General features: G+C 45.7%; 1 protein-coding gene across 4 annotated transcripts; it reads right to left on the reverse strand.

Moving 5' to 3' along the window:
* Positions 1-25,427: 25,427 nt before the first annotated feature.
* Positions 25,428-911,185, reverse strand: STK32A (serine/threonine kinase 32A). Of its 4 annotated transcripts, none has more exons than XM_069652434.1 (13): positions 910,835-911,185; positions 836,983-837,137; positions 703,999-704,054; positions 696,869-697,020; positions 559,936-560,109; positions 350,026-350,063; positions 127,125-127,214; positions 120,210-120,307; positions 96,792-96,908; positions 72,357-72,482; positions 66,051-66,182; positions 41,926-41,990; positions 25,428-33,812 (listed from the first exon to the last, which is right to left on the reverse strand). In XM_069652434.1, the coding sequence occupies exons 2-13, from the start codon at positions 837,032-837,034 to the stop codon at positions 33,710-33,712; spliced, it is 1,203 nt and encodes a 400-aa protein (XP_069508535.1). In that variant the 5' UTR covers positions 837,035-837,137; positions 910,835-911,185; the 3' UTR covers positions 25,428-33,709. The 4 variants fall into 4 exon arrangements, with proteins under 4 accessions (XP_069508535.1, XP_069508533.1, XP_069508534.1 ...); XM_069652432.1 differs by having other exon boundaries at positions 41,926-41,993; positions 910,835-911,184; XM_069652433.1 differs by having other exon boundaries at positions 41,926-41,993; positions 910,729-911,184.
* Positions 911,186-1,153,433: the final 242,248 nt, after the last annotated feature.

Raw genomic sequence — 1,153,433 nt, forward strand, 5'->3', positions numbered from 1 at the left:
GGATGCTTGATTTGTGCTAGGACTTGGGGGTCACTTGCTTATCATAGAATGCAGAGGTGTGGGGGTCGGGTGAGTTGTGTGGGGTTGGCTTTGGGCTGGCTGGGGGTGGGGGTTAGAGGCTTAATGGCAGCTTAGTGGTGATGAATGGACGCAGCGCGGAGTCTGGTGCTTCTCACGCTCTTGCAGGAGCTCATTCCTCTGAGCAATAGTAAATGTTTCTAACAGTGAATGGGCATGGGGGGAGTGGACTTCCATCAGAACTGGCAGCATGGATTCATCCTGCCTTAATGATGTTGAGCCTAGTGAAATCTTTCCATGAGCTCAGCTGGTGCAGCAGGGTTATGCAAGCCTGTGTTTTCGTCATAAATACAAAATGGCCTTTCTTTCTATGTGTCACCTAATGCCATGCATCTACTGTTCATGCTATATTGCTTTTTGCAGCAAGTTTGAGAGTGCAGTTTTCTCCCCACTTATACACTACACTATCTCATGTGGGTTTTGCCTTACCTGAAAGCACTTAGGGGGTGGGATATAGTCATTTCCACCCCAACAGCCTTGAAGATGACCTATGGTAGAAACACGTGTTGGCTGCAAGAAGGCATTGGCTGCAAGCAGGCATTGCCTCCTGACTTCTGATAAATCATGATAACGATAATCTGCATTACCATTTGATGAATTCACAACACTACCCAACTGTGACTAGTGGACGATATCAAGATAATGATTACTGAACAATGGAAACTTTGCTGATCTAGCGCAATTCGCCAACCCAATCCAGATACAACAAGTCTGAGGGAGAGAAAATGGCAGGAGGAAGGCTCGGCCCCCACATGTGCTCTTCGAAATCAGGGAACTTTGAAGAATGTCTTAGAAGCCAAACGGAGGGACCTTTTTGGAGAGAAAGGAATACGTTTGGCCTGCGAATCCTCAGCTCCAAGGTGATAAAAAGCCTGGTGAGTGATGCAGATGATCTTAAATTCAATGCTCAACGGGAGCCAGTGAAGTTGCCGAAGGAAAGCCTATGAATGTGACAATGGACCATCTCCAAGTGCCAGCTGAGCTGCAGCATTTTGAAGAAGCTGCAGTCTTTGTATACAAATGGCTGGTTGGCCCAGATAAATTCCATTATAATAATCAATGGACAAAGAGCCGATGCAGCTACCACCTTCGCTCGCAACTCGGAAGGCAAAAATGGCAGTGTCTTCATCAGAATCTTCAACTTCATATAACCAGAATTGTATACTGATGACATTTGTATCTCCCGAGAGCTATAAGACAAGATTTTAACCCCTTAACTGCCATGGGTCCCCCCCAGTGCCAAGGCCTTTTTTGGTGATTTTGGTATGTCACCATTCAATGCTGTGTAACTTTTTTGTTACATTTTGGCCCCTTTTTTTCCCACATGTAGGTGGCTGTAACGCCACCAAGGTATCCTAGATTGCTGAAGGGGGTGAGATAAAATAACCAAAGAGGGAGAACATATTGGGTTTTTTCAGTACAAAGAAGCCTGTGTTTTTTTACTTGTAAGTGCTATGAACAAATGGTTTGCTGTGCTAAATTCCCCATTTTCACACCTTCAAGAACAGGTTGAGTGGAAACCAAAAAATATATTTTGATATGGTTACCAACCGTTTTGTGAGAGGTAGGTGATTTTGGCCTTTTTTTCCAATTTGACACGCGTAGATGGAATGAAGAAAAGGGTAAGAAAACTGAAAGGGAGGATAGACAGACATACATTTCTGAAAAGTAGACAACATTCCAAGTTTAGGAAGGGTGATATGCGCAGGTCAGACAACTACTATGTAGGGAAAAATTCCATAGTTTGGGGAAAAATCGGGAAAATGACAGAAAAAAAGGTATGTGATGGACATGATTGGCCCAGTAAGGCAATGGCTTCTGTGGATTTTGAGAAAAACAATGCTCCGCTACATTCCCTTGACTCTTAGTTAGGAATTCACATATTTTTTGTAATGTTTCACAAAACAAGCAATACCACAAGCCAAAAACCGAGGCATGGTATACAGGAGTTTTCTGCTTACGGCCTCAACAGACATACTTAGCATGTGTAAATAAGGAAAACAATTGTGGTGATGAAGGGCAAGCATACATTTTCTGAAAGAGCACAGGCAGACCTTTTGAAGGGTAGGTGACTTGTGCAGGTTACAAAAGTGTGTAGTGCCTAAAGCAGCGGCTAAATGTAGGTCACATTTGGTAATGAAAGGGTTGTGTGACAAAGGGCATGAGAGAAGCGAGTCCCCTTTCCTAGCACGCCAAATATCATGGAGTGCCATTGCCTCCAAGGCTTTCTTCAAAACCTTCAAAGGGGCATTTGTGCCCGACAGTATTTTGGAGCTTCTGTCTAGTCTGGGGTCCTATGCTATATTGAGATCACCCCCCATGATAATGTCCCCTGTAGCGAATTCCTCTAATGCAACAAGGGTCCCTCGCAGGAATCCATCTTGCCTTGTGTTGGGTGCATATATTGATGCTAGAGTGATATGTCTGCCTTCTATTTTTACATTTAAAAAGTGGTAGCAGCCCTCTTTGTCAACAAAGAGTCCTGGACATGTGCCTTAAGTCTGTCTTGTATGGCTATTAGGACTCCCGCCCTCTTACCTTCCGCCTTGGCTTGGTAAGTTTGAGAGGCCCCCCTTATCTTGACCTGTGTTTTGTCACCTTTCTTTACATGGGTTTCCTGGTACATAATAATGTCTGCTCTTATCCTCCAGGCCTGTCGTTCTCATTTTTTCCTTTTAATCATGGTGTTCCTCCCCCTGACATTATGTGTCAGGATCTTTATCTGTCTCAAGGTCCCGCTATCCATGATCCTCTATTTCCTGGCCTTCACCCCTCTTGTTCCTCTCTTGTCTGCAGAGTTTTCCTGCTTGTTCCTCCCCTGCCATCCCGACAACCATTGGTACTGTACCCTTTCCCCCTGCCCAATTCCCTTCCCCAGCCCCCCAACTTCCCTTCCCCCCTGAGTGGGGCTAGGTTCCTATGAGCGTCCAGACAAAGTGTCCCACGCACCTCACCCCCTATCCACCTCAGGTTCGAGTTGTGGGGAGTCCTAAACCCCACTTCGGATTCCATACATGCCCTTCCTCCTTCACTCTTGGCCCTGTGCTTAGGATTTCCAGTCGAGACATCGCCCCTTGGCTTGTCCGAATGTTCTGTTCTTTTTATGCCCTTCTTCATACTTCATCAGAGATTCGATTTGCCTCATCTTCTCCTCCCTCCCATGCTATTCCTCATTACTGTTTTCCATCCTTCTTGCTTGTTGGGGCCTTTTTGTCTTCCCTCTGCCTGGCCATCCCCGTCATCCTGTTGTATTCCTAGGATCTGTTCCCCTTTTTTGCATGATGTTATTCGAGCTGGTTCCCTTCCCAGATGAAGAGAAAGAAAAACGGGACGGTCCATTTGTATTTCACTTGGTTGTCCATTAGATGTTGAACCACAGGGCTCATTTTCCTTCTCTTCATTAATGTTGATAGTGCTAGATCTTGGTACAGCTGTACTTCTTGACCATTTATCTGCACCGGGCCTACATATCTTGCTTTTCGTAGTATTTGTTCTTTCTATGTGTAGGAGGATATGGCTGCTAGCACGTCTCTTGGCCTGGTCCCGGGTTCCGTTAATCTTCTTGGTCCCACACGGTACAATCTGTCCACCTTTATCTGGGTTTCCGCTTCCTACGGCAGGACTTCCACGAAGAGGATGACTGTTCCCTGGAGGTCTTTGTCCTCGACTGATTCTGGCAAGTTTTTGATTCTGATGTTTGATCTTCTCAATCTGTTTTCCAAATCTTCACATTGGAGTTTGAGATTATTGGAGATGCGTACTAGTTGTTCGACTATTTCATCTGATTTCTATGTGTCTTCTTTCACCTGTTTAACTACTTTTTCCAGTGTGTTGTCCTTTCTTCCAGCTTTGCAATGTCCATCTTCACCTCTTGGATTGATTGTTTCATGTCTTCTGTTAGCATCTGGAAATGTTCTTGAATGGAAAGCAAACATGCACTCTGTAGTTTTGCATGTCCGCTTTGGTCATTGAGTTGTCCCCCATGTCTTACAGCTCTGTGTCGTGTGTATCTCTTGTGGGTTCCCATTTTCTTGTCGTGGTCATCTCGACAGCACTTCAGAGTTGTTTCAAGCTTCTATTCTGTTTTATGTAGGGGCTGGGGGGCAGGGAACTGAGCTGGGGTTGTGGTATATCCTCTAGATTTGTACATCAACGCTGGTGTGATGGTCTTCTCTCTGTTCTTTTCTAATTGAGCTCGGTCCCCTATTTAAATATTTACTCGTGTGTGATTATGTGTTCGGTAGGGCACCATCTCTCTGTTTCCCCTGCGCCTGATGAGACCTTGCTGGGATGGTGTTCCTTTACCCTCCTGTTGTCGTGATTTGGGCTTGTCTCATAAGGTTAGGGTTGACACCCGTTCATTTTGGTTAGGGGGGTGATTTCCCTTCTAGATTCTATTTTGTCAGGCGTTTGCGCTGATGCCACATATTGTCTCAAGGTGCAGAGGGCCCGGTTGCAGGTTTATTGGTCATTCCATGCCTGGTTCTCCCTTCACTGGAGCTTTATGTGCTGCTAGATTGATATTGCACGTGCCATTGCCTATGTCCGCACCAGTGTTTTGTTTCTTCGTAATCCTGTTGGTGCCCTTCTGGTTGGGCACTGGTTGCTTGTGTTGATGGCCCTGTGGGTGTGCCTATGCTTTGTCTGCCTCTATGTTGAGGGGTTCGCCACAGGGATGATAGTGGGTGAGTAGGCCCGCGTTACATACTGTCTTTACTGCCCCTGCCCTTAAGTGGTCTTTCCCCACTTTATTTTTCCATTTGTCTTATTTTCCTTGTGGTTACAGCATCATTTGGGGCCCACTGGTATCTGATGCAGGCCCAAATTGCTGCAGTGGGAGTATGGAAGGTTGCTTGGTGCGCAATGTACTCACTGCAATGTTATAGTGACTGATGGCCGCCATGTCTAGTTTTTTTTTGTCTTCTTTCCCAACGCAGCTTGCTCCTCGTTTCTTTGCCCTCCAGGGCTTCGTGCTGACTCTGGTTTCTATTTCGTGGGGGGACAAGTGGTGGTCCCTACTGGGTTGTGTGTGCAGATGAAACAATTCTAAGGACAAGCAGTACACCCAGTTATTTTTTAGGGTGTTACATAGTTTGGAGAGCCTGCTTTTAAGGAGGCCGTTGATAATTTCTATCCCCCCATTCGCTTGTGGATAGTAAATTGAACACATCCGACGTTTGATTCCTGACAGGGTAGTTATTTCCTGGAAGAGCACATTGTAAAAATGGGTGCCGTTATCTGATCTTAAAACATCACACACTCCCCAGCAGGGGAAGACCTCTCTGACGAGGAATTATGCGGCACACTTGGCATCTGAGTGGGCACATGGGCCAGCCTCAAACCTCCTGGGGAATGGACACACCAGCACAATCAAATATCATGCCCCATTATATCGTTCGGCCCATGTCTGTGTAATGAATATGCAGTTCACAGAATGGGCTGACAGGGTGGGGCAGAGTCCCTCGCAGCGTTCTGAGCATCATTTCTGTACTGAACACTTGGCATGGGGTACATTGAATGACCGTAGTCGAGAGGTGTTCCCGCAAGTTGGGGATTTACAGATCTTTTTGGATGTCTGCTGCAATGTGTTGTGTAGTGGGTTATTGCATGCACCCACGTTGGAGCCATATATCCTGTTCATCGGGGGGTGCTCTATGCTGCAACTCAATTATCTCTGCGATAGGGAGAGCTGTGTTTGCTTCTGTATCTGTTCTGGTGCTTACTATAGTTACAGCGTATCCAGCAGATGTGGACACGGGGAGATACGCTGCAGCTTTCACTGCCGCATCTGCGGCTGCATTTCTCAATGAGATTTTGTCTGTATTGTGTGTATGTACTGCGCATTTAATGACTGCCACCACAGAGGGTTCTGCGAGGGCAGAAATCAGTGTTTTGAGCAGGGCAGCATGCTGTACTGGTGAGCCATCTGCTCTCCTGAACCCCCTTCCTTTGCAGCGTGACAGACCTTCATGTGCTCCTACATAGGCAGAATCTGAATAGATGGTGTCATAACACCCTTTAGAGGCCCACATGGCTTCTATTAATGAATACTTTGTGGATAGTCTCCTCATTACAAGTGTTTCATATTCTCACTCTGCTAGGCATACCACTGCTGCCCCAACATGTCTCTCACGTGTCTCTTAATCAATTGATGCTGACCCACCAACAAAGAAGGTTTCTCCTTCTTTTAAGAGGTTATCTTTTGCTTTGTGGTTATCATCGTCTTCGCCTTCATAAGATGCACAGTCATGCTGTTGCAATACTTTGGAGGTGCATGGTTGTGTGAGAAAAGTGGCTGGGTTCACTGTATTGCACCTTAGAACATGGATGTGGGGGCTTGACAATATTATTTCATAAGCTGATGCTCTCTGTGTGGTGTGTGTGGACTTTGAACGAACCAGAATCGCGAACAGTGAGTGTCCCACATGCAGCATTACTGAGCATCCCATCACAATTGTAGAGCTCTTTTCAATTGCAAAGGCCGCGGCTGCAAGCGCTTGTTCACACACAAACTGCCCCTGCATCACAGAGTTGAGTGTGCCACTGTAATAAGCCAGTGGTGTACGGCCCATTGTGCTTTTCTGGGTAAATACTGCTGTCATGAGTGTACAATTTGAGTGTGAATAAATATAAAACTCCTGCATGTAATCTGAGGAGGCAAGGCAGGCGCTCTCGAAATCACTTCTTTTAAGTCATTGAAGCTTGTTATCATCTCTGGTGTCCAATCTATTCAGTTTCTCACTTTTTGTGCTTCCTTGAGGCCCTGTAAGAGCGACCTTGTGTTTGCTGTATAATCTAGATAATCTAGAATCCATGCCCTGCAATACTTACACAATCCTAAACATTTTTGCATGTCTTTTACTGTGACTGGTTTGGGAGTGGCACGCACTGTTGCTGCTCTGTCGGGGATTATTCTTTTTCCATTTTTGGAAATGAGTTGCCCCAGGTAAAGTACTTATAATTGGCATAACTGCTGAACCCATATGCATGCATTAGTATTGGCCGAACCCCAAACCCTCTCCCGTAATGATAGGCTCACAACTTGTGTCAAGTGTTGGCAATAAAAGGCCGTAGGATTTTATTGTACAGATATGAGTTATGGCAATAACAATATCACATATCATGATGGTATCATACTTTTGGGCACCGGGTCCTGAGGTTACCCCCTCTGACCTGTGCCACCTTCGTGTATCCCACGACTTGTTGTGGGCACCGTACAGTGCCTTGTACTTCTTTTTGTTCTTCTCCCCTTTTTGTAGGGTGGGCGGGTTCTGTGGTAAAGAAGCAAGAAGATTTGGAACACACTGAGTAAACAGTGAACCTCCTGTTTGCTTGGGTCCCCGTTCAGGGTCCACAAACAGATTGTGTTTACTCTGAGCATGCTGCTCATATTTATTGGACCCAGGGAGGCCCTCGGTCTTTGTTGTGTATGTGGTGGGGGCTGCTGTTGTCGCAGCCCCCGGCTGGATAGCCGACTGTCTGGCCCCCTGGTGGGGGCAGATCTTTTGAACCTGGGCCCTGCCTGACAGTTGTTTTCCTTATGGCGCTTAGCACCTTGCTGTTTGGAGGAAGGGTGAGATGACTGTTCGCACCTCACCCTTCCATGGCTTTGTGCTGCCGAGACTGCGTGTCTCTGTAGCTGGGGGGAGGAGAGGTGCAGGCACGGGGAGGTTGGGGCTGCCCCTCTCCCAGCTGCCGATGGTAACAGCAGTTACCCTGCCTCGCTTGTGGGATGCCCATGCAGCATTGCCCAGTACTGGGGTTTTGTCCACTTTGTACCCCTTCCTTGCTATCAACTATAGTAATGCAATAGAGTCCCTTTGACAGCCTTGCTCACTGTCGCTGCAGACCAGTAGGACATCTACAAATTGACCTATCATGCTGGGTACTTGGATGTTCCCTAAGTCTTAATGTAATAGCCTGTTCAAAATGATAGGGCTCTCACAATACCTTTGGGGTCAAACAAGTGCGTTCATAGTGCTTTCCGCCCAGGGTAAAAGCTGTGAGGTACTGTGACTCTGGGTGAAGAGGTACTGAGAAGAATGCGTTCTTCAAGTTGACCACAGTGAAATGGGTTGCTTCCTTGGGGATGCTGCACAAAACGGACACTGGGTTAGGGAAAATTGGGAACTCATTCTGTACTATGTCATTGAGGGGACAGAGATCTTGGCTCATTCTCCAACTGCCCCTGTTACCTTTTTAATGGGGTATATGGCCGTATTGCATGGTGAGGTAGAGGGTTCCATAACCCGTTGGTGCAACAGGGCCTGCAGTATTTCTCGAATCCCTTCCTCCACTTCTCTGGACAGTGGGTATAGTTTTACCTATGGAAGTACAACACCTGGTTTTAAGTGTGATTTTTACAGGAGTCACCTCTTTCAGCATCCCTATATCATGGGGGTTTGTGGTCCATAAATGTGTGGGGACGTATTGCAAATCGATCTGGCTGAATGTGGGTGGTGTAACAACTGCCATCAGGGTGCTCTGCACCTTCCTATATTGCACCATGATTTCACATGGTATACAAATCTCATGGATAATTTTTCCATCATTATTGTCATTCCCTGAGGAGGAGACCGATCCTCTCCCAGACCTCCTATGCACTGAAGCCATAGATGGATCAGTTGAAGGTGTCAACCTTGCAACGGACCTGTGAGAAAAGCAACTGACAGACTGTCCCCATTTACTGGGACAGTTTGCTGGTCAGTTTTCGCTGCCTCCAGTTCGCGCAGATTGGTGCACCCATGATATGGACACTGGAGACAGTAAACTGGTGAAGAGCAGGATTCACTGGATCTCTAATAAGGTCAGGGACTCCATCAAGGATGACGTTTTCAATATGTTGTCCCTAGGAGTGATAGAGCCTCCCCACAACCTCTGAGCTAGCACAGTGGTACAAGACTGAAATGTGCATTTGTGTGGACTAGAAGGGGCTCAATTCTGTCATGAAGACAGATGCTCACCCCATTCATCGGGCAGATGAGCTCATTGATAAGCTTGGCACTGCCAAGTACATGAGTACCTTTGACCTCACGGCAGGGTACTGGCAGGCCGGCTTGACAGAGAGACAGAGAGATGTCACCATTTTCATCCCCAGAATGACATTATCTGCTCACACTGATACACATTGGATTGAAGAAACCCTGACACTTTTCAGCAGATGGTTAATCAGGTTTTGTCTGGGCCGGAAAACTTCAGTGTCACCTATTTAGTTATCATTGCTGTGTTCAGCCACACAGGGAAGGTCACTTATCCCACCTGAAATAAGTGCTTCAGGAGCTGCAGAATGCAGGTCTCACTAAAAAAGGTCATGAATTACCAGATAGCACAGGGCACAGTGACTTGCCTAGTCCACCTGGTTGGAGAGGTAAGAAGCAACCTGTTGAAGCAAAGGTAGAGGCTGTGAAGTATTGGAACATCCTCATCACACAGACACAGATGAGAGCCTTCCAAGGTCTCACTGGGTACTACTGGTCGGTCAGCAAGGGGCACAGGACCATTGCCATGCCCCTGAATGATGTGACTTCCAACAAGATGCCAAAGTAGGTAACTTGGACAGCAGCCTGTTAAACCTCCTTTCAAGATTTGAAGGACGGATTGTGCAGAGCACCGGTTCAGAAAGTAACAGACTATGGTCAGGAGTTCATTATCCATGATTTAAAGCAGACAGGAATGTAACTCTGAAAAAAGATCATTTGTGTAGTACAACAACCTTGAAAGTGGGCTTGTTGAACACACAATCACTAAACAAACATGCACATAATGTAGATGACCTTGTCAGGGACAAGGATTTAGACCTCATGTGCATTACGGAAACATGGTTGAAGGACCCCATCGGTCCAACAGGTATAAATGTAGTGCCAGAAGGTTATGTGTTGTATAACAAAAATAGAGAAAATATAGTGGGGGTGGAGTAGCTGTAATAGATAGAGAGGCACTAAAACTCTTTAAAGCTACTTTTGAATGCATGGTCTGTGAGTCCATCCAATTAAAGTTGACCCACACACCAAATGACTGCCTAAATATTATTGTGGTATACAGACCACCTTCCTTAGTTTCTGACATTAATAACAAAGTCTCATCGCAAATAAGCAAGCTTGTTTCCAACAACACGTCTACCTTTCTAGTGGGGGATATGAATCGATGGAAGGGGAATCCAGCTGACAAAGAAGCCACAGTACTGGAAAATACTATAATAAACTTGGGTTTCCAAGTAATAAACAATTAACCCACTACCCTGCAGGGGGACCAGCTGGACTGGGTGTGTACTAACAATTTACTATCCCCAAGGGTTAAAACAGAGCCTTGCATCTGCTCTGACGATAGCTTGGTCACTTTCGAGATGCAGCTCGACCCTTCCATCAAACAACAAGAGAATCTGCATGTGAAAGTGTGGAGCAGAAACCTTAAAACAATAGGTTCAGAGCAATTGAAACCATGTCTAAAGCAGATCATTGAGTCATTTACTGTTAACGATGACTGTGAAAACATGTTATCGAAATACACCAAACATATACAAGACATGGTGGAAAAGTATGCTCCATTAAAAGGTAGGTTAGTCAGGAAAAATGACAACCAAGCTAAATGGTATGACGGGGAAATTAACAAACTTAAACATGCAAAACATGGCGCCAGAATCCTACTCAGGAAAACAGGGAGGACTGGAAACGCTCTGATCAATCCTATAGGAAGGGAGTTAAGGAAGCTAAGAAGAACTATTATAATAAAGACATTTAAGAGGTTCCTAACTCAACCAGCAAATTATTTGAGATTCCCGCACCGCCACAAAATCCCATCAAGTAAGACTGTGATAGGGTGCAAGAAGCTTTTGCAGCCAAAAGCTTAAAAGCCAGAAATAATATCATATCAGCTAGGGCAGCTGCTAGTTTAGAAATGTCCCCCTTTGGGAGACATTCTTACACAGGAAAATAAAGATACATTTATTTTCTCTATGGTCTCAGAGGAGGAATTATCTTTGGTAATGTCTAAAATGAAGCCTACATCATTTGCGGAAAACATTTTACCTACCAAGATCATCCTGGAGCATAAAGAACTTTTTGTGCCCACACTGATTAGGCTATTTAACTCATCCTTCAGTGAGGGATTCGTTTCCAAAGCTATCAAGAAGGTCACGATAACTACATTGGTTAAAAAGGCGAGCTTAGATCCTAAAGAACCTAGCAATTTATGTTGTATCATCAATTCCAACTTCATTCTGAAGATCTTGGACAAAATTGCAACTAATCAACTGCAAAAACATGTGAAATCCCTGGAGATACTACACGAGCAACAATCGGGTTTCGGGCAGCCCACAGTACTGAGTCAGCCATGCTTGACCTGCAGACCCATATGTTGGAAATGATCGATAAAGGCAAATCCGGGATACTTATGCTGTTCGACCTTAGCACAGCTTTTGACCTGGTAGACCATCAGATACTTCAGTCAGCGCTTGACAAAATATCCGGCTGTACCACTACAGCGCTGGAATGGTTTACCTCTTTTCTAAAGGATAGGAAAGCAAGAATACATTGGGGTGAAAAATTCTCTGAGGTAGCTCTGATTATGTTTGGAGTTCCTCAGGGAGCCAGCTTATCCCCATTGCTTTTCAATCTATACATGAGAAGTGTCTGTGACCTGCTGGAAATCATTGGTGTATTTTTCACCAATTACGCCAATGACACTCAGTTTATCTTCGAATTGAGTGGAGACCATGGCATCCATAGCGCCAAAATAGCAGAGGTCTACAATGTTATTGACATCTGGATGCAAAAACATTGGATGTGCCTAAATAACACAAAGACAGAACTCATGATTTTCGGGTCTCGCCGTGCAAGATCCAAACTTGGAGCCGAGTACAAAGCCTTCTCCATTAAAGAAGCCATCATTCCAGTGATGTCTCAATTATAAATGCTGGGGATGATGGTAGAAGCGTTTGTTGGCTCGGAAGCACAGGTCAACTACCTGCACAAAAATAACGCGTACTACCTGCATCTATTAAGAGCCATAAAACCCTTCATAAATGAAGAAAACACTGCAACGATTGCGAGAGCAATTATAATGTCATGCTTGGATTATGGTAATGGCTAGCTGTTGGGAGCCACCAAGAGAGAGCTTCAAAGGTGCCAAGTAATACAAAATGACGCAGTTCACGTTGTAAGGTAAAAAAAATAGAGACCATATATCGGCAGGTAGAAAGGAGCTTCAGTGGCTCAGAATAGAAGACAGAGTCATGTTTAAGGCCATGACGATAGTCCATAGATGCCTCTTTGGAGAAGCACCAAGTTACTTAGTTAATTAGTGTCAGGACGAGGCAGATCGTTCCCAGTACAGGCCACAATAGGTTGGAATAAATTACCAGCTACCCTGAGACAAGAGGCGAACTATCCCAGTTTCAGGAAAGCACTGAAAACTTTGCTATTCCAATAAACTGTAAAATTCCTCTGGAATACACGCAGCTTTGTCAGGTTAGTGAGTTTCCTGGGTGTAATCTGTAATTTATGCTTTATCGGTCTGCCGCGCCCTAATGCACGCGGGCTTTTGGCGCATTACAAATATATAGACATAGACATAGACATAAACATCCAGACAGACAACTGTGATTTTGGGATTGGAGCAGTGTTAGCGCAGCTGAACGCTCAAAGGTCAGAGCAACCTCTTGCCTACATTAGCAGGCGATTGACAAAAGGGAAAGGAACTGGGCCATTGCTGAAAACCTGGGCAGTAAAGAAGCTGAAACCCTACGTATTTGAGTCGCATTTACTATCCAATCAGACTAGTGGCATCTTCAATGGTTAATGGCCATGCAAGGGGAGAACCCTATGTTTTTGCGTTGGGCCATTTCCCTACAGGAATTAAATAGGAACATACAGCACAAGCCAGGAAATGCAGATGGCCTCAGCTGGTACGTCCATCTTGATATCGAACCAGACCCTCAGTAGGGTGGTCGTTCACATGCTGAGGCTGGGGGGCATGTGAGTAATTTGACCATTTGAATGGTGGGTGTGTAGTCGCCTGGCCTTTTTTTGAAATGTGTAATTAAATGGTATAATGGTAAACCAACCTCAGGAAAATGTGTGGAGCTAATCCAGACACATTTTCCTATGCTCACACCATGACAAATACATAGACCGGTGTACTCTGGGTGGATACAGCCGACAGGCACAGTCCACCCTGTCATACTTAGTTGGATGTGACAGCCAGGAGTACACTAGGTCATCTCGTCTCCAGGAAGGGGAAGGACCAAGCTTCTGCCTGTCATGGGCAGCTTGATTAATTAACAAAGGCTCCATGGATCTGCCATGCTCATTTGTTAGGCCCTGCATCTGTTGGCAGTGATTAACATACCGATTAGGGGATATTTCAAACAGGCTCACATGGGTCCTGGTTGCAGAGGTTAACAAAGGAGACAGGAAACACAACAACCTTTCATGTGTAACCATGTCAACCTGAGCCATGTCCCTCCCTCAGTATCGAGGACAGGGAGCTGTCATGTCTGGGACAGTGTGTTTACAGTAGGTCACCCTGGTAAGGGGACCTCATTCATAAGGCACAAGATTGTGGTTTGCAGGAGCCGGAGAGTCTGGTCTTGCCAGAGCTTCAAGGGAGAACTGCTACTTTAATCATAAACTACAGAAAGATCCATCAATCAGAGAGACTCTTTGATGAACAACAGACAGGAAGATGGGTGAGAATTAGTATCACACGTTTTCAACCCCCTCACCTTTCCTATTGCAAACAATTGTGGCTATTACCTCATGCATACAGGAGGTTGTTGGTGGGGACCCCAGGATTGGTTCATTTAGGTAGGCTAAGCCTACACTAATCACTGTGGCACATTTGGCTTTTAGAGAGGGCTGAGTCACTCTTTTGGCAGATTATATGAAGACTTCACTTGAAGTAACATAGAAGAACTCAACCTTGGAAACTGGCTGAAGGTACAGTCTGCCTTGTATCTCCCACAGGTGAAGGAAGGCCAGGATTTCAAAAGAGGGAAGCAAGATCCCTCCCCTAAATATCTCCCAGGGAACAGAGGGAGCTACAGATTTGAGAGGACCGTCAAGCCGCTCCAGAACTGGTACCCAGCCAGCATAAAGCATCCCCTGCTAGGCTCTGCAGCATGCATCCTAGGTAGGAAGTGCCAGAAGGTCTCTCAACCTAAAACCAAGAAAAGGACAAGGCAGCTGCCTGCAACACACTCCACAACTGTGGGCCGTCCACCTTAAAGGACAACACAAACCCATTGAAGAAGCTGGGAGAAGTGCCTAAACGAGAAACTATCAATATCTGCCTTAAAGGATATTCTCGAGCCAGTCGAGTTCCTCGAGAGGCAACCGACTGCAACGCTGACCGTTGTCAGGCCGCAGTCGCTTAAAGACATCCAAGACATCTCGACCAGTGCTTCAGAACCACTGATCAGCGCTGAGACAACAATTCTTGACCCCAAGCCACTGAGAAGGCCAGCGTGCAGCCGTTCATCCAGCTTTGCTCCCTGAACAGTCTTGCCACCTGATCCCCGCAGGTGATTCCCATCTTGAACTCTGTCACCGAAGCCTGCAAAGTGTCCAAAGCCGACTCGACTCTGCCAAGTTCTGAGAACACCTACAACACAACGGACATTTTTGTTCTGTCCCTCTGGTCATTGCCAGAAGGCCACTAAAGACATTTTAAGACTCATTGCTTCCTGTGTGCCGAAGCCAAGAAACCATAAACTGGTCATTAACCATATCAACTACCCTCCGGTCAGTACCCAGAGTGCACCCCTTTTCCTTCTTTGAAACTCTGTGTCCTCTGTATTCCTTTACAGCTTGGGTTGTATTTCATAGTGTGCTAGAACTGTATATTGTGATAATACTGAAGTCGATATTTGTATACAACCATGACTGGGCAGCCCCTTTTATCATTGGGTAATAATTGTGTTTTTCCTGTGTTGAAACTAACCAACAATCCACCACCTTTCGGAGATAAGCCTGCCGTTCCGTCCATGTTACCAAAGTTGGACAAGGAGGTTTATAAATTGCTTGTTATTCCAATCTTTTTGGATCCCTTTTGGTGTACTAGAGACCGATATTTACCCCTAGACCACTGGTGTCCCAGAAGTTGATTTGTCACAGAGTCTTACACCAAACAGGTCCAGGTGCCACCAAAGCATAGAATGGGAACACCAACCTTCAGCCCTGGGTGGTGGGTAATTGACCTTTCTGGTTCTGGTGCAGGGGCTCCTGTCCAACCCTACCTACACTCCCAGCAACAGGTAACCCTTTTACCTTTGTTCCCTTTTCCAGTTCCTTCTCTCCTGGGTCCAGATCAGAAGACCAACTCGTCGCCATCTGTAATGAAGTGAGACTCCTGGAGGCAGCAGGTACGTTCTCAAGAGGTTGCTTTATTAAGATGCAGGTTACATGAGGTCAGGAACAAGACAGGTTCATATCAGGGAAAGAGGGTACAGGACAGGAGTGCACTGGCTCCCAAGACGTAGGCTCACATCTCCAATTACCTGCGTGCAAACATTCTCAGCACTCACGCAACCTTCTTCCAGTGACATCACTGGCTCAGGCATCCAGGAAGGACAAGACACCAGATATCATCCAAATGATTGAGGCTATGAAACTTTTTTTTTTTTACAAAAACCATGTTAGGTAATGGTGCAAAATATATGCATTTTTTGGGGTTCAAACCGAGGAAGTCTTGAGGAAGATTTGGCCATTGCTAATTGCCAGCCAACGATGGAAATGGAGCTGCCATGATTTCAGAGACCGTGCACAGTAATACGGGAATGTGCTGCCCACACACTGTTAACAGCACCAATTTAAGACATTGTTTTGGTGGTACGCTACTCCAGTAAGCTTAAATAACGAGCGCCCTAACAAACAGTGCTGTTGCTTGAGGTGCTGATACATCATATGTCTGGCCTATGTGTTTGTGAAGAGCGCCACTATACATGTTTACTGAATCCCTTTGTTCGAGAATGGGGTTGTAACACAGCACGGTATATCCCCACACTCATAGGCATTGTATGTGGTAAGGATTCCAGCTGGGAGTATAAGACATTGAACTCTGGCCTTGATGCAGCCTTAAAGGGCATATCATTAGCGCATCTGGAGAAGGCTAGCATCTGGGAGGCTAGTGCTCCCCAGTCGCGAGAGCACTGGTAGAGCGAGATTTTGAAATTACTCTGTCCACACAAAACAATTCTGGTTTTAGTGTGCACAGTAGGCACTTAAAATGACAAGTAAGTGTTTGTGAGCGGTTGTGAGTGATAGTGGAGGATGCACTTCATGCTGTGCGATTGACTTTATGGTAGCACTTTTGCAATGCACTTTAAACATATCATTGGTTCACACAAGAAGAGAGTTATTTTGTTAAACTTTCCAACATAAAGCAAATAACTTAGAGGCAACTAAGAGATGGCACATGTTAATAATCCCAACAATGTGTCAGGCTAGACAGCAGAAGCTACCAGCCTTTTTTATATGTATATATATTTATGTTTGCTAAAATGGAATCATATACTTTTTCTCCATCTCATTTTGTGAAACGGTATTTATTCTATCATGCATTGAAAGAAACAATTAAAAGGGAAAAAAGGAGATCCAGGTTTCCTCCAAATTAGTGCTTCCTCGTCAGAAGCCCATGTATGTTATCACATGTCTTCTCTTCAGACACACTGGTGAAGTGGAATGCAGTCTTTAAGAACAATTTGCAGCTGTTTTCTCCTCTTTACACAGGCAGAAACTGTGAATGCAAGCTCTAACTACTGGTAGAGGCCTAGATGCCATGCCTCTCCTTTGTACTTCTCCCTGTTTCCATCTCTATGGCCAATCAGGAGGTTTGGAATGGAGGCTCGTAGTCATTGGCCAAAGACACATGGGCAAGCCCGGTCAACGTGAAGCCACAGGTGAGGCTTGCCTTTTTTCCCTCCTGCTTGAGCTCTAGAAGCATTAGAATCCTATTGGTTGGGCTGTAGTGTGCTTTAGGTAAGCCTCACCACTAACCTGGGTGGGTCACCTACTACATGATGCACCAATGCCTCAATAGTTGATGGGCACGTGGGTTTCCTCTTCAGTCAGAAATGCAATAGTTTATAGACATTTTGCAATCATGCATAAAATGTAGCTCCTTGATAGCCAGCTTCTCACATTATTTCTCATTTATGAACTTCTTCATTAAAGTGCCATTGCATTTAGCGGAAAGAAGAGAACAGCTCAGATTTGAATCTCTGCACACGAGGGCACAGGGGCGTGCAGGGCTTTTCACGTGACCAAAAAGAGAAAGAATATACACATTAGAAGTGGCAAAGGCTTGTGGAAACCATAGAAAATAGAGATAGCGTAGGAATCGTGAAAAAGCTCACTGCAGCATGCAACAGCGATAGCAATATTATACAAGCAAGTATCCCACCAGGGACATGGCGAAATCATTTCAAGAAGGCATATACCAACTTAGATGACCAACTAAGGATCAGGGATTATAGAACGGTTATCGAGAAGTCACAAATTAAACTGGCCGGCCAGCTGACCCTCAAATTCAATCTGAGCGTTGTGAAAAATTAATTAGAGCATCAAACAGGTGGAAAGGGTCCAGGCCCTGATAGGATACCAATTGATGTCTTAAATCAGAACCAGACATTTGGGCCCCCGCGTTCCTTCGGCTTCTCAAAGCAGCACTGGAGATTGGTTCAGTTGCAAAATCCTGGACAACAGCAGAAATTGTTCCTTTGTATAAGAAAGGAAAATCTCTAGGTCTGTTTCTTTTGTTGACGCAGCAGGTAAAACATTTGCGAGGGCTGCGCTAACGCACCTAGCGAGCTGGGCGAATGATAACCAGGTAATTAGCCATCTCCAGGCTGGCCTTCAGCCAGGTGTAAGCACCATCAACCAGTCCTTCAGGTTATACTTGTTAATACAAAAATATGTAACATTTAAAAAGATATATCTAAATGTAGCACTCATTGGGGGTCGTTACAAGGTTGGAGGTAGCCATGGCACTACGAGCGCCATGGCTACCCCTTACCGCATACCAGGTCCGGGTTCCCTGGATGGGGAATAACCAGGCCATTCCAACCTTGGAGAACCCGGTATTTCCCCATTCAGGGAACCCATCCCCATTCCCATTCGGGCCCCCATAGGGCTCAATGGGAATGGGGACCGTGCTAACAACGGGCCTGTTAATAATGGGCCCGTTGTTAGCATGCTGGTCCTTTAGCGGCTCCCACGAAGGGCGCTTGGTAAAACCAGCCACCCTTAGCGGGACCCGCTAAAGGACCTCGTAATGCGGCGGTAAAGGGTTAACGGCACCGGCACCTTTATCGGCGCTGTTAACCCTTTACCACCAACCTTGTAATGACCGCCTTAAAAGTTGCATTTTATGGGGAGCTCCCGTTAAAACTCTGGGGAGCATTAGCCAAAATAAAAATTCCCACCCAATTATATAATTCAATGCTCTGCCTCTACAATAATAACACAGCGACTGTAGGATGGAGTCTCACAGGTGAGACCACTGAATCATTTCACATCGAGAGGGGGGTAAGACAAGGGCGCGTCTTGGCTGCCACAGTCTTTTCTATATTCATTAATAGGTTTATTGGCGCCCTCACTACTTCTCAGCTACAGGCCTCTACTCTAGCCTTTCACAAAATTCCTATTTTATTGCTTGGAGATGAAACTCAAATACGTTTTATGAAAGGTGTAAACTTAATGGTCTTACAATCAGTTTCAGTAAATCTAAGTGTACGATTTTTCATTGAACATTTAAAAAAACACAACCATTAATTTTACTAGATAGGCAAATAATTCAACAAGTCGGCAATTATGACTATCTGGGCATAGGGTTTATGGGCAAAGGGAGTTGGGTGGAACAGATTGATAATTCAACACTTACCCTACAGCAGACAGGTAACACCATTAATACATTTGCTGACGCTCATGGAAATGGTGCACTCACACCAGCACTCACAATATGGGTGCTTTCAAACACAACTAGATTGTCTGTAATAGAGAATGGACTCTTGAAAAAAGTGTTGAGCCTACCAGGATATATATCAAATAAGATCTTGTATATTTAATTACATTTTGAAAACATTGCTGAAACTATCGCACTAACAACACTAATAATGTATTGGGGTTCATCTGTGGGCATCCCCCTACCTGAGGAAGTATAAAACAGCATTGATTGACCTACTAACTCAGGATGGTGGAAATCACTACCGCGATGCAAATGAGGCGGTGCCGGGTATTGTGGCAGTGACCCTGACCTCACAGCACCATGCAGTGGCATCTGTTATCGTGGCAGCCCAGACTTCACACACTATCAAACACCAACTGTGATCTTGTTTCTCTAAAGCACCATTCACTCGCACCTTCTAACACACTTTCCATGTCCATACGCCACACCGAGGACTACCTTTCCTTCAAAAGTCCTCAAACCTTAGCTTTTCCCCACAATATCCTGAAACACATCCTTAAACTGCCCAATTCCCAATCCGGGCATTCAACCATTGAGCACCATGGGGCGCAGGCCGCTATCACGGCGGCCCTGACCTCACAGCACCAGGTGGCGCTGAACATTATCACGGCGGCCTGGACCTCACACAGTAGCAAACACCAATCATGACCTTGGCTCTCACAAGATCCACTAGATGGACACAGGCCATCATCTCATCTTCACACCATGAAATGTCACAGGATTGATTAGTCACAGCACCTGTCATGTACAGGGAGAATAGGCAAATCACAGTCAAAAATGTTGAGATAGAATGACAGCACCATTACACTTGAACAGATTCTGATGTCTGGCCAAGCATTGTCCTGGGAGGACTTATGTGCCATGGCCATGTCTCGCGCCTGATGGGTAGGTGGGGGTGTCTTGTATATTGCCCAGAACGCAATCAAGAACTTGCCCAGAAACACACTGGAAGGACATGCGGGGTGGCTGGTTATCTCGCCTGGATGAACTATAGGGTTGGCCTCTCATGGTAAAGGTTTACTGCATGCACACTATCTGGGAAGATTTGCCATGCTCTCCACTTGAAAGAGCATTTCAGTATAGCCCATGCTCCACTAGTGGCAGTTTGAGAAGCATAGCCTTTTGCTGTCCCTAACCATTTTGTCACATCTGCAAGAATCGATAGAGGATGAGACTACCTGATCTGGTGCACATACAACAAATCTCCATCTGAGCTGTCGGGTACATATAACGCACCACTCCGGTGTACACTGGTCGCAGGTATGGCTACCCGCACACATCAGAATACAGCAACGACTATGACCAATTTGATCTCTCGCTGGTCACATAATTGTTCCCCCTAGTTACACCTGACTAGGCCTCAACACTTCTGACATCAGTATGCAGAGACGACCTATGACAAATTCGGACCAGCTGGACACATAGCGAGTTTCTAGCACTCACGCCACATCCTGACCACTGCTTTCTACCAGAGCATGGCCGGCCATGCCAAGCCTTATCGTGGCCAAATGCACACATGCATTCTAATCCTACTCCATGATCTCCAACACTCTGGATTTCGGTTACTGAGGGCGTTCCTACCACTTGCGCATTGAGACTATAATAATGTTAAAATAACTACAATACAATACAATATCATGTTAAGTCAAAATTGTCAGAGTTAGGCCTAGAAAAGATCTGGTGCAACAGAGCAAGCGTTGTAAATAACAAAACATTGAAGATCAAAAAGGCACACCCTACACTAAAAAAAGAACAGATTTAAGTGGATATTACCCACTCAAGGCAAATGGCAGCATATGTGCCGACATGAGAAATACCTAGAGCAGATAAGCCTATACTATGCACGCTTACCATACATGAGATTTCGTTTCAGCATCCTATCATTGACAGAGCTGGAATAGTCTTGGAGAATAAGAGACAAGGAAATATGCCAAGGAGAGTGTGGGGCATTTTTATTGTCCCTCTGCCCAAAGTATGGGCACCTAAGGTGAGCACATATAAAACTCATCTTGCGACAATCAGGTGTACGACTATTATCAGAGGCAACTGAGTTTTTTAAAACAACTAACAGTGATGTAATGACCTTTGCAGTGTCTAAGTTTATATATAGAGCCTGGCTAATCAGGAAGAAAATTATTGCAAACAAAATTACAAGTATTAATGCATCCCAAGGGAACATATTGCAAGATACGACTAGCTGATTCATCATTCACTATTTGCAGCAGAAATGTTATTAAAAATAAACTAAAAGTGCTTGCGTAACGCTCAGGCAATGACGAATCACGTGATCACAATCACTGAAAACATCTAAGATTTATGTTGAGACATATAATGCGGATAGACTATCGAAATATATATCTATTTAAATGTTTTTATATACATTGGACTGGACAGCTTTTTATTTGTGTATGTTTTTCTTGGGAGGGTAGTTAAGGGGCAAAGCGCTGGCCTTGGAAGCAAGACAGCGTGGAGCAACCCAGGTTCAATCCCCGGGTCCGCCCTCTGGGTATTAAGCGTGTTATGAAAAACCAATTATATTATATATTATAATTATTATATAACTCAAGTTTGTAAAAATCCATGAATTATTTGCTGTAGGTTGATTTTAAAGATAAGGCACAATCCGATGATTAGCAATTAAACTGTATTGGACACAGCATGTTGTCTTTTTTTGTTGCTAATATTATAATGCATTGATGTTATATATTGCTATGAGACTAATCAGTCGAATACAGCTAAATAAAGAAAGCTTTCCATAACTGGGGGATTTTACCATAGGCTACAAGACACATTGAAGGATACATTATCCATGTCTTGAGTGCGTAGACATGGAGCATTAAGAGAAGATGGTACTGACTTTCAATGAGTACCAGTGGACGTAGTCAGGGATGGCCATCTGCAAAATGTTCACTTATGCAAAGATAGAGGGGCAGAAGGAAGGATCCTGTGTCAAATGACTCTGGTGCACCATCTAGGAAAAAGAGGTGTCTTTTCAGGGCAGTCTTGAAAGGTGATGCAACAGGGATAGATTTGGTGTTAGGGGGTGGGATGTCCTAATGGTGTGCGGCATGCAGGGCGAATGAGTGAAAGTGAAAATAGCACAGGGAGGATTTGGAACAGAGACAGTTAAGAACGGCGAGTAGAGCAAACTGGGGTTAGCCATGGGGGGTTGTGAGGTTGGCCTATGAATTCATCTGAAGACAAGAGGAAGGCATTTAAACAGGAGGTGTTTCCACAATGGCATGCACCCCACATGAAGACTGGGAATGGAGGTGGGAGTGGATCCATGGAGGATGACGAGGCAGAGAGATTCAAAGTTCAGTACCTTTTCTAGCAGTGTAAAGGAGTACAGAGAGAGAGGTTCATAAAGTGGCTGGAACGTTGGTCCAGTCTATTGCAGACTAGGGTAGGGAAGGGCATTTTAGGGCAATGAGATGGGGGCATACCTTGCACATGTGTGGAGGGTAAGCCTGGCAACATTGCACAAAGGATAATGGGCAGTTGCAGTTCCAGGTTAATATCAAAGAGAATGTCCAGGTTGTGAGCGTTGTGGTGTGGGGTGATACTATCCAGAGGAAAAGGGGATGGGTGAGGCGTCAGAAGCCTGGAAGTAGACCAGACCACGTTTGGACGAGTTAAGCGTCATGCATCGTAACACCATCGAGTGGTGCATAGGGAAGATAACTGTGGTGTGAAAGATGGAAAGGAGATCATCTGTGCACCATCAGCTAAGAGGTGATACAAGAATCCATAACATGGGAAGAGCTTGCCAAGGGTCGAGGTGTAGAGTGTGAATGTGAGAGGACCAAGTGCAGACCCTTTATTGTCACCTTTTGGAAGATTACTGACAAAGGAAGCACCTGCGTGCCATGGAATAGAGAAGAAGCAGCCAGACAGGTGGCAGGCAATCCAGGCCAGCCAACACAGGAGAGGGAGCAGAGTGATCCAGTAGGTGGCATGCAATCCAGGCCAGCCAACACGGGAGAGGGAGCAGAGTGATCCAGGCAGGTGGCAGGCAATCCAGGCCAGCCAACACGGGAGAGGGAGCAGAGTGATCCAGTAGGTGGCAGGCAATCCAGGCCAGCCAACACAGGAGAGGAGCAGAGTGATCCAGTAGGTGGCAGGCAATCCAGGCCAACCAACACCAGAGAGGGAGCAGAGTGATCCAGTATGTGGCATGCAAGCCAGGCCAGCCAACACGGGATAGGGAGCAGAGTGATCCAGCAGGTGGCAGGCAATCCAGGCCAGCCAACACGGGAGAGGGAGCAGAGTGATCCAGGCAGGTGGCAGGCAATCCAGGCCAGCCAACATGGGAGAGGGAGTGATCCAGTGGGTTGAAGATTGGGAAAAGATGGGAGTCAAACAGTTTCAAGGAAGTTGGAGACACGAGTAAGTGCTTTTTACATGCAGTGATGACTGTCAGAACAAGACTAGAGGGGATCGCAGTGTTCATGCGATTCCAGGTAGGTAGTGATATCGTTGAACACCAGATGATCTAATATTTCGGAATTGCGTGGGAGAAGGGAAACAGTGATAATTAGCAGGGATGTATGGATCAGCCATTTCATTAAGTTAGCCAGTCAGATAGCATAGCAGCTATGCTCCTGCCCTTGATATCTGTGTGCAGCCTGTTGTGGCAGGTTGGAATCCTGGCTGGGTCAACTTAGCCTTCCATCTTCCAAGGTTGATAAAATGAGTACCACTCTGTGTGATAATAATTTCTTTTGTTATTTGAGTGCTGTGAGACCTATTGGTGTGTAGCACTATATAAGAAATACATTATTATTAATGTGGCTTTCTTAAAGCAGACGGGAAAGATGATTGGGAGAGGCTGAAGAGTGCAAGTAAGACATGATCGTTCCTTAATGGTTTCTAACGTGAAAGGGTCAGTGGGCGGGCTGGAGTAGGATGGGTTAGCAGACCGGGGGACAGGTTCCAGTTTAGTAGGAGCAGCAAGGGTGATATCAGAGAGAATGTGCTATGCGGATGATACACAGCTCATTTTCAGGCTACACTCGGCCTCTTTCTCTCCTTCCCTCATCTCTGACTGTCTGTCTGCTATCCAGGATTGGTGTGCCGCCAATGACCTCTGCCTTAATGCCAGTAGGACTGGGATTCTACTCATCGGCACACCCACTCCCTCCTTCCCTGCAGCTTTCTGGCTGGCCTCTCTTGGCCCACTTCCTGTTCCCACTTGCAAGGCTAAAAACCTTGGGGTTATCTTCGACTCCACACTATCCTTCTCAGCTCACATCTCTGACGTCTCTAAAAGTCACACTACCAGCTGCACCTCCTCAGAGGTATTCTTCCTTTCCTCTCCTTCCCCCAGAAACAAACTGTCTCCAGAGCCCTGGTTCTTTCTAGACTGGACTGTTGTAACAGCCTCTTTCTAAATCTACCTGCCTCTACTCTCTGCCCTCTGCAACTTATCCAGGACAGGACTGCAAGACTTGTCCTTGGCCTCAAGCCCAGGGATCGTATCTCTCCAGGACTGAAATCTTTGCACTGGCTCCCAGTGGCTGCGAGGATTAAGTTCAAAACCCTCTGCATTGTCCACAAGGCCTACTCGGGCCTGGGGCCGAAATACCTTCAACTCTCTCTTCCCAAATATCTTCCTTCTCAAGCTCTTCACTCATCCGCCTCCAACTCCCTCAGGGTCAGTCGCTTTTCTAAGCAATGAGTTGGTGGTAGATCTCTCTCTTCGGCAGGGGCCTCCCTCTGGAACAGCCTTCCTGCCTCCCTGAAACTTTAGGAGAACCATCTCCGGTTCCGTAAGCACCTCAAAACCTTCCTCTTTGCTTCTGCTTTCTCTCCCTCTCTCCCCTGCTGAATTCCTGGCTGAAACTGCACTGGTCAAAACTACCTGGCCATCCTGTCTGATTTTGGGTGCAGGCACTGCCAGTTGCACACCTGCACTGCCTCCATGGCAACCCTTGCACCTAGGGACTGTTTCTGTCTCCCTACAGTCCCCCTACCAGCACTTATGTCTGCACTTACTTTGCACTTGCCACCATCTGGCTGTTTTATTATCTTATTTATTTCACTACCCCTTGTACTGCACTTTCCCCTCCCCCTGCCCCCTCGCACTATTCCCCTTTTCCCCCTTCCCATGCACTTGTGCGATCTGAATGACACCAGGCCTAGTAAGATCACTGTCTGTCGTCCCTTTTGCTCCCCCTCCCTTGCCTCGTCGCGCCTTGAAACACTTTTGTATAGGCGCGTTATAAATGCCATATCATATCATATCATAATGGGGCTGAGGCTGTTGATTTGTCAATCCCTGGTCTTCAATTTCATATATGGACTTGGACACAATAAGTTAGGGCTCTCTGGCATGAGAGAAAAGCACATCTTTCATATTGGTTAAAAATAAATCAACAATTTGGGAATATTCTGATATAAATAAAGTTTAATATATATATTTGCTTCTAAAAAAAATGATACATGGTGCTCTTTACATGAATAAAAACAGACACATAAATGAAACAGAATACATTTTGTACATCAATGGCATACTAAACTGGCCTCGGCCAATGGACATCTCATTAAACACATCTTCTCCTTCAGCGTTTCCCATGACAAGATCATAGCCCTTTGCAAAGATGAGAATATTATACTTGCATACAACGTATTTGATATTCAGTCCATTTCAGATATCGCGTGCAAGTTTTCACCACAGTCAATGATGTTGGACAACCAGCAGATATTAGCCTGGATACAGCTCAGAACCAAGCATGCGAGTCCACACACTGAGAGGAGATTGGTTTTGGAAGGAGAAAAACATTTCATGCCAATGTTTCCATTTGAACACAAGCAGTTTCAATGTCTCAATTTTATAATCTGGTTTTGGTGGGAATTGAACTTCCCACAAGCACATTTACTGCTAAATGTATCACATCCTTCTTTAGATGATTCTCTAAGGAACTTTGCTGGGTGGCTTATTTAGCCATCGCAAACGATTGCTCCACCGATCAAAACCACATGGAAAGGGTCCTCATTTCAGACAAATGGATGGTTACATGGGGTCACTACGCCGTGGGAAGCTACATTCCCTGCCTCTAAAACCAAGGCTACATGGTGTCTAGCTTACACCCTCACAACTAAGTACTCATACAGCTCGCCCTCCCAAAAACGAAATATCTACCAGACTTTCGGGGAAGCCGATGGACCTTCCATTATAGAAGGATATCTTTGGGAAGCTCACCTTTGCTCATTCCAAAAACCGGACTAGGACCTGATGCAAGGGGGCTTAAGTCCTCCATCTGCATATTGGGACAATCAGAACAGACAGAGAGAGAACTTGGAACATAAGTTAATAGAAGTGCAGCCTTCAGGGAAACCCCATCCCCTCTCTTTGGAAACCTAAGCAGCCAAAGGTGGGCCAGCTATGTGTATAATACGATGGCGGTGGGTTAACCTTGAACCTATCAGCAAACACAACTGGTGAGCTATGTGCCAGGCCAGGCTGGAGTTCTCCACACATCCAAGTAGCACTTCGGAATGTGAATGGTTCTGCAAAACAGTAACCTATTTTCTCTTCCTTGTATGATTTATTAAGTGAGGCCAAACAGGGAGGGGCACTGGATGATGACTTTCAGATGCTATTCAGGTTGAGAGAGGACACTAAGGCAGGCAGACCCTTGTCACAGGTTTGGCAGCTTATTTCACCCCATTTCCAGATGTTGTAATTACCTAGAGTGCATGTGCAAATCTAAGGTATCTGGACCATTATAAATGTATAGCTGCACCAACATTAGAACATACAGCTATTGGACAATACTGAAAGCACTATTTCTGAAAATCAGCAAGTTCATTGTTTGTATGATCCACATTTTCCAGAGCATTCCTGTTTAGGGGATAATGATGAATTGGCTGAAGTAGAGGCTCAGGTCTCCACTGAATTGTGTACGGTAATGGGTTGAGGGTTCCATATTGGCATTTCTGAGATAAAGATGACAAAGGGGGTAAGCCTTCTTTTTCACACTTATAGGGGGTCTAAACTGCTGAAATCTTCCCCTTATGTGGAGGGATGCATAGCGAGTCTCTTTACACGAGGAGGAAAACGCGTTTACAAATGTTGGTTGCTTTTCAAAATTCTCATGTGCAACTTTTAGCGAGTCGTCAAAATTGGCCGATTTGTTAGATCACAAATAACCTCCTTAGAATGTGGCATTTACTGGATGCTGCATTCCCAAGGAATATTGCATGAGGAAAAATGTCTCCTGGAAAATAATTGTACCACTACCACCAGACTAACATTAGCCAATGAGAGCTATTTTTCCTTGACAGAGTTATCTACATACTAAGGGATTCTAGTCAACTCTGCTCTGAAATGTGGTTGTTCATGAAAAAAGATTATGTTTAAACAGAGGTTAGACACTGGAGTGTTTTCTGCTCAGTGTCCAGTGTTTATTTATATTCAGATGCACCACACCGTCAGCATCTTCTGCACCCAGGTGCTCCTGCGACACTCAGGTGAAGATATACCTATTTAGGTGACTTTCCGCGCTGACTGCATCCCGATGTAAGGTGCCTCAGAAGACGTCTGCATTCCAAGGCCGCATTCAAAGAGAAGCCAACATAGATGCATGCATATAGTCCAGATGACTGCAACCTATCACCCTTCTTATATACACATTGCCTAGTGGCGGACCTTGAACCCAGGCACCAATGGGCGTTTTAATGAGTATATGTCGATTTATATCATCATCAAGTTTGGCAATGAGTTGACTGAGTATCTTAATGATGGCTACCGACACTGATCTGGTGGATGACAGAAGTGTACCACTATCATCATCAGGCAGCGACAGGGGGCTTGAGTTCTCAGTGCCATTAACACAAATCAGGTACTCAAATTACTAGAATGAGCTACCTCCTTTGGCAAACCAGCCAACAATGTATACCACAAAGGTAAGTGGAAGAGTTCAGGGCGTTCACAACTCATGTTTTTGCTGTAGTAAGCGTTCACATCAAAAGATGCATTACTTAGGAAATAAATGTCTATGTCATTGCAGCTGGGTTGTTTCCACCCAATAAAAAAAAATCTACCGAGACCACATAATGTCCAAATAAATTCAACATTATTCAACAAAGGCAGGCTGTCAAAAGCAAGAGGAAACAACACCTCTATTCAAAATGTACTCATGAGAAATCATGCTATATATGACCAAATGAGAATTAACTCTGGACAACAGCAAGACTGGCCTTTGTTTTATCACTTGCCCTAATGCATTCTGGGAACCGTAAATGCCTGCTTTATTGTCACTGGCAACAAGGCCATTTGTTTAATGGTAAGAGCTAATGGCACCTTTACTTGGAAATTTGTAGTCATTAGGTGTGCCTAGGCAAGATTAGGAAGCTTCATCCACTCTCCAAGTCGCATGTCTTTGGTCTGCAGGGAGCTGTGAAACAAAGGAGCATGGCCAATCACTGACCTTAAGACAAAGGAAAAGATCATTCCAAAACTCAACCATCTGCGTTGCCTCCCTACCAGACCTGCTTCAAGTTGAAAACCTTAACTTTGGCAACATTTGCAAAGCAATCCACCAAACTTATACTCGAGTCGTCCTGTAGCATAGATTCTAATGGCGGGTCAGGGCCGCGAGGACCACCTGATCAGTTTGTTTCCTGCACGCTCTTTACTCACACACCCTGCGTGGGCATTGTGTCTCCTTGGTTTGTGTTAAAGGCAAGGCGGTTATGCAATGATTCTCAAAAGAATCCAGCTAAGGCTGGGCAACTGGCTCTCTCTGGATGCAACCCCTTGATCTGAAATGATGCAGTGATCCACCAGCATCCCTTTGATCTGTGGGTGTCTTACATCACTACTCTCCCAAAGGAAAGTGAAAACATTTCTGTTCCTGGCCGCAAATGAGATGAAGTCCCTGGAATGAGGATGTTGATCGCACGTTTAGTTGAATTTACTGTGGTCCTTCCACCCCCGCACCTCTATCATCAACGCTCCAACATTTGTTATCCACATCCCTTCAAGGGATAGCCTGATTTGTTTTTTAGAGTAAAATATAAAGTAGAGGAATACAATAAATAAATAACTAAATATACACCCTACTCCTTGAAATGGCCCGTCTTGTTGAAAATGATGCACCCATGCATTGAGTAAATCAAGAATAGGAAACTACTATCTATCCAAAACAGATGTGCAGATCTCATTGGTTACCACGTCTGACCTTGATGGAGCCGCTTCCCATCTCGGTTGGCAGTGTTTCGAGGCTGGCATCAGTGCTTCCAGAGGACATGGGTCTATGCAATGAGTTCTGCTTAAGCAACAGCCGCAGCAGCAACAGTTCAGGTTCTTTAGAGAACATCACATCATTGCTCGGCTAATCTAAACGCCAATCATTCTCAAGGAACAGGGGCTGGCATGCCAATTCCAGAGCCCTTATTGAATATGGATGTGTGCCACATTACTGAGATGCCATATACTGGGGTGCATGGCACTTAGGTCGCATGCACACTAGGGAGAGCTGGGCGTGGCCAGGGCCTTTGCAGAGGGACTGGCTGAAACTGGCATCTCTAAAGTTTGGAACAGGCACGGAAGTAGGTTCTGGGCCGAGTCACTAGCCTTTCAGAAATGAAACAGGCATTCGATAGGGCTCTGGCTTGCCGGCGCATGGCACAAACAGTGAAATGTCACATTCTCAGCATTCCAGGTGGAGAGAGAAGGACAGGTAGCGTCATCAATTTGCCAATTGGGCAACAGGTGTGCAGGAGTGCCAGATCTCTCCCCCATATAAGTCTTTTGCAAAATGATAGGCCTGAATCGCAAAAGCAGAACGCTAAACCCGGAAGAAACCAAAACAGGACAACACTCATTGCAATGCTGCAAGAGAAACTAAAAAAGGACAACAGTCATTGCAATGCAGCAAGAGACGCTGGATAGAAAAGAACACGAAGGGCACATCAGGTAATACGAACGCGCTTGTCTCCTGTTGTCGGTCTGATGTGTATCTGCACTTGATTGGTTTTCCTTTCTCTTTGTTTTCGTAAAGGTTCACGCATTGCTAATTCTGGGTATTTTTATTTGTACAGTACCAATGATATGAGCCGTCATATAAGCAGGGGCAGACAGAGAAGCAGAGGGTGAGGACATTAGTAGATGAGGGTTTTCGCTCGTCGCCTGTAGGTCATCAGATGGCCAATGTGCCAGAGGTCTCCTGGCAGGAACGTCCACATTTTGGCGTCTCTGGCTTGAAATGAGATCCCTGGGGCGCTGGACCACTTAAATCAACGGAATGAAGAGTATGAGATAAAGACATGTTCTTGGAAGGTGCAATTGTGTTCGGTTGCGACCAGAAAAGTGCTATGTAAACACAGGAGCCACTATTACCCAACTCACTACGACTCAGGAAGAAATTGAAAACTTATCCTTTCATATAAATTTGCAATATCCCACTATATGGTTATGCTATCCTGATTTGATATACGCACTATAAATTCCTAATACTCATGTTATCATCTGGAAAGGATTAAAGGCTTGGCTGTCACTACCTGATTGTGCTCCTATGACCGAAAGACGCAAGCTTTTCAGCAGCAGATGCATTGAACCCCTCAATGCCAGGATTGAAGCGGCCACATGTAAAGTGTCCTTTCCGACCCCACGTCCAATGAGGCAAGATTTTGTGTTTCTAGGGCCACCATCCCCTGCCCCCTTCGGTCCTTCTGCAAGTGGCCCCCCAGGCCATTGCTGGCACCCAGTGTGGCGTGTAGATGTGCATTGTTGTTTGTATGCGTTTCCCCGAGCTGCCTCTTTCTTCCCGTGCGCGATGAAGGGGGCCTGCGTCAGCCATCTTTGTATTGTTCATCCTCCCTGGCTGCCTAACAGATGGCTTCGGTGTCGCTGCCAGCTACCTGGAGCTGCCGCCTCTCTTTCATTGTGGGCGTCTTCAAAATATTGCTACTCCTGAACGCGACCAAAATGCCACTAAATTATTTACAACGCCGCTGCTGTCGCGCAGGGGGAGGGCTCATGAACAGTTTGCTTCGGGGTCCCGCGCGTTCCCTCCACGGTTTCTGCTCAGGGTTGTTGTCTGGAAGTAGGGGTGGTGCAAGGATTCGTGCCACCTTGTTCTGTTTTGGTGCCCAACTCCATGACGATGCCAGATGTGTTGATCGTAGGGTAATTCTTTCACACTTAGAGCACCCCCTGCTGGTGGCATTGTAAGCAACGGCGTAATATCACCTTGCTTTAGAAGCACCCCTCTGGGCGGCAGGCAGTTATTTGGTGAGCTCTCTAAACTTCCCCAACCATGCCCCTGGAAGAAGCACTGCCTATAGCGCCTCGACAGCAGAGGATAATGGCAAGATAAAACCTGCCCCCAGCAATGGCATTTCTCTTGCATAGGAGGGTAAGCAGACTTTTAAATACCTGTGCACTTTGCAAGTGCCAGTCAGACATGTTAATATACCTACCCTGAAGTTGTTGGGGTTGATAGGCCCCTTTTCTCAGTAAAATGGGGTGAACTTCGCTTCCAGGAGTGCCGCACACTACACAATGGCTACAGAAGCGCATAGGAGGGTGTGAGCATCCAGAGAGGAGAGAAAGTAGGCCGCAGAGAATGGGACATTCCGATTCGAATGATAGTCTGGTAGTGAAGGCATCTTTCTTTGAAAGGAACACCAAAGATCATTTTTATCCAGGTTCTATTAAGTCCTGTTATTTTTTATTGAAAAGGGTCAGGGTATACTGTATCCAGTTACGCAGAGACAACTTTTTTAAAGGCAGGCCAGCCGCGTGGCTAGCAGTCTGTGGTATACCCTAAAACCATAGAACTTGATATAGTGTATAATTGCCAAAAGCACTTCACGCTTATCCCCTATTAGAGAAACACATCTCGAACCAACAAAAGTTGCAAATATATTTGAATTCGGCACCAGCGAACCTGTTATGCAGAATTAGATGACCCCTCAAGCCCACCTACTATGGTTACAACATTTCAACTTTCTAGCCTTGAAAAAGACGGAGAGTCGAAACGCGTGTTGGCTGTTTCAATGCACGATATAAGTGAATACACTCACAAATCAAGACCTTTAAGAATCTGGAACACTTCTTTCAAGGAATTACCTTGCAACCACATTCCTGCACCCAACGTGTAACCGTTTGAGGTATAACACTGTTTCTCTAATAGAGGCTAAGCGCGAAGTGCTAGTGGCAATTACACACTGTTATTTTTTTTATCTATATACAGGACTATTTAGGAAGCCATTTTGACTCAAATCTGAGTATATCCATTGTTTGAGGGGCTGGGGTTATAAATACGATTCTACTTGTTCTTGCACAATGTTTGGAGGTTGGTCATTTGTGTCTAGGTTTCCCCAAAAGTAATCAACTCATTTGAAGACCATAGTATCTGCAACTCCATCTCAAAAACTTGGAACACCCACCAATACGTCCCAAACACGGCGTGGACACTTTTCCAATATTCTGCGGACAGTTTTCTTCTCTGCCATTGACAGTGTAGACATGTTGTTTAGTATTAACTAGACTTGACACATCGAGGATGACTGAGAGGGGTTCTCTGGCAGCAAGAACTCTTTGGGAATGAAGCCTTGCACTTCATGCTGATGCCCTGATGCTGAATCTAATGTTTCCACATGCCACGAAAGTCTATGGCACAAATAATCCACCCAGGGCCATTTAGAAAATAATTGGTCTTCAAGTCCCAACAAACAATTATCGGAAAGACGAGGGAGTGCACAGTGCTCGATACCAGGGAGCAGTACCGGAAAGACATCGGGCTTCTCCGGAGACACATTGAGATGTTGGGACTGCCAGAAGATCCACAGACCCTGTGTGTAGGAGCAAGCCTAAATGTATTGCCAGATTTGCCTTCCATGAAGCCATATGTACGGTGTGCTCATGGGACAAGCCATGTTGCCTGGAGAGGTATCCAGGGATTGATTTAAGAGCAGAGCAAAAAGATTTACATTATTAAACAGCAGATTTCCACTAGCCCATGCTGTCCTGAAATATCTAAAGGGGTCCTACAGCATCTGCAGCAAGACCACCACATGTGGAATTATTAGAATCTAAAATAGGATTTACCCGGCAGCCCCCAGAACTGCTGGAAGAACATTTGACAGGTCATGCTGCAAAGCTACCAATTCTGTGAAATATATGGCAGAGGATACTGGCGGTTCAAAGAAGGATAGGTTTGTATAAAGCATGTACTCCATGCCTACATAAAACGATGCAGGGGCAAAAATGATCCCACAGATCATATGGAGCATGGAGAACTGGCTTTGCATGTCAATTCACTAGTGAGCGACAGCGGATCACTACCCTCCAAGACTGAATCTCCACCTGATTAGACAGATCACAGACCAATTAAAACGTACAGTATCTACAGGGGGGTGACTACATCAACAAATCACATTTTCAGAGTCTACGACTACTTTCAACCTGATCGGTCAATGTCATGAGGGATAAGGCATCTTGACTTGTGACTCTGTATCTTCTGGCATTAACCAGAAATTGCCTCACAATGCTTAAGCTCAGGGCCATGCCGCAGCCTGTATTAACTTGGGACGAACTTGCTCAGGCCGGCTTTCGGTGCTTGTGCACAGACTCACAGAGATGCAGTCAGTGAAAACATAACGCTTAGTCCTTATATAAAAAAGTGACAAAACATACTCATTATAAAAGAATCGTTAATCACAGACAACTTGAAAGATTATTGTTTTTTCCGTCTTCCTCCTCATCTTTGGTTTGGGAGACGGTGAGACTCTCCTGGATTTCATTATATTGCGTCCTTGCCCTGGGGAAACAAAAATAAAATGTAAAAAAGGAAACATCCGTAGAGAGCTGACGTTAAAATATACTCTCGTATTAAGTTGTAGACTATCCCAGACCTGGATTGTTGTGTTAATTCCGCAATCACATAACAACAATGATGTGTGGGGTAATTACAGTCTCAGACGTATAAATAAAACCAGCAGTATTTGCAAAATACCACCGATTTTACCTCCCGCACCATTATGGGCATAGGTAATGGTGAAAAACAAACAATCTGAGCATGTCGACGTGTGAGATCATGAGTACCTGTACGCGTAGGATAGGGATAGTGTTACAGTTGCACCCCTGTCGACGTCCACTTTTATAATTAGAAAAAACATATGTAATACCCTCCACCAACCACTAGATGACGGCCTATGAAAAATATGTGATTTTAAGCAGATTCACAAGCCACTGAAATATACATACGATTACTGCTTGGATTTTTCACCCTAAAAATATGCCAATTTTTACCACAATCCCAGAAGTGGAGGTAAACATTTAAAAATATCTCCAGAATTCCAAAATTGTTACACAAAATGTTTCAATTGCACTGAAGAGAAGTGCAGACGCTCTGCTTTAACACAGAAAGAAATTGCCGTCATTGGGACACTGGAAGGTGGTGAAAAAATTGGCACTTTTGATGACCAACCTCACACCACCTTTCACATGAAATGCATAAAAAGTTCAGATTTGAACCTTTAGTGAATTGAAAAAAAATGCATAGTAGAGGTATGAACATTATTCTTTGCCACCATGATACGAGAATAGAAATGGGTACACAAAAAAAACAACTAAAACAAGTAGCATTACTGCAATACCACTGGGAGACTTTATAAGTATTTATTTATTTGAATTTTTGTTTAGCGCTGGCCCTAACCAGAGGGGCTTGGAGCACCTTACATGGTTCAAATATTGAAAAGGAGGGAGTTGAAAAAAAAAGTTACAAAATGTTTTCAGGAAAGGATAGACAAGGGATAGCAGTGAAGGAGGACAGGTTTATGTGTGGGGAAAAAGGTATGTTTTGAGGCTCTTTCTGAAAGTGGTGATGGAGGAAGCAGTGCATGGGTGGAGAGGTAGGGTGCTCCAGGACCTGGGTGCCCACTGGGTAAATGCTTGTTTTGTGTGCATGTACGTTTGCAGAGTGGAATGTGCATAAGGTGTTGACTTGCTTGTCTGGTGTTTGTGTGGGTCATGGGTTTGAGTTTGTCATGAAGGTTAGATGGAGTTTTGATGTGTATGGCTTTGAATACACTGCAGAGTCCTTTCAAAGCAATTCTCTGGGGCATGGGGAGCCAGTGGAGCTGGGATAGAGCAGGGGTGATGCGTGAATGTTTGTGTAGGTGGAGGATGAGTGTGTCTGCTGCTTTTTGTATGGCTTGCAGTGGGGCAAGGGTGTTGTTGGGGAGACCAATGAGGAGGGCATTTCCAAAGTCCAGCTTAGAGAGAACCGGTGCTTGGACTGCGGTGCAGAAGTCGTTAGGAGGAAGGCTAGGTCTGATGTGCATAGGAGGTGTAGTTGTAGATGACATGTTTTGGTGACAGTGGCTATGTGGTGCGTGAAGGAAAGTTGCAGGTCGATGGTGAAGCCAAGGGATTTAACAGGTGGGAGAGGGATATGTGTGGGTTGTCAGTGGCACGGTTTGGGATCCACGAGGGTGAGGTCAGGGTTTGTGCCTTGGGGAAAGATGAGGAGGTATTCTGTTTTAGAAGGATTGAGCTTCAGGAAGTGGGCGCCCATCCAGTTGGTGATGGTGGAGAGACAGGTTTTGAGGGTGTGGAGTTGTGAGGGGGACGAAACCTGGTAGTATATGTGTGTGTCATCTGCGTATTGGTGGAAGTGTACATTGTGTTTGCTAAGGGTCTGTCCAAGGGATTCAACATATAGGGTTAAGAGGAGTGGAGCTAGAAAGGAGCCTTGCAGGACCCCATTATTGACAGGGGTGGGGTCTGATCGATAAGGAGGCATGGAGACAAAGTGTGTCCTGTCAGTGAGAAAGGAGGTGAACCAGTCAAGCATGGTGCCAGAGATATTCATACTGTGGACTAGGATATCAATTTGAATGGTATGTTGTATTGTGTTGAAGGCTGCAGGGAGGTCGAGGAGTATGAGTAGTGCTGTGTTTCCTTTGTCTGTGATGCTGTGGAGTTCATTGAGGATGTGAAGAGTAGCGGCCTCAGTGCTGTGTCCTAGCTGAAAGCCAGATTGGAAGGGGCTAAGTAGGTTGTTTGTGGTGATGCGTTATTGCAGTTGGGTAGTTACAAAGCATTCCATGTTTCTGGCAAGGTATGGTAGGATAGTAATGTGGCAGTAGTTTTCGGGGAGCGTGGGGTCAAGAGATTTCTTTTTGAGGAGGGGTGAGATTTGTCCCATCTTGATTGCTGCAGAGATAGCACCATGTCAGAGGGATGCGTTCATTATGTTGAGCCAGTGGGGAGCTAGGGTGGTGATGCAATTGGATGCAGATTTGCTCAGATAACACTACCATTGGAATAGGGCCAGTGAAATGTATGTAAATGAGTGGGGTTTTGGACATACCTCAGAAGGTGGTGGCAATTACCACTGGCAGTATTTCACCATTACAATCTGCCTAGACTGCCCTGAGACACTTGGTGTTCTCTGGTTAATGTGGGTTGATAGATATTCTTTACTTAAGGTGACAAAGGCACTTGCTTGTTATCCATCAAATAACTACACATGCACAATCACAATGCATAACATTAGCAGCGATCCAACCCATTACCACTTATCCCTTCTTTCTATAACTGACAGCAGGATAGATTCACCCTATGCCCATCACCCCCCTCAACTCCTGCCTTAGTCTATGCAAACCATACCACAGGCTCTCTGCACTGCGCACAGTGTGACGCATCTCAAAATGTCCCTTCTCCCCTAGGGTGAGACCTTTCCCATAGAGCCAGGGAGGTGCATCTAAAGAACAACAGTCCCCTGGGGGTGGAGCACTGAGGAACAATCACATGGGGAAGGAATCCCTCTATGGGATTAGGGACGACCATTATCAGAGAATGTGGTATGACCTCGCTTCAATACACTCAACTGCTTCTCCAACCTTAAATCCTCCTTTCCCCTCTCTAGATAGAGCCAATGCATTTTGTTGTCAAGTCAGTCAATCCAACATACCTGACAAGACTGAAAGACCAGAAAGTACAAAGTATCATCCATATGGTTTTGAAAATGGTACTGTGAAGAACAAGATGACCAGGAGTCCAAGCCAAGGATCACATAGACAAATTGGATCAACCCCTATGTCAAGAGCTAACAACAGTTTAACAACATGGGTTAGATCTGTCACAGAATCAGGATATTTTAAAAATAGCTGCCCCAACCCTCTGGATAAGGTCTCCAGTGACCAGTTTGGAGGTCCTTTCCGAAACCTCTCGTAAGAGGAATTCAGAGAGTGAAGGGCAACCTCCAAAGATAATGATAAATCCACTAAAGGCCTTGCTTGAAGACCTGGTGAATCACCAAATACAGGCAGATTTGAGACACTGAGAGGGGTTGGATAGAATAGCCATCCACCAACAAAGACATGTTCTCCCACATGGTGTTTTACAACCATACTGTGAGGGAGAAGATTTAGGAAGTTTCTTCCTACATTTTGAGAGGCTGGGCCACCAGTTCCAGTGGAGTTAAGATCTGAAAGTGTGCATTTTAGCACCTCTATTAAAAGAGGAATTCCAGGCATGATATCAAAGACTAAGCCCACAAGGTACAACTGCTTTTGAAGAAATTAAAAAGGGACTTTTACATCGGGCTGAGCAGAAAGAGCATTTCTACTAGCAGAAATTCAGGGAAATCAGGCTGAGCCCAATTGAATCCCAGGTAGAACTGGGGCTCATGTGTTCAAAATATCTTGTCCCTCAGGTTAGGGAGAATATCCTTCCAGAGGTAATGAAAGCCCTTTGCCTAAAACAGCTAATTAATGGGTTGTCACCCTCCCTGCAGAGGGCAGTCTCACAATTAAATTGGCCATCATTTCAGAAGCAGTGGACACTGCCCAAACCTATGCCGAAGCCGCCAAAGATTTAAGGGCCTTACCTATGAGGGATAATAGAAAGAGGGAAACACAACCTAATCCCTAAATGGTGCCCAGTAAGGATTACATAACAACAGATAGAGAAACCTCTATGGGAAAATATAAAACAATTGAGAGAGGAATTCCCGGAGAAGTATGGCGGAAAGTAGAACAAAAACCCTTCCCGATAAGACATACAATCTGACCTTTCTCTTTAGAGAAACCCCCCGTAATTCCAACAGTAACCTGTTTTTCATGTGGAGAAAGAGGTCATTTGGCTAGAATTTGTTTAAAAAATCAGAGGCAGGAACCTATGAAAATTGGCTGGATGACAGGTGAGGGATATACATTTCTTCCTGACAATGAAGATGGGATTGAGACCATTGATATTTGTCTTTGTATCCCTGAGACATTCAAAATATATGAACCTGACAGAAGAAATGGCCACCCTATTTACGCATTAGTCGACTCTGGGAGAAAACAAACTGCCACTCGACCCGGCCTTGTACAACCCAAAGTCATGGAAAGGGGGAAGCTAATTATAGCGGCCTATGTTCATGGCGACCAAGGAATGTACTGGAGAACTCCGGTGTCAATTTCCAGACAAGATAAAGAGGTCCTCATGAATTTGGCCATCATGCCTGATCTTCTCGAAGAAGTTACTATAACAGATTTTCCCAATTCTGGGCAAATTATAGCTGACCTTAACCCCCTGCCAAAAAATATTCTCCCATAGATTCATGGGAGGAAATAGAAATAGCTGAGTCCCTATGCATCTGGGATTGGGAAACTCAGGGTAAAAGGAAATTTCAGGGCAATCATTTCCTTCCACAAAACAGTAGGCCAATCCATTTAGCAGGAGGCTGAAGGAAAGGGTAAATGTATGTGAGGAATCCAAGGATGTCGTCCCTTCTCCCCTAGGAGTATATCTTTCCCATGGGGTCAGGACTGTGCACCAATAGAACAATAGTCCCCCTGGGGGTGCTGCACCAAGGGAGGATCACAGTGGGATGGAATTCCTCTATTTATTAAGGGGCGGCCATTATAAGAGAATGTGGTATGACCTCACTTCAATACACTCAAACCCTTCTTCAACCTTAAATCCTCCTCCTCCCTCTCTAGATAGAGCCAATTAGTTTTGTTGTCAAGTCAGTCAATCCAATATACATGACAAGACAAAGACGAGAAAGTACAAAGTATCATTCTTATGATTTTAAAACTGGTTCTGTGAAGAAGAAGAAGATGACCGGGAGTCCAAGGATCACTCTTGTGAACCACAGCGTGTTGTCTACCTTCTCAAGGCCAATGATTGGCCCAAAGAAGTACAACAATCTCACACAGCTGTTTGAAAGAGGCTCAGATGGGATGCTAAATAGAGACGGAGATCCTCTGAAGAGGAACAGATGGAGCCGTGAACTGGAGCAGCAGATGCAAGCCAAAAGAAAAGCTGTGGCCGGAGGAACAGGAGAACCCAAGCATGGTGCAGGACAAGAGGACTACTCGGGCTGCTGCTGAATGAATCCGCTGGGCACCCCAGGACCTGGCAAAGCATGAGAAGAGAATGCGCAGCCGGGAAGGGTCTGAAGTCTGCAGACCCTGCTGTTACCCATACGCTACCAAAGCCTCAAGAAGGGGCACAGCTACACAGGAAACACTGGTACTTGTGTGAAAGATACAAACAGGTATGCAGGTTACCAGGGAGGTCTGAGGGAGCAACGGGGTGGGTGCAGAAACTAAAAGGAGAGGGTGGGGCCCTGAATGTGAAAATAAGAAACTAGGAACAGTTGTATGTTTGGCAGGAGAGTGAACCAAGGAGATACAACACTACAGTGTGAGTCTGGTACCCACACCCAAATAAGAAGTCAAGAATAAGAGGGTCTGGGACCCTTATTGTAACATAAGTAAACCAGGAAAAGTTGTATGCTTGGCAGGAGAGTGAACCAAGTAGCTACAATGCTACAGTGGGAGTCTGGGACCTGCACCCAAATAAGAAGTCATGAATTAGAGGGTCTGGAACCCTGATTGCAAAGGAAGTAAACCAGGATATGCTTGGCAGGAGAGTGAACCAAGCAGATACAAAGCTATATAGTGCGAATCTGGGACCCAAACCCAAATGAGAAGTCAAGAATAAAAGGGTCTGGAACCCTAAGGATAAAAGAAGTGAACAAGGAAGAATTGGATGCTTTGCAGGGAAGTAAACCAAGCAGACATTGTGCTACATTCCAAGTCCGGGACCCGGACCCATATGAGAAACGAACATTTAAAGTGACAAATAAGGTCTGCCACCCTGTGAGATAAGAAGAGACAGTCCATCAGAGGACACTTACTTGGCAGTAGGGTTGTCCAAGGCATTTAAAGTGCTGTGAGTGTAGGACCCACACCCACATCAAAGGTTGAGAATAAGAGGGTCAGGAACACTGAAATTTCTAAAAGGAGAGCCCTGGAACTGATAAAAGGAATCCTATGCTTGGTAGACGAGTGTACCAAGTTAGTGGGGTAGGGAAGTGCAAATCCATGTTAAAAGGAATCCTATGCTTGGTAGCGGAGTGTGCCATTTTGGTGGGGTAAGGACGTGTGAATTAATGATAAAAGGAATCCAATGCTTGGTAGCGGAGTGTGCCAAGTTGGTGGGGTAAGGAAGTGCAAATCCATGTTAAAAGGAATTCTACACTTGGTAGCGGAGTGTGCCAAGTTGGTGGGGTAAGGAAGTGCAAATCCATGTTAAAAGGAATCCTATGCTTGGTAGCGGAGTGTGCCATTTTGGTGGGGTAAGACGCGTGAATTCATGATAAAAGGAATCCAGTGCTTGGTGGCGGAGTGTGCCACTTTGGTGGGATAAGGTACTGTGAATCCATGTTAAAAGGAATCCTATGCTTGGCAGTAGAGTGGACCAAGATGGTGGGATAAAGAACTGTGAACTCAAGAAATATATACTTGTAAGTGACCTAGTGATATTTGACCAAAAAGGGATAAAGTGGCTGAAAATAAGACACAAAGTGGGAAAGGAGCACAGCCCTAGAAGTAGAATCTTGTGTTTTGGAACATTGTTTATTTTTCATCTTTTTTTTATTACCAGAGAGACTGGGAACATTGATGTTGGTTGAAACCACAACAAACACATTTACTTTGAGAAGAGAACATCCTTGCACAGTTGTCTTAAGTTATTAGTGTTAGGGACAGAGAGGTAGGTTTTGAGACATGACAGTGACAGGCTTTTTAGTCTTGGACATCATGACAATAGCACTAGTTTTCTTTGAGGCAGGGAAACCCTTCTTAGATTTAGGGATAGAGAGGCATTTTCCCAACCCTTTCTTGATTAATAAAAGTCTAGACCCAAAATATATACCACTATTGTGTCCGAGCTTTACTTCTGGCACCTTTACAATGTCCACATCTGAAGTTATTCCTTTGGAATGTATTGTTTTATGTCTGTGAGTATTTATTTGTGAATTTCCAGCCAGATAATAGTGGTCTACAGATGCTAGACTGCGGAATGTTCTGTTCTACACAGAAAAACAGGAATGAACAAACAAAGACTCGTCAAATGTTCCTATTGGCATCCAAATTGCACCAGGAAGCCACAGAAATTAGCCATCTATTGTTGACCTGCTATAAAGGTCCATCTTTACAGAAAAAGGTTGCATGGACGCTGATCCTGTTCCACTAACACCCACACCAAGTGGCACAACACCCTGTTATAATATCACTGAAAAAATTGTGTTTTTGAAACAATATTTATTCCTAATTCCACCCTGATCACCATGCAGTAGTTTCCACCAATATTCGAAGACTGCAGTTAGATTAGTAAATTAATCCAGTCATTGAACATGTGAAAATGCCTTTTGGCTTCAGGAAATAAATACTGTTTACAAAAACTGAATATGTCGACCAGCAGTTTTGGGACTGGTTAAGTATTCTCTTCTAGATACCGGAAAGCATGTGGTGTACCTACAGGTGTTATTTAATGACCAGCCCCCCAAAAGGCCAACTATCTACCTATTGACGTCCATTAAAAAGTGGCCAGAGTATAATTGCGTATGCAGGAATTGGGACACTTACTTTTCCCTGTTGAAAACGACGAATTCCTTTTCAACTGAGTCCAGGTGCTGCTGGAGAGGAGCATTCTTCTAGGTAAATATCAAAGGGAGACAGCAACACACAACAATAAATACACAACAATTGTGAGAAACAAACGTGACACTGATCCACATTCTCTCAACATAGGACGAGATGTGATGAAAGCTTGTGGTATTAATAACCTACCATGCCCTAAAATGTGGCAGTGACCTGAGTGAGTCCATAACTGATCATTAAGCTCATATTATCCCAAGCATTCAAAATGTGTGTACAATGCATGTCTCTGTCATGCATGTCTATGGAACTGTGTTGGCATGTGCCATTGTTGCAGTGGAGAAAGACAGAAGGAAAGAGGAAGGTAGAGAAAGAGAGAAAAGTAATACAGGAATGTGCTGTGTGGATGGCAGTCCAACAGAAGCACCTGGAATGAGGCTATGCAGTATGGCCCTGACCTTGCTGATCAGAGGTAAAGCTGCTTATTCATTTCAGTACCTCACCCCCTCCTGGTGGGTTCCCAAAGTAGAAGGTAAAAGGGACCACATATCTTTTGCCCCACCCCCAATGCCCCCAAAAATAGGATGCACAATGCACCCCCATCTTTTTTGGATATATACATAGGTACAGAAGTGCATAATGGAGAGATGAACATATTTTAATGAAATACACATCTCAGTGATATCAGTGCTAATAAACATTGCCTGCATAAACATGGCTATCCTTCTCCATAATGTTGTCTGCCACATGTAAGGGAGGCATGGTATCTCAAGTGAAGGCAGACACACGAGATATACTGTTCAATGGTGTTTATTAAATAAAAAGGATTGGATACATTCCTGTCTGGCCCTATCTCTAAAGATGGGAGCATGGTCTATCAACCAATAATAAATAAAACAGTCCTAGTTGTGTCAGTCAAAACAAAATGGCCTATGCTAAATAACCTATTGCCTGCTCTTATACTATTGCAATACATGGGTGCATGGGAAAATGTCTATGTAAAGGAAGAACAGTGTTCTTACATCAAGTCAGCTCTCCTCCCCATGTTGGACAGCATAGGGTAAGGCAGTTCCCGTAGACAGGATGACACACTCTGGCTCAGGTTCTCAAAAGAAAGGCAGTTCAAAACGTGGATCGAGGGCCGCCTGGCCTTCCACGTTAAAGTCTCTTTTTCCAGCTTTCAAACACAGTTCAACAAAAAGTTAACGCTGGTCTCCCTCAATCGGGCTCGGACCTCTCGAAGCAAAAGTTCACCAAAAAGTTCATGTTGGTCTATCTCGGTTGGGCTCAGATCTTTCAAAGCAAAAGTTCACCAAAATAATCACGTTTGTCTCCCTCATTCAGGCTCGGACCTTTCAAACAGCAAGTTCACATAGGTCTCCCTCAGTCAGGCTCGGACCTTTCAAACACAGCACCTACAGGGTCTCCCTTCCCCAACATCAATTCACATCCTTTAGGGGTTCCCTTCCCTTAACTTTTCACACTTCTGGTCTCCCTCAGTTGGGCTCAGACCTTTTCTTGATGTCACTCATGTAGCATTATAAAAAAAGCATTTCACCTCTCACAGAGACATTTGAATGGGCTACTTCCTTTCACTGGACCACTCTGCTACTCAGTATCGCTGTTTTCACAGCTATCAGTACTTCAAATTCACCACAGGCCTTCCTTTCTTCATGTCTCATCCACACGCGTGCAGCCTTCAATTGAGCGATATACTTTTGCAACTTCATTTTTTGCTTAACACACACCGGTCTTGCATGTTGCTCGCCAACTCACCGGCTGTGTGCATTCCATTCTTGTCCTCTCCAGGGGTCTCCCTCAGTCAGGTTCCAACCCCCTCCTTAAAGTTCACAGATGCATCTCCCTCAGTCGGGCTCAGACCCCTCTTGAAGTTCACAGATGGGTCTCCCTCAGTCAGACTCAGACCCCTCTTAAAGTTCACACATAGGTCTCCCTCAGTCAGGCTCGGACCCCTCTCAAAGTTCACAGATGGGTCTCTCGCAGTCTGGCTCAGACCCCTCTTAAAGTTCATAAATGGCTGTCCCTCATTCTGGCTCGGAACCCACTCAAAGTTCACAGATGGGTCTCCCTCAGTCGGGCTTGGGCCCCTCTTAAAGTTCACAAAATAAATGTCTTTGAACTTCCAGTCCCAGAATGCATTCTTTCTTTTTTTGCTCCCACTTCTCTAGCTCCTCAAAAATGGCTTTCTCACGTTTTGGGAGCAGCAAGAGCATAAGGAGATGTTTGATGAGTTCAGGGTCCCACCACTTGGCCCTCAAAGGCCTGGGCTTCCATGTTTGGCCCAGGGGAGGAGCTCTGGTGTGAGCACTGTGAGGAAACCCTCAAGCTGCCCCTGCTTTTGGCTCCCTGGAGTTGGCACTCCCTCACCACACTGCAACCTCCCCTGTACTCACAGGCTCAGCAATTAGGCGGTCTTTGGTCCTCCAGGTCTTCCAGGGTTTATCCAGCTCGACTGGCCTCTGTGCTCGATCCAGCATCCCCAGCTCACTCAGAGTGTGCTTGTGTGCTCAGTCTTTTATACTGTCTGGGAGGCTCAACAGGTTTTAGGTGGGAATGAATTTTAAAGGAAGATGTCGACTGACCATAGGAATGCCCAATGCATTGGTTCTTATGGGTAATCGTCATTGCTCCCTTTTCCCTCTTGTTTTTAGTGTTTTGGTATTTTAGTATAGAAATGGGATTTCTAGAGTGGAAGAAGGAATTGTGGGACTTGTAGTCTTTTTGAGTGGTGTTAGAAAAAGTAAGAGGAATATTGTCAGAAGAAGGGAAACAATTTTGTTGGTGTGAAATATAGGCTGTTGTATTTATTCTCCTATGCCTCCCCTTATTGTGGGTACCTGTTGGAATTGGGAAAGGGGCAACGGTACAGGACTTACAACAACCTATAAAGGTGGAGGAGGTGTCGGGTAGGGGTGTGTCATAAAAGGAGGAATACCGCTTCTCTCCCGAGGGCATTCCTCCAGCAGTCCTCAAGGACCCCCTGCTCAGGTGACCCTCCCGCATTGGTCCACCACCAGAGTATGGTTCCAAAGGTGATGGCATTGCCCTGAACACCTGGACAAAGAAACCCTGGGGTCTGAAAGTGAGAATGCCCTCAGGTTTCTCACACATACCTAAAGGTGACAATGCAGCAGTGGGAAGGTTAACACTTTGAAGTATTTTTGGGCGCAAGGAGCAGAGTGATTCACAAAGGGCATCTGGTTGAATGCATTTTAAATGTGCTCAATCAGATGCCATTGTTCTCCCGTCTTCACATTTGCGCCAATTCAGGGGTGCATTTCTGCACTTTTAAAACCACACCCCAAATTCACAAATGGGGTGCACTTTTAACTGCACAGAAATGAGGATCATACCCCTGCGCAAATCATGACCAGGTCACTTCTGGGGAGGGAAATGCTTTATTATTTTTCGAGCATTTCACAAAGACGGCCCCTTTAAGGCTGGCTGCTGGGAGCCTGTCATACGTTAGTGCCCCCGACAGTAATGTATGCAAGGGGGCTGGCCATCATATCTTTGTGCTACTTTCCAGCCCCTCCTGTATTGTGCAGTTCATCATTGAGAATAAGGTAGCCTGCGCATGGAAAAAGCACAGCATGTCGGCCCGATTCATGGAATTTTTGCCCGGTTCAAAGTGACTTTGCCCTGCTGACACAAACCGTGATTCATGGACCCGTGCAAAGTGTATTTGTGCCATGGAAAGTCCCGGCACAGTCATTTTGTTCTGCAAAAATGACTATGCGATGAATTTGCTCGGACTTTGCACTGCCAAAATACACTTTGCACCTATCCATGAATTAGGGTTTGTGTCGGCAATGCAAAGTCACTTTTCAGCAGTGCAAATTCACTTGGAACTGGGCAAATATTCCATGAATCAGGCCCTGTGTTTTTTTTTTTTCATTTGCGCTCATTTTTGAGAATCTGCCCCACGGTGTTTAATGATAATGATGAGGTGTTATTTTATATAGCGCCTTAATCCAAAGCGGTGTTTAAGGTTTGTATTCAGATTTCTTAAGTTCTGGGGTGACATAATGCTGGCTTCAAGCTACTCAGCACAGTTGGCTCTCCCATATATATCATAAGGCAACAGGAAATGCTCAATTCTGATTAGATTTTAATATTCCGTAGGTTGGTAATCCCAGCTACGGTCTCTGATGACTTGCCAAACCCAAGAAAAAGGTTAATGGAAACGCATCATATTTGCGCCTGCAGCCAACTGCATCGGGTGGCCACATCCTGTGGCGCAAAGAGTGCATCTTTAGTTGCAAGTCCCTAGAATAAAAAAAATTATTGGGCGAGTAAAATCGAGAAAAAATACATTTTATCCCTTAAAGTGTCGTCAAAAATGTATAAAAATAAAAATAAATGCTGGCCACATTTGCACATGTTTTACTCATGCTAGCTGGGAAAAAATGCAACTTGCTACTGGAGCAAGTTATCTTTTTTTGTAATTTAAGGTTTTCCATTTACTACGCTGCCAGAGTCACACTTTCTATGTCCAAAGGAGGTGTGTCTGGTGGCACATCCGCTTCCTTCCCAAAGCAGGTATTTTGTATTGTGGATGTTGCCTGCAAATGACCATTTTCCTGTTTCCCTGAATCAGCCTAAATTTGCCAGGACAATGTTACAGGAATTGTGCCCAATACTTTTTTGACTTAAGTTAAAGTTAGCATTATCTGTGTGCATGCATGTTTGTAGGTAGGTGATTTATAAAGCTGAAGCCCAGATAAAAAGCAATGGGGCCCTGTATAAAAAAGGCAGCTGAACATAGTGAAGGGTGAGTTCTCTTGTTGGTCTAGAGTCCCATATTCTCTGTGAAGTGTTGCTTAAAGTGCAGGATCTTCAGCTCTTTCCCGCATCTCAGGAGGGGGGGGGGCAAGCCTGACGTTAGCAGAAAGGTTGGTCCAGAAGGTAGGAGCGTGCAAGCCTGACGTTAGCAAAAAACGTTTGGTCCATAGGGTAGGAGTGTGCAAGCCTGACGTTAGCAAAAAGGTTGGTCCATAGGGTAGGAGCGTGCAAGCCTGACGTTAGCAGAAAGGTTGGTCCAGAGGGTAGAAGCGTGCAAGCCTGACGTTAACAGAAAGGTTGGTCCGAGAGTAAGAGTGTGCCAGCCTGACGTTAGCAGAAAGTTTGGTCTAGAGGGTAGGATGTGCAAGCCTGACTTTAGCAGAAAGGTTGGTTTAGAGGGTAGGAGTGTGCAAGCCTGACGTTAGCAGAAAGGCTGGTCCAGAGGGTAGGAGCGTGCAAGCCTGATGTTAGCAGAAAGCTTGGTGCAGAGGGTAGGAGCGTGCAAGCCTGACGTTAGGAGAAAGGTTGGTCCAAAGGGTAGGAGCATGCAAGCCTGATGTTTGCAGGAAGGATGGTCCAGTGGGTAGGAGAGTGTAAACCTGATGTTAGCAGAAAGGTTGGCCCAGAGGGTGGGAGCGGGCAAGCCTGACGTTAGCAGAAAGGTTGGTGCAGAGGGTAGGAGAGTGCAAACCTGATGTTAGCAGAAAGGTTGGCCCAGAGGGTAGGAGCGTGCAAGCCTGACGTTAGAAGGAAGGATGGTCCAGTGGGTAGAAGAGTGCATATGAGGATTAGGTTGTGGGTAGGATAAAGTGTATAAAGATTGAAGCACATGGTGGGTAGGATTCTCTGGTGTTACACAAGGGTTCTGAACCTTTGACTTTTCATGGACCACACTGGACTAAACAGGTGTTGTATTGGTTGAAGGCCCTGTCTCCATCAGCCCTGTGCTCAGGATGACCGGCGAGGGATGCCCTTTTGAGGACGTTTTTAAAGAGAGAAACATGGGCACACAGAGGGAGGGCAGGGAAGCGGGAAGCAGTCACGGTAGATGGGAAAAAGATCTGGGGGAAAAAAGAGGTGAAAGGAGGGAAAAAAATCCAGAGACAAAATGCAGACACACAAGCACAAAACACTGTGGGAGAGAGGGGAGGCAGAAAGTAGGGAACAAAAGAAAAAAGCAGCGAAAGATGAGACGAAATGTAGACAACCACACAACATAGGATTTAAAGGCAGTGAAGGGAAGCACCCAACAGAGGGATGGAACAGAGGCAGAACGCACTCACAGGAGCAGGGAAAAAAGAGGGAGAGTAGACAAAATGCAGACAGAAAAGTAAAGCATAACACATGCGGTTTTAAAAGAAGGGAGGTGGGGAGCCACAAAAGGTGAGAGAGTAGTCAAGAATCAGTCACAGGATCAGGAAACAAAGAGCACTGGAAAAATGAGGGCTAAGAGACAGCTAAAAATTGAGACAAAATGCAAACAAAGAAGAACAAATCATGGGGTTTCAAAGCAGGGATGGCCAGAAGCCACAGAGGGTGGGGAGGGAGACAGGACGCCATCAAAAGAATAGGGGGGCGGGGAGGTGCAAAAGGGAGCAGCAAATAAAAAAACAGATAGATAAAGCACAACACAAGGAGTTTCAAAGGTAGGGAGGAGGAGGAGGCGCAGAGGCAGGAAACAGTCACAAATGCACGGAAAAAACGGCAAGGGAAAAAAGAAGCAGTAACACATGGAGACAAAACGCAGACACAAAACCACAAATGAGCTTTGCTGCCAAATGTACTCTAGTGTTTTTTTTTTTTTTATTGAGAAGGCTAACCTAAGAAACTGAACATAACATTAATAGTGCCCATGCCGATGTTGAACCCTATCTCTCTGCTCACTGGTAACATGGAAGCATGATTCCTTTACAATAGTGGAAATAATCAATAGTAGCAAGCGTTCAGCATAAGACACACACGCATACCAGACATGGATGCCATTAAGTAACAGCATTTGTGCAACGGTAGCTGTACATATTGTTTGTTTGCCTCATGCTTTTGTGAATTGATTTATGGCCTCTGCAACATAATGTGTCCTTCATGAATAAGTTATCAGCACATACAATAACACCTGCTACAAATCCATTGCCACCCGCACAATTAACTGCAGATAATCCTTCAACAGCAACACAAGCTGCAACACACATTTTATAGAGAAAATGCTAAGCTCTGTAATTACACTTCTCGTTTTGTGTCCGAATTCCTCTTTATCCAAGACTTACGCCCACTGTAAATCTTAATTCCTGAAGCATTTATTTAATTTATTTATTACAATTTTTGATAACGCGCCAACTCCCCCAGAGCACATGCTGTCAAGAGAGCACACTACAGAATAGGGGATACGTTGCTTGCCACCGCCTTCTCAAAATATACAAACAAGACAAAGCAACTGGTTAGAAAATACTGGCCTCTGGTCATTAGTACTGGCTGTGTTTCACAGATGCCGTTATTTCCATTGAAGAGGGATAAGAATTTAAGAGATAGGGTGGTCCACTCGCGGTTCCCCTTGGAACGCGGAGGACTGATGCAAAATACCTACCATAGAAGCTACGTGGGACCCCCAGAGAGTAGCAGTGGTAGGTCATCACCCGTGTGGCAGTTGTAGTGTTTGTGCCGTTACCACTAGAAATACAGAGTTCATTCATGGTTCATTATGGTGGACTCTCAAGATATTTTCAAATTGCAATTTTTCAAATTTGGTTTATTTGATTATTTGCCTGATTCATGGATTATTTGCGCCCAAAAAAAAAAAAGGGGTTTGTTCGCTATTCTGCCTGCAAATCCCCATTAGTTAAACAGGGATTTGCGGGCAGAATGGCGCACAAATCCCGTTTAGTTTTGGCGCAAATAATCAATGAATCAGGAGTGTTTTCTGCTGTATATCGGCATGGCCACCAGAAAAGTGTCCATCAGGATTAATGAACATCGCAGTAGGTTTTAGAATGGCACTGTAACAGTGATCCCCTAGTTCAGCATTTTTTAGAAAAAGATCATGGTGGAGATGACTTTTTCTATGGTTTCCTGTTTTTTTTCAAAGTGGAACAAATGTGGATTCACTGAATCGGAACACATGAGTAGGGCCTGAATGAAGGTTTAGAATGGGCTGCTCTAGTTAATTAAATGTGAATCCAGACTGACATTTGCACTTATTCAGTGTTACTTTGTCTGTGCACAACCATCTTGTAGGTGATCTTCTATGTCACTTTTCTCTGATACCAGATGTGTCTTTGATATTTTTGAAAATAAACGTTTGTTTTGATCTGCTATTAATTAAAGAGTGCTTAAATACACTGGCCGATAAGGGACAGCATTTTCATAGAACTAGGTGTGCTGCTTAAAGTTGGCATTGTATTATTTAGGATTTGAAATGCAATAAATATGATCATTGATGTATAGAGTGACTGCATGTGTACTACATTTAGTGAGATTTCCACAGGCAGGCCAGCTTGTATTTCTATGAATCAGTTACAAATGTAGCTGTAGTCCATTGTGGTGACTCCCCCAGCATAAAGCTAGAAGACCACTTGTCAAGGGTTTTGATTTAAATAAAATAAAGTTTTGACTCATAATACACCCTGTTTATTGTCCCTGAATTGTGGGGTGGGATTATATATCGGGGGCATTAAATTAGGGATACCCACTTATTGATTAATACATATAGTACACAAACTATCTTGACACCTTTTACCAATTTTCCATTACCAGTCCTCTGAATCTTTTATTCTCTAGACTTGACACCTTGAGACTTAAAAGCACCTGAGGGGTGCTTCAGTTGCATTCCATGGAACAGAAAACATCACCGGAAGACATTGTACTGCCTATAAATCCTTCTTTAATATCTAACCGGCCTACTGATAATCGAGTAAAGGTAGTTACCAGCACAGAAGAAATGGAAGCTCTACGAACCTCAACTTTATTTCCACCCCAAAGTTCAGAAGAAATTGTCGTAGAGTCCAGGTCCTTACAGTATTTGGGTTTTGAAGCAGGAACAGTCTACCAATGGCAATTGGTAGGGAATCTGATCACAAAAGGTTAAAGATACGCCAAGCAGTCGCTATTGGAGTGCGCTTTTGAGACTTGACCGTAAACACCTCCACAGCATGTAGGATCTGTGACCTTTATGAACAACACTAGATGTCTCTTTGAATGAATTACAAATATGTTGTTGCCCTTGCATTGTGACTGATTCTATGTCTGTTCTACAATTTACCTTCATCGTCTGTCCATAAACCACATTCTGAAGTGACTTGCTTCTGCGGTTGTAGCAGGCAAGAAAACCTAAAACTTTAAATACAAATAAAATACAATATTTTGTGCCAGATTATGACTGCTGTAAAAGATCTTTGAAACTTTGCAACACCTCACTGCTGCAGAATCACTCGCTGCACTGGAGGTCTGATGCCTGAAGTCTTAGTAAGACTATGGCAAATCAGGTCATCAGTAGCAAAGCAAATACCAGGTTGATGCCAGTTTTCGAGTGCAGTAATGGATGCATGTCATTTTCTTCAACCAGGCCTTAACTGAACAATGCAACACAAGGCAGCGTTCAATTGGAAGCAGAGCATATGTGTGACCTTGCCGCATCTCAAGGCTGCATGACTCAATTTAGAAAAAGGTTCCCAAGTGGTGTGGCCTGCAGGTTGGAATCTCCCTGTCAGAAAAGCTTGGCAGCTAAGTCCTAGAGGAGGTAGTCCCGCTTCCTGTATCTCAAAAGGAATCATCTGACCTGCTCTGCATGCATATCTGGGTACCCTGATTGCCAGAGCGAACCCCATGGAGTGGGGCAGGAGGGAACTACTAACCCTAATATGGCTCTAGCAAAAGGACTGCTAACGTCGCAACTCTCATCAAGGCACCTCTCATTCGAACATCATTTCTAACACTCCATTTAGAGGGAGGGTGTATGGATCGAGGCGTGTAGGGGCTATGGTGTGTTCTTGTGAGGCTTCTACCAGCGATGCTGGTGGAAGAGGCTTTCTCCCTAAATTGGGCTATGCCTGAGAGCGTAAGGGCAAACGGAGTAGCCTTGTTCCACCACATTGTGAATCAAGGCCTTTGTCTCTTATTATTCTGTAGCCATGGGGAAATCGTTTCTTTCCCTGCCTTGCTTTCCTAATTGGGAGTTTTAAGGGGGGCGCATACGCACCACCTATAAGCCAAAACGATTGCATTTGTACAGTTAGGTGGGAGATGGCACGTGAGGAGGGACACATAGATTGTGGGTGTGATTTTGTTATTTACCCATCCATTGACTGCCAATGGCCACGCCAATCCTACGGCCATTCCCACCAATTACCTACTCCTCCCCACCCAAAACTCCTATCCCTTGGGATCTCTTTGAGCTAGGTCTATCAAGCAGTAAAATCAAACTTTGGAGAGAGTGTTTTTTTCTTAGCAGCCTGCTGAGAGTTATTGACTTAACTGCAGCTGTTAATGGCTACGGGTTTAATACACATTTCTCAACCAAGTGTGCTTTGGCCATTTGACGATGCATCTCTTCCATGCACTGAAGTCCTGTTAAAAAGAAGCAATGACAGGGACAATAGATTTGGCTTGATTTATTAGATAGGCATTTTCCAGGTGCAGCCATCATATGCCCAGGTAATCACTCCATTTTCCAGCTGTCACAATCTTATGGCCACCTCGTGCCCTTCTATCAGTGCCTAGCAAATGCCTATCCCATACCTGCACAAAAGCCCAAGCTGTTGGCTTTGCCCATGCTTGTTTTTTAAAATATATTTTTATGTTTTATGCACAGTCTCATGCTAATGTCCCTGCCAGTGGGTTAGTGTGGGTCATTTAAGAATAACAAATACAAAGGAAAGAAAAACTGTGGAACAACAGAAACAGGACACATTTTGAATCAATGCCAAGAAGCAAAAAGTAGCCAGAAACTGCCGAATAATCTCCCTTTGCCTATCAAAAGCCATATCTACCCAGGGAAGGTTAATGCGACTGGGCAGGTGTGGGCGCTGCTGTACAGACGGCAGCATCCCCGATCCCACCGACGCTTGATGCTAAGGCCTGGATGTGCCCGAGGCTGGGATTATTGTCACAGCTTCACCTACTCCCTCACGTACCATCGTCGACAGACGTGGACGCACGCCCGGAGGACAATTAAACATTTAAGAGCTAACTCCCCCTTCACAAAACATCTCCGCGGCTAAGCCTTCACACAAGCAACTTCATTCACCTGGCAGATGCAGCTTGATCTAGCCACAGCAACCGCCTTTCTCTACGGCTACCGCCAGGCAATGAAATCAAACGTGACAGGTACTTCCCATCAACCACTGCTGGGAGCGGGAAAGCTGACAGTAGAATTTCCAAGGAGGAAACTGCAGGTCAATTTCACTGTCACCAGCACCTTGCCCATTCACCTCCAGCTCATCCACTTGTCACTGCGCGCGTGTGTGCAGCAACTATGCAACAGGCTCACTCATTTTAGGTGAACATCAAGGCCCTCCCTTAAAGTGGCAGACCAGCTTCTAGACAATTCCAGAGATCTGACAGGTGGGTCTGTCTGAAAAGCCAGCAGGTTAGTGAAATAACCAGTCGCAAGCGGTCCAAACTCAAACTGCCCTCTACAGCAATAGGCAAAGGCCCGAATAACTGCCCTGAATGCTTTTATCATTGGTTTTGTGGTTCAATGAATGGCAGTTTTATAACCCAGTGCAATGTTCAGAAGCACTTTGATGCAGTAGTATCTAATGATGTTTAAAATACTTTTCCCAAGGTACTGAGGGTTCAAAAAGCTTGTCATAATTTGTCACACGTAGAAAGTTGCAAATGTACATCACGTTTTTTGATGGCCAAACCTGTTTGACCCCAGGGCCTAACTTAAGCATTATTCATAACAGTAGTCTGACTATGAATGGCCGAAACAATGGGAATGCATAGACTCAACCAAGAGAATTTTAAGGAGTGGAGCTTCCAGTAGTTTCTGTGGGGGGCTAACACCTATGGCAATGTCAAGTTTCGCAAGTCTCTTGTACTTTGACATATTTGTCAATGTCATCAGCCAGGCCACCAAGCACAATTGAGCAACATTTCTCTTACTCTCAATAATCCTGCAAATGTTTTTCTGCACTGAAGAGTGAAGTGTGGGTCACACGCTAAGTGTTCCTCTCGTCTTGTAATTGAACGCAAGGTCACACCTCTGTTGCTCATATTTGATCACGGCCAGTGTTGTTGCCAAAGATTATGATGGCAAAATTGGACTCTAGAGATTCTGGCTCTTCAATTCTTACTGTTTATGGAGCTCAATTCTAGAAACGTTGCTTCATTATTAGCACCCGGAGCGTGGAAAAGTAACTAATCAGGTTGCTCAGAATGTGGGCTGAAACTACCGATCTAAGTCTGTATTCCGAGCAATCTGATAACTACACCCCCCGCCTAACAACAGAAAAATGATAGGTCAACTACCCCCTCCTTCAGTCCCTGTGACACTTACAGGCTAAGTCCAAGCTAATCCTGATAAATCAAAGATTAGTCATACCAAAATTTGATCAGCAAAGACGTAAAAAGGACTATCATAAAGTCCAACACATTAATGACTAAAACTACCAAAATCTGTGCTAACCACTTACAATCTAAATGGTGTGGTGCGTTGCTTGTGTGTGCGGCAGTGGCAGCGATTATTCGTGAGCGAAACGCTATGGAAGCAGCTGGTGTATTGTGCCACCAATAGCTGAAACCTGAGATGTGCCCAGTTCACTCAAGCCGACTAACTAAGGGCCTCTTGTGGAGACAGCAAATAAACAACTGCCCCCTGACAGGCATCTAAGGCTTGGTGAATGTATACACCTGGTCAAGTGAGCATCTGTCAAGGAGCCAGAGGTGTTTAGAATTATTCCACTGACATTCCTGAGGCAACTGCAGATCGCAATAGAAGTACCTTGGAAAGTATTTGTTACATTGTTCGAACAACTTTGTCATTTTGTCCTGAAGACGGCCAATATCAACACAATCAACAGCACTGAGAGAGTGCATTGTATGAGCTAAACGGCCGAAACATATGTCTACTCAATATTAGGAAATCTGTATTTTATTTTTCCTATCTCTCAGTTTCATAACAAGTTCCCAACGAAGGGCAGTGTGTAGAATACACCTTCAGATACCTTTGATTGGTCTCTAGACTAAATATCGAGTGGTTGAAAATAGGCATACTGAATCACTATCTCACAACCGCCCCAAGACAACTCTGAGACATGTATGTATGCATAAGGGATCAGTGATATGGATCCCTAATTTGGTCATTTACAAACTTGTTTGATTAGTTTTTTCACTTTTTCCCGTTTGTATGAATTTTTTTCTGTTTATTTTGTTCTTGTTTTTATTTATCATGAAAGGCTCGGTGTCACCACACCGTTTAGATTGAAAGTGGTTAGCACAGACTTTGGTAGTTTTAGTCATTAATGTGTTGGACCTTGTGATAGTCCTTTTTACGTCTTTGCATAAGATGCAGATAAATAAATTAATATGTTTTTTATATAACTGATCAAATTGTGGTATGACTAATATTTGATTTATCAGGATTAGCTTGGATTTAGCCTGTAAGTGTCACAGGGACTAAAGGAGGGGGTAGCTGACCTATCATTTTTCTGTTGTTATATTAGTCTCCCACTTGATAGTGTCGACCCCCCCCCGATATAAAAAAACTGGGAGTTCCCATTCTTTAGAAGACTTGCATCCCCCGCCTGCCATCTTCCCTCCACTGTCACAACTCTTTAGTCCACCGTCCCACTTACCTGATTTCTGCAGCGGCGGCAGGTGCCACTGCTGCTGCTACTTCCTCCCGTTGTCCGCTCAGACCACCGTGTAAATGGAAGAGGGGCTCTGTATGGAGCCCCGTCACCCTGCTCTGTGGCGGCCATCTTGCTAAAGTATTTTCTTTGAATGAGACGTCCTGTTCATTCAATAAAAATACAATGCTCTCAGATCTCCAGGTTACTGAATTGGCGACCCGGGGTGCTAATAGCATGAAGACCCTCTGTGACATGCCAGATCGGGTATTATCGGCCCCGGGACCCTCGTTAAATGTCCTCGCTATGCTCAGGCCTTTAACTCGGGCCACGGGCCTATAACACCAATTATACACGGTGGTATCAGGGGTTGAGAAGGGCTGTAATTAGGTGGAATGCCTAGCACTGTCTATAGTCCCCTTTTCTGAGAGTGACATGTTGGCTGTGTGCTACTGTTTCTGTTTCCCTTTCAGTAGTATGCAAAGTGTGGGTCCCATCTTTGCTGCTATGCTACATGCAAGTCATGGAAGTGAGGGAATCCACTTTGTGTCTTTACTTTCTCCCATCAAAGAAGCAGGTATTTGTGCAAAAAATGCCTCCAGGTAGCCAGCAGTGCCTCTCCTCGATAGCAATATTGAGAGAGGGATGGAACAGTGGGCTTCCGGGACCCCAAAGCATCCCTCCTACTATAGCTTCCAGCCACGGACGGCCCTAACTTCTGGAACTGGGAGCGGGGATGGGAGCCCACCTTAGAGTCTCTATAGAACGTGAGTACAGCATTCCTGTTTCAGAGAGAGCCACAATGACAACATTTCATAAGGCAAAGTCTGAACTTTTTCCCTGATTGGGTGGTGGCCGAGAGCTTCCTCAAGAGTGGGCGACTTAGTAGCACACAGCATATTTGTTTGTTGATCTAGTAAAAGGTGCCTGTATGTCTGCCCGGGAAAAGATTTCTGTTTGCACATTAGCAAATCGATATGCCGGGTTCTAGCTTTGTTAAAATGTCCCCAGAGACTCTTAACAGGTGTGCAGACTGTGCTGTAATTGTCCGACCGACTATAGGGCCTGCAGAGGCTTATCATGCACTCTACAGTTCCTACATTGGTAAACAGGCAGGTGCAGAAAAGTGCCAGTGTTAATATAGGGTAACAGGAATACGGAGGACTAAATGAGAAACAATGAATTATGCTCCCAAAATTCTCACCACCTGTGGAGCAGAATCCTAGAATTCGGATCCATTGATGGCTATTGTTCATATTGTCCTCCTTTATGTTTAATCAGCGGGAGGGCATGTGGGGGACCAGGAGGAGCTCCAATGTTCAGGAACCATGTGGGTGAAGAGTTCCGGACACCTGATTGGCTGGGGCACAAGTCATTCTGGCCAATCCGGATGCACCGAACATTATATCCCTGTGATTTGCTGAAGTTCTTGCACGCCCCTTTTCCAGCCCTGTCTTCTTTGATTGTCCGGATTGTGCACGTTCAGAAACGTAGGGGCAAAGCCACCTACATTTTCTTGTCATGGAAGACCAAAAAGTCTCCTATTTGCCACCCCCCTCCAGGATATTGGTGTGGGTATTTCACCCACCCTTAAATAAAAGCTCTTGCTTATTCCTTCCACGGGTCCTACTCTAGCACACTAAGTGCAAGTGGGCTAACGCAAGGATAAGTGCATTTTCTCTCTCAGCATTTCTGCTGGCATGCAGTGCCCAGTGCAATGCAGTTAATCCGGTTAGGCATCTGCTTTAGGACACTGCAAGTTACGGCCAGGAATCACTACTTCTGCCTCAGTGGACTGAGAGATATAAACCCACTCGTCCCTGCAGCTATTGCTGTCTCACACACAGGGGACTCCAGGTATGCAGGTGTTCTGGTGCACGGGCAGCCACCGAAAAAGGAGTTTGGGGCCCAGCAACTCCCTACACTAAAGACATTAAAACAGTATTACAAAAGGGATAATAACACCAGCAGCAGCAGCAGCAGCACCACCACTGTGCAACACAAAGCGTGCATTTAGACCATTTAAATGGCAAGCAAGACCATGGCCCTCATTCCGAGTAGGGCGGTAAGTATAGGCGATTACCGGCATGGCGTAAAGAGCGTGTCTGTGCTGGCACAAGACCGTAAAAATCGGCCTATTCCGACTCCGCGTGCACGCGCTTTGCGCCATGCCAGTAACGCACCTTAGCGCCATGCCGTAAAAGGGCACCAAACGCCCTTACCGGCAACAAGCGCACCGTACATAACACTACCGACATAGAGAATTTAGCGGTAACCGTAAATAGCGGTCACCACTATTTACGGTCACCGTTAAAAAACGGAACCGGAAAAAACGTCATCTCATAGAAACGGGAAGGAGCACGGCGGCCATCTTTAAAATCACAATCCATTGCCATCCTCTCCATACAGGACCCCTAGCCATACATTGATCAGAGAAATAGGCTTTGGAGACCAGCATCATGCCCAAAGCATTAAAAAAGGGTGCTGCACGCATAAGAAAGGAGCGCTTTACCCAGGATGAGCTCCAGTTACTGGTCGACACTCTGCACGAACATGCAGACACTGTATTCAGCAGTGATATGCGGAGGCCCACTGTCGTCAGGAAGAAAGAGATCTGGGCCTTGGTGGCACAGAGGGTGAGTGCCGTAGTAAACACCCCCCGCACCACCAAGGACTGCAGGAAACGTTGGGATGACCTCCGTCTCAGGGTGCGGGCCATCCTCTCGGCAAACCGAAGTCAGGCTCTGGAGACAGGAGGAGGGCCAGGTTCCCCCATCAAAATGATTCCGTGGGAGGAGACGTGTGCGGCCATGATGGGCACAGAAGCCATAGAAGGTGTTGGAGAAATGGAGTGCGGTGCAGCGTCATCCGCTGATGGAGGTGAGTGTCATGAGTCAAGACAGAACACGCATTCCTAACGTAAGTCACTGCCAAGGGCTGGGCAAGGTGTCAAGTAATGTTTGTGCAACCCACCCCCCAATGAAATCATGCTGTAACAAGTGGGACCCAGGCCGATTTCAGGTACAAGGCTGTAACCCATATGGGCCATACCACACAAAGAGGCTGAATCTGTGAGGCACACGGGGCAGTGATTGTAAACATTGTGAATGTGAGTCATCACAGTACTCCGCCAACATGAGTGACCCAGACATCTGCATGCATTGACCATGCAAGCCCAGATCACTGTCCCACTCACCACCCAAATGTCAACAAACCGCTGCAATCCCATTGTGATACCATAGGCATGTAGAAATGCTGAGCCCCAAATTATTGCTCATGCCGTCTCTCTCTCCCCCCCCCACAGGCAGCGAGCATGACAGCGAGGACCAGGAAAGCACCGGGGCCAGTACCTCCAGGGGCAGAGTCAGGGGCCGCCGCATACCTGCAAGCAGGAAGACAACACAGGCAACACCACCTGTTCCAGCAACCCCCATGGAGGGTGCACAACCCTCACCCGCACCCCTACCCATGCCTGCAGTGCCGCTGGACACATGTCCCATGCTGCACTCTGAGGAGTCCAGTGTGGCTGGTGAGAATGCAGCCATGTGCCTCATTGATGTGCCATACAGCCCCCCATCATTATCGGGAGCCAACGTGGAGGACACCATTGACATTGGCCATACCCCTGACACACCATCATATAGCCAGGTGGCACACAGCGACTCCGGGGAGAGTGAAACCCCAGGGCTCACACGGCAAGGAGTACAACCTGCATGTCCTGTATCTACTTCCCCTGCAGAATCTCTGCGAAGGCCTGCAGGCCCAATACCAAGCCTGCCAAGCACGTCGGCCACATCGGCCATGGATGTAGTGCGCTCCCAGCATCTCACAGGCCTCATTGGGGCGTTCATCAGGGACAATCGCGAATCAAGGGTGGAGTGGCGCAATGACCTTCAGGCTCTGGGCGAGGTGATCACAGCGAACACAAACCGGCTCTGCGACGTCCTTGGCCGGATCGCAGATACCCTGGAAGCAGCACACCCCACACCACAGCCCCAGCGGGAGGAGCCACCTTCACAAAGCTCCTCCACCCAGACCAGCCCGGTCCGTCGTTCACTGCGTACATTGCGCCGCCACAACATGGATCCTCCTGGCTCTGGGAGTGCACATTGACCATCCCGGCACACATATGTGGCCTATGTTGCCCCAATTGAAATATTGTGGGGTTGTTGTGGGGGAAGGTCGAGGGGGGTGAGGGTGTGTGTGGGAGTTGTGGGGGAGGGGGAGGGGTGAGGGTGTGTGTGGGAGTTGGGGGGAAGGCGGAGGGGGGGTGAGGGTGTGTGTGGGAGTTGTGGGGGAGGGAGGTGAGGGTGTGTGTGGGAGTTGGGGGGAGGGGGAGGTGGGTGGTGGTGTAGATTTTGTTGTACACGTTTGAACTTTATCATTCAATACACCGGTTGATCATCCAAAAAAAGTTGACATTGATCATTGTGCATGCGTCTTTTAATGTTCCACAGTGCATGGTGTACATGTATCCCCACACCCAGTGCCTGATATCCTGTCATCCTCACACCCTCAGCTGACTAGTGAGTCAGAAATATTGTCCGATCAATGATTGCCGCACGGCACGTCCCTCCTGTGCATCGGCACTGTGATGCTGTCCTGCCATTCCTTCATCCTCCCCCTCATCATCATCTGGTGGTAGCAGTTCCACGTCAGGGGGCAGTGGCACATTCCGACGGATGCACATGTTGTGCATCATTACACATGACATGGTGATCTTGGACACCTTCTCGTGGCTGTAGATGAGTGCCCCACCCGACCGGCTGAGGCAGCGAAATCGTGCCTCCAACAGGCCGAAAGTCTGATCTATCATCACCCGTGTACGGTTATGGGATCTATTGTAGTCCTCCTCGTGCCTGTTCTGTGGGTTGCGGACCGGGGTTATGAGCCACGGCTTCAAAGGGTAGCCAGCATCACCTGCATAAGGGTGGAATGAAGGTAAGTGTTTGTAAATTCATGGTGGAGAACTGTACTAGTCTTACATGGCAGCAGGTGATTACTGGCCAAACACACATGTCCCAGGATGCATTCACCCCATTACTGGCCCGGCTATGTGTCCTGTGCAATGGAATGATGGAGGGGGTAGTTTCTTCCTGATGGGTTATGGTGTGCACTCACGTTTTGTTGCACGTGCATCGTATATGCATGCAGCTGTGTTGGACTGCATTCATTGATGTGTTGTGTGAGTTTTGGTGACGGGGGGGGTTGACTGTAGTTGCCTGTAGTTAGTAGCATACTCATCATTCTGCACTGATCTGTGCCATGGTGACTTGCAGCAATCCTATGGTTGTGCAGGACCAGTCACACGCTGTGGGATCCCTGTTGAACTCACTTCTATGCACTCCCAGGGATGACTGTCCTGTGTGGTGAGATGCAGGAGTCTGCGACATGGTGCTATTGCACTGCATGGTGCAGGATGCCCTTACGGTGTGTAAAGGCCGCCGATGAGTGGGGCATGTGTTGTGGTATTTGGGCAGGTTTCCTGTTAGTCATGTTCTGTTAGGTGTCGGCTCTAAATCATCACTGTGTGGTTAGGTAGCCATGTGCTGTGTCACTTGCCTTGGGGCACAGTGTTCTGTGAGGTGCACATCGTGCACTGGCGTGAACATTCCCACCCAGGTGAAGTAGGCATCTCCCCCCCCTTTCCCAGCCAGGTGAAGTAGGCATCTTCCCCCCCCCCTTTCCACCCAGGTGAAGTAGGCATCTCCCCTCCTCTTTCCCACCCAGGTGAAGTAGGCATCTCCCCCCCTTTCCCACCCAGGTGAAGTAGGCATCTCCCCCCCCCCCTTTCCCAGCCAGGTGAAGTAGGCATCTCCCCCCCCTTTCCCAGCCAGGTGAAGTAGGCATCTTCTCCCCCTTTTCCCAGCCAGGTGAAGTAGGCATCCCCCCCCTTTCCCACCCAGGTGAAGTAGGCACCCCCCCCTTTCCCAGCCAGGTGAAGTAGGCATCTCCTCCACCCTTTCCCAGCCAGGTGAAGTAGGCATCTCCCCCCCCACCTTCCCACCCAGGTGAAGTAGGCATCTCCCCCCCTTTCCCAGCCAGGTGAAGTAGGCATCCCCCCCCTTTCCCAGCCAGGTGAAGTAGGCATCCCCCCCCTTCCCACCCAGGTGAAGTAGGCAGCCAACATACTCACAGCCCCAATGCACTGCCATGGCCAATTCGGGTTACTCACCAAGCAGCCAGGCACGTCGTCCGGCATGTCGCTCCATGTAGCGTGGTAGTGTGGAGTTCCGCAGGACCAAGGAATCATGAGTTGATCCGGGGTATTGGGCATTGCAATGTGTGATGGCTTTACTGGCATTACACACCATCTGTACGTTGATGGAGTGGCATTGCTTGCGGTTGCGATACGGCACCTCCATGGCATGCGGGACCACCAATTCAACGTGGGTGCAGTCGAGGGCACCTATGCAATTTGGCATGCCTGCCAGTGCATGGAAGGCAACTTTTGTATCATATATCTCCTGGGGAGTCCGGGGTAGGGATATGTAGTACCTTGTGTGGTTGAGGAGGGCATCCAGCACTTGGTTGAGTATCCGGGAAAATATGGGCTGTGAAATGCCATGCATGTGTCCGACTGTATGCTGGTAGGTGCCTGTGGCAAGGAAGTGGAGTACAGACACTACCTTCAGTAGAGGGGGGATGGCAGTGCTGATTTCTATGAGGCTCACTATATCGTCATGTATCAGGTCCACTATGGTGGTAATGGTGTCCCAGTCAAGCCGGTACAGGGTGTGGATCTGCTCTGGTGTGAGGTTGAAGGGGGTGGCTCTGATGCAGGGGATTGGGGGCTGGCGGCGCGATAATGGTGGCTGCACCGGTAGGGCATGCTGGGCCTGTCTCACCCTCCTTCTCCTCCTGTGTATCCTCTGTGGTGGAGTCTGTGGTTGTTGTTGTTGCTGTTGTTGTAGTTGCTGCCTTGCAAGCAGGGCCTCCAGCTCCAGGAATGCTGCTACAATTTTTTATCATCTTGGTGTGGGAGGGGGTGTGGTGTGTGGGTGTGCTCTTTTTGTGCTGTGCCAGACTCCATTGCCTCCACCTGTGCTGATTGAGTGCACCTGTGCCTCTTGGAAACACTGCTCATGGTTCTTAACACCGTCTCGGCGATGTCGTTATTTACTCTATGCCGGTAAGATACTTTGCGGCCTTGTGGAGGCCGTTTTTTGCATGTCCGCATTACTTGGGATCAGCTCCGGTTTACGCCATGCCGCTAATTTCGGCATGGAGTGTCGGGCGCGCGCCACTAGACCGCTATTTACGACCTCGTACTTTACGGCACCGTAAATAACGGTCTGGTAGGACAGAATAGTCCGTAACGGGAAACAATGACGGTAATCCTTTTCCGACATCGTTTTCCCCTTAACTCCTAACTCGGAATGACCCCCACATTTCTCTGTTAAAGCAGAGCTCTAATTTTTCATGTGACCGTGCCTGACAGGGCCATTAAGTAGTATTATTGCTTGGAATTCTGGGGCTTGCATTTTTCCTGAATTTCAAATGGTAGAGACCAACCTACACGTCATAGAAGGCAAAAGGGTTAAAAAAAAATTTGAAAAAAAACAGAACTGGATTGCCTTCTCACTCATGGCCACGGCAAACTTGATAGCTCTATTGAAGTTGTCTTTTAGTGAAAACGATGTTAGACATCATTGCATAGGCTCACATTCAACTTCCCTTAAATCACAAGAGTACTGATGGCCTATGCCGCAAACAGCTGCCCACGCACATTGGAATGCGTGCCCTATTTGGTTGAATCAGGTAAGCTGTCAGGGCTTCTTACCAGTGGTGGAAATGGAAAAAAAATTAGTGGGGGATCCCACAAGGGCGGGGGCGGAGTTTGGGGGGCGGTGCTCGAGGAGGTGGGGTTTTGAGGGCGGAGCTGGCAGTTGACCTCCAATCAAAGGAAATGTCCAATATAATAGTTTTAAACTGTGCTATTTCTTTCATGCTGCTTCTTTTCCAAACTATATATCAATTCCACTTTAAACCACTTCCATTGCACTGGTGATGAGTTACTTCACTGTGCAGATAATACTTTTTACCAGTGTTGCTGAGTAAATATTCTTTAAAATGCACAATTTACATTCAATTTTATAAAAAAAAAAACCTTGGGTACTATTCAAACAGGTGATTTCTGTTCGCCATAAGCAACGTTTTCTTTTACTTGAACCACACCCGGCACAGCTCCTGCAGCTCCCTTCTGAAAGCAGGTGGGTGGATGCATTGTGTGTGATAGTTTAAATGTTAATAGGGGTATTTATTTAGTCATGCAATGTTTGTCGGGTACTTGTATATTTATTTATTTATGCAATTTTTGTCAGATACAGGTATCAGACAAACATTGCATGAATAAATAAATAATGTGGGTCCATGTATCCGACAAACATTGCATACCTAAATAAATAAACTGGGTCGTGGCTGAGGACCGGGTTGTGGGTGAGGACTGTAACTTCCTCTCCTGACACTTTGCACTGGTTCACAAGAGGAAGTTACAGTTTGCTTTCCTGCAGCTGTGAGTGACCTGTATCAAAGTCCTGCTGTGTACACGTAGGGGGGCGGAGCCAGCAGAGCGCTCATTTCGGCAATGAGCTGCCCCGCCCCCCTACTGCGTGCCATTGCAGGTGTTTTTCTTTTTTTTTCAAATTCTTTTTTTTTTTCAAAGTAACCAAGCACAGAGCATAGGTTTGGGGTTTCCGGCGGTTGACTGTGGCCGGGTCCAGAGATCCGGCCACACATCTAGTGCCGGATCTCAGATCCGGCAAGAGCCCTCCCATTTACCAGCGCTGCTTTTTACAGACAGCACTGTGTGCATCCGTCTCCTGGATAACCAGCAGCACATGGTGACCCAGGAAGGAAGGAGGGAAGGATCAGTGCTGTTCGGGTTGGCATACTGTTCTGCATGTGAAATTCTAGATTACATTGGTTCCTCCTTGCAGACTCCAAAGCATGATTGGACTGTAGCTCTTCTGGGGAGCCATGCATAAGTCCTTAATGGATGACAACGAAGGGTGATCCTGAAATTCTGCTACACCCGCTATCTTTGCCTGAAGAATCATGTCTCACAGACATCTATCCTATTCACATTTGTTATAGTGAGTGGAAGGGAGGTGACACCGGGTTTGTGGTCTATATGCAATAAGAGTGTTAATCGAGGCAGAGAGAAAAAGAGGTCTTATCACCTTTGCTGATTCCCAAATGTTAACATTCTAGATGCAGATTCTAGAGCAAGGAGTCCCAATAATGGGCACCAAGAGCTTGGATGGATATCCCTGGGCAGCGTTTGTATTCTGTTTGGTGGGAACCCATTTCAGTGTGGAAGGAAGAGTAGCGATTCTTGACTGGCTAATCTCGCTGGAAGAGTAGTGCCTGACAGATCAATTCAGTTCCTTGATCACCAGGCGCTGTGTCTTCAATTTAGTACACTTGCTCTCCAGGGCAGGAATTATAGTCTTGGAGGCTCTGAAATGTCTGGTCGGAGCCCTAGGCAGATCAAATTGAAGTACTCTAACCTTGGGGGGCTGTCCACTAGAAGAGGGGGGGGGGGAGAAAGATCCAAGGCATCATGAACATGGCTTTGGAACTGTTTGGGTGTAGAAAACCCGGGTATGAGTTGGGAGAGCAGCATATTAAGGAACATGATTTTGGGATATGCTTCCGACTTCCTTTCTTAGCAGCTTTCTTAATTGTTTTTATAACCCATTTAAAAACATCATTTCTTCAAGATGTTTTCTGGGTTGACTTTGTTGAGAAAGGAGTAATTGAGAAAGGTGATTTTCAGAGGTATTCCACACTTTTGCTAAATGGCAATCTCATAAAATTCATTTTCCCCGAATTTGTTTCCACTTTTTTTTACTACAAACTTGCAGATGGTAAGTTTGGGTAAGGTATATAGTACATAGAACAGAAGTGGGGGTGGAGGGGAATGCGCGGGTCTCCCGCCACTATGGTAAAAAAGCAGCTAATTCAGCAAATAAATTAGATGGAAATGCCAGTTCAGCAAAAGAAAAATGGCAAACGTACATAGAATATTTTCAGACAGGGTATTACCAGTATATGGAATTTTAATTGCATGAACATGTATATCTCCTGCACTAAGGCTTTGTACTGAGCTTTTGCAGGTAAGGTATCTTTCTGTATTAATGTTTTTATTGCATACAAGTCTATTTAATGGTTTCATTGTTTCATAATGGGAACCGCCGAAATGATAAAAGAAGGGAACTAGGAGGTGAATGGCCGACGAACAGAAAATTGAATGAACGGTAACAGTTCACAGAACCTGAACACGGTGTCAACCCTTGTGTCACTGTGCCAATGTGTAACGTGTGTTTGTGTGAAATGACTTCTAGTATTGCCCTAGCCCACTCTTGCTAAGGTTGTCACGCGCTCAATCACGCAGGATATCTTCCCATTTGATCTTCGTCCTTGCCCAGCATGTGTGATCATCCCTGATCAGTAGTGAAACTGCAGCAAATGGTGCGCGTGCGTGGTAATCGGAAGGCACCGAGCGGGCGGGGCACTTACCTGTGCATGGGAGCGGCTCTTGCTCGTGTCCTTCATTTTCTTGGCCAGGCGCTTCTTCTTCTTGTGCAGAGGTTTGGACTCCAAGATCATCTCTTCCAGCTCAAAGGTTGGGTCGCAGTTCAGACGGCCTTTCTGGGGTGAGAAGGTCAGAGCGTGAGGAAGAGGCTGTTCCATAGTCTGGCATTGCTTCACAATGGAGTCAGCAATGTGACACAGTTATGTCTCATTCTCAGACACTAAATCGCAGTTATGTTTCAACATCCTCAATACTTCTCTCATCGCGCACACATGCATGCCGGTTGTAGCTCTTTTCAATTGTACAATATGCCAATGATTTGGTCGTTTTCTTGACCCACTATTCACGTACCATGCTGTTTTTCAGGTGGGTGCTTTATTATAATGAATACTAAGTCTTTTCATATCTACATTATATAAAGGCATTTTTTGGAAGAATTGCAAGCATGCATTTTTCACTCCCAGAAAACACTTCAGACTACCTGCCCTTACACTTACTTATTGCATTCGATGCACAGATCAGGGCCAAATCCTTTACTGATAAAGAAGTGGCATTTATTTTGTTATTTGGGAGTCAGTGGCTGCTTTATGTGCGGATATGTCCCTGGAGATAACCTATTAGCACAAAGGTTCTAGACAGCAGCAGTGAACAGAAGAGACTCTGGGCCTATAGGTCCGCAGCTGTCTGGTGGTTACCAAGTTGTGCATTCTAGCTGTGAGAGGACATGAAAGGTAGGTGGAGGTCCATCTTGCCGGAACACACACACACAGAACATGATGGGCAGCACAGTTAATGTGGATCACACTATGCCTGTGGTGCAGTAGAGTACAGAAAAGATGGTGGAGGCATGGTACAAAAAAGCTGTGACCTCCATGCTGGTGGCTTACTTGCTCTCACCACACTCCTCCCCTTGCATGTTTGAGATCCTCGGTGCAACTAGTGCAATGAAAGCAAGAAATGCCCAATTTGACGTTCATTTCTAAACATCATGACACAATAACACGTTCTCATTGCATAGAGGAGTTTCTTAAACGGAGCACTGATGTACCATTTTAAAACATTTGGAGAGGATGCATTCTAATTTCAATCCAAGGAACAACGCGGACACAATGTAGGAAGTGGGTGCTAGTTATGAGGTGGGCGTTCTATGACTCTCCTACAGTATCCATTGGTTCCTTGTTGCCCTGTTTTGTGTCGAATTTATGGAACTTCATCTTTCCACACGTTTTAAAATTTACTGGAAAACGTTGCAAAGTTCTGCAGAAAAACATAATTATAACAATGTTATGCAGAGTTATGCTTTATGTACTAATGTAATAGTATATGGTGCTATTTAATTATGTATTCATTATGTTATTGCATTATATAGTCTATTTAATATTCACCTAATATAATGAATAAAAATACTACATATTACACATTGTATATAATAGGACATACATTTTTCATTTCTGTTATGCTTTAATTATTATTTAATTATTTTATTATGCTATATGATAGTTTACTATTTTATTGAACATGTATTAAGATTATATTTGTTTTATTATGCCTAATATATTTATGGTTGATGAACTATTACAGTACACATAAAAATGCATATAATATAATACATAATGTTGGCCTAAACTATTTATCATATAGCATGCATATTTATATAATCATTATATTTATCCTTTATTTATAAATTTTTTGTGTAATAAATTAAATACAAACAAAATATACGTACATACAAAAAATGCATGCTGTATGATAGTTTACTATTTTATTGAACATATATTATAAGATAATATATGTTAGTAATTTATTAAGATTATATTTGTTTTTATTATGCCTAATATATTTATGATTGATGTACTATATTTTATATTATAGTATGCATACAAATATATATAATATAATACATAGAAAATGCATATAATTCAAATCATAATGTTGCCCTAAACTATTTATCATATAGCATGCATATTTATAAAATCATTTTATTTTGTTATATTTTATTAATTACATTTACATGTGTAATAAATGAAATACCAACACTATACTTATATACAAACATGCATGCTATATGATAAATAGTTTACTATTTACTATTATATTGAACATGTATTATAATACATGTTAGTAATATATTGAGATTACATTTTTTATTATGCCTAATATTATATTTATGATTGATGTACTATATTGTATATTATAGTACACATAAACATTACATATAATAAAATACATTAAAATGCATATCATTCAAAACATAAGTATATACATATACACAAAGGTTTATTGTTTAGTATCTGTATGTCTTGCATATGTATTATACATTATTTTATTTGTGCTTTATTATGCCATGTATGGTATTGATTTCTAATGATTTATTATATAATGTATGTTTATAAATAAAACAATATGTACACCAGATAGATAGATAGATAGATAGATAGATAGATAGATAGGCATAGATGGGATGAGATATAGAAATTAAACAGCCTTTGAAAATAAGAGTTATGTTTAATCTAAGAAAAAGTAAAGTCTACAAAGAGGTGTAATAACAAAGTTAAAGTACAAACACTCATTGTATACCACTACAAATTCAACCATGAAACTGCAAATATAAACACTCACTCAATAGCTCTACAAATCCAAACAGAACACTCACTTCAACTATGGATTGATGTAACCTGCCTAATACTTGACGTGAGTGTTAAGGCTGGATTTGTTGTTGTCTGGAGAAAAATGTTTATACTTCTAGTTTAATGGTTTAATTTGTAGTGCTATACAGTGAGTGTTTATACCTTAATTTTCTTATTACCACTCTTTGTAGACTTTACTATTTGTTAGATTAGCCTTAGCTCTTATTTATAAAGTTTTTTTTAATAACTAATGTCATTGTTGTTTTGTGTGAGGTGTGTGGCACAGCCTATGCATGTATGTCATACAAGTGTATGCATTTCGAGTGTTTACTGTATGAATATCAGCATATGAGCATATGGTGTATGAGCCTTACAGTTTACATGTCATACATGTACGCAATTTACATTTCGTATAGGTCTTATATACATATGAACATTTGCATAAAAGTTAGTTATGACTTTGATGTGAGTTTTCATATGTATCAGAGTGTACATGAACATGATACACATTTCATAAAGGAACATGTGCAGTTCATGTGCAAGATGCCCATTTATTTAGCGGATGCCTTCTAACCCTTCTATATGTTGGCGACTTGGTGGCTTAAGCATTTGTAGTAAGAGTGTGTGTATCATATGAGTGTGTGATATAAGGCATATGAGTGTTTGATGTGTACATATTTGGAAAGTTTGTACTGCATATATGTAGCGTATGTGTGTTTGGTGTGCAGTCATATGAAATACACTTGTCGTATACACCTCCTATTTGTATGAAAACCCGTTGTAAAAGAAGTTTTCATATTGATGCAAGTTTTATACATTTAGGAGGCATATACACATTCTGCAGTGTGTACACACATGCGATTTACATATTCTATGCTTTTCATATGCATATGAACGAAAGATATGTTTGTGTAGATTTCATACACAAGATGCACATTGATTCTGAGTGTGTGACATAATAAGGTGTGCTGTAAGGGGATGTGGAGTACAGGGACGTCATTTCATCAAAATGTCAGGGGTAGCGGAAGTGACAGCACATGACCTTTGACCTCTGATGACATCACATGAAGTGATTTCATGTGACCCACCCATCTCGAAGTAAAATCACGAGAAGCAATGGAACACAACCTTTCACCCCGTGCCAAAACAGGAAGGGACATCACATATTGTTCCTAAGTACACTATGAGAAATATGGTTGCGCTATCACTATAATGTTATGTACATTTCCTAGAAGAATGGATCACCATATGTATCGTTAATATCTGTGTGTATACGACCATATTACCAAAATACGGTGAATGCAAGCAGACGTTCAAGGCCAAATGATAATGATGTGTTATTATATAGCACTTACGCTTAAGCGCTTATACATACAATATCACCCAACCTGTGTTGGTTCTCATTTATCGACCTCAGAATGGTGAAAGGCTGAGTTGAGGTGTTTACGAACAGGCTAAATCAGTGACTCACCACCTGAAGTGTGCCTGGACAAAAACCTTAATGAGTCTGGCAACTATTGGATAGAATTCCAGAAAGACAAATTATGTGTTATCCCAATTCTTTCTTATTTAGCGTCTCTGCTCAAAGTGATACATTTGTGGAACCCTGTTTTTTTTGAGAGGCCTGAACAAGAAAGTCAGCTAATCCAAAAATAAAGAGCTATGTGCCACTGGCCACAACCCATGAGCTTACATAAAAAAAGAAAAGTGAAACAAAACAGGGAATAGCAAGGGACACCACAGGGGTAGCAAGGGAGACCTCAATGACCCTGGCAACCCCCAAATGACGTCCCTGGTGGAGTAGGTGTGTGTCGCGTAAGAGCATGTGGTGTAAGTGTGTGTGTAATAATAGTTCAGGTCATTAGAAGGTGTGTCGTGCGTATCTTTGTTGCAAGTGTGTTTCATAAGTGTGTTATAAGTGTGTATCATTTGTGTGTGTCATATGTGTGTCACATATGTGCATCTGCCATAACAGTGTATGTGGTAAGAGTGTGCGATGTCACAACGTGTGTTCCAAGTGTGTGTCTCATAAGTGTGTGGTATATCGCATATGAGTGATTGGTGACAACAAACACAAGTGGAGGGTCCTTGTGCATTTTTAGACTTAATCAGGAAGGAAATAAAACACGTTTTTCAAATTTAGAGAATGTATAGATGTGTTCTAAAAATAACAAAAACACATCATTGCACAGGGAGTGTGTCTTGCTTGAGAATTAATAAAAGTAAAACAATATCTGAATGTGGCCCCTGCTGAGACATAATGAACTACCTAAACAGGATCATCTCAAAACACAAAGAAAACCGAAAGGGCCACCATCACCAAAAAGCCAGTGACATATAGGACACAGGATAAGCCAGTGACATATAGGACACAGGATACAAAACAAATTCCAAGACAAGTAACTAAACCTTAAGGCCCAATAGGTCGTACAATTAGGACTGCATAGACATGTCAGTCCTTTCTACGATACAGATACTTGATGTTAGACAGGGTTAAAAAGGGTAGATAGTGCAACTCAATCTGCTCCTATCCCTGGACTGTATGTAGCATGTAGCCAATGATCAACCATTACTAATCCTCTCCTCAAGTTTTGGCTTTAATTCATAGCGAGATGGTCATTTTGAGGGACTATTAAAAACAATATGAGAAAACCTTGATTGCATCACGACTGGTGTAGACAGTTCTGGTGGGTCTGAAGGAAGTTGGTTTGGTGAAACACTCTAAGAGGTATTGGGGGCAGTGTTATTGATACAGCAGTGGACCGAGGTAAAAATTCTGAAGGAGATAAGTCCTTCACTGGCAACCAGTCAGTGTCTCTCCTGGCTTGAGAGATGTGGTCTGATTTGTTTAGGCTCAGGGCAGTGTGGAGGGTGTTTATAGAACAATTTGCAGTTTTAGCAGGTTACATTTGGAAGTACCAGCGAGGAGAGAGTTGCAATAATCCAACTTGGAGCAGATGGTGGCTTGTGCGATGTTGGATGCAATTGTCGGTGGTGGGTTAAGGACAGAAGCCGTTGATGAGTTTGGCGGTATATGCTGATGAGGAGGTGATGGAACTCACATGCTTGGAGAGGGAGAGAGCGGAGTCCATGTGGACGCCCAGGGTTTTAACTACCAACAGGAATGTGTTATTGTCAATGGTGAAATGGGAGTATTCAGGTTCTAGGTCTGCTAGGTGGACTGCCGGTAAATCAATCCTAACTGAGAATGCTTGGGTGAATAGAGACCGCAAAGGAGTCTTTCCGTGGAAAGTGTCCTCACATATTAGAACATCAAACTTCCATCTTGGAAGCCTCGAAACCTTCGTCCATTATAACAGTATTCAATTTATTCTCAACCACTGACACACTTTTTTTTACCTGTACATCTATATAATTGCTCAAAGAAATTAAGTATTTCAGAAAGGAATAGATCAAAGGATCGCAGGATAGATACATTCAGTGTGATTAAATAAAATGAATGTGGGCAATGATTCTCTCCTCTAAACCAGCCCCTCAAATCAATTTAATAAAGTTTGGGCGACTTTTTAAATAGGGAATCCAATTTTTCAGAAACTGGTGCATCTGCTATTTTATGAAGCTTGGCATCTACCAAAAAACGTGTTTCAAGAAATGTTAATGTAATGGATGTTTGCTATTTCCTCTGCTGAACATTTGACTTACTGTTGGGGTGAAAGCCGGCACTATCCTCTTCTGTAAAACGGCGTCCCAGTTAACATCAGCTAAGTAGGGAAATACCTGGATGTCCGTCAGCTTGGAGAACCGCTCTCCTGGATTGGGGTCCAGCAGCTGGCAAAGGGGGATGCAGAAGAACATGTTACCATGCGAAAGCTTGCAACTGGAAATCTCTCAAAGCATTACAACATTGCACAAAGGGCCTGATCACGAGTTGGGTGTTTGCCCTTAAATGCGGTGGTAACAGTGTTATCGCCGCATTTAAGGGCTGGCCCTATCACGAGTCTGGCATGTTTACCCCCATCTCATAGATGGGGGTAAACACACCAAGAAAATGCCATTTTCGGTGCAATTACCGCCAGCGGTATTACCACACAGTAATTGGGTCCCATGGGGAATGGGGACTTACAGTTAGCGCCCAAACCGTGATCCGGCGGTAATACCAGCAGATGGGTGGGCGCTAATGCCTACAAAGTTGGGCGGTATCCCAGCTGGGATACCGCCCAACTCGTGATCAGGCCCAAGGTGTCTTAAATCAGCCCCACACATGTTTTCACCATCATACAAACCATATAGAGGCTTTGCTGTAAATGCAGTTTTATAGAAAAGACATGATACCATTGTCTATTATTATCAATATTATCATAGCTTTTATATAATTGCATTTACTGCAAAGTCTTCATTTCGAATTGTGCTTCACTCCGAATTGTTCCTGTTCATAAGCACTACAATAATCGGTATTAACATTACTCGATTTACTGACTCACAGCTTATCAGCCTGCAGGCATATGACTGCAGGTGGCACACAGAATTATGAGGCATGTGTTGAACTTGTAGGACTATCATTCTGGCCCGCACCAATCGCTTTGCTTATCTCACTGTTTTCTGCATTTGGAAAATTAGATAAAAACTTTCAGATTTGGGCAGAGAGTGTGTGGCTCTGTTGTGTGTGTTGCATTCCAGGGAGGGGGTCTGACTTTGGATTTTTCATTGTTGCATAAGGCCCTGCCCTGGCCTGCTGTGGCCTCTGGAGAGAGTCACACAAACACAAGAAACAGAGAAAACATGTTCATGACCCAGTTCTGACAAATGTCCATACCGACCTTGCACGCCTATGGTCGCTATTGAAAAGTAAGAACACATAGGAAAACACAGGGAACACATACAAATAAATGGAGGGAAAAGGGAACAGGGCGCTGACAGGGAAGGGGGGCCAGGGAAACAAGGTGGGAGTTCAAACCCCTCAGTAGGAATAAACAAAAACAAATAATCCAACAATCATCACTTTTGTTTATATTCGGGGAGTCGTGGAACTGACCAGGTCTCAACAATGACATGCAACTGGAGCAGTCAATCATTCCTGCATCAGTGGCACACTCTGGGCAGTAAGAGTGCGGCATTGGCTGAAGCCTGTCACGGTCTTGCAATGCCACAGACCACACACATTGCCAATATAAACAGCTCAACACCTTTACTGTTACCAAGGGAGAGGGTGGGAGAATGCCTGTGGGGAAAGCAGGGAGCAAAACAGGACAGAATGGACCTCTCAGCCTAACTATTCAAACAGTGAGTAGGAAGGGATGAAAACAAAGACTCGTGTGGGAAATAACATTCCTAGTCATGACCTTTCATGGGTATAATCTCTAATCCTTGTCCTCAGGATCCCCTCGGCATCCAAGGAGTTACCCCAGGAAATGTGGGCGTGGCAAACATTTAAAGGCCCTAGTGTACAGGCTAAAACATACGAAGGAAAAGCTAAAAAGGTACAGAAAAACACGGTGGGTATGTGCAAAACGAAAAGCGTGAATGGGAACCTAATTTAATGAGACCTGCGTTCAGAGTCAAAGTCCTGATCACTTGTCTACATACATCAAGTTCAGGACTTCAATGCCCTATGTTCACAAAACGAGTCACTCACATTTAAGGGGTACATAACGCACCCCAACACTTTTTTCTCCTTACTCTATGGTGCAGATGTTGCATCCCTGTGCTGTGGTCCTCCCTTCTGGTCTTGAATCACTGAGCCCATAACAGGGTTACATTCTGCTTTTCAAGGGGGCCCTCAACAGGCTTACATTATCTTTAGCAAGCTCTGAGATTCTTCTCCAGCATCTGTGTAACCCCCAGGCCCCACAGGCTGGCACCACTACACCCCCATAAATGATCTCTGGCACAGGCTAACATATGGGTTGCGACTCCCGGCAGATGTATTGGTTTCTTTCTGGGGCTCTGAATGAGCCTTTTGCTCTCTCTGGGCCCCATTACGAGTATGGAGGCAGCCATGCCCTTAATAAGGGCATGGCTGCCTCCATACCGGGCTCCATTACTGGGTTCCTCCAATGAGGACTTACCGGGCTATTCCAACCATGGAGGACCTGGTAGGTCCTCATTGGAAAAACCCTTCCCCATTCCCATTTGAGGCCCCATAAGGCTCAATGGGGATGGAGCTAATAACGGGCTGCAAATAGCGGGCCCGTTATTAGCTCCTTGGTCCCCTCGTGGGACCCGGAAAGAACATCTGGTTTTACCAGACGTCTGTTCCAGTACCCGCAAGGAAACCTCGTAATAGGCGCTCCCGTAATGAAGGGTGCCGGTCCCGTACCGGCACCCTTCATTACGAGAGTGCATGGGTTATAATGAGGCCCTCTCTCTTTATTTATTTCTTTCTCATATTACAGTTGTCTCCTTCGCCTTACAGGACCATGGGAAGTTCGTTATGGGAATGCTCATGTTTGGATGTATCCCACATCGTGTTCCAGAGAACCTGAAGTAGGCTTTCCACTTAGTTTCTGGACTTTTGAAAATGATCTAATATTTCCGAATTGGAAATTTTGTCCAGTGAATAAAAGTACATCGGTTAACTGGCACACACAGCGTGGTGGCATTCATTTTTACTCAGTACAATAAGTGTGCAGTGGGATAACTCTTTTGCCCGCACGCGCTGCGAAAGACAGCAAAGACTACACAAAAGTCATATTTCAACACAATAATCTTGTCGCACTAAGATCCCTTTAAACCATCCCACAACCGTTTATTCCATTTCCACTGAAGGCAATGGTTTGGGATTGTGCAGAATGTTGTTGTTTTGGCAGATGGGCACTCATGTAAGCTGTATGGGTCTGCGGAAGCTTGGACGGACTCTGAGACAGCCTTCGTTTACTGGTTCAGATGCCACACCAGGCTTGCCTCCTCGTTCTTAAACTCTGGGGTTCCTCCCCAGGCTCAGTGCATCTCACTGTGGCAGATTGGCACGACTTCACCCTCCTCAATGGCCTCTGTCTCTAAACAGGGTCTGGGCTATAGCCCACAGCAGATTCTTTGGTTACTTTCTGGCAGGTCTCCTTGGACTATCGCCCTTGCAAGACCTTGACCTCTCCATGGTGAAGGCTCCTTATCAAGGTCTGACTCTGTCCCTCAGGTGGTTCTCTCCCAGCGCTGGGCACTTTGCCAAGGAACTCACCCTGTAATGGAAAGATTGACTTTCTCACCCTATGATGGGGATGTCACCATAGCCTTTGCAGTTACACAAGGCCCTTAGCCCTTATGGCACCTCTCAGCTCGCCTGTACCTTCACTGGGCTTTGTTCACACTGCTCCGTTAGGGATATCTGCACTCATAGTTCCTCCCAACAAGACTGGGCAATCAGAGCTTCTTTTACATTGCATAGACCACGTGTCTCCTCTGTAATTGACTGGGATTGCCAGGAGGTTCACTCCCACCATTTGATTGGAAGTGAGTATGTATAACTCAGAGCTCTGGGAAGGGCTTCAAAAGGTCTGGGTTGCCATCTATGAACATAGCAATGCTTTTGGCACATTTGTTTGGGGAGGAACTGATATTTCACCTTTCTCATGTTTTTTTCTGTAGTACGAGGCAACACAGTTTATGCCTGGGAAATATAGAACAACTGGGGCCTGCATATTTTCATTTTCGTCGGGAATTATACATTGGAGTTTCATATGTAGTGTTAATAGTAAATAATCTTTTGCATGAGCAGGTTTTGGTGCTGAATGGGGAAAAGGAGGTTGTCCACTGCACTGTTCTGGCTCACTAAGGAGACAAAACCATGTGTGCATGAAGGAGGAGGGTTGAGGTGCATTATCTGTCTGGGGGTTGGTCTACCATGACCTTGTTTTCTGAGGAGCTGGTATGTTACTCAAGGGTAACTCATAAATCTGTGCCAACTCCTTGCAGGATAGTGCAGTTCTGAGGATCGTGCTTCTCGTTCCGCCTGATGGGGCCGTGGGAAGTCCAGCAGGTGAAGGTCCTGAATTCAGACTCCCTGCCTGGGAGTATCTTGTCCTTTGCTCCCCAGAACCAGAAGTGAGGATACCATTGAAAGAAGTCGAGCTGGCCTTTGTCGGATATTGGAGTTATCATGGAATGACTCTCCTATTACCTGTCTGGGACTTGGGAAGTGTAGCACTCTGGGGGAACACACATCTTCCATCTCCAGTTGTCACCTTGCATAGTGGGTGGCATCCACTGGCTTCCAGGGTCTCCTTCTCTCTCAAATGGGTCCCTGAAAGTGACTTTGTCAATGGCTCCAATGGTGACCTGCATCAAGTGTGCCTTTATTTTCACCTCTCATCCATGATTGCGTTTCTCCCTTATCCTCACAGCCTAATTCTCCCCTTCTAGATTGTGTTCCTCTGGCACTTTTGGTTTCTCTTCCTCATCTCTGAACATTCATTCTAGTATACATTCCTAATCAAAATCCCCTCCCCCTGATTCCATACAAGCATCCCTTCAGATCTCCAGATCCTCTGTTGCCCTCTGAAGCTTTAGTTTTGTCTCATTACTTCTAATAGAAAGTTTTGTTTGTCTTTAAAATCATTCCGCATTGGTCCATTGTCTTGTATCTAGAGTTTCATCAATTTGATTGCTTACATTTCACATCCTGGTACAAATTTTCCATCAACAACTATCTCCTTTTCAAAAGACCAATAAATGATTTTCACCTGCACATTTGGGATTCTGCCCCATTCTCTTAACAACAACTATTGTGCCTTTGTTATCATTATTTTGTGTTGAAATGTGTTGATCATGTTAATTTATCTTGTGTTCTCTCAGTTTGCTGATTTCATGCACAGTTTTGCATTGGTACCAATATTAACTAAATTGTCATATGCTCATTTTGCCTTGCAAAGCATCTTTATCTCCTCACTCATCATTTTTTTTTACAGGGTCCATTTTATATTGGAAGGATCATCTCTCAGCCACATTCCTATTTCTTCATACACAAACCCACTCTGAGATAACTCCATCTGGGAATTACACTATGAATTACTTAATTTTCTTTCATTTTCCTTAATTCTACCCCCACTCTCTGTTTAGAGAAATGTCTTGCCTGCATAGAGTTTGAACTAGAGGACCAGAGGACTCTAGCAGGGAGGTTTTTAGGGTGAGAAAGTTGGATGTAGCATTGTCTCAAGGTCCAGAAAGGCTTGTGGTTGATGCAGAGGGTCTCAATTCTGATCCTTGCAGCCACCTGGAGCCAGTGGAGAGATTTTAGGGCTGGAGAGAGGCAGTCCCTGGGCTTGAGGCCAAGGATGTGTCTTGAAGTCCTATTCTGGATTAGATGAAGAGGGCGGAGGGAAGAGAGAGCCAGGTTGAGGACGAGGCTGTTGCATTAGCCCAACCTGCAGAGAACCAGAGCTCTAGAGACATTGGGTCTCATTACAAGTATGGCGGCACAGTAACAACGATGCCAGTAAGCTATCGGCACCATTGCAACCGTACCGCCATACTATGAGCTGTGCTCGCGGTTGCCTGTCAGCCCGCCAGGTCTGACCTGGCGGGCAGAGTGGCACCCCCGAGCACAGCAAGTTGGATGCACCCGACGTCCCCATTCCCATTGAGCCCTATGGAGGAATTACCAGGTCCGGCAGAGTCAGAATACCCCGGTAATTCCTCATTGCTGGGTGCCAGATTTTTTCAGAAGTTTGGCTGCAGCCTGCCGGTTTTACCGGCAAGGCTACCGCCAAACTCCTAATGAGATCCATTGACTTTCTGGGGGAAGATGTGGAAGGGGATAATGCCCCTGAAGAGGTGAAGTTGAAAGTGAGCCTTCTTGCCAAGGTCAGCAATGTGAGGAGAGAAGGCGAGAGAGCAGTCAAAGATGAAACTCAGGTTATTAACCTCACAAGAGGGCGAGGGAGGGAACTGAAGGAGGGGAGCCAGAGAGTAGGGGGAATGAAGGGGGGGTTAAAATGAGAAGGATCTCTGTCTTACTGGCGTTAAGACAGAGATCGTTAGTAACGCACCATGCCTGAATAGCAGTCCGGCAATCAGGAATGAGAGAGGACGGAGATGAGGTAGAGAAGGGGAGCTTAAATGAGTGCTGAGTATCATCCACACATGCTGGTAGTGAGGAGAGAATGTGGAGATCATTTGGGCAAGGTAGATGTTAAAAAGCCACAGCAATAGGATAGAGCCCTGAAGCACGCTGCAATTAGTGGGAGGTAGAGGAGAGAAAAGGGCCCATTTGGACCTGCCAGTGCCAATTAGAGAGGAAAGAGGTCAGTCAGGCCAGTGCCCTATTTGTGTTGCCCAGAGTATCATAGAGTCGATTTAAGGGGGTGACATGATTGACAGTGTCAAAGGCAGAGGACAGATCAATGAGGATGAGAACAGAAGGGGAGTTGAAGTTGTGGTTTGAGAGCAAGTCTTTGTGTGAGTTCGAGAGAGCAGTTTATGTGCCTGTGGCTGCTCTGAAGTCAGACTGGTGGTCGTGGAGACAGCCAACAGATTCAGTGTGGTGGGTAAGTTGGGAGATGACCAGCTTTTCCAAATGTTTGCCCAAGAAGAGATAGGGTGGTAGTAAGCCGGGAAGGAAGGGTCCACATATGTTTTGTTTAGGAGAGAATGAGTATGGTGAACATTTTAAACAGAAAGCATGGTGCAAGACAAATGGGTACTGCATAACAGCTTGCTGGCACAAGTGGGCATAGGATCTGCCACCCACACAAATACCACGGTCTTGCAGGGGAAAGACTGAATCTGGATTTCTCCCTGGTGGGCCTCTTCTCCTGGCTGAGAGGAGATCCCATTCCCTCTTGACAATGTCAATGTACTGGCCTTGACAGACTTGTTATTTTGAGTTTGTAATACAAAATATTGCAGTGCATGTTACTTCAGAGTGTGAGGAAATGGAATGATGGGAAGTAAACAGGGTACAATGATGAATCATGGGTATTTGTCCCTTCTTCCCCATGGGGAGCCACCCCCTTTGAGGCTAGGGAGGGGAGCGTTCTCTGCAAGTGCCTCCCTAGGGGAAGGGGCAAGTTGGACCTCAATGGGAGTGACGTCCCTTACAGGACAAGGAATCCCATTCCATTCCATTGAGGATTTCCCTAAATGCAATACCATATCTGCTTATATGGGACTACCTGTTATGAAGAATAATCTGTCGTCCTTATGTTTGGCTTCAGGCAATGTTGTAACAAAACAGCCATACCAAGGAAAATGGGATGTCTCTTTAAAATGAGATGTGACTATAACTGGGATGAGCAGTTCTTGTGAAGAAAGTGTGGTACACAGCGGAAGCCCCTTTATGTGACTACATCTTTGAGAGGATGAGCAAAGCGAAGTCACAGAGCCCATAGCTTTTGGAAGGGCGTAGAACGCCAGAGTGAGATGCTGGAGAGCCGACAAATCCTGCAACGGGAGAACCGTTGATTGAATGGGGATTGAAGACCTGTGCAAGGTGGTAGTGCTACCAACTTGCATGGGACTTCAAGCCCTGTACGGTTAATGGCTGCTACGTGGTGGGCGAGATACCCAACAAATGATGCTGAGACCAACAGAGAAGGAGGTACTGCAACTACCGGCAAATTGACTGAGAGAATCCCAAGATAGAGAAAGATCTTCGAAATGTATTAGCACATAAGATGCTTTCAATCTGCTAGACACCCTGACGGCACAATTATATTTACTAGATATGGTTTCTAATGATTTCCCATGTAGAATTGGTCAACCATATGAAAGAATTTTGCTTTGTGGGCAAGAATAGGAAGAAACAATTAACTGAAGGATGGGCCATCCTCTATATGAAGTGAGGACAATATTGATTTTGAGTATAGGAAACATCAATAAGCAGCAGTACAAAAGACTGACATTTTATATTTTAATCACTAAGGACTGGTGAGTTTCCAGATCTTTAAGGAAGTCCCAGCATCTTGCTGAATATAGTACACACAGCTTGGACTGTTTTTCACGTGACTATCACCAGGTGAATATTAAAGAAAAACCATGATAGATCTTGACTTCTTGATGTAAACAGAGTATCGTTTAATATGGATTATTTCACTTAAATAAGTATATAGTCTCAATTTTTTCAAAGTTGTGAAAAGTGGTGTGCACTTTGATATTAAGAAATTATAGCCCCTGAAGAAGGAAAGGAATTTCCCGAAACACATAGGGCATGTGATTTATGTATCGTGGATTCTTTGAATTAAAATTTCATTTGAAGTTTCTTGTTCTGTTAAATATTTACTGAAAATATAATTTTATCCAAAAAAATAAATTAGTTATATGTCACTAATATAAACATTTAAGACTCTTGATATATGGCAAGTGTTTACTAAAAAGGATTATGACTAATTTTGGTTATTCAAACTATTTTACATGTTGATTGAATTACATTAACACATTTTGTGTGCAGGGGACAGGAGTGTTCCACCAGTGGGTGGACAGCTGTTTCTTTAACTACCTGCAACCCACTTCTGTAGATGGCATCCTACGCCACACAGCCAAGAATGCTACGCTGAAAAGCCAGTCACAGAGAACGAGAAGCAGAATACCCAAGTGCGTGCCAAGCCCTGTAAGGTTCCTGAACATCAGAAAACGTATCTGGGAGAACGGGAGAGGCGGGATGTCGCCGGGGCAATGCATTGGGAGAAAAAACTCTCAAAGTAACAAACATGAAAGTTGAATAACAAGTGAGCAGGATTGGAGATATCTAGAATCATTAAAGAGAGTGATGAGCAATGCTATTTGGCAAATGGATAGACAGTTGAAGCAAATACCATGGGAGGAATGGAGAGTCCACCAGGTACTGAGGCTTGAAGAGAGGAAAGAGCCCACCGCAAAGAAGTATAACCAATATTCTGAAATCAGACTTTTAAGGGATCAGAATAATAAAATAGAAAATCGAATACTAAGAACCCAGGAGAGGGGGACTGATAATTTGGATAAGGTCATGCAAAACCTAGGGGTTGTGAACCCTAAGGAATATAAGCGACATACAAGTAAAGGCCAGAGTGTGAGAAACTATTTCAAGGAGAATTGTTGTAAAGCAAGCATTAAAAAGAATACAAGGGCCACAAGTATATGGGAAGAGCAACATGAGCTCATGAAGGGAACATCAAGAGACTATCAGGGAAGATAACTTAAAAAGTCCTATATTCTAAACAGAGACATTTATGAAGCAATACCACAGGAGATAAGACACAGCTTTAACAAGAAAGCTGTTGGGAAGAAAACAAGAGAAACAACTAGGAGAAGGGAGACCTTCTCTTGCCCTTTTTTGAGTTAATCCTTTTAGTGGTAGGGTCAGGCAGAGTTAGGTTTGGGACTGAGGACAGAATATACATTTTGACTTCCTGATATCCGAAGAGCACCTTTATTTAATTTAGTTAGGCAGGGCAATCCCTTTAGTAATAGGGAAAGATAGGCCTGTGTTACGTATTTTCATTAAAGAAAGGTAACATGTAAAAAATGTTGATATTTGTTAAAAACACACCGCCCATATTGTGAAGAGCTAAAGTGCTTCATTATTTAGCTGTACACATATACACATACAAACTCAAAAACAGATACCCGAAGACGCACAACATATATTTTAACCATGTGAATGTGTCCCCGAATTGATCAGTGAATGGCTCATTCACTGAACAATTGTGTTAAGAAAATATTTTTAAAAAGTAACTGCCATAAAATGAAAGTATGGTTTGAAAAAGTCAATAGTGAATTATTTTCTTGAACGAAAGACTGTTTGGGATGATGAGACATTAAATGTTACTTGTGAAGTGATGTTTCCCGAAAATTGCATATGAATCTTTATTCTAGGCCAATTTCTGTGTTATGTACATTTCTTCCCCAGGTCCTAACAGTAGATGTATCCCTCCCATTAATCTCATTGAATGAGTCAGCACCTTGCTGACTGATCACTGAAACAATGAACCAGGCCCTGATGTAGTTTACTGTTATATTCAAATAAAGTAAAAGCAAAAAGTAAGACTAAGGGCCTCATTATACGGAATGCAGTAAGGGTTTACTGGTACCGGTAAGGCCACCGGTACCGGTAAACCCTTACCGCCTTACTACGAGGTCCCTTTGCAGGACCCGACCTCAACGGCTGGTTTTACCAGCCGTTAAGGAACGGGCCCGCAAAGGGACCTTGGTGCTAATTACGGTACCGTAATTAGCTCCTTCCCCATTCCCATTGAGCCCTATGGGGGCAAAAATGGGGAAGTGCCTTGGTGAATAGGGAATTACCGCCACACTCACCATGGAGTAGGGCGGTAATTCCGCCATCCACCAAGGTGGACACGGTAAAATACCGGCGGCAACCATGGCGCTAATAGCGCCATGGTTACCGCATACCATGTAATGAGGCCCTAAATAATACTTTCTTAGAGTAAAATAATTTCAACTACAAAATGAAGTGGCATTTTTCAAATAAATTCAGATTTGTAGAAATGTTAACTTTGGATGAAGAACACAAGGCCCAGAGGGCTGTCTCTGCTATCCTGAAACAGAATGGCTGAAGGCAGCCAATGATGGGACTATTGCATAATTTCCTAAGCCAACCCTATCCCAGAATTTGGTCGCAGCATAGAGTTTTATTGGAGCTGAGCCGAGCCATGAAATACTCACACCATTATAAGCGTTTACAATATTGGCTCAAAAAGCCAGGCCATTTCAAGCTCCGGATCCAAATGGCTCGGATCTTTTGAGCCGAGAAGAGCCACCCGTTGAATCGATGTGCTCGAATCTGATGGAAGACGGCTCGCCCATCCCTAATTTTGACATAACACCTACTGCACCTTCACTTCTATTTTTCTTCCATATATGTCATGTATTGATGTTTCTATCTATGGCCATACTCAGTTTCACTGAACACTCCCTTCTGTTGTCTGTACTGTTTATAGTGTAATTTCATTCCCCCATCTGTCTTGAGTGTCAATCTATCTCTTAACATATTTAGCATATGTATGGTTTGTTTTTAGATATCTCTTGGAGCTCTTCTCAAGGACAGAAACATCTCGGTATATCAACATACTAATGGCACATAGTTATACTGAAAGTACAGCCACAATGAAGATATCTCACAGCTGAAGTGATGTCTTGTGCCATTCAATCTTCGATGATGAGCACATATTTAAAACTCACCTGCACTAAAACTCGGTTTGTGATCCTGGAAAACACTGCTAGACCTACACTGATCCAATCATGGCCATCTGGCATACATCTCAAATGATTCATGCCCAAACTAGCTATGTGTCTCAAATCATGTGATTTAATTATCAACAGCATCCTCTTGTTCAAGCTGCATATCATAAAAAAGACCCACATGGCCAGGTATCAATTAGCACTCCTCCTGTTTGCCTCAGCCGCTGATTTCAGGACCACCACCAAATACATTGTACTTTGAGACCTCACTGGGTAGCCGGGGAGGGGGCTCCCCTCTATGACATTCCTGCCTCAGTCCACTAGCTCCTAAAAGCAGTACCACATGCCACAGCAAGAATAATCACAGGCAGCAGAAGATCTGACCCCCACAACCCCAATTGTCGGGCAGCTGCAATGCCTGTCCATACAAGTCCGAATCATCTTCAAAACAGCCTGTGTACCATTGAAGGTGCTGTCCTGTCAACCAGCAAACCTAGATGAAGCATTTCAGGATGTCAGCAACATTCAAAAAGCTGGAGCATTCCAAGGCTGGAAACCAAACATTGCTTCAAAAAGAAGACGAGGAAGATGACCTTCCGTTATGCATGTCACTGCAAAATGAATACCCACCAGACATCTGCATGGCTCCAGTGTTCCTACTATTCACGCATGAACCCAAGACCATAGTGTTCAATAAACTCTGAGTCGTGCATTTTAATTGATAGGGTGTCCAGTTAGTTGTATCTTCGCTTCCCACCCATTGGATCCAACTCACACTTGCCCGACTACCATAGGAACTCCTTCTACCTCTGCCTAGGGTTTGTGCTTTATAAATCCCTTAAACACATACAAATTCATTCAATGTCTCGCCTCCCCCACACCTCTTGCCCTTTGTCTGTTCTGCAATGCCAAAATACTCTCCCACAAAATCACTCTTTCTCGTTGTTTGACTCCAAATTTGTGAATGTTCTGCCCCCTCATTTAATATCTATTTTTCCAATTACATCTGTTTAAGACTATCTGAAATCTTAGAAATCAAAAATTGGACACCCCTCTGCTCCCTTTCGCGTGCCGCTAGTCATGCGATAGGGGGTGAGGAGGAGCGCCACATTTTTCAATAGACATGGCAGGCACCCTATTGTTATTAAATGCGTTCCACTCCCAAGAGCGGAGCACATTTAATTTCAATTGTGCACCTGCCTTGCCTTCTCCCACCACGCCAGCTCGCTCGGGGGAGACCTTGAAAGGCTTCCACCGAGCTGGCGTGGGGGGGGCTGTAATGGCAGGGCACCCTGGGCGGCTGCCCGGCCATCCATGCCCTAAGGCCGGCTCTGCACATAAGTATGTGTGAGTGAAAGGCCTGCGAGAAAGACTTTCTGAAATGGCATTAGGGTGACACCTCTTTTTCATGATTGATTCACCAAACAACCCCCTTCAGATCTCTCTGAGCCCAGTGCACGTGCTGACTCAACACGATGCAGATGGGAATTGAGTGGCAACAAGGAAGACCAGACAAAAACAAGGAATGAACTGCTCATTAGCCAAACAAAACTTTCTGGAAACTTTAAGAAGATGGATCATTGGCTGACAGTCCACTTTAAATTCTGAACCAATTGCCTCTTCTGAAATGCACCCAGCGGTTATCACTATTAGGTCGTGATCTGCATATGCTCTCGGATGTCAGAGGAGGCGTGCCTTGAGCCTGGGGAGGATTGGTGACAGACAGATTTTAGAATTTGACAGCGCAATTGGTCCCTGTACATCGATCTGACTGTCCAAACACACCTACGGTTGCATGCACGATCATTCAAATGAGGTTCCGTGCCGTCAAAGTATGTTTCGTGACGCGGAGAATTCTGCGCACTTGAGCATAAGCGGCCGCTATTTGAAAAATTATCTCATCATCAGAAAATCCGCCTGACAGTAATTGCTGCATTCGGAAATGTGGTTTCCCTGTGACTTGGAGTCCTTCTGAATGGGCTTCATCGTATGTAAATGCACTTGCACACATGCAACTGACTGTGGAGGCTCGCATTATGCCAGTCTATGATGCTTTGGCCTCTGGACTCCTTCAGTAATCCAACAAAGTACACTATGGGCCTCATTACACGGAAGGCGGTAAGGGTTAACGGTCACCGGTAAGGGTACTGGTGACCGTTAATCCTTACCGCCTTACTACGAGGTCCCTTTGCGGGACCCGACCTTAACGGCTGGTGTAGACCAGCCGTTAAAGTTGGGACCCGCAAAGGGACCTTGGTGCTAATTACGATACCGCAATTTGCGGTACCGTAATTAGCTCCATGCCTATTCCCATTATGCCCTATGGGGCAAAAATGGGAATGGGGAAGGGCCATGGAGAAAGGGGGAATTACCGCCCCGCCAACCTTGGAATGGGGTGGTAATTCCCCTTTCCTCCATGGTGGTACCGGTATGGTCCTGGCGGCAACCATGGTGCTAATAGCACCATGGTTTACTGCCTACCGTGTAATGAGGCCCTATAGCTGGAAAGTGCAAACTTCCTGTGTGCTCATATATTGCCCCGCCCTATAGTTCAGCGTTACAGGACATGTGTTCTTAATATGTGGTTATGATAGAAACAGAAACAAAAGACTGGCATGCATCTGTCCATCGCATTCTGAGGATCAAGGGAGAAGGCACGTGAAGCTTTTGACATCTGCTGTGATGAGTGTGGTAAGCCCAACATTCATGCTGGTTTAGAATAATGCGACAGATGTGTGCCGACAGTGACAGAATGATAGTCACACACCTCACTGATAATGCATAACTAGGCAGAAATGCATGCCAGCTGCTGCTGGTGCAACCAGGCTGCCAGCCAAATAGATATTTCTCCTTTGGCGGGTCATGATAAGTTAAGATGTGATTGTTGACTTTCCTGAGTTGGCACTAACCAATAGAACAGGTGATTACTCCCAGTAAATTCGCTTTAGAGCATTTACTTCAAACTCCTGGAATATCTATTCTACCGACTACAAAGAGTCAAAACGCGGAAGCCAGATTGCTCCTAAAGCTGAAAGGATAGGAACACGTTTCCCCAGCGCTACACACGGTCCACTTAGTCCTGATAAATCTCTTTGCCACGACTCAACGACTCAACGTGGATTTCACAAATTATTTCACACACTGTCTATCATCGACAACACTTTGATCCAGAAATGGTGCAGTAGCAATGGTGCCATGCGTCAACAGTGAGCAAAAAGGGGGATCTTCTGTCTCCCTTCTAGAAACCAAACACTGAAACTCGATGCCAAAACAGTAGGAAACAGCTAAAATCCTAGCCATTCAACTAACACTCAGATGAGACTAGCACCAGCGTCGATTCAAGTGGCACACGTATAAGACCAGCACTGAAGCCTGAAACAGATACACCCTAAGTGCGGCATTATCAAGCCAAAGGATGGAAACCCTCAAATTAGATGAGCATTTCATGAATGCAAGCATCCCACACTGACTGAGACTAATGTCTCAGTGAGCTAACTAATGAGCCTTACCCACTCCTCTGAGAGCAGACCAACCCTTCTATATATATTCAGGCGCAACATTATAAACTACCTCATCACCAACGACACCCATGGCTAGCCCTAGTCCTGCATATATCAGAACATACTAGAATCTAGACTACCCCGCTGTCTGTTCTGATCCATGGGCTGACTATGAAGTCTCTTATCTCATTTTGTATATATGTATATTCATTCTTGCATACGTGTTTATTGTATTTCCTACCTTACTCTTTGCAATAATACTGTCATTCCATTCTATGTAAATGCTGTAACTAAGTTGAAAGTATTCCTGCAACTCACCATGTAAAGGTGCCAAGATACCTCCGGATCGGGTGCATCATTCAAATAAATAAACAAACAAACAATGTAAAAATGAACACATTATATCAGACTCCACGAAACCAAACGAGACTTGATCACATTCTACCACAAGCTTCCATGAAGCCACCCTCCTGATCTCTGGAGGGCACCAGTCATTTCAATTACAAATGGCGCTCAGTGCCTCGCACATTCTGCATGTACCCCACTCCCCCCCAACCCGCCCCCCTTCTCTACCTCTTCTCCAGGACCTTTTAAAATCTCCTTCCACCTTAAACTACCCAAAAGGATCCCCACACACAGACAACCAGTGTTCACAAGCCTATGATTTACCCCATCATCATGAATTGTGCTATGAATAAGCACACTCCTTTAGACCTATCAAACACCACCACAAAGGTCACTTAACCAGATTCAAAACACTTTAACCTTTCAGATCCGAGATTTCCCTTCCATTATAATATTCCCAAGAGTCACTACCAAATCCATAGAAGCAGAACGGGACTCAGGACCCTGGTACATCAAATCTGAACACAGCACCACACATTCCGCATCTGGCTCGTCCATCCCACGAACAATCGCATTACCTCTTTTCCAACCGAGCGATGCCCAGCGAGGCCAAACGTGTGTATATGAGACCACTTTACATGACAATACGTGGCAAGGACCAACACATGTCTCTTTATTAAAGGCTGGGGTGGGTGCAATATGCGTGGCCATCCCCCATTGGTTGCCTCTATTTCTACTTCACTTGTGTGCCTCGCTGAATGTTCCTTAAGTGACAGGTGGCTGGCTATATGTTGCGTAGCTTACGCCTATGGGAAGTAGCGTGCTGGATAAGGTGGTGGGCGCTGGCAACATTATGGAGCCTATCGACTTGGAATCTTAGAGCCAAAGATAAAAACAATGCTCCTTTCTCCAGCATTCCATTCCCAATTATTCTAAATAATGGGAAACAGCTGGCAAGCATTAAGGACCGGGAGGTTGTGAGAAGATATGATCAAGCAAACTGGCTACAATGAACAGCTTGGACAAAAATAGTGTTGGGACTGGAGCTGGCATACATAGCGTTGTTCATATAGCTTGTAAATCAAGCAGTTCAAGCGTGTTTGCTGCAGATAGCTCTGATCGCACACATTCTGTTTTAATAAATATGCAGTCTCTGCTCTCTAATAGACAGCACGGTCAGCCCCCCCCTCCCCTGCCCCCCCGTGAGAGCGGCCCATTAGATGTTTGAGCAGTAAAGCATTTCAATGAGCAGGGAATACAGGCACACAACACCCCAATATAGGCGGCAAGCATCCTTGGGCTCAGACCCAACTCTTTATTTAGTGTGGGCAATTCAGGCCTTCAAGGCGCTTTCAACATTCAGATTCCTAGGCATGTTTTGTAGCATGAGACCTTGTGGAAAGTGTTAGGAGATGCCTTATCCACGTGACTAAGATGTGCATGTGGGATCCTGCACGGCGGCTTCAATGAGTGCAGTTCAGGGCGATGAACCATGCTAGCAGAAATATGGTTCTCATGCAAAGGTGTTGCATTCGATAACATGCAGCTAACTCTGACATAGTGGTGGGTTAACATAGCGGAGGGGCCACGGGAAATCTTGGGGAAGTTCGGACCACCCCTACATGGGATGACTTGGTCAAAGATTGCTTTCAGCTTGCTGGGGGACTAGTGGCCTCAGACACATGTCGGGGTGTTGAGTGTGGACACTTGGATGCAGTCAGCTTGGTTGGCTCCTGCCACACTGTTTGTCCATGTGCACCTATCTTTTCCAATTAGAGGGAAGACAGTGTTACGCCAAGGATTTGGTGCGCCCTGTAATGGTACCCACCCCTCGCAGGGTACTGGGAGGGCCCTCGGGTCTGACCATAACACTTTCTAAAGGACAGCCTGTGAAAGCTCATTTAATGTCCACCACGTGCTGCATGGAGGACATACATTGCACACCTCCAACGCCTCTGTGCATGTGTGCATGTTTCAGTAATACAAACCACTCCCCAGGTAAAGGTTGCGTGTGGGGGAATATCCACATTTCAAACAGCAACAGTGGGTGCACATATAGGATTACACAAGGGACCCTGTGGACATTTAGGCAATTCCAAAGCGGGAGCCATGTTGAGCAAATGGCAGGCAAGGAACGTTAGTTTATAAGGCATATGATATGACTGATAGTAAAATCTGAGGAAAATCCTTAGGAAAGGGTCCAAGGTAGCTTTCATACATGCTTACAATTGTCTTTCTTTTGAAATGAAAGAAGAAGCCTGTGTCACTATGTGACTGGGTGTGTCCAGAAGCGTTGTAAGACCAAACAAGGCCATTGGAGGTGCTCAGCCGATGGTTAGCCATGGTGTGCAGGTAGGTACCTTTCCTCTGGACGCACACATTGGCTGCAAACAACTGATATTGTTTGGTTCCAATATTCAGGTACAAATTGGATCTTAGAGTGACAACGCTGGGTGACCCGTAGATGTCTACAAAAAACAGGACACAATATTCACTGTGAAATTGAAAAATTTGTGTTTTGGTGTTTTGAGACGGGAGACACTGCGCTTAAAAATGCTTCCATTGACTCGATTGACTCTGCCAGGAGCCTTGCCAGGAGTCTTTCTTCCCTTTCCTTGTCCCTGCCTGGAGGTGGGGTTTAAAACCTGCCACACACGAGGAGTGTGCTGTGTGTGCAGTGTGTTTTGGTGTTTGGGGGTGAAGGGCAGAGGGCGAGCCCTGCAAAGACAGACACCTGAGGACACAAAGACCGTCAGCAACCCTGATTCCAGCATAATTCTGGTAAGAGCAATTGCTGCACAATAGCCGTTGCCGTTTGTACACCACGTGTTAATCACCTCTGATAATCATCCTTGGTGTCGGGTGCCCGGACAACCATTAAACTTTGATCTATATTACATTGATAAGGTGCCTCAAAAGATAATCTAGGCAGTACAGTGTTGCATTGTTTCATCCAACCTGAAGTGCAGCGCAACCACCACCATTGTCACGCGAGCCGCCAAACGGGCTGCGTTGACCACACAAGGTGACATGACCGCCACTGAGCAGACCAGTGCAGGAATGGATGTCATCTCAATCGAAGAATCTGTCTCTGCTAATGCAAAAGAAAAAAAAAACCTAGTGCCCCCTGACTTTAATCAATCTACACCTCCCACTGCACAGGAAAAAAGCATGAGAGGATCTAGGCGAGCATGCCCACAATGAACAGTGAAGAACATTGATAAGGTGTCGAAAAAGAAACCCTCTGTAAAGCTGCTGCCCATAAAAGACTACTAATTGGAACAGGGCACACAAGAGCAGAAAGAGAATGAGAAGGAGGAGCTATTTGAGGCGATTGATCTCTACTCTGATCGTTGCCCCAACTTGGCTGAGGCGTTTACAGAGGAACTTGTGGCTGCAACACCATGTCTTAGCTCAAAGACCATTGAGACAGTCGTCAGAGCACTGATTGTCCCTCACCAGGTGGCGCATTTAGCCTTGGCCATTGACTCTGACACATCTCTCTTTTCCACCCCTGTTGCTGGTGTCCATTCCATCCTCCTCTCCACTCCAACAAAGCAGCTTCAGGAAGAGCAAGATGAACATCTTAAAGAATACCTTGATCGAAATATCCAATCATCACATCAATCAAGGCAGGAGGATCCTGCCAACTCCTTAAATACACCAAGCGATAGAATAACTCCCCTGTACCTGCCTCTCCTTGACATACCAAGAGACCAATCTCCAGAGGGAGATACTAGACCTTACCATGAGAATGGCGTCGTGGCTAACCATGAGGCTAGACAAGAGGACCTCAGCATATGTTCTCAGGATGTAAATGATAGCAGTTGCCCAGCTACTGTCCTCTCAGCATTGGAGTCTATGCTGGGGCTATTATCGAACAAAAGTGGCACTGCTGACATCAAGCTGAACTTGCTGTGCTCTAACCTCGAAAGGGTCACAAATTCTCTAAACAGCTTAGATAAATTATTTTTTTATTTATTATTCATGTGTTATAGCTTAGTATAAGCTTTTCACATGATATAAAAAATTACATTTACAAAACAATTGCACATTAAAAATAGAAAATAGTAACATAATGACTTAATAAAGGAAATAGTAGAATAAGAGAAAGAATAAGAAGAAGAGAAAGAAAGAAGAATAAAAGCAAGAAAAAGAAAAAATTAAAAAATAAATCTTAACTTAAAGAGTTCAAAATTCAAAGTTAAAAATGTACATGTCTAGGAAAGTGTGTAAATAAGTCCTTAAGATCAATGATTAATGAGTGGTAGTTCTTTTGCATGATCAAAACTTCAAGTCCAAAAAGCGATTACTAATGGTAGATAGGTATACTATTTTTTCCTACGTATAACATTCCCAAAGTTGGCATCTGTAGGTTGGCAGATTGCTATATGTTTATGCCCAATGATTTCTCAACCTTCGTCCAGACATTATACATTGCAATGTATAGTTTCATTCCTTTTGCATTAACGGCTCTTTGCCAAAATTTGTTGCTGCTAACATGTTCCAAGTTATGGACAAAGCCTACATAAAATATTGTGTAGACCTTTATCATAGCAGCACATCTGTAAGGACATGTTTGCCCGTTTCAGATTCCGTTCTGTCCTTGCACAGCCTGCAACAGCGTTCGGATAAGGTGAGATTGTTCTTGATCCCACTTATGGCCAGTACAGGTAGCTGATCAATCCTTAGCAGAAGAATGAATCGTCTTAGGCGTGGTGAAGGGCATAGATTCAAATATGGTAAAGGTTTCTTGAAAGTGTAGTTCATGAATTGCACAAATTTATAGCGCTTTAGGTCTTCCAAATGCGCAAAATTGCTGATCCAATCATGTAGTTCAGTTTTCTTGGCTAGCGCTCTAAGCAAAAAAGTTGAGACCACTTGTTGTTTTTGGGTCCAGCCAATCGCTTCAAGATAGTTATTCATGTTCTTTTTCATAAGAGAATATGAAGAAGCTTTGTTGATTTCACAGTGAATCGCTGCTAACAATAAATTGTCTGTGTCAGATGTTACTTTTAGATATAATTCTGCTCTTTTTCTGAGTAGGGACTTCCAGGAGATAAGGCCCATTTCTAATCTAAGGATGGCCATTGGAATACAACCCGGGAGACCGAGTATTTTTTTCCAGAATTTTCCTTCGAGGATTTGGAGCCAGTCAAGGTCCATCAGTTGCAGTGCCTCAAGGCCATAGGTTATCATTGGCGTTAAGACCTGTAGGTAGAGTTGGCGTGCTGCCCAGATGGTATAACCACAGTGGGATGTAGAGAAACGAAAGATAAGTGCTGTGACTTGGGCCGCTCTCGTAGTTCTAGTTTGTTTACAGGTAGTGTATTGCCCCTTGGGCTCAACCTCAACACCCAAGTATCTGTAATATGGGGTATAGTTAATTACAGTCCCATATATGTTTAAGCTGACTCGTGATGTCTTCTTGGAACTAAACATCACCATCTGAGTTTTGTTCAGATTAATAGCCAGTCCATTTGTTTGTGTATAGGACCATAGTGCCTCTGCTGATCTTCGAATGCCGCTAATAGTGTGGTCCATGATGACTAAGTCATCAGCATATGCTAATACCACACAATGAGCAGATCCAATCTTGGGGGGGCAATTATTTTCCAATGATAGTACTTTGGGTATATCATGGACAAACAGGTTGTACAGTATTGGTGCCGTAACACATCCTTGTTTCACGCCACAATTTTGATTGATCTTGTTGGTCATTTTCCCTTTAGCATCTAACTTCAGGGAAACTGTGGTGTTGGGGATGTAATAACTTGAGATAGTGTAGTATTCCTTTAGGACATCCCAAGTTTTCAAGTTTGGCCCACAGTAGTTCCCTGGGAACTAGATCAAAAGCGGACTTGAAATCTATGAACAGGGTGTATAAGGGTGGATTGCCTGGTGGTGGACAGCTTACATAAGCGTCTGAACACCTTCATTGGCCTAACAAACAAGATGAGCAATGGCATCAATAGCTTGGTCAACAGTCCCAAGATGCAATCAGATCCACTCGTATCCCCTGTCAACACATCTGCTCCCATTCCCTCGCGAGTAACAAAGGGACCAGATATGGACCAGATTGCATGGTACCAACGAAAAAAGAAAAAAGTGGTGAGGCAAGCAACAATGTGCGAACTTCTCTCTGACAAGACCAAAAGAATCAACAAAAAGATGTCCCGACTATCTCCAGTGTAGCATGGAAACACTGTCCCAACATCTGATAGATTCAACTCTGATCTAGAGCCAAACTCTAACAAAATGCTTCCCAATCCACCCTAAAACGGGCAATCCTCGGCTCCATTTAATTGTGTGTCTCATTCATTACCAACAGTTGAAGATGGTTCCGTCCTAACTATCACCGAAGGCACAAAGGGACACCCACAGCAAGCTAAGTTAGAAGAATCATCGGCAGCACTCCAGCAAGCAAACTGACTACCACAGCCCACCACAGAGAAGGAGGGCACTCCCAGGGTAGTAACAACCCTGGGGAAAGACACCTCCGATGCACATGTTGCTCCAAGGCTGCAACAGGGGCAAAGCACTAGGGAGAAACTCAACCATAATGGTCTCAAGCCCTTGGACATTGCAGGCACAGCCAAAGCCATGAGGATTGAGAGTGTCTTCAGTCACGGCCAGAACTTCTATCTGAACCGGACATGATTAAAGGATCTTCTACACAACGTTATACCTCTACGCTTTGTCAACATTAGAGACATAACGCTTGTTGACCTACGCGAGGACATCAGTAAGGCCACTCTTGGACCATTGCTACCCTATTTACAAACTCGGGTATGAATGCTCAATGGTCACTACAAGAGATCCTTTCTTGCTCGGACCTACTGCATCAGCAAACAGAGTTCTCACTGCTCCCGTTTTACCTACTGCACCAATTCATCTTGACTTAGGCCGACACTCCAACATAACTACCCCTGCCATCCAATCGGACATGACTGTACTCCCTGTGACATGCAATATGTACATAAAGGAAAGTAGCCACAAAGGCGAAACTAGTCTAGAAGCGTTGCATTGGTCGTGGTTGCCAACATAGTAGACAGCCGGGCCGACCTGCGATCTTTACCCTGGGTCCATACCGCAGTTTCTCCTGTTAATCTGGAACACATGTGGCTCATCGCATCTGTTCAATGGTGATGGTTTATTAGACCAAATAGATCGATAAGCATAATATCCTTGCAGGAAACCTAGCTGATAAATACCTTAGTAGTGGACGGATGGCACCTGATAACCCATCTTGCGGTCTAGGGCACAAGAGGTCATCCTGAAGGGGGTCTGATACTGGGAGTAAGAAGATAATAGCACTGAAAAAGGGTAAAAAATTTAGAGTTTTAGGTAAAACTCAAATTTTTCACCCAACTCAAGATTGGGCGGAGTGGTAAATGGAGTGGTAATAGCGTTACCAACACATTTTGCCACTCCACCCAACTTGTGATGAGGCCCATATCAGGGATGTAGGAGGTTTGTGTAACCAAGTTGGCAGTGCTAAGTTTATGTTCGAGCATGGCCACAGAGCTGGACACTTGTGTAGGGTGCCCGCTGTGCGTTAGGGTGGTGAGAATAACTGGGAACTAGTCTCCGGTCCTTACTGCAATATGAGTGGGCTGCAAAATGTAAAGCCTCGTTGTGCACTATGTCACATTGCTGCACACCCACAATGTCATTCTATGGCTGCCTGTACCCTGGGCGCCGTCAGGTGAAGCTCTGGATAACCCAACTTTGACTCTTGATGGCAGTGTAGTGCAGGTATCACAACTTCGGATTTCGCACCAAGACCATCCCCATTGCATTTTGAGACTCTAAGACCTCATTTTACTTAGAAAAGTTTTGAGTAGGTTTGCTGTAGGCTTTCACTATTTGTGGGAGTTTGGATCCACTGAGAAAGAGATTAATCCCACTCTGGTTTACCTGAGACGCTCCTTTGTAGACATTTTGAGTTGTGCACGTGTATTAGTTGTGTGGAGAGCAGTTAGCACCTGCATCTATTCTCTCTTTCATCAGCTCCAGACCCCTACTTCTGTAGGAGGGTGTCCTCCATCGTGGTAAACATTGGGGTTCTGCATCAGTGCATTGGTTTCCCATCAGCTTCCTCATGTACAAGCCTAGCAGCTATTCGTGGTCACTTCCTGCAGGGGGCACTGCGTGGTCACTTCCTGCAGGGGGCACTGCGTTGACATTAGTCAGTCACACAGTTGGATGGAGAGTGCATTTCCCCCAGTGAGAGCCATCGATTCTGATTGAAACCACCTTTCCATCCGGGTCAGACATTACACCTGACCAAGACCTCTAAAGAGCAAGGGTTACTGTTGGTATGTGGGTCTGTCCTTTTGGCATGCGACTCGCTGCATGTGAGTGGGAATGTCTTTCTATGCACTCGAGTCACTGCTTCTCTTCTGGGTGTGACTGTATTCCTATGCGAGACCGTGGCCCTGTGACTGAGACTGCCATGTTATGCATGCAGCAAGTCACTGCATATGAAATGAAATTATATCCTATTTATATCGCGCTCATACACAGGTGTTTCAGAGCTCGACCAGGCAAAGGGAGGGGAACAGGGGAGAACAAAAACCACAATCTTACTAGGCCAAGTGACATTAAGAGCGCACAAGTGGATCTTTCATCATGTGAGACATATTCTGTGAGTGAAAATGCCTTTCTATGCATTAGTCACAGCGTGTGAGTGGGACTGTATTTCTATTAGAGAAAGCTGTCCTGTGAGTGGGTTTGCTAGGGGGGATGAGAGGGCTATAGCCCTGGGTCTTTTGATTGTAACCCTGGATAGAAGCTCAGGGGCTATAACCAAAGGACTAGCTAGCCCCGAGTCCTGACAGTCCCGACATTAGCGTAGCCCCAGATCTTTTCCAGACCTAGCAATACCCCTGAGTGGGACTGCCATTCTATGCATGCAAGTCTACAGCAAGTGTGTGGGACTGTGTTCCTATCATCGAAAGTCCCTCTGCGAGTGAGGCTGCCTTTCTATACATCAAAGTCACTCCTTATGCGTCGGAATGCCTTGCCCGAGACACTCTTCCCGATTCATACTTTGTGAAGGATTCCGGCTTCTCATTAATGAATCATTCCTGCCTCCCCAGGTGTACAGATGGATCCCCTTTAGCGATACACGAAAGGTCTGCTAGGGAGGACCAGGGGCGTCCTCCTATGCACGTACCTTGTGAAGCAGAGCGACCATGTCCAGAGACCACGTGGCAGGGTATGTAACTGTGGCTGTGTGGAACACCTGCACGATGTCATTGGCTGCCGTGCTGGAATGGATGTGATACGGCCTCTGTCAAAAAGGAACAGGGGTAAAAAACAAACAGACAACATGGTTAGCCTGCGAAAACAACAACGTTAAATGAAAGTAGCAAACAATCTGACATCTGCAAGCCCCAAACAAAGCTTCCAAAGGGACTGTCAGCAGGTATCATCCAATGGACACATGACGGTGGAGGCAGCATGATTGAGGAGTTGCAGTGCACCGCTCTGCGGCGAATCCACAGTTTTTTCGATCAACTCTGAATGTAGTAACTCAGTAGGTCTCATTACGGGTCTGGCGGTAACCATGTCGGTAGAAATGGTAGGTTGCCGCCGGACCTGTAATGAATTACCGGCGCCTGGCTTCCCGGTAACACCAGGGTATTCGACCTCGGCGGCCAGGAAGTCAGGCACTGGTAATTTAGTAAAGCCCCATTCCCATGGAGTCCCAACGGTGCCGGTGCTTCAGTGAAACTCTCCGGGCGGGTGCCGTTCCGCCCGCCTGGTCTGACTCTGGCGGGCAGAATGGCACCCGCCTGCAGAGTCGTACTGTGCCGGTCCGGAAACACTGGTGTCGGTAGACCTAGCGGCACCAGTGTTTCCAGACCGGCACAGTCGTAATGATGCCCAATGTGTTTAAAGTGTCACCTGGGGGGCAAGGTGATATATTATGCTAAACGTATCCATACTTAGAAAGCTTCTTCAAGCTACATAACATCCTTACATTGGGTTAAGCCAGCCAGCCAACATTTCTCCATGGTTTGTGGGGCACATGGCAGCTGCCATTACAACTTCTGCCTCTTGAAAGGAAATGTGCCATGATCAGAAGTAGATGTGGTGGGTGACAGGTCCTCTGTGACCACAGGAGAGCCAAAAAAAGAGGCAGAAGAGGTCACTTTTGGACTATTTTCCTCTTTTAAATGTTTGCCACTTGCTGCTCAGAGGCAGTGAACATTTTGCTCAAAGTAATTAACCACAATTTCATAATGCTGGATCATTGTAATTTGTAAAACCCTTTTGATATGCTGTGATCTAACTTTGTACCATTGCTATCTAGGCATCACAAGGCCGGTTCATAGACACAAGCAATGTTGTTAAATCTGTCTCATAGGAGACATGAGAAGAAGAGTGCATGTGAACTAAAAGAGCACAGCACATGATGAAAGAAATGAAAGTGAAAATATTAAAGAAGGATCTTTCAGTGTAGTCAGGTAGGTGTGTATAATGTGGCACGTATCCTTTCAACGTGACATCACCTGCCATGGGCAATTGTCAAAAGTCACAGCAATTGTAGTAGGTGACCGCATCCAGCCCCACAGATAAGGGGTGTATCTGCCACTTGTTCTCTCTAAAAATAGGAAATACTCCCAGAAAATAAAACGTAGGAGTAAAAAACATCCCCAACAGAAAAATGGGAAGAAACATGTGACCTTGTGCCCCTATTTCACTAACACAGCTGCATGGATAGGTTTGGAACAGCAGTGCACGTAGTACCACAGGAAGAAACTGCTATTATTACTGCCTGATCGGACGGAATAATCATGCATCTTCTAACGTGCATGCATTACTTGGTGCAAATACATAATTATAACAAGAAGATTTCCGTTCCCCAGATAAAACATATTTTGACTGGCTTATAAAAGCTTATAAAATACTCCCATTGGGAACTGGACTTACATTTTGACTTTAAAAAATAGCGAGTAAAATACTCCCATTTCAAAATCTTATCTGGAGCACTGGCCGCATCAATACAACTTCATGCCAGAGGAGGAAGTCCACATTTACGCAGCGGGATATTACACTTTAAGTGCCTGATTCATGGAGCGTTTTGCTACGGGATTGCACCATTATAAAACACTTCCATGAATCAGGCCCAGCGTTTGTGTTACTGAGAAATGTTAGAATAAATATAAATGAATTAGGCAGAGACGCTCAAACCAAAACTCGATCTCCTGAACTTCAGTAAGCTCAATCAGCTGCAATTTCTGAAATTTCTAAAGGTGTTCACGGAAAAAAAGGTTTTAGCTATTACAAAAGTTAAAAACAAGGGGTGAAAGGTTCATGGGAGCACAGACAAAACAAACCGTGTCAATTTCTAGCATAATTACAAGCAGGAGTTGAGTTTGGCAGTTGAATTAAGTAGTGACAGACATTAACCCTTCATGCAGTGTTGGACCAGCTCACCTGCAGAACATCTGCTCACAATTTATCTTAAAATCAACACTTTTATTTCGCAGAATTTATACATTTGGCTGTGGCAGACCAACTCTCGCTCCTGAATTCAGCAAGGATGTTCATGTCACGCCCTTTGCAAGGAAACGTAGTGCTAAACATATGACATATATCCATAATAGGAATTGGTGAAAAGTGGGTGGCAGAAGTTGGAAGAGCCACATTTCTTCTCTGAAACCTTTGCCAAAGACATTTTGGAAAGACCGTCTTTCCAACGTATGAATCCCCCGTGGCACAAGCCAGAGCCTGGGATGCAAACATTCCAGTCATTCATGTGGACGGAATGTCCAGCATGCTCTGATAGGCTAAACATGTACAAACCTCACGTTTGCACAATCGGAGCATGGCAACCATTATAACCTCCTTATTGGCTAAAAGCTTTGCACACTGGACCCACCACCCACTTCTGTGATTGAGAGGATTCCACCCAATCGGGCAAGTGTCCTTGTTTCGCTTGGAAAGTTGTATTATGTAAGTGGATGGCCGATTGTATGCCCATTACGCCATTCACTTTTGAAATGTGCAATGAGCTGGATTTCTTCCCATCCCTAGTCATTAGCACCTGGGGAACCAAGTCAATATCCTGCTTAGATAATAGTAAACAGATGTGCTCAGTGGACAACTCCAAAGCTACATTACAAAACGTTTGCACTGCGCTCTGGGCAGTGCCACGGAGGGCCTCAGAAATCCACAGAGGAAAGATAGCTGACTGAAGGTGTTTAATTAAAGTTTTAAAGAACTGGTCTGGGAAAACTGAGGTAGTCGAAACTGTGGAAGTCTGTGTGGCTCTCTTGACCTCCCCGTGGGCTCCATCCACCCTAGCCCTGGCGTCACTAACCCCCAGAATCTCTGTAACGTACTCTAAAACAAGGTAACCCATACTGTCTATGTTGTTCTTATCTTGATGGGGAAACCTAAAGGCCATGGTCTTTTCGGTCTATCTCTCTCCCAGACTTTCTAAGGGACACCTCTGGTCTTTTGGACTGTCCAATGTCCCCAGGGTTTTCTCTTCCAGTCTCTCCTCATCTCTCTGTTTCTTACTCTCTCAGTCTCTCCCTCTTTATCTTTCTTCACTCTCCTCCTGCTTTGATTTGCCTAATCTCCCTCTCTCTCTGCCTGTACCTCTTTCTTTCTCCTCACACTTCTCACTCTTACCCATCTCCTTCCTTCTTCTACCCTTTCCTTCTACGCACCCCTCACTTCCACCACCCTCCACTACATTCAACTGTATCCTCCCTCCTCTCACTTTCATCTCTCTGTCTCTCTACCTGCACCCCTGTTCTCTCTCAACTACTTTAATCCTTCTTCTTTCCATCCTCCCCACTACACCTCCTGCTGCCTCTTTCACTCTCTCCTGTCACATACCCTCTGTCACTTACTCTCATGTCCTCTCTAAATCCCACTACACATGCCCCCTCTCTAGCTCTCACCTTCCTTTCATTCATCCTTTACAACCCCCACAGATACTAACTGAAACCACTCTCTACTACACACAATACATTACCTGCACTCTCTCAGAACACTGCCACATTCTCCTAAGCACTCCACTCCACGTCCTCCCTCTACCTGCTCTCTTGAGCAGACTGAGGGGATGATAGACTAGGGCTTCCCTAATTTATTTAGCCCACCTCTACGGAAGGATCAGCTGTGGTTTCTGAAGGATGATTTTATCGGGCAAGACCTAGTTCTGCCAATTTTCAACCAACCCAAATCACGCGTGCACAATTGTATTTATTTAACAACGTTCTTGTTATGAGCCTGGAACATGCCAGTTTATTAGTATATAATCCACAGAGCCTCCCTTTCCTTTTGGGACAAGAAATGTGCAGGGTTTCACAATGGTCTATGTATTAAAAATAGAAATAATCAAACCTATTCCAAAAAGTTTTAAAAATGATACATCTTTATCATTCCCTACGAAATCCCAATATCAATCGTTACTACAATGATGAATGACCAATATTCTGGCCAATTTAATTGTCAAAGCTGTATTTTATTTGAATATACACCTTTCAAAAAGCACACCTGCCGCCATGGGTACATTTGGTTTATCCTGAGTGTGCATTTACCATGGGTTTAATGGTGAATGAGGGTTCAGGACAAAACTTTTATTTTAAAGAAAATAAAATTAAAATCATAAAATCCCTGCCTACCCAAATCTCGCTGCTTTCATTTACTAAAAATAAGTACCTCTTTTTTTTTCTTTGGATATATCAGTGTTTCAAAACACACTTTAGAAAACTCAATTTAAAGACAAGTTACTTGACATTCCTGCATGTAAATCACTTGCTATATAACATGCATGTTTGCTAGAATCCCTTCAATGGTGTTTCTATTGCATTGATGTGTAGGAATTGCACATTTGTCAGTTTTCAATAGGTATTTTTTAAGTGGGAAACACTGATAGTAGTTAGAAACAGTTTCCATTTCTCTTTTAGTGGTTCATAGCCAACAACACGACTCTGCTTCGTGACATAACCAGGGAATTGCTTAAATTACATTATTTTCCTAGGCATATGCAAAGTCAGATATTATGTGGCACCAGTCTTTAATTAGCCCTTGCACAGAAAATGAGTCAGGGATCTCCCAATATACACACCATTTGGGTCTATTTAATCAAATCCAAAGTATCCAGAAGGACTTACACTTCTTAAATATTTACTAATTCCCACGGATGTACATCCACTTAATGTACCTCCTTCATTACACAAATAAGAGGGACTGGGATTTAATCTATTCCCCTTTAGAGTATACCCCTCAAAATTATATTACCCGTTGGCATTATACTCACATAGGAATGTGTTTTGGCTGTCTAACTTTCAGGACTCACTCAATTATCCCCCTGTAGTAGCAGGTGGCCATCAGTCAACTAGATGGTTCAGCTGCTTCCCTCCATCATCTGGTTTGTCTCCTTCTGTGTTGGGCCTGTCAGCTTTCTTTTCCACTGAGAAAAGCCTGGTTTTGAACTCCATATAAGTCTATCTCACAGTGGTCTGCCAACAATTCAAAATGAGTCGAAAGGAAAGAAAACTATTCTATTCTCCTTTCTGTTGTTGTCAATTCTTCATTCAATATCCTTTGTCCAGTCTGTCTTGCCTACACTCAGACAGTCAGTCTGTTCCCTGAAATCTGGGGTTTGGACCTTTGTAGGTAAGACACCACTCCCTTTAGAGTTGTGTATCATTTCTCTATTTTAATTGGTGTTTCTATGTAATATGACAGTGTTCCATCACACTAAACCACCCATGGGTACTCATCGGGTATACTAATGAAGAGGGCAGTCCAATTGGAGCAACCTTCTAAACCCAGTTTCCCTCCCATTTGAAGTTATGTCATCTGGGATATTTTATATTAAACAATTGTAGTTTTCTAAAACATTTTGTTACACACATGTGATTATGTTACAAATGAGTCTGACAGATTGGTGTCACTCAGGTTGAACAAATGATCCTAGTCTCATCTCGGCATGACATGCGATGTATGTGTGGCAGTTTTCTGCTTTTTATTCACTGAAACCTTCACTCAAAGATTCTTTCCCCATCTCAGACTATTGGCCTCCCTGGCATGAGCGGTAAGATATATGCCTCACTGACAAATATCTATTCTGTGCAAAATATCTACATTTGTATAATTTGCATAATTAAAAGTATACCCAAAAGAATATAATTTGAGATTCAGCTACCAGAGTTTGTCACCCAGAATATTTATCTTTATAAAGGTAATTTACTACAACACACCGATCAAAAGGTACTCAGGCAATGTGATCCCATAAGTCAAATTTAAAGGGACACTTATGTTCCTGTCCATGTAATGGATTTAACACATTATTAAATAGTATGTCCATTACCTGGCCTGGCATCTGGCCATATGGTGACAGACCTTTGCGGCTGAGAGCTGGTCCATTTATAACTCATAAGAAGGCTGGTTGTCATAGCAGTATTGTAAGATGTTTCTTTAAAATTATGCTGCTCAGAGCGAAAATGCTGGTTCTGAGCCGCATAATTGGCATAGTCCTCCATCTCTTAAGTGATTGTATTAACTTTCTTTCACAAATGCCAGACTCAATTACCTCTGCAAGCGTGAATGTCAACCTTAATCGGAGGCCTGTCTGATGAACGTTACTGATAATTTGTGCCAGTCCACTGCTTGATAGGTTAATGGGAATCATTAGTTTTATTACCAAGGCTTGCATCTCAAAACAAAGACCATTTGATTCTTTGGTGGAAGAACAGAACTCTGTCATAAAATGTATAGCCTGCTTCCAGTCCTTGGTTTCAGTTCTTTTGGGAAAACCTCTCCCCAGCACTGTTGGTGGTGTCAGCAAAAATGCCATTTTGCTTTTTTGCCACTGTTGTTGTTTTTATATATAAATATAACATATGAAGTCACTTTCTTTTCAACATTATATTTTTTTCTTCAAACAGTGGCATTATAACATTTTTGCAATGAAGCTCTTGTCTGTAACAATTTACACTTCAAACCTCTGTAGGTTTCTTACATAAGGGTGACTCTCAGTCCGGTAAAGAAGAAAGCAGAAATAATGTAGGCCTGAATTTGATGTTCTATTTTCTATCAAATCTGTGCTTTCTCCACTCAGATTAATTATTCTCCCTGAAATACAGATTTCTGTACGCTGCCATGTACCTTAACATATTTATATTGGCCTTGTCATTTATAATGGACAAATACACTTTTGTTGTAGCTGATCTGATGACATCGGAACATGTTCTTGCATGTGTTTTGAATGCTTGGTGGAGAATGCAGTTTACATATTTATCTTTAAAGGAGAATTTTAATTTTCTCTGCTTCTTTTGTATAGATTTCCGTACGTAAGTCATCCACCAAAGGTGGGGAGGGGTCCCTACTGCCTTCTGACAGGGTCATCACACTGACCCTCTCACAGCAGAGCATATCTTCCTCCACTCTTGTGCTAGTACCAGCGCAGCCCTAAATACTGATGACAATGTTTTCTTGACTGAAGTGGTTATAGCTTTTCAATAAATGAATATTAAATAATAATGTGTGATTCATATAGTGCTAGATTCTTTCAGGTCTAATGGCCGTAACAATCATCAAAATATTTTTACCCACTAGGGGGACTAAAATTATTATCGGGGATGAACGGCTGAAATAGCTCTGCCAGGGTATCAAAACCATGGTGCAAAGGATTGTTTCAGTTCCCCAGATGGGTATGCTTTGCTTAAGCTATCCACAGAGCCAAGCAGGGTGCTGCTCAGAGCAAAACACACATCTTCTGTAATTTAGCACAGTTGCACTTACACCGGTGCAAAGATTCTGTAATTGTGCAACACTTTTCTAATGTGCAGGGTATTCTTTACTTTTCAGAATGTTCCAGCCATTAGCGTTGTCCATCACTTATTATTTTCTGCATGCTGATGCTGGCCTTGTTTTACTGCTTTAGAACCGCCTTGACTACCATCATGCACGTTTGTTTTGTGCTTGAATTCTCTGATCTTCAATTGTGTTGCACTTTTATTTCTTGGCACACGCAATCAGTACCTTCATGCTGCTGTGTTACTGAGTTCGCGAGGGAACATGAGTATATGCCAGCCACTGTTAATGAAGAAATGGCATTTATATTGAAGGCAAGAGGCATTTGCAGTGTACTGAGAGACAGTATTTCCAGCCACAGACAGCAGGTTCTCATTTCATGAGTAGCATATTTGTTGGCTTATCGCACTGTCTGGACATCACTTTAAACCCCATCTAGCCAGTAGTGGGCCTCATTCCGAGTCTGGCGGTAACCATGGAGTAAATAGCTCCATGGTTGGCAACCATGGAGCTATTTACTTCATGGAAATCCGGCATGGTGAATGGAGTAATTACTGGTCCATTCCAAGGTTGAAGGGACCGGTAATTCCCCATTCACCATAGCCCATCCCCATTCCCATTTTCGCCCCCATAGGGCTCAATGGGAATGGGGATGTCGGTAATTACGGCACCGTAAATTACGGTGCCGCAATTTACTCCAAGGTCCCTTTGCGGGTTGGTTTTTTAACGCCTGCTGAAAGCAGGCGTTAAATGCCAACCCGCAAAGGGAACTTGGAATATGGCGGTAAGGGTTAACGGTCGCCGTTACCATTAACAGTGACCGTTAACCCTTACCGCCAGACTCGGAATGAGGCGTGTCTTTGTAAGCCTTTGCTCCTGTCCAGCAGATTTCTTATTTCATGAAAGTGTTGCCAGTCATCCACTCGCCGTCAACACTTTTATTACATAAGAAAGATGGCGGTCTAACACTGAGACCAAGAAATGACCTTTAACTAATTTGGTGGTTGTTTTTGCACCATGAAATGCGCGACACTTTTCCACCACACTTTGTGTCACCTCAGAATATAGGCTGGCAGTTGTGTGCCAATCTTGCTGCCTAAATAGACCAGTTTTCTTTATATGCTTCTGGAACTCAGACCCAGACCCAAGTGGTGGCCATGCAGGGCGAGCATGTATTAATTTCCCGCCAGTTTCCAGGTGAGTGCAGGGCTGGACTTGGCACCAGAGGACCTCTTGCTATTCCATGGTGGGGTGCAATCATCCGTGGCACTCAGGGTTGTCCAACTCCAGGCCTCGAGAGCTGGAACCATGTCAGATTGTCAGCATACCCCTCATTAATATGCATGAGATAAAATTGCACATATTGATTCTCAATGCATGCACATTTCTTCTCATGAATATTAATGCAGGATATCCTGAAAAACCCATCAGGTTTCCGGCCCTGGAGGTATGGAGTTGGACAACCCTGAAAGCAACTACCATTGAGATGGTCAAGACCATTGATGACATGCTCCGATCACTAGTGCCGACGTCTCGAGCATGCACAATCCATAGGTGGGTCATTTCTGGCTTTCCCCGGTGCCTGCCATGAACTGGCAAGATGGAAAGGTTGAAAGGTGCTCACATTAAGGAAGTGAAAACATTTTTAAAATTCATATTTAAGCTAACTAGTGGTGTATAACAGTGTTTGTTTTGCTTTCAGATTGTCTCTGTCTTCCTCTACTGTGTTACCATTTAGTGGGTACTGTGATGTTGATCCTGCTGGCTCTTCACAGCATTTGACAACCTGGACCATTGTATTTTATGAACACGACTGAACGAGGTTGCTTTAGTCTCAGACTCAGCGTGCAGCTGGTTTGAAACCTTTCTAACAAGCAGGTCCTCCGGGGCGAAGAAGAGTTCTGCTCACATCCTGTGACCTTGTCCTGTGGTTTGACACAGGTGTCGTGCGTTTCTCCGCTTTTATTCAACACCTGTGTCAAACCTTTGATTGACCGCCTGGTGGATTTACGTGTGAATTTTCAAAAATCAGACAACGACGCCCAGATAGTACTTCATCTGAAAGGCTAAACCCAGGACAGTGCACGTTTGATTCAATCAAGCTTTCAGAGGATCTCTACCTGGATGGCTGGTACATGGTGAGGCTTAAATCGGGAAAACAAAGTAGCTCGTCATTATTCCAGCAGCATCCGCGAGATGGAAAGAAATTTCACTCCCTTTGGAAATATCCTTGTCCAATTGCTGCATCAAGATTACAGATTAGGTGAAATCGCTTTACACGGCCCCGGATGTGCCCGTGGACATGACTTGCCAAATCAGCAGTTTCATGGGTTCCTCCAATTATAATGTTTATAATTGGTTATTTATAACGCACTTAATACCGAAGAGGGAATGAGGTTGTACAAACTTTATACCATCTCTTGATTGTAAGCAGGGGCACAATAGAACTTCGTGTAAGGCATCTGGGTATCTTTGCAGACAATTTAGAGTGCCTCTGGGCATCCCTTTTGGGAGAGACTAATTGCGAGACTTGAGAGATGGCTTACAACAGAAGTTGTAAAGGTGCACTGGTTGCTACATTGGATTAACTTCAAGTAATTTGTGTTCCATTCTGTTTTAACTCTAATATATGTTTTGTAATGTATTAATGTTCTAAAATACACAGATTCGATTAACAGCCCTGTTTCTTTTAATATGTAAATTGAATGAATTGTTTTGCGTCTTTGTGAAAAGCCGTACATTTCGGCTAAATCACAGTAAATATCAAAGAACTAAAAAAAAGACAAGGGGCCTCATTCCGAGGCTGGCGCTATCCATGGAGTAAATAGCACCATGGTAAGCAACCATGGAGCTATTTACTCCATGGAAATCCGGCATGGTGAATGGAGTAATTACCGGTCCATTCCAAGGTTGGAGGGACCGGTAATTCCCCATTCACCATACCGGTTCCCCATCCCCATTCCTGCCCCCATAGGGCTCAATGGGAATGGGGAAGGAGTAAATTACGGCACCGTAAATTACGGTGCCGTAATTTACTCCAAGGTCCCTTTGCGGGTTGGATTTTTAACGCCTGCTAAAAGCAGGCGTTAAATGCCAACCCGCAAAAGGGAACTCGGAATATGGTGGTAAGTGTTAACGGTCACCGTTGCCATTAACGGTGACCGTTAACCCTTACCGCCAGCCTCGGAATGAGGCCCAAGGTTTCTAAGCCGGGAGCCGGGATTCAAACCTGTGTTGCTTCCAAGACGAGCGCATTGCCACTGAGCTATACTACCCGTGGTAATTTAATGATCATTTATTGGTCATTTAATGGTCCTTACACAGTTAAGACCATTAGTGTCAGAAAAGACACTGCGCCACTCTAGCCCGGGCATCGCTGGGTCCAGGATTGACCATTCTAATACTCTATATCCCAGTTCAATGAAACATTCAATCCAACGCTTACAGCTGCTTCCGAATTCAGCGGCTCGGATTGTCTCAAATGTGGTTATACTGCCCCAGTGTTGAGGTGACTCCATAGGCTTCTGGTCAGAGCTAGGATTGAGTGAAACCACGTAGTGCTGATTCATAATACTCTACATGGCTCAGCTCCAGAATGTTTTGTAAAAGGATGCTTTGTTCACTATGAGCCCTGCGGAGCCCTGTGGTCTTCTAGCAAATGAAAGTTGCTTATTCCTAGATTCCGGAGAGCTAAATCCTTTGGCAGGTCAAGTATTGTTTTGGGGGCTAGAACCTGGTACAGTCTTCCTTCAGCTATTAGAGAAATTCCTGATCTTCTGCCCTTTAGAAAAAGCATAACCTGTCTTTTTGATCCGTAGTTTTAACACCTTTCTCTCTTACTGGCCTCTGCTAAATTGCAGATGGAACGCTGAGCGCTTAGAAACTCTCCATGCCTCCATAAAAATGTAGGAATACAGAAAGAATGGAATAGTGTCAGTTATACATTGACTTGCGTGTATATTATTGGCTGGTTCTATGCAGTGTTCTGAAGCTTTTTGTACTATCCTGGTCAACTATTGCAGTGAATATCTTCGTTTTCCTCATTGAAGGGATTCCTAAACTAAATGATTTGTGCTAATAAATCCTGATTGGGATTTATGAAAAGTGCTCACAAGGAAACATCCCCTTTCATTCTAGCTCTGCAGAAATGTGAAATGGCAGTTGAGGTTCCACCTGGTGCTTACATCTATATTTGTACTATAAATGTAAATGGGGGTCATTACGACCCAGGCGCTAATTGCGCCAACTTTACCACCATGGTGTAAACTACGTTTACACCATGGTGGATGGCGGATTTACCGCCCCATTCCAAGGTGAGTGGGGCGGTAAATCCCCATTTCCCATTTTCCCTTCCCCATTCCCATTTTTGCCCCATAGGGCATAATGGGAGTGGAGAAGGCGCTAATTACGCTAAGAGCAGCCGTTAAAATCAGAATAGGCGTTAAGGGTTAACCCTTAACGCCTGGGTCGTAATGAGGCCCAATGTGTGGAGTCAGGCGATGGACAATGCAACATACACTGAGTCTATTTTACAGAGCGTGTTTTGGACCAAGTGTGGGAAAGCACCTTCCTTTTACGAATTTCACCGATGCTATTGTCTCGCCCATTTAGGACCAGGACGGACGACTTGCTCATTACATTGCAGCCCTCTTTGGGCGCTTGTATAAACCATGGGAGCAATTTGGCCTTTGAAGGTTTATTACACCTACAAACCCAACAACACATTTTCGGTTGGAATAAAGGACAGCACGCAGCTTTGTGGAGGGCTAATGAAGCACACACGGTCAAACACTTTCTTATGGTTAGAATACAAAGTGACATGATTGAGGTATGATGTCTAAAATAAAAGACAGCAGACGATGCCTATAAATGATCTAGTTCATCAAAAAAATCAGAAACTGCACACGAGCGTGCACAGGTCGCATTCTGCTTTACCATACAAAATAAGCTCGACATTCAATTGTACAATAAAAAGTTGAAAGTTTTATTCTAAAACAATTTAAAAACCCTCCAAAAAATAAAGGAGACAAAAACGCGTAACACGTTTCACGTCCTATCGAGGGCCTGTTTACACATTTCTTTGTTGAATTAACTGAACTATATATGTGGGTTACCTTTTTGTACTTACTTAACAGACATTCAGTCTGCAGTAAACTTTCAGTAAAAAAAATCAGTCAGACAGGCCCTTGAAGCGGAATAGCGCTTTGTGGCATCGTGAATGTGTGATGCCCTGGCAAGTGATGGAAGCATGAGGTGGAAAGGTGTGATGCATGGGACACTATGGGCGTGATTCATGGAATTGTTTTATAATGGCGCAATCCCGTAGGAAAACGTTCCATGAATCAGGCCCTAGATGTGTGAGCGGAGTGTATGTTTCACTACTGCATGTAACCAGTTGATCTGCAGTACTTATGAAGAAGAAACTACTGTCCTACCCTAGGCCTCCCCCAGGGTCATCACTCCATACTTCTCTTCATACAAAACCTGAAGAGGAGGTGAACTAAGCTGCAGTGGAAGGCGGCCAAGTAAGTACATCCAGGGATCCTAGGAAGGCCGTCTGGAATACCTGGCCACCTTGACAGCTGTTACGTGAAATTTGAGGAGCACAGAGCCGCTGAGCCTCCATGCCGCCCAAACAAGTACCCAGTGTATCCATTGAGCTCAATATTGAGACAGCCGCTCCGTGGAAACATCGGCCCCCAGGTTAGAAGACCACGTGGAGCTGCCGCCGGTGACTGCAGAGCTGTTGAGCCAACTGTGGCCACGATGAAGGTCTCACCGCCACGGCAATTGCACTCTCCTGCCCTGCTGCACCACCATGCAGATACACTGTCTGTGCTGGGGGTGCTATCAGCGAGCAGAGTGCTGCAAGGAGCGTTTGCTCAGTTGAGGCACTTCCTGGAAAGACGGAGCCCAGGCAGTAAGAGTGCTCAACTGTTTTTGCTGGAGGTCTGAATGTAGCACATGAGTTTCACAAAGTGGGCGGGCCTGTCCATGAGGATCAGCGGAAGGCGGGGAGCAGGTGGTGTCGCTGTCAGAATTGAAATAAAATAAATAGTAAACCATGGGTTTTGAGGTATGCTTGGTATTTATTGCTCTATTGTATAACTGTAACCTGTCTGATGCACTGCCTTCCAAAGGCCCTGCCACTTTGATGTATTTGCCGTATGAGACTACAATCATGTTTTTGAATAGAAGGAAAATAGCACCTATCAGGATGCAAAGACAAAAACTGGACCACAGAGGCTTCATACACCTGACATGACAGTGAGAACGCGAACAAGTTAGAGCGAGTAAGAGACAGAAAAAGAAAGACTGACTTTAGGTCCGGCCATGCTGTATCAAAAAACGAATGTGACTTGAAGGCTCATAAATAATGGGCCTAAGGGCTGCATCCGGCCTGCGGGCCATATGGTGTGCCTCACTGCCACGCTGTAGACCCATGCCCTCCATAATGCATGGTGTGGTGTGCCCCACTGCCACGCTGTAGACCTATGCCCTCCATAATGCATGGTGTGGTGTGCCTCACGGCCACGCTGTAGACCTATGCCCTCCATAATGCATGGTGTGGTGTGCCCCACTGCCACGCTGTAGACCCATGCCCTCCATAATGCATGGTGTGGTGTGCCTCACTGCCACGCTGTAGACCTATGCCCTCCATAATGCATGGTGTGGTGTGCCCCACTGCCACGCTGTAGACCCATGCCCTCCATAATGCATGGTGTGGTGTGCCTCACTGCCACGCTGTAGACCTATGCCCTCCATAATGCATGGTGTGGTGTGCCCCACTGCCACGCAGTAGACCTATGCCCTCCATAATGCATGGCTGGAAAATCCCAAGCTATCTCTTGACTTCTGGGCACTTCCCAGCCATTAAGGCTTAAGAAAGCACATGCAGAGTTTTTCACCTTCAGTATGAGGGCGCCTTTCTACCAGTGGTCTTGGTTTGCAGAAGGCCTTCTCCAGACAGCCATCACCTAAAAGGTTCCTCAGTGATGGCTAAGAGAAGGTTATTTCTCCCGTTCTAAAGCCTATATGTTCACCACTATGACAGAGGTGACGACATTGGACTTTAAAGAAGACTGTAGCCCCAATAAAGTCCCAGATGATTCAGCAGTGGTGTGGTCTCGCCCCCATACATAGGCAAGCTTCTGCACCAGACTGGTTCCCTTCTAGCCTTCTGTAGGAGGGAAATCCTGGGTGCTGTTTTACTGTCTTCTGCCAGGTGATGCTATACCCAGAGTGCTTTGTCTACGAGAAATGGGTGAAGTAGGTTTGGGAACCAAGGGGGGGCTCAAGTTGGTTGGACCCTACTGTGCATTGACCCTTCTCTCTTGGCTACTGTGACTCCATCTGCCATCAAAGAGTCTCTGTTAATAACCAGCCTGGCATGATCCTTTTGCCTGGCAGGGCCTGTCCTTTGAAGTAGTAGACCGCTTCATGCCTCCTGCATGCAATTCATGTCTTCCTGGAAGGTAAAAGACCTTTCCCAAGGAAGATACAGGATTTTGCTGGAGCAGCGGCCAAACGGTGTGTTTTTGGTGGAACCCAGAAAGTCACAGAAAGTGAACATTCATGAGGCCCTGACAGGAAGGTTACTAGAAACCAAGCCTGAACCAAAACAACACCAATCAGTTTTGGTCAGTATAATTGTTGACTATCGAAGCCCAAAATGGCATAAACAGACATGGCTTATAATTAGATTTGTCATCTGCCATCATGTTCTGAGAGCACACAATTCTATGATTTAATGTAGGATCAGGATGTCCCACTGTTAAAGGCATATCCCGGCTGTTGGAGATTTCCATCAGTCCGTTGGCAGGAATGCACATGTCTATCTACACTGCCATGTTGCCAAACTGCAAGGCAGCTACTGAGAGGTGTCAGTAGACAGGCATAGAAGAGGTACATGCGTCCATTATGCTTTTCAGCATGGAGCACTATCAACAAGGGATCTGATTAGCAGACCTCCCTTTAAGAGACAGATCTAGCCACATTATTGTATTCATACAAATCTAAAAAGCTAAGGCTATTCCACCCTCAAGGATAGCATTCTTTCACACATCCAACATACCTGTCCTCTCCATTAAGGCCGTCAGAGTGTGCGTTTAAGTAGTTTTGCGCACAGGTGCATCCCCATTCCTTCACTATCTAATTACTGCATCATTATTTTGCTGCTCCTGGATCCAAGGGTCTGCATTTGTCCTTGTATCTGAAGCTGTGAAGCCTATGGTTCCCCGGGCGTGTATTGTGTTAACTACGCCATGACAACTGGCTGCAAGGGATGTATCGGTAACAGTCTGTGGCTGGATTTATTATGCTCAAGTGCACCAATGGCCTTCAACGAGGATCTCTGGGCTCTGATGTCCCAGTACAGCATTGAAAAGAGGTATCATTGCTTCTAGGAAAAAATATCGGAAGGCTAAGAGAACTGTTTTTGTGTAAAATAACGGGAAAAAAAGAACACGCAAGAAAATACACCTAAAATGGCTGCCATGGAAATAGAGGGAGGGCCTTGGTGTGGATACCCTTTCCCAATTTTCATGGCTGGCCATGTCATGGAGCCAGAAGCCAAAGCAGAGCCACATGAAGTAGTATTTAACCAGATCCTGAGCCCTTTGCGGTAGTGGCAGTGGGAGGCACAGGGAAGATGGAGGCCCAGAGGGATTTGAGGAAGAGGGCAGGTGGGCAGCGGGATATGCAGGAGGAAGCAGGTGAGTCATTCACAGCTTGCTCAGAACTCGGGCTTGTATCACTGGATTGCCGCTAGAGCTGAGTTGAGAGGGTGGGTAGATTACTAAATTTAATCTGATCAAAATGAAGAATAAACAAGGCCTGCCTCCAGAGACATAATTGCTTGCATCTTTGAATACAAACTAGTTGAAAGTACCCACCTGGACACTGGAAGACTTTGAATACCTTAGCGTTGGGTACACACACGCGCCCAACACTAAGGTATGCATCAGCACTAACCGGTGCATCAGTTCTCCTGATGCACCCTCACCACACACATGCGCCAAACACTAAGGTATGCATGGGAGCTAATCAGTGCATCAGTTGTCCTGATGCACCCTCACCACACACATGCGCCCAAAGCTAAGGTATGCATGGGAGCTAACCGGTGCATCAGTTCTCCTGATGCACCCTCACCACACACACGCGCCCAACACTAAGGTATGCATCGGAGCTAACCGGTGCATCAGTTCTACTGATGCACCCTCACCACACACACACGCCCAACACTAAGGTATGCAGCGGAGCTAACCGGTGCATCAGTTCTACTGATGCACCCTCACCACACACACACGCGTCCAACACTAAGGTATGCATCGGAGCTAACTGGTGCATCAGTTCTACTGATGCACCCTCACCACACACACGCGCCCAACACTAAGGTATGCATGGGAGCTAACCACTGCATCAGTTCTACTGATGCACCCTCACCAGAAAATATATAGGTCACACAACTGTTCATTCAGTGACCTGCACATGTCACTGAATTGGTATCAGAAAAAAAAGTGAATACTCTGAGCTCTCTGTTATCCCGATTGTGAATCCGGCTCCCTGGGGGCTGTTGATGAGAAATCCCTACTGTCTTTATGACAGAGCGTGACATGTACTTCCAGCCACTGCTGCAGATGAGAGAGTAGAGACATGTTCCCCCAGGCAGCTGCAGGACGTTTGGTAAATTATAGATCAGGGTGACTTCAGCTGAGACCTTAGGGAGAAGGTTACATTTCCATCGGATAGATGCCGGGTGGCTAGCAGTTGTTCTTTAGGATATCATTTATAAAGGATCTCATTTTGAATAGTTAACAATGGCAAATGTTTCTTCCGTGTGTAAATGCAAGGGCAGAGAGGGATTTCACATGTAATCTCACTCTGTCATATCGAGCATACAGAGAATGCAGGAGAGCAGAGTGTCTTTCAGCCCCGTTGGACACTTCTGCTTGGTGCGCCTGGGCAGTGCTGGAAATTGACAAAATATACTGCAGGAACCCTCACACCCCCACCCACCACATCGAGAGGGGATCAGGGGGTTGGGTTACGAGGGGCTTGGACGGATTTTCAGAGTGGTGTGGGTGGGCTTGAGGGGTGGAGCTTGATGCTAAAAAATGTGGGTTCCCTGAATGTCAGATGCTGGCTGCTTTGCATACAAACGAAGTGCATTTTGGGAACATAAGTATGACAGCCAATTTATCGAACATGCATCTGACATTAATTCAACCATGCTGTCCTTCTGAGCATGCAGTGCAAACTGGATATGGTGCTCATTTGACCAATCAGGAAACTCACCATAATACAAGAGATATATCCAGCTTTGGACCGTCTTACCATTTGGCCCGGGAATGTTGGGTGAGCATAGGGCGACTGTCAGATGCAGCTTGTAACTCGGATGCATATTGCTGCATTACTTGAGATTTGAAATTCAGGATATTGGGGACAATCGAGGGCAGAGAGCTTCCCCAATTTAGGGGGTTTGGGCCTCATGTCTCCACGGAACGGCACTCCGGCAAGACAATTTGTCTTGTTCCCACCCAATTTCTTCCCTGGTCCGGGAGGCGTTCTGGAGGAAATGCCTTAGATGCGTTGAGGGGCCCCCATGTTAAGGGTCAACCTGGCCCACGCCTCAACTGTTTCACTCCCATGAGGTCAGTGATTTTCCCTAGAATCACTGTCGCGCAAATGCTATGGGCAAAGGTGGTTTTACCTGTGTGTAAAAGATATGCAGGCCTCCTAACCTGCATATCTTTTTTTTAAATAGTGTACCCTATGAACTGAATCATGTCTAGGTATTCCAATTTTGGCCAATAAGGCACAGTGACATAATGATTTTAACTGGATCACACACTTTATTTAAATAGTGAAGCCGAGATTGGGACCAGTCTGTGATTTAGACACTTGACCACATGCATTCTGAGCTCTAGTGGGTACATGTAATGCTTGGCTTACAAAAGCTAAAACAATTTCACATTTTAAAGAGATAGCATTAAAATAAAAAGAAAAAACTTTTAATATATCGACCTGCCAAATATATAAACCCTTTAGAAATATGTTAAGGAAACATATTATGGTTCTAGCTTTATTTTTCTGGATGGAAGATGGCAGGGACCAAAGTTCAAAGTAACGTGCGACTAATAAATGTCCAACGTCATTTTGAGATGTAGAGACAACAGCAAAATGTACTGTGCGATAAGGTACTCTGCTCGCGGTCAATGTTTGGCACGACTTGGAGCTCGTTTAAAGCATGATTTATTAAAAATTCGTTTTTTAAAAAAAAACGTTGTGCATGTTACAAGACATGTCATGGAAATAAACTAGACAGTTTAAAAGCGGTTGGGGTCATATTTTGATACAGTTTAATTGTATTGAGAGAAGGCATATACATTGGTTTAGTAATTACTGAGAATGAAAGATCCAATTCCAAACTGTTGTTAACGTTCATAGTTTAAGACATGTTAGAAGACTTGCCCCAAACAATGGCAACACCAGTGACAATGCTCTGCTGTGTTTTCTCCCATTCCCCACTGAACAAGAGTATTTTATTTAGATATGCTTCTGATAATGTAGAGACAAGTACACTAAGGTATTTGCAAGGCCCCAATGTTAGAAGATGGAGGATCGGTAGTAGGGCTACACCCTCTAGGCCCGCAGGAGCTCACTGGCATTGGCTGCTGCCTGCTGGATAGGGGTCCATGCTTTGTGCCAACCCTAGTCTGAGATCCCTGTGAGATTTACGAGAATAATCCAACTTTATACTAGCTAGAAGCTGAGTCAAATATGGCCGTTTTTGACCTGACTCTGACAGCCCTTGAATATCGATTTGATATGAGGAGCTGGCAGAGCTTTGTTGGGGGGGGGGCACACCTCCATTCCAGTACAATTCCACCGACTAGTTGTTCAACGACCATTGAGCAAACCCGTGCTTTATAACCCGCACCCCCACCCCTCCCCCCGCACCCCAACCATGACATTTTAGTTTATGTTGACGTGACCTAGCTGAACTAGAGAGGCATGGCAGGACAGGACACCGACAATAAACAGTGCTTGGGTATGCATTGTTAAGAAAAGCCTGGCAATTACTAGTGTAAAGTGTGTCATGGTTAGCACCTGCATTCGTATGCATGCATTTTTAGGCAAATTAAATTGTGATGGGGTGTTAGTACTTGTATGTCAGGGGAGTGAGCAGGGCACTGGGGACAGGAGACAGTTAATTCTCACACCAGTACTTAAGTGCGTGGTTCAGGCACAGAGAGAGTTAACAGCTTGCAAAATGTAAGCTGCACTAGAATAATCTCATTAGAATGCTTAATAAAATTAAATGCGCCCCCACACAAATTCACCCCCTCGCAAAATCTAACGCTAGCCCCTCACAACATTTGAAGGGTTAGCCTCTTCCCAAAACGTTCACCTAGTTTCGCACCTGGGTGGCACCGACAAACAGTTTCCATTTGGTGATATACAACTGCTTATGCCGCCTGTGATTTTCCCACTCCCGGGAGCACCTGCCCATCGCTGCCAGGATTCTGCGATGGAGGTCCCTCTCACACGGATGGCAGTAGGAACTGCTCACTTTTGCGATCAGGCCCGTAGCCACTGTTACTATATCAGAACTGTCTGCAACAGCTGGGAGCCTGTGAAAGGGAACTGTGCGGGATGTTTGCACTGAAAGGGGGTGATGGAGTACAACGGACACTACTTGAGGTACCCCTGCCTGGGCAGCTTAGTAGCTGACCCAGCTGGATCGCTTGGTACAAAGTCTGGCAGCAGTAGTAGCTGGCTAGTAAGGTTAGTGTTCTGATCTGGGTGCTGAAATAAGATCTCGGACGGTTCCCAGTCAACTGGTCGACACCATTTGGTCGAATGCCAAATGGTCGAATTTTTTTTTTTTCTTACCCCTTTTTTGGTTTTTTTTGGGGGGGTCCTCCCCCCCCCCAACCCCCTTTTTTTTCTTTTTTTTTTTTTCCCCACACGAAAACCCACAAAACACATATTAAAAAAAAAAAAAAATTCGACCATTTGGCATTCGACCAAATGGTGTCGACCAAATTGCAGTCGACCAGTTTGCAGTCGACCAATTGACTGGACACCATCTCGGACAGCATCAGGAGCGCCTCGCTCACCTGCATGGACCCTAATCGTGGGACTTTGTTACATAACTCAATGAAGGCACAATGGGTGTTTGCCCTTGGTTTTACAATATCTAAAGAGGTAGATAAAAGGGGGACTAAGAGGGGAGTTTGGCAACTGAGCAACATTATTATGGACCTCTGTTGTTCAGAAATAGATTTAGTGAGTACAAAATGAAAGGCAATCCCCGCACAGACTTAAGGGTGCATCCTGTGGCAAAATAATTAAAGTAACTGTGAGGGGGAAGGCGAAGGGTGGAAGAGATCCATAACATGGGTAAGGAAAGAGGCGAGAACAACAGAGGTGCAGGTTGGATGGAACGGAAGGAAAGGGGCACACACCCAACAGGTTCTACACCAGTTGCTAGTTCAAGTTAATATTAATCGAGACGAAGGAAGCAAACAAGTTGAGTGGACTGCACAGAGTAAATCAGGAGAAAATTAGAGGAGAGTTTTGTAAAAGAGGCGTATGAAAGATGTGGTTGCGCGGAGGCAGGGCCAGTTACTCCCCACCCATAACAACATTTTTGTGTGTAATGACGAGTGTCAAACCGCAGATGCTGAAGGTGGTGGGTATGTGGCAAAGATCAGCTAACAAAGTGATGAGCCTGAAGGAGGCCAGAGTGTCCCTTTACCAGACTGAGAGCAGTGTGTGCTTGTAGGACCCAGGAGGATCATTATCGATGAAGGGGTGGCACTAGTCTCTTGTCACCCCTGTGATCAGCCCTCTCTGATAGAACTGTTTGCTGAAGGATGGAAAAGGCCATGGCAAAGATAAGCCATGGTTCGGATTCCATGATGGCTAGACATCTGAGCTGTTTCAGGGACACATCTGTGGCAGTTCACATGGGTTTGAAATTGGATGGTAACTGCCTTGTCTTAATGCAGGTGGGGGATGAAATAGAAGGCTAGGGCCAAGAAAGGGGTTCATGAATAAGGAGGGATACACATGTTTTGCTTAGTCAGTCGCTTGCAATGGGGTAGAAGTCAAATGAGAACGAAGAGCTGGTATCCTTTGATCTTTGATGTTTTTCCTCAGGCTTTTTTCACCACATTCTCTTTTCCCGAGCCTGGCATTGGCACTGTGTGAAAAATCTCTCCCCGCACCCCCTCCTAGTCCTCCTCCAATGTGGGTGGGAAAGGGTGAGACCGGCAACAGACCACCGAGTGCAAAACAGTATCCTTTATGGTCTATTGGAGAATAAAAGAATTTAGGGGTGTGTGAGTTGAGGTTTGTGGCAAATCACTGTGGTGTTGTGATTTCATGAGGTATTTATTGTGTATCTTGGATCACGGATTGGAGGAAAGGGCTGGATAAGAGCATGGACGTGTGGCAACTGATATACAAGCAAAGGGATGCCTGATGAAACAATGGCAAACATTGAGCAAAAGGCAATGGCCATCGGGTGATGACATTTCCCTAAAAATGCACCCTCCAGACAATCAAACGCTTTCCTCAAATATTCTGGTATTGGGGTAATAACATATAATTGTACCCCTCCTAGAATATTTGGGGAAGGAATTTTTGTGACCAGGAAAAAAAAGTCACCTACCAAATGGAACCATCTAATTAATGTTCAGCTGTAATGGGATATTTTAATTGTAATTGTTGTTAATAAAATCACCAAAGTGCGCCTATTGAAAAGCATCTACATTTGAGCACTATGCATCGGAAACATCGCTGCTGAGGTAAACGGATTGAGTAAATTCCATTCTTGCTGAGGAACAGGAATGCCTTCTTGCTTCTGGAGTTGGCATTGGTCATGTTGCTGTGTGGGATTTCTTTTAAGATAGTATAATGGTTGCGTCATTAGCTTTAACCATTTCTTGACAGTGAAGGTGTACAGATCAGTTATGAATGAGATTCTCCTGCTTTCTTTTCCACTCCACCGGGACCAGCTGTTAACTAGGAGTATCATAAGAGCACAGTAAGAACCAATGGGAATCGGCAATGGGAATCGGCATAAGCACGAGAAAGAGCATCGGCCTATGCCCTGAGGCCTTGCAATGCAACAAATACAACGTCAAATGAACATCAGCATGATAGATAACTCTTCGGTAGCCAATCATAGAAGAAGGTATGGTATGTGTCTGGCCATATGGCGGAATATGGCCAGTTAGAACACATTTCCAAAAAACAAAAAACGATAAAAAACCCGGACAGAAATGAGATGGGCAAAAGGATAATGATAATGATTCAATTTCTTCCAAATATCTTTTAAACGGATACTTAAGATCATTCCTTATACAAGATAACCACTGAAAATCCTCCATGGATTAGAAGGCGACCAATGCCACTGGTTGCTGAAATGATAATTATCAAAGGCATCAATTTATCGAAAATGAAGATTAAAATGAAAATGGACCATCAGACAACATGGGAATACCACCATAGTTTGGAAGCATCATAATATGGTCATCAGTTTATTGAATTTGGTGTGCCAATATTAAAGTTACACTGGTCATTAAGACGAAGAGTAGACATCCATGCAACACGTGCTGATTAGCATAGGCCTAGGAAGAATAGATTTTACCATGAACTTATGATGTGAAGCAGTGGGCTCATAACTATGGCAACAGCCTTCTCTAGCAGACATTTTAACTTTATTAGCCTTTCAATGGGATCGACAGTTCTGGCGTGATAACATTTGTACAGGTAAATATCGGTTTTACTTTACCCGGCCCCGAAGCAGCTCATATGCCGTGATTCCTAAAGACCACCAGTCCACTGCGAAGGAGTAGCAGATCTGTCCTCTGGGGTAAAACATCTCTGGGGCTGAAATAAAAAAGAGATGAGAACGAAATAAGCCTATGTATCGTTATCTAAATCCCTGCCTGTGCAAAGATGTCTTGCTTTAGCAAGGCCCAATCCAATGGCCCTTTCTCCTCAAAGCACTCTTTAAATTAGTTAAATGACTGAGTGTGTCTAATTTACACCGGTTCTATGTTCATTTCTCGACATTCATTTTTCCAATGGGATTTTTGCCGAATTGTTCCCCATGAAAAAAACCCATTGAAACATTTATTTTTTCTTTTTGGGGGGGTTACCCCCTCTATTAATTTAACACTATTCCTGACCTCCCCAACCCTTACATACCCTTTCTGACAGCCCCCTATTTTTTTTGATGGGTTTAAAAAAATAATTGTCAAAAAACCCATCACAAAAATGCATGTCGATGAATGGACGTCGTACCACTTACACCATGGCCGTTCTCTCCAAGCACCTCCATATTAGTCAGGCATCTTCGGCAGTGAGTTATTGTATTTCCCACCCTTTCCAAATTCATAAGCACTCGGGTTCTACTTTTGAATTTAAGAAATAAGTCCCTAACTCAATTCGAAGAACGGAAAAATAAACTAAAACATGCAGTCTTCTCAACCAGACATAGATTTGACTTGGAAATTCTTCAACATAAAAGAGCCTTATGTCGTGACTTAAGAAATGCCCACGGACAAAATCACCCAAATATTAACAACGTAAAAAGAGCAGTGAGACAAGCATACAAGAGCTGGCTCAAATCTCATAAAGCGATTATGGTACAAAACGATGCAGAGCTGATGCTGTCCAAAATGACGAGTAACAATGGAAGAGACTATTGGAGACTAATAAACACCACTTTAGCTCCACAGCACGCCCTCCAAGCAAATTTGGTCTCAGAAGTTGAGTGGACGTCCTTCTATACTGAGCTTTTCTGCAAAGATGCGACAACTTCAGAATGGGTCGGTCCCTCTCTTACTCATTGGGATATCGTATTCCCTAGAGACGACATCCTTCAAGTCATTAAAAAGCTGCACGATTCCAGAGCTCCGGGCCCGGATGGTCTGACCAATTTCTCTATCAAACAACATCCAGATGCATGGTCAGACTTCTGTACAATACTATTTCAAAGGATTGTGCAAGGTTGTAGTACACCTAAATCGTGGAAATCTGAGGTGATTGTTCCAATTTTTAAGAAGGGTGACAGACGTAATCCCAAAAACTACAGACCAATTGCACTGCTGGACGTGTTGGGAAAAATCTATGCCACCCTCCTGCAACAAAAACTACTAAAGTGGTCCACTAACTCCAACCGGGTGGATCCGAGACAAACTGGGTTTGTGAAGGGGGTCGGTTGTGGAGTGAACCTGCTGCTGATAAACCTGCTGAAGATGGAAGCTCATCGTTCGACATCCAAAGTATATTTGGCTTTAATTGATTTATCCCACGCGTTCGACAGTATCAACAGAGATTTGCTTTGGGGAAAACTGGGTGCCTGGAACTGTCCTCCTAGCCTATTGGCGGCTATACATGAGCTGCACACTAATACCACAATCAAAATCAGATTAGATCTCAAAGGCTCACTATCGGCTCCTATCAATACACACAGAGGAGTGAAACAAGGGTGTCCTCTTGCAGCCTCCATTTTTAATCTGTTCATATCGGATATTAAGGAGATCTTTACCGATATAGCAACCTTTCCACCAAAAATCAATGGTACACATATTGACTATCTTGTGTACGCTGACGACCTTATTCTTATGGACTCTACACCGATAGGATTGCAGCGTAAACTCACCACTTTTGAAAAATATCTAGTGGCCAGTGGTTTGTTAATAAATAAACAAAAATGTGAGATCTTGGTCCTTGAAAAACTAGCGGGCAATAATGGGAAGGTGAAAAAATTTAACTGGTTTCATGATAAAGAACCAATTAGGATTGTGAAGAACACTTCGTACCTAGGCATGAAAATTAACGCCAACCGAAATGATGCTCCTTGGGTTGAAGCGACCAAAAACAAATGCCGCCAGTTGGTGTGTCAGGCCTCCCTGATTAACAGAAAATTTGGGAAGTTCTCTTTGAAACCTACTGTAACCTTTTTTCAACAAAAAGTGGTGCCTGCACTTATATATGGTGGTGAAAATGCCTTTGGCTGTGATTACGAGTTGTGGAACACATTAGAAAACATCTTTTGGTCCAAAGTGTTATGTTTACCAAAGGGTACACCCACAATTTGTATAAGATTCGAACTTTCCTATATCTCGATACAAGCTCGTGTTGCTTGGAACCTACTAAGTTTGTTTAGGAAAACGAGGCAAAAAGATCCGTTGCCACAAATCTGCATAATACAGCCACTGGGAAACGATACATCTGAAACAATGCTATCCCAATGGAACAGATTATGCCTCGAAGTCCTAGTAATGTACGACATTTCTATACAGACCCTGATGGACAATCCAGACCAGGCCAAAAAGAAGATGTGGAGAGTGGACTGGATCAGAACATGTACTTCAAGATCGGAATCGAAAACAATGAAGGATGTCCCAGTGGAAACTAGAGTATATCGGCAGCTGCAAAATTACCTTACTTGTTTTCCCGACCAACATAGCAGGGCTTTGTATATGCACTTTAAGCTGAACATTCTGGCAACCAAGGAATGTTTAAATTTTTGGGCACAACATGCCGACCTGGATTCAAAGTGCCGCTTCTGCCAGTCTGAAATCGAGACTTTAAAACACTTGACGATGTCATGTTCTGGGTTTGTTCAGCAAAGATCTATCATTTTTAGTTCAATAACCGCTAAATACCAAACCTTGACAAAGGACGATTGGTGGAGAGCCTTATTCGACGGCTCTAATCGACCTTTCTTATACGCTCTAGTGCCATTTATTCGTGTGATAAAGGACGCGCTGAATGATGTGCCTATAAAATCAAAGCCTAATGAAAGTTAAACTCCAAAGTGATGTAATTTATGCATGTGTGATTTCGAACCTGTGTACCTAAACGAAATTGAACTGATCGGAGGGCGAAGACTGGGAATATATGGATTGTGGAAAATGTTTTATATGTGTTGTATTTGTCTTCTTTTTAAAGGTTTGTATAAACCAATAAAAATATTTAAAAAAAAAAAAGAAATAAGTCCCAGAGAGAACATCACAACTTGGAAATCAGTGACTTCTTATTTTTAATCAGACCAATGCAAATCTTTGTTCTCGTTACATTAATATGTAGAAAGTAACTAAACATATAACACGCGGATATATGCAGAAATAGCAGACAATGTGGCAGAAAGAACCTCAGTGGTTGGATGGTGGTGCATCGTCTTTGATGACCATAATAGCCTCACCAATATCAAAAGCAATCCACCTCTGTTATAGGCAGTGTGCATAACAAGAAGAAAGGGCGGGCTAATAGGCTTGATAAACTTAGATTTCTTAACATCGTGAGATAAAAATCCGTGTACAGATGGAACGGCCAGTATCATTGTGTTGACCTCTAGAGATGGAGAGCTGCTTATTTATGAACTTGATTGACACTTAGACCCATGGACTAGAAGAGGTTGTGATGAAGGGCCGAGGGATCAGTTGGTACACACTACAGCAGCAATCGGACAATGCAGAACTGCAACACTACTCAATTTCTATCAGACTCAAGTGAGTGGTAAGAAGGGGAGATCTGTACGCAGTCTGCAAAGCTTGATAATTAGAAATTGCGACTTAAAAGTTGAACGTTTTTGAAATCATCTGATTTTTTATTTTTTATTTTATTTGGGATTTGGTTTGAAAAATGGAACCCTTTGCACAACAAAGACATAAAAGAAGAAAAATCATATAGAAAATATTTGGCAATTACAGAAATGTATACGCAAATATATACATATAATATAATCTAAATATCCATAAACTAACAAGAGATCCAATTGTACAATCAAATGCAGCAATATAAACAGATCTAAAATCTCAGTTATCACATAAATAAGATATTAAAACATATACAACATATTCCGTTAAGGTTGCATGATACATAGTAACACTAGACCAATTCCATCTTTCATATCTAGATTCCTTTCCCTTAAAAAAAAAAGTTGTTGATTTAAATGTGTGTCTTTATACTAAATACTGTCATTAAAAATCTATAAAGGTCTAGCAATCGGGTTACACTATTACCCTCCATCTAGCTAGACCACAATAATTCATTTGTATTTTCAGAACAGTACTCATTAAACAATCTAAAGTGCTTATGCTTGAGTAGTGCAGTCCCTTCACAGAAAAAAGGACTAGATGTGTGATTGTTTCACACTCTCTATATTCTGATCATGAAGCGTCACCTCTAGGTCCCACACTTTCCAGTGTAGAGAGCTGATTCAGCTTAAACCTTACATAGATATTGCGAGCCTTGGTACATGGAAGCAAGTACATGTATTTTGGCAGATCTAGTCTCTTTCTAACGAACTACCGATATTCCATGTATAAAGTGGGAGTAGCCAGTACATCCACCGTATCACACCGGTCTTGATGAAAACTTTTTGGGGAATTTTCTTTTTTTTTACCTTAGATGGATTATTGATCAAATCACTCAGATCAGACCCTATCCTGGTCAAAGTTAAACGGACACTTGTGCTAAAATTGATGAGCGAGATAATTGATTTTTCTAACCGTGCTTCGTTCAGATCCACAAACAATGATTTAGCAGGAGGAACTACTGTCTTAAGATACAGTTTGTTTTCCAAAACACAAGGTTAGCCAATGAAATGAATCCAAACTCGAGCCCAATGACACAATTCGCAATTGAGAGTGAAAGGCCCAACACTCGCTTTCAGATTGTACCTCGTAAGGAGTTCATATGCTATCCCACATCTGCCAAGATAATATCACCACCATAGGCTGGCGTGGGCACTGTGCTACCGAATGCCATTGTGTACCATAAAAGATGCTAGCGGTCCACTGTCGGAATCCTCCGCATGCCCCAGTACAGGGCTACGGGTGCCTAGCAGAGGCCAAGAAAGAGTCACTTTGTGGGTCTGTCTGTCTAGAGGTTCATTGTAAGAGCTCTTCACCTGCTTTAGTATTGGCACGGCGGTGTATGGAGCAGGGCAGGATAGAGGGTAATTGCGACAGTCCTAAATTCAAAAATAGTAACATAATAGCACTATTGTTTTATGCGGGACATAAGCATGTTGGAAAAACATTGTATACATGACGTAAACGATTTTAAGACCCAGGCGTGTGATTGTGAAATAGAGGCGTGTGAGTATTATTCTGCACTGAGAGAGCGTGAACCGAGAAAACACTTTGTTGTAACTCCACCCACTCCTTGTCACAGTCTTTCTTTGGGCTGGCTCCCATCCCACTGCGCTCACCACTCCAACCCAGAGGCATGGGAGTGTTGCAAGGAGTTCAGGGAAGAAGAACTTCACTGTAAACAGGTGCTAATGTATGGGTCGTGTTAAGCCCGCCCAACTTACTGATCTGGAAATGCCTTTGCTGTGTGAGGTGGCGCTGACATTACGAGGATGGCAAGCTTTTGCCTACTTTGAAGCTGCATCCGGGACACATTTATCATCTGTCACTGCTACACCCCCATTCCCTTCTGAGCCCTGGGCTGTCGTCTGCTTCGCCTGCCCTAGAAAGGGCCCTGCCTACTATTAAACACGTTAGAGTGTCCCAGGAGTGGACTGGGAAGCAAAAGAGGTCCTGGAAATAATTACTGGAAACCAAAAGAGGCCCTGGAAATAATGTTTAAAGTGGCTGTATATTACACAGTTTCTGCAAGCCCAAGCACTTTTCCTATGAGAACATGTGGAAATAACGCACAAAAGAGGCCCAGGGTGCATAGGCCCACTGGGAAATCTCCAGAGTTCCCTATAGGCCATTCCACCCCTGGGTTGCAGGGACGTCATTTGGGGGTCGCCAGGGGTCGCAACTGCGACCTCTGTGGTGTCCCTTGCGACCTCTGTGGTGTCCCTTGCGACCTCTACTAAAAAAAAAAAATACATTTTTTTTTTTTTTTTTTTTTTTTTTTTAAAGTTATGCAAGCTCCTGGGCTGTGGCTCTTTACTTCTGGGGTGGCTGGTTTTCTTGTTCAGGCCCCTTTAAAAAAAAGACTTGAGGCACTTGTTCTTATTTTTCTTCTAACACTTTCAGCACTGACCCTAAATAAGAAAGAATCGGAATACCAAATAATGTGTCTTTCTGGAATTCTTTACAGTAATTGCTGGCCTCATTAAATGTTTATTTCAGGCACACTTCAGGGGGTGAGTCACTGATTTAGTCTGTTCTTAAACGCCTCACTAAGCCTAAGCCGTTCATCCTTCTGAGGTCGATAAATGAGTACCAACACAGGTTGGGTGATATTGGGTGTATATTTTTTCTATATAAAGCGCTTAATGATGTGTTATTATATAGCACTTACGCTTATCATTTGGTCATGGACGTCTGCTTGCATACACAGTCATTTGGTAATACGGGCCAATAAACACTGAACTTAATGATACATATGGCGATCCATTCTTGTATGAATGTACATCATATAGTGATATCATAACTATATTTTTCATATGTGTACAATGCTATGTGATGCCACTTCTTGTTTTGTCAACGGGTGAAATGTCGTGTTCCATCGCTACCCGCTATATCACTTTGGGGCGGGGTCTAATGACATCACTTCCTGTGATGTCATCAGAGGGTCAAGGGTCGGGTGATGTCACTTCCGCTACCCCTGGCATTTTGGTGAAATGACGTCCCTGCTGGGTTGCCCTCTGGGATCTATGGGAAGTGACTATCACCCTGTCGGCCATCTTCCCCCAGGCCCCTGGAAGGTCCTTAAAGGTACATACCCATGTAAGGCTTGGTTCCAGCCACTGAGGTGATCTTCATTTCTTTGTTTACCAGTGTAGCAATGTTGAAGTCTGTGATGTGAACGTGTCCTGCGGGACAAAAAAAGAGCACACCATTACACTTAGTTCTCATCAAGTTTGGGATGACACTTTCGGAGCAAAAAGAGTACGTTTTTTTTGCTTTCCCCAAATAAATGATTTCGGCAGCAGTTCATTTTTAACTCCTTCGATAGTCCAATCATGACAGTAATGCTCCTTTCCTTTACTAAGTAATGCCCACAGAGATCCAATAAAACACAAAGCTGAGGTCTGAAGGCATAGCAGTGTGTTGCAGCCCCCACGTCCCCCTCTCATTTCTCTCCTGGTGCAGCATCCCCTCCGCTTCCTTCCTGTTTGCGACCAGCGCCGCCTGCTCATGCGCACAGAGTTGAAGAAGAGTACTTCAGAAAGGAGGACATCCCGTGAGTAGTGCTGCGATACTGCACTCCTCGCCGTGATTGCCGGTGTTGTACCGAGCTTCTGGCTCGGTTTCCCTCTCATATTAATAACGTTGTGTTTACTTGTTTCTCCTGGCCCCCATTCTCCATATTTGCTAGCCCCATGCTCTCACTTCACGTATTACAATGTATAATTTAAAGGGCATTGCAGTGGAGGCCGGCTCTTCAAAGAGAGGGTAGGAGTTGCATTTCTAAGACCTTGTCCTCCTATTATGAGCGTGTTTGGTCCTACTGCTCATAGGCTCACCCTCCAAGCTCCCACTCAGAAGATGGGGCCAAGACTGGGGGCATCGAGGACACGGAGCAACACAGGTTCGAGCCCCGGGTCAGTGCTTAGAAACCTCTGGGTATTAAGTGCGTTATAAATAACCATCATATCATATAATTTCATGGCACCGTTTGTAAATAATTTACGTTCTCACTCAAAATATAATTAAATCAATCAGTTAGTGAATAATCTCCTTCTGTAAATAAATCATTCAGGCCTGGCATCAAGGGCAGCTTAATAGTTCTTCTTAAGTGGTCCTTAGGGTTTCAGCGTCCCTCTGGCTGTCTTTCTTTGTTCTAATGTGCAGAGACCAATGCACCAGTCAAGAGATCATCTGTCACCACTTGCCCCACGTCCATTGTTGATGGTATGTGTACATTTATTGACTAAAGAGGCATCAGTGTTCACAAACTGAAGGCTGCACATTTGCTGTCCAAAGACCACTTTAAACAAGTGTTGACTTATCACTGGCATCTTTAACCCTCCTTTCAGCTCTTTGGGGTGAGTAGGGAGTATGCTTGGAAAATAATTAAGTTCAAGATGGGGTGCATGTTATGCACCCTCGATGATAAATCCAATCAAATCACCCATTGGAGTTTGCATTTGGAGACTTTGCCACCATAATCTATGCACCACGCAGCTACCTCAATGTGGTAAGGGTAGGGGCACCACACATCATTTGCATATATGCGCCCAGGCATTTTCAGCTAGCCCTGATAACACCTATGAATAACTCGGAGGGTACACATGCCCCAATGTAATCTACTGGCTTCTTTACAAACAATATAAGAGCATTTTGGGAACTTAAAAATGACCACAAGTTATTATGTTTGACAACAAGTCTATGACAGATATTGGAGTGTTTTGTATAGTGCTACATGGCTTGTTGTAGCTGCTTCAAAGCCCTGGTTTCCCATGTGGGTGCTGTCATGTTGGTTGTTTGGAACTTATGTTGATACCTCATTGTGACTGTCTAATGAACGATCAAAGGGTTAATTGTACTGGCGTAGAAGGAGAGCGAGTGCTGGGGTGTCCTCCGATTGGTGGTGGCCAAGGGCAGAAATGAGATAGCGTGGGGATAGCAACTGTGTAGACATAGCAGCATGACATAATAAGACATAGCATACTTTAAAAAATAACAACAGCATAACATATCTTGCAACTTGGTATAACACAGTATAACATACTTTGGCATGCCAAAGAATATCAACGGTCTTCAAAGCAATGCATTGCATAATAAGCATAACATAAGGTAGCATAGCCCAATCACAGAGCAAACATAGCACGTAAAACATAGCTCAACTAACATAACCTAACATAACATAACCGCAGAGTACAAGAGGCCTTTCCCAAATAACATACAAGAGATAGAAGCCACAGAGGCCGCAAAGTGGATATTAAAAACGTGAAAAAGCTTTTTCATGCCAAACACTGTTTAAAGCTTCCAATCCCCCCACCCCTCTGCGTTCATCAGGTCGATGGAAGTTATTGAGCTAACATGGAAAGATTCTAAGAGATTCTATGTTCAATTATCACTTTTTTCACATGGTTAGCTTTTCATGCGCACAGATTTGGTTTGGAAATCACGTTATTCTCTGTTGATAGAAGGTTTTCTCGCTGGTGAAGTCAGCCGGTACTCACTCAATATTTAAGGACTTATTTGAAAGACAGCAAGGGTTATTTTGAGCAGAACTACAGCAGATATGACCCATACACTGAAAGTGGGTGGTAGACATGAAGTATCTTGCTTAGACTTCACTTGCTGTGAGGATTGTGGTGGCTAGTTCCATCTCAGAAAGGGTAGTCTGCTGATCACATTCCCCTTAAGCCAACTCCATGCCAAAGCACAGTCTGTATATGTGTCTGGCTGCATCAGTATCTGGCCATGGCACCAAGCAGGTTCAGAGGTCACAGATGCCCATGTGACAGCAAGCGTGGCAGAGAAATCGCTGCCGCGCATTGGTGGTATTTAAGATGTGCACCCCTATACCCAAACACTGATGACCATAAGTAGCTCATGATTATTGCAGGATAATTTTTAAAATGAATCCATGCTTACACTTAGGCATAGTGCATGGTATAACTTATGATGACTCTGACACATTCCGATTGATGTCACACATGTGTCATCTGCTGTGAGTCAGCTCTGCGGTGGAAGGTAATGTGTATTCTGGTCAGCTGGGTGTAGCCCACCAAATGGCAGAATAAGAACCTGGAGTGCTGGGCCTGCTCTTTGATCTCATTGTGAGGGTAGGTAACACCCTCCACCCGAGACAGCCACATAGCAGGCAGCAGTCATGGGCCCGGGCATCAAGAGAGCACACAGATACAAAAGGAGTAGCCTCTCACCAGTGCGATGCATCTCTAAAGGTCTTTTTATTTGTCAATGAGAAGGGAAGGGCAGGATTATGATAGACAGGAGGGATCAGGTCAATGGAGGGAGATTTCCACCATCTTGATTCTCATTGTCCTTATCTTTCTTTTCTGTCCCCTCCACTTCCTTTGGAACAAGCACTTTGGGTGTGACATCAGAAGGGCAAAGTCCACTCTGTCCAAGAGCAGGGATTGCACTACTACAGCAGGCTAGCTTTAGTCCAATCAACTGAGGACGTTTTTCTTTAAAAGAAGGGGTCTCCCACCTCTTCTTCAGATTCAGTCAGATGCTCTTACATCCTTTAAGGCTGCAGATTTGTTCTGAAGATCTCACTGGACTTCCTTTGGGAAAGTTGTATGTTCCAAAGCCCCCAGCCTGAGGTGAAGAAGGAATAACCTAATACAGAAGAAAAATCTGTTCCCTTCCACGCCCAGGGCACATTGAGATTACCCCCTGTTGTGGATCAGGACCTACCACTCTGCACTGGAATCACCTGAGCTGGGAGAGCAGACCCTGAACCATCCTATCCTCGAGTCCCCCTGAGCGGGCCTCAAAGCCACCGCAGGACCAGACCAGCCAAAACCCCCTGTTCTACTGAAATGAGCCTCTCGCTCCATGTTCATGGCACCTGGAACAAACGGGAGTTTACTGGTGCTGGTTGCTGCGTTCCTCCACTGTGAGGAATTCAACCATCTGCATAGTGGGTGTGCGCTCGCCTGGGCTTTTTGAAAATGTTAATTACATGGAATCATTGCAGACCAACCTCAAGAAAATGAGTGGGTCTAATCCAAACATATTTTTCATATGCTCATAACACGATAAACACATAGACCTGTGTATTCTGGGTGGACACCGGCCTACAAGCAAAGTCCCCCGGTCATATTTAGATGGGGTATGACAGCCAGGGGTACACAATGCATCTCCAGCCAGAGGTGGACCAAATCCTACCCCTTCCATGGTCAGCCTGATTAACTAACAAAGGCTCCATGATTTCGCCCTGCTGTTTTGTTGGGCCCTGCAGTTGGTGGCAGCAGTTTTCATACTGATTAGAGGGTAATTCAAACAGACGCACATGGGAACTGGCTGCAGAGGTTAACAAAGGAGAAGGGAAACCCCAACAACCTTTCATATGTAATTGTGTCAACTTGAAACCAGCTCCCGCTCTCAGTATCTATGGAAGTGAGCTGTCTGTCTGGGACTGCATGTTTACAGTACTTCACCCCACAGGGGGACCCCATTCATAAGGTATGAGAATGTGGTTTGCAGGAGCCAGAGAGTCTGGTCTTGATGCAGCTTCAAGGGAGACCTGCTGCTTTAATCCGGAACCACAGAGAGAGCCACTAACCAGAGAGACTCTTTGATGGGTGGGACTTAGTATCACATGTTTTACCCCTTTACCTATCCTGTTGTAACGCATTCTAGTTATGACCTCATGCGTACAGGATTTTGTTGATGGGGACCCCAGGATTGGTTGATCAAGGTGGCTTAGTCTACACCAATCCTTGTTGCCCACTTAGCTTTAAAAGAGGGCATAGTACCTCATTTGGCAGATCACCTGAAGACTTCCCAAGGAGTAGCAAGAATAACTCATCATTGGACCCTGGTTGAAGATACAGTCTGCCTTACATCTTCCGCCAGTGAAGGAAAGCCAGGACCTCCAAGAGGGAAGCAAGATCCCTCCACTAAACTGCTCCCCTCGATCAGGGGGAGACACCAAATCCAGTGTACCCCCATCCGCTCCAGAACAGGTACCCAGCCAGCACACAGCATGCCCTACTAGGCTCTGAAGCATGCTTCCTGGGTAGGACATGCCAGAAGGTCTCTGAACCCGAAACCAAGGATAAAGCAGATGCCTGCAACACACTCCACAGCTTTGGGCTGTCCGGCTTAAAGGACGACACAAGCCCACTGAAGAAGCGGGGAGACGTGCCGGGAGGAGCATCTACTGATGTCCTCCTTAAAGGACATTTTTGAGTCAGTCGAGATCCTCGAGCTGCAACTGACTGAAACGCTGACCGTTGTCAAGCTTTGTTAAAGGGACGTTATGGTAAAGTTGCACTAATAAAAACCTATGAAATTCAGTAAAAAAACGTTGTTAAAAGGACGTTATGGTTAAGTAAAATCGAAAAAAAACTGAAATTCGCCCGTTATTGTAAGTTAAACAACCACAACTCGCGCAACCACTGTGCACTGCTAAGACTAACACCCAGGACATCAAAGATAACATCACAAATATCATTGATGACATCACCGATGACATCACATGTCTAGCCCCTTCTTTTTTGTGCACTACCATATCTAGGCCAGGTGGGTTTATTTACTGACCGTCAGAAACGTAACTTTCTAAAGGTATTGCATTTATAGATATTGCTATTCTCACATGTTCTTACACTACTTTCGTTAGAATTTAATCACATCTTATGATGTACATATATAGGTGTAGAAGCAGGCCTGAAACACAGCAATCATTTTTGTGTGTGAATACAATCATGTAGATTATACTCAATTGCTAATGGTACTGCATCTTGTTTGCTTACTTTACTCTCCATATATAAGCCCCATATTTGTATGCATTGTTGTCTATTTATGTTTTGTGTGTATTAGTAGAAACACGTAGTAAGTGATGCATTATTAGCTTTCACAGTACGGAAAAGTCTGATACAGAAGCATCCACCGTTTTATTATATAACTTTGGAAAATTACAAATATAGCACCTCTGTGGTGTATGCTGCAGCCAATACCTACATTTCTGTATGAGTAGGTTCCTGTACTAGAAAGAACACTGCAATGGAATGTTCTTTAGAACGCTACATTGCGTGATGAAGTATGTAATTTATTACACATCTCCCGATAATCCCTGATACTTTTTTGCCAACATTACATTCACAACCCCTTGTATGAAAAGTAAATGCACATGTGATGTCATCAGGGATGTCATCAATAATATTTGTGATGTCATCTTTGATGTCCTGGGTGTTAGTCTTAGCAGTGCACAGTGGTGGCGGGAGTTATGGTTGCTTAGCTAACCATAACTGGCAAATTTCAGGGGTTTTTCGATTTTACTTGTAACCATAACGTTCTTTTAACAATGTTTTTTTACTGAATTTCATAGGTTTGTATTAGTGTAACTTAACCATAACGTCCCTTTAACAAAGTTTTTCATTGAATTTATTAGGTTTTTATATGTCAACTTAACCATAACGTCCCTTTAACAACATTTTTTCAGTGAATTTCATGGGTTTTTACCAGTGCATGCTATTTTCCTACAACCTACTAATATCATGCTTACCAAATATAACAATATTTGTGTCCAATTTACAAAGTGTCACGTTAAAACTCTGCCATTTCCCACCTTCTAGCATCATTGTTGACACTTCGATACACTTTTTGCATCTATTTCAACTAGTTTTGGGTCCGTAGATACCTACGAACATCTGACTTCATTGCAGACCTTCCGGACAGTGCCACATGACCATACACTGGCGTGTGGCATGATGACATGTCCGAGAACCCGTCTGCACTTCACGATAAGATCCATCCTTTGCGGACAGTTCGGGACTGCATTTTCTACTGATCTAGGAACTTTCAACTTCAAAATTTCCCTTGCACACCTCCGACACCTTTTCATACTCATTATCCATTACCAATTTAGTACACAGTACATACTTAGAAGAATTTTATCAAAACTGCTATTTATCTTAAAAATGGCATCAGTTATTGCCATCCCTCATCCCCAAGAGCCACCACCACCACCAGCTGGAGGACCTTCACAACAAAAAAGCACAGTACTTTCAAAGACAATGAAGAAGACCAAGAAGATGAGGTAGAGGAAGTGCGTACTTCTAGCACCAAGATCGAATCATGGGTGTACCAGTTCTTTGCTACTGTTGGGAGTGTACCAAAGGCTAAAGTTACCAAAGTGAAATGCATTGAGTGCAATTTTGTACTCAGTCGCAGACTACCTGGACAGTACTCCTACGGGACCACCTCCATGCGCCGCCACACCAAATCCAATGACCGCAATGCTCTCAGAAAGGTTATTCCTTTCTCAGCAAGTAGTAAGCTGTCTTCCTCCACCTCATCTTCCTCAACAAATACTGTAACCACACAGTCTGATGTCTGCGGGCATTGGTGCGTAATAAATAAATAAATAAATGAGGAGGGCTACGGACCATTATCGTCCATTGCAGCCCCTGAAATGGGGGATAAAGGCCATTAGCACCCCTGGTTCCCAAAGCACGAAACCAGGGTGCTAAAACATAGATTTTTCTTCCTGTAGCGGGACGCCTGTGGCGTCCCGCTGTAAGAAGGAAGGATTATTCTTCCTACAGTGGGACGTAGGAAGGAAAATCCTTTTGCAAGATAGCCAACATGGAAAGAGAATGCGGGGCTCCATACACAGCCCCTCTTCCCTTGCCATGGCAGCCCGCAAAACCCTATGAACATATTACCACAACCACTTTTTTCCCTTTCAAACCTATCCGACCTTCGACTATCTTTACCACATAGCCGGTCCCAGGTAGACATAGCCACTTTACCACAATTTTTCGTCCCTAGCGATCATGGCCAGTAGCCAGATTGTCCGTGCAATAACCTTAAACCATGACCCAGACAATCTGGCTACTGCCCACGGCCACAGGCTATACCTCAGTCACCAAAGGTATACGACTATTTTTTCTACCTACATTATTACACTTGTCAAAAAATAAAAGACGGGCGCATTTGCAAAACCATGCTTTAATGTCCTTGCCAATGCTCCTCACGAGTTTGCTCGAAATCCGCCCATTTTTTATTTTTTTAAAGTGTCAAAATGTATGTACATACAATAGTCAAATAACTTAGCACACACTCGACAAAATCCATTCAGTCTTTACACAAACATTGAAGGTTTGGTCTATAATCTTTCTCAAAACTTTTGTCCACATCCGTCAAATAGCAACAAAGTTATAAGCCATCAGAAAATGTTGAGACCCCCCTCTAATTTCGCCCTCTCTTGAGAAAATCCCACCAAACTTTAGAAAACCATTTATATCCAGATCCAAAATCGTTTTGCCAAATTTTGTGCAGATTCGTCAAATGACACCACATTTATATGCCTTTACAATATTTTGGGACCCCCCGCTCTAATTTTGCCCCCTCTTTACAGAATCCCAAATAAATTTGCAAAACCATTTATGATTAGGTCTAGAATAAAATTGCAAAATTACATGCAGTTTCATTGAGTGACGCAAAAGTTATAAGCCATGCAAAAACTGCTTTTCCCCAACCCTGTAATGCAGAAATAGGTACAGATGTCCTAGGACATCCGAAGTGTCCGCGAACACCACAGGACTGTCCCAGGACATCCAGAGTGTTTGCGGACCTTCGGGGGGTGAAACAACCAATTTGTTCGCTTCTTATGGCCATATCCAATCGAATCCTCATCCCCCCCACCTCCCCGAGATTGTTTGTCGAGTTTGACAAGTGAAATGCTGCTTTTTTAAAAAAGGTTTTCACCGCGCTGTTCGCGGACCCCAAAAAAGTCCACGAATCCAAGATGGCTGGCGTTTCAAGAAAACAGACGCATTTCACGTTTTCTCACCATCCAATCAGCGGACGCGTCCCGGTGTTCGCGGACTATGCAAAAGTCTGCAAATTTTATGGCCAATCAGAGGCAAATTCGCGGACAGCACAGCCAATCAGAGGCCAGTCCGCGGACCGAACAGGTAAGTGAGTCTGCGGAGCGGACATAGATATCACTATTTTTTTTGCTTTACCTTTTGGTCATTTAAAAAGAAACTACTGTACGGATTTACACCAAATAAAAAAAAGCACGCTTTCGGGACCAAGCCGCCGCTCCTGCCGCAAATTGGTGTAAATCCGTCCATCGGATTGGCTGTAGGCGTGAGCAAAATTTTTTCCCATTATGTCTATGGGAAAAAAAATACATTTTGGGACCCCCCTATAACTTTGCACCCCCTGGAACAAACCTCAGCAAACTTTGCACAAAAATTCAGAGTGGGCCATATACATTTTTTGCAAAGTTTGGTGAGGATTCGTCCAGGGAGAACAAAGTTATAAGCCGCCCAAAAAGTGCTCTTCCTATGGAAACAACCACTTAACCATAAATACAGAGCCACTACCATGGCTGTGTAATATTTATTAAAACTTATGTGTGATTTGAATTTTCAATAAATAAATATTTACCTTTACAAACTAGCCTGATTCCTGGTCCACTGGACCTCGGGGGTATTTTGAAATGGATGTGATATGAGTGGTATATCACTCAGAATTTTGAACCTATAGACACAATAAATAAGTATTTCATCTGTGCTTTACATGCTAGGTGAGACCCGGTTGTATTGCCTGATTAAAATCCTTAACACACCCTAAAGTTAAGGGAACACAGAATTACATATGACATTGAAAAAATGAATGGGTAATAACTTTTGACTCACGTGTCAGATTTGGCTGAAAGTTTGCAAAAAGAAAATGTGTTCCTGTCCACCCTCGATCTCCCCAAAACAGCTGCTGGACTGGAACATTTTGGAAAAATTCTTTGAAAAATATAAAAGTTATTAAGATTATTTAAAAAACACAGTTTTGGTCTGATCCCCATTAATTTTTCCATCTACAAAAAAGGTACATTTTTGCTGGACCGCACAGCACAAAACACTTGACAGATTTGGACCAGGTCTGAAACAACTTGAGCACGAAGTGGTGACTCGTGATCCTTTTGTGGTTTGGGGTTATCCCGTCCAGTACTTTTAAAAATATCTGACGAAGAGGGAAGTGCCCGGAATTACAGAGAAACAGGGTGTTTATAAATGAAACAGCTGCGTCTTTTGTTTTCTCAATGCGAGAGATAAACGTGGTTATAACCTTGGTTAGCCGAAAACAAAAAAGCAGGAAAATGCAATTTCCAGATGAAAATCAGTGAAATGCCTTTAGGGAAGAGGTGGGGGCAAGGAGGTAATTAGACACCAAGTTAAATTTGGGAATTGGAGTAGGTGTAGGGAATGAGTTTGCAACACAAAGCTTTTCTGTAACCTTGTCTATCGGACAGAATAGCCACGAATAGCCCACATGTTATAGCAAACTGCATCACAGAAACAGCGTGTGATGTAGGGGAATAGGCGAAAGCTAGGGAGGTGAGGAGGCTATCAGGGGTTTTGGGGGGAGCAGGCACACATGAGGACGGCACCTTTTGAGGCACTGGGAGGGCAGGGAAGTATTTTTGGGTTTCACTGTTTCTCCCTGATATTCCCAGTTATAAAGACTCCAAAATGATAACCAAGTGTGTGACCGAGGGAATGTATTTTTCATATCCGCGGTTATAAAAAAAGTGAAAAAAAATATATATGTGAGCTTTGAGGCCTGCAGGCGATTTGGAGCTATACCAAGAATGAAAATAAATAAATAAATATACATATATATATATACATATATATATATATATATATATATATATATATATATATATATATATATATATATATATATGACTCTGCTTACCTTGAAAGCTTTGAAGCTAAGCAGCGTCAGTCCAGGTTACTACATGGATGCGAAACAGTCCAGAGTCCTGGATGATGTCTGTTTTCTTAGTTTGAAATATCTCATAACATACTTAGAAAACAAATGGCGTCGGCATTATTTAAAAAATAAAGTGCTACAGTCAGTCCTTGAAAGAATTGCACTCTAAAGTGCAAGCTGCAATGAGGCTCACATGAAAAGAACAGTAATCTCTGGGCAGGGAGCTGCTAAAACATGGAGAATTGAAGATCCAGCGTGCACATGCGAGGCAAACTAGAAAAACCTTTTGTTTTATTTATCTATATATATTATGCCTTAATATGGTTTAAAGATCTTCTATGTTCTGTGAGAAACCTGAAGGTATTCTCACTCCTACTCCCCCTGGATCCTCTTCTCGGGTGGCCATGGAAAGGCCATTGTTCTTGAATCCCGACCGTGGGGTGGAGGAGCAAGGGAGGATCACCTGGGTGAGAGTCCTTGGGGATTGGGAGTGGGATGCCCACAGGAGAGCCATGGTATCCCCCTTGCTCTGTTGAGGACCAACCTAACTCTCCGCCAACCTTTATAGGTTACTATAAAGCTGTTCCCCTCATTTTCCCACATGTGAAACCTGACAGTGCTGGGACCATGAAGAGGCGACTAAGTGTAATGAACACTACAACATTTCACCTCTTTAGTATTGGGATGAGGAAGAGGTGACTAGAGGAATGAACACTATACCATTTCACCAATTTGGTACTGGGATGAAGAAGATGCCTGCTTAGTGCTGTGAGGGTCAGGCATGTACCTTTAATTATGGTCAGGCAAGTCTAATTAGACACCTACACCTACAGCCTGTCAAGGGACTGCAGGTGTATAAAGGGAGACCAGTGGAGCAGAGAGAAAAGCAACAGAAAGACCTGTGTGGGAAAGACCAGCAGGGAACCAGATTGAGAGGAGGCAGCCTTGGTGGTGCCGGAGAAGGAGCCAGGATGCCAGTGAATACCCCAGAAGACTTGTGGGCACAAGACAAGTGGGTCGTGCCCTTGTCACATGTGGGGGAGACTCCACGACAGAGAGCCAGCAGCAGGAGATTCTAGTAAGGAGAGGATGTGGTCCGGTCCAGAGAAAAGCCTTTAAAGTTGCTGGCGTGCAAAGGAGGATACCCAGCATGCGAGCGGGGCTCGCAAAGTTTGGCCTGCTGGCCTCTCAAGCAGAGAAGGAGCAACAGGAGCCAACTGAAGGAGATGCCGAAAGCCGGTGTGTGTCAGGGAGAGCACTTGGGCACGGGGGCATCCTAGTGGACCGTAGATAAGTTTCGGTCAATGAAAATAAAAACAATGAATGCATATTGAATATCGAACTGAACAGAAACCTGAAATTCAGCATAACAAATTCATCTTAAATGCTGAACCAAATGGAAACTTTAAATAAAGCATAACAAATAGATCTTAAATACCGAATTAAGGCAAAATATAAAATGTATCATAATAAATCCACATTGAGTACCGAACTGGATGGAAACCTGAAATTAAACATGTTGAATATATATTGAACACTGACTTGCTGCAAGGCCAAAGACTGGCAAGAGGTGTGTGGCACTTGATGGTAAAACCTAGAAGCTGTCAAGGAAAAGTCAGAGGTGTGTTAATCTGCACATAAAAGCCAAGAGGCCGATAAAGAGGAAATGGGTGACGGTGTCTTTGTTCACAGGGGCAAAGACTGAAGAACCTGTGTGGGCTAGAGAGCCCAGGGATCCTGGTTGCGTGACCTGTGACAGTCTTACAACTGCCCTTAGACGAGTGAGCCCTGAATGCTGAAAAACAAGGACATTGTGATATAAACTACTAAAGAGCATTGTAAGTGAACTAGTGAGGCAGACCAGAAAGAGGGTCAGGTTGACTCTGAGTTGTACTAAACTTTTTGAAAAGACTGAAACAAGCATAGGTGGCGAAGCTAAAGTATTGGGGATGGGAACCCTGTCACTTGAGGAATTACATGTGTTGTCTTGAGGAAGGAGCCTCAAGATCCTTTTGCTTTTTAACTGTGTTGCTTGGAACTTAGCAAGGGGAACCCCGAGGATTATTTGGAACTGTACCAATGTGAACTTGCGAAAGGTAATCATGAGACTTTTCTGAAACTTTCTTACACTTGGGTAAGGAAAGCGGAAAGGGAGCTGCGAGCTGGAAGAAGCTCAGAACTTTGAGTTGGACACTATTTCTTTTATTATTGACATCCCTACAAAAGGTTTAGATTTAATTGTGAGGGCAAGTATAGGTTTTGGACACAGACACACTTTTAAGTTGAACTCTTTGACTCAGACTTTCCTTGGTTTTGTTCAGGTAGGGAAATCCCACCTTAGCATAGGGCAAGTTAGGCCTTCTTCCATCTTGACATTTGATTTAATAAAGTATGTTATTTTGATCTTTAAGTCTTTTGTCTATGTCTTGCTTCATGCTGCCTTCAAATTTCCCGGTGCTCTTTGAGAGCTCAGAGAAACCATATTTAGCCTTTTGATTCATTGTATTTTGGTATTTATAGTCTCCCAATCAAGATGTAGGGAAAAATACCACAATTGTACACTTTTAGGTTAACATAGTTCTACAAGGCTTTATATATTTGAGTGACACAATGGTATGCATATTTTTCAAGTTATCTTTATAAAGAAGAGTTCTGCTACGAGACAGACATGGGGGTAAGGAAGGGAAACAATGAGAGCGCAAGTAAGTCATGAGTATTTACCCAGGGTGTGGCAAGTGGGGTTGCCATCCTGGACTCTGGTGCAGTAATTTGCCCCTGATTGTGGCTGCCTTTCAGGGTCCAAATAAAGGACTTATGGGTGGACAGATGCAACCTCTTCTTTTTTTTGTTTGTTGAGGTTAGCAAGCTTACTCAAGTATTTGGGTAACAGGAGTTTACTCAGGTTGTTATGTTCCCACTGCAGACACTGACCCACAAGACCACAGACACTTGTTTCGTATTGGGATTTTGTTTTCCAGGGAATATTTCACGACAGATTGCTTGGTTTAAAAGGTGAGCACCTTTTATAAATTGCCAGCATATTTATTGGTACATTTCCTCTCTCAGGTTATTTTTCTTGTGATCAATACTTTTTTTAAAGTCCAATGATATTTTACCTTGTGCACTTTCTTCTAAGGGGAAGATCAATTGAACTACATTTGCATATTTACCTCTAAGATATATGTTCACTTACTGTGCATATATTCATGGGTGCCAGATTTTTGCCTTGGGGGGAAAACAACCTGGGCATATGTTATTCTTACAGCCGATCATTTTTCCCCCTTTTTCTGTGCTGTTGAAATGCAGTTAATTGTAGATGTATCACAACAGTCACCCAGAGACGGACCATAAAACAAGGAAATTACATCATGTTGCTTAACCAAAGTGTGGGATCCATGGCAATAATTTAATCTCATTTAGCACTGCCTAAAAAGCCTGCAATCTTTTATACACACCAATACCACTGTCAAAACAGGTCAAAATCAGTTTGTGACTGATGAATGTCTTTGAGTGATCGGTTGCAAGTGTTTCAGTATTGTAAGGGAGGCATAGTATCACAAGTATGACACTGACACAAGAGCTACAAGTTTCAAAACCTTCATTTCATGTTCCAGGTCTCCATCAGTCGGGCTCGGACCTTTCACTGATGTTGAAGAATTTTGAATGTGCAAAGAATTTTCCATAGACCTCCGCAGGACCACTTTGATGGAAACAAGAGTTTGAACTTGGAGTTCCAGACACAATAGTGAGTGTCCTCACTCCTGTGCATTCCCAGGATGAGAATACTCTGCAAGGCCAAGTACAAAGACAAATTCATGGCAAAAGACATGGGTGGTGAGAGATGTTGGGTTAATTGGATGGTGAGGTAGCTTCATGTCCTATCACCCTGCACCTGGATCTTGGCTTACGTGCTTCTAAATGAACCAAATGTTCCAGACATGGAACAAGAGATCTAACCAATTGCTTTAGTCCATATAACAAAGGATCCTATAGCTTAGAAGACCAATGAAACACAGTGTAACTATTCCTTCTTAAATTACATGTTTGAAGAGGTTGGCATACGTTGTCCACCTTATTAAGGACAGCCAATAACAATCCTAGCTCCTATATGATTGTATATCGAGTTGTTTCCCTTAACCAATCCCAACCCTTGATAGGTTTTTCACTATTGCCACGTAGTATGACATCACTCTGACACATAATGGAGTATATGAAGTCTATTTTTTGTGGAAATCATTGTGAGACTAAGTGTACGTAAGATTATGTTCGTTGTAACCTCCCTGTTTTAGATAATTGTTAAAAAAACAGTACTTTGCCATCCTCTTGAGTTTGTCTGGTTATTTGTACTCAGACTTATTCTGGTGTAATCCCATCCATTAACAAATGCACGTTCCAAGGGCCATAAGATCAAACCCCTTGCAAGACTGGGCATATACTCAAAATTGCTGCTGCTCAAATAAGGGTCCCTTAGTCAAGACTAACTTAGTTGGACACAATGGAATCTCAGATGAAGGCAATAGGGGGTGACACCACAGATCTTTCTTTTGTCAGCAAAGTGTGTGTGTGGGAGTGATGGTGATGGCTATTACTTTGGAAATAAACAGAGGAGGGCCAATAGAGTTTGAGGTCCCACCCAATCGTTCTGTGGAAAAAATGGCACAGAAGTGGCATTATTTACTTGTCTATTAGACTGTTCCTGTTTTATTCCCTGGCCATTCATTCATTTCATTGTGGTATCTGAGACATAGACCTGGACCAGGGATCTGCAACCTTTGGCTCTCCATATGTTTTGGACTACAACTCGCATCAAGTGTAGCCAACATATTCAATGGTGTGGGTTCCTGGTAGTGGAAGTCCAAAACATCTGGAGGGGCATTGGTTGCTAACCCCTGACCTAGACAGTGTGACCTCAAAGCTTTCCCACTTCAACTGGGAAAAGATCTTCATAATAGCCTTGACATACCTAATAAGGTGCATGAGGACAGGTACCTCCATATATGAGGCCATCAGCGTGCATATATTATTTGAGTCAAGAGGCAGGTACCAGTGGTGTCGTAGTGTAGGTTGCTCTACTGAAGAGACAGAATACATGGGCGTTCTACCTGATGATGAATGATAATTCAGCCCTATTCCCTGACTACTCAAAAGCAAGTATAATGTCAATCAACCCATCAGAAACATCTTCCACATATTCTTCTTATTCCCCATATTCAGACCATACAAACTGGTATGGGAATCATTGCTACTGAGAGCAAGATCTAAACAAAGGTGGACCCCATTGTGGCACCTATGTATTATTGAAACCCTTTATGAAATAATTTTTTCTTGCACCCAACCTGAAGACGAGTATGCCCGCCGTCGCGTAATGAACATGTATTGATATACTCGGGCTTTGATGAGAACTTGACTAGGTAGCCTAGGCCTAGAAACATCATCTTACAGAGGGATGTTTAGATTCTATACTAAAGTCAATAGACTGGACTAAGGCATCCACCTACTCAAGAATGCTGTTGATACTAAACTGGTTTGTGTCCTTAAACCTTGTGTTAGTGTCACATCCCGGTTAAATTGGAGACTACCATGGCGTTTGTCCAAGCGCTACCCGACATGCAGAACCCTTTGAGACTACAATTCCCACAACTCCCGCTACTTGTAGTCACGTGACACGTGCAGTACGTTGTTGTGTTTCCTTCATTGTGGACTGTATTTAAATGCCGGCTATTCGGAGATCGGGTGCTCCTAAACTGTTGTTAGTTACGAGCTTCTGTTCCCGGACTCCTGTTTAATCCTTGACTACCCGGCGCTCGAATCAAGTTGTTGTCTCTGCCTTGTCCTTGTCTGCCTCCCGACGCCTGCCTCCCTCGATTGTCCCCCTTGGATTATATGAACCCGGCTTACTCATTATTGACCTCCCATTTCTGAATCCTTAAGTTTTGGTGACCTGATAACCCGAACATTTCCGTAAGGGAACTAGCGTGAGGTGAACGCTCGCTTCCCTGGTCATTTCATTTCTTTTCCTTGTCCGCTCCTGTTACTTTGAACACCTTTGGAACGCTTTGCTGCCTCGCACAAAACACTTTTGGAACACTTTGCTGCCTTAACACAGGATTGCTTTGAACACGTTTTGGGATGCTCTGCTGTTTAAAACTCTGGATTGCTTTGAACACTTTTTGGGACGCTCTGCTGTTTAAAACTCTGGATTGCTTTGAACACTTTTTGGGACGCTCTGCTGCTTTAACTCTGGATTGCTTTGAACACCTTTTGGACGCTTTGCTGCTTTCACCGTGGTGTTCCTAGTATACTGGCACACCTTCCCTTCACCATACATCCTCTTTGTCTCTGCATTTCGATACTAGTAGGTTACTGGTATATTGTTTCTACGGAGCAGGTAAGAGTGGGTAATTGTGGGCGGTGTTGGCTGTTTGTTTTCCGGCACTACTTGGCTGCATTTCCTGAACAATTGTTTTGTTCTTTGTCCCTCTAGCTCTGACGATTCTGCTCCTGCCTTTTCACTCAAGCCCCCGGCCTGCCAGGTGTATTGATCCCTGTAGGCTGAGCTCTTGGGAGGGAAGTCTTTGGCACATCACCATAAAGATTTCATATTCCTTGAGTGAAGGTAACTTCCCCAAAGAGTGGGGAGGTATTATCTGCAACGACCAGAAAACAATCCCTGAGTTGTGACAGATTTAGGAGCCTTACAAAAACGCCTATTGGTTATGGGGGCTGCATCAGACCCAATGGCAGCTCTCATGCAGGCTTTTTCTGCTTTACGTACCGATATGGCATCCGCACATGTGACCTTACATCAACGCATGGATGTATTACAGAGCTTCGTGCAGCCACTACCCCATGATGAGGAATTTGGTGATGCCGCTGCAGCGGCACCTCCTCCTGTACCCCCTCCGGCTCCAGCTCCAGTTGTCCTTCCTGGGCCCTTTCCTTGGCGTATCGGACTTTTGTGAACCAATGTCGCCTTCACTTTCTTTGTCGTCCCTTGGCGTTTTCAGACGCTACCACTAAGGCGGCCTTCGTTCTCTCCCATCTAGGTGGCACTGCCGCAGCATGGGCTAATCCTTTGCTGGAAGCTAATGATCCGGCTCTATATGACTTTGATAGGTTAATCCAAGTCATGAATAGCGTTTTTGATATGCGATACAAAGCACAAACTTTGGATTTGGAGTTCTTGGCTATTAGTCAAGGCAAGACAGATCTCTTGACTTACCTGGCTCGTTCCAACCAATCAGCGGCTGAGACCACGTGGCCAGAACAGAAGAAAGCGGCTGTTTTCTATAAAGGTTTGTCGGATGACCTAAAAGACGCCCTATCAGTGGTACCCGCCCTTCCGCCTGGTTTTCCCGAATTGCTCGACCTAGTCCTGCAAGTCGATGCTCGGCTTCGGCAAAGGCGTGGCGAACATCGGTACCCCGATATTCGCACCTCTTCCCGACCAGATGGAACTCCTTCTGTTTCCCATGGCGAGGCCAAACCCATGTAAATCGGGGCCATCAGGGGTCCGTTATCCAAAACTGAACGAGAAAGACGGGCAGTGAATAACCTGTGTTTCTATTGTGGCCAGTCAGGTCATTATATTCGTTTGTGTCCTAAAAGACCTGCCAAGTTGGTGGGAAACGCCAAGACTCGTCCTTAAACCGGGCCTTCCGGACGAGTCGAATGAACCCGGGCTCTGATAACTGTTTTCCGTCTTCCCATGTTTACCTTGCTATGCATTTCAAGGCTCCTGGCATTAAAACCTTTTCCAATCCTGTAATGATAGACTCAGGGGCTAGTGGGAATTATATGGATCTCAAGTTGGCCGAACATTACGGACTACCCGTATTTCCGAAAACACGACCTGAGGACATTCATGCAGTAGATGGTTCCTGCTTGGTATCTGGACAAGTAACGGAGCAAACTGCTTTACTACAAATGTCCACCGCACAAGGTCATTCGGAATCCATTACCTTTGACCTTATTACGGCCCCTCAATTTGGCATAATTCTGGGTCTTTCTTGGCTACAGATTCACAATCCTGTAATTGATTGGGTTGAACAAACAGTGCGGTTCTCCTCCTCTTTTTGCATACAGAAATGCCTTGGATCCAATGATGTAGCAGCATTTTCTCCTTGCCTAGCGATGGTGACTAGCGTCCCTTCCGTCAGCGCCATGTCATCTAATCCAGTCCCTGCACTTCCATTGGAATACCAGGAGTTCTCGGATGTGTTTGATAAAGGACTGTCAGAAAAACTGCCCCCACACAGATGTTATGACTGCCCCATTGAACTGATACCTGGGGCAGTAATTCCACATGGTCGTATTTACTCGCTCACTCAGAAGGAAGAGGAACATCTACGGGATTATGTGGACAATGCTGTGCGCTTAGGACACATACGTCCGTCCTGTTCACAGGCGGCCTCCCCAATCTTTTTCGTGCCGAAGAAGGAAGGGGACTTACGCCCCTGTGTGGATTATCGGGCCCTCAACAAAGTCACGATTAAAAACCAATATCCACTGCCGCTCATCACGGAACTCCTCGATAAAATGACCTCCTCTACTATCTTCACCAAGTTGGACTTGCGGGGAGCATACAACTTGGTGAGGATACGAAAGGGGGACGAATGGAAAACTGAATTTAAGACGAAATTTGGGCTCTATGAATATTGTGTAATGCCCTTTGGGCTTTGCAATGCCCCTGCGACATTCCAACATTTTGTAAACGATATCTTCAGAGACTTGCTGGATTGCTACGTCGTAATATATTTGGACGACATCCTGATATATTCAGAATCCTTGTCTCAACATGTACAACATGTGCGCTCTGTCCTACTTCGTCTAAGGGAGCATTCCCTCTTTGCAAAACTAGAGAAATGTGTGTTCCATGCATCCTCTGTGGAGTTCCTGGGGTTTCAAATTTCCCAAAAGGGAGTACTCATGTGCACCTCCAAGGTCCAGGCAGTATTGGATTGGCCTGTCCCGACCTCAGTAAAAGCTCTCCAATCCTTCTTGGGCTTTTCTAATTTCTATAGGCGTTTCATCGCCTCCTTTTCCGAGATAGTAGCCCCACTAACCCGGTTAACCAGTCCGAACGTCCCTTTCCTTTGGGATGACAAAGCGCAATCCGCATTTCAGACATTGAAAGAAGCTTTTACCACCGCTCCGGTATTGCAGCACCCTGATCCATCTCTCCCGTTTATTGTGGAAGCTGATGCCTCCGCTGTTGCAGTAGGGGCCATCCTATCACAGATCTGCCCCGCTACTCAACGCTTACATCCAGTGGCCTTCCATTCTCGGAAACTTACGTCGGCCGAACGTAATTATACGATCATGGAAAGAGAACTGCTGGCAATAAAGGTGGCATTTAAGGAGTGGAGACACCATCTCTTAGGTGACAGGCACACGATTACTGTGTACATGGACCATCAAACTCTCCAGGCCTTATCCCATGGGAAATGTACCAATGCCAGGCAGATATGTTGGCATTTGTTTTTCACCATGTTTGATTTCATAGTGACATATCGCCCTGGTCCATTACATGGAAAGGCAGACGCTTTATCCCGCATTGGTACGGATATGGAAACTGTGAAGCAGACTACCCCGGTATTACCCTCAGGGGCTGTTGTATGTGTTTGTTCGGTCTCTCCATCCATCCTAGATGGATTAAGGAGGTGGGCTAGGGATCATGTTCCTGTTCTTGAGGAGATGGGCGCCAAACTTATCACTGGCCTTCCGTATATTAAGGGTCTACTGTACCTGCCTGACAACCAAACCAGACGGAAGGCTCTCGAATGGTCCCACGATGCTTTACATGCTAGGTGAGACCCGGTTGTATTGCCTGATTAAAATCCTTAACACACCCTAAAGTTAAGGGAACACAGAATTACATATGACATATGACATTGAAAAAATGAATGGGTAATAACTTTTGACTCACGTGTCAGATTTGGCTGAAAGTTTGCAAAAAGAAAATGTGTTCCTGTCCACCCTCGATCTCCCCAAAACAGCTGCTGGACTGGAACATTTTGGAAAAATTCTTTGAAAAATATAAAAGTTATTAAGATTATTTAAAAAACACAGTTTTGGTCTGATCCCCATTAATTTTTCCATCTACAAAAAAGGTACATTTTTGCTGGACCGCACAGCACAAAACACTTGACAGATTTGGACCAGGTCTGAAACAACTTGAGCACGAAGTGGTGACTCGTGATCCTTTTGTGGTTTGGGGTTATCCCGTCCAGTACTTTTAAAAATATCTGACGAAGAGGGAAGTGCCCGGAATTACAGAGAAACAGGGTGTTTATAAATGAAACAGCTGCGTCTTTTGTTTTCTCAATGCGAGAGATAAACATGGTTATAACCTTGGTTAGCCGAAAACAAAAAAGCAGGAAAATGCAATTTCCAGATGAAAATCAGTGAAATGCCTTTAGGGAAGAGGTGGGGGCAAGGAGGTAATTAGACACCAAGTTAAATTTGGGAATTGGAGTAGGTGTAGGGAATGAGTTTGCAACACAAAGCTTTTCTGTAACCTTGTCTATCGGACAGAATAGCCACGAATAGCCCACATGTTATAGCAAACTGCATCACAGAAACAGCGTGTGATGTAGGGGAATAGGCGAAAGCTAGGGAGGTGAGGAGGCTATCAGGGGTTTTGGGGGGAGCAGGCACACATGAGGACGGCACCTTTTGAGGCACTGGGAGGGCAGGGAAGTATTTTTGGGTTTCACTGTTTCTCCCTGATATTCCCAGTTATAAAGACTCCAAAATGATAACCAAGTGTGTGACCGAGGGAATGTATTTTTCATATCCGCGGTTATAAAAAAAGTGAAAAAAAATATATATGTGAGCTTTGAGGCCTGCAGGCGATTTGGAGCTATACCAAGAATGAAAATAAATAAATAAATATACATATATATATATACATATATATATATATATATATATATATATATATATATATATATACATATATATATATATATATATATATGACTCTGCTTACCTTGAAAGCTTTGAAGCTAAGCAGCGTCAGTCCAGGTTACTACATGGATGCGAAACAGTCCAGAGTCCTGGATGATGTCTGTTTTCTTAGTTTGAAATATCTCATAACATACTTAGAAAACAAATGGCGTCGGCATTATTTAAAAAATAAAGTGCTACAGTCAGTCCTTGAAAGAATTGCACTCTAAAGTGCAAGCTGCAATGAGGCTCACATGAAAAGAACAGTAATCTCTGGGCAGGGAGCTGCTAAAACATGGAGAATTGAAGATCCAGCGTGCACATGCGAGGCAAACTAGAAAAACCTTTTGTTTTATTTATCTATATATATTATGCCTTAATATGGTTTAAAGATCTTCTATGTTCTGTGAGAAACCTGAAGGTATTCTCACTCCTACTCCCCCTGGATCCTCTTCTCGGGTGGCCATGGAAAGGCCATTGTTCTTGAATCCCGACCGTGGGGTGGAGGAGCAAGGGAGGATCACCTGGGTGAGAGTCCTTGGGGATTGGGAGTGGGATGCCCACAGGAGAGCCATGGTATCCCCCTTGCTCTGTTGAGGACCAACCTAACTCTCCGCCAACCTTTATAGGTTACTATAAAGCTGTTCCCCTCATTTTCCCACATGTGAAACCTGACAGTGCTGGGACCATGAAGAGGCGACTAAGTGTAATGAACACTACAACATTTCACCTCTTTAGTATTGGGATGAGGAAGAGGTGACTAGAGGAATGAACACTATACCATTTCACCAATTTGGTACTGGGATGAAGAAGATGCCTGCTTAGTGCTGTGAGGGTCAGGCATGTACCTTTAATTATGGTCAGGCAAGTCTAATTAGACACCTACACCTACAGCCTGTCAAGGGACTGCAGGTGTATAAAGGGAGACCAGTGGAGCAGAGAGAAAAGCAACAGAAAGACCTGTGTGGGAAAGACCAGCAGGGAACCAGATTGAGAGGAGGCAGCCTTGGTGGTGCCGGAGAAGGAGCCAGGATGCCAGTGAATACCCCAGAAGACTTGTGGGCACAAGACAAGTGGGTCGTGCCCTTGTCACATGTGGGGGAGACTCCACGACAGAGAGCCAGCAGCAGGAGATTCTAGTAAGGAGAGGATGTGGTCCGGTCCAGAGAAAAGCCTTTAAAGTTGCTGGCGTGCAAAGGAGGATACCCAGCATGCGAGCGGGGCTCGCAAAGTTTGGCCTGCTGGCCTCTCAAGCAGAGAAGGAGCAACAGGAGCCAACTGAAGGAGATGCCGAAAGCCGGTGTGTGTCAGGGAGAGCACTTGGGCACGGGGGCATCCTAGTGGACCGTAGATAAGTATCGGTCAATGAAAATAAAAACAATGAATGCATATTGAATATCGAACTGAACAGAAACCTGAAATTCAGCATAACAAATTCATCTTAAATGCTGAACCAAATGGAAACTTTAAATAAAGCATAACAAATAGATCTTAAATACCGAATTAAGGCAAAATATAAAATGTATCATAATAAATCCACATTGAGTACCGAACTGGATGGAAACCTGAAATTAAACATGTTGAATATATATTGAACACTGACTTGCTGCAAGGCCAAAGACTGGCAAGAGGTGTGTGGCACTTGATGGTAAAACCTAGAAGCTGTCAAGGAAAAGTCAGAGGTGTGTTAATCTGCACATAAAAGCCAAGAGGCCGATAAAGAGGAAATGGGTGACGGTGTCTTTGTTCACAGGGGCAAAGACTGAAGAACCTGTGTGGGCTAGAGAGCCCAGGGATCCTGGTTGCGTGACCTGTGACAGTCTTACAACTGCCCTTAGACGAGTGAGCCCTGAATGCTGAAAAACAAGGACATTGTGATATAAACTACTAAAGAGCATTGTAAGTGAACTAGTGAGGCAGACCAGAAAGAGGGTCAGGTTGACTCTGAGTTGTACTAAACTTTTTGAAAAGACTGAAACAAGCATAGGTGGCGAAGCTAAAGTATTGGGGATGGGAACCCTGTCACTTGAGGAATTACATGTGTTGTCTTGAGGAAGGAGCCTCAAGATCCTTTTGCTTTTTAACTGTGTTGCTTGGAACTTAGCAAGGGGAACCCCGAGGATTATTTGGAACTGTACCAATGTGAACTTGCGAAAGGTAATCATGAGACTTTTCTGAAACTTTCTTACACTTGGGTAAGGAAAGCTGAAAGGGAGCTGCGAGCTGGAAGAAGCTCAGAACTTTGAGTTGGACACTATTTCTTTTATTATTGACATCCCTACAAAAGGTTTAGATTTAATTGTGAGGGCAAGTATAGGTTTTGGACACAGACACACTTTTAAGTTGAACTCTTTGACTCAGACTTTCCTTGGTTTTGTTCAGGTAGGGAAATCCCACCTTAGCATAGGGCAAGTTAGGCCTTCTTCCATCTTGACATTTGATTTAATAAAGTATGTTATTTTGATCTTTAAGTCTTTTGTCTATGTCTTGCTTCATGCTGCCTTCAAATTTCCCGGTGCTCTTTGAGAGCTCAGAGAGACCATATTTAGCCTTTTGATTAATTGTATTTTGGTATTTATAGTCTCCCAATCAAGATGTAGGGAAAAATACCACAATTGTACACTTTTAGGTTAACATAGTTCTACAAGGCTTTATATATTTGAGTGACACAATGGTATGCATATTTTTCAAGTTATCTTTATAAAGAAGAGTTCTGCTACGAGCCAGACATGGGGGTAAGGAAGGGAAACAATGAGAGCGCAAGTAAGTCATGAGTATTTACCCAGGGTGTGGCAAGTGGGGTTGCCATCCTGGACTCTGGTGCAGTAATTTGCCCCTGATTGTGGCTGCCTTTCAGGGTCCAAATAAAGGACTTATGGGTGGACAGATGCAACCTCTTCTTTTTTTTGTTTGTTGAGGTTAGCAAGCTTACTCAAGTATTTGGGTAACAGGAGTTTACTCAGGTTGTTATGTTCCCACTGCAGACACTGACCCACAAGACCACAGACACTTGTTTCGTATTGGGATTTTGTTTTCCAGGGAATATTTCACGACAGATTGCTTGGTTTAAAAGGTGAGCACCTTTTATAAATTGCCAGCATATTTATTGGTACATTTCCTCTCTCAGGTTATTTTTCTTGTGATCAATACTTTTTTTAAAGTCCAATGATATTTTACCTTGTGCACTTTCTTCTAAGGGAAAGATCAATTGAACTACATTTGCATATTTACCTCTAAGATATATGTTCACTTACTGTGCATATATTCATGGGTGCCAGATTTTTGCCTTGGGGGAAAACAACCTGGGCATATGTTATTCTTACAGCCGATCATTTTTCCCCCTTTTTCTGTGCTGTTGAAATGCAGTTAATTGTAGATGTATCACAACAGTCACCCAGAGACGGACCATAAAACAAGGAAATTACATCATGTTGCTTAACCAAAGTGTGGGATCCATGGCAATAATTTAATCTCATTTAGCACTGCCTAAAAAGCCTGCAATCTTTTATACACACCAATACCACTGTCAAAACAGGTCAAAATCAGTTTGTGACTGATGAATGTCTTTGAGTGATCGGTTGCAAGTGTTTCAGTATTGTAAGGGAGGCATAGTATCACAAGTATGACACTGACACAAGAGCTACAAGTTTCAAAACCTTCATTTCATGTTCCAGGTCTCCATCAGTCGGGCTCGGACCTTTCACTGATGTTGAAGAATTTTGAATGTGCAAAGAATTTTCCATAGACCTCCGCAGGACCACTTTGATGGAAACAAGAGTTTGAACTTGGAGTTCCAGACACAATAGTGAGTGTCCTCACTCCTGTGCATTCCCAGGATGAGAATACTCTGCAAGGCCAAGTACAAAGACAAATTCATGGCAAAAGACATGGGTGGTGAGAGATGTTGGGTTAATTGGATGGTGAGGTAGCTTCATGTCCTATCACCCTGCACCTGGATCTTGGCTTACGTGCTTCTAAATGAACCAAATGTTCCAGACATGGAACAAGAGATCTAACCAATTGCTTTAGTCCATATAACAAAGGATCCTATAGCTTAGAAGACCAATGAAACACAGTGTAACTATTCCTTCTTAAATTACATGTTTGAAGAGGTTGGCATACGTTGTCCACCTTATTAAGGACAGCCAATAACAATCCTAGCTCCTATATGATTGTATATCGAGTTGTTTCCCTTAACCAATCCCAACCCTTGATAGGTTTTTCACTATTGCCACGTAGTATGACATCACTCTGACACATAATGGAGTATATGAAGTCTATTTTTTGTGGAAATCATTGTGAGACTAAGTGTACGTAAGATTATGTTCGTTGTAACCTCCCTGTTTTAGATAATTGTTAAAAAAACAGTACTTTGCCATCCTCTTGAGTTTGTCTGGTTATTTGTACTCAGACTTATTCTGGTGTAATCCCATCCATTAACAAATGCACGTTCCAAGGGCCATAAGATCAAACCCCTTGCAAGACTGGGCATATACTCAAAATTGCTGCTGCTCAAATAAGGGTCCCTTAGTCAAGACTAACTTAGTTGGACACAATCGAATCTCAGATGAAGGCAATAGGGGGTGACACCACAGATCTTTCTTTTGTCAGCAAAGTGTGTGTGTGGGAGTGATGGTGATGGCTATTACTTTGGAAATAAACAGAGGAGGGCCAATAGAGTTTGAGGTCCCACCCAATCCTTCTGTGGAAAAAATGGCACAGAAGTGGCATTATTTACTTGTCTATTAGACTGTTCCTGTTTTATTCCCTGGCCATTCATTCATTTCATTGTGGTATCTGAGACATAGACCTGGACCAGGGATCTGCAACCTTTGGCTCTCCATATGTTTTGGACTACAACTCGCATCAAGTGTAGCCAACATATTCAATGGTGTGGGTTCCTGGTAGTGGAAGTCCAAAACATCTGGAGGGGCATTGGTTGCTAACCCCTGACCTAGACAGTGTGACCTCAAAGCTTTCCCACTTCAACTGGGAAAAGATCTTCATAATAGCCTTGACATACCTAATAAGGTGCATGAGGACAGGTACCTCCATATATGAGGCCATCAGCGTGCATATATTATTTGAGTCAAGAGGCAGGTACCAGTGGTGTCGTAGTGTAGGTTGCTCTACTGAAGAGACAGAATACATGGGCGTTCTACCTGATGATGAATGATAATTCAGCCCTATTCCCTGACTACTCAAAAGCAAGTATAATGTCAATCAACCCATCAGAAACATCTTCCACATATTCTTCTTATTCCCCATATTCAGACCATACAAACTGGTATGGGAATCATTGCTACTGAGAGCAAGATCTGAACAAAGGTGGACCCCATTGTGGCACCTATGTATTATAGAAACCCTTTATGAAATAATTTTTTCTTGCACCCAACCTGAAGACGAGTATGCCCGCCGTCGCACAATGAACATGTATTGATATATTCGGGCTTTGATGAGAACTTGACTAGGTAGCCTAGGCCTAGAAACATCATCTTACAGAGGGATGTTTAGATTCTATACTAAAGTCAATAGACTGGACTAAGGCATCCACCTACTCAAGAATGCTGTTGATACTAAACTGGTTTGTGTCCTTAAACCTTGTGTTAGTGTCACATCCCGGTTAAATTGAAGACTACCATGGCGTTTGTCCAAGCGCTACCCGACATGCAGAACCCTTTGAGACTACAATTCCCACAACTCCCGCTACTTGTAGTCACGTGACACGTGCAGTACGTTGTGTTTCCTTCATTGTGGACTGTATTTAAATGCCGGCTATTCGGAGATCGGGTGCTCCTAAACTGTTGTTAGTTACGAGCTTCTGTTCCCGGACTCCTGTATAATCCTTGACTACCCGGCGCTCGAATCAAGTTGTTGTCTCTGCCTTGTCCTTGTCTGCCTCCCGACGCCTGCCTCCCTCGATTGTCCCCCTTGGATTATATGAACCCGGCTTACTCATTATTGACCTCCCATTTCTGAATCCTTAAGTTTTGGTGACCTGATAACCCGAACATTTCCGTAAGGGAACTAGCGTGAGGTGAACGCTCGCTTCCCTGGTCATTTCATTTCTTTTCCTTGTCCGCTCCTGTTACTTTGAACACCTTTGGAACGCTTTGCTGCCTCGCACAAAACACTTTTGGAACACTTTGCTGCCTTAACACAGGATTGCTTTGAACACGTTTTGGGATGCTCTGCTGTTTAAAACTCTGGATTGCTTTGAACACTTTGCTGCTTTAACTCTGGATTGCTTTGAACACCTTTTGGACGCTTTGCTGCTTTCACCGTGGTGTTCCTAGTATACTGGCACACCTTCCCTTCACCATACATCCTCTTTGTCTCTGCATTTCGATACTAGTAGGTTACTGGTATATTGTTTCTACGGAGCAGGTAAGAGTGGGTAATTGTGGGCGGTGTTGGCTGTTTGTTTTCCGGCACTACTTGGCTGCATTTCCTGAACAATTGTTTTGTTCTTTGTCCCTCTAGCTCTGACGATTCTGCTCCTGCCTTTTCACTCAAGCCCCCGGCCTGCCAGGTGTATTGATCCCTGTAGGCAGAGCTCTTGGAAGGGAAGTCTTTGGCACATCACCATAAAGATTTCATATTCCTTGAGTGAAGGTAACTTCCCCAAAGAGTGGGGAGGTATTATCTGCAACGACCAGAAAACAATCCCTGAGTTGTGACAGATTTAGGAGCCTTACAAAAACGCCTATTGGTTATGGGGGCTGCATCAGACCCAATGGCAGCTCTCATGCAGGCTTTTTCTGCTTTACGTACCGATATGGCATCCGCACATGTGACCTTACATCAACGCATGGATGTATTACAGAGCTTCGTGCAGCCACTACCCCATGATGAGGAATTTGGTGATGCCGCTGCAGCGGCACCTCCTCCTGTACCCCCTCCGGCTCCAGCTCCAGTTGTCCTTCCTGGGCCCTTTCCTTGGCGTATCGGACTTTTGTGAACCAATGTCGCCTTCACTTTCTTTGTCGTCCCTTGGCGTTTTCAGACGCTACCACTAAGGCGGCCTTCGTTCTCTCCCATCTAGGTGGCACTGCCGCAGCATGGGCTAATCCTTTGCTGGAAGCTAATGATCCGGCTCTATATGACTTTGATAGGTTAATCCAAGCCATGAATAGCGTTTTTGATATGCGATACAAAGCACAAACTTTGGATTTGGAGTTCTTGGCTATTAGTCAAGGCAAGACAGATCTCTTGACTTACCTGGCTCGTTCCAACCAATTAGCGGCTGAGACCACGTGGCCAGAACAGAAGAAAGCGGCTGTTTTCTATAAAGGTTTGTCGGATGACCTAAAAGACGCCCTATCAGTGGTACCCGCCCTTCCGCCTGGTTTTCCCGAATTGCTCGACCTAGTCCTGCAAGTCGATGCTCGGCTTCGGCAAAGGCGTGGCGAACATCGGTACCCCGATATTCGCACCTCTTCCCGACCAGATGGAACTCCTTCTGTTTCCCATGGCGAGGCCAAACCCATGCAAATCGGGGCCATCAGGGGTCCGTTATCCAAAACTGAACGAGAAAGACGGGCAGTGAATAACCTGTGTTTCTATTGTGGCCAGTCAGGTCATTATATTCGTTTGTGTCCTAAAAGACCTGCCAAGTTGGTGGGAAACGCCAAGACTCGTCCTTAAACCGGGCCTTCCGGACGAGTCGAATGAACCCGGGCTCGGATAACTGTTTTCCGTCTTCCCATGTTTACCTTGCTATGCATTTCAAGGCTCCTGGCATTAAAACCTTTTCCAATCCTGTAATGATAGACTCAGGGGCTAGTGGGAATTATATGGATCTCAAGTTGGCCGAACATTACGGACTACCCGTATTTCCGAAAACACGACCTGAGGACATTCATGCAGTAGATGGTTCCTGCTTGGTATCTGGACAAGTAACGGAGCAAACTGCTTTACTACAAATGTCCACCGCACAAGGTCATTCGGAATCCATTACCTTTGACCTTATTACGGCCCCTCAATTTGGCATAATTCTGGGTCTTTCTTGGCTACAGATTCACAATCCTGTAATTGATTGGGTTGAACAAACAGTGCGGTTCTCCTCCTCTTTTTGCATACAGAAATGCCTTGGATCCAATGATGTAGCAGCATTTTCTCCTTGCCTAGCGATGGTGACTAGCGTCCCTTCCGTCAGCGCCATGTCATCTAATCCAGTTCCTGCACTTCCATTGGAATACCAGGAGTTCTCGGATGTGTTTGATAAAGGACTGTCAGAAAAACTGCCCCCACACAGATGTTATGACTGCCCCATTGAACTGATACCTGGGGCAGTAATTCCACATGGTCGTATTTACTCGCTCACTCAGAAGGAAGAGGAACATCTACGGGATTATGTGGACAATGCTGTGCGCTTAGGACACATACGTCCGTCCTGTTCACAGGCGGCCTCCCCAATCTTTTTCGTGCCGAAGAAGGAAGGGGACTTACGCCCCTGTGTGGATTATCGGGCCCTCAACAAAGTCACGATTAAAAACCAATATCCACTGCCGCTCATCACGGAACTCCTCGATAAAATGACCTCCTCTACTATCTTCACCAAGTTGGACTTGCGGGGAGCATACAACTTGGTGAGGATACGAAAGGGGGACGAATGGAAAACTGAATTTAAGACGAAATTTGGGCTCTATGAATATTGTGTAATGCCCTTTGGGCTTTGCAATGCCCCTGCGACATTCCAACATTTTGTAAACGATATCTTCAGAGACTTGCTGGATTGCTACGTCGTAATATATTTGGACGACATCCTGATATATTCAGAATCCTTGTCTCAACATGTACAACATGTGCGCTCTGTCCTACTTCGTCTAAGGGAGCATTCCCTCTTTGCAAAACTAGAGAAATGTGTGTTCCATGCATCCTCTGTGGTGTTCCTGGGTTTTTCAAATTTCCCAAAAGGGAGTACTCATGTGCACCTCCAAGGTCCAGGCAGTATTGGATTGGCCTGTCCCGACCTCAGTAAAAGCTCTCCAATCCTTCTTGGGCTTTTCTAATTTCTATAGGCGTTTCATCGCCTCCTTTTCCGAGATAGTAGCCCCACTAACCCGGTTAACCAGTCCGAACGTCCCTTTCCTTTGGGATGACAAAGCGCAATCCGCATTTCAGACATTGAAAGAAGCTTTTACCACCGCTCCGGTATTGCAGCACCCTGATCCATCTCTCCCGTTTATTGTGGAAGCTGATGCCTCCGCTGTTGCAGTAGGGGCCATCCTATCACAGATCTGCCCCGCTACTCAACGCTTACATCCAGTGGCCTTCCATTCTCGGAAACTTACGTCGGCCGAACGTAATTATACGATCATGGAAAGAGAACTGCTGGCAATAAAGGTGGCATTTAAGGAGTGGAGACACCATCTCTTAGGTGACAGGCACACGATTACTGTGTACATGGACCATCAAACTCTCCAGGCCTTATCCCATGGGAAATGTACCAATGCCAGGCAGATACGTTGGCATTTGTTTTTCACCATGTTTGATTTCATAGTGACATATCGCCCTGGTCCATTACATGGAAAGGCAGACGCTTTATCCCGCATTGGTACGGATATGGAAACTGTGAAGCAGACTACCCCGGTATTACCCTCAGGGGCTGTTGTATGTGTTTGTTCGGTCTCTCCATCCATCCTAGATGGATTAAGGAGGTGGGCTAGGGATCATGTTCCTGTTCTTGAGGAGATGGGCGCCAAACTTATCACTGGCCTTCCGTATATTAAGGGTCTACTGTACCTGCCTGACAACCAAACCAGACGGAAGGCTCTCGAATGGTCCCACGATCTCCCGTTGACCGCTCACCCTGGCCAGGCCAAAACCTATGATCTTCTACACCGATGGTGCTGGTGGCCGGGTATGAAGAAGGACGCCGAACAATACGTCTCTAAGTGTGCCATATGTACACAGTGAAAGAGACAGCCGGGTAAACCCGTAGGTCTTCTAATGAGCATGCCATTACCACCGCATCCATGGCATACGTTTACCCTTGATTTTGTGGTGGAACTCCCTTGTGTCAAGGGAATGTCCACCATTCTGGTGGTAGTGGACGTCTTTACCAAGATGGCTCGGTTTATACCATGCTCAGGATTACCTACTGCTTCTACATTAGCCAGCTTGTTTTTTGACCATGTGATACGCTTTTTTGGATTGCCTATGGTCCTGATTTCCGACCGAGGGTCTCAGTTTACCTCACGTTTCTGGCGTTCTCTCACTTCCTCCTTGGGTATTGATGCCCGCTTGTCTTCGGCCTACCATCCTCAGACAGACGGCCAGACCGAACGTACCAATGGTACCATGGAACAGTTTCTTCGCTGTCTGTGTCTACAGCATCAATCAAACTGGCTCTCGCTTCTAGGTGCAGCCGAATTTGCCTACAACAATTCCAGGCACTCGTCGACTGGTTGTTCTCAGTTTTATGCCCTATATGGACTACATCCTAGAATTCTGCCGCCTGTCTTGCCTTCCCTAAAACAATTCCCCGCAGCTGATGCTGTGAGGGATTCTCTGCTCGCCATCCGTAAATCGGTCTTAACGCATCTGCAAGCTGTGCAACGTCGCACCAAAATGCAAGCTGACAGGCGGCGCTCGCCAGCTCCTTCGTGTTCTTGTGGCGACCGTGTATGGCTCTCTACAAAGCACCTGGCCATTCGGGGCAAAAGGAAACTTTTGCCATGTTTTGTGGGACCTTATACCATCCTACGGTGCCTCAACCCTGTCACTGTTTGTCTAAACATTCCATCTCATTGGCGGGTGCACCCTGTGTTTCATGTCTCCTTGCTTCGCCCTTTTGTTCCCGGCACACGGTTGCCTGCTGTCCCAGCCCCAGTCAATGTCAAAGGACAGGATGAGTATGAGGTACGTGCGATTTTGGACACTCGCCTCTGTCGAGGGGTTCGAACTTACCTGATTGACTGGGTGGGGTACGGTCCAGAGGACAGGTCCTGGTAACCGGCCTCTAATTTGAATGCACCCCGTTTGTTGCATGCCTTTTGGTTGCAACGCTTACAGAAGCACAGAAGATGTCGTCCTTTGTGGAGGGGTACTGTCACATCCCGGTTAAATTGGAGACTACCGTGGCATTTGTCCGAGCACTACCCGACACGCAGAACCCTTTGAGACTACAATTCCCACAACTCCCGCTACTTGTAGTCACGTGACACGTGCACTACGTTGTTGTGTTTCCTTCATTGTGGACCGTATTTAAATGCCGGCTATTCGGAGATCGGGTGCTCCTAAACTGTTGTTAGTTACGAGCTTCTGTTCCCGGACTCCTGTTTAATCCTTCACTACCCGGCGCTCGAATCAAGTTGTTGTCTCTGCCTTGTCCTTGTCTGCCTCCCGACGCCTGCCTCCCTCGATTGTCCCCCTTGGATTATATGAACCCGGCTTACTCATTATTGACCTCCCATTTCTGAATCCTTAAGTTTTGGTGACCTGATAACCCGAACATTTCCGTAAGGGAACTAGCGTGAGGTGAACGCTCGCTTCCCTGTCATTTCATTTCTTTTCCTTGTCCGCTCCTGTTACTTTGAACACCTTTGGAACGCTTTGCTGCCTCGCACGAAACACTTTTGGAACACTTTGCTGCCTTAACACAGGATTGCTTTGAACACGTTTTGGGACGCTCTGCTGTTTAAAACTCTGGATTGCTTTCAACACTTTTTGGGACGCTCTGCTGTTTAAAACTCTGGATTGCTTTGAACACTTTTTGGGACGCTCTGCTGTTTAAACTCTGGATTTCTTTGAACACTTTTTGGTACACTCTGCTGCTTTAACTCTGGATTGCTTTGAACACCTTTCGGTCGCTTTGCTGCTTTCACCGTGGTGTTCCTAGTATACTGGCACACCTTCCCTTCACCATACATCCTCCTTGTCTCTGCATTTCGATACTAGTAGGTTACTGGTATATTGTTTCTACGGAGCAGGTAAGAGTGGGTAATTGTGGGCGGTGTTGGCTGTTTGTTTTCCGGCACTACTTGGCTGCATTTCCTGAACAATTGTTTTGTTCTTTGTCCCTCTAGCTCTGACGATTCTGCTCCTGCCTTTTCACTCAAGCCCCCGGCCTGCCAGGTGTATTGATCCCTGTAGGCTGAGCTCTTGGGAGGGAAGTCTTTGGCACATCACCATAAAGATTTCATATTCCTTGAGTGAAGGTAACTTCCCCAAAGAGTGGGGAGGTATTATCTGCAACGACCAGAAAACAATCCCTGAGTTGTGACAGTTAGGGATACGAACATGCTTGCAATGATAGTATCTGTTCTGTATCGACCCAATACTGTTGATTATGTTCACTTCATTAAGCAGAACATGTAGCTTTCACTGAAGAGACCGAGGCAGACATTGATCGGGCTGATGTCGGATCCTTCTTTGGTGATTAGGGGAAATCGTTTGAAGTGGACTTTGAGGGCCTTTGCCTTTGTAATGTTGTATAGGATGGTTCTGGGCTGTTACATATACAATTTAAAGATTTGGCATATTTGAAGAAAATCTTGTCTAGTATGGATTGTCGGAGCAAGGGTCATTGTGAACATTCTAATACTTAATTCCCTTTTTTAGCTAGTGTCTGAGTGAGCTGAAAGAGCCAATACAAAATGTATACTGGTATTGTAAGGCAGTATGTTGTGAATGCAATTTGGTATTTCAGGTTTAGCAGAACAACCAAAATGCTTATAATTTAGCAATAGACAAATGCATCTGTCCAAAATATACTAGTGTTGTTTGCTTTTTTAAATAGATTAATGTCTATTGGGTGTGTTTGGTATCATTAAGGTAAATGGCAGTGTTTTGAGACTGCAGACCCAATATCTCCCCTCGGCGTTCCCTAAAGAAATAAACACATTTTTCTTCCATTAAATTGAGAATAGTTTGCCCATTTCTAAGCTACCCCTTATTCTGCAGAAGGAACATGTGTAATTTATACCTTTGCTAGAGGCTGAATTTAAAATGATTCTTCGTTTGAGCTTGCAGTGATCGATGAGGTCTTGTTTGAATTGGTTGACAGAAGAAAAAAATGTTTTCCTGACGCCTCAACTAACCACACCAGTCAATGCAAAACATCTAATTTCGAGCTACTCTGACAGCGCAGAGGCGGGCATGAACCTAACTGGGAGTGCTTGGATCCTTACCATACAATCCATCAGAAATCTAATCAACACAGCTTGTGTGTCCTACTGTGTCAATCTCATTGGTGCACTCTGAAAATGGAATGCATATTCTGGATCTGAGAGGAAATTCTTATGCGGACACATTAATGTTTCATGGCGAGAGATGTGTCTGGACCACTATGGAGGCAATATACAGGTTGTCTGTTTGCAGGTCTCCGCGCAATGACATTCTGTCACCTCCAACCCTGTGGACTTGGGCCGGGACGATAGCTCAGGGGCAACGTGTCGGCTTGGAAGCAAAACACCGCAGCACAACACAGATCATATTCCAGCACTTAGGTTTCCGGCGTTAAGCGCATTATAAAAGATTAATTCATTGAAAGGGAAATTCTCCTACACCAAGGTTTCCCACAAACTTCATCTGTTTCTCCTGGAGGTCATTATGGACTAAGGGCAGATGGACTTGAACCATTTCTGCTGTTTGAGGCAGGATGTCTGTCGTAACCCAGAAAGATGCAGCAGTGGACTCAGCAAGCTTTATTCAGAATAAATCCAAAAATGCACAATATATAAAAACACAATCTCAAGATAAACATATTTTTTACCCTAATTAATTATGTAAGCTCTGCATCATCCCCACATTAAAATCACAAGATGACCGAATCATCATCGAGCACATTCAAGCTATTAGGGAAGAATCCTTACAATACATAATTACGATTTTTGTACTTGGCATTTTCTCATTAAATTGACAATACATCTTCAAAAGCCTCCCTGTGATCCTCGCCTTATTCTCACGCCCACCAAATAGAGATAGCAACCACAAATGTCACCTCTGGGCAGATGGTGCTTGAACCCCTTAACAGCACCTCCTGTAGTTGTCCAACTCTAGCTCCCATGAACAGCCATCATAGCCATATTACCCTCAAAGAGGTATATGCTGGGCATAAAATCAAAATGCGTGACAGTTTCTATGGACGTGTACTTCTACGGGGTGCAAGAACTTGTGAGTCTCAAGTCTATGCAATTTGCTAACTCAACCTTCAAGGGGGGAATGATACAAAGGACGTATTAGGGCCTGTGCGAGCCATTAAAGAACTATGGGTGCCTGGTGCATCATACAACATTGGCCACTGTCCATGTTGCCAAAAATAGGCAAAAGGACTGCATCAAATAGGTTTAAAGCCTTTGGCCATGGCCACTCAGCCAGGCCTTCAGACCACACCCAATCACCAGGCCTACCCATCCATTGGTGCTGTTTCTATAGCACTTGTTGCATCCGGGCTGACAATGTCTCTTGGTTTCACTCTGTACTTTTTTATTGTGTCGTAGTATCATTATAAACCTTTCACAAATTATTCATACACAAATCACATCAAATGATGTAACATACCAAACCATACAGTTAGTTTAAAAATGTTAACGTATGCCCATTTAAAACATTACTACACAGATACTTCCATTTTTTAACTAATTGAAATAAAAGTTTAATCTGATTTCAAACTAAGGATACTTCATGCTCTACTATAATACTAATCCAAAGATGTTATTTCGCTAAATCAGTATCAGAATCAGTCTTTAATTTCAAATCTGTTTTTGTGAGTGTTTGCAGCTGAAACAGGGGATGCAGCAGCACTGAAGTACGGATGGTGGTGGTCTTGTGCATGCAATTAACCATTTTTGCCAAATGAACCATTTGGTGTTTTAGCAGACATTTTTAAAAGGTTTTTTAAGAACCTCCATTTCTTCCTATGCAAATTTACAATTACATAACTGCGATTTGACTGCAATACAAAATCAAGATGTTGTTTTATCATTTCTGAAAAGCCTCATGTGCTTTAATGCATCATGGGGGAAATGTAACAGTGTATTTGGACTGGAGACACCCTCTTCTCTGTCAAACCTTGTAAAAGATGCCACACAGATTTACACCAAACTAAAAAGGCACATCTGTGACCAACTTGTTTCTTATTTGGTGCAAATCCATCGAGCAGTTTTACACGGTATGGGTGTTCAATAGAAGCACCTTTCTCTGTATGGGAAAATGAATGGGAATAGACTAAAAACATTTTTTTTTCTTTTCTTAATAACTTTTGAACCATTAAATACATTTTAACCAACATTTCTCGATTTGAGGCACCCATGGCAAACAAATCTTGATTGAAAATTTTAACCAAAACTGTCCAGCGAGTCAAAGTTTATTAGCAATAGTGTTTTGAGAAAAGTCACTGCAATTTATCTCAACGGTAGTGACCATTGCCCTAGAAAACACACAGACATATATTACACAGCCTGCTGTAGCGGCCGTGTAGTTATGGTTAAGTTGCTCAACTCACAGAGACAGCACTTTTTGGGTGGCTTATAACTTCGCTGCCCCTCGACGAATCCTTACCAAACTTGGCGAGAATGTAAATGGCCCGCTCAGAATTTTCTTGGTAAGTTTGGTGAGGTTTCATCAAGGGGGGGCAAAGTTATAGGGGATCCCAATATTTTTTTTTCCATAGACACAATGGAAAAGGAATTTTGCTCACACCTACAGCCTAAACTGCTGGACTGATGTTTTACCAAATTTGCTGCAGGAGCGGCGGCTTGGTGCCGAATGCATGCGTTTGTAAAGTTGGTGTAAGTCTGTCCAGTAGTTTTCTTAAAAATTAGCTAAAAGCAGGTTAAAAAAATTAGTGATATCTGGGTTCGCTCCGCAGACCCACTTCCCTGTTCGATCCGCGGACGAGCATATGAATGGCCTAGAGGGCAGCGTGGTGTCCGCTGACATGGGATGCGCCCACTGATTGGATGGTGAAAAGCATGAAGTGCGTCAGATTTTGGAAACACCCACCATGTTGGATTTGCCGACAGCGACCAGTGTCCATGGACATCGCGGTAAAAACATATTATAAAACACAACATTGTACTCGTCAAACTTATCAAACAATATCTGGGGAGGTGAGGGTATGGCCGTAAGAAGCCAAAGAAACTAGTGGTTTTCGCATCCTGAAGTCCGCGAACAGTATAGATGTTTGGGGCAGGCCTGTGATGTTCATGAACACTTCAGATGTTCAGGGACATCTATGCCTATTTCTGCTTTACAGGGTTGGTGAAAAGCAGTTTTTGGATGGCTAATACCTTTGGCGCCACTCAATGAAAGTGCACATTTTGGAATTCTATTCTAGACCTGATTCCGAATGGTTTTGCAAAGTTTGGTGGGATTCTGGCAAGAGGGGCATAATTAGAGGGGGGGTCCCAAAATATTGTAAATGCTTATAAATGTGGTGCCATTTGACAAATCTACATAAAGGTTTGCAAAAAGATTTCAGATTTAGATATAAAATGTGTTTGTAAAGTTTGGTAGAATTTTGTCAAGAGGGAGCTAAATTAGAAGGCGGCTCTCAACATTTTTAAATGGCTTATAACTTTGTTGTCATTTGATGAATGTGCACAAACGTTTCCAGAAAGATTATAGACCCAACCTTGAATGTTTGTGTAAAGTCTGAAGGGGTTTTGTCAAGTGGGGGCTAAGTTATATGACTATTGTATGTACATACATTTTGACACTTTTGAACAAATAAAACATGCGTGGATTTCCAGCAAACACATGTGAGGAGCAAGGACCTTAAAGCATGGTTTTGCCAATGTGCCCGTGTTTTATTTTTTGACAAGTGTCATAATGTAGGTACAAAAAATAGTGAAACACTTTGGGTGACTGAGGTACAGCCCGTGGCCATGGGCTGTGACCAGATTGTCCGGGTCATGGCATAAGGTCATGACCTGGACAATCTGGCTACTGTCTATGACCACGAGGGACGACAAATGGGGTTAAAGTGGCCCTGTCCACCTGGGACCGGCTATGTGACAAGGTTTTTCAAAAGTGGGATAGGTTTCAAAGGGAAAATAAATTGTGCTCCTAGTAATATGGTCATAGGGTTCTCTCTTCGCCTTCTGCAGACTGCCAATGAAAAAGGAAGAGTGGCTCTATACAGAGCCGTGCCTTCACTTTTGGCCATCTTGGAAAAGGATTTTCCTTCCTACAGCGGGACGCTGAAGTGTCCTGGTGCAGGAAGACAAATCCTTTCTTTTTTAGCACCCAGGTTACCTCTTTGGGAACCAGGGGTGCTAATCGTCTTCATCAACCATTGCAGGGGCTGGAAAGGGGGATAACGATCCGGAGCCTTCATTATCTGCCCTCACTTTGCTTGGGCCGATAATATGGGCTGCCAGGCCGTTATCCCCCGTTCCAGTTCCTGGAACGGGGGATGAACACCACATTATTTCCATTAGCATAAGACAAAATGGCTATGTACTTTACTGAGAAATGTAAAGTAGATGGAGTCTGTAAGATTCTTTTTTTAGTTCTATTTTTTTACTGTGAAAGGTGGTTCCTAAAGGAACCTTCCTTTTGTTGTTGTTTGATGTATTTTCTTTTTTGCAGCAGAGGTTAGAATGTAAGGTGGGGGGGGGGGAATGGGGAAGAGGCACCAAGCACTAATATGTAGGGCCAGGTGGGCAGGGGAAGAAGTTGTGCGTGTGTTACTTCTATGGTCGTGGCAGTGTTTCTCAAGCTCCTTGATTACAGCTGCCAAAGCACTTCAAAACTGCTTCACTTTGCAGAGTGGTGTGTTGCAGGGTTAATAGTGACTTTTTCAGCAGTCAAAGTTTTGAAATACAAAAGTTTCGACAACAAAGCATCGAGAAAAAAAAAATTGATTCCATTTTTTTTAATGGGGGGCCCCCCAAAACCCTGTTTTTATTTTACTATACGAAATTGAACTAAACCCTTTAACATTAAACAAATGAATTCAACATTTTTTTTTTTAAACTTTGTATTTGAAAGTTTTGTGTTTAGAAACTTTTTTTTCAAAATTATAACTGGATAGGGTGTTGCATAATATACAGAGGACTATTGTCTTGGAAAGATATGGATCAACAGCCTCTTGTATTGCTTGCAAGGTAGCTGCTGGGATTTTGTGTCCCACAGAAGTATGCTGTCTGGTTACAATATTGGTTGAGGAAGATGAGGTGCAGGAAGACAGGCCACTATTTGCTAAGAAAGGAACAACCTTTCTAAGAGCATTGCAGTGGTTGGATGTGGTGTGGTGGTACATGGAGGTGGTCCCGTAGGAGTGCTGTCCAGGTAGTCCTCGACTGAGTACAAAGTTGCACTCAGTGCAGTTCACTTTGGTAGCTTTAGCATTTGGTACATTCCGAACAGTGGTAAAGAACTGCCACACCCATGATTCTCTTTGGGTGCTAGAGGTAGACACTTCCTATACCTCATGCTCTTGGTCATCTTCGTAGTCTTTGGAAGTACTGGCCTGTTTTTGCAGTGTAGGTCCTCCAGCTGGTGGTGGTGGTGGTGGTGGTGGCTCTTGGGGAGGAGGGATGGCAATAGCTGATGCCATTTTTAAGATAAATAGCAGTTTTGCCAATATTCTTTCAAGTATGTGCTTTGTACTAGATTGTTAATGGATAATGAGGAGGCTTAGGTGTAGGAGCTATGCAAGGGTACATATTGAGCTTGAAAGTGCCTAGATAGATAGAAAACGTGGCACTGCCCGGAAGGTCTGCGATGACGTCAAATGTTTGCGAACGTCAACAGATGCAAAAACAGTGGGAAAAGTTGCAAACAGTGAACAGAAGTGTTAAGAATTATGCTAGAAGGTGAGAAATGGCAGAGTGTAAGGTGAAACTTTGTACATTGGACAAAAATGTTTCTATATTGGGGTAAGTATGATAATAGTAAGTTGTAGGAAAATAGCATGCACTGGTAAAAACCCATGAAATTCAATGAAAAAAACATTATTAAAGGGATGTTATGGTTACAAGTAAAACTAAAAAACCTCAGAAATTCACCAGTTATGGTAAGCTAAGCAACCATAACTCGCGCCACCACCATGCACTGCTAAGACTAACGGCCAGTACATCAAAGATGAAATCACAAAATGTCATTGATGACATCACTGATGACATCACATGTGGAATTAATTTTCATGAAAAGTCCCTGCAAGAGTTTGTGTTTATAATGTTGGTAACAAGATGTCAGTGGTGATCGGGAGACCTATCATGAACTACTTAATCTATTAAAGAATGCACTCAACTAAACAACATTGTATTGGAGTGTTGTTGTTAATACAGGAGCCTAATCATACATACACATAGGCAATGGCTGCTACATGCACCATAGAAGTACAACACTTACAATATTGTAATTTTAGATAGTACAATAATGAATGAATGCTACCTTATCCGAGTTTTGAGTAATGTTAAACTTGTAATAACTAGCTAACAATTCGAAACTTACTACACACTTGTGCTAGTACACACCATACATATGAAGGCCCACAATGCATACATATCAGAGGCACATACAGGGAAACTAAAGTAAGGAAGAAAGAAACAGCATCATCAGAAAATGTTATTAACATTCAAGTTTATCTTCATGTATCCAGATTGTGTGTTTGAGGCCTGCTTATTGCCCCATGTATGTGCACCATCAGCTGAGACCAAACCCTAAGGAAAGTACTTTAAGAACATATGACGAGGTTAACTTCTAGATATATAACACCTTTTGAATGTTAATACTCTGTAAGTGAACAAAAACAAGTGGCCAAGATATGCAATGTCATCAGTGATGTCATCAAAGACATTTGTGATGTCATCTTTGATGTCCTGGGTGTTAGTCTTAGCAGTGCACGGTGGTGGCGCGAGTTATGGTTGCTTAGCTTACCATAACTGTCAAATTTCTGAGGTTTTTCAGTTTTACCTGTAACCATAACGTCCCTTTAACAATGTTTTTTCATTGAATTTCATAGGTTTTTATTAGTGCAACTATATATATATATATATATATATATATATATATATATATTGATGCAATATAGTTAAGGTGTGTCGTGAGTTACATAGGAAAACAAAAAAATGAATTGCTATTTCCATTTTACTCGTACATTGAATTTGATTGAAATTTTGCAGACAATTTTGTACATGCGTCCCACACCCACACCCACCTCCACCCCCACCGCCCCTCCAGACTGGAAATTTGGGGAAAGATTCTTTAAAAAATTAAAATGTTATTAAGAAAATAAAAAATAAAAACTTTTGGGCTAGTCCCCATTAATTTTCCCATAGACAAAAAAGGTCAATTTGTGCCAGACTGCAAAAACTGCTGTAAAGAATTGGGTCAGGTCCAGATAGCCGTGGCTGTACCCACGAGTATCAGAAAAAGAAATGCAAAATGTCCTATTTGGAAGTGGAACAACAGTTTAATGGCTTCAGGCTAAAGGCAGGGGTGGGAAGAATGCACAATGCTACATCTTGGAGTTGGAGGGGGCAAGAGCCCGAGTTTGCAGAACAAATGTTTTCTCGTATCCACAGTTATACGGTCCGATAAACGCAGTTACCGGATAAAACAGGATCGGGAAAGCAAAGCGCATCACACAGAACAACAAGTGTTTGAGGGGATATGAAAGAGGGCTGGGGAGGCAAATGTGGGAGTGGAGGGACCTTGCCATGAGCAGAGGAGCCCCTGGTGAGTGAGCAGGGTCCAAGGGAATATATAACCATTGAATATTATGAACTTATAAGTGGTAGAAATCCAGCACGAAGATCTGTTCAGTGACAAACTGTACTCAAGGGACAGTTAAGGTAAATAAGGTCAGTGGAAAAACAACTCTTGAAAATCTGTGAAAAACACATTAGCTGAAGTGACGTTAAGGTGCCGATTTAATGAAATAAAACCCCAGAAATGTGTTAGGTGTAAGAAGCTACACCACCTTGATTATGAGGCCCCCATTATGCAGGCCCCTAAGCAAACTATTACATCGCAAATGGCTAGACCGATTACATCAGATATGACATAATTCATGGCATCATCAGTGACATCACTTTTACAGCAGATAAAATATACAAATGAGAGTTTCAACATTTAAAAGGTGTGCTTCTGCATATCAGTATGGGTTCAAGTGCAACGCTTGATTGGAGTTTACATTTAAAGAGTCTGTCTATTTACAACCAGGGTATTCTTACACATCCTAGTTACTCTAGCATTGAATGAGCATTTACCATGATATGACACTCTAGTACTTGTATCACTCTGTTGTACAATTTCGACTTTGCACCAGCCCAATGGAAAACGCTGTTCCAAAATGAATGTATCTGCACATGAGAGACAACTCACTGTCAGTATAACAAATCAAAAGGTTGGCCTTGTCCATGTCGCATGGTAAAGGTTAGGGCAGGTGGCCTGCAATATTCATCCATTTTGAAAAACACTTTAATATTTTTTCAACACAGGGTTATTAGTACTAGATTACCTAATCTACTAAAAAGAGGGAAGTTGTAATAGTTTTAGTACCAGGGTTTGAAGCCAGCATCCTGTTAGATGTTTTGTTGGTTTGTCATGATCGCTCACCATTGCCTATGCTGGATAGGGCGAGTGGATGTTGTAATGTAAAACCTCTGGAGATCCAAAGCTTGCAGAGTGCTGCTGTATTGCATCTGAAATTCTAGATTGCTATGTGAAAGATTAACTTTCTGAAGTGATCCCACCATTATTTACAATGCTTTCCAAATGTTTTTGGACCTTCACAAAAGACAGGCTATCTTATATCTGTGCTTGAATGCATTCTATATCTTTAAATACATTAAATAAATAATGTGTTTAATTGTTTTTTTATAACGCTCCTAATACCGTACCTGAGTTTGGTTGCTAAGCGCGGATCCAGGATTTGAACCTCTGTTGCTCTGCGTGGTCTTGCTTCTAAGACCAGCAGACTGCCCTGTGTGATCCTCCTTCCTCCATGGGTGGAACTTACCATTAAGGTCATAGAAGAGGTCATAGGTGGTGTCATAACTGATTTCCCATATGATATAGTCACTGATGGCATCTGACATGTCCTCAGTGATGTCATATGTGATACCATCAGTGTTGTCAAATGAGATGTCATCAGTGTGCTTAGGGGCTATTCAGTGGGGGCCTCATAGTTAAGGTGGCGTAGCTTCCAACAGCTGCCAAATTTCATGGTTTTTGTTGCATAAAACCTGTACTTAATGTCGCTGAAATTAATGTTTTTTCCACTACATTTCTAGGGATTTGTTGCACTGAACTTAGTCATTTGAACGGTCCCTTAACTAAAGTCTTTTCACTGAATTTCAAGGTTTTGTTATTCTGTATCTCCCACCACTTGTAATTATGTCTTTTATTTCTTCAGATAGCATAACCGATGTCATATCCTTTGTAATCAATATGTGATCCTCAGGTACACAACATAGGGGTTGTGACATATTTAATCTTTTTATTGTCTGCTAGATAAGAAGGGATTGCCAATTGTGTACTGGGATGAGGAAATGGGAACTGGGGTAAAGCAACAGATTACTAATGGTGTATTGGGCCAAGAAAAAGTGAGGTGCGGTAATAGGAAATGGGACGAGGAAGAGAGAGGCAGGGTAATGGGGTGCTGAGACAAGGAAGATGAGTTGTGGGCAATGAGACAGATTACTGTTGAGGAATATGGGATGAGGAAGAGGTAAGTAGCAGTAATGAAATGGATTACTGATGGTAGACTGTGAAGAGGAAGAGAGAGGCGGATAAATGGAGAACTGGGACTGGGAAGGTTGGGGCAATGGAGTACTGGTACGAGGAAGATGATGGTAATGTTATGGATTACCAATGGGGTAATGAGAAAAGGAGGAGGGGCATGGGGGTAATGCAAAATATTACTATTGGGGTACTGGGACAAGGAAGAGGGAGGTGGCAGTAATCCAACAGATTACTAATGTAGTACTGAGAAGATGGGATATTGTGGGCAATGCAATGGGTCATGAATGGGCATTGTGACGTGGAAGAGGGAGGTGCGGTAATGTAATAGACTTTTAATAGGGCACTGGTCTGAGGAAGAGGGATGTGGGGGTAACAACATGGATTACTATTGGGGTACTGGGACAATGAAGAGGAATGTGTGGGCAATGACATAGATTACTGTTGGGGTACTGGGACGTGGAAGAGGGATGTGGGGGTAATGACATGGATTACTATTGGGGTACCGGGACGATGTGGCGGTAATGAAGAAACCTTCATGGCTGACCTGCATTCATTGTTAAGTCATGTGGAAACCTTGCCTAATCAAACCTCAGCTATTGAAAACATGCATGAGCACCACCCAATCTTTTGTTGTGCACTGTTTTATTTAATGTCATGCACCAAATATAATATTTTAAACCAAATGCAACACGCCCAACAAATGATACCCCCAATGCCTCCCGTTGAGCACATTTCAGGTTAATTTAGGAAGTAATCCCTGTATTTTCTTTTTTTTTTAAAACTATATTTAAATAGGTTCATGGTTACAACAACATAAAACAGGGGCACTGTAATACTAACACATAGAGTTAAGTCCTTGCAATACATTCCACTTTCTAGCATTTAAGCAATAAGCAAAGGCTCTCCTGTACCCCCCACCTCCCAAACAATAAACAAACGCTTACCCCTGCAACACCAGGGCCACCACAGAGATTTAGTATACATTTCTGAACATTGCACTCCTAGCGTGATTCACTCTATTCAGACAGAAGCCTCCTTCAATCCTTCAAAGAAAGCCTAGCTCGTACAGGGTCCCAGATGTCTGAGGGTCCGGGACCCAAAGGTATTGTCCTACAATACTCCTGCTCCGCATCGCACCACCAAGTTAGGTCTCTTAACTATTTAGACAGTTTTTTAACTGTGGGGCTCGACCAAAGCATTAATATATAACGTTTTGCCAACAACATAGAAATAGACAGCAGTTTCTTCCTGCTCTTCGAAATATCCGGCATCCACCCAAACATGCAGCATTGAATATTTATTTAATGGGACCCTGCAATTGATCATACTCTCTGTTAATCCTGCAACCTGGCTCCAAAAAGTGACTAAATACGGACAGTTCCATAGAACATGTATGAAATTGGCCTTATTGCTTTTGCATCTAGGACATTTTCCATCACAGTTACTATTAAACTTTGGGCTAGGTATGCCTGATGAAGGATTTTAAGCTAGGTCAGCTTGAAGCGAGAGTTAATTGCCACTTTCTTAGTATGTGCACACATAGATTTCCACCTTGTATCCCCCAATTATTCGCCTATATCAGTTTCCCATTTCGATCTGCTAGTCATTTCTTCCCTGTGGATGGTATTTAAGGCCATGCCATAGATCGTACCTACTATTCATTTGCAATTCGCAGAGTTTGCTAAAAATGTCGACACTGGGACTGTGCAGGGCTCTTCCGGGAATGATGGCGCCCACACCCTGAATGCTTAACCTTTCCCGTGCATGCACTGAGCAACCTGCTGGATCAAAGGGGCATCTATTGTTTATCTTAAATGAGAGTAGGGAGCTTTGTAGAGAGTACAAAATGACGACCTCCTTTCCAGCTTAACATGCAGGAATTGTCCAGAGTTTGGCATCCAGTAGTAGAGAAAAGACACCTGCGCCGCCAGATAATACAACTTGAAATCCGGCAAGCGGACTCCAACCTTTTCCCAAGGTCTGATAAGATACTGCCACCTTATTCTAGGCGATTTTGGGCTCGACACCAACTTGACCATTAACAACTTTTATTCTACAAAGAATTGGGAACCCGGCCATATTGGAATATTAAGAAATAGATACAGCAGTTTCGATAGGATAATCATTTTAATAATCACTGCTTTCCCAAGAAGGGAAATCGAGAGGCATGTCCATCAGTCAACTCAGCTTCTTAGCTCCTCCATATAGACCCCATAGTTATCCTGAAAGAGTTGCATTCTGGGCCTGCCAATATGTATTCCCAAGTATTTTGCAGACACTTGCTCCCATCGGAACCTTTCCGCCCCAGCGGGGCGCCTCGTATTCTCATTTTAAGGAAAAAGGATGGATTTGTACTGGTGCACGGTTAGCCCTGATATGTCCCCAAATGCTTCACTTTCCTGGGAAAGGGGGGTCGGGTTACTACTGGGGTTTCTGATATACAAAATGATGTGTTCCACATAAAGCAAGATCAGTTCACGAGTGCCCCCCAATCCCACCATCCCTGTATTTTCTTTATAATTACAACAGGGATTCCTTCCTAAATTAGCTTAAAATACTCCAGTGCTCTTAATCGGCATAAAGGGGGTAATTCATAGGATTCGGCGTACAAGTGGTGCACGCGGCTGGCGCACAGTGTGCGCGTGCAGCAGTCTGCGCCAGCCGCGTGCGCCAAACCCATTTCAGCGCACAGCGTATTCATGGATTCCAACATCCATAACGAGCCGTGGCGCAGGGTGGCGCAGCGACCCTGCAGCAACGCTAGTTACACCCCAACCCCACCCCGTGTGCCATGAACAGTGCACATATCCAGTACATGGCGCAAAGGCCAGTGGACCAGCAGACAGCCCCCAAACCACGAAAACGCATGTAAAACTTCCTGTGCATGCCCCAGAACACATGTACCCCGCTCGCGCTAGGCCAATAGCGTGTAAGACTCCCCGCGCACGCCCCAGAACACACGTACCCTGCTCGCGCTAGGCCAATAGTGTGTAAAACTCCCCGCGCACGCCCTAGAACACACATATGCCGCTCGCGTTAGGCCAATATCGTGTAAAACTACCCGCGCACGCCCCACAATACACATACCCCGCTCGCGCCAGCGAAATCGCGTGTAAAACATGGGAAAAGTCCCCCCTGTGGAGTGGGCTGCCTCCGGGGCATGCCCAGTGTGGATGGGCTGCCTGCATTGCATGCCCAGGGGTGAAGGGCTGCCTGCGGGGTATGGGGAGGGTGGATGTGCTGCCTGCGGGGCATGCCCGGGGTGGATGGGCTGCCTGCGGTGCATGCCAGGGTGGATGGTCTGCCTGAGGGATATGTGGAGGGTGTATGGGCTGCCTGTGGGGCATGTCCAGGGGTGAAGGGCTGCCTGCGGGGAATGGGGAGGGTGGATGGGCTGCCTGCGCGTATTCTGGGGTGCGAGGGGAGATTCACATGCGATAGGCCTTGTGCAAGCGGGGTACATGTATTCTAGGGGTGCGTGGGAAGCTCCACACGTGATAGGCCTTGGCCGAGCGGGGTACGTGTATTCTAAGGGGTGCGTGGGGAGTTTCACACGTGAAAGGCCTTGGCCAAGCGGGGTACGTGTATTACTGGGGTGCACCGGGAGTTTCACACGCGATAGGCCTTGTGCGAGCGGGGTACATGTATTACTGGGGTGCACGGGGAGTTTCACATGCGATAGTCCTTGGCCGAGCGGGGTACGTGTTTTACTGGGGTGCGCAGGGACTTTCACACGCGATAGGCCTTGGCCGAGCGGGGTACGTGTATTACTGGGGTGCGCGGGGAGTTTCACACGTGATAGGCCTTGTGCAAGCAAGGTACGTGTATTCTGAGGGGTGCACAGGGACAATCACACGCAATAGGCCTTGGGCAGCGGGATACATGTATTTCGAGGGGTGCGCGGGGAGAATCACACACGATAGGCCTTGGGCAGCGGGGTACGTGTATTCCGAGGGGTGCGTGGGGACAATCACATGCAATAGGCCTTGGGGAGCGGGGTACGTGTATTCCGAGGGGTGCGCGGCGAGAATCACACATGATAGGCCATGGGGAGTGGGATACATGTATTTCGGGGGTGCGTGGGGAGGTTTACATGCGTTTTCGCTGCCACGGGGGGGGGTACATGTACTCCTGGTGTGCCCCAACGCGAATTGGCAGTGTGTGTCCTCCCAGGTGTGCCCTCTCACCCCTCCCCAGGCCCTACAGGCAGCCCACAACACAGGGGACTACCCTGCCCCCCTGGCCATGCCCCGCAGGCAGCCCATCCACCCTGGCCATGCCCCTCAGCCACCCCACATGTCACCATGCACAAGTGAGCACCAACACATGTCCCCCTGCGCCCCCACCAACCCAGCAGTGACAGGCACTTACCAGCAGGCCCTGATTCATGTCCCCCTGCACCCCCACCCACCCAGCAGTGACAGCCACCTGCCAGCAGGCCCCGACTCATGTCCCCCTGAACCCCCTCACCCAACCAGCAGTGGCAGGCACCTGCCAGCAGGCCCTGACTCATGTCCCTCTCCACCCCCTCACCCGCCCAGCAGTGACAGGCACCTGCCAGCAGGCCCTGACTCATGTCCCCCTGCACCCTCTCACCCACCCTGCACTGACAGGCATCTGCCAGCAGGCCCCGACTCATGTCCCCCTGCACCCCCACCCACCCTGCAGTGACAGGCACCTGCCAGCAGGCCCCGACTCATGTCCCCCCAACACCTCATGACGATCCACAATCATGGGCCTTATGGCCACCCAAATCACACCCCACGCCACCCCAGTCCAAACACACAACCAGATAAGACATCCATCCCACAATGAAATCCCCATCACATGATACATCCCAAATGGCAAGTATGCACATCAACATGTTTCCGTCACACCCACACAATGGGTGCATGTGATTGAGAAAACACACATTGTGACATGCATGAAAACAAAGAGAGAATACCACACATTGAAGTCGGAAATAAAAATGTATTAAACACAAAAGCAAGGGAAATAAATGAAACACACAAAAATGGAAATAAATAATGAATAGCTGCATGTCCAAAATATAAACCAAAAATGCATGATAGCAAAATCCAAAGCAATCCAAAAGCATGTGTCCAAAGTGTCAGTCTGGCAAAACAAAACCAAAGTGCAAAAACAAAAAACCATTGATCCATGAAAAAAAAATAATAAGAAGCCAAATCCATTGTTGAACTATTTACAAAGTACAAATCCAGGGTCCATGTGCCCAATCATTGAAATGAAACCTATAAAAAAAAACTACCTAATGAAGAACTATATACAAAAACGTGGGGCATTGTCCAAGCGCCCCAAAATAAATAAAAACAGAAAGGAAACCTAACACTAACTAACTATATACAATAGTGGCGGGCAAGTCCTACGGCTCACTCTGTGATGTCCCGGGCCAGGGCATCATCGAACTCCATGTCAATGTCCCGGAGGCGGGCCTCTGCCCTGGCCCCGAGGTCTCAGAGGGATGCAGTCATGGCCTGTTCCAACTCCCTGCGAGTTGCCTCGAGGCACTCAGCCTGCCTCAACGCCCGGCACATGGAAAACTCCACCCTGACCATGGTGAGCCGCGCCTCCTCCGCCCACCGCCGCTCTGCATCTATCCGCTGGCCCAACCGCTGCCACATGGAAGACACTCCCATTCCAGGGTCCTCCTGCCCTCTGGCCGATGCCTGCCCCTCTGATGTTGATGGCCCCGAGCCATCATCGCTCCCATCTTGAGCTTGCTGCTGCTGCTGTCCATGTGCCCTGTCCGATGATGCCTGCAAATCCTCCATCTGCTGGTCTCCAGTTGGTGGGGTGTCCACCCCTGCTGGACCTCCGACTCCCGACTCTGGCAGGGATGGGATCTCCACCAAGCTGGCTGTGTTGGTCGGGCCAGGTCTACAAGGGGCCCTGGTGGAATCTGGGCTTGAAGACGGCAGGGAGAACGACTGGCGCATAGTCTCCACAGCAGAGGAGCGGGCCGCCAGAGTGCTCGACACATGTAGGAACCCTCTGACCATGGCCCCTCCCAACTGTGCCACGTTGCCACGCAGCTCTTCGTGATGGCGTGCGTGGTCCCCCCAAGAAGCACGCCAATCATCACGAATGAAACGCATGCGCAACACGACACCAATCAGGACGGACCCCAAACGGTCATGGGACTCCTCGTCGGCAGGTAGTGGAGTGCCAGATGACGTGGGCCTCCTCCCTACCTGCGGACGGGCCTGGGATGGGGCATCCCTGCTGGTGCATGGTGGTGTAGTCACAGGGTCAGGGACAGCGACATGCACAGGCCCCTCCGCAGTGACCTGTGCAGCCTCCTGCCCCTGGCCCTGGACTGCACCACTTGCACCAGTGGAACTACCCCCACCAGGCCCCATGTGCGGCTCAGTAGCGGCCTCCTCCTCCTCTGTGGAGACCACCAACCTGGATGTCTGAGCACCGTCTTCCGCCATTGCAAGCCCCTGTGGGGGTTCACCCGGCCCTTCCGCTACAGCCGTAGTGGCAGACGCGGCACCAGTCCCCTCGCTCCCGGATGATGGCAATTCCTGGGAGGGTGGCTGGGCCTTGCGTTGCTGTCCGGAGGAGGGATACCCGCCGCTTTGCCCCACAGCGCCGTCTCCGCCCTCTTCTCCACTCGACACTGCGTAGAGGGAGACATAGAACACAAGCATCAGGGTACAGTACAATAGTCCCCTAGACAGGAAGCAATAATACATGAGTGGCACTGTCAAACGTCACTTCCATCCTGTCCCTCCACAACAAATGGGTCAATGCAGGCAACACACATGCAGAAACAGGCACGGTGCATGCAATCAACATCAGCATCCATGTACAAGGGCCTCTATTGACATAAATGTTGGCTTCAAACTCACATGCATCATGGCTCATACTGATCCCATGCACACACATCACCGGAGGGTCATGCATCAGGGCTCGTACACCACAGACACAGTGGATACAAGGGTGACTAGACTGCATAAGTGAATCAATACATCGTCACGGACATGTGTCATGCATCCATGGCATTTCAAAGACACACACACGCTTCTCAGACACACAGACATGTACACCATACATGTACATGAGAGCAGCACCCATCTCTCACCCCCATCTATGTCCAAGAACAGAGACAGGCATGCATTCATGTGTGCATTCCGCATGCTGCTCCCCATGTTGCATTGGAACACATGCACTATCCATGTGGTTCACGCATTACTGGTCTCACATGCATTACCATGATGTCCCTGCACACACACATCCATACATGGCCTATGTAACACATACAGGCAATTAGATGACTACGAGCACACTGCAACATGCCCTGTTTCACACAGCAATGCATGGTCACTTACCGCTCAACTCCAGTCGGGCCTGCATCCTGAGGATCTGGTGGCGAAGCACTGGGCGAATGCGCTCCAGGACCCTCATCTGCTGGTTGGTAAGCTGGCCCCGGCACCCCACTGCATCCTCTGCCTCCAAGAGGCGCCGGGCCTTCGTGAGGGTCCTGGACTTGTAGTCCTCCCAGCGCTTCTGGATGTGTCTCAGGTCTAGGGGTGCCAACCCCCTCCGTGTTGATGGCACCCACGATGTCCGTCCGGATTCTCCTCCATCCTTCCTTGTCGGCGCGCAATGGTGTGAAGAGGGCATCATAATGCCCCAGAACTTGCTCCACCAGGATACCAACTTCCTTATCACTGAAGCTGGTAGCCCTCTGCCTCTCTGGCTGGGGGTCGCCAGTGGTCTTGGATGGTGTTTGCCCCGACATGGCGACCCCTGAGGCAGGTGTGGGTGGGCAACTGGGTCCTGGGGCTGGGCTGTGGAGCGATGGTACCTCAGTCGGGAGTCTTCTGTTCCAGCGGGGGTGGATACAGCAACTAGACCCCTGCAGATGGCTGACGTGCAGGCACCAAATAGCAGGGAATGTGGGCAGCAGGCAGGCAGGCAGCAGCAGATGGCATGTGGGAGCATGCTCGGGGATCTGGGGGGCAGGAAAATGGCCTTTTGGGCAGGAGCGTGGTCTTCCGTGTGCTGTCGTGTGGCCAGCTTGATATGGAGTGATTTGGCATGTGAAAAAAGTGCACGTCAGCATGTAATTCGAGGAAAGGCCCTTAGCGCGTAAGCACGTCTGTGATATAACGCACACAGGTGTTTCCCTCAACACAATTGCATAGTGGATCAGCACGTGAAAAAAACCACACGTCCGTGTGTGAATGCGTGCAATCCGAGGAAAGGGCCTAAGTGCGTAAGTGATGTGATGCACGCAGGCGTCACCCTCAGCACGGGTAAAAGGTGAGCGTGGCCAGCAGTTTGCTGTACATGCCTTTCATGGAGACCGACATGTGTGTTGCTACTTTATGTTGTTTCGCGTGCCATCACAACTTCACAGCGGATCAAGGACATATCTCTTCTTTTGGCGGTGGTATTGGCTACGCGTGTTTTTCATCATCACGCTAGTCTGGCAGTGAGTCGCGCATGCTATTTTTCCCACTGCGGGTGCCCCTGTGTATCGCGTACCCGTTTTCGAGGTCATAGTAGCCTGCGTGTCCCATACGTACGCATTTTTAGTGTTCCTGGGTGCCACAGCATACTGCGGGAGGTTAATTCCATGCACTTAGGCTGCAGGGGTTGCGTGCATGGTTTTACTGCAGTTTTGGGGTGCCTGAGCGTTGCGTGATCCGTCACTTAATCACCGGGGTCACATACAGCCTTGCAGGTACAGGGGTGCTGTTAACATCTTGCATCCCACCCCCTTCATACCAATTGCCCATGACAATTGTCGTGTACACCTCCCATTGGCACTTCTCCATCTGTGCCGGCACTACTCCATCTGTGCCATGGTTGGGAGGCCACCAAAGGTGAGGGGCGCATCAGCTGGGCGTACTCCTCGTGGCGGGCATGGTCAGGGATGTGGCCGGGGTGACCAGGGAGTAGGGGAACTCCAGGGTGTCCAGGGTGGCCGCAGAGGGGGAAGAGGCAGGGGTGCGCCACTTCAGCATGATGTTGTGCCATGTGTCGGTGCAGTCATGCCACCACCCCCTGTGGTTCCGGGAGAAGCAGCTTCTGCATCTGGCACTGGTGCCCATGTGACCTGGCAGTCCGTTTCATCGACTGCCACGGGCCCAAGGGTAGTGGTAGCTGCAGGTTCAGCTGTGGACACCACCACCCAGGCTCATGGTCTGCCAATGCAGGCTGCGTTGGCACTTGAAGAGTCCATGGAAGATTTCCAACAGGTCAGGAGGAACACCGTAGGTGCACGCAGGGCTGCCCTGACTGAGACACGTGTCCCTGGGGCAGTAATGTCATCTGCAGCCTCACCAGCCGGGTGTTGGCAAGTGCAGGGGCAAATGCAGCCAACAACACCCTGGTTGTGAGTCTACCAACCAGGACAGTCGTGGTCAATGACCCTGCCACAGTGGATGTTGCAGCACAGGGTCCATTCCAGGGCACCCAGCAGCCACTGAAGCAAGTCAGGCCTTCGGTCGTCCTTCCACCTGCCACTCCCTTGGCTCAATCCACCGGTGCCACTGGCCATACTGATCAGGGCGGCATTTACCAGCCAGGGTCTGCGCCACTATCCAAGAGGAGGAAGGTTGCACCTGCAGCACAGGCTGGGACCCCACACACAGCCACGACCTCCTGCACGTCGAGGAAGAAGCCTTTCTGTGTGCAGGAACTGGACTTCCTCGTGGACTACGTGCGAGACCACAACCGTGACATCCTAGTGGGGCCTAATTGTCAAACTACGGCTGCCCATCGTGATACCCACTGGAAGCAAGTTGCGGAACATCTGAGTGCATTCGGCCATGAAGTGCGCACAGCGCAAGAGTGCAAAAAGCATTGGAATGACCTCAAACGCAGCGCTAAGGCAAAGCGTGCCTCAAATTACAACATGACTCTGGTGACTGGCAGTGGGCTGGCACCAGAGAAGGAAGACCTCACTCCGCACGAGTCACTCATTGCCGAGTTCATACCACCTGAATTGGTCGAAGGAGTGGGAGAGATGCAGGACTGTGATGCCCAGTCCAGTGAGTGTTGCTGCGTGTTTGTCGAGGCCATGTATGTTTTACTTCTGTGATGTGCTGTGCATGACTGCCACTACATGTCATGTGTACATGGTTCAGATGTGCAAGTCATGCAATGCTTCACTGATGCATGGTTGCTCTGCAGGATGGTGGACATGTGGAGCAGACGGGAACTGTCCATCACCACACTTGCACCCTACTCACATGCTGGTCACCTCGATGCCCCTCTGGTCCATGTACCAGCTCACTGACCCTTCTGCATGTAGCCTGGGGTGTCCTTCCTCTCTGCACTGGGACTATGTCATGGCATAACTGAGGTGCATGTGTCCTCTGCCTGCATGCTAGTACTCCACGTAGGCATGGTCCCTTGCCCCTCCACCCCCCGCACCTCAATTTGACCTTTGCACTGGTGTGCATAATTTTGCTGTAATGCAATGGCCTGTTCATGCCTCCTGTGTACATGCTAACTTCCACCAGCCAATCTGCAAGACACATGCAATGGGGTACATCCTTTGTCCTTGATGCAGGGTGTCTCACTTGGACTGTGCAGATGGCAGATGCTCTGCAGGGACATGAGTGCCCATTCATGCTCCATGTGCATTCCATGCATGCCCCTATGTGTCATTGAGTGCATGATCAATGTAGTACATATCCAGGCTGACCCACATTTCATGGCATTTCATCAGCCTTCCCATGCCCACTGTGGCTCAGACCTGCGCCCCACACATGTTTAGGGTGTGGCAGTCTGTGTGGCTCACAGGCCTCACCCTGTTTATGGCCCACTGATTCTGTCCAACTGATGTAGTGTCTACTGCACAGATGGGTGTATTACTGAGGGTTCATCATGTGTCCTGCTTACTGTCCCATCATCATCTGCTGTGTTGTCAGTTGACTAAGATGATGCAATTGATGCTAGTCAACACTGTCTGCCAATATTCAGGTCTCTGGTCATCCTTTTGATACCATGCAAGGCTTCCATGCATTTCCACTTAGGGGGAGGGGTGGTTTGCTTGTAGCCATGCAACCCATTGCATGCCCACTGCATGTGATGCCTGAACTTCACCTTGCACTGCCTTCACTTTTTCTGATACACATCATGAAGTACTTGTACATGCAGATAGTGAGTAACGTACAAATGTTCTGCACTGCATCGACCCACTTCTGAGCCATATAACACCGTTCTACATGCCTAATCACTGAAGCAATGTCAAGTTGACCCGGCATGCATGGCAGGTTCTCTTTTGTGTGTGACATGTCTGCTTCATGTGTTGGCTGTCTGTGTGATGTCTATGTATGTGTGTGTTGTGTGCTTCTAACATGTGTAGTGATCTTTTTTTCTCTCTACTTTTCAGATGATGACACAATGGAGCCAGAGGATGGTGTTGTCATGCCAGGCACAGGGTTGTTATCACTACAGCAACCCGGCACAAGTGGGGGTCGTGGGGTGGTAGACCACGAAAACACACATGTGCCACAGACCATCTTGTCTTTGGCTGGCAATGAGTCCAGCCCAGATGACCACTTTGACGTCAATGTCAAGTTGGATGTGCATCAGGTCCATACGTCAGGGGTGAGTGATTCTGATGTGGACACTCCTCTGTCCGCGACACCTGCACTGAGGGGTCAGACAGTGGTGGGACCTCCGCCTGTGGTGGATCGGGAACAGGGTCACCCTCCACACCAGTCACTGATGGGCCTGGGCCATCACGTCGACGGGGGCATGTAGTCGTGCAGCTGCGGGTGGTGCCAACCCAACGAGGATGGCCGGTCCTGGGTCCCGCAGGTGTCAAGCCCAGCAACGCGGTGGCCGCGCGCCACCGAGGTATACTGAGTGGGAGCAAGACATGACTGCCAATTCAGAACGCCAGGGGGCAGCAATGGAAAACATCGCTGTGAGCATGGAGCGTGTGGCCAAATCCATGCTCCCCCCTGCTAGGCAGGTGATTCTCCAGCAGTGGGCAGCACAGTCCACGGGGTGCTCGCTCAGGCTGGGCATGGCAGCCTCAGACAGGGCATGCCAGACTGAAATGTTGTCTTTGCGTCAAGCAATTGCTGCTCATTCAGAGGCACACATGGAGGGCCTGAGGGCTGAGTATGAGTCCCTCAGATCCACTCTGGGTGTCCTCTTGATGTCCCAGAGGGCACGGTCAGAGGAGAGGTTTGAGCAGCTTGAGTGTACCATCTCGGCTGAGCTACGTGCTTGCCGGGAGGGCCATCAGTTGTCCAGCCAGGCCTTGCAGGAAGAACTCTGTGTTACACATGTTACCTTGCAAGAGGAAGCACGCGTATCACGGGAGGTTCTGCATGCAGACCTACGTGTCATTGCCGCACAGAACCAGACTCACCCGTCCGGCAGACAAGGGGCAAGCTGCGGCTAGGCGTGGTCAGGCTCCTGTGCCACGTCCTCCTTTTCAGGATGAGCCAGACTCGGATGACAAGGTATCTCCCACGCAGGTCGGGCTGTGCGGGTGTTGAGCCCATGGAGGTTTTTTTTTCCTCAACATCATCGCATGTGGGTGTTGAGCTGCACCCTGTACCTTCCCCCTCCTGTGTGCCCCCCCCGGGTCGTATGTGGCCATTTTTGATTTTTCTTTTTAGTTTAGTTAGTTAACATTCAATTTGATAGTTAGTTTAATTAGGTAATGTAGGTTTTTTATAGTTAGTGTAATTAGTTAATGTAGTTTAAAATTGCTTGTCTATTGTGCTTTCATGTGACGGTGTGGTGCTTTGTGGCTTTTGAAAGCATCCACTGTCTGTTCCAGCTGGGCCCTTCAAGCTTGTCTCGTGTATGTGTTTGCAGCTTGGGGTCCTGACTCACATAGGCCACTCCTGCTTCCCTTATCCATGGGCCCCCAAGGATGGTTCGGTGTTACAGTCTATTTCACAAGGGCTTTGGACTGTCATATCTGTGGCCTGTCTGCTGTTGTACTACTTGTGTTAACACCCCTAGTGGGGATTGTAGGGGTCTTATTGACGGCATTTCACCATTAGAAATGGGTGGTTTCAGGAATCAGGTGTCCATTAATTGCTATACATTGTGTTGTATGTTTATTTTCTTTACTGGACATGTGCTTGATGCACTTCATGCTGTAGAGAGTGTCTGCCACCCTTTGCCTGTCAAAGTCACACTGATGGTGGGATGGAATCTGATGTACGTCTCTGACATGGTCCAGTCACAACCAGCATGAAGAGACACACACAGGGGACTTTCCTGCATTAACTTTGTGTTGTGTGCCCTTTCTGCTGGAGAATGAGCCTCCAGACCACCTTTGCCGGCAGACATGGGCCAGTGTACGTCTGGCAGCTGGCCACATTTGGTGGAGCAGACATGCGCATGTGAGTGCTAGCAGTGTTCTAGCAGTGCCACCGGGCTTGTGCTCATACATCCAACAGAAGCAGACGTGGTTCCAGGAACTCCATGCAAGGTGAGCAGCACAAGGGGCACACACCACAGCGAACCTTCTACCAGGCCTGTTGCACACTACTTCTTCAAGTCATCTACTGGAGACTCTTCAAGTGTTTTTTGCTGCCTACAGGTTTTTTGGCTAGCTTGTGTGTTTGGCTCCTTTGAGTTCTCTTTGATTTGGTATTTTTGCCAGTCAAGGTGGCCTCTGAGGGTGCTGCACACTATTTACACGCAAGGTGGAAGATGGAGACAAAGGGGTAGGGTGATCCTGTGGCCAGCTAGACTTCAAGGAAGAAGGCTACATACCCCAGACACAGTTGTTCAGTAAGTCATGGTGATATGTGAATGATGGAGGGTGTTTGGTTGTTGGACAGTTGTCTTGGCCTCCAGTGTGATGGACACCCTGACATTGTTATTGTGGTGTCCTATGTACATGATGTGTTCTGCTGGTCAATGCCTGTTTCTGTGTTGTGTTTACCTTTCAGGTGTGGGGGTTTTGGTGTGGTTTTACATGTGATGTGTAGAGGACACTGATGGTCACTTGATTGGACATGCATGTATTGAGTGCATGTCCCTACTGACACACACAGTCGCACTATGATCCACCACACGTACATCCACCCTTCCATGTCCAAATGTGCACACAGTTTCCCTTCTGGGGACCACTGTGTCCCTGCAGCACATGATCTATGACCATTTGTGGATCCTGTACATGCATCAATTGTTTATTTATTTATTTATTTTGTTATTTTCATGTGATGCTCAAGGTGTGTCTCTGATACAATGGCTGGTCACTATGCTGTGTGCTGAGCAGTGTGTTGGAGGAGATGCACACAGCACACATATTCAGGATTAGGGATTTTGCCTTGCCCAATGTGCATGTGAACAGGCATTGATTGTTATGTTCATGCTACAACTGTTGGAATGCATTTGGGTATGACTTGTTTTGTGTGGGAGGTTGTTGGTTAGTCATTTCATCAGATTCCATGACAGGCGTCATTGTGTGGAGCCAATTTCCATTTATCACATGTCACTTCGTATATTATTGGTAATGTGTTGGCCTTTTGCTATTGCTTGCCATGTCATAGTGTGTCAAACAAGGGTGATGTGGTTTAGGAGGGTTTGGATGACATACCAGGGATTGTGATGGCCTGTTTTGCAGGGGTGTGTGATACACACCTTGCATGTGTTACTTTTGGTCACACACGATTGTTCATGTTTTAGTAGCTAGGGATGCACACAATGTAGCACTTCCATGCAACATTCTCAGGGTGGTAAGGTTGTGACAATTGACTGTCTCTTTGTCATCATCGATTGCCACCTGGTATGTGCCAGGCCTGTGTGCACTCCGCAGGGGTGGGAGTTTAGGTGAAAAATGTAGCCACAAGCTGGATCCGGGCTGCCTCACCACGTGCCCTATCCCCTCCCATGGGCAGCGCCTGTGCCTCTGGTTGGGGATGTGGGGGCACCACCATGTTCACCGTTACACCCTGCCATGTAGCAACATTGTGCAGGACACATGCTGCCACAATTATCCTGCACACTACTGGGGGTGCATAGAGTAGCTGCCCACCAGAGCGGTCAAGGGAGCGGAAGCGTGACTTTAGCACTCCGAATGTGCGCTCCACTATGCCCCTGGTTGCAATATGGGCAGCATTGTATCTTACCTGGGGTCGTGTAATGGGGTTCCGGATTGGCATCATCATGTGGTTGCTCAGAGGGTAGGCACTGTCCCCTGGGGAGGTGATAATGGTTGTGATTATTGGGGTTTGTGTATTTGTCTGTTTGTGACATGCATGCATGTGCACGGGCATTTGTACTCACCTAGGAGCCATGTGTTGCCATGCTGCCCAGCTTCCAGGGCCCTGCTCAGGGTGGACATTCTGTATATGAAACTGTCATGGGTGGAGCCTGGGTAGTTTGCATAGACAGAGGTGATGATTCCCTTTGCATCGCATACCACCTGCACGTTGATGGAATGCCAGTGCTTGCTGTTTCGATAGATGTGCTCAGTGGCCCTAGGTGGATGTAGGGCCACATGGGTCCGATCTATGGCACCGAGCACTTTGGGGAAGTGTGCCACCCTGTAAAAGTCCTGGACTACGGCCTGCCTTTCTGCGGGTGTTCTGGGCATGTATATGTGCCTGCGGACTGAGGGGCGCGCAGTCATGATTGCCAACACCTGGTGTAGGCAGCGTGACTGCATGGCCTGTGAGACCCCCCCCCCACTATGGCAGTAGTCCGCTGAAATGACCCAGTGGCCAAAAAATGCAGGACATTGAGCACCTTCTCCAAGGGGCTCAATGCTTGGGAGCAGAGGGTGGGGGGATGTAAGTTCATCTTCCCACTCCCTGACCAGGTCTAGAATGATACGAGGTGGAAACCTATACCTGCCATGGACCTGGTCGTCAGGCATCCCAAAAAGGCTAGTCCAGGAGGGAAACAATGCGGGCCCTGGCTATTCTCCTCCTCCTGCAGTGTCCCACGATCAGTGCTGCGACAAATGGGGCATTCATCGTAGCTGTATATACGTGCTTGCTTTTTCACGCTTGCACCAACTTGCGCCAGCTTGCGCTGAGATTTTCGGCGCACATTTGTTCCATGAATCGGCCCCAAAATGTGCTTGCCACATCCCAATGTTTTATATTTCTGAAGTATTTCCTCTTTTCTTTTGCCACTTGAAACAAATTGAGATTCAGATTTGGATCTCGGCAAAATGCTTGAAAAAACAAAAACAAAACAACAGTATCCTCAGGCACCAAACCTCACAAATAGTGCTCTCTTACCCTGCCCACGTGCTCCCCAAACTCAAAACTACCCTACTCACACTCCTCAAATTATTTTAGGGTACTGGGATGAGGAAGAGGGATTTGGTAGTAATGGCATTGATTGCTATTGGAGTACTGGGATGAGGAAGAGGGGCGGTGTTAAGGCTAACCCTTTCATGTGGCTACAGCTCTATGGAAGTCATGAATTCTACTTTCTTTTAGTATATTGAGGTTTGGAATGTCTTATCTAGTTCACTGTAGAAGAGAGCACTATGCTTCTCTGTGCCAGACTAGTCACCAAGTGGGAGAAGGGTGCTGGTTCCCCATGACTTAGGGGTGTAGGAAGTGTCTATCTCTGTGGGGCACTCAGTTCCCATAGTTTTCCTCCTCTTAAATTTGCATCTGTATGTATGCAGTCCGTTCCTTCAAAGAAAGAGGGGGATTATGAGAAATGTAGTTTTTTACTGTTTGGTGTGTCAGCTGGGTTTGGTGATTGGGACATGTAATTCAACCTTCTTCCTGTCTTTAGGCCTCCGACGAGGTTCTCTGTAGAGTTCACCTTCCACGTAAGCCACTGATGACTCTCCCAGATAGGGCCCAGGGTTTCCCTCTGTCAGAGGGGGATTCAGGGAGTTGCAGTTTTTGTACATTGTGTTTCCCCAATTGATCCAGATGACTTGGCTAGGGAATGGTATAGCTCAGCAGAAGTATTCAATCAACTGGTATGGTTGTCTTCAAGGGAATTGTGGTTCACACACTTCCCAGGTACTCCTTAGGCTGTTAGGTGAGTGTGAGTGCTTCTGTGATTGCCTCCTGCCTTGGTGGGCTGGTGCCAGTCAGGGTGGTCTGGGGATCGCCAATATACTTCCTAATAGTTCAGCATCCGCTACATCTTGTGGCACCCGGCCCCACTGCCAATCCCCAAGGTTAGGCAGGTTGCGTTATGAGAACCTTTAACATGTTATAACATACCGACAAGTAAATGTGCTAGTTTGTGAAGTACACTTATTTTGGTTTATGCGCCCTTAATGCAGGGGTTCCAGGACAAGGTTCTGGGATTGCTCAGGGAGGCTGGTTGTTTGTAAACTGAAGTGTGCTGCAATTAAAAGACATTTCCTAAGAGGAAACCCACTAGAAAGCTGTTGGAAAGTCTTAAAACGCAGCTGCAGGATAGATGCCTCTACTCTGCTTCTGGCAGCTATAAACTGTTGCCTTTAGCTAGTCCTCCCATTGAGGCGGGTGGGTGGCTGCATGCCTTGCAGACATGTCCTGCATCTCTTTAGGTAGTGGCAAGAAGAACAGGCAGGCTCAGGTGAGGTGATTTTAGCAGTTCTTTCAACTTAAGTGAACTTCCGCTGGCCCCCACCATCATTACCTCCACCACTCCTGACAAATAGCAGCCTGGGCCCAGTACTATAAAGGGCTTCTCTAGAATGTGGCATGAGTCTACTTTTAGTAGCCTTCATGTCTGAGCAACATAATTGCGGTCCTTACTGCTATGGCAATCAGAACACATTGCTGTTGCTTCTTCTCTTGCCGTCATGCAATTAGTGGGTACATGTGTACCAAACACACGGATCTAAAAAGAATTCAATACAAAAATACAGAATTTTTTCTGCACATATCCCCGCAATTATATTAAGTGGAAGATACCATACAGCCCCCCTCCCCTCCCGCGCACCCGCATACTCCCCGTGCAATGTGTATTACCCTATAGCACCTCGGTACGGTAGTACAGCTCAGCGGCAACGCTCTGTCTTGGAAACAAGCGCCCATAGCACAAGACAGGTTCGAATCCCGGATCCGCACTTAAGCACGATGTAAATAACCAGTCATAATAATAACTCCACAAATTTCATTACGTGAAAATTTGCTTTTCGAAATTCGGTACTTTCGTCTTCGAAATGCTCTTCATCTCAGTAATTGACTGATGCCAAGCACACTGCCGATATCATCGCCTCATCGTGTCTTTGAAAGGTGAGGTGCTTGTGAAACGTGGGGTCAAAGGCATTATTGAATGAAATCCAGCACAGTAGTTCACGCTCCCTACCCCCTTCGCCCGCCAGTGTGTCTCACACTACAGGCTCAATGCATTCATTGATCTCTGCATTGAGGTTGACAGTACGAGAACACATTAGAGGCTTTTACCATTTAGAACAAGCGTGTATCGATCAGCGTCTTTCGAAAAGGCCACTGAACGAGCTGTCAGAACGGCCATGAACTGTTATAGCGAAAGACCAAGGTCAGTGTCGAATTAGTGATCAATAAACACATGAATCTTTCCGGTAAAGCCTGTGTGGCTTGCGTCCTGGGTGCCAACGTTTGATTGTAACTATGGGGAAAGACAGATAACCCCCCCACCAGCAGAATTTGAGCCAGCAGAACCTCGCCGGGTCACAACGTCGCATTTTACAGCACATTTCTAAGACCGAATTAGAAACGACCGATTTACAGGCATCTGTGAATTCATAATATCGCAGCATATGGTTATTCCACCTGCTGTGTTACCTCTGAATATGCTTGAGGACTCATCAGTCATCTTTCAAGGAATTTGACATCAGATGTGAATTGGTGTTAGTGCTCCAGATCACTGCATTACCAGCAGTACCGTTCACGTGCATGACTAAAATAGCCAATAGGGTTTCATCTCCAGGAACATTGACACTTTGACTTGCTTCATTTAGGATGCACTTTCTGGTTTGTTAGCGCATATTCTGTATCTTTGTTCAGTACTTGTAACGTTATTTACCCAGCATTAATGCAGAACTGCATGAACCAAAATGCAATATGAAGCCTGGCCGATTATATCACATTCACCATGGGCCAACTGATCTTACATCTCGTACATGGGTTACACATGTGTAATACATGTATGGCAACACATCTGATAACATATAGGATAACATCACTTGTTCTTAGTTATTGTTTATCTCAGACATGCATCTTACTGTTAAGTGTGATGTGAATACAGGTTGCACAAAAAACACCAGCCATGCAGTTAGCTATGGAAATCAATTGGGGGATCTCATTTTAGGAATATGGTTTTACTTTGTAACTGAGTAGCCTGATTTACAAATAGATTTTCAATGTGACTTTCCCATTGAAAAACGGTTTGGTAAATCAGGCCCTCTATGTTATGCTATTGTTATGCATACCATGTGCGGATGCCATTTGCATGGTCTCCAGATTCTCGTGCTGATCGGAAAGTAGGTGTAATGAGTTGGGTTAGTGGGAAGAGAGTACAGGCAAGATGTCTTTGCTGGTGCGCTGATGCAAGCAGAGAGTACCTTGAGCTTTACATGTGGTCTGCGTTGCTAGCTGTTCTGTGTCAGGAGTATAAAGACCTGCTGGTACTGAGGGGAGCATTGTGGGCCTATGGTTTGATTGATTGATTTGTTATTTGTTATTTATTATGCACCTAGACACAAGTGTTTCAAGGTGCAACAAGGCAAGGGCGGGGGAACAGAAGGAGGACAAGACAACGATCTTACTAGACCTTGTGTCATTGAGATCGTGCAAGTGTGCAAACAAGAAGTGCAGGGAAAGAGTAACAGTGAGAAATGCACCCAGAGCAGCAGAGCCCTGAGTTAAGTACTGGAAGGCTGGGACTACAAGGGCAATCCCAGGTGGGTAGTGCAAGGTTAGCCAAGAGGCAGTGCAAGTAGAGCCTGGTGGCAAGTGCTGGGGGGGCTTGTCAGGGGGACCTGGTGTCCTGTAAGACTCAGAGGACAGCCAGACAGCCAGTCAGCAGATGGAGCAGGAGCAAGGGAAAGGTTCGCAGGGTAGAGGGAGGGAGAGAGAAAGAAGAGGAGAAAAGGTAGTTCTTGAGGAGTTTCTGGAACTTAAGGAGCTCCGGCTCAAGGCAGAGAGAGGCAGGGAGGCCATTCCAGAGGGAGGCACCAGCAGAGGAGGGAGTTCTATCCCCCAATCGCTGCTTTGAAAAGTGACTCTCCCACAGAGAGTTAGAGGTAGGTGAGCGAAGGGCTCTAGGAGGAAGGTACTTAGGGAGAGAGAGTTGAAGGTAGTGAGGGCCACTGCCCCAAAAGGCCTTGTGGACGATGTAGAGGGTCTTAAACTTGATCATTGCAGCCACTGGAAGCCAATGGAGGGATTTCAGGGCTGGAGAGATGCAGTCCCTCGGCTTGAGGCAAAGGATAAGTCTCACGGTTCTGTTCTGGATGAGTTGAAGAGGGCGAAGTGTAGATGTAGGGAGATTGAGAAAGAGGCTGTTGCAGTAGTCCAGCCTACAGAGAACCAGAGCTCTGGAGTCAGTGAGCTTCTTGGGGAAGGTGAGAAAAGGTAGAATACCTTTGAGGAGGTACAGCTGGAAGTGGGTCTTCTTGGCAAGATCTATGATGTGTGGAGAGAAGGAGAGTGTGGAGTCTAAGATCACTGCAAGGTTTTTTGCCTCACCAGGGGGTGAGGGCACCAGGCCCAATGAGGGTGGCCAGAGTGAGAGAGGGAAAGCGGGAGCAGGGGTCCCAATGAGAAGGTTCTCTGTCTTGCTGGCATTGAGGCAGAGCTTGTTAGAGGCCCACCATGACTGAATAGCAGATAGACAGCCAAGGATGAGCAAAAAGGAGGAGGAAACAGAGGGTAGTCTGACAGAGAGCTGTGTTTATCCGCATAACACTGCAAGTTAGAGGTGAAGATAGAGCTCAGGAGGGCCAAAGGTGCCAGATAGATGTTGAAAAGCCAAGGGGAGAGGATAGAGCCCTGGGGAACAACACATGAAGAGAGAGCGGTGGTGGAGAGAAACGAACCAAGCTGTACCTGGGAGGGTCGGTGCAGGAGGAAGGAGGTCAAGCAAGCCAGAGCCTGATCCGAGAAACCAAGGGCTCACATAGCTGGGTAATCAGGATGCTGTGTTTGACCATGTCAAAAGCAGAGGAAAGATCGAGGAGAATGAGGACAGAGGAGAGATAGAGTCAAGATTAGATCTTCATGGCTGCTCAGGAGTGTAGTTTCCATGCCTATGGCTGCTCTGAAGCCAGACTGATGGTCATGGAGACAACCAACAGATTCAGAGTGGAGGGTTAGCTGGGATATAGCCAACTTCTCCAGGAGTTTGTCCAGGAAAGGAGTGCTAGAGATCGGGCGATAGTTTGCAGGAATGGAGGGGTCGGCAGAAGGGTTTTTTAGTAGGGTGTGCACAAGGGAGTGCTAGAGAAGAGAGGGGGAAATTGCCACTGGCGAAGGAGCCATTACAGAAATCGGCAAAGGCTGGAGGGAGACAACAAATGTTGTCCTTAATGGTTCTGGAGGAGCAGAGGGTCACCTCTTTAGATGAGACTTTCATTGGCCAGACTTGTCTGGAAGCATCTTCAGGTGTTACAGGAGAGAAGGAGGAGAAAATGAGAGGACGGGGCTCCAAGGCAGGCCTGAGAGGGGTTGGGGGAGAGCGAGTGGAAGTGGGGGAGATTGCGGACAGGATGTCCTGGGTTTTACTGGTGAAATGAGAAGCCAGAGCCATGCAGAGGGCCTCAGTGGGTGCAGAGAAGGAAGATACTGCAGTGGGACTGCCCAGCTCTTTGCAGGTTTTTAAAGGTTTGTCCATGTTGTAAGAGGCTGCATAGATGTGGGCTTGAATGTAGACCCTCTTCCTAGAGAAGATGGAGAGACTGTATTGGCTTTGCAGCAGGCGACAGAGGGTGCACCCGAAGCTCTCAACCTCCGCTGAGCTACTCTGCACTTGCGTTTCAGAGCAGCCAAATAGGAGTCGTACCAGGAGTTGCACTTTGTGGCAGTCTTGAGGCGAATCCTCATGACAGGGTGTTAGAGATGGAGAGGTGAAAGTTGGTAAGGGCTGTGTCAGAATGGCACTCAGCTGCAGGAGTAGGTGAAGGGGAGAAGGTGGAGGCAAAGGCGGCCGCTGACACTCGCTTCATAGGTCGAATGACAACAAAGGAAGGTGGCACTGCAGCGAGGGCCTTTGCCAAAGGGACAGGAAGTTTCAAGTGAGAAGAGACAAGAAAGTGGTCAGTCCATGAGAGAGGAGAAGTGAGAGGATTAGAGAGGCGGATGCCTGAAGAGATGAGAGCATACAAGGTGTGGCCGGCTGAATGGGTCAGACCAAAGAGTAGAATGGAGAAGGAAAGAGAGTCGCTTAGGTTGCGAAAGAGCCCAGAGGAGTCTGGGGAGTCCAGGTGGATGTTGTGATCCCCAAGGAGGAGAAACTGGGAGGTGGAAGAAGGAGAGAGCAGGACATATCAGCCCATTTACATAGGAAGAGGGTGACCGGGCCATGTGGCCTGTACATGGTGGCCAAGGTCAGAGAGAGGCCAGGAGAGAAAGAGAGCCTGCAGACCAGGCATTCAAAGGAGGAGTAGGTCTGAGTGGGGATGCTGGAAGCAGAGATCCACTCAGGAAAGATCAGGGCCACTCTGCCTCCGGGCCTGGGCTCAGAGAGGATCTTGTAGCCCTTAGGGAGGAGTGTGTCAAAACTCGTGACAGAGCTGGCCTTGAATCATGGTGTGCAGTCATAATGTCGACATCAATAATGTCGACAGTCAAAATGTCGACAAATTAATGTCGAAAAACAATAATGTCGACAAACAAAAATGTCGACATTTTTCGATATTTTTTCGAAATTTAATTTAGTGTATGCATAAATAAATAAATAAATATATATATGATGTGTTGAGTATGAGGGGTGGTTGGGGGGGTGTGGGGGGGTGGCAGGGGGGTGTTGGGTGAGGGGGGGTTGGGGGGGGGAGGGTTGGGGGGGACCCCCCCATAGTAAATACAATTTTTATTTATTTAATTATTGAATAAATAAATAAATAAATAATTGGTATGTGTTGAGTATGAGGGGTGAAAGGGTGGTTGGGGGGGTGGCAGGGGGGTGTTGGGTGAGGGGGGGGTTTGGGGGGGGACCCCCCCATAGTAAATGATCCTTTTTTAGGTTATTTATTTATTGAATAAATAAATAAATAAATAAATAAATAAATAAATAATTGGTATGTGTTGAGTATGAGGGGTGAAAGGGTGGTTGGGGGGTGTGGGGGGGTGTGGGGGGGATGGCAGGGGGGTGTTGGGTGAGGTGTTGATAGTTTTAAGGGTTTATAGTCATAATGTCACAAAAAAAAATGTCGACATTTTTTTTTCGAAAAAATGACTTTTTACATTATAAGTATAGGATGTCGACATTATTATTTTCGACATTTTTTTTCGACATTTTTGTCTGTCGACATTTTTTTTTCGACATTATGACTATAAACCTTGAATCATGTCTCGTTAAGAGAGCAAACATCCAGGTCCAGGAGTTCTAGGAGGTGGCAGAGGTCAGAGGAGTGTTTGACAACAGAGCAAGAGTTGAGAGTAGCCAATGGAAGTGGCAGAGGAGCCATAGAGGTGGAAGGCATAGGCGGCAAAGCGGCTAGAGAGTTAGTGGAGGGCAAGCGGGCCTGAGAGGAGGAAGGCAGAGGTTGCCGAGGAGCCAGGGATGTAGTGGATGGCAAGGGAGCCTGAGCGGTAGTAGGAGGAGAAGGGAGATAAGCCTGGAAAGTGGTTGAAGGAATAGCAGGACAAGGAAGGCAGTTGATGAGGCAGGGGGAACACCTATCAAACAGAAGAAGATCGGGCTGAGGGCCATGGACTATGATGGTGCCATTTAGATATACATTAATGATTACTCTAGAAGTTAGGTGCTAGGATGTATTGGCTGGGGTTGGTATGCAAACTGTTTGTAGAGCTGAAGTGACCAGTCTGACATGTGTTAGGTGAGGTATTAATGTGATAGGTGTGAGTGATTTGATTGTGCTCTGTGTAGTGTGTTTGAGTTTAGTAGTCAAAGTGTAACTGGGTAGGAATAGAACAGATAACACTAGGACACCAGGAGGCAGAATGGTCTCACAGCACATACAGCTGACATCCACGGGCAATTCACAGTGTAGCACAAAATACAATCAAACAATTCATCAAGAGGGCAGAGATATAATTTGCCGACAATTAATCTAGTTTTAAGGTTGAAGGTCCAATTCATTCATGGCAGTAATTGATGCAACGAATAACCTAGGCAGCAGAAATACAGTTATACGGCAGTTGAGGAAGGGTAGTCTCATAATGGGGAGGAAACCCCTATGTGAATGCAGCAGATGGCCAGGGGGAATCCCACGCCCCCAAAAACAGAAGAGTCCAGCAATGCAGCAAAATATTGTTTTATTCAATAGAAACCAGATAAAACATTGATAACAATGGATATCACAGCGATTTCCAAATCTCTCTCAGATCGGTACAGGCTTGCCACTGGATTTTAAGCAAATATGACATCACAAACAAAAGATACATTACACAAACCTAAGGTGGAATGGGATTGGGTGAGTAGTTTGGCTAGGTGTAGATCCTATATGGGGATAGTAATATAATTGTTCAGGCCGTATCTGTTAGCTCCACCTGAGACCACCTACAAAAAGATAGATGGGGGACACATGTCATCAGGGTGCTTTGTGAGTGGTGTCTGCAACACAGATGAGGTGAGCAATAAAGGTGAATAGGGCTTGGTAGGGAATAGCTTTCTCAGCCTTGGCCTCCTGGACGGTTACCAACACATGAGCAACCATTGAAGGTAATGAGAATGGCCACAAGGTGCTGCTTGCCCAATAAGGTTACCATTCTCTGATTCCTTAGGCCGCAAGCCAGGACATTTAGCTTTCAACTTCATTGTGTATCGTATCTTTTGTCCCAAAGAGCTGAATGGGAACGAAGGTCTCTGTCTACCCATATCTGGCTCTAATGAATAGGCATTCTCTGCCATCTGTAAGTCACACGGGAAGGGACAGCAATTTGAAATGTTCTGCTCAGTAATTTATGAGGATTTTAGTCCTTTTACTATGGGTTTCCTTACCTCCCTGGCCTCTAGACACTTGTTCAAGCTGCCTCCTTCTCAATGTCAGGTCTGTATTGGTAGGAATCTGACCTTCCAGCAACATTTGTTTCTTTGCTTCTCCTGTGAGAACTATGTCCATTGTCTGGGACCTGTTTATCGTCTGTACTTTTTGAATACTGTTCCAAACTTGCCTTTCCCTGATAACCTTGGGAAACTGTACACTTTCTGTCTGAGCTGTTCAGGCTTGGCTCTTCTGCTGTCTCAGCAAGACATGGTCTCTCTGCAGTCTCACGGCTCCTCAATGTCTTCCATTTTGGATGACATGTCCACTCACTTAAGTTGCATTCTGCATTAAGCAAGATTTATGTGTGCTCTTGTGTGTCTTGTGTTTCAGCATAGAAAAGAGAGTATACATTATCTAACCTAGTGGACACAAGCATGTTCTTCATATCTAAATGCAATTTGACCTAGTGTTCGTGTATCTTCGTGTTGGGTGTGTATGTGCTTTGTGTCTAATGCATCTATGTGTGTTGGCCTCCGCCATGACGTCATTTGTCTCTTTCGTGATTACAGCTTATTCAATTCCTCCATCATCTTCGGATTTATTGCCTCAGTGACATTGTCTGGCTATAGGGCTGCCTCGGGGAGTAACGTTTCTCTCATCGGTGATACAATGGTGGTGAGGGAGTAGATGCCATAAGCGAGGTGCACTGTTCATGTCTGTAACATCGAATTGTGGGATAGGTCGATGCAATGATGGACATGTTCATCTGCCTCTCTTCATTCCCTCCTATGGTCGAGTCACCAATCACACTTACTGGATGACCTTCCCCACTAATGGGAGTCTATGGGGTCCACACCTTTGCTACCCCACCCAGATTATCATGATTCTTCACATGTTCGTTCACACTCCAGGTCATGTAGCAGCACTCCCTGTCTGGCTTGCACCAGACTCGGCTTCCCACACAAATGCGGGCATCCCAGGGATAAAAGAATTTTGTACCTGGAGGAAAAAGGGGACTTTGTTTCAGGTGTGACTGCAGCATTTCAAAGGTTTGTGTGTGCTCATTTGTCTTAGTATCCACCTCTACTCATATTTCCATACCTATTGTTTTCTGGGTCATCTTCTTGCATTATGTTATTGCTATTCTAATGGTACAGAATCCAAACAATACTAACACTGCTGCAGCTATCAGTACTTTTAGGCTGTTTGTCATCCAGGAGGGGATCCAGGAAAAGATGCACGCCAGCCAATCATCATTTTGTCCCACTGAGTTTGGTTCTTCCATCATTGTAGCATGCAGGTCTGACAGCAACATTACTGCTTCTGTGAGGTTCCCATTTTGCTCATCGCAGGCAGGTAGGTAAGTACAGCAGGATGGCCCGTGTTTTATGCAGACATCATCCTGCATTGCTTTAATAAGGTCAAAGACATACCTTTCTTGAAGAGTCATGAGTCTTACGGCTCTGAGCTCTTCCTTTATGGCATTGAACCCATTTACCGTTGAGTTAATTGTCTTTAACAGCTGCCAACGTGTAATATGCAACCACTAGACATTCACGTTGGTCTGTATTGCAGGAACAACAGAGGCAAAGAACATCTCTGTTCCGCTGAACAGCATGTACTCCTCTAGTATTGTGTCAAGCACCTTTTCCATGTTTTTCAGATTTAATTTCCTCTATTTACTCCGTTCAGTTCCAGGGACCTTTTCTTCCACTGGTGTGCATCCATTTTGGGGAACCCATCTAACGTTATGTCTTACTGGGGCACTCCCAAGGCAGGTGTGTTCAGTAGCACCAATAAACATATTCCTCCCCAATTTGGGGGCATCTGCATGTAGGCTTTGGAACTACAGGCCCAATATTGCTCCATATGTACTGCTGTGCATACTCTCATGTCAGGTATCTTCGAAATGTGTTTGCATCCTCTGTTTTCCCCAACGTTCACCGGTACATAATTCTGATAACATAGTGATGCATTCTTGAGGGGAATTATGAGTAGAGGGCCTGCTTTGTTTTCAACCCATGTGAGCAACTCTGAATACTGTGCCCAATCCTTGAGGCACTCATTTTCTTTCTGCACTGCTTCCACTGGAACTGTCAGGAGCGCTTGTGCTATGCATCCCATCAGCCCTTTGTGCCATTCTTCTCCTGTGAATACCTATCCCTATACTAGTAGTTGGGGTCTCCCCCAACCCTACCTCTCTTCTTCTGGTTTTAGGGCATTGCAACTCCTTTTGTGTTACTAATATAGCTTCTCCTCTGTTTGGGCCATCCAGAATACATTGTACCATGTTGTCTGCTCTCTAATAATCCTGTATCAAAGTCTGTGTTTTTATATAGCTATTCCCATATGGAAACATCTTTTATGAAATCCATCTCAGTCTAGCCCACATCCATTGGAACTGGCCCCTAGTTGTGCAAAACGCCAAGTGCATTAGGCACTGTGTTCTGGTTGCGGGAAGTTCAGTGGCTACAAAAGTCCTGGAGGAGCTCATGACATAGTGAATGAGAGAATAAACATAGCAGATCTCTTCTGAAGCCTCTCTCCCCACACAGGTCATGTGCTGGTAACACATATTATTGGTGACATGGGCTGAATAAGTCATGTAGGTATTTACGTGTTCGAAGTTGTTGGTGATGCTCCGTTTGAGCCTCTTTACCTCTTGGGTGGCACTCATAAGGGGTGTGGTCATTACTTCAGTTAGTAAAGGGTCAGGTGTCACATTAGCGTATACTGGTTTAGGTGCATAATTCATTGCTGTTTTTCATAATACTAGGAGGATAAAGAGATATAGACAGCAGAATGCAACAAATCTAACCACAATTGCCTTAGTAGTATAATTCCTGTGTTGCAGGTGTGCATGTCCATTTCTTTGTCTGTACGCTAGAGCTCTATGTTTCGCAAAATCTACAGTATTGTGTATCGTCATCATTTTTTCTTCTTTTTTTTTCTTTACGTTTTCACCCTTATTTTCTGAATACTAAAACTTCTACAAAAAGAACTGGATCAAAATCGCTAGCAAAATGCGCTCGATGATGAACTGTATTTTGGGATTGCTAAGTAAGGCAGCAATGGGCACCTTGCTTTTCTTCAGTGCTTGATAACTATCTGCTACATATGTGAGAAAAGCATAGATGAAAAGCTGAAAGGGAAACATTTGATATTTGTGCTGTAGTTTTGTCAAAACAGTTCCCCTCTTCTAAAAAGGTAGTTCGTGCATGTACGTTGGTTGGTTATCTAAAGAAAGACAGTGTGCTTGCAATAATTCTCTGTTATTGCTAATCTACTTCTTGTTTTGGACTAGGTCTACACTCTTCGTTCTTCATCTTCTTATTGCGCTGTTTCATCTGGGACGTGGGGCAGGGAGGCCTCACCCGTACAGCGTTTGACATCTCCTATATGGAACCAGAATGTCTTCCCTATCAGGTTAACAGCTATGGGAGAAACATTGTCAACTACAAAGGGGCCATCAAAAAGTGGCCTGTACCACACCCTGCTGCCATTTCTCAGTAAGACTGTGTCGCCAGGATATAAGGGAGGGAGCTTAAGTAGTTTGTGTTTATTTGATCATTCATTGTCTTCCTCGTTCTTCTTTGACCTCTCCAGCCACGCGCAAAGCTGTTGAGAAATAAAAGAAACACTCGCCATCATAGCTGCTAGATATTCATGCATTTCAGTACCCAAAATAACAACAGCATTCTGGGCATCAGTTAGCGCTCTAGTGGACGGAGCAGGTGAGATGCGTAAGGTATCCCATCACAAAATCATGAGGAATTAAGTGGTAGTCAGAGCTGGGCTGATCCCATAATGAAAGAAATGCTAGTGGTAGGCAATGGAGCTATCCCTTTTTCAATGTCAACCTCAGTTTGGCAATTTTCTCTTATAGCAGGCCACTGAGGCGTTCACAAATCCCATTCACTTGGAGGTGACAAGTGCACGTAAATGCATGCTTAATCCCCAATAGAGTTGTGATATGCTCAAAGACTTCATTTATGAAGTGCAGCCGATTGGCGATCCGGAGGACTTCGCAAACACCCCTTCATGGGAATACCTCTCGTACTAGAAATGTGCAGGCACAGGTGGAACTGGGAAGGTTGCTCGGACCGGCTTTGATCCAGCATGAGAAAGGGTATACGATTGCCAAAATGAACCCATAGCCAGTTGTGAATCCAATCAACACGATCTGTGTGCAAATGTTGAAAGTGCACAGTGTATCAGGGTATTGCTCCTCTCACTACTTGTGACGTATGTCCTGCTGTATATCGTTGGAACACCAAACAATGAAAAACAAAGGCAGCAACATGCTCAGCCAAATTGAAAGTGTACCAGTCTTCAGCAATCTGTGCTGCAAGACTCTCTTTACTGTATGGGTCGGGTGAAGGAGCTGCTCCAATGCTGTCTGCAAGAATGCAAGGGGCATAACGGGTTAACTGGTGCTTTTCTGCCATCACAAGGCATTTGTGGAGATACTGAATGCCCACTCCTTCCCCAAACCTCTTGCTCTTCTGGCGGGGCTCTTCTTCGCAATTTTATTGTCTGGTAATAGGCAGTGAGTTAAAGCCTTCCTTTAATGCCATGTTGCCTGCGTGCATGCGTTTATTGGGTGGGGTGTCAAAAATCAGTAATTTCAGAAAAATGTGCTGCTCATTTGGTCTCTGCAACTGCAGCTTCATTGTCGTGGGAGATTATGCCAGAATACACTGTGATTTCCTCATCCTCATGTGATTCAAGAGATACAAAAAGCGCCACTAGCCCTGCTGCTTGTGCCAAAACATGTGAGGGCAATCTCGTGCTTGCCACTACTTCAAAAACCCCACTCCGTCTCACCTTCACTGCTGCCATCCCAGTGTGTCTTTCCTCCGAAGTCTGGTCAATTGTTGAGGACCTGTCAATAAAGAGTACCCCCCCTCCAAAGTCATTTTCTCTAACGTGGGATATGTCGTCATAATATTCAGTGTATTTGGTGCAATCGTGTACATAATCTCCTTCCATAACTGCTTCTGCTATGAATGTTGCTGGAGTCACTACTTTGCACCTCACCACTTTGACTGCTGGATTTGAAATGATCAATTCATACCCAGACACTCTTTGTGTTGTGAACATACTCTTGGGTTTCTCAAGAATGGCAAAAAGGGCATGCTCCACATACAGTGTTATTCCGCAGCCCATTGTAAAATTTGCTGACTTCTCCAGTGCAAAGGCTGCTGCAGCCAATGATTGTTCCCCGGCGTAAGGTCCCTTCATTATTGTATCTAAGAATCTGCTGTAATAATCCAAAGGTTTGTGTCCCAGGGTAGTCTTCTGAGTGGGTACTGTTGTCATAACCACACCAATGGAGTATGAGAATAGATAACATTCTTCATTGTAGTTGGGGATCCCTAAAACTGGTGCAATGCATATTGCTTTTTTCAGTTAGTCAAAGGCTTCTATCCTTTGATTTGTCCAGGCTATTTTTCTGTCTCTCTGGGCCTCTTTGAGTCCTGCTAGGCGGAATCTAACATATGTGCTTTAATCAAATACCCATGCCCAGCAATAATTGCATAGACACAAGAACTGCTGCATTTGCTTCACCGTCTTTGGCTGTGGTGTTTTGGTGATTGCTTCTGCTCTTTCTGGGGTCACTTTTCTGCCTTCCTGTGAGATTAACTGCCCAATGTATAAAGCCTCCTTCTGACAATACTGTAATTTTGCCTTGTCCACCTTGTATCCCTTGTCTGCCAAGACTGTTATCACTTGTAATGAGTCTCTGCGACACTGTTCTTCTGTCTCACTGCACACCAAAATATTGTCCACATACTGATTTGCTGCACTATCCATGTGTACATTCCCCAAGACCTCTGGTGAACATAGAATTGAACTCACACTACCCCTGTGGTAATCTTGCGTGTTTCCACTTTTGATTTATATATGACAACAAGGTTAAATCTTGTGATTCCTCATAAAGGGATATTGAGAACAATTCATTTTTCAGGTCAATCATGGTGAAGTGTGTGGCTTTGGATGGGATTTTGAATACTATGGTTGCTGGGTTGGGAACCTATGGAAACTCTGCCTCCACAATATTGTTTAAGGGGTGTAAATCCTGAATAAATCTCCATGACCTTCCCATTGCTTTCTTCACTGGGTACACAGCCGTGTTACATGGGAATTCAGATGGCACTGGGCTTCCCTGTTGAACTAGTGCTGACATTGTTTAAGAGATGCCCTGGTCTGCTTCTCTGGACATAGGATATTTTGTTTACGCTAGGTAAAATTGGTGCTGGCTTCAATTTGATCTTGACTGCCCCTATCCCTTCAACAGACCTACATCATTAGGACTGTTGGCCCATAAAACAACTGGGCCAAGTCGCCTTCAAGAAATGATGGTGTCTTTTTGTTGAGGGCCATCATTTGTGGTACTTACCTGTTCTCAATCCTCATCCAATAAGTAATGCTTATAGAGAACACCACTTCACTGTGGTCAATAGTCATGTCGAAACAACTCTTTATCTGTCAAATCAGTCAATCTGTGTCCTTCGTCTAGGGTGATTACTGTCCGCCATGCTTTCCCCTCATCATCCGTCCCATGGATGAATTACTCTCTCATCCCTTATTATGACCATTTCCAATTCTAATGCGAAGACATGTCCCTCCTCCTCATCCATGGGAATCTCTGGTCTAAACAGAATCCCTGTGGATAGTCGCAAAATATTTTGCCTGGTATCCCAGGGAGCCATTCTAGTATTCTAGTATAAGATTCAATTCATACTGCAACACCTCTGGATCTAGGGGCACCCCCCCACTCTGTATTTGTCTGGCCACAGAATGCCAGAATACATTCTCATGCATTCATATCGTGGATCCCTGGAATGGAACACACTATCCCCTGCTTAGTGAAGGATATGGTCATATTGAGTTTACTCATCATGTCACTTCCCGTTATGTTAACTGGGGTCCGTTGGGAATATTGTAGTGGCATGGTAAGATTGTGTTTCCCAATAGCGAGGGGCAATTCGTCAGTAAATGGAACCAAATGTGTGGCCCCAGAAAAGCATTGTGCATTCATGGAAATGCTGGACAGTGGGTATCTCTGTTCCCTAACACAGTATGTGGTGGCCCCCTATCTTCAAGAAAAGAGAACATTTTGTCCCCTATGGCTCCTCTTGCGGGTCAGGTGTGACAGATAGGATGGAACACATCAAGTCAGTCTGTGGGTTGTCCTATTGTGGGCATAGATTCATCCCTGTCCTGGAAAAATGATTCCTTCCCACTACCGTCATGTTCCCTATCCTGGCTGCAGGAGTATGTACTGCAGTGTTTGGGCTCCATGTGGCTATGGTATTCTGTTGCATTGGTGCTTGGGGTTGTTGCTACAGTTGTTGCGTCTGCATGTGTGTGTTGCTGTGGTTGCGTCTGCACGTGTGCCTGCTGTGGTTGCATCTGCATGTGTGCTTGCTGTGGTTGTACTGGTGCTTGAGGGGCTTGTTTCATTTGCAGCACATGCCTCTGGTACTGTGTGTGATATTGGGCATAATAGTCTTGTGGCCCTGCAGTGTATGCCAGTGGGTATGTCGCTCCCCTCTTGGGTCTTGCTAGTTCTGTTGCATCCCTCCCCTGCTCTACACACTTGGGCTATGTGGCCAACCTTCCCTCATGTCCAACATAGTGGTGGGCATCCCCTGGGCCTTGGCTGTCCCCTGTTAAACCCTCCTCCTTGTGGGGTTTTAAATCCAACCCCTCTCCCTCTGAGCACAACCCCTCTTCCCTGGAGCAAATGGTTATACTCTTCCCCTTCCTGCAAAATTCCCTCCTGCCATTTGCTAGTTGTGCTGTGGATCCAGTATAAACACTCAATATCCACTCTTCACCCTCGCATCTTCCACTGAATATTTTGACAATTCTTTCTTAGCTATCTGTTTCATCCAGCTTTCTTTCCTCATGTTTCTTCCTAGAATTCTCTTGCATTAACTGACAGTAGTGTACTATAGTCAACTGAATTTCTGGCCATGGTCTTGCCTCCATACCAAATCATTTCTTCAATTGTTTTTGTACATGGGTAGTCCCTGGCTTAATATGTGATCAAATAAATTCACTATCTTGTCCCATGGCTCATGAGTCTCAATACGCCAAAGCTCTTGGTTCTCCTAAATGTATGCGATGGGGTCTTCATATTCACACATTTTACATGTCATAATCATGCATATGTCTGACGTGTCGGGATACTGTATTCTGCATGCCTGCCATACAGCTGCCCTGCAGTTATTGCATGGTGCTCTGTCAGGTGACGTGTTCTGTGCGGTGACCCCAGGATATCCTGCCCATTTCAAATTACATCAGCCCGCTCCCCAAGAATGGAGGAGAGCAAGTTCATAGTGTTGCCCACTGCTAAGGTCATCCCTGCTTAAATTTCTCTATCTCATAGATCCAGACGCGATGCTAGGTCAGTAAAAGATATGGGTATATGATAATGTTGGGACTGTTGGGACTCAGGGCTAGCTAGCCCTTTGGTTGTAGCCCCTGAGCTTCTATCCAGGGCTACAACCAAAAGCCCCAGGGCTATAGCCCACTCAGCCCACCATAGCAACATTTCTGCATAGATCCATTTCCCCGCCCCTGCTGTTAACTATAGCAATTTATATCTCAGATTATCCTTGTCCATTTGGGGCCATGGTATATATATTGTGGCCTCCCTCCCCTCATCTCTAACAGTGGGTATTGGGTTATCTCTGTGTTACTCTTGGGTGCATCTAAACCTTTTGTTACTGTAAATGCTCCAGTCATGTTCACCTTCTTCCGTCTTGGTAACGCCCTCAACCTCTGGGCATATGGGGTAACTTTGTCTAGGCTGCCCGAGCGGCCCTTTGGGTGCTTCATGACCGTCTGAAGCACTGATCATTCTCCTTATACTTCTCCCCCGTCAGACCATGCTGCCTGCAGTTCTAGGCTTGCCCCCTTGAAAGGGCCATGAATGCTCCTTACTTCTTCCTCATCTTCGCTTTCCCCCATTCTTCATCCGATCCTAGTGTCCCACATCTGTCATCACTCTTCCTCTTCATTTTAAAAAATCATCCGTTTTCGTATGCTTTTTCCCCCAACGCCCCTTCATAGCTCTGTCTAACAATCCTATTTCCTCCCTTTACGGATACCCAGGTGTGCTCCTCGCTAATCTTAGGGTAGCCCTGCTATCCCATCTGCTTCCGTATAATGTTCCAATCCTCCTTTGCATCCCCTCTCCCTCATCCTCATTGGGAAGCGTATGATTTTTCATTATTTCTTCCATTTCCTTAACTCGTCTTTCCCAGTTCCTCTCTCTTTCCAGCTCCTGCTCCTTACTGTCCTCCTCACTCTTACATATATACTCTCAGACAAGCCTTTCAACCTCCATCTCTTCCTTTCTTTCCTCAATTGTACCTGTGTCTCCTTTTCTTCCTCTGCTTCCCATGCTTCCTTCTCTTCTGCCTCCTTCTATTTTCCCTTTCCTTTTCCCTCTCTTCTTCTGCTAATTCCCTCCTCCTTTTCTCCTGCTGCTTTCTTTCTTTACTTTCCTTTTCCTCCACTACTTCTTTGCTTTTTCCCATTCTCTTTCTTCCTCCTCTACCTTCCTTCACTGTCATGATTCTGGTTTTGCTTTGTCCCATTTATCTTTAGCTCCTCTTTCTTTGGGGTTTCCATCTAGCTTAAGCAACATCTGTCCTCCCACCCACTTGCTCTTGCCTGCTGTCACCCCTTCCCTATCATTCTCTGTTAACATCGCCTGCAACTTGCAGCACTCCTTATACTCATTGGGCATGGGTAGTGACTTTGAATTATTTAGCTTGGCTCCATTTATTGGATCTTCACTTTTATATGCAGGGGGTGCGTATACGTGGTTAGTGTAACCTGCCACTGCCTTCAATTCTTTCAATGGGTAAATTCCATGTCCCTCACTCCGTATGCCGGTGGTCTGGATAGCAGGATCCTTTAGCTGAATCCAAATTCACAGTCAGAAGCTTGTTCTGTGTCCAGTGAGAAGAGCAAAGGATCCCCTCCATTCTCCCTTGCCAGTTGCATTGAATTCAGGGTTTTCCTCAGCGTATCCGATGCTTGCCACCAGGGATGAGACCTACTTGAGCCTGATGGATCCACTTCGGCATTAAGCTCTTGAACCTAGAGCACCAAGTACCTTGTGAAAATGTTTTCAGTCACGTTCATCAACTAAATGGGCCAGAGGAGGAACATTTAGACTGGTCCCTGCCCTCCTTGGTTAGCAGCGAGGTCTAAGCATGCCTAAAGGAGAGGGGGGCGTGCCCAGTGTTGACTACATAATTGAAATTGAATAGTTTAGTTGAATAAGGCAGCAATTCACCTGTATACCTCTTATAAAAACATATCGCGAACACAACTTCCAAGGGGCTTTCCCCATAGGCAAGTATCCAATACCATGGCTAATCTCCTCCGGAGTCACAGGAGCCTTCAGTTGCAGCGCCTCTCCCCTAGACAGAGCCAGTAAAACTAGATTGTCAAACAATCATTCATTTCATGGGCTTGTGTGTCACTTCCTTCCCGTAGAGTTCCCTATAAAACTTGGCAAAGCAGTCAGTGATCCCTCCATAATCTTCCTCACCCATTTCTCTGCCCTCTTTGACCATAACCTTGCTGCAAGCATTGAACCCGCCTTATGTCACTGTCGTAGAATTTCTATTTTAGAAAAAATAGCTTTCTTATCATTTCTCCCGTTCCTAATGCTGTCAGGTATTGCCTTTTTCATTTGAGCGAATCAAGATTAATTTCCCTGTCTCGGGAGAATAGCTCATGGGCAACGTGCACGCTTTGGAAGGAAGATTACTCGGATCCCTGGGTCCGCGCTCAGAAACCTCTGGGTATTAAGCACGTTATAAATAACCTATAATATCATATTACACCCATCAATTGTTCTTCCAAGGCTCTGATCTACATGCGGAGAGACTCCTCTATTAAGGCCCTCTCCTTTTGGTTGTGTGCCCCTTCACTGATTGGTATGCCCCTTCAAGTTGCCTTCCCTGCATCCCACACTGGGCCCATGTCCATCTCCCTCGATTCATTCCATTTAAAGAGTTCCCCAATTTCCTTCTCCTAACTTTCTCCAAAAACCTTATCCCGCCAGAGGGTATCATTACACCTCCACATGCAGTCCCTTTCATTGAGCCAGTTTATGACCACCTCCATAATGGTTGCGTCATGGTCTGTCAAGCCCACAAGTTGTATCTCACACAACCTTAGACCACCCTTCATTCTCCTTTCAAGAAGCAGATAGTCAATCCTGGTGTACATAATATGGAGGGTTGTATACAAATTTATCGTATTACAATTGACCGAATCACAATTGACGTTCTGCACAATTAACCGAATTTAAAAGGTCAAGTAGGATATATATGCGGGGGGAAACCACCCGCAACCCCCCACCCAATCCAAACACCCCTGCAATCCGCCACCCTATACCCTTATATTATTATAAACTCAAACCAACCCACTATATATATAATAAAAATCAAACGGTCAATTGTACAGAGGTCAATTAGAACCACTGTAATTCGGTCAATTGTGTCAAAGGGTCAATTACGATCTGTCAATTTGGGTAATACCATTATGGAGAGGGAAGAAGAAAGTGAAATCTTTCTTACCCAAGTACCACCAAACACTGTCAAACCCTAAGGGCCTCATTACGACCCAGGCGGTAAGTTACCGCCTGGGTCGTACCTTTACCACCATGGCGTAAACTACGTTTACGCCATGGTGGTTGGCGGACTTACCGCCCCATTCCGAGGTGAGTGGGGCGGTAAGTCCCCATTAACCCATTTACCCTTCCCCATTCCCATTTTTGCCCCATAGGGCATAATAGGAGTGGGGAAGGCGTTAATTACGCCACCGTAAATTACGGTGGCGTAATTAACAACAAGGTCCCTTAGCGCCATGGATTTTAACACCTGCTAAAAGCAGGTGTTAAAACCTCCATGGCGCTAAGGGACCTCGGAATCAGGCGGTAAGGGTCGGCGCTGTTTACGCCGCCGTAAACCCCTTACCGCCTGGGTCCTAATGAGGCCTTAGTCTCGAGGATATGCCAAAAACCCTCAGTCCCCTGTGCATTCCCAACACCTCCATCCCTCTGAAGAAGAGTCTATCCATATACGGGTTCGCTCACATATTGAAATCTCCATCCAGGATGATCAGTTCTGAGTCGGATCCAGTAACGTGATCAAACACCTGCCTACAGAAGGCGGCCTGCTGCTGATTCGGATGATAAACTGATGCCAAAATATTTCGCTTTCCCCCAGCATTCCCAGCACCACATGTAACTGGCCTTCTATGGCCCTAACCACCTCTGTCATGTCAAGAGTCTGTGCTCTATGAAAAATTATTCCTCCTCCCCCTTCTTGCACTTTCCTGATGACCACAATGATTGCCTCATCTGTCCTCTTGGAATGTCATGTTCTTCCCCCACTTTCCACTTAGTCTCCTGCAAAAGCAGAATATCCAGCCATGTTCTGTGAAATTCCCTAGCAAGCAGCGGCCTTTCTGTGCACAATGCCCAACCGATAGCATCTCCACATTGTCTAAGATGACCATAGTAGTATTAAAACTAGTGATTGCCTTCCCTCACCATTCTGCCTCCCTGTGTCCCCCCAATGAACCATCCCTCGGAACAAACAATCACAAACCCCTCCTGCCTACTCGAAAAACCCATATCAAAATGGGCCGCCAATGTAAAGATTCCCTTCCCCTCCGAATTTATGAATGTGTTCTGATTTGTACTTAGCCCCATCCCACAACAACAGTAAGGCACAGACTGCCACCCATATTTCAAGTGTTCTAGGCAATGTCAATTCCATCCACCAACGACATGCCCACAAAGGTCACTTCACTGGGGAGAGAGTTCCCGGTCTCGTACATTCTCTACAACCTGGAATCTTCTTTTACTGGGCCAGTCTCATTGGTAGCTCACGTGTGCCTTTGAAGCACCTTTCGGCTGGCCGGTTCACACTCATCCATGACACTTGACAGATATTGCAAAGTCTGATTCACCTCCATTCCCATGATGATCATGTAATCAACTCTGTTTTATTCGAAGATCAATGCAAAGGGATAAGCCCATCAGTATCGAATGTCCTTCCTTGACAGCCAGAGAGGACACTGTCAGAAGTCTCTCCTCCTAGACAGCGTAATGCTGGAATATCCTTGCGTTCTCTCCTACATATTGGATCTCATTCATCCAACTCGCTCTGTCCAGAATCTCTGCCTTCTCTCCATAACGGTGGAACCACACCAACACTGACCGCGGTTCTCTGCTGTCACCCCTGCCACCTCTGTGTACCCATTCGATCTTCATGTCTCGCCCTCCATCCGATTTTAATAGGACATTGACAATGTCTGTCACTTTCAACTCAACATCCTTTGGCGTCTCACCTTTATGCTCGTTCATGCCAAAGATCCTCAGATTGTTCCTGTTCTCTCTGTTTTCATGTTCACCCATTTTCAACCGGGTTTCTCCCTCCCTTGTTTTGAGGTCTAGAAGGCGTGCATCGTATCTCATCTCCAGCATATGGCCACTATATTGATTGTTCTCAAAGCCTTCCACTTTACTTTCGAAGGAATCCACCCTCCCCTCAAATTCGCTATAGAGGCTGGATATCTCCTCAGAGCACTGCAATTTCCTGGAGCATGTCAACTATATCTTTCTTCGTGGGGAGGTGGGTGTTGCCAGGTATGTTCGATTTCTCCCTGCTCTTCTGGGGTACTCCTGTCGCCATTTTGCCTTCTAGCTTAAACCTTTGCAATCCGAGGACCCCATGTGTGGAACCCACGGTAGCTCCAAGATTCAGTGTCTGAGTGAGACCTTTGCAGGTTTAACTCACCACCCAGAGGTCCAAGCTAGGCGCTAGCACTTGTCACCACTGGCTACCCGGCAGTAATCCACTTCCCTTGTTGCTGGTTCTTCCTGTGGTCCCCGCTGAGGGGATACTCCCTACAAGTGCCCCATAATGCCAGCAGTCCTCCCGTTCTACGTGGAGCACCACTGGCCTCCCTCAGCTGCCAAAACCCATCAACTTGGCTTTGGCTTTGCGACCCTGTTCATGATGACTCACTGTAAAGCACCCCCACAAGGCAGAGTCAAGCTGGGGCACCTGGTAGCACCCAATGGGGCCCACTTGATAGGAGTGGTCCAGACTGCACCTCAACAGCTCACAAGGAGGGGAGCGCTTTGCAGAACGTCTCCATAAAGTCACTCGGGAGGCCTTCCGACCTCCACCTTGGCCTGGCTCTGCACATTCTGTGTCCTCTAACAAGCCTGCCATCTGCCCATCACTCTGATTGGGTCTCGTATATATGTACTGGCCACAAAGTAGTTTTAAGCAACGGTTGCAGGGATCACCTTCGGCAGATCTTGCCTTACACCTTTCCTCCACAGCGTCCCTACTATACTGCCCTGGGGTCTCGCTTTTCAAAGAATCTCATGTTCGTCAGGCGGCCATCTTGGTCTGAGCCCCCAAGTGGTCTCCTGCTGCACCAATTTTAACTGTTTCCTTCTCATTGCTTCTCCCTGTTTATTTTGTATTTATTTGCACACAATTACTTCATGGACCTTTTTAGAGGTGGGTGGCTGAGAGTAGGCTTTGTCTTTTTAGTGGCACTTAGCAATGGGGCTAGGTGTCCTTTCGCAAATGGGCTTTCATGCCTCTTCCCAAATTAGGAGTCACAATGGACTCACTCTCACAGTACCCTCCAGTCAATTCTAATGCCATTTCAGCTTCAACATTTTCGACTGCAGGATCACCGAGGATAGTAGCACGTCATACACAGTCCCTTTTATTTAAAGGAACACCACGGCTGTCCTCTGAGTGTAAGGACAAAAACCAATTGTAATACTCGGGTCCCACCTCTAGATGTCAGACTATATACAACATAGGATTCGAAAACAGATTCAATGTTGCTGGAGTGGGCGTTGCCCCGGGGAGAAGATATTGGTTGATGGTGGGATTGGGGATGGGGGGTCTGAACTCGGAGCTTGAACTTAAAATAGTCCTAGTTCATTGTGAACCTGAGAAATGTGTGGCGTGGGGCCACATTTCAATATGCAAGCAAGCTTCCTAAAGACTGATTGCATAACCCAATCACCTATCGCCGGAGCCCTCAGGATCTGAGCAAGCACTTTGAAAATCCCCTGGGAAGTAGGTGCTGAACTCCATGAGATCTGGGCTTGTGCACCATTCCTCCTTGGTCTTTGGGATCACAAACCATCTGGAATATGAACGCACTTGCATCCCTGCTCTAGGCTCTCACTCTCTGGCCTGCGCATCGAGAGCGAGAATGACCGTCCTTTTTGCATAGACTTGCATCATTGTCTGGAACTTAAGGGGTTAAGGTGTTTGCTGCACAGTTGCCTATGATATTGTGAAGGTTGAACTGGCGCAGATTTAAGATTTTCTTTTCCAATGTGATCTCTATACAATGCACCGCCGATTTGTAGATAATTTGAGGAGGCGTTAATTGGCACATGTTCACCTATCCATCCTAATGACAGGCCTGGACAAAGTATGGTTTATTCCATTTCTTTTAACCTGAGATTAGGAGGGGGACCAATGTTCTCCTTCACGCAGGCAGCATAAGCAGGGTGCTGTTGAAAGTGAGGCAGCAGGCCTTTTCTGGATCTCTGATACCTGTTTCTCATCCTGACCCCAACATCCCCTTCTGATTGGCTATCCTAGTCAGTGCAGACCTCTGCAGCAGTGTCTACATGTTAAGTTATAGTATGTCACTGGGGTTGATACCATGCACGCTGCTCTTTCGCGGTCTCCGGGTGCTCTGGAAGATCTAGAAGAGCAGATGGGTTATGCTAGCAGGCAGACAGGGAATACACAAGATGGAGCTGGGCTTTGTCGGTGAGCGCACACACGTCCTGCTGTGTCCCCTAACATGACCAAGGAAAGTACCTTGCCAAAAAGAATGCCCATTTAACAAAATGAGAGCCCCAATGGCTTTCTAATCAGATCAAACCTTCCCAACAAGTTACAAGTTAAAGGATCCTTTTCAACACTCAATCATGTTAAAGTGGACACAGTCATTAATGATAGCACAGTCTGTTTATGGCTCATGAACTCATGGCTCATGGTATACTTAGGAGAAAAAGCAAATAAGTTAAAAAGAATGTTACCAATGTATTTAGTAAAAACACTTTTCACATAACAGCACAAGATCAATGCACAGAATTTAATCTGTCAACAGTTCTTCTTAGGACACAGATCCAAATCATTATAGATTGGGCCTCATTACGAGGTGGCCGGTAAGGGATTACCGGCACTGGTAAGGGCTCCGGTGCCGGAAATCCCTTACCGCGCTACGACGAGTTCCCTTTGCGGGTCCTCCCTTAATGCCTGGTTTTTCCAGGCATTAAGGACGGGACCCGCAAAGGGACTCCGGAGCTAATAACAGTACGGCAATTTGCGGTACCGTTATTAGCGCCTTCCACATTCCCATTGAGCCCTACGGGGGCTCAATGGGAATGGGGAAGGGCCCTGGTGAATGGGGAATTACCGGTCCCGCCAACCTTGGAATGGGGCGGTAATTGCTCCATTCACCAGGGCGGAGTCGGTAGGGTTTTGGAGGCAGCCATTGTCTAGCCTTTCAGATCCAACACAGTTCGGAGAAATTTTATCCTTCTTCAGGGAAAGTGAGAACTTGTCTTACATTTTCTCCTAGAATCTCTAAAACATATAGGGCCGAATTCACAGGAGTGTTTTATAATGGCAAACACCGATTGGAGAAAGCTCTGTGAATTAGGCCCATACAGATCATGTGGTGACGAATATCCTAATCGTTGGGAGTCTTGTAACTCAAGGGTATCAGTAAAACTTTGTCAGCTGTTGATTAATAACCTTCTCGTCCCCCAGTCGAGGCTAAGCAGGATCGATTCCTCATATGACCGTAATAATGAGCCACGAGGCACAACATGCTAGGAAGTACTTTGCCTTACGCACTTCTAGCTAGCTGTCTTTTCCATGCTCATGTGTCTTCTAGAAAATCAATGGATTTTCACCATCCTTTTAACTGCTTTTTATTCTATCCATCTGCTACTGCCCTTAAGTCAGGCGTCTGCAACCTTTAGGCGCTCCAGATATTTTGTACTACAACTACCATCATCCCTAACCAGCATAGTTGATAGACAGATATAATGGGAATTGTTGTGCAAAACATCTGGAGAGCCAAAGGTTACAGATGCCTGCCTTAACCAAACTGTCTGCTGCAGGAACGTTGGAATATCACTTTGAAGTGTAAATGCTCCTTCCCCCTCCACCACAAACCCTGAATTGACTACTAACGATTGGAGCTTTGTATACTGGTTTGGTTTATTATTTGTAATGCGCCGGAATACCCTAGGGTAACAGGGCGCAGCAGATACAAGAATTTGCGAAGCTTAGTTACAGACAGTAAAATATATACATGGCATGTACACAGTAGTAATATAGGAGAGCAAACAATATATACATATATACAGTTAACAATTGTGTGTCTGGATAAGGAAGGAAAGGAGTCCTGGCTCAGTATGTTTAGATAGCGGCTGTCTTCAGCCAGGATATCATCTTGCCGAAATAAATTACTGACCAGAGCAAATGAAAGGTAACCCTCTAAGCACTCACAGTGCAGCCCTTCTCGTGTCCTTTATTGATCCAATTTGATGAGGGGGTCTTGAGAACTCCCTCCCCCTCACAATTGGTGCAACTATCGACAGGGGGCAAAGTGAGTTTCCTTTCCCAGTTGCTAATGAACTAAATGGTCTGGTGCCCCTTTGCCCCCTGTCCTTTGGGCCTATTTTTCACAGATTTGTTTTTCTATTAAGCCAAACTCAGTTCAATAGCTCTGTTTGAGCTTCACAACTTGTGGACAATGGCAGTCTTCACTTGTGTAAGTTGTCAGGCCTGCTTGAGTTACACTGTGAATACACGCAGTCCCATCCTTGGAGGACTACCGGGAGGCAAAGGATGACATGCGGTGCCCTTCCTGAAAGCCAGGCACCACTGAAGTGTGATGGAAGAAAGCTCAGCCAGGTGAAGGAAGCCCCCTTCTTCCTGCCCGACATCAGCCCCCTCCAGCGCATGAACACGAACGCTCTGTCAAAACCCATCCATCAGGCGCTGGCTGCCGAGCAGATGGCACCTAGGCTCCCTTTCCCCACTTCAGAAAAAACGCAGAACACACAGACATCAAAAAGCCACAGAAGCAACTCCCGCGAGAGCAGTGCACTGCGCCAGCAGCAGAGATGTGAGAATGGCGTCCTCTTTCATGCGCAGTTGGCGACTTCCCCTTCTCTCGCGCGGTCCGCTCTCCTCCTGGGAGATGGCATTAATAAGTCAGGATCCTGCCGGGCGCAGGGCCTTATCTGCCCAGGGCGGGTATATGTCTCATTTAACCCGGCTATTGGGAAGCCCTGCAGTCCTGTGCAGCCGGGGGTGGGGGATCTCTCTGCCTGCATCTTCCAGGTATTTCCTGTGGTTGGGCAATTGACTCCAACCCACGGCCCCTTTAGGCTCTTGTTGGCGGGGTCTAGAACTGGGAGTGCCAGGGAATGTATGGGCAGGGCTGCACTTGGGGGTCTGGCATGGCTTTGAGTCAAGTCTGGGCAATAGCCACGTGAACGGAGGAGGGGTCTGTGTTGGGAACTGGGGGGTGGCTAAATGGACCGGGGTAACAAAATGGGCTAAAGGGATGCCAGCAACAAAAAAGGTTAAAGGGGACTTGGGACACAACAAAAGGGGCCTAAAAGTCGAGGGGCATCAAAATGGGCGAAACTACCCGGGATAGAAGGGACTGGTGGTAAAAAAAAAAGGGCTAAAAGGATGAGGGGCAACAAAACGGGACTGATGCTAAAGTTGATTGATGCACTGGGTGAAAGCATAAGGATAGCAGCAGTGGGCGTGTAGGGGGTGAAGTGTGGGGACTAGCCTGGTGTTTGGCGGATAGCATGCTGGAAGGGGTGGGGGGTGAAAGAAGAGATTGAGTTTGCTCGCATCGTGAAAAAGCGCAAGTGCCTTTTTTATTTTAATGTTTTTATATGCAGAGGGGAAGGGTAAAAAGAGGCAGTAAGCAATGCTTACCACCTCTTTTGTGTGAAATTAGCCATGCCTGCCAGCTGTTGCAGTCACCGCAGCAGAAAGGGCCCCTGTCCTTCTTGTCCCAGGCAATCAAATCGAGGCTGTATCCTTCCAGGAATGTTTATTTTCCCTTGTTCAACTGCTCTGTGAGGTTCCACAGGGATCGGCCTTGTCCCCTCTTTTATTCAATCTTTATGTGCGGTTGCTGGCCAACCTTATTTCTGACTGTGGTGTGCTCTTTTATTCCTATGCAGATGATAACCAGCTGATGTTTTGGCTGGACTCCTCTGTGAGCGCGCCTGCCAGTCAGCTGCGCAATTGCCTGGAGAGAGTGGGTTCTTGAATGGCAACTAACTGGCTCCAGTTGAATGGCAGATGGACTGAGGTGCTGTTGGTGGGACCAAAGGGCAGTGATCACCTCTGGAATGGGCAACATTGGCCAGAATCCCTAGGCTCTTGTCCAGCACCCTGTGCCGCTGTTAAAAGCCTGGCTGTGAAACTTCTACCTGGAGGGTAGTGTGAAGCCCAAATTTCCAGCATCTGTGGGGTGGGGTTTGGAAAAATGAAATCCCTGTGAAAAATCATGCATCTGCTTCTTCTGGAAACCGTACCACACTTGTAACTGCTTCAATAATGGGCTCTGTAGATTACTATAACAGTATCTACTTATGGCAACCAAACTATCAAATCCAGAGACTAAAATTTCTTCAAAATGCAGCAGCCCCACTTGCTCTTCAAGCTCTGCGCCTGATCTCTTCTACTGCTTTACTTCTCCAGCTTCACTGGCTGCCGGTGGGAGCCAGTTCAAGATCTTGAGCATTGTACATCGCACTCTCCACAATGTGGGGCCTCATTAGTGGAGGGAAAAACTGGTGAGGTATCATCCTGCCAGAAACCTTTGGTCGGAAACTCTAATTCTGCTGAAAAATCCTAAATTCCATTGTAAGCGCCTGGGTGGTCGATCCTTTTCAGTACTGGCTCCACCTCTATGGAATTCTTTGCCATTACATTTAAAAGCCCAGACTGCATATCTTCATTTTAGGAAGCTTTTAAAGACCCACCTTTTTGGTTCCCTTACTGCTCACTAGGCTGTGTTTTCTTGTCTCGTTAAACTGCTCCCCCTTTTCAATCGCCTTGATGCTTTCGGCCATAGTTTGCGCTATATACATAATAAATAAATAAATACATACATAAAGGCTGGGGTGGGACAGGATTCAGGAGGGCATGTTCCTTCAGGAGCACTTTTTTTCTTACTGTATTTTAATTCTTCCAGGCGATGGGAGGGCAGTCGGTGGGGCTTGTGGCCAGCCCCTGCTTTTGGCACACTCTGACCAGAGAGGACAGCCAGGCCACAACCTTAGCTTTGCCCCCAGCCGGCCCGAGCTCCACAGGCTCGCCCAGCTCTGGGGCGGTGCCTTTTTAACAGTACTCCATTTAATTATGTATTTTGTGCAAGTCATGCAGTCATCAACCTTTAAGAATCAGTGAACTATCATTTCTCACATCATACCACAAATTTGTTTCATTGAGAAATTCAAGGAACAGCAGTGGTAGGTATTTTATTAATTAAGTGCTTTTATTAAATAGTTACCTCAAGTTCCTTCAAGGAAAAGGAATTACTCAGATAAAGCAAACACATAACCTACCCCTATACAGAAAGCTTTCAATGCATTGCAATATTTCGATTAACGTAGCATGAGCTGAGAGGCACATTTGGGTCAGATATAGATAAAACAATGGCTACTCTGCAGCTAAGCAACTTTTTCTGTTATTTTCCCAATTTACGTTCTCCACCCCTAAAGCAGGTGAATATCTTAACTCAAATTATATGTGAACAGGAGGCCCTCAGTTACTTTGAGTGGTGGGCTATGAAGAAGACCTAGAAAAGAAGTGGGGAGGCTTTTGTGCTGGTGGGTTGATGCCCGCCTGCGTTATTTGCAGTTTTATTTATTTATTTTAAATGATAACAAAAAGAAAAGAAAAATAGAAGTGCCAGTTGCATACACTTAACAGTTCTATTCTTCTTTTAAAATCTTCAGTTCTAAATTGGATCTTTGTAGATAATATGTATTAGCACCCAGCACGGGGGAACCAGTCAATCAGGTGGCTAGAAACATGGGCTGAAACCTACAATCCCACCCCGCGTTCCAAGCCACCTAACAGCACGTTCCCCCAGCCGCCATCTTCCCCCCTCCTTCCCCATAAATATATATGGGATATTTTCCAAATGCTTCATTTCATCTCTGCCTGAGGATGTGTATACATTCCACGAAAGCTTGCAAATATGCAAAATGAATGACTTTGTTAGCCAAATTAAGGTAGTGACTTGTTGTTTTCTTCTGGATCAATATATATATATATATATATATATATTTATTTATTTTCTTTTTTTAACCACTTACCACCACCCTCCCCAACGCCACTTACCTGTTTGTTGCGGCGGGGCAGGCCGCCACGCAACTTCCCAGCTTCTCCGACTGCTATGTAAAGGGAAGAAGGGCTCCGCATGGAGCCTGCCTTCCCTTGCCATGGCGGCCATTTTAGCACAGTATTTTCAGTCATTGAAGGGGAGGAGCGAGGTGTCCCTTTCCTTGACTGAAAATATTACTTTTTAGCACCCGGGTTTACTGCTTTGGTAACCCAGGTTGCTAATAGCATGAAGCTCCTGTTCCAAAGGCTGGAACGTATGTAACGGCCCGGCAGTCCAAATTAACACCCCAAGCGAGTGTGGGTCACCTGGTCTAGAGTGAGTGTGGGCGTTGCATTGCATCACAGGAAGCAGTAGGTCATAAACAGGTTGAATTGGAATATTGTTGTCCAAGTGGTTAATGGCCTCTGTGAGTCATTGAGCTTCTTCACTTGAGAGGTCTCAGGATAACCTTAGCTCAGGGTTTAATAGGAATAATGGGATGAAGTCTGGTGCAGGGATAGTTAGGTCAGGATCAGTTTGGTCCAGGCATCTGGGTGCCAGGCTGCTCTGCACGTATTGTTCACTGGCCATGAAATCTACCTCCTGAGGGTGTAAAGAACACTTATGGGCCAGATTGCCTACATCTTGAAAGTTTTAAGGAGGTATATGGTGCTCAAACTTAAACAAGGCCACATGGATGCTTGGTTGGTTGAATAAGTAGTGATATGGGGGGAAACAATCTGCAGAATAGGATTAATCCTAAAACGTAGGCAGATATCAGCCATCAGTTCATCATATAAGGAGAACAACATAGTCAGACATTGCTATCCCGCAAAGCTTATCTAACAAGCACTAAATAAATAACATACATTCCCCCAAATGTTAGGATTTTACTGTTTGAATGGACTCTGCATGATTCTTCATATATCATCAAACACATAAATACCAATAATGGTGTTCTTTTTTTATTTATTTTCTTACACTTCCACACTTTTAATCTCCCTACTTTCAAAGAACCCCATAAATGGTCTCCCTGTCACTAATACAGGAATGCCCAACTATTGCCATTGTTTCTTGAAAGGCTGACCCCACTATAGTATGTGCACATGCAGTCCCATGCCAGGGCAGAAGCATGTAATCCTCGAGAATTACCTAAATATATCTATACATTGCCTAACTTGGGATTTGCATCGGCTGCACCTGGAATCGAAATCATAAAAACTTGGTTTTATTTTTTTATTTTAAGAGTTTTATTACTGAAATAGTCAATAATCCTCATCCAGTTGGCGACAATAGAAATCCTATCCGGCTGATCTCTTGCAACTCAAGCGTCTGCCCGTCAATGTATAATATCCTGACTTCCTAAATGACATCATGATCCAACCTGAGGCATATTTTAGAGATGGTTCCATTTTGGTTTCTAATTGGCAATATATGTAACATGAAATTGCTCATTGTAACTTTGGAGTATTGGCAACCTTTGTCAAAAATTATACTTTGCATGCAATCTTAAGTGTATAGTATCAAGTGATATATTTCTCCTGCAATGCATTGTGGTGTTTATCATCTATGTTGAGACTACTGTCTCCTGTGCACTCACATAACCTGAAGTGGTTAGAGGGCATACGCATGGCAGTTTGGCACTATGTAAACATCACACAACGTAGCATAACAGAGCACTGCTTTCAGTGTTGTGTTTCCAATTTTTTTGTATAAAACTTTTCAACTATGACATTTGGTCCCATTACACCCCTATCTTCCCATCACCCTCCCTAATATCTTCTTTGGTGCATACTGCCTTTACATTACTAATATGCGTGATTAGGTTATTGGTTGTATGTAATGCCACACTATGCCGTGTCTTTTCTATGTGCTTGTGCTATGTTACCGTATGCAGTCTGTGCTTTGTTCTGCCCGGATTTTAAATACCATTCTTCATAGTCTGTAATTGTAATTGTTTATTCATACACCGATTATAGTGCAAGTGCATGAAGTGTTTCAGGCGCAATCAAACTGGGGAGGGGAGACACTGGGGGATAGAACAGAACTTACTAGCCTAGTAAATTCAGGTCAGGCAAGAGTATTGACGGAAGTGCAGGGGTGGGGGACCAGTGCGCCCAGTCCAGCAGGACCCGGGGTTAAGTACAGAGAGGGTACCCTTCTCATAGAGCATATGCTGAAAGTGCAGTAGTGCTGAGCATAGTGCAGAGGCCCAGAGGCAAGTGCAAAAGACTGGGGGGGAATGTGGGACGAGTGAGGCTCTGGAGGTGAACAAGGCGACCAGTCAGCAAAAACTGAACAGAGTTAGGGAAGAGAAGGAGAAAGTCAGGCAGGAGAAAAAGAGAGGAGGTTAGCAGGGCAGAGGGAGCGAGAAAGAGGAAGAGAAGAGGAAGGTCTTAAGGAGTTAAGAAGCAGCATGTTTTCCGCCAAAGGTGAACGGGCAACATCTAAGTTGGGCGATTTATGCTGACGACATTCTGTTAGTGGACCGCACACACATTGGCCTACAAAGGCTCCTGGTTAAATTTGAAGAATACTGCGATGTCAATGAGTTAACAATTAATGAAAAAAAAACTAAGATTCTGTTTGTCGGCAAGGTACAAACCAATAAAGATCGATTATTTAAGTGGACAATTGCCCAGGAGAATATCGAAATAGTGTCATCGATACGTTATTTAGGAATTCTCTTTAATAACTCTATAAGAGAATGCGATTGGTGGTGTGACCTAAGAAATCGTATGGATGGTTTTGGAGCTCAGGGAGCTCGGATACATGCTGAATATGGAAAATTCTCATTAACTCCAGTGTTGACGTTTTTTAAACAGAAAGTTGTACCAGCAATTACTTTTGGGTCAGAAGCTGGGTGGAACCTGAATGCGCATTGTTGGGACATTCTTGAGGGAAAATTTTGGAGACGTGTACTAAAGCTTCCCACATATGTCTCAATTAAAGCCATCAGACATGAACTTGGCCTTGATTCCTTGTATACAACGGTTTTATGGAAGTCAATTACATCGGCAAGGAAAATGCATCTGAAGGATCCAGCACCGGCTTACAGAATCCTGTCAGCAACCACGCAACGACAGTATGGAGGTTTACTAAAGTGTTGGGTCGCGAAAATTAAAACCATTGTTGACTCTGCAAACATCAAGTGGGATTTGGTGATGGCGACACCACAACTAGCTAAAAAAAAACTACGTCAATGGAGTTGGATACAGAATGTAGCTGACCGTGGGATGATGAAGACGTCACTAGTTCTAGGAACCGCGGAAAATAGCTTGGATAAGTTACCTAAATATCTAAAGCAATTTCCATCCAGATACCACCGGAATAAGTTCCTAAGACTTCGTCTAAATGTCTATCATACCAAGGAAGTGCTTTGGACAAGACACGACGTAAACACAATAGATAACATCTGTAGATTTTGCAAAACATCTGATGAAACGTTGAAACACTTAATCACGGAATGTGAAGCACTAGTAGGTGCACGCTCAATAATGTTAGGAAAATATGCGCCTCTCAATGGAAACGCGGAAGAATGGTGGTTTAGAATGTTAACCAGTAATAATGTTCAGTTAACTTGTGCGGTGATACATTTTCTAGAAAAAACTCTACCGAGCAATGAATCGTTGTGATAAGGTCATGGTAAAAAGAATGGTTCCAGAGAATCCTGGGGTGCACTCCTGAAGTCTATCAACGAGGACATTTTTGTAGCGCTGCATCTGATTCGCTTGGTTGTGTGGTGTAATAATACAAAGTTGATAATAAACAACTACAATATTACAAAAAAAAAAAAAAAAAAAAATTAAGGAGTTTTCTGAAGTTAAGGATCTCCGGCTCAAGGCATAGAGAGGCAGGGAGGCTGTTCCAGATGGAGGCACCTGCAGAGGATAAAGATCTACCCCCAAATCTCTGCTTAGAAAAAAGGCTAATCCGCATAGAGTTGGAGGAGGACAAGCAGAGGGCTATAGGAGGAGGAGGGTATTTAGGGTGCAAGTATTTTAGATAGAGTGGGCCCTGGCCCCAGAAAGCCTTGTGGACTATGCAGAGGGTCTTGAACTTGATCCTAGCAGCCACAGGGAGCCAGTGGAAGGATTTCAGTGCCAGAGAGATGTGGTCTCTGGGCTTGAAGCCAAGCATAAGTCTTGCGGTTCTCTTCTGGATGATTTGTAGAGGACGGAGAGTAGAAGTAGGAAGTTTGAGAAAGAGGCTGTTGCAGTAGTCTAGCCTGGAGAGAACCAGGGCACTGGCGATGGTGAGCCTTTGGGGAAACGTGAGAAAAGGTGAAATACCTCTTGTGAAAATGGGAGCAGGGTTTCCAAAGAGGACGATCTCTGTCTTACTGGCATTGAGGCAGAGATCATTAGCAGCACACAAAGACTGAATTGCGGAAATACAGTCAGGAATGAGCAAGGAGGAGGAAGAGGCCGAGGGTAGCCTGAAAGAGAGCTGCCTGTCATCCACATAGCACTGAAAGTTAGAGGTGAAGGTAGATCTCCTGTGGGCCAGAGGGGCCATGTAGACATTGAAGAACCGAGGTGATAGGTTAGATCCTGGGAAGGACGGTCAGAGAGAAAGGAGGCAAACCATGCCAGGGCCAGATCTATGATGCCTAGGGTATCACAGAGATGGGAGATCAGGATTTTGTAGTTTCACTTTTTGATGGCAGAAGAGATATCGAGACGAATGAGGACAGAAGGAGAGTTAGAGTCAATATTAGAGTAGGTATCCACAGGTGTTCAGAGGAGCAGTTTCCATGCCTCTGGATGCTCTAAACCCAGACTGATGGTCATGGAGACAACCAACAGATTCAATGTGGAGGGTAAGCTGAGAGATAGCTAATTTCTCCAAGAGTTTGTCCAGGAAAGGAGTGATAGAGATTGGGCAATAGTTTGCCGGGGAAGGGTCAGCAGAGGGTATTTTGAGCATAGGGTGCACAAGAGAGCACTTGAGAGAAGTGGGGAAAACTCCAGTGGTGAAAGAGAGGGTGCAGAGGTCGTCCACGGCTGGAGCAAGAGAATCAATGTTGTCCTTAATGGTTTTATGAGGGCATGAGCCCACCTGTTTGGAGGAGGCTTTCATGGACAGGACTTGTCTAGAGACCTCCTTAGGTGTGACAGGGAGAAGGAGGAGAGAAAAGGGGGGGTTCAAGAGATGTGAGTGTAGGCAAATGTACGGGGGAGAGAGAGGACAGGATGTCCTGTGTTTTGGTAGTGAAATGTGCAGCCAGGGCCGAGCAAAGGGCCCGGGTGGATGCGGTAGAGTATGGGCTGAAGTAGGATTGACCTGTTCCTTGCAGACTTTGAAGAGTTCAGCCATGTTGATAGATGCCGCTGAGATGCAGGCTTGAATATAGACTCTTTTTCTTGGAGCGGATGCAGAGTCTATATTGCCTTTGAATACGGCGGAAGGCCACTTTGTGAGATGGTGCACCTGAAGATCCCCATTTCCATTCCGCTGCTCTGCACTTTTGTTTAAGGGCAGCCAGCTCGGAGTCGCACCAAGAGTTTCACTTTTATGAAGGCTTCCATTTGCTGTGCTAGGCTTTGCTTTGCTATTCCATGTTATGTTAAGCTACTGAAGCTTTTGTATAGCCGGCTACATCGTGTGGCAATGTCTATGGTGACTGCCATTTGAGAAATCGAGGAAGCACAGGCACCTTGTGTTGTGAATCTCCCCCCGTCTCACATGAGATCGCTTCTTGCAGGGATCCGCGGGAAGATTCTTCTTGCGGGCGGATCGGGTTTTGTACAGGCCAGCACGAGTCTCTTCCGACTCCAGCGTGCGTTCAGCGTTCCAGGATACTCGCGGGTTCAGGAAGGAAGAAGTGGTTGCAAGGATACATGGATTCCAGGAACAGGGTGGAAAGGAGAGGGTGGAAGGAGTGGGAATAAGGGTCCAGGAACTTGGATAACGGAAGGGTTTGCCAAGCTGCGAAGTATACGTCTAGTCACTACCTGTTGATAGCGTTGAGACGCGCGGGGCCGCAGGGGCGTGGCATATTTATGGGACGTACTACGTCCGCCATGAAGGCTGGTGTGAGGTGTGTCACGTGATACGGCCATGTTGGGAGAAACAATGAATGCAAGCCCCGCCGCGATAAAGACCAGGAAGTCCAGAAGGGGCGCGTTCTGTGGGTCATGACAGCATGTCTCCTCCGAAAACCTGTTCTACCAGGTTTGCCCGGGTGTATGAGATGATATCTTCGGAGCAATCAGGGGGGGGGGGGTGTTCAGGTTAGAAAGTGGTTCCCAGGTTCTTTCACTAGGAGGATATCCTTTCCATTCAACCAGGTACTGAAGTTGACCCCGTTTATACCTGGAATAGCATATTCTGGATACTTCATATTCCAGTTGGTCGTCCACAACCATGGGACTGGGTCTGCAGGATTTCCGGGAGGATCGGATGTAGGGTTTCAATAAAGAAGTGTGAAAAACTGGGTGAATTTTCTTCCCATAGTACCGGGGGGCCAATTTGTTTGGTCGTAAATGTTGTGATAGTAGTTTCGAGGACAACCAGACTTGATCACCGACTGAATAAGAAGGCCCTGGTCTTCTTTTGGAATCAGCATAACGCTTAGTGTGTGTTTGGGCCTTTTCTAAATGTTCTTTGGCTTCCTTGTGTATGTTGATGAGAGTTTCAATCCAGGAGTCGATGGTAGGTACTGGTGTAGGATGTGGAAGAACAGAAGGAAAAACTGACGGGTGGAATCCTTGACTGCAATAGAAGGGGCTGGTCTTGACTGCTGAGTGATCGGAATTGTTGTAGGTGAATTCAGCCACAGGGATAAGTAGCGACCAATCATCCTGTACCTTGGTGGCGAAACAACAAAGGTATTGTTCTAGGGTCTGATTTACACGTTCCGTAGCTACGTTAGTTTGTGGGTGATAACCAGATGAAAGAGCACGTTGGATTCCTAGAATGCGATAAAGATGTTTCCAGAACTGTGAGACGTATTGAGGTCCTAGTCTCATATGATTTTTGAAGGAAGTCCATGAAGGCGGAAAATGTGTTCCCAGAAGATTCCAACGAGTTCTGATGAGGATGGTAGTTTGTACAGGGGTGTAAAATGAGCCATATGAGTGAACAAGTCAATGGTGACCATGATAGTCGTGTATCCCCTGGAAGGTGGTAATTCCACAATGAAGTCTTTAGCGATGAATTCCCATGGCCTTGTCGGTAGTGTAGGTTGCAGTAGGAGACCCGCCGGTCTCTTGTTATCGTGTTTGTTTTAACTGCAGATAGAGCAGGCTCGGATGTACAGTTGTACGTCAGTCTTCATTCTAGGCCACCAAAATTGTCTTTGTATAAAACGGAGAGTGTTGGTGATGCCACAATGTCCTTATGAAGCCCACCTTTGTCCTGGAATTTGAAAAATAATAGGGCTTAAAGGTAAAATGCACCAAACAGGAGTCCAGGAATACACAAAGGGATTTTGCAGACCCATCATACTTGTCTATGACACCACCCAGTAACACACTCTCTTTTGTGGCGTAATCGTGAGACAAAACAAGTTGCTTTAATGCAGCATTCTCCGCTTTTAAGTTCTGCACCTCGGTTGTTAGTTCTTGCATGCCACGCATGAGATCCTGGATGGCCTTTTTCCATATCGGTTTCAATATCGGTCGTTCGGCGTCTCAAACTGTCGTGAATCTCCCCCCGTCTCACATGAGATCGCTTCTTGCAGGGATCCGCGGGAAGATTCTTCTTGCGGGCGGATCGGGTTTTGTACAGGCCGGCACAAGTCTCTTCCGTCTCCAGCGTGCGTTCAGTGTTCCAGGATACTCGCGGGTTCAGGACGTCCAGGAAGGAAGAAGCAGTCGCAAGGATACGTGGATTCCAGGAACAGGGTGGAAAGGAGAGGGTAGAAGGAGTGGGAATAAGGGTCCAGGAACTTGAATAACAGAAGGGTTCGCCAAGCTGTGAAGTACACGTATAGTCACTACCTGTTGATAGCGCTGAGATGTGCGGGGCCGTGGGGGAGTGGCATATTTATGGGACATACTACGTCCGCCGTGAAGGCTGGTGCGAGGCGTGTCATGTGATCCCGCCATGTTGGCAGAAACAATGAATGCAAGCCCCGCCGCGATAAGGACCAGGAAGTCCAGAAGGGGCGCGTTCTGTGGGTCATTACACCTTGCATAAGAAGACCGCATCCGGTTGAGCAGCTCAAGGGTCACAAAATATTGATTCACCAGCGACTTTTCTTGGAATGGACCTTGGGATTGGTTTAGTCTTCCCAGGCTCAGGTTGTGTGTGGCCTGCACCCCAGGTGGACCCCATGTGAAATTACCAACAATAAGGAGTAACTGGGCCTCCCTCAAGCACCACTGAGACACAGAGAAGTTACGCCACCCATTAAAGATAGACCTTCAGTACAGAACACTGCCCAATTAACATTTTTAGGAATACAAAGAGAAAATAACAAAGAACTTAATGAAAAAAAAACATGTTCTCAAACACCAATGTGATCTAAAATTAAGAGTGTGATTTTTTTGTCCTGGTGAGGGCTTTGGCAGGAGACTTTTCTCAAGCCTGGCCCGAAACTCGAGTCGACATGACAGTTTAAAACACATTCAGGAAAAAGAATGTGTTTTTTTATCTTGTAACATACAAAGATGTGACAACTTAGTATATTAGAATGATTGCAGTATATGAAATATATGCCAACAGTACATTAAACAACTGATGTATTTTAGAGGGCGACGAACAACGACTAATATCAAGGGTCCAAAGATTAGGCCAATCGGTTGTTTTTAACCAAACGGTTATTACTGTGTTTTTGCACATGTATGAATGGGTCTTTTTGAATGAGAATGGAAGCGATTGAAATGAATGGGTTTACATGAGATCACAGCATGGTGTGGTGTTTTTAGACAATGAAATCAAACAAAATGAGATTTTAGGTTTATTTGTTTTTCACTTTTTTAATGTAATGTCAATAAGTAATTGTCATTTGTGTATTTGTGTATTATTGTTTTTGTGACAATGATGTTTACACAAGAAAAAAGGAAACACTAAAACTAAATAATTAATAAATACACATGCTATGAAAAAATTACATTTTTGAAAATCAATCTTTTCAGAAGGAATTGTATCCAATTTACATATAAATAATACAAATGCAAAGAGAGTCCGTACATGTCCAGTGACAAGTGTACCTTTTTTTATTATGTTGAGCTGCTGAGACATAGGAATCAATGTTGGCCTGTTAGGATCTATGTATTTTCTTCCCAAATCCATCTTTGCTGAAAATGCTAATATGACATCTTGTTTTTTAATGCACATTTTCCTATTTTTTTTATCATATGGGTGTAAACGAAATATATGCATGCTGCACTGAGTTCATGACAAAGGACATGTAGACCAAAGTAGACTCCAAATATAAGCTGGGAGAAAGACTCCATCAGTGTCCAAGCCCTTTCTCCCATCCCTCGCTGTTGCACGATCTGAATGAAGATTGTTTGTCTTATCCTCCCTCTGTCTTCCCTCCCTTGTCTTGTCGCACCTAGAAACACCTGTGTATAGGCGCGTTATAAATGGCACATATCGTATCACCCTAATACCTCATTGCTGCCCTCTTGTAACAGGTCAATGTAACTGCAGCCCAGGCCAAGAAGGGCAGACAAAGCTGGATTATGTAAATTAGCTCATGGGAGAGACCAGCCACAGCCCAAGAGAAGTCCAGTATACCACATCACTGCAGCCATCCCTGATGAGTTACTAACAGGCCTCAGGATCTTCCTGGCTGCCTCTCTATGACACTGCTCTCAGAGGAGCCACTGTTAAAACCTCCACTTAGCGTTGAGAGTGCCCATAGTCACGAGTGCCAAACTTTGATTTTCGCTATGCCGGCAGAAATTCCCACACCAGGCGAAGTGAGGGAGCTGTTTGATCTCCAGGTCGAAACAAGTCATTTTAGAACAGATTTTGAAGCACGAAATGGATAAAAACAAAGTATTCATAGGAAGATCTAAAACACAACTTTTCAGCAACAGTCACCTAACCTGCTGAGCTGTCCTTGCTCGGCATTCTGCTTTTGGATCTCCACTTTCCCCCTACTTCTAGGCCTGCCAAACCGCTTTGGCTTTTCCACCGTTTTCATTCCCCCTTCACCCTGGTATTAAGATTTAAGTGGTCCATTGATGAGGCGGCCTCCCTACTTCAAAGTGTGCATCACTTGCTAATTTTGCAAGATGGCTCCTAACACTTCACTGAGCCTATGCCCAACAAGAGAGGAACCAGAACTCCTGTCACGTCAAGAGTGGCATTCATTCCTCTTTTTGTTTTCCTTTTTGTTCGCTCCATACATATACAAGCAGAATATCCACATGGGCAAAATTACACTCCTGCCCCCATGGTTCAAGGAGTACGGAGTCAGCTACCCCCATGTACTCTGTGCCTATACCCACAGTTCCCCTAAGCTTTCCTGCCTGGAGAATATAGCCTGTAAAGGGCATTTTGGGCCGGGATAATAAACAGAAGGGCGATTGCTGGCCTGTCCTCATGTGCATTAACACAACGTGCAAACCAAGACACACAGGAAAAACCAAGACACACAGGAATGAAAGAAAGCTTGAAAGGCTGGCCACCCTTGAGTCCAAGGCATGCTCACAACACGGGAACATTTTACAGAAATGGGTGCCAGGCGTTATCTGACCCACTCTTCTCTCTTGAACAGTCATACAGCATAATATTGACTTGGCTTTTGCACGCCTATAGTCTTGGCAGTCCCAACAGTACAATTCTGGAGTGTGCGTAAGTGGAAGATACTCGTGAGCAATATGTATGTATTTATTTATTTTATTTATATACAGGAATAACAATTTTTTTATCGGAAAAGGATGTACAATAGATAAGAAATCACACTTGACGGGAAATGGGGTGAGTTTCGGGGACATTCTGACCATGTTGTGGAGGGGAGTAAATGGAACATAAGTGGACATAGATAAAGTACAATAAACGTTTGACATTTCTAAGTGCAATTGTGCTCGGGATTTCAACATGATGGTTGAAGTGCTATAGTGTAGGCAGAGAAAGTGAGGGACAGAGGCAGGTAGGCAGGTTAGAGGTGAAGGAAAAATGTTAGCTAGAGGCAGATGAGAGGTAGGTTAAGAGGGTACATCAGAGGCGAGGAGGTAGGCTTTTAGTTGGGTTTTGAACTAATCTGTGTGGACTGTTTCTCGGATGTCCAGGGGAAGAGAATGCCATGCCAGTGGAGCAAGAAGAGAGAAGGAGCGGAAGTGATAGGATGCACAGGGAGGCTGAGGAGCGGATAGTCGAGGAGGCAGAGCAGAGATTACGCAAAGGCTTGTAGAGTTGGATGGAGGAGGATAGATACGGTGGTGCCTTACCGTGGATAGATTTTTGAACCAGGAGAAGAAATGTGCATCTGGTCCTGTCTTTCATCGTCAGACCTCCAGCCCGGGGATGACGGTACGAGGAAGTAGGTGTGTAGTGAGGGAGTTCAAAGGGAGTCCTAGTAGCGAAGGTAATTATCTTGTTGAGAGAACAGAAAGCATAGTTGGGGAGACATATTCTATGGGCCATTAGAGCACTTCTGGAACTCACACAATCCTGCACTACTTGCAGTAATATCTATTCATCTCTGCGCAGCTGCCCTCATGTAAACATTCCCTTCTTCAGACTGATGTGAATGTATCCTCCTCCTTTCTGCAGTCCTGATCGTTGATCTATTTTAGCAGGACTCTCTGTCTTCCTTTAATCTTCCCCATCCCATTGGAACACTCATGTTTTTTTATCTGCACCCTCTTTCCCCTGCTGCTTCACACCCTTTCCATGTGCCTGTCCTTGGCGTGGAGACCCGGGGCAGGGGCACAATACACCAACTTCCAGACACGTTCCTGCCCTTTGAAACCACTATTGGGGAGATTTCATGCAATATAATCGATATCTAACATATCATAACCTGGAGAAACTTGGGGAGCATCCCTAATTAGGGCACTAACTCCTTTATGGTAGTAACAGATGCAGATTTTGTGAAATACCTCCTTGCAGTGTTTCGGAAGAACTGCATTTTAGGCATTTTTTTCTTTTAAAAAAAAAAACATTTACATCACAGCTTGGAGAATGTTATGTTGTGTTATCTGGCATTTGTACTGCGCCCTTCACCAGCGTAGTGGTTTTACGACACCTAAACCGTGTCTGATCATTCGGCATATTGTGACCGCGCCCGGGTGCTGTGAGACTCTGAACTCTCGGAAGGGCAAGAATGGAGTTAGAGATGGAACTGGTAGCAGGACGATAGACATGGAGTGGGAGAATGAGACAAGAGGGGAGGGACACATGGAAAGCATGTACAAAAGGGAATCAAGGGAATGGGAATGGACTGTGTTCAATAGCGGACAATGCAGCGTGGGTGCATTGTTAAATAATGAGCAGAAGGGTCATTATGGACCCTTCTCTGCATTGTATTGCAACGGGAGTGAGAAGGCTGGCATCTGAGATATCCTTATACCTATTTACCTTTATACCTACATACCTTGTACACCCTTCTTAGGGTCCTCATCAAAGTGGTGTCCCTTACCTGTAAGGGATACGCGTGTTTGTCACATAAAGGACAATCACATGTTTTACTGCCAGTCTTTACTTGCACTATTGACAGCAATACTGCATGTAGTAAATAATGCATGGCTTATCATTTGACAGGTGGTAAAACAAGCAGTACTTTAAATACTGCCTGTTTTTATTGTTGCAAAATTCATTGTCTCGGGAGGATAGCTCAGGGGCAACGTGCTCGCCTTGGAAGCAAGACGACACAGAGCATCACCGTGTCCGCGCTTAGAAACCTCCGGGTATTAAGCGTGTTATAAATTACCCATCATATCATATGAACGATGGCTGTGAGTGGGGCACCGAAGCCTTCCACATTAAACAGGATGTTGCAGTCACATGAACCAGGTATACAATAAGTGGCAGTTTTCATCTTCTTGGTGCTTGGGTATTTGTAAGGGGGGCATTATAAATATTTTCCTGTGATACAAGATGTAAACTCTCCTCATCCTTTAACGAAAAAAGCCAATGTGGGTATTTTTTCAAGCATGTCTTCTAAACCCCCAGTATTTGCCGGAGCTTGCAGTCGCATATCACCCGCCACAGATGAGACCAGTTAAAGCACAACAATAGACACTGCTCACAAATGTAGGACAACTATTCAGGGAAGATAAGCACGATTTTTCCGTCCCACTGGGGCTTGTGTAACACAATTCCGCTGCAATCGGATTCCGCATCCAATCACTGAGAACCGAAAGCCTTCAGAAGAAAAAGATATGCCATCTTGAAAACGACAATGGAAACACATTCAGCGATTATTCTCCATGAAACGTCTTTGATGGAGTTGACAACGGATTTCCTTAAAAGCTGGATAAGTTGCCACCTAAGCGGAATGTCTGGCCCACTTTTCCATGGTCTTTACAGCACGCGTGGCACGTTAGGTAGGATGAGGCATGGACGTGATAATCGAGGGTAAACTCGATGAGGGAGTAGCCGCTGGTCACAACACCAGATTCTCACTCGTTCCATAGGGTGACATAGAATGCCAGACCCATGATGCATCGCTCCCAATCCCAGAGACACACATAATAATGTAGCCAGGAGAGAATGGGGTCTGCGTTGTTATCCTGAAACAGTTTGAGAGTAACACTGCTGATAAGCCAATTCATATTTTCAGTGTGCAAAGCAGAACAGATAGCGGTTGCTGGGAGCGATCAGGGATTTCAAGTTGTGGGTCGTTTCTGGAGAGCAGCGAGTCCACCTGAGAAGACTCGGCCAGGGGTATTTCATCGCTTGCGTTTTGGTTTCTTGACTATGAACAGAAGTACACCTTTGTGGTGTTTTGGAATGCCTATTTTGCAGGCATGCATTTTGGGATTTTACATCATGGAAGAGAGGCAAGAATAGGCTTTCGCCTCTACCTTGTCATTAAAGCATCAGCAGACAGGCTCCAAGAGCACAACATTAGAAATAGATCACAGGAATCGTGTCAATAAAGGGCCACAGACCAGGTCTGCTGCATTTTTTGTTTCTCTCGAGGTAATAGAACTTGCACTCAGTGCTCATCTCTTCTTTTGACTTCCTTCTTCCTTCCGCTCCTCCTTCCTCCGTAGCAGGGGTCTGCAACCTGCGTTTCTCCAGATATTTTGGCCTAAAGGTCCCATGGTCCCCTAGCATTCACCAGGTTGGCTAGGGCTCACAGGGATTGTAGTCCAAAGCATCTGTAAAGGCAAAGGTTGCAGACCCCTGTTATAGGCTTCTCTTAGTCCTTTGATACAGTATGACCCCAGGCTGCATGTGTCTTGTTACACTAACTCTTAACTTTCCTCCTTACCTTGTGTGCCTTCGCAGATGGGACGCAGTGCTTCTTACCACCCTGGGTGCAGCCCCATATGTGTGTCATATTTTTGGAGTTGAATGACCATCAATTTAACGCTCTTGGACTGGGCCGCAAATTATTACTGCAAAGCTACACTCTGACCACCTTGGTCTACCAGGGTTGTCCAACTCCAGGCTTCGAGGGCCAGAATACTGATGGGTTTTCAGAATATCCCTCATTAATCTTCATGAGGAAACATTTGCATACATGTAGAATCATTGTATGCAAATGTTTCTCATGAATATTAATGAGGGGTAACTTGAAAACCCAGCATGGATCTGGCCTTTGAGGACTGGAGTTGGACAACCCCGGAGACTGCAACGTGGACCTCCCCAGTTACACTGAAGCCATCTTGGTTTGAGAATTGAACTCATGGCATCTTGGCAACTGTGAAGCAGGGAGAATTTCGCAGCAGCTACTCCTGGCTATCATTTCATTCCTGGGTCCAAGTGCTCCCCATTTGCGTCTCGTCGTGGGATCTGTTGGGCCTTTAGGTCAGTGGTTTTCTGGATAGAGTGGGATAGGTAAGAGCGAGTTGTGAAGGGGAATAAAGGCTTTCATTCATAGGGTGGGGTCTTTCTCATGTAAGACCATATTTGTTTTGTTAGAATTTCACATTGTGATACCCCTTAGAGGGTGTAGGAAGGGGAGGGGCCTGCTGTGCCAGGCGTTTTCTTAAGCCATACCAAACTGCTACATAAAAGAAGTCTGTCCAGAGGATTGCACATGGAAGTGGCCACCTCTGATCACTCACTCATTGCTGGACTTGATCTGATCATCTCTAGACCTTCACATGGTGTCCTAAGAATGCTGCGCCAGCACTGGGGCGCCATGTGGCTGATTTCAGGCATATAATCCAGAACTAAAGTTCCCTCCTAGGGAACTCACGTCCCCTGCACACTGTCTATGTCCTTAGGGTGATAGCCAAATTCTTCAAGTACACAATGCACATGTAGGCTATCCTGAAACCAGGGCAACTACTTGGCTCGTTATTATTTAAATGCAAATTCCAGACACTTAAGTATGTTTAAACAATCAATAATTTCTGTAATAACTGTAATAATTCAAATGACCATTCAATAATTCACATAATACAAATATTTATTGTACAGATAGCCCAACACGTTTCGAGTGTAACGCTTCATCAGGGGCAATTGTTTTCAATTTAGTTCTACAAAGAAAGTAAACAAATAAACTTGATAAGTCCCATGTTTGTATTTATACAAGATTCAAAGCATGATGAATACACTTATAATTTGGAAAAACATTTCTCGTGCTAACGTGATGCCCACACTTTGTTGAAAAAGTCCCTTCTATTCAGGGTACACATATAAGTGAAAATAATTCACAATAATCATCTATTTGCATGATGTAAATTGGTAATTAGCCTGCTTTATTATGACAGTTCTGGTGATAGCACAATGCCTATACTTTGTTGAAAAAGTCAATTTTATTCATGGTCCACATATAGGTGAAAAGAATTCTCACTAATCACCCATTTGCATAATGTAAATTGGCTTGCTTTTTTATGACTAGCTGCTCCTGGGTAAAAAGGACACGCATAGAGAGTAGGAACTTAACCTGTTAGTGAATACAAATGTTTGTCACTGGTCACTGCTTTAAACTAGTGTATGATATAGTATAGTCACTCTTTGCATTTTGGTTGTAGAGGTAAAAAAAAGAGTCATTTAAAAGATTGATGCTGACCTTAGAATGGTTCTTTAAAAGTGCTGATTTTGGGCAGTGGTTCTACTTTCAGGTTGTAGCTGAAATGAGGTCCTTCTATTTTAGGCAAAGATTGTATAAAAAAAAAAAATGCGCTTAGTCTTGGATAATTAAAATCCAAATCTCCATGTTAAAAAAGTCAAACGTAATCTTACCGAACAAAGACTCCTAAACGGATACAAGAAGGTCCAAAGTGGAAGGACTAGTACAGTCAAATTGGATTAAATCCATTAAGGAGTGGTGGTGCTTCTAGGATTTTCCAGGATAAGTCTAAAAAGTAAAGAGGCAGCAATTTATATGTTGCTAAGGGGGGAACAAGTTTAAAGAGAGAAGAGGGAACAATGACTCCCTCTGGACTTACGTCAAATTCAGGTTCAACCGGAGAAATGGTGGACTCCAGCAGGTCGGATCTCGACAAGCTGCTTGTGATGTGCTTCTTGTGATGTGCTTGACGAGATGGCTGCTATTTTTATGAACGGTTGCCAATGACGTCATCACGTGTATGTGCGTGTGATGTCACTTCAGAGCCCTGATGTTTAAGTAAATGTAGAGGGTATTGTTATCTGTGTAACCAAAGTAATGGGTATCTGAGTTTATGATGGTAGATATTCAATCCCATAGACGGAATACGTTTAAAGGGAACCGCACTGTAACCACGGGTATCTTCCGCTGTATACATCTTAACGTGACGTCATCACGCACTTATGCATGTGACGTCATCGGTAAACATATAAAAATTAGTCGAACATTGAGTGTTGTTCAATCTATGTAGCCAAAGTAGTAGGTTATCTCAGTATATGATGGTTGATATTCTATGAGTAGAAACACATTTAATTTGAAAAGTTATTGCAGAGAAATGGCCTGTGAGAGAGGATATCTTCCGCTGTGAACGTCCGAATTTGACATCATCACGTATGTATGTGTGTGACGTTACAAATGAATATGTCACGTTAAATGAACATTTTGGATGTAAAAACATATATCGGGATATGAGGGGTCATATTAACCAAACACTTCCCCATATAAGAATCACGCTAAGTGCTACTTGTCATACCATATTTTTAAGGGAAGACGGACCCCACGCTTAGTGTATTTCACATGTATTGCGATTCATACTGATGAAGATAGTCTGCCATCATTCATCTGAGTAAAAATGCTAAAGTAGGTGAATTGGTATAAAACCTCACCAAAAGAAGCTGGTGAATATTAGTGCATAGCCCATGTAACTTGATTATTACAAATATGGGTTAGCTGTCGTCCTTCTGACTGCGAAGTCTGACAAGTGTATTGGTGAGAATGTAAATCACCAGTGAAGGTGTATATGGGTATTAATTAACCAATGTTGCAAGAACAACACATTGTTAAACTAGCTCTATAATCTCTTGTGGCAGCGGCCCTTGGTCATGTGGCAACTTCCTGACACAGTATTCAAAGAATCTTGAGATTTCAGCTTAAGTGTATGATTATTCAGTGCTGACAGGCATATATACATGGCCTCTAAATTCTAACCTTAGTGATGCCCCTGCAGCTCAGCTAATCTTGGCCTTCCTGCCCCGCTGGGTTCTGGTTCATGGGGCACCATTCCTCTGAGCAGCAGAGACGTGTGAAAGGTGCAAATTATGCCTATGCCAGTCTGTCACTCCTGCCCTGATTGGCCACTTTGTGACCCCGAGAAGGTGCACTCTCACACCCAGGGCTTATGGAAGCCCCAAAAGAGGGTCTATGTTGTGCTCCCTATGTTAACGGTAAGCATGCAGTCACGTGATTGCTTTGAAATTGAGGAAGTTATGAATCACAGTTGCCATTCCTTTTTTGATACAGGCCAAAATATGGAGGTCCCAATTCTCCCTCTGACTTGAGTGTCAGTCGGGCATCTCCCCAAAGATAGCACAAGTGCATCCACAACAATATTTGGGCATTCTATGTCCAGGCCAATGTTCATGGAGTGGTACATGGCTCCTCGTGTAGAGGGTTGGTACACACACTTAAATTCAGAATGCTTAGGCTTGGCCCTGACCTCTACAATCCTGGCAACAGTGTTGCTGGGCTCAAAGGACCCGTCCTTTGTCACTTCATGAGAAAGAGAAATGGGTCTGGATAAGAGTGTGAACTCATACCAGGATAGTCAATTTCACATAACTGGTCTGCTAGTCAAGACCTTTAAAGGAGAGTTCCGGGACTTTTTTTTTATTGTCCCTACGGGTCGGCCATGTGTTTGTAAGCATAAATCGGTAGATCGTAGGAAACTTTCCTATGGACCTTACCCGACTTTTCGCCCCTTATCGCACTCGAAATCAGCCTCCATTTTGTGATAATCCTATCATTCCGCCGCATCGACCTGGCTCACCTGCCTTTGCGGCACTAAATCAAATCCCCCGCCCCTGAAACAGACTTTATCAAAACATTCATATTCCCCGCCTCTATCCGTGACGTGACTGTGCTGCGTAGGCAAACGCGCCCAGGCGTCTTCTACGCGACTCCACACAGACCCCGGAAATCAACACAGATCAGCTCACAATACAGCGCACCACAATTCGGAATATGAAACTGTACTTTGAAATCAAACCGCAAGATTGTAAATGTGGTAAAGTACATTTATTTGACATCAAATGTTTAGAGAATATTCAGCGATTTGCATTTTTATTTGCTCATGTTCCAAAAAGTTCGTATTGAGGAACGCGATGGTCCTTTGCTGTACACAGGGTCTTAGAGCATCTCACAATACAGCACCACAATTCGGAATGTGAAACCGTGGTTTAAAAGCAAACGGCAAGATTGTACATTTGGCAAAGTACGTTTATTGGACATCAAATGTTTAGAGAATATTCAGCGATTTGCATTTTTCTTTGCTCTCGATCCAAATTAGTTCGTCTTGAGGGAAGCGATGTTCGTGTGCAGTACACAGGGTGTTGGTTTACGATAAAAATAAGCTCTTCTGTCGCACTGATAATCGCATGGCTGTTCCAACAACGAGGCGCTAGGCCACCACAATGGTAGGTATGTTGCATCTAACCGTTAGTACCGCGTAAGGGCATACTTGTACTTGGCGATCGTCCCATAAAATGGTCAGGGTGGTAACGTTGTTCACGCGGAGAAGCAACTGGCGGCTGTAGAAGCCGTCCGCCGGTGTCTGGTACTCGTGACACAGACAGTAGTGAATGATGTACCTAAAAACATAAAAAATGAAATTAGTCTCACCATCAGATCCTTATTAAAATTATTCATTTCATAGCGAGGACAGCGCTACTGGGTGTACACAAGTGTTTAAAGGCGTGGCGAGGCATGGAGGGGGGGGGGAGTGCAGGTGGAGAGTGGAAGGGCCCAGGACTGAGGTCGCAGACAGTGGACCAGTTGTAGCAGGGGAGAGGGAGAGAGAAAGCAGAAGCAAAGAGGAAGGTTTTGAGGTGCTTCAGTAAAAGCAGATGTTTCTCCTCAAGATAGTGCGCGGTAGAAAACAATATGCCACATAGAACGAACAAGTACAACTGAACCCGTCTTTAAAGCCACTGTATAGTAATGAAATTGCGGTATAAACTCATCAAAAGTTACTTACATTATATTTGCATTTTCCATTGTGTCTCTGTGTAGGGCAGACCCGAAACACCACTCCTTCTTTGCCGACGTTACTTCTTCTAATGAACGTGGCTCATCGTTTCGTTTCTGAAATTTTATTCATTATCTTTTCTTAGTCTTTCAGGATGGTCCCGGCCTGTCAAGGTCAAATCACAATAGAACCTTATATTGGGTCGTGGGCCGTTCCGCCACCCGAGCAAAACATCAAAGCAGCTGACCTTCACTTTGAGCGAGCACACATTTCTAGTTAGCTGCAGTTAGTTTTAGGGACATCTTGTCTGCGTGCCTTTTTTTTTATTGTCCCTATGGGTCGGCCATGTTTTTGCAATACGGAAACATTCTATAATTTTTGTAAAAATGATTTATATTACTGTTTGGTTTAATTGCAATGGGCCTGCAACATGAGGAGACTCGAGAGAACAGACAATCAAATTACAATCATTTAAACCGTGATGTGTATTTCTCAATGAGCTCTGCTTTAGGTGGACATGGAACAGAGGCAATGTTGGGTGGCAATGCAGTTGTCCCCTGCATAGGTTCGTTCACCACTCCATGTATGTGCCTATCGAGGACATCTACGATAAGTCTCTCAATAAACTCATATTGCATATCCTCAAACACTGGTTTGATCACCCATTGTTTACTTCTTTTAGTGAAGGCCTTATTGTAGCGAAGCGTCCCTAAAGTTCCGGTCGTCCTACTTTGTTGACGGCCAACATTATGGTTATGTGCCAAGACCGCTAAAAGAGTCCGATTTATCATGCCTTCCATGCCAAAATGCAATCTTTTGGGCCTGTACTTGAGGCACATATTGTGGAACACCTCCAAATCTCCTGTGTGGCAGAATTCCGTGAGTCCCCTCAAAGCTTTTGTTATAGTTTTATCAAATACAATCTTTTCAATGGCTTTGTGAGTGGGTGATGAAGGAATCAACCACTTCTTCTTCCGTGCCTCCTCTGTGGACAAATGGCCATGTTCACATTTGTGGAAATGCTCATTTGTCGACCATCGATGTACGTTGCTACAGTGCAACATTACTGACCGCCATTTTTCCAGTAGAATTTCCAACGACCCTTCACATGTTTTTGAGCTCCACCAAAGATGGTTGCTGATTGACTTGGACCACTGTGAAATACCTTGCAATTCTTTTTTTTTACCTGCAGCAGACAATTTTTTATTGATTGATTTTGCAAGATGCCAAACGTCAAATTGGTGATTTATATTTTTGTACTGTTCTCTCATTGTCTTGGCAATTGAAACGTGTCTGTCCGTGGCTATCAGGTCGATCACCATTCCCCGCGATTGTAGTTCTTGCAATGATGCTACAAAGCCAACTTTCTCCATGGCCACTGAGGATGTACTTTGTGACACCTGCACGACCACCGAACTCACAATTTTCTTACTTTCCATGTCCTGAAAGTGGTAGGTGCAGTACTTGGCTGAAAATCCTGGGCTATCGCACTGTCCATCACCGGCTAGCCTGAAGCGTTTGCCCGCGAATGTACTTTCCATTGACATTTTTTCCATTCTCCAAGCTTCGCTGATGGCTGGAAATAGATAATCGGTTTGGTATTTGTAGAACTGACTTTTCGCAATGAAATGGATTCCCACAAACTGAAAGAAATACTGTAACTTTTTAAAACTTGAACCACTAAAAAGTGCGGCCGCTGCACAAAGTAGATTGCCTGCTGGCAGTTGCCCCAGCATGGGTTGTGCAGACCATGCGAACGGATGATATTGTGTACAGGTGGCATGTATTTTAAGGTTAGTGCCTCGAATTGCACGAGTCACATTAATCAATGGCTCCCCACATACTTCCCCACCAACCGAATGCCCACATTTCATCATCATAATAATATCCATCAAACAGCTATCGAATACAATGAATTTGGCCTCTTTCCTTATACTTTCACTCTGCATCCCAGCTGGTTCGGCCTGTAACGTTGAGGACATGTCACTCGCATGAAAGGTACAATCTCTGATATCGTCTTCCGCTATGCTGAGTGATATTGATGGTGTTTCATTGTCGTCCACGTCATTCTCTTCCATTGCAACATCTGTTCCTTGTCCGGAGATGGGAGAAAAAAACAATGTCTTCAACTTTCGCGCGCTCTTATTTTTTGCGGGTGTGGATTCTGTGAATTGATCTCCGACTGCATCCAAACTACCAGGAGGACATTCACTATCAATGGCTGGTGGTGGTATAGCTCCGTTGTCAATCACTTCATATTCTTCCCATTGGCACGATGCATCTCCAGTCTCAAGTCCCTGCCAAAAGGTTTGACAAGCAACATCTCTCGTTCGCTTCACTGTCTGTGTAGATTTAGTTCTTACACCCACTCGCAACTAGAGGACAGATTAGAAAAGGGATGTTCAGTTTAAACACAACTTACAGTATTGAACTATTGACAGTGAAAGACAACATAATATAGTGAACAGGACACTAACCTTCTTTTGCTTTCTTTTCTTTGAAACTTTCTTGCCTCGAACTTCAACATCTGGACGCTGTTGCTCCGACTCGTGTGTGCATGTCTCCACTTCCTCTCGCGCTGCAACGACTATATTTTCATGATAAGCACATCCATCACTCACTGAGGCTCCATCGACTCCCTGAAACATAGAACTTTCATTAGTATGTATAATAATATTGAAAACACAAAATGTACTTGGGGACCAATACCCATACGTACATCTCAATAGCAAAACACGAATGAACGCATTGTGTAGAACATTCAAACGACAATAGTTCACGCATTGTTGATCTAGTTAGATTGAACTGTCAAGATCCATACCTCGGGCTCCGCATAGACTTCCATTGATGATATTATTGAAGATGACGCTTCAGCAACTCCCTGAAACACAGTAATTGCATTAGTATGCTTTTCTATTTTGTTAAAAAGAACATAAACTTTGAGCAGGCGTCAACGGCTCATCTAAATAGACCTGCACAAATGATCAGTTGTCTAAAATAAATAATGGATATGTAAATATGATTCGATTTGCTCGATCGTTGGAAGTGTCACCACCCAGAGATCTGCATCAACTACTAGGGGTGATGTTCTTGTAGAAGAAGCTCCGTCATCTCCCTGAAACATAGTACTTGCGTTAATAAAGAAGGAAGTATAGCGGATGTAATCACGTCATATGATTTCGCTTGATCGAACTGTCAGTATCCATACCTCGAAATGCATAAGAACATCAAGGGACGATGTAACTGCGGTGCACACTTCTGCAAGCTGTTGCGCCGACCCGTAACTGCATGCTCCCCCTTCTACTTGGACTAATGCTCCATCGACTCCCTGAAACATAGGACTTTCATTAGTAATGAACACAATATTGAAAAAAGAAGACAAATAGGAGGGCGACGACAGAAGGACATATCAATGGCTAAAAACGAAAGAAACGTACCTCGAGCATCTGAGTGACATCTACGGTTGTCGTCAATGCGTTGGACTCCTCAGCATCTCCCTGAAAGACAGTACTTGCATTATTTTGGATAACAATAATTATAACTGAAAACAAAGACTAGAGGACGAGTACAAGGGTGTACCATTAGGTAAAATAATTACACGATCAATTAAAACTATTGATTTACATGCCTAAAACAAGTCAGTGTCAGAATAGCTAAGTAAGATTACCCGATAGGCGCTTGAAGTGGCTGATGACTGCAATAACGACACGGATGGAGAATCTTCCGCCTTCATATTGAGTGGATACATAAATGGGGAAATTATTGTTAGCTACTGCTACACACTACCGCAAGGCCGAGAACTAGATCCGTAAACTTGACTCACCAGTGGAGGCATGTGGACGAATAGAGTGGGAATAGCGGTTGAGAGCAATTTTCGCCTCGCTCGCGGTGTTTTCTTCTTTATTAGCAATGATGTGGAGTACATGTCTGGGCTAAAGTGCCTGCTGCAGATGCGGTATCGATCACCCCTCTTGTCCGCAAAGACTTCTAGGACTCTACTTTCTAGCTCAGAGGCTGGATATCCGCAATATCGGACCCATCCTCTTATCTGATCTATTGTCTTAGGGAAAACATGCATTATAGTACCTTCAGATTTGTTATGGGTCTTCGAAGGGCAACCGCCAATGGAACAGGCAGGCATTATGGAAAGTTCTGAAAAGTAAAGATCAACAATTCTCTATGAATACCAATGTGTTAAAACAGTAAATGACACATAAAAGGTTCAATGCAAGGTCCGTTTTGGTTCTTGGAACTATACACGTTATTCACATGCGGATAAGTATTTCAATAACTTTCAAAAAATAGAAAAAGTAATTTGACTAAACTCAGAACATGTGACTAGTTCCTTGCATGTACTGTCGTGAACGAAAAGAAAACATGGATGCAATTTGATGACTACTAGCAAATAGATATAAATTAAAAAATTGGACGCAAAATGATTATGGTACATGGACTTACCTTGACGAACAAACAGTTAGATGCAGGGATCAGAGTAGTTTCTTGTCGTAGAACAGGGAGCAGTTCACAGGTTGCAAACTGACGAGTTTGCTCAAAGTGGTCACGGAAGTTCACAGAGACGAAGAGCAGATAACCAGCACCTTCACGGGTTGACTAGCAAAGCGCAAAGAAGTTCTCATTAGAAATATGAGGTGGGTTATAAAGAATTCGAACCAGGGGTGTGTTTGTGAATGAATGACGTGTATATGTCGTGGCATTATGTGGATTGCAGGGGGCCGTCCAGCGTGAGGGGGATGCTTGGCAGGAGACACGGGGTCTGGAGGTAGACATGGGAACAACAAACCCATGCTCTATAGACCACTTTGAAGTGTACATGGTCTTTGGCACCTCTTGGCCTTTATCGCTCCCTGACAGCTCCACTTGCCAGCAGCTCAAGTACCCCGGTGCGAACTGCCTTTGATAGGGCGGGGGGTGGATCGGGGCGGTGGTCGTGCAGACAAGACACAGGAAGACTCGTGAATGGAGACACACTTATGTGGATTGCAGGGGGCCGTCCAGCGTGAGGGGGATGCTTGGCAGGAGACACGGGGTCTGGAGGTAGACATGGGAACAACAAACCCATGCTCTATAGACCACTTTGAAGTGTACATGGTCTTTGGCACCTCTTGGCCTTTATCGCTCCCTGACAGCTCCACTTGCCAGCAGCTCAAGTACCCCGGTGCGAACTGCCTTTGATAGGGCGGGGGGTGGATCGGGGCGGTGGTCGTGCAGACAAGACACAGGAAGACTCGTGAATGGAGACACACTTATGTGGATTGCAGGGGGCCGTCCAGCGTGAGGGGGATGCTTGGCAGGAGACACGGGGTCTGGAGGTAGACATGGGAACAACAAACCCATGCTCTATAGACCACTTTGAAGTGTACATGGTCTTTGGCACCTCTTGGCCTTTATCGCTCCCTGACAGCTCCACTTGCCAGCAGCTCAAGTACCCCGGTGCGAACTGCCTTTGATAGGGCGGGGGGTGGATCGGGGCGGTGGTCGTGCAGACAAGACCCGTTTGCCGCAGGGCCTCACCAAGGAGAGGCCATCTAACTGAATGTAAGAGGATGGCTGCAGGATCTACTACATGGAAGGCAGGGGGGTGAGTTTATAAATACCTCACCCTCCCAGGAGAATATACACTAGATTCATTTAAAAAATCAAAACAACCATTGTTAAAATATATGTTGGGCTTTATTTTAGATTTTAATTAAACATAAATAATAAACATTACACATTGTAAAGTTGAGGTTGCAGCACATCGAGGGAAAATCCGCGGTATTGTCCACTGTCACTGGGGAAATGTTGTCTAATGGCAAGTACCGCACAGGCAGGTATTACTCTCCGAACGCGGTGTCCGAGCCTCCCGTGAAGCCACCAAGTGAAGCAACGATAGGCCACCAGCCTGTACCACCTGTGAAAAAAAAAGATGCAAACTGTATTAAACTGACCAAACTTTCTTATCAATGTCGATTCAGGTAACACATGTCATTTTTCTTAGAAAAAAATTATATCTAGAAAATGCACTATATGGAACCAATTTACATGCGTTCCAATGATATGTAAATGTAATTTTATATGTGGGAGACGACCATGAAATAGTGGTGGCATCACTGACATCACAAACAGAGTATACTTACTCGTTACTCGGATTACGCGGACGAACAGTGCCACGAAGTTCGTGCATAAGCACCATCATCATCCTCAACACTGTCCGTGAGAGGCAGGCTTCCCTGAACTCTGGCAGCTCGGTGATGCATTGCGGACTTTGCTCGCCTTCCTGCTGACTTTGCTCGCTTTCCGAAATGTAGGCCAAGCACCCGGAATTTTCACGGCAGCAGCAGTTCTCCTCCTCAGTTGGCATTAGCTCGCACCGATTGCACGTGCACCAGGTGGAGACGCCGTCCATGCGACATGGTCCAGGCTCTTCATCCGTTGACTGGTCCTCCCAACTGCCGTCCGAATCCCCATCGTTTTCGCGTGCTTGCCTTTCCAGTAGTTCTTCCTCGGTGTACTCGGGCTCGTACATATACGGCATTATTGTGGCCATTGTGCGGTAAAGATAGTAAAATAATTTATAGCGGTGGTACTGGTATCTGTTCACACGGGCTACAAGCGGCGAAGGTAGCTGACCAGAGCACTGAAACGAGTCACAGAATACTCAAAGTAACACAGAGAGAGGAATGGAATCGAAAATCTGCTGCTGTATGTTGTGAAACGGTCTGTTTATACTTATTGGGGAAAGAGGCGTCCTGCCATTTCCATGGCAACACGTCAATAGCTGAGGCGCAGCGATTGTTGACACGAGACGTGCTTGAAATGGGCAGTACGCGTCTGCTGATGTCAGGCTCAGGGGCGGGGGATTTGATTTAGTGCCGCAAAGGCAGGTGAGCCAGGTCGATGCGGCGGAATGATAGGATTATCACAAAATGGAGGCTGATTTCGAGTGCGATAAGGGGCGAAAAGTCGGGTAAGGTCCATAGGAAAGTTTCCTACGATCTACCGATTTATGCTTACAAACACATGGCCGACCCGTAGGGACAATAAAAAAAAAGTCCCGGAACTCTCCTTTAAACTTTAAAGAGGACATCTATGTTAATGACCTAACTTTGCTCCTGCCATCATCAGCATGTGGCTCAAAAAGGGCCTTTGCCTGTTTGTCAATGCAGTGGAGGCCAAGGCAGTGGAGCACCCCCAAGGACACCCCTAAGTAGTACTTAAAATGGGTCACCTTTTAACTGCATGTCTATTTCCGGATTCCTAGGTGAAGGAGGGACACAGGTACGTTGCTTCCCTCTGAAATATTTAGAAACATCAAGAGGGCAAACCAGGACATTAGTAAACCTTTTAGTGGCATAGATTGAATTGAAGATGGCTAGGAATCCGAGGGGTCAGCTTACAGCGTGTGTTCAGAGGAGAAAAAGGTCAGGCGTGCACTCTAGTTCCCAGTCATTTAATCCTGATGTGAGTAATGACAGGGTTAAATCCCAACAAAGATAAACAAATAATAGGGTTGAATCCTAGATGCAAATAGTCCCAACAATGTTAAAAAATTACCAGGATTAAATCCCAACTGCTGCACTTCAAATGCACAATAGTTCTACTCCTCCAAGTACTTTCAAGTCTCAAACTCTCTTCAGGGAGGCTGTGTTGGTGGTGTTCCTTTTCAGGTGTTGCTAATTACTTTTTCAATTTCAGTCTCAAGGGATTCTGGTTATTGTAGTGATGGCACAAGTGTTTCATTCAGGAGACCAGGAACCAACTCCAAACACACACATCTTACCCAAAATTGGGAGAGGGGGAAAAACCCATGACTATGGCTCTCCAAAGTGGGGCATAATAACCCCGGTGCTGCTGCCTCTGTAGCCCGGGTCTCCTGCAACATTATGTAGAAAAAGTAGGTCAGGCGCGCACTCTAGTTCCCAGTCATTTAATCCTGATGTGAGTAATAACAGGGGGAAATCCCAACAAAGTAAAAAAAATAACAGGGTTGAATCCCAGATGCAAATAGTCCCAAAAATGTTCAAAAGTTACCAGTGTTAAATCCCAACTACTGCAGTGTGTTCAGTGTGTTCAGAGGAGTGCCCATGAATGTGTCAGGCAGGCATTCCAGGACAACAGGCCCAGGGGCACACAGGGTTATTCCACCTGCTATGCCAAACTCAGGGGTGTCTAGACCCTTCTTCCTCTATGAATGGAGGCATAATATTATCTCTCTTTGTTACATCAAGCAAACAGGTAACCTTGGTTCCCTGAGCCATGGCTGCAGTGCTGGGCAGTGTTATAGATTCAGGATTTTCCTGTTTGGCTGTTTCCACACTTCCTGCCACACATGCCCCAGGATCAAATGCGTCTGGTGGACGAGGAGGTCTATGCACTGAACTGCTGGCAACTGGGTCTATTGAAGAAGTTACAGAGCAGGCTATGGGTTTCAGACGTTCCATTTGTCTAGTGTAGAAGAAAAGCAGAAGAAAAGCAATGAGGGTATGGGATTTGTGATAATCCACAAAGCATTAAATCCTGGTTGGTCAATCGTTAGCTCAAAATGGTGGCTTTCCCTCTTGTAGGATACTCTTCACCCAGTGTAATGGCCATTGCATCTTATCTGATGGTGCTGATCGTGTTCCACCATAAGGGATTCTCTGCATTTTCAATGGGGAATTGTTATGTGGTTCTTCTTCAGCTTCCCCTTAGGTTGCTCCTCAGTCCCTGATGTGTCACATGATCCTTTGTATCATTAATCGTTGGCTGATTCGCAGGGGGTGTCTGAATGATGAAATACCTGGGAGATCTCTACATGATGCCCAGAGCGGGGAGGCGACATGACCCACACACATATGGTCACAGTCCTCTGCAATCCAGAGGGATTTCAATTAACTAAGGAAGAGTCTTCTTTGGTTCTGGTGCAGATAGCCCACTTCCTGGGTTGCCTGCTCCACATGTGTTTTGATTTATTGGGACACAGAATCCTTTGAGTGGCACAGAAGTTGTAGAGGGTTTTGTCGTTCCACTCTCTCACCTACTGAGTTTGATTGAATACTTATAAACCATCTAGCTCATCTTTCTTGGCTCACTTTACTATCATTCTCTGCACCATCAAGGTCTTTTTCAAAAGAGAAAATGTCCATACTGGTGTCAAATTACATTGCCACAGGGGGTGACGAATGAACTTCCGGGGCATCAGTGGTCCAGAGATGAATATCGGTTTCTAAACCATCAATCAGCCCCACACCTCTAGTACACCAGAAGGGATGCAAACAGATTGGAAACACAAACAAATTATAAACCGTGTTGTCCAATTTTGGTAACATGGATGGAACGGCAGGCTTATCTATGCACGGTCGTGCATCGTTGGTTAGTTGCAACACAGCAAAAATACTATTATTACCCTATAATACAAGGGACTGTCCATTCAAGGCTGCATACAAATACCTACTCTATTATTATCACACCAGACTATTCTAGCACACTACAAAATTCAACCCTCCCTGTAATGGAATGCAGAGGACAGACAGTTTCGAGAAGGAAAAGGGATTCACTCTGGATACTGACAGGAGGGTAGTTGGTAAAGTAATTAATTGCAATAGTTCAAGATACTTGGTTTCAACACAAAGGGAGCAATGGGTCGTACAACGTCACTAGGGCCCTTCGGAGAAGGACCAGGGGAAAAGAACCACAATGTACCTTATATTTGTAGAAGTTCTTGGTGCTCGACAGTGTAGAATTGGATTCAGGGAGCTTGGCAGCTTCTGCAACAGAGTTCAAGATGGAAGACAGCTGCATGTATCCGGTGGCAGGCAGTTTGGCAAGCTGTGAAGTCGTTTGCAGCTTGAGGGGCTCGGCTGGCTCAAAAAAGTCCTTTAAGGTGGATGCTGGTTGATGTTTGTTGATGCACTCCGCCTAGCCTCTTCACTGGACCTGTGTCATTCTTTAAGGCAAATGGCCCAAAGCTGAGGAGAGTGCTGCAGGCAACAGCCTTGTCCTTGGTATGGTTCAGAGACTATCTGGCACTAGGAAGCCTGCTTGCAGAATCTAGCAGGGCACTTTTTGTGTTGGCTGGATTCTGGTTCTGGAGCTGCTGGAAGGTCCTCTGGATTCATATCTCCCTCTGTTTCCTGGGATATGTTTAGAGGAGGGATCTTGCTTCCCTCTTTGGAAATCCTGGTCTTCCTTCCCTGACGGAAGCTGTAAGGCAGACTGTACCTCCAGCCAGGGTCCAAATGAGTATTTCTTGTTACTCTTTGCAAAGTCTTCAGATGATCTGCCCAAAAGAGGGGCTCTGCCCTTTTTTAAAGCCACATTGGTCACAGTGATTCGTGTAGGCTAAGAGTACATTAATGAAACAATCCTTTGTCCCCACCAACAATCTCATGTATGCATGAGGTCAAAACCAGAGAGCTTTGCAATAGAAAAGGTAAAGTGGGTGAAACATGTAATACTAAGTCCCACCCATCTGCCTGTCTTTTGCAGATCAAAGGGTCTCTCTAGTTAATGGAGCTCTCTATGGTTCCAGATTAAAGCAGTAGGTCTCCGGAAGCTGCGACAAGAGCAGACTTTATGTCTCCATCAATCCACATATTCGTTTCCACGGAATGGGGTCCCCCTGCGGGGATTGCATCCTGTAAACATATAGCCCAGACATGACAGGTCACTTCCCTTGATACTGAGAGGCAGGACTGGCTACAGCGTGACACTGTGCATATCATAGGTTGTTGGTGTTTTCCTGTCTTTTTTAGTCTTGAAGCCAGTCCACCCTAACTCTGATTAGAATGCAAACTGCCACCAGCAGCTAACAAAGGGCAGGGCAGATCCATGGAGCCTATGGTAGTTAATTAGGCTGGCCATGGCAGGAGGAAGGTTTGCCCTACCCCTTCTGAGATGCCTTGATGTACTCTTGGCTGTCATATTCCAACTAAATATGACAGGGAGACAGTGCCTGTAGGATGTGTCCACCCAGAGTACACAGGTCATTGTGTATGTGGTGGGGTAAGCATTGGAAAATGTGTGCGGATTAGTCCCCACATTTTTCGGAGGTTGATTTACCATCATTCAATTTAATTTAAAATGTTAAAAAAGCTCCTCACACAGGGCCAAAGGTAGAGGCAAGCAGGCAAGCTTATGGCTTTACAGTATGAGTACATTAAAAAGGTTATATCATTTTTCATGAACCACCACCTGAGTCCTGAACTTCACGTCTTACGTCTGATGCCTGTTGGCGGACCTGAAGGGGTTATCTGTCTACTTGCACCATTAGGAGTCCCTTGGCGAGAGAGAGAGAGAGAGAGAGAGGATGGTGGGGGGAGAGAGAAAGAAAGAGAGAGAGTAAGAGAGAGAGAGAGAAAGAGAGAGAGAAAGAGAGGGAGAGAGAGAGAGAGAGAGAGAGAGAGAGAGAGAGAGAGAGAACTCCACAACAATAACATGGAACTAAAGTGGACTTCTTTGTCATCAAAGGTCCTGTCATTAAAGATTCAGGTAATACAATGCTTCAGAGAATGGATAAGGATTTAGTAGTTTCTCATGTGAACCACTTTTGATGACTACTTTTGTATGCCTTAGTCAAACTGACCTTGCATTTTTGTTCCAATTTCTTGAATATTTCAATGAGCGCTGAGATATATTTTCCTGGGCAGGTGGTATCATCTTGGCTTGAAGACCTCCATTGCAGATGGGTCCATAACATAATACTCGTATATGTAAGAAACAGGTTAAACCACCCAGTAATGCCTGATGACAGCATCAGGCATTACTGCGTGGTTCAACCTGGTTGTGCATTTACGAGTATTTGAGGATCCCTGTGCCGCAGGATCGGCTAAAGCCTGGTAGCTCCTATAAACTGAATGTAACATTGTGTAAACAAAAATATATTATAATTTAACAGACTGTGGTGCCCGCGCTTCTTCCTCCTACATAACATAATACAACATATATTCAGAATTTCCTTGAGTTGAGTGGCTGTAGGTTAGAGAATTGGGTCTCCCATTCAGTGGATCACCATCTGTTGCCGAAGGCTAGGGTGATTGCATGGAATCTATTTGGTCGTAGGAGAACTGGTTGATTTCTTTTTTTGACAAATTAATTTTGCTGCATATATATGTGGGGGCAGAACCCTGCAACCCCAAATTAAGACCCCACAATAATTACTTCCCTAAACCCACCCCCACATATATATGCAGCAAAATGTGTCAAAATATCCGACAAATTCTCCTGTGACCCAATAGGGTGCGCAGTAATCTGCCCTGGGTTTTAGCCTTTTACATTGAATCTATTTCCCCCTCAGGCAGGCTTTGGCAGTTTCAGCTTTGCCCTGACACTACCCACTTGGCATACTTAGTGCTGGCGCCTTTGCCCATCTGGTGCTTTCGGCAGTTATTCCTCTCGTTCTCCTTTCCCAACCGCAATGTCTCTTGTGTCTCTTGGATGTACCACACCATCTCTACCTCCCGGGCCATCTCCAGTTGATAGTGTGGAGAATTTTGTGATGGTGTTGCTTTAAGAGACATCCCCACATCACGTGGCGAGGGACAAGATGCAACGGGAAGGGGAGGTACGGGCAGAGGAAAGTTAGTTCACATGTTACGAGTTGAGGATAAAGACATACTTTACTCTCCTCCTGTCTCCTCCTCCTAATTGCGGTATGCATGCATGAGCTCGTGTGGGAAAGCATCCAGAGAAGACCTCTGGACATGACAGATTTCGATGCCTGTTTGGCTATACCAAGCCTTTCTTATTAGGCTCATAACCTTTTAGTAGCTTGAGGTCTAGGGGTGTGATGAACGCAGCCGAGCTTCGCAATATGCTTGGCAAAGCTGCTGTGTGGGGTGGGTGTCCATCCATTTTAGCTCCTGTGGTGGGACTTGTGAACTTCCTATCAAGTCTCCTTTCTTCAAGCATTATTCATGGGACACTCAATGTCTGTGGGTGGGCTGTTTCAAGGGGCATTCCTGGCTGAATGGTGTGCACTTTGTGTAGAACGCCTTGATATTTTGACTTCTCAGAAGTATTCACAGTTCCATCACCCCACACTCTAATTTTAACCCACTTTGTGATGTAAATGTGATTTGCTTTCAGGCTGGCCAGCTAACTTCTGGCTTAGTCTCTGTATATTGCAGCTAATCTCACTGTGTTGCTTTGTAGCTGTGTTTTACAGATGGACCCCGGATATCAGCTGGATCTGCGTGTTTGTATGTATACATATGTATAATAACAACCATTATTAGAGTGCTTAGAAACAGGGAACTCTGAAATCAATCGCTATATGATGACGTGATATTGTAGTGAGCTCTATTAGGTCTACCTCTTATTGAGCCTTTTTAGATGGGCCATTGTTGTGTGTGCCACACGCCTTCTTCTGTGCCGCGTGCCCCTGTAGTTTGGCCTCCTGTGTGCACTGCTGTGCAGCTCCCTTCCGCTGCTATCTCACTGGCTTAGTTCTGACTACCCTCCCTCTTTGCTGACGACTATTGGCAGACCCTGTACCACGTGAACCTGTCCCATGGATGGAGCAATAGAGTGATGAAGCGTTTATAACGCAGTTTCACCTTTCTTCCATCACTCTACCGACCCTATGCCATCTGTGCAGTATGCACCATTAGCTGGGCCATGTGGGCATCCTTATGCAAATCTCACCTTCCCGGTCTGCCCTATACAGCCTTGGCCCAACCCACCCACTTAGGCGATTCCTATAATCCAAAGAGTACTATAGCTTGTATTTGTAGGCTCTATGCCAAAGGACGATTTACTGGCCATCCATTTAAGTCTTCGCAGGGATCTCTAACAACATGAGGGTTCCCTACCTGTTCAACCCTCTCTCATTCCCAGTTTAAATATAAAGTACCCATTAGATCCTTCAAAAATGTGTCACCAGAAATATTGCCACAAAACATCAGAGTTATCGCCCCACAAGACAATGTTATTCAGAGGCTTTGCACGTACAAACAATCTGGGTTATCTCTTTGAGTTGTAAACATTGAAACTCACACAAAATAAGCTTTGCTGCGGGAATGGGAAAGGCACCTGCATGGTACTGCCATAGTGGTATTAACTGGCCCTAGATGGCAACAGGTGAAAGACAGTGTGGGTACCCGGGCATCTAATAGCAGTGCCTGGCAAATGCGTAGTACGTATACACAAGGCAAAATAGTTGGCATTGCCAATGCTTGTTATTAACTGGACGTTAGTGTTTATTAATCGAGTTGCTGAAGGCAGACCTGTTAAAGTAATGTTTATTAAGTCTGTGGTTAAAGGTTGTCAATTTGTATAACCATATATAACCAATAAAAAAAGAATTAAAAAGTAAATAAATAAGAAATGTGTAGTACCTAGTGTCAGGTTTACAACTCAAATTAGATCATTAACTCCAGGGACATCATTTCATCAAAATGCCATGGGTAGAGTAAGTGACATCACATGTCCATTGACCCCCCTGATGACATCACAGACAGTGATGTCATTTGACCCCACCCCCACGTGATATCGCAGGAAGTGATGGCAAACGACCTTCAGATTTCTCAGATGCGTCTAGCACCCGTGTTCCCAGGCGCTCTCATTTCAGCCAGATATAAGAATCGAGGCACAGAGGGAAGCATGATTTGTCCATCATCACAAATTTGGGGAATGCCATTTTCCAGATTCGGCATGGGATCTATATGAAAAACATACATAATGTAGTATTTGTAACAGCGTAACTGAAATCTGTAACGCAGGCTACAGTTAGTGTATGAAACATCTATAGACCAATGGACATAGAAGTATGCGTCATCTGTGGCATAGTGTTAAACAAGCCAAAAAAGCACTGACCTGGGGAGGTGTGCGCTGCTGTTTGCCCAGGTGAAAAATGCTGCACGAGCAAGGCCGGAAAAGGAAATCATTGACCTGGATTTAGTATCGACAAAATTCCTTGGTTATAAATGTATCTATGAGTCAGCTACCGCTACGATAGAAGAAACTTTTTAGACTGGTCTGCGTGCACAGACGGGAGTGCACCTGATCATGTTATCTTTGTCTGGAGTATAATACCTGGGAAAGGTTCTTTCAATATACCCAAGAACCCCCATTGTTTTTATTATCTAAGCGTAATACTGCTAGCCAGAGGACTTTAAACAAAAACACGATTTACTGTAATATCATTGCTGCACACATAAATTCATAGCACCACATGGTTATTTTAAATTGAAAACCCCCACGAGTAGCTTCTCACCCGGGGACTCACTGGCAGACTTCGAGGCATGCACTGCACAGCACCCCTTTGTCAGACCCAGTGGTGCCCAGTGGCGTGGCACAACATTTGGCAGCTCCCCTGCAAACCACGCTGTGGGGTCCCCCCTAGCTCCTTAACAAAGCACAGGGCACGCCACACCCGGGGCCGATCCGCACCACCACGTGTGTGCAATGTCCATGATGATTTTGCTGCTGCAGGGGCATGCACTGCTGCAAGTGAAAGAAGCAAATACGTTTTTTAATCAAAGCTTAAATGTTTAATGTAACATAGAAAGAAGGGGCCGGGCCAACAAATAGAGTTTTCGAGGGTGTAAATATTTACCACAAGTATGTGATTTCGACCGAGCGTAGCGAGGCAACCCGAACTAATGAGAATGGGTTTGGGTTGGATCAGGGGGGATACTTCTGCATCCCCTGAGAACATGTTTTGAATAACGGTGCATTACACAGCACACTGTCTGTGAAAATGTGGGTGAAAGGCAAACAATCAGTTTTGTAGAGTGTAGGGTAAATCATGAAAAAAAGTACAATAGGTGGGAGTCACCAAAAGTGCAAAGGGCATTTCCCAATGCATTATCATACCGGTCCCAGCGATATATATACCCGTATAAAAAACATTTTCATGCTGGCTGTGCCCATACATTTCCATGCTGGCTCCAGTAACATATGCTAGTATTCCCAGTATTCCCATTTAAGACCATACTCATCATGTTCACTTTAAGATTTATTTTTATAGTATCAATTCAGGGCACAAAACTGGCTCTGCCCAAATACCAGTACTCCTATGCAAGAACATACTCCCATTGGTTTGGCCATTAAAAGTGACATGTCACAATACAAAAACCTGTCCAAACTGTTTCCAGCGTAAATCAGTCTATACCCATATGAACATTTATCATGCTTCATTAATCATATTTGGTCAGTTAATAGAAAGTCATGCTACAGTAACAAATATACAGACCGCTACATCAAAACATCAGTCTAGCGAGGTAACACTACTTATCATGCTTGCTTTTTTAAAGATACCGAGAAAAAAATGTCAACCAACAGTAAGCAATGGCTAGACTAACTTCATAAAAATGCCAGTCTATCCATGTAATGGCACACATAAACTTGGCTGTGCCCGAAAAATACCAGTAAAACATACAAAGTCAATAAAGGATGTGGCAAAAATGCTCCAGTGATCCCCAGTCTCCCAGGGCCTTACACACACATGCATCCCCTTTCACCCTGTGGTCACTCACCCATACATCGCCTCTCACATTCACTCACACTGGATTCACCACACAGGTACACACCAAACCCCACACAGAACATTCAAAACACACCATCACATTCATACTCATTCACCCACCAGTCACTCACTCACACACCTTCTTCTACCTCCACCCATTGCATTCTCTACACAGGCACACATACACCCACCCACCCAGAACATTACATTAAAAAACACACCATCACATTCATATTCATTGACCCATCAGTCACTCACACCTTCTCTCACCCACTCATTGCATTATCCACCCACACAGAACATTCAAAAACACATATCACATCACTTCGCATTCACCCACCCACCAGTCACTCACACCTTCTCTTACATCCACACATTGCATTCTCTACACAGGCACACACCCACCCACCAAGAACATTCAAAAACACATATCACTTCTCATTCACCCACCACTCACATACATACATCTGACATGCACTTCACACATGCAAAATGCAAATAATATTTAAAAATAAAAATAAAAACTTTTTAACTTTTTCTTGCAGCTTTGGTCTGTCCTTCCAGGTCAGCCTTGGCTCTTCCATGCTGCTCATAAACAGGAAAAAGGAAGCAAAGTTGGGGCCCCAAGGGGTTGCAACTTCAGGCCCCAGAGGTTTCAGTTGTGACCCTGGTGAACCCTAATGACATCCCTGATTAACTCTTGGAAGACTGCTTTGAAAAAATACTGGCAGGCACTTGGAGTGCAAAGTTTGATGGTATGTGTTGTGAAGTGCTTGTTGGTGAGTGTCAGGTGTTGGAGTGTTATTGGAAAGGGAGGAGATGTGTTTTGAAGTGCTTCTCTGTGTATGGCAGAGCCTGTGATGTCATTTGGAATGTTTGGGGATGAATGCTGGATGAAGGTTCTAACCTGTGTCAGTTGAGCCTGAGTGATGGGACGCAGTGTTTATCCTTATGTGTTAGCTTAATGTAACCTGTAATAAAGTATATGTTGAGAAGTGAGAAGCTACAGAAGACCCAGAGTCACATTATTACAGTAAGTCTTGATTAAAGTGGGCCCAAAGAGTTCCCCTAAGGAGGTGTTTTGAGTGGGGATGAGCAAGAACTGGGTGGGAATGGCCATTGGGATTATCATGGCCATGGGCAATCAATGGGTGAGCAAATAACCGAGCAATACCTACAACCTGTGTGTCCCTTCTCATATGCCATTTCCCCCTATCTGCACTCTAACACAATAGGTTTGCTTATCGGTGGCGCAAGCGCCACCTAGTAGCAAAGACTAAAAAGTGCATAATATGTAACATGACCACCTTCCTTCAGAGTGGAGAAACACTGTCCCCCCTTTCCCAGATATCCGCTGTCACTTCATCTCTGTCTGCTCTACCTCTGCCACTTTGTTAGTTTCTACTATACCTGCAGACAAACAACCCTAAGATTGGGCATTCTGTAAATGATCGCTACGCTAACAACATGGCAAACACTGGGTAAAAGCCATGTTGGAGGTCGACCAAGGGTAGCCATTTAAAAAAAGACTGCATGGGGTGTAGGTTTGGTGTTTATACTGGAAAATATGAAAAGGAATTGTTTCTGCAACCTGTGACTGGGTGACATCTATCAAGAACTATGTTAGTGTCACCACTTGGATTGGTGGTGAAATAAGGGGTGAACAAATAGACAAGGAATGAGAGTGATAGAGTGAGCGAACTATAGAGTGTGTGAGGGTGTTGGAGAAAATGAGTGTATGTGTGTTTGTGTATGTGTGTGTGTTTAACCCCTTAAGTGCCACCGACGAGCCGGCTCGTCGGTGGCATGCGCTCCAGGTTGCCACCGACGAGCCGGCTCGTCGGTTTACGCACTCTGTTTTGCTCGATCCCTGCGTTGCAGGGATCGAGCAAAACTGTAATACAACCCCCGGGCTATGTGAGGGGGAGGTCCCCCCTCACTGCCAGGGGGCTGGATTACCTTCAGTTTCACGTCGGCATGCGTATCGCACGTCGACGTGAAACTGAAAGTAAATCCACCGCAGCAGCCATTTTCGGCTGCTGCGGTGGATAAAGAAGGTGAGTGCCCTTCTTTGTCAGCCTCGATCTGCGGCTGTATTTCAAGTCGGAGATCGAGGCAGGTATCGTTGGGGACCCCCAATAGATGGGGCAGTAGGGTTTGGGCACCCTGGGGGCAGATAGCCACACTAATGTGGCCATCTGCACCAAGCAAAGTAGGGTAAACAAAAAACAAAATACAAATTCATAGGCTGCTTTTTAGGGGGGGCTGAGGGCCACCCTAAATTGGCAGCGAATTATGTACCGCAACGGGGGGTGGCCCTCAACCCCCCCCCCACCTCAAATGGAGGGCCCCACCTCATGCAACCCACCCTGGGGGCAGATAGGGGGGGCCCCACCTCATGCATCCCTCCCTGGGGTCAGATGCCCCTTCCTAGGAGCAGATATCAGCCCCCAGGGAGGGTTGCATGAGGTGGGGCCCTCCATTTGGGGTGGGGGGGGCTGAGGGCCACCCCCCGTTGCAGTACATCATTTGCTGCCAATTATAGGGTGCCCCTCAGCCCCCCCTAAAAAGCAGCCTATGAATTTGTATTATTTTTTTTGTTTACCCAACTTCGCTTGGTGCAGATGGCCACATTAGTGTGGCAATCTGCCCCCAGGGTGCCCAAACCCCACTGCCCCATCTATTGGGGGTCCTGCCCCACCTTTTGTGGTGGCCCTCTCCCCCCCACCCCAAATGGAGGTGGGCTGTACCTCACGCAGCTGTTTGTAGGAAGCCCGGGGAGGCCTGCATGAGGTGCCCCCGCCAGCAATTTGGGGTGAGGGGGGAGAGGGCACCCAAAAATGGTGGGACAGGCCCCCCCAGTGGGTGGGGCAGTAAGGTTTGGGCACCCCGGCGCCATATTGGCACACCAATGTGACCCTCTGCACCAAGGGGAGTTGGGTTACCAAAGGAAAACAATGAAAATTGTGGAACGCTTTTTAGGGGGGGGGCAGTGGGGCACCCCAAAGGGTCAGGGAATTTTCTAATGGGATGGGGCGTTGACCCCCTCCCCCCCACCCGCAATGGAGTGGGTGCCAAGTCATGCAGCCCTCCCTGGGACCAGATATCTGCTCCTAGGAACGGACGCCTGAGCCCACGGAGGAGTGCAGGACAGCCCCCCTCCTTATCTGCCCACAGGGAGGGCTACATTTTGCTGGTGTGACCGTAGGTAACACATGTTCTTTGTTTTGTTTACAGCTTTTTCTACCCGAGCAGCTGCAACGTTATGTGAGTACTGTTTTTTATTATTCTATGGTTAGGGCCCACTGTCAGTGGGGTGGGTGAGACTGGGGCTGGATTGTTGGTGGTGTGGGTGGGAATGGCCCGTCTGGGCAGATCACCTCCAACTGTCCTGGAATTGCGGCTGGGCTGCATTACAGCTTTTCCCTTCGGGGAGGTATTGGCACACTGCCGAGACTCCTTGGTGGGGAGAAGCTGTAACGCAGGGCAGCCAGGGCTCCAGCAAAGTCGGCGGTAATATCCCTGGCCTTGGGCACCCTTCTCCCATGTGGGTCTTTGCTGGTGGTTCTGGGTATTACATTCTGGGCCGATTTGCGTAAGTCAGACCTCTGTGGATTCCCACGGGTGTCCTCTTTTGGGAAATGCATGGGGTTCCCTGTTTCCCTTGCTGGCTTCGACACCCTAGGCCCAAATCTGTAGGTTGCCCACATGAACAAAATGGGCAGTGGCGAATGGCTTGGGGTTCCCAGTCGGTTACCCTTTTCCTTTTGCGCCCCCGGTAGGTGCACCCACACATGTGAGGTACCGTTTTCATCGGGACACCTGTGGAGACGCGGGAAGGTAGGCCACGTGTTGTTGGCGGTGTGTTTCGGTGGGTGGCCAGAGCGAAATGTCTGAGAATTGTCTTCATTTCCGGCCAATTTCAGAGACATTTCCCTGTGGACACTCACCGAAACACGTCGCCAACAGCAGATGTCATACCTTCTCGTGTTCCCACATGTGTCCGACGAAAAAGGTACCTCGCATGTGTGGGTGCACCTACCGGGGGCGCAAAAGGAAAAGGGTAACCCGCTGGTAACCCCAAGCCTTTCGCCACTGCCCATTTTGTTCATGTGGGCAACCTACAGATTTGGGCCTAGGGTGTCGAAGCCAGCAAGGAAAACAGGGAACCCCATACATTTCCCAAAAGAGGACACCCGTGGGAATGCACAGAGGTCTGACTTGCGCGAAGCGGCCCAGAATTTATTACCCAGAACCCCAGACAAAGTGAACATTGTGTTTTTTCCCCACCAAATATCACACTTTGTCCGGGATTGTGGCTAATAAAAACTGGGGCAATTTGCGCAAGGCAGACCTCTGTGGATTCCCACGGGTGTCCTCTTTTGGGAAATGCATGGGGTTCCCCGTTTCCCTTGCTGGCTTCGACACCCTAGGCCCAAATCTGTAGGTTGCCCACATGAACAAAATGGGCAGTGGCGAAAGGCTTGGGGTTACCAGCGGGTTACCCTTTTCCTTTTCCGCCCCCGGTAGGTGCACCCACACATGCGAGGTACCTTTTTCGTCGGACACCTGTGGGAACACGAGAAGGTATGACATCTGCTGTTGGCGACGTGTTTCGGTGAGTGTCCACAGGGGACGCGTGACGGTAGGCCATGTGTTGTTGGGGGGCGTGTTTTGATGGGTGCGTCGAGCGAAATGTGCAGAAAAAGTGTTTTTTTCCGACATTTCGGACTTTGCGGGGCTTTCTGGGTAAAAAATTCTGGGACGATGTGCGCAAATCATACCTCTGCGGATTCCCACGGGTGTCCTCTTTTCGAAAATGCATGGGGTTCCCTGTTTTCCTTGGTGGCTTGGACACCCGAGACCCATATCTGTACGTTGTGCCGGTCGGCAGAATGTCTGAGATTTCCCTCTGAAAACAGACTTGGGGTTACTTGTGTTTTAGGCTTTCCCCTTGGCGGCCAGGTAGGTGCACCCACACATGTGAGGTACTGTTTTCATCGGGACACCTGTGGGAATGCGTGACGGTAGGCCATGTGTTGTTGGGGGCGTTTCGATGGGTGCGTCAAGCGAAATGTGCGGAAAATGCGTTTTTTTCCCCAAATTTCGGACTTTGCAGGGGTGTCTGGGTAATAAAATCTGGGCCGATGTGCGCAAATCATACCTCTGCCGATTCCCACGGGTGTCCTCTTTTCGGAAATGCACGGGGTTCCCTGTTTTCCTCGGTGGCTTGGACACCCGAGGCCCATATCTGTACGTTGTGCCGGTCGGCAGAATGTCTGAGATTTCGCTCTGAAAACAGACTTGGGGTTACTTGTGTTTTAGGCTTTCCCCTTGGTGGCCAGGTAGGTGCACCCACACATGTGAGGTACTGTTTTCATCGGGACACCTGTGGGAACGTGTGACGGTAGGCCATGTGTTGTTGGGGGCGTGTTTCGATGGGTGCGTCAAGCGAAATGTGCGGAAAATGCGTTTTTTCCCCAAATTTCGGACTTTGCAGGGGTGTCTGGGTAATAAAATCTGGGCCGATGTGCGCAAATCATACCTCTGCGGATTGCCACGGGTGTCCTCTTTTCGAAAATGCATGGGGTTCCCCGTTTTCCTTGGTGGCTTGGACACCCGAGGCCCATATCTGTACATTGTGCCGGTCGGCAGAATGTCTGAGATTTCGCTCTGAAAACAGACTTGGGGTTACTTGTGTTTTAGGATTTCCCCTTGGCGGCCAGGCAGGTGCACCCACACATGTGAGGTACCGTTTTCATCGGGACACCTGTAGGCCATGTGTTGTTGGGGGCGTGTTTTGATGGGTGCGTCGAGCGAAATGTGCAGAAAAAGTGTTTTTTTCTGACATTTCGGACTTTGCAGGGCTGTCTGGGTAAAAAATTCTGGGGCGATGTGCGCAAATCATACCTCTGCGGATTCCCACGGGTGTCCTCTTTTCGAAAATGCATGGGGTTCCCCGTTTTCCTTGGTGGCTTGGACACCCGAGGCCCATATCTGTACGTTGTGCCGGCCGGCAGAATGTCTGTGATTTCGCTCTGAAAACAGACTTGGGGTTACTTGTGTTTTAGGCTTTCCCCTTGGCGGCCAGGTAGGTGCACCCACACATGTGGGGTACCGTTTTCATCGGGACACCTGTGGGAACGCGGGACGGTAGGCCATGTGTTGTGTTTGTGTGGTTTTCATAACGTTTTGACCCATTTGCTGGTGCCCTTTGTCTCACAACCCTTTCTTTTCCCAAATGTGACCTACATTTAGTCGCTGCTTTAGCCACTATACACTTTTGTAACCTGCACAAGTCACCTACCCTTGAAAAGGTCTGCCTGTGCTCTTTCAAAAAATGTATGGCTGCCGTTCCTCACCACATTGGTTTTCCCAATTTACACATGCTAAATGCGTCTGGTCAGGCCGTGAGCATAAAACTCCTGTGTACCATGGCTCAGTGTTTGGCTTGTGGTATTGCTTGTTTTGTAAAAACACTACAAAAATGGTATGCTCTCCTAACTGCAAGAGTTGGGGGAATGTAGCGGAGCATTGCTTTTCTCAAAATTCATAGAAGCCATTGCCGTACCAAGCCAACCATGTCCAACACATACCTTTTTTTTCAGTCATTTTCCCGCTTTTCCCCATTCGATGGCAGTTTCCCCAACCTAGTTGTTGCCTGACCTATGCAAATCACCCCTTCCTAAACTTGGAATTGTGTCTACTTTTCAGAAATATATGCCTTTCTGTCCTCCAATTTGGCTTTCCTGCCCTTTTCTTCCATTCCGTCCATGCATGTCCAATTGGCAAAAAAGGCAAAAATCGCCTACCTCTCACAAAACGGTTGATAACCACATCAAAATATTTTTTTTCCATTTCCACTCAACCTGTTCCTGAAAGCCAACACATTGGGGAACTCAGCACAGCAAACCATTTGTTCCTAGCTCTTACAAGGAAAAAACCACAGGCTTCTTTGTACATCATTTTATTGGCATTTTTTGAAAACATTTTCACACTTTTTCCTTATTTTCTCTCACCCCCCTACAGCAACCTGGGATTCCTGGATGGCATTACGACCGCCTACATGTGGGAAAAAAAGGAGCCAAATTTGGCCGAGATATCTCATGTAACAAAAAAGTTACAAGCCATTGAATGGCCACATACAAAAATCACCAAAAAAGGCCCTGGCACTGGGTAGAAATTCCCATGGCACTTAAGGGTTAAATATGTGTAAATGTTATGTTATGTTGATTTATACTGCACACCGCTGCCAGTTTCATGGTCTCCATGTGCATCTGTGGATCTAAAACTCAAGGTGGGGATACAATGGTTAGGGGGAAAGTTAGAAAAGTCATGGTGTTGTGCTTGACTGTTGGTGTGTGTAGAACCAGGAGTAACTGGCGTCTGTGCGGGTGTGTTTTTCAGTTGGATTGTGGCGTGTACAGTGCAGCGTATTGTTTTCAAATAGGAGACAACCGGTCTTTGACTTGTTAGGGTGTTTGAGTTAATTGGTGTGATTTGTAAGATGGTTAAAGAGATGCAGTGTTTTGGAGTGTTTTATGGAGGGTGTTTTCTCTAGCCATTTGAAGCATGGTTGGTCAATATGGGGTGAGTGAGGGCGGGTTAGTAGGGTGTTGCTAGTGGGCTTTTTGGGATGCTTAGTTGTGAAAGCCACAGGGTGCGGTGCAACAATACCAATATCCTTCGCAGGGATACCCATATTCATGCGAGCATGGAAAGTGCAGAGCTTTAAACATGATGCAGAATTATTAAGCATTTAGGCATACCTAGATATGAGCAGCAAGATGCAGAATACAGACATTGCCAGGCATTTTGTTTGGGATATCTTGATGTGAACTCTGTACATATCAGTATAGTAACCTTATGACAGTTTCTTTTGGTTGAGAACAAAAATGAATTTGGCCTTGTTTAGAATACTAGAGTGGAGAAGTATTCGTAGAGTCTGTGTTACTATTGAGCCCTGAATTAAATGAAAGAGCTAAATTAAGAATAGCTCGCTTACATTGCCTTGATGCTATATTGCCTGTTGTAGTGACGCCTGTACATTTATGTCATGTTGTGTTTTGTTTTAACATTGGTATTGTGATTACGTTGACACGTATACTTTGTAATGTTTTTAATGTTTGTTTGTATTTTCTTGAACCCATGTAATGAACGAGGCCTGTAACTTATATGTGGTATGTGTTTTATATATTTCTTGTAGAAAAGTGGTCATGCTGATCAACTCTGGGGTATATAGTCTTTGTTGACCTTTTGAAGGAATCGTGTCCTGAAGATGGCCTGAGAAAAGAGAGATCTAAGACACTAGAGATAGTGTCTGAAACAAAAAAATGGCCGAAACATGTCGACATCTATCTGAAATACCCGTATGATTTAACTGTGGGATTCCTATACAAACAAAGCATTATTGTGTTGTTTCCAGCCCCCTGTACCATGAGTGCTTGTATGTAGGGCTTTTGTCGCCCCTTTTTTTATCCACAATATTAAAATGTGAATTTATTTTTTCTAAGTCTGTGCCTGTACTGGGTTCATGATGTCCCTTAATAGCAAGATGGGATGTGTCTAGTTTGTAACTGAGCGTCCTGGTGACACATTAGAGCAACGGAAAGAGGGGTAATCAGACTCACCTTCTGTTTTTTTTACTTTGAATGAATTCCTTTTGAGTTCTGATCCCCCGAGGAAAAAAGCTTGGGAATTTACCTGATTTAGGTTACACACATATCAGTATAGGGCAACACATTCACCAAGAGGCATCCAGGCAGAACACTTGAGAAAGTATCTATTTGGGGCAGTTCAACCCACCACCCTGGGCATGTAGGTTTGAAATGTCTCGGCAACTGGTTGGGGCACTGTATAGAAATCTTTCGATACGTTCACAAAGGTCACTCCGGTGTGATGCACAATTAGGGTGCAGTATCAGGACAATGTGATGCACCTAGATGTGTGGGAGCAGTAATAGCGCACCGTAAAGGACACATGCAGTTTGTTTTTAATGTGATACCCAGGTGGGGGCAGGAGCATAAGGCACAGAAAACATTATCCTTTTGGCCCAGATGTTGTGTTAAGTTATGTCAATGGAGATTGTATCATGCACTGCCGGCCCTTTTTCACAGGCGAGCATGTCTAACTGTGAGGCTGGTTTATAGGAGAACATGGGTATGCCGGTATGAGTCCAAATGGAAATCACATTAACTGAGAAAACATAACAGGTGTTTTTGTAGAGTTCAGTTTAGAGGAGGAGCTACGCTCAGTCGCCCCCACTATTTCAGAAAAATATCAACACATACAAACTGGACGAAATCACAAGAAACTAGCCTTTGATCACTGCCCCAGACACCAAAAGCTATCTTTGGGACTGCATGGCTATCACTGCCTGTTATGCTATTGTGTCAAAGGTCACACACCATTGCTTTTTAATATACTGCTTTAGCTGAGGTTGTTGACTTTTAGCTCGCCGGCCCACCGGGTGACAAAAAGTGAATGCTTTGGCCCCACATTCAAACAGGTTGGACAAGCCTGGCCTACAGGTGCAGCACATTCACCCCGAAGGGGCATCTTGGCACTAATCATGGAGGTTTATTTTTACCCATCTTAATGGTACTCCTTTTATTGACCTCTAAAGGATGAAGAGCTGAGTGGTTCTGCTGGGATTTGAATCTCTGGCCATTAGGTTAAACACAGGCCCCTGTAGTGGATGCATTAGTCCACTGAGCCACAGACCCAGCAGAAAGAACTCCAATCAAAGAAAAATGCCTGTCTTTAGGACACAGGTGTCAGAGAGACTTGTTTTCATATGGGATGGCCCGTCTGTAAGACATCTGAGCAGCAAGTGCTGGAATCCTGTTCAGAATGTGTGCTCTTTGTAAAGAGGAGGTGATGAGAGGTGTTGGTGTTTGTACTTTCATTGCATTTACATGCTCAGCACAGTTTTGTACAGCACAGTTCATTTCGCTAGACTGTGTTCCAAATATGTATTGTTGGGAAGCATGTGACCTGAAGGTTATGTAATTAAATATGTAACATTATTTGGGATGGCAAAATAGGGTCACAGCTGAACGGGCACTCATGTTGGCGCAAACTTACGTGAGGTCTAGAGGAATACAGAAAGATTGATGTGAGCGGCACATACAAGAGGATCTCATGTTTAACAGCTGTGTGGATAGGATGTATCAGCCCCTCGTGGAAACCAATCATGTTCTAGACCCCAACGATGTGCATGTCACTGTATGGTGGACACAGAATCAATCCCAGTCAGGGAACACGACACTCGTTTTGTCCCTGCCCGACTTGCCTTTATAAGGCAATCACCAGTGGAGAAAACCTCTTGTCTCCTGACAGGACGGCCCAGTTCTGTGTGCTAGTAAGGCTACTACTATTGAACTCCTTCTACTCAGCAGTCTCTAAGAATACTTTGACACTGTAAACCATTTCTTCTGTTATCCATGTCCTGTTCTGTTATTTGATATTTGTATTGCACCTGCTGCCATTGTTTTGGCTTCAAAACGCTGTGAGGTGGAAGGCCCATCGGAGGACCGCAGTCTGTGCAAGCATGGAAATAAAAAGAGCATTGCATTTCAAGCGAATAGTAAACAGGATTAGGTGACTATTCAACTGCTAGCCGAGATGGCTAGTTTAAAACACTACACACATCATGCAGATCATTGTGTTCAGGTGAAGAGATGGCCAGTGATTATGTGGTTGCTGTACTGATTTTTTGTGGGACTCAACTGTATTCTATGGGTTGCAGTGAAAGAGGGAGAATGGGTATTATAGTCTTTTATCCCCTAGGGCAACTGTCTACAGTTGAGGGTTCTGCTATACTTTACATGCAGAACACATGCACACTGAATAGCATGCAGTCAAGGCAGAATAACCTGCACCCCTGCATTCAGACTACTGGCCTATTGCGTACAGGTCCTATTTCACTAACTCACACTGCACCTGACAATCCCCTCTCTCTATCTCTCTCTCTATCGCTCACTATCTCTCTCTCTCTCTCTCTCTCTCTCTCTCTCTCTCTCTCCCACATCGATACATTGAATGCCATGTGCAGCAAAGCAGCATCTCTTAGTTGGCATTTGAGGGGGAAGTATTGTGCAGTTTGCAAACTCCAGTCAATTACCTTATGCAATAGTTAAGTGATCCATTTGATATGAGTGTACTTATTACATATTCTGTTAAAAACCCATTCCTTTATTCATATGACAATTGTCCTCACACTTCCCTTTTTAACTAAATACACTTTTTACATCCCTCATTCCACTTTTTAACACCCCTAGTTGACATTTTAAACACACCTTATACTATCTTTTATTTACACAGGTTAATTCGTCAGTGAGAAAGACCATTTCCATACTTTATTTAACCCTTGCAATATTAATTTAGCGTATCCGTTGGACAATCTGCAGGCTACACAAATCGCTACATTCCACAGTTTGTTCAGAATGCCGCATTCCAAGCCTATCTGCAGCAGGAAGTATGCCCAGCGCCAATTTCCTGCAACCACCCAGACAGATTTGTATACAATATATACAGTATATAATAGGCCTGTGCATACGTGCCTGTAGCCAATTCCCCACAATTGGCCATGCAGAGTTAAATACCATCAACAGACCACATGTTAATGTAAATCCCAAAATCAGAGTAGGAACTACCCATAGGGAGAAGAGAACACCAACCCGCCATATAAAGTAGTTACTTACAACCACCATTTATGCCATTTTGACTATTTTTTCTTATGAAAGAGCGAGGGGGGTTATAATAGCTTTATGAACATCAAGCTCTTGCCTCACCCATCAATAAGGGCTCGTTAACTGTATTAAATGCCCTTCCTGTGCTCAGCTCTCACCATTGTCTCGGGAGGATAGCTTAGGGGCAATGTGCTTGCCTTGGAAGCAAGACGACACGGAGCAACACAGGTTCGATCCCCGGGTCTGCACTTAAAAACCTCTGGGTATTAAGCGCATTATAAATTACCAATCATATCATAATGCTTGCTACAGCCCTGGGCCTCATCACGAGTTGGGCGCTGGCGCTATTAGTGCTGGCGTTAATAGCCCTTCTGCCAAACCCCCCGGCGCTATTAGTGCCAGATCACAGGTTTGGCAGAACGGGTATTGCCTTTCCCCATTGGGCCCATTCAGGAATTCCTCATTCCCCATTGGGCCCAATGGGGAAATTTCACGCAGGGTAATCTAAAAGTGATATATATGGTGAGAAATCAGTTTTGGAGGTATTTGGAATAAGGGTAAGAAAATCCAATTTACAGTGAGGTGCCATTAGGAATGTGGTGAAATGTACACTCATACTTGAGGTACATAAGTAATGGGTACGCTCAAACTTGAGGTACAGGGGTTAAAACTTTGGCCAGCCAAAAAGGGTTGGGTCACACAGAAATAAATACATATTAAAGTATAGAGGAATTTTAGACAATGTAAATGGTCAACCATAAAAAGGTTGTTATATTGTGAGGCATAATGTATTCTTTTAAGTCAAACTTTGGAAGTAAAGTAGATCAACCAAAGAGGGTTGGCTTGTCGAATGGATGTATTTAAAATGTATTTAAAGTGCACTCTAATTAATAGGTATAGGTTATATTAATGTATCTATGGTTACCATTAGCTTAAAGTTGAAAGATATTAAATGTATCCAGTGCTACCAGGAGCACATTATTTGCCATATGTTGTTTTTTGTGCTTGATTGAGTCCTGGATTGTATGATGTATGCATGGGAGTATGGGTTTAAGGATGCCCGTGGCGCGGGTGGGAATGTATGTGTCCACTTGTTGTGAGAGGACTGGCTTCTGAGTGTATGTTGCCTCATTCCACCATCCCCCGTATGTGTATGTGAGCACTGACTGCATGTTGTGGATGATGTGCATGTGCTGGTTTGGAGTTTCGGTTGAAGGTTGATATACATTGTTTATTGGTTGTGATTCCGTGGGATATTTGTAGGGTGATAAGTGGGAGTGGTTTGTAGTTGTGTGGGAAGTGAATGTGAGAGTGGAAGAGTGTGGACAGATTGCCCCTCCGTATGTTGTTCTGGTTGTAGGCGGCAATACTTTCCCTGTGTGTCAGTTTGTGGGACTTTCACAGACAATGTTTCCTGTTGGGTTCTGCTTCACGGTTGTGGTAGTTCCTGGGTCCGCTGTGGGGCAATCTGTGGTCCCCCCCTCATGTTCACCACCTGCATGTATGATTGTTGTTCCAATGGTTTTTTGGTTGTGTGCCAGAGTGTGGCATGCTCTGTTTCTGGATGTGGCGGGTCCAGAAGGAAGGTTGTTAGTTGTGGTTGGAAGGTTTTGGTGTGAAAGGGAGATGTTGTGGCTGTGTCTCGGTATGAAAGCGAGATGTTGTATTGTAAGTCTTGAGCTGTCACTGGTCTGGAGTGCTTGCTTTTCAGAATGTTGATGTATGGATGAGCAGCTCAGGAGAAGGTTGAGTGGATCTGTGTGTGAATGTTCCAAGAGTGTCAGTTGGGGCCTGAGTTGGGGCCTGAGCTGGGTATGAAAGGATGGACGGTGGGTCTATGTACATCTGTACATATGTATAGCAAAGCTACCACCTGGACAATACAATGGCCCCACAGCTGGTCTGTGTCTGTATGCTGAGCCATATGAGTGGCAACGGTGAGAGTTCACAACAGCCGTCTTACCCGTCATTCAGAAATAAGATAAAAACTCACCTCTTCCCCTAACCATTCTCCTACTGTCTTAAATTACTTTTCTCTGTATGTAACTAGCACCGAGATGCCCACAGGCTTTGCACACTACTATAAATAAATAAATAAATAAGTATATAAATAATCCTAAACACACAATTAGCAGTTTGGGCAGGGGTGCCGGACAATCAGGGAGCTCAGAACACGGGCTGAATCATTTGGTATAAGCCTGCATTCTGAGCTCCCCTGCGACTGTGCCCCCCTCAGCCTGGCCTACCTTGTTCCCTACCACCTCCCCCATACCACCTTTAGCACCACCCAGGAGTAACTACATGCGGGTGCTAAAGGCAAGGTTAAACTTAAGAAAGAAAGGAAAAAAGCACCTTTATTCCGTCATGCGCCTCGTGTCTGCAACAGGGGTCCGTCACCAGTGTTGATTCAGCAGGACAGAATAAAGGTACGTTTTTCCTTTTATTTTATTTCAGCATCGCCTTTAGCACCCGCGTGCAGTTACTTGCGGGTGCTAAAAGCGACATTCGCCTCGGCGGCGTGTCGACCCTGTGATCAACAGCAACCGCCGCCAGCGTTAAGCGACCCTTCATTATTGGGCCCTTAACTACTTGGGCAGTGGGAATTTACCAACATGGTTGGCCCGCTGCCTCGGCGCAAATCGCCTCAATAATGCATGTTCTATTTGCCTGTGTCCAACCCATCATCTTGGCCACATTCCGTAGCGAAACTGCCATTCTCCCTTCTAGAACCTTTTTTATTTGAGATGCAATGCCACCTGCCTACTGTTCTCCATTCTACATCACACCTCCATATACTATATACTATACTTATTCTTTCAGCTCTCTGACCTTACAGAAGCAGTGATGACGCACTTAGGGATAGCCAGCATTCCCTATAGTGTGGGCTACCTCCGTAGAGCAGGGCCTCTGTGTCGTCAATCAAAACGTATGTAACATCTGTACTTGTAAATTTCAATGTATTAATATACATAGAGGACTAGAGGTGACATTCATCAAAGCATTGATTGCAACAATGTTGGGTTGACTAAAAGGTAGGTCATGGATTAATACCCACCCACCCGTTTTCTCACAACATAAACCCATGGCACAGCAATACTCCCAATTATATGATCTAAAGCTTTGTAAATACAACAGTTAAAAACATCACAATTACAAAACATATGCAATCCATAAAAAGTAGACTATACATATTTCAATTATTATATGCACTGGTAAAGAAAAACAGCACACAGGCGATGCACACATGCAAAAAGTATATATTGTTCAGCGCTGTCCATTCGAGGCGTTAGAATGTCCCCAAACCCATGGGAGAAGAACGTGTCGGAGACGACCGACATTTCTCGGGGGCAACCCCCAGCTTTTACATCCTGTGACTACGAGGCAGTCTTGCCCTGCTCTGCCCTGTCAAGAGGAAAACGGCTCTCCAGAGGCAGAACGAACAGAGCGCTCGCAATTTACTGCACAGATGTGTGCTTGGCTAGCAAACTGAATTAAGCTGACTCCATGCCTGGAGCAAAACAGATGGTAGGCTGTGCCCTCCAGAATATGGCATTCTGCAGAAAGGGGCCCGCGCATGCGTAAGCTTAAAGACTGGAATCCAACCCCCCCCCTCCAATGCCCCACCCCTCACCCGCTCCCACTCACAAGCATTCTGAGTTTTCAATAAAAGGACAGAAGCATCTGTGAAGATGGTTGCAAAGCGATGCCATCCTTGGCCACTGGGCTTTGGAGGTTAGGCCTGTGTCAGTTTACATTCAGTTCTCATTTTAGTTTTGTCTATTAGGTGGCACTAAAGTGACACCTATAAGCCGAAACTACTGCATTAGTGTACATCGAGGTAGAAATGGCATATGAGGAGGGACGCAGAGCTTGAAGGTGTTTTTTTTTTTTTTTTACCCACACATTGACTGCCAATGGCCACGCTAATCTTTGTGACCATTCCCACCCACTTCCTACCCTCCCCGCCCAGAGCACATCCTCCTGGGATCTCTTTGAGCTAACTTTATCAAGCCTCACCCTTACAATTTGTACTCGAAGTGCTTGCCAGTTTTTTCTCAAAGCAGTCTTCTGAGTTAATGACTTAATTGGAGCTGTAAACGGCTACTGGTGTAATACAAATTTCTCAATCAGGTCTGCCTTCAGCCACTCGATTTATAAACACTACGCGTGCCCTTCCCTGAAGTCATGTTAAAAACAAGAATTGGCAAAGCCAACAGTTTTCGCATGTGTATTATTAGGTATTTGTCAGGCACTGCTATCATATGCCCAGGTACTCACACCATTTGGCAGATGCTACCATTGATAGCCAGTTAATACCGCTTCAAGTGTGCCTGGCAAAAGCATTTCCTATGCCCACACAAAAGCCCAAAATATTGGCATCGCTAATGTTTTATAAATTATTATGGCTGCCACGAGGGGCTCAGCCAGCCTCTGAAGGCAGCTAGATCATGGAGATGACCTGAGAGTAGATGGGAGCCAGTGCCTGGCAGAGTGAGAGGTGAGTGAGCTACAGTGGAGGAAAGAAAAGCAGGCGGGCTGGTCTGACAGGCAACAACATTGAAAGGGTGCAAAGAGCTGAGGTGGGCTGGAAAAACAAATGCTGGGGGGCGGGAGACCACACAAGCTGGCGGTGCAGAGTGTTTGGAGCACGTCATCAGGAGGACTGCCTACCTGCACAGGGAGGCCTACTCACTGGCAGACAGTCATTGGCATGGGAGTAATGCTGACGGACTGGAGAAGTGCGTAATGGGGGTGAGATGGGAGCCAAAACGGATGGCACTGTGACAGGTAAGGCCAGCCATTAAGCAGATTCAAACCACGCTGGGCAAGAAGCATGCCAATGGAGCTAATTGTGCTACTGTTGGCATTTAAAATGATCCCAAATGCTCCCATTTCTGGAAAAAAGGCTAAAACAGATGCCATGTCCATGATATCAAGCGAGGAGAACTATTGCCTCCTGGTACTATAATGAACAATGCAATTTCTCCACTAACACCAAATCTTGTTTCTGTGTAAAATCTTGCATTAATTGCAGGCAAACAAGCAAACTGTTTAATATTATTTTTATAAATGATTCTCTCATAGCCAATTTAAAATAAAAAATGGCCCGATTACCAAAAAAGAGAGGGTGAGTAAATTCATTTAGCTGATTGGAAAGACTGTGTTGTGCATGCAAAATTGCATTAGTGGCAGTGCAAATTAAGTTTTCAGTTGCTCTAATGCAATTGTGCATGCACACACACACAATTTCTGCACTTGTCCAAGGCATTTGGCATCAGTATTCACGTAATCCAGCCCCAGATTGTCCATGGGTTGAAAAAAAGTTAATATTTGATAATCAAACCCCATCACATCTATACAAGGATATGGCAAAGCTGTGTTCACTCCTAGTTGCCATTAAAGCTTGAAGTCAAATTCGAGGGATTTCAGCTGTGCCTGGTCTTTGCCTCACACTTCCAGATGTAGGGCCTCTTGCCACTGCTTGAAATGGCATTATAACAACAAAAGCCCCTCGTAAACCACGGGATGGCCCTCTGCAGCACTTTGAAACAAACTCCCATGATCCTCTAGGGAGATTTTCACTGTCATTGCATGTAGCACGTGTCATGTGTGCCCTAGTGGAGGACAGTGTTTTTCAAAATGTTACGTACAACTCGTAGACTTTATACTCGACTCGGCTGTGTGATGATTTGCTAGGTATTGTCTCTTCTCCCCAAGAAGGAGCCCTTTCTCATGAGTCTACGGAGGTGTGTCTGCTACCCAATAGTCACCCTAGCATTGATTTAATGCGGGAGAACCTCATGGGGAAGGACTCCCTGTGACGAATCAACTTCTGGGGCACCAGTGGTCATGGGATGAATATCGGTTTCTAAACCATCAATCAGCCCCACACCTCTAGTACACCAGATGGGATCCAAACAGATCGGAAACACAAGCACATTATAAACCTCCTTGTCCAATGTTGGTAATGTGGACGGAACGACAGGCTTATCTCTGCAAGGTTGTGGAGCATTGGTTAGTTGCAACACAGCGAAAATACAATTATTACCTAATGATAAAAGGGACTGTCCAGTCAAGGTTGTATTACAAAGATCTACTTTATTAATCGCAAAAGACAGTTCAACCAAACTACGAACTAAAACCCACCTTGTAAATGATTGCAGAGGACAGACAATTTCAAAGAAGGAAAATGGATGCACTCTGGATACTGACAAGAGGGTAGTCGGTATAGTAAATAATCGCAACAGTTCAAGGATAATTGGTTTCACACAAGGGAGCAATGGGTCGTAAAATGTCACTAGAGGCCTTCGGAGAAGGACCAGGGGTACAGAGCCACAATGTAGCTTGTGCTAGTAGAAGTTCTTGGTGCTTGACAGGGTCAAGTCGGTTTCAAGGTGCTTTGCAGCTCCTGCAACAGAGTTCAAGAGGGGTGACAGCTGCAGGAATCAGGCGGCAGGCAGTTCGACGAACAAGGCTGGACAGATAGCTGCAGACAGGCCTACATGGTGGCTTGCGGTCAGGAATCATTGTCTCAGTGCTGGTTGGTGGGTCTGAAGCACTGGTCAAGGCTTCTCAGATGGCGTGAGTGACTGCAACATAATAACAGTCAGCAGTGCAGTCGGTTGCAGCTTGAGGCACTCGACTGGCTCGAAAATGTCCTTAAAGGCAGACGCTGATTGATGCTTGTCGATGCACTCCTCCTAGCTTTTTCACTGGGCTTGTGTCGACCTTTAAGGCAGACGGCCCAAAGCGGAGGAGAGTGTTGCAGGCAACGGACTTGTCTTTAGTTTGGTTCAGAGACTCTCTGGCACTTCCCAGCTAGGAAGCTTGCTTTCAGAGCCTAGCAGGGCACGCTGTGTGCTGGCTGGGTACTGTTTTTGGAGCTGCTGGAGGGTCCTCTAGATCCAGTATCTCCATCTGTACCCTGGGAGATGTTTAGGGGAGGGATATTTACTTTTTACTTTACATTTATATCATGCACCAGGTACCCAAAGGCTTAAGAACGCACACAACACAAAGAATAAACACAACATAGACAAGAATGGTTGAGTACATCTGTACTCGGAAGAGAGCCCATTGCACAGTGGCTAGTCAGTGACCTAACAGATAATAGCATTTTTAATTTATTTTTAAAGACGTTGGTGGACTTGACCTCTCTTAGGTCCAGTGGAAGAGAGTTCCACGCTACAGGGGCGGCTATACCAAATGCTCCCTTAAGTGCTTTGCTGGTTTTGCAGCAGAGTGTTCTCAATTTGTTGATGTTATTGGATCTAAGAGACCTCAGACACTGTTTCTCCACTACACATTCCTTTAGGTAGGATGGCATGCGACCCATGCAACATTTGTGGGTGATCAATAACATTCTAAATCAAACTCTTGCCTTCACTGGGAGCCAGTGCAGACTCTGCCTGGCATCAGACACATTGTCTCGCCACTTAAGGCCCTTTACCACCCTGACTGCACCATTCTGAATAACCTGCAGACGGTTATTCACTGATTGTGAAATGACAATGAGAAGACTGCAGCAATAATCAATCTTTGAACCAACTATGGCTCTGGCTATCGTCTCAGCATTATTTTGCGAGATGAACGGCTGGAGATGAATGAGTAGTTTTATATAGTAGGTTGATGAGGATACCAAATTGCTAACCTGTAATTTCATATTCAGGTTCTGATCTAAGATTATACCTAAGGTTTTCATTTTCTTTTTCACCTCAATCTTGCACTTTTTGATAGTGAAGCAAATGAATAGTGGACCTAACTTGGCCAATTTATTGTCTGTTCCCACCACCATAAATTAGGTCTTTTCATTATTGAGGGTTAGGCCATTCTGTACCATCCAGATTTGGATGATATCATAGATCTTGTTGATATTGCTTTCATCTGTACTGTGTGACCCTGTTAGCGGGATGACACATTGAGTGTCAACTGCATAGTTAGCAAATGTAATGCCATTGTGCACTAATAAGTCAAAAAACTGGACCATGAAGATGTTATAAAGAGCCGGGAAACACATGCACCCTGAGGCACCCCAAAAACTAAAGATACTGGTTGGGCCTCAGCTTCCGCACTGGCTACTCTGCACCGTCTTTCACTCAAGAATGAAGAGATCCGTTGGGCGGCCTTATCTGAGAATGAGGCAACCTGCTTTAACCCGGTGATCAAGATGGAATTATCCACCAAGTTGAAGGAGGCAGAGAGATCTAAGATCATAAGAAGAGAGGCTTGACCAATATACGTATATTCCAGTAGCTTAGATTTAAAATCAAGGAGAGCGGCCTCGGTCCTGTGGTTTTGTCTAAAACCTGATTGAAACTTGTTCAAAATCGTATAGCTATTAAGATGTAAGGAGATTTGATTGTATGCCACCCTATCCAGAATCTTTCAAATAAAAGGTGTATTTGTGATCGGCCTATAGTTTGTTGGTGGCAGTGGATAGAGATCTGGCTTTTTTAAAGGGGGGGGGTAATCCATGCTTTTGTTAACCCTTCAGGGACGTGGCTTTCTGAGAATGAAGTGTTCATAAATTTGGTAAGGGTATTAACACAGACAAACACTCTTGGATGATCATAGACAAGCAGGGGTCCCCCTTACATCTAGTGGTTTTTAACTGCATGATGACCTTCGACAGCTCTACTTCTGAAATAGGCACAAAATCAAATATCTGTTGAGCACCGCAGACTTGCCTAAAGTCTCAACATAGTCTATCTCTGGCTGCTTATTTAAGACATGTTTTTCAGCCTAAATACCTTTTAAAATTTTCTCTAGTTGGCCCATCATAGCATCCTGGATTGAGGCATACCATGCCTCATCTTTCAGCAGAGGTTCCTTGCTCGGTTCATTAGAAGTTGTCTGCTCTCTTAGAATTGTAAATAATGTCTTACTAGCTGATTTCGAATTTGCAATTCTGTCATTAAGCATTTCTTTTTTTGGCCAGCAAAATTGTGGTTTTATAAGTCTTAGCCGCTTTTTAATACGTTTCCAAGCCTGGGTTATCCAGACTCTTTCTCCGAGCATAGAAATGTTTTATTTTTTTGCTTTAAGCTCTTGAAGATCGGCATTAAACCACTTATTATGTTTTTGTCCATCAGAGCAATATTTTTTCTTTAATGGTGCTAGAGCCTCTGAGATTTCGTCAAAGGAATGAAGAAAATAATTAATCATCTCTTGCTAAGTCTCAGATTCAAGAACCTCTGAGGTCAGGGGATAACCCACGGTTTTAATATCTCTGATGTTAGTTTCTTGCAGTTTCCTACTAGCGTCAGGACCTTACCATAACCTATTTTTCTTGCGAAACATACATTGTTGATCTGGAAATGAATAAATGAGTGATCCGACCACAGACATGGATATTAATAATTTGGTATTAGGTTTAAGCAGCGGTAATAAGCGATTGCTCAGCTGATCGGGGACATCAGGCCCAGCTACAGGTGCTCTATATAGCAATATAAGGCTGAGGGTCGTTTCAGCACTAATGCCAATTTTCACCAGTTTCAATTCGGAGCCTGGTATGTCTTCATCCTTGGCCTCTTCAAGTCTGCTTTAAAAATCAGTGCTACTCTCCCTTGCCCTCCCGTCTGTCTGGGCGCAAAATACTATAACCCTCAGGAATAGCCAGCCCTAAAGAGGAGCCAGCTGCATCATGGCTCCAAGTTTCAGTGAGTGTCTGATATCAATATTGCACTCCTGAATATGTGTTGCCACATCCAGAGCATACTTGATAAGCAATCTAGTATTTATCAACATGATTTTTAGTGTGCAGGAGGACAGATTAACTTTCCCCCTGGTGTTGGTCCTAGGGGCAACCGGATTGGACTCCCCGCTAGAGCAATGCTTGTGGTTCCATCGTTGTTATGTAGAACTGATTGTTGTATGTAATGAGGCTCTGCCCTCCCACAGTGGAGTGCATCTCACGAGGCTCCCAGGTCTCGCCTTCCCAAACTCTCAACTCGCACTCATTATGGGCCTTCGAAGCAACCTCATAAGAGAGATAAGAGTTAGGAGGCATGGGTGGTGACAGGTGCTAGCACTGTTAGAAATAGCGCTGATTGTATGAAATCCCAACAAAGGTGTAACAACACTTTGCGGACTCATTGTGGTAATCCCACCTCGCAATGAAATTAATAGCTTCCAGAACCTCCAATATACCCATGTATAAACTGTACAATACAGGGAGAGAGAAGTAAAAATAACGTATCTCCTTCACTACCCTTCATAGACCACCACAGACCGGCTGGTCCCTCTCGCACCAGTGCCCTTGCGCCTGGTTTGTGTTTAAGTAGGCTGAGAAACTACAATACAGATGGGATTTGTAGTTCCCGGGTATACAGCAGATGTAATTTTCTGGTGTGGGAGCGCGGCTGTTTCAGAGCAAATAGTTGCAACAGAATCGAACAGATTTCCTCCTCCTCAATAACTGAAGAAATGGTATCTAATTCATACTTTTTAAGTAAGAAGTTCCTCAACAGATCAAATTTAGACAATGCAATATTAAAATAGGTAGACCTATTAACATGCAATTTTACGAAATAAAATCTGGCTAAAAGTCACTAAAATCGCTATAAAATAAGGTGCACGTGCAACTGGCTGAATGACTGGAGATACATGTAAGCACAAAGAGCGGAAGCCAAATACAGTAAGGGACTTCCTTTTAAAGGGACCACCACAGACCTGCTGGTCCCTCTCGCGCCAGCTTTCTCGCACCTGGTTTGCGTTCAAGTAGGCTGAGAAACTGCAATACCGACAGGATTTTTATTTCCCGGCTATACAGCAGATGTAATTGTCAGATGTGGGAGCGCAGTTGTTTCAGAGCAAATAGTCGCAACAGAATCAAACAGATTCCCTACTCCTCAATAACTGAACAAAGGGTATCCAATTCGCACTTTTTAAGTAAGACGTTCCTCAACACATCAAATTTAGACAATGCAATATTGAAACTGGTAGACCTAATAACATGCAATTTTACGAAATAAAATCTGGATAAAAGTCACTAAAATCAATATAAAATAAGTTGAGCGTGCCAACTGCCTGACTGACTAGAAATACATGTAAGCACAAAGACCGGAAGCTGAATACAGTAAGGTACTTCCTTTTAAAGGGACCGCCACAGACCAGCGGCTGCCTCTCCCGCCGGTGCTCTCACGCCTGGTTTGCATTAAAGTAGGCTGAGAAACTACAATACCGATGGAATTTGTAGTTTCCGGGTATACAGCATACGTAATTGTCAGGTGTGGGAGTGCGGCTGTTTCAGAGTAAATAGTCGCAACAGAATGGAACGGATTCCCTCCTCTTCAATAACTGAAAAAAGGGTATCTAATTCACACTTTTAAAGTAAGACGTTCTTCAACACATCAAATCAATGCAATTCTCTCTTTGGAAATCCTGGCCTTCCTTCACTGGTGAAAGCTGTAAGGCAGAATGTTCCTTCATCCAGGGTCCAAATTAGTTCTTCTTGTTACTCCTCGCGAAGTCTTCAGATGATCTGCCCAAAAGAGGGGCTCAGCCCTCTTTTTAAGCCAAATGGACCACAGTGATTGGTGTAGGCTAGGCCTACCTTAATGAACCAATCCTGGGTCCCCACCAACAATCTCCTGTATGCATGAGGTCATAACCAGAATGCTTTGTAACAGAAAAGGTAAAGGAGTGAAAACATGTAATACTAAGTCCCACCCATCTTCCTGTCTGTTGTGGATCAAAGGGTCTCTCAGATTAATTGAGCGCTCTGTCATACCTGATTAAAGCAGAAGGTCTCCCTTGAAGCTGCGGTGGGACCAGGCTTTTGGTCTCCGCCAAACCACATACTTGTACCTTCTGAATGGGATCCCCCTGCGGGGATGAATGCTGTAAATACATAGTTCCAGACATAACAGGTCACTGCCCTTGATACTGAGAGGCGGAAGCTGGCTGCAGGTTGACACAGTGCATATGAAAGGGGTGTTGGGGCGTCCTGTCTCCTTTGTTTATCATCTGCAACTAGGCCCCATATGGGCCTGTTGAATTAAACTTTGATTAGTATGCAAGGCTGCCACTAGGAGCAGAGCTTAGACAAAGGGAAAGGGAAGATACACTGAGCCTTTGTTAGTTATTTAGGCTGGCCATTGAAGGAGGAAGGTTTTGGCCCTCCCCTTCTAAGATGCATCATGTGTTCCACCTGTCAGATCCCAACTAAATATGACAGGGATGACTACACCTGTAGGGTGTGTCCACCCAGGGTACACAGGTCTATGTGTATGGTATGAAGTGAGCATAGGAAAATGTGTGTGGGTTAGCCCCATACATTTTCCAGAGGTTGATCTACTGTCATTCAATTTCATTTAAAATTTCAAAAAAGCACAGGTGAGCACAAACCCACCATGCAGATGTTTCGAATTCCTCACACTCCCCCTCCTGGTGTAAGGATGATCACCTGGAGTACAGCCCATTGCCCAACATCACAATCCAACCTACCCAAAATGCCCCCTCCATTCCAAACTACTTCCTTGAGTGTAGAGCCATGTATTTTTGTAGTTTGGGAGAAACAGCCAAAACATAAAGTACCAGGACAAGGAAGAGCAGAAAAGACATGAAGATTATTGACTCTGCTAGTACTGGTACGAGGTGGCCCCGTGGATGCATGAAGATCAACCTATCAAGTACAAAATAGGACTTTGACAATCTGCCAGGGTGGGACTGGCAACAATGTGTAAGAAGAGAAGAAGGACTGAAGATGTGGTCAAGCCCATTCGGGAGAGGCAGCCGGTGTGGAAAGCATCCAGAGCAGAATTTTCAAATCCTGTCGGCTGATCAGGTATCCTGAAGAGCAGAAGACACCTGCGAATCACTGAGGGAGTTCTCCTTGTGTCCAGCTGAAGCAGACCCGAACATGAAGCAGGAAGAGAGAGCCAAGCAGTCCAGTAGAGCACAGAGCTGCTGCAGAGCTGCAGAAGCATAGAAGAGTAGCCCGAAGAACCAGAAAGACGCACCCCAGTCCCAGGAAGCCCCAGCGGCATATCAAAGTATCAAATTAGGTAACAGGAGGTATGAGAGAACTGTATGGGATACAGGGTGGAATAAAGAGAGGCTTGAGCAGTTTTCCACCTGCCCAGTAGTAACAGTCAAACTATTGGGAAGGGTGGATCAAGCATCTGAGGAGAACTTTCTTGTTGCAGTGGAGGCAACAAGCCCACTGACCACCAGAGAAACGCCTGGGACCCCAACGCAAGTTCATTGAGCATCAGAGGAGAACTTCTTTATCATAGTGGAGGCAACAAGCCCACTGACCACCAGATATGGGTCTGGGACCCTGACACAAGAGATCTGAGCATCAGAGGAGAACTTCCTCATTGCAGTGAAGGCAATAAACCCACTGACCACTAGAGAAGGGTGGGGACCCCAACCTAAGTATCCTAAGCATCCGTACAAAGTATCCCCATTGCATTGGCAAATAAATGTTCACTAGGACCCTGAGAAGGATTTGCTAAATTCACGAGAAGGGGGTGAAAGATATATCAAGTTGAGAGATACGGAAGATAACTCTCAAACACCAGGAGAAGGGGGTCATTCTCCTGGTGAAAAGACTGAAAGCCCCTTGGATACACTGAAGAGGCATCAGGAGAAGGGAGTCCTTCCCCCGGGTTTCAATGAAAATTATATTACAGTGTGCTGACCAATACCAGGAGAAGGGAGTCATTCTCCTGGTCCTGAAAGTTGAAGAACTGAAAGGCCATTGATAAAGAGACACAAGGGAAGGGGAATCATTCGCCCTAGCTGTGGTGTAAACTAAATTGGAGTGAGTGAACCAATACCAGGAGAAGGGAATCATTCTCCTGGTTTTGTAGTTAGAATGGTGCAAAGGTTTGTTGGAACTACACGCCTGGGGAAGAGAGTCATTCCCCCTGGCATCCCTTTTGACAAAGAACATTTATGGAAATACCAGCCAAATACCATGAGAAGGGAGTCATTCTCCTAAAGAAGGAACTTTCTGTTGGCTTATTCTTTAGTTGTAGTGTAAGGTATAGAATGATGTTATGACACAGGAAGGTGGACTTTGATTTCAACTGACATGCTGACAGATCCTTTAGTATTAGTTTGAGGAACGGAACCCCCTCTTATAAAATAGGGATAGTGAAGGTGTCTACTTTTTCATAAATAAAAGTTTATACCAATCAAAATGCCACCCTTGTGTTAGCATCCTTCTTCGACACCCTTACAGCTGTTACACTTTATTGATTTACCAAGTACTATAAGAATTAACGATATGGGTTCCCTCATTAAAGTGGATAAGTAGTTTCTATTAACTGTGCATTTCAGGATCCAAGGCGACAGAATCAAATGTTGTGTATTGATCTTGATGCCAGGTAAAATAAGAAAGACACACAGGGCTGATTCACCAAATATTTTTTTGCCCAGGGGAAGGGTCTTGCCATCACATCAATTTAGCATGCATGGAAAGAAGCTATGTTGATTCACAAAGAGCACGTGTATGCCACATTAGATGCACACATTCAGGAGGAAGCTTTAGGTCCTATCCCCACCACACTGCCTGATGGCTCTCCCACAGCACCACAACAAAGAGAGAAAACGTGTATATGCCGCAGTGCCCTGTTTGGCACCCGGGTCTCTATGTGCACAAGCCTGATAAATGAGAATATAAACTGAATCCCATTGTAAATTCCGCAAAATGTGTCATTTTGCTTTCTGCAAAAATATCTTCCAAAGCATCATCCACAATGGTCCTTGATATATCATTTCCTGCGAAAGAATACATAGTAGGAAATTGTATGCGACATAACTGTCATTTCCGAAATATGTTGCTTGTCCAGTCTTGGATGTAAGCTGTGAGGAATTTGACCATCCGCACGGGGAGTGTGCGCTCGCCTGGGCTTTTTGATTTTTAAAAAATTAAACTAAATCATGGGAGATCAACCTCCGAAAATGTTTGAGGCCATTCTGTACACATTTTCCCTGCTCACCACACAAAATGCATAGTAACATGTACTGTTGGAGGACACAGACTACAGGCGCCGTCCTCCCCTGTCATGTTCAGAAGGAATGTGACAGCCACAGGTACATCAAAGCATCTCAAGAAGGGGAAATGCGCACCTTCCTCCAGCCATGGGCAGCATAATTAAAATATCAAAGGCCCCATGGATCTGCCTCCCTATTCTAGTTCGTCTGGTGGCAGAGCATACTAATGAAAAATAATGAAGGCAAGCCTGCAAAGGGGCTTGGTCACAGGACAGGCAACAGGAAAGAGGGGCTAACACCTATTTGATATGCAATGTGTCAACTTGAACTAGTTCCCTCCCCTCTGTATGAAGGACAGTGAATGGCATGTCTGGGTACACTAGTACCGCAGGCAACCCCTGCACAGTGGACCCCTTTCAGATGGAGAAGTATGTGGTTTAAGGGAGACAGGAAGTCTGCCCTCATCACAAACTTCAAGGGAGACCCGCTCTTTGATAAAGAGGTACAGAGGGCTCAGTTAACCAGAGAGACACTTTGATCTACAACAGACAGGAAGATGGGTTGGACGTAGGAGTATATGTTGTCACCCCTTACCTTTTCTGTTGCAGAGCACTCTGGTTCTGACCTCATGCATAACAGACGATTGTTGGTGGGGTTCCAGGATTGGTTCATTAAGGTATGCTTAACCTGCATCAATAACTGGGGCCCATTTGGCTTTAAAAGAGGGCTGAATCCCTCACTTAGCAGATCATCCGGACGACTTTGAAAGCAGTAAGAAGGAGGACTCATTTGGCCCCTGGCTGAAGTTACAGTCCACCTTACATCTTCCGCCAGTGAAGGAAGGCCAGGACTTCCAAGAGGGAAGCAAGATCCCTCCACTAAGCATTTCCCAGGGAACAGAGGGAGATACCGGACTCAGAGGACCGATCCAGCAGCACCAGAACTGGTTCCCAGCCAGCACACAGCATGCCCTGCTAGGTTCTGCCAGTAAGCTACCTCGGTGGGAAGTGCCAGAGAGTCTCTGAACAAAGGACAACCAGCACAGAGGCATCAATTCTTGAACCCGAGCTGCCGTGTAGGCCAGCTTGCAGCCGTCTGTTCAGCCGCGCTTGCCGAACTGTCTGCCACCTAATACCCGCAGCTGTCTCCCATCTTGAACTCTGTCGCAGGAGCTGCAAAGCGTCCTGCAGCCGACTCAACGCTGTCGAGCATTAAGAACATCTCCAGCACCAGGTACATTGTGGTTCTGTCCCCCTGGTCCTTCTCTGAAGGCCCGTAGTGACATTTACGACCCCTTGCTCCCTTGGTGCTGAAACCAAATATCCTTGAACAGTTAAGACTGATTGATTTACTGACTACTCTCCTGTAAGTATCCAGAGTGCTTCCCTTTCCTTTGTGAAACTGTCTTTTCTCTGTGTTCCTTTACAGGGTGGGTTGTATTTTGAAGTGTGTTAGAACTGTCTGTTGTAATAACAATAAAGTCAATATTTATATACAACCTTGACTGGACAGTCCCTTTTATCATTGGGTAATACTTGTATTTTCGCTGTGTTGAAACTAACCAACAATCCACGACCTTGCGGAGATAAGCCTGCTGTTCTGTCCATGTTAGCAAAAATTGGCCATCGAGGTTTATAATTTACTTGTGTTCCAATCTGTTTGGATCCCTTCTGGTGCACTAGAGGTGTGGAGCTGATTGGTGGTTTAGAAACCGATATTCATCCATGGACCACTGGTGCCCCGGGTAGTTGATTCATCACATAAGCAGCTTTGTATTTTATTGTGCCAATGGTCCACATCTGTCTTGTAAACAGTGACATATTATCAATCTCTCTTTGATTCAATTTATATATAATTCTGGAAAGCAAATATTGTAACAAAATATATAGTTTCCTGTCCCTGGGTGTGCGGTGTGTGTGTTAGGCTTTAGAGCCATTATACTTGGGTTGTCTTGATCTTTTCAACAATTGGAAACTTGTAATTGTGTGGTTCTAGTTTTGGGGTGGGTTTGTCAGTGCCATCCAAAAAAGTATCTTGTCTGTGGATTGCTCAGGAATGTTCTTGTTACCCATCTCACCATCATATGATGTCTGGAATGGGCTAATATTTGAATTGCTGCTGATCAGACAAAGTTGTATTTCATGGGTGGTCTAGCTGCCTAAAAACACTCGTGTGCCATACCCTGAGTGTGAACTTGTGAAGCTGTAATTGTGCAATAGTTTCTCGTGATTTGCACACGTTTCTTTTCAGTAACCTTGAATTAAATGCTAAACACAGAATACCTTATTTGCATTTATTTTGTAAATGGCATGAGAACTGTATGTTTTTATAAAGGAAGCTGCTGCACTTTAGGGGCAATTGATTCTGAAATGTTTTAAGGAGTTGGTGGCATAATGTAGGAAGGTAAGGAATCTCCTGCAATGTAATGATGTAATATGGCATTTGTATAGCACCTATTCCCAATGGTATGGCCTCAAAGCGCTGTAGGTGAATTTCATCAGGGCACCATAGTCCGCAGTTTGGGAGATTCATTAGAGGAGTTTAGAATGTGTATGTGCCTTTCAGCCAATACAAAGGTAGGTAGGGCTGGCCAAGTCCCTGCTAGCGACCTATATCATGCTGGCTTGTGGATGAATGCTGTGAGGTTATAGGGTGAGTATGTGAGTCAAGCAGGCTGATTATGTGTCCAGCTAGACTGAACATTTGCTGTGGCATGTAGCTGCATTCTGAGGGCAGTTGTGTTGTTTGATCTGTTTTCATGTAGCGTGTGATTGCAAATGATTGCACTGGGTGTCCCAGCCTACAGCTATCTTCCATTGACAATGGGTGCCATACGTAGGTCCATTGGTATAGCTGCAAGGCGCTGAAGGAGAACTCCCTTGGTTGACCGAAGTCCGAGGTATGAGAGATTCATCAGAGGAGTTTAGAATGCGTGTGTGCATTATAGCCAATAGTAAGGTCAGTAGGGTTGGCCAAGTCCCTGCTAGCTTCCCATAACGAGCTGACATGAGGATGGGTGATGTGAGTCTCTAGATAAGAGTATGCTAGTCCAGGAGACTGATTATGTGTCCAGCTAGACTGAATTTTTGTCATGGGGCTTGGCTGCATTTTTATGGCAGAGGTGTTTTGTGTTTGGTTTTCAAGTAGAGTGTGATTGCAAATGATTGCGGGTGGGTGGCCGAGCCTGCGGCTATCTTCCATTGACATGGAGTGTGATACACACCCAAGTATCCTGTCCTGCGGTCTGCCAAAGTCCTTTCTCTGCATTGGTCAGTACATTCTTTGAGGGTCTTAGTGCTTCCCCAGCCTAATTGACAGGGGGTTAAATTAGCACGGGAGGGGGGAAGTGCGTTGGGACTCTGGGGGCAAGAGCCAGGTGTTGAGGGCATTCCTAAAGGCGAGGTTAGACTAAGAGCAGCAGATGCTGAGGTGAATCATGTTCCGTATTGTGGAAGCCTGGATAGAAACGAGGACCCCTGCCTATTCTGCTGGATTTGAAGGGTGGAATGACTAGCAGGAGTGTGGAACCTTATCTCAGGTTTCTGTGTGGTATGTAAGTAGTGAGCATGTAATGTAGGTATTCTGGTCCTGTCTTGTGCAGAGCATGGTGGGTGATGCACATAGCTTTGAAGGTGGACCTTCGTCCGACAGGGAGCCAGTGGAGGACACAGAGGACGGGTGTGATGTGTTCTCTGGGAACAAGGACTAGGAAGAGATAGGCTGTAGTGCTTTGGACCCTTTGGAGTTTTCTGCGGTGGGATGCAGGGGTGCCCAAATAAAGGGAGTTTGTGTAGTCTATGTGGTAGACGGTGATAGTCGTGATCGAGGATTACAACTGCGCCCGCAGCGCTCTGGTGGCCCTCTCACCTTGCAGCATTCTTTCCGGCCCCTTCAGCCCTAGCCCTAGCCCCCAGTCGCCCAGCCTCCCAGTCCCGCAGTCCCTTGCTGCAATTGTCCTGCTACAGCGTTTTGGTGGCAGATGGCTGCTTTTTGGACTAGAGTGAGCACAGTGACCATTTTTCCCACCTGCACGCTCAGTGCTCGGTACAGGCGGACTCGGCGGGTAAGTGGCTTACAGCTGCTTGTTACTAGAACCTAATCCTGTCAAGGTTTGCGCCCATAACGGGTTGTCTGACTTGTGTTGACCGCACCAAAACGGGGTTTATTAACTTTTTGCACAGCGCTTCAGCAGTAACGAGATTACATACATCGGCAGGCATGAATATGGAAATAGACTCATCCATGGAAGCTAAAACTGCCTCCAGCCCGGGGTCGGGACCATTTAGCACCAAGCACGCATCTCGAGCAGGGTGGAACTTTCTCCACATTCAACATCTTTTGCCTCACATAGGAGTGGGAATAGGCTATCAGAAGTTTTGAAACTATGTGCCAAAAGGAGACGGAAACTTCAGGAAGAACAACTCTCTTTCTCTAAACTTCTGCTTATTAGCAAAGACCTCAAGAATGACTTGTAAAATTATGATAAATTTGCATGTCCCCTCTTACCTATGCTTAAGATCATAAAGTTAAAGATTGTTAAACCTCATGATTTAGAAGTGAGGGATAGGACGCACCCCACGAATTCGTACTCTGATAACTGAATGTGTCATCCCAATGGGCGCCCAGTCTGGGCTAATTCCACAAATTTTAAAAGGGGCACTTATTGGGGAAAATTATCCAGCTCAGACAGGGGGCCGACTGACCCCAAGACACCAGCAACCTGACGACTCTTGAGGGATCAGATGATGCAGGAACTAGCGGCCTGGTCTATCATCGAAGACTTTCAGAGATGGGTAGCATCAGTAAGCTCAAACACGCTCACCCCACCTTTGCTACACCCTCAAAAGCCTATTCAACCAGAACCTGAACTTGAAGTAATTGAAACATTATCACAAACTCCTCGCCACCAATACAGCGTCCCTTAGGGTTGCCAAACAGATCTTACAGAATCCCCCATCCCAGTCCTGCCTTTGCAGATGAAGGCTGTTCCGCACGCTTCCTACCCTGCGGGCGAGTTACCACTAGAGGCTCCCCCTTTGCCCGACCTTAAACATTGTCAACTCCATGCTAAACAAAATGCAGTGGCGAATGCCAAATCTAAGCAGAGTTTGTATCTAAGGAAGACTTAAATGCCTAACATTGATAACTTGTGTACTAAAACCTTTGTCATGGATCAAAGGAACTTTGTGATCACCAAGAAGGTGGATGAAAAATAGCCTAGAGAAGCTTTGCGAAACAAGGTGTTCGCTTGGCTACGTCAACAAACCGGACCTGCAGTTGTCAGGATGTCGGACCTGAAGGTCCTATGCAGGATCAAACTGAATGACTGGTGCTCACAGCAATCAAGTAACTGCGTCCCAGTGGGCTGTGGGTGTAGAAGCTTACCCTCATAGCTTAGATCATGTAGTTACCCCCCCTTGGGCTTCTCGAATTGTAAAATAATACTCTGATGCTGATTGGACATACCTTAATTAATGCTGATCTGACCCCACTACATTTCTGGGGTTTCAGACTTCTCACTCTTTCTTGGACAACTGTGCTGATCTTTTATTTTGTTTTTGCTCCTCCCTTTTATGTTTGATGTTTTGTTTTTTTGGGTTGTTTCTGTATGCGCCATCATGCCTCCTGGTCCATTGTGCGCAATATAAATAAATTAAAGTTAACGTTAAAGTGATTGCAGTGTCTCTGTGAGGATAGGAAATGTTTGGGAAGATTGTCAGAGAATGTAAAAGAGCTGATAGCACAATTGAGACACAGAGTTGATGTGGTGTGAAAGAGTAAGATCTGCGTCCATGGTGCATCCCAGGTTCTTTACTGAGTTTGATGTAGCAGAGGGAGGGCCTATGGAGGCTGGCAATGGCGGGGTTGGTTGGGGGAAGAGGGCACAATCTTCCCACAGATTATGATTTCAGTTTTTCCAAGGTTGATGAGGAGGTGGTTAGCTGTCATTTTCGATTTCTGTGAGTCTTGTGGAGAGATTGGGATGGTGGTTGGCAGAGGTCTTTGGGATCTTGTAGAGGTTAAAGAGCAGGGGGTAGAGGTACTCTATTGGTGAAAGGGCTGGGGGCGAGGAGAAGGCAGGAATGTGGGTAATTTGTTATCAGTTATGGAGGAAAGAGGAAATCCATCTGAATGCTGTATCCCTGAAATCGGGTGAATGAAGTCTGTCCGTGAGGGTGCAGTGGTCGATAGTGTCGAAGGCTGCTGAGAGGTCGAGGAGAATAAGTGTGGCACATTCTTCCGAGTCTGCAGTTGTTTTGAGGTCATCCCAGATGGAGACTTGGGATGATTCAGTTCCTCATAGGGGCCTGAAGCCGTGCTGGGCAGGGTTGAGCAGATCATGATTTCAGTATTTTCGGGGTTGAGGAGGAGGTGGTTAGCTGTCATCCCATGGTCGATTTCTTTGAGTCATCTGGAGAGGTTGGGATTGAGGTTGACAGAGATCTTGGGGATCTTGAAGATGATCTTGGTGTCAACTGCATAGTTGTAGCAGGATAGATCATGAGAGTGAACAAATGCAGGGTGGGGGCTCATGTAGAGGTTAAAGTGCCGGGGGTAGAGGTACTCCGATGGTGAAAGGCCGGGGGGCGAGGATAAGGGAGGAACGTGGGTCCTTTGTGATCAGTTATGGAGAAAGGAGGAAATCCACCTCAATGCTGTGTCCCTGAAATCGAGCGAATGAAGTCTGTCCGTGAGGGTGCGATGGTCTTTTAGGAGAGAGGGATGGCATAGGTCTCCCAGGGATCCGGAAGGACAGCTGCAAGCAGGTAGCTTCAGGAATTCAGGTTTTGAGATGGGAGAGAAGGGGGAGCAGGAGAAGATAGGGAGGGTGGTAGGAGGATTTCTGGGGTTGGACGAGGATGCAAGAGTTTGGGGCAGGAGTGCTGCTAGTTTAGCACCAATGGTGCAGTTTATTTCCACTGCTATGTTTTGGAAGTGGTCTGAGAGGGTGTCATAGAGTGAATGGCAGTGGAGAGGAATAGAGGAAATGCAGTGAGTGGCCTTCAATTATTAGATGATCTTGTGTAGTTCTTTGCTGGTGTTACAGGCGTTAGAGATTCTGTTCCAGTGGAAGCATTTTTTGGCCTTCTGGATTTCTGTCTTATCTGTCTTCTGTCTTGTAGGGTGACTGGTGTATGCAGCTCTGTTCTGGGGACATAGGTCACCCCACCATCTGTGATCCAGGGTGTGGATATGTGTTTTTAGGGATTTGAGAGTAGGAATTAATAATCTGGAGGACGGGCATAATCTGTGGGATCTGGTGGGGTAAAAGGTTTGAGGGTATTGGAGAGCCATAGGTCAAATTGGCTGATGGAGGGGAGGGAACATGGAAGGGAGGTAAGCAGGAAGTCAGCTAAGTCTGGAGTAGCTATGACCATGTTCCACGGCGGAAAACAGGTGGACGGTCCAGGTTCAGTTAAGCAGGGAGGAGGGGTTGCTGTTGATAGCAAGAAGAGGGCTGCGTGGTCGATGCCGATTAGTGGTTGGGGGGAGCGTGGAGATCAGATTGGAGCATCTGAAGATGACATCAAGGGTATGCCCTGCAGAGTGTGTGGCACCTGATATCAGTTGAGTCATGTAGAGGGCTTCCAGGATGTCCAGGAGTGGTTGTGTCATGGGGTTGTGCGGGACATCGAACCATACGCTGAGATCGCCTAGCATAGTGAGTGAGGGGGTGGGCAACCAGGATGCCTGCTAGTGAGTCGCTTAGGGCAACAGCAAAGGTTCACCAGGAGGGATTTGCAGTGTGCATTCCAGGCTTGTTCCTCAGAGTGTGAGATGGTAAGGTGTGATTTGTGGATGATGGCAAATCTGCCTGTTCTGCTGGTTCTCTTGTGCCCAATTAGTGTGTAGCCTGGGGGAAATGCCTCATGTGCAATGGGTCGGAAGTCCTCAGGGAAGCAGGTTTCTGTGATGAAAAAGATGTCAGGGTCTTGAGAGGAAATTAAGTTGTATATGTTGTGTCGATTCTTGACGACCGATCTGGCGTTAATTAGGATTCATGGAAGATGATTAGTTGGATGGTGGTTGATGACCCCTGGTGAGGGGATCCCCGCAGCAAGGGTCAGTGTGTGTCAGAGGGAGGATGGGGGTGGAGAGAGGAGGGGTGTGGAGGGTGATAGGAGAGTTTGGTTGTTAGTGGTAGGCCAGGAGTCTCTTGAGTTGATGGAGGAGGGGGTATGCTAGGATCATTTCTTTAAGTGTTTGAAAAGAGTGTTTATGAGGTGCGGTTCCTTAGGTGGTGGTCAGGTGTGGTGGTGGTGGGTGGAGGGTGTGTGTGAGAGAGGATTGCAGAGTAGTCCCTCATCCGAGGTGTTGATTCCGTGGTGGAAGGAGGGATAATATGATATGATATTATAAGTTATTTATAATGCTCCTGTACAAAAGTGTTTCTAGGCGCGGACACAGTGGGTGTAGGGCGGTGGCAGGGGTTGTTGAGTGGGATTGATAATGAAGGGAGGCAGACAGGAAGACGGGGTGTAAGGATGGAGAAGGGATTGAGTTGCTCATTTCTATGGAAAGTGCAGAGAATGCTGAATGAAGTCTGTGCCAGGGGAGTTGAAAGATAGGTTGAAGAAAGATTTCACTGGGTTGGGTGGAATGGGGTGTGGGTCGTAAGGGTGTGAGAGGTGCAGGCAAGCATCTGGGGGAGGGTTAGGTGTGCAGGGATGAGAGAGTCCGGGTGGTGTGGATTCATTAGCTATGCTGATTGGTCAAACGATTCTAAATCTAGATTAAAGAATGTTGTGAGGTATAAGTGAACATGTTAATTCTGATCAGAATGGTTTCATTCCTAGTTGATCTATATTGAATAATTTGACATATTATGTTGAAATAGCATGCAGAGGATCAGCTGCAGCTTTAGAGGAATCCTAAATATAACAAAGTTTGGTACATAGTTCAGTTCCCTACACTAGGATATTATATGGTTAATATGGGAGTCCTTTGGTTTTCATAAATGCCTCATTAAAATTATTTAGTTACTTACTGTGGCAGTGCTGACCTTATTGGGCAAAACCACCATCTGTATGTTGTTCTTACAGAGGAAATGCTGGCACATATTGTGAGCACCAACATTCTGAGAATGTGTTGGAAAATGCTCCTGTGTAGTGTTGGGGACCTGGCATCTTCTGGATTTTGTCATGTGTTATCCTACTAAACCATGTGTATATCATGTGGTGTTTGGGCCATTTTTCCATAGAAATTGTACTGGAAGTGGATTATTATTTTTTTAAACACAATTAAAACAATGCTCTTGAGGAAGAACTCACTTTAGTTGTTTTGTTGTCTCTCACTACGTTTGTTCCCTCACGCTCATTACTTGAAAATATTTAGGCCATCCTATCAATACAAATCACCATCCACCACTGTGGTGTAGGTCTCTAAAGGCAAGCCTATTTTTTAAATGGGCTTACACATTGTTACTTCACTAAGATGGATGAAGTACAGTGAATAGTGGCGTTCTTTAATGAAAACCCAAATACTCTAGACCTTTGCATTCATTCAAACGTGCTTACCTGTCTGAGGTAATGTCAGATTGCGTTACTGAGAGTTCAAAATATCTCATCACCATAGTCCATTTTCAGATTGGCAAACAAGGGCATGTCATTCAAGGCTTCATCATGTACAAGGGTACGTGAGCATTGTACCTTGGTGCCCTTCATGAAGGTGGGGCCCCCATTGTGCAAGACAGACACCATATGAAGGTCTTTAGTTGGATTCCACGGTATACATTGATTTAAACAAATCCAAAATAACCAATGATTTCATAAGGAATCAAAAACAACAAAAAATAACACGTTTTGGTAAAAATATGTATGGGTGAGGGTTAAGGGGTTAAAACGGGTGGGAGGGGATTAGGGTGACCTTTCAAACATAGGGAAACGGGGAGGGCTCCCAAAATTCAAAAAATAAATAAATACAACATTTGTCCTTGTTATAGGTTTGTTATTAATTAATTCTCTGTTATTTGATTTGTTTAAATCACATAGAACCCGGGTTCCATACTGTGACAATATGGCTACTGCTATGAATGAGTACAGAGAGGAATAACGGATAAACATCTTCTATGCTCTACACTATTGCTAAACCGGCAGTGACCCCAATGATAAAGGTGAAACAGGCCCAGACTGACAGGTGTATCACCTTCACCTCTTTAAGTTAGTATGGGCTGAGGGCAGGCTGTACTTTTTTAGGAGGGATGTGAGCTAGAACAGAAACAGTCCAGACAACAATAGGACTGTAGCAGCAAAATAAATGAATGTCCAACCAAGGTGTTTTTAAAAAAAATAGGATACTTGAATTAAACAAAAAATACCAACACATTAATCAAAACAGTATAGCTCACAACTATAAGAGAAACACAGAGAATGAAGACTTTGAAATGTATTTATGTATTTATTTATTCATTAATTCATTCGTATAGCGCTCCAAACCCGAGGGTATCTGGGCGCCTTGCATAGTTTACATTTCAGGAAGTTGACATTACGTTTCAGGTAGTTAGGTACGATTCACATAATTATAATTATTTCCAGCATTATATCCAGCATTACATTTCATAACATTAGGCATGTACAGAGTCAGTTATATGCATTTCTTTACAGAAATAGCTTAGACCTCTTGAGCGAAGAACCTGGTTTTTAACTTTTTTTAAAGGGTAAGAAATAAATGAGTTTGTAAGACAGGGTTCACAGGCAATAAATTCAGCAAAAATGTCGAAGTTACTAAAAATGCATAAAAAAATGTAGAGAGTTACTAGGACCCTTTAATGCATGCCAGGGAGCCATATCAGTACCTTTCTCGCTTTGCAGACCTTTCATTGTCGGGAGTCTGGCACTTTTTTTGCGCCAAACCAGAGTTGAGTCAAGGATCCAACGCTGCGGTGCCTTTCGACAGCAGCAATGGCTTTCAGCCCCAAGATGCTGGGAACGTAGGTGGTTTCAGGTCAGCAGTGCTGAAAGACTCAGCGACCTTGGGATCTGAGCGATAAATCCTTGCCTTTGGCAGTGAACAGGCTCATCTGGCTCCACATGTTGTGGTACTGCAGCAGTGATGGCTTGGAGCTTGATGAAGCTGGGAGTCAAGCCGGGCATGTAGAGTTCAAGAAGCTAGAAGACTCTACGGGTCTCAGATGTAGAGACAGCAGAGCTTCAATATCAGCATAGGGCAGGACTCGGAGGTGTAGCATTAGTTTGTACGTGGAAGTCTAATATGACTCTGGCAATTTACTTTCAGCAGCTTGGACGGATTCCAAGTGCCCAAACAAGGGGCAGTCCTTGTGCTGCCCGTTCCAACCAGGTAGGTTCCAGAGAACACTTCCAAGGGCTGCTCACTCCACTGATCAGGAACCTTGGCACCAGTTTTCTGGGCGAGCCTTGTCCAACAGCTGGTCATCCGCAATGTTCCCTTGGTCTGGTTAGGGGGAAGAGCTTGCCCCTTCCATGGAGATTATGTTTTTTGCTGTTCAGGCTGAAGACTTTGGAGCAGAGTGTACTGCTACTTCAGTTATCCAAATAAGGCCACATTGGATTGGTTCCCTTATAGCATTCTGCAAGTGATCCAATCCTTGCAGCTGTTTTCAGAATCATCTGCCTGGTGATGTCATATCCAGAGTGCTTATTGTGCAGGAAGTTAAGGAGCGCTAGGAACGTCCAAGGTGGGGGTTCCCTCCTTTAACTGAAAAGTACTCTCCTGGGTTACTCTACTCCGCCCCTTTCATTTGTCTATCTACATCGGTTAATTATCACTATAGTTTGGTTTGATTTCAACTGGCACAGCCTGTACATTGACTCACTTGACCCCTCCCTGCCCTCTCAGGGCAGTTTATGGCTTCCTGGAAGATGACAAGCATTTCTCAGGGGCGCCATTTTTTTTTTACTGGGACTGAGTCCCTACAGTTTGTTTTGCGTGAGGCTCAGCCTCACACAGTGCATACATATGAGCCCCTGAACAGGAAGGTCACACCTACCTAATATGATAATAATATGACATCAATAGATTTTTCCTAACATAATTGTGGCGTTCCAGAGACCGTTATTTGAAAAAATAAGACACAGCTTAAATTTAGATTTGCAATTGCCACTAATTTAACCGAGCACAAAATGATATAATTTTAATTGTATTTATTAAGTGTCTTGAAACCTAAGTGAAAAGGCCGTAACACAATGTACTAAATAATTTCAATTAGTACAAGTTCAAAACAATTTTAAAACAATCTATAAAAAACCCAAAATTATATAAAATAAAATATAATATAACATATGGTTCAGGCTCTAGATTGCCCATGATTAAAGGCAGATCCTGACTGTTGGATTTCTGTTCCAACAGTTATTAGCAGGAAAGCACATGACACTATGTTACCACCATAATGCATCCTTTTATGTATAAAAAAACCGAACAGGCTCAGGCTTTTCCACCGTCACAGATGCCGTTCTGTCACACACACACTGAGATTTCAGGTCAGCTAACTCTTCTACACGACAAGAAGTAACTAGAACATACACTACAAAGTTATGGAAATTCATGGTAATGGTAAAAGCTCCCATCTCCAATCACAGGTCGGCATCAGTAGTGCTCACTGCATTTCAACATTGTGGGATTTCTAGAGGGGAAAGGCCCGGATCGCGAGTTCACTCTGACTTCCGGTCATAATGGTCAGAGTTTTTCTAGGCTCGCCATTCCTCTGGAAATCTGAAGGGATTGAACCATTACCATGTATGTCCACATACATTTCAGACACAACGTTTCACTGGAATCCAGGTGCAAGTTCTTGCTACTGAATATTTAAAGAACATCCAATATGAGCACCCACAGGATAAAGCTCACTGGACCACAACCATATTTGGGTGGCAGGGAATCAATCTGCCACTCATTATTGTTGGCCAAACTGGCCAAGTGAAAAACTGAGTGCTTCCTCCGACTGCAGCTCTGCATGCTCATTGAACCTCAGAAGGCTGGGGTTTTTTTTTTGCTTCCACAGGTTTTCATGGCCCATGGGTCTTCCTGGCTGGGGTATTGCTGTGTAAAAAAAGGGGCATCCCTGCACATATTAGGAGTCAGGATTTAGGGAGAAGTGTTTCATTGACATATCCCCCTGCTTCCTGGTTTCTACCTGCAGGGTGCAAGGGGTGTCCCCCCAGAGGAACCACAGCATGAGCAGAGTCTGGGCAATGCCGCAGGGCCGCCCAAGGCGAGGCAGGGTAACTGATGTTACCATTCGGCAGGCCAGGAGAGGGGCAGCTCCCATCCCAATGCCTGCTCCTCTCCCCCACAAGCCACAGAGACATGCAGTCTCTGTCACACAAAGCCGAGGAAGGGTGAGTGTGAACAAGTGCCTCACACTTCCTCCAAGCAACCAGGTGCTAAGCACCGAAGGAAAACCAACAGGCACGCAGGGCCCTGGTTCAAAGACCTGCCCCCTCCTTGGGGGGCCCAGACATGTCGGTTATCTGGCCACGGGCTGGCACACAGCCCCCACTACTAAACACATCAAAGACCCAGGGAATAAATAAGAGCAGAATGCTCTAAGAACACACAATCTGTTTGTGGACCCTGAACGGTTCGCTGTTCACTCAGCGTCTTCCACACTTTGCTTCTTTAGCAGTCTTTAAAAGTTCACTGCTTATGCAGCATCCCCTCTTTGAACATTGCACTGTTCAGAAACTTTAACTGCAGGCGAGCGGCAAAAACCTCGCTGAAACAGAAGAAACCCTGGGGAGTATGCGTGTAGAAGCAAGATCCAAGGCCGCCACGAGTGAGTGTGGAGGAAAAACAAACAAAGTGCCCAGACGCAGGCGGCCGTGTCATTTTCAGCTTTACAGACCTAAAAATCATGGGTCCCAAGCGAAAATCACGGGAACCTCCAAGACCTTCACAGAAACCGAAATCACCCCACTTGCTAGCAGCCATGGAGGCAGCAGAGCACTATGGCTGGCCCTGGGTCAGAGAAAATATGTACGGCTTACCAAAAGAAGGGGTCCCCATATCAACCAGTCAAGAGGACGAGACAACACCATCAAAGAGAAGGAAGTCTACAGAAGGCATGGGAAAAGGTAACAAAAAACTGTCTAAATTATACGAGAACATGAGTGAGATGCAGCAATTATTGCTAGAAATTAGGGGCAAACAAGCAATTCCCACAGCCGAGTCCAGGCATGCAAACTCCACCATACCACTAGTACCAGACATCACGGTTACCAACCCCCCACCAGCAACAGATGCAGCAGCATCAGTCCCAGCAACACCAATAATACAGGTGCCAACAACATCAACAGCAGCTGTCACTGTTTTACCTATGCCAACAACGGGAGCTCATGACACAACAGGTTATTTAAAAGCATGGTCAGTCCCCAATACAAATACCCCAGGACAGTCAGGAGCGAGCAACAACAACCCACCAGACAAGGTAATGATTAGTAGTACCCAATTAGACCTAAAACTTAAATCTTTTCAAACAGAAATATTGAACAGATACAAAAGGTGTTTAGCATGGAACCTTGACATTACAATCAAAGAAGCCATATGGGCGAAAGAGTTCATTGAAATCTTTTTACTTATAGAAGCCCAGAGCAAAGGGAAGGATGTTTTTAGGGATCCAAAAAAGATAGAGGAGAAAGCCATAGCCGGAAACGCCCAGGTAGAACAGAATTGGGACAACTTGCTACAGGCTTTCGCCATCTTGGCAACTATGTATGAAGAAAAATTCCCCAATGATGGCAGAAAATTATGGGCATACATGGATAAAATCAGAGAAGTAAAAATCACTCAAAAAAGGGAAGACCTGGCTAGCATATGATATTAGATTCAGGAGATGCATGTCAGAGAGGCCAGCCATAGAATGGGACGAGGTCCAGAACGACTTATACATGTTAAACGCAGAGCCTCCTTCAGAAGAAGAGACCGCGCAGACAACCCCAAAAAATAGCAAAAACTCACAGGGCCCCAGATCCTCTCAGAATGAAAACCACAAAAAAGAGGAGCAGCACTTTCAGAAGAATCAGCCATGGGCGGCTAAGTCTAATACCATCAGGCAGAACAAAAACCACTCTCCAAAAGCCAACATCCCATGCAGGAACCTGTGCACCTGGGGGAAGGAATGCTGGTACAAACACACTTGCACAAACTGCAATGGTGACCACGCAGCAAGCAACTGCACCAGACTGCCAACCAAAAATACAAAAGAATAGCATCAAATGCACCCCGCCAACCCTATGTTTGTCATTGGGCTGCACCCCCATCAATCCAGACAATTTTAGAGAGGCTCTCATGAATTACCCAGACAGAGAAACCAGCGAAGAAATCTGGCAGGGTTTCACCAGGGGCTTTGTCATCCCGTTCAAGGACATCGGGTCTCAGAATGTTCCAAATAACCTGAAGTCAGCCAGGGACAACCCGCAAATGGTGGAAAGCAAAATTAAGAAGGAATTACTACTAGGCAGGATTGCGGGACCTTGGGACCTCATGTCACCCAAAGAGTACATAATATCGCCCCTAGGACTGGTCTCCAAAAAAGAACCTGGGAAAATGAGGCTAATTCATCACCTATCCTATCCCAAAGGCCAATCGCTAAACGACGGCATTACACACACGGAATCTGCGGTATCATACACACACTTTCAAGAGGCGATAAGACTCATACAGGAATGTGGCATGAACGCCCTGATGGCCAAACTGGACATTGAATCCACCTTCAGATTATTACCAGTGCACCCAGACTCCCAACAATGGCTAGGTTTTACTTTTAAAAACAAATTCTATGTAGACAGATGCCTCCCCATGGGATGCGTAGTATCTTGCGCCCTATATTGAACAATTCAGCTCCTTTTTTCAATGGGCTTTCTAAAGACAGAGACCAGGGGCCTGGATAGTACACTACCTCGATGATTTCATGGTAATGGGGCCAACAAATTCTGAAGAATGCAGCAGAGCCCTGGCGACGCTAGAAGAAATGGCCGCACAGTGGGGCATCACCCTGGCAACAGAGAAGATGACCAAACCAACCACCACCATAATTTTTCTGGGTATCGAATAGACTCCTCAAGGGGCCTATGCAAAATTCTGAAAACAAAAATAGCAGAACTCCTGGAGAAAATACAAAGCCAGACAACAAAAGACAAAGGCACAGTCATAGAAATTCAGTCATTAGCTGGAAGTTTCAACTTCGCAGCCAGAATTATCCCTCAGGGGAGGGTATTCTCCAGAAGTCTGGAACTAAAAATCAAATCTTACACCAAGCCCCGCCTGCACATCCGACTAGGCACAGAGGTGAAACAAGATCTGGAAATTTGGGGGAATTTCCTTAAAGATTTTAACGTGACATCACTTTGGCGTACGCCTTTGAACACATCGACAAAAAGGGTCCTTTTCACTGATGCAGCCGGGAGCATGGGAGTTTGGAGCCATACTAGACTCAGAATGGGTGGCAGGACACTGGCCCATAACATGGAAATCTGCAGGGTGGACAAAAAATATCACCCTCCTAGAAATATTTCCCATCTGGCTTACTTTACACATCTGGGGCAGGCAGCTAGCTAACATGGAACTCTTGGTCTGGTGCGACAATATGGCCGTAGTAGGCTCCATAAACAGAAGATCCACTAAATGCCCTTTAGTGCTGAAAGTCCTACGAGCCATTACAGCAGTCACACTGCAAGAAAACATTGTGGTCAAAGCAAAGCACATCGCTGGAGCAGACAATAATATTGCAGATGCTTTATCTCGCTTTCAGTGGCCAAGATTCCAGAGCTAGCGCCGCACGCCCAGGAACAGATCACGCCAATACCAGCGGAATGCTGGGCAATAATGGGAATACAAAAATAACGGCATCAATGCCTGCGCCAGAGAGCCCGGGCTGTGATGACCAACAAGAACCAGGCACCTCAAAAACGGCTGCCAACAAAATACTGACATCAACGCCAGCGCCAGAGAGCCCAGACCAGGATGTCCAACATGATAAGGCACCTTTAAAACGGGTGCCAACAACTCGCTGCCCATAGAAAATACAAACCCTGGCTCATGGTTTTTAATAGAGATGGCAGAGAAAGCCCTGTCAAGCACTACAGCAGCTCAGTACAGTAAGTGCTTGCAAACAGTATTTAGAGCCACAGGTTTAAACCGGTTTATAGTCATAATATCGAAAAAATAATTTCGAATTACAAAAATGTCGAATGCAAAAATGTCGAGTGCAAAAATGTCGAAAACACATACATATAATAGAAAAAGTCATTAATTCGAAAATAAAATGTTGAAAAAAAAATCGAAAAACCAATGTTAAAATAACTATGTAAAATGTCACACATACTAATGTTTTTTATTGGGGGGGGTCCCCCCCCAAACCCCCCATCCCAAACCCCTACCCCAACCCCCCCCTCCTCCCCATCCCCCCAACATCCCCCATGGATATACCTTTAATTTTTAAAAAAAAATATTTAATTAAACATTAATTAAATAATTAATTATTTTAAAAAAACCATCCCAAACCCCTACCCCAACCCCCCCTCTTCCACATCCCCCCCACCCACCATGGATATACCTTTAACCATTTAAAAAAATTATGTTTTAAAAACTATAATTAATTAATTATTTATTTAAACATTAATTCAAAAAATAATCGAAAAAAATTCGACATTTTTGTAATTCGACATTTTTATTTTCGATTAAATATTTTCGACATTTTGACTTTCGAAATTATTGTATTCGACATTATGACTGGACACCGTTTAAACCATGTCGAGTTAATAACGATTAAAAACATTCTTAAAATGGGCGCATGAGCGGGGCTTTAAGAGAGACTGGGCAAAAAGACACCTAGTAGCAATCTCATATTTCTCAAAAATACGGGGTCACTCAGATCCCAATCAGAACACCCTCATTTCCCACGCTATGAAAGGATGGGCCAGAGTGGAAGGGCCCCAGGTAGACACCCGCCGCCCCCTTGATTTCAGCAAACCGGTAAAAATAGCAGACGAGTTAGAAGCCATATGCTGGCACCCATATGAGATCATATTATTCAAAACAGCATTTTTTCTGGCCTACTTCGGGGCTTTCCGGGTGGGAGAGCACAACGCCTCCAGCACCAAGGCCACAAACGGTTTAGGCGTTATGGAGGTCAGGGTCAGACAAGACAGCGTCAACATAGAAATCCAACGGTCAAAAATTGGGGCCAAAAGAACCATTAACATTTGTTGTATTGATGAGGTAACAAACTGCCCAGTATGTATTACCAACCTTTATTACGCACAAAGGCCCAAGGTCGGGGGGAGGTTTTTAATCCACAAGAACGCCTCGGCACTAAGCCGCTACCAATTTAAAGGGGTGCTGATGAAAGCAATCAGCAACACAGGGTGGGACCCCAAGGGTTTTGGCACCCACTCCTTTAGAATAGGTGCTGCCACCTCAGCATGGCAAGGAGGCCTGGCACCACTACAGCTAAAAAACATAGGGGGGATGGAAGTCAGATTGCTACAAAAGATACATCAGACCACAGCTAATATAGCCATCCCCGTTTTTTCTTCCTCCCCTGCCCCCCGCAGAACCAACAGGCGAAGGGAAGACCTCACTCAAACAAGCATGGATTTTCGGCCACTCATTTGTCTTCAGGACAGGCCGATGGGCGGAACAAACCAAAGAAGGTCCGCCTTTTAGAAACACCATCACCTCATGGTGGGGTTTCAGGGGCCTTCGGTGGGCCGACATCCATGAAACATTAGCAGATTTGGTTGCATACAGAGACCCGCCTGAATTTCTGATAATACATCTAGGGGGCAATGATCTGGTTAACACAGGAAGGAGAAATTTATTCGAGGAAATCTGCCCCTCCCTTGCAGGCATTTCCCACAACTGGAGGGAAACAGAAATATATTTCTCGGCCATCCTACCCAGAAAGAAATGGCTGGGGGCCCACTGTTACAAATCAGTAGACATTGCCAGAAGAGAACTCAACAGGGGACTAGAGAAATTCTGTACAGCAAGAGGGCTGGGTTTCATAAAACAACCGGCTATTACCCTGGGTGACCTGGATCTTTTTCACAAAGACGACACTCACTTATCAAATCAAGGCATGCAGCATTTCTTTCGGGAAATTTCGTCAACTCTCGCCTCCAGGGGCTGCTCATAGGAGATACTTTCGGGGGAACACGGTCAGCCGGTAACCTGCCCGTGTGTGGCGGCCCGGACCATAGGGGGTAACCCAGAGGGGACCTGAGGGGGTAACCTCAGGACCCGGTGCCCAAAAGTATGTGATTATTGTTATCTGCATAACCATATCTGTAAAATAAAATCCTACAGCCTTTTATTGCCAACACTTGACAAAATGTTGTGAGACAAATTATTTGGGGTGAGGGTCGGCCAACAATGATGCATGCATATGGGTTCATCAGTTATGGAGCTAAGGCAAGCTGAGCAGTGGTGATGTTCAGGTAAGCAAATAAAAACAGTGTGTGTGAGTGTAGGCATCAATGCATGCAAGCAAGCTATTGTGTGGTTCTTTAAATGTGAGCATATGAATGTGTGTGTCTGAGCACTGTTTATTTGCATGTAGGTGTATATGTAGAGTATGCAGGCTAGGTCAATGAGGGCTGGTGAATGCAAATGAGTGAATGAATGAAGTTGAGTGAATTAAGTGAGTAAATACATCCGGTTCGGGATGGGCAGGGTTGTGATTAATAATCAAGCTGCTGGCAGTCAGTTTCAATGGTGGTACATGGACATTTTACTTACTATGGCATTGCTGCCTTGCGTGGGATACTGACGTATATCGGCACTGCCAGCATGGGCATTTTTTCTTAAAATGGAATTAGCAACTGTTGGTATGTGGCGGTAATTACCAATACTGGCACAGTCAGCATGAACATGTGTTCTCACAATGACATGAAAGGTATGTTGCAAACCAAACAAAAGTGTATTGTTACTGGCACATATTGTTTCATCCAGCAAGGACATCTTTTCTTACAATGGAATTACTAGCTGCATAGGCAGAGCAAAATGAGTGTGTTGTTACATGGACCCACTGGCATATACTGGCGCAGCCCGCATTGACATATTTTCTTACATTGGCATCAATGGCTATGTATATGGGCAAAACAAACATAAGGGTGTTCTTAAATGGGGATATTGGCACATCCGGCCTGGACATGCTTTTCCCGTGGACATACACCCACAGAAACTAAGGGAATATGTCACTTTTCCCTCCATCCAGCGCTCAGGCAAAGAATCTTCGAATTATCCCCATTCTGGCTCCCATTTAACTGCAGACTTTCCTTTTCTGACAATGGGCCTCATTACACTGATGGCGGAGAACCATGGTGCTATTAGCGTCATGGTTCTTGCTGGTAAAATACCGGCACCGCCTTGGTGGAAAGGGGAATTACCGCCCCATTCCAAGGCTGGCGGGCGGTAATTCCCCCTTCCACCATTGCCCTTCCCCATTCCCATTTTTTCCCCATAGGGCTCAATGGGAATGGCGAAGGCGCTAATTACGGTACCGCAAATTGCGGTACCGTAATTAGCTCCCTGGGTCCCTTTGCGGGCTGGTTTTTAACGCCTGCAATAAGCAGGCGTTAAATCCCCCAACCCGCAAAGGGACCTGCTGTATCATGGTCTGAGGATTGACCCAATCGAATCCCTTGGACCAAAATTTTAGAAATACCTACATGTTCCTCCTCTCTTGAGACATATGTGAATCATTGTGCAGCTAGCTCTGTTTCTTTTCCCCCATCTATTCCTGCATGCCAACCCTGGTACTCCGTACAGTGCCAAGGTGCCTTCTGAGGCTAGATCTGTGTTGCACGGACACTGGGCCTCGTTCTAAGTCGGCCGGTGCGGTACAGAAGTGCAGGTATTCAAGGATATTAGAACTTTACAGCGCCAGAAGACCACAGGTTTGCCGGTGGGTCACCCGGGTTACCTGCAGCTAAATACTGGCGGTAAGCCAGGGGCCCTACCAGCAAAAAGGAGCCGTCATTACCAGCACCGGCGTCCGCAAATCCCCTCATGGAGTCCTGTAGGACTCCATGAATGAAGATTAACACCATCCCTCCGATACCCGTAATCCAGTGGCAATGCTGCCGGACCGGGTGCCGGAAATGGTAACTACATTTTCTGGAATCCTTGCGTCTCTACTGCCAGGATACCAGCAAAGGTAGAATGAGGCAACTGTAAGGAGACAATTCAGACATTTAACTCAAGAAAAGTCGTTTTTCTACTTATAGAAAACTGCCTTAATAGTCTTTTATCGTTTACCTACTCAAACCAAATTCCTTTCTAACAAGAGGATCTGACCACATGGACTGGGGTTTGCTGATTTGTTTGAGGCGTGCCTTTATTTATTTTATTTGTTCAACATTTGTATGGCACCTATACAGCAGAAAGTGTTTTCAGGAGGTGCCCCAAGAAAAGATTGGTGGGGTGGGACATGGGAGAAACAAAAATAACGGTCCTACTAGGCCTTGTGACATTCAAATCGTGCAAGTGCAGTATCAAGAAGTGCAGGTGGTAAGGGGGAAGGCCAGGGAGAGGATGGGAAGCGGGCGGGAGAAGAGGGAAAAGTGCTGGAGGAAGGGGGCCCAGAGGGCTAGGCAAGTGCTTAGGGGTGCCCAGAAGGGCTAGTGCCAGAGGAAGCCAGGGGCAGGGTAAAGTGCAGGGTGGTAGGCTAGCCTCGGAAGACTGGTCAGGTAAGGGTGCCCAAGGGCAAGTGCTGGTAGGAAGGGGTGAGAAGGGTCAAAACTGGATGAATGTGGGCCTGTACCCAGGAAGACTCATAAGGGATGCAGGCATCCAGTTGTAGCACCAGGAGGAGACTAGCAGGGGAGGGGTAGAGAGAAGGAGGAGGAGAAAAGGAAAATCTTGAGTAGCTTCCGGAACTTAAGGAGATCAGGCTCAAGTTGCAGAGGATCAGGGAGGCTGTTCCAGAGGCTCCAGCAAAAGAGAGAGATCTACTTCCACTCTGCTTGAGAAACGTCTGACCTGCAGAGAGTTGGAGCTAGAGGACCAAAGGACTCTAGCAGAGAGGTATTTAGAGAGAGAGTTGTATATAGTGAGGTCACAGGCACAAGAAAGCCTTGTGGATGATGTAGAGAGTCTTGAATTTGATCCTTGCAACCACTGGGAGCCAATGGAGAGATTTTAGGGCTGGAGAGATGCGGTCCCTAGGCTTGAGCCCAAAGATAAATCTTGCAGTCCTATTCTGGATTAATTGAAGAGGGCAGAGCGAGGAGAGAGGCAGATTAAGGACGAGGATGTTGCAATAATCAAGCCTTGAAAGAACCAAGCTCTGAAGACGTTGAGTTTCTAGAGGAATTTGAGGAAAGGGAGAATGCCTCGGAGGAGGTGAAGCTTTTAGTGGGCCTTCTTGGCTAGATCAGCGATATGAGGTGAGAAGGAGAGAGAGGAGTCAAAGATGATGCCCACATTTTTAGCTTCACACAAGGGTGAAGGGAGGGAGTCCAACGAGGCCGGACAGAGTGTAGGTGGGAAGGAGTAAGTAGAGGTCTCAATGAGAAGGATCTCAGTCTTACTGGTATTAAAGCAGAGATCACTAGCAGCACACCATGCCTGAATAATAGTCAGCGAGAGATGAAGGAGAGGAGGAAGAGGAGGGACACTTAAAGGAATGCTGTGTGTCATCACCATAACACTGGAAATGAGGAGAGAAGGTGTTTGACTTGTGTTTTTAAAAGTCAAATTTGGGTGTGTTTTTGAAAGTCAAATTTGGGTGTGTTTTTAAAAGTCATATTTGGGTACGTTTTTGAAAGTCAAATTTGGGTGTGTTTTTAAAAGTCAAATTTGGGTGTGTTTTTAGAAAGTCAAATTTGGTTGTGTTTTTGAAAGTCAAATTTGGGTGTGTTTTTCATTGCATTCAGCCCAGTGACGCTCACCTGCCTCTGTCTCTCAACACCCCCTATCTCTACCTACCATGGCGCTATCGGTTTCTTACATCCACTCTAACTGCTTTACTATCAACTATCCCTCCCTTCTCACAAAATCTGGCAAGAAGAAATTCAAAAAGACATCTTGACTTCCAACCCTGGTCTCCCCATCGCTGATACCTACTCTAGCGCTTCAGCCAGACAAACCCTCACTGACATCCTCTTTGCCGTTCCGTCACCTGACCTTTGGTCCCCTCATATGGTCTCTACGCTCTGTCCTCTATCTTCCTCTCCCATTAATGGCGGCACCCGCTGAGAAGTCCATAGAGATTCCTTTGACTCCTCCAGAGTCTTCATTAATGTCTACCTAAATGACACTGTCATGGTGCAAGGCCCTCAGGCCAACCTACGTCTCTTTGACAGGCGGCTCCCCCGCTCATTAATTTCCTCCCTTCTCCTGCTGTCCACCCCTCACCTCCCTCGGCTACCTTGTCTTCTTCCACTTCCTCCCCTGCCCCTTCTCCTACTCCCTCTACACCTTCGCAGGACGTACCTCAGCCTTGTACCCCTCCCCGGAAGGTCTTCAAGGCTGGCAACACTCTTCATCTTGCCACTCTCAACCCTCGCTCTGCTGTCAAACACTCCTCTGACATCTGCCACCTCCTGGAAGAACTTGACCTTGATGTCCTCGGTCTTACCGAGACCTGGTTCACCACCAGCTCTGTCACGAGTTTTGACACTCTCCTCCCTGATGGTTACAAGATCCTCTCAGCACCTAGATCTACCCGGCCCAGAGGGGGTGTTGCTCTGATTTTCCCTGAGTGGATTGCTACTTCTATCATCCCCACTCAGACCTATTCCTCTTTCGAATGCCTCGTCTGTAGGCTTTCTCTCTCTCTCCCAGCCACTCCCTTACTATTGCTACTGTCTATCGGCCAAGTCACCTCTTTTCTCTCTGAGTGGGCTAACCTCTCCTCAGCCCACTTGGCCTCTTCCTCTCAACTCGTCCTCCTTGGGGACCTCAACATCCATCTTGATTCTCCCTTTTCTCTATCTACACTCTTTCATGACCTCTTCAATTCACTCTCACCCTCCCCGTCCTTCCCTCCGGCCCTACTCACTCTGCTGGCCACACACTTGATGTCTTGATCTCCCCTGGCCTCCCCCTGTCTACCCCTCATCACTCCTCTCTCCTGGAGCGATCACTCCCTTCTATCCTCTTTTCTTCCCATCTCCTCCCCTCCAGCCAAGCCTGCCCCAAGAGTGCCACCCACCTTATCAGACATCCGACCCATGAAGCGCGTGTCAGTCGAGGCTTTTGCTGCCTTCTTCTCACCCCCTCCTCCACTTCAGGCTGACACTCACCCTCACTCAGCCCTTTCCCTGCTCTACTCCTCTATTACTGCTACCCTTGATACTCTTGCCCCTGTCATGAGGATCCGCCTTCAGCCCAAAGCTAAGTTCAACACTTGGTTTGACTCTGACCTATCTTCACTGAAACGCAAGTGTATGGCGGCTGAGAGGAAATGGAGGGCCTCTTGCTCATCCCCTGACAAACTGGCCTGTCGCCTTCTCCAAAGGCAATATCGCCTCTCTGTACTAACGAAGAAGCAAGCTCATATTCAAGCCCGTGTTTCTGCAGCATCTAACAACTCGTCTGAACTCTTTAAAATATGCAAGGAGCTGGCCAACCCTGCCAAAGTATCCACCTCTCCTATCGCCTCTCAGGCCCTTTGCAATGACCTTGCCTCACACTGTATCTGTAAAACTAAGGACATCCTGTCCACACTCTCCTCCTCTCTGTCTCCCCTCCCCTTCCCTCCTCTGCCTGCTGATCCTCCCTCAGATTCTCCTACTCCCTCTTTCTCTGCCTTTCCTCTTTTCTCCCCTGATGAGGTTGCCAGACAAGTCCGATCTATGAAAGCCTCATCAAAACAGGTTCATCCCTGTTCCTCCAAAACCATTAAGGACCACATTGACACCATTGCACCTGCCCTTGCAGACTTCTGCAACCTCTCCTTTGCCTCTGGTTCTTTCCCCTCCCCCCTGAAACACTCCATTGTGCATCCTCTACTCAAGAAACCCTCAGATGATCCCTCCTGTCCAGCTAACTCTCGCCCCATTTCCATCACCTCTTTCTGGGTAAGCTTCTTGAAAAGCTTGCAATCTCTCATCTCAACCTTCATTCTGACTTTGTCGGCTCACTCCATGACCACCAATCTGGCTTCAGAGCCTCCAGAAGTACAGAAACTGCTCTCCTGAACATCCGTGAAGATCTGCTCTCCAACCTTGACTCTAACATTCCCTCCGTCCTTATCCTACTTGATCTCTCCTCCGCTTTTGATACGGTCAACCACACCATCCTGCTCAATCGTCTCCGTGACAACCTTGGCATCACTGATCAGGCTCTGGCTTGGCTTACCTCCTTTCTCTCTGATCGACCTTCCCAGGTACAACTTGGGTCCTTCCTCTCCTCTATCTCCCTTTCTACCTGTGGTGTTCCTCAGGGGTCTAATCTCTCGCCCTGGCTTTTCAACCAATACTTGGCAACCCTTGCCTACTGCATCTCCATCTTCTGCTCCAACTTCCAATGCTATGCTGACGACACACAACTCATTTTCAGGCTTCCCTTTGCCACCTCCCCTTCTTCCCTCATCTCTGACTATCTAATTGCCATTCAACATTGGTGTGCCGCCAACGATTTCTGTTTAAATGCTAATAAAACTGAGATCCTCCTCATCGGCACACCTTCTCCTTCCTTCCCCCTTACTCTCTGGCCTGCCTCCCTCAGCCCTCCTCCTGCACCTACCTGTGATGCAAAGTACCTTGGGGTCATCTTTGATTCCACACTCCTTCTCCTCACACATCTCCGAAGTCTCAAAAAAATCTAACTTCTTACTACACCTGCTCAGAGGTACCTTTCCCTTCCTCTCCTTCCCACAGAAGCTCACTGTCTCCCAAGCTCTGATTCTCTCTAAACTGGACTACTGCAACAGCCTCTTTCTAAAGCTACCTGCCTCCACCCTCTACAGCTAATCCAGAACAGAACTGCGAGACTTGTCCTTGGCCTCAAGCCCTGGGATCGTATCTCTCCAGCACTGAAATCCCTCCATTGGCTCCCAGTGGATGCAATTAATTAAATTTTAAACCCTTTGCATTGTCCGCAAGGCTTTCTGGGGCCTGCGTCCTAAATACCTTCAACTATGCCTCCTTAAATACCTCCCTTCTCGAGCCCTTCGCTCCTCTACTTCCAACTCCCTTAGGGTCAGCCGCTTTTCTAAGAAACGTGCAGGGGGCAGATCTTTGTCCTCGGCCGGAGCCTCCCTTTGGAACAGCCTCCATGCCACCCTGAAACTGGAGGAAAACCATCTACGATTCCGTAAGCTCCTTAAGACCTTCCTCTTTGCATCTGCCTTTGCCACTCTCCTCCCCTGTTGATCTGCCTTCTTTTCTCAGCACTGCCTCACCTGCCAACAGTGACCCCTTGGCTCAGTTACCTGCCCTCCTGGACTTCCTCCGGCACTGCCTCCCGGCCACCCCTGCACCTGGGCCTGTTATCCGTACCCTCACAGGTCCCCCCACTCCTCTCCTGCACTTATCAGATGTTACCCTATCTGACTTGCCCTGCACTGCACCCTTCACTGGCTGCACAAATCACTGCTCTTATCACCTTATTTATTTACTTATGTATCCACTAACTTATTATTTATCCTATGCCTGCACTTCTTTGCCCCCTCCCTTTTTCTGTTGCACTTCCCCCTTTCCCTTTCCCATGCACTTGCATGTTCTCAATATCACTGGGCCTAGTAAGATTGTTTGTTTTTGTTTTCTCCCCTGCTCCCCCTCCCTTTGCCTGGTCGTGCTCTGAAACACCTGTGTATGGCGCAATATAAATAAAATATATCATATCATAAGGTGGCGATCAGGTGGGCAAGGGAGGAAAGGTACATTCTGAAAAGACACAGTGAGAGGCTAGATCCCTGAGGGATGCCGCAGGTCGAGAGTGAGGTAGAGGGGAGAAAGGGGCTGAGTTGAACTTGTGAGCGCCAATTTGGGGGGAAAGAGGTTAACCAATCCAGTGCCCGGTCCATGATGCCAAGGGTATCACAGAGTTTATTTATGAGGATGGAATGATTCTTGCAGAGTCTAAAGACAGACATCACCAGTTGAGAACATTATGGACTGATTCTATGCAGCAGACTCCAGAAAGTAGAGAGAGAGAAAGAGTGCTTTACCACCAGAACATCTTCCTTGCTTTCATGGGAAAGCACCAGGAATGAATATGTTGTATGTTAAGTGGCACCGACAGGAGTGCAACCGCCTATTCAAAATCCGGAAATCTGGGAGCAAGAGCCCCATTTCAGACGGCAACCTACCAGCCATGAATTTCAGGGGCTAAGCGGTGAGCAGTGATCTGGAATATTTTCAGTGCCTGCACTGGCTGAATTGGCCAGAGCTGATAAGCAGGGTGGCCAACTCGGGTATGGGGGACCATTAACACATCAGAGTGTAATTCATACCACTTGTGACATGTTGTTTGCTTAGGCAAAAGGCTTACAAGTGTATATGATAAGATCTAACAACCCTGTGTTGTTTTTTGCTACACAGCTGTCACACTGAAGTGCCCACGCTACCTCACTGAGAAGGTCAGCATCACTGGAGGCCTAAGTCTCCACCATTAGTAAGGACTCATGCACACTTGAACTATGCAGGAAGGAAAAATCCAGACAACAGGCCTTCTATGTCTACTATGTCTACTCCCTAAGGCTCTGGGACCTCCTCTCTGTGAACATCAGACTTGCCCCCCGCTTCTACAGTTCAGGAAGGAGCTCAAGACCTTCCTCTTCAGTGAATGGCTCCACCCTAAAACCCAGGTCCACACACCCTCCTCTCTCCACGGTTTCCTCCCCTGGTTGCTTGTAGATTCCTTGCGCACACATTGCCCACATTTCCCCTTATCTGTTAGCTCCCCAAAACCTTGTTGTTCTATTCCACTCACCATGTTGTTCACCCCATGATGGTAAAGCGCTGCGTTGCTTCTCAGAGCTAGATCTGGCTAGTGATCTTTGTCCTGAAGGTTTCCCCACGCTTGGTGATCAGAAAAAAGTACACAAATAAAACCCAGTTTCTCTTCCGTCTGCAGTCTACAATAACATATTTAAGTGGCAGACCTATACAGGAAAATGCCGGTTTGAGTTGCAAGAATTCATTAACAATTGAGTGAGAGGAAAAAAAGAATATCATAATGGTTAAGTACAACAAGCAGAATGGAACATGAATAAGAAGGGCTTTTAAATGATGATGTCTTCATCAATATTCTCCTTCCTCTTCCATTCTGTAATCTTCTCACCAGGCCTATCTCCCTTCTCAGTCCACCAGCTCCTCTCTAGATGGGGTCTTCTGCTCTGAGTCAGTAACACAGTCCATGTCCCCTTTCTTTGTTCTAATTTTCTATCATTTACTTTTTTCTGTTGGCTACTCTTTTGCACCTATGAGCAGCTTGTACGCCATCCTAGTCCGTCCCCTGACCAAAGGACACTATTTCCATCAGATTATCCCCGCTCTCTACTCTTAACCATGCATTGTGTTTGCCATTTCCCACCAACTTCTATCTCCTCCCTTACTCTTATCCTTTCATCCTTTCATCCTCACTGCCCTGGGGCTTTGCTAATCCCCTCCCCCCTTGAGCACCACTGCTCTCTCTCCTACCTCACGCCCCTCTACTGCTCCTTCTCATGTCTACAGTCAGCCAGTTACTGATCCCCTACTCCAAAACAGGTCTCGGTGGCATGTCTTTATTTATTTATTTATTTATTTATTCATAATGTATGTGTTTATTTATTTATTGACATGTATAAATGTATTTACTTCCAGGAATTTCTTCCAGTAGACAGTTATCAATGTGAATGAAAGTAGATAGGAAAGCGGGCAGGATAACAGTAAGAGGGAAGGAAATGTGTGACATTAAGCAAAGAATGTAGATATGTGTTGCTGAAAAGTCAAACTTACAAAATAGGATGGATGACAACACATGCACCACACTCTCATCCATCAACCCCCTACTGCGGTTCCATGTAATAATGTCCCCCCAAAAATGTCTCCTGACAAAAAAGTCAGAGACATTATTATGTGAAAACAAAAAGAAGATATCGAGGCTGAGTACCCCAAGAGGAAATACACCGAACACGGGTTACAAAGGAACATACAAAGATCTTTATTTTATACTGAACAGTTTCAAAGGACAAAACAACAGATAGCTATTGGCCCTCTGTACAACACAACGAACTCCAGCGTGTTTCGGTGTGCTCAGTGAGTGGGACTATACATTAGAATAGTCACATCTTATATACCTTTAGAAACATGGTGTCCAACCCTAGTGTGGGTTAATACTGGTTAATACATTACGGATCTAGGGTTCGTGCCGAGTTCACACATCTGTACACTTAGGGTTTGCCTTTAATACATTCGCCAACAAGCCTTAATGGCAACAGTGTATTTTAGGATGTTCTCGTTCAAACCTTCTCAAACATCTATACAATGTAGTTTAAACAAGTGTTCTCAGTTCAGTATTTGGATACATTGTTCTTAACATATGCTCACGGATTAGCTTCATTGTCACAAGTAATCCTTTACACACAGGTCAACGAAGGACAAGGTCTCAGTTCATGACCCTAACAGGTAGCCTGCAGGCAAGTTACACATTAGTTTGTACACAGAGGTCAAGGCGGCCATGTTGCATTCGGAATGACATTGTCCACCATCTTAGAACACAGGGTGACTTTAGGAGAGAGAACCTAAAATGGCGGATAGATCTAAAATGGCGGCTTACACTGATCTAAGGTCAAGACCTTGCAACACGGATTTCTTCACAAGTGGCTTACAAGCAGCTTGGCGTAGGCCAATATACATATATTCTTACAGTATAGGAGACACAATATAATTTCCCGTTCGACAATTACATTGAACATGCGGCGGACATCCCAGCAACCCCTGAATTTTTGTTTTTTTACAAGTGGAGCAGGGGATATCCCTGCAACCTGTCCTCATACATAATGTCATCATATATAATGTCGCCAATGGCTTTTCCCAGCGACAGTTTGTACGGGGACATGATTACCTGATACCCCTACTGCTGGCATATCCCTCCTTCTCAGCTCGGATTTTGAAGAAATCCTACAAAAACACAAGTGCCATCGGCCTCCAAAAAAACATTGACCGGTCCATCCCTCATATCGAATTTTCATCCTATTTACCCCTTTTTTCTCTCAGAACGGCAATAGATTGAGGTACAACTCCCTTCGAGAAGCTCATTATTTTCATCACTGAGGGTAGTGTGGAGTTCACCCTGCCCACTCTACTGAAAGTGTGCTCCTGGTACTAACTCTCTTTCTCCAATCCTCTTCACTCTCAATTTAGCTCTATCCTAATTCTCCTGGACCTTTCCCGGCTTTTCAATGATGTTGGTTACCCTCTTCTTCTTGACTCACTCGCTGCACTAAGTGTCTCTGGCCTGGCTCTCTGGTTCTAAATCCTATCTTTCCCAGCAGCGCAATGCTGTGGGGTAGAAAGTGAATTGGGCTCATACCATAACTACCTTTAAGGTGTAATTGTAGTTGTTTATTTGTAAAGCGCTTATACACAAGTGAAGTGCTTCAAAGCACTTCAAGCTGGGAAGGGATAAAGGGATTACAGTCATCATTCTTAGACCTTGAAGATTCCGAATGATCAAACAACAATAACTAGCATACTAGGCCTGAGGCATATCTACTAGTGTAAGTGCGTGACAGAGAGAGAGGAGAGACGGGGGAGAGGGAAAGGAACTTACAGTACAATAAACTACAGTACTAGGGAGGGGAGAAAGAGGGAGGACTGGACAGACAGACTTGCTAGGCCTAGTACATTCATGGTCATGCAAGTGTGCAGAGACAGGAAGTTCGAGAGAAGGGGAGGGGGACAAGTGCGCCCAGTCCAGCAGGGGCTAGAATTAAGTGCAGACTAGTTGCTCCTCTCAAGGAGCATAATGCAGTCGTGCCAAGCAAAGTGCAGAGGCCCGTAGGCAAGTGCAAGACTGGCAGTGGAGCCTGGGGCCTATAGGGCTCTGGAGGTGCACCAGAGAGCAGTCAGCGAGCTCCACACGTTCCACAAGGCACCACACTATTCTCTTATCCATCTGCATGGCAGCCCTCGCAGCATGTATTTGCTCTTTCAGTCTCCCATGACATTTTTCTGCTAATGAATCTCAAATGTGTCTCTAGAGTCCCACCTTAGCTAATTCTTTACATGACTGTCTCTCTAGCTCTCTCTCTCTCCTCCCTCTGTCTCTCTCTCTCTTTAGCTCCCTCTCCCTCTCTCTCTCTCTCTGCCTCTCTCTCTCTCTCCCTTTTCCTCTCCCTCTCTTCCTCCCTCTCTCTAGCTCTCTCTCCCTCATTGCATGCCGACTGTGTTAATTTATTGAGGCCATCCCTTGGCCATCCATTGGGATGAAAGGAGTGGGATGAGTGAGCGTTAGCTCACTCATCCCACTCCTTTCATCAGGATCCCATTAAAATCATGGCTGCACTTGTACCCAAGGCCTATCTTTTCCTGTCCTCCATCTTCTTCAACCCCTTCCCATTTGTCTTCCCCCCTTCCCCCCTGCCAGCAACCTCTGGATCACCTGGATTCTTGCCTTTCCCTTTCCCTTTCACTTGCTTCAACTCTTTGCCGTTAATAAAACGGGCTCCTTTCTCACCTTTCAGGCCCTATGCCTCGCTCTCATCTTCTATTTTTCACTACTGCTCTTCCCTTCTTGTATCCTTTTCTTCCTACTTTCTCTCGCCCCTTTAGTATATGTTCACTAGTGCTGCTCATTGACTAAGTTTCTTCCTCAGATAAAATCTCAACGTTACTGATCAGTCTTCACTGACCTCCGCAAACGCCCACACTCTCCATTTTTTCTTTCTATGTCTGATCTTTAATTGTCTTCATAAGCCGCCACATCCTTCATGCCTTATGCTCTTGTATACCTGCTCTGACCTGCCTCTCAATATTGTCTGACTGTTCCTGGACCCCCACGCGTTCCTCGTTTAATGCACTTTTAAGCTGAGTGCTCCCAAACCTTGGAATGATATGATATGATATGGCATTTATAATGCGCATATACACAAGTGTTTCAAGGTGGAAAGAGGCAAGCGGGGGGACAAAGGGAGAACAGACAACGATCCTACTATGCCAGGTGTCATTCAGAAAGCACAAGGGTATGGGAAGTGGGGAAAGGAAAGTGTGCAGGGCGAAGGGAGAGGGGAAGTGCAGTACATGGGAAAGTGGAATAAATAAGATAAATAAAACAAATAAAACAGCCAGCTAGTGGCAAGTGCAAGGAAGTGCAGACATAAGTGCTGGTAGGGGGACTGTAGGGATACAGAAAAACGGTCCCCAGGTGCAGGGGTTGCCAGGGAGGCAGTGAAGGTGGGCAATTGACGGGGCCTGGGCCAGAGAAAAGAAGGGTGGCCAGGTAATAGTGCAATTTCAGTCAGGAATTCAGCAGGGGAGGGGAGGAGAGAAAGCAGAAGCAAAGAGGAAGGTTTTGAGGTGCTTCCGGAACCGGAGATGGTTCTCCTCGAGTTTCAGGGAGGCAGGAAGGCTGTTCCAGAGAGAGGCCCCTGCCAAAGAGGGTGATCTGCCACCAACTCGTTGCTTGGAGAAGCAACTGACCCTGAGGGAGTTGGAGGCAGATGAGCGAAGTGCTCGAGAAGGAAGATATTTAGGAAGAGAGAGTTGAAGGTATTGCGGTCCCAGACCCCAGAAGGCCTTGTGTACAATGCAGAGGGATTTGAACTTAATCCTCGCAGCCACTGGGATCCAGTGCAGAGATTTCAGTCCTGGAGAGATACGATCCCTGGGCTTGTGGCCAAGGACAAGTCTTGCAGTCCTGTTCTGGATGTGTTGCAGAGGGCGGGGAATGCTCTTCTTCTCTCTGCCTGTTGCATTCCATTTCCTCAGTTCTCTATTGCGCTCGGCCCCTTTGATCATACCACATGCATACACCGACGATACCAGATCAATTTACTAAAATGGTTAAACATTGTACTATTATTGGCAGCCTGGTTCAGTACACTTACAACATCACTAGGTAAATAAATACAAATAATAATGCAAATACATGTTATAGTTCGATGTCAATATAGCAGAGCAATATCAGGTATGCATTAAAAAAATTGCGGCAAAAATGTCACTGTTACAAAAAACCGCAGCAAAAATGCTGTGGTTTGACCTGGGAAAGGTGTACCCCATTATACCATTTAAGGGGATCGGGGGTTGCGGGGGTGTCCCCCTTCCCCCTTAAATGGTATAATGGGTCTCGGGGTTGCGGGTGTTTCCCCCGCATCCTTTAACTGGATTGCGGCAGCAAAACCACCACCTTATTGCCATAATTTTTGGTGTAAACAGCCATTTTTTGCTGCGATTTAAACACATGGAACCCAATATCAGTTAGGACCTGCAATTTAAGAGGAGTGTCCGGTCATGTGAAAACTAAAATCTACCATCAATGGCCAGCCATTGTGGTAAAAAACCTCATGAAGAGCTTGAGTGTTTTTCACCTAATCCCAGTAGTTGCCAAAGACTTGAAATAGATCCCCTATATAAAGGCAAGCACATGGGTAATATGCTCTGTTATGTTATGTCATGTTATCCCATATTCATACTGTGCCTAGAACCATCATAATGGCCTTATGGTGCCTTGACTTGTCCAAATGTTGGCATATTTTGAGCCTGCCACGGTGTCAGCATCCCATAGTCTGAGGGAGGGTTTAGGAGGATGTGATAGGAAAGAGAAAATAGACACTAGAATGACCAAATTCAGGGGGTAAAAGCAATTGGGATGAGTTGGAGGGGACGCGGTTGGAGAAGTAGGGATGTGTGTTTCTTAAATGTGATTAGGTATTGGTAAGCATGAGTGAAGGTCTAAGTAGAGCAGTTTAGTCCTTTGTTGAACATTTAGTTCACTACCTAATAATACACATATGTAAACCTCAAAGAAAGGTTAATCCTAGGGACTATATGTAGATGAAATGCGACGGATGCCTGTTATTTACTTGCCCTTCTTCTGGGTCGTGGCTGCCACAAGATTTTTAAATTGCTGCTGATATTTTTATTTACAGAGAAGAGGAAATGGTTTCTATTATTATCATCTGCGACCGCAATTAACATTCGTCTCTGACTCTAATGGACCTCCGTAACCCGTTTTGCGCTGTGTTTACGTGCCTTTCTTGGTTAATGGTGAAAATCAATTGCAATGAGGTAGGATGCGAAGCGTACAGGATTTAGACAAGCGTAATGTAGCAGAGATGCCCGGGCCGCAGCATCGGAAATCAGGAGGTGCTCATTGACCTGATGCCGCGAAGCACAAGATGATACCACCCATGTCAAGTGCTCCACTTCATCCGGCTCCGTCAACGCCATTAGAAAGATTGGATTTGGAAATGAATTCCATTCATCCATGTTGACTAAAATTCCCCATCAAACTAGTATCCTGTCACACCATAGTTCCGAAAATAATATAACGGTAAGACGTTTGCAGGATGGTCTATTGCATCGATCAATGTATATGAAAAATAGCCAAATCATTCACGTGGGTTGCTGCCATAGTACCTTGATTCATTCTCAAGGCAAATTATGTAAATCCCAAATAAATTAGAGAACAATTTGTGATCCGCGGGAAAATGATATTGCTACATTGTGACTGCCTGAAACCCTCTCAGCAAAAAGCAAATACACACATCATTATTCACTCACTTATTTTGTATATTGCACTGTTACAAATTAGCAGTGATAGGGAGCCTGAGAATAGGTAGAGATTTGCCATAGATGTGCCAGTTGGTCTGGCGGTGACCGCCCCTTTCCTTCACTAGAAAAACATCTTTAACTCTTTCTTCTTCCACATTGACTTCTTCATGCCTTGACTTCTACTTACCTTTGATTCCGCCCCATTTGGTGGGAATGGATATGGTAAGGTTAGTTGTAGGGTAGCTCTAAGGTTAGGGTTGGGGACAAGGAGGTTTTAGGGGGAAGAATATGGCTTAGAAAAGAAGGGGGCTGCAGGAGTTCTCCCCAGTTCATATGGGATTCCAGTACATATGGGAGTACTGGAGCCACGCACATATTATACGTAGAGGAACAGAGGCTGTGGGGATTGGCGGTTAACCAGCCCATACTTAGTTGCATTAATGTTCACTGCCTTTAACGTAGCCAACACACATCGGGTGGAAGGCACCATTATTTATGCATGCCTAGTTGCCACTCTCCAACCATGGGTGTGCCACAAACCGCTTCTTCAAGCAGCTCTGGTAGCAGTCGCTCACCCAGTGGGCCACTCTGAGCCTGGCATGGCTAGCCGCCTGTCACCCAGTGGGCCACTCTGAACCTGGCATGGCTAGCCGTCTGTCACCCAGTGGGCCACTCTGAGCCTAGTGGGCCACTCTGAGCCTGGCATGGCTAGCCGCCTGTCACCCAGTGGGCCACTCTGAACCTGGCATGGCTAGCCGTCTGTCACCCAGTGGGCCACTCTGAGCCTAGTGGGCCACTCTGAGCCTGGCATGGCTAGCCGCCTGTCACCCAGTGGGCCACTCTGAACCTGGCATGGCTAGCCGTCTGTCACCCAGTGGGCCACTCTGAGCCTAGTGGGCCAATCTGAGCCTGGCATGGCTAGCCGCCTGTCACACAGTGGGCCACTCTGAGCCTGGCATGGCTAGCCGTCTGTCACTCAGTGGGCCACTCTGAGCCTGGCATGGCTAGCCGCTTGTCACCCAGTGGGCCACTCTGAGCCTGGCATGGCTAGCCACCTGTCACCCAGTGGGCCACTCTGACCCTGGCATGGCTAGCCGTCTGTCACTCAGTGGGCCACTCTGAGCCTGGCATGGCTAGCCGTTTGTCACCCAGTGGGCCACTCTGAGCCTGGCATGGCTAGCCGTCTGTCACTCAGTGGGCCAATCTGAGCCTGGCATGGCTAGTGCCAATCATGCTATGAAGCAGTGTAGTTCTAGTAGCAGCCAGTCAGCTGTGAGAGACGGATTGTGCACTCGGCAGATCAATGAATGGCGACGGGGCCCCTATGCCCTGCCCCGCCCCTTGCCAGTCTCGCTATCAGAGACAGGAACGCCCTCCAGCTCCTATGCTGACGGTGATTCACTCCACCTGTTCAATATCTCCATTCTTGGGCCAGCGGAGAGCAGGTACTGCAGACGTTTTTACATCACCTGCTACATGCCCCCCAGGAGGAAGAAGCAAGGAGCCGCCATGGCTATATTTAGCAGGGAGTGGGTGACCACGATCTGCACTCTATTCCTGAACTTTCAAGGTCCTTCCAAGGTCGATTAAACAGTTCAAACTTTCTATGGGTGACAATGGTATGTGAATATGTTCTATGTATATTGCTTTGGCGAAAGCACTATTTAAATAAAAACATAATTTATCAGTAACTCTATAGTTTAGTGACCCTTCAGAGCGGACTTTATTTCATAGCGAAAGTTGCAAACTGAATTGGTTCTATGGGCTTTCTATGTTGGGAGATCAGACATGATGACATGACATGATTTGCCCAGGATCACACACTGTGTTAAAGTAGTGAAATCAGGAAATGAGCCCAGGCAGAGATGTAAGCACTTGCCCACAGATCTTTCCTGTTCATATCAGTACTTGTTAAGGTTTTGGAATCAAAAGGTTACATTCTTTTTTTTTTCTAGTAATTCCTCACAAAGTACACAAATCACCTAATCATATAAACTGACAGAATATACATTGTTATAAAAACAGATCAAGCAAAAGAATGTGAATAGACATGTATTGTCCCCATCCTGGATGCAAGGTTTTCATGCATAAGCCAAAATAATTTTGTAGTGTGAAATATATGCATGGACACTAAATTATTAATATGTAACAACTCTATAGTTTGGGCACACTCGTTTAATTACATCTGTGATGTTTAATGATATTTCAAGTATGTGGGGTAAAGATACCAGGGCCATGCATGCAATGGATCTGCATGCTGTAGGAATTATTATGTGATGTCACTTACTGTGACGTCTCTTCCCATTGTCCATGTTAAGGCCCCCCCCATTTATCTTTGTTTTTTTTAAGACTTGTCCTGTCACGGCCCCATGCGTCTCAGTCATCAGCTACAAAACAAGTCAGGATGTAGCTTGTCCAAGAACTATTCAAGGTATGAAAGAAAGATTTGGTGAGGGGGTTGCTGGGATGTTTTTTTTAATATTTTGCACCAAAGTAAATATGATTATTTTACTCTAAACCAATGTGTATGGCTCTTACTTTATCATCCTTCAAAGAAGTATTAAGTCAACCCTGCTAGGAATTTGCACCTGTGGCTGCAGGCTTGATGTAGAAGACTGCATGCAGCAAGTGCTTAACTCCTTGAGTTATAAGGCCACATTTTAAATTTTGAAACAAATATACATTCTTATCTTTTTTACAACTGAAAGAGGATAACCTATGGAATGTTTTTCTCTAATGAGGAACCACACTGAGGTTTCATGCCTTTTGAAATGTGTGTGTTAGTGTCATGTGTTTGCAATGCTTATTGGTGTACCTGGCAAGTGAGTGAGCACATTCTGCCTGTAAAACTAATGATAATGGACTTTGTTTCTAAAGCATAGAGACGCATGACTTCAATACCTATAGTAAAGGTTTGTATGTGCACAGCCTTCCTTATGATCTGCGTTACTAAATTAACCTAACAATCTTGTCTCTATCCATTGAATATTTGACCAGAATGTAAAGGGAACAAAGAACACTTTCATGTAGGTGATATCTGTAACATAGTACTGTAACTGGGTTGTAGTAATCTTTGAAAAATCATCCTTAGTGAGTCTATTATTCATGCTTTAATCTGGAGCATTGCATCCCAGATCTGAGTAACATTCTGTGACTGTGTCAAAAATTCCCTTTCTACAGTACCTACTATGTACATATTTGTCACATGTGTAGTAGGACAGCAGACACAGCTTCAAATGTCATGGACACCAACTACAAGCACAAGTCTGGTGCGTTCAAAACAAAAGTGAAGGAAGTTGAATTCTGCAGCAAGCGATCTTAAACAGAGGAGATTATGTTCGTTCCAGTAGAGATTGTCAGAAGAGCTTGAGTACAGAAAGAGGGGGGCAAAAGTCTATTGGTACCTCAGCTGATCTGCAAATTAGTGAACCTTGTGTGGCATTTCCATTGTCTGTGTGCCCCTCAGCAGCCTTTTGAAGGTGCACCGGCAGCTAAGGTTACTACAGCAGCTAACCTCAACCAAAATGTTCACCATGTTGATGTGATAACAAACGTCAGCCCACAAAAAGAACTCCATAATCCGTCCGTATCTGATTTCAAAGTAGGAAGTGCCCGCAATAGTAATACAGAGAATGAATGTTTTACTGAGATGGAATCACCTGGTGATACAGAATTAAGATCTGTTTGTTTTGTAACAGATGAAGCGCAATACAAACACGTTACTCAAGCTGAACTGTGTGCTTTTGTTTCTCATGGGTGCATGACAACCATTCGAAAAGACTTTCCAGATGGCCAATATCCAAGAAATGCCAGTGTGCAACACCTCTCTTCATCATATTTCACAAAGCGTAAGAGTGAAATGGCTGCAATACTCAGACAAAGAAGACTATGCACACTGCCATTATTGCTGGCTTTGAGTGATCATGAATCCAAAAATGTAAAGTGGGCTAAAGGCCTCAATGATTGGCAGCATCTTCCACAATCAATGATGCTACATGCAAAAAGCAAATCGCACATGAGATCTACTTTGGCTTTCTTAGTTTACGACGATGACCAAAGCATTGGAACAATCATTAACAGACACATTTCTAAAGAAGCTAAGAAGTGGCATGAAGTGTTAACTATTCTTTGAGACATAGGGCCTCATTACACGGTAGGCGGTAACCATGGCGCTATTAGCTCCATGGTTGCCACCGGTATTTTACTGTGTCCGCCTTGGTGGATGGCAGAATTACTACTCCAAGGTGAGCGGGGGCGCTAATTCCCCATTTACCAAGGCACTTCCCCATTCCCATTTTTGCCCCCATAGGGCTCAATGGGAATGGGGAAGGCGCTAATTACGGTACCGCAAATTGTGGTAGCCTAATTAGCACCAAGGTCCGTTAGCGGGCCCATTCCTTAACGGCTGGTAAAACCAGCCGTTAAGGTTGGGTCCCGCAAGGGACCTCGTAGTAAGGCAGTAAGGGTTTACCGGTACCGGTGCCCTTACCGGTACCGGTAAACCCTTACCGCCTACTGTGTAATGAGGCCCATAGTTCGAAGTTTGCAAATTTTAGGTGTGCCTTTTTGGGGTCATCGGGAAAACATAGATTGTCTCAACTGTGGACTTTATGGAGACGGTTGTTAAGTTGATTGGCAAATACAACCCTACATTTAATGCTCATCTCAAATAAAGCCATATAAATGATGCCCGCTAAACAAAGACTTATGAGCTCATTGGCAGGATTGGTTGGAGACTAGGAATTCAATCCTAGATTTGGGCAAAGTGGCAAAACTCTTAACACTGATTCAATGACTGATCTATCACATGCAGACCAAATGGCCATATTGGTAAGATATATTCATATCAAGAGAGGAAAAACAATGTGACCATCAACAAGAGCTTTCATTCTTTCATTGACAACAAGCAGATGCAGCTGCATTGTGTTACCACATTATGAATGTTGTTTTTGAGGAATATGGCTAAATCGCAATTATCTATGTGGGCAGGGATATGATGGAGCGAGCGTGATGTCTGGGGCATGGGGAGGATTGCAGGCAGAAATTCAAGATTAGTTGGGAGACAACATCTACGCCTTTTACATACACTGTTCTGCTCATCAAATTAACTTGGTTCTGGTACATGCAACAGAGAATAGGGTCAACCCAACCACCAAATGTTCCTTTGCCGTCAAACAATCCGCATACACTTACTTAGCATTTTACAATCGCCAATGGGCTCTTTTATTGAAAAAAGCACAACATAATGCACCCCTTATTTCTCTCGCCTGTGAATGTGACTCAATAGCTGGGAAAGCCCAACTGGATCACATTTTTAAAATGGATGCTGCACAAGACTGCAGTGGAATTCCACACAAAAAATCGTCCAGACAAGTAGAAAATGAAAAAAGAACGTTATGAAGCTACACCTAGTTCATCAAGCCAAGCACTTTGTGAAGCCCGTTGGTTTGCTTGTTTGAAGGCAGTTGATGCTATGAAAGGAAACTTTTAAAATATAATGAAATGCCTTGAGGATGAAACCCATGCCCAAAGAAGTAATGGAGAGGATGTAATGAAGGCAATAATACTCCTCATCAATAGATTGGGTGTTTTATCTGAGCTTGTTGTGGCAGCAGAAAGTCCTGGCTGTTATGGATGCTGTGGCACGCATATTACAGCCTGAGTCAACTGACTTATTTTTGGTTGCCGAAAAATTCAAGAGGACTATAGAGAAGCTTTACACTTTATGGTCAGATGATGCATACTTTGAATTTATTAAATGTGCCAGAGAAGATTGGGAAGCAATGGGGATTAAACGGAATGATTTCCCTGTCCAACGTGAAAGGCGTGTACGAAGGCATGATGGCGAAACCTTAAGGGATGTGGCACTTTCACCTTTGAAAAAACACAATCTAGGGTACTGTGAAGTGTTGGATAACATGCTTGGTGAAAGGAGAGATAGATGCAATAGATTCCAAGAAGCGAGAACACTGTTTGGCTTCCTACAGCCTCAAAGATTATCAGGCTTGAGCAGAGATGAGCTAGGGAAACCAGTTGAAGTCCTCCTAAAAACATGTTCTGTCTTCACTCAGGAGCTACTGGGCAACGTGGCCTTATTACAGACCCTTTGGGGTTCAAACACGTGTCAAAACTGGAGGTTCAGGCCCCAGGATTGCAGTGCTAGAGTATCTGCAGTTTATAGTCTCTTCACTGGAAGAGGTCTTAGCAGATATGTTCCTGCTGAGAAGGTTATGTTTGACACTGTCAATCGGCATTGCAAGTGCAGAGAGGAGCATGAATAAATTAAGGCACTTGAAAGACTACATGCACTGTACCATGATGCAGAACCGTCTAACAGACCTGGCGCTTCTGGCAATTGAAAAAGATACTCCATATCATTAAAACTTATCGAAACTGATAGAAACATTTGCAAAGGCACAAAGATGTCATGTATTCCTGTAAAATCTGAAGATCTTTGTTTGGCACGGGCAATTTTTTCCTTCTAACATTGCACTTTATATTTCTATTAATGCGTTGGGCATTATTTTATAAAGCTTACGTGGCAATTGTGTGTTTACTTCCCTTATTGCACACATGTGTATATCAAGGAACTTATTTTCCCAATACTGAATTTATTGTACTATGAAATGTGTACTTATTAAAGACATATTTCCACAAGGTTTTGTACTTTTGTGAGAAATGTCCACATTTGTAATTACAGACGTTGGATCCAAATAGCCTTCGTAAAGCCATTTTTCCAGGGAATTGTGTGATCTTGAAAAGATGTAAGGAATTCTCTACTGTTCTAAGGCCTGAAAGATATTCATTTCCAACATTAGTTTCAGGTTTGAGCATCCAACATTACCATTGCTTGCAAAATCTGCCTAGGAGGCCCAGACACCTAACCACAGATAACTGCAATAAAGACAACTTTCATAAAATATCTTTTTTCCCTAAAGTTTGCCATTGTGTTCCCGTGACCACAATTAACTCTGCCAAACCTAAGTTCCACCTCCATGACCCACCTACCTGCAGCCCTGTGTTAGGTGCCGCCCACAGGGCCCTTTGCCTTAAATCTGCAACTGGGGATGGGGGCGGTGGAGCTGTACAAAGCAGATACCCAGCAGGACACCCTGGCAGGATAGTTCATCGAGATGGGGGGTGCTGATCTTGGAGCCATGAAATCCCACATCATTCTAGTCTGGGTCATTGATTGGCCAGGATGAAGACAATGAGACTAGGCTGCTCCAACTGTGCCGAAGCAGGAGAGCAGTCGCAGGAGCAGATATGATGTAAACGGCAAGATCATGGGGCTTGTCACAGTTACCTGGGAGTGAAGGGTGAACAGAGGCAGTGATGCTACCGTGTGTACTGCTTTTGCACCGAAGTCAGTAACACTGTGATCTTTGCAGCATTTTAACATAAATATGTATACTCAGAAAATCACATAAAATAGAGGTGCCTCCTATACCAGCCAAATGGCACAACGATTTCTTTTTTTTATAACTCATTAACATTTTTCTCACCAGACGAAGTTCAGCCTGATCTTGTTAGTTATGCCCTGGCTCGAAACTGGAGTTGAGCTAGCCTGGCATGGCTCAAGCTTTACCAATTTGTGGTGCCACTGCATTGTACAGAGTGATGGAGTGCAAGTAATCAAGTTGACTTTTCAGCTGTCAAAGCTGCTGCTACAAATGTAGCATTTTGTTGTGAGCACATTATGGAGTTGTGGCGAGTATGCCATGAGGGATGGAGGTTGTGGCTTCAGGCAAACTCTCATTTAGACCATAGGTGTTTTTAGCGCTAGGCCTGCATCAAACCCCGTGTACCTCATGGAGTTTATTTTATTTTCTATCTCAGCTGGAACCTCTTGTACATCACAGGCGTTGGTCAAGTAGACTCAGATAGTGTCTCACTGACCTCATGAGTATCAGGTGTTGGAGAGTCTAATAGTACCTGTGTACAGCATGACTTTTGATCATTTTAGCCTCTGAAGGTGTTTCTTATTCAGCATGACATCTGGGTGTGGTGGCCTCAACCAGGTCCCATACATTGATTGCAACCGCTGCAGAACTTAATCTCTGTGTCTAAAGTGGTGACGTTCAGCGTTTTGGGGAGGAAAAATAGTAATACACTTCTATACATCTAATCTTGCTGGTCTAGTTTGTGGAAAAAAGAACCTTTTAAGATGTTTGGGCTATGATGTACATGACCTTGATGACTATTCCCAATTATCGAAAAATTGCACTAAAAGACTTGCTACTGAAACACTGAAAGAGGATTTCACTAACCTAATAATTAGAAAGGACATCACATCAGATGGAGGTAGACAAGTAGTAAATCCAAGGACAATTTTACAAGACTCAGAAAATCTAAATGATTGGTTTTGTGCTTCATCCACTCTTGCAAAAACCTTGAGGTCCTTTATCTTGATTAGACCCCTTGTGCCTTAATACCTTACATTTTTTAACATGGAATGTGTGTGGATACACAAATTCATTAAGTGCAACATTCTCATTACAACCTTATATTGATTATGACTTTTAAAAGCTGCAAGAAATTATGATGGTCAAAACTTTGCTAATCGAGAGTTATCAAGTTATCTCCAAAGATGCAAAAAAAGGAAAACAAAGCCCTATGCAAGGCTTGGATATAGCAGTGGATTCCAAATTGGGCCTCATTGTGAAAAGGGTTCCATGTAATTTCATCGACAGTAATTACTTTGTGGTAATGTAGTACAAAGTAATTACTTTGAGATGATAGTTCAAATATTTTTTTTATTTTAGGGCATCTCCCCCATACCTCCTCCGAGCGCTACATCACTACCCCTCCCCAAAACCCTCCCCGCCGCTTTTTTTCCCCTCATCCCTTAAATACCCATATTTGGTGAAGTAATTTCAAAGTAATGACTTCGTAGTAAATTACCACAAAGTAATTACTGTCGATGAATGAACAGGATCCCATAAAATGGATAGAGGTCACCAGTGATACGTTTCTAGCCATCAGTCTAGAAACAAATAATGTAATTGCCAAGCAGGAGTTCCTTCTGATAAATATATATCGTAACCCCATAACTGCAAACATAGCTACCACCCTAAATGAGATGGACAAAATACTCTCTGTTTGGCTATGTAACGGCCATGAAAAAAAAATATGATTTCGGGTGATTTTGATTCATTTTACAAATTTAGTTATTATTTTAATCATGAGGAGGAACACAAGCCTCCCTATTTTGGCCTGACACTCGCCAAGACTAGGGGAAAATGTTGGATTCAATTTATGAATTCCTCGGGCTTATATCTATGAACTCCTCGACCTTACCTTTCCTTATCTCACACAATAATGTGGAAAAGAGGGGAGTCTTCATCTTGGATAGTTCCTACCTTTGTTTATAAAACCTTTGTCCACAAAACGTTCGTTATTAGAGAATAAATTCAACAGATTTGGTGATCATCTCATGATCTCATATACTATGGAAATTAATAACCCTGGCCCAGAAATAGAACCTCTCTTAGCTTTTTGCACAATGTTTAGGAAGGGCTTGAGTGTATGCTGGAATTCCAACCTTTTAAATAAATTCACTAACTCCTTGCCACTTGTAATAGAAGATCCTTCTGTCAACTCTAATCTATTATTTAGTCTGGACAGGTTCTCCGAGACTATCCATGAATGTTTGACAACATTTATAGAAAAGGGTTTATGTCTTCCAAGTAATAACATTAAGCATGCCTGTATGACAAAACTAGCTGTATCGAGGGAGGATAGAAAGGAATTTAGACATATTACACTACTGTATATCCACAATGACTATGGATATAGAGCAAATAAAAAAGGATATCTCAGAATTATCAGAACCTTACTAAACCGATGAAATATGAGCTGTAATAGCAGACAGTCCACAAATCGTATATCTTTAGGAGGCAAGGATATTGCCTTTTTTTGGGATACAATAAATAATTTGACAAATAATAATAATGAAGCCCAGGTTAATTTGATCGATGAAATGACATTCGTTTTACAACCACAAACACCCCGAATAAAGATTGGCATCTTAATATCAATGTTCTCAATATGGAAAAGAGAATGATACTTTTCGATGGACGGTAACTGATATGTTATCTCTAATTCGAAAGCATTGAGAGCCCTGTGCATGATTGTTTGGCCCCCATCATGATCAAATGTAATCCAGATCTATGTGCTAAAGTTTTGAGTAGGCTATTTGGTGGTTAGTTTCATTAAGAGTTGTGTTTCATGGAGCTGGCATTTCTCTTACATTATTCCTATATTTTAAAAAAGTAGATAGATTAATACAGCCAACAACCACCCCATTTTGCTCAAGATGGCCACCCGCATTCCTTGTCGCAGTGTTGCTATGGTGACCACATAGCATGCTCTGGATTGGCTGCTTCCGAGGATTTTCTGGCCTACCAGGAGCCGGCAGGCGAGAGCCGGCCGTTTAGCACCAAAGCTCTCACAAAGGCCCCTGTCTGGCACCCTTTCTTTCATCTTCACCTCATCTGGGTAGTGGTGGATGGCCTGCCCTCGCTCCCCCCGCCTCCTACAACATCATGCTACATTCTTCTGTGGATCCTGAGTGATTCTCAGGGTAAGCCCTCTGGGCCTCCACGTGTGGAATCTTGTGGCCTAAAAAAGTCTTCATCCACTGGCAAAATATGCTAGGTGTTTCTGGTGAATTCCTGCTTCTGGCCGTATTTCACCCCAAAAAGTTTCACGAGAGACTGCATCCTTGTGGAGCAATGGGACTTCCATACCCCAAGATGGCCACCTGCACTCCTTGTCGGAGCATTGTTATGGTGACCACATACCACGCTCCGGATTGGCTGCCTCTAGGGATTTTCTGTCTGGCCACTAGCACCATGGCATTCACAAAAGCCCCTGTCTGGAAATATCTGGAGATGGAGGAAGCCGCCTGCATGCCGCCGCCACTGCAACTTTCCCTCAGTCCACGCTGCACACAAATCAGGCTTACCCTATCTCTGCACATCGGACCATGTAAATGTGCCACCACTGTGCACCGGTATGCACACTGGATCACCTGTGTCTGATCCACAACCCTCTACCTGGTTGCCTGTTGAGTCCTGCCTCCCTTGCCTCACAGCCTGACTGCAAACTATATCTTCTTCCCACTTGACATGGGTATCTGCTATACATTCCATATATAGCCTGCCTTCTGCTGCCTGCTAGTACCAAATGCATATTTCTTCCTTAAAAACACCTCAAACATCTTTACCCTCTATTCTGTGTTGTTCAGTGCTCTTTGGCAAAATCAAATCTAGGTGTGCTTTTTAAATTGTTGCATAATGTTGTGCTGTATTAGAGCTCTTTGGTAAAATCAAGTCTATGTTTTGAAATTGTTGCATCCTCCATTTTGTGCTGTATTAGTGCTCTTTGGCAAAATCAAACCTAGTTGTGCTTTTTAAATTGTTGCATCCTCCATTCTGTGCTGTATTAGTGCTCTTTGGCAAAATCAAATCTAGTTGTGCTTTTTAAATTGTTGCATCCTCTATTGTGTGCTGTATTTGTGCCTTTTGAAGAAATTCAAATCTAGGTTTTATTTTTTTTTTCAATCTGTGCACTGACTGTCTTACCTGGCACACCCCTCCACTGTGCCTGCCTGGCTGCAAGGCCACTTGGTGAGTTCCTGTGCACTGTGCAGCTCCGTTGCTTATCTCTCTCTCCCCCATTTTTTTCCATGGCACTCTCCATCTCTCCTATCTATACCAACTGCTATTATATCACTTATTCTCTCTCTCATGAAGTCTGGAAGAAAAAAACTGAAAAAAATCCCTCCTGGACTCTAACCCAGGCCATCCTATCGCTGACACTTACGTCAAGGCCACTTCCAGACAGACTTTAACTGACATGCTCTTCACCGTCCCCTCTCCTGACCTATGGACCCCCATCTGGTATCCGCCCTTTCTCCTTTCTCCTCCTCACAAATTAATGGTGGCACTAGGTCGGAAGTTCTCTTTGCATACTTCTCGGCCTCTAGGAATATCATTAATGTCTATCCCAATGGCACTTTTATGGCCGAAGGTTCTCAACCTGCTCTTCTCCTCGACCAGCATCTGCCTTCTATCATAAACTTCCTCACATCTCCTGCCACCCCCTCTTCAACTCCCATCACTTCTCCACCACCACCGATGGAAATACCATGCCCCTATACACCCCCACGGAAAACCTACAAAGGTGGCAATCAGCTTCACTTAGCTACCTTGAATGCTCGTTCTGCTGTCAAACACTCCTCGGACATCTGTCTCCTTCTCGAAGACCTTGACTTGGACAACCTCACTCTTACTGAGATGTGGTTCAATGCCAGTTCTGTCACTGCTCTCAACACTCTCCTTCCTGAGGGCTACAAAATCATCTCCAAACCCACACCCAACAGGAATGGAGGTTGAGTGGCCCTGATCTTCCCTGAGTGGGTTCCCTTCTTCCATCTTTCCTACTAAATCCTACTCCTCTTTTGAATGCCTCGTCTTGGGCTAGGGGTCTCTCCCACTTTCTCTCTCACACTCAGCACTATCTGCAGATCCCCTGATCCAATCTTCCTCTTCCTCTCTGAATGGGCCAACCTTGTCTCATCCCTGTCAAACTCTTCTTCCAAACTCTTCCTCCTTGGTGACTTCAATATCCACCTCTACTCTCCTGGATCATTCATCTCTCAGTTCTGTATCCTCTGTGACTCCTTCGCTCTCACTATTCTTTTTACCGGCCCGACTCACTCTGCTGGCCATACACTTGATGCTCTCATCTCTGGTGAAATCCCTATCTCTAATCCAGTCACCACCCCCTTCTCCTGGTCTGACCACTCTCTTCTTTCCTCCTGTCTGGGGCAATTTGGCCCTCTATCTGAGCCACCCCCTGCACTGCCTGCCTCCTTAACTGTCATTTGACCAAGGAAGCGAGTGTCAGATTCTGCTTTTGCTGCCACCTTCATCTTTGCTCCAACCCCGGCTCTTGACTCTCCTTCTGACTCTGGCCTTGCTAATCTGCATCTTGCCATCTCCAACATGCTCGACATCCTTGCCCCTGCCATGTAGATCTGTCTAAAACCTGCCACCAAGAAATACAGCTAGTAAGACTTTGATCTAGCATTACTGAAACGTAAGTGCAGAGATGCTGAACATGGCAGACCTTGGTCTCATCAGCTGACAAACTGTCCTGCCGTCTGCTTCAAAGGTAATATTGCTTCTCTATCTGCTCCAAAAAGGGAGCACACATCCAAGACCGCATCACTGGAGCCTCTAACAACATGGCCACACTTTTTAAAATCTACAAGGAACTTGCCAATCCACTTGCGTCTCTACATTGCTCTTTCTTTTTCAGGGCCTCTGCACTGCCTTGGCCTCCCACTTCACATCCACAACTCATGTCATCCTGTCCTCACTCTCCTCCACCACCATACCCTCTCTCACTCCTACTCCCCTGCCTCTCTTGGCCCCCTCCAATCTCCCATACCCTCACTCTCCTCCCTCCTTCCATTAAGACCAGATCAGGTCTCTAAAGTGATCCACTCTATGAAGGCCTCCTCCAAACAAGTGCTCCCCTGCTCCTTCAGAACCATTACGGACAACATCTCTTCTCTCGCCCCGGCCATTGCAGACTTCTGTAATCACTCCTTCACCTATGGCTCTTTTCCTCTATCCCTCAAGCACTCCCTTGTGCACCCTCTCTTAAAAAATCTGTCTGCTGACCCCTCCTGCCTGGCTAACTATCGCCCTATCTATATTAGCCCCTTCCTGGGTAAAGTCTTGGAAATGTTGGGCCTCTCCCAACTGACCCTCCATGCTGATATGTTGGCTGCCTTCATGAACACCAATCTGGATTCCGTGTATCCAGAGGCACAGAAAATGTTCTCCTGAACACCAGTGAAATCATGCTTGCAAATCCCGACTCCAACTCTCCTTCTGTTCTCATTCTCCTGGATCTCTTCTCTGCCTTTGACACGGTCAACTATTCCATCCTCATAAAGTGACTATGTGACACTCTCGGCATCACTGGTGGGCACTGGACTGGCTGACCTCTTTCCTCACTAACTGCCCTTTCCAGCTGCTTTTGGGTCCTTTCTCCTTCTCTACCACCCTCTCTACCTGTGGTGTCCCCGAGGGATTTATACTATCACCTTGGCTCTTCAATATCTATCTCGCCCCTCTTGCTCAACAGATCTCCTCTTGTTTATCCTCATTTCCAGTGTTATGCTGATGACACACAGCTTTCCTTTTACTTCCCCCGATATGCTCCTCTGTCATACCAGACTGTCTGTCCGCCATTCAAGTATGGTATTCAGCGAACAATCTCTGTCTCAATTCCAGTAATACAGAGATCCTCTGCATCAGGGCACCTGTGCCCTCTTTTCCTCCTACCCTTTGGCCACACTCTGTGGGCCCTCTACCCCCACCATACTGTAAGGCCAAACCCTCGGGTCATCTTTGACTCCTCTTTCTCCTTCACCCCTCCCATCATGGACTTTAAGAAAAATTCCCACTTCCAGCTGCCCCTCCTCAGAGGCATTCTTCCTTTTCTCACCTTCCCCAAGAAGCTCAATGTGTCCAGATCTCTGGTCCTTTCCAGGCTGGACTTTTGCAACAGCCTATTCATCAATTTCCCTCTTTCCTCTCTTTGCCCCCTCCAGCTAATCCTGAATTAGGCTACAAGACTTATCCTTGGCTTCAAGCCAGGGACTGTATCTCTCCAGCCCTAAAATATCTCCACTGGCCCGCAGTGGCTGCAAGGATCAAATTCATAGCTCACAAGGCCTTCTGGGGCCTGGGACCATGCTATCTTTAGCCCTATGCTGCTCTAATTCCAACATTCTTGCTGTCAAACGTTTCTCTAAGCAGCGAGTGAGGGGCAGATCTCTCTCTACGCCTGGTACATCCCTATGGAACAGCCTCACACCCCCTCCCAGATTTGAGCCGGACCCACATAAATTCTGGAAACTGCTCAGAACTCTGCTTTTCTCTACCTCTTTCCCTATTCCCCACCCTTGCTAATCACCCCACTGCCGCTGTTACTGGTGGCCTGATCCTCATGGACCCCACAGGCTCCCAGGCCCTTCGTCCCAGTCATTACCAGCACCCCCTCCCTGTTTTTCCCTGCAGGCCCCTGCCTGGTAGCTCCAGATACCACCTTTGAGAGCTGCCTGTACTAGCACTTAGCCTGAGGTTCTCCTCCTAGCTCCCCTTAGGTTGGTGATTGCTCAGTGCCACAGCAAATTCCTTTTGGATTTGGCTCACCCAATTACTTCAGCAGTTCACTTGGGAGTGACTAAGACATCAGACCGGTTTTCTGCACAATTTTACTGGCCACAGTTCAGCGTAAATGTTAAGCAATTTGACTGGTCCTACCCGACTTGTCAAGCTTCTGGCAAGTCAGGTGTTGCCACAAAGGCCCCCTTATTCACTACCCATGGTTGGGTGGCCTTTCGAGAGAAAAGGCATGGATATTGCGGATCCTTTGGATCCTCAAACCAGTTCAGGGAACAGATACATCTTGGTGGTGGTAGACCACGCTACAAAGTACCCTGAGGCTGTACCGGTAAGGAGCATCAAAACCCCTGTGGTTGCAAAGACTTTGATGGGATATTCTCCTATGTTGGAATCCTCAAGGAAGTGATTTTTGACAGGGGATCAAACTTTATATCATCATATATGAAGGCCATGTGGGAGAGTGTGGAGTCACCTATCAGTTCTCTACATCCTTCCATCCACAACCAAGTGGGCTTGTTGAGCGGTCCAACAAAACCCTGAAAGGCATGATAGGTGGCTTGGAAGAGCACCTGAGGAGAACATGGGATATTCTCCTACCATGCCTGCTGTGCAGAGTAGGGTTTAGCCCCATTGAGGTTCTGTTTGGACACCCTGTACAAGGTATCCTCAGTATAGTGAATGAGGGATGAAAGGGCAACACCTCGTCCCCTACACGAGATGTGGTGGACTATGTACTTGGTCTTTGGTCTAGATTGGCAAGAACATGGAACAGTCAATGAGAAACCTAAAGGTCAGACAGGAGCTGATGAAGCAATGGCACTACCAGAAGGCCACAGTGACAGTCTATTCTCCAGGCCAGTGGGTGTGGATTATGGAGCCTGTCAAACCCATTGCCCTTCAGGACAAGTGGATTGGGCCTTACTGTGTGCTTGACAAATTAACTGAAATGAATTACCTCATTGACGTGAAAGGACCTAAACAGATGTGCAGGGTCTTTCACGTCAACCGACTAAAACCCCATTATAGCCGGTATGACTTGGTCATGACATTAGTAACAGATGGAGAGATTGAGGAGGAGAACGATCCCCTCCCAGACCTCCTGCACACTGAAGCCACTGATGGGTCAGTTGAAGGTGTCAACCTTGCAATGGGCCTATCAGAACAACAACTGACAGACTGTCGCTGTTTACTGGGACAGTTTGCTGGTCTGTTTTCACTGACTCCAGGTCATACAGATTGGTGAACCCATGATGTGGACACTGGAGACAGTAAACTGGTGAAGAGTAGTATTCACTGAATGTCCGTTAAGGTCAGGGACACCATCAAGGAGGAAGTTCCTAAAAGGACCGGTTGTGGGAAGATTGAAGTTTGCTTTTTTTTTTCTGTGAACTACAGGGGGCTCAATTCTGTCATGAAAACAGATGCTCACCCCATTCCTCGAGCAGATGAGCTCTTTGACAAGCTTGGAGCTGCCAAGTACATGAGTTCCTTCGACCTCATGGCAGGGTATTGGCAGGGCGGCTTGCCAGATGGAGCGAGAGAGAGGTCAGCATTCTCCACCCCAGAAGAACATTATCAGTTCACTGTGATGCCCTTCGGATTGAAGAAGGCCCCTGCCACTTTTCAGCGGATGGTTAACCAGGTTGTGTCTGGTCCCGAAAACTTCAGTGTTGCCTATTTAGACGACATTGCTGTCTTCAGCCACACCTGGGAGGACAACTTATCCAGGGACGTCATTTCACCAAAATGCCTGGGGTAGCAGAAGTGACATCACATGACCCTTGACCTCTGATGACATCACAGGAAGTGATGTAATTTGACCCCACCCAGATGTGACATCAGGGGAAGCGATGAAACAGGAACTTTCACCCCTTCACAAAACAGGAAGTGGCATCAAATAGCATTGTTCCTAAGTACACTACGGAAAATATGGTTATGATATCACTATAGTTTGATATTCATTTCATACAAGAATGGATTACCATATGTATCACTGATATCTGTGTGTATAGGCCCATATTACCAGGTTACTGTGAATGCAAGCAGATGTCCAAGGCCAAATAATAATGTTGTGCTATTATACAGCACTTACTCTTAAGTAAGCACTTTATATAGATCAAATACACACCCAGCCTAGGTTGGTACTCATTTATTGACCTCAGAAGGATGAAAGGCTGAGTTGAGGTGTTTAAGAACAGACTAAATCATTGACTCACCCCCTGAAGTGTGCCTGAAATAAACCTTTAATGCATCCTGCAATTATTGTATGGAATTCCAGAAAGACAAATAATTTGTTATTACTATTCTTTCTTATTTTGGTTCACTGCTCAAGGTGTTACACTTGTGGAACCCCATGTTTTTTTAAGAACCTGAACAAAAAAGCCAGACACTCCAGAAACAAATAGCCAAATGGTGCTGGCCATAGAAAAAATAATTTAAAAAATACACTTTTTTTTTATTTATTTTTTTGGGGTTGCAAGGCAAACCATAAGGGTAGCAAGGGAGACCGCAGGGGTCACAGCAGCGACCCTTGGTGACCCACAAATGATGTCCCTGCACTTTTATCACCTGAAACAAGTGCTTCAGACACTGCAGAATGCTGGTCTGACTATCAAGGCCACAAAATTGCCAAATAGCGCAGAGCGTTGTGACTTACCTAGGCCACCTGATCTGTGGAGGTAAGAAACAACATCTCAAAGCGAAGGTACAAGCTGTGATGGATTGGGACATCCCCACCACACAGACGCAGATGAGAGCTTTACTAGGTCTCACCAGGTACTACCGTGCATTCATCAAGGGGTACGGGACCACTGCCTTCCAAGAAGATGCCGAAGAAGGTAACTTGGCACCCCCGCCTGTCAAACCTCCTTTCAGGATTTAAAGGATGGATTGTGCAGTGCCCCAGTTCTGAAATTGCCAGACTATGGTCAGGAGTTCGTTATCCAGACAGACGCCTGTGATTTTGGGATTGGAGCAGTGTTAGGACTGCTGAACTCTGAAGGGGCAGAGCAACCTGTTGCCTTCATTAGCAGGCAAATGACAAAAAGGGAAAGCAACTGGGCCGTCATTGAAACAGAGGCTTGCACGGTTGTGTGGGCCATGAATAAGCTGAAACCCTACATCTTGTGGTGGCACTTTACGATCCAGGCAGACCACCAGCCTCTTTGTTGGTTAATGGACATGCAAGGGGGGAAACCTAAGCTTTTGCACGGGGCCATATCCCACAGGGATTAGATTTGGACATCCATATACAAATGCTGGTCTTGCCACAGCTTCAAGGTAAACCTGCCGCTTTAATCAGGAACCACAGAGAGCTCAATTAACCAGAGAGAACCTTTGATGCACTACAGACAGGAAGTTGGGTAGGACTTAGTATTACATGTTTCCACCCCTTTACCTTTTCTGTTGCTACGCACTCTGGTTATGTTCTCACGCACACCGGAGATTTTTGATGGGGACACATGATTAGTTCATTAAGGTAGGCTTAGCATACACCAATCACTATGGCCCATTTGGCTTTAAAAGAGGGCTGAGGCCCTCTTTTGGGCAGATCATCTGAAGACATCACAAGTAGTAACAAGAAAAACTAATTTGGACCCTGGCTGAATGAACAGTCTGCCTTTCAGCTTCTGCCCGTGAAGGAAGGCCAGGATTTCCAAAGAGGGAAGCAATATCCCTCCCCTAAACATCTCCCAGGGAACAGAGGGAGATACTGAATCCAGGGGACCCTCCAGAAGCTCCAGAACCAGTACCCAGCCAGCACACAGTGTGCCCTGCTAGGCTCTGTAAGCAAGCTTCCTAGGTGGGACGTTCCTGTAGGTCTCCAAACCAAACCAAGGAAAAGGCTGTTGCCTGCAACACTCTCCTCAACTTTGGGCCGTCCACCTTAAAGGACGACATGAGCCCAGTGAAGAAGCTAGGAGTGCATCGGCAAGCATCAACTGGTGCCTGCGTTAAAGGACATTTTCGAGCCAGCTGCAGCCCTCGAACTGCCACCGACAGCACTGCTGACGCCTCGACCAGTGCTTCAAACCCGCAAACCAGCATTGAGACAATGATTCCTGACCCCAGGCCGCTGTGAAGGTCAGCATGCAGCTGTCCGTCCAGCCTTGTTCGCCGAAAAGCCTGTGGCCTGATACCCACAGGTGTCTCCCGTCTTGAACTCTGTTGCAGGAGCTGCAAAGCGCCCTGAAAGTGATTCGACCCTGTCGAGCACCAAGAACTTCTACAAGCACAGGGTACATTGTGGTTCTGTCCCCCTGGTCCTTCTCTGAAGGCCCCTAGTGACATTTTACAACCCATTGCTCCTCTTGTGTTGAAACGAAGTATCCTTGAACTATTGAGATTAATTACTTTACCAGCTGCCCTCCTGTCTGTATCCAGAGTGCATCCCTTTTCCTTCTTGAAACTGTCTTTCCTCTGCATTCCTTTACAGGGTGGGTTGTATTTTGTAGTGTGCTAGATATTTTTATACAACCTTGAGTGGACAGTCCCTTTTATCATTGGGTAATAATTGCATTTTCAGTGTGTTGCAACTAACCAACAATCCATGATCTTGCGGACATAAGCCTGCCCTTCCGTCAACGTTAGCAAAATTGGACAAGGAGTTTTATAATTTGCTGTGTTTCCAATCTATTCGGATCCCTTCTGGAGTTCTAGAGGTGTGGGGCGGATTGATGCTTTACATTCATCCCTGTACCGCTGGTGCCCTGAAAGTTGATTTGTCACAGCCCCTGAGTGAAAATCTTACTGAAAACCTATAGACAACTTCAAATGAACACAGCTCCATCTTTGCTATTCTTATCAAATTCACATGCCAACATCATACTTCCGTTCCTATCTCCGGATGGTACGATAGTAAAATACTACCTTTTTACACTGTGGTGCATTGCAAACCTGTCTTCTTTTAAGGCAGGAGTTACCAAACTTTGTTAATGTGTGCCCTGCTTCGCCCATCACATTTCACTCACCGCTGGCGGGCACCACCAAATTCTGGAACAGCTTCTATTTTCTAATAAAACTAGTCAGTATCTTCCCTATTAAAAGAGCCTTGCACCTCTGGTCCCTACGCCCTCAGCATACGCTACGAACCCTAGCGGGGCAGTCCCACAATATAAAGACCACTGCTTTAAGGGACCATCTGTTGCTGAAGTATGAGAGCGACCTGAAGAAGGGCTGAGAGTGGTGTTGCTAGGTCTGGAAAAGATCTTGGGCTTCGCTAATGTCGGGACTGTGGGGACTCGGGGCTAGCTAGCCTTTTGGCTGTAGCCCCTGAGTTTCTATCCGGGGTTACAACCAAAAGACCCCGGGCTATAGCCCTCCCAGCCCCCACTAGCAACGCCTCTGGCTCAGTGACTGAGAGCTTGCAATCCAAAATGTGTCACCTGTAGTAGACATCAGCATTCCAAGATTGCATTGAGCGATCAAACAGCACAGCTCTGAAAGCAGACGAAACGGGATAAATGGAAATACGTGGCCTTTTAAAATAATCATCTCTGAAAGGGGGGCGCGGAATCGTTCTGACAGTTCCTAAATTAATGACGCTTGCGAATTAGAGGGCATATGCAGAATGCAAGCGGGCTCAGGTGGCATCGGGCGCAGCTCGCGGTTCTGAGGGAGGCCGACAGCAGAAAAAGAGCAGTTCCCTGGGGAGTTGAGAGCAGATTCTAAAAGCAGCACGCGCAGGCCCAAGAGCTGGCATGGACTTTCACAAGGAGGAGCTCGGGTACCGCCAGGCAAGCAGGCAGGGGACGGGACTAGAAACCAGATCTTTCTGCGGCCATGTCAACATGAGGGAAACTGTAATCCCACATGACCATTTAAAATGGCGTGGATGTACATGGCGCACTGTTATAGAGACAGAGGACAAACACAGGTACCAGCCCTCTACATGTCTCAAAGAGAGCACCCAATGCAGAGGTAGGAAAATAACCCCAATAACAAAGCTCAGGGGCGTGGGCGCACATTGCAGGGTTGTGTATCCATCGCTTGGGACCGGGCTCAAATCCCAGCGTTGTTACGCTGGTTGATAGTAACTAAGAATGTACGAAATCTGTCAATTTTGCTTCTTCCATTTTCCTGAAATATCAATATGAGTGGCTTTCAAATCCTATAACATTTCTGAAAAGGCAGTCAGGAAAGGGACTGTTGCGGGAGATTTAAATAGCACACTAAGGGAAGGTTTCAATTTTGCTGAGAACATGACATTAAAAATCCATCTGGTAAGAACATTTTTGTAAACTATTCTACTTACCATGGGACCCGGCCTCGCTGCTCAGACTTTCGTTGAAGGGAGATCACAAATAGCGACAACAGCCACCCACATTGGACAAAGAAAGAGAACACTGCAGTCGAACTCCATCCAAGCATAGGGTACGTATACCTTACAACACTTCTGTGGACACAGGCCACAGGCACAGCCACCCATCAACGCACCATAGAATGGAGCCATGGCTTTGCTATTCCGGCCTAGCAGCGCACATAGCCGGCCACACTGAAACCCCTGACGTTCCTCAACACCTCTGCTACTAGTATACAGCAACAACCAACAAAAATAAAATTAGGTCTATCTGGACACACATTGAATCTTCAGCAATCGCACTGTATCCTAAACCACCAACAGCGCCCACCCATGAGCCTGACCTTAGGCTGCTTATTAGAGCCTAGCCAGTCACCTATATCCTAATCCGGCACAAACGCACACAAGCATCTCTTAATCTAAACTCTTAGAACCTCCTACACACGGATTGCGGTCACTGAGGGTGTTCCAACCACAAAGCGCATTGATGCCATACAAATGGGGAAAGAACGAATACAACACAATACAATATGATACAATGATGGCGGAAATGGAGTTAAACGTGCTGCAGCGTTTCTCAGCAAACTAAGTGAAAACTCAAAAACTTTCATTCAGCGGGTACAAAAAAGCCTGCAAACTCCTGCAATTTCAACAGCAGTACACAAGGGAACCTTGACCTGAATTTTAAACTGATATGTTAGGACTTACAGGCACCCTGTTCATTCTCGAGAAAAGTACACAACTGCAACTACACCAACAAATTGAGGCCACAAGTTGCTGGGCCCAGAAATGCCAATAGGCCTCCCTACCAGTCACCCAGACTGTGCATGCTTCCATAAAATAGGCCACCAGTAGCAAATAAAGCACAGAACCTACTGTATTAGGACTCGTACATTTATTAAACATAGAACAAGAAACACATATGCTATTTCTTAGGAGCCTGATGCAAAGAGAGGTTAAGGTTGAAGTGTAATGGTGCACAACTGTACTGTGCATCGTTATTTTTCTTTTTCCTAAGAAACATTCCATTCTTTTTTAATTAGCACCCCCAGGCGGGGGAGCCAGCCTATCAGATGGTTCGGAACGCAGGCTTGAACTGCCGGTACAAGCCCACATTCCAAGCCACCTGATGGCCAGCTCTCCCCACCGCCATCTTCCCCCCACACTCCGTCCCCATTTTTTTTCTTTATTAACCCCCCAATAATGTAATGGAGCCCCGCCTTCCCTTTCCATGGTGGCCAAATTGGCAAAGGATTTTCCTTCCTATATCAGGATTTGCACGGCGTCCCGTTGTAGGAAGGAAAATACTTTTTTTTAGCACCCCAGTGCCACTTTTTTTTGCCACTTTAGTAACCAGGGGTGCTAATGGCCTGATGAAGCCGTTCCACGGCAACACCAGGGGGTAACGGTCATGGGTGCACGTTAATGGCCCTTGCTTCACTCGGGCAGTTAACTGGGGCTGTTACACCCCCGGTGTTGCCCGTGGAACAGGTGCATAACGCCACATAAGAACGTGTGCCAGGTTGGCGTCTTTCATCTGCTTCGTGATAGGATGCCATGCCTTGGTCTCTACCAATGTGTGTTCTTGCGTTCCAGCAATTATTTTATTAGTTTGGGAAACTGCTTTTCTTTGGGAAGTCCGTTTGTTTTGGGGAGCCACTATGTTTTTTTCTTAATTAAAACTTTTGGTAGAGGAAACATCTGTTGGAGAAAAAAATCGAATCTTTTTGTTGTGTCTAGGGAAAGCTTCACTTTTTTCATTTTTGTTGAGCTAGGTGAAACTATGTTTATTGTTTTATTTTTTAGGTTGAGTGACTTTTATTTCTTTTAGTAAGCATTCCTTTTTTTCTGTAGCTTGTTATTAGTGAAATAAATTGATCTTAATGTTGCACTTTTTTGTTGTTTTGTTGTTTTTATTCTCAAAAAATGGTCGATGGCGAGGAGAAAGATGCACTTGTGTCCATCGGCGAGCACAGCCATTTTACTATGGGGAAGCAGGAGGTTCCGGAACTACTGTCCTCCAGATGGGGAGGCAGAGTTATTCAACATGTCTTCTCTGGTGAGGCACACAGAGAATCTAACCCCTGCAATACATGCAGCTACCACTGGGGACAACAATGGGATTGGTGTCAGCACTGGTGGTGATGGGGCTGGAATGTGATGGTGGAAATGATGGCCAGGAGGAGACTGAGGGGCCGGAAGAAGAGGACGAAGAGCATGAAAGACAGGAGCTGTTGGATGGGATGGCAGGTGAGGAGGTGGTTTCGTGCACACAGAGAGTGGGTGATGGGGAGTCTCAGAGTGGCAGAGGAGTCTGAGAGTGTGGCCAATATTGCAGGAGTCAGGAGAAGCTGGCAGCATCATTTATTTATTTATTATTAGATTTTTAAAGCGCGCATCAGCCCTAAGACATCGAGGCTTGGCATAGTGCCCAATGTGGGTGCTAAGCAAGTCCCTGTGTTTGTCCAATAGAACGCGCAGGGCAAGAGGAGTGCCCCTCTTCGTCACCATATTCTTGTGGTGGCAGAGGCTGAAACATGTGTGCATGTTCTGCCCTATGAGCATCAGGAGGGGTAAGATGCCGCCCATTACGTCCCCCCGAACCACCTGCAGTGCGGATAACGGTAAGTGTGCAGCATTTTCTGCCCACTAGCTCCATACCAGTGAGGATGACGAGGCTGCTGCTACATCAGGCATCTCACATGAAGCACAGGCACAGCGTCAACGTTAAATGGAGCTGACGACGGAAAAACGTCCTCAAAGATGAAGGAGGCAGCAGGGTAACCCCTGCGGGGTCATGCCGCCGGGAGCTGGGACCCTCACCCGGAAGGGCAAAGGACAAAGGGGCGGAACGGCGCCAAGAGCCGAATGGCCCAAAAGCCCGCAAAGGGGAAACAAAAGGAAAAGGGGCGGGGCTGGCAGGATATAAGCAGGCGGGACCAGGGACCAGGCATCTCGCTCTTGCACTGGGACCCGGTCGCCGCCACCTGACAAGTGCAAGGAATTTCGTTTTCCACCCACCCACCCACGAAATACAAGGAGGAGGACACCTGGGCATCGCTGTCGCAGGGCACCCAGGTCAGAGGATGACAAGTTGGCGGTGTTTGGGCAACCAAGCACAAATGATAGACTCCGGACGAGCCAGAAGGAAACGGAATGGGTCTTCGCTCTTCTGGACCAGCGCCTCTTGGGGGCCTAAACGGCGGGGGCGTCTGGTAGGAACAAATAAGGCTCAGCTTCCCCCCCAAAACAAACAGCGCTCTCCCCACCCACGGACCCCTGCACGGGCAGGATAGGAACAGGTACAATGGGTCGGGGGAGTTGGGGGCCTACTATACCAAGTATAGGAGGAAGCAAAGGAAATCCGGCAAGCAAGCGCCACACGTACAGAATGAGGTCACTATTGTGTACAAATACTTCTATTGTCATGGAAATAAAACTGCGGCCAATTTTGCCAATTGAAATCTTGTGTCATGCCAATTCATGGGGGATAAAAACATTGTATGCATGCGCAAAGATAATTGGGAGTAAAGGCAAATGGACGGCTGCAGGGGTTAAGGTTTGGGCGTGTCCCTGCAGTGACCAGGTTCTACTACTGACGCAGTGACAGCGGCACGCCCACATGCGGAAGTCACAGACCGATTGCAGGAATCATTCCAAGGTGCGTAGTTCAAGGGTCAACGTCACAGAGGCCCTAGACACTGAAAGCATTGCTCGGTAGCTCCGGAAACCCTACACCACAGATTTAAGAATGCTGACAGGATTATTGTGGTGGCTCTGGCAGTAAAGGGAATGAACAATACCTTTCAGTTTATTAGTGGAGGAGGCTGTCTTTATTATTTCTTCGTACCTTTCTAAATATGAAATGAGCATACACCTTTCAAAGCATAACAATAAAACAATTAAAAATAAAAATAACCCTCGCCCCCCGCAAAAAAACATTTTAAACGTTGTACAATATAGTTTGGTGTAATGTGTTGAGCGTTCACGATTAACAATTCAAGTGTGCATAAACCTTTGATTAGCAACCCCCTTCTCCAGGATTGAGGAAGCCTTCTGTGCAGGAATGCATTATATGGCACCCACTTATACCTGTACGAGTCAGACTATATTAATTTAGAGAGACAGTGCATTATTTGCTTTTTTACCGAGATATGTCTCTTTTCAAGCTCAATGACCACTCATATGAAATCACTATCTGTTACTGTGTAATGTATGCGTATCCAGTGCCCTCTGTCTCTCTCTGTGCTTTTGCTAGACTCTCTTTCTCTCTCGTTATCTCTGCCTCGGTCTATGCCTCTTTCTCTCTGTGGGCCAGAGAGTCACGTTGTCAGATGTGTGTTTGCTGCAGCCACACCTGCCATTGCTGAAAGCAGCGTGACCAAATAAAACACAGATCTCTTAAAGATGGGCTATGGGGGCTGTTTGTTATGGTTGACAGTAGAGTGGGAGCAGCAGCAGCACAAGTTCCCCCTTGGATGGAGACTGGCTGACATCCTCATTCTATGTGTCCTGCGAGAATGGCGCCATCACACTGAGGGCTCATTGTACTGGAAGGTCAGGGGACGTAGTTAGGCTCTGTGGGGGTGCTGTGTTGCTGAATGTGGTGGAGATGGATGGTAGAGAGCGAGATATAGAGACAGAGAGAGCTAGAGAGAGGGAGACAGAGAGAGGGTGAGAGAGTAGGGTAGAGAAAACATGTTAGCCATTTTTAGTCATGTATCATCTCTAGTGATTGCCAATACCCTCCATTATCAGAACACAGTACCCTTCCTTGAGTGTATATGGAATCAAGGTCTAGCAGTATTGTTCCTATCCTTCAACCAAAATATACAGCATAATTTCATGCCCATATGTAGATTGAGGTCCTTGAGAGCCACGTTAGGTCCAGGTTTTCAGGATAACCACTGACTATGTTAAGTATTCCTTTTTGTTTGCAGTGATAGCATCCAGGGATGATATGGACCGAGGGACTGAGAGGGGAGCAGACTATAGCTATACAGAGACTTGCTGTGGTTTTAGTAATCACTTATGCTGTGGGATACAAGGTAAATACCTCACTCGCTTTTAGATAGAAGGGTCTGAGAAGAGGAGCTGGGGCTGGATGTATAAGATGACCACATTTTTAAAATCGAAAACTGGGATAGGCCAGTCACATTAAAAGTAGGGTTCAAATTTGGCAGTGGCAAACACAAATATTGGATGACACCTCAGTACGTTGGGGTGTGGGGTCAGTGACGTCACTAACATTGTAAAATGGATCTTTTTCTAAATCTCAACATGTTCATTTCTAATGCCGCTTCTGCAATATATTTTAATCACAATAAGAACATTACATTTGTCTTATTTATAAAAACATACTATCAAAAGCTGCAATAACCGAGAAAATCGATCCTATACTCGTATACACTTATGAGAAAGCAAAAGGGAACACATTGTACCAATGAGGGACCCTGACTGATTTGCAAAATATCAAAGAGCATTTTGGGAACATAGAAATAACCACAGATTTTTGTATTTGACAAATAGTTCTGTGATAAAAGGGTTGTATGCTTTAATCACCAAGTGCATAATGCACACTGGCTTAGTGGCTAATGTTTTTCAAGGTGCCCGGAATATAATGTTTTTGTAACTACGCACCATATAGTCTCATTCAGACAGCCTCAGGATTCGGGTGCAAGAATAAAATGAAAATGGCTCTGACATCCGTCACTCCTTTGGAGACCAGGGGCCATTCTCCTTTTCATTTGTTATGTTATGATGATTTATACTGCTCACTGTTGTCATTTGCATGGTCTCCAGGTGCTCACGTGACTCAGTTAGAAATGTGGGTGGGGTTGGTTAGTAAGGGATAGGATAGAAATTGTGCTCTTCTGTTGATGTGTGCAGAACCAGGAGAAAATGGCAGCTGTGCATGTCAGCTTTCTGGGTGTGGTTTGTGGTGTGCACTGGGCTTGTTGTGTCTGGAGGGTTAGCGATCAGTGTCTGGGTTTTTTGTTGCTTGCAACAGTTTGGTGTTGTGGCATGATTAGAGGTGGGTGTGTGGTTTGTGTGTTCTTTGTGTGTAGTTTTGTTGGCTCGTTTGGGCATGAGTTGTAAATGAGAGGTATGTGGGTGTGGAAAGAGGAGGGTGGTTAGTTGGTTTATGTTTGGCTCTGGGTCTGTGGTAATTTTACTGTTGGTTCGTCAATCCATATTGTCTCATGTTTGCTTTGGTCCCATAGTATGGTTTTTGGGGGTGCACATTTCTTTGCTTGTCTCTGTGAGTTGAGCAAAAAAACAAGGAGGTCATGGGAGTCCCTCTGCCGGACATTAGACTTGGTTATGACAGCCAGGTTTTCAGTCGTTTTCTGAACATTAGGTGGTCTTCCGTTCTTATTTGCTTCAGTACCAAGTTCCACAGTTTGGCTATCAAATAGGAGAATACGGTTCCTCCAAATTTCTTTTTCTCATAGTGTTTTTGTTTCTATTTGGATGTCGTTGCTCGATTTTAGGTGTCTACCTGGTTGGTAGCAGTTGATTTTATCTGGGAGAAACTTCGGCTCCTTGTCCGTGTAGTGATTTTTGGACAATGCAGAGGACTTTAAAGTTAATGTGATTTTTTACTGGTAGCCAGTGTAGACTTAACAGGGCTAGTGTGATGTGGTCACTTCTATTTATTCTCAGGAGTAGTCTTGCTGCAGTATTTTGGATGTGCTGTAGTATATTTTCTGTGAGGCGTTCTGGCATTCCAAGTTAGAGGGTGCTTGCATAGTCTAGTCTCGATAGTACCAAGGAGATGATTGTGAGGGTTCTATTTGAGAACATGAGATAGGGGAGTATCCCTCTTATTATTCACAGCAGATAAAAGCATTTTTTGGGGTATTGGGTTGACTTTGATTCTATAGAGAGTCAGTTGTCTGTGGAGATTCCCAATTTTTTTTTTAAATCACTGACAATGTCTTCAGTTTGGTTCCCATACACGGTGTCCAGATCAGGTATGTCTGTGTTGTGTTGTCCTCTGGAGGGGAGATCATTATTTCTGTTTTGGTTGTATTTAGCTTGAGATTGTTGTTTGTCATCCAGGTGTATATTTCCCTGAGGCATTTGTTGAAGGTGCTGTTTGGGTCTTGGGCTGAGGTTATCTTAAGGATGAGTTGGGCATTGGCTGCATAATTGTAGGCGGTCAGTTCATGGGTTTGAATGAGTTTCATTAGGAGGGACATGTAGATGTTGAAGAGGAGCGGGGTGAGGCTTGATCCTTGTGGTACACCACAGGTGATGTTTTTACTGTTAGATGTAAATGGCGGTAACGTAAGTGTGTTATTTTGTCCGGCTGGTGAGGAAAGATTTCAGCCATTGTAGTGCAGAGTTTTTTATGCCAATTTCCTCCAGTCTCTGTACTAGTGTTGTGTTTCTAATTGTGTCATAGGTGTCTGATATGTCTATTATGAGGGCAGATTGGGTACTTTTGTCTTCATTTATTTTTAGGTCATCCCATATGGCGGGAAGTGCTGATTTAGTTCCTATCATGGGTCTGAAGCTGACTTGGAAGTGGTAGATTATTCCATTGCTTACTACTTGATTGAGAAGTGCTTTGTAGATGTGGTTCTCAAGGATGTTTGCTGGGTAAGGTAGATTTAATATAGGCCTGTAGTTGCTAGGGTCTTCTGCATTTTCTGTTTCATTTTTTTGGAGGGGGTTGATGTGTGCTGATTTGAAAGTTTTAGATACTATTCCCATGTTTGGGGATAGATTCATTAGTAGTAAGAAGTATGAGGCTGGCATTCTGTGGTTGAGGAGTTTTGTGAAGATGGCCAGTGGGCATGATACACTGGTGGATCCATCAAGGTTGGTGTCTTATATTAGTGTGTTGAAAGTTTCTTCACGTATAGGTTCAAAACTATTGAGTGTTGTGATGGTGGTACGCTACTTTTTAGTGGTTCTTGTGGCGTGTTTTTGGTAGGGCAGCTTGCATCGATGGTCTTTTGTATTGTTTTTGTCCTATTGGTTGTAGAGATTTCTCCGTTGTTTTTCCAGTTTGCATTTTTTTGTAGTTCTCTCAGATCTTCTGTGAACCATCTTTCTGAAATTTTCTTCGGGTGAGTTTGAAGAGTTTTGCAGGTGCTAATTGGTCTAGGGCATCTGTGATCCGGGTGTAAAGTTTCACTTCCGCTGCTTCCAGAGTCATTCTATTTAGCTGCCATGTGTTTGGTTTGGTTGGTTCCAGTAGCTCTGTTAGCATTTGCATTTCAAGACTCTTCCAATTTCTTTTGTTTGTTGTATGGTGTTTTATGTTTGTGGGCATTGTGCAGTTTGGAATTTTTACAGTGAATGGGATCATATGGTGATCAATCCATATGATTGGTACCAGTGGGGCAGCGGTCGAGAGTCTATATTTGCAGAAGATTGTGTCTAAGGTGTGTCCAGCACTTTGGGTGGGACCGTTTCATATTTGTTTGAAGTGGGGGTTTCCGGTAAGGTGCTGAGGGAGAGTGCTATGTTTTTATTTTCTCTTTTAAACCAGATGTTGAAGTCCCCCAGAACAATTATGTTGTCATGATAAGTGGAGAGGTTGGCAATGGCGTCTGTGAGATTCGGGTCATAGTTGGGGTTGTAGGATGGCTGTCAGTAGAGCAGGAGGAACAGTAGGCTGGATTGGCCATTGAGCTTGATGTTGATTAGGAGTGATTCGTAATCTTCTATTTCGGTGGATCGGAGTGGTGCAGTGCATATGTGGTTTTTGTGCACCTGTGCAATTCATCCTCCTTGTGAGTTTTCTCTGTTAGAATGTATTAGTTTGAAGTTATCTGTATGGCTTAGTGGGTGATTGTTTTGTAATTGTCCAATAGCCATGTTTCTGTGAGGAAGAGTGTGTAAGTGCTGCCTTCGCTTTTGTGGTCAGACATTTCTGTTTTGTGCTGAGCCATAGATCTTACACTGAGTAGACAGCAGTGTAGAGTGTGTGTTTTTCTTTGTTGTTTATTGCGTATCATTTCTCACATTTCGGCTGGTGTGGTGCCTGTCAGATTTTCAGTTTTCTCATGGGTAAGTCTGCTATTTGCGGGTTGTGTAGAGGAGTTCAATTAAGTTGAGTGATGGGTTTCTTTGTTCTGGTTCATGGTAGTCAGGTGTTTGGTTGTCTGTGTGGTCTATTTTCCAGTATCTGGTTATGCAAGTGGTGTGGCGGGTTAGGGATTCTAGCTTGACTCTGATTCTTGTTGGTGTTTTTTTGAAAATGCCAGAGTTGCTGTGTTCTCTGTGTTGTGGTGTGTGGTTTGGTAGTCTTGTAGGGTCAACTTCAGGATTCATTGGATCCTTAGTTGTAGGTGGAAAGCTAGCAGAGATGTGTGCTATTTTTGTTCTTGTCTTGGTCCATATCTTTAGTACGCTTAGTAGTGGTTGGTGGTCATTTTGAGGTGTCATGAATTCAGGTAGGTAGTTCCAGTTCAACGGAGGTTCAATTTCATTCCTCATTCTTATTCTGTTTTCCATTCTTGTTTCTTTGTCCTTCTTCGATGGTGGCCTGTTTGTGGTCTTGATGTGTGGGGCTATTGTGGCTTGATGTTTGTACAGCGAGTTTGGTTGTGAGATTATGTTTTTGTTCGGTTTTAGGCTTCCTGCTTGCACAGTTTCCTAATGTTGCTTGATTCTCTGTTGGTTTTGATCTCACTAGATGAGTTGTGATGTTGAATGGTTTTTGGTTGGGAAGATTGAAGTGGGTTTAGATGTAATAGTAGGTACCTGATTGTGGTTCTAGGTTTGTGGTGACTTGCTTTATCCCAGGTGTTTTGCAGATTTTTCCTTTGTTCTGGGAGCGAGGTCCTCCTGGGACAACTTATTTTTTTCTCTCAGTGGTAGGTCGATGTGCTGTAACCCACAATGGTGCGTGCCTCGCTGTGGTTGAAGGATTGTGGTGTCTTGCTTTTTCATCTTGGTCTTGGATTCAGGTTGGTAATATATTTGTGGAAATGATGTTTCCTCTTCCCCAAACTGGGGGCCTTGCTAATTTCAGGAGGGCTAGAGAGCGGAAGCTGGGCCTTAGGATACTCTGCACTTTGAATTAAAAGTAATGTTCTATTGAAACCTTCGCCTTGGGGTTGTTCTTAGAGTGCTGCCCGCCTCATGTTGGTGTGTGACCTAAATTGAACATCATTTTCGAGATAGTTCAATGGGTCTAGCTACTGCCATATAGGAAAAGAGGATGAGTCTTAGCTACCCCACAGTTAGTGCGCTATGGTAAATGTTGACACATACCAACAGGAATGGTTAATGTAGCATAATTAGACTACACTAATATAGGCACACATGGAATTAAAACAAAGTTTATTCTAAAACAGAGAAAGCCTCCTAAGTAGAGTATCTTATGTAGAATATCAAGTGCACCAAGAGTAAGCTAAGTATGCACTGGTAATGCGGGCAGTAGCTTGTCGGGCTTGTCACGGGAGACCGGGCATAGTAGTGACGGTTTTCTGCGCATGCCCGTTCGTCCGGGGTGTTGTTCTTGGAAAGCGGTGTCGCCGCTGGAGAAATCAGGAGAGATGACTGTTCCGCACACATGCGTGTTGGATTGCGCAGAGACAACAGTGTTGCTATGGCAATGGACATGTTAAATGAAGTAATACTTCGCTTACTCTTGATGCACTTGATACTCTACATAAGATACTCTACTTAGGAGGCTTTCTCGAACTACACTGCGCCTCTCCACAGAAGCCCCCTTGAACCCATGATCCTTGTGGATACGTAACTACAGGTCTGAAATCAGAAAATTACACTGAATCACCCCACGACGTGACCTACCCGGCACCATCGTTGTGTGCAGCCCAAAGGCGCCCTTCACGTACTATCTCTTGATTAATGGTTGATTGGTGAAGCATTCGTCTCATGTTTCCATACCTCGATATCAATCTACTGTAACAAGTCCTGATGACAGTTCAGAACTTCTGGGTGACTCATGACATTAACTGACTACATCCTAGACCAGAAACCTTTCCGGACTAGAAAAACATAAAGTGTCGACAGTTCTCCTTGCGAGATGGGCTATGCTACTAATTCATGGTTCATAATCTATGTTCTGTATTAAATATGTGACTGAAAATATGAACTGTAAATGCTTATGCATGCACTATTTTGTTGGTACTATGCTTTCTGTCACCATTTTCTACTTTCTGTTTTAGAATAAACTTTGTTTTAATTCCATGTGTGCCTATATTAGTGTAGTCTAATTATGCTACATTAACTCTTCCTGTTGGTGTGTGTCAACATTTACCATAGCGCCCTAAGGGTGGGGTAGCTTGGACTCATCCTCTTTTCCTATATCTCAGTTCTACCCTCATGAGCCAGGCCCCCCATTACCAAAAAAGAGGGTTCTCAGCCTTTTCTTGTTGCCTAGCTACTGCCATGCACCAGTCTACCTTAGATGGACTGGTCCTTCCCCAAAAAGGAGGCTACCATCTTCAGGCTTGTTAATATGTTGTTGATGCACCTAACAAGGCCCTCTCTCGGCCAGGACATGTACCCATCACAGTGCATGTTATTGTGCCTGGGCCAAAGCCCCAAAACTATGGTGGAGGGAACACGAGCAATTCCAAGACCCTTTTTTATAAGCAAGGTCTCCAACTCTCTGAACCCTTGTTATTGGCATCTGGCAAGGATCTAACCCAAACTATTGTTTAACTGACACTTGCATTCTGCTCGCATCATGTTGGACCGTCTGCTGTTTATGGGGTCTGTTCCAAACAATGGGTCCTAGAAGTATGTGCACCACTTGTAGAGAACGAGACCCAGGTGCTCAGCATGAAATCCCATCTTTGTCCTGCACTGCCAGGGTCTGGCATCCCTGGTGTCTGGCATCCTTGGTGTACCGCACACCTGATGTCCTGCCTCCCTGGTATCCTGCATCCTTGGTGTCCTGCATCCATGGGGTCCTGCATCCCTGGTGTCCTGCACTGCCAGGGTCTGGCATCCCTGGTGTCGGGCATCCTTGGTGTACCGCACACCTGATGTCCTGCCTCACTGGTATCCTGCCTCCCTGGTGTCCTGCCTCCCTGGTATCCTGCATCCCTGGTGTCCTGCATCCCTGGTGTCCTGCATCCCTGGTGTCCTGCACCACCATGGTCTGGCATCCCTGGTGTCTGGCATCCTTGGTGTACTGCACACCTGCTGTCCTACATCACTGGTGTCCTACATTCCTGGTGTCCTGCACCCCCGGGGTCTGGCATCCCTGGTGTCCGGCATCCTTGGTGTGCCGCACACCTGGTGTCCTGCAGCCATGGTGTTCTCTGCCACTGAGAACCAGGGTGAACTTCTGTTCCCCTCTTAGACTCAGGATTTGATGAGAGCCAACTCAGGGCACCCCTCCAATCATAGCCCTGGAATATCTGTTTCCTGATACGTATCAGCCTCTTGACTGGGCAAAATGCAACCTATTTAGTAAGTTGGCTCTGCCACATTCAACCTAAACAATGAGTGGTAACCCTCGCCACCTGACAAATAAGGAAAGAGTGAAATGAAATGTATACCTTCATTTGTACATGAACAATAATGGCATGCCACTTGTAGAATGATCAACTATGTTGAGACATTCTCAATACCTTAAAATGTATGAAACGTGAGAGCGTGAACATATGCCTTGAAGTGTAACTATTAAACTCAGAAAATACAAAACAAACAGCAAATGAGATGGTGTATATTGGTCTTACACATTCCCATGCTGAGAGAGAACCCGCGGGCAGCCATTCAGACTGCAAGAATGGACACTCACTCACGGACACAAGGATGATCTTAGAATGAGAACCGTTACAATATCGAATAGTAACTGCCGGGATTTAAAAAATAATGACCTAATATGCCACATCTTTTGCATTGCCCAGTGTCAGGATTAGCTGTGCATCAGTAGGATGACTAAGGGCTCCTTTTTTAGAATGTCTTAATGTCATTCACAAGAAAGTTGGTATAATGGTATGCATCGTTTGTTGTAAACTCTGCACTTCATGCAGACTTGAGATGGCCAGCCTCTATGTTGCATGATCAAAGAAGACCTTAGTTTCAGGTGTTCGATTTGATGGGAAACATGGATAGGTTCGAGGTTGTCAAAGCGCCTGCGCGCCCTTAAGCGTCCACAACAAGCGTCTGCAGCTTCCAGTGCTCTGAAGCTTTTTTTTAGAGCACGTGCTGTATGCAAGCAGAAACGGAGAGTGACGAAGTCAAAGACAAACAAGATGGCGATTTCCCAGCTGCTGTACATCACCAGGCAGGATTGGCCGCTTACCTTGCTCATCCAGTAACACATTGTCAGGCTTGATATCCCTGAATGGAAAAGAAAGGAAGAAATGCAAAGAATCAGTACACAATCCACCAATGAAAAAATGCACACAGTGAGGGCATGGTTCGAGCAAAAAGACAGAAACAAGACTGTTTGCAAGGAGATATCGACTGGCAACGAACCCCAGTAAATGATTTCAAATCTCATTGATCTACCAGATATGCATAGGAGTGGTTCAGATACTGTGCTTGCTATTGAATTGTAATTGTAATTTTCATTTATATAGCGCTGTTTACCATTGCTATGGTCTCTAGGCGCATCCAGGAACACATATTTAGCCCCGATTGCGGACAATATCTGAAATGCATTGGTTTGAGTTGTATCTATTTCCTCTCCACTTGGAAAGGATTTATTTACATTAAAGATCTGACCACATAAGGACTTGATGCACATGAGGACATTTATTGACGGACATGTTCTATGTTGACTCCTGACGAAGTAGCATTTTAGCACATTGGTGTGAGCACACAGTCACTTGAAAAACTTCCACTGTCACCAGTCATTACTGCAGACAGCTTTTTCTTCTGCTTCGGGGTACCAATCTCACAACTGAGTGCCTTCAACCTCATCTACACCAGTCCCATGCATTCATTTTCTCACCTTCTGGCCTTACCGTGCTGCCCATCCCTCACTTGAGCCTGTGTTGAGCCATTGGGCCTCATTACAAGTTTGCAGGTCCGGAAACAAGGGTGCTGGTAAGCTCACTGTGCCGACAGTTCTGACCCTGCCGGGCACAACAGGCAGGGTAGGCAGACCGTTCACGGAAGCGCCGGTACCGTTAACAATGGTGCCAGCGCTTCCGAGTCCCAACTCCCACAGAGTCCTTTGCAACTCTATGAGAATAGGGACTTACATTTTACCGGAACCTGATTTCCTGGGCCGTTGGACTTGTAATCTCCCGGTGGCACCAGGAAGTCAGGCACCAGTAAAATATTACGAGTCCCGGTGGCAACCCGCCAGAAGCATCAGGAACAGGCTAATTCATTTTAATTATGTGATGGGTTTTTGTTGTATGATGGATGTCTTTAAGGCAGCTGTGAGGGCATGCCATCTGTAAGGGTTTACATTTTTTTTAAATATAAAATGTTGCTGGAAATTCCATCCCTAAAAGTGAGGGTTGCTACTCAGACCACACTTTTAAAAATCTCCATGCTGAAAATTATAGTGGAAACATGTAACTCTGCTGAGCCTGTCTAGTGACGTACCTCAGCAGCCTCATTGTAGTTTGGCAACATGCCTATTAGAGAGGGACGCATGCATTCCTGCAAACATTCCCTAATCTTGGGCAGGCCTGATTCAAATTATATAATTGTGTACTCCCGGGGTTTGGTGGCAGATTACAAACTAAATAAAGCTAATCTCTAACCATGACACAGTGGCAAGAACCTTTTTGTCAGCTTTATTGTCAGCTTGTTTGATTGAGACTCATTTTAGACATGGCTTTTGTGTATTAGCTGCTTCGGGCTGGATTTTACCCAAAACAAACCATTTGGCCCTGCCCAGGAGCACATCCCTTTTCATCACTCTGGGAAAGCTTGTCACCTTCCAGAGAGAAATCTCCGCAGAGGGGTAGCTTGGAATCAGTGCTTGCGTGCCTTGCCAGGACAATGGGGAGCTCACACCAGGGTAGAAATTGCAAGAGAATCTTTAAAGGAGGGCAGACAGTAGAGAGGGTAAAGTTAGAGAAGCCAGGAAAGAAGTACTATTCTTCAAAAGGGTCCCACCATACTTGGAAATGCTGTCAGCTCCCACAGTTCCTGTGCCCCTTCCCCACATACCTCAGGCAAAGCCCTCTGGGACTGACATCACCAGACAAAAGGCCTCTTTAAGAGGAGGAGACAGCTGCTGTCTGTTGAGTCATCTTGAGAACACAGAAGACGGATTTCACCTTGAACTTTATTGGGGATACAGAATGGACCAAAATCCTCTTCCTTAGATGTACAGATAAAGGCTCCAAGAATGAAGAAATACACTTGCCTCCCTTTGGGGTGACGTGCCTTATGGACAAGGTCTGCCAGCTGCTGATACCTAGGGTCTTGCTCAATGCAAGTGACCTCCCTGGTAAATGCGCCCCAGGAACTTTCCTAGCTGGGAAGTGCAGAGCAAAGACTCACCTTGCCACTGGAGACCCTAGATTGGTATCCTCCGTCAACCAAAAGTCAAGGAACAGCTTTTGTCCTTGTTTTCCATCTTTGATCATATTTTGAATGTACTGAACTGCTTCAGATAATTCTTCGAGCCACTGAAACCCACTGCTGCTGCATTTGACACTTACCGCTTTCTGATACGATTTCGAGCCATTGAGTCGCTGACTGGACCATAGCCTGGTTGCACATCAGTCGTATGAGCCTATCACCATTAAATAACTGGACTGCATCACTGGACATCATCTTTCTAACTTCATTGCTTCAGGACAATGACCCTCCCGTTCTTCTCCCGATTGAACCCAATCACTGCCTCAGGACTGCAACGCATCGCTGAACTACTTCAAACAGACTTGACCATCTCAACACGCTCAGCCCATTGAGAATAACCGGCTTGAACTTCTCAATGCTAACTCGAGCTATTGTAAAGTGCCTAGAAGTCTGGCTTGACACTCTGAAGCCACAAGAACAACCATAAACGATATTTGAAGTGGTTCTGTCCATTTGGCCTGCTTTAAAGGACCCTAATCACTATTAATTCCCCACTCCCTATCTTTTTAAAAGACATCTTCAGTAAACTTGACTTTTCTGCTGAAATTATTGCCTCTGACCCCTGTCTTCAGCCCCAGAGTGCCCCTGTCCATTACACAGTCTGAATATTCTGTGTCGTCTCTTATGTTGGTGAGCTATGAGTGTTTCTATTAGTAGTGGATTTTTAATTTAAGTAAAGACTCAATTTTTGTAGAACTTTGGTTGGGCATTCTTTTATGTTGGTACCTCATAACTATTGCCGTTTTGCTGTTTGTGCTTGCTCACATCCCTCCTGAAGTGCATAGTCTGACATCCCTTCAAGTTATCACAAGAGACTGTGCCTGTTTCACTTTTATGATTGGGATCACTGCTGATATAATCATAATTTCATCCTCCACTCTTCCTTGTACACCCTATAGAGCAGTAGTCATTTCATCACAGCAAGCTCAAGGAAAGGCAAGATGTTAAAATGGTAGGGTTTTTAAGATTACATAAGATGGTTTGTAATTATGGTTAGGCGAAAAAGGAAGCAAACAGGTCCAACTGGTCTAGGAGTGGGAAAGTATGCCAAAAAGGGGCAGGAAAGGAAACAAATAGGAAAGGCCAAGAAGGAAAGAGATTTCAGGTGGAAGGTGTTGGAACCTCTGTCCAGATTTACAGATTTTTTCCTTCAACCCCTAGTGCGCAAAATGAAATCTTATGTGCAGGATACGATCCAGATGATTAATGAGGTTGAAGGAATGACATTTGACCGAAATGTCGAATTGTTGGTGGGGTTCGATGTTGTTGCCTTATATACCAGTATGCCGCAAAGGGCCTCTCTTGACATGCTCCAAGAGCGTTTACTTCTCTAATATCCAGACTCCACAACTTCCATGTCATTTGTACTTTGGTATGCCGAAAGGGCACTCACAGAGAGCTATTTCCACTTTAATGGTGAGTATTACAACCAATACAGGGTACCGCGATGGGTGCTACTCTAGCACCCAGTGTGGCTATCCTTTACATGGAGCAATTCGAAGTCAACAAAATCTTATCGGTACACAATCCATTCAAACATAACATCCGTACAAGGAAACGATATATCGATGATTTTTGTCATATGGTCCGGCAACTTACAAGAACTTCACCTATTCTTTGAATGGTTGAACCGAAAAAATCAGTATCTCAAGTTCACCTTCACTCAGAGTAATCTGGAATTGAATTTTCTAGACATTACGATCATGTCAAGTAGTATTGATAACGTGCTTAGTGTGAAGCCGTTTCATAAAAGCACTAACAAAAACTCTCTTTTACATTATGAGAGCTTTCATCCTCGTCATGTTGGAGATAATTTACTGTTAGGCCAATTTTTACGCCTGAAGAGAAACAGCACCACGACACAGGACTTTAAGAAAGAGGCTTCACGTAATGATGTTAGCTCGAGACCCAGCAAACAGAGCACACTGCCTGAGAAGTGGGGAATCCCAAAATTGACTGGCCATTCTGCATGTGGACAATGCTTGTGCTGTAATTCCACCTCTAGAAGCACAGAATTGAATCTGTGTGTGAAAACAATGTGGCGCCAACATCAATTCAGCAATTGCAATTCCAACATGCTGATTTATGTAATTTGGTGTCCCTGCGGCCGAATGTATGTCGGCAAAACGGAACGTAGGATCAAAATAAGGATTGGGGAACATAAGAGTTGTATCCGGAATAGGACTCTGAATGCCCCCTTGTTTGAGCACTGGATTGAATTTGTTCACAAAGTGGAAGATCTGCACTGGAATGTGATCCTGAGAATTGTGGGATGTATTTACCCATGCATCCGAGCCCTACCTCAAAACTGTGCAGTACTGACATGAAAACATCATGATGGCCAGAGCTTCCCAGAAAATGCCCAGGGAAGTGCATGAAGAATAGGCGGCCACCCATTTTTGCCGATGTTATGGGCACAGAAGGACACTGCCTAAAACCACCTTTGGACTACCCACACAGTAGTCTGAAACCATTGGGAATGGCAATGCTGATTGCCAAAAGCAAACCCATAACTGTGGAGAATTCATTTTCTTAAATCCCAAAAAGGGGTGCAGTACCAGTACTCACCACTATCAGAAAGCCGGCGTTTTAAAACCACCAGATTTTGTTTAAAACTGAATAAATGAACCCAAAGCAAGCCAAAGAAAGACTTACTGAGAGGTGGATCCAATGTAAAGTTATATTCTGAAGTGACTTGAAGGTTTATAACAAGACTGGCTGAGCTGTGGATTTCAGCAGTTTAAGTAAATGTGGACTGAAAGACACTAAAAAATCTAAGTGTTTAAATTGACTGAGTGACCTACTTCTGAGTGTCACATAGGTTGCAATTGTTTAAATGTCATAGTTTTAAACTTAGAATCAGCATTCTAGCTGCATATGTAAACATTGTCTTGACTTAAACTGGGTAACAAAAAGTGACATTTTATCTGAAACCTGGCTTAAGGAACTGAATTCTGCCCACCAGCCACCCCCATCAGGAGTGAAACTTGAGTCACAGCTGTGTTCCCAGGCCTATCTGCCTTTTGCTGGCCACACTAAGGATATGCCATCTCTCTGATAATTGAATTAAGGGGAGCCCCCACAGAATACAGGAGCTCTGAACAAAGCCCTGTCCTGACCCAGGCAGATGGTTTATTGCAGATGTCGTAAAAGTAGCTTCCTCCTGAAGCAAAGGGGAGGAGCACTGCCTGTGAGAGCAAGCTGGCTTGGCAGAACTGGAAAAACCAGAAATTCAACCTTGTGCTGGGGGAAAACCACACCCCTTTGGGGCCAGAACATAACTCTAAAAAGATGGATCATTCATAGAGCGGACATGTGAAAATTTTATAAATGATACCATAATTCTTGTGATTTTTCTGCCCACATTTTAAGAGGTTTTTAGAACCGGTGGCATGTTCAGGGGGGTTTTAGCGTAAAAGAGGATATTACTCAAAATGTGTGCATGTGAAAAATCTGACACTTCATCAACTAAGGTCCATACTCCTTGCGCACATGTGTGTAAATTTGGGGTAATGTCCGGTATTGCAAACCAGTTAAAAAGTGCAAAATATTGCCATTTCTGAATGCAAGCTCCCAGGAAGAGCAGAGTTTGAACAGGGTATACCTCCTGTAATGCATGATGGGTGCATATGATTTTAAAACAATATGTACCTCTGCAAATATGTATTTGGTTCAAATCTAGATTTGTGTGCAAGTTGACAGGAGGAGTGGACTTTCTGCAGGCTGTAAAATGACATCACTCTGACAAAACTTAGCTCCCCCAATCAGGGGAGAAATGAAAGCTTGGCCAATGATAATTGGAGAGGGGTAGGGTCTAGTGATGCTGCACACACCCATTTTAAAAAAACACATAAAAGCAGACAGACAGGACAGATAGGGACCTTCAAATCCATTTGCAGCTGGAAGCTCTGCCGGAAAATCCATACTTTACCTCCCTCAACCTTCAGAGAGCAGACATAGAGACTTCAAATCTATCAAATATCCAGAACCAGAAACCTAGACCAGACCAGCAGAGCAGAGCTGATCCAGACCACTGTTAGCAGAACCAGAGAGAGCTGATACAGACCACTGTTAGCAGAACCAGAGAGAGCTGATCCAGACCACTGTTAGCAGAACCAGAGAGAGCTGACCCAGATCACTGTGAAGTGCAGAGACCAGAGTCCAGTCTAAAACCTGACCAGATCCGTGGCGAGGCTCATTTAACTTAAGAATATAGTGTGAGTACCTAGAAAACTGTGCAGAACCAATCTCTTAGTTAAAATAATATAATCCAAGCTATTTTAATCTAAGTAGAACTGCCTCCTAACGGTCACTTGTCATTTTCTAGTTGCAAGCTGCACTTGTCTTTTTGAACTTTAAAATTTCAATCTGAAAAACGACCTTTATTTAATCGCTCATATCTCCGTGACCGTTTGTGCTAGAGACTTGCAGTAACTTTCATCTGGAAGCTGAGATCCTAGGCTTTCTTAGGACCCCAGAACGATAGTGATAGTCCTTGTAGTTCCTCTGTAATCGCGCTCGGCGCATTCGCAAATTTAGCCGCGATTTGACATTTTACTGCGATTTGCAAATTTCTTCACGTGTAAAAATCTGCTGCTGCTTGCCTTCCATTTGCCAGAAATTCGTTTAACCTGCTAGTTACTCCTAGATACTTGCTAAAGTGAGCCTGGACTAATATTAACTTGATTTCACTCACCCTGAACCTCCTAGAGGGAATTAAAAGCATTTTAGCATATTTTTTTCTTCATTTCCAGCACATTTAAAAGCATTTGGGCCTGTGTTTCCAACTTCTGTAGTCTAAGCTTGCTGGGGTGAACTGAATTACATTTGATTGCATTTCTGAGAACTGTGTGCTTTCCTTCCATTTCCTTGCATTGCATAAAGGGGGGAGGGGATTGCCAGAGAAAAGTGATTACATTGTTTTGTTGAAATCATATTGAGTATTTTCTGTACTGCATTTCATTCAACATTGCATCCATTTGAACTCTATAAAGCATTCTCTATCACATTATTCTTCTGTCCCTATTTACCAGTGTGCTACCTTATCCATTTCATGTCAACTCCTTAGTGATTATAAAGAAGTGTGCTAGTGCCAGATTCTCCGTTGTTAATCTTTATCATATCAGATTAAGTGTGATATCCAATTATTAATTTATTCTAAAGTGTGATATATATGTCTATTGTTTAAATTATCAAATAAACCTTTTAACTTGCAAAACAGAACTACTTCTTGGCTCAGTGGGGTCAGGAGGATTCCAAGAGAGGGGTGTTATATAGGGGTAGTCATCCAGAACGCATGAACTGGACATAAAGATATATCAATAAGGGTTTTCATTCAGTATTATAGACTAGGCGTTGACTTAGCTGTAGTGTTGAATTGAATCCTCTTACAAATTGGGGGCTCGTGCCGGACGTTTGGGTTAGATCTACCATTTGTGCAGATTAATACAGCGTGGCAGCTGACCAGATACACATATCCGGTCGGATCACCACGCTGTGTTACGCTGTAAAGCACTCCTCAAAGGAACGCTCTTAGGAAAAGGTCTGTTTTGCAAAAATAAAACACAAACTTCTGTAAGTCAGGACAGAGACCAATCTCTAGAATGACGACCTTAGTAGACATGAAAATAGCCAGAGAGCACCTCTTACATAAACTATTTGTGAGAGGTGAATGGACTGAACAGGGCCAGGATGCCTGGTTGCAGGCCATCACGCGACAGGTCACTGAAACAGGGTCAGACCTATGGAGAGATCAGGGTCCATTACATGTGGCCCTGAGTGAACTATATATGGCTCCTAAAGCCAAAGATGAACACAATAAGATTGCCAGGATAGCAGCATACCTGTACCTATATATGGGAGACATGCAGGATAAATGTACGGAAAGCCAAGATCTGGCGAACAAGCGACAGATGGCGTTAGAGAAGGCCCAATCTGATCTGGCCTCTTCTGAGCAGAGGCTGCAGAGGAGCCAGGAGTCAGAAAATGATAGTAGGCAATATATCATTAAAATAAAAGAGGATATGGGCATCCTACAACAGGAAAAGACAGACCAGGATACCAGATTTCTGGCCCTGCAGAAGGAGCACCAAGACAGTTTGGGCTCCTTACTGCAGAACCAGAAAAAGTTGGAGCAACAGATCAATTTCAACAGGGCATGCGCGGAGCAGGTAGTCACCCTGCAAAGCCAGTTAGATAGAGAGAAAGAGGAGAGCAATAAACTGATTCTGAAAGACCTGGATACCCAGGCAGAGTTTGATGAGGAGCGCCAAAAAGCTGGTGCCTTTCAACGACAGAGGGACGACCTGGCAGCACAGATGCAGGCTCTCAGTCAGGAAAGAGACACTTTAGGCCAGGAAGTCTGCCACTTAAAAAAGGAAATTGAAGAAAATCACCTGGCCCTCCAGGGGCTGGGTGACCTCCAAAAAGAAAACCAGAACTTGGTAGAGCACACCAGAAGGGTGGAAGATGCTCTGGCAAGAAAGGAGCAGGTCAGTAGGGATGGGACTCAGGAGGTAAACCTCCTGCAGCAAAGACTGGCCCAATTCTCCAGGACCAACCAGGAAGCACAGAGGGAAAATGAGGCCCTCTGTCAACACAATGATAGGCTCCAGCAACAGGTAGCGATGCAGGAGAGACTGATAGAGTCTAGTAAGGCCTTAACTGAGGAACTGAAGGCACAAATGCAGGCTCTTGCATTGCAACAGGGAGCAGGGGCGGATAGAGATGAGATTCGCTGGGAATGGGAAGCTCCGGAGCATAACCTCAGGAGCCCTAGTACCAGAGGCCCTCATACTTCTCAGTCCCTGGACTCTGCCACCCCCATGTTCCCTGGCGCACATGAGCACCGGGCCACAGGGATGGCAGACTACTATCCAGACAAAAGTATGGGGCTCATAGGCCAGTACCACCCAGGTATGGAGGGGCGGGCATCCGGGTATGGGCACCCAAGCACAGTGCAATTTAATGGGGAACCCCAGGAGAGTAGGCCCATTAAGGGCATTCTGAAAACCTCTGCCCAGTTAGGTCAGTGGGGGGGGTACCCAGCAAATCCTGGCAGCAAGGAGGGATCTGAAGACTCCTCTGAGCGGTACAGGACACAGGTGACCAGGTACCCACATTCTGCCAGCCATTCCCAGGCTCGCAGAATCCGGGAAAACCTGGAAGAACAGACAGGAACCTCTGGGAGCAGTGCCTCTGAGTCAGAGGATGAATGGACAAGGGTTACCCGAACCAAAAAGGCCAATAAGGCAAAAAGGGCCTTGCTTAAGGACCCCTTAAAGCAGATTAAGGCGATCAGGAGCGTCATCACGCCTCACCATAAGAACGCTAAGTATTCTGTTTGGGAGCACTTAGAGTTGTTTGAGCAAATGATGGAGACTTTCCATTTGAAGGACAGCCACAGCTGTATTCAATATGTAAAGTGGACCTTCTCCCCGGAATACTCCAGTTTCTTTGCGGGGCTGGAGGACCAAAATCATTTAAGATGGTCCACCTATAAGGCGGCCATCTTGAAACATTTTTCCATTCATAGAAATCCTCAAGAGGCTCGCAAGGCAGCCTACAATTTGCAATGTGGGGAGGATCAGGCCCCACAAGAATTTGTGCAAGAACTGAAACATGCTTTTGCGCAGACCACCAGAAGGGTGCGCACAGACAGTAGAGAATTCATTAATACATTTTTTCATGCCTTGCCCAAATACATAATGACCCAGCTCGTGAGGGATTTTCACGAGAAAAGATCTTTAGACTGGGTCATTGAACAGGCTACCCGGATCTATGAGGTGCAGAAACCGGTAGATAGCAAAAGTAATGCCCAGAAAAATTGCAAAGCCAACAGCCCCCCTGCTGCTGCTGCTGCCAAGGTGGCAGAAGTAAAGGTCACCCCCGTTTTAGATTTGGAGATGGGGGGGCCTAAAAACCTACCTGCACCTAATAATGCTAGGCCCAGAAGGTCCTAGGGCCAGTCACAGACAGGGAGCCAGGGAGGCAGCCCCACAAATGGGGTCCCTCGCCCTCCTGATTATGTAAGTCCCCGTTACAAGGGAAATCGACCCATCCTGGGTTATGTGTGGACTCCTCCAGCCCAAGGGGGAGGATCCAGCCAAGCACCTAACCCAGGGAACTTCCATCCTAACTTCCCACCGGAGGGCAGAAATTCTCCAAATCCTGGGCAGAACTTTTTCCCCAGGTATCCACCCAACTTCCAACCCCAAAATCATCCATCCTTCTTTCCCCAATTCCCTGAGCCCAGACAACCTAATCCGGGAGAGGGGAGGCCAAGGGTGGAGGGGTACCCAAATCTTCCCAACCCGGGGTATTACCAGAGGAGGGACAGCTACCCTTCCCGGGATCAGCCCAGGGGAGAAAACAGGGCCCCGTATCAGCCTGAGCGGGTTTCCCAGTTAGAGCGCCAGGTTCAAAACATGGCGCGGGATCTGGGTCACATACTGAGGGCTCAGCAGAACCCTCAGATCGGCATGCCGGTGCAGAACGCACCCAACTCTGGACCTGGTGCCCCAGAACAATGACGGGGGCAGCACCCCGATAACTCACCGGTTCCCAGGGAGGAGGCACAAGGGGAAGGGGGGTGTAAAGCCTTGGAGGAAGCTTCCTTCCTCACTTGTAAACAGCCCCTGGAAACCCAGGAACCGGAAACAAAATCTCTTGCCCCTGAAAGTCTGCCTCCTAAGGAGCAGAGGGGTGGTAGGAGAAACAAAAGACCCAAACAGACACAGTTTGAGGAGGAGGTACAGATCTTCCAATTTGAGGGAGAGGGATCCTCAGAGGATCCTGGGAAAAGGATCTTCTCCTTCAGAGAGGGGGCAACTCCTCCCAAAGAAAAATGGGTCCCTAGGGATGCAAATCCAGACTGGGGAGATGTGGAGACTGAGCTACCGCCGCCCACCATCTCATCCCAGAACCAACAGCAAGAAAATCCCCTGGTTCAAACCCATCCTGGTGACTGCCTCCAAAAAGGGGGGGGGCAGCCCGGAACCAGAGCCAGGGGAACCCACACTGGCTCTGATCTCCAGTTGCCAAATTTTTCTTTCAGATTCCCAAGGCTCTCCACAGAATTCTGCCCAAATTTCTTCTCTTGCAATGTCCAAAACCAGAAAGCTAGCCCACCAGTTGTCCAAAAATGTGCATTATCTGTGCCCCCTTGAGGAGAAGGAGGGAAGATATTATGCCCCGGTACAAGTACAGGGGCAGGGTACAATTTTGGCACTGGTGGACACTGGATCTCAAGCTACCCTTCTGTCCAGAAGGGCCTTTGATGAATTGAATGCAGGAAGGGGAGGGAATTACCAAATTCCTCTCACCTCACTTCCTGGAAAACTCCAGAACTTTGACGGGAAGGAAATTCCCGTCGAGGGGACGGCAGATTTGGACATTAAAATTGGGCGACACAAGTTGAAACACCCGGTCATAGTTGTGACTCCAGAGGGCACCCCTTGTTTACTAGGGAATGACCTCCTGAGAAGGTTGTCACCCCTAATAGATTGTGTAAACAAGGTCCTCTGGACCCAGACTAGCCGACCAATAATATTAAAACAGAGTGTCAACCATGTTAGTTTAAACGGCACCTGCCACATGGTTGAACAAAAATCTGACCAAGTAGAATTTCACTTCCAGAATAGCCAAATTCCAGACTTGACAGTAATAGCAGTAGGGCAACAGACTGGTGATGGGGGGGTCCTCTCTATTTCTGAAAATCAACCTTCCTTCCAGTCTAAAGTGGTACTCCACGCTGGAAGGAAACACTCTGAGATTCTATACTAATCCACAATCCGAAACTCCCACTCCTATAGTCCAGAAAGATGTGAAATCAGCTCAGAGCCTGGCTGATATTCAGCAAATTGGAGAGCAGCTGTTCATCCCTGTCCAATTAAATGATGGGAAGGACTCTGTTCTCGCTCGAGTGTGCGTGAACAATGGTAAGAGCTTCATCAGTGAAGCCATGTTTCGCCAACTCCCAAAAGATCCAGCCATTCCCACCTTCAAACTGATAGACAAATGGGAAATGGACCTGGAAGCACCTAATTCCAAACATCTCCTGCCAAGCAGGTGTATGCTCAAAATCTCCATTGGCAACAAGAGCATAGTCCATAATTGTTGGGTCGTGCGAGACGTCACTGCCGCCTTTTACTTAGGCAGTGACATTCTCAATCGCTTTGCCATTAGTTTGGACCTAATAAACTTCAAATCTTGGTCCCGATTAGCGGATAATCCCATGGGCTTTGATGATCCAGAAAAAGCATTTAGGTCAGCTCAATTGCTACCTTATGCAGTTGAAATTCAGGTTAAAGAGGAAGTCACCATCCAAGAAAGGACCCGACAATTCTCCCTGGAAGTGAAAGTTAAAAGGGGACAACATTTGAAAAACCCTGATGCTTACATACATCTAAATGCTTCTCTCCAACAGCAAGGGTTGGGGGTAAACCCAACTCCATTAGTCAACATAGAACATGACACCATTCCAATAGAGGTGGATAACAGCGACTTAAAGAGTATTACTCTAGCCCCAGGCACCATTATTGGAATGGCGGTTGATGACCGACATTTCTCCATTGATCTTGGAAATGAACTGTTAGGACCAATCCCCAAGGACTGTTTTGACAGTGACAGGGATGACAATACAACACCAGACAGGATTTTTACCCGGCATGGGGGGAACTTCCTGGTGTACACTTCCTGCCCTTATGGTAAGGAAGATGTGACTTGTGACTTCAGGAGGGATGAGGTGATTTTCCAGGTCCATGAGGGCTGCCTTTCCCACCTGAAGCCTCCGGTCCAAATCAGCACTCTGACCAGGGACTTCTCCACCCAGCTGGAGGAGGCCGCGGAGATAGCCAAACCAGAAGTCTTTCCAGGCTTCAGGCAGATGGTGGAAGAGAGAGTCAACCTAGCTGATGCCTGTGTGACTCTGGAAAAAAAGCAAAAGTTGAAACAAGTTTTCTTGGATTTCCAAGATCTCTTTGCGGTAGACTCATATGACTGTGGTCGCACCGACATCCACACAACAACAATCCCCACTGACCCTGGCATGACTCCAGTGTTTGTGAAGCAATATCGCTTGCCTCTCGCATCAATGGAGTCCCTTACTGAAATAATTGAGAACCTTGAGTCCCGGGGAATAATCCGTCCAGTCCACAGCACCTTCAATAATCCGGTGCTGGGAATATTGAAGCCAAACGGCCAGTGGAGACTCTGTGCTGACCTTAGGGAGCTCAACAAACGGGTCCATACTTCCCGATGGCCTCTTCCCTACATTGACCAAGGCCTGGCCCAGATTCAGGGGTCACAGGTATTCACTGCAATAGACCTGACCAATGGATACTGGACTGTGCCTGTCAGTAGGGAGGACCAATACAAACTGGCTTTCACCTTTGGGGGCCAGCAGTACACATGGACCCGGACTCCCTTCGGATACCTCAACTCCGGCAATGAATTCAACATTTTCCTACATAAGGCCATGCCCGACCTGGGTGCAAGGGGTAACCTGGCTTATGTAGATGATGTCCTCATTAAAAGTTCATCTGTAGAGGAACACATAGCGGAGATCCGTTATGTTCTGACACAGTTGAGGGCCGCCGGAGCAAAACTTTCCTTTCAAAAAGCACAGTGGTGCAGAACCCGTGTTAATTTCTTGGGGCATGAGATTACTCCTCAGGGTCTCTGTCCCCAGGAAAAGAAAGTGGAAGCACTTCAAAAACTGAAAGACCCCACAACTCTGCGGGAACTAAGGAGCCTCCTTGGACTGACTAATTACAGCAGAAAGTTCATTGAGGGCTACGCAGAGATCACCGGACCCCTGATTCATCTCCTGAAGGGGGGGAGTCAAGTGGGAATGGGGTCCAGAACAAGCCGAGGCAGTAAAACAACTCAAAAGAAGCCTCTCACAAGCGCCTTGCCTAGCTTACCCTGTCAGAAACAAGGAGTTCTTCCTGGAGACGGGGTTCTCTAATACGTGCTTGACGGCAGTATTATACCAAAAGCATGACAAGGTCAATAAAGTAATCTCCTATGCGAGCAAAACTTTATCCTCTGTGGAGGAAAAATTCAACGATTGTGAGAAGGCACTCCTGGCAACGGTGTGGGCATTGAAGAATTACCGCCTGTTCATCCAGGGGGAACACATCATAGTGGAGACTCCAAACCAGCCTCTGCAATATCTCCAAAGTGACAGAATCCGGGCCGGAAATGTGAGTAATTCCCGAATTACTTCCTGGATTCTATCAATGCAAGGCTTTCCTGTGGAGGTCCGATATGGCCAAAACAAGAAGAGTCCCCTTGCGCAAGGTCTGGCTGACTTGCATGATTGTGCCAGAGAAAACTGTCTCGAGGACGAAAGTCTAAAAATCAAGGACAACACGGAGGCATACCTTAATTCCCCACACAAAGTCTTTGAAGAAGACAAGTGTGAGGGAATGCCCACTGTCTATGTGGATGGATGCTCTTACCATGTTGACAACGACGGGGAAAAAGAACTGGTGGCCGGCGTAGGGAATGCATGGGTGAAGGAGTTCCCAGAACCCTCCGCTGGGTACAAAATTGGTCCCCGAAGTAGTCAGGTGGCAGAATTGATGGCTGTGCATCAGGCCATCCTCACTGCTGTCCAGCATCAACTCCACGAACTGGTCATAATCACAGATTCGGATTATGTACGGAACGGGTTCGTGGAGCACCTGGTTAATTGGAAAACCAGAGGCATGTTATGTGCTAACAACAAACCCTTGAAACATGGGAAGTTGATCCAAAACATTGATGATCTGGTCACCTCGAATGAGATGACCATCTATTGGAAAAAGATCAAGGGTCATTCCAAAGTAGAGGGACCAGACAAAACTGAAAATGACTTAGCTGATCAGCTGGCCAAAACTGGGGCCATCCAAGGGGCTCTAATTGAGATTGAGTCCTTGTTGGGGGAAATCCAGGTCACTGCTATCACTAGGTCCCAGACAAATGCTCACAACGACCTTTCAATTGCACAATGGAGTAAGGAGACCCCTGATGCTGATTTGATTACAGCTCAGAAGGGGGATCCAGTTATTGGTAAATTTAACCAACACCTTGAGGACCCTGAGAACTTTCCCCTGACGGATACCGATTACATTGGGAAAGAGGACCTAAGAGTGCTGATGAAATGTCCAAAAATGTTCAGAATCCAAGACGGTTTACTGGTAAGGAAATCCAAAGCTGGCCACGATCAGTGGGTGGTTCCTACCTCATTCCAAAGCCTGATGTTAAGTCACGCCCATGATGCGGACACCGCCGGTCATAGGGGGTTTCACACAACATTGGAAATCTTAAGAGAGGTTGCATACTGGCCACACATGGGGCAGGACCTCGACCAATATTTGAAGGGGTGTCTTGTGTGTGCACAATTTCAGCCATCATCCCTCACGCATCGTGCACCTCTCCAAAAGAGGGGGATGACACTGCCATGGTCAGATTTACAAATCGACTTTGTAGGCCCCGTGATTCGCTCTGCTAGGGGGAATAAGTACATGTTGACTGTGACATGCTTGTTTACCAAGTGGGTGGAATGTCTCCCAGCCCCAAACTGCAAGGCAGAAACGGCAGCTGCCTTGATGATTAACCACATCTTTTCCCGTTTTGGTCTACCTCAAAGGATTGAGTCAGACAGGGGTAGCCACTTCACCAGTGAAGTAATGACAAAGATGTGGGAGATACTGGGGGTCAAAAGGAAGTTGCATATTGCTTATAGACTAGCTTCTTCTGGGGCAGTAGAGAGATATAACCGGACAATTGTGAGCATATTAAAGAAGTTTGTGGCAGATTCTGGGCCAAGTTGGGATATCCGATTACCTCTGGTCCTAATGGCCATCAGATCTACCCCTTCATCTGCAACCAAAATGTCACCATTTGAGTTGATGACTGGACGCAAGATGGTGCTTCCTCAGCATTTGCTCTACAGGACCCAAGAGCAGACACTGATATATGCCTCCACTACTCATGAGTATGTGGAGAATTTAAGGAAACACCTCCAACATGCTTTTGCTTACGCTCAGCGGAATCTAGAAAGATCGGCTGATAGCATGAAGACCCACTATGACCTGAAGACTTCCAGGAAGGAATATCAGGTGGGGGACCGGGTCTATCTATACAACTTCCAAAGAAACCAGGCAAAACAGTGGAAATTCTTGCCTACATGGAAGGGACCCTTTGAGATCATCGACAAGATCTCCCCTGTGGCCTACAAGATCCGCATCCCCAAAGGCGGTTCGGCAGCGGGGGAAGACAAGTGGGTCCACATAAACCAGTTGAAATGTTGCCATCCCAGGCACACTCTGCAACAACTGGAGGAACCCTCTGGAATCCTAGCGGGTACTGTCTCAGACTAATTCAGTGCCAACCATAAAACATACCACATCTAGTCTCTAAAATATTGTGATTTGCATCAAACTGTCTCTTAGTTATACTGTTTTTTTTCAAAATAAGAATGTAATGTTTCGTTATGATGAAATGCATATGCTGCCCCACTATCTCAACAGTGGTGGAAAAACGTCTATGAATAGGTATTGCCGCTCTTCCTTTGTCGTCCTAGAAGAAAGAAAACCTGGAGACGGGCCAAGGACGACGATCCGGAGACCGGGAGCAGAGACGTGACGGGCCCAGAGTACCGCCCAATATTCCCATCAGGACCGGCGAGGAGAACCGATTGATCAATACCGGATGGAGGAAAAGATGCTGAACTGTGCCATCTATTGGAAGAAGATGAGGAAACATCCCAGGTCTTGCGAGTCCCATCAGTGAAACCGAATGGCCATCGCAAGAGGGGGGCTTGTGGGATGTATTTACCTATGCATCCGAGCCCTACCTCAAAACTGTGCAGTACTGACATGAAAACATCATGATGGCCAGAGCTTCCCAGAAAATGCCCAGGGAAGTGCATGAAGAATAGGCGGCCACCCATTTTTGCCGATGTTATGGGCACAGAAGGACACTGCCTAAAACCACCATTGGACTACCCACACAGTAGTCTGAAACCATTGGGAATGGCAATGCTGATTGCCAAAAGCAAACCCATAACTGTGGAGAATTCATTTTCTTAAATCCCAAAAAGGGGTGCAGTACCAGTACTCACCACTATCAGAAAGCCGGCGTTTTAAAACCACCAGATTTTGTTTAAAACTGAATAAATGAACCCAAAGCAAGCCAAAGAAAGACTTACTGAGAGGTGGATCCAATGTAAAGTTATATTCTGAAGTGACTTGAAGGTTTATAACAAGACTGGCTGAGCTGTGGATTTCAGCAGTTTAAGTAAATGTGGACTGAAAGACACTAAAAAATCTAAGTGTTTAAATTGACTGAGTGACCTACTTCTGAGTGTCACATAGGTTGCAATTGTTTAAATGTCATAGTTTTAAACTTAGAATCAGCATTCTAGCTGCATATGTAAACATTGTCTTGACTTAAACTGGGTAACAAAAAGTGACATTTTATCTGAAACCTGGCTTAAGGAACTGAATTCTGCCCACCAGCCACCCCCATCAGGAGTGAAACTTGAGTCACAGCTGTGTTCCCAGGCCTATCTGCCTTTTGCTGGCCACACTAAGGATATGCCATCTCTCTGATAATTGAATTAAGGGGAGCCCCCACAGAATACAGGAGCTCTGAACAAAGCCCTGTCCTGACCCAGGCAGATGGTTTATTGCAGATGTCGTAAAAGTAGCTTCCTCCTGAAGCAAAGGGGAGGAGCACTGCCTGTGAGAGCAAGCTGGCTTGGCAGAACTGGAAAAACCAGAAATTCAACCTTGTGCTGGGGGAAAACCACACCCCTTTGGGGCCAGAACATAACTCTAAAAAGATGGATCATTCATAGAGCGGACATGTGAACATTTTATAAATGATACCATAATTCTTGTGATGTTTCTGCCCACATTTTAAGAGGTTTTTAGAACCGGTGGCATGTTCAGGGGGGTTTTAGCGGAAAAGAGGATATTACTCAAAATGTGTGCATGTGAAAAATCTGACACTTCATCAACTAAGGTCCATACTCCTTGCGCACATGTGTGTAAATTTGGGGTAATGTCCGGTATTGCAAACCAGTTAAAAAGTGCAAATGATTGCCATTTCTGAATGCAAGCTCCCAGGAAGAGCAGAGTTTGAACAGGGTATACCTCCTGTAATGCATGATGGGTGCATATGATTTTAAAACAATATGTACCTCTGCAAATATGTATTTGGTTCAAATCTAGATTTGTGTGCAAGTTGACAGGAGGAGTGGACTTTCTGCAGGCTGTAAAATGACATCACTCTGACACAACTTAGCTCCCCCAATCAGGGGAGAAATGAAAGCTTGGCCAATGATAAGTGGAGAGGGGTAGGGTCTAGTGATGCTGCACACACACCCATTTAAAAAAAACACATAAAAGCAGACAGACAGGACAGATAGGGACCTTCAAATCCATTTGCAGCTGGAAGCTCTGCCGGAAAATCCATACTTTACCTCCCTCAACCTTCAGAGAGCAGACATAGAGACTTCAAATCTATCAAATATCCAGAACCAGAAACCTAGACCAGACCAGCAGAGCAGAGCTGATCCAGACCACTGTTAGCAGAACCAGAGAGAGCTGACCCAGATCACTGTGAAGTGCAGAGACCAGAGTCCAGTCTAAAACCTGACCAGATCCGTGGCGAGGCCCATTTAACTCAAGAATATAGTGTGAGTACCTAGAAAACTGTGCAGAACCAATCTCTTAGTTAAAATAATATAATCCAAGCTATTTTAATCTAAGTAGAACTGCCTCCTAACTGTCACTTGTCATTTTCTAGTTGCAAGCTGCACTTGTCTTTTTGAACTTTAAAATTTCAATCTGAAAAACGACCTTTATTTAATCGCTCATATCTCCGTGACCCCAAAACGATAGTGATAGTCCTTGTAGTTCCTCTGTAATCGCGCTCGGCGCATTCGCAAATTTAGCCGCGATTTGACATTTTACCGCGATTTGCAAATTTCTTCACGTGTAAAAATCTGCTGCTGCTTGCCTTCCATTTGCCAGAAATTCGTTTAACCTGCTAGTTACTCCTAGATACTTGCTAAAGTGAGCCTGGACTAATATTAACTTGATTTCACTCACCCTGAACCTCCTAGAGGGAATTAAAAGCATTTTAGCATATTTTCTTCTTCATTTCCAGCACATTTAAAAGCATTTGGGCCTGTGTTTCCAACTTCTGTAGTCTAAGCTTGCTGGGGTGAACTGAATTACATTTGATTGCATTTCTGAGAACTGTGTGCTTTCCTTCCATTTCCTTGCATTGCATAAAGGGGGGAGGGGATTGCCAGAGAAAAGTGATTACATTGTTTTGTTGAAATCATATTGAGTATTTTCTGTACTGCATTTCATTCAACATTGCATCCATTTGAACTCTATAAAGCATTCTCTATCACATTATTCTTCTGTCCCTATTTACCAGTGTGCTACCTTATCCATTTCATGTCAACTCCTTAGTGATTATAAAGAAGTGTGCTAGTGCCAGATTCTCCGTTGTTAATCTTTATCATATCAGATTAAGTGTGATATCCAATTATTAATTTATTCTAAAGTGTGATATATATGTCTATTGTTTAAATTATCAAATAAACCTTTTAACTTGCAAAACAGAACTACTTCTTGGCTCAGTGGGGTCAGGAGGATTCCAAGAGAGGGGTGTTATATAGGGGTAGTCATCCAGAACGCATGAACTGGACATAAAGATATATCAATAAGGGTTTTCATTCAGTATTATAGACTAGGCGTTGACTTAGCTGTAGTGTTGAATTGAATCCTCTTACAGAATCATTCCCACAGTGGACAGTAATCGTGATAAGATAAAGTTACTCCAGAAGGAACAACATATGATATTTCTAACTCGCAGTGCTGAGATTGGATAAAATGACAAAATCGAGTGGGGGGGTATGAAGACAATATGGAACTAGTCCCATTGCTCGCCCAGCTCGTTAAGTAGTGATGTTTTATACTTCACTTTAAATCTGTAGTTGCTGGGTCTTTAGACTTGCACTTCTAACTCCAGTGTGTTTTTGTCTACGGTCTTGAGAGGGTTTCGTGTAATTATACCATCTTAGATCCTACGTTAGGAGGTTTCAGTAGTTCCCATTTTTTTTAGAGTCTTTTGACTTGCCTAATGGGACTCGAAGATTAACCCATGTGCAGGGACTTTTGATAATTTTGGTATTGCATGAGGATCTGTAGCTGTTTTTGTTAAACTCGACCGATGGGGCATATCATCTTTAATAGTTATCTCTGCGTGTGATGTTAGACAGCACAAGGTTATTTCCCATTATGCACAAGACTTTCAGCACACGTCGATAGTCCTGGATGACATCCGTGATTCTTTCTCCCCGCCTTTGCATGGATAGGCATTATACCAGCAAGTGATGAGTCAGCGGTCCCTGTTCCATCTTGGACCCTCACATTTCTCAGGCGTCAAACCATGCGAGCATAGTATGTTCGAGTCCTTGATTGAGACTTTTTGTATTTGGACTCAAGATACCATAACCACCAGCGTGAAAGCGCACACCTGCAGTGCGTCAGCCTGCCTCTTACAATGGCGGGCGGTTCCTTGCGCAGCTGCGTTAGGTAGTTTCAGTACCTATATTAGCATCCCAATAGCAAGTGAAATTTAGGTTTCCTTGCTTGTCCCTGGGATTTCCTCGGAGGCGCCGACTGATTTCCACCTATGCAGAGGAGTTACTTTGAACCTCCGATTGAACTTTTATATCGGCTGCAGTTAGGTGAGTTGATTCCCCGCCCTCGGATTTATCTTTGGCCCAGAATTTTTAAAGTCTTAATATTGAGTGGCGTGTTTCCATTTGTAAAATCGGGGGTAGTGTAGGGCAGTGAGAACGATCTATGGCTATTATACTAATAATAAGGGAATATGATGGCAGGCTTAAAGTAATGAAGGGTGTCCCTTTGGGGTACCGACTTGCGGTAGACATGTAATTTTAACTTTAATGCCTTTTTACTTTGGATAGGCTTCCTGACCCTAAGTTGCTTGCATCAGCCGCCCCGATTTCTCCGCCAATTTACGATGACGCGCGGATGAACGGTCGCCGCCCGAGGTCGTAGCGTGTTTGATCACAGGCTTGATTAGGCTGATATTACAGGTACCTTACTGTGACCGCACTATACTCCACACACTGCATGGCCGTGAGGTTCACCGGCACGAGGCTGAATTACTTCCGTTTTCATCTTTACAGTGTAATTCCGAGCCTGTGTGGAACTACTTGTGTAACCAAAGACTGAAGCTGTCTCTCCACAGTCAATGCGCTTCAACATACGTCTGATTAACCTAAGTAAGGTATGGTTTTCTAACTCAATAAGATGAGCCGTTGTGAGTAGTGGGCATGTGTTGAGGTCCACTTTAGACCAGACCCCAGTGTTTAACCCGTCTGGTGCTACGAACACCTAGTGACTGCTAGGATATTATTTTTATGAACATGGGCAGGACGTCTCAGTGCCTTATAGTTGCTGTTCGGCAAACTGGTAATGTCGAGGTCCCCTAGTGTGCATTATTGACCTTTCGTTTTTCATGATAGAGGGACTGTTGCAGTTGTTAGAGTTTTGCCACAGGTGCAATATTCGGAGGGTGTTGGCTAGATGAAAGTTTAAGTAGTTGTACCATCTAACCCTTTTTCTGCTTTTCTTGGGTTTTAAATTTAAATATGTGTCTGAGCATGAGAATTCCACTGTGTTATGGGGATTTGGAGACACTTTACAAATGCAACTGTGTACTCCTCAGAATTGTAATTAACATTCTGTCGATTTAGAGGTACTATTGATTAGCCTTCTTACCAATATCCCGCTCTTCTATTATCCACAGGTGTACAGCATCGACGTCCGACAGAATCAGAGATCAAGTTGATGGTGAAGGCAGCAATCTAGCTGCGTTTACCAACTTTTTTCCACTGTTTAATCGTGACATCACATTGATAGTGTGTATTACTGGTTAGCCCTGGCATTGACCAGGAAACTCTGCAGTTATTAAGACCGCCCTTTACTGTGTGTGATGTGGTTGTATGAGGAATGAAACATGTTGGGTTTATTGGGTATGATGCAGTGTGAGTATTTTTGTGTAATTGAGTTTCGAGTTTAATGTAGATGATTTTTTTTTTAGCTGTGTGTGTGTCTCTTTGAATAGTGAATTTTCCTCTATTCTGATTGTGGAACATGATTTCAGGGGGTTCCCATCACTGTCACTGTTCCTGTATATATTTTGCTTGAGTTTTTTCCTTGTTCACTTTTCACATTTTATATTGTATTGTGTTGCTATACATTAATAGCCTTTTGAAGGTGTTTTTCTAACTATTGTTAATTAATCTAATGAAATATATATTTTTCGTAAATCCATTGTTCTGAATGTATATTGTGCAGTGTTAACATGATTGGCTGTTCCCTTACTTTAGGGTGGTGATATATCAATTCTCCCCCCTTCAGTTTGGAAGACTGATCCAGTAAGAGGTTGATGCTTCACCTGTGTTACTTCACTGTCCAACAAACCCTTGTATGAGATGTGAAGGTTTTCCTTAGTTAGGTGGCAAGTTTGCTGGAGCAGTATAAATACCCTGTTCCCCCCACCTCTTCTTGTGTTAATTTGGAAGGTGTGTAGAAACCACAGGGACAGCGTGGAATATAAAATGGAAATGTTGAATGTACAATGGGTGAAGGTGAAAAAGGGGTCTCAAGACATCAGTACAGCATGTTGGCATCAAAGAAAGAAGGAAACAATCTTAGGAGACAAAGTTGCCTTCCAGAAAACAGCCTTTTGTCAAATCTGAGCATCTCTGGTCATTTGGCACCACAGTGATGGTGATGATGATGATGTTTAGACTTGTCACATGCATATCACATAGAAACAGGCAGAACCGGCATCTAGGAGTCAATGGAACGTAAATTAATAGAGCTGGAAAGTCTCATAGGTCAATATTCAAATAGGACAGTTTTTTAACCTCTTCCTAAACAATGGCAAGGAATCAATCTCACGAAAATCATTTGGTAACAAATTCCAGGCCCATGTGCCCGCAATAGAGAAACATTTCTCAGCCGTATTGACAAATGTAAATGGAGGAACCACCAGAACATTTCCATATGAAATATCGAAGTGGGCGGTTTTGATGGTATGCCACAATTTTTGGATATAGATAGGAGGGTGCCATGCCATGGAGGCACTTGAAGATCAGACAAAGAGTCTTAATAAATATTCTCTTCTGTATTTGGCAGTCAAGAATGAGTCCTTAGGAAGGGAGAAAAGGAGCCTGACTGCCACATTCTGTGCAACCTAAAGACGCTGAATTTGGGTTGTGGGGATGTCGATAAGAAGGGCATTACAATAATCTTGCCTAGAATTGACCAGAGCCATGGCTATCATTGGACAATCTCTCTCTGAAATAAGAGTAAGCAGAGGCTTCAAAAGTTTAACTTGGAAATAGACGGCTTTTACTTTTTCTTTCACTAACCTGTAAATTACAGTTTAAATTTGCCTGCAAAATAAAGTCGAGATTCTTCACTTTTGAAGAAAACACAGTCAGAATATCAAAAAGTGCTGGGGAGGAGATACAGTGTTGCATATTAGCTAGTTTCTTCTTGGGTCTGAATACAATAATCTCGTTTTTTGTTATATTTAATTGAAGCTTGTTCACCACCATCCAATTTTATATTTTACATGCGCAGGATAATACTCGATCAGCTGCTTCAGAGTGTCTCATTTTGAAGTTGGCAGTTAATAGCATGGAACGTAAAAAAACAAAAAAAAACAGGCAGGTACAGAATTCCAAATGGGCACCAGACCTCCTTAATAATTGCTGCTGTAGGGTTTTATTATGTGTGTTTTAGAATCACTTTAAGTTGTATGATTTAGGGACTATGAAGATTAATAACTGTGTGACTCCTTTGGATTCTAGATGAACTATATGGAACGTTTTGGTGCATTTTCTTTTTTTGTAATTATTATTATTATTATTATTATTATTTTGTATTAAAGTGTTTGTGGTTAAAACAACACAGTAAAAACCTTAAACACTACAGAAAATAATAAAAAACACGCTAATATCAAATCGTTCACATCTTCACCAATAGATTAACATTTAAATTCATAGTAATTCATAATTCATATAAGTCTATTAAAATAGTAAAAAAGATAAAAGATCACAGTTCCACATTTCCAATTCTCTTAATGATCAATTTCCACATATAGGATAGGATTACAATTTAAATGTGTATTTTAGCCTGAATAAATTTATGTCGATATTTGATCTTCCCTTATATTATCTGTACGCTTAAAGACTCCATAACCCTTAGATAAATGTCAGTTAAAATAGGACAGCCTGTTAACTAATGTCTGGAATTCTCTATGTCCCAATGACATAAACAACAAAGTCTTTCCTGTCTCTTTGATGGCAAGCCAGGCAGCCAGGTGTGACCAGGTATGGTGCTGCTCTACTTGTAGCTGTGATATAAATCTTCTCACATTGGGATATCTTATATTCACAATGTACTTAGCTGGCCTGTCAATAGTAAAATTTTGTTTTACAAAAACCATAAAAGACAATTTCATTTCTAGTTCACACAGGTTATTATCTCTGTCCAAAATTCCCACCTTCTTTTTCATTTGCCACCCCAACCTTTATAGGATAATCAATTTCGAAATCAATCATGTCAAAAAGACACAGTGTCCATGATCCATTTCTTTAGAGTCTTGTGCTCAGAGTTTAAGGATATTAGATTGTCAAAAAAGCTATATATCATGGTATGACGGTGACACTTCTCCAACAACTTTAGAAAGAAAATACTCGTAGCAGTTTTTTTTATACTGACTATGGAGTTAAGACCTAACTCACATCAAATTGCTTCGATTGGAGTCGAGGAAGAGAGGCCCAAGGTAACTCGCCAAATTCTGCTTTCTAATTGCGTGAGCCACTTGATCTCTGAATTACAGAACACCACCATCCCATATGTCCAATTCTTCATGTGAGAAAGGGGCAGGAAGCTGCACTAGAAGCACTTGAGAGAAGGAGGATGAATGACAGTACTGTGAAATAAATACACAGAGCCAGAGGAGGTTTCAACATCCCTTTATTCTTTCGTGCTGGCAAATGCCTAACGCAGGCTTTCCCCATCGCGCATGAGCGATTCTCCGCCATTCCCATTTGAGGGTGCCTCTCATGACGAGCTCAGCTGCTCCGTTAACTCTGTCCTCTCCAGGACATAACTTCATAGAGAGCAGTAATTATTGTGCAACTGTTGTTAATCTTGACCGTACCTTCCATTGAAATGTTGCCCCTATGGTCAGCAAATCTTATAACACTGACTTTTTAAACTATTTTGCTGATGTTGCTCCCCCCTCCATTGTACCTCCGCCTGTACTCTTTCATGACCTAAATGTTTTAGTCCTAATAAGCTCAGTCTTGTCCCCCTGCGTCTCCCCTCCCTAATATGGTTGAGCCTGTTACACTTCATGTACTTGCACTAGGTAAAATGCCTAGTATTCTATTTACCTTTTCTTAGATCATTCGGAAACTTCAAGGCCTAAGAATGACAACTGTTTTTCACTTGCTCCCTTCCCACCTTGAAGCTCTTTGTAGCACTAAATTTGTGTATAAGCGCTGTACAAATAAACAATTAGAATTACAATTAGAATTACAATGTCAGAGGTCAATTTCTTGACAATAAGTGAATCAGAGAGGGGAATACCCAGGTGCATGTATTTATCAAGTATATCAATAGGTTCTTCCTTGATTTTTCCACCTGAAACTACTATATATATATATTTTTTAAATGAATGACCATAATTTTGGTCTTTTTGCGATTAGTGGCTAGATTATGCACTGCATGATTTTTTATAGTTGAGATACTCCTTTGAAGTCCTACAGGAGTCATATGAAATAGAACCAAGTAATCTGCGTAGACTAACCATGGAATGGCTTTGGTATTAATGCGTGGAGGAAATATCTACATTCAGCCAATGCACTTCGGGTTCTGAGATGTACAAATTAAAAAGCATGGGTGCTAAAGTGCACCCCTGCTTATTGTTTTATAACAATTGTTAATTGTGTCTTGTCTATCATTCATCACAGTGTATACTGTACTTTTGCATGATTATTGTATTTTATCGCTCATGTGTGAAAGGTTTCTTGTAAACTAAATCGCACAACGAAAAATAAAAAAATTGAAAAGCAGGCAGCCTCAAGGGCCCCTCCTATTTGTTTTCATTCCGTGCCATTTTGTATTCATTTCTTGAATAGTGTGTGAGATCTGATCCACCTGTTGCTCGGGCTCAGTGCATGCAAATAGCATCTCATTTATATGAGGGCAGAGGGGCTTCCAATCCCCAAGGAGTTCACCTGCTTTTCCCACTAGAAAAACGCTGATGGAATCCATAGGGATTCATGGTAGTGCTGGGCGGCATCGTATACACATATATGGCAGCTGGCATCACTGCTCTTCTGGGCGGGGTGTACAAAAAGGTAAAAAGGGAATTCACAAACCTCGAGTTCCCAGACCTGCTGTAAATCCCGTCCAGAAAAGGATCACAATTCCCCGTGGAAGGCCAGGTAAGCGTTAGAGCACGTGCTCCTTTTAGAGTAATGGACCTTTCACTCATGAAGAGCTCAAAAGCTGGGACACAACTGACCACAGACCAGGTCCAGAGAAATTCGTCTGAGAAAATTGCAACAATGACTTTTGAGTAAACAAAGGTTTTTCGATCATTAAATAATATTGTGTCGATGTGTGCTCAAATCAATGTGACCATGTACCGAGCCCTGTTGACCTCGGTTTGGTGCGTCATGGAGGAGATGTGAAACTACCCCTCTTCCTCCAACTACGACTTGAGGCAGAACTACCGCGAAATCTGCAGCTCTCCAGGCAACAGGCCTGGGGCAGAGTGATGTACACGCCAGGCCAGCGCCTGGCAAGCTCACCTTTCCTGGCTTTCGAAAGTCACTGCTTTACCTGCAGTCATGTTTGCTGCTGGTCAGCAGTGCTTGCCTCATTCACTGCCAGAATTTCAATGTGGAGAATGCAGTGTCCCGCAGACCGCTCTCCATGTGTACGGTATTGCTGCCCCGCAAATGCCTTTTTGACATGTTTCTGTGTTATCAGCAGCACATTTTCGCGGAAAGCTCTTTATTGGTAGTGGGTGCCAGCAGAAACAGCAGTGCTTCTTTTTTGGAGTAACGGTTGTCATCTAATGCTGGTAAATGTTAAGGCGCTAAGAACTGATCCTCTAATCTTCATCTGGGAGCACACGCACAGTAAGATAACCAAATATGTACCTTTTCATTAAGATCAATTGTGTCACAAAATAACACTCGGTGGATCTCTTTTTAAACTGTCTCATGTGTTTCTTTGATCTCTGCTCATTGCTATGCACTAATATGGATTTCACTTTTTTAGGAACTTGAAATGTTCTTCTCACCATGCTGCCAAAAAATGACTACAAGCAGGTGAACTTGCCACCCATTTTCATGTCTTCTGTGTTTAAGTATTCAAAGTGTAGTTGCAAAATCTCCAGGAGATTTTTAGGGCTGAAATAACTTTGCATTCTGGTACTTGCAGGCTTTGATTAGGAATGGGGAAATGATGCTACAATCATACCCTTAATGCTTAACACATTCTGTTAGGATGTATATATTTGTCAAGTCTTTTTATTACGTGGTGTGCCCCTTTCAAGTAATCACAATTAAAGCGGCTTTATTTTGTCACTTGAAAGCAAAACATGAACCAACTGGAGCAGCAAAGATAGGTTGGCAAGTGTCTAAATTGCTCACTTGCCTCAAATCCTATAGTAAACCTCAAAACATGGTTTATTAGTCTGTAATGTTGATCAATTCAACATTTTACCCCCCCTCCACCCCATCCCCACCCGGGGCAGGCGCCCCAGCCAATCCGCTAGGATTGCCAGAGCACAATCTCGGGCCCAACACGCACCCAAGACTACTCGAGCTCAAACCTACAATTCCTTCAAAGCTACCTTGGAACCAGGGGTGTTGCTAGGTCTGGAAAAGACCAGGGACTGAGCTAATGTCGGGACTGGCGGGACTCGGGGCTAGCTTTACCTTTTGGGAGTTTCTATCTGGGGCTACAATCAAAAGACCCGGAGCTCTACAGCCCCCTCAGCCCCCTCACCCCCCCCCCCAGCAACGCCTCTGCTTGGAACCCTAGTATGGGTATATAAACCTAACACATACTCCTATGGGTCCCATCTCTCTAGAGGCCGCCCACATATAGTGGACTAACAGCCATCCACACTAACACAGAGCATTTCCCCCGTGCCTGCCTCCATCCCTGAATCTGCCACCTCCGCGCCTGCTTCCCCCACACTCAGGCATCACTCTGCTTGCTCTCCTTTCCAGCGGACTAAGGACTGGCTTCCCCAAGTAGCAGCACATTGCCCCACAGAGAAGAATCAGCGCATTGAAACTACTGTTTTGGGGATTTGGCGCAGTATAACAACATAACCACACGGCAGAACTCTCAGCAAACTTGTCACGATTCAGGTTTTGATGGGACAATCAATCAATCAAATAACTCCCTTACCTACCCGCCCCCTCAAGCCTGCATTGGCTCATTCTTTGCCAGCAAGTGCAAGGTTCATTCACATGGGTTTTAAGATCAAACATTATCATAACCAATCTCCCGATTAATTGCCCTATTTTTCAAGGGGAATTGCCTTTTTGGCCACATAATGAAACAAGGAAAAATGCAACCGATTTATTTATATTTCTATATTTTCTTTTTGAGGCAACATATCTTTGGCCACTAACTACAGGTAAAAAAAAGGAGCAAATAAATTGTTTTACTGCACCTTTGCAATTCAGGTGAAGTCACAGAAATGAAGCCAGCGTACAACCTGCTGTAACCTACCAATAATGCCCAAAAGTGAACATCCTTTGCAAGTCAACTTTGAACATTGGCACAGGGGTCAGATATCACAGTGAGTTAAAGACTCACTTCAGAGTTCTGCATGCAGCCTGCAGTCATAGGTTCGAATCCCTGCAGGACTGCCGCAGTCCTTTCCTCTGAATATAAATACCAATAGATCACGTGATAGTGCGCCTATTATCACATCACTTTGAATCAGGACAAATCAGAGGTTAAGCACTGTATGAAAACCTGATACCTGATACTGTCATCACCGTAAGCTCACTATCTACAGCACAGAAACAACTTGTTGAATAGTAAAGAGATATGTGGTGTGAACATTTTAAATTCGAACGAGATTTGGTTTGTAACCCTGTTTTGGACCCTGGCGCAGGAAGTGGTGTATACCAATACGTATTTTTAGTGCTCCGTTCTCAGTCTTGAATGATGAGGGACACCCTTGTGTGCTTGTGATAGGTTGACTTTAATATTCTATAGGTTGAATTTCAGACATATTGGGGGTCATTCCGACCCTGGCGGTAGGAGGTTAACGGCGCCGGTAGAGCTGCCGGTGCCGTTAACCCCCTACCGCCTCATTACGAGGTCTGCTCGTGGGACCTGCTCTGGACGTCTGGTCCTGTGAGGGGACCAGCATGCTAACAACGGGCCTGTCATTAACGGACCCGTTGTTAGCATGCTCCCCATTCCCATTGAGCCCAATGGGGGCTCGAATGGGAATGGGGATGAACAGGGTCTGGTTTCCCTGAATGGGGAAATACCGGGCCCTCCAAGATCGGAATGCCCAGTATTTCCCCATTCAGGGAACCCGGACCCATTACCCGGTATGGGGGTAGCCATGCCGCTAAAAACAAGCGGCATGGCTACCGCCATACTCAGAATGACCCCCATTGTGCCGTTTTGTTGGCAAACATCTGAAATGCAGTTAGATATATGCGTAATGCTGATTGCATTTGAAGGAGTGCCGACATGTCTCAACCATAGGTCTTTCTCGAGGCTGTGGAATTCTGTGGTGGTGATGGGATAATGCAATGGTGGTGACAAAATAAAGTAATAAAACAGTATGTGTCCCTCATCATTCAGGACTGAGAATGGAGTACTAAAAATACGTATTGGTATGCACCACTTCCAGCGCCAGGCAGGGTCCAAAACATGGGCACAAACCAAGTCTCGCTCATGTTTAACTTGGGGCTGCAGGAGCTCTGTCCCTTTGTAACCCTAACTGCCAGCAGCAGGAGAGATAACCTCATACGGAGACATTTAACTATGCTAGCGCAGAGTTCCACAGTTCCCGTAAGCTCCAACCTTTGAACCTACATTTTAAATTCACATTGTCGCTCTTCGGTACTTCAAAGTGCTTATGCAGCATTCCCAAAGAAAACGAAGCAACCCAATTATTCATAATTGAAACAAGAACAGGCATGAGGTAAAAGGGAAATTCGAAAAACATCAAGATGGTGGAAGTGTTGTGAGAAGGCAAGAACAAATGGCTAGGAAGGCTGTGATGTGAAGAGCTCCCAGGAGGTGGTATTTCACAGGGAAGTGAACGAGCCCTCCCTGGCATGCCACATGTCTGTCAGAATGGTCATTGACAGCCATCAGTTAGAAAAGAGGGTTGATATGGCTGCTCCAGAAACATCCCCGTAATCAGCTGATCGCCTGTTTTTCACGATTAAGCAAATCACCAGTTTGCCAGGCCACTTCCTCTTCTGACTGCGTATCCACTTAGTGGTGAGAACATCGACGAATGGCCCGCCTATGTAACTAGCAGAGTCATTTGTGAGTTGTGTTTCTGCCTCCTATATATTGCAGCACCTCGATGCCCGCCGGCTGTGTGAGCGCTTTAAAAATGCAAATAAATAAAATATTGCCATTGCTCTGGCTTTGCCACATGCAAATGAAACAAGTAAGCTACTGTGCCAGGCTTCTGCTCTCAAGATGTAGAGCTACATATTCATATATTACAAGTAGGTATAAGTAGATGTCATAAAACCTCTCACAGACTTGGACATATCTTCAAACTATATCTGAGCAAATCAAAATGTCAGATGAAATGAGTCTTCGAGTTCATGCAAAAATGAGCATTGTCTGCTACTGTGTTCTGTGTCATTACCCAATCCCTGAGTGGCATGGGAAAGTGTCTAGATAACAGGGGTGGGCTGGGAACCAAAAGAGGCACTAGAAATAATGTTCAAAGTGGCCCCATATTGCACATTTTCAGCAATCTCAACTCTTTTCCTATGAGAACATCTGAAAATAAAATAGCTACCACACAAAACAGGCCGCGGGTGCGGAGGCTTACTGATAAATCACCAGAGTGCCCTATAGGCCGGTCCAGCCCTGCAAAATAAGTAGTGAAGTATTGGGCGAAACAGGAAGCTGTTTTCTTTGCTGCAATAATAGCGTGAATTTTGAGTACCAGGACATGGCAACTCCAAATAGCCATGAAACTTCTGTTTATTGAAATGTTGACATTTGCTACCCGCACCCCATGATTTCTTTACAGTGGACCCCCGCCCCTCCCCCCCATGATGATCCGTACAGACAGGCATTGCATGCGGAAGTGATGCGGGCACGGCGACATTGTGATGTCCCATCCATTATTCAGAGCCTGGCTATTGTTTGTCTGTCTAGTTTTTGTTTAGATAAAACAATAGGTTGTGTTTTTGGAAAAAAAATATTTGTGAACACAGGAAAAGAGTGAACACGTGTCGGTCATTTGGGGAGTCAAGTTCTGCATTGTATGCTATTTTATGCAGAGGCAGCTTTGAATAAGTTTCATATTACATATTTACCTAAATTAAAACAGTTGTAAAACTTGTAAGAATTTCAAAACATTTAAAATTCTGTCTGATTGTCTGCTACGGGTTGCTGGCAAATTGAGTCTCGTGACAAACAACTCCCCTAACCTAGAAACTATGGAAGTGATAGTTGGTTTAGGATGAGCAATTTAATATTTCGAAATCACCCCCAAATTAAGCCTTTGAACTATAATATATTTTGATGAATAATACGGTAGAAATCACCCCTGCTCAGGCGGTGCACAACGCAGGTAACGGCCCACCACCTCGAGCAGGTTTGGGTGTGTTTGCCCGAATTTTTTTGATGGCAGCAAACTGACGTCAATTCATCTGCTTGGGCCCAATTTAAACACACATTCATTTTTTTTTTGTCCCCGGCCTCCAATTTTAAGGACGCAGGGGACATCCCTGCACCCCCGAAATTGCAAAATATCAAACATGGGGAGTGAGGGACACCCCTGCAGCCCCCGCTCTCAATGTTGGTATTTTTCAATATATGCAACCAAATTGCCCCGAATGACAAATCACCCATACAAAATTCAATCAAATTGGTCATTAGGCCAATTGTTTTAGGTCAAATAGGCTAATACCCCCAAGCCTAGGTAGGCCCAAGCAATGCGAGTGCTTTGACGAGGGCTCAGGGCTGTTACTGGCGAGCCCAATCTGCATTAAGAAAACAAAAACCAGGATGGCCACCGCCACGGGAAAAGGGACTTTTCTGTTTCCATGGCGGCTGACATGGGTGGGAGGAGCGTCGGGGCTGGAGCACAAAGCTAGGGTCCAGCAGTTAAGTGTAGTGTAAGGGAGGGGATAGGGAAAGGGTGCAGGGTGTCTTTGGGGGTGTGATAGAGGGTGGGGATGTGGGGAGGTGACAGGGAGCTACAAACAAGATGGCACCACCCTGGGAAGGACCTCCGGTGGCTAGAAAATGCGGGCGGAACACAGAGGTTTTTTTTGCCCGCTTTAGCTGCCACCTAATTGGCTGAGCACCTTTCCCCGGGTGCACATTGTATTTATGTTATTGCAAGTTTTGTAAAGCTCTCTTTTCCACAGGTCTGCTTCAAAGCCATAGGGGCCAGTATGCAATGGGAAGGATGGGAGCATAGAGCACCTGGTTATCATCTTAGGTTATGTGCCACTCCACGCAAGTGCCATGAATGGATGAAAGAATGAAGGAATGGGTCAATCATTGTCAGTGGGGGTAGGGCTGTCTGAATAGGGACCCAAGGCTCACCAAAACACGACTTTAGGAATCTCCTGATCTTCAGAAGGTCATGGTTGATGCCCAGCTGGAGATGATACATTTAACAGCAATATGGCTTCCTAGTGCAGGGACCTAGCACCATATCTAAATCTAGAGGCTAACATCTGGAGATGAACTAGAGGCCGCCCTGGAAGCTCAATGCATGCATTGCCAAGTTCCAAAATAGGTGTCAGGAGACCCACTGAGTTATTAGGTAATACGTCCCCACATAATATAGATCTATATTATAGGGCGGAAGTTGCAGATGTCAGATTCACTTATCTGTGTTACTGTGACAGTGGGGCACAATAATCCAAGTTGCCCAGTGGTTTGCAAGGGGAAGGGTATACTTCTTACTAATAAACAGTTGCAGTTAAATTATTATAGGCACGCTACACTTAGATACATTATAATATACTTTAACGTTCTGATTTAATTTGTACAGGCTTTAATGATAGCAGATATGCCAAGAACGAATAATAATAACCTTAAATAGTTTCAGATTGGTGCCAATTGACTAAGAATCCCTTTTTGTTTGAATTTACTACAGGTGTACTAATGTAGGAAAATGTGTCTAGCCTGAACCCGATTCGGAAAAGAAGGACCACTCAGATCAAATATTGGTGGGCATTTGTGTGGAGTAGCTTGCTGCAGGTTCGACACATACCAAATAATCACGTTCCACACTTTACTTGCAAAAAGAATTATGGAAACAATCAGGTCTAACTCATGAGTCTTCACAAATGTTTCAAAGTCAGCATTGATGTTTTTTGAATACATGTTAAGTTACACTTTAGAAGAAGCTGGTTTTTTCCTCATCCGAACACTCCCTAACACTCCCCTGAGAACTCTGAATTCTGAGAGTTACTCATGAATACCAGGCGGCTTTTTCCAGGAGCAAGTGAAACATGTTATCTCTTACGGAGGACTTTACCTTTACTCTTACATAGTCTTTCTTCTCTTTACAGTTAGAGCTTGGATCTAAAACTGTATTGCTAGCCTAAGTGCCTATACTCATGCTACAGCTAAGGAAACATGTGTTAATATGTAGATATTGAGTAAGTGCAGGCATGGGTGTGACAAATTGAATTTTGCTCCACAGGACTGTAAGGATGAATGGGGCTCTTCAAATACCTCTTTTGTCTTTTGTGGTAGCGTGGGACGACCAAAGGCTATACTTTTAAGAGGGGTGTGAAAGGGAACCAGTAGTGACCCAAACAATACAGTCCAAAATAAAGGGAATGTACAATCAAGTTTCTATGAAAATATGAACATTTTAACTAAAAACACCATCTGCACATAGAACGAATAGAAAATACTGTACACAAAACCACCCCAAAGGAACAACAGGGAAGATGTGACAGACTGGAAAAAGACTCTGAGCCTAGTTCCAGGGGTCGTAGGTAATGTTTTGACCACAGAGAAGGCATCTTGTTAGAAAACCAGGGCAAACATGACCTAACCAGTCTCTAGGGTCCAAGCGGGCAGATGGGCCAGCTCAGATTCAACAGTACCTGGTTTTAGGTTTTGGTGAACTGACACCGTCAGACTCAATGTTGAACTTAAGTGCGAGCTGATCAGGCTCAGTTCGGGCATGTAGAATTGTGAAGGCCTCAGCAGTAAGGGGACGGTGAGAGGGGTGAAGATGGGTGCTCTGCGTAGCAGAAGAGCGGCTTTCAAAGATACAGGTTGGGGCGGTCCCAGAAAAGCTTTGCAGTTGGCCAGGCTTTAGCCATTGCGAGGGGTAGATGAGTGACGCTCCAGCAGTTCAAGTCATCGGGTGACGGTCATCGAAGTGATGATCTTGGATGTGTAGATGTGCAATCAATGAGGTGGCAGTTCAAGGGCTGGCTGGGTTGCAACCCCTGGTTAGAGAACAATGTGTGACCCACCAGTAATTCAGTTTGGGTACCAACATTGAGCAGTCAATTCAGGCCTGCCAGGTGACGAGCTTTGAATGGGAAAAAATGCAATGTTGAGCTGGTCGAAGATGCAAGCAATGTTCGATGCGGTAGATGAGTGCAGCAACTAGTGCCGGCGACTTCACTCTTGTTCTTGGTACGGTGAACATGGAGTGGCTGTTTCCCTTCTGTGAACAGGGAGCTCAGCTGGTCTGGTCCTCCGGTTGTTGTGAGGCCCACTCAGGGGATTCATGGATAGGGTGGTTCTGTTCAGAGTCTGTGCTCCCAGCTCTGGAGAGTCCAGTGCAGAGTGGTAGGTCCTTATACTTAGCAGAGGTTAGTCTCAGGGTGCCCTGGGAGTGGTAGGCGACAGATCTTGCTTCTGTCTTGGATGAAAGCTTCTTCACCTCAAGCTGAGGACTTTGGACAGTGCAACTCTCCCAAAGGAAGTCCAGTGAGATCTTCAGAACAAATCTGCGACCTTAAAGGATCCAAGAGGAACTCAACGAATCCATTGAAGGAATGGAAGACCATTTCTATTAAGAGCAAAAGTCGTCAAATGATTGGACTAAAGCTAGTCTGCCTCAGTGGTTCAATCACCACTCTGGAACACTCTGAAACTCATTTATTTATGTAATTATTTTTACATTTAGAGCAGCGAACAAAGGCCTGGGGCATCTAAGCGCTAGTTACAGTATGTGCAGTAATATAGTCCACATGGTGCAGGACCACACAAAGGGTTACAAACATAAGGGTTTATTTTGAAAACACACTCAGTAAAGCACTGCCTGGTGGTACGGGGGGCTACTTCAGGTATGTAAGCAAACAAGAATGATAAAATAAGCATAAGTGCACAATTAGGCAAAGCCCAGCCTTATGGTACGGGGGGCTACTTCAGGTTTGGAAGAAAGCAGGAGTGGTAGAGCAAAGAGCAAAATTAGGTTGTTGCAGGTAAGTTGCAGGATTAGCATTAGACTGAGAGACAAAGATAAGGGGAGTTACAGACATATTACAAGTATAGCAATAGGTAGAATGTCAAAATTAGTGAGTTTCCAGAATAGGTTTAGCACTGGGCTACAAAAGTCAAGATCGTGTGTTGTGGACATTTTACTGGATTAGTAGTATCATAACAGTCAAAATCGTTGTGTTTCAGGGTATATTAGTGGTTTAGTTTTAGGCAACGAGTTAAAGTTGGGGGCATTGCAGACGTGTTCGCGGGTCGACTCAGATGGGGAGGAGAGGGGGTACTGTCTGGATGTCGAGGGGATGCGGCTCTGGAGGCACCTAATGCTGCTGCTTGATGGGTAGTCATTGCTGGTGAGAAGTGTAGCGGGCATTCGCATGAACGGGACGACCTGGGCGGATGCAGTGCCGGAGCAGGCAGGTATGAGTGGGTAAGAGGGATGACATAGGTACAGACAAGTTATGCAATAGCGCAAACCTCATGTAGATAGAAGAAGATACAGCCTTCTTCTTACCATTGCGAACGGCAGTTAATCCAGAGGGCGTGAGCACCAGGCAGACGGAACTGAATGTAGATTTCAGGCATGGAAGACGGAACAGTAGACAACGGAGTCCGTCTATGAGACACAGGCATTGCAATAGACACAGACCTGCATAGACAGGCAAAGACAGGCTCAGTGAGCCTTGGACAGGGGCCTTTAATACGGTAAATGGCAGCAGAGTGATGGATGTAGAATTGGGTAGCCAAAAAGGCCACCTGTTCTGTGCCGAAGGAATGGGCCGGGCCTCGATAGTCTTGAGCTGATGGGTTGGGTGGTAAATCATGAAGACGGGAGGATAAGGCAAAACATTTATTTTTCGCTTTCTCTCAGGAGCCAGTGCCCAAACCTTCTACCTACCCTTGGCCTCCGAGACAGCTCGCTCACACCTAGGTGCATGCTTGTCTGCCATACCATTAGTCAAACAGCATGGAGGACCACCTTGGGAATTTTACAGGCTGCCCTGAAGGGCATAAGATTACTGGTGACAGTGGTTCCATGATCATGCAGGTGAGTTCCTTGTTCTACAAATGTTGTGGGAATTGTTGGTGGTTGGCAGGCCCGGAATCAAAATCCCTCAGACGGAGTGAAAATTCAGTCAACCATCATGGCAATACAGCCTTTTAATTATTGTGCAATAACCAGATTTATTACATGGTTTCTATGCTTAGTTTGGTGAGATGTACATCAAGAAGTTTAAAGGTATATCCTGAAAAAAGCCACACATAATCCTGCCTTCATTTTCATGTTGCCCGTGACATAGGTACTTGTATATTTCTAAAACGTGTTTTCCGTCTGTCGGTTTCCACAATCCTCTTTAGGTTTTGAAGATGGGTCTAATCGATCGGTCTTGAGGTATGTCTTGAGAACCGCTTTGCTGTTTTTCCTCCTGCAGCTAAATAGGTAAAACATTCCAGCAAGATGGAGCCAGGTGCAGATAAGAACGGCCACTAGGGGGCGCTTTTGAGAAATGTTAAATCTTCTGGAGACTGTAGGAGTTGAAGTTCAGATTGATTTTGGATTTGCAAATACTTCAAATCTACACCTAAAGTTCTATTCCTATAACATGGCAACTGCACACAAGCTTGGGCCATCAGTAGCCCACCGAACGATGCTGTATAAGGGGCATGTCCCTTAGTGCCCTTTTCAAAATCAGGGCACAGGATTAGGGAGGCAAGAATACGCATGTACTGGTTAGGAAAACAAGGTGGCAGCGGGACACAAACCAACATGTCCTATGGAGAGAAAAGAAAGACTCCACCAACAAGTCAACATGATAATTCACGTGGTGGCAATCTGCCAATAGTAGTTGTGATTTTTTTTGTTTGCAAATAGCAAAAAGCGCATTAGAAAAATACTCGGTTATGTTTACATTTGTTAACAATCACGGTAATTTACTTATGCGTAACCAACATTTTAAAGGACGTTTCTACTTACGACAGGAGTTTTCTTAAATGTTTTTCAGTGAGATTTGCTCAGCCTTCTCACTGTGCGTTGATAGGCATGTTAGAATATATCCAAATGATCCGATCGACCAGCCTAACTTTGCATTTATATGAAACCCTGAACCCCCCAAACACCTCGTTTTCATGACACTGAACCCTCTTCCAAGTTCCAAATAACTATGGGCGCTAGCTCTGCAAACATACATCCCAGCATCTTGATGTCAGCCTGCTGGCTTCCCATAGAGGCATTTATTACGTCAGAGTGTAGTGCAGCAATTGTTGTAGCTGCTCAGCAAGGCAGCGTTCTACATGAAGGAGCGCCAGGTACACCTGATATGGCTGCCGCGTGTGCACCTCGATGACTTTACAAGACATTACCTGGGTTTAATGGCCTAATTACATCACTCGTCAGCAGCTGCCAGGAGGCGGTAATCTCCCCTGTGCGATCGGATAGGAGGCAGCAGACTGGCGCAGCGACGGGGCGGGGGAGTGAGGGGAGCAGCAGGTGCGCAGCGTTCAAAAACAGAGCCATGCCAACGCTCCGACGAAACGTGTGCACAGCACCCGGGCCGCGAAGACAAAATGTCCACCGCGGGCCTGCTTTTTGCCATATAAAACATTGCATCATTTGGAATTGGTAGGGGTGGCATTATTAGAGAGCTTGAGACAACACACCTGCTGAACCCCAACCGTCTTCTCTGCTAAAGCGACAGCATCTTAGAAATGCAAGTACTGCCCTCTCGGAGTGAGAGCACGAGCAAACACATTAACCTGTGTCTACAGTACAGATGTATACTAGTGAGGTGATTGCATGCATATAAACAAATATGAATTAGGAAGGGAAAAGCTAGTCTAACAGCAAGCCAGTCTACCAGAGCCCCGCATCCGTCATACAATGTCCCATTATTAGCACAACTCTCTGGCTTATTCAGTTCCCTGCTGTATTTCCCATCAGAGGCCTCGCTCAGACACCTGGACAGCGCAAGGTTATCAAATAAGAGGCATCACCTGGGTGCTGGCACCCTCAGTAATGATGTTTAATGAGCCCAAAACATGTCTGGGGTTTCTTGTGGTCTCATGTAGAATAGGGTGACCAGATTTTAAAAGTCAAAAATCGGGATAGGGCAACTAACATACAAGTAGGACTAACTCGTGAAAGTGGCTGACAAGGCACTACACTTCAGTAGTGTTTGGAGGAGAAGGGGGTTTACGTTTTACGGTTCAAAGAAACACACATTATCATTAATTTATCACAAACCAACATTATCTTAAATTGTAAAATGCAGCATTTCTTCTGTGCGTGATTGTTCATGCCTGCCTGCCAGCTATAAAGACCTACTACCAAAAACCGGGACCAATGCAGTTTCCAATGGGAAAATAATCTTGAGAAAGGGGGTCAGAGCAGCAAATACCGGGACAGTCCCAGAAAAAAAACAGGACGTCTGGTCACCCTAATGTAGAAGCTATTTGCTCTAGGAAATTAAGGCTAAGCCGCCTCTTGTGGTGGGATGAAGCCTGACTTGCACATGGTCTTTCCCCTTCTGTAATGGGTTGGCAGGCTGAAAAACGGAAGTCTGGACGGTTGCCCAAAACTATGCTAGAGGTTGTGATTCATTCAAAACCTTCCAACAATCACCTTTTGGTTGTGATTCCCTCAGGTTTGGGCAGAGGAGATCTAATTAGGAAATTAGAACCTGCCCATTTGTAGACATCAGGCTCCTAAGGATTGAGAAGGTCATATCTGCTCTTATTTCTGCTAGATACTGGCTGAATCCAGCACAGCTCTTTCTCTCCCGACTGCACTGGCGTAATGCTTGTGGCTATGCACGTTGGGGTACGGAGAGCTCAAACATTGGCTCTGTGTTATTGATCCAGCAACGGTTCTGTGTCTCAGTGCTCCTAGTTTTTCAGGCGAGAGATTCGAATCACAGCTGTCACCAACCACCTTCCCACACCCCCATCCACTCGCTAAAGGACTGGGCCCTGCCATTAGGAAAATAATCCCCTAGCTTGCTCTCTTTCAAACTCAAGCCCAATTAACCCATTAGCTGATCAGATAATTGGCAATTTGTCACATCTTCAAATTGAGTCCAGACTTTACACAATTTACAAGTCAAACAGCACTTTCAAGAGGCCACCAGGAGACTGGTAGCCGTAGTTTGCTAACAGCGAGAAAAGGCATTAATCAAACCCATACAATCCTTCATTAGCCCACATTGCACCCCATTAACTGTGCAACACAAAGCAAACTCCATACACACAACCATCACACAAAACCCAAATTCACAAGCACTGAATAACCCATTAATCACAACACTACCACAAATAAACCTATTCAACTTCACAAAAACCCACTTACACAAGCACCAACTCCACAACAAAAACAACCTGGAGCACATAATCCATACAAAACCAGTCACGCTCTTCACCCCCACACAATAAAGGGCCACTAAGTCATATAACCACATTGCCACTACCAATTGTTTCAGCACACCTACACTAACACTGACACTCAGTTGTTGATGGAATACAGCTGATGCCCCTGGGAAACTTTTTCCTGGGAGAAATGCCCCCGCCCTCCCTATTGTAAACAATGCCTCACCTCTGGGCCAGCCATCAGTGCCAAGAAGCTGTGGAAATGGTGAACATTGTGTTGGGAAGCAGGGGCGAAGGTCCCTGGACCTGTGGCGATTCAGGATGAGATGATTGTAGAAGGAAACGTTGCAGGAGAGTTAGGAGACCCATGGGGCGGTGGGCCTATTCATAGAAGCTAGATTGTGATGGAAAATGTAGTGAACTGGGAGATTAGAATCACGTGTGTATTGAAACTTCATTTTAAAAGGTAGATGCCATTTTGAAATTGAGGCCTATTGCCATAGCTGTGTGAGTATGCTTACAGTTAGTCCAGAGAGTTAAAAAGTTGTGTGTGCGTTCTTCACTCGCAGCCCTGACAGCTTCGCAGAAGGCTAATTTCTTGAACACACACACACAGTCCTTTATTGTATCTTATCAGTAGTGCATGTATCCCAGAAAGAATGGCGCCCAGCAAGGCCAAGAGAGGGCCGAATGAATACTTGAAGAGTAATCCCACAAGAAGAGGGGCAAGGGCTTCAGGCCCTCGCCAGTCCAGATCTCTAAGTTACAGTGACCTGCGGCCCCCACGTTCTAGACATAAACATTCACAAACACTGATTAGACCTAAGACCCCTGGCCATAAAACTGTAAAGTGACCAATCGATCAGGAAGATCAGAGAACAGGGACTGGCTTCCCCCACCATCAGTTCATGTGATTTGTGCTGCGAGTTGCCAGGGGAGAAGGAAACACATGTATGCCTCGGGTGTAAAAGTTGGGCAGGGGCCAGCGTGTCTGGGGAAGGGCGGCGATTCAAGTAGTTTTGAGGAGTTATCACAGCCTCCAAAGTAGCCTCCTCGCTCATTTCCTTGGTACCAGGTGCACTGTAGAACTGTGAAATAATGAGTTGTGTGGGTAACTAAATTGACAATTAAAGCTTTTTATTTCGCTGACGAAAAAAGACCCCCACGTGGAAGAAGATGGACAAAAGTTGTTGGGTCCAATTGCCTGGCATCCCATATGAAGCAGGCTATATGTCTATAGGGTCAAACCAACCAGCTATATGGATTTGTACCCTATGTAATGTATGTCACTCGTGACGCTGTGTTTCATTAAAAGCTATTGCTCATGCTGTTTTTGTCTGAGCACTCCGTGGCAGTTCTCTATTGGCACGTGCGTGTATTATTGTGAGATTAAAGTGTGTTCTCCTTGCAAGAGGAGTGCTGGGCCTTTTTCCCTGGAGGTGTGTTTTTTTCCTGGTGTGAGCATTGAGGGGTTAGTATGAAAAAAATCACATAACATAACGTAAATATATAGACAGCGAGACCTCATATTAGTATTGTTCAAATTGTGCAATAATACAAAAAGCGTCATTCTGCAAGGATTTGTTTTTAATTGTCCGTAAATTTTCATTCTATAAAGAATGATTCAGAATTTGCAAGTTTTCCAGAAACCTCCAGCAAAAACCTTGAATATTCTGCGTGGAGAGAGAGGTCAGTCTTCTTTAGAACTTTACAACCACTCGTTCCAGGATAGTTGCTTAAAGGAAGTGGGCATTTTTTTAAGTACTCATGCTCTTTTAAAACCATGTGTACACAATGCTGTATTCATTTTTGTTTTAAATATAACATGCATTTTTTTCAAGTTACTAAATACCCTTTAATGAAATTGACATTACGTCCGTTCTTCCGACTGATAGGAAGTGCACACTCGCAAAGAAACTAAAATAAAATGTATTAAAAAAATAATGCTTGTAAACTTGAATCGACTGTTCCAAGCAACAGAGCTCGCTTCTCGCCGGCTGCCACTCTTTAATTAAATATGTTCTGAGCTACTTCAGAAAAGACAGAGAGTACATTAAGGTGACACTTCCCAGGCAAGAAGAGAGGAAACACAGGAAGGTTCTGAGCTGAGCTATAAACGCACTTGCTGACTGAAGGCCGGAGCCATGCCAAGACAAGCCCAAGGAATATTGCCATCTCTCGGTTCCCATTGACTGCGAAGTATCGCGGGGAGTTCACTGACAGTGTTTCATTATCTTTGGGCATTGGGCTTGTTTCCCCCATCTTTCAATCTTGCTGCAATACATCCGTGTGATTCCAGAATTCACCCGCGTCACAGCTATCAAAGCTAGACTTGCCAAAATTCTCATCGTAGAAGAAGTTGTTTTAATAAAAAATAATATTTGCGTGCTTCCGTTTCATGTCAATGCAAAAAAGTGGCAGCCCCAGAACTGCGTGTTTTTAAGAAACAAGAATCTCACTGTTGCCATGTATTACACACTCAATTCGGAGTGCCCTCTTAGGGTAGGAACAACTCTAACCATTTCCTTGTCTGTTTGTTTGACAAGTCATTTAGGACTTCACCCATGCAGACAGTTTTTGGGTCTCGACAGTGGGAAGAATGCTGTTGCAACAATTGAACTCACATCCGTGTGTACATTTGTTTCCGGGTCATGCCATGGTCATCCATACTCTGACATGAGTCTGATTTCCTGTCCTCATAAGCAGAGCACACTGTTGCCTGGGATTCAGGCAAAAAGAATACACACATGCACGGAGGGTTAGAACATGAACCTGCTTTATTCAAGGTTCCAACCGTTACTGGCGCGTAGCGCGCCTTCCCTCAGAAAACACCCCTCTAACATGTACGTCATCAAAGCCCGCCCCTTTGTGTGCAGGGCACTTCTTAACACTAGAGTGGCCGGTAACACCACCCCCAGACAAATGTCCAAACTTCAGCTTACCATTCTTTGACCAGTCGTGCTGGTCTCTTAATTGCTCGCTGTGGTCTCTCATGACGGGCTTCTGCCTCTTCCTCGTTTCGGCCATCCTTGCCGTGTTCTGTTCTGCTAGCATCATGCTCAGGCGGGACCAACAAGTCGTCTCGTGGGGCCCGTGGCTTTGGGGTGATGGGTCTCCGTGGAGACTCACTCTCCTCTCTTTTGAGGTAATGTTTGAATTGCTGACAGTTTCTCGTGATGGCTTTGTTGTGGTCTTGGGCTGTCACCATTGTCCCTTTTACCGCTGTGACTCTCATGGGGCTCGGGGCAAATCGTAGATCTGTCTTTCGTATCATAGGTTGTTGTACCAGAACTTGATCTCAGATCTGAAAGTCTTTTGGCGTTGCCTTGCGCCTTGTGTCGGTGTCTTGCTTTGCTCTTTCTTTCCCTATGGCATCTTGCTGAAGTATTTCAGCATCTGGGGTCTCTGTGACTGACGGGTTTTGTGGGATGCGGGTGTGTACCTCATAACGGATCATGAGTTCGGCGGGTGTTTTGTTCGTAGCTTTCTGTGGTATATTTCAGTAGTCTCTGAGGAGTCGACACAGTGCTTGATGCGAGTTGACTGCTTCGATGCAGGCTCTCTGGATTGTTTTTTTTATTGATTCCATAAATCGTTCCACCATCCCATTTGCTTGCGGGTGTCAAGGTGTGATTTTCATGTGTTTGAAGCCTAGGTGTTTTGCCAGCGCTGCAAATTCATATCCGCAGAAGGGTGGTCCGTTGTCGGACTTGATCACTCTGGGGATTCCCCATTCGCTGAGTATTTCATCCAGTACTGTAGCCACTTAGGGAAAGCCTGTGGTGGCTAGCTTTTTTACTATAGGGAATCGTGAGTGCTCATCGATCAGAAGTAGGAGATAGTCACCTGACTCTGTGGGACCACAAAAGTCCATGGGCACTCTTTCTGGTATTTTCGTATGATGTAGAGGAGCAGGGGGTTCTGCTGGCGATGTTCACTGGCAGGCATGGCAGTTCTTTACCCATTCATCCACTGCAGCATCCAGGAATGGAAACCAGACGTGTCATCTCAGTTGTTTTTTTTGTGTTTTCACCCCCCTTGTGTCCTTCATGTGCGGTGCGGACAACCTCATTTCTTAGAGCAGCTGGGATTACAATGCGGCAGCCTCTGAGTAGAATGTTGTGATCTTTTACAGCCAATTCGTTGTGCTCTAGCTAGTCTCTCAATTTCTTGTCTGCTCATCCCCGGGTGGGCCAACGTTACTCTTTGGTGGTCTCTCCATTTGTTGGTCAACGTAAGACTAATGGCATGTGAGGTCCTGGGGTCCGCAGCTGATGCAGCAGCGACCATGTCCAACGACAGTGCGGGAGGTAATGAGTTTGTCACTACATAGTGAACGTATGCGACATCCACTCTCCGTGTCATTGGGGCCCCCACTGGATGTCGCGACAGGTAGTCAGCGGGGTTTACGTCGCCTCCGGGTCGATGAATGATGTCATAATCATATTCTTGAAGGCAAATGCCCCATCGCTCTATTCTCTGAAGCATCTTGGTGTGTGGGTTGCCGAATAGTGAGAGCAATGCCTGGTGGTCTGTTATCAGGGTGAATCTTTTTCCAATTAGAAAGTTGTGAAAGTGTTTGCATGCCCAGACCGCGGCTAGGCTTTCTTTTTCCACCTGGGAGTAGGCTGTTTCTGGGGTGGACAGTGCTCTGCTTGCGTAAGCTACCACATGCCTGGGGTTAACATCTGCACCACTTGTCTGAGCTAGAATAGCTCCTAGGCCAACTGGACTTGCGTCCACTATCACTTCTGTGTGCCAGGTTGGGTTGAAATAGGCAAGGCAGTGGGCTTCCGTGAGGGCTTGCCTAATGTTTGTGAATGCGCGTTGACACGCTAATGTCCAATCGAATGTCACTTCTTTATGAAGAAGTTTCCTGAGTGGTTCTGTTAGTGAAGCGTAGTGTGTGATGTACCAACGAAATAACCAGCCATTCCTAGGAAGGAGCGGACGTCTGCGGCCTGTTGTGGTTCTTTGATTTTTGTGATCGTGTCAACTTTTTCAGGGTCAGGCATCATCACTTCACTTGAAAAAATATGGCTGAAAAATTTGAGCTTTGCCTTGCTGAAGCAGCATTATTCAATGTTGAGCGTGAGGCCAGCAGCTTGTAATGCCTGACAGGTGGCAAAGAGGGAGGCGTCGTGAGCTTCCTTTGACGAGCCAAAAATGAGGATGTCATCACTGTAGTTTAAGGCTCCTCGTATCAGCCTGATGATTTGACGCACCGCCTCCAGGAAGATTTTAGCTGCGGAAGAAATGCCAAAGTTTAATCACCGGTATCTGAACAAACCGTCCTGAGTTGTGAAGGTCGGAATTGCTCTGTAGTCAGGGTGCAATTCCAGTTGGTGGTAACCCTGGATTAGATCGAGTTTGGAGAACATGCAGGCATTGATTAATTGCACTATCATATCTTCGATGCATGAACCTGGATGTCTCTCGCGTTGGATGGCAGTGTTAGCTACCCTCATGTCGACACACAGGCATAGCCTGCCCCCTTCTTTGGGTACAATGACAAGGGGGGAAACCCATGGTGTTGGTCCTGTCACTGGCTCGATGATGCCATCAAAGAGTAGTTGTTGAAGTTCTCGTGACACTGCTTTCTGGAGGTGAAATCCGACTCTCCTTGGGTGTGTGGCACAGGTCTCATATTAGGGTCTATGTGTAGTTTGATTGGGGGACCTTTGAGTTTTCCCAGGCCAGAGCATATGTTCAGAAATGTTTGCGCAATGTCCGCTTGTGTGATGAAGTTTTGGGATTGTCTGCAGAGAATTGTCCCGATCTGTTCCATCGATTCCTGTCGGCTTGTAGTTGTGGTGATGGTGTCTCCAGCTCTCACGTGAATTTCGATCAGGCCTAGGCGAGAGGCGGTATGAAAACTGAGGAGGCATCGCCCTCTGGTGAGCGATCGACTAAAGTGGAAGGTGGTGTCCACTTGTCATCCATTTAGGAGGAAACGACGCGTGAAATGTCCAATAGTCTGTTAGGGTGTGGCTGCACCCCACTGGAAAATTCTCGAGTGTGACGGCTAGAGCGCTGGTGGATTTGGAATTCTCAAGTAGTCTTGTTCGCCAATAATGCTCACGGTGGCGCCTCAGTCTACCATGAAGTGAAACAGGCAGTTTTCCATTTTGATTGGTATTTTGGGGGCTTCTCTGGATTCTTCGTTGTCGAGTACGAGGTTGACATACTCATCTTGATTTTGTGGGTCATAATACATATTATACGCGGTAGCTCCAGGATCATGGTAGTATGCATCCTCCCCATATCCTTGTGGTGGGTTGTCATATTCGTCCGTTAGGTATTGTGGTTGATCTGTGTAGTCAGGCGTTTGTTGGTATTCATGATCTTGATATTCATCAACGCCTCTCACGTACCGTTGTTGATTCTGTTGATAGTGCCTTTGCAGTCCATATTGTGGAAACGGTGGGCGGAGCGGCATCCTGACCAGTGCTTGGGGTCGTATCGTGGGTGAAGGTTTCCCTTCTCCACATACTGACTGAAAATGTCCTTCTCTCCCGCAGTTCATGCACCTTTGTGATAGTGCTGGGCAGGATCATGAGTGTGGAAATGACATTCCACAGTGGTAGCATTGCCTCTGTTGACTTGGAACTTTTGGGGCTTGTGGTCTGTATGGTATGGACCTTTATCGCCCTGGCGAGGTAGCTGGACAGAGGCTATGAGTTCGGTAGGGTTTTGTTCTGGGTTGTTGGTGCCGGTCATGGATGCAGCTTGGGCGTCAACCCTCTCAAAAATGCAAGCAAGCTCGCTTACTTCGGGGATAGTGAGGGGCTTCAACAACTGCTTCTTGAGTGAGGGCAATAGGCAGCCTTCTATGACTCTGAGGCGTATTGCCTCCTCAAGGGAAAACACATCAAATTGGCAGTGAGCCCCTTTTACTCTTAAGCGGGTTATGAATTCATCCACCATCTCTTGTAGTTTCTGCGAACATTGGTTGAAACGGTATCTTTCATAATCGTGATTTGGTTCGATTATGAGAAGTTTGTCAAGGGCTTTGATTAATGCTGCAAAGTCATTTTGTCCAGCTGCTGGGATGGTCTTGACAATGGTCTTAATCTCTCCCCCCACCAGATTGAGGAAAATGTCTCTTATATGGGGAGAGTCGTCGTCTCCTGACCCTCTCACAAAGTGCTGGAAATCCTCCATCCACTCAGTCCACCTAGGCCCTTCCATGGCTTGCGGTGTCGTGGTGAACGGTGGTGGCATCCGCAGCTGTATAGATTTAGCCGCACGGACTGGCTGGGACGAAGCTGGATTGCTCATCTTGTGGAGATCTTATCTTCTTTATTGTTAGGATCTGGGTGTCACCCTTGGGCGTAGCAGGGTCCTAATATCAAAATATTGATTGTGTGTGGATGGGCAACAATAGCGGGTGACTAGGAGGTAAGGTGCAGGGGGCACCGTGTGTCTGTTGGGTGGAACCATGAGGGCCAAATGTATCCCGGGGTATTGGGCCTTGTTTTCCTTAGCAGGACAAATGGTCACTCTGATGTATTGGTGGAGAGCACAGCACGTGTCACTGAGGGTGGTTTGGGTCCACTCACCGGTAGGTGCGCACGTGTCTGGAGCCGGGTGCTTCAAATCTTGTGAGGGGCCGGCCGTACTTTCAGCCGTGTTGTGTGTTGTCGGATCTTGCAGGGCTGCGTGGGTGGCACAGGCTGCTGGAGCTCCAAATCAGGATTTGAGGCATGGCGTTGCTTCAGGGAACTGGTAGGCTGCCAACAGTCGGAGGGCGTGCACAGCGGGATCACCAGCACTGTCAGGAGGAAGAGACCTGGCAGGCTGCCTGGGCTGGAGTGCACGCAGTGGGATCGCTAGTGCTTGCAGGAGGAGGAGACCTGGCAGACTGCCAGGGCAGGGGCGTGCACACAGCGGGATCGCTGGCGCTTGTAGGAGGAAGAGGAGATCTGGCAGACTGTCTAGGCCAGAGCTTCTGCGTAGTGGGATCGCCGGCAACAACATCAGGAGGAGGAGGCGTGACAGATGCCAGAGGCCAAGGAGCCCAGCGGACTGCCGGCAAGGAGGACTCCGTCTTGTGTGGGACGGTCCTCATCGCCAGTGTTGCCTGGGATTAAGGCAGAAAGATTACACACACGCACAGAGGGTTAGAGCATGAACCTGCTTTATTCAGGGTTCCAATCGTTACTGGCGCGTAGCGCGCCTTCCCTCAGAAAACCCCCCTCTAACATGTATGTCATCAAATCCCGCCCCTTTGTGGGCGGGGCACTTCTTAACACTACGGTGGCCGGTAACGCACACCTACATCTTTTCATAATACTTTAAAGTTAAAACCTGAAGAACGTAATTACCAGAGATTAGTTCCAGTATTTGTTTTGGAGAGCCCATCATAATGCCAGGCCCCATGTTCAGCACAGTTAGTCTGTACCATTTGATGCCCACAAGGACTTGCAGTGATGTTGTTTGCCGGTTACTGCTGTTATGGAGTCATGCTTTAATCTCCTGCAAATTGTACAATTCTGCATTGAGTTTGTGTGGCCACTAGCCTCCTGCACAGTGTGTATTTTCACTTGTGAGATGGGTAACTTCGTTTTACCATGATACAAAGGCCAAATCACCATGATTACTGAGGCAGTCAGCATTGATCGCTGTGCTAGAATTTGCGCTTAATGAAATAAGCTAACTCCAGACCTTGGAGTCCCTTGTTACCCCCTCCTCCTACCGCATTAGGCCTTTATAGGAACTTTTTGAAGACCACTTTTCCTTTTTACATCACTCACAAGTAACTTAACCCTGCTGTACTCTTTAGTTTTCTGCTGCTTCACATTGGCAAAAAAAAGCCTTTTCCAGAGATTGGGGCCAAGATGAAGGAGCTTTTTGCCGCTGGGTACATCATTAGACAAATATAGAAAGGCTCTCCACTCTCAGAATTGCCCTCGAAGGGTTTACCATCTACTGCCACAATGGGTGGAAGTGCACCCAAAGAAGACAATAATTAAGTATTCAAATGAGTGCTGTGATGTGATCAAGAAGGGAACTGGGGACTGTACCGTCTTGTATGTAGGAAATTGAAGGACTTGCAACATTCTGACCACCAACATTCCCTTTCACTGTGCTTTATTGTACCTTAGACACTGGGCTGAGATCATTGACTTCCTTTTTTAGGAAGATGAGTGAAGAAATTCGTCACAGCCAACATTTCTGTCATCATCAATTCACAGGACATTACAAACTGAGTATTGTACTGTGATTGGTGAGATCTCGGATGGAAATGGAAGATTGTGAAAAAGAAAGAGAGAGAGGGAAAGAGAGAAGGTAAGAATGAAAGAAAAAAATGAAGGAGGAAGAACATGTATTTGTTTTTTTATTTTTTTATTGATATAGTTGAAAAATCAACTTTTCAATACATTATTACAAGGTTAAAAGGTATAGAATACAAGACAAACAAGTTAATATTCTCATAAAAACAAATCAAATCCAATCAGTTCAAATCAGATCAAATTACAAAACAAATTACTGAGTTTAAAGAAAAATTAATACATTTCACATTTATCACATTCTGAATTAGAAAAAGAAGAAAAAGAAAAGAAGAGAAAAAAGAAGGATAAAAGAAGAGAAAGAAAAAAAAAGAAAAAAGCAAAGAGAAGAAAGAAAAAAAACAAGAAGAAAAAAAAAGAAAGAGACACATTAATCAGCCTCATTATTAGTGATTGCACTTAAAATAGTTGTTAAAAACTTGATCCCTGGCCTTCCTTTAAATTTAACATTGTCAGAAAATTAACAACTGTTAGTCTTACTTTTGTTAACTGAGTATTCTACACGAGGTACCAAAACTTTTCAATCGATAATGCAGTAAAAGCTTCAAAGTGAATTTTGAAATATTCAACTCTTTCGTCTAACAGCATCGGACATTCCGCAATTAGATGATCCATGGTTTCAGAAGTTCCACAATCTTTACAAAAACGACAGAAGTCATCTTAAAGAATCTTAAAAAAGAATCTCTGGCTCTATTGCTGGGACAGTTTAACACATAGCTTTCTGGAGTTCTTATTTTTTTCGCCATTATTTTATATATCTTGGCATGATTGGTTTTTTGACATTGCTCATATGTGTTAATCCAGTCCCATAGCAATATTTTCTCCTTAGCTCTGTCGGGATTTGTTAATAGTAATTCCTCGGACACCTATGCATCTTGTAGGAAACACACTACACTTTGTCGCCACAAAACCATGGCCTTATGATCAGTTGTCTTCATATACATTGATAAGATATGCAGGAGTGTGTTTTGTTGTTGGCTCAAAATACATTTGCGGTACAGGCTGCATAATTTCCACATATACATGCAATATAAGGAAGATAAACCCATTTCATACCGTATTAGGCACATTTGTACAGCTTTGGGCACATGCAATATATTTTTCCAAAACTGTCCTTCCAATCTGACCCAGGACATCTCATTTTTCCATGATCTAGACTCGGCACCATGTAGCACCGTAGGTACTACCTTTTGACAATAATACATAATTATTGGTTTCAGAGAGAAGGTGCCGTATTTCCGATTAAGTATAGAAGCTTGTGAGGTAACGGTTCTAATTTTTTGTTTCAATTGTTTGAGATAGGGAATGTCAGAAGTAGATACATTAACATTCAATCCCAGGTATTTATATTGTGCTACATTTTCTAATGACTGAGACATGAGAGACCATACATAATATGATGTCCTGGGCTTAATATTGGGTACAATCTTCATGGTTTTGGTTTTTGAAATATTTATGATCAATTAATTTCTTTCTACATATTTTCCTAGCTAATCAAGTAAAGCTTGCAAGCCCCTTGGTGTTTTAGCCAGAAGCACCAAGTCTTCAGCATAAAACAACCCAGGGACTGCATGCATTCCTAGACGTGGAGCATCCGATATTACTGCTCTAAAATCCTTCACCACATCCGCTATAAAGTAGTTGAATAGATTGGAGGCCAGGAGAAAACCCTGTTTTAGGCCCTTATAAGTATTGATCGATTTAGACAAGGCTCCGTCCATTGTCAGACGTATTTGGATAGATGTTTTAGAGTGGAATTCTATTATCCAGTGTTGCAAGTACTCTGGACATGAATTTTTGGAGTCTCCTCGATACCAAATCAAAAGCAGTTTCGAAATCGATGAAGGCCATAAAGACCGATTGTCTGACTTGCAGCTCATGCAATTTAATGGCATGCAGGACCTGTAAATTAACCATGGTGCCTATACCCATTACAAATCCCGTTGGAAAGGGATCATTAATACCAGCTTCTCTGGTCCATTTATTGAAGTCCTTTAGGACCAATCGCGCAAAAATCTTCCTCGGGGCATCAAGTAGTACTGTGTAAACAAAATCAAAATATCGAGGCTGAGTACCCCAAAAGGAAACACACCGAGCACGGGTTACAAAGGAACATACAAAGTACTTTATTTTATACTAAATCCATTTACAAAAGCAGAGCAAAATCAGATAGTTATCGGCCCTCAGTACAACACAACGAACTCCAGCGTGGTTCAGTGTGTTCACTGAGAGACGTTGTACATTAGAATGCATTTGCTTTTTATACACTAGGTGGGCACGATGTCCAGCCCCACTTCGGGTTAATATTCCATGTAATACATCACCGATCTAGGGTTCGTGCCAAGTCTCAAACAACCGCATATAACTGGTTTGCCTTTAATACATGTATCAACAAGCCTATGCAATAACTGTGTATTCTAAGATTTTCCATGAAGGCCTCCTCAAACATTAATACAATGTAGTTAAACAAGTGTTCTACGTTCAGTATTTGAATATATTGTTTCAACATATGCTTGTGGTTTAGTTTCATTGCACGAGTAATCCTTTTATACACAGGTCAACAAAGGACAATGTCTCAGTTCACGACCTCAACAGGGGGCCTGCAGGCAAGTTACATATTAGCTATGTACAGAGGTCAAGACGGCCATGTTGTATTTTTGGAATGACATCGTCCACCGTTTTAACTCACAGGGTGCCTTTTACAAAGCGAATCCTAAAATGGCGGATTGGCCTAAAGTGGCGGCTTACATTGATTTAAGGTCAGGACCTTGCAACACGGATTCTTTCGCAAGCGACTTTCGAGCAACTTGTCGTATGCCAATATACATATATTTATTGCAATAGGAGGCACAATATAATTTCTCTTTTGACAGTGCGATTGGCCTATAATTTCCTGGCTCCAGTCTGTCCCCTTTCTTATAAATGGGGACTATAATAGACTTCTGCCAGGAATGAGTATGTTTTTTTACTGTGAATGACCTGGTTGAATATTGCATATAGTATAGCTGCCCATGCTTCAGGATTATTTCTCAGCATGACGTTGCATAAGCAGTCTGGTCCCGGCACTCTCGATTTGCTTCGTTTTTTAATAAGAATTGTAATATCCAATTCATGGAACACTAGCTGATCGTATTCTTTGTGATTCATATTCACATGAGGATTCGGTATATGGATTTCAGCATACAAAGAATTGTAATACTGAATCCATACTTCCTCTGGCACTGCATTGATTTCTTTTATCGATTGTTTCCCTCCACATATAGGGCCTCATTACACGGATGGCGGTAAGGATTTACCGGTACTGGTAAAATACCGGTACCGGTTAATCCTTACCGCCTTACTACGAGGTCCCTTGGCGGGTTGGGGGATTTAACGCCTGCTTTTTGCAGGTGTTAAAAACCAACCCGCAAAGGGACCCAGGGAGCTAATTACGGTACCGCAATTTGCGGTACCGTAATTAGAGCCTTCCCCATTCCCATTAAGCCCTATGGGGCAAAAATGGGAATGGGGAAGGGCAATGGGGGAAGGGGGAATTACCACCCAACCAACCTTGGAATGGGGCGGTAATTCCCCTTTCCGCCAAGGCGGTGCCGGTATTTTACCAGCATGAACCATGGCGCTAATAGCGCCATGGTTCTCCGCCATCCGTGTAATGAGGCCCATAGTCTTTATTAGGCCCCATACTAACACAGAGTTCTTCGAGGCTATAGTGTGCAACATAGTTTTAGCGTCTTTTAGCATCATAGTTGCTTTTCGTTGTTTTATCCAATTGTTATAAGTGTTTTTATATTTGGATATCAATAGTGCTTTATTCGGACAGTTTTGCTGCATCGTGAACCGCAAATCCTTCCTAAGTTTGGTTTTTCTGTTTCGAATCTCTTCATCATACACATGTTCGCGTTGTTCCTGTTTCCTAGTTGAGGATTGACCTGGTTTCTTAAATAGCTGTAAAATACCCACATAATCCCCGTCTAAATAATGAAGATTAGGATCCAAGATGTCTTTTGGGTACGATACCGCAGCAAGAAGATCAGTTAAGGTATGAGGAGTCCATCTAAATCGATTGTCCTTGGCTGAGAGCACCAAACCCGTCGTGTATTTTTGCTGGTCATCTTTTTGACATTATTGGGCCATGTCCATGATGGAAGAAGAATGTTATGGTCACTGTTTGACTGATCCAGAACTTTAAATAAGGTGACATTACTGAATAACTTGGAGTTAGTATATACAAAATCTATTATAGAAGTATGATTACCTTGACGCCAAGTTACATGAGTGGGTACATCACCATGCACCGCGCCATTTGCCATGTAAAACCCTCTCTCACTCATTATGCACTTCCAATTTTCCATAGTCTCCTTCAACTTCCCACTTTTTTCATTCATGCAATTCATATTCAAATCGCCAGCTATAACAGTGTATTTTACATTAGCATCTTTATCAATCAAGTTTCGACAGTGTATTAAATCTCTGAAAAACCGATTATCCGTGATACTCAGATGATTCCAGTACAAGTTGAGACAAGCAGTGGTGTTATTATTCGAGAATACCCATACCAACTGCATGTAGCTATTAGGTGACGCCCATGCTTCCATTTTCAAGCCGCTAGATGATTTAACGGCGGTTAACAGACCACCCATACGGCGACCTCTGGCGTGTTTAATCGCTGGTTCTAGTATGACATGATGGTTTTCCCACACAGGGGTAGATGTAAGCCACACTTCTTGCAGCATGATGATGTCATACTGAGCCAGGATAGAGGTTGAGGTTGGAGTCAGGTGAGCATGGCCTCGAGTATTCCAGGAAGCTAAATGAATAGACTGAAAGCTTTCATTGTTGGTAAGATAACATCTCTCCAACCCATTTCCTTCAGAAGAGCATGTTACCATTCTTGTTTGGTTATCACTGCCTGAAAAGCATTTTACAGTCAAGGGATTGTTGCATCCAGTCGACACCTGTACCTTTCTTTGATGTATATTTGGATAGGTATTAGCTACATTCGATGGGTAGGAGTTAGCTACCTTCGGTGTAGCAGCTGAATTTAGAAGAAGGAAGCCTAGTTGATATATTTTGTCCTTTGCTTGCCAGATTGTGTATTTGACTAAGGCCGACATCATCCAAATCTTGACAACTGATCTGTCATAGTCGTGTATAAACTCAATTTGTGATATGTCGTCCGATTTGGGATATTTTGTAGTATGTTCAGGACAGACGAACGATTCAAATCATACAGGCCGAAATCTCCACCCTGACATTGTAGAATCAAGCTCACATGTGTAAAATCAATACATTTATTATGTCTATTCTTCGTGGGAATTTTCATTTAGTTTTTCTTAGTTGTTCAGTAAAGTTAGAACCTGCAGGGATAGTGCCAGTACCACAGAAGATGTTATTTTGACTTGGCTTCAAGTGATTAGTATTGGGGTTATTTCTCCCTACTTGGTAGGGTTTGATATCAGAATAACCAGCGACATTTGATTTACCTCCCTGCTGCAGTCGTGAAAAGAAGATGCCCATTGATTTCATGATTTCTTTCCGCCTATTTTCCAGAGTCAGAAAAGAAAGATCTTCGGTCTTTTTCTCTATAAACCCTTCTGACTCTTTCTTCTGTGTCACCTGTGGGGGAGGATATCTTCTTAATGCGGCATCAACTTGTTCATTCTTTGCTACTTCTTCCAGCAGGTTATCTAAAGGATCATACCTAAGGTTCTCGTCTGATGAAATTTTATTTTCATTTGTTATCAACTTTTCCATTGGAGTGGCAGTTTTATTTCTGTTAATAGCAGTATATTTGCATACAATAGCTGCACCCTTCTCTTGACTTCTTTTGTCAGGTAAGGACAACAATTTAACAAATTGCATGGAGTTTTTGTTCTTTTGCATTTTCGTGATTTTCTGGTTTTTAATTTATTTTTGTCAATGGGGGTTCAGCAGTGGATTTTTTACCTCTGTTCGTAACACTAAAAATATTATATGTCGTCTTGTTAGACAGAGGAGGTGCACTCGTTTCTTCTCCCGTCATTTCTTCTACTGTTTTCCCCGTTCTCTCTTGTTCAATTACATCGTCATCTAGCATCACACATCCTGAGCCAGCTTTTTTTTCATTCTCACATGGTGTTTTTACATCTTCTTCATGTTGGCCATTCCTAACAGCAGCCTTGTCATTGTCAACATTCTTTGCTTCTTTTAGTTTGTCTGACTTCAGCTCATGAACACCTAAGCTATTGATGGCAATGTTTTCCTTTGCGGATGCAAATAAAGTTTTGCTTTCCAACAGTTCTCTTAACAGAAAGTTTTGATCTGTTATACGTGCATCCAGAGGTTCATATAGTTTGGCTAAGGAAAATAGTGCCGTGTTCATGGCCTGTAACATTATTTCTGTAGGAATCATGGGTTGTATGTTTTGCGAATTGAGAGGTTTAAAATGACCATGTTTCGGTTGCTTTGGAGAGTGCTGTGTAAAGGATATAGATAATACAGATGATTCTAACGAGCACACTGGAAACATAACTGGCCATTGCGACAAGTGTTCAGTATCCGCTGGTTCATTGGGAAGTTCAATTATGATGCTGCTCGCCGGTGGAGGAGTGTCACTTATTATAGGGGGAGCAGCATCATTCTTTTCTGCGTCATCACTCATTAAAGGATCTGTATCATCAGAAAGTTGTGTAGGTTCGAAGTGTACGATGACATGAGTTGTTGATTTGGAGTTTACAGGCAAAGCATAACCACCTAGCAGATTGGGTTCGGTGAAAGCAGCTAATAAGGAATCAGACGCGGTGCATAGATTGACTGCAGATGTTCCCGATTTGATGTTAACAGGGATCACTGCAGGTGCTTGCAACTCGTTGCATACTATTTCCACTTTTTTTCCTTCCCCCTCATGAGTTCACGATTTGTTATGGGCAGACCATCAGAATAGAACTTTCGAATATCGCTAGCATGCGATAATGATCTACCACGAGCGGACATGCATAGGGGAGCACTTTGCACAATTCATTTTGGTGTTGTATGGAAATCATACGGTCGATCGATTAATGGTTCCACTGAGGGCATATTGGTGTGCAAGGTGTATAATTTAACCATGGATGTTATTTTCTCAATAAAACACTCAATTATTTCAAAGTTATTTCACGAACATGTAAATTAAAAGCTAGACTGAACATACAATATTGTAGGTCACCCTCGCCACCCTCCGCACGATCAGCACAATCAGCCCTTACGGAAAGCCCTTGCTCGGAAAGCACGCGCGCGGAAAGCATGTCAACCGGGCTGAAGTAGGGATTGCTGGGATGCGGAGGCGGGGCTCAGCAGGCACTACAGAGAAAATTAATACAATAGAGATCAGGGAAATGCCCTGAAGCGCTGAAGCGCTAAGTCTTTGGGCCTCATTACACGGTAGGCGGTAAGGGTTTACCGGTACTGGTATTTTACTGGTACCGGTAAACCCTTACCTCCTTACTACGAGGTCCCTTTGCGGGTTGGAGAATTTAACGCCTGCTTTTTGCAGGCGTTAAAAACCAACCCGCAAAGGGACCAGGGAGCTAATTACGGTACAGCAATTTCCGGTGCCGTAATTAGCACCTTCCCCATTCCCATTATGCCCTATGGGGAAAAAATGGGAATGGGGAAGGGCAATGGGGGAAGGGGGAATTATCGCCCCAACAACCTTGGAATAGGGCGGTAATTCCCCTTTCCACCAAGGCGTTGCTGGTATTTTACCGGCATGGACCAAGGTGCTAATAGCACTTTGGTCCACCGCCGTCCGTGTAATGAGGCCCTTTGTTTGTTATATGCTCCCACACTCGCACTGGTACTGTGATTCCTGTGGTTGTAGCAGGAGAAATAAAAACGCCAAATCCAAGTCACGAAGTGTCACACAGGTGAACAGGGGCTCCTCAGCACAATCAATCCTTATGGAAAGCCCTTGCTCGGAAAGCGCGCGCGCAGAAAGCGGGTGCACCGGGCTGAAGTAGGGATGGCTGGGATGCGGAGGTGGGGCTCAGCAGTCACGTGATTCCTGTGGTTGTAGCAGGAGAAAGACAAACACCAGATCCAAGTCACGAAGTGTCACACAGGTGAACAGGGTTTCCTCAGCACAATCAGCCCTTACGGAAAGCCCTTGCTCGGAAATGCTCCTCTCCCCCTATTCCTGGGCATGACTGCTGCTTGACTAAACTCCGTGCCAAACTCTTGCACTGGCGCTTCGCACCCAGGGGCGTATTTATCCAATGCTTCTTTGAATTAAAGGAGCCACAGTCCGATTAGAGTAGACAGTCCTAGTCTCTCCCGGCTTCACGGGGTCTCTTATTTCTCAGCTCGAAACACGCTGCTTTCCACTGCTGGACTGAACTCCGCGCTGAACTCTTACCTAAAGATGTTAGCAAATGATAAAACGCTGCAAGAAATCCCTATACAGCATTAGACCACACTGAAAACATACCGTCTGTTGCAAGGACCCCTTAAGACTCTCTGCACAGCATATTGCTTCAGAAAAAAGTTCCAGCAAAATGTCTATACCTGAAACAATTGAGGTGTTATTGCAAACAGTACACATCTGATCAACATGACCAACACAGTGTTCATACAGGGGATAGTTCAGACTTTTCAGTCTTGATGGTGTAAAGTAGTCTCTGTTATATAGCATAAACAATGTGTGGGTAGTGGAGGCTGCCACAGAGGCGTGTCACACTTTGCTCCATTTGATTGGCCAGAGTGATTCCAGAGCGGATCCATAATCTTCAGACCACTGCTTTTCAGTCTTTGTGTTGGGGTGTGGCCACTTGGAGGCTGGTAAAAGTTTATAAACAGCCAATGTTGATGACGGAATCTTTTTGAACCCTTAGAGAATGTATATGTTTCTCTTATCTAGTCTGAACTCAATGTGCACGAGTTAAGTTCACCCACCTGGAGTTTACCTATTGATTGTAAAGAAGTAAGGGAGACAATACTTGTGGGAGCCCAGATCTGCTTGAGATATGGTGTCCCCAAGTTCTGCAAAGTTGTCCAATGGATACACTTTCCAGCCGCCTTGAGCTTTTCATTGAACCTTTAAGGTTCAGAGTTTATTGGGCCATCCTTCCATCCAGTAACTATTTTCCAGTTGAGCAAGATTGTGCAAGTATGTGATTAAATTCTAATCCCTTGGAGGGAAGGTTTAAACTTAACATTTGGAGCATCCCAGCCATGTACTGGGAGGCAAGGTTTTCCTCCAGGTCTAGCCGTGTGGAAGAAGAAGAAGAAGGTTGTGCCTCAGAGGCCCACCTTAGACATTGGTTAGGCATAAAAGCGGTGAGATATATGTAAAGTGGGGGGAATCTATTCCTCCCTGAGCTGAGACAAGTGCAATATGCACATACACATTCAGGGGTTCTTCCCTTGCCACAAGACTTTAGATGCAACTTTGTTGACATAGTTAGAGAATGATTTCAGCCATTCCAGCGTTAGACTGGAGAGGGGGAATAGTAATACAGGACTCATACTCATTTTGACAGTTTCTGCATGGCCCCAACAGAAGAGACGTAGCAGGGATCATTTATTCACTGGATCCTTTATCTTTCTTTTCAATGTGACAAATCAACTTCCGGGGCACCAGTGGTCCAGGGATGAATATCGGTTTCTAAACCATCAATCAGCCCCACGCCTTTAGCACACCAGAAGGAATGTGAACAGATTGGAATAACAAGCACATTATAAACAACCTTGTCCAATTTTGGTAACCTGGACGGAACAGCAGGTTTATCTCCGAAAGGTTGTGGACCATTGGTTAGATGCAACACAGCAAATATACAATTATTACCCAATGATGAAAGGGACTGTCCAGTAAAGGTTGTATACAAATATCAACTTTATTATTATCACAACAGACAATTTAATAACACTATATACCCCCCACCCCCGCGCCCCGTGAAGGAATGCATAGGATAGACCGTTTTGAAGAAGGAAAAGGGATACACTCTGGATGCTGACAGGAGGGTAGTTGGTATGGTTAATAAACACAACAGTTTAAGGCTTTTTGGCTTCTGCAGAAAGGATGAACAGGGTCTTAAAATGTAAAATCTCTCCAGGGGCATTCTGGGAAGGACCAGAGGGATAGAACCAAAATGTACCTATTTCTGTAGATGTTCTTGGCACTCAACAGGGGCGAGTCATCTTCAGGGTGCATTGCAGGCTTCTTTGACAGAGTTTGAGATGGGAGTGAGCGGCGGGTATCAGGCGGCAAGATGGTTCAGTGAGTGAGGCTAGGCGAACGGCTGCTGGCTGGCCTTCATGTCTACTCAGGCTCAGAAATCATTGTCTCATTGATGATCAGTGGTTCTGAAACATCAGTCGAGACGTCGCTGGTTCTTTCAGCGACTGCGGCTTGACAGCAGTCTGCATTGCAGACATTTGCAGATGAAGGAACTCGACTGGCTCGATAATGTGCTTTAAGGCGGACGGCGGTAGATGCTTGTCATTGCACTTCTAACAGCTTCTTCAATGGGCTTGTGTTGTCCTTTAAGGAGGATGGCACCGAGCCAGGGAGTGCGTTGCAGGCAGCTGCTTTGCCCTTGTTTTCGGGTTTAGAGACCTTCTGGCACTAGCGATCCAGGTAGCTTGCTGCAGAGCCTATCAGGGCACGCTGTGGGCTGGCTGGTACCTGCTCTGAAGTGGCTGGAGGGTCCTCTGAGTTCTTTTCTCCCTCTGTTCCCTGGGAGAAGTTAAGGACGGGGGGATCTTGCTTCCCTCATTGGATGTTCCTGGCCTTACTTCACTAGCAGAAGCTGTAAGGCAAAATGTACCTTCAGCCAGGATCCAAGGATGAGTTCTTCTTTCTGCTTCTTGTGAAGTCTTCAGATGATTAAAGAGGGGCTCCAGCCCTCTTTTAAAGCAAATCGGACCACAGTGATTGGTGTAGGCTAAGCCTACCTTAAGGAACCAATCCTGTGGTAATTATCAATAATTCTCTATGTGCTTGAGATCATAACCAGAGCGCTTTGCAACAGGAGAAGGTAAAGGGGTGAAGCAAGAACCAAGATGGCAGAAACCTCCTCTCAACAGAAAGAGTTCTGGGCTCACTCCCTTCTGCTGCTAGGTACCACCCATCTGAATGTCTGCTGTGATCAAAGAGTCTCTCTGGTTAATGGGTCGCCCTATGTGGTCCCTGATTAATGCACCAGATCTTCCTTGAGGATGCTGAGAGACCAGACTCTCTGGCTTCCCGGAATCCACATTCTGGTATCTTATGAATAAGGTGCCCCTAGAGGGGGTGGCATCCTGCAACAAAAGACCCAGACATCTCAGTTCACTGACATTGATACTGAGGGCGGGAGCTGGCTTTAGGTTGACACAGTTACATATGATAGGTTGTAGGGTTTCCTGTCTGCTTTGTTATCCTCTGCAGCCAGGCCCCCAGGGTGCTGTTTTGAAGTACCCTCTGTTTGTATGTTAATCACTGCCACCAGCCGCAGGGCCTAACAAAAGGGCATGGTGGTTCCATAGATCCTTTGTCAGGTAATCATACTGACCATGACAAGGGGAAGTTGGTCCTCCCCTTTCTTCGGATGGCATTGTGCCCACCTCTGCTGTCACATTCCAAATAAATATGACAGGGCAGACTGTGTTTATTCCAGAGTACACAGATCTATGCTTTTGTTGTGGTATGATCATTGGAAAATGGGTGTGGATTTGCCCCACACATTTTTCTGATGTCTGTCTACCATCATTCTATTTATAATTTTCTTTTTTTAAAAGGCCAGGCGAGAGTACGCCCAACACGCGGGTGGTCAAATTCCTCACAGTGACCTAGCGCTTTGAAGAGGAATCTATTTGGCAAATTAAGTGCTTAATACACTTTTTTAAACTACTAGTATTACTCCTGCATATCAGCCATAATGGGTTCACATAAGTCAAAACTATTGGCCTTGTCAATTCTTGTTTAATTTTCACTGAGTGTGCTAAAGTATAGCACCTGTGATTCTGGCACCATTTTCTGCCCGCAGCAGGTTTGTGGGGTTTGTGTCTGTGAACACTGATGTAAGGTTCTCTGTGTTGGCTTCCTCTATTTTTTCTCTCTATCAGTGCCATCTTCTTATCTATTAACCCATCAGCTTTTTATATAATGTGTACAGTGCTTTGGCAAAACAAAGAACTGCCCTAAAACATGTGTTCTATTTGCAACAGAAGAGTTAGACATAGAAAACCAGTTTAACATGCCTGACTGCCTTGTGAGGGGGTTCGAGTCCGCAACAGGGAATTGTGGCATTTTGGAGGGCCCTGTTGGGGGCGGCAGTAGCCTGCCCACACTCTTAGAGAAACTCCTGTGTGAACCAAAACTCCCCCAGTCGAACCTCAGGGAAAGTTCTACAGGTTTGTGGGACTCGAGAGAGAAGACACAATTCGGATGCTTTGAACTTGACCTCCTCGCATCAACCTTATGTCTGTGGTCTTATCACATCCTGCCAGAATGGGTCTGCCCAGTGTAGTACATCACCATTTCTAGTTTATGTTTTTACATCAACCACATCCTAAATTGTGGTGACGTAAAAAAAAACGCTTTAGCAGTGACACACCTTTGACGGCCATTCACTGCAAATGTGCCCTGGTAGTACCACATGTGGGCAGGTATATGATCCTGTAGCTCACCAATATGGGGTGCTCCCATATGATCCAATACGTGCTCAACTGTCGGGCACCCTGCCATAAACCTAATATTCACGGTAGCGCTGTGCTAGAAGTCTACCTGTCCTTCACCCCACAATTCCACGTCATAAATCACTGACTTGAAAAGAAAGATCTGTGGGTGCAGAGGTGCATGAGAAGAGTCACTTTGCATCACTGCACCCATAGATATCAGTGACTCAATTACATTCTCTACGAGTCATAAGGTCAGCAACTTAGACAAGGGACCACATCTACACGTGAACATTACGAACGAAACAACTTCCACACGGTTGTCAGAGAGTAATTTGACTCTGTAAAATGCAATTTCACCATAAATACAGGGCCACAAGGCAACTGTACAACATAACTGCAATCACAAGGTAAGCCCCGAATATGGAACCTGTGCGCCTATGACATGCAGTAACGCAGCACAGACACAGTGGGCCCGATTCATGGAAATTTGCGCAGAAATCCTGCTTGGGCCGCGCGCCGACACGGACACTGCCATAGCCTGTGCCCAGATTAAAAAATCTATGCTCTGTGTTTACATCGTCATCAAGCAGACCTTCATTTCGGGGACCCTGTTTTGGGCACCCTGACAACATGCGTATGAAAAATCGTAACTCGGTTGAAATCTCAGAAAAACTGCGTGCAAACCCCGTAAATGTTCCCTGCACCCTTGCACGCGCACCCCTAAGTTGAATCATAACCCCAGTTGCGTACACGCATCCTGAAATCCGACATGCAAACCCACCCCCGTCCTGCCGTACCTATGCGCAATTGTACTTATTTCTGCCTTCGGGTGACGGATAGTATTAATGACTTGCGTGGACATTTTCTGGGCTAGAAGTTGCACAATCAAATCCATGAATACGTCTTGTGCCACGCAGTTGTGGGTGTGCAAGGGACTGCCTGCAGGCTGTCGCTCGGAACACCCACTTATATGCAAGTTCCTCCCCATTTCTGGTGTTCGGCACCCTTTCCAACCCTCGGCGCAAGCCACACCCACATTCTCCATGGAGTCTCGCACACAGCCCTTGACGGCTCACAGAGACGTGCCGAGCCTGCGCGAACTCCTCGCAAGTCCAGGAAAAGTACTACGCAAACAAACACGGATTTGTACGTAGTTTGGCATGCAAGTACACTTTTTTCCAAGCAAATAATTCCATGAATCGGGCCCATTATGTTTAGGGGTATGTGCAAGGGCACACATCTGTCATTGCAAAAAAGGTGACAGTGCAAGGTTATGTAGTTCTATCCCCAGAGATTACGCTGATTCTTTGAGGTAGATTCCAGCAAGGAAATGACTTGCACCGGCAATATCGATTTGGCAACATGTTTCTATACATTAATTTACTACAGTTCAAGATTAAATCTAGTATTGGTGACTGCGTTGAATTTCTTCATGTATAACATCATTCTAATATAACACCAATGGCATCTGGAGCCTAATAATCTATGAAATTGGAGAAAATTAACAATGGCAAACATAATGTTGCTGGAACTTGAAGCCTAAAATGCTCCTGGGTTTTTTGTGAAAGTAAGTATAATTCGGCTCAACGTGTGCATTCATTTTAATCGTCAATGTGTTATGGAAAGTTAGTAAAAATAATTGGACAAAAGCTAAAACGTCCACTGGAAAATTTACAATCACCGCCCAAAAATAAATAAAAAAATGTTTAAAGAAAGATGTGAACAATGATGCACCTCTATCAAGAAAATAAGGTTGAAATTAGTCAAATATTGCTATAGTTTTTTTCCAAGCATAGGATGTTATCTCTCCAAAATATCTGGTCTAATGATCATTTTAAATGATGCACCGATTAGGTGCAAGACATTCTTGTATGTGAAAATTAGTGAAAATTAGTGCAGCCGATTTTGGAAAAACACGCCCTAATGCAAATACACACACGCGCACACACACACACTTGAAGTGTTCTATATGGCTACCAGACCTCCGCTGGTAATTACCATCTAGGAAGAGGTTGCATCATGCCAGTTGTTCCATGCCCGGCAGCGATGCAGGCGATGGAGAGTTTACTATTTTCACACCCAAGGTGTTTTCCAGTGATAATTCTTTCCGTCCCAGCAGGCTGCAGTATTCTCTTTAATTCACCGACAGGATAAAGAGCAACAACTTCAGTTTCCTTCAAAACAATACTCTGATTGGTATACCGTCATCATCAGACGCACTGCTAGCCACCTGCTGCGCTCAACACTTCGTGCAGACTTTCCACCTGGAAGTCACTTCACTGCCTCAACCTTACTAGAATGCTGGAGTTAGTTTCTGGCTGGCTTACCCGATTACTGTTTTCAGGGCAATCAGGAGATGGCCAATCCTTTTGTCAATGTAACTGTCAGCTCTGGGCAGACAGCTTGTGTAGAGCTTGCCTGGCAATCTACCAGCAAATAAGAACATTTCTTTTAAATTTCAGGTATGATGTCGCACCAGTGGGATAAGCGGAGTGCCGGATTAAACCCTGTGGTGGCCCTTAGGCAGTCAAAATTTCTTGGCCCCCTGGCAAATTACTTTAACTCGAGCGCTGACATTATGGGTCTACAAAAGAGCCACGGCAAACAATATTTATGCTTTGTTCAAGAGAGTGAAAGAATTCTTAAGTCTCAGCCAAAAATGAGTAAAAGTGCCTGAACAAGATAGATTTGTTCTGTTAAATTAGACGGTGAAGTTAATCAAACTTCATTATAACTCAGAAAAGCTAACTTACAGGTACACAGACGTCGGGTATACGTACTCGTCTGTGTTCTCAAAGCTTCTACCCGCGAATATTCTACTAGCGTCTTGAATGTGCTGGAACTCTCATGACACACTAACTCACAGATAGCTTCATTTCAGGAGGTTTCTTGTGCATGTGCAGCACCCTAGTGGGTTAACATTGAACTAAGTAGTATGTGCATCGGCCACTAGATGGAGATAACCATCACTACTGTACATTACACGTATGTAGTTTGCAACAAATTTGTTTACAACTGACAGCTGCTAGAAGATGAGCTTTTAAGAGACAAAGGGCTTCATTACAACCCAGGCGGTAGAGGGTTAATGGCGCCGATAGAGCTGCCGGCACCGTTAACCCTCTACCGCCTCATTACGAGATCTGCTAGCGGGTCCCGCTAAAGACGTCTGGTAAAATCAGGCGTCCTTAGCGGGACCCGCTTGCAGACCAGGATGCTAACAACTGGCCCGTCATTAACGGGCCCATTGTTAGCATCCTCCCCATTCCCATTGAGCCCTAAGGGTGCTCAAATGGGAATGGGGATGTACCGGGTCTGGGTCCCGGGAAAGGGAATTACCGGCCCCTCCAAGGTCAGAATGGCCGGAATTTCCCTATTCCAGGAACCCGGACCCGGTATGGGGGTAGCCCTGCCGTTAAAAGCGGCAGGGCTACCTCCATACTCGTAATGAGGCCCAAACTTTTATGTGAATCCGATGTCTCTGGATTATGTACTTTAAGTTGTTATTGGGTACATTACATTAATATCATATTTTCTCTAGAGTCTTTAATGTAAAGTTTTCGTTTCTTTGAGTTGATTTATTTTTTCTATCTTCTGGAAACAATTTAAGAAAGCTTGATTGTAATTTTCTTTCAAGATCAAATCAAAATTATTTTGATCCATTGTCACGGGTCCCTATAAGGAGTGTTGCCCATAGGCTGGTGTCTATGTTGCCTATTTGGGAATCTGGGACTGGCTATGTGACAGTACATGAGAGGAATATTGCATTTACTTTGCCTTCAATGGGTCTCCCCAGTGTTGCATATACTCCCCTCATGCTTTAGCCCTCCATTCTCTCCACTCTCAGTCCATAGGGACAGCTCCGAGGGTAGGAAGTAGGTGCACCCGGGCCATATACAACGTAACATTGTAGACAGGCAACTGTGAGCAAAGGGATGCATTTTGCCTCCAGCAGCCACGACTCATCAAAGGCAACTTAAGTTGTGCTCTTTGTTCATCAAATAGGAATCCGAACTCCCCCTGTAATATATCCCCAGTGTTCACTATAACAAGCCCAAAATTCTATACGTTTTCATTTGGTCCTTTTTTGTGTACTTACAGTGACAGACATGCACACTAGGGCATCTAGTTTGTCTAATGCAGCCTGTTTACAGAATAGTGACCATACAAGTATGTACGTCTGGTATGTATGCAGCCAGAGAATAGCATAGAAGTAACAGTGTGCTGTACAAAGGGGTAAGACTGGGCATATAAATGATGACCAAAACCCTGAATTACCTGCATTTTCAATGTATTCCGTTTCTGATGAACATTAAGAAGTTCAGGTCACTGTTAAGCCCAAGACAAATGGGGTCATTACAAGGTCATTACTGCTGCCAGACTTTAACACCCTTTCCGCCGCCTGAGATCCCGGTGCCCCGGGACGTGCAATGCCCCGGCGGCACCGGGATCTAAGGCAGCGGAAAATGTTAGTCCAATAGGACTCCATGTGATTGGGGACTCGGAAGCACGGGCACCATTAGTAATGGTGCTTCCATGACATCTGTGCGTACGGTGGCCAATGAGCCCAGCAGGTCAGACCTGCCACATGCAAGGGCGCCTGTAGGTGCAGTTGTAGCACGGCGGTCCGGAAAGGGTGCTTGTACATTGTTACTGGCACCCTTATTTCCAGACCGCCGTACATGTGATGACCCCCAATATTATGCTGATGAATTGTTGATACAAATAATGGTTTTAAATGGTCAGCCCTTGCCCTATCAGCACATGTTCAAAGCTAAAAAAAAATAAAAGAATGAAGTTAATGGAACAGGTCTGAACCTTCCCTGCAAGGAATGCTCATATAAAGCAAATTGTTATGGCTTGCAGCTGGATGTTTCTTTATTATAGAAACCACAATTAACTTGTTTGACAGCTGACCAAAACAATAGCAATCCTTCTCTCATGAAACGCAGCAGGTGCCAAATTCACCGAAAGCAATGTAAATAAAAAGTGCACAGAAGATACATTTTACTTGCTTTACTTTGGGAAATGAACAGGTCACTTTATTCACACAGGTGGCCTGCACATTTCCAGGGAGATGTGCTGCGGCAGAAATACTGCATTGGCCAGCTCCCTGGCTTGCATTATTGTTTGGAGCATGTATGGGGCACCTGCACCCCCTGCATTGGCCAGCTCACTGGCATGCATTATTGTTTGGAGCATGTATGGGGCACCTGCACCCCCTGCATTGGCCAGCTCACTGGCATGCATTATTCTTTGGAACATGTGTGCGGCACCTGCACCCCCTGCATTGGCCAGCTCACTGGCATGCATTATTGTTTGGAACATGTGTGCGGCACCTGCACCCTCTGCATTGGCCAGCTCCCTGGCTTGCATTATTGTTTGGAGCATGTATGGGGCACCTGCACCCTCTGCATTGGCCAGCTCCCTGGCTTGCATTATTGTTTGGAGCATGTATGGGGCACCTGCACCCCCTGCATTGGCCAGCTCCCTGGCTTGCATTATTGTTTGGAGCATGTATGGGGCACCTGCACCCCCTGCATTGGCCAGCTCCCTAGCTTGCATTATTGTTTGGAGCATGTATGGGGCACCTGCACCCCCTGCATTGGCCAGCTCACTGGCATGCATTATTGTTTGGAGCATGTATGGGGCACCTGCACCCCCTGCATTGGCCAGCTCACTGGCATGCATTATTGTTTGGAGCATGTATGGGGCACCTGCACCCCCTGCATTGGCCAGCTCACTGGCATGCATTATTGTTTGGAGCATGTATGGGGCACCTGCACCCACATGGATGATGGGGTCAATTTCATCAGAATGGAACCTTAAAAGTCCTGTTATTGTAAAATGTGTAAAAAAAAGAAAAAGAAAAGAACATGCACCTCCATGTTTGATGGATAGTAACATAAGGGGAACAGAAGTGGTGCATGTCTCTCCTGCTAGAACACTTGAAGAAATACATGCACATGTAAGACATGACACTGTCCTCTAATGCACTTTTCTTGTTCCATAAATGCACAGCAGAATGAGATTTATTTCTTCACATTTCAATGTGCATCCTTTTTCTGAATTCGGGATGGACTTTAACATGTGCAGAAATGCCCCCTTATTGGTGCAAATCTGCAAAGGGGACGAAACAGGGAATCTGAAGGCGCACATCTATGATGCACACATTTTACGGAACGTTGCCAACATGGCATATATTTTTTGGGCCCATTGATGCACCGGCACATCTCATCACTTGCACCCAAAAATATTTTCAGAATAGACATTTTAGGGAAGATATAGGTTATGTGTTTTTCCCACATTGAGAGCTCATTACATTGCAATCCTATCTGACTAATGGTATTCTTTAAAGGAATGCCAGAATTTACATCATGAATCCTTGACATGTGGCTGGCTCTGCCTCAGCCCGCCTGGCCTTTCCGAGAGCACTGACCAGCAGCCATGGATTCTGCCTGTTATTAAATAAATAACCTATGTGTTCCTCATGGAAGCAATCTCTGCAGGATCTAAATTCATCCACCTCTAATGCATGACTGACTCATCCCAGACTGATTGGGGTTTCAGAGGTCCATGTTTGTTATGAATTCCCTATATTATAATATTATGAACCACAATAATACTCAATGTGTTGACTTTTGAATGATGAAAATCAGGTTCAGGCGTGCCTGACAGGTGTCTGAGATGTGTCAGACTCTGCTGGTCTGACATGTAATCTTACAATTCCACACTGCACTTCAACTTTACAAATTCGATCAACTTGAGAAGGATGAAAGGCTGGATAAGTCCTACCCAGATTCAATCTTGGGGTCAAAACAGGTCAGACATAATTATACGATGTAAGTACATTGATTTACTGAACTATCTTACTTTCTGCAGATTTAAAGGTGCTGTCCTACTTGGACAATAACATTTACAGATGCACAGGACACCATCTCTTGGCATCACCCAACCCCTCCCTTTCACTAAACCTTTCCCTCCCTTCTGAAAACTTTGAAGTTATTTTGTTATGTGTTTTCCCCAAGAATCAGTCCAAACCTGCCCGAACCTCTCCTGAAATTCCCTGGAGACTTACAGATTTTAAAAGAGATTCAGGCCGACTGGGGTGGAAATAAAATCTGCGTGAACCTGCAAGCCTACCCGAATCTCACTAATAGTTACACAAGAGCCTGTGGATTGTATTTGAGAAGGCTTGCCTATGCTTACACAGGAAACACGCCTGGATGCACAAAGATAGCACTGAGATGTAGCAGAGGCAGCTAGAGTTGGTAAGGGGAGCTGGAGAGGCAAGCCATGAATAGTGTATCAATTAGCAATTGACGAGGTGTTCTTTGAAGAGCAGATACTTCTTGCCTTTCTTAAAGTGTAGGATATAGAGGGGACATGATATAATCAGGAGAAAATATCCACCCAGAAAAGACTTAATTACTGTACTGGGAGATTCCACCACATAACAAATAGGTGCCCTGTTGTTAGGCTAAAATGGTAGCTTGCAGCCTGACAGGGCTGGGTCGGATGCCTAACACTGAAGTAGGAAGGTTATTACAAGGACGGGAATGAAGACACGATGGGTAAATAAAATGATGTCCGGTTGACCTGGTGAATGACTCCTGGAATGTCCAATGTGACAGCAAAATGGACAGGCCTTTGAGCCTCATGATATGCGGTTCACTTCAGCAGAGGACTCAACAGTTAAGTTGTATCCAGTACATACAGCAAAATAAATTAAATACGCAGCCAGGATTGCCCCTCTAGACAGACCTTACAATATGAGGGGAGATCCCCTAGACCGGGCCACTACAGCCAAACACAGGGCCCACATTCTAATGCAGCAAATACAGCAGAATACAGTCAAACACACACACACACCTGCTTGCTGAGGTCCACTAGGGAAGTCACAGAGAAATGTTGCAAACATTACAGCAAATCACAGGGGTAGCAGGATATCACAAACATCATAAAACTTTACATACATTGCATTAAATTGCAGACACAGCCATGGAGCAGAGCATGGCACAGGGAAGCAACACCCTGAAGTTCCATGTGCCAAGGCACCCTCGCTCCGCCTCTCCCTCTGGAGTAGGTACATTTGTCAAAATATGCAACACACACTGAGGACTGGCAGGTGAAGAGGGTGGTGGGACACCTCACAACGTCCATCCTTTATCTAAGTGTCTGACTGAAGGTTCTGGGAGCCATGGACCTTTAGGGGGAGAGAAAAGGTTCCAATGAACATGAACCTCACTCCCCGCCCCCTACCCCACCCATTTCTCCTTTCTTAGTGTGCAACGGGGAGCAAAGTGCAGTCTGGTGGCTCACACTAACTTGAACAGGTGCTTCATCTGGGGGACCTCCTTGGTCTTTGTAAATCGAGATGAAGTATTGATTTGTCAGGGCTGGGAACCATGTCATGGCTTTTTGGTCATTAAGTCTGCCCCTGTGGGTTCAGCAAGCTGTGGGGGGGAGTGATGGGGGGTGTAGCTAATGGGCCCGAAGAGTATTACTGGATAGCTGGAAGGTGACAGAGACTTTGTCTGATTCAGACATTCTGCCTGGGTTGACAACGCGTGGGAGATGAATGCACAGATGGTATCCTTCCTACATAAAATAAGCCACATATGCACCAAAAAACAGACACATCCAATGCCAGGTGCCAAACTACCGCTCTTCTGTGCCTAGTCTGTGGTTCCCAGACTCATCAGTGGTTGATTTGTCTCCTCAGAGGTCACATTACATCTGATGAACTTTCAGTTTTCTTCAAGGCGGGAGGTTAAGATGGCAAGGAAAGGGTGCATGTGGGCATGTACGTAGTTCCATAGAGAGCAAAGCCAACAGAGAAGCAACAGGGCACTATCAATGGTGGCCTGGGATCTATTGCGAGTTTGCACAGTGAGTGGAGTGCTCAGACCCTGAGAGGAAATCAGAACCACCGTGTCAGGCCATCATGTGCCAGCATGACTTGCCACATCAGGGATTCCGTTGGCTGCCAGGATGTAGGCGGCCTGTTGTGGTACCCCCCCCTACTCCCCTACATCTTCACTTACCTTTCTTATCTTCACTGATCCTTCACTGCTAATAAAACAGATTCCTCCCTGGGCCCCAATCTCTCCCTAAATTCATTCTTGCAAATTGAAAGGGTACCGTGCAACCATGGCCACTCAGGATCATGTGCTCGTCAACCAGCTTGGAATTTAAATATTTTAGTTTTGACCGTCATTTTTCGCCTTCCATATTGAACCCTTTGCACTTGGTTCGCCTACGAGAACATTGGGGGTTAAAACTCGAAACCCAGCTCCACTGCCTTATTATAACAGCGTTAATGCCCCAGCCAAGCCAAATCAGCAGTTATGGCCCCCGTCTTTCGCAAGTGTCAGATCTCCAACATTCAAATCTTGAATTCAGATAACAGTTTATGGGGACGGGGGCTGACCTTTTATAGCGGAGAGATCTATTAGCACATTTCACAGGTTCACTGGTGATATCAGATATTTTGTTGGCAGAATCTCAGGCACTCGTCCTTCCTGTGTGGATCACACTGGATAATGGAATGTTAGGATTGTATAACCTTCCCTCTGCCCCCAAAATAAATAATCTGAAGGGGTCAGTTTTGCACCAAAAAGATCACACCTAAGTTGATCCGAATGAGGAAAGTATGAAGAAAAGACAACAGCGGGAACACCTGCTTGTGCCAATATTTCACTAAAACCGATAGGCTAGAAAAAGTGGCATGACATCCCCTTTGACTCTCCAGTGACCTCACAGAAAGTACCACCAAATGACATTTGACCAGATGTAGGTGCAATTGTACATTTGTATAAGTAATATGTCTTGCAAACATAAGGTTGCACGATGATATTAAATCGTGATTTGCATACGGTAAAAACCAACCAGTTGGAAAGAAAAAAGAAGGCTTTATGCAAACGTGCATTTGAAAGGTCCACTGGCACACATCAAAACGTTTGGAAAGCATCCCTGGGGGAGCAGGGATGGCCGTTCTTAGCTACCTTTAATAGAATATTCACACAGGAAATAGCAAGGTATGGGCCTGGGGCTATTTCCTGGCAGAGGTGTTGCTGGTGGTGGGTGGCTGGGGGGCTATAGCCCCATGTTTTTTGGTTATAGCCCCAGATAGAAGCTCGTGGCTACAATCAATAGGCCAGCTAGCCCTGAGGATCATCAGTACCAACATTAGAGTAGCCCCAGATCTTTTCTAGACCTAGCAGCACCCCTGCAGACCGGCCTGTAGGGAAATCTGAAGGTAAACTGCATACTGCGCGCTTATGCTTCATGACGCCTAGATCAAAAACATGGCCTGCTGCAATTCTTCAGGCGCCACAATCCTTCGCCTGGCAAGAGGTGGTCAGGAATATGAAGCCGGCAATGCTTTATCACAACTCTAACACTCGCCGCCAGTGCTGCTCTGTGACATCCAAAGGTTTGCACACTCTCATCTGTAAGTAACATAGCTAGAAAGGGCTTTTGAGAGGGTCCCAGAAGTAAACTGCCGTGTTTCTATTTTTAACTGAAAGTAGGCAAAGCCAACTTTGCCAAAGCATTCCTGTATGTATGGGCCTGGAAGGATACATGGTCATTTGGTTTCATTCTTGGTGTGCATTCATCCAAGCTTATTGTATGCCTCTTACTTGCTGTTTCTGGTCAATATATTGCTGCAAATAAGGGAGAGACGAGGACGCGTGTTGAGAAGCAGTCCTCCACCACACTCCACTTCCATCAGTCCTTTATCATAGTTCTTAATCACATTCTTACTTTTTTTTAACAGTCTTTCTCTTTTGTCACAGCCAATTTTGTCTACTTCATTATAGTTCTACATCGACATAGTCCTTCTCCTGCATCATTTTCCTTAATCATAGTGAAACTCCTTGATTAGAATCCTTCTCTTTCATCACAGTCCTTCATAAGAGACCCCTGTCTCTAACCTTCACATTTATCACAGTTCATCCTCACAGACGTCCTTAGTTACAGCACTTCACCACAGTCCTCCCTTCTCCTTAGTCACAAGTCTTCTCAGTCATCCCAGTACTTTTCCTTCGTCAAAGCTCTCCTCCTTCACCAGCCCTTCTTCTTCGTCACACTTCTTATTCTGCATAGGTACTCAAGACACAGTTCTTATCCTTTGACACAATCCTTGCCCTTTGTCAGTCGTTCATCACAGTCATTCTTTTTCATCTCAGTCCTTCTCCTTCATCACACTCCTCCTTCACCAAAGTCCTATTCTGAGGAGTACAAATCCTTCATCATAATCGTACTCCATCAAAATCCTTCATCATAATCCTGCTTCTTCGCGATAATCCTTCTCTGTTGTCATAGTCCCCTCCATTATTCTAGCCTTGCTGTCTCGAGCCCAGTCAACCTTTCGCCCCTCTTGTATCACTTCATCTTTCCTTTCCTTTCATCTTCATTTTCCTTTTCTTTACTCCCTCCATATGTCCCTCTGTGTCTCACTCTTTCCCACTTGCTATTTTTCTCTCTCAATATACACATTAATTTATTGCACAGCAAAGGAAATTACAATATAACACAATACAATACCAGCATAGAAATATAACACTTACAATATCATGGTTAGAAAACGAGGCTTTAAACAAGAAATAAACATACTTAGACACAAGCAAGAAAAGATATATATTCCACCAAACAACCCCCACTCTCTTTTCTCACAGCCCTCCCTAAATCTGTGTGACAAATCAACTTCCAGGGCACCAGTGGTCCAGGGATGAATATCGGTTTCCAAACCATCAATCAACCCACACCACTAGTACACCAGAAGGGATGCAAACAGATTGGAAATACAATCAAATTATAAATGTCCTTGTCCAATTCGGGTAATGTGGACGTCAGGCAGGCTTGTCTCCGCAACTCGTGGATGGTTGGTTTGTTGCAACACAGCGAAAATACAATTATTACCCAATGATAAAAGGGACTGTCCAGTCAAGGTTGTATAAAGAATATCTACTTTATTATTATCCCAACAGACAGTTCTACCACACTACAAAATACAACCCACCATGTAAAGGAATGAAGAGGACAGACAGTTTCAAGAAGGAAAAAGGATGATCTGGATACTGACATGAGGGTAGTCAGTAAAGAAATGAATCACAATGGTTCATGGATACTTGGTTTCAACACAAGGGGAGCAATGGGTCATAGAATGTCACTAGGGGCCTTCAGAGAAGGACCAGGGGGAAAGAACCACAATGTACCTTGTGCTTGTAGAAGTTCTTGGTGCTTGACAGTTTTTATTTGGATTTAGGGCGCTTTGCAGTTTCTGTGACAGAGTTCAAGACAGGAGACAGCTGCTTGTATCAGGCGGCAGGCAGTTCAGCGAACAAGGCTGGATGGACAGCTGTAGGCTGGCCTACACAACGGTTCAGGGTCAGGAATCATTGTCTTAGTGCTGGTTGGCGGGTCTGAATCACTAGTTGAGGCATCTCGAATAGCGTGAGCGATTGAGGCATAACAATAGTCAGCGATGCAGTCGGTTGCAGTACAAGGGGCTCATCTGGCTTGAAAATGTCCTTTAAGGTGAATATTGGTGGATACTTGTTGATGCACTCCTCCTATCTTCTTCACTGGGCTTGTGTCATCCTTTAAGGCGGATGGCCCAAATCTGAGGAGAGGTTTGCAGGAAACTGCCTTGTCCTTGGTTTGGTTCAGAGACTCTCTGGCACTTCCGACCTTGGAAGCTCGCTTGCAGAGCCTAGCAGGGAATACTGTGTGCTGGCTGGGTACTGGCTCTGGAGCTGCTTGAGGGGTCCTCTGGATTCAGTATCTCCCTCTGTTCCCTGGGAGATGTTTAGGGGAGGGATCTTGCTTCCCTCTTGGAAATTATGGCCTTCCTTCACTGACGGAAGATGTAAGGCAGACTGTACCTTCAGCCAGGGTCCATTTAGCTATTCTTGTTACTCCTTGCAAAGTCTTCAAATGATCTGCCAAAAGAGGGACTCAACCCTCTTTTAAAGGCAAATGGGATCCAGCGATTGGTGTACGCTAAGCCTACCTTAATGAACCAATCTTGGGTCCACACCAACAATCTTTTGTTTTGCGTGAGGTCATAACCAGAGGGCTTTGCAAGAGGAATGGTAAAGGGGTGAAAACATGCACTCCTAAATCCCACCCATCTTGCTGTCTGTTGTGAATCAAAGGGTCTCTCCGGTTAATTGAGCTCTCTGTGGTTCCTGATTAAAGGCAGGTCTCCCTTGAAGTTGTGGCGAGAACAGACTTTCTGTCTCCATCAAATCACAAACTGCTATGCTCTGAATGGGGACCCACTGCAGGGGTTGCTTACTGCAAACACATGTATCAGACATGACAGCTCACTTCCATTGATACTACGAGGCGGGAGCTGGCTTCAGGTTGACACAGATGCATATCAAAGGTGTTTGGGTTTCCTGTCTTTTGTTAGCCCTGCAACCAGGCCTCTCATGGGCCTGCTTAAATTAACTCTCATCATTATGCATCACTGCCACCAGCAGGGCCAACAAAGGATAGGTGGATCCACATGGCCTTTAATCTTTAATTAGGCTGGTAATGGCAGGAGGAAGGTTTTGTCCTCTCCCCCTTTTGAGATGCCTTAATGTACTCCTGCGTGTCATATTCAAACTAAATGTGATAGGGAGGACTGCGCCTGTAAGCTGTGTCACCCAGAAAACACAGGTCTATGTGTATGTTGTGCCCCGAGCAGCACATTTTACAGAGGTTGATGTACCATCATTCAATTTAACCCTTTAACTATCATGGGTCCCCCCCCGTGCCAAGGCCTTTTTTAGTTATTTTGGTATGTCGCCATTCAATACGTTCTAACGATTTCTCTTTCATTAACCCCTTAAGTGCCAAGGACGAGGTATCTCGTCCTTGGCAACAGTGAGGTAATCCCAAGGATGAGATACCTCGCCCTTGGCACTTAAAGGGTTAATATAACATTTAAAAAAAAGCCCAGGTGAGAGCACACCCACTGTGCAGATGGTACTGTGCTCAGTAGCCTGCTGGAATTCATCAGAGGAGTGTCGGAGGCAGTGGTAATGCTTCTGTTTCCGTGCGGCCTGACGCTCGCTAGCGGCTTAGGTCCTTTCCTCTAACCCGCTTTGCCTCGCTGGCGTGTCGGCTGCAGTCGTCCTCAGCCCACAGCTCTGCGGATGGAGCGGCTTGCAGCATAGCGGTTCTGCAGGATGTTTCTGCCTCCTCGGCTGAGAAGGGATGCAGATGCCGGAGCCTCACTGCCCCTTGGGTCTCTCAACTGCCTCCTAATGCTTGGGGCTGATGAGCTCCTGAGTGGCACGGTGCTCACGGCGGATCTTTCAATGCAATAAGTGCCCTTTTCCTGCTGTGAATGCGGCCCTTTTCCTTTGTGGTCAATGAAGTGACAGCCCAGTCACTGCTCTCTCTCTACCTTCAATTGTGTTTTTAGTGACCATTAGTCATTTTCAGTCATCATCAGCGACCTTCATTTCAGGATCTTGACTATGTCCACAACTAGGGCTGCAAGTAGAAAGGGAGGGGCCTATGGATTACGATCAAGGGACCAGGAGTATATATTTGATACGCCTGGGCCACTTGACAAGTCTTTTGTAAGTCAGTTGAAGGTGGGATCAGCAGGACTAGTGACCTCTGCTGTTTCACCCACCAGAGACCACATCCTAGAGGTCTTGACTCGCAGTTCCCATAGGAGACGGAGACTGCAGGGTGATATTTCTGAGCTGGAACTGCAGAGAGCTGAGTATGATGCCTCTCCGCTCACATGTCCTTCTCAAGAACTTGATGATTCTCATGATAATTCTCTTTTGCCTTCTTCTGCAGTACCCATATCCTTGGGGGATACTCCAAGAAATGATAATACTAATATTATAGAGTTGGTCCCTACTCCAGATGTTTCCCTAGCCTTGGAAGGATCCAAGGATCATACAGACATCATTAGGGTTTCCCCTATGCCATCTAATGCTGCTTTGCAAGAGGGAGTTATGCCTAACCTTTGTCAACCAGAACAATCAGTTCTTGATCAATGGCCAGATTTTATGGCCAGTATAGCCAAAGAGCTACTTTTATGTTCCACTCCATTTGACCTTGGACAATTGGTGGACTCTTTAAATGATTGGGTAGCGGAACTACGCTCCCCGAGAGATAGCATCACTCCTCAAACCAAAGAACCTCCTAGTCCTATTGATGGGATTCATTCATCCAAACGGGGCAAGGCTTGTCAATCTAACTTTCAAAACGAGATGCTGGAGAAAGCATCACAAACTTACACTCCCAGTAGGGAGATTGTGGTGGTTATTAGTCCCATTATAACAGTCAACAAAAGGATTGAAATTTCTAATACGGACATGATCCACTCTGTACCGGAATTACCTTCCTCTTCCCCGACTTCCGCTCAGGACATGGGTCAGAAAATGCCTAAACAACCTCCAACGGTGAATGCCTTCTGCAAGTCGGGATCCTCACAGAACCTGAGTCTTAGAAAGTGCCAAATGCCTAAAATAGCAGACACTTGTACACATGATTTTGTTATGGACCCAAGAAACTTTGTCATCACCAACATTCGCAAGACAGAAGGGCCAGAATCCAGAGAAGCTTTGCGATTTAAGGTCCTAGCATGGTTAAGACAAAGGACAAGGCCTTGGGTGGTCCGATTATCAGACCTAAAGATTGTCCGCAGGGTTGACCTTAAAGAATGGTGTTCGCACCACAATAACGACTGTGTTCTAGTGGGCTGTGGGTCGAGAACTTTACCCATGTGCCTTAGGCTCTGTAAATATCTCCTCAAAGGGTCGTCTAGGTGTAATTTAATCATATGATGTACATCTATGTTATGGGAATCACTCATCTATGTAGCCTTCATTTTGTTCTTTTTATCAAGTCCTTGATGCGTACCATCCTTTGGGATGTTGGTTTATATTTCCCCGTAGGTTGTTTATAGATGGTGTTGTTTGTTTTTTGTTACTCTGTGCAATCTGTCTTATCAATGGTGTTTTGTTTTGTTGCGCCGTCAGTCTTCGGGTACATTGGTGCGCATTATACATTATTAAACATATACATAAATGATTAAACATAAACATGGTTGAATTCCTCACACTCTGTCTTTAATGGAGGAGCATGCCTCCTTACACATTTTAATACTGTGTGCTGTAAAGAGGGATAGGAACCCATTCTGTCTCCTTCTATGGTAATGGGGGCATAAGAGTGAGAAGTGCACCATGGACTCAACTATCTTATTATCACATTCACAGCTCTGACCCTAGGTTCCCTGTGCCAATAATCAGTTAGATTGCCCAAATGAAAACATCCCAAATTAACCACATAAATAGTTCCCTGGACTCCTTTTGTATACTTAAATCCACATAACCTCCATCCCTAATATGCCCTTAAATTTCAAATACCGGGATAGCATGGGACATTTGCTAGGTTAATTGAACATCGTCTCCTTCTCACATCCCAAAATCTCTCCCCCACTTCCCCTAAGGGAATTCCTAGTATTCCTCCCATGGGGTCCCAAAGCATAGAAAGCTTTCTTCACCCAGGACAGACATGTCCTGGGTCTTCATACAAGCATCTAAACCTAAAATATCCTTCAACGTGGTTTGACCTTGGGATTACCCTACAGCCTAATCCAATATGCAAATGGTAAGAGGGGGATATAATCATGGAAACACCCCTTTTCTAGATATAGAGGCCCAGTTGCTGTTACCTTCGACAATGAGAAGCGGCTTCTATGAAAAGAAAAATCAGATTCAGTCCCATTGTCACACGGTCTATAGCCCCAGATCTTGCTGCAAGGACAGTCTTCCTTTGGTAGACATCAAGTCTTTGTGCAGGGGAACCCCCCAAACATACTATTGAACCTCAGAACCCCGCCTGGGAGATTTAAACAAATTGTTTACCTTATTTTCCACCTGCAGCACCCACTCTGTGTTATTATTAAAGCTGATGCCCAGTTAGTCAAGATGACATACTATAAAAAGAGATTCACAGAGCCTTTGAATTCCTGGAATTGCACCTAGCATCATCATCAGTATGGGCTGAATGACTGATTATCATAGGTTCTGGTCTAAAAGAATAAGTGGACTTATATTCCACACATTTATTGAAAGCATTATCTAACATTGATCATAATCTTTCTCTTAGGCCATTACATGTTTCATCGCTCTTCTTCAGGGCATATCATTTTTGTGGTGTCCGTAATAGTGAGTTCAGCAGAAATCAAATGCAACCAGTTCTAATTGCACACCAATATTCAAATAAGCAAATTAAGCATGCATATTACAAGACATAGGAAGGAAGTTCTATTAATATCAGTGACAGATTTATTTCCTCTTATTGTTTACAGTTGATCATCACGAGCAGTATTGATTATTCATTCCTTGACTGCAGGCTATATACCCACTGGGCTTATTAAATAGAGTCACTGTGCTGGGGGCATGGACAAAAGCCATGTCCCAAGTGCAGGGTACCAGGGCATGTCTACTGATCGCATGCTGTGGGCAGAGTTTCTACACACCAAATTACCCACACTCAACACATTAACCACAGGGTATGGTGAGGCATTACACAATGCGGCATAACCGGCAGAGTCCCTGAGCCTGGGGCATGGTTAAAACAAATGTTGTAAACTTTCTAAAGGAAAGTTATGGTTTTGTAGTATACTAGACAAAAAACGTAGACATTCTGAGAAAATTCTTCATTTCAAGTTCCATCATGTTTACATAATGAAACCAACAAACATTGGAATGTGTCTGCTATAGTTGCCAACACATTCACACATTCCCCAACATCCACTGCCCATGACATCACAGATACATCATAAAGTAAATATCTGATAACTTCCCCAATGTGATCATCAAATAGTATGAAGATGTGATAGAGGCATTGGTGGAATTGTTCAGGGATCTAAGGTTCGATACACATGAGACATAGGCACAAGCAATACTCTGTAGGTATATTAGGTGGGGTACTGTGTCGGAGTCTTACCTGCAGGCCTTGCCCCAGGAGCACTACTCACAATTTATGGCCAAATGTGATGACCAGGCGTGTTGCTAGGTCTGGAAAAGATCTGGGGATATGCTAATTTTGGGACTCATTGCTAGCCAGCCTTTTTGTTGTAGCCCCTGAGCTTCTATCCTTGGCTACAACCAAAAGACCCAAGTCTATAGCCCCCCCCCAGGTACTCCCCCTAGAAACGCCTCTGGTGATGACCTGTGGGTCCTCTAGGATGCAGAAGAGCATCTGGGTGCAGTCGCAGCCCTTTGCCCAGGTGCAGGAATGAGCAGACTTGACCATAGGCTGTGGATATTCTGGGAACGGTTAGTTTACTTACAGCATGGGCACAGGCCAATCCCCAAGTTTTGAACCCACATGCCCTGGCCGTGTGGGAAGGGGTGGTTCCTCTGGGACCCAGTCATACTATTGGCAGTCACGGCCACAGCCAATTCCTTTTGAAACAACAATGAGGGGTGGTGTGCACAACCCATGGGCTATGCCGTCTCGGCCCAGAGGTATGGGATATTGTGCCTGAGACATAGCCACATATAACACCAATGACATCATCACTGTTATCAATGAGTTCTTATCACATGGGTGTTAAGCATGGTCATACCTGTACCCACAGATCCTGCAGGTCATGGTGCAGATGCCATTGCCTGTGAGTATTATGGGTAGCGGCACTGTGCCCAAGACGTGGCTGTGGAAGGCCATGACCAAGTTACATCACTGATAGGGCATAACCATAAGGCATGCCATGTGAGTACAGTGCTGAGGGTTAGCAGGGCCAGCACAAGGTTATCCGCCTCCCTAGGCAAAAGGCAATGTTACCACCACCTCAACGCCATGCACCCCTCCCTGACAGTAACATACCCTGCCATCTTCACTCACTAAGAGGTGCCAAAATAACATAGGGAGAGTGAGTGCATGCGTTCCTCAAGTCTGGCACGGGTTGGACAGGGGCCGTGCAAGCTTCTTGATTGGTATAGACAGGGCAGGTTTGGGATAGGCAGGTCAAGTTCATGCTTTCTTTGCACATGGGTACATGCATAGTGTGGCAAAGCAAGGGCAAAGTTCTCTCACACATGGGTACATGTGCATCATGGGCAGAGACATGGCAAGTTCCCTATGAGTTACACGTACAGAATAGACAAGGCCAGTGCAAGGTTCCCTTAAACATTGTCAAAGATGGAGCGTGGGCGGGGCCAGTGCATGTTTCCCCCATCAAACGTGTACATGAACTGCATGGGTAGGGCAAGTGCAAGACTCTCTAACAAATGCTGCGATTGGGACATTCATTACAAGCTTTTCTCACAGAGAGTACACAGACAGACAGCTTGGCCTGGGCCCTGCAAACTTTCCACACTGACACAACTGGCACGCATTGGGCAGGATCAATGAAAGTTCATTTTGCAAAGAAGAATAGATACAACACAGCAGAAGGGGAACGCTGGGTACAGGGGGGCACACTGCTCAAAAGTAGCAGACTCCTCCACTCAGTCTTGGCAATCCCTCACCAACGGCCCTTGCTTAGGAATCGGTGTTGGGAGGTGGGGGTGGCGGCCAGGTGAAATAGGGAGGGATGGAGTTGTCAGTGCAGCTGTTGCTTTGCCTGCATGTGCCCTTGGTTTTTTCTGGCATGCTCACATGATGAAAGTCAGAGGCAGGGCCATGTCTTAATACAGCAAATCTCCACAGCAATGCTGCTCTCAGGCGACCCACATTTTGAGGATCACTTTTAAATATCAATTTATCAGTGCCAACTTTGATCATGCAGAGCCTATGAGCAGTGTTGCTGTACAGCACTGACTGGAAGGGTAGCACTGATAAACAGAGCAGCTTTTTACATAAACACTATTTAGGAAGGCATTCCATTGCCAACTTTTCTAGGAATGCCATACCATGCATACAAAGAGGAATTCATCCAAATACGTATATTGTTCTGCAACATGCAGTTAGCGTGCAGATAGAGAGCACAAAAAAGTCGTTTTATTTATGGTGTAGTTTTAAAATTCGATGAGTAAATGCTTTTTCTTGAGATCAGACAGTGAAACAAATCAAACAAATCAATAATGGGGCTAATATTTTAGAGGTAGCCGTGACCCGTGGCAAATGTCCAATGTTGGTTGTCCTTAATCAATGGATGCCAACTTATGTATTGTCCCTGGTGACTGTTCCATTTATTTCCCTCCACACACTGGTCAGAATGTCCCTCAAACTAATCCCATTGTGAGAAGTTGACTGCTTCCTGTCAAATCTTTTTTCTTTTCTGTTCCTCCTCTCTATATAAATAATACAAATATAAAAAAGATACAAATATAGCATAGCATTAAGTATGCATGTTTATGCTAATAAAAAGCTTAGAGCACATGTGCGTACACATCTCTCTAATACTTTGTGACAGTGGGTTTGTAAACAGCCATTGTTGACTGTTTGTCAGCTACACCTACCTGACACCAAAGCTATCACCCCCTCCCAGCTAAACCCCACACCTTGTGTCTGTGGCCTCCCTAGTTTGGTCACCTGTCCTTAGCTTGATGTTAAATTTAACAAAAAAAACACTCCTCTTGCTAGGCCTCAGTGTTGACACAGTAAAACCATTTTATGCTGAACCCCCAAAACAGGCCAGGAGTTTGGCTTCTTCCACCGTGGACTGGAGTGGGGTAGAGGGTTTATTCTACCTGGAATCTCTGTGCTTTGCAAGAGATTGACCCCCTGTTAATGGGGGAGTCTCTTGTAGCACATAATCTCCGATCAATATTATTCTATTTTACAATTCATAACAGCAGAGAGGAAAACACTCAATGTGAAGCCCCCTGCTTGCCAATATCCCAGGCAGCTACCTAGTTTGTCTAGTACTTGTACCGGCCCTAGGGGATCAACCTGAACAGGGCATGCCCAGAGACTGTGCTCCCTGTCCTTTTGGCTACTATTTTGAGGGGTAAAGAACTTAAGACGTGGGCATCGATGTTAATAGGTAATGAGGTTGACACTGTGGTTAGGATCATTGCACACTTTGCACAGGACCCTACAGGCTTAACCATGTCGACTGGTCAATCTTTGCTCACATGTTTCACACAATTCTCTTAGAATTCTGGAGCGTTTAGCACATCAATGGGAGATGTAATGGAATTACATGTACCAGAATATAAAGTGATGTGCCTTTAAACGTCAAGACTTGAAAACTGGGCTTAAGTCGAGGGTAAACGCGGTTGGACGGAGTCCTCCCACATTTTTCAGAGAGTGGAATAATAATCATTGAATTTATGAATTAAAGCCCACTTGGGGAATCGAACCACAGTCGTCAGGTTTGCAGGCTGGACACTTCAATATTGCACTATGAAATCTGATGAAAAACAACTAAAGGTGAAATGTCCCATTTCGGGACTGCAAGTTCCAGGGAAAACATTTGTATTGGTTCTTTCTAGGAGTTTAAAACATGCACACCTTTTAACGTTTTCAAAAACACTATTAGAAGAAAATATCCTCTCTTGGTTTTGTGTGTGTGTTGATTTTATGAAAGGCAAATGCCATTCGTCCTGTGCAACATGGGTGTTTATGCAAAGCCAATTTAATGAAATGTGCCTATTTCACCTTGATATGCTAATTCCGGTGACATCGCATCCCATTGCGTTTGCTGATGAGTCCCCTCACTTTTATTTTTAGGACTTGACCCCTGCTTGAACATCTCACACTGAAGGGGATAAAACTTGAAAGTCCAACACATGGCCAAGCCCTACCGAAGTACTGGTTGAGTTCCCTGTTCGGGTCCAGGTTCACCTGACACCTACCCCATAGTGCTCTCTTTCTTGCTGTGTGTTATGCACACTCATTAAATATTTGTGGCTTGGGAGCAGGTGCAGGGCAGAGAGCCAGCGCCAACTCAATACCCTCATTAGCACTGGACGATTTGTCTCCACGAAAGGCAAGCACTTGACTAAGTGACTCCGAAAGGGACAGCCGATTCAAGACATATTCCTCGTCATACATCTGAAGGCGGCGCACGTATATTTCACACTCTGTTTACACTGTGTGCGACATACAAATAATCTCCTCTCTGTACAACAGAGTTCTGTACGAATAGTCGCTCCCTAGCCTGCAGTGTCCTCTTTCTTTATCCACCACGTTAAGGGAGAGCTCAGTCCTCTGTCCATGACGAGCGCTTAGGCTCGGCATGGGAAGGCGGGGCTACCGCCAAATGTTCAGCAGTTACCGCCTGTGAAATAAAGAAGTAACACACCACGTACAACGGCTCCGTGTATAGCCCTTCACCGTCTAGCCTCCCATGCCCACCTGTGCACCCTGGGGTAATATGAAAGTTTGCACTGGTGCAGGTTCCATTTTGTATATCATTGGCACGAGAGCAACAATTTCCCCAATGCAAAATGTAAATATATATATTTTCACTTAATTTCCTCACTGGGGCAACATTTGGCTTGCTGTGCTAATACCATTCTGTATTATTAGTATTATTATTATTATTGTGAACTTTATGGTAAACTTTGCCCTAAAAAGCTACCAAGTGACCCATGCCCCTTGTGACACATTTAGCAAGCACTTTACTTTTGTTGTCAGCAGGGCTTTAAGTGGGGTAAGAAATTGAGGGGGGCCCTGATTTGGGGGCGTGGCTTGTGAGAGGGGCGTGGCCTAAAAGTACGCAAATCGTAGGGTATACACACAAATATATATAAATGTTATATATCTGTGTGCGTACCTTACTATGGTTTGTGTACTATGCAAGCCATCTTTTATAAACGTAGAAATATGTAACATATTTCTACGTTTATAAAAGATGGCTTGCAAAGTACACAAACCATAGTAAGGTACGCACACAAATATATAGCATTTATATATATTTGTGTGCATACCCTAGGGTTTGACTAGTTTTCTGGCCAGCCTTTTAAACATTTCGGGTTTATAAAAGATGGCTTTGAAAGTACACAATTCAAGCCATTTTTTATAAAGCTTTGACTACGGACAAAATTGTCCGTCGGCAAAGCTTTATAAAAGATGGCTTGAAATGTGTACTTTCAAAGCCATCTTTCATAAACCTCGAAAAATGTCGAGGAATCCCCAGGTTCGCCGAGGGTTAAAGGCGACCTGGGGAAACAAAGGGACAGTAACTGCCTCTGGTGACCTCTCGCGCGAGGGGTCACCAGATGCAGTTACTATGACTGAAGGAAGTAGGCGCGACGGGATAATGCATCCAGCGATTCCTGCCAATGTTGCGGTAGGACAGGGGCCCCGGCTCAGTCCCACTTTTTGGAGACTGCCGGGACCTGGCCCCGGCAGGCCCCGGCCCACTTTAAGCACTGGTTGTCAGATTAAATGTGTACACAATTGTGCATGACAAAATGTACCATGTAGACGCATAGTGGGAGAGGACTACTTTTGTTGAGGCGCAAAGCCTTTTTGGAATATAAGAGCGTTCTTTGAAATGTACTCTCCTCTTACGTGAATGAAACTACCAACATAATTAATAGCAATGTGCACAATGTTTTTTTTTTTTTTAATGTACATTATTTATTTAAGCCACATGCAAAAGCAAAGTACATAAGTAAATATCATGAAACGCTGATAGGGTTTGTTATTACGTGGCAACCCACAGTGTCCATTCTGCCCAACCAGCAAGCTTCTGGGAGCCCATCTGACAGGTATGACGACAGGGAAGGTAATTGATCTGGGCATGGGTTTTCGGTTTGTGTTAAGTATAATGAATAATCCATCTAGAGTGATATTTGTATTTTCTTTCTATAAATGGATTATGTTATTGTCAGTACTGAAACATTTTTATAAAAAAGTTATGGCACCAAAATACGGAATGCATTCACCATCTCCCTCCTTTATGCAGGGACCTTTTTGAATATTTAACTATTTAGTTACTCTTTAAATACACACCATTTACTAATGATGCACACCCGGAACAGCAGCTAGCTCATAATATCAGACATTTCTCTCAAAACGACTTACTCTAGGATACAGGTTTGCATTCCATTTGGCTAATTCTTTAAATTGTCTGAGAATGTCACTGTTAATGTTGATTATGCTTACTACGTTATATTAATTAGGAGCAGAACAAAACCATTTCAAGAGGAAAACAAGCATAGGCTCCAGGTCAAAGGCTATATTACTCTGAACATCCTCACCATCACTTACAGGTGCATCAACAAAACCGCTCCAGCATACCTTTCTGAAGCAATATCAAGGACCACATCTACTCGCCCCACCAGAGCTCAGTACACCAACTAGCTACACATACCACGCATAAAGAGAGCCACAGCGGGAGGTCTAGGCTTCTCCTATAGTGCATCGAAACTCTGGAACTCACTCCCTGCCACCCTTAGAGCTAAAACTTCCATCTCTGTCTTCCTCAACAACCTCAAGGCCACTCTCCTCAACTAGAAAGTGGAGGACTGCCTCCTCCACTTCTGCCATGTATAGTGTAATATCACACAAATGTAATATAACTATATTGTAACCTGTATATATACTGCTAATGACTATGTTACTATATTGCAACCTGTATATATATTGCTAACGACCATGTAACTAAGTAACTAAGCTTTGAACTGTAACAAGTGCCACAATGTCCTCGGGCTGTTTTGCGCTATATAAATACGAATAAAACAAAACAAACAAATATCATCTTTTGGCTGGGAGTGCCAAGTTGCTCATCTTATGCAGCATCACAGGAAACACTCCCAAGGTGGCATCCACCATCTTGTAAACCCTTTGACAATAAGGAGCAGAACAACATTTGGAAAAGGCATCTTCTCGTTTTTTTCTCCATCTAAACAAAGCTCTTTTTTTGGTTTTAACCGATCTTTTTACATGTATTGCTGTGTGTACCTGAAGGTTCAGCCATCCTCCTGACTTATTGCTTGCCTTTAGCGTTCTCTTCCAGTTTCACTTTATAACCGTCCTACGGCTTATTACAAAGATTAATGTCTTATGGATGTCATGTGTTGACGATTCTTACCTTTAGTTGGGGAATGAATACTACTGCCAGTGGATTTTCTGAACAGTATATACCGTCTATAAAATTCTTAGATATTCAAATATTTCCTAACACTTTATGTGAGTCCTTAAAAGATTTGAGCATATGGGTTTGAAATTTGACTAGTGCACTAATGACCACTATTGTTCTTTTATATGTTGGCAGGCTGCGTCACCAACTCCACAGAGGCCACCCAAAAAGGGCTTTGAAAATGTATAGCATAAATTAAGCTGGATTCGAGAGAATCGTGCTCTGCCTTCCCAATGTAAATATGTTAGGTAAGGATGAACAAATATTTCAAAGTCCTCCAGATAGGTCTTCCAATAATTGATTTATTCTTAGTATGGTCATCCGACACGTTTTTCGACCTTAGTCATTCTCAAGGACTTTCTTCTCCTAGGTCATGAATAATCCATAAGATGTCTGAAGTCGCTGAATCTGGACTTGATAGTTTTGTTGGATATAAACAAAGTTTTTGGTAGAACCCTGTTAGGGTGTGACTTAAGTAGACACATATATGTGCATCAGTGAATTAGGAAGCTTTAGGTAATGACTCCGGCACAATTTGAATGGCAGTATCTCCGCCTTAAATACGTTGAGCGCTGTCGTGGGGTTGAAGCGCTGTCCTGCCCACTCTGCATGACACACACATGACTTTTATCGCCATTGACTTCATTAGGGTGTGGAGAGAAAATCACAAAAGTAGTTGTGGGCCAGCAAGTGATTAAACACAGTGGTTTAATTGAGTGTGCAATCTTTTTGTGACAAGAAAAAATAGTAGTTACAAAGAAAAAAGCGTACAAATGTTTCGCAGCAAGAGAGTATATTCATGGATTGTTGTCATTGCGCATAAAATTACTGATGGATGAGAGAAAAGGTAGTTGTGAAGAAAACATCTAATACATGGATGCAGGCAAACACATTCAGTGGTTGCCCAAAGTGTACTAACTTTTTGAATGAATGAGAGAAATTAGCAGAAGTAAAGATTGGTGATGGAACAATGTAGTGTTTGGGAAGATAATGTTTTAACTTGTTTCGATGTATTTGTGTACATTCAGTAACCCTAATTGAGCGCACCAACTTTTTGTGACAGGAAAAAATACTAGTTTCGAAGAAAATGTGTTGAATTGTTTGTAGTCAGATGAGTACATTCAATGGTTGAACTGGGTGTCCCAAACATTTGTGATGGTTAGAGAAAATATAGTTGCAAAGATTTGTGATTAATCAAAATATACATATAATAGTTGTGAAAAGAGATTCTTAGAATTTGTTATCAGTAGGAGAGGACATTCATTGTCTAAATTAATGTGTCTTCTTTTGGGGATAGTAACAAGATCAAGTGCATAAACCAATGCAACTGCGCATAGCCACATAACACATGTCACACACTTCTAGTGTACAGATAGCAACTGTTTAATTGCAGTGTTAGAACAGTTTATACGCCAAAACTACAGAGCCTAAACCAACATGTTTCAACCAATCCTGGTCTTTTTCAAGGCTGTCTATTGGCAGTAAATCAGTTCACAATCTTTGCTCAGATAATGAAATCATATGTATGATACATTTTGATAATAAGGGAGTCATTAAACATATACATCATACTGTGAGGGCAAAGAAAGGTTCTAAGGGCCTCATTACACGGATGGCGGTGAACCATGGCACTATTAGCGCCATGTTTCATGCCGGTAACATACCAGCACCGCCTTGGCGGAAAGCGGAATTACCTCCCCATTCCAAGGTTGGCGGGCCGGTAATTCCCCCTTCCACCATTGCCCTTCCCCATTCCCATTTTTGGCCCATAGGGCTCAATGGGAATGGGGAAGGCGCTAATTACGGTACCGCAAATTGCGGTACGTAATTAGCTCCCTGGTTCCCTTTGCGGGTTGGTTTTTAACGCCTGCAAAAAGCAGGCATTAAATCCCCCAACCCGCAAAGGGACCTCGTAGTAAGGCGGTAAGGATTTGCCGCTACCAGTATTTTACCGGTAAATCCTTACCGCCATCCGTGTAATGAGGCCCTAAGTATTGTTTGGGGGCAGGAGAGTAGATTTGTGGGTGTTGCTGATTGTGCAAAAAACGTGCCATCATCTAGTGACAACTAGTGAAAGAAAGAGTAAATCCCAGTACCACATTTTATGACATGCATGACATGCTATTTCTTGTCAATGGGAGGTGAAATATCAATCTTGTGTGCCTTCATGGCTACAACAGCTAAATGTGACAAGGGATAGAAAGACATTTACACTAACAGCAACACCTGCTGTGTACATGGGGAGGCCGAAATTGTGTGTGTTTAATTGAAGTCCTTGATGCTTTATTTTACTACAGCTGTGGTGCGAGAGATAGCAGTGCATACTCAGGTATTGGAGTTGGAGTACTTTTCTCTGGAGTGGAAGGGTGGGTGCAGGTTTAATATAGCGATCAGCTGATATGTAGGGGAACATGACTTGTCAAGATAAGCCCAAAGAATTTTCTAGCATCACACACCTCAAGTGAGTAGGAGAATACTGGGAAAATGAGGAGTTAGGAAAAGCTGATGACCTATCCAAGTCCAGGCCACAGCCATTATCCTGGGGCCACTGATGCCGAGGAGTAGGTCAATGACACAGTTACAGAGGAAAATACAAATATATTCCTCCACCTTTGGACAGCATCTTTCAAACACAACCTGTTAGATCTGAAGCGAAAAAAAGGCAATGTGACCAATCCAGACCCCCAACTCCAACACCACAACCACCTTTAAAGTCAGATGAGTGTAGAAGGCCATGCTCTCTTTGAGTGCCACTTCTTTACATTTCCCATATGATGTGGCACAATGCACATTAACAGGATGGACATACAAGACCCCCAACTGCAACCCTCCCACCACCAGCCAAACACCATACCACCCCAGTCTATAGTCATCACCCTGGAAACATTGGTACCTGCCAATATCATTACAGATATTGAACCCCTGTTCCACTTTCTGCAGTGATACAAGGTCAGCGTAATGGAGTCATTTGAGTGTGACTGTAGAGGAAGAGGTGCATACCTCTGCAGGAGATCCCACCTGCTTCCTCCCATATGTTGGAGACATGAGACTGTGCCATTTTTGACACCAGCCATTGTGCCAATACCGCAGCGTTTGGTCGAAAGAGGATACCCGTTGAGACAACCCGACCGCATGCATGCCCGAAGTGATGACAACCTAAGGGACAAACTCCCTGAAGGAGTATGAGAAAGAGCAAAGAAAGGCGCTAGTGACGTCACAAACAGTATGCACGATGTACCGAGATACTGAATGAAGAGAATGTATAGATTCTAAAGAAATTAATGATAAAGTAAAGAATCAAGTGAGCCTTTAAGTATGAAAAGAAGATTACACTTGCACAAAGTACTGCAAAAAATCAACCACTCAATAAATGTACAGATGCTGGAATGCAAGGTAGACTAAGTCATCAATAGAAGCTGGCTATACGTAGTGAATAGAACGCAGGCGAAGCCACCTTTATATAGAAGCTGGACATTGGTATCATGAATTTATTAAGCCACGACCCATGAAGCGGGAATGGAATACTGTGTTGCAGCAAGAATAAGCAGAATCGTTGAGCCTCAAGATGAGGTTGTCTGGCCTGGAGTCAAGACTGAAGCAGCCAAGGTCAGCTATCTTTTCTGGAAATTAGCGAACGTGCAGAGGATGAATTATCCCTTGTTAAGAGTGCCAAGTTTTATTCATTTAGAGCATTGAAAACCTGCAGAATGGACCAAATTGTGGTCCCCTGTCATGTGAGCCAAGGATGAAAATAGAGTTCGAACTTGGAGACCCAGAACACGATAGTGAGTGCTCTCACTCCCGTGTATTTTAAAGACATGAATACTTTATAAGGCCAAGTTCAAAGACAATCTTCATGGCAAAGGCATGGGCGATGAGAGATGCTGTGCTAATTGAGTGGGGAGGTAGCAGCATGCCCCATCTCCTTGAATCTGGTTCTGGGCTTACATGCTGCTAAGTGAACTGAATGTTCCAGACCTGCCTCACGCGTGCCAACTAACTGTAGTAGTCCATATACTGAAGGACCTTATAGTTTGAAGACCAATTAGAAACTGTGTAGCTAATGTTTCTGAAAATTAGATGTTTTAGAGGTAGGCATATGTTGTCCACCTGATAGTGGGCAGACAATCACAATCCTAGTTCCTTTAGAAAGTATACTTAGATGTTCCCCTTAAGCCAATCTCAACCCTTGATAGGTTTTCCATTATTGCCAGGTAGTATGACTTCACCTTTGACATATTATTGGTATAAAAGGTATTGTTTGTGTAAGTATTGCTGAGAGAAATTGAGCATACGTCTGTTGATGTTCGTTGTAAACTCTGTGTTAGATAAATGTCAATAAAACAGTACTTTGCCATCTTCCTGAGTTGGTTCGGTTATTTGAACTCAGGGTTATTCTGTATGATCCCATCCATTACATATGCATGTTCCTAAAGAGCCATAAACTCATGACCAAAACTATACAGGCCACATGACATTAGCGTGCTCATTGTTACTTTGTTGATAGTGTTGTGTGTGGACCTCTTGGCCCATTCTTTTGTAGGAGCCCCGGATGTCCATCAGATCCTGGGTAAAGTCGATTCATGTTGGGAAATTCCCAGTCATCATTACATTTCATGCAAGATTGTACCACAGTTGTATTATTAGCTACTTCTCAAAGGTGGGAAGGCACTAGACCAGTCCGATGACCAGAAAGGGCACTTCTCCATGGACACGTACTCCATTGAACAGAGCAAAGACTAATGGCTGTGATCACACACTGCGTGACCTTATCCCCTGCGAGCAAAGAGCCTGATCCGAAAGTCAACCTAGGGAGAAGCAGGTTCAGGCAACTTGGCACTTTGATACTTTGCGTATGCAAGGATTTGAAGGCAGATGACACATTTAAATTAGGGAGTATAACTGCAGCTGTGAATTTTCGCTGCTAACAACATGTTTGCTGCCCTATAAATTGGCAAGCGAAAAACAAAAGAGTGAGGTCTGCAGGGTCTCTGATTTAATGATAAGCTCTGCACTGCTCTCAGCAATCCTCCAAGCCATTGTTTTGCAGTCATCCATGTGATGTATTATACAAGTGGAAATGCATCATGCAAATCACACTTGGTGCAAACACAAAAAGAGTCATCCAACCCAATCTGCTAGAACACATCCCTTCTGCATGAGACCACTAGCAACGCCAGACATATTTTGACCTCATTTGGCATCAAAAGTGACATGTAACTTGGGTCTCCAATCTCAAAAGGCATGAGACCCATGTTTTGGCACGACCATGCATGTTCTTTGCGTTGAGCATGCCCTTCATGTTTCATCAACAGTTGCCAGCCTGTGAACAACATGGTTACTGTGGAGTAGAAGATCAGCAAATGTTTAGCTGGGAGTACAGCGCAAGACATGTGCTGCACATGATTGCAAGTGTGCCACATGTTGCCACAGCAAAACTGGAAGACTGCAATTGCTCTTTCCCCCCTCAATGGAGCACTACTTTTCAGACGTTGGGCAACGCAAGGCCTTCACTAATAATGGCAGCACTATCACATGAGCATCGTTTTGGACATTCTTTTCACACATACATTGGTGCCTGTGGTCTCTTGTGTGCTACAGCCTTTTGAGGATACCACTAAGCATGTTAGACGGCACAGTGCATCTAATGTGCCCGGAAGGTCAAGGAGCCATGATGTGTGTGTCAATGTGGATCTTTCGTGAGAGCCATCCATGGCTAAATGAAGGGAAGAATGGCTTATCTCCTTGTATGCTTTCATCCCTCATATTTCAAGAAGGTGTCTGCTTTCCAGCAGCAAGAGAACTCTGAGAAACCATTAGAATGGGCCCTAGTTAAAATTGAAAAGAGGCAATTATGCAGCAGGTGCAAATTAAATTATGTGACGAGAGAGGCAGTAAAGATAAACCAATCCGGCTGCTGCTCAACACACCCCTAGAACAATCAAGAACCGTGTATTGATATCCACGATGAAGTACATTGCGCTTTTTGCCTATGCAACCGGATTATTCTTCTGGTGACATGCCTGGTGAGAGGAAAGGAGACTGGAATCCTTGCGATACACCCCTCATTCAATTGTGAATCATAATTAAGGCTCCCAGTTTTATGGTATTTATTTCTACACAGTTTCCATCTGTGTTTATCCATATTTATGTTTCCGTCATTTTGACTGTAATTATTCATATTTATTGTTTGCTATGTAAAAAAAAAATAGGTTTTGACTAGTATTTTTTCCACATGTATTCACATGAACAAAACATATTAGCACTTGGATGGCTGTAATGGGAAGCTGCTAGAGCTGCATTCTTGGACAACAACTCAAGGGCTACATATCTGCAACCATGTAAACACTTCAGCTGCTTTTCCAACGTTTCTGTTCTGTTACTTTGCACAGCCATTCACCTGCTATGCATATTTGACAACTTAAAAACACATCCAAGAGACACGCATTTCTGTTTTTATCAATTTTTTGCAACTAAATAATGAAAGGAAAAAGAGTGATTTCCATCTGTATTCATGTGTAAACATCATTGACAATCATATCACAGAGGCATGTAGACTGTACTTGTTATCAATGCAGAAATTGCTCTTCTTCTAAGGTCCCAACCTGGTTTACAAGAGGCTTCCCAGTGATGCACATGCAGCAGTACAAGCAAAAGCGTCCATACTATGGCAAAGGGCATCCTAGGACTGGATGCCAGGGGTGGGCATTCGATGGCCAGTGGCTGCTGCTCTCTGCTACAGCGGCATAGGAAGAGGGAAAGGTGAGAGTGTGTGGGAAGGAGTCTCCCTGGGAATGTGGTGGTGATGATACAGGGTCATGAAGAAGGATGGGGAACACTGCCCGGCTTGCGAAAGCCAGCAAGAGACAGCAGGTGTTTTTCAGAGGCGTAGACTGGGTAGGGCCTGAGCGGGCAAGGCCCACCCACAATCTGTAAATGCCCACTCAGCTGCAACTTCTGCTTCTTAATACATAAGAACTGGCAAATAATGTTCCTCAGGTTACTTAACATCAAGACAGATCCTGGAGCCTTGTGTAGCAACACTCCTGCTCTATCACTGGAGCCTTCGAGGTTAAAGTTGACTGTGGGCGAAGAGATGTTGGAGTCAGCTGGGTCACTGCTCGAAATCTACATAACTTTGTTACCCAGTTTAATGCAAATGCACACATCGCCAAATGTGTTTTTACACTTGCATATCTTATGACAGAAATTGATATGTATGGATTATCACTATGATACGGATTTGGCAAAAATGAAAGTATTCAGTGTATCGGAATGTGTAGAAGGATTGAGGATTTGGCCATACTGAGGGAAGGAATGGGCATGTATTATTTAATCGTATGTTAAAAATTGAAGTTTTTGACGACATGTAAAATATTTGATTCTAAATATATTTTGTTTTGATTTTATGGAATAAATCGTTGCTAAAATAATACTATATATAGTATAACCATTTATATCAAATGTTATCTTGTGTCTTTAGGCATGGCAAGCTCTGGACCCACGCCCGGGCCCATTCATCTCAATTGGGGTATCTTTTGAAAAACAGAAGAGTGATAGCTGGAAGGGTTTGACTGAATTTTAACCTGCCTGCATTGCTATTATGGAAAGTGAAAGTCCACAGGTAAATCAGGCTTGTTCACTCTCCAAAAAGGGTCATCCAGCTAAAACTGCTTGTCCGCATCCCTTTTGCATGAGACCACAAGCAACTCTAAATGTGTCCCAGCCTCATTGGGCATCATCAGTGAGGTGTATTGTGGGTCTCTAGTCATGGCAAGCTCAGGACCAATGTCTCTGTCAGTAATACCATTTCAGTCAAACTCCCTAATCAGAAGCGGCAAAGCTCTCTGAGGCAATGTTCAATCCAACACTGAGGCTTTTTAGGAAGACAGGTAAATACAGCTTTGGGGTACCACTAGTTACAAGTTGAGAGGGACTCTGCCTCATTCTGCAACGAGGGAGTCTCCCGATTTTAGGAATGAAAGATTTCTAGTCCAGGGACATAGACGATGACTCTTTGCAAATACATGCTGCCTCGGCCCTCTCCTCTCCTCTCTACCTTGGAGAGCAGAATACTGTCAGATAAACTGTCAAAAGTACCTAACTCTAAAAGGTTATTTATTACATCTGCCTGCAACCCTCCCAGAATACCTAATATCAAGTTAGAGCTCCGACCCGTACAGGGAAAAATGCTACATAAAAGGCACCTCAGATGACCTGTTGAATTGACCACTGGGAGTGATGTCAGTAAAGCATAAGTTACCTATGTATAGCGCCAACATACTCATGTAGCGATGAGTGTGTTGGGTTGTGTTGGGTTGTGCTGTGTTGTCTTGCTGCCAGACAGGAGAATGGAAACGATTAACCCTTTGAATAATAGCAACCGTATCTCCAAAGAAAAAGCAATAACAACAAATAGGCACTACATTGGAAAAGGGGCAAGACAGTGATGACTTCAGTTTCAGTTACACTAAGATCAATGCTTATGTACTGGCTGCACAAAGTTAGATCACATGACATATTGGGTGACTTTATAAAGAGTCTCTAGAGAATTTCATTTGAGGAGAGGAGCATAATCCTTTAAAATTGGAAGAGGCACCGGGCATGGTTGTCCATTATAACCCTTAGTATTCACGCGGATGGATGAACCCCTTCATTGCAGATGGAGGTCCTCCTTCATGGATCATGATTTGCAACATGTAGTTGAAGTAAGGAGCCCGGAAACAGATGGGTAAGTTTAAGTCTTTATTCATACAGACCCCGCAGCAACAGGAGCCACTGCTCTCACTCCCAACGCTGCATCAACTGTCGCCCTCCCCCAACATTCCAACACTGAACCTAAGGCTGCCTACCCACGAGCCCGCTACCACACATCCCCCGCCGCTTATAAAACAACGAAGGAAAGGAGAACCTGGTTTAGGATAAAGAAAGAAGAAAAGGAAAAAGAAACAAAAATAAGAAACGAATAAACACAACAAGCATTTAACATGGGTAAAACCTGTAAGTGAACATAGTGCACCAGCTTAAATAGCGCAATACTCTTGATTAGCACAAGCTCCAAGTGAATTATTAAATGTAATCCTTCAGCCACACCGGCTCTGTCCTCCTCCTCCCTTTCATGCCTTCACTCGAATTAACCACACCTCTGGCCCCACGCGCTGTAGCTGCACCACCACCATCTCCATCTCCTCTCCCCCAATTGTTTTTCTAACCACACCATCACCACCTCTCACCTCTTCCCTTCCTCGAGCCCAAACATCATTCCAATCCCCACAGCAATCTCTCAACACCAGATAAGACATTCCTTTCCCTACACCATCTGTCTCAACCGCAACCACTCTGTGCAAATTACAAATAGACCCATTTTCACCCATACCGCATGGTTAAGAAGTTCAATCACCATCCTAGGACTCAAAAACTTGCATCGCTATTTAGCCACATGTACACCACTCCTGATTCTCACCCATGACTCCACCTCTACTTCCACATGAGCCTTGGTCCTCTTACCCAACCTTGCATCATGGTTTTTAAAAAAATATTTATCTTGCGCCATTTTGTTCCTTTTCCTGAGAGTCTCTACCACCTCCTCATTGCTTTTTACCACCCCAGTCATGTCATTCACCCAAACTGGAATGAGACGTGTGTTTTCCGCTCTACCTCTCATTACGCTGAAAAGCGTTACACCAGTAGCTCCATTGGGCGATACCAGCACATTCCAAATTAGTTTCTTGACTGCATCCACCAAATCAGCACCGTTCCTCACCACTTGCTCTATGACACCCACAAGCACTCTGTTAAAACATTCCACTAGTCCATTCGACTGTGGCTGATACAAAGATGTAAACTTCCATTATACTTCTCTCTTCTCCGCATAGCTAGCCTAAATTGAGGCCCATTGTCACTTACCACCTCTGCAGGATAACCTCTCTCCAAAACACTTTAATCTGTAATATCAGTTTTGACCGGCAAACCTGACCTCCTCCACACCTCTCTTCCAATCTTCTTTCTTGACAACAGCATATTCATCAACAACAAAGAGCTCCTCTAGAAAAGCCACCATCTCTTCTTCAATCGACGCCAGATTACCAGCGTCCTCTACCTCTTAGGCGCCCTTGACAAAAAATCAGCAACCCGGTTATGTACTCCATGTACATACTCTACTTTGAAGCTATACTCATGCACCCTCAAACACAAGCAAGCAATCCTGGGAGTAGCTCTCAACATGCCTTTAACCGCGAGCACTTCCACCAATGGCTTATAATCATCAACAGTAGATTATGAATTTGGTGTATTCACATAGCCTAATACATAATCAATAACAAATTGTGCTAAAAGGTACTAACATACTATGGAAAATAGGTTCAAATCCCCTTGCAAAGAGTTCTCTTGATCTACAGGTTGTGGCAGCAGGCCCGCTCTCTAAGACCAAGCATTCCTCAGAAAGCTTGTCCGGGCAATGCCACTTTCACCTCAGAACACTGCAGTAGATAAATGAAAGCTGGTTTATAATGCCTGAGCCACTTCCTCTTAAACCCCCCCACTAACAGAGTTTGCCTTATGTCTGCATAAAGGGGGCAAAACATAACTAAGTGAACCAATGTCTCACTTTCCCCACAAAGGCAGAGAGAGAAATCTCTAGATGTTGAATCGTGACTCCATCTGGCCATCACGGCCCACAGTGATAATGCATTAAGCCTAGCCTTAGGAAAAAAATCCTTTGCTGCAAGTCCGTAACCATTTACAAATACCCAGCAGCCCCCTCGCTCTGAGAGAGAGGGAGATGTAATCCCACTTGGTATTTTTGCAACATGTCTTCCTCCTGGACCCCAGCAAAGTATTGCATAATCTTACATTTCAATAAGTGCTTAGGCACCTAAGTTACCAAGGCAGTATTATCAAAGCACATCCCCATACCTAGCTCTGGAGCTGAAGTCTAAAGGCAAGGAGCCAACCTTATACGGTTCCATGTGATATAATCGCGGCAAAAATTGCTGTGATAACAAAATATCGCGGCAAAAATGCCGCCGTTTTTGCGCAGCAGTCAATGTAAAACATGCGGGGGACCCCCGCAACTGCCGGACCCATTATACCATTTAAGGGAAGCGGGGGACACCCCCGCAACCCCCGCTCCCCTTAAATGGTATAATGGGGCACACTTTTACCGGGTCAAACGGCGGAATTTTTTTACCGTGACATTTTTGCCGCGATTATATTACCTGATACCCCTTATACCAACCAGCTTGTGTGCAAGATACCATTTGTAATGATCACCTTTGTCATATTCGCATCGCTGTTTGTCCAAAGGATGTGCTCAAAAAGAACAGGTCTGGAGTGCAACAAGTCAACCAAATAGGATGAGGCAGTCTCAAGATGGGTTGTGTAAACCGAGTTGAATTGTGGAACTGAGAGTAATTATGTCATAAAAGAGTTTTCTGCTCTCTGTGGTTAATTCAGTTTATCATAAACACACATTTCGCACACGCAAGATCCTTCTGAGCGTTGCCCCTATATATCGCCAGGATGTGATCAGGAGATTGATGCTGAATGGTTTGTGCAAACCTAAGAATTCCCCCTGATACCTTCCTGATTTTAAAAGATATATTTTTTTTCTTTATGGTTACCCCACATTAGCCTGAAGTGAAATCTAAGACCAAGATAGCCAAAATGGTTGCAGGTCTGTGGCCATCCATTGTCACTGGAGCAAATAGCTTTTTAGTAGTCAACACACACATTACAAAACATTTACTACCACTGACCAGAGACCACTGGCTGAGATATAACGTTTATATTCATTGACTAGGAGTTGGAGTGACCTTGGTGTTGTCGCCAAGATCACTTCATCCTCCGTGTAGCTCAACACCGGGATCCTCATTTGGCACATCTACATTAACAACCTCCAGGCTGGCAAATTGACATTCATGTTAAAAAGAAGTGGGGCCAGCACTCACCCTTGCTGGATCCCTTATCTTACATCGACGAGCTTGGTTAATTCACCCCCTGTGCCATGACAGACAGATACACTAGAGTTTGTAGGCAAAGCCTCTATCATAGAGAGCGGTGGTTTTAGGAAAGCCCATGCTGCTCGGGGGAAGCCAATAGAGACTCCTGTCCATGTGGTTGAAAGCAAAACTCAAGTCCATAAAGGCCACGTAGACAAGACTCACCAAAATGTTCACATATTTAGCCAGCATGACATACAGATTAAGACCTTGGTAAATGGTACTAGGGCCTGCCCTAAAGGCAAGCTGGGTATCCGATAAAATAATATGTTCTTGTACCAACTCTTCTAGTCTATTAAAAATAATTCCTGCAAAAACTTTGAAGGTTCCATCCAGTAAGGTCACTGGGAGATATGCTGATGAAACGGATCTGTCCCCATTTTTGTATATTTGGACTATCTCTGTTTTCCAACTACACGGGATAGTATTGACTATAATCAGTGTGTTAAACACCTGGAACAAAACTGGAACTCACAAATTGGTCTGCTAGGGAATCATTTCATTTGTCAATGAGTCAAGCCCTGGTGATTTGTGGGCCCTATACCCTGACTTAGCATATGACATTTCCTTGATGGAGATAGGACTTGGTTTTTCCTCCACAGAAGGTTGAAAAGCATACAAAGATGATCTGGTCAAGCCATTGCCAGAAGAACAAGCCTGAAAGTAATCGATCCACTCTTTCTCCGAGATGTGGATATCCGGAACATCAGGGTGACCAATGTCGAGCTCAAAAGAGATCTCCATCACTACTTGCCAGAACGCTCTGCCATCCCTTCTACTGTCAGCATCACATAGTTTATCACAATTGCCAGAAGCTATATCTGCTCTTCATTTAGAAAACTCTCTATTATATTCATCACGCCTTGTCTTAATCGTCTGAATATCTGACAGAGGGTTCTTTAATGCATGTAATAGTCTAATGCAAAATTGGAATGATTCTAGCTTTGCTTTCTTCATCATCAAGAGGAATATATAAGTACCAATATACTAATTGAGGCAATGGCTGAGGCCACTAGTAGTGGTCTTCTAAGTCCTCAAATCTGGCCCTGGATCCCCCATTAGCCGGACCTCTAGGCTTCTACAGCACACCAAGTGGGTTCCTGGGCAGTTCACTATGATGCTACTATGTGAGTGAAATGTTGGGGGTCACATGGAACCCCCTTTGGTAAGCAGTCTAGTGCAAGCAGGAAGGCAGACCTTCCCAGCCCTGGCAGTCTCGGGGCCTCTTGTTAGGAGAGGCCAGTCGCCCAGGAGAATCCAGTTGCAGTTCCAGAACAGGGGTCTGCAACCTTTGGCTCTCCAGATCTCTTGGACTATAACTCCCATCAGCATTAACCATGATAGGCAATGCTGAGAAGGGTGAGGGATAATCAAAAATATTTTGAGAGTCAACGGTTGCAGACCACTGCTCTAGAATATTAGAGGGAGTGGTTGCACATCGGCTTACTTATACTAGAAATTCAGAGCAGGTACCGTAATGTCTTGCTAGTCCATCCCTAGCTAAAGAGGTCACTCACCTCCATTCAGTAAAGCAGAGTTTTCCTTCGGACCTGGGAACACTAGTGCCATGATTTACTACAGTAGTTGCTATTTCAGTCCCAGCACAAGGAGGGGACACTGAGTCTGCTTTCCACAAAGAACGATGACCCCTACCACCCAGGTCGCTATCGTGCCTATTACCACTTCTAACCAACAACACATCCCCTTCAACCCCAGCCATGACAATTCTGGCCATAGAAATAAGCCATCAGGAGGTGTACATCAAAGTGATTAGAGCCTCCAACTAACCAAGTCAATTATATGTACGATATATACATATCTAGCAAGAGGCCCAGTGTGTTGTAACCGTAAGGGCAGAACACAGTGCCTCAGATGTGTGATACTGTTTGCGTTGGGCGTATGTGTCGTTTGATGTTACAGTGGGGTTTATGGTTATACGCACTGGTTAGATGTTTCCATAAACTGTCCAGAGTCGAGGGTGGCTGTTAGGCGTTGAATGTATAATAGTGTGCAGCTTTGTAGAGTTGATGGATTTATGACTACGTGCAAGGGTGTTCCCTCAGGTGTTGTTTCCACAATCTCAGTGGTATGTTAGGGTGTGAGCATTAGATTAATTCTCAGAGTCTTTATGCGTAGTGTGGCTAGTCCCTAGTCATGTGTAGTGGCATTGGTTGTGTCTGAGGAGCAGGAAGTCGGAAATGGGTTTGTAAGTCAGTCGGTTTGACAATGCCTCTGGTCTGAGTCTTTGTTTGCCACTCAATGGGATCTACCACTGTTCTTGGTTGTGGTTCGTCGAGCTATCTTCTCTCCTCTTCATGCCTTGGAGGCTGACTTTCTCTGCGTGTTTGGTGGCTGACTTCCTCTGCTGGTTGGTGCAGAGGTTTGGTTGTCCCTAGTGTCTTTCCGGTTACTAGTTTGGCTTGATCTTGGCAGTTCGATGTGGGCCTGTAGTGCAGTCTAGGGGAGTTGCTAGGTCTGGAAAAAATCTGGGGCTACGCTAATGTCAGGATTTTCGAGACTCGGGCTAGCTAGCCTTTTGAATGTAGCTCCTGAGCATCTATCTGGGGCTAAAACCAAAAGACCAGGGGCTATAACCCCTTAATCCCCCATATACCCTAGTGATGGCTCTGGCACGGTCGTCCGCTGAAAGGTTGCACAGTTGGCGTTAAATAGTAGACTAAGTGGTGCTCAACCAGGTACCCTTAGTTGTGCGGTTGGGCAAGTTCGGTTGATGCTTATGTTTTATGTTTTTTTGCTTTACCTGTTCGGGTTTCTTCGGTGCTTTACAACTCGCCCCAATATCACAGTCATATACACTCCCCTTCTAACCTCTTGTTCCCTTCCATTTGCCCTATCCTATTCCCTTTCCTCCTATCTTCTCACCCTTTTCTCCCACAGACCCCTTTCAGCTTTAATCCGGGTGGGAGTAGAATATACCACAATTCAAACATGTCTCTGCACTGCAAGAGCACTATAGTGGTGACTGGTGCACTATAAAAGCAGAGTAGCATTAGATAACATGAAATGAGCCTTCGTGTACTCACTGTACAGGTGTGTAAAGCCATGAATTTTCTTATTTTGCAGAACTAGAAAATGCTGTGGTCAATCCCGTGAGTCCTAAAATATCTCATAAGTCTGCCGGCATTCTAACTGGTCTATCAGTGGAGTGTGGAGAGGGAGTTCTAGTTATTCTTGATCAGCAGATCTCAGTAGAAGTACAAACTGACCATTTTGACCTAAACCTCTGGACCAGCGGCACTAATTCATCTCACCCGAGACCTACGGTACAGTTTTTTGGAACAGTCATCTGCTCTATTAAAGAGTAGAGCCAGCCACTCTCACAATTCACCTTCTTGAACATCAACTCCAAAGTCTCCAGAAAGCAAACAAACCAGCCATTTCACTAATATGTGCATTAAAACAGAGAACACTCTGGGAGTTATTACGCGTTTGGAGGTAGCCATGGCGTTATTAGCGCCATGGCTACCTCCAAATTTGTGTCCGGGTTCTCGGAATGGGGACTTACCGGGTCATTCCAACCTTGGAGGACCCGGTAAGTCCCCATTCTGGAAACCATTCCTCATTCCCATTCGAGCCCCCATAGGGCTCAATGGGAATGGGGAAGGAGCTAATAACGGGACCGCTATTTGTTATTAGCTCCCTGGTAAAACCAGCCAGCGTTAGTGGGACCCGCTAAGGGACCTTGGAGTGCGGCGGTAGCGGGTTAACGGCACCGGCATCCTTACCGGTGCCATTAACCACCTACCGCCGTACTTGTAATGACCCCATCTGTCTTCAATCATCTCAGCTCATATGTTCGTTAGCTACAGGATCCGTTTCAAAAAGCATTGGGCCTCATTCTGAGTTGGGCGGTAATGGTTAACGGTCAACGGTAAGAAGACCGGTGCAGTTAAACCCTTACCGCCCAATTCCGAGGTCCCTTAGCGGGAGCTGCAAAGGACGTGTGGTCTGACCACACGTTCTTTACGGGACCCGTTAAGGGACCTTGGAGCTAATAACCGGCCCACAATTTGTGGGTCTGTTATTAGCTCCTTCCCATTGAGCCCTATGGAGGCTCAAATGGAAATGGGGAATGGCATTTGGAATGGGGATTTGCCAGGTCCGCCTAGGTCAGAATGTCCCGGTAAATCCCATTTCACCAGACCCGTGTTTGGAGGCAGCCATGGCACTAATAGCACCATGGCTACCTCCAAACTCGGAATGAGGCCCATTGTCTAGCATACAAGAGTCTCAATGGCACAGTGCAAAGATGCTTACAGAAGACAATAGCCTGATCCTACCCCCTCAATCTCTAACAACCTATTGCAGGAGTGGGAAAGACAGAAGTTTCTTTTGGACCTTACGCATGGAAGGTGCCAATGCAGCTAGTGTGATAGCTCAGCAGGTTGGGCACTTGCTTGCTGCGATCTCAGTGTAAACTGCAGATCGCCGTTTCGAATCCTTTGAAAGCCAGGTCGACGTCTCAACCTTCCGAGGTCCATAAATAATTACCAATTTCGATTGGGTGATAATTGTATGAAAATATGTACTCTGTACAGAACTTTGACAAAAGCAGTATGTGAATAACCAATCATAATCATTAGAGCAGTTGGGAACCTTTCAGACTTGTGCAATGTAGGGGCTCCTGAAGAAACATCTTTACTAATCAACGGGTCCCTTTGGAAGGGTTACTGCCTTATGCAGTTTCTCTATGCGTTCCCTCGCCCACCCCCCCTTTGCTCTTGCCTTATCTCTTTCTCTTCACTCTTCCTCGTGTAGTTCCCTGTTATTTCTGATGGTGTCTTGTTGCCTGAGAGCACTCTGGAAAGTATCACCTAGAGGCAATAGGGTTTGGGAATTTTCGCTGTACAAATGAATGAACAACCTCCATCAGTATCATCAGCTTCTTTAAGGTTCAGGGTTTTGGTTATTGTTAGCCTACTGAGGGATGACAGAATGCAACCTGTACACATCCAAGGGGGTGGCACGGACTCACCACTAGACAGTGGGGGAGTTTAGAGAGAAGCTCCCACCACTGTTGGAACATGTGTATGGCTTGCTGGAGAAATGGGGTCCCACAGGTCATTAATGATCAAATGCGACCCTTCTTCACAAAGAGCAGAACCTGGACTGCGAATAAGAAAAACCTCAGCCTCGCTTCATTGGCCGGTTCACTCTCTGAGCTGTGACAATGAGGGAGGACATCAGTGGTTCTTCATTTCATCGATGCCGACGCATGTTGAGCAGTGGCCAGAAGGTTGGCACTATGACAGAGGACACAAGCTACCATGATTTTGGAAAGCAACAGTGGGGCGCTAACTGGCACTGGCATTTTAGTACCTGGTAGGTTGGGGGGGCAAAGGGGGTGGCAATCTCCCAGCTAATGAGGAGGCTCAGAATGTGGGCATTAACAAGTGTTAATCCCGCCACTCTGAGCCTTCTCAGAGCTGGAGGCTGTCATCTTCCCCTGCCGGGTAAAATTAAGCTAAAAGCTCACGTCACCCCACTCCCAACACATCCACAGATTCCGCCCCCCCACTTACCTTCTTTTTGGTTCCTTTTCGGGAGCGATGCGCTGGGAACACTTCTGTCCCCAGAACGTCAGCTCCCGATCTACGACACACCACTGTGGAAAGGAAATTAGAAAAACAAATGGCCGCCAATGAAGGGGAAACGAAGTCCCTTCTCTCCATTCCGTGGCAGCCATTTTTGTTGTTGACTTTACTTTTGTTCCTTTTTTTAAATGCTGCCATGGAAAGGGAGAATGGACTTTGTTTCCCCATCATTGGCGGCCATTTGTTTTTCTATTTTGTTTTTTTCGGTTGCATAACACTGAAGCATTTCGCAAATGAAAAAAAAAATGCTTTCTGTACCCCGGTGTTACGGTTCAGGGTAATAACAGCAATAAGCCCCTCTCAGGAGCGGCATTACCACTTCAGGTAATGCCCCAGGGTGTGTATTAAGGTAACTATGGGTCCCAGGGAATTACCTGAAGTGGTAATGCCCCCCTGCTCTGGACATATTGCTCAAATAGGTGTTAATGTTAAAGGATATTTGTACCGCGGGCTGTCAACACTGGAGTGGTCCCCTGGCGCTCTGGAAAAATGCCCTGTGGCATATTCATGTCAGAGACTAAAACAGCACTGTTTGTGTCCATATAAACAGCGTAGCATGTCACTTAACGATTTTCGGCTGTGTCTTTTGCATGGAACTCGTGCAGGCGTCTCGAAATGAGGCAGGAGTGGTGTTCCCTGTGACAAAGCAGCATCTCCTGGATAGTCGCAATTATGTGTTGCGGAAAGCGTCTCCCTCTTCCGATTATGCAGGCTGTGAGCTCGAGGACGCAATTACGCGAGGTTTCTCTCTCTCAGCGCGCGCCAGTCCCATGGATGGCAGCAGCCCAGTCATAACCGGGATAAGGCGAGGATCCAGACTGGCGCTTCAGGTAATGCTGATTTCACTCAATTGGCAGGGACGGGGGAAGAAAGGAGGGCCAGGAGTTAAGCGAACAAGGAGAGTGAGACCAACCAAACAAGCCTTGGCAAAGCCAATAGTTTTGGCGTTTGAAGTTGTTTAGTGCATTTTACAGGTATAAGAATACAGTAAATACTTGGGCTCTACTTAAACTCCTTTAATCAATTTCTATGACTAATGTTATGTGTCAGCAAATACTACCTTGCAGACATGGGTGGAACCTTTAAAGTAAGGATGGTTATTTCCAGGGTTTGCTTTATCAGTGGAGCAAGAGTGAGCTACGTTGGGTGGGGGCAGGGCCACAATGGATGAGGGCAGAGATGGGCATGAAGCATGCATGAGCTAGGGTTGGTAGGTTGGTGGGGGTTGGTAGGGCTGAAGTCAAAAGAGTTGGTTGTAGAGAGGGAGGGTGTGGGCACAGATGGTGAGGGTGAGTGAGTGGTCAGGGTGTATGGGAATGTGAGCTCGGGTGAGGGCAGAGAGGGAAATGCGGAGGGTGAGTGCAGGGAGGGCAAGGGTGGTTATGAATGGCGTGAGTTAGGCGAGCACATATGGCGGGGTGGGCAGACAGGGGATGGGTGGGTTTCGGGCAGAGAAGGAGTGAGGGGTTGGAGTGATAGGGGGTGGAAGCAAAAGGAGGTGGGGGATGCAGCAGAGAGTGGGTGGGCACAAATAATTGTCCGGAGTTGACCATAAAAGAGGGTAAATGAGTGGAGGGTAGCACAAGAGGGTCGGGCGGTGGGGCGCACAAACGAGGGTCGGTTTGCTGGCAGAGCACAAACAAGTGTTGGTGTTCTGGGGGGCAATAAAGAGGATTGGGTGCTGGAAGAGCACAAAAAAGGTCAGGGTGCTGGCGGAGCACAAAAGAGGGTTGGGAATAAGCACAAGAGGGTTATGGTGCAGGGAGACGAGGGGTGCTCTGCTGCCAAATCACGTGGCATGCAAATAGCTGCCGACGGGTGCTACTATGGATATGTTCTGCTGGTATTTCCTGTTGATTTGTTAGATGGCAAGCGGTGCACTTGATAGTGAAGTACGGTGTTTTATCAAGTAAATTGTGTATTCCGTTTATTCATTCTGAATGGGGAGATGAATACATGTAAATCTGTTTACGGGTGCAATTAACCTATTCAGCAGTTACATTCAAATAAGCAATGCCACGATCTCAGGATAAGTCCTGATAAAAAAGAATGGCCTACCAAAGACACCCATGGCTGTTCGCCAAATAAGGACAAACGCACTGTGATATACGAGACGCAAGAGCCTCTCAGGGACAGCGTTGGCATCTGTCAGGCATTTCGAATGGAAATGGGCCCTGAGCAGCTGCTAGAATGTTTGCAGTTTTATGAGAAGAGAACATACTTTCAGAATTCAGAGCATTCTCATTAAATACACTTTGCTGCCTGCACATTACAGGCTAAATGGCTGGTGCTTCCAGGCCCTCACCTCCTTCAGGCTTTGCAGTATCCAGCAACGTTATCAGCTACTTGTCTTTTTACTTTGGTTTGTTTCGACTACATTGACAAACTGAGATTAATAGCTTTTCAGCTGACATGTAGCATTTCTGCTCTCCACTAGCTAGCCGTCCCGTGGTGAGCTACAGCTACTAACCCAATTGCTGCATTCCTTTTTGTCTCTACTATAATCTAAGCACCCCACTGCAGCCTTACAATTGTTCCTGGCTGTAGGCAACAGAGCCAACACGCATATTGAAATGCCCCCCACCCCCTCCCACAACTCCTGAAATATCCTCTGCCTATTCTGGAGGTTCTATAGCATGTGTGGCATGTGTGGTGTTCAAAAAGCAAACCTATCACATGCTTTCAAATTCATTAGCCCCAGCTGGGAAAGATGGTCCCTGTGTGCCCCTTGCATTGTCACTCACTCATATGTCCTTATGGATTAAGTGGCTAGTGATGGCGTCTATTTGGCACTGTGGAAGAGATAATGAAGCCACCAAATGGGCAGAAGTTGTGTTATACAACACCATTTTACATTCCCAGCCACTTGAAAATGTCAGCACAAAATCTAATACGCGCTATATTTTTCCCTTTCCTCAGGTTATTACTTGACTGTGTCTACCAGTTTTCCCAGGAACCACACCCAAATCACAGAAAACATTAACAATGCCTCTGGGCCACCCTTTGCACTGGGGTCTGTATCTGTACCCATACAGCCCCCCACCACATTCTTCTGCACCTATCAGACACACCCTGTCTTCTACCTTAAACCCAGCACTTGCCACTTGCTGGCTGCACTACCACTGTTTGTTGCCTTTATTAATTATTTATTTATTTTTATGCATCTGTTTTTTCTCCCTTGATCGGCACTTTCCACTTTTTACCCCGCTCCCATGCACCTTTCCCCTCTCCCTCTCCCATGCACCTGCGTGTTCTCAATGTCACAGGTCCCAGTAAGATTGTTGTTTTGTTCTCCCTTGCCTTGCTCCCCTCCTTCACCTTATACCGTCATGCTCTGAAACGCTTGTGTATGAGCGCAATATAAATATCATATCATAACTTGCAACAGCCCTCATGGAGATGGACACTCTCTTATTCACAACGGATCTGTTCACCTGTTAGGTGAACAGTACCTCTGTACTATGCCTCTTCGGCAAAAGACATATAATTGGCCGTCCAACTCTGCACATCTCTTTCGTGGCTACATTCCTAAACATCCCAGCCAGGCGATCTTCCCTTAAATTAGGGCATTCACCATTTATTATGCAAGAAGAAAACATGAGGCAAAAGCCACTGTTTTATTTCTCAAATGAAATCCCACTAGAACCGCAGCACCAATAATTGTCAATAAAGAGAACTATAATGGGGCTCATTATAAGTTAGCCAGTCCGTTAATAAGGTGCTGGTATTAACATATACCGGTACATTACTGCTCCAGACAACTTCAAGTTTGCCGGTGGTGCACCTGATTTACCTTGAGCTACAAGCTGGTGGTAAGTCACGTGTGTTACCGGCAACAATCGCTGAGTTTACGGATGCCGGTAATACCGGAAAATCCCCCCATGCAATCCGAGACTCCATGGAATGTTGATTTACATCCGTCACCAGCACGTGTAATACAGAGGTAATACCGCCAGACTGAGTGCTGGTAACGGTTACACAGGACCTCATTACGAGTAGGGCAGTAAGGGATACCGGGCACCGTTAAGGAGACCGGTGCTGGTAATTCCTTACCGCGCACAAGTTCCCTTAGTGGGTCCCTCCTTCAACGCCTGGTTTTACCAGGCGTTATGGACAGGACCCGCTAAGGGACTTCAGAGCTAATAACGGTACCGCAAATTGCGGTACCGTTATTAGCTACTTCCCCATTCCCATTGAGCCCTATGGGGGCTCAATGGGAATGGGGAATGTTTTTTTCAATGGGGATTTACCGGTCCCGCAAAGGTCGGACTACACCAGTAAGTCCCCATTGAACGAGACCGGTGCCTGTACCGTTATTGGAGGCAGTCATGAGGCAAATAGCGCCATGACTACCTCCAATCTCGGAATGAGGCCCACAGTCTGCCTGTCTCCTGGTGTATTTACCTCCAGGATACCAGGAAACTTGTAATGAGACCCAATGTCTGGTAGCAGTCAAATGTGAGGTCAGTCTGCATTGTGAAGACAAGTAAGTTTACATTTAAGACCCTAGGATTAAAACCCACTGTGCTCCCAAAAGTGCATTTTTATTTTAATAACAAGCATATGTCTCACAATGGCAGCACAGGCACTAAAGCATGTCTGACTGCAGAAAGATCGGCAGTAAGACTGTCAATAAAAAACAAAAATATATATATATATATAGGATTTCATTGTACCTGTTTCTCCAAAGACCTTCTCGCAGCTAAACCGAAGAAGAGCGTGGATTGGCACTACCAGCGGCTGCCTTTGTCCAACTGCAGAAATGCCATGGCATGCGCGTTTGATTTCCTTGAGTTCAAACATGAGTTCTAAGAAGCAGGGCCTTGATGTTTTCTTTTGCTGGCCCGACTGGAGAGCTTCACAGCGCTTTGTTCAATGCTTTCAGCATGTCTGCCTGACAAGGAAGCTCTGATGCACCCTGACCAGCGCTGGACCCAGCATGCTGGAGGTGGGGCACAAGCACCGTTTGGGCTTCATTACATTTTACAAAAAGCAATTGGACATAGACCCTCTTTTCCAAGGTCTACGCCCTGTGCGTAGTTGTAAAATGCAACGCAAGTCACACATGTCCAGTGCTTGCTTGCAATTTAAGTTTAGCATTAGTTTAAACAAATTCGGAAAAGTAGGTGGGGGAGGCTCATAGGGACATGGAGTGTGGTCTGAGGTGGGTGGATGCCCCTTCAGCCCTCCTCTAACTCCACCGTTGATTACCCACCTAACTTTCCACTGAAAAGCTATTAATAGCTCTTTGATAGGAGGGTGCTAATGTAGACCAATCGGAAGTAACAAAGGAAACTAGGTGATAATGCGCCGCTGCGTTTCAATAATATTAATAATAATAAACAATTTGGGGAAAATGTGTATCTCCGGACTGCGATTGTTGTATGAGCGCCCTTCACAATCAATCCAACAGTTCTCCCATGGTCTCAATGATGATAAAGGACATCCAGGGCCATGGAGTGGGAGGGAGAAACGGGCAGAGCATGGAGCCACTGCAGAGCCTATTTATACACACACACCCCTTGCACGCATGCATGCACTGGGCCCGATTCATGGAATCATTTGCGTGGAAAATAGTGAACTTGCATGCCAAACTACGTGCGTAATCCCGCTCGTTGATTCATGGAATCGAATGTGCAGGACTTTCCTTGGACTTGTGTGGATTTTGCAGTGGCCGTGCATGCGGCTGAGTGCCTTGCCCGAGATACCACGCAGATCATGGGCGTGGCTTGTGCAGACGGCGGGGAAGTGGGTGGAAAATAGAAAAAGGCAAAGAACATAAAGAAAATGGTATTATGAGGGACAGCACACAGGAAGTCCATCGCATGCCCACTATTGCGTGGTAACAATACATATCAAGGGATCCGGCTGTGCAACCTCCTGGCAGGGAAATGACCACGCAAAGCCCTCATGCTATCCGGGTGTCAGATTTAGGGGTGTGTCCATGCAGCCGGGTGCTGATCTAACTTAGGAGTGCTCGTACGCAGTGCAGTAGGGTGCAGGAATGATAAATTGTCGACCCCACAAACTGTTATATGATATGAAATGGCATTTATAACGCACCTGTACACAAGTATTTCTAGGCGTTTCTAAGTGTTTTGAAGGTGCACGTATTCATGCCCGGAGAGCACACAAAGGTGGTTGTTTCTGGCTGTTTTTGATTTGTGTGGGGGTGGGTCAGGGCCGCTGGCCGCGACTTGCATAGACCGTTACTTTGCACAAATAATTCCATGAATACGTGGAGCGTGCAGAAAAACCTCTGCATGCAGGCTTGCGCAGTGATGTTTTTGGCACGCGGGCATTCCAGGATTTCTGTGCACTTTTCCGTGAACCGGGCCCACAGTTTCTTTCTACAATTACCCAGACCTTGATTGTCGTCTCCTTGCCGCAAGAAATTGGATGTCTTTGGCAATGAAAGGGTGGCAAGCGGCATGGACATGATATATATCAGAGAGAGCTACTGAAGTGTGGGTATGGGGTAGGGGAAAGAGGTCTGGAAAAAAAAGCACCTCAGCACACGGAAGGGCCGAGCAGTTGTAAAAGGACTGATCAATGTATACAGCCCAAGAAAACATGAAAGCACACGTGCTTTCCAACAAAACTAATGATTTGCAGAATGATTCTTAAACACACGCTCATTTGTTTAAATGCTGCAATAAACAACAAATCGTAGTTTACCCATTTCATTCCTAGCGTTTCTAGTTACCATGCCAACCAGATATCTGCTTCTCAATGCTACTTTTCTATTTGCTATTAACGTTTTCGGAACAAAGGTGGCATTAGCATCACCAAATGACTCAAAACCAAAAATAGTACAGCACTGAAAAACAGACTTAATGTATGGCCAAACTTGTCAAAAAGCATCATTTTAAAGCACACAGGGACAGTAACATTGCTTTAAATTAGAGCTACTTAGCGTGCTATGTTATTAAACTAGCTGGGGTTTTTAGGTGGGCTGGGGCAGAGCCCCTGTAGTCTCCAAAAGCTGTCCTTAAGGTGGGGGTACTGTTGTTCACACACTTAGAAGGAAAGCATATAGAAGGTGCATTATTATTGAGTCCTGATCACCCAAGCCTTTCACCTAGCAGTGTCCTCTCATTCATTCCTTCCCATTATTGTGCCCCCCCTCCCCAAGTGATGCACTAATTTCATGTATGTTACTTCAAATTTCAATTACAGTCTTAGATCATACTGGTAGCTTATGTCAAAGAGTCTGCCCAAACGAAGAAAAAGTTGTATGATAACCACTCATAGCTGGTCTCTATGTGTTTTCAATGCAGTATTTAAGAGACTTAAATTTGTCTTACCTAATTTATAGACGAAACACATTAGAAGCACATCTTTATATATATAAAGCGGAATGTATGTATGTGTGCGTGTTTGTCCGGCTATACAAACCCACACCGTTGAACCCCCTGCTATCGAATTGTGCATGGATTCCTCATTTATCTGGGGCAAGATTGTAGTCTATGTTTGAATGAAGTAATTCACTCCGTAGACACCCTCATTTACTGATGCTCTCCCCAATTCACTGCAGTAAGTACTAGAAGGAGGCACAATTTGTTAGTGTCTGAAGCAAAATATTCAATGTGTTGGTTATTCCTTTGAAATCTATTACTACTATATACAGTTTGAAAGTGTTTATTAAAGCATTTTTAAAGGGAATTAAATTACATTTTTTTATCACAGCACTACAAATATGGAAAATGGCAAGGTTAGAGTTTACTTAAGTTTGTTCACAAGAGGAAAGCACAATCAATCTTTCTTGGACACTTTCTCAAATGGGCTGAAGCCATTGAGTGACTGAAAAATGCAGCACAAAAAAATGAACATCACTTAGAAAAGCTCAATCTGATGCAAAGCGAAAATCAATATCAAGAGCTTCTGAAACACAACAACAAACAACAGCACGACTTGCTGACCAGAGGACAAGAGCAACTTTCTCCAGGGCAAAAGAGTTGCCAGAGCAAACTGAAGCAAGACTTGTTGACAAGAGGACAAGAGCAACATCCTTCAGGGCAAAAGAGATGCCAGAGCAAACTGAAGCAAGACTTGCTGACATGAGGACAAGAGCAACATCCTCCAGGGCACATGAGACACCACTCGATCAGGACACGGGCAACGCTGAGTACCCCAGCTGGTTTCTTACAAGCCAGGGCCTGAAAACAGAATTTGGGTGAATATTATTCAATCCCATTTATAAATGTGACTTATGCTATTGGGAACAACATGGCACTAGTGGCCCTCACAGGTAGAGCTTAGGCAAGATCCTCATTGCATTTTACTTTCATTGATTTTGCTGCAGACTTTGACAAGGTAAAAATGCATGAGAACTGGAGAAAAATGAGTGCTTGGATATGCGCCCGCTTGCAAGTTATGATCTCAGGGTTATAGCTGGGTTCTTGTGTCATGGTTAGACGTGCCTTACTTTGGTATTGAAACACACATGTACTCAGGTGATTGTTGGAGATGTTATCTTCCTAGCTCAGTGTGTTCTGCCTGTGACAGGAGCTTACATTTCTGATAATTAGTTGTTATTTTTTTCCTTGGAATCACGCTTATCAGAACTCACAGTTTCAGAGTGGCTGTCTAATTAGATCTGCGTTCCTATGCTTCCTAGCATACTGTTTCACATTCAGAGGCTTGATCCAGTTTTTTGGTACTACCTTGCCCAAAATGCACAGTTTCAAATTCAGTATTTATGTAGTTCTCTTACCAGTCACATAGTGCCTTTAGGTTTTACAGCATAGATTCATTTTCTTTTGTATCACAGAACATGGTCACTTGTAAATTTTAATTCTCACTTTCTACTCATCAAGCATTCCTAGCCTTACACTTAACACCAGGCTATTTGTCAAATTTGTTCTCATTTTGTAGTCTAAAGTACATCTGAGTGCACTCTCAGACAATTGTTTTGTAAAAGGGCATCAGAACTTGCACTGGTTATTCAAAATCTTTTGTTATCAATGCATGTTACCTCCCCTCTGTTGTTACGGTTGTCACCATTCATCTGCTCTCGAGGTAGCTCTTGTCAATCGTATCTCTCACTCAGCTCACTATCCCACTCCTGGCTTTCACGCTCATACCTTGGACTTTAGGTCTTTTGTGCCTGCGTTCTACTCTGGCTAAGAGTCCTAGAATGGACCATCTTTGGTTTGCTCCTTCTCTTCATTGTTTGGCTTGCACGTGGATGGTAAGAGTCCCCTACACAAGGTCTCACCCATTGTCTTTGATTGCCATTGTAAAAACACTTTTGACAGAGGACCTGGTAGAAACCCTGGCCACCCTCAAAGACACATCGTATACAGACGACTTCCTCCGAGCATCCATCCTCATGACACTCCCCGCAGAAGCTCTGCTTCCCTACCTGGAGATCATCAACAGCTCCCTAACTAAAGGCACCTTCCCATCAACCCTAAAAACAGGACAAATCCACCCTCTACTAAAAAAAACGACTCTGGATCCTGACAAACTAGGTAAATATTGCCCCATCACCCATCTTCCCTTCCTAGGTAAGATCATTGGCAAAGTGGTAGCTGCACAACTGTAGCAACACATCGAGACCAACAATCTCCTCCAAACCTACCAATACGGGTTCAGACCCAGAGGCAGCATAGAAACAGCAACCATACAGGTGGTCGACAATGCCCTCAACATCCTTGACGACGGCAACCCCTGCCTCCTGATTATACTTGCACTCTCAGTCACTTTCAACACAGTAGACCACTATGCACTTACGGACACCCTCCATGGCGCATGGGGATCAGCAGCCTTATCCGACACTGGTTCAAGTCCCACCTCGCCAGCAGTTTGTTCAGATGGATTCCTCTAGATCGCCAATGCTATCTGTCAACTGCAGAGTCCTGCAGGGTTCCATCATATCCCCAGTGATCCTCAATCTATACATGGAGCCGTTGGGAGCCCTCATAGCCACACACAACATCCACATCCACAAATATGCCAACAGCACACAGCTATACTTCGAGATCGACTCCATCAAGGACATCCACAGGCTCAAAACGAGCCGCTCACTGATCCATTCGTGGATGTCCAGTGCATACTTGAAGCTCAACCCCTCCAAGACCATATTCATACTGCTCACCAACAAAACCGAACAGCCAGACCTACAGATCTGGCTATCAATCATGAACTCTGAGGGCTTCAAACCTGAGCCCAATTCCTGTGCCAAGTCCCTCGAGTTCCACATCGAGAAAAACCTCTCCTTGAAGACACACAAAGCAGAGAAAACTCAAACAGATTAGTATCAGCCCTCCCTCCTGCGGAAAGTCAGGCCATTTCTCCCTTGGGACAGTTTTAGATCCACTGTTCAAGCACTTGTCCTATCCCATCTGGATGGGGCAATGCACTCCTCGAAAATGTTCCATCGCTCTTCCTTGTGCCCTTGAGAAGTGTCCTACACATGGCTGCATGTCTCATCAAGGGTCTATGCAGATATGACCACATCACCCCGGCCCTCATTGATCTTCACTGGCTCCCAATGCACGAACAAATCACCTTCAAGTCTTGTTGCATCATCTATAAGGCAGTCGCCTTCAAGTGACCCAGCTACCTCACGGAGAAACTCAGCATCTCCGGCAGACAGTGCACCACAAGAAGCCAGGGCACTTGCAGATTTGAAATCTGCTGCTGCGAAAAGGAAAGGACCAGAAAACAAGATTGTCTCTGCTTATGCCCCAAGACCATGGAACCTCCTCCCCGTCAGCATCAGACTCATCCCCACGTTCCTACAATTCAGAAAAAAACTCAAGACCCAACTTTTCAAGGAGTCTCTCCTCCTCAACCATCACGCCACCCCTCGTCCCACATGACTTGCTAGATGCCACGCACCCTTCTCCTCACCACCCAGTATAGCTGTATCCCTCCTCTGTGCCTCATTGTATCCTACCCCGGTTTATAGTGAAAATGTCGACTGCAAAAATGTCGAAAAAAAGAATGCAGAAATTTCTTTTTCCAATATGTTTTTTTTACATTTTTTTTTTTAATGGTTTATAGTGAAAATGTCTGTTTGGGTTCTGTTCCCTTTCCTGCCACGTCCGTTTCTGGCAAACAAGGCACTCTGGGCGTGCAGTCATAAGTCAAAGGGCACTTGCTACAAAAATGATTGGCAGCCTTATTGTAGGATTGCTTTGGACCAAACCTGTGTGGGATTTTGCTTATACAAGGAGAGGGGAACCCCTCATTCTTTGATTCATACATGGACTCTAAGGTGAATAAGACAAATACACATTTGGACCTCTTTTGGGAGAGCAGTCCATTCCAAAGTCCTCTGCCAGGGAGGTGAAGACAGAAGACACCCAAAGAAAATCTCTGTCCTCTTATCATCCCTAGGAACCCTTGGGAGTGACTGCCATTGGCCCATGGCCTCACTGTGGCTGCACTGAAACCAGGACCCTGTCACTGGAGGTGAAGGAAATCCTGAATCGCTGCTGGATAAACATGACACGTCCGAATCTCAACACTGGCTCACCCACACAAAAATACTTAGAAGCCTGGCTCGATGCTGTCGGGCACCCAAGACACAGAAATAAGGTATTGTGAAGAGAGCCTTTTCTGCACGTCCACTTTTGGCACCATAGTGACTTTTAATTCCCCCTTCTCTGTCTTTTTTGTATAAAACATTTGCTTGTACACTTATATTGTGCCAAGTGAGTCTCTGAGCAACCACTTCCATCCACCTAAAGTGCTATCCTATAACAGCTTGCGATTCATGTGTTTCTTTACAGGGGTGGGTTTTGCTGGTGTTTTTATTTAGTTCTTTGTATTCTCATTACTTAATAAAAAAATACTATATTTTCATAAAACATTGATTGTACATTCTTTTTTTTGGTGTCAGTGTACTGTCGCTCTTTGAGTTGTTAATTTCATCACCTCACACCTCTTCTGATGAGTATAGCCTGACATCATCCCACGTTATCAGAAAAGGTGAAGGAGGTGTACACGTTGGGGATGTGTTTTATTTACCTTTATAATTGGGATAGCTGCTGGTCTAGAGTAGGGTGGGGCTGATTAGGGGTTTTAGCGCTACTCATCCTTGTATTCCTGCAGAGCCACAGTCATTTTGTCATAGAAACAAGAATAGGTATAGCTGAGGATATGATATTACATGCAACGTGTGTGTGTGATGTGATAATGCTCTCAAGAACACATTGAGCCTCATTACGAATTTGCTGGTCTGGTAACAACAGTACCGGTAAGCTTGCCCGTACCATTGTTACCAGAGCGGCAAACTACGAGTTTTGCTCGCGGATGCCTTCAAGCCTGCCAGGTCTGACCTGGCGGGCATACCGGCAACCGCGAGCAGAGCATGTCGGAGGCTACAGCACCATTCACGAAGGGTGCTGGTGCATCCGACATCCCCATTCCCATTGAGCCCTATGGGGCTCAAATGCGAATGGGGACCATTTTTAGTCCAGCGCCCGGGAATGGGCAATTACTGGGTCCGGCGGGGCCGGAATGCCCTGGTAATTGCCCATTCCCAGGTGCCAGTAAAATTTGCAAGTTCGGCGGCAGCCTGCCAGTTTTACCGGCTAGGTACCGCCAAACTTGTAATGAGGCCCATTAAGTTACTTATGATGAAACTTGGACCTCTATTTTTGTTCAATGATCATGCCACATTCCTTGGCCACACAGCTGTAGGCCATCAATAATGTTTTGCCACACTTAGCTTGTTTTGATAATGAAGTTATGTTTGATCATAAATAATCAAAAATGATGCAATTTGCTTTTATACATTGGGCCTGATCAGGAGTATCCCGGCTGGGATACCGTCCAACTTTATTAGCGTTAGCGCCCACCTGTCCAGCGGTATTACTGCCAGATCACGGGTCGGGCACTAACTGCTAGTCCCCATTCCCCATTGGGTCATTGTACCCAATGGGGAATTTTCAGTACAATTACTACACGGTAATACCGCAGGTGGTAATTGCACCAAAAATTGGCATTCTTCCAGCATGTTTACCCCCCCATTCTTAGCGGGGGGTAAACACGCCAGACTCGAGATTGGGCAGACCCTTAAATGCGGCGATAACACAGTTACCGCCACATTTAAGGGCTACTGCCCAACTCATGATCAGACCCATAGTATGCTATATAAAAGATTTTGAAGTAAGGGAGATGAACTGCGCCACTGGCTCTGCAATTTTCGTTTTCTTGTCCCGTCACTTGTGAGATGTACCATGTTTTATTTTACTTTCTCAATAAATACAGTTGGAAGTATTGCATATTGCTTGACTTGTTCTCCTTGCAACTTCTCCCTTCACTTGACTGTTTATTAATCCGGAATTTGTATGATGCGTTGTTCGACTTCCAGATTCTCTGCATGCTCTAGTGATCATTGTGTCTATGAAGCCTGTGGCTCTCTTTCAGTAGGAACTACTGGAATATATATATTTGTCAGTTTATTTTCATGTGTACTAATAAGAATCTTCACCGTGGAAAAAGAGTGAAGTCCTTAACACAAGAGAAGGGAAGGGGAGGGACATGCAATGCTGTCAGTTCTGTGGAAGGGCTCAGGGAATCTTCACTCTTTCATTACTCCATCTTTTCTGAATTCCATGTGTGCTAATAATTTGTAGATTGGCAAGCTGACCTTTGCCTACATTTATGAATTATTGTGCGTGAATAGCACAACAAAGGCTACATTCTCTTATCCCTGAATCTTATCACAACATTGTTTTTTTAAAAAAAAAATCATTATTATTTTTTCTAACATTTAGAAATCTTTGTTTCAGGTAATAAACAGATTATCTTTTATGTTTAGGTAATTCATGATTCAAGTTCAGATGTTTAACAAAATAATTGGAATACACAATACTAGTTTTAAAAAAAGCCAGATGAATCCGACATGTGTTTGTTTCCAAACTTTGTGGGGTCTGCACTGGTTTGTTGCAAAATCTCTCAATTTACCAATGGGGAAGAGGGGCATGGAATTCAGATGCCACTGGGGCCAAGCCAGTATCCCTTGCTTTTCGATTGATCCCCCACGGCCCCTTTAAGATTGTTGCTTCTAAACGACTGGAAGGGCTGAGGCAGAGTCAGAGGCACAAGCCTCATATGCCTCTGGCAGGAAATCTCTTAAAATAATCCTTCATTAGTGTGGTTTGATTATAACTTTGAGGAAATGCATGCAGCTTTCAGTCTCTGGATATGTTTTCTTGCAATGTGTGTACAACTGTAGCTGTTGATTACTCCATATTCTCGCCCCCTATGGGTAGGGTTCGAGCTTTGTGAAATTCTGAAACCCAGCCGATAATGGCCCTGATGCTAGCTGGCACTTAGGGGACGCAGCGGAGCACTTAGCTCAATTCCTTCTGCCCAGTTGCATTTCTCAAGGTGACCCGCCTGGCTACATCTCGGGCAGATGCTGCGTCCACAGTGATAGCACCCCCCCCCCCCACAACCCCTCTCCCCACCCTCCCCCTCCTCCCTGGACTGAAAAGCTTGAAGCGGTCTGTATCAGAGAGAAATTGGCCGAGCAATTTTCTCATATCAAAATCAGAAATTGCCTTGCCTGCCCACAGCAGGCACCCAATTTCCTTGATATTTTGCCGGCCTTGCGCCACATGAAGGCGCGATCTGGGGTCAACAACTCCACTAAATACAGGATACTAATCATAGCAGACTGACCCCCTTTTTTTCTAGCGATCTCATTGGCGAAAAGAAAAAAGTTTTCTTTCTTCCCGGCGAAAACCTTCGTCAGCATGTCAAGCAAAACGAAAATAGGCATTTGGTGTCTCTTAAATGTGTGTTGCATAATCCAGACCCGGATATTTGGTGAACCTCTGTGCTTGTGGGGATTTTTTGTGTGAATTCTGTATTGAATGAATGGTGCAAGATTTGAACCATCCCCAGTGGGCTGTTTATACACCAGGGTCATACAGGGTCAGACTACCACAAAAATGTGGATTTGAAACCAAGCAAATGTGGCCCACGTGTAAAGCAAACCAATCTGTGTTAGTTTACACAAAAACTTGTTTGATTAGTTCACAGGGAGCAATTTGGGGAAAATGTGTGTAAGATGGTGCAAATCGAAGCACATTGGGCCAGGGACATTGGTGATCCAATTAGCCCTTGTTTGCCTGCACAACTGATCCACCTTGGCCTGCCAGACCAGCACGTTGAGTATTGCCCTATTGCCCCCTGGGCCAGTCCGAGCCTAGTGTCAGAGGCGTTTTGAAAAGGTAACAATATGGTCCTTGAAACACCTATAACTTCTCAGCCTTGTGGAACACCCATCCAAAACAAATGTGTTTACTGTATACAGGGCTAATTATTGATAAATACTCAGGCCACACCAATTCTCCCCTGGACCTTCTTCCTCCCACCCCTTGCCGCACTCCTAGACACCGGGATGGTGCGTCCCTTGGGTCAGATGATCCTGGGGCAAGCCATCTTTCTGTGCAGCGGGAATCTCACCCCGTTCTTCATCTGTGGGCTCTGAGAACACTATGTCTCAAGGATTCCTGTAAGTATCCTTAGGATACTCCTGAGCAGGGCCTTGGGCCTATATCCCACCCTCCACCATCCCCACTTGCTGAGCTCTGTTGCCTTGGCTCCAGTAGCCAGGCCATTCCTCCTCTGCCTAGACCTCCTTCCTCCCACCCCCTGTCCACCCTCCTCCACAGCACCCTTTATTTGGGTTTGGTTTCATTTTGAGTCCTGCTGATATTGTGTTCCACCACAGTGAATTATCTTTCCACAGTGCCCCTAATTTGGGTTTGGTCTCATTTGATTCTTGTCATTATTTTGTTCCACCACATTGAATTTTCCTTCCACGGCACCACTAATTTGGGTCTGGGTTCATTTGAATCCTGCCAGTATCGGGTTCCACCACATTGCATTTTCCTTCCACAGTGCACCTAATTTGGGTTTAGTTCATTTCATTCATGCTAATTCTGTGTTATACCGCACTGCATGATTTGGGGTTGGTCTCATTTTGAATTGTGCTAGTATTGTGTTCCCCCGCATTACATTTTCCTTCCACAGCACTCCTAATTTGGGTTTGGTTTCATTTTGAGAACTGCTAGTATTGGGTTCAGTCGCATTGCATTTTCATTCCACAGAACACCTATTTTGGGTTTGGATCATTTGATTCTAATACGGTGTCCCACCACACTGTATAATTTGGTTTTGGCCTCATTCTGTTTCTTGCCAATATTTTGTTTCACCACATTGCATTTCCCTTTCACAGCACCACTAATTTAGGTTTGGTTTAATTTGATTCTTGCTAACACTGTGTTCCACCATATTGCATTTTCCTCCAAACTGCCCCTAATTTATGGTTGGTTCCATTTGACTCTTGCTAACACTGTGTTCCACCGCATTGCATTTTTCTTGCACGGCACCCCTAATTTGGGTTTGGTTTCATTAGATTCTTGCTAATGCTGTGTTCCACCACATTGCATTTCCTTCCACAGCGCCCCTAATTCCGGTTTCGTTCCATTTGATTTTTGCTAATACTGTGTTCCACTGCATTGCATGTTCCTTCCACAGCACCCCTAATTTGGGTTTGGTCTTCATTTGTTTTCACTCAGTGCTTCTGGGATAGGTCTGCATTTTAATCTTGCTATTGTTTAATTCCTCTGTGTTGCATTTCTTCCCGCAGTGTCGCCCAACAAACAGTATGTGCTACTGCCTTTTCCTGCCACAGGTGTTTCTCTCCTTAGGGTCCAGGGCCTGGGAGTCACAACTATATCGTGCTACTGCCTTTCCACACAGCCATGCTTGCCCTTCTTCCCTCAGGGTCCAAAGTGTGGGTTTTGAAACTGTATCTTACTACTGTTTTGCCTCTGCCACACAGTCTTCTCCAGTTAGGGACCCAGGTTGTAGGTTTTACCATTGTGAATAGTGCTTCAGGTACTTCACACCTACTCCAGCTATCTCTATCAGCTCCAAGATCAGAGATGCCACCGGTCAGACCGTATCCTTACTTGCCTCCACCTCCCACACATCCTCAAACCATCGTGAAGACTCCTCCCACACCCCCTTATTACAGAGAACCTCCTCCCACAACACCCCTCTGAGTATCCTCCCCCTATCTACAGAGCACTCTCGCGTCCTCTAAAACCCTCCTCTTGGAATCCCTCCAGCCCATGGCCCCAGGCACCTTCCAACTCTGCACTCACCTCTCCCTCAAACACATCTCGAACCTGCCTCCAATTCCCACCCTCCAATTCTTCCACATTACAACCATGAGCCATCCACCTGACCTCCCCAACAGACCCCCCTTTCACTACAGTTCTCACCATTTTAGCTTTCACCCTCCCTTACATCTACATCCTCTCAGCGCCCCCACCTCGAGGTTTGGGTTTGGTTTTATTTGATTCTTGCTAATGCTGTGTTCCACCACATTGCATTTCCTTCCAGAGCGCCCCTAATTCCGGGTTGGTTTCATTTGACTCATGCTCCCCTCCCCCATTTCCCTCTCAGAATGTGCACCTCCCTGACTCAAACAAACAATCAATTGGCATCCTAAAGTACATTCTGACCATGCCAGATCTGTTGCAAAAAAACGCCACAACATTTACGACTGCATCACCTCGGAGGACCCCGAGATCCTGTTCATCACTGAAAGTTGGTTCTCCCAAAACCTCTGTCCTATTGCTCATGAAGCCTTCCCTCCAGACTGCAATTTAATGGTACATAACAGGACAAACTGGGTAGGTGGCATCGCCATCCGCCACAAATCCCTCCTCTCTATCTTGCACTTGGAGGAACATGCCTGCAATACAGACTGCAAATCGCTCCTGGTAAAACTTCAGGTCACCCCATTGCACACCTATGGCTTCATGCTCAGATATAGACCCCTGCGATGCAATAGACGCTTGGCAGAATCTCTTAGCGTCTCCTTTCCTGCCATAATGGCCTCCCATCCCCTACTCATAATACTTTGGGACTTCAATATCTGGTTCAACATCCCACACACCCCTATGAAACGATCCCTACTAGACAACCTGGAAAGCCTACATCTAACACAGCTATGGTCAGTCCCTACACACTCTGCAGGTCACACCCATGACTCAATATTTAGCTCACCAGGCCACATCACATCATTGCCGTCCAGCCACACATCTGGACTGAACATGCAGCCATCTTCTTCAATGTTTCTACCGTAAACTCCCCCCTCCAGAAGCCACGGTGACACCTACTCATGCCTGTGGAAGAAAGTCAAAGTAATTCCTGATCTTGCAGCATCCCTTCTGGTCTCCCTGACCTCCTCACCCCTCCACTCCGATCAGTGGAGGGGTGAGGAGCTCTGCCCCTTTCAGATCCTTCTCTAATGGACAAAGCCTCTCCCCAAATGTTTCACCACCACCCTTAAAAAACTAAAATGTTAGAAGCACACACTAGAACACAGATGGCGTGCAGACCCTTTACTCTCAGACTAGCATACACCACCCAGCTTAGGTCTTACCGGGCAGAAATGCGCAAAGCCCCAAAAAGATATTACTGGAATAAAATCAACAACACACCTAACCCCTCCAGGGAACTTCACAGGCTCATATCTGAATTCTATTCACCAGGCTTGCACCGCCTCCACTCCCATCGACACACAAAAATCTGCAACTCCCTCTCAGATCACTTCCACAACATAGCCCTCGAAAGAAACAACATAATTGCCTCGAAAATGGCTTTCCTCATGACTCCGGCACCCCAACCTCAATTGGGACATCAGTACTACCTGCCACCCCACCACCACTCTTCTCAACCTTCACTTCTCTCTCCCACCCTGAATTTAACAAGCTACCAACAGCTTTTCCTCAGGATCCCCAGAGACCTCTGCCCGCCTCTCTACTTAAAGAAATCCTGACATCCACCTGTGCAACCGAAACTTGGCAAAAAGCATCGTCAACACATCTCTCATCTCTGCCCTTTTCCCAGCAGAATTAAAAACTTCCTACATGAATCCTCTCCTCAAGAAGCCCGCACTTGACCCCCACACCCCGACCAATTACAGACCCATCTCAAACAACCAATTCATAGCTAAACTAGCTGACCGGGCAGCATATTCACATCTACGCCAGTTCACAGAATCAAACCAGATTCTCGACCCCGCCAATCTGGCTTCACACCCCAATGAGGAATGATATCTTACCAAGTTTCCATCTGGGATGATCTTAAGACACTCGGACTAGGAAGTATGCGCCGCCCTATTCATACTCAACCTCTCAGCAGCCTTTGACACCATTGACCACCCCATCTTCACTGACAAATTTCACTCTCTCGACATCAGAGACTCAGCTCTGAAGTGGATTTCCTCCTCCCTCTGCAACAGATCACAATTACTACACCAGCCTCCTTTCTCCTTTAGCCCCCAACCAGTCGCCCACAGTGTGCCACAGAGGGCCTCTTTCTACCCACTGCTCTTTAACCTCTGCCTGGGCACCCTTCCTCACTCATTGGATGCCATGGCCTAAGCTGCTACAATGACGCAGATGACACCCAAATCATCTTCAAAATCCCTAAGGACCCCTCTGCCCCATCCCCCAATCTTGCAACATCCCTCTCAGAAATTCAGCATTAGATGACTGTCAACCACCTCACAATCAACACAGGCAAAACTGAAATCATGCTCTATGGGAAGACCGCCCTCTTTCCCCAACCCACCCTGTGGCCATTCTCTCTAGACCCTCCCCACACCTCCCCCAACACAATAGAAAACCTTGGATGCTGACATGACTCTCTCACATCACATCAACTCTGTGATAGAAAGCTGCTACTTACACATTCTCATTCTCCGCCGCTCATTTCCCTACCTGACCTTCCCTCACAGAGTCTCTGCAACAATGGCTATCATCCTTTCATGCGTAGACTATGCCAGCGCCCTACACTTGAGAGCCACTGCATCACAGCTAAATAAACTCCAAGGGGTACAAAACACTGCAGCTAGGCTCCTCCTAGCCCTAGGCCCTAGATATCTCACCAGCTCCTTGCATCCTAAACTGGCTCTACATTGGGCAATGATTAACCTTAAAGGCAATGTGCATCACCCTCCGGGCACTCCACAACACAGAACTGGAATACCTGCAGCACAAACTGACAAAATACAGGCCTAACAGAAACCTCTGATCAGGCGCAGAACTTCCCCTTGACATACCTATTACAAAATCAATGAGAATAGGGTGCACATCTTTCTCAGTGCAAGCACCCACCATTTGGAACTCGATCCCTTTAACCATCCATAACATAGAAAATCACCCAGTCTATAGAAAGGCTCTCAAAACCTGGCTCTTCCCTTCAACAGCCTGACAGACTCAGCCCAACTCCTGCAAGAATCAATCTCACACCTTAAAGGGAAGGCCAGGAAACCTGAGGAGTCAACTAGGGGGGAACACGTCACCCCCGAGCGTCCTGAAGGAATCCCAGTCAATCCTTTATGACATGCTCAGTAAGATCTTCTCCAAACAGATATCAGTGTCTCCACTATGGAGCAGCAAGCATGCATCCACAAGCAATATAACCAAACATGCAAAGGTTCAGCCTACTCACCTGCATACCTATCAATACACTCTTGTCGATTACACACCCTTTGGTAGGTCAGAAAAAGGAGTCAGACTAAGGTTTGCCATTTCAAGAAGTATTTATCATAAATAATAAGAAAATTGCCTTAATTTCCCCAATCTAAGGGGTTCCCTACCTAACACAACTGAACTAGGGTGCTCGTCATCCTTTCAAAAGACAAAGGCAAAAGTCTGCCCACGTCCAAAAACTAGTCTATGCTGACCCTACCCCTTATACTAATTAACTAAAGACCTGGAGAATGGCTCCCTTGTCCCGGGATGTTTTCCAGCAAGTCCTTGTTAGTACAGGATCTTCAAACAGCTATGCCTTTTATCAGTTCATTCAATTCTCTTATGAGTCTTTTCTACTTTCTTTCTTTGTTTTCCCTTGGATTCTCAAAGTCCTTGCTCTAGTTGTCTTGGCACCTGAATAGTCATTCACTCTATTCTTCCCAATGTTAGTGGGTAATCTTGTTTCTTCTGATGTCAGTTTCACCCAGTGTTAATCTCCTAATTTCACGTATTATTTATCTTCAGTTTACCTTTCTCCTCACTGGAATCTGGGTAATGTACCCAGTGACCAGTTCACTCTTCTTTTAATTTAGGTATTCACTGGGTTGAGTAGGCTGAGAGCCTGAATAATGTTCACACTTTGTAGTATATGGTCCTTCACTGGGACAAGTCAGTTGATTGCCTGAATGTCTTTCACTCTTCTTATGGTTTTGCCCTTCACTGGGACGAGTAGGCTGGTTGCCTGTATGTTTCTCACTCTTCTTATGGGTTTGCCCGTCACTGAGATGAGTAGGCTGTTTGTCTGAGTGTCTCCCACATGTCGTATGGTTTCACCCTTCACTTGGATGAGTAGGCTAGTTTCCTCTATGTCTCCCTCTCTTCTTATGGGTTTGCCCTGCATTGGGATGAGTGGGCTTGTTGCCTGAGTGTCTCTCACGTTTACTATGGTTTTGCCCTTCACTGGGAAGAGTAGGCTGGCTGCCTGTATGTTTCTCCATCTTCTTATGGGTTTGCCCTTCACTGGGACCAGTATGCTGATTGCCTGAATTGTTAAATATGTTTTCTGTACAGAAATGAGTGTAGTCAGGCCACCCGTTATGATCCACGTTACCCAGGTCTTCCGATTTCCCTATTACCTTCACCGTAATAGGGTTATGTCAATGGGTGGGGTTTGCTGGTAAGCCACGTGTATTACCAGTGGGTTACCAGCAAACCTACCTTACTGTTACCGGCGCCCGATATCCTGGTGTTACCCGGATATATTACGGGTGTCGGCAACAGTGGTAAGTTCCCATTCCATGGAGTCCTGCAATACTCCATGGAGTGGGATTGCTGCAATCCCCGGCACTGATTTTTCTCTTGGAGATGCATACTCATATGCGTTGGTTCGGAAGAGGGACCTCATGATTTTGAGGATACGCTGTTAGGCAGGATGACTGCCGTGTGTTACATCGTGTTTGTCATTGTGTTTTTTGGTGATCAAAGTGGACATATAGTGGAGTGTCAAGTAGTAAGGGCATTTTCCTCTAGGTAATTGGTGACATCACCTGTGAGATTGTTGAATAGGATCTGAGGTGTACAAAAGGTGGTGGCTTTCATCTGTAAAACCGTTGCTTGAATTGATGAAAAGTGTTATGCCATTTGGGCGGCGCTTCAGGAGCCATGAATAGAATTGAGGTTTTGGCCTTAAGGGTGGAAAACACAGTTTGAGCGGGGCACAGAGCACACTCTTGTGGACAATGGTGAGCTGGAGAGGCTGGTGAAAAGAGTCTTTGTATTGCCATAGTCTGTAGAAAAGTGATTAAGACTTGGCGTTAATTATGTAAATTGTGAATTGACAAGGTAAATTGGATGTGTCGAAATCCTGATTTGAGGTCAAGTAAGTATTTTACGAGTACTGAATAATGTGACAAAATTAGAGATATACCCATTCAACATTTTGCAAGTCCTTCCCGCGATATCAAGACAAAACATGTAAGTATAGCGCTGAATGGACTCGCGATAAAGAGGGCAAATAGGCAAAGCCATGGTCCAAAGACGGAATCTTTTCCAAATGTGTGCAGCAACATATGACCACGTATTTACATGCAGCTTACAAGGGGAAGAAATGAAGTAACCGGTTGGCTATATTAGAGTTATGGAAAATGTTTCAGGTCGTGGAAAGGGACTCGATGCAAAAGCAATGGATGCTGAGTCAACACAACATGATATGGAAGGCCAACTGCCCTCAGCTCCCCCTCCTCCTCCTTAAACCATGGATGCTGATGCAACTGCAGAGAGTCAGGGATTTTACCACTTAACGGAATTGAAAGCAGCAGCAGGATACACTAATCCTACTTTTGCACCTCCAGCGTATAGTAGCGAAGTGGCTCAAAGCAAGCAAAAAAAGCACAGGATAAGAGCAGCAAATGCAAGGAGCTCAGCAAATTCCAAACGAGACTGAAGGAAAAGTACTTGGGAAAGACAGGACATAGCAGAGGTCATGAGGCGATAGTCCTGAAAGATGAGTGGGTAGGTGGGCAGATATTGTTTAAACTGAACAGGAATTCCACAGGACAGGAAGCTCCAAATTGTAAAGATACAGAAGAGGAAGCCACAGAATGGGCAGAAATCATGGAGGTAGGGAAGAGAAGGAGGAATATGACTGGTTGAGAAGAGAATGAGAGTGAGCAGAAGAGAGGGAGAAAGAGGAAAGAGAGAAGAAAATACAGAAAGCTAGAAGAATCAGCAAGGAGGAAGGCTGAAGAAGAGCGGGAAAGACAGTTACAAATAAAGAGGGAGAAAAGAAGCTTGGCAGTTGAGCGACTCATTAAAGAGCACCAATGCTGAGAATAAGAGGAGGATAGGAGACGTGAGTGGAAAAGAGATGAAAGTAGGGCGAGATGTCTTAAGAAAGCGGTGGACATTAAGATGGATTTGACACGTCTGAATGACAAGGAAGGGACATGAAGAATACTAGGTAAACTATACAGGAGAAGGAGAGATAGTTTGGCTGCCCTACAAACAATTAGGGGTACCAGAGGGCCCTCTCTGAGGGGGGAATGCAGTTCTACAGATCAGGCAAAGGGAAAACAATGGGAGAAGCTGATGTTAAGAGGCAAAGTTTCAAGGACGAGAGTGAGGAGGACAGTGATGAGAGTATTGGGACTATGGGGTCAGATGAAGACCAATGGGAAAACAACAAGGATGAGGGGGGAGGCCTCTAGGTAGACATGCCCTGACAGAGACACAGTGTGCGGAGAAGGGAAAACACAGGAAGAGAAGAAAGAGAACCAGAGGAACAACTGGAGCCCCTTAGAGACAGGTCACACAGTGCAGATGAAATTATCCCATTTGCGCAGAGCCTTAGAGCCCTGCCAGGATGGAAATGGACAGAGATCACAAGGGCATTCACAGCCACTAAAGACATGAGAAGACGTGATGGAGGGATGGCACTGACACAGTTTCCATTATTAGAGAAGTTTGGGGGATGACCCCAGTACATACAGTGGAAATAGATGAACGAGATGTCAGCTACTTTCGTTGACGGCAGGTGTGGGGAAATGGATTTACAAACTCGAAAGACTGACAGCAGGGACAACACTAGTAGTAGGCAACATGAAGAGCCTACTTTCAGCCATTTTCAGGGAGTAGCGGACGATGTCTGGAAAAGAGCAGGTTACCCCGGAGTGACAGCACAAAACGCGGTGCACGATGGCGCACTACGTAATAACTGCAGAGCAGCTGCATGGCAAGCTCTAAGAGTACAGTGCCCCGGGAGAGGATTTGGTATCCAATGCTGCAGGAACAGATGGATTCAATGGGGGACAGCCAAGACTGATGTGGGGTCCCATACACTGTTGGCTATGTGGAAGGATAAGCCACATAGCTCAAATATGCAGAAGTAGAGGCAGAATGCAGCAGAATGGTGACATACAGCACCAACAGACAAATCAAACAGAGCAAAACAACTATTATGCCAAGGCACAAGAAAGCGCTGGCATATGCGCCACAATCAGCACACACATAAAAAGTGCAAATGCAGCCATATCAGCCCATGAACCATGCACCACAAGCACAGGAACACCTGCAGCCATCTCAACCAGCACAGTAAGCACCAACACAACAGAACATTGTTGCAACGACACACACAGACTCCACGATGCAGACTCCCACATCAAAGATGGGGGGAGTGATTGTAGTGGGGGCAATCCATTCACAATGACAGGAATGCCATAATATCTGCAATAGGACAGCCCACATACAAACCTGATGTGTTCGATCATATCCATTACACCCAACCCAAATGAGGAACCACGGATAGGGGTGACAATAGGTGACAATACATCCTCCTTTCTCATTGATATGATCCTGTAAAAGGGACAGAAGATACCCGATGTCAGGCAGTGTCATAAATGTGCAGGTCTAGAGAAGAAGCCAAGTACCCCCACCACAACCACTTCGGCCATATTGCCGATATGTTGGGAACCAGAGTGTGAGACACATGCAGTACCAGTGAAAATACTGATACCGAGAAGAATCCTGGAGGCAAGGTTCCCATTGAGAAAGCCATACCTGCATACGAGACAGTATGATGGGCATTTTAATGAAATCCCAGAAGAAGCAGGACCAATGAATTGAAGGGCAGATTGGTGCAGTAACACATGAAGCAAGCTGACGTACATGGAAGAGATTCAGAGACAAGAGAATTAAGATATTCTATAAGGCATCAAGAAAGCATCAAAGATAAGTGACATCTTGGGATCACGATGAAGAGGCGTATGTTACAGAAATGATGAAGACATCAAGTTATTTTACACGTGTACAGATGCAAAGAAACGCAAGCAGACAAAGTATTCTTGATGCTAGCTTTATAGTGAATAGATTGCGGCATGCACCAACATATAAATATATATATACATTGAAGTGCGTAAAGAATGGATGTTTCCACTATGTATTATAGCAGAGCTGGCCAGAGAAGGACAGCCTAATTTTCAGTGTGTCGCAGTTAAAAACAATTGAACAAATAAACAGGACTGAAACTCAGAAAGGCAAGGCTGGGCGACCCCCAAGAAGCCAAGGTTTTATCAGGCTGGGGTGAGCAGACATTGGATACAAATCGTGTGAAAGAACGAAACTCCTGTTATGAAGACATGGACAAAAACAAGGAATACATCAGAGGTCTATTAGAAAATAGTATTTTAAATGCACAAGGGCTTGATTTCGTGGTCTTCAGTCATGTGCAAGGATGAAGTTGGACGAACATGACGACCACACCTACGCATTTACTCCCCTGAATTCTCCTGAGCAAAAGAACACTCCCAAGGACAAGTTCAAAGCCTTAATTGACAGCAGACCACTCAGGTGATGATAGATGAATAAGCTAATTGGAGGGAAGCTATGGGTAAGACTAGCTCACCAGCACCTGGAAGACCAGCCTGCATCCTACTAACGTAGGTGGAAAAGTACTGACAGAAGTTAGAGTGCCAAACAATTGTAGGGGGCTCCGTGAATAAGGGTCCTATAGTTTGTGTAACGAATGGGACGTTGTGTATTTAATGACATTCATAGTGACTAGTTTAAGAGGAGGGCTTAGTTGCCCCACCTAATGTTAAGAAACCTATCACTTTTCTTCACTCTCTCAGTCTCGTATGGATCATATGCTTAGATGTTACTTAAGGACCTATCACAATAGCCACTAGGTTTTTGAAGTTTTCCACGTAGGAGGACGTTAGTAAATACATAGGTTGAAGTCATCAATGATGATTTTTTGCTATAAAAGAATGCTTTATTTTAGATGCATTGAGAAAACCTTACACTGAGACGTCGGTTGATGTCCGTTGTACTCCCTGTTTTAGATGATTGATATTAAAACAGTTACCTTTTTGCCAGCTACCTGAGTCATTTCAATTATTGATGTTTGAGTAACTTCTGCATCCCCAACCATCTCAAGGGTATTACTACCTCGTCTTAAAGGGCTAGGGTCCACCAGTTCACAGCGATTCTGTGGGGCTACAGATTTGGGTCCTTTTACTGACAAGCTCCCATTTTCTATGGGAAAACACAACCTGACTATGTCAATTTTATATTCCCGACAGACGCCAGTAAACATAATGCGTAGAGACAGGATGAGCCGACGTAAAATGAACATTTCATTCACAGACCTAGGGATAGTGTGCTCGACAACAGGGATTCACCATATGAACGTGAGGGAACTCATTCAGGCATATTGCGGGCAGACTGCACAGAGCGGGTGCCAGCAGACCTTGAGCTGTTCCAATATGAGGTGGAAGTCCTGATAGCGTGGCTTCCAGGGAAACAAGGCAGACAAATACTTATACCGAAATAGTTCTTGTTCGGACCAGAGATTCCCCTAGATGACAAGGAAGGGCAAGTAATACTGATAGAATTGGAAGCGGTTATAGAGAAAGAAGAGAGAATAGTATTGCATGGGATGGTAAAGGAGGACAGTAATCGCAGTAGGGGAAGAGCAGAGGCTGACTCGCGTGAGGGATGAGGAATTGTTTTAAGACAATCGTTCAGATCACGAGACAGTGTTCTTCATGAGCATTACACACTGGGTGAGGATACATTACAGAGAAGTGTCACAGAGAATGTTTCTGTTGACGAAGGCACCACCACCATTTTGCAAGGAAGACTTGGGGCGAGTGCCCAGTATTCTATGGACCAACAGTCCATATAATGTGGGCATGTTAAAAGTGATAGGAGCTGTCGAAATAAACATCAAGCCAAGGGCTATATTTCTGAGGGCAAGATAATGGGCCTCATTGTAACTATGCCAGTACCCTGGCGGTAGAGCCACCAGGATACCGGCATATGTAGATTCTGTTTCTGGCACTCGGTCCGGCGGCATTGCTGCCAGATTCTGAGTGCCGGAGTGACGGTGTAAATCCCCATTCATGGAGTCCCAAAGGACTCCGTGAGGGGATTTCCCATAATTACTGGTGCCGGTAACTAGGGCTTTTTTTGCCGGTAGGGTGCCTGGATTACCTCCAGTTTTTAGTGAGTACGAAGTGCCGGTATCCACAAATACCAGTGTTTTTTTTTTACCAGACCTGCCAGCTCAGAATGAGTACCAATATCCCCTATCAAAAGAAGCAGACAAGGGTATTTATGACATGATCACTGCATTAGTAAAACAAGGTATTCTGGTACCTTGGCAGTCACAGTGTAACAAAGTTGTGTAGCTGGTAAAGAAGGCGACAGGGGTAGCAGGGCGTTTTATTCAGGATTTGCATCTGTTGAATCAGATTGCTTAGGCAGAATTTCTGCTAGTCCCCAATTCAGCAGAAATTCTATGTAACATCCCACCAGAAGCTACCCATTTCATAGTAATCGATTTGAAGATTGCCTTCTTTTCTATACCACTTCATGAAGAATCACAGGACATGACCTCCATTTCTATATAGAAACGGGAAGTGGAAACACACGAGATTACCAGAGGTGAGTCAACATCTATCTTTAATAGAGTCCTCCAAATGGACCTCAGCAACATACAAATGGAGAGTACTGCCATCCAGTATGTAGACAACATTTTGATCTGCAGCACGTCTGAAGAGCAGCTTCGAAATGACTCAGTATACTTGACAGTAGTTAGCAGAAAAGTGTTACAAGGTACCCAAGGCAACATTACAATATTGGCAGAAGGAGGGGTTGTACATGGGACAACTGATATCGCAGGAAGCTGAAATGTAACTCCACAAAGGGCAGAGGCAATCTACAGGACGCTGAGCCAAAGACAGTGAGAGAATTGCAGCAATCCTTGGGCCTTTGTAACTACTGCAGAGGCTGGGTATTTGACTACCGCACATACCCAAGACCCCTATTAAGTGGGCTCTGTGAGGCACAGAGAGGGGTCGCTAACTTATTATGGACACACAAAATGACTGAAGCATTCAAAGAGCTGAAGAAGGCAATATGAACAGCTCCAGTGTTAGGGATTCCTGATTGCCATGAAAAATGTATTTGTTCTCACACTCCAATGGAGTATTGATGACTGCGGTACTCAAGCAGAAGACAATCTTATGACACAAACCAATGGCTTACTATAGTGGGCGTTTAGACTCTGTTATGAGGGGACATTACCCTTGCGAGCATGCTTTGGCTGCTGCTGTATTTGCAGTAGACATGTCGGTGTGTATCGCAATGGGGTGCAGCACCACACTCTACATTGAGCATGCCCTCTTTCTGACCTTGAAAAACCCAAAAGCACATTGTCTACTCAGTGAGCATCTGGATACAAGGTAATTATCTTGAATCCGGCAATAAAGGCAGTAGGGTGCAGAATTGTAAATCCAGGAAAATGTTTAGCTGAACCAGTAGCAGAGGGAGACTATTTACACAACTGTACCATGTACATGGAATAATATTATGACATTCCCAAAGTGGGGGAGAAGGCCCTTGGAGGGTGGAAAAGTACTTTATATTGACGGGACGTCATCGATAGACCAGGCAACAGGGGAAAGACAAACCCAGACGGCAGTAGTGAAAATTAAATCAGATGGGATGACTGAGGTAGTAGCAAGCACAAGGTTGCCTTCACAATTCTCAGCACAAGCGGCAGAATTAGTGGCTCTCATAATGGCAATAGAAGCATGCAGGAACCAGGAAGTCACAGTGTATTTGAATTCAGCCTACGTGACATCTAGAGTACATGCTGGACTGTCACGATGGTAGAGGAGGGGCTTGCAACATTCTGACAGCACGCGCCCCTATTGGGCAGGCTTACAGAAGCACTACAACTCCCACCAGCTATAGCAGTCATGATGTGCCAAGCACACACGAAGGGGGAGGACTTAATCTCACGTGGCAAAGAATCCTCAGATGTGGAAGCAAAGCACACAGCATATTTTACAGAAATAAACAAATTCAATACCCCATCGAACACGCATATCCACGTGGCAAACATGCTCCTGAAGGAAGGAAATATTGCATTACCAGCCACATAAATAATGTAGTTACAAGGGAAAGCACCAGTAATCCCAGTAGCAGTATTGCAGATTGCACTCACACAATTGCATCATCCCGCTCATCTAGGTAGGGACATACTTGCCAAACACATTGGGAAGGATTGGTTCTGTACAAATATGGTGGCGCATATAGCCGTATATATGGAAAACTGTATTGTTTGCAAGAAATGTAATGCAGGCCATACTTTACGCATAGTGTGAGGAGCAATACCCTGTCCAATCTGGCCTTTCCAACACCTCCAGATAGACTATGTTGACATGATCCAAGTATGCCAAGTCTACTGCTATATTATAGTGGTTGTATGCCCATTTTCCCAATGAATCGAAGCCGGTCCCTGCTCCCCTCTGAGGTTCTCAGAGCAGCATAATTTATCATTAAAGAGGTATTCCCACGGTGGGGGTGTGCGACGCCCTGCGGTCTGACAATGGAACTCACTTTATCTCTCAACAGCTCCAGTACCAGCAGGAGAGGTCGAAAAAGACTGAGGAAGACAACACCCCAGAAACGAATCAAGAACTTTTAAAACCTCCACTACTTTACCCAAGGGACACAGTTCTTTTGCAGAATTTTGTTCATGCTTGGTTCAAACCAAGGTTCAAGGGACACTATCTTGTCGAGCAAGCCACTGACTGTGCAGTTAAGATAAGTGGCAAAAAAGCCTGGAACTATATCGGAGACGTCAAGCCCTGCCAAGTTGAGACCTATTACAGCCAGAACAATGACGATTTGATGGAATAAGAAGAGCTAGACAAAGGCGAAACTCCACAAAAAAGACTCACTCGTTCTATGATTAGAGCTAGAGAAGGACAAAACACACCATTAGATTAGGCACATTATCTTTTCTTTACAGTAGGTATTCATTGTGAAAGTAGAGGACTTTTTCAAATACATGATTCCATACCTGAAAACAAACTTTCAGGAGCACTTTCTTAGATTTGTAATTGAATCGTCGACTAAATGGATGAGCCCGCATCGATTGTTCTTTCCTGCTTTTCCGATTTACATGGCACAAACCTGCCCACAATTGATCCACAAAGACCCATCCATTAGAACACTGCTCAGTAATATCTGAATCCGGTTAGTCTGGGTTTGGTTGTTCTCTGCAGCACTCTCACAGCATTTTAGATGACGAGATTAACCTAACACACTAAAACCTTAATCAGACATTTTTAAGGCTTTGGAGCAATGCCTCTTTACCCTACTTGCATTACAAATAATTCTATGTTCAGATGCACATACTTTGACCCCTATTAATGTGACCTATATCCATGCATTAACAGAGGCCATATCTGGACAGAGGACAAGCACTGCCAAAGAGGTAAAAGACTTAAACACAGTGCAGATGTAGACTTTGACCAGGTAAATTCATACCTAAGTGATTCGCCCATATTCCTAATAACATGTAGTAAAAGCACATGACCAAGGGAGGGAAAGAAACCGTGAAGGAGAGCTGTTATGTATGCTCTCTCATCCCCTATGCCATGAGTACATCCAGGACATTCATAGTAAAAGTCATTCTGCACCACCAGAGGCCGACTTCAAGGGAGTCGGGCCTCATTAAGTTGGATGTTGGATGTTGCGCCCAAACATTCCCGTACGTAGATAGTTACATCAAGACTCAAGACATGATAGATGACTTCTGGAGTACAGACAAAACAAAATAATTCATCTGTGATGGTACACAAAGGAAAAGGAAAGATAGTGACACAAAAAGAATTGCAATGCCCCCAAGACAGGTCAAAGGGAAATAGGAGGGATGCCAGGTTGCTGGGAAAGACCACAGCTATTAGTATAGGGACACATCTACACAGCGGAAAGTTGGAAAGAAGGAGTGGTTGGGAGCAAAGCACACACACCCTTAACAGTTCCAGTAGAGAGTGTGCAAAAGGAGAATTTGCCTAAAGGAATGGGAAGCAAGTAAAACAGTGCTCACATGGGTTGAAAATTAAGCTGGTCCCATGACAATTCTACCACTCGAGAGTGCTTCATTGTGTTTCCAGAATGATTGTCCAGTGAAGGCTGGAGAGAATAAAAGATGCAAGCAAATCTCAAAGACATGATATGATAGGTTATTTATCACCTGCTTAATACCCAGAGGTTTCTAAGCGCAGACCCCGGGATTGAACCTGTGGTGCTCCGTGTCGTCTTGCTTCCAAGGCGAGCATGTTGCCCCTGACTTATCCTCCCGAGACTATCAGTCATCAGACTATATCAGACATGAAGGTTGGTACTGCAGTGCTCATGGACCACTACTGGACCTGCAGATCGAAGGTGTACATGCAATTGCCACCTAATTGGGGAGGGATATGTTCTCTCATACAGCTGAACACAGCAGCATTAGTAGTGGCCCGGAAAAAAAATAAAGTAGATGGATTTCCCAAGATGGATGCTCATTAAAGGAAGAAGAGATCTGCAGAGCCGACTAGAGTGCAGGGAGGGAAATAGGCATCCTCAAAAATGGAAGATGCATTAGGTGCAATACTGCCAGAACACAGGCTGTTCAGCAGGACCAAGATGTTTTTTGCATCCATTGTTCCAGCAGTTCAAGCAAACATGAATGCTAAATGGCTCCAGATTACGTGTTGGGAGATGATGGAGATGATAAATTTGACATTGAAGGGGCTCAATGCCATCAAAGAAGAGTGGAGAGCTGTTTGCTTAAATGCCCTCCAGAACTGATACGTTATAGACCTTCTTACAGCCATAGAAGGAGGCGTTTGTGCCAAGATCGTGCCTTCTTGCTGTACATTCATACCGGCTCATGATGAAGGGAATGGAATCCTGACATAAGCCATAACTGAACTATCAGAGCTACATGTTAAAATGGAAGCAGACATGAACGCCATAGGGAAGGACGGCCGCTGGTTGTCATACATCTTCATATGGATACCGTCATGGATGTCCAACAGACTGAAAATGTACTGATAGCAGCATTGCTACTAGTACTTTTTGCCTTCTGTGTCATCAGAGTAGCAATACCACAGTGCAGGAAAACCACTGAAAAGACTATAGGGATGAAGGTACTACTACACTTATAGAACGAAGAAGACAGAGTGACAAAGACTCGTAATGCACTGAAATCAGAGTTGACAGTGTCCGCTGTTCCCGTTTCCCTTCAACACACATGACTATTGGGGGAAATGGGTCTGGTGCAGCCCTAGTGGAGACTGCAGTCACCTGACCTGGAGTTTGGATGACCATACAAAATATCATGGAGATCTCAGAGGAATAACAACGGTCTGGCTCCCAAAATTGTACATGAACAGAGAGAGTCATCTAGCAAGTGTGGTCGACTCGTGGACCACAGAGATTCTAGACGGAGATCCAAGTGTGGCCTTTTGTGACCCCTACCCGACTTGCAGCTCAAAGACAGAGAAATGACAGATGCACATGACTCTTAGGCCCTTCATCACCTGAAACTTTATTCCTTTAGACAGCCATTCAAACCATACCCGACTGACAATATGGAGGAAGTGGAGTTATCTTCAATCAAACAGGTCATCACTGACATCACAACATAGGAGCACGTAACATGAAGTACATAGGCATCCACACATTAAGCTACACGAACATACATTAGATTATTGCAGATAGACATGAAACAAATGCTTATGACTCACGCAGGTAGATGACGGACAAATATATATATCCTTTGCCAAAGCAGAAACCACGAGATGCCAATAATACATGTATCGGGCTTGCACATGCTTAATTGCAAACTAACATGGAAAGCTATCAGAACAAAGATGGAGCAATAGGTAAACTGAAGCAAATATGGAATGGGATACCGACTTGAATAAGTGGAAAGACTGACAGTCCGATTCAGCTAATGGCAGGCAGACAGAGCTTCCAACAAAGACACAGTGTACACCCAAGCCAAGGACGAGCAGCGATGGAAGATTTCCAAGTCCACCAAGGCAACCAGACGCCTGCAAGGAATATAGTCTAAAATCCTCAGAATTACGAACAGCAGAGCTCCATTTTGTGGTCTCTACACATGTGACCAGGAAAAGCAGGACAATGGCTACTCACTCAAGGCAGATGGAGAGAAGCTGTTCCCATCGAACCAGAGCAGGAAACGTTATAGTGTTGCTCAAAGTTAACTGCTGAATGCCCTCTCTCAGACTTAGGTGATCAGATATGGCAATAGGATGGAACAAACAGCACATCCGTGTTCGTTCCCATCACCTTGAAAAGGCCCACCCAGCCCGGTAGCTGTCCAGGATCCCAAGGCTGTCCAATCCTCAGCTATCTTTCATGTTAAAACATATAATGTTGCAGAGGTCAATAGCGTCTTTATTTCCCTGCAACTTTGTATTTGTTGTAGGCAGAGGTGGTGCTAGGAGGAGCCACCCGATATGGCGATCGAATAATCATGCTAACACCTATACATCGCACATCTAACTTCCTAAACTGACCAATCGACAGCCCTGAGAGGGTTTGGGGTACATAACTTGTTTTTGTGACTTCACTCATGAGCAAAACAGTGTGACACATGTTTGGAGGATGAGAGATCTAAAAAAAAAAGCTATGCTATTCTAGTGTGATCCCTGTCATTTCTGTTGGATAATGTTGTTCTTGCGGAAGGGATTTTTTGTTGGGGCCTGAGAATCCTTTTGCAGGTAATTGGGATGACTGCTAGAGAGCCCCTGCTGCTCCTTTACAACAGTTTCACAGTTTGGCAGTTTTCAGCCCTTTCATTTCCATTGGAGAAAAAGTGCAGTTTTTCCACTATAATGTTACACCAATAGGTTTCTTTGCGGCCCTCTATTCATGGCATTTTTACCATGGCCACTGTACATGTTCCACCAATAGGTTTCTTTGGGGGCCACTAGCCATGCCCTTGGGCACAAAGATCCATTACCCCCTTCCTAGGAGATGTGATCACGGCAGGTGTAAAAATTACTTGTTTTTGGCAACAGACTACATGTACACGGGATTCCCCGTATTCCCAAGATAATGATTGAAAATGCAAAACTCTTCCTTGTCCTCACCGGCACTCACCAAGTACCTCCTTCCTCTTTCCATGGTCCGCCCACTCCCCTCAATTGCTTTTTTCTCCCTGGCAGCTATCCCATATCACTGTTCATCTGACACATTTTCTTCTCCGAATTGGACTTGATTGAAATGCAATTGCTGAATTTCAAGGGTTTTGGTGCATTGAATCTGATCACCTTAACTCTTTCTTGACAAATGGGTTTTCACTGAATTTCAAGTCTTTTACCATACCTTAGTTTCCTCAGGCCCAACTAGCCATGGCCTTTGACCGTTGCCACTGCACATGTACAAATAGTTTTCTTTTGGGCCCACTAACCATGGCCTTCAGCCATGGCTAGTGGCCATGGCCGATCATGTTGCATAGTTTCTTGAGCTCTCACAAGCCATGGCCTATGTTTGTGTTCGTGTTGCACCAATATCTTTCTTTTTGGACCCAGTACCCATTAATTTGTTTCCAAACACTGATTAGTCCCTGCCCAATGGATGGAGGCACTGCAGATATTAACACTTTGTTTTCGTAGACCTTATTCCCAAGATAATTAACTTTAAATTTGTTGGCAGAATTTCAGCCAAATCAGTCGCACGAGTCAAGAGTTATTAGCAATTAGTTTTTCGGGTTTCCTATGGAACTTGATACTCAGCTTAACTATAGTGCGGCAACTGCTGCACTATAATATATACATATATGTATATATATATATATATATAATCACTGAAAAAAACTTTGTTAAAGGGACGTTATGGTTAATTTGCACTAATAAAAACCCATGAAATTCAGTGAAAAAACGTTGTTAAAAGGAAGTTATGGTTACAAGTAAAACCGAAAACCACCAGAAATTCGGCAGTTGTGGTAAACTAAGCAACCATAAGTCACACCACCTGTCTGCACTGCTAAGACTAACACCCAGGACATCAAAGATGACCTCACAAATGTCATTGATGGCATCACTGATGACATCAAAAGCGTAATTAAGAAATTCATTTTAATTAAAAGATCCTACAAGGGGTTGTTTTTACAATGTTGGTAACAAGATGTCAGGGGTGATAGGGAGATCTATAATGAACTGCTTAGTGTATTAAATAATGTACTCATCTAAAGAAAACATTATATTGGAGTGTTGTTAAGAAAAGAACCATTTCATTACATAAACATAGGCAATGGATGCAGCATGCACCATAGAAGTACCATATATTTATTCTTCACATTTTAGCTAGTAAAATAATGAATGTTACCTTATCAGAGTTTTAAGTAATGTTAAACATGGAATAAATAGCTAATAATTCAAGACTTACAACATTCTAGTGTTAGTATAAACAATACATAGGAAGACCCACAAAGCATAACAATAAGAGGCACATACAGGGAAACTAAAGTAAGGAAGAACGAAATAGCATCACCAGAAAATGTAAATAAAATTTAAATATATCAACATGTATACAAATGAATAGTGTGTTTGAGGCCTGCTTATTGCCCATGTATATGCACCATGAGCTGAAACTAAACTCTAAAGAAAGTACTTCAAGAACATACAACAACGTTAATGTCTAGATATATAACAACCTTTAAATGTGCATATTTTGATTGTCAGTGAACAAAAGCACCTGCCTTAGATATGTCAGTGGACAAAAACAAGTGACCTAGATATGTGATGTCATCAATGGCATTTGTGAGGTCATCTTTGATGTCATGGGTGTTAGATTTAGCCATGCACTGTGGTGGCGCAAGTTATGGTTGCTTAGCTTACCATAACTTGTGCATTTCTGGGTTTTTCGGTTTTACTTGTAACCATAACGTCGCTTTAACAAAGTTTTTTCACTGAATATACATATGTATAGATATATTCAAGGAAAGAACTTTAGTTACAGGGACGTTAAGGTGAGCAATACATTGTTACAAAACCTTTTATATTCAAGGAAAAAACTTTAGTTTCAGGGACATTAAGGTGAGAACTTTATGCAATAAAACCCCTGAAATTTAGCTTAAGCCAGCTTAACTTTGTGCGCCCTGTTGCGCAGCCTATGACCACAATAATGACATGGGTGATGCGAGATGTTGGGCTAATGGGGCTAATTGGGTTAATTGGATGGAGAGGTGGAGTTTGTAAGAGACTTCAATGCAGCACTATAACTAAGTCAATGCCTAGTCTGGGATGCCCAATGGAAGCCCTTATTATATATTTTTATGTCAAAGTTCTTTAAATCTGGATGATGAACCCTTCTATAACGCCCCTCTCTTTGACTCCCCTTGACCTCACTGAGTCAAGAAGTAGGTTTGTTTTGAAAATTAAAAGGTTTATTTGAAGAATTAAACAATATATATATCACACATTTATGAACAAAATAATATCTGAATAGCACACTTATGAATATGGACGTAATCAACAAGGGGTAATATTACAAAATCAACATTCTCTTTAATCACTTAGGAGTATGAATATGGAGGATACGGTAGCAGAGAATACTTTATGTGATTCCAGGAAATGCAATAATGGGAAAGAATGCAACACAGACATAGACTCGATATGATTTCAATCAAAAGATAATATGGTCACTTTTTCCCCTATGACTACTCACTCCCCCCCCCCTACGCAATATGAAGAGATGGAAATGAGGGCACACAGGTTTCAGGAATACAATCAAGAAGGCAGTTCAATTCCAGTTCCATCAGCAAGCTTAGAGAAACAGGTATGATTTTAAAACAGGCAAAAATACTTTTGAATGTGTTTGCAAAGGTAGCGGGTGCCCCTCTCTCGACAGAACAAGGCCTGATAACCTGTTCAGTGGTTATTAACCACTTGAGAGTTCGCAGCCACTGCTTTTACTCACTGTGCCTTTCACAGATGGGAAATATCCATTTGCATATCAGTCTTTTGAATGTGATTGCAGTGAAAGTGAAAATATGCTAAATTGATTTTAATTCACTAAAGGAGATTCAGCACTAGTGAGAATTACTTTAGATTGGTTCAGGTCAACACTACCAATGATTCACGAATAATTGTCAAATTGAAAACAAAATTCAACAGTTGCAAACAAGAAACAGCTATTCTGACATGTGTTGAAATTGAGCTAAATTGCAATTCGCGGCACTTTTTCCGTGTGCGTGAAACGCAATTACAGAAAAACTATAAGTAAATGGAATGTTTTGGGTTTGTTGTGTTTCCAAAGTGGGTGGGAAGGCTGATTCCACATGCCTAACCCTCTAAGGATTTCATAGGTTAGAGGATTTCCTGTCCCCTGACTGGAGAAAAGATCAGTGTGTCATAATGAGTCAGAGTGATGCTGTGTTTATGGCTTAGCTATTGGCTTAGGATCTTAGCTTAGAAATGACAGTTACATTTTGCTTCTAGGACGTGCGGTTCAAAGGTTACAAAGGTTTTTGTGGAGGTAGATTTTCAGAAATAAAGTCAAGATTTCAAAATGACAGATCGCGCTTTACAGATTTGGAATCAACAGGATGGACACTAGATTCTATAATGCAGTTCTGGACAGGTTAAAATGGATTGAAGAAGATTCCTTTAAACTAAGATATTGGCTGAGGACAGTTCCAGACTAGATACTCACTCCTAGGCTTTGGAATGGAATGCGCCTTGTCAAAGATCTGATAAAGGATTTGACTTCACTCGCCACCGGACAGGTCCTCAGTCACTGGGTTCTGCTCACAGCACGGCCTCTGGTCCCCTTGGTTCCTCGGACTGGATCTGATGGGTTCCCGATACAGCTCTGCTTTCTGGGTCTGGATCTGGGTTCTAGCACAGGGTTCTTAGCTAGAAGCAAACAGCACAGCCCAGCTGTTGAAGGTGAGAATCAGGTTGCTAGATTCTGCAGGCCTGCTGAGAAGAGTTCAGCTTTTGGTATTGGGCCTTTCTGCTTCAAAGTTCTGGAGTCTGGATTCTAAGTTCTGGTCTCTGGATCTAGATCTGGAGTCTGGAATCTCTGTCTGGATATTGTTTGGATCTTCGCAGGAATCGGTAAGTAGTGGAAAAGAGTGTGTTTTTCATCTGTCCTAGCAGTCCTTATTTATGTGTTTCCAAAGTGGTTGGGAAGGCTGATTCTACATGCCCAACCCTCTAAGGATGTGATAGGTTAGAGGATTCCATGTCCCCTGACTGGAGAAAAGATCAGCGTGTCAGAATGAGTCAGAGTGATGCTGTGTTTATGGCTTAGCTGAAATCCCTCCACTCTGCTTTTACATAGAAAATCAATTTTACCCAAGAAACATATTTCCCAGATACACAAGTTGTTTATAATACATATACACATCACACATTAATTAAGGCATGTCTCTGTTCAAGCCCCATGTTCCTACGAGCTTGGGTTCAGAAATGACCACTTATTCACACTTTTGGTGGGTTTCCCAATATTGTTTCTGCACCAAATTTTACACAGGCATACACACCCTCCCTGAGCATATTACTGTAAGAGTTTATGTTTCTAGCATAAACACTGTATCTACAATATGAATACATTCCGGGGTTTAGTCTCAGAACATCACACAGCGTCCAGCTTAGTCTTACATTGTGAGTGAATTTTTCATTTTAACCGTCTCAAAGTTTTACATTTTTGTCAGCTTGGTACACTTTGTTATAAGCAGTTTTATAAAACATATATTTGCTGGGCTATCTGAATCCACAATGGTTTGTCTCCGCCTCCCGGATCTGGCCTCCTCAGAGGTCACATGTCCTGTCTCTCTCAGAGCAGTTGTTGACCAGTTACACCCAAATCAGCATATTCCTATTCATCCCAAAGCCCCCATTGTTCCTTCCTCCGGGCTGCAGAGAAAATCTCCTCCTCTCCTGATTTACATGTCAATGTGATATCCTCTCCCGTTGGTGGGAAGGCCCAAGGTGTGAAGGGTTCTCATGAAAAGAAGGCCTCTTGAAGTTTTAACTAAATCAGATTACCTTCTGGTCAATTGCAACATAGTTCCTTGTAAAAAAAAAAATACATTTATAACTTACAATAAGCAACATATCTTTAAATCAAGTCTTTTTCAACAACGAAATCCATGTGTGGCACTCTATATGGCATTTTGATGGAATTCTCTTCTTTTGCATAGTTTGGGGTTCCATGTTCAACTTTACCCAAAATAGTTTTAAAACGCTGGCTTTCTAGTAGAGGTGAGCAACGGTACTAAACCCATTTTTGACAGCTGTCTTTCCATCAGTATCCTTAAAATAGGATTTTGTTCTGAGAACATATGATTTTTTCTGACATTGTATTGATGTGGATTCTTGCAGTAAAGTAATGTGGAACACCCAGCAAGAAGGTTGGATCTTTTCGGTGGTTTTGTGAGCCATGATTTTAGCAATTTTTGACAATCAACAAAACTGATTTCTTTGAAGCTATCTCTGTTTCTTTTTCATTCAGCATTGCTATTTCCAAGTGGTTTCAGGCTGCATTGTGGGTAGCCCAATGGTGGTTTTAGGCAGTGATCATCTGGGCTCACTAAGATAGGCAAAAGTGGATGGTGGCCTGTTTTTCAGGTTTTCACTGCGCATCTTCTGGTGATTCTGAGCGAGCAGCATGCTTCCCAGTGGCCATTCTGATGTTTCTGCTGCCAGCAATGCACAGTGATGTTGCAGGGCTTGGATGAGTGGGTTGATACATCCCAAAAGTTAGACCCACCTCTTTGCAACTGGGTCTGGGCTTACATGCTGCTAAGTGAACCAAATTTTGCAGACATGGCACAAGTGTGCCAACCAATTGTAGAGGCCACATAACAAGGGACATTATAGTTTGAGAAACCAATAAGAAATTGTATACCTAATGTTTTTGAAGATTACATGTTTTAGAGGTAGGCATATGTAGTCCACCTGACAGTGGGCAGCCAATTACAATCCCAGTTCCTACAGAGAGTATACTTAGATGTTTGTTGTATCTCCCTGTTTTGGATAATTGTTGATAAAACAGTACTTTGCCATCTTCCTGAGTTGGTTTGGTTATTTGGACTCAGAGTTAATCTGTGGGATCCCATCCATTGCATGCACGTTCCTAAAGTGCCCTAAGCTCAGAGGCCTCCACCAAAGGCACATACAATGAAAACTGTCAAGCACTCCATTAAGCTGCTGAAGGATCCCCTTACGATTGTTGCCCACTTGCAAAACAAAAGCGAATGCATCAACAAAAAAATATCTGTGGAAAAATATTAAAGATTCATGACCATATCAGCAATTCCAGCCAGAGTACAAATACATCAGTCACTCATCTCTTCCGGCAGCTTTATCAGCATGACTTTTGTCTGGCCATCATGTAACAGGGAGCTTGCCGACATTCGCAACCTACGCGTAACCTCATAGAAAGATATGAAATATCCTCACGTATCACCAAAGCCGCGCTCAGTAGAGAACTCTCAAATGATAACTCAACATTGTCGATGAATTACTCATCAACATCATTTACATAAATGATCTAAAGGTCTGATGAATCCTCCACCTATTAAAATGTCCTTAAAGAACACAGTTGACCCAGACGATATCAGCAAGTACTGCACTTCACCCACCCATGCTTCCTGGGCACAAGATTAAGCAGCCACCATATAACTGCAAGGACAAACTCCTCTATGATCATCAATCTGATATTAGATCATTGTGCAGAACTGAGACAGCCACTATCCAAGTCATCAACAGCACACTCAACAGGGACTCATGACACTGAGTCAGTATTTCCATGGCCTTCAACGCTATAGACCACCAAGCCCTGATGAACGCTCTCAAATCCAGTACGAAGTTCGACAACACCATTCCCTGATGGTATACCAATCTCTGTAATAGGCAACAACTCGTGCGGATGGCTTCATCCAAATCAGAAGGACTCAGTAACGTGCAGAGTCCCAACAACCCATTCCCACTCCCTTCAGTCTAAACATGGAACCCTTTGGAGTTCTACTCTCCCAGCGTGGCATCCAGCTACACCACCATGCGGATAGCACACAACACTCCACAAAAGGCTGCTCCCTCACTCACATGCAGAGGCTCAGTGGCTTCTTTTCACACATCAATCCTGGATGTCTGTCGAACACCACAAGTTGATCTCCACAAAGATGGGTTTTGCCCTTAACACCAACTATTCCCAACATGCCCACATACAGAAAACCATCAACGATCATGAAAGTGATGGATTCAGCTTCCAATCTCAACACAAGCCATTTTTCTTGCCTTCCTCATGAACCATGTTGGCTATATGCCATCATATACACAAAACATACATGGCATCAGCTCTCCCTTCAGCGGAACATAAAACCCTTCCTCCCCAACCTAGATGGAGGCAATGCCATGCCTGCTGAAACCAATGACTTCCACACTAACCAATTCTCTCCCCCAGGAAGGTGTACTACATGCCACTAACAGACTGGTGAAGTGATTCAGAAAGATGGACCATATCAACCTGCACTAAAATGCACTATTCCAAACAGAGCTGAAGATTAAAGTTTTTTAATAACAAACTTAATACTGAAGAGGTTTCCAAGTGCTGACCCGGGATTCGAACCTGGGTTGCTCTGTGACGACGAGCGTGTTGCCACTGAACTATACTGCCCAATCTTCATCTTTTTTCAGAGAACACATGCTCAGTACCCCTGAAACATGGGTCCAGATACTGCACCATTTTTACTCATACCCCAACTTTCCCTGCCCCACCTGGACCCTACCACTTACCTCTCCCTTCACCTGTACTTATCACATATCAAAGCATCACGCAACCATGGAAAAGGCAGCAGTATGCCACATAACTCACTAACATATGTACCAGAGGCGTAAAGGAATCATTTGCTGGTTTCAAGCTACTTCTTCGAAACTCCAGGCAAGCTGCACATCATTTCACTTTAGTGCAAAGGAGGTCGCAGCATCGCCATCGGGGGGCAGCTTAAAGGAACACTAGCCCACGCGAGATAAAACAGGAAAGGCGCCGCTGTTAAAAAAAATGGTACCATTATAATGAATTTTGACAAGTAGCTTACGAAGCCTGGTTTAAACCACCAAACTACGGTTAACAGGCCTGGCAACCCGCCCACCATCCACGGGGCTGTTGTGTTGCCCAAGTGGTAGACATTTTGTGAAGTGCTCAAGACACACACCAAACTGGGTTAACATATTAAATGCCTTTACAAAGTGTAAAACACTTTCTACTTGAACAACATACCCTGTCTCAATACACGTTTCTGTTACAAACACTTTGCTAATCGTGGTCTTAATGTCACATTTGGAGATTGTCTGCAAGCCAATATGGAGGCATAAGCAGGTCCTAAAGTGGGACTTGATAAGCGCCCTGCTGCCCCATGACAGAGAACCCTTAAAGTCATAGAATGCGTTCACATAAAGGCCTACTTCACCTTTTGGTAGCGGGGTTAAACGTCCAGTCTGAAAGTAGATGGGCGGGCATGGATTGCAGCATACACCTAGAAGAATCTCAGTAATGCATATGGGTTTATCAGATTATTATAAATATGTCAACCTGTATTCACAAAACTGTGATTTAGTAGAACTGTGTGAATGACAAAAATATAGCAGAAGTGAAAAGCTGTTAGCCCTGCTAAAAACAATTATAAAAACTGACATGGAGTATTAAGTAAAGGGCTATCTCACTGTAGCTTTTCAACCACTTTTCCAAACTTCTGATCTCTTCTGGACTTTCTAGGCATCGGCAAGCCTCCAGCAGGTCTCGAAGAAAGGTACTACAGTGGAGACTCAGATTCTGGCAGCCCAGGATGCAGATACCCACACATGGAGCCAGCTGTACTCAGACCACATGCTCTCAATCCCGAGGCAGTGAATGAATGAATGAATGAATGAATGAATGAATGAATGCACAGCTGCTCAATTATGGACTCACACATTCTTTAATGAATTTCTCAGAGATTCAGCAGCATATTTGTCAATGGATCCATTGTAATGTAGACAATGAGAGCTACTGGACACGGTCTGTCCTCAATCCTTCAGCGTCCACCGGGGATGGGGAGAGTTTTCTTGTCAAATGGGGGTGCATTTCAGTTCTTCATTTGCAGGCAGCTATATTGCACCGAACCGTCCTCTGTTGGCCAGTTTCAAGACAACTTGGAAGCCATCTCGACAGGGGCAGTGTGCAGATGCAGCTGGATCCCTCAGTGCTGAAGACGGAGGTCCAAGTGTGGCCTTTGTGACCCCCACCCGACTTGCAGCCCAAAGAAAGAGAAATGATATGTGTACATCACTCCTAGGCACTTCATCTAACCATCGTCAATGTATCGCAGATATGAGAAACGTTACTCGCTCAGACAGCCATTCAAACCATACCCAACTGACATAGGCTCACATAGACCTGAAGCACATAGCATCCATGCACCAATCTAGACTAACACTCATTAGTTTATTATGGCTAGACATGAAACACATGCTTATGACTCACACAGATAGAGGACTGACACACATACACACACATATCCTTTGCTAAGCAGAAAGAGCAAGATGTCAATAATACATATATCCAGCTTGCACATGCTTAACTGTAACTAACACAGACAGCTATAAGATCACACATGGAAGGCATAGGTGCACTGAAGTGAATGGGAAGGTGAGACAGACTTCAGGTACATAAAGAAGCTGCCAGCCTGATTCAGCTAAAGGCAGACAGACAGTGCTTCCAGTACAGACAAGATGCATATCCTAGCCAAGGGCGAGCAGAAACATATCATCTTTCGTTTACCACAGGGATAAGAAACCTGCAAGGAATATTGCTTAAAATCTTCATAATTACAAGCACGAGTGATCCACTCTGTGATCCCTACACATGTGACCTGGAAGAACTGGCCAATGCCTGTGCACTTGAGGTGGATGGAAGAAAGCTGTTCCCATTGAACCAGAGGCGGAAAGATACAACCACTACACAGGTTCAAAGCTAGATGTACTCTCTCGGGGCTTAGGCGATCAGAGATGACAACATGATGGGAACATACAACACCTTTGTGATCGTTCAATTGCCTTGAAAAGGTTTACTCAGCCTGGTATCTGTCCAAGGTCCTAAGGCTGACAAGACACGTTCTGTCCAATTGTTAGCCACCTTTCACATTAAGGCACACTATGTTGTAGGGGCCACTCATTTCCCTGTTAACCTGCAACTTTGTATTAGTTACATTTAAATGTGTTCCTAGGTGGAGTCATCAGATATGGCGATGCAATAACCAAACTAACCCCTATTTATTACATATATATATAGTTTTCCTAAACTGACCAATCCCCTTCCCTGATAGGTTTTGGGCGATTCAACTCATTTGTGTGACATTATGAATGGTTGAACTGGGGTGAAACATGTTTGGAGGATGAGAGCTCTGGAAACAACATGCTGTTCTAGTGTAATCCCTGTCATTTTGCTTGATAATAAAGACAGTAATCCTTGCCCTATGGTTAAGTCTTCCGTTCCTGCGATGGAATTTTGTTGGGGCCCAACTATACTCTTGCTGGCAATAGGGGTAGCTGCTAATAGTGCCCCTGCCATTCCTTTACAGCGCCACATGTTGGCAACAGCCAGTGTGACAGAGGCTCTCCTCAAGGTACTGTAAATATACAACTAGCCACCTACACATGAAGCGGTGGGCACTCCACAGTTTATGTCTGTGCACAAAGGGGAGGTTTGTGGGATCACAGTTCTTGAATGGAACGCTCACAAAAAAACACTTTGCGAAGTGAGATGAGACAGCACATCTATTCCAAATTCGACCACACTTGCATTCGCACACAGAACGGCTTCTGAATAGAATATACCATGCTTTGACAGGAGAGACTCATTGTGTAATATAACGAGTATGCATGCAGCACGATATCGTCAGGAGTAGATGGAGTACAGAAGAGAAACATCATTTTACATTCATCATGTTGTGAGATCAATACAGGAGGGTGAACTTAGGCCTTCATGACCCCAAAGACCCTCAGTCCATCTCAATGGCCAACTCCCTAGAAATCTTAGGCTTCAAGAACGGCATCACCAACCGCATGCTCACAAGGGAAAACATCATGCCCTTGCTGGGCATTCCGTGCCTCAAACCCCCATTTCCCACCAACCCCAAGTCACTAGTGGACATGCACACCTCTACCTTATCAAAAGCTGTGAAGACCATTGTCCCCCCAAAACCTTGCAAATCTAAACCCGTCAGACATTCCAACTCATGGTTCACCCCCTCCCCCCCCAACCTCCTTGAACTATGTAACAAAAACACCAGGCACAACTAATGGGGGCACAAAATCCCAGCATTAACCTGAAAGATGACTTCACTAATGTCTCAAAGCAATACAAATCAGCAGTAATATCCGCAAAATCCACCTCCTTCAATGCCAGAATATGCAATGCCAAATCAGACACCAGAGAGATCTTTATCATCTTTAGGGAACTGGAAACTCCAGCATCACCTCCCCTCACATTCATCAAGGATGAAACCTGGAGTTCCAACATCCAAATGGAAATGCTCAATAAAATTGACACCCTGAACAACACATTTCTTAATCACCAAGCAAAATACCCTATGCACCCTCACAACCCAGCCACACTATCCCCACCTGACTGCCCTAACCACACCATCCTCCTATGTGTCTTCAAGGAAAAATCAGAAATTCAAGCCCTGAAAATTATCCATAGTCTAAATCCTTCAAAATGCAAAGGAGATATATGCCCAGCACCCTGCATCAAAGACTGTGCAGAAATCCTTGTTGCAATCAGCTCAGCGTTCATGAATGCCTCCTTCTCCACAAGCACAGTACTAGCCAGCCTCAAGGACACCTGGATCCTCCCACTTCTAAAAAAACATCTCTAGTCCCTGCAATTCCCACCAACTACAGTCCAATCACTACTGGCCCCTTCCTATTAAGCATTTTGACAGGACAGCTTACCTGAAAGTTCTGCACTTGATTGAATCTAACCATATCCTAGGAATGCAGCAATCTGGCTTCCACTCCAGCCATGGCACTGAATCAGCCCTGCTTGACCTAAAAAATCAACTGCACGAGTTATGGGATCAGAGAAAGCCAGGACTTCGCCTCCTCCTAGATCTATTTGCTGCTTCAACCCGGTCAACCACAACATCTTATGTCACCTCCATTTTACCACTGTGAACTTCTCTGCCAAGGAACACTTGTGTACAGGAGCAATATATATGCATATCATATCATAATACCATGGCTACAGCCTGGATTGCTTCCTTTCTGGAAGGGTCATGAGAGTCTTCTCGGAGGGTGCCAATGCATCACCATTCCCATCCCGTGTGGGATACCACAAGGGTAATGCATACCCCCGACCCTTTACAACATCTTCACTCAAGACCCTCTTTGACATCCATGACTCCCTCAGAATAGCCTACACCAGCTATTCTGATGATTCCCAAAACCTGCTCCCACTTACAGGCATTTATGCAGATGATTCCTATACCCTCAACAATACTAGTTCCCTTATACAGTCACGGATGGCAGCCAACCACCTATGTCTAAATAGTGACAAAACTGAAATCCTTCTAGTCGGTTAACCTAAAGCACTAAATAGTCTTACTGAACAATACACTGCCTTCCAAATTGGCATCGCTATCCCCATCTCCTCTTCAGTAAAAACTCTAGGGTTGTTCCTTGATGCCTCCCTTACCAAATCCTGCCAAGTGAACGCCATCTCATCATCAGCAGCCTACACGACCAAGGTATTGAAGGCCGCTAGACCTTTCCTCTCTAATAACAGCTGCTTCACTATTGCCATCTCCGCCAAAAACATCCATAAACTTCAAATTATTCAAAATAATGCCTTCTGGGCAGCCCATAACATGCCCAAAAGAGAACACATCTCAGAAGCCAGAAGATACGTCCACTGGCTGCCCGCCCAAGACTGCATAACATTTAAAACCTTGTCCGTCACCCACAAGTGCCTTTCCAACACAGCCCCCACCTCTCCCAGAAAATAACCAAAGCTCACTCAACCAGACCCACCAGGAGACCCCATACTGACCACCTACAAACGATCCAAAGCCGGTGGCTCCAGCTTCCACTACATCGCTGCTAAACAGTGGAACTCCCTTTCCCCCTCACTCAGAGCAAAAAACATCCTACTGGGTATTCCGTAAATCACTAACACACAGCTGTTCTCCTAAGTTCAGAACAAGTCTTGTGCCTTCTCCCTGTACCTAATGTATTGTATGTCATAACCAATTGTCATAACTATTGCAATTTGCTCACCTGTAAAATCCATCCTATGTAAAAACGAATGTGAACAACCTACTGCATGTCATAACCAATGCTAATTCCTATACTTGTAACAGCGTTCTTATGCCAAACCTAATGCAAATAACCTCTTGTACCTGTACCAGTGCCTCGATGCCTCTGGACTGTTTGTGCACTTTACAAATGAGGTAAATTAAAAATCACAATGAACAGACTGACACTTCTAGTGAGGCAGAGGAAAGTTCTTTGCTACTGCTGTAGTCATTAATGTCTAGCCTTGGTTGTTATGTTTAGTGCTAATGGTCATAATGGTCAAATGCAGGTCAACATCCAATAACCTTAGTTGCTCTGACAGGAAACATGCATCATTTAAGGCATTTCGGTGCTGGACTGCCCTTGTGGGCGGGACAAAGACTAATATGCAAATGGTTATTCCTCCTTTGTGAAGAGTACAGTGAGCAAAAAGCAATGATTGCGGATTCTCAAAGTGGGAAATAAACCACAGAACAGGTTATCATGCCATGTTCTTTTTAGAGAGGGGCGCCTGCTACCTTTTTTTGTATACACCATCTAAGATGCTTTGAAATTGAGAGTTTCCCAAATGCACTTTCCCCTTTTCTAATTGTTTGGCAGGTGTACAAGGATGGTCCGGAGGGTTTACCAGAGCAATGCCAGAGGTTAAGATTAATTCAAACCCTTCCAGCCATCACCTTTTGTTTTGTCTAAGTCACTCCGAATGAAACGGGTATGCCCAGACGTTGGTACTGTGCTTACTCTGCCTAGAAAACCAAGCTACTCCTCACTTATGAGTCCCAACAAGGCCGAAACATGTGTGGGCCTGCTTCTTCTCCTGCCAAAGAGATGTGACCAAGGAGTTTGGGCTGGAATGTCTTGTTTGGGGTGGTACCAGACCTGATTTGCACATGGTCTTTCCTCTTTTGTAATGGCTTGGCAGACGAAGAACGATGGTCTGGAGGGTTGCCCAGAACAATGACAGAGGTTAAGATTAATTCCAAACCTTCCAGCCATCACCTCTTTTGTTTTGCTACAGTGTTTCTTCTGAACATTGCCCAAACCCAGTGTCAAAACAGCCCTTTGGCGTCTCTGTGTCGCAACACACGATGATCCTAATAACATATTAATGTTTTTGCAGCAGTTGCTTACATTTAACCGAACCACATGCTTCTTTGGTCTTTTTGCTACTTGCATTGCAGCTGTTTTCCTCGCAGAAGCACCTTTCTCGTGTTCATATGCTTTCCTGATACACAGAGATGCCAAAAGTGTTTCCCATACGTTTTGCATGGGGCTTATCATGCACTCGCACTGACTGCAGACTACTGTTGTGACCCATTGCATAACGTGTGATGAACTCATATCAGGGTTTAGGAGATCACTGCCACTAATACTAAACTTTCCAAGCACCGCAAAAAATATCCGAGCAGCACTTCTGTTTTTTCAAAGTATACCTCATCGCAATTGAGCCATCTGTACTGACTATGGAATCAGATAAACTGTTGCTAGTCCTACCGTTGAGTCGCTTTATGTATTCTGATGTCTCTGTAACCCAGACAACTTTGTAACACAATTTTCATTGTAATAGCCACTGTTTATTTTACCTGTCTATTCGCCCTACGTAAGCAGATAAGCCTTCCGTTTAACCATGTAACCTACGCTGTGAAACCCCAGGGTTTGGGCGTATAATCAAATGCAATAAATAAATAAATAAATACATAAATAAATAAGTACATTCTAAAGATTTCAAAAAGGCAAATGTATAAACTCAGGACAGAACATGATATTGATATTTGAACCATATTATCGATAGGAATACATGCCAGTCCTCAACATGAGTGTACACGGATTAATAAGTCAATTACTGTTAGTGCTGTGGCAAAACGTCATCCAAACCACACGAAAGAATTCTAAACAAACACAACAGACTATAAATCCGGCCTGAGCAATCCATGGTCCATCCACAACGCTCCTTCTGATTGACTTTGAAGATGGGAAGCTTCGTGCACGGTTGTGATTTGGTTTATTGCATAAAGATTAACAGGCCGATTCATGGAATAATTAGCGCGGCGCAAGTGGGCAAAAACGTGCGAATCACAGTGGAATAGCGAAAATCGCAGTGCAAGTGCGAAAATCGCACGAAAAGCAGCGCACGTCGATTCATGGAAGTCCGTGCGCGAGAAAACCAGCGGATGTGCGATAAAAAGTGCGCCGCGCAAGTTGGCGCACAGGCCATTTAACAGCGTGCGCCAGGTCACAGCGAAAATCGCACAGGCCACAGCGAAATTCGCACATAGCGCGGCGCACGCAACAAAAGTAGGCGGAACACGGGCGTAACACTCGGAATGGGGAACAACTTGCAAAAACGTGGGCGTCACGGGGGAAGTACAGGGCACAAGTGCGCGGAACGCCCACACGCTCGCCTACAACACGTATTCATGGAATAGAATAGGGCAAAAAAGCGCACGCTCAAACCAGCGCACAGGTACAAACACGACCGCCACAAGAAAGCAGGCGGTAGCGTCTCTGCGGCTGTAAGAAATGTGCGCCAAAAGGTGCGCCAACAAATAGCACCCATATACTGCCATGATGAATGTCCTATACTGTGGCCCACCAGGACAAATGACGTGCAAAGGGGTACCCACAAACACGGACACGCTGACAAAAAATACGTGTGCGTGCATACCGGGGTGCGCGGGAAGTCTCACACGCGATTTGGCCGGGTAGGTGTATTTCAGGGGTGCGCGGGAAGTTCCACACGCGATTCCATCAGGGTACGTGTATTTCAGGGGTGCGCGGGAAGTCCCACACGCGATTCCATCAGGGTACGTGTATTTCAGGGGTGCGCGGGAAGTCCCACACGCGATTACAGCAGGGCGCGTGTATTTCAGGGGTGCGCGGAAGTTCCACATGCGAATAGCCTGGGCGCGTGTATTTCAGGGGTGCGCGGGAATTCCCACACGCGATTACAGCAGGGTACGTGTATTTCAGGGGTGCGCGGGAAGTTCCACACGCGAATCGCCTGGGCGCGTGTATTTCAGGGGTGCGCGGAAGTTCCACACGCGATTACAGCAGGGTACGTGTATTTCATGGGTGCCGGGAAGTTCCACACGCGAATAGCCTGGGCGCGTGTATTTCAGGGGTGTGCGGGAAGTTCCACACGCGAATAGCCTGGGCGCGTGTATTTCAGGGGTGCGCGGGAAGTCCCACACGCGATTACAGCAGGGTACGTGTATTTCAGGGGTGCGCGGGAAGTTCCACACGCGAATAGCCTGGGCGCGTGTATTTCAGGGGTGCGCGGGAAGTTCCACACGCGAATAGCCTGGGCGCGTGTATTTCAGGGGTGCGCGGGAAGTTCCACACGCGAATAGCCTGTGCGCGTGTATTTCAGGGGTGCGCGGGAAGTTCCACACGCGAATAGCCTGGGTGCGTGTATTTCAGGGGTGCGCGGGAAGTTTAACACGCGATTTCAGCAGGGTACGTGTATTTCAGGGGTGCGCGGGAATTTCCACACGCGAATAGCCTGGGCGCGTGTATTTCAGGGGTGCGCGGGAATTATCACACGCGATTTGGCTTGGTACGTGTATTACAGGGGTGCGTGGGAAGTTACATACGCGATTAGGCTGGGTGGGTCCTCACAGGTGTTCCCTGTACACCCTCGACGGCCCCTGCAGGCAGCCCACAAAACAGGGGACTACCCTGCACACCTGCTCATGTCTCCCACCACTCCCACCCCCCACCATCCAGGGGCACCCTCCACCAGGGCCCCACCCATGTCTCCCACCACCCCCACCCCCTAGCCACCAGGGGCATCCTCCACCAGGCCCCCATCCATGTCTCCCACCACCCCCACCCCCCAGCCACCAGGGGCACCCTCCACCAGGCCCCCATCCATGTCTCCCACCACCCCCACCCCCCCAGTCACCAGGGGCACCCTCCACCAGGCCCCCACTCATGTCTCCCACCACCCCCACCCCCCTGCCACCATGGGCACCCTCCACCAGGCCCCCACTCATGTCTCCCACCACCCCCACAGTCACCAGGGGCACCCTCCACCAGGCCCCCACACATGTCTCCCACCACCCCCACCCCCCACCATCCAGGGGCACCCTCCACCAGGCCCCCACTCATGTCTCCCACCACCCCCACCCCCCTGCCACCAGGGGCACCCTCCACCAGGCCCCCACTCATGTCTCCCACCACCCCCACCCCCCCCCAGGCACCAGGGGCACCCTCCACCAGGCCCCCACTCATGTCTCCCACCACCCCCACCCCCCCAGTCACCAGGGGCACCCTCCACCAGGCCCCCACTCATGTCTCCCACCACCCCCACCCCCCAGCAGTGCAGGGGCAGCCCCCACCAGGCCCCCACTCATGTCTCCCACCACCCCCACCCCCTGCCACCATGGGCACCCTCCACCAGGCCCCCACTCATGTCTCCCACCACCCCCACCCCCCACCATCCAGGGGCACCCTCCACCAGGCCCCCACTCATGTCTCCCACCACCCCCACCCCCCTGCCACCATGGGCACCCTCCACCAGGCCCCCACTCATGTCTCCCACCACCCCCACCCCCCCAGTCACCAGCGGCACCCTCCACCAGGCCCCCACTCATGTCTCCCACCACCCCCACCCCCCAGCAGTGCAGGGGCACCCTCCACCAGGCCCCCACTCATGTCTCCCACCACCCCCACCCCCCCAGTCACCAGGGGCACCCTCCACCAGGCCCCCATTCATGTCTCCCACCACCCCCACCCCCCACCATCCAGGGGCACCCTCCACCAGGCCCCCACTCATGTCTCCCACCACCCCCACCCCCCTGCCACCATGGGCACCCTCCACCAGGCCCCCACTCATGTCTCCCACCACCCCCACCCCCCCAGTCACCAGGGGCACCCTCCACCAGGCCCCCACCCATGTCTCCCACCACCCCCACCCCCCAGCCACCAGGGGCATCCTCCACCAGGCCCCCATCCATGTCTCCGACCACCCCCACCCCCCAGCCACCAGGGGCACCCTCCACCAGGCCCCCATCCATGTCTCCCACCACCCCCACCCCCCCAGTCACCAGGGGCACCCTCCACCAGGCCCCCACTCATGTCTCCCACCACCCCCACCCCCCTGCCACCATGGGCACCCTCCACCAGGCCCCCACTCATGTCTCCCACCACCCCCACCCCCCCAGTCACCAGGGGCACCCTCCACCAGGCCCCCACCCATGTCTCCCACCACCCCCACCCCCCAGCCACCAGGGGCATCCTCCACCAGGCCCCCATCCATGTCTCCCACCACCCCCACCCCCCAGCCACCAGGGGCACCCTCCACCAGGCCCCCATCCATGTCTCCCACCACCCCCACCCCCCCAGTCACCAGGGGCACCCTCCACCAGGCCCCCACTCATGTCTCCCACCACCCCCACCCCCTGCCACCATGGGCACCCTCCACCAGGCCCCCACTCATGTCTCCCACCACCCCCACCCCACCAGTCACCAGGGGCACCCTCCACCAGGCCCCCACTCATGTCTCCCACCACCCCCACCCCCCCAGTCACCAGGGGCACCCTCCACCAGGCCCCCACTCATGTCTCCCACAACCCCCACCCCCCAGTCACCAGGGGCACCCTCCACAAGGCCCCCACTCATGTCTCCCACCACCCCCACCCCCCTGCCACCATGGGCACCCTCCACCAGGCCCCCACTCATGTCTCCCACCACCCCCACCCCCCCAGTCACCAGGGGCACCCTCCACCAGGCCCCCACTCATGTCTCCCACCACCCCCACCCCCCCCTGCCACCAGGGGCACCCTCCACCAGGCCCCCACTCATGTCTCCCACCACCCCCATCCCCCCCAGTCACCAGGGGCACCCTCCACCAGGCCCCCACTCATGTCTCCCACCACCCCCACCCCCCTGCCACCATGGGCACCCTCAACCAGGCCCCCACTCATGTCTCCCACCACCCCCACCCCCCCAGTCACCAGGGGCACCCTCCACCAGGCCCCCACTCATGTCTCCCACCACCCCCACCCCCAGCAGTGCAGGGGCACCCTCCACCAGGCCCCCACTCATGTCTCCCACCACCCCCACCCCCCCAGTCACCAGGGGCACCCTCCACCAGGCCCCCATTCATGTCTCCCACCACCCCCACCCCCCACCATCCAGGGGCACCCTCCACCAGGCCCCCACTCATGTCTCCCACCACCCCCACCCCCCTGCCACCATGGGCACCCTCCACCAGGCCCCCACTCATGTCTCCCACCACCCCCACCCCCCCAGTCACCAGGGGCACCCTCCACCAGGCCCCCACTCATGTCTCCCACCACCCCCACCCCCAGCAGTGCAGGGGCACCCTCCACCAGGCCCCCACTCATGTCTCCCACCACCCCCACCCCCCCAGTTACCAGGGGCACCCTCCACCAGGCCCCCATTCATGTCTCCCACCACCCCCACCCCCCACCATCCAGGGGCACCCTCCACCAGGCCCCCACTCATGTCTCCCACCACCCCCACCCCCCTGCCACCATGGGCACCCTCCACCAGGCCCCCACTCATGTCTCCCACCACCCCCACCCCCCCAGTCACCAGGGGCACCCTCCACCAGGCCCCCACCCATGTCTCCCACCACCCCCACCCCCCAGCCACCAGGGGCATCCTCCACCAGGCCCCCATCCATGTCTCCCACCAACCCCCACCCCCCAGCCACCAGGGGCACCCTCCACCAGGCCCCCATCCATGTCTCCCACCACCCCCACCCCCCCAGTCACCAGGGGCACCCTCCACCAGGCCCCCACTCATGTCTCCCACCACCCCCACACCCCTGCCACCATGGGCACCCTCCACCAGGCCCCCACTCATGTCTCCCACCACCCCCACCCCCCCAGTCACCAGGGGCACCCTCCACCAGGCCCCCACCCATGTCTCCCACCACCCCCACCCCCCAGCCACCAGGGGCATCCTCCACCAGGCCCCCATCCATGTCTCCCACCACCCCCACCCCCCAGCCACCAGGGGCACCCTCCACCAGGCCCCCATCCATGTCTCCCACCACCCCCACCCCCTGCCACCATGGGCACCCTCCACCAGGCCCCCACTCATGTCTCCCACCACCCCCACCCCACCAGTCACCAGGGGCACCCTCCACCAGGCCCCCACTCATGTCTCCCACCACCCCCACCCCCCCAGTCACCAGGGGCACCCTCCACCAGGCCCCCACTCATGTCTCCCACCACCCCCACCCCCCAGTCACCAGGGGCACCCTCCACAAGGCCCCCACTCATGTCTCCCACCACCCCCACCCCCCTGCCACCATGGGCACCCTCCACCAGGCCCCCACTCATGTCTCCCACCACCCCCACCCCCCCAGTCACCAGGGGCACCCTCCACCAGGCCCCCACTCATGTCTCCCACCACCCCCACCCCCATTCACCAGGGGCACCCTCCACCAGGCCCCCACTCATGTCTCCCACCACCCCCACCCCCCAATTACCAGGGGCACCCTCCACCAGGCCCCCACTCATGTCTCCCACCACCCCCACCCCCCCCCAGTCACCAGGGGCACCCTCCACCAGGCCCCCACTCATGTCTCCCACCACCCCCACCCCCCCCCAGTCACCAGGGGCACCCTCCACCAGGCCCCCACTCATGTCTCCCACCACCCCCACCCCCCCAGTCACCAGGGGCACCCTCCACCAGGCCCCCACTCATGTCTCCCACCACCCCCACCCCCCAGCAATGCAGGGGCAGCCCCCACCAGGCCCCCACTCATGTCTCCCACCACCCCCACCCCCCTGCCACCATGGGCACCCTCCACCAGGCCCCCACTCATGTCTCCCACCACCCCCACCCCCCACCATCCAGGGGCACCCTCCACCAGGCCCCCACTCATGTCTCCCACCACCGCCACCCCCCTGCCACCATGGGCACCCTCCACCAGGCCCCTACTCATGTCTCCCACCACCCCCACCCCCCCAGTCACCAGGGGCAACCTCCACCAGGCCCCCACTCATGTCTCCCACCACCCCACCCCTTACTGCAACCTCTGCTGTGCTGTGTATTTGTCAGACTGCTGTTTACACGGCTGCATGGAACTGCTCAAAGACACTCTTTTCTGTTGCCCGTACGTGGGTCATTTGCACTGCTGCCTCACTTTTTAGGGCCCCTCATATCGTATCACGTATGTCAGACTATGTTGAAGCTGTTTCACCACTCTCCACTAGCGAATTATCCACCTGAAAAATTATATACCTACACCTGTAGGACTAATGCCTTGTATATTACAGTAATGTTATGATTGAGGCGTATTGCTGTTGCTCCCACTTTATAGTACTAACTTGTAGTACTAATGCCATGTATATTACAGTAATGCTATATGATTGAGGCGTATTGCGGCTGCTCCCACCTTATTGTAGCAATTTTAAGTGACCACGGAAACAATACCACTGCTAGTTGCCTTAGTTCTTAGCTGCATAACGTTTCTAGCCTAATCTGTGATTGTCATACCTAGACAGACCCTGCTACCATATTGCCTCCTACTTACCTGAATTTGCGACTGTATTTAACCTTGCCTTTGTAGTTCTTAGCATATCTGTACCTGTCTAGTCAGCCTATGCCCAGTACCTTGCCCAATCTGCATTTGTCTAGGACTTGGTAGCTCATAGCATAATTGCACGTGCCCAGTCCACCCTACTTCCAGCACACTGTCTAACTACACAAGTCCATGCAGGGCCAGGTCCTAGCCTAACTTGTACTAACTAACTCAGGTACTCATTGACCACCACTATAATGAAAACTACCCAAAAGTATACAGTACACCTTGCATTTAGCCTCCTCACTATCATGGCCCTTGCACTCATTGCCTCTTGCCCACCTAAAGATAGAAACATGAGACTAAGGGCCAGACTGTCCTATCTACATGAACCATCATCCTACCACACATTCAGGGGCTATACCAACCTAACTAACCCAACGAACAAACGTTCACATCACCCCAAGCCTACTCCTCTCCTTCTAGGTGTCTCACCGCCCAAGCAGATTATATCTCAAGTAGCTACCTCAACCAAAAAGATGCAACCCCCCACTACCATACCAACTAGCACCCTTTTGTTAACTGGATCCCTCATTAATGCTAGATCTATGGTAGCCCACGCCACTGAGATTTCAGACATCCTAACTAATGATAATTTAGACCTGCTGTTCATAACTGAAACTTGGCTCCATGAGGCTGCGGGCCCTGCTATTATGCTAGCAATACCAGATGGCTACCAATTGCTAAGAGTTGACAGACCTAATACCAAAGGAGGTGGCTTAGCTATCATCCACAAAGCTAACTTGCCTATTAGACTAGTCACCACAACGACATCACTGTCCTGTGAACTCCTTGCTGCCAAACTCCAACTCTCATGCAACCGTACTCTCACCATCTATGTGATCTACAGACCACCTGGCCCACTAGGAACTTTCGAGGACGACCCAACTAGTATCCTGACTAACAATACAAAAGACCATGCGCAAATCCTACTATTAGGAGACTTTAACCTGGGCTTCAATGACCATAATGATAAACATGCCACATCTGTCGCCACACTACTGCATGATTATGGATTAACGCAAAAAGTCACTACCCCCACACACTCTAAAGGTAGGACCCTAGATTGGGTTGCTGACTTGAACTGTAACACCAGTATCACTAGCATAACTACTCAAATATGGACAGACCACCATTTAATCTCATTCTCTGCCTCACTCGACCTTACCCACCCTAAACCTATAATTATGGCCCCGCCACTTCCCACTAGAAGTAAAAAAGACATCACAGCAGAACACCTCCTTCCACACCTTCTCCCCACCCTTAGCAACGTAGACAACATCACAGACCCGACCCTACTTGTGGAAACCTACAATAGCACTATGACTAAGGCATTAGATCTGATCGCCCCTACCAAAGTCCGTAAATGTAAACAACTCTCACACCTGAATAACTGGTTCACTCCTCAACTGAAAGACCTCCGAACCCAAAAAAGAAAATTGCAATCAATCTGGCGACATTCGCCTACTGAGGAGAATAAAATCAAGTTAGCTACCCATGCCAAACGGTACAAAAAGGAAATTACTAACACTAAAAAGAATACCTACAACGACAGAATAGCTAAAGCCAAATCTGATACTAAGGAATTATTCTCCATCCTCCGGGAAATGGAATCACCCATACCACAAACTGATAATACTCCTAAAAATAAGATTTGGTGCACCAATATACAAAATGCCCTTGCAGGAAAAATCAGTTCTCTTCAAACCAAAATTGCCATCAAAAAAGCTGCATTGCTATCACCAGTGGAGCCTATCTCTAAGGCACAGCCCTCCCTAAACCAGCCCAACAACACCCCTCACCCCTTTAGTTTCAAACAGATAACCATACTAGAAACAGAAAAAATTATACTCTCCCTTAAGCCCTCTAATTGTAAAGGAGATAACTGCCCTGCCCAAACTATAAAAGATGCTGCGAGAGACCTATCTCCCTTCATCTCCAAACTGATTAACGCCTCCTTCAAGACCAACCTAGTCCCCAATAACCTTAAACAGTCCTGGGTCCTACCTTTGCTAAAAAAACAAACCCTCGACCCTTCCATCCCGACAAATTACAGACCCATCACCACTGTCCCATTCCTACTCAAAATCATCGACAGGGTAGCTTACCTGCAAATTCAGGACTATCTTGAAACTAACAACCTTCTGGGCTCACGACAATCCGGCTTCCGTCCCCTTCACGGCACCGAAACAGCCCTGATTGACCTCAAGACTCAAATCGACGAGTTGAAGGACAATGGAAAATCAGCTATGCTACTCCTCCTTGACCTATCGGCAGCCTTTGACTTGGTAGATCATGCAGTCTTATGCAATCACCTTGGCTCCGCTGCCCATTTCTCAAGTGATGCCATAAGCTGGGTACAATCCTTCCTTGCTAACCGGACAATGAGAGTCTTCTCCCCCCTAGCAGCTGCCGATCCCATACAAGTCTCCTGCGGTGTCCCCCAGGGATCATGTGTATCCCCCACTATGTATAACATCTTTACCAAACCTTTGTTTGACAAGTTGGATAGACTGGGTGTCATCTACACTAATTACGCAGATGACACTCAGATCCTGATCCCCCTTTCGGGTAACTTCTTGGAAGACTCAGCTCTGGTAAACAAGATATATCTCCTCATTCAGGCTTGGATGGCATCCCATGGCCTCTGCCTGAATGACGACAAAACGGAGATCCTGATCCTCGGCACAGAGACAGCGATTAAAAAACTTGACCCAAACTATGCCTCATTTAACATCGATAATAACTTCATTAAAGTGATGCCTGCAGTTAAAACCCTGGGAGTTTATCTGGACTCAGCACTCACCTTTAAGAAACAAATCAACTCCCTAGCCTCCTCCACCGCCTATACTTGTAAACTGATCCGAGCTTGCAGACCATTCCTAACAGAGGCTAGCTGCATTACCTTAGCTAATGCACTTATCATATCCAGACTGGACTACTGCAATGCTCTATATGCGGGATCCAACAAGTATATCCTCAACAAACTCCAAACACTCCAAAACAATGCTCTTAGAGTAGCCTTAAACATTCCTAACAGAGCCCATGTCTCTACCTCCAGAAGGAATATCCACTGGCTAAAAATTAAAGACAGAATCACCCTCAAAACTCTCTCGCTCACGTCGAAAGGGCTTAACAATATAGCTCCCCCCTACCTAGCAAATAGGCTTAACAAGAGAATTTCAAACCGCCCCACAAGAATGACCAACGCTTATACCCTGATGGTGCCCAGATACAAAAAGAGTACAGCTGGCGGCGCCAGCTTTCCAGTCATAGCTGCCCAAACCTGGAACAAACTCCCCTTAGAACTTAGAAAGGACCAACCTTATCCAAATTTCAGGCGTAAGGTTCTTTCATGGATACGATCAAATGACATCTAACGGGATCACCCCCCTCTACTAGAACCACTCGTCTTGAGTGTCACCCCCTGACTATGCCCTTTGTTAACTTGACCTCCTTTAGGGACCCGTCCACCACTGCCAGCATCTAGGAATTTCACTGGTTCTGTCCGAAACTACAAAACTGTGGCTGATTGTTACCTAGCATTGCATGCCTCCGATACATGGCATCATCTGTATAAGTATACTCAGACTGTAACACTGCTGAACTACCCCACTGCCTATTTTTGTGTGTCATTGCATATCCTTTGCTTGTCATTGTAACTAAGTTCTCAAGTCACCTTGTAAATGCTTGCGCCCAGCTACCTGCGGGTTTGGTTTTGCGCTATATCAAATAAACAAACAAACAAACAAACAAACAAACCCCCAGCAGTGCAGGGGCACCCTCCACCAGGCCCCCACTCATGTCTCCCACCACCCCCACCCCCCCAGTCACCAGGGGCACCCTCCACCAGGCCCCCACTCATGTCTCCCACCACCCCCACCCCCCCAGTCACCAGGGGCACCCTCCACCAGGCCCCCACCCATGTCTCCCACCACCCCCACCCCCCAGCCACCAGGGGCATCCTCCACCAGGCCCCCATCCATGTCTCCCACCACCCCCACCCCCCAGCCACCAGGGGCACCCTCCACCAGGCCCCCATCCATGTCTCCCACCACCCCCACCCCCCCAGTCACCAGGGGCACCCTCCACCAGGCCCCCACTCATGTCTCCCACCACCCCCACCCCCCTGCCACCATGGGCACCCTCCACCAGGCCCCCACTCATGTCTCCCACCACCCCCACCCCCCCAGTTACCAGGGGCACCCTCCACCAGGCCCCCACCCATGTCTCCCACCACCCCCACCCCCCAGCCACCAGGGGCATCCTCCACCAGGCCCCCATCCATGTCTCCCACCACCCCCACCCCCCAGCCACCAGGGGCACCCTCCACCAGGCCCCCATCCATGTCTCCCACCACCCCCACCCCCCCAGTCACCAGGGGCACCCTCCACCAGGCCCCCACTCATGTCTCCCACCACCCCCACCCCCCTGTCACCATGGGCACCCTCCACCAGGCCCCCACTCATGTCTCCCACCACCCCCACCCCCCAGTCACCAGGGGCACCCTCCACCAGGCCCCCACTCATGTCTCCCACCACCCCCACCCCCCCAGTCACCAGGGGCACCCTCCACCAGGCCCCCACTCATGTCTCCCACCGCCCCCACCCCCCTAGTCACCAGGGGCACCCTCCACCAGGCCCCCACTCATGTCTCCCACCACCCCCACCCCCCACCATCCAGGGGCACCCTCCACCAGGCCCCCACTCATGTCTCCCACCACCCCCACCCCCCAGTCACCAGGGGCACCCTCCACCAGGCCCCCACTCATGTCTCCCACCACCCCCACCCCCCACCATCCAGGGGCACCCTCCACCAGGCCCCCACTCATGTCTCCCACCACCACCACCCCCCTGCCACCATGGGCACCCTCCACCAGGCCCCCACTCATGTCTCCCACCACCCCCACCCCCCCAGTCACCAGGGGCACCCTCCACCAGGCCCCCACCCATGTCTCCCACCGCCCCCACCCCCCAGCCACCAGGGGCATCCTCCACCAGGCCCCCATCCATGTCTCCCACCACCCCCACCCCCCAGCCACCAGGGGCACCCTCCACCAGGCCCCCATCCATGTCTCCCACCACCCCCACCCCCTGCCACCATGGGCACCCTCCACCAGGCCCCCACTCATGTCTCCCACCACCCCCACCCCACCAGTCACCAGGGGCACCCTCCACCAGGCCCCCACTCATGTCTCCCACCACCCCCACCCCCCCAGTCACCAGGGGCACCCTCCACCAGGCCCCCACTCATGTCTCCCACCACCCCCACCCCCCAGTCACCAGGGGCACCCTCCACAAGGCCCCCACTCATGTCTCCCACCACCCCCACCCCCCTGCCACCATGGGCACCCTCCACCAGGCCCCCACTCATGTCTCCCACCACCCCCACCCCCCCAGTCACCAGGGGCACCCTCCACCAGGCCCCCACTCATGTCTCCCACCACCCCCACCCCCCATTCACCAGGGGCACCCTCCACCAGGCCCCCACTCATGTCTCCCACCACCCCCACCCCCCCAATCACCAGGGGCACCCTCCACCAGGCCCCCACTCATGTCTCCCACCACCCCCACACCCCCCCAGTCACCAGGGGCACCCTCCACCAGGCCCCCACTCATGTCTCCCACCACCCCCACCCCCCCCCAGTCACCAGGGGCACCCTCCACCAGGCCCCCACTCATGTCTCCCACCACCCCCACCCCCCCAGTCACCAGGGGCACCCTCCACCAGGCCCCCACTCATGTCTCCCACCACCCCCACCCCCCAGCAGTGCAGGGGCAGCCCCCACCAGGAACCCACTCATGTCTCCCACCACCCCCACCCCCCTGACACCATGGGCACCCTCCACCAGGCCCCCACTCATGTCTCCCACCACCCCCACCCCCCACCGTCCAGGGGCACCCTCCACCAGGCCCCCACTCATGTCTCCCACCACCCCCACCCCCCTGCCACCATGGGCACCCTCCACCAGGCCCCTACTCATGTCTCCCACCACCCCCACCCCCCCCAGTCACCAGGGGCAACCTCCCACAGGCCCCCACTCATGTCTCCCACCACCCCCACCCCCAGCAGTGCAGGGGCACCCTCCACCAGGCCCCCACTCATGTCTCCCACCACCCCCACCCCCCCAGTCACCAGGGGCACCCTCCACCAGGCCCCCACTCATGTCTCCCACCACCCCCACCCCCCCAGTCACCATGGGCACCCTCCACCAGGCCCCCACCCATGTCTCCCACCACCCCCACCCCCCAGCCACCAGGGGCATCCTCCACCAGGCCCCCATCCATGTCTCCCACCACCCCCACCCCCCAGCCACCAGGGGCACCCTCCACCAGGCCCCCATCCATGTCTCCCACCACCCCCACCCCCCAGTCACCAGGGGCACCCTCCACCAGGCCCCCACTCATGTCTCCCACCACCCCCACCCCCCTGCCACCATGGGCACCCTCCACCAGGCCCCCACTCATGTCTCCCACCACCCCCACCCCCCCAGTCACCAGGGGCACCCTCCACCAGGCCCCCACCCATGTCTCCCACCACCCCCACCCCCCAGCCACCAGGGGCATCCTCCACCAGGCCCCCATCCATGTCTCCCACCACCCCCACCCCCCAGCCACCAGGGGCACCCTCCACCAGGCCCCCATCCATGTCTCCCACCACCCCCACCCCCCCAGTCACCAGGGGCACCCTCCACCAGGCCCCCACTCATGTCTCCCACCACCCCCACCCCCCTGTCACCATGGGCACCCTCCACCAGGCCCCCACTCATGTCTCCCACCACCCCCACCCCCCAGTCACCAGGGGCACCCTCCACCAGGCCCCCACTCATGTCTCCCACCACCCCCACCCCCCAGTCACCAGGGGCACCCTCCACCAGGCACCCACTCATGTCTCCCACCACCCCCACCCCCCTAGTCACCAGGGGCACCCTCCACCAGGCCCCCACTCATGTCTCCCACCACCCCCACCATCCAGGGGCACCCTCCACCAGGCCCACACTCATGTCTCCCACCACCCCCACCCCCCCAGTCACCAGGGGCACCCTCCACCAGGCCCCCACTCATGTCTCCCAGCACCCCCACCCCCCACCATCCAGGGGCACCCTCCACCAGGCCCCCACTCATGTCTCCCACCACCCCCACCCCCCTGCCACCATGGGCACCCTCCACCAGGCCCCCACTCATGTCTCCCACCACCCCCACCCCCCCAGTCACCAGGGGCACCCTCCACCAGGCCCCCACTCATGTCTCCCACCACCCCCACCCCCCAGCAGTGCAGGGGCACCCTCCACCAGGCCCCCACTCATGTCTCCCACCACCCCCACCCCCCCAGTCACCAGGGGCACCCTCCACCAGGCCCCCACTCATGTCTCCCACCACCCCCACCCCCCACCATCCAGGGGCACCCTCCACCAGGCCCCCACTCATGTCTCCCACCACCCCCACCCCCCTGCCACCATGGGCACCCTCCACCAGGCCCCCACTCATGTCTCCCACCACCCCCACCCCCCCAGTCACCAGGGGCACCCTCCACCAGGCCCCCACCCATGTCTCCCACCACCCCCACCCCCCAGCAGTGCAGGGGCATCCTCCACCAGGCACCCACACATGTCCCCCTGCCCCCAGGTCCTGACGATACTCAATCATGGCAGTAATGGGCAGCATACCCAGCACAAACACCCAGGAAAGGATTGCATCCACCCACATAGTGAATGCAATTACATGATACAACCCCAATGGCAAGTATGTAAATGAACACATGTCCGTCACACACACATACACAACGGGTGCAAGTGAATGTCAAAACCCATATCATGACATGTTGAAACCAATGAGAAAATACCACAAGTGAAAGTTAAAAAAACATGTATTAAAGATGAAAAATAAGTAAACAAATCAAACATACAACAATGGGGATAACTAAATAAATGGTCCATGTCCGAGAACAAATGTAAAAATAAAAAAAACAAAGTAATCCAAAAACAAATGTCGTCCAAAGCAATGTCATGTGGAAGGAAAATAATGAAAAACCATTTCCTCATGGTGAACACAATAATCAATAAAAAAAATGTTTCTTCAAAAAGCAAACTATATACACGAATGTTCCAGGGTCCATGAGCCCAACAACATAAATGAAACCTACTACTACCTAATGAAAAAAATATATACAAAAAAGTGGCCATTGTCCGAGCTGTCCAAAAAAATAAAAATAAAGAAAGGAAACCTAACACTAACTAACTAAATAACTATATACAAAGGCAGCGGGCAAGTCCTGCGGCTCACTCGGTGATGTTGCTGGCCAGGGCATCATCGAACTCCATGTCGATGTCCTGGAGGCGGGACTCTGTCCTGGCCCCGAGATCTCGCAGGGATAACCCCATGTTCAGCTCAAACTCCCTGCGAGCTTCCTCGAGGCACTCAGCCCGCCTCAATGCCCGACGCATGGAGAACTCCGCCCTGACCATGGTGAGCCGCTCCTCTTCCACCCGCTGCCGCTCCGCACCTATCCGCTGGACCAACTGCTCCCACACGGAAGACACCACCATCCCAGGGTTGCCCTGCCCTCCGGCCGATGCCTGCCCCTCTGATCTTGATGGCCCCGAGCCATGATGCCTCCCACGTCGAGCCTGCTGCTGCCTCCGACGCCACTGCCTCTGCCAGCACGACGGCATCCAGGCTGATGGAAACCACCGACGCCGTCGTGCACATGCCCTGCCCGATGATGCTGTCACATCTTCCATCTGCTGGGGTCCAGTTGCTGTGTTGTCCACCCCTGCTGGACCTCCGACTCCCAACTGTGGCAGGGATGGGATCCCCACCGAGCTGGCTGCTTTGGTCGGGGCAGGTCCACAGGGGGCCCTGGTGGCATCTGGGCCGGAAGACGGCAAGGAGAACGACTGGTGTATAACCTGCACAGAGGAGGAGAGGGCCGCCAGAATGGCCAACACATGCAGCAAACCCCCGAACATGGCCGATCCCAATTGGGCCACGTCGGCACGGTGCACTTCGTGATGACGTGCGTGCTCCTCCCGGGAAGCATGCACGGCATCACGAATCACAGCCGTGCGCATCGCGACCCCAATCAGGACCTTCTCCGCACGGCCAGGGGTTCCCACGTCCGCAGGTGGAGGGGAGTCAGGTGACATGGACATCCCCTCTACCTGCGGACGGGCCTGGGACGGGGCATCCCTGCTGGTGCATGGTGGTGCACTCACAGGGTCAGGGACAGCGACATGCACAGGCCCCTCCACGGTGACCTGTGCTGCCTCCTGCCCCTGGCCCTGGACTGCACCACTTGCACCAGCAGGGATGCCCCCACCAGGCCCCATGTGTGCCCCAGTGGCGGCCTCCTCCTCCTCTGTGCAAACCACCAACCTGGATGGCTCCTCACCGTCTCCCACCGTAGCAGGCCCCTGTGGGGGCTCACCCACCCCTTCCGCTGCAGCCGTGGGGGCATCCCCGCCGCCTTGCTCCACAGCGCCGTCTCCGCCCTCTTCTTCACTAGCCGCTGCGTAGAGGGAGACAAAGAACACAAGCATCAGGGTACTGTACAATGGTCCCCTAGACAGGAAGCAATAGCAGATGAGCACCACTGTCAAAGTACACTTCCATCATGTCCCTCCACAACACATGGGTCAGTCCTGGCAAAACACACACAGTAACAGGCATGGTGCATGCCATGGACATTTCCATGCATGTCCAATGGACTCTTGAAACATTCAATGATATGGAACTCACATGCATCATGGCTCATGCCTATCACATGCACACACTTCACCTCAGTCACATCCATCTGGCCCCAAACACACCAAACACAGCGGATACAAGGGTAATTTGGCTGCTTCACTGAATCTGTGCATTGTCACACACATGTGTCATGCATCCATGGCATGCACAAGTCACAGACACGCAGGTCAGGCACACAGACATGGCTACCATATATGTACCTGGCATCAGCACCCATCCCTCACCCCCACCCATGTCCAGGTACAGAGACTGGCATGCTCTCATGTTCAAAATCTGCATAGGGCTCCCCATGCGGCATTTGAACACATGCAACAACCATGTGGGTCACACATCACTGGTCGCACATGCATTACTATGATGTCCCTGCACACATACATGCATACATGGCCTATGGCACACATACAGGCGAGTATCATAGAACCAGCACACCGCAACATGCCCTGTCTCACACAGTAATGCTTGGACACTTACCGCTCAACTCCAGACGGGCCTCCCTCTCAAGGATCTGGGCGTGGAGCGCTGGGCGTACGCGTTCCAGGACCCTCATCTGGATGGAACTCATGCGGCCCCGGCCCCCCTCCACGAGGCGCCGGGCCTTCACAAGGGTCCTGGACCTCAAGTCCTCCCAGCGCTTCTTGATCTTCAGGACGTTGCGGGTTGCCACCCCCTCCGCGCTGATGGCAACCACACAGTCGGCCCAGATCCTCTCCCGTCCTTCCTTGCTGGCGCGGGACGATCCAAAGAGGGCATCATACTGCCCCAGGACATGCTCCACCAGGACACCAACTTCGGTGGCAGTGAAGCTGGTGCCCCTCTGCCCCTCTGGCCTGGGGTTGCCACTGGTGCCAGATGTGGAAGTGCCCGACATGGCAACCCCAGAGGCAGGTGTGGCTGGGCAACTGGGTCCTGGGGCTGGGCTGTGGAGCGATGTTATCCCAGTCAGGAGTCTTCAGTTCCAGCAGGGGTGGACACAGCAACTGGACCCCTGCAGATGGCTGATGTGCAGGCACCAAATGGCAGGGCACGGTGGCAGCAGGCAGGCAGGCAGGCAGCAGCAGATGGCACGTGGGAGGCGGCTCGGGGCACTGGGGGGGGCAGTAACTCGGCCTTCTGGGCAGGAGCGTGGTCTTCCGTGTGTTTTCGCGTGGCCAGCTTGATACGGAGTGATTTGGCACGTGAAAATCCTGCATGTCAGCGTGAAATCCAAGGAAAGGCCCTTAGCGCGTAAACGCGTCAGCACGCATACGCGATTCTATTGGACCAGAGTCCCTCAGCGCGTAAGCGCGTCTGTGACGTGACCCGCACGGGTGTTCCCCACTCAGCACGTGATGACGGAGCACACGTGGAAATACTGCACGTCGCGTGTAATTGGACAAAAGTGCGCGTACACGCGATTGGCCTATGTACGTGTATTTCATGGGTGCGCGGGCACTTACACACGCAAGTACGTCAGCGCACCTGTATCCCGTGGTGCGTGGGAATTTCCACACGCTATTGGACTGGGAACTGGATTCCAGGGGTGCGCGAGTCACACGCTCGCCTAGAACACGCGCAAAGCATAAATTTGCGCACTTTGACAATAACAAGCTCAGACGCCAGGATGAACATACCGTTCCTAGCAGCAGTGGCAGTGGGCTACCAAAGGAGGAGGAGGAGGATAGTCAGGGCCAGAATATTCACACCCAGAACCAGCCTTTTCGGGATGCCTGATGACCAGGTGTATGGGAGGTACAGGTTTCCACCACACATAATACTGGACCTGGTGAGTGAGTGGGAGGATGACCTCACATCACCCACCCTGTGCTCCCAAGCACTCAGCCCCCTGGAGAAGGTCCTCAATGTACTGCACTTCTTAGCCACTGGATCATTTCAGCGGACAAGTGCCATAGTGGGTGGGGTGTCACAGGCCACCCAGTCACGCTGCCTACACCAGGTCTTGAACATCATCACTGCACGCCCATCAGTCCGCAGGCACATATACCTGCCCAGAACCCCTGCAGAAAGGCATGCTGCCGCCCTGGATTTTTACGGTATGGCACGATTCCCCAAAGTGCTAGGTGCCATCGACTGCACCCATGTGGCTCTACGTCCCCCCAGGGCATCTGAGCACATCTATAGGAACCGCAAGCACTGGCATTCCATCAACGTGCAGGTAGCATGTAATGCCAAGGGAATCATCACCTCAGTATATGCCAACTATCCCGGGTCCACCCACGACAGCTTCATTTACCGAATGTCCACCCTAAGCCGGGACCTAGAAGCTGGGCGGCATGGCGATTCATGGCTGCTTGGTGAGTATGTATGCCACTGCACATGCATGCATGTTGGATACTGAGCAAGGTCACAACCCCACCAATGATACCAATCACCACCTCCACAGGGGACAGTGCCTACCCTCTCAGCCCCACATGATGACGCCAATTCGGAACCCCACCACGCCACCTGAGGTAAGATATAACACAGCCCACATTACGACCCGGGGCATAGTGGAGCGCACATTCGGAGTGCTAAAGTCACGCTTTCGCTCCCTTGACCGTTCTGGCGGCCAGCTGTTATACGCTACCCCAGTAGTGTGCAGGATCATAGTGGCAGCATGTGTCCTGCACAACGTTGCAACACGCCGGGGCCTGGCCGTGGACATGGTGGTGGCCCCACATCCACAACCACATGCACAGCCGCTGCGCATGGGAGGGGAAAGGGCACGTGGGGAGCCAGCCCGTCCACAGCTAGTGGCTAATTACTTCACATAGAAATCACACCCCTGTGGAGTGCACACTGCCCTGGCACATTCCATCTGACAATCAATGATGACTCAACCTGACACTGATCCAGAATGTCTGGAGAATGAACCGTGAATACCATATCAGCCTGAGATTGTTCACCTGGAAGTGTCACAATGTGTGCATCCCTACCCACACAGACACCACCAATGCAGTTTTGTGGAGTTACACATTCAAGCAGCTAATAAGAATACCCTCTTGCAAAATGCAACAAGAGGACAGTGCCATGTCAGCCAACCCAACCCCAGCACCGCCACACGACACACCGTGCCATGTCATGCTATTTGCAGGTAAACAAAGTAATCCCGACAACATGACACTAGTGTCACTATGTACAGTGTCCCTATTAGAAACCTGCAACACCTGAAATGCTCACAGCAATGCCGGACCAACAACATACTTTAGCACGTACTACCATTAACATGACATCACAAATGTTACATATTAGTAGTCTCACCACCTGGAAATGCCTGCACTCACACCACTACCAACTGTGCAGTGTTGGCGCCATGTAGTGTTGTAGGTGCACTGCTGCCAACATGGACCCCATCTCCAGACTAGAGGTCCTTGTGTAGACATGAGGAAGGGACCTGCAAATTGGGAGGTAGACACAGAAGATGAGTTACACATCAATGCAACATGCAGTGTACAACACAACAGCAATATGCACTAGGAATGTATACACAGTATTGACTACAGACTGCCCACACAGCTCATGGGAGTCCAACGTCACTGTGTAATTCACTGTCACTTGGGCACACCCTTTGCAAGCCCATGGAAACGGGAAGCAGGAGGGGTGTGTGTGACTCAAACCCAAGCATCTGAACCAAATACATTACAAGCCTGCATGTGCCCAGCCACAATGCAGCGTATGCCCACAGGAACCACGGAAGCCAACAAATCGTCCCAAAAAAATAGGCAATAAAATAAATAAAAATAAAAATAAAAATGAGAAACAATCAAAAATGGCCATTGATGGGCCCGGGGGGGTTGGGGAGGCCACCCAGGAGGTCCGAGGACAGGATGCACACCAGAACCCACCTGCGTGGATCCTGGGAAAATAAAACACCTCCATGGGCTCATGGCCCACACGGCTACCCTGTTGTGGGAGTATCACTGCTGTCGCTATTATCACCCTGTGCAGCTGCATCCGGAGGTGGTTGCACTATGGGAGGCAGCCCACGCAAGGCCCTAGTCTGCTCCTCCGTGGCTGCAAGCATGTGGGTGTGGTAGGTCTAGTTCTGGAGGATGAGTGTGCGGAGGTCCCCATGCAACAACTCACGGGATGCCCGGACCTCCGCCCTCGTTGCCTGCATCTCAGCTGAGAGCGTACGGGTGAGATGCTCCAGCTGCTGTTCTGTCCTTTGGTGTGTTGAAGCCTCAAGCTCAACAAGAGTCGTCCTGAGGTGAAGGAGCTCCTGCCTCAGGGCTTCCCTGTGGCCCTGGGACTCAATGGAGATGGCCTCCTGCAGAGTCGCCAGTGCCGCCCGCCTGTCCCTGTTGGACCCCAACATGTCCTCCCTGTGTGACTGGCAGATGGAGTCGGTTGCCTGCTCTAGTCGCTCCATCAGCCTTTCTGGGGGGACAATGGAAGTGGCCACCCTATCCATGGCCTGAGCCATCATCTCGGATGATGCAGCCTGTTGGGTTGCCATACCGTAAATGGATTGCTCCCATGCGGTATTGCCAGGTGGCGTAGGGCCACCACGTCGGCGGGCACCACACCTGTCTGGGGCAAGGCGAACTGCGTCTTGCTGTGCCGGCACTGCCTGAGGCTGCAGGACTGCATTCCCCCTCTGATCTGCTGGCCCAGGAACAGGATCAGATGTCGCGGAGTGTGACCCTGCATCCGTAACCACCAAAGGCGTAGCTGCCAACACTGACATCCCCATGGAGGGTTCTGACCCTGGTGCAGGTGGGTGAGACAGAACAGAATCCCTCCCTGGAACACTCACCTGTGACGGCACGTAGGTCTCATCCGAATCAACACCTGAGTACAGCTCGGAGGAGGTGCAGCCAGAGACACCCCTTGAGAGCACGACCTGCAGCACTTGTGGGTTCTCCCCCACCACCACACCACGTCCCTCACTGGTGGTTGGTCGGCCCTCGGACCCCTCCTGGGTCTGCACCATCTCCACAACCCCAGCAGTATCAGGTGCGTCTTCCCCTGCAAAGACATAAAAACAAAGAAATGGAAACAGGCATTAGCACCATGGCACACAATGAGGCCTGAGAAGCAAGAGAACCAGTACTTGATTGACACATGTCCCACATGACTAAAACCCTCCCATGCATGCACCCTCACTGCGTATGAAGTGCAGGCAAATGGCACACACTGATGACACCAAGATGGAAGTTGAACACATTTTCTGCATGCTGCCTGGCAGTGGCATCACACATTGGCCTGTGATTGCCAGGTGAAACACACATGCCATCACACAGATGGCATGTACCATTGTTATTGAGTGAAGATGGAGAGGAGGGCAGCACCTATTCATTCAGTCCAGTTCCCGCATGTAATTGCTTTTCTAATTCTAACAGGTCAGATTTTTCACCTGGAGCTGCCAGTCTGAAATGGTCCAATTGCACAGGGACATGTGTGTACAAATGATATCCAGGTAACAAAGTCACTCCACTTTACCATAGCCATGTCAGACATGTGACTAGTGGACAGCAACATGGATAGTAAAAGTGGGGGAATGCAAACAATCTGACTGAATGAACAGTTAAAAATAAGCAACAATGTTGTGGCAAGGTGACACTTCAAGGGCAACTGGCGTGCAGTTGGGCTAGATGTCTACTGTTGGCAGAAGGGATACTGCTATGGCCAAATGCAGCTGCGCAGGAAGTATTGCATGAAGCACATGGCTGACCCATACGACTCAGGCGCACACACTCTCACCTGGCACACAAACAGAAGCCCTCACACACACACCATGCACATGGATGACACACACATGCATGTGCACTCACCGGACAATGCCTCGTAATCAGCCAGATCTCCCACGCCTTGGATCTGTTCCTCCGTGACGTAGGTCCCAGCGACTGACTCATGTGGAGTGAGTTCCATGTCTACTACTGGAGACCCACCTCCAGTCACTAGAGTTGCGGCATGACTTGAGGCCAGCTTACTCTTTGCCCTGCGCTTTAGGTCATTCCAGAGCTTATAGCAATCATTGGCTGTGCGCCTCACGATTCCAAGGGCACTTACGATGTCCGCAACGGTCTGCCAGTGTGCCTGGCGTTGTGCAGGTGTGGTCTTGGATCGTGCAACAATGACCATCTCGTTGTCATGTCCGGACACATACTCGACAAGTGCATTCAGTTCGTCATCCGTGAAGCTGGGCTTCCTGGACGGGCCGGACTGTGTAGCCGTGTCTGGGGGATCAGCCTGTCCCGGACAAGCACTCTTCCTCTTCCGCTTGGAAGGTGGTGGTGATCCTGAGTGTCCTGCGCCGCTCTGAACACTAGGGGCAGGAGCCCTGGTGGACTCTGTATGAGGAGTGTGGGATTGCACACTCAGCATGGGAGTTGGTGCAGGCATTGGCTCTAGTGTGATGGTGTCAGGGGGAATGTCAGCAGCATGGACTAGGACCGACACTGTCCTGGCTGGGTGTGTGAGGGCTGGGGTGGATGGAGCCGCAGCTGCCCCTGCAGCCTCTCCGCCCTGCCTCCTTGGTGCAGCAGATGACCTTGCTGCCCCAGATCCACGTGGCATGATGGCATCAACGTGCACCAGCGCACGTGTCGTAGCCCTGCTGACCTGGAAGTCAGCCATGGAGTCAGCCAGGTCTGGTGCTACAATGGGCTGGTCCAACAAGGGCTGAGCATGGATGGTGTCAGCCACATCAGCCTCAACGGGAGGGGGGGAGGGGGGGATTATGGGTGCCCGTGACTGGTCCTCCACACATGGGGGGACAGGCTCACCCTGCAAGTTACGACCACGTCCCCTACCGGATCCACCACGGCCACCACTTGTGGCTCTTCCATCTTTGCCACCCTTACGGAATCCTCGCCTCCCAGCCATGGCACTGATGTTAATGTGCGTATGGGAGTGGATGTAGACTATTGTCCTGGGCAATTGGGGGTCAAAGGGGTTGGGTACCAGATGGTAATTGTACCCTAGTGCTCTAGCAAGGCTGAATGTAACCCCTGGGGAAATATGACGGGCCACGCAACGCACAGGAGGCCCAAAAAAGGGAGATGACGTGCACGCAACCCCTCCTAGACCACGTGTGCAGAAAGAAAAACCTGCACTACGCTGTGGCACCCAGTAACACAAGAATGAACGTATGCGTGTCACACGCAGCCTAGAATGACCTCTGAAGGGGTAGGCTACACACGGGGCAAGCACAGATGTTAGATAAGTGCGTGACTCACCGTCTGCCAGGTAAAAGAGCGTGAAAAATGAGCGCGTTTGGTTGGCAACACCCCCGCCAAAAGAAGATATGTACGCTGTCTGAGGAGACAGGACAACAGTAGAAGGGAACACTGTTTGAGGGAACAGGCTCAGGTAAACCAGTACAAGAGAAAAATATTGAAAAAGCTGTCAGAGGTAACAGGGAGTACGAACTTGAAACGCCGTGAAGTAAATCGCGTGTGAAACGACAAGAAGTACAGAATTCACCCACTCGCTCTCCACGAAAAGCAGTACAAGGAATTGGTGTTCTACACGTACCTTATATGCAGGCCCACACGTACAGCGTCACTTACGCGGCGTGTACGTGCTAGGCCCATTCCCACCAATTACACGCTTTGTCACTTCTGCGTGTAGGTCCATTTGCACCAATTACACGCTTTGTCACTTCTGCGTGTATGTCCATTTGCACCAATTACACGCTTTGACACTTCTGCGTGTAGGTCCATTTGCACCAGTTACACGCTTTGACACTTCTGCGTGTAGGTCCATTTGCACCAATTACACGCTTTGACACTCGGACGTGTCACGCAACTTTTTCCTACGCGTGCACGTGACTTCATAGACGCGCATACGCGTTTACGCGCTAAGGGCCTTTCATCGATTTACACGCAGACGTGTGGGATTTTCACGTGCAAAATCACTCACTACGTATCAAGCTGTCCACGCGTTCACACACGAAAGACCACGCTCCTGCCCAGGAGGCCAAATTACTGCCCCCCAGAGCCCTGAGCACGCTCCCACCTGCCATCTGCTGCTGCCTGATTGCCTGCTGCCCACGTGCCCCGCCATTTGCTGCCTGCACCTCAGCCAGGGGTGCTGTTGCTGTGACCACCCCTGCTGGAACCAAAGGCTCCCGACTGCTTTTCCGTCGCCCCACAGCCCAGCCCCAGGACCCTGTTGCCCACCCACTCCTGCCTCTGGGGTTGCCATGTCGGGCACTACAACATCTGGCACCAGTGGCAACCCCCGGCCAAGGAGGCAGAGGGGCACCAGCTTCAGTGCCAGGGAAGTTGGTGTCCTGGTGGAGGATGCCCCTGCACTGCTGGGGGGTGGGGGTGGTGGGAGACATGGGTGGGGGCCTGGTGGAGGGTGCCCCTGGATGCTGGGGGGTGGGGGTGATAGGGGACATGGGTGGGGGCCTGGTGGAGGGTGCCCCTGCACTGCTGGGGGGTGGGGGTGGTGGGAGACATGGGTGGGGGCCTGGTGGAGGGTGCCCCTGGATGCTGGGGGGTGGGGGTGATAGGGGACATGGGTGGGGGCCTGGTGGAGGGTGCCCCTGCACTGCTGGGGGGTGGGGGTGGTGGGAGACATGAGTGGGGGCCTGGTGGAGGGTGCCCCTGCACTGCTGGGGGGTGGGGGTGGTGGGAGACATGGATGGGAGCCTGGTGGAGGGTGCCCCTGGATGCTGGGGGGTGGGGGTGATAGGGGACATGGGTGGGGGCCTGGTGGAGGGTGCCCCTGCACTGCTGGGGGGTGGGGGTGGTGGGAGACATGGATGGGAGCCTGGTGGAGGGTGCCCCTGGATGCTGGGGGGTGGGGGTGATAGGGGACATGGGTGGGGGCCTGGTGGAGGGTGCCCCTGGATGCTGGGGGGTGGGGGTGATAGGGGACATGGGTGGGGGCCTGGTGGAGGGTGCCCCTGCACTGCTGGGGGGTGGGGGTGGTGGGAGACATGGGTGGGGGCCTGGTGGAGGGTGCCCCTGGATGCTGGGGGGTGGGGGTGATAGGGGACATGGGTGGGGGCCTGTTGGAGGGTGCCCCTGCACTGCTGGGGGGTGGGGGTGGTGGGAGACATGAGTGGGGGCCTGGTGGAGGGTGCCCCTGCACTGCTGGGGGGTGGGGGTGGTGGGAGACATGGATGGGAGCCTGGTGGAGGGTGCCCCTGGATGCTGGGGGGTGGGGGTGATAGGGGACATGGGTGGGGGCCTGGTGGAGGGTGCCCCTGCACTGCTGGGGGGTGGGGGTGGTGGGAGACATGAGTGGGGGCCTGGTGGAGGGTGCCCCTGCACTGCTGGGGGGTGGGGGTGGTGGGAGACATGGGTGGGGGCCTGGTGGAGGGTGCCCCTGGATGCTGGGGGGTGGGGGTGATAGGGGACATGGGTGGGGGCCTGGTGGAGGGTGCCCCTGCACTGCTGGGGGGTGGGGGTGGTGGGAGACATGAGTGGGGGCGTGGTGGAGGCTGCCCCTGCACTGCTGGGGGGTGGGGGTGGTGGGAGACATGAGTGGGGGCCTGGTGGAGGGTGCCCCTGCACTGCTGGGGGGTGGGGGTGGTGGGAGACATGAGTAGGGGCGTGGTGGAGGCTGCCCCTGCACTGCTGGGGGGTGGGGGTGGTGGGAGACATGGGTGGGGGCCTGGTGGAGGGTGCCCCTGGATGCTGGGGGGTGGGGGTGGTGGGAGACATGAGTGGGGGCCTGGTGGAGGGTGCCCCTGCACTGCTGGGGGGTGGGGGTGGTGGGAGACATGAGTGGGGGCGTGGTGGAGGCTGCCCCTGCACTGCTGGGGGGTGGGGGTGGTGGGAGACATGAGTGGTGGCCTGGTGGAGGGTGCCCCTGCACTGCTGGGGGGTGGGGGTGGTGGGAGACATGAGTGGGGGCGTGGTGGAGGCTGCCCCTGCACTGCTGGGGGGTGGGGGTGGTGGGAGACATGAGTGGGGGCCTGGTGGAGGGTGCCCCTGGATGCTGGGGGGTGGGGGTGATAGGGGACATGGGTGGGGGCCTGGTGGAGGGTGCCCCTACACTGCTGGGGGGTGGGGATGGTGGGAGACATGAGTGCGGGCCTGGTGGAGGGTGCCCCTGCACTGCTGGGGGGTGGGGGTGGTGGGAGACATGAGTGGGGGCGTGGTGGAGGCTGCCCCTGCACTGCTGGGGGGTGGGGGTGGTGGGAGACATGAGTGGGGGCCTGGTGGAGGGTGCCCCTGGTGGCTGCGGGGTGGGGGTGGTGGGAGACATGGGTGGGGGCCTGGTGGAGGGTGCCCCTGGATGCTGGGGGGTGGGGGTGGTGGGAGACATGAGTGGGGGCCTGGTGGAGGGTGCCCCTGGATGCTGGGGGGTGGGGGTGATAGGGGACATGGGTGGGGGCCTGGTGGAGGGTGCCCCTGCACTGCTGGGGGGTGGGGGTGGTGGGAGACATGAGTGGGGGCCTGGTGGAGGGTGCCCCTGCACTGCTGGGGGTTGGGGGTGGTGGGAGACATGGGTGGGGGCCTGGTGGAGGGTGCCCCTGGATGCTGGGGGGTGGGGGTGATAGGGGACATGGGTGGGGGCCTGGTGGAGGGTGCCACTGCACTGCTGGGGGGTGGGGGTGGTGGGAGACATGAGTGGGGGCCTGGTGGAGGGTGCCCCTGCACTGCTGGGGGGTGGTGGGAGACATGGATGGGAGCCTGGTGGAGGGTGCCCCTGGATGCTGGGGGGTGGGGGTGATAGGGGACATGGGTGGGGGCCTGGTGGAGGGTGCCCCTGGATGCTGGGGGGTGGGGGTGATAGGGGACATGGGTGGGGGCCTGGTGGAGGGTGCCCCTGCACTGCTGGGGGGTGGGGGTGGTGGGAGACATGGGTGGGGGCCTGGTGGAGGGTGCCCCTGGATGCTGGGGGGTGGGGGTGATAGGGGACATGGGTGGGGGCCTGGTGGAGGGTGCCCCTGCACTGCTGGGGGGTGGGGGTGGTGGGAGACATGAGTGGGGGCCTGGTGGAGGGTGCCCCTGCACTGCTGGGGGGTGGGGTGGTGGGAGACATGGATGGGGGACTGGTGGAGGGTGCCCCTGGATGCTGGGGGGTGGGGGTGATAGGGGACATGGGTGGGGGCCTGGTGGAGGGTGCCCCTGCACTGCTGAGGGGTGGGGGTGGTGGGAGACATGAGTGGGGGCCTGGTGGAGGGTGCCCCTGCACTGCTGGTGGGTGGGGGTGGTGGGAGACATGGATGGGAGCCTGGTGGAGGGTGCCCCTGGATGCTGGGGGGTGGGGGTGATAGGGGACATGAGTGGGGGCCTGGTGGAGGGTGCCCCTGCACTGCTGGGGGGTGGGGTTGGTGGGAGACATGGGTGGGGGCCTAATGGAGGGTGCCCTTGGTGGCTGGGGGTGGGGGTGGTGGGAGACATGAGTGGGGGCCTGGTGGAGGGTGCCCCTGCACTACTGGGGGGTGGGGGTGTTGGGAGACATGGGTGGGGGCCTGTTGGAGGGTGCCCCTGCACTGCTGGGGGGTGGGGGTGGTGGGAGACATGGATGGGAGCCTGGTGGAGGGTGCCCCTGGATGCTGAGGGGTAGGGGTGATAGGGGACATGGGTGGGGGCCTGGTGGAGGGTGCCCCTGCACTGCTGGGGGGTGGGGGTGGTGGGAGACATGGGTGGGGGCCTGGTGGAGGGTGCCCCTGGTGGCTGGGGGTGGGGGTGGTGGGAGACATGAGTGGGGGCCTGGTGGAGGGTGCCCCTGCACTGCTGGGGGGTGGGGGTGTTGGGAGACATGGGTGGGGGCCTGGTGGAGGGTGCCCCTGCACTGCTGGGGGTGGGGGTGGTGGGAGACATGGATGGGAGCCTGGTGGAGGGTGCCCCTGGATGCTGGGGGGTGGGGGTGATAGGGGACATGGGTGGGGGCCTGGTGGAGGGTGCCCCTGCACTGCTGGGGGGTGGGGGTGGTGGGAGACATGGGTGGGGGCCTGGTGGAGGGTGCCCCTGGTCGCTGGGGGGTGGGGGTGGTGGGAGACATGAGTGGGGGCCTGGTGGAGGGTGCCCCTGCACTGCTGGGGGGTGGGGGTGTTGGGAGACATGGGTGGGGGCCTGGTGGAGGGTGCCCCTGCACTGCTTGGGGGTGGGGTGGTGGGAGACATGGATGGGAGCCTGGTGGAGGGTGCCCCTGGATGCTGGGGGGTGGGGGTGATAGGGGACATGGGTGGGGGCCTGGTGGAGGGTGCCCCTGCACTGCTGGGGGGTGGGGGTGGTGGGAGACATGAGTGGGGGCCTGGTGGAGGGTGCCCCTGCACTGCTGGGGGGTGGGGGTGGTGGGAGACATGGGTGGGGGCCTGGTGGAGGGTGCCCCTGGATGCTGGGGGGTGGGGGTGGTGGGAGACATGAGTGGGGGCGTGGTGGAGGCTGCCCCTGCACTGCTGGGGGGTGGGGGTGGTGGGAGACATGAGTGGGGGCCTGGTGGAGGGTGCCCCTGCACTGCTGGGGGGTGGGGGTGGTGGGAGACATGGATGGGAGCCTAGTGGAGGGTGCCCCTGGATGCTGGGGGGTGGGGGTGATAGGGGACATGGGTGGGGGCCTGGTGGAGGGTGCCCCTGCACTGCTGGGGGGTGGGGGTGGTGGGAGACATGGGTGGGGGCCTGGTGGAGGGTGCCCCTGGTGGCTGGGGGGTGGGGGTGGTGGGAGACATGAGTGGGGGCCTGGTGGAGGGTGCCCCTGCACTGCTGGGGGGTGGGGGTGTTGGGAGACATGGGTGGGGGCCTGGTGGAGGGTGCCCCTGCACTGCTGGGGGGTGGGGGTGGTGGGAGACATGGATGGGAGCCTGGTGGAGGGTGCCCCTGGATGCTGGGGGGTGGGGGTGATAGGGGACATGGGTGGGGGCCTGGTGGAGGGTGCCCCTGCACTGCTGGGGGGTGGGGGTGGTGGGAGACATGAGTGGGGGCCTGGTGGAGGGTGCCCCTGCACTGCTGGGGGGTGGGGGTGGTGGGAGACGTGGGTGGGGGCCTGGTGGAGGGTGCCCCTGGATGCTGGGGGGTGGGGGTGGTGGGAGAGATGAGTGGGGGCGTGGTGGAGGCTGCCCCTGCACTGCTGGGGGGTGGGGGTGGTGGGAGACATGAGTGGGGGCCTGGTGGATGGTGCCCCTGGTGGCTGGGGGGTGGGGGTGGTGGGAGACATGGGTGGGGGCCTGGTGGAGGGTGCCCCTGGATGCTGGGGGGTGGGGGTGGTGGGAGACATGGGTGGGAGCCTGGTGGAGTGTGCCCCTGGATGCTGGGGGGTGGGGGTGGTGGGAGACATGGGTGGGGGCCTGGTGGAGGGTGCCCCTGGATGCTGGGGGGTGGGGGTGGTGGGAGACTTGAGTGGGGGCCTGGTGGAGGGTGCCCCTGGTGGCTGGGGGTTGGGGGTGGTGGGAGACATGGGTGGGGGCCTGGTGGAGGGTGCCCCTGCACTGCTGGGGGGTGGGGGGGGGTGGGAGACATGGGTGGGGGCCTGGTGGAGGGTGCCCCTGGTGGCTGGGGGGTGGGGGTGGTGGGAGACATGAGTGGGGGCCTGGTGGAGGGTGCCCCTGCACTGCTGGGGGGTGGGGGTGTTGGGAGACATGGGTGGGGGCCTGGTGGAGGCTGCCCCTGCACTGCTGGGGGGTGGGGGTGCAGGGGGACATGAGCAGGTGTGCAGGGTAGTCCCCTGTTTTGTGGGCTGCCTGCAGGGGCTGTGGAGGGTGTACAGGGAACACCTGTGAGGACCCACCCAGCCTAATTGCGTGTGATAATTCCCGCACACCCCTGTAATACACGTACCTGGCCAAATCGCATGTGAGGATTCCCGCGCACCCCTGTAATACACGTACCCAGCCGAATCGCGTGTAGAACTTCCCGTGTACCCCTGTAATACACGTACCCAGCCAAATCGCGTGTGATAATTCCCACGTACCCCTGTAATACACGTACCCTGGCCAATCGCGTGTAGAACTTCCCACGCACCCCTGTAATACACGTACCAAGCCAAATCGCGTGTGATAATTCCCGCGCACCCCTGTAATACACGTACCTGGCCAAATTGCATGTGAGAATTCCCGCGCACCCCTGTAATACACGTACCCAGCCGAATCGCGTGTAGAACTTCCCGTGTACCCCTGTAATACACGTACCCAGCCAAATCGCGTGTGATAATTCCCACGTACCCCTGTAATACACGTACCCTGGCCAATCGCGTGTAGAACTTCCCACGCACCCCTGTAATAAACGTACCAAGCCAAATCGCGTGTGATAATTCCCGCGCACCCCTGTAATACACGTACCTGGCCAAATCGCATGTGAGAATTCCCGCGCACCCCTGTAATACACGTACCCAGCCGAATCGCGTGTAGAACTTCCCGTGTACCCCTGTAATACACGTACCCAGCCAAATCGTGTGTGATAATTCCTGCGTACCCCTGTGATACACGTGCCCTGGCTAATCGCGTGTAATACTTCACGCGTACCCCTGTAATACACGTACCCTGGCTAATCGCGTGTATAACTTCACGCGTACCCCTGATATGCACGTTACCCGCTTTGCGTTCCTTGTTTGGCAGCCCTGTAGACTGGTCCAGGGTTAGCGCAGCCCTTTGCGATGATTTAGCGATTTTGATGGCTTTTCCTTGCGCGAGGGCGTTCTTGGGGGCGTTACTGGCGCTGCTGCAGGGTCGCTGCAATACTCTGCGCCACGGCTGGTTTGGGAGCCTAAAATCCATGAATACGCTGTGCGCGGAAATCGGTTTTAGCGCACGTGCCTGGCGCAGACAATCGCACGCGGACACTCTGCGCCAGCCGCTTGCGACACTTTTCTGCGAAATTCTATGAATTACCCTGTAAGACTTTCTTGACTCCCTTTCAAATCACTATGAGACAGGGAAGAAAATGCGAGGAATAGAAGAGGGTGCAGGAGAGTAAAGAGAGAGTGGTGAGCTTAGAAGAGAAGCCGGGCGGTGACAGTGAAAAGAAGCAGGGAGTTAGAATTCAGTGAGCGTGGTGGAATAGTCATTCTGACATTCCAGTACAGTGAGTGCAACCCTCCAGCCCCACAAGTGTCTGCAGAAAGGCCCTCCCTGTTCCCTGCCAAATGGATACATGTGTCTGGAGAGTCCTGAGCTAATGTAAGTTAAGTAGGGGGCGTAGGCAACACTGCCAGGCGCTCTTCCATTTGATTTCCCTAGATAAAAAGGGGTTCCCAGGAGTAGAACCCTCCCAGGACACTCACTGACGTGCCCCGCCACTCTCCTACTACAGAGTGGCTCACCTCTACATTTACAAGTCTTTAATGCCGGGTTTGTGGCCGGGAACTGGGCAAGTACAATCCAGACCCTCTGAGTGTGATAGTGCATCTAGGAACCGTGTGCATATACACGCTGGATATGCTCTGCTCTATTTCCCGCCTTTCAAATGCTGACATTTGAATTGCATGACTGTAAAAGACATGTGGCCCTCGATCAGGCCCGGATGGACCCGCTTCACATGATCGCAGAGATGCATTGCACGCGTGGAGATGGGGTATGCACCGACTCTCGCAGATCCAATAGGAGCTGGGCTGTACTACTGCACTTGTGCAAATCCAAAATAAATAAAGAACAGGTCCCCTTACTGAATCAGTCAACAACTTAAAGCAAGTTGTGGGGAGCATCTGTGTGCACCTGTATCAGGTGAAAACTGCATCAAATTTTTTGACATTTTTCAAGAACATCCAGTAGAAAGCAAAAAGTCACAGAAGAGAATAACCTAACTACTACTTTAATATTGGAAGGAGAGAATCACTAAACAAGCTCTTTCCTCTTTTTGTGGGAGGTTGTGTAGCATGCATGCAGCTAACACAGGAGCAAAAGGACACATTTGAAGTCCCTTTCTGGATCTTCACAATATGTATTTGCATAAGCTGCTTGTGGAGTTGTAATCTCACTAATGCTATCAACCATATCCTTCCTAGTCTTCACCCCATCCATGGAAATCTCGTGCCCTAAATGTTCCACTGATTCTTTTCAAAATAGAAATGTTTCCTTCCTCAGCTTGATTCCCTCTATCCTCCAATATAACACCCTTCCGAGTATCTTCTCGTGCTCCTCAAAACTCTCTCCATAAGTTAAAATCTCATCCTGGAAATGGTAAACCCCTTTATTCCCTATCAAACAAATTATACACAACATTTTGGAATATAGAAGATGCAGAAACCGAACCAAATGGCATTTCACGAAACTGGAATATACCTTTGTGCGACACCTAAGCAGTTCGTTTACTGGTCTGCGGTTCCAACTCTACCTGATGGTAGGCAGAAGCTAGATCTAATTTTGTAAAAATCTTCCCTTTCTCAATCATGGACATCTCTGACAAATTTGGCTGGGGATGTCTCTCAACCACAAAACACGTGTTCAGTTGCCTGAGATCTACACAAAGATGCAAATCACCACTCTGATTTCTGACAACTAGAGGTGTCCCACTCTACACTATTCAACGCCATTTCTATTATTCCCATGCTACACAATGTGTTCAATTCTTTCCTCACCCCTTTGCGCAAGACCAGCGGAATAGACCGTAATTTAGCCACAACAGGAATGCTAACCTCCTTCAAGACAATTGTATGTCTCATCCTTTTAACTCTTCCCACTCCCCACACCGTACACAAATACTGACCTATAACTGTCAACATCCCTTATGATAATCTTCATCCCCACATGGAGAACTTGATCACTTGTGCTGGCATCTAAGTCTATATACAACTTCTTCTGCTCATGCCATCTTAGCACTGTTGCTCTCTTCATAGTCACATACTCCTTCCCCATTGTCTTACTTCCCTTGAATTCCTAATCTGCTACAAAGTAACCTAAAAGTTCCATTCTATCCATATTGTATTCACCCAGTCTTATATCCGATGGCAACAAATTGTCCACACTTCCCAGTAGCACCTTCTCAAAAACATTCTTCAACATTAGCGATACCGTCGCACCCGAATCCCTCATCATATTCACCCTTCTCCCATTCACCCAAATATCAGCTTCAGGACTTTCGCAATCCTCATCACATCCCTGGCCACTGACCATATTTACAGTGATCATATCAACATTCTCTTCTCCATCCTCATCATAAGATTCATATCCTTCACCATTTATAAATAGTATACTTTTTCTAGGAGGACAAAAATCCCCTTGAAAGTTCTTGCAACAGTTACGAAACGGCCCCATCTCTTGCACTTGGAGAAATGTAATTGTCTTCCCAGTCATTTTGGCACAGCTGCCAAATGGTTTTTTCTTCTACATCTGAAACAGAAACATTCCTCCCCCAAATGTGGTCTTCCCACTTTCTGCTCAGCACCTTTGTCCTCGGTATCTCCTGTTCTCTTTTGGCGAGAATGAACCCCTTTGTTCTTCTTTCTAAGTTTATCATCAGAGCCAATCTTTAGCACTTCTGGAGCAACCTCCTTGCGTTCTGATTTGGCAAGCTTCACTACACAGGCAAATGAATGCTCCACTTTCTTATCAGTCATGATAACTTCTTCCAGATTGGAGTCATCCTTCATCCACAATTCCTTACAAATGATGTGATATGATATGGCATTTATAACGCGTCTATACACAAGTGTTTCAAGGCGCAACGAGGCAAGGGATGGCGAACAAGGGGAAGACAGACAACGATCTTACTAGGCCAGGTGTCATTCAAATTCTATTAATGCTGCAATGAATCATAAATTGATCACAGATATGTTCATCCAAGGAATTTCCGAAATTACAGGTAAAAGTCCAACAACGGAGAGCTGTAAAATATTCTTACACACTCTTAATGGACACTTGGTAGAGGATCCCAAAATAATAGCGTTTCAAAATTGTACTTGTTTTACGGTTCAAGTGAGCGTCCAATTTTAGCATTGCAATTTCCAGTTAATTCATGTCGCCTATATCCGCAGTATCTGCTACATCCAGTAATGTTTTGAATATTCACTGGCTCTCATATCCCAGGAAATGCATCAATAGCGATACTTTTTTTCCATTGGGACCACTTTATTGTTCTTGGACCAGGAAACGCCATGAAAAAAGTCTGTCCTGGTGCACTTTGCATGGCCACTGTTCAGATTTGCAGAGGTCACTGATGCTTTGATCCCCAAATAATAAACGGGGGCTCACATCACATCAGTGTGCCACCATCAGGAAGCACAGGACCAATGCACACAAGAAGCTGCCGGGGATTTCTATATTTCGAAGCTTGTTGCCAGTGAAATGAAGAGGCCTCATACAAACATCTTCTTGTTTATTGACTTTAAGTTAGTCAAATGCAGGCCCCAGCCCTCCAGTTACCATCAGCTAACTTGGCCAACGGACTCTCCTGGAACCTCCCTACATCACAGGTGACATACATGCACTTCACATTCCACCAGGCCCTCACCACCTTTCGATATCTCCCAGCCCAAAGATACAATATCTTTCTAGAATGATCTTTGATTTTATGCAAAGCAGCCAGAAACCCCATCTAGGTCATTCGTCCTCTGCCGCTTTCTCATTGGGTTATTTGAAGATAGTACAGTGGAAAATAATGGATATGGTTGGTCCAGGCTTTGCTCATTGAGACAGGTGTAATGCTCTTAATAGGACTACAGTACACACTGGAAGTTATGGTGTTGACATTAACATTGTACAATTTTAAAAACAGCATGTTTACTACGTTAGTACATTTTAATAAATTCAATTTGTATAAGCTTCTTTTGCTGAGAATACACATAATGTCTTTATCTCAAAATGCCAAAAGGCTCATGCTCAGGTTAAAACCAATGATCTCTTTCACTTCTCCTCTCATGCTATTTTTAACCATAAAAACATAAACATCACCCCCTTGCCCTCATCTTCACATCTTGTTTTTTGCATCTTGTCACACTTCTGTCAGCAACAGCTGGGGCAGCTCTTGCACACATGCAGCAAGCAATCTCTTAAGGTAGGAGAGAGGTTGGGAGTACAAGGGGCCTGATCAGATGTCATGCCCGCACCGCTGGCGCACTCATTGGCAACCATCATGGACTACTTGGTACTCATTTATCCTCCTAATACTCCTTGAACAACTCCTTATCACGCCTTGGTCTTTTATTTCCATTTGCTCAACTTTGGTTCTTTCTTATTTTATTCAATTAACTACATTTACCATAATGCACCTGGCTGCTGTCCTCAATTCCTGGCTATTCTCATTCATCGTTATTGGGACCACAATCCCCAGAAGCCCTAGCGGCCAGTGCTGCTTCCACCTGCTCAGGACCAGAGAGGGAGGAGGCAGATTGTCTTCAGGTGTGCTGCTACAGGTGCTGTCAATTAGCCTGCCTCAGAACAGGGCAGGGCTGTATATAAGCAGCTGCCTGCAGGAGCACAGTGTCTTGCATCTTGAGTTCTCCCCGCTCCTGTTTGCCTTGACCCTTTACTTTGTATGCTGTTCCTGTTGCTGCATTATCCTGTTTTGTTCCAGTGCCCTTTCCGGGCTCCCTGCCTTGCAGCCGATCACGCTCCGCTGCCTTCTACCTACAGCCCTTGTCCTCTGGGCTTCCTGCCTTGCAGCCTATTACAGTCCTCTGCAGCCCTCTACAGTCAGCGGCCCTGCTCCTCTGGGCTCACTCCTTGCTGCCCCGCTCCTCTGGGCTCCTTGCCCTGCAGCCTGCCTCACTCCGGCTGCCTACAGTCCTTGTCCTCTGGGCTCCCTTCTCTGCAGCCTGCTTCACTCCGGCTGCCTACAGTCCTAGTCCTCTGCTGCCTGCCTTGCAGCCTGCCTCACTCTGGCTGCCTACAATCCTTGTCCTCTGGGCTCCCTGCCCTGCAGCCTGCCTCACTCCGGCTGCCTACCGTCCTTGTCCTCTGGGCTCCCTGCACTGCAGCCTGCCTCACTCCGGCTGCCTACAGCCCTTGTCCTCTGGGCTCCCTACCGTGCAGCTTGCAACCTTCTGCTGTCTCCAAGCCCTTGTTCCCTGGGCTCCCTACCTTGCAAACTGCACCTCTTCGCTGCCTACAGCCCTGCTCCTCTGGGCTCCCTACCTAGCGGCCCTATTCTTTTGGGCTCTCTGTCTGTCGCCTACTACTAATCTCTCTCTGTCCTTTTCTTCTGGACTCCCTGCCTTTCAGCCTACTACAGTCCTTCGCAGTCCTATACAGTTTGCCTGCACCTAGTGCCACCCTTGATTGCAGACCTGCTTCCTCCTTTGCAGCCTTCTATTTTCCTGACTGCTGCTCCTTGTTCTCTTCCTTGAGTCCTCTTAGGTTATCTATTTCAGTCTAACTGCCTTTCCTTCATTTCCTTCTGCTAGATTGCTCATTGACTTCCTTTTTGCTGGATATTTCTGTTCTTGTCTTCTCATGTGTCTTATGTAATCACCTTGTACAGAGCTTGCCTGTTGGTTTCCGGCAGGCAACCTCTGCCCCTTCCTTTGTCGCGTTTTCAGTGTTACAGACACCCACTGCTGTTGTGCCCAGCCATGAGCATACAGCGTGGGCCTCTGTTATAGCAATCTATGCAGAAGGCTGGAGTTTCCTAAGGTTCGTGGAACGCTCTTTCCCATTTCAGCATACACCCCAAGAGGGAATCCAGTTTGTTTGTACCTTTTGTATCTTTTGCCCCTTTTGGCTCACAGCTACTGTTTCCTACTCTTCTTTCTTGTTGAACTTCCTGCTGTGTGTGCTTATCTGCTACCTTACCTCAGCACAGCCACCCAAACCCTAATTGGGTACCCTGTGCCACTCTTGACAGAGTACCATTCCTGACATCAGACCTCCCTTCCCTCGAATGGAACGAATGGTATGAACAGGCACTTTAGATTGCTGCTCCATTCCTGCTATTCTCCTCAAATAACAGGTCAAAGAAATCCTGCAAAGGCACATATTAAGATTCAATTAGTTGCAATAATGATTTCATGGAATGACTTGCAGTAGGAAAAATATATATATATATACATTCTGATGAGCACGATTAGCTTTCCAAATTATGCAACCACTACAAAATTTGACATTACAAACTATAGAACATCCAATGATTACCCCGCCACCGCACTATGGAAGTGTAGTCCCACTTTGTGTTGACAAGCAGTAGAATGTGTATGTTGGTGCTGCATTCCGGTTTCTGATTTGGAAAATCTGGGCACCCTACGTATACAACCCCAGCTCTGCCTCTGTGCCCATCATTTTCTGAAGTCGACGAGTCTCCTTACCCTGCATCCCACACCACAAAGGATTACTAAAAGACAGCACAGTCACCCAGACAGCTAACGCCCAGGTGACCCCACAAAGCCCCTTCTTCTCTTGTATCCTAGGACACCTTCAGGAAGAGCATTGGGGAGAGAGGTCAGAATTTTGCAATGGTATTTACTAAAGTTTTTACTTCCAGTGCACACTTTGGTCACAGTAAGAATGATACATGTCTCTTATTGAGCAAAGTACACAATCAAAACCTAGAATAAACGTATTCATGATTTTCTGATAGAATGACCAAAGCACATTAATAAACACTTAGCATAACTGAATTAATGATTTCCTAATAGAGGGTTATCATTGCAAGATGGACAGTCCGGTACACTCCTATAGTACTCTTTCAAAATTCAGACAGATGCCGAAAGGTGAGCAATTATAATTGGTGAGACGCAAAAGCGATGAGATAGTAAGGTGTTTTTTTTAAAATTGAATTGATGTTAAGGCAATACGCTTAGTGTGGATATAGTGAATTCACGAACAACGCCAGCCTCAGAGGAAGAGCTTAGACTCGAAACACGTGTCAGGCTGATTTTGGATGGAATAAAAAACCTATGCAACTTTGCACGCAAACTCAGAGTGTTTGGCGCAGTGTGATTGTATATGTTCATAAACTCACTCTTTCAAAATACCCCTATGAGAAAGGGGAGGGGGCAAATAGCCCTAGTGAGGGTTATAGACTGCTTTGCATAAAATCAAAGAGCATTTGGGGAATATAAGAATGAACATGGATCTTTATATTTGACAAGTATATCTATGATATGAAAAAGGTGGTATGCTTGAAAGATTAAAAACATAATGGGCTTAATTCACAGAAGCGTTTTATAATGGCTCAATTCAATAGGAAAACACCATGTGAATCAGGCCCAAAGTACTTTTGACTTGGCACCCATTTTATTTTCTACAACACCCATTAAAATATAGGTGACATTGAACCATATGTTCTGATTCAGACATCTTCAGAGTTAGGATGAGAGGATAAAATGGCTGCAAATGTTTTCTTTCCCCATGCAGAATTTAAGCCAGGTCGCACAGTAAGGGTGGTTGTGCACATGCGCAGCTAACAAATGCGCAGGCCCTAAGAACATTATTTTTAAAGGAAGCTTTTCAACCTCTTACTCGAGAGTGGGCACAAAGAAACATCATCATTTTATGAAATGCAATCCTTTATTTCGTACACGTTATCCAAGCCACCCCGGCCCGTCCACTCCCAAGGCCTCACTGAAAGGGCCTACCATCTTTACCAGTTATTTCTGAATTTGTTCTCGAAATGGACTAAACCATTGTTAATAATGATTGAACATTAATCTTCTGAGAACGATCTCCAAATGTTCCTGTTCTTGCATGTTAGCATCAAGTTGCAAGCATTTTTCTTAGATCACTGTAACCAGCATGTGCCCAGCGTATTCCTATTTCTGCAGAATTACCCAGAATTCTCTGGCTTTCCTGTGCATTAGCCCATGTCCTTGTGACGGCCTCACAACAATCCCAAGAACAGGGGGATCCTCCTCATTGTTCTAATGATTGTGCTAAAGACCTGGAACTAGACTGCAATGATTTTGGGGAAGTACCAAACCATGTGGAGAAAGGGCTCTCCCTAGTTCAGCAGATGTGAGGAATTCTACCATCCGCACGGGGAGTGTGCAGTCACCTGGGCTTTCTTGATTTTTTAGAAAATGAAAATAAATGATGGGATATCAACCTGTGAATGAATGTGGGGCTAATCCACAGACATTTTCTAATGTTCGCTGCACAACAAATACATAGTCCAGTGTACTCTGCGGGACACAGCCTACAAGCGCAGTCCTCCCACATCCATCCAGCCTCGCTTGCCGAACTGCATGCCGCCTGATACCTGCAGCTTTCTCCCGTCTTGAACTCTATCTCAGGAGCTGCAAAGTGTCCTGGAACTGTCGAGCATCAAGAACATCTCAAGCACCAGGTAGATTGTGATGTTCCCCCTGGTCGTTCTCCAAAGGATCCCATCGACATTTATGACCCCTTGCTCCCTTGGTGCTGAAACCAAATACCCTTGAACAGTTAAGAATGATTGCTTTACCGACTACCTTCCTGTCAGTATCCAGAGTGCATCCCTTTTCTTCGTGAAAATGTCCATCCTCTGTGTTCCTTTACAGTGTGGGCTGTATTTTAAAGTGTGCTAAAAGTGTCTGTTATAATAATAATAAAGTCAATATTTATATACAACCTTGACTGGACAGTCCCTTTTATCATTGGGTAATACATGTATTTTCGCTGTCTTGCAACTAACCAGCAATCCATGACATTGAGGAGATAAGCCTGCTGTTCCATCCATATTACCAAAATTGGACAAGAAGGTTTATAATTTACTTGTGTTCCAATCAGTTCATAGACCTTCTGGTGTACTAGAGGTGTGGGACTGATTGATGGCTTAGAAACCAATATTCATCCCTGGACCACTGGTGCCCCAGAAGTTGATTTGTCACAGCACCTGACCATGAAAATTCAGCCAATGAAGCGCAATTTCTTCTATAAGAGCAAACCGATCAGTTTGGGCACACTACCCAGCACAGGTTTACCCTACGCCTGCTTATCCGTGGAACTGGCATGGTAAACTTTTGCTTGTACCACACCATCCTTGCTTTCTCCTCCCGAGAGGAATAATCAAAGTTCATCGGGGCTGAATGAAGAGTGTCATTCCCAGCTGAGTGACGCAACAGGGATAATTAAGTACGTCGCTGCTATTAAAAGCATGTGCGCAATCAACAGAGTGCACTTCTGACAGAAACATCAAAACAAGACTTTGCCGTGCTTCCTCTCTGTGGGAGGCGCTACACTTGTGCAGTGGATTAGTATGAAGCAGGTGGAAGGCAGTCCTCTCCTTCAAGGCAGTCGTTCATTTAATAATTCACTTTTAAGTAGAATTAGACCCCCAACTCAGAAGAGTAACAGTGCAGCCTACAACAATCAAATCAGGATCACAAGATAAAACGCACTGAACAGCACTCAAGAAAATGCGAAGCAGGGGGCGAAGGGGGGCGATAGGAGAAAAGGAAGGGAGCCGAGGATGACAAGGAATGCGTTCAACACTCCAGGAAAGATCACAGCACATGATACCCGCATCATCAACAGGTACCTCAAAATAAAATATCTCACATCAGGGGGAGTGCGCGGAGGAGAGCTTTTACACACCTGTTTCCTAAATATTTGAAGCAGGCCATATTTCATTACCAGGTGGGGGATAAACATAGTAGACAGACTGCTTTCTGATAGATCTACAAAACATAGGTTCCAGGTGATAAAGTCCCCGCAAAATTGTTGCCATGCAAGAATGGTGCCTTTTTTTGCGGTGACATTATCATGTAAATCCTGCGGGGGGCACCCCCGCAATCCCCAATTTTTTTTTTTATGGAGTGTGGGACACCCCTACAACCCCCCTTCCATTTACCCCATATATTGTCCTCATAAATAATGTCGCCTATGCCATTTCCCGGCGACTTTATGTATGGAAACATTATTTATGGAGACAATATTACCTGACCTGTTACCAAAATATAGATAGACTACTCTCATCTTTTCTGGCAGAGTAAGTGAGCGACTGAGTGACAGTGACTGAGTGCACTTTTCAAACTAAATTATTTCTAGATGCCACTCTAAGCCCTTGGAATGATCATGTTGTCCACTTTCTGAACAGCCAGGGCATTTGGTTCTTTCTAAAGACTGCTGCTAGTCTACAATTTATTTCTTAGGAAAGGTTGGGCCATGTCGCTTATGGGACACTGTTTCCTTAAGATAATGTGGGATTTCTACTTCTCAGCAACCTGCTCAAAATCACACAAACGTCCATGTGAAAAGAACAGTTAGGCTATTAGTAAAGTACGTAACGCCCCGAGGGAGACAACATTACTTGTAGAACGCAAGCTAAGGGAGTCTATAAAAGCAGTACATTTAGAGTTAGAATATTCAACTTTGGGTTGATTCCGTGCTTTCATTAAAGCGCTTTGCATAGAACATGTTATACACAGCTATGGCCCAAAGAGCTGATACTCATTTATCGACTTCACAAGAATGAAAGGCTGCTTTTTCCTTTATGTGTTTCAAATCTGTGACCCTCAGGTCACTCACAGATCGCAGCAGGAATTGCTTAACCCGCTGAGCTATCTTACCGGCTTAATGGTGAAGGTAAGAATTAGTTGTCAAGCGGCAGGAGACATAAGACAGCCAAGGACATCAATCCAGACCCCTGATCCCAGGAACCTTACCCAGATGAAGTTATGAGACTAACATCCAAATCCTTATCTCAGTCTTGGGTGCTATCCCTGTACTTCTTAATTGATGGCTGAATCTACCCAAATCTGCACTCCTTTCCCTTTAATTCATGGCGCCCCGGCCTGTGTCCTATGAGAGCCCACTCCATAGATCCCTCCCGGGAACATCTGAGGGGACGGGATACATTGCAACACTGAAGACAGGACGGGGACTCTGTGAAAGGAAGAAGAGTCTGCCCACAAATGCCTTACTAGATAGAAACATCTGTGACACATGAGCTCAGCTCTGCCAATCCCTGGCATTAGTGGGCTCACAGTGGGATATCACCTACACTCTTTCCTAGATCTTAAGCAGGACATTGGTCAGATGTTGCTTGGAGTCACCTCAGTTCTTCATTTGCTCACAGCTAAAGTGCCTTCCCCCTCAACTTCTTGTTCCACAGGTGCCAGAGAATCCCAATGCCCAGGGCTCTAACCCTACCAGCACCCCTTATCCTTTAACATTTCAACCTGTTTTGGCAGCCACTCATCTGATGGATTGCCCGGTCCTGCTTAAGATATCCTTTCATATTGTGGGCTTCATTATGCCAGATGATTCGTTGCTGTAGACGGTCAGGTGTTTAACAGGAAGGTGATGGCTGGAAGGGTTTGCATTAATCATAGCCTCTGGCATTGCTCTCGGCAACCCTCCAGCATATCATTGTGCCATTAGAGATGGTGGAAGACCATAGGAAAATCAGGCTTGTTCCCACACCATCCCGAACTGCTAGTCCACATGCCTAATGTGAGAGACCACAAGCAACCGCAGGTATTTTCTGCACCCCATTGGGCATCTTCAGTGAGGAGTAGCTCTGGTCTCTAGGCACAGCAGCCTCGGGACCCATACCTGGGCATACCCGTCCCACTCAGGGGAACTCAGGTGTTTTCAATCCAATCAAAACATTTTCCAAGAGCTAGCTGCTCTAGCACTACAACCCGAGCTTCTCCCATTTTAAATAGGTGTTGCTTATGTCACCTTAACTCTTATTTTGGCGTGTGTCATTATGTTAATTCATTGTTTGCTAGTTCAGTCTCAGCTGTTTGCATGTAGCGCACAGGCGCAGGGGAGACCGGCTACCCACAGCAGATGCATGGTCTTGCATCTGGGACACAGCTCCCAAGTGCAAGACACACTCTTCAAACTACATGGAGTGGGTCTGAGACGCTTAAAGTGTCCTAAATGCGGAGGTGAGCTTGATCTCTTCTGTCCCATGGACTGCAGTAGGGCATAGGGTAAGGGCCTGTGCCCGAGCAGACGAAAAAAGGGCAAAAAGTCCTTAGAAACACCCATTAAAACATTGCACCCTATAGAAGTACTACACGAGCAGCAGTCTTGGGAACATGCTGCTGGTTGAAATGGAAACACATTAATGTCTACAGCAGAGTCTTACTCGACATAACAAACCACAAACATTTCCAAAAAGCCTTTAGAAACAGCCATTTGAAACTTGAAAAAAATTGAACTTCGAGCCGTTTCGCAAGAGCAGCTGTCCTGGGGCGATGCTAATTCTGGAAAAGATCCGGTGCTGGACAAATGTTGGTACTGTCAGGACTCAGAGCTAGCCAGCCTTTTATGGCTTAGGCCCCCAAGCTTCTATCCAGGGGTACAACCAAAAGACCCAGGGATATATCGCCCCCCAGCCTGCCCCTAGTGATGCCTATGGTCCCTAGCAAACTATTGCAGAAGAAATACATTTAGCAAAATATTCAACATGTCTGTTATTCTATGGATTGTGAACAGACTATGGTTACCCTAGCTACCAAATCCCAGAGTGGTGAAGATCTCCTACAACTCACAACATGGGTAGCAACACCACTTTACCTGTGGGACTGTCCTGGCAATAGGATTATCTTAATTTATTCACAGCTGAAATCTAATTTAACAAACATGCTTGATGTTAAGGGGAGCATGATGGATTTAGACAAGGAACACAGATTTTGCAGAGTGTGTGGAAACAGTCAAACATCACATGATTTAACTGTACAAGTGCCAACAAGATGGGTATTGGGGCTGATAGATGTTTAGGACCTCACACTCCACAAACTGACCGCTCGCAATACACTTGGGAGAGATTCTGTGAGGGCAATGATGTATTGACTATTTACAATTGGGCTAAGATGCGGCTTATGGTCGATGATTTTTGATAATAGATGTTTGTTTTTAATTGTAACCCAAGAAGGACATGATGATTTTATGATTTATGATGACGTTATAATGTAATATATTTGTACAACTTTTTTGTTTCAAAAGCCTTGTGGGCTGATGAATACTAAATAAATACAAATGAAAATCTTCAGCAAAGAATCCCCTGTCACAATGATATTAGCATAATTGACATAAAAACATTTGACCTAAAACATTTGATCACATTTCTTTGACCTTTATTTCTGTCAAATGTAATTAAATGTATATATATGGAGGTGGTTAAGGGTATAGATTAGGTTGAGGGGAGATGCCCCCGCATTTTAGACTGAAAAATTGGTCAAATAAATTCGATCAAATGTGATTAGGTCAAATGTTTTAGGTCAAATAGACCCACACCGTCACAATGCTTCTCCCACACTAAAAGGGCACCTAAGTCTTACCACACTCAGGCACGTCTAAACAGGGGGGAGAGTTGTGGGATAATTGTGCCAACAGGGCTATGTCCCTGATTTACATGGGTCTTTCCACGGCAGTCAGGAGTACCCTGAATTAAAAGGACGGGATGCAAGTTGGTCATAACACAAGGGATAGTAGTCCAGGAACAGCAAGCAGACATTAAAGTGGGATTAAGGAACCAGTGCTATGTCTCATGGCAGCAGGCAACCTGGGTAGGCAGCCTGATGTCAGAATGATGACAGAACAGGTTTACAGACATACTAGGGAGGGATTGCCTAGAAATAAAGGGGGCCCTGATAGTATGTTTATGTATTGATCTCCCGAATGGAGCCCACCCTTGCCTTGTTACACTTCTGAAACCTCATATTTACATTGACACTTGGATTGTTCTGAGCCTCTGGCATTGGAAAACCCTGAGAGGGTTATGTGAGGTTTGTGAAGATGCCATCTAAACATTCCCCATTCATACAGTAAGATGCATGTCTAGTGGCAATGCGTTCATCCTTCCCACTACATTGCAACAGAAGGGTTGCTTTTCACGACGGGGCAAAGGCAGCCCCTGGTATCTCAGCAGGGTTCAGTGGTTTGTGGGTGTTCTGCTGTGAATCCCTAGAGGTGAGAGGCGTGTTTGCCCTGCGCTGGGTGATGTATGCTTTGCTGTGTACAGGGGGGAATACCGACATAAGCTGCACTCTTGGGCTTGGTGTCTCTGCCCACAAGGACGTCATGCACATTTGCCAAATACAGCCATTTCTATGTTTGAACACCTGAGTTCAACAATGCACTGTGGACTTCTGTTTGAAATTGTGAGTGTGTGTTTTACAAACCTAACAATGAGGGTGCCCATACAAATAAAGGGTGGATGGGAGACAGTCCATAGTCCCGGATGCCGTGTGTTTTTGGTTCTATGTCATTTTTTCAGATTTTTGTAGATCTCCTAACCAACAGATTTTAGGCAGCCTACAAAAATAGAAGAAAGGATATTTCATCATCCCCACCCCTCTCTTGCCCCATTTGCTAAAAATTGGGTATTTTCATCCCCCAAGCAACCTCCGTCAGCCCCATCCACATCCCCATTACGCACACTAAAACACACACAAACACGTACACCCAACACACACACACAAACACACACGTGCACATGAACTTACCCATTCTCTCTTGTGTCCGCTTTCGGAACCTGGCGTGCCTGTCAGCCCATGGGCGCACTCGTGTGCATCGCAGGGGCTGACAGTTTGATTTAGGTAGACCACTCTGTGCGGTCACAGAGCGGTCTTTCTAAATTGTTTATTTTTTTTGTTTGCTTTTTATAAAAAGCTCTTTTGAGCAACAGTGGTGTTTTCTTAGTTTTGAATATCTCATAACGCTATTATGTCAGTCCTTGAAAGTGTTGCACCTAGATACATTTTTTTTGCCTTTTGCTGAAATGCATTCTGGTATTTGCAGTTTCCCAGTCAAGATGTGGGACTAATGCCACAATTGTACACTTTTGCCTAACATAGTTGTATACGGATGAATATATGTGTGTGACACTATGGAATGTGTACTTTTCAAGTTAGCTTCATAAAGCAGAGTATTGGCATGTGGGTGAGAAGGGGAAATGGTGAGAGGGCATGCAAGTCATGAGTTTTTGTCCACAATATGACAGGAGAGTTTGCAATCCTGGACAATGGTGCAGTTATTCTGCCCTGATTGTGGCTGCTTTTCAGGGCACAAGTGAAGGATACATGTGGGTGGAGTGCATAACTATTTTTCAGAGAGCGGATGCAACCCCTCGTTTTTTTTAGGTTGGTAAGCTTGCTCAAGTATTTAGCTAAAAGGATTTTACTCAGGTTGTCATGTTCCCAGTGCAGATGCTTACCCACAAAACCACAACACTTGTTTCGCATTGGGACTTTGTTTACCAGGGAAAAGATCATTGTGCACCTTTTATACTTTGCCAGCATATTTATTGGAACATATCCTCTCATGTTATTTTTCAGGTGTTCATTACTTTTTGTAAAGTCCAATGCTGTTTTGTCTGGCACACTTTCTTCTTAGGGGAAGGTCACATTTGTATATTTCACTTGAAGATATATGTTCACTTACTCTGCGTGTATTCATGGGTGCCATCTTTAGATTTACGCTTTGGGGCAAAAGTACCTGGGCATATGGTATTCTTGCAGCCAGTCATTTGTTTCACTTTTCCGTGCTGCTTAAATGAGTTTAGTTGGGGTTGTGCGATGTATCACAACAGTCACCAAGAAACAGCCATAAAACAAGGGGCTTGTGGCATGCTGCTTAACCAAAGCTAGAGATCCCCAGGAAATAATGTAATTTCACTGTGCATTGCCTAAAAACATTGTGAGTTCTCAAAGCCCGCAATCTTTTATACTTAACAATATCACTGTCAAAACAGGTCAAAATCAGTGTGGGATTGATGAACGACTTTGAGAGATGAGTTGCAAGTGTTTTAAAATTTAGAGTGGCCGTACTCATAGCCAGTGGTTCGGTAGTGATCTTAAATGGACAGTGGGCCATGAAGGCTGAAGGCCATGGCTAGTGCTCTGGTAGTGTTTTCAAATGGACAGCGGGAGGTGAGGGAATAGACCAAGGACCCCCCTTAGTCTAGCATTCTGAAAGTCTTCTGTTATGTATTCTGACAATAAAACATCTGAACCATCCAAGCAAATGTTTGAACTGTCTCACCCATCTATGATATTAGTTATTATTTGAACGGTGTATTAATCATTTTTAGCAGCTTGAATGTGAGATGCCACACAAGATTCTTAACACCCATTTAAAACTAGGTTTGAAATGTAGGTGATGAGGTGGACATGTGGAGAGGTGCAGGTTGACAGAGACATGGCTCACATGTTACGTTATGCTATTTGATGTTTGTATAGCGCCTAAGTCTGTGCTCATTGTACTCTCCCTCTTAGAGGTCTGGTGGCCCTGAGTACATGAGAGCAGCTCGGACGAGACAAAAGTTGACCTTTCTCAAGAAACAGCTCATAGATGTATGTCTTGCCGTGATGCAGGGGGGAGGGGTTTGGTGACAGCGTATTGATGGACACCCTCAAACCATTAACAGTGGCAGGCTGCAGGGGAGATTGCATGGGCTTTTCATATCAGGGCTCAGCTCTATTTTGTCACAATCTTTTAAACATTAGGTGAAAGGGGGCATATGGATGTCTATGTTGCCTTGATGCCTCTGGGATTAGTGTGCTTTATAAAAGATTAAATAAGTGTCTGGGACCTGTTTAACACTCTTCTAATTTAAGTTTGAAATGCTGCTGCTTCTTTTGTCCAGGTTTCTACATTTTAAATGCACAATTTTATATAGCATCTGCATGGAAAAGAAAAGCGTTATTGCCGATTAATCTTCCAATGCCCTACGTGAGTCCATGTGTTGAGCCTCACATGCATCTCTCAATGATTTACATATTCATGCTAAGCTTAATTCGGGGCTCTATACTTTAATTAGTTTATATGTTTTGTATTTTTAGAGGGTGTAATATAACGTCACGTAAAGGGGTTCCTGTGATTGAATCGTAAGTACAAAGACATGTCTGTGTCCTGAAGACGGCCATAAAAGATCGGAAAAGGCGCTAGAGATTGTGCCTAATTTAAAAACAGCTGAAACATATGTCGACCATCTGTGATGCATGAACTATTGAGCCTTATTCATTTGGAGACCATATTGAAGGTTCTCCATGTACAGACTAAAGCATTTGACGTATATAGAACAAAACAATCAATAACAACTAAATTGATGTGTGGTTTGTCTATTGATTGTCCAATATTACGACTTCCAAATGAGGATTGTTATTTTTGTTGAATAAGGACTTAAGTCACATAATGACCCCACTCCTGATAACCCGATTGTGTAATGTTTTATATGAATAGTCTTAACTGATTTTATGTATGTTTTGTGAAGATTAAATAAAAATGTTATGTTGAAATACATGGTTGGAGATAGTGTGAGAGACCTCATTACCAATAATTTGTGATTAGGTTGAATAGAGCTACACTAACCCAAACAAAATGGACCTAGAGAGGGGTAATCAGTCTTTTGTTCTATTATTTTTCTCTTTTATCCTTCCCACTGCTAAGACTGATCCCCCGACAACAAATAATAGGGAAGTACCCAAAAAGTATTGCTACAATTGTAAGGCTACTCGAGCCTGTCGTGCCCTGTCTGGCCGTGGCTGCCATGATGTCTGGGAGAAATGCTGCCAAAATCCTGCGCCTTGCAACCGGTAGGGCCCGTATTTGTCGGTATTATGTTACTGGTCACACTAGCGAAGCACCATCCAACAAGCAAAGGTAAGAGGCACCTCGGCACCTCACTTGTGCAATCTAGCATGACTTCCCACTACTTTGGCATCCCCCTGATCGCCACACCTACCTCCGCCTCATGATCCAGCCGCACTCAGCCACATTGGGCCGCCGGTCCATGGCTCTGATCAGAACCTGACTTTGTCCATGCCTGGAGACTCTCCCAACAGCCCCAGCCGCTACTGCCATCATTGCTGCAAGTTTCTCATCGCAATGGCACTACAGCGCATCATATTGCATTAAACATGATATTAATCTTGGCCCGGGCCCCCCCAGATGACACTCTCCTGCCCCTTACTCTATTTCTGCCTTCACTGTATTGTAAACGTGCTATGGTACACTGTCCTGCACCAGCCATGATATATGATATGCTGCATGCCCCTCTTGATGTGCGCCGATCACCGCCACCACCTTTGTTGCCTGCATTGAATTGTAATGTCGCTATGGCGCTCTGTTCTGCACCATCCATGATTTCTGATTTCCTGCATGCCCCTCTTGATGTGCCCTGGCTGCTGCCGCCACCTTTGCTGCCGGCCTTGAATTGCAATGTTGCTTCGGCGCACTGTCTTGTAGCATCTGTTAAAAATGATAAGCTGCATGCCTCTCTGGTTGTGCCCTGGCTGTCACCACCACAAATGTTGGCAGTATTGGTTTTGTAATGGCACCATAATGCACCGTAGAGCCCCACATGAGACTACTGCATTGAGCCGGGCCTCCCCAGATATCACCCTCTCAGCCCCAACACCATTTTTGCAAGCATTGTATGCCGGGGCCACTGCAATGCATAGTGCCACACCATCCACGTCATTTGGCTCATCCCAGCCCGCTCCTGGTTTCACCCTCCTGACTACAGCCCCCTACTCTCCCTGGCTATCCCCCCAAATTCTACCATCCTCAGGTCTGCCGTATTAAGGAGGTTGGGTAGCACTCATAGCTAAGTCCTCCCTACACATTAGGCCATGCAAGTTACCCACCACCCCATGCTACGAAATGTTGCTCCTGAAGCTCACCAGCAACCCACAAACCACTTTTAACCTGTCCTGACCTTGACATCCCGATCCTCATTACGACTTTCATGATACCATCTACCAAATGCGTCTTCTTGGGAACCCTAAACCTGGGCTATAATGATGCCACTGACTCCAAAGCCTCTACGCTTTCTACTGCTCTCGGAGAAATGAACCTCTCCCAAATAATAAATGCCCACAAGCATTCAAAAGGTAGTTTCCTAGATTGGAGGCTTTTGGAAAATTCTACCATCAACAACCCTGCCATCGACCCAGTTCCCTGGTCTGACCACTCATCCCCTTTAATCTTTCCCTGACTAAACCCCTCAAAACCCTAGCAGCATCACTTTGCCCCATAAAAGTCTGCAACACTCATAACTTGAAACATGAGGATCTGATGCCCTCCCACTTAGCCTCGTTCAGAACCTCTCTCCGAGCTCAGATCTACACCGCAGATGACCTTGCCAACCAATTCCCCTCATGCCTGCTCCAGACCCTGGATCTGCATGTACTGATTAAAACCAAAACCTCCACGCTAGCTCCCATCATCACTGAATTTGCTAATGCACCATTCACAACTAGCTTGGTGCCCTCCAACATCAAATCTGCCTGGGTCACACCTCTGCTAAAATCACCTCCCTAGATCCTTCCATCCCCACTAACTACTGCTACCTTACAAAAGTCCCCTTCCTTATTAACATTCTGGACCGCCTAGCCTATGCCCAAGTCCGAGAATTCATGGAGCAAAACCACCTTCTTTGCAAAAGGCAATCTGGCTTTCGCCCTAAGCACAGCACAGAAACTGCAATGCTGGACATAAAAATCCAAATGGACTCAATCTCTGTTGCGTTTGACCTACTCAAACCCATCATATTATGTCACCACCTCAGCCAGCACTTCCACTTCTCTCCCTAAGCCTCCGCTTGGAACAAAGCCTTTGAGTGGTTGCACCACGCGAGTATTCATCGGGGAATCATCAGCTGACCTATCCCGCACCTCTGGGTATCACGCAAGGAATGTGTCTTTCTCCGACACTGTATAACACATACACAAAACCCCTTTTTGATCTAACAACTCAAGGGCGATCATTTACACCAACTTCGCAGACAACACCCAAATACTCATCTCCATCACAGGTGACCTTGCCTGTGACACAGCCACAATCAATGCAGCTTGCAACACAATCCATAACTGGATGGCCACCAATATTGTGTGCCTAAAGGATGAAAAAACAAAGCTGCTCATCATTGGCTCACTGCACCGGCTTCAACACCTGGATGCTTCCTTTTCCTCCATCTGTATTGATGCCTCAACCATTCCCATCCACCTTGAAGCAGGTCTAGCCAAGACCAGGCAGATAAATGCCCTAGAATCATCTGCTGCTTACAATGCAAGACTTATCTCTCTAAGTAGACCATTCCTCTCACTGAACAATTGCCTCATATTGGCACGTGCTCCGATTTCTCTCAAAACGTGATTATTGCAACATCCTACTCATGGGCACCACAACCACCAACATGTCCAAACATGTCCAAACTCCAACTACTCCAAAATAAAGCACCATCTGCCGCCCTTGGCCTAACATGCTCTGATCACATTACAGCTATTAGACCTGAATCCCATTGGCTCCCCATCAAAGGACGTGTAGATTTCAAAACTCGCTCTGTTGCACACTAGACGCATCCATGAGGACCCCATCTACCTCAACAGCTGCATCACCAAAATTGTCCCAGTGCGAGTAATCAGATCCAACGCTAGCACCCTATTGGCCACCCCCACTTTAAGAGCAAAAGAGCAGGCGGTGGCAGCTTCTGCGTCACGGCTCCTTACCAGCACACATCAGAAATGAACATTCGCTCACCAACTTCAAAAAATTAGTCAAGAGCTGGTTGTTTGATAAATATGAGTAACATCTGATTCTGATCCGTTTCTGCCTATGCTGTCTTTATGTACTACTGTCTGGATTTTCTCTGCTTATAGACACAACACTGTGATACTCGTGTGTCTGGGCGTTACAAAAATTTCAAAAATAAATAAGGAAATTGCATCTCTTTGTGGCAATTACATCAATTATCCTTAGACAGACCATTCATGTGCATACAATGATAACACCTGGCACTTTTCATGCTCTGCAAACAGTAACGTTGAACACTTGGTATAGCATTTTAGGTACTTGCCATTTCTTGCATGTAAGGGTTAACATGAGGAAAGTCATCTCAAGGGACTCTAAGCAGCTAACCAACATTCAGAGATCCTCTGCACTAAACTGGTAGGGCCCCATTTTAGGAATCGACAGCACACAGCCAATGACATTTCTTTTCCTTGAAAGAGTGCCCAAGATTCAAGAGCAAGGAACTCAGCTAGGGTCCTCTTGAAACAAGGGCAGGTTTGATTGTATAGTTTACGTTCTGTCACCCAAGACCTCACCTAACAGAATATGTATCTGTCATTGATGTTTAAGTCCTGATCTTATGTATCCAATCCTTTCACCGGTATTTACAATACAACCTTCCTACATTTTCATACCTCCCAGCACCACCCAATATAACCCATTTATAGAGAAGTGGAAGCCACTAATACAACATGTATTCCCCCCCATTTTTCATCACACAACACAAACAATAGACACTCCAAAGCAAGATGGCGGCAGCTGACCTGGATGACATTTATTTCTTCTAATATGGTCAGCTTTCTACCATGTGGCCGGCCTCAGTGTTCGACCATGAGAGATACCTGCAATTAATGCAGAAGCTTAAACATCTGATTTTCCAAGACTTCACAGCACAATACCTGTGACACCCTGATTGGCTCCAGTATTCCTCCGGATCACAGGAACTCTAAGCCTCTCAGTGTAACAAGCAACCATTGATATTCCGCTGGTGGAGGTTTGGGCTATCTTGTTTAGCTTCTTTCAACCGGTACTCACAATGGGAAGGTACAGGGCCTATTTCTAATATCCAAATTCTCTTAAACTCTACCTCTGCTTGCTCTGCCTGATCACACATTTTGCGTGGCTGAGTGAGTGCATCAATAGCACAGAGGTCTGAAAATGAATATGCAAGCAACTACTTAGTGTATTGCATATTTTGCATTTGGCCTAATTGTGTATGGTAGTCTTACATTCCCTCTAGTCCATTTGTGTTAGTCGGCCGAAATGACCAAATCCAATTTACCTACCCCACCAAAAGACCTTAAATACATACCATCAAAAGTTCCAACTACAAAAAGTTTGAACCTTTGGTGGTATGTATATTTTGGTGGGGTAGGTAAATAAAAAAGAAAAACAAAGGCTGCAGGGGCTGCAGGGGTTGCGGAGGACACTGCTGCAGCAGATCCAAAAAAAAAAAAAAGTGAAAGGGAACCAGCGTTGCAGGGACACAGCGCTTCGAGGTGAAAGATAAGTAGGGGCATGGGGGTGTGTTGGGGATGTTGTCGGAGGTGGGGGTGTGGGCAGGGGTTAGGATTTGGGGTTGTTTTACAACAGATGTACGAACATTTATGTATATCGTACATTTCTCATGCAGTCTTTTCCGTCGCTGACCTTTCGACCACGGTAAAACAACCCCAATCCCGTAGCCACACCTTCCTTTTGGCCCTTTTGTGTTGGTCAGATATATCTTGCATGAAGCCCAAATGTGAAAGGTACATAGATGGAGTCCATGATGCAGAATTGGGCCTCATTAAGAGTCCGGCGGGAGCTGTGTCGGTAAAATTGGCAGGCTGCCGCCAGACCCGTAGGGATTTACCGGCTCTGGACTTACCGGACTTATTGAGGCATTACAGCCCCAGTGGTCCGGTAATTCCGGTTGAAGGCATTCCATTACTCCCCATTCCTGTGGAGTCCCATAGGTCTCCACAGGAATGGGGACCGTGGAAAAACCGGCACCATACAGTAATGGTGCCAGTATTTCCACGTCCGTCTGCGGCCATTTCGTTACGCCCACCAGGTCAAACCTGGCGGGTGTAAAATCACACGGCCACAGAAGTCGTAGTTAGCCGGTCCGGAAATTGGTGCTGGTACGGTTTTACTGGCACCGTTAAATCTGGACCGGCTAACTTGTAATGAGGCACATTGTTGTTTGTACAGCTAACCAATGTTTTCCTCAAGCACACTGCACCTTCGTTATCTAGTGGAAAGAACGGGCTAATTACACACATCCTGCACTCCCATATAACACAAATACTATTGAACAACACCTCTGCGTATGAATGAAGGTACCTCTAACAACAACGATTCGAATTGTAGCTTCCCACATAATTCTCTGTCTCCTTAAACACAATCCAACCCTGTTTAGTTCATTGTATACCTCGGCTGCACCCATCCACACACCATTCATATCTGGGTGACTAGCAGGGTCTAGCATTTAATGGCTGAAATGCACACACGCATCAAAGCACCTCCCAATTTCCCCTCATTTGGACTCCGGTCCCTCAGAGGTGGTTCAACCAACGGCACATTGGTACCATAATTAGTGTGAAAGGTGCTAAGGAATGAATGAATGATAATGCGGCAGAAACTGTAATTTCATGTACTTTTCAGAATGTGGATCATCATTATTCCTCCTCACTTGTCGTCAATGTACTAGTCTGTGTCAATTCTCTTGCAATTCAGAATCTGTACCCCCAACTAAGGGGAATAACCAGCCTCTCACTTTACAGCCTGCATATTGCTCAGTAATTATAAGCTCGATAAGCTTAATTTGATTTGATTTGAGGAATTTATAACGTGCCCGAAGCAGACTGGACTGTATAATAGCACAGATGACAGTCATTAGTCATTTACAAAGATTAAGTTACCAGAATTGTATAGGTACCCTGCATCTCACCCTAAAGGCCAAACAGTTCCCGACAGGCCTGACGGAAGCCGTAGCTTAATGCAACGATGCACTGATATAAGTATTTTGCATGTAAATGACCTCTTAACTTCTGCTTTAAATGTATCATGTTTCTTTTTCCAATAGGATCATTTGTTACTGTTGAGAACTCAGAGGGTTTTCAAAAACTTCAAGCTCACCCTCTGCGAAAAGGGTATGTGTAACTCAATAACAATAGACAAATGGCTACACCATGATGAAGACCATAGCACCATGATGCATTTTTCTAGGGTTGAAACATCTTCCGATCTTCTTAGATGTTGTTTTTGCTGCAATCTCATCCTTTCTCTGTATTCACTTCGGAATTAATTGTTTAAGCGCTGCACAAACACTGCACACATCTTTTAAGACATCATGATTGTTGCCAGTCAATGGTGCACATTCATCTGTTAACTTAATATAAACTCAATGAAAACATTGATAACTCTCCCAAAAATTGAGGCATTTGACCTGGCATGAATATGTGTTTACAACGTGGCGGGTTTGTGCTAGGTTTGCAAATGTTGTGTCACACATTCATGCACTAGCATGGAAATATTAAGATGTGTTCATCAGTTATCCACACCGAGCTGACACACACTGCAGACCCCCACTTTCCTTGTCTATTTGTTCCTAGAGAGTGCTCACATTGCTAATACTGACCTGTGAATGATGTGTCTACTCTGGAGATAGCCATTGCTCTGCTCACATTGCTAACACTGACATGTGAATGATGTGTTTACTCTGGAGATAGTTCACGCCCTGCTCACATTACTAACACTGACCTGTGAATGATGTGTCTACTCTGGAGATAGTCCAGGGCCAGAGCCAGCTCACAGACAAAAAGTTTAACCGATTCCTCACTGAAGCGTATGTTCTGCTGCAGATGATAGCGCAGGTCCCCGCCCAGCAGCAGATCCACCACCATGAACATGTCTTCCTCATCTTGGAAGGAATACCTAGAAAGGGAAGACACAAATTGCGTTAAATGAAGAGCCAGCAATTTGTATTTGTTGATTTATTTAGCGCTTTTGCCAAAGCTCTATACATAAAAAGATGGAACACAATTATGCTTCAAACAACATAAATGTACAAGGGCTTGGGAAGTAGAAGAAACAATAACAATTTTCAGAGTTGAGCAAGAGAGAGTGATGGAGTAGAAGAATGACTAATATGAAGCGGTCGATGGCTCCAATGTTTGAGGGCTAAGAGCGTGAATGATTGTCATCAAGGTTGGGCGCAAGGTCAGATCTGCTTCACGACAATGTGCTTTACAATATCTAGGGTTTACTTATGTCTTCTCATATTAATGTATATTGGTGACATCTATTTGTGTCTAATAATGCTGTGCCAGATGAGAGGCTTACACATGTCTTGTCAACTGGGTGTGACCATCCTAGGCTGCAACAATCATGTGTAAATGAAAGAGACATGGGACAGCTATATGCCATTTGTAAATGATGGGCACAAGACATAGACATCTAGGAGTAATAGAATGAGGATCAAAACCTATTGGCGTGATGTAAAAAGGGATATAGATTCCATGGGGTATGGCTAGAGGGCTTGTAGGGGTGATTAGTAGAGAGCTGTGATATCTATATATAAAAAACAAATACGTGTTTTTTTGTGGGTTTGTATATGGTGTTGATCTTGGGGATGTAACTCCTCATGAACTGCGAGGTCTGCCGTCATGAATTTTGAATGGAATATTCTTTATTTCATTGCCGACTTAATGCAACCATTTCTATCTCGATAGGTCATCCCATTCCGAAGATACTTCATTTTTTGGGTTTGAGGCATTTTGTGGCGTTATGCGCGACATCTACAGGTAATTTGTAGAAAGTGATTATTATCGTGCTGTCTGTGCTAAAATGGTCTTGTTTTTTTTTGTTTTCAATTTTTATTTAGAATAGAGTTAGTGTGTCTGTTTTCATTGATTTGTTTTGCAATAAACTCGATACATGTTAATTTCACTAATTAATTGAAAACCACATATTTATTTACTTCTGATTTAAATTCTCACATGAATATGATATTTGTATGCTTACTCTGATTATTTGCAGTGTGTGTTTAGCAGCGAAAATGGCTACCACTGTTAACAATAAAATACTTTTTTACATTCATTTCTTTACTTTTTGTCAACTTTATTTTGGTGAGAGAACCATAAAAGCATCAACAAACATAAAATAGTGATCAGTGCAAATAAGCAATGAATACATGCATGGTTATAGGACATTGTCTACAGAATTTAGGCAGAAAAATCATTCCTAAAATCTAGCAACTCGGACATATAAAAGTTCAAGCAACCCGTGTAGACAATAGCCAGGATTTATGCTAAAACCATGAAAGACAACAAATAAGTTAATTCATGATAAAAAATGTGTCCACCAGGGCAGCTAAAATATAGTCACAAAGATCCTAGACCTTGTGCTAATACCAGCCAATATAATTTTTTTAAGACTTATCATATAAATTGCCCGCTACTACCCATCACAGTGCGCATTCTAAGCCACGCTCTATGAGTATACTTGGCAATATAATATAACATATTAGGTTCTTCATATCCTCTCATAATATACAGTTTCTTGAAATCTTTTAGCAGCTGCCAATGCGCGTTTCCCCAAACAGTGCAATTCCCTGAAGTCTATTGGCTTTAACCAAGACTTGGTTTCACAGGTAATACAGTTTGTGGTATCAGCCCAATTCACCACCTTTCTTTCACTTCATTCAATATTCACAAGTTCTCAAAACCTGCTTTCCCTCTGTTCAGTATTTAGAAGTACTTATTATGGCTTTCGATTTGTTCTGTATTCAAAAGTACTGATAATGGTTGTCATTTCATTCGATACTCAAAATTACTTGTAATGGTTTTGACTTCATTCGGCATTCAAAAGTACTTATAATTGCTCTGTTTGGTATTAATAAGTACTTATAAGGGTTCTCCTTTCATTCAGTATTCAGAAGTACCTGTAATTGCATTGTGCGGTATTCCAAAGTACTTTTAATGGTTCTAATTTCTTTTGATTTTCAAAAGTACTTGTAATTGCTTTGTTCAGTATTCAAAAGTTCCTAACAATTCATACAGGCTCAAACGCCACCTTCACAGTGTCTGGGCCCCCTTCTCTAGGCGGACTCACCGGTCTCTGAGTACGGCGGTTATGCAAGACTCTGCCTGTCAGAGTTCCGCTTATCTCCACAGCAGCTCGCATTCGTGGTGTGTTGGTGTTTAGGTGCTTTGCTTTTCCCACTGGCATGCTGTCAATGGGACAGAGACTTCCTCGCAGATCTGCCAGCTTTCGTCTGCTTCACTCCAGGTGTCCACTTTGGACCTCCATCTCGCTCTGCATCCTCCTTCCACTGCCCTAGCTCTGCACTCCTCAGAACTCCTGCAATCCCCTCGCCTACGCACACACCACCAATTGTAGTTATGGCTCTCCCTGCTGTCTTCAGCCACTAAGACTCAGTCTCAATTTCTGTAAGGCTTCCACCTTTTTCAAGGTCCTGCCATCATAATTGGACAAGACCACTCACTGCCAAAGCTGTAATCCTGTCTTACTCTTGCTTTCCTCCTCCTCATTTCAGTACACAATTGAGGCATATATGTGTGTAAACCTCTAGAATGAGGATGTGTTCTTCTAGTTGGTCTCTTCCTTGTCTCAGTGCCCAATTGAGGTATATATGTATATCCATTATTAGAATGAGGATGTGTTGTTTCAGGTGGTCTCTTCCTTGTCCCAGTAGAGTACTGTTGCTTATTGGGGAATGTTTTAGAGGAAAGACAGGGAGGGGGCCGACACTAGCCTATAAAGGCTTGTGGAATGGAGGGTTCATTATGAAAAGGAAATGGGGATACCATGTCTCACCTAAGAATGTCCTCTCCGCACTCCCCAAGTTCCCTCCACCCAGGTGATCCTCCGTAGCATATGCACCCCAGGGTCAGGATCCAGAAGCAATGGCCTTTCGACGGCCACCCTAAAGGAAGGTACATGGGGAAAAGAAGTGAGGATACCCTCAGGTTCCTCACATAAGTGAGACGAGAATGAATCCTTAGTAGGGACTGGAAGCAGGAGAAGGCAGTGTTGGTGGAAGAGGCATCACATGTGAAGGAGGAGAGTGAAATTGTAGGTCAGAATGAAAGGGAGGAATGGCAGAAGCTTAAAATGTCCTTTTACTAATAGGTGAGGCAAGTGGTGAGGAGAGGTTAGAGGGTGGAAAAGAGATGTTGATGGAAACCATTGAGTGATCAGATAGGGATGGTGTGACAGCAGTATTAGTGGCTGAGAGAGAGGGTGAGATCAATAAGAGATCCAAAGAGTTACCCCCTGTGTGGGTAGGTAGGTTATGAATAGAGTGGAGAGCGAGGTCACTAAGAAAAGACTAAAGTTAAGATTTCTGAGGCATAAATATGATTGGTGCTATAGGATTGTTGTGGTGAAATTTTTCTTATCATGCGAAAAATTGGCAAAGGTCTGATGTAAACCATAAGCAAATAAATAAATATGATTTTGGTTTGATTCGTACAGAGATATGCTACACTTGTGCAAATAATTAATGTTCTTGACCAATAGGTGATTGGGCTTCGGCATTTATGATGAACCAATACTCGGTTATGATGCCTATGAGTGAGCGAAATAACAATATATATATATATATGTATATGTATGTTAAAGACGTTGCTACATAAATCTGTCTGGGCCGTGGCGACAGGGAGGAAATGGTTGTGGGTATGCTTCACCTTGCTGGTAACCTTGGAATGTAGCATCCCAGAAATTCTGCGGCCTATCCAAAGCAATCCACGGGCTATACCTATTTGAAAAGCCTGCAGATTGTCAAATGAGAATGCTCTTTGCACATTCCAAGGGTTATGTGGAAATCGAAATAATATTGTACCTCCTATTGCATTGTTTGAATGTATGTTGGCCTACGCCAAGTTGTCTAAAAACATTGTGTACATAGATTCCGCGGCAAGGTCTTGACCTTAATGTATTGTGTAAATCGCCATCTTGGATTTAGCCGCCATTTTAGGTTCTCTTGTAGTGTGGAAGTCACCCTGAACAACAAAATGGAGGCCGAATGACATTTCGAGTGGGATTCTGGCCGTTGTGACCTCCGCACACATGAATAAGTAATATGCCCGCAGGCCACTTGTTGGGGTCGCGAACTGAGACCTTGTCCTATCCCTGACCTATGTGTAAATGAACAACTTTATCAGCGGAACTGATCAAATGCATACATTATGGGATTGACCTGGCAACGAACCCTAGGTCTGGTTCTGAGAATGGTTAACTTGCGAGGGGGTTGGCCAGAGCTGGATAAAAAGTATAAAAACCTGAGTATCCCAATGTTTGGTCTCTCACACTAACACGGCGAACTACCGTTGATGGTTCGTTCTGTTACTCTGAGGGCCGAATAGCTATCCGTATGTCAATTGACTTTTGGTAATTGTTGTACCTTTGAATAAAGCGCTTTGTATGTTCTTTGTGACCTGTGTTGGTGTGTTTCCTTTGGGCTTCCCGGCCTCATATCAATTTTTCTGTTTTCACAGGTTATAGTATTTGGAACCTAGGACCAAGGAAAATGGACAATTCCTTGCAAAGCAGCTGTCAAGACCACATCTTCTCTAGCCCATAACGAAGGCCATCCTCCAAAGAATAAAACATTATGTCGGTACAGGGTTGTGGTGCCTGCTTTTGCATAGCACTCTGCCACCAGGCAGCACAGGGTTAATTGCTGAGTCACACAGTGTATTAGGAGGGAGCAGGCATAATTAGATTTTGCTGCAGCTTGGAATTGTACATAAGAGCTATCAGGTTATTTCAGTAATGCTGCTCAATGCCCCAGGCCTTAGAAACATTACATCCATTATCAGTGTGACAAGGCAGAAGAGTAATGGGGAGAGGGGAGAGCTTGGGCTCCAGCATTCAGAGGTCCCTGTGCTACAGCACTGAGCATAGTGCAGGGGTGTCCTGTGGAAATAATATGGAGGAGACAGGGCAGAGAAGGTTGGAGAAATATTTCAAATGATCAAGACAAACGAGAAATGGCAGAGGCCCAGATTAATGAGTTCAATGAGTTATGGCAGAGCGATTTAGCATCAAAGATCGCTAGACCGGCAAACACATAGACCGACTGTGATGATAGGCAGAGATGCAAGACAGGCAAATAAGCAGACATGGAATAATATTATCCCACAGACCGACAGGCTCACAGATATATAGACAGGCAGAGGGATATGCACACAGAACAACATGCACAGAGGATTTGACAGGGAGAGGGACAGAATTAGTTATATAGACTAAAATCTGAGAAAGAAAGCTGGAGGCACAGCGGCAGGAAGAAAGAAGTCAGTATGGACACATCAATGGAATCAATCTCCATAAAGCAAGAGAGATAACTATAAGGTTGGCTACATGTTTTAGTTCTACAGAGCACACAATAATATGCACAGTGAGAGGAGTAGAAGACAGACATAGATGGTTTACATGAACTGACAAATGCAAACAGCTAGACAGGTGTAGAAACAGACATTACAGGGCCTTTGGTAGTGGCCCTGTACTTATGGTTAAGTTGCTCAACCTATAGGAAGAGCCGTTTTTGGGCGACTAATAACTTTGGTGCCAATTGACAAATCCTCACCACATTGTTTAATTATAGTACACGGCCACCTCCAAATGATTTAGAAAAGTTTGGTGCGGTTTCTTCAAGGTGGGGCACTGTTATAGGGGGTCCCAGAACTTTTGAAATCCTCACAGACATAATGGAAAATGGTGATGAAGATGGGATGGGACATGGCCATAAAAAGCCAAAAATCAGGTGTTTGTTCTTCTCTGAAGTCTGCAAACATATCAGATGTTTGGGAACATTGCTGGGATGTTTGTTTGTGAACTTGACACAAGTTTGAAGACATCCATGCATAATTCTGCATTATAGTGTTGGTGAAAATCAGTTTTTGGATGACTTATAACTTTGGTGCCATTCATTGAAACTGCAGGACATTTTGCAATTGCACTTTAAATCCAACTACAATGCAAGGTTTGGTGCTGTTTCACCAAGAGGGGGTAAAATTAGAATGTTGTCCCAAAATGTTTGAATGGCTTATAAATGTGGCGCTGTTTGACAAATCTGCGTACAAAAAGATTTTAGACCCAACTTTGAATGTTTTTGCAAAGTTTAGTGAGATTTTGTCAAGAGGGACAAAATTAGAGAGGGGTCTCAACGTTTTTAGATGGCAGATAACTTTGGTACTGTTTGTCGAATCTGCACAAATGTTTGCAAAATGAATAAAGAGCCAACATTGATTGTGTGTGAAAGGTTTGAGTGGATTTTGTCAAGTCGGTGGTAAGGTCTGACTATTTTTGTAGATACATTTTGACACCAAAATAAAAATCTACGGATTTTCAGTAAGCTTGTGCGAGGAGCATTGGCATGGACCCGAAAGCATGGTTTCGCAAATGTGTCTGTGTTTCATTTTTTGAAAAGTTTCATAACGCAGGTAAAAAAAAATAGTGATATACCAAAGGTGACAGATTGTCCGGGCCATGACCCGGACAATCGAGCCACTGGCCATGGCCTTTAGGGACCAGCTAGGTGATAAAGTTCTTCGAAATTGGGATAGGTTTGAATGGGAAAACAAAATCTGCTCGTGGCTACAGCACAAAGTACTGGACGGGATTGCAGCATACTTGTGCATCAGCAAGGACCTGAAAGAATGGTTTTGCAAATGTGTCCTGTGTTTTGTCTATTCCAACGTGTCAAAATGTAAGTACAAAAAATTGTGATATAACTTTGGTGCCCGGGCAGTGGGCCTGACCCTCGGCAAGGGCAAATGTCTATTATGATTTGCTTATTGGGACATGCCCCATAGATTGTTGAGACTCCCATGGCTGCAAGCCATGAGCACTGGCCATTGGTCCCATTATGAGGGTATAGTGGACACAGAACTAGGATTCAGGGCAGGTGCAGTGGATAACCGGGGCAATTTGGTGTGGCTGGGGTCATGGTCCAGCCTCATGCCCTAGGCAATTCAACCATAACTTGCATCCCCAGCATGCACTACTGATAATGACACACAGCAGTATGCGCTGCAAAAAATATGTTTGTTAAAGGATGTTGATAGTTCTTTCGCATATGTTAAAAGAGGAATTATTAATAGCTTATATACAATGATGTAACATCATAAAACATTTTCACTCATAAAAACCTATGAAATGACCTGAAAAACATTGTTAAAGGGAACTTATGGTTAAGTTGTACTAATAAATTCTATCAAATTCAGTGAAAAAACATTGTTAAAGGGGCGTTCAGATTAAGTTGCACTAATAAAAAACCTATCAAATTCAGTGAAAACACTTTGTTATAGGGAAATTATGATTAAAACCTATTTAATTCAGTGAAAAACATTGTTAAAGGGACGTTATGGTTAAGTTGCACTAATAAAAACTATCAGTGATGTCCTCAATGATGTCATGTGTGATGTCATCTTTGATGTCCTGGATATTAGCGTTAGCAGTACATGGTGGTGGTGTGAGTTATGGTTGCATGGCTTACCATAAGTGGCACATTTCTTGGGCTTTTCCATTTCACTTGTAACCATAAAGTCCCTTTAACAAAGTTTTTTCACTGAATTTGATAGGTTTGTAATAGTGTACCTTAACCATAATGTCCCTTTAACAAAAAAAATTCACATATTTTATATATATAGATGAATAACTGCTTAAGCCTTTGCATACATTTATTCTGTGAGATGAGTGGTACATGGGCGAAGTATAAATAATTGGTTTAAACAGATGAGGACACAAGATTGTGGTGCAATTACGGACATAACAGTAGCAACATAAACATCTGCTTGATAAAGCTTAACACCCACTCCCCTCCCTTGCATGGGCTCAGAATGCAATGGTTACCGCATGTGGAAAGTTGTATTTTAGAGTCTCAGCAACAATAATGATCTCACTCGAGGCACCTGAGAAGGACTCTAAATAAACAGAGAAAGGAGGGCCAGCCTTTGGCGGATTTCTGTAATATCTCCTTTGCCACTGTCTCTTTCCCGCTACCCCTCAAGAACAACCTTGAGCATCCTCTCCTCAAAAAGTCCTTTGCCCAAACCTCCTGCCCTACTAACTACCGCCCTATCTCCATTACCCCCTTCCTGGGCAAACTCCTGGAAAAGCTGGTTATCCTCCAACTGATCCAACACACAGAATCTGTTGGCTGTCTCCACGACCACCTGTCTGGCTTCTGAGCAGTCAGAGGCATGGAAACTGCTCCACTGAACACCAGTGAAGACTTGCTCTAAAATCTCGACTCCAGCTCTCCATCCATCCTTATCCTTCTTGATCTTTTCTGTGCCTTCGCACACGGCCAATCACGCAACCCTGATTAATCGGCTCCATGACACCCTAGGCATCAAGAGCCTGGCGCTTGACTGGTTGACCTCTTTACTCTTCGAACATCATTCCAGTCCAGCCACCTCCTTGCACTTAGCCTGTGGACCCTCACCACCTGCCTCTCATGCAATTCCCTGGCACTTGCCCTCCTGTCCTCTCCTTAGCACTCACCCAGCCCCTGTTGCCCTTCCCCACTCATGAACACCCTTCCCTTGCACTCTTTCCTCTTTACCGTGCACTTCTCTTCCCACCCTAGCACTTCACGCTCTGGCAGACTGGCCTGCCCTCCCCCTCCGGCACTCACACCTTTTGTTACTGCACTTGCATGACCCGAATGTCGCAAGGCTTAGTATGACCGTTATTATGATATTCCTCCCCTGCCCCCGCTCACTTACTTTTTTGTCTCTTGTCGCCTTGAAATACCAAATGCTGTACATGTGCCTCACAAATTACCAAGCAAATAAAAAAAACAAGCAGGATGTAAGGTACAGGGTCAATCTGTGAGATACTCCCCCAAAAGTGTCCCATGAAAATTCACAACACACAGAGTAACTTCTATTTCTCTCAAAGACACTTATGGGGTTGAAAATGAGTCTCCCCACCCTTCTTAAAATATTATAAAGAGTGATCCATAACAAACCTAGAGGGATATATTTAAAAAAGTCAACTTCAAAATGTTTCTTTTGCTTCTAGATCGACTGAAAAATGTGTACATATCACTTAGCTACTGCAACTGCACTAAAGTAAGCCTGGCCACACAAACCAAACGCTATTTTGGCGGAAAGCTAATTTGGCAATGGTGACAATATGTTTTTTTCAAAATAACCTTAGTCTAAAATAACAATACCATAAAGGTCGGACGGAATGTTAATGTTCTTAAAAAATAATGAAAGGTGTCAATGGGCCTCATTACGCGGTTGGAGGTAGCCATGCCCTTAATAAGGGCATGGCCACCCCCAAACTCGGGTACGGCTCTGTGTCCCGTGAAAGGGGAATTACCGGGCCATTCCGACCTTGGAGGGCCCGGTAATTTCCCTTTCGTGGGACCGGGAGCCGGTATGTCCCCATTCCCATTTGAGCCCGCAGAGGGCTCAAATGGGAATGGGGAGGATGGTAGCAGCGGTACAGTTCATAACAGTACCGTTGCTACCATCCTGGTCTACTCGCGGGTGCTGCTCTGCACGCCTGGTCTGACCAGGCGTCCAGAGCGGCACCCGCGAGCAAACTCGTAATGTTGCGGCATGGCCTTACCTTACGCAACAGTCGTATTGAGGCCCACTGTGTCTTTTTTATACAGGTCTAGATTACATTATGTCCACTAAATATGCATATGTGTTGCAAGATGCTTTTTGAGTCTAGATTGGGTGAGGGCTAGTATGTTTTTAAAAGGTGTTTGTGTTCAAGGGATATGTTAATTCAGAATCAATGGTTGTTTTTTAGACTTTATGCTTTTTGCACTGTAAGGGTACAATTTTGCAAAAATGATTTTCAATGAGAAGTGTTTTTGTTACCTAAGAATGAATTGTAAATCACATTTTTATATTAAATTTACTTAAAGGCGCATCTATTGATATTATGGGCAAAGGAAAATAAGTATGTTCTTATACGGTGATAATGTCATATAATGGCTTAGCAAGCCTGGCCATGTGTGGGCACAATGAGCAAGAACATGTCTTTTACACTGGAGGAATACTGACATATATTATGGGTAATTTAGCCTGAAAATGTGTTTGAAAGTGGTACTGTGCACTGTTGGTGATCTGGTATCCATTGGATTTTTGAATGTGTTAGCCTACAAAACGCATTGTAAAGTCTGTCGTATTTTACCCAATATTTCATAGAAAATGTGCTGTAAAATGCAACATTTTAAATCTCTTGTGCGGACAATTCCCGGAACCCAATTTGGTATATTGGGGCTCGCTCACTATGCTTGATCGCTAGTGCACATTCATGAGAAATGCTTACCCCCTCCCATTCAAATAATTCACTAGCCCCATTGCTCATTGATGACGCAAATGTCGGATTCATCGCCAAGTGCCAGATCTATTTATTGGCAGCTGTTGAAATAGTGCCAGAGTAAAGTACAGTCAGAGGATCCCCAAAAGAGGTGTGTTGACCTTCAGTACAATATTGCATACAACAGTTAACATTTCTGCATGCTGTATTCTGAAGAGTTTGTATGTATTTTGACTTTACCTATTATTTGGCAGTGAAGTTATGTCAATAATTCGATATTTCTGAAGTACCTCATGAAGGAAATACCTCGATACACATAATGAGTAAGGACAGCAAAAACAACGAGTTTGGCGCTAATCCGCCAATGCTACTGGCGGGTTGCCACCGGATTTGTAACACTGCTACCGCCGCCTGATATCCCAGTTCCACCGGGACATGTCACGGTTGCCGGGGATATCAGGCGGGGAAAATGTAAGTACCCATTCCCATGGAGTTCCATAGGACTCCATGGGAATGGGGACACAGAAGCACCGGCACCGTTGCTACCGGTGCTAGTTTCCATGACAGTTCTGCCTACTAGGACAGTTGCGCCCGGCAGGTCAGACCTGCTGGGCGCAAGAGCCCCTGCAGGCAGACTTGTAGTGTGGTGGTCCGGACAAGCCACAGTTGTAATGAGGTCCAAGTACTGTAAATACCTCCTACTTTAGTGCTCCGACCATACTCACAATAAGTCCCTAAGCTTTGCATATGAACTCCCGTAGGTCTTCGACTGGCAAAGAGGGATGGAGGCTCAAGTGAGTGTCTAGCCTCGTGTGGCACATTCACTGTCACTGACACAGATGCTTTCAGGGATGATTCACCTGTGGGGAAAACCACTTCTTTTCTAGGCATGCTCCTATTATTCGACACGTAAAAGCCCAGGAGGGAGGCACCGCTGAGAATCAGACCATCTGTAAACAGGCAGAGCTAAAAGCGCATCACAACAGCCAGCAGCTGCCTAATGCAGGACAGCATGAGTGCAATTACTGCCAGCTGAGAAGTCGTATGACGTCCAGGGCACCCGCGCACCCTCAGAGCTCACCCTCAGACCTGGCTGAAGATGTATTGGGGCCCCTTTCAACATTAGGGTTTGGGATCCCCTTTGTTTAGAGCAGAAAACAGTCTGAGGCACCCGTGGGGTAGATACATTATAATGGAGACAAAGAAATACAGCTGGGGGTTAATGGCTGTGGATTATCAGGAGACAGCCAGCCAGCAGATGAAACACTTAATGCTCACTGAAAAGTTTCGGATCCTTCTTCATCAGCAATTGGCTGATGTGGAGCAACTTCTGTATACCCTGAGGGAAGTGGCGGCCGGATGGCCTCCGGCAAATGCAGCATGTTAGCCGAGAACTGCGAAGCACACATTTAAAGACCCAGAACGAAAGTAATATAGAAAGGAATTTATTGCTATGTTTTAAGACAGCGGACTGGAAACATGGGGTAGTCACTGGGTTGCTGAAAAAGGTTGAAAGGTCCTGATGCCGTCCATGCTCCGCCCCTTTATGTGGAGGTACATTGGAGGCAGACCCAGACCATGTGTAGATGGGGGATGCCTCGTAAATCTTTAACGAGAGACCCTCGATGTTGTGAAGCTGCCCTCGTGTGGATAGCTTCACTGGAAACAATACTTTGCACCACATGCATTAGATATCGTTAGCCGAGAACTGCGAAGCACACATTTAAAGACCCAGAACGAAAGTAATATAGAAAGGAATTTATTGCTATGTTTTAAGACAGCGGACTGGAAACATGGGGTAGTCACTGGGTTGCTGAAAAAGGTTGAAAGGTCCTGATGCCGTCCATGCTCCGCCCCTTTATGTGGAGGTACATTGGAGGCAGACCCAGACCATGTGTAGATGGGGGATGCCTCGTAACTCTTTAACGAGAGACCCTCGATGTTGTGAAGCTGCCCTCGTGTGGATAGCTTCACTGGAAACAATACTTTGCACCACATGCATTAGATATCGCACCAGTGCCCAGGAAATGTGACCCGCTGGAGTTCAGGACAGTGCTCACCTGGGGTTCTGATCTGGTTCATGGGGGGCACTGTGCTTCTTTGTCAGCTAAATTCGTCTCCCTTCTTTCCTTCCTTTTCTTCTCACTTGCTTTTCAACTTCTCCTCTTCATCCAATATCATCCCTCTGCTATCCTCTGAAATGTTCGACCCCCCTTGATTACTGTTTTCTCTATACTTTACTCCAGGGGTTTCCCCTGTGCTGCTCTCCAGGTTTTCTTGGTAAACATTTCTCTTGTTCCCGAAATTTCTTCAATTGCTTCTTCCTGGATTTCCCTCTGTGGTTCTGTCCACGCTGTTTTTCTCCCTTGCTCTTGTTTTTCTTTCTCTGCTTTTCTATTCTGTTCTCCCCATTATTTCACTATAGTTTGCTCTGCTTTTCTCCTGCCCTTTTCTCTCCTTTTTCTTTCTTCCTTTCCACTCGTCTTCTGTTCTCCTCACTGAGTTCTAGTAATTTTCTTGCATCACCTCGATCTTATTTACTTTTGCTCTTGTTTTTGCCCTATACTCATCCCATATGTTTCGTGTTCTCTTCCCTCTTCTCATGCCTGTCTCCTTCTCCTTTTGTTTATTTTCCTGGATGCCCTCTTTCCCTTGATTCTATGTGTCTCTCATTTGTCTAGCCCTTTGAATGTGTACTATTTTCCTCATCTGTTGGGATGTTTCACCTCCGCTTTTCTCTCCTCTCAACCTGTCCAATGTTTCCTCACATTTTCTATGTGATGTTAACATTTTATTTTTGTTCCACATTTTATTTATGTATTTATTTATTTATGTGTTTATTTATGTATTGCATTTGTTTCTACACGCAAATCCGGAGGTATAACGGAGTAAGTTACAGGAAGGTTCAGTTACTTGCTGTTTACATTAGAGAAAAAAACATACTTAATACAATCGTGAATACAAAGAGATGGAATGGTGTCTTGGCTATTAGACCAATAGTAAGTATGAGGCAAAAAGACAGTTCCTATATGCAAACAAAGTGGGGGTAATGCAAATCCCAGGGTACAGTGGTATGGAAATATATATATATGCAGTGAAAAAACTTTGTTAAAGGGACGTTATGGTTAAGTTGCGCTACTAAAAACCTATGAAATTCAGTGAAAAATCTTTGTTAAAGGGACGTTATGGTTCCAAGTAAAACCGAAAACCCCCTGAAATTCGCCAGTATGGTAAGCTAAGCAACCATAACTCGGGCCATCACTGTGCTCTGCTAAGACTAATACCCACGACATCAAAGATGACATCACAAATGTCATTGATGACCTCACTGATGACATCACATGTCTGCCTCCCTCTTTTTTCCTTTACTCACATATGTAGGCCACATGGTTTTCTTCAGTAACAGTCATGAACTAAAAATTGTAAACGTACTATATTTGTAGACTTATCCTTCAAGTATGTTCTTACAGTAATTCCCTTAGGGTCCAGTCATATCATATGAAACATATACATATGGGAAGACACAAGCTTGAAAAACAGCAATTCCTTCTGTGCATGAAGATAATCAGTAGAGTTATCAGCACTTTCTGATAGTTCTGTTGTTTTTTTATTACTGTACTTTCCCTGTATATGCTCATATTTGTATACATTGTACTCACACTACCTTCCTTAGGGTCCAGTCACATCATGTAATACATGTACATTGGATAAATAGCTTTGAAACAGAGAAATCATTTATTTGCATAAAGATAATCAGTTAGGTTATGAATTATTTCTGCTACTACTTCTGCTTTTTTGCTTACTTCACTTTCCCTGTATACACCCATATTTGTATGTGTTATTGTCTCTTTGTGTTTTGTTTGTAATAATGCAATTATGTAATACGTGGGTTTTATTAGCTACTTATTACGTATTTCACAATACACAAAACTCTAATACGAAAACAGTTACCATTTCATTATTCAACATAACATTATGAATATTGTACCTTCATCATATATGCGGCACACAATGCCTATGTTTCTGCATGAGTATCTTAGTATACTGGATAGAACTTCATAATAGAATGCTATTTATAGCAATGCATTGCTTAATGCACTAATTAGCTCATGATATTTTTTCCAATGATCCTTGACAGTTTTTTCTCAACATTATAATAAGAATCCCTTGTACACACATTTCATGAAAAGTACATACACATGTGATGTCATCAGTGATGTCATCAATGACATTTGTGATGTCATCTTTGATGTTGTGGGTGTTAGTTTTAGCAGTGCACAGTGGTGGCGCGAGTTACGGTTGCTAAACTTACCATAACTGGCGAATTTCAGGGGGTTTTCGGTTTTACTTGGAACCATAACGTCCCTTTAACAAAGTTGTTTCACTGAATTTCATAGGTTTTTAGTAGCACAACTTAACCATACCGTCCCTTTAACAAAGTTTTTTCACTGAATTTCATAGGCTTTTAGTAGCGCAACTTAACAATAATAACTCTGACTTTATGTACATGTAACATGGAACATACTGAATCCCCTCTACTGAATTTTATGTCCGCAAACTCTTTTAATGTCCGCAGACATGTTCGGACAACAGCACCATTACCCAAAAAGTCTGGGGGGATATGTTTAATTGTTATATCATAACATATGAACATTTTACAAATTCACAAACCAGCACATATATACATTATATGTAGTAATAAATAAGAAGTGTAACCCATATATATAACACACTAAACATTCATTTAAATACAATATTTTCTAGAAGAAAGATAGGCTTCCAACATGATTAACTCACAGAAACTCCACAACTAAGAACAACAGCAGATCTACAGACCACTCAGAACACACCTTACCTGAAATAGTAAGTGTACTGCATTTTGCTCATATATTTGTAAACTTTCTGTATTAGATACAAAAAAGAATTATATGTTTTTTTTCTCACAGAAATGTCTAGTACTCTTGAGTGGCTAGAGGAGCATTTCCCACATGAGGAAATGGTATTTTGTTATGTTATTTTTTCTTATAGCGTGCCAAAGCCCGTAGGCATCCAGGCGCCGAGAGACAGAAGTTGGCGGCAACCAGTAAGGGAAGTGTGCTAATAGAAGAGGTGAGTTTTCAAAAGTTTCCGAAACACGAGCAAGTCCCCGGTTTTACCGCCTTGGATATGAAACGCTCTGCCAAGCCCGCGGGCTCGTTTCACGCGGTGGTGGGCTAATAGCTAATAGAAGATCTTCAGCTGATCTGAGTCTTCTTGTAGGTTGATGGATATTTATAACATCTTTCAGGTAGCTAGGTGCAGACCCATAAATACATTTATGGCAAATGGTAAGTAGCTTAAACCGAATGTGGGTGTAACGCTCACCTGGTTCCCACGGAGGCACGGGCGTGGTCTGGACAGCAGTGGCCTCTTCGAAGGAGATGTTCAGCACCCTGAAGATGGAGTGGGCTGGGTTCCCAAATCCGGCTTGTCTGGCTCGGATGAATACCCTTCTGTGAGCGAAAAGGAAGGGTTAATACTCTGCGAGTTTTGTGTTGATCTCCCGTTCCCCTTCTCACCCTCCTTGCAACCCTTCTGTAATTCCCTGTGGAGACTCATTGAAAAGGCGAGCTCTCCATCCTGCTTCTGATGCAGGGGCGCGTTGGGATCCAGTTACGTCACTGGATAGTAAGTTCGAGTTTGCTTGTCTGTTCCGGTAAGTACCGTAAATGTTTATGGCAAGCTTGAGTCTAAACTGTTCCTCTTCTCTTTTGCAGGTAATGGAAGACTCCGGGCTGAGGGCGGTTTCCGTCGAAAACCTGATTTCAGGTGAGTTTTGGTGTAGGCCCACTACTGTCTTTTCCTGTCTCTTTTTCCTTAGGGGCCGGAGTTCGAGAATGCCGAAGAAATGGAGCCGGTACGAAGCAGAAGCTGAGTCCGACCTGTAAGCAGTTAAGTTTTAAAATAGTTTGTTTGCTACGGTTCTTGCATTCACTAATGTGATGTTTGCTTTTTCCCCATAGGGGCCGGGGTGCTGAAATGCCCAAGGAATGGCATCGACCTGAAGGTAAGAAGAATTAGCTTGGCGGTAAGTGCTTCTTGGTTATTTTCCCCTTCTCACCTTGCTTTCTTCTCTTCGTCTCCCCATAGGTGCTGGAATGCTGCAGGAGATCCGGATGGGCGTCACAGAGCCGAAGGCGCCACGTGCATGTAAGAGAAGTGCGCCGAGATGTATGCGACGTGGTGAGTTTTTAAAATGATGTCTTTTTGCAGGAACGTTGGCGCGCTGAATCCGGAAAACAGCTTTAACAGGTAAGGTTTGTTTTCACCTGTTTCTTCTTCCCTTTTCTCTCCTTAGGTGTTTCCAGGATGCTGGCAGGCGTGGTCGAGGACTGGAGCAGGCACGGTGAGCGTCCAGCTGCTATGAGCAGAACAACGCGAAGCGTGGTTTGCTGTATGGGCGTGGCTTAAATAGCCTTTCAAGTAGTCCCAGGTATGTATCCTTCCACTGAAGGTATGTATCCTGCCAGCAGCCACACCCGTGTGGTTAAGTAGTTCCTTTTTCATCTGGAAGTTGTAGAATGATCTGCCAGGTAAGGAAATTGCAGCATGGTCTGCCAGGTAAGTTTGCACCAAACACTATTCCTTCCATATCTTGTATGAGACTGGCGCCGATGGTGCCAGGACTGTTATCCCTTATGAGCCTGACGCCAACGGCGCCAGGACTGAGTCCAAAGAGTCCCTATCTGGGGTGGCTGGGACTTCCCTAGTATACATGTTGCCTGCCTCTGAGGGTGCCGGGCCCTGTCTGGCTCCTTGGAGGTAGGCATCATTACAGTGGGCCTCTACAGGGAGCCAGTGTAGTTTTATTCTGGCAGCAGTGATCGTTTCAGAGTTTTTCATCTGAAAGATAATGCGGATGGCTTTGTTTTGTACTTGAAGTTCATGCAGATCAGCTTTACTTGCCCCACATAAAAGTGCGTTACAGTAATCCACACGTGGTAAAATGACAGCTCTCACAAGTTAGTGAGGTTTTTCAATAGAGACAAGTGGGGCAATCTGTCTGAGCACTTTAAGATGGTAATTGGTGCTCCTTGAGATAGCTGTAACGTGAGCATCACAATCTAAGGTGCTCTCCATGTAAGTACCTAGCGTTTTAACTTTCTGCACGACTTTTATGTCACTGCCATCAATCCTAAAGCCTGAGTACGCCTGGTCCAGTTTTGTTAATGCCTGGGTGGGTCCAAAGAGCATAAGCTCAGTTTCTGATGCATTTAGGCAGAGCCAATTGGTAGACATCCACTTTTTTATTAGTTGATACACCATGTCCACCAAATGTTGGTCAGTATCATGATTGCCAGTGATGTGAAGAACCAATTGAAAATCATCGGCATAGTTGCAGAAGAAGATTTGAAAAAGTTCTAAATCATAACAAAGGGGGAGGATATAGATATTAAACAATAGAGGGGAGAGACATGCCCCCTGTGGGACTCCACAAGTCAGTATTTGTGGTTCAGTGGCACAGTCCCCCCAGTATACCTGAGATTGTCGACTCTCTAAAAAGATCTCAACCAAGCTATGGCATTTGCAGAGAGGCCCCCGACCGACTGCATTCTGTCAAGAAGGATGTTGTGATCAAGCAGATCGAAAGCTGCTGATAAGTCCAGCAGCATCAACAGCCCCGACCTGCTTTCTTCCAGCTTAGAAAGCATAAAGGTCTGTAGATCTAAAAGGGCACTCTCAGTGCCATGATAACTTCTAAAACCAGACTGCTTTGTGTGAAGTATATCAGCCGTTTGTACATGGTCCTGCAGTTGGATGGTTGCTATCTTATCTATGAGTTTGAGTAAAAACAAAGTATTCGTGATTGGCCTGAGGTTTGCAGCATCAGAAGGATCTAATCCAACTTTTTTTAATAGTGGTGAAACCGCAAAGTTTTTCAGCGGCTGGGGAATTTTGCCCAACCAAAAAGAGGCATTTGCGAATCTACAAAGAAAAGGCGCAAACTGCTCTTTGTGCTCCAAAATAATTTTGGTTGGGAGAAGTTCACCAGGGCTACTGGTAGGATGCATAGATTTTAGTATATTTATCATTTCCTCTACAGTGGTTTCCTTAAAAATAAAGCCAGAGGCGGAATCTGTTTTAGTGGCAGTGTTAGACATCAGGTCTTTTTTCGTATCGGTCAATTTTGTGTCAGATGATAACGTCTTATTAGGTAACGATACAGACCTGACTGTAAGGAGTGAAGAGGTCAGGGTTTCCTGTTTAATTTTATCCAAGGCTTTGCGTAATTTGTCCGCAAATGCTTTCTGTACTCGATCGCAGTCCTCAACAGTGGGTTTAATGGAGGAGCCACAGGCGGTAGGTTTTTCCCAAGATCTAAAGAGGCGGAAGAGTTCCTTGGACTGGTCCCATGCAGAACTAATTTGATTATTATAGTGAGTTTTTTTAGCCTCAAGAATTGCTAATTTATACTGCTTTTCCTTATGCTTCCAATCCAGTAGATTGGTCATATAACTATCTTTACACCAGGTGTGTTCAACCTGCCTTTTACTAGTTCTCAGATCAACCAAGGAAGGGGAGAACCATCTATGACGATTTGGTAAGTCTCTGACAAAATTCATCTTTCAAAGGGGCGAATTTGTCGAGCATGTCAGTGGTTAGTTTATTGTAATTATCTATCAATGACTCAGGGTCGTCAGTGTCCTTAGTTAACGTCATTAGAGAAGACAGATAATCAGCCAAAATGGGTGTAGTTATGTTCTTCAAATTTCGAACTCTAACTGGGTGTGTAGGAGCGTGCACTCTACGTGCAAGGGCAGGAAGCCACAAGACACAAGTGATAAAAAAGTGGTCGGACCAGATACAAGGTGTGGTCAGGATATTATCGACAGGTATATTACAACTGCCGACCCAATCTAGAGTGTGGCCCTTGTTGTGCGTTGGGTCAACATTATGGATTATGATCTGATGGGTTGCCAACATTTTCTCTAATGATAGGGCTCTCTTATCTCTCTTGTCACCTTTCCAACGGTTGAAATCCCCCAAGCTGACCAAACCAGTATTGGAAGTCAACAAAGGAGAAACAAGGTTGACTAAATCCTTGTTAAATCTATCAGAATCCTCTGGGGGTCTGTAAAGAAGAAATGTCAGAAGATAGTGAATCTAATGGTAGACACTTTACTATATAAACCAATTAATTAATATTATTTTATATACATTTAACATATATATTTTTTTTGTACAGACCATACAAAAATTGAAAATGCTAATGAAAAAGCTGTATTGGATAAGACTCTTCAGCACATAGAAGAAAAAATGGACCTACTCTTGGAAAATTTTAATAATTTGAAAAACTTAGTGGAGGATCACTTCAAACAAACAACTACATACACCCTACATGTCCCACATGTACCTGTCCCCCCTCATCATATCCCAGTCAATTATCCCCAAACCCTCTCCATGAACAAAGACGTTTTGATGAGACTTCCATCCCTTCTTCACCTCATATAAATCCTATTGAAACCCCTAATTCTCCTGTTTTTGTTTCAGTTTCTGCCTCACCTTCTCTGTCATAAATTTAACATACATGTAAAATAAAGTAAAATTATTATATTGTGTCCTAAGTCATCTCTTGTTTTTTAAAAAAAAAAAGCAATTCAGGTGTCCGTGAACAGCGCGGGTGTCCGGAATGTCCGTGAAGAAACAAAAATGGAGGTGTCCTAAGAACACTATATCTGTCCGTACTGTTCACTAGCAAGTTGAAACTGTTCTAAGAACACAAGCGGTGTCCTGAAATGTTCGTCAATGGACGAAATGTGGGTGTTCTGACGACGCTGTCCGTATTGTTCGCTGGCAAGAGGAAAGTGTTCTTAGAACATATTATGTGTCCTGGGATGTTCGTAAATAAACAAAATGGAGGTGTCCTTAGGACGCTCTGCCTGTCCGTATTGTTCGCAGGCAAGTTGAAACTGTTCTAAGAACACACCCGGTGTCCTGAAATGTTCGTCAATGGACGAAATGTGGGTCTCCTGAGGACGCTGTCCCTATTGTTCGCTGGCAAGATGAGTGTTCTTAGAACATATTATGTATCCTGGGATGTTCGTAAATAAACAAAATGGGTGTATCCTGAGGACGCTATGCCTGTCCATATTGTTCGCAGGCAATTTTAAACTATTCTAAGAACACAGGCTGTGGCCTAAAATGTCCGTAAAGAAACAAAATGGGGGTGTCGTGAGGACACAATGCCTGTCCGTATTGTTCGCAGAAAAGTTGAAACTGTTCTAAGAACACAGGCTGTGTCCTAAAATGTTCGTAAAGATACAAAATGGAAGTGTCCTGAGGACGCTGTGCCTGTCCGTATTATCCGCAGGCAAGTTGAAACTGTTCTAAGAACACAGGCTGTGTCCTAAAATGTTCTTAAATAAAAAAAATGGGGCTGTCCTGAGGACGCTATGCCTGTCCGTATTGTTCGCAGGCAAGTTGAAATTGTACTCAGAACACAGGCTGTGTCCTAAAATGTTCATAAAGAAACAAAATGGGAGTGTTCTGAGGACACTCCGCCTGTCCGCATTGTTCGCAGGCAAGTTGAAACTGTTCTAAGAACACACGCGGAGTCCTGAAATGTTCGTCAATGGACAAAATGTGGGTGTCCTGAGGACGCTGTCCGTATTGTTCGCTGGCAAGATGAAAGTGTTCTTAGAACATATTATGTGTCCTGGGGTGTTCGGAAATAAACAAAATGGGGGTGTCCTGAGGACACTATGCCTGTCCGTCCTGTTCGTAGGCAGGTTGACACTGTTCTCAGAATACATCAAGTGTCCCGGAATGTTCCGAAATAAACAAAATGGGGGTGTCCTGAGGATGCTATGCCTGTCCGTATTGTTCGCAGACAAGTTGAAACTGTTCGAAGAACAAACGCCTGTCCGTAACTGTTCGTTTCACTTGGGGCAAACTTTTAAACACTTCAGGACCCGAAAAGTGTCCGTAGAACACCAAGGCGCATGCGCAAAATAGTTTCAGTGCATTTGGTGTCCTGCGGACACCCGCTCCCTTCGCGAACATGTTCGTGAACCGAACATGTTCGTGAACCTATCATGTGACTGCACCCACGATCAGCGTGTGTTCTGATTGCGAACACTGTTCATGTCCCCGAACAATTTAAAACGACATTTTCAAGTAATCTCCAATATTTTCCAACAAAAACTCGCCATAGGACAAGTCCCACATAGTAATCCTGAGTTTCTACATACTTTGTGTGACTTTTTGAACCCTATTTTCTGGTCGAGCTGTCCGTGGACAGCACGCATGTCCGCGAACTGCGCAAAAGCACCCCTATAAAAGACCACGCCCTAGAGCTCATTCTCATTGTGTTTCTGGCTATCCTACAGAGCACAACTAATTTTGCTGCCAAATTGCAGATTTCCATCGCGAACTTGATGGCATCCGTGGCTTTACTACTGCCACCTGGTGCTGAATCTACCTCAGCACAACATCCACCCGCTCCACCACCACCACCACCTCCCCAAGGGCCTGAAGAGGGGAACAGGAGTGCGGATGCACAGGAGCAAGAAGAGGATGATGAGAATGAGGTAGTGGAAGTCCCTACTCCAGCACTCGGCATGAGTCTTGGGTGTGGCAGTTATTTAGTAATGGTCCTAAGGTGCGTGCAAACCAAGTCACCTGCAATGAGTGCAATGCACTCAGTCGTGGGAGGCATGGTTCATACAGCTTTGGGACAACTACCATGAAGCAACACCTAAAGTCATTCCAATCGGGGGCCGTTCGCAAAGTTGTACCTTGCGAGGAGCGTAGCAGGTTGACTTCCTGTACTTCATCCTCTGTTTCCGATCCTGTCACCACAGGGAACACTCCTGTTGGACAGTGTATTCCTCAAGTTGCCTCACAGGCCATACGCAATGCTGATGATCCTTACCTTTTGAGGGTCACAGTTGTGTGTATGTACTGCGACGCAGTACTGTGCAGGGGGGAGAGACTTCGTAGTGATTTTGAGGCTATTGTTTCAGAGCACAAAAAAGTCTGCTCACTACACAAGTAAAACCCACTCTACATCTTCCTCTCTCAGCTCGCCCTTTCTTATCCCCGTGGTTGGTGTCCCCCTCCATTACCCTCCTTTCCCCTCCTCTCCCAGTGTGTCTTGTATAAAAAAAACAAAAAAAATTTAAAACAACAAAAATAAAAAAAGCTCTTTTCATAGCCACCTTATACAGTTAAAAAATTGAAGTGAAAATAAATGAAGCAGTTTTATCTGGGAGGAAGTGCTGGCTCTGAAAAGAGCCTTTTGGTCGTGTTTATTTGTGTATGAAAAATTTGAAATGCTCAACACCTACTATAACATGCTGTCATTCCAAAAAAGGTTGCAATGCATTTTGTACATTTCTCAAAAAAATCTGATTGCCAGCATAAAATGTACACCATCTCTGCGAAAAATGTATGTAATACAAAACATAATATTTTCATTGTGAAAAGAGGACATGCCAACATCTCTTAGAAAGGCACAAACAGGCGTATTAACATTGCGCTGTGCTTTCTCCATTTGTGGACCAAATGAAGAAGAACGAAGCCATATTTGTCTCTGCGCAATCCGTGAAGAAAATTACTTGAGAATTTGGAAACATGTCCATGACCTTCCCAAATCCTTCTTTCATTGCAAATTGCAAAGAAATTCCAGACGCATGTCCTAAACTGTTCCCTCCACAATTAATTACATTTATGTCTAGATGTTGCTAAGTCTCCAAAGTAGCACAGAGAGGTAGCATGTCCAACCACTTCATTCCACGTACTCCATGCCAGTGCACTTCCACATGTGGGAATCCAGGATCTACAGCTACTCCACAGCTTTCTGCATGCACCTTCAACCAATGTTTCCACGAGTCTCCCAAAATCCAAACAATCTGTTTTTTGAAACACACAGCCATAGCTATCTGTTCTTCTCTCAGCAAAAAGAGTATCTGAGAAACTCTCTCCTGGCACAACAAACCCACTAAACTTTCCTGACCAATCCCTTTCTCTGCTCATTCTCATTTGCATAGCTCCCCAACCCAAAAATCCCCGGATGTAACACCTGATGTCCGCGGACTACCGCCATGTCCGCGGACATATCGTAACATGAACAGTCCTTCTACCATTTCCTTTTCACTTTCTGTGCCATTCCCTCATTGGATATAGCTAAGAAGTCACATGAACATCCACCAATCCCATCCAAGACCTCTACATCTAACGGCATCATCTTAGATCAGCACTTTAAATGTACTATTAATCTCTCTGAGTACAAGTGTCATATCATTGGAAAGCACCTTCTACCAGAAATACTGTGCAAGTCTCCAAGATTTCTACTTGCAGCTGCATGCATATACATATGCATGAAAGCACACTACAGGTATGCATATTTTCTATATAGTACATGTAAGATTTTTATAGATTCATATAAACAGATTAACTGACTTCTAGCTTGTATAATCTATAAAATGAATTTACTGCCATTTTTTCCATCTCCTAAAATCAACTGTCACTTCCAAACCTATCTGCTATTTAATTTCTTTTTACTCACACATTTTCAAAGCATGTTGAACTAACATATTTAAAGTACAATAAAGGGAGCTAACATACTCAAACAAAATTGCATGCACACTGTATGTTCAAAAATCAAACAACAATACTTGTACAAAAATGTAAACATTTATTTACTTATATTCATATACTGCGCAAGCAGCCCGTGGCATTGAGGGGCTGTTACTTACAAGAGCTTAGTTACAGAAATAGTGCTATTCAGAGGTACATTATGAATTCCACAAGGCATACAAATGATATTTTGGTTGGTACAGTTTGTCATTACAATACAGTTTATGCATTAAGAACATATGATATGTATTCAACTGGTGCGACACATCTTATGTGAATTAGATAGTTTTCATGATTTTGAGGAAGGCGCTGAGGGTCAATGTCAATTAAAAAAATCAATGTCTAAATTAAAAACAATGCTATATACAAACAAAATCCCTTATTTGTTTCCTTTACAATTGCAGTGAAGAGCATTCTCCTGAAAAGAAGCAGCCAAATTTGAAATACAAAGAACAACAAAGAAGAAACCTGCTCATTTAAAAAAAAAAGTAAGTTCAATACCACCATATTATTTGTACTATTATTCAAACACAATGTAAGGTTAATTCATGCTATTTCTGTGTCTAAAAATAGAGATTGTGCACCATTCTGTCTACAGATCCCCATTTCTTAAACAGAGATTTACAGGCAGAATGACACACAATTTCTTAGTTTTCGACACACAAATAACCCAACTCAACCCCTAGAATTTTCATATTATAGAACAAACAACTGTTTTAATTGTATACCATTAGATTTACTATTTCTACTTCTCCACACCACCAGCTTACTTTCTACTATCATCTAAACCCCAATTTAGAAGCACATAAATTCAAGAACAGCCATCCCAACTAGTTGTAGTTGCCCAATGCACAATCACACACCATTACATACATCTTTATTATCTTACTCACACACTCATGCAAACAGCACACATACATTAAGAACACCCCAACCTATACCTTCTTTATTTTTTTCAGCAGACCCTAAAGAATGCCTACCAAAAATGAAGTCTGTAGAAAGCAACGCAGAAACAGAGCAAATGAAAATAGAAGTGTCCAAAACAAGCACCCATCTCTAGCAGAATTTGTAAAAAAGTTAAAACAAAACAGCTAATACAGTCATTTAGCAAAACAAAACAAGCTCAAGTACAGAAACTTTGCCTCCTCTATCAAAATGTAAAACAAACCACAAAACAATTAACAAAAAATCAGCTACCACTACAGATGAAACTGCTCCTATAAATCTTGATATAGTTCAAACTAAGCATACCAAAAAATGTATTTTAGCAAAAATGTTCAGTCACAGAGTCGTGCAAAATCTTATAAAAACTGAAAAATCAAACTCAACCCTTAAAACCTATCGTAGGAAATGAATCTTAGAAGCGTTGATAGGCAGTGCAATACTTCTCAAAAGAAACTTATTTATTTTAGTGTTAAACAAAATGAAACCACTAACAAAACTAATGACTAAATTACAAAAAAGACTTCTCAATAAACGAAATGTCAACAGAAATAACTTTTTAAGTATCTTTGGAGGTGAATGGAGTCACACCACGAGCACAGAACCATACTTTAATGAAGAAGCATACAAACAAAAGCAAACAAATACAATTTCCATACATAGCAGTGGACGAAGTTATGAAAAAGTTAATAATATCATAATGGAACAAGAAATACTGCTTACACAAAATATCCCCAGAAAACGTAGAATTACCTCTCCATTCAACTGAATCAGAAAGTCTAGTATACAAATGGCCATGCACGTCAATGTGTAACATTCCCAAAGAATCTTTCAAGTCTTTATACCAATTCCTCAATCAATATGTGAAAGGCAAAGACAAAATGAATATTAAACTACTGCAAAATAAGGAAACCTATCCAGTGCGCAAGTACAAAGGACTACAAGGATATTCATTGGCCTGAATTTCAGGACCTACTTGCAAAACCACCTTCCATTATATCAAAATGATATCAACACATCATTCAACTATAAGAAATCTAGTCTATAAACTGTACTATGCTAAAAGTCCTGCCATAGCACTAGCCAATTTAAATAACATACTTCTACATGGTACAGCAAAGACCTACTTGAAGAAATAGACTATATCCAGAAAAGATATTTTGCATGTGAAAGCCACTCACAGAATGAAATAGCTTTAAAGCAAATTAGCAACAATTCTATGCATGGCAACCTTCTACTACACACATACAAAAAAGAAATACTGAAATTTAAAAGTACATCTGCTGAAATACCAAACCATGTGTGTGTATGTTGCCGTAGAACTTTCTATAAAAATAACACAAAAACTGTAGACCTAACATATAAAATAGAAAACAATGAAACTTCTAATGGTTTGAATTAGCTCTCTACCTTATAGCAGAAAACAAATACAAAATAACTGACCTATTAATACTTTGCAGTTACTGCACTACAAAACTTGACAACAACCAAACTCCTTCACGTGCTATCACAAATAATTTGAATTATTTCCACTACCAAAACCCCTACAACAACTAAATGTATATGAGAGCATCATAATTCAAACAGTGCACCCCTTTCAAGCAATAATACGCCTTCAAGCAAAAACAGCAAAATTACCTCCCTCTGAATTAGTGAAAGGTATTAGTGGAAAAGTAGTGTATTTACCATTAGATCTAAAAGAAAATGTGTGCACTCTAGGAGTGCAACGTCCAATGGAGCAATCTTTAATTATCTTAGTAAATGGTGTACCTACAAAAGACAAACAAAATTGGCAACAAATGGTAGATTTACATAAAGTTAGACAAGCTTTGCAATATCTAAAAAACAATAATGAATACTACAAAGAAATTAATATTGAAGAAAACTTGAAGGATACCACTGAAATAATTCAAGAGACACAAGAAGCTGGTCAATTTGAGCTCCTAGATCCTGCTACAATATCCAATACTTTAGACCATTATACAATTCACCCATTGCATTCTACTGACACCGTAGAAGATGCACTAGAAACATAACAAATGCATCAAACAAAAGGATCACCAATCAGCATATGGGAAAAAAGTATAGAAGCACGTACTTTTCCTCTACTTTTTCCTGCTGGCAAAGGAGGAAGGTACGATGATAGACCTATTCAAATAACAGCATCAGAATATCGCTGACTACGGATGTATTCTGAAGATCTAGGCAAAATGTGGAATACATATTCCACCTACTCTTTGAAAGTGAACTAGCAACTTTATGTTACGGAGTTGCACACACATTAAAATCAGGATCCCACTTTCAAAATATGTCAGCTACACAATTATTACAAAAAGTGCAACAAAAAAATGAGGTTTTGCAATCAAATATTACAAATCTATTAGCAAATATGCATGGTACTAAAGAACACTTGTTTCAACGTCACTGAGATGTACGTTGTATGATAAGAAACTTTGGCCCACTCACTTGGTTTGTTACATTAAGTTGTGCAGAATATGCATGGGAAGATTTAAATGATTTCCTACGCATATCAAACAAAAACAAAATAAACATAGATATACTAACACCTGGAGAACTTTGTTCTCAAGATCCTGTTAATGTTTCAAGATATTTTCACCATCGCTTCATTGCTATGCTACACTTTATTTGTAATAAAACTGCTCCTCCCCTTGGAGAAGTGCAACACTTCATTTGGAGAAAAAAATACCAAGCCAAAGGAGCACCACAAATCCACATGCTTTTATGGATTAAAGATGCTCCTAAATTTAGTCAAGAGAGTGAAGCTACTGTTTTACAGTTTATTGAAAAATATGTCAATTGTCCAATTCCATCAGAAGCAACAAATAGTGATCTCCAAGCACAAATTTTACAATTTCAAAAACAAGTGTGGCAAATATTGTCATCGCAAATACAAAAACAAAGGAAATACTACACCAAATGCCGCTTTGGTTTCCCTAGACCAGTTACAAAAACAGGTCAAGTGAACAGCTTCATGTCTTTAGTTAGACATAGTGTTAAAGGCAAATCACCTAAAAATACATATTACATAAAAAGAACAGAAGAAGAAAAATATATCAATGATTACAATGCAATCATTGCCCACTTATGGAATGCAAACATAGATGTGCAGTACATTGCCACTGCAGTTGCACGATATGTTACAGCATACTTAATAAAAGCAGAAAAAACAGAGCTACAAGACCTCTGGAATGACCTGTCCTCAGACAAAACACTGTCTCAAAAACTATACAGCTTGGGCATAAAAATGCTCTCCGATAGAGAATGTGGCTCCTATGAAGCAGCAGATCGTTTAACTGGTACTGCTTTGTATGGAAAATCTGAAAATATAGTATGGCTAAGTCTTGGTCCAGCTAAATCTAGAAAAAGAGTTCTAAAATCATACAAAGATATAGAAACAAAAGCCAAACATGATCCCAACAGCCAAGACATTTTAAAAAACAATTTGCTGGACACATACTACCCAAACAGAAGTACCACTTTGGAAACCATGTGTCTATACCACATAGCCCAAAACTTCACAAAGAAAAACAATATAAAACCTGATGAAAAAAAAGGTAGATGCAGAGTGACAAATCGTGAAGGCAGCTTAGTAAAACTCACCAAACCAAATTTAATGAATCATATCAAATTGTCATTAAAGACTCCTCAACATATAGAACTATATCACATGTCCCTGCTACAACTCTTTAAACCATGGAGAAAAGAAGAAGAAATACTAGATAACTATGGCTCCTATGAAGACACTTTCAAAGCAAATGAAAGCACTATAACTGATGTAAACTTTACACAGTACAAAACAATGTTGCACAATGAACAGCAACATGAAGAAGAACTGTAGGCCCAACTAGATAAGGACTCTCCTGACAGTAGTCAACCTTCTGTAACAGAAAGCCAAGAACCACTGGGAGAGCCACTAATAACAAATGAGGCAGAATTAGCAATGACAGAAGTAGAAAATACCATGTGTCAGTATGAAGATAAAGAAAACTTGACTATACTACAATCAAAACTAAACAATGAACAACGTAGCATTTTTGAAGAAGTTACAAAAGAAATTGCACATGGTGTACAACATGAAAACAAAGAATGCACCTGGCAAAATTACAAATCTATACTACTGTACGTCAGTGGTGCAGCTGGTTCTGGCAAAACATTCTTAATCAAAATCATCAGTAAAATCCTTCAACAATTGACAAGCAACAAACTGTCAGCTGTTGTCACTGCCCCCACTGGTTTAGCTGTCTACAACATAGGCGGTGTCATTTTACACCAATTACTACTCCTGCCAGTAGAACACCAAAACAAATTAGACTAATAAAAACTTTCTACAGAAGCTGCAATGGAACTACGCAGAGTATTAAAACAAAATGAAAATGCTACTAATAGATGAAGTGAGCATGGTCTCCGACCTAATGTTGGCCTTGATTCACCTCAGATTGCAAGAAGTACTCAAAACAAACTACTAAGAGTTCTTTGGAGGAAAACACATTATTGTTTTCAGAGATCTTCAATTGACACCAGTGAAAGGTGAGCCTATTTTTAAAACCTTAGGACACAAACTCTGCCGTAAACTGTTGGCAGTATTGGAAATGTCAACCTTTGGCAACATTTCCAATACAGAGAATTAACAGAAAATATGCGGCAATCTGCAGATCTCACTTATGCCAACATCTTAAAAAGTATTAGAGTTTGTATATTATCTCAAGAAGCACAAACAATATTCAAAACCCGGCACATTCATACACTTTATGGCCATAATGCATGTGCTACGGATGTTATGGAACAATTAGCCCACAAAAATGTAAATTATATGGCCTTAATCGCAACTCTTGCAAGCTGTTTCAAATTCAATGAAACAATGTTAAAAAAAGAAATGCAACCAATAATTGAAATTAGCGCCACAGACAATCTAGACATGCATGGTATGACACTACCCATGTGTGAACAAGCCACAACGAGACTAAATAGTTTAGAAAATTCAATCTCCAACACAGCTGGATTGGAAAAAATATTAAAATTATCCTTAAATTGCAGAGTAATGCTTAAAAGTAACCTTGATGTGGATCAAGGACTAGTTAATGGAGCACTAGGTACAGTTGTTAGCTTTCAAACATACCCATGTAACAACAACATTCAGTTTGTCAATATTCTCTTTGACAAACTTTCAGAAGTGAAATGGATAGGACGCTCAATAGCTCGATTCCTGCTCTTCAAAGACATGTATGTACGAAGAGAACAATTTTCTCTAACTCTTACATACGCAGTCACCATTAATAAATCACAAGGTTTTACCCTAGACAAAGCATTGATAGACATTGGTAACACAGTGTTTAAAGAAGGCAGGCGCTACGTAGCACTATCACGCTTACGTACACTTGACGGTCTATTTCTAATCAACTTTGATGCAAGTAAAGTAAAGTTTGATCTTGTCCATGCACCTAAGGCTATAGACCCTGTCCACAACCACTGCAGCATATCACACCCATAGTGGCTTATAACTTTGTTGCTTATAAATTTGTTCTTGGATCCAAAAGTTATAAGCCACTATGGGTGTGATATGCTGCAGTGGTTGTGGCCAGGGCATAGAGTCTTAGGTGTATGGCCATTAATAAATCATAAGGTTTTACCCTAGACAAAGCATTGATAGACATTGGTAACACAGTCTTTAAAGAAGGCATGAGCTACGTAGCACTATCACGCTTACGTACACTTGATGGTCTATTTCTAATCAACTTTGATGCAAGTAAAGTAAACGCTGATATTCCTTGCATTTCAGAATACAATTGACTTCGTTCACTATACACCCCCCATCTAAAAACATCCTATTCCACAAAAAGTAAAATGTTCTAAAAGAAAACTAAATCAAACAGAAATGCAACAGGATGTCACTGCAAATCCTCCAAAGAGATTAAAAGAAACAAATACTTCATTAAGTACCACAATCAAAAAAGAACCTATTAGGTAAAGTAAACCAGGTAGTTCTTCAAAGAAGGAAGACAAACTCCAAAAAAAGCACTCAGATACAGAAGTACCTGGTCCATTTAAACTTTCAAATGTAAATGGTGTAAGTTGCTACGCAAATGTAGCAATGAATATTCTATTTCAATTACCACCAATAGTTGACAACATTTACTTACACAGTATAGACCAATTGTGTTTGCAAATGTTAGTACTTCATAGAAACGCAACAAATAATCCTGACAACACGTATAGTGTTTATGGAATGAGACAACAATTGGACTACTGTGCTGGAATGGTGAAATTCACTATAAACTCACAGGAAGATCCACAAGAATTTCTAATGTACCTACTACAAGTACTGGAAAACAAAAACATACCTATAAATGAAATCTTCCAGATTTCATACATGTGGAAACATACATGCACTCTGTGCAACAATGTGACACAAGAACAAATCCCCAATGACTGCTTTGTGTATGTATCAATACCTAATTGTGAATCTGTTCCATTTCAGCAACTTGTACAAAATGCAAACCATGGTAGATTATGTACTACCTGCAATTCAGATAATCGCTCCACCTTACTAATACAAACACATAGTAAATACGTAATACTAATGCTTCTACATTACAATGCAGATGGTACCAAAAACAACTGCAAGCTGACTGGATTCACACATGGCCAAGTATCACTTGGTAAAAACACCTTCACAACAATAGGTATAATCTACCACACAGGAGCCACAACCAATGCAGGACACTATACTGCACATATAAAAAAGAATTGTGGATGGTTTGAATGTAATGATAGTACCATTACTCTAAAGCAGAGATTACCTGCAAATCTTACAAACGCTTATTTAATCTTCTTAAAACCAAAATCTATTAACTAAACTGTACTTAAACATTAACTAAACTTTTATTAGAAAACTATACACTGTTACAATATGCCAACAGCTACATAACTGCCCCAAGATTCTACAACAACTAAACAAATAAATGAATACCACTAACTTATATAAAAAAAATAAACAGTTAGAATTTGCCAACTGGTATCTAACTACCCCAAGATTTTCAATAACCAAACAGATAAATCAATAACACTATATTATAACAAAAAGAAGACAGTTAGAATATGCCAAATGGTATCTAACTACCCCAAAGTTTTACAATATCCGAACAGATAAATCAATACCACTTCATTATAATTTCTTAAAACCAAAATGTATTGATTAAACTGTACTTATACATTAACTAAACTTCTATTAGAAAACTATAAACTGTTACAATATGCCAACAGCTATGTAACTGCCCCAAGATTCTACAAAAACTAAACAGATGAATGAATACCACTAAATTATATTAAAAAATAAACAGTTAGAATACGCCAACTGGTATCTAACTACCCCAAGATTTTCAATAACCAAAAAGATAAATCAATACCACTACATTATAACAAAAAAAGACAGTTAGAATACGCCAAATGGTATCTAACTAACCCACAATTTTACAATATCCAAATAGATATATCAATACCACTTCATTATAACAAAAAATAGACTGTTAGAATATGTCAACAGGTATCCAACTGCTCCAAAAATCTGCAACAAGCCTATATATAGAGAATTAGACAGAAACAACAAGTGAACACTGAAAACAAACAAACTGTCATGCCTGCGCCATGGGTGCATCCATTTACGCTCAATATGGACTATTTGTTTATCATTTATTTACAACAGACTCTTGGATCCATCTATATTTACTTTGGGAACTTTATTTCCCATTTGCGAGACTTTGGTGCCTTATTATTTTTGCCAACAAACTACGCATACCATAATATACAAGCATCGATTCCTGGCTGTTCCTATTGGTCATCAGAGGAACTACACCCCCCAGAAGCCCTAGGGATTTGCTCTGCTTCCACCAGCCCAGGAACAGAAAGGGAGGTGGCCGATTGCCTGCAGGTGTGCTTAGCCAGGTGCAACCAATTAGCCTGCCTCTGTGCTGGGCTAGGCAGTATAAAAGGCTGCTGCCTGCAGTGGCTCAGCCTCTTGCATCTGAGAGTCCTTCCTCCACCTTTCGCGTCTTCCTACGGATCTTGTATGCTGTTTACTTTCACTCCTGCTTGGACCCTGCCTTGTTGCTTGCTCCACCCTGCTGCCTCCAGCCATAGCCTTCCAGGCTCCCTGCCTCACTGCCCTGCCGGGCTCTCCACATTGCAGCCGATCACGCTCTGCTGCCTTCCAGCCACCGCCCTTGCCCTGCCGGGCTCTCCACATTGCAGCCGATCACGCTCTGCTGCCTTCCAGCCTCCGCCCTTGCCCTGCCGGGCTCTCCACATTGCAGCCGATCACGCTCTGCTGCCTTCCAGCCTCCGCCCTTGCCCTGCCGGGCTCTCCACATTGCAGCTGATCATGCTCTGCTGCCTTCCAGCCTCCGCCCTTGCCCTGCCGGGCTCTCCACATTGCAGCCGATCACGCTCTGCTGCCTTCCAGCCTCCGCCCTTGTCCTACCGGGCTCTCCACATTGCAGCCGATCACGCTCTGCTGCCTTCCAGCCTCCGCCCTTGCCCTGCCGGGCTCTCCACATTGCAGCCGATCACGCTCTGCTGCCTTCCAGCCTCCGCCCTTGCCCTGCGGGCTCTCTACATTGCAGCTGATCACGCTCTGCTACTTTCCAGCCTCAGCCCTTGTCCTCTGGGTTCCCTGCTCTGCAGCCTGCTTCACGCCGGCTGCCTTCAGCCCTTGTCTTCTGGGCTCCCTGCTCTGCAGCCTGCCTCACTCTGGCTACCTACAGCCCTTGTCCTCTGGGCCTTCCTACTTTGCAGCTTATCACGCTCCGCTGCCTACTACCTACCTTTTCCGCTGGGTTCTCGGCCTAGCAGCCTTCTACAGTCCTCTGCTTCCTTCTATGTTCAGCGGCCCTGTCCCTCAGGGTTCACTCCTTACTGCCCGGCCCTTATGGGATCCTTGCCGTGCAGTCTGCTTTACTCTGCTGCCCTAAGCCCTTTTCCTCTGGGCTTTCTACCTTACAGTCCTACTCCTGTGGGCTTACTCATTGCTTTCCTGCTCCTCTGAGCTCTCAACCTTGTTCCTTACTGTCCTCTGCTATCCTATCCTGTTACACGACTTTCCTTTCATTTCCTTCTGCTAGTTTGCTATCACCTCCTTTCCTGGATTTGTCTGTAGTATCTTCTCTTGTACTGTCTGTAGACCCTTTTGTACAGAGCTTGACTGTTGGTTCCCATCAGTCAACCTCTGCCCCTTCCCTTGTCTCGTTTCTACATTACAGACACCCATAGCTGCTGTTCCAAGTCATGAGCAAACAGCGTGGGCCTCTGTTATAGCAAACTGTGCAGAAGGCTAGAGTATTTCCAAGGTTCGTGGAATACTCTTTTCCTATATCTGCATACACCCCAAGAGGGTATTCATTCTGTATCTTTTCCCTTGCTACTCTTGCCTACTCTTCGTTCTCTTTCCTTTCCGCTGTGTGTGTTCTTGTCTGTCCACTTTATTTGGCACAACCACCCAAACCCTTTCTGGGTGTCCTGTGCCACTCTTAATAGAGTGCCATCCCTGACAGAATGCAAGAGCCAAGAATTTCTTGTTCCATAGGCCGGAAAGGCACACACAAAACAAAGATGCTTTGCTTTCGGGTTAAGAAACCTTTGCATAAACCTATGGTTTCCCTAAAGACAGCAAACAAGAACCTTAGTCTAAAGGACAGTCTCGCCTCAGTAAACAAAGATTTACAAGCACGGTACTATACTCACTGGCTAGCTGACCCTTCTTCCATGTACAATTATTATGACATTTGCGACTATGGCCCGCAGTCCTTATCTGTTGCAGAGCTACAGCAAGATAATGAATTCTTACAGATCTTGTTAAACCAAACAGTGAAAAACAATCCTGCGTCTTCTGACAAGCCTTCTAACACCGCAACAGCCAAGGATATTGCACTCATTGTGGGAGACTCTAAACCAGAATACGCTGTTGCCAGATTGATATGCGCAAGATCAGCTTGGCAAGCTCCCCAGAATTCTGGAAACCCTTATTTGACAGGACAAGGCAGTCATCCTGAGGTTTGTGCATCTGGTCCTGGGTACAAAAGACCTATACTAACCATCGGTTGTCTTAATGCTTCCACAGTATCTACTAACCACAATAACCCTAAGGTCAGTCTTCCCATTGCTACAACCGAGTTTTCTGCCACACCAGCTTCTGAAGCTTTAGATCAAACTAATGATACTTACCTGCTACACGAACAACTCCTACGCCTTAAAAGAAAGACCGAAGACCTCTATGATGACTTTGTTTATTTGCATTATAAGAATCTTATGAAGGGACACAAGTCACCAGACCATCTGACACTATGTCCAACACCTGACATCTTATCTTTAGAGATCGACATGATACGGCCTGGAATTGCCATGCAGAAAAGTATACAGACTTATACAAAGCAGATGGAAGACCTAAATATAGCATATGTATCCCTTCTAAAGACTGACACAGCTCTTTCACCTTCCAGCCACAGAAACTCAGGTTGTTGTACTGACAGAAAAGAATTAACTCCTCTGGTGGGTCAAATCACTCACACAGCCATTACACCACAAAACAAGGGTGGTCTTCTGATTGGAAATCCCTCTGAGTCAAAGGATGGTTCCGCCCTCACCCTTGCCTATTGTCCAGTACTCACACTTACAACCTCTTCTGAAATGACAACGGCAGCTGAAGAGACTGGCGCAATTCACACCGAGCATGCTGAGTTGGCAAGCGGGGCTTGCCAAAGTGTGGCTGTGCTATCAGATAACACTCTTGAGCAATCAACATCTTCAGTTTCTTCAATACCCCCTGAATCGCCAGTGGTTGTGGTACCCGATCTACCAGTAGTTGCAACACCTGAACTGTCTGTAGCTGCTACAGCACCCGAACTTCCAACTGCAATTCATGATCTTCCTGCTGCTGTGGTTCCTAAATTCCCTGCCACATTTGAGACTCCTCAAGTCCCTGCTGCAAATCTTGAAGTTGCTATAGCTACTGTGATTCCTGAAGCTACCGCTAATTCTGATGCTCCTGATGCCCAGATTTCTACTTCCTTCGCAGCTGTGCTCGCTGCAGCAGAATCCTCTGCTACACAACCTGATCCCTCAGCACCTTCTCTTCCTGATCCTACATCCGCCATGCTAACTGTTGCAAGGTCAGCGAAGGGTTTCCCTGTTAAGACTACTGCTCCAGTTGTTCCTGCTGGTGTATCTATAGCACTAAGACTGCCAGACTCTACTCTACCAGTCTCAGGTGCGTTCCAGCCCGCTGGTTCTCTCATGACACCCACACACCCAGTTGCTACAGCCTTGATACTCTCTACAGCCATTCAAGATCTCACTGCTGCTGTAACCTCTGAACTGTCTACTAATCATGGGAAAACCGCCGCTGTGACTCCTGAACTCTCTGCGGCTAACCCTAACGTTGTCATTGCTGCTCCGGATGTCTTGGAAAACCTTCCTAAAGCTACCAACTCTGCTGTACCTATGGCTCCACTTTCCAGCACCATACGGTTGCCCGTCAAAGCAAAATCTATCATGGAGCCTGCAGCAGTTTTTCGCAGTTCCTCTCTTCATGCACACACAGTTGGGGTCTGTGTTCCAAAGACTTCGTCTTTTCTGATTTCTACATCAAAAGTTCAGAACATTGGTACTATCTCCGTCATTCAAGACTCTCACCTTGAAACCCGTTTCTGGTGCTTCATGATGTGCCTTTTTGGATTAAGACTCTTGTACGGTGTGACAGACATTCTTCCTATAGGTCGGTCTTCAGGGAGCCTGGAGAGGGGCCTGGAGAGGGACATACTGTCATGCCTGCGCCATGGGCGCATCCATTTACGCTCAATATGGACTATTTGTTTATCATTTATTTACAACAGACTCTTGGATCCATCTATATTTACTTTGGGAACTTTATTTCCCATTTGCGAGACTTTGCTGCCTTATTATTTTTGCCAACAAACTACGCATACCATAATGCACTTGGCTACAAGCATCGATTCCTGGCTGTTCCTATTGGTCATCAGAGGAACTACACCCCCCAGAAGCCCTAGGGATTTGCTCTGCTTCCACCAGCCCAGGAACAGAAAGGGAGGTGGCCGATAGCCTGCAGGTGTGCTTAGCCAGGTGCAACTAATTAGCCTGCCTCTGTGCTGGGCTAGGCAGTATAAAAGGCTGCTGCCTGCAGTGGCTCAGCCTCTTGCATCTGAGAGTCCTTCCTCCACCTTTCGCGTCTTCCTACGGATCTTGTATTCTGTTTACCTTCACTCCTGCTTGGACCCTGCCTTGTTGCTTGCTCCACCCTGCTGCCTCCAGCCATAGCCTTCCAGGCTCCCTGCCTCACTGCCCTGCCGGGCTCTCCACATTGCAGCCGATCATGCTCTGCTGCCTTCCAGCCTCCGCCCTTGCCCTGCCGGGCTCTCCACATTGCAGCCGATCACGCTCTGCTGCCTTCCAGCCTCTGCCCTTGCCCTGCCGGGCTCTCCGCATTGCAGCCGATCACGCTCTGCTGCCTTCCAGCCTCCGCCCTTGCCCTGCCGGGCTCTCCACATTGCAGCTCATCACGCTCTGCTGCCTTCCAGCCTCCGCCTTTGCCCTGCCAGGCTCTCCACATTGCAGCCGATCACGCTCTGCTGCCTTCCAGCCTCCGCCCTTGTCCTACCGGGCTCTCCACATTGCAGCCGATCATGCTCTGCTGCCTTCCAGCCTCCGCCCTTGCCCTGCTGGGCTCTCCACATTGCAGCCGATCACGCTCTGCTGCCTTCCAGCCTCCGCCCTTGCCCTGCCGGGCTCTCCACATTGCAGGCGATCACGTTCTGCTGCCTTCCAGCCTCCGCCCTTGCCCTGCGGGCTCTCTACATTGCAGCTGATCACGCTCTGCTACTTTCCAGCCTCAGCCCTTGTCCTCTGGGCTCCCTGCTCTGCAGCCTGCCTCACGCCGGCTGCCTTCAGCTCTTGTCTTCTGGGCTCCCTGCTCTGCAGCCTGCCTCACTCCGGCTGCCTTAGCCCTTGTCTTCTGGGCTCCCTGCTCTGCAGCCTGCCTCACTCCGGCTGCCTTAGCCCTTGTCCTCTGGGCTCCCTGCTCTGCAGCCTACCTCACTCTGGCTACCTACAGCCCTTGTCCTCTGGGCCTTCCTACTTTGCAGCTTATCACACTCCGCTGCCTACTACCTACCTTTTCCGCTGGGTTCTCGGCCTAGCAGCCTTCTACAGTCCTCTGCTACCTTCTACGTTCAGCGGCCCTGTCCCTCGGGGTTCACTCCTTACTGCCCGGCCCTTATGGGATCCTTGCCGTGCAGTCTGCTTTACTCTGCTGCCCTAAGCCCTTTTCCTCTGGGCTTTCTACCTTACAGTCCTACTCCTGTGGGCTTACTCATTGCTTTCCTGCTCCTCTGAGCTCTCAACCTTGTTCCTTACTGTCCTCTGCTATCCTATCCTGTTACACGACTTTCCCTTCATTTCCTTCTGCTAGTTTGCTTTCACCTCCTTTCCTGGATTTGTCTGTAGTATCTTCTCTTGTACTGTCTGTAGACCCTTTTGTACAGAGCTTGACTGTTGGTTCCCATCAGTCAACCTCTGCCCCTTCCCTTGTCTCGTTTCTACATTACAGACACCCATAGCTGCTGTTCCAAGTCATGAGCAAACAGCGTGGGCCTCTGTTATAGCAAACTGTGCAGAAGGCTAGAGTATTTCCAAGGTTCGTGGAATACTCTTTTCCTATATCTGCATACACCCCAAGAGGGTATTCATTCTGTATCTTTTCCCTTGCTACTCTTGCCTACTCTTCGTTCTCTTTCCTTTCCGCTGTGTGTGTTCTTGTCTGTCCACTTTATTTGGCACAACCACCCAAACCCTTTCTGGGTGTCCTGTGCCACTCTTAATAGAGTGCCATCCCTGACACAAACAAATAGACTGTAGCATAACAAAAAAAGGTTTTTTTTTAATCCAACATGGATTTTTTTCTCCCACAGACCCAATGATTTTAGCAACAAATACAGAAACTGAGCAAATTGCACATTACACTGGTTTGTAATCTACTAAATATGAGGGTAAAAAAAAATGTTGATTATTCAATGTTATAATTTGTTCTTGGATCCAAAAGTTATAAGCCACTATGGGTGTGATATGCTGCAGTGGTTGTGGCCAGGGCATAGTGTCTTGGGTGTATGGCCATTAATAAATCACAAGGTGTTACCCTAGACAAAGCATTGATAGACATTGGTAACACAGTCTTTAAAGAAGGCATGAGCTACGTAGCACTATCACGCTTAGGTACACTTGACCGTCTATTTCTAATCAACTTTGATGCAAGTAAAGTAAACGCTGATATTCCTTGCGTTTCAGAATACAATTGACTTCGTTCACTATACACCCCCATCTAAAAACATATCCTATTCCACAAAAAGTAAAATGTTCTAAAAGAAAACTAAATCAAACAGAAATGCAACAGGATGTCACTGCAAATCCTCCAAAGAGATTAAAAGACACAAATACTTCATTAAGTACCACAATCAAAAAAGAACCTATTAGGTAAAGTAAACCAGGTAGTTCTTCAAAGAAGGAAGAAAAACTCCAAAAAAAGCACTCAGATACAGAAGTACCTGGTCCATTTAAACTTTCAAATGTAAATGGTGTAAGTTGCTACGCAAATGAAGCAATGCATATTCTATTTCTATTACCACCAATATTTGACAACATTTACTTACACAGTATAGACCAATTGTGTTTGCAAATGTTAGTACTTCATAGAAACGCAACAAATAATCCTGACAACACGTATAGTGTTTATGGAATGAGACAACAATTGGACTACTGTGCTGGAATGGTGAAATTCACTATAAACTCACAGGAAGATCCACAAGAATTTCTAATGTACCTACTACAAGTACTGGAAAACAAAAACATACCTATAAATGAAATCTTCCAGATTTCATACATGTGGAAACATACATGCACTCTGTGCAACAATGTGACACAAGAACAAATCCCCAATGACTGCTTTGTGTATGTATCAATACCTAATTGTGAATCTGTTCCATTTCAGCAACTTGTACAAAATGCAAACCATGGTAGATTATGTACTACCTGCAATTCAGATAATCGCTCCACCTTACTAATACAAACACATAGTAAATACTTAATACTAATGCTTCTACATTACAATGCAGATGGTACCAAAAACAACTGCAAGCTGACTGGATTCACACATGGTCAAGTATCACTTGGTAAAAACACCTTCACAACAATAGGTATAATCTACCACACAGGAGCCACAACCAATGCAGGACACGATACTGCATATATAAAAAAGAATTGTGGATGGTTTGAATGTAATGATAGTACCATTACTCTAAAGCAGAGATTACCTGCAAATCTTACAAACGCTTATTTAATCTTCTTAAAACCAAAATCTATTAACTAAACTGTACTTAAACATTAACTAAACTTTTATTAGAAAACTATAAACTGTTACAATATGCCACCAGCTAGATAACTGCCCCAAGATTCTACAACAACTAAACAAATAAATGAATACCACTAACTTATATAAAAAAAATAAACAGTTAGAATACGCCAACTGGTATCTAACTACCCCAAGATTTTCAATAACCAAAAAGATAAATCAATACCACTACATTATAACAAAAAAAGACAGTTAGAATACGCCAAATGGTATCTAACTAACCCACAATTTTACAATATCCGAACAGATAAATCAATACCACTTCATTATAATTTCTTAACACCAAAATGTATTGATTAAACTGTACTTACACATTAACTAAACTTCTATTAGAAAACTATAAACTGTTACAATATGCCAACAGCTATGTAACTGCCCCAAGATTCTACAACAACTAAACAGATGAATGAATACCACTAACTTATATAAAAAAATAAACAGTTAGAATACGCCAACTGGTATCTAACTACCCCAAGATTTTCAATAACCAAATAGATAAATCAATACCACTTCATTATAACAAAAAATAGACTGTTAGAATATGTCAACAGGTATCCAACTGCTCCAAGAATCTGCAACAAGCCAATATATAGAGCATTAGACAGAAACAACAAGTGAACACTGAAAACAAACAAACAAATAGATTGTAGCATAACAAAAAAAGGTTTTTTTTTTAATCCAACATGGATTTTTTGTTCTCCCACAGACCCAATGATTTTAGCAACAAACACAGAAACTGAGCAAATTGCACATTACACTGGTTTGTAATCTACTAAATATGAGGGTAAAAAAAAATGTTGATTATTCAATGTTATAAGTTGTTACACAATGCCAATACTAACAATCTTTTCTTTTATCACAGAAATAAACAAGAAATACATGTACTCAAGTTACTAAACCAAACAGTAAGTATATTATATGAAGTACAACCATCACAGCAAATCACACCCATAGTGACTTATAACTTTGCTGCCTATATATTTGATCTTGTCCATGCACCCAAGGTTATAGACCCTGCCCACAACCACTGCAGCATATCACACCCATAGTGGCTTATAACTTTGTTGCTTATAAATTTGTTTTTGGATCCAAAAGTTATAAGCCACTATGGGTGTGATATGCTGCAGTGGTTGTGGCCAGGGCATAGAGTCTTGGGTGTAATGGTACTATCATTACATTCAAACCATCCACAATTCTTTTTTATATATGCAGTATAGTGTCCTGCATTGGTTGTGGCTCCTGTGTGGTAGATTATACCTATTGTTGTGAAGGTGTTTTTACCAAGTGATACTTGACCATGTGTGAATCCAGTCAGCTTACTAAAGTAATCCACAATATTTCTAAAAAAAAAACGCACCATAGCACAAGTCCCACATACTAATCCTGAGTTTCTACATACTTCTTGAAAGTTTTTTAACCTTTTTTTGTGTTCGATCTGTCCGCGGACAGGGCGCATGTCCGCGAACCGCGTACCGGCACCCCTATAAAAGACTGCGCCCTAGAGCTTATTCTCATTGTGTTTCTGGCTATTCTTCAGAGCACAGCTATTTTTCCTGCAACTTGCAGATTACACCATCATCGAGATGGCATCCATGGCTGCACTACTGCCACCTGGTGCTGCACCTGCTTCAGCAACACTCCTACCCCCTCCACAACCACCACCTTCCCAAGGGCCTGAAGAGGGGAACAGGAGTGAGGATGCAGAAGAGGAAGAAGAGGATGACGAGAATGAGGTAGAGGAAATCCCTACTACCCGCACTAGGCGTGAGTCTTGGGTGTGGCGGTTGTTTACCATTCATGGGAATGGTCCTAAGGCTTGTGCGAACCGTGTCACCTGCAATGAGTGCAAAATAGTACTCAGTCGTGAGAGGCATGGTTCGTACAGCTTTGGGACCGTTATCATGAAGCAACACCCAAGGTCATTTCACTCTGGGGCCATCCGCAAGCTTGTACCTTGCGAGGAGCGTAGTAGGTTGATTTCCTCTACTTCATCTTCCATTTCTGATCCTTTCACCACAAGGACCTCCTCTGTGGGACAGCGTCTTCCTCAAGCTGCCTCACAGGCCATACAGAATTCTGATGACCCTTACTTTTCGAGGGTCACAGTTGTATGTATGTACTGCGACACAGTACTCTGCAGGGGGGAGCGACTTCGCAGTGCTTCTGAGACTATCCTCTCAGAGCATGAGAAGAGCTGCTCACTACCCAAATAAAACCCACCAGTGCTTTAAGTGGGCCGGGGCCTGCCGGGGCCGGGCCCCGGCAGTCTCCAGAAAGTGGGGCTGAGCTGGGGCCCAGCCGGGGCCCCCCCGTCCCACACAACATTGCGGGATGCATTATCCCGCCGCGGCCGCAGCCGCGACGGGAGATGCGCCCCTCATTATGTTGGCCAAGCTGACAGAAGTGCCAGCCAGCCACAGCGACGCTGAGGCTGGCGGCACTTCTGTCAGTTAGTGTAACTCCCTCTGATGACCCCTCATCAGGGTCATCAGAGGAAGTTACTGTCCCTTTGTTTTCCCTCCCCAGGTCACTGACCCCCGCGGGCTCCGTGATCTAATATGCAGATTAAATCATGGAGCCCGCGGGTTCGCACAGGGTGAAAGACACCTCGGGCTCAGTGATAGCAGATAGATCACAGAGCCCGAGGTGCCTTTCTCCGTCGGCAAAGCTTTATAAAAGATGTCTTGAACTGTGTACGTTTCAAGCCATCTTTTATAAAGGTAGAAATATTTCTATGTTTATAAAAGACGGCTTGAAACGTGCACAATTCAAGGCATCTTTTATAAAGCTTTGTCGACGGACAAAGCCACCTTGCGGTTTGTTTTGTCCGTCATGCCTTGAATTGTTTACGTGTCAAGCCATCTTTTAGAAACATAGAAACATGTTACAAATATCTATGTTTATAAAAGGTGGCTTGAAACGTACACAAACCATAGTAAGGTAAGCACACAAGTGTGCATAACTTACTATGGTTTGTGCACTTTTCAAACCACCTTTTATAAACATAGAAATATGTAACATTGCTATGTTTATAAAATATGGCTTGAAAAGTACACACACCATAGTAGTACGCATACAAACATATAAATGCTCACATACATTTATATATTTGTTTGCGCACCTTACTATGATTTGTGCACTTTTAGGCCACGCCCACAATGAAAGCCACGCCCCCAAACGAGGGCCCCCCCTCAATTTCTTACCCCACTTAAAGCACTGAAACCCACTCTACATCTTCCTCTCTCATCTCGCCCTTTCTTATCCCTGTGGTTTGTGTCCCCCCCTTTAGCTTCCTTTCCCCTCCTCTCCTATTGTGTCGTATATAAAAAAACAAAAAAATACAAAATAACGAAAATAACAAAAAAATAAGACTCTTTTCACAGACGGATTTCACAGTTAAAAAAAGAAGTGAAAATAAATGAAGCAGGGCCCTTTGTATTTTTTAGAAGTCCGCGGACAGTCCGCGGACATCTAAACATTTGGGGTGCTACCCTATCATAACCATTGCAATTTTCTCTGGGAGGAAGTGGTGGATCTGAAAAGAGCCTTTGGGAGGTTTTTATATGTCAAAAATGATAAATACTCAACACCTACTTCAAAATGGATGCTGTAATTCTAAAAAAGGTTGCAATGCATTTTGTACATTTCTCAGAAAAATCTGATTGCCAGCATAAGTAAGATGGACTCCATCTCTGCGAAAAATGTATGTACTACGAAACATAATATTTTCATTGTGAAAAGAGGACATGCCAAAATCTCTTAGAAAGGCACAAACAGCCTTATTGTGGACCAAATGAAGAAGAACGAAGCCACATTTGTCTCTGCGCAATACGTGAAAATATTACTTGAGAATTAGGAAACATGTTCATGACCTTCCCAAGTCCTTCTTTCATAGCAAATTGCAAAGAAATTCCAGACACATGTCCTAAACTGTTCCCTCCACAATGAATTACAATTATGTCTGGATGTTACTCTGTGTCAAGATGTGCGTCCCGTGGACGCTGCGTACCTGTACTTCCTGAAGGCTTGCGTGCCGGGGTCGCCAGGACGTTGATTGTAGAATGAAAGATGACAGGGTAACGCCAAGAACCGGCCCAGGTCCCGTCCTGATTTGCAGGTTTGAAAATGGGTCCGATTCCTGACGCCACGGATGGACACTTCCCTGTATTTACGTGGCGCCAGAACAGTGCAAGCACTGGCAGGGAAGGTCGGTAGATGTTAACAGAAGGCTTGAGTGCGTTGCTTGCTGATTTTGCAGAAGACCCTCTCGATGATGGTGGAAGAAGGCAGCCGAGACGGTAGTAATGGCAGCAACTGCAGGCAGCAGAGAAGGCAGAGTAGAGGCACCTTAGAGGCACTGGCACCCAAGCACAAAGCAGTGAAATAATTCAGGCAAGGAAAGGAGGGCAGGCAGGGAGAGAGGTAGGGCGGCAAGAAAGGGACAAGAGGAGCCCCGGACCAGGACCAGACTAAGCCCAACCCAGGGAAGCCAGACCCCCAACCAGAGGAACCAGACCAACAGGGCAGGACAGGGCAGGGCCAACAGGAAAGGAAACAATGGAAGGCAATCAGACTCACCAAGAAAGGACAAGGAATTCCAGAGGCGATCGGGAGGTCAGGACCAAACCGCATTGAGACGCGGCGAGTACAAGACCAGGAAGCTCTTTATAGAGACTCGGCATGGAAGCGAGGCTTGACCCGCAATCCGAGTCGGCGCATGCGCGGAGTCAAGGCATTCATGGAAACGAGGCTTGAACCACAAGCCCGTTCCCTGCCGTTTCCGCGTATGAACGCATGCACCCCGACTCGCCCGGAGCTGGCACGCACCCCAAGTAAGTGAGGACCCGGGAGAATGCACCTTCGGCCAAGACGATACCGCGGGTACAGCCGCCAGGCATCTCCTCGCCCGCGAGGATACGGACGTCCTTGTTCCCGGGTGAGTGTCCTAACACCATGCTCCCTCCTAGAAAGACCCGGGGCCCCCGGTTTACAAGGATGGCGTAAATAAAACTCACCCACTAAACGAGGAGCATGGACATTCCCAAAAGGTTCCCAAGTGCGGTCACAAGCTGAATACCCCTCCCAATCCACCTAGAACTGCAATTGACCTCGAGGGAAACGAGAATCACAGATTTCCCGGACCTCATATTCAGGAACACCCTTCACCTCAATGGATGCAGGACGGGAACCCGAGCGCCCATAGGGGTCATCCATGTAAGGCTTAAACAAGGAGACATGAAAAACGGGATGCACCCACCAGGATGGGGCAAATCCAGTTTGAATGCCACTGGGGAAATCCGTCTAGTAATTCGAAAGGGCCCTAGGAAACGGGGAGCAAGTTTCGTAGGTAAGTTGCGAACAGGTAAGTTCTTGGAGGAAAGCCATACCTTCCCTCCAACCCAAAATGTGGGTTCAGAGGTACGCCTCCTATCTGCCTGTGCCTTCATGTCCTCACGTGCCTTAACCAGGGTACTAGTCGCCTGAGCATGCAGTCTTCGGATCTCTTGAATCAGCTAGTCAGCAGAGGGAACCGTGCTTGGAGTAAATGGAAAAAGTCTAGGATTGAGTCCAAAGGAACAAAGAAAGGGGCTTAATCCTGTAGCAGAATGGATCGAGTTGTTATAAGCCACCTCAGCGAAGTCCAAATGCAATGCCCAGTTGGTCTGAGAGGCGTTGGAAAAACAACGCAGATACTGTTCCAACGTCTGATTGGTCCTCTCCGTCTGTCCGTTAGATTGTGGATGATAGCCGGAACTAAGCGCCCGATGTATGCCCAGGTGACGACACAGCTGTTTTCAAAAAGATGATATGAACTGGGAACCACGGTCCGAGATGATCTTATCGGGTAGTCCATGTAACCGGTAAATGTTGTGCAGAAATGCTCGAGCCATAGAACTAGCAGAGGGAACTTTAACAAAGGGGATGAAATGAGCCATCTTGGAAAAACAGTCAACTACTACCATTATGCATGTGAAGCCCTCGGAAGGTGGTAGTTCCACTATGAAATCAGTAGCTATGGTATGCCATGGATATGGCGGTGTCTCGATTGGTTGGAGTAGACCGAGTGGCTTCCTTCTGGGTATCTTTACTTGGGCACGCACTGGACAACATTCCACGTATTGTTTAATCTGTTTAGCCAATCCTGGCCACCAAAACTGTCTGGCGACAAGTTCTTGAGTTGCACGTATGCCCCGATGGACGCCAATTTTGGAGTCGTGAAATGCTTGCAAAACGGCAATCCGAAGGGAGTCGGTAGGTACATACAATCTCCCACTGAAGAAGAGCAACCCCTCGTTCTCACTAACGTGGGGTAATTTCAATAGTTCTGTTCTGTTAGGCTCTGTCAATGTTTCTTGTATGAATGTGTCCAGACAAAGAGACACGGTAAACAAAAAATGTTCTGGGGCTAGCAATAGCTGATTCTGACTGTCTTGCTTGATGTCTTCCAAGGAGTGAGACAATGCATCTGCTTTCAGATTCCGAGCATTGGGTATGTAAGTGATTGTGAAATCGTAATGTGAAAAGAAAAACGCCCAACGGGCCTGGCGGGAAGTTCGACATTGAAGAGATCGTAGGTACTGTAAATATCTATGGTCGGTACGGACCTCAACAGGAAACCGGCCTCCCAGAAGGTGATGGCGCCATTCTTCAAAAGCTAATTTGATAGCTAAAAGTTCTTTCTCGATCACAGCATAATTCCGTTCGCTTGATGTTAATTTTCGGGAATAATAAGCCACTGGGAATTCAACATCTGACTGCGGGTCCTTCTGTAGCAGAACAGATCCAACGGCGAAATTCGATGCATGTGCTTCCACAATGAATGGTCTACTCTCGTCGGGATGATGTAGGATTGGAGAAGTGCTGAAGGCTTCCTTGAGATGTTCAAACGCTTTAGTTGTTTCTTCATTCCACACAAACAATGTCTTACTGCTGGTTAAACTGGTTAAAGGTGCTGTTAGAGTCGAGAAACTTGGTATAAAGCGCCTATAGAAATTGGCGAATCCAAGGAATCGCTGAAGGGCCTTCACATCATTAGGTTGTCGCCATTCCTGAATTGCCCGTAACTTAGTTGGGTCCATCTGTATGCCCGAACGGCCAATCACGTACCCAAGAAACTCAATCTTGTCTTGATTGAAGAGACATTTCTCAGCTTTAGCGTATAAGTGGTTCTGATGTAAACAGCTGAGAACTTCTTTAACATGTAAAATGTGTTCCTTCTTATCTCTTGAAAAAATCAGTATATCATCTAGATATACCCACACAAATATTCCGAATAAATCCGAAAATACGTCATCCATCAAATGCTGGAAAATGGCTGGGGCATTGCATAGTCCGAAAGGCATTACACGATATTCATAATGCCCCAAGGGTGTCTTAAAAGCCGTTTTCCACTCATCACCAGTCTTAATTCGTACCAGATGATATGCCCCTCTTAAATCCAACTTAGAAAATATACAGGCAGAGTGCAAGGATTCCAGGATGTCACGTATTAGAGGCAACGGATATCTGTCCTTCCGAGTAAGATCATTTAACTGCCGATAATCCACACATGGACGTAAAGTGCCCTCCTTTTTCTTAACGAAAAACAGCGGAAATCCTGCAGGAGACTTGGAAGGGGTGATATACCCTTTCTGGAGACAGTCGTTTAAATATTCTTGTAAGGCTGTTCTTTCTTGTGGGGATAAGGAGTACACTCGTCCATGTGGAATCACAGAATCTGGTAACAGATCTATGGCACAATCAAAACTTCTATAAGGAGGCAAAGGAATGTCCCCTGGTTCCGAAAACACTGAATAGTAGTCTGCATATTCAGATGGTACGGCAGATATCTGGCATACATGAGAACTTCCATTCACCTCTGTCTGTGTGGCAGTTGTGGATATCCCAACGGATAACCTTGAGGAGGAACAATCTAGTAAACAACGATCTGAATTAAATGTCAAAGTACGGGTTACCCAATTAAGTTTAGGGTTGTGATACAACAACCAGGGTAAACCCAACACGATCGGATAAGACAGTGACTTAATCACATCCAAAGAAATCCTTTCCTGATGTTCATTGATCCACAACTGCAGAACTCCAGTGTGGTGTTGAATGGGACCAAAAGACAAAGGTGTACCATCAATGACATCAATCGGTTTAGCTTGATTCTTCTTAAGTAGAGGTATCTGGTTCTTCTTAACAAACTCAACATCAATATAATTACCAGATGCTCCACAATCCAGAAGACCCATGATTACAGTTGACTTGTCCTGCCACAGTACTTTAATTTGAAGTACCAAGAGGGCTGCGGGTGACATGGGCTGTAAGAAACCATCGGAATCCGGAAGGGCTGGTTTAAACGATGGGCCTGTCATTGCCTTCCTCATACATGACAGGCCTACTAGTTTTCCGACTTCCTGAGTGGTCGTAACGGACAAGTACCCAAATAGTGCCCGGCGGCACCACAATACAGGCATAAGTGCAAGTCTCTTCTTCGTTTCCTCTCCGTCGTGGACAAAGGTCCTCTGAGTGCCCCCAGTTGCATGGGTTCCGGACCCGTCTCTGATGTACTTGAAGCACCAGCTGGTAACGGAAATGACCTGGAGTATGTCTTCTCCAACTGACGTCTTTCTCCCTTCCGTTCAGCCAAACGGTGATCGATTCGAAGAACCTGTTCCTGAAGTACCTGTAAAGTATCCGGTTCTGGTATATGGAGAAGTTCATCCTTGTACTCCTCTCTCAGGCCTCGCCGAAAAAGCGTCTTTTGTGTCACTTCCGGCCATTGAGAATCTGCCGCCAATTGACAGAACCGACCGATGTATGTGATCAGATCGCTTGAACCCTGCTTTAAATCCATCAATTGATTTTGTGCAGTGGCAGCCAAGTTAGGGGACTGGGCAGGGCCAACAGGAAAGGGAACAATGGAAGGCAATCGGAGTCACCAAGAAAGGACAAGGAATTCCAGAGGCGAGCGGGAGGTCAGGACCAAACCGCGTTGAGACGCGGCGAGTACAAGACCAGGAAGCTCTTTATAGAGACTCGCCATGGAAGCGAGGCTTGACCCGCAATCCGAGTCGGCGCATGCGCGGATTCAAGGCATTCATGGAAACGAGGCTTGAACCACAAGCCCGTTCCCTGCCGTTTCCGCGTATGAACGCATGCACCCTGACTCGCCCGGAGCTGGCACGCACCCCAAGTAAGTGAGGACCCGGGAGAATGCACCTTCGGCCAAGACGATACCGCGGGTACAACCGCCAGGCATCTCCTGGCCCGCGAGGATACGGACGTCCTTTTCCCGGGTGAGTGTCCTAACACTCTGACTCCAAAGTAGCACAGAGAGGTAGCAAGTCCAACCACTTCATTCCACGTACTCCATGCCAGTGTACTTCCACATGTGGAAATCCAAGATCTACAGCTACTCCACAGCTTTCTGCATGCACCTTCAAACAATGTATCCACGAATCTCCCAAAACCCAAACAATCTGTTTTATGAAACACACAGCCATAGCTATCTGTTGTTCTCTCAGCAAAAAGAGGATCTGAGAAACTCTCTCCTGGCACAACACACCGACTAAACTTTCCTGACCAATCCCTTTCAGTGCTCATTCTCATTTGCATGTCTTCTGAACCCAATAATCCCTGGATGTAACACCCGATGTCTGCGAACTACCGCCATGTCCGCGGACATATCGTAACATGAACAGCCCTTCTACCATTTCCACTTCACTCTCTGTGCCATTCCCTCATTGGATGTAGCTAAGAAGTCACATGACCATCCACCAATCACATTCAAGACCTCTACATCTAACTGCATCATCATAGATCAGCACTGCAAATGTACTGTGAATCTCTCTGAGTACAAGCGTCATATCATTGGCAAGCACCATCTACAAGAAATACTATACAAGTCTCCGAGATTTCTACTTGCAGCTCCATGCATATCCATATGCATGAACACAAACTACAGGTATGCATATTTTCTGTACAGTACATGAACACATTTTCAAACTGACTTTTAGCTTGTGTAATCTGTAAAATGAATCTACTGTCTTTTTTCAATCTCCTAAAATCAACTGTCACTTATAAACCTTTATACTATTTACTTTCTTTATACACACATACACTCAAATCATGTTAAACTAACATTTTTAAATGAAATATAGAGACTACATATATTGAAACAAAATTGCATGCATGCACACTCTATGTTCAAATCTCAAACAATAATACTTATACAATTACATATTTTTTGTATTTCTTTATTTATTTAATTACTTTAATTTAAGCATGACATTGAGGCACTATTACCTGGAAGAGCTTAGTTACAGAAATGGTGGTATTCAGTGGTACATTATGAATTTCCCAAGACATAGTAAAGATATTTTATTTGCTACAGTTAGTCATTGCAATACAATTTGTTCATTAAGAAAATATCATATGTATTCAACTGGTGCGACGTATTCTATGTAAATAAGATAGTTTTAATGGTTTTGAGGAAGGGGCTGAGGATTTCAATTAAAAAAAAATCAATGTCTTAATCAGAAACAGTGCTATATACAAACCACATTACTAATTTGTTTCTTTTACAATTGCAGTGAAGACCATTCTCCTGAAAAGAAGCAGCCACATTTGAAGAACAAAGAATAACTAAGAAGTAACCTGTTCAGTTTAGAAAAAAGGAAGTAGAATATCACCATAATATTGGCATTATTACTCAAACACACTGTAAAGTTAATTCATGCTATTTCTGTGCCTAAAAATAGAGATTGTGCACCATTCTATCCAAAAGTCCCCATGTCTTAAACAGCGATTTACAGCCAGAATGGCCCACAAATTCCTATTTTTGGACACACAAATTACCCAACTCAACCTCTAGAATTTTGATATTATAGAACAAACAACTGTTTTAATTGTATACATTAGATTTACTATTTATGCTTCTCCACACCACTAGCTTACTTTTTTCTGTCATCTGAACCCCAATTTAGTAGCACATAAATTCAAGAATACCCATCCCTACTAGTTGTAGTTCCCAATGCACAATCACACACCATTACATATATCTTTATCATCTTACTCAAACACTCATGCAAACAGCACACATACATTGCAGAACACCCCAACCCATACCGTCTATTTTTTTCAACAGACCCTAAAGAATGCCTACCAAAAGTCAAATCCATAGAAAGCAACGTGGAAGTAGAGCAAATGAAAATAAAAGTGTCCAACATAAGCATCCATCTCTATCAGAATTTTTTTAAAAAATTTGAAAAGAACAGCTAATACAGTCATTTAGTTAAACACAAGAAGTTTCAAGTATAAAAACTTTGCCTCCTCTACTACAAATAAAACTGCTTCTTTAAATTTTGATATAGTGCAAAGTAAGCATACCAAGAAAAGTATTTTAGCAAAAATGTACCGTCACAAAGTCCTTCAAAATCTTATAAAAACAGGAGAGAAATCAGGTTCAATGCTTAAAACCTACCGTAGGAAATTAATCTTAGAAGCGTTGATAGACAGTGCAATTCTTCTTAAAAGAAAGTTATTTATTTAGTGTTCAACAAAATGAAACCACTAATAAAACTTATAACTAAATTACAAAAAAGACTTCTCAATAAACGAAATGTCAACAGAAAGAACTTCTTAAGTATCTGCGGAGGTGAATGGAATCACACTACGAGCACAGAACCATACTTTAATGAAGAAGCGTACAAACAAAAGCAAACAAATACAATTGCCATACATAGCAGTGGTCGAGGTTATAAAAAAGTGAATAATACCATAATGGAACAAGAACTACTCCTTACAAAAATATGCCCTATAAACGTACAATTACCCCTACATTCAACTGAATCAGAATATCTAGTGTAAAAATGGCCATGCACGTCAATGTGTAACATTCCCAAACAATTTTTCATGTCTTTACGCCAATTCCTCAATCAATATGTAAAAAGCAAAGACAAAATCAAAATTAAACTACTGCAAAATATGGATACCTGCCCAGTGCGCAAGTACACAGGACTACAAGGACATTCATTGGCCTGCATTACAGGACCTACTTGTAAAACCACCTTCCATAATATCAAAAGCATATCAACACATCATTCAACTGTAAGAAATCTAGTCCATAAACTGTACTATGCTAAAAGTCCTGCTTTAGCACTAGGACATTTAAATAACATTCTTCTACATGGTACAGCAAAAGACCTATTTGAAGAAATTGACTATATCCAGAAAAAATATTTTGGAAGTGAAAGCCACTTACAGAATGAAATAGCTTTAAACCAAATTAGCAACAATTCTACACATGGCAACCTTTTACTAAACACATACAAAAAAGAAATAATACAATTTAAAAGTACATCAGCTGAAGTACCAAACCATGTGTGTGTATGTTACCGCAGACCTTTTTATAAAAGTAACACAAAAACTGTAGACCTATCATACAAAATAGAAGACAATGAAGATTCTAAATGGTTTGAATTAGCTCTCTACCTTGTAGCAGAAAACAAATACGAAATAACTGACCCCTTAATACTTTGCAGTTACTGCACTACAAAACTTGACAACAACCAAACTCCTTCACGTGCTATCACAAATAATTTGGAATTATACCCACTACCAAAACCTCGACAACAACTTAATTTATATGAGAACATCATAATTCAAACAGTGCACCCATTTCAAGCAATAATATGCCTTCAACCAAAAACAGCAAAATGACCTCCCTCTGAATTGGTAAAAAGCATTTGTGGAAAAGTAGTTTATTTACCATTATATCTAAAAGAACATGTGCATACGCTAGCAGTGCAACGTCCAATGCAGCAATCTTTAATTATCTTAGTAAATGGAGTACCTACAAAAGACAAAAAAATATGGCAACAGCTGGTAGATTTACATAAAGTTAGACAAGCCTTGCAATTTCTTAAAGAGAATATGAATATTACAAGGAAATTAATATTGAAGAAAACTTGAAGGATACAACTGAAATAATTCAAGAAACACAAGAAACTGGTCAATTTGAGCTCCTAGATCCTGCTACAATATCAAATACTTTAGACCATTATACAATTAATCCTTTGCACTCTAATGACACGATAGAAGATAAACTGGAAATATACCAAATGCGTCAAACAAAAGGATCACCAATCAGCATATGGGAAAAAAGTATAGAAGCACATGCTTTTCCTCTACTCTTTCCAACTGGTAAAGGAGGAAGGTATGATGATATACCTATTCAAATATCAGAATCAGAATACCGCTCATTACGGATGTATTCTGAAGATCCCAGATTTAGACAAAATGTGTAATACATATTTCACCTACTCTTTGAAAGTGAACTAGCAACTTTATCTTACGGAGTTGCACACATATTAAAATCAGGATCACACTTTCAAAATATGACAGCTACACAATTATTACAAAAAGTGCAACAAAAGGATGAGGTTTTACAATCAAATATTACAAATCTATTAGCAAATGTGCGTGGTACTAAAGAGTACTGGTTTCGACGTCATGGAGATGTATGTTGTATGATCAGAAACCTTGGCCCACTCACTTGGTTTGTTACATTAAGTTGTGCAGAATATGCATGGGAAGATTTACATGATTTCCTACGCATATCAAACAAAAACAAAACAAACATAGATATACTAACACCTGGAGAACTGTGTTCTTTGGATCTTGTTAATGTTTCAAGATATTTTCACCATCGCTTCATTGCTATGCTACATTTTATTTGTAAAAAACTGTTCCTCCCCTTGGAGAAGTGCAACACTTCTTTTGGAGAAAAGAATACCAAGCCAGAGGAGCACCACATATCCACATGCTTTTATGGATTAAAGATGCTCCTAAACTTGGTCAAGACAGTGATGCCACTGTTTTACAGTTTATTGAAAAATATGTCACTTGTGAAATTCCATTGGAAGCAACAAATAGTGATCTTCATGCACTAATTTTACAATTTCAAAGACACAAATGTGGAAAATATTGTCCTCACAAATACAAAAACAAAGGGAAATACTACACCAAATGCCGATTTGGTTTCCCTAGACCAGTTACAAATACAGGTCAAGTGAACAACCTCATGTCTTAAATTCGACATAGTGTTAAAGGTAAGTCACCTAAAATTACATATTACATAAAAAGAAAAGAAGAAGAAAAATATATCAATGATTATAGTGCAATCATTGCCCACTTATGGAATGCAAACATAGATGTGCCGTACATTGCAGACAATTCTACTGCAGTTGCGCGATATGTCACAGCATACTTAACCAAAGCAGAAAAGACAGAGCTCTAAGACCTCTGGAATGACCTGTCATCAGATAAAACAGTGTCTCAGAAATGATACTGCTTGGGCATAAAAGTGATCTCCCATAGATAATGTGGACCATATGAAGCAGCTGATCGTTTAACTGGTACTGCATTGTATGGTAAATCTGAAAATATAGTATGGCTAAGTCTTCGTCCAGCTAAATCTAGAAAAAGAGTTCTAAAATCATACGAAGATATAGAAACAATAGCCAAACGTGATCCCAACAGCTAAGACATTTTAAGAAACAATTTATTGGACACATACTACCCAAACAGAAGTAATACTTTGGAAACCATGTGTCTATACCACATAGGCCAAAACTACACATACAAAAATAATATAAAACCAGATGAAAAAAAAGGTAAATACAGAGTGACAAACTGTGAAGGCAGCTTAGTTAAACTCACCAAACCAAATTTAATGAATCATATCAAATTGTCATTAAAGACTCCTCAACATAAAGAAGTAAATTACGTGTCCCTGCTACAACTCTTTAAACCATGGAGAAAAGAAGAAGAAATACTAGATAACTATGACTCATATGAAGCAAATAAAAGCACTATAACTGATGTAAACTTTACACAGTACAAAACAATGTTGCACAATGAACAGCAACACGAAGAAGAACTCCAGGCCCAACTAGATAAAGAAACTCCTGACAGTAGTCAACCTTCTGTAACAGGAAGCCAAGAACCACTGGGAGAAACACTAATGATAAATGAGGCAGAATTAGCTATGATACAAGTAGAAAACATCATGTGTCAGTATGAAGATAAAGAAGACTTAACTATACTACAATCAAAACTAAACAATGAGCAACGTAGCATTTTTCAAGAAGTAACAAAACAAATTGCACATGGTGTACAACATGAAAATAAAGAATGTTCCTGCCATAATTATAAACATATACTACTGTATGTCAGTGGTGAAGCTGGTTCTGGCAAAACATTCCTAATCAAAATCATCAGTAAGTTCCTTCAACAATTGACAAGCAACAAACTGTCAGCTGTTGTCCCTCCCCCACTGGTTTAGCTGCCTACAACATAAGTGGTGTCACATTACACCGAATACTACTATTGCCAGTAGAACACCAAAACAAATTAGACTATTACAAACTTTCTGCAGAAGCTGCAATGGAACTATGCAGAATATTGTAACAAATGTAAATGCTACTAATAGATGAAGTGAGCATGGTCTCCAACCTAATGTTGGCTTTGATTGACCTCAGATTACAAGAAGTACTCAAAACAAACTATGAAGAGCTCTTTACAGGAAAACACATTATTGTTTTCGGAGATCTTCTTCAATTGACACCAGTAAAAGGGGAGCCTATTTTTTAAAACATTAGGACACAAACTCTGCCGTAAAACTGTTGGCAGCATTGGAAATGTCACCCTTTGGCAACATTTCCAAAACAGAGAATTAACAGAAAACATGCAGCAATCTGCAGATCTCACTCATGCCAACATCTTAAAAAGTATCAGAGTTGGTATACTTTCTAAAGAAGCAGAAGCAATATTAAAAACTCAGCACATTCATGCACTTTATGGCGATAATGCATGTGCTACAGATGTTATGGAACAATTAGCCCACAAAAATGTCAATTATATGGCCTTAATGCCAACTCTTGCAAGCTTTTTCAAATTCAATGAAATAATGTTAAGTAAAGAAATGCAACCAATAATGGAAATTAGCGCCACAGACAAACTAGATGTACATGGTATGACACTACCCATGTGTGACCAAGCCACAACAAGACTAAATATTTTAGAAAAATCAATCTCAAACACAGCAGGCTTAGAAAAGATATTAAAATTATCCTTAAATTGCACAGTAATGCTTAAACGTAACCTTGACGTGGACCAAGGACTAGTTAATGGAGCACTTGGTAAAGTTGTTGGCTTTCAAACATACCCACGTGACAACAACATTCACTTTGTCAATATTCTTTTGACAAACTTTCAGAAGTAAAAAGGATAGGACGCTCAACAGCTCGATTCCTTCTCTTCAAAGACATGTATGTACGCAGAGAACAATTTTCTCTAACTCTTGCATACGCAGTCACGATTCATAAATCACAAGGTCTTACCCTAGACAAAGCAATGATAGATATTGGCAACACAGTCTTTAAAGAAGGCATGAGCTACGTAGCACTATCACACTTACGTACACTTGCCGGTCAATTTCTAATCAACTTTGATGCAAGTAAAGTAAACGCTGATATTCTTTGCATTTTAGAATACAATAGACTGCGGTCACTATACACCCCCCATCTAAACACATGTTCTGTTCAACAAAAAGTAAAACGTTATAAAAGAAAAATAAATCAAACAGAAATGCAACAGGATGTCACTGCAAATCCTCCAAAGAGAGTAAAAGAAACTAATACTTCATCAAGCACCACAAGCAAAAAAGAATCAATTAGGGAAAGTAAACCAGGTACTTCTTCAAAGAAGGGAGACAAACTCCAAAAAAAAAAACAATCAGATACAGTACTTCCTGGTCCATTTAAACTCTCAAATATAGTTGGTGTAAGTTGCTACGCAAATGTAGCAATGAATATTCTATTTCAATTACCACCAATTGTTGACAACATTTACTTACACAGTACAGACCCATTGTGTTTGCAAATGTTAGTACTTCATAGAAACACAACAAACAATCCTGACAACACGTATAGTGTTTATGGAATAAGACAACAATTGGACTACTGTGCTGGAATGCTGAAATTCACTATAAACTCACAGGAAGATCCACAATACTACAAGTACTGGAAAACAAAAACATACCTACCAATGAAATCTTTTAGATTTCATACATGTGGAAACATACATGCACTCTCTGCAACAATGTGACACAAGAACAAATCCCCAATGAACGCTTTGTATATATATCAATACCTAATTGTGAATCCGTTCCATTTCAGCAACTTGTACAAAATGCAAACAATGGTAGATTATGTTCTACCTGCAATTCAGATAATCACTCCACGTTAGTAATACAAACACAAAGTAAATACGTAATACTAATGCTTCTACATTACAATGCAGATGGTACCAAAAACAACTGTAAGCTGATTGGATTCACACATGGTCAAATATCACTTGGTAAGAAAACCTTCACAACAATAGGTATAATCTACCATGCAGGAGCCACAACCAATTCAGGGCACTACACTGCATATATAAAAAAAGATGTGGATGGTTTGAATGTAATGATAGTACCATTACTCTAAAGGAGAGATTACCAGCAAATCTTACAAACGCTTATTTAATGTTCTTAAAACCAAAATTTGATAATTAAACTGTACTTAAACCTTAAGTAAACTTGTAGTAGAAAAATATAAACTGTTAGTATATTCCAAAAGCTATCTAACTGCCCAAAGATTTGACAACAACTAATCAGATAAATGAATACCACTAAATTAGAGCAAAACATAGACAGTTAGAATACGCCAATTGGTATCTACATGTCCCAAAATTTAACAATATCCAAACAGATAAATCAATACCACTAAAATATATAAAAACATAGACAGTTAGACTATGCCTACTGGTATCTGCTCCAAAATTTTACAATATCCAAACAAATAAATAATATGTTACTGCTCCAAAAAAATGCAACAAGCCAATGTATAAAGCATTAGCCAGAAACAACAAGTGAACACTGAAAACAAACAAACTGTAGCATAACAGAAAATGTTTTGTTTTTAATCCAACAAGGATTTTTTTTTCTCCCACAGACCCAATGATTTTAGCAACGAACACAGAAACTGAGCAAATTGCACAGTACTCTGGTTTGTAATCTACTAAATATGAGGGTAAAAAAAAAAATGTTGATTATACGTTGTAATAAGTCATTACAAAATACTAATACTAACATGCTATTTTCTTTTATCACAGAAATGAACAAGAAATACATGTACTCCAGTTACTAAACCAAACAGTAAGTATATTATACACTCTATGCCCTGGCCACAACCATCGCAGCATATCACACCCATAGAGTCAAATATATCAACTATGGCCTATGGAAACCTTTAATGTCCGCGGACATTATGAGTGTTCTTAGAACACTTTCAACTTGACAGCGAACAATACGGACAGCATCTTCAGGACACCCCCTACGAACATTTCAGGACAACGTGAGAGTTCTAAGAACACTTTCAACTTGACAACGAACAATACGGACAGCGTCCTCAGAACACCCCCATTTTGTTTATTTGCGAACATTTCAGGACACCGCCGCAAGTGTTCTTAGAACACATTCAACTTGCCAGCGAACAATACGAACAGCGTCTTCAGGACACCCCCTACGAACATTTCAGGACAACGCGAGAGTTCTTAGAACACTTTCAACTTGACAACAAACAATACGTACAGCGTCCTCAGAACACCCCCATTTTCTTTATTTACGAACATTTCAGGACACCGCAAGAGATCTTAGAACACTTTCAACTTGACAACGAACAATACGGACAGTGTCCTCAGAACACCCCCATTTTGTTTATTTATGAACATTTCCGGACACCGCGAGTGTTCTTAGAACACATTCAACCTGACAACGAACAATACAGAGAGCGTCCTCAGAACACCCCCATTTTGTTTATTTGCGAACATTTCAGGACACCGCAAGTGTTCTTAGAACACAGAACACCCCCATTTTCTTTATTTATGAACATTTCAGGACACCGCGAGAGTTCTTAGAACACTTTCAAATTGACAACAAACAATACAGACAGTGTCCTAAGAACACCCCCATTTTGTTTATTTACGAACATTTCTGGACACCACAAGTGTTCTTAGAACACATTCAACTTGACAACGAACAATATGGACAGCGTCCTCAGAACACACCCATTTTGTTTATTTACGAACATTTCAGGACACCGCGAGAGTTCTTAGAACAGTTTCAACTTGACAACGAACAATATGGACAGCGTCCTCAGAACACCCCCATTTTGTTTATTTGCGAACATTTCAGGACACCGCGAGTGTTCTTAGAGCACATTCAACTTGCCAGAGAACAATACGGACAGCGTCCTTAGGACACCCCCATTTTGTTTATTTGCGAACATTTTAGGACACTGCGAGTGTTCTTAGAACACATTCAACTTGCCATCGAACAATACAGACAGTGTCCACAGAACACCCCCATTTTGTTTATTTGCGAACATTTCAGGACACCGCGAGTGTTCTTAGAACACATTCAACTTGCCAGAGAACAATACGGACAACGTCTTCAGGACACCCCGTACGAACATTTCAGGACAACGTGAGAGTTCTTAGAACACTTTCAACTTGCCATCAAACAATACGGACAGCGTCCTCAGAACACCCCCATTTTGTTTATTTACGAACATTTCAGGACACTGCAAGTGTTCTTAGAACACATTCAACTTGCCATCGAACAATACGGACAGCGTCTTCAGGACACCCCCTACGAACATTTCAGGACAACGCGAGAGATCTTAGAACACTTTCAACTTGATAACGAACAATACGGACAGCATCCTCAGGACACCCCCATTTTGTTTATTTACGAACATAATACGGACAGCGTCCTCAGAACACCCCCATTTTATTTATTTACGAACATTTCAGGACACCGCAAGAGTTCTTAGAACACTTTCAACTTCACAACGAACAATACGGACAGCGTCCTCGGACACCCCCATTTTGTTTATTTACGAACATTTCCGGACACCGCAAGTGTTTTTAGAACAGTTTTAGCTTGCTTGCGAACAAAATGGACACATGATGAGTCCTAAGAACACCCCCATTCAGTTTATTTAGAACATTTCAGAACACCTGTGATGTCCGCAGACAAATCGAACACAACAAGAACATCTACCACATAGAAAAACACAAGTTTCAACCTATCTCATAATCCCCCACCCTCCCCAAACACTCCTACACACCAACACACTCTACTAAATAGAAATTTTGAACCAAGTTTCACTGCGCTGTCCGCGGACGTCCGCGAATCCAAGATGGCGGGCACTACCGAAAATCTGACGCGCTTCACGCTCCACACCGTCCAATCAGCGAACATGTCGCCTGTCTGTGGACACCATCCAAACTGAGTGGCCAATCAGGACGCTGTCTGCAGAGCGAACAGGGAAGTGTGTCCGCGGACCGAACACAGATATCACTAATTTTTTATGACCTACTTTTTGGTCATTTAAAAAAAAAACTACTGGACAGATGTTCACCTAATCTGCAAAAGCACTCTTTCAGGACCAATCCGCTACTCCTGGTCCAAGTTTGGTGAAAATCCATCCAGCGGTTTGGGCTGTAGGCGTGAGCAAATTTTTTTCCCCATTCAGTCTATGGGAAAAAAAAGTTTTTGGACCCCCCCTATAAATTTTCCCCCCCTGGACGAATCCTCACCAAACTTTGCAAACAAAAACAGAGTGGGCCATATACTTTTTTTGAAAATTTTGGTGAGGATTCGTCCAGGGGAGCGAAGTTATAAGCCGCCCAAAATGTGCTCTTCCTATGGAAACACCAACTTAACCATAACTACATGGCCACTACCGAGGCCATGTAATATATATATATATACAACAGAGAAATCCAAACAGTGCTTGGTGTGTGTAACATAATCAAGCAGTGGTCTTAGAATTTATTAAATAGCCAGTTCTTATCTTTTCTCTTGCTTTCATGTCTTGCCTCTCTCTCAATTCCAAATGATTCGAACTTACTCTTATACATATGTATTAGGGTCGTACCGGATTTTGGCTTCAAGTAAGTATTTGGATAAATTTTGACTGAAAAAAAACTATTTGGCTGGCCGAATAATTTCTTGCTATTTGGCTACAGCCAAATACACTGCCTTCTCATTTTAATATAATTTTAAAACTCAGAGAGGCAAATACGGGGTTCTGATTGCAAAAAGAAATGTAATTAAAAGTGCCCTGCTCATATTGTTGGATTTGTCTGCGGCTTTTGACCTGGCAGACCATACTGAGTTGGCCACAAGGTTAAAAGAAGTTGCTTATTTCTCGGATAACGCTGCTCTTTGATTTACACTTTTCTGGGTAATCGAGTGCGCTGAGTGTTTAGTGAGGACTTTGAAGCCACCCCGGCTGGATTGACATATGGCGTGCAGCAGGGAGCCTGCTTATCGCCTTCTCTGTACAACATCTTTACAGTTCCTTTTTTTCAGTCTACTGGAAGAGCATAAAGTGGGTTTTACAAACTATGCAGATGACACTCAGTGTGTCATTCCATTGTCGGGTTCTCATGCAGATGATGAAAGAACTATCAACAGGATCTGTGAAATCATCCAAACCTAGATGGTAGCACTCAATAAAGAAAAAAACAGAACTTATGGTGATAGGCACAAGCAACAAACCGAAGAAGCTGGGTACTGATTACAACCACTTTTTGTTAGCAGGCTGTAATATTGAAACAAAAAAGAAGGTTAAGACACTAAGCATTCTCCTGGATCAAAATCTCAACATGAGAGCCCAAGTAAGTAGCCTGGTCTCTTCCACTGTGTACCATATAAAATTGTTAGTGCAACTGTGACCATTTATCTGCCAAAAGAACTGCAAGACTGTGGCCAGGGCCATTGTAGGGTCCAGGATTGATTATTGCAGTAGCCTCTTTGTAGGGATCCCCAATTTGTACTATGCCCAGCTACAAACTTTACAAAATAGCATGGTCTGGATTATTCTAGGCATTAAAAGGAGAGATTGTGTATCTGAAGTCAGACACAGTTTCCATGGGCTCCAAGTCGAAGCCAGGATTAACTTTCGGCTGCTGATGATCACCCATAAATGTGTCATGGGAACTTGTCCCCGGTATCTGATATAGACCTTAACTAAGAAGAAGAATGCTAGGACACTGAGGTCTAACAACTCAAATCAGATTACAGTGCCATATTGTAATCTGACTCAAGTCACAAGATGTGCCTTTTCGGCTGCAGTTTAGAGGGCTTGGAACGCCATCGGGATTCAGAGAAATTAAATCTATGCCAGTATGCCAGTCTTCAGAAAAAAGATCAAGACATTGTTATTCAGATAGGATGTTTTTCCAGTTTCTATTCCTAGGTGGTTGCTGATTTTCTGTGCCTCTTGTTGTGTCTTCTGTCCCTTTTGTTATGTGTGTGGTTTTATGTTGCATCTTTAAGCCTCCGGGTCATGTGTTGTGCATTATAAATGATTAAATTAAAGTATTATTAACTAAGCATCTAAGATGAATCAAGCAAGATAAGTGTTCTTATTGGTCTAGATTGGCTAACATTGGAACCAGTTTGGACAGGTTTTCCTATTGTGACATGTCAGTTTTAATGGCCAAACCAACAGGAGTATGTACTTACACAGGAGTACTGGCATATGTTGGCGGAGCCAGTTTTGTGCCCAGTGCCAGTAATGATACTATAGAAAAACGTCTTAAAGCGAACTTAAGTATCGTCTTATATGGGACTACTAGCATATGTTGGTGGAGCCAGCATGGAAACGTATGGGCACAGCCAGCATACACATTTTTCTTTATACTGGCATATTTTGCAGGGACGGGCATGATAATGCATTGGGAAATGCCCTGGGCACTTTTGCATCTATTGTACTTTTTTCATGATTTACCCTACACCCTACAAAACCGATAGTTGGCCTTTTACCCACATCAATGGCCTTTTACCCAAATTTTCCCAGAAAGTGTGCTTTGTAATGCACCATTTGAACCTATCATTCAAAATGTTTACTCGAGGGAGGGAAAACAATCCCCTTAACCCCCCAACCCATTTTCGTTAGTTCAGGCTCCCTCGCTATGCTCAGACGCAATCACATACTTGTGGCAAATATTTACACCCTCCAAAAAAACAACTCACCAGCCACCACCGGTGGCTGCTATATTTGTGGACCAGGCACCACCCCCTTCTCTCTATGTAACATTGAAGATTTACAGGGTAATTCATAGAAAATTGCACAAAAGTGGCGCACGCGACTGTCGCACAGCATGCCCGTGCGAATGTCTGCGCCAGCCGCGTGCGCTAAAATCGATTTCCGCGCACAGCGTATTCATGAATTTTCGCATCCAAAACCAGCTGTGGGTCAGCGTGGCGCAGCGACCCTGCAGCAGTGACAGTTACGCCCCCAAGAACGCCCTCGCGCAAGGAAAAGCCTTCAAAATCCCCAAATAATCGCAAAGGGCTGCACTAACCCTGGACCAGTTCACAGGGCGGGCAAACAGCAAACACCAAGCGGGGAACGTGTATTACAGGGGTCCGTGGGAAGTATCACACGCGATTCCAGCATGGTACATGTATTTCCGGGGTGCGCAGGAAATTCCACACGCGATTTCAGCAGGGTATGTGTATTTCAGGGGTGCGCGGGAAGTTCCACACGCGATTGTCCCCGTGCGAGCAGGGTACGTGTATTCCAGGGGTGCGCGGGAAGTTCCACACGCGATTGGCCCCATGCGAGCAGGGTACGTGTATTCCAGGGGTGCGCGGGAAGTTCCACACGCGATTTCAGAAGGGTACGTGTATTTCAGGGGTGCGAGGGAAGTTCCACACGCGATTGTGGCCCCGTGCGAGCAGGTACGTGTACTTCAGGGGTGCGCGGGAAGTTCCACACGCGATTTGCCCCGTGCGAGCAGGGTACGTGTATTTCAGGGATGCTCGGGAAGTTCCACACGCGATTTCAGCAGGGTACGTGTATTTCAGGTGTTCTGGGGAGTACTACACGTGAATTGGCCGTGTGGGTCCTCCCAGGTGTTCGCTCTACAACCTCCATGGCCCCTGCAGGCAGCCCACACCACGGGGGACTACCCTGCACCCCTGCTCATGTCCCGCAAGCAGCCCATCCACCATGGGCATGCCCCCCAGCCAACCCACATGTCACCTTGCACTACTGATCAACAATGCATGTCTCCCACCACCCCCACCCCCCAGCAGTGTAGGGGCAGCCTCCACCAGGCCCCCACTCATGTCTACCACCACCCCCAGCCACCAGGGGCAGATTCCACCAGGCCCCCACTCATGTCTACCACCACCCCCACCCCCCAGCCACCAGGTGCAGCCTCCACCAGGCCCCCACTCATGTCTACCACCACCCCCACCCCCCAGCCAACAGGGGCAGATTCCACCAGGCCCCCACTCATGTCCCCTATTACCCCACCCCCCGCAGTGCAGGGGCACCCTCCACCAGGCCCCCACTCATGTCTCCCACCACCCCCACCCCCCAGCCACCAGGGGCACCCTCCACCAGGCCCCCACTCATGTCTCCCACCACCCCCACCCCCCAGCCACCAGGGGCAGATTCCACCAGGCCCCCACTCATGTCTACCACCACCCCCACCCCCCAGCCACCAGGGGCAGATTCCACCAGGCCCCCACTCATGTCTACCACCACCCCCACCCCCCAGCAGTGCAGGGGCACCCTCCACCAGGCCCCCACTCATGTCTCCCACCACCCCCAACCCCCAGCAGTCAGGGGCAGCCTCCACCAGGCCCCCACTCATGTCCCCTATTGCCCCCACCCCCAGCAGTGCAGGGGCAGCCTCTACCAGGCCCCCACTCATGTCTACCACCACCCCCACCCGCCAGCAGTGCAGGGGCAGCCTCCACCAGGCCCCCACCCATGTCTACCACCACCCCCACCCCCCAGCCACCAGGGGCAGATTCCACCAGGCCCCCACTCATGTCTACCACCACCCCCACCCCCAGCCACCAGGGGCAGATTCCACCAGGCCCCCACTCATGTCTACCACCACCCCCACCCCCCAGCAGTGCAGGGGCACCCTCCACCAGGCCCCCACTCATGTCTCCCACCACCCCCACCCCCCAGCAGTCAGGGGCAGCCTCCACCAGGCCCCCACTCATGTCCCCTATTACCCCCACCCCCCAGCAGTGCAGGGGCAGCCTCCAACAGGCCCCCACTCATGTCTACCACCACCCCCACCCCCCAGCAGTGCAGGGGCAGCCTCCACCAGGCCCCCACCCATGTCTACCACCACCCCCTACCACCACCCCCACCCCCCAGCCACCAGGGGCAGCCTCCACCAGGCCCCCACTCATGTCCCCTATTACCCCCACCCCCCCGCAGTGCAGGGGCACCCTCCACCAGGCCCCCACTCATGTCTACCACCACCCCCAGCCCCCAGCAGTCAGGGGCAGCCTCCACCAGGCCCCCACTCATGTCCCCTATTACCCCCACCCCCCGCAGTGCAGGGGCACCCTCCACCAGGCCCCCACTCATGTCTCCCATCACCCCCACCCCCCAGCAGTGCAGGGGCACCCTCCACCAGGCCCCCACTCATGTCTCCCACCATCCCCCACCCCCCAGCCACCAGGGGCACCCTCCACCAGGCCCCCACTCATGTCTCCCACCACCCCCACCCCCAGCAGTCAGGGGCAGCCTCCACCAGGCCCCCACTCATGTCCCCTATTACTCCCACCCCCCCGCAGTGCAGGGGCACCCTCCACCAGGCCCCCACTCATGTCTCCCACCACCCCCACCCCCCAGCCACCAGGGGCAGATTCCACCAGGCCCCCACTGATGTCTACCACCACCCCCACCCCCCAGCCACCAGGGGCAGATTCCACCAGGCCCCCACTCATGTCTACCACCACCCCCACCCCCCAGCAGTCAGGGGCAGCCTCCACCAGGCCCCCACTCATGTCCCCTATTACCCCCACCCCCCGCAGTGCAGGGGCACCCTCCACCAGGCCCCCACTCATGTCTCCCACCACCCCCACCCCCCAGCCACCAGGGGCAGATTCCACCAGGCCCCCACTCATGTCTACCACCACCCCCACCCCCCAGCTACCAGGGGCAGATTCCACCAGGCCCCCACTCATGTCTACCCCCACCCCCACCCCCCAGCCACCAGGGGCAGATTCCACCAATTCCAGCAGGCCCCCACTCATGTCCCCTATTACCCCCACCCCCCAGCACTGTGGGGCACCTGCCAGCAGGCCCCCACTCATGTCCAACTCATGTTCCACTGCACCCCCACCCCCAGCACCGTGGGGCACCTGCCAGCAGGCCCCCACTCATGTCCAACTCATGTTCCCCTGCACCCCACCCCCAGCACCGTGGGGCACCTGCCAGCAGGCCCCCACTCATGTCCAACTTATGTTCCCCTGCACCCCCACACCCCAGCACCGTGGGGCACCTGCCAGCAGGCCCCCACTCATGTCCAACTCATGTTCCCCTGCACCCCCACCCCCCAGCACCGTGGGGCACCTGCCAGCAGGCCCCCACTCATGTCCAACTCATGTTCCCCTGCACCCCCACCCCCCAGCACCGTGGGGCACCTGCCAGCAGGCCCCCACTCATGTCCAACTCATGTTCCCCTGCACCCCCACCCCCCAGCACCGTGGGGCACCTGCCAGCAGGCCCCCACTCATGTCCAACTCATGTTCTCCTGCCAACATGTCATCACAATCTAGATCCCCGGTCCCCATGGTCAGCCTCCAAATGCCAAACACCCACCCGAGTATTGCATCCACCCGCTCAGAAATGGAAACAACATGATAGAACTGCAATTGCAAGTTTGGAAACAAACACATGTCCCTCACATACACCCAGTGGGTGTCAGTGAATCTCCAAACCCGTATCATGATATGCATGAAACCAATGAGATGATACTACACATTGAAGTTTGATCTAAAAATATGTATTAAAGAAAACAAGAATTGAATCAAAAATAAACTAACAGAAATGGGAATGTAAAAAAAGTAAAAAGAAGCATGTCCATGAAAAAATGCAAAACCAAAAATCAGAATCCAAAGGAATGGTGTCCAAAGTCACAGTCCAGAAAAGAAAATCCAATGTGAAATCATAATAGAAAGTCATTGCTCCATGGGTAAATGTTAAAAAGAAACGAAAGTCCAACAGTGAACTATGTACAGGTGAACAAGCCAGGGTCCATGATCCCAACAAAAGAAATGAAACCTAACTAACAACACTACCTAATAAAAAATAACTATATACAAAAATGTGGCCCATTGTCCAAAAGGTCCAAAGAAAAAGCAAAAACAAAGGAAACCTAACACTAACTACATAACTATTTACATGGGCAGCGGGCTAGTCCAACGGCTCACTGGATGTTGTCATGGGCCAGGGCATCATCGAACTCCTGTTCAATGGCTTGGAGGCGGGCATGTTCCCTGGCCCCGAGGTCTCACAGGGATAAAGCAGTGTCCAGCTCCAACTCCCTCCGAAGACCCTCGAGGCACTCAGCCCGCCTCAGCGCCCTCCGCATGGAGTTCTCCGCCCTGACCATTGTGAGCCGTTCCTCCTCTGCCCGCTGCCGCTCCGCACCTATCCGCTGGCCCAACCGCTCCCACACGGAAGCCACTCCTAATCCAGGGTTCTCCTGCCCTCCGGCCGATGCCTGCACCCCTGATATTGATGGTCCCGAGCCATGATGCCTCCCACGTCGAGCCTGCTGCTGCCTCCGACGCAACTGCCTGTGCCAGCACGACAGCATCCAGGCTGATGGTGTCCACCGACGCCGTCGTGCACGTGCCCTGCCCGATGATGCCGTCACATCCTCCATCTGCTGGGGTCCAGTTGCTGGTGTGTCCACCCCTGCTGGACCTCCGACTCCCGACTGTGGCAGGGATGGGATCCCCACTGAGCCAGCTGCATTGGTCGGGGCAGGTCCACAGGGGGCCCTGGTGGCATCTGGGCCGGAAGACGTCATGGAGAACGACTGGTGCATAGTCTCCACAGAGGAGGAGAGGGTCACCAGATTGGCCGACACATGTAGGAAACCCCCGACCATGGCCGTTCCCAACTGGGCCACGTCGGCACGGTGCTCTCCGTGATGACGTGCATGCTCCTCCCGGGAAGCACGCACCTCATCACGAATTGCACCTGTGCGCAACGCGACACCAATCAGGACCTTCTCCATACGGCCAGGGGTCCCCTCGTACGCAGGTGGAGGGGAGTCAGATGACATGGACATCCCGCCTACCTGCGGACGGGCCTGAGATGGGGCATCCCTGCTGGTGCATGGTGGTGCAGTCACAGTGTCAGGGACAGTGACATGCACAGGCCCCTCCACGGCGACCTGTGCTGCCTCCTGCCCCTGCCCCTGGACTGCAACACTTGCACCAGCAGGGATGCCCCCACCAGGCCCCATGTGCGCCTCAATAGCGGCCTCCTCCTCCTCTGTGGAAACTACCAACCTGTATGGCTCCACCCCGTCTTCATCCATTGCAAGCCCCTGTGGGGACTCACCCACCCCTTCTGCTACAGCCGTGGGGGCATCCCTGCCGCTTTGCTCCACAGAGCCGTCTCTGCCCTCTTCTTCACGTGGCGCTGTGTAGAGGGAGACATAGAACTCAAGCATCGGGGTACTGGACAATGGTCCCCTAGACAGGAAGCAATAGCAGATGAGTGGCACTGTCAAAGATCACTTCCATCATGTCCCTCCACAACACATGGCTCAGTGCAGGTAAAACACATGCGGTAACAGGCATGGCGCATGCTATGAACATTAGCATACATGTCCAAGTTATTCTTTAAACATACACTGTTGTTTTGGAACTCACATGCATCATGTGCCATGCCTATCACATGCACACACTTCACCCTAGTTTCATCCATCTGTCCTCATACACCACAGACACAGTGGATAGAAGGATGACTAGGCTGCATCAGTGAACCAGAACATTGGCACAGACATGTGTCATGCATCCCAGGCATTCACAAGTCACAGACACGCTAGTCAGACACACAGACATGGACAGCATATATGTACATGGCATCAGCACCCATCCCTCACCCATGTCCAGGAACAGAGACTGGCATGCTTTCATGTGGCCATTCCGCATAGGGCAACCCATGTTGCATTTGTACACATGCACCAACCGTGTGGTTCACACATTACTGGTCTCACATGCATGACGTCCCTGCACATACACATGCATACATGGGCAATGTCACACATACAGGCAAGTATCAGACAACCAGCACACTGCGACATGCCCTGTCTCACACAGCAATGCTTGGCCACTTACCGCTCAACTCCAGACGGGTCTGCCTCTCAAGGATCTGGCCGTGGAGCGCTGGGCCTACGCGTTCCAGGACCCTCATCTGGATGGTACTCATGCGGCCCCGGCCCCCCTCCACGAGGCGTCGGGCCTTCAACAGGGTCCTGGACCTGCAGCCATCCCAGCGCTTCTTGACATGTTGGTAGTCGCGGACTGCCACCCCCTCCGCGTTGATGGCAGTCACGATGTCCGTCCAGATCCGAGTCCGTCCTTCCTTGTTGGCGCGCTTACTTCCGAAGAGGGCATCATACTACCCCAGGACTTGCTCCACCAGGACACCAACTTCGGTGGCACTGAAGCTGGTGCCCCTCTGCCTCTCTGGCCGGGGGTTGCCAGTGGTGCCAGATGTAGCAGTGCCTGACATGGCAACCCCAGAGGCAGGAGTGGGTGGGCAACTGGGTCCTGGGGCTGGGCTGTGGAGCGATGGTATCCCAGTCGGGAGTCTTCTGTTCCAGCAGGGGTGGACACAGCAAATGGACCCCTGCAGATGGCTGATGTGCAGGCACCAAATGGCAGGGCACGGTGGCAGCAGGCAGGCAGGCAGCAGCAGATGGCTCGTGGGAGGCGGCTCGGGGCTCTGGGGGGCAGTAATTCGGCCTTTTGGCCAGGAGCGTGGTCTTCTGTGTGCTTACGCGTGGCCAGCTTGATACGGAGTGATTTGGCACGTGAAAATCCTGCACGTCTGCGTGTAAATCGAGGAAAGGCCCTTAGCGCGTATGCACGTCAGCACGCATATGCGATTTCATTGGACCAAAGGCCCTTAGCGCGTGAATGCGTCTGTGACGTGAGGTGCGCGGGTGTTTCCCTCATTACACTTGATGACAGAGCACACGTGGATTTCCACCAATCGCGTGTGGAACTTCCTGCGCACCCCAGAAATACACGTACCCAGGTCCATCGCATGTACGCTCACTTCCCTCCGATTACACGCGATGACACTCGGACGTGCAGTTTCATTTCATTGGCCCAAAGGCCAGCATGCGCAGCAGTGACATCACGCGCATGGCCGTAGAGAATGGCGCGTGTAAAAATGAAGAGATACACGTCCGAGTGTCAAAGTGCGTAATTGGTGGAAATGGCCTCATTGCGTATGCTTGTCTCTGACGTGTGTATAAAAGGTACGTGTAGGACGCCATTTCCTTGTACGTGCTTTTCGTGGAGAGCGAGTGGGTGAAATCTGTACTTCTTGTCGGTTCACACGCGATTTACTTCACAGCGTTTCCAGTTCGTACTCCCTGTTACCTCTGACAGTTGTTTCTCTTTTCCTCTTTTTCCTGGGCCTGTTTCCTCAAACAGCTTCCCTACTACTGTTGTCCTGTCTCCTCAGACAGCGTACAATTCTTCTTTTGGCGTGGGTGTTGCCAATGCGCACACGCGCATATTTTCCACGCTTTTGTTCCTGGCAGACGGTGAGTCGGGCACGTATCTAACATCTGTGCTTGCCCCGTGTGTCGCGTACCCCTTCAGAGGTCATTCTAGGCTGCGTGTGACACGCATACGTTCATTCTTGTGTTCCTGGGTGCCACAGCGTAGTGCAGGGTTTTTTTTCCACGCACGTGGTCTAGGAGGGGTTGCGTGCACCTTACTTCCCTTTTTTGGGCTGCCTGTGCGTTGCGTGACCCGTCATCTTTCCCCAGGGGTGACATACAGCCTTGCTAGAGCACTTGGGTACGATTACCATCTGGTACCCAAGCCCTTTGACCCCCAATTGCCCAGGACAATAGGTCACATCAACTCCCATACGCACACTAACATCAGTGCCATGGCTGGGAGGCAAACAAGCCGTAAGGGTGGCAAAGGTGGCCGAGCCCCAAGTGGTGGCCCTGGTGGATCCGGTAGGGGACGTGGCCGTGACTTGCATGGTGCCCCTAGCCCCCCCATGTGTGGAGGAGCAGTCAGGGACACCCATGCCCCCCCCGGTTGAGGTTACCGTGGCTGACACCATCCATGCACAGCCCTTGTTGGACCAGCCCACTGTGGAACCAGACCTGGCACAGGGTGACTCCATGGCTGACTTCCAGGTCAGCAGGTCTAGGCCACGTGCGCCGGTGAACGTTGGTGTCATCAGGCCACGTGGATCAGGGGCAGCTAGGTCATCTGCTGCCCCGCGTAGGCAGGCTGGGGAGGCTGCAGGGGCAGCTGCGGCTCCATCCACCCCACCTCTCACACACCCAGCCAGGACAGTGTCGGTCCAAGTCCATCATGCTGACATTCCCCCTGACACCATCACACTTGAGATAATGCCTGCACCAACTCCCATGCTGAGTGTGCAATCCCACGCTCCTGCCCCTAGTGTCCAGAGCGGCGCAGGACACTCCGGATCCCCACCACCTTCCAAGCGGAAGAGGAAGAGTGCTCGTCCAGTAGAGGCTGATGCCCCAGACCGGCTACACAGTCAGGCCCGTCAAGGAAGCCCAGCTTCAATGAGGCCGAACTGAATGCACTTGTACAGTATGTGTCCGCACATGACCGCAAAATGGTGATTGTTGCAGGATCCAAGACCACACCTGCACAACGTCAGGCACACTGGCAGACCATTGCGGACATCATAAGTGCCCTTGGAATCGTGAGGCGCACAGCTAATGATTGCTATGAGCGCTGGAATGACCTGAAGCGCAGGGCAAAGAATAAGCTGGCCTCAAGTCATGCCGCAACTCTAGTGACTGGAGGTGGGTCTCCAGCAGACGACATAGAACTCACTCCACATGAGCAGGTTGCTGGGACCTACATCACGGAGGAACAGATCCAAGGCGTGGGAGTAGTGGCAGATTACGAGGCATTGTCCGGTGAGTGCACATGCATGTGTGTGTCATCCATGTGCATGTTGTGTGTGGGAGGGCTTCTGTTTGTGTGCCAGGGGAGGGTGTGTGTGCCTGAGTGGTTCGGCTCACCCATGTGCCTCTTCCTAAACATTCTTGGCACCAGCATTTGGGTATAGCAGCATCCCTTCGGCCAACATTAGACATCCAGCCCAACACCACGCCAGTTGCCCTTGAAGTGTCATCTTGCCACTACACTGTTGCTTATTTACCTCTGCTTATTCAGGCAGATTGTTTGCATACCACCACTTTTACTCAGGATTTCTCAGTCCTATTGTCACATGTCTGACATGGCTATGGTACAGTGGACTGACTCAGTTTCGTGGACATGATTAGTTTGGACATGTCCCTGTGCTATAGTACCATTGTTGACTGGCAGCTGCATGTTAAACATTAGAACCATTACAATGAAAATAATCAATCATATGAACAAACTGGACTGAATGAACAATTGGTGACCTCCTCTCCCTCTTCACTTCATGGCTAGGGTACATGCCATCTGTGTGATGGCATGTGTATTTGACCTGCCAATCACTGGCCAATGTGTGATGGCACTACTAGGCAGCATGCAGCAAATGTGTTCATCTTCCATCTTGGTGTCATCAATGTGTGGCATCTGCCTCCCCATCACACGCAGTGACGGTGCATGCATGGGAGTGTTTTAGTCATGTGGGACATGTGTCAATCAAGTACTGTTTCTGTAGCCTCTCAGCCCTCATTGTGTGCCATGGTGCTAATGCCTGTTTCCATTTGTTTTCTTTTATGTCTTTGCAGGGGAAGACGCACCTGATACTGCTGGGGTTGTGGAGATGGTGCAGACCAAGGAGGGGTCTGAGGGCCGACCGACCACCAGTGAGGGACGTGGTGTGGTGGTGGGTGAGAACCCACAACTGCTGCAGGTCGTGCTCTCAAGGGGTGTCTCTGCCTGCACCTCCCCCGAGCTGTACTCAGGTGTTGATTCGGATTATGAGACCTACGTGCCGTCACAGGTGAGTGTTCCTGGGAGGGATTCTGTTCTATCCGACCCACCTGCACCAGGGTTAGAACCCTCAATGGGGATGTCAGTGTTGGCAGGTACGCCTTTGGTGGTCACGGATGCAGGGTCACACTCCGCGACTTCTGATCCTGTTCCTGGGCCAGCAGATCAGAGGGGGAATGAAGTCCTGCAGCCTCAGGCAGTGCCGGCACAGCAATGCGCTGTTCGCCTTGCCCCAGACAGGTGTGGTGCCTGCCGACGTGGTGGCCGTACGCCACCTGGCAATACCGCATGGGAGCAATCCATTTATGGTATGGCAACCCAACAGGCAGCATCATCAGAGATGATGGCTCAGGCCATGGATAGGGTGGCCACTTCCATTGTCCCCCCCGAAAGGCTGATGGAGCGACTACAGCAGGCAACCGACTCCATCTGCCAGTCACACAGGGAGGAGATGTTGGCGTCCAACAGGGACAGGCGGGCGGCACTGGCGACTCTGCAGGAGGCCATCTCCATAGAGTCCCAGGGCCACAGGGAAGCCCTGAGGCTGGAACTCCTTCACCTCAAACGACTCTTGTTGAGCTTGAGGCTTCAACAGACCGAAGGACAGAACAGCAGCTGGAGCTTCTCACCCGTACGCTCTCAGCTGAGATGCAGGCAACTAGGGCGGAGGTCCGGGCATCCCATGAGTTGTTGCATGGGGTCCTCCGCACATTCATCCTCCAGAACGAGACCTACCACACCTGCATGCTTGCAGCCATGGAGGAACAGACTAGGGCCTTGCGTGGGCTGCCTCCCATAGTGCCACCACCTCCGGATGCAGCTGCACAGGGTGAGAATAGCGACAGCAGTGATATTCCCACCATAGGGTAGCCGTGTGGGCCATGAGCCCATGGAGGTGTTTTTTTTTCGCAAGATCCACACAAGTGGGTTTTGGTGTGCACCCTGTCCTCGGCCTCCCCAACCCCCCCGGGCCCATTAATGGCCATTTTTGATTATTTTTTTTTTGGGACAGTGTGTTGCCTTGTGTGGCTCCCGTGGGCATACGCTGCATTGTGGCTGGGCACATGCAGGCTTGTCATGGATTTGGTTCAGATGCTTGGGTTTTTGTCACACACACCCCTCCTGCTTCCCGTTTCCATGGGCTTGCAAAGGGTGTGCCCAAGTGACATTGACGTACATGGTGACATTGGACTCCCATGAGCTGTGTGGGAAGTCTGTAGTCAATACTGTGTATACATTCACAGTGTATATTGTTGTTGTATTGTACACTGCGTGGTGTATTTATATGTGCCTCTGCATCCATCTCATCCTCCATATTTGCAGGTCCATTCCTCATGTCTTCACAATGCAGTCCACCTTGGAACTGGAGTCCATGTTGTAAGCAGTGCACCTACACTCTTGCGTGGCGCTAACACTGTATACCTGCAAGTGTTCGGAGGGCTGTCATCATCAGGTGGTGACGCTAGCTAATTTTTAGTTCTGTAATGTCATGCTTAAGGTGGGTTGGAGGTTGTGGAGGTGATTGGTATTATTGGTAAGTATTTGGTAATGTGGGCTGTAGATACTGCATTACTGTGAGCATTTCATGTGTGGACAGGTTTCCATTAGGGACACTGTGGCTGCTGACACTTGGGGCATGTTGTGGGGATTAATTTCTTCCCTTTCACATTGCATGACATGCCATGGTGTGTTGTGTGGCCGTGCCGTGGAGGGGGTGGGTGACATGGCACTGTTTTCATGTAGTATTTTGCAAGTGGGTATTCATTTCTGCAGCATGGAAGTGTCCTTTCATGACACTGCATTGGTGGTGTTTGTGTAGGTAGGGATGCACACATTGTGACACTTCCACATGAACAATCTCAGGCTGCTATGGTTCTGACAGTTGACAGTCCCTTTGTTCGTCTTAATTGTCAGGTCGAGTCATCTTTGCTTATCAGATGGTATGTGCCAGGCCTGTGTGCACTCCACTGGGGTGTGATTTCTATGTTAAGTAATTAGCCACCAGCTGCGTACGGGCTGCCTCACCCCGTGCCCTCTCCCCTCCCATGCGCAGCGGGCGTGCATGTGGTTGGGGATGTGGGGGCACCACCATGTCCACGGCCAGGCCCCGGCGTGTTGCAACATTGTGCAGGACACATGCTGCCACTATGATCCTGCACACTACTGGGGGCGCATATAACAGCTGCCCGCCAGACCGGTCAAGGGAGCGAAAGCGTGAGTTGAGCACTCTGAATGTGCGCTCCACTATGCCCCGGGTTGCAATATGGGCTGTGTTGTATCTTACCTCTGGAGGCGTGATGGGGTTCCGAATTGGCGTCATCATGTGGGTGCTCAGAGGGTAGGCACTGTCCCCTGGTGAGGAGGTGATGGGTATCATTAGTGGGGTAGTGACATAACTCTGCATCTGACATGCATGCATGTGCAGTGGCATTCATACTCATCAAGCAGTCATGTGTCACCATGTCTCCCAGCTTCGAGGTCCCGGCTTAGGGTAGACATTCGGTAAATGAAGCTGTCATGGGTGGACCCTGGATAGTTGGCATATACTGAGGTGATGATTCCCTTAGCATTACATACTACCTGGACGTTGATGGAATGCCAATGCTTGCGGTTCCTATAGATGTGCTCAGATGCCCTGGGGGGACGTAGTGCCACATGGGTGCAGTCAATGGCACCTAGCACTTTTGGAAATTGTGCCACACCGTAGAAATCGAGGGTGGCAGCCTGCCTTTCTGCAGGTGTCCTGGACAGGTATATGTGCCTTCGGACTGATGGGCGTGCAGTGATGATGTTCAAGACCTGGTGTAGGCAGCGTGACTGCGTGGCCTGTGACACCCCACCCACTATGGCACTTGTCCGCTGAAATAATCCTGTGGCCAAGAAGTGCAGTACATTGAAGACCTTCTCCAGGGGGCTGAGTGCTTGGGAGCACAGGGTGGGTGATGTGAGGTCATCCTCCCACTCACTGACCAGGTCCAGTATTATGTGTGGGGGAAACCTGTACCTCCCATACATCTGGTCATCAGGCATCCCAAAAAGGCTTGTTCTGGGAGTTAAAATTCGGGCCCTCACTATCCTCCTCCTCCTCCTTTGGTAACCCACGGCCACTGCTGGTAGGAATGGTATATTCATCCTGGCGTATGAGCTTGTTTGTGTTTTCGCGCACTTTTATGCTGCGCGGGTCGACGTACGCCTGCTTCATGCTGGCGTACGTGTGTCAGGATTGGACCCTTTTTCGGCTCGTCGTAGGCGAACGTGTGAATCTTCCCGCCCACACCAGGAATACACGTAGCACGCTCTCACAGGCACAGTCGCGGGTAAATATTCCCGCCCACCCCTGGAATACATGTGACCCACTCTCACAGGCCCAATCGTGTGTGGAAGTTCACGCGCACCCCGAAGTACACGTACCCAGGCAAATCGCGTGTGGAAGTTCACGCGCACCCCCAGTAATATACATACCCAGGCAAATCGCGTGTGGAAGTTCACGCGCACCCCGAAGTACACGTACCCAGGCAAATTGAGTGTGGAAGTTCACGCGCACCCCCAGTAATACACGTACCCAGGCAAATTGCATGTGGAAGTTCACGCGCACCCCGAAGTACACGTACCCAGGCAAATTGCATGGCTGGGGGGTGGGGGTGGTGGGAGACATGAGTGGGGGCCTGGTGGAGGGTGCCCCTACACTGCAGGGGGTGGGGGTAATAGGGGACATGAGTGGGGGCCTGGTGGAGGCTGCCCCTGGGAGCTGGGGGGTGGGGGATGGTGGGAGACCTGAGTGGGGGCCTGGTGGAGGCTGCCCCTGACTGCTGGGGGGTGGGGGTGGTGGGAGACATGAGTGGGGGCCTGGTGGAGGCTGCCCCTGACTGCTGGGGGGTGGGGGTAATAGGGGACATGAGTGGGGGCCTGGTGGAGGCTGCCCCTGACTGCTGGCGGGTGGGGGTGGTGGGAGACATGAGTGGGGGCCTGGTGGAGGCTGCCCCTGGTGGCTGGGGGGTGGGGGTGGTGGGAGACATGAGTGGGGGCCTGGTGGAGGCTGCCCCTGGTGGCTGGGGGGTGGGGGTGGTGGGAGACATGAGTGGGGGCCTGGTGGAGGCTGCCCCTGGTGGCTGGGGGTGGTGGGAGACATGAGTGGGGGCCTGGTGGAGGCTGCCCCTGGTGGCTGGGTGGGTGGTGGTAGACATGAGTGGGGGCCTGGTGGAGGGTGCCCCTGCACCGCGGGGGATTGGGGGTAATAGGGGACATGAGTGGGGGCCTGGTGCAGGCTGCCCCTGGTGGCTGGGGGGTGGGGGTGGTGGGAGACATGAGTGGGGGCCTGGTGGAGGCTGCCCCTGACTGCTGGGGGTGGGGGTAATAGGGGACATGAGTGGGGGCCTGGTGGAGGCTGCCCCTGACTGCTGGGGGGTGGGGGTGGTGGGTGACATGGGTGGGGGCCTGGTGGAGGTTGCCCCTGGTGGCTGGGGGGTGGGGGGTGGTGGGAGACCTGAGTGGGGCCTGGTGGAGGCTGCCCCTGACTGCTGGGGGTGGGGGTAATAGGGGACATGAGTGGGGGCCTGATGGAGGGTGCCCCTGGTGGCTGGGGGGTGGGGGTGGTGGGAGACATGAGTGGGGGCCTGGTGGAGGGTGCCCCTGGTGGCTGGGGGGTGGGGGTGGTGGGAGACATGAGTGGGGGCCTGGTGGAGGCTGCCCCTGACTGCTGGGGGGTGGGGGTGGTGGGAGACATGAGTGGGGGCCTGGTGGAGGCTGCCCCTGACTGCTGGGGGGTAGGCGGTGGTGGGAGACATGGGTGGGGGCCTGGTGGAGGGTGCCCCTGGTGGCTGGGGGGTGGGGGTGGTGGGAGACATGAGTGGGGGCCTGGTGGAGGGTGCCCCTGGTGGCTGGGGGTGGTGGGAGACATGTGTTGGTGATCAGTGGTGCAAGGTGACATGTGGGTTGGCTGGTGGGCATGGCCATGGTGGATGGGTTGCCTGTGGGACATGAGCAGGGTAGTACCCTGTGGTGTGGGCTGCCTGCAGGGGCCGTGGAGGGTGTAGAGGGAACACCTGGGGGGACCCACCTGGCCATATCACGTGTAGCATTCCCTCGCAACACCGAAATACACGTACCCAGCCAAATCGTTTGTGACCCTTACCGCGCACCCCTGGAATCCACGTAACCAGCCAAATCGCGTGTGAAACTTCGCGCGCACCCCTGAAATCCACGTACCCAGCCAAATCGCGTGTTGAACTTCCCGTGCACCCCTGAAATCCACGTACCCGGCCAAATCGCGTGTGGAACTTCCCGCGCACCCCTGAAATCCACGTACCCAGCCAAATCGCGTGTTGAAATTCCCACGCACCCCTGAAATCCAGGTACTCGGCCAAATCGCGCGTTGAACTTCCCGCGCACCCCTGAAATCCACGTACCCGGCCAAATCGCGTGTCGAACTTCCCGTGCAACCCTGAAATCCACGTACCCGGCCAAATCGCGTGTGGAACTTCCCGCGCACCCCTGAAATCCACGTACCCGGCCAAATCGTGTGTGGAGCTTCCCGCGCACCCCTGAAATCCATGTACCCAGCCAAATCGCGTGTGGAACTTCCCGCGCACCCCTGGAATCCACGTACCCAGCCAATTCGCGTGTGAAACTTCCCGCGCACCCCGAAATACACGCACACATTATTTTTCAGTCAGTGGGTGTCCGTGTCTGTGGGTACCCCTTTGCACGTCATTTGTCCTGGAGGGCCACAGTATAGGACATTCATCATAGCTGTATATAGGTGCTATTTGTTGGCGCACCTTTTGGCACACATTTTTTACAGGCGCAGAGACGCTACCGCCTGCTTTCTTGTGGCGGTCGTGTTTGTGCCTGTGCGCTGGTTTGACCGTGCGCTGGTTTGCCCTATTCGATTCCATGAATACGTGTTGTAGGCGAGCGTGTGGGCGTTCCGCGCACTTGCACCCTGTACTTCCCCCGTGACGCCCACATTTTGGCAAGTTGTTCCCCATTCCGAGTGTTACGCCCCGTGTTCCGCCTACTTTTGTTGCGTGCGCCGCGCTATGTGCGATTTTCGCTGTGGCCTGTGCGATTTTCGCTGTGACCTAGCGCACGCCGTTAGATGGCCTGTGCGCCAACGTGCGCCGCGCACTTTTTTAGCGCACATCAGATGGTTTTTTCGCGCACGCCCTTCCATGAATCGATGTGCGCTGCTTTTCGTGCGATTATCGCACTTGCACTGCGATTTTCGCAATTCCACTGCGATTCGCACGTTTTTGCCCACTTGCGCCACGCTAATTATTCCATGAATCGGCCTGTTAAGCTTTGATTGAAAAACATTTACTTCTTTCACTTGCAGTAGTGCATGCCCTTGCAGCAGCATATCATCATGGATATTCCGCACCTATGGTGGTTCGGACCGGCCTGGGGTGTGGGGTGCCCTGTGCTTTTTTAAGGAGCTTGGGGGGAGGCACAGCATGGCTCGCAGGGGAGCTGCCAAATGTTGTGCTACGCCATTGAGCACCACTGGGTTTGACAAAGGGGTAGTATGCAGTGTGTGCCTTGAAGTCTGCTAGTGAGTCCCGGGTGAGAAGCAACTTGTGGGTGTTTTCAATTTTAAATAACTGTGTGTTGCTATGAATGTATGTGTGCAACAATGATATTACATTGAACAGTGTTTTCTTTTAAAGTCCTCTGGCACCGAGTATTACCCTTAGATAATAAAAACCATGGGTGGTTCTTGGGTATATTGAAAGAAACTTTCCCAGGTATTATACTCCAGCAAAGATAACATTATCAGGTGCACTCCCGTCTGTGCACGCAGACCAGTCTAATAGGTTTCTTCTATCGGAGTGGTAGCCGGATCATTTATACATTTATAAACAGAAAATTTTGCTGATACTAAAATCCTGGTCAATGATTTAATTTTCACGCCTTGCTTGTACAGCATTTTTCTCCTGGTTAAACATCAGCGCACGCCTCCCAAGGTCAGTGCTTTTTTGGCTTGTTTAACACATAAATGCCACAGATAACACATACTTCTGTGTCCATTGATCTATAAATGTTTCAAACACTAGTTGTAGACTGTGTTATGGTTTTCAGTTACCCTGTTAGAAATACTGCATTATGTAGGTTTTACATATAGACCCAGCATTGAATCTGGAAAATGGCATTCCCCAAATGTGTAATTGTGGGCAAATCATGCCTCCCTCTATGCCTAGGTTGTTATATCTGGTTGAAATGAGAGCACCTGGAAACACGGGTGCTAGATGCATCTAAAAAATCTGAATGTCATTTGCCATCACTTCCTGTGATGTCACTTGGGGGCAGGGTCAAATTACATCACTTCCTGTGATGTTGTCAAGGGTCATGTGATGTCATTTCCACTACCCCTGGCATTTTGGTAAAATGACGTCCCTGCTGCTCAGACACTTAAAAAAATATACATCTTTTTTATTATTATTTGGAAATACCAAAAGAATACCAATGTTTAATTCATACAAAATACATTTTGGAAAAAAGATTTTCTTTAAAAACACAACAATCACTGGAATGGTGCAGGGTTAGTAAGTGAGTGACACTAAATACGTGTGCTCAGTAGATAACCCTGAAGCTACTATTGACCATTGCAAAAGTTTATATCTAAACTGCAACGATTCACTTCAGCCGTCACGCAATTAATGGCCACTTCTCAACCAAATGCAATGACAGTTCGGTTGAAATAGTAACATATGCACCCACTCTCACTTATTCTGGCACTGCTATGAACATCTTAAACCTCTGCTTAACTCATAAACAAAACATACAATGGAAAAGCATTTTTTTATGTCAACACATCTGTGTTTCGACCCTTTTACAAAGTGATCGGATCTGACAAAACTCTGCCCCTTCACTGCAATTGGGCCTTCAGCAGGATGAACCAAATATTCTAAATCCTGTTCTTCAAGCCCTGTTCTTTGACTTCAGTGATTTACACTGAAATGGTGTTTTTCCACAGACACTTTACCTAAAACAAATATACATGTATCAAATCACTGTCTCACAACCAGAGCCTTGTATTGCACAATTATCAATATCCAAACGTGGAGTGGAAAACAACTCAATTGGAACTTCAAAGTAGAACCATATTATGACTCGTGTTCAGATCTACCACTGCACTGCTACATTCTGTTTTCGCAGTTTCTATACACAGAGAGAGAAAATGCCCAACTTACTTAGCTGTTTTCTTGCAAAAGGGATTTTATGGTTTCAATCATGATTGGAACCATAAAATATACTGTGCATTTTGCAAGAGAAATAAGCTCAGTAAGTTGTGTATTTTCTCTCGCTGTGCATAGAAACATTTGTTAAAGAAGGAGAGAGGCAGCATTTTTGAAAATGTGTTCATTTAGTATAAAAAGAAATTATAAGAGCAGAATGCCTTTGAAAAGAGAATATAGCAGTGCAGTGGTTCATCTTAGCACGGGTCATGATATGGTTCCATGTGAGTTGTTTTGCACTATACGTTTGGATTTTGATAATTGTGCAACACAAGGCTCTGGTTTTGAGACAGTGATTTGATACATGTATATTTGTTGTAGGTAAAGGCTCTGTGGAAAAACCCCATTTCAGGGTAGATCACTGAAGTCGAAGAACGGGGCATGAATACCATGGTTTAGAATATTTGTTTTTCCTGATGAAGGCCCAACTGACAGTGAAAGGGCAGAGTTTTATCAGGTCTGGTCTCTTTTTAAGTGGGCAGAAACACATATCTGTCAACAAATTAAAAAGCATTGCTATTGTATGTTTTGGTTATGCAGTTATTTCTTATGTAACTGCGTCAACCTGAAGCCAGCTCCCACCTTCAGTATCAATGACAGTGAGCTGTCATGTGTGGGACTGTTATTTACAGTAGGTCACCTCGATAGGGGGACCCTGTTCATAAGGTGCAAGAATGTGGTTTGCAGGAGTCAGAGAGTCTCGTCTTGCTGCAGATTCAGGGGAGATATGCTTCTTTAACAGAGATCACACAGGGAGAACCATCAACCAGAGAGACTGTTTGAAAGCAACAAGCAGGAAGTTGGGTGGGACTTCGTGTCACAAGGTAGTGAGCTGAAAGAAGGATTTGGACATTTTAGTTCTGGGGCACACCTTGATCCTGTTTTAAACCCTTTACCTTGCCTGTTGCAAAGCACTCTGGTTATGACCTCATGCATACAGGGGATTCTTGGTAGGGACCCAAGGATTGGTTCATTAAGGTAGGCTTAACCTAAAGCAATCACTGTGGCCCACTTGGCTTTAAAAGATGGCTGAGTCCCTCTTTTGCCAGATCATCTGAAAACATCACAAGAAGTAAGAAAGAATAACTCAACCTTGGCCCTGGCTGAAGGTATTGTCTGCTTTACATCTTCCACCAGTGAAGGAAGGCCAGGAAATCCAAAGAGGGAAGCAAGATCTCTCCCCTAAACTTTCCCCAGGGAACATAAGGGGAAACAGAACTCAGAGGACCCTCCAGCTTCTCCAGAACCTGTACCGAGTCAGCACAGAGCGTGCCCTGCTGGGCAGTGCAACAAGCTTCCTGTAAGGGAAGTGCCAGCAGGTCTCTGAACCTACAACCAAGGACAAGGCAGCTGCCTGCAACACACTCCTCAGCTTTGGGCCATCTGCCTTAATGAACAACACAAGCCCATTGAAAAATCTGGGAAAAGTGCCTCAATAAGCATTTCCGCAGTGTGCCTTGAAGGGCATATTCGAGTCAGTCGAGTTCCTCGATCCGCAGTCAACTGCAATGCTGAATTTTCTTAAGCTGCGTCGATTAAAGACATCCGAGATGTCTCGACCAGTGTTTCAGAACAGTCGATCAGCACTGAGACAATGATTCCTGATCCCGAGCCGCTTTGTAGGCCAGCCTGCAGCCATTCGTCCAGCTTCACTCACAGAACCGGCATGCTGCCTGATACCCGCAGCGACTCTTTTCTCAAACTCTGTCACAGAAGCCTGCAAAGCCCCCTGAAGATGTCTTGACACTGCCGAGCACCAAGAACATCTACAGTACAAGGTACTTTGTGATTCTGTCCCCTCCCAGAAAGCCCCTAGAGACATTTTAAGACCCATTGCTCCCTTTTTACAAAAGCCAAGAAACCATAATAAACTGTTGTGGTTTTTAACCATACCGACTCCCCTCCTGTCAGTATGCAGAGTACATCCATTTTCCTTCTTTGAAATTGTCTGTCCTCTGCATTCATTTACAAGGTGGGTTTTAGTTCGTAGTTTGGTTGGACTGTCTTTTGTGATTAATAAAGTAGATCGTTGTAATACAACCTTGACTGGACAGTCCCTTTAATCATTGGGTAATAATTGTATTTTCTCTGTTTTGCAACTAACCAACGATCAACAACCTTTTGGAGATAAGGCTGCTGTTCTGTCCACGTTACCAAAATTGGACAAAGAGGTTTATAATGTGCTTGCTATTCCAATCTGTTCAGATCTCTTCTGGCATATTAGAGGTGTTGGGCTGATTGATTGTTTAGAAACCGATAGTCAGCCCTGGACCACTGGTACCCCAGAAGTTGATTGGTCACACCTACAATACAAAGAAGCACATGAACCTAGGACACTGTCCTTGATTTTGGGATGGGAGAGAACCAGGACTTATTTTGTCTGGCACTGAGAATCAACAATCCTGCGCTGTAAGCTTTCCGAAGAGCTCGGAGCATTGCCTGCGTCTGTGAGTTGCAGGGAACTGACTGCCCTCATTTGAACTTCATTCAATTGCTACTTGGCTAGTGTCGATTACCAGAGGCCTTTTGGTTTGCAGAGGGAATGCTAAAGTACACATGTAATAATAACACAATATGTCCCCTTCACTGCAGTACCTTGCAAACTATTAATATTGCACCCTATTTACGCAACGTTGTCTCTACACATTTTCACATGAGTAAGTACTTGATTAAGTATTTTGCAACAATAATGTACACAGCAGGGTGGATGCTATGTCAGGTAATTACAATTCAGTGAAGGGGTGTACGATTAACATTCTCTTCTATAATCGAATTACTACTGCCACCCCACAGCTCTTTTGGCCATGAACACGCTTAACAGGTAATTTCGCCCGAAAATAAAAACACAAGCAGAACTTGTGGATCTTCAATGTGGAAAGTCTACATTTCAGTTTATGGGGCTCAAAGCTACATTTTTGGAAAATGTCAAACTAACGTCACATATATTGTGCTTTGTAGGCAAAGGGCAGATAGAGTTCATCGACGGGCCTTAACCACAGACCGGTTTAAACCTATTAGGGCTGGGTATTGAAATGCACTAGATAAGCTCGCATAATATTGAAGCAAGACATAGGAACCTCTTTTTGTGACTGTATGCTTCATCTGTAACACCTAAATGACCCCAGGTGATTGGTGGATTCAGCAGATAAGCATGCACACATCCGCTGCAGCAGCTTCCAAATTATACACAGTGCAGAACTAGAATTTCTCTATAACAACAAATGGGAGGAGGAAGGAGGAGTAGACATGAGCGATTTGGGAGAGGAGGAAAACAATGAGTGCATTGGGAATTATCTCACAAGGCCTACTTCACATCAGTGAAGTAGTTGCAAATGAAGTGTTAGGTTATTGTGATGTATACCGTGCACCGCTGCCATTTTCATGGTCTCCAGACGCTAGTATCTCCGTACAATTTATGGAACACTGCAGGAGGTGCGGAGAAAGGCTGCATGACACATTCATAAGACTTGGCGGTTGGGTCTACTCAGGACTGAGTGCATAGCGGTCCTTCTGAGTGCCCTTGTGCGTGCAGAGGCATGGGTATAGGTGGTTAACCATGGGTCAACGGTCATTGAATCCAGGTGACTTGCTTCATTGCTCTGCAAGAGTCTCCATTTTCAAATTCGCTCCTCTGCTCTAGTACGAGAGCTCCTCGCAGTGGAATGCTAAACCTCCCTATGGAACAGTCATCGAGCTTAACAATATGTATTATATCCGTGAATCAGGGACTCAAGGACTGAGGAGAGGAAGTAGCTAGCTCAGTTCTTCATTATAGAGTTCTAACGGCCCATCTTGTCCATGATCTAGATTTATTTGTTAATGTAATTTACAAATTCCACATTACGCAGAAAAGCAATTTTGCCTCAGGGAGCACTTTTAGCACTTTTGACATTTGAGGTTAGCTGATATAACCAGAAAAGGTTTGTCCCCACAACTCAATTAACAGAACAGAAAGAAGTAGGATAGACTACCTTTTACAGAAAAGTCGGGTGTAAGGCATGCATGCCGCAGCACTATGCCCACCACTGGAAGGAGCAGCTGAGGTGTAGGTAAGCTTGGCACTGCATTCCCAAATCTAGAAATTGCATTAAGAATATTCCTCTCTATGATGGTGACAAATTGTAGTGGGGAGCGTTCATTTTCAAAATTGAAGTTGATAAAAAGTGAGCTACGAAATCGTAAGCTTCAAGCCAGGCTGAATTATTTGGCTCTGTTAAGCATTGCATCTGAAATGGTTCAAGAGATAGAATTTTCAGACATAATTAAGGATTTTGCAATACGCAAATCTAGAAGGAAACACATAGTTTAAGGTTGGTGGTGTAGAAAGCATATCCTCACTGTCATCTCATTCTTTATAGGATTACTTGAATTTGTTTGCTGTGGGGGCATGAACTGAAATGCCAAGTGAATTTTTATGTTTTGTTACATGGTTTTGTCATTTCTGTACTGCCTTATTTATTTCATGTTTTCCCAAGTGCTTTGGACACATTCATACAGGCAAAAAAGTTCATGTTGAACTGTTAGGTTTTCATTTTGTTTAATAAATGCTTGCTTAAAATAATTTATTTTATTTTATTACAAAATATATTATTCGAAACAAAAACAAAGTGAAATGTCCTTAATCTGGCATTCTATTGGGGAAACAGATCACAGATGTATAATGTTTATATTTTATTAACAACTAGATAATCCATTTAAAGCTTAGAGGAGTATCTGTTGAATTAGACTCGAGATATGGAGGGGCATGGGTGTCGTGTCGCAGGTGGGGCGTCATGGGTTGGAGGGGGGTGGGAGTTGGACATGGGTTTCGGGGGCAACATGGGCTGTCTGTGCCCCGGGCCCCCAAAACTGTTAAGATGGCCCTGTGTTAGGTACTTATCCGCAGACACCCCAGCAATAAACAAGGGATTTGTCAAGATCATTTGAAAAAGAGCGAGTGGTAGGAACTTCTCGGTGCCTTTGCTCCCTTTGGGTACCACTTCAAAACATTCAGGTGAATATTATGTAACACCGGATATTGAGGGTACCCATACCCATAGGGATACATGGCCCAATTTAATACACAATTGTTGCGTGTCTGATGAAATCCGCCGAGCAGATCTTCCTATGGCTACACAAAGGTAGTCAAAGGGGACGTGCGATTCTCCTATTGTGACCCATGCGATGGGTTATTTATAATGCACTTAATACCCAGAGGTTTCTAAGCGCGGACCTGGGGATCGAACCTGTGGTACTTTGTGCCATCTTGCTGCCATGGCGAGAACGTTGCCCCTGACCTATCCTCCTGGATCTCTGATCCACTAAAGCAGAAGCCGGCAGCATGTGGCTTCCCAGAGGTTTTTGACTACGACTCCTAAGAGCCCCTGTCATTGAACATGCTGGCTAGGTTTTGTGGAAGTTGAAATCCACAACATCTGGAGAGTCCAACGTTTCAGACCCCTGACCTAGGAGGATGAAGTGCAACAGACCACACTCCTGGACAGATGTTCCTTGCGAGTAAGCCCTGCACATTCAGGTACATTGTGACTGTTATTATATGGGTTCATGATCAGCATGAGCAGCTTCACTAAATATATAATGATATCATCGAAAGTGTCAAACTATGTTTCTGCTTAGATTTAAAGTTCACAAATGGGTCCTTTGATGCCCGTCATACATTGTCTTGGCATACCCAACCTTGGAGCACAAACCTGCTGTCTCCAACAGCCCTATTGCCTACCGCCACATGGCCATGCAGGCATAATCACCATGCAGTCAAATAGATGTGCCTGATGACTGCATTCAACGAGGTGCTTCAGTGGGCCTTTTGAGGGTGAGTGTCCTTGCTGATCCCTCTTGACCCAGCCCGTCCTCTCATAAAGTAGTGACATGGATTGACTAGCAACCACAAGGACCCCCTCAACCGCTCTAGCATCAAGGCCTGCCTCCACCACTGCTTACACAGTCACCAGGAAGCCCACCTCCACAGTTCTGTACCACTAGGCTCTTCCCAAAAGGGAAGGCATTCTTAATCAGTCATGAGGGTGCATGCGACCATATGTGCCCGGGGTGCATGAGAGCAGGTATGCCGAGGATGCATGGCCAACATGTACGGGAGAAGGTATCCACACGGTGCAAGAGATTGGGTATGCACAGGGTGCAAGAGAGCAGGTAAGCTGAGGATGCATGGCCAACATGCACGAGAGAAGGTCGCCACAGGGTGCAAGAGAGCGGGTTTGCACAGGGTGCATGAGAGCAAATAAGGGTGCATGAGAGCAGGTATGACCTTTTTTCAGTCCTGTGCATATCTTATTGCACTTAGCTCATCCAATTTGGACACAAAGCCCTTCACTATAAGTATGTTGATGCTCACTATCGAAATACAGTGAAAATTACTATAACTATATGCTTAATTTTGAAGGGTGCATCATAATGGTGTATTTTCTGGTTCTAACGTGGTAAGATTACAATTACACGAGAAATTAGATATTTAAGAAATACCACTTGAAGTATGTCTAAAATACCTCAAGTCTTGTTTATGAGAACAATTTCCCGTGCATTTCACTGCTTGAGAGGTGGACATACATTGGGGGCCGTACCGCTTCACGGTGCTTCTGCTCCATGCAGAGAGCTGCCAGTAATGACCTTCTTGTGCATTATGCATCAAGGGGAGTGGGGAGGGGGGATGGATGTGGGCATCATGGATGCCTACATTGCCACTCACTTTTACGGTTCCCGGTCTCTTTTCTCAAATTATTTTAGGGAAGTGTTTCCACGGCCCTTCACTTAACACTCACAGGACAGAAACCTGTGAACATGCTGGTGCAGAGGAGGCATTTATCCCACTGCTTTTTTGGTGCAGGTAAACATATGGGGTATTTCAATGCATCATAGCACAACGGAATGCTCCCTTATTTCCCACTATGGTATTCATGCAATAATGCTGAGGTAAACACCTCCTGCCCCATAATAAAAAAACACCATCTTTTACTTTTATCACCAAGCTCATAGATACCGCCACACTGATGACACCCTGTGCAGCAAAAGTGACGCTACCCAGAACCTTTATTACTTGAGCAGATTGCGGAATGGGATTATAATAATTTGTATTCATTTGGGGTTCACCTGCATTTGCAAACACAATGTTGCTGCTTTTTAAAAACCAGTTGCAGCTTTATCGTTTTTTTTGTCTTTTGATAATCCAAATCTTTGATAAAGTAAACTGTTCAATAGATGTCACTGAATATGTATACATGTTTATAATAACGTGCACAAAGCGCTGTAGTCTATCAAATCTTGGCCTCTTCCCTTTGGATAACAGAAACGCCACTGGGGGATTCTGGTGGTGGGGGGCTGTAGCCCCGGGTCCTTTGGTTGTAGCCCTGTATAGAAGCTCAGGGGCTATAGCCAAAAGAATAGCTAGCCCCGAGTCACGATGGTCCCGACATTACCGTAGCCCCGGATCTTTTACAAACCTAGCAACACCCCCACTCCCAAATTTCTCTGCCTAACCCATAGAAAGAAGATTGGCACTCAGAAAGTGGGAACTTCCGACAGGCATCCATCAACACCACAGGCTTCACATCTGCCTCTCCCAGTGTCCCTCTAATGACCTCCTCTTTTTCTAACAGAGCCGCGTGCAGCGAGGCCACTAAGAATGGCAGAATGGAGCTATACAAGGCATTAGATTACAAATCATGCTTATTTATTATAATATATTGAGATCACATCTGTGTTCTATGGTGTTATCTAAGCCAGCTAAACCATCTTCCAAAGAGTACAGGCTGAGCATTCAGATTTCCTACAAAATGGCAAACAAGGAGCTGTTTCCGGCACCTTTTTTGACTCTAGATTAAGGATTGTATATATGAGGGCATCGGCAAACATATAGAGGACCCCCTTTGGGACTGCCCCTACTCTCAATTGGACCTAGATACCACCTCTGGTCTCACACACAGTGCTCTTAATTCCTACCAATTACATCCTATTAGCATTGTGACACGCCAGACAGAAGAACATATATTTAATGCATAGAACTTGACGGTTACATGTCTTTATATCAAAATATTTTATAAAGAATGAACATATATCGAATATTTTATAATTAAACCTTTTATATAGAATGCACTTTGTTTTTCTTTTTTGGGGGGATCCCCTTCCAAATCCCTGTTTCACACCCGTAACAACCCACCCCAACCGTTTCCCAAAAACATGTAACCCTTTACCCCACCTCTAAATGCATTCTCTATCAAATATTTCATTATAAAATATTCGATATATGTTCATTCTTTATAAGATATTCGATATAAAGACTGCATACCAAACTTGACATTACCCAGAGCCACTGAAGCGAACTATGAATGTCTGCTTACCATGATCCTGTGTTGTCGACCTTGACTTCAAAAAGTAAACAAACCTTGTAAAGGTCTGCATTAGTGAGCAATTATTAGCAATGTAACATCAACTGGAGGGAGTGATCCCTCAGAGAGAAGGAATGGATGTGTGAGTAATGTCTTTTTTAACAATAAGGAAATGTGGATGATATACAGAGGCTGTAGCTTTTACATAATTTAGGCAAATACTTTTAGATGCAAGGGTACAGGGGAAGGGTGTCTATGTTGGCATGTAAAATGATGCCAAGACCACATTCCAGACAGGCGCAAGCTTCACCCGTGCATTTCCATTTGCTGCCACTTGATGACTTAAATAATGCATTTTGGATATCAAAATATGAAAACAATACATGTAATTAATACATTTACCCAAAAAACGTGTTTATGCATTTGTGGGAGTTCATTCAAAGGGGAACAAGACTTTACCAAAGGAAATATTGCAAATACCGCAGTCTAGTCAATGGGAGAACTCAGAGAGTGAGGGGTCTGTGTATACTCCAGGGTGACCTCTTACAAAATTCGATGACCCTTCAATATTGACCGGTTGTGAAATCTTGTAAACCTCCCCCAGTCTCCCCCTGGAAGGACTCTCATGGCTCCTTTTTCCTCCTTAACCGCCTCTCGACTGCAACAATATCAGATTACACAGGTAATAACTGCACCGAGGGTGGTTGAACAAACTCCTTAGAGGTCCATGAAAACATAAGACAGAAAAGCATGCTGTGATCTTAACTTCTGGCATTGTCATGTATGAAACCTCTACTAGTATGCAGAGAGAGCTGTTAAAGGAACAAGAACAAAAAAAAAAGTATTTCTTTTTTCCATAAAGGATCAGAATGAATCACTTCAATTTGCACCAATTAATATATGTTTTGTTACAGCCCATTTATAAATGCATTCTTAACCGTTGCTTGAACAAGGAGATCAGAAAAGGAAAGTTAAGTAAAATAGGGGCCTCATTCCAGTTGAGGTGGATGCAGGTGATACCTGTGAAAAACGTATACACTTGGTTTTCCCTATTCGCCCCATTCTTCACAGATTGCCACCAAGGTGGGGAAGGCCATGAGGAAATTCAACTTCCTTGCAGGGTTTTACGCTCCATGCTGGAAATCCGAAAGCATGTTTGTGAGAGCAAAGTTCAGGAGGCTGAATTTACTGCGGATTGTGCCAGTGTTTCTTCCAACAAGGAACAAGCAGGCGGAGTCTACAGAAACCAATTCGAAATAATGGCTGCCATGTTTACCCTGGCAACCTCTATGGCTGATCTTATGCATGCATGCGGGTGCAAGTGAGATCAATATAGATTCACGGTAAGGGAACTCAGAGTCCACCGGGGGTTCCCATGCCATTCACCGCTGTGTGTGCTCAATCATAAGAATCTCCCAAGTGGGTCTCAGCGGGCAAGGGGGCGGCCTGTGAGACCCACAGGCAATCTAAGCATCAATAGGGGAGGAATTCGCATCTCATGGAATGACCGTAATCTGAATGCGGCCATTCCGATGGTGTGAAAAGCTTTAGGTACCTATGCCTGTGGGGAGGGTGGGAATGCCATGTTGAGGATGCAACATTTTGAGAAGGTAATGATCCTCATCTAAGAATGCTCCCTCGCCACCATAAATCCAGTGGAGTGGGTGAGTTCTGTCCACAGAAACAGCAACCACTACAAGTACAACAGAGATATTTGGGATAGAAAGAGGAGGCTGAGAGGGGAACTGCAGACATTAGCCAAATTAGAAGTCTCTGCAGATGCACACAGCAAAAGAGTAAGGCCTGCTATACTCAAGTAATACAATGGTTGAAGAACCACAAGTACGTGAAGGAATATCTCCAGTGGTGTGAACTAGCGTTAGCTACCCTTTCAGATGATACCAAAAACTTCTGGAGGATTGTAAATGGCAAAGAACATCAGCCAGGAAGCTTAATGGATTCTCAGAGCAGGGCTGGAACCAGCACATTCAGCCGGTTCTTGGTAGTACACCCTGGTACGATAGAAGCTGGCAGGCACCTGAAGCACACTGGGCGTACGTCTTGGGACCAAAGGACATTCTGGGGATCATAGGAGCAAGCAAAACCTCCAGGGCATCTGGACCCGATGGCACATGCAGTTTCTTAGTGAAGGTGGACCCTGAGCTCTGGGCACATCCCCAACATCGCCTCTTTAAGTGTATTGAGTCACTACAGTTGGTCCCAAAGTCCTAGTGTGACAGCATAATTGTGCCAATACAAAAAAAGGGCAGGCGAGATAATCCAAAAAACTACCACCTTTTCGTTATGCTGCACATGGCCGCCAACATTTTTGCTTGGATTCTTCTGAAACAACTTGAGGACTGGGGGGAATAATTTGACATAATTCCATTCAACCAAACCGACTTTTGGAAAAACTCAAACACCAGTATCAATGTGTTTGCCCTCACCACCATAATCCATCAAGCGAGAATCAGGAAGCTCCCGGTATACGCAGCATTCATCGACTTTAGTGCCGCGTCCGACATGGTGGATCGCACTAGGCTGTGGCAAACATTGACAAAAAACAACACCCCTCCGGGCTTACTCAGAATGATCATGCTACTATATTCTCAGACCAGAGTAAAGATCAGACTGGACCAGCACGGGGGAGTTTTGGCCTCGATGGTAATGAACAAGGGTCTCAAACAAGGCTGCACACTGGCTCCCATCCTATTTAATCTTTACCTGGCTGATCTGGGTGAGGCTGTGATACGCAGACAATCTTGTAATACTAGATCTAACTCCGGGAGGTCCGCAATTCACATTGTCAAAACTAAAGTCCTACAGAAAACGCCCTGGTAATAAACATCTCAAAATAAAAAATAATTATATTCGATACAAGGAGGGGTAGAAGAAAAATCTGAAACTGGGAAATTGATGGAAAGGAGCTGGAGGTTGTATCTTCCTTCAAATATCTGCGCATGCATTTGAACTGCAGACTGAACAGCACCATCCATTACGAACAACTCAGTCTGAGGGTCAATGTGACAATGGGGAGCATCCATGCCTTTCCAAGGAGAGGGGGAGTTTTCTCGACAGGACTACTGATGCATCTCTACCAGACCAAAGTAACGTCTATGCTACTTTACAGAGCGGAGGTCTGGTCATTATCCAGCTTAGACGAGATAGCTAGGCTGGATAGATGCTTGCTAAGAAGACTACTGTGCTTGCCCCAACGTACACCGATCAAGATGATCCTATTGGAATTCATGGTAACACCAATTCAAAGTAGAATTATACTGAGCTGCTTAACCAAACTATGTAAATTGTTTAACGCGCCAGTGAACACTCTTCTGTGGCGGATACGTGAGGCTTACAGTGCTCGAACCTCCATGATGACGAATAGCATGGTGGGGAAACTATGCACCATGCCAAACAAATGGCTGTTACTGGCTTTGGAAAATCTGCTTAAGAAACCCTTCCCCACATACAAGAAAACCATGAAAGACATCTTGGCTGCCCATCCATGACCACGATCAAGCAGTGGTCAATCTAAGCACAAAAAACTCTGCCTCAGAATATGTCGCCCACATACAGACTAAACAGGGAATATCTACATACATCCAACAATTTCTGGGCAACAACCTAGTGTGGGATTACCTAAGAATAAAATTCAACATGGTTAAAACATGGGAGATTGAAGGTGGTTGGTATCGGATGCCGCTGGACAGCAGAGAATGTGGACTATGCGGGAAGGGGATTTAGAGACATTTGCTGTGAGCATGTAAATCCCTAGTAATGCTAAGGGCAGGTGCGATGCGATCAGCGGGTTTAAGGGAATCTCATCTGAGAATTTGTTGTGGAGTGAATTTATGAACGGTAATAATCATATCTGCATTAGATATTTTACCATGTTCTGGAGAGAAATAGTGAACATTCTTAACATTTTATCATGAAGGACTCGACTCAAGTGAGACATGAGGAGAGGGATTGTATCTGGGAATTTGGATTGCAGTGTCTCAGAGCACAGATCTGTGCGCATACAGTTCCATTTGGTTGAAACTTCCTGCTGTGAGGTGGGACTTCCTTTCCTGGAGGTACTTTTGCCTGTCTGCTGCCAGCAATCTGCATTCCATTTGAGAAGGTCGGCTCAATTAGAGCAGCTGTGACTCTGTCATGTCTTGAACGGAAGCACCTGCGTTCGGAACAGTCAGTCCCGGCTTAAATAAACTAGACATCCCCGCTGCTTATTTTCACCTTTCAAAATCCTCCTGTTCCACAAACACAAACGACCCATCTCCAAGGAGGTATTAGGAGATGGGCTCCACAGAAGATTAACATCACAGTTTTGAAGGTGTGATTAAAGTTTAATTTATTGGGAGGGGGGTTAAGAAAGGCCACCGCTCATCCTTCACAGACAGGTAATCTCAGGACACATTACATGAGGAGACATCTTAATAAAAATAAGTTCAGAGAAGGGGTGCTCTTGGCACCGATTCCGCTGCCCCGTCCTCTTCAATGCAGCAGGTTGAGCGGCTCGCATTGCCCGAGTGGGATTCTACCGCCGCACTTTTAATCAACACCTTGCGCATTCAGTCAGAATATGGCCGACATACATAGAGCGCAGGAACCCGTGGACAGGAAATCACATTAGAGTCTCTTCAAAGTGAAAGGAACGAAAATACGTCGCGGTCGACTACCACCAACGTAAACAGCACATTTAAGATATGGTTTCTTCGAAAACGTATAAGGGGAAGAATAAATGGAGATACGAGTGTAAACAAAATGCATGCTTCATAAAGTTAATTTAAAAGAACACAAATTGAGGTAAGCCCTACAGAAATGTGATATTTTTACAAAAATGTTTTATCTTGTATATGGTTTTAAAAAAAAAGTTAACATAACATATCCATAAATACTATTAAAATGCACAACAGAGAACACACGTTTAAATTTCATGAAATACAAGTGTAGTATTATCGAGATTTCATCCTACCATCAACATTAATTTAACTAAAAACATCAATATCTGGCCGAGAACACGCACTAAAAGATATACCCATATCTATACGGAGTGCACATTTTCCCCCAAAAGGGAATGAATCTGTATTGGACAACGCACAAAATCACAAAGTCTCCCTCCTAATAAACAATCAGACCTAGAACTCTTCAGTGAGAAAGGACTCATCAGAAAGTACATGGCCCTTAAATGTCAGATTCCGGATATTAAAAGTGTCATCACGATCAACAGAAATCTATTAAGTAAAGGGAGAGATATAAAAGGACAGAACCATTGGATTAAGAACAATTTACGAGTTGTTGGGAAGCACAGATTTAAATTAAGGACACCTGACTAAAGATACATGAGTCAGAAGGGAATAGCACCCTGAGGAAGAACCCCATGGCGGTGCCTGCTAAGTGGGGTTGAGGTTGAAACATGAATGTCAATCCAGATAACTGATGTAGAATTGTTCACATAAACATTTTAAAAATGATTCCTTTCCATTCCAGTCTTCTTTTGCAGTTAGAAGGTTTTAACCTAAGACTCTCAGTAACGTTGCAAACTCGATTGCCAAGGGAATGGATGCTGCCGCGCGCCTGCTGATCAAGCTGAAGAAAACTGAGCATGCCCAAAATGGTCTTGTTTCTTTTCCCTGGCTGCCTATTCGGAGGTACATCCATTTTGAGGCAATGTGTTCTGCTCATGAATCATTGCAGGATACATGTCTCTGCTTACTTCCTCAAAAACTGCACGTTTATCACCCTCCTCCTCCTCGTCTTTTAAGGTCCCAACATGACATATTAATCCAAGCTCCGAAATATAGAAGAGAAGGGATCAGAGGCCACTCCTTTTCAATGCAAAACATTGCAACTCCCCATTCACATCTCTCCACTGAGAATCCAATCTGCTAACATTTAGGAAACAACTAGTCTTTTAATTCAACAAGACACTATGGGCCTCCTTAGGAGCATGTTGGTCCGGTAACAAAGGTGTCGGTAAGCCTACCGGCACCATTGTTACCGGACCGGCACACTCCAAGTCTGCAGGTGGGAGCCGTCCCGCCTGCCAGGTTAGCCCTGGCGGACGGGACGGCACCCGCCCGCAGACTTTCCGGGAAGCACTGGCACCGTTGTTAACAGTGCCAGTGCGTCCGTCATCCCCATTTACATTTTTCCGGCTACTTAATTCCAGGAACAATAGGATCGTAAACCCACAGTGTTTCCGTGGAGCCAGGCGCCAGAAAAAAATCACAACTCTGGCGACAGCCTGCCGGTTTTACGGGCACGGCTACCGCTGGAGTTGTAACGAGGCCCTATGTCCTATATCAGGCTTCATTTCTAAACAGCGGCAAGATTCCTTTGGGCCAATGCTAGCGCTTTATAAAAGCCTGGCTACATATATAATACAAGTTTGATGTCCAGCACAGCCCTGTTCACTCCCATGTGTATGTGTACATAGTTTGTGTATTTGCATTTGCTGCAATGCTTCTATAACAATTCTTGTATGTGCATGATGATTTGAATCAATTAATCATGAATAACACAAGACTGTTATGTTTGAGGATATAAGTTCATAAACCCAAGGGGGTTTGATAAGGGTAAACATTTTGCTAAGTGCAACTCTTCTGCAGTATTTCTGTGTGGTTTATGCAAATCCAAAAGCCTGTCCATGAGAGCCGTATTTCGAGGAGGATGAATTTACTGTGGACCGTATCAATGTTTCTTCCAACCAAGCAAAATCAGTAGTCCACAGAAACCAATTTGCAATGATGACCGCCATGTTTATCATGGCATCCCCTGTTGCTGCACTCAGTCATGCATGCCAGCACAGCTGAGATCAATATGGATTCACTGCATGAAGTGGTGAGCGAAAAGGAAACGCTGAACTCACCCTGGATCCCATGCCTTTCACCACAGCATCCAGTGGATGATGAAAATGCGAAAAAGTGAGCACAATTGCAGACACTCAAATCCTTTTAGGTTCTGCTGAGCACTCAACTACGTAATACTTTCTTCTGCGCCACAAGATGATATCTACCACTGGGGTGTGTCTGAACTCCGACCCACCTGTGCACCTACAGCTTCATTCAGTTGAAACTTCCTGTTGTGAGGAGGGACTTCCTTTTCAAGAGTTACTTTTATCCATGTTCTGCTGCCACCAACCTGCGTTCCATTTGAGACGGTAGGCTCAGTCAGTAGAGCAATGACTCAGTCATGTCCAGACTGGAAACACCTGGATTCGGGATAGCCAATCACGCCTTAATTCCAATGGCCGCCGAGCAGCCGTATGCAGGCCGTTCAGAAGGCCGTGTGGATAAACGGGCCGAGGCGCAGACGTTTTATGACTGCCCTGCTCAAGGCTGTGAAAATAACACATTTCGGCGGGAAGGGCAATATGGCGGCCCCCAGGAGAAAAGTTTCTCATTGGATGGCATATTTTAAATCAGGGGAAGTGACAAATGAGGGTCAACCGAAGAGTCTGGAGGCTAGAGACATCACGCCACATGGCTAGATTCCCTCAAAAAGTCTGAACCCTCACATTCACCACCCGCCCGTCACATAAGATATTAAATATAGAAGGAGGAATGGTTGCAGGTCACGCAATTACACAGATACCAGTCTTCATTAAGAGGCAATGTGAAGCGCAGGGGAAGGGGGATGTGGCTGGGGGGATTTGGGGAGAGGGCTGTGGGGGGGGTGGACGCCCACCTGCAATCAAACTGATAAAACACCCCTTTGTATGCTGAATGGCAGGGGGTGTTTGAAATGTAGGGCCCAGGGGTACATGTGTAAAAAGGGCAGGGAAGGTTCGGGAGCAAGCAACGGTTGGTGGCTTTTGTTACACACAGTAGCAGCTCACGTGCCTTCCCTGCTGTGTCGGGCCTGTGGTGGTGGGTTGATTAGGCCGCTTTGGGTAGGTGTGTCTGGAGCTGGTTTGCAGGCAAAGTGGGTATAAAACAAGAATTATACATTTTTCTGTGGTTATGTCAATAAATAACCATGCAGAGTGCAGTTTAGTGTCTGCGCTACCTGAGCGGGTGCAGGAGCGTTGGTTGCAGGGTATACACGCATTTCATCGATCACTTTTTCATCATGGGACTTTTCATCGCCGACCCTTTCATCGCCAACATTTTTTTTTTTGTTAATTTTTTTAGGGGGGGGTGTTTGTGCGGGTTGGGGTATGATTATTTTAAATAAAATAAGAAAACAACAAAAAAAAATGTTGCCGATGAAAGGGTCGGCGATGAAAAGTCCCACGATGAAATTTCGTTCGGCGAAATATCGTAGAACCGGTTGCAGAGAGGCAGCTGCCTTACAAGGTTGGGTCCTTCTCTGTGTGGGTGAGGTTCTCTGTGTGCAGTTCTGCGGCCGGCGGCAGTCAGGTGCTCTTGCTGGAGGAGCAGGGGTGGTGGCCTGCCTGTTGTAGAGGCGGTTAGGAGGTCCTGGGGCACAGTAGAGTTCCATTAGGTGGTGGCCTGTTGCTTGGGTCTGTGAGAGCGCCAGGGACGTTGTTTCTCCTCCCAGTAGCGTGAGGTCGAGTGCGGTGCCCTTTGTGAGCCACCATGTGGCAGTGTGGTGTGTGGCTGTGCCTTTTGCCTGTGGTGCCGGGAGCAGTCGCCGGGAGGCCAGTAGGAGGAGCCTCTCCAAAAACCAAAAAAACTATAAAAAAAATATTAATTATAAATAAACGATTTTGGGGACATATTAACAGATAGGACATACTGGTGGAGTGGGCCTGGCCTTTGGACAAGGCGGCCGGAGATAGTATGGTATACGGCGGTCGGAATCGGGTTGTGGGGTGTGGGGTATATTAAAAAAGGGAATAAAGGGAGGAACTCTAGTTTACCCCTCTAGGCTCGGATCTTCCAGTGCAGGTGCGGGAAAGGGGAAAAAGAGGGGGGTTTACTGTGGATGCTGTCGAAGCATTGCAGCAGGGCAAACGGGTAGGGGTGTGATAGTTTGCCCCAGTGGGGGTGTCACACCAGCGGGACACGTAATATAATTACAAACAATAGTTGTTTAACAAGTGAACTATGGAGGGAGGGGTGTAATTAGAACCTGGGAATAGCGACTGCAGCAGCTGGGGCTTGGTCTGGGTGGCCAATACAGGGGGCTATGAGCAAGGGTTATTTGCATCTTTGGTCGGGGTCTGAGAGAGGGTAGTTATGTCAGGGGGTGCAGTGGATGCTCAGGCCTTCTGGGAGGTGCTGAGCATTATTAGCAGGGCGTATAAAGCCTGGCTAGAAGGAGCAGTCCAAGGGGTTACGGGAGAGAACAGGCACAGTGGGGGTAGGATCCAGCGTACAGCGGTCTCAGACAGGGCCTTCACAGCACAGCGGTGGTGGCTTGTAGCCCATCGGCGGGGAGAGGGGTGGTAGTGGGCGAGCCGGGGATGGCAGTAAGGAGCGGGGAAGAAGCGGGAAAGGGGATCGGGTTTGGGGCTGGGGCAAGGGTTGGCGGTGTCAAAGGACAGAGGAAGATGTGGAGCTCAGAAGTAGGGTCCAAGGGGGGAGGAAGGGAGGTGGGTGTTGGTAAAAGGGGGGCGACATAGGAAATGCCTGAAGAAGAGTATGGGGGCGTGGAGAAGGACACTCTACCCGGTTGGTGGAGGGGACAGGGGAAGGCAGGGTATTGCCTCCCTTGGTGGCAGCAATGAGTACGTAGGGCATAGCATGTCCCCCACTGCGGCGGGTGATGGGGAAGGGGATGGCTCCAGAGCAGGCCCCCTGGCAAGCAGAAGTGGTCAGCCTAGAGGGGCCTTTACGGCCCCTAGTGTGCGGAGCGCACAGCAGAGAGTGGAAAGCCTTGCCAGAGAAGAGGAGAGGAGCAGGAGGGTATTGGTGCGGCCCCTCCAAGAAGATGACACACAAGCATCGGGGTGGATGTCCCATGCTGGCCAGACGAGGATCAGCCTGTCACGAGCAGGCTTTTCAGAGTATGACTGGTATTTGGCTGGTGATGAGCATGGGGGAGAGGAGGACTGGTTGTTGTGGGAGGGGAAAGATTGGAGGGAGTGGGTTGAACAGTACGGGAAAGGATGGGGTGGAAGGTTGGGAGGCAGGAGGGTATGGGGAAGTGTGGGACATATGAGCAGATGGCGCTGCTGATGTTTTTTGTTCTCGCAGTAGGATCCCTCTAAGGAAAGAAAAGAGGAGTAGCGGCTTGGAGGACAAGAAGGGCGGCAAGGACAGGGACATGGCAGGGCATTAAGAGGTGAGCAGGGCAGGGGATGGTCTGCTGCTTGGGTTGGGTTGGGGCGAGGTGGGGGGCTAAGAAAGGAGGGGTTGGGTGTGCCCCGGGATGGGGTGAAGAATAGAGGTGTGACGGCGGGGACCCTGGCGAGAGGGGTGCAGAAAGCGGGTGCAACTTTAGTTGAAGTCCAGACAGATAAGGTGCCGGAGCCCATGGTGCGAGCGGTGGCAGAAGTGAAGACTCAGGGCGCAGGGGAGGGGGCACAGAAAAGGCAAAGAAGCGACCCTATTTAGGTATTATGAAGCCGTTGGGAGCGCACCTGATAGCAGCGACACAAAAAAAGCTCTGGGGCAGGGATTTTGCAGATGTTTTTAGGCTTATACACATGGAAATACACAGGGAAGTAAGAGCTGAGGAAGGGCCAAAGGAAGAAGAGCTGGCGGCAAGGCCACAGGTGGCCACGGGTGGCAGTTATGATTGAGAACTGGATGTCAGCATTTTAATATAAGCTAGTGTATATTGTGAGAAGTTTCTTTAGAGGTGTGTACATTTATTTAAGTACATGGATGTTATTAGGAAAGCTTTTACTAGTTTCAGAGGATTTGCATGGGTGAGGTACGACAAGGAGTTCAGTGCGAGACCTATGGTTGCAGTGGATAGCGCCCACATGCCCGGTGCTCACACTCCATATGGCGAGTGGCTTACCTGTGCCTTACTGGCCCTTTCTTGGTCACCCTATCCCAGACAGGGCGGGGAGGAGTTAGGGCACAGCTGTCAGCTACCTGCTGGGTATTTAATAAAGAAGGGTGCTCTTGGCCAGTATGCAAATTTTGACATGAGCGCAGCAGATCTGCTGGTCCACACCGTGTCACACAATGCTTTGTGACTGGAGACAGAGGGAGGGGCCAGGGGGCAGGGCGAGGGGTTGTGGGGAAAGGCCAATACTCCAGTTAAACTGGACGTACTGGAAGATTGGCTGTATTTTTATTCAGATAGGGAGGTGGCATTTCAGGTGGGTTTTAAGTTTGGGTACCATGGGTGGAGGGAGCGGCAGTGGGCAGAGAAACCGGAAGTCGGCGCCTGAAAAACCGGATGTGGTAAGGGCAAAGCTGCAGAAAGAAGTGGCCGAGGGTAAGGTGGTTGGCCTGTTTTCAGATTTGCCTGGTGATATGGTGGTGTCCTCCTTAGGGGTTGTACAGAAGAAAGTGGCCGGTGAGTTTCAGTTGATTCACCATCTATCATGGCCAGAAGGGATGTCCATGAATGATTTCATTGCTCCGGAGGATAGAGTGTTGTCCCATGCGAGTGTCGATCAGGCTGTGGTTTGTTGAGGGAAAAGGGGCGTGGTGCCTTTATGGCCAAGTGTGACATTAAGTCAGCCTTCTGGCTGTTCCTGGTGCATTCGTAGGATTTCAGGTTGCTCAGGATGCAGTTTGAGGATAAAAATGATGTGGATAAGGCTTTACTAATGGGCTGTACAGTGTTGTGTGCATTATTTAAGCATTTTAGTGTTTAGTTCTGCATTGGAAAGGGACATGTCTGCAGCTTGTTTTACATAGTTGTTTTTTCGGGGGCATTTAGGGTGTCAGAGCTGGTACCACAGGTGAAAAAGGAATGAAGATTAGATGTGGAAGGATGTCTGTCTGTCTGAAGACAGCATGGTTATCAGAATTAATAAATCAATGACAGATCAGTTGGCCAAGGGGTGTTGGGTGCACCTGGACAGGGGAAGTAGGGATTTGTGTCTGGTGAGGGTTGGTTTGATATGGCGGACAAGATGTATGGGAAGGGGTGGTTTGGTTTTACTGCATGAAAATGCAAAAGGTGTGACAGCTGCTCAGGTTGTGGGGGTAATGAGCAGAGCCCTGTTAGCTTTGGGTGAGAAGGCAGGGGATTTCGGGACCCATTCCTTCAATATTGGGGCGGCGTCCAAAAGGAGCAGGTTAGGTTTGTCTGAGGAGAATGAGAAGAGTTTGTGCCGCTGGAAATCATCATGGTTTAAAGGGTATATCAGAGACCTGGGCGAGGGGAGCTCGTAGGAAGTGTGGGCAGGAGTGGGAGGGGATGTGCGGATGGTTGGCTCATTGTCTTTTTTCTTTTTTCAGATACGGCTCGAAGGAATGGTGAGGTGCCTCAGATATGGATATGTGCACACTCCATAGTGAAGTGGGCAGGGAAAGCTGTGGCTGAAAGGTTTTTTGGGACGCAGCTGGGGTGCAGCTAGGAGTTGGCTTTGGTGAGAGGTCCAGTGTGGGGGGCTCATGTGGGACCAACTGTTGCCTATGCTGGCTGGTATGAGAGCGCTCCATGGGGTGCCGGGGGTGATGGTGTTACATGCAGGGGAGAATTATTTGGTAAAGGAAACAGGTGGCGTTGTTAAATGAAATGAAGAGAGACCGCAGTTGGTTGAGGGAGATTTGGCCAGTGGTTGTTTTGGTTTGGACTGAGTTGATGCCAAGGAAGCTATGGAGGGGAGACGTGAGGAAGGGGGCAGTGGAGAAGATGCGGAAGAAGGTTAACAGGGAGATGTTGAAGTTTTGCATATCCTGGGGGGTGCAGATGCTGGCACATCCGGACATTAAATATGAGGGAGGGAGGATGGAGTTAATTTGTCGCTTATGGGGAATTAATATGATTTGTTGGACATGAGGTTGGCGGTGGAAGTGTGGGGTAACATATATATGCCCTGAATGGCAGAAATAAAGAGGCCAGAGTGATTTGTGGAGTCCCATTGAAGTCTAAAGCCAGCCCAGAAACAGTGATGTCAGACAGGAGGCCTATTGAACTAATAACAGGCCTACATCTCAAATGAAGGAAAGTGTGCTTGGAAGTCCAAAAGTGAGAAGATAGGTGCAATGCATTTCAGCAAGGAAAGAGAAATACATGTGTCTGAAAATGCTGTTTTACTTAATCTATGGCAAACTACACATTTTACTTAAAGGGAGAGATAGCAGCTTGTACATTATCGTCAATGTAATACCAGATTGTGATCCAGAAATCTCAAGTGAAACCAAGCTTATTGCAATGAAATAAAATAACTTCCTTTTCCTGATCCCAAATGACAGTGTGCAAAGAGAACTGCCCACTCGGTTCCAAGGCGGACATGGTTTTCTCATATAACTGCCCTGTTTATAGACTATCCAGAAGTGATACTCGTGTCTTTGGCAACTGTGAGATTAAAGAAAGACATTACACATGGATATAAGACCCGGATGCCTTATAAAATGCTTCATGTAAAATGCATTTTGTGTGAGTTAAAAGCCATTTCTTGCAGAATTGTATATGCAGCTGGGCATTTCTACTGAAATGAAACTTTAAAATCAAAGTCCTTTCCTCTGCTTGTCCCAGAGAGGGAGGTCTGGTTGTCAACAATCAATCAGGTCCATTGCAAAACTACAAAGAAATTCACTGCCTTTGATGGAAACCACAATGGAAATAGAAAAGGCCTTGCCTGTTTTTTTTCAGCATAAGTGACCTTGAGGTCACAACTCCCATAAAATGTGTGTTGAGCTAAATCTAGCATCATTGGGAGGCCAAGGCGGGATAGGCTAAAACAAACATGAGCCAGCATCTAGCTTGTCACATGTTTAAGGATAAATGAAACTTAGAGAAAAAAAGGTGGGGCCTATGAAGCTGGGGTTTAATTAATAGAAAAATACATTGTATTGCATAAAACAGGCACCGTATATGCCACAATGCTCATTCCAGACTTTTGTTAAAGGTGGCGGTAATCCCTTTTGAACGATGCAAAACGATTTGTGTGCGATAAACATAACAGAAGTTATTAAGGAACATTTGATTTGGGCCTTCCCATGATTCCGAGAGATTTTAAAGTTGGTGTGAGGGTGAAGGACAAAATTAATATGGGAACTATGAAGTGTCATATTTTTCACTGATGCGGCTCCTGTGCACAGGAAGGGTGTGCCGACTCCATATCAGCATCATCTGATTTGCCTTAAAAGTAGTTCTTAAAAATATATCCATACATGTAAAGATTTGAAAAATTAGGGTAGTTGCCATGTTGATAGATTTTCAGAGTTTAAACATGCCAAACCCACATGCCAGTATGGGATGACAAAGCTTTCTCCTCTCCCAGCTTTCCTAACTCACACCCCTCAACTCCTTGTCCTATTAGTACACAGGTGGGAGGTGGGTGGAGAGAACCAACCACTCCCTTCCACGGGAATCATGATACGTTTTTGATGTCATTTGCCTATCAGTAGACCAGTTTACATCAAACTGGGCTTTTTCACTTTATTCCGGGAGGTAACCTGCTGAAGAACTCTTGCGAGAAACACCCAAGCAGAGAGGCCCCAAATCTTGCATTGGATAGTGCATAGTAGCTGACTGGGACCCCATGGAGGATTCAGAGAAGACTATCCTTGACTGACACCCTTGATGTCCCAGAGGTGCCCTGTTGTTCCCTGATGCCCATAACAAGGTCTCTCCTGTAAGTAACATTTTCCCAAAGTCATAGACTGTGTAGGCCCTGCATTTCTCAAGTATTGTTCTAGTTATTTCACCATACCAAAATACCTTGTCTGTCTAGATCTTTAGCATATTCAATTAAAGTAAATCAATGAATTCCCCTATAGAAATCACGGGATGTGTTTTGTTAGCCTTCGAAACTAACATGCTCCTCCCAGTGTGTTTCAAGCCAGTGTAGACATAAAAATGTCATTGGGCCTCATTACGAGTTTGGAGGTAGCCATGCCCTTAATAAGGACATGGCTGCCTCAAAACTCGGATCCAGGTCCGGGTTCCTTGAATGAGGAATTACCGGGTCATTCCAACCTTGGAGGACCTGGTAATTCCTCATTCAAAAAACCCATCCCCATTCCCATTGAGCCCCCATAGGGCTCAATGGTAATGGGGAGGGAACTAATAACGGGCCCGTTATTAACAGGCCGGTTTTTAGCTCCCTGCTCCCCTTTGCAGGACCCGCAAAGGACCTCTGGTCTGACCAGATGTTCAGAGCGGGTCCCGCAAGGGAACCTCGTAATAGGACGGAATGGGTTTACTGGCACCGGCAGCAATAGCCGGCGCCGTTAAACCCATTCCGCCCACCTCGTAATGAGGCCCATTAACTATTTGTAAGAAAACCCCTGACTTCGGTACTGAAAGGGGGGTCATGAATCCAAAAGAATGAATCCCCAAAACCCTGTATCCAAGTGAGTGTGCAGCGTGCAAAACGAAATTCTCCATTGATCCCCTGCATTGTAGAACACAAGTGTAAAGCCTTGTATTTCCTTTGCATGTGTGGTGGAAACAATGAAACTGCCCCCTTGGTGCCGTTGTGCTCTGACCCAAACCTCAAAGCCCTACCTGTTCTTTTTAGGTGTGGCAAAACAAATTTTACCATTACTTTTCTTTCCCCCAAATTGCACCTGTAGTAATAACTGCAAAACGATTTTTCCCCATGTATCCGTTTTCCAAAGACTGCATTTTTCTATCAGAACCCAAAATGATGTTCGCATTGTGTTCCCACTCTCTGCCACTTGTCTTCAATTCAGAGGGTCAAGTCTAATTGATGTTTGGAGCGTGGGGGTTGCTGGGAGAAAAGTATTATAACCAAATCAGAAATCATTGTGTGCCTTGAATTGTTCTTTTTCTGTATTGGTGGGAGATTTGAAAAGAAAGCTGTGGGAAATTGTGACTGCATATCTTATTATTATCTCTGTGTTGGTGCAATTTGGGAAGTCATTTTTGTTCTTGTGTTGCCACAGCATTGGTGGCTGATGTTAGACTTTTTGTCAAATTTGGTTTAAATAAATAGTAATTCAGCATTCCGGATCGGGTGGAGCAGGAGCTCCCAACACTGCGTGAGCAGTGCCTCCAGGCCCTGTCTGCCTCATCCCTCTCTGCAGCACGAGCGTTAGCTGCATTACAGCCCTCTATGACGCCATGCTTCCAGAATCGTTACCGGAGGAGCCCACCTGCATCTGTTTGCAAGGTATTTTGTTTACTGGCTGTAAACGTTGTGGCCACGGCTATTTCGGCTCCGGTGCCCCCAAGCCGCCATTAGCACACACGAGGAGTACTACTTTCGGTAATGGGCGCCTGTTCTCCGTCTACCTCCAATGCTGCCTGACTGCCTGACTTCCTACCTGCTTCAGGAAACCTGCACCCTGATTGGCCAGCAGAATATATTTCTGCGCCAATCATCAGCCGGCAGGCGAAGCCGGCCCACTTTTGGGAAGGCCCACGAGAGAAGGCTCGCTTCCTGTCCTCAGCCTGTCCATGCCTGACCAGCCATCAGCCCAGACCCCTGGCAGTTTCATACACGGTACCAGCACCACTCTGTAGTGCAATACAGGTACTTTTTCACTGCTTACTCGACCACTCTGGACTCAGTCATTACATACAGCGCCGCTACACGTATTAACTCCTCTCCGGGTTCTGGAGCCCTCTGTTGTCTGTTTCCAACTACAAAGCTGCTAGTCAATCGCATGTACGAGTATGTATGCCTCGTCTACTAGTTCATCTTGCATCTCTGTTCAGCATACCCATGACGTGATTGTGTCGGCTGCATCTCAGTGCCTCCTCACGCTCCGCACCTATCGTTTTATTGTGTAGTACGCATAGCCTGGTCTTAATGCCTTTCCTGGTTGGTTGCTACGCCAAGCCCGTGCCTGCATACCCTGCTAACTGAATTGTTCTGCTGTTGTCTAACAACTGAGCCGACTGCATATCTGAGCTAGTAGTCGCTACTTCTGCAACTGCTTACCATAAAGTGAATATACCTTTTCAGTGCCCAAATTGCCTGCACTGTTCATGTTTGTTACACATTGCCACCCAGCCTGTACACGCCTACTAAATGACCACGTCATTTGTTGATCTGTTCGCCTGTGCTTGCATTGAAACTGCTCTGCCGCCGGCCTTTGCTCGCATGTGAAATGATTGAGCTCCCGCTCAAAATTAAAACATTGATCTACTTGTTAGCTCCATGATATATGCTACTCTGCCTCTGCCTGATATGTTCACTATGCATTGCCTAACTTGCTGCGCCTCACCTTTTGATCTATGCCTACACATGTTGTACTGCTCCGCATGAGACATGCCCACATGCTGTAAGTTAATTCTAGGGTACATGCCTTACTCAGCCGTGCCTTTAATTTGACATCCACCCGATTTGCCAATACTTGTTGCTAACATTAGCGTACCTGTCCTGACAGAATTGTTGCACCGCTACCATTGACACATGCCTCATGCACTTTGTATTGTTCCCTGATTAATATGCTAATGTATGTGCAAGCCCTGGTACTTGCCCTGCCTGTGTACTCTAATTCGATGCACCCTTACTACCTAGACTCCGAATTAAGTAGTCTAAACCTGACTGCCGTGCATTAACATTTGAACCTGCATTGCTCGCATAGAGTACGCACTGCCTAGCCAAATAGTGCCTGCAACTCTAACAATTGCTCCACAAACCCGGTGCCCCTTTCCTCTCTAACTTCAGTAACATGTTACCATGCTTGTCTTCCCTAAGGCCACTGCTCGTATCATTACAAGTACCACTCTTAGTGTGGGCAATTACTTGGTCGCTACACTTACCATCATCCAACGTAGTTGCACCTAGCTCCTTGTACACCTCATCCATGGCCATCATCTACAGACCTGCTGATACCTACCCAAGCACTGCATCGCAAAACCACAACATCTACCTCAACGATCCGGCCCTATGGCTTGACCACTTTGCCAAAAAACCCTCACCTAACCAACCATGCTCTATCTCTCTTAGAAACCTAAGATTAGGATCTAGACTTATGGGTAAGAAGGGTCATCCCATGTATCTGAGCCCACATCTGAAAACACAGACGCTCAGCCCGCCTCCACAAACGCCCATCTCACCCACGCTCCATCACCCTCAGACCAACACAGGTTCAACAAGTAATGCTGGTCTAATTAAAGCCGCCCTGATTAACGCAAGGTCCCTAGCCGCACACGCTCTGGACATCGCTGATCTTATCAAGACTCAGGAAACCGACCTCATCGCCATCTCTGAGACATGGCTGCACGCGGCATCTGGCCCAGCACTCTCTCTGGCCATCCCCACAGATTACTCCATCATCAGATGTGATCGCACCTCGAGAGGTGGAGGTATTGCATTTATCTTCAGAAACTCATTATAACTTAGAACCATCCCAAGCACTAAGTCGGAATCCGCAGAGTTACTCTCTGTCAAACTCGGACTCTCAGCCAACCAAACGGTCACCATCCACCTAATATACAGACCCCCTAGTCCACCCACATACTTTGTGGATGACATCTCTACTTTAGTACTCAACAATGCTAAACCCAACTCTCAAACCATCATTCTTGGTGACCTTAATCTAGGACACCAAGACCCTAATAATCCTGCGGCCCTCGACCTTGCAAACACTTTAACAGATTTAAGCTTCTCACACCACATACAGGAACCCACCCACATTAAAGGGCGGTCCCTTGACTGGCTCAGTGACACAAACTGCAACATTAGTGTACTCTCCAATGCCCCTTGCATCTGGTCTGACCACCACGTCATCACTTTCAGTATCGAAGCAGCTTCATCACCCACGCCTCTGGTCGCCCCAGCCACCCTCACTAGAAATAAAAAGAACATCACCACTGGAAAACTACTCCCCCTCATCCTTCCCACATTAAACAATGCTCCTGACCCTTGTGCAGACCCTACTACCCTAGCTGACATGTACAACCAGTCAGTGCTTGCAGCCATCAACTCCATTGCCCCGCTCAAAATGAGGAAACCCAAACAACGAGCACATTTTAACTCGTGGTTCACTCCCCAGCTTAGAGTGTTACGTAAAGAGAAACGTACTGCAGAGTCACGCTGGAGAAGTCACCACTCTGACGCCCACAAGGACGGTCTTCTGATAGCCACCCTTAACTGTAAGGAAGCTGTACTCCAGGCAAAAAAAGATTCCTACAATAACTGCATTATGTCAGACCAATCTAACACCAAGGAACTCTTTAATATTCTTAAGGAACTGGAGACTCCTGCAGCCCCCTCTGACTCTTGTACTAAAGACAGCACCTGGTGCACCAATATTCAGTCAGCACTTTTGGGTAAAATTGCCACCCTCCAATCCAAAATCAGAGACAAACAGAAATCCCTACAGCTTGACCAACCACTGACCACACTTACACTCAATACACACCCAGCCAAGCTTTCTCATGAACCATTCTCCTTCTCCCTGCTCACCACTCTAGAAGTAGAAGGCATCATAAACAATTTAAAACCATCTAATTGCCAAGGCAACCCTTCCCCCTGCACCTATTATCAAGGATGCATCTCATGAGTTAGCCCCATTCATCACAGCATTCATAAATGCTTCTTTCAAAACGGGTATTGTCCCCGACAACCTAAAGGATGCATGGGTTTTCCCACTTCTCAATAAACCCTCCCTTGACCCTAATATCCCAACTAACTTCAGACCAATCACTACAGTCCCATTCTTACTTAAGATCCTGGACCGGGCAGCTTACCTGCAGATTCAGGATTACCTCGAACTAAACAATCTTCTGGGCTTAAGACAATCAGGGTTCCGCCCTAAACATGGTACGGAATCTGCTCTGATTGACTTGAAAACTCAGATGGAGACACTAAAGTACAAGGGAAAGTTAGCTCTTCTCCTTCTCCTCGGCCTCTCTGCGGCTTTTGATTTGGTCAACCACCAAATACTCTGCCAGCATCTCAAATCTGCAGCCCACTTCTCTGACTCTGCCAATGCCTGGATCCATTCATTCCTGAGCAACAGATCTATGAGGGTCTTCTCACCCATGGCCTCAGCGGACCCCTCCCCCTTTCACTGTGGCGTTCCTCAAGGCTCATGTGTATCCCCTACTTTGTACAACGTATTCACCAAGCCCCTCTTTGATGTGCTTGACTATCTGGGTGTCTCCTACACCAACTACGTGGATGACACCCAGATACTCATCCCCATCACGGGAGACTACACAGCTGACACCAAAGCCCTTAACGATGTTTACTTGGTCATCCAGGCCTGGATGGCACATCACGAACTTTGCCTTACCGATGATAAGACCGAGCTCCTACTTCTAGGATCTAACCTTCGGCTCAACAAATTAGATCAATCTTACAAGTCCTTCATCATTGACGGCAACAATATTAAAGTCTCCAAACACACCAAGACCCTAGGCATCTATCTCGACTCCATGCTCTCCCTGAACAGACAAACAAATGCAGTTAGGTCAGCCTCGGCCTATACTTGCAAACTCATCACCGCCTGTAGACCCTTCCTAAACTCTACCAACTGCATCACCCTCGCCAGAACACTTGTCATGGCTAAAATCGACTACTGTAGTGCTCTCTACCTTGGGACTAGTCAGTCTAACCTTAATAAATTACAAACTGTACAAAATAATGCCTTAAGGGCAGCCTTAAACATCCCGAGACGTTCACACATCTCCTCCATCAGATCGGCCTTACGTTGGCTCCCGGTAAAACAAAGAATTGCCCTGAAAACCCTAGCCCTGACTCACAAATGCCTGAGCAACAACGCCCCACCTTACCTGTCCGCTCGCTTCACACTCCACACATCCACTCGACCCATTAGAGCAGCCCAAACTCACAGCCTCACCGTGCCGAGATGCAAACTCCAAAAAGCAGGTGGGGTGAGCTTCCCTGTCCTAGCCTCCAAACTTTGGAACACCCTGCCCACGCCCATTAGAACTGAACCATCGTTCCACTCCTTCAAGAACAATGCCAAAACATGGCTGTTCTCCCAAGATCTTTGAGACCCTTACTCAGTCCAGCCCCTCTGTGTGATACAGGACATGTATATACTTCTCTCTCTGCTTTGTACTGTATTATACTCTGTTAATGGTACCCCTCGGTATATGTATATATGCTGTATATTTTGTAATGTACTGTGTAACTACTGTTTATTGTAACATGTTTAAGAGTATGCGCCCGGTTGCCCCTGGGCCTGGTTTCTGCGCTTTATAAATAAATAAAATACAAAAAGTACAAATAATAAATCTATATTCTTACTACACACCAGCCTGATTCCAAGTCCATTCTGGCACTAGGTATTTGTTGGGGTTGGGTGCGAGACGAGTTGGGGGCCTTACCAAATTGGACCTTAACAAAATAGTGCTTGCTGTGTGCCACTTTGGTTGGGGGAGAGGAACTCCCTGAGTTTAGTGTGACCGTGTAATAAACCCGGACTGAAGACATCATAAAGGAATGGAGGTAAAATGGAGTGGGAGCAGAAAGAACACCTGAGGGAGGGATTTTCTGGTGCCATGGACATAGCCCTTTGGAGGATGGTTGGGGGAAGCAAAAAGCGGTAGCAGCGCGGTAAAGGATGGGGACATCGCTGTTTGCACAGACAGGCTAGCCCAGGGTAGTAAAAAAAGGGGGAAGAGGTATTGAAGAAGGAGGGGTGTGGCCTTGGGAAGGGGTGGAATAAGGGGCAGGAAGTGATGAATTGTTTAATTAATTGATTGTTTTGGTGATTTTTAATTGATCTGTAGTCTGTAAGGCCAAGGAGCCAGGTTAGCGTGTATTTGTAAGCTGTGGCCTGTCACATTAAAGCAACCTTTTCCACTGCAAGCGAGTCTGGGTTTCTGTATAGTTAGCCCTAACTATTTACGGCACTACTTTAACCCACAACAGGTGTTGGCTCGCACAGACGAGCGTCAAACATCAATGGCTAAGGTGTTGTGGCCTACACAAATCTGGGAAATGGGGGAGCGGAGCTTGATGCAGGATGGAACCATCACTGCCTTTTCTCTCCATGGGATGAGGACGAGGGTGCTTTTAATGTTTCACTAGGTTGACTGGTCTCTTGCGTCACTCCTTTGCCATTTTGTTTAATGTATGTTTTATTCCACAAACTGACGACGATACTGTCATTCATGTTGTATCTCGTCTGAATTAATGGTGGGTCGTTACCATTGAGCATGGGTGAAAATACATCACATTTTTGAACAACAGGGAGGGACCAAGTGCCCGGGTTATTAAATTGGGCGACCCCACTGCTTATTTTGATATTTTTCAGTTCCTCATTTGCCGCAAAAAAAAAGAAAACATCCGCAAGGAGGAAGTACGAGAAGGATTCTATAACAAATGAATGTCTGCCTTGAAGGTGCCATTAAAGTTCAACATATTGAGAGTTTAAGGGGGACGATTGCTCATCCGTCGCATACGCGACACCTCAAGGAGCCACGATGTTATCAGACATCTTTCAAAAAGGCTCAGGAAAGGACTCCACTTCTAGACGTCTCAGACAGACGCCCCTTCCCCTTCGGCGCAGCAGGAATGCGCGGCTCGCGTTACCAAAGTGGGATTATACCACTGCATTTTTAATCAACACTTTGCGCATTCAGTCAGAGGACGGAAGGCACACGGAGAACGCAGGAACCCGTGGACGGGGCGTCAAAATAGTCCATTAGGCTTTCTTCAAAGGGAAACAAAGAGCCTGTCGCTCGGCTTGGATCCCCCACAGGGAGATTCTGTTTACCATATAAAATATGAATTGCGTACCGCTGACAAGAGCCGGGGAAGGATGTTTTTTTTTTACCATCCTCGCTTGTCCGTTTGAGCTCAGCCACGCTTCGCGTCCAGTGGAGGCTGCGCTCGCGGCTTGTCTGCCGATTCCTGTATGTGTGGCTTCAGTAAAACTCACTGCAGGAAGTGGGCAAGTGCGTGGAGCGTCCATGCATATGTGAGCTGCTCCACACACTCACTGCCTTGTGTCAGTGGCGTGCCCAGACTCTGTTGACTGGGGTGGCCCAAGTGAGACACTGACGTATGCAGGGGTGGCACGAAGTATGAGCGCGCACACACATAATGATAATTGTTTAGGATAATGTGGTGGAACCTGGGGTGGCCAATCAGATTCAAGGAGTAGCACGTGTCACCCAGACCACTCTCAGGACACAACACAGCCTTGTGTTCAGGTTGCATAGACATTGATAAGCTGAGCAAACAGGAAGAGTGAGGCATAAGTAAGAGGGTGGCAGAGCTGCAGAAATCCACAGTGCTGGAAATTGATCTTTTGTTTTACTGCGGATCCCGCCAGCGAGGGGGGAAACGCGTTTTGCTCTCACTCACTAACTCCTACCGTACAAAACATGTCCCTCTTAGAAGATTAATCATGAAAACGTGGAAAATAACCCAAGGAAGAAGCATTTCATATACTGTTTCAAGCAAAGAATAAAAGGTGCCCACCCTTTAAACCTAAAAAGATGTACTTAAGAATTCCTGATTTCCTGCACAGCACAATCTTCTTAAAGGATTCCACAGCAGTACTGATCAGACACTCAAGTGGCTTTGTCGGTAAGGGTCTCACCCCTGATCCTAACATTCTCAGGTTGAATCCTATCTTTGGCTTCGCGACACCATTTAAAGAAGTGTGAACATACTAAAATGGATAAAGGGTGCAAATAGATTTCCCTAGTTCTCGGAAGTCATATTTACCCAGACCAGGGAAATACAGGCCAAATGCAGCACTGGGTATCCTTCCCGTCAGCAGTACTTATGAGTTACATCATCTTTATAACGGGAACAATGGGTATTGAATGGCTCAATGCATTGCCACATGGGCATGTGTATTATAAGTTTCTCTTTCGCTCGCTGTCTGTCTCTATGAGTCTGTCTTTTTAAAGAGTTGCCTGGTGGTGCATTTTTTTATTTTTGTGTTTGTAGAAAAGGGCTGTAATGGCTGCCCTTCTCTACCTGACCTAGGGATGGGCAGTCCCACACTAGACTAGTTGTCCCTGATCTCCAGACTGGTTCTAGAGATCGGCCACCCCTGCTCTCGAAAGGATACCTGCCTTACTGTGATGGACTAAAGGAAACCTACTTCTGTAGCTAGACTCTCTCAAGGAACAGTCAACATGCTCCTACTCAACAATTTCCTAATTATGGGATTCATGGATTTAGGTCCCACTCCATTTTGTACGTCTAATCTCTGTTGTTTTTCTTTGTAGATCTATCTTTGACTCCCCCTTCCTCTTCCTACTCTCTTTCCTCCTTCTCCACCTATCATCTCGCTTCTCTTGCCCTGGCTCTTTCTCCTCAATCCATCTGTCGTTCATTGCTCTGATGCCTACCTCCACCCTCCAATCTTACGTCCTACTACTCTGATCCATCTCTCTCCCCACCAACACTCTCCTCTAATCTCACTTCCCCAGACTGCTAGTACTCAACCTCTCCAAACTTCTACTACTATCCCTTCTCCACAATCCTTCTACTTTCCCCTTGGCACCACACCATTGCTACACTCCCCTCTCTGCACCACCACTACTCTCCCCTCTCCACACAACTGCTGCTCTCAACTCTCTCTACACCATGACTACTCTCTCCACTCTGCTACTACTCCACCCACAACCATTGAGTCAATTAGTCCCTCCTTCAGTCTTTCACTCCCTACGTTCCCCACCCACTCCACTCATACTCATAATCATGATATGATATGATATGCCATTTATAACGCTCCTATACACAAGTGTTTCGAGGTCCGATGAGGCAAGGGAGGGGGAACAGAGGGAAGACAGACAACGATCTTACTAGGCCAGGTGTCGTTCAAATGTTGCAAGTGCATGGGAGAGCATCTACCTCCTAGAAATAAGTACTCTCACCAACCAATACCTCACCTTGCACACCGTCTGTATAATCCTCCGCCATGCTCCACTGCACCATTCCTTCCCATCTGGTCTCTTGATGTGATTCAAGGATTGTGCCTTTCAGACACTCAGGTCCCACTCTATCTTGTCTTCTCTATTCTGCTGTTCCACTCCCTATGTCTATCTGTCTTTCTGCCTTCATCTTCTTTCTCTCCTTCCTCCTTCTCCACCCACTGTCTCTCCTCTATCGCTCTGGCTCTTCCTGCTCTTACCATCCCTCACAATGATGTCTACCTCCACCCTCTAATCTTACTTCCTATTACTCTGCTCCATCTCTCCCTCAACAACACTGCGCTCTACTCTCCCCTCTCCATACTACTACTACTACTACTACTCCAGCTGCCCACACGTCTGTGTAATAGCTACACCACATTGTGCATTCAAATGAAAGACTGATTTCTATAAACCTTTGAAGCGATGTGTGTGTTTCAAATCTGATTTTTTGGCCTGCTTGGTGCTGTTTGGAGGAATCTGGGTGTGTTTTACTTTGACTGCCAATCCGTTTTTTGAGCTCATCAGCAGCTAGAGATCCATGTCTTTGTGTAGTAGTCCTTTGTTTCTGGCTTTCTTCCTTTCCTACCGAACCCGTTACCAAATGGCTAAGGCAGTCAGGGTGTGCCTTTCCTTTTGCCCCGGTAGCCTTCTCTGACTGCTTCCCCTCTGCCTTCTCCCAATCACCTCATCCATTCCGTGACACTCCCTCCCCACTTCCCCTAACGACTCGTTCAGTTTTAATGGGTCCATACCCCCTAGCCCCACGTGACTGGACCAGCTGCATTTCATACGCCCTCCCAGGGCAGCCTTTCACGGGCAGCCAGTTAAGGGTCACAGGAAAAAGGCAGCCCAACCCTGGGAAGCTCCCATCTCCTGTTTGTACCTGTTTCCCCATGGATGCCTGATGGGACCCTCTACAGCTACATCAGGGTAAGATGGTATTGGCAGGGAGTACAGCTAATACTGTGCTCTGGTAAATCTCTACCACTCCTATATTACTACCACCTACTAATGACATTATGTTGTCCTGCACTGTGCACTTGGATTTTCTGTTGTATTGCATTTAGAAGAAATGTGAAGGCTAGCCAATGATGTATTTTGGGGGCAGGCGATGTGCTGCACTTAGATGTATTTTTGGGTGATCAATGTAGTTGCATTTAGATCTATTTTGGGGGCAGGCAATGTGTTGTGCTTAAACGTATTTTGGGGGTGGGTAATGTATTGCATTTAGAGGAAATGTAAAGGCTACCCTATGATGTATTTTGGGGGCAGGCAGTGTGCTGCATTGAGATGTATCTTGGGGGTGGGCAATGTGTTGCACTTCGATGTATTTTGGGGGCAGGCAATTTGTTGCACTTAGATGTATTTTGGGGGCATGCAATGTGTTTTACTTAGATGTATTTTGGGGATGTGCTATTTGTTGCACTTAGATGTATTTTGGGGGTGGGCAATGTGTTGCATTTAGATGTATTTTGGGGCGATCAATGTAGTTGCATTTAGATGTATGCTTGGGGCAGGCAATGTGTTGTACTTAGATGCATTTTGGGTGCAGGCAACCTGCTGCACATAGATGTGATTTGGGAGCAGGCATTGTGTAGCATTTTGATGAATATAAATCTATCCAGTGCATGGTTTCTAGGTGAGGATAGAATGTAGCTAGTGCAAAGATTCTAAGTGAACGCTTAATGTAGCTAGAGCACAGCAGCAGTCATTAAGTTACACCCATGCCTTTTTAAGCTTGTTGCACTCCATACTTATGGAACTTTACCTGAAGGCACGGCCACAGACCTGTACGCAGCTGCCATCATACACAACTCAAAAACACTTCGCAAAACACCTGTGTCATAAGAATTCAGCTATTGTTCATGACATAAATGTCATATATATATAGCTGCACACATAATAACTATCCCACTCTCTCATACCCCCTCTAGACTGCCTTTCACCACCCATCCACATGCCGACTCAAGATGGGTGGCTAGCAGGGAGTTGACTGACCCTTCATATCTTCATACTGGCCGTCATGTACACCCTCATACTAGCACTTCCTGACTATTCCCATACCTGTAATTTGGTCACCCGAGAGTGTTCAACCTACAGTGTGTTGGGACCATGCATGGTGAAAGGCGCTACACAAATGATACAATACACTAAAACCATGACATCCCTCTCTCCACCTACACCTCAGATGACACTGTGGAGTCGTACAAACTATGATATCCCACCCATCCACTTGCCACACATGGGACATTGTAAAATGATTTACCATCCTTAATCCCCCAATGTAATCTGCAGGATTATGGGTCCTTCTTGATTACAATATATGGGTTTAGCAGCAGGGACAAAACATATGTACATTATTGAACATTGTCCTGTACCTGCAAACCACAAAAAATGCCATATTAGTGGAATAGTTCATAATCATGAAGCAGTGAATGGAAAACCTTTCTTGGACAGTCATAGGGAACGTTTTAAAGTCAATAAGAGAGACATGTTGAGAGCCTCCTACTAATAAAGGAGCAGCACTGGATTTTTACACTCAGGACGGACACCATCGGCCTCAACAAGGCAATCAAATGGCACTGATTGACAGTGCATTCTTAGTCTCATACAAGCCAGTGTGATATACAAGATATGGCACCCAGGTCTATGCCGACAGAGAACATGGGCTATGGGATTAGGTTCACATGAATCCTCTTTGAATGTGACATTTGAGGTTGTTATTCTCTGATCCCATGTTTCCTAGCTCCCACATTTCCAATCTGAAGAAAGGGAAAAGCAGGATGATAAACTGGGGATTGCAACTCCATTCTGATTCTACTATGCCACGTACGCTGCTGTCCCTCCAAGATGGCAGTGGGTAGGACAAGCACACCCACCCGCACAATTGGACCAACAGCGCACTAGACAATATGCTTGTATTCTGCCATAATAATGATAAAAACACCTGCATTTCCCCACTAGGCAGACATTGGACTGCTGCAGGATAGGCAATACACTTCAGCATCAAAATCGCAGTAAGAGCCATTATGCCCATCCGTGGGGACCCCACAGTAAATCATTGTGGTTTTTATACTCCTGGCGGTCAAGGTTATACTTTGGCTATTTGGTAGTGAAATGCCCTCTACTTTTGCATTTCACCCTATTGTGGCGAAGGATGATGGCATCATGACCAATGCAGGCAGTACTTCAAACAGATAAGCAATGAATTGCTTGGGGGCATACAGTTTGTTTTGGTTCTGAAGTAAGTCGATAATCATAAGCAGCTCAATCCGATTGAGATATACAGCCTGGAGTTCCAGAGCTACAGCAGATGACACGACCGCAAAGGATGCTCTTATGTTTTCATTTTAAAATATGATCTCTAACGTTACTGCATTTGTACAATTGAGAATAGCCACCAGAGGGATGGGTTTTATGAGTGACATTTGAGTATTTCAGTTTCTGTTTCGTAGCTGTGTCAGAATAACCTTTTTTTGGACCATTAGGAATGTTCCAGCGTGGCGACACCCATGCAATGTCTCCACGTAGACACATAGCCACAACAGGTAGTCTTAGCCGATCCACCACTGAACATTTTCTAGCTCAAATATAGCTCTTTTAACATACAGTTTTTGAGGGACAGATGTAGCTTTCCACACACTGAAAGAGTTCCCAATGCTGCTTTCATAAGCATCTCTTCTTTCAAGCGTGATACACTTTCAGTCGAGTGAAGAGGCACTTCAAATGGCAAAGACCCCCAGGGGTTCATGCCCTGCCATTCAAGGCCTGCTACTGTAAGGTTTCTTCAGAAGCTGCACTCGCCTCCCACGGCACGACCATACAAGTCGTTACCCCCTGTGGACATCCTATAACACCCCATTATCACCATTAGCGCTCTGTTATTGCGCTCACAGACACGAAGAATGCTCAAGGGAAACTGGTGCCTTCGGCACATAGTAATGCCATCAAGTGCTCGGAAGCTGGAAGAGTCTTGCATGAAGCACTATACAAACCACTTGTAATAATAAATCTCTCTAGCAAAGGTGCTTGTGCCAAGCTCTGCCATTTGGGAGTGGTGCCTGGCTTTTCCAGATCATTCGGGGAGGGAGGGTCTCCAAGGGTACCAATACTCAAGGTCATGACGCCAGCTGCTTCCCAGTAAGGAGTTTCCCTAGTTCTTTACCTCAGATCGTAGCAATTACAGAGACCAAGCCCAGCTTCAACCTACGGTCCATGGGAGAGGGAGCTCTGGCTCAGACAGCGTATTGAAGTCTAGGGAAATTTTAGAGCCCACCAGATCTGCCCCCATCCCTTTATCCCGAGTTGAGGTGGGAGATGTCTGCAAGTGAGCAATGGCCCAATGTGATCCCTTCTCACAGTGGATGTCTGACTAGAGGCAACACGAAGAACCTGGACATATTTCTTACCAACGAGGGACTATTTGCGGGCCTTTTGCAATGACATTAGCATGACAGCCCTCATAGGGGATCTCTCATTCGAGTGTAAAATGCCCCCTAGCTGTTATTCAGTTCATAGTACTACATTAATGTTTCCAGTTTTCAGAGAACTCCCAAATTGAACTCCCGATCAGCAATAAGAATGCAGTTGTAGGTGCTCAACAGGAAGAAAAGACATCCAGCTGTTCAATACTTGGATGGCTGATGTACCAAAGCTTCACTCGCATATTAAGCCATTTCTGTAGACACTCGGGCACTTTCTCTTACATAAGTCAAGTCAACAACTGAGAGTGGCTATCGGATTGCTCAAGCTCAAAGGACGATCATGGGTGTGGCATTACACATAACCCTGGCACATGTCGTGCCCCTGGATAGCAAGTTGCAAACCCAGGGAAGCAGGTTGCAGCTCTCCAGTAAAAATGGTGAAACTTATAATCATGCCCAGAATTGATAACTGCAATGCACTTCTCAGCGGAGCCAGTCAAAGCAGTATTCACAGGCTTCAGGTGGTACAAAATGAAGCAGTTAGGATTGTTCGTAACATCCCCCAGGGAGAACATGTTTCTGCCTCCAGGAAATATTTGCTCTGGTTGCCAGTAGCTGCTAGAGTACAGTTCAAAGTAAACACTCTGACTAATAAGCACCTTTATGGTGCAGCCCCTCTTATCTCCAACAAGGTCTGGTGTAATTTGAACCAAGAAGAGTTTCCATGTTCCTGCAATAATAATTGCTTGGTGTGTCCTAGAACCAGGTGGGTGAGGGGGAATGGTCACTGCTTTCCAGTCCAAGGAGCAATTGCATGGAACACTCTTCCGATTGAGCTTCCGATTGAGCTTCGTCGAGAAAGGAATCTTCTTTCCTTTAGGAAATGTTTAAAAACGTGTTTATTTGAGTACATTCTCCTGCTTGGACTTACTCTGCATCCTGTTTTTTGATGCTGTCCGTTTATGTTCATGTGCGCCCTGATGCCTGCAGACTTCGGCGCATGATAAATACATAAATAAATAAGACTAGTCAATGGCAAGGTAGAACTATCCTTGAACATCTCCTTGCAAGCTCAGATCTTTTGGAATTGGGATCCTTAAGTGGAATATGTCTTTGAGAGCATCTCCCAGGAAAGAAAAATGTAATAGGAACCCGCTCTCCAGAGTCCTATCGAAAGCCAAAAATGTATGGTCCACCAGGAATGATTCTCAGAGAGTGACATACATTGATATATTCACTACTGAAAAAAAGAAATTATCCATTCAGGTAACGGGAACCTCAGACCACTGACTCGCAATAACCTGCCAGAATCCTGATGCCCAAGCATCACTGATTCTCTTTGCTCTGGGAAAAGAATGACCTATCCCTTCAGTCAATCTGCCAGCTAGCAATACCAAAAAGAGAGAGAAACACAATGCATACTTCAGCAGAGGCGTTGCTGGAGGTTTGGGGGGTGAGGGGTCAACATTGAGTGACAAACTAAGACTACTATGGATATTGATCAGACCTTAACACAACTAATGTAAGTACTATCTGAACTAAATTATGTAAGATTGCTGGTAATTGACTTAACAATACACAATAGTCGAAAAACAGGATCAATTTACAACGTAGTGGTTCTTTTATTTTCTAATAGTTTTAAGTTGGAGTATATTAAGATATAAATGAATATGAATTAAATTTAGTCAACTATGAGTTGTAATTTAATTTTGTGTTGTTTTAAAGAAGGAGCAAGTGGGCATTTTTAATAATGAATTGTACTGTGTTTTCTCCCCTACCAATCCTGCCCACCACCAACCCTAACTTTCTGTCTTGTCTATTACTCGTTTGCTGTTATCATTATCATTATTATTTCTATTTTCATGTATTACTATTATGCTTCCACTGTTGAATGTGTAATGATTATCTAGAAGTATGGATCAATCTCAATTAAGCCCAGTTTTGAGAAAGGCCTGAGGATATGGCCCTTTGGGTATCGTGCATGCAATGGATGGGGATGCAGAATAACTCTGACACCAAATAATTGAACCAACTCAGGAAGATGGCAAAGGTGCTGTTTTATTAACAATGATCTAAAACAGGGAGTTACAACAGACTTCAATGGACGTTCGCTCGAGCTGTCAGTGCATTTCTCATAACAACATCCTTATATGCAGAAAATATGCCAGCAGTGATGTCATATTATGTGACAAATAAGAAAAACCTATGAGGGATTTTTATATGTTGAAGGGGAACATCTAAGTATACTTTCTATAAGGGCTGGGATTGTGATTGGCTATCTACTGTCAGGTGGACAACTTATGTCTTCCTCTAAAACATGTCATCTTCAATACTATTAAGTACACAGTATATCATTGGATCTCAAACTATAAGGCCCTTGGTTGGCACGCTTCTGCCATGTCTGTAATATTAGGTTCACTTAGCAGCACGTAAGCTCAGGCCGAGGTGCCAGGAGGTGGACTTAACTTTACCTTCCCACCCAATTAGCCCAACATCTCTCATCACCTATGCCTTCTGCCATGAAGATTGTCTTTGAACTTGGCATTGCAAAGTATCATTGTCTGTGGGAATATATGGGAGTACAGGCTTTCAGTATAATTTTTCTAGACCTCCACGCTCAACTCTATTTCCATCCTTGGTTCACATGACAGGAGACCATGATTTGGTCCATTTTGCAGCATTTAAATGTCTTAAATCAATAAAACCTGGCACGCTTGCTGTTCTTTCTTTGCACAAAGGATGATTCAGCTTTGCATGTTTACTGCCTTCAAGAATAGATAACCGACCTTGGCTGCTTCAGCTTTGATACAGGCCCAAACAGCCTGCCATTCGGTTCCACGATCTCAGCTTATTCTTGCTGCAACACAGTTCTCGCCTTTTCTCTCCATGGGTCCTGGTTTACTGAATTCATGACACTGATGTCCAGTTTCAAAACAATGGTGGCTTTGCCTGCAGTCTATTCACTATGTATAGCCATCTTCTAAGATTACTTAATCTACTTGCGTTACAGCATCTGTACAGTTATTGAACGGCTTGTATTTTCATCAGTGTTTCGCACACATGCAATCTTCTTTTTACATATGAAAGTTTACTTGATTCTTAACTTCGTCATCAGTTTCTGGAAGTTCCATGCATTCTCTTCAGCCAGTGTTCTCAGGGTGTCATGCTCGTCTTTTTTCTCCTTTTCATTATCCTTCAGGGAGGTCCTCCCTCAGATTGTCATCTCTTCGGGGATACATTTGATAGGGTTTTCGCAGTGGGTACCTTCTTTCGAATCCTCGCTGTGGTATGGTCACAACTGCTGGTGTTAAGCATGGCACAATCTCAGGTTTCCAACATATAGGAAGTAGGGGGCGGGATTTCCTGCAGAGGCATGTAACTGCTCCTCTACAGGTCTAATGGCCGAAACAAGTGTTAAACACTAAGGGCAATCTAATCAATTTTGTAAATTGAACCAGAACAAGCTAAAATAAATTTGGAATGATACCACTGCATTTGTATTATGAATGCCTGGCGCAACATTAAAATACAACCAAACACAATTTTCCAGATGAAGGAAGGGCCGCTCCTTCTTTGTATTCCTAAGGGATATGATGTGGTATGAAATGATATGATATGACATTTATAACGTGCCTGTACACCAGTGTTTCTAGGCGCGACAAGACAAGGAGGTGGAAATAAAAAGGAGGACACAACGACAATCTTACTAGGCCTTGTGTCATTCATATTGAGCAAGAGCTGGGGAGGAGGGAGGGGAGAAGTGCAAAGGGTAGGGGGCGGATGGAGAAGTGCGGGACAGGAGAAAAACAAGAGTGCAGCCAGCAAGTGGCAAGTGCAGGTACTCATAAGTGCAGCCAGCGGGTGGCAAATAAGTGCAATGGAGGGGACTGTAGGGATAGATATACAGACCACAAGTGCAGAGGAGCCAATGGGGCAGTGCAGGATTGCAGCTGGACAGGCAGGGACCTCGGCCCAAAATCAGAGGGTGACCAGGTGACCAGTGCATGGAACAGGCAGGCGATCAGCAATGGAGAGAAAGAGAGAAGGCAGAAGCAAAGAGAAAGGTCTTGAGTTGCTTTCAGAACCGGAGATGGTTCTGCTCAAGTTTCAGAGAGGAAGAAAGACTGTTACAGAGGGAGACCCCAGCCGAAGAAAGAGCTCTTCCCCCAACTCTTTGCTTGGAGAAGCTACTGACCCTCAGAGAGTTGGAGGTGGAAGAGCGTAGAGCTTGAGAAGGCAGGTATTTAGGAAGAGAGAGTTGGAGGTAGTGTGGTCACAGGCCCCAGAAAGCCCTGTGGACGATACAAAGGGTCTTGAAATTGATCCTTGCCGCCACTGGGAGCCAGTGAAGGGATTTCAGAGCTAGAGGGATACGATCCCTGGGCTTGAGGCCAAGGACAAGTCTTGCAGTCCTGTTCTGGGTGAGTTGTATAGGATGGAGAGTAGAGGCAGGAGGATTTAGAAAGAAGTTGATGCAGTACTCCAGCCTAGAAAGAACCAGAGCTCTGGAGAGAGTGAGCTGCTGGGTGAAAGTGAGAAAGGGAAGAATACCTCTGAGGAGGTGCAGCTGGTACTTTGACTTTTTAGAGACGTCAGAGATGTTAGGAGAGAAGGAGAGTGTGGAGTCGAAGTAGGAGAAGGAAGAAGGCCCAAGGTGGGTGGCCAGAGAGTGAGAGGAAAGGAGGGATCTGATGTTCCAGTGAGGAGGATCTCAGTCTTACTGGCATTAAGGCAGAGATCATTGGTGGCACACCACTCCTGAATTGCAGAAAGACTATCTGGAATGAGAGAAGGAGTAGAGGCGGCTGAAGGGAGCCTGAAGGAGAGCTGAGTGTCATCTGCATAGCACTGGAAGTTGGAATGAAGGGCGTCTATGAGGTGGGCAAGAGGTGCCAGGTATCGGTTGAACAGCCAGGGAGATAGATTAGACCCCTGGGGAACACCACAGGCAGAGAGAGAGATAGAGGAGAAGAAGAACCCAAGTTGGACTTGCGAGGGTCGATCAGTGAGGAAGGAATTCAGCCATGCCAGGGCCTGAACAGTGATACCAAGCTTATTACGGAGCCGGTTGAGCAGGATGGCATGGTTGACTGTATCGAAAGCCGAGGAAAGATTGAGTTGAATGAGGACAGAAGGAAGGTTAGAGTCGAGGTTTGAGAGAATGTCTTCACGGATGTTCATGAGAGCAGTTTCCGTGCTTCTGGCGGCTCTAAAGCCAGACTGATGGTCACAGAGACAACCAACAGATTCAGTGTGAAGGTTAAGCTGGGAGATAGCCAGCTTTTCCAGGAGTTTGCCCTGGAAAGGAGTAATGGAGATCGGGCGATAGCCGGACAGGAGGGTTCAGCAGAAGTTTTCTTAAGAAGGGGGTGCATAAGGGAGTGCTACAGAGGGGAAGGGAAGGTTCCAGTGGCGAAAGGGTGATTGCAGAAATCGGCATAGGCTGGAGCGAGAGTGTCAATGTGGTCCTTGATGGTTTTGGAAGAACATGGAAGAATCTCTTTTGATGAGACTTTCATAGATCGGCCTTGTCTAGAAACATCGTAAGGTCTGAACAAAGGAAAGGAGAAGAGGCCACCTCTCTTCCTCCCTTTGTACTACTAACTCTTGGTGCAAGAAGTCATCCTATAAACCCCAAACTTTAATTGCACATCTTCATTTATAGGTCGAACCTCACTTATGCAGTCTCGGGTGGCCAGACTCCTTCTACAGGTGGCAGTGACGGGTGCAACATCAAGGAACAGCTTTTTTAAGTTAAGTTGGCTGGCTCTTGAACTTCTACATCACCTAAGTGAAACATGGAAGCTTGTAACTAGGCCAGATTATTTCTTTAACTGGGAGAGTACTTATATTTGAAGTCAAATATGCATACAAGTAGCTGTTTCTCATTAGGTAAATCTGCCCAAATCTGGCCTGCTGAATTCATGTATGAGAGCACCTCTTCCTGTTATTTTGGCTTAGCCCCAATTCCTGCCCCAAATTTGATGCATGAATTTGTAGAACTTAATGTAATTCTATTTGACTCGATAAAACTCTTTTGACCGTGAATTAGTAGTAGCTACCTCCCAGGGCGGTCATTTCAAGAATTTCTTAAAAAAACAGGCACGCTTTTCGCTTGGCTCTTGCGCTGCGATTGTGACACCCCATTGATTCTACCACTGGTACCTAATAGCACCTACATATCTCTTCCTGAACTGAGCAAAGATAGTGATGACTTGCTTTCATGTGATAAATCTGGCTGCAGCTGGCCCGGTTCTCCTCTGTTTTCTGCAGGAAGTTCCGCGCGTGTTTTTATGACATATTTCATTTTGAAAATGTCTCTTAAAGCAATAAAGAGCCAGTTGAGTCAAGATAGATTATCATTGTTATAGATTTTTGGGCAAACGAATAAGGGATTCGTTATGAGTATGAGGGTAACTAAAAGCATGTGTTATTTTAAATACCATTTCCTTCTAAATCACCACCTTATTATGAATTAGAATTGGACAGAATATCAGGCACGTGCAATAGATACGAAGTACAATTGGAGGTAAATAACAGTTATTTACCTCACGCATTACTTTCTGCATATCCCATGTGGTGACCAGCTCATATGACCCCAACCTCAGAATGTCCTAATTATATTGCAGAAAGCACGAGAGAAGTGCATTGTCAAGCATGGACAGGCAGTTTCCTAGATTGATTTCAAGGTAAATGAGTCTTCAGAACAACCTTTCCAACTGTATTAAATACATCGTTCTCAGAAGGGCTGTCGGCATTCGAGCTTTGTGGGGGGGGGCAACTGCCTGCTCCTGCCCTGTCTTAGGCAATCACTTATCCTGCCACATATCCACCAGGGCCAGATTCACAGAAGCATTTTATAATGGTGCAATCTCATTGGAAAACGGTCGCTGAATCAGGCCATGTCTTTGTGGCGGAAAAGATGAACTTTCAAAAGAAGAATAAAGGCTGAAGCTGAGAGCACACAAGCTGGGCTATTTTCCGACCGGAAGTGCCAGGGACTGGTGTGATGAGAGGCGAGAGGCAGTCCCCCACCTGCTGTCAAAAGCCAACTGGAGTCCAGGACTTTCAAAGGGAAGTGCTGCAAACACACCCATTGTGCTCTCGAGGTCATGATGCATGTTGCATGGAGCTGGAAACAGCAAGGCCAGAGAAATTGGATGACATTTAATTGGATAAAGAGGCACGAGTCACGGTTCACTGATGCAGCAGCAACACATGGAAAAAGGCACAGGCATCCGATTATGTTGAAGGGACTACATCAGGTCAAGTACTTATCCTAACAAAACCCATTCCAACCCAATGACATAGTGTGCATTTCGAATCAATATGGCTCCCAAGCATGAGTAACAGCTTATCATAAAGTAACATTCTCATTTGTTGGTTGTATGATATATTTTTGTATTTGTTCTATGTGATTCCATCAGCCACATTTACATAGTGGTCTTCTACTTTGACTCTTCTATGTTGATTTTTAAAATATTTTTTTCTTTTGATGGGTGGCCCATACGACCGCTCCCCTTATGGTACCCAAAAACACACACACACACACACCCAAACACACGCACACACACACGTATTTAAAAAAAAAAACAGGGGTCAAATTGGAAGATAGAAGACTACAAATTAATTGTGTTCTATGGAATCACTGCATACTATTTTTATTTAGGATTGCTATAACCAAGTAACGTAAAAAGAAAACACTGCATAAACACCAATTGTGATAAACGGATATGTGTAAAAGAAAGACTAATGACAAACTGCAATGACTTGTAGTCTCCAAGAGTCTTCCTTAGGCAGTTTTGGGCCTTCATCCAGTAGGCCAAGTGAGTACTAATAGCTCGATTCTGACTTTTGTAAGTCAGGGCAAAGCCTGTCTGCCCGTTTGATGGAGCCAAGGAAAGAACATGTTTCAATGCTGCAGCGCAGGCATATCCGACATGAGTAAATGGAGGAAAGCAGTGGGACATTAAATAAACCCTGTATTCAGTAATAACAGGTCAAGATATCTTTGATTCCACCTTTTTATAATGCGGAAAACAAACAGTACAATGCATGATTGCTTCAGCTGTTTCCCTATCTCAGACAGATTTGAAATTGTCGCCAGTCATGCCGTGCCATATTCCAACAGGCGAGGCCAAAGGAAAGTTTTTCAGCCTCCATTTGGTGAGCAGAGTCCTCGCTATATTCGTGAATGGCCAGTGAGGTTGTTCCTATATGCCTCTTTGGGGGTACATATTTCAGAAACTTTGCACCAAGGTAAGTGCAATTAGCACCAGGCCAAAAACGCTGTTTGCCCTCATACCATTTGCTCTTGTATCAGTCAAAAGGTCACAATATTATTTGTATTATTGTAGTCCATGTTTCCCGGCCCTGGTCCGTGCAAGAGTGTACACTCCACTTCACCGGACCAAGGACAGTTCCCATGGATGCCACCAGCCCCACCCACCAGTCCACCTGGATAGGGAGGGGCACTTGCCAAAATAAAATCAATGTTAACAGAAGATGGGCTACACCCTGAGTTCTTAGATCCTTTTCTCTTTACCTCACGAGTGCCGTGGCGTGAGTTCCAACTAACTGGGTACCCGCTATATCAGCTCACCTTGCCTTGGAGGAGTCTCAGGGACCCCTAGGGTGAGTCTGCCACAAAAGACCGCTGAACTAAACTCAGGTACCACCCACATGAAATGTAAGGCCAGAGGACGGCCTCTGTGGGGTATAACCTCCTGCTACGCGACCTCAGGCAGGCCAACAACCTATCCGGAGAGCTCACGCCAGAGTACCTCCCCTCTACCCTCTATTTAAAAAAATGCCCATCTTTCCATCCTACCCTTACTTAACTTGCCAACCTACTAAATATACCCCCTAATGCTTACCCCAACTCTATACTTATCCCTACTTAACATTTACGCTACATAACAATACTTAAAAAAATATATACATCTATATGCATATATAAATTGACTTATAACATATATACAACATAAAACACCATGTCACAATGGGGTGACTGCTGTAGCCAGTCACCTCTTCACAGTACCTTGAGGCTGTTCATTGGGAGCTGGTTCTGTGCAGGCTGATGCTGATGCAGTGCTGAAAGCAGGGCTGTGCCTGTCGATCGTGCTGTTTGGGGGCTGTTCCCCACAGATGATGCCTAGGACCTGCCCCCTCTTCTTTCTTCAGGGTGTCCCCGTCCACCACATGGGGCCACCCACATGCACCACACAACCTGTTCTCTTTAAAAGGTTCTGGGTGTGCCTCTGCATGAGTAGGGACCTGCCCACGTTCACTGTGCAGCCGTGGCTCTTTTTGATCTTCAGGGTGGGCCCTGTTAGCTGAGGGCCCATGTGCACTCAGCGTTGCACCTGTGGTAATCTTATTATTTTTGGGGTGGATCTCGTTCGCTCGGGGGTCCACCCAACAGCACCGCCACGACTGCAGAGCCATTTTGTCTTCAGCGGCACTGCCACGTTGCCCAGAGCCATCTTGGTTTTGGCAGCGTCCCTGTGGCAACAGGGATGCTTCGGTGCTCACTGCCATGATCCGCAAACTTTGTTGGTGCTTCAGTCCCGCCCCCTCTGCGATGCATTAAGAGGCACAGGGGGTGGGCAGGTTACCTTCACCCAGGATGCTATGCTGGGCTGCCGGGGCTTTCTTCACCCGGGCCGCTCCTCAGAGTAGCCTGGGGCTTCCTCCTCCCTCCTCTTCACCTGCGTTGGCCATCGATGCCAACCCCGGACTTAGATCTCTGCCACTCCACCCTCTGCTCCTCTGCTTCACCTCCTGGGCTGCGCCTGGTTACAAAGCCCGGGTAGATTTCATTGAAGGGCCAGCCTTGTTGGCTATGAGGGAGGCCTTTGGGGGCATGGGCAGGCAGCTTAGTCTGGACCGCCCCCCACACGTGGCCCAGGCCGGGCTGTTCTTAGTTGGCCCAGGCAGCACCTGCCCTGCTGCCTGGGCCATGGATTTCACTGTGTTTGACCAGTGGGTCGAAAAGGCGCCACAGCCATTGACATATGCAGCTTGCCCCACATGTATTAGTTTCTTTGGTGGGCTCCCCACATGCCACCAGGTGCCCATTGTTGGATTTAGGTCCTGGGGCGTTCAAGGCAGCGACCGCTCTCCCACCCCAGTATGTCTTTCTCTGTCTCGCTCTTTTCAAACTGTCCTTTACAACTGTCTTTTCTTTCAAATCCATCTGGATTCTTGTTTCTCTCACCTGTCCAGCCTATTCTTGGGCAGGGGAGTTATTTTCTATTGTTCTTTTCTTTTTCTTTTCTTTCAGCATTCCATCCAGCCCCATGGTGGGCTGGATGGTTTATCCCAAGACACACACACAGACGCACAAAGAAATAAACACACTACACATTTATTAAAACCTTTATTACTCTTGTGTCTGCATCTTTATTTCTAGGTATTACCACAGAGGTCAAGCATGTAGCCGCACTAGCCAGCCCCTGTAGGGCCACGGGCAACATTAGGTTTGAGGTATTAATCATTTATAGACCTTCACAATGGGATGATCTATCATACAGTTAAGGTACCCAAATCTGCATTCACTCTACCTTCTGGTGGCTTAAACAGATAGTTGATTCAAAGAGTATGTTTCTCTGTCCAGGGATTATCGTCTGGGAATTTAAACGACTTCGACAAACAGAGTCCAGCCATGCACTTACAATGTAATGCTACACAAATACAATATCTATTGAATATTTTGTCTGATATTACTTAGCCATAAATAGTTAAGCAATGATTTAGTTAACAATACAGGGCTACTTTTCCAGATTGCAGTACATATTGTCATACCAATGGAAAAGGATGATTTCATGCATCATGGATAAGATATCCCGACCGGGCCAACTCAGCCCTTCACTCTCTGGACCCACACAATGTGATAAACTAAGTACCACATTGAGGGTAAAGATGATGGTAATAAGTATGAACAGTTAGCATGTGCTTTGAAACTAGATGTATGGTGATTGTGGTGCTATATAAATCCCCACACAAAAAGTATGTCATGCCCAACTCTTTCTGGTTGCTATAATAAGCAGTCACATGGGGAAGATTCAAGATAGTATATGAGGGCACCAGACCACATGCCCCCTCAAACTGAGCACAGATAACATGATAGGTTGATCAATGGTTCCAGTATTGCAAAAATCAGAAATGAGTGTTTTTTGAAGATAAAGAGTGCATGTGAGGCGACACATATTTTTTGGGGTCAGAATGACTCAGGACGTGAAGAGTGCCTCAGGTATTACACGCACATCATGAATGTGTAAACATATATTCCAGAAACTGGATAGAAAATGAGTTATGCTCAAATGTAAATTGACTTACCGTTTGGTAGCAAGGCTGAACAGGCTGAGATAGATTATAAATGGATGGCAAATACAAAATGGCACCGGGAGACCAGGTGTGCAAAGCCGTTACTCATGCAGATAGCAGATATTATTTGGCAGCAGTTCACTGTAGATAAGCACATCTGGGATGGTATATTTAGAAATGTAGGCAAGGAAAGCAGACACGGTTTATAGTAAATCAGATAAGTGCATGGGAAGCTACCAATTAGTACAGGTCAGCTGATTACTTGGCAACAAATAAAATGAGCTCATGGTGTTTTTCACAGTATGAGCTGCCAATTAAATTTGGCAGGACCCCGAGAGGCAGATAAGGTTTGGTTCTTGGCACGAGTTAATGGATGTGTAATTATGTCCATATGGGCCTAAAATAAGCTTATCAGTCTATGTGTCAGTCAGCCGGTGCTTGCTAAAATGAGCTAATGTGCGCTTTGTGAGTTACAGATAAGCCAGCCAATCAATGATAAGGCAGGGGTTTATTTGGGCTAAGAGAACCAATCAGAGATGCTTACTGAAATGCCAAGTATTGCATCATTCAAAAAGACCTATATAAGCAATATGATTGCAGCAGCTCTGTGTGCCTTCCAGTATGTCTTTTTGAACCTGTATTAAAGATCACTGTGAACCTGTACCCGGGCGCCATTACTTTTTTCTTGTCCCAGTGCCAAAGACCACAGATGCCAAAAGATGATGAAGTGCAGAGGGTCCCTCTTCACAATAAAGTGAAAAAGCACTTTCTTTCATTAGTAATAGTATGCTGACTAATAATCTGCCAGCCCCTGCTACATAAAGAACAGTAGTAAATGTCTTGGCCAGGTAAATGTTCCACACAGAGGAGAAATGCCTAGAGACCCTGCATACCTAAGCATAGCGCCATTGCCCTGGCTCATCTTCAATGCCTAATTTGTGATGTGGCTTGCACATTTCAGGCTCCTGGAAATTGTAATCAACAGTCCCAAAAGTTGGACACTCAAGTCTTGTTTATTCTCCTGCACGTGCATCTGCACGGAAGGTTTATGAGTGGCACTAATGTCTATTCTTCAATGGGTTCATGGAGAACCATCAATCCTATGCCTTTGACCCAATTTGAGTTCCACTAGTGTGGGCTACATACATGTTCCTTGAAGAAGATAAAGAAATAAAGACACAGACACCACAATGTAGGGAAAATATATGTTACACAAAGTGTATGTAGCGTTTCTGTGAACTTACCTGGACTGGAGCATCCAACCTCTTATGGGGCTGAATGGAATGAAGGAAAAAGAGAAGGAATAAAGGACAGCACTCCTTTGCACAGGAGTGGACTGGGCAGGAGAGAGTGGACAATCTAGATAAAGACAGTTGATGAAAATTATTGGGGAACGAGGAAATGAAAATGAAACAGCAAACCCCAGCTGTCTGGGTGGTCATGGCCTCAAGCTCCCCACAGACCATAATGACTATTTAGAACTAAGCCACGTATGCCATATTTGACAGGCCTGGGCTGTGTGGTGGAGCTGCTTAGCTAATCACAGGGCCATACAGAGCTAATGGCTAGGCTGGGGCTTAGACCAGGTGGGTGCAACATCAAAGTCGCGAACCATATGTGTATGGAGGTCCAGGGCCCGGACTGCTTGTGCTTGTGCAACCAGAACAATGCGATACGATGATGCCCCATTTTCCCTGGGCCACACCAGGTGGGATTAGAAAAAAAGTCCACTTGTGCTGTATATGCCAGGTGCTGCCAATGAGGTGAAGCTCAGAAAAAGGCGGATGACTTCTGCCCGCCATGTTGGGCAAGGGGTGAAAATAAAGTCCCGGCTACACTGTCCTCGTGGGCCAGATAAAGAATAAGCTCTGGCATGAGAATTAGAGCTCAGAGGAGTGTTGGCTTTGTGCCAGGTTAGTGCAGTAAACAAAGGGACGGGCCTCAAAAGACAGCTGAGGTGCAGAGGGTATGATGGTGAACTGAGGCAGCATCCCCGCAGCAACAGGAGCATCACCTGAAGAAACCAAGTGCTGGGTACACAGCAGTGGCACGGGCCCCCCCACCCCCAGGCATTGAGGCCACAGAGGAAGAATGGTGTGTACCACAGGTGAAAATAACAGCCTCCCAGTGCATGGGGCTGGGGTCCCACCATAAGTAATACCTTGGATACCATGATGAAGGTGGCCCCACATGGTAGACGGGCCTCTTGAAACAACATAAATTGGAGTGTGGGGTGCATGTGTTGAAGTGGTTTCCCATGTAGTGGAGAGAGCACCACAAAAGACAAACGACTGGGGGGGGTCAACCCGATTTGACAACAGGGCAACATGGGGGCAGCCCACCCCAAAAGACAGCATCCCACAGAGAAAAAGGTATTGAAAAGGGGTGGTTAACTGCATCAGCATATAAGAACATGTATATTTGTATATGTGATTGTTTGTGATATATGTGTATGTTTACATCTACCCTTATTTATAGTTATAGTTCCTAGAAGGGTAGTGCATGTTTTTAATTAAGAAGTAGATATATATATATATATATAAGTATAATATATATATACGTTTGTGAAGGAGGTTAGGTAAGTGGATGTATATATGTTGTAGGGTACGCTGGCGTGAGAAGGAGAGGAGAGGTGGCTGCCTGCCATTCAAAGGCAGGCAAGATGATGGAACCACCCACTGGGCTCATCTCCTAGCTGCAGATCTGACAAGCACTCGAAATACAAATTCGTGCAAGAACAAAGAATATTTATTTGGCTAAGGATGAAGGATGCACAGCAAGAGGCAACTGGAAGGCTTGATAGGAGTCGAAGAGGATAAGCCATGTACGCAGGACCTATTTCTCTTAGATTAAGTAAAGGAGTGAACATTTGAGAGTGCCAAGTATTGTACAATCAAAGGTGCAGAAAGTATATGCAGACTAAAGAGAGTAATAGCACCAAATACAATTAAATCAAATAGCATTAAATAAGAGATCAAAATGGACACAATCATGGTAACCTCACACGTGGTGCAGTGCCAGGAAACAAGGCCTATTCATAAGGCTCCAGACGAAGATATCAATGTACCTTCACTCCCTTTAAAGTTCAGAGGAGGAGAACAGTAAGCAAGGTCAAATACAGAGAAGAAGCCTTGGCTTAGGGACTAACTGATGAGAGATGGTAGGCTAATTAGTCAAGTGGGCATTTGTCTGACGTTCCCCACACTTGGGTTTCGTTTTGCTTACTTGCTGCTAAATGGCCGAATGTCCAAGGTTGGAAGAGAGTGCCAACCAGTCACGAGGACCTATGTAATGATGGACTATACATTGTTGCAGAAGCCTATACACAGCTGTTATTCTGCTATTATCTGTATTATATGTAGTTAGAGGTAGTTCAAGGCATGTCTACTTGATAAGGCACAGCCAATGATTTTCCTAACACCTAAATGAGTTATAGGCATACATGTTCCCTTAACCAATCCATCCACCCAATAGGTTTTTACATTTTGCCATGTAGGATTATGTCATAGCTGACATACATGGGGGCATAAAGCTTTTTGTGCAATTGAAATGTGATGAGAGTGTGTGAGCTGCGATTTGTTATGCTCGCCAGGTTTCCCTACTTTATTGAACTGATACTAAAGTATTTTTTTGCAATATTCTTTAAATCTGTCCAGTTATTTGTTCCTGAGATCAGTTATTGTGGTAATCCCATTCAGCACTTGGAACGCTCCAGGTTCTACTGCACAGGTTGAATGGTTCTCGTGGGGCGTGCCCCTTGTCTGAAGTGAGAAAGATGTACTTCCTCGCCTCGGACCAGGGCCAGAAAAGCAGGGACAGCACATAGATACAGATAACTTGCATTGCCCTGAAAGTTGTACATCCCTCTGACCCCTTCTAGTTCACTGGCCAAGCCATTACTATTGAAGTTAAAGTTTGCTTATTATAAAAGACACTCCAGTCAATCGCTGCTCCCGGAGTGAAATGAATTTGTCAAGTTCCCATTCTCTCGGCACCATAGGTCACTGTGTCTTCAAAACAGATTAATGCCAATATCTTCCAGAAATCACACCTCGGCCAAAGATTCCAAAGAGAAGATCTGTTTACTGAGTAAAAGGTCATGGCAGATCAATATTTTCACGGTATCATTTACATACTTGCTAATTCAGGTATACGTTACAATTTGTCAACATCAATACGCCAGTGTATTCTCCAAACACAACTATCCTGGAGCCAGATTTAAGGTAAAAGATAGGCTATATTTTTTGTAGAGTCAAAGGAATATCATTCCATAGCATAACAGTGGCTCGGTCTTCCGATCTACACGTTTTAATAATAATAATATAATATCAATTTCTTACATAGCACCACACACCCATGGCTCTCAAAGCGCTGAAATAACAGATGACATTATTATCCCACAGAGAGGTACTCAATGTATAGACCACGGAAGGATGAAAGGCTGAGTTGACCTTGGCAGGATTCAAACCTGACACAGCAGTCTGCACACAGATGTCAGGCGGGAGTGTTCAACTCGCTGTGCTATCTGACCGGCACAACAGTTCTAAGAACATAGAAGAGACTTTGCCAGAGGACCAAAGTTGGCAGAAAGGGGCACAGTTATGAACATAGTTTTAAAGAAAACAAAGGCCCCGGTTGTGGAAGGCTTGGTAGACCATACAGATGGACCTTAATTCTATTCATTGAGACAGGGGCAGCCAGTGGCACGTACGGACAGCATTAGAGGCGGGGCCGTGACATCAGACGGGTGTCGCGGTCTTTGCAGGTGCTGCATGTTTCCATTCAGCACTCTGTGTCCCTCGACAGCCACGCAGAGGGGGCAGGGAGTACCCTGCCAGACTGCCAGAGGTAATGGAGACAGAAGAGTGCGTACCAGCTGCGATGCAGTAAGATGGGTTAGAAACAAAAAGACTGCCAAAAGAAGACTTGAGGTAAGAGGACCCTGTTCCACTACACTACACTACACTACACTACACTAGAAATCGCTCAAACCCCATAGGCAGCCCAGGGATGCGTGATTCCTCCTTCACCTGTTCAGTGCGAATACATGCGTGCGCATGAAGTCAGTGGTCCATGAACAAGAGTCAGCTTGGCACACAAGAAATCAACTTACTCAGTTTAACACATCAAATGTATTGGGGGCAAAAGGTGCTTTTACAGCTTGCAAAATAAAATGTACATTAGCCGCATGAAGGTACCATCCTTTCAACATTGTTTACTGCCAATTTAAGTGCACTGAACTTTATCTCCCTAAAAAGCACTCTCCCATGTTTTTCTTTTTTTATCAGACCAATATTGAAAATTAAGTTCCAAAAGAGGATGGGGTCGAGGGTCTCTGCCTTTGGGGGACTTCAAATAAAGGGAGATAATGTGGCAAAATGGTCTGTGCTGCAGGGTTGCGTGTTACGGTCTAGCTCGAGGCAGGGGGGACAATGAGCAGGCCACGGTGATGCCGGGAGAGGCAAGTGCAGGTGTGGAAGTCATTAGGAGGAGGTTCTGGCAAGTGGTCTGAAGACGGCGAGTGAAACATCCTGTTGTGTGGGGTGCAGCCAATCAGGACGGCAGAGGCTGGAGTCTTCCTACGCAGCTATCAGGTGATGGGCCTTATGCCATGCATGTAAGCCTGGCAAAGGGCACTCAGTCCAGCTACAAACAAGGATGTGAAATAGGCACTAGCCTATTGTACACCGTAAGAATGTTCCACTGTAACCAAGGGGCATTCTGCTAACGCTTTCTCTCATCCTGTTACTCTAATGTGTGTTTCTCTCAACCTGTAACTCCAATGTGTGTTTGTATCATCATTGTACATGATTGTTTTCAATGCCCGTTTCTTCTGTACTTCTCTCTTAACTAAGTACGATTACTGCAACAGTGCCAAGATGCCTAAGGGACGATTGTGCACTTTACAAACGTAAATACATAAAATAAAATAAATGTGCTGCCTATCCACCTGCATCATTGATAACTGGGCAGAGTGCACCGTACGCCGCTAGTCAGTTCCCCACCAGTCGCCCCCAGGCGAGCGAGTGCATGGCCTGCGGCGTTGCGCACCACAAAGGATCACTTACCAGAGGTTCACTAGGAAGGGGTGCTCCAGGAGTTGCATCACTTGCAGCTCCTTGAAGACGTTCCGCACTTCGTTGCGCTCCACACACTTTTGCTTGTTCATGTACTTCATGGCGTACATTTTCTTGGTGTCTCTCTTCTGGACAATGCACACCTGCCAAGAAAGGAAAGAGAAGCATCTCAGCTCGCAGCCTTGCAGAGTTGCATCACGCAGGGGTGTGCTGCTCATGCTCAATTCTAGGGGACCATGAAGGCACTGTGCCTGTGTTCTGCACAGTTCTCCCCGAGAGCAATACTCCCAAACACAAGAGGCAGACGTCAGTCTACCACATCACGCTGACCTTGCAGAACATCGGCATGAAAGCACATCACATGAGATCTTCACTAGGTGCCACTGAGAAAATGTCTCTCGCCATCTGCATTATCTCTGAATGCTCAGTACACCCAGCCAGCTTAATCCCCCAGTTGGGGTCTCAACTGTGGCCCCAAATACATTTTGTAGCATGCCATGAACAGCAAGGGGATGGGGGTACAGGTGTCCAACAGCTGGTCCTTTGATCCCTGGAATGTTTGTATTCCCAAATTCAGGTCTAGGTTATTCCACAGCATGACTCCCTTCGCCCTGAGAGATCAACCCACACATTCCTATACATGGGGCGCATGTAAGATGTAAGCGCCACTTTTCATAATCTCTGATTTCTGGTGCGGAGATACTGTAAGGCCCCTTTCAGAAGCTATTTAGCGCCCATGCTACATAAGGCGCTGTGTAGGGCGCCCACTAGATCAAATGAAATGCTTAGTGCCACCTGGAGCCATTGGAAGGATTTTAGGGGTGAGGTTGTATGCTGGGGTCATGTTGACAAAAACAGGGTAGCTGTGTTTCCCCGCCTCTCCTTCGTCTCCTTCCCACCATACACCCTGCCCCTCTGCTCAGCACGCAGGTCTCTACAGACTACTTTCCTAATATTTACCCCTTTCTCTATTTTCCTCTGAACCCTCGGAAATACCTTTTTCACTGTGATTGGGTAATGGTATTTAAGTAGAGTGAGGATTAATGATGCTGCTACGGATACCAGTAAAGTGCCAATTGGGTCTAAGAGCTGGGAGATTTTGGGAATTGAAAAGTAACTCTCCTTTTTGCTAAAGCTTAGCCCAGCGCTCTCCCCTTAGCCGGGGAACAGGAGAAGTGGTCCAAAGGATGTGACCAGTTAGGTGATGTGCTTTGGAGGCCCTAAGTGTGGCACTGTGCCATTTGAAATCCTTTTGCCCAAATCTGACAAAATGGTAGGTAACCTGGGGACAGCCTCTAAGACATGCATGCATGCCATAAAAAGAGACAGAGTTGGGAAATGCCCCTTTGTGCCGAATTACAATCCCTGTTAAAATAAGTTCCACCAATGATAGAACATACTTATTTCAACAAGATTTGCTGAATCAGTCCACAGAAAAAGTTAGTCTCCACAAATGCCCACACTAGAAAAGTCAATGTTATCTTCATGTGTGTGCGAGGGACATTTAAACATGTTAATGGTCAAAATAAGCCTTTATGGTTTCAGAAAAATAAAATAAAAAATGTGATAGCAGAAATGATGATGTCAAAGCATTATAATATTGGTGCCATGTGAAAACTATAAGATACATCCCAAAATATAGGGCCTGATTCATGGAAGTGTTTTATAATGGCACAATCCAGTAGGAAACCGTTCCATGAATAAGGAGAGCTGAAAGGCAACACTTAAAGGTACCAATGAAGATCCAGTAGAGTTGTTCATCGAGCACAATTGTTCGCCTCAGAACTGTGGCAAGTTTGCATTTCTAAGCTTAAATGTGCAGCCGGGAAAAGGTTGTGATGAGGAAGACCATGCAGGGCAGAGAAGACGGGCCTCCGCACATGGTCTTAAAACAGGAATCACTGACGTGCATCCTTGCCACACTATTTCTAAACTGAGGCCCGCCCACCACCCTCATAGAAAAATAAAACATTTAGCATGGGAGAAATTCAAAATAGTATTTTTTTATTTTCAAGAAAGACCCGCACCCACACTATAAATGGAGGAATACTACACCTATACAGGCAGGCCTGTGCTAGAAATTGTACGTGCTCTACATCACTGGTGGGTTTGAATGAGCTCCCATACCCCACCACTAGTTTGCCATGTAAATTAGGAGCACTCAGTAGATTGGGAGTAGTTGCGCTTCTCCCACATTACATTAAAGGGGTACATGTGACTAGTAAATCTTCATATTTACAGGTTTGCACACACACACACACATAATAGGTCAGCAGTTGCCACCCTGTAGTTAAGGTAATAACAATCAGCCATAGGAAATTCTAAAATTCTATTGCTAACAACATTTGACCTTGTGGATGGATTTGGCTGATATTTTCCAAATAAAAGGTTTGTCCAGTGCCTCACCCCCCCCTGCCTGTGGGGTATGGTCCCATGTGGGCTGCCTGTGGGGTATGGTCACTGGTGTTGGGGGGTCCCTTGTGGTGTGGGCTGCCTGCGGGTATGGTCATGGGTGTTGGGGTTCCCTTGTGGTGTGGGCTGCCTGCGGGTATGGTCAAGGGTGATGGGGGAGTCCCTTGTGGTGTGGGCTGCCTGCGGGGTATGGTCATAGGTGTTGAGGGGGTCCCTTGTGGTGTGGGCTGCCTGTGGATATGGCCACGATGATGGGGGGCTCCCCTGTGGTTTGGGCTCCCTGAAGGGTATGGTCACGGGTGTTGGGGGGTCCCTTTTGGTGTGGGCTGCTAGCGGGGTATGGTCCCATGTGGGCTGCCTGCGGGGGAATGGTCAAGGGTGATGGGGGTCCCTTGTGGTGTGGGCTGCCTGCACAGGGTGTTTTGCGGCTGATGGCAGCATGTGTGGCCCTTTCCATGTGATTTTGCGAGGGTACGCAAGGGCCTTTTCACGCGGTTTGGCTGGCGCGAGCACGCAAATGCCCTTTCACGCAATTTGACTGGCGCGAGTGCGGTACGCAATTTTGCAGGGGTACGCAAGGCCCTTTTCACATGATTTGACTGGCGCGAGTGGGGTACGCGATTTTGCGGGGGTACGCAAGGCACTTTTCATGCTATTTGGCTGGCGCGGGCAGGCTACGCGATTTCGCAGGGGTATGCAAGGCCCTTTTCACACAATTTGACTGGTGGGAGCAGGGTACACTCCGATTTGTCGTGCGATTGTGGTGGAGGGGGGCTGTGTGCTGGACCACGGATGGCGCAGGAACTTGCACCGTATTGGACATTTCACTTGCTTTTTCCTGTGCAAGGGGCGGCGTTGTTTCGCGTTACTGGTGCAGATGGATGTTCACTGTACCACGGCTGGTAATGGCTCGTGAAATCCATGAATACGCGTTGCGCACAGATGCTGCTTTGCGCCCCGGCTGGTGCACACTTGGCACAAGCTCCTTCTCTGTGTGTGGCGCTCGCACTGCTTCTTCGCTGGATTCTATGAATCGGGCGGTTAATGTGAACAATACATAGAAAAAAAACGTTGAAATTCATTGAAGAAACCTTTTGTTTGGAAACACTGAAGATGAAGTAAATTGCAACAAAACCTTTCAAATTCAGTGAAAAAACCTTAGTTAAAGAGAGGTTAAGGTGAACATTTAATGCAACAAAACCCTTGACATTTGGCATACAATTCAGCCAAAGACACCTTAACTTCTTGCTCCATGTTTTGCAGAGTATGACCACAATTATGACATCAGAGATTACATCACTGATGGCGTCACTAATGACATCAGATGTCATATCACTAATTCTGTATTTTAAAATGCTTTTGGGTCACTCTCAGTACATATGTCATTTAAGTATACTTAATACCAATAAGAACATGACATAGAACAATAGACGGGTACACATGTATGAGTACTTGTGGAACATTCAATTGTAGTATTTATTAAAGGGTGAAATTTAAAATATAAATATGTAACATTTTATTAAAACCTTTAATTTAGTTTATTAGCAAGCAATTTAAATAGTTAATTGCATAGAATGTAATTGATTGTGAGTAAAGTACTTTAGATATTTGTAAAGTAATATAATATGTATATACAGTAGTACGAAAATGATAATAGCAATAGAAAAAGAAATATGTTCAATCCTTACTGTTAGGAAAATGCTAAATTTTCACTTTTAATTTTTTGTGTATGCTTATTATAAAATTATTATATACACGTCTTGGTTTCTAAATGAAAAGTGTTAAAAAAACACATGTAAAACAAAGTGCATGCACTTATGTATTGAGATATATTATAAGATGTACAGGTATGGGTATTCTAAAAAAATGTAATACATAATTACATATGTACAAAAAAGAAATCAAGCTTAGAAATTGATGATTTACTTTTAGACATGTAATTGCATTTATATTACTTTCAGTTGTTTCTTTTCCAAATTATTTATGCTTTTTTATTCCACTCCAACAGATGACATGCCAAAGGAAATTAATCTTTACATACTATACTATATTTTGTTGTACTCATTTCTTGTATGTACTTCAAATTGTGGACCATACACTACATTAAAGGAAATTACAGCTCAATAACTGTGCTTTGAAAATAATATTTATTTATATTTTATTTAAAAGAAAATAGTCCTAAAAGTTGCACATGTAATTAATGTAATCAGTGCTTTCATCAGTGAAGTCACATATAGGATGCTATGTCTGATGTCATCAGTGCTGCAATCAGTGATATCATTGAGGATGTAATTAGTGATGCCATCCTTGGAGTAATATCTGATTATATCATTATGGTCAAAGACTGTACAACAGGTGGGGAGTAGTTAAGCTGGCTTTGCTTTATTTGTCCCCCGAATTTCAAACGTTTTGTTGCATTCAATTCTCACCTTAATGTCTCTTTAACTAAGGTTTTTTCACTGATCTAGACATAAACACTATCATGTTTTGATACTTATTATTACTACTATGTAGGGTGGAAGTGATCATTAGAATTTACATTGAACCATTTTGAAATAAGCCATTTTACAAGGATAGTACAACAAAACAATTAATTTTAATAACTTTTGTTGCTAAGAATACAAGCCATCCTGTCTCTCAAGACGTCCTTTTGTAAAAGACTGCACTCAAATGAAAACCAATGATCTTTTTCTTGTATGAGCGCTGAGGTCATGTTTAATTGTACATGCTAGCCAATGAGACTTGGCAGTGCTGTTGAATCGGCAGAATGCCTTTTCTTTGTTGGTATGCCTGAATACTTTAACTTAATAGAAAATAACATGCACAGTTGTAGAGACTGCAAACTGGTTGACGGGTCCTTTTCGAGGTCTGCCAGAAGCCCAGAACCCACCACTCCCACCACCCCCAGAGAGGAACCGTGCTCACTCAGTGTGAGTGCAACATTCCTGCAGAACACACATGACAACGTTTTCCTCCGAAAATTAGGCTGGAACTCACCTCAGGGAAAGACTCTGTCACTCCTGCTTTCAAGCTACCTTTAATGATATAAAACACTGTTTTCCCCCTTTATGATATCTGTGTTTTTTCTCTGGTCACGCTGCTTTCAGGTGCACGCTGGGGTAGCTGAACCAAATGGGGAGCAGGCGATATGTTAGGGGATGGGGGGTGTAGAAGGGAGGTTGCGTGCGGTCTCCAGATACCACCCCTCCCCCACGTGTTGCTGCCACTTTGACTGTTCAGAGTGGGTATCCCCGTGCACATTTTATCCAAAGTACCAGGGGGGAGGAATTATGAATGGCACATATGAAGTTGAATTCAATTTAAAAAAAGGCTTTAATCGCGTGACTTGCAGTTGGATAAGTAGGTTTTGGAATTCAGACCTCAATTAGCAAGCGAAGCAAGGTTGGACTGGAAACAAAAAGAGTCCATGGAAATAATTTTCAAAGTTGCCCCATATTACACATTTCCAGATAACCCAACCCGTTTCCTATGGGAACATTTTGAAAAAACACACAAAAGAGGGCCAGAGTGCAGTAGCCTACCGGAAAATACCCAGAGTTCCCTCTCAGCCAGTCCACCCCTGAATCGAAGCATGATATTGCTGCCAAAGTTATGAGGGTACGAGAGCATTCTATATCCGCCACACCCCTGACACTTATGAAGAGTAGTCCTTCTGTGTTAGCAGCCATTGTCAAATTATGGTTCTGCTTTTAACTTGGTGGACAATTCTGCTTTCTGATTTTAAAACTCAGGGCACCCCCACACGAATAGCCCAGGCTACCCCTCAAAGTCTCTCCTTTCCAATCCAAAGGTTAGTGAGGCTCCTTACCTCACATGAGCACAAACTCTCGGGACAGCTGCCGCCATGCACCCCCACTTACTCCCTCCTTGCTTCAAATCTCAGTGATCAATCAGGGAGGAGTAGAGGGGAACGCTTGCAAGGTTCTTCTTCTAATGCAAAGACGGGGCTAGGAAGAGATAAGGCAATTGGCCAAGAAAGGGCACAGCTTGTTCAAGTTTCAAAGTAGTTGATTAACTTTTCTGATGCATATTTTGTAAATGTAGAGACATTTCGCCAATGTCCTAAAATTTCATGAAGAGGTTAATATAACATACCAAACTTCTTTTTGAATCCAAATCCCCCTTCTGGTTTCAGTCAAGGGTATTTCGGAGTTACTCTTAATAACTACCGTCTTTGTGAATCGTTTTCTTAAATATTTATAAATTGAATTTCCAAAGTAGTCAGGGTGGTACAATAAGTTCAACAATGTACATTTTGTTATTGTTTTTGGAGAAAAAAAAAATCCCTCCTGATGTTGCAGTTGTATAAAAGTCATCCAACCTTGTCATAACGTATATAACAGTAAAATGAAGTTACAAATGTCAATTCCTAGATATCTAGTCGCGGCAAAAGGGCTGTGGTGTGACATTATACCACACAAGGGGAGCGGGGGTTGCAGGGGTGTCCCCGTCTCCCTTTGTGCGGTATAATGGATCCAGGGGTTGTGGGGGTGTCCCCCGCATCCATTATATGGATTGCGGGGGCCACACCACAGCCTTTTTGCTGTGATTTTTTTTTTTTTAAACTGCCATTTTCGCGTCGACTTTATTATTACATGGAACCAATTCTTGATGATCAAACACAGAGTAATGTTGCAAGCGTCTCATAGAAGTCGATAATGCCTCTACATTTCTAATCAATGACTCACCTTTCCAAAGCTGCCTTTTCCAATTGCACGCAAAATTTCGAAATGGTTGAAGCTGACTGTAAATGAAAAATAATAGATATTAATAAAATAATGTATGTGCATGAGGGAAGGTATGTACTAACAGACACTTGCATGCTAATTGGTCACGCATTCGAGATCTGAGAGCCTGTGGAGGACGTTTCACCTTTTATGAGCTACGTTACTTGTCCAGGGATGTCATTTCACCAAAATGCCAGGGGTAGCGGAAGTGACATCACACGACCCTTGACCCCCTAATGAAATGACAGGAATTGATGTCATTTGACCCCACCCTGAAGTGATATCGCGGGAAGCGATGGAACACGACCTTTCAACCATTGACAAAACAGGAAGTGGCATCACATAGCACACATTGTACACTACGAAAAATATGGTTACGATATCACTATAATGTGATGTACATTTCATACAAGAATGGATCGCCATATGTATCGTTAAAATCAGTGTGTGTAGGCCCAAATTACTGTGAATGCATGCAGACGTCCATGACCAAATGATAATGATGTGTTATTATATAGCACTTGCGCTTAAGCACTTTATATTGAAAAAATATACACCCAATATCACCCAACCTGTGTTGGTACTCTCGACCTCAGAAGGATGAAAGGTTGAGTTGAGGCATTTAAGAACAGACTAAATAAGTGACTCACACCCTGAAGTGTGCCTGAAATAAACCTATAATGAGTCTAGCAACTATTGTATAGGGTTAGTGCTGAAAGTGTTAGACCTGTCGCACTCAGGTTCTTATTTTTCTTCTTTTTTTTTAAGGGGCCTGAACAAGAAAGTCAGCCACTCCAGAACCAAAAAGCCATTTTTTTGGGGGGTTTATTTTAGAGGTCGCAAGGGAGACCTCAGAGGTCGCAGTTGCGACCTCTGGCGACCCCTAAATTACATCCCTGTACTGGTCCAGGAATTCTGGGGAGCATCTGCTCCTACAGGCCACCGTACGGCTGGGCGCCATCTTTACGTAATTAATTCTGGGTGGCAGAGCAACCAAAGCAGGCTGTTTGTCACTAATTGGCAGATTCCACAAGAAGTGACTAGGAGTAACTGTGACTTGCTCCTGATTTACTGCTAATAACTCAGGAGTAAGTCAGAGCTGCTCATAATAACTTCTCTGGGAATCCATTAGTCCTTTCCAGGTTAAAGTGACGGCTACTTCAGAGGAACTTCTTAGTGAATTGGTCCCCAAAGATCATCACTGATGCCGTGAAGGAGTTTACTGTCCAAGGGAAACACGTGACCCAAGATGGAAAACTGCCCAGTAGGCATGGATGGTACCCTATCCCAAATTTGAAACCCTTAGCACTTATGTTCATGGCTTTTTGGCTTCTTCCTCTTTTATAGCTTTGAGGTAGTCAGATGCTGGGTCATTTGGTGAAAAAAGTACCCTGTTAATAATGATGATAGGTTATTTATTACGCGCTTAATACCCAGAGGTTTCTAAGCGCGGACCCTGGGATCGAACCTGTGTTGCTCCGTGTTGTCTTGCTTCCAAGGCAAGCACGTTGCCCCTAAGCTTTCCTCCCGAGACAACAATATCAATTTCTAATTGTTTCCTGATCCTCAGCCAGCACTTTCTTTAAATATTCTAGGACTGGGGATAGACTAGAAATTAATCCAACCCTAAAAAAATACTGTCCTTGCCTTCCAGGATTAAAGCTGTACTGAAAGGGCCATCCACACAGTGCACATTCCCAGTAGGCATGGCAGCTACCATAACACCTCTACCATCCCCCAGGATTCTGCAGCACCCCACCTATTAGCAACACTTTTCATCTAACATCCTTTTAGGAAACAGTACATTTATTTATTTATGTATTTATTTTATGTTCTGTGTTGAACATATTAAGCTTCAATAGCTTTAGAAATGTGGACAAAAAAGTCACAGTTTTACTGATTGCAAACCACAAACAAAATGAGATATGAGACACGCTTTGAATGTGTTGTATAGTGCTTTTCTGTGTATGAAGAGAGCATGTGATGTCATGTGGAATGTTGTCTTGTGAATGGGAGAATGTTAGTGTTGAGGGTTCAGGCAGTTCGAGCTCCCCTGCCTGGGTGATGGGTTGTCAGTGTTGTATCTCCTTATAGCGTAACTGTAACTGTAACTTAGGAAGTGTTATTAAAGCTTGAGTAACATAAGAAGAAGTTTGGAAGCAGCTTTATTACATTGGCGACAAGCTAATCTCAAGAAGAATAACCCATGTGCATGAAACAGAAGAAAAGCTGGTGAACCTCCTGCGGGGGGTGCAGGAAGAAGGAGAAGGACAACACTGCCCCCAAATCAAGTAAGACCCATCACCCAGGGCACCAAAGGTTGAGGATGAGAGCCCCATGACTGGAGGGATCAGCTTCCCATACTCTGAGGAAGGGAAGCTCTCCTACAGATGAAGAAGGGAGCTGGGCCCTTAGGATGAAAAAGGAAGCTGGCCCATAGTTAATGAAGGGAAGCTGTCCGATGAACAAAAGGAGGGAGAAGCTGTCCATAAGTTGTAGGGGGAGCTTTAACCAGGAGATAATGAGAAATATGATGTTGAGCTCAATAAGCCCTAGAGGTCCCCATAAAGAGGATCCATAGAAGCCGTGCCCATAATTTGAAGCGGAACGTTGTTCCATAGGCAGCCGGGACAAATTGTATTCTACGGCAGTAAAAAGAAATGTGCCTGTAGTGTTTTGAAGACGGGGAATAAACGGTGCAGATCTGTGGATAGGTCGAGTGAAGATGTGCCGTCGTGAGCGCCTGCAATGTGTCTTTGCGTGTCCCGAAGTGTGGCTGCCTCAAGGGGCGAAGTAATGAGTAATCCAATAGTTGGCAGTTGGTTGTGCAGCGCTTTGTGCTGCGCTCCGATAAGAGATGAAATGATGACGTCAAATATGGGCGAAGAGGCGTCGGTGATCAATAAGAATGTTCATCACCAAGTGTTCCGTGATTCGTTGGTGTTCGATGAAACCTAAGCACGCAGACCTACGCGGAGCAGTGAAAAAAAAAGAACATTTTAAAGGAAGGGACCTCGAGGACGTGTATTAACGTCAGGAGGAAGGCTCACCTAGAATGCAACGAAGAGATGAAGAAACGCATAATGTCGGGTGTGAGGCCATTAGCTCTGTATTCAGTAAAGCCCTTTCGTGATGGTGAAGGAATGTGGAATTATACGCTGACTGTAGCAAGGAGCTGTGGAGTTGCGGATTAGTGAAATAAGAAGAAATGGAATTGAGATGTCGTTTGAGATAAGCAAATGTACCTAAAATGGATGTGTCGGAAGGAGGTTTCCATTTTGAAGTGAAGATTCCAGCAAGGTTTCAAGGAATTTCTGCCAATGTGTAATGCAGAATCCTGGCAAGTTTGCAAGTGTCAGCAGGGCCAAGTCAAGTGAATACAGTCCCATCATTTCGGAAGTGTTACGGGGGTTGCGATGCAAGAAACGATGAAACCCGTTGGCAGAGAATGCAAGAAGGGAAGAGCCACGATGGCAGAGAATTGCAGTGCAGATGTGCCTAGTCACGGGAAATGCACGTATACTTTTACATATGTATATGTTTCCCACATGCAAGGGAAAGCGTTTTTGATATTAATGTAAGCCAATATAGATGTACTAAGAAGAATGCAAATGTAATACCGCTGTAATAAGTGCAAGAAAGAAACAAAGGGGGCATATTGAATGAGTATGAAAGTACTGTGCGAGAGTTGGACACGAAAGGAAGTTATTGATGATGCACGTGTCGGTGTTTAAAGATGTGAGTAAGTGAAACGAGATAACCACATTTGAGGATTTGCAGGTTAGGGGTGCGTGCCTAAAACTTTTAGCTATACAGTGAATTTTAGTGCGGTATTAGGAGTGCACAGCGAAGTGAATGCGCATAAGTATTGTAACACTAACGTATTTGAGGAATTGCAGCAGATAGTTTGCTAATATGCAACATGGACCTTTAGGTTGAGGAACTACAATTTTGGATTACAGCCCACAACAGGCTATGGACTTTTAGGAGCTTATAATGAAACGTGCATTAATAGTTAATAGTGTTGAAGATAAGAGGTTGCAGATGAATGATGTTATATCGACTCATTGTGAAAAATGGAATGGGTGCGCATACAAAAAATAGATGTTTGGGGGAGTCGACTAAGTCGTGAGATGGATGGCACCCAGAGGGTATGTACAATGTGCGTGAGTGCCACAATGGATAGCGGCTCTGGTATTTTTGTAAAGTGGTATAGGAGGTAGCACCTCCGGTATAGGTGAGCCAAATAAGTTGTGAGATGGGTAGCGCCCAGAGCAGGTATAGCATGTGTGTGAGTGCCACAATGGTGTTATTAGGGAGGTAGCGCCTCTGATATTTTTGTGTGAAGTTTAATAGGAGGTAGCACGTCCGGTAAAAGTATGAAGTTAAATAGGAGGTAGTGCCTCCGGCAACAGGTTATTTGGAGGTAGCGCCTCCATCTGAAGTAAGGGGTGAGTTTGGGTGAGGGCCACAATGGTTATTAGGGGGTAGCGCCTCTGCCAAAAGTATGAAGTGAGTGTGGGTGAGTGCCACAAAAGTTATTAGGGGGTAGAGCCTCCAGTGTAGTATAATGTGTGTGTGGTTGAATAATCACTAGGTCAAGGAGGTAGCGCCTCCAGGGTCAGAATGAAGTTGAAATATTTGTTGTGAGTCAATCTCCCCTTAAAAAGGTGCATCATGTGTTTCCTCGTGTTTCCAGTGATTCCGTGTGTAGGATAGGAGCTGTCTTGTGTGTTGTGCCATTTGGTGTGCTGGAGTGTGTGTTGTGTGTAAATTGGGGAAGGAGATGCGTTGTATGGTGCTTGTCTGTGTATGTAGGGAGCATGTGATGTCATGTGGAATGTTGTCTTGTGAATGGGAGAATGTTAGTTTTGAGTGTTCCACGCTCAGGCATTTAGAGTCCCCGCCTGGGTGATGGGTTGCCAGTGTTTTAGGTCCTTATAGCTTAACTGTAACTTAAGAAGTGTTATAAACGCTTAAGCAACCTAAGAAGAAGCTTGGAAGCAGATGTATTACATAAAGGTAGTATTTTGTCATTCTTCATTGTTATAGCAATACAGCGCAAGCCACGGTATGATAGGACTCTGGTTTTTAGTATTCATGTTGTGATGTTTTAGACTTGAATTCCCTAGCCAGCCTAGTCAGTAGTGAGGGATAATGGAAGTCATACTCTAAAATATCTGGAGAGATGCAGGCTGCAGACCACTAGTATGATCAATGGCCAAGGATCATGGGACTTGTAGTCCAAATCATCTGGAGGGCCATGAATTGAGTAAGCTATATAACAATTTGTTTTAAAGTTTCAGTAACGCATGTTTACAATATTGCTAATAGGTTTCTGGTCACCGTAATAAAATGTAATCTTTACATGCATCGTGCTGAAATATTGTAAACACTGAAGCACTGAAAAAGATCCTGCAGTTGTGTATTTAAAATGGGTTTCAATGAAAACGGGACAAAGTGCTGAAATGCGATAAATGCAATAACATCATCTATTCAAATATGCAGCTGAGATATTCAACGAGAACCGCAAATCTAAACACACCGTGTAGTGATGAAGATATTGGTAAAACAAGTAGATGTATTCAATGTAGAAGGGTGACGTCCTGACTGATCCAAGGCCCTGAGTCACTTAACCCTTTCTCATTTTCATAGCTCAGAACGGCATCCCAGTGTGCGTGCATGGTTGCAGAATTGCATGGCATGCACACTGGCCGTAGGCAGCGGGCAACCAAATGTGGGGGCCGGGGGAGCAGCGTGCATGGCATCCCAGTGTACGTGCATGGTTGCAGAATTACATGGCATGCACACTGGCTGTAGACAGCGGGCAACCAAATGTGGGGGGCCGGGGAGCAGCGTGCCCATGCACGGGATGCACAGTGGAGAGAATCGGGGCATTATTTGAGCAGTCGGGGACATTTCCCCCAGCAGCTGGCTCTTCAGCCATCAGGCAAGCCCTGCTGGTGGTAAAATATCCCCCGGCGGCCCCCCAGGACTGGTGAGCAGCAAATCCTCTTTTCACGCTTCCCATTGCTTGCTTGTAATGATCACAACAGGCATAGGGGGGTCCCCTTCCTCTCCAGAGACCCCTCTTCAATTCATGGGCATGGCTGATTGTTTGATGTTGGCTTCTTTTTGGAAAGAAGATGCACACATTTGTCAACGAGTAACTATTAATAGACGGGTTTATCAGGCAGGCTTCTCTGGGGATATCCAAGCCTTTAATGTTAATGTTAATGTTAAAGAACATTTGTACCGTGCACTATCACCACCGGAGTGGTTCCCTGGCGCTCTGGCAGCTCTGAAAGAGGGAGGGAGGGCGGGTGAGTTAGTGGGTGGAGGTTGGAAAAGTGCAAGAGAGCAGTGATGTACTGTTGGCAGCCTCAGCCCGGTGGGTCCGTCGGCTGGGCCTGGGGTGTATGCGGCCGTTAGTCGTTGTGTACTGATGTGCGGGTCTATGTGCATTTATTGTTTTGTTGTTGCAGTGTGGTGAAGTTTGTGCGGTTTGTTGTGCTGGAGGTTTGTGGTTGTGTTTGGTTTGGAGTTTGAGAAGTGTATGCAGAAGAGGAAATTGTTAGTGGTCTCGGTTAGTTGGCATCTATATCCTGGTTGACCAGTTGTGCTCGCGTAATCTCTCTCGATGGGGTGCTTGGGCATCATGTGCCTCTGGAGGTTCGTGCTCGTTTTGTATACGAGGCCCCTTGACCATCTTTAACACAGAAGGACAGTTGGAGGAGATGCCAGGTTTTGCAAATGTGAGGTGTGAAATAATAAATCATTCACTGCTTTTAGGCTCCAAGCCTAGCGCATACCAGCCTTTATAAAAATGTACACAAATGTAAAATAACATTCTATAACAAATGCCAGGATGTGCAGAGCATGATTTCAGATCTCCCTTTCCTCATAGCTTAAGAATAAGAGTGTGAATGGAGTGGCGATGTTAGGTGAGAAAAATGGTCAGAGGTGTATCTGTATCACTAGATTTGCTGGGTGTTGTGGCCTCAAAGGACGACAGGACGCCCAAGGTAGTTGCAACTGCTTTTATTCAACAACAGAATGCGGGATAGCGATAGTCCATGAGATGGGACAGGGCGGGTACTCGCAGTCTTGGCTGGGCTTTCCAGTTAACCACACTGGAAGCGGGGTGTGCAATTGACTGCATGCTGTGTACTTCCAGGGCCCCCAGGAGTCCTCCTATGGCATTGGACTTACGCCCTGGAAGTGAGCTGGTATTGACTTGGGCCTTCAGTCACATGGGCTCCTCATAAGGAGCAGCGCTGTCCAGACTGACTTGTCTGGCGCTCCACCAGCCTCCTACTGGCACCAACATTTCCTGCTCGTGGAGTGCGGATCCGCGAGATCACGTTGAGCCGAGATCTTGCGAGACCGCGCTGCCGCGATCACGTGATGTCCCTACACACCTCTTTTGCTGGGAAAAAGGACAGAGGGTCATCCCATAACGAATTCTGCAAACCTGCTGGGTTTTCTTTTCTCCCTTTGCGTTCTGCCTTGGTCTAGGCATGGAGCAGAGTTGTGGGGGTACTCCTGGGGAGGTGCAGGTGATTCGGATCCTCCTTGTCTTGCTTTCCGATGCAGCTCTCTGAGTGGAGCGGGGGAGCTGCTGCTTGAGGACTCACTGCTGTAGGGTGGCTCCGGGACATCCCTTTCTGGCTGGCAGGGACTTTCAGGTGGCTCTGGAGGGTCTTGGTCTTCTCTGGTTTCCCAAGGTGGCTCTACGCAAGGTTCTTTGCTGCGGTACATGGCCACCCTTTCTAGGTTCCATTTTCTTCCGTCGCTGGTGCAGATGTGGTTTGGCCCTTTGGCTGCGACTTCTATGGGATTGCTGTACCTGTAGCCTGTCACCGTGTCCTTGTGGGGAAGCCGTATCTTGACCAGGTCGCCTTTGTTGACTGATGTGCGACGGGCAGCCCGCCGCATGTCTCCTTGCGTCTTCATGGCTTCCTTGCTCCGCTGCATGCAGAAGACTACGTCTTCCATGTCCACTTCTTCGTCAGCTCTCACTTGCTGGATCCACAGCGGTACCAGTGTGGATGCTGCCCTTCTCCCCCTCAGCAGCTGGCAAAGTGACACGCCGGTGACAGCGTTTGGAGTGATGCGGTGGGCTGCGATATCCTCTTTGACCGTCTTGTATGGGTCCAAGCCCGAGGCATTGCAAGTTGCAGCGCCCCTTTGATGAAGCGGTTCGCCCGCTCGACCAGGCCGTTGGCCTGAGGATGGGAGAGACTTGCTCTCCGCTGTTGGATGTTGTTGAGTTTGAGAAATGTTTCCATTTCACGAGAGGTAAGCTGGAGCCCATTCTCCGTTACGATTTCTTCGGGTAGGCCCTCGTGCTGGAATATGGCGATGAGTGCTTCAATGACAGTTTTGGTGGTGATGTCCGAAGTGAAATCGACTTCGACCCACTTTGAGAAGTAGTCAACCGCGACTATCCCGTATTTGAGTTCTGGGGGCATGCTATCCAGCGGTCCGATGAAGTCCAATCACAGTTTTCGCCACACACCTTTGAGGACCTCGGTGGGCAGCATGGGGGCTTGCCTTACGGACAAGCGCTTGTTGCTGTTGGTGCACTCGTGGCACCTCTCAACCATTTGTCGTATGTACTGATCCATGCCTGGCCACCAGTAGGCATCGCGTATTCTGCGCCTGGTCATGTTGCACCCCAAATGACCTGAGCGCGCTCTGCACAGTATCACTTTGCGAATCCCGTTGGGTGGGATCGCTCGGTCGCCTCTCAAGATTAGACCGTTCATGGCAGTGATTTTTTCTTTCACCTTCCAGTATGGGCATAGGCCTTTGGGAATCGCCCTTTCGTCAGGCCATCCTCCGCGGACCCAGGCTGTTACGCACCTTAGGGCATCGTCCTGATCACTCTCCTCCTGCCAGTAGCGCTCACTCATGTCCATATACTCGCCGTTGCTTAGGTCGCTTATTGAGGCTACGACACATTCGTCTTCTAGGAATGTGGTCCCTGGGGCGTCTTGGTTCAGGAGCCTGGACATGCAGTCCGCTTGTGCGTTTTTCCAGCCTGCAATGTGGGCTATTTTGTACGTGTATTCTTGGAGTTTTGCGGCGATCCTGGCCAGTCTCGGGGTGGCGGTCTTGGTGCCACCTGGGCTCAACATGTGGGTAAGGGGCTTGTGGTCGGTGACCAGCCTAAATTTTGTGCCCCAAACGTAAGACCTGAAGTAGTCGACGGCCCAGACACACGCCAACATTTCTTTCTCCACGGTGGAGTAATTCTTTTCCGCTGGCGACAGAGCCTTGGATGCAAAAGCCACAATGTTTTCGGTGTCGCCCTTTCTCTGGGTCACGGTGGCCCCGAGTCCGTATGCGCTGGCATCCATGGTGATGCAGGTGTCCCATTCAGGGTTGAAGGGCTTTAGGCACGGTGCGTGCAGAATTCTGCGTTTGATTTCAGAGAAGGCCCCGTCTTGCTCTGGGCCTCAAGAGTAGGTTGCCCCTTTCTTCAAGAGATCCCTCATGGGGGACGTGGTTTCGGAGAACCTAGGGACGAACTTCGCGTAGTGCACCGCTAGGCCCAGGAATGAGCGGAGTTCCTCTCTGGACTTCGGAGCTGGGGCATCCGCTATGACCTCCATCAGGTTTTTCTTGGGGCTCACTCCTTCGCTCGAGATGCAGTACCCTAGGTTTTCTACTTTCCTGACTCGGAAAACACATTTCTCGTGGCGAAGATGAACTCCTGCTTCCTGAAGCCTGCTTAGGACTGCCTTGAGGGCCTGGTCATGAGTCTCGTTGTCTCTGGCATATACGAGGATGTCGTCCTGAAAGAATGTGACATTTGTGAGGTCCTTGAGGAGGGTATTCATCATCCTTTGGAATGCTGACGCTGCCAAGGACAGCCCAAACGGCATGCGGATCTATTGAAAGATGCCGAAAGGAGTGATGAAAGCCGTTAGGGGGCGCGAAGACTTGTGCAACGGAATCTGGTGATAAGCGTCACGCATGTCAAGCTTTGAAAAAATTGTTGCATCCTTCATCATCCTCATCACCGGTTATGTTGTGGCCTCAAAGGACGACAGGACGCCCAAAGTAGTTTCAACTGCTTTTATTAAACAACATAACGCGGGATAGCGATAGTCCAGGAGATGGGGCAGGGCGGGTACTCACAGTCTTGGCTGGGCTTTCCAGTTAACCTCACTGGAAGCGGGGTGTGCGATTGACTGCATGCTGTGTACTTCCAGGGCCCACAGGAGGCCTCCTACGGCATTGGACTTACGCCCTAGAAGTGAGCTGGTATTGACTTGGGCCTTCAGTCACATTCGCTCCTCATAAGGAGCAGCGCTGTCCAGACCGACTTGTCTGGTGCTCCACCAGCCTCCTACTGGCGCCAACAGTTCCCGCTCGCGTTGAGCCGAGATCTCGCGAGGCCGCGCACCCGCGATCACGTGATGTCCCCACACTGGGCTTTACAACTCTCACATGAACACGTGACTTTACAAGAAGAATATTGTGTGGCAGGAGTGAAAACACTTACCTCTGCCTTTTAAGCATGTTCATCTTGTGGTGCTAGATAAACATACATGTACAACTCCAGAGATCTCTGTGCAACGTGTATGCATATGTGAGAAGTTTGACAGGGCTGTCTCTATCGTTAATCGGTCCATTCAAGAAAATGCGCGCCATTTAGTGGGTTTGGAGAAATGCATGTTATTTGCAATTCCATGCAGTATTCACTGTGATGCTGTCAAGTGTTCCCCTTTTGCCAAATAGCTTTTAGACTAGTGGCAGACTCTGCATAATAGACACTGGGAGGTGCTCCTACATTAAGCACATGCTATCTCTGTGCCATGCAGTGTGTTCCCCCTCGGTAAAACCTAACAGGTTATTGCTTTGGTAACGTACTGGTAATCTTCATTACTCGTAGTCATATTCTTCCTCGTCACAGTACTTTCCTCATGAGGCCCCTGCCTCCGACACAGGACTTTCTTTTCTTTCTTTAAATCCCTATGACTCCTCCCCCACATCCATGTCACTCAGTTTCATATGACCAAGCCGGAGCATGGGACCTTCCACGCAGGGAGGGTGAGGAGGGTCATCAGTACTGTGAAGAGGAAGAGTAGGACTAGGAGTAATGAAAATTACCGGTAAGTAATCAGAGCATTACCCCCACGTCCACTCTTCCTCGTCCCAGTAGTTAACTATGAGGTATACCAAAGCAGCAAGGGGGAAAAGGTCCAAATGAGACAGAGCCAAAAACAGTGCAGCAAAACACACACCCTCAATAAATCTGAATTCACATCCCACAGACAAAACTCCAACCCCGAAGGAACCAACCGCCGAGTGGGAGAAAATCAACCCATAGCAGTTGATGAAAGTGCTTAGACCAGCCCAGCCCAACAAATCTCCTGCAGAGAAACCCTCCTTGCATCGGTCCAGGAAGTCGCTAAACCCCTGGTGGACCGCCCCTGAATGTGCACAGATACAGGCAGGCCAAAAGCCACATAGGCCATGGAGACCACAACACGGATCCACCGGCCAATGGAAACTACAGATGCCTCATGCCCAGCCCCAGCCGGGCCAAAAGTGATCAGAAGGCTATCAGATTGGTGGAAAGGCGCAGTCCTAGCCAAATACTCCAACACTGCCCACCGTACATCAATGTGATGCCAAGCCACCTCCTCAGGCATTTTGCGGATCTTGAAAGTAGTCAGGGAGAACCAGATCCTGAGAGGTGTGAAACCGAGAAATAACTTTAGGGAGAAACTTTGGATCACACCTCAGCACCACCGACTCCAGCAGCACCCTCAGGAAAAGGGGGGGTGGCCATAACAGAGCCCCAATCTCCCCAAGCCTACGGGCAGAAGTGATGGCAATAAGAAAGACAGTCTTTAGCATAAGGTGTTTGATATCAATCTCATTAATGGGCTGAAAAGGAGGCCCTTGAAGGAACCGTACGACAAGAGGGAGATCCCAAGGGGGAAGCCCTTTATAAGTACAAAGATGGGAAGAAGAAAAACCCTGGAGCAACTTCCCCACCAACACCTCCCCATCCAAGTGACCATCAGAGTCCCCCAAAAGGAATTTAATGGAGGCCCACTGTCAGCAAAGCGTGGAAACCGCCAGGCCCTTGTCAAACCCCTCCTGGAAGAATTGAAGGATAGTGGGGAGGCCTGAACGCAAGGGAGGGATCCCAGACCACCCACACCAGTCCAGGAAACGGCCCCAATGCCTGCCGTATGCCTTCAGAGTGGAGGATCTAAGAGCATTCAATGTGGCTTTGACCACAAGACGTGAGAACCCCTGAGATATCAGCCTAGATCATGCAATAGGCACACTGCGCATCACATCCGGCGGACTTCCAACCGCAGACCCCCTTGAAGGGAACACGGCCCCTTCTGAACTAGTCAGGGGTTCTGGGACCGAAGCTCCAACAGAGAGGGGAACCAACTCCGGCAGGGCCAGAACGTAGCCAACAACAGCACAGTCACCCTGGACACTCTGATGTGCTGAACCACCCGGGGCAGAAGGTGAATAGGCGGAAAGGCATAAAGGGGACCCCAAGGCCACTGTACAGAGAGGGCGTCCAACCCCCAAATCCCCTCAGCCTGAAACCGAGAGCAGAATAGGGGAACTTTTGCTGAGGCCGGGATGCAAACAGGTCTAGAACAGGGGTCCCGAAACAGACACAAATTTCTGCAAAGACCTGGGCCAACAGGACCAGTTCTGCAGAGGAGGGAAACCGGCAGCCCGAGAAGATCTGCTCGAACATTGTCCAACCCCCTGATATGTGAGGCCACCAGAGACACCAGACGCAATGCCCCCCAGGCACCTATCTGAGCTGCCAGAGTATTCAAGGAGCGGCCAGAACCCCCTTGGCTGTCGACATATGCCAAGGCCGTTGTATTGGCCGTTCGCACCAAAACTGCCCGGCCTTCCAGCAATCTCTTGAAGTACACCAGATCTCAGAGAATGGCACACAACTCTCGCCAATTGGATGATCGACGGCTCTCCTCCAGATCCCACAACCCTAGAGCTGAGAGGACCCTCAATGTAGACCTCCTAACCCTTTCTGCTGGTGTCAGTAGTAAGAGTGGCCACAGGAGTAAGGACTACGGACACGCCAGCCTGTAGATTTGGAACCCCCAGCCACCACAGCAGGGAGACCCGCAGCGCTGGGGACACCGAAATCAATGCCTTGAAAGCTTGAGACGTCGGGAGCCAGTGGGAGAGAAGATAAGATACAAGGGGACGTAAATGAAGACGGGCCCAATTTGTATTTGTATTATTTGTACCGCGCACCATCAGGCCCGGAGGCATCATGGCGCAAATTGAGCAAAGTTACATACAGAGCAAAATATATTTACATAAAATTATAGACAGGGTAATAAACGATCATGGAACTAGAAAACACGCAATACACCATGTGCCCCTGTAACTTCAGCAACAGGCGAGCCGAGACATACTGCCTTCTGAGAACCCTGCCCAGAACAGCAAGCAAGAGACGGAACACCCTCCCCATGCAAACTATATCCTGAGAAGGCTCCAGCTGAGAGTTGCGCCATTTCACCAGAAATCCCCAGCCTTGCAATGCCTGGCAGACTAAAGGGAGATGAGGCAGGACAGCCTGCCGACAGGACGCCTCGACCAACCAATCATCCAGGTAGGGAAAAATCTGCACTCCCTGCAGATGCAAATGCACCACCAGGGGAGCCACGCGCATGGAGAACACTCCGGGAGCCAATCGCACCTCAGACGGGAGCACTCTGAACTGAAAATGCCAGGATCTCATCCAATCCCCCCAGCACAACATCCGGAGAACGTTCCACAAAGTCTCCATGTTGAAGCGTTCTTTCGGGACGAAGCAGTGCAGGGTCTTGAGACCCATAAGCAGGTGACACTTCCTAGCAGGCATAGGGACCAGGAACACCCACGAGTAGAAAACTTGACCTCAAACAGGGAGAGGAACGGGCATGACGGTAACCCACAACAACAATTCACAGAGAACGGATCCCATGGCCAACCACTTGGTCCGTGAACTGGGTACCAAAGTCCTAACCATGCAAACCTGGACAGGAGGAGACAGGAATGGCACTTGATAACCCCTTCCGGAAGGAGCCCAGCCCCCAGGAAGCAGAACACCACCGTTTCCATATTGGGGAAAAACCAGACGGATCTGCCCACCACAGGCCCGACCTCCGAGAAGATAGAGACAAGGAGCCAGGAAAAACCACCAGTCACAGCACTTGCATCAGAGGAAAATCCCAGGACGTTGAAGCAGGCCTGCGCCGCAATATAACAGCATGCTTGTCAGCCCACAAAAAGATCAGTCCCACCAAAAGGAAGATCCAGGACAGCCCAGTAGTCCACCAGATGCACATTCCTGTGGGCAGATACACCATGGCCCCTCAGCCAACAGAGGAGCTACCACGCTGGCGAGACCATCACCAACATGACCTCATGGCATTAAAAATGCCCCCTCCCAATCGGCAGAGTACTGTCACAAAGTGGGGCAATGCAATCCATCCCGGATAGCAGACACCAAAGGTAACCCCATCCCTGGGGTATGCCTATACCGGAAAATTCACAAAAGGGACAGCCCTCTCCACCAGCACCAGGGACTCTGAGAACCCCTTTGAGCATTGAGATGTGCCACAATCTGCCATATTACTTTCACACATCTGAGAGGAGGTGTGAAAGCAACACATTGGCACCGGAGGACCTAGGCCCTAAAAGTAGAGACACTGAGAACCCCCTGCATGGCCGTTACTTCCATGATGCATTAGCAGTTTCCACAATTTCATGCCAGACAAGGGAAAACAAATCAGTCTCCTTCGTACATGCTGTGCACAGTTCAGAGGATGAGGACAGGACAAGGTGCCCGCACACAGACACAAACACACCACTAACTCGCCACCTATACACTTCACATGTTTGAGAGGTGGCTTGAGCCCTGCATCATGCAGCTGGTAGCCCCTTGCTCCACCTGTTGAGCTAATGGGTTCCCCTCCAGAAGGCACCAACCAAGAGGGAAAAACCAAACAAAACAATCCCCCTGGCATCGCCGCACCTCACCACCGGAGGAGGAGCCCATCTGCCTCCAGAGCATCGGGAGAATACCATCAGACAGGAGGCATGTTTTTGCATGGGCCCAATGGCAGGAGAATCAGGGCACAAACATTACAAAGCCCCCAACTCCTTACCACATCCCGGTCCCTGCAGGACCCGGGCTGTGAAGTCCTCACGCCGGCCTACAACCTTGAAAAACAAAACCGGGCGAGGTACCAGCCTCCGTAAGGCACACCAAGGAGCCGGCATGCCAACCCACAATGGAACACCAAGATGGCCGTACCAGCAGGAGAGGGGGAAAACAGCAAGCACAGAGCCCCTCCCCCGTCCTTACCATACCTCCGTGCCTAGCAGGACCCGGGAAACAATGCCCACGCTGCGGTCGGGAGCCCAGCAAAGATCCGAGCAAGGCAATCCCACTCAACCGGGACCCCAAGCCCCGCAGGGGGCCCAGGAACAGCACCGCATCTGAGGGAGCCAAAGGCGCCACCAAAGAGCCCCACCAGGGGGCCAGTAATCGGTGCTCCCGGTGCCCCGCACCGGGAAAAAGTCCAACCTGCCAGAGACAGGGAAATTTAAACTGAGTGACATGGATGTGGGGGAAGAGTTATAGGGATTTAAAGAAATAGAAGAAGGTCCTGTATCGGAGGCAGGGGCCTCATGAGGTAAGTACAGTGACGAGGAAGAATGGACATGGAGGTAATGCTCTGCATGTTATGCTGCCATTAGGGCCAGTAGGTGAATCTTGAGGTGGTGCTTAGGAGCCAGTAAGGGTGTAAGTAAGTAAGAAACAGTAAGGGTGTCTGGGCTCAAATGCCGGCATATGAAGAAGAGAGCATCTTAATCTTCTATTGGACTTCCGGGGGCGGGACTTCCTGTTTAGCAGTGCTGGAGCAGAACGTGAGTGGAAAAAAGGTACATTAAAAAAGGTGTTTCTTTGCACTCATGTTTGTGTGTTTGCGTGAGAGAGAGTGTGTGTGTGTTCGTGTCACGTGCTAAGATGTAGTTTGTGGGCACTGAGAGTGGCATGATTTAGAACTAGGGGCAGAGCATGCAACTTTTGAGACAGAACGCCCTGTTGAAAGTAGCCTTATTACTTTTATTCATCTCAAAACAGAATGAAAAAGTTGCAGGTCCGGATAAAAGCTCTTGTGTTCTGGTGGGGACTTGGCATACATTGGAGTGTATCACGTGTTGCCCTGCAGAACCGATGTTCTCAAAGCTCTTCTGCAAAATGCAGGATTTCAACCCAATCCATAAAACATTTCTGCCCTAATATATCTGGCTTTTCCTTGGGCCACTTCAGGCAAAACATTTACACTCCTCCACTTTGCAAATTCTCCTGCTGCCACTGCTCTAAACTGTAGGAATATTATCAAAGAGGCGAGTGGAATCCCGAGACAATGAGTGGGACCTTCGCATTCCCATCCTTGGCCACACATTGGGAGAACGTGAGCCACACATCAACAAAAAAAAACAGGACTTTTCCCACAGTTCAACGCAGCTCCATGGTGTAGAGTTTGATACAAGTGCAACATGTAAATTAAAGTTCCACATATTATTTTGACAAGAACATGATATGATATGATAGGTCATTTATAACGCAGAGGTTTCTAAGCACGGACCCGGGGATCGTACCTGTGCTGCTCTGAGTAGTCTTTCTTCCAAGGCGAGCACGTTGCCCCTGAGCTATCCTCCACAAGATAAGGATGTGGTCGGGCAAGTGGACCGAGTTGTCTTTTGTAGTGCCTTTCAGCCCACGCAGACCTGTGAACTGTCCTGTGCACAAGTGTATGTCTTCCTCCAAGGCTATGCTCCATGATGAGTCCCCTTAGCCCTGTGTGCACCATTCTGCCACAAGTAAGCACGGTAAGGAAAAAGAAAAGCATTGGAAAAACCTGCCTCCCCTCTGCCTATCCTGCCCATTGTGCCATGCTGCCAGGGCCGGTGCTACCACTAGGCCAACTAAGCACTTACCTATGGTGCGCTTAGCAGCGGGCGCCAGTGTGTGTAAGGGGCTGTCCTTCACCTGCCTACAAAGTCACAATGAGTTGGTTAATTAATTCACTTTGCACATTTTGTTTTCACAATTGTCTTTGCAGTAATCATTGCAGTGACATATCTATGATGGGGAGTTTAAGGCGTGCGGGTTTGGGGGGAGGGCAAGGAGAGAACATGCTGTTCCCCTCCACTGCCCAACACATTAATGATACGCAGAGCTTTTTATTTCTTTGCTCAGGCAGAGTGCTTGTGAACTCATTGTGCAGCTGCTCTCCTATCAGCCTGGCAATGAGTTTAAGTACAAAACATTTGCAAGAATTGAACGTGTGGTACAAGCACCTTGTTAGGGCTTGGAGTGCCCTCCTGTCTCCCAGGCTCAGGCCACAGCAGGGCCTGAGCCCAGAAGATACCCACACAGTCGCATAAAGTTCAACAACCCAGCTGGCCAGAAAGCAGCAAGGCAGGTCAGTTACTGTATTTTATTTCTCAGACTGGCCATCTTTATAAATATTAGAGGCAGCAGTATACACACTACCACTAAAGTTGTTTTGGTTGTGCATATGTTGACATTTGTTGACATTTGTACATGCTTGCTGAGGGATAGCCTACCTTCTGCAGCATGCATAGCCACAGGTTTGATTTGGTTGGTGAGCCAGGGAGCCCCCGGCTCCTTTTTCCGTAACATGTCCCCTCTGGAATGCAAGCCTAAACTTCCATCCCGGGTTATGAGGGGAAGGAGAGTGGTGCAAGAGAATGGGATCCGGGGAATGAACAGGGATTCAGGGCTTTACTGCAAGAACAGTGAATGGGCGAGTGAATGGGCGAGTGTAGAAAGAAATGGGGAAAGGAAAGGATGGGGAGAAGGAGGATGGATAAAGCATGAGGGGAAGAGGGGGAGAAAAAAGGAGGGGAAGAGAAGTGTGTGATGGAGGAAAAAAAAACGGCAGCAGAGAGAAAGTGAACAAAGTGTTTAGGAGTAGATGACAGGGCAAGGATTTGCTGATGTGTACAGAATGAGGAAAGAGAAAAAGAAAGAACAGATGGCTGCAGGATCAGATGAGGGGAGAAGGATAAGGGAAAGCGAAGAAAATGAACTCCCAGTAGAATGCCACAGAAAAGAAGGCTTTAAGGAAGAAGGATGAGACTAGCGTCCTAGTGGCCACATACCATGTGTAACAGTGCCGGGAAATCCTGGCTTTTTACCCATTGAAGGCATGTATTTTAGAATGAAAAAAGTAAACTAGAACTCCTAGAATGGAAACTGCTATTGGCTGAAAAGCTATCACTGACTAAAGGTACCACACACAATATAGGGGCATTTAGCAGGGGAGGGGGAGACTAAAGGCTAGAGGTAGGAGAACACAGAGAAAAAGGATTGTGTGGTGGAAAAGGGAAAGTGCTTGTAGGAAGACAGAAAGGTAAGAGAAACACTGTTTGAAGGTGGATGGGGCAGAAAGGAAGGACTGTGTTCTGTTGGGTAAGGTAAAGAGTATAACAATGCCACTCTGGCATATAGTCCTGATGAAGTAAACAAAGAAGAAAAGGTAGACTGACAGCTCTAAACCACCTTCAGGTAGATAATTTAGTTACCAGAACTGCTGAAACAATTCCATGAATCTTGTAATTAGAATTTTAAATTTGGAACTGGCTTCTCGGCGCTTCATTTAGTCTGGATTGTTGTTAGGGAAAGATGATCTACTGATCCTGAAACTATTTAGATATTAACAGGAGAAATGCGGCTGATCTTGCAAGGACTGTTATAGCAGTGATGCATTTTCCACAATAAACATTTCCATGTCTCACAATAATATTTAAATGAGCTCTACATGTATCGAGAAGCTCTTTCAGGTAGAGGGTGGACTAAAAGAATGGGAAAGGCATGTGAGGCAGCACTTTGGCAGGTCAACCCCAACAAAATGGTTCCATGTGATACTGTTGCCTGGAAAAAGTCACCAGGTAGGTGACATTTTATTCCCGACCTCTGAAATGCTTTCCCCAAATATTCTAGGAGGGGTATAATATTATATTCTAAAATCCAATTATGGAATATTTGGGGAAAAGATTTGATATTACTGAGGGTGCATTCTTTGGCAAATGCCACCCGTGGCGGCCATTTCCCAGGCGACTTTATCACTGAACCCCAATGGAATGTGATGTTTGATGTTCTCTCTACTAGCCCCTTTCTTCCATTGCTCAAAGGTTCTCATAGATAGCTCCCTCTTTAAATGTCACAACAAACATAGGATAAATCCCCCAAACCTGGATTTTCGGATGAGTGCTGCATGTAGCCTGGACAAGCCAGGACAGGTATGTGTACTGCAAGGCTGCTCTCAGGCGGTGTCTGTTCTATGGCAGAGGTAATCTTGCTTTGCTGCCTGTGTTATATGTTTGCAAATGTGAGGGGATCTTGTTGCTGCTACATATTTCCCTGTTGCCCTTACGGGGGCCTGTAGTGCTACTATTCATTATGTATCTGTAATGTGTCTAACAGTATGTATAAGGGCAGATGACGTGGCTGCTGCCTGCACTCCACCTATCTAGCACATGGGGTGATTTTGCCCTCCTGCTGACTGTGCTCTACTTATTCTGTGTCTGCGAGGGAAGCCTGTGCTTTACCTCTTCTGCATGAGAAGGAAGCTTGTGCTGTGCATTTTGTGTGCACGAGGGAAACATGCACTGCTGCGATCAGTATTGTAGCCTTTCTGTGGGTGAGAGAAGTGTGGATGGCAGCTACATATGCTGCATTTTGAGTGGAACTTGCAGTGCTATGTTTGTTTAGTGTGTTCATTTATTTATTTATTTGTATTTAGTTCCAATAGAACTTTTACAAAATACAGAATCAAAATTCACACATATATATATATGAAAATACAAATTGCAAATTGCAAGTTACAAAATCACAGAGTCCTCAGGGAAATCATAAACTATGCAGACCAAAGAGCACACACTTATTCAATCATATACACTCATATGAATAGCTAATATCTTTCTTTGTTTAGTATGTATCCATACCCAATTAATCATAATATGACATACAAATCTAAATCTTATGGCATTTGATGCTATTAAGCTAAAATCAGCTTGATTATATAAAATCAATCATATTACATTATAATAGTATTCCAGTGTTTACACAATACACGAGTTATACAAATTATAAAATAGTAAAAGACATTATAAAATGATAACATTGTAAAATAGTAACATTCCCTAAAATGATTCAGACAAAAAGTGTGTTAGTGTGTTAAGCTATCGTGCAATTAAGACCTGATTTTAAGTCTCTTGGATTTTATTGGCCACACTCTTCTAGTTACTGAAGAGCCGTGAACATGAGGACGGTCCCCATGAAAGGTGGTGGTGGAGTCCGTAGCTTCCCGTTAGATAGAAGTAAGAGTTCCTAATAAATATATCATAGTGTGGCCAGGAGCTATTAGCTAGTACGCATTTGTACCCATAATGCTGTGAAAACGTACCCTACAAACAGAATGGAATCGCACCTCACTTGCATTGTTATTTGTTTGATACAACTAGATATTTAAGATTCCTAAACTTGGAGACATATGTATACAATAATGTCAGGGAATCGCCTAAACCCTGCTGTTTCATGTAACTGTTGCAGCTAGAACTGTATGCAAGTTGGCTCTATCTTTTAGCATACACGGTCCAAGAAATCCTTAGCAAAATGTTATTGCTTTGCATGGAGGGTGTTTTACCGGCGATACATGTCAAAACTGCCACAGCGTCTTTCTCCTCTGAAGCAGAATGGCGGTGCTGCAGCCCTTCAAGGGAGCCACTGACATGTGTGAGGGTTACCCACCACATCAACAACTCAACGTGGGGTGTGAAAAGGGAAATCACCATTGCTACGGTTCCTACAGTGCTTTGCACACAGTTACCATACATCAGTGCGGACAATCAGACTGACACACTCTTACTAGCGGTACAAGGTGAATGTCTCCAGTAACGGATAAAACACTCTGCAGATGCTTGGCCCTCATTTCCAGTCACCCCCTGCGCACCAACAGACTCCGCCAGACTCCAAATCGGAACAAAGGGTGTCTGTATGGGGCCATGTGATGAGATTGTGCCTGGTGTTAATTGCTTCTTATCCTGCTTGAGATGATCATTATTTGTAATTCTGATGAGTTATTTCAGAAACTGCCTGAATGTGGGAGACATGTAAGAGTGTGAATGAATTTGATCGAGGGATAAACATCAGTTTGTGAAGGTTTTTCCACATGGTACGTGAGACCTAGCCCAGCATGTGAAGTGGTGGAACACTGTGGAGCAGGATGGTCACCATAAGGGGTGGGGGAGGGCATCAAAATAACCGTTTGCCTAGGTCCAGAAAAATGTTTGCACCGGCCCTGCAGCTGAGGTTGGAGTGGAGTAGTATGATCAAGGCTGCCCATGTGTACTCAGCCTTTACTCCTGAGCCACATTCTCCTCCTGTCTTCTTCCCCGCCCCCGTGCCCTTTTCCATTCCTCTGCAGACTAAAGTCTGGATCCTCTAAGCTCTGTAACGGACAGTGGTGGTGACAGGTGAAGTATAAAAAACGATTACAATAATCAGTGATCGAAGTGGCGCGGGAACGGTCGGTATCTGTGCAGACATGCCAACATCCCAACTCACCTGGGCGGGAGATTTCTTCCGAGAAATCAGGAGTTGCACATTTTCCCATAGGGATGCATTGGAGCTAGAAGTATTTTAGGCGGGAGAACGTGGAAAATAGCAATATTTTTTTTGACGAAAAGTTAGGCGTCTCCCGCCTAAATCGGGATGGTTGGCATGTATGTCTGTGATCCACTACTTTTATTTTTTTCTATTTACCATTACCATTCCTCTGCTTTTTATGACAATATTCACCAGTCTATATAGAGGATGTTTCCATTCATGTCCCTGTGCAAGTGTAAAGTTGTAATAAGAGCCTCAGTTACCAGTCACTTAGACGAAAGCAATGCCCCGGCCGCAACACTTTGTAACACGTTACACTATGCTTCTGCCTACCCGCTACCTTGCGGAGAGCACCATCTCACTACATTTTTCAATACACTTCTACCACTCACCATAATATAACATACTGTATTCTGGCAGCAAGGTGCTCCACTGTCCCATTAAAGTGCTGCACTCAGACAGAGACGTCTTGCCACTCTTCAATTAAGCATTTCAGGCGTTCCAGACATGCTGACACTATTTTAATAAAAGGGCTTCCGCAGACCCTACACAAAAAACAAGAACCATGTATCCCTATGTAACTAAGACAACTGTGTCTAAATAAAATAATCTCATCAACAGCGACTCGATGCCCGTGGGCTGCTAGTGTGCTTTACAAATTCAAATAAATAAATAAATAAATAAAAAGAACACTGGACAAAGCAAGTAGCAACTGCGAGGATGTAATATGACAGATGGGGGTGGAGGGTTAAAGAGAGGGTGAGAAGGGGGGGGGGGGTGCAGAAGCGTCTGCAGCTCTGCAGCCTGCACTAGCAAGGTCACAGTTTGTTTGCAAAGCATATAACGATATGGCCCGGGGGAAAGCAAATGAAGGAAACTGCCAGCTGGCACGCAACCATTTCATGGATATTTAGAACCATCTCTGAGATGATACGGGAATCAGTGGCCGGCAGAGTGTGCGCAGCTCCTAATGATTGTGACCTTAGAACTGTCAGTTATCGCGTGATTGGCAGAGGCGGCGGCACCTTGGCTAATTCACCCCGGACCATGGCTTCATTCCCAGACAATTACACAGAGGCAGCAGCCTTGGGCCCTGCGTCTGACCTGCTGTCCCCTAAAGTCAATTATGTTTGGCGCCGGAGAGCGCCTCTCCGCGGCTTAGCGTGTATTCAAAGTGACATGCGCGGAGGGAGCCACTGAGTCACTGGGTAGCAGCCCGCCCTTTCTCCCCCGTTTGGTTTTGGCACACATGGAGGCACTTCAGTGCCACCTTGTGGCTAGAAGAATGGCACAGAAAGGGGAGAAAGGATAAGGGGTACTCAGAAGCAAAATATTTCAGGAGGATAGCTCACGGGCAACACGCTCGCTTTGGAAGCAAGACAACATGGAGCAACACAGGTTTGATCCCCGGTCTGGGCTTAGAAACCTCTGGGTATTATTAAGTGTGTTATAAATAAACAATTACAGTTTGGTAGAAATGGAAAGTGTCAGTGCTATTGCCATGCATTAGATGCAGCAGAGATGGTTATTTTGCCACTCACCTTGCTTTCTTCTGCCAGCATGTCCCAGCTGAAACACGTGTAAACAAAAGACAAATTCAGAGGCCTCTCATTTTGTCAAGCTAATGACTTCCAGTCTCTAATCCTAGTCATAGCATCCCAGCTTAGTGTCCCATCCTAGTGATTGCCACAACTCAGCTCAGCAGTACCTTGTCCAAATTTCTCTTCTCTAGTACTAGTCTCTTGTGTTAGTGCTAACCCTGTGTCGGAGTCCTTCACCCCGTCCCTTGTCTTGAGCCCTCATTTTAGTCCAGCAATCCTCTTCCTAGTTCCAGAGCCTCATCCAAGTCCTAGCCTCTCGCCCTAGCCCTAGTTTGCTCTTTACACTATACACATACAAGAGGGGGTGTTTTACTAAATGTGTGCCAATCAGCTGCTACATTTTGCCTGCATATCTTAAAGCAGGCACAAATAAACAAAACAAAACTTGATCCCAGTAACATCAGAGTCCTTGTCACAGTCCGAGACCTTTAACACTGTTTTGACAGTTTCGTTCCTAGTCACAGTAATAGTTTTAGTCAGTCTCAGTCATTATCCATCCTAGCACATGTCCTCCACACAATCTTAGTCCTTTTCAGTCCTAGTCCTTGTCAAAGACCTCGTCTTAGTCCACATCACAGTTGGAGCAATTGTCACAATCCTAGTGATATTCCTCCTCACAAAAGTCCAAAACCCTGGTTCTGTCCCTGTACTAATCACAGTCCGTCTCCACCTCACATTCCTAGTGCTTATCAGTACTAGTCATACTTGTCATCACAGCACTAGTTATTTTGTCATTCCTAGATCTCACCATAGTCCTCATCAAAGTCCTGGTGCAAGTTGTCATCCTCCACCCACTCTCATCACACTTCTGGTCCTCGTCACAGTCCTGGCCCCTCAGCACACTCGTCGTCAGAATCCTCATCACATTCCTGGTCTTTTGCACAGCACTAGTCCTAGTCCTGGTTAGTGTCCTCATTTCAGCCCTCTTCACATGTAGTCCTAATCCTCATCTATCTTAATCCCTGCCACATTCCTAGTCATCAACATAACCCTTGACAAAGGCCTAGTTGCAGTCGGTCCTATTCCTGATCACAGTCCTTGGCCGAATACTGGGCACAGTCTTAGTCCTGGTCGAAGATCTTGTCACAGTCCTAGTTATCATCACCATTGCAGTCCTCACAGTTCTAGTCCTCGTCTCAGTCCTAAACCATATCACAGTCCTAGTCCTCATCACAGTCTCAGTCCTAATCTCAGCCACAGTCCTACTCCTAATGATAGTCCTAGCCCTAATCACATTCAGTCTATCTATTATAGTCAGTCACAGTTAGACTCAGCCATAATCTCGGTCAAAATCTGTCTCGCAATAGTCAATTACAGTCTCTGCCATAGTCAGTCTCCAAGCCACAATGTCTCTATTATTCACTGTCTCTCTTTCGAACGGGCACAGTCTCTCTCGTTCTCACTGTCTCTCTTTTTCTCGCCAGTGTCTCAATACAATCTTTGAGTCTCTCTCTTTCTCTCTCTCTCTCTCTCTCTCCTTCCTCTGAGTTGCTTCATATGCATGTTTCGCTATCTGTCTTCTCTTTCTCTCAGTCCCTCGTTCTTCTTGCTTACTCTCTTTCCCTCCCTCTATATTGGAAGTGTGCTGCTGGTCAGGATGGACATGGCACAGGGCTGCTTGGAGAGTTTATAACGGGGCTGAATGCATAACCTGTCATGTATCTACGGAAATTACGCTCTTTTATGCTGTAACAATCACCCTGTATCCCCGTATGCATAAAGATCTGTGTGGGGCATTTCTAAGATGTGCAACTGGGGGCCTCACTTGGGTGGAGGGTTTGTGCTACGCATTGTAAGTTAAGGTCTGTTATTAAATGTCACACTTGCTGCAAAAAATATTAAGCTGTACATGGCATCCTACATAGGAATGTGCATAACATATGTCTGTATCCTACTTCAAAGCGTCACCGACCTTCAGTTGGACACAGAGATAAACAGATGGTTAGGGTTCAATGTGTTCTGTTGGACATAGTACATGGCATTGGGTAATTAGAAGCTGTGTTCTCCATTATTGAATTGAAGATAACATGCTGGATGGTACAGAAACTCAAAGCATGTTATGGTCCTCCAAGGTAGGCTGTCAATCTGCCGGCTTTGGCCCTCAGCTGCAGATGTAAATTGTGAGAAGTAATACATTGGACATATGAGTATAGCAGCTTACGTAATATCCATGTGAAGACCATCCTTTCAGCTTCAATGCTCATTGATCTGGACCGGTTAATGATGAATACGTCAGAACTTCATTCCTGTCAGCGCAAAATGTCTTGAAAAAATGCAAATGGCCGACCTATTATTATTCCCAACGCTTGGTTTTCTATGGCTACCGAGCGTGATGGGTGCAGATTCGTATGGCTTTGGTCAATTGAAGAGAGTGATTGCATTTCTCTATAGGATTATTATTAAGTATTTAGATGTGGGTGCTCTGTAGAAAGCAGGTGCACCGGAAGAGCTCGCCATTACGTTGTTCATCTATTCAATGCATGTGAAGGGTTAGGCAGTTTAAGGGAGTTAGGGGAAGAAGACGCTGCCTATCCCACCGCAAGCAGGAGGCCTGCTGCCAAGCGGTTGGCGCTCTGGGCTGCAGAGGCGGTATGGCGGTAATGAAGACAGGAAAAAGGGCTGTGGGGAACAGGCAGAGCAGCTACACAGGGCCGGATGCGTTTATTCAGGGGCAGAGAAGGATTGAGAAAATAATGTACCATTGTGTCCTCCTGCTAGCAATAGTGCGTGAGGCGAAGTGGCCTTTGAGAATCTACACCAGTACAACTAGCATTAAGGAAATCATTTTGAAACTTCAAGTCATGAGTTTGGGTCTCATTTTTGTTCCATCACTCCTAACCTTCACACCATTTATGGTGCACACCATGGATTCTAGGCGACTTTTAGACGGCCAGGCATTTTGCAAGTCTTGAAAGGAGCAACGCGACTCTCGTTTTCTCTCAAAGGAATCTTTGAACCCCACCTATTTTCTCATGCAATTGGTGTCCTTGCCAACAAGACTCCTTTTAATGCAGTGCTGGGAATGTGTTTTTTAACTCAAAGTTACTATCACATGTATAGGTCTGGAGCAAATCAGCTTGGCGCTGCGCACACTGCGCAGGTGCGTGTTGCATAATGACCATATCAGTGCAGTACCTTGGGCAAGTGGGTTTCGATTTGTTCTTTCTCCAGTTAGCAGACTCATGACCGAGGGTAGTCATCCTCAGCATCATTGGTGTGAATGAACATGTGTGCAGCAGAGAGTGCATCATGGATGGAGTGCGCAGCTGAGGGGCGAGCAGTGCATCTGTGGGACAGTGCCATGTCCAGTAATAGCACATGCAAGGTTTCATTGAGAAGTACCGGGGGAGGGAGTCCAGCACTGATTATGTCTGACACCGAGGTGCACAGTGATGGAGCAGAGCAGTGCTAGGGTGCGACAGCAATGCTCCATCCAGGGGGTGAGTTGTGGAGAATCCCAGTAGCTGAGTAGGGGTGCACCGGAGGGTCCTGCTACAGCAGTGGTGCGCCATTGATGCATGGGAGTACCTGGTGCAGTATAACTCGGGAGATAAGTGTACAGGGGGGGGCAGAATGGCACGATGGCACACGCTGGGAATAAGTGAACCCGTTATGGCTAAATTTGCCATATTGTGTGAGCACCTGGGCACATTTTCAGATAGCATGTTATTATTTTATCTTGCATTTTCAATAATGTTCTTTCACACAAGGGCAGTGAAGTGAACAAAACAAAATGAGCATCTCAAATAACAGAAAAAGGCAGTGAAACACTTTTCCTTTCTACCTCTATTTATTTAAGAAACTAAAGGAACTAAATGTATCAAATAAAAACTCTGGCATTGATGGAGCAACATGCATAGAACATGATCCCTCGCTGCCAGTAGAGCTGACCCATGTTAAGTGGAATGTTGATTTATTGGTGAGGATTGCAAGGATGCACGGTTAAAATATGTAGTACTTTGCAAAGTTTGCGTAGGTTAGATGTGCGATTTGTACGTGTATGGATGTAAGAGTTTACGCTTTTATGAGTTAGGGATGAAGGGATTATCAGTGCTGTGGTTGAGGAATGACACCATACCCTCCAAATAGTGCCAACATGTGGCTAGGTATTGTGGTCATACATCACACATATGGATAATATGCTCATGGACTCTGTGTCCTGTGATTGGTTATTCTATATGTGCAGGAAGTCTAACAATATGCAGAGTATTAGCTTCATATGCACAGGTAGTGCACAGTTTGTGCAAGGTAGGTTGTCATATACCAGATCTGGCATGACATGCACACTGTATGCCAGACATTGGGCCTCATTCCGAGATTGGAGGCAGCCATGGCGCTAGCCATGGCTGCCTCCAATACCGGGTCCGGGTAAGTCCCCATTCAACCAACCATTCTCCATTCCCATTTGAGCCCCCACAGGGCTCAATGGGAATGGGGAAGGTGCTAATAACGGGCCCGCGAATAGCAGGCCCGTTATTAGCGTCCTGGTCCCTTAGCGGGGCCCGTAAAGGACGTGTGGTCAGACCACATGTTCTTTGCGGCTCCAGCTAAGGGACCTCAGAATTGGGCGGTAAGGGTTTACCGGCACCGGTCTCCTTACCGGTGCCCGGTGTCCCTTACTGCCCAACTCAGAATGACCCCCATAGTCATAATGTTCCTAGGTACAAGCATTCCATCATATGCCCATACACACTCAGTGTATGCCCTTATGTGCATTAGTGCTCCCCTCATACCTAGGTTGTTGCCAATATACAGTTAGACTGTCACATAATATGGCCAGTTGGTAGTCTCCTTATAAGTCATATTTTGCCATGCTATGCCCTTGTGCCTCCACCATATGGTAAATTGATACATTTAACTGTGCTCGATTTCAAAAGATTCCCCATGAACCACATGATGCAATCATTACATTTGAGACCAACTGAGGTATTTCTGTTTTCTATTTCTCAAGAAGAAAGTGATGGACCGCTTAAACCTTTTCAATTAGATTTACTTACATTTCAAACACATTTTAAGTATGTGTTATCTTGGTTACCCACTTCATTACATGTATCAGCAAAACATATCTTCATCAGATGCCCGTAATATCAATACATTAATTTGCATGTACATAAATGTGTACAATACTGGCTTTATTGCATATCAGTATCTCCCTTTTGGTAATGTTGTTGTCTTCCTTCTTCATGAAACCTGCTCGCAGCCTGGCATGGTTATTTGCCATTTCCAGGACATTGTTTGTGTCTAGCAACTTTCCAGAATCAATTGAAAATCATTCATGTTTTTTCGCTTGGCACTATCATGTTTTGGGAAACTCTCTATATAGTAATGAAGAAACGAAACACTTTCGTTAGGGCAGCATTACACACTGTAATCAGCCCAAGTTACTAATGTCTCTATTCCATACTCTGCGCATATGGCTAACCTAAAGAAAAATGTGTCTTTTTGTTTTTGCTTTGCTTAAACGCAGTCCTGGTTGAATTTAAGCAGGCACCCACGCCTGGCAGGATTGTTTCGCATTAAAAGCCCCATCATACATCCTTTAGATTGTACATAGTCTGAAATCTGTTCTGCCAATCTCGTTTTCTTGGATGATGACTTTCTCTGTCACTTATTTTGAAATATAAATTGATCAATTTCATGTCTGCATTGGACAGGTTACACACGAAATTCAGGCATTGCACTACCAGTATGAAAGTAAGAAAAGGAGTCAAATCTTTGTATTAAGAACTATAGTTAGATGGAACTCAACGTGCGGGGGAGAAACCATTGATCCTGGCACATTGACCAAAATTACATAAGCAACAAATAAAGTTCCCAAAAGTTAGGGAACTTGTGTTCCCCGGCACACTGTCACTAGTTTATGAAAAAGCCAAACAATTGAAGATAATTATTTATAAAATTTGCGTGAACTTATTTGTAATTATTTCAAGTGAAAAACACTTTTTATGCAAATACCAGACATGCATTACACAATTCGTTTAACATAAAATAATTTATTTCACTAGTAGGTGGTGACCCAACGCGTTTCGAGATAAATTCTCTTGATCAGGGGTCTTCAAGAAATGATTGATCTAAGCAATGATCAATTAAGGTAATTAATTCCTTAAAAGATAAAATACATTTCCAAACATTGTAATTGTTACAATACCATGTTAAACATTCAATGTAAGTACATGCTCCATAATAGGGTGGATCACCAGATATCAAACTAAATTCTTTAGGCAAAAAATGGCATGCATTCATATTTCATAATATACCCAGTGAGCTAGTGCAGGTCATTGGTTAATGTTAAAAGTGGTCACTTGTATCACTGACATTTCAGTCATCAATATTTCCAAGAATTTCAGTACGCAATCTGTCCCTCGGGCCACAGTATGGTGCCATTAATAACTGAATTTTGTACCTTAACAGATGTCAATCATATGGGAGAGAGTAGCACATCAAATTCTGTTACGAGGTCCAGTGTCATCATTCTTCTAATTCCATAGAGTTACCCTATAGTTATATATATGAAAATAGTGTTACTCCAGTTAATGCCCATAGAATGTCTGGGCTATGCAAATAAAAGTGGTTACAACTGACCTCGTAATAGTGAGGTGTAAATGAACCTTCCCTGGAAATCCTGATGGTTAAAAAATGATTAAGGGTAGAGATCCATCTTCTCTCTGTGGATGAGAGATAGTGTATGGTAGAAGGAAGAAATTCTCTAATATATTAATGGCATCTCATAGCCAAATAGCATGGACTAAATAAGAACATGAAAGCGCTTACCCTCATGTCAGCACTGTGGAAGTGGAATTCTAGCAGATCTCCCAATATTGTCATCAATCACAGTGAATGTTCATTTGTAACAACAGAGGTTGTGCATCCAGTAACAATGCAGTCCAACATATGGAAAATAGTCTGTGCTCATTAAGAGTAAGTGCAATCCCCCAGTCAAGTGTCACCTGCAAGGATTAGTTTCCCTCGCAAAGTCTACATGTATCCAAACAGCGTCCACGGAAGGGGCCGCTGCTTCAATAGCCGGATTGTTTATCAGCGTCACCAAAGAGCCTGATGACGTCACACTATGTATGTCAACAAAGCCACGTAACAATGCGGTTTCAAACATCTTGCGCAGCGTGTATGCTGTGAAAAACGCAATAAAGTCATTGCATGATGCTCCCATGTAGAAAGCAATCACAACACAACTAATACGAGTCAAAGTCTTGAAATATTCAAAGGTAACAAGAAGCAACATGGTTGGCGTGTCTACTCCTTATCCAAGTTAATAAAGCAGGGGAAACTAGTAGGAATCACATGAGGAGTAGTTACATGGTAAGTAAATAGTGGGTCAATCACTAGTGTTTGAAGCTGTTCAGGAGCTTGTCAGCTAGCAAACGTGGCTCACCTACAAGCGATAGTCCCCTAATGTAGGAATACATGCCACCAACAAATTATTTGGGGTTCTTACCAAAAGACCTGGCATGAGAATTTAGGAAGATCAAAGATGTAGATGTTTGGGAAAATGATCACAATGTTCCCAAATCTAGAAATTCGGAATGTGATAGTATAGTCCTAATGGTGTATAGGTCTGTCATATCAGTCTGCGATGCAAAACTGGAAGTTCTAAGGGGTGCGGAACAGTTAATAGACAACAAAAAAGATTCTGCTCTCTAGTGTGACCCGATCATGTCAAATAAACAATTAGCATGGTAAAAAACAAAAATTAATGACAAGATTTGTCTAGACAATGCGCCAAGGAGGTATAAATGAACAGTTATCTGTACGGGATGGTAATCTATTAAGGAACACAACAATCACTGCCTCAAAAGAGTGCACAATCTGAACAATGCTCTAGAGAGAGTCTTTATGTAGTAGCGGTCCCACAGTGCTGTTAAAAAGTGTATCTCATGTACAGTCTCAAGTGTGGATGTCAACCCATTCACTGGTATGGGCCCAGGTAAAAATCTTCATTCATCCCTAAGGGTGTCACTGCATCCAAATGGTAAATCCAGTGTAGTTCCTGTTGTGCTAATCTGTTTCCCATGTCGCCCCCTCTTGCGAGTGGGAGCACTACAACTAGAAATATCTATCTCTTTTATTTGCATAGCCAAGACACTCTACGGGCATTAACTGGAGTAACACTACTTTCATATATAACTATAGGGTAATTCGATGGAATTAGAAGATTGATGACACTGTACCTCTTAACAGAATTAGATGTGCTACTATCTCCCATATGATTGACATCTGTTATGGATTCACTTAGTAATGGCACCATACTGTGGACAGGGGGACAGATTGCCTACTGACATTGTTGAGTAAATTGATGAAAAAAATGCAGGTGATACAAGTGAACACTGTTTTTTTAACACTAACCAATGACCTGTAATAGCTCACTGGATATATTATGAAATATGAATGCATATCATTTTTTGCCTAAATAATTTTGTTTTGCACCTGGTGATTCACCTATTAAGGAACATGTCCTTATTTTGAATGATTAGCATGGTATTGTAACAATTACAATGTTCGGAACTGTATTTTTCTTTGAAGAAATTAATTACCTTAATTGATCATTCCTTAGATCAATCATTACTTGAAGACCCCTGATCAAGAGAATGTATCTCGAAACGTGTTGGGTCACCGTCCACTAGTGAAATAAATGATTTTATGTTAAACAAATTGCGTAGCACATGTCAGGTATATGCATGCAGAGTGGTTTTCGCTTGAAATAATTACAAATAAGTGTACACGAATTTGATTCACAAGTATCTTCAATTGTTTGTTTTTTATAAGCTAGTAACAGTGTGCAGGGGACGGGTGTTCCCTAGATTTTGGGAACGTTATTTGTTGCTTACATTGCAGAAGATGTAATGCTCATGCTACCAGTGATCTTTTTTTGTTCTCCTCCTCATGATTATGTGTGTCGGATTGTCTCTCCCACATACAATGTTCCGCAAGGACACGTTTTACAGCACACAGTACATTTTCTATTGCACTTTGCATAGATTTGAACTTGATTTCCATTCAACAGGTGGGATGGTAATGTATGTCTCTATTTAGTATGTCATATTTTTGCAATGTCATGGGGATGGCACTCTTATCATTGTTTGTAAACCTGTTCTACCATTCGGTCATGTTGATTGAGTGGCCCTTTGGATATTAACAGCAGCGGTACTTAACACTTTTTTTTTTTTAATTCCAATTGTGTTTTTAACATCTATCAATGATTCTTAAGAGCGGCTTGTACTTTGTACACGTGTGGACCGTTTGTTGTTATGAATGTCATTATGATGCCAGTTGTCCCTTTAGCATCTTCACATTTTAATTATGTTGATCTTTGTTGTTTGATCTTTTTCTATTTGCATAATTTCTACTGTGCTTGATTGAAACTGCCTTGCTTCCAAATGATCACAATATATAATCATGGGAGAAGGGCCTAAGGTTGTGCGCTATGTCCACTTCAGTAAATTAGAAAGGGGCTGCGCTGCGTTGCCAATGTCAGTAATTAAGAGCACCCATTAGCGCCTAAAGACAAAGAATAAATAGATCAAGTGTGACAGGCCTATTGCACTTCTGCCCAAATATCAAGTTCATAGATTCACAAAGTACAAGATCATATGTAGTTGGAGACAAAATTGTACAATACAATTAAATATTGTAGAGTTCTTAGTAACGTCTTTGCATGGTATCACCTACGAGCAACATGCTACACTCTGTCGGTGCACGGTAAACACTGAATACAAACTTGATATCACATGCAAGTGTCCAAATTCCACATGCCAGATCCAATAACAATATGCTCTAGTATTCAGATGCCATCTGAGGTATTGCCATCACCTGGCCAGGTACTACCACCATACACCTTTGCGTAGCCATATACCCAGGTTCTTCTACTATGTGTGTACTATGCCCAGGCATTCATACCATAAATGCAAGTACACACATCATATGCTCAAGTACTCATATTGTATGTCCAGTATTGTCAGCCTGAAAATGAAATCCACACATTGGACATTTAAGGATTGGCCATTTGGTTACAATAGCAGAAAAGTATACAGCACATGCTACAAAAATACAGTTTCCTCTGGGCTAATTATTTAGTGTTCCCAATGTTTGACCTTATAGCTGGACGTTTTTGACACCAGGGGGCACTCTCATGTTTAGATCTGGCGGTACTGTGAGCACACTCCGAACCATTGCAGCATAACCCAGGGATGCACTCTTGGATACAAAACTGCCGCAAAAAAAACAAAATGGACTCCTACTTGTTTGCAGTGACTTTACTGGTAACCCAAAAAGAGGCTCTGCTAAAATGGTTTAAATAGATGACTTTACAGGATAACCTACAAGTTAAAACAATGACCTTGATTCACAAAGAATCGGCACATCTACACACAAACCAAAGGATGTTCTTTTTCTAGAGGACCGATTTTATTACATGCATTGCCCGCTTTTTATTCAAGGGTGACCTGCACGTTTGACGGGGGCAGTGCGCAAGTGCAAACTGTGCAGTGGCTGTCCCTCCTTGAATACATTGGAGCCTGGTCCATGTGCTTGACATGATGTATTCATAGGATTCTGGCAAGTTTGTAGATGCTGGGAGCACATTTCGCCATGACAGGTTCTATAGGGATGGTCATCTTGAAATGTTTATTCTGGCCAAAGCATTATGATTTATACTTGAGTGGGATGGCAATAGTTCTTCATGGGAGCCTGGTAGGAAGAAATGCACGGATAGCGTAGAAATGTCATGTTGCTTGGCACATACCCCGAAAGCTGGAGCAAACCTTTTCAGGGGGATGCTTCCATGTGCCACTATGTTAATCACATCCCATTTGTGAATCAGAATGCTAAGTTCGAAATGCACAACAACACCCCCTACAAACCGCACCTATCACGATCAGAGACAGCTAAGGAAAAAGATACATTGGGACAGATATTTTCAAAGATGACCTGTGTATTTTTGTGGGGCTGGACAGCAGCACAAAAGATGTACTGTCCAGCCCCTTTCCATACATAGGTGTCAAGAACATGCCTCCGACACTAATATATGACAGCCATTGAGCACCCACGAAGTTGCTGGGATGCACGTTTCACAGTGACGGGCCCTTTAAGGACCTGACACAGTGACATGTAAACAAACAAGCAAAACATTTCTATCGCAGTTTGAGAGATAGAAATGCAAGTTTCACAGTAGCAGTTCAAGCCTCTGCTGTCACACTTTAAAAAAATAAACGACAGGGTCAGAAATGACCATGTCATTACTTGAGCATCTCCCTGTACCTGTAAAGACAGGGCAGGAGGGTGCGATTAAGTTCTGCGCATCTCAAAGTGCATCCCATGTGTGGATTTTGCACGTCGAACTGCCCAGGAATGCCCCCTTTTTTGAGCAAATCTGCAAATGGTTTGTAGATTGTCCTGTAGCTATTTTGGTGCAAGTCATGACGTGCACTAGAGCAGTGGTACTCAAACTTGTTGATGCTGAGCATCCCCTCGATTAAAAATATTGTTGTCGAGCCCCCACTCCCCTTCAGTAAAAATAGTGTTGACGGCCCCAAGCTGCCATATCTGATTATATTTTCTACTGAAAGCATTCACTGTCCTCCCTTTATGAAGACACCCATGCCCCACCCTGGCAATCCTTCAGCCCCCGAAGGAGGACAGCCCCATATTTTGAAGACCACTGCACTAGAGCATTTCTCCACTTTGTGCCAATAAAGGGTTTGAGGATCTGGCCCATTGACTTGACTGTGCACAACTGATAAGGAGACCTTTGTGCATGTGGCACATACGTTTTTTGGGAAAAAGTAAAGAGACAGTGCTTCCAACTCATTTCACTTAAACCAAAGAAAGTTTGTGAAATTGCCCCCAATGATTGATTCCACAACAAAAGCAAAATAGAGACGAAAATAAAGGTCTCCATCATAAGAATGTCCATCCAATGATTCGCCAACAAAAGAAAAACAGAGAAGAAAATAAAGAAAAGGGTCATTTTAAATCAAAATAAAAGGGGTGCTTTAATCCCATCTGCAATATAAGAATGACCTCCCGGAGTGTGCTTATTTGGTGCACATCTGCACGCTCAAACCTCATTAAGTTTGTTAAAATGAAAATGCCAAGACAACGTGCAGATTGTGTTCCACAATATTCTAGTGTTTGCCAGTGGTGGCGGGCCAATGGGGGCGCTAGGGGCAGAGCCCCACCAACATTCCAGGAGCCGAGCCCACAGCTCCACGAGTGACATTAAAATCATGTCATTCATGGACATGGTGGCTGCACTGGTTGCACTTCGAATATGCAGTGGGGAGCTCCAATGAGCCATCCCCACTGCACATGCGTACTGTCGCTTGAGCTCGGGATAGGCATAGAAAGCCAATAACCCTGTCTCAAACGGAGCGTTGGGGCGGTAAATAAGTAACGCTACGAAGGCTCACTTTGCCCTTGACCCGCCTCCTGTCCAGTCCCTCATACAGGCGGGGGTCAGAATTTGCAGACCCCACACCAGTCTGTGCAAGAGACTGGAGAGGGGGGGTGTTGCTTGATGAGACACAATGATGTCACGAGCTGAGGTTGGGGCCAGGCCTTCTGTCCCAGCTTCGACCCTTCTCCCTCAGCTCGTCAATCTCACTACGCTGCCAGGGGAAGGCCCACCCCAGTGGCCTGTCCGGGAGAACAACGTTACAGTAAGTGAATTTTTTAAATTTTTGTATTTTTTTTTTAGCAATGCCTTTTCTAATTAGTTTGTCAGGCACACTCAGCCTCACAGGCTAATTCACAAAGCCGCGAGGCTTTTCCTGCAAACTAACTAAAAAAGCCATTTCCATTTGACATTTCTTTTTTTATGGGCGTAGCTAATTATTAATTAGCTAGGGTCACGACCGACCTAGCTAATTAATAATTAGTTACATTGGTAAAAAAACGAAATGTAAAATGGAAATGCCTTTTTTCATTAGTGTGCCTGTGAGCTGTGATCTCGGAAGATCACAGCTTACAGTAAGACTGCGGTGGCCAACGCTGGGTCCTGAGGGGGCACAGCTTCTGCAAGCACGCCTCCTATCCATCATACCTAGCAGGGCACGCACACACTACCTACCTGTTGGGAATGAAAGGTGGGAAGGGTGGCTGGGAATTTGCTCTCTTTACCCATCTCCCGTCCCTGTTTAATAAAATCCCCAAACAGTAGGGTGTCTCTGATAACCTGGGAGCTGGTGCTGCGGCCCAGGGAACAGGCTTCTGTCCTGGAAGGAGGGATGTGGGGCTGCATCCCCGGGGGAGCATGCACTTCTTGGACAGGGCGCAGGTCTTCACCCCTGTGGCTGGGTACAGTTGGTTGCTTCCCTGCTGAGATCGTGCTAATTCCCTTCGGGGTGTGTGTTAGTTTGCAAAGGGATGTGGGGTCTGCTGTGGCATGTTTTACTGAGGCATGTGTAATTGCCCTTGACCCCTCCCCACCACACATCACAGGCACTTGAAAAAATCTGAGTTTGCTTCTCTGATCAGCAGAATCCTTGAGGACAGGGGTGCTCATAGCGGTGGTTGGGGTGAGAGGCTGCATTCTGTAGAAATGCTAGGCTGCGTACCGAGGGTGGGGGGCTTGCCATGGGGCCTTGAGCAATGGGAGGGGGCTGCTTCTGTATCTGAGTGCTGAAAGGGGGGTGTAGGTTGCATTGGCTAGGGTTTGTGGCTATTCTGCAGGAGATCCTTGTCTGTGGTGTGTGGGGGGTTTGGAGCTGATTCAAGGAGCTGGGGGCAGAGTGCTAATTTCAGGAAAGTGCTACCTTGTCCCAGAGGACTGTTGGGTTATTAGCCGGGTGGTGCGGAGGGGATGCAGGGGCAGCGGGCTGCTTCCGCGAGGTTTGCAAGTTTGAGTGCACTGGACTGGGGGCTCTTTCCTGCAAAGCTTCCTCCGTGGGGGTGGGATGGGAGCACGGGCGTTGCTTGCATAACTAATGTATCTGTTTATCCAATAATGGGCGTATGGCGGCCTCCTTTTCACAGCAGGTATCCTGACCTCCTGAGTTCTGCAGACGCCCTCTCTGGAACTGCAAAAGTCCTGCTTTTGTTCCTATCTGCAGAGGGAGTCTGCAGGATGAGGGATGGCCTTTCCAGTGCTCACACTTCATGTGAAGTACATTTTGAACACTGGAAAGCAGAGCGGCTCTCCCAGGGTCCTGTCAGGTTCCTGAGAGCTGCACTGGCGCCCAGTGTTCACATTTTCACACAAACGTTTGAGCACTGGAAAGCAGGGGCGCAACGAAACCTACATTTTGGGGATGACTAACCCTTCAAATGCCGGGAGAGGTGCTAACTTCAGAGACGGTGAGGCAAAAGTATTTGTGTGGGGGGCATCTAACTTCTTTACGCACGTGATTGAGGCTTTTCTAGTGCAGATTCAATGTGACAAGCCGTTCAGTAAGTCTGAAAGCACCCTTTTAAGGACTGCTGTGAGAATACGCGGTCTCCTGGCCCCTCTCTACCGTTCCACTCAATCCCCTGCCATGAAAGTACTAACCACACTTCAAGATTTCAATTGCCTAAAAATGTATGCTTATGAATGCAGGTGCTAAGAATTAAATGATTACATTAGTAATTGTCTGGGCCATGTTTCATCTGTGTCCTGTTCTGTCTGGTAAATATGAACAATGTGGAGACAACTAATGCTTAACATCTCCTTTTCTTACACAACAAATGTTTCCTTCAAAAAATGTTGTGCCTCTAATGGTGATGTTTGGGTGGAAGCGCATGTAAAAATGAATTCACCAAGTCAGATCGGTTCCTTCGTACTTCTTAAAATTAAAGAGACTGCCTGTAGGTGTCCGAAATAAATGTATGTGTTATAGTTTGACCTGGGCTAAAATGTTGTCTAGCGTTTTGATTAAGCATATTTCCTTAATGATATATGCTATACTAATTTAGAAGCATTCTTTTTTTTTTTGTAGATGCAATATTGGTTTAATGCTGATTGCTTTGACAAACAGGATTGGAGAAACTCAGCTAGACTGCCATTTTGGTGCTGCGAGTTTGTATATATTTTTGTACTGCGGAATGCATTTTGGTAAAGCCAACGTGAGTATGCTGTGAGGGTACTGGCATAAAATGGCAGAAACAGCATGGAAATCTTGTCCAATAATATAATTATTGGCATGATGCGCAAAGCAAACATGAGCATGTTCTTCTATGGTAATTTTGGCATATATTGGTGCAGCCAGTATGGCAATGTATGGGTATAGCCAGTGTGAAAATATTTTTATTTTGATTTGCATCTATTGGATTTTATTTTCGTGAGTTATCCAATAAAACCAATTGAAACTGTTTGACTTTTTACCCAATTTTTCAATAAATTCTGCTCTAAAATGTACAACTTTAACCCATTGTTTTTAAAAATGTCTTGGGACGAACCCCAAGCACTCCAGAATTGGTTCAGGCTCCCTCACTGCGCTCGGTCACTAAGACACATTGGGACAAATATTTACGCCCTTCCACTTAAGAAATTGGTTAACCCAGAAAGTTTCATCTGGCCAACACTCAGAAAAAGAACAAGAAAAATGTCCATTTGTCTCTTCCTGCGAAGGTCCGTAGACGAGATGTCTAGGAAATAAAATAATGTTGAGCAATGTAAAACATATACAAGGAAGCTGTTGAGCCAAAGGAGATGCTGTGCTTAGTTATAGTATGTCCACTTAGCAATGAGTACTTGATTATAGGTCTCACATCCCTTATAGTATTTGCCACGTGGTGCACATACAGAGGACCTCTGTACATGAAATCTGCCACCTGTATTAGCCTTAAACTTGAATTTTGGATGGAGCAAGACAGTCTGGTGCCATAATACAGAGACTCCATTCCCCAACATTAAAACTGCTATGTAGTCATATGTCGGTGCAAAAGGCTAACACAGCAACCAACCATCAGGACTATGCACTGGATAGCATATCATGTTGATATTTGTGTGCTGACGCAGTACACCTTTTTCAATCCATTGATTTATCTGATAATGTTCTGTGTCTCCTGGCTCTCCTTTGCTGTTTTCTGTCTTTTGTGTAGCCATAATCAAGGCGTGCAATGTGATTAGGCACCTGCATTTTAGACTACATATGGGCTTCCAGGATAATGTTCACATGGCTAATAAATGTATATGCTTCGGGGATAGCCTTCTATTGTGATATGCCAACACACAGACAAAAACGCTGCAACTGACAACTCACTACACATCCCATCTCGCAAAACCGCAACTACCTGAATAAGTTTCAAGACGCTGACTATGGAAGATCTTACTGCCATTCTAGCATTCCTAAAGGCCACATTGTGTGCAGACAACACGCTCTCTTCCTTCATACTCAAGACACTTCCAGCTGAAGCGCTCCTCCCTTACCTGACAACCAACAACAGCTAGCTAACTCAAGGCAACTTCCCCTTGAGCATCAAGACCGGACAAATCTTCCCACTTCTCAACAAATCAACACTGAACCCTGACAACCTCAGCAACTACTGTCCCACCACCCATCATTTCTTCCTAGGTAAAATACTTGAAAAAGCAATTGCCATTCAACTCCTCCACCATATCGAAACCAAAAACCTCCTTCAGCCTACCAAACTGGCTGCAACCAAGATGCAGCACAGAAATGATTACCATCAAGGTGATTTACGATGCCCTCTAACTCCTTGATGGTGGCCATCATTGCCTCCTGTTTGGCATTGAACTCTCAGCAGCATTTGACACAATAGACCACCAAACACTCACCAACAACCTACATTTCCTCATGGGGATCAGTGAGATCATCTTCAGCTGGTTCAAATCATACCTTTCTAATCAAAACTAGTTTATTAAAATGGATTCCTCTGGATCACCAACTCTACCCATCTCCTCTGGAGTCCTGCAAGAATCCATCCTCTCCCTCGTGATCTTCAATCTTTACATGGAACCGTTTAGAACACTCCTCGCTCCACATAACATCCACATCCACCAATACACAGATGATACACAGCTCTACATCAAGATATTCTCCATCAAAGACATCCACACCCTCAAGGCATGCCTCTCACGGATCCCATCGTGGATATCCAGTGCTTAACGGAAGCTCAACCCCTCTATGACTGAATGCCTACTGCTGACCAACAATGCCAAACACCCGGACATCCAGACCTGGCTCTCTGTTATGCACCTTGAGGGCTTCACACCTGAGCTGGCCACCTGCATCAAGTCCTTTGGTTCTGACATTGACAGACACCTCTGCTTTAAACAGCATATACCAAGGAAGACACAAATTCTCTCCTGCAGCAAATAAAGCCCTTCATCCCAGAATACAACTTCAGATCTGGTGTCCAAGCCTTGGTCCCCTCCCAACTGCATGGTGGCAATGCCCTTTTGAAAGGCCTTCCGGCTACTCACCTCACTCCTCTGAGATGTGTCTGGCATGCTGCGGCTCTACGCATCAATGGAGTCTGCAAATTCGACCACATTAACCCAAACATCATCGAACTGCACTGGCTCCCACTACAAGCCTGTATCATCTTCAAATCCTGTTGCATCATCTACAAGGCTGTCACCCTGAAGTCCCAAACCTATCTCACCGACAGAGTCCACATTTACAGAGGCCTACGATCTACCATGAGGACATGTGTAAACTTGAACTCCTCCGGTGCAGGAAGGAAAACAACAGAAGACAGGCCATCTCTGTCATGGACGTCATTTAGTGGTCGCCAGGGGTCGCAACTGCAACCCCTGTGGTCTCCCTTGCTACCCCTAATAAAAAGAAAGACATTGTTTTTTTTTTCATTTTTTAGATTGAGGCTCAAGGGGTTTGGCCAGCAGCATGTGGCTCTTTGTTTCTGGAGTGGCTGGTTTTCTGATAGCTATAGTCAGTAAGATAGCTCAGTGGGTTGAGCGCTGGTTGCTGCAATGTGTGTGTGTGATCTGCAGGTTGCAGGTTTGACTCCCAGCAAGGTAAACTCACCCTTTCATCCTGCTGAGGTTGATAAATGAGTACCAACACAGGTTGGGTGATATTGTATGTATATTTGTTCTATATGAAACGCTTAAGCATAAGTGTTATATAATAGCACATCATTATCGTTTGGCCTTGGACGTCTGTTTGCATTTACAGTGATGTGGTAATATGGGTCTATACGCACTGATATTAATGATAAATATGGTGATCCATTCCTGTATGAAATGTATATCACTTTACAGTGATATCGTAACCATATTGTTCGTAATGTACTTAGAAACAATGCTGTATGATGCCACTTCCTGTGGTGTCAAGAGGTGAAAAGTCACGTTCCATCACTTCCCATGATGTCACTTCGGGGTCGGGACAAATGACATCACTTCCTGTGATGTCATCAGAGGTCAACTGTCATGTGGTGTCACTTCCACTACCCCTGGCATATTGGTGAAATGACGTCCCTGATCTCTGTCTATGCCAAGACTCTGGAACCTCCTCTGCATCAACATCCAACTTGCCCCTTCACGTCTGCTGTTCAGGAAGGAACTCAAGACCCTCTCTTCAAGAAATGGCTTCTCCCTAACACATAGGTCCATGATATGATATGATATGATATTATAGGTTATTTATAACACGCTTAATACCCAGAGGTTTTTAAGCGAGGACCCGGGGATCAAACCTGTGTTGCTCCTTGTTGTCTTGCTTCCAAGGCTAGCACGTTGCCCTTGAGCTACCCTCCCCTCCATACACCATACACCATCCACTCCCCACCAAACCTGAAACTGAGCAATCTGATCTCTGCTGTTTCCTTCCCTGGTTACTTGTAGATCCATTGATGACAATTGTCCTCCCTCTGCTGCTGTTAGATCTCCACTCCCTTGTCTCTCTTCTCCCTAACCTTGTTTTCCCCCTATGATTGTAAAGCACCCCAATGTTCCAGAAGCTATGTCCATGCTCAATAAAAACCCTAATTATATGAATATTCTCAATACAAACACATACTTGATTCCATTGTAGAGTTATAAATTATTTTATCTCATTTCTGCACAATAGGCCTCAATTTTAAAAGATCGAAAGTTCAGTCCTGACGGGCAGCAGAATACGTCAGAGATTCAAACTATAGTTGAAATTGTGCATGTGCCACTGGAAACCTGATAAAGTGTCTTAAGTTATCAGTATGTGGGCAACACCTAAATCTACCCAAGAGTGACCTCAATCAACAATATTTGCCAAATAAAACATCAATAAAAAATTGGCATAATTGAAGAACAGGCCTTCAAAGTTGCTCCCAAAATGAATTCTTCCTTGTGTCTCAACGATCCTGCATCCAATATACTAAAACATAGATTGCCATTTGAGACTGCCTTTGATTAAGCAAAGCCTGCCCTACTCAAGCAAAGTCAGTTTCCTTCATGTTTGTAATGCATATTACCCGAATCCTACAGGTAAATCAAATGTCTAAAGGTCAAACTTCCAGCAAGCGCTTCTGTTAAGCTCTTTCAACAATGTATGCTGCTCCCACACACCCTCCCACTGAATCTCTGCATTAGTCAGCTGCCTATCTAACCAAAGGTTCGAGATACTTTTAGCACATCAGCAGTGTCCTAATATGTCTGCCATGGCTAATTGCAGAAATTAAATGATCATTAAAAATGGTACTGTGAACTCACAAATCTGTGGGGATCATTGTATATGGCAATTGCATGCAGGGGACTTCCAGAGTCAGCACTTCTGTGCTGTGGGGTCCCTTGCATTCAATGTTTTACTTTTTAAAATTATGTTATGTATTCATTTATTGTTACTTGGTTTAAAAAAAAAACCTTTAACAATACAATTCAATTTAATATTAAGATTTCTTTTGTTTGAATTTGATAAATGTAAAACCTACGAAATAATCGCCTCACTGTCTTACACTCTACACAGTTAAATACGGGGCAATTGCGCCAACATATTTGAAATCTGATCTTAGGTGGATGAGTGAGTGATTCATAGGAATGTACAGAGTCCATCGTATTTGCCCAATCCCTCCTACGTTTTTTTCACTCTTCCCAGGTTCTCCATCAGATCAGTTGCTGTGAGCCCCAGGTCTGTGATTCTGAAAATTCTTGTTTAAATGCTTCCTTACCATTTAACATTAACCTATTATGTTCCTCATATAGGGATGGCGAGCAAGGGGGACACAAACATGTAAAGTACAGTGATAGGTACTTCTATTGAGCCCGGACTTTGAGAGAAAGCAAACCGAATTAATATTGAATAGCTGCTATTGGAGTCCCCTGAGACAGTTGACGATTCCTCCTGAGCAGCCGGCCTTCTATACCTGAAAGCAAGTCCAATGCCTAGAATGGGAGTATCTGAAATCTGTACAAAATTCTGGCTTCGATTTTCCCCTCATAAAACTTTAATGAGGGTAAAATTAAGTATCTCCCATACTTTGTGTCCACATGAAGTCATTGGGCCTCATTACGAGGTTGGAGGTAGCCATGCCGGTTTTACCGGCAAGGTTACGTCTAAACTCGCATCTGGTCCGGCACCCGCGAATGGGCAACTACTGGGCTATTCCGGACCAGCCGGACCCGGTAATTGCCCTTTCACGGGTGCCGTCCCAGTACATCCCAATTAGAGCCCCATAGGGCTCAATGGGAATGGGGAGGGTGGTAGCACCGGTACCGTTAGCAACGGTACCGGTGCTACCATCATGTTCTGCTCACGGGTGCCGGTAGGGCACCCGCGAGCAGAGCTCCTAGTATGGCGGTATGGTAGCAACAGTGCCAGTACCGATACCAGCGCCGTTGTTGCATTACCGCCATACTTGTAATGAGGCCCAATATTGATTGCTCAACGCCATTCCCGTTGAGAATAACCATTAATTAACAAATGAAACATTTTCCTTCACTGCACTGGGGAAACCCAAATACACATAACCGGTCACTTTTTCAAGGGTCTCATGTTCAATCTTCCATGTAATGATTTAGGTCTACATTTTAAGGAAAAATGCAGTATTTTAGATTTGCTAGAAATGATTTTCAGCTTGTGCCTTGTTCACTAATTTCAAGAGACAAACACAACCTCTCTAGATATCTGATACACCCTCCCACAAAAGTAAAATCACACCTCTATCCCCCCTACTCCCACGTGTCACTGGATGGTACATGTCTTATCTACTTGCTTCAAGAGGGGGACAGTTACTCATGTGTCACCCACTTCCCTGATTCTCTCCCAGAAAAAGAAAATCACATGAGTGTGAGTCTCACACAGCTGCCCATTCTCTACTTCCCAGGTACGACCTGATTGCACTTGTCTCATCCACTCACTTCAAGACTGGAGGCTGAAATGAGTATCAACCACCTCCCTGAGTCTCTGCTACTTCATCCAACAAAAAACATGCAATCCTGTATCTTGCAGAGGATACCCTCAGGGGTTCCCTGCTCCTCCATAGCATGAAGCACAAGCTTAGTAGCTTGTTTTAATGGCACATGTGTCGCTTAGAGTCCCTAATATATGTAATGCCTGATTTTTACATTTCTCCTCCCGCCACCTACAATCATAGAATTCCAGGTGATTTGAGATTCTACATTGTATATAGAAGAAAAACAAACAGACATGCATCCATTGCACTCCAGGTCGCACCCACAATACAAGGAAACACACAGCAACAAAATGACTGCATATTCGTGTGGTGGGACTTTTAGCTACTCCCCCATCAAATTTTGCACGGGGCACACTCTTTGTACACCATTGTACAATTTAAGGTTGTATCTTTAGCCATTTGCTTGCAGAGGTACATACACAACTGTCATTTTCTTAGATAAAATTAGTGAAAATACAAACTGGCAAATGTTTGGAAGTTTGCGATCCAGCCAACCACTGATTGCTATCAATAGACGCCAGTAGGCAGAGTACAAGCTGGTGAGCTAAATGGATGTGTTACTTGAAGAGCAAAACAGTGAACGCAATGGAACCGTCATGCTTGTTATTACAAATGCTCTTAAGGGGTTTGTTGGCTAGTGACAAACATCTGATCTGTATTCTATCATGCCGAAAAGTTATTGTCAGAGTGTATTTGGCATACTAAGGAGATCCTCAGTTGGGTGAGTGCTTTCTCGCCAAATGTAAAATCTGAAGCCACAACAAATATGGGGCACGTCATATCTGCAAGGGGATGTTGTGCATGGATCTCCTGGACTGGAGGGAGACAAGGTGGACAACCACTCATTTTAACACTGAAATATCCTGACACAAGTGAGCCAGCTTACCCAAGTAGAGCAAGGGATGGGGATATTGAAAGAGGTATGGACGCAGAGGGGAGGCAAGGGAAGAATACCAAAAAGGGGATAGTAGGAGGTGTAAGTAGAAGGGTGTACAAGAAAACAAGGAAAGCATAAAAGAAGAGAACCCAGTGGAGGGTGGGGGAAATATGAGAGAGGATGAGAAGAGGATGCACTAAAAATGGGAAAGGCAAAGTGGATAGAGCGCAAAAAAGGGCATAGAGAACATATAAACCAAGCACAAGGAGGAAGACAAAGAACATTACAGAGTTCCAAGGAGAATGTAGCTGCTGCACTAAAAGGGAGTGTTAAGAGAAGGGAGGAATAGAGAGAAAAGGGTGGTGGAGTGAGAGAAGGCTAGTACAGAGATAACACAGTAGAACAAAAGGGAGGAAGGAAAGCAGGGTGAATAGGTGAGGAGTGTAGAGGAGAACAGAAAGGAGAAGTGAATAATGGAAGGTGGCACAGAGTGTAAACTGGGAATGAGGCAATGAAGAGAGTAGAAGGTGGAGCAACACAGGAAGAGAAATGTGGCTCAATAAAAGTAGCAGATATTTGGAGTACAGGAAAGGAGAGAAAGAGAGAAATAGAAGTTGGTAGAATGACCAAACGGCGCAGAGGAGGAAGCAAGAATGTACACGACTTGAGGAAAAAGACTATAACAAGGAGAGCAGAGGAGAGAAGGAAAAAGGTGAGGCCCAAGTTAAGGACGGACAGGCGACGTTAAATGTCTGGTGAGAAGGGGGGTGTGAAGGAAATGCAAATGGGGAAAGAGCTAAAACCACAAAGGGAAGGACAAGATTTGACAAAAAGCCAATACCAAGGAATCTGGGACAAGCATAAGCAGTCACATGGGCACGTAACACCAGGAGAAGGCCAAGCAAATACCCAATTCCCCAAAATACTCAACACATGAGAATAGAATTCCTCAGGAGTGGCAGAGCACGAAGCGTAAGATAGAATGCATGAGACAACTTTACAGAGCGACATGAAAAAAGAGGAAAGAGACAAAGTGTTAAGATTGGAAAGAAACACGAAGGCCTGTAGGGCACAAGGTGAAACATGCATAAGATGGGGAAGGAGTTCCAGTGGCCAGAAACAATCACACTGGAGCCAGTGGTGGAACCTTGCAAAGATCGACAAACTTGAAACCCCCCCATTTGTGACCCACCCCATGGCACTTTGGGAAAGAGCTCTGGCTGTAGGGTCGCAAGAGCCTGGTGGAATCAGGAGGGGAAGCATAGCTGTGCACACTCATGCTCCCACAACAGCCAAACATGAGCATAGCCTTTGGCAGCATGTCAACAAGAGAAAGCAGGACTTCCACGACTGACTCCAGTCCCCACATTACTGTTATGTTCTCACATGTAGTTGAGCATGCTTGAGCCCAGCATCCTTCCTGGTTGCACTCTTGAAGCGCTCAAAGATATCCTTACTACGAAGATGGCTTCAACACAAGATAGGCATTGACATGGGTACAATACTAGCCTCCAACGAAGTGGACTGGCTTTTAGAAAGAGAATGTAGAGGAGCAGGTGGACACGTCATCACTAACTCCCATCGCCTCACCTCCATCATATTGTAACAGCAGGAGAAGAGCCCTATGTGGGACACCAGGTATCATCCCAATACCGCATTGAGTGTATGAGAGATGATATGCACTCAGACAACCATATCAAATGTGACCACACACACTGAAAGGGTGGAAGGATGTCCAAACATACCATCGGACATCAAAGATCTATAAGTGAAATTGAACGAGGGCAGAGTGACGTCATGAGGGAAAGACATTGAATACGCACTGAAATTATACGCAAATACTTAAAAAATTAAAGTGTAACTGGAGTAACAAGAGAAACATCTAATTGAATAGAGTAAAATCATATGCACCAAAGAAATAAGTCAGTAGATATGACATGAATGTATATAGTCAGAAACGCAAAAGTAGTTGAGACATATAGAAGCTTGCTGCAGAAGAAAAGATAACGTGGCTAAGGCAGTCATGATGGAAAGATGGACGTCGGACTTGTGTTGAAACCAATCGAGCTGTGTCAGAAACCGACCAGGGCTACAGAGGCAGGAGATGCTGGAAAAATAGTTTTGTGTGAAGAATGAAGAGGAGTCTATCGACGTGGAATCAAGGATGCTACATCAAGGAATCATTGCAAAGCACAAAGGGAGACAAGAGGATAAGCCATGTACAGAAGACATATTTCTCTTAGATTAACCAAAAAAGAAAACACCTGCAAGTGCCAAGTATTGGGCAATTAAAGATGCAAGAAGGTAGAGTGAGCAAGTCTTCAGAGGCCAAGAGGAGTAATGGCACCCAGTTTAATTAAATCAAATAGCAGTAAATAAAAGGTCGAAATGGGCAAAATTGTGGTCTACTAGCACATGATTCAGAGGTGCAAAACAAGGGCTATTCATTAAGCTTCAGATGAAGATAATGGTGTACCAGCACTCCCTTAAAAGTTCTACAAATGAGAACAGGCTTCAAGGTCAACTATAAAGAAGCAGCCTTGGCGTGGGGCTTGACTGATGAGAGATGATGCACTAATTGGGCATGTGGGTAGTAGTCTGACGTTGCTCTCTGCACCTGAGTTTCATTTTGCTTACATGCTGCTAACTAGCCGAAAGTCCATGGTTGGGAGAGAATGCCAACCAATCAGAGGGCCTATGTAGCAACATGCTTTACAGTGTTGCACAGGCCAAACCACTGCAGTTATTCTGCTATAATCTGTATTATACATATTTAGAGGTGGTTCAAGGCGTGCCTACCAGATAAGGGGCGTCCAATAAAATTAGTAATACTTGTATGATATATAGATACATATGCTCCCTTAACCAATCCCTCCCTTCAATAGGTTTTACAGTTTGCCACTTAGGATGACATCATAGCTGACGTACAGCGAGGTATAAAGCCTTAGTGAAATCAAAGTTGAAGTGTGAGTGTGTGGACTGCAGTTTGTTGTTTGCCAGATTGCTCTACTTTATTCTAAGCTTGATAATAAAGTAGTACTTTGCCATATTATTTGAGTCTGTCAGGTTATTTGGATCTGAGATTTTATTGATAATTCCATCTAGCACATGAGACGCTTCAAGCTGCTAGAGCACAAGGACGCGCTATGGTCCCTGATCCTAGATCCTAGAAGAGCAACTGCTTAAGGGGCAAGGGTGTGCAGGAACAGCTGCATGCATTGGTCCACAGTACATTGAAATATGTTGCTGCATTTGTTCCTTAATAAAACTGCATGTTAATCATAAATATGGATTAATATTGTCTTTGGCAAACCTGCAACTGATGCCACCAGTCAGTACATGCCAGGTATTTAGCAGGCGTCCAACACATTCCTTCAGAAGTCCCTGTCCGATGATTGGGGAGCATAAGCCAGGGAGGCGCTTAATCCTCCTTTCTCACAAGCACTCTATCAATATGATACCAGGATAGCTCCTTTGTGAGAGAGAGCGAAGAGTGATTATTCCAACAGCAAGAAGGGAGGTGCCTGCTCTCTCTCTCTCTAGAGCTGTCCCAGGAACCTCCTGCTTCTTCCCTGAGATTGACAATTACATAATGTCTACCGTTGACCTTCACCAACCAGCTGCTTTCAGGAATAGGAGACATTGATGCAGCAGTTGCACAAAAGCAATAGTGAGAGCCGGCACTTCCATGTAAGTAATGGCTGGCAGTTGATACTAGAGGTTAGTGAGGCAAAGGTGATGGCCCTACCCTAACTCCCAGTCAATACCTATTTACAAATGCAACCTGCCTAGCACAATACATCTTAAAAATAATGATGTGCATCAAGTGCTGGGACAATTTATCTCCACCCATTGTTCCGGTACAAGAGTAATTTAATCATAGCTAAGATATTGGGTCTCCTACAAGCTTTTCCTGGCTCCCTTAATGGTACTGATGGCTGAGCAGTCAAGGTCAACTCTGATAAAGGTTGTACGTTAGTTTCAAAATAATGCTTAATGATGATAACATTAAATAAAATAAGGTTGTCATAGTGACGTCAAAACAATAATACTGTGGTTTAGCAAATTACCCACAGTAATGCATTCCTGACCTGACAGTACCAGAAAATGGCAGGATCCCAGCCCCTTTACCCTGAGAGGCTCATGAACAATTGAGTTATTTGTGATTATACTTGATTGGTTCAGTGAAGGAGGGGCTCGTGCTGGATTTATAATGGGTTGGAACATCGTTCCTTTCAATGGGAAAAATAGAGACTGTTCTCTGTCATCCGCAAATGTAAGAATTATTTATTTATTTATTTTTAATGTATTTATTGTGCATTTGTATGGCGTTTATACATCAAGTAAATTGTGTGTTTCAAAGTGCCCGTAGGGCGGGAACAAGAGGATGAAAATCAAATATAACAATAAAAGATAGAGGCAGAACTACTAGGCCTTGTGAGCATTCAGAACATGCACACGCAGAGAGAGAGAACGGATGAGGGAGTAGGGGGTAAGTGGTTGTTGTACCAAGATGGAAGTGCTAGGTGGAGCATAAGCAGCTGTAAGTGCCTTGGTGGAGTGCCACGCTGTCAATAAATAATTAAGTGCAGGCCTATGGTGGCATAGGCCAGTGGGTGCCAAGGCAAGTGTTGGGAGCGGTCGGAGGCTGTAGGCGATTGGGTGTGGGAGGCCAGGACCCAGAACGACACATAAGGGGCTTGGTCACCAATCTCAGCAATTTAGGGGTTTAGTAGAGGAGGGAGGAAGAGAAGGAGGAGGTGAAAATGAAAGTCTTGAGGAGCGTCTGGATTTTGAGGAGATCTGGCTCAAGAGGAAGAGGAAGGGGGAGGCTGTTCCATAGGATGGAGCCTTCGGAGGAAAGAGATCAGCCACCAGCTTGCTATTTAGTGATGCGCTTGACACACAGAGAGTTGGTGCAGGAATGGCATAAATTGTGCCACCATCCTCATGAAAGTGATTTACAGTGACCATACTGGCAAACATTGTATAGGCAACTGCATGAATGTGACTTGCAATGGCAATCCTGGCATGTCTTGTACATACAGGCACCATGAACATATTCTAAAGTGTTATTTGTGATGTTTGTGGCATGCCTCTACTGTAGGTTTTCATGAGAATCAGTTGGAAATTGAACAACTTTCCATCCGGTTTGTGTAAAAAGTTGTGCTGTCAAATGGACTATTTCAACACATTATTTTGAAAATGTTCTTGGCGGAGAGCTCCCTTAAAGCCACTACTTTATTTAGGCCTCCCTCACTATGCCTGGTCGCTTAAGCTAATTCATAGCAGTTACTGTCCCTCCACAAATAATAATTACCTGTTGCGATGGATCTTGAATCATTTAGCATGGCAGTGCACACTCAGCAGTCACCATCCCCCCTCTCAGCACAAACAGCTGCCTCTGCCACTGGTCTATGCATATTGATATTACTTACTGCCACTCCTTTAATTCTATGCCAGCTGAATGCCAAGGTTTGATTAAAAACCCCATTTGCATCTGTCTTCTAGTGGAGCATGCAGTGAATCCCTGTGGGAGCATGAACGTGGTGCAATTACACATGCATAGTGTCCAAGGCCAGCCGGGTGTTTGTGGCACATGTGTACTTCTTCAAGGAACTTGGTGTGGCCTCATCAGGACTCACTGGAGGTGACCCTTTTTCTGTAATGCTACTAGTGGAGATGTTGGGCTGTGCTCTTCAAGTGACTGTCTTCTTGCAGAAAAATGTCCCCAAGTTCAACTTAGATTTTACGACAAAGTATGGATGCAGACGCTCTGGTTAAATAGGAAATTCAGAACCTAAGCGAATACTCAGTTCCCACTCAGTAGAGTGCAGAGTTTCAAACTTTTTAGAAGTATGCCAGTCAGGAGGCCTCATCATATTAAACGTTCTAAGCATGTCTGTCATGATTCCTACCCCCGGGCGTCTGGACCAAGCCCATCCGCCCCGGAAGCAGGCATCCAGACATTTAGTAAAACCTCAGAAGCCCCGGCTAGGGGCTATCTGGGTTCAGTCCTGGTGCCTTAGGCGCCAGTCTCATAGTAGGAATCAGTCCTGGCGCCCAAGGTGCCAGGCTCATAGTCATCACTTACCTCAGGCAGACCATGCTGCACATGCATCCAGGCCAACGTGAGACCTGGAAGGGACTATTTTTCTGCAAGGACTATTTTTTTACTCGGGTGTGGTTCTAGGGACTTCTTACCTGGGACTACTTTTGAGGCTATTTAAACCACGCCCGATCTACAACACATGCTTCACGTTATTCTGCATTCTGCAGCGTAACGCTCACCGTGCCTGCGAACCTGCATCCAGTCTTCTGCCACGCCCGCCTCGCATCCGGAGCTCCTAGAAGAAAGGGGAAAATAGGAGAAGAGGTTAGGTTACGGACATTAATCTAATTCCTTACCTGATTCAGGATCTTGCACCATTCCGAGCCTGAAGGCACATTACTTCAACACGCGTCGCTTTGCAGCTGCAGCGCCACTCCATTCTCACCAGTCCACAGCATCTTCGACTCGGCGCTATCTCCATCATTTTCTTCGGCGTTCTTCAACACCTGGGGAAAAAAGACAAAGGAATAGCGAGGTGAGCCTTGAGAGACTACAAAGACAATCATTTTACCACAAGGCTTACCTGATTTACCACCGGAGGCATTATCCTTCAATACGCCGCATCTTCTCACGCCACATCTATGAAGGGAGGAAAAAATAACAAGTTAAACTCACGCAACTTTACCGGATAGTGTTGGGTAATACAGACTCTTACCTGAATGCCACCAGCAACCTCCAGACAGTATTTGTTGCCGCAAAATCACCAAGGGGTGCAAGAGTGAGCTTTGGACATATTGAACTCTTCAAACTTAAACTCCGGAGTCAATAATCTTCCAGAACTCCAATACCCCAAACCAGTGAAGTAACTGGTACCTACGCGCCCCTGCAAGCCACGCAGGATGGAGAGCTCATCCATTAAAAACATAAGGTGAGGACACTAAGTGGGAATATCGGAGGTGGCCAGCGGGGAGAGCGGGAGCAGTGGGGAGGGGTTTGCACTCAAATCTACTGGACTAAATCCCTTTCTCCATCTACAGGAGAATATTCCTACGAGTCAAGCACACAAGACTAGGCGGGTCCGTCCAGACAGCCATCTTTGCCCTACTCTTCACGTTGGTGGAGGCTGCTGCTGTCGGGGTTCGATCGACGCCCCTGTGGGAACCAGGTGAGCGTAACAATATCTTTGGGTTTTCACTGAAATGTGAATCCTGGCCACGGATCAAAACTTCATAACCTTTCAGGTATTAACATTCAGCTTTGCATTTGTCAGCCCAGTCAAGGTACAAGCTTTATTTAGTTCAATCAATCCGGATAGACATGGCACTGTTCTCTTAAGATTCATCGAACCTAACAGCCGGCAAAACCCCTGTTCTTTTGACACTTCCTGCATACCCAACGTCACAAAACCTAATCCTTTGACTTTAGCACACTTGCATTCCTCGGATATGCCCCTGACCGGTGCAAATTGACCTTCTATGCTCTGCGTTGCTATGTTCACTGAACGTGTACCTGTGTCTTGGCATCTAGTATCTCCCTTTTGAATAGTGTTTTGCTATCTTGTGCCTGCATGCCCTACCTGTACCCGATTTATCTTTACTGAGCAGTATTTACTTTATGAGCCCCATTGCAGCTTTTTGCCTTCTTTGAATTTAGCTATTGCGAGCTGAGTGTTCTTATTGAGTAGCCCCCTTTTTTTGGACACCCCCTCTGTGCTAACTTGACCATCTTTATCCCTCCTATAGAATGTATCTTTGGTAGCTCATAGTTTAAATATACCTAGCTGACTACATCTGTTACTGTGCTCCTTCTGATTGAGTTCTGTTCTGCTAATTGCTTTACATGCACCATAGCTGAACCCGAATGTTCCTCAGCCACTACTAGGCTGTGACCCTGTGTACCTGATCTATATCTGCACTGCAGACCACTGAACACCTAATTGACTGACTCCTTTGGATCTGTGCACATCTCTTAACTAGACACTACTTGCTGTTTGTCTTTGCATTGCTTATTTGACCTAAGCTGTTCTATCCATTTGCACAGTTTATATCTCTTTATGTACATGCTTCACCCTTTATGCTGATTACTTCTGATACTCTACACAATGCTATCTTTGGCCTACATCAACAGTGTTTTTCACTCCAGCCCACCTCTAGTGTACAATCCAAGTTTACTAGGATGTGTCAGCTCGCAGATCCTAGTCCACCACTATCAGAGAGCACTCCCCCTAACCTTTCTGCCCCCTGCCATTCACCACATGATCAGTACCACGCCCACGGTGCTACCCCCTAATCCTTACCTGAACTTTCCTGCCTTATGGCTGGAACATTTTGCAGCCAACTCCACCCCCAATCAACCTTTGCTCTGCCTCTCAGAAACATTAGACTAGACTCCAGGTTCTCCTGCACAGCCCATTGATCTCACCATCTCTCTACCACAGTAAAATCACACACTACTCCTGTTTCTCTCACACAAAACCCCAAATCAACAGGTATCAAGAACACCACCCCATAGCCACGTCAAACAGCAACATTACCAAATCCTCCACTTCTAAAGCAACCTTTATCAAGGGTGCACCTTGTCAATGCCAGGTCCCTCCCTGCTCACACGCTGGATGTTGCAGACTTCATCGGAGCCCAAGACTTCCTAGCCATTATGGAGACTTAGTTACACGCAGCTGTGGGACCACTACACTCCCTCGCCATCCCCAATGATTATGCCATCATTAGATGTGACCGGAATACGAACCAATCTAGAGGCGGAGGCGTCGGCTTCATCCACAGAGCTTCCATTGGTCTTAGACTCATCCCTAACCAGCTGTTCCCATCTTCTGAGTCTGTCAAATTACCTATCTCCCCTAACCAAGCCACAACCTTGCACCTTATATACAGGCCCCCAGCACCTGTCACTACCTTTTCAGATGACATCACCTCCCTCGTAGCAGATAATACTAAGCCCAATTCACAAATTATCTTACTAGGGGATTTCAATCTTGGCTTCCAAGATCCCAACAACCATAAAGTTTTGGACCTTGCTAGCTCTTTAACTGATCTGGTCTTTTCCCATTGTATTCAGGAACCCACCCACAACAAGGGGAGAACCCTTGATTGGCTGATCGATCTGAACTGCAGCATCAACACAGTGTCAAACACACCATGTGCCTGGTCAGATCATCACACAATAACCTTCAACATCGAAGCCAATAAACAATGTCCTAAACAGAACATTGCACCATCTATCAGCACAAGAAACAAATGGGATATAACAAGGGAGAAACTGCTCCCTCTTATACTACCTATATTAAATAATGCCTCAATGTCGTGCACAGACCATGCAGTCCTAGTTGATGCTTTCAATAAAACCATACTCAAAGCCATGAACTCCATTGCCCCAATTAAATTGCAGAAACCTAAACCTCGTGCACACCTCAACACATGGTTCACGCCACAATTGAGAGTGTTACGCAAAGAAAAGAGAAACGCTGAGGCCCATTGGAAAAGCCTACCTCCTGATTCTAATAAGGACAGCCATATCATAGCCCTCAATTACAAAGAGGCAATTTTCCAAGCTAAAAAAGATACATGTAAGAAGCGTATTCTGCAGGTGGAATCTAACACTGAAGAGCTCTTTAAGATACGTAAAGAACTAGAATCGCCATCAACCACACCGGACACCTGTAGCAAAGACAGTACATGATATTCCAATATACAAAATGCACTCTCAATAAAATTTCAACACTTCAATACAAAATCAATGCCAAAAAAAGCAGTTTAATGACCGACTCGCAGCTCAGACTTCCTAATGGAAAAACCTCCCCTCCTCCTCACAACCACAAATCTTTCAGTTTATCACCTTTATCTATTCAAGAGGTAGAACATATCATTGGTAAACTTAAACCTTCCAATTGCTAGGGTGATACGTGTTCAGCCCCCATCATTAAGGAGGCTACCAATGAGCTAGCACCTTTTATCACTTCCCTTATAAACTCCTCATTCAACACAGGGATCAGCCCGGATAACCTCAAGAATGCTTGGGTCATCCCCCTACTTAAAAAATATCCTTAGACCCGAGCAACCCTTCTAACTACAGGCCCATCACCACCTTCGCCTTCTTACTTAAAATACTGGACCAAGCTGCTTATCTGCAGATCTAGGATTATTTTGAATCCAATAAACTCCTTAGTCTCAGACCTTAAAGATAACCTCCTATTATTACTTGACCGATCAGCAGCATTTGATCTGGTTAACCATCAAATCCTCTGCCATCATCTCAAATCTGCAGCCCACTTTTCCGACAAAGCCACAACTTGGATTAGATTGTTCTTGGCGAACAGATCCATGAGGGTCTTCTCACCCTCTGCCACTGCTGAACCTTCACCAGTCCTGTGCGGCGTCCCTCAAGGATCCTCCGTCTCACTGACTCTCTATAACGTGTTCAGGAAACCGCTCTTTGATATTCTTGACGATTTGGGTGTCACCTACACTAACTACACAGACGACAACCAAATACTCATCCCTATCACCAGCGACCACACAGTTTACACCAAAGCCTTACATGATGTCTATCAGGTCATCCAGGCATGGATGGCACAACATGGGTTCTGTCTTAACCACGATAAGACAGAGCTACTCATCCGGGGTTCCCACCACAGACTACACAGATTAGATCCAGCTTTCAAATCTATCATCATCGATGGCAATACTATTAAGGTATCCAATGATACCAAAACCTTATGCATTTATCTTGATTCAACCCTATCGCTTACTAGACAAACCAATGCCGTAATTTCAGTACCTGGCTACACATGCAAACTCATTACAGCTTGTCGACCATTCCTTACCACGGCTAATTGCACCATCCTTGCCAGAACCCGCAGCATGTCGAAACTCGACTACTATTAAGCAAGTAACAGATCACCCAAAACAACGCGATCAAGGCAGCATTAAACATCCAGAGGAACCAGCATATTTCTGACACCAGACGCAGCCTACACTGGCTCTCGGTTTCCCAAAGAATCTCCCTCAAAACTCTAGCACTCATGCATAAATGTCTTGCCAGCCAGGCCCCAAAATACCTGGTGAACCGTTTCACACCCCACACATCCAGCTGCCCACAAAGAGTAGCCCAAGCTCACTGTGTCTCTCTACCTAGGTTCATGCTTCAGAAAGCTGGTGGGGCCAGTTTTCCGGTTCTTCAAACTAAATTGTGGAACTCACTTCCCAATCCACTCAGATCGGAATCCTCGTTCCATTCTTTCAAAAGTAAAGCCAAATCCTGGCTTGCAGCTTAGGACATTCAAAGCTTCCACCGGTCTCATTGGCCACTAGTACCCACACTGCTTCTCTGCCGCTTTGCGATGCTAGGCTTTCACCGCTTTGTCCATTCACCTTGTAATTATGGTGTCATTATTTTGCAAATATTCTGTAAGTATTTTGAACGTATAAGCTGCTATTATATGTATGTAACCAATTTGTATATATTCTGTAACTAGTTTTGAAAATTCATGCTGTTTATTTCCATGTCGCTGTAACCCAAGAAATGCACACAGATGTCTTTGAGCCAAGCACGCTGTATAAATAAATAAAATACAAATACAAATACAAGCTCTGGTCTTAGCACTGGACCAAAGCTCTCTTTAAAGCATGCAGTAGACATGACCTTACATGTCAACCTCTGTGTCCCATTCAATATCTTATGCAAAAAGGATAGCTGCTCGGTACTAGATGTCATGCAGGAGTGCCTACTAAGGAGAAACTGCAGGTACCAGGGGCGTTGCTAGGGGGGGGCTAAGGGGGCTATAGCCCCTGATCTTTTGGTTGTAGCCCCGGATAGAATCTCAGGAGCTGCAGCCAAAAGACCAGCTAGCCCCCAGTCCCAACAGTTCCGACAGCAGCTTAGCCCCGGGTCTTTTCCAGACCTAGCAACTCCCCTGGCAGGTACAGCAGTTTCTTAAAAGACATACACTGTAGACAGACACCAAGAATTGAAGCCTACGCCACTAACCAAAGGAAGTGAGTGCCTTTGGGGCACCTTAACGTAGAGAGTCATTGGGTGTCTCATGGGGCACATCAGAGTTGTGCCACCGATGGGTTCCCCTCACCGGCTCAGACTACAGAACCCTGCCCTGGCAACTTTTTCCATCAATGGTAACCCTACCGCTGTCTCCAGACATTTGAAAACATTGAGTGTCTACCTCGACGCAGAACTATCCATGCAAATTCTAGTTACCGCCATGGCCTCAACTGCACAGTAATCTACAAAACTAATCAATCTAAGCAGAACATTTGTGACAACCGATTTACCTTTGCCAGGGCCATTAGTGAAAGCACACTGGGCTATTGTAACATCCTCCTCTATGGTTCCTCCACCAAAAACCTCCCTAATCTGCAATTGATTGAAAACAATGCCCTTCGGACTGCCTTGGATATGAAACTTACAGACCATATCTCGCAGGCCAGGTGGAATGCTCATTGGTTACCAGTGAAAGCCCGGATTTAGTTTTCGATCTTGTCAATCATGCACCGCTGCATCCATAACGCTGCACGCCCCTTCTCATCCAGCAAATATCCAAAGAAATTTGACCCTGCTGTCTTCACTCATCAGGATCCCTTGCCCTATTTACAGAGAGATATAACAGAAAGCGAGCAGGGGGAGCGAGCTTCCCTGTCATTGCTCCCACCTTGTGGAACTACCGCCTGCCCTCTATCCAACATGAACCCTTATGTACCCTCTTTCGGAAATGTCTGAAAACCTGTTGTTCAATAAATATGACTGAGACTATTATCAGCTCTCTTGTTACTGCCACACTGACATTACCTTACAACAGAACATTGTTTACCTTGTTTCCTACTCTGTACTAGCGCCATGATAACTATGGGTCTTGTGCGCTGCAAACAAATGAAATAAATAAATAAATGAATCAGACTGAGGTTAGAACCAACAGTAGAAAAGTCAATCAAGCTGTCACTCAAGACTAGAAAAAATAGAGAGACCTTATAGTAAGTTTTACTGTTACGATGCAATCCCATTATTTATCTGCATTTGGAAGTATATAATATAGGACAATACTGGGGTATTAAATGAAAATGAGAGAAAGCAATTAAGTGTGCAATTACTTATCTTTAGAAATCCTCCTACCCACTTCTACAGCTATTGCAAGCTTTCATTTTATTTCATGTGAGTTTTTAAAATAAGGTTGGAAGATACCAGGGGGGATTTCTTTATAGTACCTCTTTTCAAAAAACACCTATGACTTTTTTGGAATCATCAATACCTTCCATGTTTTTTTTTTTAAAGTAACAAATGTTATGGTTTCTCAAAATCAACCATACAATTATCAAATATGAACAACTTTCAAATCGAACATTTTTCACATTTTTATATTAAAAGTGTGTAAATTGTAAGGATGCTCCACTCATCCAAGCCTAAATGATAAAAATATAAGGGAAATACACAGTGTTTAATATAAATGCCAGGGCTCAAATATTTTCTAACACGCCCATGACATGTCAGGATGGGCAGCTGCCCGCCCACGGCTGCTCCCCATGCAGGCAACATATATGAGGTTAAAGCTGGAACTGCCACTGGCTTAGTGTGGTTAATGGATGTACTCACTGTGGCAGATGTGTGATTTACTAATACCAATCAACATACACATAAAATAACATTCTCGAGACTTGACACGAGACAAATGTCTAAAATATGTCTTTAAACACAATCATCTTTTACATGTTGCTCGGATTCTTAAGTGTTTTTTTTTTATGTGACTGGCAGTTAAAATAATAAAGTTGCCAAAACACCACATCACAATCAAACTGAGTCTGAGGCAATAAGTGCCGGGTCTCAGACATAAGTGCCAGGGTTGAGCCCTGCCAAACACACGCGCACATTAAGCACCGGAAATACCTCATTGTGTTATTTTGAAAGGTGCCATGCTGCTGCACAATGCTGCCCCTCCCCATCCCCGAACTCCCCTTTCCCCTGATTAAACATTGGCTATCGTGGACCCATCACCTCTGCTTTATTTCAGTCAGGCCTAGCTAGGCCAGGCTGGTTTTTGGAACTCTTGAATTCAGCATAATATGTACGTGTGCTTATTGATGACTAGGCCAAAGCCTAGAGGATGCCGGGTCAACAGCAGAGATTTCCTGGCAGGCCAGTACCTCTGAGAAGCAGAGTCGGGCTCGGGTCAGGGGCGCGTGCCGCCATCGTCTCCACGTTAGATCAGTTGGCCTATCCGCTGGACCCACAGGCGTGAAGCACAGCCCCTGGCTTGGACAAGCATTACCCATCGCGCGCCTCAAGGGCAGAGGAGAGGAGACTTGCAGAGTGTCTGTTAGAGCCGTGTCTCTGAAATAAACTCACCCGGGGCTATTACCTTATGGCGCAATCACCCACATTCTCTTTAAATAAGCCCTGCAAGGAAAACTATCCGCAAACAAATTAGTTTTCACGATCAGATGCTTCTTCAAAGACTCCTCAGGGGAGTTGTAATATATGCTAATCAGGGCTAAATTATTTACACTGCAAAAGGTTGGCTTTCTAGTGGATGCTTTATGGTACCTTGGCATGGGCCCCAGGAAGCATTGCAGCTGGAGTTCCACTGCGCACACTTCAATGTATACTGTGTATACCCTACCCCTTGGCAGAGGCGTTGCTAGGGGGCGGTTTAGCGGGCTATAGCCCCGGGTCCTTGCCAGACCTAGCAACACCCCTACCCCATCGTCACAATTATAGAACGAAAGGAATGTCCACAGTGTAAAACACACGTAGCAGCTCTGCTCGACCGGGCTGGAAGCGGTTCTTGGGATTTCCCGAGTCGCACTAATGGAGATGTCAGCAGCAGGCCAGGGAAGGCCATGGACCTCTAGGAACACTGGCCTATATTCTCAGAAGTCTTTCTGGCACACGGAAGGGTGATGCTAGGGTAGCTCTTCGTTTGCACCCAAAAAAAAAAATGCCCTGTATTCACAAAGGCCCTCAGAATGTCTGCATCACACATGAGCAGATTCTGATGCCCTCTGCCCCTGCGCGGAGCCCGAGCCGGAGCTTGAAAGAGGCATGTCTGTGCATTTCAAAGTGTGTACTGAATTCAGAAATGGGGTGGACCTGGACCTGGAAATGGACAGAGACCAAACACATTCCCTGCACCTGCTTGCAGCAGGCACCGGGGATACATGACAGGGTCATTCCTGACACAGTATGGCTTTTGTTAAGTGCCAAGGACGAGTATGCTCGTCCTTTTTGCATAGACTTGCATAATAGCCTGGCACTTAAAGGGTTAAAAAGTGGAACAGCAACAGCATGAAACACTGCTGTCCCACTTGCATTTCTAGCCCTTGTATATGGAAAGAAGTGTTTTTTCCTTTTATTTTGCGTTTCACAATGACGGACTGTTTAAGGGCCTGCCAATACAAGGTTTTCCCCGTATCTATGAGCTTACAAGTAACACTTATGTATCCAAGGAGCCTGCACAGCACATCTTTTGTTCTGCTGCTCTGCTTGCAAGACATGAACAAGACACTTGAGAATCGGGTGATCTGCACATTTTTGTTTTATTTTCATTGCTCTTTGAGCATCTGGCCCTCCCCTTAAGTGCCAGGCTATTATGCAAGTATATGCAGAAAGGACGAGCATACTCGTCCAGGGCACTAAACAGTCAGTCATTGTGAAATGAATAAGCGCAACACATTGATCTCTTGAGAGTGCACCCAATGAAAGCAGCATGCACAACTTCCTGTTTCAGACCACAGACATTGTCCTTCATTGCGAGTTAGCAGCAATGCTAAAACATTCTGCATTCTGATTACTGCATGTTTTTTTCTGGCACCAGGAGTAAGGGTTGGCAATGCATATGATATGACCTAGGTACCACAGGCGTACAATATGGCATAAGATTCCAACCACGGGTGTTGCTAGGTTTGTAAAAGATCTGAGGCTATGCTAATGTCGAGACAGTCAGGACTCGGGGTTATCTAACCTTTTGGTTGTAACCTCTGAGCTTCTAACCCGGGATACAACCAAAAGACCAGGGGCTATAGCCCCCTAAGCCCCACCCTAGCGACGCCTCTGATTCCAACACTTGCTATTTCACATTCGGTATTCACAAACATCGGAAATGAAGCTCTGAGGTTATTTCTCCTTCGACTTCCCTTTGCACGTTGTGCGCAGTGGTCAAGCGCCAGGCCTGGCTCTCAGCAGTGGAGCAGAGAAGTAGGAGATTCATTTCCACAGTGAAGTAAGTTTAGAATTACTTTTTTTAATGTTAGAATGCACTTAAAAAGTTAATTTACAAGGAAAGTGTATTCTGTGTATTAGTACCCGGTGAGAGTCAAGCAGAACGCAGCACGCATTCTGATTGGATCTGGCTGGATCCCTACTCGGCCGAGAATCCTTTGATTCTCGGCCGGGATTCCAGCTGCCTTGTCCTCGGTGGGGGGCGTGGCAGCCCCTCAGCCAATGAGGAGGCTCGAAGCGGCCATCCCCGCTCCGAGCCTGAGAGGCTGCCTTCGCCCTCCCGCCGGAGACTCAGGTAAGCCATTTTTTTTTGTTCTTTCCCTTCCCTTCCCTCCCTCCTCCCTGCCCTCCCCACCCCACTTACCTTCTATCCCTTGGTCCCTGCTGGGGGATGATGGCAGCCACCTGCCATGTGGAGACTCGGAGCGGGGCCATCCCCGCTCCGAGCCTCCACACAGCTGGAGGCTTCCATCGTCCCCCACCAGGGACTCAGGTACGTTTTTTTTGTTTTTTTTTTTTCCCCTTCCCCTCCCTTCCGCCCTCCCAACCACACTTACCTTCTTTTTTTTCAGGAGCGGACGCGCTGGAAACGCTTCTGTTTCCAGCGCGTCCGCTCCCGATGGCCGTCATCGAAAGAGAAATGGAGTACAGTCATTAGGAGGAGAGACAGCAGTGGAGCAGCTGCACTGGTACTTGCAGGGCTGCACTGGCATAGAATGTCAGCACCTGGATATGTCGGGTGTAGCTTACCTAATTGGATAATAGCATGTATATGAGGCATTAACTGAGAAAGGATGGCATTAATGGTGCATTGGAGACAGACCTCAGCATATTTATTTATTCATTTATTTATTTTACATTTTTAAAGCTCTCACACAGCCCGCGGGCATCGAGGCGCTGTTACAGGAATTGTTTTTGTTTATTGAGTTGCGTAACTGTTTTTGTCTTAGTTGCATATTTATAACACACTTAAACACTCAGAGGTTTCTAAGCGCAGACCCGGGGATCGAACTGTGTTGTTTCATGTCGTCTTGCTTCCAAGGTGCGCACGTTTCCGCTGAGCTATCCACCATATGATGGTGGCATCATGTCATGTGAGACTGTACTTTTTATATACTCACTATACAGGCATGTAGGGCATTGCATGGTATAAATCGGCAGTATAGGAGCAATTGGATGTGCAATTGTTCTGGTATGAGATATGAGATTGCAATACTGGTGGATTTGCGGCTCTACACGTCACATACTGGCAGCACCTGGACATGTGAGACGACTTTAAGTAGGTTGACTGTACCAGCCATGGAAGGTGTCCAGTCATTTGGTCGACTGAAAACTGGTCGAATGACATTTGGTCGACGCAATTTGGTCGAAAACCAAATGGTCGAATTTATTTTTTTATTTATATATTTATTTTTCGGGTTTTCGTTTTTTAAAAAAAGGGGTTTTTAGAGAAAAAAAGGGGGTTGGGGGGGACCCCCCCAAAAAAATAAAAAAAAGGGGTGAAAATAAAAAAAACAAAAAATTCGACCATTTGGTTTTCGACCAAATTGGTTCGACCATTTGTCTGGTCGACCAATTTTTTCGACCAAATGTCTGGTAACCGCCATGGAATACTTTAAATGACATAACATGCCAGAGTATGCGCAACAGAGGCTGCACAAGGATTGGCACACCTGGACATGCAAGGCAGCACCTGACATATGATGGCTGTGCCTGGCATATGAGGCTACACCTGGGCTAAAATGGAAGTATCTACCTAATGCGAATGAACTGATGTTAAAAGACAGTATTTCTTGCCTTTGAAATTTCTGATAGGCGTGTCTTTGGCAGAGAGTGTCATCACCCTGGCCTTTTCAAGGCAGCACATGAGTTAACATATGCTTGGTGACCTTATATCCACATATTTGACTTTTTCAATTTATGATTATTGTGCAGTTTCTTTCAATTTGGGTGATGGAATCACAGTCAAATGCCATGCGATATCACTTTCAGTGACATCATTCTCTAAGGTCATTTGATAAGATTTCCTGTGATTGTGTTGGGAAAAAGAGCAATGGGATTCCCAATAATAGGATCAGATGGTATTGTAGTGGATATTTCACCATGCTTTCAATTCCAAGCACTGCCCTCCTCTAGCAATGCAATAACTGTGGTTATCTCCGAGACTATTCTTGAATGGTCAGGTAGAGCAAGTTCAGGAAGAATCCTAAAGAAATGTTGGAAACAGAAGGTATCCCCACTAAGGATGAACACATGTTGGTGCTCATTACAAGAATGGTGGTGCGGAAAATAATTGGCAGTAACAGAATTACTGCCACTTTTCCAGCATTGCCATACTAAGAGCATGGCCCTGGAGTAGGGTATGTAGCTCCAGCATCCTGCAGGAGGTAGATCCTCTCTCTGGGCCTCATTATGACCCTGCAGGTCCAGGAATAAAGTGCCGGTATTTACGAATACCACCACTTTATCGGACCGGCAGAGTACAAGTATGCTTGTGGGGGGAACCAGAGTTCTCTCCAGCCAAAAGCTGGAGATAACTCAGGCCCTCACTGGTGCAAAACAGCTGGTATTTTTCTGATGTCCAAAATACCAGCAAATCCCCCTTTGGAGACCTTTTGGGCTCCATTGAATGGAGAAGTTTAGTCTCACATATCCAGGTGCTGCCATTATATGTCGCGTTGAGCTGCAAATCCCCCAGTACTGCAATCTCATTCCGGAACACTTACAGACACTATTGCTCCTATACTACCATCTTATACCATGCAATGCCTCATATGCCTGCATAGTGACTATATTTAGACATCATATGCTGAGGTCTGTCTCCAGTGCACGAAAAGATTGTGTTATTACTTTAAGGATAATAGAATGACTTCTGTTTTGTTGGGATTATATTGCAAAGAATTATCCAACATCCAGCATTCACTTTGCCTCAATCAATTCACTAAGTAAGTCACACGAAAGCACTAGTTGTCAATTCGGATAGAAACGTGTGTATAATCTGCATATGAATGGTATTGCAGTCCAAGCCTCTGAAAAATATAAAGGAGGGTCTTACATAAAAGTAAAAAAAGTAGGGAGGAGCGGAGGGAAACTTCAAAATGGCCGCAAAACCTTTGTGCGCACCAAAACCCCTGAAAAACACGCTTTCCAACCCACAAAAAGATGGCTGCCAATCTGCCACGCATGTTGCCAGTGGTGCAACAGAGTGACTGAAATGTGTCACTGGGACCCACAACAATTGAAAGTGGAGTGCAGAAGGAAAAAGCAGTGCTTTGCTAAATTAAACTCCAAATCTTGCTTTAAATCACTTTTTCTTTGTTGCTGAAACTTCAGAATATCAGCACAGAACACCTTTTAAATATCCAAAATTCTATCTGGGTGCTACAATTCACTTAGTTTAAGAAATCATTGTGAACTTACAAGGCCCTGGAAAGCTGAGAGCATAAAAAGGTTTCCACAGCAAAAGTGGCCTGCATGTGGATCTGTCAGAAATCACTGTGCAGCAGAGGGCTGCTGTGATGACATCTGTCAGGGGCCTGCCTGATTAAACTTTAACATGTTTAAACTGAAAATCAAATGTTTGCAATCTAAGAGGCCTGTTACTGATAGTAACCCGTATTGTAATTGTTTTGATCCCATGATTTAAAATCTTGAATGAAAATTCAAGCTGCTATTTGATCCAACACATTTGTTTTGTGCTAAGGAAAAGGCCACAGAATTTAACAATTAATTTAAACCTGGCTGAAGCTGCCAAACTGGAATAGCAGGTTTTCTCACAGAAGGAAGTTCTATTCCCCCAGCAGGAAATCACGGATAAGTGTTAATTACAGGGTAGGGAAGAACCTGGTCTACAGAGGCAAACGGAACAATGACCAGCTGTCGAGCAGGAAATTCAAAGTGTGAAGACAGTCGTAAATTGCCTCTGCGAGGAACAAACTTGGGGGATGGCTCCTGGGCTTCCAGGGAGAGACCAAGGGGTCAAGCAAAAAAATCATTTGTTGCTTAAGAAGGACAAAGAACATTTCTTAAAAAGACTGATAACTTACTGTTTAAAATTGTGAAAAATATAAAAATAACAGAGATGTTAATTTAATTTCTGGAGGCACATTTTAAGAGGCAGCAAAACCGTGTGACATGTTCGGAAAAGCAATGGAAAGAAATGTGATTTTACACAAAATGTATTTCTGCTAGAAATATGAAACTTTATACACTTATTCCCATGTTAAACACGCACACTTGTAGAAATTTGCTTAAAAAGTGGACATTGTGCTCCTAGTGAAAAGGGCAAAATTCTGTGGAAAGCAGAGACAAGATCCCACAGCTACGGGGTTTTGAGGAATAGCGGCTATGTAAAATATGTAATCTGTATATGTGCTTCTTATAGAGGTTGCACAGGTGTAAATATGTATTTTGCCAAAAGTAGATTATGTGTTCCAGGGGCTAGAGGTGGACTCTCAGCCTCATAAAACCACACCATAAAGATGACACCCTGTTTCTCTCCTCCTATTAAGGCAGAGGGGAGACTTTGACCCAATCACCTTGCAAAGGGGCAAACTTGGGCTAAACCAGCACACACACACCCTTTATGAGGTCATTTCATACCACAAATAGGGACAGCTCACCTGTCACGCCTGCGCCATGGGCGCATCCATTTACGCTCAATATGGACTATTTGTTTATCATTTATTTACAACAGACTCTTGGATCCATCTATATTTACTTTGGGAACTTTATTTCCCATTTGCGAGACTTTGGTGCTTTATTCTTTTTTCCAACAAACTATGTATACCACAATGCACCTGGCTACAAGCATCGATTCCTGGCTGTTCCTATTGGTTATCAAAGGAACTACACCCCCCAGAAGCCCTAGGGACTTGCCCTGCTTCCACCAGCCCAGGAACAGAAAGAAAGGTGGCCGATTGCCTGCAGGTGTGCTTAGCCAGGTGCAACCAATTAGCCTGCCTCTGTGCTGGGCTAGGCAGTATAAAGGCTGCTGCCTGCAGTGGCTCAGCCTCTTGCATCTGAGAGTCCTTCCTCCACCTTTCGCGTCTTTCTACGGATCTTTGTATGCTGTTTACCATCTCTCCTGCTTGGATCCTGCCTTGCAGCTTCCTACACCCTGCTGCCTACAGCCCTAGCCTTCTGGGCTCCCTACCTCAGTCCAGCTCCTCTGGGCTTCCTGCCTTGCAGCCTGTTACGCTTCGCTGCCTCCTGCCATTGCCTTCCAGGCTCCCTGCCTCACAGCCCTGCTCCTTTGAGCTCTTCACATTGCAGCTGATCATGCTCTGCTGCCTTCCAGCTTCCGCCCTTGCCCTGCCGGGCTCTCCACATTGCAGCCGATCACGCTCTGCTGCCTTCCAGCCTCCGCCCTTGCCCTGCGGGCTCTCTACATTTCAGCTGATCACGCTCTGCTGCTTTCCAGCCTCAGCCCTTGTCCTCGGGGCTCCCTGCTCTGCAGCCTGCCTCACTCCGGCTGCCTTCAGCCCTTGTCCTCTGGGCTCCCTGCTCTGCAGCCTGCCTCACTCCGGCTGCCTTCAGCCTTTGTCCTTTGGGCTCCCTGCTCGGCAGCCTACCTCACTCCGGTTGCTTACGGCCCTTGTCCTCTGGCCTTCCTACTTTGCAACTTATCACGCTCCGCTGCCTACTACCTATCTTTTTCCGCTGGATTCTCGGCCTAGCAGCCCGCTACAGTCCTCTGCTATCTTCTACGGTCAGCGGCCCTGCCCCTCAGGGCCCACTCCTTGCCGCCCGGCCCTTCTGGGTTCCTTACCGTGCAGCCTGCTTTACTCTGCTGCCCTAAGCCCTTTTCATCTGGGCTCTCTAACTTACAGCCCTGCTCCTGTGGGCTTGCTCATTGCTTTCCTGCTCCTCTGAGCTCTCAACCTTGTTCCTTACTGTCCTCTGCTATCCTATCCTGTTACACGACTTTCCCTTCATTTCCTTCTGCTAGTTTGCTATCACCTCCTTTCCTGGACTTGTCTGTAGTATCTTCTCTTGTACTGTTTGTAGACCCTTTTGTACAGAGCTTGTCTGTTGGTTCCCATCAGTCAACCTCTGCCCCTTCCCTTGTTTCGTTTCTACATTACAGACACCCATAGCTGCTGTTCCAAGCCATGAGCAAACAGCGTGGGCCTCTGTTATAGCAAACTGTGTAGAAGGCTATAGTATTTCCTAAGGTTCGTGGAATACTCTTTTCCTAGATCTGCATACACCCCAAGAGGGAATTCATTCTGTACCTTTTTCCCTTGCTACTCTGGCCTACTCTTTGTTCTCTTTCCTCTCTGCTGTGTGTGTACTTATCTGTCCACTTTATTTTGGCACAACCACCCAAACCCTTTCTGGGTGTCTTGTGCTACTCTTAATAGAGTGCCATCCCTGACTGAATGCAAGAGCAAAAGATTTCTTGTTCCATAGGCCGGAAAGGCACACACAGACCAAAGATGCTTTCCTTTCGAGTTAAGAAACCTTTGCATAAACCTATGGTTTCCCTAAAGACAGCAAACAAGAACCTTAGTCTAAAGGACAGTCTCGCCTTATTAAACAAAGATTTACAAGCACGGTACTATACTCACTGGCTAGCTGACCCTTCTTCCATGTACAATTATTATGACATTTGCGACTATGATCCGCAGTCCTTATCTGTTGCAGAGCTACAGCAAGAAAATGAATTCTTACAGATCTTGTTAGACCAAACAGTGAAAAACTTTCCTGCGTCTTCTGACAAGCTTTCTAACACTGCAACAGCTAAGGATATATCACTCATTGTGGGAGACTCTAAACCAGAATACGCTGTTGCCAGAGTGATATGCGCAAGATCAGCTTGGCAAGCCCCCCAGAATGCTGGAAAACCTTATTTGACAGGACAAGGCAGTCATTATCCTGAGGTTTGTGCATCTGGTCCTGGGTACAAAAGACCTATACTAACCATCGGTTGTCTAAATGCTTCCACAGTATCTACTAACCACAATAACCCTAAGGTCAGTCTTCCCATTGCTGCAACCGAATTTTCTACCACACCAGCTTCTGAAGCTTTAGATCAAACAAATGATACTTACCTGCTACAAGAACAACTCCTACGCCTTAAAAGAAAGACCGAAGACCTCTATGATGACTTTGTTTATTTGCATTATCAGAATCTTATGAAGGGACACAAGTTACCAGACCATCTGACACTATGTCCAACACCTGACATCTTATCTTTAGAGATCGACATGATAAGGCCTGGAATTGCCACGCAGAAAAGGATACATACTTATACCAAGCAGATGGAAGACCTAAATGTAGCATATGTATCCCTTCTAAAGACTGACACAGCTCTTTCATTTTCCAGCCACAGTAACTCAGGTTGTTGTACTGACAGAAAAGAATTAACTCCTCCGGTGGTTCAAATCACTCACACAGCCATAACACCACAAAACAAGGGTGGTCTTCTAATTGGAGATCCCTCTGAGTCAAAGGATGGTTCCGCCCTCACCCTTGCCTATTGTCCAGTACGCACACTTACAACCTCTTCTGAAATGACAACGGCAGCTGAAGAGACTGGCACAGTTCACACCGAGCATGCTGAGTTGGCAAGCGGGGCTTGCCAAAGTGTGGCTGTGCTATCAGACAACACTCTTGAGCAATCAACATCTTCAGTTTCTTCGATACCCCCTGAATCACCAGTGGTTGTGGTACCCGATCTACCAGTAGTTGCAACACCTGAACTGTCTACTAATCATGGGAAAACCACCGCTGTGACTCCTGAATTCTCTGCGGCTCACCCTAACGTTGTCATTGCTGCTCCGGATGTCTTGGAAAACCTTTCTAAAGCTACCAACTCTGCTGTACCTATGGCTCCACTTTCCAGCACCATACTGTTGCCCGTCAAAGCAAAATCTATCATGGAGCCTGCAGCAGTTTTTCACAGTTCCTCTCTTCATGCACACACAGTTGGGGTCTGTGTTCCAAAGACTTCGTCTATTCTGATTTCTACATCAAAAGTTCAGAACATTGGTACTGTCTCTGTCATTCAAGACTCTCACCTTGCAACCCGTTTCTGGTGCTTCATGATGTGCCTTTTTGGATTAAGACTCTTGTACGGTGTGACAGACATTCTTCCTGTAGGTCAGTCTTCGGGGAGCCTGGAGAGGGGCCTGGAGAGGGGCATACTGTCACGCCTGCGCCACGGGTGCATCCATTTACGCTCAATATGGACTATTTGTTTATCATTTATTTACAACAGACTCTTGGATCCATCTATATTTACTTTGGGAACTTTATTTCCCATTTGCGAGACTTTGGTGCTTTATTATTTTTTCCAACAAACTACGTATACCACAATGCACCTGGCTACAAGCATCGATTCCTGGCTGTTCCTATTGGTTATCAAAGGAACTACACCCCCCAGAAGCCCTAGGGACTTGCCCTGCTTCCACCAGCCCAGGAACAGAAAGGGAGGTGGCCGATTGCCTGCAGGTGTGCTTAGCCAGGTGCAACCAATTAGCCTGCCTCTGTGCTGGGCTAGGCAGTATAAAGGCTGCTGCCTGCAGTGGCTCAGCCTCTTGCATCTGAGAGTCCTTCCTCCACCTTTCGCGTCTTTCTACGGATCTTTGTATGCTGTTTACCATCTCTCCTGCTTGGATCCTGCCTTGCAGCTTCCTACACCCTGCTGCCTACAGCCCTAGCCTTCTGGGCTCCCTACCTCAGTCCAGCTCCTCTGGGCTTCCTGCCTGGCAGCCTGTTACGCTTCGCTGCCTCCTGCCATTGCCTTCCAGGCTCCCTGCCTCACAGCCCTGTTCCTTTGGGCTCTCCACATTGCAGCTGATCACGCTCTGCTGCCTTCCAGCTTCCGCCCTTGCCCTACCGGGCTCTCCACATTGCAGCCAATCACGCTCTGCTGCCTTCCAGCCTCCGCCCTTGCCCTGCGGGCTCTCTACATTTCAGCTGATCACGCTCTGCTGCTTTCCAGCCTCAGCCCTTGTCCTCTGGGCTCCCTGCTCTGCAGCCTGCCTCACTCCGGCTGCCTTCAGCCCTTATCCTCTGGGCTCCCTGCTCTGCAGCCTGCCTCACTCCGGCTGCCTTCAGCCTTTGTCCTTTGGGCTCCCTGCTTGGCAGCCTACCTCACTCCGGTTGCCTACGGCCCTTGTCCTCTGGCCTTCCTACTTTGCAGCTTATCACGCTCCGCTGCCTACTACCTATCTTTTTCCGCTGGGTTCTCGGCCTAGCAGCCCGCTACAGTCCTCTGCTACCTTCTACGGTCAGCGGCCCTGCCCCTCAGGGCCCACTCCGTGCCGCCCGGCCCTTCTGGGTTCCTTACCGTGCAGCCTGCTTTACTCTGCTGCCCTAAGCCCTTTTCATCTGGGCTCTCTAACTTACAGCCCTGCTCCTGTGGGCTTGCTCATTGCTTTCCTGCTCCTCTGAGCTCTCAACCTTGTTCCTTACTGTCCTCTGCTATCCTATCCTGTTACACGACTTTCCCTTCATTTCCTTCTGCTAGTTTGCTATCACCTCCTTTCCTGGATTTGTCTGTAGTATCTTCTCTTGTACTGTTTATAGACCCTTTTGTACAGAGCTTGTCTGTTGGTTCCCATCAGTCAACCTCTGCCCCTTCCCTTGTTTCGTTTCTACATTACAGACACCCACAGCTGCTGTTCCAAGCCATGAGCAAACAGCGTGGGCCTCTGTTATAGCAAACTGTGTGGAAGGCTAGAGTATTTGCTAAGGTTCGTGGAATACTCTTTTCCTAGATCTGCATACACCCCAAGAGGGAATTCATTCTGTACCTTTTTCCCTTGCTACTCTGGCCTACTCTTTGTTCTCTTTCCTCTCTGCTGTGTGTGTACTTATCTGTCCACTTTATTTTGGCACAACCACCCAAACCCTTTCTGGGTGTCTTGTGCTACTCTTAATAGAGTGCCATCCTTGACATCACCACACATAAGGACAGACAGATTCACTCACTATCCTGATGCTGGCGGGGCACCCTGCTGCTGAACTTTACATCTTCCTTGCTCCAGACTCCAGAAACTTGGCAAAGCAAAAGGCAAACTACATAGCTGAACCATTCTCAGCTAGGCCTCGAATCCCAGAACAGAACCCCACAAGCCTAAGGGGGAAATAACATAATACAGCCTGGCTGTGCTGTTACTGCTTGCCTGGTGAAAATAAATAACCTCAGAACCAAGAAGGGCAGATCCAGTCCAGTCCAGTGCCGTGCTGAAACCAGAGTGCCTTGCTGACCCTATCCAGTCCTGTGCCGTGCTGTGACCAGAGCACCTTGCTAAACCGGATCCAATCCCCTGACCAGAACTGACGGTTTCATTTAAAAATGTATCCAGTGAGTATTAATAGGAAGAATTGTGTTCCTAGCATATGTACTTTGCATAGTCTTAGCCCTATCTTAGACCCATCCTATCTTGTATTCAGAGCCTGTATTGTTAGTAGTATCTTTGCATCGTCTGAAACCTCTCTCCAACCCATCCTATCTTTCCACCATAACCAGCATTGGTAAAACTATCTCTGCGCTTATGTTTCTCATCAGAAGAAGGCAAGTTTCCTTAGTAGGCAGTCACCCTGATCAAGTGGCTGTGTTCCTGTGGGGTATTTGTTTTGTTCATAGTCTCCTCTAGTGTAAGCAACCCATTTGTCATTTTAAAAGTGCATTCCTATTTTTCATTCTTGCGCCTATTGCGAAAAATGACCTCTGTAACTCCCTCAGTTTTGGTGATATAAACGAAATTTCAACTTCTGCATGTAGTGAACATCCATATCTATCCATCGCAAATCAATGCAATTCTCCCGTTGTTGCGATTATCGTACAGTGGAAAGTTTGCCGCAAATTTTCGTTGTGGGAAATATTTACACATGTAAAACAGCTTTTAATTGCTTCCAACTTGAATTTTAAGTTTTAAACTTTTTTCTTGGGTTTAAATCATTGCTTGTGTTTGTGTGCAACTATCCAACGCGGCTCCCATAAGAATTTATAATAATTTCAGGAATTTTGACCATATTTCGTGTTTTTGCCCAGTCCATCCTACAGATAACATTAAAAGCCATTCTGGTAGCTTGACAGTCAATTCCGTTTTTCTCTTGTGTTTGCTAGGGGAAAGTGGGATTGATATTCTGTTTGAATTCTGCCATTCCTGAAACCTGTTCTCTCCTCCTATCTCTTTACATTATATATTGGGGGTTTGAGGGGTGTGCAGGGGGAACCTTTAACCACAGTGCTATCAGATCTGAACCAACACAAAAGTATTATTTTCTGTGCTGAATTGTTTTGTTCACTACCTACTCCTCATGTATTAAAGAGATTATTCAGTGTTACCTCACCCCATTGGTGATTGTTGTGTACCTATTAAAACATATTGTGATTAGATTTTAAATACATAAATAAATATTTACCTTTGCAAACCAGCCTGATTCCTGGTTCAGTGTGACCGGGGGGGCAGGGGGGTTCCAGGAGAAGGGTGTGATATGAGTGGTATATCGTTCAGAATAAAGAACTTTTAGACAAAAATAAATAAGGGTTTCCGTTGTGCACTACATGCTAGGCGTTGACTTGCGTGTGTGCCGGATTGAAATCACTTACACCCCTCTTATCTGGGGTTGGAAGGCCTACCAAGGAGAAATCCAGAGACAGACCTACCCCAGAGGAGCATGGTGACAGTTGAGAGGACTCCCAATTCCTGTACCCCTTGTGCTAGCATGTACCTTTTCAGTACATGCTTGTCTCACACTATGCCTCGAAATTAAGATACTCTCCAGTTTCTCTGTGTTTCTTTTAGAGTCAACTGGCAGAGAGAGAGCAGGTCTCCTGAGCCACCTGCTAGCAACATGGGAAACCCAGAAACCTGCACTAAGCTAAAAGAGAATACTCCAGTATCCCCCTCTGCCAGTAGTCAAATGCTTAATGTGGTAAGCTGACAGAATGAGAGAGACAGGGGGCAGCTACAACAAAGTCTATGAGCTGAGAAGCAGAACATGCACCACTCGTAGGCCCCAGTGACCAACACCCCTGCACAAAAAGCAAACCACGAAACCCCCAGGGCTTAATTAAAGGGGTGCTGCCCCCAACAAGAAATGCACATACCTTAGTGGAGCCCACATTAATGCCCCCTAAAACAAACTTAGACAGACAAAATTCGCCTGACATAAATATTTTGCAACAGGCCTGCATTGAGAAAGTGGGTGGGGTTTAATCCGCTATTTATGAACTTTTCTGATTTCCACACCTCCTATTTGAGGGAGCCCGGGCCAGAATGGCCAAGATGATCAAACCAAAAGCAGTAAATGGGGAGATTAAAGAGGGAAATAGGAAGCAGGAAGCTGTGTGTTATTAGGGTGAGGACTGAGGAGGTTGAGGTAGTGGACCAAGAGACTAGCAGGAGGAGGATGGAGTGGCAGACTGTCGAGGTGATTTCTGGCACAGCTGAGGGGTTGGTTAGTGAGTGCAAGTGGTAATATAGTGGGATTTTGTAAGTTAGTGTGGTGATTGGTGTTAGATAATTTAATGTAAGGAGTGACAGTGAAGGGAATGTAACTGAGGGGGAGGAGGGTAACGGAGTAGCAGGAGGGCAGTTTGGGATTTGTAATATGGATATGTGATTTATGAAGTAGAGGAGGGAGTAGTAGTGTAGAGGATGGTATAGTATGGATGACGGAGAAGCAGAGTACAGGAGGACGAGTAAAACCTAAGAGTGGAGATGATGCATAGAATATGCAAGATACATAAGGGGGACAGAAGAGGTGAGGTTGAGATTAGCATTGGGAGGTGTTGGAGAAGTAGTGTAGAGTGAGGTGAAGTAAAGGAGAGGAGAAAGTGAACAGAAAAGAAGAAAAACAGATTCAAGCATGGTGTCTGCGAGGAACACTGCAATGCTGCACAGAATGCTAACCACTGGATAGAATAGGGAAAGATAGGAATTCCCAAAGGGAGTCTAGATAGGCTACGTGCTTTAAGTTGACAATGAAGTCTGTTTAGCCCATTAATATCCGGTGAGAGTCAACCAGAATGCAACAAGCATTCTGATTGGCCCCTGCCGGGGAATTACCAGGCTGGGAATCCCTTGCACGCACTACGTGCCTTTTGTTCCCGGTGGGGGGCGTGGTGCGTGGTGGCCCCTTAGCCAATAAAGAGGCTCGAAACAGGCAATTCCCGCTTCGAGCCTCCCCATGGCTGGAGGCTGCCTTCGTCCCCTGCTGGGGACTCATGTAAGTTATTTTTTTCCCTCCACCCACCTCACCTGCAAACTATCAGCTCCCCTCCCTCCCTCCCAACCCCACTTACCTTCTTTTTCTTCTTTTCTCAGGAGAAAACACGCTGGGAACACTTCTGTTCCCAGCGCGTCCTCTCCTGATGGTCGGCACAGAAAGGCAAACCGGACTACGTTTTCCCTTTCCCGTTGGCCATTTTATTTGACTTCTTCTTTGTTCTGTTCCGGAATGCAGCAGTGTTTCAGCACAGAAAAAATGCTATTAGCACCCTGTTCTAATGGGCCAGGGTACTTATGGCTATAAGCCCCTCGATGGCGGGCCAATACCAGCCATGGTAATGCCCCCGGGGCATTACCTGGGGCAGTATTGGCCCACTGTCTCGTGGCTTATTGCCACAATATATACTAGCCAGTTTTAGGGACGCCAATGCTAGGGAGGAGGTGTTTTGATGGGAATGAGCAAGAGACAACCATTGGATGCATTATAAATCTAATAAAAACCCTTCAACCATCTTTAAATTTTGTGGTGGTTTCTTTGTCGTTAGTGATTTAGTTTAGTTTGCTGGGTTCTATCCTCCAAAAAAGGACAAAACCAGTTCAGGATGTGGAATGAAATCTTTGTGTAGTCTTCCATGCTTGAAAGGAGCGTAACATGATCAACCACTTTGAAGTCAGCCGACAGGTCCAACAATACCAAGATAGTCATGTCTCTATTGTATACACTTTCTAAAATGTCATCCTATACTGATTAAGAGCTCAGTCGCAGTACCAATGCTTTGACAAAATTTGGTAGCTGTGCAGTAACTATTTGTTCCAGGATTGTAGAAAGTCATGGAAAACAAAGTACTGGGTGATAATTTTTGAAAACTGCTAGATTTAACAGAGGCTTTTTTAGAGGTTGAGAGATAGTAGAAGCTTTTGAGTTGTCTGGAATCATGCCTATGTTCTAGTATTTATTAAGAAATATAGTAATGGGGTCAGCAATAAGGTTTGCAAAATTCTTTGCTGAGAAGTCTGGCGGTGCATCTTCTGAACGAGAAGTAGGACTGGGATTTTTAATAAAGAATTGGATTTCTTCTAGGCACACAGGGTGCAACTCAAACTTCAAGCCGGTGTTCTAGTAAGCTTTCCCAGGAGAGTCCAATGATATGTCTCAAGGTTTAATGGTAACAGATTTTTGTGATGCAATCGATGAGTGAATGTCTGAGAATCTTTTGATAAAATAGTCATTCGATGATAATCAATGACCTTGAGAGATAACGGGATTGAAAGAAAGATTTGCTAATGACTGAACAATTTGGAATATTTTTCTTGGCACATGATCTGCTTTCCAAATTCATTAGGAAGAACATTTCTCTTGGCTTAAAAAATAGCTTTTTTGTAATTCCTATGGATGGATTTAACTTTATTAAAAGAACTCTTGTAATTGATCGCCAACATCTTTCTGCTTTCAGTCATATATGTTTAATTGACTTTAAATGTTCCAAATACCATGAAAAGGCCGGATTAGATGTCTTACACTTATACATTTGAGGCCATATAATTACACAAGTCTTTAAGGAAGATGATAGGTTGGTCAGATAACCCGAATAGGAAAGATCTAAATCTATTTTTATCTGACTAAGTCCTTTCCCCTAAAATCAAGAGAAGCTAGTGTATTCTTACTACGATAACAAGACTTCAGGTATTTAGTGGCTATAAAGGTAAGATGGGGGAACAACAACGTAAAAAATCATATAACATGATTGGACTATAAAACATGTATAGTTTTGTTATATTGAATTGAAATGTCCCTAAAAATACTTGGTCCAGATAGTGACATTTCTGCTGCGGGTGAACCTCTGCAAGAAAGTTCAAATTGAACCCAATAAGAAGATCTTGAAACAATATGGACTCAGGGATCACTAGCCTGTCAACCCAAACGTTAAGGCCCCATAACAATAACAGAAGCGTGGTGTCCAAAGCCCCAGTGCAGATCCAATCTTCTGTTTATCCAAGCCCCATTTCAGTGGCAGGCATTCCACAGGGAAAAGAAGCACTGCATAGTGGAGGGAGCAGACTGCAAAGTCTCTCTCAGAAATAAGTGCAATACCTCCACCAAGACCCACTGGTCTTTTAAGGCAAATGATAGCGAAGTTTCATGGAATTAAAATGTGAAACTGGCTTCATAATCCTCTGTGAGCCAGGATTCTGTGATAAGCAAACATTCTAACCAATGGCCAATTAGTACCTCAAAAATATCCTGAGCACGACAAATAGCTGATCTAGCGTTAATCAAGGAACATTTGGTTTGGGTAGCAAAGAGAGAGCTGGCAATACCCAAGTGACCAGTCTGCGAATGGGTCGGCAGAGTCTGATTAGTATTGAGTGAACGAGGAAAGACCAGTTCATTCTCGCACTGTAAAGTTAAACTCGCTTTTGAATATTCAGTTTTGTTCATGCTGGGGCCCTAATTCTGGGCTATTGCATAAGTTGATTTCCAGCTTCCTGGAATAATACTGAAGCTAAATTGCCATCACACGCATAGAAGAAAGAGATAAAGAAAGGAACAATCCTTCAACAGTAACTCACATAACTTACCACACACAGACAGTTCCAAAAAAGGGGGCCACTATTCAAATGTCAACAACAGATTGAGGGACCAATTTCTTCCGGGCCTAAAGGCACAAAGGCGGCATCACAATAGCAGCCAGTCACACGGAGGAGCAGCGGCATGGCATGTTCCGCCGGTCAGGTAGAACAAGCAAAACACGTGCCACATCAGCGCTTTGCACTGCCACCCACCCATTACAGCTGCCGGGTGCAGAGAGAGCATGTGCTTGCTAAGGGCAAGCAGGGACAATGAGAAATGTAGTTGAGAGCCCCGAAAGTAAAACCACAATCATACATGCCGGTCAGATAGCACAGTGAGTAGTGCGCTCACTTTGACACCCTTGCAGAGCCTGCCGATGCAGTTTTGAATCCCGGCAGGGCCAAACTCAGCCTTTCATCTTTCCTAGGTCAATAAAGGAGCACCACACACCATGGGTAAAAATAAGCAGCGCTCAGATACCTGAGGGTTTGTAGCGCTATATAAATGCTAAAATATTATTATTATTATAAGGCATACCAGGGACTAACTATAGGCAAAGGGGAGAATCAAAGAATTCTTGGTGGCCCAGGTGTAGAGAGCAACATTTAGAATTCGATCCGGAAGTGCATGTCAGTGATGAATCCCAAAGGTTGCACAAGGTTGGACAGGTCACCCGACAGTATCAAAAAGATTTTTGGACCATGTAGGTGTTACTGTGATGGGTCCTAATCAAGTGCCCAGTTATGCTCTGGCAACGGCGTACTCTGTCTACATCTCCGTGGGTGAAGGTCCTGAAGGTGGAGAATGGAAAATTAACCCTGTCTTCATAGGTAACATGTTCTGGAGTGAAAGCCACCTTTAAGATGAAAAGAGCAATAATAGCACAGAATTAAGCGGGGTGAGAAATTAAGAAGTATTGCATGCAACATGGCATTTGTCAGAGATTCACACCATATCATCATCGAGAAAGTAATGGATTGTTAGAGAATATCAGAGTCATTTGAGAAAGTATTGCATTAGTGATAATGAATTGACTGGAGAACATCAATAGAGAAGATGCTCTTGTGCCAGAGAGGCCCATCTCACTGAGTGACAGGCAAAACTACTTTTCACATAATGCCAGTAAAGAAGCTGGACACAGAAATGATCCCTAATTGGGCAGCCAGACCAGGATTCCAAAAGGTGATTGGATAAGGTGGTGGGAAGGAATGATGAAGCTCAAAGCTAGTATAAGGTGGCACATGGAAAAGGTTTGGCGATGAAGTCCAAGGAATTATTGCTGCGAAACGGGGAATGTTAAGTCAATGAGACTAATGAACAAGACTGAGTCCAAGCATAGTGGCCCCTACAACATCATGAAAGGGTTGGGTAATGCAGTAAACAGGCTGATGATGAAGCATGACATGTAATAAATGTAATATGTGCACTGGGCCCAGATGTGTAGGCCGTGCAAGACAGTGCACATGAAGAACAACCCGCTGGCTGGTCTGAGATGGCAGTAGGAGGAAGGGAAAAAAAGTGGTCAAGACTGCAATGGTGAATCCAAACAGATTCTGAACTGAATTCAAATTATATATTTACACAAAAGAACTTAAACACGCCCAGCCCCAAAAGGGTACCCTGCATATTGTGAAATGAGCGACCTTATTAAAGAGTGCTATACGCACAATGTGACCTGTGAAGTTTAAGCACTATGTAAGAGGCTATGCAAAATGCCCGGATTTTCACACTTTAGATGATAAAAAACATGTGTACAGGATAGAAGATGAAACTGCTCTAGTTTCCATTTTTGAACATGTCTCGGGAGGATATCTCAGGGGCAAAGTGCTTGCCTTGTAAGTAAGACAATGTGGAGCAACACAGCTTTGATGCCCGGTTCTTACAAACTTCTGGGTATTACATGCATTATAAATAAACAATTATAATTATTAAAAATGATCTGTTCATTGAGAAAGGGTGCAATTTTACCATCTGTGTGTTATGTGGTAGTGTGATGTAACATGCACTCTTGTATAGATGGTTGTGCTAACTCTGTCTCATGTGACAGGGAATTTAGTGATGTCAAGTTTGCCCTGAATGTGTAGAATGAGGATAAATTATATGAATTTCTAATTGTATCAGGATAGTGTTAAATTGAAGTGTGTGCAGCAGTGCCAATTTGGTTTAGAAAGGTATCATAAAATGGTGAAAACCTCCAATATCAGAGCATTCAAAGCTCCCTCGCATCGGTGCTTATGGTCAGCTTGAGGACCGTAGCTTTTCACTAGGTCACTGAAAGCCTTCAATGTCCATTTCAGGGCAGTCAATGCACCAATGATATATTTAGAGTTCAATAGCATTGCTAGCCTGGAGTTCAATAGATAATAGATGGTTGATTGGGTTAAAAGAAGTTGGTGCTGAGGCCGAGCAAAGTTAACTTAGATGTCTAAGGAGAGGTATTTGCTAGAGGTATTCTACTACCTTGCATTGTATCTTTGGGATATCAGATTTCTTGCCGTACTGTTGCTTCTGGTTCCACCATGAGGATCAAATGCGTCAAGGTGAGCTTTAGCCAAAGAAGCTGAGGCTAAGACAAATAACATCACAACAATGCGGGCCATACATCAAGGTTGGGATCCACCTTTTGTTAGTACCAGCTGTCAATCCCAGGGTGAATTCCTGACCGTTGTGTACTTTAAGGTGGGTTTGGTCCTCAGCCGGTAAATGCTCAGCTTCTAAGGACAGGTACTATCACTGGTACTAGACACTGGTCAAATGAGCAATTGAGGAGTTGGGCTTCTGGGCTGGCAGAATCCTCCAACGTCTACACTGGAGTGGAGCATATGAAGAGTTGAGGGGCCACAGAATGCTGTGCACTATAATGGGGTGTGCTGCAGACACATGGTAGAAACAAAGCTCCTTTGACACTGGAATCCCCAAACTAGGTAGTTGGGAGGCTGTTCCATCAGGGTACTGCCATCAAGCAGTGGCAGCAGACCGGTTCCACGTAGCTTCCATTTAGGGCTGCTAAGGGGACATGCACTGATATGCTAGACATGCTATCATGTGTTGGCGTTATACCTCCATGACTCTGACATTGTTACCTGTTGATCATCTTCTTTTCAGCAGGTCCTCTCTCCCAGCTGCCAGGATTGAACTTTGACTGTGGCTATTGAGCATGAAATGGGGTGGCTGCTGAGACTATGAAGCTGCTATGTCTGGTCTTATCAAGACAAGAATGATGAGCTCTGAATCTGGTGTCACCCTGGAAATGTCAATATTTGGACAAATGTGCACACCTCTCTCCTTCTTTATCCAGAGTGAATTGTGGACCTTTCCAGCAGAACACATCCCAGATCTGCATACCAATGAGTTAGAAGCAACATGTTCATTTCAGAAGACCTCCACTGGGTAAAAAAGCACCAAGCAGAACAATATTGAAGTACACTTGATGGAATCAGATTGAAGTTTCAAAGACCAGCAAATGTAAATCCAAGTGGCAGTGAGTGTGACAGCAATCATAGAGATTTATAAAAGCTGATACCACCTACATCCGGTTTAGAGATATTGCTGCAACCACATAACAGAGAACATCAGCACGCCCGGACGTCTTGGAACATGATGACACTTTCTTGTTAGGTAACACAAACCAAACCACCTTCATACCTAGGTTTCTAAAGTCAGTGAGTATCAACAGCAACTGAACAATGGCAAAGCCCCCCATTGCACAGTATGTCCTCATGTTGTGGGTCTCCAAGGGATGCCAGATGCTCGCAGTGCTTATGAATAGCCTTCTGGTCTCACAACCATACCATCCCCAAAGCCCTGATGAACCCAACAAGCAAAGAAACCTATACAAGGAAACTCACTTGGGAACCACATGCTTATGACGGAATTGTTGGTAAATGTATATTGTATCAATGGAGAAGAAAGAATAAAATAATCAAAAGTGTTCCAAGACCCATCACATAGCAGACAACCTTCCCCATGCACACAATACTGCACGTGGGTCCAGAACATCCAAGCCTGGCAAATCTCAAACCACACAATCCTAAACACCACTAACAAAAAAAGAATTGGGAGGAGATGTAGAATGGCATAACAAGTCTGGGCCAATCAACTTCAACTGAGAAACATGAAATACTAAGTGGATAATTCCCCACCAAAGGAGAAAAAAGCCACGGGATAGTTGACACAATATACAGCAGTCTATAATAGGGAGCAGACACATTGGCAGGACAGAAATTCAACAACCTTTGCACGCCCGTGTGTCTGTGTGTCATGGTCATAGAAGGTCTAGCCCCTGCACACATGGGAAATGGGGTCAATCAGAACATTACAAAGAAGGGGTCCCAGTGGGAATAACTTGATATGTATTCAAAACAGGTTGTTTTCCTAGTCAAATAAATGTTTCATTTAAGAAGCTATCTTGAGTTCATTCTCTACCTCCTACGTTGCATACATTTGTGTATGACAACTATTGAATTCTGCATGAAGCATTCTACGCCCATCAAAAACGTATCCTGCTCAGAAAATATCAAGCTAGACTTCTGGGGGAATCAGGCTACGTTTCAAAGCTTCAACTCATGAAAATGCTCAGATGTCAGCATTGAGTCCACATAGCTCAATCATTCAAAAAGCACCCAGGAGTGAAAACCATTCACTGGGGAGGAACACCACATACATAAAACCAAAAACATGCAAACAGTCCAAACAACAGAGGTGATACTGTGGAGTAGAATGAACAGAGAGATTGTACGGAAGATTCTGTGGCAGGGAGTAAAGCAGTCAGATTTAAAAAATCCACTGTTCAAATATTTGATTATTTACCACTAAGAAGCGGGCACCATCTCTAACATGTAAACAATGGATTGTGTCCAGATAATAAGGCTCCTTGCTATAATTGGACCATGACAGTAAGCCACCATTGCAGACAGTAGCTAAATAATCACTTCTAGCCTGAGACCAGGGGGAAGATCCCCTAGTACCAGGGGTGTTGCAAAGGTCTGGAAAAGACCCGGGGCTATGCTAATGTCGTAACTGTTGGGACTGGGGGCTAGCTAGTCTTTTGGTTGTAGCTTCTGAGATTCTATCCGGGGCTACAAACAAAAGACCAGGGGCTATAGCCCCATTAGCCTCCCCCTAGCAACGCCTCTGCCTAGTACTGTCTGTTCCCTTGCAAGTTATCGCTGCTACGTTTTGCCTCTATTTGCTCAAATGAATGTGCTCATACCAACATATGACTTACATAATATGAGTATGATTTTTGAAAAGGTATTCATATTTTATTCAGGAGACAAGACTAGGAAAAACAGAAATCCATTGCATTTCGGACTGTTCAAAGTCCTCATCAGGGACCAAATCTGCAATAATGTGTACACAAGCAGAAAGAAAACCAAAGGGGAGTACTTATTTATTTATGTATTTATTTATTTTGCCATTTGTATAGTGCGCCTACCCCATAGGCATCTGGACACTTACTACATCTGGTTGCCTTATCACATAATCTACAATGCGTGATAACAGAAGAAAGAACAAGAAAGAACTACATTAACCGTCTCCTTGCTAGTAAATCAGCGGATTAACCAGTAGTCATCAGTTTGCAGAAAGAGAAATGTGTAAAAGACAGTCTGTGCTGATACTCGGCAGGCGTATGGGGAAAACCTAACTGTTAAACACGGTGTTTGACCCAAATAATTACTAGTACTTGATACAATACAGAATGAATTCCTAGTAAGAGGGATGACAGAATGTGTTGCTTGTTGGGCTCAACATTTGCAACTTAAACAGTCCAACTATTACACGGCATCTCGCATCAGACATATCCAACTAAATCACAGGTTCTTACAAAGACCCAAACACCCATACATGATTACAGGCAGCAAATTCAGAAGAACATTGAGAGATGTAAAAAGTTAAACATGAAACCAGGCAAGGAGGCAGGAATCCTGTGTGTGGTGGATAATATTAAAAAGAGTTGTGCTGGATGGGAGAGTTGGGGCTCAGCTGTGGCAATTCAGAGACCGAGGTAGGTCGAGCAGTGCAAGCCAACACGCTTAGGAGCACAATGAGCACACAGCTGTGGCCATCGCTGGAGGGTGTGGAAGAGCTAACTTTAGTGTTCACTGTTTTAATACTTGTTAATGCAGGAAATACCGCCTGGACGCAGGCCTCCAGACCAAGGGAACATGGTGGTGGATAGGGCACCGATCACCTGGCAAAAGATCGCCCCCCACAATGTTCACAAACATGTGACATAAGTGCTGGTGGAGTGGCATCATCACCTCACATTGAGCTCAATTGTTCCTATGCATGCTGTGTGCTGCCACGGTCTGTTGGATGGTGCACGGGAAGGAGGTTGTTTGCCCACTCACCTATTTTAAGAGAGGTATTGCTCAGCAGGGAGTTCTACTGTTGCTACCAGAAGAAGCAAGGGGTGGTACCCATTGAGCCACCTGTTGATACTGGCTTCAGCAGTGCCAGCAGGCTCTTTTTAGCCACTTACCAAGAGGTAGGCACATTGAGATACTGAAACAGAGAAGCCAACCAATGCTATTTTCAGGGGCTTTTAAACTCTTATTTTGTCAATTAGCAAAGTCTGCCAATTGAGCAGAGCTTAACTGAAATGGGTCATATTGTGTAACAAACAGATCCACTGAGCGAAATGAGACAATCTATCTGTAATTAAAGCTGAGGTAGGCAAGAATGCTGGATGCAGGAAGAAACAGGTTCATTCCAGGAATGTGAGTTTTGGTTTCTCTCTCCTAAACCTTCCCAAAAATGCTGCCATGCTGTATAGCTGCCACCCACAAGTTCAATGATCGCAAGCAACCAGCAACTCCTTTGTATTTTGTTTCCTTACAATGGAATAAGGAACACCAAGAAGAGGAGAAGACAAACATCAGATATTTGAGACTCACACATTTGTGCAAACTTCAGTGGTTCGGACAGAGAACGTTCACTGTGATATGAGGAAGCAAGAGTGATATGTAAACTGAGGGCCACCATTTTGGGTTTAAAGACAGACCATGAAATGTCTGTCTTTTTATAATTTTGGATAATATAAAAGGTATCAACCACGGTTACTATGGTTTTACCCATTTATTTGTGGGATATATGCATAGTATACAGGATGTACATGTGCTGTTTATGTAATACAATGGATTAGGTAGGGAAAATGGTGCTTAGGTAGCACAGGATGCAGAATATACTTAACGAAGGAATAGATGTTGTTGGGTATCACTGTGTTATACATAATACGTATTTTTTGTAATGATGTATTTCTGGAATTATAGCAAGTATAGGATCCAGGATTTATTAAAACCATTCATATAAAAAAATTCTTTTGGGAAAGGATTAGGATTAGAGTATAGTTTTGCAACACTTTTTGCGAAGAGCGAATAACATGTACATACCTGGAACATTGTTAATATCAACAATTTGACAAATGTGTATCGCACGTCTTATGGAGTTTTGCATTCGAGAATATTATAGGGCCTAATATTGGTAGTGAGATATTGGGGTATCATAACACCTATGTTGGTATTCTATTTAATGATTAGGACACGTAACATGCATTATGTTAAGCACTAGTGATGTCATATGTGCACACGACTATGCCATACGTGCACACACTGACGTCACTCAACAAATATAAATGAACAAAATGACATCCGCTTTGTACGCAGTATGCCAATTTTCCCTTATACATTAGGTAAATACAATGTATATGTTTTGGTCAAGTAGCATATCTTAAGTGATACAATAGATGGTACTTTTCCTATATAATTTTACATTAGGGCTCAACTACTATTCTTCCATCATAGATAATATATAGCAAGTCAACCCTTACTTTTTTAAGTCAAAACATTCCTGTGGGAAGAAAAAAAACATTAAGAACAACATAGAGGGTAAGCAGTGACTTAAATCTTACAATTATGATATTAAAAAGGATAATTCATATATCCTTGTAGACTGAGGGAGGAGTCATTATCGCAGGATAATGGCCAGCCAGCAAGCTATGGACCGAGGCAAAGTCAAGGGACATATGTTGGGGAAGGGACATTATGTCAAGCGATAATGACCCCTCTGTCAGCCTAAAAGGCTATTAGCAGCCAGTGGTGGTAGCAATACGTGTTTTGGAGTTTTGGTGGCAAAGTAAAAAGAAAAGGTACTGTAATCGTGAGTCGAATAAATAAGCAAAATGAGTTATTAAATTAAAAGTAATTTTATCTTGTAGTATTTGAATAACAAGCATGTCTTCTTAAGTAAAGCATTTTATTTGAAAATGTGGTTAACCTAGAGTGATTTTGACATGAACATGAGTAAATGTCATTTTCGCTATGAGAAAGTGAAAGTATGTCCCCATATTTTAGCTTTCTCTTTGGTGAGTTAAATAGGAAGTTGCAGCAAGAAAATAGGTCCTACCTGAGAGGAAGTGTCTTGGTTAAGGAAATCTTGCCTGGACATTGCATCATGTTTCCCTATCTGCTTTTAAAGACAGGTTAATCAGAATTCAGTCAATGCCAATAATTATTGACTGCAGTCTGAACATTCTGATTGGCTAAGAGGTCAATGACGATCTCCATGCACTAATATAGCATACTCCTCAATCATAACCAGTATCTTGCCTTCATCCTTCCACAGCATTGAGGCATACAACGTGATAATATGAAAAGTTAACAATTTAGTGCGTTAACGGTGAATTGGATTACCGATTCAGTTTATCCAGACATTACTTGCAATGTTAAGGATGTTGCTATAATGCAGAGATATTTTCTTATTTTATTAACCAGATTGGAAATTGCTATTAATGCTAATGTTTTTGTTTTGATTTTTCTCTTTTTCTCTCTCCCTTAATTAATCTATATTCATGCTTCTTTTTTGGTTTTGTCCGAATGTATTTCCATTTTTTGTTCCATTGTGTACTATGTTTCAATTACAATAACATTGCCAGGAAAGCAAGCTAATACCTTTAGTTTATTTCCGTCATGAAAACACGTGTCGGCAGTGGAATTTTACAAATTATATATTTTTTCTATCTGTAAAATCACTAGGAGAATAACATATGTTGAACTCCATGTTAAAATTCGATCTTAATGAGTCATTGATGCAAACCTATGCGAAGGAGAACAGAATTCTAAACAAATATTCATGAATAGCTATTACAACACCCTTTTCTCCATTAGACAGACCCACAATCTGATTCCAATTTCATGATCATGCAAAATTCTGGGAAAAATGGCAGAGTGCAACTTTAAAAAATAAAAAGAACGAAGGATTAGGTGCTCAAAATGTTTTGGTGCCTAAGTGATGAGATGCGCATTTCATCACTTGTGACAAAAAAAGGAGCAGCCCAATTTGCAAAAGATATCTGAATGCATCTTGTAAGCACCCAATCAGATGCCCCTTTTCACCTCTCTGAGCGATTGTACATATCAGGAGGCATTTATGTGCATTTAGAATTGCATCCTGAATTAACAAACAGGATGCGCGTTTAAATGTGCAGACAAGTCAGGCAACCCTGTGAGCCTGCTTGGAGTAGGTGCAGGGGTCGCTCATTGCATGACAGGTTCTTTCCTGACATTGTGCAATTTTTTTAAAAGTGTGACAGCAGAGGTATGAACTGCTGATTTCTCACTTGCATTTCTTTTCCTCAAACAACACTAGAAATGTTTGTTTTTTGGATCACATTTTACAGTGACAGGCCCTTTAATAAGGGATGTCATTTCACCAAAATGCCAGGGGTAGCGGAAGTGACATCACAATGCCACGCCCCAAGTGTGACATCACAGGACGTGATGTCATTTGACCACACCCCCACATGGCATCACATGAAGTGATGTCATTTGACCACACCCCCACGTGACATCACTGGAAGTGAACGCATAAAGCATTATCCCTCAGTACACTAAGAAAAATATGGTTACGATATCACTGTATTGTGACATTTCCTACAAGAATGGATCATCATATGTAGCAGTGTGCAAGGCCCATGTTGCCACGGGAAGTATATGAACCCAAATCCACTCTTTATGTGGATCCGCCCTGTTATTTGAACAGGACTACAGAGCGAAATCAGATTCTGGGGTGACAGGGGCGGGTATGGGGATAGGGGAAAGCCAGGATAAATGCAGAGAGCCACTATTCATACCTCTATGGGGCATGCTAAACACCACAGCCAGCCAGCCCTGTTACCCACACACAGCTGTGTCTGCAGCAATCTGACATTAGTTATGTGTGAATGCAGAAGACAAACACTGATTAATGCAGCTCCAGGACAGATCTATGTGGCAACTTGGAAATAAGCATTATGTCCCAAGTGGATAATCGAAATAAATAGAAGCAATGGAACCGGTGCACTAACTGCAGGGCACAGGTTGCAATGGCTGTAGGGATCCTTTAAAAGAGAAACGCGACCATCTCTAACGTCCTGGGACAGTCTGAATGGAGAACAAAAATGATTGGAGATTTAGTTTCCACCCACGTCGACCACTGCGCCTAATCCCCTTTTTGTTCACTCTCCCTACTTAGGAGAACTCTTAGGGCAGCAAAGGTGCTATTCAAGCAAATATTATAATGCCTTATCCTCCAGCTCCAATTCCTAAGGTCACTGGGATGGGATATTAGTGTGTTGGTATAAAGGAGCTAGACTTGCACTGAGCCTTTGCACACTGCTACACTTGTGGGAACAGCAGGGGCTCGCGGGATTTGGCTACTGAATTTCTGTGTAATACCTGGCTGGGAAATGCTTCCAGGGCAGCAGCCAGGCACAGGCGCCCCTATCCACCCACCCATGTCAGCGGGTCCCAATTACTCTGCTTCTTGGAGGGTCATGGGAATTGAGACCCATTTCCCAGAAATATGCTAGCTCATCTGATGACAGGTTACTTTCCCAATGGAGTGGCTGCATTGTTCAGATTTGCGCAATCACTTTCCCTCCCTATTCACCCCTGTCTTTATTCAAAACACAATATTCTGGTTGTGTCTGAAAGTCTTGCACATCTACAAGGTGCTTGCTTCTCCGTGTGACCGTGTGCAAGAATGCAGTGCGACCGTTCTACCCATTATTGTTTATCTCTGAGGGAGACCTGCGGCTGTGTTGGTATGTGTGTGAGGGCCCTATTCTAGGACTGCGTTTCGGGGTTCCATGTCAGTTTCCTTAACTTGCACCAAACCATGCAGGCAATTTTTAATCTGCCCGTCTCCCAGACTTGTTTGCAAGATAACTCAATGTGACGCCATTTAGATGTCACATCAGCCTAAAGCAGCCCATCAGTCTTTGTATGCGTCCCTTGTTGGACCGCTGATGTAGCCCCTGTTTGCTATCCCTAGCCATTCAAAACATCACATGCACTCTGGTTTAGCACACAATCAATGAAACATTTGAGTATAGGTGCATTATGCATCATCCTTCATATGTCGTGTTCCCCCTTCCTAGCACTCCCGCCCTTTTCGTCAGCTGCGCTGGCCTGCATTGCAGCCCGTGCAGTTTCGTAAACATTTTGTGCCAAACTGGTATTACGTAGCCCACGGGGTGGTCCGGCGGGCGCCAGCAACGTCCCGCTGCCATGTATCAAACGTGCCCTCATTACAAAGCTCACAATACTCCTTACGCCGTACAAGCTTTCCCGGTGCCGTACAAGAAAAAACCTGCACAACATATCAAACCTAGTGCCCCGCCTCTTCCACACCGCGCGCATATACCTATGGTGCCATTGTTGCTAAACAAATGTAAATGTAATTAATTTATACTCGATAGTATATTTGTATACATATTCGATCCGCGCCGCAACCTACTCTTCCAAAGCAAAGCACACCCCCCGCTCCCCGACCTCAATCAGACTCACACAGACACAGCCACTGCAACCTACTCATTGTGTTGTAGAAGGTTGGCCTAATGGCCTTCATTCTTCAGTTCTTGGACACAGGAGGAGCCGAGCACAGCACACACGCAAGTCTTCTTGCAGTTGCAAGAAGCGAAGCCATGCAGCACGGCATGATTGTAGCTGTGGACACGCCCCCTCCTCTCTGATTGGACAAAATGCCAAAGGTCGCAAGAGATTGACAGAGGTCACTGGCCAATCAGCAGCAGTCGCTCTTGCGACCTCTGGCGACCCCTAAATGACGTCCCTGCCTTTAATAGCCTTGACCGTTAAATGCGCTCCCAGCACCCGCTAGAACATTAGTGTTTGGAGGGTGCTTCTGACACAAATGTATTCAAGGCCTTTGGCCAGTGCACATTTGTGCTAGAGCTCAGCACCCACTCCCGCCCGGAAATGTGCAGGGGCATCTAACAACAGCACATCCTCTGTCTATTTTTAGATGCCCCATTTTTGGAGGATCTAGGCCAAATTCTACAGGGAGCAGTGGACCAGAGATGGGGCAGTTGGCAAGGAAGCAGGTAGGGAGTGGCAGGCCAGAAAGCAGAGCAGAGTACCAGAAAGCTAAGGAAGTGGCCAGCTATAGTGGGAGAGGCGGGCAGGAAAGCATGGAGGGAGCGGGTGGCCAGAAGGAGTCAACAAGCTATTTATTGGGATGGATGTTGGTGAATGGGGTGTGTCGATGCTTGGGGGATTGGAGAACACAAAAGGGGATTAGTTTCACTAGTACAACTGTTAATGATGCAGAAAGTTAATAACATCAAATAGGCATGCACATTAAACCAAAAAAGTAGACCAAAGCAAATAATGTTCCATCAGAGCCAGGGACATGTGGATCTCTTCGTATTAGATTTCTACAAAAGGATTTGCGTGAAATGACCGAGTTGAAAAGTCTGACTACCAAAATTATGTATGGGAGGGAAACAGGGGAGAACAAAACAGCGACCTTACTGGTCCCAGTGACATTGAGAATGAACAAGTGCATGGGAGAGGAGGAAGGGAAAAGTGCATGGAGGGGGGGAGAAGTGGAAAGTGCGAAGTAGAGGAGAAACAGATAAATAATAATAAATAAATAATTAATAAAGGGAACCAACAGTGGTAAAGCAGCCAACAATTTGCAAGCGCTAGGTTTAAGGCAGCAGACAGGGTAGGTCTGATAAGTGCAGGAAGAAAAAGGGGGGACCTGTATATAATATGCCAATAAATAATGTGCCACAAGCATGTTGCAATAAATACACATTTGTGCCACAAAATGTGCATTTTTATGCCACAACATGTTCAATGTCATCCCTTAATATCCTAAAGGCTCTGATTAGAGACATTTTTCATGCCATTTCAGAGGATGTTCTAGTTTCACAAAGCAATGCTAATCATTGGAGGTGTGGGCCATCTACAAGCTGAGCCCAGATGTTAAGCCTTTGGCTTCATTAAAGTGGAATAGTTAGTTGTATTGCCTGGGCATGATTTTGGCTTCTTCCACTTCCTGTTGGTTGGTGCCGCCAAGTTTGTGATTGTTTAAACATAAATACTCTTTTGATCCAGGTGACAAATTTGACAGGCTGTTGTGCTAGCACCCCTCTGCCTCGCGATATCCAGGGGCTGAGCGTCACAGCAGAGTGATGCCTTCTGTCTGAAAACTGCTCACTTGGAAGTGCTTAGGCCACTGCTCCTACAGGTGGCCCGGAGCTACACTTGATTTGGTCCCTCAAGGAGATTGGGCACTGCTCGCCCATGGCTTGGGCATTCCCTTCGGTCCTGCCCACAACACTCCAGCAATGGTTCAACTCCCAAATGCTGCCAGTGCGCCCAGGGTCCGCAATTTCTTTCAGTGACGTGGATCACACCACACACTTGGTCTGGCACTGCATGTGTGTGCTCTGCCAGGTGCAGCTCGAGGCTTGAATAATCCAGCCACAATCCATCACCCCACTCTGGGTGCTTATATGCCCGGGCACTACGGCACTTGCATTAACTATCACACACACACACACACACCTCCTTTGGAAACCGAGGCTCACTCCCTCGCCTGCCCACATCCCTGCTTCATTAAACCACTGCTGACAGCCGTGGCTTTCGAGAGAAGGGCGAGGGCCTGGTGTGGAAGTGCACCGAAGGAACATGCACTCAAACCTATTATTCTAAATGCGTGGTTGGCGGGAAGTGGTCGGTGCAGCCTCATCGCAGCACCACAGTGTGGACGCATCCTGCGAGGCATTGATCTTAGCTGTGCTAGAACCTTTAGAGAGTAAGATGTTTTAATCAATTGGCCTTTTAATGAGCCCTTTGGCACATCTCCAGACATCCCGTACACCGTGTTGTGCGTGTGTGTGGAAGCGCTGGCTGGGAAATCAATGTTTCTGAATAAAGGTGGTTTTGTCTCAGGAGCCTCTGCTATCCTTACTAAACCTTTAAAGGAAAATTACTATTCCCGTTTTCCAATTCTTCCTTCTTCCAAAGTCTAATGTGGGTTAAATACCTTTTTCTTGCCTAAATCTGAGCCCAATGGGGTATCATTTTCTTTAACAGCCTAAACTACTTGAGCTTTCTGCACCCCAACAAATTACTTCAAAGGAAATTAAAGACAGACACACAGTTTAACTTTCTTAAAGTTACTTGCCTTACCTTTTCAAGAGCGAGGCAGTAGTTATCTGCCTGAGTAAGCTGGTTTTGAAAACCTTAATTAAAGCTCACAACGTATCGTCTACCTTATAGCATTCATCACGACAACAACAGTGTTTGACCGTTCATCTAATAATTCTCCTTGGGCTTCATATTTGAAATCCTAGTAAATTACGCAGAGGGGAACTTTCACGTTTGAGCTTAGGTGCAACCACGCCCCTTCTGCATCATTTTCCTAATTTGAGTGCAACAAGGGAGTAGTAAAGTTGGAGGCGTAATTTACTCCTCTCTTTTGCACTCTAGTGCAAGTCGGTTAAGCGTTGCCTGCCATTTCCTTATGGAGGGCCGCACTTACTAGGGATTAATATGGAAGCCGCCTGCTTTTTGCTGATGTGCAAAGCAGGCAGATTTCCTAGAAATCCACTGCATTTATACCAGCATGCAAATGTCATGCTGGCATGAATGCCATCTCATATGTATGGCAGAGAGGAAGGGGGAAGTGTATTCCTATATTACGATCCTTGCCCACTCAGCACCATTCAACTGAGGAGTAACATAAAAATAACGCCTAACAATAATGTGAATATGTTACTCCTCGGAACATGAGCCCCCATATGTTCCTCCAGACTAGTTTTGTTGCATACAAATAAGGACTTAAGAACTAAAGGACACACTTTAGACGCAAATCTGTTTCTTTATATTTAGTTATGTGGTGCTTTCTGGGAATGCATTAGTTAAGCTTTATAGGCCCAGCCCAAGAGCCGTACCGGGAATTATGGGTCCTGATGAAAGAGAGAAAGGCTGACGTAGAACAAGGGCAGCGAATGAGGATTCTGGGACCATAACGCCTCGTATGGCCCAAGGACGGGGTCTATAAAGCCATCAGAACCACCTCACTTTCATAATAAAGAAATAGAGTCAAAAGGCAATAAGTGGTGGAAGCAAATAATCCCTTTATTGTCTTACTAGGTAAAAGGTGTTTTAGGAGCATCCTCCACTTCTTGGGCGTGACGTGCATTCCACTTTTGGTAATGACATTAACCTGGGTAAGTCCCAGCCTGTTGATAATGTATCAGTCCTCCAGGGTCGCCGGAGGAGTTGGCTCTGAGTATGTATGCATGGGCCACTCATGTTATATATAGCCAACTGGGCTGTTGTGGGCAAAATGGCCGTAGCTATGCTGAATGTTGATGGACGGCTTGGAATGTGGCATGCTGAACAATCTGTGGACTATACGAGATCGTATAGGGGACAGATTGTCCAAAAAGAATGCTTTGTGAATGTTTGAAAGGTTGTGAAGATAAACCTTTGTAAAGACATTTCATTCTGGTAAGGTGCGGCCTTTTGTTGAGCATCATGGCTTCCTGGTCCGTCGACTCCTGCTGTGTCTATGTTTCTTGACGGTGCCGACGTCTGAAAGTGTTGGGGCGCTGACTTCACGGATTGACGATAGATCCAAGGAGTCTAGCAAGCTGGTCCATCTGTATGTCCCTCTTCAGGGGCAGTGTTGACATGGGGACTTTAGCATCACATCACAGAGAGTGCCCAGGCGCATGTTAGGCAGAGTAAGTTTGCCTCCATAGACTTCCTGTGCTTTACAGAGTGTGCAGTGTTGTGGCAACCACGGTTGTATATTCTAGCTCTGAAACTGCTGCGCGACATTGCTCACAGGTTTCTGCAACAAATTAATCTGAAGTTACTTGTGTGTTTAGCAGCTATGGGAAGCTTTTGGGCATGCCTCTGATGAGTTGGGATAAATAATGTGTATCAAAGCTCAGACCCTAATGCATGACCGTTTAATTCCATGTGCTTGGATGAGTCGATGACTTGTTATGATTCTATTAGTGCGTATACTTACCATCTACTCATTAGTCTAGATTACTTGTCATAGCTAGACCACAATTTCTGCTTTCATCATTATAAGGCTTCTGGCACTACTCTGCACCATTCTACACAGCTGGTTGTGTTCTTACGATGACCCCCATATCAAGATACATGCCTTTCTAGGCGTGGCTCTGTACAGATCCGCTGACCTCTATTAGTTGCTCTGGGGTAAACTGACTAGAGAACAAGTGGTGGTATGCTCTGTTTTCATTCTAAACTGAGGATGTCTGGAACAATATTCATGTGGGCCACCATCCCGAGGCAAGGACGTGTGCCCTTATCCTTTGTAACATGAACTGCTTCAACATGGTGTCTCAAAAAGGCACAGCTGACGAGCAGGCTGCTCTTCCATTTACATAGTGAATCAGAGGACACGTGTTGCGGGGTTCTTAGGACACTATTGATTGGAGATAAAACTTGTTTTATAATGAATGTTTATGGTTTCACTAATCCAGATCCTTTTTTGGGGTTAATTTGAATAGAAATATATTGTAATATGAACTCCCTAAACTGTTGCTTAATCAAACAACATTACAGATCCTTTATGGGTCGGAAATGAAGCTGTTATAAAGTAGAACATCTCAACATAGGCTTCTGCTGTATTTCATAGGCAGGACTTGTGGACTCATGATGATCAGCTCACCCTTCTGGCCCTGAGTTCACACTGCATTCACTTCTGCATACTTTAATACTTTAACAGGTAGTGATTATATATGCATCATTAGGTTGATTCTTGAATTGATTGCATTTCCATACCTGACCGATGGTTACAATTGTGGATTTTATGGATTAGGCAATAGTCTCTAATCGATGAAGATGTAATAATTCTCTTTTATGTGATGACACATTTTGGCAACTTGTGATAACATTTCATCACCTTTTTATAAATGTAATAAGGAAGGTGGCAGATGCCCGGAAATTAATTGACTTGATGCAGACAAAGCTAATGACAATGGAAAAGGCCTATGATGATGAAACGAATGCTGAGCATTTTAAGCATATTGTGGGTGGAATTTAACAAAATCTATTCTAAGCAAGCTTGTGGGCTATTTGGAAGTAAAAGACCAAAATCGACCAAAATTCACACAAGTCTAATAAGGCTGGTGCTTTGTATTAGACATTTTAAGAAAGAGTGCCATAGAATACTTTACATCAATAAAAAGAGACTGTTTTAGTGGTCCCTATTACATTTTTATGAAGACCTTCATAGGCCTGAGCATTCTTACTGTTAGTCCCAATTTTAGCAGTTTCTTTGAAACATTACATTGCAAGTCCTAGCCATTGTCTAACCTTAGTTCTATTGACATGCTCATTCTTATTGATGAAATGTACAAGGAAATTCAGGATTAAAAAAAAAAAGGTACCAATCCAAGTCCTGATGCCTTCTCCACTGATTTCAATGTCCATGTTGTGCATATCCGAGCCCCTAAAAAGCTTGGTTTGTTTTCTCATGCTTCAACTATTGGTAAGTCTTCAAGGACATTTTCTGAAGCTATATTCGTACGTTTCCCTAAGCCTGGCAAAGATTGCGAACTATCTAAATACTAAGAGCAGCAACTAACTCTCAGAGATAATACAAAGGAAACTGTGAACACACCAACACATAGTTTGATGGAATGGCATGGATTACCACAGTATGAAAAACACAGACATGATGCATCTTGATTTTTTAGTAATATTAAGGGATGCCAGGAAGACCCCTTGTAACATAATACAGCATATGATATGTGTTTTATTTGTGGAAATTATGTTTAGTTGAGTTTAGGAGTAGGGAAGTCTCTCCGTGCTATCCCTATTAAAGAGGCAGCCCACTAGCGATACTTAGGGAGAGCTGGACCAAGGGATAGAAGAGTTCTTTTTGAGGGACATATATAGTTGAGCATTAGTGCCGTTTTTATGAAGGTATGATCTCCCAGTGTTCTACATTCCTCGTATATGTCCCCCTTTCTCTTCCTTGTTTCCCTTTTTCAGGCAATTGATTGCATATTTACTAAATGTTTGTGCCACAATGAAACATTCTGAACTGCTCTCATGGAATGAAAGTCGGTTAAACATGATAGTGGGATTAAGTTTCCTAATTTGAAACTCGGCCATGCTGCTTTTATTCTTAAGAAAACACAATGCTGGTTTCTGCCGGAGGACTCCATTCATTCTGCAACCTACTCTACTTTACAGAAACATTTATATTGCCTCTTCTAATTACGGATATTTTGCACATAAGTATTAAAAGTAAAGATTGTGGGGCAGTTTGTATTAAGATTACTGTATACCGTCTTGGTGACTTTATATATCCACAAATACAGGAAGCCTTGTAAATTTGTCTCCGAATTTATATGTCATAATGAACATATTCAAATGAAACCCAATTACGAAGATACTTGAAGCCTCTATTGATAGCCGATCTATTCTCTGTGGCTCCAAGGCTACTACTTATGAATAGTCCTTCCTCCAACAAACCTTCCAGATTCCATTCAGGTCTGAACCTCATGAGATCCTGGGACATTAAATAATCTTCTGATTTGAATTGAAAATTAGGCTGTGAAATGGAGTGGGATGGACATGTGATGTCTCATATTTGGAAAAGTTAGCTTGATTTCAGCATTGGCAACTTTAAATCAAGGCCTACATGTTTCACTCATAGAGCCTTTTTAACTCTTACAAAGCTGTTTCATTCTAAACGTATTAATAACATTCAATTGTGTTCATGTCTGGCAGAGAAGAAACCTTTGAATATATTTTTATTGTACAGTGCATTCATGAAGCAGGTTTGGAAAGTACTGGGACTCATGTTCATTACTAATATTCCCCTTTAATTTGGAAACATTGTATTAAGTATCCTTGCGATTGATGCTACTACAGGTAGGTGTTAGTTTGTTATTGTTCTTACTGACCTGTTTGTATTAGTCACCATTCAAACTAGTACTGCTCATTGGAAGACCTTTCAATATATCACAGTCACATCTTGGTGGAATGGCACATGTAACATACATCAATTGGAAACAATCCTTGCATTATCTCATGTTGAAACAGGATATTAAATGTCATGCATTTATTTTTATCTCTTGCCATATATGAGGTGGCTGGCTCTCTCATCAGTCTTTTGGTACAGTCATACAAGAGAAGCTGCATAAACCTCCCTAGACTTCTTGCCTTTTGTTCAATAGTCTATGATCTATAAACCCTTTTCATTCCTAGTCTATCCAATTTAGGTACTTGCCTGCCCTTTGCAGTTCATTACCTGCTTCATTTGTGTTCCTTTTTACCCTTTCCTTCTGTGTTTGCCGTCCCTTGTGTGGTGTTTAATGTATGTTCATGTGTACTTCCATATTGTAACCAATGAACAATGAATAACTGTAACTATAGATCAACATGACTCTCTTATAGCTTACCTTTTTGAATAAATAGGCATATTTCTATACTTATAGCTTTTGTGCTGTTAACAAGTCAGCATTCTTTCAATACCTACATCTTAAAGGTTTGTGGTATTTGCAGTTATACACATTTTCTATTTGGAGTTTATTTGATATCTTTGGGTTTATTAGACATGTGGCATTTTGTTAACCTTTTCTATATTTTTCCGGAATAATTAATCATTTATATCAATCACAAATATGAGGTGTTTCATATTCTGCTCTCCTTATATTGAACAGAAGAATAAATAGTTAACTTAAAAACAAAAGATATGTTATTCTTTTTTGTTGACAAGAAAAGTGAGCACTTGGTTCAAGCAAAATACTAGAATGCCTCACAACCCCTTAGCTAGTGTTTTTAAATTATATAGTAATTAACAAGCAGGATATGTTCCAGATGTTGAAGGGGGGAAAAATGCAAATGAGTAGGCTTTGCTGACCAAAAAGGGAAACATTGCTGAAGATGATTAAAGTGCTTTGTGGAAACAGCAAGGTCTACACAGCCCTGTGTAACATTATTGATATTGATATTCACGCTCGTACACAAGTGTTTCAGAGCGCGACAAGGCAAGCGAGGGGAACAAAGGGAGAACAAAACAGCGATCTTACTAGGCCCAGTGACATTGAGAATGCGCAGGTACATGTGAGAGGGGGAGGGGAAAAGTGAATGGAAGGGGGAGAAGTGGAAAGTGCAAAGCAGAGGAGAAACAGATAAATAACAATAAATAAATAATAAAGGCAACAAACAGTGGTAGTGCAGCTAGCAATTTGCAAGTGCTAGGTTTAAAGCAGCAGACAGGCTAGATCTGATAAGTGCAGGAAGAAAGGGGGGGTGGCTGTATGGGTACAGATACCGACCCCAGTGAAGGGGTGGCCCGGAGGCAGTGCGGGAGGGTGGCAGGGTGAACAGGTACCTGGGCCTGGAGGACAGAGGGTGGCCAGGTGCCCGGTGCCAAGAGAGAACAGATCAGCAGATCAGCATTAATAATCATCAATGTCATGAAGGTGAGGTCAACAGTGTCCCAAAGCTGTGTAATTTGGATGGAAAAGGGTTTCCCTCCCTTGGGTGACCTTCAGAAGAAGAAATTACAAGCAGGTTCAAGAAGCCCGAAACATAGAGGAAAGGATCAAATATATTGGTGAAACTTCCCAACCAGAAAAGATGGTCATGCACTGATTGATAATCATTTGCACAATAGAAAGTGACCTGGTTTAGACTGCTTGGCCAAGTGCCAATCAATACACATCAACCCTGGTTCAAGCTTCATTCCTTTTGTGGCACCAAAGTTAGCAACCCCATTTGGAAAAACACTGAATATAGGCCCATGACTGGTAAAATTGCCAAGATCTAGGGCCTTGTTAAGAGTTTGGCGGTATTATGCAGTAACGGAAAGGATCTGTATTATTTAAATCAATCCTCATTTTGGAGTCCCAATGACTCCTTTGCAAAATGCCATATTACCCCATGCGAGATTACAGCATATGGGAGTCTCGCTGCATCCAATAATGCTTTTGTGTAAGGGTAGTTACCTCAGCACAAATTCAGAAAGAATTGAAGAGTTTCAGAAGCAAAACTCATCATATGTTAACATGGGCAAACATGCAATGTTTCCATATACACCACGTTTAATCATTGCTGCCACACTCTTAATGATGCCCATACACTATTGTCAAAGTTGAACTTTTGTGCTATTTTGGCATGGGCGACCCAATTCTGATCTAGAAATGGCCCAAAAATCAGACATTTTTCTTACCATCAAAAGGTTGTGTAAAAACACATGAACCACAAAATAAGGGACTGTGACTTCTGGTGATAAATCAAAAACCCAGATCACAAAAGTAGTTTGTCACCAATAAGCAATTGCAAAGGTCTAGGAACTAAACCTGATTTTCCAACTGAAATCTGAGATGGGTTAAGCATCAGGCATGGCCTGAGATACCCAAGTTTAGATTGGCGGCAAGCGAATGTAGTACCAGCATAAGTCTGATAATCAAACAAATGTATACACAGCATATGTCACATAATGAAGCAAATGTAAACGCAGTACGCTTCGCATAATTAAGCAAATGTATACACAGCATATGTCACATAATTAAGCAAATGTAAATGTAGGACACGCCGGATAATAAAGCATAGGTATACACATCATACATCACATATTGAAATAAATGTAACCATAGCATAAGTCTGATAATGAAGCAAATGTATACACAGCATATGTCACATAATGAAGCAAATGTAAAAGCAGTACGCTTCGCATAATTAAGCAAATGTATACACAGCATATGTCACATAATTAAGCAAATGTAAATGTGGGACACGCCGGATAATAAAGCATAGGTATACACATCATACATCACATAGTGAAATAAATGTAACCATAGCATAAGTCTGATAATGAAGCAAATGTATACACAGCATATGTCACATAATGAAGCAAATGTAAACGCAGTACGCTTCGCATAATTAAGCAAATGTATACACAGCATATGTCACATAATTAAGCAAATGTAAATGTGGGACACGCCGGATAATAAAGCATAGGTATACACAGCATACATCACATATTGAAATAAATGTAACCATAGCATAAGTCGCAAATGTATACACAGCATATGTCACATAATGAAGCAAATGTAAACGCAGTACGCTTCACATAATTAAGCAAATGTATACACAGCATATGTCACATAATGAAGCAAATGTAAACGCAGTACGCTTCACATAATTAAGCAAATGTATACACAGCATATGTCACATAATTAAGCAAATGTAAATGTGGGACACGCCGGATAATAAAGCATAGGTATACACAGCATACATCACATATTGAAATAAATTTAATCATAGCATAAGTCTGATAATGAAGCAAATGTATACACAGCATATGTCACATAATGAAGCAAATGTAAATGCAGCACAAATCGCATAATTAAGCAAATGTATGCACAGCATACGTGACATAATGATGCAAAAGTTATCGCAGCATAAATCTAATAATGAAGCGACTGTATAAACAGCACGCATCTGATAACGAAGCAAATGCAGACATAGGATTCATCACATAATGAAGCAAATGTAAACACAGCATACGTCTGATAGTAAGCTTTAGTAGGCAAGGAAGTTTAGGTGAACCAATGCTACAATTAATTTCACTAATGTCTGAATGTTAACACAGCATACGTCTGATAGTAAGCTTTAGTAGGCAAGGAAGTTTAGGTGAACCAATGCTACAATTAATTTCACTAATGTCTGAATCCATGCATGACAAAAGTAAAACGGCAAGGGAATATTGGGAGAAGCTTATGACAGGGTACTCAAAGACAATGGGCCAGATTTCAGCTACCCAAAAACAAAAAAGGCAAAAGAATGCCATGTGGAGCAGGCCAAAAGATGCAATGGCATTAGGTGAGTGGTGGTGTAGGGCAGAGGACACCATACAAAATTGCAAAGGCGAAGGAGTGCTGGGGACCAAGTTAACAACACAAACATTTCCTCTTAGCTGCAGTTATTTGGCAGAATACCCGCGGCTACAAAAGTAAAGAAGATTGGGAATGAAAGTGCATCACACAGAAGAACAATGGTTGAGGGGCATGGAAATGGGCTAGGGCGGGAATCATAAGTCTAGGGAAATGGAGGGAGCATACCAGGAGGAGAGGGGCACCTGATCAGTGGCTGGGAGGACAGGGAAAGATGTTTTCATTGTTTTCCCCAATAGCAGTGGTTAGCAGGCACCCACAGATACATGCAGGTATCTGTAGTAGATTTGTATTGTAACCACGGTTATGTGGAAAAAGTTTTTAAAAAAGAGAATAAAGAAAGGGGGGTGGGACGTGAGCAAGGCCATGGCCATTGACTATGGCTAGAGGTTTGGTAGTTTAAAAAAAAATAAAGTAGGCATGGCTGAAGGCCCTGGCGGGTGGGCCTAAAAGACATGGAAAGTAGTGAGTGTAGAAGAAACATTGAGGAAACATATACAGTGGAGATTACTGGGATATATGGGATATATGGGAGTCATTTTGGAAGCAGCCAGTCAAATGAATGCAAATGCAGATGACAGTGTTTTTAATGGAAGCAGCCAACAAAATAAATGGGTGCTAGTGCAGATGATGCAAGTGGGTGCAAGTGGGAGCAGCAGATTAGGGATACAGGTTAACATTTTAGTGGGATTAGTCTAAATGAAGAAAAGAGATGGGAAATTATATATATCAGGTCAAATGCCACATTGGTTCATTACAGCAGTGAATTAGGCCTTACATGACAAAGCAGATGCAGAAAAAAAGACAGTGGACTCAAAATGCAGTATACAAATTATGAGCATTCCCATCTGTGTAAAGTTGCATTGAAAGGAATAACCCATATAACCAACTAAATTCCCTATTAACAACACCCCAGTAACTAATTAGTCCTCCTGATTAACAATGCAATGTCAATGAACACGGATGGAAATTCTGTTTTAGTGTTTTTCCATGCAAGAGAAAGTTGCACTGGAATAAAAACACAATGGGAAATGAATAGTTGTCTTTTGTGTATTCTGAAGCTTCTTTGTCTGTGCAGGAAATAAATTGATACATACATGCTCTCGTGAGAGGATTCGTCAGTCGGATTAGGAGCATAGGAGGTGTTCAGATAAGTCAGAAAGGGAGGCAATTTTGGGGTGATTGACAGGCAAATTAAATAAATAGGTATGCTTAGAAGAGGAGGGGTCTTTCTTCCTTTCTGGTCCTACAGTCTGCAGAAGATAGATCGGAGAGAGGTGCCTGCCCTGGCATTGAAGCTGCTGAGATCCCAAGGCTGACCCCGTCGCCGCAGACAGGCAATGCAGGGGTTGTAACACTTAAGCACAGATAAATCGCGGCTGAAAGAGTTTCGTCCAGACGAAGCACAGAAGTCCCATAACTCATTGGAAGTGAAGTTAAAACATGAGGAGTGTGGACGGTTCAATGCTTATCAGTTAGCACAGGAGGTTATTTTTAAAACAAAATGTTTGATGTTTTCTTTTACATGCGTTAAATGACAAAGGGACAGAATGCTACAGTTATAAATGTTTTTCCATGCACTGCAATACCTGTTTACATTTCTTCTCTTAGGTAACCGCAGCAGTGTTGATGTGGGTAAGATTTGGAGAATGCATTGTTGCCAATTGAATTATGCTTTTATTGTATATGGCATGATATTTAACAGATTCATAAAGGTGAAAGCTGAATTGGTGTATGGCTTTTTTATGTCTCCAATGCTTATTATCTAACTGAGGGTAGATAACTAGGAGGTGCTCTGGTACCTACACCACAGGGGTAAAATATTTGCCATTTTATTTAACGCCGGAGCTAAAATCCGACAAAAAGGGAAAAGTATATATACAAGCTAGAATGTGTGTCTATATATATATATATATATATATATATATATATATATATATATATATATATAGACACACATACACAGTTCAGTTTTCTTGTATCGTGTTAGCCAATGATACTTTTGAGTTGCTCCAAAAAAGACAAGATGATACTAACAAAGCCTGCTTCTGATTGGTTTCCTTCTCAAGGAGCCTTACACTTCAGAAGTTCCCCCCACGCATTTCAGTCACAGAGATTTAAGTGGTGGACTAAAAACAACATGCAAGCAGGCAAGAGAAAAACACAGTGCTGGGCTGCTCTCAAAGAGGCACGAAGGAATGGGCTAGTGTCAGTCCTAGCATGTGCAAACCTACTAAAGGCTGGTATGCTTTAAACTTATCAATGACATTTGTGATGTCATCTTTGATGTCCTGGGTGGTTAGTCTTAGCAGTGCATGGTGGTGGTGCGACTTATGGTTGCTTAGTTTACCATAGCGAATTTCTGAGGTTGTTCGGTTTTACTTGTAATCATAACGTCCCTTTAACATGTTTTCATTGAATGTCATAGGTTTTTATTAGTGCAGCTTATCCATAACATCCCTTTAAAAACATTTTTTCAGTGAATTTCACAGGTTTTTACCAGTTCCTACAACTTACTAATATCATACTTACCCCAATATAGCAACATTTTTGTCCAATTTACAAAGTTTCCCTTTAGAACTCTTCAATTTCCCACCTTCTAGCATAATTTTTAACACTTCTATACTTTTTGCAACTTTTTCCACTGTTTTGCGTCTGTCGATGTCTGCGAATGTCTGACGTCATTGCAGATCTTCAAGGCAGTGCCACGTGACCATGCGCTTGCGCGTGGAATGATGGCGTGTCCAAGAACACGTTCACACTTTGCAATCAGGTCCGTATTTCGAGGACAGTTCGGAACTGCATTTTCTACTGATCTAGGAACTTTCAATCTCAAAATTTACCCTTGCACAGCTCTGACACCTCTTCTTACTCATTACCCATTAACAATCTAGTACAAAGCACATATTTGGAAGAATATTAGCAAAACTGTTATTTATCATAAAAATGACATCAACTATTGCCATCCCTCCTCCTCAAGAGCCGCCACCACAACCAGTTGGAGGACCTACACAACAAAAAAAGTGAAGTACTTCCAAAGACAATGGGCCTCATTCCGAGTCTGGCGCTAACCAATTGCGCTATTAGCGCCTTGGTCGGCGCCGGACCCGTACCGGCACCGCCCTGGTCGAATGGGAAATTACCGCCCTATTCCGAGTTGACCAGGGCGGCAATTTCCCATTCCCCAGGGCTCTTCCCCATTCCCAAATGAGCCCCCATAGGGCTCAATGGGAATGGGGAAATTGCAAATAACGGTGACCGTACTTTACGGTCACCGTTATTGGCTTAAAAGCCCCTTTGCGCCCTCGTTCCTAACGCCTGCTAAAAGCAGGCGTTAAGGACGAGGGCGCAAAGGGAACTCGGAATGTGGCGGTAAGGGATTACCGGCACCGGTCTCGTTAACGGTGACGGGTATCCCTTACCGCCATACTCGGAATGAGGCCCAATGAAGAGTACCAAGAAGATGAGGTAGAGGAAGTGCCTACCTCTAGCACCCAGAAACAATCATGGGTGTGGCAGTTCTTTACCACTGTTGGAAATGTACCAAAGGCTAAAGCTACCAAACTGAAATGCATTCAGTGAAACTTTGTACTCAGTCACAGACTACCTGGACATTACTCCTGCGGCACCACATCCATGCGCCGCCACACCAAATCCAACCACTGCAATGCTCTCAGAAAGGTTGTTCCTTTCTTAGCAAGTAGTAGGCAGCCTTCCTCCACACCATCTTCCTCAACCAATACTGTAACCAAAAAGCCTACTTCTGTGGGACACAAAATGCAACCAGCTATCTTGCAAGGAAGAAAAGAGGTTGTTGATCCATATTTTTGGAAGACTACAGTCTTCTTTTTAGACTGCAACACAGCACTCTGCAGGGGGAAGCAATTTCGAAGTGCTTTTGAAGCAGTAATCAAGGAGCATAAGAAACACTGCCCCCTACCTTAGAAGTAACACATGTGCAACATCTTCCCCTGTCCACCTGCCCCTCCATATTAGTGCTTAGTGTCTCTTCCCTCATTTCCCCGCCTTATGCTCTAGCCTCTGCTACAAAAAAAATACATAAAAAACAACTAAAGAAAGGTTCCATTAGGAACCACCTTTCACAGTTAAAAAATAGAACTAAAAAGAAATTCGTATAGACTCCATCTACTTTACATTTCTCAGTAAAGTACATAGACTCAATAAGATTTTCCAACATTTTTATTAGAATTTTGTGTTATGCTAATGGGAATAATGTGGCGTTCATCCCCTGTTCCTTGGACTGGAACGAGTGATAACAGCCTGACAGCCCAAGTTATCGGCCCAAGCGAAGTGTGTCTGTGTGCGCCCTAATGCCTGCGAGCTTCGGTGTGTTATACATAAATCAATAAATAACGAGGGCGCCGGCCTGTTATTTCCCATTCCAGCCCCTGAAATGGGGGCTGAAAGCCATGGCACTCTGGTTCCCAAAGCAGGAACCCGGGGTGCTAAACATTGATTTTTCTTCCTACACTGGGACACCTGCGACCTGCGGCGTCCCGCTGTAAGAAGGAAAATCCTTTTCCAAGATGGCCACCATGGAAAGGGAAGGCAGGGCTGCGTACAGAGCCCCTCTTCCCTTTTCCTGGCAGCCTGCAGAAGGTGAAGAGAGAACCCCATGACCTTATTACCACAAGCACATTTTGTTTTCCCTTTCAAACCTATCCCACTTTTGAATAACATTACCACGTTGCCAGTCCCAGGTGGACATGGCCACTTTAACCCCATTCGTCGTCCCTCGCGGTCATGGCCTATAGCCAGATTGTCTGAGACCTTATTCCATGACCCGGACCATCTGGTCACTGCTCATGGCCACAGGCTATACCCCAGTCTTAAAAGGTATATCACTATTTGTTGTACCTACATTATGACACTTGTCAACAAATAAAACACAGGCTCATTTGCAAAACTGTGCTTTGAGGTCCTTGCCAATGCTCCTTACACGAGTTTTGTTGAAATCTGCCCATGTTTTATTTTTCCAAAACTGTCAAAATGTATGTACATACAATAATCATATAACTTAGCCCTGACTTGACAAAATCCATTCAGAATTTACACAAACATTCAAGGTTGGGTCTATAATCTTTCTGAAAAGTGTTGTCCACATTCGTCAAATGGCAACAAAGTTAAAAGCCATCTATACATGATGAGACCCCCCTCTAATGTAGCCCCCTCTTGACAAAATCCCTCCAAACTTTACAAAAACATTTATATCTAGATTTAAAATTGTTTTGCAAAACGTTGTATAGATTCATCAACTGGCACCACATTTATAAGCCTTTACAATATTTTGAGATGTCCCCTCTAATTGTGCCCCCTCTTGACAGAATCTCAACAAACTTTGTAAAAAGATGTATATCTAGATTTAAAATCGTTTGCAAACGTTTGTGCCAATTCGTCAAATGGCACCACATTTATAAGCCAATACAAAATTTTCAGACCCCCCCCTCTTTGTTCCCTCTTGACAAAACAGCTCCACACTTTCCAAAACGATTCAGAATGAGGTCTAGAATACCTCACGCTTGTCACCCTACAATCAGTGGGCGCCTGTGAAGTCCGCGGACATCACGTCGCCCTCTAGGCCAATCGGATGGCAGTCTGAGGACCGAACAGGGAAGTGGGTGAGCGGACCAAACCCAGATATCACACATTGTACCTACTTTTGCCCCATTTTTAAAAAAAAACTACTGGATGGATTTACACCAAATTTACAAAAGCATGATTTAGGGTCCAGGCCACTGCTCCTGCCACAAATTTGGTTAAACTGCATCCAGCGGTTTGGTCTGTAGACCTGAGCAAAATTATTTTTCCATTGTGTCTATGGAAAAAACAAACGTTTTGGGACACCACCGCCCCCTGATGAAACCACACCAAATTTCCTATATTCAGACAGGGCCATATACTTTTTTTTTTGGTAAGGATTCGTCCAGGGGGAGCAAAATTATAAGCCGCCAAAAAAGGACTCTTCCTATGGGTTCAGCACCACAGGCCCTGTAATACTTCTGTTGCGCCAAACACCCACAGACGTTAGGGGTACTATTTCAAAAAATCACCAGCAGAAAGAGCAAGGGGACAAATAGCACCAATGAGGGTTCCTGATTGCATTGAATCAATGATTTACATTCTATTTTTGTTATAAAGAGAAGTAATCCCAAATTGACTCTCACATCTCCAAAACCCATTGGCCTTGAATAATGCATGAATTTCTCTCCTATCTTGTGTGAATTCTTAAAACGGTGTTGGAAAAGTTGATGAAAGGAAGAATTTTAGCAATATCTTATGTAGGTTGTGAATAGGTTATTATCCAGAAAAGATTTCAGTAAGAGGAAGTTAATGTTTAATATGGGGGGGACTGTGCTTCCCCAACCAAAAATGCAGCTACTGGGAAACAGAGTACCTAAAAAGTGCTGAAATTACCTGTTAATCTTCTTTTGGCAGTTTAGGCAAATTTCTGGCGTAAATCTGAACAAGGGGCTGAGCAATGTTAGAAATAACTATGAGAAAGCGCAGCAGTCGCAACATTCATTACTTAAACATGTTTTATTTAGAAACTAGGGATGTGCGAACGTGGGCAGTTTTGCTTTTGCTTATTTAGTGAAAATGTGTAATACATGTCTCCAATTTCATAAAACTGCTGGATTTGACAAAATTAAAAAATAGTACAATTTCAGTAAACGAAGTCCCCATATATAGATGTTTTTGTGGTTTTCAAAAACCACGAAATTGCTGCAAAAAAGTCTTGAGAAGGGTTGCTGATGAAAATCTAAAGTGCAAATGTTTATCTGCAGCCTTTGATTCCAGCAAACCTTGTTCAGAAGTAAAAAAAAAACATTTAATAGTTGACTTTTCCATTACCTATGCTTGGAAATTGCGACTGGAGAGAATTGGCTGTGCTGCAGGTTTTCCCAGCAAGCCAAGATACATCCCTTTGGTGCAGTTTTCCACTTACTTTTAAATCCCGCAAATTCGTGTTCTGCAAGATTTATTTTGCCGCAACGTTGCCAGATGGGACATTTGAAAATAAAATCTGATTTGTTATAATGTTGCTAAATGAAAAATGATGATTGTTGCTGTTATTCCTGTTGAATTTACATTTTGCACATAATGGTTAAAAGTGACAACCTTATTAAAAAGAGCAAAATAAAGTCCTGGAAACCAAACAGGAATAAACATAATCTAACAGTTCAAACGGGGAGGAGAGGAAGGCTATCACATTACTGGTATATTTGTAGGTCCCATGGAAATCTATGGAAATGTGAAAACGTACAAAAGTTGCCCTGTTCACACCAGTCTTTGTGGGTTAAGGTTCTGAGACTGACCCTGGCCTAGAACAGACCCAACCTAGCATTTGTTCTCAAAACGTTCACTGGTACACTTGTTGTCTGGGGGAGTCAGAGTGTAATCGCTTGGTTAGCGTTCATGTTCTTGCAGAGATTATTTTCACATATTGCTGTAGTTCTACTTCCCTTTTGCATCAAGATCTAAGCACTGGTCTGACCCGCTTCCGGATTCCCACTGTTGGTTTAGTGAGCAAGGTGTTTAAAGGAAAGAACACAGCACCAAATGATATTGTCCTGCATTGGATGTGTCTTGTGCCACCATCATTGATTTCTGCCAACTTGGTCTCGCTGGAGTTTTCTGGCCAGTGCCCTGAGCACCTAGACCGGAATCTTTAAGGAGCTTCTCAAAAGGTCTTCAAATGAATGTTCCTGTATTTGGATGGCTGGGACCCTCACACTTTCACAAATCCCAGACCGGGCCCTTGTAATGCAGGCAACATACATGGTCCAGTAGAAAGACTCCAGGACAACTTCTTCAATGAAGATGCATTGCAGTAGAGAATAGCTTTGTTCTAATCCAGAAGTTCTTCCTCTACCAATAAGGTCCTTCTGCTGATGTAGAAAATAATGTAGAAAATGAAAAGCAAAGGAGGCTCTGCATGAGCATTTCATTTAGAACCTTCACCTCAAGTTGCCAGAATAGTGCACAAATGATGTCTCATGGGAGTTTGTGACGCCCTAACAGAGGCAGCGTGCGAAGAGGGTGTCTCTTTGAGATTTACATCAGGTCACCGAGAACGGTGGTTCTCTTCTACAAGACGGTTGAAGGAGGCTAAAATGAAGCTCTGCCCCATAGGGAAATGATTGCTCATTTGATCACAGTTCATGCAATGTTAAGCTCTCCCTGCATATCTGTATATGTTCTTCACCCGATCTGAGACTATCACCGGGCCATCTCATGCCATCTGGAGTGTCTCAACTCCTGCATTGGAAACCACCAACTCGAAATGTCCAGATGCCGACTTGACTCTTTTGAAGCACCCAGAAGCCCAGCTTGTGCGGTCAAGCCCTCAGAAGAAGCATTACAGGTATGTGTAGTAGTTCTGCTCCCGTGGCCTTAATTAAAGGGCCAAATGGCGAGTAAGACCCCATGCCTTCTACTTTTTAAAGACATCTTCAGCGACCTTGCCATTGCTGCTTAAAGTATTGCCTGTGTACCCCTGTATTCAAACCCAGGGTGCCTCATTTATTACAGTCTGAATTCTCTCTGTTTTCCATTCAAGGGGTGAGTTTCAGTGTTTTTAATTACTGTGTTTTATTTTTAGTTCAACAAAATTGACACATTGTTTAAAGAATCTTGCTTGTGCATTCTTTTATTTTGGTGCCCCAGTACTATTGTTGCTAGGATTACCTCTGTACTGGCTCACACCCCTCTTGAAGAGTGCTGCCTGCCATTGGCCCATGTTACCACGAGATTCTAACGAGGTATACCTGTTGGGCTGTGCTTAGTTCACCATTTTGATAGGGATCACTGCTGGTTTATTAGTAGTGCAGGGCTGAGGTGGCTTGTTATCCATTACTCATCTCTGTATTCCTGCAAAGCGCTAGTCATTTCTCACACTAATCCTATGTCCTCTTGTCGCATGGGTATAGATGAGCATACGTCTATGGGGATCAATGTGTGTTATCACTATATACACACAACCTAACAGGTAATGCAATAGTCAAAGGTTGTATCTTTTCCAAGATATCACACTGTGTGCTCAAAACTCAGATTCATTTAGCCAGTTTCTATTATTGCTCCAGAGACCCTCAAATCTCTGACAAGAGTAACATCCTCCAGGGCACATGAGACACCACTCTATCAGGACACGGGCAATGCCGGGTACCCCAGCCAGTTTTCAATAAAGCAATATGGATTCAATGCATTGCAGAAATGCATAATGTAAGCAGAAACAATTGAATATTCAATGGATCAAGGACTGCAGTGCAGAGAGAGTTGGGCCTTGCACTGCAGCATGAGGCAATGCAATGGAAGCTGTGCTCTGATTAAGGATGATCGAATGTCCTACTGGCATCCATTTTCTTCAAACTACTGACTAATTCCCATTTCTTGGTTCGGGACATGTTTCATCCCCGAATAAGAGGTGGAGAGCCATATGAAGATTGTCAACAAAATGAACGAGTAATATAGAACAAACCACTTGGACCTCTTGTGTTGCCATCACATGCCTTCCACTATGACCACATTATATGGCTAACAACTAAAAAACGATTGGCAGATGGAATTATTTGTCCAAACTTAGGTTAACACAGAGACCAAAGCATCATCAATATTTCTTCATATGTTCTGAAAGACAGTCTTATTAAGTCAGTGGTCGCCACACAAATGCAATGCATTATAGTGCCTAGGTCGGCCCAAGTGTTTTTCTCCCTTGGACATAAGGCAATAGCTCAATTTATCGTCCTGCTACACCAAGACATAATAATACATGCTGAGAAGCCAAGAAACCCAGCTACCAGCATGGTGTGCATGTGTGTGTCATAATAATATGTTCATCATTAGAAAGAAAACAAAAACATGTTTATGATGGAAAATCTGACACATCAAGTAGCTGCCGAGACAATTCCCAGGATGATTCCAGCTCGTTCTTGAAGGCGTGCAAAATGCCACATTGCTTTTCTGCCAATGAGATGCCCTGGTGCATTTTGGTAATATTAGAAAGATAGATAAAAGAATGGCGTGGCAGATTTTGAGCCTATGTGCTACGAGGAATTGATGAATTAGCTTATAACAGCATAACAAAGATCACCAGACCGTTATCCCAGATCCACCAACACTTCCCGCCTTGTGGTGCCCAGATACAAACTTAAAAAGGCGGGCGGAACTAGTTTCCCGGTCCTCGCTGCCCAATTATGGAACGCACTTCATCAACACATCAAATCCACACAAATCTACCAAAGAATTCAGAAGTCTTGTCATCTCATGGTTACTAAACAAAAACAAACCTAAAACTGTCTAGCTCTATGATGCCTGCAGATCATTGTCACATCCCCTACTGATCACCTGTATATTGTACTTACGCATATGTCTTACGACCTAATACCTCTGTATTATGTTCACATCTGTATTATTTGTATATGTTTAGGACTGGTTGTACTATGTCTCTGCTGCCAACCTGTAACCATATGTAACTACTATTTGTAATGCAAGCACCCTGATACCCCTGAGTCATGGTGGGCTATATAAGCAAAATAAACAAACAAATAAACAAGCATCATCGTAAATGGTGGCCATGGACCTATGATTTGAGTGATTTCCATTTTGTGGGGATGGTTTCCTGTTAGCCTATAAAAACCCTCACTGCAGGGCAACCGCTGGATTGACGGGGGAACTGGTGGATCTTCAAGACATTTCTCAAAGGGAGGACCCCACGCTAGATGAGCTGAGACGTTCCAAATGTGCATCTTTTGTTTTCAAAGGATCGTAACTCCAAATATATTTGGAGGGAATGAGTTAAACTGCAGTTTAAACTTGTTTAGAAAAGTCACCTGCCTGCACCACAATCTAAGACGTTTCTGCAGAGCTCTGCTTAAAAGTGTGCAGAAGGATTCCATAAGGGAATGTAAGGCACAGCATCCAAGGGAAGGGAAATATGCTTTTTTTGTACCCCAAACTAAATGCATTTGAGGGGTCAATAGGATGCAGCATTGAGATTACATATGACTTTCTGTCCATCTGCGGCCAAACAATGCTTATGTCGCACCCACAAAGACCTTCCATCCCGACTAACCGTCAGACACAAATCATAGATACTGCCCTCCTTGGAACCTCAGCCTGACAACACAACCTCCTTTCCATGACAATGCTAATGAGACAATTTCAGTGATGAAGTCGGGGTGTATTTGAAAGAGGATAAATTGAGCCTCCCACATTTTGGGTGGATTGAGGTCTTGCAAACCTTTTAAGTTTTTCAAAAATTCACCTGGAAAAGTTTGAGATTCACCCTTGGCTCTGCCACCCCGCCCACCCACAAATTACCCAAGGCTTCAAGGGCCCCAATAATTCCCCAAAGGGCAGAGGGTCCGAGTAATGTTTCCTGACCATTGGGGAAGTGAGAGGGGTGGAAAATCATTGAAGAGCTGTGGGCATGAGGGGCAACAGGTATGCTTTGAGAACCGGGTGCTTATGTTTGTCCCCCAAAATGTGGCCAATGAAAATGCGCAAGTCGCCAACTTTCGCTGGTCCCTTTTTGAAGGTGCATGAAAGCCAGGGCCCTCCACAGAAGTGGTCGTTTTGCCCTCTGGCCCTAATACCATGAATCCCCCTACATGCTATTTAAGAGAATGATCATATCAATGGCCACAGAAAACTGTAAACATCACTTGGGAGCCTGCCCTTCTGATAGATGTGTCTGTTTGTATTGCTTCGTTCCCTTTCTCCTCCCCCTAACCAACCTCCTGCTGGACTCCTCAATCCCCAGCCCTCATTTCTTGATCACCCAGAGCTCAGACTCACATTACAAACAGGCAACACATACATTGTTGACTGCCTGACCCATTCCCTCATGCACCAACACGCACAGAAAGGAATATGTCCATTCCCCTGTGCCTTGCTCTAGAGGTTTGGGTGATTATTGTCTGTGTTTGTGCAGAGCAGGCACAGTACATTATGTCATATTTACTATCTCCCAGATACTGAGTTGTACCTGAAAACAGATCCTCCCGCCTGCCCTGGTTGAGCTATCCTCCTCTTCGTCATCTCTATGCTCTCGTGCTGCCCGGTCTACGGTGCTCTCCTCGGCCCTCTTATTTTATCTGTTAATTCTATATGAAATAAAGTCTGAAGAATAATTACACTACATACAACATATTGGAAAGTGAAATCTTGCTTTTATATTTTATTAAAAACAGTTCATATTACTTTTCTTTTTAGAAATACTTTGGTGTTCACAACATCTTCTTTTCTTGACCTACATTTGTCCTTTGGAATTGATGTATTCATACTGTGGGTGTCCAGGTGTTTAGGCAGGCATGTCCCAGAATGCACTCATTTCCTTTGTTTTCTTGCATCAATCACATAACAGAAGCAGGCAGCAAACCCAATATTCCCGCCGGGCAGTGCTGGTAGGAGTTATTTAATTGGAGGTGCTTCATAGTTTGCCACAAATATGTGGAACCAACCAAGCATTGCAAGAGAGCCCGCACCAACCAATGGAGGTTCCGGGGGATCTCCCTCTGAGAACATTTGAAAAATAATGGGTCAAATTTGGAATATTATAGCACACCTGCTATCGAAAAGTGAGTAAAAAGCCATGCAGTTTGCAATCCGTTTCATATGGTAACACATGACAAATCCAATGGATGCAAGTCACCAGCATTGCACAGGCATGTTTTCCAATGCATTTTCATATACCATTTCCCAGAATATATGCCAGTATATAAAAAAAAAAAAACATGTTTATACTGGCTGTGCCGATACATGTCCATGCTGATTGCACCAATACATGCAGGTTTTGCCACATAAGAACCTACATTTGCTTCCTGCATAATGCCAGTAATGATACTATAAGAATACATATCCATGCTGCCAATATATGCCCGTATCCCCATATAAGAATATACTCATGTTGGGTTTTCCACTAAAAAAGATATGCCACAGTAAGAAAACATGTCCTGAGTGGCTGCACCAACATAGACGATAGTCACATAATAACACATATTAGGTTTGCTTTACCCTTCATGCCCAATACAAAATGCCATGCCACAGTCCTGCTTCTGAACAAATGGGTGCCAGGGTCCCAGACCTGGCACAAATCACACACCAATCAATGCAGCTTATATATGTACTCTCTCATTCCCACACACACCCATACAACATACATTCATTCATGCTTGCATACATGATCTTACATACAGAAACCCATGCATATACACATGCATTCATACATTTCATTCCTTACCTGCAGTCCTAGTCTGGACTCTGCTGAGCCTCACGCCACCTGCCACCATCTCCCTCTATCTCCTGCACAGCATGAACCAGAAATCAGAAAGCTCGCGGTCCCTGCACACGTGGGGAGGAGCAGTTGCGCTCCCAGCTTAGCATCCCTGGACATCTAATGTGCGCGAGATGTATAAGTTCCCCATATGAACATTCAGACCTGCAGTACCCAAGTGTGCATAGCTAAAGGCCAGGCAAGGCTTGGGGGAGCAAGAACTGTCAAAGGAAAGCCACATTTCCCTATACAGTGTTCACTGGGCTGGTTTGGCTCATCCGTAAAGGGTGGGAGATATGCACCCATCATGGACAAGCTGCCCCTGCCAACCCGGTGACAAACATGCTTACCGCCAGGAGTACAACTCTTTCCCTTGCCTGTGTCTCAACAGAGGGAGGAGGCCTCCAACAGCCATAAATCCTCACTGGTGAATACTTCTGCTCTGCTCCTCTGAGCTGACATCCCTGCTGTGCTCCACTGAGCAGACAACCCTGCTGTGCTCCACTGAGCAGACACCCCTGCTGTGCTCCACTGAGCAGAACGCAGCACCTTTACACGGGGGTATGTTCTATGCAAATGGGATCATCACATTGACTCTGCCAGTCTCGTGTGCCAGCTTGGTATGTCAATGCAAGTAGACCAAGGAGGAACACTGAGGTCTGGAGAAAGCACCCAATGAAGGTGCAACACACTGCATCGCTTGTTCCCAGGTTGCGAACATATGAAATAAGACACCTGTGTGTTCCTTTTGGAATATCCTCTGGGCACCTCACTGCTCGAAGTTTTGGAAAGTGTCTATGGAGCATGGAGCTGTTTGGAGGCCGGCAGCCGATTGATACATACATATTCCGCGTGGGGTGCATCAATCCCAAAGGGTGGCCTCTATGCGTCATATACCCATACAGCCTACAGCCTAACCGACAAGTGCTGATGGCCATTCATGGCATTCACGGGTATGAACCAATGCAGTCTGTATGTTTGAACTCTATGGCCGAGCCTGAATGTGCTGTTGCAGAACACAAAGCTACATGGGCATTAATTAGACCATATATTGTCGTGAACCCAGGCTCTCTATTGTAAATTCTCAATGGTCAATTATCTACAGCAGTCGATCATCTGAAAGCTGGACCTCCTTTACTCATCACCACTGCAAGGCACTGCACATATATGGCCGTGATCTTCAAGGAAGTAATAAGATGGATGCCGTGATACGTCTCGGGAGGATAGCTCAGGGGCAACGTGCTCGCCTTGTAACCAAGAAGACATGGAGCACCACAGGTTCGATCCCCGGTCCGCGCTTAGAAACGCCTGGGTATTAAGCGCGTTATAAATAACCTATCATATCATTATCATGTCATGCCTGGATGGACCATAATTCGTTGGTTCTTAACGATGGAAAAAAGGTGCTGCTCATGGTTGGCACTGGCCCAAAGCTTAAAAGACTTGATCCCCGATGCTCCCAGCTCCCCAAGGCTGGTTCTTCCATACAAGTTGCCCTTTTGTTAAGGCGTTGGGAGCTTTCTTTGACTCCCGAGTCACATTTACTAAACAGGTGACTGCTGGCAGCTCGTCATGCACATACATCAACAGAGTGCTGAGACAAATAAGACCCTATCTTACCCTGGGTGAAAGAGTCCTTTCAGTGACTGCTCTTATAAATTCAAGGCTAGACTATTGCAACAGTCTGCTTGCTGGCACGTCGAAAAGTGACTTAAAGAAATTACAGGCTGTCCAAAACAGTGCTGTCAGAGCTGTTTATGGGTTCAACCAAAAAGACCTTATAACATGTAAGCGGAGCTCATTGCATTGGCTACCTATACAACATCGAATGGAACATAAGATACTTAAATTGCGTGTGCTGTAGGTACATCTCCTCAGTATTTGAAAGATGGACTGCACCAAACATCTTCTAATAGAAATCAAGGCTCACATTTGAGTACTCTCTGATCAACCTCACTTCAAATTTGGGGCCACGCGTTTGATGTATTGGCACCCAGAACATGAACGGTCTACCTTGCGGGATCTGGCTTGTTCCTTAAAATTCAAAAAGGACCTTAAAACCTTGGTCTTTGATAAGGGATAGGTGAAATTTAGTTTTCCTTTCTTTCCTTTTTTTCTCTGTCATCCTGTATGTCTCATAGCGCCCTGCGGCCTCCGGGTGTGCAGCTATAAGAATTAGCATCAATAAATACAACCTGTGGCCTAATCAATGTAATCGACACGTACGAGAACATCTGCCAACGTGTGTAATTTGCACAAGAGTAAACCATGTGGCCTTAGACACTGGCATCCATAGTGAATGGTGACGTGCAGATCTGCAAACCCGGCATAACAATTAACCTTTTGGCCTCGCCACATGCGCTGATGTGAAATTATAAGGCGTTAAACCTGATCCCTCAACATTGTACAAATTAACCACACATGTCAAAATGATAAAATAGATCAACCTCTATCTAGCAAAATATATAAATATGGTATTACCTTTCTAAAGAGCTTCCAAAAATATATTTCAGAGAATCGTGTGCGCTCGTATCACCTGCCAATGTTTGCCGCCCAAGTTGGTCTATATGGTGATAGGATTCTTTTAATGTGTTCGAGGCAAAGGAACCCATTTCCGTGGGCACCGGGGTGGCATATTGCAGGGCAGGATTCGTGTTTCCCATCCACCAGTGTGCACTCCCCATCACAGGGGAGAGTGCCCGTCAAGAGCTGGCAGATCAGACCACCCAGCTCCTTGTGGTGGAGTGGCTGACATGTGTATGAGGGTTTGCTGCTGCAAACGAAGGTTGCCCCTTTCAACCGCCGGTGCATCGATTCCATTTTGGTATCACAAGGGGAGACACTGCCCAGATTAAGGCAGACTCACGGGCAGTGTTTCTATAGGGTGGGCGGAAGGGTACATCAGAAATCCTCTATACCCACATGCATGTGGCGGCAGGGGGCACCAGGGGACATAGTCTGTGTCTTGAAGAGACTATGGGGGCTGTACCCACCCATTCCTCCTCATCACAGCCATGTAATTGTTAACCGTGCTGCTCTGAATGCTGTGTGCTGCATTGCATGGTGGTAAACGGGCCAACCACCCTGTTCTGCCACCCACCATGGGGGGCGGGGGGGGAAGGGGGAGGCTGATTTATTTGCCTAATTCTTCTGCTTTTGTTTTCTGTCTGGAGGGAAAATAGTTCACAACCATATCCTGCAGAATGGACTACTTTGGAATATTAATATAATACCCATGACTGATTGGGGATCATTTCCACATGCTACACAATGTATAAATGAAATGTCTTAGTTGAGGGAAACTATATATGGAATCTATAGGGGTTAGTCTGGTCATTGGGTCGCCATATTGGGTAGCTCCTCTTAGGACCACCTCTAAGTGCCAAAAATACAAAGTTGCTGGTTAGCATAAAAATAATTGTCCAGTGCTGTATAGTGTGCTTAACATGAAAGGTAGTTAGGGATTGGGCCGGCCAAGCGTTACCAGCCTTGGGACCTTGGACAGCTACCAGACCAAGTGAAACTACAAGGTTGGGAACGATCCCAAGGGTGCTGCGTGTTCCCAACAAATTGCCATCTCTAAGCTCTGAGACAGAACATGTGGCTTTGAACCTGGATAGTAGTTGTAACTTTCCAGCTTCGGTTTGGTGGGAACAGCTTCCCCATCCATCTTGAATGAATAGGCTCTGTCCAACGCCTTCAGGTCATGTGTTTACAAACCACGAAATGGAGCTCTTCAGCGTGTAATAAGGATTTAAGCTGTATCCCTCGCAGGTGCCTTACCGCCTTGGTTAACTGGAAGCTTCCAATCCCTAATTGTCCATGGCAAGGCTGTGCACAGTGTTTGCTCTGGAAGCCTTGTCTGTGTGCTTCAGCTGGACCAATCTGCCAGCCTTTCCCCATTCACTTCAATGCACCTATGGCTTCCATCTTTGTTCTTATGGCCGTCCATATTAGTCGCAGTTAGGCATGGGCAAGCTTGGTATATGTAGTCTTAGGCGTCTTGCTGTTTCCGCTTAGCAAAGACTGTACATGTGCATGTCAGTCCTCTATGTGAGTCATAAGTGTTTGCAATAAACTATCGTGTTTGTGTAGCTTTGTGCATGTATGCATATATGCTCCATGTCTCATGCATATATGTCATGGTGTTAGTGCTGACATCATCAGTTTCTTCGGGGTTGTAATAAGTCAACTTGTTTGATCGAAGACAACTGCATTTCCTCCAGGTTGTCAATCGGGTATGGTATAAATGGCTGCCAGAGTGAATAGCGTTTCTGACATCTGCTATACATCAACGATGGCACGGAAGGGTTTAGGAGTGATGTGCATTTCTTCTTTCTTTGTCTTCGGGTTTTGAGTTGGTTGGGGGTCACACGAGTCACACTTGGGTACCCCTCTTCACCTGGCCACAGGAGCATTGCAGAAGGTATGGATGGGCTCTCTAGCTATGCATCTGATGATCAGTGTCTCGTAGGGCCGCCAGGATTACGGACTTCTGAGCTGAAATGAACTTCCTCAGGGAAAATGGTCCCCGCAAAGGAAGGGTGGGGTGAACCAACCCTACAAAGACGACATTACAGATCTTTTGAAGGCACTGCATCTCAGCAATGTGCTGCCTTGACGTTTCTCGTGTGTTTTAGGGCAATGTATCTTGCACTCAGACACAAAGAAGTGTTTTCCTCCAGATGAGGCAGGCTTTATGAATTTGGCATTGACAGATCTAAGGTTTTACCTTAGGATGTAGTAATTGCCTCTAGTGGAAGATATTCCATATCTTTTCCACAAAGTCCTTAAAGGGAGTCCACAACGTATTAGGGCCAATGCCAGGCTCCACTTGAAGCTTGCACAGGTCTGTGAGAGCTGACTTAATATGTTCATACATCTTTGGGTTATGCATAGTCCAGCTGGAAGATTCAGAAGCCTTTGAGATTTGGGAATCTCATTTTTAGGCATTCCAGTGTAGACAGGGTTGCAGTAGCAGTGTGATAGGGCAGTATATGTGTCCTGTCAAATGTTACCCTGTGGGCTTTTCTTGAAGCAGTAGAGGTACCCTCCATAGCCTCCTCATTTACAAGTGGATGCTTTGAATGAAGGTAGAAATTTGGTTGGAGAAGAGGAGGATTCATTGGATCCAAACGCCAAGGGCGCGATTCATGGAATTATTTGCACAGTGCAAACTGGCTTTGCACTGCCGACGTGAACCCTGATTCATGGAACTGTGCAACATGTCTTTTTGCTGTGAAAAGTCACTTGGCACTGCAAAAATACACTTTAAACTGCTCCACCCTGATTCATGGAAGAGTGCAAAGTGTATTTTTTGAAGCAAAGTCACTTTGCACCATGCAAATAATTCCACGAATCAGGCCCTAAGTCTGTTGATTTTCATCCAGGATTTGGAGCTGGTAGCAGTTTTTTAGGTCAAAAGAATTGCAATGTATCTTACATGCAGTGGCAGCCATCAAGATGTTTTAGATACACCGAGGCAAAGATCGCTCACCTGTGTCCAGTGAAAGATGATTTCTAGACATGCTAAAAGCTTGGCCTGATGTCCATTTCTATGGATGCTATCAACACACATTTGGAATGTAAGTTGCTGATGACCAATTAACTGTGCCAAATACCATTATTGATCTGCCGAAGAGCAGAGGTGGTAAGGAAGGGTCTTTCTCTGAATGCCACTTCGGATTCTTCTGGCTAAGGATCTAGTAGAGTTGTTTCAGACTTGATGGTTCCATTGGAAATAAATGGCCTGATCCAATGCAGAGTTCTTCTTGTCACCTCTGTGGATGTTGTCTGGCAGGGAGCCATAATCACCATATGCCGTTAACAGCAGGGGCAAGATTGGGACTCCAGGTTGGTCTGAAACCCTAGGAGGTACTTGCTGATGTAATGAAGGCAGTCTTTGATCAGCAAGTGGTCTAAATCCAAACGTCTTATCATCATCAACTCATGTATGGGTTTTCGTGAATTCTTGGAGTTGCCAGGTGACCACACCTTAGAACATTCTGCTGGGGAAAATAGTATTCGAGATTGGGAGATAGTTGGAAAGTTCTCTGTGGGTCTTTCGGGAGTTTCTAAAGCAGTAGAGCCCGGGGTGCCTATTTCAAAGCCTGGACAATGAGTACGATTTTAAACTAATATCGTGGTGATTCAGCGTGTCAAAAAAAGCAAAGCAACATAATAACAGGATATATGAGTTCAGTTTTTCTGTTAAGTCTGAAGCTGCGAACATTTAAGCAATCATTGAAAAGGCTGTTTGGGAAACTTCTAGAGCTCAATTGAAAGCTATGAATAAATCCTCAAAAATTAGTGTAAATATATATAAAAATAGTGCGATGCAAAGCATTGAGGCAAGGAGATTTTCTGGCTTCCCAGGATTTTGGGTGAAGTCCGCCATGTGTGCAAATGATATCTATTTGTATTAGCACAGACGGTTAAGTAGGCAAATGCTATCCCAAGTATGTAACTTTACTGATTTTTACTGATTTCAGTATGCATCTGTTTATTTATTTATTTATGCTTGCTATTTATATAGCGCACCCAACACAGAGACATCTGAGCGCTGGCTAGCCAGTAAGTATGTTGTGTTACAGAGATGTGTTCTAACATGGAGCAAAATGTCTATAGAGACATTGCATAAACAGGTCTGTCTATACGTTAACAAAACTCTAGTGCAAAAATAATCCACTTGGTAGCCAGTGTGAATTTCCCAGAGTACTGCTGAGCCCTTAAATAATGGGTTAAAGGATGCATTCATTTAATGCAGACAGACTGCACATACTCGGTTACCAAGCAAGAACGTATTGAGGCTCACGGATGCCTACATACATTGTGTATGCTCTGACAACTGTAACACAAAGTCAGCATGAAAATGAATGCCCCTGCCGCTCGGCCTGCCCCTTCCTACGTAATTGCAGCCCAAATGGGCCCCAGCATATCATTCTATGATTTAGAGAAGCCACCGAGTTAGAGAAGAAAAAAAGGCACTGCAAAATATCATCACTGGGTTTGTAACACTAGAGGACAGCATTTGATATAATGCGTCACTTTTTTCACAATAATCTCTGCTTGTTTCATGGAGCATAGAAATGAGGGACCCTCTCAGTACATTTTTAGAACTAGATGCAGCTGCCATATTGTAAGCCAATCCCGTTCTTTCTCTCTCCCCGCCTCGCCCTTTCTCTCGCTAGCCATTGCTCCCTGGCCCTCTCCTTCCTCACCCTCCATCTGTGCTTTAGTGAGAGAGCCTCCATGCATTCCCTATCTCCACCTCCCCCCGAAGACACCCCGAAATGCAAAGGAAGGAGAGGGTGATTGGGGGAGTGGGGCTGCAGCGGTCCATGGAGCATCACTGTGCTTTGCTAATCATTCCTGCCGTGGGATTTCACATCAAGAGCCCCACTGACCTTCGAAATAAGGTGCCAAGACAGGGAGCAGGGGCTGCATGTGTAGAGTAAGCATTATTACAAAATAAAAAATAAAAACAAAGCAGGCCACTGACGCCAATTTAGGAGTAGAGTTTGACAGTGGCTGCCAACACAAAAGTAGGACAATGCTTCTGTAGCATGGGAGTTCAAGCATAGGATGCCCTCTGCTCTGCAATGTTATAACTTTGGGAGCAATCACATAACTTGAAATGCTCATAAAAGACATCTGAATTCCAATTCGAAAAACCATTGCCAAATTGTAAGTCATGCCGTTAATGCATTATTGCACTGATTTTGATTTGAATTGTGCCGGTGCATCATTCCTTCACCCTGTTATTTGGGGCGATGTGAAGGAAGATAGCCACCTATGGTAGTAATCCCAAGTGGCAGTTCTTATTATGGTTCTGTCTGTGGGAGGGGTAGTTTCTACAGACCACATAGCTCCACCTGCTCCATCACCTGAGCCCCCAGCACAGTGTTTGCTTCTCTTTTGCTACAGCCACCCACCCGGCCCTTCCTGCCAGCAGCGCAGCCAGAGGAAAATCATCAGGAGGAAGAATGCTGTACTTTTTACTATTACATTTAGAATAGAAGAAGTATTGGAAGACATGCATTTTCTTGACATGTGTCCTGCGGGAATGTTGCCATGACACTGAGGGTGCATTGTCCATAAGGACTGAGGAGAGGGTATTCAGAAAGTTATTGATGGTGTTGCTGGAGGTCCGGCAGACCTTGTAAGCAACCAGAAGAACAGGCTGTAGAGTTTGCAAATGACTTTGTAATGTTGCTTTTGGTGTTTATTCTGTGTTTTTGCACAATGTAACACATGTCCAGTTGAGCATACTAAATGTTCCCTTGGTGCTCACGAGAGAAACCGATCCTTGGTTTTAACCTGAGTGACCATTTCCAAGAAAGAAAAATAAATTAAGGGCCTGATTTACAAAGGTATTCTACAATGGCACAATCACATTGGATACCACTTTGTAAATCAGGACCTAAGTGTACTGATGTTTTAAACTGGGTATTTTTTCATAATTTTACAATATTCATTCTGTAGTTCTAATAATCATTTTACCATGTTTTAACTGAGCCTGAGCAAAGGACGCTTCTAAAACCTGAAATAACCTTGTAAATTATTTTCTATTGTACTCTTTAAAAATAATACACCTATGAGAGAGTAACGGGGGCTAGAGCAGCATTGGGGGCTCTTGTGTGCTTTGCATGAAATCAAAGAAAGAGCATTTTGGGAGCACCAAATGTAGGGATGTCATCAATGATATTTGTGATGTCATCTTTGATGTCCTGGGTGTTAGTCTTAGCAGTGCACGGTGGTGGCGCGAGTTATGGTTGCTTAGCTTACCAAAACTGGCAAATTTCAGGGGTTTTTCGATTTTACTTGTAACCATAACGTCCTTTTAACAAAGTTTTTTCATTGAATTTCATAGGTTTTTATTAGTCCAACTTAACCATAATGTGTCTTTAACAAAGCTTTTTCATTGAATTTCATAGGTTTTTATTAGTCCAACTTAACCATAACGTCCCTTTAACAACGTTTTTTCAGTGATTTTCATAGGTTTTTATTAGTGCAACTTAACCATAACGTCCCTTTAACCAATGTTTTTCAGTGAATTTCATGTTTTTTTTACCAGTGCATGCTATTTTCCTACAACTTACTAATATCATACCTACCAAATATAACAATATTTGTGTCTAATTTATATAGTGTCACCTTAAAACTCTGCCTGCCATTTCCCACCTTCTAGAATCATTTTTAACACTTCTATACACTTTTTGCAACTATTTCAACTAGTTTTTCATCTGTAGACACCAAAGAACATCTGACTAAATTGCGGACCTTCCGGACAGTGCCACATGACCATACGCTGGTGCGCGGCATGATGACGTGTCCGAGAACCCGCCACACTGCACGATAAGATCCGTCTTTTGTGGACAGTTCGGAACTGCATTTTCTACTGATCTATGAACTTTCAACTTCAAAATTTCCCTAGCACACCCCCTACACCTTTTCGTACTCATTATCCATTACTAATCTAGTACACAGTACATACTTGGAATAAATTGATCAAAACTGCTATTTATCTTACAAATGGCATCAGTTATTGCCATCCCTCCTCCCCAAGAGCCACCACCACCACCAGCTGGAGGACCTTCACAGCAAAAATAGCGCAGTACGTTCAAAGACAATGAAGAGGACCAAGAAGATGAGGTAGAGGAAGTGCCTACTTCGAGCACCAAGATGGAATCATGGGTGTGCCAGTTCTTTGCTACTGTTGGGAGTGTACCGAAGGCTAAAGCTACTGAGTGCACATTTTTACTCAGTCGCAGACTACCTGGATAGTACTCCTACGGAACTACCTCCATGCACCGCCACACCAAATCCAATGACCGCAATGCTCTCAGAAAGGTTATTCCTTTCTCAGCAAGTAGTAAACTGTCTTCCTCCACCTCATCTTCCTCAACAAATACTTTAACCATGCAGCCTGATGTCTACAAGCATTGGTGCGTTATAAATAAATAAGGAGGGCTACAGACCATTATTGTCCATTGCAGCCCTGGAAATGGAGGATAAAGGCCATTAGCACCCCTGGTTCCCAAAACGGGAACCCAGGGTGTTAAAACATAGATTTTTCTTCCTATAGCGGGACACCTGTGGCGTCCCGCTGTAAGGAAGGAAAATCCTTTTCCAAGACAGCCAACATGGAAAGAGAAGGCGGGGCTCCATACACAGCCCCTCTTCCCTTGCCATGGCAACCCGCAAAACCCTATGAACATATTACCACAAGCACTTTTTTTCCCTTTCAAACCTATCCTACCTTCGAATAACTTTACCACATAGCCGGTCCCAGGTAGACATAGCCACTTTAACACCATTTTCCGTCCCTAGCGGTCATGGCCAGTAGGCAGATTGTCCGTGTCATAACATTATGCCATGACCCAGACAATCTGGCTACTGCCCACGGCCACAGGCTATACCTCAGTCACCAAAGGTATATGACTATTTTGTGTACCTACATTATTACACTTGTCAAACAATAAAACACGGGCACATTTGCAAAACCATGCTTTAATGTCCTTGCCAATGCTCCTCATGAGTTTGCTCGAAATCGCCCATGTTTTATTTTTTAAAGTGTCAAAATGTATGTACATACAATAGTCATATAACTTAGCCCACACTCGACAAAGTCCATTCAGTCTTTACACAAACATTGAAGGTTTGGTCTATAATCTTTCTCACAACTTTTGTCCACATTCATCAAATAGCAACAAAGTTATAAGCCATCAAAAAATGTTGAGACCCCCTCTAATTTTGCCCCCTCTTTAGAAAATCTCACCAAAAAAACCATTTATATCTAGATCCAAAATTGTTTTGCCAAATGTTGTGCAGATTCGTCAATATGCATTTACAATATTTTGGGACCCCCCCCTTTAATTTTGCCCCCTCTTGAAAGAATCCCAAATTTTTTTTGCAAAACCATTCAGGATTAGTTCTAGAATGAAATTGCAAAATTACATGCAGTTTCATTGGGCCTCATTACGACCCAGGCGTTAAGGGTTAACGCCGTCGTTAACCCTTAACGCCTATTCTGATTTTAACGGCTGCTCTTAGCAGTCGTTAAAATCCATGGCGCTAACCTGCCATGATGCTAATTACGCCACCGTAATTTACGGTGGCGTAATTAGTGCCTTCCCCACTCCCATTATGCCCTATGGGGCAAAAATGGGAATGGGGAAGGGAAAATGGGAAATGGGGATTTACCGCCCCACTCACCTTGGAATGGTAAAGTTGGCGCAATTAGCGCCTGGGTCGTAATGACCCCCATTGAGTGGCGCAAAAGTTATAAGCCATCCAAAAACTGCTTTTCCCCAACCCTGTAATGCAGGCATAGGTACAGATGACCTAGGACATCTGAAGTGTCCGCGAACACCACAGGACTGCCCCAGAACATCGAGTGTTCGCAGACTTTCGGGGGGTGAAACAACCCATTTTTTGGCTTCTAATGGCTATATCCTATCCAATCCTCACCCCACACCACATCCCCAGAGATTGTTTGTCGAGTTTGACAAGTGAAATCCTGCTTTTTTGTTTTAAGTTTTCACTGCGCTGTTCGCGGACCCCAAAAAAGTCTGCAAATCCAAGATGGCGGGCGTTTCAGGGAATCAGACGCATTTCACGTTTTCTCACCATCCAATCAGCGGGCGCGTCCCGGTGTTCGCGGACCACGCAAAAGTTAGCAAATTTTTCTGGCCAATCAGAGGCCAGTCTGCGGACATTGCGGCCAATCAGAGGCCAGTCCGAGGACCGAACAGGGAAGTGAGTCCGCGGAGTGGACATAGATATCACACATTTTTTTGCTTTACATTTTGGTCATATAAAAAGAAACTACTGGCCGGATTTACACCAAATAAAAATAAGCTTGCTTTCGGGATCAAGCCGCCGCTCCTGCTGCAAATTTGGTGTAAATCCGTCCAGCGGTTTGGGCAGTAGGCGTGTTTTCCCATTATGTCTATGGGAAAAAAAAAAATTGGGACCCCCCCCTATAACTTTGCCCCCCCGGACCAAACCTCACAAAACTTTGCAAAAACAATTCAGAGTGGGCCATATACTTTTTTTTGCAAAGTTTGGTGAGGATTCATCCAGGGGGAGCGAAGTTATAAGCCGCCCAAAAAGTGTTCTTCCTCTGGAAACAGCAACTTAACCATAACTACACAGCCACTACTGTGGCTGTGTAATATGTATGTATAGAATCTGGATGTTCCACAATGCATTTTAGTAAACTTGGACCCTGTGAATAGAAGGGCTGAAAGTGTGGCGCAGTAGAATAAAACAGCTGAGGTTGAAGTAAGATCCGAGAAGGCTTGTCTGGCCCAGTGTCAAGGGTTGAGGCAGACAAGAATTTGGTTATCTATCATGGAAAGATACAATGATGTGAGAAGCAAGATGGACTCCTGTTGAGGTATAATGGAAAAACACTAGAAGCACCAGGTTTTGTTCATTTAATGGTATTAAATACAACGAAGGAGCTCAAAACGTGGTCTCCAGTCACATGGTCAGATGAAAATAGACTTTGGGCGAGCTACACCAAGACCAAAAGATAAGGCCATGCACACACTCCCTTTTATTCTCAGGCACAGTGATCCATTGCAACGGCGAGTTCAAAGTCCTAATTGCATAGCACACAGTAGGAGTGATGATGGATGTTGGGCTAATTGGGTGGGAAGGCATTACCAACCCTCCAGCACCTGGGGTACCAGCTTGCGTGCTGCTAGCAAGTAGAATATTCCAGTAGGATACAAGCGTGCCAACCAATTGTAGAGGGTCACGTATCAAAGAACCCTACAGTTTGAGAAGCCAATAAAACGTGTATTAGTATGACACGGATGATGACTTGCACTAGGGGTGGGCTTAGCTGTCCACCTGACCTTAGAGATACAATCGCAATCCCATTCCCCATCGAAAGTATACCTGGATGTTTCCCATTTCCCTATCCCAATCCCACGTATGTTTTCTTATTTTGCCACATAGTATGACGTCACTCATGAAAAGTTTTTACTATAAATGTTTGTTTTTTCATGAAAATCATCGAGAGACTTATGATTTTTCGGCATCCGTTGATGCCTGTTGTACTCCCTGTTTTAGACAATTGCAAATAAAACAGTTGTGCTTTTGCCAACTTCCTGAGTCGGTCTGATTATTGATTATTGATGTATGAGTAAGATCTGCATCCCCATCCATCTCAGATACTGTTACCTCGTCCTAAAGGACCCGGGTTCACTACATTCAGGATGGGACAAATAATCTTGCAATCATGGTTTATTTAAATAAGGATTTATACATTTATCTGGTTAGTTTCTAACATGGCTAATCCTTATATCCCCCCCCCCCCAGATGTTTTAGACCTCAACTTCTATTGTCTTTCACCCCTGACTATGCTGGAAATAGATTTTATGAGTTAAAGTCTAAAACAAATGGTGGCCCACCCTCAGAGTAACCATGCTGTTTATTTTGATTCGTGCACATTTCAAGACATTGCTCTAAAAAATAGAGAATTATTGTCCCTCTAAAGTAATACATTAGCAAATGTTTTTATCAGCTAGAGCTGAAAAGATTTGCCGTCGAGTGTCTCAAGTGAAGTGGTGAGTGGGTACAAATCTTGGTTTCAACTTCTTAAATAAAGTGTGTGATCTCACTGTGCTATATTTCCTCAAATTGGAGCACTAGATATGCGTTATACATTTGGGGAAGCAGGAGTCCAGGTACAGGTTTTGTATTGTGGCTATTGGGAAGTAAGACACCATGTGTGGGTCTAGTGGTGTGGGGTGGAGGAGGCTCGAGGAAATGTATAGGTTTTGCGTTTGGCAGAGGCAGGGTATCATGTCTTGGTCTTTCGACAGCACACCTCATGTTTAGCCCTTAGAGGTGAGCCAGATGTTCCGTCTCTGCTCTGGCAACCCCAACTGTATCTCACCTCCACCACCACTCTTCTTTTAAGTACTGTGGTCACTAAAGGTACCCTGGCTGCATACTGGACACTGCCAGACCATACCTTTTGCAGAAGCACACACATCAACTCATGAAACCAGTACCTGGTGGTGATGGGAAAGCCATTAGGTCACTGACACCATGCTCTCCTACCCTGAACTGTGCAACATGACTGGCTAAGCCATCACAGATCAGGCACATTATCAGAGCCCCACTGTTGTGTTAATGGTGGACTTGTGCTATACAAATCCCCCATTGCATGACATAAACTATCATACTAAAAAATGTTATATGTAAAACTTTCTTAATTCTTTTTTCCTTATCCTGAGAATACTTTTCCCAGGTCTGCTATCAGTTCTCAAAAACGCTATGGCAGTTTGGCAGCTGTTGCTCCTCTTTTCCACATGAGTTGTACCACCTGAATCAACATCCCACTGGTGTGACTGTATTGTGCAGATAGATGTGGGACAATCGCTTGCCAATGATTGTGACGAGCCGTGTAGATGAGTGTTCTATATTTGTATTTCCCAGCTGCAGCTCTTCAGTGACACTGCCCAAGGAGTGACCAATTTTGCAGATGGGATAGCACGTTATTTGCAGGGACAGTGTCCGTGCCTTTCAACTTTTTCAAAAGAAAGGAGTCTTGATCCTCATGGGGACCCCCAGCAACTGCTCCCATGTTCCCAGTCAGCAATCTGATAATATGGCAATAGATTCCTATATTATGTTTATTTTATGATATGATATTTTATTTGTATCGCGCTCGTACACAAGTGTTTCAGAGCACGACAAGGCAAGGAAGGGGAACAGGGGAGAACACAACAACGATCTTACTAGGCCCAGTGACGTTTAGAATGTGCAAGTGCATGGGAAAGGGGAAAAGTGCATGGAAGGGGGAGGCTTTAAATGTGTGCTTTGAGCACTTGCATTACATGCTGCATTTGCTGGAGCCCTTCAGGCCGTCCCTTGGAAGTGACGACTTGAAGAGCTTCGGCAAATGAAGTGTGTATTGTGAGTGCTTCAAAGCACACATATAAAGCAAAGAAATGCACCCGGGTGTTAATAGCCGCCAATTATCACGAGATGGCAAGCCAGCAGGGAGCTGAAGCACTGAAAAAATATAGATTCTTCTTTGTCAGCAAGCAGTTGATGTGGAGGAACCAGTGTTAAAAGACAAAGGGCTTCATTACGAGGTTGGAAGTAGGTTTGCTGGTTTTACCGGCAAGACTACCTCCATACCAGCATGAGAATCCGGCACCCGCGAATGGGCAATTACCGGGGTATTCCGGCCCCGCAGGACCCAGTAATTGCCCTTTCGTGGGTGCCGGTATATCCCCATTCCCTTTTCAGCCCCATAGCGATCAATGGGAATGGGGTTGCCTGTAGCACCGGCACCGTACATAACAGTGCCGGTGCTACAGGATTGCTGTGCTCGCAGGTGCCTTTCATTCCGCCAGGGCAGACCTGGTGGAATGAAAGGCACCTACGAACACAACTCAGAGTTTGCCGCTCCGGTAACAACGGTACAGGCAAGCATACCTGTACCGTTGTTACCGGACGGCAAACGCGTAATGAGGCCCAAAGAGGTGATATCAGTGGGCATTTAGTGCGTTAGCTCCCCTTGGTTGGCCTTCTCGTGATAATTAGCGGCTATTAACTCCTGGCTGTACTTGTCTCCCTTATAATGTATGCACCCCAAAGGTGCCCCAGACAGTTTTCTTCTCTGAGCAATGGGGGCACCCAACCATCATGTTGAAATGGACCCCCGCACTTCTTCAGCCGGGCCTGGTTATTTGTGTGTAGTGTAAAGGTAATGTGGTGTGTCCTGTACATAGCTTGGTATGTACAGTATGCGCTACATAATACCATCCGCTGAAGGGAAGCCAGTCTGATTATCTGGTTAATAGGCCCCTACAAGTCATAGGCAGGCCTAGACAAGATGACTTAGAGTAATACCACCAACACACTGAAGCTGCCTCCGTGGAAGTGCAGCTGACCAATAAGTGAAGCTCTCACCCCTTTTCTTATTGCATTTCCTTCTTGCGAAAACTCCAAAAACTATACGTACCTCTGCGGAGCACGATGACGCCCGCTTACGCTTACCTTTCCCTGTATGTCGTTAGTTAAGTAAGTATGTTTTTCTCTGCCTGACTTTTCCCACTCTTCCCCTTTCCCACTCTCCTTGGTCCAGTTTCCTCTACCCCACCCCGGAGGCTACAGCCTCGCTGCCACACTGGGGGCGTCACAATTTCCTACAACCAGGACAAGGGTTGGTGTTTTAAGACCACTACAGTGGCGATGTACATGACTAATAACATAACATGACTAGGGGCCTCATTACACAGATGGCAGTAAGGATTTACCAGTACCGGTAAAATACCGGTACCGGTAAATCCTTACCGCCTTACTACGAGGTCCCTTTGCGGGTTGGGGGATTTAATGCCTGCTATTTGCAGGCGTTAAAATCCAACCCGCAAAGGGACCTTGGAGCTAATTACGGCACCCCAAAATTGCGGTGCCGTAATTAGCGCCTTCCCCATTCCCATAGAGCCCTATGGGAATGGGGAAGGGCAATGGTGGAAGGGGGATTTACTGCCCCTCCAACCTTGGAATGGGGCGGTAAATCCCCTTTCCACCAAGGCGGTGCCGGTATTTTACCGGCATGAGCCATGGCGCTAATAGCGCCATGGCTCACCGCCTACCGTGTAATGAGGCCCTAGGACTCTAAACAGACATCTTGGAAATCCGCCTTTTGTGATTCAGGTGCAATGTACTGGTCTATAAGTTACTTACTTGTTCCAAAAGTAGGTCACACTTACAAATTTAAAAAAATTCTGGAAATTCTGCTCCAGTACTGTGTGTGGTTTACCCGCAACCAATGACATAGGGTTCTGAGAAGATGGATATGCTCCCCTTATTTCAGGCCAAAGATGTAACAAAAGTGCTGGTTTTGGAAAAACAGTTTCTTTCAATGTGCTCATTAAGTGGCCCATATTAAAAAAAACCTAACCCGTTTGTGGCAACGGGGAAGCCCTATGTCCACCGGTTTTCTTTTTGAATAAGACAAAATATGTAATCAAAAGCAATTTAAATTGGTAATCAACGTTTACCTCCAATGGAATGAACATCCAGAATGAATGATAGGAATGCGAGGGACATGGAATGTTATCCATATCCACGCACGCGCGCGTGTGTGTTTCACTGGGAACAATGCACACCTCAGCTGCTGAGCCCATAATGGGGGCCCAGGAGCCTCATGCTAATTCCACGGGGAGAAAGGAGCTGTGACCGGGCCTGGAGAGAGGATGCAACCCAACCCTAAACAGCCACAAAATGCCAAGTTCAGTAGCTAGCAAGCTAGATGAAAGAATGGGAAACAAACATGGGGGCGCTAGAAACTAAATCAAACTCGCGCAGCACATTAATAACACACATTTCTCAGATAAACACACGCCATTGGAGAGGTGAAACTACAGCAAGAACACAGGCAAGGGAGGTGTTGCTATGCAACATGTCAAACAGTTGGGCCCAGACTGGTTACATCGAATACATGGGCCTCATTACGAGGAAGGCGGTAGGGGATTAAAAGGGCCGGTAGAGCTGCCAACCCTGTTAACCCCCTACCGCCTCATTACGAGGTCTCCTTAGCGGGTCCCGCGAGCAGACCATTATGCAAACAACGGGCCCATCCTTAACGGGCCCGTTGTTTGCATCCTCCCCATTCCGCCCTATGGGAACTCAAATGGGAATGGGGATGTACCTGGTCCGGGTTCCCTGAATGGGGAAATACCGGGCCCTCCAAGGTCGGAATGGCCTGGTATTTCCCCATTCAGGGAACCCGGACCCGGTACCCGGAATGGGGGTAGCCATGCCGCATTCTCGTAATGAGGCCCAATTGTGTATTCCGTAACAGGCTGTCATAGTGTCATAGTGCCTGCATACTGCAGAGATATGGTGATGGGTCTTCATATTGTGATTATACTGGGAAGTGCCCGTTACTGTGCACATAGTGTAGTGGCCATGCATCCTATTGAGAGACAGCGATGGACATGCAAACTATACTTCTAATGTTCCGGGCCTTCATCATTTCTGTGTACTGCGATTAACCTGTATACTGTTAGTGTACTACAATGTGCCGCCAACTATGCACATAGTCTGATGGGTTGCCATGCATTCTCTGATGCACTTGCACACCATGAAGATGCTATGAGCGATCAAGAACATGTGTGCATACAGCAATACTGTGCATAAACTGTGATGGGCCTGCATAATGATAGTACAAAGAGCATGCATACTACGTCCTTATTGCAGCACGGCTATGTTCAGAGTATATTCTGTGATGGGCTGATATACTCAGCATATACTTTAATGGGCCTGCAGATACTGTGTTGAGCATGTGAAGGGCCTGCATATTGTGAAGTCAATGTGATGGTTATAGGTACTGTGTTGATAGTGTTACAGAATACATAATGTGTGGATACTGTGGTGGGCGCACATACTCTACATACATTGGAATGGCTCTGCATACTGCACAGATGTGGTGACGGGTCTTCAAACAGCAATTATAATGCAGTGGGCGAATATGACATGTGTTGGTTGTGAGTCCTGTGTACTGTGATGGGACTATGCAGGTTATGTTGATATGCCGTGAGAGGTCTGCATACTGTACACATACTCTGACGGCTTCACATAAACCATATATTTATTTTGATGTCTTAAGGATGGGTGCATGTCAACTATGGCAACTTCAAAGCTTGTGTCAGCCAAGCTCGACAATTGAAAATTGGGCTATTTGGCTCTCGTGACTGTCTCCTCGTCTGAAAGCGTGTTTTGCCTTCCCAATTATTAAGAAAACTATGCATTCATTATATAAAGGTTTAAAGATAAATTTAACGAAAAGCATAGCTTCTTACCATCCTCATTTTCGTCGAACACAGGAGGTTTGCTGGAGTTGTTTGCTCCCATGGTTTAATCTGCCCAGATCTGTGTTCTTTTGTTGCATTATCTCAGAATCCACAGCGAGACAAATGATGCCATACCTGCCCAGCACGATTATTTAGGTCTCATTCTAAGGGGAGGAAAAACACATGTTCAAATGTGTGATTTATACAGTGCTCAGTTAGCAGATGAAGGCAGTACAATGTATTCTATTAAGCAATTAAAACACAAACATGTATCCACTTAGTCAATCCTAATTTTAAACATTGTCCACCAGATAAGATGTATCTTTAACACACAGAGCAGAACAAGTCTCATTCTCTCATAACCTGCTCAATTCACATGAACTGTCCCTCAGGAAGGACTGAATGATCCCTAAAAATGGCAGAGCTGGCCCTAGGTCACAGTGATGGACCGCTGACGCAAAAGAGATAGAAGGCGAGATAACCATTCACTTAATCGTTAAAATACAAAGGTGTCCCTGGATTACCAGGAGAACTTGTGCTTCTATTGCAAAATAATCCTCGCTCCTGACAAGAAGAGGTTGCTCTCTACTCCATCCATGTACCACAAGTTGGAGTTAGAGTATGATTGAGTCTCTACGATTTGAGCACTGTATGCCAATATATGGGTTTATATATATATATGTTGGCTACATTCGAGTAGGGAATGTCTCTCTGTTTATTCCACCAATGGTCAATGCAAGGATATCATTTACTATGGTTGTAGAGTGTCTTAAGAAATATACTAAAATAAAGAAAATTAAAACTGTGGATATAGATAGCACTGAATGACGTATTTTATAAATCTCTCGGGGGGAACAACTGAATGTGCCAAAACAAAAAGCCTTGCCAATGCTAGTCAGATGTGTTTTCCTGTCATACATTTGTATGTTCATTTATCATGTTACACTTTACGAAATGAGAGACAAAGCTTCAACTATGTGTTTGTCAGTCAACAACTAGACACATTGAAATTATTGGCTTTGTGAATGCTTGTCATTCCATACATTTTTACAGTGATATTGGTGATAAAGTATAGGCTTTCGCAATGCTTCTTATTTAGTACATTTTAACATGATTGATTGGTCGTAATAATTGAAGCCACAACCATTTGTTGGTCAATGAAGAACTACAAATGGAAAAACATTTGTCTTTGCCAATGCTTTTTTTTGTCATACATTTTTACAGAATAGTTGGTCATAGTAACTGAAGGTTCACTCATTTGTCTGCCAACGAACATTTATAATCATCAAAAGTATAGGCTTTATGTAAAGCTCTGGGTTCCCAATGATGACTCTGACATCTCTTGATGTTCCAGTTGTATCTTTAATGAGTTTCCAGTACATCTTTTATGTTTCTTATGTCAAGTTCATCAGAACTCCAGGCAAACATGCATCGGCATCCTCCCAGGTAGGCTACATCTCACCAACTCTCTCACTCAGAACCCTCGACCATACAACAACATTCTCACCAGCAAGATTCCATGTCACTCACTCAGCATTCTACTAATTCTGCAAAGACAACATGGAAACCTAAATCACTACATATCTCCCTTCCTTACACAACAATAACAACGCCTACCAAAACCGGTCACACTCACAACACACAGCACACACACACACTCCAACACATGCGCGTGCATCTCAACCACATGAAATATCACCACACCCGTACAACCTGAACGCGTCACCAGTTCAAATGGTATCATAAAACAATACTAACGATGCCCCTCCCCTTTTCTACACAGTAAATGAAGGACACCTACCAATGAAAATTGTACCACTAGCAATCAATATTCAACAGCTCAGGTATCTCTCTAACTTGTCTCCTCCTCTACCACACAAAAACTATAACCAATACTAACCTCATAGCCACACCACAAACACACAACTCCGAGCTGTGGACCACACACACCAAAGAACAAGGCTGGGCATTCCCAACACCCGAGTGAAATGACACAATAACACATTGCACCCTAAGGTACCTATGCCGCCACCCCCACTTGGTTGCCTGTGTCCTAAAGATCCACCTAAAGACCAAACACAACTATGAGAAAGCATTGTCACACTCAACATATAAATAAAAGCATCACTTTCACCAGAACAACAGTACTCTTGTTACACTCAGCCACCCATAACTTCACAGCCAAATAAATACACACCACTATGATGTGCACCTCACAATCAAAGAACCAGGTTGGAGGTTCCAAACGTCCGAGAGAAACAACATCCAAACAGCACAAACAGTGCGATATTGCCACCCCTTATCCATTACCTGTGTTCCTTGAGTCCAACAAACGAACTTAACTGCTGTGAAGAACACCACCATTGAACACACCATACACCATTCCATCAAGCACACAAGCACAAAATCACCAAAATGCCAAATCTCTAGCACACCACAAAGACTTACACATGCAGATCCCCACACTGCAAAAACAAAACAGTTCTTTAAAATTAATAACATTTCTGCTAAATTTACTAACTAAACTTCTTAGTTCTCCCTAAATGGCACAAACGTCCTTTAAACAGTCCCAACTGCAAAGTAAAACATTTACTAAGCATATTCCATTTATCACATTTCCCGTGCCATGTACTATAGCTATATCAGTCCACTTTGCCTATTGCATTGAAAAGTCCATCTGCGGAAAGAACATGCGTTAAACACAACTGCTTCATAAAGCTGACATTGTTCACATCAAATATGTGTCTCTCAATAAAGGCCACAAGACCACACACTCCCATTCAGTGTACATTCACCCAAGAAAATGCTCATATTGCAATTATGGTGTCAAAATATCACAGGCCTCACGTGACAATTAAAACCTAACATGTTAAACTAAACTCTGCTGCATACTATGTAAAACACCACATATTATCAAAACAAAAGTAAATATATAAACCACAAGCTTATTAACCAGCTTCTTGGTGCTCTCTTAATGGGCAAAATGCCCCTCAGCTGCACCGCAATGGGCTCTAGGCCCCTCCTCATTGTGATGTGCATTTGGGCTCCAAGCCCCTCCAGACGCTGCAGTGGCCCCCAGGACCCTCCTCTTCAGATCATGTGGCTGCAAACTCCTCGAGGCTCTGTAATGGCCCCCAGAACCCTCCTCTGTACAGCATATGGGCTCCAAACTCCACAAAGTCACGCATGACCCTCGTAGAAACACAGTTTTCACAGTGGGCACCTAGCCCCTCTGCCAGAGAGCAGTGGTCTCCTAGTTTCTCCTAGGCGCAGCTCAGGCTCTTAGCCTCTCCCAATGCTCCTGCCCAGGGCTCCAAGCCCCTCAGCTGCACAACATAACCTCTGGATTCTTCAAACCCCAGGCGCCGCTTAGGCTCCAAGCCTTTCCTATTGCTGCTGTCATGGGCTTCAAGGTCCCTCAGCTGCACGGCATGGCTTCCAAATATTTCCAGGCGCAGCTCAGACTCCCAGCCTCTTCAAATGCTGCTGCCTTGAGCTCCAAAGCCCTCCATGCTGCAGCTTTAGGTTCCCAAACCCCTTCAGACAGTCACTGGGCCCTCAGCCCTGCCAAAGTTCCTCTGCCTTTCACTGTGCTTGACCTGCACAACTGCTGGCAGACCAGCTGGCCCTTGGCGCCTCTGCCCTTTGTGCTGGGCCCTCCTGCGCCTACAGCATAAAGCGCTCGCCCTACCTGGGAGGGTCTTCTTCTTGGGTTGGGGGGCGGTGCATGTGCCATCCTCAGTGCTGTCCCCTCAGCACAGCCAGCATCCTCGTCGCCAATGTAAAGCTGTGGGTTCCCAATGATGACTCTGACATCTCTTGATGTTCCAGTTGTTCCTTTAATGAGTTTCCAGTACATCTTTTATGTTTCTTATGTCAAGTTCATCAGAGCTCCAGGCAAACATGCACCGGCATCCTCCCAGGTAGGCTACATCTCACCAACTCTCTCACTCAGAACCCTCAACCATACAACAACATTCTCACCAGCAAGATTCCATGTCACTCACTCAGCATTCTACTAATTCTGCAAAGACAACATGGAAACCTAAATCACTACACTTTACCAATGCTTTCCTTTTTTACATTTTTTCACAAGTTATTGCTCATAGTAATTGAAGGTATGAGCATTTAGTTATGAATGGACAATTACAGATGCCAAAGGTAATGTCTTGGCTAATGCTTGTTATTTTGTAATTTTTTACATAATGGATTTGTCATAGAAAATGGAATCCATGAACGTGTGTCTGTCAATGAAAAAATAAAAATGTAAATGTTTTGACTTTGCTAATGCATGTAACATTTGTATACACGTGATTGCTCATAAGAACTGAAGCTTCAACCCACTTGTCAATGAACATTTACAAACAGCAAACATTTATTATTGCTTGTTATTTCATGAATTTTGACACAAGTGACTGGTGGTAACAATTGAAGGTCTGAACAAATGTCAATGAAAAAGTACAAACGGCAAAACGGTTGGCTTCGCCAAACCTTATTTCTTCATACATTTGTACACATGCAATTGAAGCTATGCCCATTTGTGAATGAACAACTGCAAACATAAAAACTATTGGCTTTGCCAATGAGTGTTCGTCCTATGTTTTTACACAACCAATTGATTGTAGTAATTGGAAGTACAACCACTTATTTGTCAACTACCAACTAAACATGGCAAAACGTTTGGCTTTGCCAATGCAGGTTGACTCCACATTTCTGACTTTGCCATGGTTTGTTATTTCACACATATTTACACGCCTGATTAGTCATAGCACTTAAAGCCACAACCATTAGTGTGTCAAGTAACAAATAAAAAAGGGCAGAAGTATACGTTTGCCAATGCTTGTTAATTTACATATTTTTCCCAAGAGATTCATCATATTAATGTATTTGGAATTGAACTTCATAGTAAAGTGTACATTATGAAGTGAACGCTGCGGCACTAAAGATTTGACCAGCTCACATGGTTTATTGCTCCATACATTTTTACACTGCACATGTAAAAAACAAGGACACATTTCTGTTTTTCCAGGTAGTTTAAATCGCCTATTTGCCTGGCGTGTTTGTAAAAATGTTGCCTAAAATCGATTGGATGCTAAAAATCAAAAGTATTACCGAAATGAAATGTTTTTAAATTGATAATTTTGTGAAATCGAATTCTAAAATCAGCTTCTCTATAGAGTGCCCCAATCTAAGCAACAGAAACAGGTATTTTTATAGAGTTGTCATACTATTTGAACCCATGGATGGTTGTTCACCAAACTTGGCATGCTTGATCAGATTGGACAGAATTGGGTGCTTGCCAGATTCTGAAGCCATGGGATCACATGTTCCCATTTTTGTAGGTAGCCTTTGTTGAAACCTTAACTATAGAGCTCAGCTCCATACTATGCTAAAATAGGGAGGGCTACGGTCGCCAGCCCATAGTGAAGATGAAACCGATTTGCATTTACGTTTCCAAAATTCTATTGCTAGTGACTTTGGACTCTGGGTGGACATGGATTCAAATTTTATTTTTTTAAATGCCTGCCACAGGCCCCGCCATAATGGAAATATTGGGGATAATTCGTAAACGGTTCAAAGGTTTTAAGAAAACAATAAAAACGTGTAATTCGGCCTAATCCCATTCATTTTTCATACAGAAAAATGCATTTCTATTTCACACACATAGTGCAAAAAAAAACAGCAGGGTGGATTTACACCAAATTAAGAACAACTTGGGCTCAAAGCGCTATAGATGTACCTTTTGTTCTTTTGGGGTAAAACTGTGCATTAGATTTGAAATCATTCGACTATGAAAATGTTTTCAAAATGTATGCTAAAACATTCAGGGACCGACCAACATTAGTACAGATCCCATAGCTGGTGGGATTTTATAATTTAATTGATTTGCAAGTCGGATATGAGCCTCGGCTTCAGGCCTATCCCACTGACCATGGCGATGGTCTTTTAGCCTATTTGTTGTAAATGGCTGGTGGAAAATGGTAAGTGACTAGGTAGGGGGATATGGGCCATGGATGAGTAAAGGGATTGGGACCTAAGGGAGAGCCACAGGCCCGGCCATTTTGCCTTATTGTTGCAACATGGACGGAAAACACAGCTGAAGGAGGTGACTACTAGCCATGGCCAAAGCCCACGATAGGTGGGATGTGGTCATTTACTAGTCAGGTCGATGTTGACCATAAACTAGGGCCACTGGGCTTCTGTCTTTAATAACAATTGGTGTTTAAAGGACATTAACACCCGTGAAAAGGTGCTCAGCCAATCAGGAGGCTGGAAACCTGGCCGAGAACTGCCAGTGTACTGCCCATGTTGTTTCCGTCACCCAAAGCCCTTCCCTGGCTATCTGCCATTTTTATTTTAAAACCTGGCACCTGCACCAAACCCCTTCTTTGCTCACCCCCAGGGCCCAAGTGTCATCTCTAAACCCACTCTTACTCCGACCCCAGTTACCTTCTTGGCCCCCGGCACTGCTGCTCTTTCCCATCAGGCCTCATCCATAGAAAGAGCAATACGCACAGAGTGCAACCGGATTAAAAACAAATAATAATCACAACCCAGACGGAACCCTGAGGTGCGAATAGCTATCATCCCCTTGTCAGAGTTGCCTACCTGACTGGTAACGACCATGAACCCTGCCTAGGTTCAGTCAGGTACGCCCCTGATGCGGGGGTCATTGCTACAGTGGCCACAAATAAATGCCCTGGAGAAGACATCAAACCAAACCTTTGAAGTTCAGCGAACAAAACTCGAGTTAAAACAGAGTTAAGATGATTTGATTTATAGTAATAATGGGTAAATCTCTATCTGAGTTTTGCGCTCGAGGGCCGATGCTTTCTCTCAATGGGCAAAGCAATTCCTCTTGATCAAAAGTCTACACTAAGCTAGACTGTTGTTCATAGGACATTTAGCATTTTCTCCATCAATTTTGTATCTACCTGTTTATCGCCATATAAAGTCTGCTAAATGTATTCCATAGGTTCACTCAATCCTCTAACTTTTAAACGCACCATATCATTATTCTCAATCAACTCTTATATGTACTTATGTCCATCGCAACAAATCTCTTTAAAAATACCTGAAACACTTCACATTTTCTTCCACCCAATCACTCCGGCTCCTAAACTATACGTTCTTATATTTTCCCAGAAAAAGTATTTCAAGTTTGTATTTGACAGCCTTCATATCATCCTGTACATGAAAAACAATATCTCTTATTCTATATAATCTCTGCAATTTCCTTTGTAACATCTTTAAGAACAATCTACAAATCATACTTCAAATAAATTTAGTGATTTCCAGCCATCATATTATTACAAAAATGGTTCCAAAGTCCCTTTCCATGACTTCCAGGTACTGGAAGATTCTTTATAGTAGTTACCATTCTGTGGTCTGTGAAACAAATCTCTTTATAAGCTCTTCCTATACAGGTCAAAGTATGAGAACTAACAACATTATCTAAACAGGAAAACTGGTCACTAGCGTTGTTTGCCCATGTATAACTTTACTGATAGGGCTGACCAAATGATGACCCCTTTGACTTATTCCTAGTTGTATTCCAAAAAAGTACAATAGGAAATAATGTCAATTTCATCAAATGTGCAGTTTTTTCAGGAACTTTCTGTGCACTCCCAATACCTGCGCCAATGTTGCATTAAAATTCCCTGCCATTGAAATGTTATCTCTTGTTTTTGAGTATGACCTAAGTTTGATAAACAATTCACACTTATGGTACTTATTAGGTGAAGCATATATATCAAAGTCCAGCCAGTATCTCCCAAATTGAATCCTCATAATCTGGTTGTATTTCTAGTTCACTCCCTTCTTGTTTATCTTTGAAGTGGGTATTATAGTAATTTTGACAATTCTCTACGTCTCTACTTTCCCCTAGGTTGTCTTTCTACAGGTGTTCTACCTTATCTACTACTGCGTCTTCCTTACTCTTCTGTCCACCCCTTTCTTTCCTGGATGGTTTTGGCCGATTGTCCTCACTTTCTTTTTCCAGTGCTTACTCCTATACTTTCTCATTCACAGGAGCTATTACGACTGTCTCCCCATGTAATCAGTTTGCAAAACATTTTGGGCAATCCCTACAGGCATGACTGCCCCTTCCATGAAGGTTACCTAGAATCTCTTTCTCGCCTTTCCTTGCTGTATGCCACAACTTGATACATTTGGAGAAAATCACTTATTGCATGTCACACGAAAGTGTTCTTACTCACTGCACCACCAACACAACTGTGGTTACCCAATATAGAATGTGTACCGTCTATCGACTCCTAACAAAGGCTCATACTAAATGCCTTAGACCTCCTTTCTGTGTGGAATCAGCCACCAACCTCACTTGGGTTCCCATGAGCCATTCAACATACTATCTTGAACAAACACTTTTCCACATTCATAACATATGGATAACGCAGTGACTTTGCCATAGCTCCTTAAATCAATTTCTGATAAGGTATCATTTAACATTTTTACAACACCGGGCTTTCATCTAATGTCAGTTAGTGATTCTACATGGAAAGTCCTCAATGCCTCACTTCCATCCATATTTTTGCAAACTTCCCAAAAATGTGTATATTACACCACACTGTAAAAAAAGCATGTCCCATGATAACCCACTATCTAATGAAATTAACCAAAAAATGCCTTCTAAATCTAACTTCATTGTAATTATATCCATGGTCAACTTGTCCTCACCTGTTTAAAAAAAGCGTAGACAGTTTCTCTCCCTGACCCCTTCCTTTGGTTGTCGCTATAGTTTTTAGAAGAAGAAGAAGAAAGAGGAAGGTGGGTACCGCAGCCTTAGTATTCACCCTCTTTGATCCAATAGTCTGCCTCACACACTATCCCAGCTTTGAAAGGCCAGATTCTGCCTCTGTCCTCAAAAAGGTGTCATCTTCCTGGACCCAAACTACCTGATTGCCAGTTCAGAATCTGAGGAATTGCACTTGAAATCTGCAAATTGTCCTGTCCTATTGCAGGTTGTATGAGAAACGCACAAGTACAAGCACTAACTCTAACCAACTCACAAGCTACTCAAACCACGGTGCCCAGTGATGCTAGCTCTGCCTGGCAGGAGATAAATCTGTTTATTTTATTTTCTTTATCTTTTTTCGTATTTATTGTGTTTTGGTTACAAAAAGAACCTTACACAACCATTAAATACCATCAAATGTTCACAATAGCAAGAAAGAAAAAAGTGAAGATATAACGATAAAAAATAAAAACATCAGTCATATAAAATATTATCCTGAAACAACTTTACAATTGTATCTAAACTTATAGTGTAGCTAAATATAAAGATATCTCTTCACCCCATAAAATGTAATTCCAAAATGCATCCATCGTCATAAATCAAAAATGATAAAAATATTTAAATCTCTATCTAAACGTTTTTGGACAAATCATTAAGAGGTGTTTCAGAGTCTCAATTGATCCAGATTGCACACAAAATCTACAGATCCATTCTAATCTAGGTACACCCACCATATCACCCTCCATCGCTGCAGTGGGTAAAAGGTTTAGACGGAATCTCATAAATGTAATTCTCCATGAAGGGTTTGGGAATTGTTTTATATGCGGTTACAGGGAAGCCAACAACTTTACCATTTGTGCCGATTCCCTAAACAAAATGTACTTCAAATTCCTGTCCGAAGGGCAAATCCCGATCGACCCCAAGCCAATGATCAAGCCAGTACTCTGTGGATTTTGATTGCTTGTTCTGAGCCAAATGGCAGTGAAACTAACAGAGTGACAAATGCTGTAGCTATTTTGTCCATCCCTACATCTAATGCCTGAGGTTGTCTACACGTATGCAAAGGATTCCGGGATGAAAACACCTGTAGAGGAGGAGCCAAGAACTCTATGGGAGGTTCCACCCCTATTTTGCCTATATGTTGGCAGTCAGAGATTATGAAATGTGCAATACCAGTAAGAGTGCCAATACCGCGAAAGGTCCTTGAAACAAGGTATCCATTGAGAAAACCCTATATGTATCCATGAAGAAATTATGATTTTCTGAAGGAAGTTCTGGAAGAAGTGGGAAAATGAATGAAGAAAGAACTGGTGACGTCACATGAAGATGAGGTGATGCACACAGAAGAGATATAAATGAAGTAAGAACATAAACCTTATAGAACCTAATGGGGGAGTAAGGAAGAATTTAAAATGTTGACCCTGAAATGAAGATTGTATACGTGGAGAAGCATTGAAGAAAATGCAAAACCATTTTACAGTTGTACAGACGCAGTAACTCAAGTAGACTAAATAATCATGAGGCTGGCTACGTAGTGAATGGATTGCAGCGATGCACCAATGTATATGCATAGGTATATATAGAATTTGGATGTTCCACAAACAAACTTTAGCAGTGTTGTACCCCGTGATTGGAAGAATTGGAAGTGTGGCACAGCAGAATAATAGCTGACGGCATAGGAAGATTGGAGAAAGGCTCACATGGCCCAGAGTCAAGAGTCTTGCCATGTACTCAAGAAGATGCAAAAACGTGAGACGCAAGCTCAGATCCTGTTTGAGGTGTACTGAAAACCATAGAGGGTGCCAAGATTTCTTAATTTAATGGTATTAAAATACAACGAAGAGCTCAAAAACATGGTCTCCAGTCACGTGATCGGATGAGAATAGACTTTGTGTCGAGCTACACAGAGACCAGAAGATGAGATCATGCTTCCTTCCGTTTTATTCTCAGGCGCAGTGAGCCTCTGCAAGGCCGAGTTCAAAGGTATTCATTGAATGGCAGACCGCAAGAGTGATGATTGATGTAGGGCTAATTGAGTGGGGAGGCATGACCAGGCCAAACCCTCCAGCAACTGCAGTCCCATTGGTGTGCTGCTAGTGTGTGGAATTTTCCAGAAGGGTACTAGCGTGTAAACCAATTATAGAGGGCCACGTATTAAGGAGCCTTATAGTTTTAGAAGCCAATAGTAAATTGTATATTTTCATGACACAGAAGATGACTTGCAGTTGGGATGAACTTAGTTGCCCACCTAACCTTAGACATCCAATCACATCCTTGTATGCTATCGAAAGTATATGCAGATGTTCCCCGTTGACCAACCACAACCCCTAGTAGGTTTTATTATTTTGCCACGTATCCTGACGTCACTCATGACGAATATTTGGTTTAAAGGAAATGGGCCTCATTACAGGTCAGGCGGTCTGGAAATAACAGTGGCGGTAAACCCGTCGCCACTGTTAATTCCGGAACGCCCCATCCCGACTCCTGCCAGGTCTGACCTGGCGGGTTTAACACCGCCCGCCTGCAGGCGGACGTGGAAACACCGGCACCATCACAAGATGGTGCCGGTGTTTCCACTTCCCCATTCCCATTGAGTCCTACGGGATTCAATGGGAATGGGGATTTACCGAATTCCGCCTCTGGAATTCCCGGGATACCAGGGTCTTAATGCCCTGGTATTTCCGGGAGTCACGGAGGCGGAATGGTAATACGAGTCCGGCGGTAACCGGGCAGTTTTACCACCTCAGTTACCACCGTAATGAGGTCGAATGTTTTTTATGAATTATGTTAAGATAAATATGTGCGGTGTCCGATGATGTCCGTTTTACTCCCTGTTTTAAGGATTTGTTATTAAAACAGCTTTGACTTTTGCCACCTTCTTGAGTCGGTCTGATTATTGATGTTTCAGTAAAATCTGCATCCCCATCCATCTCAGATACTGTTACCTCGTCTTAAAGGACCTGTTGTCCGGGTTCACACCTTAATACTAGGGTGAGGCTACATTGCTGATTCAAGCTTTGAATTAAATTACTCAAGAATAACACATTTTAATCACAGATACATTTGTCAAATATACACATCTATCCATTCTTATATTCCCAAAGTTCCATTTGATTTTATGCAAAAGTGCCTGGAATCCTCCCTCACTGGTGTTATCTTACCTCTTTGCCTTTCTCATGAAGGTATTTTTAAAGAGTAAAATGGAAAATAATGTTTATTTTATTGTAGGTTTCAATAATGTGCTTTGCTCATTAAAACAAGTGCAAGATTCCTATCATGAGTAAATTATATACTGGAAGGGATCAATAAAAATGAACATTAAAAAATGTTAAAGAGAGCAAGTTTCAATGTGAGCAAAATTAAATTATTACCTTTTTAAATAGCTTCTTTCACTGAGAATAGATACTGTTTCATCTCTCACAATGTAATTCCTTCCTGTTAAAGGATGGGCTCAGATTAAAATCAATTATCATTTTCTTCTGTGACCATCAGGACAATGTTTAATTCTTCCTACTGGCCACTGATTGGTTGGTAAAGCCCTGACATGTCCTACAGTATGCACAAACACTAACAATTAACATACATATATATATATATTAGCAAATGCAATTGTAGAACGTTGGTCCCTTATAAGGTCTGTCAGAAATTCAGTAATTACCGTAGAGCCTATGCATATCCCATTCAGCCCCCATGTATCGACAATGTGCCCTCACAGCGATGTTATTCTTCATGCAGCATGCAAGCGATGGCAATATTTGCATGTATTAATTTATATTTATTTGAAGAACAGGATGCCAATTTCGATCAGGAATGACTTACAATAACACATGTGCAGATGACGGACATATTCCCACGAAGGGTGCCCGTACAATAGCATAAAAATGAGAACAGGTAGTGAGCCTGTTTATGAGGGTTTCCAAAGTTAGAACATATGCCAGGGACAAAACTAAACAAACAGAAACAAAATGTATATATAAAAACCGGTGGCTTACTAAGGTGACATTGACCCAAGAGGGCAAGTGCTTCAAACTTAAAAAGAGTACTAAGTAAATATACAAATGTACACGTTATTAAGCATCATAATACAAGTCATTAAATACCAGACAAGTTGGCACAAGGGATACCTCTCTTACTGCTGCTCTCATACTACTTTTTAAACATAAAAAAGCACAACACCCCTTGCTCATTCGAGATATCTGTGTTTTTTCTCTGGTTGAGCTACTGATAGAAACAGCTTGAGTGGCTCTAGGACACAGCTGCAATCAATCTGTTAAGGGGATGGCTTTGGAAGTGATGAGGTGGACGGGGTCTGCAGAAATCCCTCTCCTTCATGTGGAACCCTGATAAGACATGTGACTTTGGATTACTGATTCAAGATGCCCTCAGCTTTACATCTCTCTGAACAATATGGTGAGAGAATCATGTACCGACACATTTAAAATTCAATTCAGTGCAAGTGTTACCTTGTTTGTATAACTACAGTATGCTAGAAAAGAACATTGTAACATTTTAAAAGGAATGGTTGTCAATGTTTGCACCAATAAATTACTTCCTTTTCAGTGATAGTTTGTGTTGTTGTGATTGCCGTGAGACAGGCATGGTATCAAGAGACGACAGAGACAAGTGAAACACAGTTTGAAAAACGTTATTCTCAATAGTCAGGATGGTGTAACGCCTAACTTGCCCTAACTCTAAGATGGGTATGGTCCCTAACGGAGAGAAAATTGAAACACTTGTATATGGGCACGTTATAAATGCCATATCATATCATATCAAGTCGAAGTCTGTCAGTCCAAAACAATATACTGTCTGTGTCAAAACCTATGTTTGTCCTCACTTCTACATAATAATAGGGTGAATGGGATTCGGTCAACTCAATAGTGTTCAAAATAAAGTTACTGTGGCAAACAAGCCTTTCTGCAGCACTCTTCCCCACTTTTAAGGCACTCAGGATTATAAAGTTCTACAAGTCTCTCAGGTTTCACTTGGCAAAGAAAGGTTCACTTGGCATAATGTTCATTTGACAAAAAGTTAACTTGCCAAAATAAGTTGACTGTACCTTTTCCTGGTAAGTTCTTTAGGCTTCTCTGGGTCTCCTCTCTGTGAAACCAGAAGCCGTTTAGATCAATCACCTCTTTGCTTTCAGTTGGGCTCACCTGGTCATGGCGCAGTTGTCAGACTGCACGGTTCACCCATTACAGGTCGCGCAACCAGGTGCCTTACCCCTAATAGTATTCACTTGTCCTTATACTGGGGCCTCCACGGCCAACTTGGATCAATCTCCCACACGGTGACCACGCCATTGCTTTTCCAACACTCTTTGCTTGTTCTGGGGTGTCTGTGGCCAGCCTGGATCAATCTCCTGCCTGCTGCCCACCCTGATGCTTATTATGGGGTCTCTGCAGCCAGCCTGGATCAATCCCTAGCCTGGTGGCCACCCCAATGCTTTTCCAACTTACTTTGTTTGTTGTCAACACTTTATCAGTTGTGGGTATTTTGCTCCCAATTAATTTCTCCTACAGCTACCCCTTTTTAGGATCTCTATTTCGCTCACTTTTTGTGTCCACGCACATCACCCCTCTTTGCACACACTTCCTTTCTTTACACAGAGCCATTCCAGAACTTGTAATCATACATGCGACCACTCTGCCACTATGTATCCTTGTAATTCCATTTGTCAATTTCTCCCGATGTGTCTCCAGTCTTACGCGTTTGGGCTGCAACGTTGTATCTTGCTCGCTTACTTCAATACACACCGGGCTCTCACTGTGCTTCACTCACCGGTGGTGTTTCCTTCATTCTTGGGAAAACGTCTTTGTTATCTGAGGTCAGGGTTTCCCCACATTCCCCTCAGACACTCCTGTGTTCTTGTCCTGGCCCAGGGGAATGAGCATTTCATTTTACCAATATAACAAGGCATCAGCATGCCTCTCAGCTCCCTTCTTTGTGCTTCTCTTCATTGCTGGAAACAGGGGTCTTTTGTGATGCTTCTCCGGGATGCTTCCTCGCACAGACCCTCAGCGTCTCAGTGTCCCTGTTTCTTCCAGCTGGTCCTGGGCAGCCACAGCATCTCAGCTCTCCTTCCAACTTGCTAATTTGCTGATTGCTAATGTTCCTTTTATACTCTCCTGCAGACTTGATAAGCTCCATGTGGGCATGGTTGATGTCAATTGCCTGACCCTGCCTGGCCTTGTTAGTGGGAAATAGCCTATGAAGATGTTGATGTGCCCCTATCTGCATCTTCTTCATCCCAGTACCATAGTGATGTTTCTCATTGGAAATCTGTACTCATCTTGATGTCCTCTTCTTCGTCACAGTACCTGAGTGATACTTGGGAAAAAGAAGTTTGTGTGTCTTAATACATTTTGTGAACGCTGAGGGGGGTTTGGTGGGTCACTGTCTAGGAAGGGGATATCATGTCTCTCGTCTAGGGGTGTTCTTAGGATAGGAAATTGGTATTGGTTCTTTCACTAAGGTAACCTCAGTAAATGAGGTTAACAGGGAAGGAAAAGATTGGTTCTCACAGTACTTTATGATATTAGAGGGATGGGAGGATAAGTTTGGGCTATAGTTAGAAAAAGGGGTTTTACATTCTCTTGCTTTCCTCTGAGTGTGAGTTTTCGACGGAACATCTTGGGCTAAGGTTGGACATGTATGATGATATCCTATGACAGTAGGGGGAAGGGAGGATAGATCAGGATTAGGAAAAAGGGGATGCAAGATCTCATCTTCGGGCAACCCACTTCTGTTCCTCAAAGACCCTCCATCCAAGTACTACCCCTTTCACAGCCTCACTCCCGGGGTCAGAATCGAACAGTCTTACACTTCTCTTGGTTACCTGAGGGAGGGTCTTAAGCAGGTAAAATGTGAGAACGCCACCAGATTTCTCACACTATGCACAATTTCACAGCTCAAAATGTGCTTCCATTTTGGAAAGGGTCACACTCATAATAAAATCATTGATTTATTGTTTCTTCTGAGAGGAGCATGGCAATGTTTAACTTTGCATCCTGGCCAATGAATGGTTGGTAGTGCTGCTGGACCGGCCAATGTATTATAACACGCACAAGCACCAATAATGAAAAAAAAAATAGAAAATAAACGCAATGTAGAACCTGCAGCATGGTTCTCTCGACCCTTGTCAGGACTGACAGAACTGTATTCCACCAGTAGAACCCATCCGATTCCTCTAAACCTCCCCAATATGGATAATGAGACCCGGTGTGATTGCCAAATGGTAGCAGGACACACACAATGCCAATGTAGGTCTCCATATACCAGGAAAGCCCCCACCTCTGGGTGATGTTTATGTTGCTGCTCTCACTCTACTTTTAACTATAAAATTGTCCACTCTCCTCTTCTTCAAGATATCTGTTTTTTTCCCTCTCTGGTGAATTACCACTTTAACTGGGGAGGGGTCTGAGGACCTGACAAAGGCACTTCCATGCCACATGATAATCCCACTGCGTGTGGCCAGCTGCCATGCCCAATTGCAACTTTGGATAAGGCAAGCCCTTTGGCTATGCCACAGCATTGCTTTCCCTGGGCCCCCCACAGTAGACCCACTGAACATGGCCTGCATCAATGCTGCATGACTGATTTGAGAATGATGATGCCTTCTTCCCTGAACTTGTCCTCTACTTTCACTGGTGCAGGGCATTCGATTTTCTAGCCTGGTACCCTGCAAACAACCGACAGTGACTAATTCCACCAGTGCATGACCAAATGCCACTCACCAGCTACAATGAAGCCTACCGATAGACCCAATGAACAAGGCCTGTGGCCATGCTAAATTGCTTCTTTGACCAGGGAAAGGTCTTTGGCTCTTCTCCAGGCATCCTAGATCTTACTGATCACTGCAGTGGGCATGGCCTTTGTCTGTGCCTAATGGCTGCTTTGACTGGGTTTAGTCCCTTGGCCCTCACCAGGGAACTTCTGAACCTGTCAATGGGAGAACTCGACACGGTTAGGCGCAATGCCCAGTGGAAACCTAGAATAGAGAAATGCTTCCAAACATACCACAGGCCCCACCAAGCCACCCAACATGGTCACAGGGCCTAGTCTACAGCAAGGCCCATAATCTAATTTACGATCACAGTGGGTTTATGGGCCACAGTTCCTGCACTAGTGGTCAAATTCATTGGGCCAAGACCTCTAGCCATGCGCTGCACACACCAAACTACCCAAAATGGTAACTGGTAAATGGCAGCCCCATTGTGGGCCCATAAGCTGAAGGTTTAAAGGACTCTGTTCCTTTTAAAATCTTTTGTGGGGTCTGCAGCACCTAATAAAATATTTGTCAACACCAATGGCCATTTCCAGAAATAGGTTTCCTGGGGCCATTAACTCAATGTGCTGTGTTTTGGAAAACCAACCTAGTTACCTCTTACTGAGTCCATGAACCCGGGTTTGAATCCCCCAGAATTGTCTCATTGGACCTGCATGCAATGTAGTCTATCAAGTAGAATATCGGCTATATTTGGGTCTGCAAACTATCTGCAAACTATCTGCAAACTGTATCGGGCTGACCTAGAAATGGTTGATTGATTTTTGACTAAAGATCCTCATGTCCCCCCCTCCATTGTCCCACATACCCAAAGCCAAGAATTATTTTTGGCCTGGCTATCTGGGCCTTTGCCAGAGAGCTTGGGCGAGGATTCAGCTACTTAAAAGGTTAATAGAGGAATCACAGTTGTGGTCTTAATGCAAAAAGGAACTAACCCTGCTGTAAGAGTTTAATTAAAAGGGAGACTTATTGGGGGCAACCAGCAACAGGTCAGGGGGCGAGGCAATGGGCCTCATTACGAGGTTGGAGGTAGCCATGGCGCTATTAGCGCCATGGCTGCCTCCAAAATCGTTCTGACTCCGGTCTGATGGGTGGAGCAATTACCGGTCCATTCCAAGGTCGGAGGGACCGGTAATTCCCCATTCACTAGAGCCATTGCCCATTCCCGGGCTCAATGGGAAGGCGGCAATAACGGTACCGCAAATTGCGGTACCGTTATTGACCCCGGTATCCCTTCGCGGGTCCCGTCCTTAACGCCTGATAAAACCAGGCATTAAGGAAGGACCCGCAAAGGGAACTCGTAGTAGGGCGGTAAGGGATTATCGGCACCAGTGCCCTTACCGGTGCCGGTGATCCCTTACCACCCACCTCATAATGAGGCCCAATAGGTTAAAGGACTGAAATAACCTGTGGCCTATCCAGCAAAAAAGGATGTATCAGCATTAGTAGACTCAATGGGAAGAGGTAGAACCGAAAGAAAGGGAACACATGGTAAATTGGGGGAATTTGATTGTCTGTCCAAATCTTTTTTATTTGTGAAAAGGGGTCAAAATGCAAGGTTGTTAAATTAGACGCAACATGATGAAGTGATGGAGAGATCCGGAGCAAAAGATGGTTGACATAGAAGGGAACCTGAGAAGAAATGAGTCACTGAAATAATTATCCTGGGATCTTGTCAAGGACAGGAGATGGATCACTAAGGGACAAGATGCAAAGCAAGTTCAGATCAGACATGAACAGTGGCCACATGCACAAGCCGGCTTACTTCTTGGGAGACCCAGTCTTCCATCAACCTCGTGCAGATGAAATAAAGATCACGACTAACTGGGAGCAAATGAAAGCATTATGCACATTAAAGATAAGTTTGCTGATGGTTATATTAATATTTCTTTATATTCTTATTTATTTAGGGTTCGGTGGCGAGATCATGAGTGCTTTATGACCACTTCTTTGTGCCTACCGATTGCATAGATAGTTTCAAGGTGACATTTCGGCACTCTTTATGGTTAGCTGCCATGATCGTTGGTTGGAACTATCAGTCCTTTTGTCTGGAGTTTGATGGGCAGTGACCAGCAGTGGCTTCTCCAATTGGCAGGGCACGGTATCGCAGCCAGGGCTTGGTTGGTTCTATTCCTGTCTGCCATTATGGAAATGTTAGACTAAGTCTGCCATAGCTAGGCATAGGTAGACAAAGAACAATCTCCAGTCCAACAGAAAGAGGCAGTGTGTGGCCTCACATAGCCTCACCCCATATGTTTCCTCGAGCCTCTCATCAGCTAAGGTTGGAGTAAAGGAGCGGTTCTATCTCTGGACAGAGAAGCATAAATACTCGCCTACCCAGTCCATAGGTCCAAACAGCCACAATAAGCGAGGAAGGGAAGCAGGGTCTGGTGAAGAGCACTCTTCAACAAGGCTTGACTTTGAGCTCTTGCTCTTCTCAGAGAAAGGGCCCGCAGTTGGTTAACCAGATGTACATTAGCACACCGCGTAGCCCTGTGGGGATGGTTCTAGCCTTTAGCGAGGCACAATACCTCTTGGGCTGAGACACTTTTCTGTGGGTCCACTGCATAACCCATGCTTTTTCACCCATCTCAACCAACTCAAAAAGTGTTGTATTTCTCCGGTTAAAAGATGGCTGCAGGGTGATTATTATTATTAGGGTATTTACTGAGCACGGACATACGCGGCTTCAGGAAGCAACAGAGCATTTTCAAAGACATAGGGGGAAATACATTGTAAGGGAAGCAGATTGCAAGGAATCAGTAAGGGGGAAATGACAATGGAAAAGGGGTACTTTGGGCAATTTGGCTTCAGTTAATCTACAAGCAAACAGGAGAGAGAAGATCGCCCAGTCTCAGACTAGTTGGGGAGTGGAAAGGGTTTTGAACTAGCTGTTAAGGAGGAACCATTCTTTGAAGGGGAGGGTCTTCAACTCCTTCATTAAATGTAGAAGTGACTGGGAGAGTCTGGTGTTGATGAGAGGAGGACCAAGAGTCTGGGTGCATAGACAGAGAAGGACTGCCTTTGAGTTGTTCCTGCACCAGTGGAGCTGAATCCTGCAGATGTTCTGGCGTCTAGGATTGCAGGTCTCCAGAGATTCTGAGCTTCTCAGTGAGGTCACTTGTGGACTTGAGGGTGAAAGCTTTGCAGTTGATGCTTCGGGATTTGAAGATGATATGTGTTTGCAGTTTGATTAATTTATTTATTTTATGTATTTAATGTGCATTTGCAAGGAGCTTATACAACAAGTAAATTGTGTTTCAAAATGCCCCTGGGTCAGGGTGATGTGGTCGAAAATGAGGAGTCCTTTGATGAGGCATGCTGCAGCATGTAGGACACATCAGAAGGTCTTCCAGGAGGGCTGGAAACCATTCTGGTGCAAGAGGACCAAGGCTAATACAAAAGAGGTGAGGTTAGTGTCAAGACTGGACGAACTTTCACCCCACTGGTCCTCACCTGTATCTTCCCAGGAACTCTCCTGCTATTCTGACTTCTTCTTTAGTCTGGTGGACTTGCTTGGCCTTTCCTTTCTGTCCTTCTTATGGTGAAGATAAGGGCGACCTCCCTCAGCCGCCACCTTGACCAGGAAGAAAACCTGGGTCAGGGGAAGGCCAAGAAGAAAGCCCCCAGATCAGGGAAAAAGCCATAGCAGAAAAAACCCTGGTATTCAAGTCTTAGCACGAAGAAGGCACCTGGGAATATATCGATAGTCCACATTGAAAGAGAACTTCAGGGTGGCAACTTCGATTGGCAGAGAATTTATATAGTAAGTACAGTACCCAATTTGAAGGAGTAAATGGCTCAAAATGAATAACAACAACTTCGCAGTTCGGTAGTAGAAATGTTCTTGAATAGACACTGGAGCTTGATTGAAATAGAGAGTCGTAACTCCAAACAGAAGGCTGAACGATGACAGGAGGAGGCTGAAGTGGAAAACTATAGCGTGATAAGAAGAAATGACAGAGCTGGGAGGCGGGGAGCAAGGTAGGAGGAAACAAGGTAAGTAAAGGTGGAGCCGCAAAGAAGGTGGAGACAAAGGTAAGAATAGCGGAGTAATCAGAATTAGAAAAAAAAGGAAGACACTCGAACAAAGCTGAGCGGAGCGGGTAATGTCAAGTGTTCGGACAGAATCTGAGCGGAGTGAAAGGAATTACAAGTAAAGTACGAATCGCACAGGAGAGAGTGAGAAACAATATTGAGTAAACCAATATAAGGAAGGAAGGAAACAAATAAAATAAGTAAGGCAACTAGACACCAAGAAGGAAACAGGAACTGTCCGGGTAGTGAAATAAGATAGATTGAGGGACACCAAATGTACCTTGTAAGATATGAATCCGAATATGGTGGGACACAAAATAACACTAGGGAAGCTTTGGAACGAAATAAAGGCAAAGGGGAAAAATACATTGGAAGACAAAAGTCACTGGGAAGTACTCAGAGATAGTCGGCGAAAGAATCAGAGACGATACAAAGTGCCGGCATTAGAGAAAAGGACCTACTTATAGACAAGTGGTCATATTGGAAAGGCATAGAGCGTTACGATGGACTTCTAACAGCCATATTAGGAGAGTCGCCAGCGATTCCAATGCTTCCATGCCTGATGCATGACAAATAGAGGGCAGGACGGAACATTGCTACTCAGCTGTTTGTGTCTTCTTTGCTATATGCTGCTTGAAGGAGAGGTGTCTGTCGACGTAGAACCCCAGGGAATTTGCGCAAGTGGACAGCTGAGGTATGAAGCCCACAGAATTCATAGCGGAGAGCAGAGATGATGTTGAGTGCTATACTTAGAGCCAGAGGTCAATATATCTTGATGAATGGCTGCAAAACATGGGGATTCAACTTTTCTTATGCATGGTCTGATACAGGTCTGTTGTCAGTGATAATTCCCTTTGCTACCATTCCCTCAAATTAATTTGTTAGTCCTATGCCATCTTAAACTATTCCTACATCTCTCTGCTTCTTCTCTTTGTCCTATTTTCCTTTCTTCTTGCTCTACGGAATGTCTGGTTACCCTGAGCAGGGCCAGAAAACAGCTCTTCCTGGGGCAAGGTATTGGTGCCGCAAGAACACTACTGTGGCCTTATAAAAATAACCTAGTGCAACAGCCTGAAAGTGTGTTATTATGAAAAGGACATTGTATGGCAAGCACTCGCTGCATAACACCCTGCAAGTCAGGCAATTTAGATGAAGGCAGAGCGTATTTATAAGTATGTAAATGCTGTGTACAATTACCTATGCTCAGGCATACATAATGAGGCTGTAATCAGCAGCAAGGGGATTAGCGCAACATCAAGCCACATGACACTGAGGGCCAAATTGCAAGAGATGTTATTAGAATACATGGCTACATCTTGCAGACGCTCACTGGATGCTGTTTCAGCACAGTTTGTGTCTGAGAATCTGCAGGAAGAGCAAGTTTGCACAGATAAAAGGAACATGAAGAAATGTGATATGTGTTATGGTGTTTGAAGATCCTTAAAGACTTCCATATAACGTTGTATCTTGAAAAAAATAACATGTCATTGGTTGTAGGCACTATTTGACAGCAGTAGCTGGCATGCAGGTAAACACAATGCAGCAAGGTCTCCCTGGGACTGTCAGTAATTCTTAGTCAACCTTGTGGTGTCGCAGCGAGGAAAATGATAGACTACTGTAACGGAACCTCTTGGCCAAAATGTTCCGCTGAGTATACATCGGTTATCAATGTGCTTATTATATTGTAATGGAAGTGCTGCTTATAGAACACTCTGAGAACTCAAACATATTAATTATGGTTTTTGGTTTGGTGGAAAGGAGGCATCACCTATATTAGAGCACGATATGAGAAGGAGACTGGAAAGGCCCTAAGTGGTTCGGTGCATGTCTGCCATCTTGAGACCATTTTTATCTTCCCAGAAAGGCCTCGCTTCCCCAATGACTTCAGTGGGCTTGCCATCCAAACGAAATTTGACTGCTTCTGCATTGTAATTTCAAACAGAACCCGGTCCAGACATGGGTGGCACTTCAAGATCCCCGGTTTCCACTTTGATTCAGAGCTCGGACTGAGCTATAAACACGCAATATGCCCAAAGGGGGCTTAACATTTACCATGCACCCTACCCAAGGCGATCAAATACCTAGAACAATGTTGAAAATATACAATGCGATTCACTAACGTTTAGGCAAAGGGTTAGACATGTGTGAGGATTCCGTGAACCAGCCCCTCCCAGTGGCGTAACACAAGATCTGGGGGCCCCCCTGCCAGCCATGCTGCCCCCCCCAACTTGGCAACAAATCACAGGTCGTGCCACCGTCTGGGTCGGCCTAGATTACCACGCTTGCGCAATACTCACTAACGTGCTGCTGAAGGGGTATGCCACACACTGCACTAAGAGAAAGATATAAATATGTGTTTTAATGCAATGTACAGCACACTTTCTGAGAAAAATTGGTCAAAAAGCCACAGTGTTTGCTATTGTTTTGTAGGGTAACACCAATCCAATACATGCAAGTCACCAACACTGCACATGAACATGAACGCTTTGCTAGTAAAAATGCCATGCGACAATGAAACATGTCCAACTGGCTGCACAATGTAGACCAGTGTAGACACATAACAACATTACAGTAAATCATGCCAGGCCACATTAAGACATACCTAGACTGGTTACACCAAAATGCCAGTCAAAGCAATAAGACTCATCAAGACGAGAGCACACATTCAAGGCTGCGTCTCTGTGGCCTCTAACAACACAGCCAAACTCTCTAAAATCTGCAAGGAACTGGCCAATCCTGTTGCGGTTTCTATCTCTCTGTTCCCTCAACAAGCCCTCTCTACAGCTTTGGCCTCTCGCTTCTCTGCTAAAACTCAGGACATCCTGTCCACTATCTCCTCTTCTTCTCTCTCTTCCTCTCTCGGCCTCCTTTGGCCAACTCTCCATCTCCCATCTATGGAAGTGTCATCGAAACAGGTGCTCGCCTGCTCCTCCAGAACCATCAAGGACCCCATTGACACCCTTGATCCAGCCTTGGCCGATTTCTGTAATCATTCTTTTGCAACTGGAACTTTTCCTTCTCCCAAATTCTTGGAAAAGCTGACCAACTGCCAGCTTACTCTCCACACTGAATCTGTTGGTTGTCTCCATGACCATAGGTCTGGCTTAACAGCTGCCAGAGGCACGGAAACTGCTCTCCTGAACACCTGTGAAGATCTGATATCTAACCTTGATTCCAGCATTCCTTCTGCCCTCATCCTCCTTGAACTTTCCTCTGCTTTCGACACTGTCAACCACGCCATCCTGATCAATCGACTCTGTGAGAACCTGGGCATCATCGATCAGGCCCTGGAGTGGCTGACCTCCTTCCTCTTGGACGGCCCCTACCAGATCCAACTTTGTCCCTTTCACTGTGCCACCTCTCTCTACCTGTGGCGTTCCCCAGGGCTCTATCCTCTCACCGTGGTTTTTCAACCTCTACTTGGCCCCTTTGCCCCACCTGATCGCTACCTTCTCCTCTAAATTTCAGAGTTATGCGCATGACACTCAGCCTTCATTCAGGCTCCCCTTAGCCTACTCTCCTCTCTCGCTCATTCCTGGTGTCATTTTCAACTCCACTCTCTCTTTCTCTCCTCACATCTCGGATGACGCCAAGGAGTCCCACTACCAGCTGCACCACCAACCCAAAGGGACTCTTCCCTTTCTCACTTTCCCCCAGAAGCTCACTGTTTCCAGAGGTCTGGTTCTCTCTAGGCTGGACTACTGCAACAGCACTTACTCAATCTGCCTTCCTCTACTCTCAACTGAAACTCTGCAACTAATCCAGAACAGGACTGCAAGACTTATCCTTGGCTTCAAGCCCAAGGACCGTATCTATCCAGCCATAAATTCTCTCCACTGGCTCCTGGTGGCTGCAAGGATCAAGTTCAAGACCCTTTGCATTGTCCACAAGGCTTTCTGGGGCTGGGATCCGCACTACATCCAACGCTCTCTTCCAAAATACCTTCCTTCTCAAGCCCTAAGGGTAAGATGCTTCTCCAGGCAGAGAGTGGGGGGGTAGATCCCTCTCCCCTGCAGGTGCTTCCCTCTGGAATGGCCTCCCTGTCCCTTCCAAACTTGAGCCCGACCACCTGAAGTTCCGGAAGCAGCTCACAATGTTCCTCTTCTCCTCTGCTTTCTCTCTCTCCCTCCCCTGCTGACCTACCTGACCTACCTGTCTGATGTACCAACTGGTTATTTGGTTACCCTCAGTCTCACTGAGTCCAGGCTCTTTCTTGATCAGTCACCCTTGCACTGCCTCCGGGCCTACCACGCAGTTAGGGGCTGTAACTGTAACCCTACAGTCCCTTGTTCTCCTTGCACTCCCCCCTCCCTTCCCCTTGCACTTCTTATTCTTGCACTTGCGCAATCTGAATGACACAAGGCTTAGTAAGATCATTTGTCTTGTCCTCCCTCTATTTTCCTTCCCTTGTCTTGTCGTGCCTAAAAACACATGTCTACAGGCACATTATATATGACTAACCATATCATATCATATAATTTTATCACAGATGCCCAGAAAAATATACAATGCCGCAGTAAGCAACAGCTAGACTGGCAGAACCCAAATGCCAGTCTAGCCAGGTAATTACACTAAGCAGGACTGCTTTATCAGAAATGCCCATTTAAAAAAATTCATATCAAACTGAGGAATGACTAGACTGGCTGCACCAAAATGCCACTTATACCACATATCATGCCTGCTTAGCATGGACATGGACGACCATTATGATTTATTGCACAATCCCACCCCCCCACACACATCCCCTCTCCCTCCCATCCCCTACCCCAACCTCCAAAATCAGCTAATTGGCCCAGAATTACCTCCACGTCCCTCTTCCTTGTCCCAGTGCCTATGAATGAGGCTCCATGCCTCATAGGTTAGTACTGGGATGGGGACGAGTGGGACTAGGAGCAATGAAGATTGCAGGTAGCTAAGTCGGGCATTACCTTCATGTACCTCTACCTATCCCAGTACTTGTGCATGAAGCATAGTGCCTCATGCACAAGTACTGTCTCATACACAAGTACTGGGATGAGGAAGAATATGGCTAGGAGTAATGAAGATTACCAATAAGTAATCAAGGCATTTAACACAAGTAGTGGTGCAACATCATTGAGCTGACTGGGCTTCAGCCCCCCCCCTGAAAATGTGAGCTATGTTGACTTGACCTGGCTGACCTACAGAGCAGTTGCTGGCAGTTGTTAAACAGCACCTGGGTTTCGCTGTTAACAGGGGCCCGGCCCAGCAATTACTAATGTACAGCGTTTCACTGTTAGTACCTGCATTCAAATGCCAAATTTTTTAAGCAATTGAAATTGAGATGTGGGTTTAGTACTTGTATGCCAGGGGAGTGATTGGAAGGGTTGAGAGGGAACAGGAGACCAGTCATTCTCACAGCAGTCCATAAGTGGGTGCTTTCAGACTTAAAGGAGAGAGTTAACTGTGTGTAACATTGAAGCTGCACTAGAATAGTCTCATTAAAATGCATAAAGAAGTTAGATGCCCCCACACAAATAAGTTTGCTCCTCCCCACCACATGTGAAGTTAGCGCCTCTCCCAACATTTGAAGGGTTAGACCCCCTGAAATGTAGGTTTTGCTGCACCCCTGAAAACAAGCACACAACCCATTCACCATATATACACACGCACACCCATGCATCCATACATTTAAGTGCGCACCCCTTCAGCATACAGGCACACACACCCAGGCACCCACCCATACATTTAAGTGTGTACTCTTTCACCATACAAGCACACCCAGGCAGCCACCCATACATTTAAGTGTGCATCCTTTCACCATACAGGCACACCCTGGCAGCCACCCGTACATTTAAGTGTGAAACCTTTCACCATACAGGCACACACACCCAGGCACCCACCCACACATTTAAGTGTGCATCCTTTGACCATAAAGGCACACCCTGGCAGCCACCCGTGCATTTGTGAGCACCCTTTCACCATACACTCACACGAGCAGCCACCTATACATTTAAGTGTGCATCCTTTCACTGTACATGCACACACGCATACCCAGCCACCCATACATTTGTGTGCACACTTTCACCATACACTCGCACACATCATGGGGTTGAGGGGAGTCATAATACTTAAAAAATAAATTGTTTCTTTTTGAAGTCACTCTGACTTCATAAAGAAATTATTTCCGTTAAGGACTGAACCATAACGGAAATAATTTCTTTATGAAGGCAGAGTGACTTCAAAAATAAACTATTTATTTTTGAAGTCATAGGGCTTCCCTCACCCATAACATGGGAGCCTCCAGCCTAGAGTTTTCATGTCATTGGGTGGGGGTAGCTCCCGGACTTCAAAACAAAAGTTTCTTTTTGTATTCACTCTGTCGTCATAAAGAAATTATTTCTGTTACAGAAATAATTTCTTTATAATTGCAGAGTGAATTCAAAAAGAAATTAATTTTGTTTACTCCAAGTGAAGGTCTCTCCCAGGACATGTGGTCGCGGGCCATCCTGCATGGCGGGGGTCTGCGGCGGCCCCTGTTACGCCAGAGGCTCCTCCCGATACAGCAGTCCAAAAAAGAAGGACTTTCATATCCCCAAGGCATCCATACTAAATCCCTTTGCACTCTGGAACCAACAGCTTCAAGATAATCTCCCCTTTAGGTGTCACTTTGAAGAAGGCCAGCTGGACATTCAAGAGAATCCTCCTCACCAACGATACAGGTACCATCATAGTGAACCAGCGTCTAACACCTGACCTTTTTTACATATCTGACATCAGGGTCTGGACACAACTGTTTCTCGAGCCAACATCTGTGACAGGCCATGAAAAGGAAATGCCCATTCAATGGGACTTTAACCTTAGTCTACACAGCACAGACACCTTTATGATCAAGTCAAGCAACTAACACATTGTCATCTTCGACAACTTCTTCCATGACATAAATACCCTAGTGCCTACTCTGCTCATCAATGCTCTCGCCACAGCTGGTTCAGTGGAAACCTCAAAAGCTCATCAAAATCACACTTTTGACCAACAGAAGGAGGTGGACCTCCCGAGGCAGGAAGAGATATGATTCTGTCTACCCATAAAAGGTTTGTGAGGAGCCAGCTGACACGTCAAAACCCAATTCTCATCGATCACAAAAACGAGACCCCCCAAGCCATAACCCAGAAGCACAAATGGTTCACAAAGGACCTGTGTTCCGAGAAACCCTGGCAGATGGACCCGCAGTAGTGTAGAGACGTTAGGATTCCCTTTCCACCAGTGAAATGCCATGACGGGCACCACTTGCATACACACTGAGTGACCATGTCAAGTGTTACCTCTATCTGGCCACTGATTGATTGCAATCCACTTGGGAGCCAACCATAGAAGAAGAAGTTAACCAGCTCAGCCTGGTAACCCATTTAATATCTTACATGATCCTCCTTATGGGGGCATTTAATATTCATATGGTTCACGTTTATTTGATTGACATTCTCCATTAACAATAAATACAAACAATACAAACAACTCAATAAAAACATCAAATAAAATATCCCCAAATACTAAGAACAACCCGCCCTTCCCCCATAATGCAGTTCATAACACATCCCCATCCCATACTAGTTCTGGGTGAACCCTATAAAAACCACCTAAACATACATAATTCTTGCACGGCGTAACATGGCACACTTGACATAATCACACAAGTCGTAGGTGAAATTGAAATTGGTACAATTCATTATATAGCACAGAGTCTCCCTGCAGTGCTGAATGTTGTTTGTGATAAAATAAAGTTTTAACAATTTCTTACGCAAACCTGTAAAACACTTGCAGATAAATAAAGTGACATAGGGCTTCCTGGGTGACCATATTGCAAAAGCAAATATTAGACAGTGACCCCAACCTCCATTTAATATGAGGGGAGTACATTCAAATGTATCTTCAGGACTGACCTTCGAATTTCCGTGATGGGAATTGACATACTTCACCTCCTACCAGATTGTCATGTCTCAATGTAGGGAACAGTCTCAAAGAATTCAAAGTAGATGCCGTTTTCCAATCTTCCTCTCGATCGGCACTGAGGGCTATGTGTCTCAGTTTAGATTTCCGGGCAAAAATATTCAATTGCAACAACATATTCAAATTGTCTAGCCCCTGCCCCACTTCCGAAGCAAATTAGAGCCTTCAGTATACCACCTGTACCTCTTGCAGAAGCGGGACCTTGCAAATTCGCTATGTGCGCAGGTAAAATATGGGTTCACAGCTTCCCCCATAGAAACTTTCATTAAAAAAGAACTAAACTTTAACCTTTCCTGGGTTTCCCATGTTGCCATTCCGAGTTCAAGTTGCAGTGCACCATTAGGCGTGCCTGGCAGGAGGCCAAGTAGTTTTTTTTCAAAATGTTATTCTGTAAAACCTCCAACCATGTACATTTGGAGTACCCCCAAATATACTGTATAACAAAACAGTCCGAACCTTGTTTTGATATACCTTTAAACATCTTTGCAGAATACAACCACAAAATCTATGGTAGAACCTCAAAAATCCTCCCATATTGTAGCTTTCTTACATAACATATCTAGATGTTTCGACCACTTGCCATTTTTTTCAAACATAACACCTGAATAACAAAAGAAGTCCACCACCTCAATTTTCATACCATCTAAGGCCCAAGAGCAGGTAATTTTCATTGTCCGACTCCCGAAAACCATCATTTTGGCTATAATCATATTCAACTTCAACATATCACTATTGAAGTCATTTTCTGTGTATTTAAAACTCTGTTGCAAACCTGCAGGTGTCAAATCAATTAAGCCTGCATCATCTGCTTATACTAAAGGCGCAAAAGCCGCCTTTCCTGGGACGGGGGTAAAAACGTTCTACCTGAGTACTGTCGGGTTAAAATCAGCTAAAAGTAATATAATCAAAAATGGGGATAGCGAGCACCCTTTCTTTACCCCACGATTTGTCATAAACTCTGTGGAGCAGCTCCCCACCTTGCTGCCCCGTACCACCCAAGAGAGTGGTATCTTTCTGCACTTACCCCAGTCACTACTGACTGGGCGCACTTGTTCTCCCCTTTTCCCCATGCCCCACATCCCCCTGTAACCGCCTGTGCACTCGCGCAAATAGAAACGGACCATGCCTACAGATCTGTTTCGTGTTTCCCCCCGTCTTCCCTCACTGCATGGTGATCACCTAAGGCACTTGGAAAAACTGCAGAATTGTAGCCAGACATATTTGTTTTTACCTCTACTGTTAAATGTATTATATGCCATCGTCTCAGAATATCAAGGACTCTGAATGACTGTGGTTTTTTCCCCTTGTTCCCTCCCTCCTTGAGCACTTTGAAACACTCGCTTTGTGTACAGACGCTATACAAATTATTGCCATTACCATTATTGTGTGAGTATTCATGTAACAATATATTGACATTTGCAACAAACCACTGGGTTCCTTCATGGCATTCAACTTTTTGCACATAAACCCCCTAGCCACAGAGTCAAGGTCGTTTCAAGGTCCATGGACGCTACATATTGTCTATATATATAATTAAAACATTTAAATAAAACAGTGGTCCATTGTCAAAAAGCCTTCCCTAAACCCCACCTGCGAGGGTTGCAAAATATTATTAGAACTGACCCAGTAGTAGGTAGCAGTGTGGATCGTTCATGGATCCCTTTAAAATGTTTAACTATTATGGCCTTATTCCAGGAGTTGGCGGTTTTGCCAGTCAACACTATAGCATTAACAAGTTTAACTTAACCCATGCAACTAATACTTAACAATAACTGTGAAAAACGTGGCATCCATCAGGTTTGCCCAACTAACAACCACACCCACAGAAAGAGTCAGCCACAGCTAATTTGGGTTTGCATTCTGTGAATCTGAGACCTACCAATCATCAATTGTTGTTGGTACATTTCTTGATAATGCTCACCGAACCCAGCAAATCTGTTTCCAGCATGAATTCATCAAAGACTCTGTAGCACTTCATATGCCCCTTTCCTTGAAGCATATGTTCAACAGCTGCTTAAGACCCTTTATGTAAATATCACTAGGATCTCTGAGCGGTAAGGACCAATGCACTGAAATACCAAAGCTGGCAGACAAGGCTGCCAATAAATGGTATTTCATGAAGAGGTTGGGATGAACACTTGAATGCCAATGCAACAGTCCTTGAACATCAAGAACAAACAACACTGCAAAAATCACTTATCACTTAAATGCTATTAAAAGGCAAATCCAGCAGGCTTAATGGCAAGCCCACATTGCTGTCTAGGGCAATCACGCAACACACCAAACTAGTGAATTGTACATATGATTTTGGTGATTAAAGCAAAATTAAAGACATGCATTCCTCGTGTCATAAGAACACAACACAATGGAAGTTTTCTTACCTCCCCTTTGAGTCAAAGATTAAAATATTCCACAACTTGTTCCGATCTGGGGTAGAGGCTCCATGCAGCCTGGATAAATCACCCTTCACAATTATCTTGCCAAACTTTATCTGAATTATCTCTGATGTCATGTTCAGCCTTTCATCTTGATAATAGTCTTCAAATCGTGGGTATGATTAAAAATATCCGACTTGATGACCAAAACCATTCCCTGTTGCTGTCATCAAAGAATGTATCCAGATCTTATCTCAGGACAACTTGTAATTTCTGAAAGCATCCACGATACCAGCCTTGGTACCAAAGGAGCTGAAAACCTCCTATTACAACCCTCAGAAGGTCGCAAGGTCTTAGCATGCCATCATACTTTACCAAGTCTCTCTCTGCTGAGAAAGATCCTGGAGCGAGAGATCACTCTGCAACTTTATACAATGGTGGAAGTAACCACCTCCCCCATGACTCCAAGAGTGAATGTACACTACTCAGTGGTACCAGAACAGCCTTAGCCAATATTAGTGACTTCTTTTTGTCCTCCCGTGACTGAGATCATCCAGATGTCTTCATGGTTTCCAATATTGTAGACCCCAAAACGCTCTAACAGACTGCAAAAATCACCAGGACCATTTTTGTAGTCTTACAATGGCTCCTTTCTTCCTTCCTCATTGGATTCATCAAGTCAGAATGGGCACAAAATCTTTATCGACTAAGACTATATTCTTGGGTGCTCCCCAAGTTTCTTTGTTGTCATCGCTACACTTTGGCATAAACATGCAACCAGTGTGAGGAATTCCACCATCCGCACGATGGGTGTGCGTTCACCTGGGATTTATTTAAAATTTGATGAAATTGAATAATGGTTGGCCAACCTCTAAAAAATGTGTAGGGCTATTCCGCACACATTTTCCTATGCTCACCAAATGACATACGCATATGTCCGTGTACTATGGGTGAACACAGCCTACAGGCACAGACCCCCTTGTTATATTTAGTTGGGATTTGACAGGTGAAGTACACAATGCCTTTCCAGAAGGGGAGGGCAAAGCTTCCCCCTGCCATGGCCAGCCAAATTAACTAACAAAGGCTCCATGGATCTGCCCTGTCCTTTTGTTTAGCCCTGTAGCTTGTGGAAGAATGTGCATACTAATCAGAGTTTAATCAAAATTTAATCAGAGTTTAATTCATACAGGCTGCATGGGGCCTGGCTGCAGAGGCTAACAAAGGAGACAGGAAACCCCAACAACCTTTCATATGCCCTGTGTCACCCTGATGCCAGCTCCCAATCTCAGTATTGAGTGACACCGAAATATCATGTCTGGGACTGCGTGTTTACAGTAGTCACTCCCGGAGAGGGACCCCATTCAGAAGGTACGAGTATGTGGTTTGGCGGAGACAGAAAGTCTGGTCTCACTGCAGCTTTAATGGATACCTGCCACCGAGAGCTCCATTAACCAGAGGGACCCTTTGATCCACAACAGACAGGAAGATGGGTGGGACTTAGTATTACATGTGTTCACCCCTTTACCTTTTCCTTTGCAAGCAGTCTGGTTATGACCTCATGCATTCAGGAGATTGTTGGGGGGACCCAGGATTGCTTTATTAAGGTAGTCTTAGCCTACACCAATCCATGTGGCCCATTCGGCTTTAAAAGAGGGCTGAGCCCCTCTTTTGGCAGATCATCTGAAGCCTTCACCAGAAGGAAGGGCTCATCGGTGGGCCCTTGCTGACGGTACAATCTGCCTTACATTTTCCACCAGTGAAGGAAAGCCTGGATCTCCAAGAGCAAAGCAAGATCCCTCCCCTAAACATCTTCCAGGGAACAGAGGGAGATACTGAATCCAGAGGACTCTCCAGTTGCTCCAGAACTGTTACACAGCCAGCACAAAGTGTGCCCTGCTAGAGTCTGCAGCAAGCTTCCCAGACGGAAAGTGCCAGAGAGTCTCTGAACCAAACCAAGAAAGGACAATGCAGCTGCCTGCAACACTGCCCTCAACTTTGGGCCATCCGCCGTAAGGCATGTCACAAGCCCAGTGAAGTAGCTAGGAGGAGTGCATCGATAAGCATCTACTGATGTCTACCTTAAAGGACATTTTTCATGCAAGTTGAGTCCTTTGATCTGCAACCGACTGCACTGCTGAGTGTTGTTGCACTGCAGTCACTAACGCCATCGGAGATGCCTCGACCAGTGCTTCAGAACCACCGACCAACACTGAGACAACGATTGCTGACCCTGAGCTGCCATGTATGCCAGCCTGCAGCCTTCCATCCAGCCTGGCTCCAGACACTGTTCTTTCACAATAGGAAGCATTAACTGTGATTGGGAATCATGGTACCGCAATGCACCTAGCATGTGGCATCAGTCTCTGTGCAACAAGCAGAACATGCAAGGTTTCTTCATATATGAAGGCAAGGAACAAATGCGAGAAATCATTCTAAAATATGGCGATACATGTATGGACTCTTTAACGGCTTAAGTCATGTGATGCAGCGACGCCCATACATTTTGACATTTGTCACAGACTCTGACGGAATAATATTTTTGGACGGAAAGATAAGCCTAAATGCATGAAATGTCACAGAATGACATAAAAGCCAATGGGAAATAGACCTTTTTGGACCCATTTAGCAATCAAACATGTAAAATAACTAACGTGAATGGGATCACGAGCAGTATAATATGTCTTACAGATATAAAGGAATACCCCAGAGACCTAGAATGGAAGATGATGACTAATAAGGAATATATGGTGTGACGATAAATATAATAGGTGAGTAGGAGACGGTGTTAGAGCAACACATGGGGTGAATAAATAAAATAAAATGTATGAATAGTAATGAAATCACAGTGTCATTGTGAGAAAGGAGAGGAGTGGGGGCAATAACCAATGTATTAATAATGAGGGGTTTGGGTTATAGTCTACAACCAGCATAGAAGTCAAATTGACAGGATAAATACTCAAGGTTGACAATATATGAAGTGTAATCAGCTAAGTAGAGAAAAAAAGCACTATTATAACCACAATGTGATTGTATGCACCTGGATACATATATATATATATATTTTTAGGCACCTGGGTTTCCATTCTGCATGCTGCTAATTAAAATGGGGATTTATGTCTAGGGGTGTAACCCACACAATCACAATAGCCCAAGTAATCTAGGGTCCTATAACCAGTAGAACGCATGAGACGTCATACTTGTAGTGACGTCTATCACAAGTGATGTAGAGGGTTGGACATAGACGCCCACCCGATAAGAGTTATCCAATCCACATGCTCTGTTACCATATACAGATATAGCACCTATACTTAAGTTACCTTTCCTAATTAATTATATTGCATGATGATTTTTGTAAAGTTAGACGTCAATGATGATGAGTTTTATGCATAAAAGTGGCTGTTCAACTGAAGTTCGAGGAAGTCGGGACGAGAGAGGTGATTGCAATGCTGCTGATTTCCATTTGTTTCCCTGTTTGATGTACTTGTCATTAAATGGACTTCCCTTTGCCAAATTACTGAGTCCTCATTATTGAGTTGTGCTGGAGTATGTGAATCCTGCACCCCCTGCCCCCACATGGTGTCTTACAAGCTCTGGAGGGTGAGTACTGACCTATGGGCCCGTCAGTAACTTTCTCCCCTCCATGAACACTTGGTAGCATGAGGATGGTTTCGGCCATCGATTACTGATTATCGATTGATAATCTTTCAAGCTACAAAACCATTATATTAACAAAAGACAGTAACAAGGGATGTCTTTAGTTATAAGACATCTTCAGACCGACGGCACAAAGTAACTCTGGGCCCTCGGTAAGATCACAAGTCCTTTCGCCATTCCGGCTGAGTAGACTGAGAAGCTCCCCGTGGACAATGATAGAGTAAAAGCTTCAAAAATCTGCAGTGGGTCTGAAGGAACACGCCTTTCCAAGCATAACCCTTCTCATTCCCACGGGCAGCGGATCGGACGAAAACCTTAAAAGCAGGAAGAAGAAGGGGCGGTGATCCCGAAGTCCCAGAGAGGAAAAGATGCGATCGGTGAGTGAAACAACAAACTCGTTACTTTGGCAAATGTCTCGTAGGCATTAGAGTAAATAAGGGAAAGGTAACGGAGGGTGGCGGAGAAAAAATAAAGTAGGTAGAAGTAGAGAAGACTGTACATATATAGGGGATATATATAGGGGATTAATGACTCAAGCATAAGAAATAAAGAGTGGATACCAGGGGGGCACCTGAGAAAAAAACGTAAGGAATCCCAGGGGGGCACCTGAGAAAAAACGTAAGGAATACCAGGGGGGCACCTGAGCAAAAACATAAGGATTCGTCTTGTTTCTGCACTTTAAAGAATGGTCAGAAGGAACGTGAACCCAGAGCCCACAGTGGGGAGACAATTTAGGCTACGGTGACGATTAAAGACGTCACAAAAGGGGTTTGTTCACATCCCATGGTGGGGTATTGATTAGAAGGCAGGTATATGTTTGACCAGCTGGCGTCCGTCTAGTCTGTCAAGCGTCTGTCATATATGTCCTATGTATGTCAAATGTGAAATTACTGTATTGATGATTGATTGAAATGCATTTTGGCTTTATGCGATTTTGTAACTAAGAGGGAATCGCCTTTGAATTGATGAGTTTCGAGTAAATTGTTGGTACAAAATTTGGCGGGATAAAATTGGATTGGAGCTTGCGTATCTGGTGCTCGCTCATACTAGTGGAAAGATTAAAGAACTGTGTAAATATTGTTGGTGATGAAATTAAAATTTAGGAAGTTACCCCACTTGCGCATTTGTGCATGCAACTGCCCAAGCATGCAATAAAACTGAAGAAATATAGCCAGGAGTGGGTTAAAGGTACCGCCAATAAGATGTTTATGCCATGGCTCCCGAACGGGTCGCTTTCTAAGGCTGTTTTACAACACATAACCACCTTCATACACGCCACATATACAGGCAAGAAGCAAGAGAAACGTCTTGCTGTCCTTGAGTTATGGAAAATGTTTGAAGAAACAAAGGTGGAAGAACCACCCACAGACTGGATACTAAATGTATGTACGGAGGGGGTTAGACGCCTACCGCGCCACCAGCCCCGCCTGAGCCAGTCATCGAAGGGAGCAAAACAGAAGGGCTTTACCCGCTAAGAGAACTCAAGGAAGCTACGGGGTATAGAAACCCTGTATATGAGTCACCTATGTGCAGTAGTGACAAGATCAAGGAGAGGGAGCAGGAGAGTAATCTTGCCTCCGCAGTCCCGAGGGACAAGTAGAGACGCAATGGTAGGAACAAGGATCAGGCACAGACTAGTGCATCTCTCGAGAAGGAGAGAGAGGGAAAGAAACGGAAAAGAAGTGATGAGTTAGCATTCGCAAAAGATGAATGGATGGGAGGGCAGATACTATTGAAATTAGATGGAAAGGGAAGCAATGAGGTAAGGCCGAGAGAAAAGACTGATGAAGCGCAACAAAGTGAGAAGGAAAAGGAGAAGGAAGTAAGGGATGAAAGGACAAGAAAGAAAGATAGGCTAAGACGAGAACAACTATATTGTGAAGAGCAAGGAATACCGCTCAGTCGCACACAATACGCAGCCTATGAAAAGTACAGGCAGAACATGCTAAAGTTAGAGGAAGAAAGGAGAGTGCACAAAAGAAAAGTAAAAAAGCGGGTAGAGGAGGAAAGTAGAAGGGCAAAAGAACGTAGAAATGAACGGTTGAGGGAAGTAGATAAGGCTAGAGAAGAAGCAAAGAAGCGAAAGGAAATAGACGAGGAAATAGAACGTAAGCACAGACAGAGGTCACGGGATCTTGAATATTTGGAGCGGGAAGTGATTAAACCCAATCCTACAGTAGAATGGGAAGACATAGAAGAATTCTTTCCTGCAAGCAATGTGGTACCAGGTACAAGCAGGACAAATCTTGAAGATGACTTCGACACCAGAAGCATCGGGGAAACGATTGATAAAATCTATGACGAGATGGGACTGGAACTAGTTTACCAAGGGGGAAGGGAAGATGAGCGCTTAGAGAGCACTCAGCTATATGACACTGAGAATGTCACCTGAAGTAGTGGGAGCAGGGGACTGTCCCTAGACAAGCTGGAGATTGGACAAAACAAAGAAGATGCTAGGAGTTGTGTGAACTGGGAGTACTCAGAATCTGACTCTGGTGGGGAAATGGAGGATGTGGCATATGAAGAAGGGAGACGGCTCGAAAAACGGCTCCCAGGGGACCGAGGGGTACGATGGTCAGACGCTAGCAGGTCCACAAGTAGGGCACCAAAGTCTGCCTCGTATTCCGGCCGTCATGAAGGAACACCCCACTGTCAGAGGGAGGCGTCAGCACCTGCCTATGCAGATAGACTAAGGGCATTGCCAGGTAGACACCAGCTCTGGGGAAAGAGAAGAAGGACTGTGCATTCCAATTCACGTTGCTAGAAAAAGGGGGAGCAAGACCACAATATATTCCATGGCCACACATGGACCGAGAGAATCTTAAAAATAAGCTTCCAATGCTGACATCGGGAGCTGGAAAGTGGAGACATGAGTTAGAGAAAATGACAGGGCGTGTCACCTTAGCTCCTAATTTCTATACTTTGTGAAAGAGCAGATGATGTATGGAAACGGGCAGGCTATCCTAGAGTAACCTTAAGTGATACCTCCCATGACGGAGTGCCATTTAATAACTGCAGAGCAGCAGTGTGGAAAGCGCTTCGAAGGCTATACCCACACAGGTCTGATATGGGAGCTACAATGACTCGGAAAATGAAAGATTCCGAGGATCCATTGATTTATATCCAAAATGTTCAGGACGCGTGGGTGCTCGAAACGCATGAGTCTTGGACGAAATCTATCCCTGTGTTCTACCACATATTATGCAAAGGGTTTCCTGAACCGATGCAGAAGTAGCTTAAAAAATTGGTAGAGTAGAAGCAAAACCTTGGGCCAAAATACAGTTGAAAATTGCACACTACTGTAGATTGTTGCAAGAAAAGAATCGTAAAAAGGAGGCAAAGCATAAGGGAGAGGAGGCAAAGCTAATGCAAAAGAAACTCTCGAAATATACTCTCTTGAGGGAGCCATGCTCACCAGCCCAGCTGAGCTAAGCGCACAACAAGCAACCAACCCATCACAGAATAATCAGGGTAACACAGGGTTCTACCCGAGAGAAAGGGGTTTTGGAGGAAGAGGATGGCAGAATAATCAGGGAGGGTTACGAGGTAACCAAGTAGGTTTTTAGAATGTTCAAGGGGGCTTCCAGAATGCACAGATGGGCAGTCCAGCTACGCCAGATGGCCCGACCACCGCCAGTGTGTTGACTGTGTGGAATGACGGGACACGTAGCGTGTATGTGCAGAAGCCAAGGAATGTGGCAAAATAGCCAAGGGATGGGGGCAGGCATGATGAATCAACCTGCCGTCCCGCAACCGGGCGGTGCACAAAATTACACAGTGCAGCCGCAGGCGTCAGGCGTGCAGCAAGGCGCACAGCAAGTGGGTCAACCACCGAACATGGGGAACTTGCCGCAGGGACAACCCCAGCAGGCAGCACTGCAAATGTCACAGGGCACTAGCTCCGCAGGGGGAGTTAACCCTGGGACTGGGGGAAATCAACAAGTATACAGTGGGCCAAACTTATATATAAAATAGGACAGCTCACGGGGGACTCTGATGTGCTCTATCCTATCAGTGACACCAAACCCTAACAGGGAACCAAGGGTGAATGTCACGATAGGGGGGAAAGAATATTCCTTCTTAGTTGATACGGTGCAATGCGCTCATGCATTCGAGAAGGCAAGTTTTCCTTGTCCGGCAAGGCTATAGATACTCAGAGTTTCACTGGAGCTCATAGTAGAGTTCCCTTTACAGACGCACTCCCAGTCTCAGTGGGAGAGCACAAAATGAATGTACCCCTATTATATTTACGTAAGACTCCAGTAAATATTCTGGGTCGGGACCTGATGACTAAATTAAACATGACCATCTCGTTTACCGAGAATGGTATAGTGTGCTCCACTCCAGGAATGGATTATTCAAATGTCTGCGAAATGATCAGAGCATACTCTGGACGTGCAGCAATGAGGGCTATGCCGCTAGAACCAGAGGTTTTCGCATATGGCATTCAGGTTCTTATGGCTGAATTGCAAGGCCTCGCGGACAGACCTATGAGAAGCCCGGATGAGTTTCTATTCAGACCAAGAATACCCATGCAGGAAGAGGAGGGAGAAGTATTTCCCTTAAGGGTGCAATCTGCCGTAGTACGAGGGAAAGTGGTATTGGTCGAAGGATGTGATGATGAAGGCAGACAATGGGGTGCGATTGTCGCCATTGAAGAAGGGTACCGAGTGACTGACGTCACCGATGACGATCTGTTCGAAGAACACCCTGACCTAGAAGAGACAAGAGTGGAAGTGAGTCTCATATTTTGGGTCAAATTGATCAAACGAGACGTGCCACAGAGAATGATGTTGGCACTAGTATGCCCGGAATACTTTGATGATGACATGGCCCAAGTGCCTGCCGCAGTATGGACAACAGGACCCTACGATGTAGGACTCCTGAAGCGGGCAGGTGAAGTGAAAATTAAACTGAAGCCAGGAGCAATTTTACTGCACGCGCGACCATATCCCATGTCCAGAGAGGCAGATGAAGGGGTCGCAAAGACAATCTCCACCATGATGGAGCACGGCATCCTGGTAACATCAGAATCACCTTGCAATACGGTGATTTACCCTGTCAAGAAATCAAAAGGAGGGTCTTGGCGTTTAATCCAAGATTTAAGAGCCTTAAACGATATTGTTGAAGCTGAGTTCCCTCTAGTCCCGAACCCCTCTACAATCCTATGCAACATACCCACTGAGGCAAAATATTTCACGGTGAGCGATCTGAAGAATGCGTTTTTCTTGATCCCCTTGCACCGTGACTCACAAGACCTGACATCATTCACTTTCAGGCAAATGCGCCTGAAAAGCATGAGGTTGCCACAGGGGTCCTGCGAGTCCCTATTTATTTTCAAAAGAATCCTGCAAATGGACCTAAGCAATATCGCGGTGGACAGTGTTGTTTTGCAGTATGTGGATGACATTCTGATCTGCAGCACCACTGAAGAGCAATGCAGGCAAGACTCTGTCCAGCTACTAACTATACTGGCTGAGAAGGGATACAAAGTTGATAAGGAAAAGCTACAGTACTGTCATCCAGAAGTATTGTACATAGGGCAAATGATCTCACGTGAGGGGAGGAAGGTAACCCCAGAGAGGGCTGAAGCTATCATGAACACGGCCATGCCGCGCACGATAAAACAAATGCAAAGCTTCTTGGGCCTGTGCAATTACGTCAGAGCATGGGTCTTCGACTAAAGCTCATACACCAAGCCCTTGCTTCAGGCCCTAAAAAAAGGCTCAGGCGACAAGGGAAGATATCGAGTGGACTGAGGCAATGGAAAAAGGGTTTACACAACTCACGGGGGCAATTTGTAAGGCCTCAGTTCTCGGGATTCCTAATTATGCAGAGGAGTTCTACCTGTTCTCACATACCGTAGGTAATTTCATGACAGCAGCACTCGCGCAGCGAACCTCACTGGGGTACAAGCCCCTAGCATATTACAGCGGGAATCTGGACCCAGTCATGAAGGGCCACTTCCCATGCGAACAAAATCTAGCTGCTGCTGCGTTCGCCATCGAGAAGGCGTCATCCATTGTGATGGGGTGCTCCATGGCTCTGTATGTTGAGCACTCACTGTTCGCCATAGTAGAGAAGCCAAAGGGCACACTGATGTCTCAAAGAGCATCAGCCTATCTCTAATCCATCAATCAAAATAGTGCAATGTAAAACTGTAAACCCTGCTACGTTCATAGCCAGTCACAGAGGGAGAACCCATGCACGACTGTGTGAACTATGAGGAATTCTATAATGAGATCCCCATGGTAAAGGAAAATGCCCTGGTGAGTGGAGAGATCGTCTTTATTGACGGGTCTTCGAGAATAGACCAAGAAGATGGACAAAGGTATACAGGCGTAGCCGTGGTGAAACACCTGGCAAACGGGGAGTTTCGAGTACTCTTTAGTGCACAAATACCATCCCACTATTCTGCGCAAGCTGCGCAATTGCTAGCGCTGATACTCACCATTGAGAATCCTGCAGACCAGGAAGTAACTGTGTACAGTGACTCAGCCTATGTGACGTCCACAGTACATGCAGGACTAGCACGCTGGAAGTGGAGGGACTACCTCTGAGCAGACAGCACGCCAGTGCAGCACGCAGCCTTATTGGACAGGCTGATAAAAGCACTGCAGCTCCCAGTGGGCATAGCGGTTGTGCAATGCGCCGCTCATACCAAGGGGACGGATTTCGTGTCACATGGAAATCATGAAGCGGACACGGAAGCCAAGCGTATGGCATCTAGGAACGAAACAATCATGGACGTGGAGGTGGCACGTATCCATGAGCGGATGATGGTAGCGCGAGCCACACCAGAAGCCTATAGCAATATGGTCAGACTCAGCTAATGGAGCTCCATGGGGAGGCACCTCAGGAGGAGAAAAATCTGTAGAAGCGTCGAGGGTGTTCTTTAAACCCCTCTGATGGATTGTGGAGGCAAGACAGCACTGGTAAACCAGTAATGCCTGTAGCCCTTCTAAAAGTAGTGCTAGAACAGCTTCACTACCCCATTCACATGTCAAAAGAAAACATAGCCGCAACGCTCGCAGAAGACTGGTTCACACCGAATTTAGCAGAGCATGTTGCATTTTTCATGGTGAACTGCATTATCTGCCAGCAGTCCACCTCTCGGCACACATTAAAAGTAGTGAGAGGAATCATTCCCATATCAAATGGACCGTTTCAGCACTTACACATCGATTATGTCGATATGAAGTGTGCAATGGATACAGGTATTTAATTGTGGTGGTGTGTCCATTCTCTAGATGGATAGAAGCAGGTCCCTGCACACACCCGACGCTACCTGTGCTGCCAAGTTCCTAGTGAGGGAGGTGTTCCCTATATGGGGGTGTGCGAAGTAATGAGATCACATAACGGGGCTCACTTTGTAAATTCAGTTTTCGAACAGATTAGCTTGTTGCTTGATATAAAGCACAAGTTCTCATCAGCGTATAATCCTGAGGGGAACGGGATATGTGAACGGATCAACGGCTTGCTTAAGGAGAGGATAGCCAAGTTGAAGCTCACATTAAAGAAGGGATGGCTGCACTGTCTACCATTGGCATTGTATGCACTTCGGAACCAACCCGGATCTGACCATCATCTCACGCTGCACGAGATAGTTACAGGCAGAAGGATGAGGTCCCCTCTTACCCCCGACATAGAGCTAGATGTGATGCCTAGCCAACTAGGGAGGTTCTGGGAGCAGAGATGCAGGAGTATTTGAACTGCATGACATCCAGTGCCTCTGTCATTACAGACCAGCTGCAGCAACGGCGAAAAGGGGACAGCACAACACAAAACGCAACAGAAAGTGCTGATACAGACGCAGCTCAAATCCTTTGTGCGCCCCTCGTCTTCCCTGGTGACACAGTATTGGTGAAGAACCACACAAGAAAGAGGTGGGACGAGCCAAGATTCAAGGGTCCCTTCATCGTAGAGGACTGCAACCCGTCCGCTGTCAAGCACAAGGGCTGAAGAGCCTGGATCTTCCTAAATGACATTAAACCCTACATAGGAGAAAGCCCTCCAGCTGCATCCAGCTGTGAAGAAGCTACAGACAACGGGAAAGAACCTCAGCACGTGCAGACAAGATCCATGACGAGGAAGGAGGACGCATGAGCAGAAAAGACAAGACGATAAGAGCTCTTGAGAAAATCTTGGCCATACACCGAACTTTTCCTCTAAGCACTGAAAGGGATAAAAGCAACAAGACGAACACACAGTGCAGCCAAAGTTACAGGGTAAAGAAGAGAATCACGCACCCAAGAGCCGCAGTAATGCAACTCATATGAATGTTTAGAGCCACATTGAGCACTGAAAAGACCCTAAGACTCTGATAAGCAGAAAGTAAGACATTCCTGAGAACCAGAAACAATATCCTGAAGCAACCAGAACCAAGACTTTGCCACAAAACTCAGGGTCTCCCCCAGCAGAAATATTACAAAGGATGTGCTTTCCTGTTTCCGATTAGTATTAGAGACATATCCATCACTCGTAGGGAGAGACACAAGTATCCCAGATTTCATCCAAAATCCAGCTAACAGGAAGATAATACGGCAACTACTGACTGTCCAAGCAGGGGCTTTTGCCGAAGTGACTGAGTACTGGGAATAAGGACAAATGCTTCCACCTCAAGTGATCATCGATGAACTGACTTACACCTTATTTTACCGAATCATAGAGGAGTGCCCAGGAGCGGTTGGGAGAACCACAGATACTCTAACTTTCATCAGAGACCAAAGAAACAACGAATTCCTAAACCAAGTGTGGTACAAACTAAACTACGTGGTTGCAATCCACGCAGCAGGAAAGTGTAAAAACTGTTCACGTCAAAAGAAAGGATTGTGATCAGGACCCAGCAAACAAGGCAGATGTCCCCGTCTCCCGCAGATACCCAGCTGGCCCACAATGTCATGCTCAGACTAGTCACAGACTATCCAGAGATAGTGGGAAGGCCTGCCGATGTTGACGTTATCACCTTCCTTAGAGATCCGGCCAATGCCCCACACATGGGCACACTTCTCCATGGTATAATGCTCCAAGTAGAACTGTCCAGCTTCCAGCGAGAATTCCTAAGGAGATTCCAGTGAGACCTTTCGCCGAGGGACAGATCGAGGAGATGAAGACTGTTCACGCTGCAAGAAAGGCCTGTGATCTAGAGACTAGAAAACAAGAGCAAATGTCGTTGACACCAGAAGACAGCAGATACACATACCGAGTCTTCTTCCATCTCATTGAGAACTTTCCAGAACTAGTGGGTAGACCCAACAATATTGATGTGTCCACATTTCTCAGAGACCCAGTGAAGAACGCTCAATTAAACAGGATCCTGAGAGCCATCATACCACAACTAAGAAGCAATTATGGACATCCACTGCTGAGGAGAGCCTTAGAAGGAGGAGATCCAAAATAGAACCTTTCGTCATCTTACCACCGTGGAGCAGACAGAGGAAAGAGACACTGTTCATCAAAGTGTCGCCGAGAGACCGAACGAAAGGAGCGGACACAAGAACTTCACCATCTTATTTTTCTTTTTCTTCAACCTTCCCATTTTTTCTATTTTTTCAAATGGTCACTTTTGCTTTTATGTTTTGTTCCTATTTTTGCAACATATTATTTTTGTGATTTTAACTCATTTTTATTTTTCCATATGTTCATTTTTTTATTTTTTGTTACAACTCTGTTTTCACACATTCACGTTCAGTTTATTTATTTATTTTTTTAAACTTTTTCAGAATTCCATTTTTGTGTGACTTTGTAGCAGTTCCATCATTTTATTCTTTCGCATTGAACTGTCCTCAGGACCAAGGCAAATTCGAGGCGTTCATTGGGACCTCACCTACTACAGATACGCATAAATAAATGTGATGTACCAGAGTTGGTAGCCTAACCTTTTTCCATAGTCTAGCGAACAGAACTGTGCTGCATACCCAGAGACTATCATCATCACCCACAAGAGGGGGGACACTTAAAAGCACTCAACACTTTAGTAATAATAGACCTTTTGAATTGTGAGATCAAAGCACGAAAAGAATAAATAATTGACTATGGACTATATCGAAATGGGGGCCCAGAACAGTAACATAGTCCTGCCCCCAGCAGAAGGGCGCCTCCACATCCCTGGAAGAAAATGCTGCAAATTATTGTTCCGAACAATAATGTGCACATGTACAGTGATTATTGTTATTTTTCTATTATTAACAATCAGAACTGCTTTCTTTATTGGTGAACGAAGTGCCCCGCTATCAGTACGACCACAGGATAATGAACGTCAGGGTCTCACAAAAGCACCCAGACCCTATATAGTGATTCCAGTTCCAAGAAAAGCTGATGACGAAGCAAGTGATTTGAAATTGAATGTAATTAGCAGTGATACATATATACATGAGATAACGAATGGGGAGAAAAGCATGAAACTAGGACAGCACGAAATGAATGATAATGTAGCACTGACCATGGCACGCACCCACACACATAGTGCACACAAACAAGGGCAAGTTTCAATGGCTACAAGGCCTCCGACGAAGGCAGCAGAAAAGGAGGGACTGCCTGCTAAACAATCGATTCCAGAAAACAAGGGAAATGCCCAGGAAAAGCCAAGTGAAATACTAAAGACTGAGGGAATAGCAAAATCCCTCAAAAGAACAGAAATGGCCACTAAAGAAATCACAGAGAAGACACAAATGCTAATAAAGTATTTGTTCCCATTCACAGCCCAAGCAAATAAACTGCACGAGGAGCTGAAGAACAGGACTATAAAAACTACAACAGCAGGCACACCTGCTCCAACACAAGGAACAAGTCACGAGCCCACAACACAGACTCACGTTGGGAAGTTTGCGGACAAATGCTGGTCAGGGGAAACTGACGACGGACTACAAAAGGAAGGGAAAGGAAACACAAAACCTTCTCCTACCATAGCGATAAAGACGAGACAGCCTGCCCCACCGAGATACCTGAAGTGGAAAAGCAGCACAGATGCATTCAGAGATGTAGTCATAGCTAACTACAGAAGAACGCTAAGAATCAATAGAAGCCCTCACAAAGATTCCAATTAACTTAATGACTACCTGGATAGCACAGCCCATCTTTAAAACAACATATGGTACCAGCACATGAAGGAAGTAGGACGTAGGAAGTCAGAAGGAGAATGCTTTGTCTGTGCACTCCTGCCCTACAGTATGGGAAAATCCAAGATCTTTGTGGCTGTAGAAATTGATGTCCAGACAGCACACTGTATGTCACACGTAGCAATGTGCAAGACCAGAGGCCAGTTCATGGGCAATGATGCTTCCCTGAAATGGGCAACAGAAGCAACTGACCCTGACGAGGACGATTATGTTCAGGACATGAAGACAAGAAACAGAGCCCATACTAAGAATCATGTAATCAGATACGAGAACCCTGGAGTAAAGGGAGCTGGAATTAGACGGGAAGTGAATCAGAAGCTAAACGTTCAAGGAAAAACTCCAGAGGAGGCTCGAAGTTGGAAGAACAAAGGCCAAATGCAGATTTGGGGGACAGTGCTTTCACCAGACTGATGGGAGAAGGGAGTGGTGATCTGCAGAGCCTGGATGGTGATTGGTCAATACGAACCTACCATCAGCATAGTATGGAACGGATGCAAGCCATTATGGCCAAAACTCGCAAAATTACTCACATGGGTCGAAGACAGAGGAGGACCCCTGCAGATAGTACCACTGCAAAGCCCAAAGTTCTGCTTCAGAAACAATGGTACGAGGAAGATGGGAGAGAATGAGAACTGTGAATGAGTCTTTGATGCCCCAGGAATGGTACATGGTACCGCAGTAATTATGGATCATTACTGAGCGTGCGCATCCAAAGCATATATAAGACTTCTGACAAACTGGGGAGGCATATGCACAATAGTAAACGTCCACGTTCCCGTGCTAGTGATCCCAAAAAGTGACCTGAGTAATGACAGCTTCCCGAAAGCAGATGCTCACCTGAGGAAAAGGAGATCTGTGGAGCTAGTATCCCGAATGAAGGGAGAGAATTACTTTTCTACCAAATCGAAAGAAGCATTTTACGCAATCACATACGAACACAGGCTGTTTAGACACACATCATCAGTATTCACAACAATACTCTTGCCACACATCCAAGTTGGAGCAAATACTAAATGGTTGCAGATAACCAGATGGAAATTACTGCAGACCATCAACACCACTGTAAAAGGATTCAACACAATCAAGGAAGAACTGAGAGCAATCAGACTGATGACTCTCCAAAACAGATATGTGCTTGACATGATTACCGCAATGGATAGAGGTGTTTGCGCAATAATTGGAGAATCATGTTGCACATTCATACCATCTCACGATGAAGAGAAAGGAACCCTCACAGAGGCAATAAGCATGTTGACAAAGCTAAAGAATCAAATGATTGACGAAACGGATGAAGTGGACAATGAGAGCTGGTTTGGGAACCTGTTCTCATGAGTCCCACAATGGATGGCTGATATATTCAAGTTTCTGGGAGCCCTGCTAGTAATGATACTACTAGGTTTCTGTGTGATCAAAATAATCATCACACAGTGCCAGAAAACAGCAAAGAAAGCCATTGGGATGAAGATTATGGTTGATGCAGAGCCAGGGTGGAAGCCCAGAGACCTGACTGATGAAGGGATAAAGGACTTTGTGAAGGCCAGTGAGTTTTCGCCAGAAGGAACCAAATTTGCATATCCTAAGAAACGAAGAAAGTAGGAAGGAAAATGGATTTACTGCAGTCCAAATGGACAATGCCAGCTAATGTCCTGGAACAAGGATGAACATGTCAAAACAGCAGGGAGTTTGAAAGGCGTGATAAACATTTGGACTCCAAAGACGCATATGTTCACGCCATCATGTACCAACCCTGAAGATGATGAACAAAACACTGAAGAATCAAGGGAAATGGAGACGAAAATTGAAGCAGCAGTAGTCGATGAACCGACCAGAGGGGGGAGTGGAGGAGGTTCCAGACATGACCTGCACCCCTGCCCCTCAGTTCGATCTGCCAGGAAGCTACTCGCCAAAGGGCGTGACATATGAAGAGAAAATGAACCAACAGAGAGCCGCACTGGAACTCTGCCCAGTATACATTAGGAGATCCATGCCTGTTGAAGTGCCCATAACTAGACAACCCTGGGCAGCGCAGTACCCTATCAGACAGCCATACCAGCCGCTGATACGAAATGAGGAGTACCTTCATGCAGTCCACAAAGAGACCCCAAAAGCCTTAATGGAAGGCCAGTAGAAATGACAATAAGTGCCTGAACAGACTCGCACATGAACAAAACAGCTAATGAAGATAAAACGCCAGCGTGAGCAGTTATGAAAATAGATGTAATAGACACAGGCGAGAGACAATGCTAAAATGTAAGGAAACGAGTTACAAGACAGGATGAAAGTAACCTAGCAGCCAAACATGTGTAAATAGGCTTGGAACGTAAGGAGCTAAGAAAACGATACTGCTTGCACTGCTTAGTAGAATAATAGAAGAGGCATGCGCCAACTATATATCAACCTCATGAAGCACATTATACAAGTGCGACTCCATTTTGTGAAGCAGAAATGTACCCACGATGCCCGAGGCCTATCAGGCCCAGTTTCACAACCAAGCCAGAACAGAGAGGAAGAGCGGAATCGAAACTCAACAGAGAACAGCTCATGCTTGGGAAATCGAGGTCACCCAGAGAAGGGGAGGAGGGCAGCAACTCGCAAGAATCAGGCTCTAGAGCACACCAGCTCGCCCGTGAAGGTCAAGATAAGAGAGGCCCAGGCAGGTGGCACAGCCGAAGCAAAATTAAATACAATAAAAGCTGGAAACTGAAGCAGATTCATGGTGAACAGACACATGACCTGCCAGGCGCGTAGAAGTACCACTGCCTGAGGTCATCCAGAACCCAAGGATGCCATAACTTCTCCTGATAAGAGACTACAGTTCCGAGGCCATACTCAGCCAACTAATTGACACATAGCCCTAAGATACTGATTGATGGAAGGGAGGCAGGGTGAGACTTGGGACACCAGGCACCTGGGTTTCCATTCTGCATGCTGCTAATTAAAATGGGGATTTATGTCTAGGGGTGTAACCCGCCCAATCACAATAGCACAAGTAATATAGGGTCCTATAGCCAGTAGAAGCAATTAGACGTCTTACTTGTAGTGATGTCTATCACGAGTGATGCAGAGGGTTGGACATAGACGCCCACCCGATAAGAGTTATCCAATCCGCATGCTCTATTACCATATACAGATATAGCACCTATACTTAAGTTACCTTTCCTAACCAATTATATTGCATGATGATTTTTGTAAAGTTAGACATCAATGATGACGAGTTTTATGCATAAAAGTGGCTGTTCAACTGAAGTTTGAGGAAGTCGGGGTGAGAGAGGTGATTGCAATGCTGCTGATTTCCATTTGTTTCCCTGTTTGATGTACTTGTCATTAAACGGACTTCCCTTTGCCAACTTACTGAGTCCTCATTATTGAGTTGTGCTGGAGTATGTGAATCCTGCACCCCCTATCCCCACATGGTGCAGCTATCTTGTCTTACAAGCTCTGGAGGGTGAGTACTGACCTATGGGCCCGTAAGTAACTTTCTCTCCTCTGTGAACAACTACATGCTATTATTACATCCTTGGTGGGGTCCGCTACTGCCATCAGTGTAAAATGAGTCAAAATAGACCGATAAAATGTTTCTTTTATGCCTAAACCACTAGCGGGGCAATATACGTTTCCAGGAAGTGAAGTGTGATACTACAATCAGTTGCCTGGAGTGAGCACCATCTTACGCATCATACCGTGTCCGAGTCAGATTGGGATTAACTACTGGAGTGTTTCAAAAATGAGCTCTCGCCAGAAATCGTAAGCCACCTTTTAATGCACTCCACCAAAACATTCTGAGTGGCCCTTCCATGGAACGCATGCTCCGCGTGAAATACTTTAAATGTGTGCCATGGAAAACATTAAATCCGTGATGGGGGTCACTTGTGAGGTTACGTCTGCTTAAACAGAGAGCTTGACATCAGGCGAGCCAGGCCCTCCCAACCCCATGCCCTGAGCATGGCCCACTGCATGGCGCAGGAGTCTGGCCACAGGGCTCAAAAGCTCATCGCCTCTGGCTGGGGTGGGACCCCTATGCTCATGCCACAGGCCCTGGGTCGTACAAAGTACGCCCGATGGAGGGCATGGGGGGTTAGGCGCAGGGTGGGGGCAGAGGAAGGCTCAAGCACAAGAGGAGGGCAGCCAGGTGGTGCCCCCCCAATTAGTTGTCATGGAGACATGGCCCAAACAGAGAGAAGGTGCGAACATAACCAGTGGGGTGCCGGGGAGGGACGGCCCCCCACTTGAATAACAAAAGAATAAGAACTTGGCAAAGGAGAGGCACATTCTCAACAAGTAGCACACCCCGCTCGGGTACAGCTCCTTGGGAGGAAGGACTGGAGGAATCGTTTTTCGTTTTGCAAACAGCCAAACTTGCATTAGCTGTTGTGCGGAGAGAATTGTTGGCATGCAACGGTCTACGAACACACCCACCTTGAGTACAGCTGGCTGGAGAAGGCGACGGCAATCCAAGGGAAGTGCTGGGAGAAGACCCGCAGTAAGGCCACACCGCGGTGAGCATCCTGGCGAGGAACAGAAGGTCCACACCACAGCAAGCATACGAGAGAACTGCGCCGGGTGTCTGAAAAGGAGCAAGAGCAGCATACAGACGGAGGACAGCGGTAACGTGGTCGAGCTGAGGGAAGGAGCGGGAGCCCAATCTCCGGTGAGAGGACGTCGGAGAAGGAGAACACAAGCTAGAGCAAGGGGACTCACGCAGAGGTGCAGCCGGCTGGGGAAAAGACCGCTTAGGCAGAAGGTGAGCGGGAAGCGATAAACCAGCAGAAACCGGGCAACGGGGAGGAGGCATGGTCTGGGTGGGGCGGGCTAAGCACTGCTGAATCAACACGCAACGTTCCATTTCAGTCTCGGAACGAGGTGTTGCCAGGAGATGGCAGCGAGGGACAGGAACCTCGCAAGTTTGTGGAAAAAGTGCAGCTCAGGCTCACGGATCCTCAGGAGAAGGGCTCAGGCACGGCGAACACCCAGAGAAACGTTTGTGAAGGTATTTCTGCAAGGAAAGGGAGGGGAAGGGTGCGGGCAGCGTGGAGTCAATAACGCCCAGATCAGACAAAGCGCCCAGGCAGAAATAAGAGGTTCTTTGCCAGGAAGCATATAAGCTCACGAATGGTGGAAAAAAGAGCAAAGAGGGCAAGGGAATTCAGTGAATGGCAAAAAAGCGGAAAGAGAGTTAGGGGCCCAATGGGTGGCTGAAACTCTACAAAGGGAAGAGCGGGCAAAGGAAATGTCGCCTTTGCTTATAGAGGAGACCAGCGGCAGCGAATCAGAGACCGCAAGGGAGGAGGCGCTTCCAAAAGGTCAGAAGTGGGGGAGAGAAGCTACCAGGAAAGCAGCAGAGGAGACGGAGATACCAAAGAAGAAGCAAAGGTAAGAAAAAAATAAATGTACTGTAAAAAATGGCAGCAAAATTGAAAAGCACATTGTTAGCATGCTACGCAACTGCGCCGCTGGTACGGGTAAGTCACCCAGAACCAGCGCCAAGGTTAGGGGGAGAAGCACAAAAAGCACAGGGAGGAATGGGGGGACTCAAGCACTGACACAGAGAGCAGCGAAGATGAGGAAAGGGACCACTTAAAAGCATGGGTAAAATGGAAGGGGGTGGTGAGTAAGGAAAAGGAAAGGGGCTCCGGGTCGGGGGGGGCAGGAAAAGGAGCAGAGGGTGTGGTGCCATTACCACAAGGACACCCAGGGGACCCAGTACCCATACCACAAGGGGTGCCAGCGATCATACCCATGGTGCCAGCAGGGCCAGAACCTACGCCGCAGGGGGTGCCAGCAGGACTGCTACCCGCACCACAAGGGGCCCCTGTGGGAGCACCACCGGGTCAGGTGGGGGCGGGAAGCACACCCGGGGGAAAAGGCACCCAGGATGGAGACCACAACCACAGCAGCCAAAGAGGGAGGGCCAGTGATGACAAAGTACGGCAGGCCCACAATGGGCAAAGATGTGCAAGGGAAGTCTAGGAAAACATTGGCATGGTACATTGATGATAAAGTGAAGGAAGAGATTTGGAGGAAGGAATTTATAGACATTTTTTCTCTGCTAGAGTACCAAAAGAGGTGGCTGAATGTGTCATGCGAGGACAGGAAAGAGGACGAGAAGGGAATACTAAGAAGGGTAACAGTAGAGAGGAGTTTTGAGAACTGGGTTTCAGCATTCCACATACAATCAACCATTATATTGCAAAAATACCCAGGAAATGGGTTGTCATTGGTAGCATATGAACAGAGGGTTTTTAAAGTGTACAAAGCGTTTGGGGGGATGCATGGAAAGAGTATGACCATGAGTTTAGAAAGGAAATGGATTGTTACCCAGATATAGAATGGGACGAGGATGATTATAACTTGTACATATTTAACGTGTTAAAGGAGAAGTGGGAACACAGTTCAGGAGGGCAGCAGAGGAAACCATACTGGCAAAATTATTACAGAAGCGAGTACAGGTACAACAACAGGAGATACGACAACAACTATAGGAGGACAGGGGAACAGAATTCCAGAGCATACAGTATGGCGCGCAGCGAGGCTTTCAGAGCAGCATGCCACCTACGGCACAGGGGGAAGGCAGGGGCACTACCTGGACACCCCAGGGCCCCCCAGCCCAGTGCTGGAAATTCGAAAGTGGGGTCCCATGCAGCTGGGGAAAAAACTGCAAATTTAGCCACAAGTGCAAAAAATGTAGCAGGACTCACAGCAGCGCCAAATGCACAAGAGCAGCAACAACCAGCAATAGGATCAATGAGGGGAAGCGATTCTAAGGGATGGGGCGAAAAAGGGGTTTCACCAGTGAAGCTTGAAAAGATGGAAAAATGGCTGCAGGCATTTCCAGACCAAGAGGCAGCCACTTTGATTAGAAATGGCTTTCAGGAGGGCTTCACAATTCCATTTACAGGGCAGGATCACGGGACATACCAAAGAACTTGAAATCCGCCAATGAGAGCCGGGGAGTGTAAATGAGAAAATAAGGAGGGAAATAGAACTAGGTAGGATTGGGGGTCCTTATAAATCACTGCCATTTCAGGAATACATATTCTCCCAGCTGGGGCTTGTCCCAAAGAAAGAAAAAGGGGAATTTAGACTCATCCACCACCTCTCGTACCCCTCGGATGCATCAGCGAACTACAGAATCTGGAAGCAAATAGAAGCAACTGTGTCCTACACGGAGTTCCAAGAAGCGATAGAATTGGTCAGGAAGGCAGGCAAGGGTGCATGGATGGCAAAGGCAGACATAAAATCAGCATTTCGCCTATTACCGGTAAACAAGGGTTAACAGCAATGGTTGTGAATGCATTGGGAGGGCAACTTTTTTGTAGACAAATGCCTCCCCATGGAATGCGGCATCTCTTGCGCATATTTCGAAAAAGTAAGTTCCATTCTGCAAGGGGCACTCACCAAGGAAATGGAAGAGGCGAGGGTGGTCCATTACCTGGATGATTTCTTATTCGTAGGGCCGCAAGGGTCAGGGCTATGTAAGGAAACTCTAGAAAAATGTGTGGAGCTGACAGGGGAATGGGGTTTTCCACTAGCAGGGGAAAAAACAATGGGGCCGACACAGAGAATACAGTTTCTGGGCATAGAAATCGACACAAGGAAAGGAGTATGTCACATCCCAAAGGAGAAGGTGGCAGACCTCTTGAAAACAATTAATGAACTGAGGGGAGCAAGGCCACGGTGAAGGAATCGCAGTCGTTGGCTGGGAAGTTAAACTTTGCGGGGAGGGTAATACCTCAAGGAAGAATTTTTCAGAGGAGCATAGAACTGAGGACAAGAGGGGCCAGACTGGGGCCTCACAGAGTGAGAATAGGGGAGGGAATCAAGAAGGACATGGCAGTTTTGGGGGAATTCTTAAGGGTTTTCAACGGCTCGGTTATCTGGCGTTCGCCTATTAACCAGGAGGGAAGCAGAGTGCTGTTCACAGACGCAGCAGGAGCGTTCGGCTTTGGAGCAATGTTGGACACAGAGTGGCGCGCAGAGGAATGGACACGTTCATGGCAGGAGATAGCATGGACAAAAAATATTACATTGCTGGAACTATTTCCAATATGGGTGGCATTGTGTGCGTGATAGGTTGAGCTGAACAACAAGGAAGTGGCAATATGGTCAGACAATATGGTGGTGGTGCAGGTGCTGAAAAGAGCTAATGAGAGCCATCGTGTTGGAATGTTTAAAAATCAATGTATGCCTAGAGCTAGACACATATCCGGCGAAGTGAATGTAGTGGCTGATGACTTGTCTCATTTACAGTGGGACAGGTTCAGGAAGCTGAGGCCGGACGCCAGGGAGAAAAAAACATCCACACCAGGAAAGGCATGGGTTCCACTAATGGCACTGAAGAAAAAAGAAAGGTTAGCCATGAGGCTGACTGGAATGGCGGAGAAGGAGCACAGGAAACTGGATGGGTCATAAAGGACCTCGCTCAGAATGCTTTGGCCAACAAAACGGGTAAGCAATACGAGAAACACTTGTAAAATGTGCTGAGAGAAACAGGGGGACGAGATGTGGGGACTATTACAGCAACAAAGATTTGCACATTTGTGGAGGGTACATTTACAAAGGGGAAAAGGAAGAGCTGGGCGGCTGCACATTTAGCTGCGGGCGCATATGCCGCAAAAATAGCCGGGATGGGCGACCCGACAGACAGCCCTTTAATAAAATACGCAATGAAGGGTTGGGCAAGGTTGGAAGGGAGGAAGCCGGATAGTAGGAGGCCTCTAAAATTTCTGTAAACTCGTGGAGTTACTGAAGATGCTGGAGGACACATGCTCCAGCGCCTACGAAACAGCGCTGTTCAGGGCAGCCTTTGCGCTGGCATACTATGGGGCACTTAGAGTAGGGGAGCTGGTAGCTCGGAACACAGCAGCAGGAGATGGCCTAGCAATAGGGGACTTCAGCATAAGTAAAAACGGGATGACCCTGTTAATAAGAAAATCTAAAACCGACCAAACTGGGGGGGGGGCGATAGAGCTCAATTGCATCAAAGAAAAGGTTCATTGTCCCAGGTGCATCACGCAGTCATTTCTGGACAATCGACCGAATATCGGAGGCCAACTCCTGGTACACAGGGACGGCACAGCGCTTAGCAGATACCATTTCCAGGTGGTGTTAAAAAAATCCAGAGCCAAGGCAGAGTGGGAACCATCAGAATTTGGGACCCACTCCTTTAGGATAGGGGCTGCCACATCAGCATGGGCAGGGCACCTGGGAGCAAAAGGAGTCAAAGCAATTGGGGGTTAGAAGTCAAACTGTTTCAACAGATATGTAAGAGAGCAACTAATAACAACCCTCCTCCTCCACAGACATGGGCCCTTTCAAATCAGCGTGGATCGTCGGTCATTCGTTTGTGACCCGAGCAGGCCGATGGATCGAGGAAGTGAAGCAAGGGCTCCATTTCCCCCGGACAATCACATCATGCTGGGGCATGCCGGGGATACACTGGGAGGACATTCACGACAGGTTATCAGACTTGATCAGTTTCAGAGACCCACCAGAATACCTGGTGATGCACCTTGGGGGCAACGACCTGGCCAGAACAAGCAGGGGAAGGTTGCAAAGGGACATTTGTGAGTCACTGCACAACATATCACACTGCTGGAGGGGGACCAAGATTTTTATGTCCGAGATGATTCCACGCAGAATGTGTGTATGGAGCACATCGTAGACAGGCTGTGGAAACAGCAAGGAGGAAGCTAAAAGAACTGTGGGAAAATACTGCAAGAGCACAGGGCAACATTTCATAAAGCATGGGCTTTCCCAGAACAACCCCGATATGTTCCACCAGGACGGGGTACACCTGTCCAGCAAAGGGATAGAGGTTTTATCAGACAGCATATTCCGGTCCATGGAAGAACGGGGATGTTGATACAGGTATTTTTGGGGGAACCTTAGCGGCCCGTGCACCACCCACCCAGGTGTGGCGGTACGTGTCCAGGAGCCGATGCCAGAGGGACCCATAGACTTGCCAAAACAAAGCAAGGCATCAGCAACCCTGGACACGGTGTGCCCAAAAGAACACCAGTTTGTTATAAGTTTGGTTTTCTGTGTACGTTCTGTAAGAAATAAATGCCTACGGCCAATATTTTGTCCACAACGAACTGTCTATACTCATTCAAAAATAGGAGGTAGAAAACAGGAGCCTGGGGAGGCCCACACTACTCAGCCTATTCCACAGGCCCTGGGCCATATAAAGTACAGCCCGACGGAGGGCATCGGAGGTTAGGTACAGGGTGGGGGCGGAGGAAGGGTCAAGCAAAAGGAGAGGGCAGCCAGGTGGCACCCTCCCCAATTAGTTGTCATGGAGACATGGCCCAAACAGCGGTAAGGTGCGAACATAACCAGTGAGGGCCCGGGGGAGGGACAGCCCCCCACTTGAATAACAAAAGAAGAAGAACTATAATAATGGCCTCTTGGCAAAGGAGAGGCACATTCTCAACAAGGAGCACAACCCGCTCGGGTACAGCTCCTTGGGAGGAAGGACTGGAGGAATCGTTTGTCCCACCCAACCCACCCCAGATTCTGGTAAGACAGGAATGAAACAAGGAGACGGCGTAAAGCTGAGTACTAAGTTCGGTCCACAGTAGAGGGTCGTAGGCAGCAGGCGGCACGTGTCCAGGAGCCGATGCCAAGGGAACCCATGGACTTGCCAAAACAAAGCAAGGCATACGCTACCCTGGACACGGTGTGCCCAAAAGCACACCTGTTTGTTATAAGTTTGGTTTTCTGTGTAAGTTCTGTAAGAAATAAATGCCTACGGCCAATATTTTGTCCTCAACAAACTGTCTGTACTCATTCCAAAATAGGAGGTAGAAAACAAGAGCCTGGGGAGGCCCACACTACTCAGCCTAATGATTTAGCAATCTTGCCCATTGGGCAACGGTTCACTACACAAGAGCCCCTTGGGCGTGGTTCCACGTTTGTCTTGCGCTAGAAGTGCTCGCAGAGAGGCTAAAGTTACAATGAACTTAAATCTTAAGAGCTCCCAGCCTTGCCCCGCCGGAGATGACACGGTTTCTGTTAATGCCTGGACGTCCCGGCCCTCAGCCTTATGCAGCATGTGGCATATGCTCCATTGCAGTAACTGAGCCAGGGAATAAACACTGCATGATCTGTGCCAATCAGGGCTCAAGTCGAGGAGACACGCGGGTGGACAGGGGCGTCAGCCCTGGCGGATATTTTAAAAGCATATCTTTAAAAGTTCACTCGTGGGAACCAAAGTGGGGATTCGAAGCGGCGTTTACAAGGTTCATAGGTTGGGCACTTCCCCATTTCACCACAGGCCTACATTACAGATCAAATACAACTGAAGGTGAAATGTTACTTATTGGAACAGTGCGCAGGAGGGAACACTTAAAGTGCACATCATTTATACATTTCCAATACACACATCTTCGCTTGGGTTGTTTTGTGTGTTGATTTTCTGAAAGGCAAATTCACCCAGTGTATTTTGCTCTGTTATGCAACGCCAATTAAATGAAATGTGTGTATTTCCATGATATGCTAATTTCGGGTGACATCACTCCATTTGGTATGATAATGAGCCCCCCCCTACTTATTTTTTTAAGGACTTGAGCACTGATGCCAATCCTTTGAGAGATCATAGGAAAAGGGGAGTGTGGGTGCCCTGCCTCAGGTAACAAAGGCAGATTTTCAGACTAGATTAATTTTAGGACAAACCTTAGGTGGGATAAAAAAAGAGACCTCCCAGGCTCTGGATTTGTGACTCCGGAAAGCAGCCTACCTGTAGTGGGTGGCCACCGAAACAGTACAGAAATCAGGTCCACAGTCCCTATTATCAGTCCATCAGAGTTGGTGGTTGTCAAGTAGAGTTGGTGGGTGGACGTCCACGACCACTTGAGCTCCCCGGAGCTCTCCTGGAGGTTGACGTTTACCTGAATGTTGTAAGCACGCATATCACTGCCAATCTTGCGGCGGTGGAGATGTGCAGTCGGGAGATGAAGATCATTAAAAGGATCTGTGAGAGTTGAACCCGAGGTATCCGACGGGTAATCAATGCTGTTGAGAAAAGTAGGGGCCTGATGTTATTGAATGGAGATGATCAGTAGGAAACGAGGTGCACCACTTTAGAGCTGTGTCATCCACACCCACAGAGACCTTCAATCAGTTTATTAGGATGCAATCATTGGTAATGGCATGGCCCACAGATCGATCAAGTGGGAACAAGATGCAGAATTGGCTTATGTTTCAAGCAGTGCTTTAAGTGTCATGTGAAATTGAGGGGAACGGGGGTCTGACAGGGGGCATGGCCTAAAGGGGGCGTGGCCTAAAACACAGCATGCTGTTTAGGGAAGTTCTGTCTGCCACCTCTCCTTTTGCTCCTGATTAGTGATCCTGACCCACGCCAGGCACCTCTTTGAAGCAATCACAACCTCCCACCCAAGGTGCTTGGGTGATGATCCCTGCACCATTAATTAAAGGGACTCCTGGCAGGAGCCGGCACCACAATTAAGGAAGAAATGATGATGCTGTTAGAAGCCAAGACCTTTTTTGCTAAAGCCTGAAGTTGTTACACCATTCCGGCGCTGGTCTCTTTGGCAAAGCAGACGGTTGTGTGGATCGTTACGAATGGATTCATCCAATATGGCCGGTGACTTCTTGTGCTGTACGGGCGGCAGCAATGTAGTCACTTCGCGTTCTCAAGGGACGCTACCAGCTGGTCACGTGACTCCATATATGGACAGAAGGACTGCACTTCGATGCGTCGCTACTGTGTTATGTGGTGCTCCACTTCCCAGTACGGCTTCCTTTCTCTACTTGCATTCTACCCTGCGATTCTTACCCACCTTCCTAACAAACAGCAATTAGTAGAGTCCCTGCCTTTTTCAAGAAAGGATTCCTTTCGTCCCGTTTTCCTGAACATAGGTGCTTTGGCTTACTACGATTTAACTCCGCACACAGACTTAAAACCAAACCCATTTAGAATCTGTCAGTAAGTGGAAACTTGCTTTTCTTTTCCTAATCCTTTTGTCTTACCCTTTTTTCTGCAGCATACTTACCTGTCCTGTCTTTCATCTGTAGAATACTCACCACAGCCATTCCGCGGTCCAACACCCAGAGGATTACGATCAAGCTCAAGACCCATTCCTGAAGTTTATCTATCAGCATCCACAAATAGTTTTTCCCCCAGGGGGTTTCCCTGGGGGTAGTGCTCTTTCCCTCGATGGTCGTTTTCTCCTGGTGAGGGGAGGCAGGATCCTCCGGGAGATCTTTATCTTCTGCATTTGCCATTCCACAAATTTGCTGTCTGACCAGGTTAGTGTTTGCAATTTGGTCATTAATTGTCATTATTAATCAGACGCCTTAATCTACAAGTAACAGTTATTTACAGTTACCAGTTTAACACTAACAAAAGTTCTCGCTTACGTGCAAGAGCTTCAGGCTTTAGAAAAAAAGAACCACCAACAACAGGGATTTAGGTACATCTACCGTAGATGAGACGGTTGTTAACCTTTGTCAGGGCTAAAGCCAAGACCAGACCAAGACAAGGGGTACAGAGGGGCATGGTGGGGGCTGTGATGCTTAGACAGGGTGTACGAGCTGTGTCTACAAAGTTGTATCCATTTAAAAGGTTGCTGTGCCCCTTCTGCAGAAAAGCAGCCCTAAAAGACTTCATCTCCCAGCAGAAGCAGTCTCCTGCCTACAACTCCCAGCATGCCCGGGGCCGCTGCGGGCCAATCAGGAGCCCAGCAGGGTGTGGCTCATCAAGGCACATGCGCAAGCCCCGAGGCACGGGGCTTGCGCTTGAGACTTCAGAAGGAGAGGACGTGCAGAGCCCAGCTCCACCAGAATCATTCGCGAGGGGCCCGCCCCACCGGAGAAGCAGTCCGGCCCCTCGCTCCCACAAGATAAGTCCATTTACCCATCTTGGGAGTTCGGGGGAGAAGCGCAGGGGGCTTTAGCCCGCCCATTCCTAGCCCCTGCGCCTACCGAAAAGATAAGTGGGCGTGTATTCTTGGCGCGTCGCCAATCCGCGCTTGTATTGTTGTGGGGAAGTGAAGTGTACGGAAATATCCGTACCCAACGTGTACGTGTGTTCCCGCCTCCTGGGACCAGGGGAGAACGAGGCGCACGGGAGGCGAAAACACATGTGGCAACTTTCCACGGCAGTCTGAAGGAAGACCCCTGTGGAGTTTAACACTGGCAATTTTCCACATCAGGAACTTGTGGAAAAGCCCCAGAGAAGTGGCGAACTTTGGCACACTCAAAAGCCCGTGATCAGAGCTCGGGTGGCAGCAATGAATGTTGTGTGGTTTGAATGCGTATGAGGAATGAATGTGAAGGTTACCAGAATTCAGAGGCAAAAACTTAACTCGTGTTATTTCTTTTAGCTTGGACCAGCACAGAACACTACGGACCTGCCACAAGACTTGACGGCTCCACCATGGACAGGACACTGAAAACCAGAGCTAAGTGTGCATGCTGGAAAACAATGCTATTTAGTTGTGGACTGAACTAGGTGCATGGGTTAGACTTGTACGTTAGATTAACCAGTGAGGGGGCTTAAGTCTGACTATGTGGAATTGGGGTGCGAATAGCTACTTGGTACCAAGTACATCTAAAGTGTGCAACAATCAGCCCTTTCCCTAAAAATTCCCCGTCCTATCCACAACCACTACCCAATCCTCAATCTGGTTTTCCTAAAACCCCCCAACCTATCCAACCAGTGAGACCCTAACCCTCCTTCCCTGCTCTGGTCCGGGTAGCCTGCGTAAGCTTCGACTTGCAGGCTCCACGACCATAGTGGGGGTGGTTGGTATTGCGTCGCTCCTGCGCCTAGGACCAGAGTGCCTTGACAAAGCGCAAGCCCACGTATTTTCCAGGCGCCTGAGCGGCACAGCCAACCCCCACAGCAGTCATGGAAGAAATTGCTAAAGCCTTGCAGGATTTGCAAGGGGAGTTGGCCGCATCCAGGCAAGATTACGCTACTTTGTCTGCGCAAGTGCGGAGTCTAGCTGCCCAAGCATCGCCCTTACCTGGTCAACCGTCTTCCCCGTTACAGGTACATGTAACCCCGGAAGCCATAGTTCCCCTCGCACCTCCAGAGCGATATGCAGGGGATCCGCAAAAATTCTCTACTTTTTTAACCCAATGTCGTCTCCACTTTCTCACCAAGGCGTCAGCCTTTCGGTCTGCTCAAGCACGTACTGCCTTTGTGATATCGTACCTTACAGGGGACGCCGCCTCTTGGGCGAATCCTTTGGTTCAAAAGGACGATGCCATCCTGTATGACTGGGATGAGTTCCTAGGGGAATTTGAGAAAATCTTTAATCGACAGGCAGCCACCCTCTGTAAAGATCGGGAATTGCTGAGTTTAAGACAAGGCAATAGGGAGCTGGTGACTTATGTCACGCAGTTCAACCGGCTAGTGGCAGAAGCCGAATGGCCCAGAGAAAAAAGGATGTCTCTATTTTATCAGGGATTGAAAGATGAGTTAAAGGATTTTATAGCTCAGGTTGACCCACAGCCAAGAGAGTGTTCGGATATGATAAACTTGGCCTTGCGTCTCGACCACCACTTGGCGGAAAGGCGAGGCGATAAGAGAAGAGGAGAATCCCGTCCTGTACCACGGTTAGACCAATTTAAAGGATCTCGTGGGACGGTGGACAAATCTGAGGGGGATGAGCCGATGCAAATCGGTTCAATCCGGGGCCCCTTAACAAAAGAAGAGAAAGAGCAGAGAAGAAAAGAGGTCTGTATGTATTGCGGTAAGGCTGGGCATTTCGTTCGCGAATGCCCCACCAAACCAAAAACCCAGGGAAACGCCTCGGCTAGCCGGTAGTGGGGGTCACCCGGTCGAGCCTAGTTAGCAGGGCCCCAAATGCAGGCTATTCAAATCATGCCCCATATATCACTCTGAGAGGTTGCCTAGAGTTCTTGACAAAAAAGAAACAGGTTACCCTGTTAGTGGACTCGGTGCGACTGGAAATTTCATCGATGCCCAGTTCGTGGGCACTTTAGGAATTCCGGTGCTATGGAAACCTAAGGCAGAACTGGTACATGCAGTGGATGGTACCCCCCTTAGTTCGGGTCCCGTTACTCATAGTACCTGTGTTATGACCCTTCAGTGTGGAGATGAGCATACAGAAAAGACTGCCTTTGACATTATTGCCGCCCCGCAATTTGGGTTTATCCTGGGATTGCCGTGGTTAAAGAAGCATGACCCTCACATTCAATGGACCACAGGGTCGATAAACCTGAATTCTCCATATTGCAGAGAACATTGTTTAAAAAAGGCTTTGCCTGACATACGCACCATCAGCATTGTTAATAGTCAACCAGAGGTACGTCCTGAAGATCTGCCCCAAGAGTATGCCGACTTTGTAGATGTGTTTAATAAACAGGCTGCTAAGTCTTTACCTCCACACCGGCCCTTCGATTGCCGGATAGACCTGGAGCCAGGAGCGGTATTGCCATGCAGCCGCATCTACGCTTCGACCGAGGCTGAAAATGACCACCTCCGGGAATATATAGCATCCAACCTCAAGAGTGGCTTTATTCGGCACTCCAATTCTCTAGTTTCGTCACCTCTGTTCTTCGTACCGAAGAAGTCTGGGGAGCTCCGGACTTGCCTAGATTACCGCGGAGTGAACCGGATAACCATTAAAAACCGTTATCCGCTCCCTTTAATCCCTGTACTTCTTGACCAAGTTAGGGATGCGGTCATCTATACCAAGTTGGACCTTCGAGGCGCATACCACTTGGTACGGGTACGTGAAGGAGATGAGTGGAAGACCGCCTTCCGAACCAAGTTCGGATTGTATGAATATCAGGTCATGCCATAAGGCCTCTGTAACGCCCCTGCCGCCTTCCAACATTTCCTGGATGAGGTACTCAGAGAATATCTAGACGTATGTGACGTTGTGTACATCGACGACATCCTCATTTATTCCGGCAGCCTCCAGGAACATGTCCAACATGTACGTGCGGTGTTGCAGAAATTGCGAGAACATCATCTCTACGCAAAACTGGAAAAGTGCGAATTTCATCGTACCACTGTGGAGTTCTTAGGTTATTTCCTAACCCCAACCGGCGTACAAATGGATACTAAAAAGGTGCAGGCAATTTTAGATTGGGCACCTCCGGCTAATGTAAAAGAAATAAAATCCTTTTTAGGGTTTGCAAACTTCTACAGACGCTTTGTTAAGAATTTTTCAGCATTGGTTACTCCAATCACAAAGCTTCTCCGTAAAGGTTGCCCGTTTGTTTGGGATGCCTCAGCCGAGCAAGGATTTCATCAGCTCAAAAAGGCCTTCACCGACGCTCCGGTACTAAAACACCCAGATTTGTCCAGACCATTTGTGGTTGAAACGGACGCCTCCAGTTATGCTTTGGGGGCCGTTCTGTCCCAAAGAGATCCCACGACGGGTTTGTTACATCCGGTGGCCTATTATTCAAGGAAGCTGCTGCCAGCTGAGGTGAATTATATCATCGCCGATCGAGAACTGTTGGCAATAAAAGCAGCATTTAGTGAATGGCGGCACTATCTGATGGGAGCACGCCATACGATAACGGTAATCACAGATCACCGTAACCTACAATTTATCAAGACCGCCAAGACCCTGAGCCCGCGTCAGTTACGTTGGGCCTTGTATTTCGCGGAGTTTGATTTTATCATCACATATAGGCCCGGACCAGCAACCAGAAAGCTGACATCTTATCACGCTACCCCGAGTCGACAATTCGAGAGGCGAACCCTACACCCCAGTCAATAATCCCTTCCGATCACATAATTGGAGCGACCTCCGACTTCTTTGAAGCAATTCAGAAAGAAATCTCTATGCAGGAACTGCACCATTGGTGCAAACAAGACCCTCGGAACGTAGTTATTGCAGGACTTCCCTACCATGCTCATGCTCTGTACTTGCCTACTATGGCACTCCAGGAAAAGGCCATGTCATGGTGTCATGATTCAATACTTGTGGGTCATCCGGGAAGATCAAAAACACAAGAACTGGTGGCTAGATATTTTTGGTGGCCAAAGTGGCGACGAGATGTTCAACAACACGTATTGAAGTGTGACGTCTGTGCCCGCAATAAGGCCAGTCACCAAAAACCTGCAGGTCTTCTGCATCCCTTATCAACTCCGGACGTACCATGGCACACTGTAACCATGGACCTCATTGTGGATCTCCCACCAATACAAGGTCACACTTTAATACTGGTTATAGTAGATACCTTTTCAAAGATGGCCCATTTTATTCCTTGCAAGGGAGTCCCAACCGCTAGTGCAATTGCAGAACTCTTCCTACAAAACGTCATTCACCTACACGGGCATCCACACCATATTATTACCGACAGAGGCCCACAATTTACTTCACGATTTTGGCGTGAATTTTGTAGGATTATTGGGATGGAAATCCATTTGTCATCTGGGTACCATCCCGAGACTGACGGCCAATCCGACGTGTGAATCAGGGGCTCGAGCAATACCTGTGTTGCTTTGCTGCAAGCAGAGAGACCACTTGGGTCCAGCATACTTGGTTAGCTGAGCTGGCCTACAATAATGCCGTACACACGTCCACCAGAAAGACTCCCTTTTACTGTCTTTATGGACGACATCCACGTATTCTCCCCGTAGCTGTCCTGTCCTTAGGTGTGGAATTGCCCACACTAGCGGGACAGCGAATTGAAATTGTGCAAGTATGGAAGGAGGTACAAGGTAATCTCGTTAGAGCAAAAAATTCTTATAAGCATTATGCAGACAAGCATCGCCGTGCCAGTCCTCCCTATTGTGTGGGTGATAAAGTGTGGCTATCCACCCGCAATATTCGGTTGGATGGTCCCAAAAAGTTACAGCCCCGTTACTTAGGCCCATTCCCAATAGTAAAAATCGTAAATCCTGTTGCAGTTCGATTGGAATTACCATCCCAAATGAAAATTCACCCCACGTTCCACACGTCCCTGCTAAAACCTGCCCCGTATGGAACTCCCGTCAAAAAAAAAACCCTGATAATTGTTCACAGAGAACCTGAATATGAAGTACGTGCAATTTTGAACTCTAAAAAAGGCCCTAACGACCAATTGTACTATTTAGTGGACTGGGTGGGGTATGGACCTGAAGAGCGCTCGTGGGAGCCCTCACATCACGTTCATGCTCCAAGATTATTGCGCACTTTCCATAAGAACTATACAGATAAACCCGGAGGGCCTACCTTCTGTGGGAGGGGGAGTGCTGTCAGGGCTAAAGCCAAGACCAGACCAAGACAAGGGGTACAGAGGGGCATGGTGGGGGCTGTGATGCTTAGACAGGGCGTACAAGCTGTGTCTAGAAAGTTGTATCCATTTAAAAGGTTGCTGTGCCCCTTCTGCAGAAAAGCAGCCCTAAAAGACTTCATCTCCCAGCAGAAGCAGTCTCCTGCCTACAACTCCCAGCATGCCCAGGGCTGCTGCGGGCCAATCAGGAGCCCAGCAGGGTGTGGCTCGTCAACGCGCATGCGCAAGCCCCGAGGCACGGGGCTTGCGCTTGAGACTTCAGAAGGAGAGGACTTGCAGAGCCCAGCTCCACCAGAATCATTCGCGAGGGGCCCCGCCCCACCGGAGAAGCAGTCCGGCCCCTCGCTCCCACAAGATAAGTCCATTTACCCAACTTGGGAATCAGAGGGATCGGGGGAGAAGCGCAGGGGGCTTTAGCCCGCCCATTCCTAGCCCCTGCGCCTACCGAAAAGATAAGTGGGCGTGTATTCTTGGCGCGTCGCCAATCCGCGCTTGTATTGTTGTGGGGAAGTGAAGTGTACGGAACTATCCGTACCCAACGTGTACGTGTGTTCCCGCCTCCTGGGACCAGGGAGAACAAGGCGCACGGGAGGCGAAAACACATGTGGCAACTTTCCGCGGCGGTCTGAAGGAAGACCCCTGTGGAGTTTAACACTGGCAATTTTCCACATCAGGAACTAGTGGAAAAGCCCCAGAGAAGTGGCGAACTTTGGCACACTCAAAAGCCCGTGATCAGAGCTCGGGTGGCAGCAATGAATGTTGTGTGGTTTGAATGCGTATGAGGAATGAATGTGAAGGTTACCAGAATTCAGAGGCAAAAACTTAACTCGTGTTATTTCTTTTAGCTTGGACCAGCACAGAACACTACGGACCTGCCACAAGACTTGACGGCTCCACCACGGACAGGACACTGAAAACCAGAGCTAAGTGTGCATGCTGGAAAATAATGCTATTTAGTTGTGGACTGAACTAGGTGCATGGGTTAGACTTGTACGTTAGATTAACCAGTGAGGGGGCCTAAGTCTGACTATGTGGAATTGGGGTGCGAATAGCTACTTGGTACCAAGTACATCTAAAGTGTGCAACAAATCGGCCCTTTCCCTAAAAATTCCCCGTCCTATCCACAACCACTACCCAATCCTCAATCCGGTTTTCCTAAAACCCCCCAACCTATCCAACCAGTGAGACCCTAACCCTCCTTCCCTGCTCTGGTCTGGGTAGCCTGCGTAAGCTTCGACTTGCAGGCTCCACGACCATAGGGGGGGTGGTTGGTATTGCGTCTCTCCTGCGCCTAGAACCAGAGTGCCTTGACAACCTTCAAGTGACAACCATTACAAAGTTTGTTCAAACTCTATTTATTTTCAATGCCTAAGGTACTGCAATGCATTTTCCACTATTAGGCAATTATAGGCAACCTATAAGAGCTAACTCGCCACTACATGTACATGTTTCAATCCAATAAAAACCTCCTTATGTAGTCATTGTTCTTGCAAACCTTGAGTACTTGACTAGCGTCAAACAGAGCTACCATGTTGCGTTCTGTAGGAGAAAATGCCTTGTCTTCTAGCAGCCTAATAAGTTGAAGCTACCGAGAGCCTCAGTAGAGCCTCATCCCAGAAACATATTTTGGAGAGAGACTGCCAGGGATCTGCCCGGCTTCTCCTGCCCCACTTAAAACCCTGGTTTCAGACATGAGGCAGTTCCTCTCTGATCCCAGTTCTGTGTTGGCAACGAAAACTAGACTAGAAGTTGCTAAGAAATCCAAATGACTAGAGATGGGCTAAGCTCTGTGCAATGAGGTCAACAGTTTTGATAGTTTGGGCTATTCAAGGAAGGAGTTAAAAGGATATAAAGTTGTCGAGGAGTCCCACCACACACACTAAATGTGGTCCTGATCACATATGCGATATGGCGGAAGATGCCTGCGAAAGGTGGCATCAACAGCAGATAGTCACCTTTACTGCCAGCTAAACTCATACCCAGGCTGCCCACAACAAGTGAGCAGGTATATCTACAATAGCCGGATAAGTTACAAATAGAGACCCTGGGCGACTCGTTTGCACCCGGGGAGTTCCTTACGATCCAACTCATAAAAGAGCGAGGAGCTGACTCCAACCTTGATATATGTCTGTACTTCCGACTTCAATACACGTTTAAGTTCGTCTTTCCCTCATTCCGAGTACAAACTCCAGTTTTTGCACGGGTTGATTCATACGCAAGGGGAGGGCCGGCTGATTTCACGAATATATAACGACCTGATGGTAGACGAGCTGGGTGGGATGGAAAGCCCTAAGAAAAGGTGGGAATCAACCATACGAGACCATATTGAGGAAGAAGACTGGACCGACATACTGAGGCAGAGCCAGAATGTGTCCTCAACTCCAGGTACAAACTCATTCATTTCAACTTTGTACACCAGACGTACCACTTTCAGTCCATTCCTGAGGCATGCATAAGATGTGGCTATACCCCGTCTGGCTTCCTCTACCTGGCGTGGGAGTGCCCGAAAGTCAGTCAGTTGTGGTTGGAGGTATTGCCTAAGATATCACTGATAGATGGAGAACCTCTGGAGTGGAGCCCTTCATAGCTCTAATAGGATGTACAAAGCCCCTACAGGCCGCCGTGAGGCGACTTGCAGGACTGCTCTTAGTTTTGGCGCGCAGAAGGGTAGCCATGGCATGGGAGATGGAACGTCCATCCAATGCACAATTGTGGCTTTACGATGTTTGCTATTGCCACAACATGGAAATAGCATTTATTAGGACTCTGCCACTGCACGCGTGCCCCCCAGAAGACTGGGGTCCCTATATCCATTATCTGAAGACTGCTGCGGATTGATCAAGTGTCGCAAAGTGGTGAATGTCAACAAATGCCTCATATGCTTATGACTGTGATTCTTTCATGCTGCTTGGATCTGTGTTTTTCACAGGGTAATGGGGTGGGGGGGTGAACCGCCATGCCTAATTGTAAAGGATGACCCCTAACATACACACTAACCTGCCCCAAAGTCGTTGGAAGAAGCGCAGACATTTTTTGCAGTCATCACTGCAAATGCCTGGATACAAAGAAAATACGGGACTTAATGAGCATCTCCCAAATGACATGCAGCGTGTATGCCCTATCCTCCTGCAGCTGGGTAGGGGCCAAGAGCTTGGTCGCCCATGCCCAATCAGAAGAGGGAAACATAAATCTTCATGAGGCGGGACCCCAAATATGGAAAGGAAAAACAGACTGCTTGCAATTACCCATAACTTCAAGATCTACGAGAAAATGCTGCTTCAGGGGTCGTTCACACTTCATCCATTGTATAGAGCAAGCATCACCATGCTTTAGGTGCCACGTCAGATTTTGTGTATATGTGATTGTCTGTGAGTTCAAAGCATAATGTAGGAATGAGCATCTTAGCAGTAGGTGACTGTTTATAATGTAACAAACTTTTCTCATTTGCATCAATAGTGCAATGGTTTGCTTTCGAGAAACTATGTATCCCACCCAATGTTTTCAATCTGTTGTAAAATAGGGGCCGCATTTTATTATGGTAAATTACAGTTAAAGGCTTGAAGCATGGCAGAGCTGTGTCTTAGATGACAAAGCAGTAGGAAACGGGGTCAGCCCTAGCCAGCATGGTCAGTCGTGAAGGATCATGGAAGTTGTAGTCCAAAATATCTGGAGAGCCACAACCATGTGATTGGGGATTTGCTTCTGATGATAGCCGTCATCATAAGTTTAGCCTGTAGCTAAAGTGACCTTTTTTCTTCAGCACCACTCACAAGTTTGCCGTTTCACCGGTTCGAATATATGGGTTCTCTGGGATTGGGATCAAGCAGAAGGAAGGCAGGTAGCACGGTATTCTCCCAGAGCCTCTAACTGGTTTCAGTAAGTTCCCCATTGCTTTTCTGCTCTGGCACTTCGTAACCTTAGGCCGAGATGTTATATGAAATATATACACCAAACAGAATTGTGAAGGATTATTTTGAAAAAAGAAAAAACAGAGAATCAGAAAATAACATTTTCAAAATTGCACATTGCCCTTTTATTACATTTAGAGTTTTGGCAGCCATTCTAATGATAGGGTTGGGGCAGTGATTCAGGGTTTCAGAAAGTTGTGTGTTTTTAAAATAGAGATTAAGACCCTCTGCGTTGTCCACAAGGCATTCTGGGGTCTGTGAACCACCTTTCCACAACTTTCCCTACCTAAATATTGTCCCTCTCGAGCCCTCTGCTCATCTACCTCCAACCTTCTGCGAGTAAGCCGGTTCTCCAAGCAGAGATTTGGAGGGAGATCTTTATCCTGAGCAGGGTCCTCCCTCTGGAATAGCCTCCCTGCTGCCCTCCGTCTTGAGCCTGATCTCCTTAAGTTTCGGAATCTCCTCAAGACCTTCATCTTCTCTTCCTTCTCTCTCCCTCTACCTTTCTAGCCTAGCTCTCTGCTCTTTCCCTCTCTCCCTCCTTTTCTTACAGCTTGCTGACTGGCCGCCTGGTGTACCTCAGAGTCTCACAGATCCCTGGCACCCCCAGCAGTCCTCTCCCACACTCGACTCAGGGCCCTGCACTCACCTCACCCTCACTGCACTTGAGAAATGACCCGTGCGAGTGTCTCTCTCTGCAGTTACCCCTCTTTCACTGACTGGGTGCACTTGGACATCCACCTCCGTGAAACGTCTGTTTACTTGCACGATCCGAATGCACCGTGCCTGAAGATCGTCTGTCTGTTCTCCCTTGTCTTCACCCTTTAATTGCATTTGGTAAAACTGCACAATCGTCGTCAGGCCTATTTGCTGTGTCTCAACTGTTAATTGTATTATATGCATTTCTTCTGCCTGTTCAGACTATTATCATCTCAGAATTTCAAGGGCTCGGAACGATTGTTTCCCCCCACCTCCTTGAGCACTTTGAAACACTTCCCTTGTGTATAGGCGCTTTATAGAAAAACATGAACTTTACCGTTCAGGGAGAAGGGGAAGATAAAGCTTACGGTGATCAGGTGAAGGGTCCATAAATAGTTATTTAGCTGCATGTGTGCTATTTGTCAAATAATTTAGGTTTATAATGTTTACATATTCTAGATTTTCACATTCAACATTTTCAATTCGAAAATTTTGCCAAGCTATCTAATTCATGCAATATTCTTTTCTTTTGGTAAAATCTTTACATTGAGCTATAAGGCACAAATCGATTATTGAAGAGCATTGCAGGACTGGGTATGATGTCAGCTGTGAAATGTGTCAGTACAGAGTGACACATAAGCATCTCCCTTCTCCTTCCATCAACCCCTGTTAACCCCAAGATACTCCATACCCCATACTTCTACAGCTCCCTGTTGCTTCCTAGTTAAGTGTTGCTTTACAAACCTAAACACTTAAGTACAAAAAAATTCAAAATACAAACAAGCAGCAACATCGTTGTTATCGCGGAACGCATAACCAGATGTGAAACAACCCCAGGGCTATTGTTTCAATGCCTGTGTGAGACTTAAAAGAACCGGGTATCATCAGCGTAGCCCCCTAAACTGCAGACCCTGGCCACCCCGCATCTGAGCTAAGCCCACTGCCAGCAGGCAGTGGGCTTAGCTCCTTTCCTTTTCCTCTCCTTTTCCTTTCCAAAGGAAAGTACGGTCATGTACTTTCCTTTGTATAAAGAAAAGTACATGGCCGTTGCACTGTGTCCCCAGTGGACATGGAACCACTGGACCTATCCTATCAACCACATCCCCCACCTTACCTCCCACATGACCCCTCACATTACCGCTTCATTCCCAGACCTCAATACTGTCTTCCGCACTTCTATTTCCTCCATAGGGTGCAACACTCGATCCACACTGTTTAAGAGCTTTCAAAAGTGTGTTACAGAAGTTCTATGACCCATTGAGCACTTCGTTTATCAAACTCAAAACGATAAAAGGCAGACGCAACGCAGATGAATTCTAATGTGAGGCAGGTTACACCCACATCCCTGCAGTGTGGGCATTACGAACTAAGCCAATCTGTCAGCTGAACTGAGGAGAAGGCATGAACGCATATCATGCGATGGCTTGCGGATCATCGTTGCGTTCATTCAAATTATCAAAGATGTGCACTTGTGCAAAAAAACAGAGCAAATGAATTTAGCACCAAGTGTGCTGCTTTGTTTATGGAGAATGCAGAAAAAAGGTTTACCCTCAATCAGTATTATCTAAAATGTTTTCAGCTGGGCAAAATAGGGGCACGCTGTTTTATGATGTGTGCTGCGTAGCATACAAAGAAATGTACTTGAATACGGGGTTATACCATGTTTTACTGCACTAGGGTATGTAGAAAGTAGTTGATCTGCTACTATGTTGGGTGCACGAGGGCTGCCCAACAGCCCACAAACAAAATGGTGTTCAATTGCTGCATATCACATGCGCATAATCTTGTAATGTATGCACTCCTTGAATGAGTGGTATTGATTATTCAGTAGTCGAGAATGGCAATCTGCTGTGTTCACTTTACTGAAAGAATCATGTATTCCATAGTTTTATCAAAGAATGTAGGTTTTAATGCCACTTGACAAACATCCTGTAGATCATCAGTTGCTTGAGATGCCCTTGTGCCATGGCAACGCGTTTCGACGTTTTAGCACCAGTGCAAATCTTTGATACTCTGGACATTTCTTATCTGCTCAACCAAAACAATGTGCTGCGCAATAGTTGCGCAATCATTCTTTTTTTCTTCTTTCTTTATTGTTTTTTGGTTAAACATGTACCCTTTAATACATACGCAACTTCATCAATCTCAATATCAAATCCACAAATACAAAAGTTATCACATATCAAAATACAACAATCTTAAAAAACGAGTACATTCGTAAATAATTACAAGGCATAGAATTGTTAAGAAAACATTGCGGGGCTGCAAATATCCACTTATTATTACCACTAGAGCACGTGATGATACGCGGCCATGCCACTTCATTTGACAAAGCATAAGACTCTTCCATCAAAGATTTTAAATAAATGTTCTTTTGTGTGTTTAGAGCATGGCAACCAGTAAGAGTATGCTTTAACGCTTCGATATGCCCTGGAGTCTTATAAAACGGACAGATCCTCAGTACCCTGGGGGTTCTATCATTTCCCCCAATCATTTCCCCAGTAGGATACACATTTTAACACAGTCTTAACAGCCAAGTCCTCTATGCTGCACTGGGAAACTTACACAAGTCATCAGGTGGAAGCCCAACCGGTCTCATGTCAAGCAGGACACCTTCACGCAGGCGACAGCTCTTAACAGCTTCCATAGTATGGATCCAATCTGTTTCCCAGAACTTAGACCGTGCCTTATTAGGGCGTAAATTCATCATTTCCATCGAAGCGTTATAAGATTTCACAATAACTTCACATACTAACGCCCACTTATTTACAGACGCTGACGATAAACTCGCTAAAATCTGCCTAGGTCTCCACCAAATTGAGCTATCCTCTGCACGAAGTATCCTACTCAACGTACATACATTTTTCCATAATGTATGCGAGTGAATGGAGACTAAACCTAACTCCTACCTCATAACCGCAGTTGGCACACCTTAGGCAACCTCAAGCCCCTCATCCAGAAGCAACCCTCTAATCTGGTCCAATTAACAAAGACAAAAACATGGTTTCAACACCGTAGATCATTACCGGCAGGGCCTTTTTCCACTAATGGGACCAGTGAGAAGTGACCATCTGTTATCCAGGAGTTATCCAGGAGCAGCCCCTCTACAGCCAAGCCAATCATTCTACAGAAATCCTAAAAGAACAATTACACCCAGAAACCCGCTTCCTAGCACCACACCCCCAATGGTGTTTCAATCTTAGAGGCCTACGTATGTACGCAGTCCACACTGCGTCACCGCAGGAACAACGGGCGCTATACAGGATACCTACAGTGACAGACACAAACTTTTGAAAACTGTCCTCTAATTCAATGTGTCAGAAATCGATGTTTTAAACCCAGCAGTGCTTCCTTCATAGAAGATCCGCCTAAAGATCAAAGCACTCGTGGAAAACGTGCATTAGCCAATTCGTGCCCGGAGCCGCTACCCCCACCCGCTGCTCTCTCCCTTGAGCTCTCACTGTGAAAATGATGGAACTGTTGGGCGCTCCCTTAATCCAATCAGCCGCCGAGCCCTGTAATTTAATTAGTTCGTGCTCTTTTTCGGCCACTGTTTTGTAAACTGCGCTCCTAATGCCTGCCCACGTTTACTGCAAAACATGGTTTCTCTTGTTACTCCTCGCCTCCGTTTTTTAAACCTATTTGACACTGTCAACAAACGCCACAAATAATGCGCGCGAGGGGAGCGCGGGGGGTTGTGGAGAGGGGGATGAGCTTTCCCTACTTCTGCATTATTAGTTTCTGTGTCGCGGGTTGCCTTGCCTTTTTCCGGAGCAGGGAAAAGAGCACAGAGGGAGAAGAGTAAATTAGCTTTCGAGTGCTCGCAGGTCCCCGCTGCAGACGGAAGCCGTTATTATTTGAAGAATTACGCGCTGCCGCGTTTTCCAAGTTATTGCATAGAGTCTTCCAGGGCGGAAGAGCAGCGCCTGACACAAATGAGGACGGATGGCTCTTTCATCAAGGCCGGCGTTTTGCCAGCCTTGTAAAAAATATATATATATATATCTCCAGAACTAGTGTAAGGGAGTTATTACATTACACAAAGACGCCAAGGAGCCACGAAGAACATCACAGTACACGCACTACAACGGAAAACGTGCACACTATCCGCTACTCGCTCAAATTCCAGAATGGAAACAAAATGAAAACGGTTAGACATAAGTAACACCTGGAATTTTAAAAACTCTCCAGCACAAGAAAGTTGTGCCCGTGCCATAGTCCAACTTACAAGGCACTGGTACGGGATAACAGGACCTGCGTGTTCCTTATGTTCTATTTCTGGCTGGCGGCAGGTGCACTGGTGGCGTCAAGGCTTCCGGATGCAGGAAACCTACCTGCACGGGAGGAGGACGATGGGGAAACCGCAGGGAGGCTTGTCCGCTGCAGAGCCGGATGCAGGAGAAAGGCTTGTGTGCTCAGAGGGTGTGGGTGCAGGACTGTGGTGCAGCTGCCGCCGCCGCCGCCTCCTCCCTCGGGTCCCAGGAGCTCTCAGGTAGCGGGAGAAGCGGTCCTGCGTGTGGCCGGGGGAAGCGGCCGCCGCGGGGACCTGCGCTGAACAAAGACAGCTCCCGAGAAGTTCCCTCCGCCGCGCATCTGCTGCCCCCTGGAGGTCACAGGCGGGAAATGCCTGTCCTGCGACGAGGCCACAGATGCAGGCAGAGTGCAGTGAATGGGGCCCGGAGGAGCAGCGAATAGAAAGGACCCAACGGGGTACAAGGCGCACAAAGAGTCATGCACTGTAGAGCACCTCCAGCCACGGGAGAAGGGGGAGGGACGATAGATATAAGGATCCTTGCTGATGGGCACTGACTATTTAGTCTGGAGACGCTGGTTAGTTCACGTGTTTCGTGGGAGGGGACCGCAAAACATGCAGTGAAGTTCCTATAGCCATGTATTACAGGTGCTGACGTGTCTGCAAGCAATTCCTCCCTTTCTTAAAGGGGAGAGGAGTGGAAGAAACAATTCCAGTGTTATTCCCCATCCTGAATCACCAACAACAAGGGTCTAGAATTCCCCTTCAGGATGCCTGCTTGAGTTTCTGACTTTTGATATTGATATTGATATTTTATTTCTATCGCGCTCGTACACGAGAGTTCCAGAGCGCGACAAGGCAAGGGAGGGGAACAGGGGAAAACAAAACCGCGATCTTACTAGGCCCACTGACATTGAGAACGTGCAAGTGCATGGGAGAGGGGGAGGGGAAAAGGGCATGGAACTGGGGGAGAAGTGGAAAGTGCGAAGCAGAAGAGAAACAGATAAATAATAATAAATAAATAATAAAGGCAGCCAGAAATGTGCAAGTGCTTGGTTGAGCTTTACTGACTAGATAACATTTACTTTACAACTTTGGTTTCAAAAGCAAATAAAGGCAGTTGTCTTTAAACAGAGACCTGCGATGTATTATTTCATAAGATTGCATGTATTTTTAATTGCTAAATAATGCTATTTGTGATTCATTTACTGCATACTCTATCATACATTTATATAACTATCTAGAGATAGCTACAATACTTATGTAGCGCATTTGGTGAGGCATATAAGTATGGTAAAGGAAAGTGTGTGTGTTTTGAAGACTGCGCATGCACAGAGCTTCATTCACACAGTTTCCCTCTCAGCCCCTCTTCTAAAAGTCAGGCTGAGAAGGAGTGAAATCTATCACAACCATTGAATCCTGGCAGCCAACTGCCAAAGCTGTCTTAAAGAGTTAAATGTATCATTGCTACAGACACTTTAATTTTTGGGTAATTGTTGTGAAGAAAGAAATGAGCACCACATCCAGTTTGCATGATATACTGAGTGATTCAAGCCCACCGCTCTTTTCTTGCAGACATATTTGTCAAATGTAAGGATCTGTGTTCAGTCATATGTTTTTTTAAATCTTCTTTAATTAAATGGAAAACATCCAGGAACCTTTACCGGTGCTATTTCACTGTTTCCCCCTTCTCATGGGAGTATTTTGAAAGCATACAATAGAAAGGAATTATTGTTTCTCATCAGTGTTGCTAATGTACTTAGCTCAGTAAGTCAACTTTAGCACACTTAGTATGACTACAATTTGCACTGGAAGCAACCACTAGAAACGAACAGTGCATACTTGTAAAAAAAAAAGAGACAGCTTCTTTAGCTGAGAATGCACAATGGGTTGGCCCTCAAAATGGTCTTCCTTCTTGGAAAGGATTGCACTCAGTTTAAAACCCATGAACAATTTCATCTATGAGCACCAAGGCAATGCTTCATTGGTTGGTATTGCTTCTGATCTCTCAAAGGTGTTACATAATGCACACATATTAAACAATCAACACACATTCAAGATAACAAACACAGCTGGGCACCCTGTAGACTTGTCTTCTACTTCCTTATAAGAACGGTTAGAACTCCAGCCCTCTGCACCCCCCTTTTCCTATCTGCATCGCCTTTTACTTCCCCAGACGTACCAATGCACCCTAAGTCTGATGACAACATGCATACACGACACCTGCAATAATAACGTATGTCTTAAAATACCAGGTCAGTGCCTGACGTGGGGAATGACTATGTCACTGCTGCTCATACTGTACCTTTAAACATAAAAACACAGCACCCTACACCTTCAAAATATCTGTGTTTTTTTGTTGGTTGTGCTGCTGTCAGCTCTGGCTAGTAAATGGGGAGGAAGTAATGGGCTTGGGGGAAGGTGGGGGGGTGCAGTGGGCATGTGAAAGGGGCATTTGGAAACCAGTCCTCCCGCACATGGAACCTGGATAAGAACTTTGACTTGCGATTACTGCACTGAGTGTCCGACCATCCTTGCGAATAACAGTGGAATAATCAAGCACTGTGACTTTGTACATTGAATTCAATGCAACAACAATGACATGACTTCGAGTTAGACAAATAGTTTTTCAAATTGAAATAACATTGATGATCATTGCAAGTTATTGATCACTGTTAAAAGTTAAGACATTACAAACTCGAGAACAGCCTATGCCCAGCCATGCCACCACCACACTAGTACAATCCAGTCCTACCTTGGCAGCCGTCACAAAGCCCTCGTTTTATGTTGTTGGCCTAGCCTGGTTTTGGATTTTGAAAGTCTGGTCTCCCCACATATACAGCACCAGATCCCCCTCTCGGCCTCTCCTTTTCAGAAGTCAATGAGGGTCCTTACTTCATGTTCTACACCGCAGAAGACCACTAAAACAGATCAGTGCTCTGCTGGACCGCAACAGCCCTGTCTATCCGCTCAGCCCCTTCATCCACAAATCCACAAATCCAGAGATGCCATCAGGGTGAGGAAAAGGGCGGAGGGGGCAGCCGAGTGAATATTTCACTCTACAGCACAGAGAGAGGGAGAAGAAGAACAACTGACAGTAAGAAAGAAAGAAAGAAAGAAAGAAAGAAAGAAAGAAAGAAAGAAAGAAAGAAAGAAAGAAAGAAAGAAAGACTATTTAAGAGAGACCCTTGAAACCTGCTTACAGTTTGGCATGCCTTGCAAGAGATGCAGAACGTTCATAAAGATATTATTTGCACTGTTTTGAAATTCCAATGTGACCAATCAATCTTTTCAGCAGGAAGGAGAGGTGGCTACTACCCACTTGACCAGCATTGTGTGATCTTGAGCATATTGCTTTATTTCCCTGTGCACCAGAGCACTTATTTGCCACAATCGGCATCCCTTAGGAAAGGCCTGATTGCCACATAGCCCATTGGACAGCTGTTTCTGGCCCGGACCTTCTTAGTGCTGATGGAGCTTGTATTGCCGTGCTCTACAAGTCTCGTCACAGTGTTTTCTACGGTGCTCCCTTTAGAAGGTAACCGTAACCCTCATGTGCAGAATCACTTTGGATTGTGACTGTTTTTAAGGTGAGGCAGCCTACACTCTACTCAGTCATCCCAAGGAAGACTGTGTTTTTTCTGTGCAAATAGAGGCTAGACAGGTCGTTATGCACCCACATGATGCATCGTGTTCGATGAGCACGGTAACACTCGTGGATGGACTTTAATGCAACTGCTTCCTTGCGCCAGCATAAGAACAGTGCCTTTCTTTTAGATTGGACTATTAGGTCTCGCTTGCAACAGCTAGAAGCCAACACGGTTGCATTGGAGTACACATAGGGAAGAATGACACATGAGGAGGGACCCCAACCCTGTAGGAGTTGTTTTGTTATGTGCACACCCAATGCCGGCCCATGGCCATGCTAACCCCAGGGCCATTCCCACCCATTCCTGCCTCTGCCCGCCCACAACACCACCTCATGGGAACTTCATGAGCTCAGTTTAATCAAGCCTCAACATCAGGCTTTGCATTCAAAGTGCCGGCCAGTGTTTGTTCAAAGCAGTCTTCCGAGAGTTAATGACTTAATTGGAGTTGTAAAAACGCTACTGGTGTAATAAAAATGTCTTACCAGTTCTGCCTTCAGCCACTCGATTTATTAGCACTCTGCATGTCCTTCACTGAAGTCCTGTTCAATACAAGCATTGGCAAAGCCAACATTTTTGGCTTGTGCATACTCTGTAAGCTTTTGCCAGGCACTGCTATTAGATGCCCCGGTACTCACACCAATTTGCGCATGCCACCAACAATGGGTAATTAATATCACTCCTGCTGTGCCTGGCAAGTGCCTTTCCCATACACAAAAGCCCAAACTGTTGGCATTGCCAATGCTTGTTTTATATAGCACTGGTTGCCACCTGAATAAGGCTTTATGTTACCTTATGATGAAAGGTGGAGCCTGCAGCAATGTAATTCAAACCTGTAAACCACACATCACAAAGAAAACCACTCCAGTGAGGATCAGGTGACGGTGTTGCATCTGAGCCTGCATCGTGTGGGCATTGGTGGGAGCACCAATCGTTCATTTGTCTAGTGTACACACGCCTCTTTATCGCTTCTTATTTCACCTGCTCTCATGTATCTGTGCAGTTCCTTGCAGGCCCTTTCTCACTTAATAAACTATGTTTGTATCTCGCTCTCTCTCCTACTGGGATTCTATCACATCAAAACAAATAATTGTGTTCGCTCTTTCCTGGAAGCCTAACTTCCCTGTCCCCTGCCCCCCCCCCCCCCCCAGAATCTCACATCATTACGTCTACGTCTTGGAGCCTTTTACTGCGTTTATTCCTATTTGCAATGTGGAGGCTTTTTTTATCCTGATCTCCCATCTGTCCCCAGCTCCAGTGCATACATGTGTACACGTAGAAGTCTCTAATCAGAGAAGAGTGTAAGTCATGCTACAGTCTGGCCCCCCGCCTCGAGTCTTTTTTTGTCCGTCTAAACTAAAGATGTATCTTTTTAGAGCTGGAGACTTCCCCCAAAAGTGCACCCATTATTTGTGATGTTGCCTGGAACCATGATGTGCTCAGTGGTGCCATAACACCCCTTTGTTCAGTCTTTTCCTCTTTCTGTGAACATTTGCATTTTTGTATCTCTCCATAGCCTTGTTTAAGTGTTTAGGCACTTTAGGTCATTGACTATGTTTTTTCCCCCTAATTTCGAACTCTGTTCCTCTGTATCCATTTGCCCTCACCTAAGCTAAACCCACGCTGCCATAAGATAGACCACTTTCCAATCTATATATGTTCATGCATGGATTTCTGGCCACACGCTAATGTTTCTGATATATGGCCGATCTTCACGTCACCTGGAACTAGATCTGCCTTGTCTTTTAGCACCACTGCAATGCCAGCTATGCATTTATCATCTACAAAAAGTGTGCTGTGCAGGCATTGATAATCACCACACCAACTTATCAACAATTCGTGTATCACCTTAAATAGGTCTTCTTTATCTCCTAGCACCTCTGTAGTGTCATCCATGCATGCATTGAAAAGCACTGACTGACAATGGATTGTTGATGACCTGAAATAGGTATTCTTTATCTTCTAGCACCTCTGCAGTGCCAGCTATGCGTGCATTGAAAAGCACAGACTGGTAATGGATTGTTATATCACCTGAAATAGGTCTTCTTTATCTCCTAGCACCTCTGCTGTGTCAGCTACTCATGCATTGAAAAGCACTGACTGGCAATGGATTGTTGTATCATCTGAAATAGGTCTCCTTTATCTCTTAGCACCTCTGCAGTGTCAGCTATGCATGCATTGAAAAGCACCGACTGGCAATGGATTGTTGTATCACCCGAAATAGGTCTTCTTTATCTCCTAGGACCTCTGCAGTGTCAGCTATGCATGCATTGAAAAGCACCGACTGGCAATGGATTCTTGTATTATCTGAAATAGGTCTTCTTTATCTCTTAGCACCTCTGCAGTGTCAGCTATGAACGCATTGAAAAGCACTGACTGGCAATGGATTGTTGTATCACCTGAAATAGGTTTTCTTTATCTCCTAGCACCTCTGCATTGTCAGCTATGCATGCATTGAAAAGCACTGACTGGCAATGGATTGTTGTATCATCTGAAATAGGTCTTCTTTATCTCCTAGGACCTCTGCAGTGTCAGCTATGCGTGCATTGAAAAGCACTGACTGGCAATGGATTGTTGTATCATCTGAAATAGGTCTTCTTTATCTCTTAGCACCTCTGCAGTGTCAGCTATGCGTGCATTGAAAAGCACCGACTGGCAATGGATTGTTGTATCATCTGAAATAGGTCTTCTTTATCTCTTAGCACCTCTGCAGTGTCAGCTATGCGTGCATTGAAAAGCACTGACTGGCAATGTATTGTTGTATCACCTGAAATAGGTCTTCTTTATCTCCTAGCACCTTTGCAGTGTCAGCTATGCGTGCATTGAAAAGCACTGACTGGCAATGGATTGTTGATGACCTCAAATAGGTCTTCTTTATCTCCTAGCACCTCTGCAGTGCCAGCTATGCGCGCATTGAAAAGCACAGACTGGCAATGGGTTGTTATATCACATGAAATAGGTCTTCTTTATCTCCTAGGACCTCTGCCTTGTCAGCTATGCATGCATTGAAAAGTACTGACTGGCAATGGATTGTTGTATCATCTGAAATAGGTCTCCTTTATCTCTTAGCACCTCTGCAGTGTCAGCTATGCATGCATTGAAAAGCACAGACTGGCAATGGATTGTTGTATCACCTGAAATAGGTTTTCTTTATCTCCTAGCACCTCTGCAGTGTCAGTTATGCGTGCATTGAAAAGCACCGACTGGCAATGGATCCTTGTATCACCCGAAATAGGTCTTCTTTATCTCCTAGGACCTCTGCAGTGTCAGCTATGCATGCATTGAAAAGCACCGACTGGCAATGGATTGTTGTATCATCTGAAATAGGTCTTCTTTATCTCTTAGCACCTCTGCAGTGTCAGCTATGAATGCATTGAAAAGCACTCACTGGCAATGGATTGTTGTATCACCTGAAATAGGTTTTCTTTATCTCCTAGCACCTCTGCAGTGTCAGCTATGCATGCATTGAAAAGCACTGACTGGCAATGGATTGTTGTATCATCTGAAATAGGTCTTCTTTATCTCCTAGGACCTCTGCAGTGTCAGCTATGCATGCATTGAAAAGCACCGACTGGCAATCGATTGTTGTATCATCTGAAATAGGTCATCTTTATCTCTTAGCACCTCTGCAGTGTCAGCTATGAATGCATTGAAAAGCACTGACTGGCAATGGATTGTTGTATCACCTGAAATAGGTCTTCTTTATCTCTTAGCACCTCTGCAGTGTCAGCTATGCGTGCATTGAAAAGCACTGACTGGCAATGGATTGTTGTATCACCTGAAATAGGTTTTCTTTATCTCCTAGCACCTCTGCAGTGTCAGCTATGCGTGCATTGAAAAGCACTGACTGGCAACGGATTGTTGTATCACCTGAAATAGGTCTTCTTTATCTCTTAGCACCTCTGCAGTGTCAGCTATGCGTGCATTGAAAAGCACCGACTGGCAATGGATTGTTGTATCACCTGAAATAGGTCTTCTTTATCTCCTAGCACCTCTGCAGTGTCAGCTATGCGTGCATTGAAAAGCACTGACTGGCAATGGATTGTTGTATCACCTGAAATAGGTCTTCTTTATCTCCTAGCACCTCTGCAGTGTCAGCTATGCGTGCATTGAAAAGCACTGACTGGCAATGGATTGTTGTATCACCTGAAATAGGACTTCTTTATCTCCTAGCACCTCTGCAGTGTCAGCTATGCGTGCATTGAAAAGCACTGACTGGCAATGGATTGTTGTGTCACCTGAAATAGGTCTTCTTTACCTCCTAGCACCTCTGCAGTGTCAGCTATGCGTGCATTGAAAAGCACCGAATGGCAATGGATCGCTGTATGACCTGAAATAGCTCTTCTTTACCTCCGAGCACCTCTGCAGTGCCAGCTATGCGTGCATTGAAAAGCACAGACTGGCAATGGATTGTTATATCACCTGAAATAGGTCTTCCTTATCTCCTAGGACCTCTGCAGTGTCAGCTATGCATGCATTGAAAAGCACTGACTTGCAATGGATTGTTGTATCATCTGAAATAGGTCTTCTTTATCTCTTAGCACCTCTGCAGTGTCAGCTATGCATGCATTGAAAAGCACTGACTGGTATTGGATTGTTGTATCACCTGAAATAGGTTTTATTTATCTCCTAGCACCTCTGCAGTGTCAGCTATGCTTGCATTGAAAAGCACTGACTGGCAATGGATTGTTGTATCACCTGAAATAGGTCTTCTTTATCTCCTAGCATCTCTGGAGTGTCAGCTATGCGTGCATTGAAAATCACCGACTGGCAATGGATTGTTGTATCACCTGAAATAGGTCTTCTTTATCTTCTAGCACCTCTGCAGTGTCCGCTATGCGTGCATTGAAAAGCACTGACTGGCAATGGATTGTTCTATTACCTGAAATAGGTCTTCTTTACCTCCTAGCACCTCTTCAGTGTCAGCTATGCGTGCATTGAAAAGCACTGACTGGCAATGGATTGTTGTATCACCCGAAATAGGTCTTCTTTATCTCCTAGCACCTCTGCAGTGTCAGATATGCATGCATTGAAAACCACTGACTGGCAATGGATTGTTGTATCATCTGAAATAGGTTTTCTTTATCTCCTAGCACCTCTGCAGTGTCAGCTATGCATGCATCGAAAAGCACTGACTGGCAATTGATTGTTGTATCACCTGAAATAGGTCTTCTTCATCTCCTAGCACCTCTACAGTGTCAGCTATGCGTGCATTGAAAAGCACTGACTGGCAATGGATTGTTGTATCACCTGAAATAGCTCTTCTTTACCTCCTTGCACCTCTGCAGTGTCAGCTATGCGTGCATTGAAAAGCACTGACTGGCAATGGATTGTGCTATCACCTGAAATAGATCTTATTTATCTCCTAGCACCTCTGCAGTGTCAGCTATGCGTGCATTGAGAAGCACTGACTGGCAATGGATTGTTGTATCACCTGAAATAGGTCTTCTTTATCTCCTAGCACCCCTGCAGTGTCAGCTATGCATGCATTGATGAGCGTTGACTGATGACCGGTCCGTGTCCCATCTGGAAATTGTATTAGGTCCGTTGCCTACGATCTGGTGATCAATAAGACTAAACAATAAAGTACACAAGCCTGCCAGCACACCAAGCTCCACCATGCACCACACAGAAGTGTGCAGAGGGGCTGGCAGGAATAGCTCTGAAGAACTAAGTCACGGGCATTAGATACAGGAAAGTGTTTTAGTAAGTAAGTCAACATATGTGTTTGTTTGTGCATGTGTGTCTGTTTCGGAGTTTTGGGGAATGGGAAGTAATATTTGTGGTGGGGAAGAGGAGTGAGGGAGTAAAACGAGGTTTGGGTGGTGAACACACCCACAAATGAAAAAGATGCGAGTGGGGGTGGTTGGAGAAGCGGCTCCCGGGGGGTTTGGGGGTGAACCCCCTGGATTTGTCATAACCCTACCTGTTGAAGGCCACACAAAAGCTGCCTATAAAAGCAGCCTTTTGTTGGTGCAGCCGTCAACAGTCTGGATTATTACATAGAACCTCGGGAACTGCACTGAAAAGCACTGACTAGGACCTGCCCTTGTTTCTCCTGGAACAATGTCTTCCTTATCTTCTAGCACCTCTGCCATGCCAGCTATGCATGCATTGAAGGTCACCAATAGTGGAACAATCCTTGTGCCCACTGGAACTAGCCATACTTAGCTGCTTGGACCACTGCAGGATCAGCTATGGATGCTGTGAAGACCACCGACACTAGACCAACGACTGTGTACATTGAAAATAGCTATTTTTCATTGTATAGCTCCTCCACAAAGTCAGCTATGCCTGAATTGAAGAGCACTCACTGATGTCTGCCATCTGGAACTAGGGCATCCTTATCTGCTATGACCCCAGCATGCCTGATGTGTGTACAATGAAGAGCACCAACCAAGGGCCAATACTTGTGTCATCTGAACCTGTGTCTTCCTTGTCTTCTAGCAGATCTGCAATGCCAGCTATGCATGCACTGAAGATCACTGACTGTGGACTGATCCTTTTTCCATCTGGAACTATATGTTTTCTCATCCTCTAGCACCATTGCCAGCTATGCATGAGTTGAAGGGCGCTGATCGAGGACCAATCCTTGTATCCTCTGGAAGTAGGTCTTCCTGATCTGCTTGGATCCCGGCAACGTCATGCATGCATGCTTTGAGGAGCCACAACCGAGGGCCGATCCGTGTGTCATTTGAAACTAGGACTTTCGTATCTTCCACCACCCTTGCAATGTCAGCTGTGTATGCCTGGAAGGGCACCAACCAAGGGCTGTTCAATCTGTCATCTGGAACAATGTCTTCCTTATCTTCTACAACCTCTGCGGTTTTGACTATGCATGCCTTGAAACGCACCAGTGTAGGCCTGCTAATGTTGTCACATGGAGCTAGGACATTTTCCTCTTTTAATGCCTCAGCAATGTCGTCTATGCACGCATTGGATAGCACCAACAAAGCACCGAGCTTCATGTCACCTTCTTTTTTTAAATTCAATAGACATTTTGCTGCCTAACACGCGCCCAGTTTTGAATACCGCATTCACCTCTGCGACACCATGCAGAGGATGTTCATCATATTGTGGATTGCTCCATGTATGGCAAAATCAAGAACATTATTCAGAACTAAACAGGTCACACCCACTACTCTCTTTGATAACATCTCCAGGTAATAAGGGCAGAGATGGAAATGTGATCTGTCTGGAATGCCACACTCCTTGTGCATGCATTTTGGATTTTGTGTAAACAATTGAGTTGGGACCCTGTGGTCCCAACATATAGTGTATTTGCAATAATCACGAATGGAATTTAGTAAAGCCGCCACAACCATTGCATGATTCTCAACAGCAAGAAAGAGGAGAATCAGACAAAGAAGTCGTAACAGCCTTATCAACCCCCCCCCCGCTTGGGAAGCCAATCTCAAATGTGATTGGCAAGTAAATCCTAGATTCTTAACCTTCATAACCTAAGAGTTGGGAGACACCAAAAAGCACTGGAGCACGAGGAAAAGAGCTAGGATTCTTAAGACGGTGAGGTAGACAGGGAAGTACCAAAACGGTTTTAGAGGGTCTCAACGTAAAGCCATTAAAAAAAAAACACTGCTCTACAGTTTTTGACACAAGAGCTACTTTTCAAAAAGTCATCATGACGCCTCAACACTTTTAGATTCAACTGGAAATCGTTAGCATAGGAATACAATGGAAGGGCAAAGTGGTTCAAAAGAGTAAACTAGGGCAGTATGTAAATATTAAAGAAAAGAGGAGAAAAAGCAAAATGCTGGGTCTACCCACAGGTAGGTCACTGGATTGAAAGATCAGACATATGGCCCCAACTTGACAGCCTGTGAAAGATCAGTGAGAAAGGAACAATACCATTCTAATGTTCTGCTGGCTAGACTGGTCAACTTTTGTAACTAAGAGAATAAGGTGTTGTTGTCAACAGTGTTAAAGTCTAATGATAGGTCTAACATAACGAAAAGGTGCCCCTCATAAGCTCACCCCAAATTTCATCCTAGAAGGACACCAAATAACTCTCTGTGGCATGTTTAGGGCAAAAAACGAATAGTAAAATATAAAAAAATTCAGAGTGTTCAATGAAACCATGCAATTTGGGTGTAGCATGTATTAAGGGGTCTTAGTCAGCCAAGGTAAGCCTACAATTGGATGAAAGTACTCAACAAGTAAGATTCCACTGAGGGATTTTTATATAAAGGGAAAATAGGTTTATTTTATGACAGAAAGCACAATCTCCTCATTAAGTGAAAGATTAATATAATTAGTAACCAAAGTGGCCAAGGCAGTTGCACGTAGTTGGGCAAACAAAGCAGTGAGGTGTGGAAACCAAAGGGTATCTCATCCGCTACTCCTCGGGGACTTGTCATCCAGGTGGCCAGGACACAGCCATCGCTTTTGAATCCAGTTCTTTGGGGGTGGACCAGTGCAGGCGGATCACCTGCATTGCATGAGGGGTCTTTGGGGAGTAGAGGTGAGATAGCCGATTGTGAGATGGAGTATTCCTCCCTTTTTTGTTCATCTGCCCCATCCTATGTTTTAGGATTCTACGAAGTCCCAACACCCCCCCCCCTTTTTACTCAAACTCTGGGCTGAGGATGAGGGTGACTGAGAGTAACCAGACTAACTCTCTGACATCATACTGGACATGTCCGGTTAATTGGGTCAGGCAAAGTCAGGCACTTTACACTACGTGCATAAACCTGATACCAGTTAGATCTCCCCACATGAATAAAAGGCAACACCTAAAGACACACTTGGAGCAAGGCAGAACACAAGTATGAGCAGAACTTCTGGGATGAAGGCACACCTACTGGAGCAGAGCAACGGGCCATGGGACGAGAGCAGTGAGACGAAAATCCCAAGGCATCCCTACTGGAGGTTGTTGTCTCCAACAGACTGCGAAAGACATATAAAGGAGGCCAGATCCCACAACTGAAGATTGCATTATGTTTCAAGGATGCCAGCGACCCTCCCGGGTGAACGGCAAAGTTGGGGAGGCGAAGCCAAGCCGGTGGTACTAACCTTGGACAAGAAAGAAGCACACACAGCCAATGAGTTGGCAAGCGACCTTAGAGACCGGTGTGTGTTAAAGTGAATGAAGTAGAATAATCATATTACAAGTGAAGGCTGCACGTGTGTGGATGAGACGTGAAGAAAGGCAGACCTGTGAATGAACCTTAAAGTAAAATGCAGCTGTGAGATCAGCGATACTAAGTGGAGTGGTCCGGTGAAAGGAAGTAGCCCATTCAAAAGGCTCTGTGAAAGATACATTTTTTTAAGCTAAAAGGCGAACAAACAGCAAGAGTGAAAGAGTACAATGAGCCAAGTGATCTGGCCCAAGGCCTTAGAGGCCTTCATCTGAATAATCACAGACAGAATATCTTCCTTCGAGAAACTACCATCCCTTTTGGAAAGATCACATCTAGAAACAGATTGTAACAGTGGTACATTTCCAATAGCAGCAAAGATGGATTTATAATGAGATGCTCACACATCTTCCTAATTTGAACAGATAGTTATGTAAGAATGCTTAGAATAAATATCATTAGTTATTTCCCAAAAAGAAAAAAAAGTTATCTTCCCATTAAGGGTATACACACTTTTTTGCCTATCTGCTATGCCAATTAGGTATTTAATACCCTTGCAAATGTTTCTATATCTTTGTCAAATTTGATTTCTAGCCTAAACAAATTCTTCTTCATCCGTATTTGAGCCCATAGGTCCGGATTTCTTTGATCCCCTGTGTAGGGAAGGCATTGTTTCACAAGTATTGACACTGAAAGAATGGATACAATTTGTAAAACCTTTATTGAAAATGTTGGGGTTCGAGAAACTCCTATTTTGCCCATAGCTAAGGTGGAAGTAGTCTCGACCATCAAACGGTAAACAAAACAGTCCTTGTGGAGTCTGTCAAATCAAAAATGGCCTATGCTCACAAAACCTAATGCCTGCCCTATCTTTTGTACAAAAAGTGTAAAAAGGAGAACTGTATGCAAAAAAAAGCAGTGTTCAAATGATAATGCGACTGAACCAGCTCCCCTCCCCTCTTTAGACCTCACGAAGTGAGGCAATCCTTGTAGTCAGGATGACACACTCTGGCTCGGTTTCCAACACAATACACAGTTCCAAACCATGGATCGAGGCCCGCCTGGTCTTCAATGTTAAAGACTCTTTCTGCGGCTTCACAAATAATGTTTCAACCAAAACGTTCACAAAGTTCCCCCTCTGCTGGGTTCAGACCTTTCACCACACAGTTCTCGTAGGCCCCCCCTTTACCAGGCTCAGAACTCTCATGATAGAGTTCAACACAAAAGTTGCAAGGGGGCTCCCTTCCCCAAACTTATAATATTTTGGGTCTCCCTCACTCGATCACAGACCACTTTTGGATGTTGAAGTCTTTGAAATGTGCATGGCTTTCTTTACAGACCACCGCAGGACCACTTCGACTCAACGTTCACTATTTTACAGAAGGGAACGCTGCAAATAACCTCCGTGCTCTTTCTCACCTGAACACGAATACAAATATTTATATTGTGAGCATTTACATGACCTGTTAATTTGATCACATCATTAGGGAGAGACTCTGGTGCAAGCTGAAAATCTGGTGGCTCCCAAAGGGTTGTTCAGACTAATCATGCTTTTGAACAAGAATACAACTGCCAGAATTAGACTCAACAAAGAAGGATTCCTGTCACGTCCTATTGACACTGTTATAGGGCTGTATCCTCTCTCCAAAGCTTTTAAATCTATATATAGCTGACTTACACAGTTATTGGTAGACTCTAGTTGCCTTCCAGTCAAATTGGGATCCATATAATTGCACTGGTTGGTGTTTGCTGGCGATCTCCTTCTTTTCGATTCCACTCCTACCAGTTTGCAGAAAAAAATTGGAAGCTCTTTCCAAATACACAGAGCATAACAATATAAAAATCAATGGATTCAAATCCAAGATCATTATTTTTTCCAAAGAAACCTGTTCCTAAAATGTGCCCTTGATCAGTGTGTGATACCAGGTTGGAAATAGTGGATACTTTGACCTACCTAGACTTTACAATCTCCAACCACCTTAGTGGTAATTTGTTATAAGGAAGGTGAAGAGAAAAGATTAAACCTCTTCAAGCCCAATTTAAACGCATTTACTGGCATTTATGTATGTTTTCATTCCTCCCATTGCTAAAATTCTATTTCGGAAACATAGTCACTGTTTTGATTTATGGCCTTGATATCAAGATACCGAACTTGGGTGGGATTCTTAATACCATGGAAGGTACTTTGTTATGTACACGAAAACACTAGGTATTGTGCCATGTGTTCCAGATGGTAACAGGAGGTTTTGCCATGGAAGAAATGGTCGAATACGATATCACTGAATTTTTAAAAACGATTTTTGCTACAAATATGTGTGGGGGTTGGTTTATATTAATAACTAATGTCGAGGGGTTGTAGGGTGGGCGGGGGGGTCGTCCCCGCATATATTTGCGTCAAAGTCACACAAACAAAGAATTTGATGAAATCGTTTTCAAGATTCAACCAGATCACACAGAACCTTCCAAACTCCATACTGAGGCATGAATTGGGATGGTATGTCTAAAAACCTTGATATTATGGAAAAAACTCTCTCTTTATGCAAAGTATATTTGACATCTGGAAAACTCCTTATTCGTCGATCTTGGGACCGTCCTATAGCGAAAGGTGGTCCCTTCTATGGTGGCATTTGCTCGATCTCAGCAATTATCTACTATGGGAGATTGTCTCTGATATGGGAGAATTAATACAGTAAAGAAAAAGCTCTATTTGTGGGATTGGAATTAACTATTGACCAAATGCAAAACGATTCTTTATATTATGAATACACTGTGTTTACACAAAAGCGCAAAGCCATCCCGAAGTACCCAATGCATGTTGGAGCTGGATTTTAGGGTTTAATGACCTTTGAAGTAGGGTTTAAGATTATGTAACAATGACATTTAAACTTGTATTCATTTTAATTGTGTAAGATTGTATAGTAGAGTCATAATGTATTTTTGTATAATATGTATGCTATATCTTTTGCTGTAAGGTTTGATTATAAAACCCATCACATGCAAACATCTATTTGAAAAACATTGTGTTTTCCCTGAGCTGATGGCTATCTGACTCCCTAGGGGCCTTCTAGCTGTCCCTCTCCTGGGCCCACTTAGTGTTCTAAGGGAATTTGGGAGGGTGCCTCCTTCCACACAGATACAGCGACACGTCACTCATGCACAGTCTCAACTGACCCTCTCTTACACTAGGTTCCAAGATGTTCTTCTTTCCACCCCACCACCATTCTTCTGATTTTACACGCTGCCTTCCTGCTTCCACCCTTTAACGTTAACACTCTTCTAATTTGATACTGTCTCTATTTCCCCTCTACCTACGTTCATTTCAACTACCCCTCCGCAACTATTACCACTTCTCTTCAACTACTACTTCTTCTCCTCTCTCTTTACACTCACTACCCCAAACTAGTACCGCCTCTACCCCTTACTATCACTTCTCACTGCCAATACTCTTCCACTACTCGCACTACCACTACGACTACCTCCACATATACCCACTACCACCATCCTCCTACTTCTACTCTACTACCACACTCACTCCTCACCCCCACGCACAACTCTTCTACCGACCCCCCTCATCAACAACCTCCACACTAATTCAGCACTCTCCTGCTCTGGTCTCTCGTATGTCCTCCTCCATCTCCTGCCCTTACCCAACTACAACCCACATCTATACCATTCCCAATTTACCTCTTAATACCCCGCACCCTACCACGATTGACCCACTTACGCTGACAAATCACGTACCTTGTTCCAATGGGTGTGACAGAGGAAAGGGCTTTGCAAGGCTTCAAAAGGGCTTCTAAGCCAAGCCTCCTTCATCATAGTTCTGCTGTGATTCGGGTATGTAAAGCGCAACAATTGCTCGGGGACTGCTCTGCCTCATTTTGGCCTTGTTCTGGGCCTTCATTTAAAAAGGAAATTTTTCCCTGGAGGGCTACTGCGTTCCTCTTAAAATGGCCTTCGTGGAGACCTTTACATATGGCACATAATCCCTGGTTGGTTAGGGGTTTTCTTCCGTTATGTGCGGGCTCCTGCAGAGGCTCCCTGCTGGAGCCACGCTCTGCGTCAAGCCGCTGCATTGGCCTGCCGCTCTCCGGGGACAGTCTCCCTGATTTTGGCTCTGCCTCCTCCTTTAGGTCCAGTGGTCGGCTGGTGCTTTGGCTGGCTTTGGGGTGTCATTCGCCCCACGGCTATGCCGGCCTTTCTCTCTCTCTCAGTGTCCCTCCAGGGTGGCCATGGCATGTCCGCCCACTGTGTCTGTCTTTCTGCGGTGCCTCGTTGCGGCTCTGACACTGCCATGCAAGTAAGAAGTTGCAGGGAGGGAGCCTGCCCGCACTCATTCTGGCACTGTGGGGTGTTTATGTCGGGCTACCTCACTCTCCGACAGGGCTGGATAAGCTGCTGTGTCACATAAACCAGACCATATCATGATACCACATTGAGGTTTGTCCTAGACACTTCCATTAACAACATAGTTGTCAATCACAAAGCTCACCCCTTCCTGGGTATTTTGGCATTGATTAGCCAAATACCATACTTCTGTAGAGTTCTCATCTCAATGGTGCTTTTTTGCTCACACTCTGCAAGATGAGAATCTGAGTGGACTCCCTGGGGTTCTAACCTGTGACCTTCAAACTACAGCTAAAGCTCTGCAACATATGCTTTAGCCCAATGTGCTAACCTACTAGTGCTGGGTTGTCTTGCAACTGGTTGGACTTTAGGGGAACCTGCAGATGGTCTGTAAAGGGAGAGAAGTAGAGCAGTAAAGAGTAGTTGGCATGTTTCCTGATTGTAGAAGGACAGTTTCATTAACAGTCACAAGAGTGTGCTGCGTTATTTGTGAACTTTTATTTTGAAATGAGGCATTGAGTTCTTCACAGGAAAATTCAGCAGCCATGATTTTAGAGGCAATATGACTGGATTTAATCCTTTGTAGGCCATGTTAAAGAAACATTCTGGGATGATTTGGTGTCCAGAATGTATTTAGCTTATAACATGGCAATGCTGTTTCTATACACTGTTTTGCCTGTTGTGTCATGATGTTTCCTCCATCTGCGGGGGCGGGGGGTGGCAACCAAAGGAGGCCCTGGAAATAGTTTTCAAAGTGACCCCATATCACACATTTTCATCAAGCCCAACCCTTTTCCAAAGAGAACATTTTGAAATGCCACACAAAAGAGGCACAGGGTGCAGAGGCCTACCGGGAAATGTGCACAGTCCCATATAGGTCAGTCCTCCCCTGCCTTCATCTTATCTCACATGTAGTCTTAACCTCCTTCATGCATTTACAGTGGTGCTCCCTTCTCCTCATTTCTAGGGTGTGTACAGTCTGGCCAGATGGTCTTCAGCACCATAGGATTTATAACTGCCATCAGCTGGGTATTTTGAAAAGACTGAGCTCTATTTGTTCTACCGCAGCTCAAATGCAAACTCTCAATACCAGCGCCATCTTTTGTGACTAATGTGACTAATGAACAAAATGCTTGGGCTCAACCATTCTTCTTTGTCCTGGTCTCCTGCATGCTTCCCCATTCCATCCTCACCATATAACCCTCGCAATGAATCTTTCCCAAACCGTTTGGTAATGGTCTATGCCTTTAGTACATGCTGTTTAGTTTTTCAGGAAATTCACTGGTGGTCGCAACATTCATGCAAGATGTTTAATTTTATTTGAAAGAGAAGTGTCTCCATTCTGTTCAAGTGCATACATCGGTCTACTGTGACCATTCCTAGAGACATGCGAAAACGTTTAATGTGAAAAACAATGAATGTTGCTTAATGTGCCACATTGTTCTAAAACATAAATCCTTTACCCAGGAACCTGGCACATTTCGTGATTCTTACTTCTTAAACATAACTGGCGAGTTCCTTGCGTTTTGATGGCCCAACCTTTACATTATTAATATTCAGCGATATTCTTATAACACCAAGGTTGCTTTCTGGGGCCTGGGACCGCAATACCTCCAACTCTCTCTTCGGAAATATCTTCCTACTCGAGCGCTTTGCTCCTCCACCTCCAACTCCTTGAGGGTCAGTCGCTTCTCCAAGCAATGAGTTGGGGGAAGATCTCTTTCTTTGACTTTTTCCTCCCTCTAGAACTGCCTCCTTGCCTCTGTGAAACTTCAGGAGAACCATCTCCGGTCCGGAAGCACCTCAAGACCTTCCTCTTTCTTTCTGCCTTCTCCCTTTCTCTCCCCTGCTGATCTCCTGTCTGATATTGCACTGGTCACCTGGCCACCCTCTGAATTCGGGCCCAGGTCCCTGTCTGTCCAGCTGCAAACCCACACTGCCTTTTGGCACCACCTGCACTTGAGGACTGTATCTGTAGCCCTATAGTTCCCTGTCCTGCACTTACTAGATACTTGTTGTCTGCACTTCCGAACACCCGTACTTGCCACCCGTTGGCTGCACTACTTGTTGTTTCCTGTTCCTTTGTCCTGCACTTGTCCAACCTGCCACTCCCCGCCAGCACTTATCCCCGCCCGCTCCCCTGCACTTGCGCAATCTGAATGTCACTAGGCCTAGTAAGACCGTTGTTTTTTGTCCTCCCTATGTTTCGCCCCATTGCCTTGTCGCGCCTTGAAACACTTGTGTATCAGCGCGTTATAAATGCCAGATCATATCATATCATATTTGTGCCAAATGATGAAAAAACATAAGTAATTTAGGCAAAAACTATGCACATTACATGTTTCTAACTTACTAAACATAACTGGAAATTGACAAGGTTGACTGCAAATTATTCACGTTAAGCACTTTTCTTAGATCACTTAATCTTCCTTAAAGTGCCTAATTAATCCAAAACATCCATTATTTATCCAGAAACCCACAGCTGGGTGATAAATGTTTACAGTATGACACTCATTATTCAGAAAATCGTTTTTGGTTATTTGTGACTAATCAAAATCTTGCAAGACTAACCATCAGGCCAATCTGGATGATGGCCAGCATGTTAAAAAGTTGTCCAAAACCATTTAGTCACATATACAGTATTCAGGGGGAAATTGACCATGATTTATTAACTTTGGTGTATATACTAATGAGCAGTAGAACAGAAAAGGCTTACAAGGAAGCATTTGCGCAATTGAAAGCTATTATGTCAAGTTCCACCAGCCAGCCCAAAACATGCATTATGGATGTCTAAATGGCAGCAATTAAAAGTATGACGCCTACATTCCCTGAACCAGAAATCCAGCAATTTTGTTTCACTTTGGCCAAAGTATGTGGAGAACTATACAATATGGGCTTCACAGTAAATATACTTATGATTGTGAATGTCAGTACCAGATCAAAAAATGATGCACAGTAGCATTTCTGCCAAAAGATGAAGTAATAAGAGGGTAAATGTTTACAATTAGTGACAACTATTTGAAAATAAATTAATCTGAGTTGTCAAATGTTTTAAATTACTTTGAGGAGAATTGGATCGGATTGCAAACACGTATTAGGAGAAAAAAACCTAAAACCAAGATAGACTATTGGAACTGCAATGAGGCGATGCTGCAAGGTACATCCAGAACAAACAACAAACTTGAGGGACGGCATCACAGCCTTAATGCAGCAATGGGACCATGCAAGCTGTCGGGTACATTGACCCACTGAACAGGATTTCTCCATAACCAAGCTGTGCATCTGCAGTCAACAGCAAAATGGCTGTGCCGGCTCCAGTAAGCACCATTGCACCAAACCTCGTTTTGCAGCAACAAAAAGATGTCTGCACCATCTTGCCAAGCACACATGGGCAGGAGGGGACAAGGGGGCACACTGAGGGAGCTTGCCAGTATGTTCTTACATTTGAAATAGAAATAGAGTGAAAAAGCAGCGCTGCTTTCCTGCCAGCCCAAAGTCCCCATTGAAAATGACGTATTTTACCTTAAAATGATGCTGCTCTGACGCTATTTTTATCTGTTTTCCCTCAAACTACTGTTATTAATAAGGCCCTGCCATGCCCATTCATATCCCCATTGTGCTTCAGCAAAACCAAGCATGACCCCTGAATGACAGGCTCTGTCAAACCAAATCTGAGGAAAATCAACAAAGAAACTCCATTTTCCGCCGTACGGGAAAAAGCTTCACTTTTAAGTTACAAAGTGTCAAGGATCAGTAATTCAAAGGAACACCAGCTCTGGGCTATGTCAGTTTCAGTGCATAGGTGATTCAAATAAACTACTGCCTGAAAGAAATAACTATAGCTGCAAAAGAGTGTGGGAATCCAGAGGGAAAGTTAAAAAAACGAATTTGAAAGCAAAGTGCTAGCAGCTTGCACCACATGTGTAAAAATGGGCTTTGCAGACTAAAGGGGAAAAATGCTTGTTTGAGAGTACTTGGTTGAACAAAAACTTCTTCTTGCCTAACAATGTGAAACAGGATTGTACTGTGAAAATACAATGTATGAAATGATTCTATTCAGCAGATTTACTTCCAATTCAGAACAAAAATAAAGACAAGTGTATTTAACTTCAGTGGCTGCATGGGGGGAGGAGTCAGCCCAAGACATGTTTCTGCTGAGAGGATGACAGAAACGAAAGGAGCCCTCTCATAAGATACTAACACCCCACTGATAATTACTAGGTTGGGCAGAATCTAGTCTGGGCTGAACCCATTGACAATGGAACTTCCAGGACACAGACGTGCAAAGTGGAGAAGGGGCAATATTTCCATATATTTTATTGTTGGGGTTGAGCACTGGGGTGGCAAGATTAACCCCGCGAATCAACCTTGGAGCTTACTGTGTTCCTCTTCAACAGTATAGCCTAAATAATTTAGTTTAAGTCACATTTTCCTTACTTTCAAAACTAATTTTCTCACTTTGAACTGCTCTATTTTTCCTAAAAACGAACCATACTCTACCTTCCAAATCTCTCGCCATTCACCAGCTAGAGACCTAATTTCACCTCTATATTGTCCCTGTGATATACCTCTATCCCCCAGCACAAAAACCGCACTCCAAATCAGAGTATTTCATCCGTTTTTATTAAAAACCGTTTGGGTAATTTAAAATGGGAATTGAGTAAATTGCAAGTTTTCCAACGTGTCATTTGGCTGGAGCATGTTTTAAACTTTCCACGTGTTTTCAAATTGTATGCTCTTGGTGATCCATTGCTTTGCGATTGCTGGTGTTTATATATTACTGCCTCTTTGAGAAATCATATTTACCTCAAATTTTTAAACCGCACATTAATTACTTATTTGCCATTTCCAAGTGTCATTTCATGCCATTGCAAAGGGTCTAAAATGTGAGGGACCGTCGGATTTGGGTTCTGTTTTCTGCCTTTTATCCCTGGCTACCTGCTGCTTATTCCTATCCACTCAGAATTCGATTATTTGTGGGTTGAGGGAACATTGCAGGGGGAAATCTAAACTTGGGTGCTATCTTTCCTAACATCAAAAAGAGCTCCTATTCAATTGTGCAGTGTATATGTTCTAGGAGAAGGTTAACCAAGTGCATTGATTTTATTTTTCATGTAATTATCACCCAATTGGTGATTGCTGTCCCATATTAAAAATGGTATGATTGCCTTTGAATTTTAAAAATAAATAAATATTGCATTTTCACCAACCGGCCTGGTTCATGGTCCATTGTGACACGGGATATTTGAAAAACGGGGTGTGATACGAGTTGTGTACCATCTCAAATTGAATCTGTATAAAATAAAGAGAAAGGCATCTCAGTTGTGCGCTACCCTCTAGTCTGAGACCAAGGTGTGTGTCGCCTGATTGAAATCCTTAACAAACTTATCCATTTGGACATTTTTGAACATCATTAAAATGGAACAGTGCGTACAGTAGACATCTATGCTTCAAAAGATGAGTGACAACAATTTGCAAAAAAATCAACGAGTATTGTGAATACCCAAAAATAGAAAGAAATTGCTGAAAAATATGAGACTTTGGGGTTAACTGATTATATTTCGTGTCTAGCCTTTCATGTTACATTCATTGTGCTGTAGAAATACAGAATCAACAAAAACCTGGTGAAAGAGTAGCTCAATTGTAAATAACCAAAGAGTTAAAACATGTTTTGATGAACATAAGTTGTTTGCATACAAGATAGTTGCAAAGTTATAAACGTTGTATTACAAGAATATGAATTAAAGGATTTTAAAAACCGTATCATTCAGAAGTTATTCTGTGGTTTGGTGTATTTGAAGTTGAATAATAATCGTGGATATGGGATTGAACAGGTTAGCTGTTCGTAAAATAATTCAGCTTTTTTTTGGTTTTGATGCAGCTACGCTAAAAGTCAGCAGATGGCAGTAGTGGATAGAAAACACAGAAAAATCGATTCAATCTCGCGGTGGGAAAACCAAGGCAAAACATGCTAAGCAAATAGTTGTGATGTTATTGTGCGACTAAATGGATGTGAGCTTATCGAGCCGGAAAAGGGATTTTGTTCGAAATAAAAAGCTATTGCTTCATGAAAAAAGGAGGACGAAAACTTAATTCGAAATTGTGCTCGATAATAAAAAGTTATTGTTTCATGAAGAAGGGAGGACATTTTGTTTTATACAATCATTCTTGTGATGCAAACATCGCAATAATGGTTGACTCAATATTTTGGATATGAGATTTTGGGGTAATAACCCCAGAAGCTGTTCTGGATTTGCTGCCAGAGGAGCAAGTGTTCAAACCCCACCCTCACTTAAAAAGGTCCAAAGTTCCAGCCAGCTCCTTGTCTACATACCCGGGCTGTTCAAGGTTAGGGAGCTGAGTAGAAGCGCTTTGCCCACTGTGCTTTCTTGGGCGTGGTTTCAAAATACCCGGGCACACAATGACATTCTGGCAGTGTGCAGGGCTTAAACGTGTGACCACTGCTGAGCCAAAAACTGCTCATGTCCTTAAAGATATTGGACAAATAAAGAAGCTTAGGTGCTCTGAGAGTACTGCAGTGGTGGTGGAGGTGACTTGGTGCAATATACAATGTCTATAATATAAAGGGGAAACAAAACTTAAAACAAACCTAAGAATGGCAAATGATGCTTTCTCGTAGTGCAATGAACACATCTTGCAGAGAGAGCTCAGGCTATATTTCCAAGTAAGGCACTGCCTTGTCCTACCGCAAACTAAAGTCTTGCATGACATGACATGGAACAAACAGTTGATCTACTCTTGACTATACCACCCTAGGCTCAGATTTGGCAATCTACCTTGGAAACACGCATATTGATCACACACCCTTAGGACATATCCACCCGCTCCCTTTTGCGGAACTTTGGTCCTTCTTACAGGACTATCGCAAAACATTCTCCCCGCAATGCCTCTCTCACTTCCTGTCTCATAGCATCCATTTCCTGTTTTCCCATCCCCTTATATTTCCCTTGAACATGTTCTTTCTTCTAACAGACGACGTTGTGGATAGCCCTGGTGGCGGCACAGTGCCCCGCTCGACACACAAGCCCAGGACTTCTGAGACTACTACAGTGGTGATTTGGCATAGTATAAAAGCATCACATAATGTTCCAAATCTAGCCCAAACATTCATCCTTTACCCTGAAAGGCTGTGCTTTGCATGCCTCTTAATTCCTAAATACAAATGGAAAGTTCCTTTTTTTTTGGTGGCACTATCTGTACTTTATCCATATTGAGCAACACCTCCTGGGCTAAGGGCGCAACAGTGAATTATGCTTCTGCTTCTTGTAGTGTGCCACCTTTGTACTATATGTATATATATGTTGCTCTTTTTTTATTTCTCTGAAAGAGCAGCTGCTTTAGTGCGATAAAAAACAAAAAGAGACTATATCATAAGGCATCTTTCAGGTTCCCGAACATATCCAAGGGTTGGTGGAAGCCAAACAGCATTTTCAGTAATCTGAAGTTGAACATTTAGGGTGATGAAGGAGCCGCGCTGTAATGGAACACGCACAAGTAACGCGTTGCTTCAATGCAGGCATCAGTCCTGCAGAGCCATCTACAAGAGAGCAAATTCATGAGCAAAAGAGAAATGAGCTACGCAATGCCGCGTGGTTCGTGGAAAGTTGCGCACTGGGACTTCTTCAGGAGAAGAGCATGTTTGCAGTCCTTGATGAAGCGTTACAGCAGCTATCTGTAACCTGCAGCTCGCCAGATGTTTTGGACCATAACACTGATGATTCTTCACCATTGACTATGATGGCAAGGGCTAGTGGGAGTTGTAGTTGAAAGCATCTGGAGAGCGAAAGGCTGCAGAGGGAGGTGCTACTGCATCAAATGCTTTGACTGATCAATTACACTCTCATTTCCTTCATTAAACTGAACTAGCCATTGAGTTGGACCGTAGCTCAAGTACAAGCAATCGTCTCTCAAAATTCAGGAACATGCTGACATAGGTGGGTTACCCAAATGCAGGGATCCAAATTCCAACAAAATGAGGCCCCTTTTTCAGGGCTGTCACAAGATGTGCTGAGGCCTGGGGCAAAACATTTGGTGAGGCCCCCTTACAATCTTTTGCACTGGGCCAGCGGTGGCAGCGCCGCAAACAAGAGACTCAAGCAATCTCCCCTTGAGTTTGGGTGGAGTACACCCTTATGTTTTATTACTGCAACTGCAAATCAATTACAGCAAAGTTAGATTTCTCTACTGAAGAAAGGTTCATGCCAGACTAACTTTTGTATAATATGCATAAATATATATATGATGGGATTACATATGTGGTGTGTGACACCAGCATTAAGGAGCACCTTGCCCCTGTGTGCGCATTAAAACACATAATACACAGTGACAGATAGATGATGTGCAGTGGAGGCTGGTAGATGCCTGAACTTAATAGTCTTAAATGTTTGCACCAAATATGCAGGATCAACAGAGCACAGTGAGAGACCCCAAACCAAACAAGGGTTGCTTGAGGAGGGTTCTCAATCCCAAGAATGTTTGAAACATTGGGTTAAAATTATGCATTTTACAGCACTTTCTTTGCAAAATTGGGTAGAAATCCATACCGTTTGCAGTTGGTTTTGTATAGAAGCACATGGAAAATCCCAATAGTTGTAAATTAAACACCGTGTACAGGAACATTTTCCAATACATTTCATGCCACCTTTTCACACAACATATGCTAGTATTAAAATATATTCATGCTGGTGTGTTCCCATGTATGTCCATGCAGGCTGCATCAATATATGCCATTATTACCATGCACGGACTCTCAGCCAGTAAAAATGCCATGCCACAGAAAGTATGTCCAGGCTGACTGTGCACCATAAGTGTTATTACTGACTAGATTGGCCTAAATTGAATGTGAGCCAATTTAGCCAAGTAGTATGTTTGCTTTAACCTTGATGCATAGTCCTGTGCATCAAGGGTAAAGCAAAAAGAGCATTGGCAATGCTAACAGTTTGAGCTTTGGTGTAGGCATGGCAAAGGCACTCTGTATTGGTATTAGCTGGCCGTTGATGGTACCAGGTGCAAAATGGTTTGAGTAGCTGAGCAGCTAATAGCAGTGCCTGGCAAATGCCTAATACCTATGCACAAGCCAAATATGTTGGCTTTGTCAATGCTTGTTTTCAACAGGGCTTCAGCGAAAGACAGGCAGGGTGCTTTTAAATCGAGTTGCTGAAGGTAGACCCGATCAAGACATTTTTATTACACCAATTCTGTGTTTACAACTCCAATGAAGTCATTAACTCTCAGAAGACTCCTTTGAGAAAACACTTGCAGGCATATTGAGGGCAAAGGTTGATGGCAAGGCTTGATTAAAGTTAGCTGAATGAGTTCCAATGAGGAGGTGTTTTGTGTGGGGAGGGCAGGGACTGGGTGAGCATTGCGGTATGGATTAGCATGGTCATGAGTAGTCAATGGGTGGGCAAATAATTTAACATCTACACGCTTTGTGTCCCTCCTCATATGCCATTTCTTCCTATCTGTACTCAATGCTGTCATTGGGACGGATCTTCCCAGATCCAGGATCTGGCAAAAAATCACTCACCAGATCTCAGATACAGCTCCACAATCAGAGAAACCTATGTGCACTAGATGTTTATTTTAGAATGCTGTGGTGTGTTTGTGCTTTAAACTATGTTGGACAGGGATGTGATCCATGGTCGCTAGGTTCTAAAGTGAGACACTTCCACACAAGACCACTTGAGCGGGAGCCCTGTGAAATCCCTTGTCAATTTTGCACTGCACAGGAAATATTGATGTGCATTTTTTAGGTTTAAAAGGGGTGCAGATTCTGAACTTTGCTGACGATAAATCATCTGAGTGGAAGAGGCAAATGTTCATGGGGATGACTAAAATACCCTACACCCTCCTAATCACCCCGTCGCTGGACCAGGGCTCTTTCACTGCAGTAGGAGGGGTTGCCCAGAAAAAAAGTCTATTTCCACCACTGAATAGTTTTGGCTTATTGGTGGAACACCAAAATACCCAAACAAAAAGAATGCCACGCAGTGGTGCAACACCATTGAGCAGATCAAGCTCTACCCCCCTGCTGAAATGTTGGTCTTTGTTGACTCAACCTGGCTGCATGGGCGGCTCCAGCCCCTGGCCACTTTGAGGCAGAAGGCCTCTTTCGATGTGCCTACAGCCCGCAGCACCGGTTAAGGAGCGGCATCAGCATCAAACATGCAGAGCACAAAAACCTATCCATGCGATATCAAGAGACACACTTTGATAAAAAACCAAAGTCTTCACTTCTGGTCTCAGCTTTTAGATAGGCCACCTCTCCAGAGATTAGCATAGCATTATGAAAGTAAACAGCATCTCCATTGGGGTGACAGGTACGACTAGTGGCCAAAGGGAAGGTGCAATAGCTATTCAGCTTCCTAGCTGGGCTCAGGGAATTTTGACAGAAATGGGCGCAGGGCTGGCTTAAGATGTGTCGGGGCTGGTGAGGGCCCTTTTCCTTTTGATGTTTGGGGGCATCGCTTGCCTTACTAATTGGAAAAGTAGTTCAAGGCACCTGTGGAGTGCTTAAATCAATAATGAAGTCATAATAATGCAGCAAAGTGGTTAAAAGCTGCAGATTATCAGTAGGTTTCTGTGTCATAAGACTTCATGGGGGAAGCTGCTTGCGGGGACCATTTCAACTGTAAGAGCTTAACGGCCCAGATGCCATCTCTCAGTGAGGACACCGACAGCGCAATGGGTTTATTGGCCCCACTCACTATCCGCTTTCAAAACTGTCATCCAGCCCCTGCCGGGCTGGCCAACAGAGCAGTGGCTAGACGGAACAGGACACAATTGGTAAATGATGCCTGGGCCTCGCTGTTAACAAAGGCCCTGCAATTACTAACATAATACATTTCACTGTTAGCTCCTGCATTCATATGCATACATTTTAGGTAATTGAAATCGTGATGTGTGGTGAGCACGTGCATGCCAGGGGAGTGATTAGTAGGGAAGTGGTGACATGAGACATTTCATTCTCACACCAGTCTTTAAGTGTGACGTTTCAGAAATTAAGGTGAGAGTTAGCTGCTTGTAACATTGAAGCTTCTCCGTAATAGTCTCATTTGAATGTGGAAAGATGTTAGATGCCCCCACACAAGTAAGTTTGCCTCTCCCTCACAGCCTCTGAAGTTAGGCCTCTCCCAATATTTGAAGTGTTAGTCCCTAATATTTGAAGTGTTAGTCCCTAATATTTGAAGTGTTAGTCCCTCTCGCCCCTGAAATTCTAGCCTAGGTGCTCCTCTGATGCCATGAACTCACCTTTCAATACAGTGGTCCGCAGGGCGGCTAAATCTAGGGGTGGGGCTGCACACACTCTCACATACAACACTTTCATCCATGCATTCATCCACCAGTCACACACCTCCTTGCATGCATGCATACATAAAGCCAAACACAGCATTGACACAAACATAAAAACCAATATGCATGCATGCATTCATACACATATGCATACTAATTTAATTTAAATACACATATATACACATTTAATTTAAATTAAAAAAACACTTACCATACATCTATGCACTCTTCAAAAGCACCAGCGCAGCCTCGGGAGACCGGATGGCCCTCTCTTCACTCCGACACATAGGGCCTCTTTACGAGTCCTGCGGTAGCCGTGCTGGAAAAACTGGCAGGCTGCCGCCGGACCCAGAATTAATTACTGCCTCTGTGATTGCCGGAATCACTGGGGCATTACAACCCCGGTGACCCAGTAATTCCAGAGGCGTAATTCCGTTAATCCCATGGAGTCCCATGGGGATGGGGACAATGGAAACACTGGCACCGTAAATAACGGTGCTGGTGTTTCTATTTCTGTCAGCAGGCAGGTGGTGTTACTCCCGCCAGGTCAGACCTGGTGGGAGTGACACACTCACCTGTAGAACTCATAGGGCCTCATTAGGACCCTGGCGGAGTGGGTTTCCGCCAGCGCTAATCGCGGCGGACCCGTCCGCCGTACTACGAGTTCCCTTAGCGCCATGGAGGTTTTCTCCGCCTGGTTTTACCGGGCGGAGAAAACCATGGCGCTAAGGGACCTCGTTGTTAATTACGCCGCCGTACTTTACGGCGGCGTAATTAACTCCTTCCCCACTCCCATTATACCCTATGGGGCAAGAATGGGAATGGGGAAGGGTAAAATGGGGATTGGGGATTTACCGCTCCGCCAAGGTCGGCATGGGGTGGTAAATCCGCCAACCCCCATGGCGCTATCGGCGGCTTTCCGCCATGCTCCGCGGTGCATTTAGCACCGCGGATTCCGCCAGGGTCGTAATGAGGGCCATAGTCTGCTGGTGCGGAGACAACGGTGGCGGCGGTTTTACCGCCACTGTTGTTTCCGGACCGGCAGGCTTGTAATGAGGCCCATAGACATGCTGCCTGACAGGAAAGAGAACTCATCTTCTATCAGTCAGCGTGTTCACGCTCAGCAACGTGAACACACTGACTGACAGGAGAGGAGTCCTCTCTTGTCATTCAGCATGTCTACTTTGTCAGCTGAATAACTGGAGGCAGCAGAGCTCACTTCTGAGCCCTGCTGTCTCCCATTATTTTGCTGTTTGTTGCTTAGCCAAACGGTTTCACAAACAAACAGCGAAATCATTGCAGGGGCAGAGAGCAGACAGCACAGTCCCCCGTGTGAATAAAGGACACGGGTGGACTGTGCTGCCTTCTATTTAGGAGAGGGTGCCATGAGGCCCCCCGCAAGCCTGCTGTCCCCCCCGTGATGGCACTGCCCCTTTTAACCAGTTTATAATTTAGCACAGCCTTGTGGTAACCTGCTATACGTGTTATTGTCCTTTTCCACAAACTGGAGAAATTCAGTGTTCCCCCAAACCTCACAAAAACAAATCACTGTTCATGTGAAAATTCTCACCCTCTTTTGTACTACATCAACGTTGTAACATTGTGTCATTTACCCACCTGGTGATTCCTGATATTTAAAGAAAAAAAACAGGTTTTTTTTAGGTTATTTTGCTTTGGATCAGTGTGAGGAATTCGATAATCCACATGGGGAGTGTGCGCTCACCTGGGCTTTTTTGAAGTTTTGTAATGAAAATGAATAATGGGATATCAACCTCAAAATATGTGTAGGGAAAATCCACACACATTTTCCTCTGCTCACCGCACAACAAACACATAGTTAAGTGGACTCTGGGGCGACACAGCCTACAGGCACTGTCCTCCCTGTTACATTACCTGGAATGTAACAGCCATGGGTACATCAAAGGAGCTCAGGAAGGTGGAAGGCAACACCTTCCTCTGGCCATGTCAAGCCTAATTAAAATATCAAAGGCCCCATGGATCTGCACTCAATTGTCTAAAGTTCTGCTGGAGGCAGTGCATACTCATGAGAGTTCATTGAAACATTCCTGCTAGAGGGCTGAGCCCCCACTGAAGGTACAGTCTGCCTTACAGCTTCTGCCAGTGAAGGAAGGCCAGGATTTACAAGAGGGAAGCAAGATCCATCCCCTAAACATTTTCCAGGGAGCAGAGGGAGATACTGAACTCAGAAGACCGGTCCAACAGCTCCAAAACCAGTCCCCCAGCCAGCACACAGCGTGCCCTGCTAGGTTCTGCAAGCAAGCAAAGGACAATGCTGTTGCCTGCAAACATTTTCCTCAGCTTTGGGCCATCTGCCTTAAAGGATGGCAGGAGCCCTGCCAAGAAGCTAGGAGGAGTGCCACAACAAGCATCAACCAGCATCCACTTTTAAGGACATTTTCGAGGGAGTCAAGCTCTCGTACTGTGATCGGCTGCTCTGCAGTCACTAAAGCCACCCGAGAACCCTTGACCAGCGTTCCAGATCCGCCAACCAGCATAAAGACAATGATTCTAATACCCAGAGCCACTGTGTAGGCCAGCCTGCACCATCCATCGAACCTTGCTTGCCCAACTGCCTGCCGCCTGATACCCACAGATTTCTCCCATCATGAACTGGGAGATTTCTCCCATCATGAACCCTGTCGAGCATCAAGATCATTCTCAAGCACCAGGTACATTGCGGTTCTATCCCCCTGGTTCTTCTCCGAAGGCCCCCAGTGACATGTACGACCCCTTGCTCATTTGGTGCTGAAACAAAAAAACCTTGAACTGTTAAGACTGATTGCTTTACCGACTACCCTCCAGTCATGATCCAGAGAGCATCCCTTTCCTTCGTGAAACTGTCTGTCTTCTGTGCTCCTTTACAGGGTGGGTTGTATTTTGTAGTGTGCTAGAATTGTCTGTTGTAATAATAATAAAGTAGGTATTTTTATACAACCTTGAATGGACAGTACCTTTTATCATTGAGTAATAATTGTATTTTTGCTGTGTTGCAACTAACCAACGATCAAAAACCTTGCGGAATTAAGCCTGCCGTTCCGTCCAGGTTACCAAAATTGGACAAGGAGGTTTATAATATAGTTGTGTTTCCAATCTGTTTGGATCCCTTCTGGTGTACTAGAGGTGTGGGACTGATTGATGGTTTAGAAACCGATATACATCCCTGGGCCACTGGTGCCCCTGAAGTGGATTCATCACAATCAGTTTGGATCAAACACTGATGATAATACTAGCATGAGTGCAAAACTAATTTCTTTAAAGTGGCCCCACCACAAAGGCTGAAACCAAGTGTCACTTAAAGCAATATGCATTCAATTAGTGTTTTTTTGTTTTTTAAACTGGAGCCAAGAGCAGGGGTCAAGTCCTATGTACATGAACTAAATTCTAAGTGCAACAGAAAACTTTCATGGCAAGCAGAAGCCACACAGTGTCTCAGCCTAGAAAAACCTACAAATCGACATTGAAGTGAGATGCAGCCAGGTACATGGCCTTATACATAGATAACAGAGAACTTTCATGGCAAGCGGAACACCTACATTTGGCGTGATTTACAAAAGTCTTTTCAATGGCACAATCCTATTGAAAAAATACTTTGTAAATCAGACCAATTGTCATAACCTGATAAATCCTACAAAACAATAGAAATGAGATGCAGTTCAGTGCATGTTCTTATACATGTGCTAGGAGGTTGCGAATGGTTTGTCTAGAAAAAAAGATGTGAAAAGTTAGCCTAACCTACATTTCATTTAAGTGCAAGGATGGAAATCTCACAACAGCAGACAGGGAATATTTTCCTGAAAGTTCTTTGTAACTTTCTCTAGCCAATCAATTGCAACTACTGGAGATACAGGGCCTGATTCATAGAATTTTTTGCAAAGTAAATAGGAACTTTGCATGCCAAACTGCGCGCCACACCCGCTCTGTTGATTCATGAAATGGACTTTGAGGGACTTTTTCGTACTTTGCGCAGACTTTGCGCAGGTCTGGCACACCTCTGTCAAGCACCTTGCGTGAGATTCCTCGCAGAGTCTGGGATGGCCTGTGCATAACTTAATTAGGGGTTGGAACATGCATAATACATGCATAATACCCATAATCCACGCAGAATGAGAAAGAACAAGGTGTAACGCGGGCGAGATGAGCGAACGGCCTGCACGCCAAAGTGCATGCCCAACACTGGGAGGTAACTCGCGTATTCATGGATCGGACTGCGCAACCTCTCGACAGGGGAATCAGCACGCTAAGCTCCCGTGTACACAGCCACCTGATAGCAGGTGGAAGGCCCAATGGGCAAAGGATTCGCTGAACAGAGGTAAGGTCCAATCAGGAATTTAGGGGTGCGTGCACACAGATGGGGTGCCTTTTGCAGTTAGTCATATGCGTACGCAGATTAGAGGGGTGCAGGAGTGGTTTACAGGGGGTCGCACGCAGTTTGACCTGGAAATTACTTACATTACAGAAGATGGTGCGCATGTTGTCAGGTGATGTGAACAGTTACGGGGGATCCTACGTAGTGTAGCCGGGGTGCTGGATTCATTGCGTGGACCCAAACTAGGATTACCGGGCTGCATGAGTTAGCGCCAGAGGACAACGCATAGGTAGGTATTAGTGGTTACATTTGCTTTTCTGGGGGCATGTCAGGGGCGTTCCAGCCGTGACTTGTGCATAGGGTTACTTAGCCGGAAGGATTCTATGAATAGGCGCATTGCATGGCGAGGGGGCACACAAAGTCCGCCTCGCTGAGCAAGTTTTGCAGGGTCTATGCACACTTTCGTTTGAATCAGGTCCTTAGGCGAATGAAGGGAGCTTGCAAAACATGGGTTTGTGGTAAAACTCAGAGCTGGTTTACCCATTCGGACAGCCCACATTTGTAAAATTATCTGAGGAAGACCAGTGTGTCACAGTTTATTTCGTTTCCTCAATTTACTTATGAACATATTTAATTCTCCAATCCGTCCATCTAAAGGAGGAAGAGGTTCAGGATTTGTCAGGATCATTTTCTACAATGGTTAACGGCTTCAAGATATTTACAGTATGATTTTATTATTTCCATCACATTTCCAGACTTAATAATGGAATCAAGAGTGATCCTTGCCCGTATAACCAATAGGGCAGGCTTAAGCATCAAGATGGCAGAGCTTTGATGCAAGGGAGTGAATGTGCTGGCAGAATATGCCATTGAGCTGAAATCTGCAACAAAATTAGGCATAGGATGTGGTACAGGCAAATCCATATCTCTATAGCATAAAAGACACATAGATTGAATTCTATACTGTGATGGTCAGCAAATGCTAGCATTCTAGCTTGAGTTGTGTTGCATACAATTTAATTTGTCAATTTACAAATCCACCAATGCATGCAGGATTTGGATGTGTACCGTAGAATGGTAAAACAGCTGCAAGGCTAGGCCAGCCTCTATGCTATCCCCAACGTGCCACCTAGAAATTATACAAAAAGAATCCAAACTAAATCTCTTTCTTTTTTATTTAATCAGATCCCATTTGTTACAAGAAATGTGTACATGTATTATATACAGACGAGATTACAAAATTCAACAAATCTTTACATGTCCCCTGCGTCAATCTAAATGTCACCTCCGTCCTGATGCAATTAACTCAGGCCAATATCCTAGCTGGAGTTCTGCGCTACACAAACATAATTCATATCAAATGACATAGTAAATAAAGTACTTGCAAATCGCCCTGAACCAGTTGTTTGTCTAAGGAAGAATTCTCGATGTAAATAGTACTGCCTTTTAGGCCTCCTCCCTCGCCCTGGTGCATTAGCCCCCGAGCCCACAAAGGTCTCCCTGTGAATAGCTTAGGGACGAGGAGAGCTGTTTGAGAAAAAACAGTGCCATGTCATCTGACTAAATTAAGGTGACCAGATTTTGAAGATGAAAAACCGGGACATGTTAGAAACATGAAAGTAGGACTAGCACCGGTACCATGCATTAAAATAAATATTTCCAGCACGTCGCAAATATATATGAACCGAAGCCCTAGTGCTATGAGGAGCTTTTGCTTTGATTGGTGTTCCAGGCAGGGGTGTTTCCTGGTCTGGAATAGACCCGGGGCTCCGCTAATGTCGGAACTGTTGGGACTGGGGGCTAGGTAGCCTTTTGGTTGTAGCTCCTAAGATTCTATCCAGGGCTACAACCAAAAGATCAGGGGCTTTAGCCCCTGACCACTCCCCTAAACCCCTCCCCCAGCAACGCCTCTGGTTACAGGCTTTGATACACTCTCTTTTTAACCATTCTTAGTGGCACAATCAGTCAATGCTTGTGGTTTTTACCAAAAAAGTTGGAGGTTTGAGGCTACTCTGGAATTTTTAACAATGGTGATGCTAGAAAACAATTTGTCATGTATAAATATCAGCTTGAATTGTTGCATTACAGCAGGGTCCACCATCTCTTTCTCTAAACTGTGACTTCTATTTTAAATTCAAAAAACTCTTTGGACCAGGGGAGAGGGGTCTTAATTCCATGATGAACCAGGCAAAACTGGTCATCCTAGACTAAAGGTTTTCAAATTGTGGGGTTTGTTTGGCTCAAGACACCAGCCTGAAATGTAAAAAAAAAAACAAGTTAACTTTTGTTTTTACATTTGTCTTTTTTACAAAAACGGAGGAAAGAAACAGCATGGCAGGGGGAGCCCTGGAGAGGGTGGGCTCGCCCATAACGGGTGAGGGACTGTTGGCCCAGTGTCCCCCTCATCCATTATAAAGGAGCTGATGAGCCAGCCTAGTGAAACACTGAACGCTCCCTCAGTTGCTTTTTCCAGCTGAGGGAGTGCTCCTGGGCTGGCTGAACTGTCAAAGGGAAACACTGTTTCGCTTTCACAGTTCAGTTCCCTAGCCACACATGCACAATGAGCCATGCAAGGCTGGGGACATTTTGCTTCAACAGTCTTGCATAGCCCTTTGGAAATGCTGGCTGGGGAGTTGCATGTCTTTATGTGCGTGGGGGCGCTCCTGTGCCTCCTCGCACATACAGACAGAGCAGGCTGGATCAGGGCATTTCAACACCCACACTCAGGCCCCTGCGTACATGTGCAGGAACCAGGAATCTCTTTCTTCCCGATTCCTGTTCGTGATGCAGGAGCTGGGGCAATGGGGAGGAGATTTCTGCACCCGAACAGAAGGTAAGTTTATGTTCATTTATTTTTTATTTAAATATGTGTATGGATGCGTGTATACTTATGTTATGAGTTTGGCGCATTGAAACACCATTTGTTGTATAGGCGCTTCACGAATATCCAATAAATAAATGCGTGAGTGCATGATGATGGGTGCTCGTGTGAATGATAGAGTGATTGCTGTGTGAATGTGAATGTGTGTGTGTTTGTGTTGGTCCATGGAGCTGATTTTCGTGAGTGGAGGGTAGGGCGGGTTATATAACAAAGGCTTTTTAAAAATGGCTTTTTTGCAAACTCCCCCTACCCACCTGCCAAAATCAGCTCACCTTCTGAGGCGCTGGGGAGCCCAGGTGTCAGGGATGGCATTTTCTTTACTGGATATGCACCATAGATGTCCAGTAAAAAATACCATGCTTTCTCCCTGGGCCCCCAGTACCTTGCATACAATCATAATCTCTTTGATTGTATGAGTGTGTTAGGTGCTGTGCGGTACAGGGGACAGGGATGGTATCCTTTGTGTGGACATTGCCTGCCCCGAAACGGTGGTGGCAGCAGGATGAGCGGGAGTCATGGGGTAGTGGTGGGAGCAGGGCGGGGAGAGCTCAGGGACATTGGTGGGATCAGGGTGGGGGAGAGCCCAGGGTCTGTGGTGGGGTGGGGGAGACCCTGGGGACAGGGCTAAGAGTGGGATGAGCGAGCCCGAGACTGTGATGGGAGCGGGTGTGCGACACCAGGGACTATATTGGGAGTAGGGCACAACGATGGCATGCATATGTTCATAGCCATTTGAAATTACTGTCCATTTGGCATTTTTGAAGGGGCCCAGCCTGCCCATATTTGGCTCAAGGGAGGCCTAGGCCAAAAAAGTTTAGGGACCACCATAGACTAAAGCCATGTGCACTTTTGGGGTCTGCAGCCAGAGTGACAAGCGGACATTCCCCCGTGAAGTAAATTAAAACTCAGGGCCATGATTATTTCTGTTTACATTTAGAAAATAAATGACACAGGATACTAATATCTCCCAGTGTTTCTGGTGAAAGGGATTTGTACAATCACCCATCTTATTCCAGAGCTCAAAACCAGTTTATTCTAACACCTTCAAAAATCGACATGATGAGGGGACCAAATAGGTCATGGCAAGAAGTCAACAATGAAGGAGGCGTGTAACCGCTGTGGATCATGCAGCCCTACACATAAACCCCATAAACCCCATATTTGCTGGCAGAAAAACATGCATCGGCAGGAAAATTAGAACTTTGTAGTGAGTGAAATAAACTCAGAAGAAATGGGTGACATCAAGCTTCAAGCCTTCGACAAAGCTCAGCCCTTGGGCAGAGATGCAGGCTGGCCCTGCCCACACTACGTAGGTACGAATACAGAGAGGCTGGCAACCAATTGCATGGGAGCGAGGGGTCATTTAGGCCCCCCTCATACATTCAGCACGATGTGGACCACTTGCTTGTACAGGGGTGGGGTACGCCTCCATTGCTCGCATGCATGCTAATAGTAGCAGATGTGGAGCTATTGTGCGGGACACTTGGTTTCCATTTTGTGGGGCCTCAATTCCATCTTTGGACTAGGCCTTACTGCGATAATACGAAAAGGCTTCTCTCCCCTCTGCAGTGCCACGCACACCGTTTCTCACTCCATCTTAAGGCTTTGCAGCTCCATTTCTCACGGATGCACCGGGGACAGTTGAAACAAATATACTAATGTAACATCTCACCCTTCCTCTGAGATCACTGTTCTGTGTGTAACCAGCCCTAACCACGGCTTGTAGCTCATTCATCTCCACAACCTGCCTGTGCCCGCTTACCCCCGCCATTGGAAAATTACTGCCACTATAACCCTGTGCCCTCGTAAGGTATTCTCTTGATGTACCAGACGTGTGACCCTGCTGTGAAGCCCACCACAGTGTGCCTCCAACTAAAATGAGACCTCTGTCACAGTATATTGCACCCTAGAATTAACAAATGTCAGCCTGCCCCATGGTCTCTTTGATGCGCACAGACCCACCACACGATCAATGTTATCACACTGGTCAAGACCCCTAAGCCCGGTACTCCATATAAATCTCAATGAGTGATATTGTGATTGTATGTATGCAATTTATAGGTTTATGATGATTTGCTGAAAAGGAGCTGTAGTAACTATTATTTAGTGCATGTCTAATGGTAGTATCTCATGTTAGCTTAGCTAGTACCCGCTCTATGCCACAGCGACCTGACCCTCACCCCACCGGACACAGGCCAATGGACCTCGTGACGCTCACCCTCCTGCCAACTTAACAGCCAATCCTGAGGAAGCAGCGCCTACAGGCACCTATGCATCGCCGCATGTTGTCCAATCATAATTAACTTTGTAACACTCATAGCTGACATCACTGATTATTTTTTTTGCACACATAATCAATTGTAAATGCAATGTTTGCCAGAACATTCTCGGGCAGCAGAGTTCTCTGGATGACAATTTTACATAAACAAAACTTAACTCTTGCAACCTGTTCTCTTAGTCTCATTCCCCATTGGGGTGCGTCATATTTCTCTGTACTGCATGTGTAAGACAGGGAGTGAGCCTTTACACAAGGAATGACGGTGTGTGTCCTGGCAAAGAATAAGGAAAAAGGTCCCTGTCTCGGTTTCTGATAAAGGGACGGTGATCACTAACAGTTCCAGCACAAAATGATTGAATATTGATAGTGGGCAACAAATATAAATGAATCAACCATCAGAATACGTATTTTACCTTGTGTTCCTCTGAGATCCTAGGGTGGACTTGAACCCCCAACCTTTCAGGTACCCCCCCCACACACATTACCTGATTGTGCCACAAAGACTTGTTACTGAACAGGATATGTACAAAACCTTGTAATAGTAATCAGAGCAAAAGCTGCTTTGTTAATGTCATGCTTACATAAAGAACTGCATAGTTTATATGCAGGATAGCAGTTCAGCCCTGGAAATATTGCGTGGGCATGGAGGAAGGAGAGAGGTTGGAGGGTCTGCCGCGATAGTCTTTCTTTTGTGTTGTGGCTAACCTGTTTTTTTTATTTTGAAAATCTGGTCCCCTAGCTATTTCCATTTGCAGGTAAAGCGTGTGTGTCCATAGTGCAGCACATATCCAATGCCTCATCCTGCGCACTAGACCATCGGGACCATTGAGCAGACTAGCGAGTCCTCATCTAGCGGGAGTGACACATAGGCTGTTCTAGCCCCTGTACCCTTGAAAACAGTTTTGACTTCTCCGATGAATAATACCTGTGTACCTACTGTCAGTATTACCCCCAGATCACTGACCATTGTGCCCTTTTCCTCATATGTTTGAGAAAGTAGAGGACAAGAAGGGTCTGTTTCCCTTGTACCTGGGGCTGATGTAGGTGGTAGAGTCAGGTGGCACATTTGTGGGGTACGCTGACTGACTACCACCTGCTTGTGACTGGTCAGAGGGTCTTCTCTGCCTCTGGTTTGATTGGTTAGTGGGCGGTGTATTTTTAGGTCCCCCCATTTCTAGATCCAAAATGGGGGTAGCTTTCACCTCCACCACCTTGGCAGCAACAGGGGTGTTGGTTTGTTTGGGTTTTTGGGGGGAATTCTTATTTTCTACTGGCTTTTGGACCGCATAGATCCAGGTAGCTTGCTCTATTACCCAGTCCAGGGTCCTTTCATCGTTGAAATACCTAACCAACTGCGTCATAATATATTTATGCAGTGCATGGAAATAGGTATTGATGAACTCCCTACTGTTCGTGCGCACCCGCCTAGTGGTTTGTGCAAATGCCTGCTTCAATTCCTGGACAAATTCTCTCAGGTCCTGATCCTCTCCGCACTGCAGGTTGTAGGCTGCCTTGCAAGCCTCCTAGGGGTTTCAGTGCATGGAAAAGTTCTTCAAGATGGCCGCCTTATAGGTAGACCACCTTGAATGGTTCTGATCCTTCAGCCCAGCAAAGAAGCTGAAGCATTCTCGGGCAAATGTCCTTTGGTTAACTCCATAGAATTCTGATCATTTTTTATGCCAAATGATGTCATCATCTGGTCATACAGCTCCAGAAGCTCCCAGACTGAGTATTTGGCATTTCTGTGGTAGAGGGTCATTAAACCTTTAATGGTTTTTATCAGTCTGAAGGGGTCTTTTACCAAAGTTATTTTTAGTTTGACAGCCTCCTTTTTCTGATGCACTTGAGTCCATTCGCTCTCAGACTTAGAGCTGTTGCTATTTGAGGTCCCATCCCTATCCTCTAGGTGCTCCCTGATTCGTTGAGCCTGGAAGTCTCTCCCAGAATGACGGGGCCTAGTCTCTTCTCCCATGTTGTATTGTGGGCTCTGTGGGTCACTTCCCTTGGACTTCCTCTTTCGCACAGGGGAGTAGTCATCTGACTCCTCCCTTCTTCCGGGGTTGGTGGACTACTCCCCCCACCTCCCTGATTGGGTGGATGTTTTCAGAATATTCTTTTGGGGCCTAAACTCAGACTCCTTATTAGCTGCAAAGTGTACCAGGTTGTTCTTTTGTAGCTGATATTTCTGCCAGTCTAACTTCTTGATTTTCTCTTCATAGGAGTATTCCTTGTCAGATACATTGGCCACAATATTTTTGAACCTAAACAGGGAAGCCTGCCCATCAATCTCTAATGGACACTGGCCTGTCGGCTCAATAATTCTGGGCCTAAATGAGTCTGGCTGCCTCATGGTTCCTAGTTCTTGTGAACCTGTGGACATGAATTTATCAGTGCCTTGTGCATACAGGGATGGTAAGCTGGCATGAGGTGCTTGGTACAGAGGGCATCACACTGTGATCAGGGGTTGCCCCACCACTCTTTGACTGTTCAGAGTTCCTCAAGTCCTTATTAAATCTAGCACACTCTGTTTCTAACCTCTCAGATTTCTCTCTCTCAGCCCATATTTCTTGATAGTATGCAAAGGCCTGAGACTTGTGCTCGGTGTGATGCTGGACATGCATTGGAGGGCCAGGAACTCCCTGTCCTTGTCCTGTAGTCCTTTTTCATTGTGTTCTGTATTGTTTTCTGCCCAGGAGTCCATGTGGGACTCCTGGCAGTGCAGCTCTTCCTGTTTTTGGTTTGGTGTACAGACTCAAGGGATACCCTTATGGCACCCATGGGTGGGGGTACAACCCTGTGCCCCTAGTGTATGTTTTTAGGCACCTGTGGGTGGCCCACAGAGCAGGGTATGAGCTGGTGGCAGCTCCATGCTGAATTTGACATGTGCTCTGAGTATCCTCCATTTTGGGATACCCAGGCCCTGTCATTGGAATCAGTTGATTCCTGATAGAAAACAAGATGCCCCCTGTGGCCTCTTGCTTTCTATTGCCTGTTACCTTGTTTTCCCAAAGTCCTGGGAAGCCCTGACTCTGTCCCTTCCCCCTGACTGGCAGTTGGGTGGAAGTTCCATGTATGGTGTTGTTGTGAAGTCCAGTCCAGACTGGCTGGAGCCTTCCCAGTGACTGTATGTTGTGGGTACACCCTGAGGGTGGGCGCTGGGTGAATGGAGTGTGTGACCAATATGCACTTCTTGTTGTGGCTGTCTGGTTTCTGGTATGAGAGACAAAGACTGAGACAGCCCTGCCCGAAACTGGCTTGAATGCAGTGTGTAGTGTTGAATGGCTGGGTACTTGTCCCAATCCACATTCCTTATTGTGAGTGTCTGAGAGGGAGGAAGATGGCCTGAATGCACTGTGTGCCTGATTGGCTGACTGACTGCATGAATGCCCTTCTGTATGATTGGCTGCTGAGTGTGACCCAGCAGTGTGGATGAGAGACAGAATAGTATATCTGGGGACCTCTCACCACTGGAAATTGTTCAGAAGCTGTGTCTACACTTGAAGAGTAACTGGAACTGCTGATCCTCGACACCCAGCTGGAAGAAGAAGACTTGCTGTTGCATTTGCTTCAACCTGATCTGACAGCTGCCGAATTCGTCGAAGACTGATCCGAGAGAGGACCTGGTAAGGCGCCCTCTTCCCGTTCTCCGAGGGACCATCGAGCACTGCTGACCTTTGCCGAAGCTCCCTGGGAGTCAGACCCTCGAAAGGATGCCGACCGGAGACAGGGACCGCTGAGGAGAACGAAGTGAAGCACCCGGACTTCACCACTGTCGAAGTCCATTGCCGTCGACCAGGGTTCGCAGATTTGTGTAACCGCTGGAGGCCCGTCGAAGTTGCGTTGCCCCAGAAGAGGGGACCGCTTGACGCCGGGCCGCCGACGACCGGAGCCGCCCGCTCCTTTGCCTAAGAACATTTGAATCGAAAGACTCCCTTGTCCGCAACGTCGACCACTTGCCGGAGAAAGTCAAGGCCGCCGACGCGCCGAGGAGAATCTGCCGGTGGATTTCCTGCCACCTGGAGGCCACAAAGACTTTGACGACTCAACGCCCTTGCTGGGCCACAGTTCTTCAGTAACTCTTTGCGGTCCTGAACAATCAATCGCTGAGGTGCCCCGCACACCTCATCCTCGCAGGACGTCGCCGACGAGCACTGCCTGGATCGACGCCGTGGTCTTGGCACGCTCGAACTTCTCATTGACGTCGCCGACGCCAAGTTCACCTTCTTCGACGCCTCTCGACGATCTGTGGCTCCTGCTTTAAAGGGAGTCACTCAAGAAGGATCCGTCGACGCTTCTTCGAAGAACTCTACTCCACCAGGTACATTGGGGGGGTAAAAACATTATAGGAGAGAACAAGACTATTGAGCAATATATGGACTGGGCTTGTGCTATATCTTTATTTTACAGGTTGCCCAGGTGGGGGGATCTCCAGACAGAACTGTGTCTAGGTAACGGGGCCAGTATTCTGTCAATTGTGTCAACCATCTTGCTTTCCTTCCTATCTCTATTGCTGGTTTCCTTGTTATTGATCTGTGTGACATTCTGACTGTATAGTTGATGCACTTCAATGAGATCTAATAATATTGGTGGTACCACTTTAGAATTGTATATATTTACCATTGTTGATTTCTGAGTACAAAGTGCGTTATTGTGATAGTGTACATACCTTTGAATATTAATTATATAAAGACTGTGTTTTCAGTAATACAGTGTGTGGACATTCCTTTGTGGGGGCTTGGGGACTACACTGTACTTAAGAACCAGCCTTCATCACCTCCTGAGAAGCTAGGCCTTGATTGCTTGTCCATTGCTACCTTATAGAGAATCTTGGCTGGGGTCCTCTGTGCCTCTCCTCTACCATATAGAGAGCAGAAGTACAGACACCCTCCTCCAGTCTTTACACTCTGCTATCAGGGCTTGACTGACTTCTATGACCTTCTCTTGTGCTACTACTTTGCTTTGGAGTCCCTATTCTCATCACAAAGGGTCTCATTTTCTTTCTGGGCCTCTTCTATTGTCTGGGAGTACTCAGACCATTTCTGTTGCAGGAGATACATCTCCTCACTCTGAGCATTTTTTGTCTGTATTCTCTGTTCTAGATCATGTTCTATTTGCCTCATTGCCCCATTAACTTTTCATTCTCTACTTTATGTTAGTCAGTTCTTGAAGACATGACTCACTACTCTCCAGGTCTGTTTTTAATGTGCACACTTCCTGGCATATGGCATCTTTTTCCTGATACAGGGCGCCAATCTGTTCAGTCAGGTTATCTCTCTGTAATTTTATAGCACCCAACCTCTGGCATTCCTAGTCAAACTCTGCCTGGGAATGGACCTCTTTAGTAATTAACATACTATTCTCCTCTTCCAATTGCTTACTCTGATTTTTCAAAGTCTATATCTCCTCTGAGCAGACTCACTTGTTGGTTCAATTTTAATTGACTCTCTTTCAGGGACTCAACCCTTTCCTGGCACTCTTCTTTTAGTGCAGATAATTGGGACTTCTGCTCTGAATTATTTTGTTGTTGCACTGCCAACTCCTCCTTGAACTGCTTGATGAGGTTTCCTAATTCTAACTCAGAATTGTGCCTCTCTCGCATTTTCTCCTCTACCTGCCTTAACTCACTCTGTGTTTGATTTAAAAGCGCAGACTGATTTTGAACAGAGGTTATACTTTCTTGGTGCCTTTCTTCCATGACTATCATGTGGAAGTACATGTACTCAGTGAGTTGGACCATTTTAATTTGTTCATCTTTAATGTTTTGTGTCATGAAAAACCCAGTCAGGGCCTGATGTAACATGCCACTGTCCTGCCACACATCCATACTTATAGAAGTCACCTGTTACATCATACTAAATAGCCCGGCTTCCTGTTTTTTTTCTGCCCATTCCCCTCTAATGAACAATTTGGACAGAAGATGCTGCCTAGCCATATTCATTTCTTCAGTGCTCATTATGAAGAGTGTTCTTCCTTTGGTTATCTATGCAAGGACAACATCTCTACCCTTCTCTTTCCTAGTTTATGGCTACAATATTTTATTTTGAGACACAAGCCTGATACCTAGGGTACACATTTTTGGATGGCGCCTTTATAGTGTAACACAGCTTTCTAGCCACTAAAAGTAACACTACCTTCAATGGGTTAGTCTACTCTGTTGGACTGTCACGAGTGAAAACTCTAACCTAAATCATGGCACAAACCCCCACTTTGTCACGGTTTTATAACACAGCACACTCCAGCCAGGGACTCCTTCCCCAACAAAGAATGTGGCGGACAATAAAAACGCTTTTTATCTTTAATATACAACGGATTCTTTCTGAGTAGGCCTCCAACCTGTCACACACCCAACCTTCACAAACACCCCATGCCACAATGGACTAGGAACCAGGCCTGTGTCTATTAATAAGATATTTATTAATTTATTATGTAATGAAAAAGGAAAAATATTCAAAATACAACATAAATTAATATGTGGCAACACATATGCAATGATTCCTAGAGACTAATTAGTTTCAGATATCCTATCACAGTTTACACAAATCTTTAGTGGCAAAACAGGAAAAATAACAGTTTTTGTATCAAGTGATCGCACCAAGGTTTAGCACCCCACCGCAACACTCACCCCCAAACATCAGCAAACTTAATTCCTTTGAATGGAAGGCAGTGGCAAGGAGTAAGCATAGAGAGAGAAAAATCGGATTTGGAATAAACCCCACCACCCCAAGATGGGAGCCAGAAAAGAAAGTGAAAAGCCATTTTTGGAGCAAAACGGCAGAATCAGACTTTTATTCACACCGCTACTCACAACTGTGTTCGGACAGAATGAAAGGAAATTTGTGTTGCTACACTCGAGGAGATAGGGAAACATGAAGACTACTAATCAGTACAAAGAAATGAGATGGGAACATCGATTTTGGGGAGAAAGCAAATTCAAAAAGAAAAAATACAAACATCAAATGGAAATTCATTTTACACCGGATTTACAATGACGGGTAGCTAAGGAAAGGGTTTAGCTTTCAAAATCAGAAAACGGTTTTCAAAGATCAGGACAGAGGCACATAACAGAAAGGATTCTAGGAAAAGGGATTGCTCTCAATGGGACTACGTTTTGGGGTTTTCAATAGGGCAGAGCAAATTAGGAGTTTGTGGGATAATGCACAATATACACGGGCATATTCGATTTTCAGTTACACAGAGACTAATTCTTTTGAGGCTATACTTTAATGACTACAGTTAATATAAACACTCAACAATATTGTTGATTTTGAATGGCAACGATTGTGAACATGAATTTCAATGGGGGAATTAATTGATTTATTTCAAAATGATACTAATGACTTATACAGACAACTGAAAAATGTATCAAAGGAATATGCTAACATACGCAAGCTAATACACATTATTCTATGGAAATGTGAATGAATTATACTGGCAATTTGTGACTTTCAATGGGATTTTCAATGGGGTTTCAATGGGATTTTCAATGGGATTTCCAATGGGATTATCTGTTATTTACAAGGGAAGCCTTGGTTTGGGATTCTGGAAAACGAGCTGGATCTCAGGACACTCTGGACTGCTAGGCAATGGGTATGGTCTCTGCACTATCATGTATGGGATTCTGGAAAGCTAGCTGGATCTCAGGATACTCTGGGCTTTCTATGGAAAAGTGAATGAATTACACTGGCCATTTGTGCCTTTCAATGGGATTTTCAATGGGATTTTCAATGGGGCTATCTGCTACTTAAAATAAAAAGGAAGCCTTGGTTTGGGATGGATTCTGGAAAACCAGCTGGATCACAGGACACTCTGCACTGATAAGGCAAGGGGTCTGGTCTCTGCACTCTCCTCGATGGGATTTTGGACAGCCAGCTGGATGTCAGGACACTCTGAACAGCTAGGCAAAGAGCCTGGTCACTGCACTCTCCAGGGTATGGTTATGATATGATATGATATGATATGGCATGTATAACGCGCCTATACACAAGTGTTTCAAGGTGCGACGAGGCAAGGGAGGGGGAACAAAGGGAGGACAGACAGCGATCCTACTAAGCCAGGTGTCATTCAGATCACGCAAGTGCTTTGGATGGGGAAGGGGGAAGGTGCCGGGGGAAGGGACAGTGCAGTACATGGGCATAGAATAATAACAATTGTAAAGTAAAGGCCAAGGTGGCAAGTGCAAAGGTTAGTGCAGACATGAGGTGTCAAGTGCTGGTGGTGGGACTGTATGGATACAGAAACAGTCCCCAGGTGCGGGGGTTGCCAGGCAGGCAGTACTGGAGTGTATGACTGGCGGGGAGGGAACCTGGGCCCGAGAACAGTGGGTAACCAGGTAGCCAGTGCAGATTCGGTTTCAGCCAAGAGGTCAGCAGGGGAGATGAGGAGAAAAGGCAGAGGCAAAGAGAAAGGTTGTGAGGTGCTTCCGGAACCAGAGATGGTTCTCCTAAAGTTTCAGGGAGGCAGGGAGGCTGTTCCAGAGGGAGGCCTCAGCTGAAGAAAGAGATCTACCACCAACTTGTTGCTTGGAGAAGCGACTGACCCTAAGGGAGTTGGCGGTGGATGAGCGAAGAGCTCGAAAGGGGAGATATTTAGGAAGAGACAGTTGAAGGAATTGATGCCCGAGGCCCCAGAAGGCCTTGTGGACAATGCAGAGGGTTTTGGACTTGATCCTTGGAGCCACTGGGAGTCAGTGCAGGTATTTCAGTCCTGGAGAGATACGATACCTGGGCTTGAGGCCAAGGACAAGTCTTGCAGTCCTGTTCTGGATGTGTTGCTGAGGGCGGAGAGTAGGGGCAGGCACATTTAAAAAGAGGCTGTTGCAGTAGTCCACCCTAGAGAGAACCAGAGCCCTGGAGACAGTGAGCTTCTGGGGGAAGGAGAGGAAAGGTAGAATACCTCTGATGAGGTGCAGCTGGTAGTGTGACTTCTTAGAGACGTCTGAGATGTGAGGAGAGAAGGAGAGTGTGGAGTCAAAGATGACCCCAAAGTATTTAGCCTCGCAGGTAGGGGCAGGAGGGGGGCCAAGAGTGACCAGCCAGAGGGTGACAGGAAAGAAGGGAGCGGGTGTGCCGATGAGGAGAATCTCAGTCTTACTGGCATTGAGGCAGAAGTCATTGGCGGCACACCACTCAGGGATAGCAGACAAACAGTCAGAGATGAGAGACGGAGAAGAGGTGGCTGAAGGTAGCCTGAAAATGAGTTGAGTGTCATCCGCATAGCATTGAAAATTCGGTCACAGGCCACACAACTGCATTCTCTACATCCTCCTTCTTCTGTCTCCCCCGATTCTTGTGTGTCTTTGTCTGTGCGTGTCCTCAACCTATTACTGTCCCCCCTTAAATAGCCAAAATGACCCCACTCCCTTTACAATCTAGGGGGAGTACTCTATAATTAACCCTACCCTCGGATAGGACAGTTTCTCATTGCTTTCTCCGCCCCATGGCATTGTTGGTTCCAGGGGAGAGAGCACCATCTGTCTGTTTGGTATTCTTTGTTTTTAGGCCCACTTTTTAACATAACTGAGTTATGCCTCATAACTCCATAATTATACTATCCCCGGCCATGTGAACCGGATATGCAGTCGTGGCAGGTCATGGGGAATTAGATGAATCGATTGCAAACTCTGTGCGAGGTAGCATGGCCCTTTGGCCCCTTTTTGTCCTTTTCATAAAATATATAACAGTTAACACTCTGCAAATGATTAAGCACGTTCATAATCTCATTTTCCATCTTTCCATCAAATCTCATGCTTGTCACATTTTTAAATCAGCCAGAAACTATTCTTTACTGGCTATTTCAGTCCACAAAGTACTGGGACCGTGCACTTAGTCACTTAAACAACCGCCTGGAAATCACATGGAAAAATAGAAAACAAAATTACTTCTTATTCTAAGTGCTGTGAAATAATGCCTAAAATGAATCAATATATTCATGTCAATTTGGAGGATCTGTCACATGTAGGAGGGTGGTGCTTTATCCCCCACAACCAACTGTCTTCTCCTGGCTCAGTTGTTGACCGAAAGATTTGTATTACACCCTTTGAAGTTTGTCAGTTTGTCCTTGGTAGTGGGTGCAGGAGGAACTCACACTTCCTAGTCAAGCTCTAGTCACACTTGCTTTCTTTGTCCTCCCTGCCTAAAGGTCTGGCAGAGCAGGGAATTATGACGCCCTCAGTCACATCACATGTCATTGCAGAATAGTTCACTTGTTGGTGTGACTTCCTGTGGGAGGCAAGGCTTTCAATTGAGAGGTTTCCTGCCCAAGCTCAACAAAAACATTTTTTTGTGGTATTTTGAGCCTCTACCAAGGTGATTGAAGTCTTGTGGGGGAAAACATAATGTACATAGCTATATTCAACACCCCACACACAACATATTTCACTGACATTTCAGTGTGAGCAAAGTTATCTTTTCACAGTGGCTTTTAAAAGTCATTTTTCTTTATTTCACACGGGTGCAAACCGTTTTTCATCTAACTTTTGAAATGCTGTTCTGTAGGTAATGGGATTCTTTACTTTGTCCTTTTTGAGCCTGCATCTGCGGTTGGTACATTGACACAAAAGGGTAGCCCCCTACACAGGATGTGGAATCAGAAAAAATACAATATTACGGCTGTTACACCAAGCAAAGGAAAATACACCGACACAGGCTTGTAAAGATTCCCAGAATCTTTATTACAAAGCTGAACAGTATTCAACAAAGTACACAAATAGATATTTGGCCGTCAATACATCACAGAGACCACCAGCAGGGTTCAATGTGAGCAGTGAGCAGGATTTGCTAGCTGGACATCGACGTATTTATACAATTTGTAAAAATGATGTCCAGCCTCTTACAAGTTACAAGTTAATAATACATTGGGCTAGGGTCGCGCCAGGTTCACTTTCCTAATTTACATATCTCGTGCATGGGGTTTACTTTTGAATACATTTACTAACACACTCCATTATTCTTTAATTTAATGTTACATTCTTTACATACTGTTTTAATACAGATCAAACAAATGTTTTGCATTTTATATTCGGATAGCGTTACTGTTCTTGTATACTTGTAGCTTAACATTGTTGATTCAAGTAGTCCCCTGCTCCCGAGGTCAAGAAAGGACAAGGTCTACATGACCCTAACATGTAGCTTGAAGGCAGGTTAGACATTAACTATCCTACAGAGGTTGAAGAGGTTAAGACAAGAACAAGAACACACGAGACGGCCATTTTAGATTACAGGGTGAGTTTGTACAAAACCCCAAAATGGGGTTCTAACCTAAAATGGAGGCTTGATTCAAGATGGCAGCTTACATCAATTTCTAAGGTCAAGACCTTGTCATAGAGAGTTATTCGCGTACAATTGTAAGCAACTTGGTGAAGGCCAATGTACATACAATCGTTACAATAGGAGGCATAATTTAATATCCAGTTTGACAAACCCTCCTTTTGGCCTATGCCAAGTGCTAACACTACTTCTGATCTCCTTGCAAGTAACTCCATACGTCATCGTCCATACACCCTGAATCATTGTCTGACATATCTATTGCCATTAGATCTGACACCAGAGTTTCTTTTAACACATACTCTTTGGAAACCTTCTCTGGGGTGTATATTTTATGCCCTAATACACTTAATGCTTGCGCGCAACATCCCCCTAATGCTGAGCATATACCAGTGAGACATTGTATACAACAGCAAAGAAACAGAAAACTTCCCAAGTTAATCAGCAGGGCCGAAAACAACTTCCATCCCCATGACCGTAGGAGGTCCCAAAACCATGTACTGAGTTTCCAGTTTCCCTCAGGAACATGTACTTCTGAACTAAGAACATGTAGATTTTGGATAGCCCTAAAGATCGTCGGAGAGGAGTCTGGTACGTAAACGCAGCAAGCGGACCCCACTAATTTACATACTCCTTCACGCTCGGCCAGAATGACATCTAATGCCATCCGGTTCTGAAGAGCCACTAATCTTAACCCTCTCTGCTCTAACGTCATATTATAGAGTATGTCAGTGGTCCAGTTGATGGTTCTCTCCAATACTCTCGCTAGTCCACTGATATCTTCTGAATTCGTAATTTGCCCAAAAAATGGCACAAAGGATTTCATAATATCTCCTAGAGTTCGCGCTGGAGTATCCCCTTTCACACCTCGTCGTGGACGAGTCTTTGAAATTTCTCCAGTACTGGCAATAAATACCCCAGGTAATAGAATCCCTAAATAACAGGTTCCTTGCCAATCCCTGGGCAACCATGGAAATGCCACATTACAGCAAACAAAATAGACAGGTTCGCCTACGTACAGAGGTATGTTTTCACTAGTCAAATTCGCAATGTTGGCGCACTTTCTAAAATTACCCATTGACCGTGTTCCATTCCTCTGTATGCAGAAGGATACTGAATCGTGGCTATGATTAGCAGAATAAGATGGAGGTGTGGCATCGTTATTGCCTATAGGAGCCATTTTGAAAGAGATTAAAGACTGAAAGGGACGAGACAATCTATCATAGGGCCTAACAGAAGCAACATTTGGCTTACTTCTATTTGCAAAAAGCGAGCATCCCAGGGGCATCAAAACAATCTTTTCAAAACTATTTAAATTTGTACCATCAAAATTCCCTGGGATGCTGTCATTCCATCGACCAAAAAATAGTGCTCTAAGAGAAGCATAACAGGCAGTTGTCAAAGGTAAGGGATAAATATACCAACCTATCCCCTTATCCCCATGTTGCGGTAGATGTGAGCAGATCCAGCAATTGGTCTTATTAAAAATTGCATGAGTGGCATTCATTATTAACAAAAGAGTGTTATTCTGATAGTTCCGTCTATGCAAAGAATCTCTAGGTGACAAAGTATGCAATTGCACGGAAGGAGTGGGAATAACAGATACATTTTCAATAGGTAAAAAGTCCTCTAACGGATATGCTTCCTCCAGATACCATAACCCAAACCCAACAGTTACTAAAAATCCAGTAATTATCACAAAAAGGCAACAATACACTTTGGGGGTCCCCTTACATGGTTGATCATTGTCTCTGCTAGTCAAATGTTTATCTAAAAGTTTGGTACGAGCAGTAGCGGGTGCAGGCATTGTCGTCTTCAACAGAAAAAACACCAATTGTTGGTTTGCTGGCCACTCCAGTCGCGCGTCTTCTTAATGTCTTTCCTACAACCCTTAGCCAACAGAATCTTCCCGTGCAGTCGGGCCAAAAGGCAAGCCCTCAAATGATTTTTCTCAATCGCACAGTCAGACCATGCTGTACATTTACTTCCTTGGGCGCAAATTATATTTTGCAGTTTCTGGTGAGGACAAAGTGTCGTCACTTCCTCCTGGAAGTGGCGAATGGATGGAAATGGGATCAGAAAAGGATTGATCCGGAAGTTCCACTGTTGGGGAGTGCGGGGACAAGATGGCAGTTTTGTCTGGCCTTGCGGATTCTGAAGCGGTCTCCGATTCTCCCTTGTTGGTTGTTGCTGTTTCAGGTACACTAGTTACAACAATGGGAAGGGATTCTGTGTCTTCTGTATCGTATGGCACGGGCTGTGGGATCCGTTTGGTGTGCGTCGCATGAATCCAGTTTTTACGACCCGATACCTGCACAGCAGTCTGGGGGACTAGCAGGACTTGGTAGGGACCCCTCCACCGAGGTGCAAGGCAAGACGACCTCTCAAAAACCTTCTTGAGGATCCAGTCCCCCGGTCATAGACTGTGACCAGGACCCTCGTAGCGCACAGGTAATGCCTCTCTCACCTGGTGATAAATTGAAAACAGATTTTTAGTCAGCTGGTTACAATAATCTGAAAGAAGCACATTTTCCATGTCCCGCAATGAGCGACTTTTTGGCATACTCCAAAAATGAGCAGGTCTCCCCATTACCACCTCAAAGGGAGAGAGCCCAGTCTTAGTTTGAGGGGTTTTTCTCATCGATAGCAACACGATCGGTAAGGCGTCCGGCCATTTTAGCTTGGTGCCAGCACACCTCTTAGCGAGTTTGTTCTTTATAATGCCATTGTGCCTTTCCACTAATGCGGCACTTTGGGCATGTCTGGCCGAACGGAACTGTTTGTCAATCTGTAATCCTTTACAAATTTGTAGAATTACAGTGGCGATAAAGTGTGGCCCATTATCTGACCAGATGACACTCGGCAGCCCGAACCTAGGAAAAAACTCTTTCAACACAGTTTTTGCCGTGGTTATGGCCGTTGCATCTCTGACCGAGAAAGCCTCAACCCACTTACTAAAGGCACAAATAACAACCAATACATATTTAAGATTGTTACAACGTTCCATTTCAATGAAATCAAAGCGAATAACCTCAAACGGGACAGAAGGTGGAGCGAAAAATCCTCTAGGAGTCGAGGTACCTTTTCCTTCATTGTGCTGCAAGCAGACCATGCAGCTTTGGACAAAACGCTCCGCAGTTTTGAAAATCTTATCATTGGCCCATACACTGTGTAACATTTTAGTCAATTTTCGCGCACAAACATGTGTCGGACCATGAGCCATAATAACCATCATTGTAATGTAGGCGTCAGGGAGTAACCATTTCCCTTCAATATTGTCTACCCAACACCCATCGTCATCCAATCTCCCTGCACCCTCGATCATCTCTTAGTTTCCTCTATGGTAGCATCTGCTTAAATATCTTTTACAGCATCGATACTTTCACCCAAAGTGCAAACGTTTACAATTTCTTTTACAGCATACATTTCTGAACTGAAATCAGTGGCAGTTTGTTTAGCTATCTGATCGGCGAAAGCATTGCCTTTTACTACATCATCTGTAACCTTTTGATGTGCTGAACATTTTATGATAGCTAACTGAACAGGGAGTGCGAGTGCTGAAAGTAATCGCACTATTAAAGTGCCGTGCTGGATTTTCGTTCCGTGCGAGGTCAAGAAACCTCGTTCTTTCCAAAGTCTACCGAAACTGTGGGCCACCCCAAAAGCATACTGACTATCGGTATATATATTTACTGTAAGCCCTTCAGAAAGTTCACAAGCTCGAGTTAACGCTATAATTTCTGCGGCCTGCGCAGAGTTATGCATAATTCTTTTAGTTTCCACAACCGTGCTTAAAGTAGTAACAGCATAAGCAGCCGTGGATGTACCGTCTGGAAGTTTAAAACAAGAGCCATAACAAAATAGCTCTCCTTGTGGGCTGTTCAAAGGCGTGTCTTTCAGATCGATTCTGCCTTTAGTCTCTTGTTCTGTCATGTAAAGGCAATCGTGTGACGTATCGTCACCATCAACAGTATTTTGTGAGACAGGTAAAAGTTTAGCCGGATTTAATACACAACACCTCTGAATTTGAATGTGGGGGGCAAACAAGATTAGTTCGTATCTTGTCAATCGTGCAGAAGTGAGGTGTTGCGTTTGAGTTCTATTCAATAAAATATCTACAGAGTGAGGTACCATTATGGTTAACGCATGACCCAGGACCATTCCCTCACTCTGTTTTACAGACGCAGCAGCAACAGCGCGCAAACATCTTGGCAAAGCGCATTCTACAGGATCAAGGGCGGAGGAATAGTAACCGCACGGCCTATTCTTCCCTCCATGCTCCTGCGTTAATACAGCCAAAGCACATCCATCACGTTCATGCACAAACAATACAAAGGCCTTATCATAATTCGGAGTTCCTAAAACCGGCGCTGAACACAGCGTGGATTTGAGCAAATCAAATGCTGTCTGGTGTTCCAAAGTCCATGGCAATGGCAAAGAAATGCCCTTCTTTGTCAAAGCCAGCATTGGTTTAATCGTTAACGAAAAGTTAGGATCCACAATCTACAATAAGAAGCCATACCTATCAAGGCTCTAACTTTCTTCTGCGTATTTGGGACAGACATGCCAGAAATAGTCTTTATTCGTTCAGGCGTCAAAAGTCTTCCCTCCTTTGACAGGAGGTAGCCTAAATAGGCGACCTCCTAACAACAATATTGGAATTTTTTAAGTGAAGCTTTGTGGCCATCTTTTGCTAGATGACAAAACAACAACACGGTGCCTTCTTTACAGGCGCTCTCAAAATCAGCAGCCAAAAGGAGGTCATCTACATACTGTAGTAATGTGCAAGTAGTAGGCAACTCGACAGTATCGAGCTGCTCTTTCAATGCCCTACTATAAATACTTGGACTCTCAGTGTACCCTTGTGGTGCATGAGTGAATGTAAACGAGCATCCACCTAGGGTAAACGCAAACAAATACCTGCTATCCTTGTGTATGGGAATACTGAAAAACGCGTTTTTGAGATCAACAACGCTAAAATTAGTGGCAGAAGCCGGAATCATGGTTAGTATCATTGTAACATCAGGTACAATAGGAAATTGAGGAGCCACAATTTTGTTAATAGCATGTAAATCAATTATAAAACGAAAGGGAATCGCATTATCACCCATTTTGTATACTGGCAAAATGGGGCTGTTACATATGCTACCTGTAATCTCCTCAATTACTCCACGATGTACAAAGTCAGAAACTATACATTTCAAAGCCTGTTCATCTTCAACTGAGATCTTATATTGCGGGATGCGAGGCCATTTTACTCCATGTTTCAAAATAATGTTAACAGGTTCAATTTGAAGAATGCCCACATCATTATCATCAATTGCCCATAAGCATTCTGGAACATTACTAAATTCTGGCGGTAAAGGTCGAGTCAAAAACTGAGAGGCGAGTGATTGCTGAGGTGAAATTGTTAACCGAACTCCGCCCGGAGAACAATGTATTACTGCATGCAATGCCTTCAACAAATTTAGCCCCAGCAAGTTCTCCCCACATTTTGAGGTAAGTAGAAATGGACACTGTTCCGTAAAGGGACCCAGTGTTATCGGTACCGGTAAAGAGACCGGACAAACTACATGTGTGCCTGAATACCCTACGGAAACGTTGGACTGCCCTGACAGGGGAATATTTGGAACCCGTGAATGATCAATGGAACATGTCTGTGCTCCCGTATCTACCAAAAATAGGTGCTTCCTATTTCCCACGGCCATCTCAACGTAGGTGCCTTTCTGATGAACGGGAATAGGCGTAGGTTCCAAATCCTGCTTCGGGCAATCCTAGCAAAACAGAATATTATCAAAAGGAAGCTCTTCAGAGAGGTACGTGGCAGAAGGGTGATCGAAAATGTTTCTATTATCCACATTCGAAACTTGCTTATCTTGTGAAGGAGGTTGCTGTGATTCTGGTGCAAACTGACCTCTGCCAGGGCCCCCTGCACCTGGGCGACCTCTGGATCGTCTACCCATGTTCCCAAATGACCTTTGCTGCAAGGTTGGACATTGTGCGCGCCAGTGGCCTTCCTGCCGGCAATAGGCACACTGGTTAATGGTTACCGGAGCCAAGGGCGCACTTCCCTGTGGAATGTACTGACCTTTAAATTGATTACCCCCTCTAGGGCTTCTAACAATCTGCAGTAATAAAACTTTAGTTTTCAGGTCACCCTTTTTTTTCTCAAGTTTTTCGTTTTCAGTATTTACACGATTTTCATAGTACTGAGCCATATGCAGTACTTCTGATTGGGACTTCGCCTGCCAAGCGCTTTCAGAATACATAGGGCCTGATCACGACTTGGGCGGTAACCCTTAAATCCGACGGTAGCGCTAATACCGCCGGATTTAAGGGTCTGCGAAATCAGGACTTCGGCGGATTTTGCCCCAGCTCTCAGCTGGGGGGAAATCCGCCAAAAATTCGCGCTATTACTGCCGGCGGGAAATCCGCCGGTGGTAAGAGCGCAAATTTTCCCTATTGAGCCCAATGGGGAATGGGGCATTCCCGAATGGGCTCAATGGGGAATGGGGAATTACTTTACTGCCGAACTCGTGATCCGGCACTATTAACGCCGGGGAGTTCGGCGGTAGGGCTATTACTGCCGGCGGTAATACCGCTGGCGGTAACGCCCAAGTCGTGATCAGGCTCAGCATCTGTAACTGGATGTCAGGCAGCAATCCACGTACAAATTTGTCGACAAACAGCCTTTTCCTTGACTCTGTGCCTAAGTCTTGTCCACTGAAATCTGAGAATACCTGCTCGAACCGATTGAAGAAATCGGTAGCACCCTCAGACTTTCCTTGGACACAGGCCGTAAACTTGTCCCAAATGATTCTTTTTTCAGGAACAATAGTTTTCAATTTTGCAATAATTCTATCAGGCAAGGTTAATATCACTTGAGGTGGTCGTTCGCCAGCTGGTCTTTCTCTATCTAGCCTAACCATGTTATCCCATGTATCTCCCAACCCAGGTATGTCATCTATAGTCCTAATCTGTTTCCACAAATCAACTGGCAGGAGTACGGGAAATAATAGTTCAATATCACTTAAGGTGAATACCGATGACTGTAAGACTGACTATTTCTTTATAGAATCCGGTCGGATTCTTTCTTATATCGGGAATAGATTGCTTTATGGTGTTCACTTTCTCTCTGGAAAACGGGACGTGAACAAACTGTGATACATAATGTGCGGGAATGTTCACAGCGACTATACCCTGTGCAGCATTGGCCGCAACCTCAACCTTTGGGACAAATGTCAGAGGGACCTCTCTCATAGGCAACTGAGAAGTAGGCAGCTCCGAACGCTTACTAAGCAACAGAGCCAAATCAAGCGCTAAGGCAGTCGAAGAAGTATCAATCGAAAAGGCTCTCTTATAAACACTCAACAATTCTGCGGGACAACAAATCTTTCTTCTTACACACTCATTCTGCAGGTGCTCTACCATCACCTGTATCACTTTCTTTTGCATTTCTAACGTATACTGACTATATGTGTCATATACTTCATCTGGAGTTATCGACATATCCGAAATCCATCGTATCGCATCCTTTATAAAAATTTGCGCTTCCTCATCTTTTAATTCTCGGCGAGGAGAAAACCGCTCTGTAAGTACATAATGCCTAAACTACCATCATCTGCTTCCTCATTCTGTAACTCTTCCAACTCCTTCCTATACTCAAAAATCCTCTCAACATGCTCATATACCTTCTCCGCAGTATCTCTGGACAACGCTAAGGCGTTCAAATCCCGTAACCCTTGTGGGAAATCTACATCATTTAGTCTATTCCACATTATACTCAAATGAGTCCCTAATCGTTCAATAAAAACATTTTTCTCAGGAATACTTTTTAAATTTTCGAGTGTGGAAAAAACATCGGCTTGTTCACCCTTCTCCATACAATGTTTAGCCCAAGCAATCAATTCACTCTTCTTGTCTGGGGACACAGTATTACAAGTCACAACCCTTGTTCTCGCTCCCTGGTCTACTACAAGTGATGCAGAATCACTTGGAAGAAGAAAAGTAGGCACAGTCTGAATATCAACAGGTGGAGGTAAGGGGGCAGGAAAAGGAGCGACGCCTGGAAGAACAACAGGAACAACAGCAGGGAGGACCGGAGGAACTATAGGAGGGGGAACAACAACGGGAAGGGGCAAAGCGCCAGGAGGAGGGATGTACGGAGGTGGCGCGGAGGCATCGGGCCTTCGTTCATACAAAAGTTTATTAATCAATTCATCTGACGTATGAAAATGTTTTGAAGGGTAGATTTTCTGAATGCCTAATTGAAACGCCCTGTCCGTGTTCCTAACTGACTCCAATTGTTTATTTTGATCATATAACCGTGCCTTTTCGACACTTGTCATATGTCTACGCATATGTTTCTCTCTACTCTTTTGTTGCTGCAAAGCTTCTGTTTTCCAACTGTGCAATGCGTCAAATGCTGCAGGTCTAGCCTTTTTCGTTATTAATACAGACTCTAAGGGGGTAATTCATAGAATTCAGCGCACAAGTGGCGCACGCGGCTGGCGCACAGTGTGCGCGTGCGAATCCCTGCGCCAGCCGCATGCGCTAAAATCCATTTCCGCGCACAGCGTATTCATGGATTCCAGCCACCAAAACCAGCCGTGGCGCACAGTGGCGCAGCGACCCTGCAGCAGAGCCAGTTACGCCCCCAAGAACGCCTCCCGCGCTGGGAAAAGCCATCAATATACCCAATCCAGCGCAAAGGGCTGCGCTAACCCTGTACCAGCACGGCAAGCGGGCTACGTGTATCACTGGGGTGCGCGGGAAGTACCTCACGCGATTGGCCCCGTGCGAGCAGGGTACACGTATTTCAGGGGTGCGCGGGAAGTTCCACATGCGATTTCCGCAGGGTACGCGTATCTCAGGGGTGCGCGGGAAGTGCCACATGCAATTTCAGCAGGGTACGTGTATTTCAGGGGTGCGCGGGAATTTCCACACGCGATTGGGCCCGTGCGAGCAGGGTACGCGTATCTCAGGGGTGCGCGATGCCACACGCGATTTCAGCAGGGTACGTGTATTTCAGGGGTGCGCGGGAATTTCCACACACGATTGGGGGTACGCATATCTCAGGGGTGCACGGGAAGTGCCACACGTGATTTCAGCAGGGTACGTGTATTTCAGGGGTGCGCGGGAAATTCCACACGCAATTTCATCATGGTACGTGTATTTTGGGGTGCGGGGGAAGTTTCACACGCGACATCAGCAGGGCACGTGTATTTCAGGGGTGCGCGGGAAGTTCCACACGCGATCTCATCAGGGTACGTGTATTTCATAGTGCGGGGGAAGTTTCACACGCGACATCAGCAGGGTACGTGTATTCCAGGGGTGCGCGCGAAGTTCCACACGCGATTCCATCAGGGTACGTGTATTCCAGGGGTGCGCGGGAAGTTCCACATGCGATTGGGCCCGTGTGAGCAGGGTACGTGCATTTCAGGGGTGCGCGGGAAGTTCCACACGCGATTCCATCAGGGTACGTGTATTACAGGGGTGCGCGGGGAGCACCACACGTGAATTGCACGTGTGGGTCCTCCCAGGTGTTCCCTCTACACCCTCCACGGCCCCTGCAGGTGGCTCACACCACAGGGGCCTACACTGCACATGTCCTGCAGGCACACCATCCACCATGGCCATGACCCCCAGCCAACCCACATGTCAACTTGCACTACTGCCCACCAACGCATGTCCCCCTGCACCCCCAGTCACCAGGGGCACCCTCCACCAGGCCCCCACCCATGTCTCCCAGCACCCCCACCCCCCAGCAGTGCAGGGGCACCCACCACCAGGCCCCCACCCATGTCTCCCAGCACCCCCACCCCCCAGCCACCAGGGGCAGCCTCCACCAGGCCCCCACCCATGTCTCCCACCACCCCCACCCCCCAGCCACCAGGGGCAGCCTCCACCAGGCCCCCACCCATGTCTCCCACCACCCCCACCCCCCCAGCAGTGCAGGGGCACCCTCCACCAGGCCCCCACCCATGTCTCCCACCACCCCCACCCCCCCACCAGTGCAGGGGCACCTGCCAGCAGGCCCCCACCCATGTCTCCCAGCACCCCCACCCCCCAGCACTGTGGGGCACCCTCCACCAGGCCCCCAACCATGTCTCCCACCACCCCCACCCCCCAGCAGTGCAGGGGCACCCACCACCAGGCCCCACCCATGTCTCCCACCACCCCCACCCCCCAGCAGTGCAGGGGCAGCCTCCACCAGGCCCCCACCCATGTCTCCCAGCACCCCCACCCCCCAGCCACCAGGGGCAGCCTCCACCAGGCCCCCACCCATGTCTGCCACCACCCCCACCCCCCCAGTCAAGAGGGGCAGCCTCCACCAGGCCCCCACCCATGTCTCCCACCCCCCACCCCCCCAGCAGTGCAGGGGCACCTGCCAGCAGGCCCACACCCATGTTCAACTCATGTTCCCCACCACCCCCACCCCCCAGCACTGTGGGGCACCTGCCAGCAGGCCCCCACCCATGTCCAACTTATGTTCCCCACCACCCCCAACCCCCAGCACTGTGGGGCACCTGCCAGCAGGCCCCCACCCATGTCCAACTCATGTTCCCCACCATCCCCACCCCCCAGCACTGTGGGGCACCCTCCACCAGGCCGCCACCCATGTCTCCCACCACCCCCACCCCCAGCAGTGCAGGGGCACCCACCAACAGGCCCCCACCCATGTCTCCCACCACCCCCACCCCCCAGCAATGCAGGGGCAGCCTCCACCAGGCCCCCACCCATGTCTCCCAGCACCCACACCCCCCAGCCACCAGGGGCAGCCTCCATCAGGCCCCCACCCATGTCTCCCACCACCCCAACCCCCGCAGCAGTGCAGGGGCACCTGCCAGTAGGCCCCCACCCATGTCCAACTCATGTTCCCAACTACCCCCACCCCCAGCACTGTGGGGCACCTGCCAGCAGGCCCCCACCCATGTCCAACTCATGTTCCCCACCACCCCCACCCCCCAGCACTGTGGGGCACCTGCCAGCAGGCCCCCACCCATTTCCAACTCATGTTCCCCACCACCCCCACCCCCCAGCACTGTGGGGCACCTGCCAGCAGGCCCCCATCCATGTCCAACTCATGTTCCCCACCACCCCCAACCCCCAGCACTGTGGGGCACCTGCCAGCAGGCCCCCACCCATGTCCAACTCATGTTCCCCACCACCCCCACCCCCAGCACTGTGGGGCACCCACCACCAGGCCCCCACCCATGTCTCCCAGCACCCCCACCCCCCAGCAGTTCAGGGGCAGCCTCCACCAGGCCCCCACCCATGTCTCCCAACACCCCCCAGCCACCAGGGGCAGCCTCCACCATGCCCCCACCCATGTCCCCCACCACCCCACCCCCCAGCACTGTGGGGCACCCACCACCAGGCCCCCACCCATGTCTCCCACCACCCCCACCCCCCCACCAGTGCAGGGGCACCTGCCAGCAGGCCCCCACCCATGTCTCCCAGCACCCCCACCCCCCAGCACTGTGAGGCACCCTCCACCAGGCCCCCAACCATGTCTCCCACCACCCCCACCCCCCAGCAGTGCAGGGGCACCCACCACCAGGCCCCCACCCATGTCTCCCACCACCCCCACCCCCCAGCAGTGCAGGGGCAGCCTCCACCAGGCCCCCACCCATGTCTCCCAGCACCCCCACCCCCCAGCCACCAGGGGCAGCCTCCACCAGGCCCCCACCCATGTCTCCCACCACCCCCACCCCCCCAGTCAAGAGGGGCAGCCTCCACCAGGCCCCCACCCATGTCTCCCACCCCCCACCCCCCCAGCAGTGCAGGGGCACCTGCCAGCAGGCCCACACCCATGTTCAACTCATGTTCCCCACCACCCCCACCCCCCAGCACTGTGGGGCACCTGCCAGCAGGCCCCCACCCATGTCCAACTTATGTTCCCCACCACCCCCAACCCCCAGCACTGTGGGGCACCTGCCAGCAGGCCCCCACCCATGTCCAACTCATGTTCCCCACCATCCCCACCCCCCAGCACTGTGGGGCACCCTCCACCAGGCCGCCACCCATGTCTCCCACCACCCCCACCCCCAGCAGTGCAGGGGCACCCACCAACAGGCCCCCACCCATATCTCCCACCACCCCCACCCCCCAGCAATGCAGGGGCAGCCTCCACCAGGCCCCCACCCATGTCTCCCAGCACCCACACCCCCCAGCCACCAGGGGCAGCCTCCATCAGGCCCCCACCCATGTCTCCCACCACCCCCACCCCCGCAGCAGTGCAGGGGCACCTGCCAGTAGGCCCCCACCCATGTCCAACTCATGTTCCCAACTACCCCCACCCCCAGCACTGTGGGGCACCTGCCAGCAGGCCCCCACCCATTTCCAACTCATGTTCCCCACCACCCCCACCCCCCAGCACTGTGGGGCACCTGCCAGCAGGCCCCCATCCATGTCCAACTCATGTTCCCCACCACCCCCAACCCCCAGCACTGTGGGGCACCTGCCAGCAGGCCCCCACCCATGTCCAACTCATGTTCCCCACCACCCCCACCCCCAGCACTGTGGGGCACCCACCACCAGGCCCCCACCCATGTCTCCCAGCACCCCCACCCCCCAGCAGTGCAGGGGCAGCCTCCACCAGGCCCCCACCCATGTCTCCCAACACCCCCCAGCCACCAGGGGCAGCCTCCACCATGCCCCCACCCATGTCCCCCACCACCCCACCCCCCAGCACTGTGGGGCACCCACCACCAGGCCCCCACCCATGTCTTCCAGCACCCCCACCCCCCAGCAGTGCAGGGGCAGCCTCCACCAGGCCCCCACCCATGTCCCCCAGCACCCCCACCCCCCAGCCACCAGGGGCACCCTCCACCAGGCCCCCAACCATGTCTCCCACCACCCCCACCCCCAGCCACCAGGGGCAGCCTCCACCAGGCCCCCACCCATGTCACCCACCACCCCCACCCCCCAGCACTGTGGGGCACCTGCCAGCAGGCCCCCACCCATGTCTCCCAGCACCCCCACCTCCCAGCACTGTGGGGCACCCTCCACCAGGCCCCCACCCATGTCTCCCACCACCCCCACCCCCCAGCAGTGCAGGGGCACCCACCACCAGGCCCCCACCCATGTCTCCCACCACCCCCACCCCCCAGCAGTGCAGGGGCAGCCTCCACCAGGCCCCCACCCATGTCTCCCAGCACCCCCACCCCCCAGCCACCAGGGGCAGCCTCCACCAGGCCCCCACCCATGTCTCCCACCACCACCACCCCCGCAGTCACCAGGGGCAGCCTCCACCAGGCCCCCACCCATGTCTCCCAGCACCCCCACCCCCCAGCCACTAGGGGCACCCACCACCAGGCCCCCACCCATGTCTCCCACCATCCCCACCCCCCAGCAGTGCAGGGGGAGCCTCCACCAGGCCCCCACCCATGTCTCCCACCAACCCCACCCCCCCAGCAGTGCAGGGGCACCTGCCAGCAGGCCCCCACCCATGTCCAACTCATGTTCCCCACCACCCCCACCCCCCAGCACTGTGGGGCACATGCCAGCAGGCCCCCACCCATGTCCAACTCATGTTCCCCACCACCCCCACCCCCCAGCACTGTGGGGCACCTGCCAGCAGGCCCCCACCCATGTCCAACTCATGTTCCCCACCACCCCCACCCCCCAGCACTGTGGTGCACCCTCCACCAGGCCCCCACCCATGTCTCCCAGCACCCCCACTCCCCAGCAGTGCAGGGGCAGCCTCCACCAGGCCCCCACCCATGTCTCCCAGCACCCCCACCCCCCAGCCGCCAGGGGCAGCCTCCACCAGGCCCCCACCCATGTCTCCCACCACCCCCACGCCCCCAGCACTGTGGGGCACCCTCCACCAGGCCCCCACCCATGTCTCCCAGCACCCCCACCCCCCAGCAGTGCAGGGGCAGCCTCCATCAGGCCCCCACCCATGTCTCCCAGCACCCCCACCCCCCAGCCACCAGGGGCAGCCTCCACCAGGCCCCCACCCATGTCTCCCACCACCCCCACCCCCCAGCACTGTGGGGCACCCACCACCAGGCCCCCACCCATGTCTCCCAGCACCCCCACCCCCCAGCAGTGCAGGGGCAGCCTCCACCAGGCCCCCACCCATGTCTCCCAGCACCCCCACCCCCCAGTCACCAGGGCCAGCCTCCACCAGGCCCCCACCCAAGTCTCCCACAACCCCCACCGCCCAGCAGTGCAGGGGCAGCCTCCACCAGGCCCCCACCCATGTCTCCCACCACCCCCACCACCCAGCAGTGCAGGGGCAGCCTCCACCAGGCCCCCACCCATGTCTCCCACCACCCCCACCCCCCAGCAGTGCAGGGGCACCCACCACCAGGCCCCCACCCATGTCTCCCACAAACCCCCACCGCCCCAGCAGTGCAGGGGCACCTGCCAGCAGGCCCCCACCCATGTCCAACTCATGTTCCCCACCACCCCCACCCCCCAGCACTGTGGGGCACCTGCCAGCAGGCCCCCACCCATGTCCATGTTCCCCACCACCCCCACCCCCCCAGCACTGTTGGGCACCCACCACCAGGCCCCCACCCATGTCTCCCAGCACCCCCACACCCCAGCCACCAGGGGCACCCACCACCAGGCCCCCACCCATGTCTCCCACCACCCCCACCCCCCCAGTCACCAGGGGCAGCCTCCACCAGGCCCCCACCCATGTCTCCCAGCACCCCCACCCCCCAGCCACCATGGGCAGCCTCCACCAGGCCCCCACCCATGTTGCCCAGCACCCACACCCCCCAGCCACCAGGGGCAGCCTCCACCAGGCCCCCACCCATGTCTCCCACCACCCCCACCACCCCAGTCACCAGGGGCAGCCTCCACCAGGCCCCCACCCATGTCTCCCAGCACCCCCACCCCCCAGCCACCAGGGGCAGCCTACACCAGGCCCCCACCCATGTCTCCCACCACCCCCACGCCCTCAGTCACCAGGGGCAGCCTCCACCAGGCCCCCACCCATGTCTCCCAGCACCCCCACCCCCTCAGTCACCAGGGGCAGCCTCCACCAGGCCCCCACCCATGTCTCCCACCACCCCACCCCCCCAGCAGTGCAGGGGCACCTGCCAGCAGACCCCCACCCATGTCCAACTCATGTTCCCCACCACCCCCACCCCCCAGCACTGTGGGGCACCTGCCAGCAGGCCCCCACCCATGTCCAACTCATGTTCCCCACTACCCCCACACCCCAGCACTGTGGGGCACCTGCCAGCAGGCCCCCACCCATGTCCAACTCATGTTCCCCAGCACCCCCACCCCCCAGCACTGTGGGGCACCTGCCAGCAGGCCCCCACCCATGTCCAACTCATGTTCCCCACCACCCCCACCCCCCAGCACTGTGGGGCACCTGCCAGCAGGCCCCCACCCATGTCCAACTCATGTTCTCCAGCACCCCCACCCCCCAGCACTGTGGGGCACCTGCCAGCAGGCCCCCATCCATGTCCAACTCATGTTCCCCACCACCCCCACCCCCCAGCACTGTGGGGCACCTGCCAGCAGGCCGCCACCCATGTCCAACTCATGTTCCCAGCACCCCCACCCCCCAGCACTGTGGGGCACCTGCCAGCAGGCCCCCACCCATGTCCAACTCATGTTCCCCACCACCCCCAACCCCCAGCACTGTGGGGCACCTGCCAGCAGGCCCCACCCATGTGCAACTCATGTTCCCCAGCCAACATGTCATCACAATCTAGATCCCTGGTCCCTATGGTCAGCCTCCAAATGCAAAACACCCACCCGAGTATTGCATCCACCCACTCATAATTTGCAATTACATCACAGAACACCAATTGCAAGTTCCGAAACAAACACATTTCCCTCACATACACCCAATGGGTGTCAGTGAATCTCAAAACACATATCATGAAATGCATGAAACCAATGAGATACCACACATTGAAGTTCACCAAAAAAAATATGTATTAAAGGAAACATAAATAGAATAAAAAATGAAGAAACAGAAATGTGAATGTACAAAAATTAAAAGAAGCATGTCCGTGAAAAAAAGCAAAACCAAAAATAAAATTCCAAAGTAATGTTGTCCAAAGTCAATGTCCACAAAACACAATCCAATGGGAAATAAAAAAGAAAGCCATTGCTCCATGGTTAAAAAGTGAAAAAAATACAATCCAACAGTGAACTATGTACATGGGAACAAGCCAGGGTCCATTGTCCCAACAAAAGAAAGGAAACCTATCTAACTACACTAACTAATAAAATAAACTATATACAAAAATGTGGCCAATGTCCGAAAGGTCCAAATAAAATCAAAACAAAAATGAAACCTAACAGTACCTGCATAACTATGTACAAGGGCAGCGGGCTAGTTTCACGGCTCACTTGTGGATGTCCCGGGCCAGGGCATCATCGAACTCCTCCTGAATGTCCCGGAGGCGGTCCTCCTCCATGGCCCTGAGAGTCCGCAGGGCCGTCGACGTCTCCACCTCCAAACCCCTGCGGATTGCCTCGAGGCACTCGGCCCGCCTCAGGGCCCTCCGCATGGAGTTCTCCGCCCTGACCATTGTGAGCCTTGCCTCTTCCGCCCGCTGCCGCTCCGCATCTATGGTGTGGCCCAACCGCTGCCACACGGAAGACACTCTCTGTCCTGGGTCCTCCTGCCCTCCGGCCGATGCCTGCCCCTCCGATGTTGAAGGCCCCGAGCCTTCATGGCTCCCACCACGTTGCTGCTGCTGCTGTGCCTCTGCCCGTGCACTGCCTCCTGCTGCCTGCACATCCTCCGCTGGCTGGGGTGCAGTCGTAGATGTGGCCACCCCTGCTGGACGTCCGACTCCCGACTCTGGCAGGGATGCCTCCTCCACCAGCATGGCCGCACTATCAGAGGCAGCTCCACAGGGCACCCAGGTGACTGATGGGTGGGAAGATGGCACAGAGGATGACTGGCGTGTAGGGGGTCCAGTTGAGGAGGGGGTCGTAGCAAGCCCCATCAGACGGATGAATCCGGCCTGGGTGACCTGTCCCAGCAGGCTGACGTGGTCAACGAGCCATTCGAGATGACGTGCAGTCTCCTCATGAAAAGACTGCAGGTCACCTTGCATGGCCCGTTGACGCAACACTACACCAGCCAGGACAGGCTCAACCCGGACCTGGATAGCCACGTCCGCAGGCAGAGGAAGGCCAGTTGACGTGAGCTCATCCCCTGCCTGAAAACGGGTCTGGACGTAGGCATCCCTGCTGGTGCAAGATGATGCAGGGACAGGATCAGGGACAGGATTGCACACAGGCACCTCCGCGGCGGCCTGTGCTGCCTCCTGTCCCTGGTCCTGCAGTGCACCACTAGCACCAGTGGGATCCCCACCTCCAGACCCCGTCTCTGGTGCTTGCACGGCCTCCTCCTCCACCAAACCCCCCACCAACCTGGATGACTCCGTGCCATCTTCCCCTGTTGGGCCCTGTGGGGTCCCAGCTGCCCCTTCTGCTGCCGAGGAGTCCAACTCCAACCTCCGCCTCTTGGACCTCCCCCCGGCAGCTGTGGCCTGGGACGCGGCACCGGACTCTTCACTCCCCGACGAGATCACAACATGGAAGGGGAGCCGGGCCTTGCGTCTCCGGCTGGCGGTGGGATCCCACAGCACCTTCTCCGCCCTCTTCATCAGTTGACGCTGCAGACAGGGAGAAACAAAACACAGGCATCAGGGCACTGTACAATGGACACATACACACATGACAGTTGTACATGAGTGGCATTGGCAAACCTCAGACATGTCATCACAATCCCCATCACACATGTCATTACAACTCGCACACATGAGCCATACCACAGCCATATCGCATATCGGGTATCTCACTTGTACTGTGCATGGGTCAGATGTCCCGCAGGGACATGAGTGCCCATTCATGCTCCATGTGCATTGCACGCATGCCCCTATGTGTCCTTGACTGGATGATCACTGTAATATGAGTCCTTGGTTACATACATTGCCTGCCATCTCATCGGCCTCCCCATGTCAACTGTGGCTCAGTCCTGCGTTGCACACATATTTAGGCCCTGACAATCTGTGTGGCTCACAGGCCTCAGCCTGTTCAATGGCCAATGACTCTGTCCAACTCTTGTGTCTTCTTCACACGTGGGCGGCCTCCGGAGTTTTCATCATGTGTCCTGCCCACTGTCCCAGCATCATTTGCAGTGTTGTAATTTGAATCACATTAAGCTATTGATGCCAGTCAACACTGCCTGTCAATACACAGGTGTATAGTCAGCCTTTTGATACCATGCTAAGCATCCCTGCTTTGGTACTGGGGTGGAGGGGTGCTTGGCTTCTAGACATGGTACACATTGAATGCACAATGCACGTGATGTCTGAATTTGACATTGCACTGCCTTCACATTTCCTGGCACACACCATGTAGTGCTTGTACATGTAGGTAGTGAGTGGCGTACACATTTTCTGCACTGCATAGACCCACTTCCATGGAAACTGCCACCTATCAACAGGTCTGATCACAGAAGCCATTCAAAGTAGACCCAGCATGCATGCCAGGTCATATGTTGTGTGTCACATGTCTGCCGGATGCCTTTGCTGTCGGTGTGTGTGTGTGTCGTGTGCTTCTGACATGTGTATTGACCTTTTTCTCTCTATTTTTCAGGTGATGACGCAATGGAGGCGGAGGATGGTGTTGTCATGCCAGACACAGGGTTGGTAACACCACATCAACCCGGCACTAGTGGGGCTCGTGGGGTGGTAGGCCACAAAAACCCCCAAGTGCTGCAGTCCATCTTGTCTCTGGCTGCCTATGAGTCCAGCCTTGATGACGACTCTGACGTCCATGTTGAGTTGGATGAGCATCAAGTCCATGTGTCAGGGGTGAGTGATTCTGATGTGGACACTCCTCTGTCTGCGACACCTGCACTGAGGGATCAGACAGTCTTGGTTCCTCCGCCCGTGGTGGATCGGGACGCAGGGTCACCCTCCACACCAGTCACTGATGTGCCTGGGACATCACGTCGATGGGTGAATGTAGTCGTGCAGCCGCAGGCGGTGCCAACACAGCGAGGACCCCCGGTCCTTGGGTCCCGCAGGGGTCAAGCCCGGCAACGCGGTCGCCACGCGCAACCGCTGTATACTGAGTGGGAGCAAGACATGACTGCCAATTCCGAACGGCAGGGGGCAGCAATGGAGAACATCGCTGAGAGCATGGAGCGTGTGGCCCGATCTGTGCTCCCCCCTGCTAGGCAGGTGCTTCTCCAGCAGCAGGCAGCACGGTCCACGGCCCGCTCGCTCAGGCTGGGCATGGCGGCCTCAGACAGGGCACGCCAGGCTGAAATGTCGTCTCTGCGTCAAGCAATTGCTGCTCACGCAGAGGCACACATTGATGCCCTGAGGGAGGAGTATGCTTCCCTCAGATCCACTCTGGGTGTCCTTATGATGTCCCAGAGGCAGCAGGCAGAGGAGAGGTTTGCACAGCTTGAGCGTACCATCTCGGCTGAGCTACAGGCTTGCCGGGAGGTGCAGTGGTTGTCCAGCCAGGCCTTGCAGGAGGAACTCCGTGTTACACGTGCTACCTTGCAAGAGGAAGCATGTGTATCACGTGAGGTTCTGCATGCAGACCTACGTCACATCGCCACACAGAACCAGGCTCACCCGTCCGGCAGACTTGCTGCCGATGAGGGGCAAGCTGCGGCTAGGCGTGGCCAGACTACTGTGCACGTCCTCCTTTCCAGGATGAGCCAGACTCGGACGACCATCTATCTCCCACATAGGTCGTGCTGTGCAGGCGTTGAGCCCATGGAGGATTTTTTTTTGGCTCAGCATCATCGCATGTGGATGTTGAGCAGCACCCTGTACCTCCCCCTCCTGGGTGTCTCCCCTCCCCCCCGGGTCGTATGTGGCCATTTTTGATTTTTCTTTTAGTTTAGTTAGTTAAGTTTCTGTTTGACAGTTAGTTTAAATAGGTAATGTAGGTTTTCCATAGTTAGTGTAATTAGTTAATAGTTGAGTTAGTTTAAAATTGCTAGTCTATTGTGCTTTCATGTGACGGTGCGGTGCTTTGTGGCTTTTGAAGGCATCCACTGTCTGTTCCAGCTGGGCCCTTCATGGTTGTCTTGTGTATGTGTTTGCTGCTTGGGGTCCTTGACTCACATATGCCACTCCTGCCTCCCTTATCCATGGGCTCGCAAGGATGGTTCGGTGTTACAGAATATTACACAAGGGCTTTGGACTGTCATATCTGTGGCATGTCTGGTGCTGTGTGACTTGTGTTGACACCCCTAGTGGGGATGATTTAGGTGTCATTGTCCACTGTTCAGCTTTTGCTAGATGGGGTGTGTCATGATTAATGTGGACATTGATTGCTATGCATTGTGTAGTATGTTTCATATCTTTCCTGTACACGTGCTTGTTGCAATTCATGCTGTAGATAGTGTTCCACACTTTGGAGGTGAAAGACGGACTGATGGTGTGATTCGTGATGTGACTCTCTGACATGGTCAAGTAATGGGATGCCTGATGAGACACACACAGATGACTTTGAAGCATTAATCATGTGTTTCATGCCCTTTCTGCAGGAGGATGAGCCTCCAGAGCACCTTTGCCAGCAGACATGGCCCATTGGACCACGGAATTCTGGACCCGTTTGTTGGTGCCCACATGCACATGTGTGCACAAGCAGAGGCACAGTGATTGCAGACCCACATCCTAGAACTGCTGACATGTTCCAAGGAACTCCAGGCAAGGTGAGCATCACAGGGGGCCACGACCCAGCAAAGCTTGCACCAGACGAGTTGCACATGCAGGCTTAGTCACAGCACTGAGGGTGAGCTTAGACGAATATTGGTGTTGAAGCACACAATGCAGCTCAGATGTGTTTGTGGACTGATGGCTGTTGATAGTAGGGTTGTCTGGGACACATGCAGGGGCAGTGGCACATACCCTCCGGTACACCAAGGACCATTGAGGCACTTGTATCAACCATGTAGCCTTCCGAGACATGGAAAGGGGCAGCTCACAGGGACATACAGCAAGGGACATATTCGGGTGCAGTGCATGTCTTTTCCACGTACTTCATGATAAATGCACTGCCAACTTTGTTTCGGTCATGGTGGTATGCAACTTGCTCTGTAGTCATGGCTTGCTATATGGGTCTGTCTGCTTACCAAGGGAACATTGGATGTTGTGTGAATTGTGACACATTGGTGTTCCATTTGCCACGCACCCACCAGCGGCTGACTTACTGAATTGACTGTGTATGACCCGTCACAGGGGTGATGTTATATATGGGTACGAAGCATCGAGCACAGATTGTCTGTTTGTAGAGTAGTTTGTTGCTATGGGGCATGTTTGGTGTTGTGTTTTTGTGTAATTGGCACGTACAGGTTGTTGACTGTGGCTCTCTTTGCAGCATTGCAGTGCTCCTGTAACCGGACCTGAGAGTGCGCAGGCAGGGGGCCAGCACTCAAAACCAGAGCTAAGTGTCTTGTTGTTTTTCTTACGAACTGCTCTGCATAGGCTTGCTGGGGAGTGTACTGATGCATGGATGTATGTGTGGTTCAATTTGGTATGTTTTTTCTCCCTAATCACCCGTGATCCTATGCAATTTTGAAACCTGTACCCTCTACCCGGTGTTCCTGCTTCCCGTGCCTATCCAAGCAACGTTCCCTGACCCTCTTTCCCCACTGGGGTTGCGGAGGCCTGTGTAAGCCCCGAACTTGCAGGCGCCAAAACCCTAGAGGGGGTGGTTGGTTCATACCACTCTTGAGCCTGGACTACAGAAGGCCATGACAATGATGTCCAAGTTTGTTTGGATTGTGTATGTGTTCATGCAAGTTGTACATTTTCGTGCATTCCCTAGTTTCATGTGTCATTCCTCCTCCCCTCTCCTGCCACTCATTCCAGTCATCCAGTGTGTCAACACCTGTCCCGACTGCATATCCCTGAACCTCATTCCCCACCAGGGTCTCAGGGGCCTGTGTGAGTTTGACCTTGCAGGCACCCGGGACATGGTGGGGGTGGTTGTTTCGTGACACTCCCACGCCTGTACAGGGGACCTGTGACAGTACACATCCATTCATGGTGCATCATCCTATGTCATGTACCACACATGTCTCACATCCTGTCGTGACATTGTTTTGCTGTGCTACCTTGGTTGTTGCATCATTGTGGTAGTACTTGGCCTTTGTGAGGTACTACTACGTCAAGTCATCTACTGGAGGGTGTTCGGGTTCATTTTTATGCCTTGGATTTTGTGATTTTGGAAATGAGTGTGGATTCTGAGGGTTCAGGCATCTTTTTACACACAAGGTGGGAGATGGTGACGAAGGGTAAAGGTGATCCTGTGGCCAGGTGGAATTGAGGTTTGGAGGCTCCATGACCCAGGTGAAGTTGTTCAGTGGGTCATGGTCATTTGTGAGGGAGGGGGGGGTTGTTGTTGATAGTTGCCTTGCCCTGCATTCTGATGGGAACTCTGACATAGTAATGGTGGTATCCTATGTACATGTTGTGTTCTGCTGATAAATGCCTGTTCATGTGTTGTGTTTTCCTTTCAGGTGCGAGGGGATAGTTGTGGTTTGACATGCTGGGGTGTACACATGGTGGATGTTCACATGTGATGTGTAGGGAACACTGATGGTCATTTGAGTGCACATGCATATGTGGAGTGCATGTCCTTGCAGAACCACACACTTGCACTCTGATGCACTACATGTACTCCCACCCTTGCATATCCACGTGTACACTGTTTGCCTTCTGGTGCCCACTGTGTCCCGGCAGCACATGTTCTGTGACCGATTATAGATCCAGTACATGCCTAATTTGATGTTTGATGTGGTCTGTCACTTAGATGTGATGCTCAGGGTGTGCATCACACACAATGGCTGTTCACTGTGCTGTGCGCTGAGCAGTGTGATGCAGGAGTAGGACACTGCACACATGAGCTGCAGTGTTGATTTTGCAATGCATAATGTGCATGTAGACAGGCATTCATTGTGATGTTACGTCTACGACTGTTGTAATGCATTTGGAAATGACTTATTTTGGGTGGGAGATTTTGTTGGTCTGTCATTTCATCTGATTCCGGGTCAGGAAGCAGTGTCCGATGCCACTGTACATTTAGGACATGGCAATGTGTACCTTATCTTTACTGCGTTAGTGTATGGGTATTGCTTGCCATGTCATGTTGATGTTTGGGAGGGTTTGAGTGACATGACAGTGATGGCCATGGCCTGTTTTGCAGGTGTGTGTGATGCACACCTTGCATGTCCGGGTCATCCGCTTCTCAGAGCAACTAGCTGGGGGTAGATTTCTCTCCGCAGCAGGGCCCTCCCCCTGGAACAGACTTCCGGCCTGACTTGAACTTGAGGGGAACCATCTCCAGTTCTGGAAGCACCTCAAGACCTTCCTCTTTGCTTCTGCTTACTCTCTGTCTCTCCCTTGCAGAATTCTTCACTGGAACTGCACAGGAGCTGCAACTGGGCCACTCTCACTGACCTCGGTCCCTGGCCCAGCCACTCTCCACTTGCACTGCCACCCTGGCAACCCCTGCACTGCAGTACTGTCTCTCTATCCCTACAGCCCTCCCTTCCCAGCACTTGTCTGCACGTACCTTTGTAGTTGCCACCGGGCGACCTATGTATTATTTTTTTGGGCTACTTCCCCTGTACTGGACTCCCCCCCACCCTTCCCCTTGCACTTTTCCCTTTCCCCTACCCCTGCACTTGCACGATCTCAATGACACCTGGCCTAGTAGTACCGTTCTCTGTGTTCCCTTGTTCCCCCCTCCCTGCCTCATTGCGCCTTGGAATACTTGTGTATGGCCCATATCATGTCATATGTCATATGTGTGCCTTTTGGTCACACAGGATAGTTTGTGTTTAAGTAGCTAGGGATGCAGACGATGTGGCACTTCCATGGCAACTATCTCAGGGTGGTAGGGTTGTGACAGTTGACTGTCTCTTTGTCATCATCGATTGTCACCTGGTATGTGCCAGGCCTGTGTGCACTCCGCAGGGGTGGGAGTTTAGGTGAAAAATGTGGCCACAAGCTGGGTCCGGGCTTCCTCGCCACGTGCCCTGTCCCCTCCCATGGGCAGCGCCTGTGCCTGTGGTTGGGGATGTGGGGGCACCACCATGTCCACCGAGACGCCCTGCCGTGTTGCAACATTGTGCAGGACACTTGCTGCCACAATGATCCTGCACACTACTGGTGGTGCATAGAGTAGTTGCCCACCAGAGCGGTCAAGGGAGCGGAAACGTGACTTGAGTACTCCGAATGTGCGCTCCACTATGCCCCTGGTTGCAATATGGGCGGCGTTGTATCTTACCTGGGGTGGTGTGGTGGGGTTCCGGATTGGCGTCATCATGTGGTTGCTCAGAGGGTAGGCACTGTCCCCTGGGGAGGTGATAATAGTTGAGATTATGAGGGTTTGGATATTTGTCTGTGTGTGACTTGCATGCATGTGCAAGGGCATTTGTACTGACCTAGGAGCCATGTGTCGCTATGCTGCCCAGCTTCCAGGGCCCGGCTCAGGGCGGACATTCTGTATATGAAACTGTCATGGGTGGAGCCAAGGTAGTTTGCATAGACAGAGGTGATGATCCCCTTTGCATCACATACCCCCTGTACATTGATGGAATGCCAGTGCTTGCGGTTTTGGTAGATGTTCTCAATGGCCCTAGGTGGACGTTGGGCCACATGGGTGCAATCTATGGCACTAAGCACTTTGGGGAAGTGTGCCACCCAGAAAAAATCCAGGACAACGGCCTGCCTTTCTGTGGGTGTGTTGGGCATGTATATGTGCCTGCGGACTGAGGGGCGCGCTGTCATGATTGCCAGTACCTGGTGTAGGCAGCGTGACTGCGTGGCCTGTGAGAACCCCCCACTATGGCAGTGGTCCACTGAAATGACCCAGTGGCCAAAAAATGCAGGACATTGAGCAGCTTCTCCAAGGGGCTCAATGCTTGGGAGCAAAGGGTGGGGGATGTGAGGTCATCTTCCCACTCCCTGACCAGGTCTAGGATGATATGGGGTGGAAACCTATACCTGCCGTAGACCTGGTCGTCAGGCATCCCAAAAAGGCTTGTCCGTGGTGCGAAAATGCGTGCCCTGGCTATTCTCCTCCTCCTGCGGTGTCCCACGATCAGTGCAGCGACAAATGGAGCATTCATCGTAGCTGTATATACGCGTTTGTTGTTTGCGCGCACTTTTATGCTGTGCGCGGGGGCGCCTCCACCTGCCTTCGTGTGGGCGGACTCGTTGACGCCTGTGCACGTCTTTTGCCGTGCGCGGGTTTCCCGTATTCGGATACGTGGTAAGACTGTAGGTCCGAGTGTCATCGCGTGTGATCGGAGGGGAGTGAGCGTACACGCGATTGGCCTGGGTACGTGTGTTTCAGGGTGCGCGGGAAGTTCCACATCCACGTGTGTTCTGTCATCACGTGCAATGAGGGAAACACCCACGCGCGTCACGTCACAGACGCGCTCACGCGCTAAGGGCCTTTGGTCCAATGAAATCGCATATGCATGCTGCCGTGCATACGCGCGAAGGGCCTTTCCTCGTATTACACGCGGACGTGCAGTTTTCCACGCGCGCTTAAGCGCATGGGCCCTTTCCTCGTATTACACGAGGACGTGCAGTTTTTCACGAAATGCCCATGCACGTCTGTACGCGTCACGTCACAGGGGCGCTTGCGCTTGAGGGGCCTTCTGTCCAATGAAAATGCGTATGCGTGCAGACGCGCTTACGCGCTAAGGGCCTTTCCTCGAATTACACGCTGACGTGCAGATTTTTCACGTGCCAAATCACTCCGTATCAAGCTGGCCACGCGTAAGCACACGGAAGACCACGCTCCTGCCCAGAAGGCCGAACTACTGCCCCCCAGAGCCCCGAGCCCGCTCCCACCTGCCATCTGCTGCTGCCTGACTGCCTGCTGCCCACGTGCCCTGCCATTTGCTGCCTGCACATCAGCCAGGGGTGCTGTTGATGTGACCACCCCTGCTGGAACCGAAGACTCCCGACTGGGATTCCATCACTCCACAGCCCAGCCCCAGGACCCAGTTGCCCACCCACTCCTGCCTCTGGGGTTGTCATGTCGGGGCAAACACCATCTGAGACCACTGACAACCCCCGGCCAGAGAGGCAGAGGGGCACCAGCTTCAGTGCCACCGAAGTTGGTGTCCTGGTGGAGCAAGTCCTGGGGCAGTATGATGCCCTCTTCAGAAGTTCCCACGCAGAAAAGGAAGGACGGACTCGGATCTGGACTGACATCGTGACTGCCATCAACGCGGAGGGGGTGGCAGTCCACGACTTACAACATGTCAAGAAGCGCTGGGAGGACTTCAGGTCCAGGACCCTGAACAAGGCCCAGCGCCTCTTGAAGGCAGCGGATGCCAAGGGGCGCCAGGGCCACTTGTCGGAAGAACAGATGAGGGTCCTGGAACGCATATCCCCAGCGCTCCACATCCAGGTCCTTGTGAGGCAGACCCGTCTGGAGTCGAGCGGTGAGTGTACATGCATCCTGATTGTGAGCAGTGCGTGTGGTGATTATTCAGTAGTGTGCAGGTTGCACATCTGTTTGTATGGGGTCGAGTATGGGTGGGGGTGTACAGGGCCGTGGGGCTAACACATGCGAGGGCTGGAATGTGTGAGACATGGATGGTGCTTGTGCGTGTAGGCTTGCATGCCAAATGCAGTTGTGTGGGCACACATGTTTGGATGAATGTGTATGTAAGTAGACATGTCTGTGATGTCACGCATGTATGTTGTTTTTGGCTGCATGTATCAGCACTGTGTACATGTGCATGTGTGTGTATTTGACAAGGGTGCAACAGTGATGCAACATGGATGCATGTGACAGCGGTATGTGGAAGCCTGATTGGCAGATGTGACATGGATGCCCGTCTGAACACTGCGACACTTGGCAGAGGTGTACACATGCATGCAAGTGTGGTGGTGTGTGTACATGTGTGGTGCACTTCCTGTGTTGCATGTGATGTCTGGCTCACATTTGGCTGCTCATGCTGTTTTATGTGTATGTATGGTGGTGGCAGTTGCGATATGGCTGTGGTATGGCTCATGTGTGCGAGTTGTAATGACATGTGTGTTGGGGATTGTGATGACATGTCTGAGGTTCTCCAATGCCACTCATGTACACCTGTCATGTGTGTATGTGTCCATTGTACAGTGCCCTGATGCCTGTGTTTTGTTTCTCCCTGTCTGCAGCGTCAACTGATGAAGAGGGCGGAGAAGGTGCTGTGGAGCACAGCGGCGGGGATCCCACCGCCAGCTGAGACGCAAGGCCCGGCTCCCCTCCCATGTTGTGATCTCGTCGGGGAGTGAGGAGTCCGGTGCCGCGTCCCAGGCCGCAGCTGCCGGGGGGAGGTCCAAGAGGCGGAGGTTGGAGTTGGACTCCTCGGCAGCAGAAGGGGCAGCTGGGACCCCACAGGGCCCAACAGGGGAAGATGGCACAGAGTCATCCAGGTTGGTGGGGGGTTTGGTGGAGGAGGAGGCCGTGCAAGCACCAGAGACGGGGTCTGGAGGTGGGGATCCCACTGGTGCTAGTGGTGCAGTGCAGGACCAGGGACAGGAGGCAGCACAGGCCGCCGCGGAGGTGCCTGTGTGCAATCCTGTCCCTGATCCTGTCCCTGCATCATCTTGCACCAGCAGGGATGCCTACGTCCAGACTCGTTTTCAGGCAGGGGATGAGCTCACGTCAACTGGCCTTCCTCTGCCTGCGGACGTGGCTATCCAGGTCCGGGTTGAGCCTGTCCTGGCTGGTGTGGCGTTGCGTCAACGGGCCATGCGAGGTGACCTGCAGTCTTTTCATGAGGAGACTGCACGTCATCTCGAATGGCACGTTGACCACGTCAGCCTGCTGGGACTGGTCACCCAGGCCGGATTCCTCCGTCTGATGGGGCTTGCTACGACCCCCTCCTCAACTGGACCCCCTACGCGCCAGTCGTCCTCTGTGCCATCTTCCCACCCATCAGTCACCTGGGTGCCCTGTGGAGCTGCCTCTGATGGTGCGGCCATGCTGGTGGAGGAGGCATCCCTGCCACAGTCGGGAGTCGGACATCCAGCAGGGGTGGCCACATCTACGACTGCACCCCAGCCAGCGGAGGATGTGCAGGCAGCAGGAGGCAGTGCACGGGCAGAGGCACAGCAGCAGCAGCAACGTGGTGGGAGCCATGAAGGCTCGGGGCCTTCAACATCGGAGGGGCAGGCATCGGCTGGAGGGCAGGAGGACCCAGGACAGAGAGTGTCTTCCGTGTGGCAGCGATTGGGCCACGCCATAGATGCGGAGCGGCAGCGGGCGGAAGAGGCACGGCTCACAATGGTCAGGGCGGAGAACTCCATGCGGAGGGCCCTGAGGCGGGCCGAGTGCCTCGAGGCAATCCGCAGGGGTTTGGAGGTGGAGATGTCGACGGCCCTGCGGACCCTCGGGGCCATGGAGGAGGACCGCCTCCGGGACATTGAGGAGGAGTTCGATGATGCCCTGGCCTGGGACATCCACAAGTGAGCCGTGAAACTAGCCCGCTGCCCTTGTACATAGTTATGTAGGTACTGTTAGGTTTCATTTTTGTTTTGATTTTATTTGGACCTTTCGGACATTGGCCACATTTTTGTATATAGTTTATTTTATTAGTTAGTGTAGTTAGATAGGTTTCCTTTCTTTTGTTGGGATAATGGACCCTGGCTTGTTCCCATGTACATAGTTCACTGTTGGATTGTATTTTTTTTTCACTTTTTAACCATGGAGCAATGGCTTTCTTTTTTATTTCCCATTGGATTTTGTTTTGTGGACATTGACTTTGGACAACATTACTTTGGAATTTTATTTTTGGTTTTGCTTTTTTTCACGGACATGCTTCTTTTAATTTTTGTACATTCACATTTCTGTTTCTTCATTTTTTATTCTATTTATGTTTCCTTTAATACATATTTGTATTGGTGAACTTCAATGTGTGGTATCTCATTGGTTTCATGCATTTCATGATATGTGTTTTGAGATTCACTGACACCCATTGGGTGTATGTGAGGGAAATGTGTTTGTTTCGGAACTTGCAATTGGTGTTCTGTGATGTAATTGCAAATTATGAGTGGGTGGATGCAATACTCGGGTGGGTGTTTTGCATTTGGAGGCTGACCATAGGGACCAGGGATCTAGATTGTGATGACATGTTGGCTGGGGAACATGAGTTGCACTTGGGTGGGGGCCTGCTGGCAGGTGCCCCACAGTGCTGGGGGGTGGGGGTGGTGGGGAACATGAGTTGGACATGGGTGGGGGCCTGCTGGCAGGTGCCCCACAGTGCTGGGGGGTGGGGGTGGTGGGGAACATGAGTTGGACATGGGTGGGGGCCTGCTGGCAGGTGCCCCTGCACTGCTGGGGGGGGTGGGGGTGGTGGGAGATATGGGTGGGGGCCTGGTGGAGGCTGCCCCTGGTGGCTGGGGGATGTGGGTGCTGGGAGACATGGGTGGGGGCCTGGTGGAGGCTGCCCCTGGTGGCTGGGGGGTGGGGGTGGTGGGAGACATGGGTGGGGGCCTGGTGGGTGCTGCCCCTGGTGACTGGGGGGGTGGGGGTGGTGGGAGACATGGGTGGTGGCCTGGTGGAGGCTGCCCCTGGTGGCTGGGGGGTGTGGGTGCTGGGAGACATGGGTGGGGGCCTGGTGGAGGCTGCCCCTGGTGACTGGGGGGGTCGGGGTGGTGGGGGACATGGGTGGGGGCCTGGTGGTGGGTGCCCCTGGTGGCTGGGGGGTGGGGGTGCTGGGAGACATGGGTGGGGGCCTGGTGGTGGGTGCCCCTGCACTGCTGGGGGGTGGGGGTGGTGGGGAACATGAGTTGGACATGGGTGGGGGCCTGCTGGCAGGTGCCCCACAGTGCTGGGGGGTGGGGGTGCCTGGGAACATGAGTTGGACATGGGTGGGGGCCTGCTGGCAGGTGCCCCACAGTGCTGGGGGGTGGGGGTGGTGGGGAACATGAGTTGGACATGGGTGGGGGCCTGCTGGCAGGTGCCCCACAGGGCTGGGGGGTGGGGGTGGTGGGGAACATGAGTTGGACATGGGTGGGGGCCTGCTGGCAGGTGCCCCACAGTGCTGGGGGGTGGGGGTGGTGGGGAACATGAGTTGGACATGGGTGGGGGCCTGCTGGCAGGTGCCCCTGCACTGCTGGGGGAGGTGGGGGTGGTGGGAGACATGGGTGGGGGCCTGGTGGAGGCTGCCCCTGCACTGCTGGGGGGTGGGGTGGCGGGAGACATGGGTGGGGGCCTGGTGGAGGGTGCCCCTGGTGGCTGGGGGTGCAGGGGGACATGCGTTGGTTGGCAGTAGTGCAAGTTGACATGTGGGTTGGCTGGTGGGCATGGCCATGGTGGATGGGGTGCCTGCAGGACATGTGCTGGGTAGGCCCCTGTGGTGTGAGCCACCTGCAGGGACCGTGGAGGCTGTAGAGGGAACACCTGGGAGGACCCACACGTGCAATTCACGTGTGCTGCTCCCCGCGCACCCCTGTAATACACGTACCCTGATGAGATTGCGTGTGGAACTTCCCACGCACCCCTGGAATACATGTACCCTGCTGATGTTGCGTGGGATACTTCCTCCGCACCCCGAAATACACGTACCCTGATGAGATCGCGTGTGTGACTTCCCGCAAACCCCCGAAATACATGTACCCAGCTCAATCGCGTGTGTAACATCCCACGCACCCCCGAAATACACGTACCCCGCTCAATCGCGTGTGTAACTTCCCGCGTGCCCCCGAAATACACGTACCCGGCTCGATCGCGTGTGTTGCTTCTCGCGCACCCCCGCAATACACGTGCCCCGCTCGCACAGGCCCAATTGCTGTATGTTGCCACTTTTGTGATGCGCTGGGACTCTACAACCTGCCTTCGTGTGGCGGACGTGTTTCAGCTTGTGCGTGTCTTTGGCTGTGCGTGGCTTTGCCCTATTCGATTCCATGAATACGTGTGGTTCGAGTGCGTGTGGGCGTTCCGTCTGCTTCCCTGCAGTACATCCCCAGTTACGCCCTTATTTTCGCGCGTTGTTCCCCATTCCGCGCGTTACGCCCGTGTCCCGCCCACTTTCTGATGTATGCGCCGAGGTTGTGCGCTTTCACTGTGCGTGTCGCGCACGCCTTTCGGGATGTTGCAGTGACTTGTGCACCATGCACGGGTTTGGCGCACATCCCGAGGTGTACACGCGCAGGGACTTCCATGAATCGCACGCGTGCGTGTGCGCCTGTTTTTTTCCGCTTGCGCCTGCTTGCGCCTGCTTGCGCGAAGATTTTCGGCGCACGTTTGTTCCATGAATCAGCCCCTAAATATTCTATACGAGGGATTTCAAAACTACCATTGGTGGCCACCGAAGATTAGAATTATGTCTGTGCCAAATGTCATTACATGCTATACTACCAAAGCCTTTCTTACAGTACATAGCACATGCCGGCGACCCCTCCTGTGGTGCGGGACGGCTATCTTCCAAAGATTGTCTGTCGCTGCGGAATAATGCCCTAAAGCAGGCAGACAATTTCCCAGGCATATCAAAGTTTTGGTTTTACCTGGTTAAATAATTGTGCTCGCGAGTACTATGCTCCAAATTCGAATTGTCAGGGTTAGATTAAGAATCGGGACACGATTCACCTGACCAAAGGACTGGGAGGCCCGATCGGGTTACTAAGGACAATGCTAAGGACCCACGTGTCTGGTGATTTTCGGCAAATTTACCCACCTCAAATATATGGACCCTCGTCAAGACATCGTCTCGGGCTACAGCTCACCATTCAGGGATCGGATCGTGCAGTTTCGTCGAGGAATTCGCTTCTCGTCTAGAGTGGCCGTTTCTGTTGGCACCGTCCGATCCCGATCCGATAGCCGAGCCAACCTTCAATGAGACGAAGTCAATCTTGACGGTCCCTATTCGGGCGCCATCTGTGGAATCAGAAAAAATACAATATTACGGCTGCTACACCAAGCAAAGGAAAATACACCAACACTGGTTTGTAAAGATTCCCAGAATCTTTATTACAAAACTGAACAGTATTCAACAAAGTACACAAATAGCTATTTGGCCGTCAATACATCACAGAAACCACCAGCAGGGTTCAATGTGAGCAGTGAGCAGGATTTGCTAGCTGGACATCGAAGTATTTATACAATTTGTAAAAATGATGTCCAGCCTCTTACAAGTTAATAATACATTGGGCTAGGGTCGCGCCAGGTTCACTTTCCTAATTGATATATCTTGTGCATGCGGTTTACTTTTGAATACATTTACTAACACACTCCATTATTCTTTAATTTAACGTTACACTCTTTACATAGTGTTTTAATATAGATCAAACAAATGTTTCGCATTTTATATTCGGATAGCGTTACTGTTCTTGTATACTTGTAGTTTAACATTGCTGATTCAAGTAGTCCCCTGCTCCCGAGGTCAACAAAGGACAAGGTCTACATGACCCTAACATATAGCCTGAAGGCAGGTTGGACATTAACTCTCCTACAGAGGTTGAAGAGGTTAAGGCAAGAACAAGAGCACACGAGACGGCCATTTTAGATTACAGGGTGACTTTGTACAAAACCCCAAAATGGCGGTTCTAACCTAAAATGGAGGTTTGATTCAAGATGGCAGCTTACATCAATTTCTAAGGTCAAGACCTTGTCATAGAGAGTTATTCGCGTACAATTTTAAGCAACTTGGAGAAGGCCAATATACATACAATCGTTACAATAGGAGGCATAATTTAATATCCAGTTTGACAAGGAGAGTTCTTTGATTTGACTCTGAATAAAATAAAAAGCCAAGACGTTTCTTTTTTTTTTTTCATTTGCAGTGTTTTCGAGCATTACTGTTCACATGAAATTGAAAACAACAGCCGTGCCGGGTTGCAATGTAGAAATCCTTGCCCCTCATGTGAATTGAAAGTAAGACAAGGTAGTTTTTGGATGTTGTGCGTAACCTCTTGGTCATCCAGAGGAAACAACAGCAACGCATGGCCTTTTTGAACACAGTAATTTCTTGTGATTCAGATGAAAGAAAAGAAACGCATGGCCATTTTTGGTGAAATGTTCAAATGCTTGCCACACATGTACCAGGGAAAGCAACGCACAGACGTGGCAATGTTTAATGCAGCTTTTCAGGTGACAGGGATTTATGTTTAGGGCCTGTAAATGCACCCCATAAGGTGGACTTGACCATGTCTTCTCACCCAATTAGCCTAACATCTCTCATCATCCATGCCTTCTGCCATGCAGATTGTCTTTGAGCTTGGCCTTGCAAAGTATCCTTGCTCCTAGGAATATATGGGAGTGTGAGCACGCACTATCTTGGTTCTGGACAGCACGCCCAACTTCTATTTCCATCCTTAGCTCACATGACAGGTGCAGATTTTGTACTTAGCTGACATTATAAGAAATGTGTTTATTTTCCAGGTGCTCATGATAAATCTTCTGAGGGAATAAGAGGCAAATGTTCATGGTGGTGACTAAAATACCTGTCCTTCTTTCCCAATCAGGGCCTTTCAACCTTTTCAAATGAAACAGTCTCAGGGCATCCCCCAATAACTGCCCCCATATTGCCAGTCAGCAGTCGTGTAACAGAGCAATATATTCCTTTTTCTATTTTTGTTCTGGGGCTTATAATGTGCTGTGTTTTCTGGAGCTCTTGCGTCCATCACTTCCCATGTGATTTACAGAGGTGTTATCACCTCATTGCCTCCTAACACTGGTTCCTCCAAATCAGCAACTTATTTTTGTTGCCATGGTAATGTATGGACCCAACAGGTGCTTCAGATTGTTTTCGCTCTAAGCAGAGGGACCTGTTCCATCAAGTTGAAATGGGCTCCTACATATCGTCTGCCGAACCTGCTCTTTATCCTACACTCCCTGGATCTGCCCCCCATCCCCTGTGCTGCCCAGTAGTAAAAAAAAGTCAATTTTCACCACTGTCTCCAATTAAATCGTGTTGGCTTATTGGTGGCACTTTCCACCTAATAGCCCAAACTAAAAAGAATGCCATGCCCCAAGCCCTAGATTTAGAGGGCTGCAGTGCCACAAAATATTTCACCCAGCCGTTCATCCACCAGTAACACAACTTTTTGCATTCACACATACAAAAAACAAAAACAGCATTGACACACACACAAACACCATCATATACACGCATATACATACACATATACATACGCATCTAATGTAAATACACATATATACACATTTATTTTAAAATACAAATTAAAACACCTCCATGCACCCTTCAAAAGCATCCGAGCAGCCACAGGAGGACTGGATGGCCCTCCCTTCACTCTGACACATAGTAACACTGGCTGACAGGAGAGGAGTCCTCTCTTGATATTCAGCCTGTCTACGCTGTCAGCTCAATAATGAGAGGTGGCGGAGCTCACTTCTGAGCCCTGCTGTCTCTCTCATTATTTTGCTGTTTGCTGCAGAGCAAACGGCTCCTCAACAAACAACATGATTGCTGCGGCTGAGGGTAGGCAGCACATCCCCCGTGTGAATGAAGAATATTGGTGGAATGCAGTGCCTTCTACTCAGGGGAGGGTGTCGCAATGCCACGGGCAGTCTGTCCCTCCTGCACCCCCATTGTGGTGGCCCTGCCCCCCTCGTGATGGCCCTGCCCACAGAACAGCGTTCCATTGTCTGTTGAAGTTCACCCATTCAAACGAACTATACATAATAGTAATGCATGTAAAAATGTCCTATGTAAAGCGATTTAGATTTAAGCGCTACATAAAAAACAAATTATTATTATTTCATTTAATTGGTTTTATAATGCTCCTAATACTGCACCTGAGTTTGGTTTCTAAGTGTGGATTCGGGATTTGAACCTCTGTTGCTCTGTGTGGTCTTGCTTCCAAGATCAGTGCGTTGCTACTGTGCTATCCTCCGTTCACCATCCACCCCAGAGGTGCACAGACCCTTAATTTCAATGCACATGCATGCACAAACTACGCATCTGCTCCAACATCCTTCCACAAACAATACCTGTGTGTATTCATCCATCAATCCCATCTACCATCCACAAACAGTCCAATTTTTGCAGCAGTGTATCTATAACACGCAACAAAATAAAATAGATTATTACAATGTTTGCCAAGTTTGCACACGTAATAGGAGACATCCATTTGTAAAATGATACTGTGAGTAAACATGTTTAATAAATAGTTTCATTCAGTAAGTACATGGAAAGTTGCCACCTCATTTTATAGAATGCCACATGCAGCATTGCACAGAAGTTTAAACAAATATAAAACCTGGTACAGTAGGTCAGGCTGGTGAGGAGCAGGGATGAGACCTAGCATACAGCATCGGCTGCAATAAAGTGAGACGTTTGCACGCAACTCAGCCAAGTTCGGACTGGGATATACAATTTTCTCGGACACCAATCAAAGAGTGGCCCACAGTTGCAAATGCCAATTCATTCCTTTTGTGAAAGACTGTTTGAATGGTACCTAAGGGGGAGTTTTTGGATAAAATGTAATGCAATTTGTACAATTTAAAGAATTTGTATTCAGCAACAGAGGTCAAAACTACAAGCTGCATAGTGAAGTAACTCATCAAACTGGCCCACATTGGCCAAAAGGTGTCCCACTTTGTCCCAAAAAACATGCACACAGCAGAATTTTGTGTTTTTGGTTTGGGAATTGCCCTATTGCCCTATAGGCCAGTCCAAGCCGGACCTCAGCTATCAGACTGCAGGAAATTTCGATTGTGGAACCAATGTTTCCAGGTGGAGTTCTGTGCGAGCCTGTCTTTCCGCGCATAGATGTTCATAGATTAAATATACAAATATTTTCTCTGGTTGTTTTGTACTAGAACTCCCATAAGCCGTAACTAGCATACCCAACAGTGATGTATCATGGGAATTGTAGTCCAAAACAGGAGGGAATCTTACACCGACTGGAATACCACAACTAGCATTGCCTGTACTCCAGCTGATAGCAATTGAGGTCACATCCACCAACGCTCTGTTCCATGTTGTTCTTCCAAGTACCTGTTCTAAGCAGGGGTAACCGAGTCTGCTCATTAATGACTGCCCAGGCCAGATTTCGTTTTCAATTTATTTCTTTCTGGTGCTCAACGACTCTCCCAGCTCGAAGTCACACCTGGAGTACCTTGAAAAAGTGTGGTGGGGGACTAAGGGACGGGGTCTCCTGCATGCTAAAGGAGTGGGGGAAATTAAGTAATTATTTGCAAAATCTGAGATAAAGGTCTAGCCAGCCTACTGTTACGCCTGGCATGACGCAATGCAAGGTCTCAAACATGGAGATGGATTTTCAGGCTATAATATTGGAAATCTTCAAAGATCAGTAAATACGAAAGACCCTTGGATTTATTGCACCTAATGACATCTGCTTGTAAACAGTTTCCGAAGGCCCTGGGGACAGTAGAAGAGTGTTACGGGCATAGAGAGAAGTACAACCAGCAGGCGTTACTGGCAGTGCAGACCTGCATAAGGAAGCGAGTATTACACGCATTGACCATTGGTTTAACAAGGCATCGTTCAGAATCCATTCATGTCAGAATCCCGGACCGATAGCTGCAAAGGTGACAGACCACTCGCCAGCAAAAGAAAAAGTACATACAGTTAACCAAGGTGGTCACAGGACTCAGGGTACTGTGCCGCGAGGCCGCTCCCAAGCGCGTGGCCTGGGGCAGTTTGCCCCTCCTCCACCCCCCTCTATCCCACAGCCCTGTATCCCACGTGTGCACCTCTGGAGTAGGGCATTTTATGGCAACACTGGCAATGCAATCTGAAATGCCAAACCTTTCCATCAAGGGGCCTGATTGCGGGTTTGGCAGGACTTCCTCCGGAAATACCTCCATACAGTAATAATGTTGCTGCATGCAGTAAGCACAGGGCTCAAGTCGAGGGTACACGCGGGGAGACGGAGTCCACCCACTTTTTTCAGAGGGTGGACTCAATCCCCCCCAGGCTAAAATTACAACTATTGAATGTCCTCTTTGTATTTATGAATTAAAGCCAACGTTGGGGATCGAAAGGCAGTTGTCAGGACAGGCACTTCACCACTGCACTATGTAACCTGATGAAAAGTAACAAACAACTAAAGGTGAAATGTCCCATTCCGGTACTGCTAGTCCCAGGGAAGGCATTTGTATTGGTTCTTGGAGTTTAAAACATGCACACCTTTTCACGTTTTCAAAAACACTATTAAGAGACAATATCCTCTCTTGGTTTTGTGTGTGTGTTGATTTTATGAAAGGCAAATGCCATTCGTCTTGTGCAATTTGGGTGGTTATGCAAAGCCAATTTAATGAAATGTGCATATTTCACTTTGATATGCTAATGTCTGGTGACGTCACATACCATTGCGTTTTTTGATTAGTCCCCCACTTTCATTTTTAGGACTTGACCCCTGAGTAAGCATGTAGTGATTTCAACATGTGGACCCTTAAGGTATTCCCATGTCAGAGTCCATAGGATTCGCGGAGGATGTTGCATTGCTCCATGCCGTAAGTAAAGCATGCAGTGATTATGCATGCCGTAATGCTTGTGTGTGGCTGATATCACCTTCACATAAATGCAGGCGTTAAACAAGAGTTTCGATAAAGTTTGTTTGACTGGCAAATCATTCAGTATTGTTAAATAGTGGATGTTTTACTAGCACCTGTAAAAACGCGGGCCTCATTACGAGTGCAGTTACAAAGTGCTGTTAAAAAGACTGCTGCCACTTTTACCGAACATCCAAATGTGCATATTCAATGATTAAAATCTCAGAAACCACCTGATTTGTTGTGGAAGAAATGTGGTCCAAACAAAACCATTACTCTATGCAGTCATTACCACAAGCAGTAATTATGACACAGTAGTCCTATGAGATTCCAAAATAGGGAACAACTGAATGGTCCGCATAACTCCAAATCACGTGGAACCTTCTCGTTAACACATGTTTACCGCTTGTGGTAATTGTCATTCTGTTTGTGGTAGTACCTCCAAACTCTTTAAGGGCTGCTCTCAAATCGGGTGTTAAGAAAACATGTTGTTGCCTTACTGGCATTAGCCACTAGATGGCGGAAGTAAACCGTTTATTGATGAAAAAGAAGTTGCAAATCGCCCTCAACCAGTTGTTAGTCTAAGGAAAAATTCTCGATGTGAATAGTACTGCCTTTTAGGCCTCCTCCCTCGTCCGGGTGCATTAGCTTCAGAGCCCACAAAGGTCTCCCTGTGAATAGTTTAGGGACGAGGAGAGCTGTTTGAGTAAAACCAGTGCCATGTCATCTGACTAAAAGGAAGTTGACCAGATTTTGAAAATGAAAAACCGGGAAAGGTTTCAAACATTAAAGTAGAAGTAGCACCCTTAGCACATACAACGCACGCCCCACCTTCCATGGCACCCCTTACCCATGGGATCATGCATTAAAATGAATATTTCAACCACGTCGCGCATATATATTAACCTATGCCACTATAGCGCTTTGAGGAGCTTTAGCTTTTATTACTGTTACAGGCTTTGCTACACTCTCTTTTTAACCACTCTTAGTGGCGCAATTAGTCGATGCGTGTGGTTATTACCAAAAGGTTGGAGTTGTGAGGCTACCCTGGGGTTACTAACAATGGTGATGCTTGAAAACAGTTTGTCATGTATAAAATCTCAGCTTGAATTGCATTGCAGTGGGGACCACTATCTCTTTCCCAAAACCATTACTTGTATTTTAAATTGAAAAAACTCTTAGGACAGGGGTCCTAATTCAGTGATGATCTGAGCAAAACTGGTCATCCTAGAATAAAGGTATTCAAATTGTGGGGCGCAAGACCCCACCTTGCAATGTAAAAAAAAAAAACACAAAAAACAAGTTAACTTTTATTTGTCCATTTCTTTTTTAAAACAGAGGAAATAAACATCAGAGCAGGGAGGGATCCCTGGAGAGCGTCTGTTCCTCCATAATGGGTGAGGGGCTGTTGACCCAGTGTTTCCCTCACCCATTATGGAGGAGCTGATGAGGTAGCCTAGTGAAACACTTAGCGCTGCCTCAGTTGCTTTTTCCAGCTGAGGGAGTGCTCCTAGACTGGCTGAACTGTCAAAGGGAAACACTGTTTCACTTTGACAGTTCAGTTCCCTAGTCACACATGTCACCAGTCTTGCATAGCCCATTGGAAATGCTGGCTGGGGAGCTGCATGTCTGTATGGGTGAGGGGGCGCTCCTGTGTCTCCTTGCAAATATTGCCAGAGCAGGCTGGAGCAGGGCATTTCAGCACCTATACTCAGGCCCCTGAATACCTGTGCAGGAAGCAGGAAACTCTTGCTTCCCGATTCCTGTTCATGATGCAGGAGCTGGAGCGCTGGGGAGGAGATTTCAGGACCCGGGCAGAAGGTAAGTTTATGTTCACTTATTTTTTATTTAAATATGTGTATGGATGCTTGTATACTTGTGTTATGAGTTTGGCGCATTGAAACACCATTTGTTGTATAGGCACCTTGCAAATATCCAATGAATAAATGAGTGTGTGCATGATGATGGGTGCTCGAGTGAATGATCGAGTGCTTACTGTGTGAATGCTGTGTGAATGTGTGTGTTTGTGTTGTTCTGTGGAGCTGATTTTGGCGAGTGGGGGGTTGTACAACAAAGGCATTTTAAAAATGCCTATGTTGCACAGTCCCCCTACCCACCTGCCAAAATTAGCTCTCCTTCTGAGGCGCTGTGGAGCCCAGGTGTCAGGGATGGTATTTATTTTACTAGACATCTATCGTAGATGTCCAGTAAAAAATACCATGCTTTCACCCTAGGTCCCCAGTACCTTGCATACAAACATAATCACTTTGTGTGAGTGTGTTAGGTGCTGTGGGGTCCAGGAGACAGGGAGGGTATCCTTTTACTGGGCTTCTATCACAGATGTCCAGTAAGAAAATACCATGCCTGCCCCTTGGGCCCCCAAGCACCACATGCAAACTGTTTGGCTTTTTCTGAAAATCTTTTTTAAAAGTATGGTCTAAAATGCAGCATTTTAACCCACTATTTTAAAATATTTCCTGGGGGGGAGATCCTCCTGGACCCCCTCTTGATTACCCCTCCACTTAAAATATTCACCAACTGACACTGGGACTGTGCTGGGAGCGGGTTGGGGGAGCCCTGAAATGGTGGTGGGAGCAGGATGAGCGGGAGCAATGGGAAAGGGGTGGGGAACAGGGTGGGGGGATCCCAGGGTCTGTGGTGGGGTGGGCAGAGCCCAGAGACAGGGCTAAGAGTGGGATGAGGGAGCCCTGAGACTGTGATGGGAGCCGGTGTGGGAGCTCCAGGACTACACTGGGAGTAGGGCACTGCGACGGCACACAAAGAAAAAGTTCATAGACATTTGAACCTACTGTCCATTTCGCATTTTTGGGGGGCCCAGCCAGCTCACATTTTGCTCAGGAGAAATTTGGAGATCACCCTAGAATGTGCAGTTTTGGGGTTTGCAGCCAAAGTGACATGCAGACATTCTCCCGTGAAGGAAATTAAAACTCAGAGCCATGGTTAACTCAGAGCCATGGTTATTTCAATTTACGTTTAGAAAAGAAATGACGGATTTCAAAATGTCTGCAGGCACAAGATAGACGTGTCGGCGGCTGCTCCTGCCCCGAACAGTCTTAGACGGCTCCACCACCCCCCAGAGACTGAAAACAGGGTGAATCAACTATACTTACCCACCCAGTGCAATCAGATTGCCCCGAGGAGGAGTACTCACGGAGAGAACAAGCTCTGCCAGGGAGCGGGATGTTGAGAGGAGATGTCCTCGTGGTGGCTGAGGGACTATGCCGCCCGCTGAGAGGGGACAATGCTGCTACACTCACGGAAGATACGGAGGGGAGGACGACCCCCTCAGCCCCAGGCACAGCCAAATCCCAAGTGGTGCGGCAGAGAGCAGGAAACCTCCGGAGCCCCGGGAACCCCAGCAGCAGATGAGGGAGGCCGCAGCCGAATCAGTGCAGCAACTACAGCGAGGACATGGAGTGGAGGAGGATCCCCCACCTGGCACCGCCCAGCCCACGAAGTGCACGTCAAGTACGAGAGCGCTTGCACCCCTGCCATCAAGGTGCTGGAACAGAGGGACCCCAGGAGAGAGGAAACAGAGGCAGGAACGCTGAGAGGGGTGAACAGCCCAAGAGGAGCTGTGGTGCAGTGGGGAACCGCGAACGGCGACTCAGCGAAAGGACTGGTCTTGAGCTGGCTCCCTAGGACAGGCGAAGAGGAGGGCCGGCGCCAGCAGCTGGGACGCATAGCAGAAGGATTACACAACGTGGGGTGAGCCCAGGACAGCAAGGAGCTGAAGCCCGGACCAAGCAAGAGAAGAAAAGAAGGACCGGGCCACGCAGCCTGTCTGAGAAGGTCCTAAGAAGAGAAGTGGTGACCCCAAAGGCCCAGGCAGTGAGAGTGGACAGAGGAGGACAGCAAGGCTCAGAGGGGATTGCAGAGGAGGAGCGGTGGCAGGGAACAATGTGGAGGAGACCGCTGCACGCCCCCATGGGGAGCGGAGGAAGCCACCAAACCACACAAGTAAGAGGGTGCTCAGAGGCAGCATAGGAGTTGGCTACCCTCCACAGGAGGTGCACAGGGGGAGACAGGCCCCTATACAACGCCAATACAACTTATGGACACCCCAGGAGGAACATAAGAGAAGCAGTATTGTGGGCCGTGAACGTGGGACAAAAAGTAATTGAAAGCAGAGGACTCAGGGGCCCATAACAAAGGGAGGAATAATGGAGTGACACGAGCACCCAAATTGAAACAGGAGAGGCCAGCTCGGTCTCCTGAAGCAGCAGACAAGGAGGCAGCAATGCAAAGCTGGGCAGGAAAGGGAAGAAAGATCTCTACAGGCCTATTTGTTAAAGATTAGAGGGACGATCAGACTGCTGAGCAACCCCCATGGAGGACAAACATTTCTAGGCATCAGATGGCGCCCCGGTGAGGCGGGGGTGGGGGTGACCCACCAAGCAGAAGGGTTACCCGCAGCAGATTGGACCAGGAAGGGCCCAGGACAGCGGGACAAACAAGGGGGAGACCAATGATGGGCAAGTCCAAAAAGAGGAGGCACGAAGGGCCTGTAGGAGTAGAGACAGAACCAGAGCACCATAAAGAGGCGAAAGCTGAAGGCCCACAAGGAGTGGAAGAGCCACCCCCCTCAAAAAGATTTACATCCCAGCTCACCAGGAAACATCTAAAGGTGGGTAGGGCCTGCATTGCCCAAGGACCTCCAAGGGAAAGTCAGCACGGTGAAAGCAGGCCCACCCACAGGAGATACCTCAGGCACCCTTCCCACAATGTGGCCAACTAAGGAAGCCAGGGAACAGGGTAAGGGAGCCAGGGTCCACCTGAGGGAACAACTGGGCCAAGAGGCAGGGGAGGGAAGTGCGCCAATGACCAAACAGGACTTCCATGGGGAACTGCATTTGCTCCAGGCGACACTAGCCAAAACCTTCCAGGATCAGTTCCAACTGATGAGAGCAGATTTGGACTTGGCCCTAGGGGAAATGAGACAGGAGATAGGCCAACTGGGGAAATGAACAGACCTGGTGGAAAGAGGCCTACAGGAGGTAGACAAAGAGGCCACAAAAAACAGCAAGGCCATAGAACACCTAAATGGGCAACACAGAACCTGGAGATGCAACTGGAGGACCTGGAGAATAGGTCACAGAGAGTCGATATCATAATAAAACTGTTTCCAGAAACGGTCTTGGACGGTCTTGGATGAAGAACTGAAGGGGGGAAACACAGAAAATCTTTGCGTAACTGTTGAGAGGTATCGACCCAAAAGAAGTGGAGCTAGACAGTATTCATAGAGTGGGTTGCCTCAACAAAGGCCCCAATGCCAGACCGCGGGACAGCCTAGCGACGTTCGTGAGATATGGACAAAACGAGGCGGTGCTCTGGGTGGCCAGACAACAGGAGCCAGATAGCACTATACCAGGACTTGGCGAGCAGCACACTAACCAAGCGGCGGCAGTGGAGCCCAATTGTGAAAGAATTAGCCATGTAAAATTTCAAGTACAAATGGACCTTGCCGTTTGGCCTACTGTTCAAGTGGGAAGTAGTCCAAAAGCGGGTAACTTCGCTGCAAGAAGCAGCACACATTATCCAACTGGATATAGGTGAGGCAAAGGTAGAGGAAGGATCCACAACCTTGGAGAATAAAGTAAGGCCCAGACCATGTGAGTGGTCGATAGCGGGGGAACGGTGCAGAAGGAGAACATCACTATGGAGGAAGAGACCATCAATGCTGGTCAAGAATGACCAAACGATGCCCATAACAGGAGTGAAATTAGGGTGGTGGACGATCAGGGATAACTAGGGTTTAAGGGGACTGGAGGTAGAAACAAGTTGGAATCAGTAAGGGTTGAGGCACCTGGGGCGGGGGGATAGGTAAAGAGGGGAGAGTTGGGCGCATCCCAAAGTTGGGGTTGAGGATGAGGGCAGTTGGTGGGGGAGGCAGCAAACGTTCAGGAGGAACAGATGGAAGGGAAGGTGGGGTATGAGAGGGGTGGGGAGCAGATCAGACAAGGGAGAAGAAGAGGGAAGGTCATGGACCCGGGACCGTGGGGTGGGGTGGGAGGAGGGAATACACAAGGAAAACCATTAAGAACACCAGAAGCAAGAAGCGGAGCACTGAAGGGGACCAAGCAGGTTCAAGTGGATGACATACAACGTGAGGGAGCTTAACACACCCCTCAAAAGAAAAAAGTTAGAGAGATTCATAAAGGCAACAGGACCGGATGTCTTAGCGCTACAGGAGACCCATCTCCTTAAAAAAGGTCAAGGGCGACTCAAGCTACAGGGCTTCTCCCAGGTGTTTCTAGCATCAGGCCCCACCAAATTTGGGGGTGGTGCACTAGTATTCAAGAATAACATAGATTTCAGAGTTTTCAACACATTTAAGGGTAAAGGGGGAGATTAATTTTGGTCAAAGGAGAATGTATGGGAGTAGCCTACACAATAGGATTTGCGTATGCACCAAACACAGACCATGACCAATTACTGAGGAACCTACTGAAGACTGTAGAAGGTTTTGCTAAGGGACACATAATCCTCAAGGGGGATTTTAATGTGGCATGGAACAAGAGGGAAGATAGGACGGCCAGAGCGGGTGTCGGAGGGGGAGCAGTGGCATCTTCCCAACTAAAGGAGATATTTAAGAGCGTGGGCTTGAGGGATGTGTGGAGAGCAGCGGAGGGGCAAAAGGAGGTACACGCCTTTATTGAGGGGTGCACAGCACGCAATCTAGGATTGATTATATATAGGTGTCGGTAGGACTGGTGGGGAGGGTAGAGAAAGTGGAGGTAGGCCCCCTGGGGATAGCGCATCACAAAGTGGTCACAATAGAACTGAGGGTGCAGAGAAGGATACCAGGGGTCTGGAAATGGAAGCTTCCAGGGGACCTACTTAGGGACCGAGTGATACGGAAGGGGATATGGAATAAGATTAAGACCTTCTTTGAGCTAAACAAAAGCTCTGACACGAGCACAAGGTGGGCAGCCTTCAAAGCAACCATGAGGGGAGAACTCATAGCGCTGAAGGCACAAAGAGAGAAACAGATGAAGGCGCTTGAGACCCTACTCATGGGAGAAGTAGAGGAAGCTTGCCAGAAGGCAGCAGACTCCCTAACAATGGAAACACTTAAGGTGTATAGAAATGCGGTGGGACAATTGTGGCTGCTTAGAACCAAGAAAGTCATAAGGGCCTTACTGTTTGTGAGGCAGAAATATTATGCCAAAGTGAATAAAGCGGACACCGTACTACAAATGTAACAGCTCTTCCTGTGCACAAAACGGCCTTCTTTAGCAGTGCATACTTCAGCTTGCCACAAGCGCATGCTATGCTGAACGTTTAAAAATCTCATTGAAAAGAGCCATATGAATTTCAAATTTGGATTCAGAACATGTATTACCATGTAAACTAATTTGCACTCAATGTTAAGGATATGCAAATTATTTTGTTAAATGGGATTCATTGAGTTAGTAGGTTAATGTATATTAGTTATTAAGTTTGGTGCAAATTCAGTCAAATGGAATATTATCCTGAAATGAAACAATTTTAATACATGCTCTGCATTTCTGAACTCTATATAAAGCCCATTTGGTGCTTGCCGGTTGCATTGGCAATCTATGGCTTGTGCATATTTTTATATTTCTGTGTTTCTGTATAAGGCCCACGCTAAAGCTACATGTGCATGCTAATCTCATAAACACCTGTAACTCACAGCCCCCTAGCTTTTCCAACATATTCCCTTCTTGGAGTTTAGCAGACAGTTATTTTCAATAGGGAAAAACACTGAGCTGGTCGGATGATGTGGGTTGATTTAGATGGGAGATATTTTCTTTTTGAGTGGCAGCGAGAGGTCAAAAAAAGCAATGTGAGTGGGTGTGCTAGGCAGACATTCGGAAACCTCCTTGGAGAGATAGGCCGAGACCTTTTTCCTGAATGTTAAGATGAGACGGGCAGGCAGAGTCCAGTGCTGGCAGGCTTCCTGAGGTTGTGTCAGTCCTTATCTGTGTGTGGATAGACTTAGGGGAATTTTTCCAGTTCCAGTCAAGCAAAGAAAATCGCAGCCTTTAGGTAATATAGGTCACACGTGAGGGGCTTGTGTGTGCCTGGCAAGCAGTCAGATAAGGAAGCAGATTGTTTCATGTGTAATGTTTATCAATATTTACAGCATATGTGTTTTCAAATGTTCATGAAGGTTTTTGTGTTCTTTTCTCTTTCTCAAATTGCGTTTCTTGCCAATTTGCTTGTGTCCAAGGTCAGATGGTAAAATTGTACACAGCTGGTTATGTCAATTGTGTGAACACGCTAATAAAAAGCGTTTTGCATTCTTATGTACATGTAGTTTGTATCGCATAATGTAACTGTCTGAATAGCTTTGAATTTTAACATTACATAAAACTTAGAGATTTGGAGGAAAAAAAAGCCCAAGCAATAATTTTAATGTGTTTGCGAGTGGGAGAGCTTCCAGGGAATGGATCTCTAAGAAACCACAAACACAGCTGAAAAATATGTGGTATGAAAGGAAAATATTATTAATAATGTCTACTATAGATACTTGACAATGTGTGGGAAGGGGAGAGGTTGGTATTGAGATTACGTTTTCTGGAAGTTGGGGCATCTGTACTGTGGCTCTGGCCATTGTACTGTAGTCCAGAACAGTATACATGCCCCTCAGGTCAAATATTGCCAGTCCTCACCTGCCTGTGACCCAACCGCTCATATTTGAAGGACTGATGCATAAATGCCTCAAAGGTTTGACTCCCTTTTTGGTGCGCTCTCTAAAACTCTTGAGGTATTGTTCTGGGGTCTTGCAGAACTCCATGAGGACTGTGGCCTTCATCTTGGAATAGAAGGCCTTCCTTCAGGAGTTAAAATAATAATTGCATAAGTTCCAACTGTCGATAGATGGCTCATAAGGGCTGCATCCCACAAATCCTCTTCCACCTCCTGAAGGTGGAAAGCTAACTCCTGCTTTTTGAACCAGGCAAAAAGGTTCTTTCACTACTCATACGGCTGGACTAAGTCCTTGGGAGATGATGCCTAGGCTTTCCTTGAGAGCCACGCCTGGAGATACTTCCTTCCCCACTGAAAGTGTTGATTATCTCCTTCTGGGCCTCAAGTTCAAACTTGCATAACATCACATAGTCCTGTTGCTTCTTTTCCTCCAGATCCATCTTCATCTCCTCTAGGAAGTAGAGTCTGTCAGTATTGGGTACCGCAATGGGCTCCCGTGGCCTGGCAGAAATCTGGGATCTACCCAATGAGTGTGATTTGTGGGAGACTCGCAACCCTTGGGATACCACTGCACCCCCTCGATGGGAGGAATGCTGAGAAGCTCTATCGCTGTCACTCTCCTCATCGGTTTCCACGCCAACCCCACCCAGGTTCATGAGAAACAGGGCTAGGGGTACCAACTTGCCGCTGGTCCCCTGAGAATACTCCGTCCACCTTGCTTTTGCAAAATCTTGGAGGCTTTTTAAGTTTGGCTTTCTTCACCTTACTGTCATGAGGGAGACCACTCTCTGGACAGAAGTCACACAAGACAATTGCTGTCAAGGTCTACACCATGTTCATGCCGAGTGTCCTGGTTTTAAAAATACCTTAGCAGTAAAAACTAACATTAACTGCACACTTTTATTTTGGGTTGCTAGGGTGTAAGCACAGTCTGTTCCACATCCCACCACTGCCACCACTGTGACAAATTGTATTCTGCTCCACAGGAGTACAAGGATAAATAGGGATAAAATGGCCCACTAAGCCCTCGCTCTTCTAAAAACCAAAACACAAACCAATCATAAAGGTAAAACAGGGACAGTTAACATATATACCTCCTTCGCCTTTTTAGGTAATGTTGGCCAAGGGAAGGCTATGCTCTTAAGAGGGGTGTGAACGTGAACCAGTAAAAGTAATGACCCAAACAATGCACAGTCCAAAATAAGGGGAATGTTCAATCAAGGTTCAATAAAAATACATTCATTTTAATCAAACACACAATCTGCATGTAGAATGATTAGCAACTACTGTACAAAAAACGACCCCAAGGGATGAACAGAGAAGATGCAACAGTCTGGAGAAAGTAGCACTCTGGGTGAAGTTCAGGGTGGGTAGGTAAATCACTAGCCACAAAAAGGATATCTTGGTTGAAAACAGGAGCAATCATGACCTAGCCAGTCTCTAGGATCCAAGTGGACCGAAGGGGAAATTCAGAGACAACATAGGGCCTCATTACACGGAAGGCGGTTAGCGCCATGGCTCATGCCAGTAAAATACCGGCACCGCCTTGGCGGAAAGGGGATTTACTGCCCCATTCCAAGGTTGGAGGGCCGGTAAATCCCCCTTCCGCCATTGCCCTTCCCCATTCCCATTTCTGCCCCATAGGGCTCTATGGGAATGGGGAAGGCGCTAATTACGGCACCGCAATTTTGCGGTGCCGTAATTAGCTCCGAGGTCCCTTAGCGGGTTGGATTTTAACGCCTGCAAAAAGCAGGCGTTAAATCCCCCAACGCGCAAAGCGACCTCGTAGTAAGGCGGTAGGGATTTACCGGTACCGGTATTTTACCGGTACCGGTAAATCCCTAACACCATCCGTGTAATGAGGCCCATAGACTGGATTCAGTCTTGGAGGGTTGACAAAGTCAAACCCGGTCTTGAACGTAGAAGCGAGTGGATCAAGCTCAGTTTGGGCACTTTGGATTGTGTGAGCCCAAGCAGCAAGGAGGCGTTGAGTGAGATGAAAGCAGAAGCTCTCTGCTGTTGAAAGGCAGCTCTCAAGGATGAAGGTCAGGTTGGTACCAGGAGCCCTTTTCAGTGAGCCAGGCTGAGTCGGCCTTTACCTGCCAGGAGGGGTTGGTGAGTGATGCTCTAGCGGTTTGAGTTGGTGGGCAATAGTGTCAAAGTGGTGTTCTTGGATGCGTCAATGTGTGATCGATGAGGAAGCAGTTCAAGAGCTAGCTGGGTCGAGCCGTGGTTGTAACCCCTGGTTAGAGTTGGTGTGTTACTCTCCAGTGATTCGGTTCAGGTTCCAACATTGAGCGGACATTTTTGGCCTAGCAGGTGACAAGTTTTAGCTAGGACATGATGCAATGTCAAGCTGGTTCGAAGTTAAAGCAAGTTCGAAGTGCCTCCCCTATTGTTCCAAGTGTGGTGAACACAGAGCGACCGGTTCGGTGAAGTAGAACTGGGAGCTTTGTCTGGTCCGGCCCTTCTGCTGCTGTGAGGCCCACTAACGGGGACTTGAAGATAGGATGGTTCTTATCAGGGTCTGTTCACCCAGCTCAGGAGATTCTGGTGCAGAGTGGTAGGACCTGATCCACAGCAGAGGTCACTCCGGATGTGCACTGGGAGTGGGAAGGGAACCGACCTTCCTTTGTCTTGAATGATTTCTTCTTCACCTCAGCCTGAGGGATTGGGAAAGTGTACATTTCCCAAAGGCAGTCCAGTGAGATATTCAGAGTGACTCTGTAGTCGTAACCCAGACATACCTATTTTTTAGAGATTATCCTTCCACCATCATGAGCTACTTAAGATCATTGTTGTTTGGGTACAGGGGTGCATATCTAAAATGCTGCCCCTGCGTGGCAAGACTTTTCTGTCACTGCTGCTGTTACATGGGCATCTGTGAGCACTGGACCTGCTTGGTGTCCAGGGTAAAGCAGATGCTGCGAATCAGGATACTGATTCAGCAGGCCACAGGTACATGCTTTTTGCAAAAGGAGAATCTGATCAGCAGATTACCGTTTCTGAGATGGAATCAGCTGCATCATTTTATGGTTCTTTAAAAATCTTAAAAGCCAGGACTTTGCAGCCTCGCCAGATTGCAGTTTCACACAGCAACTCTAGAAATGTGGTATCAATTAAGTTCTTTTGAATATGTTTGGCATATGACTAGCAGAATGCCCATTGGATAAGCCTTCTTAAATAGATGATCACTTTAGTTTATACAAGGAGTTAAATCAAGTTTGTTGAAAACTGTTTTGAGTTGGAGATTCATCAAATCATTCTGGGGGCCCTGAGAATTGGCCAATATGTGAAAACTCACCTAATACAATGTGAGTGATCTAACCTCTCTGACAAGCAATGAGTAGTGAGTTTTCCCTTAAAATGGATGTGTGCCCAGATTGTGGGCCTCATTACGAGGTCAGCGGTAAACAGCCGATGCTACAAGCAGGTTGTCGCTGACCTTGACACACCGAATACGTTGACTGACTTCCCGGTGCCACCGGGACATTATAAGTCCTAGTGGAGCGGGAAGGCAGGCGGGGGATTCAGTAAGTCCCCAAGTCCCCATTTCCGTGGAGTGCAAGAGGACTCCACGGGAATGGGGACACAGAAGCACCGGCATTGTTGCTAACGGTGCTGGTGCTTCAGTGAAAAGTCTGCCTGCAGGAGCCATTCCGCCTGGCAGGTATGAACCTGGCGGGTGCAACAGACCCTGCAGGCAGACTCGTAGTGTGGCAGTCCGGAAACAAGGGTGAGCTACCAGAACCCTTGTTTCCAGACTGCCACACTGGGAATGAGGCCGTATGTATTTAATTAATTGTGTATTGGGAACTTGATTGCACTGTGTAAAGAAAGCAAATAATTGCCTGTCACCCTGTTGATTGGGAAGCCCAGAGCAGATTTGTTCCACCCACCGCTGAGGATGTCTGTCAGCCCTAGTGCAAGGAATATTCCAACTGCACTCAGGCTGGGGAAATACATGTAGGCAGATCCAAACACCAAAGAGTTCAAAGTTCTTCAAAGAAGCGGGAATAATATACCTTGAAATTCAGCAGCTGCAAACCCATATTCTTTTCACTGGCTTCAAACCCCCAAGGTTCAGCTAAGGTTTTTCGCCATTCCATTTAAAAAAGCACAGAGGTAACAGGAAATATTATACACTTAGTGAATTTAAGTAACTTGTAGAACATGTTAACTACATGAGACTGCCCAACCATGACAGGTGCAGTGACTGGCTCGAGCAGCATATCTACAGACACAGTTTTATCAATGGACTTTGTGTGTCAGAATAAGGCAGGGACTGCACTAAACCAGAAGCAAAAGCATAATGCGGACAGGATTGGACATGTGGCATTAGCCATTTATCGGACAACAACAGGCACAGCAGCATTCAGGTCCTACACAGTGCTGTGTTGCCCACTTTGCAGGGAGAAACTCTATCAGGAGCCCAAAACTACATTACTCTGGCACATCCGGTTGGAACACTACAACCCAGTGGCCATTTTGGACAAGCAGCATCACAACGTCCCTCACGTAGCAAAGCACAGGGCTTGCATTCGAGCTACCAGCCCGAAAATACGTGTTTTGAAGAGCTCCACATCCTGGAGCACACATGAGGGGACAGGCCCTACTGGATCGCCTCGCTTTCCCCTCGCCCCTGGCAAACCAGGTACCGCAGCATTTAGAGCACACTTTGGCACACGGGGGATGTGCAAGGGGCTCCTTGCCAGAGTAAAGCTAAGTATTGGAAGGTGTGGGGTCAGCCGTCCACGAGTAGCAAAACATCCCACCAGAGAATACCCATGGTGCATCAGAACTACTAATGGAATGCCTGACTAACTAACGCCTTGTAACCTTAGGGGCCCCGACTGATTACTCATGTCAGCGAAAACACCAGAACAGACCACACAGCTTATGTGCTACAAGCCTAATTCCATAACCAGTGGCAATCAGGGGTGGACTGGCCCATAGGGAACTCTGGAGATTTCCCTGTGGGCCTCTGCACCCTGGGCCTCTTTTGTGTGGTATTTCCAAATTTTCTCATAGGAAAAGCATTGGGCTTGCTGAAAATGTGTCATATGGGGCCACTTTGAACATTATTTCCAGGGCCTCTTTTGGTCACGAGTAATTATTTCCAGGGCCTCTTTTAGTTCCCAGTCCACCCCTGGTGGCAATAACAGATTACTAAAGCTGTGAATGCGGCGTTTTGTGCGTCCAGGGGACAATTCTCCAACACACTCTAATGGTTCCATTCTTGCAGCCTACAGCATGCTTAGAAAAGGCGCATTGAGGAGAAAAAAGAGGAAACTACGTCTAAAGCAAGCTAAGTGCTTTTCTATGATTTGAGATGCATGTGGTTATGTTCTCTTAGTAGGGGTAGACAAGTCATGTTGTGTTATCCCATGGTTCACATCTGCAGCTGGTTTACAAGACAGTGGTTATTGCTTACTGTGTTTGAGAGTGTGCTTGAAAGAGTGAGAGCGTCACCACAGCACCCAAGGAGGGTGCGTAAAAGCCAAGGAGTAAAACCTTCCCTGCATACCCCATACCTATCCATCACTTCTGCCTAACCCTCTACCTGGTTACCCTAACATCCCCTACCTATCGAAACAACGAGACCCTAACCCTTCTTCCTTGCTGGGGTTGGGGAGTCCTGTGTGTTTACTAGCAACCACAGGTCCCAAAACTGTGGTGGGGTGAGTGGTTCTTACAACCCCTGTGCAGAGCACTGTGGAGCCGTGTCAGAAATGCAAGCCCACATATGTTCATTGCCTAGGTAGCACGACCCAGTGGCGGCATGGAGGAGATTGCTAAAGCTCTTCTGGATTTCCATGCCGAGCTGGTGGCTACCTGCCAGCACTATGCAATATTGGCCATTCAGTTAAGGGACCTGGCTGCACAGGCGACCCCCTGCCCACTCCACCATCTACAGTCCCTTTACAAGGTCAGGTCTCCCCTGACCCATGGTGCCATTGGCTCCCTCAGAACATTACTCAGGAGATCCTCAGAAATTCCAGACATTCATATCACAATACCAGCTACATTTTCTCACCAAGCCAGCCGACTTTTATTTTACCCCAGCCCGGACAGCGTTTGTAATCTTGCATCTCAGTGGTGATGCAGTTGAATGGGCCACTCTGCTAGTCCAGAAGGAAGATGGGATGCTGGATGACTGGCCCATGTTCCTAGATGAGTATGGAAATATATTTAACTCAAGCAGCGTCCAGAGTTAAGGATAGGGAATTTCTATCCCTAAAGCAAGGTAGCAGAGAACTGGTGACATACTTTAGTCAGTTCAACCGACTGGTGGCTGAGACCGATTGGCCCAGAAAAAAGAGGTTAGCCCTCTTCTATCAAGGGATTCGGGTTGAGCTGAAGGACTTAATAGCTCAAATAGACCCCAACCTACCGTCTGCTCTGCTATGATAGATCTGGCCTTGCGTCTGGACCATCGTCGGGCAGAAACATGAAATGGCAGAAAGTGGTGGGACAATAGACCACCCATAGCCAGGTTAGACCAATACTGCCTACCACAGCCAGTGACAGAGAAGTCTGCTGGGGATGTCAAGCTAATGCAGATAGGGACAGTTAGAGGGCCCACCACCAAGGAGGAGAAGGAGAGGAGACAGCAGGACAGTCTTTGTAAGTACTGCGGCAAGTCTGGGCATTTCGTGCAAGAATGTCCCATGAAACCCAAGGCTCAGGGAAACGCACACGCTCGGTAGTTGTAGGGGTCACTCAGCCGAGCATGTTTGGTGAGGCCCCAGTTTTGGGGTTGGCCAGCTATGTGCCACATATCATTGTATTAGGTCAGTTTTGTTTCTGCCGACAAACGGTTAAGTTTTCCTTGCTACTAGAGTAAGGAACAATGGTAATTTCATTGATGTCAGTTGTGCCACTAAAATCGAGATACTAGTTCACCAAAAGGCAAGAGTCTAGGTGGCCAGAGCCATAGATGGAACACCCTTAACGTCATGGCCCATTACCCAGAGAATGCGGGAAGTCGTTCTGTGGTGCAGTGATACGCTCCATGAAAAGAGTATGCACGACCTGATAGCTGCACTCAATTTGGCCTCATATTGGGCTTGCCCTGCTCAAACGGCACAATCCAGTGGTAGATTGGCCCAAAGGGGCAGTTATGTTTGCCTCAGGACATTGTCAAAACCAGTATATGCAGGGGTACCAGAGAAGTGACCCAGCAAACAGGAATCCGCAGGTCCATTGAAAGAGTAGTACAGAAGGTGCCTTACCCTCAAAATATTAAGACATCTGGGATGTCTTTAATAAACAAGCTGCCAAAACCTTGCTGCTGCATCAGCAAGGTGAATTGCTACAATGATCTAGAACCTGGTGCGGTTCTGCTCTGTAGTCGCATATATGCCTTAACGGAGACTGAGACAGAACACCTGTGGCAATATGTGAACTCTAATTTATGGTTTGGGTTCATACAGCATTCCAATTCTCCAGTCTTCTCACCATTATTCTTCATCAGGGAGCTCATGACATGCATTGATTAGCATGGGCTTAACCATATTATGAATAAGAACAGATACCCATTACTGCTTTTATCAGTCCTTTTAGATCATGTACGCCATGCTTCCATTTACACCAAGCTGGACCTCAATGGGCTTACCAACAGGTGCGGGTGCGTGTAGGAGATGAACGGAAGACAGCCTTTCAAACTAAGTTCAGCCTCTATGAATACCAACTCATGCCATTGAGACTGTGTAAAGAACTTGCCACCTTCCAACACTTCCCAGATGAGGTCATGCTGTACTTTCTAGACGTGTTTGCTGTTGCCTATATAGATGACACCCTTTTCTACTCATGAAACAAACAAGAACCCAAACAAGGGTGGTTCTACAGAAGTTATGGGAACACAAGCTATATGCAAAATTAGAAAAATGTGAATTCCATTGCACAGCAGTAGAATTCTTGGGGTTCTTTTTTACACCATCTGGGGTACAAATGGATCAGAGAAAAGTTCAAGCCATCTTAGATTGGCCCCCACCGACTACGGTAAAACCGACTATGGTAAAGGAGATCCAGTCCTTCTTAGGCTTTGCCAACTTTGACCAGCAAAGTATTAAAGGTTGCTCTATGATAATCACCCTGATTAACCTATTAATTAAGAAAGGGCAGTCCCTTTGCTAGAATGCAGAAGCAAATTCCAGTTTCTGTTGACTAAAAAAGGCATTGACCACAGCTGAGGTCTTACGACACCCTGGGCCTCATTATGACCCTTGCGGTCCCGTAATGAAGGGTGCAAGTACGGGACTGGCACCCTTCATTACAGGAGCGCCTATTATGAGGTTCCCTCTGCGGGACCCGGAACAGACGTCTGGTAAAACCAGACGTCCTTTCTGGGTCCCGCGAAGGGAACAGGGAGCTAATAACGGGCCGTTATAAACATGCCCGTTATTAGCTCCCTCCCCATTCCCATTGAGCCCTATGGGGGCTTAAATGGGAATGGGGAATGGTTCCTTCAAGGAGGAATTACCGGGTCCTCCAATGTTGGAATGACCTGGTTATTTCCCATTGCAGGAACCCGGTATTGGAGCCCAGTATGGAGGCAGCCATGGTGCTAGTAGCACCATGGATGCCTCCATACTCGTAATGAGGCCCCCTGATCTAGCACAGCCTTTTTTGGTAGAAACGAATGCCTGGAGCCGTGTCAGCGCAAAGAGACACACAAGCAGGACTGTTCCATCCAGTTGCATATTACTCACGTAAGTTCTTACTGGCAGAGGTAAACTACAGAATTGCAGACCGTGAATTGCTAGCCATGAAGGCGGCATTAGAGGAATGGTGCCACTACCTCCTTGGGGCCCGACATACTGTTACGGATATGACAGACAATAGAAACGCACAGTTCATAAAACAGCTAAGGCCACCCCTGCAACCGCCAAAGCCAAAAATACCGAACATGGGCTGCGGGGGCCACCCCTGCAACCACTGCTCTTCATGTTTGGTATCTTCAGCTTTGAACTAATGGTGGTGACCGAATTTGGTCAAATCTACCATTCAACCACATTTTTTTTAACTATTTGCCCGTAACGATCCCTCAGAGCCACCATCCACCTTCCCTTCACCCCACCCCTCTCTTTCAGTTGTCATGTCCCCCCCAACATTTTCAGCAAAGTTACTCCACTGAGTTAGGGCCATGTAAGTTTTGCGATGCCAATGGGACATGGTTGAATGGATGGGATATGGGTCGAAGATAAAACCTGGGAGCTGGCACAGAACATCCATGCTCCATAGCTGCTGCCCACCTTCCATTCGAACTACCATGACAAACTGTAGCCACAGCCCTTCTGTAGGAGTGGGAGTACTGTCAGGAATAAGGCAGAGACCGCACAAAACCAGAAGCAAAAGCATAATGGTGACAGGCATGGACATGTGACATTAGCAATTTTTCAGGCAACAACAGGTACAGCACCATTCAGGCCCTGCAAAGTGCTGCTTTGCACTCTTTGTAGTGAGAAACACTAACAGGAGCCCAAAACTACCTTACCCAGGTACACCAGGTGACAACACTAAAACCCAGTGGCCATTTTTATCAAGCAACGTCACACAGCCCAGCAGGGGGCTTGCACTCGAACTGCCAGACAGACAAGTTGTGTTTTGAAGAGCTCTGCATCTCAGAGCACACACATTAGGCCATGCCCTACCAGCTCACCTAACCGGACCCTCGCCCCAGGCAAGCTAATTACTGCAGCGTTTAGAGCATGCTTTGGCACACTGGAGACATGCAAGGGGCTAAGCTCCACCGAATTACATACGGGCCCCTTGCAAAGCAAAGCTAAGTACTGGAGGGTGTGGGGGCAGCAATCCAAAAGTGGTGGACCAACGCACCTGAGAAAACTAACGGCGCATCAGAACTACTAACGACGCCCCTGACTAACTAGCGCCTTGTAACCTTAGGGCCACCACCCGCTTACTCATGTCAGCGAAAACATGAGAACAGATTGCGCAGTACATGTGCTACAGGCCTAATTTCCTAACCAGTGCCAATAATTGATTACTAATGCTGTGAAAGCAGCGTCGTGTGCGTGCAGGAGGATATTCTCAAATACACTCTAACGGTTCTCCTCAGGGTGCCTTTTCCATGAATCCGAATGAGACCAGAACGAAGGAAACGGTGTCAGTTCGGCTTGCTGCAAGAATGCAGTCAAAAACTGCGGCCACATGTAAACATGAATATGTTCTCCATTATGGCCATGATCCATCTTTCACCATACCTTTGCTCCCACCCCTTAACATGACACGGTTCCAGTTGTGACTTCCTATATAATGTTCTTAAGAGAGACCTTATCAGGAACGCATTCACCTGCCACACCATAACTGTAGCTATGATGCATAGTACTAACGTCACATAGAACAAAAGAAACAGCAGCCATTTTGAAAGCTGCAGCTTTATAAAGTGAACTGAAATGTTGCAAAAAAAGAGTCACCCAATTGCCAGCCTGTCCATATAGTTCAGAACCGTGGCACTGTAAAGCTCTCGCTTGGGCGATTCATTTTCTTGTCACTTTGGGGTTGGTGAACCGGTCCACACCAGATGATGTATTTTTTGGAAGACGCTGCCTGTGAATGCTTCCAAACAATGGCTGTGCTCTTCCTGGGATGTATGTTTGCTTATTTTATTTACGTATGTTTTCGTAAGATTTTAACTTTCCCCGTCCTTAAAATCTGTCTGGCACTACATGAATCACAGAGACCATTGCATACAGAGTGATAGTCTTGCTGCCCACACTAGCTTCTGTGTGCGCCTGCACCTTCATTGCATTGCTGGCCTGCCCAATGCAGATGGCAACCTGTGTTTGACAGGAACAGAAACACATAGTTATCCTGCTACTTTTGCTGCAATGTTGAAATCCATGTACATGAATAAACTCTTTTAACCTTTTAGCAACCTTCCTCGGGAACTGGTGTCCTAGTGACATTTCCAACCCATAACATTACAGGCTGATGGCGCCAGGGGGAAGAGGTATTTTGCTCCCAGGCACTTCAATGACTCACCATGAAAACAAGCCCTGGCTCACCTGGATGTATTCGACGGGAATCGCTCCTGCTGTGGAATGGTGAGGCTTTCAAGACGTCTCTTGTTAGCATCGACCGCTTACTCAATTGTCACTAATGTACATTTTATCAAACTATGGGAGATTCCAGGGTCTTTGTAATAGCAGCAAGCAGGTTATCCCTTGTGACTAAGACACCACTCAACTTGAAACCTACCTGTACTGCTGGTATGGGAAGAGTTAACCAATTATATTACTCTTAGAAAATAATTTCAATAGAAAATGTAATAATCAGTCAATAAAAAGGCATTTCCACCCTTCGGTTTTGCATGAAGGCATAGTTACATAAAATCAAGACAACATAATATACGTCAGAACATTTAAAACGCATCTGATAAAACCAATATAAAGTGCAAGGTGCTAAAGTGACACCGTGTTGGATACTAGCAACTGTGAACCACAATTACCAATTTTTCAAAATGTACAATTATTCTATAGATCCTCTTGTAGATCTATCTACCCATCATATGCTCAACGCCTTTCGTTCCTTTGCGATTAGAATAACTCTATATAACTTTTTCAGGGGCTTGTGAACCTTCAAAACACTTCTGTACTTTTTAGTGTACTAGGGTGAAAAATTAACCCAACTTGCCTCTACTCGTGGCAAGTTCTTCAACCTCTATGCTGCTAGGAGCAGTAAAATCTTCAGTATGTAGCCTGTAGCAACAGGAGTGGATTAAACACGTTTACCTATACAAACTAGGGGTACTCATTACCCCTCAAAATTGCTTCATAATAACAAGACAGCCTAATTTAGTATAGTGCTTGAATTGATAGGCCCTCTCAATAAGCCCTGCACAACGGCACAACGTCATGTATCTTGCTTATCACTGTCTGTGACTTTCTGTCGACAAATCATGTGAAACATGGGTTACAAACTACTCTAGTCTAGATGTTGGAACTACTAAGAACTTTACCAGTGCCTGCTTCGGTACTTGTTGTCTACTCTAGCGCCTCTGGGTGATGGAGTATGCAATCTCGATCTGCCCCTATACAGATATGTAGATCACAGTCTAAGTACCAGTATGCTATTAATCTGGTGCACATGCAAACATTTTAAAGTTGCACATTCTCTCTGCTAGTGTGCAGTATCAACTTGTGGAACCACTTACTTGTTCCACATATATTTTACTCCCAGCTGGGCATTGATCTACAAGACTTCAGGCACCATGTAGAGGCTTGAAATCTATAGTGGATGTAACAATGTATATTAAAAATCCTGCTATCCTCTGACCACTTTTAAATGGCTGCACATTATCAGTCATTATCACTAGACACAATTGCTGCATCCCAACTTACCTATTCAGGCTTTTTGCGTGATATCTGTTATGTAGATAGGTGCTCTACCATTGCGTGGTGCTCCTAAATGTGCCGGTCTGAAAATGATCAGTACTTTGTTAGGACCACGTGCTATTCAATACAGGTGCTTATAATGAATTACCCTCCTATTCTTACTAGCAGTCACTAAGCTCGGTATGCAGCTAATTGCAAAAAGTATAAAGAATGATTCATCCACTTCTAATCCCCAACATGGAATCGCATCCATGCGTCCTCGCTGCAATTGTGTGGGCTCTTTGCCCTAGAAATCAGGGTCACTTGGGACTGTGCTTGGGCCTGCTATCTTTTGAGCGGGATAGCAACGGGGAGACGTTTAAAACAAGGGGTTGGTGGCCGTGTGCATGTTCACTCTTTTGATAAATGTGTACAGGAACCGGAGCATAAACTGCGTGGGAATTTGAAGTTGTTTCAGAAACTTAAACCACTGCCAGTAATAGCCATACTCAATTTGAAAAATAGCTTTAAAAACTGGTTAAAGGGCCACACCTGTTGATGTCTATTAGAGACTTGGAAACATGTTTGGCTTGCATTCTTCGAAGAGATGCAAACTCTTGGTTGGCAGTTTATAAAGCCATCTGATATTGACTCTTACCTTTAAGTGCACCCTTTCAGTGAAGACACTTGTATACATGTTACTAAACTATACATGGAAGTGAAGGTGGATGTGATATGTTGCTCAAAATGACTTAAATTGGGTACATGAAATCCGACTGGACATAGGTCAAATTTCTGGTTTGATAAGACGAAGTATGAAGCCTAACACACCGGGTCCAGATGGATTGTCTAATTTGACTCTGAAATCCGATGTAAATCTGTGGTCCAAGATTTTGCAGGTTTTATTTGAATACATTTTAAAAACCCAAGTCATCCGAGCTCTTGGAAAACAGCAGTGTTGGTTTAAGTATTTAAGGGAGCAGATAGATTTCAGCCAATTAATTATAGATCAATTTCCCTTTTAGATTATTCAAATACGATTTTTGCAAATACACACCTTATAGAATTACAGTGTTGGGCAGGTAATTCTGGCTGTCTTGATCTGTAGCAGTCTGGTTTTAAGAAATGTGTAGGAATGGCCCTAAAACGTTTTATAGTTAATCTACTGCATAAGCACTTGAGGGTTCGTAGTAAAGCTTACCTGGACTCCTTGGGAGCTTAATGTCTTCTCAACCTGTGGACCGGGTACTTGACACCTTTTGGATTCTCTTTCTGTCTAAACAAAGATAACAACAATATAACACTATAACATCTATTAACTAAAATACTACTACATGACATGTGTGCTCCTTTAATCCCTCCCTTCTCACCTGTGCTTATTTTTTGTGGAGCTCTCAATCCTGCTTTTGATGTGAAGAAACAATGGTAACTTGGGTAGCTGGTGTACTCTATAGCTTCTTGTCAAAAAATATCTTTACTTTTAAGAATGAGTCTTGGGGTAAGTAGCTGGTGAAAATACTGTAATCATTTAGGGCTTGAATAGATTCCTACGTTGGAGAGATCTCGCTTTCTAATAACATGCTCTTTTTCTCTTTCTTTTGCAGGTTCTCGGAATTTAGGAAAGGGCTTATGGCTGAGAAGGGCTGCGGATTTACCCAGAATGAGAAAACTTTTTTTAAACGTGAGTTCTCCTATACGGATTAACCGCAGCTGCCAGCGATGAGCGCGGAAATCACTGTGAGGTGAAAACTTGAAGAACCTACATAATGCTTATTAAACGTCTTCTTCTTTTAACTATTAAGTTTGTTTATTGTTAGTAAAAATACCTCTTGTTTTGTCTGCAGGTTTTCGGAAAGCTGAGGAAAAATACCTTCAGAAGATGTGGTGGCTGCGGAATAAACCTCTGACTGAAGATGCTACGATTACGAACGAAAACTGCTCACTGAAGATGCTGCTGCGGTGAATGAAACTTCTGATGGAAGATGCTGCGACAACGAACGGAGACTGCTGACAGAAGGTGCTGTGGCTGAGAGTAAAACTTCTGACGGAAGATGGTCGCTTTGGGGATAACCTTGGTCAGGTAAGTCTTTTCTATTAACTATTGAACTCTGTAAATTGCTATAAAGCTAATGTCTCTATTATCTCCTTTTACAGGTTCTGTGGGGAGAAGCTCCGGTAGCGTTACTCACTGTCAGCGAATCATACGCGAATCGCGCGTTGCAGCGGAGGCATGGCTGAAATAGCTCCCTCTGCAATATGAATAGAACGTGCTGCAACTTATGAATGAATGTTGCGGCGGCCATGTTGAGTGTATGGGATTTACTGTAAAACATCACAAAAGTTTATGGAAGTGTATGCTGAGAATGATGTAAATGCCATGTGTGCCAGGCTAACACCCACCTTTGACCTGCTTGTTTTCGTAATGTTCCCTGTCAAGCCTGAAAGCCTGAATGAAGATTATGTCCACTGACTGGGATCATGACATTCATGGAGTGTCAACCTATCTGGCTTTTTCAGACATTTCCAAAGCTTTTGATTGTGTTAATCAGGAAAATTATCTGAAAAAATGCTGTGCTATGGATGCTCGACCGCACTGGTCAGTATTTTGACTCCTTTACATGATGATGCAGAAATCAAAACTGGGATAAACAGCCAGGGGGCTGTACACAGTGGATTAACACTAACTGCGACCTATTCCAGGGATGCGTCCTGGCACCTTTCTTTTTTAGTGTCTAAATCTGTGATATGTGCAGAGCTTGGAGAAGCTGCAGTCTACCCCTCTGAGTATTGGTTGAAGGAAGATTCATTATTTAAATTACGCAGTTGATGTGATTATTTGTGATTTGACACCAATAGGATTACAAATGTCTTTTGTGTGTCTAAATGTATATTTGTTGAACTTGGACTTACATTTGAACATGGTTAAATCAAAGATTCTAATATTAAACTAAGGAAAATCGAAGAGGAACATTTTTCAAATGGAGCATATGGTATCATGACTTGGAAGTGGTTAACCATTTCAAACATTTAGGGAACTATATTTATGCCAGAAGCAAGAGATAATCATTGAATGAACGTTTTAGTTAATTGTTTTTAGCAGCAGCTAATCAACTGCATCAATTTGATTTTAAATTTGACTGATTTTCTATTTTACCTGCACTTCGAATTTATAATCAAAAATGGGTCTCTCAGTTAATTTTTGGGGCAGAAACACAAGATAAAGAGGTCGATTGGTCCAAATTGATTTGGCAGAAAGTGCTTGTGTTGACCCTGTCCTTCCCATTGGCTGGTATTAAACATGAGATGGGTATGATATCGCTATAAGCTCATGTGGATTGGAAGGTTACAAATGTACCGTTGTATTTTAATTTCTCCACAGAGCTGATGCATAAAGCTAGCAATATGTTGACGATCTGGAAAAATAAATGCGAGGAGTTACTGAGCAGAATACATTTTCCTGTGGCCAAATTGTGCTCTGCCCCAAGGAAAACAAAACAAAAGCTGTCTAGAAATACCTGGATTTAAAAAAGGGACTTTTATTAAATGATGGCTGTTTTAATGATCATTTTTAATTTGTCCATAAAAATGTATAATGTACTAGCACCTTATCTGATTAAGCATCCCTCAAGAGAATTTAGGAATTCTGTCTTGAGAATAAAATTAAGCTTATAACAACAGGAGATGTATTTGGAGCTCGAGCATATAGCATATAGTGTAATGTATAGCTAGTCAACTGTGTTGGTACTGTAATATGAATGTTGAAACATTGAAACATTGACATATCTTTGTACAGAATGCTCTGGTTAATGGTACTTCGAACAGAAATATTTGGTAGATGTGTGCATGAAAAAATGCAGTATCATCTGCTTGGTTCTAGGTACGTATTTTGAATTCCAATAATAATTGCTGTATTAGATTTTCTTAATGTGATTTTATGAGTATTTTATTGTAAAATGATTATTTCTTTTTAAAGCGGATTCTTTTATGTGTGCAAAGTTTTAATTTAAAGTAAATCTCACGATAAAATAACATAACAAATTAAGTTGCATATTTAGCTTGGTGTTGCCCTGGCTAAGTACTACCTAATATCTTACTAATCACCACCATATACGCAGTGTCCTTATTGAATTAATAATAAAGTCTGCCTGGACGAGCATGAGGGAGTTAACGACTTGGGGGCAGAAGCAGAAAAATAAACAAGAATGAAAAAAAGTGCAGAGGATGAGCTATTTTTCATTTAAGTTCATAGCAGAAATGTGTACATCACCTTATCCACAAAGGGACCTGTGCCATTTATTTGGGGCTGTGCAGCGGTGCAAAAGATGCGCTGATCAGCCCCCTTACAAATGCTCCCAACACTAATGTATGACATGCTCCCAGTACATGTCACAGTGACGCGCGACTAAAGGAACCGTCACGGTGAAAAAAATAAATGCAGTACTGTGCCTGCTTTGGAGGGATGGAACGCAAGTGGTTCAGACCGAATCAGTGGTTCAGATGGAAACAGATGGACGCAGATGGAAGCAGTGGATCAGACCGCTGCTAATACACCTAAAACAAATGCATAGAAAGGTCAGGATGGACCCTGTCATGCAATGTGCATCCCCTGCTCTAATTCCGAAGAGGTGCACAGGAATGTCTTTGTTTTATGCACATTTTAAAGACCATCTTGTTGTTTGGATATTGGATTTGCTTTAAAATGCTCAGAAAAGCCCCTTGATTTGCGAAAATATGCAGGGGGTAGAAGAGGACCTTTGAATGTGCGTATCTATGCTGCACAAATTCAAATGACCTTTGAGGATATATTGGATGCAAATGATGAGCGGTAGTACATCTCATCATCTGCGCCCCAAAAGCCTTTGAGACTCTTCCCTTTGGGTTAGCTTCTCAAAAATGAACGCCAGTGAATAAAGTGCAGGGGATGTGCATTGTAGAAATGCACACGTCACCTCATCCACAAAGGGACCTGTGCATTTCTTGGAGGCTGTTAGGCAGCACAAATGCGCTGGCGAGCCCTGTTACGTGCGTTAGTATCAGCAGCGCGCTCCAGACATTAATGTATGACAGGCTCCCAGAACAAACATGGGTGCTGGGAGCACATTTCAAGGGCTCATCACTGTGAAAGGCAAACTAAAAAGAAAAACACTTCTATCCCTGCTTGAGACATAGAAATGCAAGTGGGACAGCAGCTGTTCATAGGCACAAAGGGGGTAGAAGGGGACATCTGAATGTGCTCTTTTTTATTTGGCAAAAATGATGAGATTTGATAGCACGTCTCATCGTTTGCCCCAAAAAAACATTTTGAAAATCTACCCCTTTGTGTTTATCCACACGTTGCTTTCTCCCGTAACATAAATTGATTATTCTCACCCTAAACTCAAATAAATTGGCAGAACTAGAGTGCATTGCACGCGTATTTATATAATTCAGCAAAGCATTGTGGATCTTCCTGAAGGAGAAGCCTGTGAGCCTACCTTTTATCAACATTTCCACTTCCATCGGCCGTACTTTAGGTAGCATTTACATTGCTCAGGTACTGATCTATGACAGGTGGGTGGTGAATGGAACAGACACAACATCAGGTGGCACTAGTTTGTCACCCAGAATGGGGATCAAATCTTGAAACAGCAATATGCCAAATTGCTAGGTATAATAGGTGATATTCGCCTGTGTGATTGTCTTGGGCAAATGGATCATTGGGTAAACTTACTATGCATGAGAACTCACAGGCAGCCTCCTTTCCATTCGTCCACCAACCTGGCTATGGATCTATGATCTCCTTCAACCTACTCAAGGTGTTCCACCTCGCGATTGTATCATTATACTGATGTTTAAAGTGGGCAACGCTTGCAAAAGTCATTGCATTATCACAGCCAGAACTATCCCTCACTGAAAGCCCCCTGGACACTCATACCAGAAAAAATACAACCCACTAGGGAAAAAGGCCCAGAGGCACCTCTTGCAAGGATAACATGTTTTATTTCCATACAAAAGGAAAAAGCGCCAACAAAGAATTCTGCTGCCGCAGAACATTCTTCCAAAATCTGCATTAGCAGCACATTAAGAAGGTACCTAGGGTCATCAGTGACATCCTCACAGTAGAAACCCGCGCTGCTAGTTGGTGGCACCCTACACATAGGTCACCTGGTCCATAGGGGATGATAGGCCATCTTCCTCCATGTGGGCGATGTTGAAGCCGTCATTAATTACCAGACGGTCAAGTGGCAATTATACTACTAAGAAAAACACATCTATCTCTATGTGACAGTGCACCTGGTATGAACAGACAGGGACCTAGGGTCAAAGCCAAGGTCATACTAACTCACATACTTCACTCCAAGGTCCCCCACTCTTGTTTCGGGCTATAATTTCATCCATCCCTGCACCCTGCAGCACAAATCACAAGGCCTAGCAATGAAGTCAGGAAAGCCCTGCTTACGGATGTTTTGACTGAATGAGGGGGGGCAAACAGGTTTATGGTCAGTGGTCAGGGTTTATCTAATACAGTGGAACTCAGGGGTCCTAAAACCAAAGCATGTGGGTGCTATAATTTAGGCTTAGGGCTAGTGGGGGTTGGAGGGCTGTTCCCTCCTTCTCGTAGGATCGCACTGTTAGCAGACACTCAGACCTCCTCCTGTGGCCTTGCAGGGAACATTTTTACCAGGCGCGAAGGTTGGCAACATTTTAGGACAATGAAGGGTTTCATGGATCTGTGTAGCTCTGAGCTTTCTCATCAGTTTTTCGGATACAACCTATTCCTTTGCTCATGTTCACGGTCTAGGCCTGGGGTGCCGGCTCCTATGCCATGTTTAAGCTTTGTGCCACAATATGGCTGCTAGGATCTAAGATGGCTGCTATTCCTGCATGTAACCTACACCTGAAAAATGTACAATAATATGATTGTGTAGATGCCTGTAAGGGCACCTCCTTACCCCCTGGTCTCTTACATTACAGATGATGATGGCCTTTGCCTTATTCTAAAGCGCTTGAGGGTACAGGAAGATTGTGTCCCCTTCCCAACAACTGGCAGGGCATCTACCCGATTCTGTACCCTTTCTCATTTGATAGGCTGTGATAAAAAAGTAGAGGGGTGTGGGTGTTCTTCTTCTACCGCCCAACTATGTACGCAGCTCAGATTGAGACTAAAGCAGCTTTCTGCTTTTCAGACTTATTTAGCAGGTATGCTATTTTTCACTTAGCTTTTCTTCACTCTGATGTTTATGTACTGTCTTGATGAAGATACCATTTTTGGTACCCCTGTAAGGACTTTCTTCTGCTTTTTTGAGAATGTGTGTTCTTTGGTCTTTCAGATCATAGAATGGCCCAGTGTTGACTGGTGTTTTTTCGACCTATATCACAGGCCAGGTGTGGCTCAGTTTAGACTATTTTCAATCTGCTACTCTTGTAAAGCTTTTTCTATCTCAATATTTATTTTATTTTCTTCTTTCATCAAGACATTTCCCTGATGAAGGACCAATTGGGGTAGAAATGCATTTGTCACTGATGTCTGCCTGTTCACTGATTACATTATTTTCCCACCACTTTTGGGCCTCATTACGACCCTGGCGGTAAGCGCCCGTCATTAACGCCATGGCGTAAAGAGCGTTTACGCCGTGGGACGATGGCGTAAAGAGCGCCACATCACGACCCATCGCGCACGAGCATTACGCCATGGCGGTAATGCAAATAACGCCATGGCGGAAAAGGCCCCTACCGCCATCGCTAAGCGAGCAAGGTGCCCATCCGCCAGCGTAAGTAGCGGCCACCGTAATTTACGGCCAGCGTAATTTACGGCCACCGTAATTTACGGTGGCCGTAAAAGGCCAAACCGGAAATAGCGTCATCGCGCCGGAACGGGAAGCAGCCCGTCGGCCATCTTTAAAAACACAATCCATCGCCATCCTACCAAACAACACCAGACCCAACCCTGACACCTGTCCCGACAAAACACCCACCCACCCAAGTTCCCGAAAATGCCGAAATGCGTGAAAAAGGCCTGTGACCGCCAGCGCCAGGAGCGATTCAGCCGGGAGGAACTCTGCATGCTAGCGGAGACCCTGCAGGACAACGCAGGTGTTGTTTTCTCCCCTGAAATGAGCCGGACAGCAATCGGGAAGAAGAAGGCCATCTGGGCCCTGGTGGCTGAGCGCGTCAGCGCGGTGGGGACCGTACCCCGCACCCCACAGCAGTGCCGGAAACGCTGGGATGACCTGCGCATACGGGTCAGAGCTGTCATCTCGGCAAACCGCAACCTTGCCCAGGGAACCGGTGGAGGGTCAGAATCCCCCCTGAAACTCCAACCGTGGGAGGAGATCTGTGCTGCCACCATCGGCATGGAATCCATCGAAGGCGTTGGAGGGATGGAAAGGGGAGCCCCGACATCAGGCGATGAAGGTAGGTGCCTCATACAAGACATGCCATAGTCACAGCAGTCCAATCATGTGTAGCACAAGGTTGCCCTAGAGTGTAAATGCAACACAAATCAATACTGCCCATAGCCACATGCGAGCACCACCCTGCATACACTGCTGGCACCCGCATACCTGCATCCACATGCCACACCAAAAGGAGACAACCTGCATGGCACTGCCTGAAATCTGCCTCATCCACTGGCCAAAATAATGTCAACCATTGTCATTCAAAAGTCCGTAGACCCATCAATAACGCCCTCCCACCTTTGCTCCACCACAGGCACAGAATCACACCCAGAGGACCAGGAGACCCCTGCGTCGAAGAGGGCGAAGTCCACCAACAACCTCCCTGCACCCTCAACCTCAGCTGCAGTGAGGCAGACCCCACGACAAGCAGGTCCCATTGCAGGCATACCGGAGGTCCCACCGGCAAGCACCCCTGTTGGCAGCAGGCCAGCAGCTGCTGCTCCACCTCCACCGACATTGCCTGCCACTGAAGGCAGGGGGTCAGCGGCCAGCAGCAACATCGGGGAGACAGCTGCAACAGCTGCATGTTCTGACTCGGACATGGAGCAGGAGGTCAGAAACCCCACTGACCAACTACATTCCCCCTGTTTCTCAGACGCCAGCCCCCATGAGGGCGACACACAGGGGCACACTGAGGCAGAGGAGTGGCCTTCCACCCCATGCCCTGTCCACACTCCACAGGAGGGGACCAGCCCCTCCATCACTCCACCTGCACTGGCCATGGGCCAGCACGGCCAGCCGTCCCTCGAGGACATCACTCAACGGCAGCATCAACTGTCCGCAATGCTGGATGAGCATGCAGCGGAATGTGTGGGGGCTAGGTTTAGCATTGAACAGGCCACGGAGACACTAAGGGCGGAAGTGGCGCAGAGCACTGCCACCCTGAGGGATGCCATGCAGGCCATGTCCAGGGACATCTGTGCAGAACTTGCGGCCTTGCGTCGTGCGGTCATTGGCCTCACCCACACACGACAGGACGTGCATGCACAGGAGCAGCCAGGGACATCCTCCACTGCCAGTTCTGCGCAGAGCAGCCCCGTGCGCCGTTCCGGACGCAACCTGCGCTCCACAGCCAGGGGTGCCCCGGGTGCCGGGAGAGGGGGCTTGTGACGGCCTGTGGACACTGTCACAGGCATCTGTTGACAGCTACTTGGGGTGTGTTGGGGTGTGCAGGGGGGAGGTGGGAGGTGGGAGGGGGTGTGTTGGGGTGTGCAGGGGGGAGGGGGGAGGTGGGAGGGGGTGTGTTGGGGTGTGCAGGGGGGAGGGGGGAGGGGGGAGGTGGGAGGGGGTGTGTTGGGGTGTGCAGGGGGGAGGTGGGAGGTGGGAGGGGGTGTGTTGGGGTGTGCAGGGGGGAGGGGGGAGGTGGGAGGGGGTGTGTTGGGGTGTGCAGGGGGGAGGTGGGAGGGGGTGTGACACGACAGTTCATGGTTCCAATACACTTTTTTCTTTCAAAAAAAGGAAATGTGTGGACATTTTCATTGCGTATGTGTGCTTTATTGGTGTACAGTCCACAGTGTGCATGCCCCAGAGACACACAGTGCCCCAAGTGCAGTCTCCATGCGATGAACACCAGCCGTGTGTGCTAGAAGCAGTGGTTGATGATACTTTGGCGCATGGCACGCCCCTCCTGTACATCGCCTCCTCCATGTGGTGGCGCCCCATCTGCACCCTCCTCATCCTCATCCTCATCGTCAGGTGGTTGCAGTTCTGCGTCAGGGGGCAGGGGCACATTCCGTCTGACGCACATATTGTGCAGCATGACACATGCCATGACGATCTTTGCCACCTTCTCATGGCCATACAGGAGTGCCCCACCAGACCTGCTGAGGCTTCGGAACCGTGCCTTCAGGAGGCCGAATGTCTGCTCTATGACCACACGAGTACGTGTATGTGCACGGTTGAAGTCCTCCTCGTGCTGGTTCTGCGGGTTCCGGACTGGCGTGAGGAGCCACCTCTTCAGGGGGTAGGCTGCATCACCTGTATGTAGGCGAGAATGTATGTGTCAGTCATGTTGTCTGATCAGGAACATGATGTTCCACCATGGCTGGCATGGAACTGTTACCTTGGCTCACTTCTACATGCACTAATTGATTCACACTATGCAACCAGTATATGCTCATTGCTGCCATGGCCTGTTTTGCATGCCATCACCCTATGTATGCAGAGGGGTTTTGTGCATTGTGAGTGCCCTTCCTCTGTATCCGTTCTCTGTGTTACTCACAGGCCAGTGGAGTATGCATCACCCCCCCCCCTTCCTGCCAGGTGGAGTATGCATCATCCCCCCCCCCCTTTCTGCCAGGTGGAGTATGCATCATCCCCCCCCCCCTTCCTGCCAGGTGGAGTATGCATCATCCCCCCCCCCCTTTCTGCCAGGTGGAGTATGCATCATCCCCCCCCCTTCCTGCCAGGTGGAGTATGCATCATCCCCCCCCCCTTCCTGCCAGGTGGAGTATGCATCATCCCCCCCCCCCCTTTCTGCCAGGTGGAGTATGCACTGGTACGTCATTCCCATGCCCACTTCCATGACATAGCACTCACCGAGTAGCCAGGATCTTGGGCCTGCATGTCGCTCCATGTAGCGTGGTATTGTGGAGTTCCTCAGGATCATGGAATCATGGGTTGATCCGGGGAATCGGGCACAACAATGTGTGATGATCTTGTTGGAGTCACAGACCATTTGCACGTTGATAGAGTGGAACTGTTTCCGGTTGCGGTACGGTACCTCCATGGCACGTGGAACCACCAATTCCACATGGGTGCAGTCGATGGCACCAATGCAACCGGGTATGCTGGCTAGTGCATGGAAACCCACTTTGGTGTTTGCAATCTCCTGGGCAGTCCGTGGTAATGAGATGTGGTCGTCTGTGTGCTTGAGGAGGGCATCGAGCACTTGGATGAGTGTTCGTGAGAATAATGGTTGTGAAATGCCATGCAGGTGCCCCACTGTGTGCTGGTAGGTGCCTGTGGCCAGGAAGTGGAGTACAGCCACTACCTTCAGTAGGGGGGGGATGGCGGTTGGACTTTCTATCATGCTGACGATGTCATCGTGTATCATGTCTACGATGGCGGTGATGGTGTCCCGGTCCAAACGGTACAGGGTGTGGATCTGCTCAGCAGTGAGGTTGTTTGGATTGGCTCTGATGCGTGGGATTGGGGGCTGCCTGCGTGGTGGCACTGGCTGTGCTGGTGGGGCTTGCTGGGCCTGCCTTGCCCTCCTTCTCCTCCTGCGTCTCCTCTGTGCTGCCTGTTGTTGTTGTTGTTGTTGCTGTTGTAGTAGCACATGCATTGCTATCAGGTCCTCCAGCCCCAACATTGCTAGTCGTATTGGCATCATTGTGGAGTGTGACTGGGTGTGGGTAGGGGTGGGGTGTGCTCTTTTTGTACTCCCCTGAGTCTGTATTGCCTTCACCTGTGCTGTTTCTGTGCACCTGTGGCAGCTGCATTCACTTGAATTGGCCCTTTACGGTTGGTTCGCGATGGCGTTATTTGCACCATGGCGGTAAGGTACTTTGCGGCCTCGGTGATGGCGTTAGGTGCATGTCCGCTTGGGTCGGCATTTGCGTGCCTTTCCGCCATGGCGCTAAGTACGGTGTGGGCGGTCGCGTGCGCGCACCCTTAGCGCAGTTAGCGGCAGCGTTAACTACGATGCCGCTATTGGCATCGTAGTTTACGGTCAGGAGTCATGATCGGACCTGGCGGAAAACGATGGCGGTAAGCATTTACCGCCATCGTTTGTCACTTAGCGCCAGGGTCGTAATGAGGCTTGTCTATTGCACTCACTGTTTGCAACCACAGTAATTAAGCTGTTTTTTGACATTGCTACAATGTTTTCTGTTGAGACCTGAAAACATGGCCAGCGGGGTTACATTGGACAGGGCAGAGTCATTCTGGCATGGCCAGGGACTGAGCAAACAGGGAGCTTCCCGAAGAGCCAGCTTTTAACTTAGCTAGCTCTGAAGGTTCAGAATGCGGGTTTCGTCCTGAGGCTGAGGGGAAGGGCATTACACTGTTTGGCAGCTAGAACTGTGAAGCTCGCTCCCCCTGCTCTTTTCAGTAGAAATCTCGGCACGGCTAGACAATGCGAGTATATGGTCCTAGTTGGTCTGGAGGGCTGGCGTATGTTGAATATATCAGCTAGGTATTTGGGGCGGTGTTTGATAGGCATTTGTGGGTGATGACAAGCGTGCAAAGGGTGATGCTGTTCCGTACCGGGAGCCAGTGGGTGTCCTGCCTGAAACTAGTGATGTGCATGGATCTTGGTATACTTAAAGCTGCTCTTAAGGTGTTGTTTTGAAGGACCTGGAGTTTGTTGAGGTTCCCTTCAGATGTGCCTAGGTAGAGAGTTTTGCAGTAGTCGATCTTGGATAACACTAGAGCCCTGGCTAGTGTGATGCAGCTATTGGGCGAGATGAATTGCTTACAGGCGTTAATTATTTTGTTAGTGTAGGCCGTGGAAGATGCAGTTGAGTTCACCTGCTTCTTGAGGCTGTGTGGAGTCTAAGTAAACTCCCAAAGTTCTGATCTCTTTGGCCACTTTGATTGGGTTTCCATCAATGTTGATGGAGTCATAGCAGAGGTCTATTTTGTTCAGGCGGGTTTGGGAGACGACGATCAAGAGCTCAGTTTTTTCGTCATAGAGGCAAAGGCATCCACGCCTGGATTTCCAGGTAAATCTCGTTCATTCTTTTACAATCATCTTCATAGCACCCTAAGAGTGTTAGGAGAACCTGGGTGTCATCAGCATAGTTGGTGTATGTGACACCCAGGTTGTCAAGACGGTCAAAGAGGAGCTTGATTAAGATGTTGTAAAGCGTTGGAGAAACACACAAGCCGTGTGGTATGCCACAATGGATGGGAATCGGGTCCTCAGAGGCAGAGGGTGCAAAGACCCTGGTGGTGCGGTTAGAAAGGAAAGATTGTATCCAGGTAGAGGTGTTGCTGGAGAAGGCGGCTGCTCAAGACAGCTAATCAGTGAGGATTTGATGGTCAACAAGATCAAAAGCCGCCGAGAGGTCTAACAGCAGGAGCCTGGCAAGCTTACTGTTGTCCTTAGCCTCATCCATTTGGATTTTGAGATCCAGGAGGGCTGTTTCCGTTCCATGTATGGGCCTGAAGCCAGATTGTCTAAGGCCTAGTAAGTTGTGATCCTCCAGGTGTTTCTGGATCTGAAGGTAGGCCACTATTTTGGGATCTAGGTTGGGTTTTTTTTAAGAGGGGCATGACCCAGGTTTCCTTGAGGTTGTGTTGGTCTCGGAGGAGGAGTTGATTAGCACTGAGATGAAAGGGGCCAGCTCCTTTGCGCCTTCCTAAATTACTGTAGCTGGGCAGAGATCACCTTGGCATTTGGAAGATTTGAGACTTTTTGATGATTTTTTCCACTTCTTTAGCCGAGGCCGCGAGAAGGAAAAAGGAGGCCAGTCTAGGGTATTAAGGGTGGGATGGTGGTGGGGGGAGGGGTGGAGTTCTTGGCCAGGCTGCTCTTTTTTTGCTCAATTTTTGATTGGAGTAGAGCAATTTTGTCTGCAAGGGCTTTCTGAATGTTAGCACACCAGATTGCATTTTTAGTGCAGGTTTCCGAAGGTGGTGCTGGGGACTCTAGATCCCTGAGAATACTAAAGATCTCTTTAGTCTTGGATTTGGTGTTGTGGATGCGGTTGTCATAAGTTTCCTTTTTTGCACTACGGATGGCAGATTTGTATGATGCGGCTGCGGCGGTGAAGAGGGCCTTGTTGATTGGGTTGCATGATTTTCCCCAGAGGGTTTCTGCTGCTCTTTTGGCATTTCAAATGATTTTGAGATCAGGCATAAACCATTTGTTGAGGTGGGCCGTTGGTTTGGCTTTGGCTAGTTTGATGGGGCGATGCTGTTCACAGCGGCCTCAAGAGCATTGTTATAAAGGTGCACTAGCTTGGTTGTATCCAGGTCCATAAAAATGGTTGGGTCAAGGACGTTCTGGATCAGTGGTCGTAGGTTTTGAAGCGTTAGGTTATGGTTGTTCCTGCTGAGGACTTGTGGAGCGGTGTGGGATGTGGGGATGGTTGGTACCTTCCCTTGGTTGATAAAGGAGATGAAGTGATGGTCCGACCATGCGGTAGGAGAATTTTGAAGGATGGTTGTAGAGCAGTTGAGGTCTGCCAACCAATCCAAGTTTCTACCTTTATTGTGGGTTATGGAGGTCACACAATGGTTAAAGCCAAGTTGGGAAATGGTGTTTTCCATGGATGAGGCACTGGTGTCTTTAGGGTCAGAAAGACCTAGGTTAAAGTCACCAAGAAGTATTATTTGTGAGCTAGGTTTGGTGTTATTGGTCAGTAGGTCAGATATGCCTTCCTCGAAGGAAGAAATGTGACCTGGGGGATGATAGATGAGATGGATGTGGATGGTTTGGGTTGCTGAGAGGGGGAGATTGACTGAGAGTAGCTCCATTGATGTGGGCCTGGCAGTGGGGCCGGCTCTGTTATAGCGATGAAGGCTACCCCACCTCCATTGCTATTCTCTCTGTCCTTCCTTATTATTGAGTAGCCATCTAGGATAGCTAATGAGAGTGCTGGGCCAGCCTCCTGATGCAGCCAAGTCTCAGTGATTGCCAGGAAGTGTAGGTCATTGCTCAAAATTAGATCTGCAAAGTCTAAGGCGTGAACGACCAGGGAGCGGGCATGAATGAGTACACCTCAAATGATGGGATGTTTATCTGAACTTGAAGTTTCAGGAGCATTGGGCGTGGAGGGTGAGAGAGGAGGTGTGCTGGTGGGAGGAGGCTGTGGCAGGCATGGTTGGTGGGTCCTCGAGTGGGGAGTCCTCCCCGGTGGGATCCGTGAGCTGAGTCTGAGGTTCCTTGCCTCCACTGGGCTGCAAAGCGGTTTATCGATTCAGTGGGGCTAAGGGGGGGCACTCAAAGGGGGGGGATTTACACTTGTTGCCATTGGAGGGCTCAATGAATGTGTAGGAGGGTTGTTTCGATGAGTCTGAGTGCAGTAGGAGTTGGTTGTCTGGTAGAGGGGTTGCATTGAGGAGAGAGAGGACAGAGGCCATGTTTAGCGTGTAGTACACCATAGTCCAGAGGCTAATTCTGTGGGCGTAGCGCCGGCTGGTAGTAAGGCAGCAGGCTAGTTCCCTGTGATGCCATGGTCTAGGATGTTTGCGGTGCAATAGTTGATTGTACTTTCTGGAGCTAGATCGTGATCGGCGTGCTGGGCCAATACTTATCAATGTAGTGATGCAGTGGACTGGTTCAATTATTAATCAATAGGCCAGTGCAGGTAGGATGCAGTGGGCCAGGTCACAAGGTTGTAAGGTGGCTTAGGCTAGTGTATTGAGTAGGTAACAGTGAGGTGCAATTACATGCAAACTAAGCAAAATACATGAGTTTAGAAAATGCAGATGCATGCACAGCTGATTAGAGATGCGTCGGCAATGTGGCACAATAACATGCAGGCCATATGTTGTACATTGAGGCCCGTTAGCTTAAATATTGCAAGTACCATCCAGGTTGTGCGTTATACATGTCAGGATATAAACAGGACGTTTGCCCAGATGATGAGAAAGCATGCACAGCAGAGATTACATGTACATGATGTGCAGGGCCCAGGCCATTGGGGCTCCAGTGAGTTGAGGCCAAACAGGTTGCAACATTTTCCCAGACACTATATTATTGTTTACTAATAGACAGTTTTCAGCCCTCACTGTGGGTTGACACCGTCGGTCTATCAGTATTCGTTGTATTCTATCACTCTGTGCTTGGATGATTTTATTGGCTTGTACCTTGGAAATTCCTTACTGTCTATAGAATTACCCGAACTTTGTATGTAACTTTAATGTGCTGCCCGCCCCTCCCCCCAACTCCCACCGCCTCACCCTCCTCTACACCCCTTGTGAACTTTCTCGTTCTTCTTGGAAACCCATGAACAAAACAGCTGGTTCACAACCTCTTTCCTTATTATAGATAGCCAGGTGTGCAGCTGCTATTATGGTGCTGGCGGGGGAGTAGAACCCTTGAGAGTGAGGTGGGACCTCTATGTGCAATCTTACCATTTCTACTTCAGCTGTACCTTCCCAATAAGCACACAATGCACCCCTTGTTTCGAGGAGGCTGCTTCACATCCTTCTTCCTAAGCCAAATTGCCCCACGTTGATTGCCAGCGCCATCACGCAATGCCTGTTCTTGAACCACTTGCTTCCACTTGTTACTGTTCCATCTACTAAAGGAATTGCAGTCCTGACTCTTGACTTTCATGTGCACTTCTCCAATTCACCGTCACGTCACTTGCAGGTCCTGACCAATGCCTGTTTTCTCTGAAGCTTCTCGACTCGTTCTAGGCCCCCTTTCTTTCTTCTTACACATTCAACAACGGGTTTTAAATGTTGAGGGGGATGGGTGGAGCCCTGTGTTTTCTTTCCTGCTTCTTTTGCCACCATTGATTGGAGGAGGTTTAAGCTCATTATTACCCTTGTGTATCCGCTTTCTCTGAGCCACGTGAGCCCGCTCCTTATCATTCCGATCAGGCACGTGGAGCAGGTACACTTCTGGGGATACTGGCCCTCATTACGACCCTGGCGGATTTCGCGGTGCTAAATGCACCGCGAAGCACGGCGGAAAGCCGTCGATAGCGCCATGGGGGTTGGCGGATTTACCACCCCATGCCGACCTTGGCGGAGCGGTAAATCCCCAATCCCCATTTTACCCTTCCCCATTCCCATTCTTGCCCCATAGGGTATAATGGGAGTGGGGAAGGAGTTAATTACGCCGCCGTAAAGTACGGCGGCGTAATTAACAACGAGGTCCCTTAGCGCCATGGTTTTCTCCGCCCGGTAAAACCAGGCGGAGAAAACCTCCATGGCGCTAAGGGAACTCGTAGTACGGCGGACGGGTCCGCCGCGATTAGCGCTGGCGGAAACCCACTCCGCCAGGGTCCTAATGAGGGCCACTGTGTCAGCATATTGCACGGACGGTAACAGTGTGTGTGTGAAAACCTCATTGCAGTTGTGCATACATGCAACCCTGACCTGCATTTGATTGTCTCTCTGCTCTCTCGCGAGTGTTGCCATGAATTAGTGAAGCTTATTGATGGATTTGACTTTTTCAGCCAAAAGAACAGCGTATTCAGACCCTTTTGACTGGGATGGCCCAAGTGGGGCACTGCGCGCGCGCGCACGCTCTCTCTCTCTCTCTCTCTCTCTCTCTCTCTCTCTCTCTCTCTCCCACTCTTACTTGTCTGGATAATGGGGTGGGACCTTGGGAGTGCAATCAGATTCCAGCTGTAGCATGGGCCAACTCAGGCCACTCCCTGGACACACCTATGCCACACCAATCTCTGGCATTGCATTGCATACTTTTGGCGAACCTAAATCAATCAGTTGCCAATGTGTCAATCCCGGCATCTCCCGCCTGAGTAGGGCAAGGACTGTGGCAACGAGTTCCTCACTTCTCAATTGTTGCAGGGTAAGTGGTGGATCGGTGTTCCGCTGGCCACCCTGCCTAAACATTGAACTTACCATTAAGGAGTTCCACTTTGATTATTGGGATCTTAAATGCAGTGAGAAAACCTTCTGGTCTATCCCTAGAACAAAACCGAGGTTTCTGGTCACCTGTCCTGTACAATTTGGGCAATTATCTGTGCACTAGTCTCAAATGGCAAAGGTCACGTTTTGGGGATCACACGCTTCTTACCACAAGGAAATAATATATATTCTACAAAAAGAAGATGTAAAAAGTAGTGCTAAACCAACGGGTAAGCCAAAAACAACAAATGACATATCTGGTGTCTTGTTTTCATACATTTATAGTAATACAATTTTTCTTAAACACAACTAAATTTTTCCACAGTCATAAAATTATCAGGTTACATAAAACTTGGTAAAAAACAACATATAAAACACATGTAAAAAAAACACAAGGGATACAAATATGTGTGTCAACTTTCTCTAGTATATACGCATACTCTGTGTGATTCTTCACACCAGGGCTCGTTCCCTTATTTTTTGAGGTTATTAGTATTTCCTCCTATACTCTGTGAAACCCTACTTGTACAGGTTTCTGTGCATAAACCACAGATACATGTAGGGCATTCATCATGGGTGAATATTGTCTTGTGTTTGTAATGGTGAAGGATCTTCTCTACTTCCACTTCTTTTTTTCAAAGAGTTTTCTATGGCACGGTACCCTGTTTGTTAAAGACACTTTTTTTAAATATAATTTACTACTAAAACCAAAATCTTTTCAACTTGATCTTTACAACAACCCTGAGGGGTATAGATATGCTACAAATTACATACCTTATGGGCTGTGGGTGCTTTTCTCCACAGCCTTTTTTACACAGCAATTGGTTGTAGAAGGAGATTCCCTTTTGTTTGGGAATACCTACCCAACTTCTTCTATTCTACAAAATGACAGAGAACACGCTACATTGAATCTGACAGTGGCCGGGCTATAATATTCCTGGGTCCTATTAGGAATCTCTCTTACCCGAAAGTGTCAACAATGTCCTTTTCCGACTGTTTGTACAATCACAAAATATGTGGCAGGAAAATGTTCCAATTAGCCTATCCATTAGGAACTAAGAAAGGGAACATGGAAAATGAAACGACAAGGGCTTCTCCCTATTTACAAAGCATTGACACAAATGCTCTCAATGACTTACTTGAAAACACGTTGTAATATTCTAAGGACCAGGGTCAGGGGGAGGATGAAAATTCATCCATTCCTCGAGTTTCTTGTATGTTGCCAGGAGTGGAAATCTCCTTGCAAATAGTTCTGGGGAGGGAAACATAATTTCCGGTAAGATATGCTCTCATGAGGATATTAAAAATGTTATTTGTTGTATTGCACATAGAGAAAAAAACTCACCCAATTATGGTGTTTTCCTACTCAGATCAGTCCTTCTGTTAACTCGCAGTCTTTTTTTCCCAAAAAATGCTTGCTGTTTGTATGTGCGTCGTGACAACGTTGTGACGTCATCATGTAAAACGTTGTGACGTCAACACATGTCCCGATAGTGTTGTGTTTAGCCCTTTTGCGCCCAGAAATTTTGGAAGCTAAAATCTAGTTTTGAAGTTGAAATTACCGGTTTTCGGAGCTACGACATCCTAAACAATAAATGTTCCTGCTGGAGGAAAAAGATGCTACTAGTGCTCCGCTTACATTACAAATAAAGATAGACAAAGTCTGAGGCATCACTAAAGTATCAAATATACTTAGTGTTCCCATAATGCCTTTATATTTACAATACTGTTCAATTTGGTGCATGTTCATTGGCCTATCTGTGAAATTCTATAGTGACAATGAATATTCCTTAAAGCGCATGACTTGTCTTTGGTCACAGTTGGAATGTCAGTATTGTTAAACACATGATATTGGAAAATTATTTGGTGTACTTCAATATTCATATATTCTTTATATCTCAATCGTTAGGTCATATATCATCACAATTGTACCCTGCCCACAGTAACCGTAATCTACTGTTCATTGGACTTCCTTGGCATAAGGTTTAGCCCAAATTTGTGTTCCTGATCCAATACATAGTTGCTAGGTCATTAACAAGTTGACTGAGCACAATGAAGCACTTTTAGGCGTTATGCCATTCAACATTTTCATTCAGGCCGCGAATATGACTTTCTGTCAGGAAAATTAGTTTCTGTTCCAAATTCAGTAACATCCTCTGAATATGATCTTGTGATTGTCCTTTCATGTGTTTTAGAATAGTCAAATTAAAGTCATTGCAACTTTTGTGCTCAATCGTTCTCGTTTTACATTTCCTGTTTGTCTTTCCGATGTATATGAAATGACAAGTGCATCTGATGAAATAGATCACATTTTCAGTGTTGCAGTTTGTATGCTCTGTAAGGCTCCATTCCTTTTCCAAACCTAGATCCACTATTACAGTTTTCTTAGTCTGAGCACACATTACGCAGTTACCACATGGGTGGTGTCCTAACACTGGTAGTAGACCCCATAGTCTTGTCTGTTGGGGTTCTCTCTTTTTGTTGCCTATATCATTTCTCATCACTAGATTGTGTACTGTAGTACTCTTTTTGAATGCACCTAAAGGTTTACCACAATCTTTCGTCATGATTTTCTTCCTATTCCTATTTGTAATTCCTTTGATTGTATAGGACAGGGGTCCCCAACCTTTTGTGCGCAATGAGCAACAATGGCATATCAAATTTAATGGTGAGCAGCATCCATTTTTCGACAGAATATATCGGCGCACAGTTGGCGGACAAATTGCTTGCAACACAAATTAGAAATGTAACAAAATTAAAACTGCATATAGAACATTTAATTTGCAGTACTTAATAGTTATCTAGACCACGTGTTATTCTAGTCAAAGAAATGTGCAAGGTCTTTAACTTCATTTGACGTTAAGTGGTGGTTTACAAGGAATGTTGAGGAAATTGAGTGGTCAGTAGTACATTTATAGACATATAGGACCAGTCCAGCTGTTCAAAAATAGAGTAGGAGTAAATAAACATTACCAGGGGTTTCAGGTTCCCGAGCAAAATATTAGTGCAAATGTATGGACAGAAAAAATGGCCACATGAGATTCTGCCTAGGATTTTATGGGATCTCTAATGGCAAATGGTGCATTCCTAAGCATGCAAGATCGGCAATACTGTTCCACAGTCATTGATGACTGTATTGTGGATGTTTTTTTTCCTTCAGGAATGTTACATTTCTTATTGATCAGAGAGTAAACACAATCCTCTTGAGTTCATTTTCAAATGGCCAGGGTAGGCACCACAAAGAAGATATCTGACAGCCAGAGAGGCTGGTTGGCGATGCCTACGCTCGAAAAGGAGGCATTGGAAAGAATTACTAATTCACAAGAAATTAACATATTCTCTTAAAACTGTTGAACAGTTCAGAGGCCACAAAGGAAAGCGTCAGTTTGTCTGAGTCTTTAGGAGAAACTATCCAGGACAGAGCTATTGGCAAACCGTGCCCCCAAGTTCAGGAGTTCCAGGTTATAGAAAGGGATGCACCATGGTTCAATGCAGAATGTAGAATCTCGAAAAGAAAACTGAACCATGATTTAATGAGGGGTGTGTACACTGCTGGTCAGATTTATAGTTTCAAAATGGCATAAAAAATTGTGGTAAGACAAAAAAAGAATTTGAGAAAAAAATGGAAGCTTTTTTGAAGGATGCCAAATCGTTTTATGTTTATTGTTGTTGTCAAGACAGGCATTATGCCATCCCCTTAGACAAGTATTTCTTGGAACACCAGCCCCTCAAAGTTATAGGCCAATTCCCTTACTGGACATTGGGGCTTATTACGAGTTTGGTGGCATCTCAACGGTACAGTTACTGCTACTTGGTGCAGTGGTATCACTGCCAGATTCCAAGTGGTGGTTTGGCGGTGTTAGTCCCCAATTATGGAGTCTGTAGCACTCCAGGGTGAATTTTGTCGGTATTTGATTGAAACATAATGTGGTGGAATTTACATTTTATTGGAGTCTGTGACAAATCTGTGGATGCTGTCCCTTCTCCCCTATGGGGGAGACCATTCCCATGTGGCCAGGGGGGTATATCCTCGGTACAATAGTTCCCCTGAGGGTGGTGCACAGGGAGAGAATCACATGGGAGAGGAAACCCCTTCTGGGACTAGGAACAACCCTACCCTGAGAACGCAATATACTCGCCAATCCCCAGACCCTAGGACCCCTCCCCCCCATTTCTATAACCCAAAGAACAACCCCTTCCCTAGATACGTACTGGGACTATGAAGAGCACAACTGACCCAAGGGAGATCAAGGTTAGAAATACTGAGCCGAGGAAGAATGGGGAAGAGTTGAAAGATATGTTATTGACAACCATTGAGAAATAAATAAGCTGCATGGAGGAATGTAGAGTGTTCTGCATAACCAACATGAGCATTCTAGACAACTTGGAATAAGTACTGGGATGAAGAGGAAGAGCAGAGGCATGAAGACTTCTCCTAAGAACCACAATGAGCAGTCTAGTTGTTGCTGGCCACTCATTGGTCAATGCATAGTAGAAAAGGATGAGGGACTCAGGAAGAAGTTGTCTGGTCCTTCATGAAGGAGCTGCAGGAGCCAGCACGATGCAGGAAAGTGCAAGGAAGCACACCAGGATGCCAAGAGAGGAGCTGGAAGGACAAGGGCCAGTCCACAGTGTAAGGACCGAAAGGCGAGCTGGCAGAGAGAAGCTCCCGGTGTTCCTGCAGACAGGGAAGCACGTGAAAGGAAGACCACGCTGTCCTGGGAAAGATTGACACTGCAGTGTTCCTGGGCAGACCAGAGCCCGCTACAAAGGGGAGCACTCAGGCTGGCTGCTGGGAAACACAGTACCTGGCAGGCATGTGAACCATGTCTGTCCCCCAACAAGAGAAACTTAAGAGTCTGGGACCCACCAAACGAAAGCAACAGTAGTCCTCTTCCTTGTGGCGGTACTTGGGAGGAAAGGGCTCCAAGTACTCACACACAAAGAAGGTGTCTGGGACCCACTACACGAGAACCACACAAGTCATCTTCCTCGTGGTGGTACATGGGAGAAGAGAGCTCCAAGTACCCTCAGGCAAAGAAGGGGGGGTTTGGGACCCACTACAGGAGAAACACACAAGTCCTCTTCCTTGTGGTGGTACTTGGGAGGGCTCCACAGTAACCACAGAGTAATTTACTAAGGACCACACTTGGCAGGGAAGTGAACCAAGTTAACCCAAGCAGAAAGAGAGAAAGGCAGAGATCTAGGACCTACAAGAGAAGGAACCAGGGCAAAGGAGTCATTGCCCCTGGCTGTGGTCCAATAAATAGAGAGTTGCCAAGAGAAGGAACCAGGACAAGGGAGTTGTTGCCCAGGTTGCTACGAAGTTTGTGCAACAGAGAAATGTGTAAGAACTTTATGGAACTTTGTTTTATATTTAAGAACTTTGGGTTTGGAACCTGTGTTATTTGGAACTCTTTGATTGGATCTACAACCTATTCTTCTGAATTAAGAAGACATTTTGTTTTTTATAGGTTAGTAAATGGTGTGAGGGATGGAAATAGGCTTCGGACTTGTGACAGACAGTGGACTATTTACTTTAGACAAGACATACTGGCAGTTTCCTTAGTTTTGGTTAAGGATGGGAAACCCCTCTTAGCTTTAGGGAAAGACAGGAGTTTCCCCAGTCCCCCACCCTTTTCCTTTCAATAAAAGTATATGTCAATCAACATGAGCCCACTGTGTCCAAGTCCTACTTCTACATTCTTACAGGTCACTAATGGTTTTTTAAGTCTTATCCAACGTGATACGCAGACATCTCAACATCTGTCCAAAATACAAGATTGTGGAATTATACATTGTTTCCCAACACAAATAAAGGTGACAAGCAGGGATGTCAGTTGGTCCCAATGTATTCCTTCTGGATGTTGATTCTAGTACTTCTCTTAGGAAAGTTAATCCACCATCCACCTGAAGGGTTCATTTTATAGCATGCACCCTTATGCAGCCTTATTAAATGAATGCAGAGATGAGGGGGCAGTCTCATTTTTATCTGAGCCTAATCTTCTGAAAGAGCAGTGCTTGTGTCAGTAATTTTAATAAGATAGCTGAAAAGGCATCATTCATGATTAAATGGCTTTTTACGTTATTTCAGGTTTGCGGCATTCTGATTGGAGAAGTTGGAGGTATATAAGACAAAGGTCTGCTCCATGATTTTAAGGCCGCAAAATCTAGGGTTGTTAGAACTGTCATTTCTTGGAGGGGTTGCAAAATAAATTCCTGGGCCAAATAGCAGGTCTCCCTGCAGATACACCTGCTAGCCCCTTGTGAGCCGAATTGAGGGTGTTCAATTTGAGTGTCAGGCCAGTTAAGAATATTCCTTATTTTTTAAAAGCACATCTGGGATTTTCTGCTAATCATAAAGTGAATTTCAGTGCAAGTGCGATTGTAGCCTCCCCTGGTGAAGAGAAATACTTGTGGTTATGGGCGGTTGTAAGTCATTGTCCATTTGAATAGGGATGCAATATAACTACATTTGGTGCATTAAGCCACCTCAAAATAGCTCCAAAAGCAAGAGCGTTTCCGATGGAAAAAAAGTCAGATGTCCAAAATATACACAGGCTGCAAACTTTAGCCTTATATACAGACTTACATACACATATAAAATGGCAAGGAGAAATCTGTCAAATAAGATTCCCAGAATGCAGGAGGCTGGTGGTAATGGTACGTTTAAATGTACCCACTCCTCAATAAATTAAGAAAGTGTGCAGGAGGAAGCACAAAGTGCGCTTGCAAAATAGGAGTCAAAGATTTGGTTCATTTTCTGTTCATTTGCTGTTGTTTCTGTTTTGCATAAGCGTGGAATGCATGGGAGCTATGCTATATATAATTAATTGTAATGTTCAGACTTGTATATATAGCAAGTTTGATTGTGTTAAAGTTGCTTTTTTATTTTGGGCTTGTTCTGTGTGAATTGTATGAAAAATATGAAACATGTTTTTAAATGTTGCTGACTTAATGGAGAAATATAAATATGAATTAGTACTTCAGGTCATTACATGGTAGCCTTTAAAGATCACTTCATTGGGCCTTTGGAGGTTACCTCCTGAGAAATATTTGGGAATGTTATGGCAAATGGTGTGTATTAAAGCTCCAGAAGGCTGTTGCATTGGTGAAAAAGTGGTTAGGAATAAAAAATAATACCTTTCTCAATTATTTGGAGCCTATTTACTCTGCCCAAAAGGGATTTTACACAAGACTTAGTGGCAAACATTGGTCAAACCTTTGAGCATTTGATGACCACTTCATAGAGGGGTGTGGTGCTGTTAACTGAGTATTTGAATCAATTAATTGACTTGTTAGTTTAAACCTATTAACAATCAATTAATTGTATTGGAATACAGGGCAAATTAATTATGAAAAATGTGGCATGCATTTACCGTATCTGCCCATTAACCATTTGCTAGATGGGCAGGTTATCAAACGAAGACCATTTTTCCGCTAGGACACTATGTAATAATAAATACAGGAGACACCAAAATGAATATTGCCGATAAATGTACATGGTGGGATCAAACACAAACATCACTTGTACAGAAAGTGTGCATGCACATTATTTAATAAAGGAAAGTTGGGTATGCATACCACCTCCTTGTCCATTATGTTCATACTAGTTGTATGAAAGAACAGAATATGCCAATTTTCTCCATGACACAAACATGGTTCAAATATTGTACTCATTAATACATTTGTCAGCTGGGCAAAGTAACTGGATATGACAGGGTTTTAGCAATGACACTACCATAACAAGTAAGGACATTTACTGAAGAAGTATGTGCATGGTGGCACCAAACAAATCTTGCATGTATAAAAATAATCCAGCTGGAAACACAGCGGCTCATTGGCCAACATTCTTGCACAGTCCAGGACTCTGTCCTGACTACAGTGCTACTGAGGTCTCATCCATTCAGCACCCCCTTCTAGGCCTTCACACCATGGCCCAGGGCAACTGGCGAGCAACAATTTAGGGTGCCGTGAGCAACATGTTGCTCCCGAGCTACACGTTGGGGATCCCTGGTATAGGACAAAATGCTAAAGGTGTTAACGAACACTAGTGGAACCTCCTTTCTTTCTCTGGTTCTGTGTAATTGCTGATCTAATAGACCTTCTCTATTATTATTGAATGCTCTCTTAGATGCATCTTTAACTAAAGGATAAGGATACCATGGTCAGTCAGTTTGTCTATCAGGTTATTGGCCCCATTTTCATAGGATTCGTTGGTACTGCTGTTTTTCTTCAAACGTAAAAACTGACCAAATGGTAAGTTATTCTTTACGTGCTGGGCATGATGACTATTGTAGTGTAGAAGGGCGTTTTTGTCAGTGTTTTTTGCATATGGTTTAACTAACAATATACCTTGATGATCTATATGGAAATATCCAAGAAGTGAACTTGATTGTCACTCATACTCATTGTGAATTTCAAGTATCTATTTTGTTCATTTAGCCATTTGACAGATTGGTTTGCTTCTTCCTCACTGCTCTTCCAAATTACAAACACATGATCAATGTGTCTAAGCAAGCACAAGATATTTTCTTGAAATGGATTCAGGGCTCGATAAATGACAGTCTCTTCAAACATGTTTACATACAAGTCCGGTAAGTTGGGAGCCATTGCGGCTCCTATTGCTGTTCCCTCGACTTGTTTGTAAAATTGGCCCATAAACTGAAAAAAAATATTGGTAAGGGCCATCTCTGTACACACTGTCCTCAATTCAAGGTTAGGTGTGCAACCCCAATGAACAAAAGTAAAATGCGAACACTGTGATCTCTGGTTTGTGTGTGGTTCCACTGTGATATGTTTTAGTGCCAAAACCCATGTTGTTTCCATGTATTGTCAGATTGATTAAAGGTGCACAGGCCCATCACTGACTCGCCTGTCTCTGTCCTAACTGGATATTTCACATATACTGCAAATGTGAGCAACCATCTGCTTAGTTTATGTCTATGAAATGTATTATACGGTTGCTTTGGTTACAATTTCCTTGGCTCTATCAAATCCTGAAACTCCATTCATCTGGGACACCTGTGGAGGAAACCGTCCCATATCAGGTGATGGGCCTCACCAGGTTTGGCTGCCTTACCAAAATGTGGGACAGGCTTATAGGGGAGTTTTTTTTGCATGGGGCTCAAGGGTTCATAAAAGGGGTGGGTTTACTACATGTCACGTCCACTGCAGGTCTGTTATCAGGGGATGCTACGGGAGACAGTGGACTTCCACCTGTAAAAACAGTTCTATTCTCTTCTAATTTTTGATAATACTTCTGTTCCCTCTCTTTCTTAATTACTTTGTATAGCGGCCAAATCCCCATTCTGGTCTTGTGAATGATACACCAATTGATAATATTTTGCTTCTAATTCTCTCATGTTTCACACAAACATCTCCACCTCCTCAGTGGAAGCACAACTCTTTGCTTATAGTCCTTTTTTCCTGCACACATTCTGGCACCAATCCTCCGGTTCTCACAAAGTAATGACCTGTTGTAGGGAATTTGACCATCTGCACGGGGAGTGTGCGCTCACCTGGGCTTTTTTGGACATTTTGTAAGAAATAGAATGATGGGAGATCAACTTCAGAAAATGTGTGGGGCTAATCTGCACACAATTTCCTATGCTCCCCGCACAACTAACACATAGTCAAGTGTACTCTGAGGGGACTTAGCCTGCAGGTGCAGTCCTCACTGTCACATTTAGCTGGAATGTGACAGCCACGGGTGTGTCAAAGCATCGCAGGTAGGGGGAATGCAACACCTTCCTACTGCCATGGCCAGCCTAATTAAATATCAAAGGCTCCATGGATCCGCCCTGTTCTATTGTAAAAGGTCTGTGTCGCGGCAGCGCATACTGATGAGAGTTTTAAAAAAAGCAGGCCTGCAAAGAGGTCTGGTCACAGAACTAACACAAAGGAAAGGAAACTAACATTTCTTTGATATGCAATGTGTCAACTAGAAGCTATCTCCCACCCCTCTGTATGAAACACAGTGAATGTCATGTCTGGGACAACTGTTTACAGTAGGCAACCCCTGCAGGGCACCTCCTTTCAGAGGGAAGAAGTATGTGATTTGATGGAGACAGAAAGTCTGTTCTTGCCACAAACTTCAAGGGAGACCTGCGCTTTGTTCAGGAGTCACAGAGAGTTCAATTTACCAGAGGGACACTTTGATCCTCAAAAGACAGGAATATGGGTGGGACTTAGTAGTACATGTTGTCACCCATTACTTTTCCTGTTGCATAGCACTCTCGTTATGACATCACGTATAAAAGAAGATTGTAGGTGGGGACCGAGGATTGGTTCATTAAGGTAGGCTTAGCCTGCACCAATCAATATGGCTCATTTGGCTTTAATTGAGGGCTGGGCCCCTCACTTAGCAGATCATCCGATGACTTCGAAAGGAGTAAGAAGGACTCATTTGGACCCTGGCTGAAGGTGCAGTCTGCCATACAGCTTTCTCGAGTAGGAAGGCCAGTATTCCCAAAAGGGAAGCAAAATCCCTCCCCAAACCGTCTCCCATGGAACAGAGGGAGATACCCGACTCAGAGGACCCATTCAGCAGCTCCAGAACTGATACTCAGCCAGCACACAGCGTGCCCTCCTAGGTTCTACCAGCAAGCTTCCTAGGTGGGAAGTGCTAGAGAGTCTCTGAACAAAGGACAAGGCTATTGCCTGAAAACACTCTTGTCAGCTTTGGGCTGTTCCCTTTAAAGGATGACACAAGCCCTGCAAAGACGGTAGGAGTGCCACAACAAGCATCAACCAGCGTCTATCTCTTAAGGACATTTTCGAGGCAGTAAAGCCATCGAACTGCGACCGGCTGCACCACTGACTCTTGTCATGCTGCGGTCACCAAAGCCGTCTGAGACACCTCGACCAGCATTCCAGATCCACCAACCAACAGAGAGACAATGGTTCTTGACCCCAAGCCACCACGTAGGCCAGCTTGCAGCCATCCGTCCAGCCTCGCTTGCCGTACTGCCTGCTGCATAATACCCGGAGTTGTCTCCCGTCTTGAACTCTGTCGCAGGAGCTGCAAAGCGCCCTGAAACCGATTTGACGCTGTTGAGCATCAAGGTCATCTCAAGCACCAGTTACATTGTAGTTCTGTCCCCATGGTCCTTCTCTGAAGTCCCCAGTGACATTTACGATCCCTTGCTCCCTTTGTGCTGAAACCAAATAACCTTGAACAGTTAAGACAGATTGCTTTACTGACTACCCTCCTGTCAGTATCCAGAGTGAATCCCTTTCCTTTGTGAAACTGTCTGTCCTCTGTGTTCATTTACAGGGTGAACTGTACTTTGTAATGTGCTAGAACTGTCTGTTGTGATAATAATAAAGTAGATATCTGTATGCACCCTCAACTAGACAGTCGCTTTTATGATCGTGTCAAATGAGAAATTATATCGTGCCTCCTATCGCAATAAATATATGTGTATTGGCCTACACCAAGCTGCTTATAAGTCGCTTGTGAAGAAATCTGTGTTGCAAGGTCCTGACCTTAAAATCAATGTAAGCTGCCATTTTCGATCAATCTGCCATTTAAGGTTCGCTTTGTAAAGCCACCCTGTGAGTTAAAATGGTGGACGATGTCATTCCGAAATACAACATGGCTGTCTTGACCTCTGTATGTAGCTAATATGTAACTTGCCTGCAGGCCACTTGTTGAGGTCGTGAACTGAGACCTTGTCCTTCGTTGACCTGTGTGTAAAGGATTACTCGTGCAATGAAACTAATCCGCGAGCATATGTTAAGAACAATGTATTCAAATACTGAACGTAGAACACTTGTTTGAGAAGACCTGCATGGAAAATCCCAGAATACACAGTTGCCAAATAGGCTTGTTGATATATGTATTAAAAGCAAACCAGTTACATGTGGATGTGCGAAACATGGCATGAACCCTAGATCGATGATGTATTAGCAGAATATTAACCCGAAGTAGGGCTGGACATCGTGCTCACGAAGAGTATAAAAGACCAATGCATTCTAATGTACAGCGTCTCTCACTGAACACACTGAACCACGCTGGAGTTCGTTGTGTTGCACTGAGGGCCGATAGCTATCTGATTTTGCTCTGTTCTTCGTAACTGGATTCAGTATAAATAAAGTACTTTGTTCCTTTGTAACCCGTGTCCGGTGTATTTCCTTTTGGGGTACTCATCCTCGATATTTTGATTTTGTTTTCACAGTTGGTGCCCGAATAGGGACCCTCAAGATTGATGCCGGATTGTTGAAGGTTGACGCAGGCTATCGGACCGGGATCGGACGGTGTGACAAAAAGGGGCCCCAGTGAACGAGACGCGACACCTCAGCAGCGCTGCACGACCCGATACCTGGATGATTAGCTTGTGGTCCGAGACGGCATCTTGACGAGGGTCCACTTATCGAGGCGGGCAGATTTGCCGAAATCACCATACATGAGGTAAGATTAAATAGGTAAGATTCTTTGAAATCTGATCAGACCTCCTTAGGTTTGTTCAGGTGAGTCCTGACCCGACTCTTAATTAAACCCTGATAATTTGAATTTGGCACTTTGCATCTGCAGACACAATTATTGACCAGGTAACACCAATAATTTGATATGCCTGGGAAATTGTCTACCTGCTTCAGGGCGTTGTTCCGCAGCGATAGACAATCTTTGGAATTTAGCTATCACGCACCACAGGAGGGGTCGCCGGCATTTACTATGCACTGTAAGCATGGCATTGGAAGTATAGTATTTAATGACATTTGGCACAGACAAAGCTGACATGCCTCCGAACTTCAGTGGCCAATCAATGGTAGTTTTGAAATCCCTCGTATTGAGTATTTAGAGTCAATTCTATTAAAGAAGAAGGCTAGACCTGCAGCATTTGATGTTTTGCAGAATTGGAAAAAAGAAGCGTTGCAGCAACTTAAAAGTAGAGAAATACATGCGTGCCGTCATAAGACGAATGCCGAAAAAGCATTATTGTATGACCAAGATAAACATTCTGAATCGACTAGGAATATGGATAGGGCTTTGTCACTTGGAATTCAAAAAATCTATCCTTCCAAAGACCTCCATGCTTCCGATGAATTCATATACAAATTGTTAAATGAACGAAGGCCTGGTGCCTCTGGGCCACCTCCGTATGTTCCTCTTCCTGCTACTTTGCCTCTTCCTCCTGCTATTCCTGCTCTACCTGCTGTTGTTCCCGTGGTTCCTGCTCCTCCCAATGTTCCCCTTCCTCCAGCTCCTCCACCTCTTCTTATCGCACCAGTTACAGTACCTCCATTGAATTTGCCTGCTCCCTCTCTTCCAAGTGGTCCTGAGCCTCTTGTAGTCGATCGAGGTACAGGGTCGAAGGTTGTCACTCGCAATACTGTACCACCAGAGAAGAAACGTGATTTGATTGCATGGGCTAAGCATTGCATGGAGAGGGATGATCAAGCTAATGTTTTTGCCACACTTTGTAATATGGATAATTTTCCTGAGAAAAATGTTTTATTGAAGGTTTAGGGATTCATTTAGGTGTAATGTGGGGAAAAGTAAATAAAACAGATGTCTCGCAAGGGTTAAGGGATCTAAATACTTTCGCGTTTTCTAGAGATACCGTGGAGAAAGTAAATGAGCATGTCGAGAGGTTATTTGGGTATAGAAAGGAGTTAGAAAAGTTGCAGAATGAGAATGATGAGGGGGAAAGTATGTATGTGCAGAAACGGTTCCTTCCTTGTCGTAAATCGATATCTGAGGAAGCACGAATTTGTACAAAGGGCGCGTTTAGATGGATTTCAGATATGTCGATAAATCCAGTTGAAGTATATGACACATATAGTCAGTATACGCCAGAAATGCAGAGGAAGGTGATACAGGTAATGATAGAGTACCTACAGGATGATTGTGTAAAAAGAAAGATTAGGTGTCCCACAGGGTTACTGAGTATTTACAAGAGATCTTTTTCACTTGACACTTCTTCGACGGCTTTAGCACTCGATTTAGCTCTGTTTCTTAGTAAGCGTTCGGAGTCACCTACTTCTCAGTTGCCTATGAGAGAGGTTCCTCCGACATTTGTCCCAAAGGTTGAGATTGCGGCCGATGCTGCACGGGGCATAGTTGCTGTGGACATTCCTGCACATTATGTATCACAGTTTGATCACTTCCCGTTCTCAAGACAGGAAGTGAATACTATTAGGCAATCTATTCCTGATATTAGGAAAAATCCAACAGGATTCTATAAAGAAATAGAGTCCGTCTTGCAGTCCTCAGTGTTCACCTTAGGAGATATTGATCTGTTATTTCCTGTACTCCTGCCCGTAGATTTGTGGAAACAAGTTAGAACTATAGACAACGTGCCAGGGTTGGGAGATACATGGGTGAATATAACTAGACTCGATGGAGAAAGGCCAGCTGGTGAAAGACCGCCTTAGGTGATACTAACTTTGCCTGATATAATCAATGCAAAATTGAAAACTATAATTCCAGAGAAAATAATTATTTGGGACAAACTTACGGCCTGTGTCTAAGGGAAGTCTGAGGGTGGTACCGAGTTCTTTAATCGGTTCGAAGAGGTATTCTCGGATTTCAGCAGATAAGACCTAGGCACAGAGTCTGGGAAAAGGTTATTTGTGGACAAATTTGTGAGTGGATTGCTGCCTGACATCCAGTCGCAAATTACGGGTTCTGAGAGCGCTTGGCAGGCGAAGTCTCAATCAGAAGTACTGCATATGGCTTAGTACTACGAGAACCGTGTCAATAATGAAAAAGATAGAGTTGAAAAACGAAAAGGTTATTTGAAGACTAAAGTGCTATTACAGCAAATTGTTAGAGGCCCCAGAGGGGGTAGTTCTCAGATTAGAGGTCAGTATGTCACGCAAGGGAATGTGCTTTGGGTCCTGTGAACATTAACCAATGCGCCTATTGTCGTCAAGAGGGTCATTGGCGTGCACAATGCCCGTCCTTCGACAAAGGTCGAATAACACATTTGGGAATATGGGTAGATGATCCAGAGGTCGCCCGGTGTAGGGGGCCCTGGTAGAAGTTAGTTTACACAGGATCCTCAGCAACCTTTTTCACAGGATAATCAGACTTCGAGTGTGGACACCAGGAACATATTTGATCATCCTTCCGCTGCATATTTATCTGAAGAGCTTCCTTTTGATGACGTTCTGTTTCGTTAGGATTGCCCGAAGCAGGGTTTGGAACCTACACCTATTCCCATCAATCAGAAATGTCCCTACGTTGAAATGGTGGTGGGAAATAGGAAACATCAGTTTTTGATAGACACTGGAGCATAGAAGTGTTCCATTGATCATTTGCGGGTTCCAAACATTCCACTGTCAGAGCGAACCAATGTTTCTGTAGGGTTTTCTGGCACACCAGTTGTTTGTCCGGTTTCTTCACCGGTACCCATTTTTTTGGGTCCCTTTACAGACCACTGTCCATTTCTGTTGACTTCAAATTGTGGAGAGAACTTGCTGGGGTTGAACCTGTTAAAAGAATTGAATGCAGTGATTTATTGTTCTTCTGATGGAGTGCGCTTGACGATTTCACCACAGCAATTTTCTGGCCCTCAGTACGATACCGGCGCTAAACCATGGCGCTATTAGCACCATGGTTGGTGCCGGTATCGTAACGTGTCCGCCATGGTGAAATGGGGAAATAACGCCCCATTCCAAGGTTGGCGGGGCGGTATTTCCCCATTCCCCCATGGCCCTTCCCCATTCCCATTTTTGCCCTATGGGGCATAATGGGAATGGGGAAGGCGCTAAGTACGGTACTGCAAATTGCGGTACCATACTTACCGCGAAGGTCCCTTTGCGGGTCCCTACTTTAACGGCTGGTCTAGACCAGCCGTTAACATCGGGTCCCGCAAAGGGACCTCGTAATTAGGCACTAATGGGTTAACGGCGCCGCAGCCTTTTACAGCGCCGTTAACTCATTAGCACCAGGGTCATAATGAGGCCCTCTGTCTCGGAATTCTTGAATAGACCTTTGCCGCAAGAATTCATTAATGTACTAGAGAGTTTATGGGCTGTTGATGACAATGATGTTGGTGTTTTACAGATTGAACCTGTTAAGATTCCCCAGTATAAGATTTCAGTTGAGGGCGAGCGAGCTTTGAAATGCATTGTTTCCGATTTTGTGCTTCGCGGGGTGATTGAAGAAATTTCAGGAAGTTTGTGCAATAGTCCGATTTTCCCCGTATACAAAAAAGGCGATAATGCAATTCTATTCCGTTTTAAAATTGATTTACGTGCCATTAATAAAGTCGTCGCTCCACAATTTCCAATTGTGCCTGATGTAACGACAATCTTAACCATGATTCCATCTACAGCTACTTACTTTAGTGTTGTGGATCTAAAGAATGCTTTCTTTAGTATTCCTATACACAAGGATAGTAGATACTTGTTCGCGTTCACCTTAGGGGGACGCTCGTTCACATTTACTCGTGCACCTCAAGGGTACACAGAGAGTCCTAGTATCTATAGTAGGGCTTTGAAACAACAGCTTGATACCCTTGAATTGCCCTCTACTTGTACATTGCTTCAGTATGTTGATGACTTGCTTTTAGCTGCTGACTCTGAGAGCGCCTGTAAGGAGGGCACTTTGTTATTGCTTATCCATCTAGCTAAGCATGGTCACAAAGCTTCGCTTAAAAAGGTTCAATATTGTTGCCAGGAGGTCGCCTATTTAGGCTTTCTCCTGTCAAAGGAGGGAAGAAGATTGACACCTGAATGAATAAAACACATTTCTGGCATGTCTGTCCAAAATACACAGAAGGAAGATAGAGCCTTGATAGGTATGGCTTCTTACTGTAGGTTGTGGATCCCAAATTTTTCACTAGTGATCAGACTGATGTTGGTTTTGACGAAGAAGGGCATTTCTTCGCCATTGCCGTGGAACGCGGAACACCAGCAATCGTTTGACTTGCTTAAGACTGCATTATGCTCTGCACCAGTTTTGGGCACACCAAACTATGAAAATGCCTTTGTGTTGTTTGTGCATGAATGTGATGGATGTGCTTTAGCTGTATTAACGCAAGAACATGGAGGGAAGAATAGGCTGTGCGGTTATTTTTCTTCCGCCCTTGATCCTGTAGCATGCGCTTTGCCAAGATGTTTGCGAGCTGTCGCTGCTGCTGCTGCGTCTGTAAAACAGAGTGAGGGAATGGTCCTAGGCCATGATCTAACCCTGATGGTGCCTCACTTTGTAGATGTTCTACTGAACCGAACCCAAATGCAACACCTCACTTCTGCACGGTTGACAAGATATGATTTGATCTTGTTTGCTCCTCACATTCAAATTAAGAGGTGTTGTGTTCTTAATCCGGCTGAACTCCTACCTTTCCCGCAAGATATTACTTGCGGCGATGAAGAGTCAAATGACTGTCTGTATACTACCGAACAAGAAACAAAGGGTAGAATTGATTTGAAAGACACTCCTTTGGATAATCCGCAAGGATAGCTGTTTTGTGATGGCTCCTGCTTCAAACTTCCGGATGGTACATCCACAGCTGCTTATGCAATCACCACATTAAGCACGGTCGTGGAAACCAAGAGAATCACGCATAACTCTGCACAGGCCGCAGAGATTATAGCATTGACCAGAGCTTGTGAACTTTCCAAAGGGCTTGCAGTAAACATATATACTGATAGTCAGTATGCCTTTGTGGTGGTTCACAACTTTGGGAGACTTTGGTCAGAGAGAGGGTTCTTAACTTCACATGGCACTAAAATCCAACATGGCTCCCTAATAGTGCAACTACTCTCAGGGCGTGCGCTCCCTACTCAGTTAGCTGTTTTGAAATGTGCAGCGCATTGAAAGATTACAGATGACATAGGGAAAGGGAATGCTTTCGCTGATCAGATAGCTAAACAAACTGCTACCGATCCCCTTAGGGAGATGTATGTTTCAAGGGAGACTGTAAATGCTTATGCAATGGATGAGGGTGTTGGGTCTGTACGGGATATCCAAGTTGATACCACGTTAGAAGAATCCAAGAGTTGGGCTGAAGGCTTGGGGAAACTTGATGATGACGGGTGTTGGGTGGACATAGTTGAAGGGAAATGGCTACTCCCTGATGCATATATAATGATGATGATTATCCTGGCCCATGGTCCTACGCATGTATGTGCCCAGAAGATGACAAAGATGTTAGAGAAAGTTTGGGCTAATGACAAAATTTCAGAAATTGCCCAGCGCTACATCCAGGATTGCATGATTTGCCTACAACACAATGTGGGAAAGGAGACAGCAACTCCAAGGGGAAGTTTTGGGCCTCCCTCTGTCCCCTTTGAAGTTATCCACTTTGACTTTATTGAAATGGAACAATGTGACAACAAAAAATATGTGCTGGTGGTCAATTGTGCTTTTAATAAATGGGTTGAGGCTTTCCCTGTTAAAGATTCTACAGCCATGACTACTGCAAAAAACCATGTTAAGGGAATATTTTCCACAGTTCGGGCTACCAAGAGTTATCTGGTCGGACAATGGTCCACATTTTGTCGCTGCTGTAATTCTGCAGATATGTGCGGCATTACAGATCGACAAACGGTTCCATTCGGCCAGACATGCTCAGATCGCCGGACTAGTAGAAAGACACAACGGTATCATCAACAACAAGCTCGCTAAAACGTGTGCCGGCACTAAATTAAAATGGCCGGACGCCTTACCCATCGTGTAATTATCCATGCGTACAACCCCTCAAACTAAGACTGGGCTCTCTCCATTTGAGGAGGTAATGGGGAGACCTGCCAATATCTGGAACCTTCCTAAATGCAATTCGTTGAGAAACGTTGAAAATGTATTACTTTCAGATTATTGTAGCAGGTTGACTAAAAACCTGTATTTGATTTATCACCAGGTACGAGAAACTTTACCTATGCAATACTAGCGCCCGGGCCACAGTATACGGCCTGGAAGTTGGGTGCTAATCAAGGCATTTGAGCGCTCTTCCTGCCTTGCACCTCGCTGGCGAGGGCTGTTCCAGGTCCTGTTGGTCACCCAAACAGTGGTGCGGGTCTCTGGAAGAAAGAACTGGATCCACGCGTCCCACGTCAAGAAACTTCCTCACCCAGTACCACACGTTACACAAGAAACAGAACCCCTCGCTAATGCTGCAACCAACAATCCCAGAGCAGTAAATAGCGCCGAGAGTGTGTCGGAGAATCTTTCTGAGCCCGTGAGGCTTGGGGAAGCCACCATTTTGTCTCCACACTCTCCAAAAGTTTTGCATCCGGGAAACTGCTGTTCCAAATTCGGCATCTTCACTTGTCTCTGATACGTTGCTTCCAACGGGAAGTGACGACACATTTTTTCCAGATAAATCAGTACCAGGAAAAGCAAGGTACAATCTGCGTCCAAGAAAATAGACTTACGGCACGGTTTTGCTGTGCATTTGATAGACTTACGGCACGGTTCGGCTGTGCATTCGAAGAAGGAAAGGATCATCGAGGGCTTGTTTTTGCCCACATTTGAGAAAGGGGATTCTGTTGGCTAGGGTTGTGGAAGGACTAAGTCACGCGGCCGGGAAGTAACCAGCAACGAACATTGGGGGTTTCCATTTGAAGACTACAATGCCTGCCACCGCTACTGCTCGTGTGGGACTTGTAAAATGAGGGGGTGAACAACCGGGACAATGGACAATATGCCTGGGCCCCGAAAACGTATTGCTGTGTTTTTATAATGATATTTGGATTTTTAATAGTCACTGTCTTAGGATTGTGGTACCTTGAGGAAACGCATCCTTTAGAATCCTTGTTGCCCACTGAAAATGTACCTACTGTTCCTACTCCCTTAGTGCATTTGCATACTCTGTCCCCTAGGGACTCTCAGCATAGACAAAGGTACCACAATAATACTCTGCTACTTATCATGAATGCTACGCATGCCATTTTTAATAAGTCTAACTGTTGGGTCTGCTCACATTTGCCGCAACACAGGGATAAGGGGCTAGATTGGTATATTCATCCTTTACCTTTGACAACTACTTGTTATGCTTCTCTTAGAGCACTGTTCTTTGGCCGTTGGAATGATAGCATCTCAGGGAACATTGACGGCACTAATTTGAATAGTTTTGAGAAACGTGTTTTGACTCCCCTGGGATGCTCGCTTTTCACAAACAGGAGTAAACCTAAAGTTGCCTCTGTTATGCCTTCTGATAGACTGTCTCGTCTTTTTCAATCTTTGATTTCCTTTAAAATGGCTCCGATAGGCAATAAGGATGCCATTCCTCCTTCTTACACTGTTAATCATAGCCCTGATTCAGTTTCTTTTTGCATGCAGAGGAATGGAACTCAGTCAATGGGAGATTTTCTAGGTTGTGCCAACGTTGCAAATTTGAGGAAAACAGACCTTTGTATGTAGCCGAACCTGTCTACTTTATCTGCGGTAATGTAGCATTCCCATGGTTGCCCAGGGATTGGCAGGGAACCTGTTATTTAGGGATCCTGTTACCTGGGGTGTTTATAGCGAGTACAAAAGAAGTTTCAAAGGCTCGTCCACAGCGGGACGAGAATGGTGACACTCCAGCACAAATCTTGGGAGATATAGCAAAATCAGTTGTGCCATTTTGGGGGCAGATAGCGAATTCCGAAGATATCAGAAAACTAGCGAGAGTACTGGAGAGAACCATCAACCGCACCACAGACATACTCTAAAATATGACATTAGAACAGAAGGCGATAAGACTAGTAGCACTTCAAAACCGGATGGCATTAGACGTCATTCTGGCTGAACTTTGTGGAGTGTGTAAATTAGTGGGGTCCGCTTGCTGTATTTTTGTTCCAGATTACTCTCCAACCATCTTCAAGGCAATACAGAATCTGCATGTCCTTAGTTCAGAAGTGCATGTTCCCGAGGGAAACTGGGATCTTAGCGCTTGGTTCTGGGACTTCTTGCGATCGTGGGGTTGGAAAGTACTTTCAGCCTTGCTGATTATTTTGGGAATCCTGTTGTTTCTTTGTTGCTGTATTCAGTGTCTACCTAGTATATGTTCGATGCTAGGGGGATGTTGCACACAAGCGATAGGTACGATAGGACATAAAAACTTCCAAAGAATATGTGTTGAAAGAAATTTTAGCGAATGAGCTAATGGCAATAGATATTTCCGACAGTGATTCAGGGTGCAGGAAGATGATGCATGGAGTTATTTGCAAGGAGATCCAAAGTAGTTTTAGCACTTGGCATAGGCCAAAAGGAGGGTTTGTCAAATGAGAAATTATATCGTGCCTCCTATCACAATAAATATATGTATATTGGCCTACGCCAAGCTGCTTATAAGTTGCTTGCGAAGAAATCCGTGTTGCAAGGTCCTGACCTTAAAAACAATGTAAGCCGCCATTTTAGGTCCATCCGCCATTTTAGGTTCGCTTTGTAGAGTCACCCTGTGAGTTAAAATGGTGGACGATGTCATTCCGAAATACAACATGGCTGTCTTGACCTCTGTATGTAGCTAATATGTAACTTGCCTGCAGGCCACTTGTTGAGGTCGTGAACTGAGACCTTGTCCTTCGTTGACCTGTGTGTAAAGGATTACTCGTGCAATGAAACTAATCCGTGAGCATATGTTAAGAACAATGTATTCAAATACTGAACGTAGAACACTTGTTTAACTACATTGTATTCATGTTTGAGAAGACCTGCATCGAAAATCCCAGAATACACAGTTGCCGTATAGGCTTGTTGATACATGTATTAAAAGCAAACCAGTTACATGTGGATGTGCGAATCTCGGCATGAACCCTAGATCGATGATGTATTAGCGGAATATTAACCCGAAGTAGGGCTGGACATCGTGCTCACGAAGAGTATAAAAGACCAATGCATTCTAATGTACAGTGTCTCTCACTGAACACACTGAACCATGCTGGAGTTTGTTGTGTTGAACTGAGGGCCAATAGCTATCTGATTTTGCTCTGTTCTTCGTAACTGGATTCAGTATAAAATAAAGTACTTTGTATGTTCCTTTGTAACCCGTGTCCGGTGTATTTCCTTTTGGGGTACTCAGCCTCTATATTTTGATTTTGTTTTCACAATCTGGGTAAGAATTGTATTTTCGCTGTGTTGCACTAACCCACGATCCACGACCTTGCCAAGATAAGCTTGCCTTTCTGTCCACGTTTCCAAAATTGGACAAGGAGGTATAATTTACTTGTGTTTCCAATCTGTTCGAATCCCTTCCAGTGTACTAGAGGTATGGGGCTGATTGATGGTTTAGAAACCGTTATTCATTCCTGGACCACTGGTGTCCCAGAAGTTGATTTGTCACATGTGTCCTACCGAAAGGTTCTAAATCAGAGCAAATCTCACAGCCATTTGAGGCTTGTGAGGGTGAAGGGTCATGGAGTAGCTGTAATAATGATATCCCTGCCTCACTCCAATATTCCTACATAGCTGGCACCATATTCCTCATATAATAGCATATGTTGCCATACTGACTAATCTCATACTTCTTGTGGGCATGTTTCCACCTTTACTCAGTGTAATCGTCTTCAAGATCCTATAACTGTTCTTTGATTCATATTATCTCGTCCCTGACTACTTCCTACTCCTCATTTATATGTATGAATGTGCTGCTATAAACAAGTGTTTCTCCTATTGCATCTTTACCTCATCAATATTTGCCATAACTCGTACACAGACCTTTGTGGTCGTAACCATCTCTTCTCTCCATATTTTTACACATTTCCAATACATTGCTATTATTAGGGACTCCTGATGTGTTTTGATATATTTTAGGTTCGTTTTCATATAATACCTCTACTGAAATGAGAGATACTCCTTTTCTGTGTTTCTACATGTAGCCAGACCACCAGTCTTAGTGATGCCTTTACTGATAATCTCCCCCACCTCCCACTTGCCCTCATCCATGGGTGAAGTAGTAGCAGGGTCTGCCATTTCTGCAACAGCCCACCCCTCCCTGTACCCCCAAGAATGTCTCCTTCAAGGGTGTTCAAATTGAAGCTTTGTCCTGCTTTTCCAGGTCCCACAAGGAAAGGTAAAACTGGCGTACCTGCCTAAAGTAGTCTCAGGTTTATACCTACCTTTAAGTGGTAGCTCCTTTAAAAAGTATATAGGTTTTACCTGCCTAGAATAGCCGTGTGCCATTCCTAAAAATGTGTTAAGTTGGTTAGCTGACATTGGGCTGCCTGGTGCAATCCTAAATTCGTGTAGAGTTCTTGCATATCTTAGTCTGGTTTCCACTGAGATGAAAAGCAACTGTAATTGTATATTACACCAAAAGGATTTACGTAGTATAACTGTCTGTTATCCTGAATAATAGTTATACAGTTTTACTGTTTCTTGAATGAGTGTTCAACAATTAAGAAAAGTAAACTTGCAGGTTAGTTTATTATGTGTTTTCTTTGCTGAGTGGCATTGCATAACTAACAGGGTCTTCTACCCTGGTCATACTGTAAAGTAAAAAAAAAAAGAGACTATTGGTTTTAACCCCCCGCCCACCGTGTATAGGTGTGGCCCATATTAAATGTGTGAGTGTTAGGGAGAATCTTTAGTTTCTGTGCAAATTCCCTTTAACCTGAGAGACCCCCATCACTTTTGCTGGACTCTGGTCTTTTAATCTCCTGAGTGAGTGGAACTTTGTAATACTCACTCATTCTTTTTCTCTGACTGTGCTTTTTATTTTCACTGTTTTGTGTAATCTTGTAAACTCCATACGCTTAATACAGGTATCTGTTTTTTTTCTTTGTGACACCCATCACCCTTTGTGCAGTGTCACTGAAAAGTCCCTTGGACTTCTCTTTATGTTTAAATACATTTTCTTATGAGAACTACAGTTCCCAAGAATAGTAAGATAACTTTTATCTTACATTTTCTTTTGTGGCTCCAGCACACATCACCCTGTAGGATGCTGAGCAGTTACATTGTAACCCCATCTCCCACTCCTCATGTAACTATTGTTTTACAACTGACTAACTGAAATGGCTGGTGGCAGTGGTTACCTTTTACTACCTTTTGAGCTGCCAGTTGCTAACAGGCTGATTTCTGAGCTGCTGTACAGCACCCATGGGTGACCATTTTCCCAAATTGGCCCCTGTGCTTTTTTTTGCCATTTTTTCAATTGTCTATTCCTTCTGGGCTTGTCTTTTAGCCTTCATGATATATTTGAGTCCTTTGTGATGTTTACCTTTGGCGGGCTTCAGTCCCGAATCCCGCCAAGGCTCCAGTGTGCCTGGGAAGGCAGGAAGTGAGATTGGAGCCCAGAACTTCACAGTCCATTGTCTCCAGGTTTGCCTGGCTGAAACCAATTCTAACTGGGCAGCTGGCTGTCCTGCAGGGCAGCCAACCCCAAGGAATTGACAGCTCGGAGAGTGTGAATTACTGGAATCCCACATAAAAAGCAAATATTTGTGGACTACAGACAGAGTCGACCACTGGAACAAGTGGTCCACAGCAGAAGACAAGCAGAGATAGCAGCAGCACCTTCCAGGACCGCAAAGGCACAGGTGAAGCCTTGCAGCTGTGCTGACCCCGTTTTCACATTAACAGGGAAGACCTGCCAAGGACGACTTCCTCCCTTACGCTAGTGGAACCCACCAACCTCAAGACCTATTTCATTTTGCTACATCCCCCAACTTGCTGTGACTTGGCTGAGCTGCAGAATCACAATACACGAGGTAGCTGGAAAATGATCAAGTGGATCATCCTCCGAAGATTGAATCTGGCTGAAACTTTGCACGCATCCGTGTGGACCTCCAGAGGCAGGAATTCTTTACCAAAAGTCCCCTCTGCAGAGTTCAGGATTGAGTAGTAGAAATGAATCCAACCAGAAATATTTGTTTCTTCTTGGTGCTAAGCAAGAGCTGCTGGAGTAAGCTGAATCCATTGCTGCCGACCCCTTCTCCAGAGTGCTGCTGCAGAAGCCCACCAGAGGTCATCCCTTTCGTCACCACAACCAACTAGCAGGAATCAGGCTCTGCAACGTTGCAACTAGAAGGAAGCCATCTACACTTTCTTCTTCACTTTCAAGGTACTATGGAGCTTGGGTTGTATTTACCTTGTGCCATTTCGGTGCTTCCTGGCTTGGGAAGTGCTGTTTTCTTCAATTGAGAGTTGACCTCAGCTCCTTTGTGCAGGCTTGAAGCTTGTGCACTATCAGGTGGCTCCCCTTGAGCTCCCGTGTTTCTTCCAGAACCACTGACTTGTTAACTAACTTTTCATCTGAAGTTCTTCATCAGAACTGGAACTTTCCATTTGGCTTTTGCTTTCCTGGTTTCCCAAAGGTTCATCTTCTGATCCTATTGGCTTAGGCTACGCTGGTTCCTCCATAGGTTGTAATTGTGACCATTTTTATTGCTACAAAACACACTGCCTATAACCCCCTGGGAGAGTGTCTTTATTATTTACAGTTGCTAGTTGGGTTCTGCCTAACTTTGAAACTTTCCCTCCCATCTCATGTTTGCAAAGGTGATATATAAACGTGCTGATACTGACCTTAATTGACGTCACTCTGTGTGCTGGATATGTAAAGCATAGAAAAAGTTACTCACCTGCATTTTTTAAATATTAATTGATTTAATTTCACATTGAATGTTATTGATAGTTGCTGCATTTTAGATTTGCTTATGTGCCTTGTGCATATATAAATAAATATATTTTAATATAACTTTAAGCGAGCGTTTACTTGGATACCTTTGCAAACCGATTTCATTATACTGCTCTATAGCTCACATAGCTCCTTCCTAGGATAAGCCTGGCTGCTCAGCCACTCTACTTACTTGTGTAGTGCAGGCCTATATTAAGAATTTGGTCCCTAATACCAAGAGATAAGTCTTATGTAGTCCCACACCAGTTGAACTTTAGAAAAACAAACCTAACTCTTACATGCTTGCCTCTAACTCCCAGTCAGGGCCAGTTGATTTGATGGGGTCTCAGCAGGTTCTGTCCATCTCACCTGTGGGCCAGGCTATGAGCTTCTTTGGAGAGCATGGGGCCATGTGTCCCTGTTCTGCTGGTAATCTTACTTCACCTGCTGTCCCTCTTCCACTCATGGCTATGGATACAGAAAACCACTTCTCACACTAAATGGTAGTGCAGATTACCTTACCCCATCCCACATGAACAGGGATTTTGGATCTGTGAGAGGGTGCATCCCTCTGTTCCGAAATTCACATAAAACAACTCACCACTCATGTCATATTCACACCAACATCTGAAAGGAGACATCATTGGCCTGAGGACTCTCAGCGAGCACGTTTTAATAAAAGACATAATAAAAAAACAAGTATCAACCTAAGGAGACTCCTTCATAATATCTATGCTTACTCCCCTCCCTGACCCTCATACAATCTATGTATGCCAGACATCACCCAAGAGTCAACCTCTGACCCTTGCCCTTACATTAATTTGTCTCCTAGGCCACCTATCCCTACTTTCTGCTCCCAGAGGTTCAGGCCTCTAAGAGTCCATGGGGTATCTGGTCTGTGAATCCACTAGTCAAATCTAACATAATTTGTTGTACTAAAGGCGCATAGGTTGAGCCACCAGGAAACAATGCATCCCTCTGCATGGCCGAAGTAGACAGCATCAAATAATAACACACCATTATTGGTCAGTGGGCCTCTTTCACTCTTTTACAATGAGTGGGGCTACTCACTCGCCATTTCAATTTCTCTCTCTTCGACCCACCCTCCTCCCAGACTGGCATGCTACTCCTATCGAGAGGCAGAGAAGCATCTGCAGTGTCCTAGCTATACTATGGATGTGTGCATGGTTCATTAGCAGAGCCTCTGCACTCGGTAGGGGGATGTTCCACTGGAGTGACTTGGAGAGAAAGCAGGCATAGTGATTTGCAGTGTCCACCATTGGATTCATGTTGATAAGTCCTGATAGGTTCGAGCTAGCGTCCCCTGCTCCCTCCTCTGATACCAGGTTGGTGCTGCACACACACTTCGTTGCCCACTGGTATAGGAAGGGGAACGAGCCGCACTCAGGGCCTGAGGTCAGCCCACTCAGTGATTTCCATGAATGATAATGAGATAAGCACAAAACAAGGTGTCAGCTCGGCTCGCTGCGAGAATGCATTCAACAACCAAGACACATATATGCATGATCATGCTCTATTTCATACACATCTACCCTATCCCACTATACGTTAGTGTCAACCTAGCCCAAGATAAACATGAATACAGTCTAGCTAATGCACCACACCCTTGCTTAAAAGGGATTACATAGTTGCATAGAGAACAGGTTGGTACAGTTTATGTCGCAATCAAGTTTAGGAGCTCTAAACCATTGATTGATTTCTGAATTTCATCAACTGAAATCAAGGTATCAAGCTATGATCTCACTGACTCTATCAAATTAAGAAGATTACCTTTGGGATAGAAACAGTCAGTTGTATTCTGAGAGGGCCTTTGTGAAGCTTGATCCTCTTTACGATACACCTCGCTCTCTGTATATTTTGCTGATTGATGGAATTCAAATGTTTCCTGCTTTTACCAGGAGGTACTGTGACATGCACTTGCTCACCTTTCTAGCCCAACCATTCTCTGGGCTTAGGTATTAGCTACTGCATACCACACTCTCCTCTTTATTGTTATTAAACTATTTGAGGACCTTACATTTTGTAGCTCTGTCTAGCATTTAATATTACTAGAGGAACTCCACCAAGGAAGGCCACAGTCAATGGTCCACCCTGACAAGGTCAACAAAAGGAAAACATATGAATTGGATTCTTCAGCCACCAGTGGACATTCTTGACCTCAAACTGTGGGGACATTGAATCTTAAGGAGCCAAGTCATCAGCTTTTCAAAATAAGTACCTAATTCTTCCCTGTCATTTCCTTCAGGGACATTGGAGAACTATAGGCTGTAACTCTCATTCTTGTCCTTCAAGAGGACAAGCTGGTGGGAAAAATACTAAGAGAGAGTCTTCATGCAAGAGGGAACTAACCCAACCTCATCACTGGTGCTATGATATTGATAGATTTACTTGGGAAAGTGACACAATGGGCCTCATTACGACCCAGGCGGTAAGTTACCGCCTGGGCCGTGACTTTACCACCATGGCGTAAACTACGTTTACGCCATGGTGGTTGGCGGACTTACCGCCCCATTCCGACCTTGGCGGGGCGGTAAGTCCCCAATCCCCATTTACCCTTCCCCATTCCCATTTTTGCCCCATAGGGCATAATGGGAGTGGGGAAGGCGTTAATTACGCCACCGTAAATTACGGTGGCGTAATTAACTCCATGGTCCCTTAGCGCCATGGATTTTAACACCTGCTAAAAGCAGGTGTTAAAAGCGCCATGGCGCTAAGGGACCTCGTACTCAGGCGGTAAGGGTCGGCGCTGTTAACGCTGCCGTTAACCCCTTACCGCCTGGGTCGTAATGAGGCCCAATGGCTGTCAATTCCTTTCAAACCTCAGTCTCTTAAGCTGCTGCTAAAAAATGTCACTTCCTGTGGCAGGTTCCCCTTCCTCCAAGGACAGCAAGTGTGTCAACCTCTGCTTTCCTATGATATTGTGCTGTGGAAACTTTGTTGCCACACACTGAATACACTAAGCCACTATGGTTTCGGGGAATCCGTTTCCATAGCTGGGCAAGTACACTTGATCAGATACAGTGGCCCTATTAAAAAATTCATCCCAGAGAGGCTGACTTCCAATTTTCAATAAAATAGTTCAGTGGCTATGACCTGAGTAAGACAACATTTTGGTGAGATGCCACATTCTACTGACAACTGAAGTCAGTGGCTACAATGTTTATTTACTGACACACAGATGTGCGCTCCCTTTGAAAATGTCTCAAAATGGTTTGTGTGTTGCCGTGAGGCAAGTTCCCTGCCGTGAGTTAATTCCCATGGTGTTACCTGCCTAGGGCCCACCAGAACCTTCTTAGGCTTATTGTTTTTGACTGTTTGCTCTTGACTGTCTCTTCTTTTCTCACTATGGGCCTCATTACGAGGAAGGCGGTAGGGGGTTAACGAGGCCGGTAGAGCTGCCGGCCCCGTTATCCCCCTACTGCCTCATTACGAGGTCTCCTCTCAGTGCATCCCGCGAGCAGACCATGATGCAAACAACGGGCCCGTCATTAACGGGCCAGTTGTTTGCATCCTCCCCATTCCCATTGAGCCCTATAGGGGCTCGAATGGGGATGTGCCGGGTCCGGGTTCCCTGAATTGGGAAATACCTGGCCCTCAAAGGTCGGAATGGCCCGGTATTTCCCCATTCAGGGAACCCGGTACCCGGAATGGTGGTAGCCATGCTGCAAATAGCGACATGGCTACCTCCATTGTCGGAATGAGGCCCAATATCTTCTTACCAGCTCATTCTTTCCATCGCACTTCCAACGAACTCTCCAGACCTTCCTGGGCAAGATTTGGAAGGTCCTCCTCCTTTTACTTTCTCCAATACCTTAATGTGCCCTTACATTTACCTTGCTATCTACTTTAGACCTCCCAGTTCTCTCCAACAACCTCCTGATATCTCCTACAGGCCTATCTATTTACGGTCCTCCTCAGAACAATCTCCTTACATCTCCTGGTGACCTCACCTCATACAAAATGTGTGTGGGTTCTCACTGCTTTAGTACTCTCGATGTGCAAAATGCACATAGGGTTCTGACTGCTTTGGAGTTTTCCTCCATGTATTTTATTTATTCAATTTAATTGTTTTTTTTAACATGTCTAATACCGTACCTAAGTTTAGTTTCTAAGCACAGATCTGGTATTTGAACCTCTGTTGCTCTGCGTGCTTTCGCTTCCAAGACCAGCACATTGCCCCTGTGCTATCCTCCGTTCACAAAATACATGTTGAGTTCTTTGTGTTTTGGCCTTCTATACTGTTAGAGAATTAAAGTGGAGTTCTCACTGCTTTGGCCTCTACCTTCACCTGCACAATGCATGTGATAAAGTCATTGCTTTGTGTTTTCACCCAACTTCAAAAAGGCAAATGGGGTTCCCAGTGATTTGGCCTTCTCCTCTACCTTTTAAATGCATGTGGGGCTCTCTGTGTTTTTGCCTTCTCCCAAGCTATAAAATTCATATGGGGTTTTATGGGCTTTATGCTTTTCCTCTGCCTAAAAGATACACATGGGGTTATCAGTGCTTTGGCATTCTCATCTTCCTACACAATGCATATGGGATTCTCAGTGCTTTGGCCTTCTCCTTAGATTTCAGAATGTATGTGCGGTTCTCAATGCTTTGGTATTCTCCACTGTCCACAACTGCATGGGAGGATATGGCTGTCTCATTGTGTTGGCCTTCTCCTCCACCTGCAAAATTCGGCGGGGGGTCAGAAGGGGTGGCTCCAGTACTTTGTCCTTCTTCTCCACCTACAAAATGTGTCTGGTGTTATTGGTGCTTTGGCTTTCTCCTCTGCCTATTGAATACATGTGGGGTTCTCAATTATTGACCTTCTCATCCTACACCTACAAAATGCATGTAGGTTTCACATGGCATTGGCCTTATAATCCATGTTCTAAATGCATGTGGGCTGCTCAGTGCTTTGGCCATCTCCTCCAGATATAAAATGCATATTGTCGGGACTTTTGATTTTTCCTCTGTCTACAAATTGCACCTTGGTTTGTCAGTGCTTTGCCGTTCTCCTCAGTCTAAACATGTGCATGTGGTTAAATGCTTTGGCCTTCTCCTCTGGCAAACAAATGCATGTAGGTTTAGCAGTTCTATGGCCTACTCCTCTTCCTACTATTGCATTTGTGGTTCTCCTTGCTTTTGCCTTCCCCTCCAACATCTAATTGCAGGTGGAGCGTACAGTGATTTGGCCTTCACCTCTCACTATTAAATGAATGTGTGTTCCTCAGTGCTTTGAACCTCAGGCCTACAAAATGCATGCAGGATTTGCAATGATTTGGTCTTCTTCTCTGACTACTAAATGCATGTGAGTTCCTCAGTGTTTTGACTTTCTCCTCCAAACCCAACATCACTGTGGGATTCTTAGTACTTTAGCATTTTCCCCTGTCTACCAATTACATTTTGGGCTGTCAGCATTTTGGCTTTCACACCCATGTACACAATGCATGTGGGATTCTCACTGCGTTGGCCTTCTCCTCTGCCTACTAAATGCATGTGAAGTTATTTGTGCTTTGGCCTTCTCATCAACCTACAAAGTGCATGTTGGGGTCTCACTTCTATAGCATTCTCCAACACCTAGGATATATATACATACAATGCTTTACCCTTCCCCTCTGCCACAAAAAGGCATATAGGTTTCTCAGGGCTTTGGCCCGCTCCTCTGCCAACTAAAAGCACATCGGGCCTCATTACAACCCAGGCGGTAAGTTCCCTACTTTACCTCCATGGTGTAAACTCTGTTTACACCATGGTGGATGGCGGATTTACCGCCCCATTCCAAGGTGAGTGGGGCGGTAAATCCCCATTCCCCATTCACCCTTCCCCATTCCCATTTTTGCCCCATAGGGCATAATGGGAGTGGGGAAGGCGCTAATTACGGCACCGTAAATTACTGTGCCGTAATTAGCACCAAGGCGGGTTAGCGCCTTGCATTTTAACGCCTGCTAAAAGCAGGCGTTAAAATGGTAATCAGGCATTAACGCCTGGTTTGTAATGAGGCCCATAGACTTCTCAGTGCATTGGCATTCTCCTCTGTCGACATAATGAACATGGTTCTGGCTTGCCTTGGCTTTCTCAACCAACTTCTAAATGCACATTGGCTTCTCAGTTCGTTTGATGGTCTTCTCAAACTACAAACTGCATGTGGGTTCTTAGTGCTTTTGCCCTTTAATCAGTGTGCATATTGAACGTGAGATTTTCAGTGCTTTGGCCTTTTCCTCTGCTTTTTAAATACATACAAGTCTCTCCGTGTTTTGGCCTTCTCCTCTGTTGTACAGAATATTTTTTCTCAGTGTTCTGACCTTTGTCGCCATCAAAAAAAACATGTGAGTTCTCACTGCTTTGGTATTTTTCACCTACAAAATGTATGTGGGCTCTTAGTGTGTTTGTATTCTCCACTGACTACTAAATGCCCATGGGGTTCTTAGTGCTTTGGTCTTTTCCTACACTTAAACCATGTATGTGTCTTTTTCTCTGTGCTTTGATATTTTCTCCTACACCTACAAAAATAAACATGTGGCCTGGAAACATGATTTGCTGTCTAGGCACCTTATAAATATTCAATAAATAAGTGTCTCCATAACTGCTTTAATCTTAATAATAATAATGTCCTGTCCCCAACCACAAATCATGTGATCCAACCCCCCAAAATTCCTACCTAATTCCACAATTCTACTTAAGCCTTGCTATCATTTTAATGTTATTATAACCTATGGTTTTACTAATCTGAAACTACCCCTAGTGTTGTATCATAAACCTCAATGCCCGAAAAAGGAAACTTTACAACACATCAAGCATGCAAGAAGATCTGAATGCGGTATGCCAATTTACACTTATATTTTTGTGTGAACAATTGCCGGGGGTGGCAGGGTCCGGTCAGGGAAGATTGCCTTTGTGTGTGTAACTGCAGAGCTCGCATGGGGACATAGCTCTGCCTATTCAGTCCCCTGTCGTCCCCATTCCCCTGGCTCTATCTTGGGCAGGCAAGGAGGATTAGTGTCTCAACATCTAGGATTACGTTTCCACCGGTAAATAGTCATGTTGTCATAAGAATGAAGCGAAGTGTAGACTTGTTGTGTTGTGTTAATCTGTTCCTTTACATATGTATAAGAGGGAGGGATGTGTTGTATTTTTCCCTTTCCGGCCTGAGTAAGCAGGCTGATGGCATCACAGAATGTTCAGGTGGTGACTGGGTGAGTGTTCAATGGGAGCAGTTGAGAGAGAGACATGACAAGGGAAAGGATGGATGATTGGTGGATAATGCTCTTGTTATATATTACACCTGCTTCAGTTTGCTGTAACCATTTACAGCCTTACATTGAAGACACTGGGCCTCATCACGACCTTGCCGGTCGAGAAACAAAGGTGTCGGTAAGCTTACCGGTACTCTTGTTTACGGACCAGCAAATTGCAAGTTTGTCTGCCAGGGCCCCTGCACCCGACAGGTATAACTCTGCTGGGAGCAGCGGTCCCAGTAGGCAAACTCATCACGGAAGCATCACTATTACTAACGGTGCCGATGCTTCTGTGAACCCACTCCCATGGAGTCCTATCGGGGACTAACTTTTACTGGCACCCAGTTTCCCCGTCTGCCTGGACTTGTAAGGTCCCTGTGGCACTGGGAAACTCGTAATGAGGCATACTGTCTGAGAATCATCACTGCATTTATCGGAGAAAACAACACCTAGATACAGGTCTCTTCCCTTACTAACAACTACCTCTTCAAATGACAACCACAGACTAGTTTCTACTCACCTTCCTTTTTACAGGCATGAGGGTGAATACAGTGTAACTTCTTATTTCAGGCTTTGGGAAACACTGGGAATGTTGGACCTGGTTAAACCCAGGGAAATTCCAAGGGTTCGAGTTTTGCACAAACCATACAACCCATGCCTAATGTTTAGGGTTTCCACCACTGTAGGAATGGGACACATTAGGATCGTTTGATGAAATTGTGGATGGACAGCAAAAGGGGAAAGTATGATAGCAGAGTGGAAATGATCAGCTCAAACAATAAATGCTAACACACTGAGTTCGATGACATAGAGCAGAGTCAGTAAAAAGGGACAGTGGCAGAAAAAACATTTCGGACCAAAAGAAATACACTAAGGGATGTGGTCGCAGATAGCAGCAAAACTCAAGGATGACCAGAATACCCCACCGACCACATCCCACGCCTCCCACAAGCATGCCCCACAACTAGAGAGAATGGCGAATAGTAGCCCGTCCAATCAACAGACGGACTCGGGGAAAGACACCCGGCATGCAATTTATGCACCCAGGAAAGCCCAGACAGGTATTGCATTAAATCGAAGCATCACCCTAACAATTGCTCACCCACAATACAAGGGTTGCCCGGTCGAGGACAACTGCCTCAAATGTATTGTAATACCAGCTGGGCACCCATTCAGCAGCCAACCGCACAACAGGTGAAACCCCAATTTCTCTGACTAACCCCACTGAGTAACTAGGAACACACTAGGTACAACCAACACTCTGCCCTCAAATCTGTAGGGAAAGTCAGCCCCATGCTTGTGGAGGAGGTGGGGCTGTCCGACGGACCGCAACTAAGAACATTGGAAGGTACCATCAAGCGGCAACCGAAGATGCACTTCAGAGGCACTGTCAAACTAACCGATTTATTAACCAGTTCCCCCTTTCCTGTTCCTCCAACATAACCATCGCCACTATACACTCTCGCATGTAAAGCGGTTTACTAAAAATAGAGCAGGTGGTTGATCGCTTTCCTAATCGGTCTCCCTTCTTTGGAACAGCCTCCTCCTCACTCTTTGTCTTGAGCAGAACCTCCTTGGGATCCAGAAAAGCCTCAAGACCTTCCTCTTTACCTCCTCCTTCCCTCCCTCTCTCCGCCGCTAATGGTACAGTAGCTTAACTGGTGTGCAGGACCCTTATGCATCCTCATGGCCCTGACCTCCCACATCTTATCATCCCAGCTGCTCTCTATCCTCTGCACTTGCCTCTGCTCACCTTCCACCACTGGAGGTTGCACTTAGCTTTCTTCATAGCACTTCACCTGCTGCTCTCCATGAGCACCATGGGACCTATCCCATGCCCTTCTCCCCTCTGCACTTGCAAGTTCTGAACAGTTACAAGGCATAGTAGGTTTTCCTTCCCCTCCTCATTGTCTCCTCTTATTTTGTTGTATTTAATTGTTGTAATTACATTGTCTATCATCCCCTATCCCCTCCCTGTTGCCCTGTGGGTGATTTGAAACAGTATTTGCTTCCTGTATAAGCACCTAACTAGTGAACAATAAATAAATAGGGGCTAGCCACGCTATACGCATACATACCAACAACTAATCTAATGCATGCACCCAACCAACTCTTCGAGATTGTGGAAATAACCATAGATGGAACATACCCTTGCACATAGTCCATAAATCCATCAACACTACACAAATGCACACCAACACAACACAGTCAAACACTTAGCAGTCACCAGCTTTCGCTAGACCCCCTTATGGATACAAATAACCAGAGTGCATGACCACAACCCCATCCTAACCTCATATGACCCACACACCCAACACAAACGCTAGCACACATCTGAGGCAGTCCTACCCATACAGTTACAACAAGTGGGTCTTTCAAACCAACTCCCACTCACAGGTGCCAGTTCCCCCGGCTTCTGAACCTATCCTATCATCCCATCTCCACTAACACAGTCAGCTATCTTCTCTTGCAGAGCCACGTGAGCGCCTGGACACTGCCCTTGTGTGTTAACTGTGCATGGTATAAATCAACATAACAAGTGCAAGAGTCAAGGGTCAGGGCGAATGTGGGAGAGGGTACATTATGCCATCAAAGATGCCTCTTGTGATTCAAGTTGGGGCTGGAAGATGCAGGGGAGGGGTAGGTCAGTTTAATAAGAAAATGTTGGGTGCATCACAGTTGAAAACTCCACTCTTGAAGTAGATGCAGACCAGGGGTGGACTGGCCTATAGGGAACTCTGGAGATTTCCCGGTGGGCCTCTGCACCCTGGGCCTCTTTTCTGTGGTATTTCCAAATTTTCTCATAGGAAAAGCATTGGGCTTGCTGAAAATGTGTCATTTGGGGCCACTTTGAACTTTATTTCCAGGGCCTCTTTTGGTCCCCAGTAATTATTTCCAGGGCCTCTTTTAGTTCCCAGTCCAGCTCTGATGCAGACACTGTCCTTGGCCAAGGACAGGATATCTCAGCAATACATGTGCCACGCCCACACAGTGGCAACCAGGGCGGTCCCACGAGGGCTGCCCTGCTCGGGAGCAGAATAATACATCACCTTGGAATGTCTGTGAGCTTCTCTCCAGTTCATCTGCAAGGAATTTCCCAGGGGCATTCGAACAGTTGCCGGCGGATGACACACACATGAGTCATGTTGCGCTCAAAATGACCTATGGGCAAGGCTGGAGTGGCCTGTGGGAAACTCTGCAGATGCCCAGTGACCACCAGAGATGGCACCGAGCCCCTAGATGCGTGCTGGGCTGCCGCTTGACCTGATACAAGGGCATGTGTCTAAAAAACACACCCATCCCTCTGGCAACGAGTGTAGGGCTAGCCAGAGCTTCATTTCTGCACGCGACATGGAGAATGTTTGGGCAGTTCAAAGGGTGAGAAATACAAAATGGTGTCGCACGGGATTCCCCGGTGACCAGCATGGGATAAACACAATTGTAACCCTTCTTTGTGAAAAACGGTTATGCAACAATAAAGTCGATGGCAGTGAAGTGAGTGCACATAAGCTCACGTCTCCGTGTTGTGATTTTATTTAATATTGAAAAGGATTTGAACGCACCACAATCCTGTTCCTCAGCCGGAGCAAGTGAGGAAAGGGAAATATAGAGAAACATAATTAATGTCCATCTCTGCTACAACCACACTCCCCTGTGGAAGTATTGGGAACCACACATAATTATAGAATGCTACCACGTGTCCTTAAAAAAAAAGAATTCGAAGGAATGGTGTGTGTGCAGGTCTGGGGGAGAGAGGTGAAGGCATTTCAGAATAAGGTGGTGTAAGCATGTGTAAAGGTGTTAGCTGCCAGATGCACTACACTGTCGGTGTAGGTGCATCTGGCAGCTAACAGACTGTGGAAATATGTTTGCATGAATTTCTTCTGTTTCCAGTTATGTTAGAACAAAGTTTAATCGAATCATTCATGGTTGCTCATAGGAGACATACCAAACATTTAACTACAATATTTCTGACCTGAATAATGGCATACCGTCTCGGAAGGATAGCTCACGGGCAAAGTGCTCGCCTTGGAAGCAAGAGAACAGAGCACCACAGGTTCGATCCCCCGGGTCCGCACTTAGAAACCTCTGAGTATGAAACATGTTATAAATAACCTATCATATCATAACATATCATAGCTACTGCGTTACCCCTGATAAAGTCTGTTTTTCTTTCTAACCCAGTGTAATTTAATGGGGCCACCCTGCATTTCTGTTGCATGGAATGGCAGGTGCTGCTGTCATTTCGGAAGAATGCAAGAAACTAAGAACTACCCTGTGTATACTGCAGCTATATGCCTGCAATGTGAGCCACCAATTGAAGTATATGCATGCTCTGCATATCCAAAGTAAGCATATGGCACTGTGCGGTTACTTAAAGACGGCTCATCATATTCTAGCCTGTTTTACATCTTTTAGTCCTCATAGAATTAGCATTTGCATAATGCATAATTTTACTAGTGTCTTCACAGCTCTTCTGGTCCCTTTGTTAAATAGGCTGGCAGTCAGTCACTATTATTTGCCTCCCTGCTTGTCACCAAGACACATTAGGTCATATATGCATGACATTAAATACAACTTCAAATGTTATTCCAGCAAAGTTTAGAGTTCATGCTTTTCCCTGATGTGAATGGCTGTGCCTATCTGGCGGGTTCCTTAAGGTTCCCAATTTGTGACGTGCAGATCCTTTGACCAGTCGCCTCTGAAAGCTGAGACTTTGTGAGACACCAAGAGAAAGAGACACGTGTATAGAAATGAGACAACAATGGACACGTATAAAGAGATCACAGACAGAAGCTGAGAGATGAGGAGCAAATAGATGCTCAGATATAAGAGAGCGAGAGACAATCCATGCTCAGAAGGACAGAAAAAGACACAGCCTCTTTGAAATCTGTAAAGGACTAGCCAATCTACCTGCAGTTTCCACCTCTCCTCTTCCTTCTCAGGCTATCTGCACTGCACTGGCCACCCATGTTTCCTCTACAAAGTAGGACATTCTGATATCTCGCTCTTCCTCCCATCCTCCCATTTCTCCCCTGTCTCCCTGCCTCCCATGGCCTCTCTTCCACCCCCACCCACACTCTCCTCCTTCTCACCTATCACAACGGATGAGATCGCTAGAGGAGTCCGCTCTATGAACACCTCATCCAAACAGGTCTCTCCTTGTTCTTATAAAATCTTTATGGACAGCATTTCCTCCCTCTCTCAGGCTCTTGCTGACTTCGGTAACCACTCCTTAGCATCTGGCCCTTTCCCTTCTTCTCTCAAGCACTCTCTTGTACACCCCCTCCTAGAAAATACTTCTGATGACCCCTCGGGTCCGGCCAACTGCCACCCTATCTCTACTACACTCTTCCTCTGGAAACTCCTCGATAAGTTGGTCATCCCCCAACTGACCCAACACCCTGAGCTTGCTAATTGTTTACATGACCATCAATCTGGATTCCGAGCATCCAGAGGCACAGAAACTGCTCTTCTGAACACCTGTGAAGAACTGTTCACAAATCTGGACTCTAACTGCTGTTCTCACTCTCCTTGACCTCTCTTCCCCTTTGACGCGGTCAACCATTCTATCCTCATAAAGCTGCTCCAAGATACACTTGGTATCTCAGACTGGGCACTGGATTGGTTGACCTCCTTCCTTACTGACCTTCCCTCCCAGGTGTTCCTGTGCTCCTTCTCCTCCTCCTCCACTCTCTCTACCTGTGGTGTTCCACAGGGCTGCATCCTCTCGCCTTGGCTTTTCAACATCTACCTAGCAGCTCTTGCTCACCTGATCTCTGCCTTCTCTCCTCATTTCCAGTGTTACGCTAATGACACACAACTCTTCCTCAAGCTCCCCTCTTCCTCCTCCTCCTCTTCCTCCTTTGTCATCACTGACTTCCTGTCTGCTATTCAGTTTTAGTGCACCTTCAATAATCTCTGTCTCACTGCCAGTAAGACCGAGATCCTGACTATCGGGACACCTGCTCCCCGTTTTCCTCCTGCAGTCTGGCCGATATCTATGGGCTCACCTCCCTCCCCTTCCACTAAGACCAGAAATCTTGTGGTCATCTTCGACTCCTCTCTCTCCTTTACTCCTCAAATCTTGGACCTTCTGCATCATCCATAAGGCTGTCTGGGGCCTGGAACAACGCTACCTAAAACGCTCTGTTACTATATACTCTCCTTCCAGCTCCCTTCGATCTTTTGGCTCCAACTCTCTGCTGATCAAATGCTTCTAGAAGGCAAGAGCTAGGGCAGATCTCTCTCCTCAGCAGACTTCCTCATATGGAACAGTCTCCCTCTCTCTCTCTGTCTTGAACCGGACCACCTCAAGTTCTGCAAACAACTCAAGACCTTTCTCTTCTCCTCCTCCTTCTCTCTCCCCCTCCCATGCTAACCATCCCCTCTGTCGCTGAGATTGGTGACTTAGTCCCTCAAGAGTCTAATAGCGTCCTCGCCTCTTGCCCAATCACCCCCAGCACCCCACGACACTGACCACTGGGCCCACACCCTTCTGTCAGGTGGTTTTGCCTATGCCCCACACATGCCTGTTGGGCGGTAGACCTCCCTCTTTCCCTGGGTTGTCTTCAACCCTGCACTTACCTCTTGCCTCCCCAACCAGCACCTCTGGCACTTCCTCACCTAGGGGAGCCTAATAGATTTTACCCTCACCCCACCCCCTTTTTTCATTTTTGTACGCCTCAAATATCACAAGGCTTAGTAGAACCGCTGTTTCATTCTATTTATGAATCGTTATTTCCTTTGTTTGTTTTCCCCCCTTTGTTCCCTTCCCTTGTGCCTTGTGGTGCTATGAAACTGTGTTCTTTTATAAGCACCATATAAATGTCCAATAAATAAAATAAAATAGTAAAAAAGATTTTAAAAAGTGAGGAGAGTGCCCAGATGTGTGCGTGTGAGAGTACAAGAAAGAGGCAAACTGGGCACAAGCATCACAAGCATGCTTTTTTTAGTGACAGTTCTGGCACTTATTGGTTTGTAAAAAAAGTAGCTGTTTACGAATTGTGACATGACATCTATTGGAATTTTTCATCCGTTACCCTACAGAACGGATTGTAACTATTGTGGTGTTTTATTCAATTTTGTAGTTGGGCATGGATAGTGTTACATGTAATCTCTGTGACGCTCCTTTTTTCAATTCTGAAAAATATTTAATACTCTGCACCAATCACTAGAGAGCAGCATATGCAAAACATGTGATTCTAAGCAGATGCAAACTCCAGAAAGATGATTACTGGTTAGTAATATTTTTCATTTGCATCATTCCAACTCCTTATTTTTAAAAATGCCCTCGACGGGTGGTCCTAGGTTGCTTTGGACACCTTCTCTATGCCAGTAGCTTAAACAAATTTTCCGGAAACATTTACGCCACTCCACTAGAAAACTGAACCAGCCTCCAGGGTCGGATTGGCCCCTCGGCCTTTTGGCCTGTGGCCGGGCCGAAATCGTCCCTGGGGAGTGGGGGCCGGTTTCTGGACATGCCTGGGCCGGTTTGGAAGAAAAAAAATAGAAAAGAAAATGTCTTTCAAATTTTTTGTAATTTTTTTTCAAAAAGCCTTTCATCCTTCTTAGGTCAATAAATGTGTACCAACACAGGTTGGGTGATATTGTATGAATATTTGTTCAATAAAAAAGAGCTATGTGTAACTGCTATACAATAACATATTATCATTTGGCCTTGGACGTCTGATTGGATTCACAGTAATTTAGGGGTGAAAGGTCGTGTTTCATCGCTTCCTGGGATGTCACTTTGGGGTGGGGTCAAATGACATCACTCACGGGATGTCATCAGAGCTCAAGGGTCGTGAGGCGAGGTGTGGGCCACTTTTTTGAGGCGAAGGGTGGGCCACTTTTTTTTGGTGACCAGGCCTATTTCTTGTCCCAGTCCGACACTGCCAGCCTCCACTGAACATGGGGCCACTTTGAAAATTATTTTTACGGCCTCTGTTGGTTCCCAGTCCACACTGGCCTATGGGGTCGGCTCCGATTCGTTTGGTGGGGAGGGGGTGAAATAATCCAGCCCAGACCTCTCCTCTTGCACTATTTTAACAGAGAGAAATGCCTATTGCGCTTTGGTATCGGATAGCACTGATCCTCAATATTGAACTCTGGCTTCCTCCTCGTGCTGCTGCTCGCTGCAGCAGCAGATAAGGTTACTTTGCCTCGGCTGGGCTGATGCAGTTGAAAGCAGTGCAATACCGGCTCCACTTTCAGGCTCTCGGATTTGACACAGGGGGAAAGGAAACATGACTTGCAGTCATTGACCGCCTCACAAAATGCTGGCCATCACAAAGTGCTGCAAATCCCGCATTGCGGAAGCAGAAAAGACGTGGGGAAACCAACGGTCCCTGGAGGCAGTCGTCCTCAGCTTACAGTGAGTGTAAAAAGCAAATGCCCCCTCTGGTACGAGTCTCCTTTCTGCAGCATACTGCGAGAAATGTTCATTTCACCCAAATCACTAGGTTTAGCGTGCTGTACTTTGTGACCAAGGAGAAGCTGCCTTTCCTTCATTTCATTTGCGTTATTTTATTCTGGTTTGTAAAGCGCGAACAGCCCGAAGAGTTTCTAAGCGCTAGAGGTCTGAACCAAAAACAAAACAAAAATAAACGAGCAGTGCATGACTCGGGGACATCTAAATAGTGCAGCGACGACCACACTTCTGATTTTTGGAATGGAGCTCTCTATATATGATTGCTGCCATTTGATGTTATATTGATGATAAAGGAACACGTTCTCTTCTTAGCGTGCTAGACAAAATTTAGCAGTGAAATTAAGCAGCACTTGTAAGGACGCAGGACATGGTGCTGTGCCTAAGAAATCAGAACTCACATCTGTCTGTCTTTCTCTCTTGGCCAACATAATGGTATGGCTAGAGTAGCACGTGTGTTATATTTTCATAGGAAAGGTCTAACGTGGCACCGGGGCATGAGCTGAAAAATGAGTTGGAGTCTTCACAAATTTCTCCTAAGAACTTTTCTTGATTTTGGGCGGAGACAGCTCAGTGGGTTGAGCGCTCACTGCTGCAATCTGTGTGTGATCTGCAGGTCACAGGTTCGATTTCCTGGCAAGGCGCACTCAGCGTATCATCCTTCCTAAGTCGACAAATAAGTACTAACTTCGGTTGAGTGATATTGTATGTAAATATGTTCTATGAAAAGCACTTTGGCAGAAAGCGCCACATATAACACATCATATCATTAATGTGGGCCATAAGGCTCCTTCTGAAACACACAAGGCCAGCACGCTACGTTTCTGCATTACTAAGGAGTGACCTCTCATTTCATGGGGCGCGCTCTTTGAGGGATCGGATTGATGATGTATATGGTACATATTAACAAAACCCGTACATGGGCAATCCTGCCCTCAATTTGTGTGCCAACGATGGTGGCAAACACAGGCACTGCACATGGCAAGAGGGCTCCTTTGATGGAGCACAACATATTCCAAGGGGATCTTCTGGGCCCCGCCCCCCCCCCATATGGGTGCAGTTACAGGCATCACTATAATGACCGGGCCGGGAGGATAGCTCAGGGGCAACCCATTTGTCTTGGAAGGAAGACAGCAGAGAGCAACACAGGTTCAAATACCCATCCTGCGCTTAGAAAATGGTCTCTGGTAATAAGCGTGTTACAAAAGATTAATTCATTCATTACCGTGGAACTGCCCTGGCTCTGCCAAAGGAGCCCTCACCTTTTACCCTCACAAAATGTGACGACTCGGCTGCTCAGCAGTGACAAGTAAATGCTGCACTGCTAACAAGTGGTTCTTGTGTGCGCAGGAGTGGCTGTTCCTTTGCATTATAGTGCTGAAACGGCCAGGCTTCTCCTGAAGCATCTTAACTGTGCGGCTCTATGGGCAGGCTGGGGCTTGTGCTATCAGGCTGCACAAGAGGGATTATTGTACAGTTCTGCATATGCACACTCTTTGCACAGGTACAGCTGAATTACTGCAAGTGCCAGTACAGTGGAAAAATATCACGTGTTGATGTGGTGTATGTACAATGCCACATCGCTTTGTACAAGGCAGAAAAGGGCAGACAAGCAGTAGGAAGGTGACATGATGCACTCCACATGCTCCAAATAATGAAATGATACTCGTTAGTAACAATCAATTTAGGTAAAAGGTGACATCACACAGTGTACATCTGCAGAAAGCAGTCTCTACAATCAAGTTTTACACTACGGTTGAATGTCTGCTCCCTCTTAACAGGACGTAGGACACTGCGGTACAAGAGGGGAAGAGGAGAGAAGGCTGGATTATTCAGATTCACTCCCAGAAGAGACCAGACCAAGAGCAGTCCAACCTCTGACACCACCATTACCATCCCCATAAAGGTCCTAGCAGGCCTCGTGAATTTCCAGGCAGCCACGACCAAGGCCTTGCTTGCGATCATCAGACCCCATCCTTATGTATGAGTCCCTGTAGCTACTCCCCGATTCCCTCCTGATAGAACCCGGTTGTTTGCGGTTTTGAGAGAAATTGGAAGAGTGTGTGCTTTCTTGCTGCATTGGGCATCGCCTAAATACACGTAGACAGTGCAGGAAGGCCTCAAAGCCTAGGCTTAAGCTGCCATAGACCCGCTCCCTATGCCCCTTAGTTGCTCTCTTCGAGTGTTGTCCTTAATGTGAACGTCCCCTTTGAGTTATCTAATTCGCTTTGCATTCACTGAGATCCTTACCTCTAAATGAATTCTCTCATACTGCATTCCATTGGATAATCTATCAATTCTCTACATTCAAAACCAATACGTGTTCTCCACCTGAAGTGGTGGTGAATATCCTTTTTGTTAAAGTCTCCTATTATATTCCCCAACACTTATTACATAGACAGCCAATTCCTGGCTCTGACTCCTCCATCAAGGGCTCTGCTTTTGGAAGAACCCCTCTGGCTATCAGCAGAAGGAGAGGCAAAATGATCATCTGGTTAGCCATGCTGACAACTTCCAGGAACAATTGAGCACACCACCATGCCACACGAAAATTTACAGCATGACTTAAAACATTATTATATATTTTTTTTTAATTGAGATTTGGTTTGCATAAAAAAACCTTACACAAAGTCCAAAGAAGAAACATACTTTGGGATTATAAACATAACACACAATACATTAACATTACATTACAAAAAAACTATTCCATTGAATTAATTCATTGAATTGAATCATTACATGTCAAAAACCTTCATTCCTTGACACATCAATTCAATTTAATTTAGGAATCGAACAGGCAAATTAGGGAGGGATATGTTATTGCCCCACATAAGGCGTGACCACAGTAGTTCTTTTGAAATTTCCGTGGCAAAGCTATACAGTTCTTTGTCAAAGCACTTTGTTCTGATCGAACTCAATAAATAACAATCTAGAATCCAGTGTCTCATGTTCTCCACCACGGAATTTCCTTTACAAAAACAGCAGATAGTCCCTTTGCCTGCCCCCTCTGAGTTAGAAGTGAGCCAGTTCCTAGTACGTTCAAAGATATGAATTTGATTAAACCTAAATCTAAGGTATACCGTATGGGATTTCGGACTGGGAAAACAATTTAGATAGGATGGAAGCAGACCTAACCTGTGCGGGAACCTTGCATATTCCCAGTACTTGGAGTAACTTAAAAACATTATACCACGCCACACTACGAATGGCTTCTTTGAAAGTTCTGCAAAACAAAGAGGTTGTAAGTGATTTCAATCCGGCACTTCACCTAAGTCAACGCCTAGCGTGTAATGCACAATTGAAATCCTTATTTATTCGTGTCTAAAAGTTCTTTTATTCTGAAGGATGTACCACTAATATCTCTCCTGGAAAACCCCCCCACATCCCCCCCGGTCACACTGAACCAGGAATCAAGCTGGTTTGCAAAGTTAAAATATTTATTTATGTATTCACAATTCAATCACACTACGTTTTAATGGGTACACAATGATCACCAATGGGGTGATGTAACAGTAAATAATATCTTTAATACACAAGGAGTAATAGCGAGCAAAACAATTCAGCACAGAAACAATACTTTTGTGTGTGTGTTCAGATCAAAAAACAGTGTGGTTACTATTTCCCCCTGCACACCCCTCAACCCCCCAACAGGCAATGTAAAGAGATAAGAGGAGAGAGAGCAGGTATTCAGGAATGGCAGAATTCAAACAAAATATCACCCCAATTTCCCCCCAGCAACACAAGAGAAAAACAGAATTGATTGGCAAGCGCTCAGAATAGTTTTAAAGTTATCTTGAGAATGGATTGGGTGAAACACTAAATATGGTTCAAATTTCTGAAATTGTTAAAATTCTTGTGGGAGCCGCTTTGGGTAGTTACAGACAAACACTAGCAATGATTTATTACTAAGAAGCAATGTGAAATCTGAAAATTGAGGTCGGAAGCAATCAAAAGCTGTATAACACGTGTCAGAATTTTTCTAAAACGAAATTTGCGGCAAACTTTTCAGTGCGCAGTAATCACGATTACGGGAGAACTATATGGATTTGGGAGTGCTGTTTTAGTTCTATGGAAAGCTCAGGATGTTAGCTCAAGCAGAAGTAAAAATTTTGAAGGAGTTATGGATGTTTTAGCAGAGGTCGTTTTTCTGAGACAGACACAAGAAATGTAAACAGGAATGTACTTTTAAAATGACAAAAAGGATTTCTTACACTATGTTAAAGACTACCAAAAAGTATAATGCCACACAGGAAGGTCATTCACGGCCGATCATAACAGTTCAGGTGTGATACTCTACTTTCCGTTTGGGTTCTTAATCGATAGGAAGTTGGGGTTTAGAAACACATATGAGAGAAGAGTCCACGCAAAGATAGTTCTAACAATACTGGGTCAGAAAGAAAGAGAGGATGGGTTTAAGACAGGGATTAACTAAGCAAGGTACATAGGCTAGTGACACATTTCTATCTATAAATACTCAATATATGTGATTCATGCGGAACCGTCAGGATTCTGGTCAGGGATTCTGGGCAGGGATTCTGGTCAGGACAGGCTGGACTGGATCTGAGCTGCAATTGCTCTGGTCACAGCACGGCACAACTGGATTGGATCTTTTGGTTCTGGTAATAATTCTTTTAGCAGGCAATTAGTACAGCACAGCCCGGCTGTTTGTTTGATGTTCCCCTTAGGTTTCAGGGTGGGTTCTAGTTCTGGAAATTTAAGGCGTAGCTGAAAATGGTTCAGCTAATGGAATGGGCCTTTCTGCTTTGCCAAGTTTCTGGAGTCTGGAGTAAGTAAGATGGATGATTCTACTGCAGAGTGCTCCGCCAGCAATCGGATAGTGGGTGAATCTGTCTGTCCTCTCTGAGTGCTGAGCTGTCTCTATTTATGCTTATGATAAAGGGGTGTGTGTTCTGGTTTAGCCTAAACCTGCCCCTTTGACAGGGATTGGTCAATGTCTTCCCTCTTCCTTGATAGGAGGAGAAAAACAGTGTGTCATTTTTATGGTGTGGGTTTATGAGGCTTACAGTCCACCCCTAGCCTCTTGAACACAAAATCTATTTTTGATATAATACATATTTACAAATGTGCAACCTCTATAACAGGCATATATACAGATTACATATTTTGTTTAGCAGTTACTCCTCCAAGTCCCGTCGCTGTAGGATCTTGTGTCTGCTTTTTACAGAATTTTGCCCTTTTCATCTGGAACACAATGTCCAATTTAGGTACACATTTCTGCAAATATGCGTGATGAACATGGATAAATGTGTATAAAGTTTCATACTTCTATCTGAAATACATTTTGTGTAATATCACTTTTTCTGCCGTTTCTTCCCAGAACATGCCACAGAGTTCTGGCGCCTTTTCACCTATGCATCCAAGAATTACATTTACAATGCTGTTAATTATTTATTTTGCACAGTTTACATGGGAGTTATCAGTCTTTTTAAAATGTGTCTTTTGTCCTTGTTAAGTAACAAATGATAGTTTAGCTCCACCCCTTTGGTCTTTTCCTGGGACCCAGGAACACCGTCTCCCTGTTTCTCCTGGGCAGAGGCCATTTATGACTCTCCACACTTCGCATTTCCTGTGGCTGGAGGATGTCCATTGTCTCCTTCCCCCAGGAAACCAAATTCTTCCCCCCACCCTGTAATCATCACATAGGTGTGATTTCCTGCTGGAGAGTACTGGAGGGAGAGCTGTTATTCCAGTTTGGGTGGCTTTTAGCCAGGCTTAAATTTGAGGTTCATTCTGTTTCATTTTTTTCTTGGTTTAAAATAAACTTGATATTTCAAACTTGCAGCTAGAGCACTTATTCCAGATTCTAAACCATGGGCTCAAACAATTACAACATAGGTTACTCTCAGTAACAGGCCACTTAGATTTCAAGCATTAGATTTCAGTTTGTAAAAGTTTATAGTTTTAATGCAGGCTTCTGACAGCTGTCATTCAGGCGGCCGAGGGTACTGCGCCCAGATTTTTGACAGATTTCACAGGCAGGCAACTTTTGCTGTGGATGTTTCTTTGATACTTTCAGCTTTTCCAGACATTGAGAGTTCACAATGATTTCTTGAACTAAGTGAATGGTAGCACCCAGTAAGAATTTTGGATGTTTAAGAGTGTTTTGTACTGGCATTCTGCAGTTTCAGCTACAAAGAAAAACATTTCAAGCAAGATTTTGGGGTTTTCTTTGGCAGAGCACTGCTTTTCCCTCTGTACTCCATTTTCACTTGTTGTGGAGCCCAGTGACATGTTTCAGGAGCGAGATCTCTGTTCCACCACTGACAACATGCATGGCAGATTGGGCAGCCATCTTTTTGTGCTTTGCATAGCGCAAATTTCAGAGGTTTTGGTGCGCACAAGGGTATTGCAGCCATTTGGATGTTTCTGGCACCATCAGAACACAGTGATGCCGCATGGCAGACCAAAAGTGGGTTGAATCATCCCACAGAGCCCCCCATCACGACTTGAGGTTGACCGCCCATCAAGGGGAAGTCGGGAGATTGGGTTGTTCATTCTTTCTTTTTGGTCCAAGTGGAAAAATGTGTCCGCTTGTCCCATCAGGGCTGGATCGACAGGGTCTCCTTGCCGGTTCTGGATGGGAGTGTGGAGCGATACTCTGGGCCCCTTGGGTCTTTCCTCCCAGTCCCCGAGTGGTCATCCTTGGTGCTTAGAATCCTTGTTTTCAGTGCTACAACACAGAACAGAGCATGTTGATGGACTTTTCCCCACTACTATTCATGTAGCGGGGCAGATGCATACATCTGACATATCATTTACAATGTTCCCCACCTGAAAAATGCGTTGCAATAATGGGAGGATTGAAAGAATCAGGCTGAATGAACACAGAAAAATCAGAACAATGTTGTTGCAAGATGACAGTTCGAGGGCAACTGCAGTAATGTGGCGCTAATTGGCTACTGTGGTCAGAAGGGATACTGTCATACCCAAACCCAAGGCTGGTGAATGGTTTGGAGGAAGCACATGGGTGACCCATATCACTCAGGAGTACACACCCTCACCTGGCACTCAATCATTACCCATCACCCAAGAAACATACACATGGATTACACACACTTGCATGGGCACTCACCGGACAATGCCTCATAATCTGGTAGGTCTCCCACGCCTTGGATCTGTTCCTCTGTAACGAAGGTTCCAGCAACAGACTCATGTTCAGTGAGTTGGTCGTCCTCTGGTGTAGACCCACCGCCAGTCACCAGAGTAGAGGCATGATTGGAAGCCAGTTTGTTCTTTGCTCTGCGTTTCAGGTCATTCCACCACTTGTAGCAATCATCAGCTGTGCGCCTCACAAATCCAAGGGCACTAATGTGGTCCGCGATGGTCTTCCAGTGGGCCCTACGTTGAGCAGGCGTAGTCTTACAGTCAGCAGTCACCAACATTTCGCGGCTATGTGCCGACACATAGGCCACAAGTGCATCAAGTTCGGCATCATTGAAGCTAGGCTTCCTTGACATGCCGGAGTGTGTAGCTGTGCCTGGGGTCTTAGCCTGTAGTGCAAGAGCACCCTTCTTCTTCTTCTTCTTCTTGTAAGGTGGTGCGGATCCTGAGTGGCTTACACCGCTCTGGTCAGTAGGGGAAAAAGCGCAGGTGGACTGGGTACTAGAAGCCTGTAAAGGCACAATGACCATAGGTCTTGGTGCAGGCATTGGCTGCAGGGTGAATTCAGCAGGGCCAATGTCGGTGTGATGCACCTGGACCGACACTGTCCTGGCTGGGAGACTCGGAGCTGGGGTGGATTGAGCTGCAGCTGCCCCTGCAGCCTCCCCACCCTGGCTACTTGGTGCAGCAGATGACATTTCTGCCCCAGATCCACGTGGCCTGGTGACAGCAACTTTCACCGCCACACGTGGATTAGACTTGCTGACCTGGAAGTGAGCCTAGGAGTCATCCTGTGCCAGTTCAGGTGACAAAATGGGCTGGTCCAACAAGGACTGAGCTGGGATGGTGTCAGCTATGTTTCCCACAACCATTGGGAGGGGGTATAGGTGTCCCCGATTGGCCCTCCACACACGGGGCTCTAGGGGCACCCTGCAAATCCTGGCCACGTCCCCTACTGCGCCCACCATGCCCACCTTTTGGAGGTCAGCCACCTTTTCCTCCCTACTGCTTGGTCGCCTCCCAACCATGGCACTGATGTTGTTGTGCGTATGGGAGTTGCAGTAAACAATTGTCCTGGGCAATTGGGGTGAAAGGGTTAGGGTAATAGATGGAATTCGTACCCTAGTGCTCTAGCCAGGATGGATGTGACCCCTGGGGGAAGATGACGGGTCACGCAACGCACAGGCACCCCAAAAACACAAGTACACGGGCAAGCAACCCCTGGTAGAAAAATGAACCTGCACTATGCTGTGGCACCCAGAAACACAAAAATAAGCGTATGCGTGTTACACGCAGCCGGGGGTACGCGACACACGGGGGCAACCACAGTTGGAAAATACATGCGCGACTCACCGTCTGCCTTGAAAAATAACATGAAAAAGACGCGCGTGTGTGCGTTGGCAACACCCCGGCCTAAAGAAGAAAAGAACACAGTCTGAGGAAACAGGGAGTACGAACTGGAAACGTTGTGAAGTAATCGCGTGTGAACTGACAAGAAGTACAAGAAACACCCGCTCGCTCTCCACAAAAAGCATGTACAAGAAAATAGTGTGATACTCGTATCTTTTAAGCCAGCCCACACGTGCAACGTCACTTACGCGCTTACGCGCTATGGCCCTTTCCTCCAATAGCACGGGTGACATGCAGTTTTCTCACATGCTCAATCACAATGCACCCATGTTGTGGGGATCGACCGCGCGCGTAACGTCACTTCCGCGCTTCCACGCTAAGGGCCTTTCCTCGGATTTCACGCTGACGTGCACTTTTTTCACATGCCAAATCACTCCGTATCAAATTGGCCACGCGAAAACACACGGAAGACCACGCTCCTGCCCAAAAGGCCATTTTCCTGCCCCAAGAGCCCCGAGCACGCTCCCACCAGCCATATGCTGCTGCCTGCCTGCTGCCCACGTGCCCTGCTATTTGGTGCCTGCACTTCAGCCATCTGCAGGGGTCCAGTTGATGTGTCCACCCCTGCTGGAACAGAAGACTCCCGACTGGGAAACCATCGCTCCACAGCCCAGCCCCAGGACCCACTTGTCCACCCAAGCGTACCTCGGGGGTCACTATGTTGGGGCAAACCCCATCTGAGACCACTGGCGACACCCAGCTAGAAAGGCAGAGGGCCACCAGCTTCAGTGAGAAGGAAGTTGGTGTCCTGGTGGAGCATGTCCTGGGGCATTATGATGCCCTCTTCAGAACATCACGCGCCAACAAGGAAGGGCGGGAGAGGATCAGGGAGGACCCAGTGGTTGCCATCAAAGCGGAGGGGGTGGCAACCTGCGACATCAAGCACGTCCGGAAGCGCTGGGAGGACTTCAGGTCCAGAACCCTCTACAAAGCCTGACGCCTCGCAGAGGGGGTCCGGGTCAGCATGAGCAACATCCAGATGAGGTTCCTGGAACGCGTAGGCCCAGCGCTCCACGCCCAGATCCTTCAGAGGCAGACCCGTCTGGAGTTGAGCGGTAAGTGGCCAAGCATTGCTGTGTGAGACAGGGCATGTTGCAGTGTGCTGGTAGTCTGATACTTGCCTGTATGTGTGACATAGGCCATGTATGGATGTGTGTGTGCAGGGACATCATGGTCATGCATGTGAGACTAGTAATGTGTGAACCACATTGATGGTGCATGTGTTCCAATGCAACATGGGGAGCTGTATGAAGAATGCACACATGAATGCATGCCTGTCTCTGTTCTTGGACATGGAGGGGGGGTGAGGGATGGGTGCTGCTCTCATGTATATGTATGGTGCACATTTGTGTGTGTCTGAGAAGTGTGTGTGTGACTTTGAAACGCCATGGATGCATGACACATGTCCGTGATGATGTGTAGATTCACTCATGCAGTGCCGTCACGGTTGTATCCACTGTGTCTATCCACTGTGTCTGTGGTGTACAAGCCATGATGCATGACCCCCTGGTGATGTGTGTGCATGGGATCAGTGTGAGCCATGATGCATGTGAGTTTGAAGGCAACTTTTTGGTTAAAAGAGGCCCTTGTACATGGATGCTGATGTTGATTGCAGGTGCCGTGCCTGTTTGTGCATGTGTGTTGCTTGCATTCACCCATGTATTGTGGAGGGACAGGATGGAAGGGACATTTGACAGTGCCACTCATGTCTTATTACTTCCTGTCTAGGGGAATATTCTACTGTACCCTGATGCTTGTGTTATATGTCTCCCTCTACGCAGCGTCAAGTGAAGAAGAGGGCGTAGACGGCGCTGTGGAGCCAAGAGGCAGGGATGCCTGCAACGGGCAGCGACGCAAGGCCCAGCCACCCTCCCAGGAATTGCCATCATCCAGGAGCGAGGTGACTGGTGGCGCGTCTGCCACTACGGCTGTAGCGGAAGGGCCGGGTGAGCCCCCACAGGGGCTTGCAATGGCAGAAGACGGCGCAGAGACATCCAGGTTGGTGGTCTCCACAGAGCAGGAGGAGCCCGCTACTGAGCCGCACATGGGGCCTGGTGGGGGTAGTACCACTGGGGAAAGTGGTGCAGTCCAGGGCCAGGATCAGGAGGCAGCACAGGTCACCGCGGAGGGACCTGTGCATGTTGCTGTCCTTGACCCTGTGACTGCACCACCATGCACCAGCAGGGATGCCCCGTCCCAGGCCCGTCCGCAGGTAGGGGGGAGTGCCACGTCATCTGCCTCTCCACTACCTGCGGACGTTGGGTCCCACGACCGTATGGGCTCCGTCCTGGTTGGTGTCGCGTTGCGCACGTGTGACATTCGTGATGACGTGCATGCTTCCTGGGCGGAGCACGCACGCCATCACGAAGAGCAGCGTCGCGACCTGGCACTGTTGGGAGGGGCCCTGGTCGGTGAGTTCCTACATGTGTCACGCACTCTGGCGGACCTCTCCTCCTCTGTGGAGACTATGCGCCAGTCGATCTCCCTGCTGTCCTCCGGCCCAGATTCCACCAGGGCCCCCTGTGGACCTGGCCCGACCAACACAGCCAGCTTGGTGGAGATCCCATCCCTGCCAGAGTCGGGAGTCGGCGGTCCAGCAGGGGTGGACACCCCACCAACTGGAGACCAGCAGATGGAGGATGTGCAGGCAATATCGGACAGGGCACATGGACAGCAGCAACAGCAGCAGGCTCTAGGTGGGAGCAATGATGGCTCGGGCCATCGACATCAGAGGGGCAGGCATCGGCCAGAGGGCAGAAGGACTGTGTAATGGGTGTGTCTTCCGTGTGGCTGCGGTTGGGCCAGCATATAGATGTGGAGCGGCGGCGGGCTGAAGAGGCGCGGCTCACCATGGTCAGGGCAGAGTTCTCCATGCGTCGGGCGTTGAGGCGGGCAGAGTGCCTCGAGGTAACTCTCAGGGAGTTGGAACAGGCCATGAGTGCATCCATGCGAAACCTCGGGGCCAGGGCAGAGTCCCGCCTCCGGGACATCAACATGGAGTTCGATGATGCCCTGGCCCGGGACATCACAGAGTGAGCCGCAGGACTTGCCCGCCGCCATTGTATATAGTTAGATAGTGTTAGGTTTCCTTTCTGTTATTATTTATTTTGGGGTGCTTGGACAATTCCCCACGTTTTTGTATATAGTTCTTCATTAGGTAGGGTTTTTTCTAGTTTTCAGCTGAAAGGTTGGGTTAATGGACCCTGGATTTGTACTTTTTTTTTTTTTCCATGGATCAATGGTTTTGTCTTGGTTTATCACTTTGGATTTGTTTTGCCGGACAGTCACTTTGCACCCATGTGCATTTGGATTGATTTTGATTCTGCGTTCACTCATTTTCTTTTTATATTTTGGACATGCAGCTTTTTCTTCATCATTTCCATTCTTGTGTGTTTCATTACATTCCCTTGGTTTTGTTTATAATACAGTTTCATTTCCTACTTCAATGTGTGGTATTTTCTCTTTGGTTACATGCATGTCAGGATGTGTGTTTTCTCAATCTCATGCACGCATTGTGTGGGTGTAACAGAACTGTGTTGATGTGCATGCTTGCCATTTGTGATGTGTCATGTGATAGAGATTACATTGTGGGGTGAATGTGATACCTGGTTGGGTGTTTGGACTGGGGTGGCGTTGGGTGTGATGTGGGTGGCCATGATTGAGGATAGTCATGACGTGGGGGGGGGGCATGAGTCGGGGCTTACTGGCAGGTGCCTCTCACTGCTGGGGGGTGGGGGTGCTGGGGGACACGAGTCGGGGCCTTCTGGAAGGTACCCCTCACTGCTGGGGGGTGGGGGTGCTGGGGGACATGAGTCGGGGCCTGCTGGCAGGTGCCCCCCACTGCTGGGGGGTGGGTGTGCTGGGGGACATGAGTCGGGGCCTGCTGGCAGGTGCCCCTCACTGCTGGGGGGTGGGGGTGCTGGGTGACATGAGTCGGGGCCTGCTGGCAGGTGCCCCCCACTGCTGGGGGGTGGGGGTGCTGGGGGACATGAGTCGGGGCCTGCTGGCAGGTGCCCCTCACTGCTGGGGGTGTGGGTGCTGGGGGACATGAGTCAGGGCCTGCTTGCAGGTGCCCCTCACTGCTGGGGGAGGGGGGTGCTGGGGGACATGAGTGGGGGCCTGCTGGCAGGTGCCCCTCACTGCTGGGGGGTGGGGGTGCTGGGGGACATGAGTTGGGGCCTGCTGGCAGGTGCCCCTCACTGCTGGGGGGTGGGGGTGCTGGGGGACATAAGTCGGGCCTGCTGGCAGGTGCCCGTCAATTATGGGTGGGTGGGGGTTCTGGGGGACATGAGTCGGGCCCTACTGGCAGGTGCCCGTCAATGCTAGGTGGGTGGGGGTGCTGGGGGATATGAGTTGGTGAGCACTATTGAAAGGTGACATGTGGGCTGGCTGGGGGGCATGCCCATGGTGGATGGGCTGCCTGCGGGACATGACCAGGGGTGCAGGGTAGTCCCCTGCGGTGTGGGTTGCCTGCAGGGGCCGTGGAGGGGGTAGAGGGCACACCTGGGAGGACCCACACTGCCAATTCACGTGTGGGACTGCCCGCGCACCCCACTGGATACACGTACCCCGCTCTGACAGCGAAATCGCTGGGAAACTTCCCAAGCACCCCCGAAATGCACGTAACCCGCTCGCAGAGGGCCAATCGCGTGTGGATCTCCCTGCGGACCTCAGTAATGCATGTACCCCGCTCGCACAGGGCCAATCGCATGTGGAACTCCCTGTGCACCCCAGTAATACACGTACCCCGCTCGCACAGGGTCAATCGCGTGTGGAACTCCTCGCGCACCCCAGTAATACATGTACCCCGCTCGCACAGGGCCAATTGCGTGTGGAACTCCCCGCGCACCCCAGTAGTACACGTACCCCGCTCGCACAGGGCCAATCGCGTGTGAAACTTCACGTGCACCCCCGAAATACACGTACCCCGCTCGCAGAGGGCCAATCGCGTGTGAAACTTCTCGCGCACCCCTGAAATACAGGTACCCTGCTCACACAGGGCCAATCGCGTGTGAAACTTACCGCGTACCCCCGAAATACACGTACCCCGCTCGCACAGGGCCAATTGCGTGTGAAACTTCGCGCGCACCCCTGAAATACACGTACCCCGCTCGCACATGGCCAATCGCGTGTGAAACTTCCCGCGCACCCCCAAAATAGATGTTCCCCCGCTTGCACAGGACAAATCGCGTGTGAAACATCCCGCGCACCCCTGAAATACACGTACCCCGCTCGCACATGGCCAATCGCGTGTGAAACTTCCCGCGCACCCCCAAAATAGATGTTCCCCCGCTTGCACAGGACAAATCGCGTGTGAAACATCCCGCGCACCCCAGTAATACACGTACCCCACTCACACAGGCCCAATCGCATGTGATTCTCCCCGCACAGGGGTGTATGTGTATTCGGAGGGGTGCGCAAAGAGTTTTACAGGCGTTTTCGTGGTTGGGGGCCTGTATGCTGGTCCACTGGCCTGTGTGCCGTGTACGGGATTTGTACGCTGTGCATGGCACACGGGGAGGGGTTGGGGGCGTAACTGGCACTGCTGCAGGGTCGCTGCGCAACTCTGCACCACGGCTGGTAATGGATGTTAAAATCCATGAATACACTGTGCGCTGAAAAGGATTTTGGTGCGCGCGGCTGGCACAGACTGTCGCATGCGCACACTGTGTGCCAGCCGCGTGCGACACTTGTGCGCTGAATTCTATTAATTACCCCCTTAAGGCGTAGCTGAAAATGGTTCAGCTAATGGAATGGGTTTTTTTGCTTTGCCAACTTTCTGGAGTCTGGAGCAAGTAAGATGGATGATTCTGCTGCAGGGTGCTCCGCCAGCAATCGGATAGTGGGTGAATCTGTCTGTCCTCTCTGAGTGCTGAGCTGTCTCTATTTATGCTTATGATAAAGGGGTGTGTGGTCTGGTTTAGCCTAAACCCGCCTCTTTGACAGGGATTGGTCAAGATCTCCCTTCTTCCTTGATAGGAGGAGAAAACAGTGTGTAATTTTTATGGTGTGGGTTTATGAGGCTTAGAGTCTACCCCTAGCCTCTTGAACACAAAATCTATTTTTGATACAATACATATTTACAAATGTGCAACCTCTATAACAGGCATATATACAGATTACATATTTTGTTTAGCAGATACTCCTCCAAGTCCCGTCGCTGTAGGATCTTGTGTCTGCTTTTTACAGAATTTTGCCTTTTTCATCCGGAACAAAATGTCCAATTTAGGAGCAAATTTCTACAAATATGCGTGCTGAATATGGGCCCACGTGTATAAATTATCAGACTTCTATCTGAAATACATTTTGTGTAACATCACTTTTTCCGCCGTTTCTTCCCCGAACATGTCACAGAGTTCTGGCGCCTTTTCACCTGTGCATCCAAAAATTACATTAACAATGCTGTTATTTATATATTTTGCACAATTTTACATAGGGAGTCACAGTCTTTTTAAAATGTATCTTTTGTCCTTGTTAAGCAACAAATGGTAGTTTAGCTCCACCCCTTTGGTCTTTTCCTGGGACGCAGGAACATCTCCTCCCTGTTTCTCCAGGGCAGAGGCCATTTATGACACTTCAAACTTCGCATTTCCTGTAGCTGGAGGATGTCCATTGTCTCCTTACCCCTGCAAACCAAATTCTTCCCCCCACCCTGTAATCATCACATAGGTGTGATTTCCTGCTGGAGAGGACTGGAGAGAGAGCTGTTATTCCAGTTTGGGTGGCTTTTAGGGTAATTGTGTTGCATATTTTTCTTGGTTTAAAATAAACTTGTGATTTCAAACTTGCAGCTAGAACACTTATTCCAGATTCTAAACCATGGGCTCAAACAATTACAACATAGGTTACTCTCAGTAACAGGCCACTTAGATTTGAAACATTAGTTTTCAGTTTGTACAAGTTTACAGTTTTAACGCAGGCTTCTGACAGCTGTCATTCAGGCGGCCGAGGGTACTGCACCCAGATTTTTGGCAGATTTCACAGACAGGCATCTTTTGCTGTGGATGTTTCTTTGATACTTTCAGCTTTTCCGGACATTGTGAGTTCATAATGATTTCTTGAACTAAGTGAATTGTAGCACCCAGTAAGAATTTTGGATGTTTAAGAGTGTTTTGTTCTGGCATTCTGCAGTTTCAGCAACAAAGAAAAAGATTTCAAGCAAGATTTTGGGGTTTTCTTTGGCAGAGCACTGCTTTTCCCTCTGTACTCCATTTTCACTTGTTGTGGAGCCCAGTGACATGTTTCAGGAGGGTGATCTCTGTTCCACCACTGACACCATGCATGGCAGATTGGGCATCCATCTTTTTGTGCTTTGCAGAGCGCGAATTTCAGAGGTTTTGGCACGCCCAAGGGTTTTGCGGCCATTTGGATTTTTCTGGCACCATCAGAACACACTGATGTCGCATAGCAGAGCAAAAGTGGGTTCAATCATCCCACAAGGTGATGGCTGAAAGAGTTAGAATTCATCTTAAACCGCTGCCAATTGCTCCAGACCATCGTTCTGCACATGCCAAGAAAGGGGAAGGACCATATGCAAATCAGGCTAGGCCCCACACCAAAAGGGTCAGTCCAGCCCAAACTGCTAGATCACTTCCTTTCTGCACAAGACCAGAAGCAACCACAGACACAGTCATGTTTCAGCTCCACTGGGCATCATCAGTGAGGTGTATCTTGTGTCTATATGCCCAGCAGGCATGGGGCCCACATCTGGGCATACCTGTCTCATTTGGGGTGACTAAAATAAAACAAAGGAGGTGATGGGTGGAAGGTTTAGAATTAATCTGAAACCTCTGGGCAACCCCAGATATTATTCAACGTCATTGGTGCAGCCCAAAGAAGTCGGAACATATCATGGGTTGCTTGTGGTCTCATGCAGATGGGGTATGACCAAGCAGTTCGGGCTGAACTGCCCCTTTTGGGGTAGGACCAAACTCTCTCTTTCTTTTTCTCTCTCGTTCTCACCAACTGTCTTTCCTCCTCTCACTCGCTCTGCTTATTTATTCCTCTCCGTTGGTCTGTGATTTTTGCAGCGCCCCTGTGAGCTCCACCCAATCGGATGAGTCCTGGGCTGCAAGGGAAGGAGGAGCTGAGCAGAGAAGCAGGGCTGTAGCTGTGCAGAGAGCTAAACTATGTTTTACAAATTGTAGTGCAGGATGTTAGTTATGGGGCCTTGCTGACGTTTGTAAAGGAGAGACTAGGAGGAGGAGCTGGGCCGGTATATGTGGACTGATCAGAATTTCAAAATCAAAAACAGTGAGAGTGGCTGCCCTCAAAAATGTGTGCATGATGTTTGTAATGCCCCAACTTTGAAGCAATCACATAACTATAAATGCTAATGAAGCTTGACATGAAAAAACCTTGACTGAATTCTGTCCATGGACATGAAAGAATGAAATATGATCATTTATATGCAATAATAGGGATAATAAAGGTGACTGAAACATTAGACTGAGAACTGTTTCTCGACACTGATGAATGAAACATGATGATTCATTTGCAATAATAGCGTTAGTGCTGACACACTGTTACACATTCATGGAGATATTATGTTCTCTGTAATACCATTGTTTGCAGGACGCAGAGTCATGTCTCCACAATACCTTTTTTTTTATTTCGATTTAATTTGCAGGGTATAGTAGGGAGGATGTCCCTATTGTGGAGAGTTATAGTGACACTAGACAGTCTAAAAAGGAATACAGCCACATAGCGCGACGATAATCCCAATCTTCCCATCCTTTTTTTCCAGATAGCTAATCAAGGTCATCGGAATGTAAATCATGTTATTAAAGCTTTATTGAAGAGAATTTAAAATGTGCGCATGCATGATTCTGTTGCCGTTATTTGGGGAGATGTGCAGGTGGAGTACCACTCAGTGCAGTAATGGAAAGTGGCAATTCCTCTTAGGGTTACATGTGGAGAGGGGACATTTCTGCAAATACTCTGCACCCTGTCCTCTCCATCCCCCTCCTGCCCTAACACATTGCTTGCTCCCCATTTGATAGAGTCACAACATCCATTGCTGACAACAGTGAGACCTGCGAAATAAAACAGATATCTCAAAGGCTCTCGGGATGATAGCTCAGGGGCAACGCGCTCGTCTTGGAAACAAGACAAGGTGGAGCAACACAGGTTCGATCCCCGGGTACTTGCTTAGAAACCTCTGGGTATTAAGCGTGTTATAAATAGCCCATTACAATTACAAAGGGGGGCAGAAGGTGGCATGCATTTTATGCATGCAAATAGAATGAGAACAGCAGCGAGAGAGAGACCTTGCCCGAGGTGGGGACCAGCCTGGTATTTGAAGACATGCATTGTCATTGCATGTACATTCCTGTAGGAATTCTATGCAAATGTATAGGTATTTAACCATAACTCTCAGAGCTCATTGTCCTTATGGGGAAAGGTGGGGGTGGCGCAGGTAGGCTCTGCATGGGGGGCTAGGGTTCTGACAGAGCTTGTAAGGGACCAGAGGACCAGGCTGCGGGGTCATCAACTATGTTTTTTTCTGTTTTTACATAAAGACATGTTGTGTATGCTTGGCCAAAGAAGCTATTCAAACTCTATATATATAATTGTACTAACATTGTAAACTGACTTTTTTCTAAGTGACACAATGTTAATTTCGAATGATCATTTCAAGTACATATTGTAATCATAATAAGAATGTTACACTTGTATAACACAGCACATTGCCAAAACCTTGAATAACCATATTAATGATTTCCTATTATCGTTTTTAAAATAGTATTATGGGAAAGGTGAAGGGGGAAAATAACACGAATGAAGGTTCCTGGCTGCTTTACATAAAATGAAAGAGAATTGTTGAAACATAAGACTGACCACAGATCTTTATATATGACAAATATGTCAGTGATAAATGGGATGTGTGATTGAATCCTAAGCGCATAATGCACACTGCATTTGGTGGTCATTTCATTTCTCACAACACTGAACTTAACATTAAAGGTTTTGTAACCAAGAACCATATATACTCATTCAAACAGCCCCAGTGTCCGGATTTGAGGATAAAATGCCTGCCATAAAAGTCCCTCCTTTGTGGTTCGAGGTCTGGCCTCCTCTTTGTTTCCATAGATAGTGGGCCTTGTTACGAGTTTCTTTTTAAAAATGGAAGTTATTCCTCCATACCCAATTACTGTTACCACCACGAAGCTGTATTTTGAGTCCAAGGATTAGCAGCAACGGGTGTCGCGGTAATGGCAATTCTATATGGGGGAATACCTGTAGCTAAGACATCTTCTTGCAAAAGCGCCTCAATTCGCTTAGGCTGTAGTGCTCTTTATAAATACAAAAATAAATAGACAAGAAGACACGTGGCTGCTTAGTCATTCTGACGATAATGCAGAGAATTACCATTACCCCCATCTGTAAATGGAGGAATTACCATTTGTTAATTCCTCTAAAAAACGGCAGATTTAATTTTTATCGGAAATACCACACACTAAAATGGGCGGCTGAGCAATGTCCATCTTTAACATCTGAATCCATTGAAGGTCACGCATTTCCTGCTGCCATCCAAGGGTGAAGCAGGGTGGAATCATGGAAGGTGGAAAGGGGGAGGAGCAAAACACTTGAACCGAGGTTCTGGAAGCCAACATTCTTAGAAGCAGTGCTGGCTGTAATGGCAGAGGAGGTGATGGCCCATTCGGAAGAGCTTTTTGGGGCTCAAAACAGGAAAACCATATTTAAAAGGAATGAATTAAAGGACAAGGGGGTGGCATAAGGAATTGTACGCAAGTACACCAAAGACATAAGAAACAAGTGGAATGCCCTCAAGTCCAAGGCCGGCACACGACTGGCATACCAACTCAAGGAGGCAGAAGCCACAGGAGGAGGCACAGCTGAGACCCACAAGCTGACCCTTGGTAGGAGACAATCAGCACCCTCCTCCATACCGCTGTCCTGAGAACGTGGTGTGGCCAGTGTCAGATCTGATAGCCAAGCAGACCATGGTGAGTAAATGAATGAACATTTGCCAATAACATTAAACAGATCCAATGGGAAGCCATAAACTACCTGTCATTCTGAAGACTCTGTGACCACCCCTATCATGAGGATCCGCTTGAGGCTCAAAGCTAAGTGCAACCCCTGGTATGACTCAGACCTGGTCACCTTGAAATGCAAGTGCATGGTGGCTGAGAGGATATGCCGTGCTTTCTGTACATCCTCTGACAAACTGGCCTGCCGCCTGCTCCAAAGGCAATACCGGATCTCTGTCCGCACTAAGAAGAGAGCCCACATCCAAGCCTGCATTACTGCGGCATCCAACAACTCGGCCAAACTCATTAAAATCTGCAAAGAGCTGGCCAATCCTGCTGCAGTCTCTACCTCTCCTGTCCCCTCTCAGGCTCTCTGCACGGCCATCTGCACGGCCCTGGCCTCTCAATTCATCTCCAAAACTCAGGACATCCTGTCCTCTCGCTCTTCCTCTCCTCCTCCCCCCACTACTCCCCTCTCTTTCTCTGGCCCTTCTGTGGCAACCCCTCCACCCCCCTTCTCTGCCTTTTCCCTGTTCTCCCCAGACAAGGTTTCCGGACAAGTCCAATCTATGAAAGTCTCGTTAAAAAAGGTTCTCCCCTGTTCCTCCAAAACCATGAAGGACCAGATTGACAACCTGGATCCTGCTTTGGCTGACTTCTGCAACAACTCCTTTGCCACCAGAGTTTCCTCGTGTACCCTCTTCTGAAGAACCCCTCTGCCAACCAATCCTGCCCAGCTAACTATCGGCCAATCTCCATTACTCCTTTCCTGGGCAAACTCCTGGAAAAGCTGGCCATCTCCAAGCTTAATCTCCACTATGAATCCATTGGTTGTCTCCATGATCATCAGTCTGGCTTCAGAGCTGCCAATAGCATGGAAACTGCTCTCCTGAACATCTGTAAAGACCTGCTCTCCAACCTCGATTCCAACACCCCCTGTCTTCTCATCTTACTTGATCTCTCTTCTGCCTTTGACATGGTCAATCATGCCAACCTGCTCAACCGTCTGTGTGATAATCTGGTTATCACCGATCAGGCCCTGCCATGGATGACTTCTTTCCACTCCGATCGACCCTCCCAGGGCCAACTTGGGTCCTTCCTCTCCTCTATCTCTATCTCTACCTGTGGTGTTCCCCAGGGGTCTATCCTCTCTCCCTGGCTGTTCAACCAAAACCTGGCACTTCTTGCCCACCGCATTGCTGCTCTCTGCCCCAACTTTCAGTGCTATGCGGATGACACTCAACTCGTCTTCAGGCTCCCTTCAGCCATCTCTTATCCCTCTCTCATCTCTGATTGTCTGTCTGCTATCCAAGAGTGGTGTGCCGCAAATGATCTCTGCCTTAATGATAGAAGGACTGAGATTCTCCTCATCAGCACACGTGTTCCCTCCTTTCCTGTCACTCTCTGGCCAGCCTCTCTTGGCCCTCCTCTTGCTCCCACCCTTGGGGCTAAAAACCTCAGGGTCATCTTCAACTCCACACTCTCCTTCTCTCCTCACATCTCTGATGTCTCCAAGAAGGCACACTATCAGCTGCACCTCCTCAGAGGTATTCTGCCTTTCCACTCTTTCCCCCAGAAGTTCACTGTCTCCAGAGCTCTGGTTCTCTCTAGGCTGGACTACTGCAACAGTCTCTTCCTAAATCTGACGGCATCTACACTCCGCCCTCTGCAACTCATCCAGAACAGGACTGCTAAACTTGCCCTTGGCCCCAAGCCCAGGGATCATATCTCTCCAGGACTGAAATCTCTGCACTGGCTCTCAGTGGCTGCGAGGATTAAGTTCAAAACCCTCTGCATTGTCCACAAGGCCTTCTCGGGCCTGGGGGCTCAATACCTTCAATTCTCTCTTCCTAAATATCTTCCTTCTGGAACCCTTCACTCATCCGCCTCCAACTCCCTCAGGGTCAGTTGATTCTCCAAGCAACAAGTTAGTGGTAGATCTCTTTCCTTGTCTGGGGCCTCCCTCTGGAACAGCCTCCTGGCCTCACTGAAACTTGAGGAGAACCATCTCCGGTTCCCGAAGCACCTCAAGATCTTTCTCTTTGCTTCTGCTTTCTCTCCTCCTCTCCCCTGCTGATCTCCTGGCCGAAACTTAACCTGCACTCGTCACCTGGCTACCCTCTGTTCTCGGGCCCAGGTCCCCTCCCCGCCAGTTGCACACCTGCCCTGCTCCCTGCACTTGGGGCTGTTCTCTGTATCCCTACAGCCCCCTACCAGCACCTGATACTTGATGTCTGCACTTACCAAGGCTTTCCCCATCACCTAGTTGCACTTCTTATTTATTGTATTTATTGTTTTTTTATTTTTACTGTTATACTATGTACTGCACTGACCCCTCCCCTTCCCCTCACAGTTTTTCCTTTTCCCCCCTCCCTGCACTTGCACGATCTCAATGTCACCTGGCCTAGTAGGATCGTTGTCTCTGTCTTCCTTTTGTTCCCCCTCCCTTGCTTCGTCGCGCCTTGAAACACTTGTATATAGGTGCGTTATAAATGCCATATCATATCACATCATTGCATATGAACAATAGTCACACCCAATAAAGTGGCTCCAGCAATGAGGACCTTGATAGGAAAGTCACACCCGTACACTAGTACATGCAGCCATACGCTGGCTAATTTGCATCATCCCATACTACCACCACATTTCCATCAGACTGACTGAAAGATTATCTCAAGATGCAGATGCTAAAAGGCCAAAGCAAGCTGTGGCATACATCAATCACAGGGCACAATATGATATGTACATACAAACCCCAACATTTACTGGTCCCCTCTGTGGCCTACAGGATGAGTGTAACTCTTGAAATATTCCACGGTCCACTTGGCTGTAAATCACAAACTTGCTACGTAAGGTAATGCCACAGAAACAAAAAACACAACTATAATTGGGTGCATGTAGGTCAGGATGCTAGTCAAAGACGCGCTATGTGTAATGACAATGGGCCTCATTACAAGTTTGCCGGTCCGGAAACAAGGGTGCCGGTAAGGTCATTGGCACACTTGTTTCTGGACCGGCACACCATGAGTCTGCCTGCCAGTGCCGCTGTGCTTGACAGGTCTGACCCTGCTGGGCGCAGTTGCCATGGTAGGCAGATCCATCACAGAAGCATCGGCACCATTGGTAATGGTGCCGGTGCTTCCATGTCCCCACTCACATAGAGTCCCAAAGGACTCTATGGGAATGGGGACAAACAATTTATCAGCGCCTGACTTCCCGGCCGCCGGACTCGGAATGAATTGATGGCACCGGGAGGTCAGGCGGCGGTAAATTGTTCCGAGTACGGCAGCAAACCACCGGTAGCACCAGCAGGGTTACCGCCGGACTCAGAATGAGGCGCACTGAGATTTGCCTACATGAGTGACATCCAGCCACAAACAATGAGCGTGACTCCATCATTCCAGTAAGTAGATGTCTAGTGACACCATGTCATGTCTCTCCCAACAGGCACCGCAGGCAGACAAGGAGATGAAGAGAAGAAATCATCAGGCAAGTAACCTACAACCACATGCGTGCCTGCAGCCACGACATCTGCATGCACAGAGCCCATGGGCACACTGCCCAACAGCACCATCTTAGTCACAGGTTTCATGGGTGTACGCCACCTCCATGTCCACCATCACTGCTGCCCTGGTGATTCTTACCAGAGTTAGCCAAATATATACAATAGTACAACTACCACACAGCAAATGAACAGCAATTGAAAGAGCGGTGAGATGTCTATCATATCACCAGCTTGCCATATTACATCGAGTTAAGATCATTTCTTTTCATCACACAGAGACATAAAAGCATATTCACGAGCAACCGGTATGAGGAGGCTAAAGAAAGCTGTGTTTTATTCCAAAATGACATATTTTGTCCTTCCAAAGTAAAAGTATGTATGGGTCCAAACCCTTGAGAGTGTGCTTTGACCACTAACAATAGTAGCTGTGGCAAGCTGTGTCACCAATCCCACAAAGTCTGCCCATAAAGACTTCTAGTGCATAGTCTACAAAATGGATTGGTATTGGTGGATCGCGCTCTGCCTCCTTAAAGTTAGTTGTACATAATCAATAAGAAGGCAAGTCAATTATGTCAAGTTTTCATCTGTAAGTGATTTCATTCCAGAAGAGTCAGCCGACACGTGTTTTGACCTAAGTCATCCTCAAGGCCTTAGTTTTCAATGGCTATTAGCACCATGATTGCTGCGAGAGTTGTAACGAGTCCGCCATGGTGAAATGGGGAAGTACCACCCCATTCCAAGGTTGGCGGGCGGTACTTCCCCATTTCACCATGGCCCTTCCCCATTCCCATTTTTGCCACATGGGGCATAATGGGAATGGGGAAAGGCGGTAATTACAGTACCACAAATTGCGGTACCGTAAATATCGCCAGGGTCCCTTTGCGGGTCCCTGCAATAACGGCTGGTTCCAGCCGCCGTTATGGGAATTGGGCGCTAAGGGATTACCGGTATCCTTACCGGTACCGGTAATCCCTTAGCGCCAGGGTCATAATGACCCCCAATGAATGGTATATTAACCAGTGATGGACATTAGAGTTGCATGGAGTAATTCCTTGAATAATGTCTCTGACAATTCTTAGTGTATAAGTGGTTGGTTCCCCAAATGCACTGTCAAAGGATGGCACGCTCGTTAAATAACAAGACGTCCTCTTAGTTGGTCTTTTGTGAGGTTGTATGATAATCTGAGTTGGATCCCAAGTTCGATTTTCTGTGTCATCACCGTTATCTTGGATGTATATCCAAATCCGGGTGAAAATAGACAATAGCTGGATGGGCAGTGCAAATAGAAAAGGAAGAAGAGTGTCTATCTTTACGTTATTTGTAAAGGACTTAAGTCCAGCAGGCATCTAAGGGCTAAAACTGCTGGTCCTAAAAGAGCACAGACCTATGGGAAGGGTTGCTATTTAAAAAAATGGGTTCTGAGTTGTCATCTAAACTCTGGGAGTTGTTCAATGATGTTCAAGTCATGCAGAAGAGAGTTCCATAGTTTGCTAACCGGTACCCGAAAGGAGCACCCTATGGCTCTAGTTCGTTCAGTCCTTATATCTGTAGGGATATATGGCAGTGATGTTAGAAGCCATGCATGTCTGGGCTGAATGGAGCTCTCCAAGGGCATAGGCTGGTGACATAGATAAGTCATTAGCACAATCTATACACTATCTATCACATTATTTATGAACTTACCGGGTTCCCTCTAGATGTGCTAAGCCTGGGTGGATGCCTACAGTCACAACCCAAGTACAGGACATAGTTATAAATGGGGAAGGTTTGTCTTATCATATAGGGCAGTGTTATGAAAGGTATCCTCACCACTAAATTACCACCAAAATGAAGTAATGCCAATTTACTGCCAATATACAACAATAGTAAAATACCGGCAAGTTAGGTAATAGCCCAAAGACAAAACCTCTTACATATCTGCTATGGACAATTATTGAGCCTATCTAAGCATGCAAGGGGGCAGATAACGATGACATATCTGTTTGAGGTATTTAGGATATGGCTTCAGACACAGGTGTAAGTCCTTTAAATGTGATCCTTGCGAGGATCGACAGCAGGAGTAGCTTTATGAGGATAGGTGTTGTATGCGTTGCAAATGAGTCCCCTGTAACTATCCCAGTAGTTGCATTCTGTAGTACATGTACGCGATTCAGTAGGTACTGAGGTGCTCCCAATAATAGGGGTTTCCATAGTCAATCCTTGAGCCGATCATTGATGGAGCTTTAGCTGCATCATGACGCTCAGAGATTAATAGTCCTATTTGTTTTAGGATCATCAGGTTTTAATGGGAAGTGGTAACTATTATATTAACATGCTGAGTTAAACTCAGACGGCTATCAAATAACCCCCCAGATTCATTAATCATGATTGCAATGTGATATAATAAAATTATCAAAGTGGAGATCTGTTAGAGTGGGCCCTTAACCATTTTATGCAAATGTGGCCAAGCACTGAGGCTAAGCCAGTTTGATTCCATCCATAGTTCAATGTCTTGAAATATATATTCAACCTGCTCCTGGAAACTATCTGTGCTCATCTTAAAGACCAGTTGGGTGTCATCCGGATAGTTCTGGAAGCTGACGTGTTGGGCCATAATACATATTACAATCATGTAGGATTCGGATAGCATGCCCCCTGTAGAACGCCGCAATAAATAGCGCGTTCTTCTGATTCAAATCAATTTAGTTTAATCATGGCTATAGGTTCCTTTAAAAAGACCCACATCCATTTGGAAGCCAATTCAGATTTTGCTGCTATATTTTTCAATATTGTAATAATAAGTGACTGGTCCAGGGAGTCGAATGCAGTGGACGGAAGCAATAGCATAAGCAATGCCGCTGAGCCCTGAAGATATTAACACGTTGGTCTTTCACAATGCCTAGCGCCATTTCAGTATTCCTCCCAGGTCAAAAGCCAGATTGATAATTCATGTATTTATTTATTGCTTGCTACTTATACACTTATACAATAGGAATATACTGTTTCAAAGTGCCCACAGGGCAGGGAGGAAGGGAGAGTGGGGAAATACATTACAACATTACAATACAATATTTAAGAGCAGAGCGGGAAGAGTGAGGGGGATGAACCTACTATACCTTGTGAGTATTCAGAACGTGCAAGTGCAGAAAGGAAGAGGGAAGAGGGTGTAAGTGCCTGGGAGACCGGGCCGGTGGGTGAGCCAAGGACGAAGTGCTAGGATTGTTGAGTGCTAAAAGGCCTGGGCCGCGGGAGTTGTAAGTGTGAGTCTCCAGAGCAGAGGGTGTGCAGATGTAGAAGTGCTATGGAAAGCCAATAGCTGGTAAGAATTGGTGTGGGAGGTCAAGGCTCTGAAGATGCATAAGGGCCAAGGACACTGATTAAGCAATTGTGGGATTAGCAGAGGAGAGAAGGAGGGAAGGATGAGGAAAAAAGGAATGTCTTAAGGAACTTCTGGAATTTGAGAAGATCCTGCTCAAGGCGCAGGGGGAGGCTATTCCAAAGGAGGGAGTCTTCAGAGATAAGTGAGCGGCCCCCTGCCCTCTGTTTAAAAAAACACTTTACACAAAAAGAGTTGGTACAAGAGGAGGAAAGTGGTCTAAAGGGAGAGTATTTAGTGAGGTAAAGTTGCAGATAGTGTGCTCCCCGGGCCCAGACAGCATTGTGGATGCTGCAGAGGGATTTAAATTTAATCTGTGCAGCAACCAGGATCCAGTGAAGACGTTTTAGTGCAGGAGAGATGCGGTCCTTGGGCTTGAGGCCAAGGATAAGTCTTGCTGCTCTCTTCTGGATAAGCTGCAAGGGTTGCAGAGTGGATGAAGGAAGATTCGGAAGAATGCTGTTACAGTAGTCAAGTCTAGAGAGAACCAGGGCTTGAGTCACATTTAGCCTCTGAGGGAAAGTGAGAAAAGGTAGAATTCCTTTGAGAAGAAAGAGCTGACAGTTGGACTTCTCGGTAATGTCCTGAGTATGAGGGAGAAAGGAAAGAGAGGAGTTGAAGATAACTCCAAGGTTCCTGGCTTCAGTTGAAGGCACAGACGGAGAGCCCTAGGAGGAAGGCCAGAGTGAAAGGAAGAAGGAGGGAGCAGGGCTCCCAATGGGAAGGATCTCAGTTGTACAGGCATTGAGGCAGAGATCATTGGAGGCGCCCCAGGACTGGATAGAAGATAGGCAGTCAGGGATGATGGAAGGTGCAAGAGGGTCAGCAGAGAGTCTGAAGTAGAGATTTGCGTTGTCTGCATAACACTGGAAGTTGGAGGAGAAAGAGGAGATGAGGCATGCAAGGAGAGCAAGGTAGATGTTGAAGAGCCTGCGTGAGAGTCTAGAGCCCATGGTGGAGATGGAGGTAGGAAAGGAGAAGGGGCCCAAGATGACTTGGGAAGAGCAGTTTGTGAGTAAAAAGGATAGCCACTCCGGTGCCAGTACTGAGATACCAAGTGTATCGTGGAGACTTTGTATGAGGATGGAATGGTTAACTGCATCAAATGCAGAGGAGAGATCAAGAAGGATAAGGACAGCTGGGGAGTTGGAGTCCAGAGTTGCGAGCAGTAATTCATGGGTGTCCAGAAGAGCAGTTTTGGTGCCTCTGGATGCTCGGAATCCAGATTGATGATTGTGGAGGCCACCAACAAGTTCAGTGTGAGCGTTAAGTTGGGGCAGGCCAGCTTCTCAAGTAGCTTCCCCAGGAAAGGGTTGATGGAGATAGGGTGATATCTGGCAGGGCAGTTAGGGTCAGAGAAGTATTTAAGGGGGGAGGGGGAAAGATTCACTGTTAAAGGCTAATAGACTGCTATTCGGAAATTAGACTGAATTTGGATCAGTTAGATTTATTAATTCACTGTACTTTAGAGTTTTAAAGTTTTTAAAGTTCCTAATTGTTTTTAGTGCCTTAGATTGGGGCTTTTTACTGTACAAGCTATGTTGGTATAATTCGGTTTGTAACTGCTTTGCTGTCTTTCTGATATACTTAAATAACGAGTTGCTTACTTTCAGAAAAGCAACAGAAGTGCCACGATTTGAATCAGACTCCCGACGGACGTCTGCAAGCACGCTATCTGTTGCATCGAACTACAATCCCCATAAGGATTGTAGACCGGAAGGGTATTTTACTATAAACTGGGCGCGAATGGGCCGGCACGGATCAGTTGGGCCAGACAGCGCCAGTCCGCGGCCGGGCCGTTTAGGGGTGCTTTCTCATACTCTCACACTATGGGTATTGAGGAAGTTCTTACTGCAATCAACGCAGAGAGAAACAAATCCAAACTACGTTCGACAGACTTGCACTCTGGTCACAAGGTAGGTGCTCCACACTTGCAAAATGAGCCATGTCATAATTCATTAGGTATCCTGTCTGTCTATCCCCCTTTAATACAGAAGAACGAGTTCTCTCTAGAGTCATGTTTGACAACCAAGAATCTTGGGACCAATAATGCCCCCTCTGCAATAAGTATTGCATCCACTTTTGTCGCTCCTTTATTGAATGACCTTAACTTAAATAATTACAGTCGAACACATACTGAACATGTCTTGTCCGCCCTACGTCCCCAAGAACCTCAAGAATTGAAAAAATAAACATCACTTATACTACCATATACTCAGGTCATTAATCCCGTTTCAGAGCTGCGTTGTATTCTTTTAAATACCCGCTCTCTGGTCAAACATGCAACTGAAATCGCCAACTATATTGAGGCTAATAACCTCGACCTCTGTGCCTTGACAGAGACCCGGGGTTCAAGTGCTTTTTCAACAACACTCAATTTAGCAATACCCACTAGTTATGTAATGATCCTTAAGGATAGATCTGAAGGAAGAGGAGGGGGTGTTGCCTTCATCCTGAAGCAATCTCTCTCAGTATGGGAAACACCTGGACTCAATGCACATAAAAATAGGAATGAACGCTGAGTCCACCATTAATGTCCTTATATTATATTGTCCTCCATCCTTAAAGGCAGACTTAGCTGAGGCCATTAGCAGTCTTTTACTGCCTCAACTGAAACCTGCATCCCGCTTTATTATTGTGGCGACTTTAATTATTGGCTAGGCGTTTACACTGACCTGTCCGCTAAGGAAGTTCAACAGTCCTTGGTCAATTTGGGCTTTGCACAGCACATGTTAACTCCCACCCATGAATTGGGTCACACTCTTGACTGGTTGGCGGTACTTAACACTACCTGCAGTGATGTAAGCACTATTCCTTGTCCCTGGTCTGATCACTTTTTTGTGCATTTCTTACTAACGGTACCGTTCCCAGTGAAAACAAAGAATAAGCAACCTGGCTATATGTCGCAGAACTTAAAAAGCATCACAGTTGATAATATTGAACCTTTGCTTAATAATTCTTTGAACTTTCCAACGGAAATGTCCTCGCAGGCCATGGCGGCTGCTTTAATCAGTAACTTATCTAGTATCTCAGAGAAGCTTGCACTGTTGAAGCAAAAAAAGCTAAATAAAGAGGATAACAAAAGTAAGGCTTGGTTTTCTGAAGAACTTAGAAAACAAAAAAACTACGTCTATTAAAGCATTCTTCGCATGGAAACATGAACCCAAACCTGACCTCTTAGCAACCTGTAAGAATTTAGTAAGAGATTATAAAAACGCCATTATTGAAGCTAAAAGAAACTTCCATAATAATCGTATTAGTAATGCCAAGTGAGATACTAGGGAAACATTTAAGATCTTGAAAGAACAAGAGACGATTCCTGCTCCCCTAAGCCCCTTACCGAAAATGATAAACACTGGTGCCAACTTATTCAAGATGGCCTCCAAAACAAGTTGCATAATATTCGGACAGCAATGCTTGAGAAAAAAAAGACGTTGTCAATATCTTAGGTCAAGGAACCAACTAAAGTACCTTTCATGACTCGGTAGTTCCTTTATTCAACTTTCATCCAATATCTGAGATTGAATTAACCAAAATCATCGAACAGATGAAAACCTCCCATTGCAGAGGAGATGAATGCTCATCCATGATAATTAAAACTTGCACCCCTCGCCTTCTCAAAGCAGTCTGCATTTTTATGAATGCTTCTCTGAAGGAGGGTAAGGTGCCTGATGAGCTAAAGCAAACAATGGTCACTTCCATTCTCAAGAAACCAGGGCTGGTCAGGGATAACCCTCTGAACTTTCGTCCCATATAGAATACTCAGTTTTTACTCAAAATATTGGACCGGGTTGCTTATAGTCAGATTACGGAGCATCTGGACCTGCATCCCATTCTTCACTCCCATCAGTCTGGATTTAGGAAACAGTTTGGTATTGAGAAATCACTCCTCGAGCTGAAATCTAAACTCCTAGCTTCAATGGATAAGTGTGTGCTCTCCCTTGTCATTTCTCTAGACGAATCAGCCGCTTTCGATTTAATTGAACACACCATCCTGAATTCAAGACTAAGGGAGGATGCCAACTTTTCAGACACTGCGGCGTCTTGGATCACTTCGTTCCTCGAGCATAGATGCAGTAGAGTCTGTTCTGATATAGCAGAAGCAACACCAGTCCCAGTACTCTATGGTGTTCCGCACGGGGCCAGCACATCGCCGTGAATGTATAACCTCTTCATGGCTCCCTTCTTCTTTATGTTAGAAGAGGAGGGGGTCGTGATATGTAGTCCCTCTAACTGGCATCCACGAGCAGGTCAAGCTGGAAATTAATAGAATCTTTAACCTAATTGAGAAGTGGATGTTGGATAACTATCTAGCCCTTAACGGGAGTAAGACTGAACTTATGATCGTGGGCAGTCCACATGCTCTGCGCAAACCCAATCAATCTTATAGTTTGTTCAAATTAGGAGACAACTTTATATCTCCTTTGCACAAAACAAACATTTTGGGAGTGACACTCGACCAAACACTAAACATGAGGGCACATGTCACTACGGTTGTCTCATCAGCAGTCTATTATGTTAAATTATTATCGCATCTGAGACCACTTATTTCCCATGAAAGTGCTGAAACCAGAAAGTGCTGAAACCATTGCTCGGGCAATAATAGGAGCCAGGATGGATTATTGTTGCAGCCTATTGTTGGGCGTCAGTATGCATGACATGCATAGGCTCCAGGTGGTACAGAACTGGGCAGTTAGAGTCATCATTGGCCTCTCCTTGTAAGACCATGTACCAGAGGGCAGGAGCTCTTTCCATTGGCTACCAATTAAATCGAGGATTAAACTTAGGGTACTTGTAATCACTTTCAAATGCAAATTACAATTTATACCTCCATATCTGCAGAGCTATATTAAGGATAAAGTCCACAGAAGAGCATTGAGGTCCAGCATTCAAAATGACCTAGTGCAACCAAGATGTAAAACATCAAAAGCCGAGAATGGAGCTTTCTTTTTGAAAGCGCCTAAACTCTGGAATCAACTGCCAGATTATATGCTTAGCCATAATTCTCTACAGGCTTTTAAGAAAGACCTGAAAATGTTTTTGTTCACCTGAGAAGGGACAAATTGCTCCCTCCGTTGCTAGCATAGCTCTCAGCTTGGGCCCTTGTATACCTGATTCAGATACTCCTCTATCTGGATGTCCTTTATTTTTTTTATGTGTAATTTGTCCGCGCCTTCATGCCTGCGGGTCTATAGCGCACATTATAAATACTGTGTAATGTAATGTAATGTAATGTAATGTAAGGAGTGATTGCAGAAATCAGCGAGATCAAGGGCAAGAGAGCCAATGTTATCCATGATGGTCCTAGATGAGCAAGGGGAGACCTGTTTAGAAGAGACCGTCATGGAGCGGAGAACTCTGGCAACTTCTTCAGTTGTGATAGGAGCGGAGGAGAAGGAGGAAGAAGGATGGAGGGGGTGTGGTGGGGGAGTAGGATGGGTTGTGAGGAAGAGTTGAAAGAATGTTAAGAATGTCCTGAGTTTTGGTGGCAAAGGGTGAGGTTAGTGCATTGCAGAGGGCCTGGGAAAGGGAGGTGGAGGAGGAGACTGCAGAGGGATTGGCTAGTTCCCTGAAGATTTTGAAAAGTTCAGCCATGTTATGGGATGTGCCGGATACCCGTGTCTGAATGTGTCAGATGTTGAGTCTGTATTGCCCTTGGCACAGGCAGCAGGTCAGTCTGTCAAAGGATGAGCCTGAGGTTTGCCACTTCCATTCTGTTGCCCTGCACTTTCGTCTCAGGGCTGCAAGTTCGGTGTTGTACCAAGTGTTACATTGTGAGGCAGGTTTCAGATGGATCGTCATGACTGGGGCAAGAATGTCAAGAGTGTTGGTGATGGAAAGATGGAGGTTGCTCAGGGCAGAGCCAGAGGTAGAGTCAGAAGTAGGAGGGTGAGGATGGGGTGACGGTGGAGGTGAAGGCAGCCACAGTCACTCGTTTCATCGGGTGGGCGCTAGGGAACGAGGTTGGTGTGACTTTTGGGGGGAGCGGTCAGGGGCCCAATGGGACCCAAATGGGTAGAGAGGAGGGAGTGGTCTGACCAGAAGAGAGGGGTGACTAGTGGAGGGGAAAGAGAGGGGTTAGAGTGTATGAGCACATACAGAGTGTGTCCAGCTGTGTGGGTTAGCCCAGAAGGGAGCATGGAAAGGGAAAGCGAGGAGCAGAGGTCAGTGAATAGAGTAGATGGAGAGCAAGGGGAGTCCAGTTGAATGTTGAAATCACCCAGGAGGAGAAGGGTAGATGTGGAAGAAAGTAAAGAAGAGTAGAAGTCAGCCCATTCAGAGAGTTATAGGGAGGTGGCACCTGGAGGCTGGTAGATGGTAGCAATGGTCAGGGCAGAGGTGGGAGGGATGACCGATTTGCAAACCTGGCTTTCAAAAGAGGAATAGGTCTGGGTAGGTAAGATGAAGCAGGAACCCACACAGGGAGAATTAAGGCAACCCCCACCCCCGCCAGTGTGGTGAGGTCGAGGCTTGGAGATGATCTTGAAGCCATCAGGGAGGAGGGAGTCAAAGGCAGTGACTGAGCTGGCATTGAACCAAGTCTCGGTAAGAGCGAGAATGTCGAGGTTAATGTTTTCAAGAAGGAGACAGATATCAGAGGAGTGTTTGTTGGCTGAGTGCGCGTTAAAAGTCACCAGGTAGAGGTGGTCAGAACTTCTGAAGGTTTTCTGAGGTGGGGTACTGGGGCGTGGAACACCATTCAGAGGAGGAAGGGAGAGAGTAGAAGGGGGGAGATGCAGGTGAAAGAAGGACGTTAATGAGAGACGGCAAGATGCGGTCAAAGAGAAGGAGGTTGGGTTGTGGACCCTGAATCAGAATGGTGCCAGGTTGATAGGCATTAACGAAGCAACGAGAGGATGCAAAACCAGCCAAGAGGCCTTCCCACTTTGTGCCATCATTAATAAGGGAGTGTGAGGAGGGAGAGAGAGTGGAGTTGAGATGGGGAGTCCAGAGATCAGGAGAGGGGACAGAGAAAAGGATATTAGTAAGAACCTCTCTAGAGGAAGAACTGACATAGGTGTCTGCAATGGGAAGTCCAGGGTTTCCCTTCAGGATGTCTTTTTTGTGCTTTTTCCTGCCATACTTGGAGAGGGATGTGGGGTAGGTGATAGTGTAGCAGGTAGAGAATATAGGAGAGATTGAGAGAGCTATAGGAGGGCAGAGGTTTCAGCCAAAGAATGAGGGAGGAGTGGCAGCACTGCACAGTTCTGGCTAACCCACTAGGGGGCCTAGTAGGTTGAGTCAGAGAGAATTAGTGAAATCCAGCAGGAATAGAATTACATTGGAAGAGTGGCACAGACATGTTACTATACACACATAACATTCATTTTAAAAAAGAAGGCAGCAAACAACGCAATGCAGAAGGTGCACAGGTAATGCAGAGCACCCAAATTCGGTTATAAAAGCACACCCCAAAAACAACTTTAAATGAAGGCAGCGAACAGTGCAATGCAGATAGTGCACAGGTAATGCAGAGCACCCAAATTCGGTTTTAAAAGCACATCCCAAAATCAGTATACCCAGAAAGATCCGACCCCGCGCTGCCTGCTGGAGAATTTTGGCTGAATAGAAGATGCCCAAAGACAACAAAGGGTCTAGCAGAGTGTGGGGGATTCAGGCATCAGACAAACTGATTTGTGATGTTGCAGGGAAAGCCAACAACACGTACCAGTGCCGGAAAAAGGAAGAGGGAGACCATGTGAAACACTGGTCCTGGAGCAAGACCATCCACACAGACTTCGAGAGTCCCAGCCGCCCCTGCCAGTGGCTGCCTGAAGGGATGGGAGCACAAAACCTCACTGCAAGAACACAAACGTTGCCCTGCTCCTTGGCGCATGTGCAAGTGTAAGGATGGGATTCGATTTCCCTTCATAGGCAGCTGTTAGCTCAGTGATCAAGGTGGCACACATTCACTCTGCAGAGGCCAGCATCTATGATTATGGCTAATATGTCAGCTTTAGATTCACAAAGTCCGTTGTATGCCGTCTTTGGAAAACAGTCTGTATAATAGCTCTGCTTGTGAAAGGGACACAGGCATAGATTAACTTCCCAGCAAGGGCGCAAGGTTGCATGGATGGCAGGAGGCCCCAGGGCAAAGCAGCGTCCGGAAGTTGCAGCTCCCAAGTTGCCGGCAGATGTGAAGATCACAAGGAGGACCCCAGCCCACACCGTGGGACGATGAGGGATAGCGGGGGTGGGGGGAAGGCTGCGCAGGAAATATCCGGGAAGCAGGGTCAATCAGGCGGGAAATCGCTGCATGGAGATGCTCTCCCCCTCCTATATGGGTGGAGCCAGGTGGAGATGATCAGAGAGTGCGGATGAGGGGGGGGGTCCACTCTACTTACACCCACCGGTGTAGTCATGGATGGTGCAATCTCGCAACAGTTGATTTTGTTGATAGTGATATTGTTGAGCTGTTGGAATGAGATTGTGTCCATGATTTGGAATAGGAACAGACAGTTCTCTATGGGATGGTAACTGCTGGTGCATGGGGACCTAGTGATTCTTTTGGGGAAGAGGAGTTATCCATGCTCTTTGAAGGTCAGCCATGATGTGACTCTCAGCAACACTTTAGGTACATAGCTTAATGAAAATGGAGAGAGAGAGAGATGGGCAGAGAGAAAGAGAGACAGAGAGAGACAGAGAAAGAGAGAGAAAGAGAAAGAGAGAGAGAGAATCAGCCACATTAATATCAGAGAAACAGGCAGAAAGAGGAAAGGCGGCCCACGGTTGAAGCATCTGCTTCAGTCCACAGGGACCATTGGGGGTATGGTGTTGGACTGTTATCCTTGATTGCAAGATGGTAGAACCTCTCTTTCCCTGGAGAGTGATAGTGGCCCGAGAGATAACTTAGGAGGGCACAGTTGCCATCAAGATTTAGCAAAGAGTGGGTAATGGGGTGCCTGAAGAATTGCAAAGTAGTGTGGGAAGGCCAAAAGAGATAGCTGGCGTTTTGGTTTCTGGGTCATCCCAGAGGCTGGGGGGATGGGCAGGAGGAGGCTAAGTATTGCTAAAAGGATGGGAGGGTCTCTGATTGAAAGGAAGGAAGCTTTATAGTGTGGTTATGGCACAAGCAAGTCTCAAGAGGCATGATGCCGGGGTCATTGCTTGGAAGGCTGATGTGGGGGCTGTTTTGGTGCAATTTTATCTGGAACAGTGGACAGTGTGGGACATTTGGATGGTGCAAGGCCTCAATGAGGTCTGCGAATGTGGCAGGAGTGGTGCAGAAGGAGGATGTTGAAATGGAGCATGCAGGCGTGGGGAAAGAGGAGGGAAAGATGCTCCCACTGGAGCTTTAGTAGAGGAGGACATGCTGCAGGGAGTGGCTGATGTGAAAGTGGTTAATTGTGGGGCAGTAGGAATGCTGGTGGGAGGCACACAGAGATCGTGGTTCCCTCCAAAGAATGTTGTAGAAGATGGCAAAGAAACCTTGGAAAGGCCTGTTCCAGGTCCCCAGACCAAAGATGCTGATGCCTTGATTAGAAAATGGGCTGATTGGCCAAATGGGAAAGCAAGTAAGCTGGTGGTGCAGGTGGACATGGGAGTGAGGAAGAAGAATTAAGGGAGAGTGGGGACATCCTAGGGTGAAGGGGTTTAAGCATGAGGTGTTTCTGATGGGGTCATCAAGACGATGGTGAGATGTCCAGCATCTGCTGGAGGGAAAGGCAAGTGACAACAGGGCCACTGTGGTGAGAAGGGGGGGGGGTCAAGCACTGAGTGTGAAAGGGCTGAGATGGGTTCAGTGTTTGCCATGGGCAACAGTGTTGTGGTGGGATGCCCAGGGAGAGAAGAGCAGGGCTGACACAAAGGCCATGAGGACTGACGAAGAGAGAAGAGTGGCCTTTCTTAGAGGGCTCTTATCAAAGGAGGTATTTCCTGTACTTGGCCACAGTGCTCTGCGGGAGGCAGCACAAGGAAATCAGATAACGGCTAGTTTGGGGGACATTTGGGATGAGGGGGATGAAGAAACAGTGAAAATAAATGGACATGGTTGGGAAAGGTGTGGGGAAGCAGAGAAGACAAAGTGGAACAAGCAGAAGGTTTGGTGGAAGTCGAGGGAAGCGCTTGAAGAAAGTGTGACAGAGGGGGAATAAGTTGATGGAAAAGGTATAGGAAATTCTTCAGAACCCGGGCGGGGTTTGAAAAATGGGAGTCAGGGTTGGTGTGGGGTGAAAAGACTGGAGGAGGGGTCTGTACTTCTGCTCTCTATATGGAAGAGGAGAGGCACAGAGGACCCCAGCCAAGATTCTCTATTGTTGGTAGCAACGGACGAGCAATCAAGGCCTAGCTTCTCAGGAGGTGATGCAGGCTGGTTCTTAAGTACAGTGTAGTCCCCAAGCCCCCACAAAGGAATGTCCACACACTGTATTAGTTAAAACAGTCTTTATATAATTAAGTTCAAGGTTATATACAATGACAATAACTCACTTTGTGCTTAGTTAATCTATAATGGCAAATGTATACAGTTCTACAGGGTACCACAATTACTATTAGATCTCATTAAAGTGCATCATCTGTACTGTTAAATGTCACACAAATCAGTTTGTAAAGGAAACCAACAATAGCTATAGGAGGAAAGCAGTTGGTTAGAACAATTGGCAGAATACTGGCCCCTACCCTAGACACAGTTCTGTGTGGAGATTCCCCCACCTGGTCAACCTGTAAATAAAGATACATCATACAAGCACAGTCCATATATTGTTCATAAGAGTCTTATTTCCTTCTAAAATAGTTCTACAACCCCAATGTACCTGGAATAGCAGAGTTCGAGGTCAGGTCGTCGACGGGTCCTTCTTGAGCGGCTCCCTTTAAGGAAGGAGCCATGATCGTCGAGATCCCATGAGGAAAAGGGTGAACAACGATGGTGAGGCAGCAGCTGCATTGCCTTCGGTGCTCAGCGACGACGGAGTGTAGACGTCCTGCGAGGAAGAGGCGTGCGAGGCACCTCGATGACGATAGTTCAGGACCGCAAAGAGTTTGAACAACGTTGGCCCAGCAGGGGCGTCGGGTCATCGGCAGCTCTGCGGTCTTTAGGTGGCGGGAAACCCACCGGCCGATGCTCCTCAGTGAGTCAGCGCCCTCGATTTTCTCTGGTGGAACAAAGCGGTCGACGGTGTAGGTGAGAGCGTCCTTGGATCAAATGTTACTTAGGCAATGGGGATCACGGCGGCTCCGGTCGGCACGGCGGTCAGCGCCGGCGATGGACAACAGTGTCCGAGCACTTCTCCTTGTGATTCCACGGTGGTCCCCGTCTCCGGTCGGCAGCCTTTCGCAGTTTTGTCTACCAGGGAGCACTGGCCAAGATTAGCAGTGCACGATGGTCCCTCGTAGCTCGGGAATAGGGCACCTAACCAGGTCCTCTCTGGTTCAGTTCTTGGAGACACACCAGCTTTCAGATCGACGAAGTAGAGCAGCAGCAAGACTTCTCTTCCAGCAGGGCTTCAAGGTTAAGCTTCAGTTTCAACTCCAGTTTCTCTGCAGCTTCTGAACGAATTCTAGCAGTGAGAAGCCCCCAGATATACTAGTTGATCTCCCATTCATTCTGCTGGGTCACACTCAGGCAACCAATCACTCAGAAGGGCATTCATGCAGGCAGGCAGCCAATCAGGTGCCAATCAGGTGCATAGTGCATTCAGGCCATTCACTTCTCTTCAGACACTCACAACAAGTTATGTGTATTGGGACAAGTACCCAACCATTCAACACTCCACACTGCATTCATACCAGTTTCGGGCAGGGGTGTCTCAGGGGTGTCTCAGTCATTGTGTCATACACCAGATACTAAACATCCACAACACATAATGCGTATTCGTCACACACTCCATTCACCCAGGACCCACCCATATTGGTGCACCCACAACATATGGTCGTTGGGAAGGTTCCAGCCAGTCTGGTCGGCACTTCCCCATACTACCATATATGGAACTTCCCCCCAACAGCCAGTCAGGGGGAAGGGACAGAGTCAGGGCTTCCCAGGACTTCGGGAAAACCAAGGGTAACAGGCGATGGAAGGCAAGAGGCCACGGGGGCCATCTTGTTTCCATCAGGAATCTACTGATTCCAATGACAGCACCTGGGCATCCCCAAATGGAGGACGCTCAGGGCACCTGTCAATTCAGCACGGAGCAGCCACCATCCCGTACCTGCTCTGTGGGCCACACACAGGTGCCCAAAAACATACACTAGGGGCACGGGGTTGTACCCCCACACATGGGTGCCATAAGGGTATCCCATGGGTCTGTACACCAAACCAAAGGAGAGAGCTGCACCGCCAGGAGTCCCACATGAACTCCTGTGCGGAAAACATGACAACACACGATAAAAAGCAGTAAAGGATAAGAATACGGAGGCCCTGTCCCTCCGATGAATTTCCAGCATCACAGTCCCCCCCCAGACTGAGGTTAGGGTGCCTAATCTCCCATGAGACAGACACCCTCATCCAGACGGTCAACATACCTTCTGGAAAGGCCATCTGCATTATCGTGACTCTTCCCTAGCCTTGCAAGCTAATGGACCACCTGAGCAGTTTCGGGTTCTCACCCTTCATCTGCGTAAGCCACTTTAGGGGCTTATGATCTGTTTGGACCTTGAAGGTAGACCCCGTAAGGTAGGGCCTAAAATGCCTAAGGCTGCAAACTATGCTGAAACATTCCTTTTCAACAGTAGCCCACCTAAATTCTCTACCCTTGAGTTGTCTACTGATGAATATGAACGGATGTTCCCTCCCTTTGTCATCTTACTGGGACAAGACAGCTCCAATGCCAGTGTTGCAGGCGTCAGTTTGAACGATAAAGGGCTTGCTGTAATCAGTAGCACACAACACAGGTGCCCTACACAGACTTTATTTCAAGCCATCAAAGGCCCTCTGACAGTCTTTAGTCCAATTAAACTTCCTAGGTAGTTTGAGTGAAGTCAGAGCTGTCAGTGGTGCAGCTATGGTTCCGTAGTCCGCCATGAAATTGTGATAATACCCAGTAAGGCCCAAAAAGGCTCTCACCTGGGTTTGAGTAGTGGGAGTCACCCAGTCATGTACATCCTGTACTTTACTGGGGAGAGGTTGGCTTTGACCCCCTCCTACCTCATGACCAGCATACCTGACTTTTCCCTGAGCTATCTGGCACTTGGTGTCCTTGATAGTGAGGTTAGCCCTTTTCAAGGCCTGCAACAACTTATCCAGATGTGTCAAATGCTCTTCCCAGGTGGAACTGTAGACGGCAATGTCATCTAAGTAGGCCACACAAAAGGCCTCCAGCCCACAGAGCGCATGATTGACCAATCTCTGGAAGCTGGCAGGGGCATTTTTCAACCCAAAAGGCATAACCCTAAACTGGTAGAGTCCCTCCGGTGTTGAGAATGCTGTCTTTTCCTTGGCATGGGCCGTCAGAGCTATTTGCCAATAGCTTGACGTAAGGTCAAAGGTGCTTATAAATTTGGCAGCACCTATGGTGTCCACAAGCTCATCAGCCCTGGGCAATGGGTGCAGTTTTGGTGACTGCATTGACTCCTCGGTAGTCCCCACAGAACCTCCAGTCTTTGGTACCTGCCTCGGAACTTGCCTTCGGGACAAGGACAACTGGATTGTACCAGGGACTGGTTGAGGATTCAATTACACCCAGATCCAACATCTTGGCGACCACAGCCTGGATGTGGTTCTTAACTGTATCTGACATACAGTAGCACCTGCTTTTGACAGGCGCACTGTCATCAGTGTCAGTCTCGTGCCTAAACCACAGAGTAAGGCCTGGTGTCAGTGAAAATAGAGAGGCATACTGCCAGAGCAAAGTCCTGCAGGCCCTCTGCTGCTCTGTTGTCATATCTGGAGAGCGATGCACTAGCTCCACTGAGCCATCCTGAGACTTGATATGCAGCAAATCAGGAAGGGTCTCACTCTCATCCTCTTCCTGCTCTGAAGCTAGCAAGAGACATGAGACTTCTGTTCGCCTGTGGAAAGGCTTGAGCCTGTTAACATGGAATACCTGAGAGGCTAACCCAGGGACTCCCATGTCAACAAGATAATTAACTTTTCCCATCTTGGAGATGATCCTGAAGCGTCCAGTCCACTTGTGTACCAAAGCTCTAGGCTTGGTAGGCTCCAACACAAGGATTTTCTGTCCCGGAGTCCAATCCACTTGTGAGGCTATAAAGGTCATGCCAGTACTTGTTCAATTCCTGGCTAGCCTTGATATTTGCTGTCGCCTGACCCATCATCTGTGTAATCCTCCGTCTGAGGCCTAACACATAGTCCCCCACTTGCTTGGCGGTACCTGGAGGGGTGGCTTCCATACCTTCTCTGATCAAGGCAAGGGGCCCCCTCACAGGATGTCCAAAGAGTAACTCAAAAGGGCTGAAACCAACACCCTCTTGAGGTACCTCTCTGTAAGCGAACAGCAGGCATGGCAGGAGAAGATCCCACTTCTTCCTTAGGGGCTCTTCCAAAGCGCCTAGAATGCCCTTGAGAGTTTTATTAAATCTCTCAACCAGACCATTGGTCTGGGGAGGGTAAGAGGTGGAGAACTTGTAGGTTACCCTCCACTCTTTCCACATGGTTTTCATGTAACTAGACATGAAGTTGGATCCTCTATCAGAGACAACCTCCGTAGGGAATGCAAAATGGGTGAAAATGCCCAGGAGGGCCCTCGCAACCACCTTGGCAGTAACAGTCCGATGGGGTATAGCCTCAGGGTACCTGGTGGCATGATAAACCAAGACCAGGATGAACCGATGTCCACCTGAAGTGGAAGGGTCAAGGGGACTTACAATGTTGATGCCCACCCTCTAAAACGGTGTGCCAGCTACTGGCAATGGCTGCAGTGAGGCAATGCCACTGCCTCCAGTCTTGCCAGATAACTGACAAGTTGGGCAGGTCCTGCAGTGGGACTCCACCTCTACTCCCATCCGGGGCCAGCAGAAATGGGCAGAGAGCCTCTGCTTAGTCTTCTTGGTACCAATATGACCAGCTAAGGGCACCTCATTCGCCAACTGCAGCAGGAAGGGCCTATAAACCTGGGGTACCACCCACCTCTTGAGGGCACCAGGTTCAGGCTTAGTGGGCTCACTAACAAGGAGCTCACCCTCCCAATAGATACAGAATGTTCTAGGCACTTCTCCTTGTGCCTGGGACAGGGCCTGTTTCCTCAGACCCTCAAGAGAGTGGCACTCTCTCTGTCCCTTACAGAAGTCCACCCGGGAAGATTTCCGTTCAGCCAGCAGGCATTGAAGGTTGGGGTGGTCCTCTGGGTTGATACCCTCTCCCAAAGGAGAGTCTTCTGCCTCTTCTCCCTCAGGAGTTGAGTTTAGGTTTTCCACTGGATCCAGCCCATCCAGGGCATGTATCCCAATGGGTACTGTAGGAACAGCAAGAAGAGAAGGAGCCCCCTTCACCGGGGTGGCCTTCTTGCTCTTCCGTCTTCTTGCCTTAGGCCTCGCCTTTGGCTCAGGTACCTGACTCACAGCCAGACCCTGCGTCACCTGTGACCTAGTGACTGCAGCAGCAGTCATGGGGAGACCATCTGAGATCAATCCCAACTCTACTAGATCATTACCTAACAGAATGTTAGCAGGGACTGTAAGGATATTTGGCGTGTTACAGCACAGAGTACAGCACTACTGCACCGGTAGCAAACAGCACAGAGTACAGCACTACTGCACAGGTAGCAATTTTTTTTTTTGCAGCACCACCACAAGGGTGCGGTGCATTGCTATATGTGTTACCAGATTAACAAGGAAAGACAGGCTATTCAGTAAAAAACGATTTTAACATATAAGATGCAAATCTATTTTTACAGTTAAAAGCACACGTGCACTTTCAAAAATGCACACTATTTTTCACCTGAAATGCCTATGGTGCGAGAGACACATTTGAAAATAATAACTAACATTACTTATAACTAACCTGACTAATGAAACATAATCCACTAATAAAAATGTGTCTCCACTGCAGAATTAGGCCTATTCTGAAAGTGAACTTTTAAACGCACATCCATTTTTTTTTTCTTTTCTCTGCTGCCCTGTCCACATAATTACAGGAAGCAAAAGAGCTCGAAAGAACAGGAAATCAGTTGGTTACAAAGTATTACTATAAAAATGAGCCATTGTGTAGAGAAGGAGGAGATGGCATGATTGATTCTGATTGGAGCAGCGTCATAGCAAGTATCATGCTAGAGGGAGTGATCAGAGTTTTGCTGGGGGGAGTTTGAGGAGAGAGAAGGGCAGTCAAGATTTGGCAGAGCTGGGAGAAGGACCTATTTTTTCCTGGTTGGAGCATTCCTATCTGCAAAAGCTGAGAATTCCAGGCAATGACCCCGGTTTGAGAAGGAAAGGCGATCCTTTTTACTGGGGTTAATCTTCAAGGGAGCCACATTCAGAAAGAGAACAGCTGAAGAAAACTCCGAACAGATAAGGTAATTACATAAGTGTGGGAGCTGAGTGTGTACGAGAATGTTCAGTCAGAGTAGGAAAGGAGATTCCGGTGCCTTAATCACACGTTAATGTTGCAAATTGTGTTCTGTTCTCCGCCAGTTTTTTTTCAGTGTATTACAGACAATGCTGTTAATGTGCTGTTTTATTTATTTCTGTAAAGAGTGAGATCGTGTTTAAATGCAACTTGTATAATACAGAAAAATATTTGAAAGCAGACGGGTGGTGTGTCTTCTATTTACCAATACAGTGCTGATGATGAGGGGAGATTTTTAAACAATGCAATTGTCATTTTAAGACAGATGTGTGCATGAGCATATTCAGTATGGACAGTTGAGAGTGATTGTTTGTAGCATAGCTCGTTGGAGGTACATGAGCCAACGGGAAGAGGGACTCTCTGAACATAGTTCCCTACCGTATATAAGGTAGTGGAAAATACCACAAAATTACCACATATAGCTCTCTGTCGTAAATAAGTCAGTGAGATCGCCCATGGTGGCACACTAACACTAACACTGAAAATGTGGTATTCCTAAAATGTAGGTCTGAGGTCTCTCTAGTGATTACACGAAAAATCTAAGCAAAGATAAGGGATTCTGGACATTGGGGCCACAAATAAAACAAGGGAATTATGCTCACCAAAATACCACCAACCACGCATACCAACCACTCATACCAAATATGCATGTCTGGGTGCTGAAATAATGCATGTCCACTGTATTATTGTTGCACATGGCCCAATCTGAATACGAGGAGTGATTATTGCTAAGTTATTTTTCGGCGGTAATAAAATACCGTCAGGCCCCAAATCTCCACAAAATACCCTACATATTTATGGTGCGTTGCAGGCCGGGAAAGTGATCATAGAGTACCTACTGGGCGTGGCAAGCGTGTCTCACACTGCCATTTGCACATTAAAGGGAACCCATTTTATAATAACAGTGTGCCACTAAAAACGAATTTCAGAATGTCACAAAGGGAAACCACATTCTCAGATCTAGTGCAATATTTAGAGGCAAAGTTGTTTGCACATGGGAATTGGTCGTCAAATAGCACGTTAGAATGGAGTAACCGCATTCAGGGTGAGGTGCAGAAAGAAAAACTAGACAATATTTTTGCAGAAGGCAGCATAATTCAGGTCTGCCTTACAAGATTATTGAATGCAGCCGATAAAAGTGCAGAGAAAGACTGTTTAATACGGCTATGCGGCAAAATATGGTTTATTTTAAACAAGTCCCTGCAAATGCAAGAGAATGATACTCAGCTAATTAACAGGTTAAAGACTGAATTAGAGGGGGCAAGTAAAAATCAGGAAATGTTGAGAGCAGAATTGGATGTATGCCAAAAAGACATGCAATTAAAATGCAGAGACTTTGATACTCAGTTATCCAAAAGCAAGAAACAATTTGAAGATAGTGATCAAGAATTGGCACACTTAAAAGCCTTAGTGGATCACATTAGGCAGGATAAAGATGAGGTTGTTTCAGAAATGCAGATTTTACAAAAAGAACATTGTGAAAAAGAAGGTGATCTCCAGAGTGCAGAACAAGAAATGATTAAAATGATTCAAGAAAGAGACAAGAGAAATAAAGAGTTCAATGAATGCCAAATGCAAATGTGCGACATGCAGGAGGTGATTAATAAAATGAATGGTGAAAACAACTATTTGCAAGATGAAGCCAACAGACTCCTTAAAAAGTGTAAGGACTTAGAACAGCAAATGTGCATTCCCAGGTCCCAGGAGAGGCGGCAGGGTACCACATTCAATGGAGTGGAGGTGAATTCTAGCTCTGCCCAAAGAGCTAGTGCTCCAGTGACTGGGCCGGTGACTGAACTTGGTTGCAGCGCCCTTGGGGGATTTGATACTCCCATTGGGGGCAGCCACCAATCTCATACACCTGAAAACAGGATTGAATCACAAAATAATGCAATTCCATGCATTGCAACAAGTAGCCCCATAAAAATAATGAAATCCATTAAAGCCCTGATCAAACCATTTAAAAAGGGAGGTGAATGCTGCATTGAGGATCACTTAGAAGCGGTGCATGACATTTTTAAAGCACTCCAGATACCTAAGGAACAGTACAGACAATATTTTCATTTAACTTTAGATGCCCCGACGGCCAGCATCATAAGGGGATTAAATGAACAGCAGAATATGACATGGCTGGAGTTTGAAAAAGAAATTAGGCGTCATTTTTCTCCTTTTCAGTCATTGCAGGAGGCAAAGAAAGTCGCGTACACAATTACTGCTGGACCTAATATATCCCCTCGCCAATTTTTACAAGACTTAAAAAGAGCATTTTCTCGCTTTGATGTATCTTTTGACTCAAATTCCAATGAGTTTAAAACTGCATACTTCTATGGGCTACAGAAAGACATCATATCCCAATTGGTCCGTGAATTTGACCGTGACAAGTCCCTTGAATGGATTGTACATCAAAGCACAAAACTATATGAGGTACTCTATTGTCGGGGTAGAGAAAGTGATAAAATGAAAGATACTAGACCTAAATCTAAAGAACCCTCAGCCACAGTAATGGAAATCAGGTCAGCCAAAATGTCCCTTGAGTATGCTCAAAGCCAAGGTAAAAATAATGTGACACCTGAACGAAGGGGTAATCAACAAAGATCGCCATTTCCTGTACCAATGTTCCATTCACATGATACTAGTAATAGAGAGAGCTACATCAGCCCTAGGTATTTAGGGGACAGACCCCGGGTAGGATACCGGCCTGATATGGCAGGTATGAACAATAACCAGAGACAAAATCAAGATCAAAGAAATGATGGTCCCTACCAGTCATTGGGGACACAGAGCAGATTTGATCCCAGCACCATGATATATGGTAATCAGGATAGGCCCCGATATGTGGATCGATTTACTGATAATGGAAATCAACATAGGGGCCAGTACCCACAATCTGAGAGACAGGACATGAGGCAAAACGTGAACTAAAGTCCACGCCAGTACAATGATTCCCCACCAGGGGACTATAATCAAAGGATGGGTGCAACCCGCTCCCCTCCACAAATGAATCAAGAGTTCAGAAACCATCCCAACCGACATCAATCACCTGAGAGGTATCAGAATAGATCCAATCAGGGGGAAAACAACCAATATCGACCTAGGCCACAGAAAGAGGATCCTAGAGAGATGGAAAGGTTCCAGTGCCTTGAGGCCCAAGTGAAAATGTTAGCTGAGCAAATAGGAAAGCTCTATACAGCGCAAAAACAACCTTCCAAAGAGGGGGCTGATGGCCATAGCAATGACCGGGGGGCTTCCGAAAAGTGACTAAGTACTCATGATAACTGCAGTGCCAAAATGACAGATTGCTCTGATATAATTTTGCATAACGACTCTGAGATGCCTAATGGATTAAAAATGAAAGTACCAGTAAATGAAATTGTGACAGAAAGTGCAAATACTTCTAAAAAAGAGGTACGGTTTAACTTAGAGCTAAATAAAACAGTAAAGATTTGCACAAATGAAAAAGAAACATTAGGAATTCCAAAAGAACAAAGGGACAGATTTAAGAAAAATGATTCGTGCATGGGGAATACCAGTGAACAGGGAGTAAGTGGGGATGCTATAGCTCCTTCCCTGGGCAAGCAAAACAATGACCAAACACAGACAGAAAAAGGAAATACTCACAAGGAGGGTACAAGTCAATCACCTGAAGAATTCTTTGAGCCACATATTTTTGAAGAGGCTGAAAGGGCTGGTATCACACTAAATGATCACAAATGCACAGAATTAAAAAATGACAAATTGCTGAATGATGTTGTTACACATGTTCAGTTGGAGGATTGTAATGTGGTCTCTGATGTTACCCAGATGGATGGGCGAACAGTGGCCACACTCCAAAAAACCTCTGATCATGGAGAAATGAATAAAAAATCTCGCGCAGAAATGGGTAAAAAGGAGGGAAAAATGTCTTTCCATTTACCAATGTGCTTAGCCAAAAGTGAAAAAGACCTGAGAAAGGTGAGCCCTGAAATCAGTAAGAATTCACATTTCTTATGTGTATTAGAGGAAGTTGAGGACAGATATTATGCACCCATCACTGTAGAAGAAAAATGCCACACCTTTGCTATGATTGACACTGGCGCACAGGCCACAATTATGTCCAAGGAGCTGGTAAAGAGTATCAATGAAGGGAGACCTCCACAGAGTCAGATCACAGTGAAGGAAAATCAAGGCCCAGTGCATAACTTTAATGGGGAGGAGGTGCCCATCATAGGTGTAACTGAGGTTGACATAAAAATAGGAAAGCACAGAATGAAACAAGAGGTATTGATCACATCTATTTGTGAAATTCCATTTCTGATGGGGACAGATTGCCTTAAAAGATTGTCTCCTCTCATAGATGGGGTGAATGTAGTGCTGTGGTCCTTAACCAAAAAACCATTGAGGCCTAAGAAACTAAAATCACAAAACAGCAAAATAAATGAATGTCACACCGTTGCCAAAACAAATGATGCTGTGGAGGTATATCTCCAGAATAGCTGCATACCTAGTGTCACTGTCATATTAATGTGTCAAGACAAAATGCAGAGCGACAATGAAAAACTACCTGTACAAATATACTTGGACCCAAGGAAAGATTGGCAGACTGCCATAGATGAGCACACATTATGTTTTTATCTAAAAGAGAAAACGTGCAAACAGAATATTGCTCCTAAAACAGATTCAGAAAAACACATTACCACTCTGGCAGAAATACACATGGAAGATGAGCAACCATGGGTTCATGTTGGTATAAATGATTATTTTAAAACAATAAAAGCCACTTTAGCGCTTGAACATGAAAGGAGTTTCATTAATGAGAAATTGTTGCAAAAAATAATGGAAAGGGAAGAAATCCCGAGATTTAGGATTAAAAACCAATATGTTTCTGGCTTGGACAGTCCAGACTTTGAAAACCGAATTGCAGGCAGATGTATGCTTAAAATTAGCATTGGGCAGAAAACAATTTACCATAATGTATGGATAGTGAGTGGAGCACAAAATGAATTTTACATGGGAAATGACATCATGCACAGAATGTGTATGGTGTTAGATTTCCTTAATCAAAAAATATGGTCACGCCTAGGTGGTCCGGCACCTGAGTTTGAAGACAAAAGAAGGGCTTATCATTGTGCACAACTGGTTCCTTATGCAATCGAATTACAAATGAGGAAAAATACTATTATTCCTGCATTTACAAAACAGTTTGCAATAACACTGAAATGCAAAAATGGACAGCAGATGAAAGGCTCTGATGCATTTGTATGCCTGAATGAATCCATAAAACAGCAAGGCCTGGATTATGAATACATTCCATTGGTAGACATTGGTGAGGGATCTGTAAAAATCATGGTAAATAATAAAGGTTGTCAGGATATTCATTTAGAGGAAAACTCCCCATTAGGAATGGCCATACAAAAATCACATTATACGGCAGATTTAAATAACATGGTGATTGGGAATATTCCTGGAAAATATGTAGATGCCAAGGGCGAGTTGCCAGAACACCTGAACTCTCAGCCCAAAGGAATATTTAAAATTCATTCTGTGTATCCTTATGATTCAAATGAGACAGTGTGCTGCCATCAAGAGGATTGCATAATATTTAATTTAAATGAAAATGAAACAGAAAATCAGCCCATTGAAGTGGAAGCTGATATGCCAAAATATTTAAAAGTGGCAGCTTTACAAAAAGACACAGCCACACAGTTAGAAGAAAGCGCCGAGATTCCCTTACCAGAAGATTTTCCAGAATTTTCCAAAATGGTAGAAGAGCAGATCTCCTTAGCGGATGCATGTGAAAGCAATGAAGAGAGGGACAATCTGAGGGAGATATTTATGGAGTTTAAGGATGTATTTGCAAAAGATGCTTATGATTGTGGTTTAACTGATTTACATGTGGCCACACTACCAGAAGGGTGTAGCAGAAACCCAGTGTTTGTACGCCAGTATAGACTACCGCTGGCATGTTTAGAATCATTGGCAGAGATTATTAAAAATTTGGAATCACGGGGAATCATCAGGCCCATTCATAGCACATCCAATACACCTATTTTAGGTGTATTGAAGCCAAATGGTCAATGGCGGCTGTGTGCAGACTTGAGAGAGTTAAATAAAAGAGTACCAATATCTAGATGGCCACTGCCATTCATTGATCAGGGCCTAGCTCAGGTACATGGTTCAAATGTATTTACCACATTAGATCTCACCTCTGGATATTGGTGCGTGCCATTGGCAGAGGAGATACAACATTTATTTTCCTTTACATTTGACAGGACTCAATATGCCTGGCTTAGAGCTCCCTTCGGGTACATCAATAGTGGGAGTGAATTTGGCATATTTTTGAGAAAGGCCATGCCGGATGCAGCGGAAAGAGGAACAATAGTTTATGTGGACGATGTCCTGATAAAAAATGAAAGCCTGAAAAGCCATTTTGATGAAATAAGACATGTACTTGGCCAATTGCAGAAAGCAGGCGCCAAAGTATCTTTGCAAAAAGCACAATGGTGCAAGAAAAAAGTGAACTTTCTAGGACATGAAGTGACTGAACATGGGCTAAATCCACAAAAGAAGAAAATAGAGGCCATACAAAGATTAAAAGATCCTAAAAATGTGAAAGGAGTAAAAAGTTTATTAGGGATGACAGGCTATAACAGAAAGTTCATTGAAAATTATGCAGAAATCACTCAACCATTGACTAAACTGCTTAAACTGAATACTCCCTGGAAATGGGAAAAAGGGCAGTCTGATGCAGTGGCTAAATTAAAGGAATGTCTTGTAAAGGCACCATGTTTAGCATACCCCATAAAGGACAGGGATTTCTTTATAGAAATAGGTTTTTCTGAACATTGTATGTCAGCAGTGTTATCACAAAAACACGATTTGAATCACAAAACCATTGCATATGCAAGTAAGGCATTTTCCCAAGTTGAAATGAAATTTAATGAATGTGAAAAGGCCCTATTAACCACTGTGTGGGCGCTACAACATTTCCGCCCCATTGTTCAGGGAGAAAAGGTAATTATTGAAACAAATCATCAACCTTTGCAATTTTTAGAGAGTAAAAGAATTAGATCAGGTAATCTAGCGCAATCCAGAATAACTTCATGGACGCTAGCATTACAAGGTTTTCCCGTAGAAGTGAGATATGGACAAAATAAAAAGAACCCAATTGCTCAAGGGTTAGCTGACTTACATGACTGTGCAGCTGAACAAATACCAAATGAAATGGAAGTAGAAACTAGTTTGCAGGAATTTGAACAATCACCACACAAAGCTTTTGATGAAAAAACATGCAAGGATTTGCCAACTGTATATGTGGATGGTTGTGCTTTTCACATTGAAAATGACAGTAATAAACAGTTAGTGGCAGGAATAGGAAATGTCTGGTTGAAATGTGAAGGTGTCCCCAGTATAGGGATGAGGATTGGAGATAGGAGCAGTCAGGCGGCGGAATTGGCAGCCATTTATAAAGCAATTGCTACTGCAGTTGATAAAAAGTTCAGTGAAATTGTCCTGGTGACTGATTCTGACTATGCACGGAATAGCTTTGTGGAGTATTTGCCTGGTTGGAAAGCAAGAGGCATGGTTACATATAACAAAAAGCCACTTAAGCATGGAAAAATGATACAAGCCATAGACAAATTGGTGTCAGAGAATAAGTTAACAATATACTGGAGAAAAATGTGTGGGCATTTAAAAACACCAGGAGAGGATAAGGAGGGAAATGATAAGGCAGACCACCTGGCTAAGATTGGGGCTGTGATGGGAGAATTGCTACCTATTGATTATTTAATGGGTGAAATACAAATTGATGCAGTCACACGTTCTAAAGCACCAAAGGAGGTAGATCAACCGGTGGTGCAGTGGAGTCATGACACGCCAGACCAAGATTTGATTGAGGCACAAAAGAATGATCAAATTTTGGGAATCTATTATAATCATTTGATAGATCCCGAACAAAATCCTTTAACAGAAAATGACTGTATGGGAAAAGAAGAGTTGAGGGTGCTATTAAAGAACAAAACACGAATTAGATTACAGGATGGACTCATGATTAGAGAGTCCATAACAGGACAAATACAGTGGGTAGTACCCCTTTCATTCAGAGGACTAATGCTACACCATGCACATGATGCCATAACCGCAGGCCATAGAGGTTCACAAAAAACATTAGAAATACTAAAAGATTATGCTTACTGGCCACATATGTCCCAAGATGTGGAATTATATACTAGAGGATGTCTAGTATGCGCCCAATTTAAACCTGCTTCACCAATGCATAGAGCACCATTGATGAAAAGAGGCCTAACTCTCCCATGGTCAGATTTGCAAATAGACTATGTAGGTCCTTTAAAAAGGTCGAGCAGAGGACACCGTTATATTTTGAGTGTGGTATGTTTGATGTCGAAGTGGATTGAATGCATTCCTGCACCAGATTGTAGTGCGCAAACAGCAGCCACATTGCTGGTGAACCATGTGTTCTCAAGGTTTGGGTTGCCACAAAGAATTGAGTCAGACAGAGGAAGTCATTTCACAAGTACTCTAATGAGTAAGGTATGGCAAATACTAGGCGTGAAAAGGAAACTACATATTGCATATCGGGCGGCGTCTTCAGGTACAGTTGAAAGAAGCAATAGGTCTGTTGTGGATATTTTAAAGAAATTTGTGGCAGAAGCAGGTTCCAGCTGGGATTTACGTTTACCGTTGGTTTTGATGGCAATCAGGTCGACTCCTGCCAAAGCAACAGGTGTTAGCCCCCATGAGGTCTTAACAGGTAGGAAAATGGTGTTACCACAACACCTACTATACAGAACACATGAGCAAACCCTTGTGAGTGCATCCACAGTTCATGAATATATTGATGAACTGAGGAGGCATTTGCAACATGCATTTGCTTTTGTGCAGAGAAATCTGGAAAGAGCTGCTGACAGTGCAAAATCGTATTATGATAAAAAGACATCAGTAAAGGAATACAGTGTAGGGGATCAGGTGTACAAGTTTCATTTTGGAAAAAGTAAACAGAAAAATTCTAAATTTCTAGCAGCCTGGCAGGGGCCATTTCGAATTATAGATAAGGTCTCTCCTGTAGTGTATAAAATTTTGAAAAATGAAGGTGAAACAGCAATAGAGCAGTTTGTCCATGTAAATCAAATCACACCATGCCATCCCAGACATGAGATCAGGCAGCTTGAGCATGTAGAAACAGATAAAGTCCCTTGAACACAAAAAGAGAAAATAAATGGGTACAATCAGGAGGCAGTGACAAAGGAGTTAAAAAGTTGATTGTTATGATGGCATATAAACACTGTAGTATATGTAAAAATATATAATATAAAATAAATAAATAAATAAATAAATAAATGCACATATAACGGAAGCTCATGGTTGGTGTGCAGAGAGAAAATGTATTAAATATTGAATGCTGTTTATGTGTGCTTGTTTTCTTTTAACTTGTGTTTAATTTCAGAAAAAAAAAAAACGAAATATTTTTACCAAGCATGTTTTATTTTTGGCAAAAGGGTGAAGTTAGTATTGTGCTATGTACTTAATTTGTTTATTTTCTATTTGATTTAGAAAAATAACATTATTTGGTCGGAGGTTCCGGGATCAGAGGCCATGGGAGACGATGGAGTCCTGGAGTCCCCTGGATGAAGACCAAAAGATGCCTGCCTCCAGGTGGAGGTGAAGACAAGATAACCAGAATGCTAAAAAGATGACTCCTATGGATCTAAGATTGCCAAGATGAAAGTGTACTCGAATGAACCAAATAACATCGCTGGTCGGGACATATCAGAGACAGACAAGAGTGCTGACATATGGAGTTCCACGTATTTATTATTTTAATTATTTATTTTAATTTGTTATATTAATTATTTGTTTTGGTTAGTTGTTTTATTTCATTGTTTTAATTGACTTGAAAAATCTAAACTTAGAGTAATGCCACTTCCACTGAGAAGGCAAATGTAGAACATTTTGTAAACTAATGAACTCAGATGAATACTGTATTGATTGCAACTTTTTCATTGATGCACATGAATATTCATTTTATTGGATTGATATATTGTGAAAAGAAGAAAAAGAACATATTGTTTTTAGGAATTGGCTTGGATCGTAGCCAGATTCTAAAAACAAAAGGAGGGTATGTAAGGATATTTGGCGTGTTACAGCACAGAGTACAGCACTACTGCACCGGTAGCAAACAGCACAGAGTACAGCACTACTGCACAGGTAGCAATTTTTTTTTTGCAGCACCACCACAAGGGTGCGGTGCATTGCTATATGTGTTACCAGATTAACAAGGAAAGACAGGCTATTCAGTCAAAAACGATTTTAACATATAAGATGCAAATCTATTTTTACAGTTAAAAGCACACGTGCACATTCAAAAATGCACACTATTTTTCACCTGAAATGCCTATGGTGCGAGAGACACATTTGAAAATAATAACTAACATTACTTATAACTAACCTGACTAATGAAACATAATCCACTAATAAAAATGTGTCTCCACTGCAGAATTAGGCCTATTCTGAAAGTGAACTTTTAAACGCACATCCATTTTTTTTTTCTTTTCTCTGCTGCCCTGTCCACATAATTACAGGAAGCAAAAGAGCTCGAAAGAACAGGAAATCAGTTGGTTACAAAGTATTACTATAAAAATGAGCCATTGTGTAGCGAAGGAGGAGATGGCATGATTGATTCTGATTGGAGCAGCGTCATAGCAAGTATCATGCTAGAGGGAGTGATCAGAGTTTTGCTCTGGGGAGTTTGAGGAGAGAGAAGGGCAGTCAAGATTTGGCAGAGCTGGGAGAAGGACCTATTTTTTCCTGGTTGGAGCATTCCTATCTGCAAAAGCTGAGAATTCCAGGCAATGACCCCGGTTTGAGAAGGAAAGGCGATCCTTTTTACTGGGGTTAATCTTCAAGGGAGCCACATTCAGAAAGAGAACAGCTGAAGAAAACTCTGAACAGATAAGGTAATTACATAAGTGTGGGAGCTGAGTGTGTACGAGAATGTTCAGCCAGAGTAGGAAAGGAGATTCCGGTGCCTTAATCACACGTTAATGTTGCAAATTGTGTTCTGTTCTCCGCCAGTTTTTTTTCAGTGTATTACAGACAATGCTGTTAATGTGCTGTTTTATTTATTTCTGTAAAGAGTGAGATCGTGTTTAAATGCAACTTGTATAATACAGAAAAATATTTGAAAGCAGACGGGTGGTGTGTCTTCTATTTACCAATACAGTGCTGATGATGAGGGGAGATTTTTAAACAATGCAATTGTCATTTTAAGACAGATGTGTGCATGAGCATATTCAGTATGGACAGTTGAGAGTGATTGTTTGTAGCATAGCTCGTTGGAGGTACATGAGCCAACGGGAAGAGGGACTCTCTGAACATAGTTCCCTACCGTATATAAGGTAGTGGAAAATACCACAAAATTACCACATATAGCTCTCTGTCGTAAATAAGTCAGTGAGATCGCCCATGGTGGCACACTAACACTAACACTGAAAATGTGGTATTCCTAAAATGTAGGTCTGAGGTCTCTCTAGTGATTACACGAAAAATCTAAGCAAAGATAAGGGATTCTGGACATTGGGGCCACAAATAAAACAAGGGAATTATGCTCACCAAAATACCACCAACCACGCATACCAACCACTCATACCAAATATGCATGTCTGGGTGCTGAAATAATGCATGTCCACTGTATTATTGTTGCACATGGCCCAATCTGAATACGAGGAGTGATTATTGCTAAGTTATTTTTCGGCGGTAATAAAATACCGTCAGGCCCCAAATCTCCACAAAATACCCTACATATTTATGGTGCGTTGCAGGCCGGGAAAGTGATCATAGAGTACCTACTGGGCGTGGCAAGCGTGTCTCACACTGCCATTTGCACATTAAAGGGAACCCATTTTATAATAACAGTGTGCCACTAAAAACGAATTTCAGAATGTCACAAAGGGAAACCACATTCTCAGATCTAGTGCAATATTTAGAGGCAAAGTTGTTTGCACATGGGAATTGGTCGTCAAATAGCACGTTAGAATGGAGTAACCACATTCAGGGTGAGGTGCAGAAAGAAAAACTAGACAATATTTTTGCAGAAGGCAGCATAATTCAGGTCTGCCTTACAAGATTATTGAATGCAGCCGATAAAAGTGCAGAGAAAGACTGTTTAATACGGCTATGCGGCAAAATATGGTTTATTTTAAACAAGTCCCTGCAAATGCAAGAGAATGATACTCAGCTAATTAACAGGTTAAAGACTGAATTAGAGGGGGCAAGTAAAAATCAGGAAATGTTGAGAGCAGAATTGGATGGATGCCAAAAAGACATGCAATTAAAATGCAGAGACTTTGATACTCAGTTATCCAAAAGCAAGAAACAATTTGAAGATAGTGAGCAAGAATTGGCACACTAAAAGCCTTAGTGGATCACATAAGGCAGGATAAAGATGAGGTTGTTTCAGAAATGCAGATTTTACAAAAAGAACATTGTGAAAAAGAAGGTGATCTCCAGAGTGCAGAACAAGAAATGATTAAAATGATTCAAGAAAGAGACAAGAGAAATAAAGAGTTCAATGAATGCCAAATGCAAATGTGCGACATGCAGGAGGTGATTAATAAAATGAATGGTGAAAACAACTATTTGCAAGATGAAGCCAACAGACTCCTTAAAAAGTGTAAGGACTTAGAACAGCAAATGTGCATTCCCAGGTCCCAGGAGAGGCGGCAGGGTACCACATTCAATGGAGTGGAGGTGAATTCTAGCTCTGCCCAAAGAGCTAGTGCTCCAGTGACTGGGCCGGTGACTGAACTTGGTTGCAGCGCACTTGGGGGATTTGATACTCCCATTGGGGGCAGCCACCAATCTCATACACCTGAAAACAGGATTGAATCACAAAATAATGCAATTCCATGCATTGCAACAAGTAGCCCCATAAAAATAATGAAATCCATTAAAGCCCTGATCAAACCATTTAAAAAGGGAGGTGAATGCTGCATTGAGGATCACTTAGAAGTGGTGCATGACATTTTTAAAGCACTGCAGATACCTAAGGAACAGTACAGACAATATTTTCATTTAACTTTAGATGCCCCGACGGCCAGCATAATAAGGGGATTAAATGAACAGCAGAATATGACATGGCTGGAGTTTGAAAAAGAAATTAGGCGTCATTTTTCTCCTTTTCAGTCATTGCAGGAGGCAAAGAAAGTCGCGTACACAATTACTGCTGGACCTAATATATCCCCTCGCCAATTTTTACAAGACTTAAAAAGAGCATTTTCTCGCTTTGATGTATCTTTTGACTCAAATTCCAATGAGTTTAAAACTGCATACTTCTATGGGCTACAGAAAGACATCATATCCCAATTGGTCCGTGAATTTGACCGTGACAAGTCCCTTGAATGGATTGTACATCAAAGCACAAAACTATATGAGGTACTCTATTGTCGGGGTAGAGAAAGTGATAAAATGAAAGATACTAGACCTAAATCTAAAGAACCCTCAGCCACAGTAATGGAAATCAGGTCAGCCAAAATGTCCCTTGAGTCTGCTCAAAGCCAAGGTAAAAATAATGTGACACCTGAACGAAGGGGTAATCAACAAAGATCGCCATTTCCTGTACCAATGTTCCAATCACATGATCCTAGTAATAGAGAGAGCTACATCAGCCCTAGGTATTTAGGGGACAGACCCCGGGTAGGATACCGGCCTGATATGGCAGGTATGAACAATAACCAGAGACAAAATCAAGATCAAAGAAATGATGGTCCCTACCAGTCATTGGGGACACAGAGCAGATTTGATCCCAGCACCATGATATATGGTAATCAGGATAGGCCCCGATATGTGGATCGATTTACTGATAATGGAAATCAACATAGGGGCCAGTGCCCACAATCTGAGAGACAGGACATGAGGCAAAACGTGAACTAAAGTCCACGCCAGTACAATGATTCCCCACCAGGGGACTATAATCAAAGGATGGGTGCAACCCGCTCCCCTCCACAAATGAATCAAGAGTTCAGAAACCATCCCAACCGACATCAATCACCTGAGAGGTATCAGAATAGATCCAATCAGGGGGAAAACAACCAATATCGACCTAGGCCACAGAAAGAGGATCCTAGAGAGATGGAAAGGTTCCAGTGCCTTGAGGCCCAAGTGAAAATGTTAGCTGAGCAAATAGGAAAGCTCTATACAGCGCAAAAACAACCTTCCAAAGAGGGGGCTGATGGCCATAGCAATGACCGGGGGGCTTCCGAAAAGTGACTAAGTACTCATGATAACTGCAGTGCCAAAATGACAGATTGCTCTGATATAATTTTGCATAACGACTCTGAGATGCCTAATGGATTAAAAATGAAAGTACCAGTAAATGAAATTGTGACAGAAAGTGCAAATACTTCTAAAAAAGAGGTACGGTTTAACTTAGAGCTAAATAAAACAGTAAAGATTTGCACAAATGAAAAAGAAACATTAGGAATTCCAAAAGAACAAAGGGACAGATTTAAGAAAAATGATTCGTGCATGGGGAATACCAGTGAACAGGGAGTAAGTGGGGATGCTATAGCTCCTTCCCTGGGCAAGCAAAACAATGACCAAACACAGACAGAAAAAGGAAATACTCACAAGGAGGGTACAAGTCAATCACCTGAAGAATTCTTTGAGCCACATATTTTTGAAGAGGCTGAAAGGGCTGGTATCACACTAAATGATCACAAATGCACAGAATTAAAAAATGACAAATTGCTGAATGATGTTGTTACACATGTTCAGTTGGAGGATTGTAATGTGGTCTCTGATGTTACCCAGATGGATGGGCGAACAGTGGCCACACTCCAAAAAACCTCTGATCATGGAGAAATGAATAAAAAATCTCGCGCAGAAATGGGTAAAAAGGAGGGAAAAATGTCTTTCCATTTACCAATGTGCTTAGCCAAAAGTAAAAAAGACCTGAGAAAGGTGAGCCCTGAAATCAGTAAGAATTCACATTTCTTATGTGTATTAGAGGAAGTTGAGGACAGATATTATGCACCCATCACTGTAGAAGAAAAATGCCACACCTTTGCTATGATTGACACTGGCGCACAGGCCACAATTATGTCCAAGGAGCTGGTAAAGAGTATCAATGAAGGGAGACCTCCACAGAGTCAGATCACAGTGAAGGAAAATCAAGGCCCAGTGCATAACTTTAATGGGGAGGAGGTGCCCATCATAGGTGTAACTGAGGTTGACATAAAAATAGGAAAGCACAGAATGAAACAAGAGGTATTGATCACATCTATTTGTGAAATTCCATTTCTGATGGGGACAGATTGCCTGAAAAGATTGTCTCCTCTCATAGATGGGGTGAATGGAGTGCTGTGGTCCTTAACCAAAAAACCATTGAGGCCTAAGAAACTAAAATCACAAAACAGCAAAATAAATGAATGTCACACCGTTGCCAAAACAAATGATGCTGTGGAGGTATATCTCCAGAATAGCTGCATACCTAGTGTCACTGTCATATTAATGTGTCAAGACAAAATGCAGAGCGACAATGAAAAACTACCTGTACAAATATACTTGGACCCAAGGAAGGATTGGCAGACTGCCATAGATGAGCACACATTATGTTTTTATCTAAAAGAGAAAACGTGCAAACAGAATATTGCTCCTAAACCAGATTCAGAAAAACACATTACCACTCTGGCAGAAATACACATGGAAGATGAGCAACCATGGGTTCATGTTGGTATAAATGATTATTTTAAAACAATAAAAGCCACTTTAGCGCTTGAACATGAAAGGAGTTTCATTAATGAGAAATTGTTGCAAAAAATAATGGAAAGGGAAGAAATCCCGAGATTTAGGATTAAAAACCAATATGTTTCTGGCTTGGACAGTCCAGACTTTGAAAACCGAATTGCAGGCAGATGTATGCTTAAAATTAGCATTGGGCAGAAAACAATTTACCATAATGTATGGATAGTGAGTGGAGCACAAAATGAATTTTACATGGGAAATGACATCATGCACAGAATGTGTATGGTGTTAGATTTCCTTAATCAAAAAATATGGTCACGCCTAGGTGGTCCGGCACCTGAGTTTGAAGACAAAAGAAGGGCTTATCATTGTGCACAACTGGTTCCTTATGCAATCGAATTACAAATGAGGAAAAATACTATTATTCCTGCATTTACAAAACAGTTTGCAATAACACTGAAATGCAAAAATGGACAGCAGATGAAAGGCTCTGATGCATTTGTATGCCTGAATGAATCCATAAAACAGCAAGGCCTGGATTATGAATACATTCCATTGGTAGACATTGGTGAGGGATCTGTAAAAATCATGGTAAATAATAAAGGTTGTCAGGCTATTCATTTAGAGGAAAACTCCCCATTAGGAATGGCCATACAAAAATCACATTATACGGCAGATTTAAATAACATGGTGATTGGGAATATTCCTGGAAAATATGTAGATGCCAAGGGCGAGTTGCCAGAACACCTGAACTCTCAGCCCAAAGGAATATTTAAAATTCATTCTGTGTATCCTTATGATTCAAATGAGACAGTGTGCTGCCATCAAGAGGATTGCATAATATTTAATTTAAATGAAAATGAAACAGAAAATCAGCCCATTGAAGTGGAAGCTGATATGCCAAAATATTTAAAAGTGGCAGCTTTACAAAAAGACACAGCCACACAGTTAGAAGAAAGCGCCGAGATTCCCTTACCAGAAGATTTTCCAGAATTTTCCAAAATGGTAGAAGAGCAGATCTCCTTAGCGGATGCATGTGAAAGCAATGAAGAGAGGGACAATCTGAGGGAGATATTTATGGAGTTTAAGGATGTATTTGCAAAAGATGCTTATGATTGTGGTTTAACTGATTTACATGTGGCCACACTACCAGAAGGGTGTAGCAGAAACCCAGTGTTTGTACGCCAGTATAGACTACCGCTGGCATGTTTAGAATCATTGGCAGAGATTATTAAAAATTTGGAATCACGGGGAATCATCAGGCCCATTCATAGCACATCCAATACACCTATTTTAGGTGTATTGAAGCCAAATGGTCAATGGCGGCTGTGTGCAGACTTGAGAGAGTTAAATAAAAGAGTACCAATATCTAGATGGCCACTGCCATTCATTGATCAGGGCCTAGCTCAGGTACATGGTTCAAATGTATTTACCACATTAGATCTCACCTCTGGATATTGGTGCGTGCCATTGGCAGAGGAGATACAACATTTATTTTCCTTTACATTTGACAGGACACAATATGCCTGGCTTAGAGCTCCGTTCGGGTACATCAATAGTGGGAGTGAATTTGGCATATTTTTGAGAAAGGCCATGCCGGATGCAGCGGAAAGAGGAACAATAGTTTATGTGGACGATGTCCTGATAAAAAATGAAAGCCTGAAAAGCCATTTTGATGAAATAAGACATGTACTTGGCCAATTGCAGAAAGCAGGCGCCAAAGTATCTTTGCAAAAAGCACAATGGTGCAAGAAAAAAGTGAACTTTCTAGGACATGAAGTGACTGAACATGGGCTAAATCCACAAAAGAAGAAAATAGAGGCCATACAAAGATTAAAAGATCCTAAAAATGTGAAAGGAGTAAAAAGTTTATTAGGGATGACAGGCTATAACAGAAAGTTCATTGAAAATTATGCAGAAATCACTCAACCATTGACTAAACTGCTTAAACTGAATACTCCCTGGAAATGGGAAAAAGGGCAGTCTGATGCAGTGGCTAAATTAAAGGAATGTCTTGTAAAGGCACCATGTTTAGCATACCCCATAAAGGACAGGGATTTCTTTATAGAAATAGGTTTTTCTGAACATTGTATGTCAGCAGTGTTATCACAAAAACACGATTTGAATCACAAAACCATTGCATATGCAAGTAAGGCATTTTCCCAAGTTGAAATGAAATTTAATGAATGTGAAAAGGCCCTATTAACCACTGTGTGGGCGCTACAACATTTCCGCCCCATTGTTCAGGGAGAAAAGGTAATTATTGAAACAAATCATCAACCTTTGCAATTTTTAGAGAGTAAAAGAATTAGATCAGGTAATCTAGCGCAATCCAGAATCACTTCATGGACGCTAGCATTACAAGGTTTTCCCGTAGAAGTGAGATATGGACAAAATAAAAAGAACCCAATTGCTCAAGGGTTAGATGACTTACATGACTGTGCAGCTGAACAAATACCAAATGAAATGGAAGTAGAAACTAGTTTGCAGGAATTTGAACAATCACCACACAAAGCTTTTGATGAAAAAACATGCAAGGATTTGCCAACTGTATATGTGGATGGTTCTGCTTTTCACATTGAAAATGACAGTAATAAACAGTTAGTGGCAGGAATAGGAAATGTCTGGTTGAAATGCGAAGGTGTCCCCAGTATAGGGATGAGGATTGGAGATAGGAGCAGTCAGGCGGCGGAATTGGCAGCCATTTATAAAGCAATTGCTACTGCAGTTGATAAAAAGTTCAGTGAAATTGTCCTGGTGACTGATTCTGACTATGCACGGAATAGCTTTGTGGAGTATTTGCCTGGTTGGAAAGCAAGAGGCATGGTTACATATAACAAAAAGCCACTTAAGCATGGAAAAATGATACAAGCCATAGACAAATTGGTGTCAGAGAATAAGTTAACAATATACTGGAGAAAAATTTGTGGGCATTTAAAAACACCAGGAGAGGATAAGGAGGGAAATGATAAGGCAGACCACCTGGCTAAGATTGGGGCTGTGATGGGAGAATTGCTACCTATTGATTATTTAATGGGTGAAATACAAATTGATGCAGTCACACGTTCTAAAGCACCAAAGGAGGTAGATCAACCGGTGGTGCAGTGGAGTCATGACACGCCAGACCAAGATTTGATTGAGGCACAAAAGAATGATCAAATTTTGGGAATCTATTATAATCATTTGATAGATCCCGAACAAAATCCTTTAACAGAAAATGACTGTATGGGAAAAGAAGAGTTGAGGGTGCTATTAAAGAACAAAACACGAATTAGATTACAGGGTGGACTCATGATTAGAGAGTCCATAACAGGACAAATACAGTGGGTAGTACCCCTTTCATTCAGAGGACTAATGCTACACCATGCACATGATGCCATAACCGCAGGCCATAGAGGTTCACAAAAAACATTAGAAATACTAAAAGATTATGCTTACTGGCCACATATGTCCCAAGATGTGGAATTATATACTAGAGGATGTCTAGTATGCGCCCAATTTAAACCTGCTTCACCAATGCATAGAGCACCATTGATGAAAAGAGGCCTAACTCTCCCATGGTCAGATTTGCAAATAGACTATGTAGGTCCTTTAAAAAGGTCGAGCAGAGGACACCGTTACATTTTGAGTGTGGTATGTTTGATGTCGAAGTGGATTGAATGCATTCCTGCACCAGATTGTAGTGCGCAAACAGCAGCCACATTGCTGGTGAACCATGTGTTCTCAAGGTTTGGGTTGCCACAAAGAATTGAGTCAGACAGAGGAAGTCATTTCACAAGTACTCTAATGAGTAAGGTATGGCAAATACTAGGCGTGAAAAGGAAACTACATATCGCATATCGGGCGGCGTCTTCAGGTACAGTTGAAAGAAGCAATAGGTCTGTTGTGGATATTTTAAAGAAATTTGTGGCAGAAGCAGGTTCCAGCTGGGATTTACGTTTACCGTTGGTTTTGATGGCAATCAGGTCGACTCCTGCCAAAGCAACAGGTGTTAGCCCCCATGAGGTCTTAACAGGTAGGAAAATGGTGTTACCACAACACCTACTATACAGAACACATGAGCAAACCCTTGTGAGTGCATCCACAGTTCATGAATATATTGATGAACTGAGGAGGCATTTGCAACATGCATTTGCTTTTGTGCAGAGAAATCTGGAAAGAGCTGCTGACAGTGCAAAATCGTATTATGATAAAAAGACATCAGTAAAGGAATACAGTGTAGGGGATCAGGTGTACAAGTTTCATTTTGGAAAAAGTAAACAGAAAAATTCTAAATTTCTAGCAGCCTGGCAGGGGCCATTTCGAATTATAGATAAGGTCTCTCCTGTAGTGTATAAAATTTTGAAAAATGAAGGTGAAACAGCAATAGAGCAGTTTGTCCATGTAAATCAAATCAAACCATGCCATCCCAGACATGAGATCAGGCAGCTTGAGCATGTAGAAACAGATAAAGTCCCTTGAACACAAAAAGAGAAAATAAATGGGTACAATCAGGAGGCAGTGACAAAGGAGTTAAAAAGTTGATTGTTATGATGGCATATAAACACTGTAGTATATGTAAAAATATATAATATAAAATAAATAAATAAATAAATGCACATATAACGGAAGCTCATGGTTGGTGTGCAGAGAGAAAATGTATTAAATATTGAATGCTGTTTATGTGTGCTTGTTTTCTTTTAACTTGTGTTTAATTTCAGAAAGAAAAAAAAACGAAATATTTTTACCAAGCATGTTTTATTTTTGGCAAAAGGGTGAAGTTAGTATTGTGCTATGTACTTAATTTGTTTATTTTCTATTTGATTTAGAAAATTAACATTATTTGGTCGGAGGTTCCGGGATCAGAGGCCATGGGAGACGATGGAGTCCTGGAGTCCCCTGGATGAAGACCAAAAGATGCCTGCCTCCAGGTGGAGGTGAAGACAAGATAACCAGAATGCTAAAAAGATGACTCCTATGGATCTAAGATTGCCAAGATGAAAGTGTACTCGAATGAACCAAATAACATCGCTGGTCGGGACATATCAGAGACAGACAAGAGTGCTGACATATGGAGTTCCACGTATTTATTATTTTAATTATTTATTTTAATTTGTTATATTAATTATTTGTTTTGGTTAGTTGTTTTATTTCATTGTTTTAATTGACTTGAAAAATCTAAACTTAGAGTAATGCCACTTCCACTGAGAAGGCAAATGTAGAACATTTTGTAAACTAATGAACTCAGATGAATACTGTATTGATTGCAACTTTTTCATTGATGCACATGAATATTCATTTTATTGGATTGATATATTGTGAAAAGAAGAAAAAGAACATATTGTTTTTAGGAATTGGCTTGGATCGTAGCCAGATTCTAAAAACAAAAGGAGGGTATGTAAGGATATTTGGCGTGTTACAGCACAGAGTACAGCACTACTGCACCGGTAGCAAACAGCACAGAGTACAGCACTACTGCACAGGTAGCAATTTTTTTTTTGCAGCACCACCACAAGGGTGCGGTGCATTGCTATATGTGTTACCAGATTAACAAGGAAAGACAGGCTATTCAGTCAAAAACGATTTTAACATATAAGATGCAAATCTATTTTTACAGTTAAAAGCACACGTGCACATTCAAAAATGCACACTATTTTTCACCTGAAATGCCTATGGTGCGAGAGACACATTTGAAAATAATAACTAACATTACTTATAACTAACCTGACTAATGAAACATAATCCACTAATAAAAATGTGTCTCCACTGCAGAATTAGGCCTATTCTGAAAGTGAACTTTTAAACGCACATCCATTTTTTTTTTCTTTTCTCTGCTGCCCTGTCCACATAATTACAGGAAGCAAAAGAGCTCGAAAGAACAGGAAATCAGTTGGTTACAAAGTATTACTATAAAAATGAGCCATTGTGTAGAGAAGGAGGAGATGGCATGATTGATTCTGATTGGAGCAGCGTCATAGCAAGTATCATGCTAGAGGGAGTGATCAGAGTTTTGCTCTGGGGAGTTTGAGGAGAGAGAAGGGCAGTCAAGATTTGGCAGAGCTGGGAGAAGGACCTATTTTTTCCTGGTTGGAGCATTCCTATCTGAAAAAGCTGAGAATTCCAGGCAATGACCCCGGTTTGAGAAGGAAAGGCGATCCTTTTTACTGGGGTTAATCTTCAAGGGAGCCACATTCAGAAAGAGAACAGCTGAAGAAAACTCTGAACAGATAAGGTAATTACATAAGTGTGGGAGCTGAGTGTGTACGAGAATGTTCAGTCAGAGTAGGAAAGGAGATTCCGGTGCCTTAATCACACGTTAATGTTGCAAATTGTGTTCTGTTCTCCGCCAGTTTTTTTTCAGTGTATTACAGACAATGCTGTTAATGTGCTGTTTTATTTATTTCTGTAAAGAGTGAGATCGTGTTTAAATGCACCTTGTATAATACAGAAAAATATTTGAAAGCAGACGGGTGGTGTGTCTTCTATTTACCAATACAGTGCTGATGATGAGGGGAGATTTTTAAACAATGCAATTGTCATTTTAAGACAGATGTGTGCATGAGCATATTCAGTATGGACAGTTGAGAGTGATTGTTTGTAGCATAGCTCGTTGGAGGTACATGAGCCAACGGGAAGAGGGACTCTCTGAACATAGTTCCCTACCGTATATAAGGTAGTGGAAAATACCACAAAATTACCACATATAGCTCTCTGTCGTAAATAAGTCAGTGAGATCGCCCATGGTGGCACACTAACACTAACACTGAAAATGTGGTATTCCTAAAATGTAGGTCTAAGGTCTCTCTAGTGATTACACGAAAAATCTAAGCAAAGATAAGGGATTCTGGACATTGGGGCCACAAATAAAACAAGGGAATTATGCTCACCAAAATACCACCAACCACGCATACCAACCACGCATACCAAATATGCATGTCTGGGTGCTGAAATAATGCATGTCCACTGTATTATTGTTGCACATGGCCCAATCTGAATACGAGGAGTGATTATTGCTAAGTTATTTTTCGGCGGTAATAAAATACTGTCAGGCCCCAAATCTCCACAAAATACCCTACAGGACATTGTCCTCAACCAGGACAGGAAGCTTTGCTGTCTTGTCTCCAAACATGAGTGTGACTGAGGCTACAGGTGATAATTTGGGCGGCCCACCAGCTAACCTGGTGGTTCTCAGAGGAGCACCTACATAGTCGTCTGGCTTGAGCAGGGTCCTGTCCACCACTATCTTGCTTGCCCCAGTGTCTCTCAAACCAGTAGAAGGCTGGCCATTCAAGAGGCCACTTCTCAAAAACCTACGGGTGTTCTGTGGGATAGTCGCCAGTACTTCTGCGTACTAGTCCCAGGCCCCAAGGGACACTAAGGAAATCTCTACAGGTGCACCGAATGTGCTTCCTGTAGAGGAGGGGAGGACAGTGGCCTCCACCTCAGACATGGGGTAAGGGTAGGTCAGGCTGACAGCCTGGACTCCAAGTGCCCTACCTTTACACAGTGGGTCACCCTTCCTGTTAACCAGAGCCCCACAGTCCCAACAAGTGCCAGGAATGCAGGGTACGTTACTGGAACCACTGGGAGCCTGCTTTGCAGCAGGTAGACCACTACTCTTTTTCCCACCCACAGAGGATTTATCCCCACTAGATTTTTGGGATTTAGGAGAGGAAGGTTTTGGTTTACCCAACTGTGATTGCTTTTGGGACTCCTCAGCTTTCTGAGAGGTCCCATTTTCTTTGTCCTTGTCCTTCCCACTGCAGTCCTTAGGGGACACCCGGTGGGAGACCCACTTGTCAGCCAGCCTGGCCAGCTTAAAGGGATCCAAAATGTTCTGGTCAGCAATATACTCATGCAGCTTCAGAAAAATGCTCACAAAACAACAGGTGGGACAATTCAACAAAAGTTTTCACCTTGTATCTATCAATTCATCCCATCATGTTCATGTGCGCAGCACTCACCCTGTCAACCCAAGACACATTCTCTCTTTTCTTAAAATCTCGGAACCTTTTAAGGTATTGCGTAGGTGTCTTGCCAAACTAGGCAATCAAAGCAGACTTCATGCACTCATACTGACCCCTTTCTTCCAAACTCAGTTTCAGAATACAGTCATATCCAGTCTGAGGCACTCTGCTTAACAAACACTTAGCCCAATCTCTCTTATCTACATCATGAATTGCACAAGCCATCTCAAATGCTTCAATCCATTGGAGGATATCAGAACCCTCCACAAACACACCAACCAAATCTTTCATAAACTTGGTGGCTGGGGACCTGACAACTCAACCGGTTTCGCTGAAGTCTCCACTCTAGCTTTCTCTAGCTGGATTCTCTGACATTCAGTGTTCTTGTCTTTGAGTTCAAGATCCCTATGCTTGATTTGCACTTGCTGTGCCAGCTCCTCTTTCTTAAGCTCAGCTTCTATTTCCAACTTGCGGTATTCACGGCCAATTTCATCCTTAATAACTCAAGTTCTATGGAATTGCTAGGGGTTGGAACAGAAGTAGCAAGAATGGTGACAATCCCAGAATCAGATTCAGTAATGACCACAGGGGCGAAGAACTCATTGGTTGCATCCCCACCCTCATCAAGAGTTTCACCATCAGTCTGGTAATCCACCAGGGCAGCTATCAGCTCAGCCCTAGACCTATCCACAAAGTCTAACTCCCTGGCTTCACAAGCACTCTGGAGCACCTCTAAGCTCATCCTAGTCAATTTACCATTTGCAATAGATTCCATTGCTTGTAATTCAGTTATCTTGTGCACAACTAAACCTCAATTTAACAAAGTGCAGATATTTTGTAAGTGGCATGGTTATGCACCTATTCTTAAAACCATAAGCATCCCACCGCTGCCACCAGTGTAAAGACTGGAGGGGGGTCTGTACTTCAGCTCTCTATATGGTAGGGGAGAGGCACAGAGGACCCCAGCCAAGATTCTCTATTGTTGGTAGCAATGGACGAGCAATCAAGGCCTAGCGTCTCAGGAGGTGAAGCAGGCTGGTTCTTAAGAACAGTGTAGTCCCCAAGCCCCCACAAAGGAATGTCCACACATTGTATTAGTTAAAACACATTATTTATATAATTAAGTTCAAGGTTATATACAATCACAATAACTCACTTTGTGCTTAGTTAATCTATAATGGCAAATATATACAGTTCTACGTGGTACCACAATTACTATTAGTGTCACACTCTGCCTCTTGTCTCACCTGTTTGTCCTTTGAAGTCATCTTTCCCGGAGGTCTTTCTTTCTGGTCGTTTGGGACTTGTACAAGTACGGGTTTGCCCAACAGCTTATTCTCTCGCATGCGTTGTAAAACCTAGGTCACAAGTTTTTGATGTAGTATGGGATCGTTGGAATATATCAATATATCATCAATATATCATCCAGGTAAACAATAACAAAGAGGAATAGCATGTCTGAAAAGACCCTATCCATAAAGCGCTGGAAAACCGCTGGAGCATTCGCAAGACCAAATGGCATAACAAAATATTCAAAATGACCGAAGGGCGTCCTGAAGGCAGTGTTCCACTCATCACCTTCCTTTATGCGGATTAATTTGTAAGCGCCCCGTAGGTTTGGTAAAGATTACGGCGCTGCGTACTGCTTTCAATATGTCTGAGATGAGTGGTAATGGATAACGGTCCTTGAGGGTGCATTGGTTAAGACTCCGGTAGTCCAGGCATGGTCGGAGTTCCTTGGTATCCTTTTGGGCACAAAGAACAAAGAGACCCCAGCAGGAGACTTAGAAGGATGAATGGTTCCATTGACGAGATTGGTGTCCAGGTATTGACGTAAAGCTCTTTTCTCAGGTTCTGAAAGTATAAACATCCTTCCAAATGGAATAACTGCAGAAACTTCAGTATCGATAGCACAGTCTTCTGGTCGATGAGGAGGTAGTGACTGAACAATGTCTGTTGAGAATACACCTGAAAATTGTTGATATTTCTCAGGTACCTGGGTGATGTTGGAAACACACATAGGTGGTTGTTCTAGGATCTGCGTTTCCACGGATATGGTTTGCATCAAATTCTGGGACAGACAATGAGATAGACAAAATTCTGAACCTAGAAACAAGCCAGAGTATGCCCAGAACCATTGGGTAATGAGCTTCTTTATTATATCAAAACGTAACATCTCCTAGTGGTTGTTTATTGAAAGCAGTAATTCCATGGTTTGCTGGGTTATGGGTCCAGAAGACAATGGTTTCCCATCTATCCCTTCGACCGCCTGGATAATTTCTTTGGATTCTCAGGAAATATTGTGCTTCAAGGCCCACTAGTGGTCCAAGAAGATACCCATCGCACCACAATCCACTAGGGCCAGGATGGAATGTTTCTCCTTATTGGCCGTAGACAAGGATACCTGAAGTACCACCAAGGTGTTTTGATGAGGACAGTTCAAGGAAGGAGAAGAGTCGGAGCAAGTGCCTTTCTCCCGAAGTTGAGCTCCGTTGAAGATCGGGAGCTGGGGTTTCCTGAACGCTGAGGTGGGGCTATTGTACAGTTTCTTACGAGGTGTTTGTCGGAGGCACAATACATACAGAGTCCAGTGTTGATCCTACGAGTTCTTTCCTGTGGAGAGATAGGCCCTCTCAAGCAGCTAAGTTGCATAGGTTCAGGATCCGGGGAGTGAGGAGCGGTTGTTTCTTTAGGGCTAGGATAATCCACGGGAACCTTTGGTGGTAATGTTCGTGTTTTTCTTTTCTCTGCCTTTCTCTCTTGAATACAGAAGTCGATTTGTAAGGACAAATCTAACAGAGCCTGGAAGGATCCTGGATGGCCACTCTAGCTAATTCATCCTTGATTTAATCATTTAGCCCACGAAGAAACAGGGTAAAACATGCCTCTGATGACCAATCTACCTCCTTAGCCAGTTGCTTAAAGTGGGTTACATAAGAAAACATGTCTTGGTTTCCTTGTTGGAACTCCAACATTTTCTCCTGAGCACTGTACACTTGTTCAGGGCAGTCAAACATGGTTTTGAAGGCATCCACAAATCATTCATAGTTGTCCAGGAGTGGGTCTCCCGCATTCACCAAGGGAATTGCCCAAGCCAAGGCATATCCAGAGAGATGGAAGATTATAAATCCCACTTTAGCCCCGGGTATAGAAAAATATTAGGGTTTGAATGTGAAATGCACAAGACATGAATCAAGGAAGGAAAGCAGTGTCTTAGAGGTACCGTCGTATTTGTCCACTATGCCCCCTACCAAGGCACTTTCCTGGAATGCCGAGTCCCTGGATAGCACAAGTTGTTTTAGTGCTGCATTTTCGGCTTTGACATTCTGAACTACTGTTGTTAACTCTAGCATTCCTCTCATGAGGTCCTGGACAGCAGCCTCCATATTAGTTTCAATATCAAGTCTTTGGCACCTCAAACTGACACACTCTGCCTCTTGTCTCACCGGGTTGTCCTTTGAAGTCTTCTTTCCCGGAGGTCTTTCTTTCTTTCTGGTTTGTTGGGACTTGTACAATTACGGACGAGTGTCCTCTGTCGCCAGTGTGCAGACCGGAGACTAGCTTCGAAGGGATGGTAGACGTTCAGAATTCCAGGAAGGGTCAGGTGAGTAGTGATCTAATGTCCGGGAAGAGTCTGGGAACCAGGAAGGAATCAAAGTACTTGCACAGTGCTGAGGCAGAATGCGAGAACAGTACGAACAGGACCGAAGGCCCGGGAAGGATGAGGTTTGAACGATTCCACAAGCGGGAAGTTTAAGGAGCGGTACAGATGGATACCAGGAAGGAATTAGGGAACCGCTGACAAAAAGGGGGGTAGCACGGGCATAAAGGAAAAGGCTAGGTACGCACTTGCCGGTAACTCGGGAAGGTAGCGTTGAGATGCGCAGAGCCGTGGGGGCGTGTCTGTTTTCTAGGAAGTGGCAGGTCTAGCTGAAACACTAGACAGCGGGCTTCTCAATGGCGCTGGCCATGTTGGTAGAATAGCGGACACGACGTTGCAGTGCTTGATGGACCATGTAGTCCAGAAAGGGCGGAAATAGTGAATCATGACAATTAAATCTCATTAAAGTGCATCAACTGTACTGTTAAATGTCACACAAATCAGTTCATAAAGGAAACCAACAATCGATATAGGAGGAAAGCAGTTGGTTAGAACAATTGCCAGAATACTGGCCCCTACCCTAGACACAGTTCTGTGTGGGGATCCCCCCACCTGGGCAACCTGTAAATAAAGATATATCGTACAAGCCCAGTCCATATATTGTTCATAAGAGTCTTATTTCCTTCTAAAATAGTTCTACAACCCCAATGTACCTGGAATAGCAGAGTTCGACGTCGGGTCATCAACGGATCCTTCTTGAGTGGCTCCCTTTAAGGCAGGAGCCACGGATCGTCGAGATCCCACGAGGAAAAGGGTTAACAATGTCTGTGAGGCGGCAGCTTCATCCCCAGTGGTGCTCGGCGACGATGGAGCGTAGACGTCCTGCGAGGAACAGGCATGCAGGGCACCTCTATGACGATAGTTCAGGACCGCAAGGAGATTGATAAACGTTGGCACAGAACGGGTGTCGGGTCGTCGGCGACTGTGTGGTCTTTAAGTGGCCGGAAACCCACCAGCGGATGCTCCTCTGCGTGTCGGCAGCCTCGACTTTCTCCGGCAGGACAAAGCGGTCGACGGTGAAGGCGAGAGCGTCCTTGGATCAAATTTTACTTAGGCAAAGGGAGCACGGGGGCTCTGGTCAGTGACGGCGGTCGTCGATGGTGATGGACAACAGTGTCCGGGCGCTTCTCCTTGTGATTCCGCTGCGGTCTCCATCTCTGGTCGGCAGTCTTTCGTAGGTCTGTCTGGCCAAGATTAGCAGTGCAGGATGGTCCCTCATAGCTCGGGAAGAGGGCGCCCAATCAGGACCTCTCTGGATCAGTTCTTGGAGACACAGCAGATTTCAGATCGACGAAGTAGAGCAGCAGCAAGACTTCTCTTCCAGCAGAGATTAAAGGTTAAGGTTCAGTTTCAACTCCAGTTTCTCTTCAGCTTCTGAAAGAATTCTAGCATTGAGAGGCCCCTAGATATACTAGGTGGTCTCCAATTCATTCTGCTGGGTCACACTCAGGAAACCAATCACTCAGAAGGGCATTCATGCAGGCAGGCAGCCAATCAGGTGCATGGTGCATTCAGGCCATTTACTTCTCTTCAGACACTCACAACAAGTTTTGTGTATTGGGACAAGTACCCAGCCATTCAACACTCCACACTGCATTCATACCAGTTTTGGGCAGGGCTGTCTCGGTAATTGTGTCAAACACCAGATACTAGACATTCACAACACAGAATGCATATTCGTCACACACTCCATTCACCCAGGTCCCAACCACAGGGTGTACCCCCAACATACGGTCGTTGGAAGGCTCCAGCTAGTCTGGTCGGCACTTCCCCATACTACCATATATGGAACTTCCACCCAACAGCCAGTCAGGGGGAAGGGACAAAGTCAGAGCTTCCCGGGACTTCAGGAAAACCAAGGTAACAGGCGAAGGAAGGCAAGAGGCCACGGGGGGCATCTTGTTTCCATCAGGAATCTACTGGTTTCCTTGACAGGGCCTGGGCATCCCAAAATGGAGGACGATCAGGGCACCTGTCAATTCAGCATGGAACTGCCACCAGCCCGTACCATGCTCTGTGGGCCACACACAGGTGCCCAAAACATACATTAGGGGCACAGGGTTGTACCCCCACCCATGGGTGCCATAAGGGTATCCCATGGGTCTGTACACCAAACCAAAGGAGAGAGCTGCAGTGCCAGGAGTCACACATGAACTCCTGTGCGGAAAACATGACAGAACACACAGTAAAAAGCAGTAAAGAACAAGGATATGGAGGCCCTGTCGCTCTGATGCATTTCCAGCATCATATGGGATCAGCAGGATGTGGCAAATCTCCTAGTGTAAGCTAGAGCAAACAGGGTGTGTTGATTATGACACAGAAGGGGGTGGTGTGGAGCCAGAGCAAGGGTCAGGTGGGTGAGAGGAACCCCTGCAATATGATAACATTGATTGTTAGAATAAGGTGCTGTCAAGCAATTGTGTGCAGGGTGGTGCCCTAGAAGAGTGTTCTATAGGTAGCTAATACTTGAGTAAGTACAGCAGTGTGTCGATGTGAATCCTGATAGACCCCTTCCTCTGGACAATGGAGATATTCGCCGGCATTGTGGAATTTGCTTGGTTCTTGCTTTACCGGGTGTGATATGGTGTGCAGAGCGATGGCCTGATGCATGTTAAGTGATGAGATGCAGCATAGGCGTTTTGGTATTTTTTCCATTTCTGGTGGCTCTGCAGGAGAAGGCAAGGAGTGGGTGAACAAAAGAGTGCCATTTATGGTCGACTATAAGAGCGTAGTCATCCTAGTAAAAATGTCTGCCCAGCAAAGACAAATGGGCCCTGAAGCTGATGAGTAGGATCGTAATGCTATGTTTGTAATGGAATATTGTTTATTTGGCACAGAATAATTTTGGGGTGCATAACTGTTTTGCTAATGAATTGCCTCATATACAGTGTTTGAGGTTCCATGGGCTCGGTCCAGTGACAGATATGTGGCTGACACCGGTGTCAGACAAGATATCGCACCTGGAAGTGTCAAGGTGTCAGAATGAATTAAATATTCCTTGGCAAAATTCACATATATGGATAACAGAGCGGAGTTGTTGGAATCTCATGAAAGAAGAACGGGGGGGGGGGTGGGCCAAGATGTGTGGGCTTGAGGAGGGAGGATGCAGTGAGATATATTTGGTCACTCATTGGTAGGAGCTCGTCGTTGGTTACAAAATCAGCAAAGTTGCCCAAGCATTGCAATCTATGGAAAGTGTTTTTGGGGCTATGAGCCCACAAAGGCCGTGCTCGTGTTGGGGGAGCTTGGAAAGAGAAGGGCTCAGGCATGTGCTTCGCGGAGGGCCCAAAAATGTGTGTGCAAACCAATTTCTGTACCCGTGCTGTTGGACTTAATGGAACAGGTGCGGGTGCTTATATTTCCTGCTGGGATTGCAAGTATTTCCATGGCATTGTTTTCATTGCCATTTGTGGGGGTTTTCAGGGTGTTGAATTGGTGCGGAGTCCAGTGCAATGTGATATTTCTATGGAATATATTTACTTTTCTAGTGATTCGTTTTATGGAAGAATGTCCCTAATGTAATACCCACCCGCCCCCCAGTGCATCCATCCCACTCCACAATCTGGGACAAGTAACTGGCTGCTTTAATCTGAATATTTTGTTTTATTCAAAATAATGAATCAAAAGAATTAAAGGTGGGCCCCTAACTTACAATGCTGGGGAAGTAACCCCAAATACTCCACATAAATAAATGCAGGTGTCAATAGAAAGAAGACACAGCCTGCCTGCTGTTATCGCAGTGATGTTTTCATTCACATGTGCACATACAGAAAAACATACAGAAGAGTATTCTAGATAGTTGACTCAAATACATGCATTTGTGTGTGTGCACCCCGACGTTTATCTTAATAAAAGAAGATTCAAACAATCTACAATATGAAATTAAAGTTGTCTACCTGAAACCTACCACCCCTTGAAATCAACAGAATTCTTAGAAGAAAGCTGAAAACAAAATATTTCACTTTGTTTTATCTGAAATCATTAACAAGTATTGGCATCAGAGAAATGTATTGCATTACTATCTTCTTCACCAATTCTTGGACTGATCCATATCTACAATGTTGGACACTATCTGTGACAAACTATTGGTTCCTGGCGTTGTCAGCACACCATTCTATATCTGTAGTAATGTTGGATTGGTTGCATATAATTGTAAAGGTGTGGGTTGCCCATGAAGTCTGCTTCTTTTGGAATGCTGGCATTGCGAGGACTAACTTTCTCACTATTCTCACAGAATCAGGTTCACCCGCTCAGCACCCCAGTACCCTGTATTAAGAAATAGATATCAATTTATTTTGTGACTATGGCAGACACCAATCAAATGTCTTGTCATTTCATATTTCCATTTCACATGTCTAAGGACTCAAAGGATCTCAAGTTACAATACAAAAGCCATATTATGATGAAACTACCTAGGATTTTAATTTAAATTGTTAATCAGAAAGAACAGATGCATTGTACTATGCTCCTCCTTTCATTGACATCAATTGTTACAGGGTTTCACAAAATACTTTTAATTGCTCTCTGGAATTTAGGTAATTCTTAGAGCACTTGTCTAATTACTTTTGGTGATATGTTGATGTCAAAAGGAGTGAGAACATCTCTTGTTCATGTTCGGGAAGAAATCAAAGGTTTATGTATCATTATGGTATGTCCAAGATAATTTTTAGCTGAAATATCATATGTCCATCTTTATGTGTAGCCTAGCCCAGTTGTGCAGAGGGACATTTCGTCATGAAAAATAACTTTGTACCTGAGTAATAGAGTGCACTAGATGTGTAAGATGGACTAGAAAAGGTGTTGAGGTTCCTTTGGCATGAAGGACATGAACGTTGGACTTAACAGTAACTAGGATCTGTGTGAAGAGGTTTCCACAATATAGAAATAGACTGATCCCTCTGTGACTTGGAAGATCGTGTAGATGGGAATTTAAAGCAGATGGTCTATCCCCACAATTCGTCTACAAGGAAAAGTCCTTGCGGAAAAGGCAAATATCTGATTCAAGGAAGAGCCTGCTTTGTGGATAAAAAAAGTCACCAGATAAGTGAGGTCATATTCCCTTAGGGAGTCTAATCATTTTTGGTGCTGCAACGGTGACTGGATTCGCACCAAACAAATCACATGAACCATTATTCAAAAGTGTGACTTGCATAGTAACATATTTCGTGTTACTTTTGCTAAAGTTCCACAACAATATCACATTTTTCGATTCTACGGTTTTTAGACATGACCAGAATACTGATAATAGTACAGGAAGTTGGACAAGAAGCACATCAGTGGCCTGTATAGGTGGGGGGAATAATTTTGTGATCAAAATAAGATTTGATGTGAAATAGCATTTATAACGTGCCTATAGACAAGTGTTTCAAGGGGTGAAAAAGCTTTACTGATAGGGAAAGGTTTTGTTTAAAAATTATGTAAACTCTGCCACCTTTCTAATTGGAGTGGAATATTCTTAATAATTAGAAAGAACCTCCTTTGTAAGGAACAAATAATTTGTATTGGAAAGCCAAGCTTCATGTATATGGTTTAGGTCATGACTTTCATTAAATACAAAAACATGTATTAAGACATGCTTTTTCACTGCTAACATGGAATCAATTAGTGTGCCTGCCTGCAGCTTCCAAGTGCGGAGGCGTTTGAACCAAATACAGGTAGTGACGTAGGGAGGTGGGAGGGGGCCAGGCATGCTAATGAAGCACCTTCGATAAAGATACAAGTACCTAA

Source organism: Ambystoma mexicanum, chromosome 3p (assembly GCF_040938575.1).
Source record: "Ambystoma mexicanum isolate Mex_15411 chromosome 3p, UKY_AmexF1_1, whole genome shotgun sequence".
NCBI classification, from domain to species: domain Eukaryota; kingdom Metazoa; phylum Chordata; class Amphibia; order Caudata; family Ambystomatidae; genus Ambystoma; species Ambystoma mexicanum.

Bases quoted from the DNA above. Each gene is read 5' to 3' on its own strand.
- STK32A (XM_069652432.1), bottom strand. From the start codon at position 837,034: ATGGGAGCAAACAACTCCAGCAAACCTCCTGTGTTCGACGAAAATGAG. The intron at 350,064-559,935 runs GTCAGTGTTAGT...TTTTCCATTCAG, and splicing joins AGTAGACACATCATTCACAG to GGATATCAAGCCTGACAATG. The intron at 33,813-41,925 runs GTAAGTGTCCCA...TTGTTTCCCCAG, and splicing joins GTCGTTTTCAACAGGGAAAA to GGCAAGGACGCAATATAATG.